The 1,153,433-nt window shown below is 38.7% G+C and overlaps 3 protein-coding genes and 1 long non-coding RNA gene across 25 annotated transcripts in view; 1 reads left to right on the plus strand and 3 right to left on the minus strand.

Annotated features, from left to right (window-relative positions):
• Positions 1 to 3,779, minus strand: part of ECHDC3 (enoyl-CoA hydratase domain containing 3) — a 5,535-nt gene extending 1,756 nt beyond the window's left edge. Inside the window, exons 1-4 of the mRNA XM_021531055.2 lie at positions 3,658 to 3,779; positions 3,452 to 3,573; positions 1,222 to 1,319; positions 200 to 400 (exon numbers count right to left, since the gene is read on the minus strand). Of these exons, the coding sequence (XP_021386730.1) occupies positions 200 to 400; positions 1,222 to 1,319; positions 3,452 to 3,573; positions 3,658 to 3,779 (543 nt within the window). The remainder of the gene's footprint in view (positions 1 to 199; positions 401 to 1,221; positions 1,320 to 3,451; positions 3,574 to 3,657) is intronic.
• Positions 3,780 to 23,368: 19,589 nt separating this feature from the next.
• USP6NL (USP6 N-terminal like) lies at positions 23,369 to 134,611 on the plus strand. 5 transcript variants are annotated; one of them, XM_021530972.3, is made up of 15 exons: positions 23,369 to 23,491; positions 28,482 to 28,571; positions 74,347 to 74,420; positions 76,420 to 76,502; positions 93,816 to 93,855; positions 98,536 to 98,616; positions 106,772 to 106,879; positions 108,788 to 108,897; positions 111,129 to 111,177; positions 112,815 to 112,935; positions 116,038 to 116,132; positions 117,674 to 117,739; positions 117,827 to 117,926; positions 120,054 to 120,206; positions 131,059 to 134,611. In XM_021530972.3, exons 2-15 carry the CDS (start codon positions 28,568 to 28,570, stop codon positions 132,489 to 132,491), a joined length of 2,517 nt encoding a protein of 838 aa, XP_021386647.2. In that variant the 5' UTR covers positions 23,369 to 23,491; positions 28,482 to 28,567; the 3' UTR covers positions 132,492 to 134,611. The 5 variants fall into 5 exon arrangements, with proteins under 5 accessions (XP_021386647.2, XP_021386650.2, XP_021386649.2 ...); XM_021530975.3 differs by lacking the exon at positions 23,369 to 23,491 and adding an exon at positions 23,717 to 23,736; XM_021530974.3 differs by lacking the exon at positions 23,369 to 23,491 and adding an exon at positions 23,815 to 23,907.
• A 43,186-nt stretch (positions 134,612 to 177,797) lies between these two features.
• Positions 177,798 to 180,747, minus strand: LOC116183145 (uncharacterized). Its single transcript, XR_004147693.1, has 3 exons — positions 180,632 to 180,747; positions 178,320 to 178,382; positions 177,798 to 178,002 (listed from the first exon to the last, which is right to left on the minus strand). It is a non-coding gene; the product is annotated as an uncharacterized LOC116183145 (long non-coding RNA).
• A 7,803-nt stretch (positions 180,748 to 188,550) lies between these two features.
• Positions 188,551 to 735,568, minus strand: CELF2 (CUGBP Elav-like family member 2). 18 transcript variants are annotated; one of them, XM_031506833.2, is made up of 17 exons: positions 735,393 to 735,568; positions 735,064 to 735,128; positions 640,743 to 640,785; positions 639,773 to 639,808; positions 495,706 to 495,741; positions 320,744 to 320,940; positions 290,087 to 290,169; positions 267,262 to 267,310; positions 258,533 to 258,667; positions 248,055 to 248,134; positions 242,945 to 243,103; positions 240,525 to 240,588; positions 230,723 to 230,857; positions 212,420 to 212,539; positions 205,669 to 205,866; positions 202,716 to 202,859; positions 188,551 to 197,893 (listed from the first exon to the last, which is right to left on the minus strand). In XM_031506833.2, the coding sequence occupies exons 6-17, from the start codon at positions 320,919 to 320,921 to the stop codon at positions 197,766 to 197,768; spliced, it is 1,473 nt and encodes a 490-aa protein (XP_031362693.1). In that variant the 5' UTR covers positions 320,922 to 320,940; positions 495,706 to 495,741; positions 639,773 to 639,808; positions 640,743 to 640,785; positions 735,064 to 735,128; positions 735,393 to 735,568; the 3' UTR covers positions 188,551 to 197,765. The 18 variants fall into 18 exon arrangements, with proteins under 18 accessions (XP_031362693.1, XP_021386636.1, XP_077639808.1 ...); XM_021530961.3 differs by lacking the exon at positions 640,743 to 640,785; XM_077783682.1 differs by lacking the exon at positions 735,393 to 735,568 and having other exon boundaries at positions 735,064 to 735,386.
• Positions 735,569 to 1,153,433: the final 417,865 nt, after the last annotated feature.

A 1,153,433-nucleotide genomic window follows, 5' to 3' on the forward strand; every position in this document is an offset into this window, starting at 1 on the left:
TAGAAAGCTGCCTTTCCTAAACAAGAGTTCACCCTTTATTATTCTTCCCAGTCCAAAGAGTTATGGAGATGCCTTTTGAAATAAAGTATTTTGAATGTTGTGCTGCAGGAAAATAAACTTCAGGCAATGGAACTAAAAGTCCTGACATGTGAACCAACTTTTTGCTAAATTATGAAGAATATCTGGAAAGGAAGTTTACCTTTCTTGGAAGAGATCTGCCCAAGGCCACAGCTGGTGTGGAGCAGAACAGCCCAATGTTTACTCCAGGAGTAGCAAACTGAGATTTCTCACTTGCCACTGCGATGTCACAGCTTGCCACGAGCTGGCAGCCGGCTGCTGTAGCCAAGCCATTTACTTTGGCAATCACTGGCACTGGAAGTTTCTGGATTAAAGTCATAACCTGGATGCACAAAAGAGGGGTCAGTATGGAAATTCAGGATGACACAATCCTGTTTGGAAGCCATCGAAAGTACCTTCCTCTCTATCTACCAAAAAACCCCCAAACTGTTGGATCTTGGCTCCTTTCTGATGAAAGGATGATGAAGGGCCTGTGGCTTTCACACATGGCTACTGGAGGAACTAGAACAAAACATTTCAAAGTACTCACTGTTGTCACACTGTGGAAGATTAGGGGTCAAATTCTAGCTCCAACACTATCAAAGGGGATTTTGCCATTCTCTCCAAAGGTTCCAGAATTCACTTTAACTTCCACACCTCCCTGACCTGTATCTTTAACAAGAACTTGGACAAGATCTGACAGTGAGTCAGATCTTACTTTCACATTGCCTACTTGTTGTTTAAGCTGATCCTGAAATTTTAACTAAATAAATGCTGGGAAAGAACATTTGCTCACAAGTGATTTGAAAGCGGTTATCCCTAGACTTCTAGAAAAGACATTACCCAAATACTCAGCTGCAATGAGTATTCTCATTGCACTGGCTAAGCTAAGGAACACACCTTGACTGTGCCCATTGTTGGAGACATGCACATTGGTATTCTAGCCATTCTATTTACAGGTAGAGAAATCCAGGGCAAACATAATTTCACCAGGATCAGGCATGAAAATAGCAGAGCAGCAAAAATCAAAGAATCAGAAGGAATCAGAAGGAATCTGAAGGAATAATCTGTACTTTAGCAAGCAGATGACCAGTGCTGTCCCTCCTTAAACCAATGCTTGCTCTTACCACCAGGCAATGGCAGATGCACTCAAGAACTGCTTACCTCTGCACATAATTCAAATACTTGGGAATGATGCTTCACATCATCTTCACTTGACAGTTCCTTTAAATCATGGCCGGAACAAAATACAGGTCCTTCAGCTGCAAAGAATTTCAGGGAAAGTCAGTCTGAAGCAATAAAGTAATCAGGAGTTGCAGCATATCAATGTCCCAGCTAAAGGGATGTCAATGACATGTCAATGTTCAAAAAGGAGTTTGGGGAGGGAGTTTTGAACAGAATTCCAAAATACTGCCTTTTGGGTTTGTGGTAACTTTAAATTGCTGCAATGTGACATTTAAGCACAGTAACACCCATTACCACTTTTCAAGGTCTTATTTTACTTCCATTACACTTAAATCAGTTAGAAAGAGTGCACTTCACCTCTGGGCCCAGTTTTGTGTAAGGATGTTCAAAACAGCTCCTCAGTACAACACAAACTTATCAGCTGGAGCAAGGCTGGAGTTCTCTGCTCTCAGACTGACAAATATACTTAGTCCCTATTTATTGTACCCAGAATTAATTATTAACTTTTGCTACATAAGCATCAGTATTTTTTCTGTCATGGTGTTGAAGGTCACAATGGAAAAAGAAAGAAAAAAGGTTATTCTACTACAGGAGAACCAGAAGGGCTATTGGAGTGTTTTTTCCTCTACTAAACTGTCATCTAGAGAAGCCCCAAAAGCACATTCAGGGTTTGGGCAGCAAAAGAGGAGGTATCTGTGGAACTAAACTTTGGATTTGCTAAGATCAAAACACTCTATAAAGGTACACAATCTTCACAATAGTTTTCCTCTGTCATGTGACTACCTGCCACTAGAACGAATCAATGTGATGCTTTCCAATCCTTCAGAACTTCTCAGGTATTTGTATGGATGTGACATTTCCAGCTACACCTATGCACATCAAACCTTACCTATCTATTTGCTTCTTATGAATCAGATTATTGAGACAGAATCTATCCAGAAATAACCAGACAATTGTCAGTCAGCTCATGGGGTTGGCAATATATATTTGGAGATTAATTATATCTGCCTTTGAACCTCATTGAAGAATCCACTGCAAAGTCTGTGTTAAAGGCCCAAAGAATTCTCTGAGGAATCTTTTATTTTCTTGAAATTTCTTCTTTTGTGTTTTATTCAGCAGGGGAATTAGAAATAAACAGGAACGTGCAATTTCTGAAAAAACAAGTGCAATTGTGCTCACAAACTCCCAGAACACTGTACTCCCAAAGAGCCTTCAGTGTTTTGTAAAATTTCTAGCTGCTGTTTGAAATAAAGAATTTGTATATTTAAACTCGCCCCTGTGAAAATCAGCTCTCTTCTACTCCTGTGTGTGTGCTCTAACACAGAGTTTTCTCCTATGTATAGGAAATAGCATGATCCTAAATTAATAAACCAATTTATCTGAGATGTTTGGAAGGGGGGCAGAGGAAGGTTATCTTAAAATAGCAGAGGAGAAAAAGATGGCTTAAATACGGCTCAAGTTTCATTATCTTTAAGAACTCTACAGCTTAATATGTAAATGTCAGGAAAGTGTTACAGGCTCTGGGAGAGGCTGTTTTACATCTGTGGGTCATGGGTGCATGTGGTATTGATATTGCAGTCTCTCACTGGAGAGTTTTTAAAAATAGTTCTGACAAACCATTGGCAATGATGAGGCTGATCCTGGCTCAGAGCAGGGAAGCAGAGCACTTGATTTGCAGAAACCCTGTTTTTTACTACAGTCTGTACCTGTCAACAGGGCAACAAATGCCATCCTCCCTTTGCCTGCTCCTGCACAAAACCCCTATGTGGGGATGTTAATGCTTTACTTTGCTAACTCTCAGAACTTTTGGTTTGGCTTTTGTTCTGCTTAAAGTATTTCTTACGTACAATCTTAAAACCAATTAACTCTGACCCTAAACTGCCGAGTGTAAACACCCTCATACCCCCACCGACATACTGACATTTTGAAACGTGTTAATGCTTAGACATGTTGGCTAAAACCAAAAGCGTAACAAAACCCCAGTGAGTCGTTAGCGCTGAGTTAGGAATGAGGAATTAAATACAGGAGAGGGGAAGCTGGGGTGAGTACAGAGGAAGAGCGTGACAGGGAGGCCTGCCGAGTGCTGACAGCCCCGGGAGCATTAGGGAAACACCCAGGTCCCTCCCGCCCCGTTCCCTGCAATTCCCAGCGATGTCCGGGTTTGGTTCCGCGCTCGCCGGGGTGAGCCCCTGCCCGCCCGGCCGGGTACCCGCGATGACGATGACGCGGAGCTCCCGGCTCTTGACGTCGTGCAGCAGGTCCCGCCGCAGGCTCTGCAGCATGGGCAGCGACAGCGCGTTCCGCCGCCGCGGGTTGTTGAGGACGATGGTGCTGCAAAACCCGTGAAACACAGCGGGGTTACGGCCACCGAGCTCCCAGCGCGGCCGCGCCCCGGAGCCCCCGCGCCCCGCTCACCGCACGCCCCCCGCCTGCCGCCGCTCCGTCAGCGGCTCCGCCGGCGGGGCCCGCCCGGCCCCCGCGGCGCTGCTGAAGGCGGCCGTGAGGCGCCCCCGCAGCCGCCACAGCCGGGCCGCCATCGCTGCCGGGCCGGGCGGGGCGGGGCGGAGCTCCGCCGCACCGGGCCGGCCCCGGCCTGGGGCTGCTGCCGGGGCGCGGGATGGGAAAATCCATTAGGCTGGAAAACACCGCTGAGGCCATCGAGTCCGACCTGTGACCAAACAGCCCCTTGTCAACCAGACCATGGCACCGAGTGCCACGGCCAGGTTTCCTTAAACAGCTCCAGGGACAGTGACTCCACCACCTCCCCGGGCAGCCCTAATGTTCTTCTATGAAGAAATTCTTCCCAATGTGTGACCCAAACCTCTCCTGTCACAGCTTAAGATCATATCCTCCCGTCCTGTCGCTGGTTGCCTGGGAGAGGAGCCCGACTCCCACCTGGCTACACCCTCCTGTCAGGCAGTTTAGAGAGTGAGAAGGTCCCCCTGAACCTCCTTTCCTCCAGGCTGAGCCCCCCCAGCTCCCTCAGCTGCTCCTCTTCAGACTTGTGCTCCAGCCAGCCCCTTCCCCAGCTCCATCGCCCTTCTCGGGACCTCTCCAGCACCTCAGTGCCCTTCCTGAGCTGAGGGGCCAGCACTGGGCACAGCATTCGAGCTGTGGCTCCCAGTGCCCGTGGTGCTGCTGGACACATCATTCCTGGAGCAGTCCATCCACTGCCGCTGGACACATCATTCCTGGAGCAGACCATCCACTGCCGCTGGACACATCATTCCTGGAGCAGTCCATCCACTGCCGCTGGACACATCATTCCTGGAGCAGACCATCCACTGCCGCTGGACACATCATTCCTGGAGCAGACCATCCACTGCCGCTGGACACATCATTCCTGGAGCAGACCGTCCCCACAGAGCCTCGCTCCGTCCTGCTCTCAGACCTGACTCCTGCACTGGAAGGCCTGGTTTGGCCGTGGTGTCACTAATGAGTAGCTGGGGGTGTTGGAGAGCACTCAGAAATGTGATAATTACTTCAGATTCCACTGAGCGCTTGAATCTGTGACCATGGGATGGAGATTAGGACTGTGCTGAGCAAATTTGTCAGTGGCACTGGGGTGGAATGTGTCATGACAGAGAGGACAGCAGTGTCATACAGAGAAAATTACATTGCTTTGAGGCCCAGAGTAACTGGCATGAGATGAAATTCAGTTCTGCAGGGCTACTTGGGGGCTAAGAAAATCATCATTTATTCACTGGGAACTCATAATCTAGAAATTGTCATGGGAAAGGCCTTGTGTGTTCTGTTTGGTCCTACAGAGTCAGTCTGTAGTCCATATGATGCATTTAAGAATAAGAAAATGGCAAATGTGATTTTAAGAGGTGGTTTGGTGATTTTAAGCTTCATATGTAATTTTAAAATTCAGAGTATTATATGGACTTACAGGTACATTCACATCTTCTCTTGAATATTGTTTAGGCTTCTGGTCACCTATGTTCCAGAAGTCAAGCAAAAAGAGAGGCATGTGGCTGAGGCAGCTGGGGAACAATCTTATCTGCCAGGAGATGCTGACAGGCCAAAAGACCAAGCAGCCTTTTTCCACATGATAAAGGTACCCAAAAACGGAATAGATTTATGTCCAGCATATGCTCCTTGTAAATGTAAATCTGTGCTCCTGCTTCTTGATCTCCCTATTCTTGCGAGTTGTTGCAAAGTACTTTTAGGTTCCCAGATGTGTCTCCAGTTTTTGTCAGTGTCTGTTGAAGCCCTACAACTTTTTTGACTGCAGTGGCAATTGAAGCTTCTCAGTTATGAACGTCAGCCTCAGAAAAGAACCATTTGAATTTTGTGTTTAGTAATATATTTACTTGCACAGATGTTAACAGCATAGTATGGAGATGTTCTTTCTGCTTACTGATTTTATGTTGCCTAACAATGACCCCTCAGATTCCTGGGCTTTGTGGCTCTATGGTAAGAGGCACAGTAAGTTTATGTATATTTATGTACATTTTTCAGTGTTGAAGGTCACTGTCAGACCTGAGAGCTAATTCTGCTCTGGGCTTTCCTCATGTGACAATTTTCTTTTTCTCAGGGTTGTTTGTACCTCATAGTCATTCACTGAAAAGTTCTTCCAAAATTTACTTTTAATATGCAGTAGGAATTTGTAGGGGGAAAAAAAAAATCCCATTTAGAAGCAAATGAGATAATCTTATATAGACCTCAGCAGTTTCAAAGTCCCTGCTGGGTTTGGCAAAGGCCAGCACACCAAGAACACATGTGCTGCTCTGGGAGGAGTTCCCAATCCCCTGAAACTCTGACTGCTGACCTCTTTCAAACTTGTGAATACCACTTGATTTTTCTTCTTCCAGCTCCTTCTCTTTCTCCATCTGCTTGTCCCTTTTCTGTCCATTTCCAAGGAAAGAGTATTTTTTGCAGTCTTCTCCAAAAAGCTTATTTTTTATATAGTGTTTCCAGCTCTCTGGAAATTCAGTTCTTAACTTTGATTGACAACCTCATGTTTCCTTTCACACCCACCCCCATTACGGATTGTTTTTTGGCTGCAGTTTCCCCAATGCATTTATGGGAGCTGCTGCTGCCTTCTCTGAAAAAGTACTGAAAAAACTTTATGATTTCAGGCAGATTTCCTTTTCATAGCATTTGCCAGCAGCATTGTGGATATGGCTGAGCTCACAATTTCAACTGGAGACAGCCAGAAACCAGGATTGCGAGTACCAGATGGGGCTTTTCTAACCTTTAGCTGTATTGATCCTCAAAATAAAATAAAATAAAATGGGAGATTACAAAGGACATGACGTAACTTCATCCTTCATGATGTGACATCCATTCCAGAAACTGATCAGAGTATCGCACTATGCAGGAAAAGATGTTTTGGGATTCAAGTGTGCTTAGCTGCTCTAAAGCCCTCTGTGCTCTCCATTGTCATGTCTCTAGATAGCATGCATGGACAATAAAGATACAGGATCCATTCCTTCATGAAGCACAGGTATTTATTTGGGTCTTTATTTCCTTGGCTTTCAGTGAGCCCAGATGGGAGATGAATCTTGCAGGAGCACCTGCTGCTATAAATAGCAGGTGCACCTAGGGCAAAGGCAGACCTTGTTGGGATGCAGCTGAAATGTAAAATACATCCACATCCACATATGTAAATTAGTAAATTTATCCATAAAGACATTTCTATTAATTGGAATGCTATGATGAAAACTTGGGACTATTTTATGGCACACGAGGCAGACATATTCTTAGCTGAGTTTCATGCAAATTATCTCTTGTCAAACGCTGGCATTCCCAGAGGATCTTGTGACCTGATTTTCAACACAGCTGAAGGCATTCAAATCCCACTGGGAGCCAGAGGGGTTTGGCACCTTAAGAACTCAAAGACTGCTTAATTCTGCTCAGGTGTGTAGTAGTTCCAGGTTAACAGGGAGAGCAAGGTCCTGTTCTTGCACCCAGGCCAAGGAAAATAATTTATTTCCCTCCTTTGTAAATTCTGCTAGCAAAGAGATAGATTAGTGCATCATGGTTTCTCTGATGTGGAACCCTCCAGGACTGACTAAAGAAAAGATGAAAAAAGATTTTGCATTTTTGTTTCCATTTAGCAAGTATTCTGAGCAGAGTCCCAGCACCACCGGATGGGTGCTGTCTATGCAACATTTTTATTGTGCCCTTAGACAATTTGTGTTTTCTATATTGCTATTAGGATAGAAATAGCACAGAAACTTCAGGAAAATACTTAATTGTGCTGGGATTTTCTAATGGCATGAAATCTTTTTATTTTGTCCACACCTCAAATTCCCATGACCCTGCTACCAAACCTCCCTTGAGTCCCAGCCTTAGGTTTTTTTCTTTAAAAAGTCTGGGAAAGGTAATTTGTATATCAGCCTTCTCTATATAGAGGCTCTAATTACTAATTATGAAGTAGCAATTAAAAATCACTTACAGGATTAATGTATAGGAGGCTATCAGAAATTTTAGCATGTACTTTAAGAGAAAGTTATGTTTTTAAAAAATTGATTATTCTGCCAAAAGAAAGGATTTTAATCCAGTTTTAACTTCATGACTGCCACTGAGAATTTGCAGCAGCCTGTGAACCAGGTTAATCAGTCAGGCTGCCAGTCAGGCTCAGATCAGGTCCTTCCCTGGCAGTACTGCTGCCTCCTGCTTTTACATTTAGCATTCCTTCAGCAAACAATCCAGTGTCCTGTTTGCTCTTGACATTAAACATAAAGCTCCCAGAGTCACTGCTGCTGCAATGTCTTGCAGTTACTGCTCAGAGCTGTTTCCCAGACACTGTGTGGCAGCACTGCTCCACGTAATGGGTGCTTTTTATTTTCCCTTCTGCTTGTGAACCAGGTGATCGACCAAAGCCCTTTTGTCACTACACCCATTCCTGCTCCTCTTTATTTGCTGTCTTTCTCTTATCCTCCCCACACTCATCTTTTATCATATATTGTCCTCACTCTTAAAGTGATTTATATTTTCCTGGCGTTAACATTAGATTTTTTTTTTTGTACACGAGATTCTTAAGATGTGAACAATGGCCAGAATTATAAAATATGTGAGGTTATAACAGGCTTGGAAAAAAGATGATATTCATTCCTTCCCTCAGAGGATCTAACCTTAGGTTCCCAGTTTAGATACTTAATCCTGCAAGGCTCCCTACACAACCGGTAGAGACGTTCTCCCCCCGCAGGGCTGAGCAGTGTCTAAATGAGCTCCCAGTGCCTCTCCAGGCTCCTCCTGCTCTCCATTCATTGCATCAGTGTCAGGGTTTAACCCCAGCTGGGGGCTGAGCAGCTGCTCACTCACTTCCCCCAACAGGATCAGGGAGACAGTCAGAAGAGTAAAACTGAGGAAAGTCATGGGTTGACATAAAGACAGTTCAATCGGTAAAGCAAAAATTGTGCACAAAAACCAAGGAATTAATTTCCCGTTTCCCATGGCCAGTCAGGTGTTCAGCCATCCCCAGGACAGCAGGGCTCTGCCAAATGTAACAGTGACTTGGGAAGACAAACACCATCACTCAAAATGTCCCCCTGTTCTTCCCCCAGTTTTACATGCCAGCCACAACCCCACATGGTCTGGGCTATCCCTTGGGTCAGTTGGGGTCAACTGTGCTGGCTGTGTCCCCTTGTACCCCTGGTCTCCTCACTGCTGTGGTGGGGTGAGGAGCACAGAAGGCCTTGACCTTGTGTAAGCCTTGCCCAAAAATTACAAAAACATCCATGATCTATCAACTGATTTCAACACAAATCCAAACCGGCCCCATGCAGGGTACTCTGAAGAAAACCAGCTCTGTCCCAGCCCAAACCATCAGTAGGGAACTGAGGCAGACTAGTCTGATGCCTCTTGCAGGGCATGTGAACCTTCTCCTCATCCACATGAAACGTACATATACTGACCTAAGCCCAGGGACCTCAATGGAAGAAAGAAGAACCAGAATCCTCTCAGCCTGATGGATCTCTAACTGTATCTCAGGATTCACTTCCAGATGTCAGTGCCTCTTTGCTGTGGTTACAGACAAAAACATTGCTGTGAATGAAGAGACAAATTGTAGCTACTTTTTGGGGCCAAGAGCAAAAGTTTGCCTAAAGTTGTCCATACTTGGGAACACCCTCTATTGTGGCCTGGTTTTGCTCCAAACCCCTTCTGCAAATGACAGTTCTCACCACAAAATTGCACCCTTTACCCAGCTTCTGCCTGCCTCTGCTAGTAATTACTTAACTGTAGCAAAATACATTGAATTTTCTGGACTCTTCCAGTTCACCTGTTTCCTGCTCCTTGGCCAATTTTCAGCTAGTTTCATTTTCTTTAAATCATTTTCACCTCATTACAACCATCATATAAGAACTAGATAAAATATTCCTTTTTTTTAAATTAAATTGGATTTTTATCCAATAAGAATACCAGACTCTTACAAATGAACACAAGAATGACAGAATCCTAATAGTTAATTGTTCCTTGGCACCACCAACATCAGAAGCTGCACAGGGATAACACAGACAACATCCACCTTGGGTAGAAAAGTTTATGAAGTCCCAGAAAACATTAGTTCAGTCAGGAACTGAAGTCAGTCATATCCATACCACACTGGAGCAGGAGGAGAAGGGGAAAGTTTTTATGTTTCCTTGTAACATTTCTTGCAAGGGGCTTGACACAGAAGGCTGCTTATTACTGGGTCAGTGGTGACTTACATATCTCAATGGTGTGTATTTTACTTTATCTTACATCTTATCTCCCCGGTGTTGTGTCAGACCTGGCAGCCAGGAGGCAGGATAACGAGCCACCAGGGAAGCTGCCAGCTGCTCCTGTGCATTTTCTTTATGGAAGGAAATGCCGGGCTGCAGGTTGGGCTCAAACCATCCAGCTGGCCCTGATACTCTCACCACACACTTCCATCTTATCAAGGCCACACATGTTAAATTCACAGTGTGTTGGCACAAAGGAAGGGGCGATGGCCTGATCCAACACAGCTGTCTGATATTGTGGAGAAACATCCTGTAACTCTCTGTGTCAAAGTGCTTGTGGTTCCTGTTTCCAAGCAGAGGAAGCAGTAATACATAATGAGCAAAGAAAATTATTCTGTGTTTAGGAAATACTAACCCACAAATTAAAAGGTAAGTTTTTATATTTAAGAATTATTTTAATTTTGAAACAAAAAGAAAAAGCATCAGGAAATGATGTCTGCCAGTCCCCCGGATCTGTCAAGGAGATTGGAAGAGATGCTGAAAGTTGCCAGAAAATTATTGCTGAAGAAATAGACAGAAATGTATGCTTGCCCTGAGAAAAAGGCTACAGCCCAGGCTCAGTGATGCTCTCTCTGGTGTGACCTCCTGAGCAGTCCATGGATGTGCCAGTTGATACACAGCTCTCAGAGCCAGCCCTGCTCTCACTCAGCCAGGAGCTACGGGCTGTGGAAGGGAGCTGAGACTTGGGGTGTTTGTGTTTGTGCCACATAGACACGCTGGAGGATTTACATACATGGGGAAATTCAGGTTATTTTAACTGCATGACAGAATAAAGCTTAGCTGTAAACCGTGTTTACTAGTCCTGTAGTTGAAGAAAGAACCTGAGTTGATTGGATAAAAATCCCTAACACTCCGTGTCGCTTGCCCACCTGCTTCCCCCCGCATCCCTTCAGTCCTCCTGACCATTCCCTGAGCAAATGTGCTGTGGTGGGAAGAGTGCAGGCTTTTGGCAGGTCACAGCAGTGAAGCCCAGTGAAGTCTGTGATTTCTCTCTAATTTGAGGTGGTAATTTGGGTCTCCAGTCTCTGTCTGACCTTTGGTGTTAGGAGAGGTGGGTACTTAGATCACTGAGAACCCCAGCCTGCTGTTAAATGTAGCAGGAGACAGTCTGATCCTATTTCCACAGGAAACCAGGCTAAAATAACCTTCACAATCTTGTTAAACTCCGACATTTAAAATGATGCTGTTTTTTCATGAACAGCCTCCTGCACAACAGCACCACTACAGTGAACTAGAGACTTTCATCATTATCCATCTGTTTTATTGAAAGCTGAACCAATTAGTACTGGGAAGATTCTTAATATGGCAATGGACTTATCAATTATCAATGAACATTTTAATGAACTAATCTCATTAGTGATTTTTTAGAGTTTAATTTCTTTTAAACAGCTGACTGCCTAGTTCATCTGTGTTTTTATTTTCACTTTTTCTTTCCACTTCTATGAGAAATTTGGGCTTGGGCTTCAGAAGACAGCAGGAGAGACATACATGCTGATTTCTCCCTCTCTTCTCATCAGAGGCAAGAAAATCAAATGCTTCCTCCATTTACATCCTGCTTAATCCCCCTGACATTAATTTACCTAAATCTGGGTACATGATTTGTTCAATTAGACCTGTACAGTATGCAAATTATGAGGGTTTGGCTAGGTCTCTTTGAAATAATGTAGTTTAATTTATCACTTATTTTTAAACATGGCCACCTGCTTTTCTCCTTCATCAGTGTTTATATGCATAGTTCTGGACTAGGCAAAAGAAGATCATTGCTAAGTAGTAAATTTGGACTTCAGTGATCCTTTTGGGTCCCTTTGAACTCAGGATATTCTGTGATTTTTTTTTTTAATTTCTTCTTGTTTCAGGAGTACCTTTTGTGCTTGACATGTTCAGCTCTGGAAATTTGGGTGCCTTAGCTGACACTACTATTCCCAGAAGGAAACCTTCAGGGAGATGAACAGCATGTATTTGGACATCTAAGACAAATGAAACAGGATTATATGAATTAAATGCACCCGTGAAGTTTTTCAAGTTCTTCATGTTTTTCATGAACATACAGATTTGGCTGTTGACATTGGCACAAGGTTTCATTTGAATTGCTGAGGATGGAAGAGTTTCTGACTGTGAGGCAGCTGAATCCCAGTTCAGTTTGAAGCTGGTGGCTGGATTCTTACAGATTTCCTTGTCATCAGGTTTCCATTTGCTGGACCTGGCACAGCAATTTTCAAGCATTGACGCTCGTGGCAACTCATGACAATTCATGTAAAACCTACTTTCAGCTTTGGGATGTGCAGTGCCATGAAACTGGACTGGATCTATCTAGATGATCTTTAAGGTCCTTTCCAACCAACACATTCTGTGATGATATCATCTGTGCAGTCTCAGAGTCACAACAGTACAAAAAGAAATTAAGACAGCACCCTGAATCCCCAGTGCTCCCAAAATTACAGAGGTACATAATTGTACAGCTTTTTGGTACTGGAAGACCAACTACTTTTCTTCAGTTCACATTAGCACTTATCAGTTGTCTAGATCTGGATCAATCTGTAGAAGTGAAATTACAGGGACATTAGGGAGGTAGTAAATCATGTTTATTACACCAGTGCCTAAGGCTGAGAAAGTACAAAGATCTCCCCAGAAGACACTGTACTCCCTGCTCCAAAAAAGCTCAGAGCTGGAGAAAAGCAGATGAATGTATTTGTAAAGTGCAGGTTGTAATTTGAGAGCAAGCACATAGTACCTTGGTGATGTAAGAGTCTGTTTGAGAATACAAACAGAAAGAGGAGAGAAAGGAGAAGAGACACTGAAAAGAGGATTGTTGGAGTAACAGTCACAGGAGTGGATTGAAGCTGATGTAAGAGATTTTGAGCACAGGGGCTGGAACAACCAGCCAGTGAACATGGGTGAATGTTGAGCCAGCACTGCAGAGTGGCTCTGGGGGTGGCTGTCACTCCTGCCTTGACAGCTGCTCTCATGGCTTGCTTCTTTCCCATCTGAGAGCAGGTTCCCCCAGAAACGGGGATTGTTCTCAGTATAGTGTGTGCCAGAGCATCTATATTTAATATTTTCCCCCCAGTCTTCCTTTTTAAGCAGATTTAAGGAGTGAAACACACAGAGTACACAGAGGGCCATTTGCAATATTATGTTTAAAATACTGCTCCAGATCTGAAGTTTAGGAACCAAAGGTGGGTATCCACATGCTAAACTGGAGATGGCTTGAAATGAGATCTGGCTGCTCAACAGCTTCATTGATGAGATGTTTTGATAGCCCCTTGTTTCTTCACGTATCAGCTCTAGGCTACCTCAGGATTTGATCTGTGCTGAGGGGGTTCTGTAACACACTGAGCTCTCTGTCAGTTTCTTCCATCTGTTCAAGCAGGGATTAGAATTTGCCTCGAGGAATCCCCATTTTCTTTTTATAGCTTCACACTGATTCACTATGGGAAGGGGTCAGTTATGAGGAATGTTGCAGGCTCCAAACTACATCCTGCTCATCTGCACACCTACAGCTTCCACTCATTAGTAAAAAAAGACTAACATGCATGCAGGAGGGTTATTTGGTTCTGTTCCTGTTATTAGACCTGCATGACTTGGTATTACTCAGAAATAGTTTCTGGCTTTTGGATGCCTGTTATTATCATTAGAGGTCTTTACTACTCTTTGTAGGAAGAGGCAGGCTTCAGATGAAGAATAATTCTCCATATCAAGTTCTACTGTTCCCTTTCCAGTTATGTCCAAACATGACAGCTGGAACAAAAAAAGCCAGTTGCCTTTCTTTGTATGTGCAGGTAATTTGTAGCTGAGTTCTGTCCAAGATTACAAATATACCAAAAAATGTGGAAGTTTTTCTGACCTATTTCTTTGATCCAATTCCCATCCCCCAAAAGGAAATCAAGCAATCTAATCCTGCAATAAAAACCATAAGGAACAAAGGATTATTTTAATGCATTTTTTTTTTAAAGTATACTTACTTCAAAACTCCAGGTGTAGTTGATCCAGCTGGGGGTAGGAGAATGCAGTGGATGAGCCCATCTTAGTGTCCCTTCCAGTTCTGTTTTATCTGATAATATGACTGGGAAAAGGATAATTATCAGCAATATCCAGTGTGAACACAGGAGCAGATTTGGAGTGCTGCCTGATTGCAAGATATTTGTCTGACACTCATTGTCATTGCATGAGAATGCTTTACTAAGCATTGAAAATATTCCATTACATGGACCATCTCTGGCAAAAATACACTGTCTGATGTTTTGTGCTCTGTATAAATGCCAAGTGTTTAACACACGGACATGCAATTCTACCAGCTGAAAACACTAAAACATATAAAATCTTGATTCTTATTTGCAACAGAAATAAAAGAATCTTTCTGTCTTAAGATTCTTTAATGTAAGCATTTTCGGTATGGATGAACAACGACAAAGGGTATTTTTTTCTTTTCAAAAATAGATAACAACCTTAGGACTAATGAGACTGATCTTTTTATACAAATGCAGATCCTGTTCTGGCACCTGAACAGCTGAGTAGGAGGCAAGAGTATATTTAAAGACTAGATACCACACAGAGCAGATTCCTGTTTGGTTCTTGTACTGGTTTATACTCAGTTCTCAGCACTTCAGATTATATTTTCCAAACACTTTACTTCTCTCTATTTACTTCATCAAAGTCATTCAAGTCTGGATTTTAAACCTGTGTTTCTACCAAGTTGTCTGGAAGCAGATTCATTTACCTAATGTAAAGGTTAGACTCAGCACACAGATTAAGGCACCTAAATTTAGGTGTCTGATCTGTGAGGTGGCTGCGGAAGCTCTGGCGTGGCCAGGAGGCACCAGGGCTCGATAGCTTGAGAGGGCTCCAGCCTCACTCACTGGTGGCCAGATCTCAGCAAGTACTTATGGAGCAATTTCCCAGCGTATCAATGAAAGTCTGGAGAGTGGGCCTTAGGGTGGCATCAGTCCAGTCACCTGTAAGGGCTGTATCATGAGCTGCCTCATGCCCTCAAGCCCTTTGAGTGCCCTCCAGCCCCCAGAATGGAGCCCTGACACCTGGTTTACACATAGGCACATACACTGTGGACATAAGGACCTTAACCTAGGTTAAGTGAGATCCATCCCACCCAAAGGCGATACCAGAGGAAGGGATCCTCTCAGTGGACTTCATGCAGGAACCAGGCTGTAGAACAGAGTTCAGAACTCAGGATAAGCAATCTCACAAAAGCAGTGGTTAGATTACACCTGTGGCCCCATTTGCCTACAGCTTGCCTGGAGCCTCTGCATATACCAGGCTCTTCCCAGCTCTCCCACAAAGTCTAGACAGGAAGAAAAAAAGATTTCTTTATGGACAATAAGGGTGTGGGGGTGTGGCCAAAATTCCTTCTTCCCATGGAAAAGACCTGGGGTTGACTGATACATGATTGTCCTTTTCTATCTCAATGCAGCTGTTTCATAACAAAATTATCAAGAAAAGGCTGATGCAGCTTGTGTGACAGATTTTCCTGACTGTGTGGAAAGTCCAGGATGTATTTTAGGTGACGCATTTTGTGTCATTTAATTAACTGATACTGTAGCTATGTTTGCCCTGCCAGAGGATTTCTAAACTTTTTGTACCAACTAATTTTAGTTGAGAGACAGTACAATGAACTTACTCAATTTTCTTCATTTTCTCAAATTCAGATTTCACCCTTTATCTTAACTGAAGCAGCAGCAGCAGCACTGTGTATTTTCCATTACGTCCTCCCCTGTTTCTAATAAAAATTCAACTATGGGTCAAATCCTTGGCTGGAAAGAGTCTATACAGTCCAGGATCTCCTTTGTATAAAAAAAGTTACAAAAACAGGATGTATTTTATTTGACTAGATTGAACTTAATGGTCATGGGTCGTTTTCATTTAAGACACACTTTTTTTCTCATGGTTTTCAAATGTATTTTGTTTCTTAAACGACATCAAGAATAAAATGTATTTCTCTCAATTTTTTTTTTCTTAAGGATCTCAAGGCACTTTGCTGGCAGTAATTTGCTGAATATTGCAGTCTCCCTATATAGTGAATATGTCACTACTGGCCTTATCTGCTTTCTCAGCTTTCAGGCTTATTTCCCTCCAGTGGGAGGGAAGACCTGGGTGCTTTCCAATCTAGAATTCTTAAGAGGACAGAAATACCATATATTTTTATGTACTTTTTTCTTCTTTTTTAATCACTTGTATTTTTCTTCACTTGTCTTCCCAAACTGAAAGTTTGGTAATGAATTCTTCTTTTATTTCACTGGAATATTATTCTTTCCCCTTGTATTTAACTACTCCTCAGCAAGTCTCCAGTTTGCCCTTTTCCATTCATTCCCTCTGGAAGGGTTTTCAAGTGTTGAAAGTTCAGCTCAGGCAGATTTCATAATAAGAACTCAAGGAAAATAATATAATCTTGCTTTAAAACACTTCCTTCCTCTGTTTTGCTGATGAATTATAACAATTCACAATACCATCTGGCCAGCAAGTGGTACAGAACTTATTTCATTGTTTTAACTGTATTTGTTTCCTTTGGTCATAGAGCCCATAACATGAGGATTCTCCTGCTGCTATTATGTGATCAGACCCAGAGTACAACATGAGATCAAGATGTGCCCAGATGTCTGGAAATGGGCTAGAAATAACCCTGGCAAATGATCTGTAGACTTACATGGAATTAGGACATTAGTGTTGTGATGGAAAGCAAAATGCACCTCTGAATTTTCCAGGTTGATCCATTTTCTAAAATCAAACGAAAATCTGAAGAGAAATCTGACTTTCTCTTTCTTGGGGGGATTTTGTAGAAAATTCTTAAGCTTATAGACTGAACTGAAAAGGAGAAAGGAACCTGATTTTTTAAATCCAATTTTGACATAATTCTGAATAATGGAAATAGAACCGGACAAGACATTTTGAAGAACTTTCTACAGTCCCAGTTTTGAGGAATCTCACAGAACAGTTAATGAAGTTGAGTAGTACTCAACCTCAAGTCTAGGAAGGACAGCCTCCATCCCAAAACCTAACCAACAAACTAAACATATTCCAGCTCTAAACTTGATCACACGTGGATTGGGAGCATTAATGGTAATACAAAGGGGAAGTACCACATGTGAGTCTCTCCCAGATCACCTGCAGCATTCAGTGCATGAGGGGAATGAGACCTCAGGGTTTTTAGGTCTTCCCTCCAAGCACATTTGCAGCACTCGTGAGTATCAGTACATAATTTGAGGCCTGATTCAGTGTGGATCACAAGGTGGTGCAATTTCAGTGAAACTACTGCTTCTTATCCTATAGCTGTTAATTTAATTCACTTGTGTAATTTTGAAAGACTGTGAAAATGAAGAATTATGCAAAAAAATCTCTAGAGACTATGAATGTTCTTACAGCCCTTACCAGAAGGTGAATGTTATGGTGTAAAGGTACAGAGCACTCAGCAGCAGGAATTCACTGTCTGTCCCATGAGCAGGTGCCAATCCTCAGGGTCAATGCTGCTCCACACAACCTTGCTGACAAGTGCCATGCCTCGTGTTGATTGTTTGATATAGATCTTTTGATCACCAGCTTTTTCATATAAGCCGTGGCCAGACAATAAAAGGCAAAGGTCAGTGCCACATTAATGACAGAGGGCATAAAGGTCTTAGAATTTATTTTTAGTTCACCAAACCATTCTAGTCCTGAGGTTTAGAATATTTAAAGCAAACATTGCTATATACCCAACTCATGGTATTTTCTCCCATGTTGCCTCAGTTCCACAGGCTCATGTCAGTTCCATGTGAACTACAGCATATTGCAAATTTATGTCGTATTCTTTTAATTTTTACACTGAAGGATTTCAAATGGAACCTAACATAATTAGATTACATGTAATCTCTTCCCATTTTGATCCTATTCTCAAGAGTGTTTGCAAAGGAGCTTACTTGAGTCTTAAATGTACAACTTGAAATCACTCTGACGGAGATGAATGAGAGCAGCGTGCTCTTAGGAAAACATCCCAATGTACAGGACAAAGCCTCATGGCTTTATTCAGTGAAATAGGTGTCTCCATGGGCAGTGTCCGCTTCAAAATCCTCGACACACAATTTTTTAAACTTCTGCACAAAACCTGTAGCAAGTTGATTCAGAGTCTTTCTTTATCCATTTGTCTCCTGAATCAACATGGACTCCTATTAATACCTGCTTGTCTCAGGGCTTCCACAGAGCTGTGTGGTTTCTATTCAGATGTCAGCCACCGAGATAAACTCAGTTCAGAAGGGTTTTCAAAGAGCCATCACCTTCCCGGGAGTACATTAAAAGGGATTATGCATTGCCAGACAGCAAGTCTTGTCAGGTCAGGGCAAAACAACATTTTAAGCCGATTGGCTCATATATCTCAAGGTATGTGTGTCCTTGCACAAATTCACTTTCCCCTCAACCCAGTATTTAAGAAAATCCACTTTTCATGATGTTGACTGATCTGAAGTGTGGTCAGATTGAATCCTGATTATTATATTGAGGTTACCAAAGGAAAAATATCTCCAGATGTGATAGTAAATTATTGGATTGTAAGGAAACTTTGAGGAAAACATCCTGTTATTTGGTAAAGCTTCAGAAAGCTCTTCCTTGCATAAAAAGGATAAAGCATGTTTACACTTCAGATGTACTTGCTGAAAGTTTGGGAAGCTTCATCCTGCTTTACAGCCTCAAGCTGGCTTTGTTTGCCAAAGGTGAGGGGTGCCTTTATTAACGATGTGGCTGTGTGCAGGGTTCCTTACAGGATGAAACGGGGTACCTGATGTAAACATCAGCCTCAGCAAGATCTGTGAGCACACCTTCTTCACCAGCCAGGAACCTGAGTAACCTCATGTCCCTGTGTTTGGGAAATGCAGTAGTGGCCCTTCCCTGGGAAATGAACTCTGTTCCTTATGGGTGTGAAACAGCTTGAGAGAGCATGCCCACCCTCTCGTTGGCTTGTTTCACTCTACAGTTGCCATATGGGCTTAGTTAGGGAAAAGATAAGTGCGACAGGACTTCCACTTCCCTGGCAAGCTATTTCTGCAGTTAAGGCTTTGTAGGAAACCTCCACGCTGCTTTACCCCGAACAGGAGGGCTGACCGAACACAGATGGCTCCAGGCAGAGGGGGAAGAATGTGTTTAAATGTAAAGCCCAACTTACATCCCCCACTTCACGTTGTGCTACATAAATTCTACACGAAGCTGAGCTGGGGAAAGACTCTAAATATCACATTGCTGGAAAAAAATTATTTTGATCTTTCACAAGGAGCTTTACCTGAACGAACTGAATATATTTCTGCTCCATCAGTCATTCAGAATTGTCTTTCTGCTGGTTTCAGCAGCAAATGGAAAAGGTCATAAAGATTTAACTTTTGTGCTACATTACACAAATAATTACACCTTTTTCAGGATACACTAGCACAGCACAGGGTTTTGAAACATTTTATTACAGGCTCTTGTTTTCATTCGCTTGTAACTTCATGAAAATGATTCCCTTTGAGGCTTTTCGATTTGTTGGTGTCTCAGAAATGATTCTATTTCTGTTAACTTTGAGTTACTTTTGACATTCTGGTGGTTATGCGTGAGTGATAGTAAACTTTAATAGTGACTGCATTCTGAATGCTGACTCTATAAATACTGTCATGAGAGTCCTGGTTCCTTGTCTAACTGTAACTCTACATCAGATCCGCACTTCACAAGAATGTATCTTTCAGTGACTCTCCTGGAAAATCACAATAAGGCGTGCAAAAGAGAAGCTGACGTTTTGTTGCATCATTGCCAATAAGACCTAATCTTCTGTCTTCTCTCTTCTTTTTCTTCCTCTGTTTTATGCTCTACTTTTCCTTGATTTGAAAGCTGTATGATTTGATATAGTTTTCCCCTCTTTTTCACCAAATCCCTTTGCCTTCTGCTGTGGGAGCAGGATGAAATCCTGTTAACAAGAATCTAAAACTCAGGTTCAGGCAAATACCCCAATTCATATTTTAAAGCCCATCCTGTGCTTCGGTTTAGATACAGCCACACATTCTCCTCAGCCAGGCTTTCTGAGTTTCGCACAGATAATTGTGCACAGTCTATGTACTCAATGTAAAAAAGGATCTCTGGGAATTTCTGTAACACAGGAGATACAGGTAAGTGATATGTTTTTGGTGTTGTGATGTTTCTCAGTGCACTGAAAAACTACTTGGTATTAAGGAGACCTTTAAAAAAGGGGTTTTGTACTGTGTAAGTGTTTTTCATAGAAAAAGAATCTTGAAACTTAAATCAACATATAAAAGGAGAAAGATAAAGACATGAGAGAATATTGAAGTAACAGAATAAGACAGAAGGAGGTGAATGGGAAAAAGGCAAGAAAATGCTAGAGGAGACAGAAAATCTGGGGGAAAAAGGAAGGAGAATTAAGAAAATCTGTCTTGACAGACAGAGGGGACAGAAATAGCCCCTTTCATCAGGCAGCAAGCATTCAAGTCTGATTCCCATGGCAGAAGCTACCAAAAGCAGGAAGAGAGGCCTGAATGGGTGAAACCTGAACCAAACAAACCAGCAGGGCCTGTGGACAACAGGACTGGCTGAGGGCAAAGTGAACAATCCCAACCAAAAGGAAAACACTCCTTTAAGCAGCCAGAAATAGTGAAGCAAAAGGCAAACCCTCCTACTCCAAATCCCACCCGACTCTTGCTTTTAACACAGTCCTTCCTATGTAATGCAGAGTCTCCATGTGGGCTGATGCTTCCGTGTGTGTACAGGCAAACCTCTGCCTAAATCATCAGCTCTGCAGAGCTCCTGGAAATGGCAATGGCAGGATCAGGCAAGGGATGGGCTGGAAATAACACCTGAAACCCACCACTTTCATTCTGGGGAAAACAAATAAAAGCAAACTCAGCAGGTGGTATAGCAGCTGAGTACATTGAAGCTTATAAAATACTGAAGTTTTGGAGCAGCTTTTTTTGGGAATGAAGAAGGGGCAGGGCCACTCTCATCTATTAAAAAAAGGCTTGTGGTCTTCCTGAAGAAATTGATAAAGAATTTAATCACTCTGGATCTGCTGTAAATTTTGCCGAGTTCTAGCTGATCTGTGTTTAATAAATGAAAATGAGATGAATTTATTACTCATATTGCAAATTTTCTCCTGGTTGTAATGTTGATCCCTCATTCTATACCTTTTGTACAGCTCCAGGGCCCGGAGTTGTTACTCAGAGGCATGTCACACTAAGTGGGTGCCTTATCCAGCATGTGGGATGCCACCTCAGAGCTCCTGGTACCCCTCAGAATTCTGTATCCCACAGGCACCAGGGACTCTCCTCCTCTCACTTGGCTGCAGGTGTAGCCCTGAGCTGTGCCCTGCTCCTTCATGTTAAAGTCATGATGTTCTCCTGCTGCATTGCCCCAAAAGACTCCAAAAATAACTTCTCTTGCAGAAAGAAGGAACAATTAAACATTTTCTCTTCCTTTACTTCCCTTGGCTAGGGCATGGAGGGAAGTCAAAGCAGAGGGAAAGTGCCTGGCTGGGAACTGTGCTGCTGGGAAGTATTTGGGAAGCCTCTCTCTATCCTTGGGGAGCACCAAGAGAGTTTGGAGTCATCATCTGTCCTCATCCATGACTGGAACAGGAGAGGTTCTCCACTTCCATTCTATGATGGGAAGCTGTGTTCTATCCATCTCCATTTCTAAATCCTGCTTGTTTTCCAGGTTCCTGATCTTACGCATTGAGGATCTACCAGTTATGTGAGTGACCCCTGTCCCTCCTGGCCTGGGGCGGTTTGGACATAACATCATCCCTTCTACTGTGCCTAGGGGCTTCTCCACAGGAAACTGGAACAGCATTTATCCTCTAAGAGCTTCCTGTGGTAGTCATTCCTCTTCTCAACTCACACACCCATGCTGCTAGGGCAGAGGTGGGTTTTCCCTCCCAGCTCCTCATGTCTTCTCCATGCAGGTAAAACCACAGGTTACCTGGTGGAGTGTCTCCTCTTCTCTCGAGCAGGGGGATGCCTGCTCCTAATAGCACAGACTCTGGTCTCTACTGGTAGGACATGGAAAATTTCCTCTTTAAGCTCCTCAAAGAGTTTGTGTTGGCCCTCTTTAATTTCCTCTCTTAAATTCCAGAAATCCTCCGTCAGTCTTTCCATGGGTGAGATGTAGGCCCATAATGGGGCGGAGATAGTTTCTTCATGTGTCTGGAGTCTGCCAAACCAGAATGCCCACTTCTTCTTCTCCCTCCTTCCATGCCAACACTCCCAATGACTTGGCACATGACATGTTTTGTGTACACTGGACGCTGTCTGGATTATTAGGGAATTGTTTGTTATCTGAAAAGACTACTCCAGCACAGCTAATTCTCTCAGGCATCAGGTACTTTCCAAGTGTTCCTCTTGTCATGGCACACTGAAAAGTCTTCCTTGCAAAGGTATTTCCCCCTCACACTTTGCAAGAGTTGCCTTCAGAGGCTGGGAGTTCCTGGTCTTTTCCTGATCCTCTGGCCAATACCCACATCCCAGAACAGGGATTCCAGTTGCTTGGCTTCATTGCCATTCAGTGCTGCACTGTTGGTATCAATAAGTCTTGCCAAATATTCGGTGATTTAAGTGGAAATAATCTTAAAAGAAATAATTAAAATCACTTCCAAAAGGATAAATTACTGGAAATTATATCACTTTCATAATTATTAAAAAATATTTTAATTAATCAAAAGCAGTGTATTAGTCTCAAGCAGTGTAATTTTCCACTTTAGCTAACATGCTGCTAAGTTTCTTTTGACAGACTTATTGTTAGATCACTGAAACTTTCAGTTTTGCTAGACTAACCCTGATAAGCTTCAATGAGGAAACAGAGGAAAGCTGGACACCAAGGATCCAAAATTTATTGCTCTCCAAGGACATATTGGAGTAACCAGAAGAGCCTAACAAAGACATTACAGCCCAAGCACTGTAGATTGTGTTAGGGAAAAATTGATAAAAAGGCTGAGAAATGCGGACTAATTAGCACTAGAAGCAAGAAACCAATAACTAATAAAATAGTAATTAATGAAGAGAATTATGCAATTTAGAACCAATAAACAGTAATTTGTTTGCTGAAAACGTGTGAGTGAAAAGTTTTGGAAATTGAGTGCATATGGCTGGAGTTATCTCTATGCACTCCAGCTGGGAATAAAGTAATGCCTACTCCCCAATACTGGAAAATAAAGAGTGTGGGAGTTTGATTTATCCCGATGTTTTGGGTGTCATACTAAGAAGCCCGGAACTGCACACAGGAGAATGGGTGTCCATACTGAGAGCCTTGGCCGCTCACGCAGCACAGCCAAGGAGGCTCTGAGGGCACCGGGCTCGTTTTGTCTTTCCCACCCTTCTCCCCACGGCCGCCCCCGGCCCCGGCCCAAGATGGCGGCGGCGGCGGGTCAGCCCTGTGGGAGGGGCGGGGGCGGGCAGGGTTTCCATAGCGGCGGTGTCACACCGGGGCACTTCCTGGTCGGAGGCTGCCGGTCCCGGGGCAGCGAGCACGGACGCGCCGCTGGGGAAGGCGGCGGAGGGAGGCCCCCGGGAAGAGGAGGAAGCCGAGCAAAGGTAGGGACAAGCTGGGACTTTGCTCCGGCCATTGTGCGGCCCCGGGGTGGCCGGCTGGACCCGTCCATTGCGGGGCTGCGGGGGGGCCGCGCGTGTGTGTGTGGAGGTGCCGCGCCGGACCCTCCATTGAAGCGGGCGGGTTCCTCCCGGCTGAGGGGAGGCGGGCGCTACCATCCTCCCCCGGGGGAGGGCGCACCCCCTGCGAGGCCGGAGAGGTGGAAGTGGCGGGAGCCGGCTCCCGCAGGGTACTGGGGTGTTGGGACTGTTCCATTCCCAGCGGAGGGGGGTGTGTGTGTGGTTTTGGAGGCTCCCTGCTCTTTCTGCTGGGGAGGGGGCGGCGGGACGCGACGGAGCCGGGAGTGCCAGGGGGAAGCCCTGTGGAGATGCCCCTGGTCCCGTTGTAAGGTTGGAGTGAGGTGTGGCCGCAGTCAGAGCGGGGCTGGGGGGCCTGTGCGTGTGGGTGTGTGCTTGAGGGAGTCACGGCTGTAGGTCCGGCACTTGCGGCCTCCTTGAGGCCCCCCTGTTCTGGCCATGTGGGAGGCGACAGTGCCGCCCTCGTCAGGAGTAGGGAGGATTTCCATGGCTGAACCCTTTAATGTGACTTTCTGGCACCGCTGCTCTCTCCGTACCTGCTCCCTCCTGTGCTTTTTGTAATACTTCAGGTATGTGGTGGAAAGTGCCAGGCTGGCAGCGGTGGGCTGGGAGAGAGGGCGTCCCTCAGGCTGTGCTCTGGTCTCCATGGCTCTCTCCCAGCCCTCATTCTCCGCTGGCACTGCTAGCAAAGAGCCAGTTATTATCAGGTGTTCCAGGTTCTTTCTGTGGCGTGCATGGCTGCCTGTAGAAAACCACCGAAGCCACGGACCTGCCAGTTGAACGAGAGTCAAGTGGTGACTTAAAAGTCACTGCCTCCAAACTCCTGTACCAGTTGTTCACCCTCATATGCTGGAGAATAACTTTCTTTGTGCCTTTTGCTGCTTGGAGGAGGCAGCTGCACTGAAAACTGGCGGTGAGGGAAGCTGGTTTTCAGCTTTCACTGAACTACAGTGGAGTGAAAACAAATCCACATCTACCCTGTTCACAACAAATGTATCTTGTGGAGGATAATTTCAATTAGGATAATTACATTAAATAATTGTTTTCTATGGTTTCTTAGCTTGCTGCGTGCCCCGCAGTCTAGAGCTGCTGTGTGACAGTCGAAACTCCAGCTCTACCAGAAGTGTGTGTATTAAACACAGCGGCCAATCGGCAGTGCCTGAAACTAAAGGCGATTTGCTTCAACGCTTTGTAGTGTAAATATTCCTGCTATGAACAAAGGAGGGTGTGTCGTTGGGCTTGTTTCATTTGTACTTCCATGTGCTTCCTCATCTGTGGCCAGTCAGTGATTCTGTGTAGTTTCTGAAACAGTAGCAATTGCACTTTGTCTGAATTGTGCATTTGCGCTGTCTTGGGCATTTTACTGAGCTGGGGTGCTCAGAGGCTTGGTGCTATATTAGGCATTTTTGTTACATTCTTTTTGATAACTGTGCTCTGAAGTGACTTAGTTTTACTCCTTTTAAATTTTTGTAGTTTCTGATTATAACTTTTAAGTTAATTTAGCTGAGATGCAGTGTAAAATAAGTATTTAGTAGAACTGCCTTTTAACCCGCTGTTCCTCTGCCCTCTGATTATACAGCACAGAAACCACCAATTTCAGACTTAATGTTTTGCTAGCCAGCTATCTGTGCAAATCTAAAACATAGTGCTGCTGAAATCTGGTTTTCTGTGAGGGGCCATAATGCTTGGTTTAAAGAAGATGGTAAATGACACTAAAATACTGATTTGTGCAAGGCAGGCTCTTTTTAGACTGTTTTGTCTTTGTGTGTTTATGCAGGGCAGTTGCATGCTGCTCCTGTGATTCCTGGTTCTTGGGAACTGGGGGTATAAATTCTTGCTGTTAACTCCTTAGTTAAACAGATAGTACAGTAACACAGACAGGCTAGACCAGAATCTTTAACTGCCAAATTAAAGGTAAATCTCTTCTCTGGCTAGAGTCATACTGCATAGAAGTACAATATGCTGTAATTTGCTTGAAATCTGGCTCCTGCTAATGATCCTGAAACAGAGTATTGGGTAAAAAAGAGACCTGGCACCAGCTATGGAAACAGGTAATTGAATGTATTATGAGTGTGTGTGAATTTGAAGTTGCAAAGAGCTTTGCTCGTTGCAGATACTCCTGTCAAATCTCAGCTAAAATGCTAGTAGTTTCACAGCTACTGTAGGTGATACTCTCAAGAGCGAGTGAGTAGATGTGTCTCACTAGAGGAAATATTAGGTGGAATACAATGGTTAGCTCTTGAGAAAAAGACAAAGATCAAAGGTATGTGTGGGTGGATTGGTGGTTTGTTATTTTATTTTTTATTTTTATTATAGCCTTGTTGATTGCAAGGGAAAGCAGAAAGAGTGTCAGGTACTGTTTTGAATTAAATGTTTTTCCAAGATGGTGTCTTCTAGAAAGACACTGAACAAGTAATATACACTGAACAGACTTTATTTCTGTTTTGTATTAGTTGGTAGTATTTCTGTACAGGAGAGAGCCCTGCAGACATTGAAATAAATCAGGTTGGCTGAGAAAGCAAAGTTTAGTTTCAGTTTAGTTTCTAACACACATCCCTAGGTAAAGGTGTTGCTATTGCAGTGCAATAGAAAACAGAGACTGACTGCTATTTGGTAGTGTTTACTTTCAGTACTGCTTGCTATGGCTGTACTCAAAATTACAGATGAAAGACAAAACTTTCCTTTTTTAATAAAAATTATTTTAATAAAAATTATTTACAAGGGAAATGATACAAAACACACACGTAGTGTTATTTCAGAGAACAGCTGAATTTACCAGAAGTCTGCACTGTGTGCTAAACAGATGCTAGCAACAGCTAAACAAAATATTTGGACACTGAAGGCAATACAGGAGCAGCACTTTGTGGCTGGGAGTCGGAGGTCAGGTCGCTCCGGTGCACTGGAACATTCACTTTCCACACGTTTGGGTAGAACAGAGCTTCTGTATCATCCCCATCTCATTTCCTCAGTGTTACGTGACAAGACTTTTATAAGCCATGAGGCTGCATAATTAAGCTATTATTAGCCTTAAGTGGTTTTCAGAGCTGCTGTTTTGTTTTTTCCTAATGAACAGCCTTTTCCTGTACATACACACAATAAAATGTCATGTAACACGATGTCTCAGAGGCAAAGTATTGTTAGTTCATATTTACAAAACTAAGCTGAGATAATGCCTTAAGAAAATCAAGTTGAATGGGAGACTCTGGTCTTCCAGTTGATTTATGCATAAGATTCAAGAAGAACTTGGGCCACAAGGTAGTGTCAAAAGTGCTTTGGACCTAGTTTGAGTGATATCTGATCCATTTGATGTTCTTAACATAACAGGTGTTATTGGCCCAGTAAATAATTAAATGTCATGGAAGTTATATTTGCTAATTTTGAAACCAGTAATCAAGAGGAAGTTGACAAGGCTGCAGTTCTAATGATGTTTTAACAGACACTTCATTTTTGTTTGGGCTGTGTGTGCTTAAATATTTAATTTAGTAGACGTTCATAGAAAATTGACAGGACCTGCAGTTCAAACTGTTCTTCATTGATGCAGCACCTCATGGCTTTGTGTTCATCTCTGCTTATTTAGAATGTTTGTGCGTGGATTCTCTCAGCTGCTTTCTTTCCCTATTGAGTCTCTTCCCTGTGTTACTTTTTCAGTGAAAAAAAGTTGGTTGTAATTTTCAATCTGCAGCTTTACCAAAGGCTTCCTTTTTGGCAGCTGGTTTTCTTTTTTTCATGGTGTGTGTGGCTTTGATGTTTATTTTAATTTTTAAACTGTTGTAGCAGTTGATAGAGGAACCTTCTTGAGGTGTCCTGTGGTAGTTCCTGTACTAACTTGCTATGTGCTGTATATATGTAAACAGTAGGTGAAGTCATAATTTAGGAAAAGTTAAATCTGTTATGTCTTTTTGCATTTTACTTTGGGTATTTTTGAGCGTGAAGAGATCAGGAGAGTTGAGACTTGAAATCTGAGTCAGCACAAGATATCTGGCTGGATTAGCACAGGAGGTGAGATTCAGCAGGTTCTAATTTGTTGTGAAAAGAAGAAATATATCACATAATATTCCTTAATTTACAGATAATCTCCATTTATGCAGGTATTAAAAGAAAACTCTATTGCTTAGTAGATATGTTGGATTTCTTCTTTTCATCTGAGCTGTGAGTGAAGTTTCTTTCATTTAACTGTTCTATCAGACTTGGATAAACTTGCTTTTAGCAGCAGGAGGGAGATTATATAATAAATTTTTCAAAATGTACTTGCCGTGCTGTTATTGTTGGAGATTAAGTCCTCTATATTTGCCTTCAGGAAGGGCCAGGCTTACTGTTAATATATTCGTATCTGCCCTACTTGGGTATCTTTTTCTGAAATTGATGAGGAATTGATGGAACTGTAGGTTTATAGTTGCTAGAAATGGTAACTTTTTCAGGTTTTGTTTCTGAGAAGGAAATGTTTGATGTCAGTGCCAACCTGTGCTTGTTTAGTCGTCTTAATTGCATTTCTTGTGCTTTAAAAAGTGGGTTTTTTTACATTGTTTTGCCAGCTGAGGTTGCTGAAGGAAAATACTACTTAGGAATTTTCAGTTACTATATCCATGTTGTAGTCTTGTACTTTTAACTTTTTAACTGCTCCCAAGAGATTACGAACATATTTTATAGCGCTTCTTTTTCAAAGTACATACACAAGTTTATAATGTGATTGTTGGAGGAAGGTGCACATTTTGAGTAAATAGACAAATACATCCATAAGCAGTAAAGTTCCCCAGTCATAACAAACATATGTTTTCCTTTTTTTAAAAATCAAACAGGATGAAAAGAGAGTAGGAAAGACAGTTTATATGTAAACATATATTATAGTGATTTGAAGTTGAAAAAATTACTTGTTTTTTTATTTTCTTCCAACCTTCAGGACATGTATACCTCTGAGAAACCTTCTCCAACAAAATACCTTGCTTCAAGACCTGTCTTGGATTATATACAAAGAAGCTTCCAGTCATGAGTAAGTAGATTTCTTTCTTTAAGAAAAATGAAACCCTTAGGTTGTAGTTTAGAAGAACAGTACTTTTGTAGTAGGTTTTGGGAGGTGGTTGTGCTTTGAAAATATATACATACTGAGTTTTGTGTCTTTGGTCCTGTAAAAATAACCAAATAAAACTGAGATTTGGCAGATGCCATTTGTAATTTGCAAATTTTCGATCAATGTGTGCTCTGTAAGACTTCTCTTAGTCTGGTCTCCTTTTCAAGAAGTTGAGTTCTGTAACAAGATGGTGTTTGTTTCATTCGGTATAAATAAAACATGTAACTCAGAGGGAAAAATGCCTTGGGTTTGCAAAGAATTCCAAAATTTGTGACTGCCTAGTAACTTAAAATAACTGATAAAAATCCAAAATAAAATCAGTGGAGTTCATTTTATAGGAAAAAAATTAAATACATTAGTCAAATTCCAAAAGGTTTGATCCCAGAGGAATTCTGGCATGTATTGGAATGATCCGAGCTGCAGAAAACTGTGACTTAATGTCTGTTATGGTGGAAAAAGCCAGATGAAAGACACGGAAATTTTGCTTTAGGTCATATCTGATGGGTAAGATAACCTCTTTTTAGTGAACTCTTCAGTATTTGAAGGTCTTATAAGTTTTGCAGATGTGAGACTTTTTCACATAGCTTTTGTCAGCAATGTTACTTGGCCTTGTCTCATGTAGAAATAAGGATAAAACTTAATATGCACAGGAACTATATTTGTAATGCAGCTCATCTTCAACACAACTGTACTGAACATGCTGAAGGAAAAGCATCTTGTTCATAGGATAATTATATCCTTTCTTAGTAAAATAAGACCATTTGGGTTTCTGGGAGGAAATAAGTAAAGAAAATTGTTGGTTAAATTTCTTGTCAAACTAAATGAAAAATGATTATTCTTGACATTTGGAAATTAAAAAAAATGATGAAGGAATGCTTGCTAAATGCAGCAGAGGAAAAATTACACCAAAAAAAGGCTTGAAGGAGTTTCTGAGCTATAGGGTTCATGGGTTCATGCTGGTGTAGATGGAACGATTTTAGTTTTTATGGGCATTTATTTCTATTTTTATATTGCTATTCACACTTGTTTACTTTCTGATGTTTAAAATATTTGCTGCATTGCATAGAGGACAATTTTCCAGGCAGTAATTCAAACATCCTGATTTGTCATACATTGTATGTGACTCTTCATTTATAGAGCTTTTCATGCTTTTCATTGCCTTGTGTGCATGCTTTCATTGCCTTACACATAACAAATAACTGACTCACAGCTGCTGTGTTCAATGTGACTTCCAGGGTGCTGCTGTGCTGATGTTGGTTTGGGTACAGCGCATGCAGACAGTGCTAGAGCAAAACACCCTTGGTTTCGGTCAGATTTTGATCTGATTCCAGGCTGGAGGGTTCAGCTGTTATTAGGAAGAATGAAGACCCTTATTCAAATGCAAGACAACATTTTGGCAGTACTTTTTCTGGTACATCAGTAATGGTGTTCTTCAGTGCAGGATGCCACATTCTTGTGGTAGAGTGGATGCTGAAGCCTGTGCTGTGATGGGCTTCAAGGGCACAACACAAAGTGCCACTCTGTAAAAATATGATTTAGAGAAGATTAGATGTTTTATATTTGGCTGATGTTGAATTTCTTAGTTTATGGTTTGTTTGAGAGAAACTTGAACTCTAAGCACAGTCCTTAGTTTTATGCTCCTCTTTCCTAAATATCTCAGTCAATAAGGTAAGTACCATATCTTATGAAGCTGCATTTATTTGCATAGTTCTGCATATGTGTGCTTATTCACAAAATCTGTGGGCACCTAGAATAGCTAGATGTATTAAAAATGGTGGGAGTCTCTAGGATAAAGTGTGCATCATCTAGTGTCATTCAAACAAAAAAAATCTATCTAAAATGAGGTAATCTCAACCTTCAGAAGGTCACTAAAAGCTGCAGAATGCGGTTATGTGCAGGCTATGTGATTGAAGCCTGTTTATTTTCTTGTGCTGTACTTAGTACAGTATATAGATTCAGTATATATTACCATTTTGTGGCACTTCAGCTTTGTGAAGGGCTGTGCTAGATGTCAAGTCCTAAAATGATTAAATCCTTTTTCTTATATCTGTCCTAAATTTCTTTACAGCCAGATCATATCTGTTTGGGTTTTTTGCCAACTTTATTCACTAGCTTACGTCATTTTTACCATATAATATTTCTTACCATAAAATTTGTTACACAGAGCTTATTATTTTATTTAAATGCCTTGTGGAAGTAAATCTGTTAATATGCTGGTACTTACGAAGCACACACATGCTTATTTTTAAGCCATTGATCAGTTTTGAAAATGAATGAGAGAACTGCTTTTTTGTTTAACATTTTGGATAGTTACCAGGTGTGTAAGTGGCTGCTTTGGATCCTGTTGTACTAGATCTTTCCCTGTACTTGGGAGGGGCACTGACAGAATTGCAGAGTTCACCATTTGTGGTGGTAGTTTGTAGTTGGACAATACAAAAAATCTGTTAAAACTGAGGCAGTCACTGTTAAGGCTTTTATTTCTATGGAATAGCTTTGTAAATGTCTATTTTCACAATAAGTGTAAGACACATTTGTATTTGAAACTGTACTTTTCCATTGTATGCCTTACAGGACACTGAGGTCAGATCCTTAAAGGGTTTGTAGTAGTATCAAGTGTAGCTAAGTGAAGTTGATTATTGATATGTTTTATATTTAAAGATAACTTGTCAGAGAAATCCTGGTGCATGCAACCTGCCTAGAATGTCCCACCAAAGAAAGAGTTGATTTAATCTACATTTTCTCCAGATATTTAGTGGCCAGAAAATTTGCAGCATCATGATAAATTCTTAATGTTATAAACTCTGATCTTTATTTTTGGCGATTTTCCTGTTCTTTTCTCCCTTGAGGAAGGGTCAATACAGTGAAATTAAATGAGCTGCTGCAGTGAAACTTAAGGTTAGTGCACGCTGCTGACATCTTCATTTTTGTCCCCTTAAATGTGTAAGATGCAGTGCCAATTTATAATACAGAATATTTCTTTCCTGACTTTGTCTTTCTGCTTCTAGTTTTATTTCTAACACACTAAAAACTTAATGCTGCATGCAGTTGGGAAGGTCACCTGTTTCTTTGCGCTTCGCTCCCATCAATTCAGGTTTTCTTTCTGTTTGACTGAGGGTAGGAACACATTTTGTGTGAGAGAACACATTTAGAGAGATGCTGTGCAGTGTAATCTTGCATTCTGCAGATGCTTGGTGTGGCCTGGTAATGATGGGGGCAGTTTTTGCCTCACTAGTTCAAATGAAGCCCACAGTGGTGTGATTAAAGGCTGCTTCTGTTTGATGGTTGGTTGCCTACCTTGACCTCTCATTACAGCTCTGGCTTTCTAGTCTGTATTCACAGAGGAACCTTGTGGTTTTGGGATTTCTGAAAACATAGATTGTGTTTCTTTTCTTCTGTGTTCTCATCATGTGTGGAAAGAAGCAGTTTTGGCTGTTTCAATTTCTCTGTTCACGGACAATGAACTTAAGAACTAAAACAAATGTTAAGGTCAGCCTTACCATTTTAGGTCAGCCAGATCAAGATGCACTGTGTACTGAGTCCCTCTAGGCCAGGCTGGATGGGGCTTGGAGCAGCCTGGTCAAGTGGAAGGTGTCCCTGTCCATGGCAGGGCATAGGAACTGGATGGTCTTAAGGTCACTTCCAACCAAACCATTCTACACATTATTATTTCTGTGCTTGTAGCTGAAGAAAGTGTTCTGGGCATCTCTAGAGCTCCCTGTCCTAAGGAAAGTCTGTGAGTTAAGGCTGGCTCATTTTCCCCCCTCAGTCCCCAAATCTCCCCTCCTGGTGTATCAGAATGAATCTGTAGTGAACTGAAGATCAAGTCAAGCTGTTAATAAATGAAATGATGATTTTTGTGTGTTTTACCTGAAGTGTAGGTGGCTGTGCACTTTATGTAGTGTGGGTAAAGTGTTGCAAATAATTTAAAAACTGAATGAATGATTTGGTGGAAGAGGCTTTGTAGTCATCACTTCCTTGCAATGAGCTGAGATTGAATGAAAAAAAGGAAGTCTAGGTTCTGATTGACTGAGAACTGCATGCTGGGGAAGGAAAGCTTACAAATAAACTAAAATACTTTAACAATATATAATAATGAATAGTTAAAGGATGTCAGATTATTATGTTACATGCTAGGTTTTTGTTTTAGTTTTGAACTATGAACCCTGAAAGCCTAGTCATAAAATGCAAATTTGAAGGTGCAGTTAGTGAACTGTTTTCACAATTGTTGTGATTTCACAGCACAGTTATCTTCTAATCTTCATAAATACTGTGACCTGAGAAATAGAGAAGAAGTTATTCTGTCTTTTGGGTTATATTTCCTCAAACTTCAAATAGTAATTCTCTATGAAAAACTGAAGCTCTGAGTAATAAAGAATTGTTGGATACAGGGGACAAAGAGCCATAATGCAGATTTGCAAAAGGTGGCTTTGAAGACTTGTGAAATGTTTGTAAAAAATTTCAAGAAATAAATAATTGTAACCCCCCTGCAACTCAAAGCTGTCAAGGGAATTCTCCACTGTAGCTGTAGAGACACATGAGAATTTGCATCAGTAGTAGTACACTATTAACTTTTTTGTAGTGGGGTGTTGAAGCATGAAAAAGACATGTTGTTTGACTCTGGAATCTTGTAGTAGGAGAACTTGTCACTGGGTCTTGCTTCACTGTTGCTCTTCTGTTTTGTCTTAACTTTTCAGATTTTTTTTTTTTTTTTTTGGGGTACCGCTACTTGCTGCTTTATCTCCTCTTCATAGTGCAGCTTGTACCTGGTGAGACTGTGAGCAACAGGGCTGGAGATTATTTTCTGATTCGAAATACAGATTTAGAGATCACAATTAATGAGTTACAGAAAACCTGTGTGGTCTCAACAAGGAAGTTTTGAATGAAGTTTCATTAGAAAGGCCTGGGCTGCAGGAGCTGAGGGTGTACTCAGGGTCTTAACATTTCATAACTGCTTTAAAATGTTGCCCATGCCAGAAATGGGTCAGTGCCTTTGTCTGCCTGAATTCCTGCATTCTTCCTTGTTGCAGGAGCATTCATGGGGCTGACTGGAGCTGAGGGGGCTCCCTAAGCTCTTGCCTAGGTAGCTGCGTCCATGGATGCACTGCAGGGGTGGGGATCAATGATCTCTGGGTGAGATTCTGGTAAATGCTGGTCTTTGCTTGCTGGAAGTATTCATGGAACTGTAGCTTAAGTTGTTCAGGAATGTGGTAATCTTGGGCTTCCTCTATGCTGAGCAAGGAGAGGCATCTCCAGAGGGCTAATCAGATCTTGGATGACCCAGTTTCTCACCAATACTGTAATTCAGCTGCTCCTCTGGATACACAGGGTGCATGAGTAGCAATAAAATATGAACCCAAATACTTTGCACAAAACTGATGTATCACATGGGGTAAATGCAGGCACATTAGTAGAAACTAACTTGTTGTTTTAATATTTGCATTTTACTATATTGGATTTTTATTTATTCAGTTGACATAATGATGCAGCTTCTCAGACCTTGTGGATTTTTCTTCTCATAGTACAACTATTGAAAAAAATCAGAACACAAATAAAAGCTTTTTGAAATTTGTCTATATTTAAACAGATTTAAAATTATTTTAAAAAATTGTTTTCATAATCCTTCCTTTATTTTTGGTCACATTTTAGGATATTTATGGCTGCTATTGTTGCTTCCCTTGCACTTAAAATTTATTTTTAGGTCAAAGAGGCAGATAAACAGTTTTTGACCTTTATTTTGTCATGTGTTTACTTAACAAAGTAAGTCTTGAATCTCCATAGTCTGAAATGATGCTGCATCTTTGCAGGAGTTTGCAGTTAAAAATGTATTGATCACATCCAGAAGCTGTGTTTGCAGGTGGTAGGTTCAAGTTCAGTAATGTCACATTTGTAGGGCTTTGCTAACAGGTATTGTAAAATATTTACTGTTTAATTTAAATTAATTAATGTATAGTAAAGTTAAATTTATAAAACTCTTTGCATATATTTCATGTACATTGACTTAAACATATTTTAAAAGGTGTTCCCTTTATAGAAAAATAAATTTAAAAATAAATGGAACTTAAAATCTATCTTCTTTCACTTGGTCTTTTTCCTGGCTGGTTGGATGGGGCTTCTCTAAATAAATCAGTGCAACGTGACACCTACTTTTAAAGAGATGTAATTTCTGTTTGTAAACCAAAATGCTGGCACTGGCAAGAAACTCTTGTTAGTTTTGAACTGACAGGAGAGCTGTGGCAGGAAAATTACCATCATTTATGTTGTTGGAATTCCAGTGTTTTCATATACACACACTGTTCCCCATATGTGTCCTTTTTAGGCACTTGCACTTCATGTTTATTCTGCCATGTTTGTACTAGAAATTAAGGTTGGATTATTTACAGATTAATTACTTTATGATACTCTAGTTGTGTGTGTCTCTGAAAACAACAAGGATGATAAAAAGATGGTTTTGATCGTAATTTATGTATATTTAAACTTTCATTACATGCTTTATTTATGATATGTATTTTATGTAATTGTTTTTTCTTTACAATGTAAAATTATATACCTACATTAGAGATAGGAGAATTCTTCTATTTACGTGTTTATAAATAAAAGAGAATAATCTTTTAACATTTGTCTGCCTCTGTTTTGATTGATGGCCAGTAAGGAGTGCTGATTTATTATGACTAATTGGCATACACAGGAGTACATGCCTTTGGCATGATAATATTCTCCTATTACATAGTTTTTAATTTAAATCTTAGTCTTTGGGCCTCTTTCTGTGCTCCTTTATAAAAAACATTGCACAATGATGCCTTTATCGTGGGTCTTTGGTGCTCCTGCAGCAGAAGGAGTGAGTAGCACAAGAACACTGTAACCTTGTTCTCTGGAGTGAGTATCAAGTATCTGCCACTATGTAAGCAATTCATATTTCTGGGATCCTATTCATCCTGTGATAAGTTGAGGGTGGTATTCAAGTACATTCCAGAGGGGGAAGGATGCAGAAATTCCCAACTAAAATACAGATGAAAAGCAACAGTTATAAATGTAGATGTTTGGGTGGGCACCCTCTTCTCTGCATAAGGCACTGCGTAGTCACAGAACAATGTTACAGTTTCTGCAGGAGGACTTTAGAGGCTGCAGTTTTAAGCTCCCTAATGGTGGTGTTATTTCCTGTTGATTCAAAGAATTCACAAAACAACTGAATGGGATGAAGGATTAGAAATGGACTAAAGAACTTCCCTAACAGCAGTGTTAAATGAGGTGTTCATAGAACTTTCCTTGCCTGCCGTGAGTCGTGTTGATTCTCACTTTCCATACAAATGATTTAATAACATGCAGCACTGTGTAGGGAAAGTGAAATATGGCTACTCAGTGGTGTAGCTTTATCACAGATATAAAAATAATTGAGCTGCAGTCTTATTTTATTCATGTTCAAGAAACAAAGCACCTGATTTAAAAGATGGGTGGTTTTTTAAGCTAAACTAACTGTTTTTCAAGAAAAAAACTATTTTGACATGTTTTACTCAGCTACTGATAGGAAACAACGTCTTTGATTTGTAACACAGTTGGAAAATATTTGGGGTTGTTGCCAGAAGTGGGGTTATGTAAGTAATGTCAGTGAGATTATTGGCTCCATATTTGTTTAAATTTAAGATCTTCTCTTTTCTTAAACTATCCAGCCTGTTATCCTTTCAGTATTCACAAGGATGGTTGCAGATGTTTGTGGTAACAAAGTAGCTGCACTTAGGTGATATCCTATCAATCAGCTGATTAGAAGGCTTGTTTAAGCTTTCATTGCAAAGGACACTCTCCCCTATAATTAAGGTATTTTAATTCCTAAAATTATGTCAGAGACTGGCAAGATAACACTGGGAGTTTTTCAAGGCTGTTGGTAAACCTGTTCTAATCCTGCTCAAAATTTCTGAAGCAAGCACAAATCTGTATAGAACTCCCAAGTTCTTCTGGTTTGAGAAGCTGGTATGAGGTGTTGTTTTCTTCTTTTCCTTTTTTTCCCTCAGTTTTATTTTGTGTAACATAATGGTATCCAGAATAGAAGGCATGCCAACATGCTGTAGAACCTCAGTGCTTTTGGCCAGGGCAGTCATTAATCTAACAGATCACTAATGTATAAGGGCACTTTGTTTTAATAAAGCAGTTTGGTTTGCCATAGGAGAGGATTCTTGAATGCAGTTTTTCTGTTTTAGCCTTGAAAAGCTCTTTGAAAACCTGCCTAATTCTGTGGTGAGTACTGAAAGCCTTACTCGGAGCTCTTTTGAACAAGTCAGAGTTGCCAGAAGTTTTAGGGATGTAGGGAAGTAAGTCTCTCACCAGAATGTTCTGTTGCATTCAATAGAAAGCTTTTTCCTTCTCTTTTTATTTTTTTTAATAGTAGAATTTTATGCAGCATTATGTGAGGAGTTTTATTTTGTGGTGCTGCTGTGTCCGAGTGGTACAAACAGTGCAATGGCATAAGCTTCACTTCCTACTCTCCCGCATATTTAGCTTTGGAGGTGACACTTTTGGGGTGCAGCTCTGGGTTTTTGGAGTTATGTTGTGCTACAGCCATGCTTCTGGTCAGGCTGCTCTGCAGACCCTGTTTGCTGTGGGAGCTTCAGTGCAGTTACAGCTCATATTATTTTATATCTGCAAAAACTAGACAAGCTTTTGGCTTTCTCTCTTCCCCAGTTACATCAAATTACTGTAAGAGTGTTTGAAGGATGTCATGGTCTTGGAGAACAGGAGAGAAAAAAATTGGTCTGTTGCTTGCTGTAAAAAGATGAGGTGCAAATTGGAAAGTGTCAATTTTACTTTTTATTTCCTCCTCACTTCCTTCCCTGCCCCCCACCTTTCTTTTCTATATCAGAAGCAGTGACAAAAATATTTTTATGTTTTGCTCCAAGTATGTGGTAGGAAAGTTCTCTTTTTAGAGTGAAGGCTAATGAGTCACTTTTAGTGACATTTCAGTATTTATTTATTCCTTGTGCATTAAAACAAACTAAAATAAATAATATTTATGTGAAACTCACTGTAAGGCTCTTGAGTGTTTTTTTCCCCCCCTCTTCTTAATGCAATCAATCATTAAGTGGAACATCCATTTAGAAGAACTAACACAACTTGTGTTTTTGTTTAACACTGTATATTCAGTGGACTTACAGGATGATATAGCAAGGCCAGTTTACCTGGATGTTATTCAGAAAGATTTAACAAGGATAAATCCACTGCAAGGGGGGATGATGGCACTTTTGTTCTTCTAGCACTGGTGGGTAGCACTACACTACACCGGTGTAGTGCCACTGGGAGTTAAAATGTTAGGTTGCAGTGCCTGAATGTAATACTGGGTAGAGTGATGACCCTTCTTGTCTGGACCATAGCAGTTATCTGAAACTTGGCATGATATTAAATTCTCTACAGCTGCAGAGAGCACAGAGCTACAGAGAACACTAAATACACTACAGTTTTCCATCTGCCAAGACTGGGGCTGTGTTAATAGGTCCCTGTGTTCTTGTTCATGGAATAAGTAGGTAAGACATTTTTTCATTTTAATAAATTGATTGTTTTAAGGTGAAGCTGACTAAAGAAATCTCAGATGCCCAAGTATTTCCACCATTTTTTCACTGGTGAGGGAATAGGAGAACTGTTCAACAGTGGAAGCATGTTAGTAGTTATAGTTAACGTGATTGTCACATTCAAGTGCCAAGCTTGAATTTTTAAAACACATTAGTTAAAACCTGTTTTGAAAGACTGTATTCTAAGTGAACACAGAAGGAGAGCAGGAGGCAGAAATCTGGAAGTGACAGGTAATGGTGTGTCCCATTACAACACACGTGCAGGAAGCAAACAGACCCAGGTACACTTCCTTTTAAAGGAGGGTAGTTCCCTTCTGCTCTGTGTGGCCTTTGGGTTAATTTCCATTGGCTGCTTTTGAAATGTTGAATTTGTTCTTCCTTTGAATGTGTGTCTCTAACAGTTTTTTCTTTACTAAGGTAGGTTACATTCGCAGGATTAGATGCCATTTTAAGCGTTAGATTAGCCTATTACGGAGTATTTTGAAAATTTTGATTTTTCTTGCAGAGACAGCCACATTATGTACTATTTGCTGCACAAGCTATGGCTGCAAATACATGGGCTTAATGAAAGTAGTGTGTATTTTGCAGTGGACTAACAAGGTTCCATGTTCTTCCTGGTGCCTCTCTACAGCTGCATTTTATTACTTGGATTAAATATCAGCCTAGAAATGTACATGCAGTGAAGGATTTAATCATGCTAACAAAAAGCAGTGCATAGAATTTCCTAGTTTTTCTTTGCCTCAGGGAGGTACAAGATTATTAGTCTCATTCATATCCTCTTCAAAAGAAAACCAAGTAAGGGTTTAAATTAAAAGCAAAGTTTTTATTTTTCTTTTTTCTTTGAATTGAACACACATTCACTTTTATCAGTCTATGCCTGATTAAACTAATGAATGTACTTTGACTTCAATATTAGCACATGTAAGATAGTAATAGTTTTGATTTTTGTTTAATATAGCAAAATGGAAAAAAGTCTTTAATGACTAGTGTGGCTTCTTTTTGTGTGCTTAGGTTTGACAGAACCTTTAATATCCTTTAGCTTAAGATAAATTTGTTGATTAGCACTACAGCTATGACCCAAATCCAGGCAGTGTAAAATTGCTGCATATTCTGTTTGAAATGCTGCATATTATTGGGGAATATATTTTAAATATTTTTTGTTACTGTAATTGCAACTTCATAAATGTCTGATTTCTTTTTGAGACTTCTAGTATGGAACTTTTTTCTTCTCAGAAAAATCTTCATTTGCAGCTAAAGCTATATGAAAACTCACCATCTAATATGAGGAAGGCTGACAAATTCTGTGGGGTGTGTGCATTCACTGAGATGAGATCTTGTACCACCATCCTTTTTCTTCCTCCTGTTTAAAAAAAACCCCACCAAACATTATTTTATCAATAATTTAAAATGGACTGATTAGAGACAACCTTTTTTGGGGGGGAGGAGTGGTGGTGGAATTTCATTTGCTTTGTTTGCTTTCTTGATAATTTCTTGAGCCTTATAAAGTGACCATTTGGCCTTTGAAGGACTTGAGGCGTGTGAGGAGAAAGAAATTGAATTAATTTGATGATTCACGATAAGAATTTGTGATTCTATTCATACTCATTTTCATAATGCTTTGTAGCTTGCTTAACACAATCCTAATCACATAGACCCAAAAGACACGAGTACCTCTGTATCTAGGGAATTCTGCACTGCAGCCTGAACTAGGTCAGGCAGAGTCTTTATGGGTTAAATATCTAAGAGCTTTTGGAACCCTTTGAATTGTTGCTAAATGGTGCAGTTTAGATGCACTTGTACGTCTAAACTTAGAGTTCTACAGAAAATATAGGAGCAAAGAAGAAGCACTACACTTTGGTCATGGAGGTGACAAGTATAAAACACATTTATTGGGAAGAAAAAATAAATTGTATATCTATACATGCTTTTTTTTCTTTTTTGTAAGTAGTTTTTTTTTTTTTTTTTTGGAAGAGTGTATCAAGACTTACATGAGCTTCTGATACTGATCTCCATTAATGTCTGGTGTCTGTTATCAGGGTGATAAAAGTGATCTGCACAGACGAGCTAGCTCCTTTGGATTCATGGTGGCTCTCTGGGAGACTCACTGTCTGTCTTGCTACACTCTAGAGCCATGTGCAGAATGTGTTGTAGCAAGAGCTGAGGGGGTGAAAACTGTGCAAGAAGGGTGACACTGAGAGCACTGAGCAGGGACGGGATTGCACAATGTGTAGTTTTCCTTTGCTGTGTGCTGTAAGCTCTGCAGAATGTGGCCCTGTGCTTTTCTGTCTTCCCTTTTTTCCCAGTTACAGCATTTTTTCTGTTTTAGGCTTATAGGGTTTTTTCCTGGAACAGGTATAATTACTTTCATTGACCATTTATTAAAGTTTTGCGTCATCTGAATTTAATGAACAGCTTTCTTGTATGTTTAAAGTGTAAAAAAAAACAGACTTAAAAAATGAGCTTTCTCTTGTAATTATTGCTTTTCCAGCCTTTAGATCAATCTAGTTTCTCTTCCTAAGAAGATGCCTTCTAAATAAGGCTCTAGATCTGCAGCCATAGTTTTATGCTTTAAAATTGGTAGCAAACCTGCTAGAAATGAAGAAAAAAATACTCCTAAGTGGATGCAAATTCTGTTGGATTAAACAGTTACTGACTCTGAAAGACTATTGAGAAGACTGTGAGGATGTTTATTTATTTTTTGAATGTTTTGAAAAATGCATAGCCAAAAGCAGTCACTTTTGAAAAATTACCTCCTGAATAATAAATGGAGCTGTGTCACTGGTGTAAACATTTTTTTCAAGAAAGGCTATCAAAATTTCACATAGGAATTCTTGAGAGCAATAGGTTTTCTTCTTTTTGCCTCTTTCATGCTTCAAAGAATGATATGTAGAAAATAATGAAGATTAAAAATTTAAAGTTTCAGAGATTTATGGGAACAGTTAGTTATTGATTTGGCAGTCTAGAATTCTCGTCCAACTATGATAGATTATTGAAAAGTTAGTTAAAACTCTAGGCTTCAGTTCAGAGATTGGAAAATTAATTCAAAATATTAGTGAGAAACAATAGATAACCTACTTCACAGCAGCTGTAGTAATAATTTGTATTATGATATATTGTTTTAGAGCTCAATGCCTAATGGTTTTGAGATAATAATTTGAAGATGGGAAACGACAGGAGTATCATAAAACAAAATGTTTCTGAGGATAGTGGGGATAGTTAAGGTATTTGCCTTTGCTGCTGTGTAGACTTTATCTGAATTTGTTGTTTTTGCAATAAATAGGGTTTTGTGGTGAAGGGACTATGCAAATGTTCTTATAATATACTCTTCATTTTATTTGACTTCTAAAGAATCTTTTCCCTGATGCTTGACTTGTACTTTTTTTAATCTGTTCTTGAAAACTTTTATCCTGCATATGAGCGAGTGATTCTTGATGGGAAAATTATTTTCATTTTCTGAACGTCTTTGCTAAGATGGGCGGGATGATGAAGCAGTTGGAGCAGTTGTACCATGTGTGGTTTCTGAAACTGCAGCTTTTAAAGCAAACATTCCAATGGGTCATTAAGAGCAGGTGCCCTCACTTTTGATGGCATTGGAGTTTTTATAGCCCCTGTTCCAGACAGCCCTGCTGGGACAGCCCTGCCCACAGCCCTGCTGACTCACAGGGTGCTGAAACACCTTCTGGGTGTTACAGCCTAGAGAGGAGGGTCCAAAGAGCAAGTGCACCCTGCTCCCTTGTAAATCCTCTTCTGCCTCCAACATCAGACTTTGCTCTATTGCAGAACAAGCATCACCAGAAGTGTTTTGTGTATTTATTTGCTTTCTAGAAGACTTAAGGCTTGATCCTGCTTCCATTGAGACATTAATGACAGAACTGCTGTTGGCTGGGACTTTCCTGGCCATTTTGTTAGGGGCTCTCCATTCCCTGGGGTGTCAGGCCTGAAAACAGGCGTGTTTAACCATGGTGTGTTAACACATGGCGTGTTAACCATGTGTGGAGTTTAGCAGGTAGGGAAAAGGACACAGTTCTGGCTGTAGGGAACACAGGGGAGGATGTTGAAGTCAGACCTGCAGAGGTTTCTGCAGATGTGTTGGGAGTAATCAAGATGCAGAATATCTGAATTCTGGACAGTTCAGGTTGATAAGAGATGGGAAAAGAACAGTGACAGTAATGCTGCATCTCAACTCTGATGTGTGCAGGGCTGTTGTTCCTATGAAGGAAAGCCCTCAAGCTATTGTAGTGGGTTGGGTTTTTCTCTGTTAGTAGCTTGTACATCTTTCTGTAAACGAGGACACAACAAGCAGGCACTTTTTTGGTAGTTGCAATGCTGCCTGGGAAAACCCCGAGGGTTCTTGATGGTTTTTTAATAGCCTAGACAGAATGCTGTGAATATATAAACATTACAGATTAGAAAAAGAGAGTGAAAGAGGCGATATTAAGTCTTCCTCAGATTTAAATTCTGATCTTCCCCACCCCCTGTCAAATGCCTTTGACAAATACCCACTGAGCCATCCTTCTGCAGCATCATTTGTGCTGTAAATGTGTTAGTTCTTGGCAATATGCTTCATGAAAAAGAACTGCTTCCAAAGATCAGTTAATTACAATTATGTTAATGGAAGCATTTTTATTCTGAATTATGATAGCTGACTAATCAGGATGCAGGTCATTTTTTTATTATGCTTGGGAGAGATCAAGGGCTGTACACAGTGATCCATAAAATCCCATAGTGGTTATCTGTTCCTTTCAATACCAGTGTACTCCATCATGTTGTTAACATGTGCATGATTTCTGCATTCCCTACAAATTTGAAGTCAAAGAAGAAAACCAAAATCTAAGAACATCATCAAGCACATATTGCTTAGTAAGCTCTCTGTTGAAGAGGAAAAATGCTTGGCAGAGATCAGTGGTCTATGTACTGAATATGTAGCTCTACTTTTTTTTCCTCAAACAGAATCTACTCGAATTGTTACACTAAATTTATGGCATGGTTTCTTAGTGGCTTAGCTTGTGTATTTGTGTCAGAATTGCTGTGAATGTCCAACTGGTGTATCCTTGTCCACAGTGGTGTTTTATCAGGATGTGTGGCCTGAAAGGTGGCAGTTGTAGTGACAGATTGATTGTATGGAAGTATCAATTGGTTCAGCACCAGTCAAAGATAAGAATGAACTATAACCAAATTCTGACTCACAAGTAACAGATTAATTATACAATTTAGTGTGTTTTATTTGTACAAGTGTTTTTGGTATTGCCTCTATACTATAGCAGTTTTAGTGTTGCTGTCTTGGTGTATAAATTGATTTGAGGAAAAATAAATAGCAGCCACCAAAATTACTGTGTAATTCTTCAAAGTTCCAGTGATTTGTTGAAATTTCTTATTTATCATGCCTGCTTCAGACTTGCACCATTTTCTTTACATTGCATATGGAATGTTGTTTACGTTTTCCTAAATTATTTTAAGGCTTTGTGAGCTTTTTCAATTTTTTTATGTACCAACTGTCACAATAAAGAGGCGAGGGAAACTGCTATGCATACCGACTTGGAAACTGTTTCACATTGAGGAAGGCAGGTGTGATGTGAAAATGACTTCCAGTCCTGAAGTTCTTTTGTGTCTCTCTTTAAAAGGGAGGACAGGGACCAGCAAGGTAAGGGACAGTTTGGAAGATAAAGGAACAACTTCCTTTTTGCAGTAGGGAATAGGTACTGAAGTGCTTAATTTCTTCCTTTTGAAATAATTTTTCACAGAAGTAGGTACAAGTCATGCCTTCTAGTTCTTTCTTCCTCTGCTCCCCCTTCCCAGCTGTTAGTCTTTGTCAGTCCACCATCCTCTCCTTGTTCCAGCACTTGAGAATGTTGCTGTAGCAATGAGATAATCAAGTTCATTTAATAATCAGCTGTAGGATCTGAAAGGTGTAATCTTGCTTTGGAAGGCCAAGTGGATATTATTGCTGAATATTTATTCAACCTTATATATTTTTTCTTCTTTTCTCCTCCTATCTATAGTATGTTACTATAAGGACCATCAAAAGTTTAGTAGTTCTGTAGTAGTTGTGTTTTGTGCACCACGAACTTGGACGTCAGTGTTTTAGAGAAAATTTGCAATGTAATATAGTTGCAAGTAATGATATTCCTTTGATTTTATATATTTGACTTGAAGACAAGTTGTTTGATTACCCAACTAAATAAAGAACAAATGCTTTATGGTGAGATAGTTGTGGAAAAAATTCTTCCAATGGCAGTTTTGAGCACTGGATTATTAAATAACAGACTTCCAAGTAAATCTTACTGCACAACCCTGCATTTTACATCTTATTTAAATGTTCTGAAATTATACTTGTTCTGGAAGGCTGTGCTTGTAGTGATCTTCTCCAAACCTCTCTAGGTATAAAGTCATTGGTCTCAAACCTGGAATTTAACTTCAGGTCCAGGAGTTAGAAATTATTCTCAATATAGAAAAGCTGAGGATTCAGTTTGTAACATTTTGAAGAATGTTTCTTCAAGCTTCCTCTTGGGTGGACACTTGAATGTTTACGGAGTGGGAGAAGAAATCAGTCAGCCTGGCAGGGAGAAGGATTTTACTTGTCTTTATTTTAACTAACCAAATAGAATAGAACTTTGGGATGCTCTTCCTTCTGGCAGAGATTAATGGGCAGGCTGTGAATGAGACTGACATAACAGACATAGTTTGTTGTTCCTCTGCTCTGTATAATTCAAGAGACTGACATGGATGTGGATAAATACGCCAGTAAATCTTAAAATCTGAAATGCTTGTGATGTGAGCAGCTGGAAATGGCAAAATGGAAAGAGATGACCTCTTCTTTCCCCCAACACTTAAGAAATGGGAACAGAAGGTCTAAAGGCCAGAGAATGCAGCCTGTGGTTTTGTTTTCATGTTATGATTTTCAGAACATGTAGTTGGCTTCCTAAATTGATCTCTGTGTGTGCAAGGCGTCGTAGTGCTGTGTAGGAATTCAGTTTTCTGAAGTGTTCACAGAGCCTCTTCTGGCCTGACAGTTATTTAAAGTGATCACATAAAACATGATTCCTCAGGATTTTTTTTTTTTTTTTGGGTTAGCTCTGCAGAGGCTTTGACAAAAGGTACTTCTGAAGGGCCTTTGTACATTTTCCAAATGTCATTAAAAATGTTGCGGGGTGCATAGACCAATCTGTCTGCCTAAAATTACCTGACAGAGGTAATGAAAGTAATGACAAAACCTTAGCTGAAAGAGTTCTCTGGGCCTCTGGTGGTGGGTGAGAGAGTGCCTGAAATCCTCTCAGGATTTCCAGCGTGCCTGCTGGTGTGTGAGAATTCCTGTCACGTACAAGGGTGTCAGAGGTTTCTGTTCGAGGGGGGAGAAAAGGAGCCCAATGAATGTCTTCAGCAGGAGCTTGCTTGTGCCTGATGGAGTTTTTGCAGGCTGGGTTTAATTTTAGTTCTGTTGGTGGGTCTGACGCTGGCTCTGCACTGCACTGGAGTCTTTCTTTAAGCATTACGTGAAATTTCATGAACTAAGTCTGACTTGAAAAGAGGATGCAGCCACACTTGTTAGTTACTGAGCCTAGGGGAGCACGCTGCATCTGTCAGCAGTTGTTTCAAGGGCTTTTTTTTTTTTTAGCTACTTAGCTACTATGTGAACATTTCCTTTAAACTTTATTTAGTGAAATCAGTATGTGTTCTCTGCAGTAAAGAGTTCTAAAATGTTCTGTAGAAATACATTTAGGACTGCTTGCGTTTTTTTGTTTCCTTGTGCTGAAGTCACTTTAAATCCATCACTCCAGCCTGTAGAGTCGTCAGGCAGAAATCTTCCTGGGAAGGTAGATGAATTCTTCCTGCAGCAGTTTTGCTTGAGCATACTGAAGACAGCCATGTAATAAGGTGTAGTAATGAAACCTGTTGGAATTTTAGAGGAGCACCTCGTTCCTTTGATCTTGCTAAGGAGCAATGATTCAAGTGCTACAGATTGTAAAGGATCTGGTGTCACCAGCAAGACGGAGAACAGATGCTGCCAGAAAAGGTAAGAGCTCTGGGATATACTCAGTGTTCTCAGTAACTTGCTGTGAATCAGAAATATTTTGGGAGTTTGGTTGTAGTTAAATTGCATTCTTGATACGTAAAAATGCTCTTTGTTGTGGCATGTACAGCTGCCGTAATTTGGCTTAGATCTATATTAAGCCTAATTATTATCATTTTTTGCAACTGCCGCTTTCCTAAAGAGAATCCCAGTGACGTTTATTATGCTGAAAATTGAGTTTGTCAGCATCTGTAACTGTTAATGTTGTACTAAAGATTTTCCTTTGTTTTTGTGGTAAAAGCATTTTTGTTGTCAGGAGAGCTCAGGATGTGAAGCTAGCAGTCCTACTCTGTGTAATCCCATCAAAATAGTTTTTAGAGTCTTAATGCTGTAAATGAGAATAAGAGCAAAACCAGGCTTCTTTAGTGCTTATGAAAATGAGAGACTGGAAGTACACAGCTGCACTGCTGGCTAGGTTTTACAATTAGATTATTTCTAGATTACAACTAACTTCAAAATCCAAAATACCTCTTGCAAGTGTATGAAAAACTACTTGAAATAATCAATGATTCTTTGAATTCAATTGATATTAATTGTTGTTCTTGTTTACTTCAGTGTGTTGAACATTCATTTTTTCTTTGCTAAAGTAGTGGTATCTTTTTTGGTATGTGGCATACATCTAACGAGGAGGAACTGATTAAACACTTATTTTGTGTTTTACATCTTAATTATTTGCAACTGCTAAGTATTTTGTTTGTTGAGGAACTAAATAATTTGTAGGGATTACTTAAAAATTTTATTCCTACTAGAATTAATTTGCTAGGACTGGTTTATTTTGTATTGAATAGATTGTGAATAATTTAGGATTTACAGCATCTGCCTGTTACTGTGTAATTTTCTGTTCAGCCCTTATGTGTAATGTGTGGCTGTAGGCAAGTACCTTTATTTCAAACCAAATAACATCAGGCTGCTCTAATTGTAACAAGTCAGGTAATGAAACACCTCTGTAAATAAACAGGAATGAAGGTAGAACTGGGCTCAGCTGTTACCCTCTTACTCTGAAAGAAAATGAGGGAAGCTTCCTAATTATTTCCTTAGACTTTGCAGTGATTGGTTGAACATCTCCCCCAAGAGTTGTATAATTTCATCTCAGTGAATTACTTGACTTCAGCACTGTTCACTGTTCATTTTTGATTTGTGCTGCTTCCAGAGAAGGACAAAGCAGAAGTTCTACTTGTCTGTTCTGCACGTACCTCACTAGTCAGGCAGGATTTTTGTAGAACTACTGTAAGAACTGCTTAAAAAGACGTAACACCAAAACCTATAAAAATACTTATTTGCAGGAACAGATTCAACAGAATTGAAAGGGAAAGCTTTGAAAAACATGAAGGAATCTCTTTCTCAGTTCTAGAGCTTTCAGGGTCTTTTTCTGTTTGTTTTACTCCCTTAGTGAATGACATTAATTTTTGTCATTGTTTGGGAGGTATTCTCAAGCTGCTACTAACTGAGCTAATTAGGTGTTAGCTCTTACAGAACCTGGCGGTGCATTTTGATGAGCAAAATTAAGATCTTAACATTAAAAAACATTCAAGTATTCCAAAGAAAACATCTACAAAAGATGCAAAATGCTGACAGGTTTTGGTGATCGATACAGTAATTTGAGTAGATGTTAGGTTTTTTTCTTCACAGCATGCAACATTAGGCATCTGGTGTACATGAAGAGTTATATTCTGCAGAAATGACTCATTCTCAGTATTGTTCTCAGTAAATTGAAAAATGGGCTTGTAAAGAAAGAGTTGCTAGGAAGCCCACTGTGAATGTGAGGTGAATCCATTGAGACATGGGGATGATGTGTGTTTACCAAAGTGCTTTCAAATTGGTGTTGCTAAACTGTAAAGATTTTAAATCCTACTCCTCAGGTCCATCCTTCTCTTTCCCTTTAAAAAGTGTTTTCATTAGAATATAATTTCTTGGGAGGTGAATGTTACAAAGGAGCACAATGTATTAACTGCATATTTCATATGCAGTATCAAGTTAAAAACTTCTTTAGGACTGAAGTTCCTAACCAAGTAACTGGTTTTTATAAATAGTACATAAGATTGAGGGAGAAAGGATTCCTCTACCTTCCAATTTTCCCAAGATTTATTTTCAGACTGAGGCTTAGAAGTACAGTTAATAGCCAAGAAAGTGTCTTTTTACATCCATCATTCAACACCAGAAGCTTGTTATAAGGTCTGCAGTAAGCACAGCTACTGTGGAGATGAAAATTCAATTCTGCAGAAGAAATTCCTGCAGAATGCCATTTAAAAGAACCCCATTACTAATGCTTCATGAGTTGAAATGTGGATTTAATGGGGCAGCTGAAGAGCCTGACAGAGCTGTGGAGTCTAATTTTGGGTTTTTATGGGCAAATCTATTTTCATTGTGGCCATGACCTATGTCACAGGTTAAATTAAATTTAATTTTCTTTATCATAAGAGGTTGATAAATAGGTGGTTTACAAGACTGAATCCCACAAGAGTCATGCAGTGTGAGCATGAGTGTCCACCTTGTCTCCCAGTGCAAGACCTATGGTTCTGGTTTTGTCTTCAGTCTTTGGCTGCTGAGGCTGACATCAGAAAATCCTTCAGTGAGCCTGGGAGTCTTGCTTAGTGAATACATGAAGTGAGCTAAACAGTAGGTTTTGATTTATAATGTCTCACATTTCCATACTTTTTAAAATCTTGTGCTCTTTAAAAATTGAATTATTCAATATTTTTAGGAAAAAAAAGTTCTATAATTGTTTTCCATAGTCTTCTGCCTGCAGTGAAACTGAGAGTGTAGAGTTTGTTGTTTGGTTTTTAAGGATTTAGTTTTTGGGAAACTCGAGACCTGTGCCATGTTTATATAATATCAGATTTGTTGGAGGAAAAAATTGCCACTACTCATTTATTGTCAGAGGACTAGCACTTTACATGCCTTGTAAGTCTGAAGGGGAACATGAAGTTGTAAAGAAATTTAAGAGGTTGCCATTATTTTATCTATGGAATCGAAAGTCTGCTTTGAATAACATGATAAATCATGGCAGTATAAAATTCTCTTGATGAGTGTTCTGATTTGAAGCCAAACATTTTACGAGATCTGAAACCTTTCTGAATTTTAAAAAATAGTTCAAATATTCCTTGTCCTAGAGAAATCCATGTAGAGTATAAATACTAATTGTTTTCTTCTTTTCCATCACTAAAATCTTGGTTGAAATCCAGGTTGTATAAAATTAGTGAAGAAATACTCATGTTTACTTCTTTCCTCCCTTCTTCCTCTTACAGATGGCTACAGCAGAACTTAATTGGCATCATCACCTTGATGTTAGGATATAAAAAGAGATGTTGTATTAAAACACTCCTAACAGATGGGACAACTAAATTGAAATCACAGAATTAAAAAGGGATGCAGTATTTCAGTGTGAGAGAGACAAACCTGAGAGAAAACTTCAGTTTGATACTATTTTTTTTATGGAACACAAGAGGAGGCATATGTTTGGTCATTGCACTGTTGGAGCTATGAGGTGTGTAAATGTTGGGCCAGCCAAGGATAACTGTGTTGAAATTTTCCAGCAGTAAATTGGGACGTTCCTGCCTGGATTCAGTGCAGACAGATCTGTGGTGATACCTTGTATTTCGCACTTAGACGTGACAAGAAATAAGCAGTGTTTGTTTGTTTTGTTTCTTCGGGCATGGAATAAGTTGATTAGTTGCAAGATGGAGAAAATAAAAGTCCCACATCAAGCAGTAATGGTGTTTTCTCTTTACCTTTGGTGATAGTAGAGAAAGTGTACTCAAATCAAATGCATTCCGTTGAGGCATCTGCTAAAATATGATAAACTTTCTTCAATCCCTTGATTTTTCTGTTTGTTGTAGCATTTTTGCAAGGAAGGCTGAGAATTTTGCCTCTTATGGGAAGTTCCAGGGTTACCTGAATTCTTATTTTATTTTTTCATGTAATACTGTTAAAATCTGTGTTGAGTATTTTAACTAATAAATGCTGGATTAGAAGTAAAGGTTTCTCTAGACTTGTATACCTATCCTTGAGTTACTTTATTTTTTTAAAGGAGACTGGCCAGAAGAGCCAAGTTAATAAAAATTAATGAGCTCTTCAGTGAGCTGTAAGCAGGCAGTTAAATATTTTTCTTTTTTTTTGTTCATTAAATATGAAATTCTGCCCACAGGAGTCAAGATAATGTATTGTAGTATGCAGCTCTTCAGTACAGGTATACAGCTTCAATTTACAATTTACTGTGGCAAAATTTCTAGCAGCGTGACAGAATTTAGCTGTATTTCAACAGTTTTCTGACATTATTTGTGCTGAAGTTTCACCTGTGGTTTCACAAATAATTAATGCTGGCAAAAATGACTCCTCCTGCCTTGCCTCTGCTGCTCTCTTGGCCTTTACATCCCAGTTCAGAACCCTACAGAGCTTCACCTGTGTGTGCATGGCCATGCAGTGGTTTGGAGTGGTACACTGTACTTCTCATTCTTGTTGAGCTACTGTAACCTTGATCAGTTTAACTAATCCACCTGCTAATTTAACTAATCCCCTGCTGGTGCAGTTCCACAGAGGTGCTTGTGAGCTCCAAGGGGGGAGCTGGCAGTGGGATGTGAGTGAATCCATGGGGACAACCTTCCTTCAGTGGTACCACTGGCTGAGGCTAATGGGAAATGCTGGTGGGATTTCCTTCTGCTGGACTGTGAGGAATTCACCTCAGCATGATACAGATAGATACAAGAGTTGGGTCACTGCACAGCTGGACACACAGTGACTCGCCCAGAGTGGTTTTACCTAATATACTCTATTTCTCTGATGTCTATATGTCTCTATGTTGTGGGACATATTGCTATGTCTCACCTTAAGTAATCATTACTTTCATGGGTTACACATACATCACGGCTTTTCTATTTCATTTCTTATCCTAACATTTTATTACCTTTTTGCTTCATTTGAAATTTTATTCTTCTCCTTTGTGTGATGCCAGCTGCAGTGATTAAGAAAGGTCCCGGTGCTGCTTCACCATATGTAGCTGTTAATGGCTTACTTTAGTGTCTGTGTATTTGGTTATTAGGAAAGTAGCATCATTAAACAGTCTGTAGATATTGTGTCTTAGGAATTGGTCTGTGGCATAACAAAATTAATACAGACAGCTAGAATTCATTTAGCTGTGGAGGAACTACAGAGAAAAGAAACACTACTTGTTCTCTCCTTCTGCAGTAAAGTTAGTTACCTGAAATGAGGTAATTTACAAAGAGGTAAGCACAGCAAAGGCAGCTCATCCCCAGCTTCCTACTGTGATTTGTTATTCTAGTATGTCTTGGGGTTATTTTTGGGAAGGTGTGACCCTAGAGCCGTGAACTGTCAACTGTAATATTCTCAGTAATCCTGAAATGCAATTTTAGAGTTCTTATTTGTAGCATGTGGGAAATGTGGGAGCTTAACATAAAATATTCCTATACAAGTAGGCTTGAACAAGAAGGAATAGTAGGGAACGGTGCTGTAGTGTAATAGGCAAGAACACAGCAGGTTTACAGTGAAGTTTTTGCTAGATGGGACAGAAATTCAGTTCTGTGTACATCAGCACAGCTGTTTTGGCATCGCTGAAGCTGATCTGACTTGCTGTGTGTGGGGATCTGCAAACCCTGTCCTGGTTTCACTGCAGCAGGAGGCACCTGGCAGCTGGGCAAATGGACAACTGAAAACAAGGTGGATTTGTTGGGTTCCTTGAAAGAAGAGGACAATTAATGATTCATTGAAGTTTTTGATTAACATTTGGGAAGATTAATGAGTTTCATGGTTTTGAGCTTGAGCTGGTAGGATGAGTATATATTTGGCTCTCTGTTTTCAGTGATGCTCCAGCTGAGACAAAGATTCTGTGCTGCCTGAGGCATTTGTCCACTGTGTTTGCAGTAGAGCCAAGATCACAAGCCTGGATCTCTGAACATGGCCAGAAGCTGTTTGTATCCTGTGCCTTTCCTTCTCTACTGGCTCTTGTGCTTCTATCAGTGTGTGGATTTTACAGCTAAGACATTCTGGTTTTGGTTTGGAGACTGAGAAAAGGCTGGGAAGCTCTGCCTGAAGGATCTAGAAAAACAAGCCTCATTCTCAGTCTTGTATTTTCATTAGCTCAGGTGAACATATTTTTCTGAACTTGATTTTGGTGGGATGGCAGTTGTGCATATGCTGTTTTCAAGCATGTAGAACTTTTTTTCTTGTTGACTGTCAAAGGGTAATGCTGATGTTATTTTACATAAGCAAGTATATTTCTTTCCTTGAAGAAAAACTTGTGCTGTTGCGGTGTGCACATTTCAAGCAGTGAAGGATCATCTAGTTTATTTTAATGTATTAAGTTCTTAAGTTTTCAGTATTTTATCCTCATACTTACAGAATTTGGAATGTTTTGGAATGTTTGGAATTCAATGTTAAATATGAATGTTGATGTCTATATTAATAGGAAGCTGGTACAGAATTTATTTCAAAAGCTTGAAAAGGTGATAGTTAATTCTTGTTAAATTGCAGTGGGTACGATTCAGCAATGGTGCAGAGATAAATGCTAGTATGTTTGCTTGTTTGTATTCAATAGCTTAGGATGTGGTGAGTATTTCAAAGTGATGGGGTCCCAGCTAGACTTTTTGTACAACAGGTAATTTTAGCAGTTGGGTGTCTTAGACTGGCTTTGGTGTATATTGACTTTCACAACTTCTCTGGACATCTTATCTGGCTTCTTCAAAGTATTTTTGTCCTGTTTAGCTTCTAGATCTTTTGGTATAGCCTGTAAGGAAAACATCTAGACTTCTCCAATCAGCTATCAAAACAATTTAATTTTTTTTTTTAATCCTGTCTAACAGCAAATAAAAATGCTGTTTTTTCAGTGGATTAGCTTCCACTATTTTGTCCTTCTGGTTGCAAGTCCAAGCAGTTTCTTTTAAAGGAAATGATCTGTCAGCATTAGTATTAAACTATCCATAAAAATGTTACTTTGGACTGAATTTCCAGATCAAACGAAAAATGTAATTAATGTCAGCTAATTAAATTCTTGATGGAAATGAGAAAATAAGTACACAGATGCCCAAAACTGCTGTTATCTCCTTGCTAATAAAGCACCTAATGAAGCATTTTTAGCAGTACCTGGAGGGGGCAGGTCCTTGGTGAAAATAATTTCCTCATGGAACAGGTTCTGCTCCTTTTCTGCTTCATGCCCAGGTGATACAGGTTTTTTTCCCCTACTCTTATTTTCTGTAGCATTATTACATGTCAACACAAACAAAGAAAGGGAAATAGATGTGATTACTCAGTCTTCTCTCCAGGAGAAGAGCACGACCCCCGTGTCAGGTGTTACAGTCCCTTAACTCTGCACCCCAAGCCAGGGTATAAATCTTGGGACCTATCACAAGGCTTCCATGTGTGCAAGTGGGCTTTGGTGTAAAATGAGTCTGGGCTGATTGGCCACAGCTCCCATGAGCAGATTTCTGTCCTCATGGAGAAGCTTGTGGATATTCAGCTTGTTGACTTGGGGTACTCTTTTTTGCCCAATACCACTGCTGAGTTGAGGTGTTCTCTGCTGCCCCTGGGAACAGCTCGAGTGCACACTGCACATGGAATTGGTGGTCAGAGCAATAACTCTGCAAGAGGACTGACCTGTTCCTTTAGTCTCAGGGTGTTCTGAAGACTCAGGGGTTTTGTAGCTTTTAAGCCAGGTATCATGCTGATTCACACAGTTAAAACTGTACATCCTTGGGGAGTGAAAGTTGTGTGCTGCAGCTGAGATTTTTTCCTCCGATCCCACTGTGTGGTAGTTTGTTTTGTTGTTTGGTGTGTTGCTGTTTTTCCTTTGTTTAACAGTAATTTTTGTCTGTCACTGTTGTGCTTTCTGAACTTTATCACAATCTGGATGCTCCATTCCTGTGGCACATTAGCCACAGGACTGTTATAGTCTAGTGCAGATATTAATGAAATGTAACTGGAATACTAGGAAAAACAGTCTCCTTATTTCCCTGTGGCTTAATTCATCACTGAAAAATAGGTTTCCATTAAAGGATCTAAATATCAAATGTCTTAGCATTCATGTTATAGTGGTCTGAGTGATGGCTGCACCTTCCCTTCCCTGCACCTCTACAGGCATTAGTTAGAGTTGAACATGGAGTGGTCGAATGCAACCTTTCTGCCTATTATTTTTCCAAAAGCAAGTAGCAGAGTCCTGTAAATTTTGTGGGCAAATGAGATCCCACAAAACTTTCTGCATTTATTGACTGGAAAATATTTTTATTCCCTGGAAACTGAAGGGGGAATGGGTTGCTTTTTCTTTTCCTTGTTTTTAGATAAGACAGTTTTCTTTTGAGATGTACCTAATATACCAAGCAAGATTAATATGTAAGCATTTGTAGAGAAACATGAGTGTGAACAGGCAAGTTTCATCACATTACTATGTGCTAATTCTCCCCCAAACTATTTTGACTACAGGTCACTCTTCAAGCCCTTTTTTATCTCTACTTAGCCAGAAGTATTTTACAGGACTTAAGGCTGAGTTTAAGGCTTCTTTATTAGAAATAAATACTTCAAAGTTTTAATTCATAATTCTGGTTTTCTGATCCCTATCACAGTTAGAATGGAAGTGAAGCTTTTGTTGTTTTTGAGTGGGAAATAGCAGGAGTCTCAAGGACATGGTTATAATGCAGTTCACAGGTCTCAAGTGGAATGTGAGATGTTGCCTTGATCTGAGACTTCCTCTTGCTGATAGAAAAGGAAATACTATTTGTACTAATGAAGGGACTTTGGTAACTTGAATATGCTGTGATCTCTCCTAGAAAAATATTTTCTGTTTCATTTAAAGTCACATTGTTTGGCTTGGTGGAACAATTCTTCATCACTTTCAAGTGTTGGGTGTTCCTGGGATGCTTCCAGGGCTCCCTGCTGATTTCAGGTGTTGCACTTTGCTGTGTGATGTATAAATGGCTGCACCATTGCTCTGTGTCCTAATTCTTCTCCTTCTATAAAGAAAAAACCTGACTAATCCTTTCCTTTTTCTGAAGACAGCTGTACATTGAAAAGACTTTTAAAATGTTTTGAAAAAATTCCCCATCTATGCAGCAGCTGCATCAAGTCTTGAAGCCACCATGTCACATCACTGGGTAAAAGAAAATGTTGTGTTCAGACTGTAGTGTGGATCACACATTGCACAATTCAAAGATATGTTTTTGTCAATTCTGTGCCGTGAATTAGTACTCTGGCTAGGTTTTGAAAAACGTGGGATGAATGCTAGTCTGGAGCTTGCCAAATCTATAGATGAAAAAGAAAATAAGCTACACAAGCTCCAATTCCCACTACTATTTAGTTTATAGGCATTGGAATGACCTTCTAATCTGTGCGGTGATAATTGCCTGTTTTACATAATGTGTAAAGCTTTGCAGAGGAGTATTTGTAGTGATGGAACATGTATTAAAAATCATTGTCTGGAAACTAATAGGAATGTAAAGCCATTCTATAAATAGTGCAGATAAGCTCTAAAAGGAGGAATGAGCAAATATACTTAGGCAAATCAAAAGACAGCTGTGCTGGGCCTGGGCTGAGCATTTAACATAAAAGTGGCTCATGAACTGTGTCCATGCTGGCAGGGAGTGAAGCACTGGAGGGAGAGATGGAGAGAGGAAAGCTGGGAGCTCAACATTCCTCTGTATTTCAGCAGTTTTTTCCAGACTAGATCAAACCTTGGGTAGAACATAACTTGGTGGTAGGAGTGCATCTCTCAGATAGTTGAACCTGGAAGGAATCCAACTTTGCATACTTCCAAGTCTCTTCCCAGCACAAAGTGGAGAGCAGTAAATAGAGATGATCTGGAGCTTTGCTCCAAAGTGCTCTTCCAATTTAGACTAAAATGTTATTTATAGAATAGTATGGAATCTCAGTAGTCTTTTATCCCAGATTTATGATCTTGGCATTGGATAGAATAGCCTAATGAGGTTTTTCTTGGAAATAAATGGAATTTCTGGTAGACTTGATATTTCAGGGGCAGAAGGGGGGATCGAGAGATTATGCACTAAAGTATGGAAGACTGACATTTATAACTTGGGTTTTTATATGCTCTACATATTGAAATTAAGTGTTCACTTAATGGGGGAGTTTCTGTTTGGCCACTGCACTTACGTGGCAGGGTTTTGGTAACTGGGGCTGCAGAGGTAGCCAGTGTGAGAAGAGGCCCCTGGGTTAGACACAGCCAGGCCCAGCTTGCTCCAAAACAGGCCCATCCTTGGCCAAAGCTGAGTTCATCAATGAAACTGGTGACACCTCTGAGATAAGATGGTTAAGAAATGCTAAAATCCCCAGTGCAGCAGTTGTGAGAGAGAAGAGCGATAAAAATATGTGGGAGTCAACTCTGCAGACCCCAAGGTCAGTGGAGGAGCAGGAGGAGGTGTTTAAGCACCAGAGCAGAGAGTCATTGGCAGCTCTGGGGAAGACCATGGTGAGGCAGCTGTGCCCCTGCAGCCCATGGAGGTCCATGCAGGGAGCAGAGATCCACCTGCAGACCCTGGAGAGCCCATGCTGAAGCAGGCTCCTGGCAGAAACAATGGTCTTGGAAGAGGAGCCCACACCAGGAACAGGTTTTGTGGCAGGAGCAGCAGTTTGTGGGAAAGGCTCCCACTGGAACAGTTTGTGAATGACTGTATCCCTTTGGAGGGACCCCATGCTGAAGCATGGGAAGAGTGTCAGGATTAAGGAGCAGCACAATCCAAATCTTATGGGCTGACCTATGCTATATTTAATTGCCAGTAAATTAGTTTTCCCAAGCCAAGTAGGTTTTTCTTAAGAGTGTAATTGGTGAGTGACCTCCCTGTTTATCTTGATCCTTGAGCTTTTTCTTCTTTTCTTCTCCCCCAGTCAGGTAGGAGGAATGAGAGCAGGTCAGTGGGCACCTGACAGCCAGCCAAGGGTCAACCCACTACAGCAATGCTGAGGATGTGGACAAACTTTCCCTGTTCCTGTGAGTTCTCCCCAGTCCACATTCCCTGAAGCTGCCAGTGATGGCAGCATGAGCAAATTCAGCAGCTAGGCTTCTCTGTCATGGGTTGCAGTGCACTCACATGATCCTGTTTACCAGCTCTGCCCAGAGCAGTAACTTCCAGAAGAGCAGGAGACAAAGAGCAGTGATGTAGTCAACAAGCACTGTAAACCCAGGACTGGATGTCTGAATGATGTCCTCCTGTCTTTTCCTTTCTGATCTTTTAATGTACTCCTTGGTAAAATCTGTCTGTGTTAAAGCTTAATAAGCTTTGTAACATTTCCAGCTACTGGTGTGTAGTAATTGATTTTGAAACAGTATTAACTGGTATGTCAGTGGATATTTTTGAGCAATTTTGGCTGGTAAGTGTTAGAAATTCTAAAGTCATTGCTACTATTAAGAAATAGCAACAAATCCCTTGCATCCTAGCTGTGATATAATTTCATGATATGAGGAGCTTGGAGAAGAGGTAATTGAATTAGGGTTAATGAGAATGCACTTGAATGTGAGGTGGTTGCGGGTGGACAAGGGGACACAAAATTTATTTGACATACCCAAATCATTCTGGCTGCTGTTGAATTCCTGTTTAATGGTTTGGTCTGGGCTTTGTTTATTTGACTAAGCTGCTTTGGCAATTTCTGATTCCTTTCTAATTTAAAACAACTTTTCTGTGGGATTTTTTATTTTTTTCCTCTCAATCCTATTTTTACTTGCCTTTTTTCTGTCATGCAGCTTTCATCAGTTGAGTTCATAGATTTCTGATTAGTAGAAAAACTTTTGTTTCCAATTAAAAACTAAAAAGAAAAACCAACTTAGTGCTTCTTATTTGGAATAATTTATTTTAATACAAAGACATTACAAAATGGCTCCAACATGAAAAGTATTGCAGCTCTTTTATAATTTTAAATTCTTTTTTTCTCCACAGTTAAAAAAACCAACAACTTTAGATGAGCTTATTTCCCAAACATTCCTTTTTATTCTGAGCCAAATGTGAAAAGTCCTTCAATTAATATCTGGGCTAAATCCTACAATCCCATGTGAAAAGCTGTAAATATTTGGTATTCTATTTATATGAGCTAAGAAACTTGAACTTAAAATACTGATGGCTGAATGATGCACAGGGAGCTGTCTGATATTGGACTGGACCAGTAATGACACACCAGTGTCACTGAGGCATAGTTACCTCTGAGATGTAAGAATAAGAAATTTGCCTTGCTTGTCCTGAAATGGCCACAAAGCAGATATATCTGATAGTCACAGCATTACAGTGGCTTATAAATATGGCAGTTCCCTGTGTCAGATCCTTATATCCCTAAAATGTGGAGTTACCTAAAAGGAGGCTATAAAGTTTAAAAAAATAAGCTAATTTATACCTTGTTTTTTTTTTTGTTTTTTTTTTTTTTTTTTTTTTTTTTTTTTTGTGCTGGTAAGTCTCAGTTGTGTGTTGGAGAAAACAGTTTTTCAGTTATTTACTGTTCATAGACCCTTCACACTAACTTGTGCTATAGCCTATTCTTCTCCATTTTTTTCTATTTTCTCTTCACCTTATTAAGAATGTGCAGTTGTTTCGCATCCATATCTTGCCTCTATGAGTTTTCCTTTAGGCTTTTGACGTTTTTACTTTTTTTTTTTCTTGAGCATTGCTTATGTAAGCAGAGCGATATCAAATAGTGCTGATGTAATATATACAGGTGTGAAGGTGGAAAACAGGTGCAGCGTGGTGGGAAGATTGGTATCAGATTTGATAGACTGTTGTAATCCCATACCCCTTACTGATGATGACTTTTGCATGCTTTAATCTGAGAGGTAATTCTATTCTAGCAATTTGGTACATCATCCTCCTAAAATATCATTCCTTAGCTAAAACATCCCACTTCCTCTTCCCCCCCCCCCCCCCCCCCCCCGCTTTCTTTTGCTTTCTTTCGCTTTCTTTATTCTCTTTTCTTACTGTTTGCATTGGTACTGTCATTAGGTGTGACTTCTAAATTCTCAGCATTCTGCTTCTCAAGTCTCAGAAGGTGCTGCATTACCAGGAAACAGTGACACAGGTCACTGCCCCAGCGTGGGCTGTGTCAGGGTGGAGGTTACAGTGTCCAAGCTGAGCAGCAGTGCTTGGGCTGCACTTCATCAGCCCTGGAGCTCTGGGCTCTGCAGCCTTCACCTGCATCCACAGCACTGGAGTAGATTTGGACTTCTCAGAGAGGTCAGTCATTGCATTCCCACCAAAGGTTTTTAAATTTAGTAAAGCCTGATTAGCTGAGTTTCAAATTCATGTATTTGTCTTGTGCCTTTCCTTAAATTCTTGTCTGTTCATCTGAGAAAAAGTGACGGAGTCTTTTTTGGAGCTGGTGATTCAGTGAAACACCACCTGGCTCAATAGCACCTGAAGAATAATGGCTGTTTGTGATACTGTTTTAATTGAGAGAGAACTTCCCCAGGGTGTGCAGGTGACTCATTTTTCAGAGAAACCTGTCATCAGTGTGTCTGAGGTGGCCTGACTGTTACCCTGGGATTAAGCAGCCTCTTGTACCTCAGGTACAAAGTACTCTCTGATGCTTTTGTTTTTCTACATTTATAGCACATGTTATCACAGTAATATGAACCACTGGTTCCTGTTGTCAACGCTTAGGTTTTGTGTGCTCTTCCAAAACAGTGGGTGGTGGCAAATAGAGTATGTGTGAGTAATTTTATCGTGTTTAATAGTTACACCCCTCAATTTTTCTCTGCCAAGGAATAAAGTGAGCTAGAGAAGGAGAAAGTATAGAAATTTTACTCATTATTTAAGTAGATTAAGGTTTATACTGATGACTAATGCACCCTAAAAGCTGTTGTCTTTAGTGTGGATTACAGTAAAACAAATTGAAGTGAAAAATGATATTATTATTTTTCCCCAGCTTTAAGAGAGACTGAATTGTTTGTAAATTCTTTCAAGAACTGCTGTCATAACAAGAAGTTTGTTATTAAATTGAACGGTTTCAGAAAACTCTAAAAACAGGAGAAATATTTGGTAGTTTTCATTCACTTTCAGACTTGTGTGACAGAAGAAGACAACTGTACGTCTGCTGAAGAGGAAGAGTTGATGAAAGGCTGCTGGATTTTCATCCAGTTTGAAGCCCTTGGAATGATAGCTCCTTATTGTTCCAAGATGTTGTAATTGAAGGAATGTTCATTATGTTCATCCTTTTTGTTTCCCATCCTATTGCTAGACCTTTCAGGAATATGTGTACAGAGATGGTTTTGGTTTGCTGCATTACAGTTCCTTGCTTCAAGAAAAGGTTTTGGCTTTGGATGTAGTAACATCAGAAATGCAAAGCTGTCATTTTAACATGTACTGAAGAAATGTTTTTGATGGTAAGAGGGAACCACAATTCAAAACCAAGATACGTTTTTCCCTTGCAAGTAATTTTGGGTTTAATTTCACTGATGAAAATTTCAGTGATGAATTTGCTGAATTTCCATGGATGGATTTCAGAGTGAGTGTTGCCCCTCCCTCTTGGGAAGATTTCCTGCCTGACTACTCTGTCTACCTCTGCTAGACAAGAAAAGGATTTAAAGGCCATATAGTTTCACATAGAAAATTTAAGAGGTCAAAGCTCTTTCTGCAGCTGATTTTAGTTAGAGCTCAAAGCTGTTGTCTTGTGGAGGTTGGGTTGTTTGGTTCATGCCTGTGTAACCAGTCAGCCCTGTTGATCCTGGTCCATCTGAGCTGCACAAATGAAAACTTGAACCCTCCCCAAAGTGCTGAATATCTTAATTGCACGTCTACAGGCACAGCAGACAGTGGGTGGATGTGTGTTTAAATCCCAGCTGGTGTGTTCCTCCTTCTCTCTGGTGGAGAGAGCAGCTCATGTCTGCCCTAGGGGAGGGTTCTGCAGTGGGTCTGCTTTTCCCAAGGAACAGGATCCTGTTTGCCAGGTGCAGCTCCACAGGCTCAACCAAGTCGTGACTCTTCCTGGGGATTTTGATTCTGTGGGGGATATGAAATTCAGAGAGGTTGAGAGAGATCTCTTGGGAATGAAATAGGTTATATGGGCTGGACTGGAATCCATAAAAGGCTTTATTTGTGTATTGTCCTAGAGCTAATGCTGATAAACTGGAATAGGGATTTCCAAAGTATTGCATCAGTGTTTGTATCAGATGAAGTAGGCTTTCGCAGTTTATTGAGTTTAAAACTGCTTTTTTAAATTTCAGGTGATTTTCTTCTGAGATATGAAAATCTGTGACAAATAGATTTTTCTGGGTTATGGGTGGTGTTCTTTGGTTTGGCTTTTTTCTTTAACAGAGTGTAGTGGTTTTAAAGCAGATCATCATTAGTAGGTTCAATGCATTATTGACTTCAGCATAAATTTTTTTCTTGATGGCTGTGCATAAGGCTTAGACTAGAATTAACATCATGTTTGTTTTGCAGTAGGAACTTGTTAAGGTGTTCACAGCATATGTTTTGTAGTTCATTTTGCATTGGTACTGAAATAAAAGTACTGATTTTGGGAGTTGATGCTGGTTTGTGTTACCAAAGTACCTCAGTGCTTATCTTGTTCTAAGCCAGTAAAAAGAAAGTGTTACTGATATGCCTGTTAATGCACTGGTTATTAAAGTTATTGTTTCTGTGCAACAGCAGTATAAATTAATAATTGCCATCTTATGTCAACACTGGATATTTGTAAAGTGTTTTCAGAATATCCAAAGAATGAGCCAAATGCTGCCTCTTGCTGTGATCTCTTACTTGAAGGAGATTTATAAGCTCTTTGGAAAATTCTGTTCTGACCCTGTATTGTCCTTTAAAATAAAAGATTCAAACAAATACCTTTTCATTTTTGTTTTGTGGTCTTTTTCTACTACAGTTTTGTGCCTGCCTCTCAGTGGTGCTGACAGTGTTGTCTGTACTTAACTGGAGTCAAAAGTTGGGGAAAAAGACCAAGACATCTTGTGGCACACACTGCTAAGTTTTAGGGATAGATTACATCTAAAATTTAATTTGGTGCTTCCTAGCACCAATTTTTTTTTTTTTTTTCCTTAGGGGAAGAAAAAAAAAAAAGGTGATGGATCTAATATAGGCAGATGTTTTTTCTTACTGGTACAGTGTTACGTAGATACACGGCCAGAAAGTTTGATCTTTTTTCTTCCTTCTTTCTCCCTACCTTTGGGTTGTTTTATCCAAACTTGGAAGTTGTTCAATATTGACAAAGGCTTTAACTGATGCAAACTAGGTGGAGGCAAAGAAATTCATACTGCTATTGCTAATTAGCAGTATGAATGCAACCTGATTGTGATTTGGCAGGTATGGCACTGGGATTTATTGCAGCTGCTCTGCTGGGTTTTCCCTCTGCTTGGGGCTGGGACCAGGCAGGCAGGACAGCCTTGGAAGCCCCAATTCCTGTTTTTCATGGGAAATGCCATGGCTGTTTACTTTGTTTTGTTTACCAGTGCTCAATCACTGAAACCGAAAACAACAGAACCTTCTTGTCTACCACTAACTTCCTTTTCTCATAGCAAAGATGAAGAAACCTCCCCTGTTTCTGCTGCCATTTTGACAAACTTGTTAACCTTTCATCTGGTTGTCTCTTACTCCTCCAGACTTTCCTATAAACATAAAAAACATGGATCTACTGCTGCCTGACACTTAAAATGATTTCACATGTTCAGAGGGGATTTCAGCATTTCTTCCACTCTCATAAATGTAATTTTAATTTTTAAGTGAATGACAGATATTGTAAGTAGCCAGTTATTCAGTTCCATGCTGTGTAGACATGACTGGTACAAGAGGGCAGGTATCTAAATTTGCCTTGATGTCTTTCTGTGGACTTACTCAAACTTGTCACAGAGCCACCAAGAGAAGGTTTAGTGTCATATGAGCTTCTTGGTGCCATTCAGACTTTTCGGAGGGTTCCCTTAGAGGCTCCTGTTTATACTTAAGATATCATTACTGCAGTTAAAACATTTATCTGCTCAAAGATTAATAGCTCAGAGAGTAACTGAAGAAAGCTGTTCAGCTATGGTGAACTGAGCTGTAGCGTGTAGCTCAGTATTTTTATTTTTTGTGAAATGCTTTAAGTGTGTTAGGATTATATTTGAACTTGAACAGAAGGGTCTTGCAGCTCCTCTCACTGTTACTGTGTGGTGGTTCCTTCAGTGTATCCCAGTGGTAGACGGAGGGATGCCTGAGATCCACACCACAGAGTGTGGATCCCAGCAGTCTGTCTAGCAGCCTGTACTAACTGGTGTAACTTGTGTAACGTGCTGTTGCTGGAATAAAGCAAGAAATGCTTTTCATCCTGCCACAACTTTCACAATATTTTTTTAGTTTCCTGTTGTGTATTGAGCTGAAACTGAATTTAAAGCTTGAAAATGAATGCTAGGGTCTCCCCATGCAGAGGCTGTGCCTGCTCAGGTAGAGCATGAGCTCAGCACCTGGTGGGGGGCTCAAGTTCAGGTGCGAGCAGAGGCTGCAGGGAGGTTTTCTCACACTTTTGGGCTAGGACTCATCCCTGTACTTCTTGTTGTCTCACCAGAGAAGGCAGAAAAGTCAAAGGCTGGTAGTATATGTGCAGCTGGGGAGTAAAATCTGGTGATTTCAGGAGCTGCTCGTCTGTTGCTTGTTTGTGAACACTCCCAAAGTATCAAGTGGGGCCAGCGAGGTTCGGGCAGTGCCTGCTGAGCTGAGCAGCAGCTCGGTGCCAGCCCTGCGCTGTGGGCACCGGGCAGCTGCTGTGTCCCCTGGGGCTCTTCAAGTTCTGCTCCTGCCACCTTCAGTCAGAGCCGGTGTTTTTCTGAGCTGGCTTGGTGCTCTTTAGTCTTGCTAAGTGGCAGAATAGTATGTATTACAAAAACAAACCCTCCTTTTGTTCCTGTTGTAATCAGTTAAATCGGCTGTGTAATTAAATGATGAGCTGGGCTGTGGGTATGTCAGTGTATTCACAGCTCGTCTGTGTAGAACTATTCTCTTTATTTGAGCCAGTATAAAATGATACCAATATTAATGAAATTTTGTAACTAGAGACCTGTTGTACCTTCTCTAGCCCTACAGAAGAAATAAACCAGCTTCCTCAAAAATTAAGAACTGCCCTCTTTTAAAAAACTTCATCCAGAGTCTGTATGAGTGTTGTCTTGGTAATGTTTTAAACTGGGAATAGACTTCACATCATTAATGCTGAATTTTAAAATATAATTATAGTTTGCTTCATTAATTTTGACTAATGCAGAGAGAAAAATGATTAATCAGGAGACTTAACATAATTAGTGCAGTGTGGCAACTGACTACTTAAATATAAGTCTGTTAACATGGGAAGCATAATTCTTGTTATGAAATGTTCTACTTTGTATCAGAATTGAAAATATTAGAACCATTTTACTCTTTAAATTGATACGGCAAATCTTAGTGCTGTGAAAACATTCATATTCTACCACTAATTATGATGTTCAAAACAGGAAATCTAAAATTATGTTGGAAATAATGTCAGCATTTTGGAGACTTTTTAAATGTTATTTTGATTTATGTTGCTGGGGAAAAAAAAGATTTTATATGTCATCCTGATATATAGCATTGGGAAAGCAAAGAAGAAATTTATTTAAGAGAACTGCTGTGTTCACTCTTGCTGAAAGATGGTTTTGCTTGTGTGTTTAGTAGCCTGTCTTGGTTAAAAGAGGTATGAGCAGCATCAGTATACAGAAGGGATATTTTAGTTCTCAAAAGCCTCTGGGAACTGCAGGCACAATATACTTTCAAAGTACAAGGGATAAAAAAATAAAAGGCATTTTCAGCTAAATTTGCTTATAAAATCATAACCAGTACCTGAAAAGCCACTGGTGTAAAAGGATGCCTTGACTTATATTAGGTTGAGGGTAAAATTCCTGAAATATTTCTGCTTTTAATCTGTCAATATAGTGCTTCTGAGGTCAAGTGTCTGATCTTACCATATAATGCAGCAGATGATTTGCAGCATATTTTATTAAGACATAATTATAAAGGCTAGGGCTAGTGCTGGGAAAGGTCATGGATTTCAGGGGGAGTGTGGGAGTAATACTTATGAGCTGTAGATGAAACAGATTCTCTATTACAGTGGGATCAGTTCTAGCCACAGCAGGAGTTCTAAGAAATGTAATCTTTTGGTGGAAGACCATAAAATGGTTTGCAGTGGTAGAAAACCTCCTGTGTTTTTCCATGGAGGCTGTGTCTCTGTTGTTCCACAGCTGCTGTGTTCCATAGCTCAGCGTGTCCCCAGGGACAGCAGGATGCAGATCTGCTCCCATGGCCACTGCAACAGCTTCTGGGAGGGCTGAGCTCAGCAGTGTTTGCATCTCCTGAAAGACAAATGTATAGGTGAGTGACCACTTTGTGGCCACAATGCTGCTCTTTCATGGCACTGAGGAAAGGGAAAAATTGTCATGAAAAGGCCAGATACCAACTACACCCTTGGGAAGAGAAGAACAAAGGATGACTTAAGCTTAGACATAAGACATTAGCTAGTTGTGGCACAAGTCAGACCAGTCTTTGCATACTGGCAAGCCCCAAATTATACCCAGGCTGAGTTTTTACATTGAAGTCTATTAAGAGGTGCCATAAATGTTTCAGGTTGTGTTGACAGAGGTCTGGGCAGGAGGGTGGGTTGTGCATTGGTTTTGTCCTCTTTTTCTTTCAAGAAAGGAGTCTTGTTGAAAATTTGGCTTACTCTTTTCAGTATAGCTTGTTGAAAATTGGCAATTATGGTTTCTTCTGGCTTTGCAACTGATTATGTTAACCTTCAGCAAATTAATTATCTTCTGGCTCATGACTGCACACAACACTTTGTGAAATGGAATTACAGTAGAACCCTGCCAGATCTCGTCACTCCACTTTGTAACCCTTGTGGGAACTTTCATAAGGCTCAGTAGTGAGGTGATGACATGAGCATTCCAACTGCAGATTCCAGCTGGTTAGGTGTAGGATGAGGGAGTGATCTAATTTTAAGGTGTAATTATTTACATGAAACACACAAAAAAACAAATTGTAAATTAGGACTAATTAAATGGCCGAGTTCTATTTTATTAGAGTATGTTATTTTTCTGTTTTATTTCTGTTTTATTCTGAGTTTTGTGCTTTCATTGCTGCATTAGCTAAAAGTGTTAGTAAGGCTATGTTATTAAAAATAAAATTCTAGGCATTTTTGCAGTAATTGATGCATATTGGTGGTATTTCTGTAAACCCTTTAGTCCATTGTTGCTTAAAAGCAAGATGGAGAATTTGATTTAAATTCTATGTCATACATAGACTCTTAAATTCTTATTTCATGTTTTGACACAGGCTTCCTCTGTGGAATTCTGCTTAGCAAGGCTGCCTTGGCTTCCTTGCTCTTGGTTTGAATCCTTTGGAGATCACTTTAAAATTGATTTGAGAGGGTTTTTAGTAGCAGTTAATTCTACTAATTTCCAAAGTGACCACTTTCCATTGGTGAATGTGCAGTGTCTCATAGGGGATGTTGCGAAACTGCAAGAACTACCATATTGAAACTTGATTTTTCATTAAGATGAGAGTTCAGTCACATTTCTTCCATCTTTATTTTCATATTTTTAACTTACTAGTCCTCATGCTGTAAAACTGCAATGGTGTCTACTTTGAAGGCTGATTATTAAGAGGGGGAGAATGCATGTGTTTTGCTGTTGCAATGGGCTTTTTTTTAGCGCAGTGCATAATGCAATATATTGATTTTCCAAAGAGTTTTGCTCTATCTTTTCTGTAAGTCCACTTGAAAAACATCCACAAAATCAGACATGCTAAATTTGAGAGACATAAGAGAAGTGTCAGTACAGCTATCCCTAGTATAGCTATAGTGTGTGTGTGTGTATATATACACACATCTATATATATATGTGTCAGTAATGTGGCTTATTGCTATTTGGGATTAGTGTGTGGTAGAAGAGCAGCAGTGATGTTAAAAAGCAAATTGTTTTCAAGTGGTGAAGGGGTGAGAGAGTTAACATGGGACAAATGCTTGTGTTCATTGTGTGCGAGTTCTTTTCATCCTCACCACAAATATGCTCACAGATAAGGAAACAGAAAGTCGCTGGTTTCAGTTCAGTAGTACTGTTATGAGCAAAGTGGAAGATTATTTTTGTGTAGCAAGAGGATTGGTGTGGTGCGTCAGCAGTAAGAAAATGCTGCTTTTGAGGGAAATGTGCCTGGTAGTGGACATGGCACTAGCTTAGTCTAAACTCATAATGATTCCAGAGACTAAACTATTGACACCTGGGCTTGGGTGGGATCCACGAGCAGTAATCAGTGGGAAAGACAAAGGCGCTGCTGCTCATTTCCAGGCTCGGTGCTCTGACACATGATATGGGGAGGAAGGTTAAAACAATTGAAGGAACTGTTCTTTTTTCAATCTCTGGGGAAAAAAGAATAGTCCAACACACTTGATCATTTCTCCTGTTCCGGGTATTTTAACACTTCTCTGAGTGCAAGAAAACTACAAAAGGGTTGAGGCTGGAAGAGACCTCTGGAAGTGATCTGGTCCAGGCCTGTGCTCAAGCAGGGCTCTTCAGAGCTGGTTACCCAGGACCACGTCCAGACATCTCATGAACATCTCCCAAGGATAGAGGGATATTCCACAGCCTCCCTGGGTAACCTGTGCCAGTGCCACTGATCTCTTTCAGCTGGCTTCACAAAGTGTCTGGTTGTGCGTGTGCCCTGACTTGCTTAGGTTAGGATATGGAATTGGCTGGTTCCTGGCTGCAGGCATCACATAGCAGCACAATAGGCAGTGTGAGAGAGCATGTGTGGGGGCTGAAGTCTGTGCAGAAGAATGGCTTTTTGTGTTTGGCCTGGGATATTTGGTGCAAAGATCTGGTTTTCACGTTTTACTCCTGAATTTGTGTACTTTTATCAATAAAAATGTTGTCAACTTCTAATATCCTAGGTGTTTCAAATTCCCAAGATAGCTTGAAGAATAAAGGAATTTTGATCAAAAAATATGTAAAATCTCCATCCTTTAAGTAGGGAATGCCAGTTACGGAAATCTGAATTGTATTTTTGGAGTTACCTAATTTTGTGGTTTCTTAGGTAATAAGCCAGAAAGAGGGTACTTCAAGCCCCATTTCAAGTAAGTCCTTTCAGTAAGACGCTTTTCCTGCAGCACTTGGAAAACACCAGTAAGAATTCTTGCCCAAGAGTAGAACAGTGGTGTGTTACGGGAGCCCTGGCCTCTGAGGCTGTTTGTTCAAATCCTTTTGTTTATTATGAGCTGGAATGCAGGGTTGTGGGCTGGGCTGGAGAACACCAGCGTGGTGCCTTCGTGACACTTGGCATTAACAAATGGCATCTTTGTTCCAGCCTCTGCAGCTCCTGGAGCTGTAGAGGGGCTGTGTCTGGAAAAAGGAGCACGTGTCAAGTGGCTCAGTTGTGTGGAGCAAATGCAGCAAGTGGAGGAGGAGAACTTTTCCCTCAGTCATTTTTGATAAACTGATTTAGAATATGGTCTAGAAGCAAACAGATTTACTTCATGAAGACTAAAACAGAGCTCTACAAGGACTGGGAAGAAAATGACAGTCTAAAGACTGGTAAAGTGTTGTGTAAAATTTTATATACTTGTCTTTAATTGTTTATGTCATGCTGTTATTCTCTCTCACTTCAAATTAGTGATAACTGAGTTTTAAATACTTAATAATATATAAGGAATATAATTATGTTTAATGGAAGAAATGTAGCTCAGTTAACTTCTGGAAATATATGTTTCAAGGTGTTGCTATACAAAAGGGATTGTTTTTCTAACTAACTAGTTCATTTTACGTTAAAAACTGTTCTCTGTTTTGGAAGTTCTCTTTGCATGAAGAGAAAGCATAATAAATTATGCTAATTCCTTTTGTTCAGAGCAGCTTTAGTATTCTTGTGTAGGTATTTACCAAGATTCTTCCTTTTGAACATGGTGTACCCACAGCAAAATACTATTAAGTGTACGTCATGGCTTTTATTTCGTTGTTTATGGGAATGAACTGGAAGGAAAATAAACAGCCTGAGTATTTAAGGGACTTTCTGCTATGACCAGAGAGTTTGTTTATTGCTCTGATATGTGCTTTGAACGTGTAGATGTGTAGCAGCTGGTGGTGGTGCCTGCAGACAGGAATTTGTGCCAGTGCAGATCTTTGAGCAGTGGGATGTGTAATGTGCAAACAAGCAAGAATTTTAGTAAAGTAATGGGAAACAAATTAATGTTTTCAATTCTTTTGGGTTTTCAGAGTGCTCTGCAATTGGATAGACAATGATAGTGGGTTAGAGGACAAAAAAGGAAGAATTTCCTGTTTTGAATTTGGGGCTTTTCAGAATTTGGGATAAGGTTACACAGGATGCTCTTGGTGTATTGAGCCTCAGCTCCATGGAAAGAGGCATCTCTTCTGGGGCTGCTGGTCCACAGCAGGTGAGCCTGAGCCAGTGTGTGCCCAGGTGGCCAGGAAGGCCAGTGGCATCCTGGCCTGTACCAGCAATGGTGTGACCAACAGGACCAGGGCTGTGATTGCCCCCTGTACTCAACACTGATGGGGCCACACCTCAAATCCTGGAATCCGCGTTGGCCTCCTTGTGACAAGAAGGATGTTGAGGTGCTGGAGCATGTCTGGAGAAGGGAATGGAACTGTGATAGGGTCTGGAGCACAGGTCCTATGCAGAGTGAGGGAGCTGGGGGTGTTTATCCTGGAGAAAAGGAAACTCAAGGGGGAAACTTATTGTTCTCTACAACCCCCTGCCAGGAGGGTGTAGCCAGGTGGGGGCTGGGCTCTTCTCGCAGGTAAGAAATGACAGAATGAGAGATGAAACGAGTTCAAGATGCATTGAGGTAGTTTAGATTGGATATTAGGAACAATTTTCTTGCCAAAAGGGTTGTCAAGCACTGGAAATAGGCTGCCTAGAGAAGTGGTGGAGTCACCATCCCTTGAGGTAATTGAAAGCACTTGGTGCTTGGGGGCATGGTGTAATGGTGCGCTTGGCAGTGATGGGTTAATTGTTGGACTTAATGATTTTAAAAGATCTTTTTCAACCTCAACTAATCTGTGATTCTTCTTACATTTATGGCACATCTGTAAAAGGCAGTTTATTATACTGCTGCTGGTGCATGAGCACTGCAATGTATCTTCTATCTACTACTCCTTCAGTGTAAGGAACCACTGAGGCTCTCAGTGGTACTGATTTCATACTACCTTCATGAAGGAGCTACTCCATGGTTGTTACCTTTGGCAGGTGAGATACAGCCTAGTCATTTTTTAGGTTGTTTCAGAGAGAACAGCACTAGTGAGTTTGAGTAACCCCAAAGATCATTCCTGTAAGTTGTATGACTACTTTTGTAGGGACTAGAGGTGTGTGCTCAGTGGATTACACATGAAGATAACTTTAAAAAAGGTTGTACCTTACTGGTTTGCAGTTCTGTAGCTGAACAGGATTAGAAGCCATGCAGGATTAGACAAACAATTCAAAATACAGCTACTTAGTAAACCTTGTAGAGCAGCAGCTTTTCTTTCTGTGGGAAAGACCAGTGTTTTACTGTCTTCTGGCCATTCCTCCCTCAGCAGCAGCTGAGTTCTGCCAGGCTGTGATGAAAGCCAGGTGTAACTATGGGCTCTGTGTTAGTCATCCCAACCAGGAGCAGCTGAGCTGCTGCTAGGCTGTCACAGGCTGTTCAGCTCCTTCTTGACTGCTGGAAACATAAGGGATAGTCCTGCCAGTTCTGCCTCCTTTATTTTGGAAAACTGAGGTACTGCAGGGACTGCAAAAGGGATCCTCAGTGTTTAGCTTGGTGATTTAAATGAATAAAAAATTACATTGTTGTAAATTTTTCCCCCCTACCTTCTCCCTACCCCCACCTTAAAATACATGTTTAGATGGAGTATAGGGGGGTCTTGGGTCAAGATTCTCTGGTGTCTGTAAGCGACTACACCTGCAGCTACTCTTCCTCCATGTGGAACATGGAAGAGAGAAGATGGCATGAAAGCAAGAGTAAGGCAGGATTTTTTAAAATTTTCATCAGATCATCAAACCATAGCTCTATTTCTTACAAAAACATTGAGATAACACTGAACAAAACTGATAAGACTTCAGAATGCCAGTTATTTGCCCTCAGTTTCATAGTGATGCATTTTTGTGCCAAAGAATTCTTTTTGTTCCCATATTTAGCTTTTAGTTTACCAGGAATCAACATGTAATTTCTAAGTTGGAGATATTTAAATATTTCTTCTTATAAGAAAAATAATGTTTAATTCTTATCTCCCAAAATAAAAGCTCTTGCCCCCATCTCAAGATGTTTTCTGGGTTTTCAGTATGGATGGATTAATGAAACATGGAACTATCTTAGTGCAGCTGGAAGGTTAAGATGATTCTGGCAGAAAGCAAAGAGGATTACTTTAAAGGCAATGAATATGATAATTTACACACTAAATGTAATTGAATTGTCTTGAGATACAGAACATGCCAAACTTCGATTCACACATTGCTTATGCAGAGGAAGGATGGTAAGCCATGGCCACATTTTCAGCATAAATCAGGAACTTGCTTTCTGGTGCAAATACAGTTTGGCATTCTTTTAAGCAAAGGTTTGAAGTTTTTTTAGCTTATACTGTTATTCTGTTTGTGTTTTTGAAGATATATGCATGTCCTTTTGAGCACATTTTAAAATAAAAATTGAAACAATTTTTATTTCTGTTTAGAAAAATGTATCAGCTATGTACTTTGTGAATGTATTGACTGTGCATTACAATATCATCTGCTTATATTCAGCCACACTCTTTCACTCTTTCTCAAATGTAATCTCTTCTACTTGGAAAGTAATGATAGGACTTTTAATTTATTTCCTGAAGCTCAGCAGCAGGCAAGCTTTAAACTTTAAACAAGGGAGCTTTTCCCCACAGCTGTCCATTGGAGAAGTGGAGATTTGGGTCAATCAGTACTAGAAGTTGCTGAAGGAATGTCAGATTTCTAAGGAAGTTAAAAGTTTACTTTGTAAAAACTCATAATTAGTCTTCTGTAAAGACTTGCTGTAAGCATAGATCTGTCTTTCAGAAGGAAACACAATTTAATTTTGGTTACAATTCCTTTATCTTCTCACTTTGAAAGTAAAACCAGGGTTCACCCAATGCTTTTTGTCAGTGTTAATTTGGTAGCTTTAGTGGACATTGTCAGTTTAGCAGATGTGCTATGACAACTAGTAAAGATTAGGGACCAGATTGTTGTAATTGTGCTGGGGGAGTGCTGGAATGCCCTGGCAGTGGTGTGAAGTTGTGTCTGTGCCCCTGGGTGCCACAGGGCTTGGGAGGGGCTCTGGAGGGCTCTGGGAGCTGTGTCTTGCTCAGAGCTCTCATGGGCAGCCAGGGTAACAGAGCCCTGCAGTGGCTGTAAAGCTGTGTCAGAGAAAAGCAAACCTGAGACCCACCTTTGGGTCATGAGTCCCCTTTCATCTTAGGAATAAAGGATCCAGCACCTGAAAGCACAGGAGGAGCAGTGCCCTGCTTGGACACACCAAAGTCTGAGCACTATTAAATGATTCTACTCACCCCTTATCTTACAGGGAGGAAATGATTTGTCAGTGTTGTAGATTAGAGATGTGAAGCTTCCAAATGTAACAGACTGAATTATTTATTATTTTTTTTCTCTCTCAAATAACTGTGTAAATACATGTGTGCTGCTTCTGCTGCACACTGGAGAAACTGATAGAGCTCTATGTATTTTTAATAAATGGGAGTAATGTGATTGGCAAATGGTGGTGACAGAGGGGGCTAGGTGAGGGTAACCAGGTGTGACTTCTGAGGATCATAAATGAAAGCTCTGAAGAAGCAGGCAGACCTTCCCTTAGGGAAGGATGAGCAGTGCTATTGTCTAAATGCTGGTACTTGTGTCTATGGTGGGTCATACTGAGGTTCTCTTAGTGTGCCCCTGGAGAAAGGTGCAGTGAAAACAAGCGGAGACTATGTTAAATCTCAAACAGATGGCTTAGAAGGCCACCTTGGCACAACTTCTTACCTAAATGTTGAGAAATATGTAGGTAACCTTTATTAAAGAAACACTAGGTTTAAACAAATAATTGTGTTAATGTCATAGGATAGAAAACGGTAATATGTGATCTGTTTTTCTATTTCATGGGCCAGATGGTTGGTATGTACAATTCCTGAAGTTCATTATGTTGCCATGAACTAGATAGTGAAAAAAACCCACATGCTTGGAGTTATTTTTATAACAGTGTTAGACTGAAATATATTTTAAACCTTTTTCAAGCCTTGCTTTGTCTGAAGTTCATTGCTTTTTAATAATCAAAATAATTCAATGCTTGAATCTTTCACAAACTTATTAATTAAAGCTGATTTACCTCATTGGTTTGATATAATTATATTTGGGGTATTGAAGTGCTTTCTGCTGTAGGATACTCAAAATAGCAACTTTTCCTTTCTTGGTGCACTCTGTTCCTGTCCATGTCCTAGAGGTGGCTTCTGCTCAGGGAACAGGACTGAGCAAAACTTGAACTCCAGTCATGTAGTAAATGCTGCATCTGCAGTGTCCTCGTGTCCAGTGCTTATTCACACACTGTTTTTTTTGTTTTTGCCTGTCAACCTTCCTGTTGTCATCTCCTTACACTTATTCCAGCTCTGGGTTGCCCAAGTTGCAGTTCTGACACCGTAATGACGTCCTTCCCTGTTTTCTGAGAACTAAGTTTTAGGCAATTTCTAAGAAACAGTAGAAAGCCATGCAGTATTTCTTCAGTATTCCAATATCTCTACAAATCCTGTAAATACATCACAATTTTGTTTTAAGCCAGTAGTGAATGTTTCAGGTTTCTTTGATGATTAGAATGTTTGTGGAACTGCCAATTAGTGGGCTTTAGGACTTCAGTCTTTCAGTTAGTGGGTTGAGCAGAATTTTTTTTTTACTGTATTTAATATCTACATTGGCAGATAATCAGAAATATTCTAAACTCGACAATTAAGATACTGTGCAGTAACTGTACCTTGTTTTGAACCATATTCAAGACATGCACCAAGGTCATATTTTGCTTTGACACAATAGTTTTGGCATTTCTCCACTGAAGTAGTCTCCCTGAAGTTGATTTTCCAAATATTTGGCTGCAGTTCGTTTTTCACAAGGGAGAAAATCTGAACAACATTATTTTAATTCTTATACAGGTGCAGATGCTGAGCAGGATGCTGCTATCAAACTTGCCCAGGAACGAGCAGAGATAGTTGCCAAGTATGACAGAGTAAGTGAACTTTTTGGTAATTTAAAAAACATTTTATAATGAATCTTTTTAATATGTCTGTTTAAAAAGTGAATCATGATTCCAGCTTGCTGTTGTTTAAAATAGTCTGTTGAGTACTAATTTGATATTTAATGATACACTGGCCTTTGGGTGAATTAAGCTCTCCATGGGGGATATTCTGCATAATGACTCAACTCATTTTTCAGGTGCATAGCAAGTTACTTTGGGACTATTTCAGGGAGCGTATTGTATTAGAAGTAGTGAAAGTGGGGTATTTGAGGATGCTCAGTGTATCTGTGAGATCAGAAGGACTCTCATTTTACTTTTTATTTATTTAGTCTTTGGTTATGATAGTACAAATACTGAAATCATAGCAGAAAAAGATGAGTGAGCTGTATTGTTTCTCATCTTGTTGTGGGGAGCTAAAGAAATGCCCTGATCATACACTATTTGTTCTTGTACCCCTAGTCAGGAAAAGCCTGGCACAGACTGTGCCTAGGATAGCTTGCATAGTAGTCAGGTATTTTTGTAACTCTTCTGGGCTTTTTAAGTGTCACTGGAGTACAGAGCAGTAGCCTTGTTTGTAGAGTTCATGAAATGCTTTATGTGCCAGACTTACTGGTGGTTGGCACAGTGTGCAGTAAATGAGTGGCTCACCTTGGACTAAGGAAAAACCTGTTTGTGTGTGGCAGGCTGATGCCAGCTGCTCCTCAAAGTTGCTCAGTCACAAAAGGCTCATGAGTTGGGATAAAGGCAGGGAGAGATTCTTCACCAATGACTGTCATAGGCAAAGCAGACCTGAGTTGAGGAAATCTGTTTACTTTATTACCTATCAAATCAGAGTAGGACAATAATAAAATAAAAACTGGGTCTAACTCCCCAACCCTCCCTTCTTCCTGGGCTTACCTTTGCTCCCAGTTTTCTCTACCTCCTCCCCCTGAGCAGTGCCAGGAGGATGGGGAATGAGGGCTGTGGTCAGTTCATTCCACATTTCTGTGACTCGTTCCTGCTTGGGGGTTTGACTCCTTAAACTCTTCCCTTTTTCCAGTGGGGGGCCCCTCCCACAGGCTGAAGTTCTCAGTGAACTTCTTCAGTGTGGGTCCTTCCCATGGACTGAAGCTCTTCATGAGCTGCTCCAGCACTGTTCCCTCCATCAGGGTCAGCTCTTCAGGCACAGGTGCTCCAGCATGGGTCCCCCATGGGGTCACAGGTCCTGCCACCAAACCTGCTCCAGTATGGCATGGGACATGGCCAGTGGCAAGTCCATGTTGGAGCTGGTTGACTCTGTCTCTGTTGGATGTGGAGGAGGCTTCCAGCAGCTTCTCAGAGAAACCACCCTTGGAGCCCCTTGCTACTAAAACCAGGCCACACAAACCTAATTCACTTTGTGTTCTGCGTGCTAGCCTGATTTCACAGCCAGCAACCTGTGCATAGTCCACACCAGAAGCAGGGAGAGATGAAATGTAGTTAAACTTCTGCAAGCCTTTTGCAAGATCAACAGTTGGAGAGTAGGAATGGGGCATGCATGAATGCATAATTGAGGGAAAACTCAGTGCTGCATTGTTTGAAAGCCGCTGCAAGTCAGCATGGACTGTCTGCAGGATGTGCTCTTGTGGGTTATTGTTCAAGAAAGATGGATTTGAGAAATGAAATGAGTAGAGGACATTCTGGGGACCTTGATGGATTATTGTGGAGTTCAACAACAGGTGTGGGATTACTGTGACTCTGGTTGAAATGTATTTTGTGTATAGCAGTGACCAAAAGAGATTTCCTGTGATGAATATACTGTTTGTAAGGGCTGGGATAGGTGTTCTGCTCTCCTTTCTCTTGCCTCGTTAGTTTAGGGCTGGTGTTCTCCTCCCCCTCTTCTAACCTCCTGCCACCATGTCCCAAAGTGTTACAAAGGTTATGATTTCAGTGGTTGAATGCTCCCTTATGTGTCTTTATTTATTGTGTCATAAAATATAATTTGGCTTTTTATTTTTTCCTTTCCCCTTAGGGACGTGAGGGTGCTCAGATTGAACCGTGGGAAGATGCTGACTACCATCTTTACAAAGTCACAGATAGATTTGGGTTTCTACAGTAAGTAGCAAGCTTGTAAAGAAAATAAGATTAAAATTTTGCTACTATGAATATTCAGGCTCTTTTTTGTATTACTTATTGATGAAAGTATTATTATGCCTTTAATAGATATTTTGGAAACTGCTGTGTAAGGGTTACTGCTGGCTAATCTTTCACTGTGCTTTTCAATTCCATTTCTATCTAGGTTTTTCTTTCTGTAATTTGATTTTTGCATAGGGAGTGAAGTATTTAAAAATGTTTTATTGGGGAATGAAAACTGATAGTCTACAAAAAACATATTCCAAGCTGAATTGGAGATAAATTTTGGTTGTGAATAACTTAGTTGGATGTAAACAAACTTGAAGTTCTTGAAAGGATTTATAAAAATTTTGTTAAAACGTTTCATTTTAAAAAGATCCCATCACACTGAGGTTACTAAATGGTTGTATATGAGCAAAAGTGTTTCTCAGTCCATATAAGATTGCTATCTTTTGGCTTCATATATTTTCAACCTTACTGAAATCTCTGCTGATTTAGGACCTAATGTTGAATCAACTTTAAGTCAGAAAATGCCAGAGTCCAGATGCAGTTCCCCTACAGGTGCCTCCTTTGTAACATAATCTGTTCCTTTTTGGCAAACAGAAGATTAGAGTATTAAATTGTATTAGGGTTTTTGTGGTTGGCAGATGTAAATATCCAGCATGAACACAAGCTGACTTGATACTCTTGATGATATTAGGACTCTCTGAGGTTCTTGGTGTTCAGCATTTTTGTTTGAATACATGAAATGCAATTTAAATCCAGGAAAACCAGTGATAAGTGGAAAACTTTGTAATACCTATGTAATTCATAGTACTGGGAAGGGGGATGTTTATGTTCTGTTTTTTGGGGGACTTTTTTCCTTTTCCATCCTTTTTGCAATATTATTGTTTTTACAAGCTGTCAGTTAAAAGTCATCTTTACCTGCAGACTGCTTGTGCTTTGTTGGGGTGAGTTAATGTAATGTGTGACATTCAAAGAAATCTGTTTCACACAAAAAGGTCCTTGTGTTGGTAAAGCCCAGCTGCAGCACCACATGCCTGGAGAAAGGATGTCAGAGTTATTTTATTTCTGGGGCAGAGGTAATGGAAGCCACTGCAGGCTTCACCTCTGCCTTTGGTATCCTTGTGAACTGAACTTTTCCTGTTACTTGTGTTGTGGTACTTGCATTTTTATGTGTTAGGTGTAAAAGATTGTTCAAGTCCTCTCCACTTGCTGCTGCTGTTCAGTCTTTACCCCAGATGTTCTCTTGCCCAGGAACATCTCTACTCACCAATACAGAATTAATTCTCTATATAGTCAGCTTCAAGGGATGAAAGCTGAAAGATTTAAATTACATAAAGACTGCACAGGTTAATAGTGTATGCAGATAATCTTGTCACTAATTGTGCCTATTTGTAGCTTATCCATGTCTTGTTACAGGGCAGATTTCACCTAGGAGTGCTCTCAAGGCTGCTTTATGATTGTTTTAAGACAAATTCAATGTCTAGCAAATTATGTTTTTATTTTCCTGAGAAGCAAAATCTCTCCTAATAGAATAAAGAAGCATAAGAATATAAGAAGCATAGGAATATAATTAGGATAAACATATCAATGTCCTTTCCCTGAAATGACAATTTATATTGCACTATAGATTTTAACTGTTATCTGGGTCATGTGTGCTGTCATACTGGGCCTGCTGTGTCTGAAAGAAACTCCTGTTCTATGAGATTTTGAAATGCAGCAGGATGTACCAAAAGCCTCAGAAGTTTGTCATCCCTGAGAGCCATAATTCCCTACAATGTCTTAGGTATAAATTAGCAGACAGGCTGATGCACACTGAAAACAAAATCTGCAGGTAGTACCAAGCTTAAAGTGTCCTCGTTAAGATCTACAGGGGTTTGTAATCTTGTTTATATTGACATATTAAAACACTAAGAGAGGTGGCTTTTGTATCAGAAGAGTGCTGGGTGTGAGGAACCTGATACAAAATTAGGGCTTGTTTTCTCAAGTACAATAGGCTTTGATTACTATCAGTAGTTTTCTATTTTTCCTTGTCTGTGTCCTGTTTGAAGCTTTCCTTGGCTCTGTGAAGGGTCATTCAAAGTTCAGCTGATTGCTGATAGGACAGGAAAGATAATTTTGAGAGAGTGAAGCATTCAGGCTGCAAGTGTAACTTGCCACTGGATAGAATATGAGCTAATGTAAAGGCTGGAGACATTTCAAAAGTAGTTTTGGTCTAGATCTGCAATTCTTCTGGTGTCCCAGTGTCCTTATTTGTGTGTTAAACTAGGAATTTGTAAACTTGAGGGACCTGAAGACTTCTATTGTCTTCCTGCCATAACAGTAAAAGTGGGTTCAGGTTTTCCTCAGAGAAGACTGGGAGGGAAAGTGCCTTTTTATTTACCAGTGGAGGACTTGGACTGTGATTGGATACAGATATAGCATTTCCCTTTAAGTAAAATATGTCACTTTAACCTATTTATAAGACCCTCAGTTGAGGTATCTGTTATCTTTGATCAATTCCAAGTGATGTAGTATTTACTATTTACAAGAGTTAGGTCCATCTTTACTCAATATTGTCTTAAATTTTTAGTAGCTGCTGCCCTCAGAACACAATTTAATTTGTTTGCTGCAGTACTTTACTTTGCAGTTCTGCAAGTGAATGTGAATGTTCTAGTTAACTTTGGATACTAAAAGGAAAATGGTGGACAGGTTATTAATATTGCTATTTAAAATAAAAAAATTATAGCTGAGTTAATACTTAATGAATTTAGGGAACAAGAAAGTGTGTTCAGTGAGAAGTAGCAAAGCATTATAATAATGAGACTTATTTGAAATGAATAAAGGGAAGTTTTAGAGGGAAGTTGGATGTGGGAAGAAGGTTTCCAGCAAAGCTAAGCCGTGAAATAACCTGTGGGCAGACCAAGGGGACTGTCTCTTGAGATGTTTAACAGCAGAGTGTGCAAAACAAAATGCAGCTAGGAGGAGTTTGTTCTGACTAAATTGTGGCAGTTATGATCTACTCTACTGCAAAGATAAATTGTATGGTAGAGGCGTGCAGGAACCAGGAAGAGTGAAACTCTTATTATTAGCTAAATTGTAGAAAATTTGGCCTTTACCAGCTACTGTTGTTGCAAGGCTATAAGGAAGTAGTGGGTTGTGGTTTATTTAAGCCATGTGGTGCTGCAGGCAAGCCAGACTCAACTTGGAGAATTGTTTTCATAATTTACTGCCAGATAACATGACATTCTGACTGCTGACTTGGATGCTGGGCAGGAACACTCCAAACCATTACACTCTAACAGTCACCTAGAGGAAACACCTGTCTCCCCTCTGCCTCCAGGACAAGCTTCCCTTCCTTTTTGTCCTGGGTTAGCCTTGGATCACCCCAGTTCCTTTGGTGAGGTGTCAGGCAGTGCAGGAGCTCCTGCGCATGATGACTTCTTTCTGCTGCTCCTGGTTTCTTACTTATTGTCTCCTTCTGTTCCTTGTGTCTTGCATGTCTTCCCCAACCCTGACACAGTGTTCCTCCCACTCCAGCCATGTTCACAATGTCCCCTTTCACGTGTCTCTTCTGTCTCTCCAATTAGTATTGTTCCTCTTAATTAATACAGACTTGTTTCTGCCAAGTGCTGTTGATATTCCTCAGTGTCACCTGATATACATGGTATACATGGAATAGTATATTGAATTAGTAAATTAATTAAATAAATATTCATATAACATGGAATAGCCTATTAAAAAAATACCTTCACTTTTGTGATTTTTCTTTCAGAGAATCCTATGTCAGGGAGCTTGTCTTAGTCAGGACCATGAGTATTGACAGAGCAGACCAGTATATTTTATACAAGCCCAATGTGGTTACCAACTAAAATTACTAAAAATTTATATATAAAAAAAAGCAGCAAATCCCTTCCCAGAAAAACCTCAGGCATGGTCTTTATTCGATGCAATTTGTTTTCCAGTAAAAATCCTGCTGCTGATTTCACATGGCAGTGCAGGAGTGCTGAGCAGTCAGGCTGATGTGAAAAGTACCATTCAATTTTAAAATGAACATTTTTTTCCTCTGAAGTCTAGCACCAGTGTCTGTATATACAGTCTGCCAGTGTTTTGATAAGATTGGATATTCTTTTCTAGAAAGTGCAGGAGATGGAGGCTTCGAGCTGTGCCTGCAGCTGATGGAGGCCCAGCAGCCCATCTCTGGGGACCCCCATAGGGCTCAGAGAAGGCTTAGCCTATAATGGATGACTTCTGCAATCAAGTATTTTAGGAATGGGAGAAATGCCTAAGATCTCTTCACAGATAGTCATAACAAAAACTGTTTAAGCTGATTTTGGAAATGAAAAAAGGCAGAACGTGTTTGGTATTCATAAATAATCAGGGGTTTGTGTGCTCAGTTTTTCATTTTTCCTTTTTTTCCCCCTCTTGTTTGATATGATGTATCTTCTTGGTCAGCATTGTATGAATGTTGACCCTGCACCTCAAAAAAAAGCAGTTCTTGTCTGTCTTATCTTGGAACCTGGCTAAATTTTTAAATAAATGTCCTCAGTATATTCAGTGTGGACTGTTCTTTCACCAGCCCTTTTCTTTACCTTGTAGATAACTTCTATTTGCATTTTTTCTATCAGGAGTCATTGATAAGGGAAAAACTTCAGGGAAAATAAGCCTAAAGGAATTTCTGAGTGTCTTGAAGCTCATAGCAGGCATTCCAGTAATGCCTCAGGATCTGGGATTTTCCCCTTCCACCTCCTGGAATTATTTAGTTGATTTGGTGCTGCTTTGGAATGGTTAAAAAAAGCTAAATAAATACCTTGTTCCTTGGGTGGTAACAAGTCCCCTACTACAACTAGGAATCTTTTAAAAGGTATTTTATTTAATTAAATGGACAGTTTATGTAATGTCTGTATTGATTTGACTATTTAGAAGTGATAATTTTATGAGTTATTTTTTATAGCTAAAAAAGAATTAAAGGTCTTACTACAGTAAAAGAAAACAAGAAATTCAAATGACTGTTTTTTTAAAGTAAATAAGAATTCAAGCTTTAACTGACTGTTGTTGAAGCACATACTTAAAGATGTGTTTGTCATTAATATATCCTTGTCTTTATTTTTTATTAAAGTCCCCAGTTAACTACAAGGACAAAATAACTTGATTCTCTCCCTGCCCCACATAATATTAAAGCTGAATGGTCACAAGGGCATTGGCTGATTGAAGTTTGCAAAACAGCCCAAACTTTGTCCATGATCCTGAAGTAGGGGAGAAGCTGAGAACAGCATTTTGCAACTGTAAAGGTCAGCAGCAGTTTAAAGAGCTGATCCACTTTGGGCCCTTTCAACACAGGCCAAAAGTCAGAGCAGGATAAGCCAAATGGCCTCAGTGTCTCCGTAGAATGGCACAGAAAGCTAAAGTGTGAGCAAGTCTGAGCAGCATCACCAACATACCCCTGGTCAATGTACTCCAGGTCCTGAGGGGCTTTGTACTGAAATCTGTAAAGCATTGAACGACATCCCCCTGAAGAAGAAACATCAGCCACGTTAATTTGTTTGGTACCTGTTGGAACTACAGATTTCAGTCTTTCCATCATTTGGGGACCAAGCAAAAATATTAAAAAAAAATAAAATGTGCTACACTTTTCCTTTTTAGCTGTAAATTAGGATTTATGTTATCTGGTCTTCTAAAGCATCCTTGTGTGTGTATATTCTTGATGATTCTTTTATATTTCTTTGTTGGTATATCACCCAGCTGAGAAAGAGGTGTTTTGTTTTTTCTTATAAGAAAACTGGTCAAGACCACAGTTTTCCTTTTCTTAAAAAAAAATAGGTTTTTGGAATTTGGGGCAGGTACAGCTCAAGTCCAAATTTTACTATTCCTTATTGGGAAATATAGATTCTGATCTAAATACTCTGACTAATATATTGTGGAAAGTGTTTTAACTGTTCAGACATTAATAGTTAAGAAGTAGAAATAACAGAAGAAACTGCAATTTATTTAGTGCAACTTTCCAAAAACTTTTTTCTTTCCATTGTTCCCTGATGAGTGCCAGCAACAGAATTGTTCTGGTAACTTTTGGTGAGGAGCTGTGAAAATCATAGCAGACATGACATGATTAAAAAAATTTAAAAGTACTATTATTTCTTCAGCCTGCACCATATCAGTTCTTTTCAGACCGTGTTATTATCAAGATATGTGTTAACTTATATTAGTACTTGTTATATTATGGCAATAACCTGTATTGTCACAATTTGTGGCCTGATTTGGGTGATGCATTTTACACATGCTTTTCCTTTTACTACCTGCTCAGTAAATGGAAACTGGGATATATATTTAGTGTGGCAGATGCTGTTATGATGATAAATATTCCAGGATCAGCATAGTGAGACTGGGCAGATTGGAGGTTTATTTTGCAAGGTTGTTCAAGTGGGCTTTTACCCCCTGAGGACTAAGGAGTGGTACAATAGAAGTACTAGTGGTAGAAAATACAGATATGTTCTGCCCCTCACCCCATTCATGAGAGTCTCTCTCCAAAATTTGGGTTAGATTCCTGTGTTACTCTTACAGTAGCTCTGTGCTGATTCTGATGGAATTAAACTAATTCACAGCAGCTGATAATATGACTCATACCCTTAGTCTTTATCCCATGAGCCTGTTAAAGCAGAGAACATGCTTTGAGAATAGTTTGCTAATGATGGAGATTATCACATTGCCAGAGGCACTTTTCAAATAGCAGAATTCATTCTTTCTTTTCCTGACATGAGACCTACCTGCTCTTCTCCATCGAACTTCACTCTTTAGAAAACATAGTGCATTTTTATTAGCTCCAATGCATTTCTACAGGGTGCTCCAAAAATGAGTTTGGGAAGCAAAGAAACTGAGAGCTCAGTTGAGCAGTGAGATACTCCATTAAATGTCTGCAAATTAAACTATTATTTTTTTTTTCCTCCAGTATTATTATTTTACCTTGAACTTTTTGATAGGGAGAAATATGATGAGCAACCAGTTATCCCCTCTTGGATTCTATTTCGTGGTAATTTGTATGTAGCCATGCTGGAAAATAGTCCTTGTCTCTGAAGTATTCCTTAGTGTTTTCTCCTGTGTGCTCTTGAACCACATGTCCAAGAGCAGTAACTCTTGCACAGCTCTCCGTGCTGACTTGGGTGGGTACATAAGTGAATTATCTCCAGATAAGGGCTGCAAGGACAGGTCTCTGAGGGTTCTTGGCAGCAAAATAAGTTATGCTGAGATTTTGGTAACAGCAGTTATTAAAAAAACTAGGGATTTTATATAATTTTAATTTCAAAGTTTAGTAGGAGAGTTATAGAATCGGGAAGAGATAAGCAGTAAACCCAGCACCATCACTGTAACCCCATAACCACTAAACCACATCACCCAGTGTTAGATCCAGAAGCCTCTTAAACACCTCCAGGGATGGTGATTCCACCCACCTCCCTAGGTGGAGGGAGTTGTTACAATGCCTGACCACCCTAAAAGTGAAAAAATTTTTTCTAATATCTAATCTAATCTCCTCTGCCTCAGTTTAAAGCCATTTCCTTTTAAGGCCATGAAATCTGCACATCAGAGTTCAAGGAAAGAGCTCCAAGGCTACAAGAAGCGTTGCAAAGTTACTGTTCCTAGTCAAACAGAACCACTATTCTTAATTTTCTAGGCACAGTAAATATTGCCAAACATGTTAAGTGATGTGGTCATGTGCTAAAATAGCAATGAAGCATTTATTATTAACAGTGCACTTATAAATGTCAGCTTACTGCATTTTATTTATGCTGGTCACTCAGTAGGGACTTGCTGTCATTTTCTTCTCCTCAGCTTTGTGAGACAGGGTCAGACCCTCTTGTCAGGAGAGTGGCTAAAGTCTTCCCTCCTTTGGGAAGAAGTGCCAAGTTCAGCCTCTTTCAGCTGCCAAAGGCAAATCTTTATTTTAATAAAAGTTCAGATCTCTCTTACTAGACAAAAGTTGTGTTTCTCTTCTTTTTCTCCTCAGTATACAAATATGCCTCATTTTGTCTGTCTAGAATTTTTATGAGGCATTATTAAGATCTACCATGGGAACTCTGCTGAATTCTCTTATCTCCATTGGAATCTTGTATTATGTGGCATGGATTCTGCCTTCTAATATGTGATACACTTGCCTTGACTTATTTTGCTGCAGAATATTCATTGCTAATCATATTGAGGAACTACTGTTAAAAAAAAAAAAAAACCCAACCACAGATTTCAGCTCTATTTAACATTCTTTCCTTTTGCCCTAATATACCTTGAGGATATTATCTTTATTTTTTGGATAGAAGTGGTAGTTTTCTTGGGTTAGTTATTGAGATTTGAAATGCTTTTTTTAGGTCCATCTTCCTAGCATTAGACAAATCCTGTCCTTTTTATTTTCCTCTTTGCCTGTTTCCATGGGGAACTACTTTTACAATAGTATTTTAATTGCATTTCTGTATGACATAACCTGTTTTGAAAACACAGCAAACACGTGATTTATCAGTTATAGAATTCCTGATAAATTGAAATGAATCCTTGCTTACTATGCAGCTGTGAAGTGGTGAGGCTGGTTCAGAGACCAGGGTAAATAGGTAATTTTATTTAATCATCCTTGATAGTGGAAGAGTACATTGGGCCTGCTGTAAAATTTGCTTAGTCCTGTCCATTGTGACTGAGTTTACAGCTCTGCTTCCATGAGGGAAGTGAACACTGTGCTGTGAATTTGTCTGCACTCTTGGTGGTGGTTGTGTCGTGAGTCTTCTCTTTGTGTGCATGCATTTGAAGCTGTGTCCAAAAGCATGAGCTGTCCATGGCAGTTTGCAGTATTTGCTTCCTTAAAGTGAGGTCTTATTTTTGCAAGAGCGTGTGGTCAGAAGTGTTGCTTTAGAAGGTGTTTTGGTTACTACAAGGAAGTCTTCAGTGCCTTTGTTGTTCACTTCTTCTCACACTTGCTCTTTTAACAAGTATTCTTTGTCAGCCTTATGGGGAAAGTGCTTGTTTATTCAAAGCTGTTTCATGAAAATTGTCTAAACCAGATGCAGCAAAGGGTGGTCACCTGTGAGCTTTGCAGTTGTATATATTTGCACTTGTGTATTTAGTGGTAGGACTTCACTAGAAGGAGGAAGTGCCTAGAAATTACGTGACTAGAAGTTACCAATGAATTTTTCTGTGACTTGGACTGTGCATTTAATTTCTTTTGCAACAGTATTTTGTTGTCTTTCCTTTCCCCTTGTGTAATTGTGGTTATCTAGTGTGTGGTTCTTTAGCTTTCCTTTCATGCATGGTCTTCCTGTGGTAGGAAGAAATGTTCTGTTGTTATTTGCTGTAATTTAGAATGGTATGGTCGTCTTCTCTTTTTCCTAAATCTGTGTCACAGTGTTGCCCCTTTCTTTGGCTTAGCTTTATTTTAAGTTTATTCTTGGGACTAGAGTTGAAATTTGAATCTTAAATCCATTCTCTCAGCTGAGTTACTCCAGGCTGTCACTTCAGCAATTCTCTGCAGATATAGAAGGAAATGAGGTGAACGCAATCCTGTAGATTTGATGGCAAACACAAAAAAAAGCTGCAGGAAAATTCTGCCAACTAAGGACAAATAACGTGTTTTTTTGTTAACAGCTGCTGCTGCTTGATTTGAGTAGATCATCCAGTGTGTACTAGGATTTCATAAAGTACTTCCTTTTATGAAAAGAGCTATTAGGTAGCAGAACTGAGAAAAAAATGATTGACTATGTTAATGTGATTTAATTTATACAACATTCATAAAGCAATATGCAATGGTTTTGAGTTACTGCTTAAGCTGTAAAACAGAAGTATATATTTATTTCATTTATTTTCTATGGAATTTAGCATTTCTAGAAGATGAAAGTAACTGAATGTAGGGAATGGCCAGAGTGTGTTTCACTGGCACAGGTTTAAAGGATGCTAAAAGGGGGGGACAGCTTTTAGAAGTTCAAAGATGCTGCTACTCTTGACCCAATGAAGGACCCACCAAAATGGGATTTGAGACCACTGAAGTTTATTTCCTCAAAGAAACAAGTGTAGGTACATAATGCTTTGAACTTCAGCATCGAACAAGTATATATTGCTGGAACAATACCATCTTAGGTAATTTATGTTCAAATATGCTTTGCATAGTGCATGAATTTTAATGCAGGTGAAGCTGCCAACATGCAAACCATGAATCGCTGTTAATTTATGGTGTAAGTAATCTGCACGGGAAGGAACCTTTGAGCAGTACTACAAAACAGGAGATAATGTGTTTAAGGAGAAAATCCTAGGTGTTTTAGACATCTATCAAATGCAAATTAGAAACAAGGCATTCTCTTTCATTTGCCTTTTAGACTCTTGGGAATTTTAAGGTAGTTTAGGCTAATTTTTATCTTTCTATAAAAACTTGGTTCTGAGAAGACATTTTTAACCTCACTGTTCATTTATATGCAATTAAAGTGACATTAAAAATCACTAGAAATGCTGATGTGCTCAGTTCAGCAGATTATAAATTTTCTTAAAGGTGTTCTGATTCCATGCTGGGGAAGCTTTCAAGTTTTCATATAGAACACACCTTTCCACTAAAAACAAAGGACAGCACATTTTTTCAGCATTTGGCAGTGAAAACACAGTTCTATATTTTTTGCTATGAATTTAATGATAATTTTTCATATTGGCAATAAAAACGGCAAAGTCAACTTCTTTCAAGCAGCCAAGTACTTTACTAAAAAGTCACCATTTTGAGATTTAGTTGAATTTTATAAAACTTGAATTTTATTTTGTCTCCTCTCTTACAGTTCACATTGCTTGAGACTTTCTGGCAGGAGCTACATGTTCATGGCACTGGGCTGTGCAAATTGGCAGCAACATCCACAGAAACCACAAATAATTGCAAATAAAAATCACAAAAGTGATTTTTAGTCACAAAATCACATGTGGTCCAACCTTTTGCCAGCATTAAATTCTTTCTTGCAGCATGTTTCCTGATAATTATATTGTGGAATGTCACACTGGCTTATCCCATATGTTAAGTAATTGCTTTGGCTTGCTTATGAATTTTAACAAAACTTCTGAAAGCTGTTTCTTAATCTGCTGTAGTCACTACCCCCATACTGTGCAGAGGTTGTTCAGTGAAAATTCCAAGTGAATGATTACAGTAGCAGAGCTCCAATTATTTTAAGAGGCAGACTCAATCAAAATTACGAGTTTGTAAGTACATTGTGATATAGAAAGAAGGAAGTGAGCCATAGAACTTTATCTGTGAAAAACAAAAGCTTTCTTACCTTCTCCTTAATATTTTCAGAAATCTTTTCCGTGTGTTATTGATTTTGAAAATAACACTTTTGCTTTCATTTAGTTTGAAAAGATGGAAGATTAAAGTAGTATTCATAGTCAGGATTCCTCTGCAAACTACCTTGAAGGTGTGATGCTGTTGCAAAGCACTGCTGTACATATCCATAATACCCCATATTGCCCTGACAGCTTTATGTGCCATGCATCAGACATTGTGGGGGAGGCAGAGCTAATAGAACACCTTGTTAGTGTGTTTATTGCTGTAGAATTGGTTTCCCAGTGTGAATATACTCATTTTTTTGTGTCTAGTAAAGCCATAGACTCCTACAACTCACTCCTGACAAATCACACAATTTAAAGCTGTACCTATTTGGGAAGATTTACTTTTTCCTAATATGTCTGGATACTGTAATGGTGCAAGCTGTTACTTCAGCAATCTGAGTTTCATATTGTGGAGCAAGAAAACTCCATTTATACTAAAGCTCTTCATGTTCAGACACATGTCAAGTGAATCCTTCCCTTTTCATACCTTTATCTTTGCATGATCACTTACAAATTCATTTGACATCACTTTTGGTTTGGAGTTTTATACCTTACTGATGTTTTTGTCCATGTTTCCTCACAAACTTATTGATCATAAAGGTTTCAAAATTATACAAATGACTGTTTTTAAAAATTTTTAAAAATACTTCCTTCAAAGTAAGTCTCCTGGCTAATAGCAAGTATGTTTTCCTCGTGGATTTAAACATTTAAAAGTGCATCACAAATACAAGCTGAATGCACAGCATTTGTTTTTTCATGATTAACTCAATGAGACTATGAAGATCAGTGTTCTGCTAGAAACTTCTCCCAGATTATATTGAAAATGTGACACCAGATTTTGATTTTTCATTTAAAATGAAACTCTGTGCAGTGGTACAGGGTGATGCTATTGCACTTAGAGGACAGCATGAGAAAATAATTGATTAGTAGTTTGAGAAAATCTTTTGCATAGGTACTGCTTTGCAGGCTTTGTGAGGATTAAACCTTTTTAATGTATTACACTGGGTTCAGTAATATAGAAATATTGAATGTAATTGACTTTTTAATTAAATGACTTGTGTGTATCACAGTTATTCCCACAAATATTTCATTATAACAAGCCCCAAAGTTCTTCACGGTGCCCTGGCCAGTTCTGAAATAGAAATTGAGAAATACAAATATAACATACTAAAAGATTTTGAACATTACTGTTCTTCAGGCACTTAAACTTTGTAGTATTTCTGGTCTTACTGTGGTCAATTTTTGCCACTTTTTTTTTTCCCCAATGAAAATTTTGTTGTCAGACCTTGTCCAGTTTGTAACTGTAAAGAAATTAATTGATCCTCTGGAATTTGAAGTTCTGGGGTGACTGGTGTACCAAGGTTGATTATTGCACTAAATATCTTCCATCCTCAACTGAATCTGCAAAGGACAGAGAAGGCTTTACATTTCTTAAACTTAAGCCAAACCAGAAACAGGAAAATGCTGTGATTTGAGTCAGCAGGGAGTATACTTGGGATTCAAATAGAAATGTAGGAAAAGAATAAATCTGTCGAGTGTCTAATATAAGAAAGTCCTTCCTTGATGTATTTGTTCAATACAAACACAAAGTGCTATTTAAAGATTACTGATTTAAGCAGCAATAGTGGGTAGGGGACTATAAGCTTGTTAAGTCTTAGACTTTTCAATTTATTTCAACTAACACTGTTACACAAGGAGGTTAATTACAACACATGCTGTAATGGTCAAAACCATAAATCTGCATATTTAATGTTCTGAAGTGACAGATCATTATGCATTTGACATAATTTTTAAAAAAGTTTTCTTGAAACATGCATGAAAACCTGTGTTAGCCACTATGGTGGATTTAAAGATGTAAGATCCATTCATCTCTTAAAACATTAAAAAAAAAAAAGGCACTTTGAATCAGGTCTAATGAATGAAATCTTGTCTTTTGATCTTGGAGACCTCACTAGAAGGTGGAAGTAGTCCAGACTGAAAGATGGGAGGATAGCTTTGGGCAGGTGCTGTGGATCACCACCATTTCTACCAATGGGTAGAAATCCTAAGTTGCAGTCAGACCTTGGAATCCACTATTTACTTTCTTCCAGTGAGATGTCTTGGAGGAACCTTGTAGCAGGGTGACTGTCAGACTGTAGTTGGGATTTGCTCTTGCAGTGGTTTGCAGCTCCCAGCTTGGAGACAAGATCTTCAGCCCTTTCTCCTAGTGCTGTGACTGCAGAGCTCCTTGGCAGTGACAGGCTGTTGGGATCCCATGTGGCAGCTGGGAGCTCTTATCTTCATGGCAAGGCACAGACCAGGTGTGTCATTGCTAATTCCTGGATTGTGAGAACCCCGAGCTTGGTCTGGGGTCTCGTGTGGTGGCGAAGTCTCTCCTCCAAGCCATGCTTCCAAAGAAAAACTCCACAGTCTTTTGATGTTCGGTCTCAAGGCAGTTTATTGCTAGTTATCTAACAGATTATGTTCTTGGGCTGTGGCTGTTTGATCAGCGGCCCAGGCAGAGGCACACACACACCCTGACATCCTCTCTATCTGCTGTCTTCTTCTCTCTCCCCGCCCAGGGCTGCTGCTATCTTTTATAAGATATATTACGTATAACATGTTTACAGTTATTCCCCAATACCTATATTACCAAGTGCTTTTCTACTCTAAACCAATCTGTGAATGCCAGCATCATTAAGAACATGGAGGCAAGGAAGAAGGAGGAAGAACAGGATCAGCCCACTTTCCTCCATCTTAGAACTTCTGACCCCCATGTACAAAATAACAACCCCTCTGTACAGGTACTAAAACCCCCCTGTACAATACTAAAAAAATTTCACCTCTACTTTGTAACTACTTTTACTATGCTATCTAACCCTTTGTGACTGCTTGTTCTACCTTCAAAGTTGGTAACTCATTCCATGGCTCAAACTCAAAATCACAGCTGTTTCCAGCTGCCTGCCAGGGTCTAAAATGCTTCTGACCAAGGCCTGGAACCTCTAAAAATGTCTGAGAGACATTTTGAGTTCCCACACTGGATCATCCAACAGCTGACTTTACCTACTCAGATTTTATTTAGTGGGGACAGCAGAGTGTTAAGATCCTGTTTCTGCTGATACCTTATTTTCATGACTTCATTTAAAAGCATCCCTGTGGCTCCTCTTTTGGATATCTAGGATTGTATGGTTCCAAGCTAATTATGTTAATCAGTTCTGTTCTCTCTGGATCCCCTAAATGAATATTACTTCAGCTATTAAAGGAAAACAGTCATCTTAGGGCAGGATATAGCTATATTACGTTAATACTTTTCGCTATTTCTGTTTATTATTTGGTGAAGTATGCAGATAAAAACCATGGAGAAATGCAAGTTTAAATAGACTGGGAATGGCTAGAGAAGATTATTTTTTAAAAGAAATAATTAAGGTGTAAAAATGTTTGATTGGCTTGGCTGGGGAAGGAAGGAGAAGATGCATCATTATAAAGAAAAAAGGGAAGGTACAATGAAATAACAGATTCATTGACATAAATTGATTTTGTGTCTGATTCTCTCAAATAAAAGAAAATCTCTAATGTTTCTGCATAGAGAACACACTAAATGGAAATATATTTAGTTAAAGTACCTTTAGGAGCTTTGAGAGCATTTGTATGCCTGCACTGCCTTTCATTCAGTCCTTGCAGGGTAGGTTTTAATATTTACATATGTGAGTATAGGGGCATAGTTGATGGCATTTTGTTAATGGAGAGGGAGATCTCCAGGAACTCCTGCAGGTCCGGTGGGTTTCTGAGCAGCCCTGGGCAATTCATTTGGCTTCTGTGCTGTTTGCCAGGTGCTCAGCAGCGTCTTGAGGGATAACAGCACGGGGCTGCCTTAATGTGCTGCTGTGGAATGTCAGTGTGACTGTGGTATTAGTGCAGAGCTGTGCAGCTCAACAAAACAATGAGCGATCTGGGCATAAATTTGCTTTTGGATTAATTTGGTGTCTGCTCCCCAGGACATGAGGGCAGCCTTTTCCTGCTCAGGAGGTTCAGCCGTGCCTTTTCTTTGTACATTGATGATAACTTGCAAAATTAGCAGAGAGCAATTCCTTACTACATCACTAGAACTCATTCTCTCTTTGTGAAAAATAAGATTTGATTAATCTTTCATGTGATTAGCTTCCATGCCAGTGTGAGGAGAAGCTGTCAAGTGGTACCAGTTCAGCAGAGGAGCTGCTGTGGCTGCTGTGAGTCCGCGGGGATGCGGAGCTGGCAGATCCTTGCCTTGCAGGCAGCACTGGAGGAAAAAGAGTTTGTTGTGTGCCCAGCCAGCTGCTGGTGTGACCTCGTAGGGCTGGAAGAATGAGGCTGCTGTGGGAGGCTCGTGGAGGGTCGGCAGGGCCTGCAACTGTCATTGAAGAATTGGAAATTTAAGTGATGTGAGAAGGCCTAGAAGTCTTTGTGCATCAAACCAAGCAACAACCACCCTAAGCTGATTGTATTAAATTGAATTTTTTCTTCCCTTTTGCTTTTTCTTCCCACTTCAAATAAGCTGAATTTCTACGTCACATTTGGCATAGGAAGGGCCTGCTTTCAGCTGATATAGTTATGAGAGCATGCACAATACTATAATTTTGTTAACATTTACAAGTAGCACTGACTAGATGTTGTTTCTAGTGTGTTAAATATTGATCAAGAGTTTTTTTGATTATGTTGTTCAGCAAAAAAAACTTTCATATATTAAGTGCTTCTAAATGAATGATGCTTTTTGCAATGCTGCTCAAAAGCAACAGTCTTGGGTTTAAAATTAGTTTCTGAGATGTGGACTGGAAACTTTGACTTGTGTATGGTCTCTGTGAAGGTGTTGATGGGAGCAAGTTTTTCCATTAGATGAAGTGGTTCAAATGTATTTCTTCATTCTGTATTTCTTTATTCAAATATAACTTTGGAATCTGAAACAGCATCTTATAAATGAAATAAGATTGAATACAATTCAAGTGTTTTGCATCAGAGTATTGTTATACTGACTGCAGCCTTAACTTCTGTAGCCTTTGCCAAGGTCAGCCATGCACAAAGTGAATACAGGTCTAAAATACTGGTGGTTAATAGCTGCTCTGTAGAAAACTGTAATGATGTGGGTGTGAGGGTTTTTTCATAATATCAAGACTCAGTAGGAACTTTTAAAAGTATTTCACATGTTTCCTGTGTTTTAGTCCCTTTTAAACATGGTTTTGTTGGGTGTGTTATTTATCTGACCTCAAGAGTAGAAGGGAGTTGCTTGTTACAATTGAGCTGCTGTGTTTTCAGAAGCTGCAGGGGAAGGCAGGCTCTCTTGGCATCAAGGTGGTCCAGTTACTTTTGAGAGGAAAAGCACAAATTTCTGTTTTTGTTAACAAAAACAGAAGTCAGAGGCCTCAGAATGAAATGAAAGGAAGATACATCTGAAGATGTATCAGGTCAAAGATTGCTCTTCAAGCTTTCAATTCCTAAGCTGCCTTTTTAGGCTTAGGGTAAGAAGTGAAAAGACTTTAATTTTTAGTATTAATTAGGTACCTAGTAACTTGACTAATTTCTTTTTCTGCTACCTCCTGCTTGTTACTTAGAGTGAGATTTGTAGTTTTGAGAACATGTGAGTTAACTCTCCTAAGTCAAGCAAAATCTCAGTGCCTTTCCTTGAGCACAGTAGTAAAGGAGGAAGCTTTTTGTTTTTGTTGGTAAATCAGCTAATAATAGTATGGTCAAAGAAAACAAAACAAAAATCACTTGGGTTTCAGTTCAGTAGTATTGCAGAGTGCTTTTACAGAAGAAAAAAAAAGTTCTCTTAAGCTATGTGATGTTTTTCTTAAGTTATGCAGCTACTTTGATTTAAAATCCTAGTTCTGTACTTAACATATTATTTCTTCTTTGCAGTTCAGAATTCTTGTTCAATTGTTACTACAAATTGCTGGTGTAAGTGCTGACTTGTAAGAGCCTATACAGAAATGATTTTGTGCTGAGATCAACCAAGACTAATATAAACTTTATCTTTATTTTCAGTCCAGAGGAGCTTCCTGTCCATGATGTGGTGATAGAAAAGGTAAGTCCATTGTCCTCCAGGTTTTACTAGTAAGTAAACATTCACAGATTTACAGCTTTTAAAAATATAAATCACTGTGAGATGAGTTGATGAAGCATTTTAGTGATTTACATTTCCAAAGAAGCACATTTAAGTCCCCTAAGAACTGTCACCATTGAGGCCATATTAACTCACCAGCATGTCTCTAGGGGCCCACTTGTTTTTACATTTGTTCCTATTAGTGAGAGTGAATATTCCTCTCCCATTATATGGCCTAGTGAAGGAAATGGAGCTACTTTAAGAGCTCATACCCAGCTCTGCCGTGAAAAAGTGAAAGCTGTGGTCCTGTGCCAGGAGCTGCCATCAGCTGTGCAGGGGATGGATGATGTGAGCGAGGTGGTGGCACTGACACCCAGGTGTGTGCTGCTGTCCTGAGGGGCAGGGGCTGCTTTGCTGCTTTGGGAAATGGTGACAAATATCCTGCTGCCACCACGGTGTGGTGACTTCCCTTGTAATGCTCAGTTGCTGAGCTGGGTGTGTTTCAGACGTGCAGGTCCTGTTGGCAGCTGCTGCAGGTCCTGGTCCAAAAATCCTTCTGCTGCTAGAGGGTTCTGGAGAAATAATTTGACAGCTGATGTGTTGGGAATGTGGAAAAATAATGGGGAACTGAATTTCTGCTTGTCTGGGCCTAGTTACTGTTGCTATTTTCCCTTGGTGAGTCAGGTCTGTTGTTACCTCCAAGACCAAATCAAATCAGAAAACTCAAGATAACTTAAACTTACAACTTCAAATACTTTATCCCTCTTGGCTGCACAAATCAAAAGAATACATGGAAATAAGATGGAATGACTTATTTCAAGGCAGCTCTGCTCTTTAAGTGTTAAGAGCAGCAATGCTTCTGAAAATTAATTATTTTATGCTTCAATTACATACTGAAGCTAGTAAGAGATGTTTACTGTGAAAGAATAGAACTTGTAAGTCTCTTTGTTTTGCCTTGGTTCATGTGTGGTTTTGCATACACAGACTGAAATAGTTGCCTTTTCCTGCCATGTTTCATTACGTTTAATAACACAGTGAGTGTATGTATACTTTCATTTCCATCAGAAGGACACAGCAGGGGGTGTGGGTCTCTGAGTATAAATATTAGGCAGCTTGCAGCTGCTGTGGTAGATGTGTTTGGAGGCTCTGATTCACTGTGACTTTGTAGTTAGCTTTAAATTATTTGAGGGAAAGTGTCTCACTTCTCTGTCCAAAATTGTGTTTGTGCTGTCTCAAAGTGTCAGCATTGAAACTGTATTAATGGACTCAGTGTTAAATTGCAAGTCTAGTGTGTTTTAATAATTATCCAGTGATACTCCTGGTTACACTCCTGATGGTATCCTGACCTCTGCTGGTATCAGACGAGCTTTATCTGGCTCCTGTCAGCAGAGTTTGAATCTTTCACATTTTCTAGATACCATTCATAAGGATTACTGTGTTATGTTAATGTAGGCTAAGATTAAAAGCTTTCTGCACAATGTCTTTTGAAGTCACTCAGCAGAACTATTTATACTTTCCTTTTGCCTTGTGAATTCTAAAAAATATTCCTAACTCGAGTTTTCATATCATTTGCAGCTTACATAAAAGGTTGATATACTTGTGAATTTGGAATCTGTTCTTCACATAGAAAAAACCCTTAGGCTGGGATTTCTGGATGTGTATTTGTGTGTGTATTTTTGGTCATAGTGCCTTTACTCTGCATTAACAGTAATAATTACTCATTTTGGTGCTTCATTACTTTGCTGCATATTTGATGCCTTAAATGCATCACATCATTGTCCTACATTATGAATTGCTTAACCTCAAGATGGATCATCTAGCACATCTCAGATAAAACAAGGGGGGGAAAGATTTTCTACAGGGGGAAAGGAGGCAGAGATCTGACCTCAGGAAATCTGGAGTCTGTGTCTGACTCTGATTTTGAAGTTCTGTGAAATAATGAAGTAATTTTCAGTTAGGTTTTGTCATTGGTTTGCTTGATTATAAATTCTCTGGGGTGCAGTTCAGCAAGATGTGGTTTTGTGGGAGGTTTCTGCTGAAGCATTGTTTTAAGCCTCAGCCCCTGGCACATGTGCTCTCCTGGAAGGTGGAGTGCTGCACATGAGAGGGTGCTTGGCAACTTCATGATTTTTGTGCTTTCACTAATGCATTGTTTACTGACATGAGAGTAGGAAAGCAGCTCTGCTTTAATTAGGGATTCTGTTACTCCCAATGGCAAAAATGCTTCAAAGTGTAAAATGTATGCAGAAGACAGATAAATGGATTTTTTTTCCCTTTTTTTTGGTGACAACTACATGGAACATGTCTGAAAGAGCAGTAGCAGCATCCCTCTGCTCTGCAATGAGTTGGCTCAGATCTGTCTGTGTTTTCAGTGTTGTACCTGTTAGATATAAAAGTGAACATAATTCAGACAGGGAAAGAAATAGCTAAAAGTTTTCAAGAACTGAACACAAAAATAATTGCTATTTTGACTACAGCAGCATCACTTGAGAATGGGTAAATTGACACAAAGACATAAAAGCTTGAACAAACATACAATTGAAGTGAGCTTCTGGTTCAAAAGACCAAAAATCTTGAAAGCAGATCAGACATATAAACAAAAAGATTGTAGAAGCAGATAGGATTTTATTTTCTTACCAATTACATGAACAACGTGGTGAGTGCAGAGACCTTTCCTGACTTCCTCTTATTCCTGCAGTATAAACTATGCCTAAAGAACAGCTGCTTTAAGAGCTGTTGAAAATGCTGATTCCTTAAAGGCGTTGCAAGTGTGAAGGAGAATCAGAAGCGGTGTTGTGAAATCTTGGAAGCAATAGCTTTCCTCTAAAAAATCTTAAGAAATGTCTTTTTGAAAAAATGTAAAAGGCAGGTATTTGAGATATTGCCCAATACAGCCAGAACCAGAACAGGAATATGGGCAGTTGATTGCAGCATGAGTAGTTAGATAAGGTAGAGGCACTTTGTTTCCCCATTACATTTTTATACTTGTGTCAGGCTTACAGAGTTTGAATTCAAACAAAAAACAACTTGAAAATCCAAACCAACTTATTTCCAGGGCATTTTGTGGACCTATCATAGTTGGGGTGGGCCTAAACTTCACCAAGTTATACTTCTGCTAATGCAAGACTTTGGGCTCCTGGATTAAAGAAATTCAGGGAGTTAAAGAAGCCCATTTTATTGCATTGATAGCTGAGAAAGAATGCACAAATTCTGATGGGTAAAAGCTAGAAGTAAAATTAGGATTCTGTTGGGAAAATAAGTAATAATTTTATTTTCTATTTCCCCCAACATTTTTGATGCAATTGACTTTATAAATACTTAATGAAAGTATTTATAACTATTCAGTATCCTGCAGAACTTTAAAATTAAACTTTTACATTGTTACCAGATTGAATCACTAACCATATGAATATCCTTCCTGTCTTTATTAATCCCTGGATTTGAAATTAGAGGTAGAGGGGCTGTCCTTTACAATAAAACTAAATACTTCTTTTATATTCAACTCTGAATAGAAAGCAGTAGCCACACACATACATCTTTCTGCTTTAACCTTTCCAGTCTGGATCTTCTGCTCCAAAGCTTTTTTGAGAGTTGAAAGAGTCTCATTAAAAACATGTAACAACACACAGTTAACTATTAACTTTGTAGTATAATCAGAGATACTTTGCAAAATGTAAAACTGAGCTGTAAAAAGAAGTGCTAAAAGTCTTATCACTGGAGCTAACAAATGCAGATTTTTGATTGTGTGGTACCAATGTGCCTTGAAATTCCATGGGCTAAGATGGCTGATTCCAAGTGCTTGTTTGGTTCCCAAATTCAAGAAGTTAATGGCGACTCTGGCAGTATTTTCATAGACAGAAGGGCAGTCTCTAAGGTAGTAGGGCTGTACTTGCTAGACTACTTAATGTAACCATTTCTTTTGAGAAGATGGGGTTTGTTTTGATTTGGATTCTCATTCCATCACCTTGTTACTGAAATATTCTTGTTAGTAATAAAATTTAAGCTAATAAATCTTCAGAAGAAATCCTTGATATTAAGTTACAGGGTAATTCAGATGAAAATGTGCCTGAATTCTTCAGGAGGAGATTTATGGCAAGGATTTCTAGCTTTTAATGTCTAAAAATTAAAGCTTACTCTCACTTCTGCTTCTGTGCTGTCGCTCTTGCATGTATTTGTTTTTGTTCATTTTTAACTTTGTGCCTTTTAAGAAAGGATGGTTTGTGTGACCACTTGCAAACAGAAGCTAATGATGTTCAGGGCAAGTCTGGGGAAAGAAGATCATTTCAGAGACAACTAACTTTAAGTGGCTTGCACCAGAAATTATTTGCCTGAAAACTGAGTATAAAAACAAATAGAAGTTTTGGGGTTTTTTTTTGGTAACTTACCAAATATGTAAAAAAGAAACTTCTAGAAATCTTGTACTTAATTTCTTACAAAATACAATTTGTCCATAGTGCTGAAAATAAGAGTTTCTGCTTGGTTTTTGGTTGGCTGGTTTTTTGGGTGTTTTAAATGAACTGATGTTACTCTTTGCCATTCCCAGATGACTGAAAAAAAATTAATAATGCTCTCTTAAACATTCTCTTGTTCTTTTTAGGAAAACATAGACAACTTTAAATGCATTTATTTTGGAGATACTAAAAATTTCTAATTCCTTTTCAGCAAAAGAATCTTGAAATTGAAAGAACTACAAAATGGCTTAAGATGCTGAAAAGCTGGGAAAAATACAAGAATAGTGAAAAGGTAAAATTCTGTATGCTTTTGTTATTGGCTGTCATTTTGGAAAGAATGTATACCCTGAAATTAGATTGCCTGTGTATGATATCTGAAAAAAACACCAAACCCCACAATGAAAGAATATCTGAAAAAAACACCAAACCCCACAATGAAAGAATACCTGAAAAAAACACCAAACCCCACAATGAAAGAAAAAGGGTTTTTGTTCTTCCAAAATGTAATAATACCTAATAACCCAATAGTAATTACCCAATAAAACTGGTGATCAAATGCAAGGAATTGTATTCATGTGTGCAGAATGATCTGTGGACAGTGACTGTCATGTCAGGCGTGCCATTAAGTACTAAATATTTTACTTGCTTTTAAAGCTAGGTGGGGACTTCCGTATGAACAGTTTATTTGCTGGAATTGTGGTCTCGGTCATCTTAAAATTATGGAAGAATTTCAGCTGGAAAAAAATTTGCTGGAGAGGCTGTATTCCCAGCACTGGGCTGTGGGAGAGGTTTCATAGCTGGTCTTGTGGCTGTTTGGTGGATAATGCACAGAATCCCAAATTCAGATTCCTTCTTCTCTTCAGCACAGCTTAAGATTTGTGTTAAGCTGTTTTAACACAGGACAGCTTAACAAAAGCTGTCCTTGCATTTTCTGTTGGGTCTTCTGTTGGCATAGCTCAGAATCTAGAAAGTCCATTTTCTTAAAATATGATGTGAATGTATGAAAAATAATTACTTGTTCCCAAAGTTTTTTCTTATAATCCTACTTTTTCTCCTGCCATTTTCTCTGGGAGAAGAAATTAGGGGTCTTAACTGTTTTGTGACTTTGTTTGTTTCTTTGTTTTGTTAATGTAGCAGTAAGGAGATTTTAAGACCAAATGTGTTCCCAAGTCAAAGGGACAATAAAAAACCTCTATAACAGCTGCTTTGTTTGCAAAGAGAATGTTAAATATGACCTTTCAGGTAACACGATAACCATGTGTCATCTAAGCAGCAGTGGTTGTGCTCTTTAGCCACTGGTGACATCAGTCCACGAGATACTGACTTAAATAAATAATCCTCTCTTCACCAGGCATGCAGAAGGTCTGGCAGATCAGCTGAGCAGAAAGAGTTTCAGTTCATGTAACAAATTATAGACTGAACTATAAATAGGGGCCGGAATAATTCAATATGTTCATAAAGGGATGAACTTCACTTGAGGCTAGGAAAAATTTTCACTCATTGTGGAACTCTAGTGAAGCACATGAGGTTTAAAAAACAAGGGTGTTTTCCTTTTCTATCTCACATTTTATGTGCTAAGTGAACCAGAAGATACAGAATAAAGAATCAGCTGCCTGCTCCTCCTGAGCATCCAGTTGAAAGCCAGACATTATTTGTCACTGCTTTTTATGGAAAGTCTGACCATGTTCTCAGAACTGTGCAAAACTCACAATTAAAGGCAGCTTTTATCTGTGTGTTGAAAGAAAGCACCAGCTTTCCAAGCTCACATTCTTGAAACATGGAAGGGAGTAGTTGCAGGAACAGTTCCTGAGTCTTATTTTCTGTCTTCACTTGACTGGATAAAGTGGTTAATGTTAGAGGAACAAATTGCTAAAGAAAATGAACAGCCTGTGTGTTACAAGACTCACATCACCTGACACTGCCATGGTTTCTGTGCAGTCAGGCTGCTCCTGAAATGAATGTTCTTTAGAAACAGCACTGAAGGGAACATTGCAGCAACAACAACAGTAACAATGTTATAGGATTATAGATTATAATTGGCTTGTTTTTGGAAAATGACACATTTGAGACATGACTGTGCTATTAAGTAGGTAGGAAGGGAGACTCAGAGAAAGTGATGGTCCCAGGTATACAGCAGGTATGTACAAAATACAGGATTTTGGACAGCCTGTTTGTGATGAGCCTTCATAATATACAGCTAAGAGAGCTTTACCTCAAAGGAATCTGTTCATTCTGCACACATACTGTAAATGAATCCATATATTGGATTCTATTATCCCAAACTGTCATATGCTTAATTGCAAACTACAGTTTTCCTTCAGTATTCTTGCAGAGCTGCTTATAGGCTGCTTCTCAACTTTTTTTTCTGTCATAATTTCCCAAAGAAAATTAATGAGAAAACATTAACACAGTGATGGGTGGGTGTGTGCATTTAAGATGCTTCACTTTACATCTTCTCCTGATCTTGACTGCTGAAGAATAAATATATAAGAAGATAGATAGATAAAAGAAATAGATGAGGCATCCGGAAACTCCACACTGTTTTCCCATTAGAACTCTTGTGCTAAACCTTGTAAAAAAGATGAAGTGGGGAATAGAGATTAGGAATGTATGCCTATGAGGAATTGGAAAAAGATTGGAAGAACTGTCATATTGAGACCAGAAATGTGCCAGGCTCTTACCATATTTGGGTAATTTAATAGAGGTAGTGAAGTATGATGTATTAAAGTGAGCCCATGTACAGCTCCATAACAGTGTAGGATCACAGAATCATGGAATGGCCTGGGTGGAAGGGACCTTACTGATCACAGAGTTCCAGCCCCCTGCTATGGGCAGGGCCACCTTCTTCAGAGCCTCAGCCAACCTGGCCTTGAACACTTGCTTGGATGTGGCAGCCACAGCTTCTCTGGGAACCTGTGCCATGGTCTCACCACCCTCACAGGGAAGAATTTCTTCCTTATGTAGGAGGTTTTCTTGTTGCCTTTATATTTTTGGCCAGATTTGATCTCACCAGGACTTCAGCTTTCTTAACTAATCTCTGGTTGCTTGGATGGTCTCTCTGTATTCCTCCAAACTTCCTGTCCTTGCTTCCCCCCATGGGCTTCCTTTTTCTGTTTGAGATTGCCCAGGCACTTCTGTTCATTCATAAAGGCCTCCTGGTGCTTTTGTCTGACTTGCTCTTTGTGTATAAAACTCCTTGATTCCTGTGTGGTTATTTAGGCATTTCTTTCAGTGGAGTTTTCATGGTTCTTACAGATAGCACTCTGAAGTGTGTAACTGCCCTTGTGTCTTTGCTTGATTGATATTTGTCAGAATAAAGTTTTCATCTCCCCATCAGTCACTTCTTATGCAGGAAGTGTCACAGAGCAGCAAAGTTTGTATTTCAGCGTGGTCCTTCTCTAGTTTGTGCTCTTATTTCCTATTTGTATTCTACTGCTTAGTAGTTCAGGGTACAATCAACCACCCACAGATAGTAAATCCTTCCTGGCTTAGTATGATCATAACTTTCAGGAAAGATTAAATAAAATTGTTATATGTTGTATTCCCATTTGAGTATTTCCACCAAAGTATTTCTGTCTTTCCCTGTCTGCCTTCATCTATCTGTGATTGAAGTTGCCCAAATTGAAGGGGAAAGGAAGAAGAGAAACAATCAGGGTAGCTGCCATTTCCAGCTGTTCTGGCATTCACACACAGTATAATAATCAAGTCTCCAGTTCGTTTGGACACAGAGCCCTAATGAAGAACCCTCTTTGCATTCCTGAGATTTTTGAATGAGATGGAGCAACTCTTCTATTTGCACATTTTCTTCCTTTTATGCAACCCACAGAAGCTGAAGAACCTCTAAAGGCAGCAGCCTTTATAAATATATTTTCTTTTCATTATAAATATACTTTCTTGTGAGACTTCAGATTTTAATTCTTATGCTTCTCATCACAGATTCTTTTTGAGGTGGCAGAGTCCCTTTGCTACTTGTGCAGCTCTGCCTGACAGCTGGGAGAGTTTTGTTTTCAAGAAAACCAGCTTTATATCTTGCAGGAGCAATGCTGCCAGTTGCCACTCCTCAAGCCAGTGCTGTGTGACAGTGGCCTCATTTCTCTTTCCAGAAACCAGTTGGGTTTGTGAGCTGGAGAGATGGGGGCCAGGCAATGAAGGGAAGGTTGTATGTTTTTCAGGTGTTTTTACATGTTGGATATTATGGCCTTCATTGAGATGATAGCTAAGTTTTTTGTCCTCTTACTTTATAAGGGTTTTATTTCATTCTGTATATTCAGTGTATTTATTGGTCCAATTTGGTTTTGCATGAGAAGCTCCCTTGAATTCCCAGGTGATAGGGCCTCATTTAGTGTCAGTTTCTCCTACCTACTTCAGGATTAACCATCTCATTAATAATTGCAAGAGTTTGACTGCTCTCCTTGGCTGAATATCAGCTTAGATGTGCTACAGAACCTGTAAAAAAACTGTATTTTTGTGTATCCTGTGTTTGTATGTATTGAGGATCACTTTCTTTTTTCTATGTCCTGTGCTGATGGAAACATCCCAGATCTCATAACCCCATTCTTTAAATGATGAGTATTTTCATAGCTGTGTCTTTTTATCTGAACTCTGAGTTATGTATTTGTGCTTTGTTTTGAGCAATTACCTTAAGAAAGCCTTAATATGCAGAAATTATTTAAAACTACTCAGTATTTCACCTTCCCAGAAGCAGAATAAAAAAGTAACCTCCTGAATTTTCTACTTTCTCTTTTGATTATTAATTTGGAGAGAGCAGGAAATTAGATGAGAGCTCTGCAAGTATATAGATACAAGCAGCATTTCTCAGCAGATTTTTTACCTGGCATTACATAAGGACATAAAAGACAGCAGAGGGCACTAGCATGGTGCTTATGGTAAAGACATTCAGCAGCTAATAATCAGTGTGCTCATTTATATTTTCTTTAACTGTTTGGGAACTGAGTGATTATCAGAAATTAATTTTGCAGTCAAGTGTGTGTGAATTCCACCCACCCCCCCCCCCCCCCCCCCCCCCCCCCCCAAAGTGCAGCACAGTTGTATCATTTCCACAAAACTGCAGAATTGTACAGGGTCACAGAAAGGTTGGGGTTGGAAGGGACCCCTGGAGGTCACCTGGTCCTGCACCTGCTTGAGCAGGGCCACCTCCAGCTGCCCAGGACATGTCCTGATGGCTTTTGAGATTTCCAAGGTTGGAGACACCAGAACCTGACTGGGTGACCTGTGCCAGTGCTCTGTCACCCTCACAGTGAAAACATGTTTCCTGATGTTCAAAGGGAATCTCCAGTGTTTCAGTTTGTGCCCATTGCCTCTGGCTGTGTGACTGGGCACCACTGAACAGAGCTTGGCTCCATCCTTTTTGCACTCTCCCTTCAGGATGGTGCTACAGCCAAATTGCTAAGATCCCCCCAAGCCTTCTTTGCTCCTGGCTAAACAGTCCCAGCCCTCTCAGCCTCTCCTCATGGCAGGGGTGGTCAAGTCTCATCATCTCTGTAGCTCTTTGCAATGTGTCCATGTCTGTCTTGTGCTGAGAACTGGACTCACCGTGCTGAGCAGAGGGGAAGGATCCCCTCCCTCAACCTGCTGGGAATACTTTGTCTGGTGCAGCCCAGAATACCACTGGTCATCTTTGCTTCAAGGGCACTGCCCCGGCTCCTGCTCAACTTGGTGTCCACCAGGACCCCCAGGTCCTTTTCTTCTGAGCTGTTTTCTGGCAGGTGACCCCTGGGATGTTCCTGGGGTTGTTCCTTCCCAGGAGCAGGACTTTGCACCTCTCCTTGTTGAACTCTGTGAGGTTTCTGGCAGCCCGTTTCTCCAGCTTGTTAACATCACTCTGGATGGCAGCACAGCCCTCTTGGCGTATCTCCTCTCAATTTTCCATTGGATATGAAATTTTTCACGCTAGTTTCACGCTAGTTCTTATTTGTGTACTAGAGCCCATGCCATGACTGAGTGACATTTCTCTCTTCTGTACCGGATGGTGAAAGTTTTTGGTCTTGTGTTCTGCTGAGTATCTGCAGTATCTGATAATGACTTGGGATGACTGAGAGCTTTTTCTCTGCCTCGATAAAAGAATAGATGGAACAGCAGAGTCAGATCTAAAATGGCTTGCAAGAAGCTGTGAATGTTATTTGGGTTTATTCTCCCAGACAGTGCAACAGTTCAGAACTTAGCTACTAAAAATCTTTGCTTTCCTCCTTTTTTTTTTTTTTTTTTTTCTTTTCTTAATGCATAGCTGTAGTTGGCTGATGAAACTGTTCACCTCTCTGTGCTTTCTGCTTTTTTTAAAGTTATATTTGCAACTTTTCAAACTTTTCTGTGAAAAGTGCTTCTACCGTTCTCTGTCTCAGTTTTTACTTACTGCTTTAAGGGCTCTTCTAGCATTTGGCTGTTTCAATCCAGGCAGTGCAGAAGATGGAAAAATTGCAAATGCCATGGACTCCTCTGAAACTGGAGTTTCTTCTCCTTCAGTTTTATTTTCCAAAAAACCCCTGAACAACTCCACAATTTGGATGGATGGTTTGAATTGTTTTAATTCTGTTTGGATAAGAAGCTATTATTATAAAGGATTATTTCTGGCCTTTTATATCTACCTGACCTTCTCCCAAAATATTAATTTATACAACAGCAGAATGTATTCTTCAACCAGTTGTCTTCATTAATAATGTTCTGTTCTTGGAGACATTTGAAAATCAGTTAAAAAACTGTAGTTAGCTGACAAAAATGTTTATTGTGAAGGTACTCTGTTGCTGGACATGGGTCTGAGGAATAAAACTACCTGTCACTGAGGACATAAATCACTGCATTTTTTTTCCTTAGTTTTCTTCCAAATTTCCAGAAAAGATACTACAAATTTGGCTCATTCTGCTTTCCAGTAGACAGGCTAATCTCTTCCTAGGACAACTTCACTGCAGCTGGGGGTGTTTGACTTTCAAAAGACTAAATTTTCTTCTCTCCTGCAAGCAGGTACCCTTGTGTCTGGGTTGACACACACTAAAATCCTGTGTAACCTGAGCTCAGGGGTATCCATTGTAGAGAAGGCTGCTTTGGCTCTCTGTATGTTATTCTTCATCTTTACAGGAGAAGCTCTACTGGCACAGCTGTGCTCACACTGCAAGTGTTGCTGCTTTAGCATTCTTTGTATTAATGCAACAAAGTTTTCTTTATGAAGCACAACACTTTTTTTTTGTAGTCAGCCTCCAGGATGGCTGTTGTATCTTATAGAAGTTTGCTTTTTATTTGAAAAAGGAACAAGGGAAGAAACTCATAACCTTACTTGTGCAAGACTTACAGATTCTGCAAGCCAGACACAAATCCTTGTTGGCATTAAAATACCTTTAAAGAGCTGATATATTGCAAATGGCAGGAAGTTTGGAAATAACCTGCAACGAGGGGTTCATTAATTTCCCAAAACTGGAGATGTGAAATATGTGAAAAGAAAAACAATCCTGTCTTTGAGGAGGACATTGCTTTTAAAATATTTCTTGCTGCAAACATAACTTTTATAAAAATGTTTAAAGGAAGTGGTAGCTTTGTCAACTGAAATTTTTAAAGTCTAACTTCATTGTAGGATAAAACATGAAGAAAAAATTTGAGAGCAGTTGTGTGTGGTTTGTTCTCTTTTAAACCTGTATCCCCGTGTAATCATTAAAATAATGGTAAAAACCTAACTTCAGAAAGGTTCATTTTCTGTGTCAGAGTTGTCTTTTTAATTTTCCTTGTCTTAGATATGTCTTCAAAAGATGATAACAACTTTTTGTGTTCTTTTGTTCGTTTTTTTGCAAATGTTTTAATATGTATGTAGGAGATTGATTATTAGTTTAGAAATAGAATGTGAAATCTGTTAGCTTTAGAAATGGCACATTCTGGTTTTTTGTGATCTCACAAAAGGTTTGTTTCCTTGCATACATAGATTTGAGCATACTGTTGCAGTTTTAGAAGAATTCAAAAATCAGTTCTGCTTTTGGATTTTTACTGATAAATTTTAAAGCTTTGTGATTTTGCTGCTTGCTTTCTTTGCTATTTCTATTTATAGACTGTAATTACAGTGAGTTATTTGTGGCTTATCCTGAAATAGTGATGCTAAGAATCTGATTTTTGGGATCTAAATTACAAAATTTGCTGAGCAAAGGTGATACAATTTTGACAAACCTTCCTACATGCGAAAGTCCTGGCTTGAAAACATCACCTGGGATGGTTTGGCCTATGTGTCTGTTTTGTCCCTGTGCCTCTGGATTCTGTCAAGAGGTCCCAAATGTTACTGCTGGACACATTGTTCAAAACACACTGAAACACTTTGTCCCCAGCAGGTCATCTCTTTCCTAGGGTGCTCAGTGTAATTCCATTTTTCTCTTCAGCATGTTGTGCATCACTATTCCTTTTATTCAGAGCTTTGTAAATTGTGCTGCATTTTTACCTTCTTTTCTTTTGTTTTGCAGTTTCATAGGAGAATTTATAAAGGGATCCCACTGCAGTTGAGAGGGCAAGTCTGGTCTTTGTTGCTTGATGTTCCGAAGATGAAAGAAGAAATGAAAGACTTTTATAATGTGAGTTTGTAGAATTTCTACTTAATATTAATTTTAAAATATCAGGTACTAAGGCTACAAACTTTATTAAGCATTTGTTGTTATGCAATGTTAAAAAAATAAATTAGAAATAATATTGCAATCTATTGTTTATTTTAGCTAGGGAAAAGGCTGTGTACTCAAAAGCTGAGCTGAGATTGAGTCTGAGTAGATGAGGATTCTTATGAAAGAAGATGGGTGTTGGTATTGATATTATTTAAATTTTGGTGTTTATTACCTTCCTCATATTTCATGCTCTTTAGTCTAACAGGCTGCTTTTCCTGACTATTATATTTTAAGTTCCTCAATAAGACTAGTGGGAGAGCCAAAGGAGGTAACAACAGGTTATGCTGAATAATGTAGTTGTGAGAAAGATTGCCAAGTAAAATTAGAAGCATTTAAAAATAGGTGGAATAATATTCAGGAACTATTAATGTCATCTAATGCTCAATGCAAAACAAAGAAATGTTTGTAGTTCAGATACAGAAGTAGAAGGAATTTCTCCCATCATTATCTGATTTGTGTTATACTCATCTTCCTGCTCTCTATTTTCCTATTTCCTGAAGTGATATTAACACTGCTCACTGCAAGTATCACTTACAAACTGCACACCTTAAAGTCAGAAGGATAATACACATCTATTGTAGGTCAAACAGCTTTTTTCAGTTCTCTTTGCAGGGGAAATTCCAGTTCTTAACCTTCTGTCTTTCCTGTTTCTCACACTTTTGGTACCTTTCTGTTCTCTCACATGTGAAGAAGCTGCCATGATTGCAAGGGCTTAGGCTGCTTCTCTTCCGATATTCCATCAAACCATACGTATTTAAAACTAGAAATTTTCCCTTTGCTGCTTTTCTGTCTGTCTGGGGGACAAATCAGTCTGGGTGTTCAGTTTAAATTGTACTGAAAGGTGTACATAGCTGAGATTGTGGTTAGTGTTGTGTTGGTTTAATGACTTACAAGTAATTCCTCATGTGCCTAAAGCTTCTGGTTGTGTTCAATAGACTTGATGCATGTTACTGTTCCCTGTTTGATCCCTTTATTGTTAGCATTTTTTACTTTACTCTTGTTTGCTTGCAACCAGAGTCTGTAGAGTTTTGCCTTTTGATTGTCTGTGGTATTCTCTAATAGAAGTAATGTTTTAAAAATACCATATTGAATCCAGGGTCTTGTAAACTCAACTTTTACGGACAGAAGTGAGAATAAATGAATGAGAGTCAAGAGAAAATTATTTTAAGTGCAAAAAATAAGGTGTCAGTCTAAACCTGTGCAGGTTTCATAAGTATTCAATTACAAAAATGGATTTAATTATAAAACACTAAAGCAAGTGCTAAAGCAGACATATTCTACAGCTAAATTAGCTTAGAACAGAAAGGCAGAGAAAATTACTAGAGAAATGTCCATTATCTATATTTAAGTAATAACTGGCAGCTATGTAGCTATTACTTCTGCTAGAGAAAAAGACAGGAAAAGTATGAAAACCACACTAAATCATTTGCTTAAAGCCTAGTCTAGAGCACTTGCATCTCAGGATCTTGTTCCTTAGTAATAAAATTTATTTTCTTTCTCTAGTACTGTGCCTGCCTCAGAAATGACAAAAGAAATTTAAAATGCTGAAGCAGCCTTAAATATGAGTCATGAATGATGTGTCAAAAAATGTGTATTATAGGATTGGTCTTTCTACATCTTTACTCTGTGGCTGTTTCTGACTCATAGAATTTGTACATGTATATGCTTATTTTGGAAGTTAAAACTGTTAATCTTGCAAGTTGCTATTCTGTATTGTTTTAAATCACATGATGGCAATTAATTCAACACAGCTGTACAGTCAGGCAGGTTTCTGCTTTTTTTGAGTTCACAATTTTGAACTTCTGTTCTTTCCTGCACTCCCAGAAATTGAAGTATCAAGCACGAGGGTCTTCGCCAGACATTCGACAAATTGACCTCGATGTGAACCGCACATACCGAGACAACATCATGTTCCGGGACAGATATGGTGTGAAGTGAGTAAACTTCTTACTTAAAAAGAGATTTTAGCCTTCCTTTGGATTCTGTATTTTTCTCCCATTATCTAATTCAGAACGAAATAAAGCAGTATTTTTGTATGTGAGCATTTAATTATTGACAACTATAGGCCACGGTGCTTTTGGATTTCTTCAAAAGGTTTTGTTTCATTTTTTTTTGCTGCCACTAGAGGAGGAATATTAGGCAGCTGTCATCTTTAAAAATGCTTAATAGTGAAAAAAGTGGGGATGCAAACATCAGTATTGTTGCTTGCTTGCAGCATCAGCACCCTGATGAGAAGAAGAGGGTATTTTTCCCCTTCTGTCTCTGTATTAGTTCAGTTTTTAATCTCCTTTTCTTGCCAAGGCAGATTTTATGACAGTGTGCTGTTCTCAAAAAATGGTACTCAGAGCTGTGGATTTTAATGTGATAATAAAAGAAACATTTTCTTACATTATTATTCTAGATATTTTGTGGAAAAATCCTGAACCAGGGGAATTTCTCAGATGGCTGTAAGGGAGGAGCACAGAGCAGAGATTCTCAGGCTGAGGTGGTTCTGTGCAGCCAGTGCAGTTCTGATCCATTTGTGCAGGGCTGGCAGTGCCTGTGCTGCTTGGGCCTCTCTTCCTTCTGTGCACACATTTCAGATGTCAGCAGAAGCCCATTGCCTCCTCAGTTTGGGGTTAACACAAGCAGAGCCAGCTCCAGTCCCTGTGGCTGGTGTAACCACCCCCTCAGAGTCCACAGGAAAGCCTTTGGTTGCCTAAAGCAATTTCACACTTGGAATAGATCTTGGAATTACTGTACATATATTATGCATTTCCAGCAATGCCTCCATGAAAAATTCAGAAATCATTTCACATAGCAATGAAATAAAGTCCCCTGGGTAAGTCAATTGCTTGTTTGACTTTTAAGTAGACTGTATGTCTTTGAAAGTTCATTCTTTTACAGGTCTTCAGTGCTACCATCTAGTGTAAATAATACTGAAATCACTGTTATTCTGTGTATGGAACTGTGAGATTGAGATTGAGCTCCTTTGCTCAGTTTCATGTGGTCAGCTGAGGGTACAGGAGGTTCCTGTGTTCACTGGGGACCTGTTAGTTTGTCATTGTAAATGAGGCTCCAACTTAATGTCTAGTACCTTATAACACTTCGGTTACTGAAGAATGGCTAAACTTCAGTTCTTAAACCAAAATGTCGCAATACAGGTGTTTTGATAAAATTCTCCGATTTTAAAGTATAAAGTTTAACGTATAAATCCTCTTCCCAAAAGAAAATAAACACCTTCTGGCTTATGTTTTCTTTTATTTAGCCTGCTAATATCTCTTTCCATTAATTGATTAGTAACACGGAGAAAATTTCACTGGACAGAAAAAGGGCAATATGCAAAACTCTGCTGTTAAATTTTTGTAGTTTTACTTGTAGATGAAAGGAGGCATTCAGGTATCCAGATTCTCTCCTGAACAGGTGACAAAAATTAGCTGTGAGTTTAAAAGTTGATTATGAGAGCTCTCCACTGTTACTTTCACATGCAGCTTGGAAAGAGCAGAGTTGTGCTGGTGTTGTTTGGGGTTTTTGTCTGGCTACCTTCACAAGTTACACTGTTTTACAGAAAGCAAGGGACCTCTACAAATCTCTCTGTAATTCTAGCTCTGAAGTACCCAGAGATCAACAGAGGGCTGAGCACAGGATGCTGGGCCAGAGTTAATATTGTTTTTCTTCAGTTTGACAGTAGCAGTCACTAGAGCAAACTTTAATTTCAGTGCCAAGATTAAGACACCTTTGTGGCTGCCTTGTGTATTTCACATCTTCACTTCTACATCTCTGTTTGGAATCAGTAACAGCTGTTAGTGTTCTGCAAGCACAGAAAACAGGTTTGGGGAATTTAATTTTTGGCATTCAGAATAAATCAGTGTTTCAAATGTCACCCATGCAGTGTTTCACTTTACCTGTCTGTAAATGTGATGATGTGCCACCACTCTCTTCTAAAGTATATTGGTAATTTTTGAAACATTTCAACATGTAAAACATCATAAAGGTGCTAATTACAAAACAGACTAGAAATCATAAGCACTTATCATTGTGAAGTATGGTTTATCCTGTTCTTTAGTACTAGACAAGTTAAATTGGGAAAACATTTTTCCAAAATGCAGTTCACTACTTCTATGTTTTTCTGTTTTTACAAAATATATTGCTATAGTATTTTCATTTTCTGCTCTTATTTCTCCAGGCAACAATCTTTGTTCCATATTTTAGCTGCATATTCCATATATAATACGGTAAGCTGTGTTCCTTCACACTTAAATCTGGTTTCTCTAAATGTGCTATACGATAATAACTTGCATTTCTTTCTCCCTTAAAAAAAAAAACAACAAACATTTCAGAGACCTTTGGAAGTACATAGAAAAAAAAATATTTGTTGACATATTTTGAGCTGAAGTTAAAATAAAGCACCTGAATTATGAGTTTTACTGGACAGACTGAACTACGCTTACAGTTTGTAATAAGAATAATGAATTTGTGTTGTGCTGGAGTGTTATGTGACTGATATTTTCCCCCACTATGTTATCTGCATCCCTTTCATTTGAATGATGGGGAGGAAAATTCTGCAGAAAGATGCATGTTGGAGTCCAGAGGTGTATTTCATAACCTGAAAGGTTTTAAAAATTTGGAATTAGTTTAAAAGGTTGCATCTTCTTTACATAAGTGCTTGGTCTTGGCTGCAGTCTTGAATGGGATTTATTAGAATGGGGTTTCCAGACTATATCAACAGGGTTAGAAGCTTATGTATTTTGTAATGTCTTTTGGCTGTATCTAAAAATAAAAGAAAAAGAAGTGCCTTCATGTCCACATTTAACTGGGGTTTTAATGCACTGTCCCCTCATTCCCTGGGCCCATATTGAGCATTTCTGTACATCTTCCATTTTAAATCCACTAGCAACTCCCTAGAAGTCAATATAAAATATGTTAGTTTTAGAAGAGGAAAGAGAAATTAAAGCATGTACTTGAATTAAATACTGGTTTGTTTGGATATTTTCAAAGTTCTAGAAAATGTAATCTTTCTGTCTGACCTTTTCTACCTTGTATAAAATATTGGACTGGTATTTTCAAGTTGCATGAATAATTATGTTTAAAATCAATAATCAGAGTGTAATGATGAAAGTATTATAGTGAACTTTTTATTTTGCACTTCTTGTTGTATTTTTCCTCTTAATGTATCACAGTTCTTATGCTTTGGTTTAATCTCTAGAACAAAGTTGTGATAGGAACTTGTAAACCTGAAAAAACCTCCTCAACAATTATGTAATTGTCCTTACAAATACTTTATTGATGGGGTTATCTTTGCAGCTGAATGATAGTGACAGCTGGTCCCTGCCATAAAATTCAGAATTAATAGCAGAGGAAGTACTTAAGTTCAGTTTTGGAACAATATTTTTTTCTTTGGGTTTATTACAGTTGCTTGCTATTGGGCTGCTAAACTTGAGCAAGTTTATAGTTAAAAGTCACTCTTGAAAAATCCTGTGTTTATCTGATGGTGCCCTTACTGTAAACAAGAATAAAGCCAGATATTCTCACCCTCCATAAAACCCCAAAATTAAAACTAAATGAGAAATGCATCCATTAGACAAAAATATGATACAGTAACTTGAAAATATTAGTACTGACCAAGGATTTCAGTAGTGAGTTTTAATGAGCAATCAATACCTCCAGGTTACTTTTCAGTTGGAGGGGGTTGTGCATCATCCCTTCTATCAATCAATATTTTTAATGTTTAAATATGAAGTGTGTTTGGTGGGAAGCTTTGCCAGCAGAACAGGCATCATCTTTCCTCCACTAACTCAAGGAAAAACTAAAAGCTTATGGCTATGAAGCTTTTGTTTCCAGCATTTTAATATGTCCACTGTATGATTTTCAGGAAGTTGGATACTGTCAGGGAATGAGCCAGATCACAGCTTTGCTCCTGATGTTCATGAATGAAGAAGATGCCTTCTGGGCTTTGGTGAAACTTCTCTCTGGTCCAAAGCACGCTATGCATGGTATGGAGTTTCATGTCAGTGTATTTAGGTTTCAACCTATCTTATTTAAGCTGTAAATTATTTGAAAATGAAACTGTTCTGCTCTGATTGGTCAAAAATAAAACATAATGAGAGCTTTATACTTGGGGGAGGTATTGAATGTTACTGAAGCTCTCATCCATAAGAGAGAGTAATGGTTTTTATATGTGATATCTTTCAAATAGTTCTTAATGAAAATCAGATGGTTTCCTCTTCTCTTATTCTCTCAGGGAATGTAACCAATTGAAAACTGGTTATGTAGACATCTATATAGCAATAAAATAGTAGTGGAAGCCTAATACAGAATGTGTTAAGTAATATTGCAGCTGTGCTGTCGTTTGGCAGGACAGGAATCTACAGTAAAAACTGGACTTGTGTTTAGGCATGAACTTCAGGCTTCTCAGTTTTGTCTCTACCTCATGTCTCTACACAGAATTTCCTGCTCTCATGGTATTGTTGCTCTTATGTTATTGGTAGTTCTCTCCTTCCTTGCCAGATTTGGTATGATCTATGCATATTCTGTGGCTGTTGGTATGAAACAAGTCCAAATTCCAAAACCTTTGTGATGTTGTAGTTCTGGTAATTTAGTAAAGCTGTGGTTCTTGGAAGCCTGAAAAACTGTCATCCAGAACTTGGGCTTTTTAGCAAATTTCCAACAAGCTCTAACTGCTTTTCCCTGCTGAAGAATTTCTCATTTTGTGATATCTTCCTTCCCAGGCTTTTATTTGTTCCTGAATGTTATTCACCCCCAAAACAAAGGGATAGTTTATTATTTTGCTGTTTACAGTTCTGCAAAGCTATCAACTTGGTGGGAGTAAAAAAGTGTGATCTGATGTCAATGTCATAAATGAAATTTTGAATTCATCAAATATCAAAAGATTTTCTTGAAGCTTTACACAGTGATAACACAGACTAAAAACATCTTGCAAAAAACCCCCAAAACAACCTATAGATTTCATAATAATCCAAACCTGTGTAATTGTAGCCATGTAGAATATTGAGCTCCTCAAAGCTCACAGAAAATGCTTACTTTGGGGGAAGTAAGTAAAAATCAGGTCCTTATTTACCAAGTCATGTGCATGATAAACAAGAGGATAAACACAGGTAGATGAGTTGCTTGAGATGTTGTAGACCTCCTTCCTTCCCTCCTTTATTCCTGTCACACACCTGTCAAGTGATGGGAGAGGACATGAGGGTGCTTTGAGTACCCCAAGGCTTGATGAACTTCTCCACAGGGCATATGAACCATTGTGTCACAGCTTTATCATACACACTGAAAGGGTTTTGGCAGTTCCTGCTAGGCAAGTTTGCATTTATAGAGGTTGATAAAACTTTAATTATAACTCATATGTTCCAAATCTATCATTTATTAAATGTTGCCAACTAGTCTAAGGTTCTGCTTTCAGCAGGTTGGACCAGATAATCTCCAGAAGTCCAGGAAACCTAGATTTCCTGTGATTCCTTCAATTTATGTGTTTTAAATGTCACTGTGCATCTGTAAATATTCCTGTAGATTCTGGAAAGGAAACATTAAAACTGACTTAACTGATGTCATATTATAGTTTGCACTTTGTATGTTCTTCTTTGGGGAAAGTAGCTTAAAGCCCTGTTTGTCAACTCTTTAAAGCTGAAGGAATTTCAGTTCCAAATTGCCAATATCCATGAAGAAAAACTTCTACAGTTGCACTTGATGCCACTGACCATCAGATAGTTCTCCAAAATGGGCATCTGCCTATGGAAATCATGGGAGTTGGCTAAGTAATTAAATTAGAATTACATTGGCAAGATTAGGATGGTCAAAAACTTCTCCCCACAGACAGGGTTTTTCATGGTTTTTTTTTTTTTCAATTTTACCTGACACAGTAACCTGGGATACTTTTTGGTTGCAGCCCATTAGCCAGACTAATTTCTAGTACAGAAACTACATGAAATCAAGAGATGAATTTGGCCTCTGTAGTATTTCATATTGTATGGATGATGTAAAGTCTCTAAATGATAAAATGCAGACATCTGACCCTGAAAATGATCAACTTTTTTGGAAGTTTTTTTCCATTGATCTTTCTTAAAAATTCAAGATAATGAGTTGGTATATGTAAATGTGAAAGAGCAACCTTCCATGGAAAAAGAACCTTTATTGTTATTGTTGATGGCTAATTAGCTTTGATGTAGTCACTGTTTACAGTAAGAAAAACACCAAATGCCTTGCCTGTGTTATTGAAATTTCCTAATATAAAACCTGACATTTAAGTATTGTAGAATTTGCATTTGTATCTATGAAATACTAAACCTGTGTGAATCTGAGGTAGTAAATCTTATGTTTTAGTGACTGTGCACTGAATTGCACAATTGGTAACAACAAAGGCTTTGCTTTTTGGTTTGGGACTTTAGTCACTCTTTTTAAAGAAGTTGCAGGGCTACTATGGGTCTGTACTTGTTCTTCCGGTTTTCAAACTGCTTAAAATATATTGGAGTTTTTAAATAAATTTAACTCTGCTGATACCTCAGCTGGGAAGGGGTCTTAGAGTTTTCCATGTGTAATCACTAAAATAATTAGATGGGTTTTTTAATGTCCTTTGTTTCTGGTGTGTGAGCTCAAAGTCTTTACTTGTAGGATATAATCATGATATTTGTCTTGCTAGAATATCACTCTTGTCTTTTTTTATGGTCTTTTCTTCAATGCAGTTCTAGTAGATACCTGTGCTGTTTGCCCTTCTATAATGAATTTTCTGCGCTATAATTTCAATTTTAGTGGGTGAGGGTTGTGATTCTTTGTTTTGGTTTTCTTTTAAAGAATAAATGTGGTTTCCACATTATCTTATATTGGTTTGACTAATGTAGGACTGATGGATCTACTGTCATTCGTCATTTTGATCTAATAATGGTCACTAAGGGAATGTACTGATTGTAGCTATTTAGGCAGGGGTATGTGCATATCTGTATAGAAACAATATCAAAATACTGTTATGAATATCTCTTCAGATCCTGTGGTCTTACAGAAGGATAATGTTCTTGGAGCTTTAGTGGTTTTTTTTAATGTCATTTTATAGTACAAACACCTGTTAAGTGACCAACTTCTTTTCTTAGGTTTTTTTATTCCTGGTTTTCCAAAACTGATGAGGTTTCAGGAACATCATGACAAAATTCTGAAGAAATTTTTGTCCAAACTTAAGCAGCATTTGGTAAGTATTTATTTCACTATGCAAGCCATGCAAATTTACAGCTTTCTACCTTGTTTCAGTTCAGGTGAACCCACTAAATCAAGAATAAGCAAACTTCAGGAAAACAAGTGAAGTTTTAAAAGGCAGGAGTGCTGTTGTTTTCATTATAGACAAAGTTATGGTGCATCTTGAAAAGTTGTAAAATTATATCCTAAGAGTGATTAATTTGGATGTCTGTCTCACTTTGGACCTCTGAGTAAAGGACAGTGTGTGGTTCTTCTTTTTGGCCTTGTGTGAGCTTCTGTAAGCAAACTGATGCTAGAACATTTTATCAGGGGGTTCTTGTATGTTTAGCTTGTGGTTCATCTCTGAACAGAGGTGATTATAGGACCAACCAGTTTTAATTTCTGTTTAAAAAATAACCTTGATAAGAGGGGTTAATGGTCCATTCAAGCTACATGTAGAGTTTTATCTTTTTTAATGTTTTTAAATAGAAAATAATATTTTTTTTTAAATATTGGCTATATTTATTCTAAGATGTAAATTATTTTCCTAATGGGAGAAAAATGCCCTGTCAGTAGGCATCAAGAATTTTGTTTAACAGTACATTTGTACTGCCAGAATCCAGCTACAGTTCTTAAAAGGTAGTGTAAGAGATGCTCACTTGCAGTAACATTTTTTTCCTAATTTCTTCTTGTGAGTATGTCACTAAAATGAGCCAATGTTAATTCCTCAAAGACAAAAGTAAAGCGTGCACATAAACCAAAGGGATTTGGTCCATTGTTTATTCAGTGTTCGTATAACTCAGTTCTCAAATTTGGTCCATAATTTTTGGCAAAGCTGAATCTGGCAAGCATAGAATATGATGTTATCCCACAGTTAAAATTCAGGATTTGTTAACGTTTCAGCTTTTACTCTGGCTTTTCTTCTTACTGTGCAAAGGACTTAGAAGAGCTCCATGAAGCTGCAGAGAAGCTTTAGCAATCTTTGAGTGGGTGTCATACCTGATAGATTATCTGTGCTCTAGGACAAATCAGGCCCCTTAATTAAGAAATAAAATTACTTATCAGCCTACATCCTGTTTGAGGCCCACTGGTCAAAGAATTTGGTTGTTTTCCAATAATTTCTGGTGGATATGTATTTTTGTAAGGAAGTCCTTTCAGTCTTGGGCATGAATTGTCAGCCTTGCTACAGAGAAAATGAAAGACTTAATGGACCCTGTGCCTGAACTTGGGTTGCCCCAGAATATTGCTTTATATTCTTGAGAGAGGATTTGATCCTCTGCTCCCTCTGTCCCAAGAACATGATAAAAATCTAGGATGTATTAATACTTTAGCACCTCTAAATGCATGTTCTTCAGGTGGTGAAATTGATGAAGAAAAGCTATAAAAACCAGAATTTGCCTCTGTTGGATTGAAGTAACAGTGTCTTATATAGTTAAATTAATTATTTATGTTTACTATTGAGTACATTAGCCTCGAGGGGAAAATGTTTTTTAATGGAGAGTCCAAGGCATTACCTGGATTTTTGAAAGTATTTTTCAACTTCTGTGCTGTTTGCAGGACTCCCAGGATATGCCCACCAGCTTTTACACAACCAAGTGGTTTTTCCAGTGTTTTCTTGATCGTGTGAGTATGTTTTTCTTTCTGTTGCTGTTTTTAATTGTGACTTGGGGCAGACTGTTTTCACAGCATTGCCTGATTCTGTCATTGCAGACTCCCTTTACATTAAGCCTCAGGATATGGGATATCTACATACTTGAAGGAGAGCGGATTCTCACTGCTATGTCTTACACAATTCTGAAACTGCACAGAAGTAAGAGAGAAATCTGTCAAACATTTGAAACCTAAACAGAGGTTCAGCTAGTTTTGTTCTCATTTTGTGTAGTTTGACCTTAATGTGTAAAAAATCTTAGTTTTCCACATGCCTTATGCTGCTTCTAACAGATAATTTTCATTCCTTATGCACAAAAAGTTAAAAATCTTTGCTTTATTAATGTGTGTGTATTGTGGGTTGATCTTGGCTGGATCCTGGTGCCCACTAAGATGCTCTATACCTCACTTATCAGCAGGACTGGGGGAAGGAGAAAACAAGATGGACTTTTCTGGACACCAGTGCAGCACTGTGAGGGCACCTGTGGGGAAAATTAACTCCACCTCAGCTGGGCCCAATGCAGTGTGATTGTCAAACAGAAGTATTTATTAGAGTAAAAAAGTTGTTTGGACCTCAAGTAATTTGTATTACTGACTAAACTATGGGGAAAAGTGTGGTAGTTTCGTGGTAGGGAAATGGCTTCTTAACCCCCACAGGATTTAAATCAAAAAAGCACACAAAGAATCAAGACTGTGCCACTAAATGCTGAAAATCTACCAGCAAATACCTCAGCAATGAGGAATTACCGGTCTGTGGCACTTTATACCAATGTTTGTCCAAGAATGTAATTCAAATTCAGAATTTCTCTAGTCTGCCTGTGTGACCTTCTCCTATATCTCTTGACTTTGGGTGAATTAAATTTGAGATTTTGAACAGAACCGTCTAAAGCATCTATGTCTGGTTCCCCAGAGTGACTTGGCATCCTAAGTTCCAAGGACCCAAAAAGCTTTTGAGGGTGGATGTTGGCTTCTAAATAGATTTGAGCATTTCTAAGGATGATACCTTGTAGCTGAACTTTGAGACACTCCTCCTGTGGGATTTTGGCTTTCTGTGAAGTCATTTGACTCTTATGTAAATGCAGAGGTCATTGAGGGCCCCATAGAATCAATGTTTTAATTTCCTTGCTAGTTTATCCTTCTTGAACTGTGGTGATGCTATCTTATTGTCTCACTGGGATGTTTTCATTAGTTTGTTCATAAACAACTTTGAAAAATGGAACAGGTTACCTTCTACATTATTGCACTTGAGAAAGCTAATCATTTGGAGGCAAATCATTAGGCTTAACATTTTGGTTTCTCTTCTTTATTTGCAAACAGATATCTACTTGATTTTTTTTTTTTTTTCACCACTCTTTTAATGGGAAGACCTGAGGGAAAAAGTCTGAGTGTGGATTTGCTTGCTTAGCAAGTACACAGCAGCTTCCTCCAAGATCAAACACTGGCAGAACCTCACGGCTGGCAGAGAAGCTGGCAGAAGACAGATTCTGATTTGTTTCCCAATTTCTTGTCTACCCTCAAAACCATGGATGGTATAGCTATTCAGTCAGTGTCATTGTAGAATGCACGCCAAGAGCATTTTTATTACAGCACCAAAACAGTTTTTTGTGGTTTCCATATTGAAATTATACAGCTGAAACTGTTGTGGATGTACAAATGATGAAAAAAGAGACATAGGTATGCAGTTACAGCCTTGCAATCGACATGGCCTTATTGCTGTGTAACAAGGGAAACAAAAATAATCTGATAATTATAAAATGACTTTCAAAATATGACCTGAATTTTCAGAGAGCCTAAAGCAATGGTTCTGAAGTGTGAACTGCCATCATCATTTCATTGGGAGTTAATTCAGTTGTGAACGAGGGTGCTGTAAATAGCGATTTTTAAAATGTTTATCTGCTTTTCAGAGCTCCCAATAAGAGAGATGATGTCTGTTGTACAGATCCACAGCAGTGGTTTTAAGTTGAGGATGCTGGCTGACAAATAAAGGCCTGAAGCTGTTGGACATGAGAAAGCTCAAGGAGGATGACTTGTAGTTCGTTTTCTGAAGGTGCCCCTTTTTGAAAAACATCCTAAGTAAAGAATAATGTGTAGAAAGGATTTCCACAGTGACTTGCAAGTGAATTTTTAATGTATTTTTAGATCTCTACTTGTAGAAATCTGTTATCTGCCTAATTAACAAGTGTTTTTCATTCTACTTTGAAAACAAAAGCACCTCATGACTAAAGTACATTTTTGAGTGTTCATTATCAAGATATCTTAATGTATAATGTAATCTTTTCTCCTTATATAGAGCATCTGATGAAATTACAAATGGAAGAGCTTGTAGAATTTCTGCAGGAGTCTTTAGCCAAGGATTTCTTCTATGAAGATGACTTTGTAATAGAGCAGCTCCAAAATTCTATATCAGAATTGAAAAGAGCAAAGCTGGATTTACCAGTAGCTGGTAAGAAACTTGCAAATATGCAGAGTTAGATATTTGGAGTTATTCACACATTGGTAATTTTTTAAATGTTAATTAATGCTGTTGAAAACTGTGCAAATATTTTCCTCTTCATCACTGCATAGATTTGGGGAGTTTTTATCCAAAAATATTTTACAGTGTAAAATCACCACTTTTCCTTTTGTGAATTTTCCTCTTTTTTTTTTTTTTTTTGTTTACTGTTTTTAAGGCAATGACAAAGCACTGTGAAAAGTAGCATGTTCTGGTAATTTTATTAACTTGAATTTATAAAACCTTTCTGATAGAGGTTCAAATACCAAGGTTTCAAAGTGTCTGAAACACTACATTGCCAGGGAATCCAGACTGTTTTGTAGATTGATTAGATGTGGACCAAACTTCAGGTCAAATAGCTTCTTTTGTTTGTCAAATCCAGATTTTTAATTTTTTGCAAGTGATAAACTTGCTGGGTGTTTAATGGAATAGTTTTCATTATTTATTTTTAGCCTTTGTACTTTTTGGTTTCAGATAAGAGATGGTTGTTTCACGTGGCCTTATGAAATGTATATGATCTCTTTTTCTTAAGAGTCTATTTTCTTCTCTATCCCTATCTCTGTAGTCTTTAATTAGAATTTTTCATGTAATTACTCAGAGTCCTTCTACTTTATCCTTGCTAATTGTAGAAAAGTATGTGAGAACATTTTTTTTTTAAATTAAAAATATGGCAGAACTTACCTTGAAGTTAATAAGTTGCTGTGGTTAGCTTTCAGAAGTTAGGAAGTGACAGAGTAAAGGTTGCCTGTGTGGCATTGTTGTGATAATTTGTTCTTTCATTAATGAACTTAATTTTTCTGTTTCTGTTGACATTATTTATTGCATGTAGTATTGGGCTGTGTCAGAACTCCTCATCACAAGTAAATACCTGTTTTACCTCCTTCTTCAGATCTGTTCCTATGAAGTACAAACACTTTCTGTGTATTTTTCTTATTTTGCTTCTTTTCTGAGTTCCCATTTCTCTTGCTCCCTATTCCTGTGTTTTGCTCTGTTCCTGAATTTCTGTACAATCTGTCCATCAGAATTTCTTCCACCCACAACAGGTCTTTCTGCCCTTTTCATCTGTTGCTTCCCCTTTCTCACCACAGCATTCCTATTCTATCATCTCTCCGTCCTTTTTCCCCAAGCTGAGTTTCAGTTTTGACTTTCTCTTCAGAAGAAGTTGCTCTTTGTCCCTACACTTCAGCCAGGTGCTGTCTCAGGCATCTTGTGCAGTGGGTGACAAATCTGAGAGCAGCTGTGTCCTTCAGCATCAGCTCCACACCACCATGTTAGAAGGAGATAGATCATAGGAGTCCTGTCTGCTCAATCCTAAATACAGAGTTCTTCATGGTTATGTTTCAACAGTGAGGGGGTTATCCCAACCGCTTCACTTCTCTGTGGATGCATAGATTTTTTTTATGATTCATCAGTGAAAAAAGTTCCACCTGAAACTCTGGTAGGGGAAGAATTGGGAAAGATTTTTGTAGTTTGCTACTTGGTGGAGATAGTGTATCTTTCAGCCTAGAAAATCACATGTATGTAAGTAATGTGGAAAATATGGAATTTACTGGAAATTTTCTTGATGCAGAAGGCAGACAGTCTGTTCCTAACTTGTTTGTTTTAAGGCCTTTGTTTTGATAGAACATAAAATGTATCCAAGTGAAAGTTTGTTTGAGAAGACTCTGAATTTTCATAGAGAATTCAAGGAGGATTTAGGCGACATAAGAGCTACTCCCCTTGTGACAGCGGTGTGAAAATGTGAGACTCACTGAGTCTTCTTGTGGATACCAACAGCAAGGAATGGTGACTTTGTCTTCTTCTTGAGACATTTTGGCAGTGGGATGCAATTGTTCAGTTTCAAACCATGCACACTTAGGTGTAACCTCTGATACAGTGAGCTGACAGCATGCTAAATGTTTTGGGCCATACATAACTTCTTAATTTTGCTAGCTAAAGAAAAATCAGAAACAAAATGTCTTTCTTGTGTTGTTTTTTTTTCCCATGAACATGAATGAGAAGGTTTAATTTTAAAACAGGAGGAGCAAAGGCAAAGTGAAGTGTATGTTGGTGCTGGAATTGAGCTTTTTCCTTTTTGATTACAGATTAACCAGGGCAAGCCTTTCTGTGTGGTATGTTTTTGCTAGGGGTAGAAGGGAATGTTATTTAACCTTTCACAGACTAAAAATAAGATGCCTTCAGCCTAATCCCTGGGAATCTAGCTGACTTTTCTGCTCTTATTACTTGAGTGAGGCTGCCACATTTGTCCTTGGTATGAATTTCATAAGCCTTTGCTTTTATTTTTTTGAGTTTTCTGCACTCTCTTAATTTTGGTTTTATTGATTACTGTCTTCAAGCAGTGTTCTCTTTCAGGTTTTGAACATTCTCTAGACATTCAGCTTTGCTTGTGTGTTGTTGATAGGATACCAGGTGCCCTCCTCAGCTGGGCAGAGGAGAGAAAACAAGAAAAGACTTCTGGATCAATACAAGGACAGGGAGAGATCACTCAGCAATTGCCATCATGGGGAGAACAGACTTGACTCGAGGAAGTTAACTGAATTTGTTAGCAATTAAATCAGAGTAGGATAGTGAGAAATAAAACCTTTATAAAAACCTTCCCCCACTCTTCCCTTCTTCATGGGTTCAAAGTCACTCCCCTTTTTTTTTTTCTACCTCCTGCTTCCCAGCAGCACAGAGGGGCAGGGAATTGGGGTTGTGCTCAGTTCATTGTACATTGCTGCTTCTTTCTTCTGTGATGAGGACTCCTCACACTCTTCCCTTTCTCAAGGGTGGGGTCCCTCCCACAGGTTGTCAAAACCTGGCCATGCAACACCCATGCAAATGTTTTACTACCTTGAATTCCACTGTTTTTCTTCTAATTTCATCCAAAACGTATGGAATATATGTGATATGACCACAAAAAATACCAGCGTGCTCATTTAAGTATTCACTGAGAAATATTTCACTCATTTAAGTAGCCTGAGAAAAGAATGTTTATTTTAGTTTTCTTATCTGAAATCAAAGCACTGCTTCCTATCTTGTTCTTTTTTTCTTTTACACTGAGCAAAAATTACACCTTTAAGAGCTAAAGTAAAAATGCATGTTAGGATCAAGAAAAAAAAAATCTTCATCTTGCAGTTGCATCAGTATCAGTCATCCAGGAATAGCAGTGAGCTAATTAAGCTCAGTGGAATTTTCCATCTGGCATCCTTTGTTAGGCGGTATAGATTTTCCTGCCCTAGTAGGGTAAGCTGCAGTAGGATATTAAAAGAGGTAATAACTTTTGTGTTACTTTAAAGTGGATGTCTGTTTATGTCTGATGTAGCTTTCTCTGGCTCACTTCTTCCATGGCTTCTCTCACTGAATTAAGGAGCTCCTTGTTCCCTTCAGAGCAGAGAAAGAAGGGACTTGTTTAGTATTTTCTCTCTGACAAAGCCCTTAAAATGCTCAGCCAGAAGAAATGCGTGTTCAGGAGATCTTGCTAATTTTGGCTATCAGTGATTGGCACTGGTTTTGCCAATACCAGGGCTGTTTTGCATAAAGAAGGCCAAGGATTTTCTTCCTTTCTGTGCTGATTTCCAGCAAGTGCTGACCAGTGTGGGGCAGCCCATACTTAGCAACTCCAGCCTGCAGAGGTGGTTTGAAACTCTGATGTTGTTCCTACACCCCAAGGTGGGTATCCCTCTATTCCCATGACTCTGGAGACAGGGGTTTGTGTGCTGAGCTCACCTTTGATTGGGGAACTGTGGTTTTTGAGACCTTGGAGAAGGGAGACTGTGACAGCTGTACATAGAATCTCTCCTTGAAGGTACTCCTCTGACAAAGCCTCAAAAAGAAAAGGCATTTTGTATTTTTTGGATTGCCTGGAATGTGATGAAGAATGTCCATACCCTGGCTGGTTCTTGAAGAGCACTCTCACCTAAATCTGTGTGACTGTACATATTCTCCTGGAGTCAGATCCAATGTAAATTCAACCATCTCTTACTTAATTCAAGGGTGATATTAAGACCATAATGAGAAAAATTTTCTTGGTATACACCATTGATTTCCAAAATTCCTTGATGCAAATTGTTTCCTTGTCTGTTATTTAAAACAGCAGCTAAATTATATAAATGCTCACAAGATATGGATAGAATTTATAGCTTTGCTGTAATTTTTTTCCTGTAGGACTACATGAATAATGCAATGCTTAATAAACAATATTTATATATGGATAGATTTTTATAGTGTCTGACTTTAATAAACAGAAGTGCTTACCAGTGAAAGTTTCGTATTAAAAATATGTTGCTGAAAATAGTTTATTAATCCAGTGTTTTGTAAACAAGACAGCCAGGCCCATTTTCAAGGTGTGAGGCCCCTCAGGTCTCTTCTTGAGACAGTTTCTTACCTGTGTTTTAATATAAGGGTCCTGAAAAGGGTGGGCAGGGTTGGATTTTTATGACAGAAAGTTTATATAATAGACTTTGCAGCAGCTGAAGGCCTTAAATCAAAGACAAAGGTCTTGTACCTTAATTTTAAAGCAATATTGGCAAATTTGGAATCTGCTTATGTCCTTGTGATTGACACCACTTTTAAACTGCAGTTCTTCTAGTTTTCACAATCTTTTCTGTATTTGGTGAAAACTAGAAAAGTTTGAATCTTGCATTTGCCATAAATTTTAAAATGTTTATCTGATATTTATTTTTGAAATTATTAAATTTATTATCAGTATATTTTATTTGATAATTTATTTTACACAGTAATCAGTGATAGTGCAGAAATGTATACTACCTCAGTAATCTATTAAATAATGTCTGTTCTCTCTTGTTAATGAGCCTTCTGGCAGCCATAGCAATAGAAAAATATGTAAATCAGCTTGACTTTCCTGTTTCTGATGGTGTCTTTCTTTTGGTTGTGTTTTGTTTCAGAGGAATTTTGGATTTTTCTCTTGTACTTCAAGGATACACAAGTAGCTATTTCAGACAATGCACTGAATTCTTTAATAAACTAAACTATTTTTTTCTACTTTGTTTTTTGTGTGATGCAGCTACTTTACAATACTATGAACTAAAGTAATATGTGGAGTTACACTAATACAGTTAGTATATATCCTAAGCAGTTTTAGACTTTGGCTTTGCATCATTTAAAAATCTTTGCTGTTTAAAACTTGCATGTTTCAACACATGATCCAAATAGTTGTGTTGGTCATTGTTCAGATTGCTGTTTAAAACTGACTTTTCAAGAAAGTGTATTTTCTGGAAGAAATGTTGAATTGGGAATGTAAAACAGTGGTTAAGTTTAGAAATTTCTTTTTTGCAAGAGCACCTTACAGATGTGCAGCTCATCACCTGTATCGTCTGCCTAGTAACCAAATCTGTTAAGATTTCTGTTGTTTATCTGAATGCAGATGTTTATACAATAAGTTTTCCTTACTGTCGAAGTGACACAGCTGCAAGAGAGGCAAACAGTGCTTTTAGTTTCCTTTTAAGTTGTCCAGCAGTATTTCAAGTAGCAACTCCTTTGCCAAAGATGGCATATAAAGGAAGGAGGAGCAGAGGTTGACTTTTCAGACAGCAGCTAGAGATTCTAGTGCAGACACTCAAATTTCTTTAAAATTTACTTGGTCTTGTAAACTGAAGAAGATGGGATGTCACTGGTCGAAAATAAACACAGAATTTCAAGTTGTCATTTTAAGAGTTTTTTTTTTTTATGACCATTACTATCCTTGAAAATTGTGTTAGAGCAGTCAAAGTGCATGTATTCTGGTGCTGAAATTAAGGACTAGACTGTTATTCACCGGAGAGAGCACTTAAAGCACTTTACTCCAATTATATGTCTGCTACTCGATGCACGAGGCTGTTAGTGCCTCCTGAAGCAATTATCTGTAAAAGTCTTGTAGTGGAGATCGACTTCCACTGGGTGGTGGCCAAGGCTTGTTTGAGCAGGAGGAAGTAAAGAGTCAAACTTTCTTTAATATGGCTTATCTTTCTTATCTTTTGGGGGACAGTCAGATCTGCTCATATTTGCTTTGCTCCTTTTCTTGTCAGGGAATATGTTTGCCAACAACAAACACAAGCACCTGGTGGTTCCTTGTTTTGCTTAAGTTGTCTCCCTCTATTTCCATTGTTCTCCTTCCTCACCCATTTTTTCGCCATATTTCCTTTGTTGTTTACTTATTTTATGCTATGTTGCATAGAAGCAAACTAAATCACTACCTTTCTTTTAAAGAAAAAATAAAAAATCTATAGTTTCTGCTCTGTAAACTCTGATACAAGCTATTATAGTGCTTGTTTTTGGGAAAAGCCAGTAACTAAACTGTCTAGAAACCTACTCTGTTGAAGGAAGGAAGGAGATAGGGATGAAAGTAGACACATCCATATCTCACAGGAATACTGGCAACTTGGGAAAAATCTCATTACTCAGATTGCTTCAGAGGACAAAGGGACTTTTTTGATTATTGTACAGGTCAGAACAGTCACAGCTGAGCTAGACAGCTATGTCTTAACTTCTGGTTTTAAAATGCTTTCAATTCTTGTATGTAAATACCACAGATTGTATAGAAAAGCACTTATCCCAAAAGTACTTCTTGTAGAATTTGGCAGTTTCTTCATTTCTCAGTCTGACAGTGAATTAACTCAGATCTTGGATCACCAACACAAACAGATATCCGATTCAGTTTCCTTAAAACATCCAACTGAAATTTCTTCCGGCTCAGATCTGAGGAGTTTGAACAGTGAGTGTAGGTGAAGTAGTACAGGAGATGGTTGAGAGCTGTGTGTGAGGCTTTAGGCAGACTTGGAGTGGGAGAATGTTAGATAAAAGAAACAGGGCTGGAAGGAATTGGTGCTTTTGCATGCTTGTCTGGCGAGCTGTTTGTGTTCCTCTTCAGGTAGGGATGTTTGTTGTGACTTGGTTTCTTTTGTTTGCTTTTGCATGATGGTTTTTTATCCTCAGCTTTTTGCTTTTATTACCTTTTTTCTTTCTTTCTTCCTAGCATGCAGTGTTGTGGGTTTCTTGCTGTTATTGCTGATAGTGGGCTGCTTTAAAGCATTCCCAAACACAGTTGGCATGCTCTTTATGCATTTGAAGAGTGTCCCATTGTAGTCATGTGCATGGTGGTAATTTGGTTATCCTCTACTTGTTTGTTTTGTGAACTTTTTTGGAACTTCTGGAGGTTTTCCTTGAGTGTTTTTTGTTTGTTTGCTTGTTTTTTTAAGTTTTTGTTTCACTGGAAGTGGCAACTCTCTGTGTGTATAGGTATTTATGTATGATCTGTACACTTCAATTAGAATTAAGTAGCCATTTTGCAGTTTCAGAAAAATTCCTTAGAAGGTGACTGGTTTGCAAGATGTCTTTTTGCTGCAACATCATAGATCCTTACACAATTCCTTTCCTCTCAGTGCTTTTTTATGGCTGGAGGTGATCAGTGCTGGAGCACCTTTGAACCAGAACAAGTCCTGTTCTGGTAGCCTTCATTCCTGAGTTGGTACCTCCAGCAACGTGGCCTTGCTTAGTCCCACAAGGAGATGTGGGTGACTGAGCAACCACTGCCCCTTGTTGGCATCCAAGGTCAAGTTAAACCAAGTTTTGTGGACGTCCTGTGGCTCAGGTTCAACCTGTATTTCTTCTTTTCTCCCCTGAGCCTTTTTCCACACGTTCTCATTGTTCAGTATTTTGTTTTCCCTGACCGCACTGAGCTCTGGTGTAACCGCTATAAACATGGTATCACGTTCTTAAAATGCAGAGGTTTTCTTCTAAATGAATTATTCTCTTGCAATATTTTCCTTGTGAATTAGTGTTGAGTTCTAGCAATTTCACTGCAGACATGGAAAGATTTCTCTGATAGTCATTTTACAGCTGTTATTCCTGTTATAGGATGCATTATATAGACCATGCAGCCCACATATGCCTGGCTGTAGGGTGTTCCCTTACCCTGAAATGAGAAGAAAAGGTGACACAAAGCAGCCTCGATAAAATTCAATAAAAATGTCTGCAGTATTCTCACTTGGGTTTATTAGAGCTTAATGGTAATTAGGAAGCCTTAAGTGTGTGAAATTAAAAACCAAAACCTCACACAAACCCTACCTTTATAGTGCAACCTAGTATATTTAAAGGAATCTACTATTGCTCTGTAGGCATTTCTTAGAATAAAAGCTGGGAGAAAATAAATCAGTTCATGCTTCTGATGACCCTGGGCAAATGAAGGAAGCATTGCAGCTACCAGAGGAACTGGTCTTCAGGTTTTTATATATATGACTAGAATATTTTAACTTAAAGTGTGGAAGAAAGTAAACACTTTTTCTAATACATGTCTTCTATACAAGGACAGAAATTAAATAATTTAGCAATGCTGCAGAGCCATTTTCTTGTGCTATTCCATAACTACTTTGGATCTCCTGGAGGCTATAAATGGATTAGCAGCCCATAAAGATTAGTTCTGTATGATTTAGATGGCAGGTTTTTTGTATGTACCAAAGTATCATTTCTTAATGCAGACTTCATGCTATTTTCACATGCAAGATTAGTGAGACTGAAAGCACTGCAATCTATGGTTTAAGTATCAGGAATATTTATTATGTGCAAAATTCACTTTTATTTAGGAGACAAGGTCTTCAGCTTTGCCTGATGGTGTATTTGAGGATGCAGATAGAATTAAGTGATACAAATGCCTCTTGCCAAACAGAAGTTCAGAAAGTGAACTCCTATTCACAAAGACTAAAGGACACTTTTGGAGAGGCTGGTGCTGCAGTCAGTGTATTGCAGAGCTGTTAAATAATCTCTTTTACAGCATCTGTGCAACTCCTTCTTTTGTCCCCTGATCTGTTATTCCAATGGTGGAACCCTCCCTTGCTGGGGGTGCAGGTCTGAGAGCCCTGTTCCAGATTTTATTTTGGAATAGTGGGGGCCCATATGGAAGGAGACCAAACATGAGACTTGTAATTCCAAGAGCCACTGACTGTAGCCTAGTGCTGAGGCCTGGCCTCTCTGTGTGTGCTGTATGTGAAGTGAGGTTTTGAAATTTTTTCTGAAGCAAAGGGTAGGTTTTACGTTTCCATATGACCTTTGGCCCTTACAAAGAGAAATCAAGAAAACACTAGTTTAATTGTTTGGCAAATCTAGGCTGTTTCTATTAAATGCCTTTATTTAGTTAACTTGTTCTTATCTTATCATTGTGTTCTTCTCTGCTGTCCTCCTGCAATGGTCTGCCTGGCTCAAACTGAGAGGTTTCTTTTTGTTTATATAGCAACTGATCCATGCTGGTAGTTTGTTATGCTGTTATAACAAATAACAGTCACCTTGGCTGCTGGCTTTCCTCAGTGTATCTGTATCATGAACCACTCATCAAAGACTGAGTTCCTGCTCATGGCTGTATAAATGAACATAGCTCACTTGTAACTACAGCCCTTGTCAGGGAGAGACATTGTGTGTATTCACTCCTGTGAACCCTTATAGACAAACAAAAATAATTTAAATTACAAATAGCTAGAAAGTGAGGTGCTAGCTCTCTGATCTCTGATGGGAAGAGATTCTACAGTCCTTGCCTTAGGAAGAAGCAGGGATTAGACAAAATAATTTTACCAACAACCATTTTATGTAATTTATTTTGCATAGCATTTAAGCAAGGGTAGCCAGCAATTTCTTTTTTCCTCCCTACAACAGAGCTTCTGTTTATAAATAGATACACAGTGAATAGGACTTGTTTGGTAGTGCTGACTTTAAAACTTTTGTGGTTTTTGTTTTTTAAATGCTGAACATCAAATGAATTAAATCTAGATTAATACATTTAATGAGAAGTGCATGACCTTTTCTTCTTATAATGGGAAAGTAATGGATTACACAATTAAATAAGTTATATGCAAGTAGATATGATAAAATACTTTGGCTGCAATTATGGAGGGCATTGACTGCTAAGGAGAAAGATTGCAGTAGAAAATTTGATGTGAATTGTCCTGTGAGCAGCATCGGGCCATGAAACATTTCTTCGTTGTTTCTGTATGTCAGTGTGGGTTGCTCTGAGTCCCCACACTGTTGATGTTTACCACTGGCTGTTGCAATGTGTTGAGCTCCAGTCTGGGAGAACTTTCCATTCAGTCCTTGTTCTGTAAATGATGTTCTTGTGCCCTGCAGTACCCACCCATGGAACACTCAATTGAAACCATGATGTAGCCAGTATTGGTGTCAGCTGCTTCAGTGATTCTGTATTCATAAAAAGCTGAGCTGAAAAAAAAAAAAAAATCTGTGTATAGAACCTTTTACTAGAGGTTTTTCATACTGAGGATGAAATTTCTAGACAGGAAAGGGGGAACAATATCATAATTGTGTAGATGTTAATGAGAAGCTTCACCCAAAAACTGAAGTGAGAGATGTTCAGAGATGTCATCTGGGAACTTTATGCATGTGAGGGAGGAGCTGATGGTGTGGCTTGCTAGAGGTGAATATTAAAGGATAAATGAATGGAAAACAATCTGTTGGGAGAGTAATATTGGATTTTTAAAGTGGACAAAGCAGTTTGCTTAATGTAACAATGTGAGGAGGGTTCCGTACAGAGTAGGTACTATAAACAATATGTTATCTAGGAAAATTAGGGTTCTTCCATCAGTATCATGATAGAGCAAAAGTTTGGTGAGATTGCATCAGCTGTAGGAAGGAATAACTGGTTGGGATGAGAGGCTAAAGAAAATTGGTGTTCAATGTCAGTATACAGAAGAACCTTTGAGGTGTTCAGCAGAATGGTGACCCAGAGGGAGACCCAGTTAATTTCTAGCTATTTGTGCTTGCATGACAAACAGATCAAAGAAGTTTCCTACACAAAGGTGAATTTATGTTATTCCTCTTCTTGTTTTAGGTAAAGAAGATGAATTTCCAAAGAAGCCGTTGGGGCAGATTCCATCAGGACCTCTGCCTTCTGTGCTTAACTCTACTCCAATGCTTAATGGACAGAACAGTACTGGTACACAAGCAGCAAGAAGGACAGAGACAAGACCATCCACAGAAGAAGAACCAGAAAGTTCACCAAATGACCGAAAAAGAATCAATTCTGTGGAAAAGAAACCTTCATTAAAACAGCAAAGGATTCGACCAGTAGAGACACAAAACAGTTTGCCTAAGAATGAGGTGGATACCAGAAAAAAGCCTCAGCCAGCAGAGCAAGACAACTCAAGTCTATACAATAATGCAGCTGCTAATCAGAATTCTAATGCTACTTCCAATACAAGAAGGGAATTTGTACCTAAGTGGAATAAACCATCTGATATCAAAATAATGGAAAAGACAATGCAACTTACTGCAGAGGTGAAAGGGAGACCAGTAAACCATTCTGTTTTGGGCCCACCACCAAGTCCTGGAGAAATGCAGCCTTTGAATGTAAAGCAGAAGGTGGGGGTTTTGGATGCTGATGAAGGTAAGCGAGAGTCTAATGCATCTCAGTATGACAATGTTTCAGAGGATGAAACTGAGAATGAGACTGTTGTTGAAGAAATGCTTGAGAGAGCTCATCCACAAAGTCCTAGGCATGTAGCATTTTCTAATAGTCCAAGAAAGCAAATGGAAAAAATACCAGCTCCATTAAAAGTACCCAATAATTTTACTTTCACTTCACAGCCCAGATCTCCAAAATATACATCTCATTCTGATGGTCCATCTCATGGACTGAATGTAAAACAGCCACTGCCAGGTTATAGTAATCCTCCTACTTACTATGGGAATTCTCCAAAGCATGTTTCCAGTATAGGCAGTACAAGTTCTGCATCTCTGCATTACCACGGGAATCGGCCCAGCCCCTCTGGAAGGCCATACGCTCCTTTTATGTCAGTAGATTATTCCCCAAATAAACTGCAAATTAATTCCTATCCTGCCGGTCGCCAAACTCCTCTTTCACCAGCCCCTACTCAGACAGAAGTCGCTCCTGTTGATGCATACACCAGCAACTCGAGATCCTCTCCAGGTGTCAAGTTCATAATCCCTCCAGATTATCTACCAGAGGAGAGAAAGTGTCTGGACGCCGCCTGCATCTACAGACACTACAGGCAGCATTGGAGCCAAGACCTTAACAAAGGCCACATGGATAATTTCCAGAAATCCCAGCATTTTCAGCCAACACCTTTACAAGACCACAGTCTTCCTGCTGTTTCCGTGGGTAGTCCAGTGAGATACAGGACTTCCCCAGCCTTGGAAGAGAATGGTTCCCCACAGTACCAATATGCAAACCCATCAGCTCAAGCCCAGCACTATCGGAACAGAACCGATGGATTGTCTATGCATGAGTCTGTGCTTCTCTGAGAATCTGGCTGTGCTTAGTAAAATGGCAAGAATCAAAACCAGTTGAACAGTACTGTGTTAGTAGTATCCTCCTCAGTTCTCTGAAATGTGGATGGTCCGTGTGAGTTCAAAAATAACGACACTATTTCAGAGATGTTTCAGACTTTGGTTGAAAGCTGGTGGAGTTCTTGGACTTGCATGGAAGCTACTGGAAGTGATCTAATGCACATAGACATAGCAATAAGCTCATTTACATCATGTGGTTCATGCTGTTGTTGCTCCTTACATTTTAAATAACTCGTGTTACAATCCTTATGCCTAAAACTTGTAACACACTGAAAAGTTTTGACTGACATTGTTAATGCACTGTACAGATGTGTGCGTGTGTGCGGCTGTGTGAGTGTGCACTTACAGTACACAAACTCATATGGAAAAGAGCTAAAGAGTTTAAATTGAAATTCATTTAACTTTGGGCAAAGCTTGTGAAGTACTTTTATTTCATATTATTTTTCTTTGTAATTTATTTGAGAAGCCATTCTTTTTGAATGGGAATTTCTGTCATTTTTATACAACTGCCTCAGCATCCCATCATCTGTTCTGGGCAGGACAGATGCTTTGGGATTATTAATTTAATCATATGTGAGAGTTAATTTCCTCTCCTTTGACTACTGTTTGTCATTTTACTCAGCAGGAAGGAGAAGGCAGGAAAAAGCAGAAAGCCAAAAATGTTTCTCTAATCTGGCTAAGAAATGGTGCTTAAATTTAGGGCAGTGTTTAGGAGTTTTTTAAGTGCATCAAAAATGGAGAATTTGTACCTTCTCATCCAAATCTACCTTCAGAATGTCATTCTATATGCAAAAGACTGAAGCACAGTGAGACTAATGCCAGATACAGAAATGGTGCTGCACCCTTCACTTTTTGCCATGCTGTGCTGTCAGACTCAAACTGGTTGCAGGGCCAAATCTCACAGGTATCAAAGAATTGCACAGCTGGTTGACACCTCTGTGAAGTGCATGCAGGAGTTTGAGCTTTGCTCCAAGCTTGGCATTCCTTGAGCTGTGTGAATATGCAGTGTCCCTTGTCGAGTGGATTTTGTTGTGTTTTGCCCTTTTCCCCCCACATTGCTGGTGGGTTCCTGTCTGTGGTGGGACGTGTGCTGCTGTGCTGTCGGGCTCACACTGCGCGGTGTTTTACACTAAAATGACCCTGACTTGTTGTTAACAGGAACCTTAAACTCCTGCTGATGTAAGTAATTCTAATTAGTGTTTGCAGCCTTTTCTACTTCGTGTTTTCCTGTCTGTTTTGACTGTGAATTGGGGGTGAAATTAGAAGCAGGTGAAGTGGCACGTGTAGGGTGGAGTCCTGCAAGCTGCAGGACACACTGACCTCTCTCCCGGAGCTGAGGCAGAGGAGGGTCTCACCAGGAGAGGTCCTTGGAGTGCTGAACAGAGAGATTTCTCTAATACTGAAGTACTAAACATTGTTATCAACACCAGTTTGGAAGGTTGTCCTGTTCCCTTTTTTTTGTAAGGTTTGTTAACCGAAAACATAGAAATGGATATTATTTTTTTTTCCTTTAAAGAATGAGCTTTAGTGCCTATTATTGCTGCAGGTTGGCTCTGTAAGTTTTAAGGTACAGAAGTAAAACAATTTTTACAAATGGAAGTAACATTTACGTAGTATGTTTCAAAACATTTTTTTGTGTGTATATAACGTATCTGATGTAATTTTTAATAACTGGGCAATTTTATATTTTAAAAATTGCAAACTGCAGCGAAGTAACTGTAGCCAAGCACTACACTGAAATTCTAAACTAAAATTGTGAAGATAAATATTACTTGGGCTTACTTTAGTTCTGATTGCTTACAGCAGCTTAGAAATGTATGTATATAATATTGTGGCTAAGTGTAATAATCTCAGTGTTTAATGATGGTTCTGTAATTCATAATGAAGCTGTACAATTTATTTGTGCAAACAACTTGAGGCTCCAAAATATGTATCAGCATTAGTAAATACTGTAGATTTTTATATATAAAATATATACACACTATTTTCTTATTTCATCTGCAACAGTTTTATAACTGTGTACCCTATTTTGATGTGACTGTATTTTTAACATGTTAAAATAATAATAATTAAGCTTATGTTGTTTTGTCTTTCTTAATTTTTTTATTACCTCCAAACTGGACTTTAGCTATTCTCAGCACAAATAATTGCTTTTCATAAATGAATCATGTGTATATATATGATGTTTCCTATTTAATTTGTACATGTTTATTTTTAGACTAAGCAGTGTGCATAAAATCTATATAGTGCTTTTGCATTATTGCAGAAGTGGCAAGATTATTGATTATAGTTTATTACACTGCTAAACCATAGCCTGTCATTTGCAAAAGCTAGGAGCATAAACTGTGATCATTATTTTCTGGTTTTGTTCTAATAATATTACCCAATACCAGTTTAAAAGAGAATTGTTGGCATAAGGAATTTGCAAAGTTGCATTGATCAAAATGCAAAATAATAGTCTTACTGTGGCTTCTGTCTCTCACATGTTTGGAGGATGCTATTGAGTTGATTTTTTTAAAAGAAAAGCAACCCAGCCTTGTGTCGTCTAATTGTAGTGCAAAATACAGTTTTATTTTCATTTAATTGGACAAACCAGACTCAAGGTACAGCCATTTGAGGTTTGAATTTGTGCCAGTAACAAAACCCACTTGATGATGCAGAGTGAAGGGAGACGCAGCTGTGCCAGTGCCTTGCTGGTGGAGGGGCTCATCTCAGTGTCATGGCTTAGATATCCTCACAAGAGCTTTGCTGTCATTGTTTTCTTTGATCTGAAAACAGTGGAGTGGTAAATACCAATATAAAATATTTGAGACCTTTTTTTTCTTCCTATGGTTTAATAGTTTTTCAAGATCTCTGCTTTGAGCTGTATAAACTGTAAGTTTCTTGTCCAAGTTAGTTGTCAAGGCTTTCCTTGTGCTTGGTGAGACAAATTCAGCATAGGGATTTGGAGAATTAACACAGAGGAGCATGGAAGACTAAGTAAGGAGACATGTCTAACTTCTGTATGGCAAAAATTTAGTGAAATTAATTGGGATTTAAAGGGAAAAGAAAGGGCCTTGAGTGTATGCTGTGATTGCTTTCCCTTTCATTAGGATGCTCTGCTAGATTAGATCTAATGACTTCAGTGTGGTACTGAAGCTTTTAGTCTTGTGCAGTACAAATTGTTGTGGCCATTGAAGAAAGATAGGGAGGATGGTATCATTGGTACTCTTAACCTTTTTGGTGAGTGGGATGTGATGGCAAGATCCAAGTGCTTGCTTACCTGTATAACCAAGTTATGTTATGTGCTGCAAGTGAAGACAGAAGCCATCCCTGCTTCTCCTTCCAGGGGAAAATTCTGGCATCAGATTTGGTGATGAATCTAAACATCCACTTGCCTGGGCAGCTAAGGAAGAGAAACTGCCCTCAGGAAAATTCTTTCCCTTTCTCCACATCCAAATGTGGCCAGTCTGTAATGCTTTAGGGAATGCAACACAGAGGAAAGAGAAAACCTGTTTAGCCAGAAGTCTGTTAAGGAGAGTGTTCCCTCCTACACCTGCTGATCACTACCTAAAGCCTTAAAGCATGATATTGTTTGCAGTTGTTTCAAAATTACCAGACTGAAGTAGACAGTCCTGTTTTTCTCATGGCCAAAATGTGCAAATGCCAGTTACCGTGGTAGTATCTGTCAGCAGGATGAATCCCTGGTTGTAATTGTTCTATCCCCACCATCAGTGAAATTTCAAGGAAAAAAGCCAGAGATTTTTAGAAATCATGGAGGATGCAGAAGAGAAGTACCTTATAGCTAGTCAAAGATACAGCATTGTAATAAACCACGGAATAATTCCAAAATTAGATGCAAACAGTAAACAACATTGAAGTGTCAAAAGACAGAGCAGCCTTCCAGCGTGGGGAAGGAAATCCAAAGCTTCCCTGAGGTACACAGACATTTTCCAGGGAGATTCTTCTCAAGACTCCTATCCTGAATTTCACATCATCCTCAATATGACTTTGAAATGGACTTGCAAATTGCAGACTTTTTTTTTAATCTCCCCCTTGGGTGGCATTACACTGCATGCACAAAGAAGAATACTATTTAAAATATACCATCAAACGCCCACCGTTTCATTTCCAGCAGAGAACATTCCACTTTTGATAATTCAGTGAGAGGAAAATATATCTTTTTTTGTAGTCCTTTAAATGCTGCATTTTTGTAGAGTTCTGTAAACGTAGCATAGTTACAGTTTAACAGCTACTTAACCAAGTATCGTTCAGGCTCCTCTTTAGATTGCATGAAGCTACTGCATAATTTGCTGCAGTTGCTTTTGGGCAATATTAAGACAATCTAAATGCTTTTACTGGCAGAGTTGCAATGAGGAGATGACTAGGCCAGCAATTGAAATTGGAAATATAATTGCAGTCATTTTGGAATGGCCTTAAAATGGTTGCCAAATCCTGGGAAAGACAACATTTTCTGGGTTTTCTGTGCCAAGAGAACTTCTTACTGCAGCAGGGAACATGTAGGTCCCTCTCCTGAGTGATTTGATTCTCTCTGCTCACACCAACTGTTTTTCTTTGTGCTTGCGGAGTTAATATGTTAGTAGAAAATCAATGGAACTTTTAGAATGAATGATGAGAAAACAAAGCTATCTTGTTCTGACTTTTCTTTCTTCCTTTTTTTGTTTGTTTTACTGATTTTATTGTCAGCCTTGTCAAGGTGAGCTGTGTGTGATGTGATTCTTCTGTCTTCTCTCTCTAATAATGTGCCAACATGTTTTTCAGAGGCTTTGTGATGCCTTTTTCTGCTGTTTCTGCTGTATATCAGAGGTTATCATCTGCCTCTTCAGTTTTTCCTTTCTAGATTATGTGCAAATTAAGGGAACAAAAATTATATTCTCAGTATTGCAGTTGGTCAGAAATTTTCCAAAAAGGGTAATTCCTGACAGAAAGCAATTTAATTTGGCAGTTGGTGAAGGATGCTGTAGGGTGGAGACTTTTGTACAAGTCACTGGAATCCAAAGTCTAAGGTTGCTTTTGCTTGGGGTCAAGCACCAAAAACCATATTACACACAGCCCAAAGAAGAATTTTTTGCAAAATGCTGTGTCCTGCCACCGAAGTATGCCAGCTTGGAGCTATAGCTGACCTGCTAGTCCAATATATTTGATTTGGTTAAGTAAGTAACCTGTTTCCTGGTAATGCATTGCTTTTGTCAGATTTTTCTGCTGAAAATTAGGTAAAAATTGAAGCCAGGGCTGGGAACTGGGGTGCCTGAGCTCCTCTCTCTAATTAGGAGAACCGAAGCTGACGTTTGGTTCAAACCATCCACTTTGGTCATTGTATTTGGAAGTTCAGCAATATCTTTTAGAATACTTTGTGGTATTGTCCCTTAGGAATTGGGTTTTTTCAATAACAGAAAGCCTATTAGATTATTTTTTCTAATCTGCCTTCTTTTTAAACTTTCCTGTTCCCATATTTCCCCAAAGAGAGCTCAGATCTGGGAATGACTCCATAGGTAGTAAATTGATCTTAGTGGTTGATGGTATATCTCCAGTGCTACTACCATCAGGTGGGTTGGGTGGTATTTTCAGGCATGTTAGCACTCAGCATGAAAACTGGGGTTTTGCAATACAGGTAAGTGAAAAAACTTTACTGGTGCAAGGCTGCCCTTGAACCCAACAGCAATGTGTGCTTTATAGTAAAATTTAACACAGTTTTGAAGCAGAAGGGCTGGTTCTCAAATGTGATGATGCTTAACTGCCTTAACCTTTGGGGGTAGAGTTTGGTACTGTGGGGGTAAAGCTTATTTTTAGCAACATTGGGGTTTTGTTCCTCTGAAATTTCACAGGGGAGGTAAGCACAAGGATTACCAGGTCCAGCTGCTGGCGCTGCACGGGACACCCCAAGAGTCACACCCTGTGCCTGGGAGCATGGTCCAAACACTTTCTGAACTCTGCCAGGCTGGTGGTGCTGTGACTACGGCCCTGGGGAGCTGTTCCAGTGCCCAGCCACCCTCTGGGTGGAAAAACCTCTTCTAGTATCCAACCTAAACCTCCCCTGACACAACTTCAGGCCATTCCCTGTCACTGTCACCACCGAGCAGAGATCAGTGCTCACCCCTCCCTTCCCCTCATGAGGAGGCTGGAACTGCAATGAGGTCTCTCCTTGGTCTCCTCAAGGCTGAACAGACTAAGTGCCCTCAGCCACTCCTCATATGGCCTCTAGACCCTTCACCAGCCTGGTTTCTCTCCTTTGGATGCACTCTAATAGTTTATATCTCCCTTATATTGTGGTGCCCAAATCTGCACACAGCACTCAAGGTCAGCAGTATCCTGGCTGAAGCACATCATGGAGAACCTGTGCTCTTGGAGGAGGAGGAGTTGGGTCCATTCTGGAAATCAGCAGTTTCAAATTCCTGGACACAAGCCTCATGAAGGTAACCTAGAACAAACTGGGTATCATGCTTATATTAAAGTGGTTTTAAAACAGTCTTCTTGGCCTCAGTATACCTTAGAGACAACTCACCCAATGAACCTTTAAGTCTCGAAAGAAAGCAACTGTGTTAAAAGATCTTTATTTGATGTAAATTGTTTGGACTTAGTGTCTGGAACTCCCAAAACCCTTCAGAGTGCTCTCCCTTTTTGTTCCCCAGGTTTTACTGTGTCAGGTTTTTCCATCTGAGTTTTTTAATTTCCAGTAGAGATGTCCACCTGTTTGCTTCTCCAGTGAATGAGTTTTCTTTCAATTTTTGTGTCAGCCTGTCATGAGCTTCGTGCGTTGTGTCAATTCATTGCATTCTCCAATCCATCTCAAAGTCTGTCTTCAAGTTGCAGCACTGTCACTTTGCTTTGGAGAAAACACTGAAAAAGGGGCAAAGTACATGATTTGGAGATCATAAAACGGAAATTATGAGTGTAAAAGCCAATCATAAGCACTTTAGAAAGGTCTGTCTGGTGGTTGTGCTGTGAGCAGTGCCTGTATCATCATAAGTGATAGAGGTGCTTATCTATTACCCCGTTAATTGGAAGGGCTGGGATGATCAGTGGCTTTGCTGAGCTCTTTGCCCCAGTGATATCTGGCTTGTGTGGGAGGTTGTGTCCATGATTTGACAATTTGATGCTGGTCAGCACAAAGGAGCAAGTCAGCCTTTGCTGGATGGCTGAGCACAGAATTCTCTGTAAATATTTCATCACATAAAGTGAATAAAGGAACAGTCTCTCCTTGCCATAGAATGGGCATGCTCACAGCTACAAAAAGTAATTGGTAGCTGCTGGAGTTGTACAGAGCTGTACCCCCAACTTTTTTGATGCTGTACATTGTGATTTTGCTGTGTAATGTGTAAAAGTGCAGCATTTACCTCTAGTGTGCTTTTTGCCATGCAGTTGTGCATCCAGGTGGACAGTGTCCATCCTGCCTGCTTCCATTGCTTTTCTGATGGGCTCAGTTTCTGTTGGGCACACCAAGTCTGACTGAGGAAGAAATTAGTCTCTTGTCTGCTCTAAGTCTTCATAGTTCCTCCTGGGTGCTGGTTGTGGGGTTTATTTATTTTGCAACAAAGCTTTAGAATATATTTAGTTTCCACATCTCCTGGTCCTCCCTGCTCTATCCAAATTATGCCAAATACTGAAGGAGAGGGGAAAATCCTGAATTCTGGTGTTAAGCATCTGTGGACTTGACCTGCTGGAAATTGTGCAGCTCTGTCTGCTCCCCACAGAGAAAAGTTCTGGTAGCTGAACTTCAGAAAGGTACAAAATAGTTTTGCTCTTTAAATGCCATTATAAAACCCCACGATTTCAGTGACTGGGTGGGGTGTCACGCTGGGCACACATTTATCATTGTAAATGTTATGTCTGAAAGGCTTTGAAATGCTTTCAGAACGTGTGATTTTGGGCACATAAGCAGATCACTTTTATTATAACCTTCATGTTCCACTCAATAGGGTTGGTCAGGTGATGTTTTTCCCTGTTCATTTAAGTGGTTTCTTACAGAGGCCTTTGAGTTCCAGAATAATGTTCTGTGCAACCCTGATAATTACTTTCTTATTAACTGGAAGGCGAGGCTCCCTTGTCTACCACCCCTTTTAGAAGTGAATCATGTTCTGATATTAAAATGACCCTAAGCTGAGATCTCAAGTTTCCTTTCCAGCTGGACTAATGGGGCTTGTAGGAGGGAAGGCAAACTTCCATGACTGCTAATTATCCTTAGACTGGATTAACAAAGGAAAATTACTTAACCACCCATTCAAAGATGGAGAGTTAGCTTACCTTTGGAAAGACTTGCCAGCTGCTAACAAGGTAGTTGCACTGGGTTTGCCTTTTTAAAAGATACCTTGGGTGTATCCCCTGAGGACTGTCTGCAGAAGGATTAATCCTTGTGTGCACTGTTTGCTGGAAGGGCTCAGCACAATCTTAGCTGGCAAGTTGGCCACGTCAGTCAATGTCTTTGGAGCTAAACTAAGGACTGTGTTTCCATCTATGAGCCTAACCACGACCTGTGGAGGCCATTGGGGGTTTATGAATTATTTTTAAGGGGTTTATCTTCAGAAAAGGGAGGTGAGCTGTCTGAACTTCTGTCTTGCAATTCTTTTCTCTCTAAGCAATACAGTAGGGGTGAATTGCTGTGGGGTTGGAATTGTTTCCAGCCATAAGAACAAACAGTGCTCAGACAGTGCTGAAGGAGCACTTTCCATGATGGTGTTCCCATAAGGGAATTACGTTTAATTTTTCTAAATTATTGAAGCTGGCCAAAGAGTTGTGACCAACCTCTCAAGTGACTTAGTACCCACTATTCTTCATGTAATTTGAGGAGCCAATTTGAGGAGTCTCTGCCACTTAGGAAGGCAAGTAAGAACTCCTGTCTTTATATCCTTGGCTTCTAACAGATGCTTGTTTTTACCATTAGCATAGATGAGCTTCTTTATAAAACCTCCCCAGCCTGCATCTTCTGTCTGACACTTGGTTGTTTATACAAAAAACCTGCAGCCCTTTTACTTTTAATTCCTGTGTTAATGATTGGGATGCTTAGGGAGAAATTCCCTCTTTGCTTTTTTGCCTTTGCTGTGAAAAAATAATAAATGCTTGTCAGCCTAACAAGATGTAAAGTGCCTCCCCTGCTCTGCAACATTTAATTCCTAAGGTGTCTTTGTAACTGCACTTTGTTTTGCTGAACAGAATTTCTCAAATATTTTCTATCACATCAACTTGTGATAAGTCTAGTCTGACCTTTTGGACTGATTTTGGCTCAGGACATTGTTTTTCAGTCACTTGCTACTTCCTTTCTCTCCCAGCTAGGAGCTGAATAGACCTAGAGGATGCTGGTGTGGTTTGAGGTGGGTATACCTGAACCTCTCACTGCAGCAAGCTAACAAAAGAAAATGAAAATGGCTCTTTGAATTCAAAAAGCTTTATTAGAATGTCAGCTAGAATACTTAATTATCTTAATTAGAATTCAAAGCTATGAAGAACATTCTTAAATATTTAAGCGCTCTCTGCCCTTGTCCATTAAGTGCAGATCTTTTCTTTTCTGCCCTTGTCCTGTGCAGATCTTTTCTTCCAATTCTTAAGTCAACCCAGCTATGTTTTTGGGGGTTATTGCAAGCTCTGGCCTGCCCCTCTCATCCACAGAGAGTTGTCCCCACAGGATGTTCACTCCCTGCCTCTCTCAGCAGGTTTTAAACCTCTCTGATGAGTCTTTCATTGCCAAGTTTCTGCTCTTGGCCCTTCCTGCTGCCAGGCCACCTTCTGCTCATGGAGCTCTGTCCTGGGCAGGCTCAGGCACAGCCAGCCCAGGAACCTTCATCCTCTGCTGAGCCCTGCCCACCCCCTTCTCTGTCTCCTTGACCATGGGAACTGAGAAACCACCTGGCACAGAACCACGGCAAAGGCTGGGGCAGATTTGGATGGGTCTTGCCTGGTACCTGCCCAGCCTTCCCTGCTTGCTTCCTTCTGTCCTCAAGTGGAAAGACTTCCATGGGAGATCAGTCCTCCAAGACTGTAAATACAGAGTGCAGGAGGCCAAGGAGCTCAGCAGAGCTGGGATGTTTATGTGTGGGAGAATTTGCCATAAGCAAAGTGAAAAACCCATCAGTCTTTGCATGTTTGGTGCCTGAGATTAAAAATTTTGGGCAGCTTTTCATAACTGTTACTAATACATTTCATACAGTGCAGTGCAGGGTTGTCACTGTACAAACAGCTCTTTCTGTGTCTGATTTCCATTTTTCTTTTAAATTACAGTTCTTTAATTTCACTCAGTATTTGGGTTTAGTGGTTTGTTTGGATTTTTGATTTTTTTTTTTTCATACACAGATGTGGGATGATGCTTTTATCTCTTCTCAGAAATACTGAACTAAGTTGGTTCTCTGAATTTCTCAGTAGGATACCAAATATTTTCCTCTCTTCAGCAGAGATGAACCTGTTGCTCTGGAATACATTTATTAATTCACATTGAAAAACTTTTATTTGTTGTTATTTTAATAAAGTCTTTTCTGTAAAGATGTTGTTTAAAAGCTTGTATTTGAAATGAGATTTTTATTGTAACTGCTCCAAGAGGACCCTCATAGCCTTGACATCTGAAGTCTTCCAGAAGAAGCTAAGTGGGCTGTGTGTTTGAAGTGGCAGCACAATGCAAAGATGTAGCAGGAGGGAAATGTATTGTATTAATTTTAACAAACTTCAAGAAACTTATAATATCTATGAAAGTTCTTCACATCTTTTGTTCAGAGGTGTCAGATATAAAGAATGTTGAAATCAAGGACAAAAATGCCACAAAGGCTTGTGTGAGATGGAGGACCCAGACCTCTTTACAAGAATGAGACAACTTCTCTTGGGCTTCTTTCAGAGAAATAACAATAATAACAATAATAAAAAGCCACTCAGCAACATCTCTGAACACAAAGGCTCTGTCCTGTAAGACTGAAATGATTATTTAATAGGTAATTAAACATAGTCAAGGACAGTTGTCGTATGAGGTATAATCTGTGTTTGTGACTTTGGTTGCCAGCTCAGGTCATCACTTGTCCCTGGACAGGCAGGATCAGGTTGTGAGTGCCCATTATGCTTAGAGAGAAATCATTGACCTGCCTTGCCTGTAAGTTTGGGTTTTTTTAGCAATAGTTGATGTGGGTTTTATGACTTGCAGAAACTTTCAAGAATACATCTATTTTTTAGATGTAAAAATGGGAACAAATCAAGGGAACTTAGACATGTTTCTGCTCTCTGTTTCTAGCTGATTCATCTTAAAACTTAGAGCTGAGGAGGCTAAATAATGTCTAGAAAAATAAATTTCCAGAGTAGAGAGTGGATTTACAAAGGCACTGACTTCCAAAGAGCATTTACTATCTTGTCTCTGCAAACTGAGAGAATTTAACTGATGCTATTTTATTGGTGACTATTTGATTGCTACATATCACAGGTCTTTACAGGTTTTTTATTATTTTTTAATGCCATATGCAAATACTTTGGCTCCATAAGTGTGTTAATGTGAAGCACCTGTGAAACGAAACTTTTGTCCCCAAGCAAAGATCAGTTGAATTGAGACCTCTGTGATAGACAAGAATTCAGAATGCTTTGGCTTCCAATTCTTTGTTGAAATGTTCCTGGTTCCTAGAAGGATTTCTTTGTGTTTAGTTATGTTTGAATCAATTTGCTTATATTGTGACCCTTCAAAAAAACCCAAACCCCAAAGTCAAAACAACAACAAGAAAAAAACAACCCCCAAACCCAGCTTCTTTTGTAAAACTAATTTCTATCATCTACTGCTATCCTATCTGTTTGTCATCTACAGAAATTTTTACATGAGCATCTAGAACATAAAATATGAAATAATATTGAGCCAAGAGTTATTCCCTGGGGAAATCTGCTGGGAAAAACTGCACCAATTCCTGTCTCCCACTAATGCGATTACATGAAGTTGCCTTTTGATATCAGTGTTTACAATTTTAACATTAATGTCCAACAATAAAGCTGTACCTGACACTTGGGATTTCGTTGTTTCAAGTTGCCTTCTTTATTATGCTGAATTCTTGGAGTTTATAAAGTTTTCATTGAATTTTGTACTTTCCATTATTACTTGTCTGTATTTTCAGCCCGACTGAAACTCTTTACCATTTCCCGCTCTGCTTTTTAATCTTTTTTTCCCCTTTTCCTTTTTTTTTTTGAAGTCGTTTAACTACATGTATTTTTTGCACATCACAACTTTTTAAATGTCTGCTGGGTTTGGGGTTCTTTTGCTGTCAGGTGAAAGACCTTTATTTTTTCCCCAGAAACTCTGTATTTTGTTAGGTAGCCACAGGCTATGTCCAGCACTGCCTGCTCATGACAGTTTAGCTTTCCTTTCTCTACATTATACAGTGATTTTTGTGGAATAGTTCACTCTGTTTTCTCACCACATCTGGTTGTGTGCTCAGATGTCAGTGTTTTACTGATTGTAACCCAGAGCATTCAAAGACCTCAGAGTCTGGGTCAGAATATCTTGGAGGATTGAGGCATAGGATGGGCACTTGGCCATGAGGGGCTGAATTAAAACCTGATAATGATTTTGAAAGGGAAACAGCATTAAATACTTTTCCCTGTGCACCTGGTGTCTTTTCTGGCTGGTAGAGATATTATAGATGAGATATAAGAAAAAAACTATCTTTCCCTATTCCAGGTGTAAATATTTTAAAGACAGTAGTCAGGTATATGGCTCAGCTAGCATTTATCTGGAAGGAATATTTTGCATAATATTTATTTACACCCTCCTCCAGAGCTGAGAATCCAGCTGTAGTTGCCATTGGAATGCACAGACAGTGTTAACAATACTTGTGCCAGGAAGATTTTCTTACCCTCCTCATATTGCCAAAGGATTTATTATCCTTTACAGCCAGTACTTCATGGACTTGTGTTATGAATGTTTGTTGTTTAGAATTTGTCACTGAGGAAAGGCCAATTCCAGACATGGTGCTGTAGATTTGTGATGTTGTGCAAAGCCCAAGTTATTTTTCATAATTATTAATATTGCTTTGTTGACAGTCCAAAGGTGAGTTGTATCTGCTCATCTCCAAATGACCCTGTGGAGACGAGCAACATTTGTAATGATTTTGGTCAGTGGCTTCTTAGCTGCTCTAAGTAATTTCAGAGCCCAGCCAAGGCATTTATGTTTCCATAAACAGATCCCACCCGTAGAAACAGTCTGAGCATGAGGGATCTGGAAGAACTGGCTGTTCCATCAGTGTGGCCAGAGCTTCCAGCACAGGAATCAGTACAGCTTGTCTGTGAACTGGGAAGACACCCCAGGTGGTGACATATAAAAAGGACACAGAGCATTCCCTTTCTTTCAGAACATCTCTCTCTCTCCTGCTGGCATTGGGCGATGCATTTTAAAGAGGTTGTGCGATTCTGGTTAGAAGTTTTTCTGTAATAATTCTGTTGAATATGGATTACACTGGATGAATTAAAACAAAAGCCCCAAAAAGAACAGGAAAAAGCAAAGCAGATGCTTTTCTCTTTTTTAATATGAATTTTTAAAATTTCTTCTGTTCAGAGTTACTGAAGGCTTTGGATTTGCTTTTTTTGGGCAAGGGAGGGGGCAGGGGACGTAGGCACAGACACATGAATGGAGGATTTTAATTTTTAACACTAACTTTAAATATTACCAAGCTAAATCAAACCTTCCCAAATGGGGGTTGCGGAATTGAAATAGGGTTTTTAGACCTGCAGCTGAGCAGGCTTCACCTTTGCTGATGGGAACAGCTGTGGTTTGTTCCTGCTCCTAAATGAACTCTGAAAAGTAAATATTTCCATGGGGCAGTCCAAACAAAGGGGTTTTTGAGGGGGGAAAACAGAAATTATTTAGATGCTCTTTTAGAAAGTCTGGGTGATGATTTAGCTACTGGGATACAAAACCTTTAGGAACTGATAGCACCTACCTCTGGGGAGCAGACTGTGTTGGCCTGACGTGACTGTTGCACTCCTCTGGGGGTACCTGATAGCACCATCCCCAGAGGTCCTGAAGGTTGGAGCAGATGGAGAAATTGTGGCATTTGTAACTTAAGAAGAAAAGCAGGTGTTGCTGCAGGTCTTACAGTGGGAAACATACCTGGAGTATTTCTAGTATCCCAGGGATATCCTGTATGAATCAGTGGGACGTTGAAGGAATACCACGTGGGTGAGGAAGAACTGGCTGCTTTGGAAGTTACAAAAAAATTAAAGCTTCATCCTTCCCCAAGCTCCTGGAATTTGCTGTCCTGCAGGAGAAAGTCCTGGGAAGAATATGTGTGAATACTGCCAAGGTAGGGGAAGCCACCTAGGCATTTTCTTCAGGATCCATCCCTGGGGACAAGCCACATAGTCAGGGCAGCAATGTGAGTCCTCTCCTGTGCCAGCAGAATGATGGAGGAAGAGGAAAAAGGCTCTTCTGTCTTTCCAGTGGGCAGGAGTAGGATTATTTGTAGTGTGTGTGCTTAGGCACACAGCAAACCTGGAGTGGTTCAGTGGAGCTGTGCTGGGAGCCACAGGCTGGTCCCAAGGCTGGCTGCTTTGGGAAAACCTCTTCCCAGCAAGCACAATGCTCCATCAGGAGCTAGAGGATAGCCAAAGGACATGCAGCATTCAAACCCCCTGCCCAGCAAAGGGGGAAGGGGAATCTTGCACCAGATGTGATGGACAGTCCAAGGAAGGGAGAAACTGTGATTGCTCTGACCCATTAAGGGTTGTTTTTTTTTTTTTCACACCTTTGAGAGGATTTTCCTTTGAAGACATTCACCCTAATGTTTATATTTTCTGTCATCTCATGTTTCTGTGTATGATTATTCACAGCAGCTCAAGGGTGACCAGCAAGATCCCTGGGTCCGTGGTCACTTCCCTCAGGAGATGTTCCTGCTCTTGGAGGAGGTTTTATGGTTCTTGGGGAGCTCAGGTCTCTCCCCTGGAGCAGCCCACTGGGGGCCCAGGTGCTTTCTGCTCCTGCTCTGTCAGCAGGGATTTGAGGAGATGGGTTTTTTCCCTGGTGAAATAGATTGACTACATTTGGCATTTAAGTTGTCATGCAGAATTAACCTGCCACTGAGATAAGAGGAGGAGGACAGAGCAGTTTTCTCTTCCAGCTATTCCCCTCCCTGAATTTTCCTCCAGAGACTTCAGTTTCTCCTCTGTATCCTTCTCCCTGTCCAACTTTTCATCAAGCCAGACCAAAAGAGCAGCAGTTCCTATATGAACATTCAATTAGTCCCATATTTAAATCTTGTCACTGTGACCTAGTGAATTATGCAAGGGGCTGGATACCAGAAATCAATTGAGCTCTAATTCCCAGCCCTGGCACCGGATCTCTCAGCATATTGCTATAGGCAAGTTATTTCAGCACATTTTCTCTCTCCATTTCTTCCCTATAAATTGCACATGCTAACATTAGGTGATGCAGCAGCATCACAGATGTACTGAGATATTTGGGCAGAGGAATTACAGCAGCACATCCCACTCTTATTTTATGTGCCCAGGTCTTTGCATCAGATGTTTATTTAAAAATACATCCACAGCAAAACATTTGCCAAACAAAGGAGGATTCAGGCTTTGTCTAACTTCTATTAAAGATACAAGGTCTGGGGAAAATCTTTCAAATTATCATATGAAAGACAGTTTAAGATGTAGAGGAGGTTACAAGAGAGTAAAATACTCAATATTTTCTATCTTAAAATGCTAAGTTATCACTTACATGCAGTCCAGCATGATAGCAATTCAGAACCATGGGGGTCCTTATCTCCCATGGCTCATGCAGAAATTATTGCATATGTTGTTACCAAGAACAGACTGAATCCAGTGGGAGAGGCTGCATCAGTGAGAAGGGTGCCATCACATGCAGGGCTTTAGGATTTTTTTGAAGTTTTTTCCACCTTGATGAAATGTTTTTAAGAACGGCTGTGTAAAAAGCCAGCGCCAAGTCTACCGTGCTCTTCAGTGGAGAATTTGTAATGCAAAGAAAATGTGTGATAGAGAAAAAGGAAGTATTATAGCAGTTTACAAGCCTTTCATGTTGGTTTCTTAGAAACATTAGGTGAGTACTTTGTCTCCTATTTGCTCTCTGCTGCTCCCAACCTGGTTCTTCCCATCACACTGCACTCACAAGTTAATCGCTGCACTTCGCAGTTGTTATCCGCTAATGGAGGAACACAAGTGACTTGTGGCAGAAACCTAAATGTTATTTATATAAAAAAACTACTGCAAAATATCTACTTGTGATCTGTGTTTTCCGAGTAGTTTAAAATGTCATCTGAGACAAAGTTCTGTTCAGCTCTTCTCCAGCATGGTATTTTTGTGGTGCAGAATTTGTGAGGCGTGGGAGAGACAAATTGTGAACTCATGGAAGGCAAAGACTTTAAGCTGCTTAGGTGGATGCATGAAATATCTTCAAAAAAGCATAGGGCAAGGAGGGAGGAATAAATTATATGGTTTAACTGTCCTTAATTTCAATTAAATATGGTAGCAGTGAAATTGGAAATGTATTTAGCCTGATAACTTCTCTCTAAGGAAGCATCCTTGGTGTGGCTTCCAGGGATCCAAGTTCACTGTCCACACTACTGAAACCTCTTTGTGTCACACAGACCTTATCTGAAATCAGCAGTTTATTTGTGGCTTCAACAACTTCTGGCTACTTTTTGCCATCTTAATGCTACCTTGGTGAACTCAAGCTGTTTGCACATCCTTTCCCTCCAGCCCTTAGAGGAAACTTTCACGTGAATGTAAAATCCTTTGCTGTGAGGTGATTCATTGGGTAGGATATGTAATGCTCTCCTTGGTCTCTAAATGTTTCAGCCAACTGATAAATAATCGAGAACCTTGAATATTCCTTTCTGTCTGTCTCCTCAGAGTGCTTTGTTTGACTCACAGTAATTTATGGTGAGTGCATGAAAGCCAATCACTGTAATGTCACAGACATGAATAACCACAGTACATTCTGTCACCTGGGGGCTTTTTCAATGCCAGGCAACAGACTTGTCCCAGGGCAGGGTGTGTTTGGGCTTGTTGCTGTTGTTGTTATTTTGCTCCTCTGCATTTTTAAGTGCCCTAATTAAATAGTAAGACTGAAAAAAATAAAATCAAAGTTTTATGCATTCTTCCAAAATCCAAGTGCCATTCCCAATGAGAGCTCTTTGGGTTATTTTTGGGTTGCTATAGCCCCTTTTTCCTTATACAACCTTATAATCTTAAGTCCAAACTTTTTGACCTTGATACCTTTGTTATTATTTTCTGATTGCCCAGGTGAATGCAATGAATGTCTGTGGAGCCAGGTCCTTGAAGAAGAGCTCTGCAAATTGGGATTTTCTCCTGGAAGGTCAGTCACAGAGTCTCAGCCTAGGTTGGCCTCCCCTCCTTTTGCCTCCTGGCAGTGCTTGCATGTCAAATGATTTCACTCTTGAACCGTGAACTCCAAAGCCTGTGCTCCCACTGCTGCTTGGCAGGAAGAAGTGATCTTCTGTATGGAATTAAAGGGCCTCCTCTCTTCCTCTGATTTAAAAAATCATTTTAAAAAGGCTTTTCCACCCCACATCTTCTGAAGTTAGTGCTACACCCTGCAAGGCTGGCAGCCTCTGAAAACAATTAGAAGAGACCCTTGAAGGCAGGATCTGGACAATCTTGCAAGAGACATAATTTTAATCTCATAGAATGTCTTGGCACACTGGGTGAAAACAGGCTTTGTCCCTGGGATGAGAAATGATTAAAGCCAAATTCTGTCTTGCAGTGATTATGGAACAGGCTAAAGTACAACATGAGGCATGGCTAAATTGGTTGTCTTAATCCATGGTCTATTAGACTCTAAAATATCTCTCTGAATGGGGAGAGATCATCTGTTTGGGTGTCATCTGCATGCATGTCCTGACCACTCTGACCTGACTTATATTCCCAGGGGCTTCTTCTTCCTCTGGCTTGGCTTCAGCCCACTGCCCTTCCTGGCATCTGTGGCTGCCCAGCACCTGCTCCTGCCTCCTTCCCCACACACAAACACAGAATCTTCACTGCCCACTTGCTCCTCTCCTGCAGCCTCTCCCTTTGCAGGCAGATGGCTTTGGGCAGGACATGCCACCCTCCTGTCTCCCCAGAGGATGCTGCTTTATACTCTGGCTACACACTGCTGCCTCTTTTGGCAATCTTTCAAAAAGCTCTTCAAGGACATAACCCCCCAAATACAAGAGATAATCCTGAAAAGGAAAGCTCCCCTTCCTCTCATTTAATCTCATCCTAATACATCAGAGTGAATACAAACCATTGTACAGTAATTTTAACCTCTGTTTAATCTCTGCCAAGCCTCACTGGTTTGAGCTGGCCAGCCCCCAGAGATGGGCTGCTGGGACCCCACCAGTCCTGTGTAGAGCAGGAGGTTTCACACAGGAATCACACTTTGTTTCTGAGGCAGCAGCAAAGCATGTTGATCCTGGTTTTCATCAGAATCATTAGCCAAAACTATGGAATTTTGCAAAGCTGTCTGAGGAGAGAAAGCCCAGGAGATTATTGGCACAGTATGAAATTACATATTGAGCATACAGGGTGAGTTCCTAGGTGCCTACTCAGAACCAAAGACAAGAAATGTTCCTGAATAAAACTCCAGACCTCCCTTGTCAGCACTGCAACCCCAACCCCATCACATTAGGGTCCTTTCCACCCTGAGAGTTGAGTGATGAAGGATTTGGGCTCCTTTAGGCTCAAGTTTTATCCACCTTGTCCAGCAAACTGCCCAAACACTTAGAAAACACCTTCACCTGCTGTTCTTCAACCTCGAGAAGACTGAAACATGCTTTGATTTCAGGTGAGGATGTGCCTTTGTGTTGGCTGCATTGTTTGGGCATCAGTAATGAGTGGATGCAAATCTGGGCCATGAGGGCATTTAGTGTGCTTCATAAAACCATAAATCACTTAAAAATGGGAACAAGGGAGCTGTTTTCCTAGCAGAAGGCTCAAATGGCCCTTCTAGGTGGTAGTCTGTGCTTGCAGTCTGTCGTTCAGCCCAAAGCCATCTCTGCTTACTCTGCAGATATGGAGGTGAAATAAGGAGCAGAGGTGTCACCAGCCATTTGATCTGATGCAAGCCTATGTTCAAATCTTGCATGCGTGGGTTCTTCTTTTTTTTTGTTATTGGAGTTTTTGTTTTATTTTCATATTTGTTGTTTATTTTTTTGTTTGGGTTTTTTTTTTTTTTTCTGTGTGTGTGTAATTTTTTTGTTGATTTTTGTTGATTTTTTTTGGCTTGGTTTGGTTTTTTTTTTTTGTTTTGTTTTTTTCTTTTTAAGGTAAGCTCACACACAAATCTTGATCACTGAGATCTGTAGCAGTAACTACACGTGGACGAACACAATCTGGAGCTTTGCTGTTGTGGCTGCACCAGTTTAATGTGGTCTGGTACCCTGATTAAGGAGCTGTGGTGTTTAGAAGTCGCTTGGCAATCAGTGGGTTAGATTTCATCATCTTTGTGCCCTACAAGGGTGTGAGGAGAAGATGAGGCACTGAGATAAGGAGAAGCTTTTAATTCATTTCGTAGGTGACCTAAATTCAGCCCCTGTAGCCATCATGTCAATCCCAGAGTCTGCTAGATTACTGATGTAAGTAATGGTGACACGTGTATTTATCCAATGTCCTTCTCTGTGGCTTCAGGAAGGACATCTCAGGGGGAAAAAAAGTTGCTTGGAGATTTAATGATACTTGTCATCAGTTCTGTTTTCCATGAACTCTGGTTTATCCTAGCACTGAGAGAGCATCTGACAGCGTGTGCCACAAAAATGTGATGAATTTTCCTGTGAGGGTGGCTTATGCTGTGGGAGATCAAACATCTCTTCTGCTGCTGAGGCAGCAAATGTGCAGAACTGGCACATGACTTACTGAAAATAATGCAAAATGCAGATGTGGTGCCTGTACAGAGGCTGGAAATCCCAAGCCTTTGTGCAGGGTCACAGCTTTTATCAGGGTGCACAATCATTTGATCTCTCTCTTCCCAGCTTTAGATTTCCTCCTGTGCTGCAGCAGTTTTGGGAGGGGAGGTGACGTGTCCCATCTCCTGCCCTGAAAGAGGTGTCTGAGCTCCTGGGTCATGAGAGAAAATCTGTGCAAAGCATCCTCCCCTGTGCTTCATACCCAAGGAAAAGCTGAGACTGCTCAGGGAACTTAAGCACAGAAAAACCTAATTTGCAGATCCCAACAGGCATGTACATGACATAGATGCAAACCTGCACAGTCCTGCTGAGATGACAACATTTTCTGAGTGCAGCAGCAAAACTCCAGATAGCTGGGTAATTACAGTGGCAAAAATTACGTGTTTATGGCCCTTTAGGAGCCTCAGGTGATAAATGTTCTGTGGATTGCACTCCCACATTTGAGTGCCCATACTCTGTCCTGGTATCCTGTGGCTCCATCAGTGACACTTTGGGCATGGTGTGGCCAGGCTGCTCTAGCTCCGAGTTAACTTCTCCAAAGTAATCCCAGTTTTCCTGTCTCCTTTCCAGAGGTCAGCCCAAGCTCAGCAGTGACTCAGCAGCACACCTGCCCTTGCACACGTGACTGAACATCTCCTGCTGTCTGCTTCATCTCCAGCACTGCTACTTCCTAAAGTTAGAAGCAAATAAAAGTCATGCTTCATGAAAAATAAATCTCTATAATTCAGGTCTCCAGCACCACCTGGTCTTCCATTCTCTCCCCTAACCTCTTCCTGGATAACATTTCCTGTGCTGATTGTATTAGTGTAGCATGGAGTGAAGTACAGTCAAAGGCTAATCTTTTTGTGATTGAGTATTAGATTCCTCATTTCAAGAGGCTCTTACAAACAGCTTTTTGTCTAACTGATGGAAGATGGCAAGGATGGAAGAGAACTTGAGGAAAAAGTACATGTCTCTTCCCAAGGGTTTTATTCTCTTTTCCTTCATAGCTTTACATTATGGCAAATAGTATAATTTAGAGTTGTAATTTCAAAAAAGATGTTCATTACTGAGAAGGCAGCTTGATCAAATCTTCCTCAGAAGACACTTAATTGACAGTGTTTAGGACTGACAACACACCTGAGATGGATTACCAGCAATTCATCCTTGAAGCAGAAGGAAAGGAAGGACAAAACAGACAGAAATAAAAATTCTGAAGCTGCAGGATCTAAAATGGAGTAAACATGCAACTGAATAATACTGATCCTATGCTTCCTGAATCCTCTTTAGAAGTCTATAAAATTGCATATTAAAATCCATTAATTGCTATTTTTTGCAGGATGAAGATCCAGGACAAACACTGCTGCTCCTCAGGCAAAGCCAGTCCTTTACCTCTTATGTAGTAGGTGGGACCTGTCCTAGGGACTGGTCCTCCCAGGACTTTCCTATCTTAAAACAACCCTGTGCTCTTTCTTCTTTTAATCACTTTTAATAGCTCTATGAATTGTTCCCCTGTCCCTACTCCCAAAAGAAAATATTTGCATGCAGGTTAGAAAGGGTGGTGTCCAGAAGGGACCTGGCAGTTAAAGCAAAATATACACATAATGCAAGTAAAATATAATATAACAACACATAATACCTGTCCCCAGTCACCACCCAATTCTGGAGGGTCTGACTTTGATATGTCTCTCCTTGCACTTTGTGAGTACTCTATATTTACATGTTTGCTGCTGCTCAGCCTGAACAGTTGTACTTTTTATGTTAGGTAAAAGCAGGAAAATATATACTCTGGAGTCTGGTTATTTTTGTTTATCGTGGGAGGGAGGATTAAAGATAAAGTTTCAGAACTGCCCTCTCCCAGAAAAGTAACTTGTGCTGCTGTCTAGAAAATAATGTGGGATTTGGGATGTTCATGAGAATACTGGGCCAAACAGTCAGCATGGCAAAGGGTCTCTGCTTTGTCACCTCAGTTAAAGGTCTTGCTGTGAGTTTGGCAGGTGAAGGGGGAAAGGACCAAAAACTCTTCCTCTGCTGTTTGTGTGCCAGTTGTGTTTGTGTCTAACACAGGTTTAAACACTGATACCCAGGAGGAAAGGAGGATTCTGTCCAAAGACCCTGAGGAGATGGAGCTGCTTCCCTGCAAGCCTGGGTGAGGAGCCTCCAGGAGAGGTGAGCTGGCAGATCTGGCCCTGAGTGCAGCATCCTCTGTGAGCTTGCACTGAGCTGACTTTCTGCTCTGGGAGTGTTTTCTTGTTGGGGGTACCCTGATCTCTCCCTGTCAGCTGGAGGCAAGGCAGCTTTTGGATTCAATCCCTGCAGTACAAAAGTCTCAAAACAAAACACTATGTCGCCTAATTGCGAGAGCTGAAATTATTTATGGACCTGGCCTTTGGAGTCAGAGTCTCAAACTTCTTTAATTACCTTTGGGGATCTGTGCACAGAATACCATGGTGATGAGAATAATATTTGGAATTCAAGTCTTGTCTAGTGTGCTTTAGCAGCTGGAATGGGCAAGCAGCAGATTATGACCATAACAGAAATAATGCCAGAAACCTACATGCCCAGAGTTTGGAGTGTTGGTTTTTTAATCAGATGCATAAAACTCTGGTTATCATTCTTAAGCCCTTCTGGAAACAAAATTTGGAAGGAAAGCTCCTGTTCAATATTTAGTGTCCTTGTGCAGTGTGAATTTTTACCTACAAAACTCCTCACCAAAGGAGGAAAGACTAGAATGTAAAATGTTGTCTTGATACTGCTATCTGGAGCATTAATATACACTCACTAAAACCTAAAAACTGAGCATGCAAATTATTCCCATTACAGATCCATACCAACATTGCTGAAATTAGTCTGAATCTATCATCGCTTCATTCAAACTTTATAAAATCTCTGGGGACAACTTGAATGTTTAAGGTGATTTGTTTCTCCGGGGAAGCCATCCAGATGCATTAGCAGACCATGGCAGTTGTCAGGACTGATGATATCTGGAGGCAGCTGCTGTTTTCCAGCTCACCTCTAAGGATCCACTGAGGCACAGCTACACAGGACTCTCCATGGGATGATGTAAGGCTCGGAACCACAGACAGCCCACATTCAGCCAGACCATAGCACAAATCTATCAGCCTCAGCCACGTGGGATTCATCTGAGCAAACAAACTGGTTGTCTAGTCTTGTTTTGGCACCATGGGGAAATTGGCACATTCAAGGCATGATTCATCTTGCCCTAAAGCTGATATCTGAAATAAGTCAGCTGAGCATGCTGTAAAAGTGCCTGTTTCCCTTCATGGCTACAAAGGATGGGAGGCTCAGTGAGGCACAGATGTCTCCAGTGTGGATGTTTTGAATTAGGCAAGATGAATGCTGTCTATGCTGTATTTTTTAAAAATGCCTTTTGTGATGGATGCTCAGGTCTGAAATTGGAAATACAAGTTCAATTATAAAATACAGTGTCCTCAAGGGTCCTCAAAGAAATGCATTTGCTCCGAGTTCAACCCTGATCTGAAGCCCTGATGCATCTTTTCCCAGAATTTAGTGACTAAAACTTGACAGACACTTCACTGTTTAGTCCTCTCTATCACTTTCATTTAGCAACTGAATTCAAAGATTTAATGGATATTTTTAGAGTTTGCTCACATTAAAATTGTTTGAACCAGGTAGCATAGACATTTCCCCCTTCTTCCACAAAGAGCTCTAGGATTTGTAACAATGAAAATGTGACTTTGCTTCAGATGGCTGTTTTCTTAATTTTTTTCCCTCTTTGTCTTGTGTCATCTAATATTTTGATTGTGCCACAGCTCAGAGGAGAAGGGGTTTTTTTTTAGTAGTTTGGTACATCTTGAGCTTTGATTTCTAATCAATTTGCACTAACAGTTATGGAAACCAGTATAACAAGCCAAGCCTTTTCTGTCTTTTTCTCTTTCTTACATTTGGAAAAATAAATCTGAGCAGCGACGTGAGTCTTGTATAATTACTCTTCCATTTGTATTTCTAGACTTGTCAATCTGGCAAGCGCCATAGAGCAGGATTAAAAGCTTTCTCCTTTCTTTCTCAATCAGAGATTTTATTTGCTTCAGTGTTTTACAGTAAATATAATCAGTTCAGCAGGAGATGGTTTTGTTCTCTGCACTGATGTCTTCCTAGTCGAGGGAGTTCTTATTAGCAGCTTGGATGTGAAGTGACAGGAGCCCCCCACACTGAGTGCCACTGCAGCTGCAGTCCCTGTGGGGACCTGCAAATGTGTGTCCCCAGCAGGAAACCCAGAGATCTCCACTCCTCCGTTTCTGGTTGGGGTTCAGGGGCTCCAAACGAGAGCTGGAGTCAGACTCAACCACCTTCCAGGTGATGCCATAAATCAGTTGGCAAAAACAGACTGTGCAGATTAACCCTAACTCCTGTTTAGTCCCAAACATGGGGTCTCCAACCAGCCACAGTCCACAGCCAGGGACACAGGGAGTTTTGCTCTTTTGCCCTGGAGTTGGCCCCAGTTTGGTGGGAAGGGGAGGTACTGGATCATGGCAAGGGGATGGAGGGGCTTGGACTGACGGCCATCAGTGTGGATTGCAAATTATTTAACTGACTGTAGAGGAGAGAAATAAAGTAATTTTTGAGTAGTGAAGAATTGTACAGTGGGCATTTAGATATCTCTAAGTTAAGACAACAGCAGAGCAGAGTTTAAATATTGTTTTCTGTGCATTTAAGCACCTGAATTCCACCGACACCTCATTGAATTTGTCTTTGTCCTTTTTTTCACCCTGACTTGCAGGCTCTGTGCCTTGATTTCCAACACAAAAACACAACACAAAATACAACAAAAAGAAATTGGAAGCACTTTGGTTAAGCCTTGATGACAGCTGGTATGTAAATGCAGACTTCAGGTTGTCTCCCAGTACAGAGCAACCCTTAGCACTTAGTTGTTTATAACTTTTGCATGGTCAAACCCATGGATATACCAGTGCTTTCACTGACTGCTTCATTTCTCGGCATCTGAATTTGAGAGCAATGTCTGGTTTTGTGCAGTGCAAGTCATTTGCCAATCCTTCATTAAGCAAAAAGCAAACCTACCCCTAAGCCCAAAGGATTTGTATTTTTCCTGCTGTATCTTTTCCAACAAGTTTGATCCCTTTATGAGGACAAAATTGTATCTTTTTTACTTACTGACTTTGCAAAAGTCAACCTAAGAGTTGATATTTCTATTCTTTCCTGTTGCCACCACTAATAAATATTCTGTGGTGGGGCCTGAGCTGACAGTTGTGATGAAGAGATGGGGTGGCACAGAAATACTTGATCCTCTGTGGCTCTGCTGACAGCTGGTGTGGACTGGCACGGCTCCAGTGGAGATCTGGGCCCTGGTCCTGGATTCATACAGGGAATCCATCTGCAAAGGCAGAAGCCATTTTACGGACTGCATTTCCCCTTCAGCCTGACAGGTTTTAGTAGCTGATATCAGGGTGCTGTTGCACCATAAAAGGTATTGTAGAAACCCATAATTAAGAGCAACATCGCTTCGTAAAGCTCTTCATTTAAGCAAAGAACAAACGGACATCAGAGGGTGCAAGGGAGAATCAGCCCGGTTTCCCAGGCAGGTGAGGCTTCCAGCGCTGCGCTATCCGAGGGACAGCGGTGGAAGCTCGGGAGCGCTCCTCTCCCTACGAGCGAGCAGCGGAGCTGCTGCGGCCGGGCGGGGAGCGCCGCGCCCCGACCGGCGAGGCCGCGACCTGCGGCGCGGCCCCGGGAGGGAGCGGGACAGGCGCCGGCGGGGGCCGAGAGCGCTGATCCCGATCCCGGTGCGGGAGCGCCTTGATCCCGATCCCGCTGCGGGAGTGCGGGAGTGCCCTGATCCCGATCCCGGTGCGGGAGAGCCCTGCTCCCGATCCCGGTGCGGGAGTGCGGGAGTGCCCTGATCCCGATCCCAGTGCGGGAATGCCCTGATCCTGATCCCGGTGCGGGAGTGCGGGAATGTGCTGATCCCGATCCCTGTGCGGTAGTGCCCTGATCCCGATCCCTGTGCGGGAGCGCGAGAATGTGCTGATCCCGATCCCGGTGCGGGAGTGCGGGAGTGCCCTGATCCCGATCCCAGTGCGGGAGTGCCCTGATCCCGATCCCGCTGCGGGAGCGCCCTGATCCCGATCCCGGTGCGGGAGCGCCCTGATCCCGATCCCAGTGCGGGAGTGCGGGAGCGCCCTGATCCCGATCCCAGTGCGGGAGCGCCCTGATCCCGATCCTGCTGCGGGAGCGCCCTGCTCCCGATCCCGCTGCAGGAGCGCCCTGCTCCTGATCCCAGTGCGGGAGCGCCCTGATCCCGATCCCAGTGCGGGAGTGCTCTGATCCCGATCCCACTGCGGGAGCGCCCTGATCCCGATCCCGGTGCAAGAGTGCGGGAATGTGCTGATCCCTATCCCAGTGCGGGAGTGCCCTGATCCCGATTCCAGTGCGGGAGCGCCCTGATCCCGATCCCAGTATGGGAGCGCGCTGATCCCGATCCCGGTGCGGGAGCGCCCTGATCCCGATCCCGCTGCGGGAGCGCCCTGATCCCGATCCCGGTGCGGGAACGCCCTGATCCCGATCCTAGTGCGGGGGTGCTCTGATCCCGATCCCGCTGCGGGAGCGCCCTGATCCCGATCCCAGTGCGGGAGCGCCCTGATCCCGATCCCGCTGCGGGAGCGCGCTGATCCCGATCCCGGTGCGGGAGCGCCCTGATCCCGATCCCGGTGCGGGAACGCCCTGATCCCGATCCCGCTGCGGGAGCACGCTGCTCCCGATCCCGCTGCGGGAACGCCCTGATCCCGATCCCGGTGCGGGAACGCCCTGATCCCGATCCTAGTGCGGGGGTGCTCTGATCCCGATCCCGCTGCGGGAGCGCCCTGATCCCGATCCCGCTGCGGGAGCGCCCTGATCCCGATCCCAGTGCGGGAGCGCCCTGATCCCGATCCTAGTGCGGGGGTGCTCTGATCCCGATCCCGCTGCGGGAGCGCCCTGATCCCGATCCCGCTGCGGGAGCGCGCTGCTCCCGGGCGCTCTCCGCGCTGGCAGCGCAGCCCGGCAGCCCCGGCCAAGCCGCGCCCCGCGGCTCCGGCAGCGCTTCTGGGGCTCGCAGATAAAGAGGCTGTGCCGGGACCGCTTTGCACACAGCAATTAACAGGGAGAGACGGCGCCGAGCGAACATTCCAATTGCCGAGCCAGGAGGTGCCAATATGTTTTGCCGTTCCGTGATTGTGTTCTGGAGGCGGCAGCGGGGCTGATGCGCTGAAGGGTCTGTTCGCTTGGCATTTCTGCTGGAAACCTCATTTTTGAAAAGGGGTTATAATTCGGCCGGTTTTAATTAACGAGGGGATTAAAGTTGGCACATGGGCACTGAAGAGCTGTTTGTTGCAGGTTTCATTATTATTTTTTTTTTTTAATCCAATCTGTTAGACCCATCTCAAATAATGTTCTTTGTTTCCACTTGCCGGGATTGACTTTAAAGACCTTTAAAGGTCTCTATGCATATGTGTGTGTTTATGTGTAAGAGAAAAGAGTTTTATCAAGGTGAAGAACCACATCAGAGTAGTGAGCAGGTTGCTGAAAGATCCCACATTCCCAAAGCTACCATAACTCATAGCAGCTCTGGGCTGGAACAGGGAATGCAGAAGCAATTGCAAATTTTTTGTGCTGAATTTTGCAGAATGTTGTCCACTTGGGACATGCAAAAACTTTTTCCCAAACTTAGGCATCATTTTTATGCACTATACTTTGATAAATAGATATTAGTATTGCACAGCTTCAAAAAGAACTAGGCAGCTGCTGGTAAGTCACTATTAGAATACATAAAATCATGTAAATACAATGATAATGTAAGTAGTGTAAATAGACTACATTATTCTAAATCCCGAAAGTTATAGGGCCATAAACCTATCAACAGCAGAAAAATTTATTCCAGTTCTCCATTATCCCAGTCACTGGAAAGTTTTTCCCTCATGTTTAAACTGAATCTTCCTCTTCTTAACTTAATCCTATTAATTGTCCTATATGCCCTGGACCTGGAAAACAAACTGCCCCTTGCCTTTTTCAGCACATTTTTAATGTACCAGAAGGCCATTTCCTCTTGGAAGTTCTTGCTTCTTTGGGTTTTTCAGCTTTTCTAACACAGCCTCTGAAAATGTGTCTATCCTTTAAAAAAGGGGTGTCTCACCTCTTTCTAGCTGGTCTAGCCTTCCTGGGAGTAATGAAGATTTGGGGTGAAGTTTCAGCAGGGTCCTTGCTGCTGTCCCTTCAAGCTCAGCAATATTGCACCTCTCAGTCTCTTTGCTCTTTCACGGATGTTTTCTCAAGCATCATCCACAGATGACCATGATTCATGGAGTGTGCGACTGGACCTGTCAGGAGGAATGGCAGGATCTCTGCTTCTGTAAAACTTCTTCATACCAACACCCAGTGGGAAGGGTCTGCAGCTGGCTGCATTGGGACTCTTGAGCTGGTGACTGGTGGGTCCTTTGCTGCTCACCAGAGCAGAGCTGTGTGGTGAGTAGAGGGATAAGAGTGAAGTGTAAATCCCTCAGGCTCTACACTGCTCTAGCAAAAACCCTGCTGGCCACGTGAACCACTTGCACAGTTGAAGGAGCTTGTTCTTCACAACACAGACACCCTCTGCTCTCACCAAAAGTCACATCCCAGATGAGCAAGTCTGCAGGTTTGGCTCAGCTTTGGCCACAGTCTCTGGGCAGCTCCAGGAGTCTCTGAGCTGGTTTGATAATCACCATGAACTACTTCCCTCAGTCTGTGATGCCTGTCAGTTTGTTGGCCAGTGGCCATCCCAGCTGATGTCCATCTTCCATTTAGGAAGGACATTGAGATGCTTGAGCACGTCCAGAGAAGAGCAGCAAGGCTGGTGAGGGGCTGGGAACAAGAAACCCTGTGAGGAACAACTGAGGGAGCTGGGGGTGCTCAGCCTGGAGAAAAGGAGACTCAGAGGTGACCTCACTGCTCTCTACAGCTCCTGAAAGGTGGCTGTGCTCAGGTGGGGTTGGTCTCTTTCTCCAGGCAGCAACTGACAGAACTTCAAGAAGTCTCAATCTGCATCAGGGGAAATTTAGGTTGGATATTAGGAAGAAGTTTTTCACAGGAGAAGTGATAAAATATTGGAATGACCTGCCTGGAGAGGTGGCGGAGTCACCATCCCTGGATGTGTTCAAAAAAAGACTGGATATGGCACTTGGTGCCATGGTTTAGTTAAGGTGTTTAGGGCATGGGTTGGACTTGATGATCTTGAAAGTCTCTTCCAACCTGGTCATTCTGTGATTCTGTGATTCATCCTGTGGCTGCTCTTCCACCTTTGTAGATAGACAAGATGGAAATTCTCCATACAAAGCAGATGGGTAACAAAGGATGGGTGTCCTTTTATGTCTAGAACTCAGGGTGGGTTTCAGCCTGAAGTGACACCTACATTAGGTTTCTCTGTATGTGCTGAAGCCTTTAGTTCCCATTATTTTCAGAGGAGATGAAGCTGATCTAGAGAGCAGCACAGTCAGGGCAGAGCAGACAGTCAAGGCTTCATTTGATTGTCCCAATGCAGGTGTCAGTCCAGAAAAGAAGTCTTGTTTAGATCTCATGTCATACCTGCCAGCCCCATGCCCTAAGCTTAACTTCCAGTGGAGCTGACTTGCCTTGTGGGCTCTGTTGGGAACCCAGGCACAAAAATCCCAGAGTGTTATTTAAATCTGGTGCCTCAGAGCTGAGGTCTGGCATTGACATACCATTTGATCTATTTTTTTCAAATAAAACATTCCCAGTGGATGGGGTTTGGAGGATGCTTTGATTAAATCTGCAGAGAAAATATTTTAGCTGCTACATAGATTTCCAGTGATTTTTTAAACTCTGCTCTCCGTCTTCCTTGATGTGCCAGGTGTGTTTCCAGACTCAGTTTTTGGACAGAAGAACAAGTCAGAAGCCATGGAAGTTGTTGAAGAAATCCATGTGGTTGCTCAAGTCCTTGCACCATCCATGGCCACACTTGCAGGCAGTGCTGAGGGCTCAGCTGAACTGATCATTCCCAAAGTGAGGAAGGGCTTCTGTGTGAGCAGTGACCTCACCTCAGTGGTTACTTGTGGCAGAACTCCCCCTGGGCTGATTTCACTCCATTCAGAGGTGACACAACACCCAGAAGTCCAGAGCACTGCTCAAGGAATGTTGCTCCCTTCTGCTCTCTGGGCGGGGAAAGTTCCTTGCAAAGCTTTGGTTCCTCTCTCCTGATGGCATCTGGGTGGAAGGGCAAGAGCAGGGTGTTCCTTTCCTGTGAGGGCTATTTCTGATCTGGGGGTTTGAGGAAGGGCATTTTTGCAGAAATTGTGGCAGTTTGCATGGCCTGGGGCTTGTTTTCTGCTATGGATGCTCTGCCCCCAGCGATGAGGGGTGATTTTGAAGGGGTGCAGAAATCACTGCTCCCCACTGTGATGGGTTTGGCACTACCCAGGGTAGTTCTGCTCCTGGGGTATGTGTGTTTGTCAGTTGAAATTTGTCTACAGTTTCCTTGATGGGGGCCTTGAGTGACATGCATTCCCTCGGGAGATATTTCCATGATTTTATTATTCTTCAGGCTCCTGTGACATTTCCCAAGTCCAGTTGTTGGAGCCTCAGGTTTGAGCATCTGCTCAAGGTGCCAGAAGGGATAATTTGGCCCTTCAGCAGCAATTATGTTGGCCTCTGGAGCTCATGGTATGCACAGTTTGGGAGTGGGTTTCTCATGTAAAACCTCAAAACCCACAGTCTGTCACTGATACAAGGTCCAGCATAATTTTTCACTCCTGTGAATTCCAACAATAGCTTGAAAACGAAGATTAAAAAGAAAACTAAAACTGCTTTTGCTTTCTTTTTTAGGTAGAGGTACATACAAGACTGAAATTTTCAAGCTTTCAATGACACACAAAGTACAAATACAAATACAAGTACAAATTCCAGGAATGCTGGCCAGCAGGAAAAGCACCACTTACCATGAGTTTCTTGGTAAAATCATGACAGTTGGCAACACCAGGCAGCAAACAAAAGCTACATAAAACAAACTGGGTTTATGAGTGTGTTATCACTGCTTGCACTTCTCTGGCCTGAATATTGACATTAGATCAATTAATTAATATTAATTTTAAAATAATTTATTGATTTGATTAATTCATTAATCTTGATTTTAAAAAATCTGTGATTGGCTGTGAAAGTTTATTTGTCCCTGGACTTGAGGTGTCTCTGATGACCCTGGCTGAGAGTGAAGGGTTGTTGATAGGTAGATCATGGTGTTGTTCCATCTTTACCACAGTGAAAGGAGGCAATGCCAAGGTTTAACCCCAGCTGGCAGCTAAGTATCTCACAGCTCCCACCCCCTGCCCCAGTGGGGAGGAAAACTGGAATAAAAGTAAAACTCAATGATTGTGATAAGAGGTTAATAATTGAAACAAATTAAAATATAATAATAATGTTTATAATAACAATGATTAATAATAGTGATGGAAAGGAGAGAGAGAGAGAGGAATAAAATAGTAAAAAATAAAAGTGATCAGAACACAATTGCTCCCCCCTCCCTGGCTGATGTCCAGCCTGTCCCCAAACAGCAGTCAGAGCCCCTGGCCAGCTCTCCCCCAGTTTATGTACTGAGCACGATGTCCTGTGCTGGGGAATATCCTTTGGCCAGCCTGGGTCAGCTGTCCTGGCCGTGCACCTCCTCCCTGGCAGAGCCTGGGAAGCTGAAAATCTCTGACTTAGATAAACTCTGCTGAAATGTCAGTGTGTTACCAACATTATTCTCATCCTAAATCCCAAACACTGTACTGTACCAGCTATGAGGAAGAAAATTAACTCTATCCCAGCTGAAAGCAGGAGAAGCCACCTTTTTTCTTTTTCTGTTAGTTTGTTTTTGGGATTTTTTTTTTCATCCTGAAAGTGCATCTACTCCTATGGTTTGATTTTTCAGGTTGCCCTGGGCCATCTGTGCTGTGCCCACAGGTGCAGGTTAATTTGTGTAGGTTCATTCCCCAGCTGGTTCTCCCCAACATGCAGCTCTGGGAGTAGATTGCTCCAGGAACCTCTTCTCACTTCTTTTGACTCCACCAAGACTGGTCCTCTCTGTCCTTGCATCCCTCTATTAATGGACCCTGAGATAGATTTTGAATATTTTCAGTAAATTGAGGTGGGATTGAATTAATTTCTTTCTATTTCTGGCCAGAGGAAGAAAGACTGATACAGGTACCTGGGATGTGCCACCAACCAGTGTGGAAAAAGATAAAACCTATCTTATCTACTATTGTTGCTTTTGTTATTGATATTATTATTATTATCCTGAGAACCCACTGAGTACCTCTTATTATGTTGTTAAAGTCAGCGTTTTCCCTGTACACTTCATTCTCCAACTTGGGAAAAATACAGAATTTTTGATAAAGTTATGCTGATAATGCTGCTAATTAGTTTCTCATCTTTAAAAATTATGACTGCAGGCAATTGGAGCGATCTCTTTGTTGCAGGACATTGTAGGCTGAAATGTTTGGATGCTTGATATCCTCTGCAGGGCTCTCACTACATGCTAATTTGTCCTTGCAGCAGAGTTCATTTTTATAGGTCTTTGCCACTCTATTTTACAGATCCATTATGTTAAAATAGGATCAGTCATATGTGCACAAGATGCAGGTCTCCACCAACACTTACAGAGATGTGTGTGTGCACATTCACCCATAAATATGTTTAAAAATTAATTAATAAATATGTGTGTATGCATATATTTATGTACACACATTGATATATTTACATTATTTAATATTATTTAATGAAATAAAATGTTTAATGAAATGAAATGTTATTTTTTTATAATTATCTATAATATATGCATACACATGAAATTTGACATCTATTTAGGAACTCAGCATGTGAATGGCTAATTTAACTTGTAGGGCTCAGCTCTTCTAGGGAACATTTCATTCTCATTTCACTTAAAATATATAGTTTACAGCCTCCATTCAACACATACAAATTGCAAGCTTAAGTTGTATGCTTGCCTATGCATTTTCTAACACTTCCATCTGAATACTCACTATCATTTACTTTCAATAACTATCATCTGTCATTTTTAAAAGTTGCATAATAATGTGGTTGGTTCATATGAAAAGTAATGTTTGCTTTAAATTTGGCTATGATTTTGACATTGCTGTTAGGGTTTTTTTTTTTTTGTAAGCCTGACACCCAGAAGCTGAAAAGACAGGTGGTAAGTTTATTTTTTTTAAACTTCCCTTTCAACACCTCCCCCCACAATTAAAAAAACAAAAAGTCACATAGAACATTTTCAACACATTTTCTGGAATTTCTATATTCCTTTCCAGCAAAATTTCACTGACAAAAATGAGAAAGGCTGAGTTTTTTACCTCTTTGGATTTTAAAAAATGGTACTTTTCAGTTGCTGAGTATTCAAATAATTCCTTATCCCATGAAAACTGTCAGTTGAAAGATTATTTCTTCCCTAGTCCTGATGTATATCCTGGCTTCTCCTTTGTGCTGAGCCTGTGCATCATTACACAAAATCAGGTTTTTCCCTCATTCCTTCTCCAGATGCAAAGTAACAGAAGGGGCTCACGGTGCTGCATCTTCACACAGCTGAGAAATGGGAATATCTTGTTCTGAGCAGCACCTTGTGTCTCCCTGAGCTGCCAGGAGCTACAAGCTAAATGTTGCAAACACAGTCTTGTGGCAAATGTCCCAACATGGAGTTCTGTTCTGCCAAAAAAAAAAATCGCTTGAAATGGCTGAACTGTGTGGATTTCTTCTCCATCTTTTTGAATTTTGAAAATAGTACATGGAAAATAAGTAGTTTCCAGTGATTGAAAATCTGGGTTTAGAGAAATTCAAGAGCACACTTTAGAAAAGGAGCCATGACATCTTTCATTAAGAACAACCCCAACAGGGATTTTGAAAACTTTTTAAGAATTCAGTTTGTTTCAATTTTTCTTTCTCTGTTCTGCCTTTGCCTTGGTTACTCTCCTGAGGAGCCAGCTGTGGCAGAAGGAAAAGTTTTGCATATCTTTTCCTTCTTGTTTTCCAAGAAACTTTCAAGCTGGTTGTGAATCACACTGAAAATGATTCTGTTTTCATTGGTGGGGCCAAAGCAAACAACAATCTTAAATGATGTTCTTTCTAGGACTGTCCTGACCAAGACCAAACAAGCTTTCCTGACTAGTTCAGTCCCTGCTCAAAAGTCGTTTGAAGTTATTTGGGAGCTTTTTTACCATTCTGATGGTATCTCTTCTATTTGGAGTCTTCAAATTTTGTATGACAGCTGAAAATTAGTAAATCTTGAAGAAGGAAACATTAAACAATTGTGAGATTTGGGGCACCTCTTTTTCTTCTTCTTCTTTTTTTTTTTTCCTCTCCTTCTTGTGATTCCAAACTCTTTACTGGATTCTACTCAAAATTGTGATTTCTTTGTCCTTTTCAGGGTGCAGACTGTTCCCTTTTCCAAGCTCATGGTCATGTGGTGGGAAAGGTGTGAGGATGTGTGGGCAGGAATTTGGGGCTGGAGGGGTTAATTTCTGTGGGACCAGCCTGAGTTCAGCAAAGGTTGGCTGTGACCTGGAGCAGTTGCCAGCTCTTCTGTCACAGATGTACAGAGAGCTGCTCGTGACATTTTTCAGCTGTCAGGGCACACGTTATCCCAAATACCACAGGTAATTGCTTTTAGGTTTTGTTGTTTCTTTTTTCCCCAGCAGTTTTCTGTTGTAACAGGTGGGGATAAGGAAGCTCTGGTGCTGTACCCACATTGCCCTGGACCCAAGATGAGCTGTGAGGGTCATGCATGTTGCTTTTTCCCAGAGCCTGGGACTCCCTGAACTCATGGGGACTGCAGGAATGTGTGCCTTATTCAGGGGCACATCTGCTCAGCTGGTTGGTGATGTGATGAGTGATGTCCCAGCTGCACAGCAGTGAAAAACGTGGGAGCATGTTGAATTTTAGGAGCACTGGGCTGCCTTTGGATGAGATGGGGCATGAACATTTGAATGCAGGGTGAGCTGGAGAGGCTGTGGGTGGATAGTGGTGGGAAGGATAACTTTAAGGGAGGGCTGAGTTAGATAATAAACAGTGAGGCTGCCAGTAGCAGAGACAAAAGGGGTTTTTGGATGAAAAGGCAATTATTTAATCAAAGGGGAAGTGGAGGGGAATAAATACCAGGGGAATGACAGATTGATGCTCTGGAGTTGCCTCCCTCTGACTGGTTGGACCCTGACTGCCTGCCCTGCCTGTCAGCCACTGTCTCACACTGGCTGTCCTGCTACCTCCACTAATCCATTGCTCCTGTCTTTATTTCACCCAGTGGATTCTTGTCTTTAGATTGTCTGTTTGGTTGTCTGTTCTTCAGATCCCCTTCTCCATCAGTTCCCACCCTCCAGCTTGCCATCACATTCGTTATTTTCAGCCCCCACTGCCCCTGCTGCTTTTCTCCTGAGATGTTTCACCGGCCCTGGTTAGCCCTGAATTGCCAAATCCTGACTCAGCTTTCACCAGACAGCCACATTTGATGTCTTTATGGGCTAATCACATCCCATCCTTACATCCACTATGGCTGAGGATGGGTGGGCAGGCACTGAAGGTCAGCCTGGTTCCCAACAGGCATGGGAGGCTGGTTTGTGCTGAGACCCATCCCAGCTGTTCATCTTGGCCTTTCATTTCCACTCTGATACAGCTTCAAGGACAAACCAACATCTTCTGACCTCCACCAATTGGGATGGCCTCTCCTCTGAGATCCTTAAGAGCCAGTCTTTGTACCCCAAGGCCAACTTGATATAAAAATTTTAGACAACTATAGACAAATAAATCCATAACTTTAACTTATCTCCACTCTTCCCTGCTCTCCCAGCCTTGCTGAAATGGGGGCTGAGCCCACCTCTCTTCCAGGACAAAGGAAATGGGCAACCTCACAATGAGGGGAAGTCTACAAATAATGAAAAACCTCTTCTAACAATCATCTGATTTTTTTCCAGGCACGAACCCACCACCTTGAGCTCACAGGGAGCCCCACACCCTGTGCCTTCTGCCTTGCTCACCTTGCTGCACTGTGGGGCTGATTACTGTGCCAGGCTGGGTGCCCCAGCATGCCTGCACAACTTCTTGGGCTCAGCTGGAGAGGGGAATGCTATTTTTGCCTTGTGTTGAGGAGTCTCTCCCACCTCTCTGCTCCCTTTTGCAGCAGATTTTGTACGTGAGGTTTCATCAGAGGATAAAACCTGACACCTCTCAGCATGTCTCCCACTCATGAACTCTGCAGCTGAGAGATTCATTGCTGGGTGACACGGCAGAGAGCCTGGGAAGGGCAGAGCATCCCTTCCCAGCGATGGGGGCCACCCTGGGCAGCCCACAGCCACCCCCAGCAGCTCGAGGTCTCGTGTTCTCAGAGGAGGACATGTCCTCCAGACAGCTACTGCTCATTGCTTATGCAGAGCAGGTGATTTTTGCATATCTATTAACAGCTAGAGGAAGGGCAGGAGATGCTTTTATCACTGAAGAGTGATGTGCTGTTTCTCCAGAGGGTTCCCTTGTGCAACACACAGAGGCTCAGGGTTGGCTCACCTCCTTGTGAGCCCAGAGCAGGATGTTCAAAGATCCAGGAAATCCTGGCTGAAGGGCTCAGGCTGTGATGTTTGGTTGTGTTCAGAGGGAACTGAACGTACTTAAAGTGATCCTGCCATGTGCTTTTTCACGGATAAGAGGTCTCTTCCCTGGGCAATGAGTGCATGGGATGCCTGGGTATTGCCTGGGTCACTAAAGGTGTTTCTTCCCAGCTGCTTTCAGGCAGAAGGAGCTCTGCTGTGCTGGCTGAAAGCTGCCTAGCAAAGGATGTCTTTAATCTGTGCCACATTAACCATGGCCGTGGGGCTTTGCTTTGTCAGGGCAGGAATGGGATGATATCAGGGCAGCCCACAGAGCCATGCACTCCGTGGAGCTGGCTCTGTCTGCAAGGCTGAGGGAGAAACAAGTCCTGAGGCTCCCAGATTTGCATAATGGCTTTTACTTCTCTAAAGAAAATAGGCTGCATTTGCCAGGAAACTCACCTGAGCTACCCTTTAGGCGAGAGAATGGATGCCAAACACATTAAATACAAATAATTTGCTCATCCCTGGAAGTACTCAAAGCCAGGCTGGATGAGGCTTGAAGCAACCTGGTCTAGTGGAAGGTGTCCCTGCCCACGGCAGGGGGGTGGAACTAGATTATCTTTAAGGTCCCTTCCAACCCAAACCATTCTGTGATTCTATTTTCATTCTAAGCCTGAGCCAATTATAATCACGCAGAAGAATGAAACATCAGGAATTAAAGCCCAGCCTTCATGCCTGGCCAGTCAAGGTACCAGCTGAGAGTCCTTTGCAATTGAAAACAAGGAAAAACCATCCTTTTTTTGGGATTCCATAAAAGACACACCAGAGTGGGATTTGTGAGACCTGGCCTAGCTGGTTGGTCTTTGCCATCTCTTTCCACTCTTTGCCTGACTCATCTCTTTGGGCTCCAGGTTTTTTGGTACATGGGATATCTTTTCTTCTTTTCTCATCCATCTGCAGAGTGTCTTGGGGCTCATCTCTGGGCTGTTGGTGTTCTAAGCAGCATTTCCACTGCACTGAAAATACTGCAAGTCCCAAAGTATTTTCAGAAATGGATAGAGTCTAAAAAAAAATTTACATTTCCCAATGTTTAATCTGAACTTGGTGAAAACATTTTGTTTTGAACTGTTCCTAACTGAAAGAGGTCAGTCCTTTTAAAATGTCTATTTTTTATTTATTTTAAAATTTCATGTGAAAATAGTTTTCAGGCAAGGGAAGCTGCTTCTGTTGAAGGTCAGTTTCCATTTCTGTTGCACTGTGACCCTGACACAGGCATCTCCAGGCTGCTTTTCTCTGTGGCTGCTGATGGCTGGGTGGCAGATGTGTTCTCATCTGAAAAGTGGCTGGATTTTAGTAGTGGAATGAGCCATCCCCAGTAGCCATTAAAGTCAATGTTCATCACCAGTTACTTTATTCTAGTGGCTTAGAGAGTGCAATTTCCATTTCTTGAAGAAGAAACTGCTGTAATCCTGTGTCTCCTCTGTCATATGAGAGTGTGCTGGAGCTTCCATTAATCACTGTAAGTTGCTGAGAGATCATAAGCAGGAAATTACATTAAAAAGCAAAATTATCTAAACATTATAAACTTCAACAAGAAAGATTCAAAATCACTGTAAAAATCAACTTCAGAATTGAAAGTTGTAATTATTTTATACTACTGGTAACTTGGACTTTATGGATGGAAAAGAAGAGCAGATTCAACCTCTGAGGGCTCACTGCATTTGCTTGATTGCTCTCTCAGGTCAAGCCAATGTCATCCAAAATGTACCACCAAAAAGAAATTAAAAGTGACCAAATTCAAATCCAAAATTCACATCTGAATTCATACTTCAGCTCTAGGCAGCAATACTCTAAAACACCATGGTGATGGGACTTAGAAGATCCCTCCTGATGCTCAGGTCTCGTCTGGAAAAGACCTTTTAGAAGTTTCACTTCCATATTGAAAAGAAGAGATGGGAGTAGAAATCTGAGTTTGCCTGAATTGCCTAAGTATCCTTTCTTCTCCTTCAGGATGTGGTTTCTAGCTCCAGAACAGCAACAGATGGTAAGAAAAAAGATCATCAATAGGAGAACAGGAAACAGCACTACAGAAATTTATAACACCCATAAAGAGACCCTTTATGCTGCAAGACCCTGGCAGAGGGACTTGTCATGCCTGTTATTTATCTACTTGACCAGGACATTGACTTTTTACTACAGGAGTCGTTTTCAGATTGTTCCTAAGAAGTCAGGAGGTTATGGGCAGCACCAGAACTTCTGATCTGAGGGGTCTTGTTCCAGAAGAAAACTGAGGATAATATTTGGAGGCACTCCATTCAAGACCCTGGACCCTGTGACCAATATTCATGACCCAGTTGTCAGTATTTGCAAAATCCCAATGGGAGAAATTGGGCAATATTTTTGTTGTTGTTGTTGGTTTTTTTGTTTAATTTTATTGCCTCTTGCTTATGGGCTGAGCCTCATTTAAACATGTTTGTTATTTGGAAGAATCTGCTAAATGGGCTTGTGCAACCCCCCCCCCCCCCCCCCCCCCCCTTGGATTCAGCTCCCGTGGTGCTGCTGAGTGCCAGGCACCAAGCACAAAGTGCACCATTTGTGCTGTGTCATCAGCTTCCTCTCTTGCTGGGGATTATTGCTTTTCCATGGCTGGATGCTTCTATCTTCTAAAGCAGAACAATCAGGAATAAAGAATGTCAAATGAGAAATGAACTATGAAGGACAAATATTTCAATTCCCGTGCAAATAACCTGTCCTTGCTATAGCCCTGGATGATGGTCTGTGAGAAAAAAAAAAAAAAATTAAAAGAAAAACATTATCCAAGTACCTGGATAAGCACACCAATTTCATGTTTATTTATGAAAAATAAAGGCAACTCCTGGCCTTCAATCCTCAAAAGGATCATTGTCTTATCTAATTTGGTCTCCTCTGTAGGAAGCCGATTGTTTCCACCCTGTTTCCTGCTTGAAGGTTTGTCAGGTTCCACTTCCCATCATGGCTGGTTCAACCATGCAAATGAATTCCTACAACTCTGCATGACATGTCAGTTATTAAAGATTTCACTGGTGGGTCAGAAGAACTTAGAAGTTTGTGTTTGTGGCAGGGTGTAAGCGTGAGCACAGATTTTGTGCCATCAGCTTGGTGGAGGTGGCAAAGCTTTTTCAAAGGCTGCAGGTCAGTCAGCCCTGATCACCTGAAACTTTGAAAGTCTTTATCTCCTTGCTTTGGATTGACTGGTGACAGACTGGTAGAGGAGATAAAAAGATCTGTCTGGGGCTCTGGCTAATTCAGAAGTTACTGCTGCATCTTATACACTAAGTGCCAACGAGGGCAGACACAACATGTGGTTAGTTTATGGTATACTGGTTTTCTTTGTCATATATGAATACCCAAAAATAGCTTAAAAAAAGATGAAGCAGTGATGCTAGGAATAATCAAATCACACTGAACTAGAGGCTGGTAGCTATGTGACACTTCTGGAACTGGGTTTGGTCATTTATAATTTGTAAGTGCAAATATTGCTGACTCTGGTAGTCCTTTGTAAAGAGACCAGTTGCTTTTTTTTTGTCACTAAAATAATAATAATAAAGATAGATTTTGAACAGCTGGACCAAAACAGTTTTACCTGGCTCCCAGACACAGGACAATACTACTGAAAGCTGCACTGCAGGCTCACATTTGAATGAGGCTCTATTTTGGGAACAGAACAAACTAATTTCTCATTTTGCCATTTATTAGCCAATTGTGTGAAACCATTTTTCATGTTTTAATTCACTCTGCATTAGCAGGGTGTTCATCTTTCTAACCCTCAGGCCACATCGTGCCTTACTACTTTCACCTCTTCAAAGAAAGAATTGCAAGGGAAATCTACCTCTCCTCTGAAAATGAGGGACACAGAAAAGGCAAGTTCCCACCTCGGTGAGCCTGGATGCTTTGTGTGTGTTGGGAGTTGTGTTTTCTGGGGAAGCACATGCCATTTTTCCTGCCCTCAGCCCCAGTGTACTAACAGAACTCAAGAATTGGAGCCTTTTCTCTCTTCTGCATTATCTGAAAGGAGTGATCATTAATTTCTAATTGTAGTACACACCGTGTAATCCCACTGCTGTCAGGCTGTGCTCTTGCTTACCCATGTGTAACCTCCAGGAGACACTTTATTACTCTTGATGGATGACCCTGGAAGAGCTCATCTTGACTTTCAGATCCTAAGCTGCATTTACAGCCCTGGAAGATGAGAATCTGGAGGAGAAACATTTTGCTAGTAAACAGAGCAAATGAACATACAATAAACCTCTGAGACACAGTAATCCCAGAAACCCATGACACTATTAATAATGGGTCCCTTTCAAAGTGAAGCCACACTTCATGCCCCAAAGCCTCCAGAATTATGTTTGGGTAAACTGCAGACATCACATTCCTTGGAGGGCAATAGCATGTATCTTCCATTTCTCTGATGCAACCTATTTTTTTTCACTTTATCAGAGATGGATATGGTTCCCTTAAGAATCCTCATTTAAGTAGCTTCAATCTTTTTTCCACTTTCCACTTATTGATCTTCTGGGCAGAATGGGCACTCTGGTTAGTGGAAAATTTTAGGGTTTTGCAGCTAGTTTTTACTCTCAGGAGGGATTGTAGAATCACAGAATGGTTTGGGTTGGAAGGGACTTTAAATATCACTGAGTTCTAACTGTCCTGCCACAGGCAGGGACACCTTTCATTAGACCAAGTTGCTTCAAGCCCTGATGGAGGTCTGTGTGCTCAGGTTCCTGGCTTTAATGGCCTATGCAGGGTTTTGAGCTGCTCTGTGGCATCCCTGGAAGTGCTCTAACAGCACTGGGGAGCTGCTCATCTGCAGTGAGTTCTCTCACACTCAGTCTGAGCTTAGAAACCAAATCCCAGCTCAACCACCATGGCTCAGGTTCACAAAGCATGAGGTATTCCCCTCCCCATCCAGGGCTGCACCAGGGATTCAGCACTGCAGAATCCCTGCCAGCATTTGGGGCTGCAGTGCCCACATCCCATTTGAGGGACTGGGGTGGGATCTTCTCCTGCTGCTGAGTCTCCTTCCTGGAGTTTACAGCTGTGACATTGGGCCACTGTTGTATTTGTCAGTTTAGCAGTTTTCAGGGCTTTAATAGACTGTATTTCTGAAAATTTGCCTTCCTGCTCTACAAGTGTTATTGATTATAATGTGTGTTGGATTGCAGCTGGAACAGTAATATACTCATAATGGATTTAATTTTTTTTTTTTTTATTTTTTAACCAGACTTGGAGGTTAAGTGGATACTACATTATTCCATTATTATAACTACAATATTATTTTTCTTTAAGCAGGATTGTTTATTATGCATGCACTGAAGCACAAATGTGGAACAAATGAATCTGATATCAAATTAATGCTGCGATCACGTTTCCCCCCCCTTCCCTCTTTAGTTGCCATAACAATCTGCGATCTTGAAGCAACAATAAAATTAGAATTGCATTAAAGGTGTTTACATCATGTACACTCTGTATCCCATTATTGTTTTTCACTGTAATAAAAGCATTGAGTGTTTGCTTTGGAATAGAACACCGTTACATCTCTTGCCTTGCCACGTCTCACAGTGCTTTTTGCAGCCAAAACTTGTTTGTTTTTTTGTTTTGAGAACACAGATGGTTATTCTGGGCTGGAACTTCTGGAGGAGGGACGATTATGTTTTTTAAGATAATGTTTGTCTTTTACTTGTAGGATGCAATTCCGGATGTGCTACCTTGGGTTTTCAGAACTTCAAAGAATTGCATCTCTGTTTTTAAATGTGTGGCAAATCTCCACCCTGATGGTTGTGGAAAGTACATCTTCTAGTGGAAAGTGCATCTTCTAGCTCTTTGCCTTACTGACAAAAAGCAAATTAAAGGAAGAAGGTTTTGTCAGCATGTACGTGTGTGTGGTCACGTGCATGCGCACCAATGTGCGTATGAATTAACTTCCCCTCCTCACAACTGCACAAGCTTCTGCCCCTGGGGACAGGATGAAAGTAAAAACATGACAGATGTTAGTCATATTGCCTGGTGCATGACTTTAAAGTGCTCTGATAGTTCAGCTATGAGCATTATGGAAAAATATTTATGGAATAAAGAGGCTGTTATTGCAGGATCTCGGCTGTGCTGGGCATCACGGAGCCCCTTTTCTGCTGCTCCTATCCAGTCTGGCACGTTATTCCTTGCTGTGACATCTTTCTGTGTAGCTTTTGTAGATAATCCTTGTGATAAAGCTTCCTTCAAAAAAATGGAAGTTTTTAATTTTTAAATACATAATATGATCACCGTATGCTGAGACTGGACTGGAACAGAAATGCCATGAGAAGATTTTCCTTCTCCACTCCCTAAGCTTGCTGTTCTCAGATGCAAACCACCTTTTGATTATTTCTTTTTTTTTTGGCAAGTTTAGCCTTTCTTAGGAGCACAGGATCCATCTATTTATGAGCATTGTATGTGATTATTTACCTGATTAATCTGAGTATAAGATGTTCAGCAGCCAGCTAATTCTAAAGCCTTTCCTACTGGCACTAACACACCTTTGAATTCTTTATTTCAGATTCTGTACTACACTGAGGAGAATTCCTACACTGGGCACAGGGATTTGGGGGGTAAGGGGGCAGATAAAAGAAAATAAAATGCCATGTAGGCTGAGAGATGAATGTAGTTAGCTGTCATAAATCTCTGCAGACAAGATCCTTCCAGAGCTGGATTCATCTGGTGATCCCCTCACTGTCTCCAGTCCTAAAGATCAAAGAGTGGTGGATTAAGTAACATGTATTCTGCAGTGATGTGCTGCTGTTTGCAGTGATGTGCTGCTGGGGATTAGCGAGGTAGGAATAACCTAAATAAAAGATCACAGCACCACAGAGCAATTCTGACTGGAAAGGACTTTGTGAGGTCCTAGTTCAGCGTGCTGGGCTGACTTTCCTCTTAGCTCAGGTTGCTTCAGGGCCATGCCTAGCTGAATTTTGAATGGCTGCAAGGTCAGGGACCTCACCTCCTCTCATGACTCCCATTCCAGAGCTTAACTCCTTTCATGGTGAACTTTTCCTTCCCTGTATCTAACTGGAAGTGCCCTTCCTGCAAATTCTCGTGCCTGTCCTGTCCATGTATCTTTTTGTCCTTGTAAGCTCCTGAGGAACATCTGTCTCTTTGGGTTGTTGAACACAGCTGTAAGATCCCATCCTCCCCCACTTCCCCTGAAGTTGTCTCTCCTTCAGGATGAACAAACTCTGTCTCAGTATCACATTATGTGCTCTGGCTCCCTCAGCATCTTGGACAACAACCAAACTGGACGCACTCCAGCCAGCTGACCCCTCTCTTGGTGGCCCAAAACTGGCCTCAGGGCTCCAGATGTGATCTCACAAGTACCATATAAAAGTGAGCAATCAGTTTCCCTGACCCACTTCTGGAGCAAAGATGTTCTGGCATACCATGGCTCCTAATACTGCAGAGCCTTTTGAACCTGGTGCCAGCTCTCAGTGCCAGTGACCTGTACCAATGACAGCCTCAGGCCTGTCCCCACTGCGTAAAGCACACACTGATCTGGGAAAAAAAATCATTAATTGTTTCAAAAGAATCCAAAGACTAAGTGATGCTGTGTGTGGGCTTTCACTGTTTTCTGTGGCCTGTCAGGATCAGGGCTAAGGACTTCCCAGGTGGCTGGGAGTCTCCAGCTGCCAGTGACTTTTCTTGGTCTCTTTTGGTGATGGTCCCTATGACCATGCTCATTGACTGCAGGAGCTGCTGCCAGGGTAACTCAGCAGAAGCACTTGGCTGCCATGGTGACTCTGGACCAGTCATTACTTCTAGGTTCTGGAAATAATATTGGAACAGTTCTCCCTTATGTTCCTAACCAGGTTTTTCACCCTCAGGCATCTTCTCATCTCTTGTCCTGGGGCTCTGCCCTCACCCTCTGCATCATGTTGTAAAGATAAAACAGAAACAGTCTGAAATAGGAATGAGGGTCCTGCCCCACTAATGTTTAAGGGCCATGAAGCATCCCATGGAAAGCCTAAGTGAAGCTGCTGATCAATGTTCACTCTGGCTGCTGTGCTCAGGCAGGATATGAACCAGTCTGCCTCAGACTGGAGAGACTGCTCAGTCTCCCTCCCCTTGGCAAGGGGAAGGGAAATGGGTGGGCTTTGCTGTGGGCACTGGTGTAGTAGTGTGGCCAAGAGAACTACTTTTAATTTTCATTAAAGTGGCTGCTCAAATGTCTTTACAGATGTTGTTCTCAAGCCTTTCTTGGTATTGGTACCAGTGATGAGGAAGAGCCAGCTGGGGCTGGAAAAGGAGAGAGGAGGGCAGAAGATGCCCTGTGCTGGCCCTTGGTTTGTGACCACACAGAGAATGTGCTCGTGCTGTGTGGCACAACAGAGGCACCTCCACGTGTGACATGGTGCAGCCCTGCCAGTGTCACTCTGTGTCCAAGAAAAATCTCATTGGCCTTTCTTTGGAGAATGGAGATCCTTGCAGATGTCCCTATATTGTCTCCAAGGCCTGAAATTTTGTTCTTGCATGAAGATCCAGCTCTTTGGAGGCAGTGTGCTGGGTCACCTTGCCATCTCCCAGGCAAGATGAGTGTGACTATCAAACCTTTGAGCTTCCACATTTTAGAGCAAATGCTTTATATCATGAGCATTTACCTTTTTGAGAAATCACACAAAGCCCACACTGACTACTTGCTTACTTTGTTCTTCTGATAACCCAAACCACAAGGTTTGATGCAACATTTCAACATACTCAGAGCTGTATATGTGCCTTCCTTTGGGTGACCTAGAGCTACACAGAGCAGCTCAGAGGGTACTCCAGTGATTTGTAACATGCTTTCTAGTTGAGGGCATGTATTTATTATGGTACAACAAATGAATGATTAATAGTTGCCATAGTGATAATGAGAACTTGAAGCCTTTGAGCACTACAGAGTCAAATGCAAGCCTTGGCACATCTTTGCTGCAAAGCATTCATGGTGGGGTCTTGAAAATGGAAGCTCAGGAACCAGCATCACTTAGTAACACTGACATTCTATGGAGAAAAATATTAAAAAAGTATAATATGTTTATTGAGAAATGCAAAAAAAACCAAACAAAAAAGGGAAAGACTCAGTTCAGGTTTTTCACTGTAATAAGACATTGAATGTTTTCATAGAATCTTCTTTTTCTATTTTTTTTTAATTCAGTTGGAAGCTGCTGCTTTTTACTGTTAAACTTCCCTATCTTCTTTTCCCTGGCACAACTTTGCTCACTGAAGTGTTACATGGACAAAATCTCTGCTTTCCAAGATCCTGACAAAGCTTCTCTTTAATTCTAGGCGTATAATAATTTCTCCAAAAATTTACTCACCAGCCACCAATAAGAAATTTTTTCAGGGATACAGATTTTCTCCCACCATTATCTCTTGATATTCTGTGAAGGAAAGTGGCATTCAGACATCCGTGGGACACTGAGGTGTGTGAGGAGCTGCTGAAGATTACAGCTGTTTGTTCAAGCTCAGGTTGGCCACAAAGCCCTTCTGCATTGAACAGCTTGTGCTGCACAGTGCAGTGGCCAAAGAGGAGCTTGTTAGTGATGGCAGCTCGTGAAGCTAGCCCTGGTGATGTGCTCTGGCAGGCTCAAAGTGCTTCTCTAAAAATGGCAGTGTGCAGGAGGAGCTTTGGCTTGGTTATCCCCCACTGGGTCCTGCCACTTTGCTGTAACATTTAGCCTGGAAGTGAAGGATCACCAGAAGTATAAATAAAATGTTGAGGGTCAGTGTGGCAAAGCCCTCTGCTTCTACAGGATGCCTTCTGAAATCATCTCCGAATCAGACTTTCATAACCCACAGGGAAAAATAGAGAGCACATTTGGTGGCCATTAGCTACTACAATAATTAATTGAGAGCGAAGGATTCTGAAACCAGTACAAGAACTAATTAAATGAGATGGAAGGATTCTGAAACCACTGAGACACACAGAAGGTTTGTTTGGCTTGCTGGTACACTGAGAAATTCCAGCTGAGGATCTGGAAGATGAGTCAACTGATATATCCAGGAGGTCAGACAAAGAGCAAGGCAGGAGTTATTGTGCCAAGCTAAAGAACATGCACAATCTTACTTGGCATCCATATGCAGCCATTACCCTCTGAGACAAAGGAAAAATGGTGAGAAACCTTCTCCTTGTGTCACTTCTGCATCTCTCCCCTCTCTCTGGGGCTTTTCCAGCTCTGAAGCATCAGGATTCTGTGCTGTAAAACTGAGGTAAAATTGTTTTCCTTGCTCCCTCAGCCTATGGTTGTGGGAATGTGAAGTTGCTGTCAGCTCTTTGGAGTAGTGGAATTTTGAAGACACATTCCATGCCTGGAGATACCAGCCAGTCCTCACTCAACAGCAGTAAATTAGAGAAAAAAGAACGTGCAGTGTGAAAATTGAGGGACAACAAAGAGAAGTAATTTTGGTGTTGCCAGCAAGTAGCAAAGCATTAATTATTAGCCAATACTGCTCTGCATGCCAGCGCAGAGTGGAGATTCAGTGTCAGCAGGCAGCTCCCATCAGCTGACACAGGCATCAGGCACCCAAACAGCTTCAAGACCTGTGAGTCTCTGTCACCAGCTATTGCCATACACCTGCCTTTACCTGGCCAAAAACCTGAGGGTTGCCCCAGTGTTGGCACAGCCTCAGTCACTGTGACCTGATGAGACCCACGTGTGTAGAAGCCGGATCTGCAGCCCACGTGTGCTCCACAGGTGGATTGTGATGTTGTCTCTGCCACGTGAGATGATCTTGTGCTCTGCCTTTCTAATTAGTCACTCAGACGTGCAGGAAGGGATGTTTGTAGTGGTAAAATATCATGCTGTACGTGAGACAGTTCTCCTCTAATGATGGGTTTCTCCCAAACCAACATTTGGTCACTCACAGTTCCCTTGGGTAGCCCACAGCCTATCCTGCTGTAGGGACAACTTCATCTGCAGCCACGGTGGGCCAAGGTTGGATATTAAGAAAAATTTCTTCACTGAAAGAGTGGTTAAACACTGGAAGAGGTTTTCCAGGGAAAGTGGGGAGGTCACCATCCCTGGACATGTTAAAAAACCGAGTAGTTTGTCCCTTCACAATATGCTTTGGTGGGCATGGTGGTATTCAGTTGAAGGTTGGACATGGCAATCTTGGAGGTCTTTTCCCACCTTAATGATTCTACAGTTTTATGAAAATAATCCTAACACACATGAATAATAAGTTTGCATGCTATTCCTGAGCTGTAAAATTTTTCAAAAAAATGCAAAATGACCACTTCAGTGAGAAGGTTTTTGTACAAATTTTTGTTCAATTAGCACAACTTGATTTATTGCTGGCTGAACCCTCAAACAGCCTGTAATTACAGACACACAACTGCAAAGTAGGAAGATTATGAAGGTTAAACATATCAAGTCTTTGCATGAGAAGGAAGTGATCAATGAGAAAAAAAAAAAAAAAAAAAAAAGGAGAGTTAATGAGAGATAAAAGGATTCAAGAGTGTGGCAGATCAGTTTGTGCTAGGACACTCTGTAATGAAAGAAGACAGCCCAGCAAATGAAAGCAGAAAACCTTGATTTTTCTCAGAGTGCCATTAGAAACTTAGATGGAGTCTTCACAAATAAATCTCATTTTAAGGGCTAGTGCTCTTTCTTTTCTTTCCCAAATTTACCTGCTGTGTTAATGCAGTGTCCTCTCACATTCATTGTTGAAAATTAATTACTTGAGTAATAAGGAGATATAAAAAAACTCTTCAAACAGGTTATAAAAGGAGTTGTTTGCGCTGAAGGGAAGTTGCCCGCTGCATTTTAAGTTTGCAGCATGAATAAATCTCTTTGTGTTCTCATTTCAGTGCTTTCTCACACACTGTGTCCCACCGTTGTGCCTAGAAGGGATAGACAAATGTAGTCTTTTGGGCTGGCTAGCCTTGTCCCAGAAGGATTCCTTGTAAAGACCATTTTCTGCTCTTTGCAATCTTAAATCCCATGGGAGGAGAAACTTCCTGTGCTGCCTCAGAGGCAGGCTTGCCCTCTATTACATTTCACTTTAAGGAAATATTTTCCTGATCTTCAGCCTTTATGTCTCTCTTGCTTAATTCCTTCCCAGTGCACCTAGTTAGATTCCATTGTACAATTCTAAATAATTAATCACCTCCTTCATTCACTTCAAACACTTGTTGAATACAGAGCAGAGACCAAGAATTCCTCATAGAAAGAAAAGGAATGGGAACTAGATGAGAGAGGACCAGTTGAGAGGCAAGGAATGGAGAAAGAACAGTGCTCCGAGCATAAAATCCAAGCTGCTGGTAAAAGGGATACAGGAGAGCTGCAGTGCCCCGTGGCTGATTCATGCTGCTTACTTTTGCATATTAATTTGGGAAGGCATAACACAGCCCCTCCTGGGGTCTTGAAGTGCTTTGCTCAGAAGAAGGTGCCTTTGATGCCTGTCAGTCTGAAAGAGCAGCAGTGCACAGGCAGCTCCCCAGGCGTGGCTGGGCAAGCCAACATGAAATATGGGTGGTAGTGAGTGCACCATGAACACAAAAACCCTGCAGCCACCTGGGTGCCCAAAAAGCCTTCAGCAGGTGAAAGCTGCCCAGGTCAAGGCAGTCCTGCATATGCAGAACTTCCAGCACACTGATGGCAATGCTCCTCACAAACTTGCTTTCCCAAGGACACCAGGGGATTTTGCTGTACAAAATCCAGTTTGAAGGGTTGGGTTTTGGTGGTAGGTTTTTTTGTCGTGTTGGTTTTTTTTTTTTTAATTGTTATTATTTCCTGATCTTGAAAGCTGAAGATCACAAATTTCTAGGCAAGCTCTGAAGTGCATTCCTAGGGCACACGTGCTCCTTATCTGCAGAAGAAATGTCCCAGAGCACTGTGTGCATCCCAGCCAGGATGCTAAAGCCAGGTCTCTGCACCAGGAAACCTTCCTCACCCTCCTTCAGCAGAGAACAAACATTTTCTTCCAGTGCATAACTGGTCAGGCTGGGGTCTGCCCTGCATGTGGTGATGCCTCTCCACCATTCCCAGTGTACAGGGATGCTCAAACCACCAAGAACTTCAGTAAACTGAGCCCGAGGGCTGGCCACACTAAAGCTCTAAGGTCTCAGTAGACATTTTGGCACCAACCCCCCTGGGCTGAACTCCACAGCCCTGGGACTGTAGGAATATTTCTGTAGGTAAATATTAGGTGGGAATATTTTTATTTTGACAAAGAATTGAAGGGCAAATAGAGTGGTGGCCAACTGTTGACAGAACACAGTAAGGCTAAAGGAGCCAAAGAAAATGAGTCTGCAGGAGAAGGGGGCACTCTGATCCCTCCTATTAATCCTGTTTGCCCTCCATGCAAAGCCAGGTTGGTGTTGTTTCGGTGTTGTTTCTGTGAGTTGTGAACTTTTCATTTATTCACACCTGGGAACATGACCTCTCATCCAGGAGCTCTGTTCCTCCAGGAGTGAATTTATGGCTGGCATATGTTCCTGCAAGAGGCACAGCAGGTGATTTATGGCAAAGAAATTACGTTCTGACCCAGTGACAAGCTGAGATGCTGAAGATATGAACAATCAGGCTGTGGCACAACCATGGATTCAATTTCAGTAGTTGTGGTAGCACTTACACTGCCCAGCCCACCCCCAGCCCCACTGCTGGTGTTCAGAAGTTGGCTGCAGCTGTAACTCTTGTACAGGAAGCAGGAGCACTAAATTAGAGAGGTGCATGGGCTGGGATGGGACTGTGCTAGGGTTTTCTTTCTTTTGGAAAGTATATTTTTGGCATAAAGAAAGGCTGTTTAGTAAGCAAGCATTCCCAGTCATGCAGAAGGTGCTTGGAAGGGGACAAGCAAGAGGGCTGTCTCTCACATGGGAATTTGTGATAGCATTAACTGTGTAAGGCCCATTAAGATGACCATGGGATCCACTAGCTTGGCAAAATGGTGTTTGCAAAAAAAAAAAAAAATTAACTGACAGTACATCTGCCTATGGCAACCCAATTTTCTAGGCTTGTATGACCATTATTTAGAACAGAAACCTGGGATGTGGAAAGGAGAGGAGAAAGAGTCCTCTATGACCTCTGACTCCTGCACATATACTGGTCAAGGACTTTGCACTTTCTGGTCAGCATGTTCTCAGTCCCTGGCTGAATGATGCTGTTGCTATTTCCCCTTTCCCCTCCCATATATTTACTAGAAACCCAAGGTTTGCTGAGGGTGTGTTGGAGAAAGGTAAATTGCAAAAAAATCTGGGATCAGGACAGGAGAGCAGGAAGCCCAAAACGTTGTGCCACAAGTTGTGTTCATGCCCGTGGAAGGGAAGAATATTTTCAACTCACTGCAGCAGACTGACACTGGCTGGCAAGGGAATTGGGTGGGTGGGTGTGTTCCTGTCATTTGCAAGCGACAGGATCCTTGACAAGGATCTTGGCCATCCTGGCAGTGCTGCAGCCACAGCTCTGTCACTGTTGTGGACGTCCACAAGCACTGGTAGGTTTTAGGACCACTGAATATTGCCTGAGTGTGTTGCACAGCAGGGTGGTGAGCAGATATTCCAGTTCTGATGCCCAGGGGTGCTCAGAATAGGTTGTGTGAGTAGTTACGTGTGCTTGCTAGAGAACTACCTGTTTCCTTTATTGGCTCCTCCTGGAATCTCCTTGTTTTTATTTTATTTTATTTTCATTTTAAAGTAAAGGGAGAGGGGAATAGTATCATAACGCAGTGCCTGTCTCCTCAGCCTTGAGTTGCCTTAGATTCACCCACATCTAGAAGGAGAAATGGAACCAAAGGCAAGTGCAACATTGATTTTTCACACCACTCATGTCCCATCCTGTGAAATTTGCAAATGACACAAAATATTTGAGGGATGACCAAGGATGGGGCTGTCATTCAGAGCAAGCTCAGCAGGCTGGAGGAGAGGGCCAGCAGGAAATGTGTGAAATTCAAGAAGGACAAATGCAGAGACCCACACCCAGCAGGGAAGAGGGGCTTGCAGTGGTGAAGGCTGTGAATGGGCAGGCTGGGGAGGAACTCTGCTGGAAGGGATGTGGGGTGGGTGTGTGTGTCCTGATGGAAGGTCACCACAAGCCAGCAGTGAGCCCTGGCAGCAAACCAAGCCAACAGCTTCAGCTGCATGGAGAGCGGCAGAGCCAGGACAGTGTGGGGAGTTATCACCCTCTCATCCCCCAAAAAAACTACCTACATGTGCTATACCATGTCTAGGTACTGCATCCACTTGGTGCCTCCAGTACATCCCAGTAATGGACAGACTGGAGGGAATTCAGCAGGGGGCTGCCAGCATGGCTCAAGCTGTCCCCTGCCAGCAGAGGCTGAGGGAGCTGGGCTTGTTCAGCCTGGAGCAGAAACAGCTTGAGGGCACCTAAGAGTGCCACACTGCCCTGGAGTCCTTGGGGAACTTCTCAGGACATTTTAGCAGGGCTTTTTGCAATGGCATCTGGCAGGTGTGAGAGGAAAGGTCATGAATTGCAACACTAGAGGTATCAGGAAAGACATCTTCACCACGAGGGCAGTCAAGCAGAGCAACAAATTGCCCAGTGAGTCTGTGAAGTTTTCTGCTTTTTATTTTATTATTCTTTTGAACAAGAGGATACACAGCTTAGAGATGTGGGATGCTAAAGTGTGTGGCATGATTACACCAGGATCAGAGACTCAAGTGTCACTAATTATTTGATACTTTTGCCACATCCACAAGAAATGTAAGCAATCATTTCCTAGGGATCCTCAAGGCCAAAAGCTGAATAGGATGAAACTAATGCCAGAGGTGCTCTATAGATCACGTAAGTACAAGTCCTCAGGGGTCTGGCTTTCCTGTCAGAGGGATATTCTGCATACATCTATCCCCTAAAAAGCAGTTCCAGTGCAGCTGGTGTTTTTATTGGTATGGTTCAATTCCCACTTAGGGCCTATGGGACATCACCTGGGGCTCATTTGTTAACAATAGGATTCACTGTATTTCACCTTCAACTGTCTACAAATTAGACCCCTAGAGCTCAATTTTTCTTTAATAAATGCAGGAATCAATGCCATTTGAGTTGCCTGGGAGTATCCAACATGGCCCAGGTTTAGCAAAGTGAATATAGGCCTTAAAGTGGGATTCAGCTCACAGATTCATTCTTCTAAGCTTAGGGATCCTTAGCTGAGTATCTGGATGCACCAGACTTCTACACCTTTAGTATTTAGACCCCTTGAAATGGCCTAGGAGAGCTGGAGGTCATAAATGCCCTATTCATCTTGCATCATGTCTGCAAGCCTCTGGCATCACAGAATTATTCTGGTTGAGAAAGACCTTTAAGATCATCAAGTACAGCCATCAACCCACCACTGCCCTTCTTTGCAGGGGCTGCAGTTCAGCAGTCAGCAGGGTATCCTTGGGAACTGGGGGCACTACTTGAAGTCTCTACTGAGAAAACTTCCTTTTGCTTCTGTTGTCTCTTATAGTCTCTGAAAGTCAGCAACACCTCCAGACAGCTCCCTCACTGCCTGATCTTTAAGCACACTCCTTCATGGGGGAAAAATGCAGGATGCATTTTGTTACCCTGACTGGTGGAGATGGCTACAGGGTAAAGCAGCAGCTCAGGTCTGCTGGGCTGAGGTTCCTGAGCAGATGCATTGGTAACTCAACAGCTCTGTGGGATCACCATGGCCTGACCCAGCACCTGTGCTGCTGCATAGAACAGTACAGCACCTTCCTCTGTTACTGCTGCTGCACCACCAGGCCTCTTTGGTTAAGGTTTCTTCTGATTTCCAAATCACCTCTCTTCTCTCTTAGGCCCCAGGTATCCTCAGGTGGCACTGACTCTTCTCTGCTGCCTCCTTCAAAGCCACAGGGCTTGAACTCACTCACATGTGCACCAATGAAAGCAGCTGTGTCTCTTCAGAGAAGGATGGTGAATGAAAGGGTATTTTTACCTTCACACATGCTTCCTACTGATCTTTAAATAATATATCACATATAAACAAATATTCACTGCTTCCACACTAAATGGACAGCTCTACCTGGATGAGGAGGCAGGACTCAACTACAAAAATTTCTTTAGGTGTGGTTTATTTTATTGTTGAGCTTAGGCTTTTTGGAGATGGGAAAACTTCTAGTTATGCTGCAAAAAGAGAGGTAATATCTGAAATTCTCCTCTTTTACATATACAAATGGCAGGAGAAGAATAAAAGTGTTTCTGTCTAACTCTGTAAGAGTCTACTTAGCTACCATTTTGTTAAAGATGTGGTAGCCCCAGGTGGCTGAGGCTGAGAATAGAACAGAGAACTCTGATCCATTGACATGGACCCTTAGGCATATTTGAGCACACCAGCAGAATCCCAGATGGGATGGGAAATGTGACATTCCCATGTACTGATAAAAGACAGGAAGGATGGCCCAGCCCATGGTTGGCTAGTTTGACATTAATTTGGCAAAATAATGGACATATTGATATGGGTATAAACACATTAAAGATGAGATAAACAATTAATGCCAATCAACATGTTTTTAAGGGAGGAAGGGTTGTCAAACTGGATTTCATTCTTTGATGTGATTGTAGGTTTTGGCCGATAAAAGTAATTGCAAAGATGAAATATATTCTGACTTTTGTATGTTTGACAGCACAACAGATTCTGATTTAAAAATTAGCATTCTACCCTATCAGTACAAGGCACATAAAATAGATTAAGAATGGGCTGACATGTCAACAAAGAAGCTGTCAAAGGAGACTCACTGTAGGAGAGTGTTTTTTTTAGAGGGGGTCTGAATGCTGTCGAATATTTTCAATAATGACTTGGAAGTAAATACCAAAACTGCTGATAACATTGGAAAATGTTGGAGGTGACGAGGATTTATACAGAAATGCTCTCAGTGTGGTTGTAAGGAGGCTTTCAAGTGGAAGAACAGGCAAGCAGACCATACACACAGGAACCTGGAGCACAATGCATCCCAGAGGGATTTCAGCATCCTCAAGGAGCAGCCCCAAATAATTCTGCTAATGTGATATTTTGTGGCTTTTGCATGTTATTTTTAGAGGGGTTGATGCCATCCCTGGCTGTGTCATTCAGAGGAGTAGAGTATGGATGGAATTTTACATTTCTGCATATTGCCCCACTTGATGTTGAAATAATGTATCTGGTCCTGGCGACCCAAATTTAGAAAGAATGTTGGGGGAAAAAAGAAAAAAGTTGCACAAATAAAGCATGCATATTATTCAGAGACTAAAACCCACTATTGTGTACGGATGCTTCTAGAGCATGATGGATTTGTTTTATGAACAAGGGATGAAAAGCAACTTGAGACCTGCTTATGAGTGCCTTTGGGGGGAATGGCAGATGCAGAAGGGCTCTTTAATGTAGCAGAACTGAGCAAAGCCAAAACCTACAGAGAAAACATCTGCAGCAGCACGGGCAGGGATTCAGTAGATCATGCACCTCTGGGAAGTGGTAGACTTTTGCCCCAGCTCTTCAGATTAAGGTTGAAATATTTTGGTTGTGTATTTGTTGATCAAACACGGGGTGAGGGAGAAAATGTTGACCTATATGTGGAAGCTGAGACTTTGTTGTTTATTGGTCTAGAGAGCTGGAGTAGCTCTCTGCTGAAAGCCACGGTGCTGTGAGGCTGGCAGCTGAAGGAGATGATGGACCCACCAGTTTCTTTCCTACAGGGCTTCATGCTCTTCCTCCTGTCCCTTTCCAAACTCCCTCCCTCCCCTCTGTGTCCCCATCCTCAGGCACTACACAACACTCACAGTGAAATTTCTCAAGCTGTTGGTCAGATGGACAGTAGATAATGCTGAAAATTTCACTTGGTGTGTTCTCAGGCAGGTTTTCAGAAGGGAAAACGCCAGCAAAAGTTTGTGCCAGAAGTCAGCCCACTTTCCAAACTGACACTGTCTCCTTTTGCTGCAACTCAGGAATTTATGCATGTCCTGTGAGCGAGATGTCCCCAGAGCAGCCGGGGAGGCTGGGACATCACTCCCTGAAGTGCAGTCTTGAGGCAACAAGGCTCCAAGATTCAAATGCTCCTTTGTTTATGAAATAAAGTCCACCAGATCTATTGCCAATTGTTTATGCTAAAGAGCACACTCCCATTAATGCTAATGGTGCTTTGGAGCATAAATCCTTGCTAATTGATATAGGAATGTATCCCAGAAGAGTTTACTTTGCTGCTGATTTAGCTGATAGATATAAATGTGTGAGAGGGAAATATTAGCATTCATGTAAAACAATTAGGTTATCAACAGGGGCAAATGATTCAGAAAATGACTGCAACTTTCCAGTTCCCTTTAATGGAGAAAAAAAAAAAAAAAGAAAGTCTGCTAATGAGGAAAATCAGAGGGAATACAAATACGAGCTAATCATTGTGATTATTTAATATTTGTGTTACATCAGCAGCCCTTGAAAAGCAGGGCAGGGTTCCCACCTGAGCACTGTACTGATGTGGGATGGACAGGACCATCCTGCTGCTCACCAAGGCAAATCTTCCCTGTGACCTCTCTGCTGGAGCAGTGTTTTTGGCTTACAAGGCTGGTGCACCTGGCCACTGGATGTTGAGCTCAGTAACATTTACTAAAGATGCATGAATAGAAGGATACAAGCAGCAGATAGATTTCCACAATTTAATTTTTTTTTTTCAGATAATATAATGGCATATGAAAAGTGAGGCAGTAATGCAGTTCAAAAGAAAAAAAGAAAGCAACCCCTCTCCCTCCCCTCCCCTCATTCTCCTGGATCTTTCTGCCAAAGGTTGACATTATTGAAAGTTTGATAAATACAAGAATTATGGCCATTTCTATAAAATCAGATTGTTTAAAATCTACAATTTCGTGGCAAATATACAGCCATTGAAGGAATAATTTTTTTCAGTGTACTCAACAATTTTACCTATTCAATTCCCATTTAATTCACGGGTTTTGATGTGATTTTTTTTTTTTTTTTAAGAGAAGGCTCAATACAGGAAACATACAGTAAGCCATGGATCTTCCCCAAAAAGATGCTTTAACCTCCAGGGTTGAATCTGTGGAATTTTGAGTATATGAGTTTTCATTTATTAATTCAAAACCTATCTAGAATCAGGAGGAAAAAAAAGCCATATACCAAAAAGTACAGTATTGTATTGTTTTATAGCATTTTCTGATTCACATTTTTTAGCTATTTTTTAATTTTAGTGCAAAACCAAACACGTTTGCTTCTACAAATACAGAAAGACCAAAATTTCTGCATCTTAGAATCTTTTGCTGCAAGTCACTGAATGGCAAGACTTTTTCTCCCCACAGATTTCAGTAAGCCTAATTTTCAAAATCTCCATTATTAATGAAATATCAATGAATTAATTAACATTTGCCTGGGCATGGTTAAAGACCATATACCCAGGAAGATTTAATATAACAAAAAGCGCCCAATCCTAGAAACATTTTTTTGTTCCATTTAATGCTCATAAAATTTTACAGACAACGGAATCCTTTCTTAAGCTTTATTTAAGAAATCGAATACTATTATAGTTCAATATATATAAGACACATCCAGTATTGTGTTCCTGATAGCAAGTGCATAGATTTTGTTAAGATATCATTTTTATATTTAAATTTTTTTTTTATTTGTTACTCAGTAGCACGTTTCATGATCACACGAAGGGATATTCCCAGTGATTTTACTAAGAGCATGAGAGAAAAAACAGAACACAGCAAAGTAGTGAAACTACAACAGAGATGAGGAACAAAAACGATCAGGCAAACTATCAGTACAGTCGATTCCTGATAAGTGAATAATCTGATTGCTTGGTCACAATGCTTTATTCACTTATCAGGAATGATTCACACTACATTTTGTTAAACTGTTTTCCTTAGCCTAATATCTAAGAGTCACACTGGGCAAAGGCACACACACTCTGGCAGGCTATTCTTTAATCAGTGAGTCTTGTGACAGTTTGGTAATTTCCCATGGCGATACACATATAGCTAACAAAGAAGACATTTTGCTAACACTGCAAGGTGCCTTACATAATTGAAATTAAAAGCATGTGTTTAAAAGCAGGACAAACTGTTCAGCTGCATTGCTTTAAGGAACTCATTTTTCCCCCGTTGTTGAAATTAAAAAAAAAAAAAAAAGAAAAGAAAGAAAGAAAACCCTGTATCTTTCAGCCCTGAGTATTTAAAAGAAACCTAACTGCAGTATAAGTCTTTTTTTTCAGTTGTATTTTTGGAAGAAAAGACCCTTCACAAAGCTCTAGTTTCTTTTCTAAGACCAAGTTTGGAGGTAAAAGAGAGAAAAGAAAAAAAAAGAAAACATCCACAGCAAGCTAAAAAACCCCAGAGAGCAATTCTGATTTATCCATCATGCAAGTCAAGACTTAACTGAATCCACTGGTGTCAAAATTACCCAAATCGAGATCATAAACTCTAGAGGTGTTAAAGACCCAGGATATAGTCTGGCCATCGGAGTCTGCTTTCCTGCCTGGGCTGTCTGCTACAGGCTCCTGTGGTTTTAGGTTAAACCTAGAGCTGCTTGGACCCCTGACCTCTGATTACAGACCCTGCGGGAAGGCACTGGAGCTCACTGGGGGCTCCAGACTCATCACTTGTTTGCTTCTCATGGAAACAGAAAAGCGAAAAAAAAGGAGGAAAAAAAAAAAAATCAGAAAAATAGATTGAGTAGTAACAACCAGGCCAACTCACAAGCCACCAGAAAATTTCAAAAGTCTTCCAAAGGCGGGAACCAACGTTGCTGCTGACACCACACGGATACACCCAGTGCGCCAGGACCTCGTTAGACGGTGTTGATGGGGGTGTGTGTGTGTGTGAGCCAAAGCCAGAGCGCCAGAAAGACCAGGGGAGAGGAGACAAGAGGGAGGAGTGTCGTTTGGGTCTCATAAGAGCACTTTTAAGTGGTCTTCGATTCCTGAGCATCACAGAAAGTGGGACAAAGGAAAGGGACGGGGGCGTATGGCTTGAATTCCAGAGAGCACTCACCAGTGCTTCTCTCTCCTCCTTGGGTTTGGTTTGGTTGGTTTTGTTTTGTTTTGTTTTGTTTCCCCCCCTCTCCAAATTGTAAGGTTTGTATCTGCGATCAGAGGAGAGAAGAGACTTTCTGTAAATCAGAACAACATAAGAGTTTTCTTTTGCAGCTTTTATTTCATCGTGGTAGATACCAGTTGGGGGAGAGCAGAGAGAATCTTGTGAGGAGGAAAAATATATAGGAAAGAATAAAAAAGCTAAGAGCCAAGTGTAAAAAATAATGAGAAAAAAAGTGCTATGGTATTTCTTTAGTCCCTTTTGAGGTTTGTGTAATACTATCAGCCAATGCTGAAAATTATCTGCTTTTAAGCCCACAGCAAAAGTATCATCCATTGGAACAATGGAGGATCTTTTTTCCATCATTTATTTCTCCTGGTTTTTTATTTTTTAATTTTATTTTTTTACTTCCACTGGCTTTAGTAGAAAGTCTTCCTGTGCTCACTTGGATTTTGTTATATTTTTAAAAGTATTATATGTACAATTGCACATAACAAGCTTGATCACCTGGTAAGATTTTGCAGGCTGTCCCAGACCTAGTTAAGACATGATTTGTTTCTAGGGAGAGTTTGACTAACACCATATGCCATCAGATTATTGTGCAGTTTAGAAAAAATCCCAAGGCTATATCCTCCTTTTCTTGAATGTTTCATATGCTTCTGCAACATAGTGGCAGAGTATTTTTTCTTAACAACTAGGAAGGAATTATCTCCATAATCCACATTTTCCAGACTGACATGCCATAAAAAAAAAAAAAAAAATCTTTTCAGGTGTCTTCTGTGTTTGTGTGCAGAAGGTTTGCAGTTTGAAGGCTAACAAAAGCTACCTTCAATAGGACTTTGCAGGAAACTCATTTAAAATGCTTCCCGCTCCAAGAGATTATCCAAGTGATAAGGCATGACTAGGGGGAGGAAGAGAGAAAAAAATAAAAAAAAAAATCAAAGAAACCAGAAAATGTCTAAAATGTACAAATCCTCTTTTGCCCCCCAATCAGCTATTCACTTAGGTGGAATCGACTGTATCTTTTGTACACAACCAACAAATAGAGAAAAAAAAAAAAAAAAACAGGCACGTGAAACAGTGAGGTGTGCAGATGTATTACCAACACAGAATGACCACCAACAATACAACACACAAAGTAGAGAGACAAGTATTAGGAAAATGGTTTAATATTGGAGACAGAAGCAAAAAACTGCATCACACAATAACATACGTTACAAAAATAAGTCTGACTGTTTCAACTACACGGTTATGTTCACAATGAGGACAGAAGAATCAGAAAAAACTCTGATCTAAACAGCAAAAAAGCAAACCCTAACGTTTTAACTAATACATTTATCCACGCAAAGTGACCGAGTACTCCTAATTCTAATTACCTTATTGTGTAACTGCACGATACAGAATAAAAAGTGAAACTTACCGCTTTTGTTAAGACAAAATTCTAAACACTAGATATAAGCAAAGGGAAAAAAAGAAATCAAGCCAAAGTTTTGAATTCTCAAAACAAAACCAACTCTCTTTCTACGGTCCAGAAATCAAACTTGAAAATCAGTCATGATCGAGGGGGCCCACGAGAGTAAGCCACAAAAATTTCCATTTGTTTTTTAATCTCCAGTATAAAAAGTTCCACTGGTACAAAATGCATAAGTACAATCAAGTTGTAGAAATAGGAAAGCCTTGCTTTTTTTTTTTTTTTGCCTTTTTTTTTGTTCTTTTTTTTTGGCTCAAATTCCATCAAACAACAAAATCCAAATGCATCAATAAAACAGAAACAATACTCAAATGGTCTTACAGTTTCCACTAGATTGCATTAACTTTGGCTTTTCTCAGACAATACTTAAAAACTAGTTTGTAATTCTAAACAAAATGATAGTATTATTAATCTACAAACAACAATTCCCACAGCACGAAAAAAACACAAATACATAGGTTTGTTTTTTTTTTTCTTTTTGTATGACATTATCCAAAAAGGTAATGAAACTACAGGATATTTTTTTCCTTTTGTTAATTAGCACTTAAGATAATAAAAACAGAAACAGTAAAATGATTCCAGAGTAGCACAAGCCAAGGAACTGTAACCCCTATGGTGAAAGAAAGATGAACTTGTTACTCCTTTGAGGACTGCCATTTCATTGCAATTAGCTAATTTGTTTGATAAAGCAACTAGTCTAGTCTTTTGATTAGAATTTTGTAAAGCAATTTCCCTTGTTTTACTTCCTCTCTTATTAGGCCCTTGCACCCTTGCAGCTTTTTCCTTTCATTATTTTGAAAAGAACTGGTAGATAATTTGGCTCCCCGGAGGTGTTTGTTTGGGTTTTTGGTTTTGTATTTAAATTTTATTTTTTATTTTCAAATTTTAATTTTTTATTTTTTCCAGAGATGGACACTTTCCTAAGCAATGACTCATCTCAGTTGCCTGGAAGTACAGAAACATTCCTTGTCTCCCACTGCTATGCCAATGGCCTGTGGAGTAATTCAGGGCAGCCTGGTGTTGAGTTACTCTGCCCAAGGACCAGAGGCATCACCGCTCTAACTGGACTGGAAAACCCACAGGACACACCAGGGCATCTACAAAAACTTTAGAAATTTAGACGGTGGGTACAATGAGAAAAATTAGTGAAACAGTCTCTAAACAATCCAAATGATGATCTCATATTATATATATATATATGTACATATATATAATATAACGTACGTGAGATGATACTTTGAATACGCACAATTGCTGCAAGTAGTACAAAATAGCCCTCAAAGGGTGTAGGAAGGCCCCAGCAGTAGTAAAAATGTGAGAAAAGTATAGATCATTTATTTATAAGTGCATGTGCTATAAGAAGAAAACTTTTTTGCATCACTAGAGGCTAGTCCTTTCCATCCCAGGGCTCTACATAAAGAAGCATTTAATTTGGGGATGAGAGACAAGAGTGCACCAGCTGATGTTGCTCATATAGGGCTTCGTTTTTAATTTTAGGTGGCTTCAGATATAACCAGATAGAACTAGGAGGTGGAAGAAGTTATGGCACTTTATGACCTGTAGCAGGTACTGCTGCTCACACACATTGGATTGGCAATGAATTTGCTGAACCGGTGGCAAAGAACCGAATTTGGTTGTTGGTCACTGTTTGTGCGGTAGGAACGCAACCCAATCAGACTTACAAGGCAGTGAAAAGGGCTACCAGCATCTCTTTTCTGGCTCCTTACAAAGAGCTTCCTCCAGCAAACACCCACATCAGTCACACAGATACTCCCATGGACCATGGGTACGAGTAAAGTCACTCCTCTCTGAACGAGTGTCTGCAGGAGTAAGCCAATATATTGCCGTGACAAATAATGGCAAATAACACCAAACATTACAGTGTATGTAAACTTTATCCATAAAAAGTAGTTTAACTGCAGTGCACACTGAATTTTCACCCAGGAAGATCTAGTGCATCTGATTTAAGCAAAAATTTATTTATTTAAATTACAAAAATATTATTATTCTTTTTTTTTTTTTCTCCTCAAGGTTTTCAAATGGTGGATTGACCACTCCTGGCTGGGAGTGGCTCATACAATAGATAATTAAAGAATTGTTTTCTTTTTCTTTTATTTTATTAATACTGAATAGCATATTCCAGCAGCATATTAAAAGCTCTTTAAGAAAAGACAAAATCCCCAAAATCTAAAAAGGAAAACCACAAGTTAATTACGGTTTTAAATAATTTTAGTTATAGATACAGAAGAAATTTAGACAGCAGTAAAATATTTTTGTCCTTCAGATCTGCCCTGTGCATTGTTCTGATTTCAACCATGTATTAAATAAACCACAAAAAACTAAGTATATATATATTTATAGATATAGATATATATATAAAAATAAACAGCAAAATGGTGAATGTATAAAAGGTATTAACACTCAAGACAGCTCTGGGTGGAAAGGGTTAAAAGTTCAAAACTTTCTCACCTTAGAGGTTTCCATACAATATGAAGAAAATACATAGTGAGGTTTGCTTTCACAGCATTGATGTGTGCAGAGTGGTTAAAAAAGTGAAACATGGGCACTTATACAATGTTTTACAAAAAACATCAAAGAGAAATAACAAACAATAACAATTTCAGGCAACAAGACCACAGGATAGCAAGTTAACAAACTTTTTAACCTCTTTTTTTCTTTAAATATTAGGGATTTATACAAAACACATAATAAAATACCCATGTTATCAAATTACTTCACACAAGAAACACACTGAAGCTCTAGGAAGAAAGTACCTTTGGAATTTGGCACTATAGTTTCACTGATTTTTTTTTCTTTAAAAGAAAAACTGATCACATTTTGCTGAACACAAACACACCTAAATTGTTCACAATAAAAAAATGACATCAATGCGTCACAAGCCAACACAAACTTATTCTGGAATATTTTTTCATTTTCACATGAAATTTTTTTTTTAAGCAAACTACTTTTTTTTTTTGTGTTTTTTTTTGAATCTTCTTTTTGTTCTTGTTGTTCAAGTAAACCAATTTTAAACTTGTCTTTTTATAAACATAGAACACTTAAGACCATAAGACTCATGATGAAACCACAACTTAATTCACAGAAGCACCAACGTAACACATTTTACAGTAACCTTTCTTCTGTACATTGAAACAGTATAAAATATAGGTAATTTCATGTGCATTAAACCATGGATTGTCTAACTGTGAGTCAGTTCAGCAAAAGGTGACACAAGTAGGTAGCATTTGCCCTAAAACAGGGTAAATATTTTCTTATACTAATCTACAAAAAGTGGTTCTATATATATACTTTAATGAGAAAGTGAGCCACCTAAAATGGCCTTATCAAAAAACTTTACACTGCCTGAAAAATGTAAAAACTATTACAGACCTCTAGAGACTTAAAATCAGACAGTTTTATTTCTCAAACTGTTTTGGAAGTAGTCTGTTAGAAACCAACATTCTGTGCCTCTGGACACATATTGCTATTGTCACCAGTGACCAGGCAGAATGCCAATCCCTGTATAATACTTTCAAGTCTGTTTTTTTTTTTTATTTTTTTTTTTACGAAATGAAGAAAAACAAAACCAAAAATCAACCAAGAATAAAATCCAAAACAAAAAAAACCCCAAACAAAACGAAACAAAAACTCCAAGGAAAGAAGAAAACCAAAAAACCAAAACTAAAAAGAAAAAAAAGGAAAGAAAGAAAAAACATTTTGCCACAGGTTGTTTTTAAATCCTATCATTAATTTATCTAATAATAAATTTCAGTCTTGCATGAATGCAGCAATGTTTTTTCACATTGACTTCCCAGAATTCATAGCTAGATGAGGTCACATGCAAATTTCAAAGGTCAAACTAGGTCAGTAGGAGAACCAAATATGATGTGAGGTCAGAAAGACATCAGAAACAATGACGGGACGATGAAACTTTTTTTTTTTTGAGACGCCACAGGGACATGCTAGGCAAACGATGGGCTAACGGGCATGGAGATGTCTAGGGAAAAAACAAGGAAGAGGAAAAAAAGTTACACAGAATCTATGCAGCACAAACAAAATCACTTTTATGGGTGCAGGAGAAAACTAATGCAAATCTTTTATCAGTAGAGCCTACGAGCTGTTCACATAATTTGCATTAACTTACAATACTTGCCAACAAGAACACAATGGAACCCCAAAAGAATCCATCTGAAAGGAGTCAGAGAGAATGGATTCCTCTTTGGGGAGAAAAGAGAGGAAAGAACCAGTTTCTACAAATGTAACAGAAAGGTACAGGGAGAGGGGTGGGGGGGAAAGGGTCAGACAACTGAACTTTAAACTAGGTAATGGAAACTACGAACAAAATAACCAGACAAATACAAACAAGAGGATAAAAGCATGAACTGCAAAGGGTGGAGGGTTCAACAGTGAAAAAGAGCCCATTCTTGGCACAATTACTCTAGAGACTACTTCAAAGGATCTAGCTAGCATAGAGAGCTGCTCTTTAGGTATCCAATAAGTTAACAATAGGCAATAAATAAATTCCATTATTTCTGAGGCAGTAAAAATTTTGTATAAAAATAGAAATGCTTTTTACAAATAAAATTTACAGGCCTGTGGCTTTCTTTTTTTATTATTATTAAATTTATCTCTCAAGAAACATCAAGTATTGTCACTCATTTTATTTTATTTTTTTTATTTTAAACCCTGTAGCTTTAGAAACAGATCTCTAAATCTTTTTTACATTAATCCTTTCCAAAAAAACAAGAACTTAAAAAAAATGAAATATAAAGACGACCAGTGTAAAATCAGACTAATATATAACAATACGTTGATTTGAACCGAGAAAAAATCAGATCTTCTCAAAAAACAAGTTGATGTAGTGGAAAGACTTATTTCAATTTTTGTTGCAAAATAAGTGCTTCAACTGGCATGAGGCCATTTCGTTTAACCTATAAACTGCTGGTGCCACCCTGGTAAAATACGATCCATCCATAGAAAACAACTTTTATTGTGTGCTAATGGCACCAGGGTTCACAGAGTTAAATTGCACATTTTTTTGTGTCTGTGTGTGTGTGTGTTGTTTGGAATTTCAAGATGTTTATTTTGTTTCGAAAAGGAGATAAATTATGCTGCAAAACAAAATACAGTAACACAACTCAGTAATTACTTGGCGAGGAAATGGGAGCCAAGTGCAGTAAGGACAAGTGGGGAGATGGAAGTGGTAACTGTAAAAATAACTGTCCCTTGGTGAAGGTTGGCTCTATGTTCTTTCTTAACCCCCCTGCAGAGGACAGGTTTGCTCATGGGACTTACCCTAAGAAAGCTAAAATAAGAGCAGTAAGCATCTGGGGTTAAGATCAGTAAGGTTTGCTGTCATTTTTGGAGCGTTTCAGCTGAACCTTCAAGCGTTTCATGCCAATCTGAAAGCCGTTCATAGCCTGGATAGCAGCTTGTGCAGAGACCGGATTGTCATAGCTAACAAAACCTGCGAGACACAGAACACAGGTGGGAGAGAAAGTCAGCTCTAGGTTAGGACAAATGTCAGAAGGCATTTTGTTCGAATTTTATCATTGCTATTTATTTGACACATTCACCTGGCTTTCAGTTAGTTCTTTGATCACACTTCATATCCCATTTTCTCCCGTTTCCCTTTTATGTCTATAATCCTTCCTTCCATCCTCTTTACGTTTATAATATTTCTTTACTAGCTGGGATGCAGTTGGCCAATTTTGGTGCAATGCAGTTTCCATTTTGTTATTTATATACCTACCTTAGAGATTGAAGATATTTATTACTGTAACACTTTTCAGTGTAGTACCTACATGGCTCCCAGTCTATTAGGAAATGCTATTTAGGCCAGTCTGCAAAAGGGAAGCTGAAACAGCAAGCCTGGTTACTGAATCAACCCCCAAACTGCCTAAACCCAGTGGCACACCTGGGTGTGAGTTCATGTGTGCTATGGAACACATGTCCTTGGGCTCGGCCTGGGACAGTTGCAATATTAATATTTTGTAATTTTACAGCTCCTTCCAGTTCAAGATCTCGGGGTACCTTAATGTTAGTTAATTTAGTCTCTTGGTCTCCAAAGGGGTATGCAAACATCAAAATTAAGCAGCATCATAAAGACAATGGTAGGGTTTGATGAGAACTCCAAGATCTGCTTCTCTCATGTGAGCACTAACGAGGAGGATAATGCTTGCTCGGGTAATTCAGAATGGCTGGCCTGGCTCAGATTTCTTTTCCCTGGGAGACTGAAAATGTTCTGTTCATAATATATTCAAATCTCCCTGATTCTGGAAGCTCAAAGTTCATTTTCATATCTGGGCCTCCCACTTGTAATTGCAAAGCTCACCTAACTGCTGCTCTGCCTCAGCTTGGGCTAATTATTACTGCACTCAGCCTGCTGCTATGCATCTGCTTTGAAATGCTCCCTCTTCTTTCCACTTGCATTTGCCTTAACATATATCCCTTCACTCTCCTAAAGCATGGATGCCACACACTTTGTCTTCAGTCCTAACACACGGGCTTCTCAGTGCCTCTCTTTCCTCAATCAGCTTCATTAATTTGTGCTTAGTGTCTGTGTACTTGGGTTCATAACCTATTTTTACCATTACTTTAACCTATCCTTTATGGCTCTTGCATTGGTGCCTTCTTTCAGTTGTAGAGTCAGTGTTATAATGCTTTCCCCACAGCATAAAACCTTCCCCCCTTATCAAGGTATCCTTGTCCAGCTGTTCTCCTTCATAGATCATCCTGTGGCTTCACCTTAAATCAACTTCACCAAACTATTTAAGACTCTGACAACTCAGGCCAACATCTGTTCCTTCCACTCAAAACCACCTCTCATTTAAACTTCTGCAGACATTCTCCTGGCCAAAGCCAATATGCTCTATCCATATTGTCCATATTGATTATTTGTTGCCTCCTTAAGGGATAATAAATGTTCCTCCATATCTTCCTTGGTTTTAGTAACTCTTGCCACTTCCTCACTTCCTTCCTGAGATCATTCCCTTGTAATTTTTTTGCCAAATTTTTTTTCCAAATCCTGAGGAGCTGCATCACTCTCTTCCTTTCTTCCTTTCCCCTATTTGGTTTTAGGAGATCATGCCTGTTCACATGACTCCAATCATTATCTTAGCTCTATGTCCTGTGTCTCCTTCCACTGGCTCTAGGATTGGCTCAGGGATAGCAAAGGGAACTAGCAGGAGCTGGGAGGCAGCTGTAGCACTGTCCAGGCAGATGCTTCACAGCTGAGGTGCAGCTACTCCTACCTACCTTGACAATTCAGCATTTCCCTCTACAGCTTTCCTGACCTTCACTTTATTCCCTTAAGTGCAAATTACTGCTATGAACTTATCGTCACTGTAGTTCCTTTCCTTTGTACCTAGTTTTATCCAGCTGAAAAGTAAGCAAGTGATCTAAACTAGTCACTTGGCATCTGTGCATGGTGAATGAAGAGAAGGAAGCACACTGCTGGCATCAGCCCCTCTCAATTCAGTTGTTCTGATTCACAATTTGTCTCTTTACACAGAAAGCAATACCTGCATTAGCTTGTTACACTCTCATCTTCCTTATTAAGAATCTTCATTTATAAAGCTTACTGAGGAATCTAGAATTTCTTCCCTTTATTTGTATTTTTCTGATTGGACCCTTTCATCATTTTTTGTCTGATTTTTAAACCACAGGTTACATGAAGCTGGAATGATGTTTCTTATTAATTCTTAAAGATCCTGTCATGACAATTCTGATTTTTGTTTTAGATCTTTGGGTATCTCTATAATCAGGATAAATAATCTTCATCATTCAAGTTACAATTTTGCTAAAAGTCTGACTGCATTTCTGCACTGATGTAACTGGGTCCCTCCTCCTCTGCATTACTTACAGATCTCATTTTTCTTACTCTAACATTTATGAAAGGCAAGAGATAAGCTTGAAGAGTGAAACCCTTTGTCTGCTGAATCAACTAAAGTCTGTGAAGCCTGTGAGAATTCATGGAAGAGCACTTCCAGGTGTAAACACTGTCCTGTCATCCTCATCACCATTTAATCCTTTGAGCATTCATTTGGGGTTGGACAAGAAAAGAAAATATGCCTAAGTCCTTTTTCTGCAAAGAAAGGGATTTTTTCATTTTGTGAAGCAGTTTTGCATAAAGATTCATCACTGTCTATCACTCACTCAGAATAAATTTTCCCATTTCTGCCAGACAGACTTGGAAAATCTTTACACCTTTTGAATGTTCAACCTGTTCTCATCTGTAATTTGATTTCCTCCTCCTTTGGGCAGGAGATTGGAAACTCCAGAGTAGAAGCCCTAAGCATGTGCAAATTATTACAATTACAATTACAATTATTAGGGGCAAAAAGACCAAACCAAACCAACAAATAAAAAAACCCCAACTCAAACTATAGCAAGAGCAGTGACCATTAATGATTCAGCAGAGCAATGGGTTTTTCAGCAGCAGTATTGTAGTTTTTGGGTGGGAGAACAGAAGAAAAAAAAAAAAAGGCTTTTTGAAACACAAGTATAGGACCAAAACAAAAAATAGACAATTCTTGCTAATAAAGCCGAGGAGGTGCATGCAGACTATGCCAGTACATTAAGCTAGCAGGACTAATTCTGGCTTTGCCTGTGATTTGCAGCATCACCAAGTAGTCACCCACTGAATCAGAAAACTCAGCCTCATCTGCCACTTCTATGTTTTGTTTTTAAAGCAGAGCTCCCTTCCTGGTAGCAGAATATCTGGGAAGGAAGACTGAGAAATGGAACTATCAGTGAAAGCTGATAAACGAAAAAGACAGAGGATTCCTCCATCCACTTGCTGTTGACACCTCCACTTTCCCTTAAAGAAGATAACTTTGGTGCACTACTAAGTTAGGCAATTGTGTCCCACAAACCCAGGCAAATGTGTAAGAAAGTAATCAAAAAGTAAAAGAAAATGCACAAAAAGCAAGTGTGGGAAACGATCTAATGAATTGAGCCACCTGCCCAAACTGATTTACATTCTTTCAGCAGTCACCACAATTGCTGCATTTTGATTAACGTAGCTTGATTTGTCTTTTCATCAAGATTCCTGGAGACCTCAACAACGATTTTGTAACCCTCAACATACTAACAGAACTGGCTCCAGATCAATGGGGAGTCCATTTCAATTCCACTTTTCAAATTTGCAAGAGCCTCAGGGACTGCTTTAACCCATTGGAGACACAGGCTGAACTATACTGGCCTAGATATGAAAAATTTTTTGTAAAGCCTAAAGAGCTGAATGCTTCAAAAATGAACTGAAAGACTGTGGGAAAATGCAGACAGAATGCTACACTCTTTCTGTGAACTAAATCAAATTTCCAAGTGCACTGTCCAGTCCTCTTCTGTCATATATACAAGTGCATTTCTTTACTCTGGGAAAGAATTGCCACTTTAAAGAAAATTCCAGTATTTTGTACCAGCCCTTGCAAAACTCATGTTTAAGAGATTCCTTCCTCCTCCTAAATCCTCTCTGTGTCTTGTATAAGACCATAATTATTAGATCAATGCTCCAAAAGTTTACCACTCACTCACATTCTCTGCTCCACTCCATCAAAGCACTGAACTGGTGCATCTCTGCTATTCCAAAGACATCAGCCCTCCTAATCAACCCTAAAACTATTTTTATACAAACACATCATCTCCTCCTCTGCTGTGATCTAATTTTCTGACAGCTCAAAGTATTTTCTGGGAAACTTGATACTGATCTTGTGAGGCTTTCTTCATCCCTGCCTGAAGGTAAGGGAGATGCCACCTTCCAAACACACTGGAACCCACCCACAACAGCTGGAGCTGCATATCTAGACATCAACTGTCTGCAGAATATTCTGAACTACATGTACACACCATTCAGTCACTAATTGCAAAATCTTGTACTTAATTCAGAAGAAAGAAATTCCTGTAATGCAGAAGCAATGGGTTAAACATAGAGCTTTTTTAAAGTGGCTCAGCTATACAATAGAGAATAATTAGGTATCCATAATAAGGCAATTTAATAGTATATTAAATGACATTCCCCCACACAGGGTGTAATTAGTTTCATGTACTTGACACATTCGTGCGAGATGTCAGACTGGAAGATTATTATTGTTTTTTTTCATATCCAATTTTTAGTTAGAAGTAGTTTGTCTGTGCATCTTCCTGCTCATTTGAGGATTAACAGTCTATTATTTTTGGAATTATTTTCCAGCATGACATTTCTCACATTGTTGTTAATTTTCTTTCCTGGCCCCTTTCCAGTATAGTGCATGTGGCTTTTAGTATTGGATTTATTAAATTTGACATACCAAAGCACTTGCTCAAATTGGTCTGTTTGTCAATGAAGACTTTAGCAGAGATAACATTTCCAAAAGGCATGAACATCTGCAGAATGTCCTGGTCTCCAAACTCCTGGGGGAGGTGGTAAATAAAGAGGTTTGCCCCTTCTGGACCTTTAGGAAAATAAAAAAAAAAAGAGAAAAAAGAAATATGAAAACAGCTATTACAAGTGCTACATTTAATCTGTTTTTCCATAATACTTACTGAAGCTGATGGTCAGAAAGCATTTCACTTTCTAACTCTGAAGGAACAAAAGCAAGTGGATCATCAAAGAAGCACAGCTGAAATGCAGCTCTTGAGAGCATCCCATCTTGAAAAGTGTTTACTTTGAAAAGTGTTTATTTCATAACTCTACTACAGAAGTAGTTAAATTCATCCTCTTTCTTCAATTTACATTGAAGAAAGTCTTTCAGTATAATTAAGATTAGGAAAACAGGTACAGAATGTATTGGCTCTCAAAATGCTCCAAGAACTCCACAAGGAGTCCTCTGCTGCTTCCAACACCTGCATGGGTTTGTCGGTTTAATTCCAGTTGCAGGAACTTATGGAAAGGGAAGGAGGTGAGCTCAGATTTGAGTACCACAGATTTAAACTCAAAAGGCAAGAAAATGGTGTAGATAGGAATAAAAATAGTAAGAAGCACACCTTGTGACTTAAAATTCAGTGAAGTCAGTGAGAAAACTACATTGAGAATTAAATTTGTAGTGACTAATTTCAAAATGAGCTTTTATTTCTTTTTTTTTTTTTTTTAAATATAAATCCCCCATAGAAAGATCTATCTCCTGGAAGAAGCTTTGTAAAGCAATTATTTTAAAGAAGTTCAAAATGAAGTAGCTGGGTTGCAATTAAGTGGCTTTAGACAGATCAGTTTGCAAACAAAGGTGTAAACTCAAAGGTGCTTTGAATATTTTTCATTGCAGACGAAGTTTGAGATATTTATTATTAAAGGTGTAAGCTAAAACATTCATCCTAGTACTGATAGGTTATTTTTTTCCCCTAGCTCAGTAGCAACACACTGGAAAGGAGCAATGGATGCCAGGAAGAGTGTGATATATGATTGAGCCAGATGTGGCCTCTGTGCAGGCTCCAGCAGTGTAAGTGGTACACAAAGGGAACAAGCATTTCTGCTAAAACCACACCTAGAATAGCCTGATTACTTATTCCCTTGCTTAATTGAACCTAAATGTGTTTAGATGTGATGTCTTTGGTTTTCTGGAGAGGAAGAGGAAAGCGCTTATGAGATTTACAGAGCTCCTTCAGCAACAGAGCCACAGAGCCTCACCTCTCCTACACAGAATAAGATTGGCTGCTCTCTCTCAGCCTGAAGGAAAACGTAACAAAGTTTGCCCAAAAGAAGTAGATAAATGAATTAGATTAAAAAAAAAAAATCTGGGGAGTCAGGAAAAAAAAGGATGAAATAACCTTGTCACTTGAAACTTTTTCTTCTTGTCAGAAGTAAATTATCATTCCCAGCAAATAATGCTCTTTTAAATAGTAGGGGAAAAAAACCTGCTAAATAATATTAAAGAGCATATGCACAAGGCAGTTCACTGTGCTTCAGCATTTAATATTTATATAGCATTTTTCTCTGGTACTTGTTTATCCTCAACCACTCCAGGCTCTTCCATCAGAAATCATGGTAAGAGACAAAACATTGCTATCAGTATTCAGTAGTGGAATTCACTCACTTGAACCTAACTAACCACTAACAGATACAAGATATATAACAAAACACTGTGTTTTAAAAAGGATGCCAGCAATTCATAAAAATAAAAAAATAAGCCTAAAGTTGATTTGAATGTTTATGAACACATTAAAATTAAAATAGCTAGGAAAAAAAAATCAAGCTGGCCTTTGCTATGTATCTTGCAATGACACCAAATAAACAATTTTTTTCTGGTGTCAAATACTCTGTTGTCACAGACAAAAGGGCCTGAGGTGAAAGATAAATGCAAAAAACAAAAAATATGGAAAAAAAATATTTAAAAAATCCCCTTTCATTTTAAATAATTCAAGCTTTTAGCAGCAAATGAAGGAAACATTTGAGAGAAAATATACATTTTAACTCCAGTGTTGCTATACAATAACCAGCTGGGGGAATGCCAAATTTGTCTTCCTAGGAAACACATCCCATAACAGTACAAAATACTATTTCAAAAGAGGATAAAAAAGATTTCTCTTGAGGATATTATACTAGGTTTATTTCCAAAGCTTATCCTTGGCAAGAGCAGTAGTGACAACATAGATACAGTCTTAGAAAGCATGCAGTTATTTTCCTGTCTTTGTAGAATTAGCTGGAAATTAGGACAGGAGAAAGCAATGAAAACAGAAACAACCTCCCTGAAAATGCCTTAGAAGCATGACGGGGAACGGAAGAGGGGAAAAGGGTAGCCTCATTTTCCTAAACACCTTGTAATTAGTATTCATTTATTCTTAGCAATAACTTCCTGAGGTTTATTTGCTGTTGGTGTGGGGAGAGGGAGGCAATCATTCACTTAGCAGCTTCCTCACAAGACCCACAATTAAGCAAAGAACCACTCAAAGTGAGAACGGATCTCGTCATTAGCTCAAAACCTTAATCAGATTAACTCCACTATGACAGAAAATGGAAACCAGAAGACAAAATTGCATCCACGGAGGGACGATTTTTGTTAGCGGCGCCTTTTTATACGGTAGTTGGTAAATGCTTTTATATAAGGAAGGGATGGGTGGCAAAGTATAACTTGGACAGATGGCTGAAAATGAAACACATTAGACAGAAGAAGAAGGTGACACATTAGAAGAAGACCACAATGGCCAGCAGGAGAAAACTGGATGAAGAAGAAATCACGGCTTAGACTGCCTGAGGCTTTCCACGAAGCCTCCAGGAGGAAAGAGCCGCGTGGCAGCGCCTGGGCTGGGTTTGCTGGCGTGGGCACTTACCTTCCTTCTGGCTGCCCGCGGCGCTCTGCTGCTGCAGCAGGCTCTGGCTGTAGAGGGTGGGCAGCGCGGCGGCCGCGTACTGCTGGATTCCTGAGTAGGCCTGGGTGAGCGCGTCCATCGTGCCGGCCGTGCCGTTCGTCAGGCCAGTTGCGCCGAGTCCTCCGTTCAGGGCCGCCATACCTGAGAGCATTTGAGCAACTTTACAAAAAACCCAACAATAGAGAAAAGAAATTGCACTTGTTCATTAGTGCTTTCCGAAAGTCGTTGGTATTATACGACACTGACGACGACAGCAGTGCATGCAGCTCGGCACGTCACCAAATGGGACTGAGGACAAAGAAACACGACTTTGGCATCAGGGTCACTTCAGCACAAGGGTTGCACAGTCAAATGGACTCGCATGCAGCCTGCTACTGGCAAGTACTACAGCTCCGTGCTCCTGAGAGCCTCTCTGCTCATCCTCCTTGACACCTGTGCTTCTGCTCTGGGTGTCTGAGGCTGGCAGTGTGGGACCTATTTGACCTGTGTCCTTGTCTGTGGAAAAAGCAGTCTGGGAGAAAAGCTGCTCTCTCTGACCACAGTCTTCAGCAACAGCCATGACAACACCAGATCACAAGTGTCTTGCTTACACAGAGTAAGCAGAGAACCCTGATTAACTGCATTTTAAAACAGGTCTTTTTCAACCTAAATGATTCTGTTATAACCCTCTACAATTACAGACTTTGTCCCGCTCAGCTTGTGGTAAAAAGATGGACTGTGATGCTCACTGCTTCCACCCCTCCTCTAGTTACTCCAGTCACTCCACAAGAGATGAACAGCAGCACACCCAGAGTGACTAAAAATACTTCATCCAGACTAGGCATTTTTCATAAAGAAACAAAAGCATTTATTTCTAGAAATGTTTTTCTTCACAAGGGAAGCAGAGTCACTTTTTTTTAACTTACAGCAATTCTAGATCCTGATAAGTAACAGAGTAATTTAACTGGGATGGCTGCTAAAGAGGAAATTTCAGATGGGATTCCTAGCTGTGCAGAAAATGACATCCCTCATCCGTGCAAACAGTGTGGGCTGCATAAGGAGTTGTACTACTCTGATTTGATGGTGGACAAACTCCTGAGCTACAGCTTCCCTCCTCTGCTTCTATTGCTCAGCATGACTCCAAAATGAGTTATGTTGAAGTTAACAGCACTAGCATGCCTTTCAGAAATTCCAGAAAAAGTGAATTTGCTGTTGGAAGTTGAAAGCGTGGCAGGGTTCAGAGCCCTGCTCATCTTCCACACACCCAGCCTATGTCAGCCTGAGCACCAACAGTACATCAGGACTGAGACTCAGAGCATGTTTTCTGCACAATTAGCCATCCCAGCTCCCCAGGTTCTAGGTGAACAGCTCACAAACAAAAGGCTTAACAGGCCCATAGAGGTACAGAAGATCAGTCACTAGAAAAATGGGGGGAGCACCCAGAATCACCAGCATTATTTCTTAGAAATTGTCTAATGTTTTGGTTGGTAAAATGGGGGGTGAAGATGTGACTGGTGGTGTCATTTTAAGATTCCCAAAGAGAGGAACAGTAAAGAGAAGGAAAGGGCTTAATTTCAGAGCAATAATAAGGGTTATGTAAATTGGGGAAAAGTGGGGAAATTAAGCAGAGGACACTTTATAGTAAATTAATAATTAAATCTATTAGATTGAGAAACAATCTTCAAGGAAGATTGCAGAAACCTTATGTGTAATTTAGATACAGGAAGAATACTGCAGGGAATTATCCAGCATTGACAGAGGAGGATAAAGATGCTGACCCCAGTATCCTTCTGCCTCTTATGTAGATTTGAAAAGCATATTCCTATGAGTCTCCAATAATCAGGACAATTGCTCAAGTGGCACCTTTTTGGCTCCACCAGACTCTGTGCCAATTAAGAGAATTGTACTGCATAAATTATACCTTTTGATCTTACTATAATTTGTGTGACTAAACACTTGACAGAGATGTGATATTCTTAGCCTTTCCTTAATAAAATGTCTCACTTTGAAGACTTCTCTTTCCCCTCCACCCCACTTCAGAGCATCAGTGTACCCTGATGGGAGGAACTGGCTGCCACTGCTTTGAACAAAAATCCCTGTCAGAGCTCAACAGACCCAGATATTTCTTGTATAATGGTTCCAGTTATAAAACTGTATTGGGTTTGGGTGGTAGTGGGGGGGATAAAGGGGTGGTTTCTCTGAGAAGCTGCTGGAAACCTCCCCTACTTCCTACAGAGCTGATGCTAGATGGCTCCAAGATGGACCTGCTGCTGGCCAAGGCCCATCAGTGACCTCTGAGGTTAACTTGGTAAAGGAGGAGAAAAAACCCTGTGCAATGGTAACTGCAGCTAGAGAAGAGAGGAGTGAGAATGTGTGAGAGAAACAGCTCTTCCAGGTTGACAGAGAAGGAGGAGCAGGAGCTGCTTCAGGCCCTGGAGCTGAGATTCCCCTGGTGCAGCCCATGGTGGGGCAGCTGTGCCCTGCAGCACATGGGGGTCCATGAGGAGCACAGATCCACCTGCAGCTCATGGAGCAGAGCAGGTGGATGCCCAAAGAAAGCTGTGACCCCACAGGAAGGCAGTGCTACTGGCAGGACCTGTGGAGAGAGGATTGCACTGGAGCAGGTTTGCTGTCAGTAGTGGTGACTCTGGAACAGCCTTTTCCTGAAGGGAAGTGCTATGGAACAGACCCACACTGGAGCAATCTGTGGAGTGCTGCAGCCTGTAGAATGGGACCCACATTGGAGGAGCAGGTGAAGAACTCTCTCCTGTGGAGTGACCCCATGCTGGAGCAGAGGAGCAGTGTGGGGATTCCACCCCTGAGGAGGAAGGAGCTGCAGGAACAATGTGTGATGAGCTGACTGTAACCCCCATTCCTTGTCCTCCTGCACCACTGGGGACAGTAGGTGAAGAATTCAGGAATAAAGTTAAAGTTAAGCCCGGGAGGAAGGTAGAAGTGAGGTGAAGGTGTTTTTAAGATTTGGTTTAATTTCTCATTATTCCACTCTGAATTGATTGGTAATAAATGAAACTAATTTCCCCAAGTCAGGAGTGTTCTGCCTGGTAACTAATCTCTCCCTGCCTTTACCTGAACTCACAAACCTATTGTTATATTTTCTCTCCTCTGTCCAGTTCAGGAGGGGGAGTGACAAGAGTCACTTTCAAAATATTGTAATAACAGTAATAATAACAAAAACTATATAAACAATATTTTTATAATAAATGTACAATATGCAATATATTATTGTATAAATAAATATTACTACTAATAATAATTTGATCCTGAGGCTGACTGTTGCCTGCTCTGCTGTTCTGTACTTAGGTTTCTGTCACTGCTTGCATGGATGTACATACAGGACTGGTTAAACTAAAGGCTCCTGATAAAGCAGCTTGTATCTCTCTTTTTATTAGTGTTGAAATAACTTGATAACAGAAGTAGCATTAGGATACCGTGTTATCTTTCATGAGTCATTGGCCTATTAGATAAACATGCTTTGTGTTGCAGTGGGCAGCATCCTCCCCCTCCTTTCCCCTGGAATTAATAGCACTTCCCACCCAGTGCTTCCAGATCAGCCATCAGCCAGACAACCCAGCCCACAGCACTGCCCCTGGGAAGGGCACAGCTACTGCTGCCACAGCCCATGGGTGGCACACACCTCCCTCCTGAGCAAAACACAGCTGCAGAAAACACCCAACACTTTCTCTGTTTTATGGTTTTTATGAAATCTGCAAGGCCCAGCTGCATCTCTGCCATCTCTATTATCTCTGTCAATGCACCTCAGTCACACACTGAACTCTGGTCCCTTCCTCCCTTCTGTGAAATAACCTTTTGGAGCCTCTCATCTATGGCCTTCTACTATTCTGAGTTTCTCTACATAATACAAAAGCAACAAAGCTTGGCAAGTCCAAAGGTCTCTCAAAGTGCTTTTCAAGCACCTTCAAATCTGTCATGAACAGTTTTATCTCTGTTTTACAGATGTAAATAAGGGGGCAAAAAAAGCTAAGTTACTGCCCTGGGGTCACACACAAATTCTGTGCCAGGGCTGTCCAGTATCCCAAAAGTATGGCCAAAGGATTAGTTCCTCCCTCTTTAGTTATTTTTCCTCATAATTCATAATTCTTTTTGGTACTTAGATTTGCTAAATTTACATGCTCAAAGCAGACAGTCTAATGTTTTGCCATTTAAAGTTTTAGGTGCTTCAAGAATAATGGACAGAAGACTAAATGCCCACACTTAGGTACAACTGCTGCCAAAACCTTGGAGACACCTAAACTTACCATACTCCACTTTATTTAAGGCCTCCAGACATCTTTTTAAAATGCTTCTCTCTACACTGACAGCACTATCAATCTCCATAGCACAGCTTCTTTTCACAGACACAGACAGGACCGAGAAAAAAGATAAAAGTCTTCTAGTGAGCTCAGTGTGGAAGACATTCTCCATGTGATTCTCACATGCAGGGCAGGACTTGGCTTAGGCAGAAGAGCATCTCTTCAAACCTCTATATAAATCAATGCCCAAACCCACTGCCACCTTCTGGTTAATTTTTGGGTTAAGATCTGCTTGATCTGTGCTTTGGATTTTCTAATTCCCCAGCTAGAAGCAGGTCACTCAATTCCCAGTTCTCTGCACAGTTACTTCAGGAATGTCCATGGCCAGTGAATACTTTTTATGGGCTTGCCTATGACCGTGGTAAAAGCCAGGTCAGTGTGGAGCATCAGACTTATTGAACATAAGGTTTCCCAAAGGCAGTCTCCCAGGTGGGTTTGAATGTGCATGACTGAGTCAGACATGGTCATCAGGAAAAGCCCCAGATTGTCATTAAAATAGGGGAGGTTATTGTAATTTGAGCAATGCTTCACTATCATCAGCATCATGACTACCAGGAAGTGATAATCAAATTCCCTTTTCAAGTGCTCTAATGCTGAGCTGTGTCATGAGGAAGTAGTTTCCCCTCTTTAGCTCTCTCTCCAGTATGTATATACATAGACAGACATACCCACATACATTTTGTAAGCACAATACACATATGCATAAAAACAACCATAAAGAATATTTAGGACTGCAGTCACTGTCAGTACAAGTCCATGGAAGCAATGGTGACTTAAAACAAACTGAAATTTAGTACCAGGTTGTGAATACATCATTAATACTTCAAATGACACATGCAGATAAGTTTGCACACACATCACCTCAAAATACTTGCTTAGAAAATGTAAACTCTTTGCTTGCAGCCTAGCAAGGAGTGCTAAAAGGAGTGCAACAGAAGGGTTCCCACACAATGAGCTCACAGGATTCACTCTTTCTTGGTTTTGATGAAGAGGTACATTATGTTGGAGTGCTCCAGTGTGCCTGGAGCTTGCTGAGGGGAAGGAGTGGGATGTCATAGTTTGCTCTTGATATTATAATTTTTTTATACACCAAGTGAAGCACAATGATTGTTAATCAGAAAGGACATTTAATAGTTTCTTACTCATGAAAGGGTAGCTTTCTTACTACAACAGCTCATGAGAAGAGAGGAAGTAAGTTAGACTTCTATGCATGCCATGTGGTTTGCTTTGACACCGATGGAATAAGAAGAAAGGAAACTAACATCCGCCATTTTGGGACCTAATACTAATTTTTCTTAAGTTGTCCTTGGGTTGTATTTACAAAGAGGTTGTTTTGTGTGAAATGCACATGTCCTTGCCAGAAGCAAGTCCTGTTTTACACGAGACCCCATGCAACCATTCAACATTACTACATGGACATCCATAAGCCCCCTTCCTTCCCAGCTCCCAACAATGCCAACCAGAGATCACAGAACAAAAAGATTGGTGAGCAGCCAAGTAACAGTGACAGAAAGGACATCATGCAGAGCATCAGAGTGAGCAAGAGATACTGAGGAGGACATCCATTCCTGAGGGTACATTATGATGGGTCATGGACTGGCAATGACCAAATCGATTCCTTGCATTGCAAAAGGAAATGCAAGGAGCAACTGCAGCTAAAGAATAAAAAGAGGGAGGGGGGAAAACGCAGCTGGGAAAATCTCTTCTGTTACAGGCAAAGGTGAAGTCACCATAGCAGAAACAATAATTTAAAAAAATCCTCCTTCTTCAAAAAAATCTTGACCAAGGCTAAGGGCAAAGAAGAATGTTCTAACAACTACTGGTATCTACTTTAGCTGTAGATGCCAGGATTTGTTAGGATGTCATAGGATAGGTGTGCGTGCTCTGGCATTACAGGTGATTGACTGCATGTCCTCCTATACTTGCCAATTAAAAGCCAAAGACTTGCTTTCATTTTTAAAGCATGTTGCTCTCAAGTCAATTAGGTATTTCTTACAGAAGTTTTAAAGGACTGCCTCCGTGGTACTACATTTCTGAGTGAGGTTTTGTACATTGGGCTGATACACCTGTTGTCAGACTCCCTCAATGAAAAAGGAGCCTCTCCTACAACCTTGACAACCCAAATCCTTGGTGACAATTCTTTTACCTTCCATATGTACTGCAAGAAAAGGAGTCTTTATGCAGGGACATAAGAAAATTCACTTTGCAGAACAAACTGTGTGAAACTAAAAGACTCCAGAGAACTACATATGTAGTAGTACTATGGAACTAAATCAACTTGACCCCCTTATTTGGTGTAGAGATTAAAAATCGTATTATTACTTTGCAATTGATAGTTTTTGTGGCATGATTATTGGGGAAGGCTGTCCACCACAGCAATAAATACTCACTGTTTACGGTACCTGCTAGTGCATTAATATTATTCAGTCCAACAGTGGCTCCAGCCAGTCCTTGGAGAGTACCCAGAGAAGTCAAAGAATTCATGGCCGCACCAGCTGTGGAATTAGCAGTTGATGCAGCCACTGAAAGGAAAAAAAGCAAAGCAAAATTAAGGCAATTAAGTTTGTTTATTTTATTTGGTCACAGAGCAGCTTACAATCACACACAGGAGCACAACAGGGCTACTAGCAGGGAGAAGGAAAAAAGAAAATTAGATCAACAAGACCAATCTTGTTCAAGACATTAACAGTGTTATTGTTCATGGGATGTGTTGGTGAGTTTAGAACTGCAAATACTAGATCACAAAATTCAGTGCTATTATTTGCAAATAAAACACCAAACCACTATGTCTGGGATCAGACACTTTCTCAAAAGTTTGTCAATCAAGCTAGCAACCCAAGTTGATTAGCTAACCAGGCATTTGAGAATTTGACACACACCTCAAAGTTCATCATTACACAAACAAGAATTACTCAGTAATTTTGTCATACAACAGATTACTATTCTGGGCTCCAAATGTTCTAAGAGTAAGTTTAATTATTCTGAAGACACTATGCTCTAGGACACTGAATAAACTTCATTTAAAGAAGATTAGAATAATAAGAATGACCAGGCAAATGCAAAATATAACTACCATTCATTTTATTGCAGGCTTTTATCCTGGTCTTTGTACACAGATAGTCATGTATATACACAACTGCCAGAGGGAAAAAGATGGAAAAAATGCCCTTGATGCTACAATGTCATGGGAATGATGAAGGTGTTGAGATGAATCCACCTAAATTGTGTTTAGGGAGAGAAAGAGACTCACTTGTCATAGAAAGTAGTAAAAAGTCATCATTTGGGATAGGCTGGGTGAACTAGAAATACCTATCTGTCTCACAGAAGTGCCTTGAATAACCAGTGTAGATTCAGCACTTAACTCACAGGTAGGTAAAGGCTTACCAGATGAATTACATTCATAAAAGCTGCAGAAGCAATTAAGTTTTTAGCTTGTCTCCTGAACCCTACTTTCATGTATCAGTCATAAAGACTTCCTTTCTTTTTCTGTTATAACATTGCATTATCTTAGGAAAAGTGAACATTTAAAGTCAGTTTTGTTGATGATGTACTGGAGGCACATCATATCTACAACCAGACGTTTTTGCTCCTATTCATTACCTAGCTATGAAATAGTTAAGACCACTTTTATGTGATGCTTTTTTGGGCTGTCAAACACATCAGATTACTCAGTGAACCCTCAAGAAAGTGAAGTCTCTAGAGCTGACAGGATCCAGTAAAGAAAGTAGGAGGTAACTTTTTCACTCTGTGGGTAAACCTTGAAGCTCTAACCTACAAATAACCTGCCTTTGCAACATTAAGACCCACCAAAGACAAGTTTTTCACACTATTGGGGTCTCAAAGTACATTCTTGCTGTGGGGAAGAGAGATTTCCAGACTCTGTTATGCAGTCCTTGTCTCTTAACATCTGTGATGTTAACTCAAATAATTTTGTATGTTGCAAACAGAAGCAGCTTTGATTATTCAGTCTGTCCCCACAAAGCAATAAGAATCCAATAATGTCTTTGATTTAAAAAAGTAATTAAAAAGACAAGTAAAAACCCCACTTTTTTCAGATAATGTGGGCACCAACAGAGAAAAGAGAAAAAAACAAAGTGAATTTTCTGTGACCGACACTGGTTTGTGTTTCTGTCAATGTTCATTAGCAAAAGATTTAAATGAAGTATATAAAACTCAAATCTGAAGAATCTGATTAGTTTTGACTGGACTAAATTCCATCAATTTTCTGCTTTAGAGGATTATTACCATTTTCTCCTGAGGAAACATAGATAGTTAAGAAATGAGAGAAATGGGGACTTGGAAACTGCCTGTAAATTACATTAAAGCTGGGGACAAATAGCTCCTGTGAACAAGAGCCATATGCTTATGTATTGTCAACACATGTGCTGGAGAAGGCAAAAAAAATCTGCTTAAAACCTTCCCTCTTGTGCAGCCCACAGTGAATTATGGGGGCTCTTATTCCTGGCTGCTCAAACATGTTCCAGGGATGGTCAGTATCTGGGGTCAACATCTCTTTTTTTCTTTTTTTTTTTTGGTATCAAGAGTCTCTATTCCATCAGGCAAATAAAGAGCAGGTGCCTCAGTGCTTCTCCCACTTGAAGCTGCAATGCAGATTATCTAGTTTGCCTGAATAAAGACTTGGCACATACAGTACAATACTGGGTGAAGCCCTAAAGCTCCTCAGGAATGAGTGTTTTGTTGTTGTGGTGCTTCTGCTTAGCAGGGATCTGCCTCAGATGCAGTGGGACAATGCTCTTTCCTCTGTGGCTTAATATTTCTTTGAGAAGAAAGAAATGGAACACGTAGTGTGGTCTCCACCATCTAATTGAACAGGGGGTGAATAGAAATGAACTCCTTTTTTTTAGGGTGCTTGGAGAGATCAAGCAACCTCTGCATGAGGCTTCCTGAGAGACTCCATATTAATTGATTGAGGCCTGTATGTATAAAATAAAGGTGAAGACAGTGAGAAGCTAAAATGTTACCTTAAAGGGGCTATAAAAGGTCCAAAATATTAACAGAGGTGAAAATTTCTAACAAAATGCTGTATAAAAACCAACAGATGAAGCAATGGCATCCTTGTCCCCCAGAAATCTAAAGGAAGATGAAACAAAAGTTAAAAGGTCCTACAAGACAAGTGTGAAGGCTTATACCAGCTGAAAGTTTTTACTTTGTGTGCTCCCAGATGAAATCCATCTAGAGACAAGAACTATGCTTCTCCTGTCCTTTGCTATTTTCTGGTTGCTTTCAACTAAAAAAAAATGCAACGTATATTAAACTGAAGGGAAAGAAGAAAAATCACATGCCTTGTGGTAACAGGAAATGACTGCACTACTTTGGGGGAACCTGTATAACTCTCTTGTGACAGCAAAACTCTTGGGCTCCACAAATGCTCAGAGTAATGGCAAAGGAAGAATAATTCACTGTCAGAATACTTTCTATATTTATGTCTTTTAGTTGTCCAGAAGACAAAAATAGATTGGCTCCCTACATAATTTATAAATTGGGTTTTACCAGGTTCCTCTGACACAAAATAAATGAAAAAAAAATATAAAAAAATCACAAAAGCACAACTTCCTTCAGCTTCCACACCAGAACATTCACAGAATATGCTGAATTGGAAAGGACCTACAACGATTATCAAGTCCAAATCCTGCCCCTGCACAGGACACCCCAAGAGTCACACCCTGTGCCTGAGAGCATTGTCCAAACCCTTCTTGAACTCTGTCAGGCTCAGTGCTCTGACCACTGCCCTGGGGAGCCTGTTCAGTGCCCAAACACCCTCTGGGTGAAAAATCTTTCTCTAATATCCAACCTAAACCTCCCCTGACACAACTTCAGGCCATTCCCTCAGGTCCTGTCACTGGCCACCACAGAGAAGAGTTCAGTGCCTGCCCCTCCTCTTATTTTGCTTCCTCCATTTAACAGATGAAATTTTAGCTATCAGCTTCAATCTTCAAGCCAAGAAACTTGGCCTTTGGTTAATATATTCATTGACAGAGTTCTCTTTGATACAGAGATCATGTTTTTATTTGGAGTGGTTGCTCTACACAATACAGATATTTGTGTTTAACTAGTAATGCTGCACTCATGGAGATCTTTAAGGCAGGAAGGAGCTGGCATTTTAAAATGTTCTCAAAACATTCACTTCTGCTTATAAATGGTTATAACACCTTTTAGGTCAGTGATTTTTTTTTTTTTTTTTTAACAGCAATGAGCCATTTCTCTTTTAAATTTTAATTTAAGCAACACTTCAACGCAATTCCTAAAAACTATGCCAACCTGAAAAAACAACAGGAATTATCATAGAAACTTTTGGCCATTCTTTTGGCTAGCTTATGTCAATAGAGTCATAATGATTTACATCATCTGGATTTGCCTCAGCTGGAAAACTAGATTCAGGATAAAAGCATCTAGGAAAGGCAAATGAATATTTCTTTGGCTTTGCTACGCAGACTGTGGATGGAATTAATTTCCCCACTTTTGGCAGCCTTGTTGTTAGTTTAAGCTAGTCTAGTCAAAACTAGACTGTTTCTGAGGTTTAATGACCTCCAATTCAGACACCCTACCTTTAGATTTCTATTTCAGGTTGGGCTGAATTGCCCTAAAGACCACGTGGATGAGTTCAACTACCAGATGCTACTGGTGCCTTTCCTAGTTTTGCCTTGAGGGAAAACTGCTCTGGATAAAGCAATGGCTATGATTTTTGTTGAAAGACCTTCTGCTTCTTCACAGTTGCTGCCTGTCTTTTAGGAAGCTGTATCTTAGAGGCACAGGCACATTTTTTGTCATGCCTATTTATGTCCTACACCTCAGACCAAGGAGTGCCCTTGGTAGAGCTTCTTGCTATACTGAAACCACAGACCTGTGCTTGTCTGTAGTATAGCCTTGGGCAAATCCCACCCTTCTCATGTCTCAGGGCAATTTATAAAGTGAATCATAGAATCAGAGAATGGTTTAAGTTGGAAGGCATCTTTAAAGATGAGCAAGGGGTGATCTTCAACTAAAACAGGTTGCTCAAAGCTCCATCCAACCTGACTGTGGCTTTTTCAGGGATGGGCTATCCACCACCTCTCTGGGCAATCTGTGCCAGTGTCTCACCACCCTCATAATAAAAATTTTTCTTCCTTTTATCTAGTCTAAATCTACCCTCTTTCAGTTTAAAAGCATTGCCCTCTGTCCTATTTCTACAGACTCTGCTAAAAGGTTTGTCCTGATCTTTCTTGCAGACACTCTTTAAGTACTGGGAGGCTGCAATAAAATCTCCCTGGAGTTTTCTCCAGGCTGAGCAACCCCAACTCCCTTAGCCTTTCCTCACAGGAGAGGTGCTCCATTTCTCTGATCATCTTCTGGAATCCTTTTCCCACAGTGGAGGTCAGGGTTTGGGAAGGCTTCTGAAAGCAAAGAACTAAATAACCCACCTCTGACTGTTGCACTGAAGGAATAGACCTATTCCAATCACATATGTGCCACTATGTTTTAGCAGAGAAATGGTTTGCAGTGTGTAGTCAGGCTCATTCTTTCCTTATTTTTTTTGGGTAAATGTCTAAATGAAAAGAAAAAAATCCAATGACTTCTCAGCAAAGTCCTATACCACAAAAAGCCATGGATCTCTTGGAAACTCCCTGCTATATGTGCTAACTTGGCACTATTTAAGGGCAGTGTAAATTGTGCACTTCTCCATTCCTCTCCACCTTGTTTTCTTCCCTTCTTCCTTTTCCAACATGGGCATCCTGTCTGGAAATGATACACAAATTGCAAGTCTTGGAGTAAGATACTAAGCATGTGAGGCATTATGAACATTTTAAGTGAAGTTTCTTATTGGAAACACTATTTTGGTTTTAGGGCAGGACTAGCAGAGAGAATGAGCGAAGAAAAGCAAGGGCAGCTTCAGCTCTTTGTGGGCATGGAGAGTTACTCTACACTCTGCCAACCACATCCATGTGAAGAGCAGCTGTAATGTTTCTGGAGCAGAACCAGATTTTTGGTGCTGCAGGGCTTCAGGGCAGCTCCAAGACTGGCTTAACAATGCTGGGACTTTCCACACAGAGATCCACAATGGTAAGTAACTGTGTCAGCCCTGCTGACAGCTTTCCTTTAGGCAGCCCTTGGTTACACTCCACAGTTGTCTGTCACTACGAATGCATGGCACAACAGGAAGATCAGTGTTTAGTCTGATATCAGCCACTTGCTTATCACCACTCACTTATGAACCACAACTTTGTTCTTATTGTTTTACTTAATGGAGAGTTTAAATAACTCAATGCTCAAGTACTTCTTTTGCTCCAGTTATGATGTAGTAGTGCACCAGGGATCAATATTGCCCACAAATTTTTGCTTCAGCATCTCTGTAGCTAAGCATGAGAAGTTGCAGAGAAAATGTTCTCTTTTGGGAGACACTCCTGGCAGATCTGTATTGACAGTTGTCGAAGTCCAGAATCCTTTTTCTTATGCTGAAATTGGGTGTATTTCTGATTTTCTGCTGCCTTCCTAAGCTCACTGACTCCAAGGGCCAGATAAAATGGATCTGACACTGGTGCTGACTAAATGGCTGCCATTCAGAGGGACTCAGATGGGCAGAACTGGCCAACATGAACCTTATGAAATTTAACAAGGATAGATGCAAAGTCCTGCACCTGGGGAGGAATAATCCCCTTCAATAACACAGCAGGGGATGGATGGGGATGGGGAGAAGCTTTGCTGAAAAGGACCTGTGGGGATCTTGGTAGGAAGTGACCATGAGCCAGCAGCATATGCTGGCAGTGAAGAAACCAAACAGCATCCCAGACTGTGGAAGAAGAGCCAGGAAATCCAGGTTTCCTCTTTACTCAGTGCTTGTTAGATCACATCTGAATACTAAATGCAGATTTGGGCTCCTCATTGCAAGGAGAACAGTGATCAAATGGAAGGAGCTCAGTGGAAGGTCAGCAAAGCTGGTCAGGGACTCCAGCATTCATCTTGTAATGAGCTGGGCTTGTTCAGGCTGGAGAAAACGAAACCTAAAGCAGCCCCTCAGTGCCTAAAAGGAGTTGATCCACTAGATAGAGCAATAGCACACACAGGGAAGATGAGAAGTACATTGAAACTAGGGCGGTTCCATTCAGATGTAATTAAAAACATTTGTACTGTGAGGATTGTCAAGTGCTGGAACAGATTACCCAGATTGCTCCATCCATGTTCTTGGAGGTTTTTAAGACTTGTTTGGATCAACCTGATCTCATAGGAGCAGGGAGTTGGGCCACAGACCCAACTAATTTTCCAACCTCAATAATTCTACGGGAATTAGAACAGCATAGGAGAAAAGCAGAGAAAGTCAGCTCACACTAAGGCAGAATGAAAGAAGGGTGAAGAACAAAGACGTGTTGAAAAATGAACAGTAGAACCAATTTCTGTTCTTGGGTCTGTTTACAGAAACAGAGGTTGACATTGAATATGCAACTTAACTCTCATCTGTGGTTTTGGTTCTAGGCTGCCACAACTACACTGTGTGGGTGACATTCCTAGGGCCCAACCTACATCTAACAAAAGAAGTTCTGACCTTGGATCTTTCCTTGAGGTTTTAGATTCCTCTTACATTCAGCAGTGTGCAACAGAAAGAAAATCACAGCAGAATAATGTAAAGAAAGGATAAAAAGAAATAATAAAAAGAGGTAAATACCATTAAAAAAATATATATTTTTTAACAGCTCCTCAGTCAGCAACAGAAAAAAATTGTAAGAGTTTATAAGAGAATTATAAGGACAAAAGAAAAAGAAATATTAAACCCAAAGTAGAAATCTCTAATTTTAGCCAGCTGAATTTAAAATCTTTGTTTAGTACATAAAATCTCTTGGGTAAACAAAATATGCCTTTGTCCCTTGCTTAGTCCAAGAGGGATAATAAAGCTAAGAGACAACATTGGATTTAAGGATAATCAGATTAAGGCTGCGTTCTTTGTTTTCTTTCTAATCTTTAGTTGCAATAACCAATGATGTTTGGAACTGTGTCTTGAAACTGTATCTAAACATGAGGAACACCTGCTGGCCTGACTGAAAGACTGAAGATATTGGACAAAGTTTTGTTGTGCTGGACAAAGTCTGTGCAAAGCATCTGACTTTGGTTTATGTTATCTTAGTTTTGTGGTGGTACTCTCTTAAACAGAGAATGGCACTGAGCTGTAGGAGGCTCTTATGTAGATGGGAGTCTGGATCACTGGCCTGGAGTAAGGAGGGATTCTGCACAGATCTGATCTTATATATTTAAGATCAGTCAATTAAGGTGTGTTATCTTTATGCAGCACTAACCCAACTGGTTGTTTTGAAGAGATGAAGGCCACAGTTTTCTCCTGAACACACAAATGAAATGTCTTACGGAAGAGGGGAATAATTTAAGTATAGTAATGCTGGAGTTTATGAAATGAGGATTATAAACACAGTGTGGAGGAGAAGTGGGCAAGTCAATCATGGTGCCTGTGTGACATTGCTCTCAGGAATTTGCAGTGGTGTTTCTGGCTGAAATGAGCTCATCCTACGGGCTCTGACTGCAGAAGGTACATTTTAAAAGGGAAGAATAATTAAGCAATGACAGAGGCATCATCATTATTAGATAATCAGAACCCAGGGGCATTAGAAAACGTTGAGTGTCTCTAATCCCATGGGGTCTAATTATTCTGTGATAATAACCACACCTCCAAGTTTTAATTTATTCTTGTGGAGAATCTGGAGCGGGAGGGGGAGAAGTGGGGGCATTTTAATATTTTTGCTAGAAGAAGATGCAGTTGGCCTTTCACTAGGGCTCATCAGTATTCTGATCTAACTAGCATGTGTGATTGGCATTAAATTGTCTGCCCTTTACTGTGATCTCCAGCCAATCTGAGTATCCACCCTTGCACAAACTGGTGGCCTCCCTGTTGTTAACAGTACCAGCAGGCCCTGGTTCTGTTTCTCAGGGCAGATTTTGGCAAAGGTGAGATAGATTTTTCTGGTCTGGAGAGGTATATTTTCCATAAGGTGCTCTGACAAACACATTGCCATTGTTATGGAGAAAGAAGTAAAAACTTGCACATTTTCTGGTATCTTGAAAGTGCTGTCTGACATATCAAAAAGGAAAATTCTAGCAAGTTTAAGTGCTCTGCTTGTGCTTGGATAGGATAAAATTAAAGTGACAGATGCACTCTGGGGAAAGAGCAGCAGAAAAGCAAGAGAGCAAGAAAGAGTCAGGGGAAACAAGAATGACAATACAGAAAGACATATACCAATATCACAGCTTTTCTCCAGTAAGTCAGTGCCCTTCTGCTTCTTCATTACTCACAGGTGAGCTGTGCCCATGAAAGATTGTCCATTTCTTCTCAAGGAACAGGGAAAGAGAAGCAGCAGTGAGCAAAGGAGGAAGGGAGAATGCCATGCACTCAACATCTGGTCTTTTTTGTATCTGTGTGCATGCATGTGCAAACGATAGAAAGCATGACAGAGAAGGAGAGGAGAGGAGAGGAAGGAGTCTCCTCATTGTGATCCTTCTGGTTCTGGCTTTCTGAAAACAGGTTTATATTATATTTTATTAAATCCTTTGTGAACATTGACTTTTGCAAGAATATTAAAAAAAGCAGAAAACATAAAGAGGTGAACCAATTCATTCAAATTCTTTGCAAATTCAGAAGCCAAATCCTTCAACAATGGGACAATAACTTTAGGCTCAAAAATCCATACTATTCAACACTGCATGGGTTTTTGAGAGCCAAGAAACTCTGGGAGAAGTGACAATCAGAGACACTCATTTTAATCACTTGTTTACGTTAATACCTGACATTTATGATTATCATGAAATTACCGTGTCAACACCAGTACAAAGAATGAGGAGAAAACAGAGCATACAAAGGTACTACAGGTATGGCAGACAAACTTATTAGTTGGTTATTTTTGTAGTTTTCTAGTCCTCTGTTCCCTAATTTTCCTCCAAACCTATCTCTCTAGCAGAAGGTATAATAACAAACAAGGGTTTATTGATTGGGCATGTCTTTGTGAATCTAGGCTGATTTTGTGAATCTTGGTGTTTAAGGGTACATTTTGCTATGAGATTTTGAAGACAAAGAGAGTAAAAAGCAAGTCAATATTCTGGGCCAATTCCATGTTGATGTTTCTGTTTTGTTGAAATGCATTGCTCAGTGAAGACCATCCACCTCTAGCATAAGCTACAAGCTGTACCTCAGTACTGTGCCTGCAACATGTTGTGCACTCTCCCCAGCACACAACAATAAGTCACCTTTGGTTTTGGGTGGGAACTACTTTAGAGTGGCTCAGGAACAGAACAACAATGCCCAGGGAACTGGCTTGACTTCATAGCAGACCATCATATATTTCCAGCTGTAACTCTCAATGAAATCAAACCAAATTGAATCACCACAACATGAGGAAAACAAAGAAGTGCTGAGCACTTAGGACTCTGTTTTACTCAGTGGGGCCAAGGGCTGAAGCACCACTGAGTTCACATCAAAACTATTTCTACAGGGAGCTTCCAGCTGTGCTCTCATGTTTATTACAGCTCTCACACAATTTGGAGCAGGCTATTGTTCCGAGATGCATGCCCTGATGCTGGAATGACCTCCATGTGGAGCTGCATCAGGATACAGCCACTTAAAAATCACTTTCCAAAGAATTTCTGATCTAAAATCAAGACGGCCCTACTGAGGCCAGGATCTCCTGCCTGGAGTACAGGTTCCTTCACATGGCCCCCAGTGTGTCTGCAACATCTCTGGGACACTTTCAGCACTAAGCATTGACAAACAACATGCAGTAGCATCTTTCCATGAACAAAAAAATAAAATAAAAAGAAAGAAAGAAGAGTGTCAGCAGAGTCCAAGGCAATCATTCAAGGTAAGCAATGTTTTTGTTCTACAAGTGCTTACCACATACATATATGCCAATTCAAATTCTAGTACATGGGAAAGGATGGCCTTATTCATCTTCTTTTTCACCTCTCTCATATATCTGTCTTAAGATAATGTAAACAGTCCTTGGGAGCTGTTTGTCTTTCCACTGCAACAAGGTGTTCTAAAAGACTTGTTTCCTTTAGACATTTAGGAGTCCTGTTCATGGTATTTTAGAATAGAGATGAGCTAAACCATATATTGAAAATTTGAGTTTGCTGTTAAAGAAAGTATGAATCCAGAAGGTGCATGCCATTATTTCCATGGCAGATGAGTTTCTAAGTGGGGTGTGCAAGCACAGCCTTATTGCAATAGCACATCCACAAAATGCAGTTGTTCACCCCTGGGAGCTGCAAAACTTGAGGATTATCTTGCCTCATGTAAAATTACTCAGCCAGGTCCTTTGCAGACCATTTGTGAAGTCATGCTGAGTTCACTGTGACACTGGTTCTTTTCATCCATATTACACATTTTTGGTCTGCAAACAGCACAGGCAGTTGAGGGTTTACTTGACTTGGTTTTAAACTCATGCAGTTGTTGGAGATATTTTTGTTTGGCTGTTGCATAAAATAATTCAGTAGCCCCATATCCAAGCAATTAGTTCTTCTGAGAGAATGTTAAAACAATTAAGATATTATTAATAATAAAAAGTTGAATAAAATTAAGATTTAAAAATTATTATTTTTTTTACTGTTAATTATAATTTTTCTGCCTTAAGTAAACAGACCAGGAGTATCCATGGACACAAGCAGAATCCAGTAGGATTGAAGGAATAGTGTTGGCAGTAGTTGAAAGCTCCTTCAAATGCACGAGTTTTTCTAAGATTTACATTATTTGCTGGGTATTATGAACTGCAGCATTTTCTGGGCTTGTAACTTCTTGTAAGATATATTACATATAAGCTCACATATCTACCTGTGTAGGCAAGCTGATATTATCATCTTTCTTTAGTAGAAAGCAACCCTGAATGAACTTCAAATAGTGCTTCCAACAGAAAGAAAAAAAAAGCTTTTTTTTACAAGCTGGGATTCTTGTAGCTTGAAATAGAGATTAAGAGCAGGGTAGAGAGACACTTACAAAATATAATGTATTATACGTGTTATTTGTATACTGCAAGCAAAATAAATCCTGAAATGTGCTAAGGCAATAGATTTAATACTTTAGGAAGATGATAATGTAATAATGTTTAAAAACCAAACATGCTTCCTGTTGAATTAGATCCTACTAATCCATGGTTTAGTACTGTATGCTGCTTCCTGAAAATAAAAAGCAAACCTAAAAAAATTAACAAGCACAATGCTTGACTGAAAATATGCACATGTTTCTGTCCTTCAGTAATTAAGGAATTCTGAGGAAACAGCTGGAGATTTCTGTGTCAAAAATTCATAAATTGATCATGTTGATTCTAAAACAGATAAGGAGCTTTGACAAAATGACCCCTACAGTTGTCAGGCAGCCTCACAACTGCTTCACAAAGCATTTCTGCCCACCTTGAGCCCATTCAGTGCCTGAACCTCCCTGAGATCCTTCAGGCTGCGCTGATGCGCCCACTCACAAACCCTTCTGAGAGGAGAATGTACAGAGGCCTGTTGCATTTTAAGGGACAAATATGCAAACAGGTCACCCCAGTGAACTGGTGGCCTGTCTGCTGCCATCAGCATCCTTCAGGTTATCACTGGCTCATTTTTCCAGTGAGCACACCAGGGAGAGACAGTGCTGTTCCAGGGAGGCTCCATAGGAATCCACCACCTCCATATGAATCCTTTGACTGTACTGGGACTCTGGGAGGTTCTTAGCCACAATTCCCATTCTTTTCCTCTTTAGTTATTTAAGACATATAGAAACATTATTAAAAATACAGATATGGGTCAAAAATAGATAACCAGTTTCCTATTTTTAGCTCCAACTTGTGCTTGCATGCCTGCTTAAGGGTGGCCTAATAATCAGATGGGCTTAGTACCAATATATCTCCAAGAAGCAGCATAATCTCTGGGCACTAACAGTCAAAATCAACTCAATGATTGAGGAGCCTAACCACAGACTCAGAAATCTAACACCACGTGTGTAAGACCAGCTGACACACACCAGCTCAGAAATTTACTTGTCATGCCACAAATCTCCTTGAACTATGCAGTCCAATAACAGGCACTGGGATGTGGGCATGCTTTTCTCCCATAGCTTCCTTGAAAACATATTCTTTTAAAATATTGATGCTGAGATCAGAGTTAAGGCATTGAAATGCTCTGTCCTCCAAGCACTAAGGTAACAATGCTATTGATATAACTAGACTTAAAGGCAAAATTTAAAAACATACACTTGGGTTAAGTGTGTGCACTGTACATACACTGTATTTTAAAACCTTTATTTAAGCTATGTCTTACACATATCAACTGTATATTTATCCTGAAAATAATAAAAATTATACTAAGGAAGTGTTCTGTGTCCTGCAAAACTAATAAAGCTTATTTTAAATGATTTTACAATAATGGAACATGCATTAATTCCACATGAAATGGCACAAAAATAATCAATTTGTACTACAGCATGACAAGTGCCATTCTGCATTTTAAACCAATGTTTTCCAACATGAAACATCTACTTCAATTCAGCCTTTAGCAAACTGTCAGACTTTCCTACACACCTACTGGTAGGGTTGTTTTTGAATCATCCTGGAAGCAAATCCCAACTATCTCAGTGGGTACACTGGCCTCTAACAAAATGTCGTGGTGGCAGCCTTGCGCCACTGATCGGAGAAAAATGCATTGTACTGAAGAGAACAAAAAGCAAATCTTCTAAGAATGGTTATTTGAACATTCTTCACTGCTTCTCAGCTGAAGCATCTTGTATATTCTATAAAATCTCTACCATTTCAGCAGTTGTGCTCACAACATGAACACCTTCAACTAACAAAGACAATCTTCATACTAGATTAGGGGGTAGAGAAAATAATGAGCCACGGATGATAGCTATAAGTTATAATTCTCTGCTTTGACCAGAGGGAGAGAATGAATTAATTCTTACAGGAAGGGCAGTATAATTTTTTTACTTTTTCAGTTTATTCTACACTTCACAGTCTTCCTTTTTTGGGGACTGTTATTCTTCAATGTCAGTATCTATCTGAAGATGAGTATTTTTAGACCTTTGTGCTGAGGAGAATTTTTTTTTTTCCAGTGTAAGAGTTAATGGCTGAATACTGACATAATATGACAAAAGCTGTGCTGGATTTTAAGAGATCATTAAAGGAAAAAGTATCACTTTCTCACTTTCTACCCTATCAGTAGTTTTTCCCCAAATATTTCTTCTTAGGTTTACACAGCAGAGAAACCTAAAGAGTTTTTTACTGAAGCTTGAATAGCTAGTTCAGTTATGTGAATAAATAATAGTTTAGAGAATCAAACAGTCATGAAAATGTCATGGACAAAGAAGGCTCCAAGGTTTGAAACTGAATTGTCTCCTGGTTTAGCAATTCTATCCCCCCACTGCTCAGAAATTATATTGTGTATGTTCATGCAGATAAATTTGGATATATAATTAGATGTTTTGTCTATTCATTTACATATAGTTGGGCTTTCCTACTGGTTACTGAAACAAACATTTGTGTGTGAATTTCAAGAAACAAAATTGAAATGATCTCACAGAGGCTGTGGAACCTCCATCCTTGGAGATACTCAGACATTCACCAACCTGCTCTGAGTGGTCCATGGTTTACAGTGCTGTAATTAGCCTTGTACCACCCAGGACAGTCAGAATACACATTATTACCCTTGGGAAAATTAGGGTAGTGGGTCAACTGAGGGAAATTAAATGTCAGACAGTGTTAGAGACAGATACTTTGATGCTGAGCTTGTGTGTCCCTCTTTCACATGCACCTCCAGGCATTCCCACCACCCCCTGAATGAACCCTGCATCTCTGCAGCCTCCCTGCGAGCTCTTTGCTCGATGATCCATTTACAGGATGTGTCAAGGACAGTCTCTGGAGGAGAGAATAAAGTTCCTGACACTCAGCTGAGATTCAACCTGCCCAAACTGGGATATTTACAGTGTGGATAACTACAGCTGAGGTAGTCCCTCCAAAATCCCTTCCCAGTTAACAAGAGATGCAAACTTCCAGGTCCCCACCCTAAGGGAACTGGGACAAACTGGATAAGGCAAACCTGGAGCCAGATAAAAGCTACCCCAACCCAAATCCTTGTGTTCTCAAATACTACAGGTACCTGCCTCTAAAACAGTATGAAATAGTACTGGTACCTGTCTTTAAAACAGAAAAAGTGTCCTATGCAAGTGAAATGAAAATAAAGTGAAGAATTAATTAACTAACTAGAGGTGATTAAAGTAAATAAAGGAAACAATTATCATATCAAAATAAAAGACAAGAAAGATGATTAAATGAGTCTTCAAAAGACCCATGAGAAACTCATGAAAGACATAATATGCCTTTTACCTGGTTTTCAGTCTTTCATGATTTCATTTTAATTTTTATTCACTACCATCTGATAATTGCAAGAAACAGTTACTTTAACCATAGGCAATTTAAACCATTTAAATTTTTTTCCAGGGCCAAGAAACAAAAGAACCTATTTATTGCCTGAGGGGATTTTTACTAAAATGAAAGCTTAATCTTTCATGTTTTTTTAAGCGAAGGCTTTTAAAAAATCATTTCTAACAATGCTGTAGGGAGACACTTCCATGGGTATGCAAAATTGAAATTATAAATTTACAATTATAAAAAAATTAATAGTTTGGGGGATTGTATTGTCTCTGTTCTTTCTGAATGAATACTCTTTCAAGCTTAAGAGAAAGTATTTAGCACATGGAGGAGAACAAGTGTCCTTAGACTCTCCTGCAGTCAAAGCTGTTTAGTCAAAATGTATGGGAGAAAGATGGAATTTAATTTGTTTGGAAATCCTCAAATATAAATGTCCCACTGACTCTTCACTTCCTGGCCTGTTTTTCTGTGTTGCCACTGCACTGAAGTTGGCCTGACCACTATCTACTCTGTACCACTGAGGGTTGCTCAATCTTAGCTATGTAAAATTAAGCTTCAAGATGAATTTTAACTGAAACAACCTTCTTTTGAGACTCTTATGACACGTGTTTACAAAGGGCAAGAACAAGAGCTCTTGGTCAAAGATTGATTCAGGGGAAGTTTTCAGGGGAGCTATATCTGGAGAGAAGCACAGATATGATTTTTATGTGGCTGCCATGGTTCAAGGCATACTGGAAGTACACACTTTTGCCCATCTCCATTCTATGCAGTATTTTACCTTTAACAACATCAAGAAAAGGATTAAATTTAAGCATCTGCCTTTGCACTGCCACAAATGTGGGCTGTTTTCTCAACTAAAAAATATTAATTTAATGCATTATCTGGAGAGATGTAAACATTTCTTCCTGGGCTTAGTGCAGGCTTTGAAATCAGACAAAATAATTTACACTTATGAAACACAACAAGCTGAAGTGTTCTGTTAAAGGAAATCTAGACTAAAAAAATACCCTTAAGGCCTCCGAACATCCACACATTGAAAGGCAGATTTAAATGTTTTCTGCCAACATATTTCAAGTTTTAGTGGAAACACTTTGAGCTACTATGAAAAGCTTTATCAAACTAAATTCATTTTCCATGGAGCAGAGAAGAATCATTGAAGATATTATTCAAGTTTAAAAAATATGTAATAGGGTGGAGAATGTGGAACCAGATAAGGAAGGTTAAACTGAAGAACATTTTAATAAGACTTGATTTAAGGTTGGCTGTGCAACATAAATAGGTCAGTGGACCTACCAGAGGTTTCCAAGCTGTCTAATTTTAGAAAACCTGTGTACAGGTACCATCTGTAAGATTTTCAAGGGCAACTGGCATTCTGAAGACACTATTTGAAAGGCTAAATGTCCAGAATGTTTTGAAAATAACGCAAGTTCAATGTGTTAGCCAAAATTATTAATCTCTTTGGAAAAACCCCTTGGTATCTGCTCTATAATACTGCTCAGAGCAATAGGAAGCTCTAGTTACCCCAAAGATGTATCTGCCCAGTCTAGTGGAAGCACCTGTCTACCATGGGCCTCTGCAGACCTGGAAATCAGATAAAACAACCTCCCAGGTATTCAGAGAGCCTCAAGATCAGGTTAAAAGGGTCAGACAGGCAGGATAAGAAGAGTATGTTGGACAGGGAAGGAAAGCAATGTGGCCCCTAAGGTTGAATCCAAGTTCTGTGTGTGCATGGCAAAACAAAGTTCACAACAGGAACATTCTGGTGCCATTGTGCTGCAGAGCAGCAAAGAAAAAGGGAGTTAATTTCCAGCCCCTCTGCACCACAGTGCGGTGCATTGAGCTGCCCTGGGAACTCTTGTCAGTATGGGTCAAGATACGTTGTGTGTGTTTTGGGAAGACAAGGCTGCTCAGACATTTATCAGCTAAACTGCAGAGATATCACAGAGCATGCATGAAATGCAACATTTCTGCTTCTATAAATGGGTGGCATTTAGACAGGTGCAACAAGGAAACACTGACACTGGGAATAGCCTTTTCCAAAGTGCTAAGTCCCAGCTCCAGGACAGAGGGAAGAGATTGCTCAGGTTTAAAAAAAGCACATAATCAAGCCAAAATTATTTTTACTCAACCTGCTTCTCAGAGGTGCTGCTAATGAATATTATTTTTACGTCAAGATGATGCTCGTGCCAGAAACAGGAAAATTCTACACAGACTTAGTACTTGCCAAGCTTCTTTCCATTTAGCCTCAGCCCCAAACAAACAATAAAACTGTAATATAATGGGAGTCCTGGCCAGCACTAAGACCCAACACCACACTCAGTCCCAGTTCTTTTTTGCAGTGAAGACTGTTTTCCTTACTGATGAGCTCAGTCTGCCATGAATTACTTTTTGATGGGGGATAAATACACACTTAAACAAGATTAAACACAAATTTTCTTTAGTGGTATCTAAAATAATATGAATGTTTTTTAGAACAGCAATAAACACACTTCATGATGCAAATAATTACACCCTGCAGCCTTTATGTAACAATAAGTGGCTGAATTTTCTACTCAGCTATATCACTGTAAAGCCAGAGTAACTACACTGAATCAACACCTCTCTCTGTGAATTCTGGAGATTCTGAAGTGTTACCTAAGCCTGAATTTGCCCCAGTTTCTCTCTAGGGCTTTGGAGATATCAGACATGCATGTCTGGAAATCCATGTGGTGGTCATGGAGGCATTTCCACCTCTTATCCTTCTGCCCCCATAATGAAGTCAGAATCTGGCTGTGTATTCCTTGTGCATCTGATATCACTTCTGTACCTGTGTACTCAGGACCAGAAGAAAGATCAGTTGGGATCCAGCAAAAGAAAGGAAAAATAAAAAGGACTTCACAAAAATTCATTAAGGGCAAAACAATACTTGTGTGTGATGGGAGTCAAAGATCACTATCTTGGGGATTAAAAAGAACCACCTCAGCTGATTTTCCTTTGGATGAGAAGAAATTGGTCATGTTCTGAAATCTTTGTGAAGGGTTAATTTTATCTTAAGTTTCCCATGCAGTTGTAATTTTCACGCAGAGTTTTTTAAGATGGGTCTGTTAGGCTTTAATGGCCCCTGAAATGAATCTGGAAAGGCGAACATGCCCACATTGGACCACTTGAAAAAGCAGTTATTTGCTTGAAAATAACAGCAACAAAGATGCACTCAACTGTTAAAGGTTCTTCACAATTTACACGAGCACGGAACTCATGACACAACATGGAACCAGTGTTTTAACTACCATCTTCCCCTTGCCTGCCATGTTTGTGTGCTGGAAGCAGGCACTTTGCTCTTACCAGGACTTGTGAGGGCTCCCAGAGCACCAGTCGTTGTGGAGAGAGGGTTTGCATTGGTGGTGGTAGCTGAGGTCTGGGCGGCGGCTGCTGCGGCTGCTAAAGTTGCCAAATTCTGTAATTGTAAAGCGTTCATGCCTATGTGGAGAAGCAATAGGGTTAATTAAAACAGGTAATCATCATCATCATAATCATCAAAAAGTGCTATTTTGAATGGTCATGGAGCTTGGGGTGTATCTTGCCAATAAACTAGATTATTTTCATTCCCGAGACATCTATAATCTCAAACCACCTCTTACAGCTCCTGAAGAGTATTTCTCATCTCTCTACCTTGGAGTTGAGAGAATGCACCAAAGACACCAGCCTATACTTCAGGAAAATTAAACCTGGTTTGCGCCTCTTCTAAGGGAAGTGTAGAATTAAAAGTCATTTAAACTCTGTGTGAAGCCCAGGCACAATATTATTTCCTGACACAATGGGGGATATAAAGAAGATAACTAGCATTTAAAACACATTCAGGACAGGGTCATATAATTAGGATGAATAAAATTTGTTTCCCATGTCTCCCAGTTTGAATGCTTAGAAACTTGTCTGATTTTTTCTGAATGTTAGTTTGCCTAGAAGATATATTATTTCTCCCTGCACACTTTGTATTTCAAACAGAGGAGCTTAACAACAACTTGGAGAAAATGAAAAAAAAAAAAAGAGATTTAAATACAATAATTGGGAAGTATGTTTGAGAAAAAAAATGTGATGAAGGAGAGGTACTTTCTAGGAATTCAGAACTCCTGCAATAATGGAGAATGATATTACTTTCAAACACAGGTATTGCAGACTCAGGTTAGTACAATCAATAATTTCCATAAAGAGAAATTCTTACAGTCACAACATTAGGGACTGTGAAATGAACCTTGATATAAACATCTATTTCTGAATAAAGCCCCAAATTTGATGGAGGTTCTAACGCAGATGTCTCAAATTCAGTTCAGATGTTGAGGTTTTTGAAAATGTGACACGGTTGCAATGGTGGGAGTTTAGATTTTAGTTGATCCACAATACACCAATTCATAGTCTGGAACTGGAACAAGACACTTGGAGAAATTACATGACCAAGAAAGCTCTTTAAGGTTTCTTTTGGAGGCTCAAGACCATCTTAAAAGATACGGCTTTTCTCAAACATTACTAATCCAAACTAGTTTGTAAGACACAGTTCACCTGTATACAAACAACATAGTTTTATTTTTTTAAATTACTTGTCTGATTTACTGGCTTGCCTTTAGTGTAAGTATTTTTTTTCCCCACCAAAGAATTATCTTGCTTTTGTAATAAGACTGCAAACTACTTCAAACAAGATTTTGGGGATGGAAAAGACTCAGACCCAAATCTTTGCGAACAAAGTAGTCAGTAACCCTCAAAATGAGATATGGAATTAATTTTCATTATGGACTGATATTGGTGATTGATTATAATTTACCTTCCTATTTCATAATGAGAATAAGTAATTCAGCAAAGAATATCCAGCAAACATTGCTGATCTTCACTGAAGCTGTATTTTCATGCCATCCTGTAACAAGGATTTGGGAAAGCAATGGGTTGCTCTCCTCCAGAGGAATGGCTTTCTATCACCCACTGTTTAGTTATTCATCAAAAGGATCAGTCATAACCAGCTTATATTTCTTCTGTGTGAGGGTTCCTTTGGGCTTTCAAAGGGTATACATAGCAGGATTAAATAATTGTGATGAATACAGAATGATTCTTGAGGACAGCCTAGACCAGACAAGGTCAACAGGCAGCAGAGCAAACAACTGCTCTCTCTGCACTCATGAATCACCCTTGCACCTCTGTGGATGCAAACCAAATACCATCATTGCCTCATTCCACAAAAACTTTTTTTTTTTTTTTTTTAAATAAGCACAGGAGGAACCCATCAATTTGGCAAATGAGTTTCAATGTCCAAAGAAGATGAATGAACAAGGGCTTGGTGGTGATGGAGTTGTCTCCTTACACAATTTGTTTTACTGTAGCAGTGACTGTAAGGCATTGGCCACAAAACAGCCTGCAGGTGTTATAGAATGTCAGCTTGGGTGTTTGCAGGAGAAAAACCTGCTGGCTGTTGTCACACCTAAATAAGAGAAGGACAGCACCCAGCATGCTCTTGAGCCCATTTTGTCAACAGTTTTATCACTTAATATGCATCTTCTTTAGGATCCTCTGTCTGCTCAAACATCTGAAAAATAAATCCTGTCATCACTGTTTCACATTCCCCAGGCATTTTTCCATCTCTGCTCCCTCTTTATTGGTTTCTCCCATCAACTTGTCAGGACTGTCAACATCCCATTCGCTTGGACAAATTTGGAAGAGGGAAACCAAACACGCTGAAGTCCCAGACCCCAAAAGTACTTTGCTTTCAAAGGGGGATTTTTGGTTCAATTGAACCTCAGCTAAGGTACAGTTCTGCAGTTCTGTGGGATGAATCTGCTCTCTCTTTTTCTCCCCTTTCACACACACCCTTCACACATTTCACATCCTACGTTTTTTTTTCAAAACAGCCCCAAATCCCGCAACAGAGCTGGACAGCAAATGAGTAGATGGATTTTATTTGAAAGTGCTGCTCACTCAGCAAATGCACCTCTCTGAAGAAATGCAAATTGCTTAACACTGAAGAACAGCCTCATAGGCAGAGCTGCACATGAAAAATGAATATCTTCCTGTAGAGGAAAAAAAAACCCTTCTGGGTAAGGAATAACTCTTGATCTTCATGATGGAGACAATGTTGGGAATTAAAGGGAAATGATTAAAAAACCCAGATTCACAATACAGTTTGATTCCATTTTTAATAACATGTATTTACCAATGTGCTATCAACTTGGCAAATATTCAAAATTGCAAGGAAAATCAACTTTCATTTTGTTATTTGGCAGATTAAAAAAACAATTAAATTATGTACAAAACAGATGCACAGTATGCCTTGCTTGAAACTTAAGATTTAAAAAAAAATTATTTATAAGGATAGGGGCATGAAAATTTAATTTAATGTTCACCTTAGGTAATTTTGTGTCTTATTGTTCACAGCAATTACCATAAATCTACATATCAATAAGCGAGAACAGATGTCAGTTGTTACAAGTGCTTGCCAATCAGGCCTGTTAAAAAGTGACAGATGGATGGTGATAGAACATTCTCATAAGGCCTATTAGCACATTCACAGGAAATTTTTGTAGTGCTGCACAGTCACAGATGCAGTTCTGTGAAAACACGGGGAAATTTGAGAGCACGAGATTTACATTTTACAACTTCTTGCGCTGCCTCTGACACAAACTTTCATACAATGAAGTAATTTGCCTCGTTTCAGTCACTGCAGCTTTTCTCCTGTGATAACTGTAAATTTGGAATTATTGGGTATTTGTAGAGGAGGGAACGGAGTCACAAGCCGTTCCTCAAGATTTCTTGAGCCTCATCAGCTCTTGAGTTTCTAAAACCATAATAAAATAGTATTAGAAAATAGCTGAGATTGGCTTACTGCACAAATTCCAAAAAAAGGAAGGCACCAGCTACATTTAGTGGCACCGTATGCATGGAGAGTTTCAAAGTCAGTGGTGATTATCAGAACCAAATCTGATCGCTCATAAGCAGTTCCCACTGACTTGACTTCCTTTGCTTTGGAAATTTTATCCCTCTCAATTATTAGGATTTATTCCATCTGAATTAAATCCTGTCTGCAGCTTAAAAAATGTGGATTAAGGTAAAATTTATCATCTCCAGGCTGAAAAGCAACTATTTGCTAACACTGACATCAGCCATTTTGGATGCTGATGGTAAATTGTGTATAAAGGTGGAGGGTGAGACTATTCCAGAAATTCTAAAAAGTAAAATAGACAGGAGCTCTAAGTGCCGCCTCCATCAAACCATATATATTCTGTGGCTACTTTTAGAAAAGCTGCTTATCTGAAAAGTGCTTGAGGTAGCCTGACCAGTTACTGTTTGATTGAGCAAAGCCCTTAAAACAGCTTTTAAGTCCACAATTGATTCCGCCCTGTATTTTAAGAGTACGGGCTTAAATGTGACTGCAGGTTCACAGAATCATAGAATGGTTTGAGTTGGAAGGGACCTTAAAGATCACCTAATTCCAACACCCCTTGAGCCATTTGTTGACTTAGGTGGGATTTCAGCCCTTTTTCAGGTTATACATGCTCTAAACACATTTTGGAAAGAAGGGTGGTTTTGTCCTAGAGGGAAAGGATTCATCTAATCTAACTTTGTCCAAAAAGAAGTTACTCACTCAGGCTCTTGATACAATCAAAGAAGAGAGAGGGGCTAATGAAATAATCTGATCCTAAAAAAGAATCATAGAAACATTGACTCATAGAACATTTGGGTTGGAAGAGACCATAAAGACCATATAGTTCCAACCTCCCTGCTATGGGCAGGGCCACTTTCCATTAGTCCAGGTTGCTCCAAGCCCAAAGCCCACCTTTCAAGAGACATCTTTCACTAGACTAGGTTGCTCCAAGCCCTGTCCCACCTGGCCTTGAACACTTCCAGGGATGGAGCATTCATAGCTCTCTGGGCAACCTGTGCCTTCCCTCACAGTGAAGAATTTCTTCCTAATATATGTAGTATTTTCCTAATATCTGTAAAATAGATTAATCCCAGCCTTGGTAGGATGAATCATTGCCTGGGAGTGAATTCCCTCTTCACTCACACTGCAGCAAGATGGGATGCCTACTTTCCAAACTACTGAGACTCAGTTGGATGAATTCCATCCACAGAGGGGCCAAGGCAATAAAAAGCACCCTCATCCCCCATTTGCTGGTTATAGAAAGCCCACACAGAGCTACAGATATTGTGCCCAGGCTTGGCCAAACTTGCACATCATGCACTTTTACCACCTGAATAAGCACATCTCCTAACTGCTGAGCACTGCTTTTCCCTCTCAAGGTGCCTCTCCTTTTCCTCTGAGAAGGAGCAATGTGTGGATTGTGAACAGGCTCACTTGCTGCAAACTCTGTCTCTCCAAAAATGCTAAACAGAGCTGTTTAATTTATTAGTTAAAAGAAGAAGAGTTTAAAAAAAGCTAATTTTATGCGTTAAAATAACTAGGACTTTTAATGGAATTAGTGTTACAAAAGCTGAATGTTTTTGGTCCCCGAGGTCAACATTTTCAAAACTGGTACTTATCTTTAAGAAACAGCTATCTCCCTTGAGCTGGAAACAGTTTCTCAGTGACCTTTACTTTTAATATGATATCCCTAAAGAGGTCATAGCAGGAGAAATCCTCCTTCTGTATGGCTTTGCTGGAATGAAGCCATCCAAGAGTCAGAGGATATAAAGGATCCTTTGGCCAATGCAAAAGTATAGAGCTTTTGTGCAGATGGTCCTGGCTTCCAACTGGTCCCTCCTGATCCACTGAGCCAATCCAACAATTAGAGGAAAATATTCAGAAAGCAGAACCTCTCAGACTTTCTCTCACCCATCTGCTCCTACAGACTCTGCAACAGGAGGAAATCTGGCTTGGGTAGTGGAAGAAGAGTGGAAAGTATACAGCAGGGCTCAGAAAGGGCCAGAAGTTCAACCCAAAATGTAACCAGACTGTGAGAGAACTTGGACAGCACTGGAAAAAATATATACATTGGAAAAATATAAAAATTCCCAGCTGCAAAGGGCTTAGGATTTGGAAAGAAAAAAAAAAAAATCCATGTTTTCTCCTCCTCTATAACTTCAGAAAGCAAAATACACTGTCTAGTCAATGAAATTAAGATAAGCTCTTTGTATTTTTATGAGTACTGTACATTTTTTTTTGTCTCGAATGGTCACACATACAAAAATATTGCTGTATGAAACAATATTTATTCCTGCCAAAACATTTGACATTAATGGATTATAGAAAACCTTCCTAGACTGTATATTGTTTAAATATTGAAAACATTGAAATATTTTCTACAATCATCCTAGCAATAGTAAACTTCCTTTTACACTATCTGTATTGTAATTCCTAGTCTCTTAAACAGGCAGGTTGGCTTAAATAACTGCAGCTTTTAGGACCTGCTCCAGTGCCAGCCAAATTAAATTCAAACATTCAAGCAACATCAATCTCCAACTTAGAACTAAGTTTCTCATGCAATTTGTATGTATTTGAAGGAGGAATTTTTGCTTGCTTGAAAGGTTGCTAGTGTTTAATGTAGCTTACATTGTCTTTTAAAGTAAGACAATCAAATCACATAATGTAATTCATCTGCATTATTAGCCTTCCCCAAAGATAAAGTGCAGACTAGACACTGAGGCTGGGGAGGAAACACATGAGAGGAAACACTGCCTTAAATTAGCATTAGGATTAGAAGATTTCAGAGAAGGGGAGGAAAAGTGAGGAAGTGCTCACTATGAAATGTACTCATAAGGATGCATGTCCTTGCATGTTTTATACAGGACAATGAAGCAGACTTTGGCAAGGTAGAATTAGTGCCTGTAATCAAGACCAGGGGATTACTGTAATACCAAAGGCACCACTGCCAGCTCTCCCAATTTTATTACCAGTCTCAAAATATTACATTGTTTTCTTTGGCTTGATTCATGAAGTAGAATGATTTCATGAAAACCTTGTTTTTCTATAGAAATGAGATAAAACTAAATTGCAGAATTAGGCATGGAACCTTAAAGCTTGCAAAGCTAAATGGCAAGCTACAGCTTTTTGTCTCTCAAATTTCAGAATCTCAAATTTTCATTAAACCAGTTTCATGATTTGTTTGGACTTCACACAATGTTGAATGTATAGCAGTCAGTTGGCTACTACATGAACAGTGATCACTTTTAGACTTGGTGCTGAGTGTTTAATATCTGTATGTTGGAGAGTTCTTGAGAAAAATCCCCATTTTTCTTTGGACTGTATTCCTAGCTTACAAACAAACAAACAAACAAGCAAACTCCAATACTCATCAATCACAAACACCTAAAAATCCCACTCTCTTCACCAAAATCAAAGAACCACTGCTTCTGCAATGTAAGAACCACCTTAACCAGTCTGAGGCATGGTGTTAGGGGAATGGAATTTAAAACTGCACACTGAAGAGCAGTCTTTGCTCTGCTAGCAAAGAAAATTGCTTTGATTTAAGAAATAATATACTGAGCATAGCAAATAACTCTTCACATGTGCAGTGGGGTGTGTGCTATGCCCCTTCTGTTCTCTACAGAGACAACACAAGCTTTAGCAGCACGAATAAACACTTGCAGACCCTAATTTTATACAATGGGAGCTATATCAGAAGTCCTAAAGTAGCAAACCATGACTTCATCAAGATTTAAGCACAAAAGAGATGTTAGAGCCCTGACATGGAAGTAAGGGTGGAATTTCAATGGCTCATGTGGCTTTTGATCAAAGTTTTAGTGTCTGAATTACGTGGTAAGCACACCCATCGACTTCAAGGATAAAAGTTGCACCCCTCAAACACAAAGTTCAAAGAACTTGAAAGCTGCAATGACAGATCTTCTTTAGAACCTCACTCAATTGTGTCTGGATTTTATTCCTCACTTTGAAATGTTATATTAATAGGCAAACTACATGCAATATGGAATTACATATTAGATTCTTTTTTGTGAAATGAACCTGTACAGCTTAGGTTAAAAAACTCTAGGTCTTCACAAATGTTCACGGATAGCTTCAGCTGGTAATGCAAGCTCTTGCTGCAGACACAGGAGTACTTTCTATTCCTTTCATGAAACATAATACACAAATTGTTAATACCAGATGCACTGCATGATATAGTACTGCCTGATTTCCAAGGAGAGGACATGAACTCTCAGTTCTAACAATGAAATAGTGTTTAGTCTTTGGCACTTTCATGTAGAGATGCAGCTTGGAGAACAATTTTGTACCACTAATTTTACCTTGAACAGAAAGATTTACGACTCACATGTTTTGGGGAAAGGAGTAAACTTCAAGCTGTTTTGATAACATGAATATGAGATATAAAATACATTTTTTTCCAAGAGAGGCAGTCAGTCATCAAATTATCCCATAGATGAGTGCATTAGCAATCTAATTTGCAGTTGAAAAAAGTACATCCCTCAAGTAACAATGATGTGCCACTATGATTTCTTAAGATGACTTTCTCTCCATCTCAAGACCATATGATTTTCAGAGAATAAATCACATCCTGGATTGAAAGCCCATCCTGAAAATACTTGAATAAAATCCTTAGTTTCAACACAGTTCTTGAAAACTGAAGCTGAAATCTGAATCTACACTAACAGTGAGAAACAGGCAACAAAAACTTCTAAGGTGCACATAATGCGATGGATATCACATTATTTTTCCTCAGTATCCCAATTCTTTCATTTTGTAGACCTAACCTAATATGAAAACATTAAAACATAATCTTTGAGCTCAAAACCACTTCCAAAACTCCCAAGTATAAAACTGTTGCTGAAGCGCTCTGCTCTGTTTATCATATTAAGATACATTATTTTGATGGAAAAAATGCTAGATTGCAAGAGTAACATAATAGAACCAGCAAGCACTGCCAGCAGGTCTGAGGAAGAGAGAATAATTCAGAGATATTGTCATCTGTAGGCCAATTTATATTGTCAGACAGCAGGTTCACATTATTCTCTGATGTCACTGCAATAATGGCATAATATAACAATTGAGCAAAGAATACCTGTGGGGTATAGCTATACAGTGTGGTATATATATACTTGTTAAAGTATTTCAGGCATCCTTCAAAGCAGAACCAGAAGCAGCAAAAGACCAGGATTAAAAAAAGAATGAGAAATTGTGCTCATAAAGACTTCTGAATATTTTAGCCCTTGTTTTGTGATGATGAAGCAAGCGTAATGTTGTATTTCATTGATTCAGCAGGCTCATGATTAAAATAAACTAATGTAGCAATTTAGGGGTTTTGTGATTCTTTCTTTTTTTTCCCTGTAACAAGAAAAAAAAAAAGAAAGCTTTTTAACAGTTCCTCACGGCAGGCATAATGTGCATCTGTGCTCTGATTTACTGCACATGCTGCCTTCTCTAGCATCATGTTAAGTTAGGATATCAGCATGGTAGGTCACACAGTGGGAATGACCTTTTGCTAATCACTACACATCAGTTACTACTGGCACACAGCTCATTACTAAGAAACCCTCCAACTAGCTGGCTTTCAAATCCGCTCCCACTTTGATTCGTTTTTCCTCTTTTCTTTTTCTTTTTTTTCCTCCAGACTGAAGATTATACTTTTACATAAAATCTCTGTTGTGTAATTTTGCCAGCTAGGGTTCCAAAGTCAAAAAGGCACCCAGTTAATTTTCTGTGATTATAAAAGGAGCCTGAAAATTCATACTGAAGGTAGGCCTGTAATCTTGGGTTTCATTAAAAAGGTCAGAACATTTTTCCTCACCACATATTATTAAAATGTTTGAGGGCTGCCATTAATTTGATTTTTCAGGACACAGAAATCTCACTGGAAATTAGAATGTAATCCTGCTGTTGCTTTCCTGACACTTTTCATAGGGCAGGATACGGCTGCAGGGACTAAGAGCTCTCCTGCAATTTACAATTGGTTACTTTGGCCAAATGGCAGGTGACTAATGCAAGACAAACTGTTTGCACAACCTGGGAGCGCTGGGTTTAATTTCAGTTCTGAAAGAGGGGTGAAAGTGTTTCTATTGACGCTGAACCATGAGCTGTCCCCTGCCAATACATCTGCCACATTTAATACACAACACACCCCCCACCCCCTGACAATGTGATTATTAGAGGCACAGCATTCAATAGCTTAGGAATACAAAACATAGCAGGAGCAAAATGAGAGGGTTTTTAACTCACCGGCCATTTGCTGAATGCCGCTGAAGGCACCCAAGTTACTGGAGGAAGTTGCTTGCTGCAGGAGCTGCAAATGAACAACACAACACAGCAATCTATCTGACAGTAATGTAACAAATGAAGATAAAACTAAAATGAGCTATCGTTTCACATTTGGAGTATTTCTGCTTTCCTTTACATTTATACAGTCTCTTGCTTCTGTCTGCTGTTGGAATGAACATCCCTAGAGTCAATGCTGTAAATCCATATTAATGTCTAATCTCTATTAAGAAACACAGAGACACAAGGGAAACTCAATAACATGGCTGCTTTAAAACAATTAATCAATTTATTCTTTTTAACAACCAGGTGTTAAATCTATTTAAACCAACATAGTGTGACTAATTACAACCCTCTGTAGTCTAGTAGTTACCATAACTCATCTCTGTCAATCATGGTCCATTCTTCCCCACCTCTGTGAATTCAGTTTTTTCTTTATTATCTTTATGAATCAAGCACACAGATATTCATTAGACTGGTAATTGTATATATAGCAGTTTAGCCTATCTCACATTAATTAGCCAACCTCAGTACTAATATATATTTTTAATTGCCGGGTAAATTGCTGTTTATATCAGTATATCAAAACATTCTATGCACACAAATTATGTATTTATACATACACAATACATATATATGGGCACATCCATTCCATAGAATGGTTTGGTTTGGAAGGGACCTCAAAGTTCCTCCACTTCTAGCTACTCTGTCACAGGCAGGGACACCCTCCCATCAGGTTGCTCAGAGCCCCATCCATCATGACCTTGAACACTTCCTGGGCTGGGGCAGCTTTGGCTTCTCTGGATAACCTGTGCCACTCTCTCACCACCCTCACAGGAAAAAATTTCTTCTGAGTATCGCATCTAAACCTGCCCTCTCTCAGTTTAAAATCATTGTCCCTTGTCCCATCACTAAATGCCCCTGTAAAAAGGCCCTCTCCAGCTTTGTTGGAGGCTCCCTTCAGGTATGGAAAACTCAAAAGTCCCAGAGGCTTCTCTTCTCCAGGCTGAACAGCCCCAACTCTTTCAGCCTTCTCTCCATAGCAGAGCAGAGGGACAGAACCCCCTCCCTTGACCTGCTGCCCACAGTGCTGGGGATGCAGCCCAGGACATATCTGGCTTTCTGAGCTGGAAGTGCACATTGACAGGTCATGTTAAGCTTCTCATCCACCAACAATTCCAAGGTCTTTCCAGGGCTGCTCTTGATCCATGCTTTTTCCTTGTGATTGCCCTGATTCAGGATCAGGACCTTGTACTTGGCCTTGTACTTAGTGAGGTTATATTTGTCTTACTTGGAATGATGAGGAACCCCCAAATTATCCAAAAGCTCCTCAACCAGATCTCCCAACTCCAAAGCCACGAAGGGCAGAGGCTCCCTCACAGCTGTAATGAAGGGGAGCCTCTCTTGGCCATCCGGGACCAAAGACATGTGGCTGTGAATTTCAGATTTTCCAGTAGGGACAGCAGCTACCACCTGTTTCTCATCTTACAAATGAACTAAGGAAAAAGCCATTTTAAATTTATGGCTTTTCCTGGCCACATTCACTTTCTGTATAAGGGGATATGAACCATGCATGTTTAGCATTGACAGGACCATACATTAAAGCAAAAGCCATTTCCAAATGAAAATGTGGAAATTTGATGCTTGAACCACAACATTGTAGTTTAGAGGCTGCACCATATGGATATGGCCTCTACAGTGTTCAGCTGCCTTTCTGTCCTCCCCTAGGGAAGAACTTAAATTTTATTCCAGCTATAAAAAACAGTTTCTAGTGTTACACTGTGCTCATGGGCATTCTGTTCCCCCTTCCCTGGGACCCTGTGACTCTGATCAAGGTAACCCCAGACCCCTTCTTCCTGCCCCAACGGGGTTGGTGGAGAGCCAAAGAAGCCCACCCTGTCCAAAGTCTATATAGACCCCTGACATTTCCTGTTCGTTCTCTTTTGCCCCACTCTCCCCATGGACATCACAGAATAAAGAGAGATGCACCAACATATATCGGGGTAAGAGCCTCTTTTGGAAATCTTTGCCATCTCCTGATATTCCTCCCCTCAAAGCCTTGGATCTCTGGGCTAGCCTGATAATAAAGGGAGCTGAGAGGGGGGGACGTCACTCTGGCATTCAAAACCCCCAATAAAACTAATGTAAATTTTATTTACAGTGGAGGGGCTGGAACTAGGTGATGGTGATCTTCAAGGTCCTTTCCAACCCAAGCCTTTCTATGAATCTATTATTTGTTTTGCAGATAAACACCCCCAGAAGAAGACACACTTTGTATCCTGGACAATTTAGCAATTTCCTGCGGGGAGTTTAGTAGAACTGATTTACCGTGGTCCTAAAATAAATAGAGCATAATATAGCCACCACCTCTGAAATGAACTTACAGCTAGGTATTGTGGTGTGAGTCCTCCAAGACCTGTGAGGTTTCCCCAAGTGGCAGTATTGAGCTGTTGCATCTGCTGAGCCAACTGCTGCTGCAAACGCCGCTGCTCCTTGTCCTTTTGGGTGTCAGCAAACTTCACCACGATTGGCGAAGAGCAGCCCTGTGGTTGGACAGATCAGGAAAGACAGAAGTGTTAAATCACACCAGGTCATCCTTGCCTCGTGAGCTCAGCCATGTCCTGTAGGGCCACTGCCACTGGCACAACCAGATCGTTCACCCTCTCTGTGACTGGCACGTGTAGGACTGCAAGGACTCAGATTTTCAGGTTGTTAAGAAAAGAGGCTATGGAGACATTATTGATTCCCCAGCTCTTTTTATAAAGCACCTTTCCTCAGGCTCTCTTTTCCTTCCAGCTATCCAAATTGCTGCCAGAGACAGCAAAGTGTACCAGTCCTCTTTAATTAAGCTTCACAGATGATGAGATGGATGTGATGCTTTGTCTGCAGTCTGTTTTCAAGACAGCGCCAAAGGGAGAGGTGTCCAACCTCCGTGCTGCCAGGGACCACACAGCCAACACAGCCCTGCCACCACGGTCTGGCTGTGCCATCAGGCTCAGTGCAGCTGGTGTGTGCATCCTAAAGAGACAGGGAGCAGCAGATTTACCTCAGCACCCATTGACATCAGTGAGGCACTGGCCCTGTTCACACCAAGGACCCCCAGTCCATTCACCCACCTGCGGTCCGCTCCCGGGCACGCTTTGTACCAAGCACCCTTGAGATGTGAACAAAGGGCAGGATGCAGACCAAAAGGGACTAGTTCTGGTGATAGCAGCCCATTCCTGATTGACACCATTTCTTCTATTGCTTCTATCAGTCTCTTGTTACATGGTATGGCAAGGCTGTAAGATGCCTTAGGAAATAGGGAAGCTGTAAGAAAGAGCTAGAGGTCTGGTCTGCAGCCTATTCCTCACCCATGGCTGAGGGACCCCTGGGAAGAAGTTGGAGGTCACAGACCAAATGGACTTTTGAGGTAAACTGGAATTTCCCTTGGACTTCGAATTGGCACTTCCTGGGCAAAGACACTGAGACAATGAGATGTGATTATGAAAGATGTCTCTGTTGATTTATCTCTGTTTTTTTCCCCTGCTAAGAAATGTTTTATATTTCAACCTTTCAAATATTTTTTTTTTTCAGATCAAGAAAGCAAGCTATATACTGCAATGATTCAGTTCTTCAAATTAATTCAAGCATTTTATGAGTCATTGAAACTGTCAATCCACTTCATACTGCTTTTCAACCTCACAGCATCCAATGAATAACTTCCCTTGCCATGCTTTGTTATACTAATTTCTTGTCTAACTTCAATGTGAACACAATGGCAGGAGTGATAAGTGACTCAAGTCCAAGAAACACAGCAGTGCTTTAGCCAAAGTGTAAAGTGTGGGATACAGAGCAGGGTTCTAAGTCACCTGCTCTTCCCATGGCTGCTCTCACAACACTGAACATCTTCAGAAAAGTTCCTGTCCTCAATTAATTACAAAAAGCAGCCATATACCTTTTCTCTGAAAAACCTCATACCACGACAATGGATAAAAATAGTCCAAATAATCAGATAAAATGGATAAATAATAAAATAAAATAAAATAAAATAAAATAAAATAAAATAAAATAAAATAATAATAATAATAATAACAATAAATCTCTTATATAAAAAATCCCCATCAACACTGTTCCTTTAGAATTATCTTAGAAAATCATTGCTTGTGGTTTATTATTCCACCTCCAATTCTTTTCCTGTGTGTTTCATTGTAAAAATGTCTTTTAGTGTTTCAGTGAGGGAGATAGGAGATCCATAACACTCCAGCAATCAAATAAAGATTATGAAGGAGTTGGCTTGTTACACAATTACCTCTCTCTAGTGATTTTTATACTAATATTAAAAATAAGATCATTTAGAAAAAAAAGAAGAAAGAGAAAGGAGCCAGGGGGTAGAGGATGTGAGAGATTTTTCTGGTTTTGCTAATAAAAAAAAAAAGCAAGCTGTTTCTATCTTATACAAGATACAAGTAACATTATTGGTAACACTGGGCTAAGAACAACTGGAACTTACTGCTTTCTGCCTGGAAGTACAGGAGAGTCAAGTATATTTCCAAAAAAAATAGAAATGCATATCAAAGAAAGAAATATTATATGGTTATTATAATAGAAATATTATAGAAATATTATATTGGTAGTTCAGCATTCAACAGTACAGCTGACATATTTATGAATGCTTAAATGTCAGTAAATTGTATAAAAACAATATCTCTGCAATTTATGAATCTATAATTCATTTTTTCACTGTCTACTCTATATTTCATCACTTCATCATTTTCAAGAAAGCAGACATTCTTAAGACTGAGATTATATCTAGCAAGTGGCTCTATATGAGAAAAGGGTTGTTATTGTATGAAATTTACTCCATGATAACAAATTAGTGTCTTCTATTGGTGCTGCAATTGAATTACTTAAACAAACAAACATAAAAACTCCATAGAAAAGAAATAGAAGAGCAAACACTTTAGAGCAGCAATTATATTTTAAAAATCAGTTGATTTAACCAGGTCAGTAAGTCAGGTGGAAAGAGCAAGAAGAGAATGCATTATTCTATGAGACATATTCATCTGGACTTAACAACCCCATTGTTCTTTCCTAGTCCTCTTTGAAAATTTATCTCGGTCAATCATGTGTGCTAAAGAACTGAAAATAATTTAAAAAGGGAAAAATCTGTAGTAATTGGGTTGCAATGCTATTGTGTACTATGTATCTTCCTCTAAGCCCACTTTTATTTGCAAAATGACATGAAACCAAAGTGTCCAAGGATGACTGTTTCAGGCTGAGGTTGGACATGTAACATGAGTCAACCCAATTTAACTTTTCACCAGAAGAGTATTGGCAAAAGTGAGCAAAGCTTTTTTTTTTTTTTGCCTATGGGGTGATTCTTGTTTTATGCACAGAAGTGCATTTCCTAGCTTGAGGGGAAGCTTCCAGCACAAACAGAAGGTGCATCTCCCTTCCTCATTCAATGGCTTCATATTTCCATGCCATTCAGTGCCATTTTCTTCCCAACAGCTGGTGCTGCCTTCATATTTTTCTGTTGTCATGTTGAGTCCCTCTCCCTCCATGGAGAGGGAGGGTGCATGGCTTCTTTCCAAGAAGGGACTCAGCCTAAGCCCAGTTGATGCAAAGACCCAGATGTTCAAAGGGCAAAATATTTGGAATTGCCTTGCCAATCTGAGGATCTCATTGATGATGTGTCTAAAGGTGTAGAGAAGGATTTTGATCCAAGAGTAGCCATTCTACAGAACTAATCTCATTAAGAGTATTCTGTCAAAATGCAGCCCCTTTTGGAGTGCTGCATACAACAGAGCAGTGGGAGAATTTGTCTGGGAGGTGTTATGTCTTTATTTTACCGTCTTCGGAAGTAGAGCTGTGTAAAATTCATTTTGCTAGATGGAAAAATACATTAAAACACATAGAAAATATAGGTAAAACACAGTATTTCCAATAAATATTTCCTTTTTACTTGGAATCAAACCCAGTAAAACATATAGATCTGAATTAATGGAGCAGTGCACGGCAGACAAATTACTACAGGTATTATTGCAGAGTCTCGAAGTGGCAGTTTTTTCACAGTATACTATCAGACTGCATAGAGTGTATAACAGCAGCTTTCTAGTAAAGATAATTTCATTTATTCTCATCTCATTGGCAGATTCTCAACTAAAACTGTATACCCAGGGTCTAAAAATGCATTGCACTGAAAAGAAAACACATTGATTATAAAAGAAGCTCAACCAAATTCAAATGTGATGTTTGGAAAGACAACAGCTTTGCAATGCTGATATCATTACTTGTACTATACAGGAAACAGTTAGTGACATTTTCATGCACTGGCTTGAATTTTATCTTCTCCTCCTCCTTTGTCCTCTGTCCACCCTCCCACCCCTGGTCTCCCCCCTTGGCTCGTTACACAAAGCAGCTCAACGACATGACGCAATAATGATTGTTTAGCACCCAGCATGCTTTGGGAGACTAGAGCATTGCAAAGGAAGATCACTGAGAGAAAAAAAAAAAAAAATTTGAAAGGTCCTGGTGGAAAAATAAATAAAAATAAAAAAAAAAGAAGAAACAAGTGCACATAACATCAATGCCACCTCTGAGAAAAATCATCACTACACGAAGATACAGTATACATAATACAGTATAACATGCACTCTCCAATGATAAGCTAGAAGATCCAGAGTAAGTAAAGATTTCATACTTGTGCGGTTTTTTGTGCAAAATTCTGAAAGACCATGACAAAAATCACAGACTGAAAAAAGCTTTGAGATTGCCAGAGAAGCTGTGGCATTCAATAACCACTCCAATGACCAGATCGTTAGCCAGCAGCTAAAGTCACACTGAGTGAACGAGTTTAAACTTTTGAGTTGCTCATCATGATAAAATACAAGGCCATAGAGGCAGTTTGGAAGGGAATGAAGAGTGTTGCTTGTGAGGGGCCAGCCACGATGGTGCTCTGCAGGAAGTGCCACACTCCAATATGCTCTGTCATCATTAGCATTTTTATTAGCTACATGAAGAAGGCGAAATAATATTAACTTAAAAAGAGATTCTATTTGCAGAAAAACACATGCACTAGTAACTCAGTGTGGCCATGTTAAATCTCTTGAGCTTTTTCTCAGAGCAATGCAAACCACAGCACTTAAAAAGCTATTTAAAAGAAACGAAGATTTTTCTTCGGGGAAACGTGTGTTAAAAATAGAGGTAATTTAATAATCAGAGATACTCTGAGTACAACTGAGGAGTGGTATTCATAGCATTTTTATTTTCTGCTGAATGCCACTGAAAACAGGATTGAGAGCTGTGTTTGGATACCACACAGCAGACTTATTGTGCTCTTTTAGGTGATTGAGAAAAATAAAGCTTCACAAAGACAGGTAGAGTGAGCCGGTAAAAAATTTAAATCTGTGATTGTCATGTGTCTGATCTGATCCAGGAGAGCATGGCTTTACCATTCGCAATCATTTGCACAAAGAAAACAAAGAAAGGGCAAATGATACAGTACTGTACCTCCATGGTCTGAGACTGGTGCATGGCTTTGATTGCATTCTGTGCCATTGCCCTTGTAGAAAATGTGACAAACGCACAGCCTGTGGGAACAAGGGGACAGGGAGCAGGAAAGACAAAAAACAACAAGACAAAAGGGTTGGACGCTTGTTAAACCAACACAGTCTACGAGAACGGCCACAAGACGACACTGTTCTCAGTAGTACATAAAAATAAACAACTTCTCTAGTTTATTTATTGACAGTGCTGACTTGCTAATCTGACCATAGATGAAAGAAAAAAAATTAGGTGGAGATGGGTGACAAGGAGGGTTTTTATTTCATTTTTTTGTTTTGCTTTGTTTTTCTTTTTTGTTTGTTTGTTCTGTTTTGTTACTGTTTTTCTTTAGCCACAGGGTTTAAAATAAATAAGGCTTTTATGTAGCCTTTGGATTGCATAGTTAAATCTATTCAGACCATGCATTAACAATTGCTTGCTCTGGCTTTTGTGTAGGTAAACTGTGGATAGTGAATAAATGTCGGCATCACTGACAGCTGAACTGAGAATTTAATAAAGGGGTCCATAACATCACAAATTACTGTGATGCACCAAGAAGTATCATACAAATAAGAATGAGAAAAACACCCCTGTGTATCCTGTGACTATTTGTGAAAAGACTCAGACAAAATTCAGTAATGTAGGTGGATTCTCAACATTTAAGAAAATGACATTTTAAAAATAAAAATTTTTATGGTATTTGTTTCTCTGAGTTCTAGGTACAAGTATAATTCTTTGATCCATGAAAGCTACTGCCAGCTTGAACAATTCTGAAGCTATGTGAGTGAATAACTGAAAAAAAATCGTTGTTTTTTTTTTTTTTCCCCTCTTCAGCCTTTAAAATCATAACGAAAAGCCAGTAGGCTAATGCCTGGGCTATTTTCCCACCCTTTTACTATTGTCAGCCATACCTACACTGGGCATGGTGCAGGTCAAGGGCTTCAGTGCATGTCTCACTGCCCCTTTGGCTAATAAAAACATTGCCTCCTGAAATTTACATTTTATTCTTCATGCACCCTTGGGCATCTTAAAGAAAAAGACTGTGAAATTAATGCAGATTCAGGCTGATTTTGTAATAATACCATGGCACACTAAAAGCTTAGCTAAAGCAACACAGACTTATTTCACTTGTGATCTCTAATGACTTTAAAAGTGCATTGATTTTCAGCTCCCTTAGCCTTGCACAGTTTGAACTTAGGTTTCAGAGAATAATTTAGTGTTCCACTCAATTTCCTCAAAACATTATTATTATTACTACTTAAAAGATTTCCAAATGAAGCAGATCTAAGCACTGAGAGGCTAAAGCATATTGTCATTTTAGAGCTAATGCATGAAAGCTATATTCTGGCATCAAAAATACAATATTGTTGCCCCTGTGGCCAATGGGCAAAATAAACCATTTTGCAATCCAGCAAGCAACAGATTGTTTGGTTTATGCAAATCAATTTGAGGCATAGAATACCTTTTCTTTTTAGCTCTGTGTGTACCTGGTAAGATTATCAAGTCAAGACTGTATTCACATTTTAATCAAACAACAGTAAGATAAAGCAATGCCTGATCATTACCCAAAAGCACTACATCTAATCATGAAAATAAAGTCAATGCATTTTTGCATCATGCGGTATTTTTTTTCTTTTTAATGTAAAGGCCCTCGATTCAAAAGAACCTAAGCTAGCTCTGGCTGATAGATGAGCATCATAAAATCAGAAATAAAAGTTCTTTTACCCAAACTTCACCACAGCATTGTGACTTCCTGTATTTCTTAGGTAACAAAAACAGCTGATGATGTCTCACTACTGTTTAGCCACACTACATAACGCTGTATTAGTCTTGTTCAACAACATATTTCTGGAATATGATGCAACAAACCAGCTTTCTGTACAGCAATCTAGACAAAATGTGAAGTAGAAGGGTAAATAATCTACAGTACTTCTCCTAGATTCCATATTGCTGCTGTGCACTAAAATTAAACAGGCCCAAATTTGCCATCAGTCTCAAAGTAATCTCTCTTAATACCATTTCTATTATCAGCATTATTATTTTCTTGTCTTGCAAATTCAGTGGGGGATGAGCACAAATAGAGATATACTGGAGGGCAGGCAAGGAACCCCATGCAGAGCCTTGAATAATATTGTTGATAATGGTCAAGAAACTGTTTCATTCACTTCTTTGGTTCTCACTATCCAGGAGTGTGTACTACAGTGACAATTATTGAATGAAGGTTTCAAATACACGAGAAGCATGTAAAATGTCAACAAAAATAAGTAAGACACAGTTTATGCATTTATCACAATTTCTCCCCAGCAGTTTTCCTGTAAGTAACTTACTGAGAGATGTTGCAATTAGCAAGTCTCAAAAGAAATGTGAATCAGCAGAGAAATAAGGCTGCATTCCTCTCAAGATAAAGCACCCTGCCCCTTCCCTCCCTTGAGCTTTCTCTTTTTTTTTAACCACAGGGCTCAGCTGTTGGGTACTTTCAGTGCCCAGCACTACTGCAAAACCTTCCTCCTCACTCCTCAGCCCAAAACCATTTGCATGGGTCTCATTGCCTTTGTCATGGAGCAAAAAGACCTTTGTAGCAGATCTCTGTACCAATTTGAAATAAACTTGTTCTTTGGGCAAGGGAAATGCCTGATGAATGAGGTTATGCAACTTGAATATGAGCATTTGGAAGCAGCATTCCACAGAGAGGATGGGGCTGCATTTTAATTAGGGTTTGCCAGCCAGAGGCTACAAGGTTAAGTCCTCTTGTTATCTCCATTCAGCAGGCCATTTCCCACTGATAGACAGTGGCCATTTCCACCTTACCATTTATTGGGGTAAATTTCCAATTTACCTCAATATCATGGCAAAAAATCAGTAGACAATGTTATTCTAAAATTATTTGAAAACCCAGACTTTAAGAGGTTTCCATTAAGTGCCCCAGTTAAACATTTGCTAATTTAACCATTCTTCCAGACACTGTTATGTGTATTCACATCTAAGGGTTATTTTTCAGCTACCAAACCTGGACATTCACACACATTTGTTTATTGATTATGTGTGCATATATATTTTATTGTGCATGGAATATGGGATCATATATATTTTATTATGTGTGAACTATGGACTCCTTTCCTTCATGACCAGACTGCCACACTGGATGTGAGCTTAGCCTATGTCATAGAATTTGGTCTATTTAACTCAATAATTTTGCATTTATAATTTAGGCGTTCAGAAAAAGCTGTTGTGAAATGCTTGTATTTACTGCCATGGTCAATGGCTGGACCTTGATTTTCCTCTATGGGACACATATGAACTGGAGGAGGATGGTTTAGTTGGGTACCTGGGATTTAATCAGAAGTTGGTGTCCAAGGACACTGGATTTCATTTCTTTATGTTTCTGAAGGGCTGGGAAAAGCCTTTCCAGCACTCTCTCACTGACTGTGTCACATGGGTGCAGGTGGTCTTTTGGGAACACACTGCCAGCTCCAGCACCATAAATCACAATTAGAAGAGGACGGGACTAATCAGATTTCATGCCTTGTGGTGCAAGGAAACAAGAAAGATTTCCTTGGCCTCTTACCTCATCCTATGAAACATGGCATTGATTGGCGTGCCACGGAACAAGGTCTTCCCAACCCACAGCTACAAGAAAACTATTTGTGTTCTACCCCACTAATATCTGATTATTCCCTTCTTACTGGAGCTGTGGAGCTGACTGGGAGGTAAAATATGGAGAGGAGGATATTTCTATAGCTAATGCCTTGAAATAACTTCAGTTTGTACAACCAACTACCTAGATACACCAAAAAAATACATTGTTTTGTAAAAACAGCCAGCCTACAAGACACCTCACACTTATTTATCAGTCTGGTTTCAAAATGTCAGGAATCACTGACAGAAGGAAAAGGGGAGGGAGAAAGAAGATCTAAGAATTTTAGCTGCTTCTCCAAGGCTGCCTTCTCATCCCCTACAGCAGATAAATGAGTGACTAGGGAAGGACTGCTGGAAGTAATTTCCTTCTGCAGAATTGTAGTAAGGCACCCAGCCTTGTCATGGGAGAAATTTTGGAGCCCATTATCACATCTGCCACGTTGGCTGAGACAACATCTAAACTCACAGGCTTATTCCTTACCCCTCTCTCACCACAAACTGGAAAAGAATTCTGAAAATGCAGTCAAATGTGATAGGCCTCCTCCTTGACCCTGGCCACCCTAAACCTAGGGCTTGCTGCTTGAGTGACTGAATATTTGAAATATTTAAAAAAGCTCAGCACTGCCCCATTTCAGCTCTTGCTTCATGTTTTTCAGGTTTTTCTAGAAATGTTGAGAAACAGTCAGCAGTTCTTGCACAGCCTAACACAACATCAACTGCTGCGAGCTGCAAGTAGAACATTTTTATGTATGGAAGCTTCAGGTAAGGTTCATACCTACACAAGAAACCTCCCTCATGAAAACACCATGGTCTACCTGAGGTTTTAAAGTGAAGCCAAAGGGAGATGCAAAATGCAGAGACATTTTTGGAAGTCTAAAAACATGGTTTTGACACAAAAGAAGACCCAAGAGATTTTCAAAGCCACCCAAGCAACCGCAGTGCTCTGTTAGTGCCTGCTGCGCAGCTGGTGCTCTAATGGTTGCACCACAGCTTCCCAGTACACTGTAAACAATTTTTTCTTCAATTTCTGTAAAGAAACAAAAGTGAAAAGCTGCCAAATACTCCTGCAAGGAGTAGTTGGGATCCTCTGAGATGAAAGCTTCTATTTAAGGAAAAGATAAAGCATGAATAAAAAGCTATGGAAATTGAAGTGTTATTAAAATTAAGCTGTAGTTGGGTTAAAATGTTTCTAGCTGAGATTGCAAAATAGACTTTTCCTTTTCTTTTCCTGTGCTAATACAGCCCAATCTGAAGAAAGGAGCATCCTGGAAAACAGCCTTCTAATGAAGACATCATGCAAAAATCTGTCTTGGTGTCTAAAAAGCATTTCATCTACAAACTAAATTGTACATCAAATTGTTTACCGTAGTGATATCTGGTTGTTAAGTATTACCTAAGACATGCAACGACAGGTCTGAGACCAAGTGCAACAGTTCAGTCTAAAAAATAATTTTAAAAAGTCACAGAGAAGCTCTTCAGTTTATGCACATCAGGCACATAAAGGTATCAAGAGGCACATCCTGTTACCATGTCTCAGCTCTTCAGCTCTGCTGATTTGACTGTTGACCAGATGACAGGTTGTAGATTTTAAATTTCCTGAAGTTCATGCTTCCCTCAAAGCATTTCTAATTGGACATTCAATTACCCACCCTACAAAGTACAGACTTCAGTAAGTGGAATTTACACAAACCCAGAGTTAAATGGGTACCAAAGACCATATTCTATAATTGTGCCTCGATGATCCTCTTGTTGGAATAAAGCCTCTTGCAAATTATTTCATTTCAGGATTGCCTCTTGGGAGGGATTGCTGCAAAACTGCAGTAATGGAAATCTGAGATGTAGTTACTGGCCAAAGGCCAGCAGAGACATTGGTCAGTTGGATGTGTTGCTTTCCTCCCAGCTGCAAAAGAGTTTCAGCAAGGGAAAACAAAATTAAATGTGCCATAATAATTGGAAAAAATGAAAATGTTACCACATTGCAGCAAAATGCATAAAGCACTGAGGTGCTTCTGAAGAGCTATCGAAAACACAGCACTTCCATGTCCTTGCTTCCAATCACTTACTGATGCACAATTCAGAAAGTGACCCCTAATCTAGGGTGTTCCCACACCTGGCACTTCATGCTACTTTAGCTCAGAAAGGAGCAGTAAATATCCAGAAGAAAGAAAACCCCAGCATAAAAGTCCCTCACCTATCCTTCCCTGCAATTAATTGTGATGCAAATACTAATTTTCTTTCACTAATTCATCAAGAAAACCCTTGAATCTGAAAGTTCTTTATGGATTTTCAAGAAATTAAATTGCCTCACCATGGTGTAACTCGCTATTCTGCTTCTAACCTGCTCTTAAAGCAAAGAGAGAATGAAAAAACAATCCTTGTAATCAATGTCTGCAGAAATGTTCACTTGTCCCATGTGCCTGGTGATGTTTTGTTAAAAAATCATACAATTAGGAGCCTAGAAGATGTAGAAAAATGCATTTTGAGCTTTCTCACAATTTTCATGGTATATCCAACTCTCTCTACATGTTATTAGCAGGTTTTTTTCAGTGCATACTATTAACCCAGTTGACTTCTTTCTGGTATCTGATATATAAATCTGCACTTAGCAATACAGCAGAATAATTTGCTATGTGGTGCTCCTGTGATAAGGATAAGAGGATTTTTTTTATCATCATTACGGATGGTAATAATTCCTAGAGTGATACAGAGATATTGATCCACTGATCTAAAAAAAGCATTTTACAAAGGCAGGAGAGCATCGCTACCCTTATTTTAAGGAACAGGATAACAGAGATGATGAGCGACCAACTCACCTGTGGTCAATACAGCACATCAGTGGCACAGCTACACAGCTACAAATCAAACCTGGGGATTTCTGGCTATATTTGCACACTCCAGCTCTTAGTGCCTGGCTGTCTGTGTTTGAATCTGTGGTCATGTAGACATTACATAGTGCTGGGAGTCAGGTGGTCTGCAAGTTTCCTTAAGCCGTTTACAATAAGTAAGTTAAAATCTTAATCATCTGAGGCAGTTCACTTCTACTTTTTCATGATAATGAGGCTTAGCACATGATATCACAATCATGAATTTTTGTAAAGCATATTTAGCTCTTCAGAAAAAGTGCTGGATTAAACAACCCGGCAGGCTGAATCCTTCTCTTGGAATAATGAATACTGTAGAGGAAGTGGCAAGCTTCTTTAGATAGTCCCATGAACCCTGCTCAAGAGGCAGCCAGCCTCTGTGGCTGTGGGTCCCTGGGTTCTTTATCTCTACAGCCAACAGGGTATTTTTATTTTTTAATACCTTTCACAGCTAGGAATTACTTGCTGCCAGCCAGCTAATTTCACAGGGGCTATCCCAGAGCTTTTGGAAGGCAATGCCTTATGGTTGCTGCCTATTCTTGTAGCTGATTGAAATATAGCAAATTACAGGTATAAATAATGGTTATTTCTTAGATGCGGGAGTGAGTAACAATGGGGGAAAATGTGACTCAAGCCAAAAAAAAAATAATCTCAGTTTCTTTAAAATACTGCTCCGCCACTGGAGTGCTGTATCATTACTTTGGTCTCATTTTAGAGCTGAGTTTCAAACAGCTGACAATAGGAATTTGGACTAGAAAAGGTGATGGTCCATTATCAGTAGTGACAGCAATGGCTGTGACTTTGTTAAAGTTCTGTCAGCTTTGGTTAGGAACCAAGTTCTGCCCTCTTGGTTAGGAACTACAATGAGCTCCATCTCTCTCGCCTTCTCCCTTTAGCTCAGCACTTATATCACACTCATCACTAAGTGTTACATTTTCCCTTGATGCCACAGGATGGGATTTCTCCTTGCTACTGGAGCCCATATGGTACAATACAACTCTATATCCTGCCTATGAGTTGACAGCTGACTGTTTACCCTCCCAGTGGTAACACTGCTGATGTAGTGTAGCCATGGGCCAAAATAAAAGTCAACCAAAACTTTTTTAGTCTTTACTAAGTAGAAAAAACTCAAACCCAAACCCAGTCTAAACCAAAATTGTTCTACTGAGCTGTGTAACCTGGAGCTATTCCTTGCAACTATCTGCTGAAAATGCAGATTATTTGCCTGAACTCTTTAAGAAAGCTTGAAAACTGGCATAAATACCAAGGAAGATACAATTCAAGCTTTTTTCATCTGAGATAACATGAGGTGTACTTATTATGCAATTGAAAAGAGATACCAAACAGAGTTTACTGGACCACATTTCCATCTCACTGCTGTGAGCACTGAACTAAGCTCCTGAAAGTTCTGGCATGGCAAGGTCAGTGTTTTCCTCAGACAGTGACTATTTTTCATTCACCCCTCTGTGTCTAGGAGGGAAGCACATCTGGATGGGTGATGAGAAAATAAATTATGTTTGTGGCAAAGGGAATTAACATCTTGGAAATGGTAACATGAATTAAAACTCATTAAAGATTTAGAACTCTTTACAAAGATTTAACAGTGTAAATTCTCCCTCCTGAAGCAGTTTTTCACCTTGTGCTTTTTCAGTCAAGCTCCCTCCTCTGCAGATGTCCCTCAGCACTTTTCATTTCAACTGCAATACCAACCATTTTCACAACACTTTGCCTTCTCTCATGGAGTGGTGGTTTTGTGAAGCTGATAAAAATCTGCTTGAAAACCTGGTTGGTGCAGCTGAACCCATTTTGAAGTGTGAACATGGGTGTGTAGAAAGCAATTCGAGTTTAACAAGGCATGAGGCATGAGGGCATGATGGAATAGCAGTCGTGATTGTGACCGAAATGAACCCGAGCGGCACAGAGGATGCAGCTCTGCTGTGGTTACTGGTGTGTGACCTACCTGGACTGAGATCTTCAGTCTCCAGCAGGAGAGAACAGCACATTAACTGTACAGCTGTGCTGGCCAGCACACAACACTGCCCTGCCTGATACATTGGAGACGTGGCTTAGGAATTTCAGCTCCTGATTGTTGTGAGATTGCTGTTCACAACAGAACAAAACTACCCCACCGACCTCACTCTGTTGGATTTCATAATTAGCTTTTCTATGCTCTTACTGTACTGAGTCTTTTGAATTAAAGCAAGTATGCAGTGGGATTTTTATGGATCCCAGGAAAGATCCATTTCTTTGTTGGATGATGCTGACAAATCAATTAAATTTTTTTTGGGGCTCAAAACATCTGATGTGCAGATCTTGTTATTTCAGCAGTTAATTAGCTCCTTTCCCACTTGTGTCTTCCATCATCCCTTCCTTGTGCTGCTCACACATTGAAATCAGTAAAAAATCAGAAATACTTATTTTGTCTCAGTGTTGGGTCTAGAAAGATAATGGCAACACTTGACTCCATCAGTAAACATTCCTTATTGAACTGCAGGAACCAACCTTAGACCTGTGCCCTAATCCTGCCCAAGGCAAAATGTCATGAGGCTCTCCTTGCCTGAACTGCTGCATCCCAGCCCCAAAAATGTGGGGATCGCAAAGCATAAATGTAAGTGGATAATTTTCTTGTGCTTCCCTATTTATTTTAAGAGTGGCTTTTCAACAAGTCCTTATTGTTCAGAAATAGTACAGTATGTGCTTTCAAGCAGTGCCATGATATTTAGGAATACCTGCACTTCCTTTGCTGAAATTTATAGGTGTTTTATAGAAACTGGAAACTCCCACGCACAAATTGTTGCACAAAATTCTGTGGGTTCGAATGCCTACTAGAAACAAGTAGATCCAAAAGTAAAGAAATAAAATCTAAATCTATACCCATATCTATATGCAAAGTGGGTGCTATTACCTTTTTCTGAGCCTTTGGAAAATGTAATAAAATGCATAAACTGTGTACTTTCTATGTATTTATTTTTCCTATAGATGTGATGTTTTTCACAGCTCCACAATTAAAATTACTTTACTCCCTGTGCCATTAAATGGCTGTGGCAGGTACAACAGCATAATCTTCAACTGAGAGATGGGACTATCGGTTTCCTTTCCTACTCAGCAACCCCCTGGTACTGATGTTTTAAGAAGGTTCATGCTCTGACAATAAATTCAGGTCCATAAACCATGGAGTTAATATGCAGTCTGTGTCATTAATATACATTTATCTTTCTTTTCAATAGATTTTCAGAAGTCTTTTCCATAAAAGGCACTTTTGCACTCAAAAGGGATCACTGGCTATTGAAATCTGTACAGCATTTAATTTCAAAGTTCAGGTTGGTCACTTGACCACTCTTGATGGTGATGCTTGACACCTCTGTCCTGGTTTTTGGGTTGTGGTAGAGGCGCAAGATTTAAAAACTCTCTTTACAAACATTTGTCCAGGCAAAGCTCTCAGGTCCAAGGTAACCTCTTCGTTTCTCACTTACGGCAGACCTATGTTTTGCATAGAGTTACAGAAAACACAGGAATGGAGGAGATAGTGCTACAACAAGGGCCAGTTCCCATCACCCTTCATGCCCTCAAGCAGTCATTTATAGTCCTATCCTTTTTTTTTTTTTTCCTTTGGCCTTGTGCTACAAAGCAGAAATGGGGTCAGGGGAGCAACTTTGATTTTGTGAGAGCAGAAAACTGAGGGTGTTTTCTCAGGGTGCAAAGGAACCTTTCCAGCTGACAAACAGGGTGATAACACAAGTTAATATGTTGGCACCGAGACCTTTCTGACACTGGAAATACAAGGTGATAATTTCAGTCACTGTGAAAAGTTCATGTGGATACCTTCATCACGTGGGATGTATTACAGAGAAACCTCTCGCTGCAGACAGTAGCTCTGCCTACCTTGGCTGTGACATAAAGCTCCCAATTAGCACTTAAGGAAAGAGACTTTACAGGCTGCACACTCACCTCGGCTCAGCCCATCTGGTCCCCGAAGGATTCGGCATTCTTCTATCTGGCCGAACGGAGAAAACATCACCCTGATATCATTCTCATTACACTTCTTCGAAACCATTCCTATGAACAATTTTCTGTCTTCCACAGCTAGAAGATAAAAATAATGAATGAGCAAAGGCCATTTCATCTTTTTGCTGTGATCAATGCTTCATTACCACATCAAACCAAGCTCCAGTCATGTGAGTCTGGCTCTGTGACTGAAGACAAGTCCTAAGGCAAACACTTTATACTTACAACCTCCCTTCCCCCCCTCCTTTCCCCCCCAGATATCTCATTTTTCTCTCCCTCCTTTTTCTAGTGGTGCTTGCTGTTTATATAACATATTAATTGGCTGTCTTAGTCACTCTGCATACACCTATCCTTCATGGCCTCTAAAAGGAAAGTATCCTCCATTAGAGACACTTTTAAAGATATCTTTGCATAGATTCTAATTCAGATAAATTCCTTCATCCCCCTCATGTGTGAAAGAAATCATGATGGGGTGAGGGTAAAGAAGGGATTCTGCACGTAATGATACAAGCTAATGAAAAATATTCCTGAGAAATGTTTTGAGAGCAATTCCTATCTGAGCTTTCAATTTCAGCCAACTTATTGCACAGCACTGGAAAAGGCAGATGTGCAATGACTGCTCTGGAAAAAGAATGCATTACATTTTTCTGCTGGATTTTTTTTAGTGCCACAGCCTTCTGCCCTTCAGGAGGTCAGAAGACATATTTCTGAACATCACCTGAACACCCTTTGATGCGTAATGATGTTGAGTTTGCAAAAAAAACCAAATCATTAAAAACGTGCTTTACCTGAATTATTGGTAGAATATTTCCTGCCTGCACTGTCACCAACACCAGCACAAGTTGGACTGCTGAAGCAGGATGCACACAGTCCTATTAATCAAACTCAAATTTACCGCTCTAAAGCAGGGGACTCTTGTCAAAAATGAAGGAGGTCATCAAAACTTAATTCACTCTGGAAAAACTTCCAAATGTTAATGCACCCACCCATCTATATTAAACCAAAAATCTAAGTGCTTATTATACAGTACATACACCAGTGCTTTCTTCTTCTCTGGAAATGGCATGTAAATCCAATTCCCTGTTAATGAGCAGACTGTCAGGGTTTGTGGGGGAGCAAAGAGGGAAGGAAAGCTTTACTCCAGAGATTCTGCAGTGCACTTACTTATTTCTATTATTGTGCAAATTATTTTTGTAATGAAGTATTTTCATTTCTGGGCTTACAAAAAAAAAAAAAAAAAAAAGAATCCTCCCTTGCTCTCTAACTCTGTCTCCTGTATTAGTACAAGTCTGTCATATGGAAAAAATTGCAGCTGAGGAAGAAGGAACCGTGTCCATTTTTTCTAGGATTTTATTTCTGTTATACTTCAACATTTTCAGTGCATTTAAGAATTTCAAGAATAACAAGAAGAGGTTCATGTTTATTGATCACGAGAAGTGTTTGAAGTAATTTTCTCCTTAAATCGTTGACTTTAAAAAGTATTTGTAGCTTTTATATAAGCAAGCACCAAACCCATGCATTTTTCAGAACCCAAAACAGAGACCAGCCCCAGCAATCCTAGCCTCTCACTCTACAAGCTTGCAAGAAAATTGGTGTGAATTTAACACCCAGGGGAAGATGTTTTCTTCAGTAAATTCCTCAAGACTGAACATTTTCATTCACACTTTATATTGAGGTTCCACACACAGGTGAACCCTCCAGAAAGGGTTAAGAAATGATGAATGCATGGGATGAGACATTTATATACAGATCAGGAGCTGAATATGTGTGATTGCAAATAAGACCTGCAAGTTGGGATATTTTTATTTATATATATAAATATATATGTCTCATTATGAAGCTTTACATCTGATTCATAATATATAGCTGACCTTGATGTTGCTAAATATTATTTTAAGGGTGGGAAGGCTGAATTCCCTCGCTCACAGCTACAAGAGGAGTACAGGCAGCCACTTCTGCTGGTGGAAGGATGCCTGTAAGCTGACTGCAGACAATTCCTATATTGCCTTGAGCAATCTCTTTGAGGAAGTTCCCTGGCCAGCCTGTCCCCTCAACAACAGCCACAGACTGTCCATAATGCAGGAAAGGTTTTGAGACAAGGGATCCAGCTGGGCTGCCAGGCTTGGATTTCTCCACACCATGGCCTGAGGTCAGGCTGGGTGAAGCCTTGGTGTCAAGCACATTTCCAAGCATTGCCTTCTGCTCTGTGTCATGAACCTTGTTTTTTGTGTCTCTGTGTCAGCTAGTACCAACCAGTTTAAATTTGATCTTAGGCTGGAAATACAGTGTGCAGGTCTGCTTAAGGGTGTCTAGATTCCAACTCTCTTTTAAAAATAGCTGCTGGCTAAGTTGGACAAATTCCTGCTACAGTATCCCAAAAGAGGATGCTTGGGTCCTGCTTTGGTGCCAGGACAAAGCCTCAAACCAAGGAGATTCATGTAGAGACTCAAAAGAAATGAGATGTGAACAGAAGGCTTTGTTTTAATTTTCCAAAGAGTAGCAGGTGACAAACTCCCCATCGGCCGCCTCCGGTTTTGGTAGTAAACCTATAAATATGCCATTTAACTAACATGATTTGCAGGTTTGCAGCTTGAGGGTGATTTTATAGTAAATTAAACATCCAGCTCCTGTGTACTGTACATCTAAAAATGCAGATTTCATGAAGAATGCTTGGAGTACAGAAAACATATTGATATGATGACGTGCTCTGCATTCAGTGCCATTAGTCAGTGCTGATCAGTGTTGAAGCTTAAGAAAATTGCTATTCTTTTTCTGGCTAGAGGCCCAGCATAAAAAAACATTTAAAGTGACAATTGTTAAGATCAAAATGACATGTTTTCACTTCATCTGATAGAACATCTGATATTATTAGGCTGAAAGAGTTTTTCCCACATGGAGAAGGGAATACTTTTCCACCTTGGTAAGACTGATTTTCAAGAGTTATTTCTGCATTTTTGGAAAGCCATTTCTTTCTTTCTGAAATGAATTCTTACCAGCCACACAGGCAAGGCTTGAGAATCAGACAACAGAGTGCAAGAAAGTGTGGGGTCAAATGTTTTTTAGAGGTTAGCAAACTTCCCTCTGGATCTTCCAAACCCGTGGATTTTCCTAATGGATTTCTGTTATGGACTGTAAAATGGGGATTAAACATACTGAGACTGGGACAGGTGCTGCTGCTTAGGGAAAGGATGGAAGCCTAAATCTGGCCTAGCTTCAGTGACCTACAGGTTTGGTCTCAGCTCAACTGGTTGTTGGCAATGCCAAGAGATCAGCTCCTTCAAAGAGTGACAGATCTCACCTCTCCCAGCAAGGTGGCATGGCCTTTGTCATGGGAGTCTTTCCTTTGCTAATGATTACAGAGTAGAGAGTAGATTACAGATTTTTTTGCACTGACTGAGTGGATTGATAGAGGCTGTTACCTTCCAGCCAACTCCCAGATCTTAGGCATCATGACAGCATCCAGATGTCCTGAGCTCCAGCTGCAGGGACATCAGGAGTGAATGAGCTCAGAGGGGCTGGGCAAAGCCTGGGAGCTGAAAGTGCTTTTGGCAATGAGAGCAGGCAAAGAAAAAGGGGGAAGGATAACAGTGTGCAAGGGCCAGCACATGTACACATATCTCAAAGCATATCACTGCTGCTTGATAACTCTCTCTCCCACCCTTGGGGTAGGTTTCAACAATTCAAAATCCAGAAAAACCAAACTCTTTTAGCATGTGTTTGACATCATTATTTCTGAACCTCGCTTATGGGCTTAGTTGAACTTTCTGACTATTTTACACCACTCTGGGAGAATGAAGGATATACAACAGTTTGGAAGCAGCAGGTAGGTTGGGGTGGCTGAGTGCCCCTCCTTGATGGAGCAGAAGCAGCCAGAAGGTCACAGTAAACAAGGCCTGAAGTTCTGTTTATAGGAAGGAAAGTGTGAAACTGCACAGTTTCTTGATTAACACATTATGGGGTTCACCTTTAATCCATCCCAACACATTACCAAGGCAGGTTGGCTGTGCTGCCAGGGCAGTTTGAGTGACACATCCAGTGCTAAGCCTGCTGGATTTGGGGTGGGGTTTGCCAGAATGCAGGAGCACTGCATGAAGAGATACAGATACCTATTTTAGAATAAGTAGAGTTGCTCTTGTAACCCTGTCAAGGCAAGCACTGCTATCACTAGCACATGTGCCAGGGCATCATGTTTGAACCCAGAACTCTGCTTTAGCCGTCAAAGGTTATCTGAGATGAAATCTGTCTCTGCTGGGAGGGGAACTTTTCAAACTGAGCCTCCTGTCTTCTGACAGCACTACACCCAGCCTGCAGAAAAACATCCTGAAGCATCTAATTTTTTAGCTTTACTCAATTTGCTTCAGTAATGAGCATTTCTTGCAGGCTGTATTAGATTGCTTGTGCTAACCCAAGAGGATAAAGGAGTAGAGATTATATTCTGAATGCTACAAAAGAATTAAACCCTGTAATAATTGTGAGAAATCTCCCTGAAGATTCAACATAACTTTTTTTTTTCACTCCTCTAAACCCCCAAAATTTTGAAAGATCAAAATTATAGCCCTTTATTGTACATTTCTGAGGAGTGATCTTCAGATAAAGAATGAATTTTCTCCCCAGAAGATGCCTTCTCTTTTGAGCAACTAGATAAGTAGTTAATTATGTATAAATGGCGTGGAGGATTGGTTTGTTTTTTTGTTTTTTTTTTTTTTCAGTTTGGTTTTGGTTTTTTACTCCCATATAGAAGGGAAAAGGTGAAATCAGATTTTTTATCCCTAGCTGTAAGCCTGTGAAAACCCCTTGCATACAATCTGTCAAAGTCACACCTGAATCCGGAGCTGCCTGCATTAATTATCAACTTTTCTATGTGTTAGTGCTAACATATGGCATCTAATTACTACCCCCAATTCAGCAAAGTTGTGCCATTTAGAATTTAAAAATTATTTTTAAAAAATTTCCATTAATGAAATCAATAAAAATAAATCATAAGATTACTCAGCTACCCTCCTCCCTACTTTATTTTTTTTTAATAGAGAATTCTATCATTCTCCCTGAAGCAGTGATGCTTTGATCAATTTAAGAGCATACTGTCTGCAGGATATGTGCCTGAAAGTATTTGACTGTGTTCAAATCCAGATCCAAGACATTTAAGCATTTAAAAATTGTAGGATGCTAATGGCCACAAACAACTTAAAGTCAAACGGGTGTTTGTAAGTTTTTCAGCATCAGACTGGAGGAACCCCCTTTGTTTGAAAAAGGGAAAATGTCCTTAAAAGGATAAATACTGTGAGTGGAAAGTCTAGTAATGGTGGAGCTTTTGAAGTTGAAAACATGCTTTTTTGTCAGAAAATCCTTAACCAAAACTTTCTAGACAGGTTAAAACAACCTGCACAAAGGTGATCAGACCAGGACACACTACAAAATTCATAATCTGCAAATCTTGAAGAGTTGTTATGATTTTCAACAATAAGAAGCTTTTCAGAATCCCCTTGGGTAGTCAAATTAATTAAATCTGAAGGCAAGTCTTGCCCCATCAACTCTAGATACTAAAAGCTTGGTGGAAGAGATCAAGATTTGCTTCATCTGCATGAGCAGATGAAATGACTTAGACACATTGTAGGCAGGGAATGAACCATTGGAAAAGTTGCCCAGCAGAGCTGTGGATGTCCCAGCCCTGGAAGTGTTCACAGCCAGGCTGGATGGGGCTCTGAGTAACCTGGTCCAGGTGTGCTGGAGGTGTCCCTTCCATACCCATCTCCCAGCTTCCATAAGGTGAGCTTGGCCTCTGGTATCAAGGGACAGATTCCTCAGGTGATGCAGACTAAGGGCAGGAACAGTGATGCAAAAGAAGGAGGATTTAATCTCAGGAGTCTCTGGCTTGGATGCTCATTCAAAGCTTTTTCACAAGGGACTCAATATGGGGAGGGGGCATTTAATCACATAGCAAATATTGTTCTTTGAAAACTTCTGTAAATTGAATGAGAGGACCTGTCCTACCTCCCTATGGAACTTGAAGAGATCTATCAATCCTTCACAAACATGTACAAGCTCAGAAGAATTGTAGAGTGCTCAATTTATCCTACACATATTTCCATAAGAAAATTGCTTTAGCCTCTTTGCAAACTGAGAAACATGACTTTAGCCATAAAATCCATTGGGATCCTCCCATGACTCAGAAATCAAAGAGACTCGAGTATTCCTCAAAAGCTCAACTACCACAGATCCTGAAAACCAAGATGCCTTGGCATGTCTTTTTTTCTTTTCCCCTTTGAACTTACCAATCTGGTTGAAGAGGTACAGTTTACAGTTTGCTGTTGGCATGGATAATATACCTCCTCAGATGGATAGCCTGGAGCATATGGGAAACATGTGCCAAACAAACCTCCACATCCCCCATGCTGTTGCTTTTTCTTTCTTGATCTCCAAGCTGCTGGCAAACTGTCACCCACTCCATGAACCCCATGCCTATGCCTTGCCTTTCAGAGGAGCAGTACCATTATTACCATCATCATGGTATTAGTTTGCCTTCTGTTTCTCCATTTGATTAAAAAAGAAAAAAACAGTTCACCATCCCTTGAACATGCCTATCAGAAGTTCCCACACCCTTCAGGAATCTAAATTTAAAAAGGTGTTTAATTTGACAGTTGGAACCCCTGAACTGACAATTTGTTTTTTCCCAAAAAATACAAAGAAAGGCAAGAAAAAAAAAAGGTGAAAAAACACAATCCCTTGTGATCTTTATGCTTGGAATAGATGCCAGAAAATAAGAGAGTATTCCCACAGTGCAGACAGGAGTTTCATGCAGATAACCCCAGACTAACAGCAGCAGCCAGGAGCTAACCTACCCCGCTTTCAAAGCAGGCACTACTTGCAGAGAAGGACAGAATTTGCACAATTCCCCACAGTGTTTTTCCAATATGTTCAATCTCCTTGAGAAAGAAACACTTCAGGCAATGAACAAGTAACTCACTGGGAGTCAATTTTGGCCCATTGCCTCTTATTTTTCTAATTTGCCAAGGAAATTGAGGTGAAATTTGTCTTTGAAAGAAGAACCCATAGAGGCCATACTTAGTTCAGAGGGTTCAGGCCAGCATTTCTGTGCCTAAGGGATAATTGTGCCCACTGCTAGGAGTAAATACTAGTGCCTGGAGTCTGGATTCCAGCAGTAATGTTCTCTTTGACTGCAGTGGGGCCTGAAAAGTTCAGTTCTCCGGTGCCTTAGTCTCTATTCTGAGCACTCAGAGACAGCAAGAAATCACTGCAAAAAATCTTTGGGAAAATGTTCTTCACCCACAGGGAGGCTGGGCACTGGAAGAGGCTCCCCAGGGCAGTGGTCACAGCGCCAGACTGACAGAGGTCAAGGAGCATTTCGACAACGCTCTTAAGGACATGGTGGGATTTTTGGAATTGTCCTGTGCAGGGCCAGGAATTAGACTTTGAGAATCCTCATGGATGGATATCTATCCTTTCCAACTCAGAATATTCAATGATTCTATGATTCCAACCTGAGAGAGAGAACACCCCCTCCCATACAAATGGGTGGTGGCCCATATTTCCTGTGCTTTTGGCCACTATTTTTTGGAAAGTTGTCATAATGGGAAACCTAGTATAATGTGAATTTTTAATTTCCTTCCAAACTTCATAATCCTTGGAGAAGCCTGAAAAAGGGATGCACTACAATTAGCAAAAAAAGAAGCCTTAAAAAAGCCTTGCGGAGAGATTTAGAGCCCAATCATAATTTACATTTGCAGGTATGTAGATCTCTAAGTGCACGGCTTCTGCCCTGATTACTAATTAATGAGGTGCAAAAATGCCTGTTGGAGGAACCAGCTCTGATTATGTGGGCCTTAAGGGAAAATGAAGCTCTTGCAATCTAAGAAGGCAGATGATATCTTTAACATATATTTTAGAAAATTACAGGAACAAATCAAGGGGCAAAATATACACGTATATATTTTTAAAGAATCACATGTTGCCAAGTTGCACTACCATTCGATTATCTTATTTCCCTGAATATATAAACCTGGAATGTTTAATAAATTTAGCTTGCCATCTATTTTGCATGTCATATACATCCACTTAGGCAGTACCCTAGTATTCCAAATGGATATTACTGTCTTTATAGCATTCATTTTTCAATCGTTTTGAGGAATAAGTATACAGAGAGCTCCAAAGTGGGCTTCCCAGCTCATAATGAAGCATATGATTAAAATCTAAATTTGGCTCAGATTCAGAATGGCATCATTCTGTAAAAAGGTACTTTTGGCAAATGTTTAAGGCTGATCATGTACTTACATAATGTGTTAACACAGGTATGCCCTTTTGTTTCTTTTATTTTAAATTTTCAGCATCAACATTTTATCTCCATCTTATCAATCTCAGGTGCTCCCACATCACCTCACTGTTAGGAGAACCCAAGGGAAGGATGTATGTAGTGAGGTAGGTCATGACATACAGCAGGTACAAGAAAGACCCTTTTTTGAGGACATTTCCTTCCTTGTCTAAAGCAGAAGATAAAAGGGAGTTCAGAGCTGCTCAACATCTTCCTGGCATGTCAGTTGTAGGGAAACTGCCTATTATTTTCACCACAAAAGGATTAAAGCAAAAACTCTCACAATGTTGTGCTTACTTTAGTTTAGAGAAAGACACAATTAAGTAAAAATAAATTGAACACATACCATTTGACTTTTCACTATCTGCAGGTTTCATCTGAATAGGATGATGCATCTAAAAACAAAAATGAAAGAGAGTAAGGCAGGTTGGATAGTCATAAAAAATCAAGAGTGATGTTTTCAATGAAGGGCTAAAAAGAGACACAATTTAATATTAAACATGGTGAAATTATATAAATTTGGAATATCACTGTATATTATAGGCTTATAAGAAAAAATAAAATGGCGAAGGAGTATTTTATAATGAGGAAATTTTAAAAAAATAAAATATCATTGGGCCCATAGGACTCATATAAATCTTTAATTTGCTGTATCTAGTTTCAGAAGACCTCTAAAGTTACAGCCCTCTTTAGTTTATGGCATGCTTGGTTTCTGTTTTACCAGCTTTTTTTTTTTCCTTGTGCTCAACCACTGCCAAAACCAAGATGCAATTTTCAAGTAATTTAAGAACTAGCAAGCATTTCCAATGTACTCAGAGGAGTTGAGTTTGACAAATGAACTTTGCTTGTAATTAAAAAACTCTGCTGATTCTTTTAGGACTGAAGAAGAAGAGATCTTGATTCCTAAAACAGCTTCCTATAATTGTTTAGTATCTCATATTTTTGTTTTAGAATCCATTACACATTCATTCATAAAGCTTCCACCACAACACATAACAATTCTGGCTTCCATAAAAATTCCAAATCCTTTTTCCTTTTCAACCTCTTCCTCCATTCATGTCCTTGTTACTGCAGTGTTCTGTGCTGAACATCCCACCTTGGCACATTCAGGCTGGTGTGTCCTCAGCTTTTTCTACTAAATGATACTGCTCCCACACTGAATTGTTGATAGCTCCAATAAAATTTCTACAAATGGTGGTTTTGTTCTTTCAGGAATAATAACACCACAGCAGTTGAGCTCCCTCACAATCAGAGTTTTCCGCAGGAAATTGGTGATAGCCAGCCCTGTGGCCACTGTGGTGTGTTCAGGGAAATTTTATTACAGCTTCTCAAAAGCCTCCAGAACTGACCTCACACTGAGATTCAATGTGGGAGATGTTTAAGCTTGCAAAAAAACCCCCATTTTAATTTTCTTTCTTGGGCTCTGCGTAGTTACTGGGATTTGACTGCACAAACCTTCTGGCAGCAGCAGGGCCACTGCCTTTTCTCTCCTCAGCAATTCCTTACCAATTCATGTGAACAGGTGAAAAAAATGTATGCTTTTTCTACTTTTGTATCATTTTTCAGTGCAGCACAGCTGTGTATTGCCTGAAAATGTCAGAGGCAATTCCACTTTTTTAATAAAAGATTGTTATGACAAACTCTGGGAAACAAAAACAGCTGAGCAGGAGAGAACATCCATGCCCTCATATCAAATATGCCTTCAAAGCTGCACAGAAACCTACATCTGCATTGCTTTTGGTGAAGTAACTTAACCACCAGGGAAAAAGTTGCTGGATTCTTCAGAAAATATAAAATATTGCTGTGAATGTTTCTGTTAGATTTACTCAAAGTCCAGAATGCTCCCTGGCCTTGCAAATCAATGTATTCCCTGTGCTGCTTGCACAACTCCCCAGTGTGTCCTAGGGAAAGGCAAAGCCACAAGGTAGATGCAGTTGTAGGGATGCATAAATTTTCTTCAGTTTTAACAGTTCTGCTCCCTTTGAATCATTTGTTTCCTAAATGGACTTTAATAGCCCAGCACTTGGTTGCTACCACTGTTATTAGATCAGTTTTATAGGAAAAAAAAGGATCTTCTATCGTTCTCTGTCTTCTTTAGTGCTTTGGATTTTTCCTGACATCAACAATACACTGGGCACTGCAGGAGACTTAAAATTTGTGGGCATGTGAGGCAGCATGTCCATTCAGCAAGCAAAAACAGGAAGAAGAAAAGAGGCGTAAGTTGCTCCACAAGGCCATTGCTGTTACTGATGTCTCTGAGGAGCAATGGAGTGGTGAGACAACAGAGGAAAGAAAGGCACGCATTGAAAATTCAGGAATATGCAAGATGAAAGAGAAAAAACCATCCCAATTTCAGGCCTTTTGTAAACAGAGAACCAATCTATTGCTCTTTAGAGATGTGTTTATGTGCCCCTAAGAGGAGATACTTTGAATAAAGGCTATTCTAACAACATTAAAAACATCTCACTTTTCAAACTGCCCAAACCAGAGAAGCCAACTTTAGACCAAATTCAGGTGAAGAAGTTATTTTTGCAGCTCATGGTCACAACACAAAGATCAGTGTTACCTGACAAGCACATTTATAAAGTCATCCTCTACAGTCACACATCATTACTCCAAGTTCATTAACTCAGTAATCTGGTACATTCACAAACCAAGAGGCAAGATTTACCAGAATGCTTCAAATAGGTTTTGACTTGATTTCAAAAGTTCCTGCTAAAAACTCATGGTCCACATTCTCTTCACACCATCAAGATGAATTTGGGAGTGATGCTATCGGGCTTAAAATTGTATCAGTGAAAAACTAATAAAAGATCCAGCTCAGGCCTGGAGAGTTTAAACTGCAGAACACCCCCAGAAAAATGGATGTGATACACAGACCAGGCTTCAGTGAAGAGGAAAGTGGAAAAATACCTTACTGACAGTTTCCTAACATGAGAGGGCTCATGTTGAAGCTTGTTTAACCCTGACCATCACCAATTGATACGTTAACAACCTTTAACACTAGATTCAATAAAACATGCCATTTATAACCTGAAATGGGTTTTACAGAGTCACTGGTTCGCATCTCATTATTAAACTCATTGCTGACCTCTAGAGACAACTGCCGTGACAATACATATTATAAGCTCTCTACCCATAAAATATTTAAAGGTATGTGTAAAAAAGAAAAGAAAAGAATGACTCTCAAAAGAAGTGTGTAGTGAATAAGAAAATTAAAGGGGCAGAGACAAAAGTTAAATAGGAACTATCCTTTCACTCTACAATGAGCAAAAGACAAAATAATCTGTATGTTTTATATCTTTCTTATATAACTGCAGGCTATAAAATAATAAAATAGCTGTGCTTTCCCAGGCACTCCAAAAGATTATAGATGATATAAAACTGTTTCAAATTAGATGCCATTCACTGGAATCATGTCATCTACTGAAATGAAGGATTTCCCGTGTTATCGGAAAGCTGTTATTGTAACTATACATCACTTATGGATCTCAAGGTAAGTGATTTCTCAGTATGTCATGTTGTCACACAAAACAACAGGAAACATTTTCTTCTTTTCTTGGAGAAAGTTTTGCTTATGAAAATACAGTATTTATAAATGCACACTTACAATTAATAAAGAGGCAAGAACAAGAAAAATAACTTCAGCAAGTAATTTATTACCTTGAACATCATCCTATGCTCAGCACACACAGTAAAAGAGAACAACACAGCTCTCAGGCAAGTTCTTTCTGAGCATGGGCAGCTTCCCCTTGCAAGTACTGTGCATGGAGATATCAAACCCAGGCTGGAGTATGGGCTGTGAGGAGCAACCTCTCCTCATCAGTATTACAGAGAGCTCTACTGAACACACTTGTGCAGCAAGCAGGGCATCACATGCCTTTGCTACAGGTGCCCTCTGCCCATCAGTCTCAAAACACACCATACCACCCTTTTACAGCTGAGAGCAGGCAAATGCCTGTTGCCCAAGGTTGCCAATGCCTTGTGGCAGTGCTGGCAGCAAAGTGGGGGCTTCACTGCTGCTTGTGCTGTCACAGAGGCCACCCAAAGCCCAGGGCCAGGAATGTCACTGCCTCTCCTTGGGCGCATCCCAAGCAGGGGTGCTGAGGCAGTCCATAGGAATCAAAAAGGCAAAGAAACAGTTGTCAAACATGCAACCCTGAAAATCCCCCTGAAATTAATGAGAATCTGGCTGCTGGCTATGTCCAGGGCAGCAGCAGGAGTGCCAAGGCCTAGAATTACAATTGAATCGTTATATCTTTTTTCCCCCTCTTTTTCCTGAGTACATCTTGCTGTATGTAAACATAAGTCATTAAAGAAAAAAAAAACCACAGCAAAGCAACCAATGCATCTCAAAGGCATGCCACCTCTCCAGCTTTAGAGCCTCAAAGTCATCTTTTCAACAAAAATAGCAGTACCTATTTACATTCTTGTCAAAGCCATGTGACATCTGCATGGGAGAAAACAAGCTGGCTAAGAGTCTATTTCTGGCAAAAATATTGCAAGGAAATTAGATTAACCTGGGTGGAATTCTATCTGGGAATTTGGAGTCTGTCGTGGTGATTAAGTCATCATTTCTGTCAGATTACTCTAATCGGCTGTCAGATACGATTCCACAACCCCATCTGTAACTTGGCATCCTCGTTATTCAGTCGATGTTACCTTCTGTATACAAAACAAACACCAAACAAGGAGGTGTGTGCAGTCTAGCATTTAGCAGAGTCATTAGCTGTGATTACTATTGTGTGGTTGCACATTGCACAAGGTGATCAGCTCATGGTTTCCTTTTGTTTAGTCGGGGGGGGGGGGGGGGGGTGCTTCAAATCAGGTGCAACCTTATGAGGGGTCAGGGGTGAATGGGTAAGAACTGTCTCCAGACATGGACGAACATGGGATTGGCACACTCCAAGTGACCACTGCATCAACAGCAACTGCTTAAATCACATTTCAGAGCTGTCAATATATTTGCTGGAAAGGCTTTTGGACACCTGCTTTCCATCAATTTTCTGAAGAGAAATGGGCATTCAGATGTTCTGGGTAGGCTAAAGACTTCCTGCAAGCAGCAATTTCTGCGAGTGAAACAAGGTTTTTAGGAGGAGGCAGTTGGCACTCGAAATAGTCTGTATTGGCTGCTTTAAGATGTTACACGAGTATGATAGTCTTACACATGTTTTTGGTGATTAAAAGCAGGAGATGCCTTTCAGTGAAGATGAAGGAGCTGATGGGCTCATTTTGCTGCAGCTGTGTTGAGTCTGTGAAATTTGGATACCCTCAGCATCTCTGAAACTTTGGCCACCTAGACTGAAAAATCTTTTTTTTTTGATGGTCCATTGCAAAAGCACCTTCATACACGATTACTGCATCTGTTAGCAGCTTTTGTGGGCCATTCCTGCCACTGTGGATGCACGTGTCTTGCTCCTGTAATTTCTAATGCCTTGAGGAAGGAAAACCTCTTGGCAAGAAAGGACTCTGAATGCACATCAGACCTGCCCACACCTTCACCCAGCTCAGCATGGCAGTCAACGACCACCTCCTGAAGGTCCTTTAAAGTCAAGCAGAATGTGACTTTACACCATCAGAATTGAGGGATTGCATGCAGGGAATGTTATCCATGACTCCTCACTCTCTACCACTCCTGCCATCATTCTTCTATTGTCCTTTAAAGCCACCAGCAGACTTCTAAAGCTCTTTGCCCTTTTCAGACCTGCCACCTTCCTCCCTCCCTGTCATCTGCCCTGTCTGGAAGTTTCTAGGCATGACCCAACTCAGTTTGTCCCTTACCTGTCACCATCACAAACACCACACAAAATGGAGCTAAACCTCCCCGCCAGCAAAGGCTAAATTTGAAGAACTTGGGTTACTTGGGTAACAACCAAACTAAACAAAAAGCAATAGGATTAAATGATGATAGCTTGCATGTATCTTGTAATTTCTAGCACTTTGGGACTCGCTTCTTGCTAGCATTAATCATTGTTGAAGCCAAAGGAATCTTTTGTATTTTTTACGTCTCAGAACTCTAAAATGTCAAGAGAGAATGTGGGAGAGAGAAGAGACATTAGACCTTAATTAAAGCCTAATTTTCTTTTTGGGTGAAGAACTGTAAATTGTGAGACTTTTGGAATCAACAGGAAAACCGAAGAGGAAAAAAATATTAAAAGGGGCAGCAGAGACAAGCTAAAGGCTCAGAAGAAAATCACCTAAAGAGGTATGGAAACCAATGGGGAAAAAATTATGTTCTTTGCCTAACTCTGGTCCGGAAATTAATTCAAATTTTGTCCAAGCTCCTGATCCAATTAATGAGTGCAGTTTAATTAGACCAGTAGTCTAAGGAAAAAACTAGACCAACTAGGTTTCTGAGAACCTCTACTGAGTCTGGAAATCAGGAGGGACTGTATCGACCTACCAGAAGATTGGGGGAAGAAGAGAAAATACTCCATAAGCACCAGAGAATTAAACAATTTTCAGTGTCTTTAGAGACCATTGTTTTTCTGGACTATTATGTGCAGATACCTCTATACCCCCTGCCCCACCCCTCATTTCAGCTTTTAGCTCCCCAGTTTTTCCATAGAATCTTTCAGAGGAGTTCTTGAATACTCATTTCTCACATCATTTCATTGCCAGCTGGTTTTGCTTTTTTAAACCCTTGTGACTCACAAGTAATATGAGTTTCCCAGAAGTGAAGGAGGTGTATTTTCCTATCGAAAAGAACTGTTTAGAATTACTCCTCTAGGGTCAAACTAACTTGAATTACGCAGTCAATATCTGGCTAGTGCTTTGGGAACTTCTCTGGGAACTGGGGATAATCTCCAAGGCCAAATAAATACTAGTGAATAAAAGAGGCAAAGGACTGCTCTCTGGATCTTAAAATACATGGTGTGGCACAGCTTGCATTTACACAGCTCTACTTCTCCTTTCATTTGAAACAGGATATCCTTGTCCATACTGTCCAGTGGGAACAGTCTATAGCCCATGTTATTCCCCCAAATATGCCCACACAGCAGGCAGGAAAGTGAGAACCAGCATCATGCTCCTGCTGGCTTCATCACCACAGGCAGAGCTTTGGATTCCCAGTATTGGTTGAAGTCATTCACCTTTGGATAAAAGGAGGACAAATGTGCATTTATCACTTAGACTCTCACAAATAAATGTAAAGTAGTTGCTGTAACTGCTTGAACGATGGCATAGGTAGGAGATTGTTTGCTGTCATCCTTCCATAAATCCCAATTTAAAGGATTTAAGCTGTGTTAGTCATTCATACAATTTTAGTAGCATAAGAATGTGATCTGTTACTTGGCCTCCTAGAGTACTATCAGACATATATACATGCTTTTTTTGGGGGGGAGAGAGAGGGAGAGGGAGGGAAGAAAGGAGGAAGAGAGAGAAGCAAGAGAAAATGAATATTACTGGTGGGTGCCAAATATAGTTCATGCAGTAATGCATAACATCATTATTTTCTATTTAGAGCACAGAAACAAGCATATAGCTTGCTTAAAAGAAGTTGTTTTACCGGAGAACACTAAAACCACTGAAATTCAATGGCTTTTGGAAGCTTTCCAACTCAGTTATTTGCAATCCACTACACTATGTGGTTTAAATTCAAGTTAAATTAAACATTAGTTAGGGAGACTAAAAACAACGCTGCACTTTAAAATAATAACAAAATACCAATATTGTTATTACTATTATCAATAATTCTTCATCTAGTGATCCCTTCCACAGTCCCCTCCACATCCTGCTGTTCATCCCATACATTTACTAAGTAGGCTGTAGCACTCAGTCTCTTTTAAATGTTGTACCCTTATGTAGAAATTAAAAAGTTGGGTATCTTAGAAGTGACCACTTCCTAGGGTACAAATAGCTACTATTGCTCTTTTAGCAGTTCTCCTCCATATTTAATTCCTCAATTTCTTACCTCCCACACTAATGGCAACAACTCCAGGGCACAGGTGAACCAAATGAAGTGGAGATAAAGGAGGGGAGGTATGGCCAAAAATTGTCTTTTGGAAAATCACATGGAAAGCAAAGTTATTAACTATCTTTTCTTCAAACAAATGAGCCTTTACAGAACCTATTCAATCCTAAAAATAGACATTAAGTGGGATTCTATAACTTGTTGGGAATAATGCCTTGGGGATATTTTGCATCATCCATGCTTATAAAGCAAATGCATTAGACATCTGAGCAAAACATCAGATATTATTTTAACAGCAAGAGCTATCCATCTCATCGGCAGCAGCAATCGCTCCTGTTGACATTTTGCCAACTGAAGTTTGAGTGTCAATGGGGTGGGGAGATAACTGAAGTCTCCCTGTGACATTAATTGACTGGGTTTTACCACCCCCTCAAGGTGCTTGCAAGGGGCAAAAAGCAGTGCCCAGGTCTGTGAGCGGAAAACGGAGCGCGGCGAGGCGGCGGCTTGCCCAGCGCCACGCAGGGAAGCTCAGCATGGCCTGGAATGAGGATCCAGGGGGAGGGAGCTGAGCTGTCCGCACTGCACCAAAGCCCGAGCTTCTCATGCTCTAATTGATCCTCTCCCAACACCCCTGCGAGGTACTCACTGCTGCTATCTCTTTGCAGCAGAAAGGACGAAGGTGGGAAAAAGGCAGAGAGGCTCCATGTGATGCACCTGGAGTTATTCCACAATTGAAGCCAAGTCTGTCAAGCCAAAATATTGTTATTTTATCATCCAGTGTAGGTAAGACATTATTTAGCAGGTGCACTCCACACAAGCAGGGTTTTTAAATATTTTTACAATATCACTCCCTAGCTACCCTATTTGAGAGGTGACATAAGAACCTGAAGCAGTGATCCAGGGCTGCTGGAGGAACCAAATGCCAGCCAAGCTGTTGTGGCTTTGGGATGTCAGCTAATAAATAATGCAGCCTTGTTGTGCATTGGGTGGATTTGGCCAGCATGACCTAAGATGCCAGGACTCAATTCCCAGCATGACACAAGCCTTCCAGTCAGCGTCCCACTGGACATGACTCAAGTGTTCTGAAGATGTACTTTCTTCCATCTCCCCAGTTGGGTGTTTGTTTCTAGAAGTCAACAGGAGATTGAGACTTTAAAGGGAGTACTTGCCCTTCAAATCTAAGAACACCTCCTCCTCCCATATTAGTATTTGGAAAACAGAGCCAGAGCAAAGCCAAAACATGCTACCTATTAAGTCATCTTCTACATGAAGTCTTCCCATGGCAATGACAGAGGTCCCTCAACCATCTAAAAGGAGAAAGCAGCAAAGCAGAGACATTCTTTCTTGAGTGGTCTGCAAAGGCAGATTTCACTTTCCTCCCAGATTCCCCACTTAGGGAGCACAGACTCCTGAGAGCATATTCAGGGAATTTCGCCCTTCTCAGAATCTGTGAAAACTAGAGAAGAAGGCCCCATTTTGAAAAAGACCTTTCCTGCTGCCAAATGAAAATATTCAAGTAGTTCAGTCTGCAGTCACCATTTTAGGGTGCTAATGCTCAAGCCTGGTCCACAGGAAACCCCTCCCTTTCTGCATAAATCTGTCTGATTCCACATCAACTTCTAGGATAATTTTTAGAAATTTGTTAAGAAAACAAAGCAATCCTCTACCTTGTCCTTCTTCTTCCCTAAAAACCCAGTCCCAGCCTAAAATAAGATAACTTTTCTTTCAGGCTATCAATGACTATGAAGGAATTTAGTTTAAATAATAGGTTTTTTAAAACATGCAATGGCTTTTGTAATGCAAAACACAAGCTCGGTTCTGAGAGAGGCCAAAGTGACCAGGATATAAAATACTTGTTTTGCAGGAGTTTTATTTAAAGACTTACGTTGTTCTGTGCTTGCTTGTTGTCCTCTGTGAACTATGCTCTGGGAAAACACCATGTGATTATGCTCATCAATATCCTCTACCTTTGCCAAGCTGGAATTCAGGAGATAACCCTTTAAAAGGAATGACTAGTGACAGCAGCATTTCAGAGAGGCAAGAAAGCATAGTAAGGGGCTCCTCTGTTTCTTTCACAGTGTTATCTCATCTGCACTTATCTTCTTAATTTTTTGCTTTCACTCAAAGAGAGTGAAACCAGCCTCAGCCACTCCCCCTGTTTCACATCACAGATTTTTCTGTTCATTTGCTAAGTGGATCTTCTGCCTGACTCTTTCTGCAGCATGGAAGGTCACCTTGATTCAACAACGCTCTTGGGCTCCTCTTCTGACAGAAACTAGAGTCTATTATTTTATACAAAACTCAAATTCTAGTCTATGGGATTTTTTTAAATGTAAAGCTTTTTTAAAATTCTGTTGGAAAGCTCTCCTATTTGCATTACAATGTAACAGCAAGAACATCTTATAGCTAAAAAGTGTGATTGAGGTAAGTCTCAAATAAGCCCCAAAAGCATCAAAATTATAAAATCTATTGAAATTCTACCTTTTAAATTAGAGCAAAGGGTACAATATATATAAAAAGTTGGCCCTGATGCTGTGGGGCCGCTGCCATTTTCACTTTTCACCTCACAAAGGTACAGAGAAGTTCTGAGTCCAGAATACATGTCTTGATTCACAATTCCCTCCTACCCAGAAGGCAGACAGGCAGTCAAATTCGTCTCTGTTACCACTCTGGATGTTACAATCCAGATAACTTCAAAGGTCAGACATGAGCCCCAAACTACTTGTCAACAAGCATGCCTCTAAATATTGCAGGGAATAGCCAAAGCATTCAGGTAGAAAAGAGGTTTTGAATTAAGATGTCAAAAATTCTACTCTCCTGACTGAGATCAGCTGGGGTAAGTAGTGCAGTTATATTGTTGAACCAGCAGAGCCATAATATTTTACGCCAAATGAGGATGTGGCTCATAAATTCTATTTAAGCTCTCCATGAGCTGAAGTTACAGGAATTTTCCACGACTATCCAGTATCAGCATCCAAACTCTCAGTGTTATGCCAATAGTCTGCCCTGGCAAAATAACCTGGCTGTAGAGAGAGTATGAAAAAGATAGCTTGATATTTCATCCATCTATGAAAACTGAACAATACTGCCACAAGTCTCCCACCACAAGCACACACAAACACACACTGTTCACATGAAAATATGAATGTCTGGTTGTGTATACATACAGTTACAAACACCAGTAAGTCACATTGAGCAACCATGTTATTTTTAACCACCCTTCATATGAACTCATTCTCTTTAATTTTTTAGCATCTCTGTAGCTAATGTACTCTGCCAGTGCTTTCTTTGGGATAAGGAAAGTGGTTTGTATTCAAACTAAACAAGCACTATTTATTTATAATGCTAATCTTCAGGAATTCTAATGCATTTGAATATTTCTGTCAATAGGTATTTTGGAAAGTGAAGCAAACAAAAAATAAGCAGACAACATTAGCAGAAACATATATTTTTGAAGAATGAGTCTGGTTCCAGCTGGCTGTGGTGTTTAGACCAAGCTGTGATTAAGATTTCATTAGTAAAAGGGACAGTGCTAGGAAGAGTAAAGCCAAAGTCAATCTGCCTCCACCCATCTGCAAAGCTCCAGACCAGTATCTGATCCCAAGCATGAACCTTAATGCCTGTGTCCAGAGTCTGGGCCCCTTGATTCTTTTGAAAAAAAGCATCAATGCTTCATTTAGTGACTTAAACATCAGTATGTGAAAACTTGTCCTCTTTTACTTATTCTTTACTGCTGCTGTACTCAATTAGAAGTTTTCTCTGTCTGTGCCCCGTGAGTAACATCTTCATGTGCAACTCGCCTAAAGGTCAAGGAAATCTCTTTGCCGGGATGGCTTCAGGTGGAACAGCTGGAGGCCACAGAGAACTACCAGGAAGGTCCTCTGCTAAAACCAGCTGAGCTCAAAACTCTTAATCATTCATCCTACCTGCTCCAAAGCTAGCATTTAGAACTACTGGGAAGTCTTGAACTCCTGTTTCTTGGCATATGCTACTTTTTCTGAGAGAGGCTAATGCAGCCTGAGGGCTGTTGCAGTGTCAGTGAGGCTGTAGCAGTGGGCAAGGAAAGCACAGGGAAAGAGCAATGGGTGCAGAAAATAAATTTTCCCCACGTCTCACCCTCTATTTTTGGCTCTTATGTCGACAGGGAGGAAGACAAGTAGCAGACAATGAGGGCTGTCAGCTATCTGGCCACTCCTAAACTGGGATAATTCCATGTCATTCTTTGCAAAATGACGAGGGTCACAAGAGGCAAGGGACACGTCTGCCTGAGCAACCCCTAGAGCCCTCCAGACACAAGTGTGTAAGCACAGCACTTAAACTGACAGTAGCTCTTACTTAGCAAGATCTTTCTTTTTGGTTAATCATATATTTTTGTACAAATAGGAGGATTCTATATTTACCCAGCATAGCAATTTCTTTCACTTCTTAGCAATCGGAGAAATGAGAGATGAAAAAATCCAGCAGCTCATCTTGAATGACTTAATGCCAATACAGGATTACTGCCTATCCCATATTTTCTAATACTTTCCTACTCCGAACACCCATAAGGACTGGGATTTAACCCTGTATCCTTTAGAAGATTATTCTAATTGAACAGATACTGGGTATTTTTTCCTGATACTTGATCTAAGCTTTATTTCACCTCTTTCGGTGGTAAAGCCTTGGTTCTGTGTACAACCAAAAATAATTCCCATTTATCACTGGCATTTGGGCAGTACTTGGCCCTGGAGGAAATAAATGCACCATCTTCATGGATGCTGCTGTGGATGCTTGGTGAGGTGCTCCCCCAAAAGTACTTATCCTCCTCTGTATTCTCTGCAATATTTGAAATGAATATACTGTATAATAACACAGCACATTTTCCTCTAAGTTATTGCCTGGAATTTGTCACAAAATAGCATTAGTTACTGTCTGGTGGATACATGTTCAAGTGATCATCTAGAAAGCAAACTCTCTTCAATCATTTGAGCCATTCACAGGTGAATGGAAATATAAAGGTGTGATATCCCCCATATTTCTGCATGATCCCTCTGAGTGATCCTGGCAGTGGTAAGGAACACTGAATGTTGTGTTTTCATGGTGGAATCAGGAGCTTCACTTGTGGAGGTACCAGATTTTCAGTTCATGGGATCACAGAATGGTTTGGGTTGGAAGGGACATTAAGGCTCATCTGGTTTCAAACCCCCTGCCACAGACAGGGGCACCTTCCACTACACCAGGTTGCTCAATGTTCTTAGTTTATAACTAATCTTATCCTCTGATTAGTGTCTTATTTTCTGCAATCTTACTTTCTTCAACCCACAATCCTATGTTCTCTATCTTGAAGTCAGTGATAAGCCTCTATTCATACGTTCTTAGATATCATTACAGACTTCTAATTATTCCTTTCAGACACAAGCTTCTTTTTTAGTTTATTTCTCTGCTTTTTCCCTGTGTATCTCCTTCAGAAAAGAAAATTTCCACTCACTGCAACTTGTAATAGTTGCAAGTGGGAATGGGTGAGAATTCCTAGGATGAATAATTGAGGCAGTGTATTAATGAGATGTCCTGATACATTGTAAATTACATTTGCAAAGAAGCAAAATTCCTTATTTTAAGCCCTGCTTGCATATCCCCCACCCGCGATGGCAGATAGACCATCTCTGAGATACAATGGGGCGAGAGCTGGAATTGGCTGCAGACTGCTTTAATGCCACTCTTAATGACAACTTGTGAAGATTAGGAAGTTGTCAGAATCAGATATCAGCAAAAGCTCCAGCCTGCTTTGTGAAGTCAGTCTGAATTAATTAATGGGTAGCTTTCCTTTGATATCGCTTTGATATTTGGCTGCAGCTGGATAAAAATCAACCACAAAGGAAGCTACATTTTGTTTACCACTGCTTAAGACTCTGTTTAGCTCAATGTGATTTTTTTTCTTTTGCAGTTTTTGCTTTTTTAACTTCTCTGGCACAAGGCAATAGATTCAGGCTTTTGTTAATAAATGGAGTTATGGTGACATCTTTTTCAATGACTGTTTCTCTCTGCCCCTGCAGATAGTCAGCTACTGTCTGGTAGCAAAGCCATTACTGATTTCAGTGAGATGAAGGAGAAAAGATGGACCATTCCAAAAGCAGAAAAACATTAGCTTTCCCCCTCTGCTAGTGCTTTACCTGTCAAAGGGTATTTGACACTTTAATTGTAGAATCATAAAACCATAGAATCATTGAATAATAGAAAGGTTAGGGTTGGAGGAGATCTTAAAAGGACCACTTAGTTTCAATCTCCTGCCAAGGGCAGGGACACCTTCCACTAGACCAAGTCTGTCCAAGCCTTGTTCAGCCTGGACTTGAACACTTCCAGGGATGGGGCATCCACAACTTCTCTGGGCAACCTGTTCCAAGTTCCTCCCCACCCGCCCAGTAAAGAATTTCTTCCTAATGTCTAATATAAACCTACCCTCTTCCAGTTTAAACCCATTCCCCTGTGTCTTGTCAATAATATTTGCCCTCTGCTTTAGAGGGTGCTGACCACTTGCTTCACACACTGACAGCCTAAAATATAAGCTCTGCAGCTATGTGCCCTCCATGTCTTTCAAGAGTGGTAATTCACACCCCATTTGAGCTTCTCTAAAGGTTTTGGATGTCTACCAATACAATCAGATGAATATGCTTGTACCCCAGATTGGTACTTGCACCACAATGAATCTCCATGTACTTCTGGCAACCCCAGTGGCCCTACTGGCCAGAGGAGGAAGGATTTCTTTGTACAGCACAGGGGAAGAACAGACAAAAAAGTGTCTCTTCCAACTAAGCTGATGAAGATGATAATTTCTTCCAGAGAATGAGCAAAAAATTAATTATCTCTCCGGGTCTGCAAAGAGTGTTTTTAATTCGGCCGAATATGATTGTCCAAAGTGTGTTAGAGCAGGAGATTCAGTCAGGCCACCCAGTTTCACTTGTTTTTTTGTAGTATTATGGGTTTTGAGCATCACAGAGAAGACAGAATTTCTGTTTTCTCTCTTATCATGTACACTGTCCCATTCAGCAGCACAGTGCACCTGTGTGCATCATTACCCAGCTGAGATGGGGGAAATCTGGCTGGGGCTACCTCAGCTTCCTGCACCACCACAGGAGTGCAAACACACAATGAGCCAGCACTGCACCCCTTCAACAGCAATGGACCACAGAGCAGAGGTGTTTGAAGGAAGCAGCACAGCTCCCAGGGTTGGACACAATGGAAGGAGAATGCTGAACAAACATTATCTCTGATATAAACATGCCACGAGGCCCAGGCTCCTTAGTCATAACATAACTCAGCTCCACGGGTACCAAACATTGCTATCAAGGCAGGTAAATGGCATCCAAGGGCACCTCTAATGATGTTGTTTCCTGATGCTTGCAACTCTGTTTATGATTTGCCTTTCTAATTTCACTATTGTAGGAGTAGTCAGACAGCTAGGAAGGCTCCCTGAACTAGTTTTTCATTATGAAGACAATTTTAATAGCTCGTGTCGTGGTGCTAATGAGGCTGACTGAAGCACCTGTACTTTCTGTTCCAGATAACAGAAAACAGCTAACACCAGCAGGAGGATAAATAGCTGTTTAAGAGAGTGTCTGGGCTATTGTCCTTAGCTAAGCACCCCACCTAAATTTTGGTGAGCTTTGCAATACCCTGGAGTACTCCAGTGATGGCCTCTTGATTTTCTTCAGAGATTTCCATTCTGAAGTGCACAGCAAAACGTTCTCCAAGTCAGTGATTTTTGGGCAACCAGCTTAAAAGTGATATCCTGTGAACTGATCCTCCACCCTCACTGAGTAAGATTTCTAAGTTGGACAAAAAGGTCTGGAGGGATTTTGCAAAGTGATGACCTCAGCTGATCAGAGTTATGGAAACCAGAGGCAAATCCCAGTGTCACATGCCAGAATGGGGATGAGCTTCACATCAGTGAATTTTTCTGAGGTCAAGCCATTATTATGCATTACTTACTCTCCATCTCAATATTATTATACTGCAAAGCTGTGGAAAAAAAACCAACAAAAAACAAAAAAACAAAACAAACAAACAAACAAACAAAAAAAACACCCAAAAAACAAAAACAACCCAACCAACCAAAAAAAAAAAAACCAACAAAAAAACCCCATTCCTGAACTACTCCAAGAGTTCTCTAAAAAACCTAGTGTGCATCTAACTGCTCTTGCAGCTGGGCCAGTGTGCTCTTGTGTCCTGAACATCCTGATATGGATGTCTGGGATCTAAATCAACTCATTGATGCCCATACCCTGTGCAGTTCTGCACCCTCCTCACACACCACAGGTCATCACCCCCCTAAAGTAAGGCAGGTAAAGGTTCAGCCACCTTCTCTCAGTGCCTCAGAACAATGGATCTTCCTGCACTTCCCTGTTCTTGGAGAGCCTCTTCCAAATGTTTGAAGCTTTTCCAAAAAACAAAATACTTACTAGAGCATAGACTCATATCCAGATATCATAGTACTTGAGTCACTGCCCTGAGTACCAGGAAACCAAGTGCTGTTCCTTGTTTTCTCTCACTCCCACCAGAATTTGATACTTTCATACAGATGGAGAATCTTCAAGAGGAGAAAAGGTGACTCCAGTCTTAACCAAGTCCAGTGGTGAAGGCTCTGTTAGGTCAATACAAGCTAAATCCTTTCAAATTTGACCTTCCATCCCCCAGTGAGAAAAAGGGACAATAGAAGTATGAACTAAATGTTTTGCTCAGTTTAGAGAAGTTATTTCACTTGGTCAAAATTCCCCTCTCCCTTTGCCTGCAAAACAATCACTATTGTCCCTTTAAGCTGCAAGTTCAGCTACTTACAGAGATTCACTGGATTCTAAGTAATTTTTTTCCATTTTTTTAAATCTGGGGCTGGTGATCCATTCTGTGTTTCACAGCAATGGTAGGTGCAAACACAACTTTTCTACTAAGGTATTTGAAATCAGTGCAAGTATTCATTTTCACTGAAGTGGCAGAGTAATTGCAACACTTTTTCTGTTTGTTTGTTTGTTTTGAGGGGCATGGGTAGAAGTGGTATTTCTGAATTAAAAAAAAAACAAAACACATGTCTTCTGAGCTGGGCAGTGTATCATTAAGTATATTCATTTGCATAGTATTTTAAAGGAAGGAATGGGCCAGATTCACTTTCTCAACATCATTGAATGTCTTATAGCTCACCTCCTAGGAACAGCTGCTCCCTGGGAATTCTCTTCTTTCCCATCTGGTATTTTTATAATTTAAGCAGTTCTATACTCTTTGGATCCTTCATTAAACAGCATTTGGCCATACGATATGGGTACTGAATTAGTTTAATTTGTCATCATAAATCAATCACTGCAAAGCCTTAACTAAGTTAATTGCTCTTTGAATTCCCTTTCTGTTTGTCAAAATCTCTCAGAGTCACTGATATATCATATTCAGGCTATTATTCAAATCATATTGGATGATTACCTTTTTATTACAGGTAATTTTTACATAATGTTCATATAGTGCTGACAAACCATAAGGCTTAAAATGGAGAAGGGAAGTGGATATTAAAACACTACTCCAGAAAGGAGAGTGTCAGAATAGTCATTAGAAAGGAGCTCATGATGTAAAGCAAGAACCAGAAATATATTTGGGTTTTTTTTGCTTCTTGTTGGACAGATGATATTTTATCAGAAAGTGAATGAGGTTTCATAGTAAGTCATCATGAGTGCCTACATTTTGGACCAGATTATTCTGATTATTATTTTTCATATGCTACACCCCTAAATGGATCTTGAGGTTTCCTTACAGCCAGTACACAACCTGTGGGCAAAGTTCCCTCTAAGAAAGTCCTGCTTCCCTATGATGTAAAAAACGTTTAATAAAACCAGAAGTGATGCTTACAATGTAAAGATGAAAAATGTTTTCCTTGACAACATCTGGCAAAAAAGAAATCCATGAATATTTTACAAATACAGTTCCTACAAACTCCACCTTGCTGTTAAAATATTAAGACTTTTCTCGAAATGGTATTTCTTCCTTGTTAAACCCTTTATCAAATCAATTCATATAGCTAATGTCCTAATTTCATACCAGAACTTCAATACAAAATGTTTGCTGATACTTGGAATACATATGTATATCTCACTTGAAATAAGAACCACATAAACCATGTTTCTGTTAAAAGCATGGGAGTGCAGAGTGTGGGCTGTTAATTATTTCTGTGATAACCTTAGGTAGGAGGATATATAAAAAAATGTACATAAAGACAACAAATAACCCTTGCCATGTCCAATAAATCTAACTTCAAATAAAGAACAAAGATTCCAAAGAGTTTTAGGCGTGGATTTTACAAATGGATGTCCATTGATTTCTGACTTCAAATAGCCTCTGCATGGCATTAAAGGTACATTTATTCAGCTATTTGGCTCCAAGAATCCAACCAACATATAGTGCTCTTGTGTTACCTCTCTGCACTTAACCCTTGCCAGGAAATCCTACCGGGTTCACTTGTCAGCAAAACAGAGAACATTCTGTTTTTAAAATAAAGCATGTTAAAACTAAAACAATGAACAAATGTCAGTGCCATGAAGGCAGTTAAAGAAGTCCCTGAATGCAGCTCTTTGAGGTTTGCCCTCTATACAGAAGCCAATTTTCACTAAGCAGCAAATTAGGGCATGGGGGAAACAAGATTATTACATCTAACTGAAGGTACAGAAATTTAGATGGGTGGAATTTATTGGATTACTCTGTTTAGGGAATAGAAGTTAAACAACTCTAACGAAGCCATGAGATTCTTAATGAAAATGAGACTAGTTAAGGCCTCAGTTCTACATCTCATCCCAAAGAAGCCCATTTCCAAGATAATTATTACATTCAAATTGAGATTTTCCCTTCTCTCCCTTCTGCCTTTTAAAACAAAATCCAAATGAACACTCCAAGAAAACCTGACTCTAAGGTGAATAATATATACCACATCCCTATGAGCTGTGAGGGTACCAGCAACCTGCTCTCGTGCTATGTTTGAAAAGACACATCTGAAAATTCACACTGTTCATTTGCAAGACAAAAGCTACTTGTGATGCCAGCACCAAGTAAACAGAAGATAACTGTCCCTGTTTTGTTGATCTGTATCATATATCATAACAATATGCCTGTATTTCTCAAACACTGCATATCTGCTTCTCTGCCTAGCAGCAATCGTACATAACAAGTGATATCTAAATACATATTTTGGGAAAGATAAAAGCTCCCATATATGACACGGAATATTATGACTAACAGAGAGATTATATTAATCACGAATAAAAAGATGATGTTTGATCCTACTTGTGCAGAAAGTTTTTAATTTTTTTAAAAAAATCTTTTTAAATGAATTTCTATCCTCAGGAAAATGATTAAAACCAAAAAAGCCTTGAGTGTCAGCTGGTGACATGTTTTTCTTCTTTATCTTTCTTTTTTGTTGTTGTTGCTGTGAAAAAAAAATCTGAGTGAATACAGCAAAGTGCATCATTAACTTCTTATTAATTTTATAATACAAAGGCAATTCAGTTAAAATAGTAGTGCTGCAACTTTAAATTACAGAACTAGCTTGGTATTTAATGAGAGATTTAGCACAGCGGGGTTTCTGTTAAATTAAGTTGTGCCTTCACATCACAGTGGGAAAACAGGTGTATATTGGTTTAGAATTATGGAAATGTTGACTAATTCCAAGGCTTGTAATCAAACAGCAAGGCACCCTGCAATATTTTCTTCCAAGATTCTGCATTAATCATTTATGTCTGGTCTTACTTTCTTCATGTCCACTAAAAGGGTGCAGCTCAAAGGAGCAGATCAAGCGCTGGTGTTTTCATGTCTCTGTTAAGGATGAGGTCCAGGCAAAAAAAGCAGAGATAGAGACATAGCACTGCAGGCTTTGCTCAAAAAGCTACTTAAATTACACTGAACATGCAGCCTTGGAAGGGGAATAAAATTCACACTAAACCCCCACTTTTTTGGCTTCACCAGTGCTGATCCAAAACTTGCTTGCTGAGCAAGCCTGCATTTAAGAAATGAAGACACCAAACCCAGAAACAATCTAGGCTCTATCCACAATGAACACAGAGCTATTCTCCTCCACACCTCTGCAGCAGTGCAGGTTACACCTGAGTGCAGGTAAAACAAGGTAAAACACAGATGAGTTCCAACAGCCACAGCATCCCTGCAGCCCCCTGCTCCTGCCTCTGCCAACTTTCCTTACCTTACACTAATAAATCACCTGCCTTTGCCTTGGATTTTCTTCCTGAGCTGTTTAAGGATGCCTTATCTGATGCATGGTGATATTACAGCAAAAGGGGAAGGCATGGATTCTTTTGTTTCCAGGAGACACCTTATTACTGAACCTCCTACTGACCATACCTTGCTTACTGGAAGCAAACTGACACTCGATGCCTAAATGAACCTGATCCAAATTCATCCCTTGTTGCAGCTCTGACAGAAGATTGCTTCCATTTGCTCTGAGACTATTTCACACACAGAACTATCCACTACTGATTCCCACTTGTTTGGTAATAGCTGCTTAGCAGGCAAGAGGAACAATACAGAAATTGCTAAAATTCATATAAGGAGAACCCTCCTAACGTGAAGTGTTTCCAGCACATGTGCCACAACTTTAAAGAGTGCTTAAATGAAGTTATTTTGGGAATATACAGATGCAGCATAACAGTATCCCTATATATGCTGAATGTCAGTATACTGCACGTGCAAAATACAGAATCTGTTATATAATATATGCTGAATCATTCTGAAAGACAAGTAGTAGAAATGTATTCAAGTTGCTTCTCTTTATTAGAGACTTCCCTTTAAAAAAGTAGGTATAACAACTTATCTCATAGTAAAATCTAAACATCTCTGGCCATACCAGGAGTATTTTTAAAGCTAAGCCCCCTGAGTTATGGGAATGCTGTGTCTGTATTTCCTTAAAAGAAAACTTTGTAACCTCACAGTCAGGACAGGAAAGAACAGCTTAGAAAGATAAATTTTAAATGACAAAGAACTAGAGAGAGCTTTAGGGAAAAAAATTTTTTGAACCCTATTTTAAAATAACATCAAAAGGTACACTAGCATCTTTAACTGCTGCCTGCTCATTAGCTGTGCAAAAGTTGGGGAGAAAATGATGCCCTGCTCAACTAAGATGCAATGCAGAGCTGAGCCAGCTTTGCCACCTGTATGTGAGGAAGCAAGAGAGTGAAACTGTCCCTCCGAGTCACCCACTGGGATAAATAACATCTCTCAGAACACAGCAAGCAGCTTGGAGGACTCAGGGAACAACAGAGAAAACTAAAAGCAGCTGAGGCAGCTTGATTTGTTTAGCCTGGAGAAAAGGTTGGGGTGACCTTACCACTCTCTTCAACCTCCTGACAGGAGGGTGTGGCCAGGCGGGGTCAGGCTCTGCCCCCAGGCAACAGGATGAGAAGACATGTCCTCAAGCTGCACCAGGGGAGGTTCAGATTGGGCATCAGAATGAACTTCTTCACTAGAAGGGTGGTCAACCTTTGGCTGCCCAGGGAAGTGGTGGAGTCATCATGCTTAGAAGTGTTCAAAAAAACAACTGGATGTGGCACTTAGTGCTGTGATTTAATTGACATTGTGGGTTTTGGTCAAAGGTTGTACTCGATGATCTTGGAGGTCTTTTCCAGCCCTTATGACTCTGTATGATTCTAAACAGACCCCATCTACTTTGTGATGCATAGATCTTGTGGTAGAGCTTGAGGGATGCTATCTGGGCAGGGTGCTGCTCCAGCAGCTTGGGGTCACCTCCATCCTACCCAGCCAGTCCACACAGCCATTTGACTCCAAGCATGATGGAGAGCAATAACTCAGTGAGTTGGTTTAGGTGCAACATTGAATGGGGTCAGAGAGCTCTCATCCGAGGGCTCGGCATTTTCTGGCAGTGGGGATGGGAACCAACAGCTGGGGTTGCAGGGACAGAGAACACTGGGACTCCAAAGGGGTCTCAAAGGGAATTGTCCCTCAGAGCCTTCCTTTCTCTCTCTTGAATGGCACATTCATCCTCTACACCCTAAAGTGCTGAGACTCCCACTGGGAGGCTTGTAAGGTCTTGGTACTGTCCCTTGCAAGGGCCAGCTGCTGGAAAACATCACTTGAAATGCCACAACTTTACTCCTCTTCTCCTACCTTTGCAGATTTCCCACACCATTCCCAGTATGTTCATTGCAAATGACAGAGGACTCCCATTTCACCTTTAGCAGGGCTCACAGGTAACTGTGCCATTACAGCACCTCTCTATGCTGGCCATTTCCATGACACATGAGGTGGCTTTCCTAACAGGAAATCACTTGCACAAAGTGAACCGGCCAGATATAATTTTTCAAACACAGAGTGTCCAATTTCACACACAGCACATAGGAACTAAAGGACATATTGGCCATATAACTGTCAGTCCAGGCAATGCTCTATTTATTTACACAGTGTATTTATTTATTTTCACGTCTGTAACCAGACACTACAAACATATACTTGAACACTTCTCCTACATCAAGAGGGGATATGCCTCCATCCTTTATATTTTTTTCACTTCCATCCTCAAAGAATACAGCAGAAAAAATGAAAATGGTGGTACAAGAAGATTTCAGAGTTTAGACATGCAATTACCAGTGATATACTTCTCTCTAGCCCTGTAATTTAAATATAAAATACCACAGTAAAATGCAGGATACAGTTTGTACAACACAACCACAACTGTTCCGAATGCTGGTGCCAGTGGGAGCAGGTGGTGACGAGAGGTGATGTCAGGAGACAGGATGACCCTGTGCAAGCAGCTACGTGGTACCACACTACACAACACCCTGAGATGTGCAGCCAGTGCATTCAGGTTGTTTAGAAACCACACAAATAAAGGCTGCATTTAACAAACTTTGGCTGTCTTTTGTCTTCTCCTCTGCCTCTTCAAACATGAAGCCCCAGTGGTGCAGTGTTTTTCTGCCTTATGCTTTCTCTCCTTCCCCCTTCCCTCCCTCTCCCTTAAATAAATTAAAAATAAAGATCCACATTACACTTTGGGCACTGTCTCTACTCAGCAGGAATCAATAGCCTTTCCAGCCAAAGGACTTTCTAGAGAACAGCAGCTGCCTTTGGACATGATGCCATTGCTACAGGACTGGCACCAACACAGGACAGACCATCAGCTTAGCCACCCTCCTTGCAGAGATTAAGATCATTTGGGGCACCAAGCAGCACGGAGAGCAAAAGGGCTATTCTTCTGGCAATAAAATAATTAGGATCAAAAAGTAAATGTACTCACCCCAGGTAAAGTTTTAATATTGTGCAGTGCATTCTGTGCCTCAAGAGCAGCTTTTCTTGTATAAAATGTTACGAAACAACAACCTATAGAGAGAAATGAAAAGCTTTCAGAAATTAGTGAGTATGATTTGCGAGAGTACAATAGGAAGGGAGAAAAAACAGTGGTTGAACAACACATTATGAAAGCTGGAAATGTGAATTATCCTGAGGCGCCTGAATGACATGAATAAAAGAAAGCTTGTATGATTTAAAATAAAAGTCACCCCCTGTGCATTGCATCTATAGCACACCTGCATTGTTAGTGAACTGTAATCACTTAGAAATTGTTAACCAAAATCCAATTGGCTTTGTACATTGTAAATAAGGTTATATTTTTCTGAAGGCTCCCCATTATACTTTGAATATAAGCAACATGGCAGGCTCAAGCAGCAGGAATTCATTGTTACATCCCAAGCAGAAAAGCAGGCTAAAGCAGGACTTTATTTAAAGGGCCTTATACAAAAGAGCTAAGGTTGATTCCCCCATTTCTTTGAAACCAGGCAGGACTGGAGGTGGAACACTCAACTCAGTTTCAAAAATGAAAAACAAGCTACAGGTGAATTCGCCACTGCTGGGAAAGTGGAGGCTGCTGATGGCTAACAGCATTAAGGGAGGCTCTGCTCTCCCTGCATCTGCTGCATTTTCAGTAAAGCAGGTGGTTTTAGTTGCCTTAATCCTGTGGTTTCCCTTTTGACAGCATGGTCCAGCCAGGTGGTGTGTGGGACCAAACATGGGTTGCTGTCACTTTGTCCACTGCGAACGTAAAGCAGCTTTTGCTGCAGCGCACACAGCCCAGGCAGCTCAACCAGCCCAAGGGTGAGGTCAGGGCTCACACACAGATCCTCAGGGAAGAGCTCTAATGTCACAGGCAGGGGACAAAAAGCAAGGAGCAGGGTTTGCCTGTAATACCCCACAGCAATGAAGTCTGCTCCTTGACAGATGACATGTTTGCTGCAGATGGGGTGTTTGATTATGGGGAGAGGGAAAACATTCTGGGCAATGCTGGCTGGGGGACAGAAGTGGCCCCTGAAGTAGAAACCTACTTCACATGAAACAGATCTTACTGATGAATCAGAAAACAATCCTTTTCTCTTAATCACAGTCAGAGATTTGTTACAACTCCAGAGAAATGTCAGAACCAATAAGTAAATAAAAGAAACCCTGGTTCATGCATCCCTTGGAGCATGACACAGATAAAATAATCTGTGCTTCAGGCAATGAGCAAAGCTTATATCAGCTCCCTAATGTTGGTCAAGGTGAAACATCCCAGCCCACCTGACGTGCCTGCTTGAGTTCAACCCTGCAGCATCCCCATAGTGGCAAAGGACACAAGGAGAAGGTGTGCACAGCAACACACAGCAATCATTGGAAGCAACCATTGGTGGCCCACGTTGGAAGGAAGGGCTGAATCCAGAATGGTCCCTCCACTGCTCCTTGCTTGGCTCAAGCTGGGCATGGCATTGGGAATGCTCCCTCTGGCTCTGCAGCCAGGCCAGTGACAGCATTGCCTTGGTGACCAGCAAAGGTGACCGTGTATTGCCAGCTGGAACACAGCGAGTTTATCCCTAATGTACAAAATCACTTGCAGGCACTGCAAAACGTGGGCAGGCAGGTAATGCAGACTTAACACACCTGAGAGGAACGTTTTTCATACTGCCAACAGGTTCTTTAAAATTTCACACTTTATGATGGAGATGGTTTAATAATTATTTCAGTAAGCGGGACATCGATCGCAGGGATGTGTGCTAGAGACAGGCACAGCCTGTTAAGGTTTGTGTTTCCTATAAGTGTTTCTAAACCTTCTGTTTCACTGGAAAATCCTGAAAATCTGAATTATTTTACCCCAGGTGAATTATTTTACCCCAAGTTTGTGACATTTAATAGTGGTATTTTAAGACAATATTGCAATATTTTTCTATCCTGTCAGACAGCTCCAAGTCTATCTCCTATTGTTTCTTTTTTTGGTTTGTTAGCTTTTTAATATAAGACTTTTTAACCAGGAGAGAGGATTCAGAGGGGAAAATATCAAGCTGTAATCGCAACTTTGCAATTGCCATGTCCTTTTCCATGGGCCTGAAGAGTTTCATTTTAGATTTCAGCTCGGGGGTTCATTCCAATAAGGAGAAATTTGAAATCTATTGGTTTATCATTCTTGGCAATACTTGAAAGAACTGCACTTGAAAGATGAATATGCTGTGAAATACCCTTTAACTGGTCATTTTTGGGAAGTAACAGCTCAGGAGAGAAAAATGTTTCTGTGAATGAGGACTGGAAGAAACAGTAGCTTAATAGGAAATGTGGGGATGTTTCAGGCAGGTCATCAGACCTTGACAAAAATAGAGACTTCTCAGCTCACAGATTGACACATCTGGAAATGCATATGGATAAAATTTTTGTCAGGACACATTTGGCTTATATCTTCCTAAATAAAACAAACCCCACAACAAGAGCTGGTTTGCTGTGGTTTGAGGGTGGCATGGACCCCCACTCGTGTACACCTGAATTTGAAGGTGTCTGCCACAGAGGTCAGCTGGACTCAGAAAAGAAAATAAGGCAACAGAGAGAAACAGAAAAGGCAATAGTGCATGTTTCCCCAAGAAAATGCTGTAGCTCAGCCTATGGATTTTCCAGAGGTGCTGTAGCCATGTTACACAAACTGCATTGAAGATGGCACCACTGTAAAATCCTTTTGGGTGAGTACATAGAAAAAGGACCTAATTCAGTTTTTTCTGCAGGAGTGTTGATGGGGAAGATGCCTGTGTAACAGGACAGGGCTAAATTGTGCTTTAAGACTAGTAGCTGTCCCCTGCTGAAAGGCAAAAAGGCAATGACATTCCTTCCTCCCTCTATTTTACTAAAGAAAATGTAATATTGCCAAAACAAACACGTGGCCCAGCTGAAAAAGAAAAGGTATGCTTCCTACTGAAAGAAAATTAAAAAATAAACCCTCCCCTTCAGACCCCATGCACATAGAATCTTTTTTTCATTACCAACAAACTCGACAGCAGCTTGAACCGCAACTAGACTTTGACATCCAAATAACTCAGAGCCTGTCAGTGATAACCTTCTCCTCTCCTAGTCAGGACAACTTAAAAGGTGAATTGGTTTGTGGACATGGTTCTGCCAGTCCTCAACAGCCTGAAATCCAGCCCAGTTTAACTCCACATGGGTTAGTGTATTCCTGCCCACAGGCAGAGGAGCTCATCCTGCCAGTCAGTGCCTCCAGAGCAGCAAATCTCCCACGCTCTGCTAAGCTGGTTGTGCTCTACTTGGAACAGTATTTACTACAGCGTAAGGCATTTCTTCTTTGTACCTTGAAAAAAATGCTGAATGAATCATGCAGATCCCTACAGTCCCTTAAGGACATCGGCAACAACTTCATGGCTATCCTGCCAGATGCTTGAACAGACTGAATAAAACCTGCCACTCCATGCTGCTCAGTGTTTAATCGGATGCCTGAGAAAGAACAGCAAAAACCAGCCCTACTTCTTAAGGCATCTGACGAGCAAACGCTGCAGTGTGGACACTACAATGTTCAACTTCAACACCTCATTAAAAAAAGGGAAAAGATCTCTTACTTCAGCTTGTTTTCTCTCTCTCTCTCTTCCCCCCTCCCGCCTCTTCCCCTTTTTTCTTTTTTCAAAGGAAATTTAGTGCCAGAGAAAGACCTTAAGGTCCCAGCCATTGGGAGAGAGTTGACACATTCAATTCTCCATGACACATTCAATTCACAAGCCCTTGCTCAGGCTGCCAAAGGCACCAATTAGCACCACTGGTAGAGATTTTATTTATTTAATTTCCACAGAAACCTGTTTAGCAAGACAGTGACAGGGACAAACAGCCTCATGTATGGCTAGAAACAGCTTTACGTGAGTCACTGTCAAAGATGGCAGCAATGGATTACAGGAGAATCAAGCCATGGGTTCACTGAAGCCATCATTTAGAAGTGAGGAATGGGAAAAAGATCAAGTGGTGAGGACTTTCACACCACGGGGGCCATGGTTTTCTGCTAGCAGTGAACCTGGGTTTCTGGAGGATTTTGTGGAACTATGACAAATTGCAGTTTTCACCATGAAACTTTAAGACATGCCATTCCTCCTGTAAGCAAGAGAATTTTTTCAAAGGGCTGTTAGTGACCCCGAGCAATGGGGCTTCTCCTACTGTGTGACTTCTGCTCCGTGACCCAAATTTGCCTCCCAGCAGAGCAGTCATGGCTTTGTTAGGCTGAAAGATCCAGCTCTATGACATCTCCAGGAGCTCTGCTATGCCATTATTTTTGTCACTTTCTCCCAATTCAAACACAAACTAATTATGCTGTGAGAGCTGTTTACATTCCTAATTTTGAATAACTAACAAAGGGAAGCTCTCCTCCACTTGAAGATGTGGCTTACACAGTCCTTGTTGACATTTAATGGCACTGGGATCTGTGTAAGAGGCTTAATCTCTCAGCCAGGATTTCATGCCTGAGTGAATATGGACACCTCCATCTTGCTCTGGGTGAGAAAAAGTCTTTTACAGCTTCCTAAACTGAATAGATAATTCCTTTATTAAAGTTACCAGGAATTACACATGTGCATCTATATCAGAAAATAACCCTTGGATGTGGACAGTAATTAAAACACACTCCACAAGATGCTCTGAGGTTTTGATTTGCTTGTAGAAAAATATTTTTCAGTCTCCCAGGCCTGAAAATTTAACTTTTGGGAATTAAAAGAGAAAAGATACCAGAGGGGAAAAAAAAAAAAAAAAAATAAAGCTCAACCCATATTTATTGGTCTGATATATTAGTTTTCAACTGTCAAAATTTGTCAGTTTGGATCTCTCCTGTGTTGTGCATATTATCACCTGCTGCCAGTACCTGAACCCTAACCATGGGGTATAGAAATACAAGAGCTTATCAGGGCGCCTGCAAAGCCTGCAACAACTTAAAAGTATGAAATTTGCTTTACCTTCTAGACTAATAAAATAAACACTTCAAAACAGCTATAATGATTATCTGATGATTGAACTCTGCATTCTTTTAGCAAGTAATGGAATACTGGCAGACAAATTCAATTCAAAATACATTCACATTCAGGACATCAACAAAGTCATCATGTTGTGAATTGAAAATTCCTTTAAAGGCTGCGTTTGAATTCTAAGGGGCTGACAGATCAAGGGACTCAAGGCCCTGGAAGGCTAAATGAGTGAAGTCCTGCTATGTTTCTTTCTTTCTGTGAATGAAGCTCACTTTTGTGTGTGCATTTGCAAGCAGAACAGGTGCTGGCTTCATACAAGCCTGGAATCTCAATGGGGACAGTAGCTTCTTGTCAATCCAGCACAGTTCAAGCTAGTTTCAGTTCAGGACAATTTATTTTTCTTGGTTTTTTTTTCCCACTCCAAATGTTTCTCTCCTGATTTCCACATCCACTCATTCACCACCAAAATTTAAACACTACACAATACAGGGCAGCCTTTAACAAGATCTCCTGCATTCCAGTCATCCACCTGAACTCTGGAATACGTGCTCTGTACATCACAAAAAGCTGCCTGAACAGCGTCATTTCTAACCAAACACACCGTGACCTGTAACGTCATTTGCCAAAAGCCAATGAAGACATTAAAATCTTTTTTTCTACTAAAGCCACTGAGAAGACCTATTGCTACAAGGTATTCAGGTGTGTGGTTGGGCAATGAGACTTTTCACTTTGCTTACATTTTATCCAGTGTAATGGAAGCCTTGCCTGGCATTTCTTCTGTGCTACAGATGTTAGTGTAATTAGCTAACCTGCACTGAAGACAGTGGTCTAGTATTAGGAGAGATGGTTCAAATCTTAGAGATTTTGATTGGGTGGTTCCATACAAAACCAGAGAAAACCATGAACTGTCTGAATAGCAAATAGAGCCATTCCTGACAAAGACACCCAAAAATAAAAATTTTTGGAACTCTGCTTATTACAATAAGAAAGTGGCTAAGGCAGGGATGTGATTTGATTCCTACCTGCACCATCCTTATACTCTATTGCCTATGGAGTCATGGGAGGGTAAGAGGGAAAGGATTCACTCCTGAACCCATCCCTGCTAGAATTGCCGAATACAGCAGAAACCAACCTTTAATGGTGCCGCCTCCCAATTAGCTCAGGTTTGCTAATAGTTTGATATAATTGGCACCCTGATGGAAACCGTATTACCAGTCCTGTCACCAGCCAGGAAATCGCATTGCCACTCTAATGACAGCACATATTATAGCAATGCCACTTCTAATATTAATACATTAGCTGAATGTAGGCAAGGGCTCACATGTGAGCTGGGACGTGCCAAATTCCACCCTGTGCTCTATTTTTCCTCCTGGTTACAGGATTTGGGGTGGCAGTGCCCCAGCCCCAGTGTGCCCCACATCTCACCGCTTGCATTAAAGCACAAATGCTCCAGGCCGGTAACAGCCCCGTAAATGGCCACTGAAAAATGATCCCATGGAGCTCAATTTTTTCTCTCCATGCCTTGCAAGTTATGATGGCCTTTCTGTTAATTGGCCACAAGTCCTAGTTTGCTGTCAGCCTTCAGCTGCACCGGGGAGCTCTTTTGGAGGAGTTGCACTCTGTCATTCCCGTACCCTTGTGAATACAAATGCTCTCTATAAATGTCCTCTGCCTACAAAATGGAAGTTTTTTTTTTTTTCTTATTTTTTTTTCCTTTCCTTTTCTTTTTTTTTCTTTTTTTCCGACCTAGATTAAATTTGCTGCATTTTCAAGCCTTTTGGGAAAGCAACTAAGAACTAATATGCACTGGTTCATGTCCCACAACACTTCCCTACCCATTATTATGTAAATTTTGACTAAAGTGCGACACAGATAGAAAAGATATCAAGGGCAAAATTGCCAGAATCTACTTTTCGTGCTCTCTGAAATAAGCCACTTATATTAAACAGTTTAAAATGGCTAATAGCTGTACAAGTACCTGAAGAATTTCAATGTACAATTTTTCATATAGGACAATGACAGCTTTTGCAAATTCCTGACCTCTCCTGCTGCCAGTGTAATGAGTGGGAAGCAAATGGCCATCATGCTGGAACAGTCTGTTTTACTTCTAAAGGAAGGGGCCAACTTCCACACCTGAAGCTTGGCAACACTCATATGATATCTGCACTAGATGGTGATAAAGGAGTAAAAAAAAGCAGATGCAGAATTAGGTTCTATACATGGTGGAAGGGTAAATAAACACACAAGTCAGGTGTATAGCATCAAGGCAAATTTATGTCATTACAAACTAATCTGTCCCTAAAGAAACCATCCTTGCGTGCTGGGATGGAAGCTGAGCTTTATTGGTTTGGGCTGAGTAGTGGATGAGAGATGTTGCAACACAAACTCAGGAAGTGCTGTGAAGACAGAGCTGGGCAGGTTCATTGGCACTGAACCTGCACATCAGCACTGCATTAACACCCTGATCTGCAGGAGGCCTGGCCTGGAAAGTTCCTCCTTTGCCAGCCTGTCCAAGCACCCATCCAGTGCAAATCCCTAGGGAAAGCCATGGAGATGGATGGCAATCAGACAACCAACATCAGTGGGAAAATCAAAGCAGCAGCTCAGTGCCACCTGTCGAGTCCATGTTTGGTCTGTTCACATTTCTAGATCTCAGGGGTGAAGAGTAATTGGGATCTTACACATCAGTCCATATGGGTTACAATAAAAACTGCTTGTCAGAGCTTTTGGACAAGAAACCCTCAAGTAAGTAGGACAGCAGTGCGAGAGGGTGGGGAAATGGCATTCCAGCCTCTAGCTCTGTGAGGGGGTGTCCCATGGGAAGTTCACTTCCCACTTGTAAGATATAGGAAAGAATATACACAAAATGCAAGAATATTTTTTAAACTTGAAATAATTTTAAACAAGGCTTGTCACTATGTATATATATTGTATCAAGAAAGAAATCTTGAAATTGGGGAGACATCAAAATGAAACAACAAAAAAATGAAAATGCAAATAATGATATATTTCTTTTACTGCCTTCTTGTAATTTCCCCTTCATATTTTCTTTCTTCTTTCCCTTCTTATTCTTACACTAATGCTCCTTAATCTTTAATTTATTTTCTTTTTCCCTCAAATAAATATTCTTTTCTTTGTAGCAGACAGTTATTGTTCCCTTTTATTTGGCCAGGTAATAATTACTGACTTGAGTTTACTGACTTTAAAATGAACTAACATGCCCTCTATACAAGTTAACCCCTAAGTCTGACCATCTGCTAAATACATCGTTGGATGCAGTAGAGAGAAAGGGTGCAGAGAACAGATGCTTAAAAAAATGGAAACACAAAATTAAGATGTCCTCCATTATTAATCCATTATTGCTGTGACACTGTATCATAGTTCAAAAAGACTCTACAAAGATCGTGTTTACATAAAATAACATAGGCAGGGACATATTTTTCCCTGATGTCATTTCAAAAGCCCCACTGTCTCCAACCCTGGGACTCACTGGCAAATCAAACTTCCCAGCATACATGTCTTACAGTCCTGCATTTCCTTCTATTTTTTCTGTCACTTGAATGCTTGAGAAAGATCACTGAAAACTGTCTTTTCCTGATAAGACTTCCAGATCACTGCTCTGATGAAACCTCTAATTGCAGTGTGACTCCTAAGAAGCCACTCGAGTCCTAGTTCAACTGGGAGTCAACTCTGTAGCAAAAATTACTCAGAATAGAAAGGCTTTACCATAAAACTATCCCTTCAAAATAACCAAATCTTTAAGAGTTATTTGCAATTTATAAACTTCCCCTATGAAAAACCCGTGTTGTGTACTGGAAATGATCTTCACTGGTTAAATGCCAAAGGCATCCTGGGCTGCATCAGGCAGAGCAGGTCAGTGGAGGCGATCCTTGCCCTCTATTCAGCCCTGCTGAGATGTATATGGGGTTCTGGATCTTCTTTTTCCCTAGTAAAGAGATATGCTCATACTGGAGGCTGCCTTATGAAGGACCATGAAGATGAGGAAGAGTCTGGAGTACCTCTCATATGAAAAGCAACTGAGAGAGCTGGGACTGCTAAGCCTGGAGAAGAAGACATTGGAGGAAGATAGAAGCCCTCTAAGTGGTCCAATGACAGGACAAGAGACCATGGTCACCCATTAAAATACAGGAAATTCCATTTAAAAATAAGGAATGACACTTTTATTTAAAAGGTGATCAAACACTGGCATGGTTTGCCCAAGCAGGTGGTGGACTCTCTCCATCCCTGGAGATATTAAAATCCTTCCTGGACACGGCTTTGAGAAACCTCCTGTAGATGACCCTGCTTTGAGCTGGGGTTGGATAAGGTGAATCCCAGAAGTTCTTTCTGACCTCAGCCAGCTTGTGATTCTGTGAAATGGTAATGAAAGAATTTAACTGGCTTCTGACAACATCCCTCCTAACACAGTTTAACTTCCCCAGAAATATTTTGCAAGCTTATTTAACTCTAGCAGATTACTGTTTTATTTGTGTACCTATCAATTGGGAACCAGCTCTCACTCACTAGCAAATTTCACACACTAGATGAGTTTTTTTCACAGCAAGAACACACTAATTAAATTTTTTTCCTTTTGTTAAAAAACAGAATCAGAGACCTTATAGCACCTTCTAGTACTTAAAGAGAACCAAGATATGGCTGGAGAGGGACTTTGACAAGGGTGTGTAGTGATAGGACAAGGAAGAATGGCTTCAAAGTGAAAGAGAGCAGGTTTCAGCAGGGTATAAGAAAGAAATTCTTTACTGTGTGGGTAGTGAGACAGAGGAACAGCTTGCTCAGAGAAACTGTGGATCCTGGAAGTGTTCAAGGCCAGGCTGGATGAAGTTTTGAGTAACCTTCTCTAGTGGAAGGTGTCCCTGCCCACGACAGGGTGGTTGGAACAAGATGATCTTTAAGGCCCCTTCCAACGCAAACCAATTTATGTTTCTCTAGTGATTCTAGGAACATCCCAGTATGGCAGATATTGTCAATAAAAATGTCTTGTGTCATACCTTGTTTTTAGAAATATATCAACATTTATGAATTAATGATAACACAATGCATGTTATTAAAAGTTGCAGTTTATCCAGTCTTGTTGTATCTGACATGATTTTTTTTTAAAACCCCACTGACAGATCTAAACCTGTCAGTTTGTGTCTTCTAAGGACAGCATAGGAAAAGCCAGAACTAGCAGTACAAAGTGAAACGAAAAGAACAAGGCCCAGGGAGAAGGAGTTATAAAAAAATGGTACACAGTGGAAATATTGCTATTGCTGACACTTCACTCATTTACAAAACAACAACAAAACCTCAACCCTACCCAGAAACCTGGCAAGAACATTGTGCATGGGGTGTTTTCAACATTTAGCTGTATTTGGAAGAGTTGGATACCATTTTTGCAAGAGAATCCAAAATCTGACCTTGGATAACTCATTTCTAGGAACAGGGTGTTTAAGTTCTTCTGAAAATAACATTCAATGCCCATCTGAATCTTTCGATACCTAAATGCTTTTGAAAAATCTGGCCTTCATCTCCCTGGGCTCTAGCTTTTCCTTGCTAAATAGAAAGAATAAAATGCTCTGAACTCAAAGGAGTACTCTGAAGAAACCATGAAAAAAAATTTGAAGTAAAAAGACACAGCCATTGTAGTGACAATGAGTAACAGCAGAGCACTACGTGCCAGCACTGTGCCCATCTGACTCACTGCAGTCTGTCACATTTCCTCAAAAGGTACCTTATAGGAAAGGGAAGAAATCAATAGAAGACATTTGAGATGGCTTATGGGATGCTTGAGTAGCATGGGAAGAAATTCTAAGATAAATATTGCCTCTAAGTGCCCTGAACTTGAATCAACAAATAACTGTTTCCTCCAACACCTCCCCTGCCCCATATTTTGCTGCTTTTGGCCAAGTCACCAAGCTGTGGGCTCCATTCTCTGCTGGTGGAAGAAATGGCAAAAGCTCCATTCTGAGTCATGACTGGCTACAACAAACACACTATTTTAATGAAGATAATTTTCAACTATTTTAATTTTTTCCCCTGATAAATACATTTCCCCATCTTTAAAACCAGTGTCTAAATCCATTGCAAACACTTTCAATTCTTTCTCGACTTCAACATCATGAACCCTTGCACATCTCATATTGATTTCTAGGCATCCACAGCTTCACTTTCACAGGGTCACAGCACATGTCAAATCTTTCCTGTATTGCACCTTCAAGCAGTGTTTCATCTAAGGACCTTCGCTTTGCCTGAACTTATTAGCAGTGACACATTTGTTCCCCAATTAGACTTTCTTTATAAGAATAATAAAAATGAAATAGAAGAAATTCCTGGCAACTTTTCTATCTTTCTAGTCAATTGAAACAATTTTATGCAGATGAAGATGCGGCTCCACAGAGCCTTTGAACTTTAAGCATTATCTTTATTTGGCTTTGAACTCTCAACAGGGCCCATGATCTTTCAAAGCAATGTACTCTGCTGTGGAAACTTCAAAAAAGAGGGAAAAAGGCACGCTTAGAAAAAAAAAATGCAAAAGATGGATTTTTTTAATGCTTGATGCTCCTGGAAATAAATAAAAAACCCAACTGAGTGGTATCTGAAGAAGTGTATTCGGCACTCAAGTGTTTCCCTAATTAATTGTTTAGATGAGTGCTAAAATAAATGCAGCAGCAGCAAAGATAAACAAACCACTTTAGTAATAAAGCCATATATTTGTGCAGGCACACAAAAATAAATGGCAGCACTTAATGAGCACAAGCAATGAGAAGGAAGAACACACTTCATGTGGGGGATCTATGCTCAGAAAGCTCAAGCTCAAAGGTATTTGAGAGGTATCTCACAACCACTTCCCAACCTGCCTCTCATGTGCCTCTTGCACAGATTTGCAGTGTAAAAATGCGAAGTGTCCTGATAAAGAATTGTAGCTCATATTTCACCTTACCTGGGCAGCCTCACCAGGGTAAGGAAAACACTTCTGGGGAGAGATTGCTATCCTAGTTAATTATTATTCCTCTGTATTTTTGTCTGATGATTAACTAATGTAAAATCAATAAAGGGAGATACGAAATAGATGTGCAACACATGTACTTCCAGAACGAGAGAGAAAAGCTAAGATGATTCATACAGTCTTTTTCTTCTGACTGGAAAACAAGCTAACAAAGTATTAATACTGGGGGAAAGTGTTATCTTGTATATCTAGGAAAGCAGTTTTAATAGAATTATCCATCTGTTACAGAAAGGAAAATTCAGCTAAGCTCCTCTCCCAGAGAGAACAGCATTACACTTCCACACATGATTCTTTCAAAGTTTTATCTTGTTCTATCTGTAGATTTCCCTGAATCAGACTTTCCATAATTAAAAAAAAAAAAAAAAACTATTTCAAAATCTCACAAGAAGTATTTTAAATACGCTTTTCACAGTAAACACTTTCAGTTTTGCTTTATTTCCCATTGCTATTTATGTCGTGAAGACCTTACAAAATATCTTAGTATAAATGATTTGACAAGCAGACCAAAACATAAAACCCCACATGCCATAAAAATAAATATGTTATTCTCCCCAGAAGCCTTCATACAACTGTCTGTTTATTTCTTGGAACTATCACCATGTATGCTCTGGAAACTGATGAAAGAAACCTGTTCAGGAATATTTAATATCTATTAAGGGAAGGGAATATTGAGACTGTGTTGGATGACCCATAGGACATGTAAGTCTGTTAGTTAATATCAGTTCAGAGTAAGTCCAGACAAGAGTACCATGATCTATAGGTTGTATGGCTCTCCAAAGATCAAGATGTGGCATTTGATCAGACCAAGATTTAAAATAAATCTCCAGCAGCCTGTTTTCAAGTTATGACAAGAGAAATACTTGGCTCTAGAGGTACATGCTGCATGACATGATTGGCAACTTATCAGGACAAGAAGAGAAAGAAGCTGGATGATTGGCAACTTAATCAGTGGGAGAAGGAAAAATAGAGAAAAGGAACAAAACGAGTGCCTAAACAGTGATGTGTTGGCTCCTGCGGCTGTCAAAGGTGGCCTTGAGCAGGCAGTGGCAGGAGGGCTTACACTGAAGCTTGTCTGCAAAGTAGATGAAACTATTCAGTGTTCCTTGGCATCAATAGCATGTGGCTGTTGAATGTATCTAATCACATTTGGAGAAGCAGAATTCTGCATGGTGCTCTCCGCAGGTCCCCATGGCAGCCACAGGAACACATCCAACAAAACATCACAGAGGCGCAGCTTCGCTACCAAAAAACTCGGAGGACTTTAGAACAAAGTCCCCAGTCTTAACTGCAAGCTAAAAAATATATATATAAAACAAAACCTCTGAGGAAAATATCAATATATGATACCAGAGTTCCTTTAGTTAACTTTACAACGTGACCTCATCATTTATTCAACATGCTGTTATTGTGTAAAATATTTCTGTTGAGCACAAACAAGGCAAAATTTTCCGGGATGGGAGCTGAGAAATGGTGGGTTACAGGTTAGATTGTCAAACAAGCCTTGCAACCACCAGTTCTTACTGGGAACAAGCATCACTTGGTCTTTTTACAAAAAGCCCTACTTATAGATGACTTGTATTTATTCATGGAGTACAGTGGATCAACACAGAAACTGCAAAATAATGCCCTAAAAATGTGAAATTTCTTTTCCCACATGAAATGGGATGTGGGGAAATAAGGATGTGCTTGAAGGGCAGACCTGTTAATATTGGGGACCCTATCTTGTACAATATTTTGTCTTTGCTAAGACTTACTAGGCAAAACTTAAAAGATAATTCCAAGCAATTTGAATTCATCTATCAGACTTCAGCATTACTCACTCTTGCATTTTGTATGCCAGAAAGATAAACCACAATATGGAGCAAGAATATTTCTGGAACTGCATATTGCACATTTTCACTATAAAGCATATCATAAGCTTCAACACAGAGATAACTAAGTGATTACTTGTAAACCTCCTCTCATTCCATCAGTCTTAAAAATTAGGATAAAAAAAGCTTTTCATGTGCAACAACACGCTACATATTAGTCCTGCAGAGTTATAAAAAATGTGGAACTAAATATCAGAAAAGCCCAATTTAAAATGATGAAACACTTCTGAATTCTAAAACAATTAGGCTAATTTACAACACATGGCCTGATACACTGGAAGTTTTAATCCTTTTATTTTCCTTTTTAAAAGAGGGGACATTTTTTCATGCTAGTCATAAATAAGTACAATCAAGACTTATTTCTTTTTTTCTCTGAATAGTCTTCAAGAGCAATTCTTATACCTCCTAAAGAGGTTAGTGGAAGATTAATATTTTACCTAGGAAGAGATACACAGAAGTAAATTACAGAGTTAGGAAAGTCAAACCATAACTATAACTGGAGAAGAGCATAATTTCCTTTTTCTGTGCCTTTTCAGTAATGCTGTGCTGCAAATTTACTCAGTTTTCACAGCTAAGTCCCTCATTTCTGCTTGTAAATCAGGGATCCTGGGGTGCCCTAAAGATTATTCAGATGAGGGTTGCAGTTTTCTCCTCTGCTCTTTGTGATGGTTCCTCCCAGAAAACACATGCACCTTGAATATTTCTGATCCCTCTGGGTAAGAGATTTAAACAAACACTGACACTGGCAATGCAGCCCTGCTTGATCATGGTACTAAAATGTGATTAAGTGTGTTTCAATATCCACTCAGTTATTGCCAGTCTTGTAAGACAAAGAGAAAACTGAAGAAACTCTTTCCTTTACCACAAGACAATGTTAGTGATGGCAGCGACATTGCTCAAAACCTACTCTGAAGAATATTTTGGCTCCTTTTTTACAGAATACTGACATTTAAAGGATAAAACATAAAACAAAATATACAGGGAATTCACAACACTTTCAAGGCTTTCCCTTTTGCAACACATGGACAATGGATTTTAAATGAAAGTTCTGTTTCTCTACACTTAAGGGTATTAATATTTTAGTATGACTGCATCTGTGAATGAAGACATTCAAAAAGCCATTATGTTTTCAACTTAGGTTAATAATAAGGCTATTTTTCCACCCACTCTCTGGCACAGCTGTAATGTTCTTGGCCTCAAGTGGGAGGCAATGTGGAACAAGGATTAGCAAGATGGATGATATACAACATACAGTGCCAGTTCATATAAAATATTACTAGATTGGAAATGACTGTTTACTGTCTCAGTGATTATATGATCACTTTTTTTCCTTCCAAAGAACATACAGGATGTGGTGCTCCTCTATGCCAATAAAGCTTAGTGCATAGCACCTGGATAATGACAAATTAATTTTTGAGCTAAGCCTGATGAAGGGGTTAGCCAAAATCCTAGGCAGAGTTTATCCCCAGTACTATTTTACATGACAGAAAATGCATCCCTCCGATTCATCAATATTAGCACAGAAGAGAGATTAGACAACAAAAAATAAATAAAATGGGGGGTGAGAAACACAAAAAAAATGTTAGGACTGTGTGTGTTTACAGTAAAATAATAAAACATTTAAGCTTTGGGTTGTAGGGGGGAATTGGAAAAAGTGTCCCATGGTCCACTTCCAAATAAAATCAGACAAAACATTTAGTAATGCACCAAGCAGAACAAGCATAGATTTGGCAGAAGAGAGGTTGGACGAACCAGCAGGGTTTTTCATCCAAGTTAGGTTTCCAAACCTGAGGCCTTTGTATCCTGGAACTGAAAATCTCTCACCTGATCTAGAGACCAACCCCTTTTCACAAAGGCCACAGTGGCTCAACCATGAGCAGACAGGGATGCTGAGCCCTGGATCTTGGCACGTTTCTGAACAGTCTTACCTCAAAGCAGAAACCACGTGGGTCAAGTGTTGTCTGATCCAGTCATAAAACTTCTTTAACCACAAAGTCAACATCAGTTGTTTAAATACCAAGTGCTCAGCAGTTCCCATCCCTTGGACTACTGGCCACAGCCACTGCCAAAATATCAGCAATACTTCAGAGTTGAAAAGTGTTTTCTTTAATAATTTTAGTGAGAGAGCATTTTCACATGAAAGAGAAACAAAAGTGTTTCTAAATGACAAAATCATTTCTTGTCTCCAAGCAAAGACCCTCTAAAAGCTGTGTGTACGACCCAAAGCACCTCAATTTTCATGTGGTTTATTGATTTAATAAAGCATATAAATGGTAAATGGGCTTATACCATTATGCTACCAGCTGCAGTTGATCTAGATTCACTGAACAAACTATTCCCACAAAATATTTTCATTGAAATTAATCTTAATGTTCACTCCTCCTTCCTCCACAAGCCAACATTGAGACACTTTGAAATGCACATTAGCTACTTCAATAAATAAGTGAGCAATTCTTGGTTTTCTTAACTACGCAGGGTATAAATGGATGTTCTCTTTGCATGCCCTGGGTGATGAAAAAGACATTAAGTACTAGGATTTTTCCTGTTTGGGTAGCCCTGTGAAAGCCAGCCAAGTTTGCAGGCTCACTCTCCCTATAATTTCCAAAGCGTCAGAGTTTCCATGAGCAGTGCCCCTCCCAGTCAGGTCACCAAAGCCTCAGCCCTGCATGCCCCAGCTTTTTTTTTGCAGGGCTTTGTTCCAATACTGAGAGCAACTACCCAAAATTTGAAAGTCTGCTCCTTTGACACTCTCGACTGGCAAGTGTAGAAGAAATGCTGTTAGATGAGAAGAAGGAAAAAAGCAAGAAGTAGGCACATTCCCTTCTCCTACTCGCTCTCTAATGATCTTTGTGCTTTTTCCTTTTAATTCTTATTTAAAATTTCAGCTCTTTACAGTAAGATCAGCAAGAACAGACCTTTGCTTCACCCAAGATGCACAAAGCCCTTTTGTTGAGGACATGGGTCCAAAACTGTGGTGTCTGGGCTGTGCAGCTCTCAGTGCAGGCACACTGTCAATCCCTGTTGCTCAGCTCAGCTGTCAGTGTTTCAGGACAAAGATCATTCTACCAATCTGTTTGTACAGCATATTGTACAATCTGTTACGTGCATCTGCAATGCAAACAGTAAATGGTAAAAAGAGCATGTGGAAAAGGCTGAAGCCCCAGATTTTGGGTGCCTTTGTTATCTGTGGCTCATGGACCCTGGTCTGCAGCTGCACTTTTGACTTGCTGCAGGCTCACAACATACCATGGGCATGGAATCTAAATACTGCCTATTCCCTATTAAAAATACCCAAATGGTAGTTTCCCCCCCTTCCTCCTATTTCAAGGGAGTAATTCAGAAGTTAAAACCATGACCACACCAATGGGAAAAAGACACCAAATTACCTTTTGTAATATCCTTCTCAAATACAAAACAAAGCCATGAAACAGGGAGAAGGAGGAACAGTTCGTGCCAGATGTTACCTAATGAATGCTCAATCATGAACACTACATACAAATGTATGAGAAAAAGATGCCTACTCTTAAACAAATTGTTCCCCAAAATCACATCTGGCTGCAACAGTAGTATGTTTGTCATCCTTACTAAATATTTATCTTTTTTTTTTTCTTTAAGACAGCCAACTCTGCTGGCATTTCTGCACAGAACGTGACACTCTGCTCCTTGCAGCACAGATTGCCAGACTGCTGCTTTACATGCTGATTTCTCTTTTGTGAACTGAGACCTTGAATACTTTCACGGGGGAAAAGCAGATCAATGATTTTTAAAGAGAGCTGAACAATTCTGTGTAATGAACATCAGTTAACATGGGCAATTACTCTTTCTCCCCCAAAACAGCACCACAGAAACAAAGAGGAGATTGTAACTCCTTTGAATGGCATGTGCCTCACTGACTGTACCAGAATGCCACCCGCATGCAGAAATATGGGTGGGTGAAGTTCAGGAGTGACATGTGGCTCGTTAAAATATAAGATGCGTAGGTGAATAAAAACTTTTGCCATTTGATTCAGTCAACAATAAAGAAAGCTGTTGTAGAAACTATTCTACTGTTTCCCAATTTTCATAAAAGATTCGTTCAAACCTTCTTTCTTTGTTGCTTTTGTTGCTGAATGAATGGAGAATAAAAGGTTGGGATTTTTTCTTTTCTAGATTTCATGGGTTTTTTTGCTTTTTAGAGAATGCATGTGGAAGGAAAATAAAATAATAGCAAACATAAAGGAGACGCAGGCTTCAATGGGAATTTTGACATTCAAAAATATTCTGCAAAAACATCCAATATATCACATTTTCTCCTTAATGGTTAAAACATAAGTATCAGAAAATTATGGCTCTCTTTATCCCTGGTTTGAATCATGTCTCTGGCTATGTCCCTGCATTTCCACGCGTCTGAGTTTTCTGTTTATATCATGTGAATATGCAAATGAAGCTCATTTGCATTTCTGCTTTTATGTAGAAAGTCACACAAAATACCTCTCTGGATCTCATTGTGGCACATCCGTATAATGTGAGAGTGAGAGTCCTGCATTAATAACGGCATTAAAAATACCACCAGGATTATTCAATGAAATCCCTCTGCCACCACTGCTGTTATTTGTGGAGGGCTTCCAAACCCCAGCGTGGATCACCCCGAGTCCCTCTTGAACCCCCAGACAAGGTTCCATCACTGGTGCAGCCATGACCCAAACCAGGTTCACCCAAGCTGGGAAGGACACTCATGCCAAAATCACACCCCCTTGGCCACTCAGAAAAGCACTGGTAAGAGGAGTCTCCATAAAAAGCCTTGTTAAAAGGCTCAGTGATTCCATGCTCTTTACACACACCAGTGCCTGCTCCCAGCTTCCAGCTTGCTCCTGTTCAGCAAAGCAGTGAAGGAAATTGTTTCATTTTAATCACTTGCTGAAGTCATCATGACTGTGTGCTTAGTTGAGCAGGGGTCTTTATGAGCCAAATATTATTCTTAGTAATAAGGAGACCTGGCAATACACTAGATGGAGCTTTTGATAGTAAGTAACATTAATTCAATTAAATCCTCTTACACCACACACTCTCCAGCTAATGCAGTTTACAGTGAATTTTTCTTTGGCACTCATTTAAATATAATTGTTGCACTTATCTTGTCATGAGGAAATTTCTGAAGGTTACTTGTACTGTGCATGTGTAAACCTACAAGCTACACTGACCTTTAGTTTTAAGATTTTTTTTTAACTACTTAAACTGCAGCATCTAAATGATGATGATAATAATAATAGTCACAGTAATAGTAATAATTCCCTACTTCCACACAGCACCTTTTAACTCAATATTTGCCCAAGTGAGAACTAGCAAGTAACAGCACAGAAAGGCATCACATGCTGACTGGGAAGGAAAGCTAAAACTGTTGGAAATGAAAATGCTGGGAGATGACACATTTGAAAACCTGAATTTTCACAGAGAATTTTGCACTGTTCTTCTGAAAAACATGAAAGTGTTCTCCACAGAGACAATTTCATATTTACCTTTCATACAGAAGCTGGCATTAATAATAGCTATGGGGCACTTGAGCACCACGCTTTGGAATAATTTTGTGTCTGAATCAGAAGAGAGGTTCACATCCACTGATCCAGTAGACTGGTTTTGGTGACAGTCCCAGCTATTTTCCTAAGGGTAGCCCAGTGATGTACTGGAAAGCAGTCTCAATCACTTGCAAAACTGTAAAAAGGGAGGTGTCAACCAAAAAAAACCCAGCAAACAAATCAAAACCCACCCAAACACAAAGCCAAACTTCAGTATGTGTGCACAACTACCCATAAATCAAAAGTCTCAGAGTTTAATGAAATATGGGAAGGACAAGTGTAGACATAGGAAGAGAAAACTGCTGAACAAGATGGAAAAGAGCATTTTGGAATGCCCTGCCTATCCACAGTGGACAATTCAGGCCCTTGTCTTGGGTAAACCTTCCTTGACAGTTCTATCATAAGCTCTTTTTCTTGTCTTCTATTTCTCACAATGAGAAGCATCCTCAAGTTAAGATTTACCCAACTTCACCCTTTGAAATAGAGAAGAGATAGTAATTTTGGGTCACTCTGCACCAAGCAGACAATAACCAAGCAATGCACACTGAAGTGCTGACAGCCATGGGAGGTGGGAAATACAAAATACAAAGGGGAAAAAACAACTTCTGAAACTTCTGAGGCCACTTGACCTCTGTCCTGAGCTCAGCACTGCAAAAGGAAACCCTGTTGCCTAGTTTTTACTTCTCTTTATGGATAAGCAGGTGTTTGGAAGGGTGGGAAAGATTTGACAGAAATTTTATTTGACCACCAAGGCTCATCAAGACTTTTTTTTTTCTTTTTAATATTAAATAAAAATTTAAAATAAAATAAAAAAATTTCAAAATTTAAAACTTAAAAATTAAAATTAAATAAAAAGAGAGAGCAAGGACCCTGTTTTCCCTGTTTCCTTCCTCCTGCCCAGACTAAGATGCCTGTCATATTAAGAAACACCAAGCAATTTTGTTCAGCTGTTATGGCACACAATAGCAGGCGTTCAAGGGAGAACATGGGACTGCGAAGCATTTTAAAACTCTTAAATAAAATGTGGGCTACAGGAGGCTCTCATTCAGAAGCAACATTTTCCCTTCCACTGAGAGTTCCCCCACACTCTGGTGAAGTGAATTAAAATTGACACTGAGAAAAATCTAATTGAGCCAGAGACAACACAACACTTTTCACTATAGAAACTCATGTCCTGGTGGAATTACTTGGGTTAATATAGTCCATTTTAAATCTACAATGATTTTTATATCCCATGATCTGCAAATAATAAAGGAAGATTGTTGTTTAAGACTCATTGTATTAATTAGGGGGAGCATAGGAAGAGTGAGAGCTGGTGCCTTTGGGTCTGCTCCACACTTGTTTTCTAACTGCAGTTTCTCATCAGATCCGATTAATACGTGAATAAACTAATGCAGATCTCACCTGGGCAGTGTTAACATAACAAAACTTTTGCGTCAACCAGCTCAGGGATTCATGCACTGAAAATGAAGGGAGCAGATTCGATTTAGGCAAAATGACATTAGCACAGAGAGGACATCTTTTTCTGCCTGCTCAAAGTGACTCAAAAAATTTGGGAAAAGTCCCCCCAGGCCTCTGTATCTCAGCTCTTCCAGCTGGTAAAAATGGAGTGATGCTATTTATCTCCCTTTGCAAAACACTTGGAGATGTCTGGCTGAAGCAGCAGCCCTGCTCCTTATGGTGCCACACTCATCCTTGCAGCAAAAAGTTTCCAGCAGTACATTATATTAATCTACTCCCCATTGTGGAACAGCTCCCTAAAATTGCAGTTGAAGGCATGACATCTTGAGCTACAAGGAGAGTTTAATTACTGTTTGAAACATAAATTTTTCCAATTCATTTGGGTGAATAAGAGACACCATTTATTAGAAAGATCTTCCACCTCTTTACAGCTCTTCTTAGCCCTCTAAAAGAATGCCTGAATTGGATGCAGTAGTTATTTTAAATTAAAACCATAAGGTAGTAGACACTGAAGTTTTCTCTTACACAAATAATAATGAATTTATGCACCACAGAGTTTAATCTGCAGAGTGAAAGTCTAACGTCCCACTTAAAACTGCATACTCATGGGCATAGATTAGACAGTAATTAGGTTCAGTGAGAAACTGAAAAGATTCACTGGAAACATTCAAATTTAATTTATTCACTGGCTTGTCTCAGAGTGTTTTTATAAGCAATTAGAAAGACACAGATTCCTGAAAATGCATTCTTTCCCAAGACAGATGGACCAGGAGATTTATATGGCATACACAGCCTTCCACCCACAGCTCACTGGCTTGAGTTAAGCTCAAACCAGGCTTAGAAGCCACTACCAGACTTTATCCTTGGGGAGTTATTTGCTATTCTTTTGAAATATGCTGATGGTTAAAGTACACTATGAAACTGATGTCTTAAAAAAAGAGTAATACTACAACTGGCACAGCACATCCTTTTATAGAATCTGTACCACTGAAATCTGACACTGAGGATGTTTTGGGTCCTACCAGACCCAAAGCAAGCCCAAATCTGCCCTCTTGCTACCCTGCTCCCACAAAAAAATACAGGCCGACAAGATCTGGTTCAGGGAAGATGGAAGTAATTAAATAGTAATTAATTTATACTGCTATACATGCTATACATATCTGTTTTTAATGCATTTCAAAATTATAAAGAATAGCAGACATCCTTTCAAGGCCCTCTTGGGGTTTAAATATCATGTTAAGAACTAGCAAAATTGATGACATATTTATGCTAAAATATTTTATGTGGTCTTTAGCTTTTTATTGTGACCCTTCATTGTAATATTTATGTCTCTCACATCATCTCAGCGGTGACAAAAATTCTTAGTGCCTTGGAGTATCTCCTTCTATCTTTTAATGAGGAAATCTTCCCACATTGTGGGTTTTAATTTTAGGCTATTATTTATTTGTGCATATATGTGCACATGCACCTGTGACTAATTTTAGTGGGGTGAAAGGAACAGAAGACAAAATGAATAAACTGCTATTTTTGCAGTGGAAATGTGAGATTTGCAAGCTGCAGTACACTTGAAATCCATGCTCATAAGGCTGCTTCCCAATTACACTTCATTTTTGACACTGCTCAGTTATCAAATGTTTTCTTCCTTTGAGATTCTTGCCAAAGTGTGTGAAGATTTCAGACCAGTCCCCACATCCTTTGCAAAATCTTCTTACGTGTTCAGAGCAAATGATCTTGATATTAGAATGGAATAGAATAAGAAACACTACATAACAAGAGAAGGGTTGTATGGTATGTTTTGAAGCCATTGTCTTTTAACAAAAACTCACATATATTTTATGTGACAAGTAGATAAATAGTGTGTTTATTCACATGATCAAAATTGGAAGAGGAAAAAATTTCAGTGCCACAACGTCATAAAATGGTCGAATCTCATTGATGTGAGCTTTGGTATGGAACTAAAGATACTGGATACCATAAATATCAAGCTGACAGTATCTGGCACTTTTATAGATGCATATATTTTAAATGTAGGCAGCAATTCTGAAAATACTTAAAACATGCCTGTGTTTTATGTCTGAGTATTATATCTATTGATTAATTCCTGCATGCAAGTGTGTGCATGACTTGACTTAGATTTTTCAATGCATTACAGTTTTTTTTCCTTTGAGATTATATATTTGAGAAACTGAGGTTTGGCATACTATTCACATTCAAGAAAGCAATGTGATTAGTTGTTTTTTTCAATTTTACTGAAAGTTCAGGCTGTTTTAAGTGCCTGACCATGTGGGGTTTTTCCCCAATGAAGTGATGTCATTACAAACAACAGATTACACATTTGTATTTTATGAACATTTGGGACTCTTTTTTAAAGTTGTTCTAAAATATTCTATAAGTAAATGCTGTTTGATGTTCTGAAGTTGTCAACATAGCATGCCTGAACTGAAGTACAAAATTCCTTTTCAAATGCCCCTTTACTGAACATGCCTTCCCCTCAAATGTTTATCAGACAAGAACATTAGAAAGAACTAAAATTGGAATATGAAGTCCTGCTCTTCTCATGGCTGGTCTGTACATGGGTTTTCTATCAATTTAACTAAAAAGATTCAGGTAGTTCAGGTTAATGCATTTTTTTTTTTTTTTCATCATAGATGTAATTAATAATATGCTTATACAGTCTTAGCTTACTTTTTAAAATTCATATGCAGTTGTAAATCATAGTTAAGCTGCTACAAAAGTGCAGCCAATGAGCCCCAAAGTGATCTACTTTAATCCCTCAGAGATGTGTTATTTTTATTAACTTCTTACAGCAATACCTAGAGTCCTCATTTTTGGACCAAGCTCCCACTGTGATAAATACTATAAAAATGGGAAGGGAAAAGATGCCTAAAAGTAAAAATAGCTTCGTTCCACTCCAGTCATTCAGGCACTGTATACAGGAACTTTAGAAAAAAGGCTAAAGAAAGGTTTCTGTGCTACCTCTGTATTTAAATACCACAACTGAAAAATCCTCTAGCCATCTCCCCCCACCACCCTCTAGTCTTCCCATTCTGCAGCCACAACCCCCTGCTTCTGTTACAGTCTCTTCACAGATATCTTCCATTACTTCTGCTCTGTCTGACTGGGTTGGGTTTGCTGTGATAATTTTTGCTATCACGGGGGCTGACTTTCTTGGCATTGTCAATGAAGGGAGTATACAGTGAGTCTGATTTAAGTGGGCAACAGGTTTGCAGTCAAGTATGCAATGGGATGTTACCCTGATCTGCTCCCACTCTTCAAAGCGATGCAAAAATATCAGGGGACACCAGTCTCAGCTCCTCTTCGTGCTGGACATGGCTAAGCCACAGACAGCCACTGACAGCTTGGCATCTTGTCCTGTTTATGGGCTGAAACTGCACTTGGACATAGGGAGCAATTGTGTCATGTCCTGTTTCAGATGCACTATTTCAAAATACTAAATGGAAACAAGAAAAAGGAAAGTTTCTTTTGGAACTCTTCTCACTGCTTCTTCTGGAAGCCATTCTCTGCTCTGCAAGTGGAGGAAGAAAGTTTGACTTGAGAAGTCAATTTTTTTTCTGTTGGCCTGCTGTTCCTCAGTCTTAAGTCTATGCTGTGCAGTCCCTGGGTTTAATATTAATTGAAAGAGCTTATCTATCCCTGCCTTTGGTATGCACTTCAACATATTACAGAAACTTCAATTGCATCCCCTTACAACTTTTCCTTTCCAAACCGAGGTAGAGTCCTGTATTCTTCCTCAGCTTTTCCCCTTTTAGCTTTCTTGTAAGTCAATGTTTGAAGCCCTTTGCAAGTTAACCTTTGTAGACCTTTCACCATAGCTCAACCCTTCCTGACTTCATACAAAATCATGCTTCTCTTCTCTGAACCTCTGCCCTTTTCTATAGAATGGTACTAAATATTGGTAACTGTAGTTTAAACATGATTAAAAAAATCCTTCTTTAAGTGGTGCAGTATTTCCTTGAAGGCTCTATTCAATGCTTCCATTTATACAGCTCGCATTTTCTGTGCCTTTTTGACCACACAGATACAAAACATCATCTCAGTCCTTTTATAAAATGTGCACTCTTCAAATCGTCATTCAACATACTTGTTCACTCAAAATAAAATTTATTCTACTTGCTCAAGGTTCATTTTACCCAGCAGAATCTCTTTGTGTTTGATTGTTTTCTCCAGGTTATCAGGTGACTTCTCCCCCATCTAGTTCCTTCTGGATGATCCAAAAAGTTGGATAACAAGTTGGTGGTTCATTCTGTCAAAGCCATTTACATAGAGAGTGAAAAAGTATTGATCTCCAATAACAGTCCCTGTTCTCTCCAATCATCATCCCCTCTCCTCCCCTGGCCTGTAACCTTTCCCCATTCTAATCTGCCCGCGATCATCTACCCAGCTCCTTTCCCCATTTGGAAATGGGTCCTTCTCTGCTTCACCAGCAGCTGCATGGATTAGTCTCCTGTGTGACACTCTGTGAAATGCCCCTGGGAAATCAGCCTGATTATATAGATGATTTCACACCCGTCCACTTTCACAGAAACTTCTTGAAAAACTCCATCAGATTTGTCGAGTAAGAATTACCTTTTCTAAAAATCGGCTCACATCTGGAATATATTCTATAATGCTATTTACAACACATTTAAAATTATAGATTTAAGATTCCTTAAGGTTTAAATTTTAATGCCCTACAGTCAGAGAATTCAAGCTAAAAACTCAACTTTATCATTCTCTCTTCTTCCCCATTGTACTTGTATTTAATGACATCTGGCTTTTGCCAGTCTTGTCTTCTTATTGTGTACAATGTGCCTGCTAAAAAATAACATGCAAGGCACAGTGCAGGAAAATATTTCAAGTCTGCATAGTAACAAAGTATCTGTCAGCCACCATCACCAAAATTTAGTCTAAGACACACATGCACTATGGCTGTGGGCACAATTTGAACAGCAAATATGCTCACGGTGCAACTCATCTGATCTCAAAAGCTAAACAGTGCTCATGTGGGCCTCTGAGAGCATTCAAAACACAAAATAAGACATGAAGTGTAGAGAAACCCCATCTCCTGGAGTGCTGGCTGAAGGGAGCTTTTAAAGAGCATCTAAAAAGTTTTGCCAAACACAATGTATTGAAAGTGCCTGAAGGAGCAGAGGGTGCAATTGGCTGTGTGGTGTCACAGGGGCATTCAAGGAACAAGGAGCAGCTGGTCCTTGCTGCAGGTTAGGACACTCAGGGTAGGAATGTGTGACAAAGTGAGTTCCACAGCTCTGCTGCTGTGCAGGACTGCCCGAGTTCCCTTTGCTCCTACTGTACCAGGCACTGTGACAGGGATCTGCTGGAGGAGAGGGATCGTCCCCCCTGCCTGCACCAGACTATTTTGGAAGAGCTAAACTGAGGCTCGAGTGGTGCTCAAGCAAGCCAGGTAACTTTTGCCTCCTATATGCATCTCTCTCTCTATATATATGTATAACTATACACATCTATACACCTCCTTGCCCACCTGGTCTCTCCTGTACACAGCACATGAATGCCTCATTATCAGAATCCTCTGCTTGCCTCCCAATAGACTTAAATTACCATGTTAAATAGGATAATAATAAACACTGGCCTTTAACTACAGCACATCCTTGCTCACTCAGCAGCCTCCCTCTAATCTGATAAAGGGTGTGTAAAAGGCTACAAGCAAACACAGAGTCAGTTGTTACACAGGTGCCTCTCCTTGCCTTCTGCAGTGTGATTCCTATGGCAGCAAAAAGAAATTCAGGCTCACAAAGCTGGTTTAGGGGACCTTAATACCTCCAAGAATTTTCAGGTATTGAAGCAGAGGCAAGGTGCCAAAAGGACATAGTGGATCTGGCCCAAGACTCTTCTGCTGCATTTCAAAAGACAAAAGTAGCCCTGCACCATCTGCTTGCTTCAGCACTTGGACTTCAGAACCAAAGTAACCAAGGAAATCTTTCTGGCTTAGGAAAACAGTGGGGAAGAAGAGAGATCTTGGTGGCAGTGTATGCTGCCTTCACATGGAGTTTGCTGCATTTGAGATATTAGAGAAACTCTTTTAAACAACTACCCTGGAAAAAAGTCATCTGTTCACCCAGAAAAAATTATATAAAGGGAGCAAGCTGGATTGGGAACAGAGAGGGCTGATATGACCAGATTTTGAATCCCCTTGGCCCCCAGAAGCCAAAAGTGCCATTTATTTCAGGGGTATAGAATTTTCTGCCCTGTTTTTTTTTTTTTTTTTTTTCGGGGGCGGGGGGTAGGGGGGTTGTTTTATTTTTCCCTATTTAGTTTACATAATCCCCTGGATTTCTTTTGTTGCAGAAAGAGGGAAAAGCCTTACAAAACAACAGGAGATAAAAAACAAAGTCAAATTACTTTTCTGAGCACTTTCACACATCCAAAAGAAGCAGAAAAATGCAAGCTCGGGAAAGGATGAGGAATTTCCTAGAATGCAGCCATTCCTGAAGCTCCCAGCTAATAAAGCCAAGCTTCAACGTTTGCAGTAGTATCAATATATCTGTGGAATTAAGATGGCTTTCCTCTGGTTTTCCAGAGTGAGGTAAACTTGGCTTTCTACCTGTCTTCCTTTGCAGAGCTGGCAAGCAATACAAAAGAGGAGGGAAGACATGAACTAGGCCGTCTGTCGTTGGAGGGTATGAAAGGCAGTCTGAATAACAGCAGGAGAGAGAGAAGCAGCCTATGGTTATTTTTGACAGAATTGGGAGAGACTCAGATTGCAGCTTCATAAACAGTTCATCAGAGAAAAACTCGGTCCAAATTAGAGGAGCCCCTTTGGCCAAGCTCACAGACATGCACAACCCTTGTCTGAGAAGAGAGGAATCTTTCAAAAATCAAAATGCTTTTCTTTAAAGAGCAAAACCTGACTGCTCCCCTCTGTGTGGTGTAGTAACACCAACTTGCATTCCTGTCATTACAACTCATGGCTTGAAGCATATTCAGAAAACAACTTCTGTGTGACACCAGGCAGTGAATGTTCTGCCTTACACACAGTCCCAACCATGCAATGAAATGAAAAATGGACTTTTTTCTACCTCACCCATCCAGGTTCCCTGGGTGGATTGTTTACAAAACTGGAGGTGATACAAAGGGTCAGCAGGGAGAAAAATGCGTGGCACAACCCAAATCCACTCAGCTCAAATTAAATAAAAATGGTTGTTTTATGGATATTTACACAGAAGAGGAGCATGGAATTTCATTCCACCTTAGACACATGATTTGTCCTGTACAGAGCTAGGAGCTGGATTCTGTAATCCTTGTGCGTCCCTTCCAGCTCAGGGTATTCTATGACCTCCAAACAAAAAAAAAATGAAAATTCAGTTTCTTTTTAAAATGCTTAGTAGATAGTGTAGGTGAAGAACAGTCATGAATTGTGAGAAAAGACTGTAGGATGTTTTTCAGGGCAGTTTTTCAGTTTGTTTGTTTCTAACATTCTTAACAATCTCTCACACTGGATTAAGAAAATAAAGATCATTCCTAGTCAAGAGTATCCACAAGAAACTCAAGAGGTTTCTGGCAACTTTGCTGACAGATTCAGCCAGGAGGAAGGACAGAGCCAGCATAGAGATACCCTCCTCCAAAGCTTCTGAGGGAAAAGCTGACCACCAGAGGAGCTTGCTGCTGGTGCCCGAGAAAAGTAAGTCTGAAGGTTATTCTGCCTATCTTCAGGATTAATTTCATTTACTCATTAATTAACACATAATGCCTGAAGTGACAAGCATAATCTCTGCATGGCTGAAAAGAGTCCAAGCAAAATGCATCCCCAAAACCCAGCCACCTTTCAAAAAGAATATTGTATATGGGACTACAAACATTGATAATTAGTCTACAGTGATTTGCATGATCTATGTTTCATCCTTATGCCTTCCAGCTGCCTGATGGACAGGTACAGTGATTCCCAGAAATGGGTATCAATGGATTTCTTCTGTCTAACCACAAGATCATTCTCACTTCATTTACTGCTTAGTGGGAAGGCATTGCTGTGACCCAGGAATCAGCTGCTTCCAAATGGACGAGTCTCTAAGTTCAGCATTTTAGTGGCTTAAACTAAGGAGGAGTTTGCTCATCCATAGCAGCCTGGACTGCAGAAAATCCAGTTGCTTGACCTCTTAATGCTCTCCTATCCAGCATTACAAGAAAAAGACATTTGGTGAGGGCTCTGTGCAGCAGGGGGGTACATGCTACAATACATCAGTCCTGGGAAATGAGATGGGGGGTGGGCTGGAAGCAGAACTACACTGAAACACTCCAACCAGAAATACCTTCTGCTTCTGAATCACAGAATTATGGAATGCTTTGGGTTGGAATGGACCTTAAGGAGAACCTTATTCCAGCCCTCTTGTCATGGACAGGAACATGTTTCATTAGAGCAGGTTGTTCACACAACATACCCTTAAAAACTTCCAGGGATGGGGAAGGGGGAAGAGTGATCTAGCACAGACACTTGAATAGCAGGAAGGTACAGTGAGCTAGACCTCCTCCCTGACACTGGTGTGGGACCAATGTACCAAGTCTTTTAACTAGAAGTATGAGATGCAAGCAACCCAAAATAAACCATGGTCACTTAAAGCACCCAACTGCTTAAACTGGGCAGCAAAAAGAAGGCACCGAGAGGATCCTCTGCCCAGTACCAGGAAAATGGAGATATGTTGAGCCTTGGCAGTGCTTTGCCCAAAAGCAAGGAGCACTCGAGGCTGTGTGTGCCTCCCACAGCAGCAGGCACCTCTCATCTCCAGCAAGGGCTGTTTTACACTGTTAACTTTGCTGTGAGCCCACAAAATCATTCTGTGATATTCTCCATAGCACATGTGCTCTGAAGGATTTTAGAGTCAGTGGCAGGAGTGCAGTAAGAAGTGTAAATAAGTGTAAATAAGAAATAGCAACCTTACAGCCAGGCACACACATGCACATCCAGTTCTGCCTCTGAGCTACGCTAATTATTTCTAACAGCAGCAATGCTCTCACATACCAAGGCTGAAGGAAAACATACAGCTAGGTAGGGAGGAAAATGCATTCTGTGAACCAAAATATTCAGTTTCAGCTTACATGTAAGCATGTGTCACACTTAAACAGCTATAATACACAGAACTCTTGTGTGCCTAAACAAGCACAGATATATGTAGTGAAAGGAAGGAATATAGTTAGGGGCAAATACTTTACGTGTGTATAGAAAAAATGCAGGAAGGAAAAGTAACTCTTTCATTTAGAACAATATCAATGCCAAAAAATAATCCTTTAACATGACTGCAGAAAAAAAAATCACATTTTGGAAAAAGGGCAGGGTGGCTGTTTGTAATTTTTATTGCTGTTGGAGCAATGATGTGGCAAGAACCCACCATCATAATTTTTCCCTTCTGTATCCTTAAAGTATTTCCCACCTGGGGTGCAAAGAGAGGAAATGAAAGGAAATAGAAAATTATATTTTTCATGAGCTAATCCTGGGAAGCAACCTCTCATGTTTCCACATTTTTGGTAATGATAATTTAAAGAAGGAGAGCGATATTTTATTATTTTTTGCACAGTTGGAACACATGCTTCCAGATAACAGATAATAAACTTCAGTTTAAGAAGAGGAGGAAGGCAATATCCGATAGGATTCATGAGTCCTCTCCTCTTAGGACTGATGCATAGCTCAACACAGCATACTACAAAACCTAAAGCCCCGCTGCAAACCTCTCTGGAAATGCTAAGGGAAGCAAGATCATTGGGAAAACAAGCAAACTGAAAGCAAAGAGAGCATAACTACTGTACCTTTACTTTGGGGAGGGTTCTGACTTCTGTCTCGGAGAACATTAATCTGGTAGACAGCTCCATAAGGCTCAAAAAGTTCTTTTAATTCTTTTTCTGACCACGAACGGGGAATCTGTCCAACAAACATCTTAATGGCATCTGGGTCTGGTTGGTCTGAATGATCCAAAGCTCCATTCATCTTGTTAGCTGTGCCGTTACTAGAAAGTGGAAGAGGAGATTAAAAAGAGAAGACAAGTTAGGAGACTACGCAGTTTTCATGTGCACTAGATGCAGAAGATGATGTCAATTGGCACAAAGCAGAAAAAAAAAATCAGGATTTAATTAATAGCATAAGTATTACGAACAAAAAACAATGCTATTACATTTTTCATTGAGTCTGGTTTTTTCTGCAGGCTGCTGCTTAATGTCATTATATAAGATGAGAGCGACACAACACAACCCGGGACTTCTGCATTTTAAAGTAGAGGATAGTGGCAAATAAGTGCAGATTTCTCTCCATGGCTGCTGTAAACAGAACTGCAGTGAATTCTCACTAAACTGGCTACTGGCAGAAACCAGGCAGTGCGTGTGTCTATGTGTGTGTGTTTTGTAATAAAGTCACATGAAAGGAGTATGAAACACTTGGCAATCTGTCAGATGACTGATGCAAGATGCCAGCGATGAATCTGCAGATTGTGTGAAGCATCCATGTGTGCATCAAATTAGTCTGATATTGCCTAGAATGGAAAACACTCCAGCTATGTGGCTGGTTGCTGCCGATTAGTTGCCTACGCTCTTTAAAAAGGAAAAGCAGTCTGGAGAGACCCAGTTTAAAGCATAGTGTTTATTGCTGCCATAAAAAAATAGCACAAATCAAAAAGAGACGGTAGTGGCAAAACTGCCTACATCGTTGTGGAAATTCAAATGCTGCTTCAAAAAGTTTTTTTTGCCCTGCAAAAGGAGATCAAATTTTTGAACACTTTCACCCCCTGTAAATTCTTAGCCTATCTGACCTCCAGATGTACATCCTAAATCCAAGTTCAAAACAACCACACTTTTGCAGGGAAAAATAACTTCTGAACAAAAAATAATCTAATCTGGGAGACAAAAGATAGATCATGGTTTAGGAGAATTTGTACTCTTACACAGAAAATAAATAATTTTAAATACTGAACAAATATAAAAATACATCACTCCCTCCTCTTTTTCCCTCCTTGCATAGTTGATAATTAAGGACAGTAGTTTCAACTAATTACTTGGCTAGAAATTCCAAAAGTGCTGATGATTTTTGGATGTTTCAGTTTCAAGAAAGAACACTAATGATGCATGAATTTTCAAGCATCCCCCCATCTTTCCACGAGGGAGAAGGGGCAAATGGCCTGTATGCAGCAATGTCAGAAGCTGATCATGGCAGAATTCAGGCATTTCAGAGCCACCTGCCACTTTCAAAAAACTTGGCTTTAATTAGAATTTCTCTGTTTGATGATTGTTCAGGAGTGAATGCCCACCAGAGGACTTGGAAGAGCTCAGAATCTGCACAACCAGATGAAAATAATATTTTACATGTGAAAAAAAAAATCTAAGAGTGGTGAGAAGAAAACAACCCTGTGCAATTCCCCTGTCTCACAGCTATAACCTGTGTGAAGACAAATTATTTCGTTTCATGTGTTTCATCTCCTTGAAAGCATAATTCACATTAATATGTCCATATTAACTTTAGCACTTTCGCTGCTTACAGGCAGGAAGGAGAAAGTTATATTAAAGGCACATTTTACACCACCAGCAAGAAGTTTGATCATCCCTTGTGAAGTGCTTTCAACACGGATCAGCAGACAACAGCATTTATCACTCTCATAAATGGCTAAAATTCCTACTACTCTAGCAGGAATCTTGCCTGAGAAAGAGACTTCAAGACTTGGTCCAAACAGTTACATTACATTGCATCTACAAATATCTTGTCTTGCAAATGCTCTTCATTTTGAAAAAGTTCTGCAGGTCACAAGTTCACCTGCAGGAATTGTGACTTCTCTAGGCCTTAGAAACTGCATTTCCTTACAAAGACAACTTTGTCCTTACAAAGACAACTTAAGCCAAACCAAGCCAACCATCCAAACAACCACCCCCTTAAAATTGCCAAGAAACAGAAAAACTATGACTGACTCACTTGAGTGATAGTTCATGGGAACAACTTTCAAGACTTTCATGGAGCAGTAGGCACCTATGTGACACTTAAACCTCTAAAAAATCACTCAATTATTTCTTTTCAATTCCTATTCCTCTACGTAAAACCCAATCTGTCAAACAACCTCCCTGCTAGGGAGGTTGAAAAATCCCTGACCCATAGCTTAAAATAACTAGAAAACGCTTATATGTTATTTTGAAAGAAAAGGTAGAAGTTTAGTTAAGCTCCCAGCTCTGCCCTGGGCATGGTCAACTATTTTCTTTCATAAATTGGCTTGATTTTTCACTTCATTTATTCTCTGTGTTGTTTGTATTGAGTTCAGTTTTAAATCATGCCCTTCATCTGTTCTCTCTGTTGGATCCCTTCTTTAAGAAATCCATACACAATTGCTACTTAGCCCAGAATTACAGCTAGGTCATGTTTAATAAATAATAACAAGTTTATTCTTTTGCTTTTTCCTTTACCAAAACCACCTTTACCACCAAGACCCCCACAATTTCCATTTCTAATCAGCCAATTTTTTAGAAAAGCACAAAGCCAAACACTAATACCTGTTTTCTCAGGTAAATGGCCCTATTAGCATCAAGTTCTTGCTTTGAGCTAAAGGTTTAGGCACAGGCCAAGCTCTCTTCTAATTGCACAGAACGTTTAAGCCCTTTCTTATTTTGTTGCGATTGAAGTTGAATTACATTGATCATATTCTTTAAATGCTTCATTGGCTGAAGATGGTTAAAAGCTCTGACTCAAGGTGTTGGTGCCATACACTACGATGAAAAGCTCCAGGGGACAGGTTTTGTCACTCACTGCCTACATTAACTTGAGTAAGTCATTAAAACTTCTCCTAACTAAATTCCACCATCCATTGACAGCTCTGTCAATCCACTAACTCCTGCAGACTTAGGGAAAAGTGAAGCATAATTTAGGTTTTTCTTTAAAATACTTTTCTACCACAAGGTAGGGACTTGACTGAGCTGCCAGCATTTTGGAGGTTTGACAGATAAGTTCAGGCCACAGAGAGGGCACTCAGTTTTACAAACACAGCTGGGCTTCTTCCTAAACTGCATCCTTTTGATCTCAATGCAAACCAAGGCTCTCAGACACCTCAGAGTGGGAATCCAAGTCTCACTGTTGGGATTTTGAGGAGCCCATGAACACTTTGCAGCAATGACACTTGTAGTAGTATCCTCACCCAGCTTTGGCAGCTGGTGTAGGACTAGAGCCAATGCAGACAAAATGAACAAGTGAATAAATCAGCAGAGAGATAACACTGGGGCAAAACCACCTATTTTATAGATTCTATGGATCTGATCCCTTCAGTGCACTGGAAGGCTCCACTGAGGAACAAAATTATACACCACACCTGCCTGATGGTTCAGTTTGTCACAGAACTTGTTGGGTTCCAGCCAAATATGTTTGATCCTTTGCAAATGTTCCCTTCTAAGATGAATTCCCTTATCTTTTCCCACCTTTTATCTTCATCCAATGAACATTACTGCTCTGCACTAAGACCTCTTGACTGCTAAGAGCTGTAGGGCTTTTACTTCTCTTTGCCAACACAGTGCCTCTCAAAGGAAGTGGCTTCTTCCTTCCCCTATCTCCCCTTCTCCTGTACCCAAGAAGTAATAAGTCAAAAGAAAAACTACATGTAAAACTTTCCAGATGGAAGCAAAGCAAGTCTTGTGAAGACTTAGGACTATTTCTTGAAAGCACAAGTGTACAGAGATAGCTGTGTCTAGAGGACACTAATGAGAATGGGATCCTTTGGCACTTACTGTCAGTACCCAAATGATGACATACATTTAAAAAAAAAAAAAAAAAGAATGAAAGAAATAAAAAAATTAGCTTATGTGACTCTATGCTGTAGCAATCCTTCCCTCCATGGCCAATTTAGCCCATTGGACTCAAGGGTGACCCAGCACATCATCTTCACTGACAAGGTGTCATCTGTATCATAGAGAGCAGCCTGAGGGCAGAGATTAAGACACTGAGTCGCTGGCTGCTTGTGGTTGCTGCCAGAGCATACTCTCTCTCAATTTGTGCCAATTTTTCTTCTAATAACCTAACTACCATTCCATCATTTCAGCAAGCTGACAGAGCCACTCTTGAGGAGCTAGAGATTGTTTTAATATCCCTGCTGCTTCAGCAGGAGCACCAGAAAAACCTAGCAGATGCCCTCTTGGTCTCTCCCATTCATATCTTTAATTACTGCAGAACTGCTAAAAGTGAACTGCCCACTCAGGACAGAGAAGTAGCCTTCAGAAAAAAATGTCTGAATTAAAACAGACTCTCTTAAATTCATCACTGTTAAGAGCTTTGGCATTAATCCACATTAATTTCCATTAATGATCCCAGTGTCAAGTCAGGTGCTGAAAAACAGCTGTTAACGGGGACCAAACGGATTTACATGACACCTGTTTGCCAAATCTGTTTTAACCCTACCCAGAACCTTCCTACTGTTCTTTTTTGGTTAATTCATATTGCAAGTCTCACCCTATTATTGTGTTTTACCAATTTGCTGGGGATTTGCCTTTTTCATGTTCCATAAGATATCTGAATTCCCTCTAAGAGCCAACATAACAAGAATATGGTAATAATCAAGTTCCAAGTGTAATGACAACTAAATCCAACCCAGTGCAGAGGTATTTACAGGCATCAAGGTTTTACAGCAATAAAGCATTTACACCTGAGCTGTGGCATCACTGCCAGGATATCACACAAACTGACAAAAGGGACAACACCCGTTTGAAGGCTTCTGACTGCTGTCAAGAGAGACAGCCAAGCATCACCTTAATGTACTCCAAAGATCATAATTGCTGGTTTACGAGCAAATTTTGTCTGGAAGGACCCAAAAGGGCTTTATAAACTCATTGTTTAGAGAGGAATGACTTCATTGTAAGGTGACAGACGGCAGCTGTTTAATGACATGGAGCATTATCGCACAACAATTTCAGCCAGGAAGGGTAGAACAATACTGTACCCAATTGAAAACTGCAGGGGGCTGCAATTTATAGACACAGAAGGTAATTACCTACATTGGATTTTGGCCAGCAAAATAAGGGCCAGAACCTCTGACAAACAGAAAAAGAAGCTGTGCAACATTTTTAAGCTGTAAATGACCAGGTCTCTGTGTTTTGGGGGGGAAAAAAGTCATCTCCAGATGCCTTCTAACCCATCAGCATTTTTGCAGCACACTTGCTCAAAAGCAGCTCAAAGGAAAGATGATGTTTCAAAAATCATTAACTGCTTCTGCTGTAGTGTGTTGTAGTTTTTGGCAGAACTATTAGACTCTAATAACACTTATAATTATTATTAAGTAACACATATCCTAAACAGCAATCGTTAAATGACCCTGACATCATGCCCAGTGGAAAAAAACTCATATGGCAGGATGTTCAGTACTACATAGGCAGTAAAGTCTACAAAATAATTATCTCCAGGCTTCCCTGCACCCATCAGCAGGGCTAATAACGGAGCAGCTGTAAGGCTTGCAATTCATCTTACAGCCCCATAAAGACCTTAACAAAGAGATGAGCAATTCTTCATCCACCCAGCAGAGAGCAACCACACTTGCACTCTCACACACACATGAATTACATGAAAATCCTGATGGCTTTTAATACCTGACATACAATGCTCAGAATTCATTCTTCTTGGTAGCTAATAATACTTAAATGCTTGTGTAAGCACTCCGTGGTAAATACAAAGATGTTTTTCCTTGTGTTACCTCTGCATTGGCAGAAATTATCTCTAAAAGTGTAATTTTTCTTAAGACAATGAGTTACTTTTTACTGCCCTGATAATTCAAAATCCACAGAAATTTTTCTGGTAAAATCAGAGATTTCTCATAGCTTAGCTTTGCTAACTCTCTCCATGTAGTAGATCATACAAATCACTGCTAGTATAGGGAATAGTTGTTCTCTGATTAATTCCAAATTTCGTACATGTAATCAGTTTGCCTCAGTTGCAAATTTTAGGTAAGGTAAGAAGATATTTTATCCAAGAGAAAAAAATATTTGAAAATATGGAGGGGAAAAAAATCCCCACTTTGAAATTTTTTTGATGGGTAATAAATTTGGGCTGGGAAGAAGGAGCAGCAGAGGGAAGTTGGCTTTCAAGCAGATAGGTCAGACTGCATGATACTAAGGGCAATATGAATTAGAAAATGTACTGAACAAAATGCAGACTAGAGAAACATCAGAAGAGAGCTGATCCCACCTGAGATAAAACCTGTTATTTCTCAGAGGTATAGATGCAGATTCCTCACCAGTATCACAGAAAGAAATCAAGGATACAAAAGGAAATCATAGTAAGAGCTATATTAAAATGCAGTTCCCTTTTCAGCTGGAGGTGCACATTGGAGCACATACACTCCTTTGTGCTTTAAGGCTTCTCACCTTCCTAAAATTAGCCCTCAGAGTTCTGCTCACCAAAGTTAAATATTCACCTCCAGAGGGGGGTGGTTCTTCAGGTGTTCAGTCTCTGCATTCCTGCACCACTTCTATTACAAACCAGTTTGATTTAAGGCAGGGGTTTCTACTTAAACAATGGATAACCCTTGTGTACATGTTTAAACCTACCAAAAGATGTCATTCTAATGTTGTGCTGTGGGTAATGCTTCCTGGAACCATACAGTCAAGCTTTGCAAAAGTTATCTACATCTGTTACATCTGCTTCACACACATGCAAACACATCTTACAAAAAAGAAAAAAAAAAGTGCTACATGTTTCAGGTGATCTCATCTCTTACTGCTGCTGTATGGACCATTTTTTATTTTTCATTAAGCAAATAATTTTTTAGAACATGCAGTAGTGCTTAATGATGTGCATGTGCTGTGAGTGGAGCAACTCATACAAGTTAAAATACATGTAAACAAGAGTGGACGAGTGGAGAAGAGAAAGCAAACAAGGAGGGGAAGTGGTTTGGTTTTTTTAGAGTCTTCTATTTTGGAAACCAATTAAATATCACTGCTAGTTCATCCAATAGTGGAAGCAAACAATTAAACACATCATCTATACAAGTCTGAACTGGGCAGCATCTTTTTGTTTATGCTGATAAAACTTACAGTGACCTATTTTCAGTATCTTTAAGGATTTGCCTACAGTAGCCTATAGATTTTACTCAACTGAAATTAGAAGTTTACACAACTAACTAGAATTTTATTAGTCAGTAGAAGCCTAACAGCCAGTGACAGATACTTGCACTTCAATGGCTGAAGAAAGTCACAGCCACCCCACCCCGACTGCTTTGAACTCCTTTCCCCTCTTATTCAAGTACAGAATCACAAACTTCTGGGATACATGCAAAGAATGACTGAAAATAAGTCCTTGAAGATATGAACTAAGAGCCCATGTAAGCCTCAGTCCTTGTTCTTCCAGGCTGCTGTAGGCTTTGGGATAGAATTAGTTCGAGGTTTGATGAGGTCTGCTAAACAATAATGTTCCGCAACATAAAGCTCAGCTTCGGCAACCACCCAATAATTCATTTTTGCTTTCTGGGCAGAATTTGTTCTCTACATTAAACGCTTAAACAAGATTGGGACTGTCTTCATCAGGTGTAAGGTAGGCGCATTACTAAGAAAAGTCCCATGAGACAACACAGAGAATCACAGAATGGTTTGGGTTGGAAGGGACCTTAAAGACCATCCATTCCAACTCCCCTGCCATGAGCTGGGGAGCCTTTAACTAGATCAGGTTGTTCTAAGCTGCATCATTGTCTTGAACACCTCCAGGGATGCGGCAGACACAGCCTCTCTGGGCAACCTGTGCCAGTGCCTCAACACCCTCACAATAAAGGATTCATTCCTTACACCTAACTAAACCTGCCCTCTTCCAGCTTAAGGCCATTTGCCCTTGTTCTGTCACTATACTCTCCATGTTCAACAAAGACTAAGTCATGACTTTTGTCTGTTTTCTGTTGACCAGCATCTACACTCTTGTTTTGAACTGGGATGTTAAGTTATAACAAAGGCTTCTAATTTATAATTTTTCTGTGTCTAAACTAACCTCTGTTATGGCAATTACTGCAACTTACTGCTATGCTCTTGTTGTGCTCCTCAATAACTATTTTGCTGGTAATGTCTTTGGGGCATTATGATCTATGCTCTGTCTTAAAGGGGCTCTAGTTGAAAAGGAACTTTTTCTCTCTGTATCACTCTAAGATGGACAGTAACATGAGAGTGAGCTTGTGAGCCTGAACAATTACATTATAGTTTTGGAGCATGGATTGTTGCACTTTTTCACATGAAGTTGAACCTGGAGTAGCTGACTGCTCAGTATTAATGGTGTGGATTATTAATGCCTTGCCTTGCTGATTACACACATTTGCAATGAAGCACACTTCTTTCTGTGTGGCAGGAAACATTTATCGGTATTATTTTTTTTTAAAGCACAATGATATTTGATTATACCCAAATGCTTATGTATTTGTGACATGTCAACAACTGAATTAGAATAGTACCAACCCTTTAAAATTCAGTACACGTAGGACCATCTGTTTTCTTGTCAACAACCTCAGTCGCTCTCTTCCCATTTCAAACACTTACTGCTCCAAATTTACAAAGTTGTTACTCAATTCCCTTCTTCCTTTGCCCTCCAAAACACTTCAAAGACAGCAATGAAGGTTTCAGAATTTTTTCTTTTACTTCATAATTACTGACATGACTATTTCAGCAAGTTTTGTAGCCAGGCTGGCAATTATCAGCAAGTTCTTAGGAGGTTTGCAAGGTCTTATATAGTTTATGGCAAACTGTGTCCTGGAGTTGAGATGGAGGGCATGGGAAAGGTGTTTTCCAAACATTTATTTTGAAATGCAGCCATTTCTGTGTGCTAAAATCAACCAATTATTGCAAGAAGTAATTTACAGTCCAGAGTTTTTCAAGACTGGCACCCACATGTGTACGTGCATATATGCTCAGGCCTGGTCCCAGCTGAGCTCCACAAAATGCAGGGAATCATTTTCATGGGCCCAAAAGCCCAAAGAGAAGGAGGCCATGCCTGACATGGCTGCTTTACCTAAACAGCATCCTTAAAAAGGGAATGGAAGATCACAGCCAAGGGTGCAGCCAATTTTGTTTAGCCAGTTTCGGTTAGATCTCAAATAGACCATTCAAGGAAGCTGCGACATTCAATTTTCTTAAAACAAAAAAACCCTATCAAGCTCAGCCATGCTCTCCCCTTCTACAAATCTCACTATAAGAAAAGATCATTGTCCAATATGTGATGCAATTGTGATTTCAACAAGTTAAGCATCATTGTAGCAATATCCCCCTCAGCTGATTTCTTTTTTAAAAACCATTTCTTCATTTTTTTGACACCACATCTGGCATATAGAATACAGATGATCATTTGTTTATATATCTGTCTAAATGCCTTTTCCAAACACAGCCAGATGGAGCCTTTCAAAATCAAATTAATTTCAGATTAATTCACTCTGGACCCACTCCAGTTTCATGACTCTTTGCTTTGAGGCACCATCTAAATTGATTTAGAGTCACGAACTTAAGAGAGCTCAAGTCCTTAGGTACAGAAAAAAAAAGAGATCCTTCTTGCATACTGAAAGAGTCAGCAAATCAAAAGAGTCCATGATCCTAAGTTTAGGCTCATAAAACAACCTCCACCAAATCAACATAAGAATGCCTTAGTTTACATAGTGCCAAATTAATTTATAAAAATCTTCCTATTTCATTCCAGAAAAATCACTTTAAAATTTACATCTTCAATGTCTCCCTTGCTGAGTCCAATAAAATTTATTGCTCTAATTAAAAAGCAAAAAAAAAAAAAAAAAAAAAATCATTGCTCTAAACCTTGCAATAAGCAGTAGTCATGGAAAGATAGGAAACAGGTAATAAAAATCTCCACTGCAAGGGATTTATCTAAGGAACTATAAACAAATGTAGCCTGCAAACACTGTGGGCTTGCATACTGTCAATCCTCTGTGGATGCCTTTATTATCTCACTTGTTTCAATTGCAATTTGGGTTTCCATGGAGATGTAACAGTCAACTCTGGAAAATTATAAGATAAATGTCAGGCAGTGATAACAGTGTTAATGAAGCTTCATTGACAAGCAGAACTATGCTTCAAATAATAGGCATATTTCTATTAGCATATGTATAACCTGTCCAGAAAAATAGAGAAAAAATCCCAACAACAGGGAAAGACAATATTAAAAAATTAAAATGAAATTCTGTACATAGATGATACAAGACATAAAATGGAACATCGCGTCCATGTGAAAGGATGAATTCCTAACAAACAGAAGAGATGCGGATTCAAAATTTAATTTCCCAATTCCTCTTGAAATTTTGCACTCAGCTACCAGGCTGAAAAGGCACTTTGCTGACACACGCAGCCACATTCCTGCGTGGTGTGACTCTTGTTCCCTTGCAGCGCGGGGTGGAAGGATCTGCTTCACCAGGCACTTTGAAGCTGCGGTTTCATAATGCGCAAATACAGCTGCAGCGGGCTGTTAGAAAGATGCCGACCTCAGTGGAAACACGAATAGCGCACACACCAGCACGGCCCCCAGAGCTCTCGGGTGTCGTTCGTGCTCACATCGGGGTGGCTGCTCCACCACATCTTGATACATGATGATTTTAACGTGATACTGCCGAGGCAACAGCCATCAGTGCTTCAGATGACGGCACGGTGTGGTCTTGACCTGCTCCCGTGTTAACCGAGCCTGTAAAAGCTGGAGAAGCTTCCAGTCATCTGTGAGGGGCTGGAGCCAACTTTTATCTTCCCACAGATGGAATGGTTTTGGTGAACTGGAGGTCAAAGAGGCGACAAAGAGGATTTCTTCAGATCAGAGGGAAATGAAGCTCATCCTGCTTTGTTTCAATGAGTCAAGCTCTTCATTTGGGTGGGGTGGACTTCCACCCTGCCAGGGGAAGGGGAAAGAGTTTGGCTGCACCTGTACTTGAGGGTTCATTTTGGCAGTTTATCAGAAGCCAGGAGCTTCAGATGGAGGGAAGGAGTGGGGCAATCCTACCCAGAGAAAAACATGGAAATTTTGTAGGTGGGTAAAATAAGCTAAGATTTTCATTGCCTGTTCATGATGCAATATTTCCTCTGTCTGGACAATCAAGAGGTGCTAGAAGTTGGTCCTATCTCTTCTCATCCCACTATTTGGCCTTGGAAATTTTAGTTCCTTGCCTGCCTGTGTAACTCTTTCAGGTAGTGTCAATCCTCGCATCTCCTCCTCTGTCTTTCAAAACAAAGTTCTGGTATTAGAAGAGTGTTAGAGGGGCTACAGATTAAATGATGTGTTGGAAAACCAGGATCAGGCTTGGTTCAGCAGCAGCAGCAGAGGAAAGTGCAACCTTAAACATACAAGCAAACAAAGAAGAATATCTTTATCCCTCCTTGACGCTAAGTATGTGGGCAGGGAAAATTTCAGGAATTGCGGGAAAACAAATGTTACTGGGAAGTATAATCTTATGAAGCTGTAGCTCAACCAAACTTCTGCATGCAGGACAGGAAACAAACTGACTTTGTCATTTTATTGAAAAAAATAGTCAGGGAGTGGGGTTGGGGGCAGAGTTTTTTGCTCTTCTTCCCCTCCTCTCCTCAAAACACCTCTGTTCTTCCTACCTTGTCTACATTCTGTTTGTTTAGTAAAGGCAAACATGAATGTTGTGTGGAAAACACTTCCCACTTCTCCATGGAGAAGTCATCTTTGTCCAGACAGGTTTTAGGGGGCAGAAAAGGGAGTTGAAAAAGTCCCCAGTCTTTCTGCAGAGCAGACCTCAGCTCTGATCACATTCCTGGGCAACAACAAAATCAATAGAGGTTTTTTCCTTATGTTGTATTACAAGGAAGCTTAAAAAAATTCCTAAAGTTTTCTTTTTTCTGATTCTTTTCCAATTGCTCCTCAATATAACAAATGAGAAAAATCTAAGTACCTAATTAGATTTCTACTAAAATGTCAATAGTTAGAAAGTGATTTTCCCCAGTGAGTTTTCCACATACTTATAACTCACTCTAGTGCTTTTTAGAGGAGTGGGGAAACATCTAAAACCTAATATTAGTGGTGGTTAGTTCTGTGTAGAAGGACAAGTACTCCTGCCAGCTTGGTGGAAGACAACATTTGAGTAAAACTTGAGTATGGCTTAACCTTCAGATGGGCAAAACATACACACTCCTGCCAGGGTCAAATGGTGGCAGAACCAGGTCCCACCAGACGTGCAACCATGATTTGTAGATTAAAGAAAATAAACTGGATGTGAAGGCAGAATACTGAGCAAATTTTTTAAATGAAAAAAACCCCATGCGTGCCGTGTGGAACACGTTGTCCGTACTGCAAAACAAGCCAAGTTGTCTTAATTTCTCACTTACTGAAATCTCTACATTCCATTGCAATGTGTTTTCTAGCATCTACAAAGGATTAATTTTCCTTTGTATCTTGGATTACCAACAGTTTTACTTTTATGTCCAAAGAGAGACCTGCTATAAAAAAGGTCAGTAGTAGCACTGGCAGACAAGTAGACAACAACAAGTCTGAGTTTTTAAAGTAAACCCTCATTATAGCTTAAGATTTTACTTAGCTCCTTATTTTTTCTCTATTATTGCAAATAAGATATTTTGCTCTGTCGGCTGTGCTGTTCTTTTGAAGCTCACAAGAAAATAAACAACTACACATAATTAGGAAAGGAGCAACTCACCCTTTTAAGCATCATTCAAACAAACAAAATGAGAAAAACTGGTTTAAATTTTCCTAATAAACATACCCTGAAAAATCCTAACAAAAATACGCCCTAGCACATACACATGCACACACATTTCCCGAGTCATATGGCAGACATTTATGGGGATGCTTCTGACTTCAAAGATATTTTAATTGTGAGTTTGAGTTTGCATTGACTATGCAAATGCAGCATTGGGAAAACAAAAGAGGGGTGCCATTCGGAACTGTTTTGCCAAATGGAAAGGAAAATACAGCTTGAAAAGTTGTCAAAACCTATGTTTTTAAGGTCGTCATAAATAACTGCCATAGGAAAAATGTAAAATGATGACATAACTTCTAAACTGTACTTTTTGGATATAATCTTATCCTAATGGATATTTATTCGCTCTGGAGGTTTAATTCACAAGCAAAAATGAATCTTAGGGACTTGCTGACACTTTTGCAGAAGATATGGGAAAAGAGGAGAAGGGAAAAGGGAAAAAACCAGGAATACCATCCACATAATTTTGACCACCCCATAATTTACAAAGACTCTTAGCTCCAATACCCTTGTGCAAGAGAAAAGGTAGCTAAGCAGTTGTGGATGTATTTTTAAGCTCCCTGTAACATACTCGACCTGTGGAAACTTGGCCAGCTCAGGTTTGGCTGGCTGTCAGCAGCAGTGTGAAACGCTGTGTGATTTATAGAAATCTCTGTCATCACACCACAGGGTTAATGCCTTCCCTTCTTTTTTCTCTTTCCCTCCTGCCCCTGAAAGTGGAAAACTCTTATTTGTGATGACAAGTCTTTGGAAAGCTGGAGGATTAGTAACACCATGTGGTTCCCTAAGATCTCTAGCCCTTTTCCAACTGTTTTTTCCATATAACTCCTCTCTGTATGGTCATCGGCACCTTCACTCAACAGATGGAAAAAGGGAAGAACCTGCCCCAGGGCAGGTGGAAGGACCAGGATGCTGGCAGTGGAAGAATAGACTTGAAGCTCACATGTCTCAGCTGCCTGATACAAGAAACCGAGGGGAATCCAAGCTTCAAATATGGGATTTTAATAATATGAGCATTTATTTTAATGATTTGAAGGCTGAACCTGCTGGGCTTGTCACTGTAAGTAAGAGATATGGAGAAAGAAATGATGAAGCCTGAATTTTCATTCTGACTGCCACCACTGGAGAGCTGTGGATTTGTGCTCATTCTGGTCTAAGGCAGGGAAGGATATCTGTGGCCTGTGCCCACACAATCACTCAGGATAGGCAGCCACCAGCTGGGCAGCAGGTCAGCTCTGAACACAGCTTCACTCGAGCAATTTCAAATTCTTTGAGAGAGGTATTACTCACAGATTATTTTAAGGCACATCAGTTTTGTTGCTATAACCATCCTTCAGAGAAGACCAAATCTAAAAGAAGAACAAAGCTGGGAAATGTGTCTAATGGTAAAGAGCAGAGAACTTTGCAACAAAAAAAAGCTGTTTTTCAGCCACACTCTTTCATAAGTCTTTTGTCTTTCCTGTACTTATCTCCCTCACTGTCAAATTATGATCCCATCCCAACAAAGAATTCTAAAACATTCAGAGGAAACCACTACATAAATGCTGAACCATTTTGTTATTAAAGGAAAAAACCCAACAACCCTTTCATGATACGTTTTTTTCTTTTAACTTGATGCAATTCTAATTTTTCTTTCAAAGGCAGTGTTTGAATATTATGAAATACAGCAGAAGTACTTTCCAAAGCCACTATTATTATTTGGATTGCAAGAGCATCTCTGAGGCCCCAAACAACGCTGCCTGCTCTCTAAGCAAACCTAATTTTATTAGCAAGCCCAGATGTTTTCCTACTATTTTCATAGGTTTGTGAAACATGACACACTCACAGACTATTTTAATAGACAGTTAAAAAACAAAGGGGAGATGGGGACACAGCAGGTTTGAGTTCACTTAGCCTACAAACTCAGGAATTTTTGATTTACTGGTCTCTAACAAGCATCTTCATTAATGACTCAAGATTTTTAATGCTTCTTTAATTGTCTATGCTTCCATCTTTCCATGATTAGGCTGAAACAGTTGCTGCTCTACTAAGAAGGTCAGAGAATCTGGGGGGTTTCCTGGACAGAATGGGAATGTATGCCCTGAAGCTTCAAGATAGAAGGGAGTGTAACTCTAGCATGCCAGCTCACGTCTCAGTACTCTATATTTTCTAGGCATTTATCCAGTAGATGCATTGCTATCCTTTCTTATTTAATTCAATGATGCATTCTTCCATAGAGTTGCACTAGGCTGACACATTAATTAAAACTACCTTGAAATATTAGCAGCTACATAGCATTTGATTGGTAGGGGAAAAATAGTTGGGTATGAAAATTAGTATTAGCTTTTACATAAAATAAATTATTATTCAATAAATTTTAATTGCCTGAGGCATTTTTATGAACAACAGGGATTAGCGAATATAATGTATACAATACATTGTATATGTAACAGACAGAATAATCAAGCCTGACAGAGTACTTTTGTTTGTTTCAGAGCACATGCACAGCTCACATGGAGAAGGAACAGATTACAAGGAGCTTCCCTGTAGCCACAGGCGGCTGTGAAAGCTCAGAGTCAGCAACGGCAGCGCACTGACACTTAAATCAAAACTATACATCCTTGAGGAGCCATTTCGTCTAAATCACAGCTTCTGATTCCACATCTTATGTGGTCAGTGGGCCTGCACATCTTAAAAATGGCAGCAAGGGTGGAGGTAGGAGTGAGGCTTCAGGAGAGCTGTTTTTGTGAGCTCTGTTCCACGAGTGCAGCAGAAATGTACACAAAGCTTTACAAATGACCTCATTTTTACTAGGAAAGGACAGCTCAGCTCTGTTCTACATTTTCCTGAACTGAAAGAAAGGCCCCACAGCCAAACTGTCATGTCTAATCATTGTGTTGCTGGAGAGTGTTTAAAACAAACAACTTTTCTTCTTTTTTTTCCCTCTCTTTTAATACAAAGCCACGGAGCAATTGTCTTTTCAGAGAGTGGGAGCTGCGTTTTCTATCACATAGCCAAGACACCAGAACAGCAATTTTTACCAGTGCAATGAACGAGCTTTATAAGGTTAAATTTTCACCTCATTAATGATCTGAACTGATTATTCCCTTCCCCCACTTTTCCTTTTAGGTCATGGATCAAATGTGACCCACTTTCCTTGAATGCTTTCCCACCATCTATTTTTCCCATTAGAGTAGAAAGCTAGTTGCTAAGGACACATTACAGAGCAGCCACACAACCAGTAAATATCTGCCCCCCAAACACACACACACACACACACACACACACACACACACACACACACACACACGCACACACACACACACACACACACATGCACACTTTTCTTCTTCCCTGCCTTTATATTTCCCCCCTCTCATCATCCACTCTCAACAAGATCCCGCTTTACATTCAGGAAAGCCAGCAACAGAACTGCTTATAAGGACAGGCTTAGCACGAGAATAGGATTTTCTAATGACTACAGAGACTCCTGGGGCCCTTCATATTTAAAAAAATATAAAGGCAGCAGCCTTGGTTTTTAATTACTCCTAATTCTAAATCTCATGGCCTTAAACACAATAGCTCTTTCAACTCTGAGAAAAAATGACACTAATCAGTAACAGAGTCCCCTGCGCAACCTGCCAGTCCTCTGCTGGCATTGCAATGCTTGCACTGCTATGATTTTTCAAGGTTGACCAATGAGTCAGCAAAGCCAAGACAACTTAAAAGCATTAAATCATGCAACTGAAATGTTTCTTTCCAATATTCCACTGGATGGATTGCAATTAGCAAGGGGGATCACAACAAGGCAAATATTGTAAGAGCAGAGAGAGAGAGAAATAAGGAATTAAAGGAGATGGTATTCATTTTGCAACAAATGAGCCCCAGATGTTAAGATATTTGTGATTTAATATAGCCCCTCTCACCAACCAGGTAAGGAATGTAATTAAAAAGCATTAAAGTTCCATTGCTGAAGATCAACAGAAACAAAATGAAGATTTAATTCATCTGCTCTACTTCCCTCTGAGAAGCAGACTTATATTTCTACTTGGTGCAAAGTCCTGTGAAATGGAAGACTTGTGTTGCTCTACAGTGCTTTCCATGAAAATCCTTCTCCTTGGCATTTATAAAAGAAAATATGTCATTCTAAGTGTCTCATTGAAAGATTAAACAGAAGTATGTAACACTGCAGGTATTTGAATTTGTCTGACTGTTTCAGCTTTCTGTGTCATTTATTACACTTCCCAGTAGGACTGTGCAACACCTTGGGTGTTTCCATAACCAATACCTCATTCCTTTGGCAAAGAGAGGTACACTGTATGATTAAATGTTTCATGTACATAGATTCACATCTAAATTACAGTTACACAGTGGAGAAGATTGAGGATTTTGCCACAACCTGCATTTCTACTTCATACCATGTTCTTTTTCCACAGAACATCCACAGCATCCTTTCTGCTAACTCTCAAAGAGATGACAGAAATCATAACTGCAATGGGATTTTCCATTTAGCAGGATGATGAACACGTACATCAGAACTGAACTGTGCCACTGACACTGTGGAAAGATTAGAGTCACGAGCATCCAAGCAAAATGAACCGTAAATACAATTACTGTTGAACTATCAACAAGCCAACTAAGCATGGATTTCAAGCAGTGGCAGTCTAACAGCCTCCTGAAAAGAAGAATAAAATCCTGTTGATTGCAGGAATCTGAATTCAGACAAAAATCTCCAGTTTTGGATTGCAGGAATAATAGCCTGGAAAACAGACTTTTACTTTCAATATCAAGTGAGCTGCCCAGAAGAAAGATGACCCTGACACACGGCTGAGGCTTCCAGGCATCTCAAAGAGGAAGTCCATCAAGCTCCTTAGATGTGCACTGAAAGCATGGAAAGCTTCCATTCCCTGGAGGGAATCTAAGGGAAAACCCATCATTTTTCCATCTGAAGCAAGCAACCAAATCTATTTTTCTAGACATTCAAAGGACTTTCTGTAAGTTTGACCAGATTTTCTTCCTTACGTTACCCCCTATTCCTCTACTTTCCTTATTCACAGGGGTTTTTCCTATCACTTCTCTTTTGAATTGTCCTTAACACACCTTTTATTTGCATTTAAGGAATTTGTTCATCATTAAACTGATGATTCCACTAAAAATACACCAATAAGTAAGGCAACCATGGCAGCTGGCCCTTATTACTGCATCATTTCTGGGCAGGATTCCGAAATAAGATTAAGTGACAGCAACTTCACAGCATTTGAACATCAGGTTCCTAGCACCATGTTTTATAATTTTTGAACACTGCTTGAATTCCCAAGAGCTCCCTTCCAGTCGGAATAACTATTACTACCCAAAACTAATATGCTGTAAACTGTTGATCTCTTTTCTCTTGACTATTTTGTCAAATTGTTTTTAAGCACCCGTGATAGTCTCCAGCTGCCACTGCATGTTGCTCCTTTGCTTAATTTCATAAGAAGAAATACACAAGTCATAAGCAGGAAAAAGTCATCTTGTCCTTGAATCCTTCCAGTAGCCAAGGCAGAACTGTCCTCTGGAGTGAGCTGGTTATCTGTTTACTTGATGAATTCTGAAAGACACTCAGCTTCCATATCCCCCAGCTGCCAAGAGTGGCTGAGCTCCCACCAGACCTCCTGTGCAAATCAAAGTAAGGACAGAGAGGCATCAATTTTTGCCACTCACTTCTATTCTGGAAAAGATGCCAGGCAGCAGCATTCAGCTCTGTTTTGTTGTTTAGTGCCTTGTATCATCATTCCACTGGTATATACAAGCAGAGACTGTTTTCCAAAGGGAGACATGGGGAGCCAGGTTGTGATGCAGAGAAGGACACTCATTACTGTAAATTAAAATCCTTAAACAAATCACCAACAGTGAAACAATATCTGCTTCCATTACACTCTTAGCTAGCACATCCAGGCTTTTCTTGCTTTGGCCAGAAATACTGAAGCCATGATTGATCTAATCTGTAATCATGTTGTTTATATCAAATTAGAGATAATATAAAAAGCATAACAGTGAGTATATGTATATTCATAGCACCACTGCAGACATCCAAAAGGAACTCTATTTTATCCCTGCTGCTTTGCATTTTAGCCTCATTTCTTCCCCTTTTACAGTCTATGGTAAATACAATATTTGCTTTTAGAGTTCTGACTCTCTGGGGATTATAAAGGAAAAGTACTTAACACAGAGATTATCTTTCTGGTGTTGCACTGTACAAATGAAAATTGTTACATTAATGGCACTATACAGTCATGTTCAAACACCATTAAGTACCTCTCCAGAAAACCAAAGGAAAGGGAATTATGAGCTCCAGCATAGTTCTGCCTTGACTTGCAAGTATATTTGTGTTTCTCCCTCCCTCACCATGCAAATGACTCTCTGGAAAGAAATCTTCAGACTTTCTTTTCCTTTCATTAACACTTTATAGCCTGCAATAAGAGTAACAGGAAATATTAATACTTAGGAAGCACAGACGGCAAATTCTCTGAAGAATACAAGGTCTGTAAAACTGTTACAAAACCTGCCATTGAAATTCTGCCCAAATATGGATGTACACCAGCAGCTAAAATTGAGACCCACTTTCACACCTAAACATCCCAAGCCTGGGTGTCTGCTCTGGGTTTAAAAGCATGTAACAAACTGCCTTCAAACACACCAAGACTCACTACTTTGTTCTGTTTACATTCCTCCTCCTCCATGGGTTTAAGACTTATTTTTAGCTGCTTTAAATCCGAATAGGTCAGATGTATATCTGCTAATGAGTATTGGTAATTAAGGTTGCAAACCACAGAGCAGCAATCCAGCACTTTCATGTTGCTGATATCTGTCTATATTTGTGTATATTTTCCGAGCAATGTCTGAAAGTCCTATTTGATTTAATTTCATTAAAATCTTCAAGGCTAAAGTTGTTTGTGAAAGCTCTAAATATAACTAAGTGTGGATTTTTGTCCTTTTATTCTTCACAAACCTTTGCAACTGTTCTATACATTAGACTTCCACTTAGCACAAAAATTTAGAGATTTATATCCCAAGACTATAAATTTCAGATATATTTTTTGTATTTTGCCATGCAATAAAGTGGAAAACATAAAAGATTATTATTGAGATTATCATTCATATTATTTATATATTCCAGTGCTTAGAAATACTACAACAAGAACATTTACATGTGCTGAAGAAGCTTGATTATAAAGCTTGGCTAAACTTATTGGAAAAGCTGTAATCATAGCTCAGTTACTTCTGAGAAAACATTTTGGGAAAACTCAGCATATTTCATTTTCCCCTCATAATTTGGAGATATCTGTCTAGCTTTGTCAAGTGCTTTGAAAGGGCAAGTGAGAAAACTGGGAGTTTTACAGGTGCAAAGTATGTCAAGGAATGCAGAAAGAAATGCTCTCCTTTCCCACAGATTTCAATTTCAGTAGCTCACAAGAATTGGCCAGGTCTCTGTGAGGTCTGCTCAAACATAATTTCATTTGTATGTGTCTGTTACCCCCTGCACAGTGTAGGAAATAAAGAAGAAATGAAAGGAAGCCTCAGCATGTTCCTGAAATTAATTTTCATGATAGGAGCAATTGAGTCCATCTACTAAGGTACTTATAATTACATTACATTGCTACTTGGAAGAAAAATGGCTGGCTATATTCTAAGAAAATATTAACCCCATCAGCCCAATCACAAATCACTACATTTAATGTATTCTTCCTTTTATTAACACCCACAAGGTGCCCATTAGAGGCACCATCACTGCCATCCTAAATCATTTCTAATTATCAGACGAGCAAAAACACGATGGAAATGTTATTTCACGTCTTCGAATGAAAGGCTCTTTGCTTCCAAAAGACATGTCAGCACTGGATGATTTACTCCATGATTTTGTTTACTGCCTTCAACTTTCATTAGTGTTAAAAGAGCTAAGATTGTTTTCCTGACTGCTGAGATTTCCTAGGAGAGAAGAACCACACAAATACTGAACTCCGTGGGCCAGGGAAGATAAAAGGTGAAAGGCAGGGTGCCACCTCCCATGGTTTTGCTGTTTTGGGTTGTTTTGTCACAGCTCTGGCTTTCTAGTGAATGGAGAAGAAGAAGGGCAGGAGTTGTGCCATGTTTTCCCATGTCTTGTGCTACTCCTGCCTTGCCACCTTGCCCATCTCCTGCGTCAGGTTTGGTTCAGACTCGAGACTTTTTATTTGTCTCACATTCCTGCCATCCCAAAACAAAATAAGCAGAAATTTTAAACACATAAAACCCCTGAACTTGTTTTTTAATTCCTGGAAGGTGTCTCATTGAGGTTTTTGTGTTCTTCTAAAGAGTGATTGAAATTAATGCTTGACAGACTTTTTAGCAAAATATATTTCATTACCTAATTTTAACTCTAAGATTTTGACTAAGTTTTCAAAAAATACTAGGAGCATTTTTCAGGAGTAAAACTTTCTATCTGAAGAAAACAACTATTTCCTAAATCATTAATCACTGCAAAATTTATACATGTTTAATCCCATTCAGACACACATTAATACCCTCTCAAACTAAAACAAAGAAGCAAAGTATGACGACAACATATTATTAACAAGAGGGGATTAAAAGAGTTAATCTGATGTTTTGTTCCTGGAATTTTTGATGGCATGACAAGTCCCTGAGCATCCTGATCCCATTTGATCTGCTTTGATTTAGGGTTTGGAGCAGATGACCCCAGAGTTCCCAATTTACATTACTCAATGGTCTAGATATCAGCACCCTGCAGAAAAATTCCTGGAGAAGGAGACAATTTAGGAAATAAAGTGTACTTCCTTGGAGGAAACAGATTTTTTTTTTTAAATCAGACTTGATGCAAAGTTTTTTTTTGTAATGTTTATTCCTTGGTGGTGCCATTATGCATAAGTGAAGCCTGACTCTCCCACACAGAAAAGCTGGTACAGACACTGATCCTTCCAACCTCCAAAATACTTCAAACTTCCAGCTCTTTGCACTTCAGCTCTGTGCCTGCTGCTTGCTCTGTACATACATATTGCAATACGTGATCAGGAAGCCTGTGATACCCATTCAGTCATGGGAAGCAAGAGCTAGAATTTCTGGAGATAGCACTAATTTTCTCAGGCATTGGATGAATCATGACCCTTCAATATCAAGAAGAGTTATGATTCTATCTATCCATATCACTGATGTAACATACACCTTCTATTTAGAAGCTCTGTACATGATTCATTACCATGACACAGATAGATAAGAGAATCTATGGCTTTATTATCCAGGAATTATACTGTAGTACGATATTTTACTAGAGAAAATGCAAACATTATTCTGCTAAACCTTCTCTATGCCATTCTGCAATGTTGTTATTAACATTCACACACAACAATAAAAACTTATGGGTATTCACAAGCAGTTGTTATATCATTTATAAGACAATGATAAAGCTGAACACTATAATTGTAATTTGTCAAAATAGAAAAAAGGGTACAAATAGAAACCAAAATAAATTATTTAAACCACGATGAGGTACCAGAAAGAAGAACTGGTTTGCCATTAAAATGATGCAACTGGTGTGCATGGATATCCTGAAATCAAAAAGCCAAACACCAAAGCCAAGACCGTTGTTCTGCATCTCCTCAGCCTATGTTGGAGTGAGTGATTAAAAGCTTCTATCTGATGTGACTCATTACAAACAAAGTATATAAAAAAATACTTTAATGCTTCCCTCTGTCACTGTCCTCATATTGGTGGGTCAGAAAAAGAAGCAAGCAAGATTCCCCCAAGCTTCTCATTTTGGTTGCAAACTAAAAACAACTTTCACAACCTTCTAGCTTTCAGCCACTTGTCAATACTTTGCAAGAAATGGTAAATGATTTCTAGGCTGAAATCATCCATTGAAGACAGTAAGTAACAAGCTAAGAAATTTAGTAACTTCCTTTCACCTCTCTTTCTTCAGGGCTGGCCTTGAGCAGGAAAAAAAGCATGTTGCTAGAGAATCAGCTCTTCTGAAGCCTGTATACTACATGCAATTCAAGGGCTAGACCACGCCTCAGTCTGGGAAGAACCTTAAGGGAATACATTCCCTGACCTTATCTTCTATTTGAGCAGCTTGGGAGCCAGAAAAATCATCATACTGGCTGTATTCCTTCTGCACACAAACAGAATGGACACCTCTTATGTATGTGTAAACAAAAGAAGGGTCTATAAATTGTGTTTTCTAAATATAATTTTGTAATCTACTTCCACTTGGAGTACACAATACAGTCCAAAAGTGAAAATAATTACCTCATTTTTCAAAAATGATGTGATGACTTATTTGTATTTAATCTGTTGCTTACATTTTAAAAACATTGTGGGCGTTACATCTAAGTATTTATCACTGTAGTAAGTCTTCCTCTTGTTGTTGGTTAGACTGTAAACCCAAACCATACCTTAGAAAGATCTTAACTACAAACAAGCATCTCAGCAGTTCACTAAGCATGGAAGCAAGTCAAGCAAAAACTAAATCAAGTGTCTCCCATCTGAACAAAAATCTGGTGCAATTCACTTCAAACATGCTTCTCTCTTGGCTTCTGAAACACCACTTTGCTGCTCTCTTCTTGGTCCCCAGTTGCCTCTTTGCCAAATGTAACACATATTTATAAGAGGTTAAAATAGAAACAAAACACTACAAACAACCAACCAAACAACCCAACACTGCATAAGGGGGAGGACAAACAGTGGAGCCAGACATAGCAGCTTGCTTTTACTGTCTCATTGCTCTTGGGAAAATGCAATAGTGGCTTCTGAATATTAATTGAATAAGGAGCCGTGCAAATTCCAGCTGTTGCCTGTGCACTGGGGTCTGCAAGACGGGTGTTTTCTCAGCCCCCGGTTTCATTCCTGGACTCCCAGAAACTCTGCACATATGTAGCCCTGCAAGTTGCACAATTTAATTCTGTCATCCATCTGTGAAACTCCAGCTTCCCAGACTCCAGTGGCATATCAACATTGTGGAAACTGTAACTGGGATAAGAACCACATTTAGGGAGGCTCTCCCCTACAAGCTGTGGGTACATATGGCAATAAAGGCACCAGGTTGTTACAGAAGAACATGTCATGCAACCCCTGCTTTTGGGGGAATGTGTTTAACCAAGCTGAAGGGCCTTTGGACATGTTTGCTGGACAAAAATTGCCTCCCCTATTTTCATGGGTTTGCTACTGAGTTACTCACACACAGGGAGCTCCAACACAAGTCATCACCTTAGATGGCTGCTCTGTAGCACCAGTGATGTCCAACACACAGGATCACCACAAACGACAATGGCATCACAACTGGGGACCACTTACACCCAGACTCAGCTTGCAGGCATCAAACCTGAGGCAGCACAAATCTGTAAGAAATGCTCACCACCTGCTTTATGGAAAGAAGGAAGGGGAAAGAAATAGACAAAAGGGGTCCTTTTAGGTTGGTAAGTCCTTGCATTGCTGACCAGTTTGAACTTCAGAGGATATGTGGAAGTACCAGCAAGTGAAATCAGGAAGGTCTTTCAAAAGATTTCTAAAATGGCTGGGGTCTTTATCATGTCACATTTTCTGGGTACTAGTAAAATTTAATTTGATTTTAAGCTGTACTGTTTGATGAAATGTCCTGTTCTTTAGTTCAGTGAAGTCAAGACACAATAAATGGATTTTTAATGGATGAAAGTTCAATTTCTCTGGCAGCAGAGGCACATGAGGAAAAGAGACACAATGTACAAATGATGCACTCTGTGCTGACTTCCGACCCCAACCATTTCATGACAGGTATAAAAATGAAATATGGGGGGTGAAAAGAGAGGAAAGAAAAAGGAGAGAGCTTTAAATGACAGCAATGCTAATAGCCAAACAGCATAAAAATTGTTTAGAAACAGAGGTTGATTTTCGGTTATAAAAACAGTACACCTGTAAAAGAGCTAGGAGTGTTATTTTTCTTTTCTTCTTTTTATATGTTAGCTATTATTTCTGTTCACTGTTTGGCTTTTTACTTCAGAGTGTGTGGCTTAGTAAAGTCAAATAAGGTGTTTGGAAGGGGGAGAAATGTAATGATATTACTAATCTCTGTATTATGTTGTAGAATCCTTAGTAGAATATATGCAGATAATTCTCTTCCTTGTTTCTATTCAGCAGGAAATTAGTTCACCATTAGAAACATGGTTCAAGGCTATGTTTCCTCAGTCCTCTTGGAGAAATGAATCAGGAAACAAAAATAGTTCTGATGGTGCTCATATTTATCAGGACTTGACTGAGCTGCATTAATTAAATAATGAATCTTTAACTGGAAATATGATGCTCTATATCTAAAGCTCTGAAAGACCATTACAAATTATCTGAAAGCTCCAAAAATACTTCAAAAATCAATTAAATGTTATTAAAACGGAATACAAATTAAAGACCAAAGCACCCATTCCTGCCTATTTACCTCAGCTAGTTCAACTCCAACTTTAAAACCTCTGCTTGCTTGCCAGATACAGATTGTGGCTTTTAATATACCATGTCAACAGATTGCAGCTGCTTACCCCTGCTCAGTGGGTTTGGGCTACAAAATGCTATTTTCAGTGTTTTCCCAGAGAGGAGGAAATCATAAGCATTTAAAGGTATCCCCACAAATGTTTATGTTTGAAGCACTGTCACTAGATCTGCCAGGGGAGGCCTTCCTAGGAGCTCACTTACTCATCATGAAGCAATATTTAATCTTCCATCTTAAATAGGAATACTCTACTGTTTCTGTCTTTGAACACCACTTGTCATGGCAATTAATGAATTTCCCTTCACCCACTGCTTCTGCCTTCTGCTGTGCCAGATGCACCTGACCCCACTGCTCCTCCTCATCCCAGTGGCTGTGGGGCTTTGGGGTGGGGCTTTGGGGTTGGGCTTTTCCATCTCTGCACCCCTGCCATTTTTGTCCTTCAAACAGAGCTAATTTATTTCAGCAGACAAGAACTGGGCACACCTGACCCTGGAAAAGCTGACCAGAGGGGCTGGCATTGGCCTTTGTTCAGCCACAGGAAAGGCAGTGGAGTCTCTTGCCCTATCCCATGAGTGCCCGTGGCTTTTAAGACACCTTCTTATCCAAACTTCATGATCAGGGAGAAAATTTGCTGCTCTGAGAGTGTTAAGCATGTCACATCTGGAATGAAATGGGACTTTCTGCTGTGAACATCAACAGCACAAACCCAGTTGTGAGGGGCTCTTCTCATTGCCTGATTACTCAAGATCTTGTTGTCTCACATATCCCCAAGGAGTACCCTGAGGTTCCTATTTGTTTAAGAATCTCTTTTCTCTACTTGATTAAAACATTTTGAGCTTTTCAGCAGAATGGTCATATTCAGCTTTAAACCTTCATTTCCCTAACAATTCCTTCAAATACATACTGTACTCTATTACAGTAAACCCACAAACATGAAGTTCCCTTTTCAGATGCATTCATTTGCATTGTATATTAAATGGTTTACAACAGAGCCATATCATTCAAATGTTAAATGAAAATTATAATTTTTAATTCTCTCACACCTTTATAAATTTTTCAGCTCACCTGTCTTCTATTATGAAATGCAATCTCGGTACCTTTATTTTATTTGTAACCAACAAAGTGCAGAAAAGCCATGCATAAACTCTGTCAGTATTTTTATGAGGTTTGGTGACTTCCCTTAGAGAAATTACTGAAGTTTTTTTCATGTTCACAACTAACTTCTTCACAGAAACAGTAATGTCTTTCCCCCTGCAGTCACAGGCAACAGCAACCTTTAAATTGCTGAGGGAAAGACATTTTGAGGTTTGAGAAACACTGTGCAGAAGGCACAAATAGCTGCCATCCTTAGAATATCTTTGTATATCCTAACCACAGGGAGTTCAATCCTGAATTACAGCAAAAATATTATGCCAGGAGCTCCCTTGGGCCTCTAGTCCAAAAATAAGTATTGATGTAATGTGCACCTAAGAGTTCACAAAACGCAGGTGCTAGAGGTGTCTGGAGCAGTGGTGATTCTTAGAGATGTTCTGGAGTGTTGCAATATCTCTGTTTCCAAGTAGAAAGAGAGGGCTGCACAAAATAAAGTAAGATTAATTATTAGGCTAAATTATGCAGCAAATTCCAAGCCTGTTGTAGACAGTATTGTGTAGACCAGTGGTGTTTTAGATTAGTAAGAAGTGTGGGTAGAGTCAATGAATCTATTGTCAGCAAATGCTAAAGGAATGGGGAGACAGAGTGCCCTGGTGAGCTGCTACACCAGTGAGACAGGAAAACCCCCATTTTTGCTGCAGTGCAGCACTACTAAGAGTTCTGGTATCTTTTAATGCTAGTCAGGTGAAACTCATGGACATCAGAGGAGACCAGTTTTACAGAAGACAGCCAGTCTGCTGTCATCCCTGATGAGAGGATCAGCTGGGAGAAACATCAAGTAGCTCCTCAGAATCCAAACATTCACATATTTTTTGTTTAGAAAAAGCCTATAGTAGAGACTTGATCCATTATTACTCTTGGGTGCCATTTTGGTTTAAAGATTATGGGTATCCAGCACATTTAATCTAGAAGGGGAAAAAGTGCAACACAGTATACTAAATTTTTCACCATCTTTGAAAAAAAACAGATGAAAGAAAACCTACATATCATTATTTTGGACTTAAATGAAAACCAATTCCTTAAGAGGCTTAAACCATCATTTGTAATGATATATTTTGTTTTATATCTTAAATTTTCCAACTCTCAGATGAAGGTGGGAATTGCATATCCAGGAAAACCTAAAAGGGATAATATACACACATTCCACAAGTGGATTCAGTTCTTCCCTTTTCTTTTAAGTGGGCAGGTGTTACTCTTAACATTAGCAAAGTCAGCAATTTCTACAGAAATTCAGCCAATCAGCACATTCCCCACTCCAAGAAAGAAAAAAAAGAAATATTAATGAACTTAAAGTGCTTTTTCCTCCTCGTTAAAGTTTGCACATGTTCAGATCTTTAATATCTGCATTTTCCAAAAGGACTAATTTCCTCTGGACTGTCAGATTTTGGTTATATGTTGTGCCATCTAAAACATGCAGAGCACAGTACTGTGTATATTCCATGACTGAGTTCTCCAGGCAGTCAGGTGTAGTTCTGGCTTATATTCTCCCAGTTTTAAATAAGTTTGCTTAACCAAACAGTACTAATGTGTCTAACTGCTGGAAACATAAACTCAGATCCCAATCCCCCTAGACTTTAGATCAAATAAGAAACAGGTTAAACTGGCATCCTTGCCATGGACTAGACAGGGATAAAAATTAGTCTTAGGATTTCTGTTCAGATCAATTATAAACTCTGCCAGACATAGCTGTCTATTGAAATACACATCCAAGAAAGTAAATTAAAAAGAGTGACCTGCTTCCAAGCTGGTGTGCAATGTCTATCCTAAATCACACCTCTACCTAAATTTTGCCCACTTGCCTCACTCCTGACTCTCACACTAAGAGCTGAGTTGGTTCCCTCCCTGCCCAAATACTACAGCTCAGAACACAAGCTGACAGTCTTCCATGCATGAAAATCATGCAACTTGTTAGCTCAGGAGATGATCTATGGAGTTTCTCAGAGGCAGTGAAAACTGGCTTTGGGACTGCTACCAGGAAGATGATGGAACCTTGACAAAACCATACAAACCAAACCCATTAAATGTGGGATGCCATGAATCCCAGACTCCCCCTCTTCCTTCTGCAATGCAAGGAAGGACAGAGTAGTTTAAAGTCAGCACCTAACACATGGTACACCTGCACACAAAACCCTTTAAACCTTTAAAAAGCCAAGTGTCTACAGGCAAGAGCCACTTGGAATTACAACAATGAAGACTGTGATTGAGGACATATTCTCCCAGCATAACTTCTGCCAAGAATTTACTGAGATGACAAAGTTCTTGGAAAGAAATTTATGGAGGAATTGCTTTTTGGAGTCATCTTGAATTAATAAATAATAGGCACCTTTCTGAGATAGCTGTTTTGAAGCTGCTTACAGCTGGATGAAAACTAGCACTATGGTTCAATTTATTTACCATTAGTTTCTTTCTCTCTCTCACTCTTTAAAATCTAACAAACAATTTCAGAATACTGTGAAAGCCTCCTTAATTTGCTTCTGTATTGTGTAAAGCAGATGTCCTGCCTTTGCAAACTGATTAGTAAGTGGTTTATATTATTCCAGTGGTTGTTATCATTATTGCAGAAATGTTGAGTGAGGCTGCTGTCTGCTGCTTTTAAAAACATCTAGAATGACAGACTGCCTCTTTCAGAAGTGATACAGGTGTAAAAAAAACACACTTTTCTGGAGAAAACAGACAAAATAAAATTCTACGAAGCAGACCATCATGTTTCAGGTAGAGAGGTATCTTCAGGATCACAATATATAGAGTATAAAACCAGCACAGGCTCTGGACTGTGACTCAAGACCCAGGTCTTAATCCAGGCCTTTGTACACTACTAGACATTTGGTCTTTGACAAATCTTTTTCTGGCAAAAAAATCTCAAATACATTATCCTAGTAGCACCTAAAACATTTGAGGCAGCCTTCAGCAGTGCTCACTCTTCTTCTATCACCTGTGAAATGCCCCACCATGGATGAACAATTAAGGCAGCTACAATTGTCTACAAGGTCCAGCTGGGGTGGGTCTTGTCAGGAGTTGCACAGGCAACTTCTCACTCAAATATTGTTTTCACTGGAGAGGGTGAAACAAAGGCTGGGTCTCTTATATGTTTGTTCAGCAAGTGACTGAATTTCATTGAGCTCTCTGAATACTACTGCACTAGAAATTAATGCTAATTATAGCTTTAAAAGGTTAGATATGTTAAATCTGCTTCTACATGTCCTGACAGTCTGAAAAGAAAAAAAAAAATGGACATATAGTTGATTCTGAATTTATGCTTCACCACTGGCTCATCCCATAGGAACCAAGAAGTTCTTCCTGTTCCATGTCCAAACATAGAGTGCAATAGAGGTGGCTAAAAATACTTACATCCTGCAAGAACCAGATAGTACTACTGCAATCATTGCAAAATACAGCTATGCGGTTTTTGCTGCTGCAGGATGTGATACAAAATTCTAACTTGCTCACTTTGGGTCCCAAGTTGTGCAAACCTCAAAACAAGAGCATTTAGTTTGGGGTTTTTTGGTTTAACTTCACACAACTACTTCTTAAAGCAGGAGGAGCTGACCTCTTCTCTTTTGTCAGCATTCAAATTTCCTGACTGCATTGTTAAACAGAGAGAGCTTGTGTCAGCACACATTCACAGGGTAATTTTGGTTGGAAGGGACATCTTGAGGTCACCTGGTCAAGCCACCCTCAGAGCAGGGCCAACTAGATCAGGTTGCTCAGGGCTCTTCAGATATTTCAGTATTTCCAAGGACAGTCCCTCTGGGTTCCTATTAAAGTGTTTAACTACACCATGGTGAATTTTTTTTCTTTTATCAACATTTGCCTCTCCATGCTAACTCCTTGTGCTTGTGGCCTCCTGACTTAGGTGTTCTGTGCACCTCTGTGAAAAGAAAGTGTCTTGCTCTGTTGCATTTGTAGGTGTCAATAAGTAGTTCAGGACAGCTTTAGGACTTCCCTTTCCCCTTTTCTGCCAGCTCTTTGAGCCACTCCCTAATTATCTTGGTGTCCCTTCACAAAAGTCCCCCCAGCAGGCCTTGTACAGTGTCTTGTCCTGGGGAGATCAAAACTGGACAGTGTATAGATGTGGACTCGGGTATCAAATGGAAAACCAATCTCTTTTCCTGGCCCATTGCTTACCCTTTTAGGACACCCTAATATTGTCTTTCTGTGCTGCAAGGGTGCAAAACTGACTCCTGTGCCACTTTTTGTCCAGTCAGACCCTGCCCCAGGGCTTTTCTTGCAAGGAAAGTGATATTTAAGTCCCATGGAAAGACATACATGCACAAAAGGTGAGACTGCTTGCAGTCAGTGTTAGAATCAAAATAAACTCATAAGCACAATACCTAATGCCTGTATGATGAGATGGCCTGTATGCCATCTATGATGGCAGAAGATCATTGAATCATTTAGGTTGGAAGGCACCTTTAAAGATCACCTTGTTTCAACACCCCTGCCTTGGACAGGGACACCTTCCACTAGACCAGGTTGCTCAGAGCTCCATCCAACCTGGCCTTGGACACTTCCAGAGTGTTGGGTTGTCAACAATTTGTTTGGGCAACAAGATGCCAAGCCAAAGCAAAGTGTGGCAACTTGGAAACAGCTCTAGATAATTAAATATTATAAAATCTGCATAAATTTTTCCACCAAATATCTCATACACAAAAGATACAATTCAATTGTCTTGTCTTGACCTAGAAATACACAGACTATTATTGCAAAGTCACTTTAGGACAATTAACATCAAGACAAATTATTTTTCTTAAGACAAAGCAGAAGATACTCTCCATCCCTTACTCAGAAGTGAATCAAAGGCCCAGATTCTGACATACTCTCCACCTCTGCACATTTTCAAAGTACACGCACAGAGCTAAACTTGGATTTTAAAATGAGTCACTCATAACCAGCAGTTCACAGAATTTTCATCTTGAAGCCTTTCAGAAGTATATTTAAAAAAAAGAAAAAGCACTTTATAAAATACTTCAACAGAATTTTTATGTTGGGGCTCCAAGAAAGCATTAGGAGGCAAAATCTCAATTTTTCTACTGCTACAAGTGTCCTCCCCATTTTAAAGACAAATAAGCTTTCCAGTTACATACAAACTCAAGAATAACTCCAGCTTCTAAATCAAATTTCAGATATATAAGAAAATAATCTTCAAAATGTATCAGAGAAAGCCAAATGAATGCAGTACTGTCTGCAGAGGGCTAGAAAAATTCAAGAGCACTGTTGTTTACCTCAGATTACCAATTTTCTTTAGAAAACCAATTTCTCAGTGAGAGTGCAAACTTGTCCATCTACTGAGGTAGATTCAATAAGGGTAAATGTATATTTTCAAACATCCCTTAATAAATTAAAATGTTGGTTGTTTTTGCGGGGGTTTTTTGGGTTTGTGTTTTTTTTTTTTTTTTGTACTGTGATGCCTATTACAAAATTATACTCATGAACCATTTTTGATCTTCCCTTCTGTTAGCAGCTAACCAGAGCTGAGTTGCAGGACTGACACTGAAATCTGCCTCCTAATATTCTCCTAATCTAACCTGTTCCAAGAGCAGCCTCTCTGCAGACACACATACACATGTGCCTATATGTGGTATAAAATACACTCAACCAACTACTTCCACAAAGAGCATACACCTTCTTAGTTGACAAAATTCTCATTCTTTTCATTTAGGACTAGGAGTAAGAAGCTTTTCTCTAAACATTCTTCTACTTGTAAACAACATACCTTTAATAAAAAAAAAAAGCCCTGAAATTTAAAGGCTACTATAAAAAATGTCAACATTTTCACTACCCTTTTGTTTCAAAAGCACAAGTAGCCAGCCCAGACATTTCAGTGCAGCCATTAAATCTGAATGCCTTTTGAGGCAGAATTCTATGAATGCACTCTGGCTTATAAAAAATGTATTAGATGATAGCTCTGAAAAAGGCTCTGAGGCGTAACATGGTCTATCATGTTGTGCATGCATGAGTTAGCTTTTACAAGATCAGAACCAGAAGCGAAGATGAATGCTATTCATTGTAAGCCCAAAGCTTTGGAAGTTCAGTATCGCAGCGCTTGGGGGTGAGTACTAGAGCTATTCAAAAAAAAAAAAAGGACATTTTTTAAAGAATCATCCAGCTTTTAAATGTTTGGCACATGTGCCCACCCTCGGTTCTTGATGGTGTGGAGCTGGGGCTGCAGCAGAACAGGCAGAATGCCACTGCCTGCTGACCACTTCTCCCTGCTCCCCATAGCCCCACTGAGCTGAATTTGATGTGAGAAGGTCAGCAGTGTTCTTGTTAGTAGGTTTTAGAAAGTCAAATATCACTTGACAGAAGAAAAGCAATGACTTCACACTGGGTGTAAAGAGGAACAATTCTGGCAAGGACTCATCCACTTACTGTCAAAGAAAATTACATACAATTTACTATTTTGACATTCTGGAGTGTGTTCGACACATTATTAGGATTTGGAGGTCTTAAAGAGAAGCAATTCAAATGAGCATTAAACTAAATGGATTTTCTTTGATGAAATAATGATAAATAATAATACAGATGACTTTGGTTGTTTGCAAAAGAGCTTGTTCATAGTCAGCTGCCCACACTATTTTGAAAATATCCCAAAGCTCAGGACAAACCTTTTTTCAGCTGCTGGACGCTTTAAGGAGATAACAATGAGTTATTATTCTTATTATTCAAACTATGACATATATTATGTGACAACATACCTGGATAAAATTGCACAGAATCCTGAGAAAATGTACATTTCAAAAATTATCTTTGCATTTTGCTGCTGACTCCAAGTAACACAGGACCACAGCTGACGAAAGCCTCAACGTGGCAATGTCCCCACAAATGTACCATCCTCAGACATCTCCTCTGTGTTTTCCCTTGTGAGCCAATCGTTCCTCTTTGCCACCAAGATGATGTGTCAGCTGTGACTTTCCGAGGAGCTCTGAGTAATGGGATCAGCTAATGTTCAGCACACGGAGAAATTCCATATCATTCTCCTCTCTAAAAATACCACCGGCTGCCGCTAGAGCTACTCAGCAGTGATGAATAGCTGAAGGGACAAGCAGGTCTCTAAATTTGCTTCATATCTGACAGCCCTTCATCAGATATGGGTAATGGATCCTACTTACTCCAGACCACTGTACACTGCAAGGCACTTTCCCACCGTGAGGATATATACACTCGGTATGGGCTTCCTAATGATCTCGATTTTTTTCTTCCCCATTAAGTCAAGCTGATTACACATTAAAAAGCTGTTAGTAAATTTTGAAACGTTACTGATTCAGGCAAAAAAAAAGCATGTTTGGTCTTCAAATGCATCTCCATGCCTCTATCAGAGAAGGTCTCAATTGACTTCTAGGGATTTGCCTCGAGTGTTGCGTGTGCATCTTATAAATGCATGCAGCTAATTACCTTCAATGACTTTAGCAGATTCAGCCACTTAATACATAGATATGTCTTTCCTGGGTATACAGCATTACAGAATTTTATTTCCTGAAGGTCATTTGATGACTTTATGTAGTTGTTTTTTGGGTTTTTTTTGTGTTTGTGTGTGTGCATTTTTAATAAGGTCCCATTTCTGAATCAGGAAAAAGAGCATTCAGTGAGACAAAGCATATTTACTGCATATCTAGGGATCTCCAGATTGGCAATTATATCATAATTGTTTTTAAATTTTAAAAAAGGGGGTGGAGTGGGGAGGTAAGAGATAATTAAGTCACATGAACAGGACCCAAATTGCATTTGCTCTCATTTTTGTTGTGAACAATATCAGTTTAATTGAATCATCTGTAATTCTTCTTACTTTTTTTTCCCCAGCCTGCAGGAATGCACACAAGACATTATGAGAGGCTGGCTGGCAAATGTCTTGAGAGCAGAGATTGTAAGCATCCATAGGATTTTCAAGAAATCAGCAGACAAGATATGTCCACGTATGTGCATGTGTGTGTGAGTGCACAAATGTGCCAGGGAGGGTGGAGAGGGGGGATGGTTTCTGGCAAATTGCTGTCTGTCAGCTAGCAAACCTTGATTTCACTATTAATGTCATGGTTCACCACATAAAAGCTTTCAGCAAGCATCAGCTGTGCTACACACACACACACACACACACACACACACACACACACACACACACACACACACATATTTCTGTAGATGTATACACACTGGCCGCCTTCATTCAAGCTGGCCTGTCATATTAAATGAATCACTGAAACAATGTAATGGGCAGAGTCTCTCCTAATTTGATTAGCAAAGCATTTTTCAGTAATAATTGATTTGACTAACATTAGTTTCTGTGTTTTTAATAAAGAGAAAATCTTCATTATTTAAATGGTTTTGGTTAATGGAAGACATCCTCACTGATCTGAAATTAAATCATGTTCCTTGCAGTCTACTCTAGAACTACATAAAAAGCTAAGGAAATAATAATAGCACCCAATTCATACTCTTTCTAGTGCAAAATGAAAGATTCCAGCATATCTGGGTGCTTCATGAACAGAAATGCCACAAAAATATGTATTGCTTAATAAGGACGGAACAACTGATGTAATCTACCTGGAGTTGTGCAAAGCCTTTGATGCTGTCCCATACAGCATCCTTGTCTCTAAACTGGATTAGATGGATGGGCCACTCAGTGGATAAGGAATGGGCTGGATGATGGCACTCAAGAGTTGCAGTCAACACCTTGACACCTGAATGGGGACCAGCTACGAGTGGCGTTTCTCGGGTGTCAGAACTGTGACAACCATCTTGTTTGGTGACACAGTCAGTGGATTGAGTGCAGCCTCAGCAACACAGAGCTGTGTGGTGGGACACGCTGGAGGGAAGGGAGAACATCCAGGGGGACTTGGACATGTTGGCCCATGCAAACCTCATGAAGTTCAACAAGGCTAAATGCAAGGTCCTGCAGGTGAGTCAGGGCAATCCCAATCCCAAGCATGGGCTGGGCAGAGAATGCCCTGGGGAGAAGATGTGGGGGTGTTGGTATACAAAAAGCTCAATGTAACTTGTCAGTGTTTACCTAGAGCCCTGAGAGCCAAACATGTCCTGGACTGCACGGTAAGAATGAGGACCTGCTGGAGCAAGTCAAGAGGAGGCCACAAAGATGCATAGAGGGCTGGAGCACCTCTGCTATGAGAAAGGCTGAGGGAGTTTGTGTTCTTCAGACTGGAGAAGAAAAGGCTCTGGGGAGACCTTAAGACAGCTTCCAGAACATAAAGGGAACCCACAGTAAAGCTAGAGAGAGACTTCTGACAAAGGCTTCTAGTGAAAGAACAATGGGGTAATGGCTCTAAACTGAACAAAGTAGGTTTGGATTGGACATCTTGAAGAAATTCTTTACTGTGAGGCTGGTGAGGCGCTGGAATATATTGCCCAGACAACCTTTAGATGCCTGATCCCTGAGGGTGTTCAAGGCCAGGTTGGATGGAGCTTGAATCAGTGCGGTCTAGTGGAAGGTGTCCCTTTATAGTTGAAACTAGAGCAGATTTAAGTTTTCTTTTAACCCAAACCATTCTATGACACCCTTACAGATAGTCATGCATAATTCTCCTTTTACAGCCTGAGCAACCTGACCAAGGTAGTAACCTAGGTCTGAGGCAAAGAACTGAAATTAATCTGGGTCTGCTGAGTCTCTTAATAGCCCTGTAACCACCAAACACCCTGGCCCTGTATCTTTTCATTACAACTCATTTAAAGCGCAAGTTTTCAACACTGGGCTGTGGCATTCTTGGTCCCCCAGATAGTAAGCAGCAACTCAGTGAAATCTTAAAAATAAAAAGTGCATTTTGTTCCTTTCCCTTGAAGAGCACTAAAGATTATGGGAGTATTTTTACTTCCCTATCTAAAACAGTTTTATGAAAATTTTGCTAGTCATTAGATGGTTTTGTTTCTTAGTTATAAAATACGAGAACAGATTTTGCTCTCCTTTACACCAAAATGAATTTATAATAATGCAAAGGAGAAGAAGAAATCGCTACCAGCTCTGCCAGCCTCACTGCCCAGGTAGGTTAACATTGCTTCTGGCAGTCCTAGAAATGTGTGCAGAGCCAAAGTCCATACCATAAATAGCTTCTGTGACAAAGGCATTTTGTAAGCGACACCTTTAATGATCTGGCTATTTATAGGTTTCAAACCAGGACAAATGATGGATTCCTTGGCAGCTGCTTATCCTTACCCTTGCTACGAGTATGGGGAGGGAGGAGAAGAAGGTCTAAGCATATTTTTTCACCTTTAGCCTCTACTATCAGCTACTGAGCAAGGACTACCTGCAGAGCAGACTGATGGTGAGCAGGGTGACGCGAAGCCTAGGAGCCTGCCAGGAGCACTTGGAAAACAACAGATCCTGGAACTGGTTTTCAGTGGTGTTAAGCAAACCCAGCCCAAGCTAGAGCAAATGTGCTCAGCTCCCAATCAGCCATCCAGAAGATGCAGTCAAGTATCAGAAGCGTTCAACATAAACAATCTCAACAAAATCAATTGAGTCTGCTGTATGTCAAATGACCTGCAACACTAGGTTTCTCATTTAGGTGTCTAAATGTAAACCAGCAAATGACAGACTCTTTTGAAGTCAAGTCCTTTGATTGTCATTCCTCAAACCTTAAAGAAATGATTTGACATCTCTTTAGCTGCAACAAGGGAGCTCGAGATGCAAGGAGTTAACTCATGAATGCTTCTGCGTTCTGAACACTTTGAGGGCTGATTTGTACAGATACTTCAGCCTATCAAATCCCAGCATAAAACTGCTGCCAGAAGATATCCCTCAGCTTTCTACATTAGGAGCTATTCAGTTGTTTCATTACACTGGTCACAGGCTAGAAAAACCTCAAAGGACATTGCTGTAAACATTCTTGAACAAACCTGTAGGATGGACAAAACTGGTTCTTGCAGAAGAAATACTGGAGTGAGTAGTAGTTAGAGAACAGCTGCAGAACAGGGCATTAAGTCAGCTCCACTGCAGTCAGAATGAACAAAGGCTTTTTGCTACACTCTAATACACACATATAATACGACTCGCATTATTAGTCTTTAGAAATCACGACCCTTCTAATATGAGGCAGAGTTGCTCAGTAAGCAACATGGACAAGAGCCCAAAAATCAAACAAGCACGCTTCTATATACTCCAGTAATTTGCCATTTTACTTATCTTAATGAATTTTACAGTGCCTAGGAGAATAGAAATGATGGGTTATGAACTCCATGATATATCCTCAGATGCCACATAGAAAGGCAGATATGGAGTACTCTGTGCTTTTCTATGCTTATGCATATGCATAAATAGGTATATATACACACAAACATATATTTTACCTATGTATGTATGTCCATATATATTTACATAAGAATCTGGATTCTAAATGTTGAAATAAATGGTCATTAGACATGGTTACAGTACAGGCTTGATCTAAGATACTGAGAACAACCCTCAAATCACTCCCAACCCTGAATAGCACTGCTTTTTAGTGCAATATTTAATGCAATTTAAATGGAATTGGTAAGATAATGGTTCTACAGTGAACAGTAATAGTGGACAGGATACACAGAATATCAAAATAAAGTGAAATCAGAAAAGAAGTCAGGTTCAAATATTAACAAGCTATGTTAATATTTGCTTCTGTCTTTTTTCTGTAGGCAGATGAAGATGCTTAATGCTCTTAAATTGTCATCATGCTAAGGTCAGTAGTAGTGTATGAGGTTGTTTGATCATATAATCGTAAAATGCTTCCGAAGTGTGCTGTACCTTTTTTCTTTTTTAATGTCTGGTTTCATTCACCCTTGACCACCTTTGTTCTATTCTAAATCATGACAGAGATGGATTGAGGGAAAATGAAACAAAGTCCAAGACACACCTGCTGCATCAGATCCTCGAAAAGCATTGAAGAGAAAATTTGCAGAGGGCCCTTAACTGAAAAAATCCAACAAATACACCAAAGCCCCATATAATCCCTTCCCCCTTGTTCCCCTTTACTGTCTCTGAATATAGAATTGCTTCCTGAAAAAACCTTTTCAATGGCAATGGGGTTCCAAAAGTTCATGAGCTTTGCAGACTATATATAAAACAGGCTATATGTGTGTTCTGAGGCTGTTCCTGTGCTCCTCTAAACAGGGAGACATGCCCTGGGTGGAAGGGCACACTCAAGAGAGATGCTTCTAGCCATGGTGGCAAGAGCATGACAGCCACAGCAAGGGACCAGAGGGACAGCAGAGGAGCACTGCTAAGAGCAGGCTGCAGACATGAATGGAAGGACACTGAGAACCCAAAGGGTTTCTTGTCAATCTTCCAGGAACCCAGAAAGCTGGTGCCTGAAAGAATTCAGCTCTCAAAACTCATAGTGAGAAATGGAAAACAGGTTTTTTGAACATAAAATTCAAATTTTAGGGAAAGCTTGCTTTAAACAGATAACTAGCAGATCCTGATTGACCTGGACCCACAACAATTAGCTCAGTACTGAACTCATTATGTGTCGTGGGCTGCCATCAGCAGATGTATTTTGCAGGTGTTTAGTTTTGCTTACTCACATCTAAGCAATTTCATTATTTAAAAATCAAAGCTGATCGACTGAAATAAAAAGTTTGAAAAAGTCCCATTTTTCAAACTTATCACAGAAAAATACCTTGTCTTCTAGGAAGCTACTAATGGTATGCATAAATGATTTTCCCATTTCAGGAAAAACATGAAATCTCAAAGTGCTAAGAATTGCTTCTAATGGTCCAGAAGGCTTCCCTTCTCACCCCATAACCATTTGTAACTGTAAAAGCCTTAATGAGTAAAGCATCATAATTTCCAATTTTAACCTTCTTATTCTCTTCCCTGAGGTAAGAATGCAAAAATAACATCAGCTGGGTTCACTCAATGTCTAGAATTGCTGGTTCTCTACATAATGCTGTATTACATTTATGACAATAATAATCCACCATATTTGAGCTAAAAGGTGGTCACAGCACCCTCAGGAACACTAGGAAAATCCACAGTAAGATAAACCTCCACTACAACCCAGTCTGAGAAGGATCTGTCCAGTAATATCACACATTCTCACTCTGCTTAATTAAAATGTTCATTACCTATGCTTTTAGAACTTTCAGCATCTCTAGAATGGCTCTGTACAGTATAACCTTGGGTTTAATAGAAGATGAAGGACTGTCATAACTTCAAATACCCCATCAGAGAAACCTCCAGTCATAAACCAGTCCACAAGTAGTCTTTGCATCCAGTGCAGAGAAGAGACAACAGCATAAAATGTACCACCAGTGATGGCACTATGTGGTATTCAGCACACAATTTCACAGGGTGTACAAAACAAACAGAAGCAAAGACAGGTAAAAACAATCTTGAATTTGTATTTTCAAATTAAATGTTCCTTCTAATTTGATACAGAGAAACAAGTGTCATTGGCTGGCTGGCAGTTCCCAGTGGTTTAACCACAGCTTCATTACTAGTATTGGAATGCAGTATTGTTGGATTGAGCTATTTTCAGTGTTATTTAGTTCTGCTATAGAACTTTGCATCCAAATACATGGTCTTAACTGTTATGTTCTTAAACTACTGTTGTGATAAACTCTCATTCTTAAAGCTTGATGCAATTTCCCAGTTCGCTCCTGACACTGCTGCCATGTCTCCAGCCTCTAAGTTCATTACTCATTCTTGTGATGTTTCTTCTGCTGGCTAGGATTATCCCACAGAGTTATTTGGGTATAAGAAAGCAAATGAACTTGAATAAAAGGTCAAAGGCTAAGACTGGCATAAGCTTTCTTGGGTAAATGACATAACTTTACCTAGCCAACTGTTTCTCCACAAAAACACAGTCACAGCATAGACAGAGGCACCTCTTCCCCTCCAGTCTAGCTTAGAAAAGGCACACCAGACCCTCTCAGCAGTCAGGGAATCCATTGCTTGGGCTCTGCTTCCTTTCCTTAACCTTTCAAGGTTTGCCAGGCTACAAGAAAAACCAGCCTGGGTCTGCTCCTTATGATAAGCATAGGGAATCCTGCAGATATGACCAAGCATAAGAAAAAATAAACCAGAAGTTACAAATCTGTGGATAATGCTCTGAAAAAGGCAGAAAAATGGTTTGGTTCTCTTTGCTAGAGGAACCCTTCTGTCTCTTTGAAGCAGCCAGCAAATAGCTCATACCATGCAAAAGCTTCTGATTTCAGTGGAGGAAGAGATCGACTCTTGGATTCTTGGTCCACCCAAGGTGGCTCAGCTTTGCTTGAGATCAGCTTTGCTTGAGCCACCTTGGAAGCAAGTACAGAACTCTCTCATCCTTTCTGACTCAAGCTCAAACAGTTAATTTTACAAGAACAGAAGGCAAAGAACTTGTTCACAGATGATTTTTAGCTGGAGCAAGCAGAAAAAGGTAAAGGAAAATAAAATGTCAAAACTTTTGATTCATGTCCCTCAGTAAAAGTATTTTGTGGTAATATCACTATTATTTTCAAGAGCCCTGAATTTAACTCTTCCAGCTCCCCCAAACTGATACAAGAAATAATGGCTTTCCTCCTAAAGATTTGTTCTTTAATCACTTTAGTTTGCTATTTTCTGCACACTCAGGAATGGTGTTCCCAGCATTGACAGTCAAAGAACAATGTAATTGTTGTTTACAGAATATTGTTTCTCAGCAGAGGAATGGGAAAACTCTGGATTTATAGAATCTGTGTTGATTACAGCATTTGATCTGTCTTCTGACTGACTGGCAAAAGTTTATAATGTCTTGTAGCATTGTGAAAAACCAAATCAAATAAAAGAGGGAGGGTGCTTGAATTAACTCCTTATACACCTGGCTTTTAGAAATCATTCATAAAACTGAACACATTATCTGAACATAAATACAGCTTCAGTATACTTTGTTGGCAGTGACAGCCAAGATCAATATTGGAGACCAAATGCCAGCAGTAAAAGGGTATGTCAGTCAGTATTTCACTGACTAACTGCCCTTATCTGAAGCTCTCATGCTTCACTGGGTGAAAATACAGCCATTGATCTTAGTGTCACCACTCAAATTCTTCATATATCAACTAGTTTCCCTCCCATCCCCCCTTCTCAGCTGAATTTCTAGGCCACTACTTATTTTTATGATCAATATTTCTATCACTCTCACATGAACTACGCTTTTATTATATTAACCTTTAAGTACAATTTTTAACGTATTACATGTTTTAACTCAACATCTCTTTTACAATTGCCAGAGATACAGATGAACTTCAGGTTTCTTTAAGCATTTGTGGCAAAACTGCTCTGATTAGTAGATAAATCTACCCTGTGCAGTGCCCGAGGAGCTCTCCGTGGCTGTGCAGGTGTGCTTTCAAGGATTCAGCTTCCCTTTCCAGGAATTCACAGCTCAGCTGCAAGAATTTTTCTCTGAAGAGTTTTTCTTCGCAATTGATCTGACTGCTTTACCTTAAAGCATTTAAGGGTTGGAAATTAGCATGACAAAAATCCAGCCATGCAAACAGTTCTATGTCTGAAGGAGATTGACTGTTCTCCTAAACAATTCGAGTACTAGGAGAGGGTTTATTGTATGTCCTCTATATGGATCAGGTCTCTGGCTTGCTTTATGGTCTCTGGATTCCATTTTTCCTGTTTGCAAACTGCAAATATGAAGTACAGCCTACTTTGGTTAATTACTTTGGATTTAAAAATCAATGAAACCATATTCCAGTAGTAAATGTAATTGTCTGATGTACATTAAATGCTCATTAATAAAGTAATTGAAGTTAAATGCACTGAGATCTTTACATAAAAAGCAATAGATGGATGATAAAAATATACAGACATTGTAAAATATATTACCGTCTTAGGGAATAAGTTTTAAACTAAAAATTTGAATGAAATTATTAAAAACCACAATAAAACTCTCTCCTCTGTTATTGTAACATAACACTTCTCACTGGCTCATTCACTCAACTTAGTGAAAATTACAGCAAAGTATTACTCCTGTCTATCTTAGAACTAATAAAGACAGGGTAATTCCTTGATTATTTGATTATCAGAACGAGAATCCTTGAGCTATGTGGGTTTTACTGCTCCAGAGACCTTTTCAATCTTACTTTAAAAATTACCAGAAACTAAAAACACTAAGCAATGCAAAGACTATTTTATATATTTTTAATTATTATTATTTAAAGTTTCAGTGTATTATATTAGGACTACAATTGTAATGCAGAAGTTGATGTCTCCCAAAGGAAATCATTCTACCCCAAAATGTTTCATCAATTATTGCGTTGTTCCATCATTATCCAAATTGTCAAAGCAATTTCATTATAAATCCCACATAAAGTAGCACTAAGGGGTAATGGCAAAATGGCTTCAGTCCCTGTAGGACCATTTCAAGAAAAATAATTTCAGGCAGAGAGGAAACAGTGCTTTGCTCTTGTGCTATGGGAGGGAAGTTTTTCTTTCTTGGCTACGCCTCCATGACAAAAAATCCCCACCAACGGGGAGTGCTTTAGCAAGAAGCAGGGAAAACTGCACTCTCTACACAAGTTGGTTCATTTAGGGATCCCACAGCAAAGGTTTAATGACAACGGGACTGATTGGAGCTGGATATGTAAAGAGGCTTAATTTCTCAGCTGCAGAGAGCTCTCCAAGGGAAGAATGTGGTGGGAGGATGGGAGGGGAAGAAAGCTTGTGCCCACGGGCTGGCGTGCACAGACGGGTAGGATGGAGACGTCTGTTTGTACATAAATAACCTCTCACTTACTCAAAATTTTCCTTTATCTGTCCAAAGTTGTGTATTTAGCATTAGCATACAGACTTCAGAAAGTAAGATGTCTGGGCTGCTTTCTCTAATGAAGATAAAAATGTATAAGGTGAGGATTTCCTTCAGAGCAGGGAGAAGTCATGAAAATATTTGTTTTTTAAAATTAAATCTGCAAAATTAAAATATTAATTGCACAGCATCCTTGTGCATAGGTCAGGAGGACAAACCACATTAACCTTTTTTATAGTTAGAAATATCTTTTAGCTGAAGGAGTGGCAGAAAAGGTGCAAAGTCAAAAGGAAATATAAATAAATAAAAGGGTAAGGAGAACTCTACCGACCATGAAATACCCACTTGTTACCAGATAAAATAACCTATCCATAGACTGCAAACAGTTCAGAAGAAACTTAAAACATGAATCTACAAAGAAAATGACCCTATTTTAACTGATGAACACAAAGAGAGGCAATAAGTGGTTCCTGGTTGGGGGAATTTTTGTTCTATTTCTGGCTTTTATAGAAGGAAAATCACTTCTTTGTGCCACAACAGAAGGATATGAAAAATTACTAGAGAACTGCACAAGGGAATTTTTGAGCCTTACTTAACATTTAATGAAGGGTTTGAGGTTCTTTTGTGAACACCACAGCAACAGCAACTAATAGTAATTAAATTAATTAAAAATTTTTATATTGCTGAAATATACATTCATCCAACTATACTTACTATAGTTTATTCCAAAGAGATCTACTGCTAAGCTTACAAGTCACTCAAGTTAAATCCCTTAAAATATATTTTTACTAAAATGCACTAATTAAACTTGCCAGATTTTTAGGCCTCTATTACTAGTTATAAATAAAAATTCCTTTTATTTCAAGTTTCCATGCTGCAGAAAGCCTCAGAGTAACATTAAATTTTAAGTGACTGGATCAACGAATACTAGATTCTTAAATGCTTTCTGCAGTTATGAAATTTCTGTGCCTTACCAATTCAGTCTCTCTGTCCTTTTGCTGTAGTCATATCCCATGATGGAGGCACAGGATTTATACCTCATATTAGGGATAGATAGCACTGGATTCTGGATACAAAATACATCATCAGTGGCCACATCAGCAAATCAGGCCATCACATCAGCAAATATTAAAGAAATTGTAAAAATTAAATAGGTAAATGGAGTAATGACAAAAATTAATCTGCTTGCCTTTCTTCCCTTTCTAGACAAAAAATACCCAATATGGAGAAATATAAAAAAATGCCATATCTGAGAAGAAAACTCTTGCATTTGCTTTTCTATCCTTTTGATCATCTTTGGATGCCAGCAGAGGAATCAACAATGTCTTGGTCATACTGTCCCTGAATCTCTTGTCTCTGCCAAAGGCAGTGCCACCCCAACCCTGAGAATTACACAAAAGCTCCTGAGGTGTTAAGTACAGTGTGGCTGGACCTTCAAGAGGACTGAAAGAAACTTCTCTGCCTTCCACCTTACAATACAGACATTTCATTTTTGACACACAGATACAGATTATTAAATTAAAAAAAAAAAAAAAAAAAAAAAAGAAACAAAAAGACCAAACCCTTTATTTTCTCCAGTTAAATACAAGTCCTACGTGCTACTGTGCACACAGGCCAACCTCCCTTTGCTTTCAAGTTACTCTTCCTGTTTACAGAGAGAGAACAACTATGAAACCAAACCCCAGAGTAGGATGTTGGAACCACACTCAATATTTTGCAAATCAATTTCAGATCAGCTCTTGGTTTTTTGAGTCATTAGGGTTTTTCCCCTTACTGTGCTCAAGGTCTTGGAGCTTGTTATCATTGAATTACATAAAGAAAAACACGTTAAAAAAAAAAAATTTATATATATATATATATATATATATATATAAATACAGATTGTAGCCATGGATCCCATGATCAGGAAGCAGATTCCTTGTTGGTGGTAAGGGTTCATCATGGACCTGGCATCATCCTCTCATTGGGCAACTCCAATTCACCATGACTTCTGTGAGTCTATGGATGCATTTCCAAATCTCTCCAAAATATCCACTGCTCTGGAGCAGCTGAAAGCATCAACCTATTGGTGATTTTTCACCATATACAGCAGCCAAAGAGCACTATGATGAGTACAGTTTAAATAAGGGATCTACTGAGGGAGAGAGTGAAGAAAATAATTTATATTGAACCAATTGGCACTGTCCATCAAGATGCTTCATGTGACCCCTAAAAACACAATTTTAAATGAAAAAAGTAATACATGCAGCAATTAGATACTAGCAGGGTGTGACCTGTCACTAACCAGGAGCAGATTGCAGTGAACCAGGGAGAGAAAGGAAAGACAGATTACAAAATATCAATAAAACTAATGTGACTGTCATTGATGGGATTAACTCTCCCAGACCAGAAGCTGAAGCAAAAGGAAAAGTTGATATTGTATTTATTGTCAATTCCCCATCTGTACTTGTCACATGAAATGGTCGTTTTGCCAATCTTTTTTTGCTGGAAAAAATATTTTGAAGAACTAAGAAACAATACTTCAAAGGGGAAAAAATCAATTCTGACAGTGGCGAGACAGGCCTCTGTCACGGGTGATAAGAAAAAGGACATTAAAAAAATGTAGATATTTATATCACATGACACAAAGCACTTTTCTACAGACATGTCCAATTTGAGTTACTTTATTGCACAGTTAAGGTGATGGCATATGTTATCATTTTTCCCCAAGAGCAGATACTTATATTTCACATGCTGAAATATTCTATCACAAGGCAGGTTGGAAGGCACTGTATTCAATTTCTACAACCACATTTTTGTGAGCTGGCACTTCATGCACCCTAAGTAAAGGGTGAGCACATTGAATTTGAAGGATTTCACTTCTCTGGTTACATGTTTTCAAATCTGTTTTAAAGAGGCACATAATGTTGGTGATAACTTTTGCTACTCTCATGCTTTATCTAAGAATACTGGAATGCTGGAATTTGGAGAATATACTCTATAAATCAATTTCTAAATGCAAAGCATGGAGAGGTAAACAGAAATCCTTTTAATTAGTTCTTAACTTGCTTTTTGAGTAACACATATGCAGGGGTTTCAATTGTATTTTCTCTTATTGTTAGTACTTGTGAACACTTGTGGTTCATTGACTGAGCCTCATTACCCCTGGAGATTGTTTGTTCATCTGTTTGTCAGAATTTAATTACTGGAGCACAACCACTGGTATAAGGATATTCATGCAAGAGCCTAATATCTTTCTCTTCTCTGTCTAATGTAGGTCAATTTTCTCTCTAAAAAATTGCTCTTAATCAGCTTGTCACTGTGCAGAACAGCACATTTCATACAAGAAGGAGGAGTCTATCAGAGGCACAAATGCTGCTCTGCAGCCATCTCTGAAAAATCTACTTTCTCAATGAAATGGACAAAGAACTCAGCAACTCCTGACTTTTTATTCAGGTACAAAAAGCCAATAGCTCTGATCACAAACTCTGCTTTCCAGCTGCAGTACTGGAGCAGAACACCCCTGAAAAATAAAAGGGCAACACTACAGGTGACAGAGAGGAATCACAGATGACTTCTTGGGGGCAGCAGCAGTGTGCTGTGCTGCCCACAGTGCCCCCCAAAAAGACTCCTTACAAATTCAGCTCAGAAGACACTGTGCACATCTCACGTATCTCTACAGTCCCAAAAATGGAGCTCTGAATGATGCATCTGCATCTGTATATTCCAACAGACAAGGAACCAAACCTACAGCTTCACCTTTTTTTTTTTTTTTTTTTTCCACAGAGGGAGAAAACCACAGGTTCACATTTCACTGGACTGTCACCCAGCTTGAGTTATTACATGCAAATATGTACCACCAAAATGAGGGCAAAATAAGCAAGAATCTGCATACCATATTTCCACTACTGGAATAGTTTTAAGGCCAGAATTTCCAGAACTTAGAAAAAATATAATTTTTTAACAAATACCTTGAAAAAAATATTTGCAAATAATTTCAAACCTTTCTCAATAGGCATGCAACAAAAATATTGTATTAATTTTAATTTTAATTTTTTAATTAATTGTATTAATTTTTCCCTCTTAAACATCCTCAACTATTGAAACACATTAAATTTTAAAAGAAATTAATGCACAGAAAATTAATGGTATTTCAGTAAGACATAATTATTCTTATGCCACAGTTCTGACTGTTTTCTAGGTAGGAAGATCAATTTTTACCATTTGCTAACAAACATTCAAGCTAAACATAAGAAAATCACAGAGGATATTAACACTCATCAACAAGTCAAAGTGAATAATTTGATATCCACAGAGAGTGTAGTGTAATTCTGCATTTTCTTTAGCATTTATTGTGGAAACACACCTCTCAAACTGAATCCAAACCAGTGTCTTGCCCCTGTTTTACAATCACCATAAATGAGAATGGTCTTATAGTATTGCTATTTTAATGGCACTACTTAGCAGCATTCAAGGGTATAGAGTAGGGCTCAAGAGGCTGAGAATCCTATTTGAATGCATAATAAAAAGCATCTGAAGTTTTACTAGGTTTATAAAATTGTTTATGGCTATTTTGATAGTAGCTGTTAAATTAATTGTCCTAAAAAAATTAAAAGGAAAAAGAAAGGAATAGGTAACACTGGCCATTAGTACAATTTTTATATGAGTCATAAGAATGCTACACTTTATTTTAAAAGCCCTGATTCTTGGAGTCTTATTTATATGGGTATCCTGTCTTTCATTTTAATATAAAACAGTCGTTGAATAAAGCTCAGAGTGACATGAATTGTTAAGGTTCAGATATCAATAGGTAACTAAAAAGGATGCAACTATTAAAAAAATTTCTCAGTTTTTAAGCCTCTGAAAATCTTGCAACATCTGATTCATGAATTTCAGAGTGGCTATACTGACATCTCCACTTCAAAGCTTTCTTTTTTCACCATATATCTAGACTGCAAAAATTAATTTCCTGAATCTTCTGAGTCATTTCATTTAACAATTTAAGCAGACAAACAATGCAGGCAGCCCTTCCACTGCCCACCACAGCGAGTCAAATTGTGCAGATAAACAAAATGATTACCAGGGCATGCAGGAGGGAGAGAGTCAAAGAGCTGCCTTTATTGGTTGGTTAAAAACACAATCAAATTAATTGCCAAGTAGCTGCCTGCACTGTCTGCTCTCAGGGCAATTTGGAAAGAAAAGGATACCTGGTGCACAGGACACATACACACCTGAATGGGCATGGGAGGAGAAGGAACAGGAAGAGGACAGCTCAAGTTTATTTTCCATCCCAGAGCCAGAAAAGCCATGGACCTGCAAAGGTTCCTTGCAACAGCACAGATACACCCATCCACTCCTTAAGAGGTTTGGTTTTTTTGGTTGGTTTTGTTTTGGTTTTTTTTGGTTTTTTTTTAGGCTCGTTTGTTTTCTTAATAATTCAACCCACATATTTGTGTTTCTTCCAAAACAAAATGATATAAACTGGAAACATTTTAAAAAATTCTCCTCCACAGCTAATTACTGATGCTGAGGATTAACATTCTGTGGCACTTCAGCTTTAGTTACTTTCCCTAATTAATGTCATATTTGCAAAGATCTATAAAAACACTGTTTAGGTAAATTATGTACATTCATTAACTATTTAAAGCCTGTGTCTATTTTTTTTTAAGTATTTGGAATGCCTCTTGAAATTTCTACAAATAACCTTTAAAGCCTCAAGGGATCTGTAAGGGCTTTAAATAAATGCCAAAATTTCATTAATTGCTCAGACAAAAGGTGCTTCTGTCAGGCATGTTCAGAGTCCTTACAAAGTGCACACATGCATTTATTTCTAAATACTTACATGAGAAAGATTTGATCGTCACATGTAAAATAAAAACTCCTGTGACAATGTCTAAGAGTCACCACACAGCAACCATATCTAAGTTGTTAATAAAATTCTGGGGGTAAGGGTGGTTTCCTTGTTTTGGGTGGGCAGACAAACCATATCTGATATTCTTTTCCTGGAGCACAGCCCACAAGGTGAAGGCACCTTTTTGTGTATCTTTGAGTAAACATGGAGCAGCTTATTTGGTGACAGAGGATTTTCTGAAAGCTGAGAATATCTGAGACATACAGACACTGCCACTGCAATGGAGTAAGTTTTTTTTTTTTTTTTTGAAGACTACCTGCCTATTTACAGCCGGGTGTGGGCTTGGCTGTTACAGTTTGAGCACTTGTCAGCAAGCCAGGTGAACCACAGGAAACCCACAGTACTTGTCCTGGCCTGTTCAGCTTAAAATAAATGTTGACATTTCAGCAAATGCTTTTCTGGAGAGGGTTAACCACCAGCATCACTATGGTCCCCTCAAGGCTAAAGCATCCTTGGCATTTTTATAGCAAATGTATCTTTTTGACTCTGCTTTTTTTTTTTTTTTTTTTTTTTTTACAAATGCATTTTTACCATTGTGAAAACGACAGTGCTGCAAAGGGAGAAACTGTACTGGGCATGAGGAAGGAGATGACAAACCCCATCCAGGGCAGATGGTGTCAAGCAGGATGGTTTTGAAGGCTGTGAGGATGCTGTTGGGTCATGGAGCCAAGATAATGAGCATTGCAAACCTGTGTGATGGTTGTGTGGGGCACGTGCTCAACCCCACACAAGTCAAATACCAGACTGCACAACTAATTTCTTCTGGTTTTTTAGGTTTCCTGGAGGAAAAACTGTGTGCAGTCCTGACCTCTGCCTGGGACAGGGGATATACACAGAGGGAGGAAAGTCGCTGTAGACAGGTCCCTCTGCCCTCTCTAACTTCTTGCAGTGGTAAACAAAACCTGTTACTGTTTGGCAAAGAAAAGGCTGTTTAAAGATAAAATTTTAGGACCAAGTTCTCAGTGGAGACAGACTGTAAATCTGACAGTAAATCCACGTGCCCTCAAGTACTACCACATGAGATTAAACAACATCATAGTCCATCTCCTGGAGATCAGAAACACCTTTTGTGATAACTTGTAAAATAATCATCACAGCTGTGGAAACAGGAGTCGTGTCCCCCTCTTTCCTTCCCCTCCAACTTAGTGCAGCTCACATTGCTCATCTCAGGCCCCACCACCACAGCTGCTTTCCGTGGGGGAACTCAGCCAGTACAAACCAGTAACAAACCAGTCAACATCAGGGGGCTGCACCCAGTTTCTGCTGCCATCCCTAACATCCTATTCTGACTGCACACCATGCCTTGTCCCACAAGTGCTCGCTGCTGTGTGTTGTACATTCTGCAAAGCAGGGCCTCTGGGGATTGCAAAAAGCAATGGCAACAAAAAAAAAACCTCTGGTGAGAAAAATTAATCACATGAATATTTGTTGGACTCAGCCTTACACAGTACAAGCTGTAGCTAAAAATAAAATAAAATCAGTGAAAAGTATGAATCTGTATAAGCGTGCATAATTCAAAAAAAAGCAATTTTTAATTTTCAACCTTTGGATATGTAGAAAATATTCTGTAAAGAATGGGATGGGACAATTTAGCACATAATTTACAATCTTAAATGCTTTCTTTAATTGAAACAAAGGGTCTATAATCACACTGAAAGATATTTTAAAAGACAGCAGAGCTTGTGTCTGACCCAAGAAAGTAGGTAGAGCGCCACTGCCTTTTAATCAAAGAGAGCTAAATGAGAAAAGATAACTGTAGAAATAAGGGATAGATACAATGAATAGCCTGAAAGATTAAAAACAGATTGAATTCAGTTATTACTTTTGCAGAAATATCAAAGCTTAATTATGCTGTTTTCACATATCGTTATTTGACTTACTGTGGAATTAAAACGAACACAATTAATAAATACCAAGTGTTCAGTTAAAACAGAAGCATGGGGAACCTTTCTACAACTGCAGCTAAATTGTTGCAGTGCTTTTTTCACCCTCCTATATAATTTATATCTTGAATATATTAGCTTTGAGTCAGGCATAAGGAAATTCATTATTATCAGTCACATTATAAAGGCAGCCCCTGTATAAACATGTTGGATTGCTCTGGCAGATACATCTAAGATAGGCTGCAAAAATTCAAGAGCAGTAACAGCACAGAGCACTCTCCATAAAACGTTCTCCTCTTGACCACCATTTAATTATAGTGTCTACTTGGGTTCCTTCTCAATTTCTTCCCTTCTTCCATCTCTTCTACCAAAACCCTCAGTGCAACACATGGCTGTGATGATTTTAGTGGCAAATTACTTGGCTGGGACCCGTTTCTAAGTACTCAGCACTCCAAGGGACAGCCTCGCCACGCCCAGGAGTTGATTTTCACCTGCTTGAACAAACTGACACCATCACCACAGCACTATAAATATTGAACTGCACAGAAATGATCACTCTAATCTTCTGCTTGCACTCTCTCCTTCCACTGGAAAAAGCAAACATCACACCTGACTGCTAAGCAAGACAGTTACAAACAAAAATCAGCATTTAAAAATATTATATTTTAAAAAATTCAATTTTACTGCAGTCACTTGAAACACATATGATCCAAAGGCTCTTCCAGTACTATAACTGCTGTTTATTTAAAATCATTGAGAGGTCAATCTGACAAGTGCAAATATATTTTCGTTTTTCAAAATTACTCATGGAGAGGTGGGGAGTAGAGGAAAGGAGAGGAAGAGAAAAAAGTTAAACCAACTCTACCTAAACTCCTTACAAATCTCTAAATACATTTTCCTCTGCTCTACTTTCAAAAACCCATTCTACTTTATATATTACAACAATACTCTCTTCTTGCCATTAATATTGTGTTCAGTGAAATGCTAATATTTTTCAGTTCACTGTCAGAGAGAACTAAATCTACAGCAAGCTAATCTGCCATAAAGTCATGTTTTATACACATGACTACAAATTGAGTTTTACACTCCATGGAAAGCAATCTTCCATCTTTAAGGGTATCATGAGACAGAGAATTAGATCTATTCTTCTGGCATTACTAAATCATAAGATGAAAATATAATTTGACGTGCAAATGATATTGTAAACCCAAGGCAATGAAGCACTGAGAATATTTTTAGTACTAAACTTACTTGTTTGTTCAGTATTAAGAGTATTTTTGAGAAAATTAGCCTCCATTTATAATGGAAGCAGCATTATATAAACTTTTTTTCCATAACACAGGTCCTTGTCTAGAGACTGAGAGCCTGTCTAAATTTATTTCTAAGTTTGGCATCTGACTTTAAACATGTGTTTCTCATCCTTTAAGGTCCTGAGATGTGAGCACTGGGAGTCTGTTACAACTACAGCTTCTATTTAAGATACTCAGGGTAACATGTTTTGAATCTGGACGTATTTAGAGCTGCTTTCACTTGTCAAGTTTCCAAACAACTTAAAAATAACCAGCTAATGTATTTTTCAGTTTACATTGGGAACAGGGTTTTGGTCTTAATCCCACTGAAGAAAGCACGGGAACACTGACAAAGTGCTTATGGAGATGATTTTTCAGGTAAAAGGAAATACCACTGGAAGAACTGTAAAGTGCTGCATGCCCACAACAGTAGATGTTATCTTGGAAGATGGAAATGATCCCTCCAGAAGCAACCTTGCCACTTACTTAGTTGTATTTATAACTCCACTTCAGCATAGTCTGGAGGGGGACCAGTTTCTCCTTGTAATCCTTTGGGTATCTGAACTCAAAATGCCTTAATACAGTGCAGTCTTCTCCACCATCAGTCAAAGAGATGCCAAGATGTCCCAATATTCATATTCTGGCCTTGCTTAACTCTATTCTTTGCCAGTTTAAGACCATTAATCCCAGTTTAAACCAGAAGGCTCAATATCCCCTTTTGTACCACTATATCTGCATAACACAGAAAGTAAAAAAAAAAAGGCTTTCTAATGCTTTTTCAAGATTAAAAAAAAAAAGACAATAGTATCATACTAAGACTGTTTAAACAACACAAATGTTGTCCTTGAGGAATCATGTTAAACATGGTTACAGGTTACTTGTGGTGTTCATTCCTTTTCAACCCAGACAAGGGGCAAGTTACATCAAGTCCACCTTCTATATTCTACTGTGTTGACCTTCTTGCCTGTTGGTGCTCTCTTCCATACTTCCAGAAGAAGCAAGTGGTCAACAAGTGTCAATTCTCTCCTGAAAAAGTGGCCTCTTGCATTAACTTCTAAAGAAACAACCCCTAGATTTTGATAATCTCCTCCAACAAAAGACAAAGACACTCCCACTTTTGGAGGTGATTGCAAGTGGCACAACCTGAATTGCAAAGCTCCAGCTGCCCTCCAGCACTGACTCCTGGCTCTTTGGGGAAATCAGCCAGACAGAACAGTGGAAGGAGAGTGATTATAAGTGACTCCACATCACTTTGCATCCATTGCTTCACTTTGCATCTATTGCTATGCTAATTTGTGTACAGAATAGGAAATTATGGCCAGTGTCAAACAGTGCATTTAGTTTGCTGCACATATTGACATTGATGGAATTTTATCACATGGCATCCACATCACCAAACACATTCCTTTTCATGGAGAAATGAATGAGAATATATTGCTAATTGAGACACAGGAGCACCTTATGGCAGATTAAACACTTGGTACAAACAACTCTTTGATGTTTATATAAAGTATTTTTTCAAGAATAAACAAGATCATTCTTTCACCAAGAGCAACACTTTGAACTTAAAATAATTCCTTTCATCAGAAGTCTGTGGAACCTTTTACAAAGATGGTGGAACATTATAAGTATAGTTTTATACTGGAGAAACTGAGGCCAAGACAGATTAAGGGAGTTATTTGAATTTTTCTCAGACAGTTAAGAATACAACCCATTTAGCCAGATTCAAAACTGTATTTCAAACGAGACTGTGCTGATATAAAAGGAAAAATTCAAGCTGAAATGCACTTCTCTTTGATGCTGTCTTAGCAAGTTCTTTGCAGAAGTCTGAAGAAAGAAATGTCTAAACACAAAAGTCAAATATACAGGATCCTTTGTCCACATAATCTTAGATTGTGAATGTTTTTACTTTTTTTTCCTCCACTTTTTAAAACTTCTTAGAGGCAAGACCCATTCTTCACCTCTTTGCCAGAAGTTATTTTGCCTGTGGATATGACTAACACATATGTATTTAGGAACAGAGGCACAACGTGTAATGTAGGCTATTAAAAGACTGTGATATTTTATAGATGGGTATTATGCATTCACATGCAAAACAATTACAGAAATAGAATTGCTCAATGTGTACAGCAGAAAAAAGAAACAGATCCAAATTTCAGGTTGTTCTTCTTTCAGCTCTGAAAGATGATGCATATGTTCTCTTTTCCAAAAAATTTTAAGGAAATGAATCCTGAGTATTTGACACAAAGGGTGGAGGAGGAACTGTGAACAAGAAGAAGAAATACGCCCTAAAGCTGTTCAGTTGTTACTCTGTAAAATCTTTTCCACTCACACAAAACTGCTATTTTGGTGCTCCAGGTCACAGAATAAAATCCAGGGGTTTTGAGAGCACTTGGACACATGGAGGGAGGGAGGGAGGGAGAAGAAAGGTGGCCAAATGGGTGTGTGGGCAAAGAGAGGGCAATCAAATCTCCTGCTTTATACTGTGTAAGAGCAAGGCTCAGCTGTGAATAGAGCTTTACACTTCTGAAACTTCAATCAGCAGAACCTACTCTTAAGCATCAGGTTAAGGTCACTACAATTACAAAGATATAAAAAAATACTGGTCCTCTTCTGGGGAAAAAAAAATCTTTTATTTTCCTCCTCACTTGCTTATTCTTTATCCTTTAAAACTGAATGCATTTAAACCACAATATTTTGCATATTTTTTTCAAAATTTAATATGTCTCCTATATTTTCTGTTGTTTGAACAATCAGTTTTAAGGCAATCAAGGCATCTGTGAGCTGAAGCACAGCCTGCAACTCTGCATATTAGAGCACCTCTGCTATTCTTACTGAAAGGTTCATACACAGTCTTACTCTAAATATGATATTTTTCACAGATCTCTTATGCTGGCAAATTTCAGTTGTATTTGAGAAAAGTTGGTAAACAGGTGAAGACCATGTCAAATCAGAATGAGGGTTTTCTTTGATAACTCTAGTTTCAAAGGAGGGATTTGGGAAGATACAAGGAACAGAAGGAATCAAAGGTATAAATTATAAATATTAAATTGTTTGGAATGCAGGGTATTTCTTTGCTGCTTCTATTTATCCCTGTCTACATTCCTTAAGGAGCATGCATAAAGGTTGACGCTGCAGACTGCTCTATATCCCAGGCCAAAATTCTCAGCAAGGACATCCCATCTACTTCAGGCTATAAATAAATTAATTTCTTGATTCAAATAGAGACATCATAAAGGGAACCCCATCCCTCCCTACAAACCCAAACCCCATCTTTTCACAACAGTCACTACTCTACTTATTTCAGTCCAGTTCATTGCTATTCATACCCATCCTTTTTCTATAAATATTTGTCTTACATTTGTCAAGACTTATATTTAAAAAATGAAATTCTATTTGGGGTTTTACAGTATGGGATGCTATTACATATACATTATCCTTATGTGCACGATTGGGGAGAATAGATGATTTGTGAAGTTATCTATTATGGGGAATAATCAAGATTAATGAGCCCTATGGCACTTGCTGAATGCCTCCAGAGATTTATTACTCAGGTTGTTCGTTTTTCTTGTTATGTTGGTGCTGTCAAGAGTCCTATAACAAATGCAAACACAGACGTGTATTAATTGCAAATGTGAAACAAGGCTACTGTGATGTTGCTAAATACTCACAGCTCTTCTGTTTGCTGGCTGTAGGATTTCTTATCTGCCAGGTTTCTGATTAGCTTTCCATTATGGTATAAAATGCAATATTTTTAAACAACTAAAAAGATGAAGTGGGAGGGGATTAAAGAGGAGAGGGAATTCTGTTTCCATCTTGCACTTAGTAATGCAAACTTTGGGCAGAACTGATTGACAGAGGCCCAGCCTTTTCCTGAAAGGCTCTGCAGAAAACTCTGGAAGACCTGATCTTATCATAGGTACTTTTCAATACAAGACTCTTCAAACTCAAGTTATTGTGGCACAAAATAACTTCCTTGAGAAGCACGTGAGCTCTGTCTAAAGATGCTGTTACAACATGCATCTATCAAGATGTTAATGCTGCTTTCTTCAGCTGACGTTCCTGTTTCTCCATGGAGGTGTCAGCTGCCAGAAAACTCCCTTGTATCAACAGGAAGACCACTGTGACCCCTGAGCCTATTAAGATATTTAGTAAAAGCTCAGTGTGTCCCAGGAAATTTCAGAAGATGCACTTCCCTGAATATAAAAATGCTCAAGAATTGCTCCTTGTTTATTTTAAACAATCTTTTTCCTGTACTGTATCTCCTCATCAATGCTATGGAGCTGCACCCCCATCAGGAGTTGCCATGCTTAACAGACCCCTTCCATCCTGAATGGAGAAAATTAGAATATTTTAAAAAATAAATTTAGAAAAGAAAGGCCATTGTAAAAAAACCCCAAAAAACCACAACCAAACAACAACAAAAAAAACCATAATAAAAGAGAAGGATCAACTTTACCTTAAACATTCCCAGCAAAGCATTTAAGTTCAGGCAACACAGCACAGACTTAAATGAATGACAAAGCAGCTCATGAATGCTGAGGAAGTAACAGCAGGTGTATCCCAGTGTCACAACATCCGTAGCTTTACTCCCAGAGGAAGCAGTCGCTCTGCCAGATTTCTTCTTCATTAACACGGATGTGGACAGACACCTTATCCCTTCCACCTCCTCCCACTGGATTTACACAAGGGCCAGTTCCCAACTGCAGAAATTCACAGGTCTCTCCTGTGCTCTCTGGTGTGAGTTCAAAGCAGAAGGTGTAGAATTTTCATGTTCATGCATTCATATATAAAAACACGTTTCTACCTCCCAGGCAGATGTTTTTCTTATTCACCCCGCTGGCATCAACACAGAATGTGTGGGATGATGCTAATAACTCAGCACTATTAATGTACAGGAGGATAAAATAATGTAGCAGCAAACAGTGATATCATGAAAATATATCTAGTTCTCTCTCAAAGTAGCCCAGTATATGAGGACCTAAAAAAACCTGCCAAATTCTTCCTTAGTGGAAAAGAAATTCAACAAAATCTGTTTAAAATAAAAGTGTAGGTGCTACTTCAGGTTTGCAAGCCACCATGCTTCAGTTTGAAAACATCTGGGAGAGGCTACAGGAAGAAAAGAATAACATCTTTGAACACTCACTGTTATTTATTGTCACTTACACATTTTCTCTGGGTTTTGTAGAATCAAACTAGTAGGCTTGGTCAACATTCATTTTGGTGTAGTAAAGCTGTTCACATGTTTTTACACAGCTTGTGCTGTAATTTAAATAGCTGTTAAAAATTATTTAGTCCTCTTTTTTAGTAATATCTTAAGTTAAAATGTATCATAGTCTAGCTACTAAGCATTGCTCCAGGAAGAGAAGCCCTCTGTCTATCCCTTGGAGAATAATTTGCCATAAAATCTCAAATCCTCCTCTTTCTGTACTCCCTACTCCTTACTTTCATGACCCTCCAGATTCAGAAGACAAATGTTGTTGCTGAAGAGGTTTTTATGCTTTTGTGAAACCTGCAGGGGTGCTTTGGATGTGGCACAAGATGCATTAGCAGTAGAAACAAATACCTAAAAATAAGAAGTGTAGAAAATCCTTTGGGAGGACTGGAAAGGATATTCTTTTCATTAAAGCACTAGTTTTAATTCAGATCAGAAGCAAAATATAGCAGAAATTTGTTTAATTTAGGTCTGAATTTGATACCTGAGTAATTTGCCATGCTGGGGGACCAGGGTCTTTTAAGATTTAGAAATACAAATCAGAGAGTCAGCCCTAATTTGTATTCTGTTTTCATTTATCTTTTAAGATTATGAAAAAAATGCAAAAGCCTAGTGATATACAACAAGGAAATAGTAGCATAGTCCCACATTATTTTTTTTTTTAAATTAGCTGAAATAGATGTGCATTTATTGGCAATTAAAAACAAGCAAAACAAAAACCAAAATAACCAAACAACAAGCAAATCCCATGTTATTAAATAGCTCAAGAATACCAGCGCAGCTCTTTGCCTTTGGGTGCTCCTCTGTCTTAGTGAAACAAGTTTTTGTGTACTTGCTCCCTAGACTGATAGGTACTGTCTGAACAGCAATTTCCCCATCTCCTTAAGTGTTAACCATTTGCAGCAGTAATTTGTATAACTTCAGGCAGTAAGTTAACATAAGACAGCTCTTGCAGAGAAAATTCAGAAATATGCAAAAATGGAGACATCAATTCCTGCTTTCGTGCACGCAGTGTTAGCAATCCAGGGGAAAACCCGTTCTATCTGCTTGGAAAACCAGGAGCAGAACAAGGCTCACTGCATGTAGCAGCAGGCTGCCAGTGGGCTGTGGATGCCCAAAGGACAGTGGCAGGCAGACTCTGTCATTAGCCAGGCAAGATTTGAGTCAAAGATGAGAAGAAGGGACGGAATCATTCCTTAAATTCACACACATTGCCAACTGGCAGAAGTGAGATCGCTTCTCTTTAAAGCATCTTCTTTCAAAGACTTCTCAAAGTGTGAACAGCTCCAGACCACTCTTCACTGATAAGTTATGGGAATATCTACCAATTTGAGATCTTGTCCTTGTCTTCTCCATACCCTCCCATAAATACCTGGAGGTTCCTCTGAAGACCTTTCTCCAGGCTGAACAAGACCAGGTCCCTTGCATGGCGCGACAGGAAGACAAGAAGCAACATACTCAAGTTAAAAGGAGAGCATCCTATTGAATAGAAGTAAAAATATTTTCCCCATGAGGACAGCCAGCCTTTGGAACAGGCTGCCCAAAGAAACCGTGCAGTCTCCATCTGGGGAGGTTTTTAAGACACGGGTGTATCACACGCTGAGAAACATGGTCTGATTTCACAGCTGACCCAGCTCTGAGCAGGAGGTTGGACTGGAGATCTCCTGAGGGACCTTCAAACCTCAGGTACCACATGATCCTACTACTACCACCAACAGCAGGAGCAATACATTATGAAAATGAGAAGTGACAAGAGAAAGCCATCAGATGATGGGGGGATGAAACCAAAATATAAGAGAGTATGGAACAAGTGCACTCCTATTCCAGGGGCAGCATAACCACATCTTGTGCACCCCAGCAGCAACTTGGTCTTATGTGACAGGACAGAAAGATGAAAGTTTTTTAATGTCAGTAAATGATATGGTACTTACTAGCAAAGAACAACTGTCTTGCAGAGGCTAAAGATCACCACATCATCTCAGATTTAATTAAAAAAATCTGTCCCATTTTGCTACAAATGGAAATTCTTAGAAATTAGGGATTGAGATTTTTTGTTTTCTGAAAATGCCATACTAGATCTAGGAATGAGTGATGGATATTTTACAGTGCCTGATAACCTAGGTATCCTAAGAAGATACAAGATTTCTCTGCACCTAGGAACAGAGGAGAAGCCTCAAGGTAGGTTACATCAAATTGCAAACTCAGCTCATACTTTAAATATGGTAAAGTTATTCTGGAAAAGCTGATATTACATATGCATGACAAAACCATAAAAGAGCAAACTAAAACAAGGTAACATACATATGAAGGGAAAAGTTCTTCCACAGTAGCACCCTCCATTCTTTTAAGATACACAATTAAATATGCAGTTATAAAAGTAGGAGTCATTCTGAACATCACATCACAGTAGTTGAAACTACAGAAATCTTTTAGCAGCCCCCAAGGAAGTGCAGTTAGAGTAATTTCATATTCAGTGTAGCATCTGTGAACACCAATGAGGTCAAATTTTTGCAGACCCTTTAGTTCTGCTTCCACAGGAGAAGCTACTGCAGGCAGAGAAAGGAAAACCCCATGAGTGAATGCTAAATGTGTGCTTTGGAACCACTTCCCGTTCAAATGACTTGTGAGACAGACACTAAATTATAAACAGCCTGAGACAATATATTCTGACTTGTAGCTGTTGGCCAGTTTGATTCCCAACTTCAACTCCACATTTTAAACCCCTTAAAAAGCAGATAAGCTGGCCAGACACCACCAGAGTGTCTTTACTCGGATGTGCTTCAAAGTCCGGGGACCACCAGTGGATATCTCAAACTTATGAATCATCTCCAAGCTACATAAGTCAGAGTAAAAAAGAAATATTTTTTTACATCCTCAATGAGGTTTTCCCAAAACCTAATCACTGTGTTGCTCCCAATCATTTTAACTATGTCAGTGCTTTCAATTCAAACCCTGTGATGGGGTCACACCACTGGCAAGACAGACCAAGGAAAACATGAACCGTGTGGCACTGGGAGTGCAAAAGGCTCAGACATGCCAGAAGGGAGCTTTGTGTGATTACAGAAAAAGGCAAATGGATGACAAGAAGATGTGGGTTATTCAGCCAGGTTTCATTTCAAGAACAAGCCTGGAAATTCAGAAATTTTACAGCATTTGTTATAATGTTTCTAAGAACATTTCTGCAGGCTGCCTGACTGCTGTCTCTTACTCTTGAACAGTGCATAATAAAGCCATATTTAATATATATGTATTTTTCAATTGAGAAGTTGATGCAATTATCAGAAGTGAGTAACTAAAAATAAAAAATAGCAAGCCAGCAGATGCAGAAAGACTTTGCACAGAGCCCTGACTGCTTGCAAGTATTCAAATCATAAACACAAGGTCTCTTCACCTTTGCTGTGCACATTAAAATGGATATTTCCAAGGCAGAATGAAAATATTTAACTCCTTTCCCGAGACACCTAACTACACTGCCTAAAAGCACCGCTGCACAAAGAAATAAAGCTTATAAGTCATCTAATGCTAATTTATTTTTCAGTGCTGTGCTTTTCATTCTGCGTATGTCCACACCTGTGCTGTACTTTCAGACTGTGTATTGCAGTTTTCAGAGCAAGCACCACCCTGATTAGAATATACCACCTTGTCTTTTAACTGTGCATTCTTTCTCCAGGCATTCTGAAGGCAGAAGCAGTAAGGATCACGATTCCACTGCAAGACACAACCCATGCTTCACATAGGAAAATTAAGGCACTAATGCTCAGATGGGTTTCACTGAGCTGCAGAAGCCTCAGTAAATACCACATTAGTATCCCAGACACTTCCCCTTCTTTCTACAGTCAATAACAAGAAACAAGGGGACCAGACATCCCTGCCAAAGATTTTTAGGTAAATCGACTTCTCTTTCAGGTTCTGTGAGGTGTGGAGAAGTATTAACTCTGTTTTACATACTTTCTGCACAGAAATGCCTCTAGGGAGAGTGGTAGCATCAACCAGACACTTCTTCAACCTACCTAAACATCTGACTTAGCCCCTGCAGGACTTTCCTCACTGCCATGCAGTAGGACAAAAAAAGTTTTAAATCTTAAACACACCCTATTAGAGGAAAAGTGCTAGGTCACCAGAAGATAAAGGAATAAAAGCAGGACTGAACTCCCAGACTCCACTTTCAAATGCCAGATCATGTATTTTTTAAATCCTCTTTAGCTTCTATATTCATCTTCATGCCAAATGGTACAGTCTGACTGACATTGACCTTTCATGTATAGGAAGCTACACAGAGAGAAATGATATGGTCATTAAATTCCTAGTTTCTAAAATTTTGGGCAGAATTAAGATTCAATATGAAGTCAGTTAAATAAGATTGTCAAATAGAATGAAAAACTGACTAATATATATTAAATATCTGGCCTTTTCTTCAACTTCCCCCCCCCCCCCCAAGTTTTCTCATCTATTCTTGGCCATTAGAAAAAGTAGTAAACATAATTCACTTTTTTCTCAGCAAAACCTATGTTTTCTGTCACAATGTGAACAAAGGACATTTTTTTTTTTCATTCAGTGGTTTGATGGACTAAAGAAGAAAATGTCTTAGAAAATGTCTGCCTCTGCCTCTTCTTCTGATGGAGGAAAAAAATTGTGGACAATCCAAAGAGAAAGAATATAGTGAAAGTGCTGGAGAGTGTTTAAATGGGAGCAAGAGCTTTAAGCCTGGTGCACAGGTCAGTCAGCACTCTCAGAACTTAAGAAAAGTATTTTGAGAGAGATGAAATAATGGTAAAATGATTCTGTGCCAGGCACTATCTGTTTCATTAGAAAAAGAGATGAAAAAATGTTTTGATCAAAGTTGTTTCGTCTTTCTATGCTTGCTAGAACCACCAAAACACAGAAGTAGATGTAGCCCCAGATTGCAGCACTACAAAACTGGCTGGAGGCATCAGTAAATTTGGATGATTTGAGGTGCTTTTGTGTTATTTTGTTTTTCTGCCTTTAAGTATCAAATAGTACCTACACCCACAGACTGTGTTCAGTTTGAATACAATTCTGCTAAATCTCCTGGAGTGTAAAACATTTGGATCTTACATGTCTTAAAAGTACCCCAAACCATGCAAAATCCCCCCATAAACAACAATTACATAATTCACAGAGGATACTTGGGCCTTTTACTACTGCCCATAAGTAAATTGAGGCACAGACACACAAAAATGTTCTCCCTAAAGGCTTGTGAGCTCTGCAGGTGGAGCTGCAGCTACAACTCAACAGGGACTTCTCTCCTGTTCCTTACCCTGCAGGCTTCACCTTATAGGCTGTTTCCCAAAAAGCAACCCTCCAAAGCACAAATTTTCATAGCTTTAAATAAATTTTAGGCCTGGAAACAACAACTGAGGCAAAAGGTAGATGTTCAGCCTCCATACTGAGCATCCACTGAAGCAATGACAGGAGTGTCTGGGTGTGGGGCCATGAGACATGCAGACCTGGGATGCAGCATCCACCAGAGTGGAACAGCCCCAGACTGGTGGAGATGCTGGGCCTGGTTTCAGTGCTGCACAAGGAATGGTTATCATGCAACATAATCACAGAATGGTTTGGGTTGGAAGGAACCTTAAAATTAATCTTGTTCCAAACCCCCTGCCATGGGCAGGGACACCTTCCACGAGATTCAGGTTCCTCCAAGCCTGGTCTAACCTGGCCTTGAACACTTCCAAGGATGGGGAATCTACAACTTCACTGGGCAACCTGTTCCTGTGTCTCACTGCCCTTACAGGAAAGGATTTCTTCCTAATAGCTAATATAAACCTGTCCCCTTGGAGCTTAAAGCTATTTCCCTTTTTCATATCAGTACATGTCCCTGTCACAGCCCCTCCCCAGCTCTTTCTAGACACCCTTTAGGTACTGGAAGGTGCAATTAGGTCTTCTCAGAGCTTTCTCTCCTCAGGATGAAAAGGCCCCAACTCTCTCAGCCTTTCCTCATAGAGGTGTTCCAATCCTCTAATCATCTTGGTAGTGCTCCTCTGCAATCACTCCAAGAGGTCTCTGTACCATGATCCTTCCCCTCATCCCATCCTTTAAACACATGTAGTTCCATTTATTTACCACTCCAAACCCTGTGATTTAATTCCTTTTTGCCAATGCTGCCCCAGCACAACAGGATCTTGATCCCTTGTTTGAGCCCAAGAGCTGTCACAAAACAACAGTTTTAATCTGTTTTATCCAGTCCTAGTAAATGAAATTTTAGCAGGTATTTTTTGCCTGCTCTGCCAACTAGATACTTCATAAACTGAAACAGAATCTCTGCTTCCTTCAGGGCACCTGCTTTCAATTACAGGAAACATAAGGCACCTTCAGATTTTTCAGCTTTCAACATCTGTGCTTTGCAGGTACGATTTGTTGCATTCAAATTACTGCTAAAGCTGCAGAATGCTGTTGAGCTTCCAGGGACATGCTTGAGAAACACTGGAGATGGACAGAAAGTAATGGTTATTTGCAATTGCTTTTTAATGACTGATTAATGCCTGTTCTGAACCAAATCCTTTAAATTGTTTAGGAATCTCACCTTGTTCCTCTTGGAAAGTCCATTCAGCCTCAGCTTGATTAGAAACATCACCTCTACCTTGCAGCAGATGAACACACTGGCATTGCTATCCAGCCAAATACAGTCTCACACCTTACTCCAAAAGATAACACTATAAATAATACCTCTAAAAGGGAAAACAGCTTGTTGTATCAGTCAGGCACAGCTGGTCACCACACTGGGATGAGACAGTGACAGCTACAGGTTTAATTCTGCACTAGGTTAAATCTGTCAGTCAGGGACACACACATGCACACAGATTTATACACTCATACCTCTTCCAAACAGGAGTGGTGCATACAAACCAAACCAGCTCATCTGAGCAACCCCTCAGGACTTCTCCAGGCTGGTGCAGTATGACATTAACCTGAGTGTCTGTGCCTAGACACATCCAGGTGCACTGATGGAAAGAATCTTAGATTACCCACCACCACGGTGCTCCCTGCTCCTGCTGCCAGCCCAGCTTGCTGGCTCCTTATTTCAGGTATTATCACATCATAGCCAGTGCTTGCCAAATCACACAAGCTAAAATAGAACTTCATTACTGCTTCTGCTGGGTCTAGCTGAGGAAAAACTTGCTGGTTCTATGGAACCCCAGCCAGCAGCCCCAAGGTCTAACCAGGAGGCAGAAGGAGGGAAGGAGAAGCAGCAGAGTGAATGATGAACACTACAGTTACAAGGAAAAAACAGGGGGGAGCATTTTCTATCTAGACCTGAAGGAACAGATTTTCATGGATGGATGGATGACAGATCTGTGGCAGAGCAGGACTCATGGGAATACAGTGTGGAATACACTCTCCAGGATCAAATCCAGTTGCTTTGCTTTATGCTAAAGGCTACTGGAGTATTTAGGTATTTTACACTCTTTATTATTATGTTTGTATTCTTTTATGATTTATAACTATATGATTTCATATTTATTTACAAGGATCATCTTTCTGCTTAAGGTGAATGTAGATCTGTGGTAAGCACATAGATCCAGTGGAATTTCACTGAGCTTAAATCACAGGAGATTACTATGGAGGTAACTGTGATGAAGGAGTGCCCCTCCTTCCTCTCTTCACTGTGTAAGTAGCTGATAGAGCTGTGTATGTGAGAGAAATTAGGAACAGAGAAGAAATCAATTATTATGCTTAGAACAATAATATCTTAAGAGGATGATTTTAGACTTCAAAAAACTTAGAAAAGGAAACTAGAAAACAATTTGGGTTTAGTTAATATGCAGCAAATCTCCCGAATTAATGCACACCAAACTTTCCAGTCCGTAAGTCTTTTCTCTTAGATCAGCTACTTTTGTGTAAGTTTGTACCACAATAATGAGCAGAACATTGTGGCATCTACTAGTTTGTTTTATACCTTTTAACTGTGATTTCTGTTTCCTCCAGTTCTACTTCAGGAGATTGAAGCAAGTAGGATGGGATCCAAGTTCATCTCTGCATTCCAGGCAGGCTACACCTCCTACATTTGGTTCAGGACTTTTTCTAATTTAATTATGTTTGCACTTGGATGTAAGTTAAGTTACAGCTCAGCCATTAACTGTGCTCTGCTGTGGCATCCACCCTCTATATTTGACTTCACTAACTGCCTAATGTTTTGCAGTGAGCTTCTGATAAGTATGTGTTTGCAGATTTTCATGACAGACTAATAACACCAAAGGAGGCTCCAGGAACGCTTTAAATAAATATTATGTGTATATTTTCTCAACAGTCTCTGCCTACCAGCACCTTTGGAGCTACATAATCTTATCTAGAGTACGTTTGCATTCTGTTTGCACTAACCAATGTGGTCCATTGCTACTGAGCAAACTGTTATTTGATTAAAACATTATGCACAGCATAGTTCCAGGACAGACAATCATGTGGTTCTGAAGAGGCAGCAGTTTCTATTTCTGTCTTGCAAAATTCTGCTTGCAACCATTAGGTATTTCTTCATTAATCATAATGAATAATGAGTAGATGAAGGCCTTTACCTGGGCCAGAACTTCTTAAGGTATTTTGAGAAACTATGTTTCCTGCCTTTGTCTTTTCCCTTTTCTACTGTTATTCCCTATCTAGGCCTAGGATGGATGCCTGGAATGTAGGTCCAGCTGTAAATGACTGGAATTTGCAACATCTTCAGAGCAGGAATCTTCCCTGACTATGTCAGGAGATGACAGAACATCAATTCAGGGAAGATTCTTGAGCTTGGTGGAGAGCAGATGTTAGGCATCTTAACTTTTTCTGGTAATTTATTATATTGTCATCTTTTCAGCTGCAATCAGCAGATGGTTTAACAGTTTGGAGTGGTAGCCAAACTGAAAAGAATTGAGTAGTGCCACTGAGCGCATTAGACAGACAAGACCTGATTAGGGCATTATCTTCTCATTCGAAATATGAAAATTGAATCCCACACTTGGCCATTTGGACATGTCTCATTTGATGTATAACAACAGTCCAGTCTAAATTATAGCAGTCACCTATATATTCCATATATGAAATAAATTCAAGCTAAGCTAGTTACTAGTAACAGCTGTGAAAGCACAGGCTCTGAAACTCATCTGCTGCAGACAAATCTCTAATCTCCTTGGCTCAGATTTATTAAATTTATGTGTGTGGGATTTCCTGTTTAGTCCGTGAAGAGAAATAATAATTTTAGAGGGCAATTCAGACTTCAGGTGGACTAAAATGGAGGTAGAAATGTTTTTCCATTGACTATAGAGGCATCCTAAGCCAACTGTAGATACTCTATCTGTGAAGGAGGATAACAGCTTTGTTACAGCAATATCATGAAGATGAATAGAATACATATGGCTTAGAATAATGACAGCAATTATCTACCTCAGATAAAATTTCTTGTTTTCTCTTCTACTTGCCTGCTAATACTGCACCAACATACACCTGCTCTGTAAAGGCAAAGTACCCCCTTTCTATTTCAACAGTTTAAGGTGTTGCTACAAACCCAAGACCAGAAAGGACATCTTGTGTCAACTAGCCAGTAAGGGTTCACCCAAAGAGTGATCTCATTCATGTCCTGTAGCCCAGTGATACCACTAATAGGACACAGACTTTGTGCTGAGCCTGCACATCCTCAGCCCCAGGCATGTCAGTCTTGCCTACACTTGTATTGCCCAACTTGGAGCTTCATTTTAACTCTTTAGCTGCAGCAGCAATTTTCTTAATGGCCAGGTGGCTATTGCCTAATATATTTTGCTTGTCTTTGCATAATGATGTGGTTTATGTGCACTTTTTATACAGACAGCAGTAACTCACTCTGCACAGGATGAAATATTTATGATCCCAAGGTAACAATAGAGTGCAGAGGAACACAGACCTGGTATCAAAATGGAGAATTCTGAGGAGGCTACACAAGGTACAGTGCAGAGGAGTGGAGGCACAAACAGATATTAAGACAGGGCACAGCCTGACACTCAAGACCCCAGGGCTAGAAAAATTCACCTACAGCTGCCTAACAAAATGCAAATCTGTGGTTTTAGGGTAAGACAGATAAAGTACCAAGATATGTAAGATATCACATACATATTGAATGGGTGGTGTTGCAATCCAAGGGAGGATGAGCAAGATGTTAGAAAATATTAAAAATAAAAAAACCCAAACCAAACCATTAAAACAGCCAGAAGAAGAACCCAGAATGAGGATTAGGAAACCATCAACATCATGCTCATAAAGGCAAAAAGGAAGAAGAAATCCCCATTATCAAGGTACCCCTCCCAGTGATGCCCTTTGTATCTGACTACTTGCCCTCACCATTTCTCAGCTCCAAAAATTAAAACTCTTTGAGTAAGGATGAGCAAAACATCTTGGAAAGAAATAGACACTCAGAAATGTCTATATCTATCTTAAATGTGTTATTGAAGATTTCCTCCCTCATAACAATGTTCCTTCTTTTCTCTTAATAAGTAGATCTGGATTAATATTAATAATAATAACAATCTTTGATGAGACCATTAAGATTTCAATTACACTAACAAAAAATCTTTGCCTCTTACACAGGGAGCACATTTCACTTGCCTATAAGAAGATTTTGAATCTGAAAATATTCAATATTAAAGCCAGCCTGATGCCTTCATTCCTCTTCCAAGACAGCCAGACCAGAAACTCATAGCTCTGATCATGTAAAGAAAAAAGAAAAAAACCTACTAATTTTTTTAGCACGAATGTGACCATTTTCTATCCATTACTGCCTTGTTCTCCACTATAGATATTCACTCTTCCCATATGTACTTGCTCAGTGATCACACACCTGTTCGGCACTGCAGAGCCTAATCAAGACAAAATATTTCTAGCCTCAACTTGTAGGAGTCATGGCCTCTCACATATTTGTTTTTTTCACAGAGGAAACACCAGCACAGAAACAGAGCTTATTCAGGAAGTTTACAGTGAGACCTGATGTGACATTTAAGAAGAAAAGCACAGCCATGACAATTTTATGCTGATTTCAAACATTTGGGTTTGCTGCAGTAGTTGTTGAGTAGTAACAAAGCAAATTGCAAATACCATAACAATCATGATAATATGTTAATAGTTTTAATTGAAGTAATTTCTGCAGACAATAAGAATTATACCCTAATGTGTTAATTAATATGATTAAGACATGTTGTGAAAATGAGAATGTAAAATGATATCACATGGTATCTGGAAAGGCATGTACAGGGGCTGGCTTCTCCGAGCTCTCCTCAAGGTGAGATTTATGGGCATTAACACACAAGGCTTCAGCAAGGTAAACAGCTGTTTCGATTTTAGTTATAATGAACATTAACTCCACATCCCCATTTCTGCTTAATTAAACCTCTGTCTCTGCAACCGATCAAGAGCAAACAGCAAAGGTAACAGGCACTAATTGGGCCCTGTGCAATTTCAGCCTCAGCTTGGAGCCCAAGTGGTCTGTCTGAACCAAAAACTCCAACAAAATATAAGTTTCTTTGCTGCTTCTCTCTCCAGCATTCCCAACAATTTATTCACTTAAAGCCAAATAATGTGTATGCATAATAAAAAAAAAAAAATTAAAAAAGGATCATATGAAAGCACTGCAAAATGTACTATGTGAAAGAATAAATTAAATGCCTTTTTACTGCTGTGCAGGTTGTCACTTCCTTATTATTTCTTATAGAATGTCAAGTAATAAAAAAAACCTTGAACCCCTAAGGAATTCAAAAAGAGACTCTCAGGAAACCTCCAGCTGGACATCTGACAGCCAGCTCCTGGGCATCTTTATTAATCTTCACCCTCTCCAAGAGAGGATCACCACTGTGTCAGCACAGAGTTAACCACAGAACCATGGAAGAGACAGAGAAGGAGGCAGCAAGCAACCTGCTCTTTAAAAACCACATAAAACCCCCATGAGATGCATCTACAAAAAGAGAAACCCTGGCGCTGTGTCCCAAATGTGTTTTGAAGAGCCCACAGCCTCCCTGTACAAAATGTCCCCCCATCCTCCTTGCAACACGCATCAGTCAGCCCCAAAGCAGCTCCATCTGAGAGAAACTGGACATGATGGAGCACAGACTGCTCCTACCACACTTACTGAGGGAAAAAATAAAAATAGAAGGACTTACACGCCAGAGGACACCAGATAATTTTACACTATTCTGTTAATGAATCTTTAAGACAAGATAGAATAAGAAAATGGTTAAAATACCTCACAGCCCCTCAGATGTGGAAGTGACAGCTGCAGCCTTTCTTCAAGTGCCTCACTTCATGAGCATGCTCCTCAAGGTTTCTCTCCGACCTACAACCTTTATCTGAGCTTCCTTTGTGGCTTAGCAATACAAGAACTGTCGCTCAGTCGTTACGCTGAAACCGCTCGCTCCCTGGTTAACTTTTTTTTTCCCCTCACCGCTGAAAGCTGCAAGTTCACAAATGTAGTAGACAAAAGCTAAGGAAAACACCCTGTGGTTCTCTACAAAAGCACAATAACCTTTAATACAAAAATGCATTTTAACTTGCGGCACACTAATAGGCAGTTGGGATTTACATGCACAGCAAGGTTCATCTTCAAAAAGCACCATTTTGAAGCTCTCTGAAGGAAGTGGCAAATACTGTGCACTCTCTCGCCCCTTCATGGGAGGCTGGCTACCAATGCCCTGAACTGAGAGCAGACCTTAAGCATAAATCACTTAATTACTCATTTTATTTGATACCCAAGTACCTCACGCTAATAAAGTTAAGCATTCAAGAATTACAATGTGACAAACTATACGCCCATCTCATAAAAAAAATATTACCGAAACAGAGCCAGGTCTGAAAGGCTCTCGACAATGTACGGTGTAGGGCTAATTTTAGATGATTCCTCAATCACTGGACAGTTTGCAGTGTACACAGCCAAGCCAGCTCAATCAACTGGCTTCTATCTCCATGACTCCAGGTCACATTATCTCATGAATGAACTGTTATGTAGGTCAGTCAAGAGTCATCTAATTGGATGCATGGTTCAGCCTTGGCATTTATGCTCTAGATATCAAAGCTGTAGACAACTGGGTAAGTCGAAAGAAAATATGAAGGAAGGGGCTGTGATAATTAGGTTTTGTTTCAGACAACAGGCATGAGAACAGATGCTGGCAGAAACTTGTATTTAGCCATTTTCATTCTAAGTGGACATAATGCAGGTGGAAAGTGCAGGAGCAACAGGCTCAGTAGCGAGGAGCTTTGCTGGGTCACAGGTTGGAATTTAGTCACAAATTAAGCTCTGTCCCTCAGCTTGGCTGGGAGGTACATTGGTCTCTGCTGAGGCATGTGTCAAATACGTGTCTGCTTACTTGCAGTAACTGATACTGCCGAGTCTCCTCGCAGAGGCCCAGAGCGGTCATCAGGAAGGAATATTTTTGGTTGTTCCCAAATCAAGGTGGATTCTAGACAACAACTGAAAGTTTCCATTCTCCATCGCCAATCTGAGTCACGCTTGTACTTAAATGTTTTAAAGAGCAAGGTCTTTGGGTAGACTTCCCAGCATGGCTCATGAACTGTTTATTTAGCTTTGCAAGCAGAAAGCTAACATAAAATACACTAGAGTAGTAATCTTGGTAATATTTGTGTAAAATGAAGAATATCAGACTGGAAATGCATGATGAAACTAAAGTGAAAGAGTTCTTGCTTTACAGAAATGCTTGACAGACATTTCTTTTCACTTCCCCTTCAATCCAAGCTATTCTAATTTAGATGCAAAAACAAAATTGCAACTGATTAAAATTGGGTTGGCGGTAGTTCCCGTATGAGGAAACACACAGCTCACAATCAGATAAAAGCCAAGCTGTCTAAATGCAGCCCTGCCTGTACTTCATAGCAGTGATCCAGCAGCTATTTACTAGTTATTTGTGTATTTTCATTTTTCAGAAACAGCTCACAAAGGATTTTCTCCTCCTTTGTGCTCCCCCAACTTTAAAAATAATTTCTAGAGTACAAAGGGTTAAAACTACCGAAGTGAAAGCAAAATGCCCAAGGCCAAGTTTTACTACAGCCTGTGTACTTGGTTGCATTTTCATTCCTGTGTCCTGACAGCTGTTGTCTTCAAGTGTGCTTCGACATGCCCAGTGCTGTTCCAGCAGTCTTTTTGTTTACCTCAGAGCTTGCTTTTAAGAGCTTTAAATCCTTGATGCATGTAGGTTGTAGAAGGAGGAGGCAAGAGATGACACTTATTATATGGGAGATATCTTTTGCTTTCTTGTGCCCCCACTTGTTCAAAACAGGGATTTTTAAAGGGATTCCAAAGTATCTTAAAAAAAAATAGTAAAGTAACCTTCCATGTAGCCCATTGGAACCTCGTCCCTGTCTCCAAAAAAGCCTTTGCTCCAATGTTCTTATGTCCCAGCAACAACTGCTTTGCACTCACACAGTGGGACTCCTAGGAGGATGTGAAAGGAGGTACAAACATCTGTTAATTAAGTCTCAATTTGCTCATGAGTAATACACAAATTTTACAAATGGGTATGTTGAAAAAAACAGCAGTGAATAAAGCTGGCCAACTTGAGTACAAGATAGAAGGAAGGAGACCAAGTTTCCTTTTTCTGGCTACTATTCTTGCAAATAAAATAAAAATAAAATAAAGGCTATACAAGTGCACATGAGATGTTGTTGACTTCTACTTTGCAAAAGACAAAGTCAGAATAATTTTCCAGAAAACAAACACAGATATCCATACAAACAAAACCCCCCACAAACTAGTTATTCATGAATAAAATTGCATCAGGTCCAATTTGTAAAACAGAGTATTAATGTATTTTTAATGGCTGAACCAAGGGAAGGTCATTATACAAAGTTTTAATTCTAGTACATTAGTGCTGCATTTATACATTAGCAGTTAGTGTGATAATGTCAAATTCTCCACTTGTTGTAACATCATAAGAAATACAGGATATTTTATATTCTTTTGGACAAAAAAATAATCAGATATTATTAAGCTTTCCTTCTGCAGTCATTGGGAGATTGTTTATGCTGCTGTATCAATTTTACATGCAAGATGAAAACTATAATGGAAGGCCAACAGATGTGAAAAATGTAAATCTTTGATAAATTGCACAATCAACAAAGGCAGAGAGGGTTTTGCTGCTATTTTTCAGTTGTGGTTGCTGTTGGGTTTCTTGTTGTTGTTGTTGGTTTGTTTTTTTTTTGCAAATGAAATCATTTTAATGCTCCTTGACCTGTCAATGCCATTTTTAATGGAATGCAGGAAATAAATTAATAGCAGTGAAAAAAACAAAAGTGAATGTGAAAGTCAGCTTGAGGAAACAGCCTCCTCAGAAGAGATGTTTTCTGGATTCTTGAAAAGCCACATGCAAAGTTCTGACACTCAGCACTGTTACAACAGGCTGATACTGCTCAAGGCTAATTTTGGGTAGTCCAGGATCAAAATTTAATGTGTTAAGGCCAGTATGCAGACACTGTGTATATCCACCAAAGGCAAAGTAACCTCCCAGGATTAGCACTTACAGCACAGACTATTCCCCTGAAGATCACACCTAAATCTTCCTATATGTAGTTTCTAAATCAAGATGGCTGTGTATTATATTACAAAATTTTAGCTTCCCCCCTCCAGCCTGTCTTCCTCATTCACTTTCTATAGATTATCATTTGGCAACATGAAAATTTCCTGAAGGCAATTACCTGGCTGCAATTCAAGGTATTAATAAAAATTGCAGTTTCCTTTGGCAGGTGGCTGTGCTTGGGAGGGGTAAAGGCACAAACACCAGGCAGGTGAACCTGTGCAGGCTCTGCCACGGCCCTTGCTCTGCTTTTGACTTGCCTCTGGGTTCCTTTTTGCTCCATCTGGGGGCTGGTGGGGCCCTGTGATTCTCAGGAGGTACCTGCTGCCTCTTGGATTGATTTTTTTGCCCCAGAGCTCTGGCAGATGATCTGCTGTGTGGATGATGCCAGGCTCTGCACGGCTTGGCTGTTGGGAAGCCCTGGGGTGTGGTTGGAGCTCATCACCTCTGCAGGCACATGGCTGCAATTTTGCTAAACCACATCCTAATGAAAAAAGGGAAACTAGGTCACAGTCTTTGCTTTCGCTAGTAAGCGGGTGAGGGTTTTGTTCTTTTCCTGACATTTTGTCTTTCCTGCAACTCTGCCACCTTTTCTCAGGGGTTGGCCTGATTCACCACTGCAAACCATCCCACCTGAAGGCAGGTGTAGCCTTGCTGTAGTCAGACTAAGAATATTAGAGAATTTTGACCACTGTGCTCAGGGCAGCATGGAGCTGATTAGACCAGAAATCCTCAAACGTTTCTGAGTCATTGGTGGCAAAGATGCCACCAAAAATTGGACCAAAGCAATGTTGGATCACATCTGGGCTTCGTCATCTTCAGATGGCTGCATCTGTGGCCCTGGCTACCACTGATACCTATCTTTATTATTTTATTTTATTATGAAATGGCTTTTTCCCCCAACCCCCCTAAAAGCTATTAATGGAAACCACATAAGTTTTGATTAGTTTACATTATCTTTCCCATGATTTTCCTAACCCATTTCTTTACCCACACTGTTAAAAAACTGCCCTACCTTCCATACACTAACTCTTTATAGTTGCTTTACCTTTAAAATACTTTATTTTCACACACTTTATTTTTTTGTTTGTTTGTTTTGGAAGCAGGTGTTTATAGACTTACAGACACAGTAACGTTGCATCAATGTTTTGAGAACTGATTGACTCTCTAGTCACTTTAAATGCATAGGTGAATGGAATATTTCAAAGATTTCTTCCTTTTTAACAGATATCCAGTGCTACCATCCCTTCTTGTAGGCATTGAACTCATGCCATTATCACTCTGAAAGAGATTATACTAATTCTCTTGTCTGAAAAAGTATGTAGGCTTATGCAAAATAAAGTAAAATTTATCAGTAAAGAAGCAGCTGACATCTTCATGGGGCCCACTAACTATTAACTAAGCATGCAAATGGACAGCATATAATAAAAGACCTTCTTTTGGGACAATTTATGCAATTATGAATATGTAAGTTGTATTTTCATGTTCTGGTTTGACCTCTGTTTACTGAAATATTGACAAGGACACATATTCTGACTGCAAGTCATGTTTTCCATGCATCCAAAAATACTCAGTACAAATCAAAATCTAAACTGGAAGGACACAACCAATTATATTGCATGGGAGCCTTGGGTTTCCCTTATAAAAATGGGCAAAGTAAGTTTTCAGTCTATGTGGCTTCAAAGAAAAAAAATTAAAATATGAAAGAAAGTTTCTAAGAGAAAGAAATATAAATAGTTAGACTTTTAAGTTCCTTTGTGTCACAGAAATCTATAAATGGTATTTCTCCATCAATTTAAAGACTTCTAAAGGCATATTATTTCCAATCACCTGAACTTAGCAGCATCTTCCCATTTTGCAAATTGTTTTAGCTTTCTCTAAGCTCTTTGATTGTTTTAATTTGCAGGGACACATGAATGGAAGCCTTCTTTTCTAAACACACTGCAAGCTCCATCCAACACAAAGATCAGTGCTAAAGCTGTTTTATGTCAAAGTCTGACAAGGAAGGTGTCCTGGTGGGACTGACTATGGAAGAATTGTGCCTATTTTAGTTTATTTAGCTTTTAAACACACAGCTTCACAGAAATGCAAAATTGCCCCCTGAATCCCCCCAGAAGGCAGCCTGAAGTGGCTGCAGCTGGGCTCCCAAGGCACTTGCAGGCAGATCAGGAACACATGCAGACAGCAGTATGTGCTACAGAATGGTGCACCTCACAGCTCCTATCTCCAGCACTCCAGCAGTGAGGTAACAAAGGTGATTAATATCATGGAAAGAAATCAGAAAGCAGGAGACTAAAAGGGAATATAATAGAATAAAATAAATAAAAAAAAAACTCCAACCACATTTATCTCTCTAAGTTCCATCAAAACCCAACCTGCACAAACTCTCTCCTGGCTCCTTTTGCTGTGAAAGTTTTATGCCAGAGCTGTTTGTTGCACTGGGGGAAATGCAGCTGGAAAGGAGATAAGAAAGGCATGAAAATGGAAGGCCTTATGACAACCAAGCTTGGCTTTGTGTAAGGATCACGTTACACTGGATAAATCAAGTGTAATGGTATGTGATTGGGGCAGGTAAAGACAGGAGCACTAAGGAGTACAGCTGTGGTTTAATGCTTTCCTCAGCACGCTGGCAGCAGGGTTTCCTTATCAGCCCAGGCTCGCTGACTATCACAAACCTGAGCCAACCAGGAAAAATTTCCATTACAGAATATTTATAGGGCAAAAGGTTAAGTAATACTGAGAAGTGGGACTGAACTCGCTGCAGAACGCAGTGAGGTAAAGAGACCTGGAAAAGTTGAAAAGGCTGAATTTTGGTACAGAGCAAATGCTAGGAACAAGTTTATAGAAAAAATTCATCATTCGGGCTTAAAATTCAAACTGAAAGCAGGAGGTCACAAAAACTTCTAGGAAAAAACCAGAATTTCTAGTGAAAAATGAGATTATTGAATATTCAACTTTGTCCAGAAGAACTAGGTTTTAAAAGGGCCTGAGACTGAGCACTGGTTACTTCCTGTATGAAGAGTGAAAAAAAAAAATCTTATAAAAATGGTATTTTTAAGCCCTGAATTATTTTGGGAAGGGCAGAGATAATAATGGTGATTGTAGAGAATTATATTGGTAATTCTTCTCCATATCTAACAACTTAGATATAAGACACAATGATCAACCAACGTAAAAGGAAAAAATTCACACAATACTTGGGATTGGAAGCATTTTGGAAATTGGTAAATTGATTTTTAAGATTATTTGAAGCTTTTAAAAGCAGAACTTGAACACAAGTTCAAGTGCACTGAAGGCTATAAGATTTTCCAGTTTTTAGCCCAAGACTTTTGACAAGTTAATAAAGAAGGAGAAAATATCATATTTGGTTTTTTCATTAAGGTGTTTATGCACTTGAAATAAATACACAGCAAATTTCAAACTTCCTTTTCACTTGAGTGTCTCAATATTTTTTTTTTTTTAAGCCTATGATCTTGCAGTGAAATTAGTAAGCAGAAACTCATCATTAGATTTACCAAAAGATAAGTTTTAACTGATGAGACCCAGATGGGAAGCATTATGTTCATACTGTAGTTTGAATCTAAATGTTAAAAACAGGAAACCAACTGAAAATTCAGTTTGGTGGTGCTTTTAATGCCTTCTTGCTAAACTTAATAGTTTTGCATTGTGCAATAGGAATCAATGAGCAACAACTGCTGCACCTCTGCCTGAATTCTGACAGATGAAACAAAGTTCCAACAGCAGTATTGAAATTTCTGAATTTTCAAATAATTTACTTTAACATTGTCTCAAAGCTACTATAGAAAACTGAGAATTAGGTTCATGTGTGAGTGAAAAAAATCATAGAATTGTAATTGGATATAGTTGCACTTGTAGGTATCACGTAAAATTTGTATGAAAATAAAATACTTCTGTAAAGTTGTGGAAAGATAAGCTGTTTACAAGCTATTAGATGCCTGAGGTTTTGACACAACATTTGTCATTTTGCAGGGGTTCTGCGAGGCCTTCCCACCTCAGCAGCACAACAACATTCTCTTGTCCTTTTCACCCAGCTCTGCAGACCTTAAAGCTCAAAACAAGCACAGATAGCAAGGAAGGCACATGCTCATGGCTGCAGGCACCTGTGGCATGGTGCATTCTGTCTTCATGCTGGAACAAAGCTTCACATGTGAAAGTGAAGAACACAGCAGCACAAGACTCCTGTGAGTCACCACCACAACACCACTGTCCTTTCTTCTCCCCTAAAATATTTGGATTATTGGAAAAAAAAGCAGCTCCCAGTGTATTGCACCCCACAGACCTGCTCTTTAAGCTGATCCAACATACTTTGAATAAGGTTTTATGAAGGAAAATGCCCATGAGCTGAAACGTAAATCTTCCTGGAAGCATGCACCAGGTCTTTCCTTCGTCTGTCAAGATGTCAGGAAGGTTTTGTAAGATGGGATAATGCAGGTGTTTTCTAGTTCTTGATATTTTCCTGTTCCTTCAGCAGGATTTTGAAAAGACAGTGCCTTTTGCTAGCTGCAAGAGCAAGAAAGTCTCAGGACAATTCTTTAGGAAAGAGAAGGTTTGCCATTCACCAAAGACTCAGCAAGAGCAAGGCTGCCCCTCCCATTGCTGCCTCTCCCTGGACTCTCTCCACCCTGCATAATGCTCACACATAAAAGAGTAGAAAACTTCCATCTCTCCCATTGTACCATCTGCTTTCCCAAAAATCATGAAGCAAAGAAAAAGAACCTGAAAGCATGGAGATAAAAAATGAAAAGAAGCTGAAAGTATTTATTTCAAAACTTGAGTATTTAAAGCATCACTCATTTTGTCCCCTCCAGTTAATGAAGGGACAGGCAAGGTGAGATGCCTCTGCCAGAAGATGAAAACCTGGCAGGTCCCCTGGACTGTCCTTTCACCTGCAGGGCCAGAGACAACAGAGACAACCCTGAGTTCAGGGCCTGATCCAGCAGCTAATATTGCCTCATCTTAGCAAAAATATCCAACAACTGATGGACATGAACTTTTTCTGACATGCATCCCTCCCACAAACCAACCAGATGCCCACTATTCTCTCCAGTCATCTGCTCTGAGCAGCGAGCTTTTGTACAGGTCCAGTCTAATGCCTCACAAAGCAACAATTTTTAACACAAGAGCAAAGCTCTACACCAAATCTGGTCATTCTTAAGACTATTTCCTCCTACAACCAAACCAACTCATACACCCTCACATGGCTACAATTTAAATGCTACTGCAAAGTTTGGCTGCCTCCACAGATCACCTACAACACTCATGGTAGCTGGTAAATAAGATTGGGCTGCACATGGCCCAACAACAAATCCAGAGATCCTGAGGAAGAACAGCAGGTGCAATGTGGAAAGCAGAAAAAAAAAAAGTAGCAAGTTTTATATTGAGGTTAAAATTTAAAATGTCTACTTCAGAGAGGCTGCATTAGGTTTATGCAGCACAGCAAGCACCTGATGTTAGTACACTGGCTTTTCAAGAACTATATGTAAAACTAAATTATGTGATTCAATTTTAACTGAAAAAAAAAAAAAAACAAACAAAAAAAACCCAAAAAAAAACCCAAAACAACAAGCACAGAGCCACAAAGGGACACAGTCAACAAGCAAATAAAATATGCCTTGATGAGGTAAACACAGAATATAAAATAAAGCCACCAACCCAAAGAGGCCCAAAGAACTCTTATCTCAGTGGACCCAGACAGCAGCATCTGTCCCTGTCAGGAGCTATCAGGAAATCTGGCTCACCCTGGTCCCTACCTGGTGGCAGCAGAGCAGACACATGCATGGCATGGCAGACAAGAATTCAAGAAATCATACTCTATACCACTCACAGCAAACCTTCCAAAACATCCAACTCCTTCCCCATAGGAAACCTGAAGTATGACACTCACTTCTCTAATTTTTTTGTCCAATAATGAAGTTTAGCACTTCTGAGAAACACCCAGAATAATGTTGCTTCAGAAAGTGCAAGTAAATAACAAGCAGTATCTTCCAGCCCACAGGGTAATAAGTTACACCCAGAATCCTATTTAGCACTTTACATAATTCACAGTTTCTCTGGTTACATACTTTGTCAAATATGACATCCAGCTGGGAAAGTTGGTCCACTTTATTGTCATATGGCAGTTGCTTGCTTTATATCATCCAAATATCAATTAAAAAGAAAAAGCAGAACTGTAAGGCAGCTATCTTCATATTTTCATGTCACACTTGCATACATGCACACAAATACTTGCTGTCATTCAAAGAGGAAAAATAACCCTGCCTGAAATGTAAACCAACTTTACACTGTTAGGCAGCAAGTGTAATTTCCAAAAACCTTGAAAATGAGAACAATGAACAGACATACTTAAATTCTGCATCATCTATTTTAATGGTGCAGTTTTTAAGATAGCAGAAATTAAATCATAATATGCTGTCAAATAACAGATCTAGCTCCCAGAAGTCAACATGCCAGCATTTTAGAAACACAGCATATGGATATAAAGTCTTTGTGGATACATATGCACTTAGCAAATATTAGAAAAATCACTCAGAATAAAAATGCAAACTTGCTGAAATTACTAGATGCCTTGTGTTATTAATTTCTAATTCTAATTGCTTGATTTAACTCATTCAGCATTTATATATGCACCAGTACACTACTAAGGCAGTTACAATTAAAAAAATCCCATTCTTTTCCCCAGAAAAGTAATGGATTCTAACAGTTGTTTTATTGCAATGAGAGATATTACTCCTAACTCCAGGTTATAATCTAAGTGGATCCATTGATCACTTGCAAAAGGCAACAAAAAGAAAGTTTTGCTAGATGCTGATGGCAAGTAAAATCCTGACCAGATTGTCCATTAGTGCCAGTGGAAATCCATCCAGTATCCAAGCACTACACAAATATTTTGCCACTGGCTAAGTCAGAATCATGGCACATAAAAAGTAAAAAAATACCAGGAAAGGCCACATAATGAATGTACAACAAAACCATATTGCTTTATACGAATGCAGCAAATTCATTACAAAGGATTTTACCTCCCACAAAATAAAACAGGCATAAAAAAGAACAGAGGAAAAGATATGTATCTGAGGAGTTACCTGAGGTTTCTATACTATTTTTCATGCCTAGCTCTCACAGCAGGTTACAAGTGTAAACGGAATCATCTGTAACCTACAGATGGACGGAATAAGGTTAACTAGGGCAACAGAGAAAGTCAGCAACACATTCCACAGAAAAAACTGCCTCTAACATGCACTGCATTAACAAACAGCCTTTGGAAAAGTAAATTTGACACCCATGGGGGATAAAAAAGTTTAATTAATTAGTGGGGTGTGCCACTATCCATTTAATGCATGCAGATCCCTATGGTTTAAATCTGAAGTTACATATGTGTATTGTATACACACAGTGAGGCAGTTTAGAGGGGAAAAATGGAAATTAGATGAGGAAAAAAAATTGTGCTCCTTAACTCAAGCACTAAAATCACTACAAAAGAGTAACAGCTATGAAATATTTAAGAGTCAACATTAATATCATTAGACTTCAAAGGATATCACCTTCTCAGCGCCAGCTTCTTGCATTGATCATCTGCAGAATGAGCAGCTTCACATCAATTTGTTTGCAGAAGCTTCTTCCAAGTCACATCAGCCAGAAATGAAACACTGGAATCCTCTAAAAGCCATAAAATGTCCTTGCAGAGATCGGTTCTGCACCTTCTCAAGCCCACCCCTGTATTTCTCAGGAACTTTGTAAATAATTTAATGTTTCCATGGGGAGAATAGGAATGCTCTATAAGAACAAGAAGATATTAAATGCTAACAAGGAGATAAGAGGCTTTTGAACATGAAAAGTTATATATTTTCAAAGCATTTTTCCAGTTTTCACACAGTCTTTTCTTCATATGTAACTGCGGTGGGTAGAACAGCAGTAAACATTTAAACTGCATTGCATTATTGTGCATAATAAGAGCTTGACATTTTTATTTTCTCCAAGGAGAAGCACTGCCTATATGCTCTCTAGTGGATGAACAGGGTTTTTACAAGGTCCCTCCTTCCTCCTCCTTTAAATGTGATCATATATGAATTGAAAGGCTTTTATTCTGCCAGAATCCCCGTCCAAGGTTTTGTGTTTCTCTAGCAACAATGACACACTAACAACTGAAGCAGGGCAGAGAGCAGCTTCTCCCCCATCTCTCTACAGCATCAGGTGCCATCTGTGTCAGAGGAGTGGGAACACCACATAACTTTTGACCTGGACATTGTCAAGGACCAAGAGTAAATGGATAAATATAAAACTCTTTTAAGACATGTTTTGAAGTGTATGTGTGCCATGGGTATCCATACAGGAAGTCCTTCAGAGACAATTCCAGAACTGCACAAGTAACTTCATTCACCCAGAAATCAAATACCAAGTTACTGTGGTATGAATTCACCACGGAGTCCTTCCCATGCTCCCTGCCTTGCATCCCTTCTGTGCCTCACTTCTCCAGGGCTCACAAATCCCAGCTGGAAGGGAGGAGGCTGTTAACAAATTGTTTCCTAGAAAGAGTTTGTTTCTCACACTGAAAGCATGTTGGGGAGGGATGCAAGAAGGGACCCAAGTGTGACCTAAATAAAGACCATCACAGTTTCATGAAAACCGGCTCCCTCACACAAAATAGCCAGCAGTTGGGAAGTTCATATGATGATTCACTGCTGCAAAAATAGGTATCTGGGCTTTAACCATTTCTGGGTAAACTGAAGGCTTTCAGTAAACGGAAAGCTTTAGGTTTCAGGAGCAATGGCCTTTCATCAGTCTGTTAAAACAAGCTACCCTAAAGATCGTCAGAGTTTTCCTTTTCTAGCAGAGGAATTCTGCAAGAAACCCCCTCCCCTCCCAGACAGCAGGTGCATAGGCTGCAAGAGCCCATTTTCCTTTAGATTAGCTGTATGCCTCACCTCTTAAAAATTTATAAATCACTTAGCTTTCCAAGACCCAAATTCCCAATAGAGTAACTGGAATTACAGCCATGCTAGCAGTAAAAGAGGGGAGAGTTTGTTAGAGTTGGCATAATACAGTGACCAGTACTATAAATTACTTTTGGAAATGGCTGTTAATGCCCTTTCTGTGCAGGCTTGGGGGATACTGTTCTCTCTGCAGTCCACTTCTGTGGAAATTAAGAAATTTAAGTCATCTGAGTGAAGAATATAGGCTTCTGCTCATCTGAAAGCATTTTTTTCCACCTAGAGGGCATAATCACCAATTACATCTAGAGAATATAAATTTAATTATTTTTATTAGCTAATATGGTTTCTATCAGCAAGGAAAGAAAATGCATTCTCAGAACTGTGATCAGAAATTAGCATGTTCACAACAAACAGCTAATCCTTGCTAGAGGAGGCACTTCTTGGGACAGGTCCTTTGAGCTGGCTGATGAAGAGGCCCTGAAGGAGGCTTTGATGAACAGTGAAAAAAACAAAACTGCAACAACAAAGAAAACCCTGAAACCCTTCTTCATTCCTTCTCATCTCACCTTTTCTTTTCTTCCTGACTCTGATTTCTGAATTTTAAAAGTCTTCAAAAATATATTTTTATATTTTGTACATTCTGCACACTGAAAGCCATGTATCTCCCCCTTTTTGGCTTTTGAAGTCTGACATTTTTGTAGACTGCCTTACTCCGGGACTTCAATTTTGTTTTACTTTGAAAATATTCATTAAAACAGCACATTTTTACATGCCTCCCTTTCTTGGTTTATACCCACATCCCTAGGTCTTTCCACAAGTCATCTTGCCCCATCTCCCAGTTGACTCCTTCTCTAATCAGTGGACAGAAACTGCCCCTCCAAGGCCATTTTTCCATCTGCTGTACACCAGTGGCTCAGGAAGAGATGAACATCCAGCCCTGGGATGCCCTTCCTCCTCGACCAAGGGGCACAGAAGAACCCAAGATTATAGACTCAGATTTTTGAGTTGGCTGCTTGAGCCAGGGCCAATAATTCCTGTTTTAAGCCCTAAGTGTCTATGAGCCACTGTGATACAGGGATCCATATGTAGGAAACCACCTCTGTAGCACAACCAAGCATGGCATGGGTACAGCACTGTGGGGAGGTGGTGCTGCAGCTGGGCAAGATGGAGTTTTGCTGATTATCATTTTGCTAAATATCACCTGGGGCAGCAAAGAGACACCAGTGCTGTATTCTGCAGTAGGCACAGCTCTGCTGAGGGCTGACACTTGGGTGGTTCACCCCACAGCCTCTGCCATTGTGTCTTTTGTCAGCACGACCCGTGGCAGTCAGGATTAAAGCCTGCTGAAGATGAACCTCTGAAAGCAGCACAGACACAACCCTGGGTCTATTAAGTGCCAGGAACCACCTGCTTAGCATTGCATTCTCTCGAAAGTACAACAATCCATCAGGTTTGTCTTTTCCTTGCAAGCATCTCTAGGGGAAAGTTAGAAACACAAGTGCTGCAGTGTGACCTTCCTCCAGCTCCAACTTTTTCCTCTCTCTTTACTTCTCCCTCGCTCTGCTCCAGAGAGGTGCTGCCTGACTCGAGAGCTGCAACCAAAACTGTGCTGCAGCACCTATGTGCAGGGTGAATCAGCACCTTTCCCCCCCAGAAAAAGGCTGCTAGGGGAGCTGGGGCAGTTACATAAGGCTGCAGCAGCTCAGGACAGTAGATGTCTGAGAGATGAGGCAAGAGCAGCACTGGCAAAGCTCATCAGGTGCCTCTCATGGAGACCTTGCCAGGTAACCCTTTAAAAGCACAGGCCACACTGAGCAGTAACTCACATTTCTCACCTCTTTACAGCAAAAGCCAAATGACTTCCAGCCATGTGTGAGGTGGTGGAGTTGGAGCTCCCTTCCCACTCCTGGCCTGTGCAGGAAGCAGCCGCTAATTGTCTAAGAGCTCTGGAGTGATGAGGGGGGCTGACAACCCCTTCGAGGCATGTCCTGGCTCCTCCACACACCACTGAGACTGAGACTGAGGGAACCAGGCTGCACCTTGCTACAGGAGCTGTGTTACTCCTTAAGCATCCCTGAAGGCATCATTATATCCACAGTCATTAGGGCTCTCTCTGCTCTATGGGAAGGGAAAAGGTGACTAACGACTGCCATAGGAACACCCGGCTAAGCTCTGCACCTTACCCACTGCACTCCGAGCTAGAGCTGGATCATTTGAAAACACCCAAACTGTCAACCCTCTATCACATATTATTTTAATTGACTGCCATTTCGGAAACATCTTCCAACCTGGGAGTTTGCATCCTACTTCCAGTCTGCAAAGTCATCACAAATCCTCCCAAGCGTTTTCCATTTTCCATATTCCTTCTCGGTTTTTAAGTTTTGCATTTATATTTATTTCCCAAACCTCTCACAAAGCTCCCCTCAAAGGGGGCTGGAATTTGCTACTCAGAAGCACGGTATGCATATTTGTATATCAATGCTGACCACATTCACAAGAGACTGCTTGTGATCACTACTAACACATGAGACAGGAGGATTTTCCATGTGACTTCTTTTTTTTGGTTAGTTTTTTTTGTTTTGGTCCTGTATTGTTTTTTTGAGTGGTTTTATATTTTGTTGGGATTTTTTTTTAATCACAATGTAGTAATTACAAATCCTGGGAGGAGATTTACTATCTGCTTTACTGTCTCTGAGGCTGCCCTTTTTTACACCTTTAAACACATCCAGAAAACCTGTTCTTCACTCCCTGCCAGGATCTTTCTGCTTCACCACTCCCAACACATTCCTTTTTTGTCACTCACTCCCCATTCCTGCTCATTTGTTTTAGTAGTTCTTCCCCAGGATTCTGCAATTCTTCAAACAGTTCCTTTTGGAGGGCAGCACCTCTTTCACTACACCAAAATCCCTCCTGAAAACACATCTGCTGGAGCTGTTTGTAAGAAATTAGTCCTGAAAATTGTGTCTCTCTTTATATACACCCGTGTGCCAGTTCTCCAAGCCCAGATTCACCTACCCATGTGCACTCTAGACTTCAGCTGAGAACAGCGGATTGAGAAGGGGGGAGAAACACCTCTGGTGGATCATTCTGAACACCTAAGATTTAATGTAATAGAACTATTAATAATACATAAGAAAAGAATTATCCAGAGCTTCTTAGTCAGAAAAATCTACAGCTCAAGTCCCATCTGAATCAAAGAAAGAGGGTTTTTTTCCTGTTCACTGGGACATGAATTAATACCAAGTACATAACCTACATTTCCAGTTGAACGTGCAGCATTGCATACAGCCCTCGCTTTATATTTTAGCTCCATCTTCCAAGTATAATCGTCTTAAACTTGCACTGAAATGCACTTGTCATTTGCTGCCCATTGTGACAACCATCAAGGCTTTTTATTTTTTAAATCCTGTTCCCTGTTCTGTTGTTCTGAATCATTAACCCCATCTCCAATTTTAGTATTTACAGCCCTAAATTGGATGGATGGCTTGTTTTCAGCACAGGAGCCCAGATCGCAATTGCTGGTGTCTCTCTTTCTCTTCATTTTTAGCACGATGTGCACAGGGTTGAATTCTCCAAGTGGTGGGAGGCAAAGTGCTTAATGTACAAACCGGACCACATCCTCAGCCCTGGCCTCAGTGGGGCCCTACATCATTAAAATTAGGCACTTAGTTAAACGCTTTGCTGAATCAGTGCCAACAGCCCAGAGCCTAAAAGCCCTGAGCACCTTCTTTAAAAGCAGATCTCCTCCCCACTCCATTCCAGTGCAACCAAAAAGTTTCCAGCGCACACGAACTTATCTTTGCTCTCTCAAACGCTGTCTAATTCAAGCTTCTAATCTTGTGGCTTTTTATCTTATTCATTGCTCCCTGAATGTGGAATTCACTATCTATTTTCAAAAGGGAAGTAAGTACAACCACTGTTTCCTAGACAACAGAAGAGCAAAATTAACTCTTCCCTCACCCCTCCCAAAACACAGACAGAAATATTAAGTTTTGCTATGAACCACAGTCAAGAGGAGCTACCTCTGAAATAACTGAGGTTATAAAGCAGTGCATGGGGGGAAGAGAGAGTGCCACACTGCTACGTCACCTTGCCTTTCATTCCACAGACCTTCACAAGCAAAACACAATTAGCCTTGGCTACGGAATCTACAGACTCATCTTGACTTATGGTAATTAGAGCAGAGAAAAGAAACTCCAAAAATTTTATTCATCTAGCATGGATAAAAATTCCTGCTTTTGCAGCAGGGCACACAAATAGAAAATTACAATTTGTCTTTGCATGACATTTCTGTACACACCAGCAGTGATCTCTTCTCTGAGGTCACCAGTGAACTCTCCAAGGCAATGGCCTGAAGTTGTGTCAGGGGAGGTTCAGGCTGAATATGAGGAAAAGTTTCTTCCCCCAGAGGGTGGCTGGGCACTGAACAGGCTCCCCAGGGCAGTGGTCACAGCACCAGCCTGACAGAGTTCAAGAAGGGCTTGGACAATGCTCTCAGACACAGGGTGTGACTCTTGGGGTGTCCTGTGCAGGGACAGGAGTTGGACTCAGTGTTCTTTAGGGGCCCCTTCCAACTCAGTATATTCTGTGATTCTGAGGTGCAAATCACAGAACTACAAAGAAACAAAGATCAAATTAAGCTGAGTCTACCATATTGCTAACTCTGTGATGGGCATCCAGCAGCATTACTGGTCTGGCTAAACTTTTCTACCTTTATAACCTGGAATCCAGTGATGCCTCATGCTGGGGAACCTGTACCTGCTTTTATATTATGGCTTTATGAAACTGCTGAGCTTTCTACTGCTGAGTAGTGCTGCACTACTCTGAGGCGACACTAGAAGGGAATAAGCATTTTTAGACACCAATAAAATGAAACTATTTCAATTTATTTTATATTGTAGTGCTTAGTGGTTAGTTTTATGAGCCTTGAGAATCCTGAAGTCTTTTCATGGTTGTGTTTTGTAGACATTTGTTTGGGCTGTGCCCATGCACAGCCTTACAGCCCAGACCAGAGTGAGCCTTGAGACAAGCCACAACCAAATAAAAGAGATTTGGGGAAATGTTTATAAGTGATGTGAAAAAAAGATTAATTTTCTGTGTCGGGGAAAAACTCTGGAGGTACCATAGAAGTCCTCTGCAGGTATGTATTGTGTAGTATCACAGTCTCCAAGTCTGACCCATGATCATAGCACAGTTCATATAATTTATGGATGTTTTAGAGGTGAACATCTACAAGATAAAGAGCATTTGCAGAATGATTGGAACAGGAAATATGAGAACATTATTATAGACTTGTACAGTTGAGAACTTGGTAATATCAGCATCTCCTCTGTTTCCCAGGACATGGTGTCTGGCGTGAAGAGAGATAACACATCCTTTATTACAGACATATTTGGAGTTTTTTGCTACCTTCCCCTAGCCCCAGTGTACAACACAGAAATCCATCATGCTTCCCAGCCTCTTTCCCTTAACCAAAAACATGGATGCTTGTGTAGAGTTGCATTGGTAAAAGAGGAGATAAAAAACAACAAAGGAATAAGAAACAAATGCAAGTGTATGTTGCAAAGGAGGGAAGAAACAGGTTTCTTAGTAGTTACCTATAAGTGCTTAAATACAGGTTTGGAAACAACATATTCATATAAACTGTATTAGAGCACTTGTACATATATATATTCAGGCACATTTTCCTCCTTTCCAGGCCATGCAGATCTGCAAGCTGCCCTGAATGTCAGAGATATCCAGGGAGGGCTTCAGATAAGAATTTTAGACTTAAAAGTACAACTCACAAAATGCATTATTTGGCTGTCAAACCAGGACTTGCTAAATTAATGAAGCATTTTAATTCCCAGATCAACAGAAGCAAAGTTAATTTTGTGAAAGTGTGCTAGATTCCAAACCTATTACTATTAAGACTAACTTAAACCTCATCTACATTCTTCAGGGAACAGGAGAAGAGAATAAACAGAGGTGAAATTAAGCACAAATGTGAAGTGGGTTTTTTTTTGGTTTTTTTTTTTTTTTTTTTGACTGCAGTAATTTTGAGGAAAGAAACTTAGAGGCCTGTTAGCACTAATTCTTAATAGATCAGTCCATTTTACTGCAGACTACCAGATGCCATTTTCTTTATGCACATTTCTTTTTTTTCCCTTTTCACTGTAAAATGACCAGCAAATGCATTTGGTTTTGCAGAGGTTAAGCCTACATCTCCCAAATTATTATTTGAGTTGCAGGAGCTATTCAGACCTTTCATGGGTCAGGGTCCCCAGAATTAGGTTTTGTATAAACACAGTACAAGGAAATGGCCTTTTCTCTAAAGATCTTGCACAGTCTCAGGTCTAAAATGAGTCTGAAATGAGAAACAAATCTACTGAATAAAAGGGAGAAATGCAGAACTGAATGCATAGCCTTCCTTTAAAGGAACAATTTTACTTTCTATTTAGGAAAGGTATGATGAATTTGATGTTCTAAGACAGAAAGTCTTGGGAAAGAGGGGCAGTGATGAGACGAGAAGAGACATATGATCTCTACAGGCCAGAGAAGATTTAATTTTGAAGATTTGTCTTGCAGTGTCCTTGTGAGTCCTGAGCTCACTGGCTTTGAGACAGAGGGATGGAAAGGCTCTACTCTTTCCAGCATTGCTCAGGGAATCACCTCACAATCTGGCAAGCAGGTGACTTGCTTGACATGGGGACACCAAGATTCAAGTTCCTCACTCAAATCAGGCCAGTGCAGACATTGGCCCACTTGGTAGCTTGCTAGCTCACCTAGATCCATCTTTCACCTGCTTCCACCCCTGAGCAAAGGACTGCTCCTTACCAGACTTCTACAAAACCAGCTGGACAACACAGACATTTTGCAATAATATTTTCACCACAGGGTCCCAAACCACATAAACCGTAAGTATCCATCCTCACTTTCAGCATTTGACAAAGAGCTTCTGAGACAAGCCTGCATTTGGGATGCTTTCTAGTGTGTTCTAGGGCTCAGTCCAGACAAATGGGTCAAATGGGACCAGACAATTAACACCACATTCTTCACCTAACTTGACTCCAATCAAGATGGATTACGTAAAGACAAACCTGACACAAAAATCTGGTCTCATTTCTGTGCAAAACATGGGTCTCCCACCAGGCCCTTCAAAGGGAAAGGCCTGAGTAAATATTTGACAAATCCAAGATTTATCAGGCCCACTCGGGCATTTTGATCAATGGATGTCTCTAGGATAAGAAAAAGTGGGACCTGAAGGGACAAATGCCCTTCATGTGGCAGCCATGGAAGAATTGTTATCTTTTTATACTGCATTAATCCCACAAAAGAAGGTACTCGCAAAGATACTTATAGGGATAGGAATCCAGGTCTGGGTTCCCTCTACAGACACCAGACAAAAAGCTCCTCAGTGGAATGCACAGCAAAAACATTTGGCTCCAATAAGACATTTCAGAACTGGAGCCTCTCATTCTCCAGTGATTATGGAGGATGCCAAGAAATAAAATCCTCCTAGCAAATACCTCTAAAGGTTCCAGGCTGCATTGAAGGGACAGTTTTATATTAAGATGAGAGCACAGATTCCACTTTTCTGGGCTTCAGTATCAAATTTTCTTTACCAAGACATTGACACACTTAGTAAAACTGTTCAGGGCTCCTCAGAGAAAAAGCACTAAGTTAAAACTAAACCATCACTACTTCCATAGAAAATGAACATGAGATTTAACAATGTATTTCTGTGCTTGCAAAAATGGGTAGGAAGACCAAAATAATTGTCCTGATTTTCAGTGTCTAACTTTAGACACCCAAATTTGAAAATTTAGGTCATGTGACAGTCTATACTATTTATATCTCATCCTCTGGATTACTGCAACACAAAGCCACCTTTTACTGTTCCTGTGCTTGTGATTTTAAAATGAAAACTGTTCAGGGCAATAAGTTTTTCCCTGTATTAAAATGTTCTGAAATTCCATCAATGTATTCATCAGCACTAGGAATGACAGCAACCTCAAACTTGGTGCATTTTATTTTGGAGAATTAACCATTAAGAAAGGCCTCTGTGTGCCTGGAAATGCAGAACCTTTGCCAAGTTTATCAATAGACAAGAGGCAAAATTGCTGTCAACCTGACCTGGACAATTGCAAAGGGTTCATTATTCATGCTCATTCAATTTCTGGCCATTTTGCTGAGACAAGGATGATACTCAGTGCCAATTGAGATGGTGGTTTGGACATGGACACTTTCCCACTATAAACTGGACTACATCCACTGGCTTATTTCATGCACTGAACAGCTGTTGCAAGAAAAAAAAAAAATCCTGATCCAAACCAGTGTCCCAGAGGTAAGGGATCCTGTAAAAAGAAATGGCATTCAGATGTAATGTTCATAAAATTATGTTTCCATTTAAATGGCGGTTTGGGAATAGAGAAATACAGAGTCCTTTTAACCCTTTGCTTTCTAGCTTTGAAAATAGCCAAAAGCCCCAAAACCTGCTCTCTCGTGCAGTTTGCTACATGAAGCTTCAAAGGAGGGACAGACTTTCCTGAGTGTGTAATTAAGACACAAAGGTAAGGAGGAGAAAATATTAAAAACATCTCTTTTTTTGGGGGGGTTTGAACAGTACTCTTAAAATTGCATTTATGGTGAACCGTAATATTTTAAGGGTGTGCCACTACTATGTCAACATAATCCCAACTCTTTGGTATTGATTATATAATAAAGATATGTGACAGCTTCTTGCAAACATTTGCATTCATTATTTCCCACTATTATTCAGGTCAAGTATCTTTATCACTAAAGCTGTAGAATAAACCTTATTTATTTTGGTTCATCTGTTTGCTCCCTAGAGAGAAAACGGCACACACAATTAGAAATTTAAAAAACCTATTTTGCTTGTATTTTCTATGTATATTTAAAGAACCTTCCAAGAATACAACAGTAGAAAAATGGGAGAAATCACATTTTCTTTGAATCATTCATGTAGTTCTATGCCTTGAATGTAAACAATTTCTTCTTTAGCTGTTCTTATTTATATAATAGACCACCTGTCATACTGCAACAGCATCACAGTAGTTTCCAGAAGTCCAGTAATGTCAGAAACACAGGAATACAACAATCCTCAGCTTGCCTATTTACCTTGACTTCAGAAAGCTGAGTACGCATGATAGGAGTGGAAAACACCTGAAGTGAGAATATATTGTCATGCTGGAAAATGCCTGCCCTGTTGTGTACATCCTTCTTACCCCTCTCGTTTTCATACACCTGCCTGGTCACTCAGGTAACACCTGCTCTAAAGCAATACACAAGGTTTTCTCTTTCTCTGTGAACTTTCTGGGCTAAAGAACTCTTGAGCAGCTGAACTGCAGAAGGACTTATTTGAAAACATCTCAGTGATGTCCTTGCAGATGTCCTGAGAATCAGAAGCCATGAAGTGCCTTCTGAAGATGGGACTGAGTCTCCCACATGGTTTCTGAGCTCCAGAAAGCACAACCTTTATCTAAGTGCAGTCACATATGGTTATAACTGTCTGTACAACCATAAAGTCTGTTTTAATTACCCATGCAGCATATTGCATGCTTATATTAATGATGCCTTTACATCTGCAACACAAAAATAGGAAGTGCAAATAGGTTTAGAAATGCTGTAGGATTTCATACCACAGCATCAACCAGAATGTGGTTTCTGAACTGACCAGTCTCCAGCTCCCCAAAAAAACCCATTCTGTGGGGTTCCATCCTAGTGGCATCCAAAACTCAACTGAAAGGCTCCTATTCCTTCTGAATCCAAGGACACATATAGGACATAATTTTGAAATAGACAGGGAAGAAAACCCAAACTGAAAAGATGTCCCCTCCCCTAGCATCTGCCAATTTGTTCATCTGCCTCTGCTTGAGCTGCTTGGCAAAATATGAGGCATATAATGCTGTCAAAAATCAAACCAAAATCCAAGTCCACTGAGATTGCAGAGGACTAGGCTGGAGACCAGGCATTTCCTGACCTTTGCCAGCACCATCCAGTGAGTCTGGATGCACGTCCTGTCATTCAGGTGTGCTTTACATATAATTTTTCACATTCCAACAATTTTTTTTGTTTTTCTTGTTGTTAAGACTGTATGCTTGTTAAGAGAGGGACTTGTGGGTCTTTGTAGTATGCTTAGATACAGTGAAGAGGTAAATTATCCCATAGGCATCCTGTGGCCATCAAAATGCAAAATATTATTAGTTTCCAATAATCCAGTCTACCTTCACCAAGTAAAGACAAACATCAGAAAATCAGGAAAAAAAGAAAACTACTGCTCTTTCCTGCTCTAAAGCAACCACTGAAGACCAAATCAATCACATAAGGTCCTGGTTTCATGCAGACAGGGTTGATTTTCCTCCCAGTAGCTGGTACCATGCTGTGTTTTGGATTTAGGATGAGAATAAATAATGATGGTAACTCACTGCTGTTCTGGTTGTGCCTAAGAAGGGTTTATACCAACTCACAAAGACTTTTCAGTTTCTCATCCCCCCACACCTGCAATGTGGCTGGGGGGCACAGGGAGCTGAGAGGGGCCACAGCACGGACAGCCCACCCCAAGTGGCCAAAGGGATATTCCACAGGGGGTGGTGATGTGCTCAGTGTATAAACTGGGGGCAAAGCTGGTTGGGGGCTGCTGTTCAGGAACTGGCCAGGCTTCGGTCAGGTGGTGGTGAGAAATTGCATTGTGCATCATTTGTTTACTATATTCTTTTATTATTGCAATTCCTTTTGCCCTGTTAAACTATCTCAACCTGTGAATTTTACTTCCAGCTCCCCCATTCCACTGGGGGCAGAGGGGGAATGAACAAGTGGGTTAAACCACATGCTCCAAGTTCTTCCTTCTTAGATTTGCAAACTGACATGTATTATTAAGCTTGGAGAGAGAGAAGAGAAGCTAGAACACCCCAGATGTAAGATGTACACAGGAACAGTTGCAATGCACATGCTATTGGATAGATTATCTTTAGGTCTCATATATACAAACTCAAAAGGAATACATCTTCCACAAATGTAAACATTCTCTTCCAGGGTTGTACTAGTTTAACATCCATTGCTGAATATTAGTTGCTCCCCACGTATTGCAATGACAGAGTGCAGTTAAGCAAACACCACTACTGCACAAGAGGGTCGGTTTTAATACAGGCAAATGAATTAAACTAGACATAAGCAGGTTGTGAAATAATGAGAGAGTTGCCAAGAATCAAAGAAGAGATTGAATTTAACCATTATTAAAATGACAAAACTTGGGATCACCAACTGTAAACAATTTTCATCACCTAATTAAACAGCCCATTAGTGTTTTCAAAAGAGATGGCTGGCGGTGGCCACTCAGAAAAACTGTTGACTTTGCAATGGTTTGTGCTCTCAGTTATAAGTTGATTTCAAACAACCAGTTCCCCTATGCAATTCATTACAATCACATCAAATCCTCTGTGTAATGCTGCTCACGCTGAAAAGCAGCCTGAACCTGTAGTACCCAGCACTGGGGCTGCATCTCACTGTGCAGCACCAACCATCCCAGGGATGCACAGAGCACAGGAGGTGAGAGCACTGCCCATCATCACCTCAACCACCCTGCTAGCTTAAGTTTACTTAGTGTGCAAAATAATAACATATATATATATATAAATATAAGGGGCAGTGAAGAAACAAGGGAATAAACACTACACATCTGATTTTTATTTCATTCTTACATTGAGTTAATATGAAATGACCAAGCAGAATCTAAAGTGTGTGTTATGAAGTTACACTGACAATGAAAAATGAAAATCCCTAGAGAAAAGTTAATTTCTATAAAAATTTTGAAGCATGTTGAGTCCTCACTGACAAGGAATGTTGCAGTTGAGAAGAATGATCCTGTCCAAAGGTTCTCAGAAGTCTATAACCACCCACTGGCATAAATTTAGAAACAACTGCAGAATGGTTTTGGTGTGAAAGGACCTTAAAGATCATCAAGTCCAACCTCACAGCCAAGGGGCAGGGACACTTTCTAATAGATCAGCTTCCTCAGAGACCCATCCACTCTGGCCCTTAAAATTTCTAGGGATGGGACATCCACAGCTTCTCTGGGCAGCCTGTTCCAGTGCCTCAACACCCTCCCAGTAAAGAACTTCTGTCCAACAGCTAATAGAAACCTGCACTCTCTCAGTTTAAAGCCATTACCCTTTGTAGTCCCTTGTTCAAAGTCCTGCTCCATCTCTCTTGTAGCCCCTTTTGGTACTGGAAGGTGCCAGAAGGAGTCCCCTAAGTCTTCCCTTCTCCAGGTTGAACAACTTTCTCAACTTTTCTTCTAGTGAAGAGCTTAACAAAGTTTCCCTGAATATGTATGCAATCCCAGACACCTGCTGATGTGTTTTGTCAAATGCTTCAGTGTGATCTGTGGCAGTAAGCTCAAACACTGCAATTCCCTTCTGTGCCACCACCCATGCCAGGAAAAATGAGCAGAGCAAGATCTGGCTGTGGCATGAACAAGGTATTGTAAAAGTTCCCTGGCTATCCATAGAGAACAAAAATTTAAGGAGACTGAAGATTTGCTGAACTGTTCCAAATTATTGCGAGTCATTGTTTAGAACAAGCTTTTTCCTGTCTTTATCTCTTTTAAATAGAACTGCATCTGAAAATATATTTGTTTATGCAAATTGGACATCCCTCTCCTATTTGAATTAGCACCATAAGTACATTGTGTATCAGTGCAGACATACTCAATGTATTTAATGTCAACACTACTAGCAATGATGGAGATTGGAAATACTGCTCTGCTTGTTGGCCATGGAATAAATTTGCCAAACAGAATCACTGTAGCTCTAGAGTTTAAATTAATGCAAGCAACACTGTTATCAGTCGTCTTTAGCCTGCCACTCTTAGCTTCTAACAGAAACATTTAGGAATAGGAAGCATTACATCTGGCTACAGCTGCATATTACATGGTCCATTGAGACTTAGATGCTGATGGCTGAACTGAATAACAAACAGCTGGGTATAAATGCAAAGATCAGGGAATCATAAGAAAATGCTTGTATGGTATCTTTGAAGCCTCAGACACAATGATACTGTATTAGTGCTATTAGCATCACAGAATGGAATTGCCTGAGGATCAGCATTCAGCTCCTCAGCATGGGGAAACAGAAACTTTAAGGCAGGTAGTAGCAGACTCTGACTGCTATAATATTTATATTCAAACAGTGTATTTTCTTAAAAAGTTGGTTGTGAAACTAACATCAGTCCTGTGTGCAGTGCCAGGCAGAAGTTAGCCTTCCTCAAGAGTTACAGGACATAATTCCTCTCCATCCTTGGGAAAGTCCTGAGAATCTTTTAAAATTAGGAAACATATTTTCAATGCCATTGGAAATGTACGATACAAATATCTGAAATGGGACAAGCTTGATTCAATGCAGGCACAATCCAATTTACTGAAAATTATGTTCCACTCCCCCATAGGTCTAAGAATTGCTAAGAAGGAAAACCAAGTAGCAGAGTTTTGGTGTGGCCACAGCAATGGGTCTTCCCAACTGCTCTCTAGGTGTTCCCAGAAGGACAAGCTGCTGTGTAATCCTTGCAACTCAGCAGCTTATGCTGGAAGAGGATTTTAGTTTTGAGATAAAGACCAAATGAGTGTTATTCTATTAAATTTACTATACAGACTGCACGTTGTCAGGAGTGACACTTGACGCGACTGTCTGGCCTACAAAGCAACAGTACAGAAAGCATCAAAAGACCTCTCGAAGGCAACTGAAGAACAAAGACCAAAAAAATCCTGAGTGTGACAGAAGAGAAGACCTAAAAATTGTCACTAATTGGCATAAGAGAAGAAAAAATAGCTAGTAGGCCCTTTTATAAATAGACTGCTTGTTCAGTAATTGAATGTGAGTAGTCTGGACTTGTAAAACCTAGAAACCTGTTTTCCTGCCTAATGGGACATCGTGCAGCTCAAAGGGCACTTTGTTAACTCTTGTCCAACTCTACCAGGATTAGCAGGGAGGGCAATGCCTGGGCTAGGGGATAAGTACCCACGATGAGTGAATATAGGTGTATAATAAGAAAAAATGAAGAGCACCTCTCCTTGTAGCTCCTCTCACAGAACACATTGCCCTGTACTGAAGGTCTTTAGTGAATGTTCCCATCTCAGAGATATGGCCAGTCACATTTCTGAAGAAGTTTAAATATCAAAGAGATCCCCCCCAAAGACTTTGTGAAAGTCAAGGAGACATAGTTTTGATTCCTTAGACAAGACTGAACAGGCTTGCAAATGCATTTTGTATTCCAATGGAGAAACAAATATTCAGGAAGCTGGTGGAGATGATGGAGATGATTTGTTGAGCAAATGTAATGCTGGGTGGTGTTGCAAGCAGAAAAAGAAAATACATTTCCATCCTGCCAGAGTTAAGATGGCAGATTTATGATAGAGAAGAAAGAGAGAAAAAATTATTCTTGAAAGGGAAATTGAAAATTATAGAAACACATCATATTTCTTGGGCCTCAGGAGATGACAGAAAAGGTGTGAGGTGACGTGGTGTAGAAGAACACCATACATAATAAGCAGGCAGAAACACAGAACTTTGCATCTTGACAAAAATACATAAAATAATAAAAAACCATAAGAATAAGAATAAAATCAAAACTAATAAGAAATCATAAAAATAAAATCCAAATTGGTTATTTTCACTAATTGGAATACCAGTGCCCTTTGATCTGTCCAGGTCATGATATTATTATGTAAGAAGAAATTCCCACCACAATGCCAAAGTGGATTTAACTTCAGCAAAGAAAGTTGCTTCAGCTTCTCTACTGGAAACAGCCTCTGCCAATGTTGAAGACCGCTCTGAGAATTCAGGAGCATTAAAGAGGCTAATGTACTTGAGCTTTGTTCTAATTACTTTTCTTAATAAGTTTTGCTGGACCACTAAGAATAGATGCTGTCCTGGGAACTCCAGCACTCAATCACTGCAGTGTTCCTGGGCATAACTTGCAGCTGTCAGGGAGCAGAACCTGGAGGCACAATTACCAGATTGGGCAGCAACCGTGTAAAGTAGTGGCTCTTGCTGTCCTTATTGTCACCTGACTGCAATATGATGTTTCCCTTTCCACATAGTGTTAGATGGTCACAAAGAGATACCTAATAAAACTTACACTTTTTCATCTAAATTATTTTTAGAATTGATTTTTAGCAATAACTGTGAAACCAGGAAGGGCAACCAAATTATTACTTCCTTCAGAATAATAAAAAACAACTAGCTTGAAAGAAGTGAATGCACACTAATTTTAGTCTAGACTATTTGTGCTTCTAACAATAAATTCCTACATTCCTGCATCTATTCTCATGGATTTACAGGCATTCAGGACCATCCTTTATTTATCTATTTATTAGCATTGATGTGATCATTCAACACCTCTGTGCACACTCCTGAATGCAGTAAATAATAGAACCAGTAACAGCATGTGCCTTTCTATTCAAAGGCATTTATCTCCCTGGAATTGGAGAGAAACTCCACTTTCAGAGAACATTCAAATGTCCCTTTATTGGAGGGAAAATGCTACTCAGAACTAAAGTTCTAGGAGAAAAATTAAGTGTTATGAACACTTATGAACATCCAAAAATGGGTGTTATGAACACAGGTGTTTGATACACTGTGATTTCATTAATTTCTCCTCTAAAAAACAAACATACTTCAGAAGATCAGGATTAGCTGTCTCCACCTGGAAACTTTTATTTAAGTTTCCAATGCTTGTTTTACACAGAAGATCAATGATATGTATTCTCCTTTCTACTTTTGGTTCTTCAGCTACTGGAATAAAGGTGGTAACACTGATGTAGGGACAAGATGTTTTATCGAGATCTGCAGTTTGAGCACCAGCAATAAAACTCCTCAGTGTCCAGGAGAACACCATGAAAACAGCATTTTCAGTATTGGTGATTTTCCTCCTGAAAAACATGGCTGCTCCACAGCATGGTGTGGTAGGATGTTTCAACACCCATGTTATGATCTGTCTAATAAATCTTCTAATGTTGCCAGTTGTGAATTAAATCTCAAACCCATTAAAATATTGTAAATAAGCAAACAGAGTAATTACACCAACTTTATTTATACTGATCTGAATTACAAATTTTAGTTTGACTAGTTTCAATGGCAAGCTAGTAGAAATAACAGCGCTAGCTTGATTATCAAAAGGCCTTAATTTTCAGTGAAAATGCTCTACTGCAGGCTAACAGTGCTGGCTTCCTGTATGTGAAAGCTACAGTACTGGGCCTTATAGTTTGATTTTTAGAAGCCTTATAATGAGGGTGGAGAGGATATACATTCCATTCTTCAGCTGCATTTTTGTTCCACAAAGACTGCAATTTTCAGTCTCTTGAAAATGTAATTATAGATAATGTTTGCATCAGTGGCAAGAACACAATGAGCACATGGGGCATGAAAACTCCACTCAAATCCCATCCTCTTAGGTTACGAAGCTTGTCTTCTGCCAAGAGTGGAGGCATTTCAACAAGCTAATGTTCAGTATGAAAAGGAGTGTGGTTTATACTAACCTCTACATACATTCTGCTTTTACTTTTCCCATTATTCTACTCTTTACACAGGAAACCTAAATAAACCAGAACAAAGATTAATTGGAGCTACTTTGAAAATTTGAGATCAGTAAAAAAAAAATCGAAATACAGCAGCTAAAAATGTAGAGGTGTACACCTCAGTACACCTGAGGTTCAAATGACCATGCCTTTTGCAGTTGCAAAAGTAAATCTAGATCGGAACAAAAAGATAGGAAATGAAAAGGTATCAAGGTTGCATGAGGGGAAGTCACTTGGAGACAAACCAACCAGCTTCAGTTTAGAAAAGGGACTGAAGGCTGTTTCAAAGATAACATGATCAAGAATTTCAGAAAGAGAAATCAAGCATTTGATTTGTTCAAAAGACCCAGAGGAGTAAACTATTTTAGAGTAAATTGAAATATATGCATCTGGTATTAAAAAAAAAAAAAATCTGTATCAAGAGTTCTGGTTCATGTAAGTGAATTATATCATAAAGAAAAGTGATTTGTGCTTCTCAGATGTTCTTCAGCATCTTTCTCAGCAGTAAATCAGAATCAGTCTGAGACACAAGTGATCTTGATGCTACTGTTGTGCTACTTTCAGCATATCCATCCCTTGGAGTGCCCTGAGCTCCTTGACTAAGAAAACAAACCTGCTTTCTAAACAAGGTTTTACACACAGGAAGAAGAACCTACACAGTGTCCCCAAGTCCCAGAGGTGAGAGGACAGGCAGACCCAGAGCTTAATGCCACAGAATATTCCAACAAGCACAAGGGATGAGAGCAGAGGGCATTCAGCCAGCAGAGAACCTCTTTTCTCTAAAGCCCATAATTTAACTGCGAGCGTTTTGATGCCATTAAACTTACCATTGTAACAGGTAAAGATGACTTTTTAAAAATAATTAAGAAAAATAAAAACAGGAGGATAAATTAACACCTTTAAAGCCCTGAAGGCAAGTCAGGATAACCCCACAAGGGGTTATCAGCCATAACTTTCTCTCCCTTTCCTGTTAATCTCATAGAGCACTGTGATTCGTAGTGCTAGGAGACAGCACTTGCACTAATTGGGAGTCCTAGCATGCAGCTACCAAAATACTTGTCTTCCAGCAACCCCGGGGAGAAGCACACAGTTGTGTTTCATAAGCAAAGAGGAGAATCAGACTTAAGCTCTTGTCACACTGAATATGTCCAATCAACATAAATTCTTTGTCTTTATTTGTTCGCAGTGCGTTTGGATCACAGATACAGAGTGCTTTGAAATCAAAGGGAGCCTGCCCATCGACTCAACGAGTTTGGATTCAGTCCTTAATTTATTTATAACAACCAGTCTTTCTGGAACCTGAATATTGGAGCTGGTTCTAAACCACTCATTTTCATTGAGTTTTACCACCAGTTTCATTGTATAAAAACTCAAGTGCTTAGAGAAAAGGGTGCAATCTACTGAGGCTGCTGTGTCTTCCTGCAGCATCACCTGCCTTGGTGCTGTATATATTTACTGTAAAGGGGAATGCTGTTAATGATTAAAGTCTCACCTAAAAAAGAAACTGCTCACACACAAGGTCTGTCAAAGCTATAATAATTTGGGAGGATTGCTTAACATTTAAGTCGTACTGAGTCTAACCAGGTCTTCTTTCAGTGCCCAATATTCCTGGCTGAAACTCCCCAGCTTGTCACATGGAATTAACAGATGCCCTTGAGAAAGGCATGTTGTGTAGATCCACAGTGATTTGCATTGGGTAAGTAGGGCAACTTGTGGTTGTGGGAAAAAAAACAACAACATGATAGCATCATATTTGGTTTACAACTTGTAGACAAGATTGTTTAAAAAACAGAGCTGAGAGAACCTACTAAAACATCCACTACAAAAATTCAAGGAAAAATACTTTGTCAAGCAACGGATGCTCAGAAGACCTAGAAAATCACACTCAAGGCTGATAATTCCAGTCTGCTGGGTCAAGGAACATACACCAGAAAGCCTGGACATGCTTTCAGGGACTTTGGAAATTTGAATCACTATCTGGATGGTAAGAGTATTAAATCATTAAGCACTTCAGATCTAAATTCTAGGTGGTTCTCTCCCAAGTTCAAGAGATTTCTCTTACTTATCAAGAAGGAAGAAAACAAAGTAAATGTGCAGGTATTTGTAGGAACATCGTCTACTAGAGAAGCAGGGAAGGAATTACAGTCGTGTTTTTGTGGATATGGAAAGAATAGTGGTAAGGTAGAGAAAAGCAGGGTGGTTCTTAATTCACAAGGCAGAAAAGAGCAGGAAAGGCTTCCTGCTTGAAACATGGATGGATCAGAGCAGGCCAAAGGCTTCCAGCATTTTAAACAAACATAAGCAGGGCAAACTGCATTTTTCAGGGGCAGGGAAAAATATGGCATGAAGTGGTAAGGGACTGGAAAAACAGTTTAGCTATGTTGATGGATCTTTAAAGTATATAGGCTAAGCTTCTTCACTGATAAAAAAAAAATCCACCTACATCTATGAAGGTTTCCATTATTTACAGCACATTATAGAATTGAATAAAAAGACTTTATTTACTGTTAAATATTTACACTTTTTTTTTTTCCCAAAGAGTTTTGGGAAAGAAGAGGGAAGTTGATTTATTTTTAAGTTTCCATGAAGCCTTCCAGGTTCACATCTAGAAGTTATCAGCAACATTTTTGCATTTTCTGGGACCTGGGGCTTTGCTGAGCTTAGAAATAAAACCTTCATTCCTGTTAACAGAAATGATGCTCCACTTTTTAAATATAACATTAATTTTAACTTATCATTTTCTCTGCTAAGTAATCCTGAATTTGCATCATATATGAAAGCCTTGCCTAAATACATTCCTTTTTCTGCTCCACAATATTAATTTTACTCAGAGGCCTGGCATCTCTTAACTCCGAATTCACTCTGTATGTGTGGCTCCAAACCAAACAGGAAAATCAGAGGCCCAAGTGGCTGAAGTCAGCAGCAGTCCTTTCCCCAGTTGAAAAGAAATGGAGAGCCAAGGGATGCTCAGAGACCTTCAAATCCTCTGAAGGCCAGCAAAGTAAAGTCAAAGCATCCCCTGATGCAGAGGTGAGGACAGGGAGAGCAAAGAGGCACGAAATCAGCCAAATAGTCTCCAGCTCCTGCAGAGATTCCAGGCAGCAATATGGGCATCTGAGCAAGCTGAAAATTGCTCCTTTCTGAATCTGAGTCCATCTCTTGCTACAACTGGCCTGCTGTTCATCAGCACAGACCAACAGGCAGCAATGAGGCTGCTGCAGGACCTCTTCCCAAATCCGATAATCTGTGCACGTGGGGGAAGAAGTGACCTGAAGGAGCCTGTAGTAATACTTTGAAAACACAGAGATCAGCCAGTGTTCTTGAAGGCTCTTTGGGCCACATTAAAGCCTTGTAAGCAATATTTCTTGCTGGAAAACAGGTCTTATTCCTCTGAGAATGTTGGTTTCAAAGGAAGGGTTTGCATTGAAGAGTTGCTGCTGTCTTACTTTCCAATGACAATGAGAAATAACTCTTTATCAACATCTATGGGGCCACATTGAAACAGACACTGCAGGAACAAAAAAAAGGCTCAAAAATACCCAGAATCAGACCCCAAATCATTTTGTTGTACAATACATACTACAGCATATACAAAGCTTCATTCCAGTGAAATACCCTAGGAACAGCAAAGGCATGGGAATAGTAAGAAGAAGATACTGGAACCCTGAGCTTTTCCTATTCTACACAGCCTTGTCTCAAAGATAAATAAATGTGGTCTACCAAGTGAGATACTAGGCTGCACTTAGGGGACAATGAAATCAGGCAAACCCAATTGTTTTAAAAATCTGTAATATAGTGCTGGACTTCAACTATTTCCGAGCACAGTTATGAAGCTGCTGCATTTACTTTCTTCTCCACAGACAACAAACCAGCTTAAAAGGGGAAGTTGTACTCTATCTTCTGCAGCCAAACAATAAAGATATCTGTGAAAGCTGAGAGCCCTCAGGCATTGAGATGAATCCTTCTCTCTGGCAAAGGGAAAAAGATTTGACAAGAGGAGTAGAACCCCCCTGTCCCTACCTGAGATGTGTGAACACGCCTCAAAAGAATACCTGCCCAACTCAAACTGACTTATCTTCCACTTTATCATCAAGACAGGCACTCTGCTAGCAAGGTAGAACAGTATCTGAAAAGTTATTTGCCTCGTGTTTCCATGCTGAAGTTCACTCTGAGGCGAGCAATGAGAAAAAGGCTGCAAAAACCACGTACACGACTGCAATTGATGGCTCAGAGCTGGGCAGGCTGGCACGGCATGCAGAGCCCAGCATTATGCATTCCTCATTCAAGCCAAGCTCCTGGAAGCCCAGCGGAAGTTTGGCTTGAACGGGGACTACAGGCTACAGCTGGTAATAAAACATCAGATAATAGTGCTTTACGTGTCCAGAGAGGTTCTCTTTTTCTAAGAATTGCTTCACTTGTCATTGATTTTTCCACATCCTGCAAAATTAAATGCTAATTTTATTCCTTCCTCTTCCCCCTGATCCCCTCCCACTCAATACTGATCTCCAGGAGGAGCTGGCAACACTGAACCAGCCAGAAAAAGCCAGCGCTCACCTGGCAATCCTAAAAATTCAGTGCTTCGAGGAAGAAGTTGAATGATGTGGGTCAGATTAGGACAAGGGGAATGACTTCTGCATTTTTTTCCTGGAGAGATCATCTAGATCATCTGTGATTATTCCTTAATTCAGCATTTCTGGTTTTGTGGTCAAATCTCTGAATATCTTCTCAATCAAGATATTTTCTGGAATCAATTTTAAAGACTAAATGCATATCTAAAGTAATAGTCACTGGGATTTCCTGAACTCTATTTTTCTATCTTTTTTTTTTTTTTTCTTGTTTGTTTGCTTTGTTTTTGCTTTGGACAGCAGGGGTTTAATGTAGTTTGGATAGGGCCATTAGAATATGAGAAACTGGTTTCTAAGCAATAAGATCTTGGAAGAAGAAATTAGATTGAATTAAGAAAAAAATTGAAAGTTCATTTACTGACTAATGAAATTATCAGCTTTTCTATATGTTAATAGAGAGACACTACAGATAAAATGAAAGAGTATTTTTATTTCCCTGGAAGACACAACAAGGGGATCAAGTTTACTAAAGCTCATGGTGAAATCAAGACAAACCACAGCCATGTAACTTGCAATTTCTAGAGCATCTTGTATGAGAGCAAGGTGTGGAACAGGGTTTTCTCTAAGCAATAGCCACCGGGCATGGAGTATGTTTGACAACAGTTCAAACTCCTAATGCTTGTTCTACATTCCATCTGTGTTGAAATATATTAAAAAAAAAGTATTTATTGATAAAGGGCAGAACCAGATGTCTCTCTCACTAGCACTGAATTGCACTGACAGAGCTCTGACAGAGCCAAGCAATTGAATGAGCCAGGAAAAAAAAAAAAAAAAAAAAAGAGAGAAGGGAGGGAATAGATCACTTGATTTTGTAGATTTTCAAATGCAGTTATCCTCTTCCAGAAGCTAATAATTTTCAACTACTGGGCCTGTTTCAGGCAAATGAAGTGCACTTATCTCACACTAGGCCAGAACCCATCACTGGACCAAGTGCCCCTGGAGTCAACAACACAAGTGATGGGTCAAGCAAGCTGTGGATGTTTGGGTTTTTTATTTTTTTTATTTTTTATTTCTGAGCAATTCAGTGGTGCTTTTGAGGAGCAAGAAATGGGAAGAGAACTTACATATTAAGCAAGAAGACATTGTCACACCTTTGGAATAAGAGGATGATGGATTTTCATTATTTTTCAGGGTTATGAAACAAAAGATATCTCTTGTCTGCTGTGACTTTCAATCAGACTGGGGCTGCTTCAAAGCATACAGGAGGTAGGAAGGGAGTACAAGGGAAAGCACAGAACAACCTAGGATTGAAAGGGTCGCAGTTCTGTCATGGAGATACCCAGCTACACACACCAGCTAAAGGGTGCTTGTGTCTGGATATTCCTCTCAAAATCTCCACTGCTGTCCAGGACCGAGTCCATTTAAGTGGAAAGACACTGAAAAACTTGTAAATTAATATTACAATTAATTACTACCTATGACTGCTGGGACAGTGTTAGGTGTTTCTGCCAGGACTACATTTTCCTTGTCACACTAACCCACATGGACAAAGAAAACAACAACAAGAATAATAATAATAATGAAAAAAAATCAGTAGATCACTAACACCATTTTCCTGAAAGACCAATAGCTACATCTCTGGAATAACCATGGCTGTAAACTCTAAAACCCCAGGGTAATATCTACACAATAATTTAAGAAAAGAACAGGGATGTGAAAATCATCAAGCAAAATTCTCAGGTTGCTGTTGTCGTTTCCCTGGCAAACCTGAAGTGGCTCACTGTGCATAGGCTGAGGGGAAATCCAGGACATAAATTCCCTGCAGGCTTCTCTGCAGGGGATGAGTCTGTTCCTGATGCAGTGGGGAGCAGGGCACAGCTGGGCATGGTGTCTCCTTCCAGGGTAACCTGGACACAGCTCTCTGCTTCCAGACTGAGCTGAGCAGAAGTGGCCAGGAGCACATCCCTTCCAGCCTAACCACAGGCATGGACTAAGTCTCCCCACATACCAAGCCCCAGGTCCTGCCCTCAGCTGTGACAACATGCTGCCCCTGATAGTAAGTGATGCATAAAGTCAAAAAATATGGCCCAGGAGGCTGGTGCAGGATCTTTCTCACGGCTCTTACATCAACATTTGTTTCAGAACATCGCTTTTGAACTTGACTTTAAGTATTGCCACCATTTGGCAGGCAAGGAAGAAACCATCCCAGATAACACACTCAAGATACTCAGCCTTCTTCAGCTAAGTTGTAAGAGACAAGAGAACGCAGCTGTTCTCATCCATAGAAACTATTTTTTTATATTTGTGTAAATCGAGAGGAAAAAAAAAAAAAATCACCAAACAGGCACTATTGGTACAGTAGGCAACTCCTTTGTGAATTGGCTCATTTAGGCATTCATTTAAATACAGTAATTAAGATTTAACACAAAACAGAAGCTGCTTTCAGATGTCATTTTGAAGGCCAGATGATCTCCTCTTTATTAATATTATAATTTTAAACTATTGTCAGCCGAATTTTCAAGAATCAAGCTGTGAGCAAAGAGAATACACTACTGAAGTGTGTCCTATTTACGTAACCCAGCCTCAATGAAAATGAGAGATTGATTATAAATCTGTGATACAGAGGATGGAGAACTGCACCACTAAATTTCAGGGTGGTTTATCTGGATGTTAGGAGGGAATTGATACCTTCAGCATCTGCCATTCACCTTTTCTATTTAACACCATATGGAAGAACACAACAGCGTTTAAGGCAACATATTTCTGAAAACCTTTATGAGAAAGCCAGCAGCTTACTGCAAATGAAAAATTAAAACCTGGAGGGAACACAAGCCCTTCTCCTCCTTTCCACAGCCACGGAGAATGCAGGAACACGTTGGAAAGCAATTAAAGTATGATGATTCTAAAGGGGAATAATTATTTCACAATTACTTGAGAACATTACATTTATTGCTCCAATTAGTTTTTATTTTCCAAATAGGCATTCTTGTTCCCGCATTTTTCTTGTACCTTTGAAGGTTTTTCTTGGTCTCCCACTTTGCTAAGGAAAGCTGAGCCTTGCTTTCTACGTATATTCCCTATTTTGTGACTTTAGCCTCTGGTTAACCTTGCCCTGCCACCAGTTTGTTTTAATCAAAGAAAATCATGTCAGGAGATGCAATATACTTTGCAACTATATGAACACACAAAAAATAAGCCACTATAGGAAACAGTGTGTGGAAATGAAGAAAAAAGAAAGAAAACCAAAACACTGCCTTTCCACTTTAGAATTAAAGAAGTTTTTATTTGCTTAGACTATAAAACAATGATTTCTCTGTAGAATGTTGTCTTGCCCAAGTGTACTCTTTCTATTCCAGGTGCTTTTAAAAATGAAACGATTTTGTATACCTTTCCCCTGTATCGGTTTGGTCAAATATTTTTATATTAATCCATGAATTAATCATGAAATTTGAACAGTCCAAATGCTCATAAGATATCAAACATCCTAAAATGCCAATGAAATATTTAGAGTTATCAAAGTTGTTAGAGCAATCATAACTGATGATTAATTTGGATGATGAATACGTGTGGGGGAGGCTTAAAACTTGTGAGATCGTATCATAGGAAGTGAAAGATATATTTAAATATTGATGTGCTGAGAGTTATCGTAGGTTAACTTCTGAATGAGATTCTAGAAAAGATGATGGGGAGAAGGACACCATGAAATTGTAATTACTTAATAGACATCCAAGGATTTATTTTCCTTTCTGAAGCTCCTTGGCAACAGTCAAAAATTTTCATATTTTTTTGCTTTGCGTTTCCTCAGTAGTGGCCCAAGGAATCCGTCACACAAGAAGCTTAAGTAAAAGTTGTAATAACTTAAAATAAAGCTATTACTGAATCAACGTTAGAACAAAGTGTCAGTATAAGGATGAGACTGTGGTCTTAAAAATACCCATCACTTTTCTGTTAGGAAATCATGATTTGATTTTCTAAATATAAAAAAGACCAGAGAGTGGAATTTTTTTTTTGACAGGATGTTGAGTTTTCCTGCAGTTAAATTTAAAAATATAAATTTGTTATCTCCAGTTTTCTTCTAAAACAAAAGTCCTATATTGCAGGTTTACTGCAGAAAATGAAGTTCTGGATTTTAAAATGCAAGTATGTCCTCTGAATGATGACATTTCTTATTTACTAAATAACAAGTACAAACAAAAAGTATCAAAAATTGATCTTCACTGTTTTTTTTAATCAGCATATTGCACATATATCTGATTTTATCTCATTTTTGATTACAAGAGAAAGAAATTCAAAGGCTAAATATTTTTTCACATTATTGCCCTGTAACCCATGCAGTTGCATGCGCACTGTTGAAGACTGTTGAAGCATAATGTATTTTATTGGCATTATATCCAGCTACCAAAAATTAAAGTAAAATTTGAGTTTCTTTCAGTAGTAACAAACACTGATACTCATTTACATTAAAGGTAATCCCAGGCACTGAAATTTGGAACATGGAATGGAAAGATCTTCTGTGATATAGCAGAAATCAACATGGGGGGGTTACAATGATGAGTATTTAATCCTCAAAGCAACCACTTTGCAATCATCCAGTTGGCATGTACATGTGAGCCAGTGAAATCAGCAAATTACATTGAACTCAGATTTTATAACCTCACTTAGTAGCCATTAACCCTCTCCTACCCTGTCCAGATACACGCACACATTTCATCTATGTTTCACCTATGTGTATCTGAGTATTTTCCTCAGAACTGCCTCTTCCCCGCAGTGCACAACAGCACTCAAACAATTCCTGATCCTTCCCAGAGCACTCACCAAGCAGGGCTCTTTGCAGGCATTTACCATGGTTAGAGCATCCAGCTTGCCATCTGTCCTCAAAAACAGAAGTTCATGCATTTTTATGCTTCATATCCTGGAGTATCTATTTTCCAATGACATGTCATTAATTAATTTTTACTAGTAAATTGCCATTCATTCACTAACCAGGTACACTGATGCCATGCATACAGTTTAATTACACACAGTCATGCTCAATGTATCTGATGCTCTATTTTATTTCTGTTTAGCTATATAGTAACAGCAGCAAAATTTGAAAGCAAGCAACATTTAAGAGTCATTAACATTGTCACAGAGGTAAAAGCATTTTTACTTTGCAATTATCAGGCTGGCAGTTGACTTTCACACTAGGTATGCACTGAAAGTTATTCCTTGAAAAAAATCTCTTTTTTTCTTTCGTTGAAATAATGGATGAGTCTGAAATAAGACCCTTTACAAATATTTTTTAAATGTGCAAAGAATTGCAAGTGATATTGTATGCTAAACATCTGATATGCCACCGGCATATTAAAAAAAAAAAAAATCTAGTTTTGCCAATTTGTGCTGTGAAAGAGAAATGTTATACATATATTTTGCTAATTGCCTTGCTCTAAAATAGGAAATTCCTTTCTGCTAAAGACTGAACTGAGCTACACGGAGTGGCTGGAGCAGATGGCGAGGTTAAAAGTTTTGTGCAGCGTGGTAACTCGGAGCGCGCTCTCGGATGCTCCGCGCCACCCCGTTAGCGCTGCTGGCGGCTCGGCGCAAGCCTGGGGGGCAGCTAAAGGGGAAGGTGTGCCCCCGACCCCTGACGCGTAATCAAACTGCATCCTCGTCAGCACTGATTAGTCCAGAGAGCTGGGGACTTGCAAATAAATATATGTCACCACTTGGCTAAGAAGGACAAGATAAAGATGGTCTTAAACAGCGAATGACAGAGTATTAGAAAGGCAGCGTAGCAAAGCTCTCTCACACAGAATTTCAAGACTATTTTTGTTAGGAATAGAAGTTCCCTGAGTTCATGGCAATTTAGCCTCAATATTAATTTGCATGCATGACACATGATCCCTTGAAATCATACCACATCCACAATTAGATAGCAGCAAAGCAAGATTTGGTTAATACAAGGAAGCACATCACATCACGACCACTGATGATACAGGAGGTAAAGTTTATTTTACTTCAAGAGCTTACTTAACCACCCCTCCCCCCAACCCCACCCCCCCCAAAAAAAAAAAGAAAAACATTGAGGAACCAGCACCAACCCTACAAGGATGTGTGCATTTAACAACTTCATTATCAAATTTCTGTATTTCAAGATCCACTTAGGAGCTGACATTTCTCTAGACTAATTTTTGTATCTTTGGACACACATTAAGCTCTTCATCTAATGAACACTGACTGTGTTTCAAGCTGTGTTAAGATATATTATGGATGCTTCACAGAGAAAAGGACTATGAAGAGAGCAATGCAGAAGAAAGAGTTTGATGTGGTACTCCCTCACCTCGAGGGGCAAATTGGAGATAAAGTTATATAAGCTGGAGTGACAACAGGGCATCATCAGCCACAATTAATAGTGCCTTTGAGCTTGGAGATGTTTGTTAGCAGGATCTTTTCTGACTGCCTGGAAGGACAGCAGGTAGAAAGTCTAATCAAAGCTGAGATGATGAAAACAAGAGGGAGTTTGGCTGTGGCACATCCCTACAGAGGGCTGCAGTGCAAGAGATACCAATGTTCAGCTGCTACTTTGTACCCTCATGGGCAAACCTCTGCGATTTTTCTGCAAAACGGGGGAAATTGACAGCGCTTTTACCAAAACTGACTAATGCCAATAAAATCTGGTATTTTACAATGGGAAAAGCAAAACACAGCACAGAACTCTTTCAAATTTAAGATCACACATTTAAGACAAGAGGCAGCATTTGCACACTTTGCTGACCTTCAAAGACTGTAAAAAATAGTGTAAGTCATCTGCACCAAGTAGCTTCCCCCCCGACTCTTGCCCCTCTCCCACACACTCACTAAACCTCAGCTGTCTGAACAACTGGCCACTAATGAATGTCTCCATACAGATCACTGGTGCAAGGGAAAAGCATTCCACCTCTGAGAAAGTTTGGTTATCAGTAAAAAAGGCAATAAAAGTCTGAATAGCCTTAGAGGGGGCACAGTATGCAACCTGATTTGTGCAAATTGCAGGTGACACTCTCTGCTGCACATACGGGCTTATTTACACTTGTAACTTAAGTGCTGCCTCAACCAGAACAGCTTCAGTCAGTGCAGAGTCAATGCCAAAGCCTCTCGCTTCATTCTAATGTAACTCAAACCACGTTTGTCATCCCGATGAAAGAAGAAAAAGCAACAAAATAAAAGCTATTTTGGATACTGTAAAACAATGCAGCACACTCCTCACACTTTGTATCTTTCAGCAGATGTCTATTTCATCATTTCTAGCTTTTACTTTTTCATTCAAGTCTTAGGTTACCTGAAAATACCTGCCAACTGGCAATGCCCATGAGAATGATAATAGAAACTTTCAGACCGAGATTAACAGAGCAGAGCCGGGCTAGGGGAATACTTCTCCTTCTGAAATTCCAGCATTCAGCGCCTTCCAATACATCTCATTCTCACTTCAACTACACGTAAAACAACCATCCTCACCCTAATTAACACTCGCCGTACCAGGCAGCTATCGGGGATAGTATTGGGGGGGAGGGGGGGGGGAGGAGAAGAAACAAAAAAACGCCAAATCCTTGCGTTCTGCCTGGTACTCCCAGTGAACGCTTAGTATTTCATCTGAATTTGAAAACTGATGAAAATTTGCAGGGGGAGGGGGCGTTTTTATTGTTTTTATTCAGCCAGGAAGGGGTGATAAGACACGGGTGGGTCCGGGCTGGCTGCAGGGGACAGGTGTCTGTGGAAGGCTCCGCTGGGCACGGAGGAGAGAGCGCTCAGCTACGCGCGACCGCCGCGCGTTTCTCCACGTTGCATCATCATCAGCGGCAGCCGCTAACCCCCCGCGCCCGCCGGCACCGACCTGCGGGACGCCGAGCACCCCGGCAGGGGACACGGCACGGAGACCACCAAGTGACTTGGGAAGGGCGGCTGGCTGGGGTACGAGCCCCCCTTCCCCTCCCGCGGAAGGGCGGGCGGTGCGGGAGGGAGCCGGCCGGAGCCCCGCGCCCCGCGGCGGGGGCTCGGTGCCGGGCGGTACCCGGAGCCGGGGCTGGGGGGGGACCCGGCGGCAGCCCCGCCGCCACTTACATTCTGTCAGAGACCAGCAAGCGGCCGTCGACCATCATCTCCGGAAGGAAATCCAGCTTGAACGAAGAAGTCATGCTGGGCTCCGGGGGCGCCGCGGCGGTCGGCGGGAGGATGCGGCGGGGCGCGGCGGATCCCACAACTGCGCCGGGCGGCGGAGCGGCAGGCACAGGTGCGGAGGCCTCCCCGCGGCAGCCGCCAGCCCCGGCAGTTGTCACATTTCTCTCCCCCTCTCGGTTTTTTCCGCCAATCCCCTCCGAAATCGACTGCTGAGGCAACTGTCGGTGGAGCGCCAGGTGCTGAGCGGGGAGGCGGAGCCATCTCCCCGCTGCGGCTCCCCGTTAACCCCTGCGCCCCCGCCGCCCCGGGAGAGGCCTATTGCCGCCGCCGGGCCGGGGGCCGCCCGCCCGGGGCTCCGCGGCTGCGCCCGGCCCGGCTCCGGGGCGGCGGGACCCGCCCGGGCTCCGCAGCGGCCCCGCGGGCAGCCCCGGGCGGGCGCTGCCCCCGGCGCTCGCCAGGGGATCGCTCGGGCACGGCCGGAGCCAGCCCGGGGCACGGGGATTGTTCGGTCGGGTTCTGGGTGCAGGCTCTCTCCGCTCAAACTCCTGCCATTCAGACCTTGGCAGTCTTTTAAATGCTTAGAGTGATGTTACTGGCTGGCGAGGGACTGGTAGTAACTCTGTCCTCGCTGATCAGAAAGAGGGATTTAAATAACTAATGACGGCAAATCCTTTCTCGTGGCTGTAAGCTCCCAAAAAACCCGCTCCCAACCTCGCTGCTCTCAGAGTTGGCCGCATACAGAAGTGTCACCACCAAGACAAAATTCCGCACATACAAATAGCTGGAGGCCCCCCCCTCCCCATTCCACCGCCCCCTGAAAAGCTGTATAAATTTTCCTTTCCATCTCCAAGACCTACTTGCTTCAATACAAAGCCGCTCCAGGCAAAAGAATATTAACATATTTACGAAGATTACTAGGTGATCTGAGCAGTCTAGACAGACAGAACGTTCCTCTCCATTGTGTGTGCTTCTCCATCTGAATCTCTCTTTAGGTTTTATAATTTGATTTGTTATGGATAATCAACACTTGCAAAAAGTAACAAATGCAAATTAAACCTACTATGCTTAAACTTTTCAAAGAGCATTCTAATATAAAAATTAAATTGACCCATAAAAAATGTGTTATCAGTCAAGCCAAGTTTTATTTAAATTTTGACTGTCATTAATTTGATAGGAAAAAAAAAATACAGAACGGGCAAGTTTTTAGAGTCCAGTTTATTGCACTAAGAGACTTTCCAGTTTTAAACAGTTAAAAAGGAAGAAAACCCCCTCAGGCTGCTAAAATTTTTGCCTACTTTGCAAGACTAAAGAAAGAAAAGGTTCACTTGGCCCTCAGCATAATCCCCATAGGACAGCTGCAATCCTGAACAGATATCTATAGTGTTATTAATCTGCTCTGCTCTATATGTTCGCATACTGTCCCCATCACCATGGCACCTAAACATCCACATAGAAAGGCACAAAGCAAAGCTATGGCTCCTCTTTACTAAATTAATGGTGATTCCTTTACGCCACCCATCCATCACAGCGTAGGACTGACTGTACAGTGGATAAAAAAATTAAGTGCAAAGTCCAAATGAAAGTAGAAACCAGCACAACTTTTTCCAGCTGGATCTAGCCACCTGGTCTTTGATCTGAGGCCTCCATGGTGGTTAATCCGGCCCAGAGTAGAGTTGGATTAACTTTCAATTTCAAAATTTTGCCACTGCAGAAGGGACAGGTTTTAGCTCAGAAGAAAAATACAGGCAGCTCAGTGAGGATGAAGATATTCTTTTAACTGAGAAGTCTCCACCCCCACTTCACCCTGTGCGGCTGGATCTGCACCTCTTCATCACTTTTTTTGGTACATGCTAAATCGAAGGGACTTCAGTCTCACCAGCCTGCCGCTTCTAAGGACCACAGTCCCGCTGCTGCTGACTGAAAAGTAAATCCACGCTTTCCACAGGATGCAAATAGGGAGGAGGAGAGGATCACAAATAATTTTGCTTAAAATCTGCATATGGAATAGAGAGATCTTTATAAATTTGCCCCATTATGCAAGGTGTAAGTGCTTAAAAATGCTTCATTAAAACGTATGTTCTTTTGAAATATTTATTTTCCTTTTAATTACATGTGAATTAGCTGGAAGAAGCTGTAGGGAAGCCCTCTTACTGACTTAAGCCTTCTCAGCAGTTTGTTAAATTCTAGCCTCAAATCCCTTGAGGGAATAGTGGATTCAAAGCAGCTTTTAATCATACTATAAGGAGGGTGAAGTAGTATGTAAGTAGGTCATAGAGAAAGCATTACAAGTGCATAGGTTATTGCTTTATTTAACAACTACAGTGTAACACACTTTTCAAAGCACATTTGCTTTTGCCATTTAAAAGTTAGAAGCAGGAATAGGGTCAAATGCAAAAAGGAACCCTTTCCATAAAAGATACCGAGATATGACTCAAGGAGAGCTTAGAGAGAAAAACTGCATTCGAATAATTTGGTTCTCAGACATAAATTATGTAGTGTCTGTGTATGAATTAACTCTTGATGGCAGAGGGTAAGTGGTAAGAAACACAAAATCCTGATTGTTTCACACACTGTTACAGGCTCAGCTCTGCTATTTGTAACATTAATGCCAGATTCTTGACTAGCACATATGAGCAAAATAGCAACTTTTATTAAAAATTAAGAGAAAAGTGGAAGCTCTGATGTGTTGCTTCAGAACAGAGGGAAATGGGGAGTGAGTGTGGCAAGTGAAACTGCATTTATTTTCGCAGCATAAATCAGACAATGGCTCTAAACGCTGGCTTAGAGGAGCTGCATTATTGCTGCCCGCCAATATTAAGCTTTTTTAACTGGTGGAGCATATGGCAGTTTTGAGGGAGGAACCTAGAATTTCGAATCATCAATTCTCGGGCTTTAATCCTATTCCAGCTACAAATGCTGCCTCCTATCCCTTCTCCCCCCATTTCAGAGGCCCAGACCCTGTTTCACTCATTTACTCTTTGTCCCTCAGTTTCTCCATCCGAGTGGGGCAGACGAAGCAGTTCCACCTCACCTTTGCAGATTAGTCACCATTCAAGCTCCTTTTCAAACACAGAGCTATATATGATTTCTGCAAACAAATCAACCTTTGAAAATCGCACACCTCTTCAGAGCAAAAAAACCAAAAAACCAAAAAAAAACCCAAATCAAAACCCCTCCCAAAAAGTTCAACTGTGGAAGGCCAGGACTGAGCAAGTGACTTGTGTGTATGAGCTCATTCTGACATCACTGCCTGTGGCTTCGTTCAGTGAGTGACAAAGAGAGCTGACACCCCCTTCCCTTCCAGATCCCAGAGCCGAATCCTGTGTGGAGCTCCCACCACATCCCCTCTCCAGACCCCCTCCTCACCCTATAATTAATTGTCATTCTTCTAATCAACTTGCCCCCAAGTTTTGGGCTAAGGAAATGCTACTGTTGGAAGCACTTCAAGGGAAAGTTTCTGAATGACTTCACTCTCTCCCAAGCCTGCAAGGCAGTATGAAGAGAGTTCAAATCCTCTGCTTTATTCCCCCCTAAGCCAATGAACATGCTAGGGATTCAGCTTATCTCTGGCATCAAAGCAAGTTTCTAACAGAGGCAGCAGAAGCAGAGCTCAGTGACGGCGGTGTAAATTTGGAGCAGGCTCAAATGACTCCAGTGGAATCACTCAGGATCTTCTACTAATGCGAGGGGCAGCAGGAATCTGGTCCAGCTAGAGTTGGTGAATGCAAACGAGGCGGTTGCTATCTTCCACAAAGAAATAATCTTCCAGGCAAGCCATGAACCTGGAAGTAGTGGCGTGAGTAAGAGCAGGCAGCACAGCATTTTGGTTTGTGTAATGGGATGTGAGCCTACCTGCCCATCAGCCTAACTCTTAGTAGGAAGGGCAAGAAGAGAATGGTGCATGAAGAAAAGCAAAGCAAAGCACACGAGCGCTTGAGCAGGACTACAGAATGGTGTAAAAGTCACTAACAATTAAAGCAAAAAGTAGTGCATTTCCTTGAATGGTAAAAAGTAATGGATGCAATTCTATACAATTTTACAATTTGTGATCACCTAGAACAAAACTGTCTTTGTCAGTTATGTCTAATATAGGAATAAAATTTTGAATTATGAAACCTTAACCCTTCAGTAGAGATTTTGTATTTACAAAGCCAAATACACAACAGTCTTCCACTCATTTTGAGAAATAAATTAACTTGCATTAACTGATATCTTTTTAAAAAGAAAATTAAAATATTAGTTAAAGCTAATCAATGAATTTTAAGTATTTAAAATAGTGCTTGTGAGGCTCCCTCTGCTTCCGTAGGCTACTGTAGCTCATCGGTAATCTTCAGAAATAAACGTCATTTAAAATTAGTCCTGTGAAAAGGTCCCTCAAATTAAGCATTTCTAGAGCTTTCACTTGAAGCGCATTGATATTATGTAAACTTGGTTGCTATAGTAAAACTTCCCACTCACTTCTCTTTTTTTTCCCTTCCTATTTTATACCAGTGATGAGGTGATTTCATCCCACTGTGGGTAAAGGGCCTTTGTTCCCTTTTGTGGGTAATAACTCAATCTTTCCGAAAACAATTAGGCAACAAATCATGGCACAGGGCAGATGCTACATGGAACGGAGGGTTTTTTGGAAAGGCCTTTAATTTAGAGGAACACCCTCCTTTGTGAGCAGCACCAAATACATGGACAGTCAATCATCACCCTCAGGTCCAATCCTGCACAGGGCTCGTGCTGAGCAGAAGCTGCCCAGTAACCTCTGCTCCAGCTGGGCTGTTCCAGTACTAAAGCAACTTTAATTTAGAGAATACTCAAGTAAAGCAGAAACAAGCAAATTTTTGCAAGACCAAGTTTTACAGTCCTGTTATTTATTTGCAGTCCTACTGAAGAGCATTACTACTGATCCACAGGTGTTACCTTTGTGTTAGTGCCATGTGCATATAGACACAAGACCAAGGCTTTTGTCAACCCAATCTTATCTTGGCTTGGTAACAGACATTGTTTTTTTCATTTTTCTTTTTTTTTTTACTGGACTACCTTATCTTCTCACCTGCTAACTGTCAACAACCACTACCCAAAACCCAAAAAGGAGAGAACCTGGGGTACTGTAAGCACTGGGCAGTCCTGATTTCCTATTAGAGAGCAGAAAAGTTATTTATGGTTAAAAAAGACACCTTTCTAAACAACCCTGGAAGAGAAAACTGAATATTCTGAATATGATTTGGCTATTATACTATCTTCATGTGAAAACCTATGACTTAGGACCGGAGAAATCACACATCTAGTGCATTGTCTGTGTTTCCCCATCCTCACAATATGCATGCTCACCTATTCCTTTAAAGAGCAGAGGAAAAATCGCACTGTAACAAAAAACCTTCCTCCCTGACTTCTACACACCCAGGAAGAACTACTGAAGACACAAAAATGCCTCTCATTTTATAGAAATTTGAGTTTCCTGGAGATTTTTGCCATTCTGGAGAGGTTGGTTATTGGGAGAGAGGCAGGATGAGGGAAGTAGATGGTGAGGATAGCCTGGATCAGGAGGTGATGCTGGAGGGCATCTCTAACTCCAAATGCCACAGGCAAAGGTAAGTGTGAAGTTCTAGTGTGGTATCAGCAAAGAAAGAATGTGAGTAAGAGACATCCAAAGAGACAAGAAGCCAATAGGAGACTTATTTTTAAAAACAAAATGTAAAGACATCTGAGGGGTTTATTACAATATCTGCATTAACCTACTGCACTCCATTTCTAGCAGCAAGATCCTTACAAGCTTAACCTTCATCCTCACTTCTCATTCATTTCTACCACGTGTTTTTCTTTCTTTTGCACTGCAAATGATTGGCTTTCACCTTAAACTCAAATTGTGGCATCTTTAAGGTAGGAAATTTCACAGATCTCCTTTTTGCATTTGCTCATGAAGTGCCTAGCATACATCTCAATCCTCAAAAACAACAATCACCCTGAAAATATGCAAAGTAGTTATCTTTGTTTCCCAGACAGAAGCCATTAAATATCAGACATGAAGGCCATAAAGAAAAGGCTCCTGCAGTAACTATAAGGCATTTGGATGTGCAGAGAACTGCATCCTGACTTGGCTTAGTAGTTTGGGGGATTTCCCCCTTAAATTAACAATGTAAGAATTGCCACATAAGGCAGATCAAAAGGTCCACCTAGCCATGACCCTGGATGGAAAGAGAAAAAGCATGAATATGGGAAATGATCCTTCACACCTTCCAGCAGCTGATGGCTGAGGGACTTCCTAGAGTCAAGAATGGCATCTGAACCAAGATGTTTAACAAGCCCAAGTCACTGATTCAGTTTTCCCACAAATTCTCTGTCTAAAAGGAATATTGATGAAGTCACGTTTATTTTTCCCAGAGATACCTGTTAATTGTGCTGTTCTTAACAATTTCAGGGATTTGGGGCTCAGTACAACAAAGAGGAACATTGATTTTCTTTTCTGAACCAAAACATTTAACCCAACTTAGTGTTTAACATACAGTGTTTCACTTTGAAAAGTCACAATAAGTCATCTGGCAACTTTTAAAGAGAAACTCAACCCCTTGATTCAAAAACTTTGTAAGGGACAAGTGCTGGAGCCATGAGGTTGCTGGGGCAAGTATCTAGTTAGGCATTGTTTAGTGAGAAAGGTTCTTTAGGAAAAATGCTGGTCACTTTGGATTGTTTTATTCAGGGGTGGGGGTTAACTGAGTTTAATGTATGTTCATCAGCCGTGCACAGACAAATCTCCATATGATTCATTGGAGCAGCACTGCAGAACACCTGGTGTTGCCAATGCAGTTCTGTTAGTGTTTTGTTATTTTTAAAGGGGTTATATAACTCTCTCATTAAAATTAAATGTGGGCTGAAATGATGCAGGCAAATTCTCAAGCTTCAGAGTGAGCTTCTTCCTCACAGTTTAGCAGAAGATAAATCTTTTTTAGGCAGAAGAGAAGGAAAATGAAATCAAGAGGTTGTACCGTTGAATTTAGAGTCTCTAAAATTTTAAGTTTTCTGATAATTCTCTGTTTCTTTTCTAGAAGCACTCAATACCTCAGATGCTGACCTGCAGCTTCCAGGGAGGGCAGGTGCTGGATTTGAATCTTAAATTCACTCTGTAGCACAGCCATCCTGTCATCCACAGGTATCTGCACGTGCAAGGTTCAACTTCCAGGTGATCTGTGTTTGAATACCATTACTTTTCACTCCTCTATTTAATTTCCCCTATCCTCTTTCTGATTTTCTAGATTTTTTTTGTTTTCCCTTCCTCAAACTCCCTGCTCTCTCTTCCTCCTGGTGACAGACTGTTGTCTGGCATCCTCAGAGGCTGCTCTTGAGGATGACCTGCTGATTTGCTGCCATGGGAACTCCAGAGCAAGGACAGCATTTACCCCTCACACACCGAAGGGCACAAGCAACAGTTCCCTGTGCTGCCCTTCTCACTGGTTAAAGTTTGCCCTCCTCTGTTTCACAGGGGACATTGGAAAGCGCTGCCTTAAATAACCAGAGTGTTGCAGCCTCTGCAGTGTCCAGCAGCAGCTGAATTATTCAGAGGAAGGTGGAAAAGTCTAATAACCAGTGTGAGTATGCAAATTGCTTTTCAAAACTAGTGAAGAAAAAGCTTGGGCAGCAAAGCATGAGAGTTGAGGAAAAACCCTCTCTTGTGTAATGGCAAAAAGCATTAAATTCATATAAGTGCTGTATTTAAAACTTCTTGAGCAATTTTATTGGTAATCTTATTTCTTTGAATCAGAGAGAGTTAACTTAAAAGTAGGTTGTTTAACCCGAATACGGGATGCAGGGTAACACATCAGCATACTGAGTGTGGAGAGATAAGCAAGTAGTTCTCTCTATTCTCCCACCCCCAAACACAATTTTGGGTGTTTTAATTGAAATGGAAGGATCATTTTTACTTGGCTGCATTTTACAGGGCAGCTTGTGATCCACGCTGTGTCAGCCTTGTCAGTGCACTGGCAGATTTACAGCCCCACTGTACTTTCCTGCAAGCACAGGCTCATAACAGCCTAATCCAGTAACGTGGGCTTAATGCACAATATAATTCCACAAACCACCTAGAAAGTGAGTGCAAATCTGGAAGTCAGTGCTTTCCAGAAATGTCATTTTAGTCATTAGTTTAGAAATGCTGAAGATGGATCTGACTGATATCAGCCCAAGGAATGGTCACTGATCCTTATACTATCAGAGAAAATAAAGTTGTGCATGAGAACAGCTGAAATCCTTTTTACATCCCACTTGAGCTGATTACTAGTTATGCTATCTCAGTCTCAAGACTGGAGTGAGAGATGAGAAAATTAGTCCAGATCAAGGTTTACACAAAATTTGGAAGAATTCCTGACCATTTCCATCCAATACAGATAGTTAACCTTCAGTGCATCATTAACTTGCTGAGAACAGTACTAAAGCGACTTTAATTGACACATTTGCTTCTGCTGCAGGGTGAAATAACACAGAAGCAATACAAAATGTAAAAATAAAAAAAAAATAAAAGATTTTTGTCACAGCAAGAATGTTAGAGGGGGAAAACAAAAAAAAATTCCTGTTTTTATTTCCTCTGTGAGGATGCCAGCAGTCTTGTTTCATAAACTCCAGTGATTCATCACCATCCCAGGCAGCCAATCATTCTGCAGGTCAAGTAGAAATGGGCTGTAGAGCCAGCAACTCCTGCTGCCCCGATAATGCATGTCATTCCAGGCATGGCGACATGCTTTCTCAACAACTGCCATTTTCAGTTACCTTTTCTATGGCTGACATACAAGTAAATGTGTTGGAAGCAGTAAAACAGTCATAGAAAAACGGTTGCAAAGATAAATAGCACCTGCATGTGATGATCTCTAATGTCATTAGAAAGGAAAGAAGGATGTGTTTTGAAATAGGATTTCTCTCCTCTGAAAGCATCACTTGACTTGTGGGGGGTGGGTTATGTGTGTGTGTGACTGACGGGGGGGTTTCTGTAGGTGTTTTTTTTTCTTGAATTAACATCCAGATATTTGTCTTGGTTAATAGATACAATTAGAGGAAAAGGGGAAAAAAACACAAAACCAGACAACAAGAACATTTTTCCAGTGCAAAACCCAAACACCCAGCATTAAATATGAAATCTTCTTGCAAGTCACCTGTTTTGTACAGATGGATTTTGTTTGAATTCAGAAATGCTCACTTTAAGAAACACGACTGCTCTGAGGGAAAAGAAAAGGATTTTCTTTGGTCATTTCTTTTCAGTCTTTATTCCTTGTTATCTAACTTAAATTTCATGAACTACTTCAATAACTGTCCTCTGAATCATATGTAGTTGAATACTGTTTTGCAGATGGAAACTGAGTGGGAGTTTTAAGGGCACAGGATTATAGAAATACACACCCTCAATGAGAAATGTTTAAACTTAAGTGCACACATGTATGTGTGCACAAATATATTTGTGTATTAGTAACAGATCATGTGTAATTTATGTGCATGTACCATGTAAAGTCCCTCTGCCTGAACACAACTGGAGGAAAAAAAAAAGCATGTTTCAAATAACGGTGCTGGAACTAGATTTCAAATGCATAAGATTATCCATATTAATTTATGGTAATCTACAAATGAATGCAGCAGAAACAGTACAGGTTATCCAAAATGGTACGTGCATTTATTGAGAGACGACCACAAAATATCTTCACAACAGATTTAGTTGCATCTTCTAATACCCCCTGAATTAATATAATGCAAAAAAACCAAAGTACAAGCTATGTTTCCCCTTTGGAATGACTGGCTCTTGAAATGCCAAGGGAAAGCCAAACGCTTCTCTCCACACAAAGTCCTCTTAGACATCTTGCTTTCAGATTTCATCAACTTAGGTGTTTTCAGGGCTGTAAGCAGTGAACTTTCCATCAGCAGCATCTTCAGCTAATTAACCCTCCTGATTACAATAATTAGTATTGATTCACTCCTGAATGACTTCTTAAGTATTCAAGCACAATCTACACTTGCAGTAAAACTTCTAGATATGAATATTAATTGAACACTTGCTTTGTTTTTCAGCCCCAAAGGTATAGTTTGCAGTCTTATATAGAGTAGGATCATAGAATGGTTTGAGTTGAAAGGGACCTTTAAAGGTCATCTACTTCCAACTCCCATGCCATGATCAGGGACAGCTTCAAGTAGATCAGGTTGCTCAGAGCCATGTCCAGCTTGCCTGTGAATGTTTCCAGGGATGGGGCAGCCACCACCTCTCTGTGCAGCCTATTCCAGTGCTTCACAAGACTAATTGTGAAAAATTCCCCCCTCATGTCTAGACTGAATCAACACTGTTTTTGTTTAAAGCCACAGTCCCATGTCCCATTGCAACAAGCCCTGCTAAAAAAATCTTTCCTATAAGCCCCCTTTCGGTACTGAAAGGTTGCTCCTTCCCTTCTCCAGGCTGGACAACCACAAGTCTTTCACCCCGTCTCCTTAGGGGAGGTGTTCCAGACTGACTGTTTTTGTGTCCCTCCTCTGGATCCAGTCCAACAGTTCCATGTTGAGGACTTGTTGAGGACTCCCGACTTGCAAAAGGTACTGCAGGTGGAGTCTCACAAGGGTGTGGTAGAGGGAGGGAATCACCTCCCTCGACCTGCTGGCCACCCTTCTCCTGCTGTAGCCCAGAATACAATTGGCTTCCTGGGCGGTGAGTGCATGTTGCCAGCTCACATCCAGTTTTTCACCCCCAAGTCTTTATCTGCAGGGCGGGTCTCAATGCCTTCATACTTAAATTTGATAACAGAAACATGTCAGTGTCATCCTCTCTTGACAAAGAAAATATTAGCATGTTGATTGTGGTTCATGAATGTGAAAGTAAATAAATAAATAAATAAATACACACAAAGACTCCAGGCTAATAAATTAATATAATTAAATTCCATATCCCTATGGAAGCATGGAAAACCAAGTCCCAAGCTAAGACTTGTCTTGCTCTTTCTCTAGCAGGTAGGACTGAAGGTGTTCATGTTTTGACTTTACACCTGGTCATTACAAGAACAAATAACAACTCATGTAGAGTCTGAATTACCTCTCTTAGCTCTGTTGTGGAAACAGATGTTGCCAGGTTTGACAACTGCTAGGCACCACATTGCTTTGTGAAAGGGTGAGATTCATAACAGGCAGCACTGAGGACACCTCTGATGCCCAGGCATAAGATCTCTAAACCTATGTAGTCTTTCAAAAGCCATTACTTTCGTTAAACATGCTAAGAAATTACTTGTGTTACAGCTTTGCTTCACCTTCTTTGATGTTAATAATAATTGTTATGGCTCAGAAAGCAATATTTCAGTAAATATGCATAGAAAGATTTTTTTTTTTAGTAGGATTCACACAAACTAATTCAAATATCAGTCTTTGATGTGAATACAATGTGAGAAAATACCTTTGGAATAAAACAAAGTAATTTTCAATCCAAGACAAAAAAAAAAATCATTGTATATGTATTTTATACGACATTTTATCTGAAAACATAGAAACTACAGTAAGTTTGGTAGGAACTCACCTGTAAGCAGAGCACTTAGGGAACAGTTATAGTATTGAATAGTCCTTAAAAGCGGAGATTGGTTTTGCTGCCCAGGTATCTGTTGGTGGCTGCTACAGAAGTGGCATTCATGCTCCTCTGGGCTCTCCCTGAAGGGGCATTTCCACATAACTGAGAGTGAGGAACTCACTTTATTGCCACTCACAAAGGGCAGTAGCTGCTAGAAAGCTCAGGCTGCTGCAACATGACATGATAAAAAAATAACTTTATAAAAACATGTCACTGTTTCCACCCTCCAGTTCAGGCAGAGCAGAGTGGTTGTGAATGAGTTAATGTTTGTCTTGAAAGAAGTTCTCCCAAGGAAGCGAATTATGTCATAGTCCCATAATACTAAACATCATCCTTGCTTTCTTCATGTTTATGCACAACACACAGCATGCAAGTACTACCTGATAATCCATAACCTCTTGGCTTCTCAAGAACTATTTTCTGTGATATTACCTTTTTGTTCACATAAACTCTTTGCTATTGATTTACACCATCTCAAGACTCAAGGGACAAAGATGCAACGACAAAAAAGAAAATTCAAAACAGCATAGCAAGTATTCAGTCTCCCCAGCAAATATGTTTGTGTTGAAATGTTGAAATGCATGTTTTAGAGGGCTCTGACTGCTACCGATGAATCTTTTATGTCTTTTTGTTTTAATTAAGAGGTCCAAGAGACCCCTCAACCCATATAAATCATGCACTAGAGTCCAGTTTTTTAAAAAAAGCACAAAATCTCTACTATTAATTGATCAAAGCAAAAACCAGAAACCATTGATAAATAAATCTTTTCCCTCACAAAATCATTAAACTTATGTCTAAAAGCAATACATTTACTTAACATATAAAGTATTTAAAGACTTTCAACAGTTTAAGAAACTCCACAGAGTAATGACAATTCATTTTATTTAAGGAATATGCTGCTGTCCAGGTAGTAACTCAAAATTTTTCAAAAGCTTTGTAACGATTTTTTCTCACAATACAAAAGGTTAATTTTGTCCAATTCAAACCCAAAATTGTTAACGGTTTTAATGTTAAACTATGTTTCTTGAAACAGAAAGATAATTTAAGAAATGTCATATGAATAATTTGTTTGATTTATAGATAGGAATCATTCAGGTAAATTATTCTGTCTGACCTTAAAAATTCTAATGTATAAAACGTTATAAAAATGGAAAGTTGCATGGGCTCCCACTCTGAGATCTAATTTATCATTTTTATTGCTTTTTCATTACCTAAACAAAATTAGAAACAGTATCTTCAAAACAGCAGTTAAAGTTGATACGATCGGGCATAAAATCAAGAAAGGGCACATTTGGCAAGTATGTATTTCCCAGATTGACAGCAGTATTGTAAGCTTTCAGAATCAATAAGTTTTCTCACCACAGTTAAAGGAGAGGTTAGTAATAAATCTGCAACTTAATGCAATAGCCATAATTGTAAGATACAAACCTCCCCCTCCCTGCACTATTAGCAGCAGATATCAACTGAAACAACGACCACAAAACAGGCAACGCACTTTATATTCTACTGTATACACAAAAAGATTAAAGTAAATTAAAAAGGGGCTGAGAAAAGGAAAGGAAAAAACCCCCAAAACAACCCAAGCCACCCCATCGCCAGACATACATTAAGCTAGTTTGACAACACCATTGTTCAGCTGTCCCATTGTCAGACCAAAAGATGTATTCAATGCTACGATGTCTGCTAGAAAATAAACAAAAGACTACATTTTTCAAAGCGGGGTGCCAATTCCAGCATAATTCTGTGTGTGAGTGTGCGTGTGTGCGTGTCTGCGTGTTGTGTGTCTCTGAAAAGAGTAGTCGATGCTGGCCTCCCGCTAAACCTGGGAGCATTATTAGAGAATAGATGTGAAATCCCACATTATAGGAGTATTTAGGTATTTTTAAAACATCTTTGAGCAGTAGAGACTAGATAAAGCATTAGTAACTATTTACATAGGCTAAGTGAAAATTAAAGTGGTATTTAGGGCACTAGCTCTAATATGGAGTCTCCCTGAGCTTTTTCCATGCTTATTCCATGCCCAGTGCATAATAATGAAGCAGGCAGAAATATTGCAAAGGAGGTGATAAAAGAAATACCGTCTCTCTTTTAGGAAGGGGAAAAAAAAATAAAAAGAAATGATAAATATATTTATTTTTTCCCCTCCTTGCCCTCTCCGTACATTTATCATTATACATGAAATGTGCAACCCGAACTAGTGGAAAATGCTACTTGCACCCAGCAATGCCTGTCTTTTCCTTTAAATAGGGAAACTACTTAATACACAGCACGGTTATAGTTGCAGCGGGCCCAGGCAACTCGAAAGCACGCGTTAAAACAAAGGAGACAACATACCTTAAAAGCAGCTCCTCATTTCTCATAGTAACAGCGGATTTGGGACAGCGCATGCTTTCTGCACCGATATTCTCAACAAAAGCCAGTTCAGAAGTGCGCTCAAACATCAATGCCACAGTAGCTACTCACTAATGGCTACTCTTTCTCTCTTTCTCTCTCTAGTCAGACGCTGAGTGGTGGAGCAAAGGGGCCCCTGCAGATTCACTAAGCAGAAATAATCCTCTCTGACAAGTTATGTTGTCTGGGCATATTTTACATTAATGCACTGTGCTGCCTATAGGGGTCTTGTTTGCGTTCACTCTAGCCTAGCTGGTGTTAGCTCTCCTAATTACCAGCCAAAAAAAAAAAAACCAACAAATTAGCAACATTCCCCCCCACCTCCCGCCGTTAAAACAGAAATAATAATGTATATATATATGTACATGTACATATCTCTATGTATAAAACTGAAAGAAAAGGGGGGAATCTATGGTCAAATGAGGAAAATCTTTCCCCCTCTGGAAGGATGCATGCTTGGTATGGATCTTTTGTTTGCCCTGCAAACTCAGTGAATACAGTGGCAAAGAGATGCTGTGGCTCGTGAGGCTTGTGCACTTTAAGGGAATTGGGTTAGAGGCTCTTTCTGGGGCTCTGGAGTAACAGCTGGAGCTTTTGCTCTCTCCCTCCTTCCCTTCCCTGTTCAAGGCTGAGTGGCTTTATGGGACCTGCCAGCTCACATCAGAGGACTGGGGAGTATTAATGCAGGCACCTGGGGATCGTCCTCAAGTTTTCAGTTTTTCTTGTCAATTTTAACCCCCAAAAAACACAAGTCCAAAATCCCTCCAAATTTGACCCCTCCAAAACACAACTCAGTTACCAAGTAACTGAGTTTGCTTTAACCCAGACCCTCACGCTTGGCTTTGGCACAGTTCTCACAGATGGGGAAGGATGCTGCATTATTCAATGATTTACTCACTTCCTATGTATGAAAGGAACTATAGTGTGACACAGATTTCAGGGAAACAGCCCCTTTGGCCCTATTTGGGAAATCTGCCATGTGATTTGTAGGAGCAGGTTGTGGTCTTCCCAGTTGCCAAGGTAGTCAAAGAGAGGTTTATTTTCATGCCTTGGTTTCAGCTTTTGCTGGGTAAATCTTTAAACCATGCAGGAGGATGGTTGGCTTTTGGTTTTTTTCGTGGGTTTTTGTTGTTGTTGTTGTTGTTGTTGTTGTTGTTGTTTATTATTTTTTTAATGTACATCAGATACTTGAGCAGGTGCTTATTTAGTAGACTGAAAAAGTCAACAAGTCCTTAATGCTATTTTCAGTCAAAAGCTTTTCTGCACCACTGTGGGAGTAAAATGCATCTTAAAAACTACTGTAATTTCCTCTCAGGTCATGTTAACTTAAGGAGGTGCAAAACTCAATAAACACAAATTGTCCAAAATTGACAACTTGTCAAAAAGTCCAGTCAGGCTAAAAATTGATCTACACTTCAAGATTTGAATTCAACTTCCATGGACTTTTGGCTATGTCTGTGGCTGGTTCTAAGCTCTTTTCCTACATTGTATAGTACGGCTTTAAAATATACTGCAACAAAATCCTGATGCAATGCTACTGCTGCTAATTCCTTAACAGAAGTTGGTATTTAGGGGCTTGATCTTTAAACTTGAGTCTGGGAATGAAGGCGACAAGAGAGCAATCACCAGGATAAATACACTATAGTAGCAAGATCTTGCTTTTCTGATGGCAGCTGTAAACTTCTATTAAGGTCATAAATTGTTTGCAACAGAAACAATCCTTTTATTCTACACTTCTCATTGAGCACTGTGAAACCTTGGGATTAGTTTCAGTCACTCCAATATTATATTTGTCAAATGACTAAAAGACAAATTAAAAAACAAACCTGGTCATAATCTACTTTTAATGGTGTAGAGCGAAAGAAGCACCTTAGGAAACATGGATATCATGAAGGACTGCAAGTTCAGGGAAGACATGTTTCAATTTGCTTCCCTTTTCATCTGCAAAACATGACTGGGATTCTAGTTGCTCTTGCAATAAAAAATAATAAATCATTTTAATGATTAACAAGTCAAACCAATTCCATGTTAAAATGTCATGCTCCAAGGTCAACTGAGACAACATAGCTTGTACTTCATGCTAAAAATATCTGAACAGTCATGGAAGGCGGCCAGGAAAATACTCAACCAACATGACAAATCCCATACCTCCTGCCCCAAATACTAAATCCATTACTACCATTTCAGGCATGGCCACCAGCACTCCAGACTTCAGCTCCTTTACTGTTCACCTCCAAATTACTTGTGCCCAGCACAGCTCCCCATGGTGCTGGGGCTGATGTAGGAGCGGCAGCAAATACCAGGGTACACAGCTGAACGGGAAGTGTCAAACAGTCTGATGAACTGCTGCATTTTTCAAAAAATATGGCAAGGATCAGCATCTTAAGACACTACCAGCTGAGGGAACAAAGCTTTCTTTTCAGGCTGGAGCAGAACGGCTCACACAGAGCCCTTTGGTGGGGAATCAATGGGCTTCTGTTGGGCGGCTCCATGCAGTTGCAAGTTCTTGATCATTTCTGCACTTAGAAAGAAGGAGAAGCAGCAGCAACAGGAGATAAAGTGAAGTGTTATGGAAGGACTCATCTCCAGCCAAAGGAATAAATAAAAAATAAAATAAAAGAAAGAAAATAAAATCTACAAAACAGTGACACAGACGAAAAGAACCTACGCTTTCTATCACACGTAATGAAGCGTCTGACAGAACATCTGCAGAGGGATCACAGCTGCTGAGGATGAGAGGGAATATCAGTATTATTTTTCACTTGTAAGATACACTAAACAGGAGTGCCTTTAAAATAATATGGCTGAAGGGAAGATTAAACCAGATGCACAGGGCTATCTGGCTTCTTTCAGGATGAAAGTCCAGCTGTGGGCTTAAATTCAACATTTAATATGACGATTGTAGATTCATGACTGATATGCATATATTGCAGAATGCTCTACACAAATTACATAGAGTGGAAATTTAATAATTTTGTTGCCCTGTGTTTAATGGAAACCCAAGCCTTCCACGTATGGCCATTGCTAAACTAATTATGTGATGCTGCAAATCCTTGAAAAGCAACAGGAATAACAAAAATTTATTTACATAAACAAAATAATCAGAGGCAAACCAGTAAAGATGACTTGTTTATACCAATTAGAAGTCTTCCTTCTGCTCTCTACTTCTAGTTTCATTTCTTGACCATTCCATTTGTTTACAGTATTTTAAAAGTATTCAGAAGCCCAAAATATAGTGCTGTTTTCCTACACTATAAAAGTCTTTCTACCAGTCAAGAGATGGACTCAATTTCATGATGAAGAAATGGTGGACAAATGTCCAGGACAATGGACCAAAAATCATGAGTGCAATCATGTGAGGAATAGAAAGCTTTGATTCATGTCCCCATTTTACCAAGTGTCCCCGTGTCAGATCTCATGCAAACCAATTAACCTCTTGCTCACATCTCCATCTTTAAAATGAAAAAATCCAATAAACTCCAGAGCAGTGTGACCACAATACAGAACACTGCAAGATGTATAAATCAGTGCTTTATTGTGGCTTGCACAAACATTTAAAATACCTCTTCTTCTCACAAGAGGCACTTGCAGTCTAAGTCAGTTATCTGCTGTTCTGTGCAGTTATTTAGGCTCAAATCACATTTGTTTGGTATAGGTGTGAAAAGCTACACTTTAATCTGATAGCATTTTACTCTTTCAGGTGGTTAAATCCCACCTTTGAAGCTGAGCAATTAGTCTAAGCTAGTCATCTAGGGTTTTTCTATTGTCACTGAGGGGAGATTAGTTATACTAAAGAGCATTACTACATCTCTCCATTGACTACAAAGGGATTAGATCCCTAAATTTTAAATGCATATATCAGGCAAGACGAATCCCACTGAAGTGCCTAAAGCAAAGGTGAGGATTCCCATGTTCCTGTTTCAGTATCACCAGCATGTGTCCATCCCTGTGCTCCACAGCACTGCCCAGCCTTGGGCATCCCATGGCTGCTGTGCAAGGGCAGCTCAGACACCCTGAGCCTGCCTGGCACTTCCAGGTAGCTGCAACCTGCCTGCAGGGTGTCTGCAGCAATCAAGGTTTACCTGGGCAAGGCTGCCAGGTCTGAAACAGAATGGTCCTGAGGAGGGGAATGAAGATGCTCATAGGGCTGGAGCACCTCTCCTGTGAAGTCAGGCTGAGACATCTGGAGTGATTTCCTTGTGGAGAAGAGAAGGCTCCAGGAAGATCTTACAGCACTTTCCAGTGCCTAAAGGGGCCCACAAGAAATCTGGAGAGGGACTTCGAGCAGAGCATGTTGTGATGAGGCAAGAGGGAATGTGTTTATACTGAAAGAGGGCAGGTTTAGATTAGCTATTAGGATGATATGTTTTACTGTGAGAGTGGTGAGGCACGGGAACAGGCTCCCCAGAGAAGTTGTGTCTGCCCCACCCCTTGAATTGTTCAAGGCCAGGTTGGATGTGGCTCTTACGAATCTGGCCTAGTGGAAGGTGCCCTTGTACATGGCAGAGTAGTGGAACATGATGATCTTTAAGGTCCTTTCCAACCCAAACCATTCTGTGATTCTATGACCTACAATATGTTACACTTATGCAAAGTTTGAAGTAGAAAGGAAATTGGCCTCAGCTTCAGTAGTGGAATCTTTCCAGAATGCTTTCAGAAAGCAGACAGTTCATTTCAGTATCTTCTCCTAAAATCTAGAATAATGAGCAACTCATTGCCTGCAGCTTTTGTGTAATTGGAAATAGTGGAATGCAGGCCCAGGTATTATTGTTAGAATCATTTTACTCTGGATCGCTTAATTGGTGAATGTGAATAGCAAAGAATTTTCTGTAACTCAAAAGGCTGTATCTCATCACAATTTACCTCTGCTCTAATTGAAAGTTTTGTTCATTTTTACCTAGAACAAATCATCACACTTTTGTCTCTGCTTCCTCTGTTGATTTTGGCTTTTGATTATCCAGCCTTTAACATAGTTGCAGATGGGGGATCAATTGTTGTCCTCAGCTCCAGCGAACAGATATCTAGGCTACTGTTTCCATCAGGAGATCAGAAACACTGTGACATTTGCTATTTGTATTATACACATGCATAGAGGTGGAGATGTTTCTTTGCTGATCCAGGCTAAGAAAACACAAGTCACAGAGACTCAGATCCTCACCTCTAAGTATCTAAATACAATTTCATGGTGAAACCATATTGATCAGCTTTGAGCCATTCATGCAGAGGTGGACAGGTCTTCAGGACAGGTACCACCTCTGTATACCTTGTGTGTTTTAAACATACTCACAGTATCTTTGTGCTCAGGGAAAGGAATATTAGTTTCAAACTCTTGCAATAGAGATACAACAAATCACTTTGTTTTTTGGCAACAAAACCAGTCTAAAATTTACCCCATCTCCTTTTGTCTGCTTTGGTAGATATTTTAGATTATATGCCTAGATTTTCTGTCTGAGTCATAAGGATGGCAATTACTGTTGGCCTGCATGCTGCAAAAGGTCTTTTCTAATGGTTTTCACTTGGGAGTATCCAAAGAGCATAATGAAAATTAAATAGCACAGACAGAAAACACAGGAATACAAAATGTTGCATAAATGCTAAAGATTAATGCTTGAACAGCAGAGCAATAAAAAGTTTTGCATTTAGAGCATATAGCAGGACTGGTACCCACTGCTTGTCTGCAATAGAAAAGGTGTGTGCTGCCTCCCCCGAGCATTCAGCAGCGCTGACTCTGCATCTCAGCATCTGGGAGACAGAAGGAACAAACCTCTCCTGTCTACCAAAAAAAGCGCTCCATCACTTCCCCCACCCTTGACAGGGAAGGGGGGAAATCTCTCATTTTGTGCAGTTCAGAAATTCTGACAGAGAAATGCACTTCAGTGTGTTTTTTAAAGACAATACATCACTTGAAACAACTTACAACTGACCAGGCTGCGGTTTCAGACGTGGCTACTCTACAAAGGAAATAAAGTATTTGGAAAGATCTACATGTTGTAAGAACATCTGGCCTGCAACTAAAGGGAAGGAGGAGAAAGCTGATCAAAAGAGTGAAGAGTAACAGAAGAGGCAATAGAGCACCAGATCTGAGAAAAAGAGAGAGAAAAGGCAAAGAGAGAACAAACACAGCTGGTTACAGAACCATTCATTTTCTGCTTTAATTTAAAATCTATTTAAAGCATAAACAGAACCTGCTCTGTCTAAACAGGAATATCTTTATTTTGCACTTGTAGTAATGCCAAGATCATGACTCTAATGATGTGGGATATCAAGGACCTTGAGTTCTTGGGAGCACAATCTAAAGAAAGTGAACTTGCACAATATATACAAATGTATGAGCTGTTTGTATTAACACATATCAATGCACATGAAAAATGTTAATAATTACAGATGAGAATTTAATGGCTACTCATTCTCTTAAGCTAAAATTAGAAATAGAACCACATTTAACATTTTTATTGAACCTATTTTAAAATGGTCTTATGGTACTCTGCACAGAAGGTTCATTTCACACATCCATGAAATGCATCCAACAAGTAAAGATGAAAGTGGATATTTAAAAACAAGCTCTCACCAGAGAGAGTGATGATGAACAGAAACTCACAAGCAAGTAAAAAAGAGAAAGGAGTCTAATTTCTGGGGTCTGGCATCTAGATAAGTGGAGGCATCTACCAAGAGAACATTTGGCAATGACTGGTGTCCTGGTTTAGGGCAATTTTGGGAAGTGAGAATTGGACCTTACACTGTCCTGCACTATCCAACATGAAATAAAGGCTTATGGGGAAAACTCATCATCCACCAAGTTTCCTGAAGAGGTAGGTAATATGGCATTGTCCTATGTGGAAGGGAAATAAACTGCAAGTTGAATAATTCAAATCAGATTAATTGATCTTTGGGTATAAATACTGGTTGAGAATGCCTGATTCATTATCTGATAAAAGTCAGATTTTCTACTTAAAAATGCTGTGAAGGGAAAGAAATATATCACTCTATAGAGTTGTCATAAAATAAAACTAATAGCTACAAAATAATTTTTACTATTTGGAAAATGAATTAGCACAGACACTTGTTTCCTCAGCTGTTATCCTCAGTAATCAGTTTAATTTCATTATTGAAAAATAAAATCACCACACTTTTTTAATACCTTAAACCCTCTACCTAACTTTTTTTTTTGTTCAAAGGATACTCTTCCTTTCTTCCTTTTTTGTCTTTAAAAATCTATTAGCATTGATTAAAATGAAAGAGCTAGGATATAAATCTTCAGTTAGATTTACAACACATTTTTCTTTGACTTTCTCATGTTATCTGACACTTGACAGTTTCATGCTAGATGTTAAAAAATGACTAGTGATTTTTCGTGATTCTAAGTGCCCAAACTCAGAGTTTTGCAGGGCCTGTAAGATCCTGGTTTGTGGGAAGGAAGAAATAAATCAGACCCCTTGAAAACACCCAGAAGATGGATGCATTTCAAAACCTTTATAAAAGTTCTGCACAGACTGAGATTCTAAGGCTAAGGATTTCCTTAAAATGTCAGAGCACAAATTCTCTAACAAGAAGGTATCTTTATTTTTTAAAAAAATTATCTTTATCAAAGATCTTTATGAGGGGGTCAAATGCACCCTCAGAAAGTTTGCAGACTATCCTGGGTTGGATGGGAGTGTTGAACTGCTGGAGGGTAGAAAGGCAGAGTCTGGACAAGGATTGGTGACCCAAGGCCAAATGGATAAAATTTGACAAGGCAAAGTGCAGGGTCTTGTCTTTGGGTCACAACAACCCCACACAGTTCCACAGACTTGGGAAAGAATGACTGGAAAGCTGCCCAGTGGAAAAGGACCTGGGTTTGCTGGTCGACAGTGGCTGAACATGAGCTGGAATGTGCTCAGGTGGCCAAAAAGGCCAGGAGCATCAATATCAGCAATAGTGTGGCCAGCAGGATCAGGGAAATGATTGTCCCCTTGTGCTCAGCACTGGTGAGGCCACACCCTGGATCCTGTGGTCAGTTTTGGGCCCCTCACTACAATAAAGTCATGGAGGGGCTGGAGCGTGTCCAGAGAAGGGAACAGAGCTGGGGAAGGGTCTGAGCACAAATCTGATGAGGAGCAGCTGAGGGAGCTGGTGGTATTTACTGTAGAGAAAAAGAGGTTCAGGGGCGACTTTCCACAACTCCCTGAGAGGAGGGTGTAGCCAGGTGAAGACAGGCTCTTCTCCCAAGTAACAAGGTGCAGGACAAGAGAAAACAGCCTCAAGTTGTACCAGGGGAGGTTTAGGTTGGATATTAGGAAAAACTCATTCACAGAAAGGGTTATCAAGCATTAGATCAGGCTCTCCAGGGAATTGGTAGTCACCATCCCTGGAGGGATTTAAAAGACATAGAGATGTGGGATTTGGAGACATAGTTTAGTGGTGGGCTTGACAGTGCTGGGTTAATGCTTAGATTTGATGATCTTTTCCAACCTATATAATTCTGTGATTCTAAATTTGCTTTTATTAGTCTGTCATGCAACTAAAAAGAATTAAACATACTTTTTTAATACTGAGCTAACTGGGGAATGTTGTTTAAGAATATCTTGCTGAGATGGAGTGTCTAGGTACCAAAACCTTGCTGAAGCAATGGAAGCAAAACAAGAATTTGGGTACTAAGTCCACTCACAAATAGCTTTTTGCCATGGCAGGTAGGCTGTGCACAGTAGCTTGAATATTTCAGTGGATAATGTAAATGTATCCTGAGCCACACAGTGAAAAAATTCAAGAAAAACTAAGCTCTCTCATACATGTATGATCCCAGTTTGTTATCAAACTGGACCCTAATTCTGAATCCCAAAGTGGTGTACTTTGCATGCCAAAAGTCTTTGTGTAACCAGTTCCTTCAGACATGCTTTGGTCTGATTAATGCCATTTAAGTTTGGGAACTTAACAAAGAAGCCCAAAAGCATAATCAATCCCCTTTGACTTCCAATTCAATTCCACTTCAACCCACCAGGGATCTCCCTCTGAAGAGGCAAGAAGCATAGGTGAACTGGGGTCAACCTCAGCATCTCAGATGAGCATAAATAACTGGATGTGCGGCCTCTAGGTCTACTTTGTCTAAAATCTCTGGTTCTGGAATAATATCTAGGCAATGGTTGCAGGCATGGCCATGGCATTCTGTCTTAAAATAATCTGTGAGGGATGCCCGTGGCTCTTTCTAACACTGCTGCAACAAAGATATGTGTGAACTACAGATGGACACATGGCAGCTCCAAAGACCCTTGAGATTTTACCCTCTGTGAAAAAATAGGAAATACAAGAGACTCACTCTCAGACACCTTCCACACCACACTACTGATAAATGCTTTTCATTCAAAGAAAAAGGTGTAAGATCAGCCATATACATTTCATGTACCACCTCACCATAGCCAATCACCACCAGACTTCTTAGCACCTCATTTCCCATAATCAGATAACATTAAAAAAAAAAAAAACCCAAACAATTTCTGTGTCATCAGCAGTGGGTTTCTCTCAACACATACCATGTTGCTCACATGACAGGCTCATGGAGCCCCAGGAGACTTTGTGAAATGAAATGGCTGCAGAGAGAATGGCTGGAGGCCTAAAGAGCACACAAGAAAATGAGTAATTTGCCCAAATTCCTTCCAGTAAGGAAATGCTGCAGAGCTGCAGAGAGATCTGTGCTTTTGGGATATCTGGCAGTGTTCTTGAATCATTTGGCACAACCCATGGCTGGTGCACGCAGCCCTGTGGGACCCTGTCCACATTCAGCCCTTCGGTGCTAGCAGAGCGCTCAGTGCCTCAGCAAAACCTGTGCTCTGATCATTACAAGTGCCAAGAAGTCTGTTAAAGTGTTTATATATTGCAACATTAAATGCTTGGTAAATTGCCACATCATTTTGTGCTTTCAGTGCTCTCAAATCCACATCATTCATCTTTCTCCTGCAAGGCCAAGCCCAGACAAACTTGCTGAATGCACTTAGCTTCAAATTAACACCCTGTAAAAACAGTTCCTCCCTTCTTCTCAAATGTTGTTATATGTAAAATCTACACCCGAAGTTAATTTCTTGCTGACCTTCTGCTGATTAATGCAAATTAAATTACATGCTAATTGCCCCAAATGGTTTGCATACAGCCCAGAAATCAGTTCTTTTTGATGGTGGTAAAAGATATTTGCGTTTTTTTTACACAATGGTTACATTAAGCCATTGTTAGTCTTACAGCATCTTAAAAAGTCAGATGGTTTTCAGGCACCTTTTAGAAAGCAAGGAAAAAAACAACCTAGGAAAAAACATTATTAAGTTCTGATCCAGTCTTGTAGAAACCTCACTTGTACCTCATGGGAGGAATTTTATGGCTCGTTCAGAGCTCAGGCTCCAAGATGCATTTTACAAAACCTTGAGCCAGTTTTGTTAAACCCGTCACTCCCTAATCCCCTTGTGCTTGTCAGCAGAGCACACAGGCACTTGATTTTGGACGTCTGATTTGATAACGGGTGGGCGAAGAAGGGAGGGAAACAGGGACTGCTATTTTAGATAGATTCTACAATATTCTGGCAATTTAAGAGAGAACAAGGAATATTTCAAGCTCTTAGAAAGGGGCTATGTATTGTGTTCCAGGGTGTCAAGGTTGTTTTGGTACCAAGTCTCAATCCCAGTCATCAGATCTGATGTTTGATGGTTTTCTGGGGCTCTGGTTGGCATTTGGCAGGGGGATCAAATGCAAGAGTAGATAGTGCTTAGACCCTCAGCAGTCCCAGGAGTGGCTGACATCTGCATTACAAATACATTTTGCATTTACATCCAGCAGTGGGGATAAAAAGTAAAATTTGATTGATGTCATGAGGAAGGTGGGGAAAAAAAGAACCCTAACCATGGTGTTCTCCAAGACAACAGTGTCTCTTTCACAGGTGCTGCCATGAGTTCTCACACTCCACTCCATAGTTTATCCTAAAGTACGTATACAAGATTATGCCCATTTTATAGAAGAAATGGTGACACAGAAATATAAAAATGGATTTCCCCCATGAAAAATGAGGCAGGGCTGAAAACTAATTTAACTGGGAGAGGATAAAAACACCCACCTGAACACTCAAGTCTAAGGAGGATTTAACCATGGGCAATAAAAAAAAAACCCAGACCATGAAAGTACACACCAGCTGCACCATATGCTCCCAGACACACAGAACATCCTCAGCCTGGCAGCAGGACATGCGACCTGGCAGTAAACAGCCCAGATTCCACAATACCCAGGCCCTAAACATTAGATCATAGCAAAGACAGGGGGTGGTTAAAGAGACACACCATGGTTATTCCTGTTCTACTCATCCAAGGAATGATCAAGTAGGACAAACTGATAAAAGGTGACATATATGTGGTAAACATTAATGGATCTGATGTCAAAGAATGTTCACTCACTTGATTTTTTTTGGTAGTCTTTTCCATTATTGTTTCAATTTTAATACCATTTTTCTCTTCCTTCCCTAATATCCACGTCCCTGCTTGACCTGATTTTGGTAGCAAGCCTCCTCCTTTCTTAGATATTCTTGACTTTGTCTTCTGTTAGAAGGTGAGGCTGCCAAAATCCCTGCCTCCTGTACTAAAGAGAGTACAATTAACTTAATTTTAACTGTGATTTCAAAGAAGCTTAATAAGCAATACCTGAGCAATACTCCTCAATTTAGAGATCAAAGTATGGCCACCACCACCAAGAGCTCTGCCCCACAGCACCAACCCTGAGGGGTCCGTGCTGTTGAGTAATAAAAGTATTCCCTCTCCAAAGTGTTTCCTGAGCAGAAATTGTCATGTCCCACTCTGTTAAATTATGTGTGATGGGTCTGTCTCTAGGATTACTCTGTAGGAGAGACAGCGTGGAGGCTGCCAGATTCATTAAACATCTTCAGTGGGACTTCATGGGGCCTTTCACTTACCCTGAACAAACAACAAACACACCCTTTGTGCTCAAGAACAAAGGGAGTTTTTGCACTTTTGTTTGATGTCAGTCACAACTGGAGATTAAAGCTCCAGCTCTGTGGATTTCAAAGTTGTCTCCCCCCTCCAAAGCTGCTCCTCTTACTTTTTGCTAGGCACTTCAAAAAGGTTTACAGCTATAAAAACCCAAACAGAACAATATTAATAACAATCAGCTTCAGAAATGCTACGTATTTTTGGCATTTGAATGCATTTCACTCCCAGATACAACTGAGAAAACAAAGTGCAGGAGTAACATATGCAGGAACTCTGTTATTCTTAATCATGTTGCATCAGGGACTGGAAAACTGGATTTGTATAAAGGAATTTGTGTGTTAAGATTGAAGCATGGTAGGCTCTGACCCACTGAATAAAGATCTATTCCTTCTGAATCTGGATTTGGGGAATAACTGTTTCTGTTTCCCTAACAAAGGGTGCAAATAGGAAAACATATTAAGACCCCACAAACCCCAAGTAATGGCTTCTCTTAAACCCCCATGCTCTGATGAGAGTGAGAGATGGATGTTCACTACTATATTCTACAGATGGCTTAATTTTGGCTGCCATTTCTGAACTGTGCAGTATGTACCTGTCATTGAACGCCCATCTTTCAGAAAAAGCGCCCTACACTAAGCAGGAAGATGTCTAGGGAAAGGTTACACCTCTTGTCATCTCAGGGACAGCCCAACAAACATTCCCATCTAACAGAGGAACTTCAGCAAGAGCCCACCACCCTCACGTGTCGCTTCAGGATAGCTAAAGGGAAACAAGGAGAGCTGCTGTAAAAGGTGTAGAAAGAAGAGCAGGTATTATCCAGTTTGGGAAAGAAACAAGTCACATCAGGAAATCAAAAGAGCCCTTTGGAATGTCACATTGAGCAACCAAAATTAATGATTTGATTGTATAGGAACCTCTTACCTGTGATTTGTAATGCTCAATAACTTTGAGAAGGAGCGACAGGAGTGAGCGACTTATGGAAAATGCCTTTCAAAAAAAGGACTAAGTGTTTCTACAGTTTAGCTGGGCAAGAAGGTGTGAATTTCAGCTCTCCTGGATCTAAAGCCTCTTTAAGGACTGCATGAGTATGATTTTATGTTTCTTATAATTTTACCGTAATCCATCAATAAGGAAAAACTGCCTCTGCTTCCCACTTAAAACAACAGATCTTATGGAACATGGTTTGTTGTTTTTTTACCCCTCAAGTCATCTTTCCCTACTGCCTTTGACCTAGGTGCCTGTTCAGTCTTCTAGCTCTTTCTCACATTGACACCACACCCCCTGTATATTTATTTCTTAGAGAAGTTGAGCCATATGACTTGTTACATGCTTTTAACTAGATGCCAGAGCATGGCTGACCAGAAAAAAATATAGAAATGCGTGCAGTGATTTAAAATATGCCAAACCAGAGGTTAATAGAAGCACGTGTGGATTGGATTTCTCATTTAAAGACCTTTCTGTTCTAGTCAATGTTTAGAAGTGTTGAAACTATCAAAAAATTGTGATGTTTGGAACTTCTTCTGTGGCCTAACACAACTCTTTCAAGAAAAACCATAGAAAATTTTATAAAACTGAGAAATTAGGGGATGAGTGGGCAAATCCTATGAGGGCATGATCTTTGCTTGCCAGTTCTTGCACTGGTCCATCTGATGGCACCCAAGTATCTTGTGTACAGCATCTGGGTTTTCTGATTATGCTATATAAAGAACAGACTACAAAACATATCTCAAGTTCTTCACGTTTGATTATTTAAGGGAAGACTGTAAATTTAACAATTAATCATAGGCCCACCTTACTTCACTTGCTTAGTAGTTTCAGTATGAAATGATCTAATTATCACAAGCAGCAGTAAACATGGTTAAATCCTTGATTTTGTGTCAGCATACTCTCTTTTGGACATAAATTATGCAGAAAGCCTCACCAAAAGTTATGAGCTGATGTGTATTGGTAGCACAGTGCCTTAATGCACAACAGCCCTGTCATTAATATTAGGCTTGCTTTAAATAATGAAACAAAAATAAAAATGTTTCCCAGAGGACACAAACCATAAACATGTAAAGTCAGAGTGTAGGCAAGAAAATAAGTTCTGTAGATCAGAGCATTTTTATAAGCTTTAAGCAAGCAGCCAGGGGATGTACTTGAGGGGTTTCAATTCCACAGCAGCTTTCCTGTTCACTTCTGTGTAGTTTAATATTGGAGTTGATCATATTCATTGTTCATTGAAGTTCATTGTTACAATCTAAGGCAGTTTTACAATATGCAGATCACTCTCATGCTGCAGGTTTCGTATTGTACCACAGTGCCTTAACCTCCTTTTTCTAGTTCATAAAGCTACACTGGGAAGGAGAGAGGGGACAGCTGTATGGGGTAGGAAATGTGCCTGGACCCAAGTTGTCCACTGATGGCAATTCAGGGATGGCAGATGGCAAGGGGAAGAATGAGAACACACACACAGTGAGGGTGCTAGCTATCCTGACCAGTCAGGATGAAGCCAGGGAGGGCAGACAGATTTGGTAGGACAGAAATGCTTGGAGACCCCACCATCTAAATGCTTGCTGAGGTGGAAGTACAAGAGTGCCAGTAGAGACATTTTGCAAGAAGTTTTCTGAGATCACGTCTGACTTCTCTCATCAGCTTCGTCAGCTCTCATTTCTTCTACCCCACTGCACTTCTAACCCATGAGCACAGGATACTCACACAGAATAGATGAGAGCTGGCACCCCAAGTTCTGTGTATAACCAATGCTTGGGTGGCCTTCAAGGTTGGCCAGGTGACTGTCCCCCTGGGCTGAAATGCCTGTGTCTAGAGGGCATCCAACTGCTCTCTGATTTATCAGCTCTCAGGGCTGGAAAGAAAAGCTTGCCAAGTTTGTGTGCTTGGATTGAGGCACAGCACAAGGAAATAGGCAGACATCAGCACAGCATGGAAAATCCAATCCTTGGCCTTAGTTGCAGGCAGGATAAAAGACATCCTATGCTTTTCTAGAGTCTGAAATTCATACACCATAGATCACTTCAAGGAGTCAAAGGGTTCTGGCCTCAAGGAAAGGGTTATCTACCATTTCATAATAGTAAAAGAACCTATTCCATATTCTGCCTAGTACAGTTCAACTTCACTTCATTGAAAAGTTTTTTGAAGCCCTTGACTTCTACCTTCTGAAACAGAAGAAGGGTAGGAAAACATAGGTTCAAAACAGATTATGATATTCAGCTGCTCCTAGAATATTCTCTATGCAGCACCAGTAGATCAAATTATTTTCATTATATCATTTGGTCACAAAGAATAGTGACATAATTAGGGAGCTAAATAGCAACAGTTTCCTTCTGGTAAATTTGCTGTAGCTAATTTTGTTAATAAGACTGATAATTGTTTTACGCTCATTCAATATGTTAAGTTTACCTAATACTAAAACCAATCAGAACCTTTAAATTAATTTTTGTTTCATTTCCAAAGGAATCAATGTCATTATTAATCATAAAAGGAGTGCAGAGTCAGAGGATGATAAATCTCCTTTGGGCTTATTTGACTTTCATATTTATGGTTTGGATAAGGTTATTATGAAGGAATATTCAAGAAATGATTGAGGAGCAAAAGGAGGAGAGTGAGCTAGGAAATGCTATGCTTGGATGCTGTGCTACTAACAGCTGCAGGAGAATGCATGCAACTAGTCTGATTTCTTTAAGTTCTGCAGAGTTAAGCTTAGCAAAAGTGTTCAAAACAAAAACTGCTCAGACTGCCAGGCTGCAGAGTCCTAAGATGTGCAATTTTCAAACCAATATGTTCAAGAAAGCAGAAGAGGAGATTTGGGGCACAGAACTGATGGGATTTTACATTGCTGGCACTCGTAGGTTTGCTTTTAGACCATTTACAAAAACATTCACTCACACTACTGTTGCCTTTGCTGCATTTCTACCTTCACTGCAAAAAAACTTACCACGTAGCAGCTATTTGAGCTGCACTTCTACAAGTGACACAGTGGTAATGCGGTGAAATGTCCTGGATAAACGTGCCCAGTTTTCATAAAGCCAGTGCTGCCCACATCTCCTTTTACACACTTTGACAGGATAAGGTCAATGCCCATTGGCTCTGCAAGGAGTGGAGGATGTCCCCAAAGTCTCTGCTGTCACCATGACATTCCAGCTCGGCTTTGGGAGGTGGCAGTCCTTGGTCCCTGTGCTGAGGAGCTCCACACTCACTCACTCACCATTAACTCCATTCTTTAAAATCAGCACAAACAGTGCTCCCAGTTTAAGTGCAGTGCTGGATTTTTACTATTGTCTTGAAAGGGAAAACAAGTGGTTGTGCTGAGATGTCGGTAATCAGATTTTTTTTCCTAGAACTCATCATGCTTTCTGTTGAAGAGGATTTTAATAAATCCTGAAAGCAAATCATGCTTGAATGTGGGTCTGAATTCTGCCTGTATTTGTATTCTTTGATTATTGAAGTAATCTCCCAAACTTTAAGATCCGTGAAGTGTGTAGCAAATTCTTTTCTGCATCCATCCCACTTGAACACTGTACCCACAGAAATAAAGCAACAAAACCCAGACACCCCCTGAACAGAGTCTGTTACTACTGCCTACCATCAAACCAGCCTTCTGCAACCTGGTTTGGAGGAAGATGTCCTTGTCCATGGCAGGGGGTTGGGAACTAACTAGATTATCTTTAAGGTCCCCTACAACAACAAACCATTATATTATTCTACCTTTCTATAAAGCACCAAATAAATAATTTCTGAATATATATGATGGAACACATTTCACTGATAAAATAACAAAATGTAGATTATGTTAAAATAGGAAAAAAACCCATCAAAAACCTTAAAAAAATTGTCCTTTGTCTTTCCTCATATCTTTTAAGAGACAAACCTATCAAAGAAAAATGTTATGATAATGTATTACCATGCTGAGTTAATTGTCAGTTGCAAGTTACTTAAGTGTACCTTAATGATATGTTTAAAGTCTTATTTTCAACTCTAATAGCTATTAATGGTAGCAAGAGAAAATGAAACCAATTTTCCCTAACTTAAAGTGGAGCTCTATTAAGCATAAGTGAACAAAATTCTAAATATAACAATTTCTTTAGGTATTTCAGCTAATGGGAACCCACATTGTCCATATTTCAGTCTAGCTACATACTACTTCCCAGGAAGCACTTACATAAAATCATGCAGTATTGAGTATATCAGTATCACAGAAGCTGGATTCATTACTTCAAATGGTATGAAATCATTCCCAAAGACCAAAACAGCTGAACTGAAGGGAGAATGAAATTTCCAGAGGATTAGCTCAGTGTGAAAACCCAAGGAGAGATTGAATCTGGTTTTTGAGGATTCCCTTCTCCACAGACAGAGAACAGCATTTCATAAATGACCTCATGGACACAAAGCTAAATATAGCTTAAAAGTTCCTAATAGCATTCAGAACATCTAGAGTTTAGGAACTCATGGAGGAAATATTTTTATGTGCCACAAAGTCCATCACCAAATAATTTCCACTTATTTCAATTGCTCTACTGCAGTCTTTTATCTGCTTCCAGATAAATGAGTGGGTTTTTCCTGTCTTGTGTGATTTAAAAGAATATTACTGTCTTGAATCATTCTTTTTTGTCCCATAAATCAAGAAATATGACCAATTTAAGACAGAAAAAGCATCAGCCTAGCTGACCTTCTGTCCTGGAGAAGACACAGGTGTGAACAACTAATTGCAAGGTGCTTGCACGTTTTTCTAGAAAAGATGTTCTTTCCTAACTCATAAGTCAAAATAAATAAGATTGAACCTTTTCAATGGGAAATGGCACAGATGACAGCATGACATCTTCCACACTATCCCATGCTGGTCTTTCAAACCTGATAATTTTATTAAGGCGTTTAAGTAAGTGTCCAATAATTTCATAATAAAACACACAGAGAAAATTGTTAGTAATGTGAAAATCGGCCCTTGTCAGTTATTACAGGTTCAGCAACTTTCCTTTACATGACAAAAAAAAAAAATTGTACTTTCATTACTGATTTGCTTCTTGCATTAGCACTTCTGAAACAGGCCTGTGAAACCTAATTCCTTCTATTCCATTTTCATTAAGAAAAAAAATTGCAAGTCATCTTCTGTACCTTGGGAGCAAGGTACTCGTTAGGAAAAGCTGTTTCACTCAATCATCAGGTTTCAATATTCTTAAATTAAGCTACTCCTAAATCTTATAGATATATACTTCACTTCAGTAAAATCATTCAAAAGAGGGAGATTTTTAATGTCAGAGAGGTTTCAGTGTTAAATCTTCTTTGTGACTATTCTGTTGTGCAAGATCCCAGAAATGGGGTATGAATGGGGTATGGACCTCCCAAATAACAACACATGCTTTTGTTTATGGATTTTTAAGGTCAAAATAGGGTTTTTTGTTTTTTTTTAATGGCATTTAAAATCAAGCATCATATAGAACCAGATAAGCTTTATAACCAAATATCTCTATATCTACACATCTGAAAGAACACATGTGTAGTCGTTTGTTGCTGCCTGCTAAATAAGCAACACAAACCTCCAAAGAGAAGGCAAACTCCCTTGAACCTGAACAATCCTACTACATGCACGTAGTAGGAGTCAACACATGCTGGAGGCAATGGTGGCTGGATGAAAGATTAAATGATGATGTGATTAAATGTGATTCCTAGAAGTAGGGGCATACTTTTTTTTTATTTCCCCATTGGGAATAGAACTCTGTGCTATTTTTCTCATGTAAACAAGGGCAATATTCTTGGTGTATATCTCCCAGCATTCATTAAGATTAATGAAATAGAGAGTAGCCAAGCAAGACTTCCAGCCTTAGCTGCCAAATTGCCCTCCTCTTTGTAAGGAAGGTCTCACCTGGGCAAGGATTTGAAACTAGGATGCTCACATTAAAAATCTGATGGCTTTGTTAACCAAGCTTTCCAGGTCCATGTGGGGTCTTGCTGGCATTAGGCTGCAAAAGAATGGGTCAAAGTTCAAATGTTCCTTCCCATGGAAGCCTTTAGTAAAAGAACAGTGATTTATACAATTTCAAGACAAAGCAGCATTCACACTCACTACTGCTATTATCTTTAAACCCTTGCCAAAGAAGCTGCAGATTTTCACTCGTGAAGTGAAAGAACAGAAGAGAGGAAGGAGGAAATGTTATGCTGTGTAAACAAATACTCTACCTGAAGGGGAATTAAAAAAAAACACCAAAAATGCAGTCAAATATTTACACTTGTGAAGATTCAGGCAAAACATCAAATCAAGCTGTACCGTTAAGAGCCCTGTTCTCTTCCTTTCTTTTTTTTTTATTTTTATGCTTCCTTTTGTGTGTCCTTTTCTGCTGCTCCTTTTTTACATTGAGAGCTGCAGCTACAGAGAAAGATCATCCACAAAGCCACAGAGATGGAGCTGGTGGCTGGCTGTGGCAAGGATCAGCCTTGTGGAAGGAGTTACAGCAGCCTGGATGAACCCTCTATAAAATCCATTCATGTTCCCAAAAACACATCCAAAATCTTTGGCATCTTTGCTTTTCTTCTTGTGTGTTTTATAAACTGATTTAATTATTTTGGAAGCCTCATCCTTCCTTTAAAGTAAATAGCTTATAAGGTCTAATTTTTTTAATTGATTTTTGTTTTGTGTGGAAGATTAAGTCCCAACTCTTTGGAGGTATGTCAGGTTGTATTTCAAGGAGATATTTGGTGCAGAAAAGGTCTGGATTAAAGGTGCCCAAAATACTACAGTGTGTTCTTCAGGTCATTCCATAAAGTGTCTGTGTATCTGATAATCACAGTAACACAAACATCTCCTGCTGGAATCCGTGTCTACCACCTAACTTCAGCGTAATTGCTCCTTAGTTGGGGGAGAAAATGAAGAAAACAACACATTATTATTACTATTATTATTATTATTATTATTGTTGTTGTTGTTATTGTTGCTGTTGTTTTGTTTTGTTTCATTTTTATTTTTATTTTTATCCTAACAAAAAGACACTAAAATCAATATTTCATAATGGTTTCAAACATTTCTTGACAGAGGGTTATAATTCTCTTGAGCAAACCAGCAGCAGTATTTTTAAATGGCAAAAATAATTGGTTTTGAAGATATTTTGGGGAAATAAAAGAATAAACAATATTTCCAATTGTTTTCCATCACAATCTATTTATTTTGCTTTCCATTGGCATTTTTCAAAACACCATCAAATAATTAAAACATTCAAAAGAATATATTTAGAAGACTGTCACATAAGAAGATGACATCTCACAGAAAGGGATTTCTCTGTATATACAGATAATTGATAGTTTTCATACCACCAAGTCTGTTTGTCTGTGTGTTTTACTTTGAAACAAGAACTAATTTCATAATAAGCAGCTAGGGCTAGAAAAAGTTTTAGTGGGTCACACTTAATCCCTCCTTTCATCTTTCACCAAATCAGGCACTTGCTTCAAAAAATACTTAATTGCCAAAATAAAACAATTAGTAATATCAAACAAAGCATTGTCTTTCCACACTTTCCCTCTGGTGCATCAACATTCATCTGCCTGTCTCACAGATTTTATGATGCTCTGACTGTCCACTCCTCTTAAAGATCAATGAAAGCATCAATCCCTCAGAAGATCTGAAAAATCTGAAAAATTAGGGCTGCAATTGGCAGCCCTAATTAGTGGATAGCTCTGAAATATTGGGCATTTCAAATGTTTCAAAAGGAGCTATGTGCACAGTTACCAGTGTGCACAACAAAAAAAGGTTTTTTGTTGTTTCTTTTTTTTTTTTTTAACATTTTATGTTCTAGTAAAAGAGAAATAGCAGCTTTACCAGTGCTGGAGAAGTTAAGGATGACTGTCAGTGCTGCTCTATGTAGAGAAGCTGCAGACACAGTCTGATGTATTTTTTTTTTTTTTTGCTACATAATAGATGGGATTTTCCATAGAGCCCCAAGAGGCACAAAAGCAAACCAGGAGCAGTGACACCAGCTGCCCTACATGGTGCACACAAATGCTCACAGCAGATATTTTGCCTCATCCACATTGTCTGGCCTAAAATCTGAATCCTTCCCCCGCAGCATCCTCAGATGTACCTATGGCAGGAGCAGCTGCCAGCTCAACACCCCAGATTCCTCTTTGCAGAGAAAGGGGGGCCACCATCCCCTCTTTGTCTGCAGGAAGGACGAGGTTAGCAGGTTTTATTTCATGTTGCCTTGAATAAACCTGCTCCTAGAAAGGGCACCAACACAATTTGGGAGCTTGTCAAAGTCCTGTGCTCAAGCTTCCCTATGAGCACTGCAAAGCAGAAAACCCTATTTGACACTGAAATATATATATATAGGCATTGTTCCCACTCACTCACACACATATCAACTCTATGTTCCAAACATCATGAGCAGAGAGCTGAATATAGGTGTAAATTCTTTCCTATAGCTGCTTTATATTCCAGAGAGACATAAAAAAGACTTTACTGTAGAAGATAATGAACCTTCTCATTCCCACATTCATGTGCATATAATGTGAACAAACTCCTGAGAAAAATGTGTTATGGATGCTTTATGTGTTGAGCAGCTTTACTGCTACCCATAAAGCAGCTTTACAGCAGTGTCAGTGATTTTCTTTGGTATATTAGTTTTATTATTGTATCCCCCATTGTCCCTCCTCATGCACCTTAAAGACCAAAGAGCCTACAATCTTCCTTAATTATATCAGTATAAATAAGATAAGAATTTTGTTCTGTTGCTTCATTTCCCAGAACACTGTTAGCGTCAGTTTAGGTAACTTTCCAAGTGATTCTTCCACAATGAAATTCAATGGACTTATTTAAGTTCAATATGTTTTAATACTATACTTTCAAGAAAGGAGCAAGTCTTTTTTCCCCTGGTATGGTTTATTTTGTAGTGCATGGGCTATCGCACGTCAATGGGCACACTTTAACATTTTTGTTGGCAGCACAGACAGTGGATTGAGTGCAACCTCAGCAATTCTGCCACACTGATCTGTGTGGTGCAGTCAACATCCTGGAGGGAAGGGATGGCATCCAGAAGGACCTGGACAGGCTTGAGGGATGGAACTGTGCAATCCTCATGAAGTTCAACAAGGCCAAGTGCACCTGGGTTAGGGTGATCCCAAGCACAAGCATGGGCTGGGCAGAGAATGGGTTGAGAGCAGCCCTGGGGAGAAGAATTTGGAACTGTTGGGGGTCATGAAGCTCAACATGACCCAGCAAGGTGTGCTCACATCCCAGAAAGCCAAATGTGTCCTGGGCTGAATCAAGAGAAACTTGGCCAGCAGTTTGACGGAGGTGATCCTGCCCCTCTACTCTGGAAGGGTCTGGGCCCTGGAAGGAGAACACAGCTCATGTTCTCAAAAAGGACAGGTCCAGAGGAGGCCATGAAGATGATCACAATGCTGGAGCACCACATGAAGAAAGGCTGAGAGAATTGGAATTCTGAGTCTGGAGAGGAGAAGGCTCTGAGAGACCTTGTAGCACCTTCCAGTACCAAAAAAGGGCTTGTCAGAGAGGTGGAGAAGGGCTTTTTATAAGGGCATGAAGTGACAGCACGAGGGGCAATAGATTCAAACTGACAGAGGACGGGTTTGGATTAGATATTACAAAGAAATTCTTTATTGTGAGGGTGTTGAGACACTGGCACAGGTTTCCCAGAGAATTTGTAAATACACCATCCTTGGAAGTGTTGAAGGCCAGGTTGGGTGGGGCTTGGAGCAACCTGGGATGGTGGAAGGTGTCCCTGGCCATGGCAGGGTGTGGGAACTAGATAATCTTTAAGGTTCCTTCAACCCAAACTATTCTGTGGTCCTATGAATTACAGCAATGTAATAAATGCAATCCTTTCATTTTCTGTGGAAAAACAAAGACACAAACAACCCAAACAAACATTCCTTTCCTAAAAGCTCAGTTCCTCAACTCAACCCCCAGAATTTATATTCCCCCAACTAGTCAGAGTTTATCCAGGTATTCAGATACTTCATCACCCATGGAACCTAAGGGAAATTATTCAGTGATTGGCTTCACAGTTATTGCAATTCCTCATTGTGCTTTTCAACCTCCAAGGTCTCAGTTCTTACTTGAATGACACACATTAGGTATAGTGGCACTAATGAAGTCACTGTCAATTTATAGAGATCTAAAACTGTGAACAGATTCTGCCCAAAACTCAACCAGTACAGAGACATGACCTATCAGTGGAGGCTGAACCTCTACCTGTACACTATTGTAATTTTGTATACTAAGTTACTTTAAGTTGCAAAAACTCTATTTTTAATTTTATTAAGTTAGATGCATGTAAGCATTTAGGCTGTAAAGTGAGACTTGAGGCATTAAATATTCTCCATTTGCTTATAATCAGATTGAGAAGGAGCATTAGATCTTTTGAAGCTGCTGTTAAGCGAAATAAGAATTATATATGTAATGCATCTGATGGTTTATATAATGCAGCTATTCATTTCTTCAAATTATCATGAATTTAAAAAAAAAAACCCAGTCAGTCTCCACTTTTTACTACCCACCTTAATTGCTTAATACTTTCAGTAGTCATTCCCTAGATCTTCTCATTCCTACCTGTAGCAGTGAGGAGCAAAGCAGCCTATATTAATCTCATTCAGGCATCACTTACTGCCACACTGCCACTTATATAATTGCATTCTAGACAAACAGAAGGGTTTTGGAGTCTGAAAGTCATCAATATCTCATTTTTATGTGCTCCAGACATGAGGAGCATCACTATGTAAGGCTAAGAATAAAACCAGCATTAGAAATAACAATCTGGCTTTTGGTCTGTTGCAAACTCTTCTCTGCTGCAAGGTCCGATTTTTGCTGTAATTCTAAAAATAGGTCCCTGAAGCGTGAACCCCAATTAGATGGCTGCAAATAAAAAAAAAACCAAAAAACAAAAAACCACAAACCCAACCCCAAAAAACCCCCAAACCAAAACCAACCAACCAACCAAAAAAAAAAAAAAAACCCCACAACCAAAAAACTTAAACAACAACCCAAACTCAAACCAAACCACATATAAACCCAGCTCACTATAGAATAGCTACTGCAGATTATTGCAGGTAGTTCAGGAGTAAATCCAGCACCAAGAGAGTGCAAATCCAGCATAATCACAGCAGGATTTGTTTACTACATCCCTCTTTTCATTCTGATAAAAATGACATGGCAAAGTTCATAGAACTATCAAAAAACTTTATACTTTAAAAACTAGAAAGGGAGGGAGAAGTCACAGGAATTGTCACTGACTTAGTAAAGTCTTCCTTTTCCCTGAAGCGTGTTGACTTCACTCACTGTGTCACACTCCCCAGGCTTTGATCCTGACAGCATCTCTCCAAACCAGGCTCCCTAATTTTATCAGGTGTGTGCATACATTCATCTTCAAACTGTTGATAAAGTACATGACTGTTGTCTGGATGTGATCTTAGATCTGCAACTTCTTTGTAGGGCAGGTTCACATTATAATCATGCAAAGCAGCTTAGAAACAGTGTTTTGAAGAAAGATATTTTAATAATTAATTCCGTCTACATAAGTCCCCTACATCACTTGTAAAATCAGTATATTAATTAGCGCTGTTTGTGGCAGTTTTACAGGAACAACAGTTTCTCTCCCTGGTGCACTTGTAGGAAAGCCTTGTGCCTCTGCACGTCCTTCTCTCCTGTGATTGCATCCAGAGAGCAGCTAATAATTTTGTTTTAGAAAACCACAGCATTGGAAAAGCAATTCAATAATGGTTCAGTGCTCAATAATTGGTAAAGGTTCACTAGGGTTTAGTCATATTCTTATGCCTATACCTGTGTCTCTGCCCAAGACAATAAGAGTCACCTGAAAGACACTTGTTACAGTACAAACTGGTTAGTAGCTAAATCAAAAATAGCTTTTATTAACTGTCATTTCAGAAGGATTCCATTTCAGTTGCAAGGACTCTCATGTTTATGAACATACCACAGAACCCTGAAAGAGTTTATGTTTATTTATGTCCATGAGTTGCTACAAATAAAAAAATTGGTTCTAAAATATAACAGGACAATGACTCTTCTCTAGCAGCTTTCAAAAATCCCCAGCATTTTAATCATTTTAATTGAAGAGGCCGTTTTTGGGTTTTTTGGTGGTTTTTTTTTTTGGTGTTTTTGTTTGTTTGTTTGTTTGTTTGTTTGTTGTTTTATTTTGTTTTGGGTTTTTTTAATGCTGTATAATGCAAGAGAAAGAAGTTGAAGGAAAAATGTTTGCTCAGTTCAAACAACATCACATGATGGTACGTTCAGGATGGCATGCCTTTGAAAAGGCACAGTCAAAAGTCTGAAGGCTTCAGTATATTCTTCATCTAATATTTGTTTTGGATAGGACTTATAAAAGACACTCTGTGCTTTGATCAGGGAGTTATATTTAGAAGAACTACACAAGCCAAATTATTTTTCCAACAGATTCATGCCATGTTTTCTGTCCACTGACTACCCAAATAGGTCCCTGGATGGTGATAAATGAAGGCAGTACCTTTAAAAAGCAGGAAAAAAAGAAAGCATGGCCCATCACTAATCAGATAACGCAAGAGATATTATTTATACTGAGGATGTACTGTTTTCACACAGCTTCAGAGGCCTCAGTTTCTCAAAACACTGCGCTCATCTCTAAAGGCAGTGAGACTTAAACAAATGCTGACATACTTTGCTGAAACATGGCCTTGAACCAACAGTCAAATTAAAAAAGTGCAGAAGACACCAGGCATCCTTTGAATTTTATTCCTACTTAATGGACAGACAGGCAGAGGAATAGATAAGATACGTGACTGGAATGTGCGAGGAGCTGGGAATACGAAACAGAGAATCTGGTTCCAACATCTTTTGCAATACTACCAGGGTGTGATTTTTTTTCTTTTTTCCTCCTTTAAGATAATTTATAAATCGCTTATGGTAAGAAATTATTTTTTTCACATTGCAATGGCTAGCAGATGATCCTCATGGAAATCAAAGAACTATGTCTTGCATTTTTAACCCCATGGTGACAGGCCAGGCTACCATGTTACTCTGTCCTCCACGGCCTGAAAGTTTTGCAGAATGTCAGGACTGCTGGAGTCTTTACAGTCTGCTATCACATTGCTGACTGTTGCAGCATATTTTCACATGGCAGGGAGTCATCTCAGATAGGGGCTTCAGAGACCTCACTGTTGGTTTCTAATAAACAGAATGTTAAAATTTCCTATCTACCTCTGTGAAAACAGAACCTCATCTTAAGACAGGAGACCCCTTTCAGCCCCAAATCTTTGGCTATAATTTTATTTTGTTGTCTCTCTTTAGTTTTCTAATTCCATGGATTCCTATAAAGACAGCTACAAAAGATTAGAGATTTTTTTTTTTTTTATGACCACCCTTAGTAAAATGAACAAGCTCCTAGAAACTTATCTGAATGACACATTGAACCACAGGTCAGAAATGTAAAAGATAAGTACAAATAACAAAAAATTTTTTTAAAGTCTGAGTTGCAAGAAAAATTGACAGCCATTTCATACCATATCTTACATTGAAATATGGTAGTGATTACTAAAAAAACCAAAACCAACCCAAACTTTCAGTAACTCTGAAAATCAAATTATTTTAAAAATAATTTCTAACATTTACTTGAATTTCTCGGCACAGAGAAATCACCTGAACTATTTATTTTAGTGGAGTAAGAACACTTTGGAGCAGCCTGAGGATGTGACAGGTACGAGGTCTATTATTACACTTGGATTTAACCAGATAGAACAGCTTTCAAAGTGCATTACTGATAAGGGATGGTTTGATACGAGCAGCCTAACTTTATTAGAGGCTCAGCTGATTCTGAGGCCCAGAAATAAGGTAGCAGAAAATCCTCCCTGTTATCTTTGATAACTTCAGCACCGTATAAGAACAGGAGAGTGATGAGGTTCTGATAAATAACAACCAGCATTAGAAGAGAGAAATCAGTAATGTACATTGTCATGAACAGATTTTCCAGTTTTTGAATCCAAGGATCTTCACTTCCTAAACATAGGCAGGAAAAGATTTGAAATACCGAAGCACGAAATACTTAAATATTTAGAATCACCGTAATCCCAATATGGCATTACAAAAGGAGCAGAACCCCCTGTTTGTCTCAAGCCTTTCCAAGCTTTTATGACAGACCAGCTGAGGAATTTCTTACCTTGCTGTCTTCACTGAATGTACTTGGAAGCTCAGTTGGATATGGTTATTAAATAGTTCCCACCTTTAACAATCAAAACTCCAAAGACCCATTAAACTGATGAAGTTAAAGACGACAACCTTAAGTGTGAAACATTAAAAAAAAAAAAGTTGCACTCTTGACTAAAGCAGGCAGAGTTACTTACAAGGAAGGCTAATCCATTTGACCTGCTAAAGCTATATTTCACATTTGATTAAAAACATGCCACTCTAAGTACACAGAAAAGGCTGGAGCATGACGGAGTTGGGCCACTCCTGCTCTAGCCAATATTTTCTGGGAACTTGCGGGGAACTGGCAGAAACATTAATCTTCTTTCCATCCCCTCTCTCCCCCCGTTAAATCCGCTGCTAGGAAAACACTCTCTCGTGAAGCCCATGGGGAAGATGTCCCCGCTGAGACAGGATAAAAGACTCTTACATGACTCTTACTAGCCTGTATGGGTCCATCAGTGGCTCATATCCAGGAAAACAATCTTATAGTCTGTTGATCTGTGAAAGAGCCCTCCACAGATTGCAAGCGATGAGCCAGCCCCATCTATAAACACACCTTTGCAAAATAAATGTGTGACTGGCTCTTTGTGGCAATGGTTTACTGGATTCTGTTATCACTGTGATCACAGAGAGGTAAAAAAGATAGAAAGGACTGTTGAAAAATATATCTTCTTTTTCTTAATACCTTGTATATTCTTAATTGTCTTTTAAATTCCCTGGTGTTGTAGGATGCTAAATAAACTGGAAATTCAAATTGGCATCTAGCACCCAAATCACTGAAAGAAGAAATGCAGCAGACTAGAAAATGAAAGAATAAGCCAAAAGGCAAAAAAGTCTAAGCACAGCTGCTGGCATATTTCCTCCTTCTCTCCCCTGTTTTGCAAGTCACACTATTTTCTAATTTGCAAGGAAAGAAATTAACCTGTAACAGAATGTCACAGTCTCTGCCACACAACAGGGGTTTATTGCATTTAAGCTTCAGAAAAAATTAATCGTAACTTGCAAATAAGAAGTGTGTTCTCGTAATGATTTAAGCCCCTTTTCTTGTATTGAATCTGTTGAACAATTTTACAACAATGAAAGAAAGTTTTCTAAACACTTGAAAATATGTTTGCTTTTTTTTCTTTAATTAATGGAGTGTATCTGGGCCACTCCGTAATTTAACTTCTTGTTGCATATCAAGGCTCCACATATTTTAATCTGATGTAGTAATAGTTGAATTTATTACTGGATAGTGGTATCTTGAATAGAAAATGACAGTCATTGGAACATTTTTAGGAACATAGCATCACAGAAAATTTTGGATCAGAAGGGACCTTAAAGATCATCTTGTTCCAGTTTTCTTCCATGGGCAGGGACACCTGTTCAACACCCCATCCAACCTGGCTTTGAACACAAAGGTTGAAGTGATGGATCTCAAAATCAAGTTTTACATTTATTTGGCCTACGTCATCAATATTAAAAAAAAAAAAAATGAAGATCACAGTATGCTGTTGAGGTTGCCTGGGACAGAATACACCTGTTTTGAAATAGAGCTGATAAGAGTTTGAAATCATGAATAGCCTACAGACCTGGTTACCTTGAATGCCTTTGGTCAGATGTATCTCTGAAGAGGGTAGATTCTACTATTAGATGTGTGTTAAGTTCTTGACAATGTTCCTGGGAATTTGTAAGACTAGGTAAAAGCCCCAAAGAAAAACAAAACAAACAAACAAAAAAAAAAATCCAAAATCCTGGCACAAGAGGACAAGATTCCATTGAAAGGATCTCATGGTCATCTTGTACTATTTTAGGACAACAATTAGGTTTTGCAGGTTCTTAGGGCTGGTATAATCTGGACTAAGGCAGAATAATCCTCAACTTCATCCCAATATTTAATTATGCAAACATTAACAATGGGACTAAAGAAAGCAGTGTATGAGGAACCTCAGATATGCAAACCCTATCAGAGCAGCAAACATCTCTATTGTAGAGCTCCACAGTACAATCAGAAAAGCAACATGTCCCCATGAAGCCCTACTGAACAAAGCCAGCCTATGAGAACTTCCTTTGTGCATGTCTCTGATGATTTGTAGCTATTTGAGGTAAAGTTCTCATCTGCCCAAGGGATCAATGATACTGAAATGGGGCAAATCTGATTAATGAAACAGTTAAGACATCTAGTTCATTTGGATTTGTATGCTTTTGTCTCAATTATCCACTATAAAGGATGGTCTTGATTCCAGATGTAGCCCCCAAAAAAAGATAAGACCTCCCCCTTCTTCTGTAAAAGAATTAAATGCTTTTGATTCAGCTGTGAGTGCCTGTGAACAAAAGATAGTTTTTTCAGGAGTACTTAAGTTGCTAAATCTTCTGGGAGACAGAAATTTATTGGTAGTGACTAGGATACGAGCCCCTAAATGCTTAAATGTTTTTCTGCTATAAACACGAGTTGTTTTGAAAACCGTACTAAATCCAGTGCTTCCCTTTCTGTCTGTGAAATGTAATTGCTACAGGCTCACTGGAGGGAGGATATTTACTGGGCCACAGTTTAGTAAAGCTTATCTGCACAAACACACAGGTAAGTTAAGGTGGTTTGACTTGGAAAAGCAACACCAGATTTTGGTTTTGTCATTACACTTTCAAATACAAGGTGGACTAATGCTGTGGGATGAAGCCAGTATGTGGCTTATTTTGAAGGTATAGCAAACAAAACAATGTGAAAAGGAACTAAGGAGCAAAATGGTGGAGGAGGAAATTATGCATTTTGATTTGTGGCAGTTCCGATGGGATAAATTCAGTCCACCACATCCTATTCTTAAAGATTTCAATTTTACAAAGATGAGTAAAGAGTGAAGATTTCCATCAGGGCATGCTGACAAATGATAACCTTGTGTATTCCTCACCCTGCTTTAACTGCATTTCCAAAATTCCTAGTGTCATCACTTACCCAAACAGACTCTATTGCAATACCTGAGATATTGCTGGGTCTTTTTTATAGCTGTAGTTGCTCAACGATCATTTTCCTCTAGCTTGTAAAGATTATCTATGCATTCATATTCCATAATTCTACCTTTCAGAGCTGTAAAGAGTTTAATTTTGATTTCTTTGAAACCAACTTAATGAAAATTGTTTGACCATAAAAACTAATTAGCAAAGACTCTCGGTGTTAATCTTGTGCAATAGACTATAGCTGGAGGATGCAAAAATACCATTTCTTCCACAATAACTGCAGCATTTCATCATCTTAAGCTACACAGCAATGCAAAGGTAATGACATTTTTATTTTATCTTTTTATGATGGGACTCATCAATACCACTATCCATTTTCATTTTTTTCCTAACATCTGCTTGCAATACCCAAGCAAAGTCTCTAGAGGATCATACAATCATTTTCAGATGCTAGTACACTGAAAATGAGGATTTTGAGATCCCAAGAAGCATTGATGCTATGCAGTCTAATAATACAAATGTTAGCTCTGCCTTTGAATTATTTGCATTACAGGCAGTTAAGAAAGACCTACTAAGAATGGTGCAAGACAAAGGAGACAACTCCATTCTCTGAGGCAAGGGAACTTCTGTATTTAACAATGAGGGTGGTCTTTGAGTTGAAACATAGAATGCCTTAGGTTAGAAGGGACCTAAGACCTAAAATCATCTAGTTCCAGTCTCCCTTCTGAGGGGGGGTTGCTCCATCTATGCCAAATTGATGAACCAACTTTCAAGGAACTTTTGAGAAAGAAAATCTTGGATGAAAAATCTGATACAACACACATCCTGGGGTACAGACAATTTTCAGCAAATAATAGCAACACAATTCCTGGCTGACTTATCCTCTAAGAAAAACCAAAGGATAATGCTGTATCAATCACAATCCTTCTGTGGCTTGTATCACCCTTGGAGACTTAAGGAACTAAAGTTTTTTAACAGCAGTTACCTGAAACTGCCTTGTTCATAAAGACCAGAGCAGCTCAAATCTGCAAACTTTGGTGGCTGCATCAGTACTTAGGGAAAATCCTGAAAAGCTTCACTAGCCATCATGCAAGTCCTACATTGCTTGCAATCAATTCTTTTTATTGTTTGATATTTGCAAAGTACCAACAGTGTTCTGCACCAGCAGGTAAAGGCATGAAGAGAAATTCCTTGTCACAAAGAGATTGCCATTTAGATACACAGTGTACTGACAAAGGAGAGTGTAATGGGAAGCAAAGAGTGAGTAGAGTAGTTGAATGATGCATTTAAGCATACATTTTGTTCTCTCTGTGGGGTTTTATGTTTGTTTTCTTTTTGACTTATTAAATTTGGTGTTCATAGTTTTCAATCATTCATTAGCTAAACAATTCTCTTGTGGTTTGAGTAGATTAGGAAATGAGGACTGGGACAAGCTAAAACTAGGGAAAGGGTGGGTATTTTGTTAGGCAGAGGCAGCTCACATCACTTCTGGAATACCTCTTGCTGCTTACCCATCAGCGTTTAGCAGGGATGTGCCTGATGGAGGCTCTGCTCTCAGAATTGGTTTGTTCTTAACCAATGCAGGCAGTGCAGCCTTCACAGACCAGGTGGTTTCCTGCAGGCTCTGCAAGGTGCCCAGCCAAAAGCCAGCCAACCAAATCATTGGGATTTGGAACATAAAATGAACATAGGCAGAATCTGTCTAATTAACTTGACAAATAATGGAAAATGGGTGATTTTTAAACATGTGCCAGCCTATTAGTTATTATTCTGTGAGACAGCATAATGCAAAGGGTTTCAGGGATTGTTTTCTTACCTTCTCATAAAGAGTCTGGATGCAAGCTGGCTTCACATGACTCTAGATCTTTTCTCCATTGTGCAAGAAACAATCCATACAACCAATTTTAAATATCTTTCTTGGAAAAATTTTGGGAAAGTGCCTTATTTTCTCTAATAACCATAAAAGAATCACTGAACAGCCATGCCAGATGAGGACATCTGCAGAACTGGTATCAAATATGCAGATACAACATGGTGTTCAGATGTATGGAATGTCTAAATCAATACTTCATGGGAATTGTGGTGCAAATATTTCAAGTCCAAAGCACTGCCAAACCTACATAGACCTATTCCAGCAGGTCTATTTAATAAGTATTCACTAGCAATTTTATCCCATTTTTTAGCATCTATGTAAATAAAACTTCTCCCAGGCAAGGGAGAAGTTTTCCATTTCTTCAATATAAAATACAGGGAAAAAAAATCTATTTGGAAATCTATCTTACATGGAGAGTCTTAATTAGCCAATCAAGTTGTACTTGTAGCTATATTACATATTATAATCTCTTGGGACAAAAAAATCACATTTCCCTCTGTGCTTGTCCCTTACTGGGAAAAAAATATCCCAACTCACCAACCTGACTCTTGTAAGTTTTCACCATCCCACTATTAGAATATTGCAGTGAAAATAAAATCTTCATGCTAAAAATATAAGCACAGTGTACATTCAGGGTCTCCAAAAGCAGGCTGAAATCTTGTTAGTCAATATTATGCCTTCCTGCTGGGGCAGAATTCTGTGTAAGTCTTACATCCTCAGAAATGTCAGCTCAGGTTCAGTTCTGATTTTAAACACCAGTGATGCCCAATCACCTCTCTGCATTGCATTCACAAAGAAAAAATGTTTTCAAGACAGTACAGGTGATTTAGATACAGCTTAAAATGGAAGACACTGAAGTCACCTACATTTATATTCAATGCTGATGTAAAACATTGCATGTAACATTTCCACTTGCTACACACAAATCCGTCTGGACATTTGGTGGACTCTCCTGTCCATGCTTTATTTCAGGGGCCAATTATCCCCAGCAAGGTGATTGTCATTATATGCCAAGAGGTCCTCAACTGGTGCATTAGACTGTATAAGTGGGAAAGCATCCTCATATTTAGGATAACTCTGTCCTCTCGACTATTTTTGCAACATTTTATTACAGATACACCCAGAAATAAATCAGTAACCTCAGAACATGCTTATCCTACAGGTTTGGGACTTCTTCTCAAAGGGTCAGTCTAATTAAGTGCGGGGGATTTTTTTAATCTCATTTCATAACTGGGGCTTTTTTTTTTTTTTTTTTTTTTTTTTTTTCCTTTGAAGAGCAAAAAAATAACTTCCAAAACAAGTATCTCATATTCTGAAAGCTCTTTTTGGAACATATGGTCTTATCCTTCAGAAATTATGTGTTCTCTTGACACAGGCTGTGACAATCAAGTTGCACATGAAGTACTGCTATATTATAATTACTCAGTTATGCCAGGCTTTTCAACAAAACTTTCCCAGAAGTTCCTGTCACTCAATTTTTAAAGTGCATTCAGAGATTTGAAGCTTTAATGAGCCTTGATAGAGTTAAGTGAAGGTCCCACCCAGCCTGGGAAGAAAATCTCTGCTCCATGCCGAGTGCCTTGGCAACAGTGAGCCCCAGGCAACAAATACCAAGTCTCAGGCAACTTCCAGAGAATTCAGAAAGCTTCAAGCTAGAAACAAAGTAGCCCATGAAAATGGCATCAACTCACACCCATCTCCCGGGAACAGATGGATCTGTGATATAAAGCTTTGTGAACCGAGAATCGAGCCAGGCTGGAAGCATGGTACCATGCTACAAACCCTGCTTGCATTTCCTCAACACCTTCCTATAAAAAGACTCATTATTGACATTATGTTAATACATTTCATGAGGGTCACCTCGTAGCCTCTTAACTTAATAATGGAGTGAATTTGGCTGGTGTATTAGCTGGTGCCCATGTGAGTAGCATTTTAAATTGAAATCTGAATTTAGTCCATATGGAATTTGCATCTCTTCCAGATCAATTTTGTACAACTGCAAACCCTGTGTTTTAAAGAGCTGTGCCCAGTAACTTCTCAGTGAGGTGCAGAGTTTCTGAATTTCTCAGCTCTCTCTTTGCCATTCTTTTTCCAAAATCCAATGACACCTCTCCCAAGGCTGCATAGGAAAAACAAAAAATTACCGTGCTAAGCTCTGATAGCTCACTTCAGCACATCAAACAAAGCTACATTAATCATATACATCACCCTAATGAAAAGTAAATACAGTTCAGGGCTGGACATATTCTGAATAAACCTCTGATCAGGGGTGCTGCCCTGGCCCATGGACTGAAGCTGCAGAAAAGAGTCAATCTTCAGCCTGGCATCGCTTCAGACTGGATCCACAGATGGGAGCTCTCCATGGGTCAGCAGCCTCCAAACCTCCCACTTCACAAGATGCAAATAGATCCTCTGAACACACCAAGGAGATTAGCAGAGAAATAATTCCAGCCTGTGGCCAGATATTCATCCTGGGGACCTGCCAGACTTTCTAGTCAGCCAATCCATTTTTAAAGACAGCGTCTTATTAGCGCCTTACAGTTCTTGAATTACTTTGTCGAGTCTTTCTAATGAGACAGCAATCTGTCCAAGGGTATTAAGAGAAGTAAATGATAGACCTTTACTTTCTGATTTGATTACACAGGTGTATTCAAAGGTTAGAAGAATGACAGCAGACTGGAAGACAGGAAATCTTACTTGGAGCAGTTGTTGGCTACATTATTTGAGGGAACAGTCCTGCAAATACCAGATTTTTGGCTTTAAAGAGAAAGATGATCTTTTCTTCTACCTCCCCTAATAAGGAATAGCTTCCTCTTTCAGTGAACCCCAGTAAAACCACCAGTCTTACATAATAGAACTTTCTGTATTCATATGCAATCTAAACAAATTCAAACCATCTGCATCAGTTTTTCTCCTATTTGCATTTTACTCACCTCTAATTTAACCAGTTCAGCAAGGTGCAATTCTTAAACACATTTTTCTAGTTCTGCTTCCTAACATATAAGCAGTATGACAAATAATCCAAGAAAGGTAATTATGTATTTTATTGATAACTAATGTTCAAAACGACACAACAAATTCTCACTTTCCCATAGCCTTCAATTCAAATGCCTTACTTTTGCCAAATGTTACCACACAATGGGTAATCACTATAGCAATGTATTGTATTATTTCAAGAAAATTAAAAACCGTAATCCCAGTCTCACTGCAACAATGGCAAAGACAAAAGTGGAACATTTCTCCCTCCACTTGTCTCCAACTCCACTTGCCTCAGAACTCCACTTGTCTCCAACATGGATTTATCCATGGGAACCCTGATGCATAAGTTCCCATTGAGTCAGCAGTGAAAACAGACAGGAATGATTCATATCTCCAATATGGAGCTGTGGGATGAATCCCTTCACCTGAGAAGGTGGAGAGCTCAAGCTTGGCTTGTTTCAAAGCCAAGTAGGCATAACACAAACACCAGCTATGAATCATACAAGTGGGGAACCACATAGAAACTCAACGTTTCCAACGGAAATGAGGCTGTTTGCATTTTTACTTCCATACCAGAAAGTTTAGAATTTATATTTAAATTTTTATTACATGCATTTCCTGTCTTCTTCTTTAGTTTTTTTTCCCTGCCTATACCTCCCATAGAAAAGCACAGTCAGAAACCTCTATTCATAGTTAAACTGGAAAGCAAAAAACATCTCCAAAGCAACCATTTTATGTAGAGCACTACCGAAAGGATATATTGAAAATGAGATGCTTCTACCAAAAAAGCATGAAGAGGACCTTAGTTTTCACTGCTCATGTATAGTTTGGGTCCTGACCTTCAAGAACAAGGTTCTGTCTGCATGGATTGTGCATTTGGGTCATAGCCACAAGGTATCATGGTAAAAGCAGAACACCCTGTCCAAGCTGCTGCTGCAGGAGCATCCCAGTGTCCTCCAACAGCCCCCCTAAGACACAGCAGGCTGGGTTCTCATGGTCTGTGGATGTGGGGATTTGTGAAAATAGACTGTAAAATCATTCCCAGCTGGCAATTTTCCTCTAGCATCAGAAGTGCATCCAACATGAAAGGATTAGATGCGCTTTATTTCGATTTCTTTTTTGTCTTTCAGTGTGGAACTCTGTGTTTCCTGAACTTGAGCTCTTCCCTAGCAAACTCCCATCAGCTGATCAGTGTCATGTGGCTGCCCTTCTCCCCAGCTCCCTGGTCATGGGAGCACAAGTCACAGGTTATAACATTAATCTCTGTAGCCTGTGCCCAAACCTACAAGATTCACACAAGCTCTGGAAGAAAGAAACTACGCCAAAGCAGAGAAATATCTCTGTACCACATCTCTTTGATGCCCTCCACCAATCTAGCCACATTTTGGTAATAACATATTGTGTGCGGACACAAAAACCCACACTTTAAATAATAGTCTTGTTACAAATTTGTAAACACAACTAAAGAGCAATAATACCTCCCTTCACTGCTTGTTTTTGGAACAGCTGCTGTCACTGTTGCAGACCATCTGCAGACAGGAAGGTAACTTTAAAAAATACTTCCAAAATCCTTCTGCTTAATGAGCAGATAAGGAATGACAATCAAAGCAGAGCTGCAGCAAGAGATGCCTGTGTTTCTGTGTTCCCACACTTTTAGCTCTTAGGGGTAATTTAAAGCTTTTGTTGATGAATTGACCTGGATTGGTTAATTCCAATACGGCTCAACTGCTCTGCTGCTTGTGCAAGCATTTATTTCCATGAGCACCAGAGGGATGCAGTCTAACTCAATGACTCTCTCTTCAGCCTTTAAAATAAGTGGTTTTATTTTTAAATATGAAGATCAGTCATTTGCTTCATCTGATGATCACTCTCAGAAGATCTAAATTCACTGCTTGGCTTACTACCGAGCTCTCCTGAGTTCACCCTCTGGATTCTGATGCAGGGCAAGACATCCTGATGGTTTTGCAAGGAATGAGACACAGACAAGCTCAAGGAAAGGAAAAGGCTGGGATGTGTAGAAAAGTGCTTGTTGTATGGGCAGCAGGAGGCAGCTCCAGGCGTGGGAGGTGAGAGAAGGCAGCACGCTGGGAGTGGGAGAAGGCTACAAAGAAAGTCAGCTTTGAGAGAGGAGAGTGAGGAACATAAGGAATATCACAGTGTGTGGGATGAGATGAGAACAGGGATGTAGGTTTTTGGAGAACTTTAAAACAATTATAGGTTTTTACCATGGGAGGTTCTGTTTGACTAGATCAGAGCACTTGCTTCCTTGTTACGTGCCTTGAATTGAAGCTTTCTTTGAAAGAGCTTGCTAACACTATTCCATACTTTCAATTAACATTTTATTTAAATGCTTTAAGATACTTTCTAGATCTATTAAAGGCTTACTGATGAAATCTTGAATGTAATTTACATATCTAAGTCACATTTGCATTCAATAACAAGACAGCCTTCCAGTATAGAGCATGCCATCAATAGCCCCCTTTACTAGCATCTTGCTGAATTTCCCTAGCTGCACTCTTCATTTCAAATTCAAAGGGTTACAGATTTAACTGGGGGAAAAAAAAGAGATAGTGATATCATCAATGATAGTCATCTTTTCCAAATATGGGAACGCATTGCAGAGTATCATTTTAACATGTATTTAGTTCATCCACCGCTTGGACACATCCTCAGGAGTTTCACAAAAAACACAAGACTATTTTTTTTATTTTAATACTCTTTGCCTTTAAAAAGGAAAGGAGAAAGTGTTCATACCTTTCCTACAAATAAAGCACACAGTGTCAGTATCTTTCCACAGTACATCTGCATACTTCCGTGGCGGATTTTTTATTATAAATTCATATCTCAGTTATCAAGTCTCAGCACCATAAAGCACATATGTGATGTGTGATAAAAGCCCTTTTTCCTTTTTTTTTATTTTTTTTTTCAATCAGCAAACACTGGTAAAAGAGAGTGGTGGTGAAGAATTTTTTTTTTTTAAGAAATAACATTTTGAGAATTTCTACCTGTAATGAAGTCTAAAAAACCTGGTGTGAGAAGTAAATGATGACTGATGCATTGATGCCTGAGAGCAGCAGCCCACTGGTGAGTGTTGCACAGGCGGTACTGGACAGAGGAAAATTGTGTGCAACTGTCTCCAGTTACTCTGAGATGTTCTCACACAGCAGAATATTATCAAAGATGGGTTTGATGGAGGTTTGAGGCTTTTTGTTTTGTCTTGTGTGTCTTTTTCTCATATTAGTGTGATGTTTCTCATCTTAGACTTCACCATAAGATTTATAGAGACAATAAATCCTATAAGCCTCTAGAAGGTCAGAAGAGACCAACTTTGATGAATGCAGGATATGGGGCAGGGGGGAGAATCTGTGGCCTTTCCTTATTTATTGGTAGTCCTTATTTCCTTATTTATTGCTTTTGTGGACTCTAGAAACAATTATTTAAATCTGTTCTTTGTCTTACAGAATTAAATTAATAGAAAACTAAATTTATGAAAGGAAATATGGTTTTTGATTTTTCAATTAGTCCAAAGAAATCATCACAGCTGAAAGTCAGAAGAATACTGGACATTCCTATCTCTTAAAAAGGTAGAATAGGAGGAGTTATAAAAGCCATAAAAGCACAGAAAAGAAGGATGGAATGCTTTGCTTCACTCTCTGAAAAGAGGTTTGGGATGGGGCTGAGAATATTTTCTTCAGATATTTTTTTCCAAGACTGCTTTTCTCAACTTTGCCAGCCTGTTTTACACTGCAGATGCCAGATAATCACAGACGAAGATTCAAACCACTGCCTTTCTCCTGAACAAGATCTCTTACACTGCTGTAAAAATAAACAGCTCCTGCCCCATGTTTTCTATTATCCAGAACCATTAACAAAGCCCCACAGCAAGCAAATAAAATATCACCTACTTCAGATAAAAAAATTGAAAAGCTCTTAGAGACCAGCAACCAAATTCACATGCCAGACGTTCAACATCTGCCTGAGCTTGGAAATTCTTTTTAAAATGGGTGAATAACTAAAAATGTCTGCTATGTCCCTGGCACAGTAAGATGAATTCATGGTGGGAATTTTTTTCCCATTTATGTCACATTACCTGATGGAGCTGCTGAAGGGAGTCAATCATTCACAAGACAAAATGGAAGGCAGAAGAAATGAGGCTGAGTATCTGGCTGCCTTACTCTAACTATACAGCACTACAAGGAAGTACAGCTGACAAAACTTTTCTCAGTTCTTTAAAGAAACTTTTAATTTTTTTTAATCTCCTCAAGTCCTTGCAATTCATCAGACATGCTTTTTTGTTTTTACAGAAAGACTTCAAGAAATCAGTCTAAAACCCTTGCATTAATTCTGAGAGGTTCAGAGACTGGAGAAGTACTGGGGTTGTGGCTTCAGTTCACGCATAGCTCCACCAAATCAATATCCCCTTTAAACCACATTGCTCTTTTTCACCTTGCAAGTTTTGAAAGAGAAGACATAAGTTATTGCTTTAACTGAATGTTTTTCTCATATGATTTCTTTTCCTATTTCTGCATGTGCTGCATTATCCCAAGGGATTCTGTGGTTTTTTTTTTCCTGCTCCAGCTACAGAGCTGTTATTTCCAGAGGCATTCTCCATAACACAGAGGGAAAGCATTGGCACTACATCATTTCTGTAGGAGAAAGCTAACAAGAAATGCCAATTAAAAGTTTCTGCTACTGTACATTCCATTCATAGTGGAATGAATACTGTCTTTGGAAATAGGAGGCAGCTGTCAAACACAGATCTGGACACAATAGTACAGCTCCTGTGAAGAATAGGTCATGGGGGGAAATCAATAAATAAAGTACCTTCATCATTAATCATTTTCTGAATTTTCAAATCAGCCAGATCATTTACAAGTTATCCACCAAGTTTCTTTTATTTTCTAGTGCTCAGCTTGCAGCCCATGCTTTGGTTGCACAAGTTTCTGCTGATACCAGGACTGGCTGCAGCACTGAGCCCAGAGCTCCTCTGGGGTCAGAGGGGCAATATCTGTTCTGTTATTAGAGGAATTACTCAGGGCAATTTCACAGTTCAGCAAAAAACAGACCTATTGCTTGTAAGCACTGTTTGTGTATGCCTTAACAAGCACTTAAAGTTTTTCTACCTTTGTTCCTTTGTCCAAACATTCATCTTTAGCAGCATTAGAAATATTAGTGAGTGCAGTTTCTTTTCCACTTTAACAAGGAATAACCTTGCATATAATTAACCTTGCATATAATAAGGTTTCTAAGAAGTTGGACTTCCCATCTTTGCTATAAATTCAGAGATAAAAAAGTAAACTCTATGCTTTAGAAAAAAACAACAAAAAAGTAACAGGTGGCTTTTTAGTAACCTGATTGCTTTTATTACATTCTGAATATTCAGTGTTAACATCAACCATCTCTTCTTGCAGACTTCTTTCCAAATGCAATTGCTCTGTCCCCGTTATCTCTTCAGAAATAAATAGGGGCAGGACCAGGGAAAAGCAATGCTATTTCTGTGATATTTTATTTTACTTATTCTCAATGAAAATGAGAAGGTCTTTTTTACAGCTGCACAGCCTGTAATGTCAAATCCAAGCAATCAGCTAAAAAAAAAAAAAAACCACAGTCACTTTGCAGGTTTGAAATAAAGAAAAAAGAAAATAAAAAAAAAAAAAGAAAAGAAAAAAGAGAAAGAAATCAATTCATGTTGTCACAGCCTATCTAGAGTCATATTGTTTCCAGCCATTGATAGAAAATGAGAACATCTGGGGATTCAATTACTCATGACGTGAATAATAATATTTCATTTTTGTTAAATGAAACTTTATAGTTGCAGGAACTTCTGCTTACTGCTCCATGCAATCCTGGAATGAAATCTGCCAGCAAAAAGCCACAGTTCCTTTGGCATCCATGAGCACATCAGTGCAGGTGCATCTGTATCCCCCCCAAAAAAAGCTTAAAAAAGAAATCAAATTTTGAACAGCTAGTAAAAGGTGGGCTCCTGAGCTTCAGGCATAAAAGGTTTCCTAAATGTCACAGACACCTTTTAAGATCTTAATTAATAACCTGGTTCAGAAAAGCACATTTATCCTTTGAACCAAAGTCAGTGGCACCTGCAGTTGTCCAGTATTTTCAGTTAGCCAAAACCAATCCTCTAAATTGTATTGGAGCCATTTAGGGCCTTCTTTTAAGCTTCCAGTTTATGATTCTCAGTTAATGCTTCAAGAGGATGCTACCAAAACTGAGTTTCTATGTGTTTATTCTTTTTTCTGGATCAAGTAGAGCTGTCTACAGTCTTAGTGGCAATGCTGGGATCAAATCAGAGGATATTCATCTCACAGAAATGAGTAAGCAGCAATACTCATGCTGAAATTGCACTGACTTGTGCAATCACTTTGATATCAGCAGGACTATTCTCCACAATTAAGCATGTGAGCCATTGTGGCATTTGTATCTGAAAGTTCAGAACCAAAATATACAGAAAGTGCTGAAAGATCTCTGCTTTTAGGGTTGTTTTTTTTTTTTTTTTTTTTGTGTGTGTCAGGTAAAGCCTAGTCTTGTTTTCTCTCTTTCTTTCTCCATGGGCATTCATTAAGGTTAGATTACAGCAAAAAGCCATGATTTGCACCCAGTTTACATCACAGCTTTGCAGAACATTAAATGTTCCCTGCACAAAATGGTGCGGGAGCTTTAAGAGTTCCAAAGGGTCTGGATGAAAAATATTTTCCATTACAGCCCGGCGATGAGAGGCACCACGCCGGCACTTTGCTGCTCCAGAAGTGCTGTGTAGGGCACAACTTGCAAAATGCTCTGGGAGAACGTACACAGAAAAGTGGGGTAGGTCCTCTGTGGCTCCAAACTGGCAAAACCTCCCCGTCAGTAAGAGACGCTGCTCCCAGCACAGGAGTTTGGGGCTCAGGGTCTGCTGCTGACCACAGGAAAACTTTAGGGGCTGCCTGCTTCCAATGGCAAGGTAGAACCAGAAAAATGGGTGTCACCTCACAGAAACAATCTCAAGTCAGCACCCTCAAAAAATAAAAAAACCCAACAGGCAGCATTTACTACTTGCAGGTCTTACGTCTGGCTTTATGCAACATTGCTATTCCCGCTGCGCTCATTGCCTTTTAAAAATGTGTAACATTTATGGACTCCAGTAAAAATGTTTTTAATATAATGTAGATGAAGTATAAAGTGTTAACCTTGAACACCAGGGAATGCATTACGTTTTGTTTTTTTTTCTAAACCTCTTTCAATAATTTACTGAGAATTGTCTAAGATTTGCTTTTAGTTTATAGCAAATCTTTTGGAAACATTCAAATAGTCACAATTTTTGTAAATGCCACAATAGCAGTGATTTCATAAATAAAAGCAGTACTCAGAAGGCAGAGAATGTTGAAGAGAGCTTTAAACCAGAATCTCTGCTGTCTTAGGGAGAGCAGTGTGAGTTTCCTGACGTTGCTCCATCCATTTCTCTTCTGGGACCAATGGCAAGAATGGTGCTAAGAATTCTGTATAAGAGCAGTTCACTTCTAACTATTTATAAAACATATGATATAATACTCTATATTATATAATATATGACATGTGGCTTGTTCATGCTACAGCAAAGCTACTAAGATAGAGCTTCTCTGCCATGTTAACAAATCTCCACTTCAGTTCCTGGTTTCCTTCTCCAGAACTTGATGTATGAACACTTCTCTTTCCCTCAGAAATGTATATTTACATCTGGAGTTATTCCCACAAGTTTTGTCCTTTGCACTGAATTTCTAAATAACATTATTCTGATGGTTTTAAGGGCTAAAGACACAATTAAGCAAAGGATAAGTACAAAGCACTAACTTGGAACACAGGTATTTTGACTGAGCTGGAAAATTAAGTGAGGAGGGGAAATCAGGCTTAGTATTTTAAGTTGGTTTCATTTGCTGATTCTTGCACTGGGCTGACATCTCAAATCCACCTGCAATGGTGTCTTTCTCTATCTTCATTTAAACTCCTTTTCAAAGGCTTATTTTTTCATCAAAACCAACAAATACCATTCTTGTGTCTGTCAAATGTTCTCCACGGGCCAATGTAAATTTAACTTAAACCAGCAATATTGCAGAGCTATTAAGTGGGACAGATAATGAGCCTAAATAACTGCTCAATCTTGTTAGTGTGGCCCTCATACACCTTCTGTGTTTCTTCAAGCCCTGCTGCTTAGCATTCATGCTGCCTGATTTGAGACTAAAATTAGATTATAGGAATGCGTGCTTTTTACAAGAGGTCTTCTATTTGTTCCATAAAGTATTTAGTACTCTTTAGGCACTGTATAAATAAAAATAATCGCGATCTTGGAATTCACCTTCAGGAATGGAAATGAAGAAATCTAAGTCCTTTCATTTCTACTGCACATTATCCTCATTGGGCACGTTTAGCAACGCTTTATAAAACAGTTAAAAAGATGCTTGGAAGTCTGGTTAAGGTGAATAACAGAAAAAAAAAAGAAAAAGAGAAGGGAATATGTTTCTAGTTTTAGATCTTCACAACAGGGAATAAAAATAAAAGCTCTACCAGACTTTTAAGATAAAAATCTGATGTCAAATTCATTAATGTTTTTCAGAGATGTCTACAGTTGCTGGGGGAAAATGGTTGTGGGTTCCAAACCAGGGCTCTGAGTAAAATCTTTACACTCAGTTTTAAGATTCAAAGGCTACGTGTAATTGTGAACTCTTTCAGGGCTGCTGTGATTTCTGAGGGCTCTGCACTGTGAGAGGAGTTCCTGCATTCTGGGTCAGGGCTGTATCAAGTCCAGCAATGATTTCTGTCTGACTTCCCCCCTCCTTCCCAGGATCTATATTTAGGACTTAACTACGAAATATTGAAAGTATTTTTGAGGTTAAGCATGCCAGTGTCCTCAAAACTCCAGTAGGCATCAGCTTACGTCACTTGGTACTTTAACACTTATAAAAGTCTGGCTGCTCACCTTAAATTAAAGCTATCATCAGGTTAACATTTAGTCTGTGCTTATTCCCCCAGGCTCCATTTTCAGGCAATGGAGAAAGAAAAACAATTCCCAAGGTTATTCACTTTGCCCTGAGATGAGGCACCTATTTTTCTCCATTTCTCCTCTGGTTCTTTTAACAGAGGACTTTTGTGATAGCTAAATTTAGGCAATATGAATGCTACCATTGGTATCTTCGTAATTTTTGAATGAGAGTCATCAGTAAGCACATATGGATAATCACCTCTATGCTCCTTGGGCTCCTCTTAAGATTTTAAAAATATCTCTTTAGAAAGGGATCAGATTGCACATAAGTGTGTTTTAAGATTATCATTAGCTGTAAAAAACATATTTCAAAATGGCTGTAAAACAACAACAAAAAGAGGCATGCTGACAAGGAATAGCTCCATGTTGCATTTTAAGGATACTGAAGCTTTACTTAGGAAAAATAAAAATAAGAATAGTGAAGAGACCTTGTGTATTATTTCCTCAAAACCTACAGATTTGCTTATAATAACATCAGACTTGTTACCATCCCAAATAATTACTGTAATTTATATTCCAGTGCCTCAAAGACCAAGCACCATCAGGGTATTTCTCTACAGCAGATACAATGGGGTATAAGCAGTCCTGCTTCTAGTACAGAAAAGCAGCTCAAAGGTAAGATGAAAGAAGTAAGTCTTCAAAATGAGCATCTGAGGCAAAGAGAAAGGTCAAACATCAGATTCTTTTACTTTCTTTTTTTTTTTTTTAATAAAGGAGTGATTAGTTAAATTCAAGTCTCATTTCAAAATATGTACTTTCTTTAGAAAATAGCAGGCATCCAAATTATGGAAAATCTGCTCTTTAAGACAGTTGACTTGAGAACATTTAAATATCGAGGGCTGGAATCTTCTATCTTTTCTTTTTCATGATGAGGTTTAGGAAAAGATAGAAGATGATATCATTTCCAAAAACTAGCTCTGCATTGCGCATATAGTTTGACATTCAAGATATTTTAATATTATCAGCTAGCACTGCCTGCCATCCGGGATGAGCAATGTTTTCTTGACCAATTATTTATATGCTTCTAAAACAAGAGTGAGTTTTGAGAAAGGATTTATTTGAAGGTGGAAAGCAAAACTTCTCCATTAGAAGATCACAAATGAACTATGCCAAATGCCTGCTTTATTTAAGGGAGAATAAAGCTTCAGTAAATGTTATGTGAGGGTATGGAAAACTCTGTCTTAGTTTGGCAGAGACATGCCTGGTGTAGGCGGGTGGGCATTCAAGCCTGACATAACTGGCAAAGCTGCGGTGGTGACATGAGAGGACATGAAAACATGAGGGGTGAAAGGTATGACCTGGAGTTCTCAGAGGGAGAGAAATTGCTTGCCAGAATATCTCAGCTGGGAGGGAACCAAAAGTGCAAACACAGAAGGCAACCCCAGCTCCCACTGTCTGTGCAAACCCAGTGAAGACAGCAGCAGAGGTGTCAAGCTGGTCTTCAGACCATGCCCCTGTTACTGTCAGGAAAAAATCCTTTTCATTTCATAGTAATTAAAATGCTCATAGATGTTTTATTAACTCACTCAACAGAGCCACATAGATTTTATAATTCATCCAAGCACTTACAAGTAGTTACTTGTGTTAGGCTGTCAAGACAGAAATGATTCAAAACCCTGTGTACTGAGCTTCTTGGAAGACATATCATTCCCTAACACAATGGTACTAGAAAGACTGCTGACAGATAGTGATCAAGAGATTTCATTTTGCTTGTCATATGGTGGGTTGTCAATTCTTTTTGCTTTAGATAAAAGCTTAGTTGCATTAGATTTCAATAATGGTGAAGTTGCAGGTTAACATTTTTCAAAAGAACCAAAGTGACTTCAGTACTTAAATTCTATTTTCAAAATGCTGTAGATACCTGAGAACAAAAGTCTCTGCAGTAAGTGGAACTGAGACATTATCAAAGAAATTTATGGAATGGTGGAGAATAAAACCCCAGCTCAAGAGGGCCAAAGTTTGTACCTTACTCCAGACCACAGGTTTAAAATATGTTATGTTTGTATATGACTAAAATTCAAGGACAAGCCAAAGCTTACATTTCCATTTCAAACATATTTGTTTGTTTTAACATCAATGTATCCACTGCAGATTTCCTCCCACAGTTCTAAAAAAAATTATAAATGACAATTTTGAGATAGCCTTCATCTCAAAATACAAGATTCCCTGAGTTTTGCTCAAGATTTAAGCAGGTTAGTCAGTGATATTTCTACAAAGTTTTCCATTAAAATATATATGCAAATTATTAGCTTGATTTTTTTCCCCCTTATTTTAACAGCTTAGAGGAGGAAGTGGCCGTTTAAACTTTATTCCCCCCTTGAGTGAAATGAAAAATTGAACCAGCACATAAAAGTAGAAAAGTAGCCCACATTTTGCTTCTGTTAATACTAACCTAGTATTAAGCAAATAAATAATCCATGCGGTTAGTCCATATTTAAAATATTTGTTCTCCTTTAAATATAAAGTAACTTTCACAGAAACAAACAGAAGGGGCTAGAGACTGAAATCATTCCTTTGAAATTGAAGCTGAGTGTTTTCTCCTTTAAGCTCCCAACATCATCTCCCTTGTGCCCACAGGGTTTGCTCTGTGCTCCAGGACTCCGCTCATTCCCTGCTCCCCTCGACTGCTGGCTCAGAGGCTGGCCCAGGAAAAGCTGCTTACAAGCCCAGATTCCCCAAGATTTTAGAGATTTATCTCCATTCATCAATAGTAATTTTTTTTTTATAATGGTGAATTTCTCAAGTTAAACGGAATTTTTTCTAATACTTTTAGTGTGCTCTGCTATTGCAAGTACTGACTATGAAATGTTGAGAGGAAACACAGTTTGAATCACAACTGCCATAGCAGCTATAGAGCATCTAAAAGGGAAAAAAAAATAGGCCAGATCTTTATTAAATTTTAAAAGTATGCCTTCGCTACACTCTTGTAAAGATCCAAATAGGGTATTCAAATCTCTAGAGATCACCAGTATAATTTCTTTATCATGTTCCATTTAAAATTTAATTATGTAGTCTACAACAAGAAGTATCTGAGTGCTTTAAATAGGTCATGCAATGAACAACTTAATATTATTGTAAAGTTTTCCTTGTGAAGATCTCCTCTTTGATGTGCTGTTGCACACAGAAAGCCTTTCTTCGAAAAAACAATATACATTCATAGCTATAATAATGTCATTTAATATAAAAATTGTAAAGCTTCTTTATCACATTTAAAGACTGAATTTTCAATTCATTCTCTAGCCTGAACTTCCTGAAATCATCAGAAATAACTGGTAAATTAGAACTGACACAATATAATGTACTGAATATTTTTATATCTTACTACAGGCAAAGTTAATCTATTATCTTTCCTAATAAATGATGTCCACCAACTCACATTTTTCTATTTTTGCCTATCAGTGATACACATACTTCAGTGGCAAGAGGAAGGGTGACTTCTTCCTTTAAATATAATCATTAGAGAACCATCAGCAGTATTTAATGGAAAATGAATATATTAAAAAGCCACATTTACCAAGACACTTGGCTATATATATTTTTTTAAGTGCACATATGTAACCTCTCTTGGTTACTACTGAGATGAGAAAATATACAAAATATACTCCTCTCTACTCCTGACTAATTACAGGGCTTTATGGGAGTGAATCCTTAATTCCACCTCTTTAGTTGAACTATGACAAAATCAGAAGGGGTTTTTGAGGCTTTTTTTTTAATGACAACAACAGCAACAATAAATAATTAATGCCACGAGTGCCTAAACTTTCTTGACAGCCAGACAAAATATTCCAAGTACAGAAACATCTGTTCACACTTACGCCAGTTGCAGTGAAAACCCTTTCACCAGGTTTGCGAGTGCATGAAAATGATTTGATCAATCCTGGCCACAAATGTATCCAAGAGTAATCACTGCTCTGGGAAAAGGTATTTTGTTTGCCTGAACAAAGGACACTTGGATTTCTGGTGTTACAGGGGATTTGCTCTGCCCTGCTGGCCAAAATACAGTGATGGGAATCCTAGCAATGATGGGAAAGTGGTTATTAATTTTGTCATTTCAAGGTGCAACACCTGAAATTTTATATGCTGTAAAGTGGTTTCAGGGTGAAGGTGGAAGAAGATGTGGGGAAATTAGACTATTTCACTGTTATGAATTAATAATAGCAAAATGAGTTACTTGATGTTTGAAAGAAGAACAAAAAATATTAGATTACTACATCACCACATAAGATTAAAAACCCCAAGGAGCTTAGAGAAATTGAGGAACAGGTGAATCCTGGAGAAGACTGGAGGACAAGCCAACCTGTGCTTAGCTGGAAACATTTGTTTTAAATCATGACAAGATCATTTGGTTTAATATTTATAACACAATTACAATGCCTTGTGCACATTGCTGGTATAATCTGATTTTACTTGTGACATCTTACTGCATTTGAAATTAAAGCCTTGTGGTAATAATTCAAAAAGCACATTTAAACAATCATTAATGGCAAGTACAAAACGGGATGTTTATTCAAGCACTTATGTGTCTCATTTTAACTTTAATTTGAAGTGGAATTCATTTCCGCAGTGTAAGGACTCCATGTTTCCAGTATATTAGTCCAGTATAATACCTCACCAAGTGCAGTGAAACTGGAATTTTTTTTTTCTTTTTTTGGTATGTGTGTGCATGTATGAAGAAATGCAACAGTTTTACAAGAAGGATGAACAAATTCTTTGGTGTCTGGTAGGCCTGAGCACTGGTCAGCTCTTCAAACACATGCCAAAATTTCATGAGCGTATTTGCTTGCACAACCACAGAGGCCAAGTGACAGTAAACCATAAAAAGAAATATATCTATTAAATGAACAAATCATATGAATCACTTAAATTTGTACACACAGAACAAAGAGGTACATTATACAGGAAAAAGTCACCATATGTAATGAATATATATGTTTTTACATCTTATCAATATAAAAAGTCAGTGAATATACACCACACACCCTCTAAAGAAAGGTGAAATTTTTTCTGCCTTAGAATCAGAAGCAACTTGCATGTATTGTCATGCTTAAAGAAAACTCTCCAAAACTCTCCTTCATGTTGAAATATTTTTACATTGTAAGTTGTTTGAACTACAACACTGCTTTAATCAAAGGATAGCAAAACCCCCCAAAATCATAATCCCTCTAAAACCTCTTGCACCTCAGAGAGCAAAACCAGTGGCAGAAGGTACAAGAGGACTGAGAGCATCTTTTTTTAACTCACCAGGCATCGCTGACAGATTACCATATCAGATTTTTTTGTTTCCCTTCTCTCCACCCTTTTCTCTATCTGCATGATTACAGCATTTTATTGCATTCTCTGACAATATGTAGACAGGTCTCTCTTCAAAAACCTGGGAGTCAGGTCAGGCAGCCTGGGAGTCTTGTCTACTTCTATTGTTTTATGAAAAGGTTTCTCAGCATGGAAGAGTTTGGTCTAAGCTGCTTTCCTGCTTTCCAAATGAAAATGCCTGAAGATCACAGCTTTTTTTCCCTCCTACCTCCAAGTTTCCCTCCTCTCATCCCTCAGGTGAAATGTAAAGCAAAAACCAAACCACCTGCCAGGGGTATAATTGCACAGCTGGAAGGAAGCCACAGCTGGGATTTTTCTCATCAGGTGCACAACTGTGCTGAGCCTCAAAGCAACTTCAACCCGTGGCTTTAAGCTGTGTGGGCTTGGCTGTGCCAGTATTTCAGTGTCATTTGTCTGTCTGTGGCATGCAGGGAGCGTTCTCCTCTCTGCACCCCCAGTTCTCAGAATCCCAGCAGTTTTCCCTAGGAAAAGGATCATGTTCTGCCTCCAAAGGTCGTGCTTCTTTCAGCGCCCTCCAGACACTGACACACAGATGCAGTTTAGAGCAACTTGCTTACCTTGGTAATGTTCCAGATAACTCTGTGGCAGTCTCTCTGAAAAACACAAAGGGAGGAAAACTTAGTTTGTGTTTTAAACAGCTATAAAATGTTTAAGATGCCTTTGTAGTGTTTGTGTTTTTAGGAGTGCAGCACACAGCCACAGCTCCGTACGCAAACGTTACTGGCGGATGTGGTGCCCCCCTGGATCCTGTACAAAAGAATGTGAAAAAGCAGATGATGGAGTGTGATCTAAGGATCTATCAGAATCAAGTTCTCCGTGGTACAATTACTCATTTTTTTTAGGCATAAAATTATCGCCATTTCAAATGCCAGCATGATCTTACATAGACAAAACGTAGCACTGGGCCAATTTTCCAGTGGAAAATGTTCCCTTTTATTTCAGTGCTGCAGCAAAAGCAAAGCATTAGATAGTTCTACAAGCAGGTTATGCACTGAGAAAATACCATGTTAATGTTAAATCTTCTTATGCTGGTCCTAAACAACAGCTATTTTCTAAATATGTGACTTTTTGTCCAATTTACTTTTCTGAAACCCTTTTGTGGGTGCGCAATTTGTTTGAGGGAAGCTGAGTGTGAGATAGTGAAAGTGGGCTAATGTGGTGGTATGTCACATTAAAGTACAATTAAATACATTACCATTACCTATGTACACAGGCCTTAAGATACATCCCATATTTATCACTACTGTATGTCCATGTTTTCCTCCCCAGCAAATTTACCTAGACCTTACCCAAGAATCAGGAAAATAGTTGAATAGCTCAATTTCTCATTTTTCTCCCATACACAGGACTTTGAAAAAACAGGAAAAAGGCATAAGAGGCTTCATTGTTTTAGACTTGACCAGATGTCATCTCATACCACAGTCTTCTTGTCCAGTTATAAAATGTATATCCAATATACAAATTTTCTGCATGAAAGGTAACTGGTTAGTTTATACCCTGTTTGTTTCAGCTGAATAGGAATTGCAGAATTTCACATCTGTAGATGGAACTTAGGGTATGGAACAATTCTCAACATAATATTTTATTATTTACAGCAGAGAAAAACCTTCCATCCACTTTTACAGTTGGAAGGGAATCTCTTTTTGTAAGGGGAGGTGATAATAATTAAGATAGGTTCCAAAATCTTCCTTGCCTAAGCAATTTCCAAAACTATAGGTCTAGTGATCAGTTTGTAGTGAAACAGCCCTATATATTTTTGTTGCAAGAGTATGAACCTTATATATACAGATTGAACCCCAAAGGGTAATTTATTTATGACTCCAAAGGCAAAACAATAAAGAAATAAATTTTTGAAGGATCTTCTAGGGTTTCCCTGTGTTCTGAAGTCACTTTTCTTGATGGGCCAACTACAGAGAATATATTAAAACCACAATGATTCAGAGCTCCCCTTTAGGACATCTTTCTAGATCTTTCTAGTCCTTTTTAGCACTACATGAAATGTGAGCAGCTATGACGGTCTAATTTTTACTAATTACAATTTTTTAAATTTATTGGACATCCCACAGTGACACCAGGCTTTTTCCTTAATGGTTACGCTGACAGTTGTAGTCTCCATTGCAATGTCAGAGGAAACGAAATGGTCCCACTAAACGTGCACAGCTTTGTATTTTCAGAGTCTCTGTCTCCAAGCTGTGCAGTTTACTGGGCACAGAAGGTTGCCTTAAACCCCCCAGTGCTTTGCTTCAAAAGGCACAGATCAGAAATGTGTTCAGTGGCTGCAAAGAAGATTAGGCAAGAAATAAAAAAATGGCTCACTCCCTTTTCTTGCATGCACCATGCAGCAACAGTCCAGCAGATATTTAAACCCCTTCAGAAAATGCCAGTTCCCACCCCAGCTAAGGCAGACAGGTACATATTTAGCAGGTGTGTGTGATGAACAAAGTCCATCACAAAAATGACATCAAAAAGGTGAGAGGCAGGAGAAAGAGCAAATGAATGCAAAGAGGTAAGAAAAATAAATCAGAGTAGAGCAATACAGACTCTGTTTCTATGGGGTTATTTGATTCAAGTGTACATTTTAGATATTTTATTTTCATTAAACTCCTGCACATTGGATTCACACCACCTTATTTTCCAAGCCCTACTCATGACTTACTCACTTCAAAGAATTAATATGATATTTTTTTGTAACCTGTCAAAGAGCTGAATAACTAAGTGGTTCCAACAGTCAGGACATTTCACCCTTCCACTGTTAATCCCAGACATCATCTCTTTTCATTGAAATGCTTTTTTTTTTTTTTTTTTTTTTTTTTTTTTTTTTAAGGAAAGAACCTGGATCTGGGAATTTATTTCTTTCTTCTTCTAAAGGGGTTCCGTAGCCTTTAGCTACCCATTACTGTCCCAGTAACAGAATGGCACAAACATTATTGCTTTAGGGTATGGCAGCACATTTTATAAAATAGCAGTTGCTCATCCAGCTTAAAGAGACAACCAGGCAAATCATGGGTGGGTGTTGCAGGAAGCATCAAGAAGCAGAATCATGTAGTTTAAAAGAGGATGTTAAACTGGAACCACACTCTTCAGTTTTTGAGCAGAGCAGTGAGTGATTGGTGCATCTAAGTTTCTAAAGATTTTCATTCTTGTTAAATAGCTCTCTCTACAAGGGATGTTAGCATTGTGAAAACAATTATTAAATAGTCGATGCAGTAGTAAAAAATCTGAATGTGATCTGAATGTTAAACAAAGACACTGCAGGTCTTTAACATACATTTTTAATGCAACTAATTTTGTTGCAAATTTCACATTTGGTGAGATCAAATTCCATTTTTGAGCATAAATATGTAAGGTTATGGTTTTTGAAATACAAATTCAACTCAAATAAAACTCAAAGTCAGAAGTAAAAGTCTGATTAGTTCCTAATGATCCAAAGATTTCACTGCTTCTCATCAACTCAGTAAACACTTCTATTACAAAAACAAATTAACCCCATGTTAGATTATGAAACTAAAAATATTATTTTCCAGAAAACAAACACAATTATCCCACCATGACATTGAAAAGAAATGATACATGGACTGCTGAAGATGGTTAATGTCCATGGTAAGTGCTCCTATAAATATCAGGAATTGAAACACCACTCTATAAATATATTTAATGGGAGTTTAAAAAAGAAAATCTTTTGGAGCAAATTACTCATCAAGAAAACCCTTAAAGTTTGTTTAAAGATAATAGATACTCATTCTGTAGTCATTCAAAAAAACTGAAACTAGACTTGCACAACCAATTTTCAGACCCCTAGTACTCCCCAGTGACACACACAATAAATATAACTCACAATTTACTGTATCTACAGGAAGAAAAGATTCTTGGATGAAAACAAGAAGATAATACTCAAAGGGAGAATGAATATAAGATCACGTATTTTTACATCCTGACAGAAAGGATGACCTTGAAAAAGAATGAGGATGGAAACTTGAATGCTTTGTCAGAGCTGCCCTGAATTCCACTGAAATCGGCTCCAATGCAAATGGGATGAGCTGGTGCTCAACAAAATCCTGTGCAAAGGCAAGGAAAGGACCTGGCTGAAGACCCTGGAAATGCTGTGATGAGGAAGGTGGCATTATGGAAGAGTAGGGCAGCATTTCCAGGAAAGTAATTAACAATTTCTAAGCATTTTATGTTCAGCTGCAAAGGACAGATTTGGGACAACATGATCTGTACGCATGGAAGATGTAGGCTGAAACCAGGAGGGTGCTGGGTGGGAGGTCTGCACCCCAAAATATTTCACCCTCCCATGGGGTCTTGCAAAGAAGCAAAGTTACAAATTGCTTCTGAGACCTGTGAGGAGCTTTGACTTACTGCAGGAGCCCTGCACTCTTGAGAGAACCATGCAGCTCTTCTCAAAGCCCAGAGAGCCAGTGTGGGTGAACCAAGCACCACACACGCATTTTGTCATTTCTCTCTACAGGCTGAGAAATCCTGCCCGTAGGATTGGAGTAGGATGTATACCAAAGCAGAAAAGTATAAATATTTTAGTCAAAACCTTGCAGTGAAGTGGAAGTGGGAAGATCTGCATAAAGATCAGCAAACAGACTTTACTGCCTAATAGTTCTGTTTAAAAAGAGTTGTTCAGAAAAACTCTTCATAATATCTGGAAAGTGTTGTGTTTATATTAAATGTTTTGTTCACTGAGAAATCATATGGTGCTCTGCTCTCTGAGGCTGACTGGCAGCTGTTGTTACCCACCTACATGCAGGATTTGGCACAACACAGCTCTGAAGTTTGAAACTGCTATATTTTGCAGTTTGCCCAGAGAAGCCGTGGTTGCCCCATCCATGGAAGTGATAAGGGCAGACTGGACAGGGCCTGGAGCAACCTGGTCAATGGAAAGTGTCCCTGCCCATGGCAGGAGGCTTGGAATGAGATGATATTTTAGGTTTCTTCCAACCCAAACCATTTGATGATTTTTGCTGTGTTTCTGCAGCGATGTAAACTGAAGAACAAGAGACAGGGCAAGTTTTAAAGGACAACTGAGGTCATCTGGGCTAAATGCACACCAGTAACCTGAGCAAGTCCTGAGTTCAAACCATACAAGTCAAGATAACAGTCGGAAATCATCTTTTAGTTCTGCAGGATCATGACCCTTAGTGATTTGGAAGCTTTATGTCTCCACCAAGAAAAATTTTTGTTCTGCAAAGGAAAGCATATGGATTCTAGCTAAGCAATCTGTCAGGGTGCTGGGAAAGATGCAAAAAAAGGCAGCAACACATTCCTGCAATCGTGTTACCGTTCTTCCTTTTTCCATCTCACACTTTGGGGAGAGGATAAAGCCCGCCCACGACACACAAGGCACATGAGGATAAGGGCGAAGCTGGAGAAGGGATCTGCATGGAGTGCTAACAAGAATGCAGCTCAAATTCAAGCAGAAAATGCAGAATAGGGAATTCTTCCAGTTCGGAAAGAGGGGTGTCCTAACCCTGAGGTCTTGGTTTTAGGTATCAGAACCAGCAGTTGACATTTCAACAAGGAGGGTTAAAAGGTCCTGTCCTCTCCAGGACAGGTGAGCATGGCCCCTTTGATTCCCTGGGAAGTACAGAAGAAGTAACTTCCATTACTCATGCTCATTTTCCTTAAAGCACAAAAAACTCCAATAGGTTGAGCTGATATTTCTGATTTGGGTGAAACATTCAGCCCTTCACTAAACAGATTCCTACCACTGACATAAGCATTGATCTCACTGGAAGGGACATATCTGTAAACAGAAAAAAGTACATGTTGAAGAAAAATGACGTATTTTGGATGATCATTTGAAAAGTTACAGTCTTTTTTCCAGGAATATCCACTGGACATAACTGGATTATGCCAAGAGTGCTGATGTGTATAACACATTGCAATAATGTTGATAACTAGGAAGTTCTACTTGAAATATTTCCAAATAGTTCATAACTATAAGTTGTTCTTTGCTTTGCCCCAGGGGCAAATCTGACTTGCCAGAACAAACTATTCACCTGATGCTTTTGACCACTTTTTCCTGGCTCTGCCTGTACACTGACACTGTACCACTGACTGAGCAAAACAAGAAAATTGGGGAGAAGAAGGCTCCAAAGTCTGTTGTTGAACAACACCCCTCAACCAGACCAATAAAGCTTTTTTAATTGTAGGGTCCACAATTGCAGACACATTCTCTGCTCCTAGACATGCATCAGCAATGTGGCAAAAGACAGCCACTAATTGTCAGTATAAAGCAGAACTAAAGAAAAGTTTTCAAAGGGATAAGAAGGATTTTCCACTCAAAGTAGGGGAGAAACAGCTGAAGAGGAACTTTAAATTAGCTTTAAAAGAAGGTTGTATCAGGAGGAATATAATTACTTTCTTGGAGTTTCACCAAGACTTGGGAGTCAATGCCTCTACTCTTGCAGAATAGTGCAGTGGGATTTTTAATGACCACAAATGGTCAGGACATTGATTTTACATTCTAGGTGAAAAATGGCACCTCCAAAGACACATTGTTGTCTCTGCTCTTCCTAAAATCACACTGGGGACTGGGCCTGCCTTGACTTAGAAGAATTAATAGTGTGTATTGAAATACCATTGTGAGACACAAGATATTTCACCGGTCTTAAATTGGATAGTTTCTAAGATTTGTTAGTGTGCTGCAACATAAACTGGTTACATTTGGACAAAATATAGGGTTTACATTCTAGATTCAGTTTTGCTATGATTAATTTAATAGATTTCAGAGAAGACTCTATTTTCCGTATCGCATGCTCTTTACATATCTTTTTGGTAGAATTGTTCCCTATGCCAACTAAACATCAAAATGGTCAAAATCAATTTAATCTTTTAAAACCCTTAAGTTATTAAAAATTATCAAGATTTCAAAGTGATACTTCTGTAGGTATTTTATCTTTCACACAGTAAGCAGCAAATAAATACAATGCCATGTTACACCTTCACTCTGAGCTTAGCTACCTAACAAGGATCACACATTTGCAGCAGAAATTCTGCATAAACAGTTCCTGAATGTGCTATTTAAGTACAAGCTAAATACTCTTTTTTTTAGGAAGTGATGTAACAAGTTCACATGTAAACATCTATTTCTATGCAATGTGACATTCTGCAAGATTAGCTGACTGAGATAAAGGACATGAGCAAACATGCTTGTTGTTTTCTCCCACAATTATTTTTAAAAGCCGCATTTTTCAGTATTCTAAATTTGCTACATCTGATTTTTTTTATTCTTCCTTAGGTATGAGGAAAGAAATCTCCATGTAGTCAATGATAACCACCTGGAAGAAAAAATGTTCAAGTCCAGTGTACATCCTGTGTAAAAATAATACCCCAAATAAAACCTGTCCTCATCATTGTGACTACTTTATATATTTTATAAAAACTTAATTTTTGATTTACCCTTCACCCCAACATATTTGAAGACAGCAATATTATAACTTAGAAGTCAAAACATAATTCAGGCCAAATTCTCACTCCTTTCAATTTAACTACCACTCCCAGCTAAGATTTTGGCCCCTTGTCTAAGTACCCACCAAGGACATCATGTGAAACTTCTCTCTCATACTTCTTTTGCTCTGCTATTAAAGAGCAAGATAAAAATGAATAGTTGGGAGAAACACAGCAGTGTCCATTTGAGAGACTGGTAATGGGGGCATGCATGGAATGTAATTCAGCCAGAGTCATTAGGGAGAAATGCCAGGGCATGGAGAGGAAATGCAGATCCCACTCTGGTGCTCTGCTCCAAGGTCAGACCCTGCTTTTGTGGATGTGGCTGCTGCTATGTGTTTTGTCAGGGAAGTGGAGTATTCTGAAAGTTAAGAAAGCTTGGAAATGAATAAAGAAAGCACTGTGGGTACAGGATTTATCTCTCCAGGACACAGCAAGCAGCAAGAAGAACATGGGGGAGAATCCACCATGGTACCGACTCCAACACCCTCACCCTGTTAGTACAGGAAGAGAAAGAAGTGATGCACAGGCAACCGCTTTAGAGAGCTCAGCAGGAGGAAAGTACCCTCTGTCTCTCTCCAAAATGCGAAGAAAGATCATCCAAAACAGAGCAGATGTTCCTTCCCATATGCTCATTGAACCTGCTGTAATCTCCCAGGGTAGAAAATCTTACACATTTGGTATTTGACTGACCTGTAGCTCGTACTACACTGCCCCTGGTGCAGTGTTACTTTACCATCATCTCTTCTCCCTGTGCCAAGGAAAGGAGAGGAATCACACCCAAAGTCTCAGCAGGAACTTTGGGTCAGACTTAGTTGTTCAAATATAGAACTGCGGGAGAATTCTGGGCCATGTGCTAATTCTACAGAAGAATTATGGAGTCATAAAATGGGTTGGGTTGGAAGATCATCCCATGAGCAGGGAACCTTCTACTAGACCATGTTGCTCAAAGCCCCATTAAACCTGGTCTTGGAGTCTTCCAGAGATGGGGCAGGCACAGCTTCTCTGGACAACCTGTTCCAGGGCCTTACCACCCTCATAAGGAAGAATTTCTTCCTAACATCTGATATAAATCTACCCTCTTCAGTTTAAATCTGTTAACTCTTCTGTCACAGTACTCCCCAATGAAGAGTCCCTCCTCTTTCTTGCAGATCCTCTCTGGAAGGTGCTCTAGGACAGCAGGAAGCCTTCTCTTCTCCAGGCTGAGCAACCCCAAGAAGTCATATATTTACAGGTTCGCATGAGATATATGCAAAAACACATAGAAATTATTCAAGTTCTATAGGTGTTAATAGCCTAGATTAGTTCCTTAGTTTCTGACATGTTGTACAGGGCTTCAGTAGGTATCCTCAGATGTTTAAGACTTTGTCATACTTGTGTAGGGTGAGAGGCCCAGTTATGTATACGATTCACACAAATGTCTTTAGGATGAGCCATTGGTTGGGTCAAATGTTGATATCTTCAGTGATGAATGCCAAAAAGAAAAAGCCACCCTAACAACAGTTTTCTGTTAAATGCCCACACCTCACTCTTCCTGCCCGTATTTCCCTTAAAAATCTCACAAGGCCAACAGTTCAAAACTCTGGCGCTCCCTGATGTCAGATGTTCTCACTAATGTGCACAAACTTCAAGCCACTCAAAAAGTCTGAAGTAAGTTTAAATAAAGCTTACTCCAGAAAAGCAACTTGATTGTCTGCCAAGAAATGCCAAGCTTGGAAATCACATCTCATCCTGGTCTCAAAATACTTTACTGGAGATAAACAACTTGGATACTTCAGCTATTATGTATTTGAATAGTTACTCATTTTCTTAGCCAATGCAGGCTGGGCTGAGATGGGCGTTTAGGGATCTCTGAAGTTTTGTGAAGGAAGGACTTCTAGAACAAAGTGAGAAGCTAAGTATAAGAACCTTGGGAGAACCTGCATAAGTTAGGAAGGGGATTGTCTTGTTTGCCCAGGTCAATATACAGAAATGTAAGAATGGTATTGGCAACTACCAGAGGAAAAAACCACAAACAAAACCAAACAAATTTTTAAAAATACCCCAACCAATAAAAACCTCCCCAAAAACAACAACCCCACTGAAAATCCCACAAATCTCTTTTCATGCCCTGCTGAAACGGTTTGTTCCTTTTTGTAGTTGTTAATCAAGGGTAAATTTACTTCTTAGCTCTTTTCTGTCCTAACATCTCCTCCTTGTAATCTAAAATACAATGATGCCAGGTTGGAACGTGGGATGGAATAGGAAAAATGTAGAAAGGACTCTGATTAGACCTGCCATCCAGGGGTCTGTGTCCCATTAGCTGTAGCTTAAAACAGTCCTCATAATATTTCCATAAAAACTGTGGTATTTTCTGGAGTATCTCAGCACAAACTGCAACAGATGTTGGATGCTATTATTTCTTCAATCTTGCTCATTTGTTGTTCATCTGTTATTTTTGACGCTTTTCCCCCTCTTGCCACCTGTCCTCCCACAAATCAGAAAAGTTAAAAACAACACAATCAACTTTTGTTCTTATTGGTTCTCCTACCACTGCCCAAAATTGATGGGAGAGGAAAAGAAAAGAGATTAAGATCTAACTCCCTGTCTTATTTCTGACCTTAAAAGGATGGGTAGAGTTTATTTTTGACAATCCTAACCAGAGAGAGTAAATCTGCTAAGCTGTCCACCTCAGGAAATAGAGATACACAAGTGCTATTGTTCTCTAACAAGTTCATAAATATTACTGAACAATATAGCGATGGTGTTGTGAAATTATGATATAAAGTGTGTTAAGGTGTAAGTTACCCATGATATAAATTTACAAGCATGCGTTTTTCTCCCCAGCCACATCCAAACTCAAAGATGTTAAGATAGTTCTTTAATGGCAAAAACTATTAGACTGCAATATGTAGCAGGTTCATCTATTAATCATCAGACCATTTATGTTCTGTAATTCTACCACAGTTAAATAACATGGACTACTAAGTACCTGAATCGGCTATTAGCAGCCATTCCTGCTCATTAAAACTCACTTATTTAGACTTTAGCAATGGTAAATGTAACCAGCCCTGGAGGGGTGTCACAGTGCTTGGAAATGGCACATTAAGCTTCATTTACCCAGCTACACTTGAAGGCAGAGGGGGAAGGGAAAAATAGGGAAAAATACAGTGACGGTCCATAACAAAGCTCAGAAGCTTTTTGAAGCTGCATTAAGAAAATGACAAATCTTACAAAGAGAGCCATAAAGATTCCTCAAGTACAACAGTTCGGCAAGTAGCTATTTATCATAGTTTGTTGAAAAGACTCCTACGTTTGATACTATTGGACTGTGAGAGATGATTATTAAATGTAATTACAGAAATAGCACAGAAATAATAGTTTATTGCAGAGCATAAGCAACACTGTATTAACAAAGAGGAGTGGGGAACATGTTCAGCGTTTGCAATGGTATCATTAGCTTTTCTGGGAACACATACACAAATGTATACACATTTGATTCCATGTTGGCTTCTACTAACCAGAATTACCCTTCAAGAATTTCTGATCTGGGTCAATGAATCCATCTATACTTGGAGTGAGAAAACAGGAGCCAAAGTGGATTTCTATTTGGGTGTCAGCTTTTATTCCTTTTGTACTTAACACAGATTTATTAAAAGACAATCACAGCCTGCTGTCAAGAAATACTGCCTGCATTTGCTTATTAGCAGCCCCATAATAGATACATTTTTGCTACAATGCTGCCATTTGAAGTGAATGATTTATTTAGAACATGCCAGTTATCACAAGATTTTCCACACAGTAAAACAACAAGTTTTGATTTCTTGTTGCTACCTGCAGGAATGAGTTTAATTTTATTACACTTACACCTCAGCATGTTTACTTGTGTACCCAGCCATCAATTTTACCTTTTCTTTTTGCTGTGAAGTGATTCCACCCAATTTCTTTTCACTCTTGAGTATATCTGCCATTCACTCTTGTGCATTATTGTCCATCTTAATAAAGGGGTGAAGCCCCTTTTATTAAAACCAACACACTGTTCTTTCAGAGAGCCTTCTCTGCTGATTTGGGGTAGGTATCCACACTTTTCCCAAATTACAAAGACCAGAAAATCTTAGAAGCAGCTTTTTACAACTGGAGCTATGGTTTGTGCCAGGAAGCAGGACAAAAAGCCAACCCTGTCTCAGCAGTTCAAAAGCTCCCCTATGATCCACCAAGTTTTAGGCTAAATTAACTCTACTGCTGGCCCAAGACTGAAACCTTTTGAAAAACTCTGTTTTGGGAAGCAGGCATTCAGTGACAGATGGGCTTTATTTATTTTTGGGTAAAAGGAGCAGCTTAACACAGGTTGGGAAGATGGGAGAGCATCCTGACACATCAAGACAAAGGCTGAAAGCATCTGATGTACTGAGGAGATGCAGAAATCATCATCACAAGACCATGCACACGTTCATCAATAACGTGGTGCACACTGACCCCTGCTCCTTCAGTAACGATCTGTTTTGGAGCAGGCAATGCAGCCAGGAGTTCTGAAGCTCAGCAGCTTCCTTTAAGCATCTGTGCTCCCTCTTTAGTTCGCTGTGTAGCGACAGCTTAATGTTTTACAGGCAAGGCTGCACTCAAAAACACTCAGCTGAAAGAAAGAGCTGAGGCTGTAAATCAGGTGCAAGAGAAGAAATCAGAGTCTACCTTTAGGCATTTGCTTTTCTGGATTTTGTTCAAAGCAACATATTCACATTTTCTAAAGATTCATGGGCTACATTTTCAGTTTTTTCAATCTGAAAAAACTTGTGGATAGATTGTTAACAAAGATTTCCAACCATGCTGCAGAATCCTTGGGAGCTCGGTACTGCTTATATTGAGATGTTTAAGAAAAAAATCCCTCTAACCATCTCTCTGCCTCAGGAGATACACAAGGGCATTTGGGAAAGTCTCCCCTGCTCCCACCACATCACTAGTGTAAAAGAAAACAAGTTTTCCTTTTGAAGGTTTTTGACTCCTTTGTAACAGACAAATCATTGCTGCAGCACTTTCCAGCTGACAATTATCTTGCCATAATAGCCGTAAAAATAAAATAAAATCAACAAGGATGGAATTTGAAGTAGGAGACCTAAATTATACTTAACTATATTCATAAAACTGCACCTCTGCTCAAAGTTGCTCTGCACACTACACATATGCCAGGATCTCTTAATCTGCTGCTGATGCGCTGCATATTGCGGTTGTATGCAATTACAGTTAGCTATAATTAAGAACAATTACTACTTTTATTTCTCCACTTGTTCTTTAAAAAGCACAGTTGTAATAAAACTTCCCCCCTTTTTTTAAAAAAAAGGTGAATATAATTATGCATCCCTATAACATCTCAAATAATTAGTTTCTTCTGGAACAATTTTCATTCTAACTGTCAGATCTGCCATCTATAGTCAATAGAACACATTGTGAAAAAAATTCTATTATTAACCTTTTTTCACCCTGTAAATCTGCAAAAGAGCTTGAAGAAATTGAGGAATTCATTGCTTAAACTTTGAAAGACCAAATGCAACTAACACCCCTTCCCCAGCAATACCTTCTTAATCATGCTGAAACATTATTATTATTATTAGTAGTAGTATTATTGTGCTAGAAAACTATAATAATAATCAATTAAACTGGATATAAAAGGTATTTGGCATCTCTCTATATTTTATAGGCTACTTTCCAACCCTATTCTCGTAAAATAATCTCTCTACTGTATCTTTGTTTAGAATCTTTCCATGATTACTAACCATGCAGACTGCAGGGAAAAGTAATTAAGTTTAATAGAAGCCACCCTCATTTTTGAAGCTGCCCTCAATTTAAGCCATAGAAGGAGAGTAATTAAATTTAATGCGTGCCACAGCTTTTAAATGAAGATATGGCATGTAAAATTCTCTCACTCTGTAACACGTCTTTTCTGAACACTGCAAAATAAATGTTGTGATGCAAAGATAGCAAACTACAACCACCAAGTGATTTTGAGCTCTCTTTTTCTCCTGCCCATCTCTTCCAAAGAGCGAGGCCTTTGTGTAGATTAAGAACAATGTAATCTAAATCACTGGAACTGGGAGCCTGCAGTGGTTTACCCATCCTTTGCCCACATAATCTGCTTTGATTAACTTCAGATGAAACTTGCAGCAGGGCCCACCTTTTGCATGTTTTTAACAGATGTAACAGGTTTCCAACTACAGCACAGATCTCTGGCACAGACACTGTTTACCAAGATCCTCCACCAAAGTAGTTGAAGTAGAAGCGGGGACAAGACACAACCACAGATCTCCTGTGTATGACTTCAGTCTTAAGTCACCAGAAGAAAAAAATTAAATTCGATAAGGGTCAGTTATTTTCCCAAAAATTGTCATACTACTTTCACATAAAAATTCAAATTACAAACCAGGACTAGTGAAGATCTTTCACTCTTGCAAAGAGGAATTTACTGAATGAAGAGCTCTGAGACTGAAATATAGTCATTTCCCTTCCCCAGCACTGCAGGTTCCCTCTGTATGTATAAACAAATGCTTCATTGCGGAGAATCACAGAAGTTTCATCAACTGATTTAATATAAAGAGAGAATTTAAAGGCTTTAATTACTGTGCAAAAGGGAATATAGATGCCTGACAGTCTTTGTTCAGAGAGCTAGACCAAGATACTAAATTTATAATTAGCTCACAAAAGAATTCCCAGACTTCTTCCATGCAGCCTCCTCTCCTGAACGCATATTAGTACCTACTACTAGGCTTGAACTAAACTTCTGTGCTGAAAATGAGACCAGACTTGAAAAGACAAAACCTGAGACAGATTTTCAAAGGTCTTTGGGTGCAAAGGCACCTCCAAAAATAAAGGGAGTGGAAAGAAATGAGAAAGAATGAAAAAGTAGGGGAAGTAAAAGAAGAGAGAATAAATAGATGCTCTGTTTCAGTTTTAAAACCCACCATAAATTTGCCATATACTTCCTCGAGAGAGGGGTTGAATACTGTATTTTAGCAGGGTAGAGAACTGCCACCTCTATCCCTGACGCAGGAACCTCTCTGTGCACAGGTTAGACACACGCATTTCATCTGGCATTCATTTCTTTACCAGATTATCAAAAGTGAACTCCCATCACAGTAAACAAGAGATTGCAGAGTTTCATGCCTGTCTCCCTGACAAAGCCCATGATCCTCTGTCCATTAATCCACTGACTGTTCAATAAGCAGATCCACACTTCAAATCTTGAAGCCACTGCTAATATAAATTGCAAGCAATTTGAGAAAAAAGAGACTGAATTTGTAGCTATTTTTAGTTTGAAAGGAAGAAGATATTTGTTTATCCATATCATGACTAAAAAAAAAAAAGTTGGACTTTTTGGTTTTAATGTAACAAAATACTGACAAAATTGCTGTTTAAATTCTAATTTTTACTCAATTATATATTAAAGTAATCCTACCAGATGCTGGAACTAAAGCAATATGATTTTGCTATATTTATATCTAAGCTGCAAAACATTTCAACATTTACAAAGAGAAGAAGTTCTCTGCTGATGCCAGGAGAAGAAAAACTCAAATGGCATTGCACATGATGGCTCTTAATAGCTGGCATGGGGAGAGGAGAAATGTCTCTATAACAACAGTATTAAGGAAATGTGGGGCAAATACCACATCATAACAAGAAAATTTTAAAAAAGTATTTGTGGAGAGTGTTAACATGAGGACATAACATCCACATGCTCTCAAATGCTCGGGATGGATGCAAACCAAGGCCAGCAGTGGTCTATTTCCTCCTCTCCCCTAATCTGAAATGCCTCTTCCCATCCAAACCACCTGCTGTTCATGCCTTCTGCTTTTCTCACACATTTCCCAATCAATACTCAGGCCCTTCTGCTGCTGGCTACCAAAAAGACAATTCCCACTCTCCTCTAATACACCCTCAGGAGCTTTGGCAGAAATATGGGTTGTGGACTGGCTGGCCAGAAGATTAGGGAGAAAAAATTAAACCAAACACCAAATCAAATCTTCAGGAGCCTCTCTCCTCAATTCCCACCTACAGTGATTGCTGGGCTAAAATACAGCCCCCATCCCTCATCTCATCCTCTCTTTGAAGGCTCTGGGTCTCGTGGGGTCCTGCTGCAATTGGCAAGTGCTCCAAATGTTGGTGGGATGCAGCTCAGCCTGTGATGCCAGAGCAGCAAGGCTACCCCAGGGCACCAGCATGTGCCGCTCAACTGGTTAAAAATTGAAACAGAGCAAACGGGAAATTTTCTGACAAATGCTTCGAGATTATGGAGCACACATTACAGCTGTAACCACCCACAGTTCCCTCCTACAGAACAGAAACACTGACAGCAAAAGCCATTCACTGCAGAAGCTGAAAAATAACAAAAAATGCAGCAGTAAGGATGAAATTGAAGCCTGTAGGTATTTTCTGCAAGAACTTCTGCAAAGAAAGAGGGGAAGTTTGCAAGACACAACAGCAGAGAAAGCCGAGGCTCGGTTTGCAAGTTCACAAGATGTGCCAGGACTAGTGTGCTGACCTGCATTAGTTATGGTGCTCATCACTCATTTCTTACTCAAGAAGAAAATTATATTTCATATTGAATTATGTACTGTAAAATGGCGCAATAGTGGTAGGGAAGGGAAGGATAACCTCTTCTTTTTGTTATTAAAAATAGCTAAACTAGACAAAACCTCAGATAACCTTAGTTAAAAAATTTCCAGGTCTCCAAGGACAATGGAGCAAAGAGCAGGGATTCAATGTGGCATTCAGCAGGGAGAAGGGCTGAGCCTTCTGAAATGCTCTTGGAAAAGAAAAAAATAAAAGATAAAATAAAAGCAAAAGCGTATGCTTTCCACCATGGAACTAATTTTTTGTGTTCACTACTTGCAGCGATCATTCAGCTCTATGGATCAAAAAAGTCCTACTGCTACCAATGTGCGTGGTCAATCAGCAGGATATTCTGTTTCAAATATGAGATCTGAAGTTGTTTCTTTGATTCTTTTTCAAAAGTGCGACATAATTTTCCCCTTCTCCCAGTGCCAATCATGTTCAGGTAAATGTTACAGCTTCTGCAAGTGCAAATTAAAGACAATTATAACCTGGCTAACCTACTCCATCATTAAAATTCTTGGCACAACTCATTTGCCCGTGGAGTGGAGATTTGCTGCTATGATATTCACTTGAGTAGGGAAATGCTCATCTTTAGATGCTGTGGACATGCTGATTGTTCTGATCAAAGAAGGCAAAAATGGAAGTGCTTATTTGCCCCTGTAGGAAAGAGCACTGCAGAATAAGTGGAAGAATTTATTCTCATCTTAGTCAATAATACTATTTGAGGGAATAGCTTCCACCTGTTCAAAAAATAGCATCACAATGCATGTGTGTTTAGGAAAATGAAAGATTTATCTTTCTGGTACCAAGTTCTTGCAGTGGCCACACCAGCTGCACGAGAGAAAAAATAGGACCAGTGAGTTAAGGGTCTTAATAGAAACACCTTAGGGGTACTGTACTTAAAACTGATATTAGGGGCTCCTTATGTATGAGATCCAACTTAAGTCATTGCACCTCCATGGCAGGTGGAAATTGGGTGCAACTTACAGAGCTTTAAACAAATCAATGCCAAGGAGAAAAGCACTGAGAAGCAGGAAAAATAACAATCAGCAGAAGTCCTTTAAAAGCAGTCTCAAATGCAGAGAATAGAAACCTCCAGCCCAACCCTCCTGTCCACAGCAGACAGCTGAACAACAGCTTATTTCCAGATGGGGAGTCTGTATTAGTGAGAACTCCCTACAGTTGCTTTGTATTATATATAAATTATAGCCTCTTTGTTCCAGAAGCAACTCTTTTTGTTGCATTTACAGACAGCACAGAGCACAGCTACAGCTTTGAGGTGATGCTGTAAGTGTTTCAATAGGGAAAAAAAATACCCCAGAACCAAACAAGGAATGTTTCAATAGAAGCAAGAATTTTGTTACTGAAGTTTTACCCTATTTAAAGTCTTCACTTGTTTAGGTTTAAAATTTTATAGTAGATACAAAAAGACAGGGACATTTTCACCCAGCTCAATTTTTCAAGGAGAGGAATCAGAGCAGTTCAGCCATCCTGCTGAGAGGTGCAAAGCTTTCTTAGATATTATTAGTTTAGGAAGCCATAGGCAAAGCTCCTCATATAAAAAGGGTGTGGGAGGTATGGAGTGCATTGGCCTATTTGAGCAACAGGGACATGTCAGATGAATGAGTTGCAACCACCTGAAATCCTTAATAAAGCCCTGATATCCAAGGGCTAGCTGCATTTGCGTATATTTGTGGGCCAGATTGCCATCAGTGAAATTTGAGCCAGAAGACAAATCCCACAAACAAAACCCCCACTCCTTTTTCATTGAAACACGACCTTTTCATTTCACAAAATGTGTGTCAACTTAAATCTTGTCAGCCCGACCCCAATCTGTCCTCTTGCCCGATTCTGTGGAGCTCTTTGCAGAAGCCATTCCCACCCCGGGCTAGGATCTCGTCAGATCTCATAAGTGAAACGGGGCCAGGTCTTCCCAGGACTGCAGGAGACACCTCTGAGGGAACCCCAGGAAGTTCTTGGTGGTGACTCTCACACATAATGTGCCTTGAATTAACACCAAAACCACACCCCACAGCAACATGAAGGCCATAAGACTTCTAAACCTTGTATTTTAAATAGGGACGACTAGAAATTAGAATCACTTTTATAAACTTCACAGAACATCTCCCGATATACACAATAGTGACAGTTACATTTTTATCTGTCATCTACTGAAGTTCTCCCCTCATACTCTAATATTATCAACATTGAGATTTTTGCCCATCTTTTTTAATAAAAAAGAAAAAAAATCAAACCCACTAAATTCTCCAGAGCCCAGCAAGTCGACTGTTGTTCTTGCTTTTTCCTTTCCACTCCTGAGGTTTACCTCCATACTTCCACATCTTTTCCTGACAGAAGTCTCAGTGGCCCTTCCTTGTTTTATTTCCAATAATGTGCCTTTTTAATTTTCTTCTATTTTTAGAACTTTGTTAGTCTGGTTTACCCCAGTACTCAGTTCACAGCCACCTCCTCTTTCTTTTTCACTTGCCTTTTACATCATGTTCCTCTTCCCCATCTTGCTTTATTCTGGCAATTCTGATCTGTCTTCATACACTTGCCTCCAGAAATACAGCTTCCTATTTCACCTCCCCTACCATCAATCAATAAAATTCAAATGCAAGTGCTTTATCCATCTCACAAAACTTTTCTAGTACATCAGGGCTGTTTCATAACGCCCAGTTTTTCCCCAAACCATGTCAGCAGTGAACCTGGAATATACATAACCTAGTGCACAAAGTATATTATAATACATATGGACAATATTATATAATGCATATATAATATATATTATGCATATTACATTACAATATTCAGCTGTAACAAATTGGTGCTTCAATTACTTCTTACTTCATGTCTGTGTGTCACAGGCTGCTCAGATAGATCTTTTGACACAGACTGCACCCTCCTTCCTGTTCAGCAAGTGACAAACAGTATCCCAGAAGACAAGGCCAAGTATGGAGTTGGCACATAAGGACCAGGCAGTAATTTTATGTATGACTCTTTTATAAGGACTCAGAACAGGTATTGGCTATGATGTTAATGGTTTTAATCTTTCAGTGCTGTTTATCAGAAAGGTTCCCACATCACTGACTTAGGATGGAGAAAAAATGATTAAGCTAGCAAGTATAACAGAGCTTGATCCTTCAAAAAAGAACTTTCACCAGGGAAAAAAGAAAGCACTGGAAAAAGATCGATTTTCAAAGTGAGACATGGAAATCAAAAATTCCTGTACTCTGTTTTAAAGTGTTTTCTACCCCAACAAAAGCCCAGATCTGTCTTGTTGAGCTGTATAAAACAAGCCAGCACATGTGAATTGTAGCTTTTTAAGCTATCACTAAATAAGCTCTACTTGTTAGGTTTCTAATCACAGGCTTTACACTGTTTTCTTTGGGTATTATGTGAGATGCATTCACAGGGATCTCAAAGAACAGTTGGAGCACTCCAGATACTGTGCATGTGTTCTATGAAATTTCATTATGTATAGATTAACACCTCCAAACAGGCACCATCCCACACAATGGCAGCCACAAGTGGAGAAAAACAACAAAAAAAGCAAAGCCACAGACTTCAGACTAAAATATTTCCTTGACTTAGATTTGGTTTTTGAGTTGAGTTTACATACATGAAGAATTAATACCTTTACACTTTATTTTTTTAACAAGCTGTAGAGCTTTATTTCCCTGAAAACAAACAAAGATTTTTATCAAATGATTAGGAATTGAAGAAATAAACAAAACCAGATCATGCCTTCACCAGCCTACTGTGTTTTCACTAGGAAAAAAAATCACTGAGAACTTCACAAAACTTCTACTCTGCCAGGCGGTTGCAAGAGCTGAGAAATAACTTGTCCAATCACAATATTAGCATTCACAGGAAGCTCCAGAAATTACATATACACACAGAGGGTTATTTAACTGCACGTTCTTTCATTTCCCCTGGATGAAATCGCTACCACACTACAAAGAGATGTAATTAATTGGCACTGCAAACACACACAGACACACAGGCAGCACCAGCCTGCCTGACCTGCTCCTGTGCTCAACCACTTTAGGCACACGGACCATTTAAGTGGGGGCATTTCCTTGCCCTCCCCATCTCCCAAATCCATCCAGAAATAATAAGTGACTCTGAATTTAGTTTTCCAACTGCATTTTGTGTTCAAGGTAGCACCGCTCCAGCTCACACTGATTTTATATTGCAGAATTGTTGATGTTGAAAAAGAACATTAAGATTATTAAGTCCAGTCATTAACACAGCACTGCCAATCCCACCATTAATCCATGTCCTCCAAGTGCCACATGTCTTTAAATCCCTCCTGGGGTGGTGACTCCACCACTGCCCTGGGCAGCCTGTCCCAGTGCTTGACAACCCTTTCAGTGAAGAAATTTTCCTAAGATTGGAGCTAAACCTCCCCTGGTGCAAGTTAAGGCCATTTTCCCTTGTTCTATTGCTTGTTACTTGGGAGAACAGACCAGCCCTCACCTGGCTGGCTGCACCTCCTGTCAGGGACTGCTAGAAAGGGATTTAGTCACCCTTTGAGCCTCTTTCTCTCCAGGCTGAGCTTCCTCAGCTGCCCCCACAGGACTTGTGTTCCAGACCCTTCCCCAGCTCTGTTTCTGCTCTGGACATGCTCCAGCTCCTCAATGTCTTTCTTGCAGTGAGGGGCTCAAAACTGAACCCAGGATTTCAGGTGTGGCATCACCAGTACAAGGGGACAATTTTACTATTAAAGACTGAGGCAAAGAAGGCATTAAATACCTCAATCTTTTCCTCATCCCTCATCATTATATTTTCCCCTGCATCCAATAAAGGATGGAGATCCTCCTCAGCCCTTTTGTTGTTGCTGATGTATTTGTTGAAACATTTTTATCGTCTATTATGGCAGTAACCAGATTAATTTCTAACTGGGTTTTGGCCCTTCTGATTTTTCTCCCTGTATAACCTCCCAACAACCTTTTACTCCTCCTGCATTGCTTGTCTCTTTTTCCAAAGGTCACAAGCTCTCCTTTTTATCTCTGAGTTCCAGCTAAAGCTCTCTGTTCAGCCAGGTCAATCTCCTAGCTTGTCTTTTGATATAAAAGGACATCCTGTTCCTGTGCATTTAGGATTTCCTTCTTGAAGAATGTCCAGCCTTCATGGTCAACTTTGCCTTCCAAGGGACTCTCTCAGCCAGTCCTCCAGAACAGTTCTGCTGACCCCTTTCCTTACTCCAGGAGTCTAAAACTATTATTTTGTGATCACTGTGCCCAAGACAGCCTTAGATCATCACATCACCCACCAGTCAATCTCTGTTCTCAAACAACAGGTCCAGAGGGGCACTTTTCCTCACCAGCTGTGTCAAGAAGTTCTTCCATACACTCCAGGGTCCTCCTAGACTTCTTCCTCTCTGCTGTACTTTTTTTCTGGTGTACACCTGGGTAAACTGCAGTCCCTCATGAGAACATGGGCCAGCAATTGTGAGACTTTTCCCAGATCCTTATTAAATGCTTTGTCTCTCTCTTAATCCTGGTTGGGTGGCCTAGAACAGAAACCCACAAGGATGTCTGCCTGATTGACTTTCCCCCTGATTCTTACCCATGAACACTCCACCCTGTCATCACCAAGATCCAGACAATCAAAACATTCCCTAACCTACCCCACCACCTCTCCTTGCCTGTCCTTTCTGAACACTTCATTGCAGCTCTCCAGTTGTGTCATCCCAGCACATTTTTGTCATGGTAATTATCTCATTCCTGCTGCTCCTTGGCTTCCAGCCTCCTTCTGTGTGCTGCAGGTATTGGTGTAGATGCTGTTCCTTTGGGCTGATCCCAAAGGAAATCTGATCCCACCACCTTTGTGGACAGAAACCCCAACTGCTCTGTGACCATTCTCAGGCACTTCCACAGTTTTTACATGGTTTCTTCCATGGTTAAAACATCAATTGTATTTTTGTTGCCACATGGATTTCCATCCCCAGAGAAGGCAGAACAAAGGACCTCACTAACACACTGTCCCTCAAGCATTAGTTTGCTACCCCCAGCTTATCTCTTGTGAGCTTGGTTTTATCTCCTTCCCTCTTCAAATCTGGTCTAAGCTTCTTTTAGTGAACCTTGCTGACTCCTGTGCAAAGTTCCTTTCCCTGCTGGGAGACAGGTGTAACAACACTGTTTCGATTGGCCTTGTGTAACATAAACAGATCCATGATCAAAACCTCCAAATTCTGCCAGAAATACGAGGCTCAGAGCCAGGTATTGATATGCTGGCTCTTCCTGCTTCTTCCCTCATCATTCCCTGTGAGTGGAAGGATATGGGAGAGCACTACTTGTGCTCCTAGTTTCTTACCTCTCTGTTCCCAGGCCCTGAAGTCTCTTTCAACCACCCTCGATTGGTGATTGAACTTCTCCAATTTTTTTTTTATTGTTGCCTATCTGAAAAATCAATACTGAATAGGAATCACATCCTGGCTTGTACCAGACCCCAGCCAGACTAGGGAATTGTTCATCCCCTTGTGCTTGGACCTTGCAGGGTGCTCAGAGAATTGTGCCATAATATGATCCAGCTAAACACAGACGTGAAAGGCAAGGGGTTTGGTGAGTGGCAGAACCAAAGAGGCCTCATTACCCTTTGATTTTTGTGTCAAAGTTGCCTTTCCATGCAAATTTTTGAATACCTAATAAAGGTTGATGTCCTGACTTTACCTTGTAGAGGCCACTTTTTCCCCTCTGCAGTGCCTATTATCTTCAGGAAGTGGCAGAAATTAAATATATCTGAGACCTCTGTGCCTGTCAAGTTTGGTTAAACTGAATTAACAAGTGTAAAAGCCATAGAGACAAGAGATGGAAAAATAGGGGCTGACAGACAATTCAACTATATAATCCCTGCATCTTCAGTGAATGGGAGCGGGGGAGAAAAAGAAAAGGAAGGTAAAGAGAAAAAAAAAAAAGATAAGAGGAGCAGCAAATTAAAACCTGGCTCCTACAACATGTCAGGAATAACCACACACCGGATCTTTCCTGTGGTCAGTCATTTATGTGCAAACCCTTCACTGCAACATCAAAAGATGCAGAGTATCTTGCACTGAAGGAGGACAATAAAACCACCCCAAATATGAGAAGAAGGGTCAAAACAAAGCAAAGCCAGATCTCAAATACCACAGGAAAACCCAAAACTCTTCTCTGAATGACAGCTGACAAGCGTTGGATCAAGCTGACAACTGGTCAGCCTACGATCAATGCTTTGGGCAGACCGTGGTGAAGATAAAATCAAATAAGAAAATTTTAAAATAATTACTACAGGTTAAGAGTTTAAGGGTGAACTCTGCACCAATATGGCCCAGCAATTGTACCTGGGGAGCCCTGAACAATAGTGGCTACCAAAACTCACTGCATGTGCTTGATTTCTCTTTGCTTGTGCTACAAGATTTCACCTCTGATCCAACAAAGCTCTTAAGCATGTGGTCAACTTTAGGTGGTCAGCAACTGCACGTGAAGGGGAAAAAATAAAAAATGCTTTTGCACTTAAGAGCCCATGATTTGTTAATCTTGCTGGTGCCTCTGGCCTTTGTGAAGAGAAAAAAATCTGAAAGGAAAAAAAACTCACCAATTTTAATTCTGAGTTTCTCTATGAATATAAAGATGGTCGCTTTGAATTCTGTCGTAAACTGTTACATTTAAGTGTATAAAATTGTACACCGGGCCATCAGGCCTCTTTATTCCCTCCTTGCTGCAGATGTAAGCAGAGGATCCAGCCTGTGCGCAGAGCTTCCGTGTCAAACCTCCCACCAGCAGCAAGACTCCAGCACCATTTTTTGATCACAGTGTATCAGCAGGATGGCTAAAAAATCTTTGCTGATGCTACAGAATAAAAGAAAAAAAGGGGAGGTGGGGTGGAGAAATCGCAGTATTTGAAATCCAGGCCTGATCACACGAAGCTGCCAGGATTCACCCCAATTTCAGAAGGATTTGCCAAGCAGGAGGCTCATGCCTTGGTTCAGCCTCGCACGCCTCGGCTGGGCCAAGACACACCATCTGCTTCCCAGCAGCACTCGCTGAAAGCCAGTGGGAGTTCTGCCTCCAAAGTGACAACGTGATGTGGCCCATTGTCCTCCACAAAGAGAGCGCCTACACTCTTAATGGATGTCATTTCAGGCAGGCATTTCGGGTAAAAGAGAGAAGGAAAAAAAAAAAATTAAAATACAGCTAAGTGAATTTGGAGCTGAGGATTTGATCTGCATTCATTAGTCATTAGCATTCCCAGAGATAAAAGATGATTAACCTGCAGGAATTTTGACCTATCCCCACGAGTCTTGCATTACTGTCTCTTATTTCTGCATGATCTTAGTGGGTACTACGCTCTCCCCCACTCACTGAGAGAGGAGAAAGGTCCATTCAGGTACATTAGTAGAAACAGAGATTTAAGATGTGCAGCTATATCATCCTGCTGCAAACTTAATAAATAACCTACAAATACTTCACCTGGCTGGAAACTTTCCAGACATGGAAAATTTCCAGACAATGTTTTTTGTAATTCATTATTTCCACATAAATCTCTCAGAAAGAGAAGGTTAGCCCCTGGAAACATATGTCGTGCTGATACAAATACATATTCTGTTCTCCTATTAGATCGATTTCTAAGTCAATTCGAACAGTGTAAATTATTTTGGTGATGTATACATCATTGCAAAACACATTACAGGATTTCCTGTGCACCTGAAGCCAGACAAAAGGCCCTAAATGATCTCACTTAGACAGTTTGAAGTTATACTCTCTTTTTTTCTTTTTTCTTCCCTCTTTTTGTTTGGTTGTTTTGGTTTTTTTTCATTTATGCTTTGCCATATTCATTATTGCTTCCCATCAGTGCAGTTGACATGGGTTATTGCATTAAGTATGCCAGCAGACAGACTCCTAGCTCTTATAGACTACTGGCTACATACTCCAAATGTTTATTATTCTCAATGCACCAAGTGCCAGCTAAATCAATAGTTCAAAAGCCTTGTTCAATTCAAATGGACTTTACAAAATACTGCACTGTAATACAGGCAGAATGTTTCCCCAATTGCTTACATGACACAACTCTTATTGCATAAAGTAATACAACCACCACCTTTTTCTGACTATGCAGAATCCCAGTTAAGTGAAAAATGAAATTATCCTATTAATCACAGATGAATGGGGTGCACTGGCAATGGCATATAGTAAATAAAGTGTTAAAAGAGAAATATAGTGACAAAAATCCTCATAGAGATCACTCCTAATGTGTTGGGCACTGTAATGATTTGGACTGGTCTCAATTTCCTACTCAGCAAAATTTCCTCACATTAGTGGTTTCATAGAGAGTTTAAAGAACCATCAAGAGAAAAAATGTCTACTAAATTGCAATGAAAGAAATTAACTTTCTTCTCCTGTTCCTAGATCTCCTCCACATCTCCAGCAATGGTCCTGCTTCACAAACTGTTGTTGGTTTGCATGAAGTTTACTGAACCAAGATCAGGACCAAGAGATATTTAGCACCAGGATAGGAACTCTCATGAATGGACTGAAGGAGCCAGGTTAAAGGGTAAGACTCCCAACACGACCTGCAATTAAGTCAGTCTGGCTTATTCATACAGAGATGATGGAAGATCTTAAACTTTTGCCCTAAATCATTTTACATCATTGAGCTCAATCCAAGTCCAAGCCCATCTGAATGTTTAAAGTAAAATGGATCAGAAAGATCCTTAAAACTCAAGGACTTGCTCATATTTATTCAGGCTTTATTAAAATTCCATGCAAAATAAGAATAATAATTACCAGAGGGCAATTCACCCTTTCTTATTCCTGTTCTATTAGCTGATTTCAGTCAAAACAGAGCCATGACTCCAGCTCTCTTAAAAAAGTTGGCAAAAGAGTTATCAGCCAGGGATGGCATTGTAAGTACCAGCCTTCCCACTTTCTATCAATCAGATACTGCTGGCAGAGCAATAAAGAAAGAGTGAGATAAGAGGAAACATCTGTCAAGCAACATCCTAGACAGGCGAGAAAGAAGGAGAGCCATCTAGAAAAAGAACAGGATAACAACAAAAAATTACCAGCAAGTAATTTTCCCAGTGTTGTACATTCCTTTTTCCCTCACTCTATGAATAGAAATTGGTCAGATAGCCCCAGTAGTGAGTTTGCTATTTGAGGCAACTTCTGGCTGAAAGGATTTTTTAGTGACAGATCATGTCTGAGGAACCACACTTTGGCTGTTTGACAGCTTTCAAGGCAGTTTCCCAGCACTTGAGCCACTTGAAGGAGGCATGACACTTCACATTTACAAGGTACATGTTAGATAGCAGCAGCCAAGCTGATGTGCACAAAACACAGCAGTCCTTACCCCCGAGGAAAAAACTACCTCAAGTTTTGGTCACTTCTATGGGCACTTGAAGAACAAGAATGATTACACTCTTTATACAAAACTAAAGGCAGAAAAGGTGATGTCTGGAGGCATCTCTAACACTTGCATGAGAAAAAATATGTTATTTTCCTGAGGTTATTTTGAGTAGCCACAGGATGAGCAGGCTGTTGAGTGCCTTGTGCTTATCACAAAACATTTTGGGTGGTAGTGGGGGAAGAGCTTGAGTCCACCAGTAGAGATTAAAATGTTGAGACATCAAGAGAGAAGTAAACTTCATTCTGATGTATGTAAAAAAGATAAATGTGACAGAGAGCTGTACAGGCTTCCAATATTATTTGAATTCTCAAGCTCATTTTATTCAAGTTTATTTATTTGCATAAGACATTTAAGGCTGAACTTGCCACAGCATAGGAAAGGTAGGTCTGATAAATACAGGGAACTGTTTTTGTTGCCTTTTTTCTTTTTTTATATTAGTTCTTGACATATTTATTTTTTAAACTGGTAATTCCTAAATAAAGTAAAAAGAAAAAAATGCATTACATAATTTTCTGCTGAACTGACAATAACATTAAATTCATGTCTCTTGAACTGTCTTCCTTCTATCACTGGTCCTGTCTTATAATGTAATTAAGATATTACAGAAACTATATAATGTAGTATAATAATAAGAAAAAAATCCACCCCAAATGAAACAAAATCCTACTCTACATTGCTGAGTTGTCTCCAAACTTGCTTTTGGTTAGGACAGACATAGACTGGAATCTCTTATGAGTCTCATTCTGGCTGCTTACACATATAAATAGACTAAATGGGAATAAACTAGAGAGGATTTTTTCTCCCTTTCAATTTATAAGGAAACAGTTTCTAAACACTATAATGCAAGGCATTTTAATTTAAAGATGATAAAAACAAGACATGAAGTATACCTAAATTTGAACTGTCAGCTCACCCACACTGCAAGACAGATACTGCAAGAGTTTCAAGCTGGGATTGAATAAGATTTCATGCTTACCCAGGTCAAAATCATAAAATTTTAAAATGTATGTTTTGGAAAGACAGGATACAGGATTATCAGCTCCTTCACTTTTATTGCAAGTCCCATGGTAGCACTTAGCAGAATGCTTTTTTTTTTTTTTTTGTTTGCTTTACAAATAAGTTTCTGAGATTCCCTTTAACTGAGAGAAAAAAAAAAAAAAAACAAAACCAACCCCCAAACCAAATTAGCAATTTATCATTCTTATATACTTCCAAGTACTTGAAAGAACATCTTCATAATTTCTTCTGAGGAGCTATGCCATAATGTTTTGTGAGAATCTGCTAACAGCCTCATTACCTGCACTGGAATGGATGGATTGCAGTCCTCATCCAGATAATGCCTGCTTTGCTCAGCACATTTTTGGCTTGGCCATCACTTGAGAGAAAAGAGGTATTTTTCTTGGAACTGGAGGAAAGACAGCAGCTGCTTTTCAGGGTAACAATATCTCAGAGTACAACCGTGGCTGTGACCCTGGATCTCAATCATGGACCCTGACCCAGGATCACTGCAGAATGGGAGCTACTTCCAGAAGTTCAACAACTTCCAGCATCTATTTACTCCTTGTTTAAGAGTCTGGGATTGCAGTAAACCATGAGTGTCCCTTAAGACACTCATTCCTCAGAGTTTGGATTGCTCAAGTGTTTTCTACCTCAGGGATTTTAGTGTTTTTAAATGTCTCCCACAAAAGGCCACAGCTGGGAGTTAAAATATCCATTCAGGGTTCCTCCCTGCCTCACTCCAACTCCTTTCCTCTCCTCTCTTGAAGGGGAAATAAAAGCAAGAAGGCAGCTGAAAAAGTCCTGCCTCCATGGGTCCTTCTTTCCTTCTTTGCCTGCATTATGGGAAGTGACAGTGTTTATTTTCCATTAGGAGGAAGTGCATTGCTGTGCATGGAAGGAATTAATTGTTTTCCTTTGATTACCTAAAGGCTGACCACCTGTGGGTACAATCAGCATTGTTTTTGTCTCTTGATGTAAACAAGAAAGTAATTGAAAGCCTGATGTGCACCCAGCAGTAAAAAAAAAAAAAAAAAAAACAACAGTAGGAAGGAGCAGGTCTGTAGCAGCACTTTGGCCTGTCTTACTCTCCCCAGTTACTACAGATAAAGGATTTAGTATTTAAAACAAAGGAGAATTTTTCTTACAAATTGGGGTGATTTCAGTTACCAAACTAACATTATGTTTTTGAAGCTGTCTGAAGAAGCCCATTGTTCTCAGAGCCACAGAGTCACATTCAACCATAGGTAAGTGTCAAAAAAATACCTCAAAGCTCAACGCAGACTCTTGCTCACTTGCAGCTCTGGCAAAATGGGACTTGCAGCTACTGGGACCTTTGCCTACACCTGATATAAGGTAAGTTCTCAAGCTTTTCAAAAGTTTTCACTAGTTTTTACAAACTAAATTATATGAGGACCCTGAAGAATTGTAAATTATACAGAAGTTGCTGTGGAACATTAGCCCTGAAAGCCTGTATAAACTGACACTGAAACATGCTCACAGCAATAAAAAGAGCAAAGCTGAATAGGTGGTAAAGGTAAAAACCCAGCTCTATTTCCTTCCTTGCTCCAGTCACGTGTCCTATAGTCCAATCAAGTTAAATGGCAAATTCAAGTGGCTACTTCACATCATAATCTAAGAGAAAGAAACTAAATTATTGGAAAAAAAATACAGACTTTGCACAAAGAAGTATTTCCTGATGAGTGTTGTCTGCTCAGTCAAGGATGTTATTGTCTGCAGATACAGTATCTCAGCACTGCCATCTCATCTACTGGACAACATATTTTCAGTGCATTGAGAGAACTGAAAAAAATTCTCACATGGAAATTTCTTGGGAGGAAGTGAATGAGTTTGGATATGCAGATAATGTCTGAGCACAGATTGAGTAACAACAAAAAACCAAACCACTCTTCTTTTATTGTCTCACTATTCAGCCAGATAGATGGGTTCTCTCCACATGTTCCATTCTGGATGCTTTCCTTGAGCCTTCCCTCCATCAGCAGGGGCAGTTTCCAAAACATAGACTACAAGCACATGACTCAAAGTTTTGCAATAAAACAAATTCAGTGAGAAAACATGGAAGATCAATTACCATCCATGTGGATAATATTTATTTTCTTTGTAGCTCAGAGTAGCAAGACTAAAAGAGTTCTTTCTGCAAGCAAGTCCTAATACAGCACTTCAGTGTGGACATGGTAGGAAGATGCTGTTTTGTCTTGAAAGACAGAGGTGTGAAGGGGAAGGTGGGAAGAGCACCTGAATTATAGGAACATAAACACAGATCCCCCATATTTACAAAGCCCAGTGAGAAATGGGATTTTTCATTCCACAAAAGTACCTTTTATCACAACACTGTCTATCTACTCAGAACTGGTGAAGTTGCAGGCACAAAGTTATGAGACAATTAGAGAGAGCCCAGAAGACATCAGAGAAATGGCCCAAGTTTCAAATACTATGACCTATAGGTAGCAAAAAAATGGAAGAGCTGGGGGTGCTGTGGTGATCTGGAGAGTAGCTGGGCAAGGGAAGCTTCAGCATCTTCAAAGGCTACAGATGTGCTTCTGTATCTTTCAAATAAAGGAAAGGCTGCTGAAAGTGGAGAAGAATATGTTTTCTGTGTCCAGGTGACAGGAATGCAGAATTCACATAATTAGACATATTTAGTGGCAAATGTCTAACTTGCATGTTACCAGGGTCATAGGTAAGCATAATGGTTAGATCCCAGTAAACACTGACTTTCCTTATGGTTTGTGTGCCCTGGACCTTTATTTCACATGCATGAAGTCAAATCCCACAGTCCAAGGACAGGCTGCTGTCCTATAAAAGAAGACTGGCAGCATCAGAAGTGTTTAGGTTGGGCAGCTTAGCAGACATCTTAGGAGACATCTATGATGCAGGCAGAGTACAAGGGGAAGGGAAGAAGTAATTAGTCAAATGCAGCTCAAAGCTTTTCATGTTATATATAGGACAAGATTCAGAATGAGGGGAAAAGTTACATGGCAGCAGAGGCATGGTTTTACATTGGAAAACTAAGATACATAGGAGCTGAATTTCTACAAAGCTGCAACAAAATGTCTCTGCAAATTTCATAGAATAAAATATAGATTATGGGGAGTAGTGAGAAGAATGCACAGTACCCAAATGATGAAAGAGGTCTTTACATGCTGCCACATACACAAGACTAAAAATCACAGGTCAACAGTAAATAAGATTTTATTCTTTCACAATTATTAAGGTGGTCTGGATGGCAATTTTAAACACAGATTAATATAGATTCTGATCTGAAAATCTTTTCATGGCTGCTGAAGCAGTAACCATGGACAGGACAGCTGTGTTATTGCTCATGCAATGGCAAGTACATACATCATATTTCACCTAGAATCATTGTTCACTCTTCTGTCCAATACTGCTCTCCTGCCAATACTGAATTTTTGCCAGTTTTTTTTTTTTTTTTTCCTCAGCTGATTTATTCACCCCAAAGCCAGATCTTTTAGCTAAAACAAAATCAAAGTGAAATCATCTGCTTCTCCAATTTCAACAGCTGTACATTCCAATTTTGCAGGGAGGAGAAGAGAAAAAAATATCCTGCTGTTATCTACTAAAGGCAACACACCTTACAGATAAGTAGCACCTTCAACAAGCATGGGTAAGTCCCTTATACTTTCTGGAAAACAATCTAGTGACAGGTAAGTGAATCAATGTTTTCCTTGCTGAGGTCAATACTGAGCAGTGTAGGATTTGTATAGGCAATCAGGTGGTTGATTAGATGCAGTGGTGATCACTAATGCTTAAGCTATTTACCTTTGAGTGACTGTTCAGGGAATATTGCAAATGCTCTCTTGTTGGACGGAATCACAGAGTGCATTTTTTATAAAATGCCCTTCTGACACCCTACGCTTAGAGCTTTGACTAAAAATATTTAATGTATTTTATGTTTGAAATACCAAGATGAAACAGATTTTAATTCCTTCCTGGACTAGGAATTCAGAGAGAGGTCATAATAGATTGATGTGATTAGAAAAAGAAATGGGCAAACTCTGAAGCAAAAGCCTTATGAATATATTATAGGTTTACCTCACTTACATAAAGCAGCAAGATTTTAGGCATCCCAGCTCATCAAGCTGAGCTATTGCTTAGGTGCAAGTAGCAGCCCCGGAAACAGGTCTCTATTGCAGCTGCATTAAAAAAATAGACAAACTGAGGCACAGGAAATTAAATTATTCTGCTCAGATCACAGACACCCCGATTGTGACATTTGACATGGAAACCTGACCCCGAGTGCCAGCCTAGGAACATGAGCCAAGAACTTAAGGAAGGTTTGGTAAGACTCTCAGCATGCAGGCACTCACACACAGGGACCTCTTCACCTCTGGAGGAGAATTACGGTTTTAGGTAATGCCTGTGTCCAATTTCTGCTGAAGTCAGTTACGCACAAATAAATTACCCCTTTAGTTCCACAGAGAAGCTGGGAAGAAAAGAAAAGAAAAGAAAAGAAAAGAAAAGAAAAGAAAAGAAAAGAAAAGAAAAGAAAAGAAAAGAAAAGAAAAGAAAAGAAAAGAAAAGAAAAGAAAAGAAAAGAAAAGAAAAGAAAAGAAAAGAAAAGAAAAGAAAAGAAAAAGCATATGGATGGAAGGAAACAAAGGCCATCTTGCAGCACAAGGAAACAGAACAATAAGTTTTACAAGCTCTCTTTTCCCCTGCACCCCCAATGATTAATGACCATGCTTTACGTGCCTTAAGGAGTGGGCCCAAGGCTTGTGTATCAGTTTTTACAATCTGTTTTTAATGTGGAAAGATAATAACTGTGCAAAATGGAGCAGGCTGTATAAAAATTCTCTCTGCAAATGTGATTACACATAAAACCCATAAAAATTGTACAAAAGCGATGGATGAACCAAAAGTGAACAGCTGTAGTTTTTCATTATTTTGGAACTGAGCAGAAAAAGTGTATGTATAGAGAATGACTTCAATTTTTTTAATCTTCTGGACTTAATTGAATTATACATCTGCTGGGAATTTAAAATTTCAGGAGGAATATCACATTTCTGCTAAATTGAATTCTATATTGCTGAAATGAAGAACTGTCTGTGAAATATTAGCAATAAGGTTAACATATTTCAATAAACCCCTAGCAGTATAGTTCAAAATAATGTGGCACAGTTTTACAGAGATACACACATACAAAACTTACTACAACTAAGATCACTGGTAGCCTCAAGACATTTTTAGCCCGGAGGACATATTAAATAAAGCGTCATAGCTTTTATGTTTATTTTAGGCATTAGAAAAATAAATTAATGGCTTAACCACTTTGTGGGTACTGCAGAACCACTTCTTGCATGGCTGTGCTCTATTTTGTAAAATATTTTTATTTCTGCAGAAGAGGAAAAAAAACCCCAATACCAAAACACAAACCATTAAGTGCTCCAATTCTAATGCAGTTGGAGAGTTCAATATCGTCTAGGGGGAAAATATATAAAGAAAATGTTCTTTATTCTACATTACTCAATCAGTGCAGCACACAGGTGAAAATGAACAGATAGACTGTTGACACACACAACTTTGGATGTAGTAATAAGTACTACCACAAAAGCATTTTTTGAAGGATATATTAAGCTATTTTATAGTGTGAAGAAGTCATCTTAAAACTGTTTAGTTTTATTCAAGAGAAAAATAACATGGAGTAAAATGGAGAAGATGGGTAAAAACCACAGTGGGGATTAACCATGTACTTCAGGTGACAGAAATAAACTCCTGGCTTCAGCTGGATGCTCTACCTGCTGCTGAGACAGACTCTGGTCCTTGTAGGGTCTCCATCACAACCAGCCCTTTTAGTACTACAATGGCAAATGATCTGCACACAATCTTGATGAACCAGAACAATCCAAGCTGGGGCAGGGTTACCTAAAATCCTGCTGCTGACCAATTCATCCCAGCAATGTTGGGTTGGAGTATCCTCTCTCTCCTGTGATTTCAAAGAAAACACTCTAAGGTGGTGTAATCTCCAAGGGGAACATCACCAGTATGGGAACATCTGTGGCTGGGACCAAAATGCCACATTTTGGGGCAATTCAGTACATGGCCTGATTGAGCAGGTGCAGTGAGATCTGATCTAATAGGCTCTAGGTGAATATATCCCACTTCTACCTTGCATGGTGCTGTCCACAAACCCCATACATAATGTAGGGTTATAACAAAGAAAACCACCCCTCAAATGCTGGGTTATCTGCAGTGCGTCAAGATGGCTCCTACAAACAGCCCAAATTGCAACACATCTTATTAAACACCCTGGCCAAAACCCAGTTCCCTTATCACATGGTGTAGTTTAAATAGAAGGTGTCACCAAAAGAATTGTGTTTACTTGCTGAAGAAAAAGCAAATGAGTAATGTAAGACATTGCCAATATTATTGTTAAACATGCCAATTTTTTTTATTTTTTTGAGAAAGGGTCAAGAAAGCTTGCAAAATTCTCCCTGAAGATACACATACACCAAAAATAAAAAGAAGAAGAAATTGCTATTGCAACAGAACAACTTAATTAATAAACATTGATTGTGCTCATTGACTGCTGCAAATTGTATTAAATATTAACAGCAACATTTTGTATATTTTATATTACGCATGAAAATTTTATACCTTTGCCCTACAGCAGCCATAGATTTTACATAAACTTGCAATGCAAGTGACAAATTATTAAGTAGTGCTGGGCACTTGTATAAATATTATCTGCACATTATGATAAACAGATATGATGCCTCTACTTATATCTGTTTGTGCTGTGAGGGTGGTGAGGCCCTGGCACAGGTTGCCCAGAGAAGTGTGGATGCCCCATCCCTGGAAGAGTCTGAAACTAGGGAAGATGAGCTTTCAGCAATCTCTTCTAGTGGAAGGTGCCCCCATGGCAGAGGTTGCTGGAATTAGTTGGCCTTTAAGGTTCTTTCCAACCCAAACTGTTCCATGATTCCATGATAAGAAGGTTGTTTTCAAAACCAACAGATTTCAAACTCGGAATTGCAGCCTTGGAACTTGATAGCAATGTTTGAAAGTCCCAGGTTGTGCAGTGGTGAAGTCACTGGGCACTGAGGCTGCTACTGGGCACATAATTTCTGTGATACCAGCTCTGGCTTCACTTTGTCTTGCCTGGAACTATTCTATCTTTATTGATCAGGGTTATGGAAAACAGGAGTGATGGCTGCAGATCTGGGGCATACTGGGGACAGTGACCATGCCATCACTTTGCAGCAAGGCACCACACTGTCCTTGGATGGAGGGCAAGCACAAATGGGACAGACAATCTGTTGAAAGACTGTGGATGTCTTCACTGACCTTCAAAGAGACAAAATTTCTAAGAAAATATCACAATTTTTCACAGAGGCTCACCACCTCTATGCTTTTCATTAAAAATCACTGAAAGCACTGCTGAAAACAGCCCAGCTTCAAGCAGAGGTTAGGAACAGCTGTGGAACAGCACACAGCCATACCATACAGAAAGAGTTTACCACAGCAACAAAAATACTCTATCTAATCCAAACTGTGAGGGAAATGAGATAAGGAAATCATCATCCTTTCTGGAACACTGCCAGGACATGGCCAGCACGTGTGAGTGTGTTACACACCCAGCATCTTACCAAAATAAAGAGGAATTCTACTGATCACGTGTGACCAGGCTCTAAAGTATTCAGATCTTGGAGAATGATAGCTGAATGGAGTGCTCTTTTTTTCTATTATCTTATCTGTTTTTTTTAATGTCAGCAATTGGAAAAATTGTGCTGCTAACATGTTTTTTACAAAGGGATAGTGCTAATGGAGAAATAGTGGCATCCAGGTTTTATTAATTAGTCTGAAAAAGCAATTTAGATGATGGGACATCTACAGATGACAATAGCTCATTTCAGTCTGTTTTCATAAATGGAAGGTTTCTCTCTCTCTACCCACACCCTTCAATTATTTTTCTATTCGTCTTTCTTTTCTTTTTTTTAACAAAATAAAGACCAAAGAATTAAAACCACACTAACCTGAAGTGAAAATTATATCAATTACAGTGTTTTGTAGCAAGTAGAGATCAGAGTCCAAAGCTTTTTCTTTTTCTTTAAGCAATATAAAAACTTTGAGAATCAGACATTAAAGATTTTGAAAGGTTGAGGTAACCAGTTAGGGGATGACTTTGAATTTCAGGTCTGAGCAAAACACAAGTTAGTCTTTTTTTTGAGGCACATACCTATTCATGGCATTAATTCTACAGAAAACATTTTTAAGGTGACCTCCTCAATAGAGATGGGACAAACCCACACCCTGGTGATGGGGGGATTTTTGTACCGTCTAGTTTGCTTTTTGATTTTCCTGTGCTTCATTTCACAATCTGAATTCCCCATTAGGAAATATTTCAACCCTATTGTCTACTACTGTCCAAATTTAAGCAGAGACAATTACACATAACTTTTTATTATTAGTTTATTTAATTTCTGAGTAGCACAGAAATAAATAAAAAAAAATCATACCATGCCTGAAATCATACCCCCTGAAAAATCCCCAAGCAATAAATCACCAAATAACCCCAGAAAGTCAGACTCTGTGTCCATTCATGCTACTATGTGATTCATTAGGTGTTTTACCTATTTCCACAAAAATATTGGAAAATATATTACTCCCTACTGCTTGAGAACTGAAGGAGAAGTGTTTCATATAAGCACACATAGCAGACCAGAGGGCATGCTCATTCCTGCCAGAGAATTTGACAGGTTCAGTAAACTATTTATGTACCTGTACACAACACCTCCAGACACAGACAGTGAACTGAGTGGATTCAACCATTTTTACTACTGGCTTGTAAGTAAATTAAATCTGCATCTTGACCATGTTGCCTGGAAGAGGTTATTCAATTATTTACAGGGCAATAACAGGTAACTGCACTTTACAGCAGTTTGTAGACAGCTACTGTACAGTTTTGAACTAAGAAAATATGAACTATGGCAGCCAGGATACATTAGAAAATGGTAAAAAAATTACCCTGCAAACTCAGAAGTATTTCTCACAGTGTTTTTCTCCAACACTCCTCAAGTCCCTGTGTCATAGCTATCCTTGTCATGCAGTCAGCAGAACATGTAGCATCTGAAAACAGGATATTGCTGGAATACCATGTCATCTCAGAATTTGAAGGTTGGCCTGTTTAATCTTTAAAGCCCATTTTCAGAGGCTCAGGTTACCTCTGTTTCCCCTTCTCAAGCTTCTGAGCACATTCTCAGTTTTAAGTGTCAAGAAGAATTGGAATATGAGTAGCAAGAAACTGAAATCTTGACCAGGTCAGGAATTTAAGAGTCTAAAAGAATTTGGCAGCAATGTCACTTTAAATAGACTTTTAGCCACCTGTACAAATCTCCTTGGATACTCTTGATTTCTGAAATTGCCATTTTCCTTAGAGAACAGTAGAAAAAAAACCCACAGTTATTTCCCTGTGTCTCCCACACTCTGCCATACCTGCTTTGCTCCAGACAAGTATTTACCACTGGAAGATACTTTGGAACACTTTTTGCATGAGAAATTTCAAGTCAAGCTGTGCTGTAGCATTGCTTAGGTAGGTTGGTGTCCACATGTCTGCATGCAAATCCACATGCTCCACAGCAGCCAGCTGGAACAGGCCACACAGGGATTTACAGAGTTCTTGGAGAATTAACACGCTGGTACAGGATGCAGGAATTATCAGGGTGATGGAAACTGTGAGTGCCCAAAGCCACAGGAGGAGCTGAAGGTCCCCGCTGGCTTCCTGCCCAGGATTCAGGGCAGGGAGTGGGATCACATGAAACACAGCCAGCACAGCTCTGCCTGACAAGCAGGGGCTCCTTCTACTTACTGAGGGTTGCTGGTGAGCAGCAAGTTGCAAACAAGTCAGGGTTTCAGATTTGGATTCCATTAATCAGATGCATCCCTTGTATTGTGGGAATCCAGGGCTTCCCTCTGGCTGCCCTGGCAGGTCTGGGACCTTGGCAGGGGTCAGGAACCCCCCTGGACAGAGCACCAGAGACACTGTCTCTGATCTCTGCCCATGGAAAAGAGTTTTCAATCTTACAGGATGAATTACCAGCTCTCAGTGTTTGATATAAGGAATAATTAAGTGTGGCATGGGTGCAAAAGTAAAGTTTTAGGATTCTAGATAAGGGGTCCAAAGGGGACAAGATGGAGGAAATTGTGTCTTGTCCTTCTTCTTCATGCCCTCCATGTTTCACTGTGGTGTTGGCATTTTTCTGTTGGTTTAGGCTGGGGACACACTGTCCAACATAGGTGACAGATATTGGCACGTTCTTGTAAATCCAGCCCAGGGAGTTTCTGGTATTTAATGTTTGTAACATCCCACTGAGGGCAGAGCCCCACACACTGCCCTGCAGGACAGAGCTGGGCAGGGCAGCAGAACATGTTAGAGATAAACAGAATAAACAACCTGGAAACCAGCACAGACCAATTATGGCTTCTGCATTGGCAGCAGGGCAGAAAGACAGCGACTTTTTACAATCTTGGGATCCTCAATAGCACAGATTCCAACAGTGTATGTGGCCACACCTCTCACACCCCAGCTCAGAGCTCACCCGTGCTTGGCTCCCACCAGCTCACTCTGCAGTGAGCCATTACTGGCTTTGGCTTCCTTACCTTCAATTTTGCAGCTTTGTATTGCTAAAAGTGTCACTGGAAGGCATGAACTGTGCCTCCATTCTGATCACAGCAGAGTCCCAACCCTGCATGTCAAGTCACCTGCCATCTCTGTATAGTGCGTTTAATTAAGGGGCATTGTGTGGAAGTAGGAGCTGAGAGAAAAAAAGTTGAATTTGCCCTAATTGCACATCAAAATAAAAAATTATGCTTATTGAGAGAAATCAATGTAAAAGCCCTTTCTCTCGAGAGTGAACATAGGGCTAAATCCTTGGAGTCATTTATTTCAATCAGGAAGAGAAATGATTGTTAAACAAAGTTCCCAAAGTTCAATTTTTTCACTTCCAGATAATAACATTTTCCCACTGCTAGCTGAAACGATGCAGAAAGCTTGTGCTTTTCCATTTTGCATTTCTTGGAAAGTTTATTTGCTTTTCAGAGAAAATTTTTACTGGCAAGAAACTATTAGCTTACTGTTTAAAGAAATTTTTCAGGAATTTCCAGGGTGGGTTGTTTCCCTACTCTAGCTGACCACAGAGGAAGCATTGTCTTTTTTTGCAGCACATGTTTACATACGTAAATTGTCATGTGAATTGTTTTCTTAGATATATTGGTGACATACAAGGTGTTTGGGGTTTTTTCAGGATTTGAAGGGCTATAAATAGCACAGATTTCCCTTTCCTATAGAAAATGTGCACCATCTCCTTAGATCATAAAAGTCTTCCCCTCCCATCTGTACAAAATCTCCCACCATGACTAATGGATTACCCCTTTGCCCAACTGCAGCTGTTCCAGTTTGAAGCAACACTCCCTGGTTTAACACTCTTTTCTCTCTTCAGAGCAAGCCAGAGCTCTGAATAAATACAAATTTTGCATTTCTGGAAAAGGAAAATGGAAGAAATTTTACATGATGTGCTATGCACCCTAATCACAAAGACAGACAAAGTTAAAGATGTGGTGAATGCTTCAGTGTAAAGTGTACACTTCTACTCTTTTGCCTTTTCTAAAACTTAAAGTATCTGGAGTGCTTAAATGGTTTTATTTGGAAAAATCAGGAAAATCATGCAACAGTTAGTGAAATCATTAATCAAAATCATGTATCATCATACCTTTTCATTGGTATGTAAGCACAAGTATTTAAGAAACATACTACACTGATTAAAAATATTTTTAATTAATAGCATATTCCTACTTCTCAAGCAGGGTCCTCTATAGTGAGACACAACTCAATTCTCAGATTAAACTATTTGGGTATGATATTGGAAATAAGTACTGAAAACACAGTAATGGATTGAGCATGGGAGATAAAAGACTATGCACAGCCAAGAGAATTGAACTTACTCTCTTTGCAATAAGATTGTTTTATCTGCCTGGATTCACAGGACTAGGTTAAGAGCTGGGTGGGCTTACAGGTGTTAAACTAGCCATTGGCAAGCTATCATGGCTTCTCCAAACACAGAGGAAATATTTTTATACTTCACAGCAGGAGCTGCATGCATGAAAAATCTCAGGCAAATTGGATTTATCTGACTTTACTTTTCTTCTTCAGTGAAGATGTGGAAAGATGATGATTAAGCAAGCAGTTTGCTCCTACATTTTCATTCCAAATTGTTTCCACAGGCTCAGGTCTCAAATGACATGTGCCTTTTTTGGCTTGTCTAATGTTGGAGTAAATAGATCTGTGCATCCCTCTCCACTCTCTGAAAGACTAAAATTAGGTTTCAGGGCTTGAGATTGCCTGGATGACTTAGATTCCACTTCAGCTTCTCTTTTGCATAGATAACTGCAGTAATGTTCTTTTCTAGGGCAGACTTGCTGCTTGGAGTTTCTAAGACTCATCACAGGACTGAAAACAAGCCTTTACACTGTGTCCAAGACAGAAAAATTCATAGGAAAAGAATAAAACAGCACTTGTCTTTAGATTGTTTGGGACTGACTGCTACAACTCCCATTTAGAAAGAAGACAAAAAAGAAGTGGCCTCTCAAATTGCAACACATTTTAAACTATTTGCCCTTTGGCCTGTTGGTGGATGCTGGATGTTATAAATGCAGCCACACAAGACAGCCCTGATAAACACAGGCTGCAAGCCTGCTGATGTCTGTCTCTGCAAGACACTTAAATAGCTCTGACTGCTTTTCCAAAGTATTAGTGTTGATGAGAGCAGATCTAAAAAGTAAAAAATAAAAAAAATTAAAAAAAAACCAAAAAACAGAAAACCAAAACCAAACAATACAACAACAACAACAAAAAAACCAAACACCCAACAACACACTCTCTCCCAATCCTAATCCAACAGGGAATTTAATTTTGTCCCTTAAACATAAATAGCCTTGAATCCCTCTCTAAAGCAAAAACAAGCTCTAGGTAAAGAGTACAAAAAAGGATTCACCATTAATGAATACTGCATGAAGTACTCTCCTTTTTAAAATCCTCTCTTCCTGCCATGAGCAAGATTTTTTACTAAAAACATCCTTATCCTGAAAAATACAAACAGCACAATATTATGAATTAGTGGATTTTTACAACTGAACTGTGACCTCTTCAGTTCAGGAAATGAAAACAAATATTATTTAATATTAAGACTCCTGTGCTGCTTAATGACTTAAGCCAGAACCTACACATTAAGGCACCATGTAGAGTCCTCCATTCTGTCAGAACATGTGTTCATCACTCATTCATGTGCTTCATGTATAGGTATTGCACTAATGCTTTTTCAAAACTGAGTATTTGGCTCAAATTAGTTCTCCAGGAAGGGAAAAGACCACCTGTAGCAGGCTAACTGGACTCCTTCATATACCCAACTCAATTCCCAAGAAACACGTTCCAGCTACAAAAAATCCCTTCTGAAACACATCTTCTGATATAGAACCTATCTCTTCTTAATAGGAAGATGTTAGCAGCTTCATCACCTACATATATTATCTTATTTTAAAGACATGAAACCCCCTACTTGTGCTGAAATTGCTTCTAAGTGACAAATATGAATAATCTCGAAGGACTTTTGCCTTTTGCTTTTCAATGATTTCCTTATACTCATTGCAGTTTATTTTAATTAAATTGTAATATGCTCTGAATTTAGGTGCTTTTTTTACAGAGCCCAGCACAGTGGCAGACAAGTCTGTCTGGGTTTTCTGAGCCTAGCAGTTTACATGAGAATTTATAGATGGAGACACCCCATTTATATATCTCTCCACTATTTTTCTGAAGTACCCTTGAGCAAAAAAAGAAGAAAATTACAAAGTAAAGATCTAATTTTAAGAAAGGGTTTGGCAGAATACGCAGCGACCAAATCAGCCTCTTTGTATTAAGCTGTCTTCAGGGAGTGATTTTTTTTTTTTTTTGTGACTGTGAATTACTGTTTTTAATATAAAACCATAATCGTGTTAGTTGTTTGCACAAAGTAATGTAGCTGGCATGAGACACTGTTCCATCCAACCCAAGGACAGCATCCCTCATGTCCAAAAGTCTTTTGCTCCTACCTTGCCTTTGGAACTGGGATAACCAACCATGGAAACAGTCCAAAGCATAATACACCCCACACCTGTTCTGTTCTTCAAGTACAAGGAGAATTGGACTCATTCACATTTTGGAGGATAAATCAGATTGTGACTAAGTCTACCCTGCCCATGAAGTTAAGAGCACATCAGGAAAGCACTTTTATAACCCCATGCAAGTGTTATTGAGTTATGTCTTCATAATTCTTCATTACTATCATCCTAATACCATTTCTAATACTAAACAGGGCTCCCAATATACTAAATAATTTCTTCAGGGTCACACAAGATGCCTATTGCCAGCATGGAATGAATGCCCTGATTCATATGGATTCCAGGTCCTGTGCCTTGACCTAGTTTGATCTATTGATTAACCATGTAGCTCTGTCTCTTTATCAGTCAGATGAGCAATTAAACTCTGGTCCTTGCAATGAAAGGAGCTGAATACTGTTTAAAGGCAATCAGATAATCCAAAGCTATTTGGTTATTGCTTCTGATATTTGTTCTGGAGGAGTATTGAAAGCTGGAAACTCTAAAAGGAGGGTTTGTGACATCCACTCCCTCTCACTTTAGACACTGTGTCAGGCCACACATTAACACATCCAGGACTCCTGGGCAGTTAGACAAAAAGCTGTTGTATGGTATTGCCAGATTTTCACTAAGAAGAAAAAACAAAAGCAAAAAAGAGCCAGAAAGTATGCTGCATGACAAAAATTTGGACAAACAGGCTTGATTTCTTCTTGACTAGGACATTTGGGAGAGCTCTCTGTCATGAGCTGGTTTCTTTTATTTATCTGTGCTTATTCCGGCACAAGTAAAATGCTAAAGCCAAAAAACACTGTTGGCAGTGATTAATATTAATTTTATTTTTATTCTGATAGCCTTGCAGTCTCAATGGCTAAAGAAGGTCCTACTTATGTACTTGTTTTCCTGTATTGTTTCACAAAGCTATAGAATTTCTCTATGGATGGACTTTAGACAGAGTATTTTAGTTGTTGTGGGGGCTTTTTGTTTATTATTTATTTATTAAATGTAAGAGCCATTGCTGCCAGCAATCTAAAGGAGAGAAACCTCTAGGATTTTGAAAGCCCCAGGTTTCTTCTGGAGAAAGGCTAATATCTTCTACAGAAGAAGAAGAAGCAGTGGACAAGTTGGCTTTCACTGTGCAAAAATTAGATACGTCCTTTCTAATTATTTTTCTCTGGATTTTCATATCTGATACAGAACAGACCAAGGCCCTTGCAGAGAACAAGCTGAGTTCACCTAGTGCTTCCATGTCTAACTTAGGGCAATAAGAGACATCCAAGAAAGTGTTCTTGATTTACTCTGATTTTTAAATTCTTTCCCAAGTAGCACAGACTATTCACTGCTTTTGGTTGCCATCTAACAATAACCAAAATGACATGTTAGCCACAAGGCTAAGCAAATGTGAAGTGATGTGAATAGCTTTTCAATTGTTCATTGTCCGAATAACTGCTTGATACAGCAGAACTGCAATTACAGCTGGAATTTTGCTCCATGTCCTTTGCCTACATTTTTGTCACCATGCCCCATTTGATCTGAACACTTTGAGCTCTCATACTCTGGGATTTCTGGTTCCCTACTCTTAATCACTTATAACTTCATGGAAGTCAGAAAGAATTGTGTTTGGTGGAGGGAGGGTAACTTCTGAAAGGGGGCAGGCAAGTCCACTAAAATGCGATCTGGTTGTGACCCCTCTTTGTTTTCTACTTCCATATAACTCACAAAGCTTTGTCCCAGCCACTGAAAACCAGCACAGACACCTGCCTACTTCTCAGCCATTCTCAAAGCCATCAAAAATAGCCTGCATAGCCATGAAGAAGCCCTGGCTTTATTTTAAAGTTGAATTTGAACTAGTGGAAGACTGACAGCTTTACTGCTGGCAATTACTGATGGAGTCCACCTCTGAGACAGGCAGCAGAGAAATGTAGCTAAAAGCTTTGACTTTTGGAATAACCCATTCTTGGTCTCTCTTCATAGGCAGAGAAACTATTTTTTGTGAAGTATCAACCTATGGGACAGGACTGAGGCAGGCCTCATCCCTGGAAGTATTCAAGGACTGATTGGAAGGGATCCTGAGTAACCTGGCTTAGTGGGTGGCATTCCTCCCAGCAGGGGGATTAGAAATAGATGATTTTTAGGGTAACTTCCAACCCAAACAAAATAGGATTCTGTGAGACATCGTTTTTCACATGCCCATTACATTCAGCCTGAGTTCTCACCATCTGGCCTCTGGGAAATTGTCTCAGATCCTTCAGCTTGTGAAACTTCTGATGGCTGAACTTCTCCAGCTGGTTTGGCTTGTGCAAAGGAAGATGGTTGAATTAAAATACCTTCTACTGTTCACAGAATGACTAGGTTGGAAGAGACCATAAAGATCATCAGGTCCAATCCATACCCTAATACCTAAACTAAACCATGGCACTGAGTGCCACATCCAGTCTTCTTTTGGGTCTCATCCAACACCAAAATACCAATATTGTAACTATTTTTCAATATTAACTGGACTATAAGTAGTTTGAAATAAAATGTTTCATAGTTCCTACTGACCAAATCATGTTTTCATATATCTGATACTTTTTTCCACCAGAATTTAGCACTGGGACTGCTTTTCCACCTGCTGAGAAGGCCAGCACAACAAACAGTACTAGTTGCAGTTAAGTTGCCCAGCATTTTGTGACGTTCATCTATAACCAAGACTTGCCTTCCGTGGAGCTTCCCAGCATCCTGAAATGCAGCAATCTCATTAAATTACTTGCAGGATCTGCTCTACCAGCATGATTTCCTGGCAGGGACCAATAAAGCAGCTATGTCTTGTTGCCTGCAGATTTTGACGCTGACAACTGAAATCAAGTCCCCTCTGTTGGGCTCACTCCCAAACCGCTCCGAAACATGAGCGGGATGAGCGGCAGTGCACCCACATGGGGAAGAGGGAAAGCAAAGAAATCGCTGAGCAGTGGCACTGCAGCACCAGGGTCAGAACAGAAATGTTTATCCAAAGCCAGGAAGGTTCCCTCCCTGTCAGAGAGCGGGTTCTCCATGGGCATGGTGCCGTGTGCGGGGCCATCGCGACAGCGGGAAGCCCATCCTGTGTGACAGCCCCGTCACGTCAGTGCCACATGCCTCTTTACACCTGGTCACACTTGTTGACACACGTGCCAAGCCAGAGCATTTGAACAGGTGAGGAAAGGGAAGGGGCCAAGAGCCGGTATAAACAAGGCTGCCAAGTTGACATGCTGCATTGCAGCAGGGGCTTGAGGAGTCTTTTACTGTGTCCCAAGGATAAATGGAAAAAGCATATATGCAGTAGAACTGCTGACATGTACTGCATTCACATGCCTGACTCACACTGGCACTGGCTGTCAAGGCTAGAGGTCATCTGGCACCAGAAATGAAGTGAGGGGCCAAAAGCAGCCAGACCTTATGAAACCTATTTGTTTTCATGACAATGTCTAAAGAAAAGCACCCAAAAATGGGTAACAATTCCCTCAAGACATCCTCCTCCATGAATTACCTGCAATGGGTGACAGAAAACTCTACGACAGCTGATAATTGTATCCCTGAAAGTGTCCTGTATATTTTCCCCACTATTTACTAATATCAATTATTTGTAGGACAGTAGCTTCCCACAGTTCTTATTCTTTGTTAACAGTGGACAGCACAGCAGCAGTGCCACTTTGACAGAGATCATCACTATGGATTCACTAGTTCTGCCCATTTGGACAAGCTTGAATAAACATGACTGTCTGCAAAGTTTTCTTTAAGCCCTAGAAGTATGTGCCCCTTTAAAAATAGACAATACAGCTGTGGGGCTGGTATTAACAAATGCATTTAACTTGGTTTTTCACTGTGTGGTAAATTCCTCAATTTCTTCAAGTATCAAATTTCTCAATAAAAAATGGAAACAAAAGGAAAATATTCCAAAAATGATTGAAAAACCTGTGGGCCTAGCATACTCAAGTTGTAACAGACAAATATTTGAACCAACAATATGCCATTTACTCTTTTCTCCCTCTGAGCCTGGCAAAAGACTTTCTTACTGTGCCACCCAAAGGACTGGAAACATTAAACTAAATTAAAGCAACTTTTCTTCCTTTCTCCCCCTGGATAAACATGTTTTCATAAACTGAGCTTTCAAACATTGCTAGCCCTCACCTAATAGTAGTTCTACAGATAGGATTTAATCTGAAGATAGCTTTTGCTAACATTAGGGAAAAAAACACAAGCAAAACAAAACCCAAAGCCATGGCCTTTCAGTGCACAGGCAAAAATCATGCTTCCATGTCACAGATTTTGTTATTATATAGAATTTTGTTATATATGATGCTCTCTCTATAGTTACATAATATGTAATTAAAAAGACTCATCACTCAATGATTAAAGCAGAAATTTTGGACTGGAATGCCCATCTAACCAAAGAAGAGTATTCTGTGCAGTAGCTCTGTGTTATTCACCCTTGTGGGTGGAGTCTGAGTCTGAGCTATAAAAACCCACATATTAAAAAAATAATAGCAGTCGTAAGTAAGAATATATTTGAGATGCTGATGTCTACAGGCCTAAAGTGAGAACCAGGTCTGATTGTGTTGAATGTTGAATAAAACACATTGCAGAAGAAACTCCATCTCTTGCAATTTTAATAGAAAAGAAGAAAAACCTGGAAGGGAAACAGCCAGGAAATAAAAAAGGTGAAGACAGTCACAACGTGACACATACCAGGCAGAGGCTAAACCATGACTAGATGGAATAAAGGCAGCTGGGATTTTAAATCATCTATATTTATTAGATCATATATTGCTAAGATTACTGTCTCATGGGACAAAGAGGTGAGAGACATAATAACGCCAGTGATGATTAAAAAAAAATCCATCTTGACATTCAGAGTCCAGGCTGAACATGCAGTTAAAATAGGAAGCTGATGTTCCCTTACATACTCAAATTCCTGCAATAGCACACTAAGTAGTTTGAGCCATCTACTCCACTTCAAAAACCTCAAGTAACTGTGTTTTCCAGACACTAATACTGTACCATAACAGAAATTTCAGTGCCCGTGCAAACTGCAAGGTGTTCCTGCAGTGCAGCTCATCTTAAAGCACTGAAGCAAGATATGTGATTTGACCATCCTTTAAGAGGCAATTCCTTCACATCCTGAAGTACAAATAATCTAATTAAGCATCTAATTTGGGATGCCCCTCTGTTAATCAGAAATGTATCCTCTCTATGAGTCAAAAATGAAAATTTGATACAAAAACCTATGTTTTCTACGGGATCCCCTCCCAGCAAAATAAAAACTGAAGACAGAATGAAAATTCACAATTTTCCTAATTTTCTCGTACTGTTTTCCTTACTATGGTGCAGGTATTAATTAGAGACAACCCCAGGCATTTAATTTTAAAACAGATATAATTTAAACCTCTGCCTCTAGCAAAACCCCTAAACCTTCTGAGCCTCAGAACAACAAAATAGGTGAAGAGGTCAAATAAAAAGGGCATTTTACCTGAGATGTACTTGACAGTGTGATTTTATATAGAAAGAAAATTAGTTTTACTTGCAATGATTTAATCCAAACATATATTCACAATGTATAGCAGAAAAATTCAGTATTCTGATACCTGATAGCACATGCATATACAATGATATAACATTGTGACATTTGTAGCATATAATGTAACAATGTGTCCAGAAAGTTCAGAATATTTACATTAAAATACTTATAATTGGCTATAAAGTTCATTTTTAAAAGATGCCACCAAAAAGCCACAAAGATAACAACACAGCTTGGCATTTCTTTAATTTTGATTTAACAATGTGTAGCTCAGCACAAAAATCTCATTCTGATTTTACTTCAATACTGCAGAACTTGTCATTTAATCTTACTTCAATAAAATATGCCTGACATCAAGATCCATATACATTGCTTTCAATACTGCCTATAAACACATCTCTCTGCTTTGTTTTAAATGGAACCTCAGGGTACAAAGCAATACAACACAGAAATAATTGTGCCATTTTATGGTTGTGAAAGCCATGCAACGTTAAAAGCACAGCTCAACAAATTGGAATGATACAAACATCTTTATTACACACAACTTTAAGAGATATATATTTTTTTAAATTCATGTGCTCATGATGAAAGAGCTAATGAAGAGATGAAAGGAAAACAGAGGTTATTTTCAGAGAATTAAAATGCTCAGCACAGCCCAGAGACAGCAATAATATAAAAATGTATGTCTAGGGACTTAGTAAATTCACCTAAACAGGCTGGCATCTGCATGAATGGAAACACAATTGCTTTTAATACCAAGCCGTCAGCCTGTTGTGTTTCATAATGACAAAGGAAATTCAAACAAGACACGAGAATCACTCCGTAATTGCTGGGGAAGCACAGGCAAATGCCGCCTCCATTTTATTCAGTGCAAAACCACCGCAGTTCGTCTTGCGCGGGAGCCTTTTCCGTTCTGACAAAATTCAAATCATAATTAAAAAATTAATGGTGAAACCACCCCAAAAAGCCCCCTCACAACCTAAGACGGATCCTTTGAGCTGTTGGTAAGAGGCATTTGTTCTAACACTGCCCGTGGTCGGAAGCTTAGAGTTACTAATCCTTTTTGCCCAAGCACCTTTTCATTGAATCATTGTGCTCCTGGAGGTAAGACCAGTGCCCACAGCCCTGGAGGAAAGGGCTTAGCTGGAAAGCAGCAGCTAGAAGAGGAAGGATAACTTTGTGTGTATTGCAGCGGGCTTTTCTCCACAAGACCTGGATTACCATTTTCATTTTTGACAGAGGATTTCCATGTCACCTTGAGCAAGGTACCTAATTACAGCCATTCATAACATGGTAACAACTATTCCCTTTCTCTTTTGCCTCCCCCAGCCATACTTTCACACAGAGGAGCACGTGTTGGATAATGCACATCTGGTGCCAAGCACCACAAATCCCTTTGTCTACTTCCAACCCTAAGCATCATGTTTTCAGTCATCAACTGACTTGTGTGTGCACTCAGAATCCATCAGGACAACTGCTGAATTATGTACTAGAAAAACTTTTTCACTTCTTCCTGTGTTTCCATTGGTTTTGTCAGATTTCTTTTTATTTTTTGGTTGTTTTTTTTTTTTAAATCTTCATATTTTTTAAAAGCTAGTTTGGTGGAATGAAGAATGATTTAAAAAAAACCCAACCAAAAAACAATAATAAAAAAAAAAAACAAAACCAAAAAACCCAAAACAACAAACCCCAAAGAGATAAAATTACAAAGAACAAATAACAAATTATTCTTATGAAAATTTCTGGTGGAAAGTGCCCCATCACCACAAGACATGCCCTGGAATCCAGAGAAGTGCAATGGAACTGGGGAAGGGTGTGGATTACATGTCTGACAAGGAGCAGCTGAGGGTGTAAGAGTTGTTTATCCTGTAGAAAAGGAGGCTCAGGGGGGACTTTTTCAGTCTCTACAACTCCCTGACAGGAGGGTGTAGCCACCTGGGGGTCAGGCTCCTCTCCCAGGTGACCACCAACAGGAGCAGAGGACATGGCCTCAAGCTGCACCAGGGGAGGTTCAGGCTGGATTTTAGGAAAAATTTCATCACTGAAAGTGTGGTGAAGCCCTGGGACAGGATTTCCAGGGAAGTGGTGCATTCACTATTCCTGGAAGCATTCCACATAATGACTGGACCTGGAACTTTGCCATATGGTTTGGTGGGTATGGAGGTACCCTGTTAAAGGTATTTTTGTGCAAACTTGGAGGCCTTTTTCAGCCGGAATGATTCTGTTATTCAGCCTCAGTGTCCAGTCGCCAGTCTCAGTTCTGGACTCCATTTATTAGGCAGATAATGGCATTCCTCCCAATATCTCTGGGGGTGATATGGACACACACCCAGCACCATGGAGCACTGTGGGATCATGCTTTTCCCAATACCCATCACACGTGTTTCAAGGGGAATGCTTTCCTCCCAGTGAGAGATGGTTTCCCTCATTCACTTTCTCCAGAGTATGAGCATCATATGTATATAGTCAATTCCACTATAAAAGAGAACTACAACTTTGAAAAAATGGATCAGACACTGGTTTGATGTAAGATGACATGCAGTCCCTCCCTGCCTTGGACTATACTTTTCTCAGACATAAGCAAACTCCAGACACTATCATCTTTCCTTTTTGCAGCCCACTCAAGACCAACAGATATAATTATGTGCAAAGTGTCTGTGATTTTTACATTTCTGAGTATGCCATCATTCTTTGAAGCAAAACTGAGCTGCGTTTGCATCCAGCATACCCCACAGCTCTCATGAGTCAGTGGAACAACTTGCCCTGCATCCTCACAGATCAGATCCTATTTATCAATAATTTGTAGCCAGATACAAAGAAGATCCCTTTTTCCATTATCCCACTTGGGACAAAACTATTCAAGAGGCATTGATCAAATGTAGATGTGATAAAAGAAGTGACACTGTCTCTTTTACCACAATCCTCCATACTGTTTAAATTGAAATAACTCAGATTTTCCATCTTAGAATTTTTTTTCCAAGAGAAAGCAGCAAGAGAATCATTGTTTTGGCCTCAAGGCATTCATCAAGCCCTCTCATTTCTTTCTGGAGTTCAGCAGAGTAGCCACTTTATCTGCTGTGTGATTGGATAGATTTTTTTTCTCCCCAGGAAGATACTTCATTTTAGTGTATATGGAAGGTATATTGCACATAGAAACCAAGGGAATAGAGTAGCAAGGCACTAAATCTATCTGCTAAAGAACATTTATTCAAAGACAACCACAAGGCTCAATCTAATTGACAATTTCTGCTTGGGGCCCATGATTAAAATATGAAGGCTGCTGCAGGTAAGAACAGAAAAGAACCAGTGCTGCCATTGGCAAGAGCTTGCACAAGAGCTGTCATGAGCAGCAGTTATCACCAATTTGCTTTTAGCACCTAGTATTAATCAAGATGTGACGAAAAAAAAGGCTTCAACTCAACAGCACGGTGGAACCCAGGGGACAAAGGTGTTAGGGAGCACAGGAACAGGGGTTTTGTTACAAGTATTCTCTGGAATGTATCTTGGATATACTAAACATGCACGCATAAATGGTTGGGTTTTACAAAACACTTTAGGCACATAAAGCCATACATTGCCTGTTACTGCTCTGTGTAAGCTCATCAATTCAATGAGATTCTGCATAAAGATTTTCTTCCCTTTGTGTCATCTCTGTGAAAAGAAGAAACAGTAGGCAGAGGAGTTAAGAGTCTATTTCTGTTTTTGAAGAGTTCTCTGTCAATTAACCCCAACAGATGCTAACTATGCCATGCATTTGCTGTGACTCACCAAGTGAAGCATTTTCTGAACCCAGCGTTGAGGCAGCAAATATTTAATACATTTTAAACCCAGCAATCAGTGGAAAGGAGATGTGGTTCACTGACCACATTCATCCGAGCAAATTCAACCACTTCAGATTTCTTACGCTGCTGGAAAAGATCCTTGTGTGCCCCACCTACATTCTCACACCACCTTGGTGCAAGTGGTGGTGCCCCCTTCCAATTTAATGGTGCATATTACTGGACATTGTTCCTGTCAAAGTCCTTTTACAGGTAGATACCTGCAGCACAGGCACTAAGAATACAGTCAGTCCTTCATTCCTTCATGAGCTGAATCTAGCTCACTTAAATGTTGATATCCAACTTAACTGAAAATGGATAATAGTATATATATTTGCTTTTTTTTTTTCTTTTAAAATAAGTTAAAAACTGAGCCTTCGCCAGCTGCTTAAATATTTGCCAGAGTTTCTGGCAGATTTTGAAAATCACACTGAACTTAATGGGGCCACTGTCTCCTCAGACATCTCTCTAAAAATCACTGTAAATCACACACACACACACAAAAAAAACCCCAAAAAACTCCAATGTAAATTAAACCCTTCTTGTGTTCATGTCTTCATTTGACAGAAAGAAATTGCAGTCAGGCATTTGGCAAATAATTACATTAATACAAATCTCTAATACAGAGACTCTCATATAGAAAAACAACCTGTACTAATATTGCACCGGAACCACGATTGTGGTTACAGAGTAGTTTCACTTGACCTAATTTAAATGGTTTTTTTGTTAGACAGACATATTTATGTTCTTTAATGCCTACCTTAGTTTAGTGGTCTCAGAGCTGATGCTGGTCTGCTTTTAATGGCCGTTTCGCTTTGAATGTTCAGTGTCTCAGGCACCACTGAGATTTGATGACCTGAAGCTGTAACATTTTGTGACTTTTATATTTTAGCTTGAGAGCTCCACACGTATGACTGGAGACCAAATGGTTCTGCTCAGTGCCTGAACTGTCTTTACAAGGTTATTTTCCCCTGCTTGCTGGGTTAATACAGCTACTATACATCCAAGCCATCCTAAAGGGCAACACTTAGGGGTCTGTCATGTGCATTCTGCTGAGATTTGTGATTTAAAATTAATTCCAATTAATATTTGGAGAAGAAGATGGACTAAGGATGGTGAGAAGATGGGGAAAGGAGAAGAGAGACATCCAGTCTAACTTCCCAAATGATCAGTGATGAAGGCTATAGGGAGAACCTGCTGGAGGAGAAGGACCTATGGCCAGGAGGAGTTTCAAAGCCCTGAGAAGATCAGATGGAAAATGATTTATTAACTTTATGTAGAAACTTCCCTCCACTCATCATCCTTTATTCTGGCTTCAGGATGCAGACCAGTGTTTTACCTACTTTTTCATGTCTTTCATATCAAGCAATTTAAGAAAGTTTATAATTTGTTTTACTTTTAATAAGAGTTCACGTTTGCTTTTTTAGGATGTAGAGATATCTAATTTATTGAGGTTTTTTTCCCTTAAAATGGGTTAGCTGCAAAACACATACACAAATACTTATCAAAAGACTTAAAGCATGGAAAGTTTATCTCTGTACTCACTAGCAGCTGCAACTATCTTCATTCATACACATTTTTGAGAGGAAACCAATTATGCTACCAACTTACTCGCTTCTCTGAGGACTCTCTTCCCCCAGCTAACAACACTTGATGGATTATTTGAGGAAAAAGAGGGGGGTTTAGTTTGAACCCAAGAGTACCCAAGAAAGCTGGAAGGTGATTAGAGTGAGGTTTGAGAGTTCAAAGCAAAACATGTTATTTAATACCATGCAAAATAATTTCTGCTCTAAGACCTAATTAGGAATGTGTGTAATGAATCCTACCTACTCTTCACAGAGTACCATTTAATTCCAAGTGTTTTGAGCTTATTTGTGCTTTTTAGAAGTGGACTGGCATTAAAAAGACAGCCATCTCCTCTGGAAAATACATATGATTACATTGCTGCTTACAGTCCCACAGCCTACTGTAAGCAGCATTTATGGAACTACTGTCATCCCACACCATCTCTGAGCCTGTACATCATGTGCATGTGTGTCTGTCCATGACATGTTTAAATCTAGGAACCAGAATTCATTTGTACTTTGGCAAATGCTGCATACCCCCACCTAAAGAATGACCTTATACATAAAAATATAAATAATATAAATATAAATAATATAAATATAAATAATATAAATATAAATGGGCTTGGATATCTGCTCACATTTCAGCAGACTGTTTACAGAGAGGTAAGGGGTTATTTAGAAAGGAAGGAAATTCAGTTTTACCTTCCTTTACAACTCACATACTACACTCAGGCTACATTCACAAGGTCTCCACACTCCTGGTGTGGGGCAGAAGTTAGGCTGGTCCATCCTGTGCCACTGCTCACAGTTACACATCTTGGGCATCACCAGTTGAGGTCTCCAGGCACTTGCCAATATTTATCTCTGCTTATCTTCCTCAGGAAGTCCTCCACAACTTGTTTCAACTCCCAGATCTTTCCTCTTCATCTTCTTCCTTTTAAGTCTTCTTTTCCTTTTCTCCAAGATAATTTCTTTCCAGAAAAATATTTTCAGCTTCCTCTTTGGAGGCCACAAATGTATTATTTTTCAGTGGATCTTTGAGTAACCTGGTCGAGTGGAAGGTGTCCTTGGTCATGGCAGGGCAAATGGAACTGGATAAGTTTTAAAGTCCCTTCCAACCCAAACCATTCTGTGACTCTGTGAAAACAGTTTCTGTGCAGGAGGACAAGAAGTGATCAGCTTGCTAATTGATGCATCAGTGCTATCTCTATTAATTGGAAGATTTAGCACATTCCACTTTTTCCTTAAGTCTGGATGTTCACAAAAAAATTACAAGCAGCCTGTAGAAGTTACTGAGAGGAAGCAACAGCCTTTAATGCTTGGCAGTTCAAAAGTTCAAATCTGGACATTCACTCCCCTACAAATCCCAATTATCTTGCTCATGTTAGCATTAAAGATTTTTTTTTTTTTTTGGCTGCAACTGTTGTCAAACGGGTATTAACGCATCTCCTGCAAGTACTTCACTGCAAAGTCACATGGTTTGGAGCAGGATAATGATAAAAATCTGTTTGTATTTGACTACAACACTTGTTTACAGATTACATGTATGTTGATAAGATTGTTGTTCTCTGCTGTTTTTATTAAGAGGTGTAAGGCAGGCATTAATCTCCTGATTTATGAGTATCAGCATTATGCATTAACTCTCCCTCTGCTAGATAACCTGTTGAGCTGCTGCTACATTTCATAAAAATCCCCACAAGGCAGCAAGCATAACTCATAAGCTAGATACATCCCTCCCCTCCAAAATACCAAACACATTTAATCATGCCCACAAATATTAGCTTTAGCTTTATGTAAGCCTCAAATGAGCACACAAATCTTACTATCGCTATTTGAAGTCTAAAACACTGGCAAGATTCCCAAGTAAGTCACTCTGATTTTGAAGAACACTACAAAATCCAAGCAAAGCAGTAAAACCCAGCCTGCCCCAAACAAGCAAATACATTCCTCTGCCAAACCAAAGTTCGCAGGAAAGTTAAACACAGGATTAGGAACAATTGAGACTCATGGAGAAGAAATGTCAGGAGAGGTTCACAACCTAATGAAAGTGCACCTCCCCAGACTGAGGGCTGTTTCTGGAATGATATGCCTGTGTGAAACTCAATCATCAACACTCTTTGAAGTCAAGAATGGTTCAAGGTGGCCAACATCTCGAGGGAGATTCCTTTGCAAAAAAAGTTCTTAAAAACTTCCCAACCAGTTTTGTCATTTTGGACTGTGTAGATCGTAAAAAATCCCCACAAAACCAGGGCTTCAGCTAATCTCAGGATGCAGGAAAAAGGCCAGACACTCTTAGGAGCTCAAATGCCAAAAAATGAGAGCACGAAGGATTTTTAAATCACTAGCCATTACTTTTCCTGTCTCAGTGACTGCCAGTGAGCAAGAGGATAATTTGAAAACTTGGCTATAGACCCTCATTTTCATTTTGTTTCTTTTAAACAAATACTTCATCCTAACAATCTCCAGGACAAAAACAGCTAAACAAAAAAAATCCCCACCCAAGCACTGCCTGATTATTAAGACCTTGGTTTGGCATAGAGCTTTCTTCGACAAATAAAAGTATAAATATATTGTCTTCGTACACTATCTGGGGACATGCAGCTAAAATTGATTAACATTGGTATGGAGCCTTAAAAATAACAGGTCTTTAAAACAGCAAGCCATGAACAGGAGAATACAAAACTAGACTTAAACTATTTTAAATGATATAAAATCTTTCCATGGAGGACACTGTCAGAAACCTTTCCAAGCTGATTTCTTCTGTGGGTGTTGGGCAGGAGTTTTATTTGGTTTCTATAGTACACATTTGAAAGGACCATGAAAATTTGGCCCAGAAATGGGACGGATGCTTCCCATTTGGAACTAGGAAACATTTATAGTACACATAGCTCAAAGTGAGGGTAAAACATCCCAGCTGAAGCAGAAGTGAAAGTTTGGTCAGAAGCTGATACAGATTTTAGAAGAGTAGCTCCTATATCACTGGGAAGTCAGAAATCATTGTGTGGTTCCTGTTTCAAAAACTCATGGACTGACAACCACAAAAAAAATTAAAGCCTCAACGCAAGTTCTAAGATTGCACAATAATCTTAAGGTAGAGAAAGTTCCACAATATGATTTTATATACAGTCCAAAAGATCATATTAGCAAATTTCTGCATTTTTACCTTCTGACTGAAAAAAAGCTTATTGGCCTTAAGTCTTTGTGTACACGCAATTGTCTGTGCCTTTTTCCTGAGTATTTACAGACCAGAAATCCCCATTCACATAATCATTTTACTTGGAGCCAAGGAAATTTTTGACGATGAAAACTGACAGCACTGGATTCATTATCTGTGCTCCTAAAGATTTCCCAACACCGGGATAATGGGCAACACCCTGTTGCCTTGTGACACAAATATCAAACACATCATGTAGGACCTTAGGCTATTACTGCTGCTTCCCACCTCCTCCTACCACTGACAACACTGCACAGAAAATTAAAGTTCACAATTTGTATTGTTGCTCTCTCAAACAACCAAGAATCATAATAATGAATGAAGACTTGAGGGGAACAAAAAAATAGTAAATCCCAATTTTTTTCTAAACCTTACCAACCATGTTTATGTAAAATGTTTTGATTCCGCTTGAAGTTAAAAGTTGTACTTTTTCCACAGGAGGGAAAAGAGGAATGCTCAAAATCAGCTATTTGCAAAGCAAGAAGGCAAAGCTGCAAATCAGCAGGACTTTGAAGGGACAATTGAGCTAAGAATCATGCCTGCAATTTGATTCAGTTCACCACAAGTTTAAGAGCCACTCAAAGGTTCAATTCCTGTTTTGATTTGACCCCTCAAATTTGACATTTATGGATTTAGGACCATTGCTGATTTCAAAATAAAATGAACACTGTAGTCCCTTTCCACCCTGTTCAGGAATCAGATGTGTAAATATAGTCACATACAAATGTCAGCTTAATCCCTCCCACCTTTTTTTGAACTTCTTGTTCAGCTTCTGAGATGCTTGGCAAGGAGGTGGTAATCTCAAAAGTACTAAATTGTCTTAAGCTTCCTGAAAATAGGCAGTCAGGTAAAGACAGAAAACCTCTCAGGCACAATGCTTCAACAAGGACACTTTTAATCCTCTATAACATCAACATCCTATCCCCCGCCACCACCGTCCTCCAAAAAAGCCCTCAAAACACACCCTCCTCCCCAGAAAAATCCCAAAATAAAACCCATGCCAGAGCAAATTAAATAATTAAAATATTTTTAAAAAATGAAAATAAAAAGTAAAAAAAGCACCACTAAACAACCCTAACACTGAAACCACCAGAGACAGCAAAAAATCCCAAAGCAAGACCCACCCTGGCCCCACAAAATATGAATCTGCATCTGATTCGGCATGACACAATCCAACCAAGATACACACATTATCCTCAGAAAAAGAAAGCAGATTTCAAAGACTACAGCTCTTGCAGAATAAATTTTTCATTCCTAATGTGTAAAAATAATGTGGAGAAAAAATAACCTTGCAATGAATAAACCTTGGTTGAACATATAGGTCCTTCCACAAAAAATGGAATTAAATTAAAACCAAAACTATATCCAAATTATATCAAGGCTGTCTGTGACCATAATTCACAATAATTTAAGTACACTATTAAACTTCAGAAAATTCGACTTACAACCTACAAAAGATTGTGATCTTGCAATCTTCAGGACCCTATATTTTCTGGTCAGCTGATCTAATCCTTTACCTCAGAGAGAGCTCTGCATTTAGCTTTGATCACCATCACATCAAGCTCCCAGGAGTTAAATGAGAATCTTGCTACATTAAAATAAAGTTGTTTATAATCAACCATGCACAAGCTGTTGGTATGGCTAGCTGCCACACAAATCAAGGTTAAAACAGACCAGGCTTAAAGCTGAAATATAACTAATATGACATTATTCCTTCAGACATTTGGTTAGGCTGACAAATTTGTAACTCTGTAATTTACACAATGTCCCCGTGACATGTGGCAGTACAGCTATTGTGTATGGAGATTTTTATCATGGGAAGGGGGAGGGAGGGAAGTCTACATTTTCCTTATGCAAATATTTCCCATAACAATGTCAGAATACATGCTGACCTGCTAAAGTGTACAATTTGCCTATCTGAGAGTACACAAATTTCAAATGCTCATGGATAATTATTTTAATTCAATGCAAAGTTACCCAGTGAAACTCACTGGTCCAAAAAGTGGTTAAGATCCTGTATACAATGCTATTAAAAAGAGAAGTATATTCTTTAGTAACATAAAGCTTGAAAGGTTTGCTCTTTCTTTTTTTTCATGCATTGCATCAATAAAGTAAATGTTGTTAGAATTCAGTAGTAGGAAGGAAAATTCAATGAGTAGGATTTTAACACTATTGTATAACAGCAATTGTCTCATTGGATCAGACAGGAGTTTGTTTTATGCGACCTTCCATCCCTGAAAGGTGCAAAAAGCCTCCATGGATAGTGATATGTTGCCAAATAAGGAAAGATTCTCCTTGACCTCAGACAGTAATTGGCCAAAACATAAGGATTTATATCCTTGCCATTCATTTTAATCCCGTCTGATTGTAGATGTTCTCATCAGCCATAAAAATATACTATTTTCTCCAATTCTTAAGATTTGGGCTTCAGAGTATCTATTGGCACACTATCCTGTGAGCTAATTGGGTTATTGGTTTTAAATATTTCAAAAGATTTTTGTTTCTCCTTTGTGTTATGAAAAAATTCACACAGAAGCCTGAGGTCACCATTTCTGAGAAGCGCTGTGCAACTCTTTGCTTCCGTAATTAAACTCTCCTCAGAAGGGAGCCCTTCTGGGTCAGAAACTTTCAGCTAACTCCTGCTGGAACCCCTCAGTTCAAGCACATTTTTTACCATCTTCCTGAAGGAATTCAAAATTGGCAGCTCCTACTGAGGCGATACAAAGATGCCATATATAGGTAACTGCTCTGTTCCAGATCATCACATCTTAAGGGCCCGTCATACATACTGATTTTACAGCTTCCTCCCTGCAAAGCTGATTTTATTCCAGTGCCACATGAAGCTTCCAGCTCCTGAGGAAATAAAACATGCCCAACCCTCTGCTGCAGGGCTCTTTCTTCTTTCTCATCCCACTTTCACCATGTAGATTTGTGCAGACTTCCTGTGTGATCTGGCTGCTGGTGTGTATTATAAGAAAAAATGGAGGGGAGGGGAAGAAAAGAATAAATGCAGAACTTGTTCTTTCCACCAGATTGTCACATTTTATGGTGTTGCAACCCAGAACACAATGTTGTTCCATGTCCAAATCCCAAGCTCACTATATACATGGCTTACCTGCATCAACACAGCTTATTTTCTCCCTGTTGTTATTGCATTTTCATAATAATTGCTTAAATTTAATCCATGACATGAATTGCCCATACAGGATGTACAATCAACCTTGTAATAACTTGCAGAGTTTTTAATGGGAAAACAAGGCAAAAATTAGTACAGTCAGATTAATACAGGTACGCAATACATTCAAGATGTGTTTCTGTACTTTAAAGGGCATTTTGGTTTTAAGGTGCTTTATTTTCTTGAACAGTGGCTGTGATTTTTTGGGTTTTTTTTTTGCTTTTTGTTTGTTTGATTGATTTGTTTTGTTGGGTTTTTTCCCTCCCTCTGGAAATTAACTGTGGTCTTCTCCTAGGACTTTTGTGCTATGATCCATGTCCAGTAAACATCTGTAATTGCAACAAAAATAATTCTGGCCAAGGTAATTTCTCATGTGCATGTGAATAGCACAGAGTCATGCCTCCTGGAACTGGACCTGCAGCTTCTTCCATGCTCATTCTTCTTTTTAGCTTTATTCAACCACACAAAAGTGAACAAAATTTTCTTTGCAGTAGATCAGATTTTTTTGGGGGCTATTTTGTCATGGCAAGAAAAATTGCCTATTTCTGTCGCTGGACACTCTGCTGTGCCTGGTTGTACAGTATCTGCAGATAAGATGAAAAAGAAAGAATGTAAACTACAATAACTGCATCCCAGACTGAGATATAAAAATTCAGATTGTTGTTTACTATAGAAACTATTGCTACAGAAGGTAGTCTTAAGTTAGGGGACATCTTAGTGAGAAATTTGCTTTTTCTCTTGGGTGTGAAACTGCTTTTGAATTCTTCTTATGAAAAAAATTGAGAGCAAAGATGAGGAGACCACAAAGTCCACATAAAATAGTGATCTAGCCAGTTTTGGGGCATCATGTACCAAGACATTTATAGTTACATTTAGAATAACTGTGTGCACAATGTAAGCTCTCACTAACCACAGATTTTAATTAATCTCATGCTAAGCAGAGCAACTTGCTGCCCACAGATGTAGCTGTGACTTTCAGTGAACAGCAGGGAGATCTAAACTCAGTTAAGAGCAGTCCCAGAGCTAGATGTACAAAATCACATTGTTCTGGTTTAAAAATACAAACAGCTTATTCAGGAATGAGAAAACCCCCCCAAAAAACACACCAAACTAACCCCAAACCCAGCCCTCAGCCCCCCACCACATTTATAAAAATCAGGAAAGTTTCAGCTCAAATAGGTAGGAAAAAAATACTTTGCAATAAAGCAAATTTGGTTTCTTCTATCACTGCTTCACAAGGATTTTAAGTTCATATGCAACTTATGTAGTTAGTTTATTCAGCTTGTCTGCAGCCTACAATGTCATGGTTTTAAGTTTGTTTTAAGATTGTGGTAAATTTATTAGTCTTCTTGAAGGCTAACTAGAGAGCAAAGAGTTGGGTCATCTGTTTCTTTTAAACACAGGAAAAAATAGCTAGAAAATTAAAACTTAATGCAACTTTATTCCCAAGAGGTTTTTAGAGTCCAGACTTCAGATAGAGTAAAACTGGGCATCAAAAACACAGGCTGGAATTAATTAATACAGTAAGTACTTTGACCAAGACACTTTTTTCTTCTATTAGATCCAGAAACTTTATGTATAAGAAGAAAGATGTCAAGTGTTCTGCAAAACACATGGGCTTCACCTCCCAGTTCCTCTAAGTCTAGATCTTGCTCAATGGAGCTTTGTCAATTTGAGTCAGCAGGAAATCTAACCTCAAAAGTCACATAAAAGACCCTGCCAATTAATTCCTCTTGGAGTCAATGAAAGTTTACATCAGTATTTAAACACTTTTCTCCCCATCGCCCCATTTGAGACCTTTAATACCTATCTCCCCCTTCCAAGCTCCTAATTCCTCCCAGGCTACATAAATCCTTTATTTTGGCATCTCCAGCTGAAACCTGACCCCAGTCAACAACATTTCACAACTCTTGGCAAGGTCAGTTTTTCCAACAAGGGGGAAGTCCAAGGGCTACAGGGATCCCCCTGAGCCTCTGAAGTGCCAGAAACACCAAAGTTCTTCCCCAAGACCACACCAGGGCAGAAAGGATGTTCAGTTATGATGTGCCAAGTTAGCCAAAAACCCAGCACCAATAATGAAAGAGCACATAGAAATTAAGGTTCAAATACCTAAGAGGGATCATGGACCCAGTACTTCTTCAAGTAAGTTGCATGGAAATCTATGCAAACCTCACAGTAAGTAGAAACCACCTCTGATTAATATGAAACAACCCCTTGCTTGCTTTCTTAGAAGAGAGATTAATTACATCCTAAGAGATCGAGATATTAAATTCATTGCAAAAATGCTTGAAGGTGATTATAGTTACTGTTTGCAAAATTAGGGAGTCTCAGCTTGAGATCTGCCAGTGCCTCCTAGTTCAGGATTAGTAGAAGAGGTACAGTTGTGCTTGGATGACACGTGGAGATTAATTAAATTGTGGATTTATAGCCTATTCTTTGTGGAGAATGGTTATTAAGACTACATATTTTTCAGAACTGAAATGTTCACTGCTTCAAAGGATCATTTAAGTCCTTTCTATAAGATTACTGTTTTCTTTGGGACCTGGCAACCAAGAATCCAATATAAAACTCAGAATCTTAGAAACTAAAGGGAAAAGCCCCCTACCTCTCCCCACTTTAAAGCTTTTCATAGTATCTTACAAATCCTTGGGTGGACTATCCTTAATGAAATCACTCAAAAATCATACCAAGATTTTCAACCCCAAGAAAGCTCTGGTTCCATTCAGCTACTAATTTAATACATAACTGTACTCAGCCATTCAGGTAGGTTAAACTGAGTATCAGTCTGCTACTGAAGAGTATTGCAAAATTACCCGAACAAGTACATTAATTCCTTAACAGATAAAAATTATCTATACACCGTGTTTCTAGAAGATAACTGGCTACAGGCAATTTAACTTGATATCTGAAGAAGAAAAAAAAAACAAATCCAGCACAAATGACATGACAAATTTTTCTAATAATCTGAAATCCATCCATTCCACAAAAGAGAGAGTACAATGGTGTTAATCACTGAGCCTCCCAGTATTTCCACCTTTAGAAATCTTCATTTTTAAAACTCAGTTGTAAAAAGCAAATGAACTGCAACAGAAAAGTCAGTGTCTGCAGGTCAACAGGTGTTCAGTAACAAAGTGGTCCACTAATACCAGCTTGGGATCAACCCAAGAACAAGTGTCCTATAGTGAATGATGACAACAACCCTCTATATTCAAGGAATGCACGGACTTACCCAGATGAGGAAAAGAAAGGAGGAATTTCTATCACTTGTGATGAAACATGAGGAAACACACAATCAAAGAAAAAAATATAAAAAAATATTAAAAAATGCAATTAATATGAGATTAGTTTTTTTTTAATTAAGGAAAGTTAGAGCATAATCAGCAGAAGCACGTTCAGCTGCTCATATATAAAGGTTGATGGTAAAACACTTAGCTTATTATAAGGGTTTTTTAGTGCCACATTGCATTTTTCAGGAGCATTAGAGCTCCTGAAGTCTGAACAGGTTTGTTGGGAGACAATGATACCCATCAGACAGCATCCAAAGGGACCAGATAGAGTATTTTCCTAAGAGATAAGAAATTCATCTCTTGCACAGGTCAAGCAATGAAAAATCTTAGCAACCGAGACTACAAATGTCTCTGGTTTCACCTTCCTTTTCTCCCTCCCAGGTACAACATTTTGGGACTAGCAGAGGTGCAAGACATCTTTAATGAAGCTCTCTTCAAAAAAAAAAACAACCAACCAACCAACCAAAAAACCCAAAAAACCACCAAAAAACCAACCAAACAAAGCCTAACAACTTCTTGGAAAAAATACTGGTGAGTGTAAGGAACTTGTGTGCCAGGTCCTCTGTGCTATCTTGCAAAGGCAGAAATAACAAAGAAGGGGTTTTAGTAAACAAGAAAGGATTATTTACCCTCAAAAGAATTAAATTATAGGTTCAGTTAAATCATTGTTATGAGGGCAGGTGATGAAAAGCCCAGCCCAAGGCAGAGCCCCCAGTGCTGGACGCTTTATAGGACAGAGCTGCACATCTGTATAGCCATGGAAATCTTATAACCAAAGTAAATAAGACAGGTATTAACAGTTCCATTTTACCTCTGGGAACTGGGGCACACAGAGCTTAACTAACACTTCCAAACTAACACAGAAAGCCTGGGAAAAGCATGAAATTATAACCTCATCTCTCAAGGACAATGCAAGGCTGCCACTACCAGGTACCTTCCCTGTGTACAGGCAACTTCCTCCTTATTTCAGTTCCACGGAGTGCAGAACTAGACAAAGCCTAAAATTTGAGTGGCGGGTTAGGAAAGACCTGCAGGAGTACATTAGGACTGCCACTGATTTAAGAGATGAAGATGAGGAGATGGTAGAGGAAGCATCACTAAGTAATGTGTGAGGGAAAGGATGATCCTGCTCTTTCCTGCTTCCTGCAACATGGATGTTGCACATCCTGCCTGTGTAATCGGGTGTGAGAAATCACCAGTCAGGAATGAAATTCTGGAGTACAACAGATGAAGAAACAACACAACCTCCACCTCCTCTCAAGAGGAGGGAACCTGAAGTCAATGGCTCGAGGCTTTAGCAGGGGATCCATGCCGAACACTTTCCACATGTCCCAAAACATGGATGCAAGACAAATTTACATGCATAAGAGCCCTTCCAGTACATTGTTTTGTTAGTAACTCCCATCAGTGTGCCAAACCACAGGATTTCTTTGCTGACAGATATTCCAGACTCAAAGTTAAAACTGCAAAACCAGTCAGATCAATTCATGGAGGAAGGAACCTTCAAGGAAAAGCCATAGCTGCTGGCACAAGTCCCTGAACTGCAGATCACTGGTGGCTGGCAGTGTTACTGCACCTCACTGTCACAGACTCGGGCTAGACAGCTGTGCTGCTGATGCAGTAATTTCATATTATGTTTTAGGGTTTAGGGCAATTCAAATAATTAGGCAAAGGAACATGGCAGCAGCAGTAAGTAAACCTCTTTGTGAGAGATCATTCATTTGAATTGGATGTTTAAATCCCCCATAAAGCACCTGGAAGATTTAACAACTCATGTCCAAATGAACAAGATGTAATGAGCTTGTACACAGGCTTGATATGAAAAGTGGATTGTTTTTAGCAAAACGGTGGAGAATAACCTCTCATTGAAAGGAGTGATAGTGAATTTTAATCAGGGGAAAATGAAGATGCAAGAATAAATCTGCACAGGCTTAGAGGAGGACTGGATGACTTTCTCAGCCATCAGCAATGCATGCAGGAGTGTGTTATGTCCTAATCTGCTGCTTTCTGTTATCTTTACTTCTTGCATCATCCCATAGATCCTGCCTTTTTAAGTGGGGAAAAACCTCTGAAAACTAACAAAAAATGAACTGAGAAAAGCTGCCCATATTGTCCTCTACAAAGTGTAAAGGAAGCACAAATAAGAAAATACGAAAAAAAAATTTAAAATTCATACTTCAATACAGCTGGCCCTAATTTTTCATCCCAGTATTCTTCACTTGAGTGACTGTATAGTTAGACATTCAAACTGAAAGCAGAAGAATCCACACCATGTTTTGCTGCTTGTGTTTAGCTTATCAGAGCTTGGCAACAGCCACCATCGCCCTAGTAATTCTCATCTGTGTCACAACCTGGGACATGTGTAACCCTACTAACACCCCTTCCAATGCCATTTCTGACACCATCTGCATTTTTGGATTAGTAAACTGGAAAGCCATTTCTAAAATGTGTTTTTAGTTATTACAAGATACACACACCCTCTTTCCACACTTACTTTTTTTTAATCAAGCATATTGTGGCAATTATGAGGGAATTCGTATTCTCCACTGACATCTGAAATTCCTTTTTCTGTATTTCATGGTGGCGATGGAGCCCAGCATTATGTCCCTGGGCCAAACTTTCAGGGCTTCTTTTCTTTTTTTTTTTTTGAGTACTGGATGAAGAGGACATTGACCAAGTCCTCAGAGTAAAGCACAAGTGAAATATTTTATTTTTTCAGTCCTTTTTCTAAGCATTTGTGTGTTGGGGGTCCATGCATTAACTGGTCTGCTCAGATACTGAATACAATAAGAATGCCTTATCTTAACTTTGCTCAATTTATTGTTTTGTGGCCACAGCCAAATTTTAGCTGTTTTGTCTGCTTTCCTCCCCCCCTTCCCCAGTTTAAACATTTTGAAGCTATTTAACCCACCTCAACTCCCAGGCAGTCACAGGGGTGGAATAGGGATAGGAATATTTGCCCAAAACAGGCCATAATGCACACACCAACACGGCTGAAATTGCTCTTCCTGGGCTGATTTGCCAAGCATGAATAGCATTTTTTTCTTTTTTTCCTGAAAAGCCAAACCATTAACAGGCTGTTTGGATGGTGTGTGTGGTGGAAAAAGACATTTTGGAGAGAACATTTGAATTGGTACATCCGCCTGACACACGATGTGTGAAACAAGATGTTCCCAGCTCCACCTGCCAAGTTGGACGGGCCGGTTCAATAGGACTTGTGAAGTTCCAACCATCTGCATGCAGAGCAGACACCAAGATTCCCTGCTTCCCAGGCTGGGGGCTGACCACTCCTCTGAGTAAAAACTCCTACTCTTTCCTTGGATTTCACCTTGAGGTTGCAAAGCCAAGTTAAAACCGAGTTTTAATTTTTTTTTTCCTAGCAATGTGCTGTGGAAAGGTCACATATTTCTTCAGACAGGAATGCAAAGGGGTACAAGGTCTTCCCTACATAGGTAACTCATATGATTTATAGTACTGAATTCAGCCTTGTTGGAGCCAAATTAAGGCAGAAAAGCAACAGAGGAGATGTGGCCTTGAGGAATTAATTTTTTCTCCTCCTTTTTGCATCTCTCCTTGCCGGGCTACAGCTTTGCTTTTGCTGCTGTAGGGGCCCAGAGCATGGGTAGCTTCAGAAACCATATATGAGGAACAAAAGCACATGCCAGAAGTTCTAAACAGGGATAGAGACTTTTCTGGAATCAAGGCAGCTGATTTTGGTCTCTCTATGCACTAGGGAGTCTCAATCCCAGCTCCCATCTCATTTTGAAGACTGTAAATGAGATTTCTGTGTCTGCAGAGGGTTGAGTGAGCACACTGTGTTTGCTAGGAAGGCTTTGAAGGATCTTTTTCTTGTTCTTGAAGACTTGAAGTTTTGCTTATCTCTCCTGGCTCCAAGGAATACAACAGGACATGGTACTTATTGCAGTCCCACTCTGAACAGGGAGATCAGGCAGTGGTGTGTTCATGCCACAGCATAGATCTTATGCTGGGACCTTATCCCAAAGGAGGCAACAGGAGGGGAAAAAAAATCCATGCATTTTCTTTCCAGTAATGTTGGTACCCAGACCACCCTGAATAAATCCAGTGAAAGAAAATGCTCATTAAGCTGTGTGTAGGGCTCTGGCACCCAGAGAAAGCTGAGACTCACCAGAAATTATTGCAGCTCTCACTGTCCTACAGACAGACACAACCAAAGAGGGAGGCCTGATGTAATGTTATATATGCACACATCATATTGTCATTTCTTTTATACCTCTGCTAGCTGTCCCAGCTTAGCTGGGTGAAATCCAGCAAAATCCCCTGCCATGCTCCAATGTGACCTCTCCCTCCTTTTAGGTTTCACCACCAGCCACAGCCTTGTCTGTTGTTATATTATTATACCTTTCCCTTAATTATTACCTTTATTCAGAGGCCAAGGGAAATGCTGCCTGAGGGGTTGGGGTACAGGGCACAGGAGCTGTGCTCAGCTGACGTGGGGGTAACCAACACCAAGGCTGCTCGGAGCCCCTGGGGGTTATGAAATCCCAATGTAAATATTCCCACCTGCTGCCTCCACAGGATTTGCATCCTTCAGTCTTTTCCCAGCTAATCAGGCCCAAAGCTGTGATGGAGTCACAGAATAAATTATGGGGGTGCAGAAAGTAAACAAAATTGAGAATATACCAGTGTAGGACAGTAGCTTAGAGCTGGTGGTGGCATTTGCTACATTAACTTATTTGAGTCTAAAAGAATTGGTTTGTACACCTAAAATAATCACACAAACATTCCTCTACTTCATATAAATATTAGCTACAGGCTTCTCTGGGGACACACTATAACCAGGAACTTCAGAGGCCTCAAACAGGTTAGAAATTGGCCAACAGAAGAGGAACTAAAATATATTAGAAAAGTAGAAGTGGCATTGCACTTCTATAAATCACGAGCCATATGAGCTGTATGATGATTTCTAGCTCTTTTTCTTTTTTTCTTCCAGTGATCATTCTGCTCACATTACTACTCATATTACCTATTGCCTTTTGCCACCTCTTAACCTCCTGCATCCTGCAGTGGCGCTGCACAATGTCACATCTGTGCAGAGCTGCTGCTCTCATCATACAGAGAAACTACACAGAAATGTCCAGACTTTTGACATCACATATTTGACCTGCTGCTCTCATCACACAGAGAAACTACACAGAAATATCCAGACTTTTGACATCACATCTTTGACCTGCTCTGTGTCCATACAGCTGCCGTCTCCCGATTCACACACAAAGTTGGGAAACTTCAGGTATGCTGTAGGGGAAAAGTGCCTGGGAGATATTTCTTTTACAGGTACGCAAAATGTTTCTTTTTTAAAAGAAAGCTTGATTCTTCTAGAGGGCAACATTGTCTCTTCCTTAAATCTCCCTGACTTTCATGTCCTCTGTGCCATCCTTCCGCTCTACGCAAACTTGGCATCAGCTGACTCGCCTCGCAATCAGAAGTAATCTAGATAAAACTTAAAACAATTCCTAGAGCAGCTCTCCTGGAGCCCAGAGGCTGTAAAGCAGCACAGAAGGGGCTCTGCAGAAGCCCTTCAGTGGCACTCGCTGGTGGTGTCACAGAAGCCACCCCAGCCCCGATGCCACTCCCAGCCCTGCGCTCCTCCATCCCCCCCAGCCCCGCACGGAACTTCTGGAGTCAAAGAGAAACTCATCACTCTGCTCTGACAGCCCCAAACCACTGGAAAAATAAAACGGAATAAACTTGTAAATAAACAACAATTCCCCTGTGCCAAGTCTCATACCACAGGCAAGGATAGAGGGTCTCGGTGCTCAGTCCTACACAGAGGCTCAGAAAATGGGCAGAGAATTTTAAACTCCTAAAATAGAAAGTTCAGTGAGGGAAAAAGCCTTAGTCATATAAGTAGACTTTATACTTTGACTCTGAAGTGTTGTTTTTCCTCTTTCAGTTCAGAACACAGTAAGTTATTGAAAAAAATTGTATCAAGAATCTAAAGCATATTTCAAAATATTATTATTACATAAATAGCATAATAATATCACAATTCATAGCCCCCAATCCCTGTAATTTACTCAAAAATATTCAGTGCAGGCAGCTTCACGTTTTGCAAAAAAGCTGAGGGGTAGCTACACAACTTTATATTTAATTGATTTTATAATTTTGCCATCTACACTCCCAGATGTTTCCAATGTCTTACAGAAGTTTCTGCAAACCATCTGCAAACTTTTATTTGTCTGGATTCTCAATAAGGCAAAACCAGGCACAGCAGCATTAAACACAGACATTCAACACTGTGGATCTTCAATATCTGCAGCAAACACTAATGGGGATGTTTTTTTTCTCCCTTACCATTTTTATCAGTTCAAATTACAATTTTTCACTATGCAAATTAAAAACTCCCAAAGATCAGTACTGAAGATAAAAAAGTAGCAACTTTTAAATGCCAATTTCATGCCTTAAGAGAGGCAGCAAAGTGTGGAAGTTGCAACAAAAACATGAAACAAGCACTTCAGTCCCCCTTCCTTCCCCCAAGACTATTTTCCACTTCTTGATCAACTTTCATGCTGTTTGTTTTTGTTTCTCTGGAGTTTCCCATTCATTTCCATGCAGAACACAGCAAGGAAAGCAGAGAGTTAACGCTGCAGTTGCAACTGGTGTGAGCCTTTACTATTAGCTTGAATTTACAGAGCAATCTCTCCTTAAAAAGAAATAAGAAAAAAAAAGAAATCCTCACTGCACTGTAACACTGAGAAGTATATTTAAAAATTCTCTCGGGTCTCTCTAAACATCTGTTCAAAGGTTTTACTGTATCTTAAAAGGGCTCTAATTACCAGAAACTCCTTTCTTACTTAAGCCCAGGGCTCGCATTTCGATTATAACTCAAGATCCAGTTAATATAGGGCTAACCCCAAAATGCCTGTACCAAACAGAAGAAAACATAGGCCTACCTTAAAACTTTCCAGCTTTTCAGAGGATCCAAGTCAGAGATTATAGACACCATTGTAGGAATAACAATAATAAAATATGTATATTAAACCCGAGGAAAAAAAAAATTAAAAAGAAGAAAAACCACGGCAGGGAAGGCTAACCACAAAAGCAGCAAGTACTCTACTCAGTGTGGGAATGACAACAAACCCAGCACAGCTCTTCCTCCTTCTCAAGCTGATAAGCACTTGTCCCAGCTTCTCTCCACCCCCAAAATCAATCTTGTGCTATATTGCTTCACAGTCCCAGTTTCATTTCTTCACCACTACCTTTTAAAGCCCTTGTAATCTGCTCCAACTGATCAAATTTGACCTTTTTGTAGTCCACTTTATTCCAAGCACAGCCCTCAGTTAAATCTCTCTTTATTAACACCGTCCTTCTTGGCTTTCTTTTGGAGCAAACACAGCTCAAGCTCGAAGCCTCCAGTCTTTGCCAGCAATCATTTACAGATTACTGCAAGCTGCAGTCTTCTCCTTTTGGGTATTTTCTTCTACCTTTGAGGTCTGTTTTTATGTTATTTTCTGAGGGTTGGTGGTGGTCTCCCTTTCCCTGTTCCGTGCAGGTTGGAGTTTGACACTTTTAAAGGAGGGACTTTCTAATGCAACTCCTCTCCCACCCTTCCCTCCTCCCCTTGTCCCTCACCCCCATATGGAGAGACAGACACACGCATTAAAAGCAGTTCACAACCTTTAGAATACAGAATAATCTTTCTCCCCCCTCTCTGTTCTTTAAATCTATTAGAATTGATAGACTTAAACACAGAAGCTCTGCTTGAAATGCACTGATCTAAAGCAAGACTGCTATTATGGAGGAATAATAAAAAGTCTAATCATGCAAAGCCAGATGTAACCCTTTGAATGTTTGAAAGGGGAGAAGGTGTCTATATAGTTCCATTAAATCAATTTCTTTTTTTTTTACTACTCAAAAAATAAATGGTAAAGTATCCTGCAGATTACTTTGGTGATTTGAAAAGTTGTGTAATTGCTGATAGTGTGTATTTACTTAGGAAGATTGAGTTTATTGGCTTCTTTTGTGCTTCTGTAATACTTTTTGACATTGATTTTGCTCTATTTAAATATTTCTTTTGCATTTTTTTCCCTTCTAAATGTTTTCCATTCATCCTGCAAATGACTGTAACCTCTTCTTGATCTCTGCCAATTCATTATGATTTCTGGAAATTCCCAGAATTAAAATTCTTGGGGGGGAAAAAAAGCAAAACAGTACCTTATGAAGTGTTCAGTCAGAACCAAACTACCCCAATTGGCAGATACTTCCACTTTGATATTTATATCACAGGCATATGCTCCTAGTTTCCTTCTGCCACCAGCTCTCTCTCTCTCCCAAAAAAAAATAAATTAAAAAAAAGAAAAGTTAAGATCAGCCCTTGTGTGTTAAAAGAAGCAGTAGTATGGTGGTCACAGAGAGATTTGGGAGATCTGGTTGTGTGAGACACACTCATGGAAACATAATAAGGAGTATTATAAGACATAATAAACTTTTAAGTCTTCCACTGCCTCCTTCTTTGGTGAGATAAAAACTTAAGTTGTGCCTAAAGCATTTCAGGCTCCCTAATCTGCTGGAGGCAGGCTGGGTTAGAGCAGCCTGAACCCCCCTGGCCGGCTGCACAAAGGCAGCTCAGTCTTGCCCTGGCCAGAAGGTGACACTGAGGCTTCCCAGCACCCCAAAAAAAGAGAATTTAACCATTTTGCCTGCCAGACAGCAGCCAGCTGATAGTGGCCAAACAGAAACAACCAGTTTTAAATTACCCAGATACAAAATGCCTTCTTTGCTGAAAGGCCAGAGCATCATTGACCCCTCGTTTAGGAGGAACACTGAGTCATCTCCTGCCTCCTCCCTGCCCCAGCCAGGTGAAGCTGGGCTCAGCCCCTGGGGCCATATCTGCTGATCAGTTTATCAAGTCAGGCCTCAAGTTCAGACTCTGGAATTTTATATCCTCCCCTAGGCAATGCTTCCAACAGTTTTGCTTTGTCTCAGAGGGGTGTAGTGAGAAAAACACATCAGAGACAGCTCATGGTGGGATTGCAGGTGCAGATCTGGGGCAGGAGGATGGAGGACAGCTGGGGGTTACAGATGTTTCTCACCTGATACACATATATCTCTGAGCAATTCTGCAGAGATAAGGCTTCTATCCAGCTCTGGAAACTTTGGGCCCTATATATGTTTAACTGTAGAATGTGGGCAAAACGCTTGTAACATAAAATTAAATTCAGTTGTTTCTTTGTGGAACTGAGGAAACTTTTTTTTTTCCGCATGGAAAGCAAATAAAAAGAGATTGGTCAATGTCTCTTTTATGCCTCCCAATAGTTTGTAAAACACTGTTATAGATGTTAATCCCTCTTTAGAGACTGGGAACGACATCAGTGGTTGCAGCACACTGCCTTTTCTCTTTCCTCTCTATTGCCACATTTGCTGGTTTTAGAGTTACACTCACCTGTTTTCCCATGCAAACTTCTCACTTAGTATTTCATATCGTGCAAACACATTGATGACCAGGCTGGAATTAAGAAAGGCTTCAAGCTTAGCTTGCAAAGAAAACAAAAATCAAAATACCCTGACCTCTCCTGACACATTGACAAGCCAAGTTTGTGTCCTTGTCACATCCTGTTGCAGGTCAAGGTGAGAAAGAAGCAGATACTCTGTCTTTATACACCACTACACCAATATACTCAGTGTCTTACTTTGTTCATCCCAAAATTCCGCAACCTATGTCTATTTCAAGAATTTTATCTCTAGCAAGTACATCTTATACTTTCCATGGATACATTTTTCACTGTCTTCCCACAGAAAATGCTCCACTATTTCTGCCAACACATCCACATGAAAACTATACTGTAGGAGTAAATATACTTATTCCTTTCTCTTTTGCACTTATTGTGGTTATTTTCTATTTTTTTAATCTCAAATTCTTGTATCTGGAGCAAAAGCCATGTCTCCATTTTGCAGGACCTTGCTGACATTTTGCCAGCTTTTCCTACAACTATGAGCCTTCTAAAAATAAAACTACAAGATCAAGTTTAGCACAGAGGAACAGGCAGTGGATTTTCCAAAACAGCCTCACGTGTTTCATACAGCATGTAGCTATAGTAGGAGAAAACAAATAAAACAGAAACAGAAACTCACTGTAAAATTATTTTAACTCTTGCGCTCTGACTCCAAGTCAGCTTTTAGCCAAATATTTTTTCTGTTAGGGCTGAGGACTTTGTTTTTTATGCTTTGAGTAAAGAAATTTCCTATGATCTTCAGCTTGTTTGCCAGGAAACCACCAGCACATCTGTGAAATATTACTTAAGCAAATTTATTACTGCTAGCTAGAAAGCAACAACCCCAAAAATTTGCTCTACCTGCTGAAATCCAGCCTATTGTGGAATTTGTGTTTTTCATGCCATAGCATGTTCCCCCAGTGAGAACTTATCAGTTCTCAGTTAATATGATAAAGAAGTACAAGCTTTCCAAGATTTTGAGTCATGCTGAAATATATATATATATATATATATATATACTTTTGAACACAGCATTCCTGTATACACACATACATAAAAGGATCTCTAAGTAATGTCATCATCCTTAGTTTAGACAGCTGTGGAGTCAAAAAAGTTCCAGATCAGCTAGCTACAAACATTTGAAGGTCAAGTACAGGACAAAGCGTTTAAAAAAGCAAAAGAAGTTATGGCTACTGAGCATAAGAAAAATTATTTTATGTCTTGAGATTTTTTTCTCCCCAGCTTTTTCTTTACCAGAATTCTATTGGACTGAGAACTTCACAGTGTTGGGCAGGATAAGAAACCAAGTATAGTAAGCAGTTTGGGTTCATTATTTAATCTCCTTCCAAGGGTGTTATCACACTCAAAATATTTTAGGAGCCAAGGAAGGTCTGCCAGAGCACAACCTTTTAGTCAGGGTGCCCAGCAGCCTGGTTATCAGGCAATAATAGAGAAATACATAACCTTCTACCATCTTCCCAATACATATTTTCTGTTGCTGTTTCATGCAAAGCAATATTAAATTATTTGAAAGAAATCTTGGTCTTTTACCAGGAAAGCCTCACTCTCCCTGGGGAGCCTGTTGTTAAACAAAAGCTCAGCTATTAAAGAGTGGCCTCCAACTTCAGGGCTGCTGTTGGGGGCTGATAAAGGCTCTTCTCCAGACTGTCTCATGCTGTCCCTCCCCATCAGCCTTGTCACCCCCCTGCCTCTCCTCCTAGTCCCTAATGCCTCGCCTTTTAAGCAATGGAGTGACTAATTGAAAATGCATTCAAGTGCTTTACAAGCAGCTTTTTCTTTCCTGCTGACCAGCCAAATATTTTAAAGTTGGCAAGATGCTGCTTTAACTTGGGAACTTGAGCACTTGTTCACAGCCTGGATGTGTGAAAAAATTCTGGCTGAATTTAATAATTCTGATGGAAAAAAAAAATTAAAGATCTTACTCCTAGAACTGGTGTAAGTCCAAGTATTATTATGAATATTTAAAGGTAGTCCATTCTTTGTGAAATACATAATTTGGGATACAAGAAATTTTAAGTCCCAAGTGTAAGAAATTCCCAAGGTCATGCACTGGTGCTTGTACAGAACCAGAGGAAGAGCAGTCACAAGCAGGCATAAATCCAGCTGACAATTACACTTTGGGAATTGGGAACTGCAACCAAAACACCCTGGAGACAGCAATCGCTGATTCACTGCAGGTCAATGGCCAACTGGGCTGGGATTCAGCACATCTTATCACACTCTGTAACTTAGAAGTTGGCTTCACCCAGCAGCTACAGAGATTGAAGGGTTTTGTTTCCTTGCTGATTGTACAAAGCCTGCACTTTAACAGTTAATCATTAATCTTAAATTGCATAAATGTGTCTCATACTTATCGACTTCTCACTTTTACAGTCTGCAGAGACAAACTTTCAAGAGATGGTATTTTTTTTTTATTCCTGATTGTGTTTTTAATGGATTTTCAAGTACTTTCAGGTTTTGCTCATGACAACTGCTGCAATAAAAAGCCTCACGAACAAAGATGTGTTTTGTGTCTATTCACCTAGCAGAAAATCACTATTACGACATACTTCATTATGAGAGAAATGCTTTCCAGCCTCTCTGAAGAGACAGTGATGCCCAAACCCCCATCAGCCTAATTGTTTTTAAGGTGTTTGCAGTTCACTTTCAACAGCATATGAGCCAAACATTTAAGTCCTTTGCTGAATTTCTCTTTTCTGGCCAGCAGGAAGGTTTCTTCGTTCTGCGGCACTGGCAGAGCGAGAACACTTCTGTAGTCTGAGGCAGGGCTTGCCCTTCCTCACCCAACAGAAAGAATGAAAGAGAAGAAAAGCTCCTTGTATTTGCCAGACATGTTCAAAAAGAGCTCCTTGCACACCCCAATCTGCTTCTTTCATTCCATTTGGCAGAGTCAGGGGTCAGATTTGGTGGAGAGGAGAAAAGCGGCTGTTAACTGTTCCAGCACCACAGCGCACTGAGGAGCCTAAGCTGGCACTGTTTGTCTTTTCATTTCCATTCTTTTGGTGTCAGGTCATACAGTGAACACCAAGAGGTCCTTATGAAGCCTTATGAAAAGGTTATTGTTCGGGCTGCCTTCATAACACAGCCTGGAAAATAAAAACTTTGGTGATGACCTTAATAAGTGCTTTGTTGTGAAGGCCATGTTTTCACATGGACCACAGCTGCATTTGTACAGCCCCAATGCCATCTCATGCAGCATTGGAGAATAAATCTAAGGGTAATTAATTTATGCTGAATGCATACAGCAAAATGTTTAGGAAACCATTTCCAAAGAGACAAAAGAAAATGTGTGGCTCCGCATCCATATCTGTCTTTTAATAGACTCTTCAAATATTTTCCTCTGGTTTTCTATCCATCACAGAAATTCAAGGAATAGGATAATTATTGGTAAGGGACTAGGTGGAGATGTTCAGTTAATTCCTCTCTCTGTCTTCTTGACATTGAGAAAACTGGATTTTAATCTGTGCCCTACTTTCCCATCTGGGAGGGACAGACACCACCCTAGCAATCTACAGAGCAGAACACTGGGAACTTAATAGAAGTCACAAAAATTGGCAGCTTTCTGAAATTCCCTCCTTTCCAAAACTGTTTTAAGTATAAATCAACTGAAATACTGGTTCGTCATTCAGTGTAAAAGAACATGATCTGTTGAGACAGATGGCTTCTACCACTTCAAAAATTAAAGAGTTGCTGTAGCAAAGTAAGGAACCCCTGAAGCTTTAAATAAGTGATCTATACCATACCCCTTAGAAAGAAAATTATTTTAAACCTCCAAAGTCCTAGAGGGAAATAAGGGGGGGGAGGGGGGGGAGGAAATAGCAAAAGGGAATAATTATTCAATTACAAAAATGGTGAAATAAATGGTCCTTTTATGATATTCATATTTATTAAAGTACATTCATGCACATGATTTTGAAGGTGTCAACCAAAAACACCTATTTTATGCACTGAGCTTATATCTATTAAACAGAGAGAGATGCAAGGTCCCTTGTGACAGTGTGCTTTGCTATTGACCTAAAGATGATGACAAGTGAGTAGGGAAGGAGAAAATGCTTCAGATGCCAGAGCAATCCCATACATATTTCATGTAAAGGCATGGAGGAGCACCCTTTTAGCCTGTGTCTGAACTGCACCAGCACAGCTGAGTTTTCCCTGCTGCTGGTCAGGATTCAGGATTTGCCGTACTCACTAGAAATAAAACTTTCATTTCCCCTTCCTATTGCAGAGGCTGGGAAGAGCTGACAAAACAGGAAGGCAACTTTTTGCTGTAACAGCTGGCAGGAGATTTTTATAAACACAAAAACCAATTAAGTGTCCTGATTCTGGGCATGTAAGTCCCCTGGAGCCTTTGTTTAGAAGTGCTTATCTGCTTGCATAGACACAAGCATCCAAAAATCCGTGTACAGGTGTGTGTGTGTATCCAAACAAAGCACCAGAGAGTGCACTGAAATGAGCTGTTGCTCTCCTGAGGAAAAACCCAACACGTTATCCCTGTGAAAACAGTCCTGGAGAGAGTTTCATAACAGTATTACTTCATCAATAGAAGGCTGGCATTAAATTCAGTTCTAAAGGACAGCTTATCCATAGAAAAAGTTCACTCTAAAGGTCCTAATTCAGGGAAAGTCAGAGAAAGCTTTTTTTTTCCCCTTAGGTATTGAATGCAGTTGTTTACATTTATTATCTAAAGAAACTTCTTTAATTTCTGAAAAAGCAGTACTACATTTTTTTCTTTTTTCTGAGGACCACTAATTTTAAAAATGAGCATCACCTAAACATTCATTCATTCATTCATTCATTCATTCATTCATTCATTCAATCATTCTCATGTAGATGATTCCATTACTTCCTACATGTGTTCATAAAAACTTTGTATTTTTTAAAGCATTAATAGTTATCGAAGCCCAGGTTAAATTATTTATATACAGCGGGTCACAGTCACACACATAATTTGTTTACTGGAGATACTTTCCCTCCATTCAAAAATACTCAAAGTCTCCTGCCACACTTTTCTCTCTTGCTGACCTCATTTACAGAAGCCCAAGCACGTTAGTGATTTTTCTCCCAGACAGGGCCTAGTCTGTGATTCCAATAAAGAGAAGCACAGGTCCCCATGTTGAAAATAAAGCATTTTTATTGCTTTCTAAACCTCGGGCATAAACATTCATTGCTTCATCTGACAAAATACAACCAATAAAGACTGCAAAAAGAGTGAGATTAATAGAAGCAGCTTTCTAGAACATTGCACTACCCTCTAGACACTGGAAGTCTTGAAAATTGCACATCATAAAGTTTGGCCTGTAGAAGAGCAAGGAAAATACCTTCTTTCCTCATTTGAGTGTTCAGCCTAAACTAATCCACATTTCTCTGCAGGCTGCAGAACCTTATACAGCCTGAGTCTCCCAAGTCTGGACTGGATTTGTTGCTAATAATTCATGAGCTGTCCTTGGGAAACTTCATTTGACAGGTTCCTGTTATATCAGGCAAGCAGAGATCAGTAGGTCACAAAATCATGGAATGCCTTGGGTTAGAAGAGACACTAAAAATCATCTTATCCCAACCCCCCTGCCATGGGCAGGAAACTTCCATACCCCAGGTTGCTCAGAGCCCTGTCCAGCCTGGCCTTGGACTCTTCCAGGGATGGGGCAGCCACAGCTGCTCTGGGCAACCTGTGCCAGGGCCTCACCACCCTTTGTAGCAAAAAATTTCTACCTAACATCCAATTTAATTCTAACTCTTTCAGCTTCCCATCTTACATTTCACTGCTCCCCCATCTGACAGAAACAGAGAGGACTGAATTACAAATTGTCACTCAACAGCTGGGAAGGAGTTCAGTCTCTGCCTAAGGAAACCAGGAGAGGAAGACAGTGATGCTTTTCATGGTCGATTCTTCAAATAATTTATATTTCTCTTTTCGTTTATAGCTTGTCTGCAAATGAGAAGTTACAGCTGTTGCGAATTATTGCTTACCCAGTAGTTTGAGAAAGCTTTTTCCTCTTGCAGAAAGAGGTGTCTAGTCACTAACCAGGCTGTTTTAAATACCCCCAAGACTTCTTTTTTCTTTTTTTCCTTTTTTTTAGCTACCAACTCCTTAAGCAGTAAGCAGCCTTCTTTTCAGATTAGGAATACTGAAACTAAAATTCATGTTCATTTCATGATGTCAGTTGTGAATTCAGGCTTTGCATTGTCATTTATAGATATCACAGCCTGGCACAACACTGGGCCTAACACTTCTCCCAAAACACAATCATCTAGCTGAGGCCTGTTTGGATATTAACTGGCCTGTGTTCAACCCAGTTAACCTGTGCTCTGTTGGTCATGAACAGCCACAATCTTCCCTAGGCTGCCGAAGGATGCAAAATACAAAGCCTTGAGTGCCATTTCCCACTGAAATGCCATAACGGAATGGTATTTTTAAAGGAACTCTTGGGTTACATTTGTTACATTCTTATTAGTCAAGTATTTTTTGGCCAAAATTTTGTATCTTTTCTTATATTTCCCCTTTTACTGACAGATTGAGCAGCCTGTGCATATGTGGGCCAGCCTAGCTTCCTTTTTTGAACTGTCATAACCTTAACCATGGCTGGGCAAGTAAGAATTATTCCTCAGTGCAGATTAACCCAATCAACATATTTAAGATAATCCATTCCCAGTAATGATTCTAGATATCTAAATTTCTGTGAATTTGAAACAAATTTCATTATCTTTGTGTGAAATGAACAAATAATCCTGCTATGTTTCAAATACAAAGCCAAAATATCTGTCAACCAGGATCCAGAGAAACCCATTGCCCATCTCCATCTCTCCTGATGTGCTATTGAAAACTTTCTCTCTGGGTATTGATGACCTATACCAAGAATACTTCTCCTTTGGAAGTATGAAACAACTTTAAAATAAACTGTTTTAACAGAGTGTTCAGCCCAGCATGAAGAAGCAGTGCCATGTTTTATCCTCACCTGTACATGCTGAATATTTTCCAGCTCTTGCTGAAACAAAAGCCTACTCCCCTTCTCACATCTGGCCCCTCTCCCCACCATCACAGGGGAAAATAATTTTTGTGAAACCACCTAAACTGATATTCCAAACTCTTGTCTGAGCAAAATTGTAATGGGAAGCTATCCTGACCTTGGTGTCAGGATAGCTTTTGGACACCTGGAATAGAAAAACAACACTTGAACATTAATGTAGCACAGAATTTTTACTTTCTGCTGTAAAACCTAGCACAAGACTGGAGGAGTGGTAGCTGCAACTTCATCAGAAACCGAGTTTGGCAGAGAGGAGAGCTTTACCAAGATCAATGAAGTGTTTCAGATCAGGATTTATTCTGTAGGACTGCTCAGAGGGGGAGGAAAGGGAAGGTGCTCTTCCCTCTGCAAGTACTGCATGTGAATTTATTGAGAGCTATCATCTAAAGCCGAGGGACTAAATTCAGTGTGTGGACACTCTTTGAAAGACTGCCAAAGGCTTCAGAAATAGGAACATAAATTGAAGGTGAACAAAACTGCAATTGAATCCATCTCCAGCAAATATAATTAAGAAAATAACCTAGAGAATGAAAAATACATTGGACTTTTAGAAATCATGTAATTTTCAATAATACAAGAAAAGGGATCCTAAAGGCAGGAATTCCCAAATTAAATAGTGATAGAAGAACCACTTTGAAGTAAATAGGCTATCCCAGAGCCAAAGACTATTCCTGTCTTACCAGCAACAATAGCAGTATGTGGCAATAATGTTCACAGTCTCCTGAGCTACAGCACTGCTGTTTGCTCCTGGCACACCTTCAGCTTTTCCCACTTGGTCGTAGTCCTGACAGCTACCCCCTGCTCTGCCTCTGGCTTCTCTACTACATCCTGGTATACTTAATAAATTTTCATTTTCCCCTGTTCCTCCTTTTCCGCCTCTCATTTTCTCTCTCTTTATCTAAAATTTCTGTCCATACTCTGGGACTGCATAAGCTTCCAGCCAAAGGTATCCTCTTTCCTCACTGTAGAATTATGGTAATCTAATAAACCATGAATGAAGAACTGTCTATTTTCCAATCAGTTTCATTCAGAATTCTTCTCCTTTGGAAAATTATCTCTTTGAAAGCACCAGTATGTGAATGACTAGCAGGTATGTACTCAGTTTGCTGTACTGAATGTAATCATGTCATGATCATTCATCCTTAGGCAACACAGTCCAGGGACAAATCCATCTTTATCCAACATAATGAAGTCCAGGAGAGACTTTGTTTGCATCGAGCACAATATCATTTATGTTTGAAACTTAAAAACCCCAAACAAATCATCATCGATAATTTGCTACCAACTACATGGACAGAGCAACCTTGACTCAGAAAATAATTGAATCCTAGAATGAGCTGGGTTGGAAGGGACCTTAAAGATCATCATGTACCAACCCTGCCACCCTGGACAGGGACACCTTTCAGCTGGTTGCTCAATCTCCTGTCCCACCTTCATTGAACACTTCCAGGGATGGGCCCATCTCCCATCACACCTCAGTTCTCCTCCATGTGTTACTGACTGGTGCTTATGGAATAACACATCCTGGGGTTTAATCTGGGTTTCCTGCTTGAAATAGTTGAGTGGAGTGTGCTGGTTTTGGCTAAAATCAGCACAGGGAAGACACCTTTGCCTCACCACATCACATCCTCAAGGGTGTGCACTCCCAGTCCTGCCAGTGGAGATTCAGGCTGTGGGCTTAGTGCTTCTCCTGCCATCCATGGTCCATGGACTTATTGACCTGCACAGATCTTCACAGAACCAGCCTCTGGGCACTTCCTAATCTGCTCATTCAGTAATTCCACAAATTATCTCCAATTCAAGTACTCTTTTATCACAAGTATATTTTATGTTTTGCAGAGACCCATTTTTCAGCTCTCTCTTTTAGAGCAACCTGTTGTGACCTCATGACTGTCTCAGCTTTGACTAGAGACACTTTCTGAGGTCTCTTTCAACTCCAGTCATCCTATGATCCACAAATCCTCTCCAATCCTTTTATTTTTTTCCCCATTAAAGACTGTTTATAAGTAGAGATATTAAATCTGTTTATTCTAATCAGCCATCTTTCAACAAGATAACCATATCATATTTTTTAAATATAAATTCCCAGTTTCTTTGTTTTTAATTCATGGTACAGAAAGGAATTACCTCATGTAAGAAATAAGGGAATATATTTCGTTGATGAGCAGGTAAAATTTTGAGCTTACATTGCCTGGACCTTCACCTATCCTTCTAAACAAGCTAGTTTAAAATCCTCTTGGCTGTTCCAGCTATGATTTGACTGGAATATGAGCACTGTGTATATGGTTTACCAGCTGAGAGTCAGTCTGTCAGTGGGGAATGGGGGGAGACAGAGCTCCAATACAACTCAGCCAGGTTACATCTTTCACAAACCTGTAAATCAGGCCTTTTCCCAACATTCCTCCATCCCTGAAACATCTGCTGTGCTGTGACTGTCGCCTGCCAGAGCCATCCTGACATGTCCTGCCTGTCACTCTCTAGCTTGCCACATTACTGAGATAATAGGGGGAGCAACATCTGCTCCCCTGCATCCTTCCGGGACACAAGGAGCAAGATGTGGTGATGAGATTATTAAAAAAAAAAAAAAAAAGGAAGAAAAAAGGAAAACAATGGTGTAAGGCGCATGTTGGGATCTTTTGAGGATTGTGCAGCAGCCCGGGGATCTGGGGGATGAGTCATTTCAGGCAGACACAAACTTTCCCCTGCACTTCCCCACCTTACATGAAAGGAAAGGCAGTCGGAGCCAGACCATCTGGACAACTCTGTGGGAGCAGAGCCTGCAGAGAGGATGGGGCCGCCCGCGATGCTGAGCTGGAAACAAAGCAAAACAACTTGCTCTGCAGACCTTCCCAGCTCTCTCCTCAGCAACCATCAGCTGATTTACATCAGCCAGCACTTGCAGCAATTAACCCTTATTATCTCCCTCCAAATGGAAAAGAAGGTCAAACCAAAGAAGAACAAAATGTTATGAGAAGGGTGACATTCAATTAAACCTGTGATAGAGTTTCAGAGCCATTGCCATAGGAATCAAGAGAAATTTGCCACAGAACACACACCATAGGTTGGAAAGTGCTGTAAGGATTCATAGTGTCCTATTGCTGTCAAGCACTATACTATATTCACAAAGCTTTTGGAACTTAAATTGAAATAGAAATTAATAGGAGAGGCAACTAAACAAGCAGGCTAATATGTCACCAGAAAAAGCAGATGTGCAGAGCTTGACAATTTGTATCAAAATCCCAAGACAACTTCCTCATTGATCAGATTTCTATTGCTACACAAATCTTCCCCTGTGCAGATTACTGTGAAGCAGTTAAAATTAACATTTGTTCTTTTATTATTAGACTACAAAATTTCCAACTTTCATAGCTTCCTCAATTATCACTTTCCATTAGCCCCATTACCCAATCTAACTATTCTTTTTCCTAAAATGGTTTTGGTTCTTAATTACCCATCAGTAAAACATACAATGGAAAGAAATTGGCATTTGTTGTATAGAGCTATGCTATTTATTCAGGAATGTGTGAACCTATCTCATACTAAATACAGGCTAAAAAGAGAAAAGATGGCTTAAAATTTCTGCAAATATTACCAAATATTTGACCATACCTGTTCCCACATGAAATATATTCTGTCCCACACCCCAATATTTATTGCCTATGAAGACTATTAAGGAAAGATTTATTCTAGTTGAATAAACTAGACAGCACCTAAGATAAAAACTGTTGGCTAAAACTATAAATTACTCTGTTTCTAAAATGACAAAGGACCTTACCATACAGTTTAATAAATTGCAGAATTTCTGATATACAATTCCTGCATTAAGTTATTTCAAGCCTTACATGTAAGTAAAGGACTGCTGGTTTCATCAAAACTGTGATGTGTACTTGATGACACCAGATCTGTTAATTTAATTTTAACTTTTGACATTCAGGCTTTATATCTGTATACTTTTGGAAATTGCAATGGTATGTGACAACCATCACTGTTTCCCCCTTAATGGATTACTGCAGAAAGTGGCTGTGTCCACCTATACCCTTCCAAGTAGATTTGAAATCTCTTAAATTAAAAAATTAATGGTGGGAAAATGCTATATAAATTAAAAAATATTTTAGTTACCTCTGTTATGATCAATACTAAAAGGGTTTTAAGGTACTGGAAAGTTTTGGAGTTTTAAAACAAAAACAATGTAGGCGTCAGAAAAAACATTAGAAATAATTTTTAGATTAAATGAATGTCATAGGAATGTATTTCTCAGAGAAAATATTTGTGGCTTCCTATATATTATCTTTCCTTTTAACAGGCATGTTAAATTCTGATGTAGAGTGGGTCTCTGCTGTTCAATATATGAAGAAGTAGAAGTTCAGGTATGTGCCATGGCAGATGCAAATTTCTGTTGTCTCTAATTTGGCAGAAATATAGGAAATGTTGATATAGCATAAAAGCCTCACTGTGAAGCTGGCCACGGGTACACCTCAAATCCTAATTGGTTTATTGATTAGGTCTATAAAGATGGTGTCCTGTTAACAAAAAGGATGTGTATCCATCCTTTGCGTATTGTAGTGCTGTAGCAGCTCCAGCAAGTTTAGCATATAGATTTATACTCTTGTCTCTGCAGTTCATTTATAAACAAGTAGCTCAGAGGATTTAGCTAACCCCCATCTGGTTACTTGAAAAGCAGAAGTGCAAAAATATCAAAGGAACAGAAATAAAAATAATTTTAACTGGTCTCCATCTGGCAATTTTAATAATGGAAATGCAAAGTTGTAGAATGTGCCAGCTATCCAGACTTTGTGCAAAAAAAGAAGAAAAATTGTGTTTAAAAACATTTTACAAGTCAAGACAGGTTAGATAAGAGTTTAGCTGAGGTTTGACTAACTTCAATATCACAGAAATCTGGGTCGCAGTTTAACCTAGCCCAGAAAAATCATATTTCCTCTTAAGTCATTGGGTTTGCAGCATTTTCTTCTGGGCTGGAGACAGAAGCTGGAAAAGGAGATTTCTAAAATGCTTCCTTCTGCAACTGAAGATGTGATATTAATTTAAAAATTTTAAACACTTTTACATTCTAAAAAGGTTTTCTTTTAGCATTTGGCAGCTGAAAGGGTTAAGGTGGCTCAGGAAGGGGCAGATCTTGGGCTCATTTGAAAGCATAAAAGAGAGCAAACCCTCACCAACTACTTTTAGTTGAATCCTACAAACCAGATTTGCATACTCCATTAGGAAACTTGGATGCTGGAATCATCAGTGCTACAACATTTAATGTGATATATTTTCAAAGTTAGTCTAAAACCTTTGCACAGCAGGTTTGGAATGATCATGGTTTGCATTTTTCTTCTTTTCTTCCTTCTTCCCACTTCTCACTTTTGTTTTGTTTCACTTTGAATACTTCACAGTGTTTGTATTTTGAAAGCTGGCCTATTTTCCCTCACAAAGCAGATTCAGTTTGTGGTGTAAATGCTAAATCAGCATGTGTCAAACTTGTTAAACCTTTTTTATGCCAGGCCTTGAAGGACCTGATAAAATAAAGCTGTAAAGATATACATTTTAATAAAACATTATTCATGCACTGTTAGTCCACAAAATATTCTCATGTACTATATAGAAATGAAAAGCAGCATTTCTCTGGCCTAAAGCTAACTTTTTATTACTCCCTTGGTAATTTTTCCTTTTTTAATACTACTTTATTTATTTATTTTACAATAAGCCTAGAGAAAAGGGGTGGCATTTTTTCTCAACACTTTTGTATGTGTTTTTTTTTTTTTTTCCCTGACCTTTTACATCATCTATGGAATAATTTAAGAGGGAAGTGGAAACCAGGCAGAATAACTGCTGGAAGCAATATATGCTGATCAAAACTCAGAGAGAGCAGCTCTGTTGAGAACACAACTGTGGTTGTGTGGTTCACACACTGGCTTGGGAGTCACAAGATCTGAGTTTTCTTCCTTAATCTGCCTGACCTCTTTGAGTGAAACCAGCTTTCTGTTTGCTCAGCAGGAACGATAATATTTACATTCACTCATTCTTTTGTCTATTAAAATGATAAGTGACTTGAGAATCCTACTGTCTTTCGCAGTGCTCTGACACGGTGCAGTAATTCCAGCTGATATTTTCAGGTATTAGCACAAGGTAAAAATGCACATGAGGGACCCAAGCATCCTGCCCTCGTGTGTGACTGCAAGGCTGAGGAAGACAGCCCTGAGACAAGGAGGACTCCAGGGCTGGCCTGTAGGCAAAGCCAAGCCTTTGTGTGCTTGAGTACTGGAGCATGAGGTTTTATATTTTATAAAATCATAGAATTATTTGGGTTGAAAGGGATTTTAAACACCATCTGGTTTCAACCTTCACTAAGCCAGGTTGCTCAAATCCCCATCCAAGATGGCCTTGAACATTTCCAGGGATAACAAATCCACATTTCACAATCTGCATGTCCTTTAAAGCCCTGGAATGTCTCAGGTATCCAGTAGTGTCTTTCTGAATACACTCCCTGGAAGGCACACTGTATTCAGTGATGTGGAGTTATCTCTTGACCTCATTCAAGGCATCCCTTTCATTGGTCTGGTTTTCTTCTCTTTGGACCATTTTCACAGTTGTGACTCACATTTTTCTGCCAGCCATTCATTCAACTGTATCAGTGAATGTGAACTCTGTGATACTCTCAAGGACATTATCAGATTTCCAGGCTTTGGGAATGTACAGACCTACAAGACTTCCAATATTTGATCCCCTGGATGTCTTCTTTAGTGACTGGTTTTCCTATAAAGGGTCCTCTGTTAGAAGATCAGCTACCATAGAGAATTCCAGCCCCACTAGACCTAAACTTCTTTCCACACTCACTGCTTTGTGGAAATCAGTACAACTTCCATGGATATTTGCTTCCTTTTGTCCTTTCAGACCATGCTGCTGCTGACGTGACTGAATAATCAAGATTAACATCTGGATTGATAAAGACTTCTTCAATAAGAAGCAAAGAATTTCTCTTCTGAGGCAGCACCAACCAGTTGCTGTGCAAATATCAAGGAGTGTAACTGGGTTAACTACAAAACCATAGAAAACCACAGAAAACCACAAGGATTGAAGCAGATAATTATCTTTAATACAGCATGACAAAAGTATAATTTTCTCTTATTATGCAAAAAATGAGGTGCATGGAGCAAAAGGCAGAACTGCTGTTGGTAATGTAGTTCATCTCCTCCACTGTAGGCACTGGTAGCACTGAGCAGCTTATTCTTTCTTTTTCTCCCCATGCCTGAGAGTATTTTTTCCTGTCTTGAAGGAGTCCCACTGTTCTTCCCTGCCTTCCACACCTGCTCTCTTCTTCTTTGCTGAGCTACAAAGTAAAACAATAAACATTCAAGGCACAAAAATTCACGTTGTTTGGTTCCCAGTACTCAGAAACTGATGAACTGAGAAGGAAGGGAAGAACTTTTTCTAACTGAGCCTTGAGTTCCTCCTTCAGCAGATGAACTGCTCAAATATAAAAGTTTAATCCATATTTTGACATATTTAGAGGTGATTTGGGCTGAGGATTTCAGTGGGGTTCTTGCCAAAAGAGCAGGCAAGCAAGGAGTGCTGGCTGGTTGTGCAAAAGTGAGTAGGAAACAGTCCCAGGGTTTGGGAGGTGGGTTTTGCTGCACTGGCATGCTGGGAGATTAATGCAAGCCACTTAGCATCTCCTTCCTCCCCCCTTGCTGTGCCCTAGCTTCAGGAGGAACAATGACATTTTTCTCCTTTGTGCTGATTTGAAAGCTACTGATGAAAACTGCTACTTAAGGATTAGTTAGAAATGTACAGAGGAAATTCTTGGAGGGGAAAAAAAAGAGAAGAACTGTAAATATGCCTTTTAGTCCAAATGTATATGGCTTTTTTTAAGGCAGGAAAAAAAGCGCCTTTCTCAGAAAAATTACATTTCCAGAAAAAAAAAATCATTTTCACTTCACTATTTTTTTTTCCTTTTCCTACTGCAAGAACAGGCATGGAAAATTCCTGGCAAGTTCTGAAAACAAATTAATTCCTTGTTTTGCTAAACATGTATTTATACAATGGTGATACAATTCAAAAGCAAAGAAGTTCTTAAAAGGAAAGACGGGTTGATTTACCATATCCCTGGCAGTGGAGCTGTTATTACCTTTGCTGCTGCTCAGAGAAATCTCAACAGGTCATAATGTTCCACTGTGTGTCTTAGACCTGAAGGAGCAAGGGAATTCTCATTCATTTAAAGATACTGCAGTACTGCCTCCATAAATCCACTCAATGGGACAAGATGTAGGCCTAGCTCGATGAGGCAAAGATAGTGTTTTATACCAAGTTTTCAAGCTTCATTCTAAATAGTCATTGATTTTGTGGGTATACATCAGATTTTTATGTTCTTCTGGATATCGTTGTCTACAATTTCATCCTTTACTTTACAAAGAGCACCAATTGACTGGCACCCAGATTACATGCTACGACATCCATCTACTGTGGTTTAGGATCTTGCTATAAAGCAATAAAGCACTTTTATTTCATATAAAGAATGATTTATACTGAAGTAAATGCCTTAAGTGCAACACATCCACACTGGGTAATGTTATCACAGCATATATTTCTTCTCTAAGAGTTAACCTACAATCCAACTTGTTTTTGCAATAAATGTTTGCATAATGTAAAACAGCCACTTTGATACTAATAGAAATAAATGGCTGAAAGAACACAAAAAATGGAGAGCTTTTGCTTACTATTTAAATGCTTTCAAATATCAGTGCTGTGTGAAATTCTAATACACTCTCTGCAACAGTCAGACAGTAAAATGGTTCAAAGATTAGAAAATCACTTAAAAATGTAATTAATACAGGAGCACAATTCTCTGTGGTTTGTAAGATATGATGCATTTAGTGTAGCAAATAAAACATAGCATAGGACAGTCATCCACATGCATTATGCTTCTAATCCATTAAAATATGTACATAGATTTACTGTATTTGCCTTACAAACTTTGTATTTTCTGCTCTGGATTTTGTAGAGTGACATTTAATTTAATTTTACAGCTTCTTTGCTGTCATTGAGGTTTCTTAGTTAATTTCATCAGAAAATTCATAGTTTTAAGCTGACAATAATAAACCTGGAAATTAAATATGTAAGAATATGTCCTAAAAATATTTATCTTCTTCATGATTTCTAGCATAATCAGCATAAAGGGACAAGAGGATGTTGTGTAGTTCAACTCAGTCAAGGTCAAGTTCAATTTTCCATGGACAGTGTCTTGGTTTTGGTGCCTAAATCTTCATACTGATATTTGATTAAAGGTTCAAGACTAGAAAGATGCTCTTGCTTTTAGCAGTCAGCTGTATCCTGAGCAAATCTGTGCATTGATGCTTTGAAATGATGGTGTGTTTCCTCAGGGATCTCAGCTTCTGAAGCCATTATTATATTTCTGTCTGCTTCATGAAAGTTTTGTCATGAGGCAGTGTTGTTTTGCTCATTTCAGAGGAACTTGATTTTTAAGGATTTCAAAATTGTCAGCACTTCTGAAAGTTTGACAGTTGCCTGGAGTTACTCTGCATAAACACTAAGATGCTCCCGCAGTTAATACACTATAAACTTCAGGTCAAGGCAAAAAAATCTCTTGTGAGAAGTCTAGAACAATCTGGAACACACTTTATAAACCTTGTATTTCTACTTTTCAGTTCTGTTCAGTGGTCTCAATATTTTCCATACGTTTATACCCCATAATCCAATTTCTGAGTCCAGTAAGGGAAAGAAGAAGCAAAATTCTGAAAATGGTAGTTTCTACAGTTCTCCTAACTCTTGCAGAAGATTATTGTTATAAGACCAAAGAAGATGCTATGCCACAAAGTTAAAAAAAAAAATAAATCACACTGCAGACTTTCACAATATCAATAAAGATGAAAGCCTCCACAAACTTTATTGGATCTAAGCCTTCAGACTTTGAAGATATTTATTCAGGTCAAATAATTCTTCTAAAGAGAGTGCCTGGCCAGGGTGATGAACAATATGAAGTAGATAATTGCAAGATTAAGTCTGAAAGCACACTCAGAAGCCTTATTCCTTTTCATTGGACACCATGGAGACTTAAAAGGATAATATTTAAGACAACTGATAAGTCAGCAAAGAGGAAGAAAATTAATGATGGGAAAGAAATTAGAAAATAGATGGTGTTTGGGAACCACAAATAATTATCTATTTAGAGCTTCACTTTGGGACTTAATATGTCAGTTTATGAGCGTGGTGACAGAGTGCTGGGGTGTAAGTAAGGAGTAGAGCCAAAAGGAAGCAGACACAGACTCTGCATGGCAGAGCCTGTCCTACTCAGGGAAGAGGTGCCTGGGGCACTCAGTGACCAGCAGGACCAACCCAGCTGAGAGGCTTTGTGCTCACAGCTCTGTGCTGCTTCTGCTGCCCAACACTGCCAAAGCCCTGAGGAGCTGAAGCTGCTGTGAGAAGGACCTTGAGTGGATGAGGTCCCTTCTAGCCTGAATTAACACTGGAACCTATCCACGGTCCTAGGATGCCAAGGGAAAACTGCCTTGGACATCACTGTCTGACACAAGGTTGGGACACACTTAGGTGAACTAAAAGCCTACCTAGAGTTGCACCTGAAAGAGGAACAGGAGAGAGGGGCTAAGGCAGACCAAAAGTGGCCACTTTTATTTTTTCTAACCATTTATGTGCTTTCAGACCTCAATTATAACATGCTCAATCCGATGATAATTCTGTGTGAGCTCCTGTGGAGTGGGTGAACAATACTTTCCATTAAGGTGTCGGGGTCAATGATATGGTTAATTAGCTAGCTCTGTGGTTCAATACATTAATTTTCTCTGAAGTAGTAGTAAAACATATGTTGACTCTTGGTAACCTCGGTGTAGGTGTTGCAACCTTGTAATGGATGTGGATGCAATAACCTGCTTGAGCTTGTCTACTTGAGACGAGGTGTTTTCTTAAGTGATGATGATGAATGCTGCTCTTCTAGGGAGTCAGGGAATGTCATTAAACCAGCTAATATTTTGCTGCCCTCCCATGCAGAGCTGGTATTGCTAAAGGGCAGCAGTGCTGTCAAATCCTTATAGGCTTGAGCAGGGAATAAAGCAGAGAGAAAACAGGATGAAAAAAGTAGATAAAGGGCCTAAGGTGAATTCAAGCCTAATACACAGTACATTGAGTTGTTTTGTTTTGCTTGCTTTTTTCCCTTTCTCAGTAAAAGTAGTTCAATAGTTATGTTTTCTTTCAGCAGCAGAACCCCCCTCAACTCTCCACACTCCTCAGTCACTAACAGAGTTCATTGTCTATCAATAAAAGCATTTCAGATCTCTCTAGACCTGGAGACACCAGACAGAGTTATTAGTTCTTCTCCAGCTTATTCCAAGGTGCCAGAGTTCAAAATGAAAATGCACAGATTGCTGATAGCCATGCCAGAGCCAGGGAACTGCACAGATCCATCCCTGCATCAGTTTCTGCAACTGCATAAACACAAACCAGCACATTCAAGGATATAAAATTGAGAACAAATGCCTGTGCAAAGCATTTTTGTCTGTGACAGGCCCTTAGAAACAAGAGGGCAAATTCTCTGCTGATGTAATTAGCACAGTGTTGTTAAACTCCATGGACCTGTACCAGTTTAGAGACACATGAGATTTGACCCCATTACTTTATTTAGTGACACTTACAGTAATTTCAAATTGTCAAGTATGCACTGCTATATTCCAACATGCAACACCTTTAAACTCTGCTAATAAGTTTTCCTCATCTAAAAGTTGTGCAAGCGATTGTCTTTCTTTTATGATAAAACTTAAACCTTGAAAAATGATATTTGAGTTTTCTGTGCAGCAGTTTATATCCCAAAGAACACCAACACAGTTTAGAGACTTTGAGGCACAATTATCCACTTTGTGAGGGTGACTACTGGTGGGAGAAATACAACAATCATTTTAGTGAGTAATGAGACAAATCTATTTAGATAGGAAACACAAACGGTGAGCTTTCTCTCCTTGACACTCTTGGCAGGTGGGAAGAGGTTTCTTCGTCTTACAAACTCAACAAAACCCAGCCATCCTGTGAAATATTTTGTGAATGTAGGAGAACGGCTTTCTTCTCTGATGACGTGGAAGACAACATCTGTTATGAGGAATCACTGGAGTCTTGCATAAAAGTGTCTTTTTGGTTTGTCCTGCAGGCAACACCTTGTCTGTTTCAAAAGACACAGGAAACTCACATCTGATGCTTCATAGGCTCATTTGTAGACTCATTTCCTGAGCTGCATCAAAAGCAGTGTGACCAGCAGGGTGAGGGAGGGATTCTCCCCCTCTGCTCTGCTCTCATGAGACCCCACCTGCAGTGCTGCATGCAGCTCTCAGACTTACAACACAGGAAGGACATGGACCTGTTGGAATGAAACCACATGAGGCCACGAAGATGATCATAAAGATGGAGCACCTCTCCTATGAAGATAGGATGAGAGAGTTGGGGCAGTTCACCCTGGAGAAGAAGAACCTCCATGGAGACCTCAATGTGGCAGCTTTGTACAAGGGCTGAGAGTGGCAGACAAGGGTTTAGACTAAAAGAGAGGAGGTGTTATTTAGGTGTTAGGAAGGAATTCTCTCTTGTGAGGGTGGAGAGGCACAGGTTTTCCAGGGAAGCCGTGTCTGTCCCATCCCTGGGAGTGTTCAAGGCCAGGCTCGACAGGGCTTGGAGCAAACTGACCCAGGTGTCCCTGCCCATGGCAGGGGGGTTGGAACTGTTTTAAAAGTTCCAACTTTTTGGAACTTATTTTTTGGAAATGTTTTAAAGTCCCTTCCAACCCAAACCATTCTGTGATTCTGTGAATCTGTGCATTTCCCTGTTTTTGGATAAAACTCTCTTTCTCCAAAAGAGAGTTGCTAATTTAAAAGAAGCAGATTGGAACGGATCACATGTCTGCAAGGGAGGAATGGCCCAGTGTAGACTCTGCTGGCTAATAATGGTACTGAGGAGATAAAAACCCTTTAACAGAATACAAACCTCTATTCTACAGAGATCTGAAGCAGTCTTATGGACTTAAAAAAGTACTGCCTATTTGTGAGTGCTGCTGTATTGCCCTTCTGATGTACACAGTCCTCTCTCCGAGCCAAACTTCTCTAAATGGCAGGTAACCTAAAAAAAATTCCAATTAGAGATATTCTGGGGTTTAATTTCCCTTATTGCTTTAAATGGCACAAATGCTGTTCTGTGCTTATGTGATCTTGAACTGTAAGATGAAATACACTCTGATTTAATAATGAAATATCATTATTTTTGCAAGCTTTTTAATATTCCCCACTCATCTCCAGCCAGTCTGGTCATTCAGTTCCTCTGTAATAAGGAAACAATACAAATTTAGGCTTCTATACTTCTGCTAAAGCATGACCCAGATTCATATAATAACACAAGTTAAAACCCAATAAAATCCTTTGACTTTACCTAAAAGCATTTTAAAGTGTTAATGTGGACTCCTTTCTTTCAACCTCAGTTTCACCACTGGGCAAGGCTGAAGAAGGCCTTCCTGTGTCCTGTGCAGTGACCTAAAACTTACAATTAAAAAATCTTAGAATAGGTTGAGTTGGAAGGAACACATCAGGATAATCAAGTCCAGCTCCTGACCCTGTGCAGGGCACCCCAAGAATCACACCCTAATTAAACTTCATGTGGTTGGTGATTGCTCATCTCTCTAATTTGTCAAGGTCTCCTAGTTCCCTAGCTAGCCTAGCCAGCACTGTGAATAAGTATTTCAAGATATCCTTGCTATCATTTTTCTCACATAGTGCTGGCAGAAATTCCTCTGAATAATCTTTAACTGGAGAAAGTGTTTCTGTCATCTGCCAATGTCCTGCTTTTCCATTGTGCACATCATTAGCAAATGCATTCAGTTCATGACTGAGTGGTGAACCTTTGTGCTCTATTGTGTTAATATACTAGAGAAATAAGGAAAAAATGTATGGAAGGAACATGTAGGGGCCATTCTTTCACCCCAGGCAGGATTAGCTCTCTCTGAACTCAACATATGTTTATCTAAACTGCTCTTAAGCTCTTTGGTGGAGGAGACAGAGAATCTTCTCAGGCAACATGTTTAAGTCCTTAATTGTTTTTACCTTAAAACAATTTACCTTATCTACTTTAAAAAGTTCTTCCAATGTTTCCCTTTCTGCAATTTAGAGCATATTGTTTCTTGTCACATAGAAAATGGGTACCTGTAACAATTCAATCTTCTCCCCTTTTCAGACACTTTTTATGTATTTGAAGACTACCAATCTTGTCTCTAGTTGGTCTTTTCTCTTGAGGAAGCAATCTCAACTCTCTGATTTCTAATAGGTCAGATTTCTACACCCCTAATCACTCTGCTCTTCTTTTACCTGATGCAAATATTTCTTGAAATGCAAACTGCGGAGGGAACACCACGCTTCAGCTACGACCTCATTCATGCCAAATAGAGCAGAAAGATTATGTCGTGTATCTTACAGAGATTATTTCTGCTTGTACATCCCCTAATAGCATTTGGCTTTTCTGCAAAAGTGTCACTTTGCTGATAGTATTAATTTCAGAGATCCTCTCTTATATTATTCTCCATCACCGCTCTTTTTATGCAGAGTTGCTGATTAGCCAGTTGTTCCCTGAAGTCATCTTAGGTGTTGCAATCTGAATGTACAAATTGTTGAACTCATTTGGAATTTTCACCCTCCCAAGTGGTGGGGCCTCTTTTCAGTGACTTGGCATATTCTGTCCCAATAAATACCCTTTATTTTCTTCCATATGGCTTAAGGACTAATTTCCAACCATTTCCTTGTCTATTTTATAGTAGGTTAATCCAGCCAATATTTTCTTTCTTATTATGATGGTGTCAGGTGAAACATGGTCAGACACCTCACTGAAGTGGAGACGTACATCTTCTGCCCTATCTACAAACCTGTTACCCTCTCAAAGGAGGAAGTTGAATTGCCAGGATTTCTTTCTGACTGTGTTGGGCCTGGAGTTCATTTCCTCAGCTGCCCTCACAGGGCTCTGGTGCCCAGCAAGATGTTGATAATGCCCCAGTGTTTGGGAACTGCTGGGCAGAGCTGGCACAGCACCAGCACTGCCTCTCGTCCTGTGAGGGGACAGAGCCAGGAGCCACAGCCTGACCCAAACTGTCCAAAGAGACATTCCATATGATGTCTGATCAGCAGAAAAATCTAATACAAATGGAGGAATTCATTATTACAATATTTGTCTCTCAGATGTTCTTCCCAGGAAGTGTCTAGGCTAATGGGACTTGGATAATAATTTTTTTTTCCTTTGCTTCCATGCACAGACTTTGATTTTACTTTATTAAACTACCTTTATCTTGACTCATGAGGGGTGTTTTTCCATCTTATTCCCCCTCTCCCCTTGCATCCTGCTGAAGAGGGAGGTGACAGGGAAGTTTGGTGGGCGCCTGCATCCAGCCAAGGTCAACCCATCACACTGACAAATCCATGTTGGCTGTCACTCATCTTTTTGTTATCTCCTAGGGGCTTACAAATTGTTTGCTTGATTATTTGCTCCTGGATTTTTCTTAAAATTGAAGTTAAGCTGACAAATCCATCCTCTTCTCCCCTTTTATAAGATAGTCTCAATAATTGCAGTCTTCCAGTATTCTGGACACCCCCCTCCCATAAGCTCTCTCAGATAACCAGTGACAGCTCTGAGATTGTCCCCACAGTTGATAATGCTCACCTTGGAGTGTATTTCCTGAGGCTCAGCGGCCATGAAAATACATAGCTAATATAAGTACTTATCATTTTTTCTCATTTGTTCATGCTTTTAATTGCTTTGCATATTTCATTACATTGATGTCTTTAATGAAGGCAGAAGCAAGTGTCACTGTGGCTTATTTGGGTGTTTCTGTCTATAGATTTCCCACTCAGATTGGCAGCAGAAAAAATCTATTTTTACTCTTGACTTCTGCAAATTTCGAACAGTTTTCTCTCATGCTGGATTCTGTTTTTGACCTGGATATTTCTGATTTAGCCATGATTACTTTGTGTTGTTTTTTTAATAGGCTCCCATGAGGTCTCTGACAAAAGCTTTTGAAAAACCAAATGGGTTATGTCAGTTGTGTTTTTAGTAATCTGGTGCAACGATGTTATAAACACTCATATGCCACATTTAAATAAAGAGTTAAGGCATTTCAGGCACTGATATATTTCCATCTGATATCAAAAGGCATTTCTGATCACACAAATCTTCAAACATTTATTTATATTTACTTTTAATAAGCACCATAAAACCTGTTTCAACAAGAAGGAATTTAATTGCATCATTGCATTTGATCAGATGAGCATCCTGTTCATTATAAAGCTTACCCTATAAATAAACATAGAAAATACAAATTAAACTTCCTCGTTAAAATGCACCCAACTTAACGTCTCAATTCTTTCTTTACATGTTGTGAACTGAATTTTTCTCTGGCATAATGTACATGCTGAAATGTTGTGATGCATTTTTACATAAAAATCCTGCTAATACATTGCCTGACTTAGAATGTGCCCCCATTTCAGCCATCAGCATTACCCACTTGCACTCCAGCAAAGCTGATGAGACAGCTGAGAACTGGAAGAGAACATAAAACAAGAGTTCCATTTTGCTTATAAAATATACATTTTCATTCAGTCCAAGTTTTCCAGGAATATGTCAGTCCAAATTTGAAAATTTTGAGTTACTGACATTTGTATCCCCAAAGGACTAAATAATTTCTAGCATTCTGGTGCACTTAGACCTTATCAGTTGTAAGAGTTAATATTAAACATGTTGCATTTTCTGGTCTCTAAACTGGGTGAATTGTGTAGGAAAGCCCAAACAGCACAAATCTACACTTTCCAATAGCTGTTAATGATATGGAGTGAATACAGGAGTGGGACACTAAACTAATCAGTGGTATTGGACATTGGTGAGTAGAAACCACTGTATTAGTGCCTAAACTGAGCAGTGATCCATGTCTTCTAATTCTGGGAGATAGTTATGTTAAATTGATTTGAAAATAAGTGGATAGAATCATTATGCCTACATTTATAGTTAAGCTGATGGAAATCAGATGGATTTTAGTTTTGCAATGCACCTCATAAATTGATGCTGAAAATCCCAGTAGAGACTTCACTGCCTGCTTTCTGTCCACCCAATAAACTGTGATTATTGGATCATGATGACATTTGTTCTGAGATATATTAAAATGAATTGACATAAACCTACACAAAAAAAAAGCATGCTGAAGCAACTTGGAGATGCAGGAAACTGTAGAGCTTATCATCAACTGATGCATGTGTTCCAAGGAAGGATTGCCATGGAGCTATGGATATATGCTGAAAAGCATGGTTTCTTAAAAAGCAAACTCAAAGCTATGCAGGATTGCCTGGGATTAATTCTGTAAAATGCATTACTTCTATGAAAATAACTTTCAGAACAGAAGAAAGCACTCAGAGAGTTCATGAGACAAGCAACAAAATGAGACACAGTAAAGCATAAAGGTGTGCCCTTGTGGCAAACACAAGTCTGGTTTATTTAAGAGACATCAAGAGACACTCCTCTCCAAGTAGAGGCACTGGGAATACCTTACTACAAACTCCTAGGCAATGAATTAGTGGGTTTGTTAGATAATTTCACCTAAATTTGTTGTCATAGAAAAGCCCACATGGTAAAAATAATAAATAATAAGAAGTAATTCATTACAACATATAAGTTTTTCCTTATGAGACAGTGTTAAATTTTTACTGCTTGTATCAACTTCCAATACTGGTCTATGCAATATACAACTCTCACAACTGAAGAAACAGTGATTTAATAAATAATAGAAGTGAGGCTACAGATCCACAGAAATGGAAGGTAGCCCTAAACCCCTGAAATAATAAATATCCTACTGGTATCAATGTGACTTAGGAACTCAGTGCCCTTGGGAAAAGAAATGTCTTCAATGGATTTTTTTTTTTTATCTCAAGAAATATTTTCCCAAATAATACTTTTAAGCTGTTCCTCAACATGTATGCCTAGAAAAGAAGAATTTATTGAATTGTAGAACTTCTAATTTAAGCTTTGATTTATATTAATATAAGCGATATTTAAAAATAAAAGTCTTTCAGGCAAACAGTATTTCTGTTACTCCTAGGCAGTCAACATTCAAGTATTGTTATTGTCAAAGCAGGAGAGAAATCAACCTATACCTCTGATAGAGGTTTCTTTTAATATAAGTGGCTATTAAAATCGTCTGTACTTCCTCCCCTTACATCCATCTCCTACTTCTGGAATGTGTGCTGCCTGGATGATTTAGCAGCTGTACCCTTGTCCAAATTTGCTTTGGGCTGACACCTGGCAATTCTTGAGTCCATACAAAGAGCAGCTTCTTGGCCCAGACATCTTCCTGCCACTCCATATCTCCAGAAACTCCTCGTATTCTTTTGGCATTGAAATTGTTGGGATTCTGTAATTTTGATTCCTGTGACTGTGATCTACATTGCTGGTGCCACATCATATATATCAATTCATTAAGCCTGGTAAGACAATAAGCTTCCAGCTCTGGAGCTGCTGAATGTCCAGCTGTTTATGGCGAGGAACCCCTAAAGTAGTATGCATATCAGAAACAGCATCGGTATGAACCAACTGTTTTCCAAATGAGCTGAAATGCTGAGCTAATCTGTCCTCTAATCCAATAAAAATATGTATTTTCAATAAGAGGACACCGAGAAACTCTTATTAGTTTAACCACATGCATCAGACAGCATCTCCCTCATTAGCAGTTTGGTATAACAGACGTGAAGTCACTGGAACAGAACATGTTTACAGAATAAATATCTCCCACTTTGAAAATAAATATCTTGGCTTTGGCTCAGCATTTATTTAGCAGTGGGAAACTGCTGTCCTGTGACAGTGTTCCATTTCATTGACATTATCTCCTAATGGTGTTATAAGTGGGGATAAGTTAACCTCAGAAGGTTCAGAGGTTCAATTTTCATTAGGATAAGCATCTGAAAACTTTGAAAACTTATGGACTGTTATTCCAACTCTGATTGTTACTTCTGTTTTCTGCTAAGTGATTATCTTTCTTGGTCCTAACCTTCTAAAAATCTCTCCCAGGTAATTTCTGTGCCTGTTTTTCACCAGAAGATGTGGCTGGTGTGGCATTGTGAGATCCTGCACAGGTTTGCTCTGCTGAGGGCACTACATTTCCTTGACTTTTTCAGTGAAATAAATAAGATCACAAAAGTACTTTCTCTCAATAACCTTCAGTCTGAGGCCACAGCACAGCCATTTCCTGCAGCACACATGGCTGGTGACACACACAGATGGCCCAGGGTTGATGCCTTGGTTTCAGGCATTCAGCATTAACACATCATTTATGTTCCCTGTGCAACCACAGGAGGAGTCAGCTGATGCTGGAAGGGGCTCGAATTTACCTGACCTTGATGGAGTTTGTCTGGAAAGGTTTTGTCCTTGTTCTCACACTTTCTTTACAGTTAAGTTCATCTGCCCCTGGTGCTCTCCAAGAATCATTTCCTTTCCTGTGAGCCTACCTAAGTAGAACCACTATTTTTTAAAATTTGTGGGGTTATTTGTTAGAGTCAAGGATGATGACAGCCTTGAAATTACCTGCTAGTCTGAATTCTACAGACAGTGGATTTCTCCCCCTTCCTCTAACTGATGACTTAACCTGAGTTTTTCCCCCATCATGATACCCTTACAGTATATACTTACAGTGTATACTTTTGTTTTGAAGCAAATTTCAGAAGTTACATCCCAGCTGCTGTTTTTCCTATTATTTCAAGTCTTATTTTTTCAGACTGTCCGTTTCAGGTGTCTACATCCTAGCTAAGTTTACTCACTATTTTTTTTTTTTTTTGTCATGAATTAGAAGTAAATTATGTTTAAGCAAGGCTGGTAACTTAAGAGTGCCTCAGTTCTTAAGGTTGGAACTGGTGAAATCTTACAATTGATCAGCACCTCTTATCCTGAGCTGCAAACCTATCAAAGAGTCTCAAACTGGCTACCCCAGCCAGGGGGGGAAGCATTAAAAATACACGGATCTTTTGGGAAAACGAGTCTACAAAAATGCTCATTTATTTCTTCTAAAATTTTCTGTCTCACACAGACATTTCACTCATCAGAATGCATGCATTAATCAAAATAAACAGCTTGTGGATGGGGCACACTGACATAATAGATGTACTTAACTCCAATTAAACCAAGCAGTGGGCACTGTAACCTCTCTCTGCCGGTGCTGCAGCAGTGCATACAAATTATGTGAGGCAGGTTTGCAGCTGACCATTCAGTACAGCCTGGGCACTTAGCACCAGTTCAGGGACAAGGAGCCCCGGGATTTACCATTTGATAGGGAAAATCTTAAAGGAAATAAAGGAAAAGGGTTGAAACTTAATGTTTAAGATCACCAAATATGAGTGTGTACCTTGAAAGGCAAAGACAATGAGTGCTGCCTTCCAATATTTCTAATTCATGCCTATAGATTTATAATGCTATTGTCAAGTCCATGTCAAAACAGGAAAAGAAAAGTATTTTATTAAAACTATGAATTTTTAGGTCCACAAAACCTTGAAGAAAAGCATGAAAATGTGAGTCGAGTGTGCGCTATTCAAAAAGCAATGTTAATCTTATATTTTCTTTTTAAGTCTTAGGTTCAATAAGATGCACAAAAAAGAATAATATTATGTCTGTATATAATATCATAGATGTCCATAAGAATGAGACATTATTGGTCTGGTATATGATCTGAGTTTTGTCAAACATTGAGACTGTCCTGGTTTGTAACCTTGCCACAGACTGATCACATCCTGTTATTTTTATTGAAACAGTTATTTTTTTCTATTACCTCACCTCCACCTCTCGTGTTTACTGTGAAATGTGGTCTTTCTCAGCAATAAAGATTCATATACCTGTGGTTATTTTCTCATTTATATGCAGATCTATCATACCTTGTTTTAATCTCTGTTTTAGGGGCTGTTCTGTTTGCTACATGGCATTGATTTTTGAATTAAGCTCAGCAAAAAGTGTTACTACATCAACTATACCCTTGAATATTTGAATATATTTGTTTACTTAAGTATTTGCTTAGTCAGACAGCTCTGAGGATTTCTTTTAAATACAATGCTTGCAATTGACAGATGACTTTTCTCTTGGTGGATTCTAATTGCTTGTAGCCCATTTGGAAAATGTTATTGTATATATTGATTTTTTTTTTTTAACTAAGAATCAGTATTTTAAAAAATAAAACAGGAATTAATACTTCACAAACCAGTGTTCAATCTCCAAACTCAGTTGGAAGCAATGGAACTATACATTTAAAATTATGCCTGTAAGAGTCAGAATTTTTCGATGTGGTGTACCTCTTACCTGTAATACTTCAGATCCAGTGTTATAGCTATAATGAAATTCTTACTTGCAATGCCCTGAAGAGCATCTTGAAATAGTAATGAAAACAATAAGAATAGTAACAATATGGAAAGAACACCAAAAGTTTTCCTGTATCTGCAGGTTTAAACCCATCCCTTTGGCCCCATCTTACTCTCCATACGATCTCTAATAATTTGAGTGTGGTGATTGTGAAGAATATTAAAAAATTATCATTACACAGGACAAATTATAGTGTGAAAATAAGGTGATAACGTGCTTGCAACAGCATGCAGCTTTTTGCTGAGAAACCTTTGCTAGTCTTCATGTTGATATTGCCTTTACAGAGGTCAGCATAACAAGAGTTGCTTTGATTTTTTAATACACACACACTGTTCTAAGTACATATTGATTTCAATAATACTAGAAAATTCTGATCTTAATCAAGAGCATGCAACAGAAACAGTACAAATGACCCAGCAGTAACTAAATAAATAAATGTTATTGCTCTTTGCTATCTCAAAAATCTACATATGGGTTTCACCCCCCAGTTGCAGAAGCAGATAAAATACAGAAAGTTCCAAACAAAAATTTGCATCAAATAACAAGACAGAACACATTTAGATTCTGTGTGGAAACACTCAGGAGAAAACAAACACTGTTGTCTCTGTTTCAAAAACTAACAGCTTGATTTTCCTATAAACACCAATCACATATTAGGTTATTATATTGGAAACAGAGAATCCTGGAATAGTTTGTCTTGGTTGCACATTTCCTTACTTAAATAGGAACCATTTCTTTAGGCTAACCAGAGCTGGAAATGTCAGCTTCCTTTTGAGTTTTGGGAGCTTTTATGGGGTAGTGGGAAGGTATGAGAAATGTACTGAAAGCTCACAGTCACTAGCAAATCTTGGGAGGTATATCACACAGGCAAACTGCATTCTTAATCCCTCTCTGTTCCGTAAAATGAAGGACAAATATTTAATTTTTCCTGAGTTTTTTTTAGCTACTGCAGAAAATATGCTTGAGATTGCTACGGGTGTGCAGAGAAAGGATGTCTGTCGTTTCTTGAGGTTTCAGTGCCAGCCTGCAGTTTTTAACAAAGGGATATGGCACCTTTCATAGACCCTGAGTCTAAATAGGAATAAAAAGGGATTTAGTGACTCTGGGACCCATAGCAACCAATGCTGAACAGCATCCTGCTATATCAGGCAGCACACATGACACCTTCACCAATTCTAACCCAGCTAATGATGGATGAAGAGACAGGCAGGTGACAGTGCCATCCTCTTCCACTCTATCACAGGGGCTACAAAGCAACTGTCATGCACAGGCAAACCTTCTGACTAATGCTCCCATTGCCTATTTGCATTTCTGTTCCACACTACTCTGATGGGTTTTACTGCATCAAAGTTACTCTGATTGCATGTTCTGCTGAAGGAACAGCAGCTGTTTCAGATCTGAAATAATTAAAGGTGCAAAGACTTCAAGTGGAAATGTCCAATGGAGGAATGAAAGCTGAACATAGCAGGAAAAAAAAAAAATCATTTCAACTTGAAATTATCACGAGTGATTGTCACTTTTGATGACTATATTTGCCCTGTTTGCATTTTATCCAAATTCTTTGCTTCATCTTTTAAGGCACTGAGCATCGCTAAAATCAATGAGACTGAAGGTGTTGGAGAGATATTCTTACAGGGCATGTAGTAAAAGAACAAGGCAGAATGGCTTCAAACTGAAAGAGGGTATGTTTAGATTAGATTAGGAAGGAATTATTCATCATGAGGGTGGTGAAGTACTGGAACAGGTTGTTCAGAGAAGTGGTGGACACACTGGGAGCGATCAAGGTCAGGCTGCATGGGGCTCTGAGAATCCTGGTTTAGTGGAAGGTGTCCCTGCCCATCACAGGGGAGTTAGAATTGGATGATTTGAAGGTCCCTTCCAACGCAAACAATTCTATGATGATTCTATGATGATGATGACATTAGAGAAGTCATTAACTTCCTGCAAGATCAGCTCTTAGGGCTGAGATAATAGCAAAGGAAAAATGCTTTTAGCTTTATCACATTCCTGACACTGTACAGGAGGTGCAGATACCATTAATTTCTCCCTGAAATTCTCACTGTTTCCTCTTCTACCAGTGGGATTTTTCATCTTTATCTGAGCCATATTTAGTGAGAGGCAAGGCTCATTCTGGATCACTGTAGTACAAGACATAATCACCTATGATTCCTTAAGCAGAACATTTTGCATTTGCAGGTGAGTCATTACTGCATTATGTTCACATCCAAAAGTACTGCCCAGGATGAAAAATACCTTGTGCCAGGCACAAACAGTAATAAAAAAAGTCCTTTCATTTAAATTTACAACTTGTGTGGGTAAGACAGATCAGACCTAGGAGAAAAATAGGTAAATTTAATATTGGATTAATTCCACTTAGTGCTAATGGTAGATTTTTGGATGGGGATTGCCTTTAATCCAGAAAGGTCTCTGTTCCTTATCTTAATGTGGCTTGAGAAAAACTTGAACATTATCCTAGGTAACTAAACTGCACAGAAGGAGGATGTGTTGCTCTTGCAATGACAATTAAACTCTTTCTGAAAGGATATCTTTTCTTGTCCAATGTTCAAACAGTTTTAGGCTTTTTGTAATCCACACTCCCTTTTTTCATTTACTTTTTTGCCCATTTTAATGTCATTCTATTCAAAGTCTACTGTATCAAACCAACCTCACTTAACATATTACAAAACAGATGAATAGCTTAGATTTTTGTTCCAAATAGATTCTTACTGACTTTTGTTTTTTAATTTAAAGCTGCCTTCATTAAATACCCTTATAAACTCATGGAAAATAGAATTGCTAAATCTCCAAGCCTGTCTCTAAAATCTCACTGCCAGATGCATTAACTTAAACTCAGCAACATCAGCTTTTATATTTTCCCACTTCCAAATCAACTTTCAGAAATTAAAGCTTCCACCCTTTGACAGTTCATTCAAAGACCTTTAAAGGAGATCTCTACAAATGACTTCCAGCTTGACCTGAACAGAGATACTGGGATTTAGAGAGTGCAATTGATAGGATTAATACTTCTCTCTAGTAATCCATGTTAAGACAATTAAAACAGGAAAAAGTGAAAATAGAGTAAGGTAGAAGATCCAGAGAATAACCTCTTAGGCTTAGCTATAAATGATCTAACATTTTCTCTGCTATATGTTTTTCTATCACATCTTTTCTGAACAATAGGCAGTTCAATAATTCAGTAATTTGTACCCTAAGCTATAACAAACACATCACAGTGAGTGCAAATGGCACTCTTAGGGTACAAGAAGTGTGTGCAAGTAACAGGCAAGCAAAATTAAATGAGAGTCTTGCTGACTGCAAGGTGAGATCTGTTAGAGTCTCAAGAGCTTCCTCAGGGAGCTGGTGGGCGCTCTGTAGCTTTGGTCATTTAAATCAGAATGAACATTTTAAGAGAGAATATACTTCAGGGAGCCATCAGTGATATTTAAGGCATCATTTGCAATACATCTAATGGACCAGGATTTTGTAAAGCCAATATAAAGTAGTGTGTGAGAGAAACTAAGAAAAAAACACCTGGAAGCAAGATTTTACAGGTCCCATTTCAGCACTGGAAAATCTTGCTCCCCTCTTCCCTCCAGTAAATTTATAAGACTGTCCTGTAACTATAAGGCTACTTTAGCCCTTGGGGATGTGCCTGCAAATCTTTGTCCTGCTCCAGACCTCACCAGTGAAAGGCCCTGGTACAGCAGCAGCAAAGCTTCCATGTACTCTTGCAAAAATATAAACTAGTCACATATTTGACTGTGAAGGCTGGTCATGGGGTAATACAGAGAGTTGTGAGTCTCCTAAATTCTTTCATGCCTTCCTCCTCATTGCAGTAAAGTTTGCTGAAATGTGTTATGTGTCTTACACTTCCAGGGAGGCTCTGATATTCCTTTGGGATGAAAAAGGACCCAGATTTTGGAGTTGAACAAAACGGAGTGATCCCTGCAATCCCTGGGACAATCACATTTAGAGTCCACAACATTTGGGTTTTTTTTTCCACTTGAAGCTGAACTTTAGCCACAAAGTTTTATTTTTTTTCCAAACACATAGTCTTCTCTAAAAGAGAATCTCCAAAGCCTGGGTAGGATGCCATTGAGATAAATGTGTGTACAGTTTCATTTGCTTTTAGAGTAACCCAATTAGGCATATTCCACATATGAAACTTCACATGTTAGGAACAGTCCTACTGGAGCCAACAACATGATTCCCAGAATCCTGTGCCACTGGCAACTCCTGTAGGAAGGAGACTGGTAATAGGATCTCTGTTTCCTTGGAGATCACATTCTTTGAAACTACTCAAGCAGTATCAGAATCTTCTGTAATACCTTAATTGTTTCCATAGGAAACACTTAATATATGTTAAGATATCACGTGCAGGATGAAGCCTTTAGATAACCAGTAAATAACAGGGAGTTAATAGCTCCTGCCACTCTGGTTTCATATAACTATGGCTGAAGGAGAGAAAAATGGACCAAGAAGCTATTATCAGATTTTTCATATTTTATGCTTGAAAACCTTTTAATTTCAGATTTCAAAATAGTGTAGCATTTATAATTACAATCAGCAGAATATGCGGGAGATACACTATTCAAAAGAAGAAATAAAATATGTTCCTTTGAGAAACATGTCGTTATTACTCTAAGGCAAATTAATTTTATTAATATCAGATGAGAGCAAGGTTACGATTTCTTGGTTTTCTTTGGGCACTGCCGTGTTGTTAAAACACCACAGAGAAATATCCGGTGTGGAAGGAGCTTATTTTGGCTTTCCAGATTCACATCCCTGACAGAAGTTAGGTGACTCAGAGGCTCTAATCAATCAGGGTGAGCTTTCTCACGGTTCCCGTGGCTGTGGGATATGGGAACCACCACGGAGTTCAAGCGCTTCCTACTCATGAGAATTCCAACTCAGACCCAACAGCTGCCCAAGGACTGCCTGCGAAACCCAAACGCCCTCTCACAAAAGGCTGCAGATGTAATTGGAGCCCAGTGTGAAAAGGGTGACTTATTCACCGCTGCCTTTTGTCTGCAGCGTTCGGAGTCACAGGCATGACCAAGGGAGATGTCCCACGGTGGCCAGCTGTCTGGATTTCTGCCAAAAATTTACATTTTCTTGTGTTGCTTATGGGAGAAAGGCCTGATATAACCTGTAATGCAAAATGCACAGCGCAAAGTGAGCTCGTCCGAAAACAATTTATCCTGCCTTGAAGGGGAAAAGTATAATAGCAATTATTATTTATGAAGTATTAATAAATAGTTTTGAAAGGTTTCTATATTTTCCAGGTTATGATTGCAAAGCTTTAAAATCTATTGTCTGATTATTTTCCCCCCCAGCCCAAACCTACAAATTTTGCCTAATAGGGACATTCCATTTCAGAGGAAGGAGCTTTCCATCAAAAGAGAGTCTGAAAAAAAATTTAACTGCTCTAATTAAACTCCACCAGGAATTATTCTAAGTGTCTTATAGCTGCAGAAAATTACATTAATGAACAATTGGATGCTGTAGTCCTTCTCAAACACCCTCATATGCCCTCAGTGAAATAAAACCAAGTTTTTGTTCTTTCACTTATGCCTATGAATGTCTACGAAACTAATTCTCTGATGGTGGAAAACATGCTATGAAAATGCAATTAAAAATTGGTGCTAGATGCTGGACTTTGGTCAGCTGTTAAAAGCATTCTGATTCCAACTAAGGACAAACTGGTCTCATTATCCAGTGGCCAGTCCCTGGAGATAAAAATGGGATATAATACCAGAACAGCACCCAGACTCCCATGTTTAATGTTTCACTGAGCTAAATGTGATGTCTGGCATTTTATACATCTTGGAAAATATACTTTGCTTCTAATTGGATGGCACTAAAGCAGATATAGAAACAAAGAATAGTTGAAGTCGGAAGGGACTTCTGGAGGTCAGGAGATGCTTGGTTCCACTCTCTGTTTGCTTTCTTTTTATCTATTAGTTTGGCCAGGAACAGCTTGTTCATCCATGCAGGCCTCCTGTCATTTTTGTCTGTTTTTGTTTGATGGCATAGAACGCTCTTTAAGTTGGATGAGGAGATCCTTCAATATGAAACAGATTTCTTGGGCCCTCCTTCCCTCCAAGGCCTCATCTCCTGAGACTTTTTTGAGCATATCTCTGAAGATGCTGAAGTTTGTTCTCACAAAATGCATCGTGAGCTTGCTTTTCACCCTCCTTTCTGCTCCCAGGTTCCTGAACTCCAGCCAAGGCTGCCTTTGACTTTCAGACTCATTGTTGGTGCTTAAGAGATGCACCAGAACTCAGTTTCTTGCTTGGAAAATTTTATCATCAGTGTAATCCAGGAACCTCCTGGATTGCTTATACCTGCTGTCTTGTGCCTCCAGGAGATAACTTCTCAATTTATATTTTCTCTAAATTAGGACTATCAGACTGTCAATTTTTGAGAGTATTTCCCCGCTAAGTAAAATCTTTCTGTGAGAGAGCTGTCAGAATGGGAATCATGGTCCTTGCAGAAGTTTTTTTTTGTCTCAGTTTTGTAAAAGCAGTACACTGACAGTTTGGGAAAGGGCACAGCAAAGCCAACCTCAATTAACAGGTACAAAAAGTAGTCTAATCTAGTTAACACAGGAGGGATGCTATTTTTGGTCATTTCAGTAAACAAGGTAATTTTGCCATTGTCCAAAGAACTGCAGATGATTTTCTATTTGTGCAGATAAACCAAACAATTGGAAAGTTCAAGGTGAATTCCCAACACTTTTTTTATTTTGAGACATCTAAAAGAAAAAATGAATGCCTCTAATTATGTCCAGAGAAGAGCAAAAGCAATTAAATATAACTCAGCACTGAAGTTATGTCAAACTCACGAATAGCCCTGCTAGAAGTAAGCAGGGACCCCTAGGCAAGCCCAGGTTAAATCAGAGTGATTCAGACTCAGAAAAATTGTCACCTCTACTGCAACTCCCTAGTGGTTCAAAAAATTAATTAGGGAGGGGAAAGAAGAGTAATGATTTTCAGAAAGTAGGTGTTTCTCAGCAGTCCTGATTTCCAGCCTGTTGGACTTGCATGTAGAAAAACAAGGCAGTCAGTCAAGTACTGTTATGTAAGTGCAGCTCTTAGCCAGCACTCCATATACAGTATAAATTCTGCAGGCAGAGTTTTTTAAGCACTTGGAAACTGCGGAAGATGGATATGGACTCTTTCTAAACCCATATACCTTTGGAAACAGAAATAAAAAGAGGTATCAGTGTAAGTAACATTAAGAGGTGAGAGGCAAAGTTTATAGGGAGAGGTAATATCTTTTATTAGAATAACTGATAGTGTCAGAAAAAACAATCTTTCCAGAACAAAAGCCCCTTAAAGCTTGTCTGTTTCTTTTCACTTCCATTAGTTTGTTTCAGAAAAGACATTACTTCTTCCTACAAGTCCCATCTCTCTTCTAAGCTCAGGCAATCACTTAAGAGAGGGTTTTTCACTTTGTTTAAATGTTTCTGAATACTCAAAGCTGTTTCCTGCTTGGTGAATAAGTGTTTACACCTCGAGAAGTTGGTACATGGAGGGTTGTCATTTGAATAGGGCTGAGATCTGCCCTTTAAAGGGCAATGAGGAAAAAAAATATGAAAATGAATTTTTAAAAATTCATTTTTTTAAACACTGGTTTTTCTGCCTCCTGGCAAACAATGATTTCCACACAGGTTTACTCATCTTTGTAATCTTTGGATTGTTAAGGTTAGAAAAGACCTTTAAGATCACCAAGTCCAACCCTTGATGCAGCTCTGCCTAGCCCACCATTAAACCATGACCAAGTGCCATATCTACATGTTTTAGAAAGGTCTTCAGGGATGATGATGCTGCCTCTTCACTGGGCAGCCTGTGCCAGGGCTTGGCAACCCTTGTGGTGAAGAAATTTGTCCTAATATTAAATTTAAACCTTTCCTGGTATGTAGGAATCCAGGGTTTCCTCTGGCTGCCCTGGAAGGTCTGGGACCCTGGCAGGGGGTCAGGAACCCCCTGGACAGAGCGCCCAGAGACACTGTCTGTGATCTCTGTCCATGGAAAAGAGTTTCCAATCTTACAGGATGAATTACCAGCTCTCAGTGTTTGATATAAGTAATAATTAAGTGTGGCACGGGTGCAAAAGTAAAATTTTAGGATTCTAGATAAGGGGTCCAAAGGGGACAAGATGGAGGAAATTGGGTGTGCCTTGTCCTTTTTCTCCTCCTTCATGCCCTCCATGTCTCACTATGGTGTTGGCATTTTTCTGTTGGTTCAGGCTGGGGACACACTGTCCAACGTAGGTGACAGATATTGGCACGTTCTTGTAAATCCAGCCCAGGGAGTTTCTGGTATTGAATGTTTGTAACATCCCACTGAGGGCAGAGCCCCACACGCTGCCCTGCAGGACAGAGCTGGGCAGGGCAGCAGAACATGTGAGAGATCAACAGAATAAACAACCTGGAAACCAGCACAGACCAATTATGGCTTCTGCTTTGGCAGCGGGGCTGACAGACAGAGACTTTCTACAACCTCAGAATCATCAACACCACAGATTCTGACACTGATATGGCTTGAGGGCATTTCTCCTTGCACCATGGCTTGCTGCTTGAGTGCAGAGCTCAGTCCCCATCTGGCTGCATCCCCATTCAGGGAGTTCTAGAGGGCAACAAGAGCCTGAACCACCTTTTCCAGGCTGAGCCCCAGAGCTTCCTCAGCTGCTCCTCTTCAGACTTATTCTCCAGCCCCTTCCCCCGCTCCATTGCCCTTCTCTGGACTTCTCCAGCCCCTCAATATCTCATAGTGAGGGGCCAGAACTGAATGTGGGATTTGAGGCGTGGCTCCTCAACACTGAGGACAGGAACCCAGGCACTGCCCTGGTCCTGCTGGCCACATTTTATTTGATACAAGGCAGGTACAGGAAGGTGCTGCTCCTCATGATGGAAGGCCCAACAAACTAATGCTGAATATCTTCCACCCAGTGAAACTCAAAGCATTTTGTAGAGATGAATTAATCAAATTCTGATGCCTGTTGCAGGTTTACACAAGTGTTTTGCACCATGGTAACAGAAGTGTTGAAACCCATATTTCAGAGAATGTTATGCAAGAGTAACAGAGGACACAAAGAGCATATTCTCCTACTAATATGGATGGATCCATTTTCCTAAGTTGTGAGGAACAGAAAATCAAGTATCTCATAAGAAAAGGTAAATTTTAATGTTAGTATTTTACAAGAACTTATTTTAGTTAACCTTTTAACTGATTGTAATGTTTCTTAAGGTTGGGGTACAGTATCAAGGCAGGCTGAAAAGCTACCAGTTGATGGTCACTGTGGTTGGCACATATTTGCCTTTTCATATTAATCTAGATGTCCACATCTGAGCTATCACCATGGCCTCTCTCCAGACCTAATGGTGACAAACAGGTATTTTTAGGCTGCAGATAAAATGAATCAATTTTAAAGATTCATTTTTGGAGGAGTTAAACTGTGTCTGAGGAGCGTATTTTTCTTTGTATTCTATAAGGGTGGCAAAGAGTGGGGATGAACAGCTGAGATGCTTTCTATACACTGTAGATGCCTGCACTGATCAGATGAAACCCATATTCTACTGCCAAGCTACATCAGCCCATCAAGGAATGATTTCTTCTTTAGAGCTCGATCCCTTTTCATCTGCTCTGTCTGTGGTATTCAAATGTTTTATGCACACTATGTCATCCCTCTGAAAACCTCATGAATGTTATCTTTTATTTATACCTTCAGAATTGCTGTTGATTATATTATGGCAATGTCTTAAAGGCTTAAACAAGATCAGGACCATCTCTGCTTGTCACTGTCCAAGCAGAGTGACTGCATGAAAGGCAGGCACCCAGTATTTCTGAGCTTGAGATACGTCCCCATTTCACACTCTGTCAAAATCCAAATTTGAATGGAAACTCCTCCCCACAGCTGCTTCCCTGGGTTGTGTAGGAAGGAGAGGTTGTTGCACAGCATGGCCTGGCCAGGACCCCAAGGTATGAGACTGCAGATAACAACCTTGGTCTGCCACAACACAGTTGTGCACGGCAGCTCTAATATGGTGGGAATGAGACTCTGCCCAAGAGGGAAAATGAGCTAAAAAATTGGATTATGTCATTCTGGTGCTTATGAATAGGAAGAGATGAGATACAGAGAGAGTGATCACCCCACAAAGTTGTTAGAAGGGTCTAAAACAGAAGTCATCTTTTAACCTGCAAGACACTCTTCTTTGATCATACTCACATTTTATTGTTTAGTCTTTAACACCTTGCCCACAACCACAGAGCAGCTGCGAGACAAAACTATAACCCAGGAATTATGACACAGAGTTTTAGCTGAAATTCGAGTTATAAAATCTGCAAACCTGTGGGAAAAGTATCTGAAACATATTGAATGCATTCAATTCCTGCATTTGCTTTGAGAACTCTAAATGGGAAGGAAATAATCCAGTAAGTTTCTTTAAAAAATAGTGAGAAAAGCCTATTCCTTTAATACGCGTTCAGAACTGTTGCATGATGTATAGTGCACAGACATGAATGACTCTTGATATTTGATTGTTTTATTACTTCCATCTGAGCTAACCTTCATTACTTGGATTTTACAAATTTAAGGACTTGCCAGTATGCTTGCCAGTTAAATAAAGGGCACATCTAAGGTCTCTGAACATCTGGTCCAAATACTTAATCATCTTGTTGCATGAAGGCTGGTATTTTTATCTCGTACCCTGATAGGGTCTGCATAAATTTTTTTTCGCAAATTGGTATTTAAACCTCAAAACCTTTAGCTAACTACATCTGTCATTGATATTTTATTGTTTAATTTCTTTTTATAGAGCCAAATTACATCTCACCCACATACAGCTTGCACTTTACATGTCTAATTTGTCGACATGTTCTATAATGATAATTTCATTGATTTAGAAAGTGACATTATGAGCAACATATGTTCAGTTTAGCAGTAAACCTTGTTAAAGCAATAATGTTCCATTCTTTCCCCCACTCTCCCCAAATTCAAATATAACCCACATTAGGAGGCAGCTGAGTCATTTAACTGCTTTGATTCTTGTAAATATAGAAACCTGCTAGCTGTTTAGGTTTACAATTTGGCTGCATATATTTCCTACTTTGGGCTGCTAGGAAAGGACAGTGCAGAGATTAATTGTGCTGCAGTACTTGGTCTAAAAGCACGATATGTGTTCATTTCCCCTGGAAAAGACACTTGGAAGGCAAAATTGCTCCCTTGTTAAAAAACAAAACCACAACCAAAAAACCCAAAATCAACCAGGACATACACATAAAAAGGATATAATTGAGGAATATCAATTCATAGACAATAAAGATGTCCTATTACTTTCTCCCAATTATCCTTAATATAATCATCAGGAAACAGACCTATTTTCAAATTATCTGTGAAACAGCTAAGTAATAAAAAGGAATTATTTTTATAGACTCTAGAGCTAGTTGAATGCTTTGCCATCTATACTGGTGTAGGGTCTTTCCCCAAAGTGTTTAAAACCTTTTTAAACATTTTGATCTGTTAAAACAGAGTTTAGTGAATTTGGGATTAGCCTGAAACTTCACACTGGAATCACAGCTTAGTTTTTGCAAAGACATTTTACAAATACTTTACAAATCACTACAAAACCTACTGAAGTCTATAATGCAACTAGCCATAAAAAGCACAGATATCTTCTGAGGAGTAGAAAGGGAATAATAAAACACAGGAAGTCACGTCTTGTTTCAATTTTGAAAAGGGAATTCACATTAAAAATAGCCAGAGAAAACAATTATTGCAGTGTAGTGGCCCAAGAAGAGGCCTGAGTCAGGAGATCTGTCAACAGAGATGTTATCTCCATGTTGTGAACACCCTTGACTTCAGCAGATCACTTTTACCCAGGGGTCAAGTGTCAAGAACAGATGACAAGAGCCTTTTTCCTCTCTTGCCTGTCCCACTCTCTCTGTCTCAGGTACAAAAAAAAAAGTCACAACAAAAAAATGTCTCTGTTCATTTTCTATACACAAATTCCCTTCAAGGGATTTTGTAAGGATCAATTTCAGAATATACTTTAGAGGTGAAAATCTCTTTACTTATTTATGAAAGCTTTTGCTGTGTGACTGTATTTTTCACTCTAAGTGGGTTGTTATTAAGTGAAAAAGGCATGACTATGCTTCATTCACCATCTGGACTAACATTGTAAGTTCTCTTCTAAGACTTTCAAATCTTTTTACAACACATTTGAATGGATTAATAACACATGTACTGGGGGGAATATTTCTCTAGATGTGGTTTTTGAAACTTTATTCTTGCTCCTGAATTTTCAAATACATGAGATCATTGCACCTTGAAGTTTATTTTTTCCCCTCCTTTTCCATTCACTGTCTTTCTGTTTTTTCGCCTTTTTGCTCCTCTCTCTCTCCCCCCTCCCATTAAATATAAGGTTTCTAAAGAAATGTGTTATTTGTTTTCCCTCTAAGGAAGGAATGCTAACTGATATATATGCAATACATATTTCTATCAAGAGCAATCTACAAATTCTAGAATAAATCACATGTTTCTTTTCACAATTTCTCTGAAAAGAAGAATTTTGTCAGAATATTTTTGTCAGAATGAAGTAATAAAACCTTTCTCTACAATAAAAAGAAATTAGTTTCATTATTTTAGTATTAGGGTAGAAAAGGCGTTTTTACTTTATGGTGCTTAAAACAAAGCAAAAATCTCAGAGGAGATAAGGCAGCCAGCGATTTTCACACTGAATATGTCAGGTTGCTAACTTGCATGGAGATGGATGAACAGCCTTGCCCTTCATAAATTAATCTCAAATTAGTTGTCACATGCTAGCAACTTTGGGTAAAGCATCTCTTTTTCCTGCATAAAAGTGATGCCTTTGAGAGCAGAATATTTTCCTCTCAGTTTATTTAATTCAGGAAAAAAGAATAAAGTGACTTATTTGAAAGAAAAAACTGTTTCCATCTCTCTGCATTCCTATGTGTTTTAAATATTAGTCCCCAATAAGCAGGGTTAAGTCTTGCCCTGAGGCACAGCATGCTACAGGATTAGCAGCATGTTTACATCTGAAACGCTTGTAACTTTTCAGATACATTGTTCTTTTTTATCACTGCTCTTGGCATTTTTCTCACACCCTATCACTCAAGACGTTGAAGTCACATTGGCTTCCTTACGTTTGCATTTATATACTCCCACTAACATAGAAGCAATAAAGTGCTATAATATAAATGTATACCTGGTTAAAAACTTATGATTTAATTAACAAGATTTATCTGAAGAGTCAAAGTTAAACACAAGAAAATCAAATACTTATTTGTTATCATATATGATGATGGATATTACAGAGTGATGAAGCTGTGATTTCATAGATGCATGGAATAACCTGGGTTGGAAATGACTCACAAGGATCATCAGTCCAACTCCTGTCCCAGCACAGGACAGCCCCAAGGGTCACACTCTGTGCCTGTGAGTGTTCGAATGTTTCTTGAGTCTGTGACTACTGCCCTGGGGAGCTGTTCCAGTGCCCAGACACCCTCTGGGTGAAAATAATAATATCCCAATTTTCCTAATATCCAGCCTAAACCTCCTCTGACAGAATTTCAGGCCATTCCCTTGGGTCATTTCCCTGGTCAACATGGAGCAGAGATCAGTGCCTGTCCTTCCTCTTTCCCCCAGGAAGAAGTTGTACCTGCACTGAGGTCTATCCACAATCCCCTTTTCTCCAGGCTGAACAAACCAAGGGGCCTCATCTCCTCCTCCTGTGTCTTCTCCTGAAGGTGTCTTCACCACCTTCATGGCCTTCCTTTGGACACTTTTTTGTAGCCTTATATCCCACTTATATTGGTTTGATGGAGACAAATCTACAGTGATGCAGAAAAGCAAACTTATTAAATCAGAGTGGGCAAATTGGTTCAGTTTTTAAATTTTGAATCCTATACTGTACCTTTTAACAATGCTTTGGGATCTGTGGGCAGGACTCTCTTTAACCAGAGCTCTGCAAGTCTCCCATGTAATCTCACATGCTGGCTCATATTTCTTGTTTAAGGCAAATGAAAAATCCTCTCCTCTGGTTTCAGCTTGAAGATCAAAAAAACTGTGAAAGCATGTTATTTTAAGAGCATGTCATTTTTTGAAGGCATTTTGTCAAGCACTGTAATCCATCTGGGGTGCACAAAACCCTCCTGGAAAATCCCAGGTTTGTACAGCAGACCAAACACTGCAGTGGGAGACAGATTAACACTGGCTGTAACAAAGCCTTTCACCCTGCGACAGCCGATTAAAGCCTTGGCTTGATAATGAACAGGATACATTTCCACCTGAAACCTGTCAATGGGTTCTGTGTGAAATGAGTTGAATGCACTCAACAGGAGTTTTAGCAGACAGTTTGTCCTATTTCAAAAATGTCACAATCTAAAGAGAAAAGCAAATGGATCTAAATTCTCAGTTGTTTTCCAGGGAAAGGTGTGATCTGGTAGTTCAGACTTGAAAAAAACAGTTTGAGACAACGGCTCAGCACCCAGCTCTAAATGTATGTGGGCACTTTGTGAATTATCAGGAACTTTTTGCAGCCATAAGGATCTGGAGACATAAATGAGACAAGGCATATGGAGAGTGCAATCTTTGTTTGAGTCAGTTGGTGTATTTCTGCTTACCTTTGGCTTCAGCAGCTCTCTGGAGTAACCTTACCATTGTAAATACAGTCTTGTAAATCTACTTGTAAATTTTCTCACAGATTTATGTTTTATCAAGCATAAAGGCAGCTTTATACATAAATGTTCACATTCAAATAAAACAGCTGAAAGCTTCCTGTCTCTACAATTTTGTTTATTGTTTTGTTGGTTTTTTTTTTTTTTTTTGTTTTTGTTTTTGTTTTTTTTGATGGGGTGTGTCACTGAATACTCAACTTTTTCCAGAATATTATGGTCACTGCTTCTCTTATCCTCAGGAGATAAAAGCACTTCTTCTTCAAGTGGTAGATTTCAAACTCACAAACTGCATTGTCAGTCAGTGGAAACTCTTTTAAAAAGAGTTTAAAACTCTTCCATGAAATACAGGAAAAATATTTAACTGGCTTGCCCTTTATTTGCTGAAGTTGTCTAATAACAACAAAATATCTAGTCATTCCCTTTTGAAGAATATGGCTCCAGCTCCTCCATTACAGATCTTCAAAGTGCTCATATGATGGAGTGCTGGAGGGGGCTCTTGGGAGCCCCATCTTAAGAAATCCTCCTCCACCTCAAGAGTAGGTGTGAATTTTTCTGTCTCTGATGGAGTCCACCCCCTCTTTGTCTGCAGCTAACTCTTTGCCAGAGAAGATTTATCCTTGGGGTTTTGAAAAATGTTTCTGAAAAGTAACTTGTTTTTGCCTTTGGAATAGCCACACCACAAAGAAGGATTTTGCTTCCTACCTTGTTTCAAAGAGCATAAGTTATTTAAGCAACATGTTTAACTGATAGGCAAAATAGTCATAGTTGAAGTGCATGGATTTCATCTGTTTGGCAAGAGGTGTGTTTGAATCATGGCAATATCTTATTTGTGAGGCATTCTGTGTGTGCCTGTGTGCATGTCTGTAGAAGACCTTTAAAAGACTTGGCAGGATATTGGGCATAAATCTACACTACCTTGCACTGTCCAAAAGTTTTCTGTGATAGAACTGTAGTTCTAGTTCAAAGAGTTGTTCAGGAACTTTGCCAATTTTTCATATGTTATATAATGAAAATACTAAAGGCTAATATCTGTACACATAACTTACATCCAAAGGTCTTGTGGCATATAGGTTACACTGTCAGCAAAATGTGTATTGGTCAGGATTTTTTGAAGTGACTCAACATCCATGGAATATTTCAGACAGAGTATGTTTCTATTAAGAAGGTTACTAAACAAATAGAACTTTTCCTTGAGGATTTTAGCCAATTTTTTGAGCAGTGGTTAGCTCCAATCATCCAATCTGAATGCTTTTAACTGAAAATTTGCAGTCAGATCAACTTGAAATTTGATTTACCAAGTCTTTTCAGTGTTCATTTGAGAACAGATCCCATTTAGATAAGAGACTGCTAAGCAAAAATGAAGTAATTGAAGAAATGTGTAGATGTATGAGTATTTGCTGTTATTACTTTCAGTCCTTACCACCCCTGTGAAGAAGCACAATATCAGATGAGGATGTCTGTGTCCTTCTCTTGCAGGACTGAGTCTACCATCCTCATGTGGAATTTTTCCATAGATCACTTAAATTAACAAATGGAATTTCAACACTCAGCTGATGTTTCAGCATCATAACTGAGTGTAGTGCCTGCAGTTAGGGGCATGTAGTGAGTTGCAAGCTCTTACAAAGGAGCTTTTATTTTAAAATCCATAAGGATCATTTGATACAAAGCGTCTGTTTGCTTTTCAGCGGTGCATAACTGCAAAAAGGGACCTAAAATGGTTTTTCACTTGTCAAATCCTTTGGTCTCTTCATCCTCTTATCTCTTCATCCTCTTGCGTCATTTGAAGCAGTTTTTCAGCTGCTCTAACCTGTCTTTTCCTGCAACAGGACCCTGGTGGTACCAGAAAACTTCCATGAATTTGTCAACACATCCAGTTTCCGTGTAATCCTTTGTCTTCCTAAAATGGCACAGCTAATTTTTCAGCCATCAAAAAGCCCTGAATGACAAGCAGATTATCTAATATGTGTGCTTAAAAGGAGAAGAAAAAAAATCTTTATGAGGTATGGGTTTAGTTTCAAAACTTTGACACAAAAGCGCTGGTCAAAGCCTAGAAATAGCAGCTCTGAGATATATTTATCTATCATCTATCTATCTATCTATCTATCTATCTATCTATCTATCTATCATCTATCTACACACATATATTTTTGTTTTAAGCAGTTACTGAGTATTTCATGGTTGTGTATATAGAATAGTTTCAACTTCCCAGTTATTTTGCTTTCAATTAATACAGATACATTATATCAGCAAACAAACACATAATTAATATTTTAATATTTTTCTACATTTGAGGCTGGCCTAGGCCTGCCTCAGTCCTTCTGAATGGAAGTTTTATTTTACATCCTTATCAAGTGAAATATGTCGGTTTTCAGATGATGTGGGTTATTTTCTCCTTTTTCTCTCTGAGAAACTACAAAAGGCTTAAAATTCAGATACTGCAGGGTGCTCTTAAAGATTAATGTCCAATTATTCCACTGGAAGTGTCCAAGGCCAGGTTGGACAGGGCTTGGAGCAACCTGGGACAGTGGAAAGTGTCCCTGCCCATGGCAGGAGGATTGGAAACAGATAAGGTTTAAGGTCTCTTTCAACAAAAAACCATTTTGTGATTCTGTGACTCTGTGAACTGTCCCATCTCCCACCAAGCATAATTGATTTGTTTATCTTCCATTAATTGGTGCATTATCTGCCCTTAAATACAGTTTCTAGGAAAAGAGTCCTTAGAGATGTCTCAATTCCATACCAAGCCATGAGAGAAATAGCACCTTTACCTCTTCCTCATGCAGTGAAAGGCTCTTTCACCCTGGAGCTTTGGAAGCATGACTGTAGAGCTTGATTTTCACAGCTAGAGAAGAAATAGTGTCGGAATCTGAGGTATTGATGATTCTGAGGTTGTAGAAAGTCTCTGTCTGTCAGCCCTGCTGCCAAAGCAGAAGCCATAATTGGTCTGTGCTGGTTTCCAGGTTGTTTATTCTGTTTATCTCTCACATGTTCTGCTGCCCTGCCCAGCTCTGTCCTGCAGGGCAGCGTGTGGGGCTCTGCCCTCAGTGGGATGTGACAAACATTCAATACCAGAAACTCCCTGGGCTGGATTTACAATAACGTGCCAATATCTGTCACCTACGTTGGACAGTGTGTCCCCAGCCTGAACCAACAGAAAAATGCCAACACCACAGTGAGACATGGAGGACATGAAGGAGGAGAAAAAGGACAAGGCACACCCAATTTCCTCCATCTTGTCCCCTTTGGAACCCTTATCTAGAATCCTAAAATTTTATTTTTGCACCCGTGCCACACTTAATTATTACTTATATCAAACACTCAGAGCTTGTAATTCATGCTGTAAGATTGGAAACTCTTTTCCATGGACAGAGATCACAGACAGTATCTCTGGGGCCTCTGTCCAGGCGTGTTCCTGACCCCTGCCAAGGCCCCAGACCTTCCAGGGCAGCCAGAGGAAGCTCTGGATTCCCACAAAATAGCAATGAAGAAATCTGCTGTCTCTTATGGGAGGAAAACTTTGTCAGCAGATGAACCACAGTGAAAGGAGCTGCAGAAATCAATGCTCAGATGAAAAGGAAGTTGGCTGTGTCAGCCTCTGGGCTCACCACCATTGTCAGCCTACAGGACTTTGCTGATGTGCAGAGCAGAGCACAATGCTTGCAGGAGGGTGTGAACAGAAGTTACACCTGCAGGGCAAAATTATCCTGATTTTTCTGTCTTTCCAGCTGCACTCTTCCCCAGGAAGAGTGAGCAGCAGGCCCCCAACCCAGCACTGCAAAGGGGGAAGCTGCATATGAGTTGTGTAGGGGTTCCCCAAATTCATCCAACGCAAATGGGTTTCCCTTAATATGGCTGCAAAGACATCCCCCTGAAAGTTAGTAATATGGAGCCTTCAATTCCATGGAAATTGTTGTCAAACTTGGGAGAGGATGTTTTTGCGCAGAGAGCATCTCATAGAATCACAGAATCATGAAACAGTTTGTGTTAAAACTGACCTTAAAGATCATCCAGTTCCAACCCTCTGCTGTGGGCAGGGACACTTTCCATTATCCCAGGTTGCTCCAAAACTTGTCCAACTTGGCCTGGATCACTTCTAGGGATGGGGCAGCTACAGCTTCTCTGGGCAACCTGTACCAGGGCCTCACCACCCCCACAAAGAAAAATTTATTTCTAATATCTTGTTAAAATCTACTATATTTCCATTTAAAGCTCCTACCTACCCATTTCCTGAGCTCACCCTGCTGTCTCCTAGGCTGAATCCACATGGAAGAGCTAAAGAAGATGTAAAGACAGATTGTCCTGCTCTCATCAGCTTTTTCTTAGATGCTACCCAATGCTTTTTCATTTTGTGTTCCTCCTATTTGGTCTCCATTGAAACACTCAGTGAATTTGTGTTTTATGGACAAAAGTATCCATTTATTATATAAATTGAATTCCTGAATTTTAAAGTAAATTGAAATGATGTCTTAAAGATCAAGATGGATTTGTACTTGCAGGAGATGCTAAGAGACCTAGTGTTACATTTTTGTAATACTGAAATCCCTGTAGACATCAGGTCCTCCTGCTCAAAATATGGATATACTTATATTCCTCATACATATTGTATATATCTGCAGCCATCTAAATCCTTGGATGTCTCTTGAATTAAACAGCCATTTTGCATTATAATTCATGTACATTATACTTCTTATTTGCTGTGCAAATTAAACTCTCAAACCACTGTGAGGTTCATGCCTACCAGGATATCAATGTTTTCTATATGTCCCTGTGGAATGTGTTGAAAAATATTCCTCCATCTTCCAAATGAATAGGAAGAAGCACATCATAAATGATATATTTACTTGAATATGCATAAGACAGGAAGACACCATGGTGTGAATTTTATCTGTGGGTGCTGTACAACCCATAATGAAAATTGGTTACGGGCCTGCTGAAAATGGACACAGACTTAAAAGCGATTTTTTAGACCAATTTATTCATAAGTTGTAGACACTCTTTCATCAAAACTAGTCAGATACATTTTTTACATTCTTCCACCTTCAGTTCTTCCTCTAGTAATTCCTGCTGTTTTTATGAAGGTCTTCCCAGAATTTCTCTGGTAGCCAGGGAGAGAAAGAACTTCTCCACACTGCAGTGTTTGCACAGCACACTTGCTGCAATCCGGTCTTGTTTATGTATTCAACATGAAGTTCATCACCCAAACAGTCTGAAATACAGTGACAAGACTATATGCAGATCACCCAGGATCCTGCAAATGCTTAGACATGGGGAAGCTTTGAAGATTCACTTTGATCAGCACTTTAATACTAATGCTCATTAAAAAAAATGCTCCTACCATCTGGATTAAGCAACTTCATGCATCAGAGGAGGGAGTGGTTTACAGCATTTACAGACTATGCTCTATGAAGCTAATGTAGATATTAAGAAGTATTTATGGATTTTATTTTCATAGATGGTAGATATTATTGAGTTATGACTTGGCAGGAACAGACTGATTTTGGCATTTTTATTTTCTGTACCGCAATTTACATTTGCAGAGTGCCTAAGGTCTGAGACTCAGACCTTAATATGTCAGGGAAAAATCAATGTGAAATGAACAGAGGCCATAAAAAGTAATGTATGAACAAGATAGATCATTAATGATATAAAATCCTGTCTAAGTGGTAAAAGGTAACTTCAAAGCAATGCAGAAACATATTTTGAAAGGGAATGTTTTGTATGTTTGACTACAATTTTTGGGAGTGATGTGCTTTTGATGAATTTCCTGACCATAATTTGATTATGTTCCCTCCTTCTCCATCCTCCAGCATGGATAAAGAAAGATTGGGCTTTTCATCCCAAACTAAATGGAGTTGTAAAACCCAAAGAGGGACAGCAGCCTGTTATGATATTTGCATCATCCAGTTACAAGCTTAGAGTGAAGAATTTATTTTCAGTGGGTTGAAACCTCATCGGTGCGCACTTCTGAATAATAGAGGATAAGAATAAATAAATACAAAAAAATTCATTTCTCTTAAGATGTAAAGCAAAGAATGATTATCTGAATATTGTATTTGTGCTTACGTTTTTGTTTACGAGTTCCAAACCATGCAGTGTTGTTTAGGATGTGATTTGCCATATATATAGAAATGCTGAAGGCTGCAAATGGGAACAGTCCATCTCTTCCTCCCATTGCCTACCCAATCAGTGTGTTCCCATCACTCACTTGGTGAGCAAGGTCAGTGGGTGAATTTAAGAAAAAACTGAATTTGAAAATAGTTTGGTATTGAATCCCCACTCAATACAAACTTTAGTCAATGAAGAGTTAGGGAATTTACTAATGATGGGACAAGAGACAATGGTCTCAAGCTGCACCAGGAGAGCTTCGGGTTGGACGTCAGTAAAAAGTATTCACTGAAAGGGTTGCCCAACACTGGAAAGGGTTGCCTTGAGAAATGGTGGAGTCACCATCCCTGGAAGTATCCCAGAAGGAACTCGATATGGCATTTAGTGTTATGGTTTAGTAGATATGGGGGTGTTCAGTCAAAGGTTGGACTCAATCATCCTAGAGGTTTTTTCCAACCTAAGTGAATCTACGATTCTCTGATTTTATGAATGCATGGGGAAAGAGGAATGATCCTTTTGGTGACAAACCCAGCTTAGTTATTATATCAAGTTACAACAAAATTTATCAGGGGACAAATACCTCGACTGTGTCTTAGCTCTGCAGCAGGGCAGCTGTCTCTAAGATATAGAAATGAAGTCATAGGCAGTTTCCAGTGATGGGCATGAATGTAGGGGGAGGGACATAATTTCCATTACTGTTAATTTAAAACTATGAGTCAAAATAATTTGCAATTTTGTCTCTGCTGTTTGATGCATACTCTTAATACCTTGTTAAAAAAATGAAACTTGTCCTTCCCTCTCCTGTAACTCAACTGCGTAAACAAAACAGAAGGCAAAGAAATTTGTCTCATCATTTTAGCTGCTAAAATATTTGGTGTTTCTTTAGAGGTTGTTGCCTCAGCTTCCTCTGTAGTCAGCAGAGAGAGATAACTTCAGAAGAAAATAATTCCATGTGAATCAGACGTGTGTCCTAGTGAGGGATCAGCTGTCCCTGCAGAAAACTCATTTACTCCCCATGGTAACTTCTAGATGGTTGAAGTTACAGTAAACGAATCCAAACTGAGTGACTGTACAGGCGAGTTAATGAAGGTGTGTAAGCACAAAGTTCTGACAAATGCTCAGAGGAATACTGAAAGATTAAAGAGGCAGGTTTAAAAAATACATTAATCCTTCAGTTACAGGAGTCTTAGGTGCTATTCATAGCAAAAGCTGTGAGAAATGTTAAGAAATGTTTTATAAAGTTGATGGTGCATTTTAACAAGCTGATATCATCTGCAGATCATCAGTGTTAACAAGGTTCCTAAAAAGTATTTCCAGCTCTGTTTTTTTTTTTTTTTTTTTTTTTTACTGAACAATTTTATTTTTAAATGGCTATAAAAAGTTAGAAAACACCTTGTAAAGAATTAAACACCTGCTGGCTTTAGTAAGAAACTTCAACAAATTGGTAACTAAGGTAAAGGAAATTACACTAGAAATCAGGTACTTAAATTCTAATCAGGCTTCTTACAAACTACATGTTTTCTACATCTTTTTTTTCTGACAGATAGAAACGCCATTATCCTTTGAGGGCTGATGCAGAACAGGAATTCTGCTATGCACTATATTTAAGCAAGGAAATATAATTATTTAGAGTTCATATAGACTTAGTGTACAAATAGCATTGATGTTATCTCACCTAGATTTTTTTAAAAATCCCAGTTTTTCATCTCAAGTAGCAAGGATTACTAATTTTAATAATCTCTAGATAGACTGATGAAAATAAGACTGGTTATCTTGCTGATATAGTAGATGCCAGGAAAAGAAACCATCATGATACAAAACATAGATTCTGAGCAAGTTTCATCAGTTTCAATGAAATCAGGGGATTGTCATGAAAAGCAAAGACTCAGAAAATGCTGTTCCTTGCTTAGAAATGTTCTGCCTTCCTTTACAAAGAAGCACAAAGGTTTTTTGGTATCTACTCTGATATGCTCATTTGTATGGAAAGTGATCAAAGGCATGACAATAAGTGAATCAAACACAGCAACTAACTAATGAACTGTGCCGGTCTAGGAGACAAAATATCCTTAGGGGGAAAAAAGTCAACATTTAATCATAAATTAATATATCATGTCGGCTGGATGTGGTGGTGATTCGCAGCAAAGCTCCTGACTCTCAGATTTCTCCTCTCATTTACCCTCAGTATCATCCCACCACCCGTGGCCACTCAGCCTCAGGAGTTATCTCCTCAGATCTTCCAGGATTAGTGGGATATGTGGGATGTACAGCTTGGAGGGTGTGTGCACAGCAGCCCTCTCTGTGAGACAAAGCACCAGAGTGGATGAATTCACTAGGCAGTCTGATAGTCTGTGTCAAGCCTGAGGTAATGTCTATGTTATCACAGGACAAGAGGCTGCTGAAAATGTCTTTAATAAGGAAGGGTAGCGGAAAGTTGGCGACATGTGGTCCTTAAAATCTGCATCGTTTGATATGGAATACTATGTCTTTATTAGATACAGGATCTTGGCTGATTTCCAAAGGGATAATTAAATTCCTACCACTGAGACAAAAGTCGCCTTCACTTCCCATCCTAAATGGTGTGGTTTAAGCAGCTCCCACAGTTTACTCTGAGTCAGCGGATGGAAAAAATTCCTTAAATATATAGTCCTTTCTGATGCATGGGTTCTGTGAAGATGCTTCACAGTTTCTCAATCCTGTCCAATTTTAAGGCATTTTTGCTTGTCACAGTGTCAAATAGGGATGAAAATCTTAGCTGCACATGCCCCTGGATCTACCTACACATAAACAACATGCAGATTGTTATAGGTGGTGCTTTGGCACTGTGGTTCTGCAACACAATAGCCACAAAAATGGTGACAGGTTTTGCTATGAATGTAGCACTTAGCAGGGCAAATGATTCAGAAAGAAAAGCTGTTAAAATCTGAGTAACCAAGGAATACATGGCAATTTTGCACCATTAAATAAATGGCTTTCACTTTCTAAGGGAATGATGGGTTCTTCCAGACATATGTGGGTTAGTATAACTGTGGACTGAGGAAAATCTTGTCAAACTAGAAAAGCAGACTTATTTTTAAGTTTCGTTCTTCTCAGATTAGAAAAAGAAGCAGAAGTAATAAAAGGAGTACCTGAAGTGTTAGGACCTTCTGAGCAGAAGAATACAGGAACAGCAATGGACATATGTGGAAAGTGCCCTATTTACAAATTTAAATGGATGAATTGAGGAATAATGTTTGTGGAAGCACATGGGCCAACTCTGTTTCAAAGCTCAGAAAATTATTGTGCTGCTCCCTCTATGAACAGAGGGTAAGCCTTGCCCCAGGAAGGGTGGTTCCCATATAGCAACACTCAATGACTATTACAGAAGATATTTCTTCTTTGCTATGTCTATTTATTGCACTAAACACAAATCAACAGTGGTGACTCCATGTAGAATCACATGTGGAATCAGCAGAGAAGGAAGCTTCCATCAGGGGTTTTAGTGCTTTGGGCTTGGCAAGGCTTTTTTCTGGGCTTTTGCATAGATAGCAGCTCCTTGCTGACTGTCACCTCCTCATTATGCCTCATGACAAGCAGCAATCAGAAAAGTTTGTTCAAAGCTCACCCTACATCTGCACTGGGCTCCAACAAAGGGCAGTTCAGGGGGTGGGGCAGCATTCTTGTTGATATCTGTCCAAATACTCAGGCTGCCTCTGGCAGTCCCTTCGCATCCCATCGGCTGCATTTTTCTACACCAAAAGGTCATTGATAATTACAGAGCAGGGCCCTGTAATTTTTCATTCAGGAATTAAGTAACAATAATTGCTAAATATCACTTGGGAGAAAAAGGGGGTAGATTGAGTACATAAAGGCCATGCTCAAGAAGCAGAACATATCTATCAAAGGAAATAATTCTCTGAAGTTATAACTGTAGACAGTGAAAACTTAAATGCTAGGTCTGACATGAATTGGTTTCCATGAGAAGTGCAGAAGGAAGAAAACACCCATGAAATGTCCTATCTTTTCTAAAGACAACTTTTAGACCTGGGTTTTATAGAGAGCATTTTTAACAACACCCATATGAGTGTTTGAAGAGCTTGTGGCTTACTGTGGGTCAAAGGTAATTGAGCATCTGACACCATCTGGAATGTCTATTTATAGACAATTTAAGGATCCTATTAGAATTACTAATTCCCAATATGTGCAATATCTTCATGATAGAGTCACATTTTCAGACTCAAGTTTCTCTGAAGTTTTCTGGGCTGCTTTTGCACACCACCTTTTTTCCCCTGAGACATTAAATTTTAGCTTGCTTGTGTCCAATTGAAATGGCATCTCAAACTTTGCTTTCTGTTTGTTGTCATTTTGATACTATTCTGTTTTTCTTGCTTGGTGCATTCCCTTGCATTCAGTGCAATTCCCTGCAATTTCATACCTCCTGCAGCCGTGCCTATCACCTCTCTCTTCACACTTTTGTCTTCTCTCCTACCCTGCATCTACCTTCTTCTGCCTTCCCACTTTCACCGCCATACAAAATTTAAAGCAAATCCACATAAATACCATCACCCAATTTTCCTCAAAATTCACCTTTAACATATTTATAAACAGCTTGTCACATGCTAACACAGCTAGTCAGCATGTTGACCAAAGAGTCTCATTATTTCTTCATATTTCTCCATCTAACTGTTGAGTTTTTATATTTGTAAAATGAACATTTTCTTGGGGGCATCAAGTGTCTTTTTGTTCTCTTTGTGATTTGTTTTGTTCAGCTAACAATCTGCTTTAAATGTTCCATTTGTTTCCATCTTCTGATGTCTTTTACCTTCAGGTTCACATAAAATACACCAGAAAAGCAAATTATTAGTTCTGGTTTAGGGCTGTCAGGGAGGACTCATCCATTTGTATCACTATCCACTCAAACAGGACACCCATGAGTAAAGAGTTGGATATAATGCATTGGAATCAGTCTAACTGGAATATCTGCTTATAAAATAGGAAACAGTCCACTGGGCCACTGAATCCAATCTGCTCATCACAGGTACCTACACCATATAATCCCTTTCAAAAACTATTTAATACCCCTTCTTAAAACCTACTAGATTCCCCATTTCCTTTATTATTCTTTCTGGAAGACTGTTTCAGAATCTTACCCACCAGAGGATTAGAAAATTTATCTAATTTCCAGCCTAAATTTATTCATGGGCAATTTATAACTATTTGTTCTTGGACCAACATTGTTCTTTAGTTTAAGCAGTTTTTCTCCCTGGTGTTTACCCACCTGATAAGTTTATAGAGAGCAATCACATCCTGTCTTTGTCTGTGTTTTGCAAGGCTAAACAAGCCAAACTCTCTTTGTGTCCTTCTGCAAGGAAATGCTCTCTCCAGTGCTCATCCTGACTGCTCATCCTGCTGGTGTCTGCCCATGGCTGAAAGCCCCTTCCCCACACAGGAGAGATCACAGCTGCATTCTCTTTTCCTACAGAGGCCTAAACTCTATGGCAAGTGGCAAAAATAGCAGAAATAATTCTCCTCACAGCCTTTTCCACACTTGTATCCAACCACTCCAACACCAGGATCCATCTATAACATTTTTCCAATCTCATAACTCTTTCACTATTTTACTCACTTTGTCTCTTTTTAGCTGACCTTCCTTACATTTTCTATATGAATTCCAACAGAATAATGATTTTCCATCTATTACCAGAGGAAACAGTTTAGTAATTTTCAAATTCCTCCTAAGTGGACAGGTATCTTGCCACTGACAATACTATATTTGTGTAGTATTTCTTATTTTCCTTTTTCTTCAGAAGTTTTTTTGCTATTTTCTAGCAAATAGTTTCTCAACTATGACACCATTTCAAATTTATGGTTTTACAAAATCTATTTCTTAATTATAGAATTAACTATAACTATTTCCTATAGAATTAACTATAACTATTTTCTACATATATTGTACTTAACTGGCTTAACAGATTGCTCGTGTGTGATTGTGCATGTTGCTACTATTGGAGTTGTGTGTTTGTAATTATAACAAAATGGCCTCTCAAGTGGGGTTTTGTTTCTCACCTTTTCCAGCTGCAACTTTTAATTTTGAGATCATAATTTTTATTAAGGAGAATTTCTTTGCGTCTGTATTCCATGCCTGGGATCCAAACAGATCCCAAGATCTTGGGCATTTTGTGCTAAGTAGGAGCTTTTATAAGGAGTTTTGTCAGATTTGTTTGTCAGTAGCTCAAAATAATTAATTCAAATCCAGCCTGTAATTTCAAACCTTTTCCCTTTTTAACCTTTGACAGTGTCAAAATTTGACAAATATTTCATCTGATTCACTCTTAGGAAGTATATCTGGCACAGTCAGAATGAAGGGAAGACCCACAGATGATTAAAAAGTGCAAAAATATATCTGCTTTTTATTTATTTTATGGCTCTACATTACTAAGTCAGTACAAGAGGGACCTAATTTCTCCACTAACCTTGTCTAATGAAGATTGAAATTTAATAAACATGTAAGAAAGCTGCATCACCATGAACTAAGAGACTTCAAAATATGACATTTAGTTCATTATTTATTAACCTATCCCCCAGGAACATGACAGAGGGAATGCAGACTATCCATATTAGAAGCTGTTTCATCTCTAAGAGATAATGGAGGCCCTATTTCCTTTGCACAAGATTTATATACTAAAGAGGAAATGGGATGCAAAATTTATACCACTCATGATTTCTTTTTTCCCATAGAAGGTAGAAAAATCATTCTCTTATAGTCTGCATGTGGTTAGGCTTTAAAAGTACATGTTTATGAAAATCAGAATTTCCTATCTAAGAAGAAATAAACAAATGTACATGTGGTAAAACAAAAGCAGTAGAGAAATATTCCTATAAACATTAAAATAATTCAAAAAATATACAGTTACAATAATAGAGACTAGACACCTAAATGTGCCAAACCAACTTTATTTAACAAAATTTAGAGAATAGCTGAGCTATAAACATCACCTGCAGCCAAACATAGAAATTACACTTCTGATGCAGTATGGCTTTCTCTTCAATGTACTTAGTTTTCATTTCCTGATTTAAAAATAATTTAAGACTCACTCTGATGAGAATCACAACTTACTGAGAGTAACCATAAAGCAGAATAACTTTTACTCATTCTGGAATATCTGAATTTCAGCAGTGTGACCAAGATCAGAGTCTGGCACACCCTATTAACTTCCATATCTGTAACACTTTTTCCCAAATTACTGACTCTGCCCTGCAAACTGAGCCCAAATGGCAACCTTTGTGCCTAATGGCAGCACCCACAAAAACTGCAGAGTTCCAGCAAAGAGGAGGAAACTTTTTGTTCACATGCATTAGCTGCAGAGAGCAGCTCACAGTGCTAACATTTTTGGAAGCAATTCTGTGCTAAGTTGTTGCTAAGTAGACCTGGCATCTCAAGCAAAATATGTCTTGCATCATTAAAATACAAGTTCTAAAACATGAATTTGAGCCATTAGAAATGAGTTCATGTATCCATGTGTGCTAGACTTCCTTCTTGTTACAGGGAGTGATCTACAAAATAAAAACTCATTCCACTAAACTGCTTTGATTCTAAGGTCCCTGAATGTACCTGGCTTACTTTTTCTCATTGTCAATGAAAATGAGACAGCAAATTAAAGGTACAATTGTAGGAAAAAGTTACAAAGGCAGGACACGAATTACTTTAATACCTTACCAACTGAGCCACTGGTACTTCACAATTCATGAACAAATTTCCTATTACTTCAGAGTCATGCTTTTATTGACTGGTATAAATACACCATTTGTATCTTTTTTCATCCTGCTGTGTTTCTATTTTATTGGAAGTGTCCTGTAACAGGTATAACATCAGCTCAGATTACCAAGAAATCTATAAAATAGCTTCCTGCTACTACCTTTGGTGCAGATTGAAAGAATACATTATGATCCCACTGAGTAAATGATAAAAGCTGTTATTCACAGGCAAACATGATTTATCCTCACCTGTTCAAGATTCTGGATGTACCCACTTTATTATTAAATTATGAAAACATTTCACTCACATTGATTAGGAACACAGATACATTATTAAAGAGAGGCTATTAGGAAGCATGTGTTTCAAATTTAAGTCCTGAGGTTTGTGACTCATGGCAGGACCACAAATATTTCATGCAAATGGGAGTGGACAGATACAGCTTCATAAATGTTCCATTGTGGCACCAGAAATACATGATAACATTTTTTTATTATTGATTATAAATTTGAAAATGACATTGCCTGGTTCAAATTAAGTTTTCACTCAGTGCAGCTTGTACATTAAATACAGGGAAAATTGTAAAAGAAAATTGGATTTTAAAAAATGATGATTTCTATTTCTTTAATAGAGAAGAGACCTTTTTTTTTTCTCTTCTCTGTACACTCTTGGGTTATAAGACATCCCTTTTGAGACATCTTTCTCTTATGATTAGTTGCAGAAATAATTTCTCTGTAAAGTTGCTGAGTATTTTTTCAACACATAGGATAATCAATTAGAACTATGAAAGGTATGAACATAAATGGTGTCTATTTATCTTAGTACAATATATGATGGTTAAAATTGTGCAAAGCATTTAATTTTAAACAAATCGCATTCTTAATAAAAGCAACAGGTCAAAACCTGAGAGGTTTGAAAACCTTACCATGGGTGCCTCTTAGTCAACACCAGACTTTGCATGTTTGTCCCTCTACTCACCAAACACAAAAGATACAATAATGCCATTGTGAAGACAACTGGACAAAGAATTTGGATTAAATCTGAGTGATATTATCTCAGAGAGGCTCAGAATTGAAAGGTTGATAGATAACGTCTGTAAGTGTGGGTGTGTGTATATGTGTGCACATTTACTTTTTATATTAAAAAAGGAAGCATATGGAAAAATATTATGCTGAATGCTGATGCCTATGTGCTGAATTATTTATGTCCTCCCTGTCTTCTTCTGGTTCCCTTCACACTAATGACTGGTTTAACGCTGATATACATCAATTTACAACATAACAATGTAGCTTTGGATTGCTTTCAAGTCCAGATTGCTTTAAAAAACAATAAGAATACATGGAGGCATAAGAGCTTTGCAACTAGCAGTGACAGGACTCATACCAGGCCTTGGACAAACTCTGCATTATTAGTTGTGAATTCTTTCTGGTTTTATTGAAGTTATCTTTTTAATATTGCATTAGTTTTGAAGGGTAAAATGTGAAAAATATTTTTTATACTTTCTTTTGCAGAAAAGCTGCTCAGAAGCTGCCTGTATTCAGCTTAACTCCTTGCCTCCTACCTGGTTCGTACCTAATATCATCAAAATATTTTGTATTCTTTCATCTAAATGTTATCGAAATCCTTGTTGGGCACTTAAAGTAGATAAAACGATGATTGCAATGCCCAGTGGTGAAACTTTACAAACACCCAAACTATCTCTGCCATTTTTACAATTACGTCATAAAGTCTACTGACCCTTTGCTTCTCTTTCTTTTTTTTGATATAGAATCTTCTAAATCCATTTGATGAGAACCCTGGAAGTTATATCTTAACTGACTCTTCAGGAATGCAAGATAAAACCTTCTCTAGTTCAACCAATAAGAGTGAAATACTGCTCATCATTTAAGGGCTCATCTTTGTTATATAAAATCCTAACAAAGTTGATTTGTATCAGCTGGGATATATTATATTTACAATTATTTTATGAGCTGTAGTAACAATTTATTGTTCCTTTGGTACTGTACAAAGAGAACACTAAAAGTCACACATAATACTTGGAACTAGCCTTAATCTCTGAAAGTGGCTGGAAGTATAATCTTGCTCATTTCAATGATGATAGGGTAAAGTATATAGTTTATTGCTTTTAGGATCATTTAATTCACCTGGCTTTCAATAAAGAGGTCTTGCAAGGTGTCACAGCAAAGCCACAAAAGTTGTGCATTATTTCCAGATTGGTGATGCGAGTGCCACAGCAATCCTGCACAAGACTGCTTTGAAACAGGTGGTGTAGTGGATGCAAGTCATCTTTAGCAGAGTAACATTTTTACTCCATTTAACCTATTTTGTTCTCACTCAGAAAGATGGATGTCAGACTGTGAACCTGCCACTGAAAGGAAAAGAAAGCGCACAGGCTTGGACAAGGCACGGTGAGTTGTTCAATCCATTAAGCACATCCTACAGCTGAAGGCAAGGTGAAATATCCTTCCCCTTTTCCCCCTTCTGCTGCGTCCATTGTGGTTGTGTGATGCACATCTCACTTCATCACAGCCCATTCCCTGAGGACCAGGGCAAGAGTCATTAAGGTCACTCGAGTTTTTTTTTTTGTTCTGCATTGCAGGAGGACTGTGATGGAGGGCTGGTAAAGGCACAAGGTATCTGAATTATTTTATGTAAAGAAAGGTTAAGTGGAAGAGAAGACAGGTAACTGTCTCCTCAGAGTAATGAACTGGCAATTCACACCTAAGGTCGATACTAAGCAGGGTACAGAACTACAGTACTGCCATGTTGTCATTCAGATATTTTTATATGACAGGAAAATTACACTATTTAGGCTGGGGCAGTGCAGGAGAAAATCAAGCTATCATTACCAGTCTTGAGTTTTTTTATTACCCTTGGACTTGTGTGGGAGAGCAAAAATGCTCTTTCTGTGGGCTGAAAATTATTTACTGTGTGATCATTCTTTCATCATTATTTTCTCTTATGCTAGAGCAGTAGTTTAAACCGTGTAGTTTAAAAATCTAATACCTTCTTGGTAAGGAAAATTCTTGTCTCTGTTCTACCTAAAAAATTACATCAGGAGTGCAAATTTTCACATTCCATGGGGACAGCAATAAGGACTTCACTGACTTCAAAAGGAGCTTTTGGAGTCAAATATGCAGCCAGTGCAAGTCTGGCAGGACACACGTAATGAAACATGGTGGTTTATCCTAGCCAAGGATCTTGCCTTTCTCAAAAGTGAGGGTTATGTAGGGTTATGTAACTTGGTAAATCCACTTATGTTTATTGCCAATGAAAAAACCAAAGTATCTCTACAGAACTCTGTCTAAAGATCTGAACAGAAAAGGGTGGCTAAGGGCAGATTTGCATACTTGAAAGAGACAAATATCAGGATAAATGTAGAGTAAGTAGAAAAGATAGGTGGATCATCCCAGGGGTTAATATTGAGTCCAATGATGTGTAGCAGCTTAATTAATGGCCTGGTTAATGAAACAAAGTGAACACTTAAGAAATTTACAGGTGTTATAGAACCGGGAGGAGTGATGGATGCACCAGCTGGTTGTGGTGCCATTCAGAAAAACCTCAGCAGGCTGGAGAAATGGGACAACCTGGACCTCATGGTGACACCGAAGGGAAACACAGAGCCCTGCACACAGGGGGGAACAATCCCACACACCAACACATGCTGGGGTCCCAACAATTGGAAAGCAGCTTGGAAAAGGAGGACCTGTGGGTCCTATGGACCATCATGGTGACCATGAACCTCTGGAGCACTCATGTGACAAACCAGGGCATTGGTTTCCCCATTTGCAGTGGGCAGAACGTGTCCAGTGGGTCCAGGGAGGAGATCCTGACCCTCTGCTCAGCAGTGGGGACACCTCTGAGTGCTGTGCACAGCTCTGTGCTTCCCAGAGCAAGACAGATATTGACATTGGAGGAAGTCCAGCAAAAGGCCATTGAGATGTTTAAGAAATTGGAGTTCCTCCTAAGCAGGGAGAGGCTGAGAGAGCTGGGGTTATCCAGACTGGAGAAAAGAAGACTCAGGTGACTGAACAAGAAGCCACAGACACATATTGAAGTACAGGAGATTCCATTTGAACTCTTTTACTGTGAATGACATGAAATTGGAACAGGTTTCCCAGAAAGGTTGTGGAGTCTCCACCTTTAGGGAGAGTCAAAAATATTTCTGGGCATAATCTTGGATCGTCAACACTTACTGACTCTATTTAGAGCAGGGGATTTAATAGAATAGATTCATAGCATGATTTTGGATGGAAGGGACCTTGAAGGTTATTATTGTTCCAACCTCTCTGCCATGGGCAGAGACACCTTCCACTAGACCAGGTTGCTCAGAGCCCCATCCAGCCTGGATTGGAACAATTCCAAGTAAACTAAAAGGTGTCCAAATCTCTTTCAACTTCAACTATCCAGTGATTCTGCAACACAAAATCTTTAATGTGAGGAAAATATGATGTAATTTTATCATCTCAGGTTTAATTCTTTCCTGCTAATGTTTTATTATCTCAAAGACATTTGCATTGTAGAATATCCAAAGTAGAATCTGCAAGAATCATTCCAGGTTTCGAAATACCATATGCTGAAATATGGCAACATTTCTCTTTAAAAGGAGGGCGAACACAGACGTGTACAAATCTACTGCTCCTATAGAAAACAACAATGACAATTTTAAAGAATTTAATGAAGTTTAGAATGACAATATCAGATAATGTATAATTAAAAACTGTACAAAGCAGAATACTTGATACAAGCTTAATTTGTTAGAACATGTTTTGCAGCCATAGAAAATTTACTAGATGTATAGTCAAATTTGGTTGAAGTTAAATTAGGCATGCATCTTGATTCTTGGTTAAAATTTTCTGCTGCATCCTCCTAAGCGGGTCTAAGTAATAATAATAAAAAAGCTGGTACAAGCTGAAGCCTGCAGCTTATATCCCATTATAAATTGCACTTCAGATTTTCTAAACTAATTGTTACATTTAGAACTAGCAATTAGCACTGCACAACATTTACCAACAGAATTAACTGTATCGCTTGCTATCAAGCTCAATTACATTTTCAAATGTCCCAGACTGCCAGCTTTGATGCATTCTAAGAAAATAAAACCTAGAAATGGGCCAATGGCAAATTGTTGTGACAAGTATCACAATAGGAAATGGCTTTTTTTTTCTGTTTCTGCTTTGGGCAAAAGTGCAGTCTTATGGGTTAAAAATGCAATCTTACCTGAACAGTGTGAAATTTTATCATAGGTTGGTGGAAATAAAATGCAAATAGTTACTTTATAAGAGTTCCACTGTTTAAGAATTGTATGTAGCAACTTGATAGTTTTGAGGAGTCCTTATTAGCAAGTACATGAACATTGCCAGGAGATGCTACCTGGTGTTGCTTTTTAGTGTGATAGGGTATGAATCTGAGAACTTCAAAAGATATTTTCAACAAACAGCCAAACCTACAGAGCAACTCACAGCTGGATTTCCTGCTGTGTTTGCTTAGTAGAGCCAACCCTTAGGAAGCTTTTGCTCTGAAACTGTATCAAGACTAAAATTCAAAGCTACTTACTCCTGATAAAGCATTCAGAGGCACAGAGTTGAACTAAATTCGCTTTCTTCCAAGGCAGGAGTGAAAGGCCTTAAAGTTGGAACCAGATGAGCCAGTCATACTTTGATGCAGTTATAGATGCTTGATTATCAGGTTCTCAATGGGAAAGTGCTCTCTACAGATGCTGCTGAGGTGTGGATCCCAATACTCATCACAGATATGACACCACCCTCACCTGCCAGGGCATGGTCAACCTGTCACCCACCAAGACTCCCAGGACCTTGTCTGCAGAGCTGCTCTCTTCCAAGTCAGCCCCCAACCTATCCTGGTACTTGGGGTTATTCCCCCACAGGCAAATGACCCTACACTTGCCCTTGTAGAACATCATTAGGTTTCTCTACGTCCAATTCTCCAACCTGGGACATTGACTGCCAATCCTTCAGGTGTATCAAGCCATTTTCCCTCATTTCATGTCACTTGCTGAGGGTGTTTTCTATCCCTTCATCCAGGTCATAGGTAAACAAGTGAAATAAGACTGGAAAAGAGAAGCTAAATAAGTGTTCATTCCTGGGGAATGCCACAGGCCTTCAGATGGATTCTGCTCTTCTGATCACAACCCTCTGAGCTCTGCAATTCAGCCTCACTGTCCACTCATCCAACCCTCATTTTCTGAGCTTACCTATGAGGATCTAATGACAGACATTGTCAAAATCTTGCTAAAGTTGAGGCAGACAGCATGCACTGCCCTCCATTGACTCACCCTGCCATGCAATCATAGAAGGCTGTCTGATGGGTCAATCATGATTTCCCCCTGGTGAATCCATGCTGACTACCCCTGATGACTTTGTTTTCTTCTACAGGCTTGGTGATGACCTCCAGAAGGACGTGTTCTAGCACCTTTCCAGGGATGGAGCTGACTGGCTGGTTGTTGATCTTACTTGCCTATTCTGAAAATGGGAGTGGCATTGGCCTTCCTCCAGGCATCAGGCACTTCTGTTTGCCATGACATTCAGTGATGTTTTCAAGTGGCTTAGCAAAAACCTCTGCCAGCTCCTTCCACACCCATGGGTGCATCCCACCAGGGCCATGGATTTTTGAGTGTTAAATCTGTCTAGCCAACCTCTGACCCAGCCCTTCATGACCAAGGGGAAATCTTCCTTTCTCCAAACTTCTTCCCCTATCTCTGAGGTCTGAGATTACCTAGGGATGACCTCATTTTCATTCTAAAGACTTTCAATGTAAAGGACCAACCTTGTCCCAGGACTTGTTTATGTTTTCTTTTCTTCTACCATCCTTCTTCTTCTCTTGGTCATGTTGGGATAGTCCCAATGCCTGTGCCTTTAAACCTGGCACTTTTCAATACCTCCATTTTCCTCAACTTCAGACCCCCGTGGGAAAAAGAAATCTCTACCTTCAAAGCTTTGATATTCTCTTCCAAATCTTCTGACTTAAAAAACCTATTCTCTCAAAATGAAAAGGAGCCATATGACCTTATGGATAACGTCTTTTCCCTTTCTCCTCACCTCTTTGCTCCTATACCTATGACCCCGGACTTTTCCAGGATATGAACTCTGGGAGCACACTTTCAAAATGAGGGATGTGATGATGTGATGTAGTTTCCTAACTTTCAATCACTTAAAAGTACCCAAATATCATGTGTACACTCCAAAGCATAATAACCTTGTTCTGAGTCCCAGAAATACTGATGGAACCTCACATATGATGTGCCATTTTCATATTAAAGATATATTCAGAAGAAATGTTCTCTACAGTGTGTTTAAAATTTATTCCCATTTTTTTTGCCATTGTGAAACACAGGATATCTTTCCTGTAATAAAATAGTCAATGAATGATGCATGCAATGCAGTAAAAAACATATTTACTGCTATTCCAAGATGCATTGATTTACATGTGGCTCTGTTCAACCCTTTTTAATTTGACCAGATGAAAAAGCTCAGGATGACAACCTTTGGAATATCATGTGATCTATCTTCAGATGTCTCCTGTGTCAATATCTAAAACCTAACTAATTTCTCTAACCTGACTTAGTAGTTACAGGGGAAAAAGACATCATTAGAATGCAGTTCATATCTAGCAGTAAGTACATTACAGGATGTGAATCATGCCCTGAAAACAATTTTTTTAATGTAAAGTGAATTGAGGATAATTGTCCCAAGAAGCCTACAATTAGCCTGACAAATCCCTCCAAAAATTTTTAAAAGAATGAGCTTACCTAAGAGGACTGTGAGTTCAAAGACAAAAAGAGAAGGTCTGTCAAGTGCTGCATCTAGACAGCACTCACAATTATTTAGGGATCAAAATGCAAATGGGAAGTTGCAATTTTTGAAGGTTGTCAGAGGTCTACTTATGAGTTTTCCTGAAATCCTCAGTTACTGAAGGTAGAGGTTTAATCTCTTAGAACCATTACATAGATAAAGAATCTAAACAGCCTGTTTAAGAAAGTGGTTTTGGCCCAGGACTTTGGTATAAAACCTGAACTTAGATAGGCAGGACCTGCCTCTGGAAGCCCTTTTCTGTTGATTCTGTGAAGAATATTTTGGCATAATTTGACAATCGTCTTAAATTATATGTCTAATCTGTAGACCTGAATCCCACTCTTAATGCGTGTGGGGTGAACATGTGTTTTTTCTTGAGTAGAGGCTGATATTAATAGGCCTTTTCCACCAGGGAATGAAACCCACATTCATAGTCTTATTTTAATCTCTTGGAGTATGGACCATGCTTTGTCAAAGTCATGCTGTTAAGAAGGCACCTGTGTCTCCATAGTGCATATATATATATATATATATAAAACTGCCTTTACATTGGGAATTATATATATTTTAAATTATTATTAGTAGTAGCATTAGAATTAGTATTAGTATTAGTATTCCTCCTGTACTCCTGTGTAATTTTCACCAGAAACCAGAATTTCAATAGAGAATTCTGCTATAAACATGGGTAAAACTCAATAAGGCTTGTAAAGCTACTTTCCTGCACTTCTACACAGTATACACCAGGAATTTCAGCCTATCATTGTCACAACCGGGCACCAAATTGTATTTGAATATTGAGATTTTGTCAGAATACTTTTAAGACTTCAAAACTGCAGGCAGCAAAGAGTCTAGCACATCTGTAGGGAAGATGTGACGGTTAATTACACTCTGAGTATCTTATTTCTACCTCTGAATTTGTCAAGCTTCATCTCCATTGCCTGGATCTTGTTATATACTTTTCTGCTAAATTAAAGAGTCAATGAATATCAGAAATTCTTCCCTCTGCAAGTATTAGACTCTGATCAAGTCGGTTAACTTCCTCTTATTAAGTTAAATAGCTTGAGATTCTCTCACTTTAATTACTGTACAAGCTAAGACTTTGCACAAAAGTACCTGTTACAGCAATTCAAATCAATGAAAACCACAGAAAAAAAAAATGAACTTACATGCTACAAAAATAAAACAGAATAAGAATAAAAGAAATCTTTCCTGACCATCCATCTTCTTTTTTCTGAATAGAGGAAAGATAAAATGTGTGTCACACAAGAGAAATTACAATGGTGACAATAAGTGACATGGAGAAGTTTACTGTGTACCCAAACGAAGGAAAGGATAATAAAAACCTAAGGAAAAGAAAGTGAAAAACTAAGGATGTAAAGGTCAAAATCACAACACAGAAAAAAAATAATAGTGTTTTCTGTTCATGAATATTCTCCTCCAACTTATGACACAATTCTACATCAATGAGTAAAATTTCCTGAGAATTGTGTGTTTTGTAGAAGCAACATTACAAGGTACTAGTGTACAAAAAGGAAAAATGCAACACTGAGAGAAATTTTAATAAATGAGATATTTTTTCATTCTATCTAATAAATACATTTTAAAAAGCTGAAAATAGTGGGATGATTTAATGAAACTCAAGTTTGGTATGTGTTCAAGACCTGATGAATAGATAGATGAAACTTAGGTCAACAAACATAAAATCAGTGCACTAATTGTAGCAAAATGGAACATGTCTCTGAGTTATTCAAGCTAGAATAGATTAATAGATATGATTATGTAGCTACTGTTGTCTTGGTACCATTAGTCATATTTTTTATAGCTTTGGTTGACAAAGCAGCAATATATTTTCATAAAATCCTAAAAATCAGTCCAAATAGTTTTTGTTTATAATCAGTCAAACCTTGCTATGGAATAAATATTTGAGTTTCATAAGTGCTTTTCTTTCAATTTGTGCCCATTATTGTTAGAATGGATAAAGAAGGAAAGTGCCTGGGTTACCAGGAGATACTGCAAATCAGAGGCAAACAATTATGCCTGAAGAGAGCATCATGACAGGGTGACAACATTGGTGAATTTTAGTAGGGGAGATGGATATCAAGTGCTGGTTTTCCAATAGCTGCATCCAGAGTCCACAGAAATTAGTATGAAATTTTGAAAAATGCTGGTTTGGGGGTTTAGCTATTGGAAATTGCCAAACAAGCCCAAACATCTAGATTCATTTACTGTCTGACATCTCACAAACCAGAATTTACAACACAGTGAGTTAGGACAGAGCAAATGACTCAAAATCTCCCAAAATTCTGAGCCAGTTGAATTTTGGCACCCATGAGCAGCATAGAAGTCCTTGATGGAGTTTTTCAGTGGCTCTAGTGTGTGTTTGGAGCAACAGCAAAGCCCACATTTGAACCTGGATAACATTATGGTAATGAGGCTCGACGAGCATCTGGGCAGTGATTTGGCTCATGGAAAAGGAAGGTTGGTAGTGAGCAGCCTCAAATGGCTGACCTCGTTTTGACATGCACATTACAAGCCATCATTGGATTTCACTGTAACTAAGTGCCAGGGGCTTCCAACAAGCTGTTCTGAGGTTGTTCATTTGGAGTCCAAAATGAATAACTTTGATATGGCTCATTCCTTCAGTACCACATGTTTTCAAAGCACTAACATGATTTGTAGGAAATTTAAAACTGTGCAGAGTTGATTGCACAGACTGGACTTCCTCCACTCTGTCGAGTAGAGTGATTTGTCCAGAGAGAAGATGTTGGACCAGTTTGAAGGGAAGGTGCTCATGTTCAAAAGACAGGTTTACAGGGTTTCTTTGGTTCAGTCTCTGCCAGTATTTGATTTAAGGCTTTTCTACATCAAACACTGATGAGCAAAAATTGTAAAATCTGGATTTAATAGTTAACTACATATTCAAGACTATGGATATATTCAATCCAACTCTGACACTCTTTGGTATTGTCCCTAAGTGGGTAGAGCAGCAATATTAACACATAATATGACACTTGAAACTGCTGTTGGAAAATAACAGGAATAATATAGATAATGCACCAAGAAGATATTTCTATATGTTTTGTGACTGGAACAAACACACAAGAGTGCTTTTATGTGCTTTTTACATAACTTCTGAAGAAGATTGGAAGATATCTGATGCACAATAAACCAGCTTTATTTAAAAAGAGTCCATGTTCACCTCATTGCATTGGATTTAGGAATGCAAGGTAAATTATGTTCATTTTAAACTTCATAAAGCTGCTTCTTCATTTTGAGCTGGGATAGTAGAGGCTAATTCTAGGGGCTGCTGTAAGAAGTTGGCATAAATTCTTTTATTATATGAGTACATGACACTAGGCTTCCTAAATTGTACTAGATGTGAATATATGGGCAAATGAATCAAACTCAACGATCACATTTGGCTTCAGATTTAGACTTTAAATATTGAAAATATAGAAGTAATTCCATTAAATGTATTCCCATCCCAGCCAAGGGAGAAGCATTTGGTTAAGTTAGTTCATCTTATGTGGGTACAATGGCCTTTTATATACCCATAGTGGAATGAGAAATGTATACCTAAGAGCGGAATCTTCATCTCACATTGAACCCTAACCAAAGGTTTGCCACAAACCTGATTGCATCTTTAAGATTAGTGCTTCCACTGTACAAAGACAGGAATGATAATAATAGTAATATTAATAAGAGAAACAACAACGATTAAAATTCTTTTGCACACTTTTAAATTGGGGAACAGATTTGTTTACCACATAAAGATTATTTGTAGGCTGTTTTCAAAAAAGTTTAGCCCTGACACAGAGATAAGTTCAGTTTTTCTGTACAAAATACTGTCTGGACTATCATGTTTCCTTTGCAGCTATGCTAAACCTAAAGGATGCAGATATTAAATCTATCTTTGCTGCTAATTTGGTTTTCTACTTTGGGTCCACTCTTACTTCTACCATGTGTCCATGACCCCGAGTACAAAAGACCTGCAGTAATAAAAATTATTATTAATAAGAGTAGGCAGAAGAGAGGTTAACGTCAAGAGATATTTTGGTCAGAAACTTTGCTGTGCTGGATTCAGCTTAAAAGAGAATAAATCTCCCATATAATAAGCTATATTAGCAACAACCAACAACAAAAAAATAAATCAAGTAAACATTCATAGATCATGGCTGAACTATGATAATGTAGAGTTGAGAAAATATGGTCTAGTCTGCTTAAAAATCTGGCCATGCTGCAGTGCACTCGCAAGTTTCTCACGCAGGAAATGATGGAAAGCTCCGCTGATCTCAAATAACTCAATTGTTTTTCTTTTCTAATCAAATATCTTCATAGTGAGGGACTAAAAATGCATCATTCAGCATGCAATGTGGTTGGGAAAGCATGAAATATGGCACTTCACTGTTAATGTAATATTAAAGATTAAAAATGTTTATTACCTGTTATTCTTCTCTTAATTGTTTTGTGTGGAGAAAAATAGAAGTTGCTGCTTTAATGCATAAAAACCCCACAATGTGCATTCATAGCAGAGAGAAAAGTGTTGGGGCTATGAAAATTATGTAAATGATGAATTCCAGTGAAAGAACTTTCAAACCCTTAGGGTCTTCAAACAGCATTAATTCAAGAAATTAGATACAAAATTTAACTTTTTTCATGCTAATAATGATTTCATAAGGAAAAACTCGTTAGTAAAGGTGACAAATATGAAGTTCTATTCAACATTTAAATTCAGAAATCTTAGTATGCGCCCCTGGGATATATTTACTCAGCCAATGACTCTGATGTTATTAAGTAATTTATTTGAGAAAGTCTCCATTCATGAGTTTACATAAGAACAATATCAGGTTTACAAAGGCTCGTGTTGTCAGTTTAGCAAATACCTAATTCACAATGACTTTTGCTTAAGATTTTCATTAGGTTGTTCAATATTGTTTGATCGTTTAATGTCAGCTTCATAAGATCATAATTTTTTCCTATATGAAAAAAGGAAATTAAAAGGAGAAATGAATTAAAAAGTGTGAACTAAAATTTAAATCGGCTTTGCAGCAAAAGAAAGGAGAACAGTGTCAGCACTTGTGATTGTACTAGGCTTGGGTATAAACTATCCACGCTTAGCAATCTAATGTTTTGCTGTGGTATATTTCTATGCCAGCAATACCAAAAATATATTGAAACATTGGAAATGTTGTGTTATGGTTCAGTTTTTGAGGACTGATCAGTCATGTGACAGTCTCAATTTCTGGCAGCATTAGGGGGTTCATTGATTGGATAGGAAACAAAAACCGTGCTAAATATATCAATTTCTATGGCTATTCATGCTGTAATCTATGGCCTCCAGCCAGTATTGAGGAAATGAGCAAATGTAACTAAAAATTACAATTCCTGAAAATCAAGGTGCAGAGAGAAATAGCACAAGATCTGAAAATTAGGATGGTCAAAATAATCAACAGAATATTTGTCTTCCTACAGAAAATGCTGGTTCTTCAATACAGAACAATTTCCCAGGAAATGAGCTAATTTTACTCAGCTTCTAATGAAATAGAGACAAGCCTTGAAACCTGCATTGCCTCTTGGCTAGGTCATTCACCATCACTCCTCAGAGAGTTCCCTGGTCCCCAGGCCTTCTCACAGGGCAATGCTAGGGGAGCTTTGATACAATAAATGTTTGAAATCACTGCTGGTTTCTGTTACAATTCACTTTTTCTCCTCCTCAGAATGGTTTCTTGCTCTCCCATCACCCTGGTTCCACCATTCAGGTGTCTTTCCACCCTTGTCTCTCCAACTTATTCAGGCTAAAATGGCAACACATCAGCCTTGGTGTTCCCATGTGAGAGATGCAGTCTGTGCTACAAGACTTGTCTCTATCCCTTCATTGCACATCCTAAAACAGATGAATCTTAAAGCACAACCTGCCTGTGGGCTAAATCTTTTGCTCTGCAGCAGCACCAAACCCTGGCCTGAAAGAAAATAATATCCAAATAGAAGCCCACATTAGAGCAATTACAAAATTTTGTCACATTTGACTGGGGCATGAAGTACCTGGATGATCTGACTGAGACATGAGAAGGCAAAAGTCTTTTTTGGCAATAGATCACATGAGAAATGAAAATAGGATGTACAAATAAAACATGCAATGGCTGTCTGTAACCCACATTTCCACATTTCTTTAATCTCTAACTTCTGTTCTTAAATGAATACATATCTAATGAGAGAGAGCAGTCAGGGCAAGTTAGATTTGGTCATATTTATTAACACGTGTGTCTTTCAGTTGTAACTGCATTTGTGTGTTCTCTGGCAGAATGGCTCTCTGACATTTTAAGGATTTCTGAAATGTAGAAGGGCTCTAATATATATGAAAATAATCTCCATTGGTAAATTGGATAGTCACAGGATAGGAGTGGGTACTCTAAGAGAAATCACAAGGCCGGTAATGATCTTGGAAAGGACTTTCTTGCAAGGTAGGAAGTCTCAGGAGGAAATCAAAGGTCCTTATTAGAAAACTGTGAATTGAGGAGATGAGAAATGATACAGAATTAGGCAAGGATTCATAAGTAAAGTAGGATGTTGAAACGATGAAGTTATTTTACTGGATCAGTACTAAGGTTCAATTTGTGTAAGGAAGAGAAGGCAGCTAGAGATGATTTCCATATACAGACAGGAGGAACAAGAGGGATTTGGCAGCATAATCTCTGAAAGAAAGTTAATAAGAGGAAGTATCTGGAAGCAAGTAAAAAAAAATCAGTATAGGCTGGGTTTACAGATTGGTTACCCTTCACCAAGAAATAATCATCATCCATGTGATTAGTGCTGAAAAATAAAAGCAGGAAGCAGGAAACACAGATGGAATGGGTTAATACTTTTGCAATAAGACCTATTCACACATTTAGGAGGATTGATTTTATTTCTCCAGAATCACAACTGAAGTTTTTATTGTTAAAGTATTAGGTAAATTGAAGTTTGCACACAAACAGAAGTAGAAGGACTGGTTTCATACAAGTTATAAGAGCAGGAGCACAGTTCAATCTGCATAATGTGGGATACCTACAGGAATTGCAGAAAGAGATAAAGACTCATGATTCCCTTCCTTTCTTCAAGGCTAAAGATTAATTGTTCATGGTACTGGTGGTTTTTGCTACCTTCCTACTTTAATAGGAAGTAGCCCGCTATCTTTAATAGTACACATTTAAAATGAAGTATTTTTCATGGCTCTTATACTTGAGTTGGATGCAATGCTAGTGAGGGAAGATGTTTTCTCATATTTGTAAATTATCTCATCCTTATACTATTCCAACAGGACTGTAAAAAGCTGCTCCTCAGACTCAAGGAGGTGGGATTGATCAAGTGCAGGAAATTGAGGAACAAGGCCTGACACACCTCTTTTGACAACAAACCCAATAAAAAGTACTACTTTAGCATAAGACTTGAAGCAGAATCAACCCCATCAAGTAATGACCTCTCAGTCTGTAACTCATTTGAAAACCCAAAGTAGAAGAAATAATATTTTTCAATTGGACAAAATTACCAAGTATTTCCCAGCAAAGTTAATCCCAAACATTGTCAGACCAGTTTCTCTTACTGGATCAATCAATTGATTGATCTGTCTATATTTATATCTATGTATGTATAAATAAATACACGCTTCCTACAAAGGGTGCTCGGGTTTCCAGTAAAGAACACAGCATTTATTTGCAGAAATATGATGTAACCTGGGTGGTTAGAGCATGTTATTTAAGGAAACTAGCTATGATTTATAGCAGCAAATAAATAAGATAAAATGTGTTTAACATACCTCAGCATTAAGTATCTCATGCATTAATTGTCTCCAAAGTCTGTTCCATTTGTTATCTAACAAGGTATGCTCCATTATTATTTTTTATCCAGTTCATTGCTTCATTCTATCTGTTCTTTCAAAATTAGCTTGTCTAATCAGAAACTGCTTTGGCTGGTAGTTCATTTCACATAAAAAGGAGGAATTCTTGTTTACTGAGAAAGTAATTGGATTATAATTTTGAAAAGAAAGGAATATAGATTGTAATAAATTATTTTGTAAAAAATACATGGGAGTGAGAAAACTAGCAAGCCCAAGACAAATTAAAAACTCTAATGAATGAAAAGGCTAAAAATAGAACATGAAACTGGAAAGAATAATTCATCATTGTAACTTACCTACTCCTTGCTATTGTGTTGAAAAAAGCTGAGTATCTAAGGAAAGAAGAAAAAAATGCATTTATCAAATGATCAAGAAAATATTTATATTAGCTTTCACTTTTTTTCTCGCTCTTTAGCTCTTGTAAATGTAATTAAACTTTATTAGAGAAAGAAAAAGTAAAATTTAACCATGTTTGGGAGTATACAATTCCATTTCACTTTTTAATTAAATTCTGTTGATAAGTTTGCATGACCATAGGTAGACTATACTAAAGTTGCATATATGACTCTGTTACCTGCATCAGTATATATTTAAGTGAAAACAAGAAAATGCAGAAATTATATTCAAAACACTGGCCAATATACTGGGACTGTTTATAGAGCTGGGCCATCATGTATATTTTATTGCTTATCAACATTTCATTTAATATCAAACTGTAGGACTCTTTTATTTTTCTTGCTACGTAAAAATATTTTGTTGCTAATCCTACACTTTTTGTGCATGTATTTTAAATTTTTTTAACTTAAAAAAAGTAAAACAATGGGTATTAATGATATGAGACGTAATGAAAATGAACTACAAAAATTGTGTGAAGTAAAATAAAGCACACAAAAGAATGTGTGAAATTGTAGCAAATAAGATTTTAGAAGTTAGAATATATATTATATTATATTATATTATATTATATTATATTATATTATATTATGTTATAGTATATTATATTATAGTATAGTATATTATAGTATATTATAGTATATTATAGTATATTATAGTATATTATAGTATAGTATATTATAGTATATTATAGTATATTATAGTATATTATAGTATATTATAGTATTTAATTTTATAGTATAGTATAGTATATATTTTATAAATTTATTTATATGATATGATATGATATTATTACTATACTATACTATTACATACAGTAGATTGCTATAAAATTCTGGAGAAGTAGGAAAATTTTATATTCTCAGCTCTCACCTGTTCAGCTGATTAACACCTTGAGCTCTTTCTGTTTGTAGACCTAACAAATAATACAAAATTAAATTAAATACACTAAATTATGTGAACTAAATTGTTGTAGATTTATATTTATTTAGTCTGATTTTATTTATCTGAAAATCATTCAGGTTTTCCTTTTATTTGAATTGCATTTGTGATACCAGTTCAAGCTTTGATCTTAAATTACACTTTTGGGGCCTGAAGTAATAACAATTTTGGATTACAAGCATCCAGTTCTTATCTACATACCAAACAGGTTGTTTATAGTGCAGTTTGTTCAGTGAATATACTCAAATTTAGCACAGGGAGATTGATAAAGGTAATCAGCAAATACCATATTGGCTTAGAATAAAGATGAAAGCAAAATGCACCTGACTCAGTAAAGATAGGAGTTAAATGCCAGATTATCCACATAAGTGTGTCAGTAAGAGGAATTTCATGCATGACAGATGTTAGAATGGGCATTAAAATGGTCAGGACAAAAATCATTAAATTCCCCAATAATGCACATTGGGCTAAAGCAAATGTAGGATATCACAGGCAAATTCACACCAACTTCAAAAAGTTATTTACATGCTCCAAGTAAATAGGCTAATTTGTGAATGAGATAAAAACATCAGGCAGGTTATTAATACTCTCTTGAGATGTCTCCTCTATGTCTAGAAAGCAAAACCTTATCATGCTACCAACATCATGAAACTCAAAAGGTGTCATGGAATGACTGGATGAAATTTTATCTCTTTCAAAGAAAAATGTAGCTACAGAGGATGATAGCCATAACCCAGATCCTACACAGGCCTTGCCCATCAAAGCTACAAGAAAAGAAAATTAGTGATGCACTGAGAGGTAGGTGCTGTTACTTTTCCTATGATGACTGATGTGGAGCTTCATTGAAGAAAATGTTATTATAGAATCACAGAATGGTTTGGGGTGGAAAGGACTATTAAAACTCTTGTGCTCCTATTCCATTACAATGAACAGGGACGCCTTCAACTGGATCAGATTGCTCAGAGCCCAATGAAACCTGGTCTTCAATTTTTCCAGGGATGGCATTATCCCACTTGAGAAAAGGTTTTGATACCTGAGCCAATGGCTGCTTAGGAGAATGTGAGGATTGAATAGCATTGGATATGAGCACCACAGAAAAATCACTGATGTTCAGTCAATATGAAATATCCAAAGCAGAGAATTTCCATTCATTAAACTAAATACAAAGTAGCCTTGTACTTGCTCTCCAGATTCAGATCATATGAGAAAGCAGTTTGACAGTGACAGAGACTCAGGCTGCCCCAGTCATCAGCTTTAGGTTCTTGATTCAGGACAGGGAAAACATAATCCTACTTGAATATGCAGCCCATGAAAATCCTCAGCTAAACATTGGTGATAGGAAGTCACAAAATGCAGGCAAAGCAAACTGTGACAAGTGTCACAAATATTTGGAATTTTCCTGTTAAAGTGATCCAAACTGAGAATGCCAAAACCAAGGGTGACACTACCAAGGATTTTATTACTGAAAAAGTAATATTAACCTCAGAATTATTGGCATATGTTTTTTATTCTAGGTTTTTTTTTTTTTTTTTTTTTTTTAATTTTTATATTTGAGTATATTCATTGTTGTGGCTTGAAAATCTCCCAAAATTAAATTTTCTGGTGTGGTGCCTATGTGTTGTTTCTTTGATTAATTAAGTGAGCCATGAGCCAAAAGTCCTTTTTCCTCCCCCACTGGCTGTTCACTTCATGTGTATCCATTTCTTCTCTTTCCCTTTTGCCTCCTGTCTGTCTGCTGTGCCCTTTTAACTCCTGCAGGGTGCATCCCCTTCCTTGCCTGCCCACACAGAACCAGGCTCTCAAAAGGGCTCTTCAATACCACCATAATGAAGGTTAAACCAAGATAAATAAAAACCCTCACAAACCATCTGTGAACTGATTCCCGTGGTGCAGTCCCAGTCTTTGACCGACTCACATCAGAAATCAGATGAGGTCATAATTAACATATTTAAAAAATTTAAATTAGATCAATTTGGTTTTAAACCTGGATAATGTGAGACTCTGAGAATTCCTTGAACAGCTCTACAACAAATTGATCTGTCTGTCTACTACATTCAAAAAATTGATTTTCTTTTCCTGAATGGAAGCATTTCTTTGAAAAGAATGAATTCAATTTGTGACACACTCTGTGAGTGTTCTGCATCTGATTCCAAGGTTTTAGAATCTTTTAGATCAATAATAAAACCATTTTAATTTGGCTTAACTTCGTAGGGCATGTGTACTTGTAATTTTCAAAGATTATGAGATAAGAAAGTGGTCCAGGACTAATTCCTCTGAGTCATCTGACTTCAAGTTTGTCTGTTTTGGGCTTCTCAGTCTGTCTGATAAGAAAATTCCTGGGTTTGAATCAACCTTTGTAGTTCAGACAAACAGAGTCAGACTTTTGCTCCCAACTGTCTGAGACCACCAGTCTGTGAAGAAAAATCATCATGTTATTATAAAACAGATACAGTCCAATAACAAATCTGGAGATTTAAACCTATAAAGCTTGGGGCTATAACCACTACCTCACCAGTGAGTTCTGTAATATCCCCATTCCCACATCTCCTTCCTCAGCAATTTATTTTTGCTCCAGGTGAGCTTTAAGAAATTCTTCAGCAGCACTAAAAGCTTCATGCAGTTCAGGGACATATCAGGTTAGCTAGTCTGGGCTACAGGTATTTCAAGATAACCCATTTGTGTTGGCACAATAGTTATTTATCAGTGCCTGAAATCCCTTTCCTTTCAAGAGTTCCTTCACCACAGCCCCATGCAGTGATATGACAAGAGGGCATGGTCTCATGTTGCACCAGAGGAGGTTGAGGTTGGACATCAGAAAGAATTTCTTCATTGAAATTTCGGTGGTCAAGCACTGGAAAGGGTTGCCCAGGGAAGTGGTGGATTTGCTACCTCCTTGGGAGGGTCCAAGAAATGACTCAATGTGGCACTAAGTGCTATGGTTTAGTTGAACACAGTGGTGTTTGTTCAAAGGTTGGGCCTGATGATCTCAGAGATCTTTTCCAGCCTTTAGCCTATGACTCTAAGATGCACTGTAGCATCAGCATAGTGGTGATAACTCCAACTGACATAGTCTGGTTACATTTGGCTATCAGAGTTCACTGATTGAGAATCTTTGATTCAATTTAGTCACTCAATTACATAATTCTTAGAATTGCAGGGAAAAAATTAGGGTGGAAGGAACCTCTTGAAATCATCTGGTCCAATGCTCACGTGTTGCCCCCAGTAAATGAAGGTTCTTTGATAAACTTCCACAGAATTTGACTCTAAGCACATTTGTCACCTCTTGTAAATGCAAATTAAAATGTCTTAAACTATCCTGATGGTGATTTAAGAGTATTTGCCTCCTTTTACAAGAGTGCAGCATGCAGAAGGTCAGATTACATGGGTCTGCTGGCCAGAAGAGTGTCAGCCACATGCAGCACCTTGAGCATGGGCAGTCACATCAGCATGTCCACAGCCAGCACCCAGGGAGCCTGGGATGAGTCCTCAGGCTGCACAAAAACCATTTCATACTGCTAATAATCCATAGCTAGAGGTAAAGGTTAAATGGTGAGCATTATCGGGATACAGTCCTTTATACTTCACTTAACTAATTGAATTTGTTTAATTAACAATTTACACACCTGGAGAGAAATACAAAATCTATTGTGCTGTTTGGCATTCTGCCTAAATTGGAAATTACCTATACATCCTCTAGTCCATACTAAATGGGATTTACTTTGGACACAATTGCTGTTAACAGTTAGATAAGGATTTTTTTTTTTTGAGCTTCATTTTCTAGACTGGAACTCTGGTAAATTTTTTTATCCTTACACACACCTGAAAATAAATGAAATCCAGAAAAGTTAGATGAAAGAATTTTTATTATTGATTTTAAACTGTGCTTCTCTGTGCATAACGTAAATTTTCACCGAGATAAAAAAGTGACAGAAATGTGCCAGCCTATTTCACATTCGAAGCAGACACACCAGAGCCACAAAACCAGATTGTTTTGTCCGTAACTGGAAGGCTGAAGAGCAAAATCTCATTAAGATTGGTATATAGAAGGAGGTTTACAAGCCATGCATATCCATGAACAGGTTAGTTTAAATGCCTGAGAAATAGATGGCTTTTCAAATATGTGGCTGACAGTCACGGATTCAGAAATACAAACTAAGATGAACTAAAAACTTGATACTCAGAAATAGATCTGCCTGGGAAATGGTGTTATGGAGAAATGAAGCTGCATTCCAAGAAGACTGCTTCTTAAAACCAGTTCTGATCTTCCCATGATTTGGTAACATGGGTTTATCCCTGGCATCCTGGTGGATTTGGGTCTGATGCATGTCTTCTCATACGGCACCTCTGAAAATCTGATTTGCATGAAGTAACGCTTGCCTAAGGTATTTAAAAGATTTGTCAACAGGAGGAATATTTCTGCTGAAGGAATATTCAAAAGGCTTAGGCTTTCATGAAGTGCACTCTGTAAAATCACACTTGCTCATGAAAGTAAAGCGTATCTTTGCAGTGCTAATTTCCAATAGCAAGTAGTTGGTGCCATTTTCTGATTTTGTTTGGTTACAATTGACTGCTATATATTTTATTTAACCTTCTTGCTTTCTAAACATTCCCAATGCCAGGTAGCTGCATAAATGCAGAGGAGAGGATGGGAACAGAACAAACCCTTGATGTTTACTGTCAGCCCTTAGGCTTCTCCTGAAACCTAGGAGGAAAAAACTCAAAGCTAGTTTCTAACAGCCTTGGTTTTATAGTTTGGACTGGTATCTCATGGCTATTTACTTGATAATTCATCTGAAAAATGAAGAATTACCTTATTGAATGAATCTCTAAGCAGTTAATTTTTGGCCTGTATCTTCTGATAAGACCACAATGACCTTGACTGGATACTGAAAACAGTGTAGATGCATGAGTTAATTTATTTAATGATTAATTCAAGGTTAGAATGCTAATAGAAAACTCAACACAAGCTATTGCTATGAAGATATTAAGAAATCAAAATATTCTGGTTTTATACTGAATACGTTCCTAATAAACATCACACAGACCAAATATAGAAGAACAAAAGACACAAAATCATTGCCAATTAAGTCCATTTTCCATTAACTTTGTCATGTATGAACTCAGGTATGTTTGAACTTAGCAGTCATTGTAGTGCATTCAAAAAATAATACTGCAAAAATTTCCATGACTTCAATAGAATCTCTATTGTAGTAATAAGTCAACTCTCCAGTGGCCAAAATAATATCTGTAAATGCCCATGAATTTTAAGCCAAAATGTGGCCATCTGGCATGATTAAAAGCTTTAGACTCTCAAAGAGCAATATGACTAAAGCAGGACTGTAGCTTTGAGTGGCACCTCACTGGTTTCATTTGCCAGTATTGTTATTTTCCAAGGTAATATTTGATTTACAAGAAAAATGCTTTTAAGTCCCACAGTAAGTCTTACAATGTATCCACAAGTATAAAACCCTCAAATTGCCTTCATTTGTCAAATGCTAAAGCCGTACCTGAGACTATTCAGTGGCAAAGTAGGAATCTAATGATGTCAGCAGGAAGGAGGGGGGTTAGATTTATAGAGGTTTTAGAGGCTATACCTCTTGTCTCTCCTCCCTTGTCCCCCCTCTGACTCCCTTTAATTCAGCACTTTGAGCACAGTAATGCAGTTAAGCTTCAGTTTATGGCACAGATGCCTCATAAGTCCAGTCTCCATGATTTCATTGAAAGCCCTCTCACATCAGTAATTTGAATTGATTTTAAATTCCAAATTATTGTGAAGACGTTGAAATACAGAGCTTTAATGCTAACCTAACTCTCTCCTTATGCTACGCTTTCCCTCCCAAACTGTTATGGTTTTCCCCCTTGCTTACACAATAGTTGCCTCGATTTTTTTTTTCCTGGCTATAGCTGAGGTTCAAACACAGAAGGAAAGCATTTTTGGGTGGAAATAATAATGAATGCAATGTGGCTTTGAAATAAATTAGATGTGAATGTGAACACTTTATGGATAGGTGATTACCCCAGACTAATGTTTTCTATTTTTTGTTTACTTAAATAATTCCAAGTTATAAAATGAAAAGTCAAAAAACCTTAGGTGGTCATTCACAGACTGTGGTTGTGGGAATATCCTAGCACAGAACTGTTATAGTCAGGGTTGTCCAAGAGCTATGGAGTGGCAGGTGCAAAAATCTGATTGTTCTAAATAAGCTAATTGTTGTTTTTAGCAGTAAACTTCATTTTGTAAAGATCCTAGCTCAAGGTTTTGTCTACCATTTGTTTCAAGAGTCTGGATCAGATCCTCAAATCAGAGCCAAATATGAATAAAAGCAGTAAATTCTTTGGCAATAAATCCTCAGTAATCTGCATTACTCAAAGATGGGACCTGCTGGAACATCTTCATAACATTCTTTTGCCTTCGTTCCCCTCATGTGCAGCATATTGCAATAATCAATTAACATGATGGAATATTCCTGTGCTGAGACCTTCTTGTAACTCCCATATGGTCAGAATTTAATCTTAATAGCTCAGGGTTTTTTTTTCTTTTTAGAAGCTGAACTTATCCTGCACATTAGTAATGAGGGAAAAGTAAGATTTCAGAGTGATATGGTGGTTTTCAACCTGTTGGTGTTGGGGCTGAATATTTTGGAGAAGTTGGGTAGTTGGACAGGACTGAGCATTGTTCATCTGCATGTAAACCACCAAAGTGGGCAAGCAGAAATGGAGGTGCCCAGTTCCATCTCTTGCACTTGAAAATGACCTTGCTGTACTTCTTTAGAATAAACTTATATGAGCAAAGTTGTTGATCTCTTAATCTTGTTTATAAATAATTTACTCTTGCCCATCTCAATGCACCCTTTGTTTGCCTTTGTAGCTCAAAAGACTGATTCCACTGTAACAAAGTAGGAAATTCTGGCTTATAACCTGAGTAATACCAGATAGACCTTGGTTCACATGAAGAAGAGACAGTAGCTGATCTTGTGTCTCTTTCTGATTTTAAAGATTCTCTAGAAGGGTTAAAAGTGTTGCAGAAAGTCGTAACTGGAAGTTTGTCTCAATGCATTCATCATGATTATAAAGTTAAATCCCTAGAGGATCACAACTCTGCAACCAGTAAAATCAAAGCTCCTGACCAAATTAATCTGTAGGAGATGTATAAATTGAATTTAATGTAATTAGTATACAATAGTCTATTAATAAAACTTATTACAAACAAATTCTGATTTTTTTAAGCTTAATATCAAATTGGCCTTCTACGTTCTTCAAGTTTTTTCTATCTTGAACAAGAAATTGCAACACAATCCATACTCTTCTTTCTGAAAAGATATGGGGAGGTGGAGAAATAGCTTGGTCCATGTATATTCCAGCAGACGGTGGCAGCACACCACCACACTCTCACAGTAAAGGAAAAGTTGTGCAGTAATATTTATGCCTTCTGTCTTCAAGGGAAGAATACATCCTGCAGATGAATATGTTTTGCGAGATGGGAGATAGGAATTGAACTGGGAAAGTAATCCCCAAATCACTTCAGTGACCTTGCTCAATCCACTCAATCTCCATCTCTCTTTCATCTGAAATATTTTTCTTCCATAATTACCATCAGCTGATGAATACAAACCATTATAAAACTCCTGAGAATAATCGTCTACAAGAATGAATATGGATATCTGAAAATGGGAATCTTTCCTGATTAACTAATGATACCAGAACCATTAACTTCATCACTAACTGCAGAGCAGTCACCAACAGTGTTAAGCAGGATAAACTCTAGAAGGCAAAAAGGAGCACTCCATGGCAGGAAGGATTTCCATGGCACTATGGACATGCTAATGGTCTCCTGCCTTTCCTCAGTCCAGTTTTGCTTCTATGTTAGCAGAGTATTCTTCAAAAACTGAAATATCTTGTCATCTCTTCAGCAGAATGTGGATTTCTCTGTTGCTGACTTGGGCTTCCCTTCAGTTTTTATTTTCTTAAATCCTTTTTTTTTTAAATTATTATTTTTTTTATAGAAAGCAGTTGGGAAATTGTTAATAGGCCAGCAAAAGAGGCAGGGTGTATTTTTTTCCTTCTGGAAAAATCTTCTGGTTGACAGAAAAAGTAGCAACTGATGCAGCCTACTTTAAATTACTGCAGTAAAAATACTTTAACACATTGTCAAGCTTCAGACCTTGGTGACTCAAGTTTCTATATTTTTTGGATGTGAAAAATTTCAGTGTAAGAAGAAATCAGTGCATATTAGGAAGGAACAGTCCTTCATTATGCAAATAATGAAAAATTATTTGTATACAGAGCATGATTTCTTTAATGCGCTTTTATTTCCCCTCAAGAATTCAAACCAAAGGATTATGCAGGTCAAGAAGAACTTGAAGAACAAAAGCCACTCATGATCAAGCTCTCAAATGGACTTACATTAGTAAAAATATTTGAATAGCATTTTTATAATAGTAATCTAAGTAGCTTATGTTAACTTCTCTAGTAACCAAAGCCAAGAATAATTTTTGTGCATTCTTTCAGTAGACATTCATTATTTAAATATGTAAAATATGGATGCAGTGTTCTGCAACTTCTTTTTATTAAGAGGAAAGAAGTTGGAAATAATGCCAGGAAATTTATGTGAGGAAAGAAATGCCTCTTCTCAAAAATAAGAGATTTTTTCAGAGAAGGCAATTATTTCCAGTCAAAATCATGGTCAATAATAATTTCTTAACTTGATCTACCTTAGTAGATTTCAAAGTGTTTGAGACACTTAAGATTAACCTTATGACCTGTGAGTAGCTTCCCCTACAACTTCTTGTAACATCCCCAGCTATTCCTATAGGAGGTGACATGATTTTCAGTAGGTTTTTAACTAGAAATTAATGAGCATAAAGTGGTGAAATATCATCTATGGTGATCAGAAACTCAAAAATATTGTCTGATTATCATTAATATTACTTTATATATCAATTTAGGGATCTTTGAGGGAGGGGGGAACAAGGTGTGCAGTGCTGGAGTCATTAATATCTCCTCTACACTATTGAACCCTACCTGATTAATAGAAAACCTTGTAGCAAAATTTCATTGAAGAGTAAACAGGACAATAGGAGAAAAAGGATTTTTTTAGAACATTCATTTTAATGAAATAAAAAATAACTGAGAAAGAGTGAGAGTTTCTTGAAAAGAACCAGCTTGTCTTATAGCAGAATAGATTAAAAATATGTTTCACTCATATAACACTGAAAATCCATGATTGAAAACTCTAGCCTTGAGAAGTTACAATGCATCATGAGAAAAAGGTGAGTCAATGTGTAATGTTTCAATTATAGGGTTCTCAAGAGTACACAGGTGGTGTAATAAATAAGGTCATGGCCTTTCCATCAGCAGTATTCCTGGTATGTCTGCACTTGCTATGAATGGGAAGCAATAATATTTTTGACTGTTAAAAGTCCAAAGTTCAGAGGAGATCAATCTAATATTCTGAAAGATAAATAGATAAGTATTTGTTATGTAAGGAGTACTTATGGTATTTATACAATCTGGTCTGTGTGGTGGTTGTCCAGACCATGGAGATGATCAATATATGCAATACTGGGTAATAGTGGCTTTTACAATATCCTCCCTCCATGCAATGGCATTATTATTTCAAACAAGTGGTTCTAAACACAGATTTATTTTTTTCCCCCATTCTTGAACTTCTTGTAATAGATCAACAAATTGAATAGGTTCCCAGTATGGCCACCCACCAAACCTGCTAGATTTTGCCCTGATCTGGGAGTTTGTGGAGGCGATTCTATTCCCAGCTTTGCCATCATTACTTGTTAGGCTATTCCCTCCATCTTTGTACATCTGTATTCCACCTCCCTAGCTTTTATTCCACACTTTATCTGCTTAGACCAGAGCTCCTACAGACTCTTGTCTTTTGCTGCTGTTGAGGCTTTGGCCTGAGTCAAAACTAATATTCAGAGCCTTGAAAGGAAGTTTCCATCAGGAATTAAAAATTATTGTAAGTTCAGGTGATTCTTGATTTCTTCAGCTCATGTGCATCCATTACTAATGGCAAGCTCACCAACACAATGTAGTAATGAATGTGAAATGTGTTAGTGATGTGACCGAGCATTTGCTGGCACAAAATATATTAATGAGTGGACTGTGCTCCAAAGGAATAGGAATGTGACTTTTAAGTGCCCTACAGTTAAAGAATTACCTTGAGAAAATATCTGCTTGACTAGAAAGTTAGGAGCAGACTGAGAAAGGAAGTGCTAGAGAATCTTCATTTTCCATTCCTATCTCAGATTTCTTTATTTCCTAGGCACTGAGCAAATTCCAGAAGGAAAATCACCCATAGCAGGGAAGTAGCAAAACTGGCAGTGAAGGAGCACAAGCTCACTTTAGGCATAAACAGCCTGACAAGGAGTTCAGCACTGGTGGTTCAATCAAAGAGTCTGCAGATAATTTATCCAGAGGATTCCAGGCAGGAGGGGCTCAGTGTCCATGGCTATCCATGCACTATGGTGAACTATTTTATCTTCCTTTCCTGGTGTCTTCTGATTCTGTAACTCTGATGTTAAAGAGGCAAATTCTGTGAAGTACCACTCTCTACTTTCTTGTTGGTAATTCCATAGCAAACCTCTGGAACATGACTGCTCCTGTTCTTTAGTGGACATTACACATAGATAAACTACTCCCAGAAGGTTTGTAGTAGGATATGCAACAACTTCAAGGAAAAACAACGTCATTTCAATTCTTTAATTTTCAAAATGGTAAATATAAGATAGATAGGATTTTCCACCTTCCTGTACCTAATGAATTCCTAGCAAATGTAGTTGGTGTATTATTTTGAGGATATTTTCAATATATTCAGATACATTTATCACTCAGGTAACTTGGATTATTACTGAAGGAACATTATTATCTTTTTCATTTCCTGATCTTGTGCTGTAATATTCCTAACCTTAATGTTGCATGAATTGAATTATTTTTTTGCATTTAAAATTTTATAGTAATTTAAAATGCAGTTCAAGAAGTCTTTGGGATTTATACAGTAAGCTAATAGTATTGACAGATCCAGTGTCCTTTTACTTCTAAGGCTCTTATTTACTGGATGAGTAAATGAGAGAGTACTTTTAATCACCTATTTAAAGCTAGGAGAGTATCCTGAGAGTTAATTGCTATTATATCATCATTCAGGACAAAGGAAAACCAGTATTATTTTGTAATCATTGATCTTCAATGTCATTAAATCCAAAATATTCTTAATTAGGCAGAGAACTAGGCATGGTTAATACAACTATGCAGTGCTATCAGATTTTGCAGCTACTCTTCCCCTGTCTTGCCTGATGCAGAAGGGGAGCAAGCTCTTTTGTTCAATGAAAAATACCCATCAAAACTCAGGGAAAGCCAATAGAGATGGTGTTGTCCAACTTTATCTACCTGTCATTAAGATTTTTGAAAAGAGACAAAAATGTTGAATTCCCTTTGACATAGTCTAAATCATTACAGATTTGTTGACACTCACACGGTTGCTTTGGTGGCAATAGAGGAAAGTTTTCAAAGTGGTTGTCAGACAAGAGGAAGATGTATTTGTGAGTGTAAAAGACAAAAGGGAAAATAGATTTACAGAATATACAGAAAGATGCTTTCATTTTTTTTTTGTCCATTGTGTGTTTTTTTAGCTAAGAAATGCCACATTCTATAAAGAAATGTATGAGACAAATACAAGCACACTGCTCTTAAAATTCCATTTTTTAAAAATTTCTGTTCCAGGAACACCTTCCTCATCACAGGAGTGTTAATTTCATCAGGTTGACAGCTGTGGAAATAACCTATGTATTTAAGCAGCAAAAACAGAGATAGGAACATTCATATAATGAAATCTATTTTCTATTTGAATCTAAAATCTAAGTGCTGTCCCTTTAAAGGAGACCTTGCTATCTTGATAAAGAAAACTAATGATGTGGCCTTTCTGGGGCTAGTCACATAATAGCCATGGTGACAAGGACCTCTATCACAGAATAAAGCAAAGATAAATGAGATTTTTCTAATATCCATTTCACCCATTGTTCACAAGTGTCATGCGATACAGCTTCTATTTATCATGAGATAGTAGATACTGGGCACTATTTTGTAAAGGAAACCTAAATTACAACATTGTGTTATTAAAAGCCTGTAAATACTCTTTACTCATTCCTCTTCATTTTGTAATTGTGCCAAAACAAGTGGGTTTTGTTTTATTATTATTATGTTTTATTTATTTAAATAACCTAAAGGACATTTCTTGTATTTATACTGGGTGTCCACACAGCTTTTAGCAATAAAATGAGAACACGTGTTTCAGTCAGCTTGCTTGAAAACTTGCCTGAATACATGTTTCAGTCACTTGCCCCAAGAAGAGGGGTATTTCACCTAGACTTCCTTCTCTCAGCTCTCTAGATCTCTTTACAGAATCACAGAACCACAGAATGGGTCAGGTTGGAAGGGGCCACAGTGGCTCATCTGGTCCAACCCTCTTGCTCATGCAAGCTCATCCCAGAGCACAGGATTTTGTCCAGACACTTCTGGAATATCTCCAGTGTGGGAGACTCCACAGCCTCTCTGGACAATCTGTTCCAGTGCCTCATCACTGCTCAGGACTGAAGTTCTTCCTCATGTTCAGGTGGAAATCCCTGGGCACCAGTTTCTTCCTGAGCATTGATTTGTGTCTTTGCATCTTATCTAATTGCTCAGCACCGCTGAGCAGAGCCTGGATCCATCCTCTGACACCTCACTGCAGACACTGATAGACGTGGATGAGGTCCCCTCTCAGCTGCCCCTTCTTGGACTTGAGCAGTCCCTCAGCCTTTCCTTATCAGAGAGATGCTCCAGTCCCTTCATCACCTTTGTCACTCTCCACTGGACCTGTTCCAGGAACTCCATGTCTCTCTTGTCCTGAGAAGCCCAGAACTGGACAGAGCACTCCAGATGTGCCTCACCAGGGCTGAGTAGAGGGGCAGGGTCACCTCCCTCAGCCTGCTGGCAGTGCTCTCCCTAATGCACCTCAGGATACCATTGGCCTTTTTTGGCTACAAGGGCTCCTCAACAGCTTACTGTCACCAGGACCCCCAGGTCAGCCCCCAGCCTGTACTGGTGCCCACCTGGAGTTCCTGGCTGAGATCCACTTAGTTACTATATTTATCTGACCTCCAAGACCTAAGCCTTCAAAGAGAATGTAGCTTTCCATCCAAATAAAGCATATGGTGATATTCAGTCTGTTGGAATTCACACACATCAACAAACAGTCTGAAACAGCAAGCCAGAAATCAGCCCCCCAATCTTAGCTTCATCTGTGGGAGGAGCTGTACTGATACTTCAGTATCAATGATATTATTCAGACATTGATTATTATTCTGGTGAACAGAATGGGGCTTGGACCACTAAATTGCAAAGGGAGAATAGCACTGGGGAATGAAATGTGGAGGAAAAGAAGGTCAGAAACAAAGGATGTAGGGAGAAAGAGGTGGTGAGGTGAAAGGGCAGCCAAGAGGAAAGGTGTGTAATGTGGTTATAACAGCAGCTAAATGTAATAATTTACACTGTGCCAGATTTGCCCCTTGGTCAGAATGACAATGAAAAGGAGCTTCTGTGCAAAACAGGGATGGTTTATACCCTAGTCTATTGACCCAGTTTCAAAATTTGACGTTCCCTCTCACCTGAATGACCATGCTTTGCCCCTGGGGCTTTTCTAAACCCCTGGCACCTTGCAGCAGGTACAGAATTTCTTTCTTGTGCACTTTCTGTTCAAATAAATGGTTGGAAAAGCAGTGTAAGATTTTGATAGCTGTTTCAAAGCATGAAAGTGTCTGTATAATTTACAACCTGTGCGGCTTTACTCCTCTATGGTCACCTCTAGGGTGTCAGGCAGGCCAGCAAACTATCAGCAAACAGTTTTCTGCACAACTTGAGAGGAAGGGAAAAATTCTAGTCATGGATATTGGCAGAAATCCACTCTCATGAAAACTCCTACTAAATCTTTAATGTCCAGGGAGAACACCTGAAACAGCCTATGCTTAAAACACTGACTTGCAAATTGGATCCTCAATTTAGCTACAAATTTCCATTGTGGCCAAAGGAATTGTGCTTGATTTGTGTGTCTCTGCTTCTCTAGAAAGAGTATAAAGCTTTCTGCTTCCTTTTTGAAGCTGCAAGCTCTTGGCAGTTAGGGTGGAAAATATTTTGCCCAAATAAAATACCTATAAAGATAATAGCAATTACTGTCTTTCAGGCAATGCTTTTCATCTGCAGATATTAATGCAGTCTGCAAAGTATCATTATCTTAATTTATAAAAGCAGAAACTGAGGCACAGGAAGGGAAAATTATGTGTCCAAGGTCATGACAGGAACATCAGTCTGATCCCCCAAGTCCCTCATTTCAGTGCTTTACTATGTCCCACAATGATGTCTATCTGGGACACATGGAGTAATAGTGATGATTATGAGCACACAGATATCTCCTTTGAAAGGTCTCATCATATTTCTGCCTGCATGCAACTCGATTTATCCACCTTGGAAGGATGAAGGCTTAGTCAATATAGCATTAATGCAATACCCTGATGGCTGTTAGCTTCAAAGACATCTTTTTCATGAGAAACAAGACTTTGAAAGGAGAGCAGTCACGATACACATAAGTGCCACCTTTTAAATTATGATCAAAGTTGAAAAGTGGTATAAAGTTGTCAAGAGACCTATATATTGGTTTAGAGACTGTATTTACTGGATCAATTCTTTCATGCATGGTGTCTCTAGCCTGAACAACCTTGTGATAGGTTAGAAGAAGAATTGTCTGTTTTTACTCCTGGGACATGAAATGGAACAGAGGACAGTGATGCAGTTCAGATGCTATAATGAACAGAAGAGACTTAAATAGTTCCTGGTACTGACCTAGACTTACAGAGGGTCACCAGTCTGTCAGTGGTGTGAGATTCCTGACTACCTTTTGGATCTGGGCCATAATATTGTAAGCCTGGCGTGCCTTGCTCTATCCACTGCATCAGCTTCTGTCTCTAACAGCCTTTCATACCTTTGAAACTTCCCATATCCCCTTAGAATTCCTCGGTTTAGGTTAAATAAACTTGGAAAAATTTATACATTGCCATCATTACTCTTTAGGATCTTTCCAGAAGAACTAAAACTAGCCAAAGAACTGCAACTGAGATTTTTGCAGGTATTATATTGTCTTTTGGACTGGTTGCTGTCCCTCTGGGAGCTGTGTCATCTGTAATTTCAGAGGGCAGCCTTTACTCCTTCACTGAGGTTTCAATGGAGACTCCAAATACAATTGAAAGCAGAGCAGAACTCCCTGAATACTCTGCATGTTATCTCACTCTAATTTGCTAATAAGTTGCTGTTAGTGAATAACTCAAATGATTTGCCCCTTCCCTCTTCTAATTTTCCTTGTGAGAACATCACATAAAATAATGTCAAAACCAGTAAAAAAGTCAAAAGATCTGCTTTCCACTGCCTCCCCTTTGTTCCCAAACCTTCCCATCCCTGGCGGGTGGCATCTAGATTGTTTTGACACAATTTCTGCTTGGTGGACTTTTGCTAATGTTTGTAAATACCTAGATGAGTATATTTCCACTAAATAGTTCCTACTGAATAACATGATGGGAGATATTGTAGGGGTTTTCTTCAGCAACTGGGCTTTGGAGCTCCTTAAGACTTTCCAGAAAGAGAAATAAATAGGAAGGATGAGGTCAGAGCACTTCAGAGTTACAGGGAAAAGCAGGATTTTCCATTTGGCCTGTCATAAGGTGGGTAAGGAAACAGGATGATGGAAAGCACATCTGGAGCTTAGGATAAGAAATTAGGAGCTGTTTAGCTTTTTTGAAGATCATTATTTAAAAGATAGTGACCAACAGAAGGTGCTATGACAAAGACTGTGATTACTAATGATGCTCCAGTCTGAAAAATGTGAGAAGCTACAGCTGGGGGATGCATCAATTAAATGGACATTCATTAATATACGTTATCTGAATCACAATCCCACAGGAGCAAGAACCCCATGTGCAGTGTATGTTTCCTTGAGCTTGCCCCAGTAACAAATATACAATCTAAATAATTTTTCCTGTACATGCACACTGCAAAGTATTCTACTGCCTCAGACCTGTGAGTCTGAGGGGGGGTGAACACAAAACATACAGAAAAGGTTAGTTGTATTACTGCATGCTGGAAATAATACATGTAACAGATGAATGGAATTGGAGTTTTCCAAGAAAAACTTCCCTGGGAAAAAAATCACAACTAAAATTTTCTGCAGCTTTATCTAAGACAGTTTGGAAGACCTTGCCATAGTCAAAAATACAAGATCATGAATTGAAAATTATATTAGCCCTTAAAAGAAAATCAAAATGTTTAGGTGTCTTATATTTTGTTATCCAGTGAGGCTTTCATAACTTTCATGCCAATCACCAAGAGACAATACAAAGAAAATAATATTTGCTTCTAGACAATACAAATTTTAGTGGTTTGTGACTAATTATAAACCTAGAAAGGTGCTATGTGACATTGTTGAAGCTTATTCATCACAACAATGTCAGACAAAGCAATTTCTGGAAATGTAGCTTGAATTATAAAGTGGAATAGAGAACAATTTCAGACCCCCTTCAGCTTGCACAGATTTCTGCTGAACTCAGAAGAAATATCATTATGATTTGCATGTGCAATACAGCCTGAAGAAGTTTCTTGGCAGCGCAAATGGTCTCTAGGCTACTGCTTTGGGGCTATTATGGCATCCAAATGATCCATTTTAAAGCTACTTCTTGTATTCACTTCTCTGCAGTAGGAGAACATTGTGCAGTTTCCTCTGTGGTCACAAGGTAGACAGGAGTTATTGGTCTTTCAGAGTGCAATACTGGTGTTTTAAAACATTGTACATTGATATTTCAAAGCAAAGAAACCAGAAGGTTGCCTGGAGAATATTTAGTGTTATCTGCATGTGGTACTTGTCTCCGTAGGTGACTTACTGGGATCTGAACACAGGATGATGAGAACTGAGAACACAAACTGCCCTGACAGGAGGTGCCAAGGCACAGCTCTGTGTGTGCTGCAGAATCTCAGCATGGCTGGGGTTGGAAGGGACCTAAAAGTTTTTCTTTTTCCATCTTCCCTGCTGTGGAAACTCCTGTGTCTCCATGGGGCACAGTGCAGGGCTCATTTCCACACACTCAGTACATGAAAGAAATATGCACGGGAGGGGGGAAGAGATGAAACCAGAATTCAGATAGAATTTTGTTTGAGATCATCACAGGTAAATTCAAAGACACATTGCAAGATGATTATTAGACTGCAGTAAGAGAGAAAGAGCTCTTTCTGCACAGGGTTTGAGCCTGAATCTTTTCAAGAGAAAATAATGTTGTGTTAAAAAGGTAAATAATCAACTTTGTTAACTCTCATGGTTTTGTATCAGGTCTTGCAATATTTGATTTTTTTTCCCTAGCTTAATGACTCCAGTGACTTGAAAAGAATATCTGTTTTCATTTCTTCATGGTTGTGGTAAAAATCTTTTCTCACCTCAAGAAACTTTAAAAGTGTAATATTTCAAGAACTGGGAAGGGAGCAAAAAGCCTGCAGACAAAAAGACTATTAAAATAACTTTTTGGAGTGAACTCATGATTTTTTATTGCTTGGAGTCAGCAACATGGGGAGGTATTGTGTGCTTTTTCAGTTCTAAGGAGCGATTTCTCTCTGTACTGACCTGAGTGGTTTTTTTAGGCTGCTGTGTCTGAAGTTGCTAATAAAACATTATCCTCAGAAAACAAGTTAACATGCTTTGAAACCCCACTGCAATTACAGTCTTGGGGTTCAGCTTTTCTGAAAAATTGCTCTCATTTTGTTTTGAAGGAGTTAGGTGGGAAGCACAGTGCCAGTCTGGGCTGGAAGAGCAGAGGTTGGGGTGGAACTCAGGGGTCTGAAGCCTCCCCGAGCAGCAGAGTCAGCGAGCCACTGTGGTCACAGGGAGAGCCCAGCAACCTGGAATCTGCTATGCATGGCTACAGGGATGTTGTGAGGATTTAATTAACACTTGGAAAGCCTTCTGAGGTCCTCAGATGACAAGGTTTACAGAACTCCAAATGACTGTTATTATATCCCCTCTGTGTTTGTGGTGGCAGATAGCCAGCAAGAAGAAACGTTCAACCAAAACCAGGCATTTTTCCCAAAACCTTTGTTATTCTAGGCTACTGTTGGAAAAAAAGGTGGATCTGTGTCCAATTTAGTGAGTGCAAATTACAAGTGGCTTTGTTGGGATCCCTCTGTACTTTTGAGCATGATACACATAGCCAACAGCAAGCTGTCTTGCTGCCTGAGTATATACTTATTACCCAACTAAATCAGAGAACTGGGTGAAAACTCTAATATTTGAGTAAACTCCATCTATCTGTGACACTTCTTTGATAGAGAATACCACAAACAAATCATTTCCTCCATCTGCAACTTGGCTATTTTTGAAAACAGTGTTCATCTTGTCAGACCCCAGCATATATGTGGAAAACAAAACCCAAACAAAATAAAACCCTCTCAAAGCAATGCCTTGCGCGTCACACTGGATTCTTCCCTAGGAGAAGTTGAACAATAAATAGCAGATCTTAACCAAGGGCCTTAAGGTTTGAAACTACCCAGATATTGTGATAATAATATTAGAAGATATCTATAATAGAGTCTTCTATTCCAAATTCATCTTCATGTATATAATCCATGTGGATCTCTTGCAACTCAGGATGTTCTGTGATTCTTTGAATCTATTATATCTGCACAAAGAATGGACACAAAGACTTGTCTAGCAAAAGAGTCAGCAATAAAACTGACTTCATGCACTTAGGACTTCTTTTCAAGTGCCACAACTGCATTCACTAACCAGTGAGTTCCACAGGTAGAAGCTATTTTCAGTCCTGCCTCTTTGCAGAGTCTCAGCAGAAGGACTCGGTTAATGCATAAATATACATGTATGTGGAGAGTCTTAAATACTCCTTTCCAGCAAACTTCCTCTCACAATTTATTCAGCTTAAGTGATATTGATGTGACTCATATGTTTCTATTGTGTTTTTATGCTAAAAACATTTCTACAGTGTAAACACATGCAATTATATTGCAGATGACTGATTCATTGCTTTTTCCAAATTGATCTATACTGCCATGCGAGGCTATTAACATAACCAAACTCTGGATCTGATTTTATTGCAGAACTCAAAGCTGCTTAAAAAAAGTAGATACAGAAATGTTAATATATTCAGCAGAAGGTATTTTAAATAAATATCTGTCAGACAGTTAAATCTGGTGTCTCTCTAGTGTTAATTATGGAGCAATCAGAAGAGGACAGGGAAAAGAATATTTATTGCAGGTTGAAAAGCCAGTTATTAGGTCTGTATCACAGCCAGCCATGTGGACTTACCTTTAGAAACTGTTTTTCTGATGATGGATTGAGTTCTTTATAAATATTTTTCAATGATATTTGAATTAAAGATAGTGATAAGTGGAGGGGAGCTATTCAAAAGCAATTAAAAGCCACGGACAGACGAAATACTCATCTAGAGCAAAGAATGCAAGCATTTTCCCAGCTTCAAAGAGAAAAATAAAATCGTTCACAGTCAATGCGAGCCCACTAACCTGAACAGTGTAATTTCATATAGCCCAAACACATGAGTCATTTTAACTGCTAGTTCCCATGAACTGTCATGGGACTTATTCTTCCAAAGACATGTATGGATCCTGGCTTGACACCTTCCAGGGTCTAAAGTGACAACTGTATTTGTTAGAACAGAAATTTTCATCAGTGCCTAGGGAATTTTGAAGCAAATGACTTATCTCAGTTTAGACCTACAGCTCACATCAGCTTGACCAGAACCAGATGTTGGAAATTAGCAAAATTAGCAAAGTGGCAAAGTCGTGATTCTTGTGTGGGATTTGCAATGAACAAAATGGGTAAAACTTCTCACCAGCTCAAACATAACTGAATTTTTACTTATCAAAATAAAGTTGTGTGCAAAAGAAGGTTCAGCATTTGCTGTCCCCAAAAGTCCTGTATGCTGCCTACTTCTCATTGTGTAAGCTTGTTATCAATTGTCCTGAACTCAGTAAGAAATCTGTGGATCAAATCAGGTGAGACACAAAAAAAAAAATAAACATTTCTGGCAGAAATTGCAGAAAAAAATTACCAATGTAGGATTTCATTTTTGACAGCTCTGCGATTTGCAAGAAATCAAATATTAAAAATGAACTTAATATAATTGCTGTCTTCCTAGTGCAGTCCTGGCTACTGTGAAAAGCAAAGTGCCACGTTCCTGCATGGCTGGAAAAGCCACTGATATTAACAGGAAATGAAGAGCTGTCTTTGCATCCCAGTTCTCCCCAGGACGAAATACGTGGCTACAGTGACAAATGCAGTCTCCCCCTCCTGCACATACGTGTTTTTAAGACCAAAGGCATGCAGTGAAAAAGACCTCTTTTTTCTTTCGCATTTCCATTAAAGTGTCATTCTTGAGTATTCTGTGGCACAAAAGTCACAAAATCCAAAAGTACTGTATCCAAAACCATGAATATAATGCATAGTGATTTCACAGTGCATCCACACTCCAAAATGCAGTCTACTGATGCTGACAGAAAATACTTACACATATAGAAATGGACCAGACTGTAGGGTGCCTGATAGCAGCAACATTTGATGATTTTGGTCTTTCTGAGCACAACTTATCCCAGCTGATACATTGGTAAGAGCTTTTCACATTGGTAATGGCAGTGTCTCTGTATTTCCTGCATAATTCCCTCTTCTCCAAGGTACAGGTCACATTAAAATAGGCATACAGATTACTATCCAGGCTTGCTGTTCTTTTCATGTGATTTTTCTCCATCATATATATCACAAGCCACTGTTCTCCCATCATGAGCTAGTGCTGAAGTTGGTTACTGATGGACTTTAGAACTTAAGGGCTAGCAAAGCTCATTGTTTTAAAAACTTTTTAATCTGATTTCCAGCTGTCCATCAGACAACTGGCACAAGCATGCTCCTATGAAAAGTTTAATTCTCTCTCTTGGACAGAAAAGCAGCTGCTAAGAAGATGCTTAGCCACTTACATTTTAAAGGACACCTCATCTGATGTGTAATTCTTCTGTAGTTAGTTGAGTCTTTGTTATTCTTTTTGTCCCATTGAAGACTCTTAGGAAATTCAGTTTCACATGAGCATATCTTACCTATTGCTTGAAATTAGTAGGATTGTGGATTTTAAAACCATAGGAGACCATTATGATTAACTAGTTCCAGCTCTGCCTAGTCTGAGTTCCTGCACAGCACAGGTCATACTTCATCCAGGGATTTCTGTCTGAAGCCCAGCTTTGTGTTGTTAAATTAAGATGTATGTTTTACAAGCACATCTGATCTTGATTTAAGGACTACAATAACACTTAGTAATTTGCCCCAGTAACATATCTCATTATACAGTTAAAGAATAAATGAGTTCCCCTTTATTCCTAGTTGGAACTTTTTTATTTCAGTATGCAATTACTAGACCTTTTCCTGCCTCTATCTGCTAGATTAAAGGCCCCTTCAAACTCAGCCTAAGTACTTGTACAAATAGTGTGATTTAAGTTACTTGCAAATCTGTTCATTTGAGCTGCTAAACAGAAACTTCCTTTGCTACCAGTATTTAACTGGTTCCTTTGGTGCTGTGGGGCTTTTTTTTTTTTTTTTTTGAGATTTTTTGCAGAGAAAATACTGTTTTAGGGGCCACAATATTTTTTTTTTTTTTTAAGAACATCAGGTCAGTCGAGCAACTTTCAGCAGCCACAGACAACTAAAAGAGGAATCCCTAAATTGTCTTAATTCTCCCTTCTAACACTGATAATTTGATGATGGTTCCAGCCATAGGCAGGGACACCTGCCAAGGCCAGGCTGCTCCAAACCCCATCCAGCCTGTCCCTGAACACTGGTGACTTAAAAGATCAGCTGTAGGCTCTGCACCATCTCTGCCACCCCAAGGACACCAAAGGACATCTCAAGGGAGCCTGAGTGTCTTTCTAAGCATCAAAATCCTGTCTGCTCTATCTGAGAATTGTAGACATCTGAGCTAGACAGTATGGGCTCTTTCCAGAGTCACTCAGGAGAAATGGGCTCCTTGAAAAGATAATCCCTTTGACATAAAAAACTTGACAGTTTTACAGAAAATTACTGATTCTTAAGGAGCTGTCCTTTCTTTCTGCAGACTATGCAGGGAACATGCATGATTTAGAGAAACAATTGTTAGATACCCGATTTAAGGAATGTGAACCTTGTCCTCTGTGACCCTTTCTTGTGCCCTTATACATAAAATGACATGCTTGGGAGTAGCCCTAAGCCATTTACACAAGGTTTCTGTCCTTTCATGAAAGAAATGGTCATGACATTAAAAGACAAACACCAGAGCTGATTGCCATCTATATTTGACATACATTAAAAATTAACTGAATATTAATTTACAAGACAAAGCATGCTACAATAGGCTGTCAATGTATTCAATTTAACATGTACAACATATGACCAAAGAAAGCTACCCAGGGGATTGTGCTGCCTGAATTTCTCAATAAAATGGCAACCTTTAGATGTATTAAATATACATTCTGGGGGGAAAAAAAGAGGTAAGAATGAAAATCTATAGCTGAGAGAAACACAAGCCCAGAGGGAAAATTCAAGATCTGTTTATATGTAATTGGGTTTTGCTTTGTGAAAATCTTGACAGCTAGAGGAGCTGCCTCATTGCATGAGACTGTTAATCACATTCAGGGATCTACATGCTGCTAACTGCATACAAAATTCCTGGAGATTTACAGCCTTTGCTCTGGTTTTACCTCATTTACACCACACATCACCCTATAGAAGTATCTCAGCACACTTGTGGGATTTAAATTTGAGAATTATCTCAGTATCTTAATGACTAATCTTGAATGATGAAACTGTGAGTCCAAGCACTGTTGCACACACTGAAGTAATTTGAGTTGTGGCAGTCTGTAATTCATACTGTAAATCAATGAAGCTAGAGATATTTTTTTAAATTTGACTTGGGTTCATATGTACGCTGGATTAATAAATATCAGTACAGACAGATAAAATTTTGCATTAACATGATAGTTATAGTATAGCATAGTTTCATAATCAGTAGTTTACAACTTAAGTTACAGCACATTTGTAAAGGGAAGACTGTAGCCTGAGCAGAAAATCAGCAGCATTCTGAAATATCAACATATCATCATCCTTCTGACTTCAACAGCAAAAAAATAAAAGAACATCAATGAGGTATGGATTGGATACCAGTGAGCTTCATCTTTTCAGAGTCTCTCTGAGCTTTAAATTCAGTGCTGTTTGCATCTCTGTTGTCCTTTCCTATTAGTATTTCCTTGCTCTGCCTTCAAGACCTTGCTTTCTCATCACTGCCCAATCTGATATTTTGGTCCTCAGAATACTCCAAACCTGAATAATTAGGGAGCTCTGTGGTGTAGGTTTGAACTCCCTCCCGCTGAGGATATTTAACCACAATCTCACCTTCAAAATTTGTATCCAAGGCTCATCCTTAAAAACAGCTATTCCAAATCATTAAATCAAGAGGTGTCAGCAGAAAACCCCCAAAAATAACAGATGACAGGGGATGAGATTTGAGGGATACTTATTTGGGGATTTCAATGTCAAATATTAACATTGCCTTATGGAATGTTTGGGAATGTAAACCCTGGGAAAAAAAGAAGTTGGAGAATAGGGGAAAGAAAATCCACCTTAGTTTGTGCCCAATAAGTATGATTGATGGGGAGAGATTGATGTATCTTAAAATATAGAGCCAAGTTCAACTTTAAATGCAAAATTCTTAGAGTTTGGAGTGTTCTGAGTGAGCATATCTTGAAGATGAAGCACTTTATGCCTATTACTGCAAGTCATGGGCCAGAAATCAGAGTTTATGAGAAAAGCCCGTGGAAAGTGGTAAGCCAAGGGATCTCCTCCTTGCCTTGGGAGTTTTGCCCTTGCCTTTTGTTCTTACAGTAATGCAAATGGAGCAATGGAAAGGCATTCTCATCCAGTCTGCTTCAGCACTGACATCATGCAAAGCTGTGAGGCACCCAGATAATCCATTCCCAGCCTTGGGATCTCTCTGCACATCAGCACAGTGCAAAATCAGAAATTACAGCAAGGGATGTTTTCCAACACTGCACAGCAAGCATTTCTAAGCATATTTGGGCACTTAAAGTCAAGTACTGAGTAAGGAAGTACCTGAGGAATGTGGCCTTTTCCAGTAGACTCCCAGGAAATAAGGAAGACTGGGTCATTGAGTGGAATTTAGGTTTTTGAAGACCTAGTTCCAATTTAGGTGAAACTGGGATTTAGGCATTCCAGTTCACACTGTCTCCTTAGACAGTAAGCTCCTGACAAGAGTGACCTTCAAACCTGAAGACATCAGTCAACATTTAACAATTAAATAGGAAGGTCTTGGTTAAAACAGAAGGGTAAGAAAAAAATCCAGGATTCCACTCCAGATGAGAAGGAGTCTTATAGAATACTGGATGTGTATTCTGCCACACATCATCTGGGGAACTTTAGAAATGTCACTTTTCTTATTTCTTAGCTTCTCTGTATAGACCGAAGGAAAATTTTCATCCTTGTGTTGTGTGTATAATAAATGTATTATTCTTTAGAAATACCAACACACTAGAGAGAAGTAGCTAATATAAAACCTTGGATGAAAAGCTTTTATGCTAAACAGAACTTTAGATTAGCCTCTATGCTTAAATTTCCAAGTGTAAAAAAATTGAGATAATACTCTTGCCTAAAGTCTACAAGGGATTTTGAGGCCTGGAGAGGATGGCAGCTTATATAAGTATGATATATGCAATGATATATGTAACATAAACAGAGCCTAGATAAGATTTCATAAAATACTTAGAACTGCACACTGTAGGTAGACAGTGCCTTAATTTCCTTTTTTGAATTTCACACCAGACTTTACATTCAGTACCAGTGCAGATTAAATTACTGTTTTCCCAAAATCCATGAAAAAATAATGAAAACCTGGAAAATACTTAGGTTGGACAACCCTTTAATGTAATCAGTCACTAAAATAAATCCAAAAGCTGTCATTGTGATCAAGGTTTTCAGCAATCCCTTAGCTGTGTCTGAAATATTTTCATACAGTATTTGCTTTTTATCTTTAATGTCAGTGTCTACTTTTTAAAGTGGACACTGACATTAAAGCCTGTTGCAGACCGGATCTGAAGTGGAATCCAGACCACTGCCTAACACAAGACTAAGAAGTAGAACAGTGTTGGTTTCATAGTTACAAGATAATATTTCTAAAAAGCAAACAAAGCCAATAAAACCAATAATAATGAAAAAAAAAAAAAAAGAAAAAGAAAACTCAAACTAATTTTTTATGGAATTCAGTGTTTTGAAAATAGTAAAACAAAGAAAGACGTAGTAACAACTTGTCTGTGGCATGAAATAAGAGCAGTAATTTCTACCTGAATCAGTAATGTGGGATGAAAACCAACTATGGTTTGGGGGTTTTTGTTAGTTATAGAGAGAATGGCAGGATGCAAATATCTAATAAAAATATAAATAGTGTACATTTGTTGTTAGGTCTTTGACTCAATATAAACTTAACATTCAAGGTGATTATATGTATCTTTTTCTCCAAGTGAATACATTGTAATTGTATGGAAAAATACCTACAAATATAAATGGTTAGGAAAACACGTGGAAAGAGAAGAAACGTGTGTGATGTGTGAAGAATTCTGAAGATATTTTTAGGACAGTGTTTGGGAGGACTGTCTTCAAAAGGTATCTCCAGAATATTATTGCCATCTCCATATAAGAGGTTAAATGAGTTATTTTGCTGAGGTGCTTGTTTCTATCCATTGAATTCAAAGGGAGCCCTAGAATAACATCTCTGTAAGTTTTAAAATTTATCTGAACACCTGAAAGACTCTCAGTCCTCCTCCAACTGCTCTGTTGTGTTTAATGTTTGATAAAGACACACAGGACACTCATCTTGGCTTCACCACAGAGCTTGGAGGATGAAGCCACAGTAACCTGGGAGACATCCAACTTTGAAACGAAAAGCTGCATAGATGGTCAGGAATTTACCAAAAAAGGTTTCCCAAGGAAACAAGAATTCTTGAAACACACAACATATTTGACAGGAAATATACTCTCACAAAACAAGTAAAAGCAAATGTCACTCCAAAACTGTTAATAACTGGGTGGCTAAGGAATGAATCTGAGTTATGAAAATTAAAGTTCAGATTCCTGATTTGAATTATGTACAGAGAAAAATTCCTTTTAACACCCTACTGGAATGCCCTATTTCTGCCCTATGAGGACTGCCTTTATGTCTTTGAAAATCTTTACAGTCTTAGTTTAATTTTTGTTTGGAACACATAAATTTCTGGAATCTCATAACTTTTTTTCCCCGAGCACATCTCCTGCTTGCTGTAACCATAACTTATCACGCAGCCAACAAGGAAAAAAGAACCCAAACCAGTATTAAATTCTGCTGCATCTAGACAAGAAATATATATTGGGACTGATCCAAAAGCCACTTAAAAGCCTGAAACATTTAATGGTGTTTGATTGTGCACAGATAAATTTCACATATATGCATACACTGCTTATAGATGTACAATATGAAAGTGACACCATTTTTCCTGAATATTGAGATATGTATCAGCCTAACAGAGCAGTTCAGAATAGAAATAATGTCTTTTTTTTTTTATATTTAAATATCTCTGCACACCTAAATGCCATTCCAACAAGCAGAGATGACATGTTTATGTACAACTATTTATGAAAAGTAGATGCCATTTGTTTATGCCAATGAAAGACAGGGAGAAGTACATATATGCACAGGTATATAAATTCATTAAATTGCTTTTTATGTGCACATCCTCAAACGTAAATTTGCAATTTGCCAATCCATCTTCTTCCAGACTCCTTCCAATATTGCAGCAGTGGTGAGAAATCCAGAAATCATTATCCAGCCTTCAATCAGTATCTCACAGGCTGGGCTAACTTGCTTTATCTTAATAGTAAGATAGTGACTGGCAAGAGCAATAACACTGAGATAAGGCTGGATTCATATCGCTCCTTGTCAACATTCTTGGCACGCTGCTCGTTTTTTATTCTTGAATAGAGACCCAATCAATCCTAACTCATAAAATTACTGGTGGCAATGCCTGGAATGTTGTAGAAGATTTAATGATATCTCAGTTTTAGAGATGTTTGGCTCTCATAGCTTTTTATAGAACAGTTTGCTAAAGGATAAGCTTATTTAATTCAGACAGAGAAATATATTTCATGAGGTGTTCTCACATCACTGAAGATGTGTGTGAAAGGCTGTTTGTCACCACTGTCTTTGCTCAGTCCACTGCTAGGGTAGCACATCTGCCTTCTGTGAGATTCTGGTCTGGCAGGAAGTGAAACACTTGTTAACAGCAGTCAAAGGTGGGCCTGAGGAGATGAGAACATTTGGTTCTCATCTACTCCAGCACCCAGATCTTTAAGAATATAAAACATCTTCAGAAATCCATTCTCCAGTCTTGCAGCATTCCAGGGCTCTACCTGAAAGCCACAGTAAGTCCCAGCTCTGCCATGTGCCCTGCACCAGGCTCTGCTGCAGCTGGCTGGGGCAGCCAGGGATGGTATTTACACCCTTAGGTCATGCAACAAACCCAGTTTGTGGGTGCTGGCTGTGAACTTCATTCAGGAACTTTTGTTTTATTTTGTTTTCTCTTTCTGAAGTATGCATTGCCTGAAACCTGATGGTGAACACTTCAGCGTGCCACCCATTAATGGCAGTAGACACTTGTCCAAATTCAAGGAAAGGAATAATTTCACTTGTTAAATAAATGACTCAAGGAGTAGTAAAAATAGAGAAATGACTCCCCTAAAATACAGTCACATTCATCATGCCTGCCTTTTTGTTTTTCTAAAAATAAAAGGTATACTCATTTCAGTTTACTTCAACGTCTTAGACTATTCTTGTTTGGGATGTTGGAAATACATGGTATTAACCCATAAAAAACCCCACTCTTCTCACACTTGTCACAAGGATTTTGGGGATGTAGACTGCCCTGGAAATGTTTAGGATGATGTTTTGTTTTATAACTTCGCCTTATATTTGTTAATTAAATATTTTTTGAAATAAAAAAGTCTTCATGAGTCTTTGGCAGAATCTAGTATTAGTCTTTTGTCATTTGAAAGGCAGGTAAAAGTATCTAGAAAAAAAATTAAAATGGATACAAGACCATCTTCCTAATTAAACACTAAGACTGCAGTATAGAGTCTCACATCACACTGTAAATATGAAATTAGGGATCCTAGATGAAATGTCAGAAGCTTTTTCTTATGAGTTTATATCAGCAACTTGATTATCATATTGATTCTGCATATCAATGAGATAACATCCCACAGTGTTTATTCTTCACCCAATTGCTTTCTTGAACATAATAAAATTAAATCCAATATGATATTAAATGTAAACATACAGTGATATTATATGTAAATATCCATTTAAATATCTCTCTGCTTATTGATATTCAAATTCTCTCTGCAAGTGTAACATTACTAACTACAATAATATATTTTTCAACCTTCATCCAGAGACTGGAACTAAAAAGAGGACAATCTATTTCTATTCCTTTCCATAATAACATTGCATTATTTATGTAGAAGAAAATGAAAATAGTATATCTATTCTGCCTGAACTACACTTCTTAGCTGATCCCTCCTGATTGGTCTTGGAAAGCAGAATGGCAAGAAGAATGTGATGCACATGCTAAGCTGGTGCTGGCCAGACTGAGCAGACAATTTTTACCCTGCCCTCCACAAATCAAGAGCTATATTTAGACTTCAAACTCCTGACCCAGGCAACCTCTTTGTTCTGTGTTTGTACTGAGACCAATACTATGGGGTCTCGTCCTTGTCACTGGACTCTTGTGTAACACAGTAAAACAACTAAAAACTACTTATTTTCTGTTTTGTAGAGCTGGAGGCCTTGGTGTTGTGGGTTTCTTTTGTGCAGTGACATTGTGTGTTCTTGGGATGTTCAGCAGTGACTCAGAATATCATCCTGTGCTGCTACAACACCACCATTACTGGTGTTATTTGTACTCACAGGTGGGAGCCTGAATATAATTTTTTTTTTTTTTGTGAACTGGTACATCTGTTATTTGTTATCCTGTTATTTCTCTGTGTTGTTAAGTATTTGCAGTCATCAGCCTACACCAGCTCGCTATAAAACCTTGTCTTTTTTATTTCTATACTAATTTGGTTCAAATATCTACCCAGATCTTCCATAACTAAAATAAAGGTAAAAAACTTCATAGACTGACTGGTTACAGTTGGGATGGACCTTAAAGGCATCTGTTTCCAAGCCCCTGCCATGGACAAGGACACCTTTTACTAGATCAGGTTGCTCCAATCTGGCCTTGAACACTTCCAGCCATAACTTAATGTTTTTAATAAAATATATATAAGCCAATTGCAATTACCAAAATATTATTTTTTTTCCAGGTAGTAAATAAAGGACAGATTGACATTGTAATACTCCAGGACAAAGTCAACAGGTGCAGGACAATCTTTATTCTGAAGCCTTTTTATTCAACAAAGCAAAAAAATAAAGAATGTTAATATCTCTAAAAAGCTTTCACTTAATTAATAATAACAGGAATGTAACTGTTTAGCCAAAATACTCAGAAGAACATTGGAAAATTGCTCCAAATAAAGAAACTTATATCCCACTCGAAAGGACTGAATCTTCCTTACTTGAATTTCTTTCTGTGTTTTTTTACTTCTTGCATGGATAAGGGGAAATCTGAAACAATCCACCAAAACTTCAGAGTTCAAAGCTAAGCAATGAAGCAGTTGAGCAAATTTTTATTCCATTCAGAATTGAACCCAAAGAAAACTGGTGATTTCACAAGAACTAATCACAGAGCTGGAAAAACAAATGGTTTCTTTTTTTGTGTTGTATTACAGCTTCATGTAATTACACATCTGAAATAAAAATTATGGCTATGGACTCATGTTTAGTACATTGCCTCTTAATACATGATATTACACTTGACTTCTCCTTTTGCAATTGTCAGTAGATAAGAACATAATTGCTTTCTTTGTCTAATCTTGTCTTTGTGCTCCAAGCTCTCCATTTTACATGACTATTTTCCATGTTGTAGTGGTCGATGTATTGTTACTTTAACAGCCCTTGCAGTTTACTATCACTTTCTACTTCATAACTACTGAAAATAATTTCTCTCAAATGCTTGATTTGATTGGTTATCTTAATTAAATTCTGTGAAATTAATCTGGAAATTGTTGTTAGCCCTAACACAGAGATTTTTTAGCCTGAGAGCAGTTCTTTTCTAAGAAAAATTTCCCTATTAGAGACACTTCCTTTGTTAGAAACTGCTCCTTAAAAATATGTTTTATTTTAAGAGATACAAACCTATTTGTAAATTCATGGAAAATTATAATGAGAACTTATCTACAGCTAATTTCCCAGCTCACATATTATATAATACAGAAACTGCTATAGAGAATCATTATTTGATGTTGCAGATTATGTAGTAAATGTTTGGCTGCTTTTTGATATTTATCAGAAGAATTTGAGTGGCATAGGCAAATGTGTTTGCCCAACATATAATTAATGAAATGGGCGAAGTTTGCTAAACACTACATCTCTGAAACTTAAAAAAACACAAACAACAAACTTCCAAATTGTAGAATTTAATTTTTGTTTACTAATTTTCTTTACAATTATGGGTCAGTCAAGATTACCCCAATGAAAATGTATAATTCCTTAGAGTTATCAGTATACCTTAAATGACTGAGGGCAGCAAGAAAAAAGTATATCAGTATTGCATTGCAAAACATACAAGCTTAAAATTAAAAATTCTCATCTAAATTTATTCTCTTGTATACCTATCAAAGGGAATTTCTAACAAAGAATTGATCCTAAATACTTTGTCTATAAAGAAAAAGTGGAAAGGGATTTAGTTCATGGAAAGGTTTGGCTTCACATTTTGATTTCAGCAAACCAAATAACCTCAGCTTATCCCTCCACTTTCTCTGAAGAAGTTTTGACTTCCCATGAAATTGTGAGCATTATTGAAGGATTGAAACTTGATAAGGTGTGGGGGCTGGGGGCATGGAGTGTTTGTCTGAGGAATATTGTGTGCTTAGAGATTCAGCTCAGGGTGCCTGTGAGATGAGGATTGCTCTAGAAAACAGCCAGAAGTTTTGTCTTCAAATCTCAACTCTTAGGACTTCTGAAAGGTTGTGAACTTTTATTTTCTCCAATTCTGTCTCTAAAGCAGAATATTTCCTGTTTTTCAACAGATTTGAGTATGCTGCTAGGACTGGCTAGACATTGATTGTGAAAGCTGTTACAAAAATTAAACCTGATTTGTATTGCATCTTTTCAGTTTTAGGAGTAGTGAATAAAAATATATTTAATTGTTTTGAGATCAAATAGGCACAAATTTTAAAAGCCAAAAACTTGTGAATGTAGTAAGGTCTTTAAAGTGCTTAGGAATGCACAGATAAAAGAAAACAATGAGAGATACTTTGTGGAAGATAAACTATCATGCCATTTTTCAAATTGGGAATCCAGATCACAGTAATTCCAGCATGATGCAGGACTGTTAGGAATGGTTATTGATTGCTGATAATTCCTTCTATCCCTAGTGTCTCTCTGGTGACTTCTCTACCGGTAACTCAAGACAGCTTGAACACAGATAGCACTGCATGGCCCATTTCCACACAGATGGACTCTTACCTTCCAAAAACTTTGTGGCTGTGATGCCTTGTGCAGACTGACCTAGAACAGAGACTAGGTGGAGTTAAAGAATAAAGTAGGGATTTATTAAAAGGCCTCAGTGGATACACCTTGGGCAGCACAAGACCCCAGCCAGGGCTACACCCAAGATGGACCCAAAATGGTCACAAAAATGGTGACTGGTCACGGGGTCTCTCATTTTTATAAGTTTTGGTCCATTTGAATATTGGAGTTAATTGTCCAATTCCAGCTTTAGCCCATGAAGTTCCATCCTGCTTGCTTTTCTCTCTTGTTTGTGCTGTTGGGCCTGAGATTTGAATCATTTGTCCTTGATCCCCAGCTAGAGAAGGAATTGTTTTGTCTCCCTATTCTGTGAAGAGAGCTCACCATCCCATAATATGAAGCTCAGAACTGCGCACTAAAGCAGCACAGAATCTGAAAAACATAAAAGCTAAAACCTGAGGCATCAGCTGCACCTCAGACTACCCCAGCACAAATGGGTGCCAGATTTGTGTGGGAGAAGTGATGTTGACAGCACAAAACTGCTTCAAAGCCATCCTGTGTCTGAACTCAGGTGCTCTTGTGCTCCACTAGTCCTTAGAAAGAACTGGACTCTTTAAAGGAAAAATCCTCTCTTACTCATATTCTGACTGTCCAGGTTTAGCCCTCCATCATTCAGCTCCTCCATCATGGGTACAGTTTTTTTGGAAAACAGGAGTCACCTGAGAAAAGATACTTGTGGCACCTCAGAAAATTTGGCATCTAGAGACACAGGAAGCGTGAATGTCCACACAATGCCTTTGCTTGGAACTGGACTGAAAAACCTCCTGAGCAGAGAGATTAAGCCAAAGGCCCAGATTTGAAGGCTAATAATACAGGTACTCATTGGGCACAGCTTCGTGGCACAGGGCACAAGTGGGGTATAAAACACCACCAGACAGCTCTTACACTATGGCTTTCACCAAGCAAAACCCAGGTAGTTTAAGGAGATCCATTCAATAGGAAACCTGAGGTTGGGATTGAGCTGTGTGGTACTGACTGAAGTAGTCATTTAAATGAAACCTTTTGCTTAGATTAAAACAAAAAAAAAAAAAAAACCCAACCACATAGAAAGTAATTCTCCCGACATTTCGTTGTCCTCTTTGTTCATTTTTCACCTTTTGAAGCTGTACAAAAGCATCTTGGCATTTTCAATATGATTAACACAGCCACAGAATGGATTTGAAGTCAGAGGGTAGCTTGTCCTAAGATTGCTTTTAAAGAATAACATGTATTGTTTAAAGGTGTCAGCAGTGTTGTGCATCATGCACTAAGCTCTCCCCTGTCTTCCTGTGTTTAAAGGGATTTCAGAACAGATCTTTTAACTCCAGGTGCACGAGTCAGAGTTCACATGTACAGCAAAGCAATAACTTGTTGCAGGCTGGAAGGAGGCAAAATTTCTAGGTAGATAGTGTCAAAGAGGTTTTACTGAATCTTAACAATTTCAGTGGCTTTAATAGGTGAGTGTAGAACAGACATACTTGGTTTAGGAATTTAGGCTGGTTTAGGAGCCCTTGGATTTGAACTACTCTGTAGCCTAGACTTCAGTCACCTTGACTTTATGCACATTCTCACCCCATGGCCCAAAACATCAGCTGAGTGTTTTTCACCATCGTATTTTAAGAAAGATGATAAAATACTTGCTATTACATGCATTTCAGAGTGAAATTCCTGACCAGTTCTGCAGAATGATTTTGGATTATGCAATTTTTATGCCTTCCTTGAGTTTTATGGCAGGTCCCAAATGAAAGCCCTGGAAGTAATGCTTTATATTGTTACATCTTTATTATACGTAGCATTGAGAACTCCACTTTAAGACTGAGCAAACACAAATAAAAATGGAGGGGAAAATGATATGTGCTTTTGCATTACAGACCATATAACACCAATACATTAGTGATTTTATGTGCGATTGGTAGAACCTGCTTCACTCCCCAGTAAAAAAGGTTATAGATTTGTTTTCATATTTCTAAAAATTGATTTGTAAACACTTTTATACAGAATTTCTTGGACATTAAGAAGTATGAAATTCCACATAATCTGAAAAAAACCCAAGAAAAACTATTTTGTTGACATTAGAGTCAATCAAGAAACGAAATGATGAATTTATCTGAATGCTTACAAATATAATATTTCATAAGTTTTTATTGAAATAACCTTTTGTGATTATTAATAGCTTTCACATAACACCAGTTTCAGCAACTGACTGACTGACCTGACTCTAGACACAAAGTTAAATGTAAACTAATGAGCACTTAACTTTCCATTACATAAATGGACATTTATCAGATGACAAATTAAAACAAATAAGACACCAAGACAAATATGCTGTCAGCAGCATTAAGATGGGTAATTTTCACTACTCCCCTCAACTGTACATTAATAAGCATTCCCTATTGCAGTGTATTCAGGGCTTTGATATTGATTTTTGCAGCAGTCAAACACAAGTCAAAGTTTATAGTATGGTGTTGAATCCCACAAGAAATATGGTAACTGTGACTGTGATTTTGAAGCCATGATGACTAGAAAAGTCAAATATGTATAAAAGATAAAATTTAAGGAGAGCATACAAATAATACAGGGGTTTTTATTTTGTACTTAGGCTCATTTTTAGAAATATGTCACCAGATATTTCAGCATTGTGAATACACTAAATATTCAGGCAGCACAGAATTGAAAAGGTTAGTCTTGTGGTCTATTTAATAAAAATGAATAAAAGAAAGAGTTTAAGGCAGTTTGCTTTAGTTCGCTTTACAGCTAATTGATTTAATGCACACAGTTTAACTGCAAACTTAGGAAGTTTTCATTTGTATTTGACAAAGCCTTTAATTTCTTCAAGAAGCAAATTTCTAACAGGAGATGATCAGTTTAGTCATGCCTCTGAAGAACATTTTTTACAGAATGAGGATGCAGCTCCTACTGATATTAACCCTTGCCTGAATCCTGGGAATTACATCTCAGCCTTAATGAGCAAATGCCACATGTGATAAGAAGCCTCTGATGATGAGCTGCAAAATATAGGTTATAATTGAGCCATGAGATCTAGCTGAGTAAAAGGCATTTGTGGAGTGGATTGTGGATGCAGTTAATGATTCTTAGTACTCACTGCCTGTGTTCATCATGCCATGAAGAGGCAGAGTTCACTGGCTGTCAGAAGCAGAGGATGGAGAATGGAGAGATGTGGGATTTCTGCCACTGGCTCGCTAAGTGAACATGTGAAATCACTTAACCTAGGATTAACAAGGCACCTGCATGAACAGCAATTGAAATTTGGTAAATTAGTGTCATAATTTAATGTGGGAATCCACAAATATGAATACACATATTTGGGCTAAGAAAAGTGGAGAGAAGAAGGCTGAAATCAGCTTATGTGGTACTGAGGGATAGGGACAATTTTAGTGTGTGGATGAAACCCAGACACACTGAATAGATGAGGCCTTGAAACACATGAGGACTGGTGTATCCATAACCAGCTGCTATTGGCAGCATGAAGAATTCCTTATGAAGGTGGACAGGTTGAACTGTTTTTCCTTAGGACTAGAAAACCCTATCTGGGTGGAAACAACACAAATTCTAATTTCTAGAGGGGGAAATGCAATTCTTTTTTAATTTTAAAGATTAGAAATATGTTAATTTGTAGAATCAGAAAGTCAAAGTGGGATTGATCTGACAAAAGGTGAGCGTCTGAACTCGTGCTTTGGAGCTTTGAGAATCTGGGCTCCATGAGAGTCAGTGGAGATTAGGGGCAGAACTTGTCTAATGAAATGTAGCTGTCTAAAATAGGATGAGACACTTGGATGTATTGACTGTCTCTCTCTACTAAGGGAGTTGGTGAAATGCTGAAACCAATTTGTCTGTGTACATTCAGAAACCCCTGTGTGGTTGGATGAATTCCAGCTTGTGCAACACACATATAGTAAAAAAAAAAAGCCCAATGTTTTACATTTCTTTTGTCTTATAGATAACCTTTTGTAGTCTATAAGATAACACTTTCAGGAGCAACTTGTACTTTTCAATTAATATTTTCTGTATTCAGTCTCAGATACTTCAGTGGGGTCCAGTCACCAGTGGGTAGTCTGCCAAATAAACAAGTTCATTTTAGGGAAATAGATGAAGACAGTCCAGATTCTACAAGTGCATTGAAGTTTTGCACCCAGTAAACCCAGTTAAGAGCATAAATACACCCTGCAATGAGTTGCTGGAGTTTGAAACTACTCCCAGCTTTGTGCAGCTATCTGTATGAAAATCTTATCAATAATTTTAATTTCACAAAATAAAAAAAAAGCCTTCTATATATTTGAACTTTCATAGCAAAAGATTTGTTTAATCTTAAGAAATAACTCCATGGACATTAATATAAAATAATTCCATCACTTGCAATGCATTTTTAAAGACTCATGGTCTGTGTTTGACCTGTGTGGATAGTGGAGAAGTTTTGACCTTTTCTTTCTTAGCCACTCCATGATAGGGAATGTAGGAAATATTTCCTGCTATCACTTCAATTCCTGTCAAACTTTAACCTCTCCCTGGAATTAATTAAGAAAGTTTGTGTAATTAGCCCTTGTTTGATGATGTGTTTCCAGAGGAGATGCTCGGGTGATGGTACAGTGTGACACAGCAGGTTTCTGGGTGGCTGTAGAGCAGTGGAAGCAGTGAGCATTGTTTTCAGCACCAGGACTTTGTGTTTGCCATTGCAACTCACTTCAAACTTTAATGTTAACTAGTTCTTTAAGTGAAAAGATTTAAAAGGAACATTAGACTGAAATATGGGGTTTTCCCCCCAGATTTTCTTATTTGTAGAAATGCAAGAACTTGCTGATTGATGCCTTCTCTGCTTGGTCACTCCAGAAAAAAAAACATGTGAGGATGCTGACTGGCTGAAATGTAACACATTAAAGTGAGTACTTTTTTCTTTTGCTTTAGTTTGAAAATTTGCACAGTATGCCTAAGTGTTCTGTTTGGAAAAGGAGTCAAATATTTCTTTAAGGAAAACCTCATGGTATTGAAGTTCTAGTCTCTGTTTTACATTAGAGACTAATAAAACTTTCTACTCTTTAACTCTTCTTTAACTGCTTGGTTCCATCCTTTAAAGGAGGCTGCTGCTGTCCTGCCTATTGTGACCCACCAGACTGGTTTGATGTGCTGCTGAGTGTTCTTGGCAAGAACTCGTAATATATCTACTTTTCAGCCAAATCAAAAGCAGTGCTAGTGGCCTTGCTAGGGATGACATTAAACTCTGGGAAACATGAAAAATCTTTCTGAGGACCAAATATTTATCTTCCAGATAGACTAGACAATACTAGGAATCAGGTGTTTCTAAAACTTCCCTGAGGGAAGTTTTTTGGGTGTTGTGACTTTGCAGAGCATTTGCATTTCAATGGACACTCTGCATCCACATTTGTGACCAGGAGAAACATAGAATGTCTCTGGGGAAGGCTGTGATCTCATGAATGGATGTCTCAGGGAGGATTTCTGCATCCATGCAGAGAAGGTCAAAAGCATTGAGGCTCTGCATGGCTCTGCACATTCCCAGGAATGACTGGCATGTCTGTATTTGCCTGTGAGGAGGCCTGGGAAAACAAATACTTTTACTTCTTCCTTTGCCAGGATAAACAAACCATGGAGCTCATTGGAGGTTGAAGGAAATTGGGCAGCTTTTTGCTTCAATTATGGCAGAGCACTGTCGAGGGCAAGGATTTCCTGTCATGAAGTGAGAAAATTCCCCAGGTCCCAGGTCCTGCACTGGGCTCTGTGCAAGCTGGCAGTGCTTGGGATGTGCTGCGCAAGGAGATCAAAACCTCCACTTTTTGCTCTTTCAGTAGCTTTTCCCTGAACTGTTTGCAAATGTACACAAACTTTCCTTTGAAGGACACTTCAATTCCTCAGTTGGCTCAGACAAACGTGGGAATGAGTAGATGACCTTGGAGCCCTCTCAGCTTTCAGGGTTTCCTGCTCCTCTCTTTCTTTAGCCCATTTTTTCCCTCAGTGAGATGTATCTGCTTTTTCCTAAGCTGTGTCACGGTCAAAAGGATCACCAGTACTAAAACCTCCTTTTCCTGGGAACATCTCCATCACTGCAGAAATGTGGTGTTGCATTTTAGATCTCACATCCTCAGGGTTATTTTGAGAGGTGATGGTGGCAATGCCTTGTCTCCACCATGTGTCCACTCAGCACAGGATAAATGACCCTTCCCATCTGGCCATAACTGAGCAGGATTTGTGGTTGTGGACCAACCACCACCCTGCTTTGGTTGTCTGGCTCACTGAGCTGTTCTCCTTCATGGCTGTTTTAGCCAAAAGACTGATTTTGGTGATCTGAAGATCATCTCCATTCAGACATGAGTAATTCCACAAACCAGTTGAACAGGCAGCACATCTTAATGACCCAGTAAATATTAGCATGAATCATCATGAATTCTCATTAGGCACAAACGGTTAATTAGCTGTGACGTCTGTGCACATGTACAAATATCTCTTTTCCAGACCTCTCTCCTAGTAGTCACAGAATCATAGGATCACAGAATGGTTTAGGTTAGAAGGGACCTTAAAATTCATTCAATTCCAACCCCCCTGACATGGGCAGGAACCCTTCCACTCTCTCAGGTTGCTCAGAGCCCCACCCAACATCCAATGTTTGCCTTGAACATTTCCAGGGATGGGGCAGCCACAGGTTCTCTGGACAGCTTGTTCTCTAGACTTCCAGAATCTCACCACTCTCTGAGTAATGAATTTCTTCCTGACATCTAATCTCAATTTCTCCTCTTTTAGCATAAACTCATTCTCCCTAGTCCTATCACTATATGTCCTGCTGACACTGCCTTTTGATGGAGCACCATTGACTTGTGGGGAACCGAAATCTCTCCAGGTTGCCCACAAACCGTGTGTAAAAACCAGGATAACTTGCCATAACCACATATTTCTATGACCCTAAGCCTTCATCAGTTATCTGGCTGTTTCTGTTCTCCAAGAAAAGCTTCCTGAGGCAAGCATGTCTGAAGGCAGGGCAGCAGAAGGGAGCAAAAGCCTTCATGGTTTGGGCTTAAATCTGTATAATTTCACAGATGTTCTGAACTGGCCACCACAATGGCATCATCTAGTATCTTCTCCTACCAAGACCAGCCCTTGACAGCTCCTGGCAGCACAGGAACCACTTCAGAGAAAAATGGAAAATAAGAGTTAATTTCTTTTCTCCCATACTCATTAATTCGCAAACAGATCTCCATTAGATGATCCCAAAGCTTAAGATCTCCCCAGCTCTCCCAAATATTGCTTACATTTGTTGTTATTACTACCCCAGTTATTCTTGTTAGTTTAACACCATATCTAAACATCCCAAGTTGATTTTGAAGGGAGTGTGGATGGAAATGTGAGGGGTTTATTTATTTTTAATAAGGATAAGCTCAGGCATTAGAAGCCTACTCTGTTTTCCCAGTTTTTGTACCAGTCCCCAAGCATGCTTCTACCACCATCTTACAAACTCAGACTGACACCGAGCTGATAAATTGACAGAAAGTATCAAATGTCAGCTAGGGCTCTGATTCCCTCTGGAGGCTCTTGGGAACAAAGTATGAACAGATTGTTCATGCCAGAATACCTCATTATTTTAAGCAAATTGACTTTCTTATTGACTACATTGAAAGGTTGTACACTACTTATAATTACCAGTTCTACTTAATTTTCTTTTGTAAAAAGGTCTGTACTCTCTACTTGACAGTATTATTTTGATTAACCTACTTTTTGCCCCAAGAGGCCATTTAATATTTAAAAAAGAATGGCTTGATTGTACAGATGTATAGCACATGCACACGATTATTGTTATAATCACCCATATCTAATCTGAATGTTGAAGTGCATTACACTACATTTTGCAATGAACTATGAGATTTTGTAGTGCTGGTGAGGTTAATAGCAGCATACACATTAAAAAAAAAAAAAAAAAAAGAAAGAAAGTCCTGCAACTGCAGGAACACAAAGTGCAATATACCAGAAAATACAATGGTATGATATGAAGCAAGAAGATTAGAGGATGTGTTTCACACCCCTTGATTTCAGTTTGTGACTATTTTATGATCACTATATTTGGCTGATATTTTATTGCTAATAATAATATGATATATTAATTTTTACATTCTCTCTGCTACTGCTCTCAAATCCAACTTTCTCCCACCTCTGGTTTCAAAATGACAGAGTAATATGAACTGATTACAGTTTGGCCTGGTCAGATATGGTCAAGGTAATTGCTGGAAACAGCTTCTTGGTTTTTTGAGATATGAGAGAGGCATTGAAAAGAACCTGCTGATGCAGAAACATCTACCTGGAATGAGGGCCAGTGAAATGTCACTTGCAATCCCATTAGAGTGATCCTGGTTGACTACCTCACACTGCCCTAAAGGAAGCATTTTCTCTCCACACTAGTTCACTGAAAAATAGAGGGAAAAAATTATCACTGGTTCAATAAAAATGAGGCTGTCAAGGGTCTAAAGCCAAACATTGTACTCTCTCGTGTTCATAATTTTTTTTACTTCTAGATTTTTCTTTCCTTGTATTCTCACAAAGCAATGTGACTCCCTGTTGGCATTACAGTCCAGTACTAATGCTATTTCAAATTGATATTTCAAGCCAAGTAATTCAAACCCAAACTTTAATATCTTCCACATATCAATTTTCTCTTGACACATTAACAAATCTCTGTAAAATGCTGTTATACTTTGACACATGGCTTCATAAAAGTGACCTCTTCCTATTCAGATATTCGCCCTTACTATGTTTATCCTGTTGACAGGGAAAAATCTTTATATGATTAGAGGAATAAAGTCAAAAGTGAAGACCAAATTAGAATGTATTTTCATCATTAGAAAGGTAAAACTCTGCTTGCAGGATCTTTATTGCTGGTAATGAGGCAAGAAGTAAGAAGAACCCTGCTTGGTTTTCAGATTGCAGTCTGTGTTTGTGAGAGGAGAAAGAGAAAATAAGACTCTTTTCACTCATGAACGGAGAAAATTGGATCTGGAATCCACTGGGAAAAGATATATAGGAACCTACAATGTCATTTTACTGTCACTTTTCAGACAACAAGCACTTTTGGGGAGCTCCAGTCAGAGTTTGAAGGAATGATCCAATAAACCACATGCACTCCTAGGGCTGCTGTGCTAGGCAGTGAGTGACTGCAATTAAGATGACCCTCAGATGCTTCAGAATAAGATTTCAGAGGTTTATAGTGAGAAGACTTAAAAATGTTCGACTGCTTTTCCTGCTGCAGAATGATCAGCTACCTCCAGAGAAATGAAACAAGACAGGCACAGAGCTCTCATTGAGGAGCCAGAGATCTGTAGCCATTGCACTGGGACAGACTAAAGAAAGTCATTATTTTTCTGTAACTGTTTTGTCACAAATTTCTAAAAGCAAAACTTAGGGAAATAATTTTCTCCTAGTAATTTTTCATAATAATGACATAAAATTATAAGTATTGCACTTTCACACACTGTACATGTGTGATTTAACTTATGCAATCAGCAAATAGAAAATCTGTGGATGTGATGCAAATCTTCTGGTATTTAGTCGTAGCACCACAAATATGAAGATTATGTGAGCAAGTAGGGCAAGATTCAAACTGAGCTGTAGAAAAGTAAATTGGGTTGTGGGTAAAATTTATATTCTGGAATGCTGTACTTCGGTGACTGTCTAAATGTCATTCTTTGTGGAAAGTTATTTTGCTGAGGTGATTTCTGAACAACTTGCATTTCTCCTTTTTAACCAGACTAGAAATACCATGCACAGTTATTTGTGGGCTCTCTGCTGCCTAAATTCCAAGTAAACTAATGGGACAATTTCTTAGCTGCTTGAGTTGCCCAGGTTGGTATGTCCAAGAAGAGAGTATTTAACTCACTTTGACATAAAGGAATTCCTCATTAAAAAAAAAAAAAAAAGAAAAAAAAAAGCTATACATAGATAATTTTTTAACTTGGAGAGGATTTTACAACTTTTTTTTTTTTTTTACAATTTAGTGATTCCTTAGTCAATACAGTTGAAAGAATCTGGGGAGAAATTCAGTTTACCTGGAAGTAGACAAAGACTAAGTTCCTTAAAAATAGGTTTCTAGTGCCACCTGATGCATCCTTGAGGATCTGAGTTGCACCAGGAGACTGACATATATAACACAAAATATATGATCCCTGGAGTTTTCTGGAAGAGTATCTGGAGGATATGCTGGATGTCTGAGTCCTTCCTAAACAGCATCACAAAAGTTCCCTATCTGTGGGCACTGAGGTTGGATCCCACATCTCCAATGACCACAGTGGAAGCTGAGCTACCCAGCAAAATGTAGATTTTGACATTTAGAAGTCTTGATCTGAGCTGAATTCTGCCTGCCTTCCCAGGGTTGTGAAGCTGTGTAGTTCCAAATGAAATGAGATGCTTATCTGCATCTTTTAAATGCTGGGGTTTTTTAGAAGGATAAAGTTTCAGTCACATCCATTTGGCTATGGCAGGTCTGGTGGGAGCCTGGCACATACCTGGTGGGAATTGTAAGCCTGGGAGCAGGCAGTAACATGCAGTGCATGGAAAAGTCTGTGCTGAAAATGTCCAAAATCCTACCTGTTACGCTGAGTTTTATAGTGTAACTACAAAATGTCACTTTACTAATGCTAAAATATATTCTGCAATTGCAGTTATGTTCTAAAAAAATATATGACTATATAAAAGCAAGTGTCCCTTATTGAATGTACAAGAATTTATTGTCATCCAGGGTGCCACACCACTTAGATCTTGTACATATCTCTGTGCTGACCTATATTTGAATATACAGGGATGTGGCTATGTACCTAAAAACACAGAGGTGAACGTGTAGTAGGTAAAATGAGTTATGAAAAACTAACCCAAAAAGAAGCATCTCTGCAGAAGCATAATGGAGCAGTGATAAATCAGCTGAGTGCAGCTCACTGTGCCTGTATGTTGATTTTCAGGGAGGCAGCTCTGCTCTTTGCACTTAAAATGTTAACGGGCGAGCGAGGCTTTTACTACATCTGTGCTCCAAAAACGTGCACATGGAGAGGCATCACATAACTCAGGAGCTCCAGGAGGGTCTGTGCATTCGAGCTCTGACTGATCTATCTGGGCTCTCCTACCCTTGTCCTGTGTGATATCCACACCTGCTACTTTCAGAGGGGTGGAGCCAACGTGTCAGAAAACAGAGAGGAAGAAAACATCAAGTTTGCAAAAAACCTGTTGGAAAGACTTATTGACCTACTTGTGACAGAAAGGTGGGCAGAGTCTTTTTGTGAGGGCACATAGGGATAGGACAAGGGGGAATGGGTTTAAACAGAAAGAGAGCAGGTTTAGGTTAGATATCAGGAGAAATTCTTTACTGTGAGGGTGGGGAGGACCTGGCACAGAGTGCCCAGAGAAGCTGTGGCTGCCCCATCCCTGGAAGTGTTCAAGGTCAGGCTGGTTTGGGCTTTGAGCAGCCTGGGATAGTGGAAGGTGTCCCCGCCCATGTCAGGGGGTTGAAATTCCATGGTCTTTAGGATCTCTTCCAATCCAAACCATTCTGTGATTCTATGAGTTCATAATTCACATGGAGTTTACACGGAATCTCTTTCATGAACATCCAGCTGTACATAAGTGCACTGTACATCCAGAAAATGGGATTCTGTAGTTTTGTCTGACATTACTGATGGTAGAAGCAGGCACGCTGCTGGCTTTTGGTGTGTCAAATCCTTGCTGGCTCTTCAAGCCACGTGTGTCTCACCAAGTTACCCATGCTGGCTTGTCACAACAGCTCAGCCTGCATAGAAAGACATGGCCTCAACGGGAGAAAATTAAGGTCATTTCCATCACTGAGCATTGAGAGTGGTAGCAGGAACAACAGCAGAGTGTATACCTTAGTTCCTGGGATGTTGTTCTGCCCACAGGGATGTGGACTATTTAACTTACTTTCCAAAATGGCCAATAGACAGTAACAACTTCTGACTGACTCCTAGCTCTTGAGGTCCATGTATCAATTTATCGAGTAGACTGGTTTCTTATGCATTCATGAAGATGGTATAAGTGGCTAAAACACACCTTAAATATATTTTAATTTTTTTTCCTTCCAGTGGCATCTATGTGTTTTCAGAGACAGCAAATCTGGGGACATTCCAGGATTTGGAAATGCAGCAATTCCCTTTGCATTGAAAGCATTTCACAGTACACAAAAAGCCTACTATGCCATAATGTCCTTTTGTTATATGTACAAAAATTGTCTTGGGGACTGCCTTTGTACACCTATTTTTGTCATGTGCAACATCATGACCTTGCTCAGGAGGTGGACTGGGGCAATTGATTAAAATGTAGTCCACCAAAAGTAAAATATATGGTGGAAAAATTCTCTTCAGGAGCTGCGTAACTGGGAGTTGCGTGAGATGGTCAGAGAAAATTAGGCTCAGAAACAGTGTGTTTCTGGTAGGAAACCATGCATTTCCTTGCTTTAACAAACTTTTCTAACTTAGGTTTTGTTGTCTCCTTTTCAGTTCAGTAATTGAAGCATCTGATTTTCACTTTGAGAGCAAAAATTCCAGATTCAAATTTCAGATGAGCTGGTTCCATCGTAGCTGTCTTGGAGGCATTTAAATACCACATAGAAAAGTGCACTTTAAAATCCAAATGCTCCCTCTGTGTACTTGCAGGAGGTGCTTATGACCCATCATAATCTTTAGAGCAAAGTTCCACCAGAATCACACAGTGTCTGACCAGGGCTATACTCCTTTCCTACACACCAAATATCTGTAATTAAGAGTTAATCCTGTTCTCTGCCCAGCCATTCTGCCTCTGCTTCAATTCTCGGGCTTGAGGAATATCCGGTATGGATTCTAAACTTGTTACACTCCTCCTTCTTTTTGTCATTTTATGCAATTCATCTGCTGGCTCAATCGCAGATAAACTAGCACAAATCAATGAAAAAGATTTCAATCTTAATTGCCACTAATTTGTAATGGACTAATTAACTGAACATACTGTATCCTGCAAAGCTTCTGTCCTTTGTTCTGCAGTTTTACTGTGCCATGTTTAATTGATTCTGGTAGCAGCCTATAATGGACTGCAAGAGCTCTCTTCATAAAAGAATAAAATAGAAAGAAATTGTAAAAAGGACTGACTGAATTGCATATGAAAAAAAGGCACATTTCCAGCAGCTGGATGGAAATGTATCTTGTAAATTTTACCTTGGCTCGTAAAGCAAACACCTTTTACAACAATCTGCCCTGCCACCCCCTCCTCTACAAAGCCAGCAGATAAGATTTACTGGGAAGATGTAAGAAAGAGAGAAGGATACATTTAAATTGCTCTGAACTAAACTGTGATCCTAATAGCAGTGGTATAAAGGCAGACAATTGCCTGAAAGATGTCCCAGCATCATCAAAGGTATATGATGTTGCTGCCTGAGCACATGCCTGCTCCTGTTACAGAAAAACCTGAGGAATTATTCATTCTTCTGAACATTGTATCAGTAGAAGGATAAATAATGATATTTTATTAGGGCACTGTGATTTATTAGACTGCTCAGACTCTTCCACTGCTTTTTTTACAGATTTTAGACAGCTCACTAAACTCTGCTTATAACTGGGTAAAGTTAGTTGTCACTCAACACTGCTTTTTCTTTTGCCATTTGGTTGATACTTCACCATCCTTAGCTGAGGTTTCACAAGATCTTGAAGATATTTTTCTTTTTTTTCCACTTTTTTCTTTTTTTTTTACATGAAATGCTGTACTTCAAGATCCTTCCCATGTGTCACATTTATCTTTACACATCTGCAGAGCTGTTTTGTGTAATTTAAAAATGAATTATTTTATTTTTTTTAAACTCAGTTCACTTCAGAAATCTGAGATGTGATGCAAAAGCAGCACTGGTAGAGCTGAAGTATTGAATTATTCTGGTGAGACATGGGCTGGAGGTGCCCATGATGGGGTGAGAAAATCTTATACAGGTTTTTCAGCTGGAGAAAATGTACCATGGAAAGACACAAATGAATCAGGCAGAAAAAAAAAAAAGATAATGAGCTATTAGGGCTGTTGAAAGGGAAATCCAATTGACTGTCATCTTTATACAAATTGTGAGAGTCAGGCTTGAAGTTACAGTGAAGAGGTCTGAGAGAGCAGAGATAATACTGCTAAAGTGCAGGGTTTTTTGATGCTTTTCAGCACAGCCTTGTCCCATGTGTTAAATTACAGCCCTGTCCTACTTTCCCATTGAACAGCACCACGGAGATGCATTTTCATTTACTTGTTCCTTTGTGGCGTGTAACATCCACTTTGTACAGAGATGCAAATAAATATAAAAAGTGCAGGGAAAGAGCGAACCTGAACCTTTGTGCCTTGTTTTGAGCTGAGACCCTCTTCTTTCAAGCTCTGCTCCCTTTCTCTGCCTGCCTTCTACCTTGTCATATTCACATCATGCCTCATTTAGCTGAATTACTCAGGTCACCTTAGATTAATTATGCAATTTGGCACTGATGCTGCTTATCTACCCCTATCTGAGTGCTGTGTCAAAGAAGTCATAATATAAGCAGGATTTAAGAAGATATCTGCTACCAAACAAGAACGCAGACTAGGAAATCTGGTATTTGCTATCACCTTGTTTTTTATGAAGGATTGGTGTATGTACTGAAATAATAATCTTGTGCATGCGCAATTTCGCTCTACATTTTCCAAACCCCATTCCTTCAATTCAAACTCCCATCCTCATTAATTTTCAGTGTGTGGTGTTGAGATTCAACTGAAAAGAGATCCCAAATATTTGCATAGAAACCTCTGCTGTCATAAAAAGTCTTTGAATAAGAGAAATCAATGTTATTTGAAATATTATCTTCTTTTGTAGGCACTGCAAGTTAACCTGTCCCCAGAAATCCTAATCCAGCAACACGTTTAAGCATCTACTTGCTTTAATCAGCTGCAGCAGTGAATGGGATCCTTGAAATGCTTAAATTTCAGCATATACTTAAGTTTCATGCTCAGTTAAATTCCTGGTGTATTATGTCAATGCTAAAGAGTGTCACAGCTTAGAAAATCACAATCACATTAAAGCTGGATTCTTTCCTTTGCTTGCCTTTTTATTGTATGTTTAATATGTAACATTAATATTTATAAGCATATGGAAGGCATATTTACAAGTTCTTCCCTGTAAATAAGATACTTGGAATTATTATAGCATTTCTTGGTTTTATTTTCTTCATCATTTTATGGTGTATTTTTCTGCATTCAAATATTTTTTCCTGAACTTTTCCACTTTAGGTTTACCATTCCTTAAATACACTGAAAGAAGCAGCATCATTATTTCTTTTCATGTTTTGAGCTGTTTTCTCTGTTTATTTCCATTGATTTATTTCACTTTTTTCTTTAGTCTTTTCCATTCAGTGTTTTCTACACCTTTGGCTTTTATTCAGGTTTTCTTTTTCTTTCTCTTTTTCATATCTTTCACACTTTTTTTTTCCTAGTTCTGTTGCCTTGCCAGGATTCTTATGTGCATCAATAGTGGCAAATAATTAGCAAAATGTGACGTTTTCTTTGGCAAAGACCACCAGTAGAGAGTCCATTCCTTCAACATTTCTGACAGGGAGGGCTTACAAAGTGGAATGCAAAAAACAGTGTACCCAAAATATATTTTTCAATTTCAGATATGCAATCATCTGCATATCTAGAGGATTAAGGATTTTAGTGCCAAAGCAAAATCTTTACCCAAAAAGAAACAGAAACTACCTAGCAGTACATTTAATTTCTGGGGAATGCTTTGGAAGCATCAGAAACCTGCTTCCATTGGTTTTACCCTTTGTTGCTTGGAGATAAAACTAGGAATGTTAAAATTCTTAGTGTATCAATGATCCAAAAAGAGCCTAAAAAACCCCCAGTGTGGTGAAGTTTATTGTCTCATTTAAACCTCTTGCACCTGAAGGCTATTTTATTAGGCTCTGAGGGAACAAGAACCATTTTAAGTTTGTTTAATAGATGTTTTCAATGCTTATTCAGTCATCCTCTTAAAACCAAGAGGAGGAAAGGGGACTTTTGTTATGTTTTATGCATAGTAGTGATTGGAAGTATTTTGGACAAAGTTAAAAAGAAGAAATTAGATATGTCAGTCCAGATGCAGCCCCCTGTGAGACTCCTTTGGTGCTGGTTTAGCTGTGAGGCAGGATAGCACTTAAAGCCACACACTGTGGAGATATGAGACCCTCACTCCTGGGCGAGTCTTCCTGGGTGATTTGCCCTAAAACCAGGGACTTTATGAAATCTCTGCTGCAGTCCTGTAAATCCCATATCCTTGTAGAAATGCTTGTAGCCAGGCTGCCAATTTCAATGCCCCTTGAGAGCTTCTGCTCTCTTCTCTTTGCAGAAAATTCTGGCAGAAAACATTTTCAGACAGACTCAATCTTTTTTTCCCAAAAGAACAAAGATTTTACAACAAATTGGAAGCATTGACTTTCATTCCAATTGTCCTTAACACCATCCATTTGGAATCATATCAAAAAAGTAATAGGAACAGCAGGTTGTTCTCGTGCTATTATTAAGTATAAGATGATTATTATGTATAGTCCCAGGACAAAAAAAAGCAAACCTCTTATGTTCCACTCCTGACCCACCCTTTAATATGTCACATTACCCAGATTAAATTGTATAACCTCTCTGTCCCTTAGATTAGCCTTCTGCAAGAGCATGGAATACCATGCTTTGAAATATTTTTCATTAGTATTTAAGGATGAAAGTATGATTTTAATGCTTTAATGCTTAAAATTTGCCTTTTTTTTTCTTTTTAGCAAGGAAATGTGAATAAGGTGGTGGAGGTATTTTTTTTTGAATTGGCAAGTCTTTCAGTTGAATCCAAACCTGAAAAGCTGGCTCTCTAAAGGGATCACTAGCTGCTGCAGCAAGCCTAATTAAAGCAAATATTGAATCAGACAAGTTTTACATGGATTTATAGTATGTTGGTTTTTGATTATTCAATGAGAAGTTCAACTAACCTTGTTTTCACTGACTTGTAAGAAAAAATTTATTCCCTTTAGGCTTACTATAGTGAAATCTTGTAATTCCTCATTTCTACACACAAATACCTTCTTCTTCCCTGAGAAATCCTTGTAATTTGTATAGAAAAAGGTGCCTTTCAAAGTTTGTGTTGAAAAAAGAAATACAAGAAATAAGAAAAAAAAAATCCCCCTTAGTTGAAAAATATCTTGGGTTCTATTTATGATTCTGCATATGCCCAGGACAGCTATAAATGTTTTGACCACAAATTCTATGTAAACTATGTCTTGAATCTGTCATGTGATAATACCTGGGGCTTAGTCTGCCTGGCAGCTGAGGATAATCAAAGCCTTGCTTTGGATAGAATCAGAGAAACAATCTATATTTTGTCACTGATGCTTCAGTGCAAATAAGCAAGTAGGACATGGAGGCAATGCTATCTTTTCATTTTAGAGGGTCTGCTTTAGGGCTGCCTGACACATTGTTTAACATCCATTCCAGAAGGCAGCATCCTCTGCTTAACACTGAACATTCATTTCTGCCTGAATCCATCCGAATTTTTCCTTCAGCCAGAGATTAACCTGCTTCCCATGGTACTGGGCAAATGTAGAGTGCAGGTGTCTCTCCCAAATGGACTTTTTCCTTCAGAGCCTTATGCACCACCAAATAATCAGTGTCAGAGGTACGAGGCAATCATTTTATCTAAAACCACCCACTTCTCTTTTGTTTTCTTAAGAACACTGTGTGCTTTTTATTTTACATCCTCCTCTTCAGATCTGCAGATGTGAAACTTTAAATGCAGGGTATTAAAAAAAAAACAACATGAAAATTACAGAGCTTTGCAGTCAAGCACTATGTGTCTGCAATTCTACAAGAGAAGAGCAGAGATAATTTTACATTTTACTTACAGACATCCATGTGATAAAAAGAAAAATAATAACCTTTTCCACAAAAAAAAAGTCAAAGATTGCTATCTGCGTTTAATACCAAATACTAGAAAATGAAAAGTGCATTAGTTTCTATGAAATAGATAAGCCTTTAAAATGAAGCTCTAAAGGGACATTTCTATGAAAAAAGCAAAGTGTAAACAGAATATCAGAAAATGCTTCTGAGCTGCTAGATCTAGCATAGGTAGGCACAAGAAATGATACAATGTGAACTCTAAACTTGTCAGAAATAGGTACTCTATTGCAAAACCAGCCAGAGGAACAATCCATAAGAAAATCCTCTAAAACCTAAGAAGAGTCCCCTCCGTGTCTAATTCTACAGTTATCTGATAAAAAACCTGGTACATTGCACCCTGCAGTCACACCTTGCTCTTTTTGGGTTTAATAATAGATTGCAGTTAAAACTGTGCCTGCAAAACTCACTTTTTCTTCAATGGGCCAGAAATTCTCCCTCTGATACAGAAGCATTCCTGGAATAGGATATATTTGGCCTTGTAGCTAACGTACTGAGAAATAAAATTTTGTAGCTTTTCTTTCTGTAAATGTCAGGTTTATTATAAGCTTAATATATTATTATTATTAATTGGTTTCCAATAGCACTCAGAAGTCCCAGCAGAGACTGAAACACAAAGAAAGAGATATTCTTTGTCCCAGAGATCTGAAAGGATAATGATAAAAAGGGAAACAAAGAAAGAGATTTGTCTAAGACTGAAATCTGTGAATGGTTTTGGCTGGGTCCTTAGGTGTCCTGATCCCCATGGATTTTCTGCAAAACACCACTTTTTTGTAGAAGTGCTTTATGGCACCAAACTGTGAAGCACAGACACTGGAGTGAGGTCTGGAGTTCTGAAGATTAAATGTTTTCAGAGTTCAGAGAAGATAGGAGTTCTGTTTATATGCATTCAAAGGCAGATGGACCAGAAATACACTTATTTAGACTCCCATATTAATTTAGATTGACATAAAAATGTGGAATATTCAACAACTCAGGAATAACTGGCATCTTTACCTGTATGTTTAGCACAAAGAAAGTGCTTCAAAAATTGTGTTGCTTCTTCTTTGTTTGGAAAACAAACTGATTTACTGTCTCTCAAAATGGGCCAGTGCTACACTGGGAGATGAGGCACAGGTTTCCCAGAGAAGCTGTGCATGCCCCATCCCTGGAATTGTTCAAGGCCAGGTTGGATGGGGTTCTGAAACCATTTGTGCCTGGAGTGCTGCTGATTTTAAGGAGGTGATGAGCTCTCTGGTGGGTATAAAAGGAGCCTACGGTGACTTTGCTGTAGGCAGCCACATCACAGAGACTGGAATGAAATTCCACTGAAGATGAAATACCACATTTTGTGCATGGGGCTGAGTCAAGCTAGTGAACCTTTGGAAAAATAAGGAATTATGGCTTATGACAAATGAATGAAGGAAATTAATAACCTGTTGTGGGAGCTGTAGTGGTCTTCAGATACCAAAGTTACTGCTCCAGAGTGAAGGTGAGGATTCAATTCCTCAGGCCAGTGCTGAAAAGGATTAAAGATGAGTTTCCATCAAAGCAAAGACATTAAGGGATAAAAAACCTAAACAAACCCTCTTTTGAGCTGTGGGTAGGGAAACATTGAGCAGACTGCATGGGACACTGTGGTGACTCCATCTCTGCAAATCTATGGGAAGACCTTAAACAAGCATCTGTCAGGACTAATACATCTGCTGTTGATGCCTCTTAGGGCAGGGGATAGATGAGATAGCCTCTGAGATCCCTCCCAACCATATGAGGCTATGACACAGAAATGAATAATTCACTTTTTATATTTGCAGAGATGTGAAAATAAATAATAACTGAAAGTCTAATCTTAGCAAAACTCAGAAGACTAGGGAAAACACATATAAATCTTTGGTACTAAAATAATTTACGCAGCATTGCAAAGGTGCTCAGCACCTAGACAGTTAGGCAGCTTTTCATAATACCTCAACTGCAATTCAAATGTCAAGTGAAAACAGACTTGGCAAGTCTACCAACCAACAATTCTGAGATTTTCTAGGTGAATTGCCATATGAATTTTGAGAAATAGAGCAAGTAAGGAGGAGAAATAGTCCTTCCTATCTTGTAAGGTGTCAGATCTTTGACTGTACACGATCCATCATTGTGACAAAGACAACATTCGATTAATTTACAGTCAGTTTTATTGCTGAATCTACTTATTGCATGGTCTCTGCTACAATTTAGCATAGCCAGGCACCCACACATAGGGAAGAAATGGATATTTGAAGTATCTCTCCCCCAAAATAGCTCCACGATAGTTACCAGCATCAGTACTATTTACTTTGGGAGCATGCACTTGAGCAAAACAAGGACTGCCTACAGCAGATTAAAAACAGATTAAAAACATTTGTTTTAAAAAGGTTAAACTGCATATGAATAATTTATTCAAAATGCTCCATGTAATTAGCAATACAGGAATTATTTGGTAATAACTAAACCATTACTGTGCACTTTCTGCATGAGCATAACAGCCACTACTGCCTGTCTGTGAAAGTGGTATAGGAACCCAGCAGCAGTTTCTCAGATAACTGCTTTTGCACAAGCACTTTTGGTGCTGCTGAAGCTATTTTGGCTCAATTAACAGTACCAGGTGCCCTATAAAAGAATATTATTTTTAATTGGTTTTAATACTTTTACTGATTGGTATGAGTTCAAGCCATGTCCTGAAGGGTTTGAGCTACAATTCTTGTGCCTAAAGCTTTACATTTACCTTTCTTGGAGTGATGCCTAAATAATGCTTCTCTTTTGCTGGCATATCCACATTTATCTCAGGTTCTGAAATGCTTTTAGCCATAATTTAAAAGCTTCTTTCTGTGATGGCCATCACCCTTAGGTTTATAAGGCTTTTATTGTGGCACCCCATTAGAGCTATTGTTTGTTCCTTTATTCACCTTCATTCAGGGCAAATGTGGGTGAAGGGGCTGACACAGACATTTGGCTTGTTTTGAGTGCTCCCATCTGTGCTTCACAGGGTGTACAGAAGATCAGGGAGGTGAGGGAAGAGCAAGGACAAAGAATGGCCTGAAAACTTGGACAGAAATTTCTCAAGAAAAACAAGTGGCAAAAGCTGAACTAAGGTACAAGACAAATTCTTCTTTGAACATTTTAAAATAAAGCTTCTAATTTCAGAAGCAAAGATGATATTTGGTTCCTCAAATGCCATTGGATGATGAATACAGAAATTTCCAGGGTTTTTTTAATCTTCAATTTAGGCTTTAACAAACTTGACTGAACCTGTTTGTCTCAACACCATCCCCATCCTTTGTTGTTTGGGTCCATATGGTGGGGTCTCAAGGAAAGTTTCCAGGATTCTAAGTCTGTGGACATACATCACTGCCTAACTCTGGATGTTCTACTTCAAAGGAACCTTGTCTGGTGTAGTCTGTGGTTTGGAGATGTTGGAACAATGTCCAACAAAACATTTAAAGCTCTCTGCTTTTTGGTGTAGTGGTCTAGACCCTAACATTGATCTGCCAAAGGGAGAAATCTGATTTAAGGGAGCATGTGGGTGAAAGGGGAAGGCAGGAAAGGGGTGATGCAACATGCAGCATATAAACAAGTGAGAGGTGCAGGGCAAACTCCAGCCAGCTGAACACTGGACTTATGGCTGGACACAAGCATAGAACAGAGAAGATACAGACAACAGGGTTTTACTGTCTACCTGTGGTAAAACTGCCCTGATGGCAAAGGCAGGCTCTCAACAACTCCTGTGATTTGGATGTAGTGTACCATAGAGGATTAGGCATTGGTATGAGATGAAGAGAAAAACCCCTTCTGGATCAGTCTAAATGGAGACTAAAACTTGATTTTCACTTAAGAATCATGACACGGACTGTATTGGAAAGGACTTTAAGTGTTGTCTAATTCCCCCTGTCATGGACACCTTCCACTAGACCAGGCTGCTCACAACCCCATCCAACCAGGCTTGAACATTTCCAGGGATGGGGCAGCCACAGCTTCTCTGGGCACCCTGTGCCTGGGCCTCACCACCCTCACAGGGAAAGAATTTTTAATAATATCCCATCTAAACCTGTCAATCCATGCACTTGTGAATAGTCTTCACCTTTCTTGCAGGTTGCCTTCAGATCACAGTTAAGTCTTTCCTAGACTCAGCAATCTTTCCAACTCTTTAACACAGATGTGATGACACCTCTGTGCCATCAGCAACACAAGGATCAGTTATCTACTAAAGTGCCATAAACTAGAAGTGTCTATATAGACACTTGTGAGCAGCTCTGAGCTGTACTTTACTCTTCCGTTGTCTGTAAACTGAAGAGTTTTGGTCCTTGCTGATTGCTTATTTTTAACTTCTCCTAAAACTTACTTAATGAAAACTTAATGTATACATCTCTGTGAAGGTTTAGGATCAATTAGAGTGTGCATTTTGCCAAACATTGTCAAAAATATTCTAAGCAAACTTATTTATGAGCTTTGTTGTCACCCATTACTTGCTGCTGAGAAAGCCTGAAGAACACTTTGCAGATATCTGAGTTTTGCTGTTTTAATGCTAAGCTGAAAGCATGGACCTAATTTTCAAAAGTAATGAGTACAGAAGGCCTGCTGATTCCAGATGGTGGAAGAACTTCTTTGGTGTATGAAAGTGCAGGATATAATAACCCACAGAACATCCCAAAAAGAGGTACTGATGAACATTACAGAAATTGCTTTTGTTTTTCTCTTTCTTTCCAAAATTCACACCCATGCTGCTTCTCTTGAAGGGATATGCATTGATCCAGCTAAATTTGGAAATATAAAGAACTGCAGACAACTATAATAAAGGAGGACCAAGGAAGACACCTCTCTTGGAAATGTACAGTGCTGTTGTGCATTGTATCTTGTTGTCAGCTTTACATTTCAGAACTGATCATGGCATCTCAAGCATGTCCACTAAATGAAATTTGAATATAAATTCATATTAGAGCAGTCCTACTTTCAGGAAGCCTCTATTAAGGATGTCAAATTTTGCTCCAATGTACATCCCCCATGCTTTAGTGTGTTGCAGTCTGTGTTATTTCCCCCTGTGTGTCTGTAGGCCTGCTAAGATTTATAATGTTTAACCATTCCATTGACACTGCATCGGAAAAGAAAACTGCAAGTACATTGAATGTACATGAAAATCTCTCCTGCAAGGAAGCAGGGGAATTTTCTTTTTTGCAATATATTGTAAGTAAAGCAGATCCTGATGCTGTTTTGAAGGTTTCATGGGGTTTTTGATAGCATCTAATTTGCCTGTACTATCTACAGCATCAATAAAAAATGCTCTTCAATTTACAAATGAAAAAATAACAGAGAACTAAATTGTATGCTCGAGATAGTGATGAATTCCGTAAATTCAGTCCCTTTGGTACTTTCAGGGAGATGCAATGAGAAAAAAACCTAAAAAACAAATGTCATGTTCACAGAATACTTAAAATCACCTCTTCAGATCATCTTAGCTTTTTGGCTTGTGAGGTAAATTTAATTTATTATGTGGAAAGGGGACTTTTGGAAAGAACTTAGGCCTCATTTCTTCCCTATGGCCACTGCTGTCTGGGGTCTTGAGCACTTTTTCTGTCTTGAGGGAATTCTGTCATGTGCTGGGGGAATAAAACGCACATTCATAGCCCTTTGCAAAATTAGTTTCTTTGCATTGGTTGCACATGCCTTAGAGATAGATTTCAGGGCCATGTTATAAATATAATGGTGAATATGTACATATCTCCCTTAAAATGCCTCATCATATGTCTCACCTCAGCACACCTCAGCTGGAATCCCTTTCTGAATTCTATGCTAGAAAGAGTTTTTTTTTCAGATCATATACTCATAGGTACATGAGTAAAAATTATAAAAGTAGATTTTAGAGAATTAACACGTGTAGTCTGTAGTTAAAATATTAGGTATTAATATTAAAAAAAAAATCAATCCTTCCTGCTAAGTATTCAGTATAAGAAAAATGAAAACTTGTCTAATACACGTCATATATGAGTGATGTTAAAAGTCTCTCTACTGAGAAGCTGATCACAAATTCTAAGAGAAACTGTAATTCCCTTCACTTTAATTAACTTGATTCTCCAACAGGATGTCCTTGTACAATGGAAGGAAGCAGCCATTCCATTGTACTTCATAAAAAAACATGTTTCCCAACTTTTGTCACATTATATGGATATTGAATGCACACTGTGAATATTTTTGTTTAAGAAGCAGCATGTTTGTCCATTATAAAATTAATAAAATAATCTCTAGTTCAAGACTCGTAGTGAGATTTCAACATCTAAGATCCAGCTTTTTACTCAGAGCACAAAACTTCAGACTTAATGGATTGACTTCTAACAAACATCCATTACCCTGTTCTAAATATTAAAGCAGTCACAGTGACAAACCCCCTGTACTACAATGCTTCATCATGCAAGAGCATCTCACTCTTTGCTTACAACTTCCCCTCGTACCATTCCTTTCCCTACTGTTCAACCAGAAACTCTGTTTTGGTAACAGCTTGTTGAGAGAACTCCGTGTTTTCCCAGTATGTACTTGAAGAAGATTAATGAGCCTTACTAACATGCCAAGTCAATCTGTTCCCTGCTGTCAATCACCTCCCATACAACAAGTATGTCTGTCTCACTGGCTATATTTTCATGCAGATACCCTGCAAAAGTTTAATTAAAACACTAACCACAACCAATCATGAAATACACTCCAGAACACTATTTAAGAAATAATTGGATATGTATTAAACAAGCCTTTTTATAAAGAACCTTTCCTCTGAAGGGTAAGTGAAGACAAAGGGAAGAATACACAATATGAACAGTTTGACAGTGATTCTTATGATTTAATTTTGATTTCTCCTGTTGGATGGTTCAGCCTGTTTTAAAAAAGTGGTATCTACTTACAACATCCTGCTTGACTATTGTCCAAGAATAAATAATTTACATTTATAAAGAAATGCAATATTTCTCTTAGCTTGGCAGCTGGTCGAGATGGGTGGAGAAGAAAAATTTTGTAAATAGGGAAAGCAGATGACTCATTTTGCAAGACTGACTTTTCATGGCAGCAGGCAATAAGGTATCAGTCTATACTACTAGATACATTTTTCAAGAAAGAAATTAAGAAGCGGTGTGGGAATTTCTCATTCTCTTGTATTCCGTGGAGTTCCAGTGTGTGCTACCATTACTGCAAGTTAAAAGCCGTGGAGGGGTATAGTGGTTCCAACCCTACTTCACATAAAATCTGAAAAAGTGTAGCCTTCAAGTCTGAAAGAGCTGAATTTGCCATATTCCAGGTTAACTATGAGTGATGCAGAGCATGGATGAATTAACCAGCACAAGCAGAGCTGACACAGTGGGGGGAATTTTCCTTTGAGAAGGTAGTAATGGGAGCCAGGGGAAGCCCAAGGGGAAGTCAGTAATATTTGGGGCGAGAAAGGGAAGGAGTGGAGCAAAGAAAGCAAAGTTAAAAAAAGATGGAAGTTCATTTGTGGAAGACTGAGTACCACTTAAAGAGGACAAATCCCTAAAAGTCTGGAACTCCTTTCTACTATCATTACTCAAGTTTTGCAGTGGTTAAGTGCTACCCTCATAACATAAATTTAAAAAAAAACCCATTATGTAAGATGTAAAATATGTAGAGATATATATTTATATTTCTAGAACAGATTATTAACACCACTAATTTCTCTTGTCCACTGGAGTAGGTCAGCTTCTAATTTGTTTTCTAGTTAGCAAAGAGGTTCAAAGGGCACGAAAATTCAGAAGGGCCCAGAGAAACATATTTAAGGAACTGCACACACTTTTAACACTGAAACAAATTTATTTTTTTCATAAACAGTAAATGCTGGTGAATGGCCTAATATGAGAATATTAAGAACAAGGAATGATTGTAATTCCAGAGGTATTGCATCATTGAGGGAAAAAAGCAGCAGTCACATGGCTTGTTGCAGAGAAATACATGTTTTCCTCACACATCACAGTCATTGGAAGAGGAGATGACCATTCCAATCTTTTGTAGTGGTTGGAGGCACAGCCCAAAATACTGGAAAACGTTTCAGTGGACAAAATTCCTGCAGGGTCATGGAGCCTTGTTCCCTGACACTATGGCTGCTGGTAGTATCTTTGGGACTGTCAAGCACTTATAAATTTATTTTCTGGCTTTTTTTTGTCCTACATCTGTAGGCAAAGAACTTCTGATAGATCCAGGCTCTTGTCAGCTGTCTTTGTTGGTTGATTCCCAAATTCCTTTTGGATGCATTCTCTTATTTCAGTCCTCTAGTTGTCTTGAAGTTTCTCTGCTGGATGATCTGCTTTTGGTCCATTTAAGCAAGTCATATTTGTTTGGAATTTGCATGATGAAAGTGTACTGTATCAATGTCTCTCTATATATCTGTAGAAAACAAAAAAACCCAACAAACAACAACAACAACCATGCAATTCATTTGCATGAATAGGAGGGCAGAAGATAATACACCAAATCAATATTCAAAAAGGCACTACTGAGGTTTTAAACAGTTAACGGTCCTGAGCAAGTTGGGTGGGGGCATCAGTTCCTGAAATGATCTTGGGAAGTTTTAAGAAAAAAGGGAACATGCTGCTGCTGCACTTGTGCCCAGAGCGCCACATACGTCTGGTCTTTTGGCAAGATCCATGTGCTCCTCATTCTTGTTCCCTTCACCAGAATGTACTCACCAAAGCCATCTCTTGGGCTTTGGAAGAAGCCTTGCTGTGCCTGGAGAGGTCTGGGAGGATTATTTCTTGGATGATGCCACCAGATCTTTGTTTGGGATGAGCCAGAGGTGTGTTGAGAATCCCTTGATGAGGCGTTCCCAAGACTTCTGTTGGATACTCAGCTCTGCCTTGCTGGCAGGAGTCTGTGGACACTGAGGCGTTCTGGGGTCATCAGCCATCCAAGCATTTTGTGAAAATCATCTTAAAAAGCAAAAGTGTATCCCACAGCCCTAGCTGGCTCAGTCCTTTCTCTAAAGGTAGATCTTTCTTCACCTGTTTTTGAATTAATCACTGTTCTGTTGATAGAAGCCCCAGCCTCAGTCTGGCTCCTCAAAGTAATGTTTAGTTTTCTGTAGAGTTTTTCCATTGGTCTTCTCGGACAGAAACCCACTCCATGGCTCCATATCAGGGCAACTTCAGTCCTTCCCCACGACCTGCTGCTGCTGCAGCAGTGAATGCAGAGTTTCTTCACAAGGGGTCTCCTGAAAGAAAATATTTCTGGGACTGACAGAGCAAGAGAAGTTCCTACAATGCTGTTACAGCTACAGGGCATGTAAAGACAGAACCTGAGTGTAACCACCCCACCATGAAGAGCTTTTCCTCCCAATTTGCCTAGCTGGGACACTGTGAGCTCAAGATGGAAAATTAGCAATTTGGGAACCTGGACTGCAGTGCAAACTGAAACCTAAGTATGTTTGATAGCTTTGACATGATTTGTGTTACTTGAGAGCCTGGTGGCATGTGAACATGGAGAATAACTGAGGGTTGTGTCCATGGGGAATAAGAAAGAGTTGTGTCTTCAGATGTTCCAGGCATCAGGGATGCAGAGCAGGGGGCTACTGAGGGAAACCTTGGAAGGGGCTGCAGAGTCCAGAGTGCTCTGCTGAATCCAGCAAAGGAGCAGTTTATTTCCTCTGAGGCTCCCAGGACTTGTTGGACTCCTCTCCAAGGTTATAGTTCCCTTTTTTCCATTTAATATTAGCAGTAAAAACTCGCGTTGAGTTTAGAATGACATTTCAAGAGTTTATTGAGTAACTATACGTATGCATTTCTTCCCTGAAATTTCCAGTGAGATATCATGAAAAAAGATTTACCAATCACATATTCACAAATTCACAGATTATTCTGAGTTGGTTTTTTTTTTTTCTCATTTTTGATGCTTTGAACTGGGGTTTTTACTGTCAAAACCAAAAAATGTTCTTATTGATAACAGTGCCTGAGGCACAGACCATTGGAAATACCATATACATTAGTAAGGACTTTGATAATTTAGTTTAAGTATTGAATAACTGCAGATGCCCAACATCTGCTACATATTTGCGTTGAGCAGTGTGGTTAGGATATATCTGGAGATCTGGTATGCGAGTTTTATATGTATAAACTGCTCTTTAAATTGTTGATTATATCCTTAGGCAAGTTCTAGTGAATTAATAGGACTTGTTGATTGGTAAAAAATAATTGTAAATCCAAGTTTGCACAGTGCTTTCAAGAATAAAGATTTACCTTAAAGGTGGCAAGTTTTAAGGGAGCAAGTTAAAACACATAAAACATAAAGTATAATATGAAAAACACTAGCTAATCTAAATTATCATTATACCACTCCTCAGATAATTCACATTTATGGTCACACTATTGAAAACATCAAGAGAAAGCCAGATATTTCTCAGCCTTACAAAAGGTTATAAGAAGAAATATCCACCTCTCATTCCCAAACTGGTTCTCATTCCTCCTGGAAGACACTTTTCTTATAATCAAGAGACATCAATACGTTGATTTATCTGAATAACACATTTAAGGAAGTAAAAAACCTCTGCGATAGAAGTTAATGAGGACTGGCTGTCCAGGGGATTTTTAATAATTCATTTTTCTTTAGTGAGGTGAGAGAGGTTCTGCTTAATTCCAGCTTTTCCCTCTCTGTCCTGTAACAGAACAAGCATATTAAATTGACCCAGAATTACCTGTTCTACTTAAAAAAAAAAAAAAAGGACAGGACAGAAAAAAACCCAGATATATTCTCTATTTGCCTTACTGCCTGATAAACAAGAGAAAAACAACTCAGATGTGCCAGGTGCAAACTTACTGCTGCTTTTCTGCGAAATTTAAAGACGAGACTTCAGTAAAGGCCATTCAATAAATATCTGCTGCAGCTAATCAGAGCAATCTGAATGCTGGAACTAGCTTTGCATGTCTGCAATGGGACAAATCAGATACCTGCTTATAGCACTCCAGAGTTCCCAGCACTTGGGCTCTGAAAGACATAATCAAAATGTTTCATGAGGTGTAACTTGCACAACTTAATAATTAAAGAAATGTCTCAGACTCTGTGCACGTGCTCCAGCAGGAATGGTGCCACTCAGAAATAAATTGCATGTCTGCTTAAGATTCTTCCCCAGCAGTATTAGAATCTGTCCAGTAAAATGATACGAACTTAATTTGCCATAGTACTAATTTACATTGCCATTAATGAGAACACAAGTTTTAAATCACAGACATGGAAGTACTATTGTGCATCCAGCTTATTTCGACTCCACTCAGGGTGATAAGGCATCCTCTAGACAATTGTAATTATGAGTAATTTGTAAAAGTAATAAGAACTGCTTTTTATTACAGGCAATAAAAATCAATTCTTCATTCAATTATCTTTCCTGGCTATGATATGATAGCTGCCCTGAGTGAGTGCAACAGGAAAAAAAAAAAAAAGCTAAGTCCTAAGGAAAATAACTATTAAAGCAAAAGACAATAGCACTGTAAAAAAAAAACAAAACTAAGAATATTTAATCTCCATTTCAACTTCATGTCACAAAGACAGTATTTCTTGACAATATTGCTAAAATTCTTTTTCCTTAAGACATTAAATTCACATATATTGACATTATTCTAAACATAGGACCAATTTCATTAAATCAGTAGGATAATTCTTGTAGTTAAGAGGCAGCAAAAGTATAAGTCTTTGTAGAATCAGAATGGTTGTGAAGAAAAATTTTTTTGATGTAATTAGTTTTCATGCAGTAAAACTTGTTGAATTAGAAGTTAAACATTAGCTCCAATTTTAGGAGGAATTAGATATTAAAATCACAAATACCTTCTATTTAATAATACACAGGGTTTTAGGCAGGAATGTTTTTCATATGGGAATGCATCTGGGGAAAAGTCTCTCTTTCTGAGTTATATTTTTCTTTTTTATTTTAAACTTTTCAAACAGAGGTGTCTGGAAACAAAGTCAAACAAGTGCCTTTGCATAAAAATCCCATTTAATAAAATAATTTTCTATATTTTGAATATTTTTTTCATACATTTTTGGTTTCAGGACAATTGAAACTGAGGAAAAAGAGTGTCAGATTTCCTTTAGAGGGTGGGACCAGATTTTGTTAATTATAATTTCCTCATCTGCTAGAAGTTTGTGATTTTTATGGAAGTGATCAACTGAGCCTTCACTGCAGGAAGATTTGAGGATGGGTCACTTTGCCCCAATAATTTTGCTCTCCTTCCGTAATAAAGAAAAAGCAAAGTACATTTGTTTCAATAGTTATCTGGAATATTAGAAATGAACAAAGATATTTTTTTAATAGGCAAACTATTTCAGGATTTTATGAATTAAAAAGTTCTTGGGGAGCTCAATTTTTACCATCTCTCTAGCATAATATATCTCTGCTCAGACAGCAGTGAATGTCAGCTTTACTCAGGAGCCATTTGTGGAGCACTTCATTAAAAGAAATCTATATAAAATACATGGTCTGGGTCATCTTTACCTCAGCCTCTCTCAAATCTTCAACTGCTTACTTCAATTGCATCTCCTTCTTCTTTTAGGTTGTGTTTTTAAAATTTACCACCTTCTCATTAGTTCTGCATGTCACCTACATAGAAGGGATCAGTAAGAAATTTTCTGATTAATATTTATAAAAAAATCTTGCTTGTGAATATTTGGGGAGAGTGAGTTTTATGATGTCATGGTAGCCTCAAGTTTGTAGTAAAATTTTCAGATCCTTCACTGAAAAGACCTTTGTTAGTTGGCAACCTGTACCTATAGCAACATAAATGCACCTCCTTCACTTACATTTTTCAACCAAATCTTTCTAGGAAAATCTTCTCAAAACACTGCTTTTAAAGGAACATTCTGTTCATAAGTAAAGAAGGAAACTGGAGTAAACTGGAGCACAGATTTACTGCCATTAGTAGATTGATCTTGTGTCCCTTTAATTGTTAACAAAATTCTGATTTTAATCAGATAAATTTGGAGTAAAACACCTACAAGACATCAACATGAACTATTTAGGAAAAAAAACCAGGGTAAAATGCTATAGTGAATATACTGTTTTCAAAGCATGATGTGTCCAGCTCTGTCTCAACAGCAGGCCAAGCTCTCCTGCCTTCAAAAGTGATTCTGAAGAGGACACTGACATAACCTAACCCCAAAAACTCTCCAGTGCAAATCTGCTGCCATAAAAATGGGTGCTCATTATACTGGCAAGATCCAGTTTTAATATTGGCAGGTGTAATGAAATCTTCCTCTGCATCACAGTTCCTGAGCTATACCATCCTTGTTATTGCACTCCTGAAACTCTCTTAAGTAGAGAACTCAGCATTTGCATAAATTCCCTGAAGATCTATGAAGAAAATGTTCCAAGGCCCTCAGGGCCTAAGTCTGCCTGGTGAAGTATATGAATAAATCTGTCAGTTTGGAATCATTAGGAATGGATGGCTTTAGGGTTGATTTTAAATGGGTGTCAGGATATCTCAGGGTTTTCCTAAAGACAGAGGATAGGCAGGAAAGCTGATATTATTCTCCTTGTTTGGATAGGGTTAATGAGACTGTAACCAGGAATTTTGTGGGAGGTATAGAATCAGAAAATCACAGAATTATTTAGGTTGAAAAAGACCTTTAAGATCATCAAGTCCAACCATTAACCCAACACTGCCAAGTCATCACTGGACCATGTCTCTAAGTACCACATCTACAAAGTAAATAATTTGTAAATACAAGTTAATCATTTTAAGACAGAAAAATAGACACCCAAGCAGCGTCTGCTGAATGTCATACAATTTTTTCCTATTTTGTTGCAAGCAGGCTAGGTGGCATAAATCATTCCTGGCTCTGTTTGCATTCTTATTTTTTCCCTGTAAATTAAAGACAGATTACATAGGTGGATAGAAGGCAACATTTTAAAGCACTGAATTTATAGGTATATGTTTTCTCAAGTGTATATGTTTTGGTGTTGCTATTAGGAATATGGAATATTGGTAAAATTCTCATGAAAGTAAATAATTTGCCTTCTCTTAGAAGCCTGAAATTTCAGACTGAATTACATAGATTATGGCCACAAGACCTCTCAGTCCCTAAGGTAAGGAAGGATGGTCTTGTGCCATCAGTCACAGATTTGAACGTGTTGTGTCTGGCTCTTCCTCAGATTCTGTGTGTGACCTTATGTACATTTAGGTGAACAGCCTAAAAAAGTCCACAAGACCCATTCATTAGCACTTTAGGTCTGATAAGTTGACAGCCTGAGCACTTCAGTCTATACATTATTTGATGTAAAGTGAGAAACATTTCCAAAAGTCAAAGTTGCTTGACTGCTGTAGGGTTCACAAAACAAAAGTAGCAAAAGGTTCCTCATGTGTGCTAACTTAGCTGCCATAAGATTCTTAAACCAGCAGAGCTAAACATAGAAATACAATTACAGTGTGATCTGAAAGGCAAAAGACTGGGGGCAAGGAAAAATCCTTTGTCTTCTCTGGTTTTCCCTGACACTGAGGAAGACCTTGCTGTTCCTTGCCACCAAAATCTTTGTCTCAGACTCAATTTATTGGGGTAGTGATGCTTAAATGAGGTTTTCCAGGAAGTCATCTCCAGGAAGTCATCTCCAGGCTGCCCCAGAAGGACTGGTTTGCCACTGAGCTCTGCAGGGAGGTGAGGAAGTCCCCAGTGTGATATCCCAGGGGATGTATTGTGAAACTGCATTTTATAATGGTGGTCTCCTTGGATATGATATATATCCAAACACATATCTAATAAAAAACAAAAACAAAAACAAAAACAAAAAACCAAAACAAGAAAACAACAAAAACCAAACAAGTTCTGAGGTTTAGAAACAAGGGAGAGACAAAGGATTGCCTATGAAAATGTGCATTCATGCATGAGCAAATAAAATTGAGACCTTGCCCAAGAATAAGTGTGCAGATCCTCTGTTGTGTAATAAAATGGTCAGATATTCTAGATTTTCTAGAATATTCCCCACCTTCTTACATACAGCAGTCAGACTTATGGACATGACCCACCTTGGCTTCTAAGACAAATCCCATCCTGCTGCACACAGCCAGCTCTTACAATGATGCGTCCATTAAAAATGCTTCAAGGACCTAATCCAGAGTAATCTTTTCCCCTTTGACAATTATTAAGAAAGAAAAAGTACAATTCCTTGGTAACAACACAGATCTGCTGAAATCAGATATTTCCCTTTCCTATTACTGCCACACTGAAGATTCCATTTTCTTTAGGGAAACCTCAAGAGGCAGCAATCTAGTTTTGAACTATTGCCATCACCTTTCTCAGCTGCCTAGATAACACTGAAAACTGGGATATATTTGTTGTTTAAAATACATAAAAAACAATCAAAAAAATCACGGGTGCAGGAAAACCAAGAACAATTTAGAGATGACTGCAGTAACATTAAGAACTCTGAGCTTATCCAGCTTTTCCTGTGGAACACAAATAGGCACAACTGTGATAAGGAGTTTTGAAAGAATATTTTATGTGTATTTTGCAATCTGTTTATTTGATGTCTCATTTTGAATAAAGTAAATTTATTATAAACTAATAATTTAATACATAATTTAATGGTTTCTCTGTCTATTTTTATTTGCCATCTCATTAAATTGAGACTTCTATTAGACAGAGAGACTGCTAATTGTGTCCTGAAATTTTGGGTTCATCCAGTTTTTCAAGCAGTTCTTTGCAGCTATGAATTTCCAGGAAAAGCAGGCTTTGGTGGAAAACGGCCAATTTTTCTTCAATATGGCATTCGGAGAAAAATATCTCCTTTTCTTTCTTTGCCTTGAAATTGTCCTAATGCAGGTTTCCATCAGAAATGATGGAGAAGATTCCTCCTGCCAGATTATCTGGACCTCACATCATCTGTGGCTCTGGGAGACCTCAGCTCGTCGAGGTGTTTGGACTTTTGGCATTCTCTGCTTCAGCACGTGGGCTGCTTCAACAACAGGGAACATGGAGTGACTCCGGGTTCTACAAGGTTATGCACTTCCCAGGAAATGGGATATAATCTAGAAATACTCCCGAAACAGCATAAGGCCTGTGTGGGATAGAAGAGAAGAAAGTAAAGGATTGAGGAGGGCAAGAGATTTCATCTGACCCAGACAAGACAGCATTCATGGACTTGTCTAATCCTCATCTGGAAAGCTCTTCATTTTCCCTATTCTTTTGTCTATTACAACACTGACTGGTGCCTTTCAGCCTTTCTGGAGTTCTGTAAATACCAAAGTGAGCCTCAAGGCCCACAGCTCTGGGTTATCACAGGCTCACAGAATCCCTCACATTCTCCACATGGTTGTGCAAAAAGGCCTGGACTGCCTTATTCTAGTCCATTTTTTGATTTTATCCAAATATATACAGAACCTACCTTTAGTTTTTAAGGATAGTTCTCCTTGAACTAATGAAGGAATGAAGGAAAAAAAAATAAAAAAAAGGGAAAAGGAAAATGGAAAAATAAGCCAGGCACTGGTGACTGGTTAATTTTCTTTTGACACGTTGTTTGCCTAATGGTTTGTTGGAATAGGATAACATTTGCATGAACAAGAAATCCACAAACATGGGCTTTTAATAATCAAACTGCTAACTTAAGTGTCATAGCAGTGTTTGGGTGATTAATGAAAGGTGTTTATGGCACCATTTATTCTGTTTCATTTCAGCAACTGTGCAAAACTCCTTACAGGGTGTATGACATGTTGCTCCCTTTATAGAGCAGTCTCCATATGTTCATTAAGGTGGAAAAAATAGGGAAGCCAAATGCAGGTGTCAGCTGAAACCTGCAGAGGATCACTGCTTCATTGGTTTCTGCTTTCTTCTTTGATTTGCAATTAACATATTTCAGGACTTCAGACATGTTTTGCCTGTTGTCCCTGGGGTACCATCAATGCTTTTGTGTGGTTTGATTTCTTCCTTCCTTTTTATTTTTGCTTTTTAAGTATTATAGCTTTACTGATGCAAAGAAAGATATCAGAAGGCAGAATATATTATTCTGCATTTACCTGCCACGGGATTGCATATTAGGATATTTGCTTCTTCCCTACCTTTTTTTTTTTTTTTTTTAATCACACAGTTGTCTTAATGCTGAGGACCTTGAAATCCCATGGGAAGACCATCTCAAATAAGGAATCAAAACAATTCAGGCTTCTCATCACAACTGTGAATTGAAAAATAAGCACACACCATGCTCACTCCCCTAACAGAGACATTTTCTGGAGCCTGTATTTAATGATGAAATACAGCAGGTTTTTATATTTGTATGGTAAGTAATGAGGTGAACTATGTGGGACTGAAGTACTGCAGCTATCCTGAGAGAATCCAGCATGACAGTTTCAGAAAATCTTTGTCTGCATTTCCTCCCTCTTACCTCCTGCCTTCTGTTGCTCCTCTCTCAGCCACCTTTGCTGTGCTGCAACAAAGGAGTGAGTAATATTAATTTGGTGGGGCTTCTGCCCTGACTTGCCAGGTTAAGAACCAGAGAAAAGCAGCTTAAAAACCTGTGGGGGACTCCAGTTTCTTATCCTCATGAGAGTGGGTGGTGAGAAAGGCTGATGTCTGGGCAGAGCCATTCTTTCTGTCCTCAAGGCGGCCAGAAATCCAGATGAGAAACTGCTTTTGCAGATTGGCAACCCTCATGCTGGTATTTGAAAGAAGATATTTGTCATGCTTAGCATTTGCATGTTCAGAAGCTAGTGCTCCTACTCAGAGGGGGAAGTTAGTTATCCAAAATCCTGGGGAGAGGGGGGAAACTGGTTACATTCACAGAAGCCAATGTACTAACCAAAAAACATGGAAACAGAGAGATAGGGATAGATGCCATGGGTGAGTGAAGACATTTTTTCAGGATTCAGTGTTATCTCACAGACTTTCTACATCCTATGCTGTTTATGCCAGTAGAAATGTCAGTACAGTAAAAGGATGCATCATCCATTTCTTGGACATGATAATATCAGCAGGGCTCATTTCTGTGTTCTTCACATGGCTTCCTTTTGAAGGTGCCTGCCTCAGATTTTAAATATCAGTTTCATCTATAAATATGGGACTGCATTACACACTCTTTTGTGTATACATGTCCTTTAATTCTTTTACCATTCAGCTGAATTAATTGTTATGATCAGGCAAGGGAATTATAAGAATTGTCCTCCTGTTTTCACTCTCAGGCCATTTCCATATCCAGAATAATCCTAGATCTTCCTTAAAATATTAAATAAACTGACACTTGTTAGAGGAATGATGAGTTACCCCTTTCTGAAACACTCCTTTTCTATCTCAGTATTCTTACATTGAACCTGATTTGTGTTTTTACAGGGCAAGATTTTGCACAATCCCATACTGTAAAAAACCTGCTCTGGCTGCCATGACATGGACATGTAAGTGTGAGGATACTCATTATTCCAGCTGTTTTTTACACCTGATGTATAAGATCCTCCTCAATACAATTATTCGGCTCCTTATCATAGTTCAGGTCTGCATGTTAAACAGCTGAGATTGCATTGTTCTGGTGTATCTGTGCCAAGTTGCTTGTTGTCAAAAGGACCTAGGTACAAATTTTGTGATTTTTTTTCATCCAGGGAGAGTCCAATCCATAAAAAAAAGATATCTGAGCCTGAGTATTCTCTTCTCAGCTAATCAGCAACAAACTTTGAAAATGATAGATGCATATATGACATAAAATGCTGAGGAATGAACTGAGCTCATTTTCCTCTTGAGAATGAACTTTGAGAATAGCCTGACAGAAATTTATAGATTCTTCATTGGATCTCTAATGAGTTGCCATCCCTCTAATTGTTGTTTATTCTTATTTTCATCTAATATCCCATTTGAAAATATTTGACTGATTCTGTGCTCAAATCTTTCAATTTTTTTTTCTATCTGGCTAGGTAAGAAAAGTGGGAATGGAAATGGAGATAAAAAACCCTGCAAGTTTGTTTCTAGACTATCTTTGGGTCAGAACGTATTGGTGAATGACAGCTGTTGTTACAACAGCTCAAAAATACAGAACATCTCTTTACATAATGTCTTAAACAGATTTCAGAAATGGTATTTGCAGGGAATAGTGTAAGCCTGGGTGCGCTCAGCTGTCTGTATTACACTTTTTCCTCTTTAAAAGCAGTATTTAAACACACAGTGGCCAGAGTAATTTATGGAGTAAACCCTGAAAAATTCTAAATCAGGATTAGTGTCTATTAACTCTATTAAGTTCTATTTGGCAGTCAACCAAAGTGTCAACTGAGCTCACATTCCTCTTTATCCAGTAACTAATACTGGAAAAGCCACATGTACAATATCAAGTGAAAAAAGGTGTCCAGGGTAATGCTGCAACTATCAGGCCAAATTCTCTGCTGGCATAACTCACAGTATTTCCAAGCCAGATATTTCAGAATAACCCGCCTGTCTCAAATTAATTTTTTTGTATTCACTTTTTAATAAGCAACTTTCCAAGCAACGAGGGTTTTTTAGCTGCATGACTCCTATTAAAGTCAATAGGAGTCATGTGGCTAAAACCCTATGTGATGCTTGAATTTATTGGAAATTGGCATCTGCTGCTGAGAGTACTTCTATTGTTCTGTCTTCCTGCCCAGTCATCACTTTCTGCCTGGCCATGCAGCCCCTTGTGCTCCTACTTGCTGGAATCTCCATGCCTAACCTTTCTGTTCCTTCCCCAATACCCTTTCACACTACAAATAAAAGTGCCTCCTCCGTGGAATCATTAGTGCCTCATGCCCTTTTGTTTGGATTTTCTGTGCGTGGCCTCTTTGTTCAGCCTCGGCTGTTGCTGAACTTTGCTGTTGGCTGCTCTGAATCGTTGCATTGTTCGTGCAATCTCTCATGTTTGCACGATCCTGCAGGATCTGGGTGGATGGAAGGTGCTCTGCGCACAAAAGCCTGGCTCCTTTCAATTTCATTCTGAAATGATAGGGGTTAAAATACCTCCAAGTGGGTTTGATATCGTTGCTTTACTGAAAAATGAGCTTCTAGAAGGTGTTATCAATTATTACCTGGGAATTTTTTGCTTCCCCAAAATGATGTTATTCAGCTGGAAATATGCTCCACTGCAGTTTCTCTGGGAAGTTTTCACCAGTGTAAATGTGGGCTGCAAAAACAGCCCTTAGAGCACTGTTGTAGGATTTACTCACTGATAACTGAAAGCAGTGTATATTTTGTTAAAAATACCAAACCAAATTTTTGCTTGCTTCCCTATACATTTTATATGGACATGCATATGGACATTTTTCTAATTGGTATATTTGTCATAGAATCATAGAATGATTTGGAATAGAATGGTTGGAAGTGACCCTAAAGATCATTGAGCTCCAAGCCCCCTGCTGTGGGCAGGGACACCTTCTACCAGACCCAAACTCAAACCATTCTGTTCTGTGGTTCTGTAATGAAGGTGTATTCTTCTCCAAAAAGTGTCTCTGAACCTCTGACTTAAAAATAAAATAATTATTTAATGGCAATCTACTAGAGTTTACAAACAATTTTATCAACACTGTATAGGAAATTTGCTAATGATTGAATCTGAGTATTGTACAGCTGTACAATAAAGGGTGGAGGCTGTCCAGTATTCTAAAGAGAAAGTGTAATTCAGATTCCTTCAGATACTATATTAAAAAAAAAAAATCTTAGGACTGAAAATCAAATCTATCAGGCAGCACTAGTCAAGCAACTTGCCATCCAGTGTGATTAAATGAAGATGAAGATTATCTTCAAGGAAAATCTTGAAGAGCAATGGAACATTGAATGAATACAGAACTCTTTCTGGGACAATTGTTGAAAATCTCATATTTTAACATGGATGTATTACCCAAGAAAACCAGTGGTGTTTCCCTGTAAGAAAACTTTGTATTTTTTCAGGTTATAGACTGAAAGATCTTTAAAAATATCTTCTTTTTATTCATTGAGTGGCTTTAATTCTTTTCTAGGTATCCCAGACCTCCAGAAACATATTTGTCTCTCAGAGGTGCAGCATTGTGGTGCAAATGTCAGTCCTTGAACATCCTTCTTTGCCCTCATTATTTGGGAGTGTGCTAAGATAAAAGGAGTCCTTTTCTCTCATGTCTCTTTCCTCCCCAGTCTTGCTTCTCTTAAAACCAGAATAATGTTAGTGGCAAGTGCTATGACCATCTTTCAGGATTTACCCTGAAAAAAATAGATTCAAGTTCTTAGTACATTTTCTTGGTAAGGCTGATGCTGGTCAAGTGAAATTGCAAGTGTGTTTCCATTTGACAGGATTTGGAATGACCTTTGCTCATTTTCCACAGGATTGTCTGTGGAACATTTACCATAGCCATGTTTATCAAAGTAGTTTTTTTCATATTTTCCACTTTTTGAAGTCTGGTGTTTGGCCTGAGAAGTACTTTGTTAGTAAACAAAAGACACCAGAAACTATCAAAGATAAATATGTAGGATAAACACATGCAGCAAAAGTGCTGATAGTAATATTAACATTTTGGTAAAGGACAAGTGGATCAGAGATGTGTTTTTGGAGAAAAATTAAGAAACTTTTCATTAAGTATTTCATCTGACGTTAATCTGACCCGAGCTAAATTTGAACTGCCCTGGAGAAAGCAAAAATCTGTGCCACACCGTGGGACATCCAAACTAAGCAATCCCCCAGATAAAAGATTTAGCACAAAGTTAGTTTTAAATGAAAGACCAGCACTTTAATCTTTTTGCTTGATTTCCCTTTCAAACACAGTCATCCATTTAGTTTCCTGCTGTCCTCATGAAGAATTTCCTCACGATGAAATCAGGGTTCGGAGATTTATTATGCAACGAGCAGAACAGGTTCAAGCTGATAAAGGCTTCCTGGGTGAGTGAAGGATGCTTAATGCTAGGAAAGATACTCCTTTAATGTGAGGTTCTTGACCATTTATTATATAAAAATGTTAATCTGATAGTGTTTTTAATCTGCTTGTTATCAGCAGCGGCTGCTTGGTTTTAAAGACAAGATAAAAGGCAGAGCTGAAGAAGCAGATTTGGGGAACATTCGCTCAGTTAACATGCTGGTTGCAACACACCTTCCTCCCATTTATCTGCTCTTCCAGAGTGAGGAGGAGAGGGATTAGGGCTGAGATAAGGCACAGCTTGGTGGGCTGGTTGGGCAGCGGAGTGCGCGCTGAAAGGACACGGAGCTGCGATAAATGTTGGGACAGTCATTTCCCAGGAAGCTGCAGAGCAGAGGATTTGCTTTACATGCCATTTCGAGGAGTTCTCCTAAAGCAGAATATTTAATCCTTCCTCGCCCCGCCACATCTCCCACCCACCGAAGAATTTGTGAAGCCAAACTTCCTGGATATTTTTCATCCGTGTTGTGCTCTGGGCTTTTTCCAGCTAATGTATGGGCTGGTCCTCACCATGAAATTTTGGCAGGCAAGAGACACTGTGATTAGTCCTGCCTTTTGTGCGTGCAAAACCAATTGCTGATGTAAAATATAGAGTGGCTGTCAAACTGGGCTGAAGTCTTTCATGGATTCAGGAGTTATTGGTGGCCTGGAGGACAAGCACTGTTATAATATAAGCCTTGAATTCTGAGAAGACCAAGATAAAGGTTATCTCTGTCTACAAGACAAAAATACAAACTTTTTATTGTGGGATTTGGCTCAGCAGTAAAGTTTTCATATTTGAGTTGACGCAAATATCTGCAATCAGTCAAGTAGCTGGACAGAAAAGAGCTTGCTCATTTCAGAAAATGTGAGGATTAAAATCATTGACCCTAGGATGAAGCTATGACCAGTCCAAGCTTTTCTTGCCTGAGGAGACATGAACTCATTTCCAGTAGTGAATCCTGCATATTTCCCACAATCTAGTAGACTACCATAGCAACCAGCCACCTTTTTACTTTGGGATGATCTGATTTTTACCCAAAAGAGATATTTACAGTTATTATTTCTGTTGAAATCAATAAAAAAGTCATATTTGTCAATGCAAACTCACACTGCCAAGAAACTTCCACAATGCTGTGGGCTGATGGTAAGTTCACACAGCATTTGGTCTGAATAGGTACAGCCTGTGCAGGCACAAGCACACTGTGTTACTGTGACTTCAGCAGGAGCAATGGATGAACAAGCTGGGTGCATCTAGGGGCAACCTACACATTAGGCAAATAAAGCATTTGAAATGACTTTGAAGTGCACAGGCTGAAGTTTGCACATGCTTTCGTGTAGCATGGATGTGAACTGGTCAGTCACAGATGATGGGTAGAGCTGGATGGATGCTGTGCTTGTGCTGCCCAACATCTCCTACCCAATGGATTACCAGAAATCCTGAATCATACCTTGTAGTCAAGTAGGATTTCTCTATCTTTGAGATAGAGAACACCTCGGTGTAAGGACTGTTTAAATTAGGGTTTTCTCTCGAATTCAAACCTGGAAGCTCCTTATTCAAGCACCAGATAGAGAAGCCTCCATTTATGCTGCTTTTAGGTTGAGAACTTCAATCTTTTCTCCAATCTTTTCTCTAATCTTTTCTCCAATCTTTTCCTCAATCTTTTCCTCACCAGCTGAGGAACCATGTGTCTAGACAGGATGTGATCACTGCTAAACTGATTTCTCATTGATCTGAAGACTTAAAGTCCTGCCATATTAATTTAATCTTGGGAAACCAAGAAGTTTCTAATGGTCACAGCCCCGATCCTCCCAGAGTGCAAGGAGTATTTTGACAGTGCTCTCAGGTACACAGTGTGATTCTTGGGCTTGCCCTGTGCAGGGCCAGGAGTTGGACTGATGATCTCATAGGTCCCTTCCAATTCAGGATATTCTATGATTCTGTCATTCTACCATGCGTACAAACCTCTGGTCTCAGGCAGAGGACTAATAAGATTGATGATTACAAAACAAACTGGAAAATGTCCAGTACTGACCTCCCATAGATGATCTCACCTAAGCCTATATTCCCTCCCCAGGCAGTCATCTGAATAAAGAGACTACCAGGCACTAAATGGGTTAAAAATGGGCAGCAGAATGTATGACAGAAACTTTGGTCCCTCTGAGTTAATGGAGGCTCTTAGCAGATGGATTCCAGCTGATCTCTAGTGGGGTAGGACACAGGGAGGAGAGAAGAAGAAGAAAAGCAGTCACAGACACAAAGCCCATGGCTTAATGCATCAAGTCCTACATCCAAAAGCAAATTGGAAGTCTGTGCAAGATGCAGTGAATTGGAGTAACGTGTGTTGTTCACCAGTTCTGCTAAGTAAGCAATCAATATATTTACTCCCTCGATAGAATACAATTTTGTGGTTGTGACAGTGTTACTTCTACTACTCTGTGAAGAAAATGACTCCATGGAGTCCATGATCCCTATCTGGTCAGAGCCTCCATTCTCTGGAAGATATTTTTAAAGATAACCAAAAATCATAAAGAACACTTGCACTGCACCAAAGCCAAGAAATTCAGATGCACAATAGAATTTAATGGCGAGTAATAAGTCCGACCTATTTACTGAGGTACTGCCAAGTCATCTGGATAGTTTCAGCAGCCATGCATCACTTCTGCAACCCTTACATGTAGCAGACAGTTGCCAGTAGATTCACATGAAATTCAGCTTTTTGTTGAATTTTGCTTCATATGGTTTTTAAAGGAAAATCTTACCCTGTCAAGTTTTTGTTGTTGTTTGTAGTTTTGTTTTAATTTTTGCTGTTCATGCTTATTCAGGTATGTGGCTATATTTGAATGTTCTGAATGCAAATCTATCTACTCACAGAGCTCAGGCTCAGGCTGATCAGCAGATAGCAGTCACAAGATACTCTTCTATCTCATTAGCAATGGAGAAGGGAAAGAAGAAAGGAAGGTGGGAGTCATGAGGAATGGACTTACAGCTTGAAGTGAAAAGAAATCATGGTGATGAGACATGTTTTTGCAAATCTACATCCTGGATAGGAATTTTCTGCATCCCCTGTAGGATACAAGGGGAAGATGAGAGAAACAGAACAGGAGAATCTCTTTTCTGGAAATCTCTTTAAGGTCTTCATAAAATCATGGCAAAACCAGCCTAAAGGAATAGTGTACTTTTTGACCATTTCAGTTTCTTATTGGGAGATTAATGAGAAGAGTTTGAAGCAGAAGATTAATGTGGTCTATTCTTATAACCTGCTCCCCTCCTCATAAATCTCCCATTATTACATACACACTAAGCAGCATGTTGCTTCACCTTCTCTGAGACATGAGTCCACCAACAGATCTCTTTCATTTGCTCCCCTGTACTTCCCAGAAGACAATACCCTACTTAAATAATACCTACTCCTCTCCCAGATGTTATCCTCTTCTCCTCTGGCAACACCTCACCACTACTAATGAACAAAGAGACCAAGCAAGGAAAAGAAATTAAACTCATGGAATTATCAGGATCAACTCCCTGAGTACAGATATTTAAATACAGTGTGGAAATCAACTGAAATTATACAAAATTAATAAGTTTGATTTTTGCTTCTCTCTCACTGGTAATTTTTGTACTTTATTTTATCTTTTTTGTCTTGAGAGGAATAGTTTCACTCGATCTCTTGCTCTAAAGGAGTCTGCGTGGTAACGTCACAGATGGCCACCACCACCTCAGCTGTCAAAGGGAAAGCTCCCATAGGAGGGAGAGCTGACAGCCCAGTGGAGTCTTGTGTGCTTGAACTTCAGCACTGCAATTATAGCCCAAACACAGAGGAGAGCAGACACATCTCTCTAAACACCTCATCACTGTGTTCCCACAGCGTGCCTGGGAGAAGAAATCATAGCTGCATTTTGATGTTATACAAAGATAAAGAACCAGCTAGATGAAGTGATTTATTTAGGGTCACTAAGAACATCTCTAGTTGAATCAGAAACAGAGCTTCAGTACCTGGAGCCCTGTTCCAGTTAACAGTTGTATCTGCCCAGGTGACAGACTACACTTTCACTCCACAGAATAACAAAATCAACTCTCCTGAATACACCCTGTTAGAAATGTTGTCCCCTGTAGCAAGATTGCAAGAGATTCACAAGCCTCCTACGTGCACAGAGACCAGAACAACCCTGCCAAATGCTGTCCTAAATTATTCTTGTGTAAAATTCATTGGGTACAAAACAGGAATAGTAGAAAAGGCGGAAGGAGATGAGCTGTTCTTGAAAGTTTTTTCTTATTATGCAAACACAGAGTCCAAAGATTTTCCAGGGAATTGTTGTGTTAAATAGCCACAGTTGTAAATGGCGAATTCATAAATGAATACAAATGTGTAGCTGTCATAACTGGCAGATGACACTTCCTGAAGGATAAGCTTGTACTCTTCCCCAGCGAAGGCGGCATGCAAGAGTTTCATCTCCTGAGACTTCTAATGTACAAATTCCTTGGCAATTCTTCCTAAGGCGGAACTGTTTTTAATTTAGAAGACGTCAACCTACTTGTACTACTGGGAGAAATTAATAAGCCAAGGATGCAGGTTGGCTGTACTGCAATACTGAGTAGATATGTCTCCATTAATTGCAGGATTGCCTGTGCTCACTTAAAAGCTGTTCTGTCTCAGAGCTTGATCGTGCTGCCTGTGCTCAGTTAAAATTCCCTCGAGCTTTTAACACCTTTTCTGCTGCTGACCCCTCAGGGGTGGGTTTGTTTCATGTCTGCATGCTTCCCATGCTGAACCATATATTTCTTCTCTCTCTATGGCAGAGATATGAATATAGATAACCATATGTCCTCTAATACTAAGCTGTGTTTCTCTAATCTGTCCTAGACATTGAGAAAGGCAATTAAAGCAAAGACAATCTAAAAGCCATATTCAAGTGACCTGGGTTATAAACAAGTCTTTGGATTCTTATGTTCACCTGGTTGCTATAACCAGGCCCTACATGGGAAATCACTAAAACCAGCTTTCTCCACTGACCAGATATGGGCACTTCATGTTGCTTGAATACAGCCTTGATAAATGGGGCAGAATAAGTCTGTAACAAACAAACAACTCCCCCCAAAATAACAAAAAAAATTCAAACAAACAAACAAACAAAAACACGAAAAAAAAGAAAAAAAGAAAAGAAAAAAGAAAAAAGAAAAAAAGAAAAGAAAAAAGAAAAAAAGAAAAAAAGAAAAGAGAAAAGAGAAAAGAAAAGAAAAGAAAAGAAAAGAAAAGAAAAGAAAAGAAAAGAAAAGAAAAGAAAAGAAAAGAAAAGAAAAGAAAAGAAAAGAAAAGAAAAGAAAAGAAAAGAAAAGAAAAGAAAAGAAAAGAAAAGAAAAGAAAAGAAAAGAAAAGAAAAGAAAAGAAAAGAAAAGAAAAGAAAAGAAAAGAAAAGAAAAAAAGAAAAGAAAAGAAAAGAAAAGAAAAGAAAAGAAAAGAAAAGAAAAGAAAAGAAAAGAAAAGAAAAGAAAAGAAAAGAAAAGAAAAGAAAAGAAAAGAAAAGAAAAGAAAAGAAAAGAAAAGAAAAGAAAAGAAAAGAAAAGAAAAGAAAAGAAAAGAAAAGAAAAGAAAAGAAAAGAAAAGAAAAGAAAAGAAAAGAAAAGAAAAAAAAGAAAAGAAAAAAAAAGAAAAGAAAAGAAAAGAAAAGAAAAGAAAAGAAAAGAAAAGAAAAGAAAAGAAAAGAAAAGAAAAGAAAAGAAAAGAAAAGAAAAGAAAAGAAAAGAAAAGAAAAGAAAAGAAAAGAAAAAAAGAAAAGAAAAGAAAAAAATAAAAAAGCAAAGGAGATGTTTAAATTCACATTTCACCTCTCAATCTGATACTTTTCTACCAATTTATGACACTGCTCCACCTGAAGTTATCCAAAGCCCCTGTGCAGGGGAGAGGGAGCATTTACTGGAGTTATCAACCCATCTTTCAAGTTGGAAGAGAACCCTGGTCTAAAGGACTGAATGCAGTGTTTAGGCTTGCAGATATTCTGGCAGATTTACAATGTGTGCATGTGCATGAGGATAACCAAAGACCTTCAGTTTTCCCTACCTACTCTGCATGATTATTCCACCCCAATAAGCAATCTATTATCTGCTGGACTGACTTATTCCCCACGTTTAGGAACTCTATTCATGCTACTAAGTGAATGATACTCTCTAAATACCAGACATATATTATGTACAATTAACTTCCTAAATCTGTTAGGGTAACAAAAACTTGCCAGAATTAATGCTGTGCTCCCCACACATGACCTATGTAAATGTTTCTAAATGAAATCAAATTTAAAAAAAAAAGAGAAAGGATAAAAAGAAGATGCTTTCATTCTTCAGTGAAATTCTGTACAGCCCAGGCAGTGGGTAGTTTTTTCGTTGATTTCTTTTTTTTTTTTTCCTGAATAGGGTTGAAGTCTTTGCTATGTATGAAAGGAAAAGATATTAAATTTTGGATGGTCCTATATATAAGAACAGAATTCAGAAGATGCACTAGAAATTAACCAGAGTTTTGTTTAGAAGGTGATCTTCTACTACCTTAATTATTCCTAAAAATAGTTTAAACAAATGGAAAACCATTCTATTAAGTTGCAATCAGCTCATTTAGTATTATTTGAATATTTGTTTTAACTGAGGTTGATTTGAGATTTCTAGTCAGATTTTGACCACAGGTCAAATGCTGTAAGTGAAACTACCCCAAGTTCCCACTGACAACAATAAAATAAATTTTTGCATGTTTTCTTGTTTGTTTTTTTTTTTTTTTTCCTGACCATTGGAAAACTGCATAAATGTTGTCAGCTTTTCATGGGGAGCAGTGTCATAACATAACATTTTCACATATTACAAAAAACCCAAACAACCCACCTTTCTAGAATTTCTTTCTGTATGGTATAAATTATCTAAAGAATGTGCAGTCAATACTTTGCAAAGATGAACTATCTTTAAAATAAAAGGACCAACCTTTCAGGTCTGTAATTTTGAATAACAGAGGAAATTTCACACCCCTAAACAGGAGCTTGCCATTGACTTACAATTATATCCTTTTAGAGTGTGGTCTAGTATTTGAGATGACACCAGACCAAGACTCAGATGTTTCACTGAATTATTTATGACCTGGGACAGATACACCTGCTCTCCCTGCCTTTCTCACTTCTCACTCTTTGTATGTCACTCTTTTTCAATGGGACCTGTTTAGGTCGAGATTTCTTTCTTTATGTGCAAGACCAAACACCAAGAAACCCTGGCTTTAAGCAGGAATTCTAAAAAAGGAATATCAACAATAAACAACATCCGCTACACAGTACAAATGGCTGCAAAATGGTACATAGAAAAACAAGGTGGAAAAAATTAATTTGAGATATTTAAGGTTCAGAAAATTTGATGATTCAGTCTAATTGGGTGCATTAAACAAACTATATTCAAGGGATATGCTCCTGGCATGCTGTAAAAGCCTTTTCCCCCCTTTTTTAAAATGAGAAATCTGGTTAATTAAATTTACTTACTAAACAGCTTGTATTATAACAGTAGAAAATGACAGATGTCTTTCATAAAATTAGTCATATTGTGGTAATTTTTCCCTCTCCCCCAAACATTGTGTGATTATGGGCATATTTTCTCCTGTTAAAAAGCTATCTGTCATAATTGGTAACAAGTACTGTGCAAAAATGTTCTGAAAGCAAAGGTGTTCTGCATGAAATGTAGAAAAGTTTTCCTGTGACAGATTTTCTCATTGCCATTTTATTCTGTGGGCTGCTAGTTGCTTGCAGAACACTGCATAATTTTAAAGGCTTATACTTATAAAGGCCAATCATGTATTAATTCATTTGGTATTCATTGAGAGACCTTTAATCATGATGGATTAATTTATTATAAATGCGGATATAATATGTTATTTCATAATATCACTACTGTAATTTAGCAATTAAACAGTCTGTTATTATTTCAATCACTGCCCAGATCTGTATCATGACACACTGTTTTGCTCCACAGTGAATTATTTTATATAACATATAGGACAATGGATTTTTTGGAGAGTAAACCTTTGGTAAAGCAGAAATATATAAGGTTATACTTGACTCTGATATTCTGCTTTGTCTCTGAGATGATTAATCTGAAATACTTAGAGCCAACTAGTCAGAAGCTTGCAGTGATTACAGATCTGATCCAAAGCTGGCTGAAGTCAATGATGCACTCAACACCTTGGACCCTTTTGTCAGTGAGAGGGGTGTAAATACTTATCAGGAAAAAGATGTGGAAAGGCTAAAAATCAGGCAGGTGCACCAATTAAATTCAATCTGAGCTAACAAGCAGAAATGGTCAGATACTAGAAAATCTAACCTGTTATTTGAAAATTTAAACTGTTGTTTTTTTGAAAGCTGAGCAAGTGCTGACCTGTATTCATGTTCCACTAGACAGACAAATACAGAGCTTCCCAAAGGATCTGGGATGAGGCCATTTTACCTCCATTCTTAAACTGCATTCTTTCACAGTGCTTGAAACTCAGAAGAATCAGTGCACATTTATGCTGATCCAATTTTACCAGTGTCAGATGTTCAAATGTTACTGTGACCCACATGGAAAGGCTCTGGGGAGAATCTGGATCAGAAGAATAATTTCCTTATTATGGATGTGCAAACTATGGTGCTTGGAAAAGAGATACCTTGCTTTGGTACCTATAATACATGTGGAAAGATAAGAGGTAGAATTTCTGGAAAATTATTCTCGGCCATTTCCCTTTGTTCTTACCATTTGGCCTCATTTCTTTGTCCAATATGTGCTGTTTTCATTTTGGAATTGACAGCATAGCAGCATACAACTGATAGAACTAAACCAACTGCCAAAAGCTCTAAAAGTTCCCTTCCCTTCCCTTCCCTTCCCTTCCCTTCCCTTCCCTTCCCTTCCCTTCCCTTCCCTTCCCTTCCCTTCCCTTCCCTTCCCTTCCCTTCCCTTCCCTTCCCTTCCCTTCCCTTCCCTTCCCTTCCCTTCCCTTCCCTTCCCTTCCCTTCCCTTCCCTTCCCTTCCCTTCCCTTCCCTTCCCTTCCCTTCCCTTCCCTTCCCTTCCCTTCCCTTCCCTTCCCTTCCCTTCCCTTCCCTTCCCTTCCTGAGGGGAGAAAAGGTGATAGAAGTTGCCAAGTCTGTACCTCTGGCTGGACACTGGAGAACAAATTGATCTGTTACTTTGAGCTCATTTTTTAACCTCCCTCTATTGACATTTAAGTAACTGATTCTTCTCCATCATTGTTAGCTGTCTTTTCCCCTGCCTGTCAAGAGCTTGCTAAATTAAGATTCACAGCCCAGGATAGTTTTCATATGAACCCAAAAGAAGTCAATATGTTTACTTAGATAAATGGTTATTTTACAAGGTAGTGTAAAATGCATAATTTTCTGTGGTATATAAAGCCATGAAGCACAATCCATCATGAGTGACTCATTTAATCTCTGATGTATCAATGGATGCCTTCTTCAAAGAGCAATCTGGAATAAGTGGTTCACATTAGGAGATCTGGAAAAAAGCTGCACAGAGAGCAAGTGAGGAGACCAGAATCAAAATGATGGCAATGTATCCTCGGTCATAAGACAGAGATCACAAAATCCTGTTAAAGCCTCCAGTGTATCACGTTCCTTTTCCAGGATTCACGCCCTCAGAAGCATTTTCTGCTCCTTTTCCTTCTCACATTTGGACTGGATTACAGAGCTATCTGCAACTGGAGATGAGGAGCATTTTTACAGGCAACAAATCTACTAGAACCAATGGTTTTAATCTCTCCTTGGCTACAGAATCAAAGCCAAGTTCTTTGCAGGTGCAAATGGGATCTGCTCCACTGCCTTAGGTGGAGTTTCACTCATTTACACCATTAAAGAATTTGGCACTGAGGATGTTGAGATCAAAAGGTTCCAGTTGGCAAGGAGATGTGCAGAAAAGAATCTGTCTGGGGAAATATTCTGAGAAGACTCATCTATTCTGTGAAGAGAGAACTTACCTCACCCCGGAGGAGTCTCGTATTGATAAATCCAAATTATACTAAATTTTGGGACATCTCCTCTGACCCTGCTAATTCTAAACTGGGAAGTTTGGAAAGTCTGCCAAAACTCTGCAGAAGGAAAGCACATTGGTATGCTCCTCTATGTGCATTTTCACATCATCCTATCATATGCACATTTTATTATTTTATTTCCCCTAACATAACAATTACTGGTGGTCTATATTGTTCATTTAATAAAATGAGGTTTGGAACATATCCTGCCATAGCTGCTTGCACAACACACACAAAAAGAAGTATCATTATTAGTAGATCTGTCTGCATGGTGCCACTACTCCATTGCCAGAAGCAAATTTCACCTCATTTGGAGTTCTTGCACATGCAACAAAGCCTTTGCCGTTATTGTTTCAGAGAGAACTAAGAAAGATCTGTTTATTTGTTAATAAAAATTTTGGGAAATACAGGAAGCAGTGAAATATAAAGACTAATTTAGAAAAAAATTATCAAAACTAACATTCAAAGTGAGTAGAATAACACAATCCCCAGTCCCTCACCCCCTCTTACTCAGATAAATGTATGCAGCTGACTTTCCCAAAAGGACAGCATCAGTATATTTACACTTTTATATCTTTGGATGCTTGTTCAGAATCCAATTTGCTCCTGGACAAGGGCATATTGATGAGTACCTGGAGTGTTTATTTGGATGGACGTGCTTGCTCTGAAAGCCAGCTCCACTCCAGCAGCCCTTATCCATCCTCAATAGCTCTGTACCAACAGTCAGCTTTCTTTCCTCTAAGGAAGGCGTAATACTTTCCTCAGCCTACACTCTTCCAAGTAGCAGGAGGATTCTGCACCAGATTGGATCAGGTGTTTGTCTAAGTCCTGTGTCCATCAGTGGAAATTAGTGGATGCCTAGAGCAGGCTGTAAGATCAAGCCAAGCTTACAGAACTTTCCCATCTTCCCAAACTTCCTGGTTCAGGGATATGGCAACACGCTGAGTTTTTATCACACAGGTTAGGATACACTTTTATACTTGAAGCCATCCTATTTAATCTGCACAGACACCTGCCAGCAATTATTCCCACCTCTTCTTTTAGGTCCCCTCTAACAGGGTGCGTTAAGTCTGAAACAAACTGCACTTGGCTGAAGTTCAAATCAGTCTGTGAGTATTCTGGGGAGGATTTTCCCTTCCATCTCTGTTTCTACTAGTTATGTCTACACTGACATAAAGATCCAGACCAGGAACATGGCCTAAGAACCATTTCCTGACCATTCATAGAGCTTGAGTCAATAGCCTGCTCCCCTGCAGAGCTTTGGGCTGTGCCAAATGTCACTCTCTTAAACATTCCAGGTTTTGGGCTGGGGGACAGCAGGTACCACAGACAGGTTGGATGCTGGCAGTTCTGCCTGGGGCTGGGGGTGTGTTTGGGTGGACTTGAGCTGCACCATCTCAACATCACATGGGGCTACAGGATGGTCCTTGGCTGTTTCCTTCCTAGGACTGAGAGAACCCCAGAGACTTGTCCACAACATATTCACCAGGAGCAACATTAACCACTGCTATCACCAGGACTTTCAAAATCAATTTTTTATCACCTCCTTAAGAAAGAATTTTATTGCTCTGGAAAATTAATTTTAAGACAATGAATAAAGCTGCATAAAGAAAAGTGGGGGCATGGAAGATCTTTCAAGATGGTCCCCAAACTAGTTTTGCAGCATGTGAAAATTAGTTCCTTTTGAAGTGTTTCCTGTCCTGCTCCAATGTCATTTATTCTGTCATAATGTATTTTGTGAAAGTCAAGCAGAGAAATACATTTATATAAGACAAACCACTAGTAAGGGTCATAGACTTCCATTTTTATTTTAATAAAATCTTTGAAGACTAACTCATACAATTTGTGAATCACACTTCATGAGAAAGACTTCCCAGAGGTTTTTAATAATTTGAGGTATGAAGCTGACTGGAAATACCAGAAAAAATAACTGCTTCTGTATGCTCAGTCTTGTATTCAACCAAAGATAAGTGGCTACATGACAAAAGTATATTCTTATCCTGATGGGGGAGAAGAACATAAAGAAATTTAAACTGTGACAATGTTTTTCTGGTGCTCAAATTGTCTTTGTATACAGAGGAGGTTGATTATCCTTGTCTAAATTATACCGATTTTTCTTAGATAAACACACCAGCTGATATTTCCATCTTTTTCCAAAATAAGATATCTGTGCAATAAATTATGAAATAACCTGAAAAGCAAGAAAAATGTAACTGAAGAAAAGGAGTACAAGGGCAGGGTATGGCCTTCCAGAACATCACTTTATTGGCTTATTTGAAATCAGAGTTCTTGATTCCGCTGCAAAGAAGCAGGAGCTGGATCATTTTATGTCAGCAGTCAGAACTGGGGAATGTCTCATGCAGGGACACAGTATTGAACATTTTAGATGTCTAAGTGCTCATATTCTTTATTATATCTGTTACTACCTGTCTACATAAAACTTAGAACTGCTGCATCCTTGTAAGCAATTTTTACACCTTTTAAACCAAAATGGGGTGCTTTGCTGCAAGAATGCAAAAATTCCTCCTTATGAAATATGGTTATCCCTAGTGTAGGAATTCCTGCCTGAAATGATTTTGTCTGTGTGGTGTTAAAAAGTTGTACATGTTGAATCAGTAACTTCTATCACTCTCAATGATTAGTGGGGCTCTAGAGGCTATTATTTGCCATTCTGAGGCAGATGCTCACCAGACTTCAAGGGATCACTCTGATTTATATCAGCAGAAGGTTTGGCATGCCTATGTGAGTGGAACTGAAGTTGTTCTCAAGAAAACTGAAAATGAGCACTAATGTAAAAACCCCTACATTTTAATGTAGTTCTGTTGTGGGTATAAATACACTTGTGTGCCCAAAACAAGATAGTTGCTGAGTTTATTAAAGTGTGCCTATTTTTCCAGTGTTTATTCAAAATTCATTTGCTAATAAAGATTTCAGCTGTGGTGGAGTCTTTATCCTACCATAACAGGATCTCCTGGCTTCATAACTTCACTGGAGCAACCCACATGATGAATATGAGCTGAAGAATAGAAGCCAAATCCTTCTAGGCTCTGCATAATTGTGCTTGCCAGAAAAATTATGGCCAGTCGAAGGAGCAGGAGATGGAAAGTAGCCACCTCTGCTTTGGCACTTCTCAGAGCCCACTGAGGCCACTGTGCAAGCCTTTACTTGGATTTGCATAAGAACTTTCTGAAGCTGGATACTGGAATTGGGGGGCAGCAGGGACTGCTTATTTATGAGTTACTTAGCAGTCCCTGATGCAGCAGTTGCTGTAAGGCATAGCCTCAATGCAGCTTATTCATACTCCTGGCAAAAGTTATCCTCCTGGGAAGTGATGTTGCTGGCCAGAAAACAAGAATACTTTACTGCTTCTCTCACAGAGTGTGAGTATATTCACTCTGGGGGCAGTTTTAGCATCTGGCCCTGTGCCTGGACATCATTACTATTGGGCACTGGCACTGCATACAGCCAAGCTGACCAGAGCCTGTGTTGAAAAGATTACATTCTCCCAAACCAATATTTTCAATTTGGCCCTAATGCTTCTGACAGCAGGAAACTTTTGGAAACACCACAGGCTCTGTTTGCTGTATGTAGCATTACCTGAAAAAATCCTGGTGAATATCAAGAGACTTCATGAAAACAAGAGGATGCAGAAATGCAGTCCCCTCTAGTGAGGTGGGATGAGCTGAAGTGAAGCAGTTAAAAAATATATGCTCCACATGGCACAAAAGCTCATAAGCAGCTCTTCTAAAAAACAGCCTGGCTACAGAGTTTGGGGTAACCACCAGAACTTACTTTGAATACAGAGGAGAATATTTTCCTACTTATACTGCAGCTTTAGCATTTATAAATTTAAAAACATCATCCTATCTAGAACTGGGGCTGACAACAGACAGCAGCACCACGTGTGAGCATAGCCTGAATCTAAAAGGGGAGGGAGCTTTGAGTTTCAAGATGCAAGCACTCCTATTCATGTCACAACTGCAGTTAAGTGCTTTGCTCTATATCTGGGCATAAAGGAATATAAAGCAGCTAAAAAAAAAATGGATAGAAATCAGAATATCACTGCATTTATGGCATCTCATGTTGCTGGATTTCTAGAAACAGAATTTTTTAGTTTTCTTGGCAGAGGCCACTGACTGGAAAAAAATGTGATGATACTCCAGCAACAAAACATTTTCTTACTTGCTGAGCTTAAAACATTTCTGTGGTTGCAGTGGCTTCTATGGGACTATTCCCATACCATAATCTTAAGCACATAATTAAGGGCTTTACTGGATCAGTGCCTGAAAAACCAATGCTGATTTCTATTGAATGCACATTATGTTAGGGACCATTTGTAAGCTCATTAAAATCAACAGAAAGGATCCAGCAGATGCTGGGCCAAGCCTCCTCTCAGGACTTTCATCAGAGAAACAACGTTGTCTCTTGTTTACACTTCCACGGGTCACTGAGTTCCCAGACTTTGAGCCATTGATTACATCGTATTATCAATTAAGTTAGAGATTTGCCATCAACTTAAATGGATACAGGGTAGAACATAAGGAAATAAACAGCAGAATCATGTTCAGTTTATGATTCTGGGTATTGGGTACTTAAAAAAAAACCAGAAAAACCCGGCATGCTCACGAATTCACGGACACAGAAAAGCCTCTGCTTTAGTGCACTGTGTGTGCTGTGGAATGGACATTGCATTTCTGTGGAACAATATTGGACTTTCACCCTTCCTCCCCTTCCCTCAATCCCCAGACTCATAAATCCTCCATTTGTCTCACCTGTAGCTACAATAAAGCCATTCTCAACGGTATTAACATCTGCTGTGGTCATTCTTCTGGGGTGAGAAAGGCAGAACATTTTCATTGCTCCTTCATTTGTGAACACTAGTTAAGTAAAGCTGTCACTTGTGTCCAATTATGGGTGAGTATTTTATAGCACAGTCTCCTTCCTAAAGCTAAACTGACACGGCCAAGCCCCATTTTACAGGCATCCTTAAATTCTTCCAAGCCATATTTAAAACCCTTATGCTCAGAGATGGCAGGTGCCATGTGTTTTCACAGCTACATTAACAAATGCAATTTTGTGGCAACTTGACCACACCAGTGAAGCAGTAAATTTCTGTAATCTCTGTGGTTAAGAATTTCACACAGGACTTTGCTGGGAATGTGTAAAGCCCATTACAGAAGCACGATGAAGATAAAATTAAAATACCTTTACAGTAAAAGCCAAAAAAAAGAGTGAAGTCTCGAGATTTTTTTTTTCTGCTAGAGCAATGAAACGTGTCAGAAGAAAATGCTGAAAGAGAAAAAAGTAGCTTCGCTGAGCTCACCCAGCCTACTCTCCTTCTCAAATGACTGCCACTAATTTAGGTGAGAAGAGGTAATTTGGCTTACACAAATGCTAACGCAGGCTTATCCTAAAGCATAACTGGGATGAAAAACTTTATAAATATATTTTCTTAACCCTTGCTCCTTGTTACAGTACACATACTGTCCTCACAAATGTTTCTGCAGGCTTAGGGAGATGATGGGCAAAACCTCTCTAGTCCCAGGCACGTGCAGGGTGCATTGGTGCATCTGCACACCAGCACAGCTGTTTCACTCACAGGATCTGCATTTTCCAGCATGAGCTCTGTTATTGGAGATGAGATACCTTGGTGCTACTCAGGACAGCCCAAAACCCCCCAGCTCCAGTACCTCAGCCACTGTGGAGGTTGGGAGCATAATTTACCAGTCTCTGAACCAGAGGGTTGTGCAGCATCATTGGATCATTGAGTTAACCTGCTTTGGAAAGGGATCTGTGGTGAAAAATGGGGCTGATACCACTTTCCATTCTCCTGAACATTTCACCCAACTCCTCAGGACTCCACAATGAGTCGAGGGAAACCACTGCCTGAGGAGAGATTTATACACTGAGAGAGACCCAGGACTGAGTTTCTGATCTCCAACAGATCCTGAGACAGACGTAAGATTTTGCAAGAAGGTATCTCAATTACCAAAGCAGATGAAAACCAGCAGTTGAATCCTGTACAAATTCATACACTATTTTTTTTTTGACCTGTAAGTCATTTCAGCAGATATTTCCCAGATTTCCTATAAAATCATGTGTGTTATAGATTATTTTCTTTAGAAAAGAAAGATGTGATTCCAACATAATCACCTCACTCAAGGGATTGTATCTCTTGGAAAGTAAAGAAAACAAACTGCTCAGAATGCAATACTAGCCAGGGAGGGAATTGCATTATGGATTGCTCACAGACTCCTTCAGCAAGTTTTACCACAGGGTTTGGGCAAAACTCGTAAAGAGCACAGATAAAACAAGAAAACATCTTTGAATGCCTATAGTTTGTTGTGAGACAGAAGTGCTCTGCAAGATACACTTAGCAGCTCACTCAATCTCTTAAGACTTCACACAAGCACGCAGGGCTGGGGAGATCAGCTCACACGCTTCTGCACGCTGTGTGGCTGCACTGAAACCAAAAAGGCTATTCACAGAGTGGCCCTTTGAAGTCAGTGGACTTTTGTCATTGATTTTGAGAGGCCCAGGATTTCATTCGCAGTGTGTAAGGTTAAGCATGTGTATAAGTCCTTGCAGGATCAAGGCTTAAATGTGTAAACCTGTTCGGCAAGAGTACCCATCCTTTAATGTCCTGTGAATGTGGTCTCTTACTTTGTGATACTGGATAGGCAGCCTTTGCTCTTGAGTGCAAAAGCTTCATTTAGTATGCACATGTCCTTCATAATTCAGGGACTTAGAGTGCAGGGAAAGAAAGGTGTTGGTAGAGCCGCGAGCTGCTTGTTAATGGAGCGCCCATGGAAAACATCAACTGCATCAGATTGATTAAGAGCCACTATTAATTGATACTTCTGTCTCTTGTTATCCAAAATGCAGTCCACGGGCCCTCTGGACTGCTCACTGTGTTAGTAGCTGGTACAGAGTTTATACATTAATCATTGGAAAAGCAAATGTGTCAGAGACCCAATCCTGCATTCAGAGCTCTGTTATTATGTGAGCGGTTCAAGTGCATCATAACATATTTTCTGCTGGCTTCAATATCTAGCCACTCCCATTTCAGAGTTCAGGTTCAGATTACAGCTATCTCAGCCATGTGTGATGATCATAGGATCATTAAGGTTGAAAAATACCTCCACGATTATAAAGCCCAACCTACCTTGACTGAATAACACCATATTGAGAAGTGGATCAACAACTGAGTGGACAGTCAAATATTTTATGCTTAAATGAATGGCAAAATCCAGTGTCTCTGACTTAAACCAAGCCTACATTTAATCTTTAAGATGCTGAAGGTTATCTACGTGAAGAAAGGAATGAATCCGAAAGGGAGACCTTTTTCTGACAGTAGAGTGTGTTCCTATTGCTGAATGTCTCATCTGTCTAATGAGGTTTTATGTGTCCAACAGCCATACTATGAGTTCATATCATAGAACCACAGAATTACAGAATATTCTGAGTTGTAAGGGACCCACAAATACCATCAAGTTAGGCTCATAAGTTTATGGCCCATACAGGGATTGAACCCAAAACTTTGTCATTACCAACACCATGTTCTTATATACATATTAATATATATTTATGTGCTGACACATTTGCCTTTTAAATTAACTAGATTTTCCTTGAATATAAACCTGAGTGATGCTGATTGTGGTCATCCTTGGGTATCATTTCCTCTGCAAGCAAGGCTGCTCTGGTGCTGCATCCCTCAGACCATTTTAACCCTCTGCTCAGGTGGGCTGTGACCCATCAGCATTACCCACAGACCCTCATGTCACTTACCATGGACTTGGACATGAAAACAATTGCATGGGGCCAGCACAGGGCCAAGAGGACACAAAAAAACCCTCCAGAGATGGCCAGGTGTGCTGAAGGTGTGAAGTACCTTTGGGAAATGGGGGTTGCTCTGCAGAACACAATTTTTACACTCTTAATACAGCTTTAGCTCTAAAAATGTAGGAAGACAAAGTTTCAGTCTGAAAGCTTTCAAGCACACAAAGTGTCCTCTGGATAAGAAAATTTACATCAGGAAGATCAACTCATTATGATACTGGTGCCTAAAATAGGTAGACTTCATTACATTCATGGAGTTTCCTGAGTTTGGGATTTTTTATAGCATTGAAGCATGACTTTTAAATGCCACTGGCCTACTAAGTAGAACAAATAAACCAATCACAGCACCTCCTTTCACTAGATCAGTTCAGCCTAATAAAATTAACCACAAGGAACAAGATTAATTAGACACTAAACGCATTGCTTGGAATGCACTTGTGACAGCTTCCCCCCAGCAGCCCTGGAGGACTAATGATATATATGAGTGACACTATGTCAGTGATGTATGGACATGCCTATGCAATCCAGTCCTAACTGCACGAGGATCAGCCTTGTTTGAAGCCCACTGCCAGGTTTATGAGGCTTGATAAGTCAATAGTTTTTCAATGTATGTAATTTATGGAGTTTTAAGTTCTCTGTCTTCATTAAGTAATTACAAGAGCTGTCTAAAGTAAGGCAACAGTTGAGAAAATTTGCGGAGGAGAGGAAATGAAATGGTCTGAGTTTTGAATATGACATCTTTCCATGGGATTGTAAGGAAACAGATGTTAAAAAAGCACCTGGTTGTTTTTCTGACTGTAATGAGATCCAGAGGTGGATCACTCACATATCGGTGTCTACAATATAGGCACCAAAATTTGAATGAGATGAATCAGATGATTTGGTGCTCAAATGTCACGGACAGAGAACAATCACCTTTTTGGATAATACAGAGGCAGTTGGAGGTTCCAGACTGAGACGGCAAATTAAAAAAAAATATACAGAACTTTTGGGTTGCTCCCACTTTGTTGCTGTTCTCAAGAAAGATGACAATACATGTCTTTAAAAATGTGAGTAGGAAAGATGTGGCTTTAAGAGTTCAGAGCACATCAGGGCAGGAACATGCAAAACAACCCCAGGAAGGCTTTGTGTGATGATAATTATGGTCTAGAAATGAACTCTCTGGGCTTCTAGTTCTCTTTTCTCTTTGTTTCCTTCTTGCTCTTGTTCTTGCTATTTTACTGTTTACCTTAATAGATAAAATATTTATATTCTTAATTCTTATCTAGTGATCAGATAAATACTGTGATCACTATTGCCTTGGGGTGATGAGAGTCATAAGGAGGTTTTAGATTATTTTTAGGGTTCTCTGTACTCTACACAGGGTTAGGAGCCCCAAGGACTCTGAAGTGAGCCATGTGCACATCACAAGGAGATGAAGGACTTGTGACTGGCTGCCAGACTTGTGGGAGAAGTGTGTTTAGGCAGGTGGTAGCTCAATATGTTATCAATCAGGTAGTGGGGGAGGATCAGAGACTCGGGGTCACTCTGAGCCTACGTACAGGGTTCTTGCAAGAGTGGTTCTTGCTGAAAGACCATGGCTAATATGTTAAATCAAATGGAAATAGAGCAAGCCCCTTACAATGACATAAATCATTTGCAGTTAGAAAAGAAATCTAAGAGTCTTTTACTCCTAGGATGAAATGGAATAATTTGCAATGGTTTAAATCTAAGGATTTTACTGAGATTCTATCACACTTGAATTGAGTTGACCAGAAATGTAATGCTAACAAGTAATCTTGTTCAGGGGTGGAGGTGCTATGACATTCTTTCGCAATTCTTCAGAGTCCTGAGAAAAATCTGGGAATTTGTCTTCTCCCAGGAGAAAGCGACTGATGAAATCCCATCATTATTGCCCATGGCAAGTCTGTGATTTACCTTAATTTTACCTGCTGTGTGCGACTCAGACTTGCAATGACTTTATATGGAACGTTAGAGATGTGGAAGAAATACAGAATTATGCTAGCTTTTTGCTGTAAATGAAATTCACAGTTATGCTATCAAAGTTTCTAATTATAAAATTTCTTTAATATTTTATTAGTAGGAGGGGAGGAAGATGCTAAAACTTATGGTATTTCACAAGTAAGATTATGGGTTGATTTCTGATTGGTTGACAGGACCCTCATAATAAACTTCATAATTTTATATTACATTCCTCCAGTGATGATAGAAATTCTTTGTGTATAATAGCACCATTTCTATTCAGGAATCTTGTTAACAGTTGTAAACTCAGATTATCATTTTTATTAGCCTAGTGTTTTCTTATTTCTCGGTTACTGACAGGAAATTACAGCAAGTTTTCTGGCTTGCTTTTCTTTTTTTGTTACAATGAAAGCAGTTGCATTCAACTAGAAATTTCTAGGCACTGAATAGGGGACAGTATTGCTGGAAGCCAACATCAATTTAAAGTGCACAGATTAATTAAAAAAATATATATTTAAAGACTACATTCAAAGAGGATGTAGACCAGTAGATTGGGTTAGGGTGGATTTTTTTAGTTAAATGCACAGGTATCAACTTTGCTGTAGCTTAAGAATTTAGGAATCCATTCTTGCCACAAAACTCAGCATCTCTACTCAGCATATGTTTTCATGTTGCCTCATAACAGTAATTTTGACATCACCTGTGTGACCAAAGACCCCTGGCTAAACTCCGACTTTCCTCTCTGCAGCCTCACCCACAGCTGAGATGCCCACCATGGACAGTGGGAACCAACCACCATGGACTTCTCATGACTTTGGCTGATTAGGAAGCTCAGATGAGAGTATTGGTAGTTGTTTCACCCCATTGGGCCACTTGAGCATTGTAAAAGCACTGTTTCTAGGAGAATGTGAGACTATAAATGCATAATTTACCGACAACAGCCTACAGTTTATTCATATTACATCAGATACGCTTCTAACTGTCAGTTGATACTGATTGAATAAAAACTTATTTCCATAACAAGAACACTTAATTCAACCCTTTTCTTCTCTGGTTATAAATGGATGGGAGTTTAGGATTACAAGGGACAAAGCCTAATTTTCTGGGCCTTGCAGACCTTGATGTTGGTGTGGGGGAAGGCAAGTTTTCAGGGCAGAAGCAAGATGTGGGAGCTCCAACGCCCTCATTTCCCAAGCCAACAGTATTTTCTGCATAAGCAAAGTAAACCTTCAGAAAAGTATTGCAGTGCTTGAAACTGAGACTGAAATAGGGAGTGATGAGCTTGTGCAAGTGCAGCACCCTTAACTCTCTGCCCTAACAAAGTTTCTGTGAGAGGATATGATTTTCCATATGGCACTGGCACATCCTCTCCCCCTCTCCAGCAACACAGAAAGGACTTTGTGTTCAATCCCATTGCTCCTCTTCACCCTCCTTGCACAACTTCTCTCATGATATAACAATATGCATTTGGCAACACAGACTTTTAAATCTGGAAAGTCTAATGTATCAATGTGCAGATTATTAGTTTCTTTGAATGAAATTAAGGAAAAGAGCTTTCAAGGAGATAGAGGACTAAATCACACTGGTTTCCTAACTCTATTCAATTTCTCCTAAAATCCCCATCCTACTTCAAAAAGTTTTCATCAGTGTGACCACAAAACAACAACTAAGTGTAAGAATAGTGCTTATTCTGAATACTGCAGTAAAAGCTACAGGATCCAGCCTAAAGTGCAACAAGAATTAATTGCAGTTGAGAAAACAGAGATACTTCAGCAATTATAAGATCCAGTCCTGCCAGTACTCAGCAATTTTCTCTTAAATACATGACCAGCTCAGTCTTCCTGTTGGTTTCAGTAGATGTTGTAGCATTCAATACCTGGCAGAACTACATTCAGAAAGCCTGAGAAAAACACACCATCGTTTAAGTTTTCTAAGCTTAAACACAAAGCAAAGCACATCTCATTTGCTAAAAAAAGAAAAAAGGAGAAAATGTGCTAGTACCAGAAAAAGACTAGAAAGGAGACCTTGGAAATCAGGGTACTTGCAAGTCAGGAATGTAACGTGTATAGTACAGATTTGATTGTATGTGGCAGGCTGGTATTCATAGGAGCTGATCCACAGCATCAAACTCATTCCTTACAAAAGCAACGCCTGGTATTTCATCTCAAAGTTTGTCAGCTTCTTGCAATTAGCTACTACAATGGTATGACAAGGTATGGAGTGAAACACCCCTTCCCCCCTTCTTCAGAGGAAAAATGCAAGGGACAGCAAGAACTTTACCCAGCATCTGACAACAATAAATCCTGGATACACCGACCCCACTTGATGAAGATAGAAAAATATTTATTTATTTAAAAAAAAGTTTCACTGTTGCACTTCTCTACCTAGTAAACAGCTGAACAGGCAGGATGATACCCAAGACCATCTCCTCCACCCCCATCTCCACCCCCCTGTCGTATCAGTGCTTCAGGCAACGTTCAGAGGGAAAAAAAAATCACAAACACAACCCCCCCAGCTCAAGTATCTGTTCTGATAGGAGCATGGAACAGTAACCAAAAAACAATCAAGTCCTCATTGTCATAGTGCGACAATCACAGCATCTCTTCTGTTGAGCAAATAGTCAATTCATAGAGAGAAAAGCATCATGAGGACAGACACGAAAGCTGTTATTCCCCATTTTAAGTAATAGGAGAAGGTCATATATCAAACCGTTGCACCTTTTCATTACCTCCTAACCCTCCACAGCAGGGGAACCACACTTATGACTGCATTAGATATACAAAAGCTTTTCAGCTCCAAAAAAGGAAAAGAAAATATGAGGAAAGAAAAAAAAATAAATTAAATTCATCTTACCAGCACGTTACAGCACCAACTTGCTTGAAGGAACGTTGCCTTTACAGGTTTCTCTTTTAATTATCCTGGAAGCAGAAGGGGGAAAAAAAAGAAGACGACGAAGCAGGGTTGTTAAATGAGTGTGTGCTCGAATCTTTTCAGTTTGTCGCAGAGTAGAAAAATACCAAAAAAACCACAACAAAAAACCGAGAAAAGAGAGAGAAAAAAAAAAAAAAGGAAAGGGCACTCAAAGAAAGAAAAAAAGCAAAAGAAAGCTCAGTAATTTAAATTTGCTGTCAGTTCAGGCAGCATCGCTCTGTCCCGCCCCTCTTCCCACTGGGTTCTACTACCTGCAGGGCTGCAACTGACAGCTACTGTGCAAACAAAAAAAAAGGCAAAAAGCATGCTGGGACCATGCTGTCTGCTGTCTGAGTCTCTCTCCACTTCTGATGACTGAAAATCATTAGTGAAAAGGTTCTGTTGTTGTTTGCTGAGATTTTTAAGTTAGGTTCTTTGCATGAAATGTAATTTATTTTTAATTGATGCGGCGCAGCACGTGACGGAAACTGGTGGTTGTGTTTCTCAGCTCTCCTCAGAATGGAAACTAACCTGAACAGATTGATTTTAATAGTACGGTATGTGGAGAATATACACAGTCCCTTACTGTGTTGCACTTTGCAGGGATGCAGTCAGCCCTCCCCGTAACACCTTGCACAAAAATTCTTATCTGAATGGAAAGTCAGGAAAATATGTCGACAGAAAGCAGTAAAAACTCTGGCACTAAAAAAAGTTGCCAGCATTGTTTTTGCTCTGCTTTTAAGTTTTCCTTCTAAACTTTTTCAAATAATTTTTGAGAACAAAAAGTAAGAGAAGTCAGAAGCATAATGAGCAACCAGCACTACACTTGTGTGAAAAGGATGAACTAATAATCCCAGTACATAAAAAGCTGGCTTTAACCAGATGTCTGAAACCATTTTTGACAGTCTGTGCTCCTGACTATTAGCAGACTGCATACAACATATGAGTGTGAGCTATTTGATGAAAACTAACAAGAAAAACAAGTACAAAAGCTATAAATGCCATTTTTAGTAGCTATTTTAATTGTTGTTAACAGGCTTGTAATAACAGGGCTAAAACTGTCCTCCCAAACCAAAAATAAGCATAATATATAACTTCTAAATATAAATGTATTCACCAAAATATGGTTCCTGCCTAATTACAAAATAAAATTTAAAAAAGTGAAATAATGTTTTTCCTTAATAGTTTAGTAGTAATTGCTTGGATCACGCCACAGTAAATATGCAACATTTGTATTCAGTTATTACTCTACTTATGTGTGTAACCATAAAACAAAAAAGCTGAACATTTAAATTTATTTGAATTAATCTCAGTTTTTACTCAAAGTTTGCACTGGAAGGGATAGGTGCACACTGAACATGACTACCATAGACAATTGGCTCCTAAGTAGATTTTTAAAATCCCTGCAGAAACATTTCCTGCAGCCTTTACTGGTCAAAGTAGATCCCATAAGGTGATTTCTATGACCAGGAGTTGCACAACAGGGCTCAAAGTGTAGGGTCTGCCCTACAAACTTCTAAGGCTGCTGCTCATGAATATCCAGCCATGATAAACACATGCCACAGTCAAATTTAAAGTTGTTTTTCTTCTCTTTTAAAGTCTCCAGGTGCTTTTAACAGGGGATGACCTGAAACCATTTCCACTGTTGCCAGAAATTTCATGCCATTCCAGACATGAGGAATAAATTGTCATGGCCAAGAACCACCTATTGCAAAGTTTACCAAGGCTTCCTAGTAGATTTGGGTTGTCCGCAAAAGCTTTTGCCACCCCCTGTGGATTCAGTACCAGCACAGAGTAAAAAGACAGCACAGAGAGTTATCTTCAAAACTTACATAAAAATACATAAAGACAGTGAATGTAATTTAGAAGAGGGGCAACAGTAGATTCACTGAGTAGCAAGAGCAGAAATGCAGCTTTTTTCCACTATAATTTGATCTCCTTTTCACTTGTGTGGCTTTAAATATCTATTTCTGTGCTTGCAAACGATGTTAGCATAATTTTTCATCCAAGTTTGGTGTCTCCTGCTGCCCTGTTCTTTGTTTCAACCATAAAGCTTTTCTTCTTTTGTTCCTTGTTAAGAAATAAAAACAGCAAAAGGTTAAAAAAACAAGTGGTCTTAATGATTTGTCAGCATTTAATCCTCCTTTTGGTATCCTCATGCACATGTACACACACACATGATCAATTCCAAAATTCCATTAAATCCAACTAACTTATCCTTCTATATCTCCCTGCAAAAGGCAAGGGGGGACTGTTTTTAATGCACTTGGCATTTTAAGCAAGGTCCTCAGACCTTCAAAAGAGAAATAATTGAACTTCACCTTTAAAGGAATAGAGTAGTGCACTAAATAACAAAAAACCAAAAAAGCTGGATTTAGCAAGGAGATGCCTTCAAGGCAGAAATTTGACTAATTGGTTGAGAAAACTCACAAAAGCTCATAAATTCAAACATTTATAGAAATAGTTCACTTATGGTATTAAGTTGAAATAAAAATAGCGTTAAAATAAGCCATTAATATCAACCTTTTCTCCTGTAATATAGGACATGAGAAAACACAGGAACAAATGCTGCGGCGTTTAGAAGTTGGCAGAAGTTTCATTCATTTTAGGGTTTTAGTAATGCTGTATAAAATTAACCATTCAGTGTCTCTGTTAATATCTAATTTTGATAAAAGGTCATACGGTTTGGACTGCAGAAGTAAATTAGGTATTATACAGAAAAAATAGGCACCCAGAGGTCACAGTTCTTAGAACCTGGAATAGCTTGTGCTGGAATGGGAAAGATAAATTCTTTTTTTATTTGTGGTTCCATAGTCAGTTTTTAACAAATCAGTCATGTTAGAGAAGCAGTAATTAACAGAGGTTTCCTACTATATAATGCAATGGAAAGTATCTCATTAACCTTTGTATCCTCTACAAAAAGCCATCAAATGAAGCATTTTCTGGTGTTGTTTTAGTAAGGAACATTTTTACCTTTAACTTCAGTGGAGTTATTGATGTTTTTTTTGTTTTGTTGTTTGTTTTTTTTTCCCCCACATGTTTTGATGTCATTGATCATCAAAGATTAACTCTTAAAAACACAGAAACCATTTTGTAAACTTCAATTACTTAAAGAAACCCAACATCCAAAACCAAAAAATCCACCAAACCTTTGAACCCCTTTTTGCCCTATGACTAAAAGGACTCTGCTATATTGTGATGGGAAAAGGGCTGACAAAGATGTTTTAGTGTGAGATTAGTTCCAATATTAAAAAAAAGAGTTGTAAATTAAAAATACCAAACAAGACCAAAAAGATCTTTTTCCTCCTCTAGTAAAGTCTTTGTAGCCAGATCTATGCAAGTGGCCTAACTTAAATTAATAAACCCCTGTGTCTTCCTGCTCACTCAGCTCTGCTGAAACCCTTCACCTCTGTAAAGGGAATTTTGAGAAGGTGTGAATTATACAGCCGAGAGAGATAAATGTAATTTTGTGTAAACTCCGTTGTTAGAGGGAGACTTGGGAATAAACATGGGCCATACAGCCAGCTATGACTTTCAACTTGGGGTAGTTGCACATCTTAAGATTTACAACTTGTAGCAATTATGTCAAAGTAATGCCCAGCCTCCACTGACTTCACATACCGTATTTCTTTGTGTACAGGCTAAGCCCTCCTTTACACTAATGGCTTTCTCCTGCAGCTTTAAATTGAGGGTGGTTTTCTCATACATTTAATTGCTTTCCTCTGCAGCTCACAAGGAAAAGGTAGTTGAAGATGGCTTCTAAACAAAGATATACTGTAATTAAAAACTCTTTTAAAGAGAGCTTTTCTGTACAGCACCTGCTGTTAATGGAGTACTTTGTGTACAGTTCTATGGGGTCTTTGAATGCAGTGCATTATTTCAGAAGTAGTGTGTTATTGGAGGATTTCTACATCTGATGTGGTGACCTATATATGTTAATCACTGATGGCTGGGGAAAGAAAAAAAAGGGAGGCTTCTCCATTCCCCAGACAAATCCAGCCCATAAAAATGGTTTGGTAAAGTGGAAACTACAGTTTTAAACTTCTTGTGGACAACAACCACTCAATTTTATTTTTTTCCCAGCTGAAAAAAACACCTTACTACAATTTCCATTAAAAGATCATGATTTTATAGCACTTAGTTTTGCTTACTAAAATTTCTTCTCAAGGAAGAAAAGATTCTGCAGTTTATGTGATTTAATAAATGACAGTTACACATCTCAGTCCTTCCCTGTTGCCTTGCCTTGGGTTGAATCTATTTTTCATACCTGTGTTTCTGTCCCCTCGGTACATCCTGTTGTCTTGCAATCAATGGCAGCTGACTTAAAAAAGAAATCTCTGTGGAGTTTAATGCTTTGATAAATTAATCCATCCTTGTGTGTTAGTCTTCCAAATGTTAATTTCTTTAGAATAGTTTGTGGTGTGAAAGTAAAGCCCTAAGACAAGAAAGACAGACAGATGCTGTGTATAAATTCCTGCTGTTTTCACTGAAGAAATAATGTGGAAAATAAGGGTGCCAACTTATTCAGAATGTGTTTTGGGGTTTGCTTTGATGTTTGGTTTCAATCAATGGGTGGTAACTGATGATTCAATGGAAATAATAGCTAAGCAGAGAAAGAAAATTGCTCAGCAATTTTGTAATGTTGCAATAACAGCCTTGGCTCCAAGGTGAAAGGGGATGTTTTCTACGGTGGTGTAAATAGGAAAAGGAGAAGAGATAACCACACTTTCATTACCAACATTAAATTCAGGTGTTCATAACTGACTTCTGTATTTTGTTCTTTACAGCCTCTGAGCAGAAAGAGACTCTTTAAAGGCTTCAGGAGTTATTTGGATATTTCTCATTGCTATAGACTGGGTAAAAAAAAATTGAAAAGGCATATGCTAGGGCATATGCCAACACCAAAATTTTACAGGAGCTGCTTATCTGGTGTGTAGGAAATGCCACAATAAATCAGACAGCAGTGGGCTCTAAATATTTTACCAGAGGTCACCACAAATGCAAATTTTAATTTTTTCTCTGATACGTATCTCCATATACCTCCAGCATCTTCTCCCCAGAAGAACAGCTTCCAGACTCATTCAAGTGTATTTTCACAATACACACTGATTAATAATTCATTCTTGCGCCAGCACTGACCTATTGTTATTTACTGAGACTGCATAGAATGGCTCCCAGTGTTCTGAGTCCGATGCCTTCTGATGCCCATCTATCTATAGCTCTTCCAATTGAAAGAACTTGTCAGTTCAGGCACTACATGTTGCCTAAATACACTTTTCTCCAAGGTTCAAGCAACTTGTCAACAAGGCAGTTGCACCTGCTTTAACCACACCTTTACTAGGCTGTAATCTCGGGGTCTCTTAACCCTTTAGGATTCTGAAGTTTATTCCCTGGCAAGCATCACTCCATCCTCTCAGACGCTAAATTAACATCCAAGAATGTGATCACTTTGATGGGAACAGCTGTTTCTCCTGCTGCCAAAGCACTCCAAAGGCTTTGGCAGCTGCCCTAAATGTGCTCAGCAGATCCTGACATGTGCCACTGGAGTGCCTGCTCCGCCGAAAGGCGCCCACGTGTGCGGCACTGACCCTCACGTCTGACTTGTCTCTCTGCACATTATTGAAAGGATCTGGGAGCAATTCAAGAGGAATTTGGGAAGTGGAGGTTGTCAGCTCCTGAATGAACACCTTTCAGATTTTGAGCTTAAAACTTAAGAGGTGAGAAATATGCAAATATGCAGACAAAGACAAGATTTGGTATTTGTTGAACCTGCCGGTAAAATCTTCTTTATCTATCACAATCTTTGCAAGAGGATCAAGGAATATCAGACCAGACAAAGAGATATTATTTGCAGTGCAAGGAAGAGTGCTTGTCAAAGTTTCATGGTGTTTCCTTTTATACAGTCATGTTTTCAGCTGCTTATGACTTTTTATTACACTACATTCTGGGATTAAATTTTTCTCTGCTTTTCTTTTGCCTTTGATTGCTGGAAATCTTCAAATAAGCCCAGTTCTTGTGAACAACCAAGGCAGGGCATCCTGATCAGACAATTGCATTTTCTTTCAGGAGGTCTGTAAAGATTGTGTTTCTGACAAGATTTAAGATTGAAATTTGTCCATGGGGTGGCATTTATATCAGGGACAACAACAACAAAAAATACATCCATAAAATTATAAAAATCAAGAAGGTAGCAGCAGGACAGACAAGCTCTATCCCACATGGTTTAGGTGATGGGACAGCATGACTGGAATTACTTGATATCCCCTAATTTGGGGAGCTCAGGTTTAGGTTCAGAGAAGCTCTGGATGGCCCTGGAAGTGTTCAAGGCCAGGTTGGAAGGGGCTTTGAGCAACCTGGTCTAGTGGAAGGTGTCCCTGCTTGTAGCAGCAGGGTTGGAATTGGATGATCTATAAGATCACTTCCAATCCAAACTGTTCTATGATTCTCTGATATGGATTTTTGCAATGCCCCTTGGTCTCAAGACTAACACCCAGTTCATTCACCACCTTGGATATGGCTATGAACACTTAAACTGTTTTTACAAAGACTCTGAAAATAAAAACAAGAGAAGCAAGGATGGGATGAAGGCAATATATTAGGAGAGCAAATCTGGAAGTGTATTAAGGTGGGCAGAAGGAGATAGGTGGAAAAAATGCCTGAAGAAAGAGAGCTAAAACTGAGATGCTTCTGCAGAGGAGAATGGGTTGGTTTTGTAGGACTTCTTGCCTGGAAGTAAGGCATAAGCAGTCACTCAGAGGGATTGGTTCAGACATGGAGCCACACTGTCAGAAATAGACTGGATGGATAAAGAGAAGTTGTGCGATGAAAGAGATGTGATTATGTAGCACTGGACACCACAGTTTCAGAGGAAGGAATGATTCACTACCGTGATCTTAACTCTAGTTTCTCCTAACATTTTGAAGTGCTCAGTTTCTATAAACAAATATGTTCTCAGATAGCATTTTTCTTTGCTAGGAACTTTACAGATTCTTAATATTCTTCCTAGTTTGAGGTCCTTGGTATCACTGAAAATACGAGTTAATTATAATAAAAGAAAACATAATAATCAGCCAAATCCCATTAAACTCTTAACTAGTTTCTGCGCCTGCTACTTACTTGGTCCTCTGTGTCTCTTCTGACAGCAAAGCTTTGCCTTGAAGGGCAAGAACATTCCATCTGTTGAGCTCTGAGGGTGCAAATGCTCCTGAAAAGGAAAATATTTGTCTCTTTGGTGTACATGAGAGGCTGGAAGACCCAGCATTGCCTGCACTGGAAATGGATAATCTCCATCTCCCTCATGGCTAACTGTGCACAAATTGTGTCATCTCGTACACAAAGGGCAGATCCGATTGGGGCATATGTTATCATATAGCTGCAGTCACACAGAGGCCCTCAACATGAATACCATTAAAATGTGAAGCGCTCATAGATTATTTTAGGCTTCACAGAGAGCCATAACAGCTCCTGCAATAAATCAGAGCAGTTGCCAGGCACTTGTGTATCAGTGCACCCTAGCTGTCACTGCACAGGCTGCAGTGTCTCTGCTGTGCTGCCGTGCCATGGCACCTTCCCGGGGCCAGAGCTCCCTGCAGGAATTGTCTTCCAGAGATGCTCCCGTGGTCTCCTGCTCAGGGCTGGGGAGACACGCAGCCAGGCAAAATATGTGCCAAACCCTAAGTGCCTGTCTGAACAAGCTGTATTTTTAAACCTCACAAGGTTCCAGCCTAACTCCCATCCCAGATCCCTTCGCTGTCTACTGAGGCAGAGGCAGAATGGGATTTTCATGATTTTCCTGAGAACCAGTGATCAGTTTGCCTCATGCCTGTACCATCAGAAACCCTGCCCCTTTTATGCAACATTTTATAGCCATTTGCCATGAAGCAGAAAGGACAAAGACCTTCAGACATTTCCAGGTGCAACTGCACTACTTGTCTAAAATACATTTTTTATGTTGCCTGTGCAAGATTAGGGATTTCTATGTCAAATTCAACATAAGTAATGAAACACATGGATTTTGGTTTTAACCAAACCTGCTTTAGTTTTAAAAGCAGTGATTTTTGTTTTCACTGTATTTGTTTCAATCCAATTGTTGAGTTTAGATAATTCAATTAGCTATTACAGCACTGAGGATAGATTTTTTTTAAGATTTGGCCTTACAAATGAAAGTCAGTAATCACTCAAGTTTTGTACATAAAATAGGAATATCTCACTGAAATGGTAGAACCTGGATTTGTCAGAGGGGAAAAAACCCCAGTATGTAAATTAGATGTACATTTTGATCAATCTTATTTTTTTTATTTACTGGAAATTCTTCTGGACTGTGAAATATTTAATAAAAATCATCAATTCATAATTAAGATAATTTGGCAACAAATATCACTGGTTTAACTAAAAAGCAATATATAAAGGTTAAAATGCAATGTCAGTATGTGTACAATATTTCATTATATAAAATCTCTTTTGGATACAGAAGATTTTGCACACTGTCAACAATTTTTGTAAATGTATATTGCTATGTCCATATTATCAACATGTAAGGAAAGTCTTAAAGATATTAAATAGAGACAAAAGAAATATTTTATTTAAATATTAAAAATATTAAATATTTATTAAAATAAATATTAACTATTTTCTATAGAAAAAAAGAAAGTCAGGGACAGGAAAAAGGTTGGATCTCTGAACATAAAGCATATTTCCTTGGAATGCACTACTACTGTTTTATTTCCAAAGCTGTAGAGGTGGAGCTGTAAATAACAAAGTCATCAACGAGGACTGATCTTCATTCATATGCAGGAATCACTAATATTAATTAGACTAATGTGACTTGACCAAAAGAATCCCTATTTAAATGAAAACATTGGAGGGATCCAATGGATCCCTCCAATATTTTCAGGAGACTGGATGAGTTTGAAACAAAACTTTCCTAGAAATCATGTTTTATCTAATGGGAAAACTCAAGTCACTAGGAAATAGCACAAGAGACAAGTGAGGAAGTTTTGCTGTACGATGTAGTTTTCTTTCCAGTTTTACCAAAGTTTATTACTGCACAGCTCTAGAATTGCCTGCTCTTTTCTTTAAATGCTAAAGATAATGTTTTCTCTACATGTGGCTGTTACATTGACTACTAGATCTTGATTCTGATCTTTCTAAATTCATCTTATTCTCTTTGGCCAACTACAATGGAAGTATTAGTAAAAGAGGAAGATATTTGTTTCTGGAGGGACAAGCCCACTTTCACATCACTTATTCTAGCTCTCTTTTACCAAACTTTTCAACAATTTCTTTTTTGTGTTCTTAGAAAACAATTATCCCTGAAAGGCAGGGAAAAGAAATGTATTCTCTCCTTGTACTTTACCCTCTGGTTCTGAACTGCTTTCATTTAGAGATGCTCTGCCAGATATTGCCATGCACAGAACTCCAGCGTTTCATCTTGTTTTATGACACTCATGAATTTTGCCTAAGTCTTTAACTCAACAATATTTTTTTCTTTCTGCTTCACATTGCAAATTTATCTCTAACTTAAAAGTTTTCTCTCACTTCAGATCTCTTTCAATAGAGATCTCTCTCTCTGCATTTCAGGCTCTTTTTACTTTCCTCAGTTTGCTACTCAACATTAATTATTTTTTCTCTGGTGGGATTAGCTTGCAATTTGCTAGGCTAAACACAATTTTGCTTTAAGACCAGATTCCTAACATATTCAGGTCCTCTTGCATTATTTCACTGGGGTTGATAACCTTTACTGATTCTAGTACCATCTTCAACTTTCATTAGTATTCTGCTAGCTCTTTTCCCCTGGACCAAAATGAAGACATTAGGGCCTGACCTGACTCCTGCAGTATCTGCTAGATACCTCCCAGCAACTTTCAACTTTGTTTTTCACTACCAATCATTTAGAACCCTGTAGACAGATTTCAATGTAAGTGACAAGAAAAAGATGAGTGGGTGGAGAAACAGTGAAGACCTTGACTCTGTGTAAGCCCTGCCCAGAGATAACAAAGGTATCTTTGAATTATCAGCACTATTTCCAGCACAAACCTAAATCATATCCCCATTCCAGCTACTATGAAGAAACTAATTCCACCTCAGTCAAACTCAGCACAATTCTTATCAAATTCCTCTGAAATGTCATTTCAGAGGAAATGCTTATTTAGAGTATCTGTAAATATTGTTTTAGTAGATAACAATAGTTGAAGGCTCATTTGCATTTTTCTGTTGTAGAGTGAGGTCTGGGTGTACCTGGACTTCCATCTTTGACTGAACTTCATTTAGAAAGGGGTTGTTGAATGCTTCTTGAAGAGCTGGACCTTCTTCCAGGAGGCAGGGTAAGAAATTGACAGTGGTCCATGCTCTATTGCCCTTTGGCTGCACATGCAAAGTCTTGATTGCCCTGTGGGAGACGGAATGAGGCATGGAGGGAGCACCTGACCTATGGTACATTGTAAGGTGAAATCCTCAAAGGAATCCCCAACATTTCCAAAAATCTTTTCAGTGGTCTTGTGCTCCTGTGGATCTGTTCATTCCCCAAAATTACTGGAAGACCCAACTTTTCCATTTTAGGAAGTTTATAGATGCTCACACACAAGGATCAAGGGTATACACACCTTTCCCTTAAACCAGGGACAAATCCCAGGCAAGGTGGATTACCTACAGCTCTAAATCAGACCAGCATTTTCTGGAAGCTTGCTGCTGCTGAAGGTGACCTTCCAGAAATCTCTTACTTCTCAGCACATCCTCGTGTTGCACTTCCAGGACACTGCAGCAAGATGAAATGGCTCAGGGATGCTTTCAGTCCCATAGAAAGCGAATTTGGAAATGATACAAAGTCATATTTATTGGCTTGGGCAGGAATGTTTCTGAAGGTTTCTGTCACGAAGATAAAAGGTTAGCCTCAGTCTTTACCGCAGCCTAGCCTGGCTTTACTTTTTTAGATGTTTAAGTCAGTGCGAAACAAGAAGTTTCCCTCTCAAAACAGAGCTTTGATCTGAAAGGTTGTTTTGGTGCTGGCTGGGTACAGGGAGGGCCTGTAATAGACCATGGCATCAGCCTCCTGCTGAGAACTCCTCCTCAAGCTCCTCATAATACTAGACCAGTTGGATGTGCTGCTGACTCCCTCAAGAACAGCTTTAGTGGAAGAGAGATAATAAATGCTAAACTCAATGTCTAATGGATGTTATCTCACTGATCCCTGGGCAGGAATGCAAGCTTAGAATCACAGTAGCATCAACTTCAGCCTTGCTTTGTACAAAAAGTCAGAGTGCAGGTGGCTCTTGCAAAGATGGAGAAAGCAGATAATCTGCTTAGAAACTTCCCTGTGTTACTGGCTGCTTGGCTAATAGTATTGCTTTGAAATGTAATTTTTAATGTTGGGATGTGTATCTGGTGTCTGTACAGACTAAAGAAATAGAGGAGTCTCTACATGGCTGTAGATGCTGCAGTAGGAAAGGTTTCTTCTCCTCATGCTGGGACACCATTGATCCATGGCTTGGTTTGGTGGACCTGTGAGGCACCTTCTCCCTAAGCCACCTGGAGAAGTTCAGTGCTCTGGTATCCCAAACATGGGTCTCTGTGTTTCAGAGCCATCCTGGATAACTGAGGAAACTGTCTTTGCAGCTAGAGGAGCCTTGGGAGGCTTCTAGGTGACTCAAGGACATAAGTATGGAGCTTTTGTCCTCTGAGTGCTGGCTGAGGAAAGAGCAAGTTCACTGTTCACAGCCTCTGTGAGTGCAGGGAGCAGTGGTGCTGCTTCTAGAAAATGGAAATATTTTCTTAAATGTGTCAGAAATACTGTATCAGATACACAATGAATCATGGCCTTCTCCTACTCAGATCAGAGTCTCATCCTAAATCCCACCACTCCCCTTTCAAAGCAGAAAGTCAGAAGGAATTTCCCTACTTGTGCTATGAATTTCACACCAGGCACTTTTGCTGTTTCCCTGGCTACAAGTGAACTCCAAGTCAAAGGCTTGTAGGGTATGCCTGTCTTGGGTTGACCCCTTTGGAGACTGCCATCCAAAATGAAGTCAAATCAAGCCTTACACTAATAGCTTCGAGACTTTGTACCAAGAGGAAAACCCAAATGCAAAAAACTCCCTCTCTAATATTAACTAACAATAGCACTGACTGATCTCTCTCTGCAAAATATAGAATTGTTAATCACCAGTAGTTTTACAAATATTAATTAGAAAAAGGAGGTGAAGTCCACAAGCAAAATTTCCTTAAATAGTAACAGCAAGTAGTTTGTTTAAAACAGAGTTTATTAAAAGGCAGGCTGAACAATCTGTCATTAATATACTGTTTAACCTATTTATTATATTACCTGTTTTCTAAATTAAAACACTTTCACAATTTACACTTTTAAATTACTCACTTAAACTCACTTTGACTTATTTCTGGATATATAACTAAGTATTCTCTGAAGACTCAAGGATACTAATTAAAAATGGGACATGTTTTAGTGGTAAGTTCTTCACCAGCCAAAAAGCAATACAAGAATCTGCAACATTTGTGGTAAGAGTAGCTTGGTTGGTGCAAGAGCAGAGGAGGGACACATCAATCATCTGGCTGGAGCATCTCTCATGTGAGGGAAAGCTGAAAAAGCTGGGTTGTTCAGCCTGGAGAAGAGAAAGTTCCAGAAGACTTTGTTGCAGCCTTTCAGCACCTCAAGGGGGTTTGTAGGAGAGATAGTGACAAAGCTTTTAGCAAGGCCTGTAGTGAAAAGAAGGGATAATGGCATTAAAGAGGTTAGATTCAGACTAGACATAAGGAAGAAATTGTTTGCAATGAGGGGGTAACACACAGGCACAGCCCACCCAGAGAAGCTGTGGCTGCCCCATCCCTGGAAGGGTCCAAGGCCAGGTTGGACAGGGCTCTGAGCAACCTGCGATAGTGGAAAGTGTCCCTTTAATGTTTGCTTCAAACCCCAATTATTCTGGGATTCTGTGATAATATAGTCCATTACCTTGTAAGTGGAGCTCTTACAGTAATGTGGGTTTTCTTTTGTAAATAATCCATTTGATCATTTTCCAAAAATCCACAGTTTTAAGAGACTCTACCAGTCCTTTTCCCAGGAATCTTTCCCTAAACATGCTAAAGCTAAATTTATCACCATTGTAACCCAGTGTGACTGGAAGAATTACACTGGAGGGTGATCAGGGTTCTGTGCATTTAACAACATTTTAAGAAACTACACTTTGGAGAGGCAGCCCTGGGGTTTTTTACATGTCAGTCTTTTTTTTTTTTTTTTTTTTTTTTAATTCTCTCTCCTCTTTGCATTGTGGAAATGATGAGGGAATTGCTTCTGTGCTATTATGCAAAACCTTATTTGTCAATCTCTCCGAAAAATCAGGAAATATTTGAGAAAGCTGGGGAGGAAGTTCATACCAGCTTTAGCTAATCTGCAGAAAATCCGGCCTACATGACTCCTGTGTCACTGCTGCTTCTTTCATCTATTCTTTATAAGGAATCTATTGAACTTTAATTAATATGAAAAATTCAGGTTTTCATCTGATTTAAATGTGACTGACTTCATGCTGCTACTAAAAGTGGAACAAAGTCCAAGTGTGGTGAAAACAATGCTGAATACCTGGATTCAAGAGAGAATTTCAGAGGCTACAGAAAGTGTAATCTTACAGATCTGTAATGCTGTGTAACAGATAAGTAGAGGAATGCCAGAAAGTCATTTATATAGATCTCTGTGATAAGGATAAGAGAGTGACACATGAAATATCTATATTATCCTTATCCTGGAAAGTTTTCTGAAAGCTAATCTCACTCTTTCTAGTCAGGTTGCAGCTTGTTGGAGGCCAGGATATGAATTAATGCTGTCTGAGTTCAAAATAGAGAAGAGACATTCCATGGAATACAATGAAATACCTCTATCCTCTTTTGAGGATGAGCAGCATGGGGACTCTTTAGGGTCTGAGATGTAGAAAGAATAAAATGCTGCTGCCTGCATTTCAAAGTGCTGCAGAATCTATATTTTGATTTAATCCGTTTGCAAAGCAAACCCCAAAATTTGGAGTTAGATACATAAGCCAAGTAACAATCAGACTGATCCACAGGAAAATACACAGATCAATAGAATGATCTCTTTAGAAATTAGGTATTTTAATCAGGCCTGAAGTCATGTGTCTGTGTCTCCACAGAGATCCTGCTTGAAAATCAGAACTGATAAGTGGTGTCCTGATTTTCTTCCCTCCAGATGGATAGGCACCTCAGATTTTATTCCCTCTCCAATCTGTATAGATTTGAATTGTCATTTAAAAGTGATGTCTTTCAAAAACATTCAACAACAGAAGAACACATCCAAAACTCTCATGAGGATGACATTTCACAGTGAGATTTAATCTGAGACTGTGGAACTCAGGAGGCACAGCTCCACAGTTTACACACCCCATAGAGTGTCTGGCAGGACTCTGACCTCACAGGAAGTCCTGGCAGCTGTGGAGACACAGCTGGAATGATGTTAATTTGGATCCATCTACCCAGGAGAGCCACCCACCTCCAGATTGCAGCGGGGAGAGAAACACGTGCATCAAAAGGCAGAATTAATTGCTTGGATACCTGTTGGTTTCTTCCTGTATTAAGTTCCACATATCAGTTTCTACAAGGCTAGCTGCTGTTATGGTTGGCTGAAGCCAGGGAGAAATGTGTGGAAAAATAAGTGTAAAAGCAATAAATAAAGACTGGTGCTTAAAGTGAGCGACTAAAATCTACCTCTAAGCATTCCTTGAACTCCACAGGTGTGTTTAATTTTGGTGGAGAGTAGTGCTAAGATTAGATGAACTGAATTCTCAAAGTGCATTTCTCTCTATTGACTGTATGAACCTCTGGAGTAATTTACATGGTTTAGTGGTGGACTTGGCAGCGCTGGGTCCATGCTTGGACTTAATGACCTTAAAAGTTGTATCCAACCTAAAAATTCAATTATGCTAATTGGTCTTGTGGATATTCTAATTGGATATTAATGGTGGCTCCCATAGCACTGTGATAGCTCCTTCTTCTTGAACTGCAGGACCTGTTTCCTTGAAATAGAGCAGGGAATAAAAAAAGGGAAAAAAGGTTTATTTTCTTGATCTTCTTGCTAAATTCTCCAGTCATATTAGGAGTCATTAAAGCAGCATCTTCAGCCTATTTACAGCACAAAGAGCTAATTCTTGATATAAATTTTGGGGTCCATCACTAATATTTTTTAGACAAACCATTATCACTTTGGCAGGATTTGAGCATATTTTAAGCAAAGTGCTTTTTAGTATCTGTAAAGTGCTTTCTTAGACCTTTACTGATTGAAACAAGCTGAAACCTTCTCCCAGAGCCCTCAGATTTCAGCAGGGGGGAAAAGGTTAATAATGCTCACCTAAATCTAATGCTCAGCTTTAGCCCAGTATCATGCTAAATCCATGAGATTTTTGGACTCAGCAATTCATCCTGTGATTGCCCACTTGGAACAAAATGTTATCAGGCATTGGCATTTCTTTTTGTAGCAAAATCAACACTAAATCTTGCTCATATTTGAACTTGAGTTTGACCAAGAATTCTAAAGAAAATAACCTCATGCTGAATTAAAACTATAGAAATATGTATATATTATAATTCCAGCACCTTGATACAGTAAGGCAACTAGAATAATGAAAACTGGTGTTACTGAACAGTTTCAGGAAAAGTTTTCTGCACACAAAGGTCTAAAGTCTAAAAATTTGACAAGAAAATAACAGTGTCTCAGGGTTTAACGCGCTTGATTAATCCCTGCCTGTTTTTTCAGATATTATTTTATATGTTTTAAATATTGTCCTGTCCATATTTTAAAATAATTCTCATTATTTTGCAACTTTTGTGCCTCAAATTCTGCCAATAGAGCAAGAATCACCCTAAAAGTCCTTTCTCTCCAAAACCTGACATAAAAAACATGTATTTACATAGTGGCTGACATGGTGGAAACCGATTTAGAAGTTTTAACACTTTTGTGTGGGATTTTTTTTTTTTTTCTCACAACAAAAAGGGAAATTTCAAGGTGGAGTTACTGACTAATTAATTTGCAATACTTATCAAATATATTCCCAAAGTTGAGCAAAACTATCATTTTGTTACTCTCAGGAAGACATTAACAAACCTTTTAAATTATTACTGAAATGAAATAAGACAATCAGTCCCAAAATATTTGTTCCAGGTGTCCCACAAAATCTCTCAGCATAAAGAAAATCCAAACATACAAAAAAACATCAAAGTCTTAAGTAATATTTCCTCTCTAAGACTTTTCATTGTAGATGGGAAATATTTATTCCAGTTGGAGCAATTTTAAAAGCTGTTGTGCAGACACTTCTCTCTTACAGTGTTGTAGAACAAACCTTTTCTTTTCTACAACACTTTAAACACAGTATTATAAGATATTTTACAACCAATGGAAATACATTGCAGTTGACTAGACTAGAAATCACTGTTCTTCTTAAAACTGAAACCAAATAGGCAAAATCAGACAGAGATCTCACACAGGTGTTGCTTTTAGGTGATTTTTGTTGAATTAGGATTTTATTCATGCTACTTTTATAAAAGGAGATGCAGGAGACGTGTTTCCAGATTTTCCTGCTGGAGCAAAAGGAACAGGCATTTTGAAGTTATTTTAGTGTAAAAGGGAAGGCAGGGTGTGCAACTGATATGGGCTGAAATTCTGGGAGAGGAGAAATGGTTGTGGGTGTCATGACAGAAGGTGACAAGTGGCAGAGAAGATTTTTGCAGCCTTGTAAATGATGAACTTAGAGATTCAGGATGCTCTGTGGAAAAGCTCTCCTGGATAAATGGCCTGTGGGTTGTCTGTGGTGTCTATCAGGTTTGGGTACAGAACAACTCAAAGGATAATCCAAGGTCATCCTGTGGATATGTAAAGAGGCAGATCCAGTTCTTCAGTGCACCACTATGGTCGTCCTGAAAAACAATGCAAAGTGAGATAAATGATCCTGTTTTAAAGACATAAAACTGCCCTTCTCTCTGTTTGGAAATTCAAGGAGCTGCAGGTCTCCTTAAAGAATCACAGGTTATGTGTGACAGACCCTACAGTGCAGTAGGGTGATGATTAACTGGAAAGAGCAGGATGCCTTCACATTGTCTAAGAGCCATAGGTGAGACATAAGTGCTAACTGAGGATTTTGAAAGTATTTGAGACAAAACTTCAATGCATTTGTATCGCATTGCATCTTCCTCTTATTTCCATGCTGTGTGTTGCTGGTCACAATACAGTGCCTCCAGTTTTACCAAGAATGTGAAAGACTGTGTCTGATTTTCTGGTGTCTGATTATTGTACACCTCAGTGTTATAATGATGGGCTCTTGCCAAAGGTGATGCCTCACACAAAGCAAAGAGAGATCTCAGCATAAATTTACAAGATGGTTTAGAAGGTACAATACTGCCTGCCAGGCCAGCAGGAGGACAAGGATTATAACCACTGTTCCCCCACTTATGAGAGTATTTTTTTTTCCTGAGTGTGTAACAGAATGAGATATCTGCAAGTACAGCACAAGGCTGGCTGTTGTCTTGCCAGGTCCTTTAGGATTGCTTTTCTTATTTGACAACTATGCTTCCATACATTGCAAATGATGGATGCCCATGAATGCTAGGTTTTGTAAATTTATTTAATTCACCTTTTGTTAGTGAAAGCGTAGTGGGCCTTCAGCAAAAACAAAACATCTGTAGTCCTTGACAGGGTGACTTAAAGAGAAAGATTAAAGCTTTAAAGGGATGAAACACGTAAAATAATTAATTGAAACTAGTGATTGCAGCTAAATGGTACTGTTTAAACTTTAGCATTTCATGGATCAGTAGGAAATTTTACCTGACTACAGTTTTAGACATGCTTCAGAAGGCACAACCAGGGGCTTTAGCTGTAAGTCTTTGCTGAAATTTAGAAACCTGTCCAGACTCTGCTGGTATTTGAGCTGGCAATAAAGGAAAGAGTAGACCACACAGTTTAGAAACAGAAATTACACAAAAACCTCCTTGCATTATGTAATTTTGTTCAGTGCCATATACTTTAGATAATTTATCTCTGTAGTTGTTCTGAATTTAGACTTCTTCATCCATCTTGCTGCCTAAACAATGAGGTATTTCCTTGCATGCTCTAAAGGCACAGAGTAAGACCTGATTTTTGCTGTTTATAACAACAGGCTTGAAAATAGACTTTAATAGATTTATGAATGGCATCATTTTACAGGGTCACCTAAATCCATAAGGGACTGTTTTCAATGATGAACTTTTCTGTTCTCTTTCTATTACTACAAGGACAGGATGCACAGGATACAGCTCCTGTTCATTTGGCTTCCAGCATCACTCAATATCTGAGCACTTGAGCAATCAGAAGGGATACATTAAACAAGTTGCAAATTATATAGTTATCAATTACAAAGTAGACTTAAAAAATAGCACAAGACAAGCTATATGTTTAATGTTGTCTGTTACTGTGACGTGTATCTTTTGCGTGTCTACCTTGATTTACTAAGAGCAAATATTTATTATTACAGATCTCCCCACGGCTGGAAAATTAGGAATAAGCAATCAAAACTGAATGGTCATTTTTGTAGTCTTCCCTGGAGCTCCAGGTGTCCATAGAATTGTAGAAGGGCTTGGGTTGGAAGGGACCTTAAAAATCCTCCAGTTCCAACCCCCTTTCATGAGCAAGGACACCTTACAGTAGACCAGGTTGTTCAGAGTCCCATCCAGCCTGGCCTTGAACACTTCCAGAGTTGGGGCATCCACAAATTCTCTGGGCAACCTATGCTAGGGCCTCACGACGCTTTGAGTAAAAAGTTTTCTCTTAATGTCTAATCTAAATATCTTTTATTTTAAAACCACTGCCCCTTGTCCTATCACTGTCTCTGCAAAGTTACAACTACTAAAGAGACACATCCAGTCCTGCATATACAACTGTGTGTGCCAAAAAATTAATGGCAACAACAAGAAGAAAAAGCAAATATTCAACCTTAAAAACCGAATGCCAAGCTAAGTCCCCCGCCATGGATGCCTTTGAACATAGATGAGCTTTGAAGCTTCCTCAGTTATCCCCAGGCTGGGGTGAGGGCCAGAGCTCAGGCATCAAGGGAGTTTCTCAGGCTGCAGAAGCTTGATCAGATCCTTCATCTCTGGTGGGGAGGAGCAGTGCTTGGGAGTAGGCTTTAAAAGGTCAAACCAACAGCGAAGGTTAAGTCCAGTGTCTTTCTGACAATCTGAAAAGCAAAGGCCTGTGTGAGCAGCTGGGCCTTCAGCATTCCCAGGAAAGCTGGCTCCTTAGCCGACATAAATCTGCCGAGTTGTGCTGATGTCTGTGGGGTTATTTGACAGCTGAGTGTCGGTCCCCTATGAGCAGCAAAGCCTGCTGCTTTGCCGGGCAGGAGGAAGAAAGAGCTTCACTGTCTGAATTGTGCTAAAAATACACCATATTTAACCCCTTCCCACCAAAACCCAGAGGCAGTTGGATCAGAATGAGCAAATCTCCAGCAAGTATAATGCACACTGAAAGGAGATTAGGATCCAAGCCACAGCGAGGCTCACACAGCTGTGCAAAACTTGAACGGGACCAGAAAGGAACTGGAAGCAGCTGTGAGGAGAGGCTGAAAAGGCTCCCTGGAAGATGTATGGATGTGTCAGCAAGCAGGAGCAGGTAACAGATGTGGTTTGCAAGGCACTCTGCTGCAGTGCTGAGCAAGCCCACGCACTCAGAGCAGCTGAGTGGGACGGGGCTTTGGAGTCAACCCGAAAAGGAGCCGCTGCCGAGCGGAGGCTGCTGTGTCAGACAGGTGCTGAACAAGGAGACTTTGTGTGCTTTGCCAACAGGCACGAGGAGAGGGTTTTTTCTGGAATCACAGCGCTCATTTGCAGGAGGGCGAAGTTCAAATTCAATTGTGGCACTTTCTGAATTTTAAATACACCGATGTGGGTCTTACGCTGTTTCAGCACCAATAATGATATAAGAATTATTTATAAGGTAACAGGATGGACAATGCAAAATCCAGCTGAAAACATAAACTAGGCCAAGGGTTTTGACTTTCTCAGTGGTCAAACTGATAAATAAGCCTTTAGAAATAACTGAACCAGCAGCTGTCTTCCCAGTTATTAACTGGTACCCATACAGTGGATGGCCTTGCATGAGATCTTTTTTCAAAGAGAATGCAAAATTCAATTGAAAATGATCTTTTGGGTGAACTTAAGGTGTTCTTTCATGGTATATAAGGTTGCTTTAATCCATTTGAGGAGCTGGCTAACTAAAAGTCCTATTAAGGTGGCCTGACATATTATACAATGGTTCAATTCCAAAACTTGCTGATCCAGCCAAAACCTATTGTTACTAGATCTACAAAGGGCCAATTAACTAGAAAATGCAAATAAATCTAGGGTAAGAAAACTATACCTAATTTGGCTCTGTATTTTTTAAGCTAATTCAGGGATGTGCTCCTAGCTTGTAAGGAAATATTCAAAATGCCATTTTAGAAAATTCAAACTGATTAATTGAATAATGTGGAATTCATCCTGCTTGTGCTCATGGAGACATCTAGAAAAAGCATGTGCTCCCTGTGTGCTGAACAGAACAGAAATACATTATTTTCTAAGAAAACTCTCAAGGATTGACAGCAAACTTTTGTGGTGCCAAATACACAATGTACATTACTGGCCCCATGAGATATAAAAGTGTGAGTTATTCCCAGAATTACACTCAGTAGCTTCAGCTGGTCTTATTCTGCCCTGAATACTCCCATTCAAGAATTTCATAGTGACAGAAAAACAAAAAGTATTTTTGGAACTTGCCTTTTGTTATTTTATTAATATACACAGAAATACATTTGATTCTTCTAAGAGGCTTTCACTTCATTGATCATCACCCAGAGACAAATGAAATCTACAAAATTAGATAGTGTAATTTTTTTTACTGGATACAACAAGATCATGCTGTAGTTCTAGAGCCTCACAAAACAAAACAAAACAAAACAAGATATCTCTATTGTTTGCAAGGGAAGTTGGGTCATGTTCTTATCAATTGCCATTTCTTGATGGTGAAATGTGACATAGATTAAGGTGGCCCAGTCCTGCAAAGGGCTTGTGAGGCTGAATGTCAAGTGATTATATTTTTGGTAGGTGGTTTTCAAATATGAATTGCCTGTGTTTGCTTTTGCCTGTGTGAGTTGTTTTCAAGATTAAAGTAGAGGAGAACAAAACCAAACCAAACCAACAACTGAGAAGGGTAGTGGACATATAGGACATAAAATTACCTAAGCTTGAGATCTTCCAAAGATTATAACACCACAAATCTACAGATAGTGATTTAGTGATAATAAGGTATCCATAAATCTTTAAAAATTTATCCTTTTTTTTTTTTCCTCCTGAGTTTCTCAGTTTAAGAAATACCCAACAGAGGGCACTTAGAAGTCAGAATTCAAAGATGTTCTTACATCAGCTGAGAAGACACCTGGGAGCTGGGGACTCAGACGCTGAAAATAAATTGCAATGTCTCCCCTAAATGGTGGGAGTCCTAAAGACTACCCAGTCTCTCCTAGGACATTTCTGATGGACTTCTAACCTCCATGTTAACACAAGTTATCACCTCTCCTCATAATCCTAATTAAATCCAAGGAGGAATGCTTGATTGTTGGCGAGATTGAGTCTTTCTCCTCAAATCCACCATGGATGAATTACATGCAAGAGAGAGTTCCCATCCTGCACAGATACCTCTATTTGAATTGACACTGAACTGCTTCCTCAGGCAGGAATTCCTGGAATTAAGGTGCAATATAAGCATGCACCATCACATTGATCCACACAAATATGTGGTTGCACTTTACTTGACACCAGCTTACATTTCCCAGCTTTATGACTGCGAACCTTGCTCAGGAATGAAGTTTTTTTTATGGTTATCCAGACTGCAGCATATGTTAAGAAGGATGTGAAATAATAATTATAAAACTTATTCTATCTTTATGTCTTTAGTTTCAAAGCGACAAAGAAATATGTGATTCAAAGTGCTGTATTTAAAGGATGTCTGTTAGTATTCCTTGTACCTATTCCTTGTGCTTTCTTAATGCTGGAATTGTCACATTGCTGTGGTAATCATGTTCATTAGTGAAGGATTCACCCTAATTAGAGTGAAATTCTTCTTATGTGATATTGGCTCTCTCAAAATTAGCATCACTCTTAGCAAGTTCCTTGGTTACCCCCACTGCTGGTCAAGAGGCACCTCCAGGAGATAGTTCATCCCGGTGTCTTGGATGGTGATGTGTTTCAAAGATAAATTCTCTGTGTTCTCTGAGCAGAATTAGGAGGTGTTAGAGGTGAGAGAGTGTCTTTGCTTCTTCCAAGCAGGAGTCTCTGCACTACCTGACCTGTGATTTGCTTGGAATGATAAAGACCAAAATAATCAAGTCCTTGCATCAAAGACCTTTTCAGTCAAAAGCTCTTTGGTTATGAGTCATTAGAGCCCTAGGATCAATGGCAAGTGTGGTTTTACTTGAATAACCAGATTTAGGGCAGATTAGGCATCCTGTTTGGAAAATGTTTGTTTTAGCCTCTAGTTTCCAGTTTAATCACCTATTTAGTACTTGCCTACATAAAAGAAGTGCTGTGAGATTGAATTAATTTTTGTAAGGATCTTTGAGATCTTCATACAAGGGGTACTATACTATATAAGTGACAAGTACTACTACCTTACTGAAGAGACTTATCACAGAAAAGGTTAAGGTCAATTAACATTTTCTTGCCATTTGTGCATAAATCTTCAGATCACAAAAAGAAACTGGTGTTGATTTAGTTAATTTCAGTTGTATTCATTTTCAAATGATTTATTTATAATAGATATAAGTTGAAGACTTAGAGATCATCAAAATGGCAATAAATTATACCCTCCTTATAAGCTTCTAACACCCTATGGTTTTAGCCTGCTTTGTTTTAATTGAAATGAGAGTGTTTCAATTAGACATTATAATTAAAAAGTTTCAGGATCAAATTATGCATATTTTAAAAAATGGCTCAGGCAAGCACCAAGAAACCCAACACAAAACCTCCCTATGAGTCCTTGGAAAAGTCTGTATAGGCAATGCCTCCATGGGGTTTTGAGTATCAAATCTAAAGTTTAATTGAAGCAGCAAAAAAATTTGGAGTTTTTTCATAAAAACTATTACTTTACTAGATATCTAAAAAGTGACATTTAATAGATGAAATTTAAAGAAACCTCTTCTGAAAATCATATTTAAATACTTTCTTAAGCACACAAATAATCTCACATGCATTACTGAAATCTTAAAGGACTTACACTGAAATTTTTCAGAGAATGTCAAGACCCTCAAATCCTAAAAAAAATTGTCAGGATTTGGGTAATTTTTAGAGAAAAATTGTGAGAATCAAGTTGAAAGACATGTAGATCAAACTAACTACACTGTAAATCCCTTCCATTGCACATGGGATATTACAATTAAAACAATTCCATCTTGCCATCATGTTGTAGTTAAGATCTTGCTTTACATTCCGGCCATTAAGGCTGCTCGAGTTAACAAATAGAACAAAAAGATAAAGTTTAGTCAAGAACATTTCCATAAATAAACAATAAACACAGTTAATCATTGTGCTGCTGCTAGAGGGGTCATGTTATTGGAGTATTCAATAAGCCAGGTGTTTTTCAAAAATACTTTTGAATCCTGAAAGTATTGAGCATAAATATTTAAACAGATATATATTTGCTGTTCTCTAATTTAGTACTATACTATTCATTCACTCAATTTGCAAAAATATTTTGGGAAACTCTCATATGAATTAGGTGACTAGTCACACTTGGATTTTCTTTAAATCATTCTCTTCTTAAATTGTATAATAATCTCAGAAAGTGAAAATATTTGTTTTGTTACTGATTTTGTGAAAGCAGGTGCTAATATTTTGTTGCTATTACAAAGATGATTGAATTTGTGATTTACTCATGCAACTCACAGAATCACAAAACAAGCTGGGTTGGAAGGGACCCACAAAGATCACCAAGGACACCCCAAGAGTCACATCCTGTTTCTGAGAGCATTGTCCAAACACTTCTTGAACTCTGTCAGGCTCAGTGCTGTGACCACAGCCCTGGGGAGCTGTTCCAGTGCCCAAACACCCTCTGGGTGAAAAATCTTTCTCTAATATCCAACCTAAACCTCCCCTGACACAAATTCAGCCCATTCCCTGTCACTGTCACCACCGAGCAGAGATCAGTGCCTGCCCTTCCTCTTCCCCACACAAGGAAGTTTTGACTGGGTGTCCCCTCAGTCTCCTCTTTTCCAGGCTGAACACACCAAGTGCCCTCAGCCTCTCCTCCTTTGGCTTGTCCTTAAGGCTCTTCACCATCTTTGGTGCCCTCTTTTGGATGCTCTCTAGTAGCTTAAAGCTTTCTTTTATTGTAGTGACCAGAAGGGCACTCAAGTTGAGGCATCCTCAGCACATATTAGGGTGGGTGAGAAGAGCTAAGGCTTAAGTAAGTGGGGTTTACTCATAGAATAGAGGAGCTAGAAAAAAGAAAAATCTTAAAAAAGCTGAGGAGGAATTTCAAGAACTAAGAGATAAATCATAGGAAGAAGGAAAATTCATTTAGTCCTGTAAAACGCTGAGCTTTCCATATCTTCATTACCCTCACTGGAGAAAACAAGCTAAGTGGACCTTCAAGTAAAAAAAAAACCCTGTTTATATATTAGTACTTAATCAGCTCCAGAATAATTGATGTAATAAATAATGATAAAATTACTTGTAAAAGAATTCCTTAATGTTGTTTATTTGCTGACAGCCATATAGATGATGGCAGGTGAAACCAGCTCATGCACACTGACCCTCTGTACATCAACAAACATTTTATTGTTCTAAATTGAACCCAACCGCAATTTGTTTGACTACCACAAAGACATGTATGCTTGACATGAAGACACCAGGGACTGAGGAACCAACACTTCCACTGGTAATTTGTTCCACTGTTTAATCCCTTTCTCTGTTTACAGCAGGTACCCACTTTGCACTTCATGGCTTGGTTCAGCATTGCTCTCTTACAGCTCTCTCTGCTAGATGAAAGAGACATTTAAAACCTCTGGTTTGTTGCTCCTGGATGTGCTTATCACCTCTCAACCTCCCTTCAAGCCAGGGCTGTGCATGTGGAGTTGCTCCAAGGGAAGAGGATGGAGTTAATTGGGAGAGGACAGCCAGTCTCAAATGAACCTGGGGAGCTGTCCTAGGAAAAGAGCATCTCACCTCTAGAAGAAATTACCTTCAATGGGAAACCAAGTAATATTGTACTGGTGAAAGCAAATTTCCCTGGGTTTGAGCAGCTGTGACCTGCAGCCACAAGTTTTTTCTCAGGGCAAGCAAATTCATACAGGATGCATACATGTGTGGACTTAAAAGAAATACTGTAACCCCCTTAATTAAGGAAATGAAAACTTTCTAGCATTTAAATATTTTTTCTAGATTCATCTTCTTAAAAAAAAAAAATTATAAGCCCAACAAGAGCAAGTAAGATTATTTGACTACTAATGCTACATAAATATTTAGTATCAATATTTTGCTTCTTCTCAAAGATTTGCAATTGTCCTCCTGGCCCAATAACTCACTGTGACTTTATATTGAGTTCCTTTTATGCTGCAGTACTATATAATTTTAGGGTTAGTGGTTTACCAGGATGCAATCCCCAATTCTGTAATGTTCCTCACATTAACATGTTCAGCTATACAGATGAAAATATCTGTTTTTCCTTGAATGGACCCTGCTTGTGTGATTGTTCTGCAGCAAATCCCTGTCACTATCGTTATCTATCTTTCTGCCAATAATTACCTATTTTTTGGCAGCTGTATCATGTTTACTTCTCCATCACTATGGAAACACTGAATTTTCTCAGCCCTAATATAGATTCCTGCAGAATCCTACTAGAAATGCTTTCACAGAGTGAAATTATTTCTGTAAGCATTTTTTCTGATGTCCATTTAATCTTCAATGTTTAAAGGATTTTCTGTGAAGCTATTCTATTATCACAGTATTACTTGGCACTTTCCAAAAGAATAAGCCTATGGATATTTATATACCCGTATATTATGGACTTTGTCAGAGTTTGGGCACCACAGTGCAAAAGAGCTGCTCAGACTCTTATTCAGGATTGTGGCATCACAAACCAACACCTTCCTATTTTTTTAACTCTGGGAAATTTTTTTATTTTCTAAAATAGGATGGAGAATTTAAATACCTCTTTTCTTCTTAATCATAATAGACAACCAAACTGTTCAAACTGAGATCTTTGGAGACATTTCTGTTGATGCTCCAAATTCCAGAACTATTCAAACTCAGTATGTTCTTTGAAATCTACTTCAGCTAAGGTGCTTCTTTGGAGATGTTTTTGTTTAGGCATCAAATGAACTTTCTGCTCCAAATGCATGGCCAGGGCTGACTCAGCAGCTCTCACTTTTCCAAAAGAAGGAATTCTCACTTTTCTCATCTTTCCACCTCCCCATGCAAGCTCCCAGCCACATGCTCCAGCTGTTTTTCACACATGAGCTCTGCCATTTGTTGAATTCTTGATGAGTCATTTCTCCCATTAAAGCAGAAGAAAATGAACCCAGCAAAAGAGTGAATAAATTCAAGTTGGGTTTTTGCAAGCTGAATAGCTCACCAAAGGGTCAGATAAGCTCTGCAGATAGAAAGAAATGGATTGAAATGGAAGGAGATGGGAAAAGGGAGGAGAAACTAAGGGAAGCAGGATCAATACTGTCTTTTTAAGCAAGAGAAATATATTGGGTTGACTTAGAGGACCTGTCTGCCTGCAGCCTTCGACAGTAACTTCCACAATTATTTTGGACCAAGGATTTACACACTGCCTAAACCCATCTGAAGAATTACATGAAGCAGGTGTTGTAAATCTCCTTGTGAGGTCATTTTAGGCATTATAAACCCTAATTTGCATAACAAAAGTAATATGTTTAATCTCTTAATTATCCATACCAAACTCACAGTCTCATCAAAGATGACATTCAAATTTGTAAAAGTTGTTTATTTGCATTAATTAGTGCTGGCTAATATTTCATTGTTTGAATTTATATCCACTTAATTCCTGTTTATTTTTTACACATTTTCCATAACTTCATGTCACTCTGACAATCCTGAAGTTTACCAGATGATTCCTTCCATCCTTTCTGAATCACATTACTATTTTTTTCAGTCTTCAGGTGTTTTCTGATATTCCAGGATCCATTAAGGATATGTTGTTAACTGAAATGCAATGCAATTAATATTTCATTGAATAAATGTAATGTGTGAGTTGTCTGTTGATAGAAAAACTAATATATATTAGGTGTTGTGTTATGTACTCTTCAGTTATTAATAAATTAAGAAATGTTTCATCTTCCTCAAACTGAATCTCCTATTCCATCATAATATGTGTCATTTCCCTAAACGAGTGCCTATTCTTCTGAATTAATTCCATCCTGTTTTTAAGACCTTGAAGACTTTATCCCTGGGGAGAATACAAAAAAACCTTCAAAATGTTCTCACAACTGAGAGGGAATGGCATTTCTCTTGGGTTTCCATGGGATGAAGAGCGGAGTGATGGGAAATCAGAGTATCTCTGATTATTACTGTATATCTTACAGAAATGGTTGCACTTTTAAGGAAGAGTTATGCTGTCTCAGGTCTATAAAAGGACTAAGAAAACTGTTACAACAAGGGAAAAACTGAGGTAGGATTAGACCATGAGTATAACTGTATTGCACAATATATCCAAATTAAGTCATATAACAGCACGATGAACTTTTCAGGTCATTGATTTCCTGTACATTCTTGTTAGGATACTGTAATAGGTGGTCAGAAAGACTCAAAAAAGAAAACAAGAAAAAAAGAAAACAACGGAAATAACTGAAAAGTGTTGTAATAATTGCAGCAAACAGTGGCCCAATGAGATCACTTTAATCTCCTTGCTTCTTTCAGAGATTAATTATTTGGACTATTAGTAAAAGATGGATGCAAACAAGAATGTTTTTTTTTTCAAATCATACAGCATAATTTTGAATGACCAGCAGCAGAAAAGCTGGTTATCATAATTTGCAAGCCATAATTCTCTGCAAAAGAGCAGCTATATTTAAATTCAATGACTTAACCAAGAATATCAGTTTCAAAGGCAAGAAAGTAGAAAGAGTATCCTTATAGTCCTTGGAGGACTTCAAGCATCACTTCTAAGCCTGCTCTCCCTTTCTACATTCTATCATAGTATAGGAATTCCACAATGATTTATAAAAGGAAGATTTTCAAAGGCACAAATGGGAGTCAGGTGTCCGATTTCCATCGACTCAGGCACCCAACTCCCATTTGTATTTTAAGAAAATCCTCCCTTAGAGACATGAAATATAAAGTAGTAAAGTAACTTGTGTTCTAAGGCCAGGAACATTTGCCTTAATTTTTCACACAGAGTTCCATTTTGGTTTCTTTTGATTGGATATCAAAGCCAATAGAATTCTGCATTTTAAAAAAGAAAGACTGGATGATCTAATATCTTTGACATTGCTGGTTTCTGTGGTTCCGTCATGCACACAGTGGGATGTTAAATATGAAAAGAAGAAATTTAAAGACATTTCCCCTCCTTTCAGTCTGTCCTGTTATTTCTGCATTTTAAAACAAATGTATAGTTTAAAAGGAATACAAAAAAACCAGCTGACACACTTTGGAGTCAATGGAAGGGAACAACGTACAGTAAGAGAATAGATAACTTGGCCAAACAATTAAGTAAGTGTAAACAACACTCTTATCTAATGTATTTTCAAAAATTTGCTTTGTTGTTGTTATTGCTGGATTTTTGTTTTTGTAAGAAGGAAAATGTGCTAAAATTATTTTTGTTTGAATTAAATACGAAATATGTAATTAAGAAATTCTAATTTGCATTACCCGTTTTTAGCAAAACACATGCACTTCAGAATTTTTTAAAAAATGGAAGACTAAAAATTCTGATAAAGTATTTTTACCAGTTTCCTCCCTCTTTTTAAGGAATTCTGCTAAAGAGAGTCAACTGCAATATGTCTAAGTGCAGAGATGGATTTCAGCAGTTCTCCCACAAAGTCAAAGAAGGTGCAAAAATTATACTTTTTGTCTGAGATGTGTCTTCATTAAGAAATAGCACATCAAAAATCCACTAAAAATACTATTTTCAGTCTAGTTCTCATCTTCACATTTGTTTTGTAATATTTTTTCTCCTGCAAAACTATTGAACAGGATGACAAAAAAATTATGCAAAGTATTGGCGCCCTTCTTATTTCTTTATGGCAGAGTGATTTTATGCCCACATTTCTCTCTCCCTGTCATTCTGCATCCCTTCACAGGATCAGGTGGAAGGGACTTCTTGAGGATGTCTAATTCCTCCCTGTGGTTAAAGCAGGGTCACCAAGACTGTTGTCTGGAAAACATCCAGATTCCATTGAAATATCCCCAAGGATGGAGATTTCACAGCTACTCTGGTCACCCTTTTTGCCTGATCAGATTCATTCATGTTCCCCACTTTGATAGGAACCAGAGGCCTCCTTTTTAGGTGACACCAGGAGACAATTCAGGTGATAAATCTTTCCAAAGGTCATGCCATGTAGGAAATATGGATGAAATCATACCTTGTTTTGTCCTCTCCCTGCACAGTTCTTCCATAATACTCTGGCAAGTTTATACCTCCCTCATAGCCCTTGTGCATGCTCAAAGCTTACAGCTTACACCATGGTGCGCTGTCACATGTTTCTTTCTTTATTTCAGGTTTTCAGAACTGAAAAAACCCAAACATCTCAAACCTTTTGCGAATTAATGAATAAAAAATATCTTAAGGCCACAGATATGCCTCTTTTCCCAGAATGACAGGCAGACAAAGAAGGTTATGGAGGTGGGGAGGCTTGGCATTTGGTCCCTGTGGCTGTGGGACACTGGGGTGAGGCCAGAAGTTGGTCCCAGGATAAGGTTACTTAACCATGTCCTTACGGCCTGGGAGGAGGTAGCAGAAAGCAGAAGGTTGCTGATTTAACTGAACTCACTGGCAGGTGTAATTCTCCACCCTAAAAATGCCTGATCTTTACTTGACCAAACTTATTGCATAATCCTTCTTTATGATTTATTTTCCTTCTGTCAAAGAATGCAGGAAGGACGCTTTTGACAATACAGCAACCTGAGTGATCCCTACAATGAAGGAAATTCAAGTGGAGGAAGCGCGTGCAAGATGTTTTTGGTGGGTGAATCAATTGTATCTTCAGTGCAAACAACAGTGATTAATTTGTGTGGGTCTAAAAAAGGAAGGGAACCCACTCAGGGAGTGAGGAAGTGTCAAGATAATGCACATATCTGCCTTCTGAGTACTCTTGATGCTTAGAAATGCTGCATAGACATGCAGTTATCTCTTCTCCTTGATTTCTCTAAGGGATGCAGAGTCTACATTTCATCAATATTAGGACATTTCCATAAAAGAAGACTAAACAAAATGCAGCTGCTGTATTTGTCAAAGGTGTGTTTTAGCTTTGAAATATTAGAGAAACAATTTTATTTGTCATCCAGAAGCCCACTGAGTTTGAAAGGAGGCTGAGCACCAAATAGTGTGTCTTGCTGCCTCTTTTGTATGGAATAAAAGCGCCAGTGGGTTAGAAACTTGCTTTAATTCAGGGAGAGAGAGGCATCAACAAGAACAAGATCAAGATAAGAAATCCCAGTGCAAAGGTCGAAAGTCCTGAACATGAGGGAATAAACCATTGCATTCAGAAGTTCATTTTAAAAGGAGAAAAGATGCTAACAATCTGCCCCAAAACAATTTGAAATCAATAAGTGTGTCAGACAAAGGATGGAATAGAAGTCATGCTGTTTTATATATTACACTAAACCAGCAACAAAAACTTAAATTTTGATTCTTTTATAAAACAATACAGATTTTTTTTTTTTTTTGGTAAGGAAAGAAATAAAAGTGAAAAAGAAAAAATATAAAAAGAAAGAAAAATACTCCACCAGCTGTTTCCTGGCCAAGGGAACCACAGGGGCTCTTACTCTGTACTACAGGAAATGGGCAACTTCCCAGGGTAGTTTTAGCCCCCTGCAGCCTGCAGTGTCAGCAGAGTTGGTCATTTACAAATCAGTGGGGTTTCATTAGAAGTTTCTTTGTCTTTAAATGAACCCACCCGCCTTGTGGCTGGATTTTTTGAGCTATAAATAGAAGTACATCAGATTCTTTCAGAATGAAACACAAAAATATGGGTAGTGGGAAGGGTGAGAATGAAGGTAGGTGCAGGTCAGCTTTTTGACAGTAGGAGATAAAGAAACACTGGCAAACACTGTTCATTTTTTTATGTTATAGAATTTGGAGTAAGCAAACCTCCAAAGAAGCATTCCTCACCCTGTAAGGCCATTTTCAGATGATGGAGAACCTGACATCCTTCCTTTGCTGCCCTTCTTCTTCCTATATTAGTAAGCTTGGACTCCTAAAGGGTAATTTTGTTGAATCTGTTGAAAATATAGGTATTGTAATTCTTACTGAGAGAATATGTCACCATCTATATGCCTAATAGAGTTTTAAATGTTGCCAAAAAATTTCTTTGTTTTTTACCAAGACAATGAGTCCTGCTGGCCAATCCTGCTCTTTCTACTTGTTTACTTAAACCAGAGTGCTCCTTTGCTTTCTGCTCATTTCACACTGCTTGCCTTTCAATTTCACAGTGCCTTCTAGTTGAGTTTGTAAAGTTGCCACTAAGGAGCCCTGCTCTAAGTCTTTCCATGGAAAGACAACAGGAATTGTTCACAGAATTCACACTCTTTTCACACTGCAACATATCCTGGCAGATGTGTTAGTTACCACAGCAACAATTAAGACTAGGTTTTTCCTTTTCTTTTAATAATAAGAACAATTAGTAGCTCCTGAAACATTTTCAGATAAATTTGTGTGTCACATTTAAATTATGCAGGATAAAGATCTTCTAGATTATATGCTTTTGCTAGTATTTAAAAAGGTAGGTATTGGATGATTTGGAGAATCTGTACTTTTTCATTTTCTCTCAGATTGGTTCTTACATGACATTGGCCTGTTCCTGCTGGTGTAAAGTAGGAGAGCTGGAAAGAGTGCAGGCTAGTCCAATACCCATAAATACAAAAAATAATTAGCCCCTCAGTGTAATTACTCACAGAATTTAGATAAGAGTCAGAAACTCAAGAGCTGTTTTCTGAGTTGGAAAGTTGAGTATAACAATATAGGGAACATTAAATGTATACCAAGTTTCATCTCTTCCCACAACCATCTTTAGAAATCTTCATGTTGTAAAGTTCTTGAACAACACATCAGTGACAGCAAATGCAAATTTCGATCATTGCATTGGTCTCTGTGAAGTTGCCATACCACTGCAACTAGGAGAATTGAAAGGTAGTTGTAGTAAAAGTTATTGTTCTGGAAAGAAAAAATGGTGTGCAATTAAGAAGGAATAATTGAAAAAGAAAAGACTGTGAGCTGAATCAAGAAACCAGACATGGATGAAAGACTTCTACAGGAGTGCAAATACTGAGCAACTCCACTCAGGTCACAGATCATGAACTCAAGTGTTCAAAAAATGCATCAGAGTGGTGCTTAGGGACATGGTTTAGTGCTGGATCTAGCAGTGTTTGGCTAATGTTTGGACTTGACAATCTTAGAGGTCTTTTCTAACCAAAATGGTTCTGACTCAGACTGGGCGTAAGGGAAGCAGGGAAAGCTCCAGTCCTACCATGTCCCAGTTACCCCCCCAGCAGTTCTTGTGGCCACATCTACAGCCTGGTTCCTCCTGCCTGCTCCTCTGGTTGCTTTACACTGTGTACAGGCTCTTAAGGTGTCTCATTTTGACAGGGTTTACCTCATTAATTTTAGTCAAAATCAAACTTTATGACCAACCCTCCCATCCCCAGTTTAAGGCTCTCCCCAGCAGTTTGGCAAAACACTGGGGGAAATGTGAAATTAGTCCTGCCTTTTGCCAGTGCTCCTCATTTGTCAAAGTAGTCCAGGCACTGCACGTAAAGAAAAACTTGTTTTCAATTCCTCATTCTCTGTTTTGGTTAGAAAGAGTGACTTGATAAAACTCTTTCTTGCCTTGCATCAACAACCACCGAGTAATTGTATATAGATAATCCTGTGAGTGCCTGCACAAATGGAAATATGAATCTGTATTGGGATTGTGATGGAGAAGAGTAGTCATTAATTAGATGCCACAATTCTTTAGTGCCAGGAAGAACAAGTCATTACTGAATTTGAAGTGATCCTCGTATTTCCTACAATAACACCGTGTGGCTGGAAAACTCAGCTTGTATCCAGCTAATAGTTCCTGAAAAAAGAGACTACATATTTTTTAACCTTTCCAAAACACACTTGCTAACATACTCTAATGCTTGAGAGTACATAAGGTCACCTGAAACAGCAGCCTTTCCATTGAGAACACATGTGCCCATATGCAGCTGTGAAGGAATGCACTGCTTTGGGTTTTGTGTAACAAGCACTTGCACTTTCCAGCTCTTTGCCATTTTGACACTTACAGCTTGCAGGACTACTTTGGAGTGGGATATTCAGCGTGTATTCATAGAGATGATTAAAAGATTATTTTGTGCACGGCTGTCTTCAAATGCTGGTGCATAAAGGTAACCACCCTAACTAAACACATTATCCTTTGCAGTCTCAGCTCTTCCCATTTCCTTGCTTAGTTGCACTGGATCAAGGTATTTACCAAGAGTGAACACCAGTGGTACCCTTGGCTTGCCAGCTCATCACTACTGGATCAGCTGTGCTCTGCAGTGAGAGGTGGAGAAGAATTACTCCACAGCCTTTTCTTGCCTATGTGCTGTGCTAAACTGAGGTTAAGTAGGCACTTGGCTTCTTCTATTGAGTGTGCCTGAACCCAGTTTTTGAGTAGCCACAGCAGAGACATACAGAGGGAAAACCAAGTTTTAATCCAAACCATCACAGAATCACAGAATCATAGAATATTCTGATGTGGAAGGGACCCATGAGGATCATTGAGTCCAACTCCTGGCCCTGCACAGGAGAATCCCAAGAGTCACACTATGGCCCTGAGAGCATTGTCCAAACACTCCTTAGGTTCTGTCAGGCTTGTGCTGTGGCTTCTTCCCCATGGAGGCTCTTCCAGTGCCTAAACACCCTCTGGGAAAGGAATGGTTTTCTGATAACCAACCTAAACTTTCCTGAAACAGTTTCATGCCATTGCATTGGGTCCTGTCACTGGTCACTAGAGTGAAAAGATCAGTGCCTGACCCTCCTCTTCCCTACATGAGGAAGCCTCTTGGAATTATAATCCAGCACATATTGAAATTTTCCAGCCATAGTAAAGTGTCCTGGTCTTCTGCTTCATTAACATCACAAGAGGACATTTAAAATCTTTTCAAAATAATGCTGAAACTATAATTTTATACAAGGTTGATGAAAGATCAATCCTGCCCATTCCAGGTGTGCTTTGTGGAGGAAAGGAGCAATGTGTGGGCCTTGGGAGACCTGAGCTTGTTAGAACTGTATTGCCATGAAGGCAGCCTCTGCACAGGCACAGATATCCCTTCCTTTTCTGATTAACACTGACATCATAAATCAGAGAGCAAGAACAGAGCTCAGAGAAGAGTTGTAGTACAGTGCTGGTGGCACTGGGAGTATGTTGGTTTTCTCTTATCTGTCTACACTACAAAAGAGTTTGGCCTCTTGAAGAACAAGATGATTTAAAATCTGATTAATGAAGAACCGGGCTCAGCTTCATGTGCTGTTGAAGTGCACACCCCTAACCAGTGCAGAAGGTCAGGGTAGCTTCTCAAAACATTTTCCTGGCCATAAGACCCACAAATCCATTGAGCAATGGAGAAATTTCCTCATGCAGTGGATTTTAGAGAGGCTTGTCCTCCCACCTGAACATCTGTGAGTCCCTCCAGCTCCTGGGGCTGTGTGTGTGTGTATCATGATACCAACCCAAAAACTCACACTGGTACTCAGGAAATGCATAGAAAAGCTCACGATGGCTCTTTGCAGACTCAAAAGGAAAGAAGATATCCACACTAAAAACTTAGGAAGAATTATTCTTCAAGGCACTTTACACTGTAAAATATAGCAAAGTCCTGTGAGAGTCGCCTGGGGTGCCAAGTCTGCCTAAGACAAAAGGTCAGTCATGAAAACTGGAAAATTCATGACTTTCACACAACCTCTGGCATCCAGTTGAGCTATATATCCAAAATCTACAGTTTGAACAGAACTTTAATATCTTGCATAGGATATTCTGGCTCTTTGGACCCAAATCAGTTCTCTTTCTGTTAGGTGGCCTGAAAGCAACTGCTAAAATTTGCAACATCAAAACTTGGTTTTAGTTGCTTTATAAATGTGAGAGGATCTAATGTTTCATTTAAAGTTAACTAAATCTCTTTGGACTTCTGTGTGCATTGATTTTGGGCTTAACCCATGGAAGTGAAGATAGGAAGAGTAGCAGAAAAAAAGCAAAATTAAATAGGCTGGGATAAAGGGAGGAAGAAAATGAAATTAAATATTTGTTAACTGGTTCTTAAAAGTTTTTAAGAAAAGGTAGGTGAAATCCTAAGAAAGAAACAGCAAAGGCAGGACAGCAAATCAAGGAAAGCAAAGCAGCAGGAGAAACAGAGTCCAGGCATCAGTTTTTCTTTGTCAAGTATTACTGTCTCTCTGTGGCAGAAGGACTGGAAGAATAAAGGTAAATGTCAGATCAGTTATGCTGATTTCTGTATATTGCAGGTATTTTTCTGGTCTTCATTATCATAGTATCATAACACTTTCCTATCTAACTATTTATCCTCATGACACCTCTCTGAGGTAGGGCACTGCTATTATTTCTATTATACAGCTGGAGTGAGCTTGGGTAATGGAGCAGAGTCTTAGCTGGCATAAATTGTCACAGCTCCATTAACTCTTGTGTGAGAGGACTTCATGGAGTTTAGGATCTGCCACTGAATGAATCTCCCTTCCCCCTGGAAGGCAGGGGAAGAGAGGGGCAGCAAGTCCTTGGGTTTTCCAAGCCCTTAACTCCCTCTCTGCCTAGAAGACCATCCTGCCTCTGCTTGGATAATCTGTGACCTTTGAGCCAAGCCCTGCTGGCTTTATTCTTGCAAGAAAAGTCAATGAAGTCTGTGGAATTATTCACATCAAGCCTGCAGGACAGAGCTCGTTAGGTTGCACGGATTGTGCACCACAGAAAGGCTGAAACGAAAGGAACACCCCACACCCCCTGATGTACCTGACTTGGGAGAATTGCAGGAATGAAACACGGAACTGTCAAGCAGCAGTCAGTGCAGGGTGGAAAACAGAAGGAGCACAGAGAAGTGTGCAGGCACACAGGGATTCTGATGTGGAATTAAACCACAACGTAGCAAGAAAGTTTGAATAAAAGCCACACAAATTATTTACTTTCCTGAAGCCTAATTCAAACAAATCATCAAGACAAGAAAATTGAAAGGGGAAAGACAGTGAGCTGTGTTTCTCACAATACAGGTGTCTCAACTCTAATGAGTCTACAGGATTTGAGCTGGTATCATGAATATCACCAGGGGTGATTATAGCTTGTAAAAGCAGTCCAGAGAGAGAGACGTGCCTGTGTGTGTCTTGGGCTGTAATTAAAGCCATAAGCCATCAGCAGCAAAGAGGCCAGCTGCAGCATTTCAAACCTTTCCTACCCTAGCATTAAAAATAGATTGCGGCACAATAATAATAATAAAAAAATGTCTACTCAAAATAATTCCAATAAAAAAATTTGCACATCTGATTACTGTAATTGATTTCTCTTCTAGATATGAATAAACGACCCAGGCTAAATGCCAGTTCCTTGCAAAGAATTTCATTTAAGCTTCAGTGAATTGAAAGGCTCAACCAGACTCAACATTTCCAACTTCCTAGCAAGTAGCAGAAAATCTACCTGACAGTTGCCATGGAAACACGAACAGGAAGAGCTAACCACCAGCCTATAAATCCACAGAGAAACCTTTCTTAATTGGAAGGCCTTTAACCCACACATTTTTCTCATAGCTGCAGAGCTTATTTCTAAAGAGATTATTAAATTCCTCAATTGACTTATGAAGGATGCTTCCCACTATATTACTGTGCTCTGGGTTGCTCATTCTTTATATCTGTTTCCAAAATTACAAAGCAGAGCTAGGATGATAAAAGTTAACACAGATGTTTCGATGAAAAATCCATATGATGTTCTGAAAATAACTTCAGTGGTAATATTCTACTAAAAAAAGAAAAAAAACCCAACCAAAAAAACCCAACAAACAACACACCAGGAAACCCACCATAAAAATAACAAGTTAAAGAATTGACATGGCATTAAAGAGATGAGACATCCCAACATTCTCTGCTTTGGGTTCTAGGAAAGGTTTTTTTAAATGGAAGAATTTCAGTAGGAAATATAACTGAAATTATGTGAGGATTCATTGCTTAAGTCTATGAATGTTAATTATACATATGCCCACACACAAGCAAGCACCTTATCACACTATCAAATATATGTGAAAATAATTTAATTTTTAAGAAAATATGAACAGAGTTGTTCATGCTTATGTAATTTCTTTTAGCATTTTGAAGACTTCATCAATATTTTGTCAGAGAAATCACACATTAGGTAGTTTCTGTGCCTTGGCTTTCTGCAATGCCATTCTCCTATCCAGAGGTGGCTGAACTTTTTGAAAGGCTGCAACTACTTTGGGGCTGAGGCTGTTGCCTCATTTCTAAGAAATTCAGCTGCCCCATGTAGTTAAAATGCATTTCTCTTCTCCCATCTCTTCTAACCAGAGAGAGAATAATCAGATATAAGCCCAGAAAGTCGTATTTAGTAGGGTATTTTTAGGTAGTCAAATATTTTTATTGTTTGGTTAAGTGAAAAGATTCCTCTTTTTCCCTGCATTATGCCACATTTCAATATTTTTATTCCTCCTCTCCAGATTCTAAGGACAATAGGAAAAAAATGTATTATGCACCAAGAACTTATTCCTGTTTCAGTCAATTGTAGTACAATTGGTTCCTGCTGATTTCAATGGAATTAGGAATCTGCTCAGTTTGTACTTGGAAATAGAAAGAGGGGAAAAGAGAGATGGAGAAAAACCCTTTTTTGCCATAATTTTTTTTAAAGCCTACCTGGAATTTGGATGAAATATTTAACCCTTGTTCCTCCAGTATCATGCATCTCTTTAAGAAACTGAAGCACTCTAGGGCAGGTGGAGCAGCAGTCACAGATGCTTTTCCAAGGTAACTCTCATGCCAAAAATACTGGAATGGGATTCAGCACCATGCCAGGGTGAGAGTCACATACTCATCATCTCCACCATACTCTGGCTCCTTCTGCAAACAGAACTACATTTGAAACCTGAAATTCTGGAAGGTCCCACTGCTGGGAGCATCAGAAGAAGGAAGTGTGGCCAGGCCTGGAGTAAACTTATTGCCATTTACCAGCTGGGTGGAACCAACTTTCAATGGGATTTATTCACTCTGGGTGACCCTCATGTCATTCCTACATTCCACCAGCAACATCTGGTACCAACATCCCTGTGCAAACCTCCAGTTTTAGGAGACACCCTTTATCCAAAGGATTTTTATACCCTTATATTCTTGAGCCTTTACATGACATGTCAGCAGCTATACAGGAGAGAAACCTGGGTGTTTCAAATTAGTTTAAAACAGTAGTGGAGTGTCCCTTCCCTATGCCTTCTGTTGAAGTGTTAGAAGAAAATCTGAGTTACCCAAAAATACCAGGGAATTCTGAGGCTGGTGGATACTGGGCAGAAAAGATTCTCCCACAATAAGGATCAGATAAGAGATACACAAATTACTTAACAGTCAGAGGGCAAAATGTTAACACGAAAGTGTTTCCACTCCTCCTTATCAAATCACCTCAGTTTTAACTTGACTCGTCCTCCTCCTTGTACTATTTTATTGCCCTGAGCCTCTCTTGAAAGAATACAGTCACAATATTTGCCAAATGGGTCTGCTTCATGGAAAAAGATGCCATGGATTTGCAGGCATGCAAGGTTTTGAATGCATTTTTTATGTTACAAAGGATTAAAACATGACTCTGCTTCCCTACCTGCCCTACATGAAACAGAACATCCACACTCCTTGCATAAATGGGACTGACTGAATTTCATTTCTTAGTGCCAAGTAATGCTTTGGAGTAAATTAGCATAATGAACACTGTATTCTGCTGCCTGAATGATTGTTTTCCTCCCCTCCCCATATCGTTATTATTAGAATTGTTGTATGACTGAGAGACTCTCTTGAGGGACAAGCTAGTTTTGCTTAACAACTGCTTCTCCAAGTCCATCAGGCTGGCAACTGCAAGCCTATGATTAGCTTAATAAAAGTTAAGGGAAAATTATAAAGTGAATGGAAAATACTAAAGGTGCTGTGAAACAAAACCATAATTGGGCTGCAAAACTCCAGTGATGACAGCTAAAAAGCATCTGCTCCCTTCAGCATCTTAAAGTGTTTGCAAAGTCTGCAGAATTCTACAGAAAAATCCACAGCCATGTAGTCTCCATGCCTACAGGGATTTGCAATACCCTGGAGAGTTTTTAAGGGATTTTTAAAGTGACTTAACTTTTATTTCTATCATTTTTTTCCCTAGCTGTCTGTCTTGTTTTAAATCTGGGTGGTGTGTTCAGCAGATTGCTGTTTCCTATTGCACCTGTCATCTACCACGGAGGGTATAGGGACTCCATAAAGAAGACAAGATTTCTGTTCCAAAGAGCTTGTTCTCAAAGCCCAGACTCTCAGGCCATCTGATACCCTGGAAGTATTTTTTCCTTTGTGTGCAAGCAATGGGACTTGAGGGAACAGCATGAAGCTCTGTTAGGGGAGGTTTAGGTTGGGTATTAGAAAAAAGTTTCTTCACCCAGAGGGTGCTTGGGCACTGGAACAGCTCCCCAGGGCAGTGGTCACAGCTCCAAGCCTGACAGAGCTCAAGAAGTGTTATGCCAACACTCTCAGGTACATGTTGTGATTTTTGGGGTTGATCTTTGCAGGCTCAGACTTTAATGATCCTTGTGGGTCCTTTCCAACTGAGGATATTCTATGATTCTATTATATTTCCTTGTCTATTTCCCAGCCAGAAACTTCAATTAATTCTTTATCTTGCAGATGTTATTGAAAGAAAATTATGTCCATACAGTCCTTTTGACCATATATGGTTACTTGGCTGACATCCATTTTTGCACCACTTGTTCTGTCAAGATCTCTACATGGTTTCAAGAACTTTTAGCTCACCAGCCAACATATAGTGGTAATCTTCATTCTTGCCCAGATTAGTAAGGAAGTCCAGGTAGCTTCATTTTTTCTCTGTTAATCTGAGAAATAAAATTCTTGGATGCTGTTTCATGGCAGGGAATGAAATTTCAGTGTTTGCTCTCCTTTCCTTCATCAACACTGAGCTGCTAGCAGAAACCCCATCAAAGCAAAGGAACATGATGCATATAAAAACAAAGGAAACCATAACCTTGGAGGTCTCTAAACTCATCTCAGAACCCATATCTGAGAGACAAATGCCACTCATGCTCAGGATTGGGCAGTTTTTGGGTTCTGGATTGGAGGTGCATTGGCCATTAGCTCTCAGGAAGTGATGGGAATGGGTCAGGCTACAATGGCTGAGCTGTGTAAGTGGATTATTAACTCTCCTTAAATCTTCACCCGGCAGGAATTATTTCAGTCCTACAACATTTTTGCTGGAAAGAGAAGCAGAGGAGCACCTCCTGACTCTCCTCCTTCACTGCCCTGGGTATCTGCAGAATTGTTCCTCTCACACATTGCCACTTCTCTCTGCTGATGGGCTGAGCAGGTTTTTTCCCTGCCTTATCACAGAGTCACTGCCACCATCACTGATGGGCTCAGCCTTGGCCAGTGTTGAGTCCAGCTGATGTTAGCTCTATCAGACACGAGGTAAACTTCTAGCAGCTTCTCAAAAGCCACCCATTTAACCCCTCTGCTACCAAACCTTTCCCAAAAAAACCTAATACAACTGTCTAGAATTCTATCCTGCCCTCCAGGAAAAAAGCTTCAACAGGAAGGCAATTTTCCCTGTTATTTCAAGCTAAGATTAAATTGTATTTGTATATTTTAAAAGCACCAAGTAGATGGACTAGAGTTTATAATTTTTCCTATAAATAAGAACATAGGAAAGATTTACAGTGGCAATTGTTAAATAAAATTATAAATAAGAAGATAAAAAAATAATGTGATATACACAGAAGCAATTGTTTATGATACTTATGCTTCGTTTCCTGCTATTAAATATTTGGCTGTATCTCTATCACTTCTTGCACAGAAAAGGTTGTTATCTACTAGCACTAATTATATTTTTTTTTTTCTAGGCTAATGTTTGAATTGGAGTCTCAGATATTCACTTTTTTATTACCTGACAGGTGACTTCCACAATAAGTTTACATTTCTCTTTCTTGTTCTCAAATGCAGTTCAGCTGTGTTTGATATTTTCAGTACCATTTAATACCTTCTGCTGCTAATTCCTACAAAATGTGTAAAAACTTCCAGACTGTCTTTAAATATTTCTCTTCCATAAACAAGGTCAGACACAAGGCTCTGGGAAAGAAAGAGCAAGGAGGCAGAGTGATTTTTTCAGGCTGAAATTTTTATAATCACAGAATAATTGGGGTTGAAAGAAACCTTTAAAGGTCACCCAGTTCAACCCCCCTGTAATGAGCAGGGACATCTTCTGCTGGATCAGGTTGGCTAGAATCCCACTCAACCTGACCTTAAATGTGTCCAGAGGAGGAGAATCCACCACCTCTCTGGGCAATCTGTCACCATCATTATAGAGAAAAACTTATTCCTTATGTCCAGTCTGAAATGACCCTGTTTTGGTTTAAAACCATTATCCCTTTTCCTGTCACTACAGACTCTGCTAAAAGTTTTGTCCCAGTTTTTCTTATTTGTTCCCTTGAAGCCATGAAAGGCTGCTGTAAGGTCTCACTGGAAGTTTCTCTTCTCCAGGCTGGAAAACCCCAGTTATCCCATTTTTTTCTCATAGGAGAGGTGTTCCAGACCTCTGATCACTCTTGTGTCTCTCGTCTGGACCTGCTCAGGTTCAGAGTAGAGTAAAACCTAGGATGGTTTGGTTCATAAAAGGATTGTTTAAGAGCTGATTCTATAAAGAAATTTTAGCTATTAATGAGAATATAGTCACTCAAGAGAGGGCAGATGGACTATGAGAAGAAAAATTCTGGAGATTAGTAATCATTTCATGAGAGAACATTTACTCAGGCTTTTTAAAATTTAATGAAATGCACTAAAACCAGAATGTACAGGAGAATGAGAGGAAGGCTGAACATTTTCATACAAATATACAAAATATGCTCTTGGCCTGTAAGATGCCACAATCTGTAAATATATATCTTGGAGGAAGAGATGGAAAACTGCAATTTGCTCCTATTGGAGTTCTGTAGCATTCCTCCATTTTACTCTCAGCTTTCTGAATGCTTTCAAATGATCTGTCTAAGGAAATCAATGGCTATTGACAAGTTCTGTAATTACATTTACAAGCCAAGATTCTTAGCCCTCTGACACTTTAAGTGATTACATACCTTCTAACCTCTTTTGCTAATGATCACCAGTGTATGGATCTGAGCCAAAAATCAAATTGTGTCCCAAAACACTCACTTGCCTTTCTGCACAACAGTGCTGTGACTTGGGATCCTTGCACTGTCACAGTGCCAGAAGGGCTGATGGGTGGAAAATGCAGCTGATTGTCACAAATCTTTCTTTCAAATGCATGCTAAATTTGCCATGTGGTTTTGGCAGGGATGGTAGAGTTTGGACTGGGTTCATAGGCCAGCCTTAAAATGGGCTGGTCAGTCTTTTTGTCTGATAGATCTCTCAGTGGCTGGAATAAAGATGGGTGAAAAAGGAAAACAATGTACAGACTAAAACTTTTCACACATTTCCTGCCACTTAGAATGTTGCCTGAAGCACCAGAGCTGTGTTGCTTTGGCATTGCTCTCTCAGTTGTCCTCATCTGAGCCATTTGTGTTGTATCAAAAATGTTAAATATTTTCTTAAACAATGACAAGACATTTGCTGTTTAATTAGGATACTGAACCAGGACTTGGGACAAAGGTCCCAGTGTTTATTTAATTGTTTAAATTTCAGAGAGGAAATAAAACCTTTCAGTAGTCTTTTTACTACCTGAAGGGAGCCTACAAGAGAACTGTAGAGGGATTTTTTACTTGGAGTTTTTACTTTTAGTATTGACAAGACAAGGGGGTATGGCTTTAAATGGAAAGAGGGAAGGTTTAGATCAAATATTGGGAAGAAGTTATTCCCTGTGAGGGAAGTGAGGCCCTGGTACAGATTTCCCAGAGAAGCTCTGAATGCCCCATCCCTGGGAGTGTCCAAGGCCATGTTGGACAAGGCTTGGAATAACCTGGGATGGTGGAAGGTGACCTGCCCATGACTGGAGGACAGGATGATCTTTAAGGTCTGTTCCAACACAAACCATTCTATGATTATATAATCTATGTTTCTATGAAAAAAATTAGCAGATTTATTCCCAGAACATCAGACTCAAAGGCTGGGTTACACTCTGGACTGAAAATCCATATGGAGAATTGGGAGTGGATACCCTGGCAGCTGTCAAAACTCTGGCCACTCTGCCTTTGGGTAGCAGAATCATTGTACAACAGTTGTCTGCTTTGTCAATATAGTTTGTCAAATTAGATTATATAATTTACTGGGAAGAAAGAATCTGAAAAAAGAATTTGGGGCCCAATTAACTTTAAAAAAACAGTCTGTATTTCTGGTAAGCTTTGTGTTCCTTCATAGAAAAAATAATATGCTTGCAATATCAATTCATGTTTTATTGACATGTCTTCCAAAAGCTCTTTCAAAATATGCACATGAAGACTCTATTCCTGCACAGTCCTCAGGTGAAGTGACTTCTCTGCTGATCACTGCCCTTCTGAAACTCATTACCTTCAGTTAAATCCAGCAGAAATGCACTAAACTGCAAATGCCTCAGCTCTGAGTCAGTGGAAAGAGTGAAGCCTGTGCAACAGATGATAGAGAAGTACAAATATCCTGAGTACCTGGTAGCACCTGCTACCAGAAACAGTTCCTGCACCCCCTAGCAACTGCTACTAAAGCCTTTCTGCTAAGTAACTCTTACTACCTGACAGCATCTCTTGCTCAGCGTGCAGACTGCTGATTCCACTTGCCATAAGTGAAGATATTGTGTAGGAGGAAAAATAAATTGTTACATGCTTTTGGGTTTCATTAAGTTTTTTTTTTTTTCTCTCCTACATGAAGGCTTTTGTAAAATTCCAAAGGAAGTGCTATTATTTTAAACATAAACAGTTGCCTCAAACAGATTCTGAATATTCAAAATAGAATGCAAAACAGTTTCATGAAGCTGGAGGATTACTAAGCTAATTTCTGCATTGGAAACTTCCTCCACAGCAACAAGTATGTGTTGCCAATAAATCACAGGTGTCCAGAGTCCATAAACAGGTGAAAGAAATAAAATGTGACATGTTTGATAGCTTTGAGGTGTGCAAACCTAAGTGTGTGTGCCTGTACACTTGGCAAGGCTACTTGTCTTTTCAGAGATGTGCAAGACAGAAACAAAACCCACCCCTGCCATAAAGCTGAAAAGAACCTCAGTGTTATAAAGGAGGCTCTGTGGACTCTGCAACTAAGCTCTCAGTCTTTCACAAATGGGCATTTTGTGCTCTCTTTTCCTTCAGCTGGTGCGTGCAAAAAGGGAAAAGTGATAAAGAGGTTAGGGGGGTAGCAGCCCTCTCTGAGACTTGACAACACAGTGAGTGGAGGGAGATGCAAAAGGGTAAAAAATTTGGGCCAAAGCTATTCTCCCTTTTAAGTGAAAAAAATATATTACCTGAATATTGGAAATGTCACTATTTCAATAAAATTTTTTTCATGTTATGCTATCAGATCAAAGGTGAAGACCACCTCAAGTGCAAGTTAAATGTTAATGCTTTTTCTTTTCATACACTGTCTTTCTGAACATTTACAGAGCAGCTGTGTTTCTTTGCATTTCAATGATAAGTTGAGCCATTTCAAAAGAAAATAAAATAAATTAAGAACTTCACATTCTGGTTTAGATTGCTTTATTTAAATGCTGCACACTATGGCCAGGGTGAAGAGCAGATGGGTCACCGTTCCCGTGAGCCTATAATTTGCTGTTTTATCTCCAGAGTAGGGCATGTACTTTTTTCCTTGAAAACTCCAGTTTTTCTCTCTTTTGGTGGAAATCCTTTCTTGCAGATTGGATGTGAGGCTTTGTGTCACCTTGTTCTCCTTTAGATGTATTACCTCTAATCGAAATTTTCAGTTCTGTTCACCGCTTGTATTTACTTCTTTCACACTTTGCTGTTGCATCCCCATTTTAAGAGTCAGTTTGGACCATCCCACTAAAGTGTTAGCTCACAGTTAATCTCAGGTTTATCTTGAGATTCACTCCCAACTCCTCAGAGATTATTTTTTTCATGGATTAGACTCACACCACCTCCAGCTCAAATTGCTTTTTTACTTACTGTTATATCTTCCTGGTCAAGTAGATTCCACCCCATGACAAACAAACAAACAAACAAACACATACACACACACACACAAATTTTTTGAAACCAGTTAAAGAGGCTGTTTTTTTCACTGCTTCTTAAAAGATCTTTCACATGCCCTCTCAATAACTTTGGCTCACTACCCTGCTGGATTTAGCACAGGTGCACAGACTGGCTGAAAGTGGGATAGTAACACTCAGCTTGGGGAAAACTCTGACACAGATCTGGGTTCCTAAGGCTTCTTTTTTGTCACTAAACACTCTCCTGTTTCAGTGCAGGTGTAAATCTGGATAGCAAACACCACATGCTTTTCTCTATTAGAAGCACCAAGTTATACCAGCCATTTTTCTATCTAGGTCCTACTGGGTCCAGGGTTTCTCAAGAAGTTTATGCAAATTAAGCAACAAAGCTTAGCCGTTTTACTTATTTCTCTCCCATTTTTGTGTTACTTTATTTTATTTATTTATTCTCATTATATGACATAATGTATTTCATTACTCTTGTTGCAAGGCTGTGTAATGAGCCAACATGCAGCACACAGAGAAAGGTCTTTGCCAGATCTCCAAGACACATCTGTTGGGTACTTTGTTTTTTGCTGTGTACATGGACAGTAAATATGACTGTTCCTTTGGTATGGAAATCATCTTCAGGCTGTACCATCAATATTCTTTCCATATCACACCAATTAACAAACTGTGAATAATTGGGAACTAAACATGAATGCATGAAGTACCATTATCACCCAGGTAGTGACTAATAGGGACTTGTTTGAAGTAATCACACACAAATTTCATTTTAATATGGTTGATTTGGTTTTTATTTTTATTTTCCAGAAAGTTTTCTCAATGTTAATTAAACAATTTAGCTAATATTCTTTTTTTTTTTAGAAAAGTATAATTTCTAAAAGCTGCCTTTAATCACAAGGATAGATTATTCAATCAATAACATCATACTCTGTATATAAAATGATGTTCTAAATACCTTTTATACATTTCAATATAATCAAAATGATGCTTTGTATTTCAAAGAGTTACTCATCTGCTTGGATAACAATGTAAAAAAAAAAAAGCATGAAAATTACTAGACAAATCTAAAACCCTTCAAAAATTCCTTACCTGCACTATTTCTTTGTATTTTAATTTCCCATCTGCTTCTTCCTTGAAATTACAAAGTGAAAAAAGGTAAAGAGCATGAAAAGCTGTCCCCTGTGGCTTTTTTAGAACTTTGAGGAGAGTCCAGCTCTAAATTTGACCTAAGAATCATCAATTTTTATACAAGAAAGTTGACCAGCCTCAAATGATGTCACAATTTTTAGGAGTCTCAGCTGATGCTCGGCACAGTTCAGAATGTAACAAGGTTAAATGAGGCAGTTTTGTGCTTTTTGTTTGATTACTTCCCACAGAATGACCTGCAAAAAATGACATCTGATATGCTAGGAATCTTTCTCTAAATAAATACTCAGATTTAGAAATTATTTATCATATTTATTTAACTAATCAGTGTTTCCCATTCTTACTGGTTTGACATTTAAGCAAAGCACAAGTCCCAGTTGTGGCAGTAAAGAATCCCTGTGTCTCACATTTTTACCATGAGTCATTCAAATTATATTTAATGGCACAACAGTTTGAATCAAGAAGCTTTGTGATCTGCAGTCTATGGGGAGGGCTTCTTTTTTCTCCTCTTTTTTCCTTTTTTTTTTTTTAAAGTGATGGCTTCTAATTGACAACTTCAGAGTAGATGCTTTTATTTTTTTGTTTAGATTTTAATATATTTTTATATATTATATTTTACATCATGCATTGTATAAAATATATATTGTACTTTCAATACTTTTATGATTTTATCACTTTCATTTTAGAATTATGTCCTGTATTCTATAACTCATTTTATTTCAATCCCTCATTTAATCTAATTTAATTATCTTCATTTGGATTTTGGGGTGGGGTTTTTTTTTTTTTTTTTTAATTTTTTTTAATTTGTTTTCCAGCTGCAGTGATTCAAAGAAGTTCCCCTGAAAAGACAGAGTTCTTTCAGTCATAACATGGTCAAATAATGATGTTTTCTCTGTTCCATTTTTTGGAAAGCAGGAATAATAAAGGTGCCTGATTTTCCAAAATATCATAATGTTTGATTTCTTTGAAATGAGCTTTGCAATAGCTCCCAACAATTATTTTTCAACAGTGTCAGTTGCTAAGACTTTGAGGGCACAGATATATCGCTGATACTGAAATAAATCCAGAGCATTCACTTGGAGCTTATCATACACCTCTCTACCAGCACTGGCTTTAGTAGTACATAATTAAGCCAGAACAAATGGGAAAACTTCATAAATTTGGGGAATATTGCCTTCCCAAAGCTTTGAGAAGAGATTTGAAACTGAATATAGAAAAATAATTTTGAAGTTGTTGTTTTCTTATCCTAATCTAGCGAGCCAGATGCGTAGTTATACATCAGGCCACATTTGAATTATCAGTAGTGACCAGCAGCACAGCTCCAGAGCTGCAAGGAAGGACTGCTGGAAAATGCAGATCCAGACTTTTGCCAAGCTGCATCAAGGCAGGATGAAAATGTTAAAAAGGAAAACAAATTGCAGCTGCTCCTGGCAGATTCACCAGCAGGAGAGGACTCTGGGAAGCAAGAGGTCACAGCAAAGTGAGGGGGTTGTAAGAGGTGCTGTAGAATAAACAGCATGAAAATGTCAAAGAAAAGCAGCTGCTTGAGGAGTGAGAACATGCACAGACCCAGACAACAGCCAGCATTTAGAAATGAATGCTGTTTTGAAGGAGTTTTCAGCCCTGAGCAGCAGGGACAAGCAGAACATCTCAGGACTCAGTGCTCAGGAGAGCAGGGAGTGACAGGATTTGCAGGGACAGGCAGCACCTTTCAGCACAGACAGGCACAAAACCAGACAAGTTCTTCTACTCCCAGACCTTCTTCCAGGGGACAGAGCTGGCAGTGACATGGAGGAGTTCTGCACAGGGCTTGGCTGAAGAATGCTGAAGCGAAGAAATTATTTTTTTCAATAAAAATAATGAAATGGTTATAGATTATAGACAAAACATAGATCACTTAGGAAAAAAATGTGAATGGGAAATGTAAATACATAGAGGAAAGACAAATATAATTGAGAATGCATAGCATGAAACTAATTCTGAGTAAAGAATTACGTGATCTGAAGTTTGTCTTTAACTGGAACTGATCGAGTCTGTTATAGTTACAGGAATAAAAAGGCAATTTTTGGTTTAAAAACATGTTTAGCCTAGGTTTGATTCAGAGAGTGTACAGACTGAAGAAACCTAGAAAATGTAATAATGCAAATATAAGAAACAATTATTCAGTCTCAGAAATAATAGAGAATAAATTTGCAGGGACTGCAGCAAAGTATGAGGCATTGCAGGAAACCTTCAAGGCTATCATTGTAAGATGGGATGGGAATTACAAAATATCTCCACTGCATCTTTTTCATTTAAATGAGAACTTTCTGTAGCTGATGATATAGTGCTTAGAGGTACTGGTTCCCAGACTGCAAATTATGATAACCTGACGTGATTCATGATTGCAGAGAGATGTAGAAGAAAAAAATGATATGTTGAGCTCTGAATTGCTGGGGTTAGTGACTGATGGCTCATCCCTACAAACAGGAAGGAGTCCAGGGGCAACAGGGCAGGGGGAGGAAAGCCAGTGCTTCACTCAGAGAAAGGATTTCCTGCTCTGGCTCCTCCTGGGCTGTCCCCAGAGAAAATCACCCCCATGGGCTGGAGAGGACCCATCATGGGCCAACAGCTTCTGGATGACCTTACAGACTGGCAGGGTTATGGAACTCATGATCCAAGTCAAGGGAAGGGACACTTGGGCTCATGCAGGATGGAAGACAGCATTTAAATAATCAATTATTATTCCCACTAAGATGAGATTGTATTGAGGAGTTTAACATGAAATTAAGTCACAGGCAGAATTAGAGACATATTCAACCAACAAGATATTACAAAACTCTCAATAATGGGGATGGTCTGCAGTTTTATAGAACTTGGAAGTGTGAGAGAATTATGCATTCCAAAGTGAAATGAGCCAATCCAAATATACTTATTAAATTGTCTGGAAACCAAAAAATAAAGTTATATTTGAGTGTTTCTAATTAAAGTTTTGATATCTCAAAGAGATCCAAAATTTGTCCTTACAAACTTAGCCTTTATAAACTGCAGTGAAAACTTATTTTGTTAAAAAGGAAGGAAAAAAAAAGCAAAAAAAGCATAGTTTTTCCTAGTTTCTCTCATCCTGCAGCAGAAACCTGAGCAGATCTTTAAATATGCCCAAAACCACTGGTAAAAGAGTACACTGAACCTGTACTGTTGCCAGCTTTGATGCCTTTGGGATGCATCTGGCATGCAGAGTGGTGTTGCCAGGTTTTGGCAGGGCAATTTCTCCTTACTCTCACAAAACACTTGAGCCATGAGCCCTCCCTCTCCTGCCCTGAAGGAAAGTGCCAGGACATGAGCCAAGTTCAGGTTATGTAAGGGAGAACCTGCAGAGAGGAAAAAAAAATAAAGATTGTGAAGAGCCACTAAATATCAATGAGCAATGATGGAGAGAGAGGCAGAATTGATTCTCAGGAGCCTGGCCAGAGCCGTTCCTGACAGACTTAGTGATAACTGCTTGATCTGTGCTAAATTAAGTTGGAACCCTGAATTATAACTTGCCCAGAGAAGCTGTGACTGCCCCATCCCTGGAAATGTTCAATGCCAGGTTGGACGGGGCTTGGAGCAACCTGGTCTAGTGGAAGGTGTCACTGCACAGGGAAAGAGGGATGGAAGGAGATGATCTTTAAGGTTCCTTCCAATCCAAACCATTCTAGGATTCCATGAAAAACAATAGAAGAAGAAATAGAGAACAGATGTGAGGTGGTAACACAGAGAAAACTAATAAACAAACAAAAATCTTACAGTGTTATAAATATCTCCTAAAGTCATGATACTAAGAAATCCTTATCACATACAGGCCATTCTATTTACCCTGAAGGTGATGCAAGTTACTTCTTGCTAGGAATACTGTGGTTTAATATAATTTGAAAACAGGCCTCCTAAATAGGAAAAAAATATAATCTAAGTGCCTTGGAACATGGGGCTTGGTCACCAGTTTGGCTTGGTCATCAGCTGGCTCTCCTGAGCCAGAATTCATTTTGGCATTTTCAAAGGAAAAAAATGTGAAAAGCTATGACAAAAACGTCTTAAGGCCAGAACCATGAGGGTGGGGGCAATTTTTTAACAGTGGGGTAAGAAATGGTAATATTTAAAGCAAGGTATTTATGAGCACATGGATGACGGGAGAGGAGCTCTGAAACAGTAAATAAGCAAACCTAGGCACTAAAATGGACAAAATCAGTGCTCTGCTCATTTTTTCAGTGTGAAGGTGAAACAAAGCTGCTATAAAGTAGTTGAACAGGCCACTGGCCTTTGGCTGCTCTGTGCTTCACATAAAATAGAGAGAAAACAGTGACAGGACTTGGCTTATTAGATGTTTTAATAGCTCAGAATTTTCCAAGCTGCAGAAGACCAAGCATTAGTCTTATTTTCATTCCTTCAAGTTCTTCCTTTGGTGTCTTTTCCCTCTCACAGAGATTAAATAGACCAGAAACCAGAACAGCCATCTAAGCCTTGCTCTCACCCCACTCTTAAATGGCACATGCAGCCAAACCACAGTTACTCTCTGGATCTTCACCTGAGGTGAAACCTTTGCAGACCTAAATTGTCACATCAAAACTATAACTATTTTCTCTCTCTGGCCACCCTCTCATGCTACTGCCACTCAGCTCCACCCTCTCCCCCTAAAAGGCTCAAAAAGAGGAGTGGAAGAATCTGTAATTTCTAGAAAACCTGGCAGAAATATTGAAGGGGGGAAGGGGAGGGGAGGAATTTCTGGCAGCTCCAGTGCCTCCCATTTCCATCCCTCCCACTTTTGTGTTCCTCTCCCAGCCTGTCAGATCACACAGGAGACAACAATAAAGAAGGAGTTTTCCACCCTCCATGGCACCTTCCCTGTCACCACTGTAGGAAGAGGTTATTAGAGTGATAAATCATGCAAATCCAAATCAGCCAAACAAAGCTATTAAAAAAACCCAGCAGAGACAACAAAATGGGGAGGGGAAAGCATAGAGAGAAGTTAAATAACCTATTGTCCGGAGGAGAAAAGAAAACAGATAAAATCACAACATAGAATAAAAAAAGATTCAAGCAGGGAGGTGCTTATAAACCAGAGGCTTCATGAACAATGAAAGCTATAAAGGAATATAAAAATACACTCTCTGCATTTCTAGTCCTGCTTTATTTCAGCCTGCTTTGAGGACTGCAACTAATTTAGTGAGTTACTGAGCACCTCTGCCTTCATTTTTTCCACTGCAAAGTAAGAATTAGTGGTGGAGGGAGGAAAGATAATGAACTCATCTAAATGGATATTGTGATACTGTGCCTTGATTTCAATGGATACAGATATGTTAATGAATAAAATGACCTAAAATCTTACATGTGGGTGGATCACATAGAATCATTGAGTCATTAGGGTTGGAAAAGACTTCTAGGATAATCAAGTCTAATCATTAACCCAACACTGCCAAGTCCAGCACTAAACTATGTCCCCAGGTGCCACATCTCTGCATCTTTTAAATCCTTTTGGGGATGCTGGCTCCACCATCTACCTGGTTAACAACCCTTTCACTGCTCAACAACCCTTGTGGTGAACAAAGTTTTCCTAATATCCAATCTGAACCTACCCTGGCACAACCTGAGGGCATTTCCTCTTGTCCTGCCATTCATTACCTGAGAAAAGGGACTGACCCCCACCTCACTACAACCTTCTCTCAGGGAGTTGTAAGAGAGCAGCAAAGTCCCTCTGGAGCTTCTTTCCTCCTTTTCTCTCCAGATTAAAATCCCTCAGCTTCCTCAGCTTCTTCTTATCAGATTTCTTCTCCTAATCATTGATAGGATGAAATTTTCCATACCCCTCAAGCAGGAAGGTCACATCCAGATTTTTTACCTGGATCTGTCCCTGAGCTGGGCATGGGCATTGTGTCAGTACCACTTGGTGTGACTCAAAAACTGGTCAGTTGTACCTGTACAGTGGCAGGGATGGTTATTCATCAGGCTTTGAGCTTGTGCCATGTCCTTGTTTTATTTTCTATTGCTCAAGTGGTTGATAAGGACAGCAATGAGAGCACAGTAGAAAATACTGACTAATCCACACCAAGATATGGAAATGGAAATTTAAAAATTGAAACAAATCTCAAAGGAAAAAAAAAATTCAGAAAAAAATTCTGCAGAGTAAAATTAAATTTGGGGTGCCAAATGTAGTTCTTGCTGGAATAACCTGATTGTTTTTCATTTATTAAAAAATCCCAAACTACACCGATTCCCTCAGCAAAGGAGTATGAGCCATATAAAAGTTAAAGCTGAAGGATAAACCAGGAAGCTGCTAGTGAAGAAGGAGAGAACTGTGGGGTTGCTCAGAGACCATTTAGCAACAAGCACTCCAGAGACTGGAAATCTTCAGCCTGAGGGAAGGCTGAGAGAGGAGCCTTAAGAGCAATACTAATTAATAATTTTACCAAAAATCCTGGCATAGAGCATGAATCAATAAAACTCACTGACAACAGAAAGGTTCAGAGCACGTGCAAGGAGCAACTGGGTGAGCATGAAAACCCAAGTATTAGCAATTTAATGAAATTCAGTAGTACAGAGGGCAAGGGCAAGCATCTGGGGACCAATAGCAAAAATTCTGCCAGAAATACTCTGTTCAGTTGGAAATGGAAGATGATGTGGGCATAGAAATAAATACTACTCAAATGTAATGCCAAGGGACAAGGTTCTGCTGAGACAGGAGGCACTGCTCCTACATCTCAAAAGGAAGAAATCCAATCTCCCAGTTTAGAGGAGTGTGGACAACTGAGGAACTTAGGTCTGGGAAAAGCTTCCTAAGTAACCATAGCCTGTCATTAATTATCCTGGGACTAGCTATTTCACACTCAAACTATTTTAATTGGAGTTAATATTATAAAAATGCTTCAGGGACAACATAAAGATCTAAATAAAATCTAACACGGTTTGGTTTTGGGAAGCTCTGCTTCCTACAGTATAAAAACCCCAACAGGTCTTGACAGGCTCTAGTCTTAGCCCTGTCCCACTTATAGGTGTGCTAGGCTACTTTGGATAATTTGGTTTTGCATTTCTGAAGAGGAGATGATGGTATTTTTTAACTGTATATTTACAGATTCACTGCTAAAGAATTGCCTCTTAGGTATTACTTTTGTCAGAACTGCAAGTATCTCAGTTATCTGTAGGGAATGTGCTGTACTATTTAAAACTATTTATTTATTGAACTTATTCCTCACCTGGCAGTCAAGGTACTTCCCTGGAACTTGTCCATATCTACCCAGGCAAATAAAACAGTGTTAAAAATGGATTTCAGTCCTTATGTAACCTACAGAATTCTCCATATTGTGGTTTTGGTCCCGTGTTAATTAACCCTCTCCCAGTCATTGAACTTTCCCAGCAGTAGAAGGAAATCCTTATGAAAGGAACCCAGCCCCGTGGGCAGTTTTGGTAACAATCCCTCCATGTGATTGGAGCAATGAAAAATATGTGTGGTAAGAGTGTGAGGCTTATAAAAGGTCTTGGCAGCAACAAGTCTTCTTGGGGCTGTTTTATTGAGTTATCTGGCACTGCAGATGTTCAGGTTGTCCTGAGGATGAACCTGAAATCCTCCTCACCTGTGTTTTCTCAAACCACTCTGGGCTGGAGGAGTGGTGGATGCAAGCTCAGGTGTTAAATCCGTAGGAATCTAAATATATTGCCTGCATTATCACATGCAAGAGATGTCAAAAGAAACCTTTAAAAAGTAGTGAAAACCAGGAAAAATGAGCGTGACAGATATCAAAAGACTCCACTATTCTTTAAGCAGGAGGGGTAGATTTTAATGCCAGGCCTCAAGCAAGAGACTGCTTGCCTAATTACCAGAGAAGTGAAAGCAGCTGCTGCTAAAGACTCCAAGTTAGAGGCTAATGGTGAACTGAGGCATGGAGAAGTTAAGTGGTTTGCCTTAGGCCATGGAGGGAAGTGGTGTCAGCCCCAAGATTAAAAATCACAAGTCTTTCTCATCCATCTCCAAGCTCAGATCACTAGAGTGTACCATCTGGACATGCGTAGATAAGTATTTGGGTCTGCCTATCATTCCTATCCATCTTTAAAATAAACTTGTATCCTCATACAGCTTCATATAGTTCCCAGGAAAATGCTATTTTATTTAAATGTAGTTTCCTGCACGGCTAATATTTCAGAAAAATACTTCAGGATTAATGTGGTGCCACAGCCACTGGTAAAAATTATGTTCCTGCAAGTAAGGATTTGGGTTTGGTTTTTTTTTTTAACTATATAACAAAAGCTTTTTATTGCAAAATGATAGAGAAATGGATACAACAAGCTACCTTCAGTTTGTTTCTGAAGTAGTATTTTTTGAAAGATGAGGAAGAAGTGAAGTGAGATAGGAAACTTTCATACTGCAGTAATTTAGCAAAGAGCAGCAACAAGAAAAACAACCTCTACAGATACAGTAGAGAAAAGCAGCACAGAATAAACTCTGAGTAATGCTACCTCAAAACGCCCTCCACAGTTCCATAACATTTCTATTTCTATTACCAATGTTGAGGACTTTGTGGTTCCTAACCAACATAAACTCACATGAAAAATATCTAAATCTATCTTTGGACTCGTCAACCTTTTTGTTTTAGTTTTGTTTGAGAGTGACATGTGCTGACCTCTTGGACCCCTTGGCAGCCTTTTACTATTCAGCATTTATAAGAACTCTTTCTTTGCCAAGGATATGATTTCTCCTTTATATTTAAAGTCCTTTCTTTATGGCTTATATTCTATGAGGGCATGGTAAAAGCCTTTGAACACAAATCAATTATTATGGAAGGGGAGATGTTTGGATATTCCATTTAGATTAATTAGTAAGTGATCTGTTCACTTTCTCCATGAAACTTTGGGGTCCAAAATAAGCCAAATTTAGTTTTAAAAATATCAAGTTACCATCAAAATAATTTGATTCTCATAATTCAGATTATCTCATTATGTAAATCTGCTACAGGCCTATTCTCATCTAAAGGTTCTGTGCCAGTTTTGGCTGGGGTAGAGTTAATTTCCTTCAGAGTGGCTGGTATGGGGCTACATTTTGCATTTGTGCTGAGCACAGGGTTGATACTACAGAGATATTTTTGTTATTGCTGAGCAGGGTTTTCAAGTGGCTGCATGGGGCTTGGCTGCTGGCTGGGGTTAAGCCACGGCAGGTTCTTATGCAGAACACACAACTGTAGAGCTTGAAAATTGTCTGTGAGTGTTGAACACAACATCACTTAGATGTGACACATTGATGGCTGATGTCAGGATCTCCCCACACTGGAGAAATAGCCGGTGACAGCCTGGCAAATGCAACAACAAAACCATCTTGCTGAAAAGGAGAGGAGGATGCAGCTGGCAAAACCAGTGAGTTTTTGCAGTTGCCCATTATTTTATGTGACATGTGGATTTTTGGCTATCTGCTCTGGGTAATAAAGGCACAGTAGCTTTGTGTGGATTGCTCATTTGGGCACATGTACACACACCTGCAAGCACACAGGCACACCACCTTTGATAAATGCAGGTACATAAACCCCAGTTCCAGGATTAAATCTCAGTGCAGCAAAACGCTTCAGCATTTACTCAAATCCCATTGCAGTATAAAGCTGATGCTTAAGAAAATTCCAAAATTGTGGCTAGTACCATTATCACTGCAGTCAGTCTTCCTATTGATTTCAATAAGCTTTAGGTTGGTCCCTTGATATCAATATTCTGGATCTGCGTCCAGAGATGGCATTGCAAAAGCGAAGCTTAAGAATTTCTTCTCTCCCACAGTCCTCAAGAGATAAGTTCAGCTAATCACTGGATCAGAAACAGCAACACACAATTTTTCCCTTAATAAATTCAATGAACTGAAGCATTTTGTGAGTCAGAAAAGTGGTGTGAGAAAAAAACCAAAGCACCATCCACATATATTTATATATACATACAAACACATGCTTATATACACACACATATATACTCTTCATCCTCCAAGCAGAACATTCTTCAAGCTTGTAAAATAATTTATAAAATTGCCCTCATTGTTGCAGCATTTTACCACCTCGCAAATTATTATTTTCTGTGTTGGGGAAAACATGAAAAGGCAAAACCAAGACAAACATTTTACTGTTTTTACTTTAACTGGCTTGGTTTAAAAATGGATTTACTTTGCACATTGTTTGAGCACTTAGAATATTTGTATTGCTATAAAGATGCTCAGTGACAGAAAAATGATGCATAGCTGCCTGCCTGTGACAACATTTTAGTAGTTCTTTGAGGCATCAGAACAAGTTTTAACTCTACATACTGCAGCAACAGTCCCTGGGAGGGTATTTACAGAGTAGATACCTAAATTAGAGATTTGTATACTGTGGCTCTCTGTATTCTGACTGGGGTGAGAAAACCTCCTCCAGAGAGCAGTTCTGAGGAGAAGCAGAGTTTAAGTGCCCTGAATGTGCTAGCAAAATCATTCCCAGCAAAAGAATTAAAGAATATTCTGAATTGCAGCACTTATTTAAAGGTTTGGAGTTTGGAATTAAGGACACAAAGGTGAGAAAAAACTTTGTTATTTCTCCTCTGAATCTCTTCTTCTTTTGAAAATGTCACGTAGTCTTTACTGACTTAGTTTTTAAGCAAGTTCTTTTAAGGGCTAAATATTTTCTGTGAAGTGTTTTGTAAAGTTAAAGTGCTGAAGCATAGTTAGGCTGAAAAGCTTTGTGTTTCAAGTGAAATGTCTCAATCTTAGAGCATCCACTCCAAAGTGACAAAGGACAGAACTGAAGTTGCCCGACTCTCATTTGAACCTCCAGCTGCAACACGTGATGTGATGCTGCTGCTTTGTCTGATGCTTCATCTTTCCTCAGAGAAAATACTTGTCCATTGCCTACTGTCAACAGCCTACCAATATATTTTGAGGTTCATGACCCTTTTTTTACAAGGAAAAAAATATGCTTTTGTCCAACAGCACATGTTTGGGTGTGGTAGAAATGTTGTTAGCTTGGAAATTCAGAAAATCGTGCTGCAGCACACACAGAAATCAAGACATTTCCTAAAGGAGTATCTCAGGACTGTGAGCTCATTGCCAGCTTATATGGAGTTCTATAAATAAAATATAAACTTAGCACAATTTTTTTTTCTGCTTATAGCCACATAAAGAAAATTAGAAATTTATGAACGACAAGAAGAAAAGTAGTGAGCACATGAAGAAGGTTATGAATCAATGTTAGTTGAGCAACGTCCCACGAAGAGATCCCACAAAATCTGAGTCCCAAAGTTATAAGCATTAGTCCATATCTCTACAAATTGACTAATTTTGCTTTGTATGTGGAGGTTGACATGTGGTAATAATTTACATATGTAAACGTTTCTGGTATATAAATGAGCAAAACAGAGTGAAGTTGGGATAAAAGTCTTAAGCACAGTCTCAATAAAGAGAAACACCCATAAATCACATATTTAAGTAAAAAAAAAAAACAACCCAAACAACCCAACAGAAAAACCCACCTGACAAACATACACAATAGAAGGAATGACTAAATATATTACTAAATGAAAAGCGTGTCAAAATGCATTAGAATATATTGCAAAATCAAGTATGCATCCCTTTGAATCACATTTCAGCATCTGCAACTGTGTAATGTGGTAAATGACATATATCACTTGCTGATTGAAACACATCACCTGGTGAAATAACAATCAATCTGTGCATCTGAAACGCAGCTCTTCTCCTAATAAATTAAATGCAGAGCAAGCTAAAGCTGATGCAGCAGTTACCGAATTATGCACGGCGAGAACTGAACTCATTTTACCAGCTACTGAATCTGAAACCTAAAGAGCTGAAACTGATACAGCCCATCAGACACATCAGCTTTCTGGGAAGTGTCAGTCATAGGGGCAGGTTGAAGCTGCTGTCAGAAAATGTTTAGGTCAACAACACTCTCTGTAACAGCCATTTGCTTCAGCTGATGGCAAAGGTGCAGGATCAGGGCATGACTGCCAAGATCCCAAACATCTGGAGTTTGATATTCAAGCCTGTGTGAGTGTTAGCTGTAGAGGGAGAGGTATTGAAAGGCCCATTTAAACACACTTTAGTTTAATGGAGCAGGGGAGAGCAGCCTATTGTATTTTTTAACTTGCTGAAGATGGGTGAGTTGGAAAGCTGTGGGATGGACAGCAGTGTGGTTTTCATTTTTTTGAAAAAATAGAGGATCATTCAGCAGTACAAATAGCATTTGTGTCAGTCACATGCAAACTTCTTTCCACATCTTGTGAAATGGATACAAATATATACATGAATATGGATATGTACAGATATATACATGTATATAAGGTAAACCGAAAAGCCTCATACTTGGTTTTGTGTTCTCCAAATATCATGGAAAACTGTGATGTTTCACAACATCAGAATTAATTCAAACCAGCTTTCCATTTGGGTTTCACACCTTTTCAGGCAACCTGGTCCAGCTTCACCCACACAGTGAAGAATTTCTTCCTGTTATCCAAGCTAAATTTGCACTATTTCAGTTTAGATCCATTTCCCCTTGTCCTATCACCACATGCCCTTGTAAACAGTCCCTCTCCAGCTTTCTTGCAAACCCCCTTCAGGTACTGAAAAGCTACAATAAAGTCACCCCAGAGCCTTCTCTTCTCCAGGCTGAGCAATTCCAATCCTCTCAGCCTTTCTGTATAAGGTTCTGTGGGCAGATTCATTCCTGATGCCACTGAGTGGCCAGTACTGTCGAACTTTTAGTTAATTGTTCATTTTTACTTGTTGAAAGAACTTATTCTTACATGTGTGCAAATAAGCTGGCTATTTGAGCCAATTGACTTGGTATTTTTCCTCCCTCTGATAACAAATGCTGATTTAAGGAGCAAGCTAAGTGTAAGTCAAAATTTATCAGGAAATTTCTCTGAAGTTATTGACTACTTAACTGATCAATAGGGCTGAAAAATATCAGAGCTATCATTTGCTGAAAGACAAATTCCTGGATCCCAAATGACATAGAAATGAGGCTCCAACAAAAGTCCAGGGTGTCTGTGTCATGAATCTACACAGGTCTGTCTCCGAGGCTTTGAATTAAGATTAATATTGTACTTTCCATTAAAGTAAATTAAGACTAATTCCAGTGAAATCAGGGATGCTGAAGGGAAGTGATAACCTTGAATTAATTTACCTTTAAGTAAATACCTGAGGAGGAAAACAAAGTTGCTTGATTCCATTGAGCAAGAATGGCATGCTTTAAAGGAGTTTTGTTTTTCTGGAATTCACATTGGAAGAGTCTAATCAGACTTCTGGCTTCTGTCACATTAACCTAAAACTCACAGGATAAAAACCACCTTGTCTTGTCTATACTTCTTGAAACACAACTTGGAGAGAAGTTGATCCTTTTAGAAGCATGGAGATGATTCCTTTATGGGTCATGGCTCCAGCTGTGGATAATGGCAAAATGTTTCCTCCCTTCCAAATCCCCAGCACCAGCCTGGGAATGTTCAGGACTAGCAAAACTCCTATGAGGCTCTATATGACAGCAGGAGGCCTTCAGCATTTCCAACAGCTTGGCAAATAAAGCACGAGTCACATTCCCCTTGTGACTTTGCTGTGGTTTAATTATTTCTCTATTTCTTCAGTAAAAATTCAAAGGGACAAATAATGTCAGGTCCCAGATGCTACTAATTTTCAGGAATAGTTTTTGGGTTTTGAAGTATCTAGGCATCTAAGTTCCACAGCCATATCTGATAGAATGTCTCTGAAATACTGGATTTCAGGCTCATTTTAGGCACACCCCACTCACTGGCCCAGTGGCAGGGAGAGAAGAAGCTGTGAAAGTGACTGTGATCCTCCAAGTCTCAATCTGCCTCATGGTCTTCTTCTCACCCACAGAAATGCACCATGCACACCACCCTCAGCTTCTCCCACGGCTTCAACTCTGCTCCTGTGGGGGTGCAGGGAGGTGGGAGAATGGGAAACAGGCCTGACCCATTTCTCTATTCCCTTATCAAGGATGTAGAAAATGGGCAGGAGGAGAGAAGGAATGGCTTTTGTTCAGGAAAGTGAAATACCACCCCAACAAGAAAAAGGTCAGATTTTGGTTCTGTCTTCCTGACCGGGGAGTATCCAGCACCTTCCAGGACTGAGCCCAGAGAGAGAACCATGATTTAAGAAAATCAAATAAGTGAGAAGGATTATACATTTCCATTTAGCTGGGAGCTAGACACATCCTCAGCAACATAGAAAGGGATTTACAACTTTTAACGAGCAGCATTCTGTAAAAATAAAATTACTTCAAGCACAGCATTAAAGCTTTTCTGAGAAAAAGCTCTAATGTAAATTTTATATGGAGCATACTACTGTACTTGCATCTGTTATTTGAATTTGTTATTTTATTAAAAAGTAGAGCCTAATCAGGATTGCCTAGTTTCAGGGAGAAAGGGAATGGGATTAAATATGAAATAACAGTTGATTCAGGATTCCTACCCACTCAGGAGGCTTCAGAAATGTTCTGTCATTTTCTAGAGATTTATATATTAAAAGTGTCTGCCCCATCATAATCACTTAACATGCTTTAAAAAGCACATAAACACACAGGGGGTTTCATTATGGCATATGGGAGAGAGATTTTTCTCAGCATTGGTCCAATTTTACTCACATTATTGTCAAATGCTAAATGTCCCATGGACATCAGGGGGAGCCGAGCCTTTTGAAAAAAGCTGTGCTTTATAAAAAGCATAAAGCAAGCAATCTGCAGGAAATATAGATTTCCAGTAAGCTAGGGACCAGGTCTAGACTCAAACAAATAATATCAGAAGGTATCTCCAGTTAGTAAAAATTTTTTTTCAGTGGCAAAAAGGAGACAAAGTTCAGATGGAGAGTTTGCAGTCCCAAGATAGATCCGGGAAATTTTTTTCCTTTCAATGGCCATAATTTTGAAGAGATTGTGTCTTTGCTTTATCACCCCTCTTATTCTTCCTTCAATTTCTCTCTTCTCACACCCACACGGAGGACTTCTAAATCTCAGCACGAGTCTGATAATATCTTCTCCTCTTTAATGTATGTTTCTGTGGAAGGGAGGATCAGCAGCTATTAGCAGCTTGTGGCTGAATGCTGCATGAGGCTCTCTTTGTAGTACCCGATTGCACGGGAAAACACAATTTAGCAGACACTCAGTGCAGCAGCCATGCTGCATGTACAGGAGAGGCACCATCCCAGCCAGTGGTGGGTGAGACAGTGCCCACTTCAAGGCTCAAAGCTTCCTCACTGGCAGAGGTAGTTGGGAGCAGAGCCAAACACTGGGTCCATGGCTTAGATATGCTAAATAATTTTTTTGGCATATGTTTCATAAGCTTTTGGCACCACCATAGTGAAATTCCATGTTATGGCTTGAAAAACCCCTTGTTTCCACTGACCACCTGCATAAAGGTCCTGTGAAGGGTCTGGGGCACTAGTCCTGTGAGAAGCAGCTGAGTTGAGCTGTTCACCCTGGAGAAAAGAGGTTCAGGGTGGAGCTTATTGCCCTCTACATCCCTGACAGAAGGCTGTATTCAGATGAGGATCAATCTTTTTTCCCAGGTAACAAAGGACAAGGCAAGAGGAAATGGACTCAAATTGCACAGGAAGGGGTTTAGACTGGACATTAGGAAAAAAATCCTTCATGGAGAGGGTTATCAAGCACTGGAACAGGCTGCCCAGGGAGGTAGGGGGGGTCACCATTCCCTGAGGTATTTAAGAGATCTTTAGGTGTGGCACTTGAGGACATGTTTTAGGGGTGGACTTGGTAGTGCTGGGTTAATGGTTGTGCTCAATGATCTTAGCAGTCTTTTCCAGCTTAAATGGTTCTGTGATTCTAGAGCACAAAATGATGCACAGTAATTCCTGTTTTAAGCCTGACTGATGAATTCTGGCTGAGTTAGATGTCTTTCAGGAAGACAGTGATACCTGATTTCACAAACTTCAAAGGGAGGGAAAACCAGCACTTTTCATATGAAGTAATTCTGATGGTTTACAGTTATTATTGTTAAAATCCTACCCTATTCTCATTTGAATTTACCTTGCTTCCGTTTCTAGTTTTGGAATTTTGTTGTGCCTTTAGTATTAGATTAAGCCTGCACTTACAGAAAGCCATGCAGTCAGAGCTCTCACTACAGCACTTGTGTTTAAATCAGTTTTTGTTGCTACTCTGCAATTACAAAACTTTTTATCTGGAGCTTGGACAATACTTCTGCCATTGTAACCCAAACCTTCCTGCCAATAGCAAGCCTTTTAAAAATTAAGTATTTGGTCCTTTTCTGTTCTTCACTGAATATCAAAAAACAGATACAGCATGAGGAGGGTTCTGCTTAAGCTCACACAGACAACATTCAGGCTCAGAAAGGAAACTCACAGTTGCATACAAATAGACTGCAATTTATGTTGGGGATCTGAAATCTGATTAGACAAGGAACTAAAGGAAAATGCTTGGTTCTTTTATTTTTCTAAAAATGACTAAAAGCAATTAAAAATATGCCCTGGTTGTGGATTTAGCATTTGGATGCAAATTATTTCATTCCTGCTTCTTACAGTGAGCATGAAATAAGACAAAAATTTTACTGTAGGTATGCACACCAGTAGAAATATGGGCATTACCCTGGTGCAAATAATTTGGGTGATCCTGGGTTTAGGTACAGATGCAAGGGAAATAAGGATGATACCAGTATTGGATTTGATCCATAAAACATTTCAAAATGAAATCCAGACCATAAAGAGTTAGATTGTCAATTTACTGACAGAAATGGACTATTTCAGTTTGGCTCAAGGGGTTTTACACCTAACCTATAATGTCTAATAAAATGGTGAATATTACTTATTGGTTACCAAACTTGTTTTGAAATAATCTACTTTACTTCAGTACAACAGTTCCACTAATGATTTTATTGTATATAAGAATAATAAAAGTGGCTTGTTTGCATTTGGTGATAGTTTCAGATACAAAAACCTGGAAATCCACTACTTTTTGAGACCCTTTCTCATTTGTAGGAAAATGAAATACATTTCTTCCTCATGCAGGTACTAGATGGATGCTTTTGAGATGCTGAGATATTACAGTGGCCCCAGTCTCAGAAGTGAGAGAGAATATGGAGTCATCCAGCACAGCAATCCTTGGAAATGAAATAAATTCTGTCATTTATTATTTTTTTTCTGAATAACATCTGGACATGGTGATAAGGGATCCACTATGTGATGAGCTGTAGGCAGCGTAATGGAAAAACTGCCCACCCCTCTATGAGGTTTGTTTCCTGGATTTAGAGATGAAAGACAACTGGTGGATTTGGAAAATGTGGAAAAGTAGAAAAACAACAAAATGTTCATATAAACATGTTAAGTAGGGATCACATCCAAAGCTGGATCCCTATTTTGGAGCTCATCTTGAAGCTCATTTTGGGACACCTGTTACAGTCAGTCCCTCCCACATCTCTGTGGTCCTTTTGGTGCACTGTCTACAACAGAAACAGGAACATGATGGCCAGGTGAGGTGTGTGTGGGCCTGGTTTGCTATGCTAAATGACATGCAGGTTTGGGCAGGTTTGCAGAGGGCTTTGCAGACAGACCACACATTTACAAGTCTGAATTGAAGGTGCTGCTGTGCTGACTTGTGTCCCACCAGATGTGCTACAGGCCTGGTATGCTAACGAGCAAGGTTAAAAAGATTTTATATTAAACTTTGTTATCTGCCTGTGGGCCATGGAGCAACAGTGGGTGTGTTTGCAGAAGAATGTGTGGCCTTACCATGTCAGCAAATATTCCTTGTAGATATGAGTTTGTTCAAGCCAGTTTAGAAAGCAAACCATCATGGAAAAAGAAAAAAAGTTGAGAGTCATAAAGGCAAGTGCTGGTGCTTGTGGAATATAGATGACTTGAAAAGTTTTGTTCTGTTGGGAAAAGCATGAGAAAAATAAAACAAAACTCCCTTTCCACAATATCAGTACCAAGCAGTGCTTGTTTTCATCTAATTTTCAAGTGGGTTTTGGTTTAAATTCTGCAGAGCTATAGACCAAGAGGCTTTGACATCCGATTGTAATGCACCATGCACAAAGGTTAAAGGACCCTTCCTGGCAAAATGCTCAAGAGCCCTTCAACTGCTGCTTCCTTGACTTGTATTTCCTACTTAATATACCCTGTGTCTTGCTACTGCTTACTCTGTATTCCTGAACTTAGCATCGTGCACGTTCTACTCCTGCCCTTTTACGTGGCTCTGCTTGATGAATCTTCAGAACCAGCAGGCTGGGAGAGTGAAAGTGCAGCCACGAGCTGCTGAGAGTAAATGGCAGTGGGTAGCACTTTGGGCTGGGGCAGTGAGAGTTCACTGTAACAGAGCATAAATTGACAGAAAGGTGTTGGCAGTTTACCATTGCTATGATAGCTGCTATAAAAGTATGTTTCTAGATGCAAGAAACACTTAATGAAATGCCCTGACCTGTGTTACGTGGGAGGTTGGATTAGATAAATGTAACAATGCTCTAAGAATTAGTCTGTGAACTATGGATATTGCCATGAAAAAGCCTTATGAGCATAAATGGAGAATGCTAACATCCCCCAGAATGAGCAATAAAAAGCAGACTATAAATCTCTTTAGCACTCTGTTCTATTATCTAACTTAACCACCATCTGTTGCATCCAATATATTTCTCAGCTTTAGGTTTCTGCAATCGGTCTTGGATTTGTGATGCGTTTCCCAAATTGGTGAAATAAAAATGGATTGGCCCAAATGAGAAACAGAATATAAGACTACTAATTATCAACAATCTATATTTCAGCATCAGATTTGCTGGGGCAATTTCTTCTCTCTACTGATCTCATTCATGGCAGCAATGCAGAGAAAAATTATATTTAAGGAGTTTATCTTTACCAGTAACAAAATTTTCCTGATTGTAATGAAGATACTTGTTGAATATTGATATAAAATAGCACTCTATTTTTCTTCACTGCAATTATGGAAATGACTAAATTTAAGGAGAAAGCAGAGTCTCTCTGAAGGTTTCATTAATGTCTGAATATTATACAAAAAAGTTTGTATCTCTTCTAAAAGAAACCTTCAATACCTGGAATACAGAGGATGGTGGTGAAATTAAATTAATTCCTCTGCAAAACCAGCAAGTCTATTGATAATGTACTGCATGATTATTTAAAATGTCATTATTAAAAAGAATTTTATTAAGGTTTTATACTGCCATCTAGTATCTAGGCACCTCCTTCATATATTCAAGGTTAATAGAAAAATGCCTTTTTGGGATTTTTTTGAGTATCGGTCTCTTGGTTTCTGGAGAGAGGAATAACTCTATTTAATTCAAGTGAGTAAGATAGAATATGAGAACTTTTCTTACCATTTTCTTAACACTGCAATTTGCATTGACACTCTTTTCTGGTTTTAAGACTTAAAACCAGGGGGCACATCCCTCCATGTGCTATGCAAGTGAATTTTTTCATATTTCAGGATCAAGCCCTGATATGATTGGATTAAACTCCTGGTGATTCTGATTGGAGTTGAAAGACTCCTTGATATCACCAGCCTGGGAACAACTAAATGACAAATGGCATTTTTCCAAGGAATGGGTGTTAAAGTGGGTAAAATCAGTACAGTGAAGGGACTCCACTCCAAACAGTGCAATTTCTTAATCCTTCATTGTCATAATAACAAACAAAAGTCTTCATTTTATTCCTAGTTTACATTCAGACCTGCTGAACTTGAAGCAAACAGTGAGTGGTGAAACTTTTCTGGCCATATTACGAGGCTGGCTAATCAGTGCCTATTATATTGTAATAGGCTCTGCTGATGTGCCTCTCAGTTTTACCCAGTAACACACCTACCATCTGACACTGTGCAATTAGCCTGCTCTTCTAGGGCCTGCCAGAAACAGCAATAACACTGCATCAGAGGAAGATCATTATCCAAGGCACCTTGCAGGCACTAAATATGCACAGTTCTGCTGCATTTGCAGCCCACGAAGGATGAAGGCACCAATAACTGTGAGGTGTTCAGCCATTCATTTGCATAGTTTCAGGGAAAGCCTGGCCTGTCAGAACTTCCCACTAGCAGGCATGAAAGAAAGAACAAAAATAAAAATTCGCCAATGTTTTAGGTATTTTTTTTCCCCTGTCTCCACAGAAGTAGTGAATTAGTTCATTTGTTTGGGCCAAGTGAAACATTCAGCATCAGCAGAGCATGGCTGGGTTCCCTCAGTGTGAGTCAGTGTTCAGACCCTGGGCTGTGCTTTTAATGCCTGTCCTCACATAAAAGACACAAACCTTCCTTTAGTGCTCACTTTGCCAGGAATATTGCAGGTGAGAAATGGAAGCCCTGGGAAGAGGGTGTGCCCTGGGATGCTGCAGGATGAGCGAGGCTGGTGCCCATCTCCAAAACTTGTTTATAGGAGGTTCCTGTGGTGGCTCAGAGGGTTTTACCCCCACATTCAGTGCAGTGCAAATAGCAGCCTGAAGCTTTAGTTCCCCATTCCTTTACCAGACTGCTCAGACTCAAAGATTACCAGCTTGAGGATCTCAACATTGCAGAAAAAAAATCCTCTTTGTGCTTCCAGACATCTTTGTACTCTGCAGTAGAGCGTTACCTTTGATTTCCATGATTGCAGAACACAAAACAGGGACAAAAAAATCCCTGCAAAAATTGCTGCAGACTAAAATATCAACACAATTTCCCACTTGTTTAGCAAGGACCATGGGCTGCTTTACCTGAGAAAATCCTTGCTGCAGTCAGCCCTGGGATAGTCCCTGGGTGTCCTTGCTACCCCTGTGATGGAAACTGGAGTTTCTTAAGAACATTTCTTTGCTGTTCTGAGGATAAAAAAAAGCCAGAAACTGAGGATTATAGATCCATCTTACAGCAATTGTTAATCTAACTTTCATTAACAGTTAAAAATCATGTAGGGGGAATATATGAAAATTACTGCTTTCCAAGTAGATCTGTTAATTATTATTAGTCAGTATACTTATTAGGTGCCGACAGAAACTTGGCACTCAATAGGTACCTATTAAACTATGTTAGAGAACATCATATTAATGTTTAATATAAAAACTGCATGAATCATCTGTTCTTTTAACACTGGGCCATATCTTCAGCGGGCGTGAATGAGTCCGACACCAGCAAGAGAGCTGGTCAGTTTGCACAGCCCAGGGTCTGGTTTAACACTTGCTACTTGAAGAACAAGATGACATTTCTTTTAAACTTTTTACAGAAATTTGGAGTTTGCTCCCTTTTCTGTCGCCCATCTGGCAGAATTGTAATTAACAGAATTTAAAGCCACGACACTGAATCTGTTAGACAGTCATACAATCAGGCGAATTTGCAGAGTAATTAATAGATGCAGGGGACATGATCTGTTTAAGATCACAAGGTTTTGGATGCAGTAGAAAATCAGATAATTCAGTCTGTGCTGCCTGGTTTCTAAAAACACCCTGTTTTAAATAGGACATCCTCCCATGTGTTCCTTACACTTAAATCTGTGGCTATGTCAGGACAAAAAATACAATGTGATCAGCATCCTTCAGCCTGCACTTATGACCAAACTTAGCATCCTGGTCCATGACAGTGTAGACAAGCTCTTGTAGATCAAACAGGAATAGCCTAAGAAATTATTGCCTGTAAGTTCCCACCCTCCAGCTGGAATGTGCTCCTGCACATTCAATTTGCTCAGTGTAAATGTCCGAGGCTCTGGCATAAATTGCCCAGAAAAGCTGTGGCTGCCCCATCACTGGAAGTGCTCAAGGCCAGGTTGGATGGGGGTCTGAGCAACCTGGTCCAGTGGAAGATGTCCCTGCCCATGGCAGGGGACTGGATTTAGATGATCTTTAAGGTCTGTTCCAATCCAAGCCATTATATGATAAATCATCCTCCATTCCTGCACTTCACTCGGAAGTGCAGTAATTGCCACCTGCTGGGAGTTAGTTTTTTGACTAGGGACAATATTGCCACAAATCACTTCAGAACAACTTTAAAAGCTTGTCTTCCTGCCCTAAGCTATGCTGAAAATCTGACTCCAAAAGCAAGCTGTATTTCTTTAAGAATTTAGGCCATATTAACTCAATGAGAAATAAATACCCATAATTTTGCTGCTCAGTTCAGGCTTTCTGACCTTGTCAGCTGTGAGCTGAAGATATTTGTCAGAATTCCAGGGCTATGTATTTTTCATCACTTGCAGTAATTTAACAATTGCACAAATCAGTTCAGTATTTTATCCCTAGTTCATTTATTAATGACAATTCGGAAGGGAAACCATTAGGTACTGTCCCTGAGATCTCAAATACAATCACATGGAGATTAAGCTGTGCACAAATACATTCATCCAAATGCAAATATATACCTTTGTTCATAGGGCCCAATCCTAATTTTTGCATAATATATTATTTTGAATAATGATTTTCATTAGGACAAAAGTTGCACAGCCCAGATTGTAATGAGGGATTGTGTATAGGCTCTGTGAGAAAGCAAACAAAACTAAAAACTTGATCTACATATCCTGGTGGACACTAGTGTAAAAAAAACCTTGTCTATCTGATTTTTTCAGTTTAATTTAAGGACTAAAACTAAGAGATCTGATTTAAGAATTTAGCAGGTTTAGACTTCCTGTATGATTCATTTAGAAAAAGGCTCTTCCGAAGTCTGATTTGAGCACTATGAAATCTGGATAAATCACTGATGAAGAATATCTCCTGACTTTGAAAACAAGAGGGCTATGTAATGACTAAATTAATCACATGTGGATACCTCCATTTAATACTTCAGCATAACATTAGATGAACTCACGATCACAGATCAGTTGCAAATCTCTCTTAGGAGAGATTTTTCTGAGAACATCAGTGAATCTTGGTTAACATCTATAGAATGGAAGAAGCTCCAGGTGTGGGCTCACCAGTGCTGAGGAGATCACTGCTCTCAACCTGCTGGCAATAAATTGTCAAAGGCAGCCCAGGATGCCATTAATCATCTTTGCTGCCAGGGCACCTTTTTGGCTCCTGTTCAACTTGGTTTCCACCAGGATCCACATGTCCTGTTCCATCAGTCTGCTTTCCAGCTGGGCAACCCCCAGCATGTCCTGGAACCTGGGGTTGTTCTTTCCCAGGTGCAGGATTTTGTACTTGTTGAACTCCACGAGGTTCCTATCATCCCATTTCTCCAGCCCTCGAGGTCCCTCGGGATGGCAGCACATTCCTCTGGCATACCAGCATCACCTCCTGGTTCTTGATCACCTGCAAACTTGCTGAGGAGATGCTCTACATCCAAATTGGTAATAAAAATGTTAAGCAGGGCTGGACCCTGTGTTGACCCCCAGGGCCTCCAACGTGACTTTGTGCCACTCTTCCCCCTTCCCTGGACCTGCCTTTCAGCCAGTTTTTAACCCACCTCTCTGCTCATCCAGCCACACATCAACAGCTTAAAAAAGTAAAATGGTTTAGGCTGGATAATGCCTTCAAAATCTTTATGCATTTACAAATGGGGAGTTCTAGTATCAATATAGGGAGAAAGATATTGAAATAAAATGACTTTTAATGGAAATATTGACTTTGGGATATAATCAAATATGCATTGCCAGGCTCTCTGAATGGCTCTGAATGTTATGGAACTTCCTTGTTTATATATTTCATGTGATGAATTTCTAAATAATTAGCTACAGTGATACAGATATGTAATGACCAGATGTGTAAGAGGATGATATGATTCTCTCAGCATAGCATAATTACAGAAAACCTCTCAACCCTCTTAAAAATAATCATCGTGTAAGTGGTTTCCTCTTAAAATCAAATGTTTTGAGAATATATACATGTACTATATATATATATATATATATATATATATATATATATATATATATATATATATTGACAAGACTATAAAGACACCAAATCTTTTCTCTACCCAGACTCTCAACTTCCATTTCAAGTGCCTCCTTGCTAAAGTTCACTTTTTGCTTTTCTAGTAGCTGAATGTCACTTTGAGTTGGTCAAATTGCAGGTGCTGAACAGGAAGGAAATCGTTTTAGGAAGGCTGGCCTTGAATCCTGCTGAGCTTCCCATCTCCCTGCGTCTGGAAGCAGAGGGCTTCCTGCACAGGATGGCACAGCACCAGGCTTAAGCCTTACACAGGGAGCATGAACAGTGATCTGTAAGAAAATCAGGTACTTGACAGAATCATTTTGATAGCAGTGTGGCAGAAATGGTACAAGCAAGGAAGATTAATTCTTTGACTTAAATAAAAGACCTTTCAAAATATTTATTCTATAAAAGTAAATAGTTGTTTAAATATTATGCTGGTTTGACAATTGTAAATCATTGGTTTCTTTAAACCATTTTAACACTTGTAGATCAACTCAGGATGTTTCCAGGGTCAATTTGAGGGTCATGTTTTGGACATTCCATTCTTCCTTGTCCCTTCAGTGGGCAGCTGTTATTATATGCTGAACTTATATTGCCTCCAGTTTTGCCCTCAGAATGGTGTAAGTCCACTGAGAAGGAAATTCAGCTCATGTTCTTATAGGTAAAATTCAGAAAAGCAAGGAAGCAAAGCAGCCATGTGGCAACTTTAAACACCACCAGTTTAGCACAATTAAAATACAACTGTGCTTTGGGAAGACCAAGCATTTATTTCTTGAAAGGAAAGGGATGATTTTCTCTAAATCAATAAATTAAAAAGTCACCATGAATGATTCTATCAGTTAAAAAATGTACACAGAAAATCCAAATCCAATGTAAAACTGTATGAAAACCTCGTTTTATGAGCGACAATAACGCATTCGGTTTTCACCAAAGAAAATTTTATGGACTCTTTGAGGAACAGGTTACCTTATCTCAGCCTCCCAAAATAGACTGGACTAGCAGAAGAGTCACTTTGTGACCATTCATGATGGATCATGTCTGGGTTACACATCTGCTTGCATCCTGTTGGGCATCAGATGTTACACTCTTATAAATGGCTGAGGGAAAGCAGAAAGGGGAAAGCTGCCTCTTGGCCTTGTTCTGGCTCCAAACTCAAGGGGGAGTTGGGCCTATTCAAGGAAAATGAGAGCTCAGAAGATGGTGAGAAAGGCTTATTAATACAGAGAGAAGGCACAGACAGAGAGGCTATCTGAATGTTGCCTACTGGCAGAAAGAAGGTGCCACACCATTACATCAAGACTTTTGTAGAGAAGGGACAAAAGACTTAGGGACCCAGAAGGAACAGGCTGGGATCTGCTGCAGCTCAGCTGTTAAAGGGCCTGAAATCAAGAACCTCTTCGACAGGGAGAGTTTTCTTTACAGGAGAGAGGAAAGAAATCACACAGCTTAGTTTCTGTTGTAAGAAAAACATGTTTCAGAGCTTAAAAAACCTTCTGGTGCTTGTGGGGACTCATTCTTAAGGAAAGAGTCAAGCCTCAAACCTCTATCTGAATCAATGCCCTGGCAAAGTGGAAATTCTTTGCCACTTTTATGCCTTAGCACTTCCATCTGCAGGAAGGGAATTTATCAGCTGCACAAGACTGCTGCAAATAGAATTAATTGATGTTTGTACAGTGTTTTGCAAGGGCAGCATTTTATTGTTGCTTATTTGTTTATCCATCAACCCATGTTACTCTTTCATCTCAGTAATAATACTCTGAAAATAGTAAATTTTTTCAAATAGTATAAAATCAGGGCATTGAGCATAAAAACACACTACTGACATGTATTGATCATGGGAGGAATGTTTCCAGACATTTCCATAAAAATGTTAGGGGAAAGGAAACAAAACAAAACAAACCCCTATGAAGTACAGTTTGGGTCTTAGTCATGTAGTCTTTTTATTTTCACTTAAATTCCTCTTAATTTAAAAAAAAAAAAAAACAAGTGACAAGAAATTAATGAAGTTTAAAATTATGGGAAAGAACAGAGGGGTGACCTCCTGAAGGAAAAGGAAATGTCACTGATCACTGTCAGTGGGGTTTATTTCTCCTGACTATGCTGTTTGCATGTTCAGTGCCTAACCTCCATTAAATGTCTACACCAATAGAAGTGACCACTGAGCCCTTTTCCTTTAGACATGCTTTGTTTGGAGTGGTCCTTGAGACAGAGCTTTGGATCAGAAGTTATAAGATTGCATTTGAGCCACACAGATCTGAATCTGTAGACAAACTCAAAGGGGAAGTGTTGCTCCCTCTCCCAGTGTTGTGTTGGACAGCAGCAGCATCCTGAGGTTGCAGTGAGTCATGGATTGTCCTGCAATCCCACAGGAACAAGCAGTGCTTGTAAGCAACCTGAACTCTACCCAGATTGCCACCATGTTTAATAGCACATATAATTTCTGTCTCAGGAGCACAGCAGCCTTCAAGCTGCTTCTGAAGTCAGCCAGCTCAAAAGCCATGCAGGAGTCAATATAAGAATTTGATATCTCATTGTTTTTCTCATACTTTTCTTTATACTTTTAGTTTTTTAAAATGTTCTACAATTTTAAAAGGGTTTCTGTTGCTCTTTGCCTGCTTGGTTTTGGTTTTGTTTTGTTGTTTTGGGCTCTTTTTCTGTGGGGTTTCTAGAACTGTTGAGTATGTTCCAGTGGAGTTTGCAACCATCCAATAGAAGAAATGCCTCTCTAAACATGTTCTGTATTTCACAGAGATGTGTAATCCCTGGATTGTACTAATATTTAACTACAACCAGGGTTTCTGCATAGATGACAGTCTGCTGTTTTCCCAGCTTCCTGCTACTGGATTCAATAGCTGTGTAGAAGCTTTATATTCTTTTTCACATATCTGTGTCCTTGCTGCCTGCACTGTTTGCTTCTGACCGACCAATCAAGCAATCAAGGTCGCTTTGTTTTCTGTGTACCCTGCCCAACCATTAAATGGTTTGCAATTCAATTATTGTGTATTAAAACTTGTAATGTATTGTATTAAAAACTTTAATACAATTACACCTCTGATTCAAAGTCAATTAATGCCTGTGTGACTGCCAGTGGTTCTCCTGCATCATGAGGGTAAGAACTGAGATCCAGATCCTTAAAGGGTCTGGTAAGAAGGACATGCCTTTTATGGGTTTATATCTATTTATTTTTGCTGCTTATTTTATATCTATTTATTTTTATTGCTTGTTTTATTTTGCTGCTTAGCTGCCTTGTAGTACCTAAAATGAGCCTACAAGAAGGTTGGAGAGGGACTTTTTGCAGGATCATGCAGTGACAGAAGAAGGGAGAATGGCTTTAAACTCAAAGAAAGTAGACTAATTTTAGGTATTAAGAATAAAGCCTTTACTGTGAGGGTGGTGAAGCACTGGAACAGGTTGCCCAGAGAAGTTATGGATGCCCTAACCCTGGAATAGTTCAAGTCCAGGTTGGATGGGACTTGGAGCAACCTGTTCTAGTGGAAATTGTCCCTCCCCACAGCAGGAGGTTGGAACTGGCTGATCTTTAGGAACCCTTCCAACCGAAGCCATTCTGCACTTCCATGGTTGATGAGATTAAAACTGTTGAATATAGACCTGAAAAAGTCTTTTCAGCTTCTTCAGTTCATGGTCCTCCAACAGATTTTAATTATTTCATAGTTTTAAAAACTGGAGTTTTCATTTTAGACTCAGCCTCTTCTGATGGCTCATGGAAACTTCCAAACACTACCAGTTTGTAAGTCATAATGGGAAAAGGGCTGCTGTTAGATTGTGGATCTGTTTCTTTTTATTATTTCTAATCCTTAGCATGGTATTTAATCCTGTGTCACTATCAAGCTATAGTTTTTTCCACTGATGTCAGGTGCTTGAGGCTGTTTTATAACCCACAGTTCCAGGAGCACCAGCAACTGGGCATCATTCTTGTCCCTCAGAAACAGCTGAAAAAAATGTGCAGATAATCTTTGGCAGTAGATTCAGAACCTGTATTTTGTTCCCCACTGATAATACAGGATCAAAATCAACAATGTCACTGTTCTGGTTTGAAAGCAAAATCAGGGGGAGACTCCAAGTCAGAAATACAATTTATTAGGAAAAGGAAAGAAAAAAAAAAAAAAAACACAACAAAATAAATGCAATAATACAAAAGAAAAACCACAGACAGAGTCAGAATATGACCTGATACCCTTTTGGTCAGGGTGTTGGTAGCAGTCCAAATTGGAGTGGCTGCAGTCCTCCTGGAGTGGCAGACGTGGTTCTGTGGGAGCAGTGATCCTGTAGAAGGGTGTAGTCTTCCTCTGAAGGTCCAGTGGAAAACCCCAGCTGTTCCTCTTGGGAACTAGTGGAAAGGTTGCCTCTGATGTCCCCAAAACCCAGATTATATCCAGGTCGGAATGCTTGGCTCCTCCTTCTGGGTGGAGCATCTCACAATGGGATGATGGAATTTTTATCAGTCACACAGTGACATTATCAGCAGATGTCAGCCCAGGGGGAGGACTGGTTTGTGGAAGAGATAAAGAAAACTGTACAATTAACAGAAGAAAACTGCCACACCTCTAACAGATGGCAAATAGAATATATCTTGCCTTGCAATCTAGATCAGTCAGCTATTACTTTTAAAATTGACTTTACTTACACTTGAAAACCAACATTGCTCCTTCCTTACTCTTGTGTTGAGGATTCCTCATGAAACACCATTAGTGTTTTGTTTGGAAAATACAGCCACAAGATCTGACATAAGCACTACTGAGGACAATATAGTGGTTCTTTTCTTTTTATATTTCATCTTAGGAAAACAATGCACATTACAACAATGCAAAAATATCATTTTTCCAAAAATGTTATTGTTTTTTTTCCCCTGAAACTGCAGAAGTGTACCAGAAATGTCTTGGTTTTCACATTTCAGCATACAGGTCATAATGTATACAGTAAAGATAAAATTGCAGTAGGAAATCAATTCTGTTATCATTTTAAACGTATGGTTCACTACAAGTAAACATATGTTTCTTTTTCTCCTTTTTTGTGGACTGTAATGAAGTTTTAGGTAATAAAATGTGTTGCCTGAAGATAAGAAGTACTATCTAAAATGCATTTCTGTCAATTAAATTGTCTTCTATTACTTCCATTGAACAACTAGCGGACTTCTGAATTGACTGATTTTTAAGAATACTGAAGAACACAAGTCATTTGAATTGGAATGCTCATTGCTAATTTATGGCGTTTAACTATGATGGAGATAGAACATAATACTTGGGAAATTGCTTTTTTTTATGAATGAGTTCTTAGCATTTAACGTTTGCTTTTTTATAAAGCTATATCTGCCAGAGAACCTTCAATTTTAACTTGCACTGTTTGTCTTCTTATTTAGTGTTTTGTCCTACTAATTAACTATAAAATTTGCAATGAAATAAGGCTGGGGAACTATCCTTCCATACATTCAACTCTCTTTAATGACCCCATTGAGATAATCCAATACTTAAATGCCAATGAAGATAAGAAGCTTTAAAGGTTATAATGAACTAGCACTATTTCAGTGCACACTGTGGTGAACAAGTATCCTTGCAAATGTGTAGCTCCTATAATATTTTTGCCATAAGAGGAATAGCCTATGAAAATTAAGTGCCATGGACATTTAACATTGTGCCATATGAGCAATCCCAGGCAGTGCAAGTAACAGAAACACATTTTTCCTCTAGGTTTAAATTCTCTTCTGTTCCCTGTCAATAACTGTCTGAAGCCTCAAAGGATTTGACGTGTCTTTACCTTGGTGTGCTAGAGGAAGAAGTGATTTCAGTCTTTGTCTCTCTGCATGCTGCTCTGGAGAGCACATGAAAACCTTCACATCCCAAAACCTGAGAGTGATAGTGTAGGTGAATGGCTGTCTGGCAAAGAGGACCTTCTTTTGAAGGTGGTGGCACTGCTCACATGGCTTCTAGTTGTGTGGGACAGTTGGTACAATGCAGATTAATCCCGCTAACTTTTAGCTTTTTAGAAGTCAGAAAATTAATCTCTTCTAACTGTATAATTCTGTTAAAAAATAGTCTAGATACAAGCTAATCACTGTCATCAGTGAAGAGAAATATTTCCAATATTTCAATCTTACTGTAGCTGAGAGAGGCTGTGGACTCCCCATCACTGGAAGTGTTCAAGGCCAGGTTGGAGGGGACTCTGAGTAACCTGGTCTAGAGGAAAGTGTCCCTGCACATGGCAGGAAATTTGAACGGGATGAGCTTCAAGGTCCCTTCCAACCCAAGATGTTCTATGACTCCATGATCTACATTACGAAGAAAGGAATCAAAAGTTCCTGTTCTTTCTATTGGCTTGTATAAAGGAAATCCACAGTCACCTCAGGTAAGGATACCTGCATTGGAGCTGTGTGTTTCCTCAGGCAAAGCCCATCCTTAGTGTCTGCTCCAAATTGGAGCCTGAGCTCTTTTTATATCAGACAGGAGAATTAAATTTACACAGGACTCGTTTGGGGATTAATACCAATTGAAGTTTAGGATGAATCACCTTTGGAACTGCCTTTTTTTTTTAATCATCTAAAGGAGGAGCCTAGATAGCTGCCTTAGACTGGGTACTTTTTAGATAACTATAATTAAATGAAATGAATCTCAGCCTAGAGGACATCACCTACAGACTCAGAATACAATGTGCATTTCATGTTTCTGTTGGTGGCAGCAGGTTGCCTAAAGATCAGAAATACAGAATTCCTTCCCTGTCCTGATTTTGCCTGTTACAGTAAAAAAATGGGCAGAGGAGAAAGGAAGAGAGGTGGCATCAGGTGGGGGAATAAGCAGGAAAGATATAAAATTGCTCAGGTCTACTGTGACCACCCCCAGTTGCAGTACAATTGCAGCCTGAGGACTGCAACAAAAGCTGTGAATAGTTGCTCTGTCTCTGTGGTAGCAGATGGTGGGGATTGTGGCTCTCTCAAGTGCTGATGGCTTCCCTTGAGCAACACCTTTTAAATTTTTTTTTTTAATGTTACAGAAATCAGACATTTATTTTAAGCGTGCAAGAATGTAACCTTCTTTTCAGCTTCGAAGGAAAGGGGCAGTGGGATCACCTCATTATCTTGTGTGAATATGACTGAAGGAGATATTTGCTAAATATATCTATATATATATCTATCTATATATATATAGATAGATATATATGTAAAAAGTGAACACTTGCTTATATATTCTTTCTCCCTTCTGCTCCCCCTCATTATTCTCCCTGTGCTTTAAAAATAAAGAAGAGTACAGAAAGAAAATTTCTCATGTGTTACTCAGGCTGTCATCATAGATACACAGAAAAAAAAGTGAAACTAAGTTTATTTGAGATGTGATATTAAAACTGAAACTTTTACAAATCCTTACTGGTACATGTAGAAGAAGAGAGATTTTTTAAAACCTTATTAAAAATTGAATAGTACATGCTTAGATTTTATGCATCTCCAAATAAATGGACATCTTAGAGATGCCTAGCTTCAGAAGATAGAGGACTGCCTGTTTTCCATTGGAAAATAAGACTGCTTAAAGCAACTCAGTTTAGCCCCCTTAGGGCTTCTCTATTTGTATATGTAGAAATCAAAACAGTGGAACTCACTAGGAAAATCAGGAATGCCTAGATATAGTGTTAATATTAGAGATTCAACTAATCTAAAATGTTAGCAGCCCACAGGATGTGACAGCTTATGTAAACTGGGAGTCTTTCCTTTAATCTTTGTGAAACCAACACTTTGAAGGCAATTTAATCAAGATATTGCAAGAACATTGTTACAGGAGTGCATATAAATTAAAATTTTTCCAAAAAGGAAAAATATGAAAATAACTTGTTGCAAGCTTATATTGTAGACAACTAATAAAAAAATACCATTTGAGCTATAAAAATTTCTATTTATTTTTTTCAGAAATCATTAACTGAAGAGTAGTAACATTGAATTTAAAAAATCACTGAAGGCAACGTGAAGGAATAAAATAGGATGCAAAAAATGAAACTTTTTTATTTTCTTTGCTGCTGACAGAGTTATATAACGTGACACAGTATTATTCAACTTCCACAAGTTTATGCACTCCTCCCCATGAACTACACGAACAGGGCTGTGAGATGATGTAGCATCGAGACAGACACTGTGTGATCATATCTGCTTCCTCTTCTCACCCCTCAGCATCTGTTTTCTTCCTTTTTTCCCCCTGAAATCCTCAAGGAACTTGTTGCAGGGTCATGGTCCCAAGAGATAATGGTCTTGTCATAATGGATGACTCTTTTTAGCTAAAAATAATATTACCTGCTTGATTCTTCCCATTGCAAACCCCATCTTTCTAAGAGCAGTGAGAGCTCAAAGAGTGAGAGACATTGAGGCATCCAAGCTGGTGTTGACTTCAGGCTCTTCCTCTCTTTTCAATGCTATAGATGAAATGAGAGTCTGAGTAAAGGTGGCCAGAAATCAGAAAAACTGCTAGGTTGGTCTCCCAAGGGCTGACAAGATCCTGAAAGGTGTGGCAGGAAGAGTGGACCTTGATTTCGGCAGTGCAACTGGGAATTGTGCAGTATTCAAGCTTCTGTCCTTCACTTCATGGGCAACTGTGAGTCTAGAAATCTGCAGGATAGAAAGCCTGGAATCACAGCTTTCTAGAATAAATTGTGGGAGAGGGATATTTGCACAACAAGCTACTAAATCAACATTTTTTGGAGAAATTTGCTGCTTTCAGCTATTGACATTCATGAGTAGGAATAAGGAGAGAAGCAACAGAGGACCATTGGAGGATGCAGTTGTTTAGAACCCTCCTTGAGCCCTTCTTGGAGCTCAAAAAATTTTCACACACTTTTGGCCTAAAACTTTGAGTTTTACAATGTGTGTGGAATAAAGATAAAAGTTTTCACTGTTATTAGGTTAGCTGTGCCAAAAATGATGGCAAATGTATGCTAGCATGTAACATGAAGGCTGGACAGGCTTGGATCACCCTTTCTTTGTGTACATACAACATTCTCTGTCTCCTTCTGAAATTTTAGATACTCAATAAATCTGAAACTATCCTCCTACTCCTTACCTCAAGTACACAACAAAGAGTTTTCACTAGCCTAGAATGGTATTTGCATTACCATTCTGAGATGCTTTTTATCACTTCCTTTGTGTTGCTCTGTTTACTGTTGGTGCTTTGAGCTACTTTTAATTAATTATATTGAATCCAGAAGTAATAATATAGTTTGGTGAAAATGCAATCATAAACCAATCTCATACTTTTTTCAGTTTTATTCAGAATTTAGTCAATAAATAACCATGTGCCCTTTGGGTCAAGAAGTTAAATGTGATCATGGTACTTTACTCTCACAGTTTCTACAGTTCACAACAGACTCCAAATTCTTAATTTAAAACTAAATCATACTTACATAGCTTGGGGAAATATCCTTTGTAACAGTGAAAATTGAGGATATTAAAATATTGATTAGATTATAGCTCAGAGACATATATCACATAAACTTTCCAAAGGGTGTCTATGTAGAAGCTGGAACATCAGTCATCACTGTAAACTCAGGATGTCAAGCTCATCTCAGAGTGTGTAGCTTTCCAACTGTGTACATGTCTAGATCTGAACTCTATGGTCCAGTATGCACCTGAACTTCTTTTATAATCATAGAGAGAACAGGTACTTAAAATACATGTTTCATCTGTTTTATTATGAATGGCTACCTCAGGATGAGTTAAGTGCCCATTTCTCTCCCAGATATCCGAGAGTCAAAAAAAACCTCCACCTAGTTCAGGTACAGACAATTACTTTGTAGGCAGTTAAAATTAGGTGAGTGAAAACCTGCCTGAGGTGTCTAAAAGCATGAATTAATTTTTCTTTGCAGCTGCTGTTCTTCAGGAGAAAAATTGTTATCTCTGGCATGGAATAATATTACGTTTCATGCATGGAGAACACAGACATAAAGAATTAAAGGTTCAGTTCCAGAGGTACTGGGGTTCTGATATTCTAGTTTCTATGAAGGAAAATCCCTTGGGAAAGTGCTTCATGGGAAAGATCTGAATGCCCTGACACAAATAACAACTAAACTAAAGCCTTGCCTTGACCTCTTGCTCCATAACTCAGTACATTTCAGCAAATATGATGTATAAGGTGTGATGATCAGAAGGGAGCTAAAATTGTGTAGAATTAAATGTTAAAGGAAAATATGAAGAATTAACTTTTCTATATGTAGTACTTAAATTAGTTTTTGCCATTGAGGAATGTGATATTGAAATTGCAATGAATAGTTCTATGGAAAAAAATTAGTGGTTAATGATAGTCAAAAAGTTAATTGCAAAAGTAATTAAGAATTATTAGAAAAAAATTTAAAAGCAATAAAAATGCAATAAAATAAAACCCCACCATGCAGCACAGTGGAGTCACCCTTCATACAACATGTAGTAAATGGTTTCACTGTGTGTGTTCGATTGATAAATTTGAAATGGTTCACAAATTTTGATTGGATACCTCAGGGACAGAGTATTCTTTCTTTGACGGAAAAACCTTAAAGGATGAAGATTGCCACATGAAAATGCATGATGTTATATGGAAAATTAATTTGTGTATTAATATAATCTAAAAATACTTGCTAGTCCTACTCTAAATTTCTCCTAGAACATCAAGACAATAATGGTGAAAATAATAATAATAATAATAATTATTAGCAGAGACTGTTCAATGTTGCATTTAACCAATATTCTGAGAACCATTCACTTGTATGTACATTAATACTGGGTATAAAATTTTAAGTCTTCCAGTGTTAGGGTACTTCATTCTCTTTTCTTTAATTTTAAGTAAGTTTCGATTTTGGATTCTTCTAAGGAAAGAGTTCAAGATTTTCAGGTATTTTAAATTTATACAGCTTTGCAGGATTCATTTGCCATGTACTATTGACACTACTGAGAATCTGGCTAGACATTTATATTAATTTTCTTATTTTTTCAATTTTTTTTTTTTTATCCTTGCCTGTAAACAAGACATTTTTGTAAAGGAAATGATCTAACTTTGTTCCTTGTCCAGTTTCAAAAGACTGTTTTATCTTACAGTGCTCTTTTACTAAGATGAAAGAATCATGTACCAGCTCACAAGGATCCTCTGTGTAGGTTTTATGCCAACCACAGCTGCAGCTTTACTGTGCTGCTGTTTGGGTACCCCAAATAAGGACGAAGAACACAGCCCCAAAATCAATAAAGAAGGAGCAAGCTTCTGGTTATTGACACTTTAAAACCCCTGAATTTTCTGCTGGACTCAGAAGATTTTTTTCTCAGCAGAGAATGAGATAACAGGTTTAGACACTGCTTTGGTGGGTTTTCTCTTTTATGCAGGCTGAAGATATTTCAGATGTTTTTAATTTCTGAGCCTCCTTCCTGTTGGTCAATGCTTTCCTGGCCCAGGGTCACGTCAGACTGTGGGGTTTCCTCTAAAGCAGATGCATAGCTGTCTTTCCTCCAGCAACATCCAGGCTGAAGGAGCAGGATGGAAAATGAAATATGTGCTAAAATATGCTCACGTGGAGTCAGCTGTGAACCCAAACATGAGTTACTGCAGTGGTGAATGTTCTCATCTGAACAAGGATCTCCTGTGGCCAGGTTGTGCATAGCACCTGAAATTGTGGAGTGCTCACTGCACTCATGTCACACCCTGCCAGAAGAATAGCTCAGCACTGAATCCTTTTATTTCTCTTAAATGTTCAGAGTTAAATCTAATAATTTGGGTACCATTTCATTTTATGCAGTGGTCATAAAAATTTCATCATTTCATACTTATGTGCTAATGGTTGGTAATACTGCATATAGCTGAAAATAAAATGAAATAACACCTAATCCACAAATTGGTTGAATGATAATCACATTTTAATATTACAAAATACCTCAGTACAGGGAAGATGTTAGGTATTTGTCCAGCTTTAAGTAGGTTTTTACAATATATTAAAAATATACAGATGTATGAGTGAATTAGAGAGATCAGGATTTAAAAAACCCAAACATCTATATTATTTAATAATTACAATGAATAAATAAAACTAAAGCATAAAGTTAGATGTGAGTTTAAGTGTGTTGCTGAGCTGGATTTTAATAATTCTGTCTTCTTTGTGTCCTCATTATAGGTGTGGGCAGGGTGCTGTTACCTCCTCCTGAAGCTGTTTCTTCTCCAGGCCAAACAAGCCCAGCTCCCCCAACATCTTCAGAAAGCCAATCACCCCAGTGCCTGCTCTACCACTCAGTGGTCACCTACCACTGAATTCATGCCAATTTTTATCAATGCCTTTCTTTTTTGGTGTCCCAGGACTAGATGCACAACTGTAGCTGTGGGCTAGTGGCTGCTGATTAGGGAGGAATATCACTTTTCTCCAATTTCTGGCTCTGCTCCTGCACCAGCAATCCAGATTACTTTGCTGGTAGGGTATGCTGATGTTTCTTATTTAGCTATTTGCCCACCAGCACCTCCAATTCCTTTTCAGCAGAGCTGCTCCCCAGCTGTCCAGTGATGATTCATATAACATGCAGAATTTTGCATTTTTCCACCTGTTAAAAGTTGTTAAGTTCCCTTTGGCCCTGTCCTACAACTTCTCTAGATCCCCCTGAGTGGCACCATTGCCCTTGAGCCCAATGACTGGTCCCCAGTGGTGCCTTAGAACATTTGTGAAATAGACTGAACAAAAATAAAATAGCTACATGGCATTTCACATCTTTCCACACAAAGCGGCAGTTTTCTACCGTAGTAAAAAGTCCTTAGGTAAGATGCTATAAATTCCCTGGGCTTGAGAAATTTTGCATTTTGGTTCAAACCCTCTCAGCTCACTAGTTGAGCTTGCCACAAAAGCAGTATGTAGTAACTCAATGTAACTCAAGAAATATATCTTTCACTGCACCAAAAAAAGAAAGTTCCAAGAAAAAACACTTGGATCCTCTCCTGCAGCCAGTGCTGAAGCGAACAGTGAATAAAAGAGAGGCAAACAAAGCATCACAAAGGAAAAATCAGCTCCTCTTATGTCTTCATCATAGCTGACTAAAGTTGGATTTCAAAGTACTTTTCAAGCTGTTTGGATACACATCAACTTGTAAGGGTAAAGGGAAGAAAAAAGGAAAGGAAAGCTCACTAGCTTTTCAGCCCTGAGCGCCAATGAATTATATTTTCCCCCATGTTTCCTTGCAAGTCTGCTCTCTCTTTTTTTGTGCAGTTTTATTTATGTGGCAAAGTATTAGCTCAGCAGTAAGCTAACAGCCACATGGAGTTATGAGAGGACACATTTGACTTTTCTGCTGAAACACGATATTCTCCATGAAACAATAGTTTGTACAGATGAAATAATGGTTCCTGGGAGACCAAATGTCTCAGGGGGCTGGAATGTGCAGTTGGGCTTTCATTTTCTACCTCAGCACTTTGCATGTCAACCAGATTACTAATAACCTGAAATTCCCATCTCACACCGTAGCAGTTCCTTGTGCTTTGCCATTTTTAAGGGAGCACTGGGAATGGGCTGCTGCTTCTCATTTAGGGAACAGAAGGAGAAATCAAAGGTTCCTCTCTTACATAATATAATATCATAGAATTATAAAATAATGGAATTGTTAAAGTGGGAGAAGTCCTCTAAGATCATTGAGTCCGCCACTCCTTGGATTTGGCCACCCAGCCCTTTTTTTTCCCTTGTGAAGGGTACCCTCATCCAAGAGGTTCTGCTAAAGCACAAGTAAAATTTCTGCTCAAACCCTTCGTTTAAACCCCTGAGTCTCTGAGGAGAATGTCAGAATGCTCCCGTGAGGCCATTTGGGCTGTTCTCCTGCAGAACCATGTCCTGACCATGGCATAATCAGATACTTCACACACCAGTGTCCTAATTCCCTCTCACGTGCTAGACCAGGCCATGAAATAATATGAAAAAGCAAGCCTAAGGTCATTCAGTGCAGTTAACAGCTGAACATGACGTTTTTTATCACCAGAGTTTCCTGATGTGATAACTCCCGAGTTATCACTGCAAGGAGCTTTGACTAAAATTCCTGTATAAATTTAACAGCCATTCAAAACCATCCATCTGTCTGGACTGTCCATGTGTGGCTTGGTGGTTTGAGCTGTTTCACAGAGTGTACAAAGAAAAATGCTTTAAAAAAATTTTGAGAGGAAGTGCCTGTAACCTGTGTGCAACCTCCATGTCAGGTGGCTTGTTTGCCAGCTGTACTACAGAGAGGGATTTTAGGTTTAGTCTCACAGTGTTCTTGTTATATTTAGCTGCAACAGGAGCTTAAATTTAGCTATCCAATAGGGAAACATTTGGTCTAAGGTCCTTTTGCAATCCATGGAGAGACAGAGAAGTATTCTGGAGCATGTGTCTTACTCTAAAATAAGTGTTCACAATGAAAAGGTTCATTTGCTCTTTGGAAGCAGTTATTCCTGTCCATTTCCTAAAGAAAGATTGCAGACAACTGGCACAGAAAAACAAAAAATGTTTTAGTCAGTTTATATGGGATAAAATTAGATGAAACACACTCATTGCTTCTGAAAACTTGCATTGTATTCTTGAGGTCCCTTTTGCTTTACAGAGCCATCTCAAAAAAGAATTCAAGGCAAACTGGTGTTTCATTTTTAACACTGTCTCAATCATAGCATTTTTGCACCTCTGTAGTGGAATGGAAATCCATTAAGCAAATGGAAATCGTAGGACAAAAAAAAGATCAAAACTTTGCAAAGCAGGACTGAATAATTTCAGGGAAGGGTCATGGAACTTAAGGTGGTTTTCAGCACCTTTGAATATCCAGAATTCATTGCTACAGCATTGATTTTTTCAGTGTAAAACACATCTACCTCCCTCCTACAACCTTTCTGTACAACAACCTGTTGCTCCAAGACCTGTGTGTCTAAGTCACAGGATAGGCAGTTGTATTTTTGGGTGAGGAATCCAAGCCTTACTGAGTGTGTATTGAGTTTCCCAAACTTTTGGGAATAAAACAACACCAGTAACAGTGTGAGAATGTGGAATACCCCTGCAGTAATTATCAGCCTGGACCAGTTTCTAAGTTGGTGTTTATTCCACTATGTTGTGGGGGAAAAAACAGTCTCTGTAAAGGCAAGATGGCCCCACATAACAGTGTTTCACATAAATCTTACTAAGCAAAAATCAAACTTTCTGATAGCCTCCTCAAGGTCTTTCTAAATTTTTTATGTTTACAGGTTTTCTTTTCATGCCATGCACTTCTTTCTCTAGCCTCGGTATAATTTTTTCTCAATATAAAACTTGCCTGGTAGATATAGAGGATACATTTTAGATAAGGATTTTGAAATGGGGGTGAAGAAGAGTTGTAAAGATTTTATGCTCTTCCCATCTCTCAGTACTCTTTCCTGTGACATCTTTCAAAGAGATCCACCCCTCAGCCTGATGGTGAAATGTCTCCTTATTATCCAGATGATGTCTTCTGTTTGATAAATAGTCTTGGAGTTGGATCAGAGAACAGCATGGCAGAAATAGCAGCAGACAGATCCCATTTCTCCGAGAATGCTTGAATACCTGGTTATAATAGAGCTAAATTTTATCTGTTGTAGTGTCCTGATGTGTGTATTGACTTGTTTTCCTTTGTGCCAAAAACTTTCATGGTGTCTTCATTATCAGAGCTTGTGGAACAGGGCAACAGTTGTTTGAACTCAATCTGTGTCTTTGAATTTGACAGGCACAAGAGGACAATTGCATGACGCTGTTCTTCAATTTTAAGTGACAGTAGGTATGTTCAGACTGTCTGTGTGATCTGGATCAGAACCAAGGGCTTTGTGATTTTTCTGTCCAAAGTTGTCACTACATTTAGAGAAATCTAAATGTGTTGCAGAGACGTTCAAAGTGATTAACAATACCCACAAGTAAGTGATAAAAGTCATTACACTCAGGCTTCCTATCTGCTCCTGAGGTAAAAGCTGCAGGAACAGACTGCTGACTGAGTTGAAAAGGCAGTAGATTCTCAGTTTATTCTGGCAGCGAGGCAGAAGGAGCAAAATTCCTCACTGTCTCCTTATTCCTCGATTTTCTACCATTATAAAGAGTCATTTTCAGCAGGATCACAGAGCTCTCCTTCCTGATGGTGTCCCACATCCTATTATGGCCCTTTTGATGTGGAAAATAAGAGATTTTCACCCTCCAGGTAGACATATATATATATATATATATATATATATATATATATACATATATATACATACATATATATATATATATACACATATATATACATACATATATATATATATATACACACATATATATACATACATATATACATACATACATATATATATATATATATATATATATATATATATCACTTCCAATTTTTGGTTATTTACCTTTGCTGGGGACACAGGTCTCATTTTGGTTACTGTTTTCTTCCTTACCAAGATTCTGATCTGCTCTTTTTGGTACTTTTCCTTAGAAAGGATGTATCCAGCCTTCATCTCAGCCAGATGAAAAACCCTATGTATTCAATACACAAATAAAGAGAAAGAGATTTAATCTAGATGGCTTGAATGGTCCTTTAGCAATTCTTGCCTTCCTGAGGCAATCACTGGAGGTAGATATTTGACATAATGAATCCTCTGGCCACCTGCTTCTCTTCATAGACCGTCCTTAGAGGATTCATAAATCTGAGAAATAAGGTCTTGGACCACTGCCTTCAGGACTATGCACCTAAAATTCCACTGCCTGTCAATCCCAGTAGCTGACAGCAAAAATATTAGATCTTACTCAATGTCATATCCTACAGCCCTAGATTTTCAGGCTGGAGAAATGAACTCCAACCCATGAACTTCATTCCAAACCCACAGGAACCTTGTCATAATAATCCACAATTCCCCATGTTGCACAGTGATACCTTGTCTTTTTTTTTTTTTTTTTAAATATTCTTTTATTTTTAATTATATTATTTCCTGTAATAAAGAGGGTACTGGAGGTTTTCAACATTTAAGATTCCCCTGCCTCCCCAGTTTGTCTTGTCATTGTTAAATCTTATCTCCACTTCTTTGTTTCCACTATTCTTTTTAAAGAATCATAATTGGTACAATTATCCTTGCTATGAGAATAATTAGCTAAAGCTTTTTGACACATTAAATGGGGAACATTGCATTTTAAGCAGTAGACACTGAAACACTGAAACAATACTGCATTGAATAGGACCATAGAGAAGAGGCTCAGGTGAAACAATTGCTAATTTTAGCAATTTGAACTTTGTACCTTTATAGAAGAAAATTAATCTCACAGTGGTTTTTGGCTGCAAAATAGAAAAAGCAATTTTAAAATAAACCTTTGATATTTTCAGTGATGGGAGATGGTTGCAGAGTGAATCATCCCATGATGTGTCCAAAGGAACCTTGCTCTTAAAAGAAGAGGGTGTTTGATTCCTCTCCTGTGTGTGGCTGAGTAAGTAAAATACCACCTAATGCAAATAACATATTCCAGCAACACTTGCATTTTAAATAGGAATCTCTCAACAGAGAACTGGGCAGAGTCACATCTCAAAACAACCAAAAAAACCCCCAAATCAACAAAAAGCCCCTCCCCCCCAAAAAAACCAACCAAACAAAAAAAGTGATTGAATATTAAGTACTCCAGCACTGAAAATTCTGTTCCATGTTCAGCAAAACTGATTGTAAGGAAGGCACCTTTATGATATTTGAGTGCTGTCAGGTAAGCCTTGGTACCTTCTTAAACATCCCTCCCCTACAGAATATTACAAGAATTTACATTACCTTTACAAGACTGTTTGAGACAAGCACTTGTTCACCTTCTTGAGGTATTTCAGTTTTCCAGAAAGGCCACCAGAAAAATCTGCAGGCCTGAGAATGTTGCTTGGGATAAGTGGATTATAGTGATGAACTGGCTTAGAAATCATCCTGTTAACAACATGGCTGTGATGAATCTTTTTTCTTAGTTAAAAAAAGAGATTGAAAATGTGATAATTCTATTTAAAAGGGAAGATTTAACTGTTTGCTAGAACTGATTTTGGCCAGCAGTGAGTTGCAATGTTGTTATATAACTCAGTTTTCAATCATAGAAAGTGAATGATGATGTAAATTTGATGGAACTTATCAACTTACATAACTGGCACCTTAATAAACTGGAAAATAACATTAAGAAATTATTAAAAAACAGCATTTTTCATGTCAAAAAATAAATTTAAAGTGGCTTAATGAACAGAGTTATTACCTCTGCAGGTTTTCCTAGATTGTTGTTTCTTCCAGGAAATGTTGAGCTAAAGAGAACGGAGAAATAACTTTGATTTTAGAAAAAAAGAACAGTTAGTTAATTTCTACTTAAATAATTCTCTGACTTCTAAACTGACATGTGAAGCAAACTAAGAGGAGTTATTCAGACCCTCATTAAACTGAAAGCTAATAAGGGCTTAAATACAGACCGTGGGATTTGAATTCCCAAAATGTGCTTAAAACAGCTTCAGCCATAAGTTAAGACTTTAAAAAACTGAATTCACTGCTTGCCATCCTGGTTTATTCAGCTATGCATTGTGGTACCTCAGCAGTCCAGGTAGGAAACATGTCCTTGGGGAATAAGTGTCTCAGGGCTGCTTTTTTCATCTAAATGTTTAGCAGAAAAGAAATCCAGCTTCTTGCCCTGAACTATTCATATAGTTATTAAAAAAAGAAATGTCAGTCGGTTTGAAGTGCATTGTAGGACTGAGAAATATTTGATCAGTTCCTGGAATTGCAGCATCTATTCTGCAAACTTGAGCAGATTATTTGATTCTTTGTGTTTTGATGACTATAAATGTAACTGGGGGGCAAATCTTATTTTAGTCCCAAGTAAGATTACATATCCCCAAAGCAAGTCTTCAATTCTTTGCTCATCACAACTAATCGTGTTGTAAATTCTGTAGTGCAAGGATTAATTATTATGATGTGCTTTTAATCTGGCATGTTGGGCCATAACTGTGCTACCTGAGTATAAACAAAGTACAGCAAAATCACAGATGCTTTAGGTCCCCGGAAGACTAAAATTTTAGCAAATGTTCTTGGTTTTTGATTCTTAATTCTACTTCATTCTGCCAGATACTTAATTCTGTTTTGTTTTGCCAGGATATTTGCTACTTCCATAACTCTCTTCAATTTTACATAAATTTTATAATTGTTAATTATCTAAGATATTTTGCACCCACTGATGATTTGTCCACAAAGAAAATGTGCAGTTTACTTCTGACTGAAGTTGATTGCCCTTCTAAACTAGAGATTACCAGAACCTGTGCTATATCATTAAGAGGACACTCAGAATATGACTGAACTGCCTTGCCTTTTTCTTTCTTTGGAAGGTGTGTTCAGGTTCTCCCCTGTTAGAGATGCTTTTCAACTTCTGTCACTATTTTGACATTTTGATGCATCGCTGGGGAATGCTGAAATAGTTGGTTTGACACCGGTGTCACAACCTTCCATCTTTGCGTGAAAGCATCTATTACTGTATTTCCACATCTAACCACAATCCAGACACTCATGACAAACCACAATAGTCATGTTAGCCCAAGTGAAGGAGAGAAAAGGAAAACCTTCACAGCTCACTGGAAAATCACCTTCACTCTGCTAAAGCAAGATGTGAGTGCTGATGTTTCCCAGAGTCCCTTGGAACAAAGGCAACTCTCAAAGCTAAAGGACAGTGGCACATGATGTGAAAAAAAAAAAGGTGACATTTTTGGGTAGATGGGGGAAAAAGAATTGTGAGAACAATGGCTGTGCACTACAACAGATTGGAGATTGGATGAGTTTATGGAATCTCCATTCTTGGATATTTTCATAGCTCCTCTGGCAAATATTCCAGACAACTTTATCTAGTGTCAAAATTAACTTTCCTTTGGGCAAGGGGGTTGGACTAGATGAGTCACAGTCTGCCTAAAGTACTGTATGATTTCAGGATTTATTCTGCCTGCCTCTCTTTGAGGATAGAAGGTGCTTCCATGACAGGCTTTGAGTGAGTGTCTAACTTTTAGATTATTAGATTACGTGAGATAAATCTAAGGCTGAGGGAACTTGGAAGAATGTAAGGGAAATGTGAGAGAGAATTGATGCTAGAAAACAGACACAGTTCAACTACCATGACAGTGTGCTCACACATGGCAGAGGTCACCAAGACAAAATTCAGAAATTACATATGGAGAATATTCACTGCAATCTCTGGCACCAATAGCACTGGAATTAAGTAACAAGAAAAAGTACTGAAAAATAATTGTCCTTGAAAATGAAAAATTATTGTCCTTGGTATCAGAAGGCTTGTATCAAAGCCAGCTTCTATAGCAGGTGAGAAGCAACCCATCCTCTTGGCAAAATTGAGTCTTCCTGGTGAAAAAAATAATTTATTCCTATCTTAAGGATAGGATTTGAAATCACTTCAGTTTATTTTCTCCCTATAAAAGCAACAGAGAGGCAAAACCATTTCAACAACACAGCACAGTCCATTTCACATCTGCCTCTCCTTCTGGACATGCTTCTTTCTACCCATTCACCACATGGGGGAATTAAGACAGCCATGATCTAATTTCATTCCCTTGGGAACATAAAGGGAGATGTAGCAAAGGCCACTGTCTGCATCAAAAATTGTGCAGAGTAGCTATTGGATGTAACTTCCTATCCTTACTTAGTGAGCACTGATTTCTCCATGTAGTTCCCCCCTGAGCTTTCCATGTTTCAACACTTTGTGAATACCCTTGTGTGTTATCTTGAAGAGAAATTAATTGCATTTGCCAGATGAAATGTAAAGGAAATCAGCTGAAAATATGGTATACTGCTATTACATTAAATTGCTCCTTAATTTTAAAATAATCTAAAAAATTCAGATTTTTTTTTTTTCGTTCTCAGTAGTTATTTATGAACTTTTATTTCACTGTTTTACACCCAGCAATGTTTCTATGGTTTCCTTCTGGTAGGTTTTTTTGGAATATATTTTGAAAACTTGGCAGCCACACAGCATTTCTCTATATTGTGCATGCAAGCTATCAGATTTTTAATGAGATAACTATGAAAATCTCAGAACCAAAGACATAGAAAAACTACTGTTCAGAATTCTGCCTTCTCTCATAAAAAGGAAAAAGAAGATATGTCCTGCACATCACTCAGTTTATAAGCTCACACAGGATAATCACAGCAAATTTTTAAGTCCTAAGCTCAGCCTTCTCTTTCTCTACTACTGTAACTTTTAGTCACTCATTACATCACCCATAAAATTATTAGGCAAGATCCTTGGGCCACTAATTATTTATTTGCTCTGCAAAATGCCCAGCTCGTTGAAGCAGCTAAATTGAATAATAATGTTGGTGAGACAGTGTGTGGTTTTGGTAGAAGCAGTTTGCTGTCAGAGGGAGTGTCTTATTGCCCTGCTTTTCAGAAAGGGGACAAATAAATTTGTGATATTGAACACTATTTAATATATGGATGTTTTTCCAGCTCTTAAAAATCACATTTAATCTAGGATTTTCCTAAGCAGTCATTTTAACAGGTAACCTCCACTTCAGATATAGACAGCAACAGGAGAGTGTGATTATTCTACCTACAGGCATATCTGCTCTAGCTTTACTTCAAATTATCTTGCTAAAAATAAAACTTTGTGCACTACAGTTATTCTTTTCATTTTTCTATGTGTAGAATGCACATGGTTTATCACTTTTAGATATGGTTGTAATCCACCACTGGGGGTTCTTCTTCATTACTGATTTTACTGAGATGTCTTTAAAATTTGACATATTTTAGTCGATACATGGCAAGATCCTACCTCTTTTCCCATGCTTTAGTAATGTTTACCATTGCCTATTTCATCTAAGTGTGACTCCAATGAGGCATCTGTCCAAAAATGGGAAGGATTTAGATTCATACCCTTCAAAAAATAACTATCATTTTGAATTTTCTTTATGTGGTTCTTCTGAAATAACCTTTCCTAGTGAAATCAACAAGAATATGAGGTTTCTTGGGTACTAGTTTAGTATCTTTGGCATTTAACTGCAGCAACTCTATGTTCAGATGCACAGATTTGCAATTATAGTCATTGTAGGAGATAAAATATTGATCTTTCTATATATTGGTGTGCATGCTGGTACTTGATTTTGGGAATATGTTAACGTGAAAGATCTCAAAATGATGCAGTCAATTGCAGAGGAAACCATTGGTGTCCTCAGTTTCCTAATTTTGTATCTCTTTGTGAATAATCTGTGATTACAAAGGAAGATATCAATTCTTTCAGATGTAACTCTGTATGTTGCTTAAAACAGTCGTCAATATTAAAAAGAAATGGTTAATGTATTCCTTGCTATGCATTTCAATATGTACTCACCATTAAATTCCTACTGGTCAAATTTCCCTTTGGTGTATTGGCTAAAACATTTGTTAGACTGACAGATATGGATACAATTTATAGATTTCTAAGTAAGAAAATAAGGAACATGAATAAATATAGACCTCTACAATAAGAGTCAAGAGTGTGAGCCAATGAATGGATGCACTTGGATGTACTTTGCAAAGTTCTGGTGTCTTAGCCACAATTATTTGATGAAATTTTCTAGCTTTTTAAACTAATATATCTCATTGACTGCGAAACCAACAGCAGCTTGGGAAAGGAAAGCAAAGCAATAAACAGCACCTGTTTTATACAGAACAATTTGCTGGAATTAAACTCTTGTTAACGTATAAAACAATCAACTGGCAATGTATCCAACAATAACAACAAAAAAGTGTTGAAAGATGATTAATCTTAGAAGTCTGTTGCACCAGCACTGGATCTCAAGGGAAAAAAGATTCATATTGACATTTGACAAAGCTAATTTTAGTAACTGATAATTGATGGATGTTTTTCTAGCCTAATCTGGTTGCTTGATCTCTTGATCTCTGCTCTGTCTCCAAATAAGGTCCATTTATTTAATTTTACCCAGCAGCCTGATTATGCACCATAAGCGTATTTCCATTAAAATTTGAAATGTCTAATGCTTTCTGTGTCATTTTGCTAGAGATATAAATGCAAAAGAATCACAGATAGGCACAGTACCAAAAGGGTTCACAAAAACACCCAGAAATACAGAGATAAATTAAGGTACCTGAATTCTCTCATGAACTAGAACTCTCTAGGTGGAACCTCTACATCTGAGAGCACAGGTAGTGGTCTTGAGAACAGAACTGCACCCAGTATCAAGAGATCTGTGGTATAAACCCAGAGACAGTTTTTTCAAAGGAAAGAGGGAAAAATTAGCAGACAGTGAAACTGGGAGATTGGGGCCAGACAATGAAACACATAAAATACATGTAGGTGTGACACTTAGGAACATGGTTTGGTGGTAGCCTTGGCAGTGCTGAGTTTATGGTTTAAATTAATGATTTTAAAGGTCTTCTCCAAAATAATCATCCTAGATCCTCCTTACTGATACCTGCCCCAAGCCTTGGCAGTCAGAGCCTTGAGGAGCTCTGCAGGCACAAGAAGATTTCAGGTTTTCCTGATCTCAGTGAGGCAGTTTTCTGGACAGGATCAGTCAGATTTGCATCAATGAGGAATCATTCCTCCCCTGCCCCACAGTTTCCTTGGATCCTGCTTGGCTCTGTCTCACCAGCAAACCACAAGTTTTGCACTTCTGCCTCCCAGGTGGGAGATGTGCATCGTGTGCTGCTCTCCCTGTGAGGTTAAGCAAAAGCCTTTATGCAGGAGCTCACTTGACTCTATGAAAGCAGAGAGATTTTCTTTAATCAGAGCTAAGTATCCCTTTTTTTCTGCTGGTTTGAAGTGGAAGCTCTTTGGAAGATCATTTTTGCTGTGTTGCTATCATTGCCTAAGTAGGGGCACAGTCATTAGTAATAGAAAGTAAACACCATTAAAAGGGGGTGGGGGGGCAACCGCTGTAAGCAGGACAACCTTCCAAGTAGCAATTTTAATGAAACAATTATTTTAAAATAAGAATCTGAGCCCATACAAATAACAGAAAATATTTACAATGATGGATAGAGGAAGGAATTTTAATATTTGAGTAAGCCATTTTGCCAGCATCAAACTAGAGCTGGTCAATGTTTTTCCATTGACAGGGAAATTAAATGGACAAAATTTGTTTACTGCAGGGACTACTCAGTTTTCTAATTTTCACTTGAAATGACCCTTTCCCCCTATATATTATGGCAGTTTGAATGGTATTTTGAATGAAACCTTGTGATTTGACTCACAGATTGCTTCAGAGTTCTGTTAATGTGTGTTAATAAATTGCCCCCACAGCACTGATGAGGTGAAATACCCCAAACATATCGGGAGTTGCAATGCAGAGTTCTCTTATAAATCTATTTTACTTGTGTCTGTGCAGGATCCTGGCCCCACACAGGTAAAATAATATTACCTGAATACCTGGGTCCCAGCCAGGGGCCTGAGCATTTTAGCCAATGTTTAAAGGTAGTCAAAATTTTAATTACAGTGAAAACATTGCAAATAACAGTCTATCCACAGGCATATCCACAAATTATTAAAAAAGAAAAATAACCAAAACCCTAAACAATCTAGAAATCATTTCAATTTTATAAATACCATTTAGGACTGGAGCATTTTTTGCATTCTTTTTTTTTCCTTTTTTCCCCCCTTCTTCTTTCTATGTCTTTCACCCTCTTTTTTTGTTATTTCCTCTGTGGGGAAAAGAAAAATTCTAAAAAAAGGGTTCTTTAAATTTTTTTTACATTTACCAAGGATTTTCAGTAAGAAAATAACTGACAAAACAGGAGTAAATGGGGGAAAATTACATCCATAATCCAAAAATTCCAGGCAGCCAAAATATTGCTGTTTCAGCTTTAAGCACAATGACACTTGAAATGGTGTTGACATTTTTCAGTTCCAACCCAGAATAAACTAACTTTTGTGGTAGGAACATTAATTTGAATTTGAAGGTTTTGGGGTTTTTTGACTAAAACATTGGATTTTTATTGAGATGCCATCATTTTTTTTTAAATGGAAACTAGAATAAAAAAATAGTAACTGAAATAGTTAACTTATTATTCAGAGTGCAACAGTTTCTTTTTATTTTTATAAGTGAGTTGATGTTGAATTTTGGGATACTTTTCTGAATCTATCATTTTACTCATAAAAAGACATTGAGAATTTTCATAAAGGTATTTTACAGAAACTGAATAATATATAGGTAAATGAATTAATTTTGTTTTAGAAAATATACAAAAAATTAACCTAATGAATGATAAAGGACATTTTATAAGGGTCAATATTTGAGGTGGTTTGGTTGCTAGGAAACCATCACTAAAGATGGTCAGGATAGCAAATGTTTTATTTCAAATAAGGCCATTAATTAATGTGCAGGTACTACAAAATACATCAGGTATCTGTTGATGTAAGTGTATATATGGAAAAGACCAGGATTCAGTTAAAATATTTTAGTAGAAATCAAATAGCATCAACAATTACAGGAAGTTCTCTTCATTGGTTAAAATGTATCCATAAATGCAAAAAAAAAATTAATAAGGAGTATAACCCTGATGAAAAATGCATTTTCTTTGTTGTTACATTCATTAATTGTATTGCATAAGGAACACAAAATAAGACACTTCATAAAAACCACAGCTGCAGACTTTGCCATAATGTGAAGGCTAGAACTGTTCAAAATTACTTTGGAAATGAAAGGAAATATAGTATAAGGAAAAAAAAAAATCAAATAAAGGATGCATTCTCCTGTAGGGTGACTGCACAGTGAGAGAAATTTGGGCAGATACAATAAAAACCCAACAGGGTTTCAAAACTAATCTGGGGCTTGGACTTCTTCGTGGGTTGGGGGTACAACCCCACGCTAAGAGCACAATTTCTCCTTTGTCAAAATACAAAACCTGACTGAAATCCCCAGTGCAGCCTCGCTCCTCAGCACCTGCAGAGGGGAATTAGGATGTCCCCAAACGCTGGGGAGGGACCGACATCCCTGGGGTGGCACCCTGGGGTGGGGAAACTCTGCTGGAGCCTCTGCTGCTCTGCCAGGGGCTGGGAGAAAGTGAAGTGCAGCTCATGTTCCAGCCGGGAGAGAAGGCAGGACGGGGAGGAGAGGAACCCAAATGCACATCCTTCAAACCTGACACTGACGAGTGATTTAAGTCCCTACTTGTCCTTCAAACATGAAATGCTTACGGTGGTTCTTTAAAAGTGCTTCCTGCCAAATCAGAGTAGGGTCTGTGCCTCCTAGCAGCCCTCATAAATGACATTCAAGCTTCACTCGATTATAATATTGCCATGTTTATTTACGAGGTATAATGTTGCATGCTCATTGTTAAATTCAGAAAATAAAGCGATTTATAAATGTTTTCTGGGGCAGAGTTGTTTAATATTTAATCCTTATTGCTGACAATACACTTTCCAGGGTATGAAATATACTGTTTGCAAATGTCAACACAAATCTAGAAAAACTATTAAAAAAAACCCCCAATATCTGCACTGTTTAAAGCATTTCATTTTAATAAATATACTTTTGAAAAGATTCCCTGTTTTCTTCCAAATTCTGCACTGTTTAAAACATTCCATTTTAATAAATATACTTTTGAAAAGATTCCTCTGTTTTCTTCCAAATTCTGAAGACTGTGAGCTTTATTAAAATCTTCTTAAGGCTTTAAAAATCTGCATAGAATTTAATAGTGCAAATGAATGGAAGTTTGCAATATTTGTATCACAAAGAATTCTGTCAAAAACCCACAGTTGGAAATAACATGCTGTTTGTCGTGTAATTGTTACTATTCACTAAAGCAGAAAAAGCAAGTGCAGAGAGCTAAAGAACTGACAGCCTAGTCATTTAAAACTACAGGTTGTCTCCTGGATGACAATAGTTTTCCAAGTAGAGCCTAACCCATGCTGAGAAGTTGCTTGCTGGAAGTATATATAGGGTAATATTTTAACACTTTAGTTGAACAGAGATTTTTTTTCCTTAAAAAATAAGGAAATGTTACTCAGAAAATGTGGAGAAGGCAAGAATGGCATATAATCTTCTTTGTCTTTTACTTCACAATGGTTGTTTATGCCCAAGTCCTAAATTCTAGATTAATTAGATCAATTGTGGAAGTTGATTTAAACCCGAGCTGTGAAGCAGTATAGACGAATTTAATAGGGATCAGTTTTCTGTACTGGAAAACCTCTGTAACTTAAGCTTTTTGGGCAAAAATCTCCCACCTATAAAATGAAGATAATACTTCCTTCTTGTTTGTTAGGTAAAATTGGAATTGGGGAAAAAAAAATTTAATAAGGTTGTAGACATGGGTAAATGGCAGACAAAGTGACTATTTTTTAAAAATAAGTAAAAAGAAATATATGTATGTTTTCATCAAAATGCTGAGCAGACGGCCCTTATTTTTTAATTTGAGAATATTGAAATAACAATAAAATCATTAAAATAACAGTAAAATCAGATACTTTATCTGGCAATATTATGTCCTATGGCTTTTTATTAGCATAAGCATACCCTCCAACTGAATTTGCAGGCAAGTGTTCTTGTATGACTCACAGTGAGTCTATTAAAATTGTTAAGGATTAGATCTAGTTGATCAGCAGTGACTAAGTGGAATTAACATTTTTTATTGTAATTGGATAATTAATGGTTGAAGCAGGGATCTACACAAAGACAGGTGGATCCCCCACTGAAACCCAAACAAAGAAAGGACCCGCAAGGGTAACTTGGTGTAGCTCAAAGAGAGTTTGAAGAGGTTTAACAAAACCTCAAAAAATAGACCAGAGCTTTGGAAAATGCTATTCCTAACATTGCAATGAAATAATAAAAAACACCCCAAAAAAACCAAACAAAAAAACCAAAAAAACAAAACCAACAAACCACCTTCTTTGAATAGATGGGTTTTCTTTGCTTTGTGCTAACAAAGCACGTTGTATTAACAAATCCCTGGAGACACTGTAGTAACTCCAGCTCGATTTGAAGGTAAGAAATAAAGCACATTGGATTTCAAGAGGATTTGCAAAGCCCTCAGCAGTTTTGTCCCAACTGCTACTACTATTTATTTTTGTGTATTTGCTCTTCCTGGTTCATCCCATCTAGTTTTAGGCACCTAAATCAAGCTGCTGGTCATGGGGCAGGTTCTTGTCTCGATTGTCCTCTGAAGCTGATGATTTTTTTCTGCTGACCAGAGAGAGAAAGGTGGAGCTCCTACCTCACGTATGTCATTTGAAGTGACAGATCCAATGGTTTGCTCATGGTTGAGCAGGTCATAGGTTCTTGGAGAACCTCTGTTTTATTGATACATCACCTGCTTATATTTTTCATTAGGAGTAGCTGTAAATGTAATTTTTGCTTCAAGTTCTGTTGGTGTCTGTGTGCATTCCTCTCCCTCTCAGGATTTTTTCATAAAGGAGCACAGAAGAAAGAAAGAGAAAACAATTTCTATTTCTGCTCCTTGTTTTTCCCATGTAGAATGTGTTTAGAGAATTGTTTACATGAAGTGATTACTTAATTAGATTCTAGTGAAGATTGTTTAAGCCTGATGGCCAATCCAATCCACCTGTTTCTAGACTCTCATGAGAGGGTCATGAGTTGTAAAGTAGTTAGATATAGTAGTTTAAAAAGTAAGTATATTTTACTATCTCCTTTAAATAGTATATTAATGTATAATAGTATATAAAGTATAAAAATATATAAAGAAATCATTCAACCTTCCAAACTGAAGTCAAACATCACCATTTCTTCCCACCAAGTTCACTTACATTTACAATAGGTGTCATCTGTATTAATTGTAGTATTTTATGTCTCTTTGAATTTGGACCTCTGAAATGAATAGGGATTTTTGCACTGACTTCAAGGGCAGCAGGGTGAAATCCTATCCATCCTTTGATCTTTCAATCCCTTTAAAAATTAAACAAATAATTAACAGCATAAATATAATGAAGGATATTTTTTTCTGACCATGAACATGAGATTTTAATAAAGCTGGATTTGATTATAACTGCATTTTTCTGTCTGCATTTGTGCAAACATTGTTATGTCAGACACAGGGAATTTAGAGGGGACACAAGCAATTATGGTTTTGGGTCTGGTTAGGAGGTTCCTAAGGATGGTCTTGTCCTTCTTGGCCAGGTGTTATTCACAGACATAAATTTGGATTTCATCAATAAGTAAATGGAATCTCCATAATATAGCCCTGTGCTGTGTAAATAGTGCAAACAGAATACTGTTTGTAACTTAATTATGAAATATTTTAAATAGCAAATGCCGTTTTTAAAAGTTCTTTAAAGGCACACGTGTGTGCATCTAACTGACCAAAGAATAGAGAAAACTGGCTAGCAAATTATTTTTCTGTATGGCATCAGGCCTTACAGCAAAGTAAAAAAAAAAATGACTGGCATGTCTTCACTTATTACAAGTACAGGAAAAGTATTTCTAGATAATTAATTCTGAAAGTAAGGTTTATATGTATTACTAAAGACAAGACATTCATTCCCTGCTTTATTCTATATATTTCTTTGCTTTCAGCTAGTAATCTTTCTTTGAAATACCATGGAAACAAGCAAATATGCCTCATTAAATTTTCCTTGCAGGGAAGAAGAGGGAGGAAAAAAACCAAAACAGAAAAAGCAGAGAATTTTTAAATCATGAAGTAGGAAAGAATAACATAGAAGGGGTGATTAAATTGCCCTTCTTAATTCTTTCAGGCATAGTAGGATAATTTGCTGGGGAAGAAAACGCTGCAATAACTTATTTGTTGAATCACCTCACTTGTAGTTGGACTGCTTTCCAGCTGAACACTGCAGTATTACTTCACATTTTACAGTCTTGCTCATCACTGTGAGATATGAATCACAGCTGATAACCAACAGTCCCTTACTATAGCTAAAATAATGCTTTCAAAATTATTTTTAGAGGATTTAAAAAATATTCCTATAAAATAATATTTTAAAATTTGCACAAATTAATATCTATCTGACATTTTATACACAGATATGTTTAGAACTTCATATCAACAGCAGGGACAGATTTCCAATGACAAACCACTAAATTCAGTAGAGCTATGTGATACACAGCAGTTGAGGACTCAGATAAGGAAAAGTTATTAAACCAGAATTTGCAAGTATACTCTTTAATAAGGGATTTAAAACTGCTTTGTACATCGAAGCAATTTTAATTATCAGCAATATACCTTGCTCTACATTCACATGTCATTGAGATCCCAATGAATTTCTTGTGGAAGATCCACACACCACTGTTAGAACACCCTTCCCTGTTTTCCCAAAATGCATCCTGTGGCTTTAACTGAGGAGATGTCTGAGGAACATGTCTTGAAATTAAATTCCAGTCTTCAGAATATCCCCACAATCTTAACATTAGCTTGGTAATGAAAGGGATATTGATTTAGTTGAGTTAGTATTTTGCACCCTGAAATCACTTTAACAGAAGAAAGATCAATAAATTACTTTCTCAGATCAGTCTGTGTTTTTATTCAGCTGGTGGGAGGTACAATTCATTTCCCAATGTGTTAATTCCTAACAGTGCAAAGACAAAGGCCCTCCAGACCCCCTTACACTGAGACAACTCAAAGCTACAGGGAGAAATAATGCCAGCTGCCCACCCGTGTGAGCCTGGAGACAGCCAGGGAACATCCAGAGCCAGAGAATGCCCAAACACCATAAGGACTGTGGGGACCAGCACATCCTACTGCTCCTTGAACTTGTAGCTGGGCTGTGTCCCCATTTAGGACAGTCCAGGAGCACCAGACCCCACAGCTAGTTTCAGCAGCCCTTGGAAAAAAGCTGAAGAGGCCTAAGTTGGTGAATTAGCTGGGTGAGGAAGAGCCAGGCTTCATCCATGCATGGCTTTTCTTGGGACGGTGTCCACCTTCCCACAACCAGAGAGTTCCTTAAACTCCATCCAGAGAGTTTTTCCCACTGAATTCCCCAGTTTCTGTCTATCTGAAGCAGATTTATGCAAGCAGCTCTGTGATCCAGTTCCTCTATTAGTCGCAGGCCATTTTCAGAGGAATAGTGTTTGAGGGGTAGGTAACAGATTAAGCAAAAACATACTGATGAACTAAATCTAGAAATTGATTTCCAATGAAAGGCTTTAAAAAACCTAACAAAAATTCCCTCCAGAGGATCAGAAATGCAACAGCATTAACCCTGTGCCAAGAAAAATGATAGATCTATTCAAGCAAAGAAATAAGTCATGTCAAAAAAATGTTGAAACATTTTGAAAATAATTTGGTAAAGCATCTCAAGCTGTTCAGCCCTGCTGCAGCCACATTATTAAAGGGTCGAAAGGTAATAATTGTCCTGGGTTTCCTACCATGTCACTGCCTTTTTGATGATCCACTAAATCCAAAATGCCATTGTCTCCATGAGGGAATAAAGTGCCCATAATACCGTTCTCAAGTGCCTGGAGACCAGGAGAACACTGTGGCAATACCACAGCCCAACAGGTCTTTAAATAATTGGCCAAAAATATTGTGTGAGATTTTTTTTTTTATTCAGAAAATTATTCAGGTTTTACAATTCTATTCTGATGACTGAAAATTACAATTCTCTGAGGCAGCAAGAAAACTCATCTGTACTTTCAATGAGGGTTGTTCATTTTGAAAGACAAAGGTGTTAGTGTGAAAATTTTAATGGTAAAATGTGTTACTCTGGTTATCTGACTTCCTACATTTAAGTTTGGTGTTTTGGTTGAACTAGAGCACATCCTAGTGCTAAGAAGAGATTAGTGGAGAGACCTTCATTCTTGGTGGCAAAATTTGAAGTGATGCAAATGAACGGAGGATGAGAGGGTTTCAGCTGGAAAGAGAAAGTTTAAAGGCATTTTACCAATGTAGACAAATATCTCATGTGGGAGTAGGGAAGACAGAGCTGAATCTTTCTCAGTGGTGCTCAGGACAACAGGCAGAGAGCAATTAAAAGAGAAAAATCCATGTAAATTTAAGAATATCAGGTTTCTTGTATGGGTGGTCAAATGCCAAACAGATTGCTCATGTTGCAAGTTTCTTGTCCTTGGGGTTATTCAAATCCCATCTGGATTTAGCCCTGAACAAGCTGCTGCAAAGGACTCTTTTGAGCAGGGGTGTTGGAAAAGATGCTCTCCAAAGGCCCTTTCCAACTTCAAGAGTCTTGTATTCATGTCTTCCTGTAATCTAATAACTCACAGCAAATAACAGCTAATTACCCTCCAGAATAAAAATCGGCATTTATTTCCTATTTAATTTTATCTTCAATTTCTAGCTGCTGGATCTTGGCTTGTGTCTGGCCACTTGATTAAAGAGCTCTTTTCTAGCCGCTCTTTGGGTACTCTCAGATCAAGCCACCTGTTAACCTTCTTTCTGATAAGCCAAAGGGTATTTCCACAAATAAATACTCCATGTTCTTGGTTAAAATGGAAATTGAGCTCTTAATCTAGTCAATTTGCAGGAACAGGTACTTTACTGTCCAAGTGCAATCTGAACAGATTCTGACTGTTGAACTCACATCCCTCTCTGTCTCTTCCAACTTGCAATGAGTCAAGATAATAACATGCAAAGAAAAAAAAATTCCCAAAGCAACAAAACCACATCTCCCACCTAAAAATCAGCCCTACTTCCAAAGCCAGCAAAAGATAATAAGCATGATATTAGGTATATTAGAATCCTTTTAAGATTCTGACATGATGTACAGATGACCTGGAAAAGACTCAGCCCTGAAAAAGGTCAGTTTTAGGGGCTAAGTTGCAGAATCTTCCTGGTCCATCTTTGGAATTTTTTTTCTGATTTTTTTGTCAAGAAATATATTTACATTTTTGCTGTCTGTCTAAGGTACTATAAACAGACAGTAATAATTGAAGATATAGCCAGTTCAAGGAGTAAAGAAATATAGGCAACTTAGGCATATTGAATAGGCAAATTGATTTGCCATTTTACTCTAAAAACTCACTGCAGAAAAGCTTCTTAAATCAGTGGTTCTGTGCAGCTTAAATAGTTGAAAAATTCAGCAGTGCATCAAGCCCAGCAGACATCTACAGCAAACATCCAGAAACAGGGAGATTCCTTTAGGCTGCATAATTAGTTTTGCTCCTTATTTCCATCAGATATATTCTTTTGTTTAAAAGGCTCTGGATGCTATAGAAAATAAAGTGATTTGAAAATATATTTAATTTTAGCTGTAAACACTGTTCAATTAGTGTTCATAGCAATGGGCTTTGTGGCAAATCTTGAATGTGCTGTTGATTAATGTCAGCTATGAGATAGTGCAGGATCCTGAGTGTCAGAGCTTCTCTCTGAGTTCATTCCCAACTTCCACAGTCTCATTACTCAAAGTCCATCTTAATTTGGACTGAAATTTGAGGACTCCTGCCATGAACAATACACACTACTTACCAAACCAACATTTCATCACTTTCTTCCAGCCGATATTTTATATTGATTATATTCTGCTTTTAATTTCTTCTACTTTTACTTGATCTTCACATAATCTCTACATAACAAGAGTAACAATGAATAATTTAATTATTAATCACAGCCTTGCTCCCTGTGCCAGGATCAGGGTTTTTTTTGTTAATCCTTAGAATTCCAATATGGTGGAAGAGAGCTTTGTTTATGTGTTTGCTGTTGTCTGTTCCTGCACCTGTCTACTTCTCTCTGAAAATGAAGTTTATTGTTTTCTTAGTTTCTTTGTGTAAGAATCCCAGTTCAATTAGATTACTTTTTTAGAAAGTATGGAAGATATGAAAGTACAGCTGCTTAAGCAATTAGCAGAGCAGCATGACGTGAGCGAGCCTAGAGCTATTGGAAACTCACCTGGCTTCAGATGCCATTATAAACTCAGAGTTTGGTTCCGGTCACTGGGAGGGACAGGACACGCTGGAGCATAATCAAATTTTATGGTGAGCTCCTCTCTATTACAGGATCCATTTTTAATCCCTTCATACTTGAAATACATCTATTCCAGCATTTGGGGTGAAATCCATCTCCAGCTTAATGCAAGTGTCTACATGTTGCTCTCTAAATGCTGCTTGGTCTGTTTGCATCACTTTTGGAGCAGATCAAGCCTAGAAAATTAAATATTCATTTGACCAGCCTTTGTGTGTCTAGTTTTAGGTGAACTGAACTGCACACTGTATTTAGGAGGTGACAGCTGGAGACTAAACTGAATTACCTTAGGGCATCTTAAATGGCATCAAACCTCCATACTGGGGGAGTTGAACACCCTTTTTGTTTGTGTTTTCTGAAGTCGGTCTTTCTCCATTCCACTTGCATGGAACATTTCTACGTATTTGGCATTAGCCTTAATCCAATTTTATGTTACACATCAGCAAGACCAGAATTATTCAATGCTGAGAATCATGGATAATCTAATACAAATTTTGCTATAGTAGATTCCCAAAGCCTCCTCGGGTTAAATAAGCACATTCACATGATTAAGATTATGATCTTCCCCAGCTACTTTGTTTCCTTTACTGGGGACATTAACTTGCCTACGTAATTCCAGAAGGGATAATAAACGATGTCCACAGCTGGAAAGATAATAAATCTCATCATAAATCAATAAAGAAACTTTAGGGAGGAAGGACATTCCCCTGTTTTTTTTTTTAACAGAGAGCAAAAAGGACAGAGAACAATTAATGAGCAGTGACACTTAGGAGATTTCCAGTTAGCCAGAAACTCAATTGAGTCCCTTGAAACCTGTTTTCTTGCCTCAGCCACCAGCCCATGTATTTCCTCAGACCTCTGCTCAGTTTCCCAGCAATAGCAACAATTAGAAAAAGCACAGAAATCACTTAATTAATCTCCACTGAATTTTTTGTTGTTCAGTAGGATGTGGGAGAGAAGAAATGAGAAAAGAGCAGGCAGAAATGAAGGAAGAAAAAACAAAATAACTGAGAGTTTCAGGCAGTGGTCTAAGCTCTGGGGAACAGAGGTTAAGTCACTGCTTGGCATAATTTGCAGTAACTTGAGGTGAAAAACTCTTCAGGCAAAGTGAATATCTATGAATCTGACCTCCTCTGCTTTTGGGATAGACAGACTTATATTTAGGGATAATCTCCTGGAAAAATGTGGTTCTTATCATGGTGCAGAGGGAAAAAAACCAAAAGAAAAAAAAAAAAAAAAGAAAAAGAAGACTTAGAATAGTTTCTATAATATATAATTGGTGTCCTCCATTCTCATCATCAGTGCTGAGCCCCACTTCCAGAGAAAGGATGAGTTTGCAGCAGCTCCCACATGTACTTGTTCTGAAGCTGTATTGGGTCATCTGCTGCTCTCAGCTACAGATATATTTTGCAGTGGCAGCCAAAAAAAGATCATTTGTCAGAGCACAGTGAGAGTGGGGTGATTACTGGGCCTTGATTACTGCTCTAATACAAATAAAGAATATTAATAAGCTAAATTACATTCTGAATCCTTTTACTGTAGCTTTGCAAGAAGAAAAAAAGAATCTGACTGGACTGTGAAGGCATTTCACTAATGGTTAATGAATATTTATTACTTTTGAAGAAGAAGAAGCCTGTGTCATGGTGCTGTATAGCCCTCTGTATCAATGGTTTATCCTTGCATTTTTCTTCCCATCAAGTGCCGTCATTAAGGTCTGAAGGGAATAGTCTTTTCATTTCAGGATGCACAGATAACACCCATTCTGTTTGAAAAGTCCTGGAAGACAGCACAGCATCTCCAAACCCTGTGATAAAGCTGGTGAAAAATCCCAAAGGTTCCAATCTTTGTTTGGACAATTAGAGACTGAGGACACTGGAAAGGAAAGTGGCATTCCCAATGTTTCATTAGATCTAGGGATAAGTAGGGGCTGTTCTGGTTTTCACTGATGTAGAGTTAATTTTCTTCACAGCAGTCAGTCTGGGGCTGTGGTCTGGATTTGGGTTGAAATGCTGTTGATAATGCAGTGGTGTTTTCATTATTACTGGGCAGAGTTTACACAGATTCATGGCCTTTCCTGCTCCTCACCCATTCCACCAGCGAGGGGTTGGGGGTACACTGGGAGATGGGAGGGAGTACATCTGGAACAGCTGACCCCAACAGATCCCAGGAACATCCCAGATTATATGGGGTCATGTGCAGTTCATAAATCCTGGGAGAAAAGAAGGAAAGGAAGGGCCAGGGAGGAAGAGGGGCAGGGAGCATCTTTACAGATGGCATTTGCCTTCCCAAGTCACTATTACATTTGATGGACCCCTGTTTTCCTGGGGATGGCTGAACACCCACTGCCCATGGGAAATGGGAAATGAATTCCTTGTTTTGCTTTGCTTGTGCACAGCTTTTACTTTACCTATTAAACTGTCAAACCCTGACACCACGGGTTTTCTCACTTTTACCCTTGAAATTCTCTCCCCCACCTCTGTGTTGAGGAACTTGAGTGAGCATCTTTGTGGGGCTGGGCTGGCTGGGGTTAAACCACAACAGGGCAAAAAGGTCCTTTCCCATAGGCACCTCCAGGAATAATCCAAAAACGTCTCATATGAGCACATCTCTCCAGAACTCTCTCTTATAAATATTTTAGCAGAACAGGAAGAGTTGGTGACCTTTGATATCTTTTCATGGAACTAATAAACTGTCAAAAGGCTTTTTTTCCCCCCCTTTCAGTAGGAATTAGGTTTCCAGACTGCAGTGACTCAATCCTTCCAGAGAGCAGTCTTTTCTTAATGTGTCTGGATTGTCTCCTTGCATTCAGTGTAAGATACAATGATTTTAGGGGAAAAATAAGTAAGAAAAATACCAATAAAAAGGAGGGCCTATAGTGATGAAAGAAGCACTTTTTAAGTTAAGTTCCATTTTCAGGTTTAGAAAGAACTAGCTTGCAGTCAGATGCTTTGCTTTAATTTTCCATGGCCTAAGTGGAAGGCAAATATAGACCATAATATTTTTGTTCGTGCTCATTAATGTGCCTTTGTTATAAAGGCAGAAGTGATGCAAGACTCACAGACAACCCTTTTTTGTTATTGATCACATATTTTTTAATCTTTCCCTTTTTTAACATTTCATAGAAGGTTAGTGGTTTTTTTTCCCAGTTTACTTTAATGTTGTCTGTAGGAAAGGTTGATTTTTTTTTCTTGCTTGGGATTTCCGGGGACAGATTGAGATTTCTTTAATTAAAATACTAAGGGAAAGAAACAGAATTAAATTTCTTGAGTTTTAACTTTAATAAACACTGGTTTATTAGATACTTCAAGACAACCCCCCTTTGGTGTCTCTTTCAACATTTTACTGTTCTGCATAACTGTCTGGTGCAGTTGTGTCTAAACAGCAGCTATTCCCTTTGCACATAACCTTTTGTGTAAATGAGATCACTCAACATTATAAACCCAAGTAGTGAAAAAAGCAAGGTTCAAAGCCCAAAGAACTTAAATTCCTGTAGTGAATATGCAAAGTGACCTCTAGAATATCATATAAAGATGAAAATGTGGATCTGCAGTATGCACATGTTCCAGGGAAGGTTGAAAGTTCTCTTCAAGCATAAGTGATGCTGTGGAAACACAATTTAACCATCACTGGAAAACCCATCTGAGCACCTACTTCTGATGTGTTGGATAGTCAAATGGATATCCAAATTGTCCAAGTGTACCCAGTTCCCACTCTGATGGTGCATCTGTGCGTCTTGGGGACCTACAGTTTTGGCCCTTACCCCTACTATGTAATAGTTATGCATCCATACTTCCTGATTTTTCTACAAAGAGATTCATGACCAGGTAAATGCTGGCTGCAAAAAACAAACTGTGACAGCTCAGATCACAGCAAAAGAGATTTTAAGGATTATACCTTTACCTTCTTGTTAGATGGTTTTTAATGCACTTAAGAGACTTCTATTCACAAATCTGCTTGAATTGTGCTGTACATAACAGCATCCAGCTCTTGGTGTTCTATTACACATTTACCCTGTCAGGTCCACTTCCAAAGATTTACTCAGGCTGGCAGTTTGTATTCTGTCCTCTAAGATCCCTGGGCATGTTATATGGGCACAAAACCAAATATCAGTTCCAGAACACTCCAGTGTGTATTTTTTTAAGAGAAACAGGTCTTATGTAAAAATAAGATATTTCTGCAGTTTAGAAACTTTCCTACTGGCCCACTTATATCTGTGACCTTCTCAGTTTCTATGAACACTGTAAGACACTCCCTAGTTTTTAATTAAAAGTTTTTATGATACTATATCAACTTCAATTATCCTGTACTTCTTGCCTTCATCCTTCCTTCCCAAAACCACCAAACAAATGCTCTCTTCCCACGACAGCTGGATATGGGCATTTGTTGAGAGTAGGTCTAAAGCCTCTCTGCAGTCCATGGGACTTTAGCACATGTTTAACTGCTGTACTAAATTGCATTGTACTGATCTGCTCCAAAGCCTATTGATGTCAAAGAAAGAAAAGCTCCCATTGACTTCAGTTAGATTTTGATTGGGCTTTTTTTAAGGGAAAATGATTATGCACTTTTCCTTTTAAACATTTATGATGAAAAGCGTCAGCAAATAAAAATTTGTGAATAGACTCCCACAAAACAAAAGTGTCAGGAGCTGAAATACTGGGGCAGATGGGCTTTCAAGATTTGTCACTCCACCAGCATTGTACAGTTTAAAGGCACTGCATGCACTCAGTTTTCTGAGAGGTTGTGTGGACAAGAAACTGTTCTCATTCATTACCTTTTAGCAAGAGAGATTTGATCTTGGAGCCAGATGATGACTAGGACCTTTTGCACAATGTTTTGTGTTCATCATTCATTGCATTGTTATAATCCTGATAAACTTTCTGAAAGAAGATTTTAGGCCTTTAATATCCTGTGCATTTCTGTTTAAAACCAAGAATTTCCCATTTAAGATTCTACCACATTCAAAGTTTAAAATAGCACTGTCTTGGTTTGACAAGACAGGAGTCTGTGAAGGAGGGCAAAAGCCTCCTGTGCAATGGAGAAGGTAAACCCCCTCCCTCCGAATTACCAGGATTTTTAAATTAAAAGGCTCTCAGGCAAAGATATGGGAATGGGAGTAACAATTCTTTACTAGGAGAAACTAAATAACAATTTAAAAAGGCAAATGCAATTGGTACAAACAGAACTAGTGATAAAGTCCACAACCTGACAGACACCCTGAGGAGTCAGGGTGTTGGTAGCAGTCCAGTTGAAATGACAGCTGCTCCTCTTGCAGTGGCTGATGAATTGCAGCTGAAGTGGTGATCTTTAGAAGGGTATAGTTTTCTCTGAAGATCTGGTGGCAGTTGGGCTGGTGTTCCTCTGGGAATCCAGCGAAGGAGCCGCTTCTCTGGGAATCCCGCAGAGAGAGCTGCTCTGTCCCCCAAAAGGTACCCCTTTATACAATAAAAGAGTGCTTGGCTTCCCCCTCTGGGTGGAGCATCTCACAATGGAATGGTGTAACGTTACCAGGCCTGCAGTGAGTCAGTCAATGTCCCATTAACAAACCATTACCTCTTCGGAGCAAACCATCGTTCTTGGAAGAGATAATAAACCTACCCAACCTCCAACAGATGGCAAATAGAATATAAGCTTATCTTACAAACCAGGACAAGCACATATGCAAATAATGTATCTTTCTTATATACGGCTTTAGGTTTTTTATTTAATTAAATAAATTTAAATTAGTTTTAAGGTAGAGGTCCTTATTTGTGTGAGTGGCATAGAACTGTAATGGCAAGAAGCTCTGTCAGAAGAGAGTTACTTTAACTATTAGTAAAGGTCCTTCACCCAGAGAGTGTTTGGGCACTGGAACAGCTCCCCAGGGCAATGGTCGCAGCACCAGCCTGACAGAGTTCAAGAAGTGTTTGGACAATGCTCTCAGACACAGGGTGTGACTCTTGGGGTGTCCTGTGCAGGCCCCAGAACTGGATCAATGATTCTTGTGGGTGCCTTCCAATGCAGGACATTCTATGGTTCTGTTTTTCCAAATCAGAAGGAGACAAGACTGGATGGTAGAAGAATTGGGAATGAAAGATTTGATATTGAGCTTCATGCCCCAGCTTCCTGAGAACATTTCTTCCTTTCTGTATTTAGCACACTAATGCCTGCCTGCTTCTCATCTGATTTTAACTAGAACTGAAATGCCGAGTTTTGGAGTGTAATCAGTTAAGGTTGTTTCTGTGGGCAGCTCATTCATCCCTGGTTATCTTTCTCCAACCACAAATGTGATTGCACTCTTGGGGAATTAGCTAAACACTAAAAACCACACAGGATGTATATGGGGCATGTACTTTTAGGATAAGAATGCCTGTAAGTAAAAACAGGATCACTTGCACCATTACCAACAAATCAAGCAAAAAAGTCTGGGGAAGGACAAAACCCATAGGCTGGGAAGCCAACTTCACTGATGGAAGATACCTATAGCTGTGCAGATAGTGAGAAAGTTCCTAAACATTGACAGAAAATTTCTTTTCCAATTGCACAAGATAAAGAATTTTATTTGACTTGTATTCCATGGAAATACCTTACATTATCTTACAAAAATCCTAGACTTGTGAAGAGTTTATTACCTATCTTTTTACAATATTAACTTTGGCTTGTTTTGTTTATTTTCTTTTGGAAACTTTCTTTTTAGAATAATTTAAGCACAACTCTGATGAATTGTAGGAAGTTAAAGATGATGCGTGATAGTTTTATTTTTATAGAATAGAAATATTAAAATAGTTGCATCTAAATGATAAATGTATTAATTCAATTCCTATGCAATATGCTAATTCAATAGACAGTATTAGAACTGTGTGTGCACAGGCATGGTAAAAATTTATCAAAGTGACGACATTTATTGCCACAACTATTGCAGACAAAGTTGAAAGAAGTTTATAATGCTTGAAAATAATATTTAAGACTTTTATGTAATTTTACATACCTATAAATTGGAAAACCATGTCGATCAGAGTTAATATTTTTATACAAGTTTTGATACTCATCTGCTTTTAGTAGTAGAGGGTATGCGAACTATAATATAGTTCATATACCTATGATATCTTCATCTGCTCATCATTTTAATGCTATTTTTTTCAAATTTCTTTAATCTAACTTCATTTTGATATTCTTTCCCCTAATTGTCTGTACCATGTTATTTAACTTATCATTCTTTAAATTAGTCAGAGGAGCTGTTTCTATATAAATACACACATATATGGACCACTTCTCACTCTAAAAGACAAAGTAAGTTTTTAAATTCACTACAACAAAAAATGTTATTTTCACTACATATTATAAACCACTCCCTGGAATATAACATAATCTTGAATTCCCTTTAGCAGTTTTCAACATCCACATCAATCTTGTATAAGAGAAAATATGACAGAATCAATATTGTGATGATAAACTGTAAAAAATTGCTTTTGTCTGGATTCAGTAGAAATCACAAGTGGTCTGATTCAGCATGGGAACATTGGAACCAACTTCTTAAATTGAACAGTCTGCTGCAAAGTAAAACTAAGTTTGTGTTTAGGTGGAAGTGAGTATATTTCATTCTTTGTTGTTAACCAACCTTTTAATTCTCTGTCCCTTACTGGATTAAGATATTTATTCCTGACAAGTGGGTTAATTTAGGATTGTAATTGGTATACTGCAGCTAATCTCCATCATACATAAAATATCCTAGCAGTATTCCATATGCAAATCATCTATATGAGCTTTGGAACATGTTCTGACAAATAATGACATCCACTAAAATACAAGTTTGGAGTTCTCCTCTCTAAAACTAATAAAAACCACTTGATATGGAATATGGAGATATGACTCTTCTATAACTGATCTGCTGGAAAGTTATTACTAACCAAGATTATCTGTTATCCCTACAAAAATGAGACAAAATAAATAGCAGTTTGAGGAACTTTCCATCTTTGTTGCCCTTCTCCAGAGAGGCTCCAGCCCCTCAAAGTTTCTCTTGTCATGAAGGACCCAAATCTGACCCCAGGGTTTGAGGTACAACACCATGTTCAAGGTGCTGTGCTATCACACATCAAATGGTGGCAATGCAGATGAATTATCCAGAACAGATTAAAGGCAGAAGATGTATTTTTTACTTAGATATTTACCTTTTGCTGATTGAAATCCCTCAAATGAAAAATGCTTTTACCCTACCATAGAATCCATCAAAACATTTGGTTGCCAAAGTGAAAATGCAGCATCCACACCTCAATGTAAGGAAAGGCAAAGCTGAGAAATGATATTGCTGAGCACAACTCCCTGTTCTGGTGTCTCCAGATGTCTCAAGTGTCTTTGATCCCATCTCTGTACTGAGCTGTCAGGACAAAGACAATGTTCAGAATTAGGGCTGTTCTAATGATCCAGCCACTTGCACATGCAGTGGAACCTGGGTTTTTGAACACTGTGTTGTCCACTTGCTCTTAAAAGTGTCAGTCAGCGATATAGATCTAGCCAGACTACACACTTCCTGACAGCACAAGCCTGATTTGGGAAAAAAATAAATCCACAGAGCAAACAGTTAGGGTAGAATTAATCTCTTTTATTTCTAGCTTTCAAAAAGTGATCTGTCTAGTGTAAACTAGTCCTCTAATTGCCTTCTAAAGTTAATGGAGAGAGAAAACATATTGACATTTCCTATGTGACTCAGGATACATTATGCAATATGAGCTTGTTGAAAATGCTAGTTCAGGAATTTTCTGTTCAAATGACATTAGGTTTCTCCATTCACACAGAGATGATATGTAGCAAAGCCTTCTGTTTATTCTCTGAATGATTTACAAGACTTGATTTGTGCTGTTCCTGTTTTGCTTCTAAGTTACTTAAAGTGAATGAATCCTCCCTAATTTAGATGCCTCATACCTACAACTGAAATAGAAGCCCAGACTTCATTTAAGATTCACACACAAACACACAAATCTGCATTTCCGGAATATGTTTATATGGATGATTGCAAAATATGTTTTAGGATTAAAATAAACTCCTGAAACCAGCAGTTTCTCCTCACTAGTTAGAAACTAGAGTAAATGTATAGCTCAGGTTGATTTAAGTGTCTGAAGTCAGATGAGATTAAACCTTCCCCTTAAGCTTGCCCTTTGCCATGGCCTAACCATTGCACTTCATGAGCTGCTGACTTGGCTCATAACTTGTGTGACCAGCAAAAAGTTGAAAAGTAGGGAAAATGAAAATGTTACTGAAGTCACTAAAGAATGACAGAAGAAAATTATATTACTTTCTTTTTAATAAAGAGTGACATTACGTGCTGACTCTTACCAGCTCTTTTTTAGGAATCACTACAGTATAATTTTTTCCTCTCTTCTTTCATATCACACTTAACCTATGTGCAAATAGGGAATAATCTGAAACTCTACAGAGACCCTGTGGTTATTTCACTGCTTGCATAGTCATGACAGCTCGTGCTCTGGGACTTGAGTATTAGCAAGGTTAAGACAGTCTTTTCTTCCAAGGGTAAATGTGGATGCCAGCAGCATGGAATCTCAGAAGATTCAAAAGAAGTCTGCAATGATGACAAAATGAAGGCACCTTGGACTACTCTACTCCAGATTATTAACAATGTTTAGAGACCTGAGGAAATGACTTTATTGTGCTGATTTTAGATGTGCTGGTGGAGCTACAAATCTTGGAAACAGTAGGGACAGCTTGAGTACTTGGTTAAAATGTGAACAGAGAGTATTTAATCTACAATTCTGAGTTAAGTTTACTATGAAATGTAAATTGACATGAGAAAATCCCTTTAGCAGTACAAAAAGTATTTCCTATACCCAAGAAGTTGATTAAATGAGAATCATAGAATATGGTGAGTTGGAAAATATCCATGAGGGTCAGGGAAGTTCAGCTCCTGGCCCTCCACAGGACAGCCCCCAGATGAGATTAAATTAATCCATTGATTTACTGTAGAAGGATTCTAGATAATTAAATGTGATGCTGACTCCTAGAAGGACATGTCTGACAATTCAAGTAGCACTCATGTTTTTGATGAAGATATATGAGAAGGTTTTGTCAGTAATTCTTGGAGACCACAGTTGATAAATAAACACAACCCAGAGGAAATTCTTGTTCTGACACTGGGTTATTGACCTTTACAATCCCACACACAGCCTTAGGTTTACATTGGAGGAGCCACCAGGAAACCAAGTGTGCTGATCCATTTGGGGAATTTTCACAACACAGCTGAACTCTTAGAGAAAGTTTTATAACAGGTCAGGATTTGGAACTGTGATTTGTTATTCATGTGTTTAGTGTGACTGGGGTGATCCCTGACAGGTGGCAGTTTTTTGTTGAGGCAAGGGAATATGTGGTGCCTGCTTCCTTTTAGGTTAAGTGGATCCCACAGATCCTGTATCAATCTCCCACTTGTGTTTAGCTGCCTCAGAGAGAGATACATCCCACAGCAGTTCTCCCTGTGGATTTGAGATGCAGCATTGGGGAAGAAAGACTAATGAGCCAACAATGTGGTAAAAAGAACATTTCCTGTGGAAATGTACAGCTCCTCCAACAGGGCATGCACACATCTCTGTGCTCAGTAATCTAAAAAGTACAAGCTCAGTTTTATGGAAGTGTTGAGGTGACTTCAATTTGCTTTTGGGTGTGAAAGAATGGATTAATTCCACAAGGTTTATATGCTGCAACAGTTAAAGAAATAGCTCTCACAAACATGGATGGTCAGTAAAGAAAAAGCTTTTTTAAAAAAAAATCCTTTCAAATCCAGAGAGCATGAGAAATAAAGACTCATGACAAAAGGAGAAAAACATAAAGTTTATCTGTATGTGAAATACATGCAGGCACTACTGCAAAGGAATTTAAATGTGTATATAATGAGCAGCTACACATGCACAAAAGTAGCTGTCACACACTATATGGTATGCATAAAAGCTCCAACAAGTTGCACAGTGTGAGGAATGGTTGCTTCTGGATCAGCGCGCAGTCATTTAGTGGTTCTATCAAGCTGACAGCGAGCGTGGCGGGCCCGACACACATGACTGCCCAAGAAGAGTGCCTCTGGATGTCAGCCTGGTGAACGTCAGAGAAACAAGAGTAGAGCCCAATCAAAACAAGTTAACAAACCAGCAGCGAGCTTGTTTCTGCTGCAATAACAGAACCATAGGCTAACCCAGGCTTTCTTTATAAAACTTGTAAGGCTCTGTCAGTGACCTCGGAACCACTGACCCGCAGATGCTGGATACAGTGAAGATGAAAGGGTTGGTTTTCTTTATCTAAATTCTTTTTTTTCCCCTTTTCTTCTGAATTTCTAGGTGTCTTGCACTCTGCTCTGAGGCAACTTAAACGCTGGCTATTGTTCTTCTTCAACCTTCGCAATAAATCCTCCTTTGTTTGCTTATGTTGGTTAAACACCATTCAAAATCAGGGCTAACAAGCATTGCTGGGTAGTCACTTCTGATCATTTTAATGATCCTTTTGAAGGCTTGGATTTATTTTATGGTTTTACTATTCTGTGTCTATCACAAGATCAATTGTCTGCAACGACCTGTTTGTTTAATATGTATCAGGTACTACCACTGCAACCAGAAATTTTGAACATGGACAGTCTGGAGATTGAGGATATAGTTTAGTTTGATGAGCAGATAAAATTTTTTCAGATAAAGAAAAAGAACAGGTCACTCCAGGGAAAACAGACTATGAGGTTTTTTTGGTAGCTAGCTGTGGACATTCTACTACCACAACAATGTAGGAATCAAAGCTGGAACCTGTTAGGGCTATTTGGCTGGAAGGAACTTTTCTTCATGAATTGATATTTGGGATTTTTTTTCCTGTATTATTTTCTAAACAGCCAATTTAACTTTCAGGGTGGACAACTGCAATTATGCCTGGAATAAAGGCATCTGAACCAGCTGTAAATTAAAATTAGTTTAAGATCAAGTTCAGCATAGACTACCAGACTGGACTTTGTAGGAATTCCAGCCAGCCCATGATGAGTTCTCCAACAACAGAACTGCTGTAAACATCCATTTGGCTGATTCAAAGCTATATCAAGGATTAAATTGCAGTGCCACAGTGACCTCTAATTCAACTGATATATATTTCTAATATTTTCCTCTCTTGAGAATGTACATTCCCTCTTCTCACTTCCAAAATTCCACTTTTGCCTAAAGCTCATTGCAAAACTCGTTATTGCTCAAATCAAGCCCTGATTTTGAATTTGAAATACTTAAATGTTTGGAAATTTACAGTGAATAGTCCCCAAGACCCAAAGTTCTAACAATACAGTCAGTGGAGCATGCTGTCATATCCAGCTTCATTGAACTTTAGAAGGGACAAACTAATTAAAAAATAATGTGCTGTGCATGTATAATTTTAATATTGAAAGCAGAAATGCACAAGGCACCTTGATCATATGGAAAGCACTTTATTTTAAAGTCTATTAAAGAGTTTAAGATTAAAAGGATTCTTATAAGTTCAGACTGATAGACACAATCACAAATACATCTCCACATCTGCTCCATTTCCACAACTGAATTAAGGAACATTTTCCCCCCAATGAGTTTAATTAACTTTAAGAACAAGCTAAATTAGTTTAAAAGGCAATTAGAATGCAAGCGTATAAATTGTAATTAAAACTGCATGCTGTTTATAGATATTTTTTTCTAAATATTTAAAGAAGATATTTTCCAAATGAAAAAACAGAAGTTCTGCAGTCAGTAAATAATTCAGTTCAGAAAAGTAAAAAAAAAAAAAAAAATTCTTACACACATAGATTTAAAAAAAATCTAATTTGCTAGAAATTAATATTGCAGAATATTATATCAGTGTCCCACTGGAAAATAATGAGCACTTGCTTTACAGACGTGTTTTTGTCTCATGGTGAATTGAGATTGGTTCACCATTTTATTGGGTTTAGGACCATCAGATTTATTGTATTTCTGAGTCAGTTTTGCCTGAACTTTACTCCTGGCACTGCTGGGTTAACGTTTTGACATTGTGATCTTAGAGGCCTTTTATAGCACCAATGATTTTCTGATTCTTGCTGCATTTGATGTGGTCAGTGTTTCACACTGGGCACTGATTTTTCTCCTTCGTATCTTCTTTCCTTCCATCTATGTTCATTATCTTGAGGGCATCACCTTATTGGTGTCCTGAAATCTGTATAGTTAAGCCAACCAGCTTTTAAGAGTTGTTTTTTCTCTCTTCTAATCCCTTTAAACAGCAGCTGATGTAAATGGAGCACACATTGTCCCTGTCCTCCAAAAGGGGGATCAGGGTTTCCTTCCCAGCAGCCACATACCCCATGCCCACAGGAGAATCATTTCACCTCTCTGTGTTCATCTTCTCTGCTGGCCAAACATATTTTGGTGAACTGGCAACTGCCTCTCAGTTTGGGGCATTCCTGGGAAAATCAGGGTTTTGGCTCAGTCAGTCACGTTAGGTACCACAGACAGAAATTACTACAAGTGGCAAAAAATACCAGGAGTGAGAATACATCTGACAGATCATGAATAATTGCATGAATATCCATTATAAAAATATGACACTCTGGGGATTTCTAAACATTTTCCTCAGACAGCACATAACCTGGGGGGTTGTCTTTGAGTGAGTAATGATGATCACAGACTGCTGCAAACTGAAACACTGCGTTATTTGTTCCCTTGCAACTTAATGTTATCAGAGAGAAAATTCCTACTGAATGTATGGCAGACAGGATACAAACATCACAGGAAAGGGCTCACAAGTTGTTGATCTTCAGCTGTGGAACTAAGAAATAAACTGCATGTTTAATAATGACCATATAAAAATCTGAGTTGGCATTTCAATGATTAATGAAGCCTAGATTTTGTTTTGATTTTGCTTCCATGTTTAAAAATGAAAAATCTGATTAAGTAATCTCACCTAAATTTTGTGAACTACTGAGATAGATTTCTGACTACAATAAGCTATATTCAGCCAAAGTCATTTTCATCTGAGAATGACTTTTATTGAAAATCAGAAATTCAGGTTGCAAGAGTACACTTAAAATATCTGTCACAGTTCCCAATTTATACAGCTTAGAGTGACTGAAGTTCCTGAAAGTGTAGGAGTTCTAAAGGATTTGAGACAGTTTAAAAATCTGTCATTTGTTAGCTTTCTAAAAGAAAGATACATGAATATAAAGAATAAGATAACAGCACAAAAGGGCTTTGTAACTGCCAATGAAACAAACCTGCATATTTCACTAGAGATATAAATGTTACCATTTTAAATAAAAAATGGATAGAAAATGAACAACTTGTTCTTTCACTCTTCAAATTGGTGGATTTGAAGGGGTTAGTCTTGTTTCTAAATCCAGAGAATCTTTCTTGTTTGTCTTATATGATCAAAAAGAGATAAGAGCATTCAGGTGGAAAGATGTCTACTGTGTATAATAGGAATAGTTTGACTTTTCAACACAACCCTTATCCATAGCAGGGATACTTCATAAGAAGCTTATGAATTTCTATTTTAATCCACCAGCCAATTTCCATTTTCAACTGTTTGTGAAACAGCACAAGAATTTCACTTGAGAGCTGGTTCAAAAAAGATCCCTAAATATACCAAATTAATTGTGGCTGGGTTCTGATTTAAGTTGACCTGCAGATTGTGGCACTTGTCTCTAGGAAGAATGTTAAATCTCGTCCATCTTTAAATAAAACCAATCACTCGGGGCACACACACGGACCATCAGGAAGGAAAAGTCCTAATTGCATCAGCTTGTTGACAAGTTGCAGGACACGTAAAGAGAATCAAGCATGTCTCAGTTGCTGTGCCCTAGGGAAAACCCAATGTAGATCCAAGAAACAATGAAGCAGTGCCACTAATATTATTTATGCCACTACAAAAGAGGAAAGAGGTCTCATGCATTTATGTACTATAGGCACAGAATTATATTCCTGCTTTATATCCAATTTATTTTTGTTACCTACTATTTGGATGGAAGGATTATTGAAGACATAATTGACATTTTGTGAAGCATCAGATATTGTGTATTGTCCAGCATAAGTAAACTGATAGCCTGAATCTCTTGGAAATTTTTCCTATCAACAATGTATCTTAGAGTATTCATTACTGTAATTAAATTAACAATAACACATTATTTTTGTTTATCATTATATCTCTGATATATCTAATGATTATATCACATATACATGGCCTTTGGGAAGCCATGGAATAGCTCCTAAATCTCATATCAGAAAGTTTACTACCACTGAAATGTTGTTTCCCTGTGTGATTTACTGAAATATGTATTTTTGGTTTTAAAATTAAGCTGTGAAATCTAGGGAATAAAAGAAAAAAAGGAAAACAGTAAGAAAAAATTTCCAGAGAATTAGAAAAATCTTGTATCTGCAATTAAATACAAAAACACCTGGCATTTTTTTTAACAGCTGCACCTTTATTTTTTTCTTCCTTATTTTTTTCTTTTTCCCATTACTTTCTTATATCCTGGGATATCTGTATTAACTTCATTCATTTATTTAAGATCTGTTAGGAAACTAGGAATGGAGTAATGGTTCTGTATTTCCAAGAGGGTGAAAATGTCAAATGTTCTAAAGTTATCTCCTCTAGTTGCTGGAATATCTTTGCTTGGGGATTGGATTTTTTATTAGGGACCTTTTTTTCACAGTGAGCTTGTAATTGTGAAAATAAAAATGTCCCCTCGACCTTCATCTGACAAAGGGAAAGTTTTGACAAAGACCTCAGAAAAGTTACATGAGAACACCTCTATAATAGTAAGCATGTATCCATTCATAATTGAGAGAAAACCTTCATTTATTCAGAGCCTTATTTAGAATCTCATTATCTTCTTCTAGCCTTTGATAATAGGGTCATGGGTTGCTAGAATACACTTTGAGTTTTAAAGTAAAATGCAAATTAACAGTGTGCTTTCTCTCACCATTTACGTGAACTTTATTTCTACAAGCACGCCACAGCTTCCTAATGACTGCTGCTCAATGCCCATAGAAGTTTTCATCCTGTGTGAGTATAGAGAATTTAACCAAAAGGCCTAAATGAAAGTCATCTAGTGGAAACAATCCCATTGATTCCCTCCAACTTCAGGAGTGTGATCTTAAATCATCACATTTATGTACGGAATTTGCTGAGTACACACTGGAAAGAGACTCCTGGTAATAGAAGACAAATTGGCTCACTATTGTGGTGCTTCTTGCAGAATTAAAACCTTAGAGTGCCAATTATGTGTAAGAAGTGCTTCTTCCCTTGCAAAGCTTTAATTTGTCAGGTTAAATGGTTTTTCAAAAATGAAAATAAATTTGCTTTTCATAGAGAAGCTTTGAACTCAGTGAGACCTAAAGAAGAGCTTATGTGCCCAGAAACCTGTCTATTTTTTTCCAGCTGTGTCAGTTGGGGTGATAAGAAATATTATCTCTCAAGACTTATTTGAAGAGCAACCACAGTGTCATACAGTGGGAAACTAGGAATCTCCATCTATTCAGTTCTTTGAAGAGTAGATTATTTGCACTCTTCATACACAGAGAGAAGATATTTTTTACAGTAAATAACTCACTAATCTAGCATGTCAGGATCTAGCAGCTGGGAGCTGAAACTAGACAGATTCAGATTGGAAATAAGACATCCATTTTTAACAGATAGGAAAAATTGCATCAGCTTCCAGCATGAGATAGGTGTTTAAGACAGGAGGGATGAATCATGCTCTCGTAATGTGTCTCTCTCCTTTGGTTGTTGAGAGACCCCAGATAACCAGGGCAGATGTCTAACTTTCAGATGGATAAAGCTAGGTGAGATAAATCTGAGTTTCTTAAATTGAGGTAATATTCAGTGTGTTTCCTTGTTGTGTAACAACCACAGCAAACAGTTTAGCAGTAGAACTTTGGAAAATTGCTCTGGAATATTGCTGTGATTTTAATAACTGGGGTGAATTTAGGAAGAATTAAATGTCCCAAAGTATTTGACTACATCTGTGATGAAATGCATTTAGTTAGAAATGGGCATTACAGTCCTTATGATTTTTAAATCACTCTTCAGCTTACCTCTAGAACAGAGCAGATCAGATTTGCTAAATCAAATCATCTGAATGGTATTTGCATGACTGATTTCTAAAAGCATTAAATTGACAGAGGAGGGAGCATGAGTTATGCATTTAATACAGATTTGCTAATGATAATGATGGTCACATGACTTTCATCTCACCATACTGGTTATTTTTTCCTTTCAATGTTTCTTTTTCAGGCCGTGAAGATGGAGATTATCACTGAGGCTCAGCAAATATAGGACTCTGAATCATTGTGTAAGACAGAAGGAATGTGCTCTCAGGGTTTGGAGGACTTCTGGCAAGGAATTTTGAGTGAGACCTAGGAAATTCCCTGTTTGTTTCCTAAAAGAGGAAGGGAAATGCAAACCCTCACATCTGCTTTATGATTGTTCTTACATAAGGAACTTAAACTACATAGGTACAAGAACTTTTTAACCTCGGTCTTATATGACAGTGTGAAAGTCTTCCACATGAGAAGGTTCTTGATTATAACACAGAACTTATTTCATTATCAAGGGGTACAATTCAGTTCCCTCTCTCCCAGAAGGCATTTCTTAACAACCATGTTGAAATCAGGCTCCACACTATGTGCTGACTTCTTGATTCTTGTTTCTTCAGGCACCTGGATCCCAAATATTTAGTCTTGTGGTCAGAAAAGTGCCTTAGGAAATGGAAAACATACGTAGGAGATTTTCTAAGTCTAGGAGAATTGAAATTCCCAATTTTGGCAGGAAACAAGCTGGGCTGCATGTGTTTAAGGCCACTAAGAAAAGACCTCTTCTACTCTATTTTGCCATGTGCCTAAACTCCAGAAAGGAATGGGAAGTCAGGTAAATATGCAATTAAGTGACTGCAAACAGCCTTTTCTCTAGGCTTATCTGGCTCCTTATAGACAGCAAGTTTTCTGTATTTATTGTATCAGGACATCTTGGATGATTGCACTAACTACATTTTTATTCACACATAAATATGACTATATATGAAACATCTATATTTTATTTATTTATTTATCTAAGATCTTTTGATATTATCTACTTTGTCACCTGAAATCACCATTTGTGTCTGGTTCCTTGATACTACAAACTGCAAACCAAAGGCAAACTCTGAGCTTTCCCTTGTGTCCATTCTGCAGTCATGGAATAAAAGTGTTAATCTGGTTATTTGTGGCTAGATATTCTTCTAATAAATTGTTTAGAAAATATGTCTCTAAGGTGGTTCTGGTTGCAATTGTCTACAATGCAATTATAGAGGAGATTGTTTTAAAATTATTATCAATTTGCATTCTCTAAGCAAAGATGCTTGGACATATCCTGCTTTTCAGAGAATAGGATTTCACAGCCTTCTAAAAAAGGTAGAGACCTGAAATCAACAGTCTGCTTTTAGTATTTAGGCTTGCATTACCAAAAAAAAAACAACCTTATGAACAATAATGTGTCCTAAAATAAGTGTTCAAAATCTTCTAAGATACTCAGAACACTTTATCCTTCATCCTTTAATTGATGTCAAAAGCCAAGGCCACAGCAGTCAGGTGATGTAAGATTTGGAGGAGTTTATTTCTATATGAATTTGCAAACACCCCTAACATTGATATCAAAGGTCTGATTACTAAAGCTTTGCAAGATGTGGAAGGATCCTTGTAGGAGACTACTGCTGTCTCTATGTGAGGAGCTGGGATGGATATGGAGATGCTCCCACAGTGAGTCATTTGAAGAAATGACAAGTCCCTTCTTGAGGTAAATATTGGCTTTTTCCCCCTGATGGAAATGCTCTTTGGATCATCTTTTCTGTATTCAAACAATATTCTTAATATATAAGATAACAGTACCCCCACAGTGTCACATGGGGAAAAAAAAGCTTTTTTTTTCTACCAAAATGAACATTTTATGAAAGTGTATTAAAATTGACTTTCAATGGGCTGAACAAGGTACAAATCACAGAGAACATCAGGATGTAATTACACACTTATAGAGAAGTCTACCATGAAAAGAAGAGGTTCTGTTGTAGTTTTCCCCCCCCTCAAAAAAATGAAAATGACAAGCTTAAATTATGAAGTCTACTGTGCACAATCAAGTGTGAGGAAGTATCAGCTTACGAATCATTAACAGCCTCAGTTTCATGAGCAGAGCATTATCAGCTCTGTGAGTCTGAACAAAGCAATTGTCAGCTGCCACCCTCTCTCAACCAGACAATTAAAAATTTCATGTAGCGCCAAGTGAAAAAGTGAGATTAAACTCAGCAATGCTCTTCCCCAGCAGATGCAGAAAGGTCTGTCACCCTGCCCGAGTGCAGCCCCTTCCACGGGCCCTGCAGGAAGATCAGCATTAACATTCAGGGGATGGGCTGAGCAGAAAGATGAGCATGGCCATGAGGAGCCCTGGGTGCTCTCCACAGGCTTGGGGAAGGTTATTCAGGTTATTCTGGGCAAACCCTGCTCTGCTGGTGAGGTGAGGGTGAAAGGAGTGGAGCAGAGGCAACATCTGCCTTGAACTCACGCCAGCTTGGAGAACATGGAAGTGTTTTGAGGCAGATGGGACTCATTTCACTGCTGTATAAAAAAAAAAAAAGTAAGCAGCTTGTCAGGAAAATATTCATTGCTATCCTTGTTACCTGTGCAGCTCAGCAGAGAAGAGGAGCCCTCCAGCTGGTGAGCCACACTCCTCCATGTGCAAGCTGTGTGTGTAAAGGCATTTGCAGCTGCACTCCTATTGTATTTCCTTGTATGGATTGCCTTTCAGCTTTCCTGCTAGGGAAGAAAAAGTCTCTCTCTGTGCTGCTTAATCCCCTAAAATATCAAAGCACAGCACCAAACAGGATCTAGGCCTTACCTTGCTGCGTTCAAGTTTATCCATCTGTGAAATTAGTATAATAGCATTGTTCTGCCTCACAGGGATATTGTTCGTCTGCTTGTTTCTAAAGTGATGCTCCAGGCATGTTTGGAAATGCTTTCAGTTTCCAAAGTGCTTCGTTGGCTTTGGACAATAAGAAGAATGTGTTAACTTGGATTGTCAAAGACAATGGATTCCTGCACTGGGCTGGGAGTCAAGGGCAGAGTGGGACCTGGGAAAACTTTTGGCTGCTGCAGGGGACCAATGACATAGAATCAAAGAATGGTTTGGATTGAAAGAGACCTTAAAGATCATCCAATTCCACTCCCTGCCATGAGCAGGGACACCTTCCACTATCCCAGGTTGTTCCAAGCCCCATCCAACCTGTCCTGGAACACTTCCAGGGATGGGGCAACCACAGCTGCTTTGGATAAATGGTTGCAGTGCTTCATCACCCTCACCACAAAGAATTTCTTGCTAATATCTTATTTAAGTCTGCCCTATGGCATTTCAAAACCATTGTGGCCCCAGTGCTGCTCCCATCTCACATTTTGTGCATCAATATGAGCCTCTGCAGCAGAGCTCACATGGGTTTGTAGATCCTCCCTTCTGTTGGTCAAAAACATTTTGAAGACCCTTAGGAAACAGGATAATTAAGCTGAATGATGAATGGAGAATTATAAGCATTTTGGCAGCCATCGCTGCAGGAGGGTGTGTTAAAAAAAATCAACGAGCCCCCGAGAGACCCCAAGATCAACATAAAGAACATTTTTTTTCCACTGAAAAAATAGGTTGGAACCCACCTGTCACACAGTGAGTTGATTCTATGAGTCAGCCTCATTTCCTGATAAGTGTTTTATGTTACTAACATTCAATTACACTGGAAGTTATTTAGGGCTGAATAGATGTTTATGCCTGTGAAAGTTTAGTGCAGCAAGATGTTTGTTCTGAAGCTACTGGAAGATGAATAATGGTGCTAATAACAATAACATATTTAAATCAGAAAGTGCATTTGTTCATTTGTATTCTTAGATCTCTGATCACCACTTCTCAAGAGCTTCTTGCTCTGTATTTTTACTTAATGGAACTGTATTCCTCAGTAAAGCTGCTCTGAAGACTGTTTACTTAATAAGTGAGTTGCCTGACTGAGTCAGAGCTGGGAGAGAAAAGGAGAGAGAAAACACCAGCCAGCTGAAAAGCCAGGAGAAAACAGCAGAGAAAGATGGTTTTGTAACCCATATCTCCCTTCAGGCTATTAATGCAATATTGTTTATTTCACTTCTGCAAAACTGGATCTCCCTTTTTGAAATGACATTTCTCCTGATTTCAAGGTATTTATAGCATGCAGACATTCTGTTTGATTCACTCTGTATTCCTTATTGACACAATAATGCTGATCCCCTTGGTATTCAATGTAAGAACAACCTGTGGGTTCCTCTTTGAGCATTGGGGAGCTCAGTATCAATAACCTCAACTTTTGATAAGTGATGAGTCTCTCTCCTTCTTGAAAGGTCCAGTGTAAAAATAATCAGATTTTCAAAATTACAGAACTAATTTTATTAGTTTTCCATCTTACTTTGTTTTGCATTTTCATACTTTTTCTGCAAGAAGCAGAAGCTAATATTTTACTAAATAAAAGTTGATTCTTGCATAACAGGACTCCTGGAGCTAGGCGTGTTGGAATAAAAAGAAAAGCAAATTTTGAGCCTCATGAGCAACAGTAGCCTCATATCATTAAATTCATGTCAGCTGAGAGTTTGAAGTAATATTTCAAAGGAACTGAAAGTTTCTAAGAGATCAAGTTCCATTAATGAAAACAATTAGATATTTATGTATCATTTATCTCTAGGAGAAAATTAGGGACACAAGCAATTTCCCAGCAGATATGATCTGTGGGGTTTCTAGAGATTTTTAGCTAAGAGTATTATGCTGCTGTAACCATGTAACCACCTCTGAAAACCTGACCTCATGTCATTTTAAAATGGAAGCTTAATGGTTTTTATGATTTATCCTTCAAACCTTGGATTTTCAGCTGGATCATAATTTTATATTTAATTCTGGTCTTTTCCAAAGACTGCAAATAAACCCTCATCGTAAAGAGTCAGTCCCATCAATTAATACCCACTGAGTACACAGCATTTAATTGGATAAAACAATTTTTTGAGTGAGTTGCATCTGTTTTCCAAGCCTGTTTTCCACTATATACTTTTGGAGTTTTTTTTGGTACCAAGCTAAATAAAGAAACATTAGAAATTTAAATTGTGCTTTCAGCTTGAAAGTCAGTCTCTTAATTTGGGCTGTTTTATTAAATTAGGGATTAAGATAAAAATACAATTAATAACACATGCCCCATATAGCACATATCTAACACTGTATAAAGGGAGTAAAAAAACCCCATGGTATAAGTAGTCAGAGCATTTTAACTATTCAAATGACTAATACTTGTCCTTTTGTTGTAGGGTCATGTGAATTTTCAGTTCTTCACTTTAGGCTTCACTGACATTATATCTGTTTTGTGTGAATTTTTCCATATTCTGTTTTATCCTCAAAAATCTGAGGACAACCATCTTAGACTGTAGATTAATGGTTTAATATATTGCTTTTATTTTACCTGGATTAGTGGCAAAGCCATATTTGCTGAACTGAAGTTTATTAATCAGATCTCAGGGAACATTTTTTTTCTGTCTGTAGGATCTGCATATTTAAATTTCATTTGCTCTCTGAGAAGCCTGTCAAAGTCTTTTATTATATCTTTAACATCCTTTCACTCAAATTAAATATATTCCATTATATCTTCAGTGAAGTAGAAATATTCCGAGACTTGCACAAGTTTTAATTGAACATTTTTAACAGTATATCTAATGGCAAAAAATGGTTTAGGTAACAGATTTTTTCTCTTTTTAGTAGTAAAAATAGCTACTGGAATGATAAACTCTTGATTGTCCAATTAATTTAATTTAAAAGTTTTCTTCTCATGGTGCATGAGTCCTAGACCTCTGAAAATAGTTTCAAACTTATATTCCAAAATTCTAAACATTTGGACAGAGTAGCAGATGATGAAAATTAAAACACTAATGTTTAAATTATTTGTTTAAATTAGGTCTTAAATATGCTACTGCTGCATTTGAAAATGAGCATCTGGAGAATGCTTTTTTTTTTTCAAAGATTTTTTAAAAGACTTTTTTATTGCTCATATGTTTCAGTTTTTATAACCTCACAGCTGATCATAAGTATAAGAGATCATAAAAAAAATTATTTTTAAAAAGCTGAAAAACTCTTCTCTATCTCATCTCTTTTGTGAAGTTCTTTAATTAAAATATTTACCATCAAAGCTACCAAAAATCAATATGAAATTATAAATATTTCATACACTCCACACAGGCTTTAAAAAATGTTATTTTCCTTAATATTCTGGGAATATTCATTAGGTTTGAGATAAATATTAATTTCACATGAAATTCTTAATGTAAGAAAGAGAAAATTATTCAGATAACTGACATATTTCCTATGTAAAGAAAACAACTATCTCAATATATGTATTTGTTTCAGCACTGTGTTTTTCATTTGGTGCCCAGTGACAGGACCAGAGGCAATGGGTACAAAACCATAACACAGGATGCTCCTGTGGATGTTATGGAAATACTTTTTAACTAAGGGAGTGACCAAGCACTGGCAGAGGTTGCCCAGAAAGGTCTTGGAATCTCTGGAGATATTAAAAAATCACCTGGACATGGTCCTGGGCTCTAGGTGGCCCTGCTTGGACAGAGAGATTGGCTCATTTGTCCTCCCAAGGTCCTTTTCAAATGGAGCCACTCTGTGATTCCTTTGGTATAGGATTACATTTTAAAAAGTCATATTTTGTGCCTCTATTCAAATATTGCAAAGCAAAATGATCAGAAGTGCCCATTGATCCTGGATGTAATTGTAGATGAGAAAATTGAAGAATCACAGAAAAATTTAAAAAATTTAAAATTATCTAGTTCCAAGAAAATTGCCATGGGCAGGGATGCCACCCACTATCCCAGGTTGCTCCAAGCCTCATCCAGTTTGGCCTTGAGCACTTCCAGGGATGGGGCAGCCACAGCTTCTCTGGGCAGCCTGTGTCAGAGTCTCACCACCCTCACTGTAAAGATTTCTTCCTAATTTCTCACTGATATCCAATCTAAACATACTGTCTTTCTATTCAAAGACAAAGTTTTTTGCCTCTTGGAAGCCTTCTCTGTATCTCAGGTGTTAAAGAGGATAAATGAAAATTGCATTAAAGGAAGGTTCTATTCTGGTTTATGCTCTATAAGCAAAGAGTGCCTGACTTTCCCAAGAGTTTTCTTTGCCCTGCTGAGGAACCCACAGATATTCTGAGGCAGATCCAACTCAAACCTAGAAAGACCTGTTTCAGAATTCACAATATACCTAAATTGCACTTTATTATGACAATTTTGTGATTGCTACTGCTTCAACTTTGCTTTGTCCTTCAATTGAACTCCTCAAAATTTTACACTGGGTCCTTTTATTTGACTTCTGCCTTCATACCTTCTTTCATCCCTGCAAGCATCTTCCATGTGTTAATCCTTGCAGTGAGATGAGACGTGCTGCCCCAAGAACACAGGCACAGGGATGCTGTGGGCTGGAGTCACAGTGATGTCTCCTGAGCTGCCAAAATGATGAGATTTTAGGGACCTCTCTGCTGGTGCATTGAGAGGTGTGTCCAAGGGGCAGCATATTGACAGCATCAATATCTTATTCATCTACCTGAGGCAGGGAGGATAAGAAGAGCCAGGATGTAATGTAAATCTTCAGCCTAGCTGGTCTCTAGACCTTTGTCAGCTGTCTGGCAGGAAGGAATTCATGGCTATTCCATATTTTGTGAGTGGGATTCATCTCACCTAACTTTAGGCGTAGAAGTGTGAGCTATCAAAGCCTGTTAGTCACTCAGGAACAACAGGCTGAGTTTTTCTCAAAATAAAAAAATAAAAGGCAATTCCAGGAGGCAATTTAGACTAGTGCTTGGATAGCTGACATGAATCACACTCTGGAAATGCCCATTTCTCTCCATTCACAAGAGGAGGCAGCTGAATGACTGCTCCAGAAGTCTCCATGTGAGCAGGGCTTCCCTGACTCCCTTCAAAAACAATGGAGCAAAATAAGCCCCTTTTAGATGCAATTCATCCAAAAACGCACGCAGATGATTCACAGCCTGCATGAGGCTTTTCCTCAATGACTGCTCAGGAGCCTGGGGAGACTCAAAGATTTCTGTGCTGCAATGCTTCATTCACTTAATGAATCCCACCAGGACTCTTGCCATGAATTGGGCCCAGAGTTATTCTTTTTTTTTCCCTTCTTTTTCCAATCACATAGGAAGATTGTGGTTCAGCTGAATATGATATCCAGAGTTTCTGGATCCTAAAGGAGCATCTCAACACATTCTGTGCTGTCTTCACTTTGCTTTACTCTTCCTCACGTCCTGCTGCTGCCAACTGACAGGGTTCATTCCTTCTTACTCTGTGACCTTAGGAATCACCTGCTTTCAGCAGCCAAACCCTTTTCCTCCCTAATCCTGTGATCCTGCACATCCTGACTCTCAGCTCCAATCTTCAACCACTTTATATCTCACTGGTTTAGATTTACTCAGATTTTCTGACCTGTTCCACTTTGACTCTGTTGCTGGTTTAAACAAATTCTTGTCTGTGTTTGTCTCCTGTTTCCTTCTCTCTTCTTGCATCAGTTGCCATTAAATCACCACCTGTATCTCAGAGCTCATAATCTAGAAATACTACGTAGATACAGGAGGTTGAGGCTACCCTTGCTTTTATGTGGCATGCACCATCCTAATCAGAATTGTCTTTGTCTTGTACCACGGAACACCCAAATTTTGGCTTCAGTTAGGGCAGGATAGTAGAACTACCAGAATAAGTCCCAAAATGTATGATATTAATAAAATTAAATCAATTAATTAATCCCAAATATGTTGAAAATTGGCTTATTTGCTCCAGAAAGAAATTACTGTAGTTAGTTTTGTCTCAGGCATATAATGCATATGTTTGGAAATGTTTGAATTACAACTGTCACATCTCTTTCCTCTGTTATGCACAGAAGAATAATTTGTAGTTCTACATGTTCACTCATAGGTGGCGATAGAAAATTGATATATTATTTACCATGCTTTTGCTTAAAGATGTTCCACAGAGCCTAGGGAAAGCATAATGAACTTTTCCAGACATTTAAAGTGATGGATTTTTCTTGTTTTTTGCACTAGGACATTTGTAGAAGGTCATTTTAAATTCTCTCTGCACATCAAATATACCATATGTACCTCTCCAGACAAATATGTAGGAGGAACTCAGCCTTTGTCACCTTAGCTCTTTCTTTCTTTTTCTTTCTTTCTTTCTTTCTTTCTTTCTTTCTTTCTTTCTTTCTTTCTTTCTTTCTTTCTTTCTTTCTTTCTTTCTTTCTTTCTTTCTTTCTTTCTTTCTTTCTTTCTTTCTTTCTTTCTTTCTTTCTTTCTTTCTTTCTTTCTTTCTTTCTTTCTTTCTTTCTTTCTTTCTTTCTTTCTTTCTTTCTTTCTTTCTCTTTCTTTCTCTCCTTCTCTCTCTCTCTTCCTTCCTTCCTTCCTTCCTTCCTTCCTTCCTTCCTTCCTTCCTTCCTTCCTTCCTTCCTTCCTTCCTTTTGTTTTTCCTTTTTTGTGCAATTTTTCTTTCACTCTTTCTTTTTCTTTTCTTTTTATACAATTTTCCCTATTTATCTCTCTTTTCTGCATACTGACCTGCTTCTTTCCCTTTCTCCCTCTCTCTCTCTCACTATGAATTCTTCCTTACTTTTCTTCTCCCAACTTCATTCCCTCCCTCTTTTCCCTTTTAGAAAAAGAATCAGCATTTGTTTTAACTGTGTTGTCCCTCTTGAATTCCAAACGAAATAGATCCAAGGGAGCACTCTGGATCTATGTCCTCTGTGGGTGCTCACAGATGCTGGTACCTTTTCCTTTCCCTCATGCATCCAAAAATGTAAATGGTAGTTCCCAGTGACAATACCAATATGTTCAATTTCCTATTCACAGCTGTCAGAATGATGCAATAAAAAAAACACCCTGAACTTTATGGTAAATGCCTCAGGGTAAATGTAGCTCACATATGCCATTACAGCATCTCTTTGTTTTGTTCCTTGGAATATAAATGCCTTCATCTTGAAATACCTTCACATTATTTTCAGCTCAGAAAAGAAAAGGTAAAAAATATCCTTTAAAACAAAATACCTTAAATTTGCATGTTCTACCTAACAGGTGACCACACTGAAAGGTATTCACAGTGCTAAATTAGAATATTTCACCCAGGTTGGAAAGCACACCATAAAATAGGTCAGAATCCTATTTAGTAACTGAACTTGCCCTCTGGGATGGATAGTCATGTGGCCCACTGGCAAAAAATCTGTCTATCACATTAATGAAATTAAAATTATTTGGAGATATAGATAGATAGGTAGATAGATAGATAGATAGATAGATAGATAGATAGATAGATAGATAGATAGAGATATAGATATCTTCATCATTTCAGAATACTAGTTAGATTATTAGGTGGACTCAGATCTCTTGACACTTAACTAAGGCATAAAAGTTAGGGAAAGAATTGCGAAAATCTCCTTTTTACAGATGATGGATGGATTTTAAGAGAGCAAGTCAGACCTGAGCTGGGCTAATTCAAGTTTCCAGCTGATCCAGCAATTACATATGTCCAAACAAAGCAAAAATACATCAAGATTTACATTTCACAAAGATAAACTTGTAATAGGCAAAGCATGTTTCAGCCATTCCCACTGTTCTACTTCCTACATTAATTTTAAGAATCAATCTTCCTGTTGCTAAACCAGAAGAAATCTGACAGACAAGTTACTTTGGAATCACGTTTCCCACTGTGAACAACACTGGAAGTTTTATAATGAGGAGGCCCTAATAGACTCAATCAAAACCTTGAAGCAACTTTTCTTCCTGACTTGGCACTGAAGTTATCTTACTAATTTTTTCCTCAAATGTCCACTAAAACCATTTTTTGGAAGGTTTTGTTTCTTTTCTTCCTGTAAAAAATATTGTGTGATTCAATTTTCAGAGCATGAATGAGATGATAAGAAAATATTCCTAGGGTGGACTTTGCTCTCCTGGGTCTCCTGGAAACAATCCCAGGCTCCAGTAAGGGAGTTCTCTCAGCCCTTGGTGGCTACCTCTTGCCCATTCCAGCTGTTCTTTGCTCCTCAGCCAGTTCTCAGACCAATTTTAGGGCAGCTTAGTAATTTTGTGACTGTTTTGATATGATCTGCAATCATTTTTTTTACAAGAGCTCCTGGGAAGACTATTTACACGTATCTTGGTGCAGAGTATCAACTCCAAGACAAAACAAAACTCTGCTGGAGAAGCAGACAATACACAAATGGCTCCCTACAAAAAAAAAAAAAAAATGTGCATAAACTCTGCTCTCACTGGAGCTCATCAACACAGTCCAGCTGCTTCTTGTTTACAGTGAGGGCAACGTTTTCCCTTCCTGGAATAAATATGGCCAGTCTTTTGTAACAAACATGAGAGCTCCCAAGAGCTCTTTCAACAAATATTGAGAAAGTTATGGCATGATGAGAAGTAAAGCCAGAATGAAGAAATGAGTCTGAGGTGGGATTTCAGCTCCACTCTTAAGTCCAAGGCTGATATTTTGATTTTTGGTTTTAATGCATCTCTAGGAAAAGCTGTGCTGTTCTGGTGATTGAGCTTAGACCATAATTAGCAATATTTTTTTTTTTGCTCAGCTATCATATTCATCTTTCAAACTTACGAATGTACAGATAATGAAAGTCTTAAGTGAACTCATTATTCACATATTAATATTAATGTATTTCTTCAGCAAACAACTTTTATCAGTGTTTTGTCAAAATAAGGAATGGTGAATATTAATACAATATAAATGATCTATAATTTTGGCCATGCTACTTTCCAGATATGAGTAGAAGGAAAAAAATGTCTAAAAAGAGGAGAACAAAGACTGAAGTGGGTTCAGTATAGAAATTATGAAATTTTAAGCACCATTTTCTAATTCCTCCCCCACTTCCAATCCTTTGTTCTTTCTCTTTTGAATTTCTTCAATTCCCTAGTTTAGACTTAGGAAACATTGGAATAAAAAAAGTTCACTTTTCTCAGAAGTTTTATAATTTTTTCCTAAATTCTTAGGAAAAGCAACATTTTTTAGCAATAAGTAAAAATAAACTGTCCTCAAAAAATGTATATTCTTGACTAAAAAATATCCCTTGGTAGAGAAATTTTGGCTTCCTTTCACACACATGGGCTTCAGATTACTGGAATATATGATTAAAACAAATATGTAACAGATATGGAGGTTTAAAATTTAAATTTTCATTCATATATTGCCTAGCATTAAGGAAGTAATCTGGGGACTTTTCAACTTTTTTATTTATAGTTCTGAAGAAATAGTTTGTTTTTGTTAAAATTACACATTTTCTTCACAATCTCCTTCACTGCAGAATTTTTCATTTTTAAGATATAGAGATATAGTTTTAAAGGAACAGCATAAATGTCACCTTTCAAGGTCTGCAGAAATTTCAATGGAGGTGGAAGAATCCTATTTGTAACCATCTTTTTTTTTTTTTTTTTTTTGTTACACCATCTTCTCTCAGAGATCTTCAGTCCTTGTTCTGAGATAAAGGAGATGAGACTATCCTCTGCAGCTGTAATCACAAAGGTCCAGATCACAATATTGTCATACATCAAGATTTCATCCTCAGGACCATAATATTTTTCTGTTTTGTTTGGGTTTTGCTTGTTTATGGTTTTTTGGTTTTTTTTAATAAGCTTCTGATCCTCTGTTTTCACTTCAAGAAAACTAAGTTTCTTGGCCCTTTGTATTGCAAATTTGTCTTGGAAAATATGAGTTATTGGAGTCTCAATATGTTAAAAATGAGATAAAATGTCCTACACAAGTTATGTTTAAGTTATTTTTAATTTTTAGGCAATCTTTCAGTGATCCTGAGCTTCTGACCTTCCTTTAGTTGTGAACAGGAGCTCAAGGAGGTTACATCATTAATATCAATAAGTCCAACATTTTTCTTCAATAAAACCCCTTTAATAGAATTTTGATAATGTGAATAACCTTCTGTTAAGATAAGAGGAGAAAAATAAAGAACTAGCCCAAAGATCTGTTTATCTCATGTTCAATTAGAAAATGTCTTTTCAAGGAAGGGTTTTCTTACCTCAGATATAAAATAGGCCCAGATTTACCACTAGGAAATCCTTTGGGGATTTTCTTTACTTCTTTTTCACCCTGCAAATTGCTTTCAGAATTTTTGCTTGGCTTTGGAAAGATGTATGTCCAAAAATCTATAAGTTTTAAGATGCAGACTGTCAGAGAAATTTAAAAAAAGGAAAGAAAAAAGGAAAAAAGGAAAGAAAAAAGGTTGATCAGTGAAATAACTCATGGAAATGTTTGAATTTTAGGTTAGCTTCCTGGTTGTGTGGGAAACTAGATAACTAAATGACAATACAATTAAATGATTCTTGAGTTTCGAAAGAATCAGCTCTTAATTAGATGTCAATGTTTTGATGTTTTTTGTGAATTTGAACCCACAGCAGCCAATTCTTCTTTTTAAAATCCCTGCCAGTATTCACTGCGTATTGGAATCTGATGGAAGCCAATGGAAAAGCCATAAGAGGGCTTTTTAAGCTAAACATGGGTATCTTTACCCTGCTCCAAGGGTGCTGGGCTTGTCAAGAATCTTGATTGTGTCCTACTCACACAATGTAAAGTGACCATTAGCCATCTAAAAAGAAATCTCAAGCTGTGCCTGCTCCTGGAGACAGAGATCCCCTGCTTTTGCTTTAGGAATTGGTCAATGATTGAATTTATCATGAAGCATTAGAGGAAGGGCTCCTGTAATAAAAGGCAGAAATTAAGCAACAATCTCGAGGTCTGCATTTTGTTTTTCCCTTGGTAACACATTTATTGAAACACAAAACTCTGCAGGGTGGAGAGTGCACTTTTGCAAATGTGCTGGCATTTCCAAATTGAGTAAAAGTGTGCAAGTTTTACAGGTGATAAAGCACCTGCAATAACCACTAGGACCAAAGGAACCCGTGGGTGTTCAGCATTTGTTTTAAAACTTCACTTCCATTTAAGTTTCAATGGTGTAGAGCTATTTGAGGCACAAGAAGGAGACTTTTAAATACACCTTTACTATATGCAGGAACAGAACACCACCACAGAAGCTGGTGTCATCTGTGTTTCTAAATCTCTGGCTAGATTGCATTTAAATTTAAAAAAATCTCCATTAAAACCAATTCCCCAAATCACCTGTAAGCTTTACTTATAGTTAATCAAAGAAAAGTGATTATTAGATGCAGAAAATGCAGAGAATGAGGGGGCTGCTAAAAAGGTTATGGCAAAAATACAGAAAAAGAGAAGATTTTGTATCTTCAGAAAGAAATCAGTACAACATTTTGCTAAAGGGACAGAGAGACAAAGGGAGCTGAAAGTGTGACCAGCATGAGGAAAAGAGAAACTGGAGACCTTCATAAAAGGTGCCACAATTAGAGATCAGCAAATGTAAATTATAACTTTATTTCTGGGTTGCAGCAGAGATTTCACCTGATGGTGTTCAGTGCAGTTCCCAGTCCTGTGTATGTCTGATTAAAAGACGCTAATTTAAATACATCATAGTTGATTTACACCAGATATATAGGGTCAATCACAGCTGCTAAAACCATTTTTTACAATTTAGCCTACAGCAAAATGTCAGAATTCATGCCCCCAGCATTCCTGCAGTCAGGGATATTTTGGGTTGCTATCATGTCAACACGATGAAAGTGTTACAGATTTGTATTTAATACTACAAAGTAGCTCTAAAAAGACAATTATTTAGCAGGAGGGGGTGCATTTATATTGGCAGTACAGTGACAAAATGGTTAAGAAACAAGACATGCAATGCAAAGAGCAAACATTACATTTTCTTAAAGAACACAAGATTTTAAAACAAGTTCCAAGTTCTGGAGCCCAGTCAAGCTGCATTAGAGTCAATAAACCCTTCTTTCCTAACAAAGGGAAATGTAAAAAAGCAGAAATTGTGACAATAGTTTTTAAAATGAAGGTTTTTAGCTGGAGCTAGAAAAGCTCAAAAGTAGCTGAAAAGCTGCTCTGAGGAATGGAGTTGGATAGGGAATGGTTTCTTTATGGACCCCTCTTGGGCTTCTTCTGAGTAGGGTTTATATCTCCTACAAGGACTGTGTCAAGTTTGTCCAAGCTATGTGCAGGTTACAAATCCTCTAGGATGTCTCCATGACTGGAAACAGTGATATTTATCAGCTCACCCTGAAGCAGTTATCTAGGTCAGCATCCAGTTGCCTAAGCACAGTCTTGCATAATTTTAGATTCCCAGAAGTATCTTGGTTGGCCTCTAGCTTCTGCTTCACAGTGATGTCACTTCCCATAAATCCCATTTAATATTTTCCAGTCCAATAGGAATGCCTTAGGCATAATGCCCCAGATATTTAAGTTTCAGAAAGCTTAAGCAGTTGCATTCTACTCTTCATGGACAGTTTTCTGGATACAATGATTGTCAGCTGTACCTATCAGGAGATTAAATACTCAGCTTACATAAGGATACTTAAATATATGTTATTTAACCTTAAATGGGATCCCCCTTTAAGAATCACTTGTGGATCATTAGAATTCTATATGTTAACCTTGAGCATGCTGGCTACCAGGGAAAAGTCACTTTCATTCTCATTTCCAGCAAAGTTCTTTTTAGAGACATCTTTTTCTGAGTGGAGAATGCAGAAGGTGAAGTATAATGACTAAAACAGGTTTAAACAGACCATACAGTTAAATTTTTAGCAACAGAACTGGGTGTATATTGCAGACCAAGAGAAACTGGTAGATGAAGTGTCACTGAAGCTCATTCCTGGAGATGGGAAACCAATCTTTGGTGGCAAATTTTTTATCAGGACTGCACATTTTCCATTTAGTGCAAAACTTCTTGTTAATAATATATAAATAAACTAAAACATACTTGAAGGAGAAAATGTGCACTTGATGTGGCATGTCAAATAGTGGGATTTTGCTCATCACCCAGTTTTAATGGGAAACCCCTTTACCTTTTTCAATTTCCACTACATTGAGATTGTTAGAAATGTTCAATTAAAGGAGTGGATTTGATTTCTCCTGAGCCAGTACCACTGACATCCAGTGCATATAAAACATCCAATGCATCATTCTCAGGTGGATGTTTCCCCTGTCCTTTCTATATACTCAGGAAAAAATGAAGAAAATATTTTTGAATCCATTGGTAGAGCTATCCAGTCATTCATCACTGTCAAATGTCCCATTGCAATTCAAGCTGATGGAGAAACCAGCCAAAGTCCACCCTAAAATTGTAAATCAAAGCCATTGTCTTGAGGCCAGGTCAGGTCACAGCACTGGAAGCATTGACCAGCTCAGGTACCTGTGTCCTCCTTCTTAGAGAACTAAGGGCAAACCACTGTACTCATTCAGAGATTTTAAACTTGAGACAATATCACATGAAAGATCAGGGCCAACAACTTTACATTGATTTTTTTTGGCCTAAAGAGTATTGTTATAGGCAATCTAAAATTAGATCCTAGTCACTCAAAGAACAGGACATCTTTCTTTAAAAGAACCTTTTAAAAATCAGATATTTAACATTTAGTAGCAGGAGCAAAACTGGAAAAATGAAACCTTCCTCTGCATATTCTTTCTTTTCTCTATAGGAGATAAGAAGACAAAAGCACCCTGATCCTAAACAAAAGAAAATCAGATGTAGACTTGGATGGAATGGAATATATTCTATTTGGATTGCATTGAAATAGGTAAGAGAGTTTGAATATGAAGGAAAGATGTGGTCTTGGAACAAATTAAGAAAGAGGACATTATTGGAAGAAAGATGTAAGTCTTTCAAAGGGAGCTTTGTAATATTTGGAAGAATAAAAGAACCATTCAATACTTAACTAAAATGGATTGAGATTTCAGTCCTTTTGGGGCTTGTCTATCTCTAGCCTTAGTTACTGTGAAATTCCTTGACAACAGTAATAAAGCATTTACACTGTGAGTCTTGACTTTTGCCCACCTGAAAGATTCTTCTTCTATTGACTTAGAAAGCTTTGGGGGCAAAAATTGTATGAAGCAATGAGGCCATTCAATATTAGACAAAGGGATAAAGCATACAATACTGGAGACATATTTTCCCTTTCCCTATGAAATGTTTCATGTGAAAACTGCTTCTTTCAACACGGCAGACCTTGTGGGAAATGACCTGTACACTGGATAAGTTGACAGGCACAGTAGGGGATTTCATTACACCTCAGAATTTGACTGGCACAACCAGCTCTCTCTGGCTCTCTGTAACCCCTGGCAAGTGCTTGGAAATTGAATCTGTAAATGTTAATCAATATTTCAGGCCTATTAAATAAAAAAAAGGCATTGTGGAAATCAAAGCGCTAACGGCTAGCATGATGACCTACACTGACTTCCAGGCCATCAAAGACCTTGTAGGGAGCAAAAGAGCAAATATTTTAATAAAACAATTACCTCTACAATTTCAAACCTGTAGAAGAATGTGACATCTCCAACCCTGTAGCACTAACTTGATTTTCATTTCAAACAGATCAGTGAGCAGGAGCAACTCAATACAGATATTTAATGAGTCTTTAAGGTGGTATCCTAAATCTTGGGAAAGTAAAAGCCCACCATGTGTTTAAAACATCTGCAAGCACATCCATATCTTCTCAAAGATGAAACTGTACCCAAAGCCTAAGGGAGTTTCACCATGGATTTCAGTGGATGGAGGCCCTGAGTGAAATTCATGGGTGGGGCTGATTTAACACAGCTGCAGACAGACACACCATGGGCAACTGGGGTGGTGCTGGTCACCTGAGGCTCCCTTGGGAGAGAAATGAGAACTTCTGTAGTGCAATTTATTTCATGCTAAAGCCAATGTCTAAAATAGGTCAAATGAATTGTACCTTAAAGCCCTCTGGTCTCTGAAGTGATTATGAAGAGAGCCACAGGTAGCCAAAGCAACTGAGCAGTAGGATCCAAAGTCAGAGGAGATGAATCACCACTTTCCTTTGCATCTTGTGGTACATGGACAAAAACAGACTGCAAAAGGCAAGTGAAATTGTGCTACCCTCAGGCAAGGGTGTAAAAGGGTAACAAGGAAAAAAAGAAAAGTTAAATAATTTCAGGATTTTAAAGTACTTCCCTGTGATGAACTTTGAAATGGGTCAATAGGAGTATATGTATGTGTCAGAAAAACCCACTGAGTGAAAAAATAATTCTAATTTCTTCTTCCCTCAACAAAATAAAACACAAAAAATAATTCAGGCACAAAGTGGTAACTTGCTGCAGAATGAAGTAGCACGTCTTGGTTTCTCAGAGTCCTGGTAGATGTGGTAGCTGAACGCTGATATGGACAAGACTAAATAATGCTTGTCAACTCTGTAATCATATCTTGCCTCTCGGATGAGAAGCAGCCTGCAGTTTCTTTCCTTTGCCTTCAAGGATTTCAGGAGAACCAGGTGCTATGACCAATGAGAAAGGCCAGATGGAACTAATTGCAAGTTTGCCAGTTGAACAAAGTGTCTCCTGCAAAAGTGAATTCCCACTTCTTGGCAAGGCAATCACCATGCAGTGTTTAAAAACAAGTAGGGATTTTTTCACTTTTTTTCAGATTTAGCTTGAAATTTTAAAAAAGCCACTGGCAAATTTAAGATGATGGTGCATCCATCTCATTCTGACCAGTGAAGATAGGATAACTTTAACAGTCCTTTACTACTGTTGTATTGAAAGGAAATATGAAGTAAAAAAACCCAAACAAACAAACAATAAAGAAACAAAAAGAAAATAAGACTGCTAGTCATTTATTAAGATGCCATGAGAAAAGTAAAAAATCTGGTGATGGATGGATGAACAATTGGTGTAATTGCTGGATACCTGTGCTATTCTGTGTCTGTAAACAATCCCTTTGTAAACGGAGTAAGGATTTTATTGGTTCAATACATACAGCTAAAATCCTCATAGACAGGTCCTACTTTTCAAAAAACAAATTTAAAAATTGAATTTGATGGTAGGGTGTATTCTGTTCATGGGAGTGGTTATTTTTATGAATGACTTTTGTGGATGCTTTTGGAAGGTGAAGAAGAAATATCAGGACTTCCTCAGAAGAGTCACAAAAACTGTATAGCTGTGGAAAACTTAGAATAAGCAGAACCCTGCAGGGTGGCTAGTGCTCACAGGAGACCTTTTGAGCTCCTGCCCAAAAGCCTACAGAGACCCAAAGGCACAAGAGGAGGCAGAGGACCATTCCTCCCTATCAGAGCCTCAGCCTCTGACACTTCTGGTGAAGCTTCAACCATAATATATTTTTTTTCATTTCATTTTCATGTTCTCTCTCCCTTGTTCAGTAAAGCACCTGTTATTTAGAGCGCTCATCAGCCTGCTCCCAATCTAATGAGACTGCAGAAAGTTTGCCTGCAAACTCCCACTCCTTCTGTCAACTCGATTGTCTGGGGATGCCTTGTGAAGCTATTCATGCTCTATCACCACCTCCTGCTTCCTCACCCTCTTTCCCCTCTCCTTAGCTGAGGCATGTGCTTGCCTGTCATCTCTCCTCATGTCATTCCTGCTGGGTTGTGTAAGATACAAAAGCTACAAAAGTACATTTAATTTACTAGTGTTGTAACATGGGCCTTCTTCCACAGTGCTTCAACTATCCCCACTGTAATTTGAGGATCTGTCAAATTTTCACAATGACAGAGCAAGTTCTCCCTGCGGTGCTCTGGTTTTCCTTTCTCTTCAGGTCTGCCTGAAAAATAGGAAGTCTGGAAAAGGTAGCTGTATACCCCAATAAACAAGGAGGGATTTTGAGACTTTGCAATCAGGATATATCATGCAGCTTAGAGAATTAAGAGAATATTCCTTCAAGAGGACTGAGCCACTGATGGTGCCATACATGAAACTGCTTCATGGGGATCAACATAAAATGTTCTCTCAGGAAAGCTGTTGCTAAAAGTGCCATGAGAATGGTTACTGAAAAATTAACTCTGTGCAAAGTGACTGATGCATTGACAAGCATGTAGCAAGCCATAGAATGACAGGATGGTTTGGGTTGGAAGGAGCCTTAAAGATCATCTTGTTCCAGCCTCCTCCCATTGGCAGGGAAACCTTCCCTAGACCAGGTTGCTCAGAGCTCTCTCCAAGACAAACTTGAACATTTCCAGGAATGGGACATCCACAATGTCTCAGGGCAACAAGTTCAGTGTCATGGATCTTGGGGATCAGGCTTAGAGCCAAGGGATGATGTCTGAACTACTGAGACACATCCTGTGAGGGGAGTCCAGCACTGACATGTTGGCTATGGTGAAGATCTTAGTGACCTCCCTCAAATCCAGAAGCCCACAAACACTCTCACTGGTACATTCTTCCTCATGGAATTTCAAATGATCCATGTGAATGCAAGAGCCAGCAGCAAAGTTTTCATGCATCTGAGATGAACATTTTTACTGAAAACTTAGTAAACGACTGGTAATGTTGGCATCAAAGTGGTAAAGCTGAAAGAACCCACTATTTAAGCCATAATAATGATAATTAACTCATGTTATTAAGCCATCAAATGCTGTTGCAGCCCAACAAAGCCATTCTTTCAGCATGCTGCACACAACAGCAATATTCCTCTATAAACCATTCCTGTCTCTGATCACTCAGCTCTGCCTGCCTGCCTAGAATCCTGTTCCTGCTTTCTTCCACCTATCTCTTTTTGCACCTAGGCCTTCTTGTTTTTCCCAAACTTACCTTCAACCTGGTGCCTGATCTAAATTAAGACACTGTCATCCAAATCTGTCTTTCTTCTCTCTCCTCTTGCAATCTATTGCAAAACTGAGAATGTGTAAAGTTGGTACTTTATTTCTCTTAAACTGTAAGTTCACAAATCTATAATTTCAGTTACTCAGGGAGGTTTGACATGGTCTGAGTACTCCTATAGGAGCAGAATTGTCTGGGTATGTGAGGGTGACATACCTAACCTAAGACTCATGAGTTGAAGAGCAGAATGGATGGAGAGGTGCTCTTTACTCAATGTAGGTTTTACTTTTCTTGTATCATTTGTCTTCAAGCATACAGAAAGATAAGCAGAGTTGTAAAATGGATGAAGTGGTAAATAGTGCAGAAATGCTGCCAAATTCCATGGGATATACTGGGCCTGGCAGTCTCCATCCCTCCTGAGTTTCATTTGTGCCCAAGGAGAACATCCTCCTCTTTTCATGACTCAGAATTGTTGAAAGAAGAACTCTGTGATACAGATACCACACTCGTTGGTGTCAGGGATGGCTGTGGGACACAAATTTTAAGATTAAAATGTGCATGCAGCATTTAACTGGAGGTCTGTTTATACAAGCATTTGGTTTTAAATTCTGATTCCTTCATACCAATAAGGAATAATACCTCCAGAGTGAGAATATCAGCCAAGTGACGCTGAGATGAGTTAAGGTGGAAGAGCAGGTCTGTGTGAAGTTATGCGGGTTATGCCTGAAAAAAATCTAATTTTTTTTTTTGTAACTGTAGAATGTTTACACAATGCAATGTTTATGGAGAAGGTCTGATGCTGTGTCCATTTCTGATTTTTCCATAAATCTGTCGTGTTTGATCTTTGGATGGATCTTGGTACAAAGTCAGTGTTACCTGTCCAACAGAGTGACTGCATAAAAGTTTTCCTCTATATTTAGAATTTATAAAACTTTCTGCTGTTTTCAGGATGGTCTATAAAAATGAAGGTTGGAAGGAAGAGAGGCAAATCAGGCAGCACTGTTCATGTTTCAGCAAGGAATATGGAGAGATGGTAAAAGGAACTCTCTGAATTGGTTTGTATGACACATTCCAAAAATATTTTCAAGGATTTAGCAGTCATATTTGTCCTCTATTGGACTCTACATTGGCATATATGGCTCTAAAGGATAGTTATTATTGTATTTAGTATCATTTGGGTTTGTTGATCAACTATTCTTTCCTTGGCTTCTCCTCATAGGTCTCACACAGACCCCCACCAAAAACAAACAAACAAATAATCTGCCTAGACATTTTAGCAGTTTGAATCCTATAATTTCCAGATCAACTAAATCACAGGTTAGTGACCAAAATTTTAGCAATGAACCAAAATTTTAAAAATGAATAATCTAAGTGATACTTGGAGTACCTCCTTTTCCAAGACTCTCCAAAAATTGCTCCAAGGTCTGTTCTTGGCTTCCTCCAGGCCTTTCTTTCTTATTTGGCTTGATCAAAAAACTTTTCAAAAACTGGTTATTTGGGACATGTCCTTATCCTGTTGAAACCCACTGAGAGGCAACAAGATTTTAAGTATCAAGTCAGTAATTGTAAAATATTTCCCTAATTGTAATTTAATATGAATATAAAGGAGAGTATATAACCATAAAACATGATCCTATTGCTATAAAAGATTAATTTAAAAATAATATCGGAAATATGAGATTCAGAATAGTTACATGTAATCCACTTTAAAATGCTGACTATTGGGACATGAAGTAGGACTTTATGGATTTAGAGCAGGTCATTAAGAATTTATTTCATCATTAAAACCATAAGATTCCTTTCCTTAGGAAAACAGATTTTAAAATTATTTTTTGCTTCAGAAGGCTGCTGAGTGAAACTCATATAATGACACCTACTGTCAAACCTATCATGTATCAATTATATTAACACCTTCTTTTGAAGTTTCAAACATGTAAAATGCAATTTGCTATAAAAGATTTCAACACCTACTGAAAAGAATTCAAGATAGAGAAATGCTGCATTTCAACATGAGCTTTGGAGAGTTCAGGCAGTTTCTCTGCTCCTGCTTAGAAAACTTGTGTTCTGGGGAAATTGGAAGTGTTCTTCAAGGTTAACAACAGAAAAGTGAAGGAAAATGTCTTTGTTTATTAAGGAAGTTTGGAAATGTTCAAATGTAACATGGATGATGATGATCTGAGAGATCAACAAAGCAGGTCATTTAGCACAAAACCAGCCTCAACTAAAATTTAGTAAAAGACTTCCTGTTTATATGTGGTTCTAATTCAATTCCACTGTATGAATGATGATCCTTTTTCTCTCCCTAAACACCAAAAAAATTCTGTCAAAATGAATGGAAATATGTCTTTGCAAAACTTGCACATGCTGGGGGAAACAGAACTGAGGGTTTTTGCATGGTTTTTGGAAGTAAAACATTTTTTAATAATTTTCCCCTCTGTCTGGAGCTAATATGTGAGGTAAACAGAAAAAATTCCCAATTTCAACTATGATATTGCTATATCATCAAGCATCTTGAAATGGGATGTCTGGTTGCCCCATCCTTGGAAATGTTCAAGACCAGGTTGGATGAGTCTTGGAGTGACCTGATCTGGTGGAAGGTGTCCCTGTCCATGGTAGGGGTTTGGAGCTAGATGGTCTTTAAGATTCTTTCCAATCCAGACCCTATGATGTTATGTAGTTATATGGCTATAGCTTGTTCATATATCTGGAAAAAGTGTTTTAGTTTCATAACAATATATCTGATAGCAAACACATTCATAGCAGTGTCATCATAAACATGACAAATTTTCTGATTTCCGTCTTTTAATAGTTAGGGCCTTATCTGAAATCAGCTTCTGAGCACAAAATCAATAGTGGTAATAGGTAAAAATTCTTACTTGGATAGTTCAAATGATACTTATCAAGATTTCTTTTCTTTATCTCCATTGTATTTCAAAGGCTTAAATTATCCCACATGAATATGTTTCTCCATCTGCAGCTGCCAGTCATTTTCTCTTAGGCAAGAATTTTGTGTGCTTCCATTTCTAGATGGTTGACAGAGATGTCTGGTTTTCAAGGAGCTGGAAATGCTTAGTATTATAAGGGCTTCTTTCAGATTAATTCCAAGTGGGACACCTAAAAACTCACAAAGGTATTCAAATCCCAGAACAATTTTGGAAATCTTAGCAATGTGCTTTCAACAACAAATGGCATGAATCTTGTTTTAGAGAGCCTTCTTCCAATTGCTTCTACCTGGAAGTCATGATTCTAAAGTGAAAACTCTTTGAAAGCTATTATTCACCTCTCCAGGTACAAATGAGCTATTTATTTATGACTGAAGAAGTGTTTTCCTGTTCTGCTATCTTTTTTTTTTCTTTTTTTTATAGTTAAGTTATAAATAACTATTGTAACAAGCCTTAGGCTTCTGAGCTCCAGATAAGGCTGAATGCACTTTATGAGAAGCAGAACATCTTTGGACAAAATGCCTAGAATGAGAACAACAAAGACAAGTGGATTATGTAATGTGAACACAAACAAGCCTCTTCCCCCCTTCAAATTGCTGTCCATTGAATTCTGCACCACACACAAAGCACAGTGTGCATTCAAATGAAGCTCTAACGTGCCATTGTCACTACCTTGTGCTGCATTATTTACCGTGGAAGATTTCTGTGGGGAGAATTTCACAGCTGAGCAAGATCTTGATCTATTGTGAATAAATGTAAAATATTTTTTGTTTCCAAAGACCAAGGAGAATAAAATCAAGAGACAAACATTCTCCTGTCTAATTATGCTTGTGTTTTCCCCACATGCAGCCTTTTCCACAGTTCTTCAAATGAGGAGATCAAGATTAAGACTGCTGAACTGATAAAGTTTGCTCTTATGTAAAGCCATGATTTTACACTTCTAAAAAAGCATCTAGTTCTTTATAAATATTAGATACACTTGAGCTCTCAACATAATCCTGTGGTCTGGGGACTTGAAGTAATTCATAGTGAAAAACAAATCAATCCCCTCCACCTTTAAAATATGTCTTTTATTATAAATGAGTTTCCACGGATTGGAAGTTTCTCTAAATAAAAAAAATTCTAACCATATTTCTGTATATTTGCCTCCAAATTTATCAAATAAGTGTGCATTTAGGACTTCAGTAAATGATAGATCATCTGGGAAGTTGCATAAGTATTGTGGCTGGTAGAAAGAAGCATGAAAGAGTATTTGTTACTTTGAAATCAGCAGAAAAGGATAAATTACTTTGCCTTTGTTTTCACTGAGCCTTGACACAAAGAGTTTTAGATAATTGATGAACTAACCTGTTGCAAGAGCTTTTGCCACCCTCAGATGACCATATAGATTAGGGAATGCAATAGATACAGTTATTATTGTGAATAGATGACAAACAGGAAGGCCAGGAATTAATGTAATTTCTCATAGAGACTTTCTCTGTTATGATCCCTCCTGGCTTTGTTGCCTCTCCTAATCTGCATAGCAGTGGTATTTTTGTTGGAACACACCTTTTTCCCTACACTACTGTGACTGATTTTTCTCATCCAGAATAATTTCAATAGAAAATGCATAGTGTATTTAGAGGCATGCATTTCTGGGAAGGAGATATGGTGAGTTTGGGTTACAATTTGGGTTATTGAATTTCTATTTAATATCATTATAGAGGGCTTAATCCTTTCCTGTAGACCTGTGCCATTTAGTCTGTATGGAAAACTAGTAATTTACAAAGATTAAGACTTTGGAGAATGTGAATACCTTTAACTACAGTCGTAATGGACCTTGAATGGAGACCTTTATAAACAGTTGTAATGGCCCTGGTGAACCCCCAAAGTGTCTGCAATGTTTGGCTGACTCATTCAGAGCTCAGGAGGATGGTCAGGACAGGAGACATTTAGGAACCTGGTCAGAGTTGAGAGAAGTATATTATAAACTCCAGCTACCAGTAGGATGCTCTGGGTCATGATCCAGGCACAATTACAACTTCTAGGAGGGAAAGTAAGATCTGTCAGGTATGTACCTTTAGCTTAAAAGTTCAATAACTTGATTATTACCTTTCCATGCTTTGGGGCTGGCTCTGCACTGGGTGCTGAGCCCTGTGTTGCCTTTTTGCTGAAACTGAGCTGGCTAAATGACAAAAATCTCTTTAACCTAAAATCACAAGACAATAACTTATATTGGTATGATAATATTATGATAAATGCACTTTTGAAAAGGTTGTAGGCTCAGGTGATTTAATGCCTGGCTTTTCTTTTCCCCATCTAGGATGGTTTGTAGGGCATCCACGATTGTGTTTTCTAGGCTTTTTCACCAGGGAAATAAAAGACAGAATTCTGACAGCACATATTCAAAGCACTGTGCAGACATTAATTAACAAGCAAGAGAAAGTGGTGAAAAGTTTCAGTGCTTCTGTCTTGCCTTGAAAACCTGAGCAGAATGGCCCAAGCTTCTATGGAATAGCCAACTATAAATGCCAACTGGGAACAGCATGACAGTGCTCAGACTCCAAGTCTGCAGTCAAACTGTCAGTGGCATCTAATTAGCAGAGTTCTAGATCAAGAATAAAATGTGTTTGACTCTTTATAAATATGATGTGTAAAAATGTTACATAATGACATGCTGCTGCTCTACATCCCCCTTAATGTTTTGACAAGGGGCGTCAAGTAGTGAAAAACTGCAAAGTGCCAAAGTATTTCAGCTACTGCATGTTAGTGGCTGAATTCTCCATTTCAATTTCTTATGTGCCAGAGTCCAGAAATGGGCCAGGCTCTGGGGATAAGTGAAGGTTGTTCAGTTTAATGAGCTGTTAGATTTTTTATTTTTTTAACAGAATTTGGAATATGTATAACATGTTAGAGTAGACTTCAACTGACAGAGGCAGTATCTGCGGGGGACCCAAGCCCAGAGCTACTTCTGCAGAATGCATTCTTTATTCCTAGGCACACTGTTTAAACCAAAATTCCTACTGTTGGCTGTTAAATGTGTTTTTCATGCTTTGCGGATGCTTGGCATATGATCTGCAGGTCCTCTGCTTTGAGGAAATCAAGCCTCACAAGCAAAATTGATTATCAGAATCATTCCTTCAAGAAAACAATAAAGTTATGGAAACTGATGCACTTTATAAGTGGCCTTTTTCCTTATTTCTGGGAGAAATTAAGCTTTGAATAACTCACTGGCAAACGGGAGTTTCAATACACCCCAATCTACAGTGAATTTTTGGCATTGTAAGAGTTAGAATCATAGTTCTGTTCTGCTCCTTTAGTAGCTGAAACAGAGGCACTCGGTTAAAATCTGTGCTGTTCTTCAAAGATGTTTCTTCTTTTAACTAACAATAGATCAAATATGAAATTAATAAACTGTTGTCTTAGGTACTAAAGTTATGCAACTAAAATAAGTGAGGTAAAACCAGGTCAACCATTGCTTCACCTTCTTCTTCTCTAAATACTGTAATCTCTTTGTCTAAAAGAAATGCTATGCACAAAACTCAATAATCATTGTGAAACCCATGGTTGCTACAAAGGAGATGCACTATGGAAATGCTGGGAAGAAATCAATCATACTGTCTTCAGAATAAAATCTGAATATTGTACAGTGAATAAAGCTTGAGAAAATTGAATGAAATAAAAAACCCAAAGCATTGTCTTGCTATACATCGGTAACTGATTTTCTAGTGTATTCCTTAAACAAACCTGGGACCTTGTAGAAAAACAGTCATATAGTGAAAATAAAAGAAATAGGAGGCACAAGTAGATGTTTAGAGGCTTTCTTCCCTAAGGCTTAAAGTATTGTATTTTTGAATGTGAATTTAGTTAAAATATTTTTTACAGCTATTCAATACATGCAATATATAAAGATATTTTTCCTATGATTATATTTATTCATCATGAAATACTTTCTGGTGAAATGCCAGAAAATGTAACCGATGCAAGAATATTAATACTTCAGCTATTCAGCTATTGAAGAGGCTGAGGTGCAGGTGGCTATGTCCATGGAATATAAATGCCAGCTAATGCAGCACAAAAGTGCAGAGTGACTAACTAAAATTACCTAACTGTTACAAACTGGTCTCCACAGCTATAAAGCAAAGATCTGGATCTTTGCTCATTTGTGTGAGTTTTATGCTTTGGGAGCTGCTAATTTACACAGATGTCAGAGAGAAGAGAATCAGCCCAATTATAGTCTGAATTTATTGTGCCATCACATTAGCCAATTTAGCTATTTCAGTGATGACCACATCATTAACATCTTTTCAGGACAGCAATAACGGAGTCATTTTTATTGCTGTAATTAATATTGATGGGAGTGAAACAAGCAATATAGGTACTTGACTCATATATATTGCAGAAAAATATTGCAAATGTAAGTAACTTCCTGGTAATTTTTTCTTGTTATTACTAGTTATACAAACTCATAGTTGTCAAAGTTATTTCAGGTAATTCTATATAATGTATGCTGAAATATATATTAAAAAAAAATTCCTCAACATAAATTTCAGCTGTAGCACAAAAATCTTTCATGAGCCACAGAGAAGTAACCCTGTCATCTGTCTTAGATAAAACATCTAACTATTAGAGTTTCAGGGTTCCCTAAGGAAACTTATGACAGAATAATAAAACTATAAAAAAGGAAAAATATCCCAAACATTCATTTTGGGTTAATCCCCAAAGAAGAAAAGTCCTTCACCTGCAAAATATTATCGAGCAGGAAAGCAGAGTGAGTGAAGGTTATGTTTTTGTGTTGCTCTAAAAAATAAAGGAAGCTGGGAGAAGACTTTGGTCATAATTTACTTTTATAACAAAGAATCATAGTACCTTACTACTTTTTTCTCTCACAAAAATAAAAAAGAGAGAATTTTTAGAATTAATTTTAAATGTTATAATTTCTCTCATAAATTTGAAGCAAATTTGCAGTTGCCTGATTTAAAATAGAATAGAAAAGTCCATGATTTAGAAAGCAATAGGCTCACTGTATTTCCATGGCACTACAAATTTGCCCAATGCAGGCTATAAGACTGACTATTGCCAAGTCAGAATTAAACAGCCCAAATTCAAACTTTCCAACACATGTGTGCATTCATAGGAATATAGAAACTGTCAGTTTGTAACCCATTCAAAATACTTTGCATTTGGATCCTGTGCTTAATACAATTGCTAGTTCTTTCCCTCTAAGAGATTTTTTCATGTCCTTGTATTGGTAACTGGCATCTGTTTCCCATGGGAAAATATTGTAAAAAATTTCAGAGAATATATTTAAAAATATATTTAAAAAATCAGACCGATCCACAGCTTTTTCATGGCTATGTAAAAATACAGCTTGTTCTACCATTTTATATTAGTCAAGGCTCAGAAGCTAAACCTCAGTTTTTGCAAGAGGCTTTGAGAGAGGATGATCTTTTAAACCATAAGGGGCCATGGCCTAACTTGTTGAAACAGAGAAATCAATTTTTATAGGGAAATAACTCCCCTATAAATCCTGAAAGCTGCTCAAAAGACAGTTTCCTTGTATGTGCTTATTTCCCTTTGCAAATAAAGTGGCAACTGGTTATTTTAAAGTGGAAATTCAAGTATTTTGAAGAGAAAATTTGCAAATCCCTCTGCATTTTCTGCTGTTCTTTCCTTTTGTAAAAACACTAAGTGAAATAAATAAAAATATTTGGAACTGCAATTCTCTAGGAAAAGAGCAGACATTATCAATGATTTAACCAACACTGAACTATTAAACTGGATTTTGTAAGGAAGGAAGCAAGTCCACCATCCTTATTTATAAGAAAATTCCAGGATAAATGGCTTTTGCACTTAAAAATAATTTCTTTATTTTTCAGAATTTTACTATCCTGGACTAACTTTTGCAACAGAGGACAATTTATTCACATAAATTTCAGTGGAACAGAAACCATCTGGGTATGGTTTAAAATTTGTTAGGATGCCCACAAATAGTATAGGAATAGCAATTCCAGTTTAATGTAAAAACATTCCTCTGGTCTGGACTGAATTAGATGTTTTGCTCTCAGATAATCTATTCTGTCTAAAAATCTTTCATTTCTTTACCATTTCTTATTGTCTTTTTTTCCTCAGTTTTAAACTGTGAGGCAAATAAAACTGGAGGGATTGACCAAAGTCTTATGGCAAAGCCAATGACAAAATCAGTATCAAAAGTTTTAAACTAAACTGGAGTAAAGTAGATAGTACCAGAGAAATTATTAAAATTGATTAAAAAATTGCATTAAAAGAATCTAAAAAGATATTAAAGTTTTAGGTGCCAAGTTTCAGAATTCATGTACTTTTCAGCTAAGATTATTCTTACTGCTTGCTTTATTTCCATCCTACAAGACTGTCTCCCCAAGTGGTTCAAAATGGCATAATGCTTTAAAATGTACATAATGTTTTATCTATATGTGATTTAAATAAAATTATGACCATTACAAATGATCCAGCTGCTATAACTGGGTTTTATGTTTGTCATAAATTTTTAACACATAAGAAAATGAATCAAAATATATCTCCCCTATGGTCATTAAATAATACGTCTGCATTGCCTATTATACTTAGGTATCCTATTTTAAACCTTGTGAAGAAAAGGAATGTAATTAGGCTGATGGATATTTTTGATAAGGGAATAATAATGTCTTTTTCAATGATAATGCGAAAGGGTGAAATTCCATCTAGTCATTCTGCTGACTTTTATTACTCAGGCATTACACAAATGCAATTTGGGGAAATGAACGGAAGGAGACTCAAGTGAATATTTGGAGAAAATGATGTGATCAATGTGGTGACAAGAGGTAAAGACATGTTTGATGGCTCAAATGCTTTCCCATGCTGAGGTGAAGACAAAGCAAACTGCTTGAAAAAATGGGATGGAGGACAACATGCTCTTTCTCTTTTCTCACTATCCACACTGTAGACCTCTTTATGTGCCAATTTTAAGAAATTATTTGAGTGCAGTATGAGTTTCACCACTTTCTTAATATCTTTTAGGTTCTATAAATTTCCTGGAACAAGGTGGAATTTATTTAAGCTGATGTTAACACCTAGAAGTTTCAGTGATTTGGGTGGACACCGTTCACTACATCTCTTTAAAGACCTTTGTAATTTCCATGGCTCTTAAATCCAACTTTTAAAAAGGAATATACTCGCCTACTTACAGTAGCATATCTTCACTTTAGCTGTCTCTGTGGTGTTCAAATGTGGCATTGTGGGACCTCAGCTGAAAATGCACCTTGAGTTTTGGTGTTGGCAGGGCTGGATAAAGTGAGGCAAGTGCAGTGCCACTACCTTTAGAGACTGGATTTTTCAAAATATTTAGGGTGGAACATCGTCATCTGACAAAAGTAAAAAGAATTCATCGAGTTATAGAATCACAGAATGGGTTGATTTAGAAAAGACAATAAAAAGATCATCTTCTTCAACTCCTCTGCCATGGGCAGGGGCACCTTTCCATCTTTCACTAGATCAGGTTGCTCAAAGACCCCAGACAGTCTGACCTTGATCACTGAGGAATAACCTACAACTGAGCAACCTGTTCCATTGGTTTGTTACTCTTATTGTGAAGTATTCCCACTTTATATTACATTTAGATGAACCTTCTTTCACTTTAATGCACTCACTCTCTATGAAAGCATTTTATACATGGGCTAGGTTACAAAAATGACAGTTCAGTTTGCTGAGAAATGGAGGATCCAGGCAGGCAAGTGTTCACTGCGTTCTGATAACACCTAAGCTCCTGCTCAGGCTTCTTTTCATCTGTAGAAGTTGGAATGAACAACTGAACAAAAAGCAAACAGAGGGTTTTACAATATTCTTATGCCTTAAGTAACTCAGTTTTCACAAATTGTTCTAAATTAAATAGAAAAAAACCCCACATCAATTGTGTGCAGACAATTGTATAAAATGCTTGGTTTCAAAAATAATCTTGTCCAGGCATTTCTCTGCTGAACTTAGAAGATTTTCTACCTCCACCATTGTGAAGTCAAACAGAACTTTTAAATTTCCCACACTGAAAGATGGAGAAGCTGGGCCAGGGAGGTAATTTTTTAAATACATGACTAGGACAGGAGACATAGGAGTGATCTAGTGTTTAAAAAGAATGAGTTCTCTTAGCAGTCAGTGGAGAAAAACAGGCATTCAAGAGACATTTCAGCCTCAAACAGGTAACTCAGGTCAGATGAATCACCCTTGGAAGCATCTTTTTCTTTAATTCACGATGAATGAACATCCTGCCTACACTGAGTAGTTCAGAAGTCAGTGTCTAATTTTTAAATGCCTAAAATTTAGTGCAATGAATTCCACCCTCATAGCTAAAGATTGATTAAAAAAAATCCAACTGAAAACTCTTAATGTCTTCTTAAGCTATATATCTTTGTAAGTGGAACAAAGAAGGATTTGAAAATTGCTCTTGGTTTCTCAGAATCAAAATAACTGAAGAGATTAACTCAAACCTATCAGTCTTTTTTTGTGATTTATTCATTTAGATAACAGGAGAAACTATTCTAAAAAGACATGAAATTACATTTAAGAAAATAACGTCCTAAAATGCAATGAGGCTCTGGGTAAATTTTAACTCTCAAAGGCAGAAAAAGTAAAAGAGGAAAACTTGTGTCTTCAATAAACACTTATGCAGCCAGTGGATACCCTGAAATTCTTAAATTAAGAGATATGTGCTGGAATTAGATAGAGGATACCAAACCTTATAGAAGTGTTACTATTCTAGCTTTGAAAAACAAGGCTAACTTATATTTTGTACATTTGTAAAGGTAAGGTTTTTTGTTATACAAATCAAGGCATTTTTTGCAAAGATTCCTCATTCTAGGTTAACTTGCTGTTAAAGAAAAATTTTAACACATTGAAGGTCTTGTAAAAATTACTGGAAAATAATATTATTAGCAAAATAATCTCTATAGTAGTTTCTGGTGAGAGAAAATTTAATATTTGGTAATTACATTTTTTTTCTCAGAAAAACTACAGAACTTAGTATCTTGACAGAGATTTTTTCCAAACTTGACTTTTCTAAATTTTAAATATTTTCTGTGATTCTCAGTGAATGAATGGTTGAGTTGATAATGGGGGATGAATCCAGGGACAGTAGCATGTGCTGCCCTTGTTTGGAGGGGTGTTGGAGGACTTGGGGTCCATGGGCACCTTGGTGGTACTGCAGGAAAGAACTTACGGTGCAATGGCTCCACAGCAGAGTCTGAAATGGAGAAGTGGAGCAAGGCAGGACCTCAAATTGCAGGGCAGCAACTCTCATTAGTCCCCCTCATGCAGAGAACAGCAGGTTTTACATCCAGAGTTATTAGGAAAAGACCTTGGGCTTTGTAACGTGGGATTATTAGCAGTGGAAAAACATGTAGGACCAATTTTATTTTCATTTCCACTCATGTGCTTAGAGTGCTTCTAATTTGCAGCAGAATAACTAATATTTGACTCTGAGCTTCTTGGAGATCATAAGAAAAAGGACAGTAATTTTTTCCTGCATTATCCTTATTCAGTAGATTCTAATTATGACTCTTGACTACCTTGTAATGAAGTCCATGCAATTCTGTAGAACAAACCCATCAGTGGAAAATTAGAGCTTTAATTTATGTGTACTTTCTTTGAGATGTAGAGTTACTTTGGGATTCTTTTACTCTCTCCTATTAAGTCTTTATACATAAAACCTACATTAAAAAATGTAAAGCCTTTTGGAGTTCATCCTTGTAATGACAAACAGTTGAAAATGAGGAAAACTATAATGATTTACTTTAGACACATTTCTGACACTGGGGACATGTAAGAAGGCATTTTCCCATTGAAATGATGGATTGTATTAAGAAAAATGAAGCTGATATCAGAACTGCTCTTCCTGTCATTGTTTCTCTTTCAGTGCCAATTTCAACAACATTTAAAATATTTCTTTTAAAACCAATGGATGTTAAAAAGTAAGCAGATAAATATAATATTTTTTTATAATTTCATGAAGTTATTTTTCATTTGTTTCTTCAAGACAGATGTTTGCTCACTTTATTTTTTAGACTTTTAACTGATTTCTCATTACTTGGGGATCCCAAATACTCTTCTCTGCTTTCAGCTGTACTCTCCCTGACTCTTACAATAGAGGGATGACTATAACTGATGCCTTAGAAATATTTTTATTCCCAACATCCAATGAAATAAATTAGAATGAAACTGGAAATTAGCATCAATGGAAATAACACACACTCAAGATGAGCATCACTCTGATTCCTCACGTGCATTTTTTTATTAGACATGTGTCAAGTTAAAAGAGTGGAGACTTGCAATTTGGCAATGCAAGTGCAAGCCTGAAGTCCCACTTGATCTGTGAAAGTACCTGTGATTAAGCACTAAATTGGATGCTCAGAATACCCAGGTGTGACTCCAGGTCATTAGTTTTCAGTCATTCACTGGATCACTTTGTTCTCAGGTCACCTGCATGGAATAAGTAAGTCTATAAATATTTAGATTTTAAAAATCTGCTTGCGCCTCTGTCTCCACTAAATAATTCCCAGCATGCCTGGCAGTCTCTGAGCTGTCTCCAAAGCTGCCACCACTTTGGCAGGACTCAATGTTTGACTGCCAGCTCTGCCCAGGACACATCAGCAAAGCTTTCCTCCATCGTGCATCTCTTCGGGGGGCAGTGTGATGAGCATACTCAGAATAAGAACACTGATTTTTTTTTTTTTTCAGTGTAGAGCAGAGCTGATGATAGGCATTTTTCTGCAAAATATCAGGAGAAAGAGGAGGAGGCAGAAGAGGAGGAGGAGGAGGTGACACCTACATTTATAGAGGGTGCAGAAAGATGTGCAAGACTGTTGAAAGCAGAAGGCTGTGGTGAGTCACAATCTCTTGGGGCACCATCCTGGAGCTGAGACCCCCTTTGTTTCTGCTTCAGGGACTGTTGATGCAATTTATCCAGTGCTTGCTGTAAAATGAATAGGCAGGGAAATTACAGAATCATAGAAGCTGAGAATATGCTGAGTTGGAAGGGGCCCATCAGGATCATCAGCCCCAGCTCCTGGCCCTGCACAGGACACCCCAAGGGTCACACCCTGTGCCTGAAGGAATTGCCCAAATGCTCCTTGAGCTCTGTCATGCTTGGTGCTGTGACCACTTCCCTGGGGAGCTCTTCCAGCACTCAACCAATATATTTTCTTGATATTCAACCTAAATCTCCTCTGACTCTGCTTCAGACCATTCCCTTGTGTCCTGTCACTGATCACAAGGGTGTAAAGAATTCTGTAAGACATCACTGTGCTGAAGGCACTAGGACAACCTAGGAACATTGTGTCACGTGTTGTTCTTGCATCTGTGGGTCTGTGATGGGAGTTACATTTGGTTTAACTGTGCTTTACCTTTATGCACCAGTTTTATATAGGTTGGGGTGCTGTGAAATTGCAGAAAGTTTTTCCCCATTGAGGAAAAATTTTCAGTATCCTGCTATCATTATCTAAAATAATTAAGAGAAGGAAAAAAGCTTGTCTTACTCCTGCTTCACAACTTTGATGCTGAAGAAGAGATTTCTTGAGAATACCTAATTAAGAATAGCAGAAAAGGGCAATGAATGAATTATCTCTCTAGTTTTATGAAGTCAAAAAATAATCAGTGCCAAATTAAGAAGTTATCTTTTGTATAATTTTATAATTATAGGGGAGACTTTCACCAGCCTGCCCCTGGCATCAACTTTGTCTGCTATTTCATCACTTAGGCTTTAATGCTCTTTTCCTTTCTATGCTAAACAGTCAGGGATATTTCTCATTTTGGAAGGCAATCAGCAAAGCTGGTAAGAGGGAAGCTGCAAATTTTTCAGACATAATGAGCAGAGAATTTATACATTGTCTAGGCCCTATGGTGCATGAATGAGGCTTTCAAGCTCCTTGCTTTTGCACAATATTTTTTGTTTGGTTTAACTAAACAACTCAACCCAAATGACAAAGATTACTCCAGAGGGGAGCTCATCCTCTGCTGCATATGCAAGCACATGAACCCACGTGAAAAGCATATGTGTGAGATTTTAAATCATCTTTTCTCACTTTGACCAGCTTTAGTGCCTTTTTTATGGACATCTCATCCTGGGATCCTTATCTTCTGATCATAGGTTCCAGCATTTGGACTCCAAACACACCTTCCACTCACATCTCTGTTCACACTCAGTGCAGAAACTGCTGCTTTTCTCCAGCACCAGTGCAAGCTCATCACATCTTGGATTTGTTTCTGCATCTGGAACAGGAAACCTAAATTTTGACTCTGGGCTGCTGTGAGCAGTGCTGGCTGCACAAGTAAGATCTGATGCTAAAAACAGAGGCAAGTCAGAGAGAGTTGGTGTTTTGGTGCTCACAGCACAAAGGCTTAACGTGAGATGAGGGAAGGAAGTTGCTGCAGAAAGCCTGGAGTTATTTTCTTCATGACACTTTGAAGTGTTTTATACCCAACTGGTCTTTGCTTGGAAGTTTTTGAGTTATATCCAAGTGATTTATGAGATCTTACTGATAATGCAGAGCCAAGTAGCTCAAACAAAACCATTATGGTCAAATCAAACATTTAACTTCTCATCCATTTACCAAGATTGTATGCATTAAACTCTAGAAATGCCTTTTGAAAAGGTGTAGTTGGGAGTGTTGCCAGTATTACTATGTCAAATCTTTTTATGGATCTCATTAATTTTTACAATCCTATGGACAAAATGTTGAACCATACTACATTGGACACAGTACACTATAAATATTTTGGAAACTGACACCAGATTCATCAGTCCAACTTCAAAACAATTCTGTTTTTTAAAAGAAGCTCACTTTTTACCATTAGGTGACCATAAAATGGATGTAAATCAGCTGCTGAAAACAATTCAGAAGACAGCTCTCATTTTCAAAATGTGCTCACCAAATGAGATGCTTTGCCCATACACAAAACCAGGATATGCAGGGACAAAGAGATATGAGATTGATGCTATTTCAATTTTTGAATCATGCTAAATCATGAAGTTCCTTTAAGGTCAAGGCCCCTTTTTGTGCATAACAAGATATTCTCCACTCTGGAGAATTTACAAATTAAGTAGAAAAGATTTCCAAAAAAAAAAAAAAAAAAGAAAAAAGAAAAGGAGAAATTGTTTTGGACCTGGGAAAATAGTTGGAACAATCTTTGCAGGCTTCATAGTTATCTGGCAGGAAAGCTTGGAAGCCAATTCCAATGCTCCTAAATTTCCAAACCACTGTCCTGTCATCCAGAACATAAATATTAATATTATTACCATACCAGCCATGTACCACTGCCATTTGCTGGCTGCCGTGCACACATGATGACAAAGAAATTATTGGAGTGGAATTTTTGTGCCAGAGGTAAAAATTCTGTGTCTGCCTGACCCCCACATCTTCTTCATCATTTTTTCTCCATAGATGTTATGTGAGTAGATGGAAAGAGAGTAATGTGGATTATCAAAAACTCAAATAATTACCTAGTCTGACAGTCCAAATGTAAAAAACTACCAAATTAGATATTTTGGTTTTAAAATCATGTGGTTTTCTGGGGTTTTTTTATTTGTTTGTTTGTTTTCATTTGTTGGCTTAGTTTATTTTATCTGTTGTTGCTTTTAGATTTTTTTTTCTTGTTTGAGTTTTTTTCTTATTGGGGTTTTTGTTGGCTTTTTGGTAGGTTTTTTGGTTTGGTTAGTTTTTGGATTTTGGGTTTGAGTTTTTGGATATGGGTGGTTTTGTTTTTTGGGTATTTTTTATTTGGATTTTTTGTTTGTTTAATGTTGTTAGGGTTTTTTGTTTATTTTTTCTTGTGGGGTTTTTTTGTGTTTTTTTTGTTTGTTTCATTCCATTTTAGGTTTCATTTCTTTGTTTTGGGGTTTTGTTTGTTATTTTTTGGTTTTGGTTTTATTTGGTTTTGTTTTGGAGGGTGTTTTTTTTTTTTTTTTTTTGTTATTTGTTTAGGTTTTGTTTTGTTTGGTTTTTTTTCCTGGACATATCTGAATTATTTTAGTTTATTCTGATGTGCAAGCTCAGCAATTAAATTTTAATATTTTCATGCTTTTCATCCTTCAAGAACAGAAAGGAATTATATCATTAGAAGCTAAACTCAGATTCAAGAAACTAAGGATTTATGAAAGATAAGAAGTTATTCCTGATATTACCATGTAATTAGGGGGCAAAAATTATGAGGATGATAAAGCACTGGGACTCGTTGCCCCGAGAAGCTGTGGATGTTCCATCCCTGGAAGTGTTCAAGGCCAGGATGGATGGGGCTCTGAGAAACATTAAATAGGGGAAAGTGTCTCTGTTCATGGCAGAGGGTTGGAACAACCTGACTGGGGTGAAGTTAATTTCTAGACTTTATCCAATGTATTGGGCAGACCCTTGTTAGAGCAGGAGGTGGGGCTCTCAGAAAATGCATAGACATATCAATATATTAACACATAAAATACATATAGAATTCTCACTTTCCCAAAAATGAGGAATAATAGGCAGATAACAATGGCTAATTGAGCTTCTCAGAGGTGCTCGCAACAGCCTAAATGCTTTGCAATATCAAATCACAAGTAGATCCTCCCTGTAGGTGAAAACTGGTTCCCATTCTGGCTCCTGATGTCACTGAGGGCTGACTGTAGCAATGAAGGATGGGTTGTGTTCAACACATCAGTCTGGTTTGAGCTTTATCTACAGTAGGTTTAATTAAGATCTGGCGACAGAACCTCTCACTGAAGGCAATACTGCAGCCAGGGTGAACAAAATTTGGCACAAATTTTAAGGTTGTTTTCGTAGTCAAAACATATTTGTTTTATTAGTATTTGCAAAGAACTGTGAAAGATCTGCAAAAATGATGCAAAAGATATGTAAAAATATATATGCAATTTTGTGGGGATTAATGATTAATTTTTAACTGCTTGGCTCTTCTCTGTCAAGCGTCACTTTAAACATACATTTAGGTGATTAATTAATTACCATAATCTCATCATTCGTGCCTCATTTTGATATGCAGTGATCTGATCAATTTTATGCTATGAAGTAAATTACACCTGTTCCTAAATAACACTTTTAATACATATTAAGACCAAGAGGCTGACACAATTCTAGTTTTTAGTTCTATGCACTAATTAAATTTGTTCAGCTCAAACTTAAACATCTGTGTCTGACTGAAAGATTATTTCTTTCCAGGTAATTTTTAAGGGGGAAGGGGTTGGAATGGGAATGAAGGGGAAGTTATGAAAAGGGAATCTGATGATTAAAAGTAATAAAATTTGCCATGTTTTTTTTCTGTAGGGTTCACCCAGGAGGTGTCACAGTGGACTAGAATAGCTGAGCTGGTGATTTATTCCTGTGTGTTGCAGGAGGAAAGGAAGGTTTGATCTGGTGCTGCTGTGGAGACAGGAGGAGCAGCACCAGCCACAGAATAATGACACCAGTGGATGAATTCAACAAGCAGAGAAAATGTGTCTGCTTATGAGTGACAGGGCAGACACAGCTCCTTTCTCACAGTTAATGTTGCTGTTACCCAGCATTTCCATCTCTGCAGCTGACTGAGCAATGTGCCTGGATTTCCTTACGAGCGCTGTGTGTGAATATCCTCTGAGAAACTCTGGCTCTGCATGGGCTGGTGGCTTCTGCTGGCAGAGGGTCCTGAGCCTGCCCCTCACCTCTTTTATTTCTGCACCCTTTTCAATTTCTTATACCCAGCATTCCCAGGACTGAGCTTCCAAAAGAGTTTTAAACTCAAGAGTTGTCAAAATATTTCTGAATATAGCTGGACAGAAGGCAAAACACACAGGTCAGTCTTGACCCTACATTTGATGTCAAGAGCATCCCAAAGCACGTGAGATTTAGAGACTGTGTCTCAGTCAGGGAACTAAAATAGTGGCTGATTTTATATGGGTTACAGCTCCAGCACTGGTTTCCTATAAATAACTCACAGATGTCATTTGAATTACAGTCTTCTGCAAATAAGGGGGCTGCAGGCATACCCAGGAGCCTGTTAACAAGGAGATGACAAGCTTCAGGCATCTAATTGCTTTAGCTCATCACCAGTAAGACACTTGCAGTCCTACAGCTAATCTGACCAGCAATTGACTGAAAATTGAATCTAAACCAGGAGAGTTATTTAACTGACTTCAAAGGCCTGCCCACTTCCAAAAAGAAACCCCAACCCTCTATCTGTTCAGCCAGCTGCTATGCAAGTGAGCCAAAATCTTTTGTGAATTTTCTTAGCACTTCTTCCTTAGCACCTGATGTCTGCACAGAACAGTCCAAATATATGAAGCTAATTGCATTTCCAAATGTGATGCAGACAGATTACTAAAATATCTTTCAGAAAAAACAAAGCAAACCACCACCAGACCTTGTCCTCCTCCAGTTCTGAGAAGCAGAATAAAGGGACAGGACCAAACATGTATAATCTAACATTTTGTTATATTATAGTGGCTCAAATGACTTGCACTAACATAGGAGCCTCAACTGTATCAAGCAGGATTGACATTCCAGGAGTGTGTGCTCTTTTTCTCTGGAAAATAATACTAAAATATTATCCTGAAACCATGAATAAAGAGCCGAGTGTATCTTTCTTCTTGCACAGATGTGACAGGGATGCTTTGAAGCCAAAGCCATATAGATATGGGGCAGTGAGAAAAGGCAAATAAGCTTCCTATTTCCATATACTACTGGAGAAGGCTCCAGTCTGCAACTTCAGCCCTCTCCTATTACCACTGATCTCATGGGATATTCTCCCCATCAGTGGGATCACTCAGGGAAGAGGAAACAGCCCAACTCTTTCCTGGTATTTTAAAATAATAATAAACTCACATAATCAGCTGCTGAAAATACTGTATGTTTTGAAACTTTTAAGGATAAATGTTGCAATTTAGTTTTTCCCCACAAGAGTAGGAATTTTCTGCAGTCTAATCCCTCTGTCCTGGGAATTACTTCTCTTCATGATAATCAAATGCATTCCTCATTTCCACTGCAAGCACTAGGTTGAGCATGCCAGTCCAGCATAATGCCAAGTGTGCATCCAATTTAAACACTTGAGAGGTCCAACTGAAGTGAATTGGACTTTTCAAACACTTCATACTTATGTGTTAAGAGAATAAGAACTACTTACAAGTACAAGAATTTGCAGGATCCTTCTCTTAGGCCACATCTTCCTAACTCCAGTTTTCTCACAAAAAGCAGCTCATCACATGTGCTCTTTTCATACGGCTGCCCTGTTCTTAAAGCTTGAGGAAATTGTGCTATAAACTCATTGAAATCCTTTGTTGCTTTCAGTGACCATGTAAACCCTGTTCACCATTCGCAGTAAGAAGCTAAAATGGTAAACATTCTGCCTCAAAGAAATTAAGATATGTAAACACATTCATTCCCCATCAACAGGCTTAGCATGTGAACCCAGAGAACATTTCTATATCCATAGAATTGCACAATTGTGTGCTTTCCTTTCCAGCGATGCAAACGTAGGTTCTCTCATTTTTATCAATCTCAAATACACACAGATATTCAGCACAATGCCTTTGGTACACTGTGCTGCTCTGAGCCTCATTGTCACCTTCCACACTGAGCAGCTGACACTCTTTAGAAAAGGGAAAGGACACAGGAGAAGCTGTAAAATGTTTATAAAGAATGGGTATGGTCAAAACCCTCTGATATAAAAAAAAATACATTATATTTAGCAAATGTTTCACTTGCTGGTAGGAAAGTCTCTCTCAGGGCAGGAAGAAAGCAAGAGTCTTTCTTTCTTGTAGACTTCAATGGAAAAAAGGAAAGAAAGCTTCCTTCAGGTTTTTAAAGTTCCTAATAAGAAGTGTTTGAATGTCTATTGTAATTTGAACAAATGTCTTATTGTCTAAATAAAACAGACTCCACAAGAAACATTTCCTCTATTATGGATTTTTCAAACACTGAAGGTGATTTTTTCCCCCTCTTGGCTGTATCTGTTGTCCTTCCTTCAGTATTAATACTGACACTTCTCTATTAACTCATTAAGCACTTGTGACACTGGATACAAAGACTCCATAATTACTATCCTTGCAATTCCACTTGGAGATTTCCACCAAAGCTGAAGTGTCTTGTTTTAGACACTGCACACAAAGGAAAAAACAGTCCTTGTCCCAGAGAGCATTGTATTCAAAAGGACAAAGCTGACAAAGCCAGCAAAGAAAGAAAAAAGGCTTAAATAGTTTTTTCCAAGATCATGCAACAGGGGGGGGTTTGTTTGGGTTTTGGTTTTGTTTGGCTTTTTTGGGTTTTTTTTGGTGGGTTTTGTTTTTTTGGTGTTTTTTTTTTTGTTTTTTTGGTTTGTTTTTATTTTCAGAACAGGGGTCAAACCCAGTTCTGTTGACTTTTCATTAGCTTCTCATCTGCCTCTTCATAATCCTATATAATTAATCTCCAACTATTTCAGAGTGTTTGTACTGTCAGGTTGCATTCTTCCAAATGGCTTCTGATGGTCAGGTGACACCTTATGGAATTGTGACTTGCAAAGGCTGGGAAAAAACTACTGAAGAGAAACAAATTAAAGGAAGTATTAAACTATGGCAATGTTGAGCCCAAACTACCACACAGTTGTCATATTATTTTACAGGAGAGAAAGAATCCATCTTTTAAAGAATAGAAAATCCTAAACTTCTATATATTTAGCAAAATGTTCTGCTGCTGTGCTGCTCATCAGCATCACAGTGCTGGGGCAAGGGCACATAGAGAGCTCCATCCTTCAAGAATGTGAGGTCAGCCCTAAAATAACATGGAAGTTTTGGAACTAGTATGTTAAGACTAGGAGTTTTTGCTCAGCTATATGTTAAGTACAACTTTAAATATTTCATTCCCTGTGCCCACTGTTTCCAAGCAGATGGGCTGCAGGTTGTAGGTGGCTTTGTGGAGATCCTTGTATTTCTGACTCTTTATCCACCATCATTTATCAAATAAACTCAGGATAACACTTGTCAAACAAACACCTCCCAGCAATTGGGCAATTAACATTCTTTTCTTACAGCCAGAATCTTGCAGCTTGAGATGCTCATGACCTCACTTTCTCCCAGTCTGTGAGGTGAGAGGTACCTGAAACATGCAGCCAAGCCCTGGAGGATGACCGGCCATGAGGGAAACAGCAGGATGCTTACCTTGTGCCACAGCACTCAGACTTACACCTTCCTTATGTAATTGCAAGATAGGAAAACCAAACAGAAATAAGAAATTATTATTATTTATTATTATTATTCACTTATATAATGAAAGTTTCTTTACAATAGCAGACCTCTTTCAGCATGAAAGGGGAGGGGTGAGGTCTGTACCCTTGATTTTACAAAATTTTTGAGCCCAGGTTCTTCATCAGCATTTCAGAAATCCACAAGTTGATATGACTTGCTGAGTGGGGATGCTCAACACCTGAAAGTACTGAGCTGGTTGTTTCTTGGGCCTTTGTCTTTGAGCTAATTCTACTTTTTTGACTGTTTTTTACCTATAGTGGCTCTCCTTTGACATTACCATGATTCAAAGAATGAAACAAACAAAAAAAAAAAGAAACAAAAAAACAACAACAACAACAAAAAACAACCAACCAACCAACCAAAAAAACCCCAAAAAACCCCAATTGGATTAATAGGAACGAGGCTGGTTGGTTTCCACTTGTTTTCCAAAAGAAGGGAAAGAAAAAAGGATAATTTTGGCTTGGCATCTTTCTTTTCTATTTTCTTGGGGCTTTTGCTACAAAATAATACCATTGCATATGTTACTGTCTGGGGAATGGTAAATCACTGCTTTATAAGTTCCAAAAGTGTAATTATTCAATTTTAGAAAATAGAATTATAAAATAAAAATCCTTCCCAAGCAAAAGAGCACTGGAATCTTTTCTAGAACTCAGTGTAAGTAATACAAGACTTCATTTTGATATACAGGGAAGGGATATTTATAACAGCCTAGCCAGATTGCAAACAGATGTTGGTAGAAACTCAATCTATTATTAAATTAATTTACCTTTTCACCCCCAAGAGACCATAGAACACAAAACAGATATATTTAATAAAAATCAAGTTTTCCAAAAGGTTCAGCACTGGTGTACATACAATATGACAGTGCCAGAACCATCTTCTTCTCACAGCTCTGAACAGAACTGATTAAATATCCCAGCCCTAAGATATTTTAGTCACAGGTGGTTTCAGGGACAAGTGATTGCCCAGGGTGGAGCTATGGGAAGTTTATAAGGAGAAGGCAGATGAACCAGCAAAGCTGATGTCAATGTCCCAGCTGATGGACAGGTGCAATGACTTAGCCAGTATGGATAGTGATATCCAGTGTTAAAAAAGAGGTTTCAAAGGGGTGACTTGCCTGTTGGCACAGCAAAAGATTTCTCCTCGATCATAGAGTGGGAATGGTGGATGATGCTGTTGAGCATCTCTGGGTGTTTGGGAAGAAATCGCTTATGGTGAGAATCTGAGCTGCAATTTGTCACTTTTAATGTTCTTTAGAATAAAGTAGAAAAAATCAGGGAAAATACAAAAGTGCTTAAGGATTGATTTTATGTCTACCAGAATGTGATTGTCAGGTTATAACAACATTCTTATTGCAGGTGTTCAAGCAATGCTGAAAGAAAATGTAAATATAATGTTAGTGAACAACCAGCTTATAGAATTAGACAAGAAACTAGCAGATAATGGTGCATAAGCCTGTATGCTCAGCTGGCACTAGCCTGGTGTGAGCTGGGCAGCAGAATAAAGCATAGAATGTACGATCATTTAGGTTGGAAAATACCTATAAGATCATTGAGATTAACCATAAAAAAACCCCTTAACTTAGCAGTAGGGACAGAAATATTTCCTAATGTTCTAGAGCTACAGGTGCCCTGCATGAATCATTATGGAATTTGGTAAAAAACCCACTAAGGTAGAGGTTCCCCTGGACACTGTGTATTTTCTGACATTCTGGGGTAGCCAGTACAGAGTGAGATTCACACTTTGGGCTTTGTTTGAAGTCCACATAAATTTAAAAGACTGGATGCCAGGTGCCCACCAAGCCTCTCTATCCCTCCACTCCCCCTGCTGAGCTGGACAGGGCAGAGAAAATAAGATGGGAGAGAACTTGTAGGTTGAGATGTGTTTACTAAAATTCAGATAAATTTTTACTAAAGCGAAAAGGAAAGGTTCTGCACGTACAGGAAAGGCAGGGGGGAAAAGATACCTCAACAAGTGATGTCTGGCCACATCCAGGGAAGCAGGGCTTCATCACACGGGGAGGGAGCTCCAGAAGGCAAACACTGTAAATAACAAATGCCCTCCACCTTCCTCCTCATTTTCTTAGGTTTATATCAGAACAGATGTCATATGAATGTCTCTTGGGTCACTTTGTGTCCCCTCACAGGACCTTGTCCAGGTGAAGGGGCAAAGTTGGAGCTCTGCCCACAGCTCCCAAACACTGGGGCATCATCAGCACCTTGCTGGGCACCAGAGCCCTGTGAGGAAATGAACTGCAGCTCAGCCAGGCCCAAAGCAGCTCTGATAACCAAAACTCAGCTTGGGGTGATTCTTGCACTTGGGAGTGCTGCTTCCTAAGCAAAAGCCTAACAGGAGTGCATGCTTAACCCCAAAATTCCAGTGGGATGGGAGCTTATTTACAGTTTTACTCAGCTGATCTTACAAAACCATTTTATTGATCCCCTGTGCTAGTTTACCAAGAAGTATGAATGTAAATGCCATAATTGGGGTATTCATGCTGCCCTTTGTGTTTTTGTAATTGTAATTTCTTTTGCCAGAGGTCCCTTTAAGATCTGGATATTTAATTTGAATTGAATTATTGAAAAGTGATACAATGTTTCTGAAGGGCTGTATATGGCAATGCTGCAAGGATAAAAAAAAAAGAAAATAAATAGTTTAAAGTGTTCTTGGCTAGGAATAGAACAAAAGTGTATTCTGACAAGTAATAAGATTTTAAATATAACATTTGGGCTGTCAGGAAGGGTTTTTATTTTAATGAAGTGATGACTGGGGCCAAGCTCATTATTTCTATCTTTCTTACAAGTCTTAGAAAAATCCTTAAGGAAAATAGAAGTGGGAAACTCTTTCCCCTCTTTTCTCCCTGCCAAACAGGAAAGGATGGGAACTTAGCCTTGAACCAGCTCTCTCCAATCTCTGAGGTCACGCCAAGAGCTGAGGCCATCCATCAGCATTATGAAAACCTGTGAGCTGGAAGCACTTCTGGAGCTGAAACCTGGTGCTCCCATATCCCCCTGCCTAGCGGGATAGAGGGCTTGGAGCCCTGTGGAAGCAGCTTTTCCAGAGAGCCATCACCACCCTTGGTTCCATTTAGACTGGATTAATGTGACATCAGCCACCTGGTGCAGCTTACACCTCTCTCTCTGTCCCAGCATCTTTCCAGTAGTTGGGTTGAGTTCCTTTTCTTTCCCTTTTTTTCCCTTTTCCCTTTCCTTCTTTTCCTTTCCCTTTCCTTCTCCCCTTCCTCCTTTCCCCTTCCTCCTTTCCCCATCCTCCTTTCCCCTTCCTTCCTTTCTTTCTTTTTTCTTTCCTTTTTTCTTTCCTTTTTTCTTTCCTTTTTTCTTTCCTTTTTTCTTTCCTTTTTTTTCTTTCCTTTTTTTCCTTTCCTTTTTTTCCTTTCCTTTTTTTCCTTTCCTTTTTTTTTTTCCTTTTTTTTTCCCCCTTTTTTTTCTTTCCTTCCTTCCTGAACTCTATGAACAGACTTGCAACTTCCAGCATTCACTGGATTTGGGCATTTTTCATTCCAGCCTCGTGAGCAGAGGACTGTAGGAAGTTGCAGTTTTGACTTGCACTCATCTGGAACGAGCTGCTGCTGCCTGGGAGCTGCTTCTTGCCCAGATGCCATCCTGGCAGCCCAAAACACCTTAGACAGCACTGATTATGGTAACCAGGTGTAACAATAGGCAGTTCACAGGACTGAAAACACTAATTCCTTCTCTCTGCCATTGATTAGTGCTTCCTATCAGCTCACTAAGACCTAAAATCTGAATAATCCTCACAAAATTTTAGAAAAGGAAACAATAATAAAAGCTCTTTTTCTTCAGAATTGTGGGGTTTTATTTTAATAATGTAATGAGCCCAGAAAGGCTTATGTTCCTATTAGAATATAAAATAAACCAAATGGAACCATTTGTAATCAGGATTTTATCTGAGCTATGTTCTGTCTGTATCACCCACTGCCTATATGATTGTGTTCCATTATATTGCAGCCGTAATAGGAAAGAAACTAAACTATTTGCATCAAAAATAATGCAACCAATTTTCAAGACTTGCATGTCAAAAATCCATTATTCCAGACATGATTACCTGGAACTGCCAATAACAATTGTCACCAATTATACTTTTTTTACAATGTAGCAAGATTTTCATTTCTCTTTCCCCACCCCATCTCCCATCTCTTCTTTCTTTTTGTCTTTTTTTTTTTTTTTTTGTCTCCATCACTTAGATTAGAACATCACATTTAGTACAAGAAGCAGATGCTAATATGGAAAGACAGAACATCTCAATTTTCGCACTGTTAATTCAGCTTACTGAGCCAATTTCACAATTCTCACATTCCTCTAGTCCTAAGAGAAAATGCTAATTTAGATTGTTAAAACTGACACAGGTTAGGGTATAAAGGATAATTAGCATAAGATCCTACACAAAGTGTTTTTAGCACCATTAATCAGCTCCCACCTATGCATACACATTTTTAGACACAAGTGGTGTTGAATAGTTCTGGAAAAAAAGCACCTAAAATATTCTGTAGTACTTAAAATAAAAACCCTAAACCCTGCTGTAAAATTTGGTTTGAAGCAGTTTCCAGTGAAAGCACTTATCATGCAGCTAAAACAGATCTTTTATTTTACACATGAGAATTATTAAAACTCATAAAAGCATTCTAGAAAAAATACCTGCATGATTTTTAAGATTGTAGGGGATGTGCTAAAATGCAGGGATATGACAAAATGGTTTATCTAGTTTTTCCACTTTCTCATCCCAGAAAACTTGGTCAGAGTTACACAAAAGAATGTAATTCTGCATTTCACTCCATTTCATTTATGTACATAAATTTCAAGTAAATTAGGTTTTCATTAGTACAGACTGGTTTCATCTTCCTTGAAAATGCTATTTTGGATGGAAAAGTCCAATATAATTTTAGAAAGCTTCATCTAGAAGTATATTCTGCATAAAATTTATGTTACAGTTCACATGAATTATTTTAAATTGTATATTATACTATATAATCACCAAAGTGATTATATGAACTACACTGGAAAGAATTCCTGAAATTAATAAATGAAATAAAGATACTAGGAATATTAGCTTAGGTGAATGGAGTTTTACAATTTGGGTGACTGTCTTGTTGATCATTATATCAAGTTCCATAAAAAAACAGTGTCTTAGTCAGAAAAACACAGAAGTAAAATTCCAGCTGCCAAGGACAGAGAGTTTTAGGCATTTTAATGCTAAAGCAGGCAAGTCAAGTAATTATTGTCTCTAACTGGCACTTCCACAAGATGTAACAATTTTTACAGTACCCATAGACAAGTGGCACTTAAAAAGGTGAGAAATTATTTCCTGCTTTGAGAATAAGGAAAAAAAAAAAGGAAAAAATAAAATCACATGCTTTTCTAATCTGAGCTTTGCAGAGGGAAAGACTGGCCAAGCACTTCAAGGTCTGAATCAGCAAATCACTTAAGCACACACTGCATTTTAAGCATGTGCATATTAACACTTGACTAAAAGGCTATTTTTATTCTCTGGCTGGCACTCCTAACTGCTTTATTGGTTCTGTGTTTGCTCAGTTTAGGTGAACACCTAATTATGGACAGGACTCAGCTTCAGATTTTGATGATTAATTTTGATTTTTTTGGAGCTTCTGTGAGAGCAAGAAGGATTTACTGCTGTTGCAGCATCTAGCATGGACACTGGGCTGATTCAGCTGCCTACCACACATCTCATGGCACTGCAGGTGACTCAGGTCATCTTGACATCTGCCAGCCCTACAGATCTCAAGGGGTTCTGGTGCTAAGTGTTGGTTGGTACCTAATTTAGCAATCCCAAGACGTTCTTTTCCAGTACAGTCAGAAAGGTTGGAATAAGTTTGTCCTTATTCTGACATGTACAGCCAATTCAGACACCCACTTGGAGCTGCTCATTCAGGAGGCAAAGGTCCCTGTATGTCATGTGTCGTTTTTGTAAGCACCATGAGAATGTGTTAAAAACACTCGAGCATCTCAAATGCTAAATCTGTGTGGTCAACAAAACCAAGCTCAGTGGAGAGGAGATTTATCCAGCTGGTCCATCATTTGACAAGCTGAAGAACTTTGGTCAGAGCTCACCCCTACGTCAGGGGTGGCTCCGTGTGGTGGAAAAGTCTCTCCTCCAACCCGAGCTTCCAAAGAAAGGCTCAGCAGCCTCTTGTTGTTCGGTCTCAAGGCAGTTTATTGCAAGTTATCTAAAAAATTTTCTTCTGGGGCTGCTGTGGTTTGCTCACAGCTCAGGCAGAGGCACACACACACCCTGACATCCTCTCTGACCCCGACTGCTTCTTCTCTCCCTGCCCAGGGCTGCTGCTGTCTTTTATATGGTACATTAGGTGTTAAATGTTTATAGTTTTTCCCCAATACCTATATATTAAATGGTGCCTTTCTACTCTAAACCAATCTGTGAGTGCTAACATCACCACAAACATGGGGGTAAGGAAGAAGAAAGAGGGAGGACAAGGCAGGCCCAAATCCCAAATCCATCTTAAAACTTCTGACCCTCATGTACAAGACCTAAAACCCCCCTGTAGAAGACTTAAAAATTCTTCCCTCTACTTTGTGACTACTTCTACTCTAATATCTAAACTTTTGTGACTTCTTGTTCTTCCTGCAAGGTCGGTAAATCATTCCATGGTTCAAACCCAAAATCACAGCTGTTTCCAGCTGCCTGCCAGGGTCTCAAATGCTTCTGACCTGGGCCAGGAACATCCGAAAATTTCTGAGGGACATTTTGAGTTCTGACAAACTTTATAGGCTCTTTATAGACAAAAATGAGACTATTCAGTTGTGAGCATTATGTCCCAGACACCTCATCTGAGGCTGGAGCTGCATCCAGTCCTCAGAGATAAATCCACTCACCTGGGAACAGACATCTGCTGCCATTTCGGGTGCCAGGGGCTGTGCAAGGCAGCTGTACAGACCTGGCAAATGTGATGCAGAACCTGAGGGAGACCTGCGACCTTTAGGAATGGTAACTGAAGGCCAGAACACAAGTTCAAGAAAGGAATTGAATTTAATGCCATTATTAACAGGCTTACACAGAAGCATTCATTAATGCACTGTGTTAAATCAGACCTGAGCAATCAATAGCATCACTTTCACCAGAGGTGCAAAATCAGAGAAGGACTCTAGAAGAGGAAAATACACAAATCAGAGTTCACAAAGTACAGTTCACCTCTCCTGGTGTTTGTAGGGTAGGATAGATTTTCATTAGACAAATGTTTCTGGGGAAATAAACATAGGTGTCATTGAAACGATTGAAGGAGTTTTTAACACTTATAACTCACCAAAAGAAACAGATCTTGCCTCCCAAACCCAGAAATCTTTATTTATCAGAAGTAATCTAAGAGAAATTGCTCCATGAGACTTTTTAAATGCCATGCAACTCCTTTGTTCATTATAAAGAAGCTCTTATTGACCACAACAGGTTCAGCTTCACAATGGACAGTGCACCAGATACTTTATACTGGAACCTTAATAAGTATAATTATGATGTCTGTGCTGAATGAAAGAACAAATCATCAAACTAATTTACACAGTGAAGATGTTAGTGTGGCAAATAAAGCCAAAGAAGGAAATTCTCAGTATCCAATGGACACCAGACTAGCTGGCCCACACAAAGAGATCAAACCTAAATTTATTTCAGTTGCCATGTACATTGGTCCTTGATGGAATTAAAAATATGTACTGTCCTGTCTGTTTTTTTTTTTTTTTCCCCCTAATGAACAGTGAATTTACTGAAAAATAAAGCTTTCAAGAAGAAAAAAAAATCTCTGGAAATGGAGGCAAAATCAGTAATTATTTTCAGCCATGAAGACAATGAAAAGGAATGTGAGCCCTTTGAGAGTGTCATATTATTTTATTTTACTATTTAAAAATGCATGGCTTTACTTTCACCAGAATGAACTGACTTCATGTTTTGGAAGAATATCTTATACTTAAGTAAATCATCTACACTGACAGAAAAAAGATCAAGTAATGACATCTACTAACCTTAGAAAGAAAATAAGTAAATTTATGCATTTGTATTGACGAAACACTTGAGCAGAAAAAAAGTGCAAATTTTTTTTAGTTTTGCTGAGACATTTTGCTGTAGTAAATTCCCCCACCTTTCTTGTATGGTTTGGCTACCAAACAGAAAAGAAACTGAATTATGCACCCAGCTCCAGTGCCAACAAGCATGTCGATTAGTGTTAAGTATTGTAGTTTTTTTTTTATTCAGCCATATGTCCACTTTGGCTAGGATTGAGGCCAGCTGCTAATTTTATACAAGATATAAACAGATGCTGGGTAGCAAATCTTGATGTTTCCTTGCCTGAGATTAAAACTACCCATTTACAAGGAAAATTCTTTCTTTAGTGATTGTTGCAGGTCAGCCATGTCTATGGTAATGATGATTTCTGATAAAACCACCTTTCTAGACCTGCATTCATGGATGTTTTTATTTTAGACTTTCCTCCTACATGGCTCATGGAGGAGGTAAATATCCACAGGCGCATACCTGAGAAACAAGTTTTTTTTCTTAGACTCTTCACAAGCAACTCCCTGGGTTCTGTTTCCAGATGGAATATGAAGGAACTCAGATGCCTTGAATAGATTTTCATATATGCTGGTCCTTTGCCAACAGAAAGACCTGGAAACAGAAGAGTTCCTAAGTGGATGCAGCATCCAGAAATATTAAGCCATTAGGTAGATCAATTTGCTTCTCAGCCACCTGCTTCGGGATTTTGTACAAACATTGCCCCCTGCACACTGTGGTACACAGACCATTTGTTGTCTTGAAAAGCTCATCACAAAACTATTTATCCTTGTTTATGTAGACCATAAAACTCTCAAATTCTACTTTTTTCTAGTGCAGGACTATCCTGGGGCTAATTTCCCATTCTCTCTGTTTGAAATCACCTTGTAAAAAAGTCCTTTTTTTTCCCCGCAAAAGCTTAATGCTCAAGCTTCAAGAAGAAACAAGCTATATAATGGTGTTTTACTTGCATATCTCATAACTAAATGCTAATTTAAACAAATGCAAAAACCCTAGAGGTATGGGTTTGTTTTTTTTTTTTTGGTTTTTTGGGGTTTTATATATATATTTTTTTATTATTGTTGAAAAAGAGCTACTTTGCTCTGGGGCTGACACTTTTAGGACTACATTGATGTGTTAATTTCTCTGGAGCTGACACTTTTGGGACTACACTGATGTACTAATTTCTCATAAGTATGGATTTGGTGCTTATCTCTGTAAAGAATATATGGAATGATAACGTGATTGTACTTCACTGTATGTTCAGCCTCATGCAAAAGTCAAATCCACTGCCTTTTTCTAAATTACTTCCTCTCTTGATATATGGACCTTATTTACAGCCTCCCTTTGTGCAACCATAACGCCATCACACAGGGCTTAGGTTCTGAAAACCGTAGCAATTGCCTGAAAATTGATTTGATGTCTTTTGCCCATCCCTCCCTCAGGTCCCTCAAGACATTTTAATATGAGCCATGACATTATGATGGATGGAATCTGGCATTTTACTGTAGCAATGCTACTCCCATGTGGAAAATAACAGCTTGTTCAAAGCCCATCTTCCAGCCAGATTTAGGATATACACTAAGCCACATCTTCAGTCTCCCCCTTCTCTCTACTCTTTCACAGAATCCTTTGCAAACAGCTTCATTTTGTACATCAACCTGCCTCAGTACCAGATCCTTGCTAATCCTTTACACCCTGTGTAGCTACCTCAGAGCACACAGGCTACAGCTACACCCTTTCCCTCCCCAGACTCTTTTGGACAAGCAACACACAAAACTAATTCTGTTAATTCACTGGTAATTACCTGAACAGAAAAATAACCTGGTTAATGTGGAATTAATTCACTGTAAATCATCTCTAACAGTTTGAAGGTCCTGGTGAACTGTAAGTGCAGTGATAACACATTACACACAGACTGAAGCAATGAGACAATTCAAGTTCATGTGCCTAATTTACCCAGCTGAAGTCCAGACAAAGCAAAGAGGATTTTGACTTCTGGGTTCTGAGGAAAAGTGAACTCTTTTAGATAACTAGAACATTTAGGATATCTAGTGTTCATCTGGGAAAACCTATTCTGTCATCAACTGTTGTAATTGCTTTTTTTTTATTCATAAATCAAGTTATAATCACCCTGGAAGGCATTTTGCTTTTTATTCAGCCTTAAATTCCTGAAAGCCTGAAGTGGCTATCTATTTCTGTTCATTAAAAGATATGGTCATAGATAAACTGAACCCTGAGTTTTCCTCACAGACATTGATGGGAATGCAGCATGACTAATTCAGATGTGGATGTCACTAATGAAAAGGAAGCAGCAATACCAACCAGAACTGCCTTCCAAAACCAGCTAGGAAACCTCATCCTCATCAGGAAACAATATTTTTTGCTACAACACAAGAATATTGTAAGAGGCATTGCTCCATTTCTTTTTTTTCCACTGGACTTTATGTGGTTTGCGTTGATTTGAACTGTTCTCACTCACCGCTGTCTGCTGGGAAATGCTGCTAATTTTTTAAATAGGAGAAGGAGTGTACTGCAAGACTATTAGAGATTAATTTTAAACTCTTGATGCATAAAAGATGCAGGTAAGTATCAAGGAAATTTTGTAAACATTTCTGTGTAGGTTGGTTCTTAGTTGGCCATGGGATTTTGGCACCTAAAATGTCAGGATCTGCCATCTCTCAGTAATCACAGAGGTGGTTTTCAGAGGAAAAATGGATTATATCAGGATTTTGAGGGCAAGAACAGCCCTTAGCACCCCTAGAGGAGTCTCTTTCCACCCTTGCCTCTATCCTGTGACCTGGAACCATCACGCCCTGTCCCAGTGACAGGTTGGATAACACAGCCCTTCCCCACACACCAAATTCCTGCTTTCATTTCACTTCCAGCAAGGATTTGTATCCCTTGCCTTGTGTGCACATCCCAAATATAATCCTGAAGAAATTGTAGAGAAAAAAATAGACTACAGAGTGGCTGAGGAATCCAAGTCAATTAATCCTTTAATTATAAAGAGGAGAATTGCACCCACTTTTCTATTTCTGCTGCACATTGCACTCTGAGTCAGCAGCTTCCTCGAGCAATCTTTTTGAACCCTAAACATTTGTACACAGATTTAAAGTGAAAATGAATATATTTGTATGTGAAGTAGATATTTATGACTCCAGCACTGAAAAATAGGGTTTTCTTGTCTCTTCTGCCTTGTAATATACACACACTGTGAGAACAAATATTTCATCATTATATGATACCTTAACTGATAATGTCTGTATACTTCATGGAACATTATTGAACTATGCATTGAATTGATATTAAAAAAAATTAAAAATGCCTGCAACGCTTTTGCCATTTGTTTAATTCCATTTTTTTCCTGCTGCCCTTTAGCATTTTTTTTGTTTAGTTCAACTATTTAATATTTTGGTTTCTTCTCTTCTCTTCTCTTCTCTTCTCTTCTCTTCTCTTCTCTTCTCTTCTCTTCTCTTCTCTTCTCTTCTCTTCTCTTCTCTTCTTTTTTCCTTTGACAACCTGAGAATATCTTGCAGCTGAATGCAGTATTAATTATATTTCAAAGCAAACCTTTTATTCATTTGGGAACAATCTGTGAAACAGAAATCTGCGACTGAAGTTGCTGCCAAGCCAATTACTGCAAAATAACTCAAATATGTCTTGACAGATTGCAATTTTTTCTATTGTTAGATTGTTTATTTTTTAGATCAAAGGGTTATGTTCACTTAAATTTAAGTATTCCATAAGTTTGTGCATGATGGATCTGTAGGTGCATGTAGAAACTAAACAGTGAGGCCAAAAAATTGCATTCAACTAACAATGAATATTACTGATTTATTTCCATTTCTTTTTTAGAAATCATCTGAAAATATACTGTAAGTATCATAGATTCATAAATTCTAGGACTAGAAAGAAAATCACAGTCTAGCTTCTTTCATAAGCAGAGGAAATAAAAAAGAGCTTCTTGCTCAGTCATTTTTGCATCAAACATCTCTTTTACAACATATAAAAATGTGATTTAATATCTTTCAGTGGTGGAAAATCCACTGCTTTCCTGGGTAGTATTTTCTCGAAGTAAAGGATGTATTATTATCAAAAGGAAATTTCTACTGTATTTATTTATGTAATTGCCTACTCTTAAAAAAATTGTCCCAGGCCAGAGTGTGAATCTTTGCTCAAATATGAGAATTCCTAAGGATGCCAATGAAACTAATACTTCCAGCAGTGCTTGGTGTAAGCAAAGTGGATACACCATGATTTATGAATTTGTTCAGTTTAAAGTTATCTGATGAATATTTTATAGAAATGTATGACAGCCTATTGATTGCTCATGACATATTTGCTGCCACAGTTATTCTATTCATAAACATCCAATTGCAAAGCAAAGTAAGAGACTTAAATCACACAGATATTTTTGTTTCCAGAAGAAATAAAGCTTGTGCAGTGGGAAAAGGCATACATACATCTGTGCAAATACACAAACATTTTTGATCTCTCTCCTATGCTAAATAAGAAACTGCATTATTACTTGTAAGATCTTTCTTCACAGTAAAATTCATCCCTAAAAAGTCCTTAGTCAGACTGACATTTTTTGACTTTGATAGCATTGCCTGAAATCTTTTATTCTTTCTAGTATTTTGGACTCTGTATTTTGGACTTGCTCTTTGACACCACATTTCTTCAACCCTTAACAAGCTGAGAAATTTCTGGTCAGCAGAGCAGAAAACAGAGATTGCTTCATGCACAGATTGCAACACTGCTCCAAATAATCATCCTGATTGAGCTTTCAGATGTGGTTATTGATTATTGAACACATGTTAATTGCATATGGACCTTCCAAAAATATAGAGTGTACCACATCTGCCTTGAAATTCCTCAACCAGAAATGGAAGAATTCTGACATTAGTCTTTTTATCCAACCTACAAAAAACAGAGAATATGGATTTTGGCTTGTTTTGTATTCTGGCAAATAATTAAACATTATTCCTGCCCCTGCATAAATTCATTTAGAGCTGAAGGCAAAAGTTTCAGAACTGGTGGACATCCCTAAAAGCCTCTGACTTCACTGGATTCAGAGCTGAAAATTTCATCTCTGTAGGTCTGCAGAGTTCAAATGGAAGTGACATTTGGTTATGCCAGTAATAAGCAAACCTCTAGCCTCCCTAAATCCTTTTTTTAATAGTTTTTTCCCTACTGAAGAATCTTATATATATTCATTTGCCAAAAGAGGGAAAGAACAAAGAATAGCAAAGAAGAAATTAAAAAGAGTGGCAAAGAAGTTTCCATATTCTTAACTGTGTATTTTTAAATTTTGTTCTTTTTAGATAAGCTTGAGCAATGCACAACATCTAAATCAGATCTCATCTTGCAGGGCCTCAGCTCCTTTAGAGGTTGATTAATTCGTTTTTGTTTTTCATTGAGATATTCTTTATAAAACCTTATCTCACTGAATTTGAGCTCAATACTGAGCTGCCACATCTTTCATGGTAAAACCCCTTTACTCCCCAACCTGAAGGACAATGTACATCAGGGACTCTGACACCTTTTCAAGGAGGAACCATGGTTTGGTTTTGGTGGTTTTTGGTGTTGTTTTTGGGTGGGTTTTTGTTGTTGTTGTTGTTGTTGTTTTGTTTGGTTTTGGTTTTTTTTTGGTTTTTTTGTTGGTTTTGTTTGTTTGTTTGTTTTTTTTTGTTTGTTTGGTTTTTTGTTGTTTTTTTTTTTTTTTTTGTTTTGTTTTTTTTTTTTTTTTTTCTTTTTTTTTTTTTTTTTTTTTTTTCCTAAAGGACATGAAGCAGTACCTAGATTGTTCTTACAATGGAACAACTGATTTATAGTGAATCTCGTTTAAGGAAAATCTCAGAAAGTATTATAGATTACACTATGACTATATTTGTTTGCATTTTGTGGGCTGTGATTACTGCCTCTGACTGGTGGAAAAATTGACAGCTTTACATCATTCTGTTAGCCCCACTTCCCACTTCAGCCACCTGGCATGTTTTTTTTAGTTTTACACTTTGGATCATTTGTAGTAGGATGCAGAAATGATAATCTGTCTCAATGACTGCAGAGGGGCTTAGGTGGGTGGGCTTCAAGACACTCTGTCATCCTAAAAAAGTTACATAAAATCATCATCAACTCATCTTGGTAAGAATACTTGGAAAACACAATTGTGAAGGTGAGAGAATCTAATTCTCTCCAGATAAAATAAAGGCAGAGAAACTGGGGGTCAACAAAATGGGCTTAACTCATCAACAGGTTAACTCACCCTATTTAAAGGCAATTTCGTAGTTGCTGCACGGTCCAAGAGATGGACACACTCAGAGAGCTTGATATAAAAACTCTTGCAAGCCCTTGAACGTTGCAATCCAGCATCTGTGTTCTAAACCTGCCAAGTATAACCTCTGAATGGTCACCAGGCTATTGGCTCCAATACTAAAACATATTGAGGGGGAGTGGAAGAGGGGAAGGCAATCCAGGAATGGGAGAAGCTGGTGCCAAGAAAGTGTCACACAGATATATAGGAGCCAATTACCTTTGTAATTGTGTTTTACCAATAAAAGCCAAACATTGTGTCCAGATTCCTGTAAGATCTGCTAGCTTCAGTGACAGTTTACAAGTGCAGTCAACGAGTTAATGGGAAGATACAAACTCTCATTGAAGGAGAATGACTATAGTACACAAAGAGCAAGAAAAATGTTGTGGATCTAAGAAGAAGGCACCAAACTTTAACAGAATTCCTGTTAACTCCCTTGAAGACAATTAGATACTGAGCATCTACCAGGATAAGTTCTTTATTAGCATCTGTCTATAGAATGATCATTAGGTGGAAATGAAGCGTGCTGTGGAAAGGGGCACCTGTTTCATGGTGGTTTTTTTATTAATGATATCCTTGATACTCACAGGCTGGTCTTTGCAAATCTAATTCCAGAGTTCTTATCAGCCAAACAAATAAATTCAAATAAGGCATCGATAGAAATGGTTCAGATCTGTTGGTTTAAAGAGCCATTGTCACACACAGAACTTCAAACTAAAATGTCATGCCTGTAGTTAAAATGTTCACATGCAGTGCAAGTTGCTGGAATAAAAAGAGAAATCTAAGGTTATTAAAGACATTAATAATAAAAATAGTGGAACAATTAACCATTTCTGATCCTAAAAGACAAACCTAGGGCTAAGATTTCCAGTAAAATATATTTGAGTATATTATTAATATAAGTTACTTTGTAAGCTGCATTATCATACTAATCAGATGCCTCCATCTTCTCATGCATTTGCCTCCAAAGCAAAGATTTTCTAATGTTATAAATGTTATTATTCCCTTTAGAGACAGTGAATGGGGGTTGAAGTCTTAGCTATTTTTCTCAAGATTATGTAGGAAAATACAGAATTAAAATAGACTATTAAGTCTGATTTTGCACTTTGAACAAGGCACATTCTTTTATTCTGAATTGCCTTCATGGCCTGATTTCAGGCTCTTGCAGAGTCCAGCCCTTCCCTCTCCAGGGTCTTCCTTCCTCAGCATTTCAAATGGACAGCCAGAAAAACAAGTCAACAAAAAAATCAAAGAGCAGTTCTGAAATAATTCAATAAGATTACTTTCCCTAAATTATGTAAGTTACTGATTGTTACATGGAGAAGGCAGAAATGAGACTGTGGAAAAAAAAAAAAAGAATTTTAATGATGAAGAACTTGGGAAGTTGGAATTTTGTCCACATGAAAAACAATCATAAGGAAAATTTTCACTAGGCACATGCCTTACAGTCTTGGCCTGTGGATGAACAAGAAACATCCAGGGCTGATGACCCAAACTGGCCAAAGGGCTACACCATACCCTATGATGTCATATATGTGTGTATATATATATATATATATATATATATATCTCCCTATGATGTCATATATACATATACACACACACACACACACACACACACACATATATATATAAAAACATAAATAAACATATATCTTTAAACTGAGGGAAATCTGAGTGGTGAATAGTTAAATTTGGCATCACTCATTTTGTATATTCTAGGTATGTTTATTATTATTACTATTATTATTATTATTATTATTATTATTATTATTATTATTATTATTAATTATTCACTTCCTTTTCTATTTTGTTCAGTAGATTTATGTCAACCCACAAATTTTACTATATTTTCTCCCATTCTCTTCCCCATCCCACTGCAGTGTGGGAAGTGAACAAGAGGCTGTGTGGTGTTTAGCTGCCTGCCAGCTTAAACCACAACACTTATTAAAAGTAAACCATCTTTAATTATGCTTATATGTTCAGTCAGGGGAAAAAAGACAACTCTTTTTGAAACATCACAGGGAGCTAATATTTTAAAATTATTTTCAGCATATTTCTAATAACCTTTCAGTCAAAACCCCTTTGAACTAGAGTCCTAGAAATTTCACCTGTAAGAGTTTTAGATTTCAGGTATATATTTGCTTTCATTAGGTATGGGTTTGCAGAGAGGAACTGCCTTTGATCTTATCAACATCACCACTCTGAATGTGCAAATTTTCAGGTGTGCAGACCCATGCAAGGATAATTTCATCCCCTGAGTTCCTATTTGTGATGACCAAGCCAGATGCTGTAGAAGAAGCCTTTTATGAAAATAATCACAAGCAGGAGAGTAAGGACTTGAAAATCCAGACATTAAATTTTGTTTTGCCATGTATACATGGCCCTGTGAAGAGATTTTATGTCCCAATAATTGCTTCTTGCAAGGGATTTTTGGAGAAAGAGTTTTGCCTGGCTTTCTATGTGTATTCTTGGTCTCAGTGCAGACCTTCATTCTCTTTTGCCCAGTTGTGTCAACCCTGAGGTCCAGATTTGAATTTATTTTGCATCCAGGGATGGAAAACCTGTATAGAACATCTCATCACCTGTTTGTGTGGGAAAAGAACATCTTGTAAAGCCAAACTAAAAAATAACTGTGAAATTCTACATGTCATCTAGATCAAGGGCTACAATAGTGGCACCTGTCACAAACTGAATTTGTTCCAGGAGATATTTGGTTACTGAAAGTCAGGGATTAATAGTAAAATATCTCTACATGTTGTGTTCTGGATTTTATAAATATATAAGTGCAAAAATTTAAGTAACAAGTTACTTTGTGTATTGAAGGGTTTCAATGTGTTCTCTGCATTAGCAACACATGAAAATTTATCAGAGAAGAAAGAGAATAAAGACTGGGAATAGTCTAAAACACATCAGGGCAAACACTATAAATCTTCAAACTGATATTTATGATCTGTTTAATTTTAGTTTTCCACAGCACCTAATACCACACCTCCCTGTGAGATGTGAGAAAATATGAAAAGTTGTCCTAAATTAATAATAAGTCTATAAATTTATAAATAAATATTTTGTGTGTATATATATGGAATGAAGATAACTGTTAGATGAAGTAACTGAGAAATAGACTTAAAAGGATTTTGTTCAAACTGTATTAGATCCTTGTTCTAAATATTGAAACTTTCCATATTTAAAAAGCAATTTCTTCCCCCATTCTGCCAAAAAAATCTATAGTCCCCAGCAACTGAGACAGAGTCACAGTACCTGTCTGTACTTGGAGTTAAATTTGCATACACAAGCTTATTGAAGCAGTGTTGAGAATATTTCTTACCTAGTGACTTGCAGGTGTTCTGTAAGACAGGATTTACTTTGTTTGCTGAATTGGCTCTCAGGCATTACATTCCTTGAAAAATTAGTTTTAGTGTGTGCACTTAGCAAATATGGGGAGACATTGGTCAAGTGGCCCTAAAGCTCCTTCCTCTTTCTTTTATTATCCTATGAAATGGGATTGCCTGGGAGAAATTCTGGTGCTTGGAGTTTAATGAAACCAAGTATGTGGGGCTTAATACATATGATACTTAATTTCCACCACCCCCATTGACTTAACATTATCCTGTATTTTGTGTTCTGCAATTTCATAGGTTTAATAATTTGATAGAGCTTATGGCCAGAAGGTACCTTTAGATCATCTAGCCTGGCTGCTGCATATCATAACCCATTATATTTCACATGCCTGGACCATTTTAAGCTCAAAGACCACACTGAAGTGGAAGATTTCCAGTCTTCAGAAGACTGAATCCTGTGCTGCAGACAGAGAAGGGAAGACAGGTAACAGCTGTGTCTGGGTGGCTGCAAAGACAGAAAATGGATTATTTGATACTTCAGAAAAGAAGGAAAATAACTATAAATGAAAGCTGATTGTGCATGAGGACCAAACTTTCTGAGTCATGATAGGCTTACTGGAATCTTGAAGTATGAGGATTAATTTTGTCCAGTTTTAATCATTGTCCAACTTTAGATTGACAGTTTAAAAGTAAATCCTGAACAAATTCATGGCTGTGCTGCCACTGAGCAGCTGTAGAAAGGGAGCAAGTGCAACAATCCCAACATTCCCCTCCCTTCTACTTGACAGGCTGGAAAATGGGGATAAAGCAACAGAATTCCTGTATAAAGCTCTTGAATAAATCAGAGCTAAAGATTTTGAATATTGATATTGTCATTGAAATCTGCTCAAAATCTCTGATATCTCATCCCTGTACAGCTGGGGTTCTGTCCTTTGCAGTCAGCTTGAGCAAAGGCTGTTCAATGAGCATTTTGCCATAGCATTTGAAGTTTCAACATAAGCTCTAATTAAAAGACATAAAAATCCTCTCGCCTATCCAAGGTTTCATTTTCATGGTTCCACAGGAGTGATTTAGAATAATTCTACTTTATAGACTGTATAATAAATAAGGCCAATCTCAAAATCTCAAAACAAACTGAAGTGAGGTAAGTAGGTTATAAATCTGGAGAATCTAGTCTGCAAAAGAGATGGAATTTTCATGGGTTTAATGTGTGATTAAATTATTTTTAGCTGAAGGAAAAAATAATCGTACAAGACAAATATCGAGATGCATAATTAATTTACTAAGGAGTGTACCATTCCAGATGTATGTCATAAACCACAAAATCTGCAGCCTCTGCTCCTACTGTGGCAGGGGAGAGGGTTGCTGAAATGATTGACATCCTTGGAAGTTTTAACCCCTCCATCTTATTTTTAAAATTATCACTGGAGGGGTATTAACACTGGAGTGCCAAGGATAATTTTGAATGTATAAACCTATTCCCAAATAAAATGGCATCTTCCAATGTGGTTTTCATTTAGTGAATGAAATCTTCCAGGCTTGAATATGACAGTGATAAAGGATAATAATGTGCAGCCATATCTTGAAATTCAATCCATTTCAGTATTCAACAAGCTATTGCCACCTGCTAGAAGAGGAAAATTCATCATTTTTCCTTACCCAATAAAATAAAATCAATAATTGTGGTGTGTTTCTTGCTCATCAGTGTTTCTTCCAAAGTATTCTAAACTGCATCTGCAATACTTTATTCTCTGTATATATAATTTTTATAATTATTTCTACTCTCATATGCACACCTGCAAAATAACATTATTTGAGAAGCTCGACTACCCTCCTCTTGCCTTCATAAATGTCTAACTAAATGCACAGGGAATTTGGGGAGTGCAAAGAACTAAGAAATGCAACTTTACCAAGAATAAAAAAAACCTGAAACTTGACACCTGCCTGCAGTATATTGCACATTATAAAAGAGTTCTGATTTCCAGGAGCACAAAATAATCTTTCAACACAGCAGGTGAGTGTTATCTGTGGAGTGGATGATGTGGTGATTAAGGGCACAGACCTGCCCTCCTGGGTCCTGCGTGGGTCATGCAGATTTTGAGCCAAAGAGGAACAGGTTGAGTGCAGGTGTTTGGGGAATGAGGATGCAGCAGATGGAAGGGCTGACTTTGCTAGTGCTCCTAATAAAATTTAGCAAAATAATATTGGTGACTTTTATATTTATTGAAAACTTTGCAAACACGCAAATTTACATCAAATGGAGCGAAGGTTTTTTTCTTAGGGGAATTTTTTTTTATAAGCTTTCAAGTGGTTTTCTCCAGAGTTTCTGGAAATTATTAAAGTGGGAGGTGGTGTTATCTTTGTGAAGGAGAAGGTGCTTGGGAAAAGGCACAAGCCTTTTCGCTGGGATCTGTGTGATAAACTGGAGTGGAGACCATGTCAACAACATCCTCCCAGCAGCATTTTTACAGGGTTTCTGAGGTTATTTTCTTTACACTGCTCATGTGGAAATTGTAGAATCGTGGAATCATTAAGGACCAAAAAGACCTACAAGTTCATCAAATTCCATCATTAATCCACATTATATAGTCCACTGTTAAACCACGTCTCCAAGTGCCACACTGGCATATTTTTTTTAACATTTCCAGGGTTGGTGATTGCACCACTTCCCTGGGCAGCCTATTGCAATGATTGGCCACCTTTTCAGTGAAGAAATTATCCTCCTTTGAAAATAGTTTAGTGGACATGAATCATAGAGTGAACCCAAAATCTGCCATCAAACTGCAGGTGGGTGACCTCTCTAGAAGGACTGAGGACTTTCCACTACTCTTAAGTAAGATACAGTTTCCAGAAAGGACTGGGATTTTAATATTAATTATGCTGTCATTTTACTCAAATACAGCAACACCCATATTTTTCAAGCAAGCAACTCTGTTTCATATTGCTGCTCTGAAATCATGCAGAAATGGGCAAGAATTGGTGTTACAAGTAACTGCAGATGGTACATGAGTGATGAAACTGCTCAACAATGCATCCACTTAGGGATCTCTTTTAAGGCTTTAGCCTTGATTGGCACATTTGCTATTGAAAAATAGCTTAGAAAAGCTATTTCTTACAAAAACATTTCATACAATCCAAAACAAAGTATGATCATCAGCAAAAGAGCAACAGCAACAATTTGGTCAATCTGAAACAATTTGCTATGATCAGAATTAATATGATGCCTGTGGCTCTAAATTTGAAGCTCCAGCATTTTACCAGGATAATACTTCTGCTGGTAACAAAATTTGTACACACACAAACTGCCAGATCTTTTCTTAAAGTCAAAGCCAAGATCAATCTTTTCTTATCTGCTTGTTAATGACATGTACTCTGTGGGTAAATATCACTCACAGTTCAGAGACCTTTGATATTTAGTCTCTGCACTGTGTGTGGAAATCCTGGGGATGGAATCTCATGCAATCAGGCTCTGTTAGGAAATTTGAATTTAGAAATTGAAAGCTTATCAACAAGGAGATGCCCAATCTAAGTATTGCTGGGTCTTCCTATGGTGTCTCTAGTTCATTTTCTATCCAACTTCCTTACTTTAATAATCATATATTGGCAGCAGGATTGATCTCAACTGAGTCTAACACATCTTAAAATTTTCAGGGTGAGAGCAGGAGTCATCCTGACAAATACTGGAAGGTCTGCACTGCAATGATGTTGGCTAAAGAAGGTGACAGGAATCATGGTGATGTAAAACATTCCTACTCTTAATCATCATCTTTAATTACATATCAGCCTCTGACATTTCTGGATATCATTTCATAATTACTTTAAGGCATCCTGCAGATTGTGAAATATCCCATAACTGCTTTAGGAAAAAATATAAATTTCTTCTCCAAAAAACAGATTTTGGTTAAAGTTTCTTTCTGAAATTGTCTTTATGAATGGAAAAACTATAGAAAGATGTGGACTTCCAGGTGAATCTGAAAAATAATTATAGGCAGACTTAGGAGTCTCACCAGGTGCTTTTTAAACTTTTTTTGATTGAACTGTTTTACTGAAAAAAAAAAAAATCCATGCATCAAAAGGACAAAATAAGGAATCAGAATAATTATTAATATTTTTTTAAAAGTAGAATATATGCAAAATTATTAATTTTTGCCTTATAAGTAAAGATAGCAAACTTTTTTTTTTTTTACTAATGTAGACAAAAAGGTAAGCATATTTTTGAATGCAAAGAAGTGGGTTTTAAAGATGAATTCAAACTAAAACCAAATTATTAGCTTAATTAAATAAGTATCAGGTCAAAAGTCTGGAAAGGGTGATTGGTACCAATGAATGGAAGGAATGTTGTCAAGGAACACACAGATATTGATGGCCAAAGAAAAAATATTATAATGTACCACAAAGTCATAGCAGATATAATCCAAATTTTTGGTAATTAATCAGGACTTGAGATTTAATTCTCAGACTGATCTTAAGAAGGCTTTTAAAGTATTTTTTCTTCTCACATCTGGATCAGTAAAGAATATCTGTTTCATAGGAGGTAGAATCTCCCTGACCAGAGGTGGTTTTGTCCATTATTTATTGTCTGCATAGTTCATTCCTCTGTTTTCATTTCACAAGTAAGACATTTGGTGAAATTCATGAAGTGCAATATGTTCTGCAAAAAGACAAATGAAAGATCAAAGGCTTTATGATTCCACTGTGGAAATATTTACTGTGGTTGTGGAGGTGTTTTAGTGCAGTTTAAACTTCTTCCTTGGCTGTGATCTAAACCCCTTTGTCATGTTTTTGGCCTACAGGGAGATTTTTTTTCTGATGGGTTTAGAGATTTCCAGACTGTGAATGGTTGGAGGAGCTCTGAGCAGATATGATCTCCCCATATAAGTTTAATGTATAATTAAACAAGTCACTTAATCATATTGTTCATTGATCTCCCCCCCAGTTTTCAGGGCAGGATGGCCTGTAACACATTGTGCCTGTGATTGTGGAAGTAAATCTTGGGATGTATCTGAATGTTTCTTTTACAAGAATCTATTCCCCTGGAAAAGTGCCTCGTTGGATAGAATTCCCCTTTTAATTATTTAGGTGTATCATGAATGTCCCCCTCAAAGCAAAAATATTGGTGTCCAAGGACATGGCTGGATAACAGGATTTTTGATGATGTGTTTTGGATGTGTTCATGGAAGCAGATGTGTTGGTTTGAGGGTTTTTCATAGATTTCAGTTGGTAAGTTGTTGATTTTGTTTCTGTCTTTAGTGTTTAGAAAATGAAAATCATACTAAAGGTTTCCTGACAAATGTAATGATGTTTGTTACTGAAGCAACAATGGAAGTCAATAAAAAATCCAGATTTCTATAACAGATGGTAAAGTTTTAATCTTTTTATCTTAGATACAACACAAACTTCATGGTATGATAACTAAAAAACAAAAAAAAAAAAGTCTGCATTAACTTTGACATAAACAACTTATTTCAGATTAGAGATATAAACTATAAATAGAAACTGATATGATGATACTTATTTAAAAAAAAAAGGAGAGAAGAGCTGTAGACAACTATCAAGTATGGAATTTAAAGAAATATTCCACAATTACTCAGAGTAGCACTCCTTTTAATTTCTACTTCAACATATTTCTATGCAATACAGAGCAGTGTAATTATTTTCATATCATAATGACAAAAAAGTGATGATCTGGCCCAGATTTAAATGTTACACCCTAATGGGGCAGATTCATTGCAGGTGTGGAAAAGCAGCACCAGCAGCACCTGGCAAATTGTGACCAAGCCCTGAATGTGAACCCATGTAAAATTCCCTCACTGGTGCTCTACCCACTCTTCAGGATGAGCCTTTCCCTGGGATCATTTCTGTGCTTCCATATGTAAGTTAAATAATGTGACATCCAAATAAAAATATCCAAACAGGCAGAGACATTGGTTCTAGAAGAGCCTTGGTTCTGGAAGCAGGCTGGCTACAAAAATTAATATTATTGTAGGCAGTTTGGAAAATTTAACTTCAAATCAAATTCATCTCTCCAAACATATGGATAAATCCTGTTCAGATGAAACAAAAAATAAAGTGGGGGTGGAGGGGAGGAAAGGTAGCAAATGAAAAACTGAATGTTTAAAGAGAAAAACTAATTTATTTTCTTTTCTGTCCTCTCTGGTTGAAAATTAGCCCTAGACAAAGAGTTTATGACAACTCCTACTTTTGCTTCTGTTTGCTTCATTTTGTTTAGCTACCTTAAAAAAGTGGATTTTGTAGACATTTTTGGGAGCAATATGATTCAGGGATATTGTGAAAATCACACAGAGCCTTGTGACCTCCCAGCATCACCAAAGATACAAATGGGTTCAGACCTGCTCAAACACGGGGATGTCTGGCAGCCAGGGTTAAATGTACTAAATTCTAAAGGTACTGAGGAAACAATTGCTGATGTTGCCTTGGTGATTTTTTTTTTTTTTTTTTTTTTTTTTTTTTGCTTTTTACAGGTGTCCTTATGAAGAGAACTTTTCATTTTGGGTTGAGAAAAATGACACATTTTATTTCAGAAAAAAACTATTCCCTCCCTCCTCCACCCCTTATGCCCCACCCCAAATTTTACACTTAGCTCAAGTTTTATTGTTGTTTCTGTTGTTCTGTTGCTATCATCACTGTTTTTTTACTAATTTGGCAGGTAACGCTAAGAAAAAAAAAAAGATCAATTTTTCACACAGCTTGACTCAGGAATATAAGTTGGTTCTGGGCATTAACCAAACACGAGGCTCTCAATGTTCCCTTCTTGGTGTGTGCTGAGGAAGGATCTCTCCTCCACCAGCCTGTGCGTCCTTTATTGCTGCTGCAACAAGGGTGACAACGTGTGTCAAGCCTGGAGGAGCTGATCCTGGCAGCAGCCACACTCCCAGCTACAGCCTGCTGTCAATTTTACCTGCCCACAACTCCTCCCGGAGGCCTGAGCCTGCCAGAGTTCACAAAAAACAGGACAAACAGCGCTGCTTCCTTTTTTTTTTTTTTTTTTTTTTTTTGTTGTTGTTATTACTTTTTCATAAGGCAATTCAGGTGCTCACGAAACAGGTTGAGCTGGGAGAGAAGACAAATGACAAGTGATAAGGGGGTCCACCTGTGAAAAGAAATCTTTTGTCTTGCTATTTGCACACACAAGTGGAATCTGTAGTTAAATGGAACAGGAAAAGGAGGGAATAAATCCTCTCTGATTTATACTTTGTGTAGGACAATTTTGGGATCGCAGATGTCAGGTGTTAAACTGGGTTTGCAAGCTATTAGGAAGAAAATATTCACACACATCCTCATGCCTGTGGGAGTGGCACACCTGGTTCTTGGGAAATGCAAAGATTTTTCCTTCCTTTTACAACCCTGTCCAGAAGGGAGATATTGGCTATAAGAAATCAGGCCCTTATTTGAACCTGGTGAATATTATGTCCCTCTTGAAGATAACAAGCAAGGTGTCTCTGCACAAAATGTCTTCGGTCATTGGTAATTTTCTGTGCCTTTGACTCTGCAGTGTGTTGATGAGAAGTTTGACATCATCTCTAGGGGAAAAATTCTAAGTGATATCCTGTTCCAAGAAGCCTTTAAAAAAAATATATGAAAAAGGAAGAAGAAATAAAAAAAGATGATTTTCTGTACAAAACATGCCTTAGCACCTTAGGCATTGCAAGGATCCCAAGCCAATGTGCTGAGGCATAGCATAGCAACCGTCACCAGGGAAAATGTCAAAACTCTGTGACATGCAGAAAAAGAAAAGAAAGCAGGCAACTGGGGAAAGTTCCAGCTTCCCTTACATCTCTCAGAAATTATTTAATTCCCACCTCTGGTGGATAAAATGCAGTTATACTACATTGAATCTAACATGACAAAAAAGGGGAAAAAATCACATGTTTGAAAATATATGAAGTAGTTGAAAATATTTGTAGAGAGGGAGGTAAACTTTAAAAAAGCAAAAAGTGAAAATCCATATTTCAGGAGTGTAATGCAAAAAAATATGCTAGTTGTCTTCCATAATACATTTCTACCTAAATAATAAGTCTTTTTTTTGCACCTCAGATCTCCAAAGAGCAAGAACCATTTGTTCTTCTTTAATGGCTACAAAGCTTAAGGCATGCATTGTTTAAACATATTGGAGAGGGATTTTATCAAACTTACAACATTTGGTGCTCTTTTAGTCCTTGCTTAGGGGATGATGTGGAAAATCTCATGTTTTACTTTTAAACAAAGATGTACCATGACAGAATCCCATGGCAGGAATCAGCCCATTTTAACATCACAGGTAAGAACATGAGGATATTCATCAACTGCTTAACTATGTGACCAGTTTTCTTCTGAGATTTTTTTCCCTTTCTTTTACTCATGATCAAGGTATTTGACTGCACTGAAGCCTTTTTTGATTTAGAGGTACCATTTTATCACAAAGGAAGAAATGAAAGAATGAAATCTTTACACCACTGCCTAAAGAGAGCCTACAGGAAAACTGAGAGGGACTTTTAACAAGGGCGTGGATGGGTAGGACAAGGGTGAATGGCTTTAAATTTAAACAGTGCAGATTTAGATTCGATATTATGAAAAAATCATTTAATGTGACGGTGGTGGGGCCCTGGCACAGGGTGCCCAGAGAAGCTGTGGCTGCCCCATCCCTGGAAATGTCCAAGGAACATTGGATGGGACTTGGAGCAACCTGGGACAGTGGAAGGTGTCCTGCCCATGACAGGGAAGTTGAAACTAGATAACATTTTGAGTTCCTTCTCACCCAAACCATTCTGTCACTCAATGCTGTTTCTTCTTGGCAAGCCCAGTTTATTTATCCTGTAGGAACCTTATTTTCTAAGCAGTAATTGACAACATGACAAGCTGAGGCCAGCTTTTTACATGGGCACCAGGATACCCAAAGTAGATGTTTTGACCCTTTCCATTCTACCAGCACTAAAAGTTTTAAAATCTCTGAGTAATTTCAACCTGGAGAATCTTTTCTATTAACTCTGTCAAAGAAAACTGAGGACAAATTGAAATGCTGTTTTGTTTTTTTTTTCTTAATTTATCTTATAATTCTTTACTTTCCTCTTGAACCATTGTCTACAGAACTTTGATACTGTTATTAACTAAAATAAAAATCTTGAGGTAATATACTCAGAAGAGGGAAAAGAGCTGACTGGGCAATTTTGAACTCTAATTTTGAAAATAGGGTTGATCTGCTGGAAACAAAGCATAAGAAAAATTTCACATTTTAAAAGCTGTAAATTTAGACTATAATTAGTTAAATAGAATGTGAAAAGAGGTGCTTGTTTAGAGAATATCTTCAACTGTAAAGTTAAAAAAAATAAATGTCACATCATTTTTTATGTACCTCTTCTTTAATAAAAACCCTACTATTTCTCCTAATATTTTTTTAACCTTTGCATCCTCCAGATTTGCAGGAGACATTGTATGAAATAGTTACATTTACCAAAGTTTATCTTCTGTACGTGTGTAATATTTTCTAAGATTTTGTCTAATTCAGAATTGAGAAAACCTGTTAAAACATCTTAACTTACACTCCGCATAAATCTCTAAATATAAGACAATTTTAAAATAAACATAGAGATTCTAGTAGGGAGAAGAAAATAAACAAGCAATCTTGCTCTGAGCTGTTGAAAATTGCTCATGTTACAGCAAATTTTCTGTCTTCTTGTTACAGTACTGATGAATGAATGGTCCTGGGAAGGCAAAAGAGAGCAAGTTTGGAACACACCAAGAAGAATACCTGGATAATTCCCTGCAACTGGAAATCATTGAGACAAATTCGGTGACTACATCTAATCAGAAACTCAATAATTTATAGCTATTAGCACCACAAACTAAATCTGTAAGGAATGGTAACCAAATATCACACTTTGAGGCATAAACTAATTGTCCAGCAGGTCAGGAAAGTATGTGTTGCTCCTGTGTTGCACAAATGCTTAGATGCCCTCTGAGTTTTCATCTTTTTTCCTGAAAATAAAAGGAAAAAAATGAGAACTGAATAAACACCCATTGTCAGATGGAGTAAAGAAGAAATCCAGCTTTGTAAGTGATGAGGTAAATGGTGTATTAATGTAAATCTCTTTTTCCTGGATAAAAGGATTCCTTTTCCTTTTCTACTATTTAATACATAACACCTTTCCACTGTATCCTATTCCTAAATAACTTAAATTAGAGCAGTGCCTGAGAGAAATTAAAAGAGATATGAAGAATCAAGGAGTATTATTTCAGGATTGCTGACAGAAATTTTCCTATACAAGAGACTTTTTTTCTATTCATTTCCTTTGGTGGGTAAAATCAGAGATGATGGTGTGACCCCAGCTTTCCAGGGTGAAACTGTTATGACAATTAATTGGGAAAAGAGAAGGACATGTCAGGACAGATCCCCATGTCTATACAGAAACATATATTGGGGGCTGTATCCAATTTTTCTTTCTTAAAGGGCACAGAAAGAGGAAAAGAAAGGAGAATGCATTTTGCCTTAACGTTAGGATGCCTCTATTTCATTGTTTGCCTACAGGGCTGCCCTGAATCCTTGATCCCATTCCATCATAATACAAGCAGCAATCATTTTTTCTTCAAAGGACAAAGTGTGGCCACTTATTGGAAAAAAAAAAAAAAAAAAAGAAAAGAAAAAGAAAGTAAAAGATATGCCTCTCCTAGCTCAAAAGGTCTTTACTAGGAAAAACCACAATTTGTGGGAGATTTGCAAGGACACATCTAAGTAGTGGTTATCAGGGGCTGGGAGGGTCTGTGAGAGAAAGGTCAAGTCTATACATATCCTAAGCATTTGCTACTTGCTGTTGCCAGGCAAAGGTTAGCAGGCTAAATGAACCTTATGTCTAACCCCATGTGGTATTTTTTGTGTTCTTATCTGAACTCCTGTCATGCTGAGCAGAGCAGCTCACACCTGACATTTTTCCCTTTATGGCCTTTTAAGCTACTAAGTCTGATTGGTACAGCATCCTTAGGGAGTGGGAAGATGCGGGGCAGGGGGGAGAAGGAGGCAGGCACTTGTAAGTCAGGAAAAGGATATCTCTCCCCCATAGGCTTTCAGTCATTTACACTGCTGTTTCTCTCTGTCCCTTCCCTCAGTGACTAAAATCTGAGAAGGCACCTGATCCTCAGCCTCCAGGATCAGTGATTTTGGTGGATGCCCACGAAAAGTAAAACTAAAGCACCCGAAAAACAATGAGAATCTCTCTTTGTTAATGAAACATTTAAATCTTAGATTTTAATCACATGTCAGGATGCTCAAAGTTAAGGTTGCCACAGCAACAGTCCAATAAAGCTCTTTGTGAAGAGCAGTTAGTGAAATGCATATTTTAATTAAAAATTGTCTCAATTAACTGACAGTTTTCATCCCCCAAATCCTGCTCTCTCCTTCTCCCTCTCTGAAATGTCATTGAAACAGGGGGGAGGACAGGAACCATGGCGGCAGAGCCAGGCAGGCAGGGCCTGAGTTTGGGTCATGGTGTCAATGACCCATGGTGTGCAATGCACATATCATTTGCTTTCTAACTGTGCAGATTTCTAAATTCATCATGAGTTGGCAGAAACAAATTATTTGCTAGAGTCTGTGTGGGAAAAAAAAACAACAAATTGTGTCCTGCTTTCTGCCTCTGCAAAGCGTCTTCTGCTAACAGAGATGTTGAGAAGTTTTGGGGACACAAAATATAGAAAAGTGAAAAGAGAAAGTGGGAACAACTTTTGGTGCAGCAGCATTGTCCAGTGCTTAGATGATCACAAATGACAAGCTCACTGACCATCAGTGGCATCAGTCAATTGATCTGCCTCAAAAGAGAAAAGGAATTGGGATGATACTGCTACTTCCTGCAAAATGATACCACAGTGCTCAGTTTTTACAGGAAAAGCACCTTGGGATCCTCAAAGGACAACTATTAGAGAAATGTCTCATTAGCATGACAAGGTGATTTTGCCTTGTGCTTTGTGCAAGGCAGGTGTCACTTCATGTTCTCCCTTGTTGGAATCTGAGGTATTGATGATTCTGAGATTGTAGGAAGTCTCTGTCTTTCAGCCCCACTGCCAAAGCAGAAGCCATAATTGGTCTGTGCTGGTTCCAGGTTGTTTATTCTGTTTATCTCTCACATGTTCTGCTGCCCTGCCCAGCTCTGTCCTGCAGGGCAGCGTGTGGGGCTCTGCCCTCAGTGGGATGTGACAAACATTCAATACCAGAAACTCCCTGGGCTGGATTTACAAGAACGTGCCAATATCTGTCACCTACGTTGGACAGTGTGTCCCCAGCCTGAACCAACAGAAACTGCCAACACCACAGTGAGACATGGAGGGCATGAAGAAGGAGAAAAAGGACAAGACACACCCAATTTCCTCTATCTTGTCCCTTTTGGACCCCTCATCTAGAATCCTAAAATTTTACTTTTGCACCTGTGCCACACTTAATTGTTCCTTCTATCAAACACTCAGAGCTTGTAATTCATCCTGTAAGACTGAAAACTCTTTTCCATGGACAGAGATCACAGACAGTGTCTCTTGAGGCTCTGTACAAGGGGGTCCCAGACTTTCCAGGGCAGCCAGAGTGATGCCCTGGATTCCCACACTCCCTCACCTCCTTGTGTGATTCCTGCTGTGCTTTGGTGAATCACTGGTGTCCCATGCCAGCAGCAGCAGGTTGCACCTGGCTCAGTCCTGATGCAGTTGGAGCAGCAGGACACGGTGAGTGCTGGGCCATTCAGCATCCACCTTCCCCTTTCCTCTTCCCAGGCTGAGGTCAGAGCCTCCTGCTCCGTAGGCAGAGCAGCCCTTTAAAAAACCACAAGAGAAGCAGATTTGACGCGGACTCATGGGGAAGGAGCCGACAGAAATGAGAAGAGGCAGCCAAAGGTCACTCTGGCCTGCCAGCTGTAAAAACAATCCAAGTGACACGGCAATAAAATCCAGGCTTGGGAGCAACCTCCTCCAGCTCCTAATGGCGCACTCGCTTACCCCTCTGCTCCTGCCTGTGGAATGCCAGCGTGGAGCGTAAGGAAAGCAGCAGGAGGCACAAGGCAGGGAGCAGGGGGTGCACACAGGGAGAGGAATCTCTGTCTGGCAAAAGCCAGGGATGATGGGGGGCTGCAGCCACTGCAGGACACAGAGATCCAGCTTTTTAAGTACATTTCAGCAAAGCACGTTTGCTTCTAAGAAATCTAATATCCTTTGGGTCAGTGCAGGCCAACTGTTAGATATAAAGAATTCATAGCACTTGCAATCCCCAGATGGACCATTTTCAATTCTTCATGTTTCTGAAAAGCCGTTGTGCCGATCCATCAGCAGTGGCTGTGCTCCATAACGAGGGCCATCTCCTGCCTTAATGCCAAAGTGTAAATATTGCATTGCAGCAAGCAGCAGTAGATAATGCATAATAATGAGCAGGGTTTGTTAGATGATGTTCTAACCAGAGCTCTTGGAAACGATGCATCAAGTTTAAAAAAACAAAACCAAAACTTAAAAGAGACAGAGAGCAAAAAAAAAAATCTTTTCTCCAGAAAAATAAAATAGCTTTTGTGTTGCATGTAGAAATGAAGTATTCTCTTACAATTTGGAAAAATAGATAACACGGTCAGAAACATGAAGACAAGGATAAAATACTGATTCTGATCTGATAAGCCATTGGAGTCATCGGTAAAACTTCAGTTAGACACCAGCTGAGCTCTAAACAGAGTTGAATTTTCATGCTGGATAAATGTATGTTTTTGTGTAGTCTCTCAAATAATGAGGCAGGAATTCTAACACATGATTACACATGATGAAAAGAAATATTGTTTGAGACAATGAGTTTCATGATTTTCATAGCTAATTTTTCCAATTCTCATCAGTCACATATTTTTCTCTCCCTCAAAAGGCAAGGTATAGCACTGTAATGGGTGTCAGTCTTCTCTCTTTGTAACCCACAAGCACTTTAGAAATCACTGAACCAGTGCTTGGCAGAGGCCGACAAAATCACATGAATGCAGTGTGAGTTATCTGGTTCGTGTATCTCCATCCAAGAATTTTAACAATGTGGGCCAAAATGAAGGGCAGTTTGCTCTGTTTTTCATGCATGCCATGCTGAAGTGTCTGTGGCAGGAAACAAGCCAGTGGCCAGCGTTCAAGTTTCTCACTGCCAAGGGGATGTGATGTTTGCAGGCACCCACACGGATCCCACCTGGCTCCCTGATGCTCCCTTGCCTGTGCAGCTCTCAGAAGCTGGGATCAAGGACTGACAAATTGCTAAATATCATCAGTTTTCATGGCAAGCAGTGGGAACTGCTGGAATCTCTCAAGATTCAGCTCCGAAGGTGCCAGTAGTTTTACAATTCCTTCCTTTAGGAAACAGGCTGAGGAAACATTTTGTACAGCTCAGCACACAGACTAGGCAGCAACATCTCTTATAGCAGGACAAGGATCTGTATTGCCAGAGGCTCTGCAGGATGCATTTTCTCACAGGCTGTGATAGTGCTGCTTCCAGGTGTTTATTCCTTTCTGAGGTGTCCAGGAGAACAAGTATTTGGCAGGTAGTCTGTTATTTAAAGGTTTTTCATAATTAACTCTGCACTGAAGAAAACCCAGTTCAATCATGGGAAAACCCAGAAAGCCCAATGGTACCTAAATCTTTGAAATATCTATGCTAAATCTGGATTTGTCTCATCCAAAATTGACTATTTAAGATTAGGCACCTCTAGTAATCATCTAGGTTTCCTCACTAGTCCTTACAGGAATAATATATCAAAGGCAAAGGTCTAACTCTTTTTTTTTTTTTTTAACCCTATATATTTACTTTTGGCCAATAATCACCTAAACACGCTACAAAATTCTTCTCCACTTCATTTTAAAATCTTCTACATAGATTTTTTTTTTTTTCCCCAGAACAAATGAAATAGGAATGCAATGGAGTATGGGCATCGAGGGGGGTATTTAGCATTAGCAATGAGATGAGCCCCAGTGGTAGATGATATTCCCCAGGAATTCAGTTGAGAAAAAGAAGTTTGTTTCAGAAAACAATACAGTTCAAGCCATGACTTCAGAAGTATAACAACAAATGGGCAACTTTTATTTTGAGACTCTTTAAATGGATTAAACCAGGGAATAAACTGATAGCGTGTTATCAGGAAGCTCACAATAGAATCTAGGGGCTTCCTGGGTATATGGATTCAATTTTATCCAGACAAAGCAGTAAAGAAACAGGAGCAATTAAAAAAAAGAATAAAAATCAAACTCTAAAAGAAAAACAAAATAAATCCACAAGTAACTGAACATCGTATTTCCTATTTTTAATTTCTCATGGTAAGGGAAATTTCTTTTAAGCACATCTAACGGGGAAAAAAAATAAGACTCCTTGAGCTTGGATTCTATCTCTAACCACTATGCAAGAACTCTAAAGCTTATCAGAAACAACTTAAAACAGATTGCTTTTTTATTTAATAATACTTTTCTTATACATAAAGAATAGATAGGTAAAAACAAAGAAGAACATTGAAAGTCCAGACTAAATGCAATTTATAACTGGTTATATGGACATAAAATACTACAAAATGCTTTAATTTCTATTTCCACATGAAATCAGTGTGTTTTACATACTGGACTGGAAACTAACTGGTTATTATTATCCTGACTATTGCTATTTGATAATATGACCTATCAGCAGAGAAAAAAATCCCTCAACTAATTCTATGCAATGTCTGTAAGAGCTGTAAGAGTGTAAAACACTTGAATGTAGAATATCTTTTACCCAAGAGTGGCAGAGTAATTCTGTTGCTTCTTTTGTCACCCTGTTTATTTTTTATCATGTGAATCTTCAAATAACAGAGAACAACTTATAGGTTATATCTTTATCTGTACATTGCTTTGAGCTAAAACAGAATAGACTTCACCCATCTTCCTGCATCCTAAGTCAGCAGTTCACCAGCTTTGAGAGTTTACTCACCATATCAAAATTTAGTTCCTATCTTTGCTTTGCTAGGCAAGACACACTTTAGAAACAGAACCATTTTTGTTCCAGAATGCTTCACCAGTTAAAAACACAGAGATATTTCAGATACAATGTTCTTTAAATCTACTAAGAGTAATCAAGCATTTTGTTTTCCAATGTTCTTTCTGTATAGGTTGTGTCAAATACTAAATCTCCCTGGAATCTGAGAGTGTTTTATTTGATAGAAAAACTTGATTTTTGTCTTAATCATTGTGGCTCAAACAGAGAGAGATATCTGATGTCACAGATATAAATTTTAAATTATCCATGAGTACTCTTAAGTATTTCCAAATTGTTATTTGTATGCTTTAATAGCATTTAAGTTTCAATTTTAGTGCCAGAAAAAAATCTTATATAAAATAGTTTTCTGTGATTTCCACTGGTCAAAATGAAGATACTAGTGAATTTGTAGCATTTTCAACTTGTCTAAAAACTTATTTAGGCATTTAGTTTTGTATTTAAAGTACTCTGGATTCTGTCCAGTGTCTCCTGCTGTGAGTGGAAGGCTTACATAAATTCACATATGTCTTTAAAGGAAAAAAAATTGCTTTGGGAATGCTAAACATCCATAGAAATTAATGAGTTCTGTTTAAAATACTGTCAAAGGTTCATCTGGGAAAATACACATCACTTGGATAACTTAAGATCAGCTCCTGTATTAAAACAGAAGATATTTCACTGCTGGATTCTGAGAAAATAATAATGCTTTGCACTCAAAACATGTGTAGAAGCCAAGAAATTTTCAGTTTTATTATCAGATCAGCTAATGACTCCCAAGGTGGCCATAGGAGCTTAATACATCTCTCTCTGTCTTTGTTTGTATATATATTTTTGCAGTACATTACTATCTTGAAAATGAATTAAAATGCACAGCACATTTGGTTTGTCTTGCACATTTATCAGGGAAAAAAAAATTCCAATCCAAAACAAAAATTCCTTTTTTGTCAAAACCAAAATAAAACGATAAAAAAATAAAAGCAACAGTAAAATGTTTTATGTGAGGAATATCTTAACTTAGATTTTGAGCTTATCAGAAAAATGTCCATGATATCTGCATTTCAAGGATAAAAAATATCAGAATGAACCCTTTAATAAGAAAAAATTATTCAATTAAAGCAGGAGCTTTCCAGTTAATTGGTATTAGTATTTAAATCCCAGAACCACTTGCAGCAGGTAACCATTTCTGAATTTCACCAAATTATTTTGTTACTGCAAATTGGTTTTACCATTCATTATTTCTCTGCCTGGGAGGAACAAAAGAAAAATTACTGCACAAATAGTCTATTAAAAAGTTATGTTTACCTGATCATTAAACATAATATGTTTTATGAGTAAATTTAATATATTTTAAAACATAATACTGTGTTTACTAGTTAAAAGTTTTGGGTAGCAATGCTGTTTAATATTTGGTATCTGCAGACACAAAAGTTATTGTTGACAGTGTGACACACATGAAATTAATTGAATTTGTAAAACAAATGGAGAAACCATTGTTCTAAGAACACCTTCTGTCAGAAAACACCCAGGTGTATAACTGAGACAACCATTAATACTGGCTTTGAGCTTATACTTCTAGAAAAATGGAGCACAACTCTGTATCAAACTGCTTTTTTTGTCAATAGACCTTGGAAGCGTCATGTGTCTTCCAGCCTCTGCAAAAGGAAGGGTAATAGAGAAAGAAAAAGATGTTCCTTTGCTGTCAGAGTGCATCAGGCTTCTTCTCCATCCTGCAAGGTGGAACCTGCGGCTTGAGGAGCTCTGATTGTCACATTGGGCAATTGGGCAATTGCTGCTGGTTTCACAAGGCATTTGTCTGAATGTCTCCAGTGAGCTGTGAGATAGCAGGAGCTCATCCTGGGCTGCTGGAGCAATTCTAGACATCAGCCAAGGACAGGGAGTATAAAATATTTAAATTGCCTCTTTCATCTCTAGAACATCAAGGAAAGTAGCTGCACACTCTGGAGGATGAGTACTCAGTATCGGCTGCTACCACCTGATGAGCCTGGTATCACCAGGTCTTTTACATTTGCTGAAATTGTTGCTTACACAGTGTGATTTCCTTTCCCACCCTCTAACACAGAGCATTTCATTAACAGTTTGTGGATTTGTCAGTATACCAGGATCTCAGTATTTCGGATCCATGTTTTATGATATTATGTGTTGCATAGAAAAGTTCCCAAGGTGAATATTGAAATATTCAATGATACATGGGAGAAGTAAAGAAAGCTGAATGCCAATGCACTCTTCTTACTCATTTCAATATTCAGACAGCCTCCTCCTGTCTCCTAGCGAAAATGCAGAACAAATGTGAAAGGTGGTTGGGCAATGGGTCTTTGAAAGACAATTTTGGACACTTTGCTCAGAAATGTCCAGATTAGCTCTCAGAATTCCAGCTGAAGTTTAGGGCCACACAAGATATCTAAGTAGTGTCAGACTCAGTACACTGTTGTGTTGATAACAGAACAAATATTTTGAAAAGCAAGCTGTTTTAGATGATGTAGAAACTTCTGTCAAGGACACATTCTTTCCTCTTTTTGAGCTGTAGATTGATTAGGTCTCTAGCTGAATGATAATTGTTCTGACCTCCATAAATGAAATTGTTTGTACATCTGACCTGATCTGGAACAATTTTTTCCAGAAGGAAACAGCTGATGGTTGGTTCTTCTTGTGTTAGCTGAACTATGGAAACAATATCTTCTAATCTGTCCATTACTGAGAAAGGATCAAGCAGAAGAAAACATTCATAGGTGAGCAACAAGGCTCTGACTTGACCAGAGTGCCTGATTGTTGTGGTTTAATTCCATCTGGCAGCTCAGACCCACACAGACACTCACTCTGGTGAGATGGGGAGAGAATCTGAGGTATAAAAATGAGAAAATCCATGGATGGATTTAGAGAAAGCTCCAGAGATAATGCAAAAGCCACACACAAGCAAAGCAAAGCAACCTGGAGAGTTGCTGTAGGTTTCCTGCATCCTGTTCTGACCCTCTGCTCACAAAGCTCTAGTACCTCTTGAAAATATATATTTCATTGGTATACCTAGAGAAAATGGACTGGGCAACACAGGGAAAGTAACACTTAGGAATCTGAGCAAGGCCTGGGCGAAATGTGTGTGAAGAAAGAATATTGCTCAATGATTTAGAATTCATGTATTATGATAGAACAACATGATCACTCAACAAGGCAAGAAAAAACAGATTTTTATAGCCAAAACAACACCACCCATAAAATTCTGACATATCAATTTAACATTGTTATTTGCTTCTGCTCTGCATTTTGGGACTGATGCTGTTTATGCATTTCCAAAAACTCTTGAATTAATATTCAGTGTTTACTGAGCCCATTGGATTTCCTCATATAATTTGCATTCATTCATAGCAGCAGAGGCCTTGGGAGAGCCAGTACCAGAGAATTAAACAGTAAAACAAAATGCTTTGATCTGTTAAAAAATAGGGTATCCTTCAGCTTCACTATATGATCATTTGTGAAAAGAAGCAACACAAAATTAGTCACATCTTTTCTTTATTCCATTAATAAATAAAACAATGTAAGAGAATATGTTAATGGCAGCACATTTGAATACTAGTGCTTTCTGATTATTTGACAATTTTCCATGATGAAATCTTCAGCCTCACCATGCTCATTACTAAGGGCTTCTGAAGCCAAATATCCAGCAAAAAAGGATGCATTTGTACCATTAAAAGGTGCATTGCGTGTTCTGAGATCCAAGCCTGTCCCAGAAATAAACCTTTTTTGGTAACCTTTTTTATAACTTTGGAGAAGTAATTTAATCTGCATGTGCCTGTTTTTTGTCTAGTAAATGTCTTGTTTGTTTACAGATGAGATTGTAGCAGGAAAGATTGGGAGCTGTTATATAAACTCATATCTATACAGCAGATGCTAGAATTGGCCAATTCTGCCTGTTAGGGTCTTTTTCTTCTACAAATAAATACTGAACCTTGACCTAGCAGCATTCACCCTAAAATTCCAAAAGAAAAGAAATTCATAAACATTTATATATAACACTTCACATTGTCCTTGTGTGAGCTGCCTTCCATCTGAGAGTAGGACCAATGTTGCAAACCTTACATGGTCAGAGAGAGGTTCCAGAAATCTTCACACAATGAAGCTGAATGATAACAGCCCACACCAAATTTTCAGTGATGGACCAGAGTGAATTTTCAACATCAGCAATATCTGAATATTAATGAGGCCATATCATCAATTCACCATGTGCACTGAAGTTATTGACAGCCATAACCTGATTAGGATAAACTGGGGGCTGCCTTGTTGTAAGAGCACACTTCCCATCACCAGAATGCTGGAGATACCTCACACTCCTATTTTGTAATCTCTGAATTATATCCTGGACTAAGTCTTGGATCAAAGTCTTCACCAAGAAAAAATTTTAAAAATACCTCTAATGGTTTATATCCCTTAATATAAAGTTTGAGTAAGTGTTTTATATTCTCTGAGCACCTTTCTTAGTTAAGTGACAGCTGGATGTGGTGCTATTAGATGGTATTGCAAAGCAACTTCTTAGATTCCTTCAATGAAAATAAAATCTTTGTAATGTGGGCAGCTTTTGCATCCATGAGATAATAGTTTAACAGTGATGCACAAGTTAGGTATTTAATGGAAGATATTGTCAAATGTATTAGAAAATATTGAGAAATTAATAAAATTAATTATTCAGTCAATGTTATGGTACCTATCTCTGTAGGGATTTGTACCATAAAAGTAGCTGACCGTCTCTAGAGTAACCATATTTTTTAGTGTTAAATTATTAATGGTGTTTTTATGCCTGAGGCCTTATGGAATACTACATTATTCCTTTTATTAAAGGGTCTCATCATGATTCACAAAAGTTAAACTTCAGAATATCCTGTAAAGAAACAACCTCTACAGTATCCTTGTACTGTATACAGCTATAGACATAAACCCAGCACTCACTCAAATTAACTTGATTTTTTTAATCTTTGTGCTTTGATTTAAGTCTTAAACTCTCAGTTCCTGTAATTTGTGGAGGAACCTCTAGGAAAAAAACAATCTCAGAATCTCAGAGTCCAAGTAATTTCCAATTGACTGTTCTATCACCTGGCATCTTTTCTTTAGGACCAGAGAATTTAGTTCCCCTTTTCCAGCTCTGTACCAAGTTGGAAAATCATTGAAGTAGGGCTTCTCCTAAGATGTCTTTGTGTTTAAACACATGGATATTGACTTAGATATAAACTACTAAATAGATGGGAAACCTGTGCTATGTTTTAAATCATGATGCAGTTTTCAATGATTAGGTCAGTGGTACCAGAAACTTCAAGTAACATTCAAAGGAGATGTATGAGTCACCCTTAATCTCTGTTAAAAAATGGGATTTGTAATATGTTCCAGAATGGAGCAGAAATCCCAAATTTTAGTTTGCAGCAGTGAGCCTGTCCATCCCACTCTTCAGAGAGAGATGAAACCACCCATTCTCTCAAGTCCTCAGTAAATTTGTGCCAACTTTTGGGAGCTGCTCATGTCACTTTCTCATAGCAACTCTCCTGGGGATTGCAATGAGACTTTCTTGCTTAAAAATAAACTGAAGTGAGCTTGTCTGAGCTACTAGGAGTCTGTAGCAGAACTGTCCCAATATGTTTCAGCTACCAGGTTGATTTCTCTGTTTCCCTTTCTTTTTCTGTTTGAGAAACCCAAATGAAAGTGCCAGCCTGCAGTGCTGTCTGAGAAGACCTAGGGAAGCAGAACATCAGTTTTATAGGTATATGTTCCAGGCTTACCAGCATCTTGCCCTCAGCTTTTTCTCTTGTACAACAAGCATGATCAAAACCACAGAACCCAAGCAAAACAAAAATCCACAAAGCCCTGCCACACAGTATTGTGGAAGGAGCCTTTCTGAACAGACCAAAGGGGAGATGCAGCATCTTTTCTGCTTTTCAACAGAGAGGCTTCACTTCTGATCTGGACAGCTGAATTGGGAATTGCATCTGTAATAATAATAACATCAGGCAGAGTGGAGCTATTTTTAAAAGAATTTCCTGCAGGCCAAAGGGTAGCCCCCAAGAGGAAAAATAATCAGCTCTGCCCTCTTTACATTTAAGCCTGTATAGCACTGTCATGGCCTGATAGTACCAGCCAGGCCTCATTGAACATAAGCAAAGGGAAGTGAACAATAAATACAAGGAAAAGATAACAATGCATCAGAAGGAGATATGTCCCTGGTTCTAGAGTTAAACTTGGCATGGTTGAAGCAAAGCCCATCATAAAAAAGATGGAAGAAAAGTTTCTCTCCATTGGTATACCTGCAAAATTAGAAAACATGAATTCCAAAGAAAACCCTTTATATGAAGGTTTTAGTTTGAATACCAAAGAAGGAGCCTGCTGCCTAATTTTTCAGCTGGCAACCCAGTCCCCAGAAATACTTCTTATTTTGAAAATCTTCAAAAGATGCAAAAGTTACAAAAATATAGGAGTCATCTCATACATCTAAGATGTGGATTTCTGCATCATGGATGTCCAAATAAAGAAAAAAAATGAATCTTACCTCTAATGCCTATTTCATGGTGTAGCTGCAGAGGTCAGAGCAGAAAGAAGCAGGGATTCTGTGGTAGTATCTGTGCTTGCCCAGAGGTAAAGGAACACAGTAGGGAGCTATAGAACATTGGAGGAAAAGGAGGAAATTGCTTCACTTGATCTGTGATCACAATTTGGTAGGTGATAAAAAGATGCAGGAAGATCCCCTAACTTTGAAATTTTCCCAAACTTTGAAGCATCCCAAACTTTCTGAGCAAGCATAGCACAGACACATTGTTAACATGAGTTTTAGCCAACACTTGCAGTTTGTGCTGTACTTCTTTAAAGAATTATTTAAAACACTTACAAAGTTCAACATGGATAGATTAAATAGATTTTTTAAAGATATGTGGAAATCCTAAACCCATTCTCAATGGCAATCTCAGATGACAATAAAGCAATTTCTTTGGGTAAGTGGTCCATTACAGTTGTATGCTTAATATAAAATTCTAGTCATTGCACTGCTATGTTGGTTTATTTTCACAGCTTGACACTCTGCATTAGTTAACTGCTATAAAGAAAGGACAGTGTGTTTTGAATAGACATAAAGAATTAATACACATTTGCTTCCAAACTATTTTCCACAGCTACAAAATAATATTGACTGCAGCCTCACAGTTACTCACAATTCCTTTGAACTTACTAGTTAAAGTGCTATTTAATATACTGATAATTTACAGGGATTGCCCTAGAAAGAGACAGAGTAGACTCCTGATGTCAAATATTGAAGCTTTTGTACTTCTACTGCTTTTACAATGGCTGCAGGCACAGACAGATCCCTCAAAGAAAATTTGTCACTTAAATAGTTAACAGAATAAAAGCAACCTCAAAGAATTATGAAGGTAGTAAGCCAAAAGTGAGTTCCAAAACACCAACTGTAAGGAGAAGAATAAAGGGATAATTTCTTAGCCAATTAATATCTACTTAGCAGCTTATGCCCTGGTGGGCACATGTAACCCTATTTAATGTTAATGAAAGTTATGTGCATGCTACAGAGAAGGCTAAACCCCTTAAAAGGGGTTGCTAAAATGCTTCCAACAGATTCAGGTCAAAGATTAATCATTCAATTTGGCTTTCTCTGTGTTACAAAAAAAAAAAAAAAATTATATTCACAACAATACACAGTACTAAGCTGCAAAAGCTAGCTACAAGTATTGTTCTTACTATATTTTTTTCAAGTTTTCAAGCTGTCAGTGCCATTTCATTTCCTGACTAAGAGGAAAAAATGCCAGATTACTGCAATGAAGTGTTTGGGGTTACTTGCACAAGTGTAAAGAGAGCTTGAAGTCAGATATTCAGCTGTCATTAAACATGATTTTGATTTTTGCACTGGTTAAGTAAACAGAAAAAAGTGAAGCTGGAAGCGAGGGCCCAAAAACTTCAGTGATGCATAAGCAATAACAGATTTGTTCTGTTTTGCTGGATTTGACTAGCTCTACCAGCTTGATACAGAGTTAAATAGTGCTTATATTTGAACATCCATGGCCTAATCACCTAATCACCCCAACAGGCACCAACATAAACCCATTAAAGCACATTTCACTAGATTTTATTTCCATTCACTAATGTAAATCTTACTTTCTCCATTCAGATGTAACCAGAAACTGTACACAAGTGATAGGAATAAAGGGCTCACTTTTCTGTTGTTCTCACATTGTCTTGTATGGACTTAGTGCTGAAATGCCACCAAATTGTAGATAACCAAAGCTGAAGACATTCAAGCCTTGTATTTCTACTTTCACTAGGCATAAATGTCTTCAGCAAAATTCAAGAAGGAAAAAATAGTATTTATTAATCATAATGGAAATTCCTTCTTTTGTTCAGATGAATTATACTTTGAAATTATTCTGTTGAGGATAAGGAAAATCCAGCTAGGTAGTTGAAATTATGGGGAAACATTCAGATTTCACTTAAGATTTGATTCAGTTGCCTAAAACCAGGCATTCAATGTCATTTGAAATGCCCTGGGGTATCCAAAACATCTGTTCAGGCCTGGAAGGTACAATGCAAGACCCACGGGAGAACCATGCACATTCAGAAGGATGTTAGATTCCACGAAAGCTGAAATGGGACCAGGTATCTGTGTTTGAAACCAAGGAGAACCCCCAGCCACCTGTATTTTGGAGGGTGTACTTGCTATACACAGCTGTCTGCACAGCTGTGATGAGTCTAAGAACTTTTAAAGTCACTGAACATCTATGGCCTGACCTGTCTACTCACACGTGGGCACCAAATGAGGTTTGAAATGCCCAAATTATTCTTGTGTATCTCCAGCTGGACACAGGTCTTCTTTGTGTTTATGGCCTAGCTACCCAGACTAGGCTAATGCTCTGGAGTTCATAACAAATTCCCTTAGGAATGGCGTTTGGAGTATCTCCATGGGTGGAATCTGTATTGACACAACTAAAGATGGCTTTGAAAACCATAATTTCAGTCAACCTATATTTGGTCATTTATGACCAACCATTTCCCTGCCCACCCCCAACCAAAAAAAAAAACCCAACAAAATAAACACAAAACCAAAATTCCTTATCAAAGCTGACACCCCAAAATACCCTGAACACTAGAATACCTTTAAACATCCAATATAACATTTTTTTTCCTCTCATTCAAATTAAGCAAATTAAATTAAGTGCATCCCTCTCCTGGGCACACAAGCAATGCCCCTCTAAAGACCCACAAGATTTCATTTGCTGCTTCCAGAATTTTGTGGCTTACTTTTGCCAGTTACTCACCCATCAAAGACATTGTGTCAAAACCCAGATTACATTATCTGAGGACCTTAATAAACAGCCCTAAATCAATAAGAACTCTGACTTTTTAGGATTAAGAACTGTACAGCCCTGTAGAAATTACTCTTCCTTGTTCACTTGCTGTGGTCTATAAAATAGTTAGAGCTGGAATGTACATGGGGTGAAAACTGGGTTTTTGGTTGGTGGGATGGATGGTTGGTTTAAGATTTTTCTTTCCCTGAGAAGAAAAATGGCAATCTTAAAAAGTAACATTTGGGATAAAATTCATATTGATTTAATTATAGGATTTAAGAGGTCCTTATGTTCAGAAATTTTTGACAAATGTTATCTAAATGAAAATGTTTTACCAAGCAACAAGGTTTGATATTGTAATTATTCTGTTAAACAAAAGACACCTACTTGTCAGCCAAATCTTTAAGGACAGTATTGTACTGTATTTTGTCTCCATACTAACCTATATTTACAACTAGGAAATATAGTTTTGTTCTTAATGAAAAACAATTACACTGAAAAAAAGGGAAACTGTTAATATAGGATAGAAGTCCTAAAATCTACCATATCATCATAGTGATTTCCTTCAAGTCATTTGGTTTCTAGATGCAAAGTATTTTTATTCCCATGATTCCTTAAAACCTGCATCATATTTCTATGTCTTTACCTTGCTCTTCACTCTTAATGTAAAATTAACTCCAGCTAGACTGCTGAGCTTCTGACTAATACTCTCAAACCAGCTCCAGTTTTACATTTCAGAATCTCTATCAGCTGTGCAAAACGCTGTCTCCTGAGGGAAGGCAACAGTTGGCATTTTTAAAACCCAGAAGCAAGAGTTTGAGTTTGATGAGGCTATAAACTCCCTGACTGATGTTCCGTGCTCAGCAGGAGAACGGGGATGGGGAACAAAAGAGTCTCCAAGGAAAGGGTCTGCTCTCTGTCCAGACCCACTAAATCCTTTGCTGCTTCCTGAGGTTGCAAACAAGGCTGCTGATTACAGGCAGTTTTATCCCAAGGTCTTTATTGCTCTTCCTGACAGTTTGAGATAATTCATCAGTGAGATCTAATACCTTAAACATTTTTGGCAAGTTCTGTTCTTGAAAACACTGCAAGAAAGAGTTGAGGCTGACAACACAGTATCCCACAAGGGCAAGCAGCTCTTTAATAAGTCTAATATTTCTTTATGGAATATCCCATCAGTGATATTTCAGTAATGAAGCATTATTTGGCAGATTCAAAGGACTGCAGGATAACATAACATGGCTCTGGAAACAAGCTTCCAAGCCTCAGGAGGTCAAAATGACTACATCTTTTTAATGGTAGGCATGGAGCAAGGCAATGACCTAAGTGCTGTGAGAAATAAAGAAACATTCTGTCATTGCTGCCTTCCTGATTAACTCCCTGGCTTTCTCCTGTGATCACTGGAGATTTTCCAGTCAAGGAACACCTTCTGCCTGACACTGATACATGCTGCTTATGTGACATGAGGGAATGTAGGAAGTTGTCATCTGCTCTCCAAGTGTAAAAAAAAGTGGGGAATGCTTTTTTCTTCAAATCCATAACACAAGTGTTGCTATAAAGGACTAGGTTTATGCTTTTGGCCAATCAAGAGGAAAATAGTGAAAAAGAAATTTTGCTGCTCTTTGCAGTGGTTAAGAATTTAATGTAAAGTGCAGTTTAATGTATTTGTACTTTCATATAGCTCCAAAGTTCTTTGTCAGTCTACAAAAAAGTGAACCCTTTCTGTGAGACTTTCAGGATTGTACAACACTGCAAAATGACAGAAATGTGTCCAGGGGTGTTAATTTTCAGAGACTGCAGCTATCCTCACCAAACCCACCTCATGCTTTATAAATAAAGCAGTATAAAGTATTTATTCAGTCTGTTAAAATTTCTATTTTAATTGGCTATTTCACCTGTGCTGTGCTACATTTGTTTCCTTAAATGTACTCTTTTAAATAAGCCAAGAGAGTTCACACTTGGGTTGCACTCAGGTCACTTGGAAACACATTTTGAGATGGGGAGGGGCAGGGGCGGGGGTGTTAGATATTCTCTTTTTTTTTTTTTTTTTTTGAAACACAGTTTGGCATCTTTTTAGCAGAAATGTCAGAGAGGGGAGATCTTCATGTAACCTCTTTGGTGAGTGAGTACTCGAGGTTTCCTCTGTGCTTGTCTGTGGTGAGTGTGATTCACCAGTGTACCATGGGGTTACTCAGACTTTTAGTTCAGGAGGTCTTGGGTCAGGCATCAGGTTGGCACCTCAGGCATCGGAACAGCTGATCTCCTTTACAGCCTTGTTGCTCGAATCAGAAAAAGTGACAATTGGCAAAAATACTCCAGGTCTTATTCAGACAGTAGAAATCCCAGAAGAACTGAATCTCTTTTTCTGCCCTTTCACCCTATCCCTTTATCCAAAACACACTCTTGTGTGCTTATACAGTAGTTCAGGGATTAACATACCAATTTCAATGTCAAGTGTGTAATTTGCTAATAAAACTTGGTGAGTTTTTGTGAACACTCTGACTTTTGTTGTTCTTTTTTAACTTGAGCATTTCTGAATCTTTGATATGACCTTCCCTTTAAGGGTGGAATATCACAGACAGACACAGGTTGCAGTCCTGGATTGTTCTCTAGTCTGGTCTGTACAGCCAGCCCATCAGCTTTCTTGTTTGGCATAAGCTGGAAGTGAATTAGCAATGTCTTCAACAAAACTGTTCTGGGCAGGCTAACACCAGGGCTATGTGAGAACCCCGGCCTTGCTTTGGGGCCTCATGTGGTGGTGAAATTCCTCCTTCAACCCGTGCTTCCAAAGAAAAACTCCGCAGGCTTAGCTGTTCGGTCTCAAGGCAGTTTATTGCTAGTTATCTATCAGATTGTGTTCTTGGGCTGTGGCTGTTTGATCAGCGGCCTGGGTAGAGGCACACACACACACTGACATCCTCTCTATCTGCTGTCTTCTTCGTCTCTCTCCCCGCCCAGGGCTGCTGCTATATTTTATATGATATATTACGTATAACATGTTTACAATTATTCCCCAATAACTACTACCTACGTTGCCAAGTGTTTTTCTACTCTAAACCAATCTGTGAGTGCCAACATTACCAAGAACATGGAGGTAAGGAAAAAGAAGGAGGAAGAACAGGATCAGCCCACTTTCCTCCATCTTAGAACTTCTGACCCCCATGTACAAAGTGAAAACCCCCCTGTACATGTGTGAAAACCCCCCTGTACAATACTAAAAAAATTTCCCCTCTACTTTGTAACTACTTATACTATACTATCTAACCTTTTGTGATTGCTTGTTCCACCTCCAAAGTTGGCAATTCATTCCATGGCTCAAACTCAAATCACAGCTGTTTTTCAGTTGTCTGCCAGGGTCTAGAATGCTTCTGACCAAGGCCTGGAACCTCTAAAAATGTCTGAGAGTCATTTTGAGTTCCCACAGGGCTACACACATATCCACCAAAAATCCAGGATGGATGCGAATTTCCTCTTTAGGGCAGAGCTATTTCTGTCTCACCATCAGGAGGGAGTAGATTGTTGATATTGGAATCATCCAATTTAACACACAACCAAGCACAAATAATCACCCATCTCCTGAAGGATATGAGTCTTGTGACAGAGGAGATATAGAGCATGGAAGGAGACAGATCATGACAATATTTTTTATATATTTTATTTAGATTTTTTTTTAACCACACAGAAGCAGCAGTTTCAAAGTCTGACTATACTAGAGGAACAATTTAGCCAGGACTAAAACATAATGGTGAGAACATAGGAACAGCCACACAGTGGCAGAGGGACCATGTAAGCCCCTGAATCCTGTCTCTGACAACATCACAGAGCACATGTTTGGGGAGGCATATGCATGGAAGTCAAGATGAAGTGACCCATCTGTGGAAATTTCAAATCAGGGACTTCTGGGGAAAAGAGGATATTTTTGTAGTCAGCAGATTCCATGGATTTCTATTCTATGCATTTCCAAGTCAATATTCTGACCCGTGCATATTCATTTACCATCTCCAGTTCCCAGAAACATGGAGTTCACAGATTTGCCTAAAACCTTTCATACACTGTGTAAAGAAGTGTCTGTTTCTGTTTTGTGTGACTGCTTCAGAGTGTCAATATGATCACTGCTGCACTGGAGGAGACACCTAGCAGTCAATCCCTGTTTACTTTACATTTAATAGTCCATCTTCTGACATACAGGGTAGATTTCTATCATACCACTTTCAGTCTTTCTCTATTTTTTTTCAACATTCAGTCCTTTTTTAATATTTTTCAGCATTAAAGGTTCTTAGTCTATTTAGCTGTTCCTCACAGAGAAACAATGTCACATCTTTTATTCAACCTTTGCCAATTTTTTCTGGTCCTATTTTACTTCTGGTACATCTTAGGAAAAGGAGAATTGTGCTCATCAAGGTATTGGCATATGATAGTTTAGCAAAGAATAACAAAATCGTCTGCATGGTCTTCTACTTTTTTCTAAGTTTTCCAAAATGAATTTTTTAACCTCTCCTAAACACTCATCAGATGTTTTAAGCTAAGTGTTGGTTAGAAACTCAGAATCCAAATTCTGTGGGTGCAAGTCAGTTTATCATTGTATGTGTAAAGTTCACAGTTTTGTCTCTCAAGTGCATTTCTTTGTGTTTATCAAGATTGAATTTAATTTTCATTCATCATTTATCCCTGGTTATTCTGTAGTTTTCCATTATCCTGGTTAACCTGATGATCCTGAATAACACAGGTGACTGACTACCTCCACTGTCACATGAATTCTTATCAAGAACACCTCTTTTGAATAGAGGCAGTCCCAGTGTAGCCTGGATGAGACATTTCTAATTATTTTCTTACCTAGTCTGAAAGAACAAAACATGAGAAACAATGCTCCCTGTCAAGTAGCTCTTCATATTTCCTACAACCAAATTGGGATAGATTTGTTTTGTAAACTCTCTGTCATACTTGGAAAGTTCAATTGACATTTAAAGTTCCAAACAATTTCTTCTGCTATTAAATGGTTTTGTTTTTTTTTGAAGTATCCAGACAATGCTGACTAAACAGCCTTTCCAAAACTGCCTCCAAAGTACTTACAGAGCAATGACTCTAGCAAGGAAGGGACAATAGGCTGGGAACAAGATTACACACTTCATGTCTGTGTCTGGCCATTTTATGGCAAAAATAACAGAAACAATACAATTAAGAGGTAATTATCCCAGCAGGACAGTTATTGCCACAAAGCTGTACCGGAATTTGGCAATCTGAGAAAGGCCAAGATAGTCTCTAGAAACAGATATATAATTTGCCTATTTAGATCACAAGCTCTTCTGGGCTCACAGAAGGTCAAGTACAATGATGTCTTTGGGGGCCTTAGAGTGTTAAAATAAAAAAAAAAATACAAACTTATTTAATGATCAGTATAATGGCAAAAGTGATCCTCAGAGAGGAATCTGAGCCAGGTGAGGAGGATATTTTCTTTCAAGGGCCATGAACTTGGTGCAGACATAATAGACTAAGCTTCAGGAGCTCATAATCCGTTTAAAGGAACATTTGATTATGAATTATATGGTTTGGTCTTGTTCAAAAACAGCAGCAGTCTTTATCCCTTGGGCACAATTTGTAGGTATATATACTGGCATTTACTCCTAAACTGTTAGTTTATTAGGTTAATTAGACAGCAGAAGATATGAAAGTTCTGCTGTTTAATATTCCAAGTTTGGTATCTTGACCTTGGGTATTGAGCTTGGTTTTTTCCTGTGCCCTGACATTGTGTAGAAGCAGTGTGAGCACTAACCTCTGGAAATAACCATCCTCAGATTGTGACAAGAGGGGCAATTAATCATGGAGAAAGACCACATTTCAGTGCACCTCTGAATACAGACAGTTCTATCCCCCTGAATTTCTTGGAACTCCTCAAACTGGGCATCTTTGTGTTTGGTAGTTTTCAGATTCTTTTGCTTCTTTTCTGCCAAGGTTGGGATTAAATCAGGAGATGGTATTTCTTGTTCAGGCTCAGATGTTTATTAGTTCTTATCTATGTTACAGCCTGACAGAGCATGGTTCTACAGCACCTCCTTCTAACAAACTAAAAATGGTGCCCCATCTCTCTTTCTCTACAAGACCTTTTAAGAACAAAATGTCCAATTAAGAAATGATACCTAAATTGTTTTTACTTTTAACCCAATAACCAACTTCATATGCTTTGCAATGTGGAATTTTTAATCTAATTACACCATACCACCCAAAGCCATGGAGAAGGAGAAGGAGAAGGAGAAGGAGAAGGAGAAGGAGAAGGAGAAGGAGAAGGAGAAGGAGAAGGAGAAGGAGAAGGAGAAGGAGAAGGAGAAGGAGAAGGAGAAGGAGAAGGAGAAGGAGAAGGAGAAGGAGAAGGAGAAGGAGAAGGAGAAGGAGAAGGAGAAGGAGAAGGAGAAGGAGAAGGAGAAGGAAGGAGAAGGAGAAGGAGAAGGAGAAGGAGAAGGAGAAGGAGAAGGAGAAGGAGAAGGAGAAGGAGAAGGAGAAGGAGAAGGAGAAAGAATGAGAAGGAGAAGGAGAAGGAGAAGGAGAAGGAGAAGGAGAAGGAGAAGGAGAAGGAGAAGGAGAAAGAAGGAGAAGGAGAAGGAGAAGAAGAAGGACCAGCCTCCTCCCTTAAACCTCCATCTTGCTGTATATATATTAGTATATTCTAAAACCTTAATCTCTATGTTTCCCACCCTGTGATATCACACACCTCTATTCAAACTACACACCCATAACTCTGGTTCTATCATTCCATTTTGGAAGTCTTCTCCACAACCTCAGGTCAAGTGCAATGTTCCCTTCGGGGGGTCAGTGCCTGTCAGCACAGAAAGTCTAAAATTCCCTGTAACCAGGGTTCCAGCAATAGCCTGTGGGGTCAGTGGTGTGGGCACACCTGGTCTGGAAACAGTGACCTGGCCCAAGTCCTGTGGCAGAACTGAATTCCCATGTCAGCCCTTGCACTCAAAGGATTCAGTGTGGAAAAAAAATCTGCTGAAAGCTGTGTCTCCTTCAAAACTCTACACCTGCAATGAAGGCAAGCAGCTCTGCACCAGGTTAATAGCAGTAACCTCAGGGAGCAGTTATGCTCTCATTTCAAACACTTGAAAGAGGAACAAAAAAGCTATGAAGTTGCTGTTGAAGTACAATTAAGATGGTGTTTTTCAAGTGCAGGGTAACCTTAAGCTGGAGAAGCAAGAGAGTTAAAATGGAAGCACTTATAAAGCAGTAAAAGCTCCTCTGCATGAGGCACTCTGCAAGCACAAAATTATAGGATTAGAAACCTTTCAACCAATCCAGTGCCTCTCTAGACAGGGGTTTGTAAAGGACTTTTAAAATGTTTTTCTATGAAAAAGGAGAATGTGTGTAAGTGGCCAGAAGGGTGGTTTGGCTCAAGGTAGCAGAATTCCTCACCACCACCTTTTGAAGCTTTACTTGAACTTATTAAATCTTATATAAAAATCATTGATGCTTGTGGGTCCAGCATATAATGAATTTTTTCTTAGACCAGATAAATCTTGAGAACTGCTTGCAGACAATTTATATCTCAAATCTGTTTGGGAGATATAAAACCGGGAAAAAAACTCTGTTTTGGTGAAAAAGTAAATTCCAAAACAGAACCCTCATGTGTTCCCACTTTTAAACCCTGGGCTCCACTGAGGGAAACAAGTTCTCAGTGAAGCTTTCAGGATTGTGTTTTAAATTCCTGTACAGTGCTGTGGGAGGAATACATTTCTATGCAGATATAAACTATGATGGAGTTTGACTTTAGGAGAGGGTTTGGGAGCATAGCTTATTTTTTGAGTTCAAATCTGAAAAGTCCCAGGTTATTTTTGGTAAATGATTTAGGAAATATAAAGCTCTTCCCATAGCTTTAATTCATTACACTCAACAGAGCTGTCTATTACTCTTCATTAACAAATAAGGAATCCTTGAATGAATACCTTTATTTGAAATAGATAAATTTTAGACAATTTTAGGTAGGTCAGATTGATCCCTCTGGAAATAATACATGGCATTTTAAGAATACATAGCATATCTAAATTAAATAAAAATATTCTCATTCTATTATTTTAGGATGTTGAGAATGGAAAATATAGCAAATTTTTTGCTGTTTTTTTTTTTTTTTTTCTGCAACAAATAAGAAATGCACATACCAAGAAGGATTAAAATACATAAGTGGTTTGGGCCAATTACTAGATGTATTTAGGAAAATTGTTAACAGCATTGTTAAGAAAACAGTAATACTTCTTACATACAACTATTTTCCTTTCTGAAGTATTCTCAGTCCAGTAATGTCTAAGGAAGACATGAAATAATATCCACTTGAATCTGAGCATTTTTAAATATACATAATCATACACAAGTTTTGTCCAATATAACCTGTGACCTGTAAGTTTTAAATAATTGCTAGGCTGATATAAATATTCCAGGTGGTTCAAAAAATGTTAATTGCTTAAGTATCTAAAGTATCAATCCCTAACTGAAAGTACAGCAATGTCAGATTTGATAGAATTGTGGTCAATTCAGATTAAGAAGTAACTGTGAGAAACAATTTGCCAAAATGGTATGAATTCGTGCATTTGTGACTACAGATGTAAAGTTGTAAATAATATACATAACAGATAACGTGGGAATCTAACAAATGTTGTGAAGTGTGCTCAGTGGGGAATCATCATCACCTTTGAGAATACAAAGCTGTGTTCTCCGTGCTGACACTGAAAAATTAAACTACTAGAGCCACTGTAGAATCCTGGAAAAGGAAACTGTTTTTATCTCATGAGCTACAGGAATGACAAGTGATGATAGCATAATAAGGAAAGAAAAGGCTGGGTAGCATTGGAATAAGAAACAAAACACAACAGCAAATATATTATCACATCTTAGAGCTCCATGTTCAGATATTGCAAAATTCTTTGCAGATGATATAACTTTCACCAATGCAACTTACTCTCCTCAGTATGGAAGTAAACTGGTGAAATATGATAATATGTGGTATAAAGATATCAGACCAAATGATGCAGTAGAATCATAGAATCACAGAATATTCTGAGTTGGAAGGGAACCATCAGGATCATCGAGTTCAACTTCTGGACATCCCAAGAATCACTCCATGTGCCTGAGAGCACTGTCCAAAAGGTTCTTGAACTCTGTTAGAATTGGTGTTGTGACCCCTTCCCACTCATCCAGACATGATGAATCTGTGATTGAATTGCATCTAATGGCTGATTAAAGCCATGTTCAATAAGGAATCCAGACTTGAATAGCAGAAGAAACCCTGCAGAGACTCTCAGTGAGATACACATGCTTATCTGAGATTTGAGTCAAACACTTCCATTACCCAGGATGCTTCTTGGTTGTGGAGGAGTTTGTGAGGTTGGATACAGTAGAGAAAAAAAAAACTCCAAAACCTGTAAACTAAACTCATCAGTGATGTTGGATCTCAAAAGCTCAAAGGCTTCCAGAGAGTTTCATCCATCATCTCTCATTTAGTCTGCTATTCAATGCCGCCTGCAAAACTTGTGTTCTGGAAGTGCTGAGATTTTTGAAGCTGGCCTGAAAAGTGAGACTTTGGTGTTGGGGCAAGAGAAAATCCACAAAAGTCAGTGAGGCCAGAAAACCTGGAGGTTAGATAGGTTGACATGTTATTTGGACAGGAAACATCTTGCAGTAAGGAGCTCCTGGTTGCTTTATATTTTCAGAGTTGTCATCAGAATCAAAACAGCTTGAAGCAGCACTTATGACTCATTTTCAGTGTGGAACAAAGACATAAGTTAAGCACCACATGCTATGAGTATAACACATAACAGGCCTGTGAACTACATGGAAAAGTTTTACCCAGTTTTCAATTGTCAATCTAGTTTTCCTTATGCCTAAGGCCCTGTGACACCTTGACATCTGTAATCAGATTCATTCTACCCGTACCAACCATTACAAGCTGTCACTCTTCAGCTTCTCTACTTACTATTCCACTACTAGAGATTTAATCTGCAGTTTTCTATGCACTAAATTTAAGACCCAGCAGTTTTCATGTATTATTCACTTCCACTTGCTATACTTGCTAAACAGTATATGCTCATTTGAGTTAATAAATCACCATTCACTTTCCTCCTTGCGTTTCCCAGAACAGTTATTACTCAATCTACCTCTCCTGACAGAGGCTTCAGAGCTTTCACAAATTTCTCTCTATTAATGGATCTATTTATCAAATTCCTGTCTTAAATATTAGCAAAGTAATCTTGCTGGAAAGGATTAAGATGTAATCTGTTGGAGGTGTGTGTGAAAGCCTACATATATCTGACTCAAAAACCAGGTGAAATCTCTCCCTATTGGTTGTGTGACACCTGCCCCACTTTGGATAATCTGGAAGTTCTTAATATGCTCATCAAAGAAACTGAAAGTAAATTATCTTTCTTGTGTGTCTCTTACAGATAAAGAAGAGACCAAAGTCTGAAGTCCTTATCAATGTTGAATATCTGTTTTTGCCCTCATGTCCTCAGGGGGACATTGCTGGAGTTGGTGACTGGGGTTTTGCCTTTCCTGTGCCTCTGAAGGGGTGTCCTCCTTCAATCGACTCCTGCTGCCTGTGGCTTCAGGCAGCAAAAAGTTGCTATTCTGTAATCAAAGCTGAGCTACCAGTATCAAAGTGAACAAATCCATTCCACCAGAGTTTCGCTATGTGATTCACTGCTTCGGGTCTGACCCTCATGCCTGTATCCTATGTCCAGTATTTTCCTTTTGTCTTTATTAGAACATGTCCTGTCCTGTTACAAACATTCAGCTGCATCACACGGTTTATTTGATATAATGTGGCTTTTTAAAATTTAATAATGTAATCACCTTTGTGCCAGAAAAAAAATACTAACAGTGTCACATGAATCTTTGTTGAAAGACAGAACAACATTCATGAATATTTCTTCATTATCCTAATCAAACTGAGGCTTTGAAAAACCAAAGAACTAATCAGAAAGTTTCAACTCCTTCTTTGGAACACAAAGAATTCGATATTTTATAATATTATTACCTTGGACTTTTGTAATATTTTTTTTCAAAGTAGAACACTGGCTTTTGACAGATTTAAAAAGTGAAAAATTCAGTTGATTGACAATTCAAACTGTTGACCTTTCATTCCTAAAAAACATGTTTCATTAGTATGACAGAACCCCCTGAATAGAACCCTTTTAAGCAACAGGAAGAAAAATAATTCTTATAATTCTCAGTTTGAAAGAAAATACAGCCAACTATGTGGACAATGACACTAATATGAGAACATATTTTCAAGCACAGCTTGTTGGAATGATCAAATCATTTAGGTCCAGTTCATCAAAGTGCCTCATGTGCACCCTGGATTAGAGACATTCAGATAACTAAATTGTTTGAGAAACAGGAATGCATTTTCTCAGAGGGGGAAATTCATAATAGTTACCTTTGTATAAGAAAGGACATCATCTGGTCAACTTTTGGGACTATGTTCCAAACCTTTTGGACCTTTTGGAACTATGTTCCAAACCTTTTGGACCTTTTGGAACTATGTTCCTTCAGGAACTAAGAAGTCAGGTAGTTTTGCTAGGGCAGTTGTTTTGGATAAACCCTCAGAGTTCCCATTTTACATCTGTGAAGTGGGGATAATAAAACATTGCCCTCCTTCAAAATGGCATCATGCTATACATTGTCAGACTGTGAGATCTGTGCCACTCCTGAGGTATCTGGGACCTGAGCTGCTGAGACAAGCAGCTTCATTGACTTCCAAAATGATAATGATAAAAACAAAAGCGCATTTTGTATTAATCTGACATAGAACACTTTGGGAACCCTGTCCTGTCATGATACTGCACTGTCAGAACTTGGAGTATTTGAATGTGTGCAGTCCATCAGTCATGGGGGAGATGCGGCAACTATTAACACTTGCTAGTGGGAAGAAAACATGGTATTTTTCTTCTCTTATAGAATTCAGCAAGATTTCAGAAATTTAGAAGTGGAATTTTCCCGCTTTAAAAAATCAATATAAGTCTTTCGCTTTGAAGAACACGGCTTTAGGAATATTCAGCATTAACATGACAGTGCTTTGTGCAGTAATGAACAATAAACTTACATTTATCTTTATTTTTTTACCCTTCCAAATGCCAAAACTTGCAAATATGTAAAGCTATGAAAAGTAGATATTAATTTATTACTTTATATCTGCTAATGCATAAGTAGGTAACTACTGGAAAAGGAAGACTAATTACCCTATTTTCACCGTCTAAAATAAAGATGCATGTTTTAGGTTCCATGTAGCTACTGGAAAAGTAGTTGGGACAGTCACATCATCCTAACACAGCTAAAATAGGGCAGATAAGTCCCATCTGAGGAGGTTACACAGAAATAAGGTGTGTCTACAGGTATGAATCCAAAATAAAGAACTGTGACATTCTAAAGGTCTCATCAGCCAAAAAATTCTACTATTGAAAGACCTTGTTTCCTCTTTCTAAGGACTGATGATAAATGCTGACCTAAGACTGAAACAAACTCCTTTTTTTCTTTTAACATTAGCTTTGTTAATCAAGAAAGGCAGGACTGTGGGAGGTGGATTTGTAAGAAGACTTCTCAGCTCACTACCAATACATGTTCAATGCAATTCCTGTGTGTTCACACTCCAAGCCTAAGGAACCCACATTCAGCTGCAGAACCAAATAGTTGTGTCTCAGTTCTAGCACAAAGCTGAGAACAAGATGTGGGTGTTTGCTTGCAATGGATTGGCAAAGATACAAAAGAATTCTCTTTTTCACACTACTCAAAACTTGTGTATATGTGTGTATGTATATATGTATTCAATTATAGGTAGGCTTAAACTAGTCTTTTACCAGCCTGGATAATTTTCAACTTTCAATTGAAATCCTGCAGTAAAATTTAAACACAACCTAAATTAATTCTCCAGGGAATGGTGAACCTGGTGTGTCCAAGTGTGGACTTGTGAACTGTCCAAACCACACTTATCAATGGAAAGCAAAGAGAAAGGGGAAAAAAATTGAATGTGCCATGTGTAAGGACTTAGCAGAACCAGTGTTTCAAGGTTTACCAGCACTGTTGGTGTTTTCAGTGAAGCTCTTTGCTATGCTCTGGACCATTTCTGAGTGGTGACAGAATTTGACATCTGTGCCTATTTATTATCTGCAGTTTCTTTGTGTTCAACTTCAGCCCTTGTAGCAAGGTGACAGTTTGGAACCAGTGCTTCCATTAACTCAAATCAAGTAGCACCTTATTTCTGAAGTAGCCATATCTATTTTAATAGAGATATTTAATGGCACAGCACCCTCCTCAGTAAAAATGACAGTGATAGAGTAAAATCTTCTTTCTGCACTATATAACTTAGAAAAAGAAGACAGGAATAGGCCATAAAAGCAGGATTCATGGGGAGTTTTATCTACTTTATCACCAAAGAAGGTGGCAGGAGTGAGCCATCATATGTTTCTAAAGAATATTTTAAAGCAGGAATGAAATAGCAGTTATTGGTAAAAAAAACAAGTAAGGCTTTCAGCCTTGCTAAATATTAAGCTATAAATATGAATACTTAAAAAAATATCTAGGAAGACAATAAAGAGTTCCTTCAAAGTAAGGAAAAAAAAAGAACTGTTTGATTTTTTAGCCAATCCTTATTCTTTATAATACAAACAAAAAATACAGCATTTGGTGAGACCTTAAGAGAATGAATTGCAATGTTTCATTTTTTAAGGAATAAATGAATTCATGCACCAGTGTTAGGAAACAAAAGCCCAAACCAGCACAACTTGCAAATTTTTTTGCTGAATTTCTGAAAATAGCATTGCATCTACATCTTGTGGGTGGATATTCTACTATCTCATAAACTTTGTTTAAAGTTGGCTATGTGGTTGGGGCTTTCATGATTTGTTTTACACTTTCCTATGTGAATTCTCCAGTGTCTAAAAAGAAGTTATATTGCTGTCAGTTGCTGCTCCTTTGTCAGTTACTGGTTTCCCTATGTCAGACCTTCATGACCTGATGGCCATTATCCCCTCTTTAAATTTAGCTGAAATGGGTCAAAATATTAAAAATTACCAGGGTGGAGTGGGGGTAAGAGAGACAGAAAAATACACAGTTTTACACAGTTCTCTTTCTCTTCAGAGTCTGAGTTACGTGCTTGAAAGATTCAGAGCACTGATGCTGAAGAGTGATCAGCTTCCTTATTTACTTGGTGATCCTGGAAGCCCGAATTTCTTGTAGAGATAACAGACAGCAGTAGGATGGCACTGAACAGAAATTCAGGGTATTTACATCAATTGCCAGAATAAGAAGGAAAATTACTATCCCTTCTGTGGCACTCACTGTCACAAAGGCTTCAAACCTCATCCTCTGTATATCTTGCAGCTTCTTCATCAAATAAAGCATGAGTCTTAAACCACAATGTGTTTAGTGTACAATCATAATTAATTTCTTGATTAACATCCAACATTACAAAATTTCAAGGAGAGTTACTTAAAAAATACCAGTATCTGATTAAGTAGGTAGCACAAAGTCACCATTCTGGAGGAGCTAGATCTTGAATTGTCTGGGGGATGAACTGTGTATTTATTTATAGGTTAATCTAGAAACACTAAAGCTAGCATTGCCTCATTTCCCACTGTATTTTATTTTTACCATAAGTAAAGCTAAATAAAATAGCCAAGACCACTGTGGTAACATGAACTGTAAGGTTTTAAAACCAGCACATCTGTAAATTTACCTTTAAAAATGAAAGAGATTGATTAAAAGGTATCAGGTAGAAATGAGAATTTGGCTGATGTAGATCAGACCAATGTGATTTGACATATTGAATCAATAGAGACTTACATCAGGACGTTTTTTAAAAATAATTTTTGCTTTTCCTGACTTGTGATTTTAATCTTTTCTTAGTCTATAATTTATTAGATTAAGCAGAGGAAGTAATATCTCTTCCAAGAGATCAAAAAACATTTATTCAAAAGTGTCCAGTGAAAGCTGATAGTTAAAAATTGGGTACTGATTATCTAAAGAAATACTCACTATGCAAGGATACCTGTACCTTGCATGCAAATCATGTACGAACCCTCAGAGTTGTGAAAAAATCCTGGCAGACAATCGCTCATTAAAATCTGATAATTGTAATCAGGGTTCTTTGACTCCCTCTAATTGGTAACAACAGAACTAAAAGAATCTGTGATTTTGGCATTCTGTCTGTCTAATGCATCTCATAAGAATTAGAAAGCAATATTTAGGAAAGAAACCTGCTTTATTAGTTATAGGATTTAAAAGACATCAATTAACTTCTTTACTCCCCTCTTCTTTCCTATAAAAGACAAGGCAATTTGTTTCCTTGATGTGTGAGCCGTCATCAAATCTAAATTCACAGCAAGAACACTTCTGAGATAGCCCAAACTTATCATAAGGTTAATGAACCATTGCACCAGTCCGACCTAAGCCATTTGTCAATGAATAAAATTGCTCATCTGCTATTGTGCAGCACAATTTGTAATAAAACTGCCAAAATAAGAACTTATTTATGTTTCTCTTTTGCACAGATTGCTCCTTCACATTGTAAAATGTGGGTATAATAAGTCGGTAATGTAAGGAGGGTTTGTCATTTTCCAGTAGAAGCCATATTTTCTGTGTGAACCAGTTTTTGATTTTTGGAACAGAGGTGTTCTGTGAGAGCAGACTTGGACCTTCCATATTTCATGTAATTTCTGCTGTGAGGTCTATCAAGACAGTTTAATACAGGATTGTGTATGGACTGTGCTACCCAGAACCTCTCAGGGAAAATCAGGGCTGACAAAATAATCATAGCAGGTCACTATCACCATGTTCTCATGTTAGTCTGTTATTTTTGCCTTTATTTAGTTGGTTATTATACACCATAACCACAAATTAAACTGCCTGCCATGTATCAACGTTTGAAGGTGCCATGCTTGGAATAGTCAACAAAGGAAAACTGATAAATAAGCAGAAAAAAGCAATGAAATAAGTAACTAGAGAGAAGAGAGGAGTAGCGAAATAAAATGTGTGATGCTTGCTGTTATCCAGCAAGAAATGATATAGCAGTAGAGCCATGGATGCTGAGGGTGTGGGTTTGACCAAGCAGTCTGGGACACAAGTGCTTCAGAAAGTGGGAAATTATAATTTCATCCACAGGAATTGCTGCCCCCTTCAGTCACAGGTGAACAAGTCCTGGAGGTTTGGACAGAGGATAGAAGCAAATAAAAAAATTTGTTTTAGACCTCTCAGCCAGTAAAGGTGAAAAATGAGGAAATGTAGTGTAAGACATTTGCTGGTGGAGTTCACTTTCAGGTTGGCTCACCTGAAGGTGGAGAAAACCTTAGGAAATTCTGCAAAATGCTTCCTGTGTCCTACAGAGATTTGTTGCAAACTGAACAGCACCCACAGGGCTGCTTATTTCTCCCCAAGTTACCAGAGCTGCTGCACAAGAGCCCATGAGATGCTGAATTTGGGGTGTGGCCCATCCTGTGAGTAGGGCAGTCAGTGTGTCCATGGAACTCCAAGGTTAAATTATATTTCCTCACTTGATGTGAAAATCATCCTGAGCCATAATGTCCATAAAATAACTATCCATAAAAAGGATATTCTGCATTATTTTTATTTATCTCTGAAACTGTGAGGAAGCAGCAGAAGATCTTTAAGAGATTAGAAATAGCCCTATACTGTTCCAACAAAGACCATTATGTGTAGGACAGTGTTTCTTATTTACTGTCTACACACAACTGTTTGTTTCTGTGGCTCACCATTAAATGCTCAGTCATGGGTGTAATTTGAGCAGAATATGGGATGTAGAAACTTCCCAAAAAAAGAGTTCTCTTTCAGGCTTACAGCATTCCCTTGTACTCACATTTCTTGCTTGAAGTTTTTGCTTAAAATATCACTTTGCAGTTCTCAAGATTATCAGTGATATTTTTCAATTCAAAATAAGTTAAATGTATTGGGTATTTCTGCTCCTAAAACCTAAAACAACTTCAAGGTTCTTGTGACAACCAAGAAGACAAAAAATTGAATACTTGAACAATGTTTCTTTGTTTTTCTTCCCCAAAATTTTTTCCATTCCTTCAGAGCACCCAAATGCAATTTTGATTTATTTCTTTCCTCTGGGCTCGAAATCAGTCAGTTACAAAAATAGGATATATCACCTAAAACTTCTTCAAAGATGTTGCTGAACTGTATATTTGTCAGAGGAAAAAAAATTACAAAATTCAGGCTATAGACACAGTAAAAATATAAAGGAATAATGTTCAACACAAACAAAGAACTTCAGCTGTAAAAAAAAAATTAAAAAGGATGGATGTGTTGATTTCTGACTGCTTATAGCACAGATACATGCAGTTTTAAAAATCTGTTCTTTATTGTTATGCAGCAATGTGGAATATGTCTACTATAGCTAACCAGGGAGAATCTCTAGCAACTGTCATTAAATTATTGTGTTAATCATCTTTACTATTAAAAAAAAATTCTCATTTTCATCCTGACACTTCAACATAGATCAATGGACCCTGTAGTATCAGATTTTAAGAAGAATCTCTTAACAGATCATTACTTGTGCTTACTTGTCCTTAATGACTGGGATCAAATTCATCCTTTGAAAATTTTATTTATAACAGAAAGGCAATGATCAGCTGGGATCTTTCATAGTAAGGCTTGCAAAGAAAATAGGATAGGGTAAGGAAGTATTTTCTATTCTGAGGAACAGAGAAGTGCTTAAAATAGTCAAGGAGAGGATCTTTTAAAGCAGTCTTCAGGAGTTACCAAGCCAATTCAGCTGTGGATGAGGGGCTCACTTTCAAACCTCTTTGAAAATCCCAGAGTTAATTATCAGTGCTTGTAAAACTCTTTGAACCTTCAAGATGTTTTAAAAAAAAAGTAAAAAAAAAAAGGATAAGTGCCATGAAAGTTCATGTTAAACACACATTGTAAATTATATAAATCACACTTAAAATCCCTGAATACATTGATCCTGTTCTGGGAGTTTTCCCTGTAGGACACATATAAACAGATTTAGTTGCAACTCTGGCTGTATAACATTGCCTTATTGAGCAAATCACTGAGAGCTGCAAAGCAAGAGAGACTCTGGACTGACCCCGAGGTAAACATCTGAGGGTTTCAACTCACTGCCAGCATCGTGTTCAAAACACACAAGTTATATGTTGCATTTAAGTTTCTCTGGTAAAGCTAAATGATTGTACTTCGAGGTCATTTAGCTACTAATAATTCATGATTTACCTAATACAAGATTGAGGAGAAAAGGACTGTCCCACATTACTCCTCTTCCTGAAGTCAGAAATACCACAGGTAGCTGATGATCTCAGGGTCTACAAGAGTCTAACAAATAATATAGAGTTAAATCTCACATGATCAGGACAAAAGAGAAAAGAGTTTCTAGAAATAGATTATTTCAAGGTATTGTTGCCCTGTAACTTAGTTTAAAAAAAATATTACTTTTAAATATCACATAAGTGAGCAATTTCACACTCCTTTTTTGACACCTTGTTTGCTACTAGGAGTACTTATTTGGTAGTGTTTTGAAGGTATTGAGATGCTTAAACAGCATTACCTTTTTGGCTTTATCAGTGCTGCAAGGATGCTGACATTGTCATTTGTATGCAGTGCCATAAAAATCACTGCAGATGAACCAGAGTACAGATAGGTAAAAAAAAAATATTTATAATCAGTGTTTAAAAACCAGTAAAAGGCGGCAAAGGGTCCAGATATGTTAGATAAATTCTAGTTATAGTAGGAAAGCCACCATGTTCTCCAAGCTTTGTTTTTTCAGAAGATCATGTAGCCAAAGTACAAAGGAGAGGGACACAGGAAGGTGGTTGCAAAGGAGGTAGCTGGCTGAAGAAATCTCTCTTCACACCCTGTCCAAACCCTCAATTAGTATTACTCCTCTGGAACCATCTTTACTTTGAATCAAATTACAGAAAATACCTCTCACTGTAAAAAGTAAAAAGCAAAGAATTTTTCACTGCAGAGGTGTTTTCTTTGAAAGCAAATTTACTTGATTTAAGCACTTTTAATATTTTTTTTTTTCATAAACCAGACTGGGTTGAGAAAAACAAACCTATTTGGGACATTGATCATCACTTAAAACATGATATTTAACAAATAATGTCTCTTTGATATGCAAAGGCAACATTTAGTTAATACCTTTTAGCACCATTTAAGGTATTTTCTTTCTGAAACCTATAGAGCTCTTGTGCTGAATTCCAACCTGAGGGCTTTTACCACAGCAATCACTCTTTATTTTACATATGCTCCCCTCAATATTCTCACGGTACAATTTCCATACTGCCTGCAGTTATATTCTAGAAAACCACACCACAGATTTTTATGTCTGGGGGCTAAAAGGCTTTTGCATGGCTCATTCTTGCATATGTATGTACACTGTGTGCCTAGTGAAAGAGCCATTTGAGCTTCTGTGACTTGTCATTTGTAGCAGTACTGGCTTCTGGGTATAAAAGACTCAGAATTACAAAGGTTTGCAGTAGGATGTTACTTAGCAAGTACCTTCACTTTAGTACCCAGTACTAAATATAGGGAACACTAGTGGTAAAGTAAGACCTTTCTCCAGGGAGAGATTGCTGTTTAAAATGTATTAAGAAGCCATGGCTAAGCATTTCCTAGAAAGGAAATTTATTTTTGCTGACTGCATAATTGTAGTTCTTTGTGGCTCAGCTTGTGGATGTTCAAATTTGCCATGTATCCACATATATGGTATGAGAGCCTGACCTGACTTTCCTGCAGAAATTGCAGTTTAAATACATGTGATCAGTGACCAGGGACCTTCTTGTGGTCAAGAAGGCCAATGGGATTCTGGGGTGAATTGGGAAAAAAATTGCCAGCAGGCTCAGGGATGTGATTCTGTCCCTCTACTCAGCCCTGGTGAGGACACACCTGGAGTTCCGTGTGCAGTCCTGGGCACCTCAGGACCACAGAGACACGGAGCTCCTGGAGAAGGTTCAGTGTAAGGCAGCAAAGATGATGAAGGGAGGAAAGCCTGAGGGAGCTGAGCCTGCTCAGCAAGAGAGGACTGAGAGGGGACATCACCAGTGTCTGCAGGGAGGTGCCACAGGATGGGTCAGGCTCTGCTCCGTGGTGCCAGGGATTAGAACAGGGAGCAATGGGCAGAAAATGATGCCCGGGAAGTTCCACTTGAACACAAGGAAAAACTTCGTGTGTGACTGAATACTGGAAGAGAGTCCAGAGAGGGTGTGGGGTTCTCCCTCCCTGGAGATATTCTAGAACTGTCTGGACACAATCCTGTATCCTGTGCTTTAGGACAACTCTACATGGCCTTGGAGGTCAGACCAGATGACCCATTGTGGTCCTTTTCACTTTAATCCATTCTGTGATTCTGTGACAGTGAATCCTGCAAGCTACCTACAAGTGTACTACCTGAATTATTTTTTCTTGAATTTTATGTACTTAATTGCAGACAGTTATTAAAATTATGACAATTAGTTGAAGGATCATACTTTTCCAATCCCTTTTTGGTCCTAAAATTGGGTGATACCATAATGAAAGAGTTTGTCCTTCCTATTACTTAAATTTGGAGAAATGTTTGACTTGAAGAAAAATTGTCAGTGTTCAGGTCATGAATGGACTGAAGTCCTTCTCAAGGAAAGTGTGCCCATATCACCAATTCATATTCTTATCTTTTTCACTTAGGTTTGTTAGTGTAGTTTTCTCAGGGCACCTATCCAACCTGTACACACAGTATTTCTTCAGAACTTAGTGTCACTACAAAGGCACACTTAGATAAGTGCAAATTGGATAAATTGATACAACATAATAATAAAACATCAACAATTAAAGAGCGACAACAACAAAAATGGAAATAATGTGCTTACATTAGAATAAGATTCACTTACTGTATTTACAAATAACCTACCACTCCTCTCTTAAACCTTAGTTACTCCCCCTGTTATAGGAAATTCTTGGAATCTTGTTACTGAAACATTTATACAGTGGCAAATCGTTTATAGGCTCTAACTCCATTCCATTCAGCATAAACAGAACAGGGGAGAAACCCTGGCTCTGTTGCAGTCAGTAAGAGGATGTGGGAATTTCAGCACCCTGCAGTCCAGAGTCATTTTGCTGACTTCACTGTAGCAATATTTCACATAGTAATGTTGCAAATGCAGGTAAGTTTAAGTGATGCTGGAAAATGTGGCAACTAAAATGTCTTAAATCACTCTGATAAAAATACTTGGTGTTGAAAATAAATGTTTACCTCATTATCAGGGGAGTACAAGTTACAGGGTGTGTAGAAAATATTCTAGTAGGATCAATAACTAGAAATTATAATACCTAAATTATTAATAACTAAAGTATTACCTAAGTTAGTTATCTTTGACTATACTGATGATTTAATAGTGTAAAACACAATGACGTCAATATTTCTTCCCCCAAAAAATTTATAATCTAAATATAGAAACATGAATGGTAACTGAGGAATTGTGTGTATTTCTGATTCACCTTTGTCACTGTTGTATTTAGCTCAGTTATCTCCTATGGACTGCCTGTCTAGGTTAAGTGAAGCTTGTGAAAGAAAGAGAATGTTCATAAATGTCTGAATTATTCCCCCATTTTGTAAATACTTTGTGGCCAGATAATTTTCTTTTCAAAGTCTTTTATAATTGAAATCTGGAAAGTATTTTTCCACAAATACTATGGTGTTCCACAAGACCAAATTACACTTTACTCTCTGATATGTTGCACTGGCCAAGACTTGATTTATTTATCTTTTCTTTTTAACTATCAGGACCAAGTAGCTTTGACATATATGATTGTTTCTAGCAGCATGGACAAGTATTTCTTCAACTTGAAGAGAGAGTAAATATAACACAACCTGTTGTGTTGGAGTAGTAAAAACAGACTGAGCAGAGCCTGTCTGGTTTTCTGTTCCAGTTGCAGGACTGCAGATATTAATTTATTAACTTGGAAGTCAGTTCTCAATTATTTCTAGATTTCTCCTGAAGGAACTAGCAGGTAACACTGGACACTGGTGGAACAAAGCAGTGGTGGTGAGAGCAGTAAAATAATACAATTTGTGAGCTGTCTTATGAATTAGATAGAAAAGACTTGTGCAGCCCAATATCTTTCTGCCTTTCCATGCATTTACTTCATCTTTAAGAGACTTTGCTAGTAGTCAGGTAGCCACCAGAAAATGAGACCAGCAGATAGTGAATACCTCAACTTTCTCCAAGCTCAGGGAAGCAGATCTCCTATTTTCTTCTGATGAGGATACACATTTTCTCTAGTCTTCCTTTTATTAACAGCATAACTAAAGAAGCTTTTTTTTTTTTCCCTTGACATCCCTGGTCAGATTTTATTTTATACAGGTTTTAACATTCCTAACCTGATGCCTCACTGCCTTGACCATTTTGAGTTCTGACAGAAAGCCAAAATATTTTAATATACAAGTAGTTCATTTGTGAATATCTAACAGATATTTTTATAGGCAAAGTCTAATTCTTAGTGGCCTTTAGGTTTTATACAGTTCTCCTGATTATTTCTTATGGAACTAACTTCAGATATGTGGAGATTTCATGCTGAGATGTAAAAAGAATAGCCACTGATGAAGGGTATACTGCAAACAATACTTTTGCCTTATTGGTATTTTATTGCTCACCTGTGTTTATAGAGATTTTTCTGCTTTTCTTCTGAAGTAGTTTGCAAAAGGTCTTACTGTATTGCTTGTTGAGCTAATGGGCTTGCTTAATCATCATGGTTTGGAGAACAACAAAGGAAACTGCATGTGTCCCAATTTATACTGCAAATGGAGCAACTGTCTTCTGTAAGTATAAAAGGATCATTTCTTTTAAAGAATAAAGCCCTTTGAAACCAATTAATAGTTGACCTACATAGTAATGCACATAACTCCATGTTTTTTGCTCTTTTCTTTCATGGAAGTCATTTTTCAGTAACAGAAAAAGAGTAAATAAGTATGTGTGATCATCCACTTCTACAACAAAGACTTTGAGGTTAAATATTCAAACATTTTTTTGCACCATTTCTATAAAATTAAGTGTATTTTATCTTTTTAACCTGCTAAAACAGCAGCTGAAGAAAATAGGCTGCAACAAATCTTTCCCTGCCAACAGTTGCCTTGGTGTCTTTGTGCAGTTTACAATGGCCAGCAAGAACTTGAAAACACACAAACTGATCCTTTCATTCTAAAGATCCAAATCCCCAAAACATTTGTCTAGCTGGAAGCATTTGCAGTCTGTGATTCTTCAGCACATAGGCAGGGGAGTTTTATGGAGGCTCATGGGGAGCAGCACTGCGCCTGCACAACATTTTGTTTGTTGCAACATCCTTATATCATTACCATCCTTGCTTATAACTCCTGATGTGTGTCATTACTACTCTTGCTTACAACTCCTGATGTGAGAAAAGAAACTTGGAAATATGAATTATGGATTTAATAAAAACATAGTATGTATACTGGGACAGAAGCACTGTGTTGAAGGGATAGCAACTGTGCTGGCTGGTTTAGTGGCTGTAAAATCAAGGAAACCAGAACAAGAGGGGTCTAACATTTTATTGTAAATGGAGAGATTTTGGGCAACAGGTGTGCTCTGTATGGCTAATTAAAAGAAAGCTCTCTCAGTCTACTCCAAAATGTGAGGGTTTGTGCTGATCTCACCTTGTAAACAACTGCTACTCCTGAGCTGATCATAACAGAATGTACTCATGCTAGAGAAGTCTCTTCCTGAAGGTTTTTTTTAAAAATTAGAAAAAAAAAATATGTGTTAAAATGTTGAAACCAGGCTTTAGCACTCACATGACAAGGAAAGTAGATTGATGAACAAAAATATCTGTACTCTTCACAGAGATTAAAAGTCTCAAGCATAATGAGGAAAATTAGACTGAACCAAATGTTGCTCTTTAAAACACTACAGAGGAGAAAGAGTACAGAACAATCGTGGCATGTTCCTGTATTGGTCAGGAATAAAGACTAGAAACTGAAAGTAAAATTCTAAACATCAGAGTCATGAAGTTCTGTGGCATTTGTTCAATATGAAAAGAGGAGGACAGAACTTCTATTACTTCCAAAACTGAGGTAAATGTATTTACAGATGAGATTACATACTTGCCAGAACTGGCAGTTAACACCCCAGTGATCTAGTCCTATACACCAATGAGAAAAAAACCAAAAGTGCTTCTATTTTCCACCAACAGTCCTTCGTGCAAAATTTATCTCCTTCTGCCTGTTGAACCCTGATTGGGTCTGATGAATATTTTTGGTACTAAATCCCATCACCATTTTCACATTATCTTTGTACTGCTTTCAAGCACCTGTTAGATGAGTGACTCAAAAATAAACCTGTTACACAGATCAGAGATGTACAGATGAATGTAATTAAGAAGGCATCTCCATTCAGAAGGGGAAGGAAATTTATGTGTTGGCATAAATTCATTATTTATGCCAACCAAATCATTATTTTCAGCATTGTATGTACAGATATGAGAAATTATATGGCCCTTGTACAAGACAATCCCTAAGTACTTAAATGGGACTGTACAAATCTATACTATTTGCTCTGCCCATTTGTAGACAGGTGACTTCCCACAGAATAATTTCTTCTCAGCTTTCCTCTTGTCCTGCTGATAGCATTCTTTGTTCAGTAAATGGAGCCATATTTTACAATTAGACTGCAGATTTCCCTCGATTTCAAAGGGATACAGCATTGCCAGCTTTGTATTTGCATTGCATTGCCTTCAAACACAATTTTTGGATCACTGTTCCCTGAGTTTATTTTCACTTTGAACCATTGTCTCCTCATTTACCCTTCCTAATATTATCAGTAAATTATTATTTTGGCATTTTGTGTTACATGAAACCATTACTCAATGTCAGTGATTTCTACCTGACCCAACTGCTTTGGCAGACATTTACTGCTCTGTCTCTTTATGACTGTCTTCTACATTGGATAATTATTAAAATTAAATAATAGTATTTTCCATTGATATATCAACTATAGGATGCCTACATATGATTTCATCTGTATCAGCAGCAGAAGTAAAACGTTATAATTATTTCAGAAACTATAGCAATGTTTTTTAACAGTTCAGGGCATCTTCTTTTAACCTGCAGACTGTTTGATGCTTTTGAGACCCTCAAAAAAGTTAACTGAGAAAAACTAACACGTTTTCTAGGTTGATATTCCCTACATACACAGATATTTGTATATCAACAGTGATGTTTTCTCAGAGGTGCATAAAAGGGTCCAGCACCACTGGTTTAACATGAAAAGTAGAAAGGAAAGACTCATCAAGTACTGACTGAAAGTGCTTACATAGCCAATGGAAATTAAATAAAATTTCAGTGAATACTAAACCTGCTCTGTGAGGAAGCAATAAAGGATCTCTGAAGGCTGAACTGTTCTAAAAATCCATTTAAATTTCTTCCAGAAGCCTGTGCCACCAGTAGAAATATGCTTCATAATACCTTTCTTTGCCAGCATGAATTCCTCCATGCCAAGACAAAGTCATTTTGGATTATCTCCCTAAAATTTCTTCCAAAAGTAAGGATCAGCTGGAAGGTTTTTAAAAAACAACAGAGAGAAGTTTTTACACTCTTGTCCTGTATAAAAGCTGGTTTACAATTGAAGTTTGTATCACATAAACCATTGAAACATATATATACATCATTAACTGCTGCAAGTTTAATCCTGCAAACTCCTACCTCCTTCTAAACTAAGATGTTAACCCATGTCACATACTCTCCGCTCTTCCATTCTGAGGTGGTTCATGGGAAAGTAAGGAAATGACAGGATGGACAGAGAGATTCTTCACCCAAGATAGTCCAGGATACAGAATTTGTCACACTTGTTTTACACTCACCATTCCAGAGGGAAAGCTCACAACACAATGTTTACTTGAATTTGGAAATCTGACCTCCTTTTTACAACTTCCAATTTCCCTTCTGTTTGCAAACCTAGGAAAACAATAAAGTATGTCTTTCCAGCAACAAGTGACAAAAAAACCTCTATAGGGCCTATGCTCAAACTATTAGTGCTCTTACAACTTGGCCTTCTTCAAAATCACTCAGGGAAAGAGCTGCTGCTGAATCCATCAAATCTGGTGCATTTCAATAAAAACCACCAAGGCCTTCAAGTGCAGATGAGATATTTTGATGCATGTTTCCTTAGAAATGTGAGGGGCTTGAAAATCTCAGAGGGAAAAAATCAGCCTCATGTGTTGTGGCTGTTGCTATGGTAACTATACTTCTTGCTTTTATTCAATAATAGTGTGAACTAGCTCTAACCTTCTGAAGACCTTCTGAAGACTAAATTACTAGGGTTCTACATACTTATACACACTTTCATTTTCCTTACATTTTGCCCAAGAATAAGTGGATTTTAACATAAAAGTAAAGATTCTGATCAGCTGCTGTGCCTCTCACTTTGTAGTTCATAAACATAAGAGGGAGGAAGTTATGAAGAACTAGGGGGCCTTCATCAATCCAAAAGATTATTTTCTTTCTTTTTCTTTATTTTCCTTGCTTTGTTTTTTTTTTTTTTTTTAATAAGTAGGAAAAGCTTCATTTTCCAGCATAGCAAAATTCCCATGCATTCAGTTGTATTTTGCATCAAGACTTAAAAAATTATCCCGACTGAAGCATTGCAAGATGCATAATGACATTTTCTCAAATTTTAACTAGCAAACAAATTTTTTATTAATATATACTTTGTGTCACAGTAACACGTATAATCTCCACTTGACACTGGCTCCATTGAAGACTGGGCACACACAGAGAAAAGAAGAGTTTGTAGAAAAAACCTACATTGCATAACTTGGGAACTTTATTTTATCTGCTGGTTTTTCAGAAGGTAGAGGAAAGGAGGAGATTGGCAGTGCAGCAACTGAGATACAGGTGTTCACATAAACATAAAACCCCAAATATCTTATGTATTCTATGTAAAAGGATGAGTAGCTCAAGTGTTGTCAGCGAAGACTTTCCAGAGATTCCGAGAACTTTGTTTCCATTTCTCCAGCACATTTTTAAGAGGATAAATGAGTACAGATGGGTAATCAAATCTCTGTCTGGGGAAGGAATTAAGCAGGAAGCAGCTTCTGATGATGACATGGTTAGTGAGATATGTTTGAATACCAAATTCCTGTAATATGTATTTTCATCCCAGAGCCGGCAAAAAAACCAAACCAAACCAAACCAAACCAAACCAAACCAAACCAAACCAAAACCAACAAACAAACAAACAAACAAACAAAAGAAACCCACTCAGAAAGTGTTTTAATTTCCTTCCTTCAAACCATTCCTAGAGCCATTTGAAACAATTCCATCTCTCACACTTCTGAAACATTTGATGTGCTTTTGTTGAGCTGCTCCAGTCATGGCAGGACTACAGCCAATTTTCCCATATAGACCATCATACACAGAATCTTCGTTTATTGAACATTATTTATAACTACATCATCAAGAACTTGGTGTTCTAATACTCAAATCCTCCATATTTCCAAGCCTGGTTCCCCCAGACATCAGTGTTTCAGTTATGTAATAGATTTTGAAATACTTTAAAGTTTTTTGCTCAAAATAACTTCTAAAATAAAATATGCAGAAAGTGAGTACTGAAGGAAAACCAGACATTCTGTTTAGAAGAGAGCACAGAATCAGTTTGGTTACCTGTAGATTTCCCAGCCAGAAAATCACAGCCCTTCAAAGGCAATTTGAACACAGATGTATGTACAAGGTACTGTCAAAGTAATTTACATTACTACTTTTCCTCTGCTTTAAACAATTGCATTGTTTTCTGCATTAAGAAAAATACATTTTTCCTTACTGTTTTCCAATAATTCCTTGATTTAAGGCTCTCATTGCTTCTTCTCTCTGTGATTTGAATTCAGACACAGTGTTGGGAGCAGCAGAATCCTGTAGCTGGTTTGTGCAGGAGGCACAGTCAACAATGAAGGTGTAAAATGGAAAGTTGTGTTCCCAGTGGTTTGCCTACCTTGATGCAACAGCTTATAAGATGATTTGTTAGAGGCAGAGTGCTTTACATAAACTATTTCCCCTCCTCAGAACCCCATTATAGTTTCCCTTCTCTCTATTTTCCACATGCCACTTTCACCATGGCAGAATCTGAGCACCTTCCCATGGTGCATGAGAGAATATGAGCAACATCTGTTGCAGGTGGTTTGCTCTTTATCTCATCTTCTCCCCAGAGAGAGCTCTGTGTGTAGTGGATAGGAATATAAATAATAGATTATTCCTCACTTAGTCAAACCAGGGGAGAAAAAGGAAAAAAAAAAGGTTTTACAGAGAGTGAAATTTGTTTTGTTGTTTTTCCTAAGTGAATTGTTAAAAGGAAAGTCAGTGGCATATGAAACTTTCTATTCAGCTTCAGGTGAAAAGCTCTGGATTTGAAACAGACAAAAGAAAAGGGAAATGAGAAGTTAGAGTCATAAAACTTTGTGGAGAAGACACTGGCAATGCAAAAAACCTGTTTGTGCTAAGCAACTTAATGATTATAACAGCCCAGAACATGACATACTCAAGTCAGTGCACATCTGGGTTCCAGATGATGCTCATTCACTAATTCACTATTTAGTAATCCTAATGGGAGGAAGTGAAAGGTCTTTTCCTTGCAGTTGATGGCATTTTCTTAAGACAGGATATTCCTTTTCTTGTGATTTTTACAAGGAATGGTTCTTTTGCTTTCCATCCAGAATACTGAGTAATGCATTAAAAAATTCAAGATTACAAGAATCACAGTTATTCTGTGCATATTTTATGTTGTTCCAGAATTCATATTTAGAAGGAATTATTATGATTTTAGATAAATACTCTTTATCTCCTACCTTTGACTTATTCTTCAGGATTTCTTGTATTGTCATTTTTTAAAAATAATTTGCTTGCTAGTAAATAATACCTTATACTATTCTTCAAGTTGTATTGTTACATTATGGTTATTATTATTTCCCAGGCTCTAAATCAAAGAATCTCCTCACAGGGTGAATTCTTCTCAGGAGGGATTTTAATGCCAGAGAGGATCAGGGATTATATAATTAGCACACCTTGGAATTCCATAAGCTGCACTGATTTAAATCTCCAGCCAAATGACACTCTGAAATGCAGGAAATTGCTTCTTACTACCGAAACCAATGAGCTCTCTGGGCAGTGGAGCTAATGAGACCTTTTCTTCTGATGAATTGCCCTGTATCTTTTTCTTTATTCCTTCTTTCACTCCAACACCAACATCTCCAGCTCTGCCCTGTGTTTCTTGGATATTTCCATGAGCAGCAGGCCAAAGTCAACGTGGGAGGAAGGCTAAGGCAGGTTGGAAGTTCTTGCTGCTCTCATTGCAGTGGCCAAACAGAATATTTGAACCCTTTCTGCTTTTCCCTTACTAATTTGAACCTAGGTTTTCTATTTGATTGCTGAGATCCACGCAAATTTAATTCTCTTTTAAATAATAGTGTCCCTGACAATTTTTGGTTGAAAACAACCATTGTTCTCAAAGTTTGTTGGGGGCAGGCAACCTAACACTGGATAAATTCAATTGAATTGTCTATTCTTGCATTGAAAAGTAGTCTATAATGGAAAATTATTTCAATTAAACCACTTCCAAGCTAATCTAGACTTTAAAAATAAGTGTCAGGATGTCAGGTGCATGTTTGTGGCACTGGAGGTTATACTTTTTGGGGTTTCATTTTTGAAACATTAATGTCACTTGAGCACTCAAAAAAACTTTGTTAAACTGATTTTTTTTTCTAGCTAGTTCAAAAAGACAGGTATGAAAGCATAGTTGATATAGTGAACAAAAACCAAACACCACCACAATGTGCTTCCTTGTATTGATGCTTAGATTTCAATTTTTCTGTTAAAAAAATTGGAAAATAGTCAAAAAAGAAAAAGAAAGAGAAAAAAAAAGGAGCAGAAGCTATATCAAAATATCAGTCCATAACTATCTTTCAAATTAAACACAACTCAAACTCTGGCAACTAGATGAATATAGCAATTGTCTTGAATTGGGAAGCAAGCCTACATCATTGTAAATGTACTTCTTTTCTGAAAGAATTCCATTTTCCCCTTTCCAATGTGAATTTAGTGGAACTGTGTCCAGGCTGCTCCCTCAGTCATAAATCTCTCAGGTCACATCTGATTTCTGTTCTCCATTTTTCAGTTCTGTATTTTTCTGCAATTTAATAGTGAAAATGTTTTCTCACTTTGCTAAGAAAAAGGATATTTATTTATCAGGAAAAACTCTGTTGTTGTTGTTGTTTTGCAATCATTAGTAATGCATAGATTCTTGCTCCTCTGGCTAGGACGTCTGGAAAGAGAAAGGGTGATGCAGGATGCATCCTGACCATGCCAATCAAAATATGTTTTGATCTCTCTTCTCTCTCTGTCTTTCCTTGGGTTTCATGACTACAGTGCCTCAGAAAAATGGGGACCTGATTTTATTTTTTTTTCTATTTTTTCCCTATGATTACTGCATATTTTTCATGGTAGAGAGACTTACTCCAAAACAACATCACAGAAAGAAATTTGACAAAGCAGAATTTTCCTAAAATATTTTTAAACTTTTTTAGCATCATGTGTATTCCCCTCATAGAGGCCTTGTTATTACACAGTAAATTCTAAGATGTAGAAACAAAGATTATATTCAGTCTCGATAAGTGAGATGTGTCTGTTGTTAATAAATCTTGAAAACAGAGAACTCCCTAAATCTTTGTGGATCCAGCATTTGGATATGGCCCTGGCTGCTCTCAGATCAACACCTTTAAACTGCTGTGCTAAACCAAATATAAATGACAGTTCCACACTCACAAATACAAGGAGTCTCAAGTGTACCTTTGTTTTTACCCCCATTTACATTCTGATTACAGAAAAACCTAATTTCCAGTGTTAACATCAAATATCCTCAAGCAGTATAAATCTTAATTACTGCATGCTAGAAGTAGTACTAACAAACACACAAGGCACTTTACAAGGACCAAGTGTGTCCCTATGTACACGTAAAGAATTTCAGCAATTCCTTTCCAATGGTTAATAAGACCTAAATCTGCTTAATGGTGAGTATTCTCTAGGAGGCTATATAACATGAATAATTATTCAGAACGCTCCTTTTTTTGCAGTGTTTTTCCTGAAAACATTCACAATAGATACAACTGCTGGTGAACTAATGATCTGTGAGTGACACTCGTCATTTAAAATTATTCATAGAACAGCTTGGGCTGAAGTGTGAGTCTGGATGATCCCGGATGCTGGGAACTCAGGTGCAGAGAAGCTTCACAACTGTTCAGCAGAAATCCATCCCCAGCTCATTTATGCAGGAGAAAGCTTTAAGGGAAAGGCACTTGAAATGTTTTAATCAGAGTTTGTGTTTCTGCAGGCAGAGAATGCAGATAAAACAGCACTGGAAATGAGAGTTGCCCCTCCTCATCTCAACAGCAAAAGTGGCTGAAACATCATTTGGCTCAACTAAACTTCCACGAGCCCATCAGCTAGAAATAAATGATAAAACAAGAGTTTCAAATTCCCTTCTAATTATTTTGCATTTCTTATAGCTGGGAGTGCAATATGCATCTTCTGGATTTGCAGGCAGTAGGACAAGAAAGTGAGAGCAGAAGGCCAAACAGTCAAAACAGTATATTTATATACATTTTTTAAAGTTTCTAATAATTTTTATTACATTTTTTTAATTTTACATAGATCTAGAGAAGTAGTGAGCAGCAATATTTTTCTCCTCAGTTAACCTCTTTGGGCCAATAATATCTGGTTGCAAGGAATGACAAACTCTGTTTTATTTTAAGTAATTTCTGTGCAGTCCAATGGATGTTGATCAATCACCATAAAATATTTGTTCTGTGTTTTTCAGCATTTGGAAAAGAACTAAAATTCATAAGGCCTTTCATAAGAATGCATAAGAATTTTTAGCCATTTTAACCTTTGTTGGCAGCAGACAGAACACACTTCTCTGCTCCAAAGCTTTTCAACACCTCACTTAAAATAACAAATTGTCCTCTTCTGCTCTGGGATTGCCCAGCCTGCTATAGGGATAAATTGTTCCTTACAATCTGGGGATATTTATTTCCTTTCTTTGGCCTAATCGACTGCCAATCCTGTCATTATTATTCACTGAAGAAAATGTCACAGCTAATGTACTGTAAGATCATGATTTTAATTCAAAATTACTGTATGGACACTTCTTCTTTACTACAGGCTATATATCCATACACATAAAGTCTTTATCCATACATATAAAAAAATGGGTTCACTGAAGCTGCTTGGGTACTCACAGAAGAATGTCTTCAGGATGAAGTACTCAGAAATATGTTAAATTATTCCAAATCCCCCTCCAGCACAGAAATTAATTCCTGCCACATGGACAGCCATGGTGGGGCTCCAAGAACAAAAAATAGTTTTGCAGAGACAAAGATTTGGTATCAAAATATCTTGACTGTGAACATCTAATGCAAACTAGATTTTAAATATTTTTAAAAGATTTGTAATTGTTTTAATGAATCAGCATATCAGCAGACAGTAAAAATCAACAGTGGCTAATACTTCAGGAAATGTTGACATTTTGGGAATAAGATTTATGAAAACAAATGGGAGAAAGCTTCTGAAATATTTCTTTCAGCTTTTGCCCATCCCTATTGGTAATTTGAAACTGGAGAAGCTAAAATTAAGTTTCTATATTAAACATTTCAACTAAGCAGACAGATTTAAGGAAAAAAAAATTTTTTCACTTGTTCTCAGCTCCCACCAGTCTGAGGGGGAGTTGCCTGCTGGGCAATTGTCAGGATCAAGTGCTAAGACAAGAAGGTTTCCATTTTGTGAGCAAGCTTAATGCACTTAACCGTGTTCTTTGGGTCCATCCATCGCATGCTGCCCACCAGAGAAAGGAGCCTGCAGCAATCTCTGTCTTTAGCACTTCCTGCAGCAGCTCCTAGGCTAATCCTGAATGGTTTGCCGTTTAATATCTGCCCTGCTGGGGGATTTGATGGCCATTACAGCAGCTCTTTGCTTGGCTACCTCGTGGCTCAGCCCCAGCTTTGCGCAGCTTGGCAGCTCCATCCCTGCCCGGGAGAGAACCAAGCTCTGCCTGGTCAGGCCTGAGGTAACTCAATAAGGGAGTGAAACACTCTGGTGCACCAGGCTGGATAACCATATGGCTGCCTTTGTATCTCAGTGAGGCCAATCACAATTTCCTCTGTATCATTTCCACCAGAAGATATCATAAATTGGCTTGGGATTGCTCACCTTGAGAAAGCGATCCCAGCTCTCACTTTGTGAGGGAGTGCAAAACTAAGCAAAACTGCAGCTCTGTTTCATTACCAACATTTTGCTTGGCTCTAATATTAAAACATTTCCTTCCTACTTTTATCTTTCAGATGTCACCTTCCCTAGCAAGGCACCATTTTCTTTCATCAGGGCTTTAGAAACAGTGCCAATTTGTTTCCACCTCCTCTCTGTACAGCTGTGATCTTTAATCCCTGGTATCAATCTCTTTTTCTGTGGTTCCTGCCTCACTCTGTAACCCTTGAAACCTTGGAGCAGATGAGTCTATTTTTGTCTCTGGAGATTTGAGGACAGATAACACAGTTATTAGAGACATCTTTTTCTTGCTCTGATAATGATGATCTGCCTTCAGTAATTTTGCTGTGTCTAAATTGCCAGTGTGTCTGGAGGAACACTGACATGTTTTTCCTGGGTGTGTAGATTGCTACTTTCTCTTCCCCCCAACCCCTTTTTTATTTTTTCTTTTTTTCCTTTTTCTCACTGATATATTTATTTATTTCAATTTTTGTTTCATCCAATCCCCTAGTATGACTTCTCCATTCATGTGTAATTTATAGCTGTCAACATTTACACTAGGCTGCTCAAATTTATTGCTGACCACTGATACGGCTATAATTTCATTTTGGTCAAATACCTTAAGCTCTCCCATGTTCCCACAGTGTATTTCTTATGCCAGTGCCCCAGGAAAGAAATCCCCACTGCAGCATTTGTGCAGCTTTCCTGGATTGTGGCACACAGACAGAGAATGAGTTTGGACACACTGGGAATGACCTGTTATCCTTTTCTTTCTCACAGGATCACAGCTGAGCAGGAACTGGGGAAAGAGAAGGTGTCTCAGGTAATGACAACTCCAAAATTTATAATGTCAGAGGATGAAAACCACATTTGCAAAACCCTGCAGGCAACTCATGCAATCTGAGGGACATGAGGTAGGTGATGTGATGGATGCAATGAATGTGATCCATGAGGTCCAAGTGGAAATCTTCATTTAAAATTCACACTCCAGCACCATGAATTATCTTCTGCTTTGGAGGCTGAGCTTTGGCTTGTAATCTCTTGCCCACTAATGACAGAGGTTTTTTTTATTAAAAGATAAAAGAAAAAAAAATCAGAAACTAGGAACTCTTGTGTGATGTAGTTTCCAATAACAGGCCACCAAAAACCTGCTATGTTTCTAATCAAGTTGGCTGCTTAAATACTTTTTTCAGAACTCTCCTTGGGTTTGCTAATTTTTAATTTTTTTTCTGTACATTTTCACAATCTTTTGTAAATCTAGTTGTGCTTGGCTGAAAAGAAAAACAACTCCTGAAGAACATTTCTTTTCTGAAAAACATATTCTCAGTTTTCATTCCAAATATGGTTAATTAGGAGTTCACTTTGTACCTCGAAAAAGTAACATTGTTTAGGTTCACATCCTTTAACACCTTTTATTTCTTGTTTGTAAAATTAGCACTCACTGGAACAAGAACTTAATGAAATGGTAAGAGTAAAGGGTAAATGTGGGAACTGAGTTTGGTTAAAAAGGGAAATTTCAATCAGTCAAAAATTGTTGTTAAGAATATATAAGACATTGAAAGAACCTAGAGAAAAGCTTAATCAGTGCTAACATCTGAAATCTTCCTGCAACAGTCCTTTGGTTCCCAAGACAGAAACTGGTGTCTCACAGAGTTAACTAATTCTAAGAGAGTTAAAGAACACACAGCATCCTAATATTTTCATGGTGAAGTCACTAAAAATAATTTTATCCTCTAATAATATTTTTGTTTTTAATATCTTCTCTCAGAAGTCAAACTTTGTATTTTTAAAATTTTTCTTTCCTAACTCTCTAATGTTGCAACACTCTAAGTCAGATAAAACAATTTTTTTTTTCCTCACTCTTTTGCTTATGTCCAATAACTCTTTCAACAATGATTCTTCACTCAACGTTTGTCTGGGAGTGGAATTTTAATTTCCTAATCAGCCGAAGTGAGCTGTGATGTTCAGACTTCATTTTAGTCATCTCAGGAATTTGGTGGGTTAAGAACATTTGTGTCTCAGTGGGATGCACAGCTCCTGACTCACATTATGTAGCACCACATCTGGGTTACTGCCACTTTATGTTTGCAGCCTTCCTTGAGCATGCATCCTCTAAATCCCTGGTTTGCACAAAATTCAGGACCTAGAACGGCCACTTGCATACATTTGCTTATCACATGGAGGTGGAGGATGCTGTACAAGCTTCCTGTCAAATGCATAATTACTTTTAAAGTACTTGTATACTCTTCACATCTTGCTTTCATCACCACTTATCTCCCTGAACAGCTGATCAGTCACTGTCCTTGTAACTGGGACTTCTACTTGCCCTTTCTTAAATATTTGATTTCTTTTATTTATTTTTTTAAAATCAAGCTGCTTTCCATCAGGGCTATGAGAAACTTAATTTTTTTGAGCTTTTTGGGTGGTTTATTTTGATGCCTTGTCTTGACTTCTCTAGCAGAATTTCTGTTTAATTGTAATGTAGTTTAAGTGTATAATGCCATGTGTTGCTTCTGCATGGAGTGTGCTATATAAATGTAAATCAGCTAATTAATTCATAACAACAAGTATTATAGCAACACATTGACTGTCATGCTCTGCAGTTTTCCAGTTGAACACTGTGTATATGCTTTGTTAGTAGAGGAATTGCAAGCAGGAGGGTTAATAATTTTAAATCTAAATAGTCTTGGCTGTTTATACAGCCATCACAATTGTCTATCTGGAGCCTGTACAGATAAAGAGGCCAAAGTTTCTACTCTCAGCCCTGGTTCATTGAATCATATAAAGGTTTGGGTTGAAAGGGTCCTAAAAGATCATCTCTTTGCAACCCCCCTGTCATGAGCAGGGACAAAATTTATGATATTCATGTGAATGTGGGAGAAATCACCTATTTGGATGATTTCAAACATCATCTGTTTATGAAATGTGGAAAACAACTCATTTACTTCTGTGTAAAGTACCCAGAGAGACCTATGGATAAATTGACTTTTGTAAGTGTGGAAACACTGAACATGATCTAAATTCTCAATAAATCACTTCTGAGTTCAGCTTTGTCATTCTTTGTAACATTCTGTTACAAAAACTGGCAAAATTACACTAAAATTACTCCTCTATGTCTCAGCTGCTTCTAAATACAGTTTATCTACAAGATCTAAAATTCTTTGGAGTTACAGCAAACTTTATGTAAGCCAGTGCCTGACAGATAAAAAACATGCTCCCTATTCCCTTCTGAGACAAGGCTGCATGTTGATAGCTGCCAGTGTGGTTTACCAATCTTTCTCTCTGCTCAGAAATGCAAAAGTTTTATTCAAAGCTATTTAATTTTAAGCTATACACTTTAAAGGCAAAAGATTCCTTGAGAACTTGCAATTCCATTCATATGCATCCAGTGTACCATTGAAATGTAAATTTTAAAGAATTTAGAAATTTTGGAGGAGCTAAGATTTTAGTTAGAAATAAACCTTACTAGAGCTAATTAAAATAAATGAGTAGGCCTTGATGAAGTTAAGAGTTAGTGGTTAACTAATAACTGGTTGCTCCTCAGCACAATGTTTAGTTAGCTGGGTTTATAATGAAGAATATAGAAACTGTCAAATAGCTTTTAGGAACATAAGAGAATTGTGGGGCTCCTCTGTTCTGAAACCAATTGAAGGCAAGGAATGGGAGTTCTACCAAGAGTTCATTTGTCATATTTGCATTGAAAAGGTAGAAAGGTCAGAAGGAGGAAGACTTCATTGACTTCCTCATTTGGGACCCCTCCCCATGGAAGGGACACCGACCCATTTCAAGGGACAAACTACGCATGCTTAACAGCTTTTGGAGTGACTAGCATAGGAAGCGGGGAATGGGATGGACCAAAATTATGAAAATGTATTTGTTTTTTTCGTATTTTTCGTATTCAATAAATAAATGGATAAAAAGACTCTGTAATCACCTGGAAGCTGCGGTGTGGATTTGGGAGCTGTCCCAACATTGAATAAACATACACTTTCTAACTTTAAACTGTTAGAGAGTTTTTGTCCATCACAGTTGGATATTGGTACTAGATCAATATCCATATTTTTTAATAAATCACCATGAAATCCATTGGAATGCTGCTGTGTTTGCACTAAGGATCACAGAATCAGAATGGTTTGGGTGGGAAAGGACCTTAAAGCCCACAAAGTTCCAACCCCTGCCATGTGCAGGGACACCTTCCACTGTCCCAGGGTGCTCCATGCTCCATCCAGCCTGGCCTTGGGCACTTCCAGGGATGGGGCAGCCACAGTTTCTCTGGTCACCCTGTGCCAGGGCCTCATCACCCTCAAAGTGAGGAATTTCTTAATGCTATCCCATCTAAACCAACTCTCCTTAGTTTGAAGCCATTTCCCCTTGTTTTGTCATCATATACTCTTGCAAAAATCTCTGCCCATCTTTCCTGTTAACTCCCTTCAGGCTCTGGAAAGCCACAATTAGGTCACCCCAAACCTTCTCTTTTCCAGGTTGAGCAATCCCAATTCTCTCAGCCCTTCCTCACAGCTGGGGTGCTCCATCCCTCTGATCATCTTGGTGGCTTCCTCTGGATTTGCTTTAAGATGTCTCTGTCCTTCCTGTGCTGGGGACCCCCAGGACCCCAGGTGGGATCCCAGCAGAGCATTATTGAGGGTATAAATCTGACTGCTCTGAGAAGCACTTCAAAGCAGGAGTTTTGTCACTGTCAGAACAGTTCCCTAAAGAGAATTTACAAGTGAGAAACATTTTCTCTTTAACTTCTCAATGGAGAGTGTTGGTTAGTTCTGGAAAAAGAGACAGAGCAACTGAAGACTTTAAAACCTTGAGGACACTCAGGTTTTAGACAGTTTAGGAGGAAAAAATAATGTGCAGACACTTTACACAAAATAAAACCTTCAAAATATTGTTCTTTTAGAAAAAGTGGGTGGAAATATTACCACTAATTTTTACACACTACATCAGGTTGTCTGATACAGAAGTAGAACTGTTGGTGCTCAAATGTTTTGTCCAATGTAGGGACAACTACAACTTTGTGTAGCAGTTTCTCAAGGTTTCCTCTCTTGTTTCACATCTCTGAGCAAGTACACAAAAGCTGAGACCAGCACCTGCCTTCCCTAAAGCAATGAGTGTAACCTGAGAGCAGAAACATCCTTCCTTTCTGAAGCTGAACGCTGGCAGCTGAGTGATGCAGGTTGGCCCTTGCACAGCTGCCAAGTTGGATTTGTCCTGTATCAGCTTCTCACAAACAGCACTGAGCAACTCAGTGGATTAAGGTACACGAGGGGCACCAGGATCTAGAGGAAAATGTTTGATACACTAAAGGAACATTTTCAATTGGAGTTGTTTCTGTCATTTTTCCTCTCTTTCACTAATTAAATATGTGTTAAGATGAACATTGCCCTTTCATTTCTTGCTAAGTAATATCAGGAGTGACACATAACCCCCAAGCCCCCCACAAATGGTTTATTCTCCAACAGTATTCATAAACTCATCAGAAAAAAATCCCGCACTTCCTTTATGCTATGAAAGCTTTCCTCAATTTATCAAAGTTATTAATAACCACTCTCCAGTGTAACTTCAAAATAAGTGACTTTTTAATATGATTATGCTTTCAAGGTCTAACAGTTGATTAAATACTTCTTGTATGTGCAAACGTGCTTATGTATTCACACATATAAATCCACCTGAATGTTATACAGGAACATACACAGCTATGTTTTTATATATATGTTATAACTATTTATATATTTATATATATATTTATATATATCATATATATTTTTCTGTACCTCACTCTTTCAAGACACCTTTACAAAAAAAAAGCAAATGCTTCCTTCTTAGACATAGACATTATGCAGCTAGGAGGGAAGAAAAGGAAATATCCCAAAAGGGTCAGTTATGGAGAAAATTTCCAAGTGAAAGATTTAAAAAGACTCAAGGATATAATGTTGAAGTATCTGTGTAATTATGCAAACCATCATATTTCTTTCTACTCTTTTGTTGCACAGTTAAATTAAATATATGAAGGGTGCAAAAAAAACCCCAAACAACAAACCAAAAAAAACAGCAAACCAAGAAAAATTGACATTATATGAAGGCAGTTGCACACATCAGATTGCTAAAAACATTATCTTAATTATCCACATATTATTCTCAGAAGAAAATCATTAGCTTTTTCTTTATGAGAACTGTCAATGCCAAAAATACTTCATTCTGGAAAACTAGATTTAAATAAAAATATTCAAACCAACTTATATTTAAATCATGAATAGTTTGCTTTGAATTTGTTGTTTTTAAGTACCTGCAAATTAAGTCATCCAGAGATAGGAGAACCTTGCCCACAATATCTGTGAATCTCTGGAAAAAGAATGACCCCTTTGGCCCATTATTAGTGATAAGACCTTATGTTTAGGACAGGACTTAATTTGGAGCAAGAAAACAGCAATCTATATCCTCAAACTGAGGAGTTATCCATTCATAGCAAAAGTTATGAGGATATAAGAAAAAATAGCTGCACCTAATCACAGAACTTGGTATTAAATATTGAAATGCACAGACAAAGGAAAGGCTTTTTAATCAGTACACCAGATGAATGATGACCCTGGAAAACAAGTCTTGGACAAGGGCAAGTAATGCTAAAATTAGGAAATCACAATCTGGTGGTAGACATGAAAGTTTAAATGAGCCGAATCAATCTTTTATTTGTGAATTCTTAATCTTTAAATATATTAATTTTTGTGTTAAGGTGAGATCTGGCCACAGGACGAACATGGGCATTTTTGTGGTTCTATCACTTGCAATTTGGCTTAAGGTTTACTATCTAATATGACTGTCCCTTGTATGCAAAATATGGTGGAAATATTTCTCTTCACTTGTCTTCTCCATTTATTTCTCCACTGAAAATCTTTCATAGCTCTTTTCTTATCTAAGGTAGATAAGAAAAATCTCTTCCTGTATGTTTGTACAGCTTCTGGCATCTCTGGTCCCAATTTCCAGAAGTAACTTCTGGGTATTTCTACGATAAACATGGATGCAATAAGATACTTCGTCTTAAAGGATTCAGAGATTAATAAACAAGAACAAAAACAAAAATAAGCCTTGAGGCTGTGAAGCTTTTGGCCTCCTCTACTAAGTGAGATCAAGCTCAGAGATCACCCATCCCTTGTATTAAAGACAGTGTTTGTTTTTGAAACAAATACTGAGTGAAGACTTCAGGCATGAAATTCAAACCACTTACTTTCCAAGATGCTCTTGTGGAACGTGACCTTCTACAGGGTCAGATGAGGCTGGAGGAGTGTGAAAATATGAGATGATCATGGCAATAACCAAAAAGCTCATCACAGTACAGGATCTCAGCCCCGGAGCAGTGAAAGAGCTCAGAATTCAGTTTAACAGATTTATTGCTATTAATAGTGGGGCTAGTGTCTAGAAATTGCAATTAATGACTGAAAACTTATAGACTGAATGTAAAAGATCTGTGAGCTGCCTCTTGAGAAAGCAGATTTAGCTAATAAATTAATAGACTGACGTGTGTCCTATTCAGCAGTTTCCTGTGAGGAAGGTTCTCCTGGTCTCTGATTCCTTTTTCCAGCCCTATCATGTTACTTCAGACACAAATATCTAAAATTGCCCGTGATATGGAGTAGTTACACGATGCTACATGAAGTCTGAGACAGCTAAGATCTTCCAGCTTTGGTGAAAACTCAAAACCAAAAAATGGCCTCCCAACACTGTTTTGATCTGTCTTTTTGGGGTCTAAAACATCTTCATTTTCATGACAGTTCTAAGGGTTAGCTGAACTTTCAAAGCATTATCCCAATGATAAGTATGCACGATAGCAACGAGAAATACATTTTCTCCAGATTTTAATTTAAAAAAAAAAAGTCTACATAAGAAATGATGATAAAACATAGTTTGTGGTACAAGGAAATTTGTGATCACTGACAGGTAATACTTGATTTATTCATTCATGGGGAAAAATTACAACACCACATACACTGTATGAAATTAAGATAGGATCCTAAACAATTTTATCCTTTATTTCTAGCTTTCCTGTGTGTGTGTCATAGAAAAACATGTGTTATTTACCCAATGGACCTAAGCATTTTCTCTGAAAAAGATGAGCTTGTAATGGAAATGCTGACACAACCTCAACTATAACAGCATGAACAAAGACACTTTAATAACATTTTTATTGCTGTAACATCTTTTAAAAAATGAAACACCTGGGACTTGTTCTTTAAAAAATAAAAACCAGAGAAAAATTGCAAGTTCTGCTTTCTTCACATGATGGAAAATTAACTCAACAAGTCAAAGACTAGAATGTTAACTTACCCTACCAACATTTAAAATCATTCCAAGAAAAATCATTAATATATATATTAATGCATTTCCCTGGAATTATATTGCTATATGAGCAAACATTTAGAAATTTCTAACTTTTCAAGAACTGATATACCTTTACAGATATAGAAGTCACTGTGACGACAGAAGAGTTTACAGTACAATTTAAAATGGAAAATACAAAACAACAGCGATGAGGATTTTATTACACACTAAGGATAATATTCAGGGACATATTGCTATATAAGATATATCTTGAGAATTTTGTGCTAGTACTAATGCTATGAGAAGTTAGTAACATCTTTATAAGGACTGCATTGCACTGTGTGTGAAGAGTGTTTCTAGGAACTGGTTCAGGTGACACTTGGATCTCCTTCCTGGAAAATCTTAGTTTTTGGGATTATTGAGGGAGAAGATGAAGAAAACAGAATCAGGTGTCAGAAGGAGATTGTAGGATTATATCTAGCAGTATTACTATTCCTTGGTGTTGTACTTCTGAAGAAATTATCACAACATTGTTGAGAGGGACAAAATTGAACAAGTCATGTTAAATAATCCTTTACTCAGAAGTTCAACAAACATCCAAGCTCAAGACCCAAAGCTCTAACATAAATGTTGTCAGGGCCCACTTAAGTGGTTCTCTGAGTCTTGGGCTTTATTTTCAGTTTTATTATAACCTCCCACTGATGTTGACATCATCTAAAACATGAGGGATTGTACAAGGAGTGGCCAAACTTTTGTGATTTTTAAAGATTTCAGATTTGTAAGCCCAGTGAAAAGGTCAGGAAGGTTGGGGTTGTTAAACCCAGAGAAAAGAAGGCTCTGGGGAAACCTTTGATGTGGAGCAGACTTTAGTGCTAAAAGAGAATTACAGAGGGACTTTGGACAAGGTCATTAGTGACAGGACAAGGGAGAACAGTTTTAAATTAAAAGGAAGAGAAGGTTTAGATCCAATATTAGGAAGAAATTCCTCACTGTGAGGGTGCTGAGGTCCTGGAAAAGGTTGGCCAGAGTAGCTCTGGATGACCCATCCCTGGACATGTTCAGGGCCAGGATGGGTGTGTCTCTGAGCAATCTGGGATAGTCGAAAATGTCCCTGCCCACACCAGGAGGGTTGGAATGGATGGGCTTCAAGGCCCCTTCCAACCAAAGCCATTCCATCAGTCTGTGATTCTTCTGTATCTTGAAATTTCTTATGAATCTGACAGAAAGTGAAGACACCTGGTGAAGCTTGATTTGAAATCTCCTGTTGCTATTAGGGGCTGCTTTCACCTCATCTAAATTTAGTTGTGCAATAGTCAGTGTTTAGGTCAAGATTCAGTCCTGCTCTGGACAATGGACTTTGGTAATTCTCATTATTCTACAATAAGATTCAAGACAAACAGAAACCCAGTGTCTTGATACAACTTTTTGAGGGAAGCTACACAAACAATGTGAGAATATCTGTGTTTTACATGCCTCTATTTTTCCTTAAAAAACCCCTTTTTGCTCTTTACAACTACAAAAACAACTAAATTTTCTAACAGTTACCTATAAATCTCTTTATTGTTTAAAATTTGAATCCCCAGTCACATTAAGTTCTTTATTAATTGTTTGAGTAACACACTGAAAAAGCAATATCAAGAGCCTGATATTTACACGTGCTTGGCCTCATTCTTACCATTGATGCTGGTGAGATTTGAGTGCTGCACATATAATCTTATCTCTTTCTTACTCCTCTAGGTGTAAAATGGCAAAAACCTAACTTTTCTAGGGCAGAAAATGTCATCATGGTCAAAGTTTACACAGCCCTCAGATTAGGTGCTATAAGTTTTAAAAACTGACGGTATTTGAAATTTTAAGGTTACTTTTAGTGTGATATAGGGAAAGAGTGACAAAAATTGAATAATAGGTATGTTATAGCTATTATCATTACCAACAAAAGGTACTACAAGAGCACAAGTATTGGATTAAATGCAGGGATCCTCCTGCAGTCTTCTTTTCAGTGGATTCCATTTGAATGGTGTTCTATGCATTTAAAGTCAGGATTCAAACTTTACTGAAATGCAAAATTGCTGGGACAAAACTTATTGCAGATGACCGGTTTGTTTTACTCTCATTTATTTGTCCTGTTTTTGGGATAGTATCAGATTATTGTGAGTCTTCATTAAATTCTATCTAAGCAATTGAGTTTTTACACTCTGGGAGTAGTACAAAAGTACCCTTTATTGGACCATCTGTGCTCTCTCTGAAGCATATGACTCAAAAGAGGATCCAAAAAAATGCATATTTTTCTATTAAGTTGCACCTGATTATAAATGGGAGATTAAAGAAAGGAGACTGCACCAACATGGGAACCACAAGCACAGTGATTTATATTTCTTGAAGAGCTGGTGCTGTTAATTGTGCAGAACGGAATATATATTTATAGACTCCACACTAAAGCATCTAAGTCAATAAATTCTAAGAATTTCTAGTGTGCCTTAGGAAAGTCTGAATTTTGCTTTCCCCTCTGCAAAGCAGCCTCCTTGAACTTCATCTTTAAATAGCACGTGAAAAGAATAATTTTTTTCAATAGCAATCTGCATTTCCACTCTTATTTGCTTACCAATCATAGATCTTTGAGAGAGGTTTCAGGAAAAAGGAAAAAAAAAATAGTCCAAACCACCAATTTTCTGATCTTTTTTAGAATAGCTGTTTTAGCTAACTACAAGAGAGGTGATTTCATCATTCATTGGAAGTGGAAGAGTTCCAACAGGACAAAATTAATAAGAATTACCTGAAGTGTCTCAATAGTCTGCTGATTTTATTGGTGGTGGAGGAGTTTTAAGTTCAAGTCCCTGGTCTACATCAAGTGGAGTTAATGTTGAGGCTGTACTGGGTTGGAAAAAACAGGGGAAAAAGGGCTTCATGAGAGGTGAACTATTTCCTGTGTAACATTTCTGTTCAGTAAATGTATGTATTATCAAGGTAAATTTAGAATTCATAAAAAAAAATTATAAATTAGTTTGGATTTTTTATGCATTTTTTCTGAAAAGCATATTTTGTACCAGTACTTTCTTATTCACTAAGAACAACAAGCAGAACTGAGAAACTGAGCTCCCACATATCAAAGTTTTTTCTCAGTAGAGTTTAAAGAACATAAATTCACAACTTTCATCCAGTGTCCAGAATTTTGGAGTATAAAGATAATCCCTAGAGTTATATATTTTTCAGTCTACATTTCTGATTAAATAAAACAGTAATTATGGAAAAGGGGCGTTCTGTGAAATGAAGTGGAAACAAAGTACTCTGAGTAAATTGGAGAGAAAATGATCAGGATGAGGGGTAGCCATTGCAAGTTTCCTACTTGTATCCAAAGATAAAATGAAGCATCATCAGCATCTTATTTCCCTTTATTTAGCAAAGACTGTGGAAAAGCTGATAAAAAAAGCAGTCTCCAATGCCACCTACCAGCTACCAGTATCCTGAATCCTTATCCATTGGTCCAGTTACCATGGTGTCACTCCCATCCAGTCTCATTCACATGTGACGTTTGTCATTAATCATCACCTGCTCCTGTCCCAGCCCAGGAGGGAGCAGATTGATCATAAATGCTTTGAAACACTTCAGATCCTGAGATTTTTTGAGAACTTTGAAACACTTCAGTCTCCTCCTGAGACTTCAGTCTCAGGTTTATCTCTTGGTCAATGAAGTTGTGGTTGCCCCATCTCTGGGTGTGTCCAATGTCAGGTTGGACGGGGCTTGGAGCAGCCTGATCCAGTGGAAGGAGTGTCTGCTCCTGACAGATCTGTCAGAATTGGGTGATCTTTAGGGTTCCTTCCAACCCAAACCATTTTTTGATTCTGTGATTCACTTTATGGACAACTAAGGAATTGTATGGGCTGCATGGGCATCTTGAATTTTTCCACAATAAATACATATATATGTTTGTGACTTGTTGCTATGGAGAGGACAGTTCAGTGTAAAATAAATGCACTGTGAGTGTATAAATCTTCTGGCAGAAGGTAAGATCTTCTGAGATACTTAGAAACAATTTAGTGTATATTTTTCACAATACAGAACTTCTTTGCCTCAACACTAAAATTGCAGCAGCTGTTAGTGTCATGAACTGAAATGAAAGCACTTTAGTTAAGATTAGCTTTTAGTTTACTTCCAAACATGAAATAGCTCAATTATAAAAATTTCCATTTTTTTATTTTTGATACTTCTATACTAAACTAAATAGCCCCTTCTCCTCCTTCATAAATTGCTCTAGGGGAACCATGGTTTCAAATATTGTATTAGCAATGAAAATACAAAACAAATGCAACACCCATTTGGATGATTTAAAAGCACTTGGTCTAAAAAACAAGTTGATGAATAAATAAATGGGTTCTTCAGACACTGTGTGCTTGTTAAAGCAGAAATCTTGGCAACAGCTGCGATTGCTGTTCAAAAAAGTGTGAAGCTATCTTTAAATATACAGATAGCTTTATTGAAATCCCTGGGAATTTGCATGCATTTGAGTTAAATTCTGCTTAAGTATTGTGCTGAATTGAGGCCACAAGTAAGAAATGTAATTTTTAATTCAAAGTATCAGATAGATATAAAATTTGAGGTAGACACAAATCATTCAGTAGCCCTTGTTATTCCAGCCATTAAAGAAGAACAGCAAACAAAATTGCATTTACATGTGAGCTGAAACGAAGGGCTCCTTCTTGTTTATATCAAAGGTAGTCAAACCTCTCACTGAAATGGAGACTGGGCACAGAATAGGCATTGTAAATAACTTCCTTTTTGTTCTGTGCTAAATGGAATCCATTTACAAGTCAAATGAAAAATGGGTAAGTGACCATGTATGTCCGTGTAACATCTGTGTGCTCACTCGGAAATCAAGTGACCCTGTTGCTATTGTTCAGCCTTTTCAGTGTATGACATGTCAATCACATTAAGTGTTTACAATGCTTCTAAGACTCTAAGACTATCTAACAAAGTGTAGAAATGCTCTTTCTTTGAGATATCCAGCTCTGATAAAAACCTTAAAACACTCAGCCCTGGTCTGGGTAAAAATGCCAAGGTTGCCTTGCATGTTGAAGCTGTGAGACTCACCAGTTTTGCCAAACATCTCATGGGAAGTAACATCTCTTCTGTGATATCAAGAATGTCCTGGTTGGGGTTTTCTGAACTAGGACTGCAGAGGGAATAGTCATGATTTCAGGATTTCAGCACTACAAGTGCCACAAGGAATTTGGAAACTTATAGATTTTCAGAAATGAAATGTGATGGACAAAAGAGTTAACAAAACATTTTGTAAGTTTTGAAAAACAGAGAGTATTTCTTTTTTATATTTCATAATTTAAAATATTCTTTCCCTAACCAGTCTTTCATGAACTAGTTTAAAGACAGCTGTTATCACTGTCCCATTCATACAATGTACATTTGTTAATCTGTTTTTTCAAATTTTAGATGTTTATACTTATCCTGAGGACAAACTAGTGGGAATTTTATATGCTCATGTGTGGAGGAAAAAAAATTATAGAATAAAAGAGTTCTGCTGTGTTTACATAGGTAATTAACAGCATCTAAACTATTCATAGAGTAAGAGGTTCCCCTTTAAATATTTTTCTGCCCCTTGTTTTAGCAACAGCCTGGAAAAGATCCCTGAAGGTCAGGAGAGTAAGAGGCAGGGATGGCAGTCTCCCTGCACTCCACTGAGGACAAAGTTTCCAGATTTCAGACTGTTCTGCAGTACTAGAAATAATAGAAGAGCATCTCATACATACACATTGGAATATGTACAGTTGTCTCATGTATATGTTTTCATATGCTTTAGAAATTGTAAAGTTAATATTCCTTAGTTTTCTATTTATAGATAGAAAACACTTTTTTGTTTTTTTGGAGTTCATATACTAATGAATCCAATGTCCAGCAAAAAGCAGAATATTGTATTACAGTTCATATCTTATTTATGTGCCTAAAACTTGTGATATTCTTTTTGTTCATATATTGATGATGATAGTATGATTTTTTTCAGTTAAAGTAATAATGAAATCTTATAAAGGGTTTGGTAGTAATGGAAAATTTTCACAGTGACTGGTCTAATAAACCTATGCCAACAGCTCCCTCTATGTACCATATAAAGAATGCTAGCAAATCCATTGCATGTAATATGAAACTCTCTTCCAGAGAAATATATTATTAAGGAAAAAGAATAATTTTTGCATAATTTAATTTTGTCTACAGTGAAGATTAAAAAAAATTCAATAAAAAAACATTACTTGGCGTTACCTGCATAATTATAGTGATGTGTTTTCCTGTTAAAAATTTCCACGATAATTTACTGAATAACTCTGGCTAATTCATTCAATTTGCTTCCTAATCCCATTTGACATGCATAGATTATTGTAATGCAGATAGTTCTTTGAGTACACAAAATGGAACAATGCAATAAAAGGACAGTAACTAATGTTATCTGTCTAAAGCTGGGAAAGGAAAGATGAGGGAGCATGGAGGATTATCTCTAATGAGAGCTGTACATCTGCTTGAAAAAGAGTGAAACACTATTAAAAGAAGAGCAGCACTGTTAACAAAGGACAGCACTAGAGAAGAAATCAAGAGGGTTTTATCCTCTAACTTGTTGCTTGTTTTCTGTGTGACAGTAGACAGGTGCCTTCCTCTCCCTGTCTTGCCTCCCCTTCCTCCCATTCCTGTTTAACTCCTGAAATGTCAGAATGATGTTGATCTTTCATTGTGGGCTGAAATGTGTCTGTCACTATGGGCTGTGCTTGTTAAACATAATTTAACTGATTACTGTGCATCAGACTAACTGAGATAATCTGTGCACAGGCCTGTAAAAATAATGAAAAATGGGATTTTTTTTCACCTATTTCATAGCAGGTTGTATCAGGTGACATTAACTTGCATTTTGCCATAGGCTGAAGGATGCTTACAGTTCCTAGTGCCCAGATGACTCACAGGCAAGTTGTTAAACTGCAGACATTTGACTGTGACTCTAGCCATAGGTGCTGCCTGCACAAATTTGTCTTGATGGATTCTTTTTGCCACCAGCTTCCTAAATTAACAGCAGAATTAGCAAGTCCTTTTAGACCTGAATTCAGATCGATTCCACTAAGTACTTTTTACTTAATTAACGGAAAGTGATCTGCTTGCGAATCAGGGAGAAAAAGAAATGAAACCGGAAAACAAGCAACACCTCTTTTTCTTCTTTCTTCTTTCTTCTTTCTTCTTTCTTCTCTCTTTTTTTTTTTTTTTTTTTTTTTTTTTTTTTTTTTTTTTTTCCAATCTGTAGGTTTACAGTAAGTTATTGGGCATTGGGCATGTCTGCTTGCCAAATAATTTTTCAGTACATTAAGGCGTAAGAACAGAACAGAACATAATCACCATGTAGAAGTTATCTGGTAGAGTGGTTCAGAAGTGCACACCTCTGTTGTGCTGTTGGAGTTTAAAATGAAACCTTTAATTTTAAGGTGGAGTTGAGGGAACAGAAGAGAAAGCAAGGCAAGGCAAGGCAAAGCCTTGAAAGATTAGGTTCACTCTTGATACTCTGTAGTTCTGAAATACTGTTTAGAAATTTCACATGGGATTTGATTTCCAAAATGTGTATGTGACTGTGTTCACGTATGAGCCCAGGATGATTTTCAGTGCATGTTTGACATGTACTTGCACAGGTGGAAAAGGGATGAGCCAAAGGATCATTCCTTCAGGGATCCCTTCCAAAGTACTGTTCCCACCTGTCCACTTTTCTTCTCAGTGTATAGGCCCTTCCTGTGTGGTTTTACTGTGCTTGGATTCATAAACTAAGCAGCTTCAGGACTGTCCCTTTAGGCAATTTGCTCTACTCCTCCCTAAGGTTTGCAGGATACAAACCTGCTACTCTTGTCTATAGTTATCTTTTAATTTACTGACTCCTAGATGCTACTGTGAAAAATATCCTTCTTTCTTTTTCCCTCCTAATACTGTATTAAGATATCCATGTGCCCTAGAAAATTTTCAGTGCAACTGGAAGAATCAAACAGGAACCAAAGCATTCCAGTCCCAGCAACTGAGGGACTCATGGTCCAGACCACCACAGCACCTTACTGTCAGCTGTGGGAGAGGAGACTACGGCAGTGTTCACTGCAGCCAAACTCCTCCATCCCAGCCATCCTGCCAACACCTCTCATTTGGCTCTTTTTTCATCCCTTGCTGTCTCCTGTTCTCTTCAATCCAGTGCCCCTGTGTCACACACTCCCCCAAATGCCATCTGTGTGGTTTCTTTCAGACCACTAATGCAAAGCCCTTGGATAGCCCCCTATTTACTTGCTTCGGAGCTGCACTCAGAGGTCCCACTGCCTGAAACACTGCAATCAAGCTGACAACACAACCAATCAAGGTCTGACCTGCAGCCGTTTCCAAGGAAACTCAAGCCACTGCCACAGAAACAGATTGTACACAGTGGAAGGAAACATGTATTTTGGGTGAAGGGGAAAAAAAATAAAAAAGAGCCATTTCAGATTTTTTCCCAGTACTTCTGAGTTATTACAAAACACTTGTAAAATAATAGTAATGAAAAATGTTCTTGTTATGAAAGATTGAGTGATGATGGTCATGTAAGTACTTAAAGCCAGACAAAGAGCCTCCAAGAAATACCATGAGCTAGAGCTGACTGAGTGGTTGTTCCTGCTTTGCTTCTGAGTCTCTTTATAACCCTTGCAGAACCTTTGCAGAAGATTTCCAAGTCATTAAGTCCAAAGCTCCAATGAGCAACAAGCCCAGATCAAAACAGGATGAGCACCTGAAGAAGAAAACTTTGAAAAAAACCAACAGGATTATCATGGCCATACTGGAAACCCAGAGAAAATAACCTAACAGGCAAGGTTTCCTCTCCTTGAGGAAACACCACCACCACATTTTACACTGATGAGTCTGCTTAGTGGGCGCATTTATCAATAGGGAAAGCTATTATTTTTTCTCAGTAGAACAGTTTACTATCTATTGTGATTTAAAATTTACTTGTAAATCAAGCAAATTCAAATTTGTTTCTGAATCCATGTCCAGCTGTTTGACCACAGGGTGCATAAAGGAATAATCATATTCTTTGTAAGGATGGTTGATGGGTGTATGGAAAATTGCCTACTGTGAATTAGGAGCTCTCAGCTCTCAGCTTTAATACAATTATCAGTGCAATGAAGAAAATGTCACTGGATGTTTTTCACCAGAAGAAAACCTTCCACCAGACCAGGTTGTTGAGAGACTTGCCCAACCTGGCCTTGAAAACTTCCAGTGATGGAGCAGTCACAGCTTCTCTGGGCAACCTGTACCAGGACTTTACCACCCTCACAGTAAATAATTTCTTCCTAATATCCAATCTAAACCTACTCTCACTCAGTTTAAAGCCATTCTCCCTTGTCCTATCACCACACACCTAAGTCTGTTTCTGGGTAGAGATCTTTATTTCCATGGTGTGGTTAGTCTCATCTCAGAGCTGACCAAATGGACCATGTTCTAAAACCAAGTCTTGATTTCCTCTGGCCCTGGAGGGAACCCAGAGTGCTTCACTCAGGGTTGGATGTCTAACTCCAGTTCTCTACATTTAGCTACATAATTCTCCAGTCACTGACTGGGAGAGTGGAGCTTGGAAGAGAGCTGCCAACATCAAGGAGTAAATAAAGTGCTTTGAGATCCATGTTGGGCAATTTGAGTGAAGAACTTTGGGAAAAAGGTGAGGTGGTTTTGTTGGGGGAATGAAAGTCTCCTTTTGTACTGTTGTTCTGCTCTATAAAGAACTACCAAGGAGGATATAGAAAACCGAGTTTTTTCTGACTTGGTGATGACTATGAGGAAGGGATCTCAGGAGGATGGAAAACGGAGCTAAGGACTTCCTATTGTGATTTTACACTGACTCTGACAAATACAGCTGGATGGGCATGGCTAACTCATGGAATCCAACCCAAACATCGGTACAAGAAGTGTATCATAATTAAATAAATATTAATTAAAGCTCAACCTCTGTATTTGCATGGTTTGTGGCCCTGGGCAACTGTCTATGATCTGCACCCAGGAAAAAACCCCAAAAACAAACAGAAACTAATATGAAGATAATGAGTAGTGTATTGGAGGGAGAACTGAATATAGCAAGCAATATTCAGACCAGTCAATATTTGGACAATATCACACTTCTGAAATGTGGATTTTTTTTTCCAAGGAAGGAGTATATTTCTTCCTACGATATATTCCCATTTCTCCTCCTTAAGTTCAGCTCTCTGCCAGGCACTTTCTCCTTTCACAGTTCTGTTCTATCCTGTATTGTGTCTGTAGTGCAATATGTGACAATTAATAAGAACTGTGAATCAAAGCTTCCAGCTATGATGAGACAGCAGATAGATTAATTAACAGAAAAAGAGCTTTTGGGCAGGGAGAGTTAAAGGAATCTCTGTCAGACTGCTCACATTTTAATGGTAATAAGAAGCTAGTTTTAATAAGAATAGTCCTGAGTTCCTCATAGGGTTCTTCCTAAACCTCTGAATGTGACAGTTACCTTTTACAGTGGCCATAAAATACATCTAATGGATCTAGGCAAATAAGATCAATCTTTAGTTTTCAGCTATCCAGTTTTATTTTTCTTCCTGGCATCAACAGTACACCATCATACATGACTTTGTCTCAAATGCAAGACTTTATGCTTTGGATCTCTTACAATGAAAACTCATTATTCTGTTTATGAAGAGTATGAAATGACTTAGAATGCAATCTCTCTATGTCCATAATTTGAAGTCAAGCATGTTGTTCAGGCAGAATCGAACGCAATGTGTTTGTGCTCCCCAGTGGCTGGGAAATAAGGGAGGAATTCAACTGCATTGCAATTAGTGTAATCAAAAAATTATGGATTTGTTTTTAAATCAAGAAGCAGACAGAAGCTGCTTTTTATGGACTGAAAACATTGAGTTCAGATTTGAGTTATGTGAAATTTTCTAGGAGCCGTTTAAGCGTGGCTCTTTATGTGCTTGTCAGCAGAGTTTTCTCACTTTGCACAAATAATTTTTGGCAAATTATTTAAAATGCCCATTTCCTTTTCACCATTGTACAACTCTAGCAATGTCTCACTGCTCTGAATTTCCAGCAGTTCCTGTCAAGCCCTCTTAAGGAGAGGTTTCTTTTAGACAGTTGTATTAGTATGTGTCTGAAAGGCAAGAGCGACCTAGAGCTCCTTTTTGTGCCAAGGAAGCTGAAAAATGTGATTTGATTTCCCTTTTCTTTCAAGATTACTCACAGTAACATTTATAAATGTTTAAAAACAGTGATGTTGCCATGTACAATATGATTTAGGTGGATGCATTTATCACCCAAACTTTGTAGAGTTCAAAACCAAGCAGACACCTTAGACCTGGTTATTTTCAAGGTTTCTGGGTATAGAGCTGCTGTCACTGTATCTGAATTTGGATTTGAACACTGGACCATGCAATTCATCAGTTCCTTGACAGCATCACAACAGACAGGAAAATAGCAAATATAGGCTAATAGGGCTGGGGGACTGAACATTAGTGATTGCAAGAACCATGAGTGATTGCAACTGCTTCATTTTAAAATGCAGATAGAAAAAAAACAGAGATCTGGCTTCCATTCATATGTGGGGTGTGTGTGTGTGTGTGTGTGTGTGTGTGTGTGTGTGTGTGTGTGTGTGTGAAAGCAAAGAGTGCCTCTGCTTAGAAAAGAATGCAAAAAGTGAAGACCAAAGAAGACACGAAACCCAGGACATGAAACCCAGGGTCTGATTAAGATATTTACCTAGAAGGGAAGTCCTGAGGCTTTTGTCATGCCTTTGATAATCAATCTGTAGAGCTGTTGGATGAAAATGGAAAGAGCACAGAAGCAGCAGTTCAAACCCAGGCCTGCCCACTTCTGCATGACCACAGCTCAAAGTTTTTCTTCTCCTCCATTCCCTTCCACGTTTTGGTTTCCTTTCCTCGATGACTGAAGACTTAGGAGGAATAAGGAGTGTCATCTTAGGAGGAATAAGATCTCAGCTCATTCATTCTTCTGGTGTTCCATCAAATGCAGGAGTGGTTGGGGATTATGAGCTCCTCCCCCTTCTGGGGACAGTGAATTACCCTGGACATACATTAACATATAAAATATAGACAGAACTGTGTGTTTCTTCTCCAGTTGTGTTATGAGACACCTATTCCAGATTTAATTCCAGGTTCATGGGGAGTCTCCTGTGGTGATCTGACTGATATGCTCTGCTTCACACAGAGCTGAAATTCAGATGCAACATGCAAATGTAATATTAACTTGCCCTACATAGCTCCTTATTTGATATCTTCTGTCTAAGGTAGGTGGCTCTTGCCCAGCAATAAACAAGGCTGTGTAATTTTGAACTTGGATTCTGTTTTTCAATCTATATCCCTTAAAGTTAGTCAACACAGATTGCATGCTTTGTTGGACCTGCCCCTTCATTTGTCAGTTGTTATAAACTATAAAACAGTGATAATTAGCATTTCCCAAACCTGCAGAAAATTATGAAGATATTTACATTAAAGAGCGAGAACTACTCAAAGTCTGAGGTGACAAACAGAGCAGCATGGAAAGTAATTTTTTTCCTGCCCTGTTAAAATTCTATTGAATACAATAGTGTATCTGATCTCTGCTGAAATGAACACATGAGAGAGATCTGTCCCACAATGATCAGGTTAGGCACTCACCAGGCTTCAGCTCTGTTACTGCCTCAGTAATTTGAGCCAGTCAGATCTTGCACTTTTTTCATAACTGTGAGTACCTTGGTTGTGCTTGGTGGCTACTCCAGAATGAGTCTCTTTCCAGTTTACCACAGGCCTCTGTCATATTTTCTATCTAAAGTGTTTCTTTGAGCACCTCTGGACAAAGTTGGGTTTGCACAGTATCTCTTTAATGAACAGCCACTTAGCTGAACACCTTACCAATCAGCTCTAGGGATTGGAGACATTAATAAAGATATTTTCTCTTTGAGAAATATTATTTTTTCACAGGTAGAGAGTATTTCCTAGACTTTCTTTTATTCTGAAAACCAGAAAAAATTTTCTCAAAGCTACCACCAGGTCTAGCAAGATAAGCATTTACCAAAGCAGATGACAAAATATGTCTTTAATTTCAGCTTTCTTCTTAGCTCTGTCTTGGAGAAATACATTAACTGGATGTACAAAAACATAGCTAAGAATTCTTGATCTTTGTTGAAATTCAGCCTCTTTTAGGAAGATAAACAGGAACAGATTGCATCAAATTTACAGAAAAGAGAAGTAACAACACTCATTATGCCACCAACTCATTTCACTCTGACACCAGGGGTCTACCCACTGGACACATTATATTTTCTTAAAACACATTGATTGAATGCAGTGTGAGGTTTTGTTTGCTGGAATTCATTGCTTAGAATTGTTCCCAGGCTATTTGCTATTATTATGCCCTTACAATTTCTTTGGCTGTTTTGCTGTTTCTCTAGTTGATAACCCTGTTATTCCCCCTTGCTTAATCCTCCCCTGGACTCTGCTGCTTGATTGTATGGGGGTGTTATCACCACTGATTGACTGCCCATGTCTTTTAGTCCCTTTCTGTTTGTGTGGGTAGGGGGTTAGAGCACTGAAAAGAGGGATTAGAAGCAGGTTTACAGCCCATAACTCTGCACTTATGTGACTGATGTCATGGTAATTAGACTTTTCAAGTTCCCTGTAATGCCATTGCATGGTTATCATTGCAATTTAAAATCCAAATGAGTTCTCTGCATCCTGTAGTTATTTCGAACATATATTTATTTTGCTTCTCTCCTCACTGAGTTAAAAATCTCTTCTACTTTTTTAAAGAGTTTATGCTGGTCTTTGCCTACACTTGATTGTGTCTCAGTTGTTACAAAATTCCTCTCCCGGTTTGCACAATCATAGGTTCATTCCCTTTTTTCCTTCTTTTTTCATCATAAATTCTTATGTGTGGTGTCTGACCTGCCTGAAAGAAAACCACCACATTACCTGCAAATGGGCTCGGCTGCTTTTGACACCAGGCAACTCTCGGATTGATTTTCAGCAATAGTTATTCACACACAAACCTTAACAGCCTGGCACCTGTGTATCTATCGACCCCTTTTGGTAGCCCTTGTTTCTGGCCATACCCCTGGGTCAAGGAACAAACGTCTGCTGTCGATTCTATCCATTTGCCAGCATCTCTGGGGAATCAAGAGGGAGCACAGCTACAGAACCAAAGGTTAGGAAAATTCATTAAACAAAAATAATGAATCCCTCAGTTCCTAGGAACCAGTTCAGCAAAGATATTTAATTACTTGCTGGTCTTTACTCATATCCTCTTAGTGAAGTATGTGTTGTTTATGAACTTGTGGTAGATTGGAATCAAATAGAGTTTGAATTCAGCATTTAAGGTTATAAAGGAAATGGGGAAAAAAAAAGAAAGAAAAATAATACCTTTCAGATTAAATTTCTGAAATTATTGTAACAATCTTTATGTAAAAAAGTTTCAACTGTTTTTGTCATAACCATCTGATAATTTTGCTTTTCTTTTACAAAGGGACAATTCCAGTTGATATCTAGCAGTGAGTTATGAATGCTTCTTTACCAACTGGAATGGCATATCTGTATGCATAAATTTGCCCAAGTGCACAGCTAATGAGTCCATCCTTCTGTCTACTCTTAAGCATTTTAAAGACAATTGCATGTTTATTTTGATATAGCCTAGGAGGAACTTCCAAGGTTTGAAGCTGTATTTATTTTTTTATCTCTACTAAAAAATGCCTGTGTGAAGTCCTGGAGAGATGGGCAAAATGCAGCAACAGTTAAAAAATTTCCTTGAGAGACTTTTCCCCCCTGTCACCTTCTTTTATGTATTTAGGAATTTCCTAAGTGTGAATTTGTATCTTTGTCAATCCACAGTTCCTTGCAATCTTTGTCACATAATCTTGGAATCACAGAATCACTGAATGGTTTGGGGTTGGAAGAGAAATATCATTCATTTCCAACCCCCCTGCCATGGGCAGGGACTCCTTGCCCTAGATCAGGCTGCCCCAAGCCCAATCCAGCTTGGCCTTGACACTTCCAGCAATGGGATATATGACACTTACAGAGAAAAAGAAAAAGCAGAAAAAGAAGAAACTGAAAATTTTTAGGCCAATACCACAATTTAGTCAAATCTGACTTTCTGGTGAGTGTGGTGTGCAGCTGTTTCACGAAATGTCTTAGCATTTTTAATCAAGGCTAAAATATCTAATCTTTCTCTGCTGATTGTCCTCATCTGAATGTTCCACATACAATTGGTTGACTGCCTTAGCAAAGGGCAGGTGGAGATAAAGGACATAAGAGTCATAACACATAATTTAAATGTCTTAACATTTATTTAAAGGTATTAAGATCTGAGAGATACTTGTGATCAGCTAGACTGGGGTTAAGTTTTTGGGTTTTGTGGTTTTTTTTCCCTCTAGAATGTAATTTTCCTTATTAGCTGTTTCATAGACAGAGAGTGAGTTATGACATAACTTATCTGCCAATATCTTTTCAATAGCACTGTGGGGGTTCAGTGGTTTATTGGACTGTAGGTCCATTGGGATCCAGGAAATTGAGGGTTTATTTCTGTCACTTGCTAATTACAAATTATCTCTATTTCTGTTTCACAGTTCCTTCTTATTGTCTTCCTGCAAAATGGAGAAAAATATGCTTCTTGCTTTATGAGAGGTCTTCAAGATTCCTTGCATCCTGATATTTTTGGGCATCTAAGGTTTTAAAGGCCCTAGTTACTTTGTTGCAATAAGACCTTTCAAAATTAATCATACTTAGAAATCTGAGTTCATTCTCTACTTGGCTGATTATTTCTATGTTTTGGACAGTCCTGTGCTACTTCTGTCAACATGAAAAAGTTCCCTTGAAGTAACTTTATTAATGCATCTAAGAAACGAAGCACTGTTGCTCTCACATTTGATAGCATAAATCTCTTCTACCTCTCCAAAAACATCTGTGTCTGCTCCAGCAGATGATTCTGACATTGTTGTGCATCCTGTGATTTTTATTATGGGATGTTTCCAGCTGGTCCCTGTTTGGAATATAATATAATGTTAAAAAACTTCCCTCAGCACCAATCTTTCCAGATTCTTAGAAGATAACACCTTCATAACTTGCTTTTGACCCAAGGATTTTGTTTGATAATGAAACAAAAAGGTTGATCCTCCTGATAATACCATGAATTTCCTGGAAAAAAAAAAAAAGAAAACCTTTTTTTCTTGTTCTCTTTTTCCTTCCATTTAGGTCTGGAAGAGGCTGTCTGACATCCATTACCTGACACAGGACAGATTTATAGGATGTTAATGCCCTTTACATTACTTTTCAGCTTGTCAGAGCTTAAACTCTGAGCCAAGTTCTCCTAAAAGGAGACCAGAAAGAAACAAAAGTAATGACAAAAATAAATATTATGGACAGCCTCTTGAGATAATCTGTTCTTCTTTTATTTTTTCTATATTTCAGTTTCTCACCAATAAAACACAAAGGATAAGAACTATATCTGAGAGTCAGGGAGCTTAGGGGACTCCAGTGAGCAATATCTGCAAAATGAAGATGTTTCAGAGGTGCATCCTTGCCACAAAAGCACGGGGTAGCCTCTGCCTATCCCAGTGCCTGCTATTGTAAAAGTTGCTGGTTGGAATCATCCTTTGAAAGATGTTTTGTGACCTGTATGAAATGAATTTAGTGTCCACCAGCAATTACTGTGCTGACTGCTCTCTCCTTTATATGAAGCCATATTGGCAGTGTTTTGGATCACCTCTGATGCCTCAGAGACAATATGTGCATGAGGAACTCTTTTACAGCTCCACTGCCAGTTCCTTTCCCGACATACCGCAGCAGAGTGATGAGAAACCAGAAGTAAACTTGCATTGCTCTTCCTTACTGCCTGTTTGCTCTTGGGATGTCAAAACATTGGATACATAAGAGTTTTATCTATTCTATTAAATTTTAACGCTGTCTGGCATCAAGACCGTCCCTATGCTAAGACTCATTTTCACACTCTAAACCCTTTCCTCCAAAGATGGCACAGTTGCTTTCCAGTTGTCTATTGGAAATAGTCCCTGCTCTGTGCCAGATCTCAGCCTGTCTTTGGGAAATTCCTGGAGGGTATTTGCTTCCTATCTTGGAAACATTGCCAGGGATTACTTTAACAGTCTAGTACCTTCAGGAACATTTTCTGGTATAATCTCACTTAGTTATGTTGATGGAGACAGCCTGTCCTTGTGGCACTGCAAGTGAAACCCTTTTTCTGAGCACATCACTGGATAATAATGCACAAAGATGTCTCAAGATGGTCCCAAAAATGATTATAATACTTATACCAATCTGTTTGTGTAACACATGAAATTTTAGGGTCTGCTATTGAAAATGTTGGCCTCAATTTTCAACTAAAACTTAAAAGGAGGGTTAGAGGAGAAAATTACTGTATTGGTTTTGGTTGGGGTAGTGTTCATTTTCTTCACAGTAGCTGGTTCAGGGGCTGTGTTTTGAATTTGTGCTGAAAACTGCATTGATAACACAGGGATATTTTGTTTAGGATGTTTTGTTTATTGCTGGGCAGTGTTTACACACAGTCCAGGCTGGTTCTGCTCCTCACCCCACCCCACCAATGAGGAGTCTGGGGATACACAAAGAATTGGGAGGGGACAGAGCCAGGACAGCTGAGCCCAGCTGACCCAAGGGATATTCCACAGCTTGTGGAAACACATGCAGCAATAACAGCTAGGGGAAGAAGAAGTGAGGGATATTCTGAGTGATGGTGTTTGTCCCCAGGTCACTGTCATCCATGATGAAACCCTGCTTTCCTGGCTTTTCTGCCTGCCCATGGAAATCGGTGAATTAATTCCATTTTTTTTTTGTTTTGTTTTGTTTATGTGTGCAGCTTTTGCTTTTCTTATTAAACTGCTTTTCTCTCAACGCACAAGTTTTCTCAGTCCAAGCCTGTTAAGTCTGTCCCCCATCCAGCTGGGGAGGAGTGAGTGAGCAGCTGCTTGGGGCTGAGCTCCTGCCACAACTAATCCATGACACTGATTGATTGGTGTTAGGGGCTGGGATTTGTGAGATGCCCTACTAAGGCTTTTTGACCATGTCATGATGTGAAGAATACAGAATTACACTGGATAAAATACCATGAAAGAGCAAGAAATAGGGATTTCAATAGGAATTAAAGCCCCCCCTTTTTTTTTTGCAAAACATTAGTCAATTTTGCTGACTGGGGGTAGAGAAGAATCTTCTGCACTGGGGTAGTTGTGCCACAAACACTTCCTTGCTAGAATAAAATCTTTTTATATTTGCACTTGGTTATGTCACACCTATTTTCATCAGCAACAGACAGGAGACTGTTTTTCCTCTACATGATGGATGACCCTTTTGGGTGACATCTGAGGAGTGAAAAAAGCCTACTTCAGGTGAGAACAGAGGGCTTTTTCAATTCTGACTCTATTTCCCTGAATCTCCCCAGTCCTAATGTGAAGAAAAACCATGTCCTGGAGTGACTCTACTAACAGCAAACTCTTTCCAGACTGGCAGCAAAAATCCACCTAATCAAAGAAAAGTACCAGAACAGACAATTAAAATTAAAAAAAGTGAACCATTTTCTTGTCTTAGAGATCCAGATTACCTTATGAAATGGCTGTGATCAGTAGTTAAAAGAGAAACAAAATAAGAAATGTCCAAATTAAATGGGAAAAAAAAAAAAGGTTAAAAAAAAATCATTTATGAAGCAGACAGATAATTTCAAGCAGCTTTCATACCAGGAATAGGGCACCATTACAATGAGAAAACCTTTAATTATGTTGTAAAGGTCTGATATTCCACTGAAATGTCATTTCAAAATAAACTTCTAACAGTTAATTATCAGTGATATTTAACTTGTGGGAAAATTAAATATCACCACATACTCCTGTGATCATTTTATTGCTTTTGTAGACATTTTAATATTTTAATGGTTTCCAAGTAACAATGAAAAAGGCATGCCACCAAGTATGTTTTCTTGGCTTTCTATAGATAATCATACAACCTTTTCTTTGTCTTCTTCATACAAAACAGACCTCTGAGTCAGAGAGGGACAGGACTGAAAGGAAAAGCTTTGAGAATAAATATGGGAATAAACATTGCTCTGATTCCCTTAGCCAGCACGATTCCTGGGAAAGAAGTTTTATTAACTGCAGTAACTGGAAATACAATGCTGAATGAACAAATATTGAAGCCCTATTAGCATTCAGCTAGAAAATCAGATGAATGTGCAGTGTTCCAGTTAGTGACCTGTGTATTATCCAAAGCTCATAAAACGTGCCGAGCAGTCGGACCCAAGGATGCAGTGACCCTGATCAGGCACAGACTGGAAGGCTGGAACAGGAAACCTCCTGTGCTCCTGTATAAATCAATACTCTACAAGCTAAAGGACTCAGATTGTCAGGAAAAGGTATGAATTTTAAGGCCAGACGTGACTATTATGTGAATGACTATTCAATCAGAGGTTTTGATTGAATTGGCTCTAGAAATGGATGGGTCCAACTCGCCTCAACTGGTCTGGTGTTATTAATCCTTCCCCAGGGTGAGCCAATGCAGCATGAATCATTAAAGGGACTTGGCTCAAGATGGTTGGTTTGTCCCTCACTGCAACACTTATTTGCCAGCTTTTAGCTGTTGCTTCCAGTTTCAAATATTATGACACCAGGAGCTCCAAAATAAATACTATTATCTTAAAATATTTCAGTCATCCTCAGATGAACATTGTAAGCAAAGGTAGGTAAAAGATAGAAGAGCAATAGTGAGATCCTTATAGGTCTTATTGTTGTGTTGAGCATTAGCTTAGATGCTTATCCAAATTCTGATCTCTAGGGGCTTTACATAAATTTAACATCAATAGCAAAATATGACAAAAACCCTGGAAATGGAAGGTAGTGGAACTTCTGTCAAAAATCTCTTCCATGGACTCACAAAATTAATAAATTTGCTTGTTCCTATCAACTTATCTTCAGAGGTACTGTGAGACTGAATCTTTCTATGGCAGTGGAAAACCCATCTAATACTTCTCCAGCCTGTGAAGAAAGCAAAAATTCCTCTAAGCTAGAACTTGCAGGACTATTATTGACTCTTTTAATGTGAATAGACTTCTGCATTTTTCACCAAGCTGCGTGGTCTCTTAATGTCATATTGCTTAAATGCTCAAGTGCCCCCCAGGTTCCATCCTTAGTTCCTGTTTTGTAAAATAACATCCCTCAGCAGCACTCTTACAAGAAAGATAGCAAAAAAACCCAGTGATGCTGTTAGACACAAAGTTGACTTCTAAGCAGGAAGAGTAGCCAGTCCCTTGGAAATTATGCAGTGAGTAGAATAACAGAATCATAGAATGGCTTTGTTTGCAAGGGACCTTAAAGATCATCTAGCTCCAACTCTCCTGCCTTGGTGGATTGGAACATCCTCACCCAAAAAATGAATTTTTTCAGAATACAAGAAAAGCTGCTTTAGGAAGTGTATTTGCCTTGGAGCTTCCTGGTAGTAAACCTTTTATGTTCACATGTTCTAAGGTCTGTTTAAAATCTGCTCCCATCAAAACAGTTGGAGGTCTGTCAGGTAATTCCACTTGTACGCAGGTGGCATCAAAGATAACGTCACTGGCATTTGAAAATCTGGCTATTAAAATGAAGAGCTAACTCTGAAGAGACAGGCAAAAGAAATTGCTAGAGCACTTTTTCTTTGGTAAAGAGCTCACGATAGTGTCCAGAGGTCTGTTAGAATAATCATAGCATTTTCTCCTTTTTATGAAATGCAGGTCTGCTTCCAGTGAGAAATTAAGACTCTGACAGCCTTAGGAGTTTGCTGGTTTGGACAGTTTCCAGCCCCAATGCCATCACCCTTCCCTCCCAGCCATAACATCTCTTTTCCTCCAAAAATCTTTTGTGTCCTTAGTTCTAAATGCCAGGTCTTAGCACTAAGCCAGATATTGAGGAGGGTGTGAACTGGAGTCAATTGATCTGTGTGGATTTATCTCTGCTAGAGATTTCTTTATTGCCATTATTTGGCAAACAGAGTCTCAGCACTTTGTGGGGCAGAGGAGAGGCACAAACAATCTATAGTGGAGGTGCAGATGGGATTAATACCTAAACCATCTCATCTTTGACACTGGACTATGCTACTACTTCATCAGAAAAATTCCATTTTATATCCACCTTGGCAAAGATGTGTTTGACTATGCAAACTAATAGCTGTAACAAATTATACATTGATTTTTTTCAACCTTTTTATTTACCTCTTTTACCTCTGCAAAATGTTGTAGGCTCCTATCTCTCCAAATCATTACAAATTCCCATTTTATGCTTTTAATTTTTCGAGTCCCCAGAAAAATTCTGTTGCAAATATAAAGAGTAGCAGAATCAGATATGAAAGGCAAGGAAGAACCAGGCATTTACTAATGCATGGAGATGCTTCGGAGTGTTTTGAACTACCTTGTTCCATCTAGGTCAAGCAGTTTAAATTTCCAGAGAATGTGGATTCCCAAAGAAAATCAACAATTGCTTTCAACCCTTTTTGAAACACTTTCAACCCAAGCCTTAAAACCCACAGAGTTACATTTCTTGTTAACTTTGTATTTTGAAAGGCACTAAACAAAGCTTGAACTAAGATAAACAATTGTCTGATTTCTAAAGTAAAGAATACATTGTTGCACAGGGAACATTTTTTGTAGTACTTTTTTGAAGTGGAAATAATATTATTTGTGAGCTTATAAACATATTAAAATAGTTATATAAACTTTAAGGAAATTAAAAAATATTGAATATGATATGTTGGTTAAAACTCTGATTCTAGACATAGTTAAAAATAACAATAAAAATAAACTCAGTTTAACTTAAAGTCATTTTCCCTGACCTTTTTGGAATTGGAGAGAGTGGCAGTGAATGAGTCAAAGCTTCATATCTGGTAATGGATGAGAAATTTTTCTGGGATGGATTCTCAGCTGGCTGAAGACTCTGAAAGTCCTACAGTTTCACTGGGTATACTTTATTTCAGAACAACAAGAAGCTTTAAGTGCATAATTACTGCCTTTTTCACAATTGTTGCCATCTCTGGAGTGAATTTTGCAGGAGACAGTGGAAAGAAAGCGTACACGGTGGATCAGAACAGAAACTATTAGGTGGAAAATGTTGGCATGAATTGAGCAGAAGAGAAAACAATCAAAATGATCTATCCTAAAATCTCATGTCTAAATCAAGGTTTTATTACAGCTCCTTTATGTTCACTGCATTAATAGTCTTCAACCTTGTACATTTTTTTCTTTCTTTGATGTGGTATTAAGGAGCACAGTAGAAGTTATTCTGAGTTAAATAGAGATCAGATTGGTTTTTTCCCACATTAATAGAAGACAGAATATTCAGAAGTTTGGTACAATAAACTTAGTCCCTCTTTTCCCCAGTTTCGCCTCTCATGACTTAGTTTACCCAGTTATTTGGGAAACCTCTGTAAAGGATGTAGTCAGAATATTTACCCTTAAAGAGTAATGATTTAGAAAATTAAAACAGAAGAGAAATGTGTGCTAGCACTGAAAATTCCTGAGTAGTCCTATTCTTGCTAAAATTTGCATATCACTAAAGACAGTGAAGACACATACTGGAGAAGAGAAGGTTTCAGAAAGACCTTATAGAAGACTTCCAATACCTAACAGGGCCAGAGAGAGATGGGGAGGGACTTTTGATTAGGGTATGTAGCAACAGGACAGGAGGAAGTGGTTTCAAGGTGAAGGAGGGTAGATCTAACGTGGATCTTGGGAAGAAAATTATTACTGTGAGGGTGCTGAGGCCTCGGCAAAGGCTGCCCAAAGAAGCCGTGGCTGCCCCACCCCTGGAAGTATTCAAGGCTATGTTGAACAGGGCTTGGAGCAATCTGGTCTAATAGAAGGTGTTCCTGCCCATGGTAGGGGTCAGAACTAAGGTTATTTCTTACTCAAACCAGTCTAGAATTCTATAATTCTATATACACAGGCAAGTCTGTGCATACTCACACACACACACAGAGAACTGACGTCAATGAGCCTCCATCCAATTATGCCACTTGTGGATCTCTTCATTATATCAGAAGGGAATGATGCTGTCTTACCTCACCCTCATTAATTCTGTCAGCAGCATAGAGCAGGATTTTAACTTGAGAAGCAACTCCCATTGATACTGAAAAAATACTGAAGAAACCACAGTGGATTGCTTTTTGTTCTAATCCTGTCAAATGAAAGGCTGAAGTAAAAGAAGCAGCTGGCTGCTCAAGAAACTTGGGCAGCACTTTGGACAGGCATGAATTGTATTGAAAAAAATGCAGTGGTTAACAGCAGAAAGAGCAAATGCAAACAATATTGGGAAAGGATAGGCGGTGCTCAGGAGTAGAAACGTTGTGAGGTAAAACTGCAAGGCTCAAAGGACATGAAAGAACTGCTTTGACTTTCTGTCCTCCATCTGCCAGGATGAACTCCTATGTATAATATAGGTTGCCATTTCCAGCACAGGTTTTGTGGTTCTAACCTTCTGGCAAACATAAAAATTCCATTAAAGTGCGAGCCAAACTCCTGTCAACAGCCCAAGGAGAAGGATATAGCTCTGGCTTCTCTAATTTTGCATACAACCCAGATGGAAGTACAAGCACTTCTATGTTGAAGTGCCAAATAACTCTCACAAGGCTTATATTATCTTTTCTTCGTCTTGCCTCAGACAAACTTCCCTGCTCCTGGGGACTCCGCAGCTGTGTGAACTCCAGCAAAAGGCTGTGCCTGGCTGCCAAGTCCTGGGGATTTGCTTTCCAGCTTCTGTAATGAGGCTTCCCTGCCCTCCTAGTCCCATCAAGGACCGTTCAACCAGGAAAAGCAGCTGCAGAATCTTCACAGATTCTTTAAAGCAATATTTAAAGGCAAGGTGCCTCATTTTATTGAAGCAAGATGCATTGCAAACAAGAGTACACCAAAAAAAATGAGGAAATAACTGCCTAGGAGAAAAGTGAGGAAAATAATATGGGGAGATTGTAGAAGGGGAATTGGAATTTAGCAGAGCTGATAGCTTTTAAGCATTAACCTATGTTTTAATTCCCTTTCTTTAACCTTGCCTTTGGCATCTTTTCTTCTGAAGAACATAGAGTTTGATCTTCAAGTTCCTGTAAATCAGAGGATTAAGACACAAAAGTGGACTATAGAACGATTGTTACATCAAAATCATTAATATCAAACACAGTCATGCCTATAAATAGTGTTTCATCAGATATACTTTGAGTGATATTGGCTAATATTATCCCTTACTTCCTCATAAAGCCAAATGTTGATTTGAGAAAATAAGTGACCTCCAAGTAAAGATTATATCAACTAAATCCATCTTACTTTAGTTCTGGATATGCTTTTCCCCCCTTCTGAATAACGATGAAAGTATTCTTCATAATTTGACAGAATGATGACTGAGCTAGTATTATTCAAGGAGTAGAGAAATAGGAAGGAGGTAATATAGATGTTTATTTTGACCAGGTATGTATAAGAAGAAGAGTCTTGTTTGTAACTCATTCAGTAATAGGAAGACATTTCATTGATATATCAATCAATTCTATGTATTAGGCTGTATAGACATTTTGCTTCCCACATTCAAAATCAAATCCTGCAAATCTTGGCCTCCCCTGAAAGGTTAAATTCTGAGTAAAAATTCCTTTGGCCTCAAATATCGTGGATTTGGATGTGAGAGAGAATAGGGTGGTCAACAATCTTTGTGAACTCTGTGTTATTATACAGAATGTGCCTTTTCCCCCATGACTTCAAGAATAAAAGAGACACTTTTCTGTTCTGGGACGCCTCTAGAGCTTTTCCTAAGGAAGACTTAACTACAGGAAACTTCACAGCTCAGCCCAAATGGGCTTGGGATCTTTAGACATCTCTCTTTGCTCTCATGTCAGAGGAAAGATAACTTGGGTTTTGCCTTGCAGAAAGGACAGTAGTTCTTCCTAAAAGAACACTGATATAATTTGTTGCATTGGAATTCAGAGCCAGCCCTCAGCTCAGTCTACACACAAGTATTTGGAAAAAAGATGCCCAGGATTACAGCTGAGGCCATGGAGACTGCTGGAATTCAAGGAAGAGCTAAGATCATTTTTCAGTGTTACCCTGTATTTCCAAGAGTAGCAACCTTAAACATAAAATCAATAGCTTGTCCTACCATAAATTTCATCCATTCTCCTTAACAGGTTGCATAGAGTGTCTATATCTAGTAGTACATATCAAACCAGGAATAAAAGAACACCTTTTTTTTTTTCCTCAGAGAGGTAGTAACAATAAATTCATGAAAACTGTAAAGATGTTAAAGCAGGCAACCATATGGAAGATACATGTACTTGTGTGGGTATAAAGGGCAACTTGTTGTGATAATTTTTGGTTGCAATGAGTTTCACTGATGCCCTCTAAGGCATATGAGTTATATAATTTTAGATCATTCAATTTAGGTTGAGATACCTTGAAAAGTAGCTGATTTGAAATACGATGCATAAATCTAAACAACAGTTCCTTGATTATGCATATAGTTTTTACAGTTAAATTATTTAGTTAACAGAGAAAAAAAAAAAAAGAAGAATGGCAGGGAATTTTCTGCTTCATTCCACCCCAGCTACAATAATTAAGACTGTTATTAGTACCTGTCTCTAGAAGTTGTAGCATCATTTTCAAAGCCACTAGATGAGTACAGCAGGGATGTTAAATGAGAATTAATGGGCCTGGGAAACTCTTTTCCATATTTTTGCCAAAAGTAAACTTTTTAAAAATAATTTAGTGTTAAATTAATATTTTAGAATTTAGAGTGGCAGCCTATAGATTTCTATAGACAGTTATTTTTCTCACAAATAGATTTTTAATATTTCAATCTTAATTTATATTTGGACATTTTCTATTTGATTCCTACATCTGGTGACTGCTCTGAGAAGAGTCACTTCAGCACAGCTCATAATTTCTGAGAAATCTCATTTTTTCCATTCTGTGCAAGCTGGCTGGCTGCTATGACTTATTGCTAACTAAGGACAGGGTTCATGAGTAGCTGCTGGGGTGACCTGAAGGCATAAACCTCAAACCTCCAAAAGAAATAAAGTCTTTTGCTGCCTGACTGATGGATGATAATAATCATACACACTCATGCAGCACTATTATTTCAGCTATTATTATTTCAGCATGTAAGATAGGGATGAAATTTCAGGGAGGAATAAAAAAAAATTTAAATAAATAACATATAGGAATAAGTATCACACAAAATATTAAAAATATCCTAGAGTAGGTGTAACCAACATGCACCATGCTCCAGATCCCAACAACGATTAAATCATTGGATTCAATTAGATAAATTTCAAAGAAAATCTATGGAATGATCAGAAGACCAAAGTCCCACAGAAAAAAAATAAAGACTGATTTAAAAGGGTCAAAGAGAAGAGCAGGAGCTGGGTACTTGATAAAAGTAAAAAGATGGGAAGAAGCTACAAAGTTAAATTGAAAAATGTGGTTTTCTTGGCCACAGCAGTCAGGACATGTGCAATGGATGCTTAATTGATAAAAAAAAAAAAAACTAAAATAAAGAAAATTTAATGTTAACAAAAGGTTTTTGTGATAAGGTTAGTGAAGCACAAATTATGTTTTCTCAATCGCTTACAGAGTGTTCACCTGCTTCTAAAAGGTTTTAAAAACAGGCCAGAAAAGGAACAGTGAGACATGATATAAGTATGGTTTATTTAATCTCAAGGAAATGAATTTTCTAGAAAGCCTTTTGCAATCCTTTCAAGACTGAAGAATCTGGGGCTGAGAAAGAAAAATCAAATTAAGAAAACTGGATTTCTTTCAGCACTTAGTGCCATTTCCGGTGGCTGACATTTGCCACCCTCAGCACAACCTCTGTCAGAAAAACAAGAAAAAATTCAAAGAACATGTTCAGTCTTTCACCTGCTATGCTTTTTATGGGATAGCAGAGAGGTACCTCAGCAGCCAAAAAATGATGAGCTGTTTGAGAGAAGAGTCATTGAGTGAGAGGCAGAAGGAACTCACGGAGAGCTCCCAGTTCACTGAGCTGTTAGACACATTACCTGTGACTGCAGGTTCACAGAGCAGATAATCAGTCAGCACGGGCTGTAATCTGGAACAAAGCCTTTGTTTCACATTAGTCCTAATACAAACTCATATTACAGATAAGTGCTGCCCTCCCAAAGACCATACATAATCACAATTTTCCCAGTTTCTGCCACAGCTTGTTTTGTGCGTCACAGTCATCTTTGTTTTACTTTCTGTTCGCCAGAGCTTGGTGCAAGGGATGTCACAGGCTATTTTGCAGCATGCAAGTGAGAAACTCAGACATGCCCCACATACTTGTTTCTGTGTGCTGGCATCTGTGACTTGCTTTGTGTCAGGACAGAGAAGCAGTAAATTCGTTGCAGTCTGATTTCTGAGTGATAATGATTCAATGTTTCTAAAAATGCCAAATATCTCCTGCTTCTCTCTCCCATGTTGGTCACAAACTGCCAGTGTCATTTCCGATTTTTGTCAATCTCCTATCCAGTCTCAAATCAAAATGGTGCTTGGATTATGCTTTAAAGCAAAAAAAAATCCCATCAGTCTTTGTAATCTTTTCTTAACTAAGAGAACAAAACTCCTATTCTTGTTCATACTTATCTAACTTTTTTCAGATCTTAATAAATGGCTCCTCAACCACTTCCTGCAACTCCAGGCTCTTTCCTGGAGAGTTAATCATGCACAGTGTAAATCATTTAAACTTTGTCATTTTTAATTTCATCTGTGGTGGAGGTGGAGTGAGTTGTGTCTCCCAAAACAGCTCAAAAATTCTGACGGTTTATTTGAAAAAAAAATGAACAGAAACTTTTTTTTTTAAATGTTTTTCACTGTCATAACTACAAAAAGAACTTGTAATTGAAGCTTGTTATGATATTACCTTCTGAAGGCAGACAGACTCCATTTACAGCAAGAAAAAGGTTGCGTTTGACATTTTCTCTTTTCAGGGTGGCTCTGTACCAAAGCTGGTACAATTATCTGAGTTCAAAACTAATAGCAGCAAAACCTGACATACTGTACATTCATTTTTGGAGGTGGGAGCATGACTGGCAGGAAAATAGCTGATGTTGCTGACCTCTGGGTTTTCATCATTAACCTTGAGAACGTATGAGCCGTTAAAAAGGAATAAAAGATTGCTGTCACCGTTCAACAGTTTGCATGTCTGTGTGCTCTGAAAAAAGTCCTTCTCTTGACACTAAAATCCACTTTCTCATCCTACACCCACAACAGATTCTCTTACTGAGATGTAGCACTAGTCCTCCACCCACTGAAAAACTGACTTCTCACTTTTTTGACATCCTGAGACCAAGTTAATTTGGCTGATGGAGTTTTTACATGCAGAGGATTCAATCCAAAGTTCATGAAGTTGATGGAAGTCCTATTTACTTTAGTGGTTGTTGTACCAGGTTAGCAAAGAACAAATGCTCTTACTTCAAGTTATTCTGCATTAAAAGGAAACAAACAAACAAACAAACAAAAATTTAAAAAACAAAACAAAACAAAACAAAAACACAACAAGGAAATAAATTGGCCATTACATAAAGGAGAGGGCAATTTCAAAAATGCTCACCTGATGGGATTGCAGCAGCTTTCTCCTAACAAAATGACATTTACACTGTGCTAATAGCAGTCAGACATGTGGAAGACACATGTGACAGCCTGGTTTGACACTTCCCAGCAGGGTGGGAAATACTGAATTGGACCAGCTCAAGGCTCAGGTCAGAGCTAAAACACAAGCAGAGAAACTGAAGAAACTGGTAAAACTAAAGCAGGTATCTACCAAACAAAAAACTGGGATAATGATTTTTCTGGTCCTCCTGTAACCAGAACATGGGAAGGGCAGAAAAAGCAACATTTCCTGGTACAGGTTCAACCCACTCACCATAAAAACAATTTTCCTGTTTCTGCTGAATGTCCTCCTCCAGCACCATCAGTCACAGCATTTAACCTGATTTTCCTACGCTCTTGCCAGGAAAGAAAAGAGTTCAGGAGGATTTGCTGCTACCTCAGCAACTCTGTTGCTTATCCCTAGAGCTGCCCATGGTACCTGCTATATAAAATTGCAGCAGTTTCAGAGATGTATGATACCAACTGCTTTTGATTTCCTCAAGGAAGCTGTTTCAGGGCTGTCTAACATACAGAGGTCACAGAGATGTCTCTAAAAATGCATGTAAACTCCGGGGAATACCACCTGAAAAAAGAGATTTTGAATTAACCTGTTGAGATAAAAAACCCACAGTTAAAAAAAAAAAAAAAGCTCATCTTTGTATATTAAGAACAAGTCTTAGTTTTCAAAATGGATTAAGGGAAAGATTTTCATTGTTTTGAATGAAATTTCTTAAGGAAAGATGTGGCTTATGTGTCAAAATGAATGACTTTTACAGATCTTCATGATTTTTCTTTTAACATTCAAATGTGTGTGTATCAAAAAATATCATGGTACAAATTTGTATTCCTAAATACAGCTCTGATCTTTCTCTGCCTACACCACCTGCCATTTCAGATTTCTGGAATGGAACAAGAAAGAAAACACATAGAGAAGCTTCAGGTTAATCTCTCTACTATTATATTTTTTATATTACTGACTTCTTTCTTGTTGCCTTTCTATCCAACTTAATCAAGTGTGTTCTGTTTATTCTCGTTCACAGAAACATTCCTCTCCACCACCCATGCTCCTTATCTTTTATGTTGTCCTTCTTAAGATTTTTTTATTTCTTTCCCTTAGATTTTGGAATAAAGTGATCAAGCTCAAATGTAGACCTCATGGCGAATGAATGCAACGTTATTCTTATAATAACCCTAATATTTGGTAAGGGATTTTTCATGAAATTTTAATTTATCCTTCAATCTTATTTTTTTATAATCACTGCTAAATTTTGAACTTCTCTCCTTCACTAAGTGTCCTTGCAGCCTTTCCTCTCTCACACTGAGCTTTCTCATGTTCCAGCAACACATGTTTCTGTTGGAGCCTCCTGATTCAATAACAATAAAAATATTTTGGGAAAATATGTCAGGTTTGACAAGAACTAACCCCAAAAGCATAAAAGAATGCCTTCCTTCCCAGGTCTAGAATAACCAAAAGTTTTACTGACAAGTTTGTTTAGGCCTTGGTAAATTGAGGTAAAGTCCTAATTCTGCCTAAATCAAATGTGATTTTTTAGCACTGACACAAATCTGGTTTTATCTCCTCAGTCACCAAACTGCACTTTGCCTTTCTGTATTGATAAAAAAAAGCATCCTAAATTGTTAACAGAGTCCAATGAAGGTGCTAAAGGCAGAAGAGTTTCCAATTTTCATGGTGCAAGGAAACTCTTATACCTAACTTTATTAAAACTTTGCCACAGGTTCTGTGGGGTTGCATATCCATGAAATCCTTCTGAAAAAAACAGAAGCATAAATTATAACAAAGCTATATTTTGATTTCTTTTAATTGTTCTATATGTACAAGCTGAGCAGATGCCACCAATCTTTTCTGGTTTCATATTTATCTCACCTCCAGTGAAATGTATTTTCACATGTAGTTGCAGATGATTGAGACATTCTCCCTTTACAAGGAAAACAAACAAAACAATGTAAGAAATACTTTTTCATTTCTTTCAGAGATGCTGAAACCCTCCAAAATGTTTTCTTTTTAAAATCCACAGACATCCACAGACATCTTATCACCTTGTAAAAGCATTGTACTTGACTAACAGGACTACTTCTTGAAAAAAAAAAAAACCATAAAATATTTGTGAATTATTTTGAGCATGATAAGCCCATACAAGAGTGTTGTGCTTGGCACACTTGACCTGCCATGAATCACAAAATTTAAGAGACAGCTTCTTCCTTTAACAAAAAATATGGCTCTGTTGACTAGCCAAAATCTTGCATCCTCTTTTAGCTCAGCAATGAGATGCATGCAGGTGATTATATGATAAGACATGTCAATGAAAGTCAATAATGCTCTTTGTTGGCTTTTGTTTGTTTTGTTTTGTTTGTTTGTTTGTTTGTTTGTTTGAACTGACTTTGGAGAGGAAATTATTGTGAACAAAGATTTAGATTGAAAGCTCTCCCTTAGAGATGGCCAGGATTTATGCCTTTAGACAAAACAATTTCTTAATTCCACCTTTGCCATGCAGTGCCCCTTGGCACAGGAATACTCTCACTTTGTGGACTACACGTGTGTTCATCTTTGCTGCTGATGGACAGGAAATAGAAGATTGAGATTAAAGACCATCGCCATTTTCTGGGTTTCCATGAACTTTCCTCTGGATCATATAAAACATTCAGTAGTGTCCTGCAGTGTTTCCAGATTGTTGTTGACCATTCAGAGTAGCAGTCCCCTTGAAGACATGGCTAAGATCTTCTCCATCCAATTATCCAATTGCTTTTTTAAACTCCTGTATTACATAATCAAATATAATTAAAATTAATGAACCCACAAAAATATGAGGTGTACAGAGAGTTAGATTTCTGCTTTGCTTTATCAAGTTAGTCTCTTTTTCCATTGGAAGCTAAGATAAAAAGTTGTGGGACAGGTTATTGTGTGTCTATTGTGGATGAGTGTGGCTTCATTGACTTACATGTGCTGAGAGCTGACTACACCAACTACAATAAAAATCTTTGCATCACTTGTGTATTCACATAGTTCTCTCTGCCTGTAGTCAGGGAAGGGAATATTGGCATGTGAAGTTCAGCACATTAGCAAACAATAATAAAATATTGTCATTCACTTGGTTAAGCACAGGATGGAACAAAGTCAAGGCTTTATGAAGTTTCTAGAGTTCAGATGCTCAGCTGGAATAAATCAATATTGCTGTAATTAGCTCTGTTGAGTTTCATAATCTGCAAATGTGGTTCACTGCTAGGCTTTCTTTCCCCACCTACATGATAACAAATTGCTCTTTACTCTGATTTAATCCTGAATGATTTATTGATAATTATGAATTTTTAAATCCTGATAAAGAAAGTAAGTTTAAAGATGGCATTTAGGTCCTTCATATTTTTGAGCAAAGAAGGGTGGTGATTGTATGGCTCCTGATTTCATCTCTGTTTCATCCTCATTCCCCTTAGATGGATAAGTTGTTCTGCTTTATTTATACATAAATGTCCTTTAAAGCTCTCTTTATTTCATTCTCCAGCCATATAGAAAATAATAAGGTCCCCAATGAAAGCCTTAAGGGTCTCCTAAACAATCAGGGAGGAACAAATGGCTGGTATGAGCCCTTGTGAAAACAGCAATTTGTTCATTAATCATGGAAGTAAAGCCTCATCACTGGAGAATTAAGTCAGCCTTATTCTGTGGATAACAACAAAAACACTTTCAACATGAGCAAAGCATTCATCATGTGAAGCCTGTAAATTCCATGTAATGGCAATGATAAACCCTTTCCCTTTCTATTTTATGAAGATCTTTCTTGGTACAGTAATTATGACTGATCTAATACTTTCTTTCCACCCCATAAAAAAGAGGTGAATTAATGTAATGATCCTGGAAAGTGTGTTTAATCCTTTTCTACGAACCTAGGGGTTTGAGCATTAAAGTTTCCTCCCATTATTAGCAACAGATGAAATTACTTCACAACACTGCAAGTTATGTAAAATATTTTTTGTGAAACAGAGCCAAACACTGGTACTTATTTAGGAGCATACAGATTGTTGGAAACTCAGCCCACAGTTAGGAAAAGCACCATTAATGGCCTCAGTTACCAGTTTCTCCTCACCAGTTCCCAGTGAAACATCCATCTTTTGCAGGATATGATTTTTACTAGGTCTGATCCTTTAACAAGCTCACCAGCTGGTTACAGGGGCCCATGTAGGAAGGAAGGTGGGCAGCTGAAATTCAGTTTCATTGGATTTAGGCTGGTGTAGAGCCATTTCCTTAAAGTAAATCACAGAGGTCTGTGTAATATATAACATCGTCTTATATCACTAAGTTAAAAATTGCCATTTAGAGTTCATGCTCTTGCACTTAAATATTGCATTCAATGTTATTACATAATTACCTTGGATCTCATAATGATGGATAAATATGAAATATGGGGATAGACCTAGGGATTTGTTTTGGAAGATACTGCGACAGTCTATAGTTCATAGGAGAGAATGCAGAAGTTCACTTGAGAAAATTCATGATAATTTCAATTCTTTCTGTCTCCACATGCATACATTATTTATAGCTTGAAATAAAAATAAAATAACCCATTGTGAAGAAAAAAAAATTAAAAAGTAACAGTATGGAGTGAGTGGACATAAATGGCGAATACACAGGGCCATTTGGAATCAGGCTTTTCATGGATGTGCACCACAAAAAACACCAAAGGAGGCAGTTAGAGGCTGTCAAAATGGAAATTCTCACCATGTAAATGACGATGATTTTTCAAGAAGGACAAGCTGGAATACACTCCTGAGGGGTTGTGGAGGTCTCTCTTTAAACAATTTCTAAACTACAGCTGGACACAGCAGGGCAGCATGCTAAGAAAACTGATCGAAGTTAGTTAGTGTTGTGTCCTTTTTCCTCCTTATTCATAGCAACAATTTTGCAAAATTTGTTTTCCTCGAATCTTTAACATTTTTGTTGCATTATTAACCTCCAAAGGTTTTGTTATACCAAGCCTGTCTTTCCTCGGCATGCAAATAAGTGAAAACTGTTATAAATACCTCCTAACAGAAACATCTAAACATCTTTCTACCAAATCTTAGTCTTATTCTGCTATGGTGTTCTGCCAATAGAAGAACAGCTGAACAGAGGAAAACACAGGTGAAGGTCCATTGGAACCTGTGGAAACCAAATCTGAATTGACAAAAATTGTCTTCCACTTGCAATGTTATTAATAGATTTGCCACTGCACATAGGGTGGCTGACTGCATTCTCCTCTTCCTCTGCTATGAATTCTGTGAATAAAATGATAGTTTGGTGGAAATAAGATGTTAGAATTCTGTGCAGGCTCTTTTGTGTGCTCAGCCTTCTTGTTCCTTTCAGTTCCTTTTTTTATTTCCCCTTCCTTTTCTGGATGAGATGCTGAGTAATGAGGCTTTGTGTTGGAAAGGTGACATATATATTATATGTTACTGAAATTTTCATCTTGAATTATCTTCACAAGAATACAGCTCTGAATATTTTCTTTTAATTTCCAATCTCAATTTGAATAGAAACTTTTAGAGATGTTGCTGAATTCACCTAGGAATAGCAAATTTGTCTCACAGTCAATTTTCCTTTTCATTGTGTGCTTGGGGGAAAAAAAAATCCCATACACAGACTTTTTTATTTCATATAAGACAGTTTTATGGCACTGTATGTTATATGAATTCTTCTGAACAAGAGCAGAAACAAGACACTGAGTTAAATCAGCAAGTATAGATGTTATCATCAACAAAACCCCTTATTTTATTAGTTATCCAAATTTTTTCTAAAAGTAGCTTTTTTCCTTTATGTGCTCAAATAAAGATGGTGTTAATTTTTTAAAAAAATATATTGCTAGGAGCCTTAGAATTAACAAATTAAAATTTTTCCTCTATGAGGAAATCCTGACCCAGACATTATTTTCTCAACAAGTAACACAAAGTGTGATGCACTACAGCAAAAAAACCCCAACACCACTGCTGGTCAAAGTACAGATATTTTTAGTGCAGTCTCTCACAGAAAAAGGTGAAGTCTGGTTTCGTTATGCAATATCACTTAAATAAATGGTTACTTCAGGAAAGAGTGAAACTTTATAGCTCCTTGACGTAACAAGACACTTCCATAAAGTTCTTCAGAACTTACTGATTGTACATAGATAATATTCCCTACAAGCTAGAAAATTCACATGTCATTTAGCTTTAATTACAATTTGATAACCCCAAATTTATTCCTTTGGCAAAGTGAAGTACTGAAAACATTTATTTTTGTGATACAGTGATAGAATTTAAAACAAAAATGTCCAGGAAATACTGACGTTAAGGAATTTGACTTTCCAAAAGTGAATTAATCATTGCTTTTGCATGATCTGTAGATTTAGTAAAATAAAACCAACAAACCAAACCAACCAAAAAACCAAACCAACTAACCAAGCAAGCAATCAACCAACAAATCAGCTAAACAAAAGAAAACCCAAAACAAACAACAACAAAAAAACCAAAACCAAAACCAAACAAAAAAAACAACAACAAAAAAACCCCAAAAAACCAAAAAAAAAGCCCCAAAATAATGTCATTTTCTTCTGTTCTAAATATTCATTTTATATATTGAAATTATCATTTCAGAATACCAGCTGAAAAAGCCAGTTCAAAATCATGTAAGTCAAAATTGCAACTGATCTCTGTCTGAAGTACCAAATTCCTGCAAATCATTTCACTTTCAACAAGGGCAGTTTCTCTAGATTATATTTGTAACAGGAAAATGTTTTCTTATCAGGGGAGAGCAGGCTGTGAGAGGCCAGAAAACATTGAGTTAATCCAGCCCCTTCATGGGATTGGGTGTACTGTGTCACTTTAACTCCTGTTTTCCTCTAAGAAGTTTTTAGAAAAGGTTGAATAATCTATTCTAGTACTTCATCAGCCTGGCTGGAAATTTCTGCTATTGTATGAACCAGACTTTTCTTTTTCCTGATGAAGTCTAACTTTTTGTTTGTGTGTTGCACCCATCATGAACATGGCAGACTGTTGTTTTCCAATCCTCCTTGCAGAATTATTTTCCCTGTACTTGGGAAAAAATATCTAAATCTCTCACCTTACTTTGTTAAGCTTAAATAACTACATTTTCTTTCACTCTTTCTTCAGAGGTCATACTATCTAGATGACACAATCCTTCTTATTTGAAATGTTTACAACCATTTCTGTTATCATGGTGTTATGTTTTTAATCTCTTGGGCTATACTTCTAAAGTACAGATAGATCAGAATCACCATCACTTGATTTATAGTGTTTTATTGTTTCCCTGATTCTTTTTGATTCTTTTTTTTTTTCATTTTCCTTTTTTTTTTTTTTTTTGAGCACAAACTTAAAGTTTCTTCTCAGAAAATCAACTTGAATTTCATTTGCCATAAATATAATTTCTGTACTTCTGTGTCTTTCATCATGAGAATATTTATTATCAGCAGCAAGCTCTTTTTTTGAAATGTGCATTTGTATTTGTAATCAAAAATATGAACTTAAAAACTGAACCTACTCTTACTTATGCCAGTGCTAAAAACTCCATGGGAATTCAATAAAAGGGGAAATAAACCTTTAGAGGACAGCAGGGCTGTAATTTTGTTGCCTACAATTGGCTTAAGGCAAGATCTCTAGTCAAAGAGGTAGAGGAGAGTTTTGTACAAGTTAGGACATCAGTAGCAGCATAAAATATTTCATTTTAATAACTAGATAATAATAAATAAGAAAAAAAACCCAAATTGCAGATACCGTTTTTTCCATGGGAAAGCAAAAATTGCAGTGCCACACAAGGTGACAGTAGCAAATTTACTTCTTCACATGTAAGTTTCATGGCATACACATTTTGTAGAGAATCTTTCCCTACAGGTTATTCCAATCTCTCTTGCATGGAAGTCATCATTATATGTCTGTCCTCTTCCTCATTACAATCCTCATCTAGCTGAGTCTAATTAGAGAGAGTCTAACTTTCTCATGAGTTACTGCAATTGAAATATATGATGTTTTACTCACAGCCTTGACTGCAAAAGATGAGGAACATCAGATCCCATATTCAGATACATAACACGGGAAAACTATTTAAAATATCTGCTTTAAATGATTCTCACAGTCTTAAAAGTAAAGTAAAAAGAATGGCTTAGGTCATGGTTTTAAAGTAATGATGTATGATATTACAGCTTTTGTGAGAGACTGAGTACTTTTTGGTTTTTAAAATAAATTTTTCAATTTGCAGTGTTGAATGATGCATAATTTGAGAAAAAAAGATTGCTTATGGTTCTTATTCCTATAAAGACCCAAATGAAGTCCTGGTCCACTAAAGGAAATGACAGCCTTGCTCTGCTTTCCACAAGCCCTGGATTTCACTGTGCTGAAATCCCGTGCCCTGCTAGCCTGGGCTCTCTTTACACCTGCAACCTCAATTTTTGCATTTTCTGGGGTTTGATGGATTTATTGCAAGACACAATTGTACAGTGAAATACTCAGCAAGATGCACAGGATGGAAAATAAAGGAAATAACAGTACAGGAAAAACAAGCTTTTGCTACTCTGCACAAAGAACTTGTTTCTTACTTACTGGAGCGTTTCTTAGTGACAAACAGGAAAGACTGGCAGACTCAAATTAGAGGTTAAGCAAAGGGTAGCTGAGAAGAACAAGAGTCAACTACCTTAGTTTAAAAATAGAAATAGAATGAAGCTAGCAACCTGAGGGAATTGACATGTAGCAGATTATGAGGAAATTGGGAAAGTTCCTTTATTACAGTTAAAACACAGAAGAAATGAAAAATGTTCCTGCTACGCCAGGTTCCAGTTCTGCCTTCAGCCAAGAAGAAAAGTTCATAGTAGTAAACTAATTAAGATTAAAATGAAACTTGTAGGCAAGATGGTCTATTCCCTGATATCCTTTTTATTGTGGTGCAACAGCTGAGATGTAGCTCTTCTCCACAAGATGGCCTATTAAATAGTTAATGTGCACTAAATTTTTAGAATTAAAGCATGGCTAAACAGCTTTTTCATTACAATTAACTTTAAAGGTTTGATTATTATTCAGATTAGACTCCCAGCTCAGCTTTTTCATTTTCAAACCAATTCTGATTGAATATTGACATCAAAGAAGGACTAGGGAGGGAGAAAAATAGGATGGATACTACAACAGGAGAAACAGGAATCTTCACCTGCAGTTTAGGACGTGCTAAGGTGTTCACTTCATGGCTTGTATGTACTCGTCTGTTCTGTTCTTGGTAAAGACTGCTCAAATTTAACAGAGATATTTATATACATTGCAGCTTAGCAAACTTCTGAAATTGGTAATTTCTAGATACAGTCAAACAACAGAATTCCTTCCTGTGGAAAATTGCCTTTTTGATGAAAATCCTGAAGCTTTCCTTATCTGATGCAAATTTAAAGTTTGAGGAAAGGTGACACTGTAGGGGTGTGTTTAATGAAAACACAAGTTCCTACACAATAAATTTTACAGAAAATATCTGGCAGACCCTAATAATTTTTGTCTTTCTTGTCTTACTTCCTTCTTGTGAAACATTACTGAGAAAGATGTAAGCAGATAGGAACTGGAGTATTCTGGTCCACTTAATCCACCTTGGTCTATTCAGGACAAAGCATAGAATGCAGTTTTCAGTAGTTCATAACTTCTAGAAATAGAACCATAGAATCATATAATCATGGAAAAGTTTGAGTTGGGAGGGATATTAAAGATCATCTCATCTCCAAGCCTCAGCCATGGGCAGAGACAAATTCCACTACAGCAGGTTGCTGAATGCCCTGTCCAACCTGTCCTTGAACTGTTCCAGGAATGGGGCATAATATATAAATTCATCACAGCTAGAAAGGACTTTTTTTTTAGCACATAGATTCCTAGTGTTTTCAGAAAAAAAAAACAAGTCCTTGTACTCTAAGTTTCATTTAGATATAGAAGTAACATACTTCAGAACTGCTTTCAGAAAGGCATTGACTGGAAGGGCTCAAGATGCACTTATATATTTTATATATTTTCTTCTAATTAAAAAAATATTCAACATGAAAATTATCCATTCAGATGATTGAAGCTGGTTTCTGGCAAGGAATATAATGTCAGTATCTGTTTTCATGTTAAGAAATGGACTTTTACTCCATAATGATATTAATTTAAGGAAGATTATCTAAACTTTGAAGGTAGTTCTTTTCTCTAGACCGTTACTCAGTGCAAGTGAACAGATGGCATGCTGGGTCAGTAATGGCCCATGTATAAGAACAAAGTCTAAGGGGCAATAATGCTGCACAAAAAATGAGGTAAATCTGATAATGTGTTTAGGGGATAACATCCAGTGTACGTCCCCCAACAGTTATCTTTTCCTTCACAGTGGAGTTCTAAATCAATTCCTAATGCATGAAATGCACAATCACTTTAGCTTCCCTTAGTGCTGGTTTAATTGCTGTCATTCACTGGGGGAAAAGAAATCACAAAATAACACAAGCAACCAAGAAAAATCAGTATTAAAGAAAGAATAGAGAGAGTCAGAATTCCCATCTGAAATATAAATGTAGTTTAAGTCCGGAACCTGACTTGAATTTTACACCCAAAATCAAGAGCTAGCACTTTTCTCTACTCCTATTTCATGTATAGAGAGGAATGAATATAGACTAATCTAAATTGTAATTTCATATGTTGTTTATACTGCATAAATAAGGTACAGCAGCTGTTTGAAAGGCAAATTGAACTAAAAGGTCTCTGGATTGAATTCTAAAGTATTTATATTCAGTTTTTTCACATTGTGTTCTGTTTTCAAAACCACTGCTGAATTTGTTAAATCACTGTTGTGCTTGTTAAAGAAAATAATATTCCATGAATGCTGGCTACCCTTTGACTCTCTCCTTGAATCTAACCATTTGTTGCTAAATACAAAACCTCTGACATAGCTGTCTTTACTGAACCAAAACAAACTGCAGTGAATTCTTGTTTAAACTCCATCAGCCATGATGATTATACTGTATTTGTAATGAAGCAAGGCTTCCCAATAACACTACGAGGACACATTTCATAGTGTCTAATGGTTTTTACTGTATATATGATTTCACATGTCATTAGCCAGACTTTTCAAATGTGTTCCAAAGTAGTTTATAGAAAAAACACTAACATGCTGAAACAAGATTATTAGCAAAATCAATATCACTGAATGGGCAATTTATTTTTTATTTTCCTACTTGCTGTTGGTAACTACTCTAGCAAGACCAGAAGACCAGCTTTAAGCTGAACGAGGGTAAATTTAGATTAGACATTAGGAAGAAATTCTTCCTTATCTGGGTAGTTAGACACTGGCATAGGTTTCCCAGAGAATCTGTGGCTGTCCCATCACTGGAAATGTGTCAGGTTGGATGGAGCTCTGAGAAATCTGGTCTAGTGGAAGGTGTGCCTGCCCATGGTAGGGAATTGGAATGAGATGTGCTTTGAAGTCCCTTTCTGTGCAAACCATTCTATGATTCTATGAATGTAATACTAATATACTGATCTGATAGAAAAATCCCAATTTTTCTCAGAAGTATTTGCTATACTGTGTTAGGACTTTATTGAAGTTTTATTCAAGTTTTTTCTCTTTCATGTAAGAACTTTCACATAAAAATGTCTTACTCAGGACCATAGCAAGGAAGGTAATGAACTAGGCTCATGCAATATTCCTGTCATCCTACCTTCTTTCCATCCCATGAAATCCCTGGCTTCATAGTGAATTCAAACAGACCAGGCTTGACTCTACCTTGTGAACTGTTCGCTCTTTTTTGAGCTACTTCCTTCCCATGCCCTAAATTTTCCAATCCCAATTGCTCAACAGCATTACATGGTGCCCAATTCTTCTGCTTTTTTTTATTCTCAAGCTGCTCAGGAAAGACCCTGGAGTGGGAATGATTTGAGTATCCAAAGTGTGAGGGTGATTTAACATCTCATAAGAGCGTGAGGGTTTTATCCACCAGAGTATGGGCTAATATGAGGACTAGGATCCCTTGGGAAAAGTGGAGAGGGAATGTGCTCTGGAATAAGAACATTGAGCTGTCTGGGGGTGGATTTCTGCAACTTCTCATTCTCATGACAGAGAAAATATAGCAAGAAGATCAAATCAGGCAGACCTTTGGTAATAATTTCCTGCCCTAAGGAAGCATTTCTTGTTAGTATTTTCATCCGTCTGTCTTTGAGGAAAGCAGAACTGAATTCTCAGAGGCTGCAGAGGTGGGAATTGGGAGAAGACAGGTAGGCAGGTAAGTAACATTTTGAAACAAGCAACTGTGTTAAGATGATTTAGGAGATCTGACACCAGGAGAGAAACCAAAGCTGTGCTTATTCTTTTTGATAACCATTGTAATGTCACCAAGATCAGTGAAAATAAGTAAGGAATTTGACGGCCAATGCTCACAGCTATTTATCCGATTATGTGTAATCTTTATTAGAAATAATGACTTTAAATCTCCTGATAATTATCTATTAGTAAACATTCAATTTTGTGATTGTATATGTGAACTCATAGAGTGCTGATGGATTTTCCACTTGGGGGACTGAATTGCTATTATTTAATGTTTGTTTATATACATTCAGTCTTTACAGGTCCCTTAAATAATCTAATTATTTCCAGAAGACTGGAATTTAAGTGTCTTTTCCTCTGTCTCCATTTGGATAGATATTAGTAATTCACTTCAGTAGTACAGGAAGAACATAAAAAGGGAGTTAGAAAAACTGACTGAAAAGGATGCTGGCATGGTTATATCCTTGTCTTGCAAGAATTTATATTGCTGAATTTCATTCATAAGAGCAATCCTACTTTTATGCTCACAGCCAAGAAATAACATCAAGGAAATGTTTTATTATTTAAAAATTAAGGACTTGGAGTTGTTTTTAAAACTTTTTTGTGTGAGTGTGAAAAGAAAAATATCTAGAAGTCAAAAGTAAAAGCAGGAGGAAGAGGTTTTCAAAGAGGTTTTCATTTTTCCATCCAATTTATCTGGAGTAGTCGATTCAAAGACTGGAAAGTTTCAGAAAAAAGAAATAAGTTGGTTTTTCAGTTTTCCACAATAATAACAGTGTGGACATCACTTCAGATAAAAGCACTATCTCACCAAGCAAAAGTTTGAACAGCTTTGCTCTGAGATATACTTTTTATCAGAATGATTATAGAAAGCAAAAGATATATTGGTTTGAGTTTGGACATTCTGTGGGGAAAAAAAGTCCTTATGTAGTTATATAAAATTCATTTAATTTCAGACTTGTATTACTCATTTACACTTTGGGGGTCAATATGGAAAGATCCTGCAAGATGGTTTGTTTATTTCCTCAGGAATTGTCCTTACTGCTCTGGGTAGGCATTATCTCTGCACTGACCTCTCTATCCTCTATGAATACAAACATAAATAAAACTTAATAATACATTATTAAATTTATTCTGAAAATATCTAGACCAGCAGTAGTGAATTGCTCTCTGAGATTTCCTATTTCTTTCCAATGGCTACAGAGAAAGTCAAGAAATGAACTGTGAACAAACCCAGTGTACATGTACTGATGGACTCTTTGGATCTCCAATGGTCAGATATTAATCAGATTTCTGCATCTGAAAGGATACAGTTCTTTTACTGGGCCTGTCCATGAGCTTGACACATACAACACCAGGGCATTTGCTTTGACCATCCTAAAATATTCAGTTTTTCTTGTAAGCACTAGAAATTTGTTGAGCTGTGTGATATTTGCCAAATGTTTTATTCTGGTTTTTTAAGCTGTAGTATTAATAGCAGGCATTTTTTTCTCAGGTTCTATCCTTTTTCATATCTTTTGCCTCCCTTTGACAGGATTAAATGAATAAAAACTGTCTGGCTTGTAGCTGCATGCAGAAATGGTCACTGCTTGGCTCAGTTTCCAAATTGTTTATGACATTTGAAATGTCTGAGTCTATTTTACCTTTTTAATTTTCAGTTCTATACACTGAAATCAATCAGGTTGAGAGGCATATATTTATATATCTGTGTCTAGAGGTTGACTCCTGGCTGTTCTGATTAACTCTTCATTATCACAAAATCACAGAATCATGAAATATCCTGAGTTGGAAGAGAACCCACCAATTCCAGCACACGGCAGCTGTTTACCCCCACAGAACTGCATGTCCGTGACATCAGGATGGGCCCTGCAATCAGATCCCAAGACCTACAGGAAAGTTGCATCAATCCAGATGAGTTAAAACTCAACCTGAAGAAAAATCCCTAAATTCCAGTCCAATCTTTTTAGGGTTTTTTTAGGTTTTAGTATTTTAAGAAGACTGCAAGAGAAAACATTTTTGTAGAAAAACAGCCTATTGGTTTTTACAGGACCTGATATAGTCCAACACCTTCCAGTACCTTAGCATTACCTGGATGTCTGACACTAAGGAAATATCCAGCTTTGGTGCAGTTAATTTATTTGGACATGGGTGTCTAATTCCACCTAAAACAGTTAAAAGTTCCCAAATATCCCCGCCCTGTGCTGTGGCAGCTGGATAGCAAGTGGGAACCCTTAGGGCTTCTCAAATGGAATGTTGTGCCTACACCCAGGAAAAGGGATCACCTCCTCTAAGTCTTCAGGTAAATAAAATTAACAGTGAAAGAACTTAGAGACTTTTTAATTAATTCTGTTTATAACTTATGCTTTAAATATAGCTTAACAAGGCAAACAACACAGAGTGACTCTCTTCCATTATCTTTTTATATTCTGAGAGAAAAAAGACAATGCACAAAAAGTGCCTAAAATTGAGCAGCTTATGGTTATGTTGCTATAGTTACAGGATGATCAGAGCCTTTGCTAAGCCAGAAAAAGCAATGAGCAGTTTCAAATAGTTTTGCACCTAGTCCCTGCAGATAGTGCTACATTTCCAAGTACACAGTTTTGATCTGCTCCACATTGGTGAAATGCAAAGAAGCCATTTGTCTCCTGAAATTTCTTATTAATAAAAAAAACCCTTTGCATTTTGCATCTGAGAAATCCCATGTATATTTCAAATAAGAAAAACAGTTTCTATTAATAGACATGGTCAGAAAATATTTGTGGTTTTTTTCCTCAGAATAATTCCTTTTATCCACTTTTCTTTACAAAATGAAGCACTTAAATTTTTAGTTAGCTGAAAATCAAAAAGTTCTGCTTTCAAGACAAATCTGTTATCTTATACGTAAATCTATAGTATCCTTCAACTAAACACTTAAGTTACACAAGAATAAATACACTCATGTAATGGTCAGCTGAAAATAGAGCTAAAATGGTTAGCTCAAAATAGAAGAACACCAGATTTTTTTCCTATGAAAAATGTCATAAAAATATTAGCATTCTCCTTTAAAAAAATTATTTCAGTATAAGTTATGAGTAAAAATTCTTACTCAGAGATGTCATTGCTAGAGATTACAATAGAGCTTGGGAAGTTCTGCTAGTAATCTGTGTATTAAAAGCTAAATTTGCACCAGTCTGTGCCTAAGATTTTATTCACTTTAAATAAAAACTCTGAAGTTTGCTTTTCCATTATGTTTTTCTCCACAAATGAAAAGATTTTGTGCCTGAATATGATGACTAAATAAGATTAAACATTAGCAAACAGTTTTCATTAGTTTCCCAGCCCCTCTTAAATGCGGTTTCATTCAGGGAAAGAAATGCCTGCTGCTCCTAAACTTGTCCATCTTTCAGTTATACTGAAGTGTGTGGTGCAAATCTTCTGTTATTTCTCTTTCATTTATTCTATTGTAAGTGTATCCTACCACTCTCTAAAAAAACTCCACTATAAATTAAAACTTGTGGTTTTATAAAATTGTCTGCTTCACACTGAAATCAGTAGGGTTGCAATGGGAGTCCATTCAGGCTTCAAAGGTCTTTGTTATAAAGTGAAGAAAGGACTTGGCTTAAATCAAGAAGATTAGCTACAGGTCCTGTATCAGGATATGTCCACTTAAAGCACCCAAAAGAGATATGAATGATGATTTTATTGCAGTTCACTGTCTGTTTCTATTTATCTCTTTGTAGGGGCCTTTTAGGCTTCTGCAGGCTGATGTTTTGAGCAGGGGGCTGGACTCAATGGCCTCCAGAGATCCCTTCTATCCAAATTATTCTGTGATCCATCCCACCTCTCAGATATCCCAGATCTTGTGGGGCAGCACAAATCAAAACTCTTCTCTGTCTCTGAACTTGGAAGTTTTACTGACCTGTCCTACGAGCCAGAGGTGGGAAATCATTGATCATCTGAATCAGAACCAGCTACTTTTGAGGGAGCTAAACACGGCTTCAGATTTTCATTGACTAAAGAGAATCAAATTCTCAAACAGAGAGTTCAGGCTCATTAATCACTCGTGAGAACTTAATTTATATGCATCTACCTGTAGATATCTCATCTGCAGATTGAAACACACGGTTATAGTTTCAATGTCAGTAAGAAGTTAATTACTCAATCTTTCCTTAAAAGTTGATAAAGATCTAAGATAAGATTAATTTTAACTCAGTGTAGACATATGAAGTAGTTCAGAAGAATAATTCCCTGGAAGTGATTCTATTACTCTCATAGGATATCTGGTTTTATTTGAGATATCTCAGGGAAACCTGTGGGGTCTCCTGATGCTTCTCCAGAAAAGCCACTGCTTCCCAGCGGGTCCAATGCAGATTCACTGCCCTTAGATACCCTGAGGGCCACAACTGCATTTAGTACAGTTTGCTGCACAAATATAGGCCACTTCCTCTCCCAAATTGGGAGTCCTACAAGATAAAGTACAGACATGCAAAACCATGGCAAGAGATGTTCAGTTGTAGCCCCCTGCATGTCCCAAAGTGCTAAAGACAGGGACAGACAGAGACCAAAAAGAGAGGAACAGCTGATGAGTTTTCAGAGAAAATGCACAATGGTTTGCTGGTGTGATAATCACTTACCCCACAGAGTTTCTAAAGGCTTTTGAATGGAAAACTGATGTTAATTCATTATGCATGCATTGCAGACTTACCATTTGCCCAGTAATTTTTATAACATAGAAAAATATCTCCAAGGTAATTCATGTTTTAAAGAATCTCTGCAAGAGTCATCTGATGTGGCTTTGAGGTGGGAGAAGAGAAAAACCTGAGACCTTTTGGGTAGAGGTGATTTGCTCCATGTAACTTCAATGTTTCAAGGTATTTGCACAGATATCTTAGCACAAAGGGAGTTAACTGTGATCTTTGCAATTATGTGGTTTTGTCACACAAATGTTTTTCTGCATGAAAACCAATTCAATTTATTTTGTGTAAGTTTGCTTTTTTATTAAACTGAGAGAAGAATAGAGGTGAAACAGAACTACTTGGGGTTACACACTGCCACTAGCAAATGAGTTTTACAGGACTGGGTTACAGTTATGGTAGTTCTTCTGAAGATAACTACTCAATTTAATCAAAGATTATATGAAAACACCACAATAATAATTTTGAAATAATAGATGTGTGTGTGCCATCCAAAATAATGCTCAAATTGTTCTGTTGGGCTGTAATTTCTTAGCAGCAGTTCTTCCATTTTGCAAACCTGTTATTTATAAGAGAATTAAACAGCATCATCAGATGGCTTAACTGACTCTGAAATTGTAGTATGAAGAAAAAAGTGGAAGGGAAGTGTCAGGCTATCAATTGAAACATTACTCTGGCAATGTCCGAGGTGATCAGAGAACAAATAAAAGCCCATACTTCCACCCGAAACTACCAATTAGGGAAGAACCACTCATCCATTATCATGAGCAAATTAGACTAGAAAACTCCACTAGAGATTATTTGAAATAGGACTTTTTTGCTTGTTTGTTTGTTCTGGCTGGTGAAAGTTATTACATTGATGGAGTTTGTCTGGGTTTTTTCCCCTCAGTTCTTCTTCTTAAGTGAGCTCCAAAATATTGGACTAAAAAGATATGAAGTCACAAAGGTGTTTAGGCTCCTGATTCTTGTTAGGATTTTAGGTACCAAAGACATCTAATGGCCCATAAAATCCATTCCCAAAAGCTCATGTTTCCCAGTAGTTCTGCATAATTTTAATTATTGTGTGAAGAACAGTCCAGGCCCAAAAATTAGATGCATGAAAAATGAGAAATGAGCATTATAACTGATGGTCTGAGCAAGACCACACTTTTTAATTAAGAGAATATAGCAGCAATCATACAACATATGTTCTATCTGTGTATTTGAAATTTATTTCATATAAATTATACATGTACAATAATTAGGTTCTGCTTCAATAAGTGACCCCATGGTACCCTGGGCCAACCAAAACACATTAGGGTATGTCCAGCTCAACTGCCTCCACTCATCCTCTCCTAATTTTGCTAGAAGATACTCAGTCCTGCCCATGCCTTTGTTAAAACAAACATTAAAAACAAACTAAAACACCACAAAACCCCAATCTATATTTCTGCAAAATTGTGAGCTGATTCTGCTCTGTTATACAGTATAATGACAAAATAACTCTGCTGGATTCTCTAACAAAATGTACCCTCAGCAGCATAAAATTGACAGGCTAAGATACATTTATGGCAACTAATACTATAAAATCTGGACACTTCACATGTTTTACGATATCCCACAGAGGCAAAGAAGGAAGAGTTATTTGACAAGTGGGACTAAGAGGCACAGAAAGGCAAAATGACTTATCTAGGATAAAATAAAACACCTGTGACAGATAAAGAAGCTAAAGCTGTGTCCCCTCATTTCCAGGCTTATGCTCTAACCACTAGATAATCCTGCTCCAAGCCTGAAATCTTGGTGCTCTCATTGATTTTGCATATTATTTAAAGAAATATTTTCAGAAGTGCACAGTTTGGATGTTGGTTGAAGTGTCTGTCCACTGAAATGAAAGAAAAAGTACAAGAAGTTCAGCATGCACTGGTGAATGGACTTGTTCCTCCCTGTGTGTTGAACTTTTCACTCCCCTTTGCCAAACTTCACAACTTTCCTGCTGACCCATTTTTATAGCTGTTAAAAAGGTGATATAATCATCTCATCTCTCAGCTACTCTTTCCAGGTTTGTGCCATCTGCAGTCTGGCTGGGAATTCACTCTTGCCCATCATCCAGGTCACAAAAATTAAGGTATTAAAGAGTATTGGCCCAAATGTTGAAGTTAGGAGTACGTCACCAGTGACTAATATTTATTTTCAATTCTCATATAATATTTTTTTTTTATTCCAGCCATCTGAAATGTTTTATCAAGGAAGTGGTCCAAGTTTCCTGTAAAGCCACAGGAGAAGCAGAGGCAGAGGAAAATCTGTGTCATGCTAAAAGAAAGGTCTCTGCCCTATCCAGTTACTTCTTTTCATTGGCTGTCTCTGAAGCCTTGATTACTATGGTTAGGCAGGTGGATTTTAGAAAATACAGCTGGGTTAGATGAATGTCACCCTTCTTTAAAGAATTAAATTGAGCTATCACTAGAGGAAAAGATTGAGAAGGGTCCACATCAAAATACCTCAGAAGCAAAGCACTCATCATCATTTAACTCTGATTTGAAGTGTGCCATAATCAGAATCCACTCTGACTGGATTTCCACATGGAGTTTGGAAAGGCTCATTTGTCTGACAATTTGAAGGGAAAAACAAAACAAAAAAAACAAAACAAAACAAAACAAAACAAAAAAACAAACAAAAAAAAAACCCAAAAAATGAAACCAAAGCAAAAAACCCCAACCAACCAAAAAAAATCCAACAATTCCCCAAAAGCCCTCCTTGTCAAAAAATCACTATCTCCTAGGAAAATTGCAAAGTATTCTGCTTGGCAAGTCAGTATTTTCTGCAGGAAACTCATAGTGCCTGCTCCAGGTGTCTTGCTCCTCAGCTGTGCACTGGTTGTACCACAAGTCAAGAATTCACATTTCAAAAGTGGCTTAATCCCTGTGAACCATCCCTTCATGGTTGCTAATAAGAATTGTGACCAGCAGCTCAAAGAAAGGAGCATCCTTTTTATTTGAAACACACTGCCTGAGACATTGCAGCAAAACCTACGTGTGCCTTGCACTATGCACAGTTTCATCTCTAAATAAGCAAGCCAGAAATAAAACAAAATGAAAAACAAAGTCCAACCCAAATGGAATTTGAGAAGAAATACTCTGGAAAGTTGGATATATTTGAAATAAACAGCAGATGGGCTTCTCAGGTGGTGTGAAAGATAAAAGTGTGAATTTAGAAATGCTAGGGGTTTTGTTACTGAAGTAAAAGTGTTACTGTTAGAATACGGCAACAGACAGACCAAAAGCCTGTTTGCAGTTTTTGGGAGCACAGCTGCTTTACAACTTCTCCTACTGTTTCAGTAGTAATTAAAAATTTTGCTTTGTCTTTAAAATAAATGCAAGCTTCTGCTGGTCAGAAAAGCTGTAAATATCCCTCGCTGTGCATGGTTAAAGCACTGGTGAGGACTATATCGTTTCCATGCAAAAAATGGAATTACATTGGGTTACCTTCATTTGGAATCATCTTAGTATAAAACTACAGAAAAGTTAAGGTGTCTTTTAAGAGACCTATTTTGTGCTTATCTCTGAGATTTTCTTATTTTCCTTGACAGAAAGGTCTTGGAGTTTAAAGGTGTTCTATAAAGGATACCCAGCCATATGAGTTTCACAGCTGGAACTCAGTTTTGTTTCTAGCTTTAGCCCCCTTGTGCTACCAAACTGCATAAATAAAGTCCAAGATAACCTTACAGAGTGTTTAGGATTTTCAGTTTCAGTTTTGGAACAGTGTGGATCCTGATGCTTTCTTGCTGTCTTCCCCTATGTTTTACTTCATCACAGTCAGAGAGAGGAGAAAAAAAGATTGGATTTCAGAGAGCTATTATGAGCAGAATAACACTAAGGACTAAAATCACCTGAATGTCCCCTCCCTGGGAGGACCAAAAAGCTTTTTTTTTTTTTAATTGCATTAATGAATCTGACTTCTAAAATTTCTTTACTCTGAAAAATTCAGTAACAAAATAGTAGATTAATAGATTGTTATGATTGGTTAATAAGAGCAGAGCACAATGGTCAGAGATAAAGAAAATAGGAAAGCAGAATAGAATGACAAAAGAACCTGGATGTTTGCTGTTTCTTTTTTCTAATTTTTTCACCAGCTCAGGAAGCAAAAAAAAGTCTACTGCTGGGAGAATTTGACTTTAGCTCACCTTCATAATTAGAAAGAAAACCCATGTGCAGGTGAACAATAAGTGTCTTGATAGCAGTTCAAGGAAAGATCAGAAAGAAAATGAGTCTGGAAGAAAAGCTTTAATTTTTTTTATTGTGTTTTTCCTCATCTAATTTTTGATTTTTCCTCGGTAACTAAGTTAACCAGCAGGCTTTTGGAACCCTTGTGAAGACTGAGGGGCATGGATGACATTCCCAACTCAGCTGGTGAGCTGCAACTACACAGATATGGGGAGAAATTGATATTTTAGGGTCTGATTTCCCTGTTCAGATCAGTAGAATGAGATAAATAATGCTCTGGAAATAGGATTTTTTTTTCCTATTGACTGTAAAAGAAATCCACTTTATTTAACTCAGAAAAAAGGGTGCAGATTTTTATAAGAATCTCAAAGACGTTTATGTAGTTGGGGTGCTGGGACAGTGGTGGCCTAACTGAGGTCTGTGGGGGATGTTACTGTGAAAGATGAGGAACAGCAGATGTGTGCCTGTGGAAAAATAATAATAATAGTAATACTAATAAATAATAATAATAATAATAATAATAATAATAATAATAATAATAATAAATGAGCATTAAGCCTCCTTTTCCTTTATGCATGGAAACTGAAGATAAACTAAATGTAAAATGAGGAAAGTTCAGACAAGAAGAGGGCCTATTGTCACAATGTAGAAAGGTTTACACATAAATACATATTTTTCAATGTTTCTGTTATTGTGGTGATACATATTTCAAAGAGGGAAAACAAAAACTTGCTGCTTCGGAGTTCCAGCATTAGGTAAGGTAAAAATCTGGACAGAACATCTAGTGTCCAAGAACTAAAAAAATTTGATTGCTCTAAAGTGTCTTTGAGTAAAAACAAATATGCAAAAGAAAACCTCAAAGGATTCATCTGTCTGTGTGTGCTAATGTTTAACAGATGCTGGCACTTACAGGAGTGTTATGAGAATTAATTAATGACTGCTGGTAAAAGGAAGCCAAGGAAGCAGGTTTTTTCCATATGATGAACATATTGGGAAAGAGGCAATTTTCCCTTTGCTAGCTTTATCGTAGATAAGTTAAACACATTCTTGGTCATAAAGACAAGCAAAAAGCTTTAAAATATATTCGCAATAAAATCTGAAAGTAATTTAGTCATAATTCGTGAGTCATATAACATCCTGAGTTTGAAGGGACACACAGGGATCATCAAAGTCCAACTCCTGGGTCTGTACAGAACAGCTCCAAGAAAAAAAAAAAGAAAATAAAATATCTCATGTGTTTGTAAAGCATCTGTTGCTTAGTGCCACCATTACTCCATGTGTGACAGAAGTGAGAATCTTTTGTTCTGTGCCTGGAATCTCCTGTCTCACAGAAGTCTTGTACTTTGTGGGGGTCACTTTGTTCGACCACAATATGAAGAATAATTGGCAACAGGTCTAAATTCACTGCTTCAATACTTAGATAATTTAGAAATACAAAACTCCCCACAGGGAAAAATCAACTCTGAGACAAGAGATAGCTTAAGGTCAATGTGCACATTCTAATCTGTATTGTGTTTGCATATGCTCTGTTTTGGCTATGAGCTTTAGCTTTAGTTGAAATCAGGAGTAATAGCGACATCTTTACAACTCTCCTTGTAACATTCTGTCTACTCTAAAGATAGGGTGACACAATATAAAGAGGCATCAATGATATTAATTCTGTGTTTATTCAACACATAATACCTGTTTCCCAGACTTTTTCTGAACCACAGAAATGTTAATCTGGGAGAGACCTCTAAGAATTTTGACCATAGAGTTCAACCATTAGCCAAACCCACCACTAATCCATGTCCCCTGGTGTCACATCTACTCATTTTTTGAACACTTCCAAGGGATAGCAGTTCCATTGATGCCTCAGGTTTTAGCTTTTATATTTTTCAGATTCTGTGCTGCTTTAGTGTGTGGGTCTGGGTTTCATATTATGGGATGGTGAGCTCTGTTCACAGAGCAGGGAGACAAAACAATTCCTTCTCTAGCTGGGGACTAAGGACAACCAATACAAATTTCAGGCCCATACAAGAGCATAAACAACATGGACTGAAGAGAGAAAAACAATGATGGGACTTCATAACCTAAAGCTATAACTGGACAACTAACTCCAATATGCAAATGGAGCAGAACCTATAAAAATGTGAGACCCTGTGACCGGTCATCCATTTTTGTGACCATTTGGGTTCATTTTGGGTGTAGCCCTGACTGGACTCTTGTGCTGCCACTGAGGGCTTTTAATAAATCCCTACTTTATTCTTTAATTCAGTCAAGTCTCTGTTCTAAGTCAGCCTTCACAAGGCATCACCATCACTCCACTGGTCAGCCTGCTGCAGTTTTTGACAACCTCTTGAGGGAGGAAATTTTCCCTCATATCCAATTTAAATTTCTCCTGGTGCAACTTGGGGTTGTTTCTTCTTTTGTCCCACCATTTGTTATCTGGTAGGAGGCTGACCCCCAAAAAGTCCTCTCAGGGAGTTGTGCAGAGCAAGAAAGTCCCTCCAAGACTCCTTTTTTTCAAGGCTGAGCAAACAAGTCCCTCTAAGCCTTCTTTTTTTTTCCAGGCTGAGCCCCTTTCCCAGCTCCTTCAGCTGCTCCTGGCATTCCAGACCCTTCCTCAGCTCTGTTCCCTTCTCTGGACATGCTCCAGCCCCTCAATGCCTGTCTTGCATGGAGGGGCCCAGTTCCAGACCCCAGTGGAAACCAAGAGATCAAGAGGGACATGAAGCTGCTCCCTTGATGTTGGCACTCATGCAGGAACTGCAGCAATTTGCAACAGAGTGAGCTGGGGATAATGCCAGTGCTTTTGACCCAACCCAAATTTGAAAAGTCTGTTTTGTGGAGAAATTAACACTAACTTTATTTGCAGAATAAATTAATGTTTGGGCTCCAGAGGACAATTGATATAATTGCTTCTGAACATCCTCCACTTTCCTTTTTTATTCCCTTGAAAATTCAGTGTGAAGTTTCATGGGTGATGTACTGATCTAAGAGAAGTAATAAATTTTGGAATTCAGTCAAAGCTTTTACTTATCGTTAGGATTGCAGAGAGATTTCTTTTGCCATGGAATGTGATATATTTATAAATACATAAAATTACTTTTCCCAGTAGTGTTATTGCATGACCTTTTAACCGTCTTTGCACAGCATAAATATTCTTTTTACTATTTATGAATAACAAGAGTTGCTGAAGCCTTCCATGCAGTGACTTTTAATTCTCTTGCTGGTAAGAAAGTCTCCTCAGGAAACCCTCCTTTATTTAGATTCATGTAACACTTTGACCCTTCTTTCTGTCTTTAGGTCCCTAACAGTGCCTTTAGAAGTGGTTCAAAAATCACACTTTGATTCCATTTAAAATCAAAAGAACTGCAAAGGCTTGTGATGAGTGGTCATTGTCACACATGCATTGTGATAAGAAATTAATCTACAAGAATCAAAGAAAATCAAGTACAAGTCTTGTTAATTCCTTAGTTCAAATGGAAGTTTAGTGCCTTTTGCTGTTTGTCACATTCTGTTTTTCTGACCAAATATTTAAAGAAATCTGCAACTCAATTCCGCATCTATGGAAATAACTTTTTTCAGTGTTAGCCTTTCTAATGTTAAGGTTATTCCTTCATATTTAACCTGGATGACATTCAACCTTCATCTTATTGTAAACTTTGTCCTTTTTTGTGGACTCTATAATGGACTATCCATTTAAAGTCGAAACAAAAGATATTGTATTCTCTTTCCCTTTTCAACAATCTTTCATACATCCAAAGACACCTCTACTAAACATATTCTTTTCTTCAGTCTCTCCTCATAGATTCTGTTTTCTAGATTTTTTTAAAAAATCTCATAGCTCCAGTAGATTTCCTTTTCAAGTTTTAGTGTTCAATTATGTACATGATACATAACTAAATTTATCCTCAGATAAATCATAGGAGCATTATTTCCCTTTTATATTAAAAAAATATAACTGGTGATTTAGTTAAATAAAAATCCAGATGTTAAAGGAAAAACAATTCCATTTTGATAGGACTGAAAAGCACTGTTTCAGTTTTTTGCCTAAGCATCATAATTTTGAAGGTTGATTTTTTGGAAGATTTGTGGGCATTTTGGAAACTCAGAATTTGTCTTGAAAGATAAAATTAAGTCAAGAAATTTACAGTGACTCTGAAAAATTTAAGGTACTCAAGAAATCAACTGAATAAGTATAAAGAGAAAAAAAGGCATAAGTCTGCTGTGAATGACCACAAAGGAAGTTGGACCCCAAAGGAAAATTTAGTTGCCTCCATGGTGTAGATTATGATTGTAGCACTGGGTTTGTGTTTCCAGGAACAAAGTTCAGCAACTTAGTTGCTGGCCAACAATTCAGAACACTAAGAAAACTTCCACTGAGCTTATTCTCATTTTGCATTCCCACTTTCATATGAAAACATCACAATTTACAGCGACTTGCTGTTATTTCCTGTCATATTCAGAATTTATTGTTCAAGTTTCCTTCTGTCTTACAAGGGTGTAGTTCTATTTATATAAAAGCACAAGCCAGGGCCCTCAATAACAATTAGGTTCCTTGAACATAAAGACAAATATGGTGCTAGCCCAGAAGAGTTTACAATATACAAGTCAATACTATTTTCAGTTGAGCTGATGTGCTCTAAGAACAATGTTACATGTGATAAAACTCCTCCAAGGCCAAAAAAAACCACAAATATCACAGAGGGTTTTGGATTTTGAGCTGTCCATATAATTGATTTTTCCTTCCATTAGTCAGCCAGCTGAATATTTCCTTTAACCTCTGCTACTGCTGTGTCTTGCATTGTTTGTTCTTTAACGAGAATATTTCTGCACAAGTTTTGCACACAATAAATGCAGAAAAGTTGAGTATTTGTAAGCCTGCAGACTCCAGTAGAATGTTTAGAAACAAAGGAAAGTGTTAACAGCTGTGACAATGCTGAGCTCCTTCTCCAGTGGAAGGATTATTCCTGAGTTTGTAATTGTCAATGAAGCAATTAATAACAGGATTTTTTTCTGGTAAAGTTCTTCTAAAGAAATCTGTGCCCAGCATAAAAGTAAAGAACCAGGTGATCAGGGCTGTGGAGAAAGTACAAGGATGCAGAACACCACTTCTATGTAGGATGCTGCTTGTTTATAGCTCTTATCTCTACATTACTCAGAAAAAGCTCTTGAGTGGGTGTGGACTGTGTTTAAATAACATCTATGGAGGGCTGATCTTTCAGTAAATAGCTGTCACTATAATAATACGTTTGAAAATAGAAAAGGTTGCTCAGGTTAAGGGTTGGATAAGGCAGACACAAAAGTAAAAAGAAAGGGAGGCAGAAGATTATTTCCAGAATAAGGAAAAAAAAAGCCTTTTGGATCAACGCACAGTGCTGTATTTGAGGCAAAATATCTGTAGGTGTGTTTGAGCTCTTATCCTCCTTTCTACAAAAGTTTTATTCAAGAAAAGTGTATTTTTATCCTGTTGCATGCATTCTTTCCTTTCTCATCTACAACCATACACAGATTCTAACTGCACAGGCAGGTGATTTCAGTTGTCTTAAACTTCATTTTCCACTGAAATTCCTATTAATTGAAAAAACCTCCAGCATTTTAATTTAAATAATTAACAATAATAATCACCTCCATCTTTATTAACTGCCATCTTCAGGACCTCAGAGACTTGATGTCAGGATCTCAGAGACTTGATCTCAGGATCTCATGGTCCTGATGGGCTTGAAAAGGGATGCAGGAAGAAGTGGTCCATGGGAAGGTTCCCTACACCTCCTGCACAAACAAATTCAAGAAGTGTGTTTAACATCTTGTGCCAATGGACATCTCCTGCTTAAAGGCTTCTCCAGTGCAAAAAAGGCCACAAAATCTGAGTTTTCATTTCATCCTCTTCAGCCACCCCTAATTTCCAAGGACTACTCCTCTGAACAGCACTTACTTACCCAGAGCTGCAGTTAAATCCTTGTGTGTCTGCAGGCATTCTCTGCCTGCAGTGGCACAAAAAAAAAGTCCCAATTCTCTAAAATTCATTCATTTCACACTTCATATTGATCTTTTTGATTCTTTTTCCTTTCAGCTAAAAGAGCTTGTCAAAATGCCAGAAGATTCTTTGTTTCTGGAGTGCAAAAGGGCTTTCTAGAATATAGGGCAGATTGACAGCTATCATTTCTTTTCCCTGCAGACAGAGCAGACAATATTTCCCAGCATTTCTTGGTGTTAGAGTGATAAGGGGAAAAAAATCACTGCTGACTCCTGATAGAAACAAAAAGGCATACAATTTAAGGAAGTTCTGATAATTTAAGTGGTGAACAGAGCAAACTGACAGGTTATCTTCAGAGAGACAGGAAGGTGCATGGATATGATGAAGGAGTTTAACTTGCTGGAGTATTTGAATGCAGCATGATCAGCAAATGAAGGCAATGATCTAGAATTCATTGTACCCTTCCTTATCTAGATTCCATAGTGGAAAATAATAATAATTTGTTGCTTTTTGCTGACTGCTCCCTAACAATTGTTAATCACTGGTACTAAGATTATTTCAACCTCTTTTTAATAAATCCAGATCTTTCCAGCACATCATCTTTTATCACAGTTCTGTTCTGAAACACTCTGTATCACCTGCCATTGGAGACAAGGTCTACTAAAAGAGAACTTGCCTGTTCATTAAGATTATCAGCAGTAGCTTTTCACACCAGGTCCTAGTAGAGGGCACATGAAAACAAAAGTCAGATTTTCTTTTTCCTGTTTTGGATATCAATTCCTATTTAACCCAAATTCTGCCATTCTGTAAAAAAAAAAAAAAAAAAAAAAAAAAGTAATCAAATTGGACAAAAGGTTCAAGTCCAGGTTGGATGAGGCTTGGAGAAACCTGGGATAGTGGAATGTGTCCCTGCCTATGGCAAGGTGTTGGAACTGGGTGATCTTCAAGGTTCCTTCCAATCCAAACCATTCTGTGATTCTGTGACTGCAGTTGTTCGTTTTCTCTGTGATCCTCTTCAGAATAAAATCACAGGCATTTCTGAATTAACTCATGTTTATTGTGCAGAATGGGGAATATTGCAGAACATCTACTTTCACTCCCCGTCTGGTAACTAATATACATTTGTATTTTGACAACTGAATACCTGAGGGCCATTTCACAGTGGGAGTGAATGTACATTGCAAATAACTCCTGGTCATGGCCCAGGTTTTACACAGAAGCCATTGGGTTGAATTTTCTTCCTGCTGCTCTTCCTAATTTCACCCAGATGTGAGACCCCAAGGTTCGTCCTAAAAGCCTGAGACATTTAAATTAACACATTTAATCTTTCATAGAATTTACTAACCAAAAGACCCTGTGTGGACTGTCTGACTGCTGCTGGCTCTGAGGTACAATCAGGACAGTTCACACACCAGGTTTTATCTGCTGGATGGCAGAAATTTTTGCCCTTGGGAAGAACTATCCCAGCCTGTGCTGCTCAAACTGATGAGTTTCCTGCATCTTCACTGCAAAGCCAGAAGTTGAACTGGTACTGTCTCAAAGCCGTAGACTGAATGTGAACGTGTGCCAAGCTCATCCTGCCTGGAGCAGAAATTCAGGGGAAAGTCAGTTTGCATGTGGGTGGCAAATCTGGCCACATGGAGAATCAGCAGGCATGTGGAATGTGTGCTGCAGGATTTTACTCTGCATGCCCAGAACCATCACCTCTGGTACAAGGTAGGCAAGAGTCAAATGGGATGAGCCTTCAGAAAAAATCAGCTTCTGCAGCCTGTGAGCTGGTTTCCTTTTCCTGCTGGGCTGTCTGCAGTGTGTCCAACAGAACTTGCACATAGCTCATGACAAAACTTTGTCAGGAGAGAATTCAGCAGGGCTTTGATGGGGCAAAGCCAACTGTAACACAGGCAGAGGGGCATCATTTGCTGCAATCCACAGCTAGCCTTGTTTCAGTGTAAGACTTGTCACTCCTAGGAGGACATATCTTTTTTGTGGATAAACCAAAATCAACTTGCTGATCTTATAGACATTTTCAATTTCAAAAAAATATGATTGCGAAATAAGACTGACAGCATTTGCTGCCAACAAAATGATGCCTCTCAGAACCTTTCTGGTTTGGCACTGAACAGAATGGAGGAAAAATACACTGGAATAAAGCAACCCACCACATTTGGTTTGCTGTGTATGCTAAGCTTTGCAATCATAACCTTGATTGATCCAAATTAGTAATCTTTGCTTAATATTTATTACAATTTTGTCTGCCTGTGCAGAGCAGAAATGAGTGGCTGAATACATCTTGCTTGTAAGGATGCCCAGTTGTTCTGGAGCTGCCTTTAAGCGTTACTCTATTCCTAATAAAATCTTGTTTTGGGTAATTTCCCCTCAGCAACAGCACAGCAGTGAATCATAAAAGAATGAAGAAGTGACAGCTGATGCAGTGCTAAGGTTGAACCTTGATTTCCAGCTAAAGTTTCATTTTAGATACTAGTCTCCAACAAGAGACTCTGTTGTTTACTTTTAGGCAATTTGTTTCATGTCTCTCTGCTCCTTTTCCTCTGTGTTGGTCAGGCTTGAATTTTCAGCAGTTGATCAACATGTCTCAGAGGACTCTGGTGAGAGAATCTCTGCAATACTGGCAGGACACCAATAAATAAACGTGTGCTAAACCAGAGCCTTGTTATCCTTTTCAGTGTTGCCCTGAATGATGGGCTTAACTGATGAAAGGGAAAAAATGAAGAGGTTGTGAGTCCTGGGGAGACCAGAGTGGAAGGTTGCATTAAAAATTTGGAGAAACAGTTTGAATTTTGGTTCATGGGAAGTTTCAATACGAATAAAAAACAGTATAAATTGCTACATTCCTGGGTAGGAAATAAAATTCATGTAACATAGAAGTAAATTGCTAGACATTGGCATGAGAAAACAACATAGAAGTTGAAGTTTTACAAAGATGAGGGTGAATGGTGTAACCCTGGAGCAGAAAAGGGCACATTCCCTTCTGGGCTGGTTTAATGGGGTAGTTGAATGTCAGTCTCAACTGACATTGCTCTCACAATGCTCAGCCTCAGTCTTGTTTACAGGGCATTGAATATAGAAGATAAAGCACAAGAGAAGGACAATGAAAGATCTAGAAAATTACTGTGTGTGTGCTGGGTTTGCTTTATCTGGAAAGGGGAATCTTGATTCAGTTGCCAAAATAAGTCTGTCTAGAAAAACTGGAGTTGTCTTATGTCATTCCTAGTATCTGCAATGGGCAGGCCAATGGGAGGGAACTGGAGATGAGGCAAGATCACTGAAACAGTGCCACATGTCTGTGTTTGGACCACTGGATCACTGGCTAGAAGATAGGAAGGAAATATCAGAATCTTTTAATAGCTAGGAGATAGCTGCTGTTTCTTGTTCTTGCTCTCTTCTTCTTCTTCTTCTTCTTCTTCTGCTTTTGATTCTTCTTCTTCTCCTCCTCCTTCTCCTTCATTACTATGATTATGATTTATGATTATGATTATGATTATGATCTTTCAGTGGCACTAAAAGTCAACTGAATCCATCCCTAGGATCCAAGAGTGAGCTGAACTGTTCTCCAGGATGTGTTCTCCAACTTGTTTAGCTCTCTCCTGACTAAAAGGAGACCTTTAGATATCCATTCAAAGACACCAAAACATGAATTTCTTGCTTTCAAGCTGATCTCCAGGCTGATATCTCACTTAGTTGCCTGAACCACTCACTGTTCTGGTAGGGCAGGATCCCCCAGAGGTCCAGTGTTATTTCTGGAAAGTGGTTTTGACTACCTCAAAGCTTTTCATATGGCACTGAATGCATGTGTATATGACATTCACAAGGAAAACTTACCACCTGGAGACTGAGCTGCATGTTTCCCTTCCTGCTAGGACTGTAAATGATGCAGGTTTTGCACTCCAAAAGGAGCATGACACTCCTGGAAACAGAGAGACCTATAACAGCTTTCTAAATTGCCTTGTAGATGGGCAGAGCTCCAGCACACATGTGAAAATGTCACTGAATGTGTTTTAATATAAAAATTCCTTAGGAGGGTACCTCAGGATGGATGTGTGGTTCTCTGATGTTGGGGATTTCTTTGAGAAGTGCAGATATGTTTCACAGAGTACTGGAATCATCAAAAGGGTTTGAAGGGATCTGAAAAATCTTCAGGTTCCAAACCCCCACCTTTGTCTGGGACACCTCCCTCTAGACCAGGGTGCTCATTTCTTTAAAGGACACTTTCCCAAAAGCCACCATGAAAGCTGGGAATGCTTTTTCTATTGAAGATGAGAAAGGGAGCCAATCTGTCACTTTAAGCATTCACCTATCTTCAGAGTATGAGCCTCTGGTATGACTAATAATGAATCAAATCCACCTGATAATGAACCACTCATTTACCCTTCACTGAGCCTGTTTCTCCACCCCAGCACCACTGAACAGGTTTTCACAGCAGCAGCGCACACAGAGAATCTTTCAATCACCACTGGAGACGGTGTGGATTTGTATTGATCCAGGAGATGCATGTGAGACTGCATGTCATGTAATAGTTTTGATGAAAATATCAGAGCTGTCGTCACTCTGAACAGCACCAAAGGTTGGTCTGCTGATGTCTAATCAAAGTTTTTGGGTATGCTACTATGACAAAGCCAGTAATTCAGAGTGAAAGTTCTCCACAGGGGCCAGTGTCATATCAATCTTATTTAACATCTACTTAAATGTTATTCCTGCTAGCTACAATCAGTACACAAGTTCAGCTGCTCAGACAGACTACATCTTGCCCCTCTTAGCTCCTTGATCATGTCATTGAATTATACCTGTCATTTTCCTCACCTTTTTTTTCTACCTTTACTCCTGCTTGTCTTCCGACTTTGACTGTGTCATATTGAATTTAGCTTGAATTCCTAGTGACAAAAAAGAAAAAAAAAAAGCAAGTTTGCTTTGTGAAATGCCTCACACAATTTCAGGGCGTCAAAGGGGAAAATCGACATTTGCTCGCCAAGAGTGAAATGCCTGCATGAAGATAACTCATCACTGCTGTGTTCCCTCCCTATTCTCCCCCTTATACATCTCAAGAAAAGTGATACTTCCTGATAAATTTGGGCACCACAGAGTTTACTTGATAATTTTATTTCTGGGGAATGATTTCCCCAAGTGCAAAGATTAATATGGAGAAAAGGATGGAGTTTTGTGCTAGGGGAGATGTGTTTATTGGCGCTGCAAAGTGGAATGGAAAAGGTATGAGAATTGTGGTTTTCTTGCACAAGTAAAGGCAGTGGTGTGTGGCCCAAGATTATTTTCAGAGGATCTCAAATGATCTTATTTAACAATTATTTGATTATCTGCACCTGTGGCTTTAATGCAGGAGGAGGCTTTATAAAACTGCTTTTAAAGTGTGAGTTATTGCCTCCATTAAAATGGCTAAAAAGAACCAATTCATTACATTGAATATTGTGAAATGTCACAACTGCACTGGTGTCTTATTTAACATGTACAAGACTAATATAAGGAAAGAATTTCAAGTAAATATTGAAACTTAAAGCATTACCCCAGAGCTAACACAGCCTAATCTACTAATCCAGTAAAACTACAATCCCCCCTTCTTTTTCAGGAAGAGTTATTCTTTAAGAAGCATATTTAACATTTGTTTCATCCTCCATGCTTTCATAGTTTTGTATAGTCTGCCAAAAAAAAAAAATATTAAACATGATTTAAAAAGTCAACAAAATAACAACTTTTATTTTACTGTGTATATGTAATGAGTAATCAGCTCTATAAATTCCCCCAACTCTGCTGTTCTGGGTACTGACAGGTTTTGCATAGGCTGTACTGATCCTTATCAAGAGTGTGAATCCAAGTGAATATCTTGTTATTATCAGAGGTGTTGATTTTATTCAGACTCTGCAGTAGCAAGTTTTCAGGAAATTTGTTAAGGCTGTATTTATGTTCAAAACTCTTATTTTTAGAATTCTGTCCATCCAAAAACTGTTTAGAAATCCATGTTAGTCATTTAATGTGCAGTTCATCTCACCTAATATCTGGAAATCTAAAAAACAAAGAACTACATCTGAGCAGGTCAACCTGACCCCTTTTGATAGTCAGTAATGAAAAATAGGCATTTTCAGAGGATGATTCATAAAATCTGTTTCATCTCCAGTTTTAGAATACTAGTTTACTCTTTATTATTCCCTCTTTCTATCCTTTATGTCCTTTCCTTGTGTAGAGTCAAACTCAGGTATAGAACATACTGTTAAGATGTCCCAGCTGCAGCAGGTGAATCCTAATTCTTAGTAATTTTTGAGTTATTAGGATGTTTTACACATATAAGACCTAAACTTTTATCTGCAAGAACTTTAAGGGCTCCAAACCCTGTATCTAGACAGCAAAATCACCAACAAAAAAATGTGTCAAAAAAATTATTCTGCTTCCATTAAACACAGACTTCTGGTGTATTAATAAATCTTAGAGTAAGGATTTTTATTTTCTTCATTATAGAAGTACCCTGGCATAGAAAATAAGGATGACTCCACAGACTCAATCTGTTGGTTTTGCAGTATTTCTGTGTTTGAATTGTGATGGAGTTTACAAACTGAAGTAATCAACAAGTCTCAGAATCTACTTTATATTATTCAAGATAGATTTAAACATTTCATATCAAATTAAAAAAAAAGGTAAATGAAAACAGAAAAACAAACAGACATAGAGAAAACAACTCCCACTCTGTATTATATTAAATGCCAAGTAAATTGGTAGACCAATTTAAGAACCAAGTGATAAATACCTACTTTAGCAGCTAAAAGTGAGGTATAAATAAAAACTTAGCTAATGGTTTATTTAAATTAGGGAAGTCAAAACTAAAGGTTTGGTTTGTTTTTAAACTGATATTTTTCTTACAAACAGTTCAATTTTAAATTCCCAATAAATTTCAACTGTTCATGGATATGAGGATACAGACTGAGCCTTATAAATGTTGTAGTATTCATTAAATCCCAATGCATTCACAAATCTCAATGTCAGTGACTCCCCCCAATATGAAGAAACTAAAAAGTAATAAAGCTATTTCTAAAAACCATCCTGTAATAGTTATGCTGTGGGCCTGCCCTGGTAAAATAATTACAGAAGCACAACACATAGTCACATATATTTTCTCAATTATTCTAATCACATTTGAGTTTTGCAGATAGTCCTGCAAAAAGTTTTCAGGGATCCACAGCAGTTGCTCCAAAGAATTTGGCAATTGCTCTTTTAAACCAGTCAATCCAGGATATTGCATCAGTTTTAATAAAAAAATCAAATATTTGATACTTTAAAGTGAATTTTAATGTCCTAAAGATATTTTTATGAAGAGAGAAATCTTTATTCCTTAAACTTTTAGTGCAGCATAGTAGATTCAGTTGACTGATAAAAGCACACTCTATTAAATTTTTCCTTCAGGATTTTTGGGTGGGTCATTGTAATTTAACATAAAGTTATTAAATATTTTGACCTTCTGCAACAGTTTTAGCCTTAATGCGGAGTAATAAATTTAGTTTTGAGAAATTTTTTAAGGAAAAAATGTTAAAAGGTAAATATGTATATGTATATGTACATATCTCCCTAATTCCTACCACTTGATGTTTAATTTGATAGTGACAGCTCCTGGTTTTCTCTCTCACAAAAATGCCAGAACATGTGTATATAATTTAATTCCATTCTGTCCTAGCAAATTCTAGCTTTATATGATGAGATGCAATCAGTGAGAAATCACTAAGAAATACTGCTTATGTTTAAATGTTAGAAATATCTTTCTGTATTTTACTGTCCCCTGAACTTACCTGCAGATGTTAGTTTCTGGTATTTTAAAGCTGTATAGTTGGAAATGTTTTTTTCACAAAAATTCAGATTTTCTTTATTTTACTCACAGTTATCTCCTCAGCCAAATATATCCTTCATTAGCTGGGTTTTACTGAGAGATAATCAGCTGTCACCTATCTCATGAATTATATTCAAGGTCAAACTAAAGGCAAACAGGCCTGAGCCAATGCTGGCTGAATTTAATGGAAGGGCAGGCTAAAAGAAGAGTCAGAGTAATCCTTCAAAATATTAAAAGAAAACATGAGGGCATTCAGTTGCTGAAGTTCAAAAGGGAAAAACCTATGGAGATGTTATTTAATTTATATAAAAACAAAGATGTCTAACATTCTTCCACTGTCTACATGGTATTTGTAGATATATTTGCTGCTTGAAATAATTTATGATTCCTTTGGTGAGATTCAGATGCCCAAACTTGGGCATTTAAACCCAGCAGAGATGCCATAAATGATCAGAAACCCTTGTATAATGAAGAACACGACTTAGAAGGGACCCACAGCTTCCCGGAGTGGACTCCTCACTGGACACCTGGCTTGAAGTTCAATCCTCAATGTGTCCTGGGAAAGATTCAATTGATTTATTTTTGTTGCTTTGAAGATTAATTTCTGTTGTTAAGTCCAGCTTGCAGCAGTTGAGGGGAGAGGATGCTACTGCCCACTTCAGCAGCAGAAGAGGCAGGAATCCATTGACCCAGGAGAAGGGAGCCCTGTCTGCAAGGATCTACTTATTGCGAGATGCCTCTGCCAGAATTAAAGTGCAAACAAGACCATAGGCTAAATTTAATTGTACAGATTTTGTTTAACAGCAATGTGAGGCAGAGAGATAGAAATAAGGAGAAGTGAGGAAGGAGAAAGGGAGTGAAAGGGAGACAGATTAAAGATATGGATTCCAGCAGCATCCCATTGGTCTTCTTCTTCTGGACTTCCCAGCGCTGTGAGTCCCAGAGTGCTCTTCTGGAGGCACCATTTTATAGAATCCAGGTCCCAGATTTCCACAGGGTGTAGGTGCCATTCCCACATTTTTTTCTAGCACATCTGTAAGGAGTTTCTTCCTTTCTCACAGTTTGCCATGGAGGGAATTTTTGCCTGTGTAGGGCACCCAGAGCTGACTCACCAAGCCTGGCTGCCTGTTGTTGCCATCTGCTCTCACCACAGGATCCCACAGCCTTCACAGTGGAATCTTCTCTGCTGTGCTAATTCCAAACCTTCCCTTCCATTTAGGTCTGGAATTAACAGCTTCCTGTCATGGTGCCTTATCTTAGGGGAGCTTCCTTCTCTGACAGTGGTTTGAGACATTTCGCTGCATTCACCAAGTGCTTCCACTTTTTATCTCAGGACCTTTGTCAGGTCCCCCAGCTTGAAAGAGAACATGTAGATGGCACACTTTTCATGATGAAATTTTGAATATATTAATCTTTGGAGGAGGAAAAATGCTGTCCAGGGATCAGCAGGCTATGTGGAAGAAAGGGAGGAAGAAAAGAAAGAAAAGAAAGTATGTAAGGGGGAGAGATAGGGAGTGAGGGAAGAGAAAAAAGGAAGGGAAGGAGGGAAGACTTCAGCTCTATCCAGACAGTAACATTTATAAAGCACAAGCTATTGAAGATTTGGACATTTTAACAACATTTCTAGCTCAACTAAGCAAAATATGCCTCAGCTCAATTTTACTTCTAGTATTATTATTGTTATTTTTCTCACACATAGTAGTATTGCAAACTCCTTTTATATCTTTTAATCCTATTTTGTAGCTGTTCCTCTATTGCAGGCAATTTTGGGTTATTTCTTCCCTTCCTCTCTCTAGCCTGAAAATCATATATTTTCCCATCATATCTTCATGTTCTTTTGGTCCCTTTCCAGTGTGCCTCTGTCCTTGCTGGAGCTGACAGTAACTCTCAGTTTCACAGAGGTAGTGATTATGTTTAACTCATTGCTTCTCTCTCCTTCAGATCATTCATGAAGAAGTTAAGTAAGGCCAGGTCTTGTTTATATCCCAGATTAAAGTCTTCCCAAACTTAAAATACTATCCTTTTTTATTGATAATTCCACAAGTTGTGTTATGAAAGTTATAAATTATATCTTGAAATAAAAGCCTCCTGTCTGTCTGCAGCCCCCGTGACTGGTGAGTCATTTGGAATATCCACTAAATGTGGCTGTATAGATGTGGCTGTAATCAGCAGGGCAACTTCCACTGAGACCTTCCAAGAGCTGCCAAAAGAAATCTGGATGATGGAGTCACTTGTAGATTCACCAGTTTGATCTGCATCACACGAGAGCCATGGGGAGCATTTCCCTTATGCTGGAAACAAACAGTGCAATGACATCCAAGACTGGACTGGTTTAATTTAAATGAGAAATCAGAGGCTTCTGGGATCAGGACTGCATTATCTCCACAGATGTAGAGCACAGTTTCATTTTTTTCATCAATCTGCTTACATTAAATTGAAATAGCTGAAATTTGAAAGCCTTTTATTCTCCTTGTAGATTAATTCAGTAGGATTTACCACACTTCTGACCAAAATATGTGTTTCTACTTACTCTTCTGCTTCCATGGTCAGAGTTCCAAGAGAGAGATTTATTGCATTACAGATCTTCTGGTAATAGGTTTCTCTGACAAAAGAAACATGGGATGTAACCATTTATTTCTATGTGAATCTCTTTTAGATCATCATTTCCTCTAAAATATTTTTTTTCCAGGTGTATTATTCACTTATTTAGGAAAGTAGGAGATTCAGGCAAGGGTTTGTGGATGTGCTTTGGGATGTTTGGCTTCTTTTAAACCCAGTCCCAGAAATAGTGTGAGGGCCTTACCCTGCATCATTGAACTCTGTGGAAATTGTAGTCTCTACTTAAAGCCTTTCTGCAAGAATTCAAGGCTGTGTCAGTGAGCAAGAAGAATAGAATGCTTGCTAATTCCCATCTTGAATCTGATTCAAATACTATTAAATTAATGTTTTTTTCCCTAAGGAGCCAACAGTCCAAAGCCAGGCACCATTAAATGTCTTTAATCAGGTTCATGTTAAAAGTGATCATTCCTTTTTCCTTGAGGATAATTAACAGGACATGTGAAGCATTTAAAAGCAAAAAAAATATAGATAATTCTTTTCAATGTTGTTCATGACATCTGCATAAATGTTTTTTTTTCTATTCTTAGAATAGTGAGTCCTACATCTGCTTTCATATATAAAGGATTTATTTAGGATTAAGGCTGTGTTACACTACAGCACTGTAAGGCCAGAAGAAGAGTGTCTGTGCTCTCCATCTCCATACTTTAAGTGACAAATTAAATAAATAGGACAAAAACTGGAGCAGCTCAGTCCTTCGTGGAGTAAGGACATAAGGGACCCACCATGATTGTTCTGCTCATTCTTAAAGGATATTACCTGCTCCAAATCCTTGCTGAAATGACATTTCTCTGACTTTTGTGTGACTACACAAACTCTGATGATTGAATCCAGCAGTCTGTAGCTCTCAGCAGCTTTAGGATAGAAAGGAGGAGAAGAAAGGTTTGGTTAACAGCACAAGGAAGGGTTGGTAGCAAAGCTGAGGCAGCAGGCTCAGCTTGTGAGCATCCAGCCCTGCTCTGTGCCCTTTGCAGCCTCTCCTCACTGGGGCTGGTCCTTCCCCTCACCTCTGCGCTACTCCTGGGTGTGGATGTGAGCAGCCTGACTGAACTTAATGGCTGCCCCTGCTCCTCCACAAAGCACTGAACCATCCTGGTGCTGACACTCCTACGCTTTATTTTCCTACACAGCAGCGCTAGCTTAGTGTTTCATTTGGTATCATTAAAAGAAAATGATTTTTTAATTATAATTAATTATTTCTCTTAATATTTTCAAGACTAGTGCTGGTAGAGGCTTAATAGCATCCAATCCCTTTTTCAGTAGAGAGCATTTCTTGCATTCTCCTCACATCTCCATTATGGGCTGTCACAGGCTTCATGCACAGCACTAATGGCCTGGGTAGGTGCTCGTAAATATCCTGTTCATCTTAGGAGTGGTGTAATTGAGGGTAAACACAAAATCAGTCATGTTTGCCCACTCCTAATATGGGTATTGCAGGTCTGTCCCACTTCTCCCTGTGTAGTCTGGGTGGCTTTTCCTGATTGAACACCAAACTGCTGCACTGCTGCTCTGAGGGGCAGAAGAGGCTTGCTGAAATCACAGCAGTTCTCTGTCGCTTCTGTCCATACCCAGCTGTCTTAACAAGGACTGAGGGTTTGTTTGTTCAACAATCACATGAGTCAAGCTTACAAAATTAATGGAATTCACCTGGAATTTGTCATTCAGTATCTTCTCAGGCTTTTTTTTTTTTTTTTTTTTTTTTTTTTGTATGATGACGTGTTTTTTTTCTGTGATACTGTTTCCCAAGGTTTCTGTGGCTAGAGTAAAAGTGCACATCTTTATTTTCCTTCCAGCTTCTCTCTTGGCCATATTGTGGTGTGACCATGGTGGGTGGACCATGGATGAATGCCAAGTGCCCACCAAAACTACTCTGCCACCTCCCTCCTCAGTTGGAAAGGGGAGAGAAAATATGCCAACAGGCTTCTTGGTTGAGGTAAGGATCACTCAGCAGTTACTGTCACAGGCAAAACAGACTTGGAGAAAATAATTTCATGTATTACCAATCAAATCAGAATAGGATGATGAAAAAGAAAAGCTAATCTTAAACCACCTTCCCCCTACCCCTCTCTTCCTAATGGGCTTAACTTTATTCCTGAATACTTTACCTCCTCCTCTCCCACAGTGCAGGGAGGTGGGGAATGGGGGCCATGGGTCTGTCTTGGATCTGGCTGACTTTGGATCTGTAGGACACAGGGGAGGCTTCCAGCAGCTTCTCAGAAGCCACCCTTGTAGCCCTGCCTGCCCTGTGCCAGAGCTCTCCCTAGGTTGGGGGTGGCTCCGTGTGGTGGAAAAGTCTCTCCTCCATCCCGAGCTTCCAAAGAAAGGCTCAGCAGTCTCTGTTGTTGGGTCTCAAGGCAGTTTATTGTAAACTATCTAAAAGATTTTCTTCTGGGGCTGCTGTGGTTTGCTCACAGCTCAGGCAGAGGCACACACACACCCTGACATCCTCTCTGACCCAGACTGCTTCTTCTCTCCCTGCCCAGGGCTGCTGCTGTCTTTTATATGGGACATTACGTGTTACATGGTTACAGTTTTTCCCCAATGCCTATTACCTATATTAAATGGTGATTTTCTATCTTTTATATGGTACATTACGTGTTACATGTTTACAGTTTTTCCCCAATGCCTATTACCTATATTAAATGGTGATTTTCTATCTTTTATATGGTACATTACGTGTTACATGTTTACAGTTTTCCCCAATGCTTATTCCCTATATTAAATGGTGATTTTCTATCTTTTATATGGTACATTACATGTTACATGTTTACAGTTTATCCCCAATGCCTATTACTTATATTAAATGGTGCTTTTCTACTCTAAACCAATCTGTGAGTGCCAACATCACCAAGAACATGGAGGTAAGGAAGAATAAAGAGGAAGGACAGGACCAGCCAAAAATCCCTCCATCTTAAAACTTCTGACCCCCATGTACAAAACCAAAACCCCCCTATACAGGACTCAAAAATTCTTCCCTCCACTTTATAACTACTTCTACCATAATATCTAAACTTTTGTGACTTCTTTCTGCAAGGTTGGTAAATAATTCCATGGCTCAAACCCAAAATCCCAGCTGTTTCCAGCTGCCTGCCAGGGTCTCAAATGCTTCTGACCAGGGCTTGGAACCTCCAAAAATGTCTGAGGGACATTTTGAGTTCCGACAGCCCTGCTGTTGACAAAATCTTGGCATGCAAATCCAAGAGACTGACATTGCTGCTGACACCATCTTCTCACAGGTGCAGCCCAGCTTTTGCTCTCTCAGGGAATTTTTCTCCTCCTTCCATTCTTTCTTCAACACATAATTTAGAATTATGAACTCCAGTTTGACAGCAGAGCCTGGACCCTCTTTATTCTTTCTAGCATGCAGTGATATAGTTTCCACCTTGCTCCTAAGGGATGAAATAGAAACTATATTTTCCAAACAAGATTGGCCCAGCAGATGTAAAAGAACTGAAATCACCAGCTCATAATTCACTGCACAGAGGGAGTCACTGGCTCAAAGGATAGTCTGCATGTGATAAACATAGTGACTTAGTTTAATAAAGCACACAAGCTTTGTGTTGAGGACTGAGTTTGAGTTTGAGTTGAGTTTGTCCAAAATGCTACAAATATTAGGGCAAATACTTAAAAAATATTGCTTAATAGAAAGCTTGTGCAGGAACAAATTTACAAAAAGAAAAAATACATTTATCTTTTTTTTTTTTTTAAATATCATTTATCCATTAATTATCTCATTTTAGGATTTGTGTGGTAAAATTTAGAGAACAATTCTATCAACAAATTCAAATTTTTCAGTATGTCCTGATAAAAACCTAGTGGATTTTTCAAACTAAAAAATAGGACTATGATCACAGGGGCTATTAAGGAACTGTGGGTAGTTTGGTAAGAATATAATTTTTTTAAAGTCATATTTGCTGTAATAGCTTTGTAAGGCACCTCTCTACCTGCAGGAGTAAAGCAGGGAATAATACATTTAGCAGGAGCTGCATCTTGACTTGTTGATTCCAATACTGAGAATACTGGATTGTCAAATCATCTGTGCATATAAGCACAGGGAACATCAGAGCCTTAAGTATTCCTTGGAATTAAGGAAAACAAAGAACACAATTGCTCTCCCTGCCTATTTCCCATTTTCCCCTTCCCATCTCTCCACTGAAAGGTAAGGGGAAGTGTCCAAAATCCTATGAAGGTCTCTAAATCCATCTGCAGCAGGAAAGGATCTTTAATTTTTTTGACTGTTTACTCTTTCTCAACTGCATTTCCTTATAGTCTGTGAGGCCAGGAGAAAGAAATATCAATATATTTGATACTAAATTCCCAGTGTGTCATTTCTTCCCTTACATCTCTAGATAGCTTTGACTAGCATGGCAATGGTTAAACAACATGAACCCTCAAATTTGTTTTAAATAATTATACACTAGAAAGGTTACATCAAGAGGTGAATGCCTATAATTTGTGCTGTGCCAGTAGCTTTCAATTAAGTCTCAATTTTATCTCTTGGAGCATCCTGGCCCAAATTTGCAACTAATTCTACCTCAATTTTCAGAATTTAATCAAGTATTTAGGATTGAAGAAAATAATTTCTTAGGCGCTGCAATGACTTTGTAATCTTTCACAATGAGATACTGCAATGCCAAAATGAGCAAAACTAAAAGCACAATTGGGGTGGGATGTCTGAGGGGGAATCACAGATCATACACATGTTCATTCTATATGTGAACTACAGCAGGTGAAGGGGAATGCCTGCCCTGTGAGGAAAATCTGACAAAATTGATGGAAATACATTGATGTTTATGTAAAGCAGTTAGCAAAGATCAGGTGCAAAAAAGAAACCTCTACAAGATTAAAAATTTTGTCAGAAAAATAGTAAAGATGAAACAGTAGAAAGACATTTCAAGATTGTGGTAAGTCATTCTGAATTTTTAATGCCTCACAGGATTGATCTTTTTTCCTCTTAACTGAGGGTCAATAGAAGTGTCAGCCACTGAGGATTGTGGGAATAATTAATTTAACTTATGGAAAATTAATATGCAGTCTGGCCTGGACTCTAACTTCCTTGAGCAAAAGAAAACATTTCTGTACACCTTATATTTCCTTTATCCTGACTAGCAAGATGCAACAAGTCAGCCTGAGGTGGCAGTGTGAAATCACAGCATTTGCACTTGTGTGGCCTGGATTTGGGCTGCTTGCTCCTGTTTGTGAAGTGTTCTTCACATCAAAAATGAGCACCACCCAACCCTCAGGATTGCTGAGAATCTCAGTGTGTGATGAATGCATGAGTACTTCTCTGATTGCCTTTCTGTGAAATACATTGAAATATCACAACTAAACGAGGGGCATTTTCCCAACCAATTTGCAACTTGATGCTAACAAGAGTTTTGCAATTTGAATGAGTTTTAATCAACCCTTAATGGAGAGTTTCTCTCTGTGCTGAAGTTAATAGTCACATCCCCTTGATTCCAAGGGTTCAGGGTCATACTATAAAGGTGCTATATTATTTCTGGAACACAGAGAAATAAACAAGAAGTTGCTGTTGCTGTCTACAAGGTCCTGATTTGCCATTCATTTGAATCCATTTCTTCTTACAAACACATGTATGTACATAATTTTGAGCCTACAATGTTTTCCAGCTAATGGGATACTTCTCATAAGGATTATAGCAGTGGCCAAGCTTTAAATTAAATGGAATTAAACACTGAACGCACTTATCCATTTGCTCTTGGGTGTCATTAACACAGAGTTAGGAATGATATTTTTCCCACAGAATTAGGAAGCATATTTATTCTCTTACTCAACTCTTAAGGCAGGAAGGTTGTTTATTTAGCAATTATAACTCTCCTTTGTTGTGTTTTCTTTTGGTTACTTTATTCACCTTCCACTGTCCCTTGTTTTGACACAATTCACTGCAAGAAATAGCCTGTCATCCTCTGTTTCAATTTAAGTTTCTACTCTGTTCCAGCTCTTGTTACACTTCCCAGCTTCAGATATGTTGGGATATGAAGCAGATATCAGGCAAATACCAGGAGTCTGCTCAAAGTACCAGAAATGTCTTGGGACTGGACAGACCTCCAAAGTGTGTGTGTGAGTGACACAATTTTCCATTCAGCTCTGAGGGATTCCTCACAGAAGGAAAGATGACATTTGGATGTCATCCAAGACTTTTGGATGAAACCCAGTTGATGAAGTAGTGGCTGTGGGCTTCATGAGTGTACGTTTCCTACACAGATTCATCTTCAACATCTTGTCTACAAATACAAACTCTGAATAATGAAGGGAGACAGGCAATGAAATGCCTCAGTCCATGTCACTGTGATTTGGAGAACTGAGAGGTCATCTGAGTCACAGAATTGCAGGATAGGTCAGGCTGGAAGGGAGCTCAGTGGATCATCTAATCCCACCTCCCTGCTCAAGCAGAGTCATCCCAGAGCACAGGGCTCAGGAGTGAGTCCATTTGGTTCTTGAACCTTGCACTTGCCTTTGTTGCACTCCATTCAGTCCCTCTTTGCCCATCTCTCCAACCTGCTGAGGTCCTTCTGAAGGGCTGCACAGCACTCTGGGCTGTTGGCCACTGGTCCCAGCTTTGTGTCACCAGTGACCTTGCTGAGGAGGCATCTACCCCATCACCCAAGTCATTCATGAACAAGTTAAACTTGGTTCTGGGCCCAAGCTAAAGAAGTGCTTGTTTTCCTAAAATTAAATATGAGACCAGGATTCCATTCCTCATGTCTCCGTGTACCAGCAAAGGGATTCTAAACAATGTCTGCAATAAATGCAGCTCATATTGCAATCATTATATCCAGAGGGTTTGCTTTTCATTTGGCATCTTTCCTCTCCCCAGAAAAAGATAGTGAAGCTCTTTTCAAATTCCCATATGACATGAAACTTTTTAAATGTAGAATTCACTCTTCCAGTGATATCTCCCAGTGCAGACATCCCCTCATCCAAAGACACTTCAATGAGCACATCCTACAGGTATTATGTAAAACACATAAGGAGGGATGTGTTCAAGGTCTCCTGCTCACATTGCTCCATTTTACTAAAACCTTCATATTCCCCTAGAAAAATAGGCTAGAATGCAGTTGTCTGGCTTCTCAGAAGAATGAACTTGACACAAGGATGCCCAGACATCATTCTGCCTCAGTTCTTCCCACTAGTGCTGTTCTACTTTGCATTTAATGTTCAAAAATCTTTGGAGACAGAGAATTGGTCCTTATCAGGATAATCAGGACATGCTCTAGAAGTGGGACACCTGTTTTTTTTTTTGTTTCAATGCTAATGAACATTTATTTAATTTGCATATAGTAGGACACCAGCCATTGGTGAAACCAAAAGGATAATAATCTTCCCATAAGTGCACAAAATACAACATAGTGGGCACTCAGACAGGTGGCTTGAGATGCTTCCTTCATCTCCCTAAAGGAAATGTGGACTTGCTGTTTCTTTCAGCAGGGTGACTGCCTTTGCCAGCAGACAAAGTCTGCTGAAGTCATGATGAATCAAGACTTCATTTAGTTTTCATTTTTGCAAGTATCTTAGTGTTTTGTTTTGGGTGGGGTTTTTTTTTTGTTTTATTTTTGGGGTTTTTTTGTTTTTGTTTTTGTTTTTGTTTTTTGCAGAGCAGTTACATAGTTCAGATTTTTCTTCAATGAGAAACAACAAGCCCAAAATAAAACATGGGTTTTATGACTCTGTCTTATCTTCCTTCCCCTTTCTCAGTTCAGCAGTCACATCAAAAGGTCCCTACTTTGAGCAGGCTCTAACCCTCATGATTAGATTCCCAAAGAATGGCTAAAGAGTTCCTGGAAATTATTTTTAAAATCACCACGGCCACTAAGGACTAATTCCATTTATACATCTTGAGCAAGCAGCAGGGTTTGTTTTGGTGTTTGTGTGTGAGCAGAGCCTAAATGCAGATCCCACATATTTGTGATCTCCCTGTAAGCTGCAAGGATAGGTTCCTTCACCTGAAAGCACACATATGCATTCTTCATATGCAAAATGTCAGTTTATGACTACTAGAGAGACATATTTACTGTTTACATGCATTTTCCTAACTTCCCTCCTTACCATTCTCATCTGTAAGAAAAATCATTCAAAAGATAAGGTAAAAAATGTCAAAAATTCAATATATTTTTTTTCAGAATTCCTCTTTGTTATCTGAAAATACAACTCCTGCTGTACATATTGGAGTTAAGTGACAATAAAACCTTGGGCAAAATAAAAATAAAAATAAAAAAATTAAAAGAGATGAAAAGAAAATAATCATACTGACATTTCCTGGAAAATTGAATGTTCTTTTTGTGCAAACATTGAAGACTGGTTTCATTACTGAGTGTCAAGAGTTCACTTAATAGCAAAAGCTCCTGTGTGTCACTCAATCTACACTTCAGCATTTTTCCAACAGGAACTTGCTTTGTGTAGGGGATAAAGTACTGGGGTAGTTGTAATGTTAAATGAATAATGAACTTATGAGATGGCTGTTAAGGTGCTCTAACACCTTTTTAATTGCATGGGCAATAGGATCAGGGTATGCCTACTGAAACTCAAAAAAACACCACTTCTTGACGAATTCTAAAATATTTCACTGCCAATCAAACACTGGACTGCAGCACCCAAGTCTGCAAAAAACATCATGGTCATTTTGTTCTCCCCAGCTATGATGTTATCTTCAGTGTAGGTCTGAAAAGGGGTTGTTAGACAAGTTGACAGTCTGGCATTACAGCCTCAGTTCTGAAGTCTGGGAGATCAATCTCCAAGGTCCATTAACTTCAAATTCTAGGAAGACTATAATTACATGAGTGTTAGTTTTGCCTTGAAAGCCAGAATGGAGACTTCATGGCTTGAGTGGAGGAGAGGAAAACCTTATTCACTTTTCTGCTCTTAGTTTCCTATGTGACTTTGGTCAACTTACTACTCTTGGAAGTTATGTCTAAAAACTGGTTCATTACCTGTGGTTTTCTGCAGTAAATATTGAAATCTGTGTATGAAAAACATTCCAGAAAACATCATCTTACCACCCCTATTATTTGTTACTTTTCTGCCTCACTGCTTACAATCACCTTTGCCATAACATTACTCACAATGGACTCAAAAGATTTGTAAACAATTTTCCAAGTTATTATGTTCATTAAGTCTCTGTCATAGATTTATATGCAATGAGAGGTGTTTTTGTTATGGCATAGGTATATATCTGACTCAAATACAGCCTAACTCTTTTGCAGTTCCACCTGTGGGCATTACTCAATAATCTTTTTTATTATTTTCAGTGCCCTGAGTTTCAGAAAAGGAAATGGCTTATTGGGAAGTGAATTAAAATGAATTGAAAGTAGAGGATTGAAAGCAATTTCCAAACAGGATAGGAATTAGGCAACACATGAAATTATTTTCCAATTAAATAAAGGTCAACATGAATGTCTTGATGGTTGAATAGACTTGGGAAAATAATTCCAACCAAAAAAACCAAAGCCAAGTGTTTTTGTGTTGAATGAGATTATTAGCAGAAATAGCCTGTTCTTCACACTTTTCTGCTCACCATTGTCAATAACAGATCTGTGCTCTTCAGTGGAAAACACATTTCAAGCCAGCCAAGAGTGGAGCCAATCTTACCAATGTACTACTTAGAATCAAAAAACATTTGAAACATGCATCTGATATAAAGCAGGGTGCCATCAGGGGGTTTAAAATCCTACTGAATTAATAATAATTAGGTCCCTTGCATAGGGGATCTAGGAAAAATAAGAGCTTGACCTTGTCATTCATTTGTAGTCTGAGTTCATTTGAGTCTTTTTGACCACATCTTCACCATTATTTTTCTGTACCAGGCAGGTTTGGAAGCGCATCCAGGGTTTGGTAGCAGATGGAGTTGCTCGGGTGGCTCCCACCCTCCTGTGTGAGGTGTTTGCTCACACAGGCACTCTCAGGTGAGTCAGTAAGAGCTGGAATTTTTTAGCATTTTCAAATATTCCAGATTCTTTAGTTATCTGACTTATGAAATTTGATATCCAATTTGGGCTCTTCAGGTTTGAGAATATCAGTGTGAAAACACTGAGCCTACCAAACACAGAGATATTTTTTTTTCCCTGCAAACATTTATGTTCTGCTTCCAAAGGAGAAATTAATGGTGGCATTTCAAACAAAGTCATAATACATTTTAAGCACCTATTCTAAATCTATCAGAACGTCAGTTTAAAAATGTGTTCATTGGCTTACATGAAACTGGCAAATTATTTTATATTTTCACAGACCTGTTATACTGATAAGCTTTTATTTTACACCTTAAAACTCATTATGAAAAAGAATTGAACCTATAACTGTTTGCCTCCCCCCAACAAGTTTACTGCTGTTGTTCTATATATAAACTTTCCTTTTCCTTTGAAATATCAGTGGCTGTTCTGGCTGCTCCATGAGACTGTACAAAGTAAAACAGTCAGAAGGTAGATGGGTGGGCAAACATAATGCCTAACAGAGGGATGAGTAATTAAAATAAAACTTGTGTGTTGTATTATGTTAGCCTAACAGTGCTTCTTTGTCTTTTTATTCTATTGGCATTTAGAGGGAAAAAGGAAATTCTAAGCAGTACTAAACTAAACATAGTTCATGAATACAAAGTGTTTCTGCCAACAAAGCAAAGATTGCAGTTTATACAATGCAAATGAAAAATTGTTACAAAATTCTATTTGTCATGAATCTGGAAGGCTTTAGTATATCTGTGGGGATTATCTAAGTCTATGTTGTGTTTACATGGGCTTTCCTTCTCTCCTACCCATTTCTTTTTTTTCTTTTTTTTTTTTTTGTTTTTTTGTTTTTTTGTTTCTGAGATACGTATGAGATTTACCTGGTTCAAAATCTGGGTGAAAATAAGAGTGCATAGACATTTGCTGCAACCCCTAGACTTAAGGAAGATAGGACAAACAAACAAACAAACAAAAAAGACAGTATTTGGACATAATTTGAATTTCAGATGCTCCATTGCCTGGGGCTCACAGACCATTCTTTAAATATGATTTGGTTCCTTTTGAGGTTAAGCTCAATTTTCAACATTTTATGGTCTAATTTGCCAACTTAGAATAACTTAAATTAGTTATGTTAGCGTTTTAATCTTCTTCTGATATAATATGCAGTAATTTTTGAGTTCTAATTCAGTTTACTTGTGGTTTAAAAAGTATAAGGTATGGACATTTCCATTGAATTTCAGGGCACTGCCAAAGCTTGGAAGAGTTTACACAGAGAGTTACTATATTTAGATTTAATCAAAATTGTTACAAATAGAGTTTAAAAAATGTAAAAACTAGCTACTACTTAAGAGCTATTTTTCCCCCTTTTTAATCTTTCCTTTTTCTATAAATTTTCAGCTGTTGAAAGATAGACTCTTTTGTGTTTATAGAAACTAGAAAGCAAAATATTTCATTAATAGATGAAAAGAAAATAATTTTTTTATTAATTGTTGATTTTTAATGGAAAAAAAAATCTTTTATCTATTTAAATATATTTATTTGCTGAAAATGAAATTTGTAATCAGGGGGGGAAAAATGAGTGCTCCATCCTAACAGACTTTTAACTTTGTATATGAATATTCTTCATTAATATCTCAATATAGGACTATGCCATCCTCCTCACAGTTATAAAGAACACACATAATTAGAGTGTATAGTATGCACTGAAGCCAGGAATTCTACTGAGGATGAATCATTCATGTGTTTTCATACTTGGAAGAGTTATAAAACAAATTTTTTATCAAATAAAATCTTAAAAAAATATATTGGAAAGGTCATTAAAACTAAAATTTTCTTTATGGGAACAATTTTGATTAGTAAAAAAGCTTTGGGTACATAATGGATTTATTTTGTTCCAAAAATAGCCATTTTATCCCACTGTAGCTCCAATGTTAGGTCACTCATATGTGGAATTAATCTCATGGCACATCAGCTGTCATGCTGGTTTTGGATTTGAGACAACCAAACCTTGCTGCTAATAGAGGTGGATGAAAAGGAATTTTAACAACTCATATTCAACTCATCTGATGCAAAATTCTGGTTTGCAATAAGACCAGTCATGACCAGAAATCCTTTCTTTTGTTTATTCACAATAGATATGTTTAGGCAAATGTGTACATCAAATGTTAAAACTGGCAACACCACTTTATGTTTCCCCTGTATCCTAAAACAAATCAGAAATTTGAGTCAGGTTCTCTTGCTTCATGACCATAATGGAGGGATTATGAACATTATCTTATGTGTTGCTTTATCCATGAAGGTAGTTAAAGTTATGAGAAACATGACTTGGACAATGGTTTGGGTGTAAGAAAGGAAAAATAATTTCCCACCCTTGCTCATTGAGGAGTTTTTTACATGTGTAAAATTCAGACAAGAATGCTATTTATTTTTTTTTGCACATTATTCCTACAGCAACCTTAAACCAGAAATCTAAAAGCAAAACAAAATAAACACCTTAAAATTAAGTGTAGCTCAGGAAATCTCACATCTGTATGGGACAGTTAAGCCACATGTCAAAGACTGAATTTCTGTTTTAACTGATTTTCTTTAAACTATTGTTCACTCAGCACAAAAATACTGTTGCTGTATAGCCTGTTGACACCTTGCTAGGCTTTTATGTTTTCTGATCCCTTTTCCTTTTGTCCAGTTCTCTTCTATGCTCACATTGACCTAATTGCTGTATCACTGACCAAGATTTTCCCCTTCTCACCTTCCCTTATTATTTATATGCCTACAATCACTTGAAAAGAATGCTCCACTAAAAATATATGTTGTTTTTCATGTAATCTAGGATTTTCAGTATTTTGAAAAGTTGACTCACCTAGAAAGAGGTTTGCCTTTATTTTCATCGTGAGCAGGTACCCTGAGAATGCTTTATTTCACAGCTGTTTCTATCCATGGCAAAATATTTTAAAGTGCAGTTTGTATCAGCCATTGCACAGCACTGGAACATGACAAATACATGAAATTATTTGATAATATAGTAAGGAGGAGAATAAGACCAAAAAAAGGCACAAACCAAAGAAAATTCAGAAAACCATAGAGTTACTGCGATGCAATTAATTTCTTTGACAAGTTAAAAAAACACCCCATTTGAAAAGTATTCAGTACTGGAGCTGAAGTTGGCCAGGGATGCAGAAAATAATAAAAAGGGCTTCTGATGGTTTGTCAGCCAGAACAGGAAGGCCAAAGAAAGTGTTCCTCCCTGAAGAACAAGCCTGGGAAACTGGTAACAGCAGACAAGAAGAAGGTTGAGGTTCTCAACAACCTTTTTGCCCCAGTCTTCAATAGAAACATTCAATGTCAGGTTGGAAAAAAACTCTGAGCAGACTAAACTAGTTGAAGATGTCCCTGCACATTACAGGGAGCTTGTACCAGTTGAACTTTAAGGGACCCTTCCATGATTCCACACTTTCAGGATGCATCTGGATTTGGGTCTCTTTATGCAGATTTACACTATTCTTTGTAACATCAAGGATTGCCCCATACAAATAATATTTACTCAGCTACCATGAAAAATTAATAAATGCCAGTAATATTGCATTTTCTATTGGGTAGTCAAGGCAAACGGGTTGTGCCTAAAGAGATTGTGGCCTGGCAGACAGTAGGCTGTAATTGCTCTGGTCTTGGGTTTATTGTGTTCTCTAATAGACGCCTCTAAGGACACTTTTCTGAAGTCACTTAATCCTTCCTGTGCCTGTTTTTTGGTAGAATTATGAATGGCAGGAATAATAACAGAAGTCTGCTTTGTAAAGTACTGTGAGACTTATTGAGCTCTACATGGATGTTAGGAGATGTTATTATTATAGTTTTACTTGCTAATACAACAATAATAAAACGAATAAACTTTTTTGGGACCAAGTACAGATTTAGTTATTATTTTTTTTAAAGTGAACCAATTTCATTGTGATAAATTTACAATATTTTTCCTCATCTTCTTTTATTTGTGCAGTCAACCCTGTGCTATGAGAATCGAGCCTGGTCCAAAGGAGAGAAGTTTAAGCACATCAGGTGTGAGGTGGAGCTCATTCTACACTTGAGTTTCATCCATGAAGTGTCCAGGTCATACAGCTGGGCAAAACTCTACAGTTAAGCCTCTGGATGATGAGATTCACTTTAAAGTCTTTCTTCTGATTTTCATTTGTTCCTTGCCCATGGCAGGGGTTTGGAACTAGACAGTCTTTAAGGTCTTTTCCAACCTGAACCATTCCATGATCCCATGACTGCACAAAGCATCGAGTCACGAATTTGTGGTGACAATCTGACACCTTTCTCCTCTCTACTCTACTCCAGCTGATAGCATTTTCTAGAAGCACTATTCTGCAGGAAATTCATGTAAATGAAAAATATGGAAAAGGAATAAATGATCCATACACTGAGCTTTAAATGCATCAAAGAATGGGCAGAGCAGATGAATATCACTTCTGTGAGCCCTAAACACACTGTATGTACAACCACATTCCAGAATCCAAGTTTGACAGTCCACCAGTTTTCAAAATCCCTATTGCAATGGCACCAGCCAAAAAAAAAGATCCAGGTCCAGAAACCATATGTGACGACCAGATGCTAAAGACATTGGCAGCAGCTGTAATTGGAGGAACCTACACACACAGAAATGCAGTGTGAGGCTGCCTTTGCTGCATTCATTTATATTCTGAATGTCCTTTTTGTTCTGTGGAAGGACTAGGGGTTGTGAACAACTTTCAAGAAAGTAATTTTAAATGAAACAGCCAATTTCTGTGGGCTGATGCAACACAACCAATTTATAGGGTTTTCTAAGGGGCTGAAACAGAAAACTTTCTGAAGGCCTGAAAAGAATATCTTGCTCATTGCAAAAGTAAAGAAAATGAGAGAAAAGTCCATGAAAAGTACCTACAGACATTTACTCAAATAACAGTACCAATAATAATAATAACAACGATAACAATAATAATAGTAAAGTATCCTTATTATTCTAAAGAATATTTTTTCAGTGTGTCTGAAGATTTCTTTTCTAATGTTTCCTTTTGTGCTATTCAGAACAGAGCTTTATTATTGTGACAGATGAGAGAAGTTTTGGGATCTAAACCCACTTAAACAAGGATGCCAAATAGAACTGCAGAAGCAGCTTTTAATCCAGCATACCATTTCTCTGAATTTTGCCACATTAGATGCTCACTGTACAACACATCCAAGACTGCCATCTAATGCTGCTCAGTAAAATTCTTTGTTCAGTCTTATATTTTTGGCATAATATTACACCAGTAGGAACACTGCAGCAACATGAAAACATTCTTAGAAAATAATTTGCTCTAATCAAATAACATTTTGTTTTGCTACTGCTATTTAATTCCCTGCCGGTTTGGATATTAGGCAGTAAGTAAAAGCATTTTTTAAATGGTATAGCTGTGATGAAAAATCTATTAACAGAAAATTCTACAAAGTTGCTTTATGTAACACGATAAACATTGACCTATAAATTTATATTTATGCATTGTCTGTACATTTAAATTTATCAGTAGTCTGAACATTCTTGGCCCTTGCAAATTCTTATCTGAACTTGTTTCTAAGTGCCTTGGAAATAAAAGCTCCTGTAAATACTGTAGTTTGATCCCAAGCTATTGAAGTAGATAAGATCAATAAGCTGATGGGCTTCAAATGGCTGTAAACCATGTACTTGAATAATACATCAGTTATCTTGATTTTTGCCATGTTAGTACTTAGTCTTTCATTATTAAAAAAAATGTATTTAATCTTGCTAAGAATGTCTGAAGATTATTGTGTAATACCAGGAAATAAATGGTTTTACATGAGTAAATTGCTCTCTTCCCTAAAGGAATATTTTAAGATTTATCAAATTGGTAGGTGATGGAGTACAAGGAAATAAAATTGATTTATTTTGTAAGTTTATGCTTCAATCCTGCCCCTCTAATCCAGTCTTTTTTGAGGTTGAATCTGGAGTGCTCTGTCCAGTTCTGGGCTGCTCAGGACAGGAGAGACATGGAACTCCTGGAGCAGGTCCAGAAGAGGGTGAGAAAGATGAGGAAGGAACAGAAGCATCTCTTATGAGGACGGACAGAGGCAGCTGGGCGTGTCCAGCCCCAAGAGACAACTGAGAGGGGATCTGTACTGTGAGAATGATAAATGGAAAATGTTAAAATTTCAGTACTGAAGAATAAAATATAGATTCCATGAAAATTGTCTACAACATGTCTGAACCAAATGACTTAAGAACTGGAGTTTTCAAAATTATGTGTAAAACTCATGATGAATAATTTGAGGGTGTATCTGTGACCAAATAAATTTCTTCAACTCCTGGTAGTATTTTGATGTGACCTGCATTCCTGCCATTAAAATCTGCCATTGAAATCCATCTTGCAAGCTGTGCTGTTGATTAGGTGTGGTCAGAATAAATAATACTGAAGGTCTTCTGTTTTAAGAATTTGTACATTTCTCCAGTTAAGTTCAAATTATGATGGGTTTATCTAATTAAATGTAAACACATAAGGTCGGCTCAGTTTCTGATTGAATACATTGATTAAATCATCTGAACACATTCTATGGAATCTGTGGCATCATTACACAACACAAAATGAGTATATATATATATGTGTATATATATATATATATGTATACATATATATATATATATAGTATATACTGATTATACCTCAAAACACGTGCATAACTGCACTTTAAACTCATAAAATTAGGCAGACATAAAATCTTTCCATGATTCTTAGGCAGATTAATGAGAACAGATACAAATTTTTTTTGTTCCTGTTTTTATAAACTGTCTAATAATTGAAAGCTCAGAAAATTTTCTGGAAGTTAAGCAATAAAAAGATTTTAACACAATAAACTACATAGTTACCAAAATACATAGCAATAATCATCAAGTTTAAAAGTGAACCAAGTGCTGCAAATTAATGTCATTCATATGAATGATAACTTGAGTAAAATAAATTTTCTGCAATTCAAGATTCATATTTAGAGATTCTTTGAGTCTATGCTTCAGAGATTTAAAATAAAAACAACCCAAGCTCTGGTGCTTAACATCCCTTCTGCTAAGTTTGAGAGGCATTTAGACACTGCCCTTAATAGCAGTGAATTTAAACTTTTGGTCAACCCCAAACCAGTCAGCAGTTGTACTACATGACTCTTGCAGATCCCTTCCAGCTGCAACTATTCTATTCTAATATATTCGAATCTATGCTACTCTAATTTAGTTTGTGGGGAAAAGCAGCATCCATTTTAGCAGCTTTGAAGAGATCTATACATTATTCCTTGATCTGGACCTAACCACGGAGAGGACATCATTCTGAGGAAAAATCCTCAGGGGCAGTATTTGGCTTCCTTCTCTGTTTCTTTTCCTTTCAACTGGAAGAATTTCACCCTTTAGATTTTTGACATCATGTCAGCAACTTTTTGCTTGCTCATTCTCTCAAACATAGCCACAAGGCATATTGAGAATCAAAATTGCTTCAGTACTTGACAGTACAGGTTTTTTAAATCCCTTCTTATCCTTGAATTGTAGAAAGTAAGTCAGGATTTGCAAGTGAAAGTGTTTGAGTTTTTCATTCAGGATTCATTGACTTAATTGGTGAAACTGTTTTGAGATTTGTAAGCATATAGTGGGACTCAGAAATACTTTGTGAGATTTACAAAATGCAGAGACCTTCCAATGTCAATAACCCACTCCTCAAAGCAGCTGAATATAAAACTAGTAGTTTATAACAAATTTGGTTAGTTTTTAACAATGCCTGTTCAGCTTTTCAGAGATCACAGACTCTGTGGCATCTCTGTTGCTGAGATTTAGGGCTTTGTAAGGCAGGTGCTGCTGTGAGCTGTCATTTTTCTCCTGACAAGGTGCCTGATGGCAAAGAAGCAGACAGGCAGGTATCAGGTATTGGACAGCTGGAGAACAAGTAGGAAGAGAGCTCCTGGCATTGTTGGGGGATGTAGGATCAGACCCTGTGCAAAGACCACTACTACACTTTGTTCTCAAGGTCACACCATGGAGAGATTAAAAGTGGAAATGGTGTTTCTGTCACCTCTGCAAAGAAATCTGAAAAGGTCTCTGATGGCTGTTAGGTGTTTTCCTTACTTTGGCCATTCTAATGGAAAAAACCTCACATTAAGCAAGTTTCTGGAGTAAAAGGACCTGCAGTGGACCAATAATTGCCATTTGTTAATACGGTGTGTTCCTACAGGACTTGATCCAAATCTTGCTGGAATCAGTAGCAGATTTAGGATTCACCATTTTAAGAATACAGAGAGTAATCCACTTATTGAATGGATTTCAAAATATAGCTTTGGTATTTATTTAGAATATAATAGATTTAATATTTCAGTTGGAAGGGATCTAAGAAATCATCTAATCTGACTGCCTGACTAATTCAGGGCTGACCAAGTTAAACTATGCTGCTAAGGGCATTGTCCAAATGCCTCTCTAGGATGTCTGTTCCAGTGTTTAGCCACCCCTTCAGTAAAGAAATTCTTCTTGTCCAATCCAAACCTCCCCAGGGGCAGCTTTGAACCATTCCCATGGATCCTATAACTGGATAACAGAGAAAAGAAATCAACACCTCCATCTCCACTTCCTTCTTCATGAAGCTGCAGAAAATAGTGATGTTGCCCCTCAGCCTCCTTTTGAAGGCCTTCAGCAATATCTATGATCCCAGCAGAAAGGGATCCTGCTGTTATTTATGCAGCATGTCAGGACCATGGTCCTTGTCACTGCAGGTGCTTTAGAAACACCCAGGAAGATAAACCCCTTATTCTATCAAGCTAATAAGATAGTAGCTGACCATAAATAACAATAGCAGGAATGTAAGAAAGAAGGATGACAGCAGCAAGTATAGGAAGATTACACTGGTAGCTACTGAACAAGCTGATGCTTTACTGAAGGCTATGACGTTCCTATTTACAAGCAAAAAAAATGAAATCAATGGTCCATGGCTGATTGAGAGCCAAACCATCATATGCTGGCCAATTCCTCATAGACATCACAGCACACACACCTCATCTAGAGATTACAAGGAGCAGGTAAGTGGGTAATGCACTGTTTCCATGCTCAGTGCAAGACAAATCCTTTGTGGAAAATAAATGTAGTAAGTCTCATGTAGCCAGAAGAAAAACATATATATGAGTTGAAGTAATAATAGATTTTTTAACAGTCAAAAAAAAAAAAAATTAAACCCATGATCAAAGGTTACAGGCATAAGAAATTTTGAATTATTTCTATGGAAAATAAAGGAATTAATCAGTGTAATGAAAGCTGTTGGTTGCCTCATGAAATAAGGCTATACATTCTGTGAACTGGTGTAAACAACCAAAAAAAGCCATCTTCCAAAATAATTTCTGAATCTAATCTAAGTACAAGAGCTTCACAGTCACACCACATTTCATTACCACACCTGTGGGGACCTAAAGAGGCAAACTTTAGCTGGAAAGGGAAAGATCTGCCCAGAATTGTAGTGTCTTGCCTCAAACCACCCTATTTACTCTATAGATCAATTTACACATTTTCCCACTGAGTAGTATGAACACTTCAGCACTGAGACCTGAAATACAGGTTGGTGTATACCCCAGACACAAGCCAGTGTCATGTCTTCACCGTCCTTGCATATTTCATCAGTCAAAACAGATATATACACCTGATTTTCCTGATAAGAGAAATAAAAAAAAAAAAGCATAAAGACAGGAAACAATAAAAGTGTTAGAAAAAAAACAGATGAAACTTGTGAGCTCTTTATCAATAACTGAAGTACCTAAAATCTCATAAATGCACATCAAAAAGAGAGGACAACATTAGTTATAACCCTTCCAGGCTCAACAAAGGACTGCAGTACTTAGAAATTAAAAGCCAATATTTAGCAAACAGAAAAGGGAAGCAACAGCTATGAACCAGGAGGGGAAGTTATAGGGTGTAGAAAATTAAGGCAGTAAAAGAGCAAAATCTGACTAGCTGGAAGAAGGTAGGTTCTGAATAATAGCTATAATAAAATTCTGGTGCTCAGGGGGGTGGCAGAACTTTTAATGAGATATATGTTTATTCAATATTTCTGTTTTGTATCTTGAAAGAAGCAGGAGGATGTATCTGAATCATATGAACATGATAAAGTATTTTCCAGTCCATTAGTAGCTGTGGAGGGTGTTAAACATCTCTCAGAGATAAATAATTTTAAATCAGCAGGCCAGGATACTTGCTTGAATGGATCCTGTGTGAGTTGATGGAGGACATTTCTAGTTCATGCTCTGAATTTTTAATAGACAGGATGAATAGACAGAGATAGAGGCAAAACAGCAGCAGGTTGGACAAATCCTAGCATTGTATTATGATTCAGAGAAGTCAAGAGTGTTTAGGGTACTATGGACACAATCAGCCTACCTGTCACAGACAAAATCCAAGCAAAATCTGAGTCTGGTATAAATTCATAAATTATCAGGCTGGAAAGGTGATTAATGTCAGTCGATACTACTTTTTTCACAGGAAAATCAATGCAATCAACTCAAAAAACCCTATATTTTTTGAAATGACAGGCTCAATAACTACAAACATCCTAAGACTTCAGAAGAGTGTGGGATTTAGCATAGCACTACCTTCTGGTTAAAAGTTGTCAAGAAAGCACATTAGGTGAGTTGAGAACTCGATGGCTGTCTATTCTCAGAAAGAGATTCAGTGGAAAGTTGCCAGTCTGGGGAAGAAGAAAGGATAAAAAAAAGATTTTAAAGGACTCACCTAATGCCACTCAGTATTTTCCAAAGAAAATCAAAACAAAAAAAAAGAGGACATGACATCAGGACTGGAAGCCAAGGAAATTGTGAGGAAGTCAGAGTAGTTTGCAAGTGAAATTGTATGTCCTTGTGAAAAGTTCTTCTCCAGTCTTCATGTAAGCCCCCTTTTGGTACTGAAGGGGCTGCTACAAGGACTGTCTGGAGCCTTCTCTTCTCCAGCCTGAACAGCTGAACTCTCTCAGCCTGTCTCCACAGCAGAGCAGCTGCACTGCTGTGATCAGCTCAGTGTTTCTCTGGACTCATTTCTTGTATTGGGTGTCCCAGACCTGGATGCAGAAGTCTGTGTGGGTCTCACAGGAGCAGATCACAGGTGGAGAATCACCTCCCTCGACCTACTGCTCACATCTCCTTTGATGCAGCCCAGGATGCAGTTGGCATATTGAGCTTTTTATCCACCCCCAAGTCCTTCTCCTCAGGGATGCTCACAACCCATTCGCCTGTGGCTGTGCTTGGGGTTGCCCTGACCCAGGTGCAGGATGATGCACTTGACCTTGTTGAACTTCATGAGGTTCTCCAGGCCCCTCTCTCAAGTCTGTCGAGGTCCCTCTGGATGGCATTCCTTCTTTCTGGTGTGTCAGACACCTCACACAGCTCAAGGTCACCAGCAAACCTGCCGAGGCTGCCCTCAATCCACTGTCGATGCTGCTGACAAAGATGTTAAACAATGCCAGTGCCAACACCGATCCCTGAGGAGCACATCTTATCACTGGGTGTCCACTTGGACACCAAGGTGTTAATTACAACTCTTTGAGTGCAATCATCAAACCAATTCCTTATCCACCAAGTGGTCATTCTGTCAAACCCATCTCTCTCCAGTTGAGACAAGGGTGCCACGTGGGAGAGCATCAAATTCTTTGTACAAGTCCCGATGGGGAACATCAGTTGCACTTCCCTCATCGACACAAAACTGTAACCCCCCCACAGAAGGCTGCCAGATTTTTCAGGCACAATTTTCATGTAGTGAAACTCTGTTGCTGTCACCAATCACCTCCTCCTTTTCTGTGTGACTTAGAACAGTTTCCAGGATGATCTGCTCCATCATCTTACTAGACCCTGAAATGAGACTGAGCAGTCTGTAGGTCCCCAGGTCTTCCCTTTCATCCCTTTTTAAAATTGTCCTTTCCCTTTTCCAGCCAGTGGGATCTTCATGGGACTGCCACAACCTTCCAAAAGGATGGACTGTGGTTTAACCATTTTATCCACCAGAACCTGCATTGCATCTCAACAGTCCTATGGGCTTGTATGCCTTCTGGTGCCTTAGATTTTCTCAAATCTGATCTTCTGAACAGGGACAGTTCTTTCTTCTCCCAGTCCCTGCCTTTGCCTTTTGTGATGTGGGCAGTGTCACTGGGGCACTTTTCACTGAAGACTGACACAAAAGCTTTTTGGGTGCCTCAGCCTTCTCTGTATCCCAGGTGAAGTTTAGCTCTTTCCACTTGGCCAGTGGACAGTCCTTCCCTCAGGAAGGTGCCTTCCTAAATGCCCTCCTATGCTAAAACCCCTAAGTTCAAAGATTCAACCAGATCAAATTGAATGAGAGTTAGACACTTTTTTTTCCCATGAGTGAGGATGTTTAATTACTGGAAAATAGTGGCAAGGGAAATACTCTGTTTTCTGACTGAGATATGTTGTTGAAAAGTAGACTCTAAAACAATATAGCAGTCAAGTTGTAAGGCATACTAGTGAGGTAAAAAGGACATTAAATAAATAAATTTGTTTTAAATTTTAAACCCTAATATATTGTATAGTAATGAATCTCTCAGGAATGGTTTGTCATCTAGAAAGCACTAACACAATTCATAGGCTAGTCTTGATCTTGGTGGCCACAAAGACAAAAGTCCTATTGATTTTAATGGAATAAGAATTAGCCAAGTCTTGTAAAATATCAGGCTATATACTGATCTGTGAGAACAAATCTGAAGTGATTTCTTCATATTTTCATTCCAGTCAATAATTTTTGGCTTCTTTGAAGTCCAACTCAGCTGTTTCCAGTTATGACCAGAGGTACCATTATCTCACAGATCTGCCCAGACCCCAACACAACTAATAAATCTGCTTAGTTTTGCAAGACAAAAGACTTTGCAGCAAAAACAGAGAGATTAATTAATAGCACATAAACAGCACAGTTTATTTTTTTGCATCTCTGATTTCTGAAATCTCCTTCTTTATGTATTTTCAGACAGTCACTATTATACCACAGCACAGATTTTCATGTCAGACCCAGGAAGAGATTTCTAATCTGTGAGGAAGCAAATCAAGCAGGCAACCACAAACTGATAATGCCTGAAAGAGAGAATGCAAATTCAGACTGTAAGCAGTTAGTACAATAATTAGTCAGGTGATTTATTCAGCGTGGGGGTAGCATTTGCACAAGCTACTTAGCATATGGTGATAGCAAGTGTAAATGTGGTTGTCTGAGAGAACTTCCACTCTGCGGTCTCCAGTGATCAACCCAATATAAAAGAAAATCAGCAAGGGATATCTGCAGAAGAGATCTTTTCATATTTGCAAGTTTGTATTCTCTTTGCAATTAGACACAGACTAGTATATTGACACAATTTGTTAATATCTGTATCAAAGTTCAGGCATCATCTAGTGTAGCTCACAAATGGGTGGCCAGTTTGATGTGCACAAAGATCTTGCCACTCTACAAGATTATCCACCGAGATCATGTTGACAGGATATGTTTGAAAAGTAAAAACACTCATTAGCAAAAACGTTTTAATGCATCAGGCTACAGCTGGTGGATTAAAAATATAATTAATTATATTTTTAAAAGCACAGTACTGTCAGTAATCAGCAGGAGTAGAACCAAAAAGTATAGAATCTTTGAACAATTTGCTATTATTGTCTTTGTGTGTCCTTTTTTTTTTTTTTTTTTTTTTTTTTGTTTTAAGGCATACCTGGCAGCTGAATATTTTTACTCTGTCTGCAATAACCAGTCAAGAAGCTCAGAAAATGCAATGACAACTTGATAAGAAAAATGATATGTTCAGAGATATAAATAGTTTGAGCACATGCTGCTATTTCCATAGAGTCAGAGAGGTTGGGAATACATCTTACATAACAGGAAAAAAATGGTTGAAAGTTATTGAGCATCCTGAAATATACATCTTAACCACAGTTTTTTAAAATGAGGAAAAAGAAGAGAAAGGGGTTTTTGTGGGTTGTTTTTTCCTACAGGATGCATTCTCAGAAGCTCTGCAAATTGTACATCCTCAAGAGAGTGAATCAGAAGCACAAATAGAAGCTTAAGACTTCAGAGATGCGAAAGTGCTTTAAATTGCTGTTAACACTGAATTTGATTGTGGCTTTGTCCCAGTCTCAAACAAGGACCAAATGCATCAAAATCACAGAAGGATTTCCCCTGGCTCACTCTTCATTGTGTTTTAAATGCAATCTCCAGGCCAGGCTTGGGGCAGGACTGGCTGTCTATCTGGATCCTTGTTTCACACATTCTTGTTTGGATTTGGTCTTGTCTTGAGCTGCCAGCATGCTGAGAGAATTGCACAAAGGAGGATAAGGGAGGCTTCCAGAGACAAAATTGTATTCATGGGGTGTCTCGCTGATGTCATACAATTATTCAAATGGTGAAGTCTCTTTTAGATGATAAACAGAGAAAGACAAATGGAGAATGGGATAGTGAAAACTTTCCCCAGTGGCCAGCCAGGGAGAAAAACAATCTTCCAGTTGATGGTTTTTGCCTGTGATCCTACCAACACTCCCTTGAACAAGTTTTGATTACACCCTGCACACCAATTAACTACTAAATTTTTGCATATATACATATTATTGGATAATAATTGTGGGCAATTTAAAAGGTTTTTATGTATTGGAGTCATTAATTAAATCTATCTCTCCTTGACTATATTGTTATACATTAAAAAAAAAAGGGCAGGAAAAGAGGGAGAGAGTTATTCCCACGTCTGACAATTTCTTACAGGAAAAAATTTGACTAAATCAATATATCTCAGGATTTTCAAGCTTGAGGTTATGAGAAGAACATGTGAGAACAGCACACAAGAAAAACAGCATGAGATATGAAGGTTTAAAACTGCCACAGCAGCTCCAGGATGCACAGAAGAAGGTGGCAGAGTGGGAGAGTGGAGTGCCAAGAAAAATGGATAATCCTCAGCATGACAAAGGCTAAGGCACTCTGCAAGGTGAAGGATACTCCATTAAAAATTAAATGTGTATGCCTGTCTTTATTGGTACATTAAACTTCATGATAAATAATAAACTTCTCTAAGAGTATGCTCTTAATGCCACCCAGCATCTGGAGGTTTGTGGTAAGGAACAACTTTGGGCTATAGGAGACTCTGTTTCAACAGAGCTCCAAGAAGGATGAAGGGAAGATTAGATGAAAACAACAGGAAAATGTTCATTTCTTGTCTCATCAGAAGTACTCTTTGTCAACAAATAATAAAATCTAACAATATTGTATTATAATAAAATCCAACAATATTGTATTGTTATTAGCAGGCTCCTGGAGACATTATCATTTTCACATTCCATTTTTAGATAGGTTGGAGAAAAATATTTCTTTGATATTTGATATGCGAAGAAGGAAGCTTTGGTTTCTTTTTAGGAGATCCAGCAGCCATGAAACTTTGCAAACAATGTTTTTCACTTGCCCAATCATGGACAGTCATGCCATTGCTCAATCTATTTTAAAACTTGACCCTGATGAGGCAATGAAAACCAGAGTGGTAAAAATACAGTTCCAAACTGAGGTTGACCTACTTTTAGCCACAGACATGAGGACTGAGAACTTTAAAGAGCTCAGCTCATGTGTCAAATATTGTCCCTATTTTTACATTTTCTACAGAGAATATCTGAGGATAAAACAAAGACCTGTCAAGGGGAAACAAACCAGCTACCAAAACAAAGAAAAGATTTCCCAAAAATATTAAAAGTCCATTGGAGAAAAATCAATATGTGAAATGTATCTTATGAAAGCATCCATGTCTTTAGCACATTGAGTATTTTTTGTTACTAAAAATAAAGATTTATAAGAGAGCAACTTGACAGTAGTACTAATGGGAAAATTATTTGCAGAATTCTGTACAAATATTGAAAACCCACAATTTTCCCATGGTCTTACTATGGGAAAATAGTGGCATTTTGTCACATGGCCAATGGCATGTTGAAAAAGCATATTCAGGGTCAAGGGCACAGGGATATATCCCATTTACCAAAAATGAAATATGTGTTACTCTTTAGAAAATCATGGTTCTGGTCTGAACTCCTTCCCATGGATGTAATTAGCAACAGAGTCAGACTACTGAGTGTACTTGGAAAATCTACCTATAGATACAATTATAACACTACAAAAGGTATTCCTGAAGTACAGAGCATGAAAAATTTTTGGCTTCCAACTGAAGGTTGTTTTATGTTGTTGGGAGTGGAAGTGCACATCTCACTGTGTGTCTAATCCCTGCTGAGGCTTTCTCTGAACGACCTACAGAGCACTTTGGCAAAAATAGCAATGCAGATTCAGCGACCAAAAGCACCATTCTCCCTTCTCCACGCAGTTAATTACTTGTATCTATCTTTTATAGAAAAAAATACCACATCCCTGTTTTTAGGTGAGCACTACAGATTATCCATGGGGCCCTACAGAAGCTGAAGAAAGTCTTTGCTGTGCAGAACCCAACACAGGTTTGAATTCCTGTAACAATGCCATAACCTTGGATCTCAGATGTGTTTCTTCACGGATTCTGGAAAGGTTCAGTCCAGAATCATCTACTGTCATTGTCAATTGATCCCTGATATCAATTTATAGAAACAAAGCTACAATGGGGATTGTGCTGAAGAAGCAGAGACACCTTGGGAGGCAGAATATAAATCAAAGTGCTCATCTGACAAGATAAAACAAAAACTATAGGTGATACATTAAAATTTAATGTTGTGGATGCTTGTGCACAAGCTGATTGTGATTGTGAAAATTTGAAAAGGGAAATTCTTATAAAAATATTAATTCTAGCTTGGAAGGGAAGAAGGAAACTGGGAAGAAATATTTTCCTGTTAATAATCATTGCAGACAAAACTCAGCTGAAACAAATGGAAAAATATAACTTGACTTCACTGGACTCGGGATGTCACCTAAAGAGCCAAGTCCTGAGTAAAGAAAATAACCTGTGCTGCTTTCCTCCAGAAGCTGAATAGATTGCAAACTCCACTGCCATGGTCTGCAGGCACCACAGAATGAAATGCAGCAGCATTTTCCTAGAACTGAAAAATGAAAAACACCTCCAAATATAAACCAGAATTAATGGTATTCAAAGCAGAATTTAACAATATGGCAGGAACACCACAGGAAAAAAATGTGAATATTAACAGAGGAACTTTTAACACACAGCCCACTCATGCACTGAAAGGGCCTGGAGTGACTGGTGAAAAATTTCTAAAAATGAGTGAGAGAGGGCACATAAAAGTATTTGAACAACAGGAAAAATAAGTTCTAAAATGGAAATTATTCCTGTAACCAAGAAAACAAGAGGAAGAAGCATTTCCATTTTTATAAGTGTAAATTAGAGAACATATAGCAACTCCTTGGAAATTACTCCATTACAAGTAAGCTGAAACTCTGTATGTGTACTGTCAAACTGTAAGTTGGCCTGAGAATGGGCCTTTCTCCAAGACAGCCTCAGATGTGGAATTTTACATTGCAGCTATGTCATTGTCTAACTATATTAAGATCTTAATTTGTACTTTTATTTTCCCCACAGTTTTGTAAAAATGAACCAAATAATTCCAAAGGAGAAATAGATACATCAGATCCTTACTACATAGGTAATTGAAACAGAACCCTTTGGGAGAATAAAGAAAACATTGAATACAATTGTGAGAAAAAAAAATTGTCCAAATCTATACAGAAATTTTTTCATTGCTATTTCGTGTTCTTTTTTAGGATATGCAAACCTCTATGAAAGTGCTACACCTTGACTTAAAACCACAAAATACTTTTCCAGCTATTTGTAAAGAAAATCTGTAAAAGATACAAGCAAACAAAAATTTGGCAGAGTTTGGCTATGAGGATCAGCCTTGTGCTGGCAAGTGGTTAAACAAGGTCCTGTCAAAATCTAATCCTTGCCCCTGCCTGATTTTGTGACCCCTTAAGGGTGGATCTTGCTCTTCACAGTAACACATGAGGATGGCTCCAGGAACATGAGGTTTGGCTGCCTGAGCTCATCACATAAAACCATTTTAAACTGGTTTATTGAGGATTCACATCAGCCCATCAGTGGTGCAAGATCAAGACTCTTCTATTCTTATACTCATCCATGATCCTATTTATTTTTAAGAACGAGGGCTTCTTTTGAAAGCAGAAGAGACACAATTTGTCTTTGTGAGTCATGTCAACATTCAAAGCCATATAAGCCTCTTCCTGTCTTTGTAGTCCACAATGAAAGTTTCTAGCCATCCCTATCTCCTTCTTGTTGTGTTGGGAGGACACAGAATCTCACTAGAAAGTTTTCCTGATGAAAGAAAAACTCCAATACTGCTTAAACCAGAACAAAGGTTTGACAGTGTTTTCTGTCCAGTGGCTTTAGTCCTGAGGTACTTGTTTTATTCTCATAAATCCAGGATTTCACAGCTGAAAACCTTCCCCTTGGATAGTCTTCAGTCCTGCTTTTTATTAAAGGGGTTGCATGTGAGGCTTGTTTTTCCCTGAAAAAGTAAAATAGCATATGTATAACAGAGGATACATTCTTATTGGTTTTCTGATTGGAGTTCTGCATTCTGAGAAGCAAAGAGATAGTATGTGGATTGATTTTTTTAGGGCATGGAATTATCTCTCTCTCTGCAATACATTAAGTCTGAAGTATCTTATCCCCCATCCCATTCCTATTCCTTTTCCCTCCCACTGTTTCAATTCATCTGCTATTTCAAAAGCACTCCCTGTTGTATTTGTTACATTAAATATCTGCGAGAAGCACTTACAGAAAAGCATTTGCTACTCTTAGAAGGAGAAAAAAAAAAAAAACACTCTATCCCATTTCTATTAGGAGGTTTAAAACAACCTATTTAACTTTTCTGTATTCAGGGTTTTTTTTTTCCATATTCAGTTTGCCTGACATAACCTTTTCATTAGTGTATTAGCTACAGCAGCTCAACCTGGAGAAGCACACGAGAGTCACATACACCCAGTGTCTGAGGGCTTTTATACCCTCCAGCATGGAAATTCACTGTAGTAATTTCAGCCCAATCAATTGAAATACAAGACTGAAGCTACTGCTAATTGAACAAAATTGAAATTTGGCAAATGTCATAATGTCAGTTTACTCATACAAAAGTTTCTGGTTAGCTGAGGAGGGAGGGTGTTGGATGAGGGTACCAGGATGAGAGGTTGCTCAGGAGTGGGAAATCAGGGGGTAAAGGTGATGCATTCACTTGGGTCAAGCTGCCTCATACCCTGCTGGTTATTTAGTTCTCAGAAAAAAAAAAAAAAAAACATATTTGTGGTTAAAATAATTCCCTGGAAATATAAATAAAGTCAGTGATAGTTGGGAGAAAATGACATAAATTTATTACCACCCATTCCTTTCCAGTTCCATTTGTATCTTTTATAGGAAAGTGAAAAGTTTTGTCCTGTGGTAGGAAAGCAGTGACTACTCTCTTCAAAGAAAAGGGCTGAGGATCAGAACATTACTTGTTGAAAAGGTTTTACAGCTTCTTGCTTTCGCTAATGACTACTTCAGCATCTACTAAATCTACCTTCATCATCAATCATCATCAAAGAACCCTATATTTCTCAGATTCTGATGCTCTTGATCAATCAAAATTCTACTGAAAGTCTTCAGGTTTGTTTGTGGGTGAGAATTAACTAACAAGCAGATATTTAACACCAGCTAAATCCCAGCAAAGCACTCATAGTATGTTAGGTGGGATATTAACTCTTGCAGTGGATTTTTAGTGTAGTCAGATACAACTTTAACCTAAACTTTGCTGTTTAAGACCAATTTATGAAATGAATAGTTATGCAATGAAAAGACAATTATGTAATGAAATATATTGAAATTATGTGGAATCATGCCATTCTACCACCCAAATTTTTATATCTCTGGATTAAATTCATAGTTAGTCTCGTTGCAGAAGTTTTATGGTGCAAAGTTTTTGGGGGAAGATTTTAATCTGTACAGATATAGGTAATAAAATTTTCTTATAGTTCATCCAGCTAACATGCTCATAGAAGACAGAATAACTTCTGAGCACGTGGTATTCTTTGGCTCTTTTTTGTTCAGAGACCGTCTGTTTTCCCCAAATATATGTATATGGATGTAGTAAGAGTGAATGCTTCTTCCTACCAATTTGGTTTGACATTCTCCAATAAGCATAAATATGGTATTTTAGGTTATTTGACAGTTTTATATTTACCCAGGAATATTTTTCCTATCTGCAGTTTTACCCTGACCACTAATGATGATAGTCCTTGTAGATATTACCTTCCCTCTACTGGAGACAGATGAAGCAAGATCAGTGAAGTTTAATTTGGGCAGCTGAATATAATAGAGGTACACTACAATTAATAAACATACAAAAAAACATTGGAAAACCATTTTTCTTGAAAGTTTGTTTTCTAATCTCCCTATGGTACAAGCTTGCTTTTAATCTATAACTACAGAGAAAGACATGAAATTCTCTTTTTTCTTCAATTAAGCCTCATAATTTCACCCCCCTGTCAATTAGTTCACATGAAATGAATAATGCTGCAGGCATGGCATCCACAGCCTCTATACAGCTGCAGTTCTCATTCTCTGGGATGAGCAATTAACAGGCTCAATAGCCCTGCTAACATTTCTAAAATATTCCTGGTTAAGGCTGCTATTAGAATAATAAAATCACAGAATTTTTTAGGTGAGAAGAGACCTCTAAATTCATCAAGTGCAATGCTAACCCAACACTGCCAAGCCTATCACTAAACTGTGTCCCCAAGTGCCATATTTTCATGTCTTTTAAATCCCTCCAGGGATAGTAACTCCATCACTGCCCTGGGAAGCCTGTGCCAGGGCTTGACAACCCTTGCAGTGAAGAGATTTTTCCAAATATCCAATCTAAACCTCCCCTGATGCAAAGTGAGGCTGTTTCCTCTTGTACTGTCACTCGTTTGGGAGAAGAGATCGGTTCTTCCCAGCTGCATCCTGCTGTCAGGGAGTTGGAAAGAGCCAGAAAGTTCCCCCTGAGCCTCCTTTTGTCCAGGCTGAGCCCCCCCTCAGCTGCTCCTCATCAGACTTGTGTTCCAGACTCTTTACCAGCTTTGTTGGCAATTAATTTTGCTAAAGATAAGAATTCTGTCTCCATAATAGTGCCACTAAACACACTTTACTTACACAGAGTTTTCTTAATGAGGACTGAATTTTAAATGGAACGAGAGAAGTTTATGGGGCATAAACAGCTTTATGGATTTTCTTAGCTCAGACTTCACCCTGTCTATGTATTTCAGTCTGTAAATGAGGAATGTACATATAATGGGACTGAAATTAGACCTACTGCATATTCAGACCCAAATGTAGAACCTCACATAACTGTGGACTTCTCATGCAGCTAAAGATGCGATGGCCAAACTTTCCTTGGCAGTCAGTGAAACACAAGCAGGAAATTTATTTGGATCTTGAACCTGAGTATAACCTAGCAATTTCACATTTTTTTAAACAATTTCACACTCTTTTTTTTTCTTTTAACTTCAAACAGGACATGTTTCTTTTAACATGCATAATTCTTGTCAAATCTGTCAAGAGAATACACAAAAATAAAGGTCTGCAATAGGGGGAATGCAGCAACTGATTGAAACGGGATTAGCAATGCAGCTTCTGGACAGGAAGCAGTGTGATTAATTTAATTTTAAGTATAAATACAATTTCCATCATGACAGAACTCTGATTTGCATGGAAAGCAAAGAGGGAGATTCAATTTGTTTATACAAACATTTTAATTAGTTTGTAAGAAAGAAAACAGCCACAAAAATTGAAAGGGTTGAGCTATCCAGTAGAGACTTGGTGCTGTAAATTGAGATGAAACATCTTTAATCCATGCCCTACACAGGAAAGAAAGATGTGATAGGAGGCTGCAGCAGGGTGGAGGGAACAGGACCAGATCCAAACAATGGAGGGTGAAACTTCACATTTTGTGGAAGTGGATGTGAGTAGAGAATAAAGCTTTAGTGAGAGTTGTCCTGATGGGATCAGTGTAAGATCTGCAGGTAGAACTTGCTGGCCTGCAATTCAGAGGAAGAGAGAGCAGAGAACCTAAAATTTTCTTCTCTTCTCCTAAAGCTACTGAATATCTCACTGAATGCCTCGTATTCACAAGCACCACAGGCAGTGGGAGCAGAAGACCATAAATTTTAGAGTAGAGCATTCTTGTACCAGGCCATCCTCATGCACACATGAAAGGCTAGAAACCAGATCTGTGATTTTTGGCCATTTAGAAAAGAGACATAAAATTGAATAGTTTGGTTTTTTGGGGTTTTTTTGTTTGTTTGGGTTTTTTTTTTTTGGTTTTTTTTTTTTTGTTTGTTTGGTTTTGTAGATTCTTATGTAAAACAAAGGAATACATTTCACGGCAGATGGAGAGGAACATCACACTCTGGATGTCAGTTTGTGGACATCCCTGTGAGCCACACATTAGCAGTAGGCTCTATTTTGTAGTTCATTGATGAAAATCCCTTTCCGAGCACTTGCTAGGACAGTTCATGTGACAGGATGAGTTTTTCTCCATCACCCACCCCAGTGTCCAAAATCATGGTAAAGACAGACATTCATCTCCAAGCAAAACAACACCTAGACTGCAGATAAACAGATTTTATTGGTTTAAAAGTAGATTTACTGACCTATATTTGTCCAGACTACATTTCCTCTGTTAAACACATTCTGTTTGTTCCCTGGTAATGTGCCCTCGCATCAGCTTTTTGATGATTCTTGTACTGCTGCTTAGTCATATTAGTATTTAATTCAGATCCCTGGCTCTGACAGCAGATGAAGAGCTGAACACATTTGTTTAGCAATGACTTGAAAAGGGTTTTTATTAGCTGGAATTTTGAAAGTATCCCTTTTGTACAGTATTTTGGGTGTTAAATAGCAACTCTGGGACTGAGAACAGCTGTTGGCTGATTAGCTGCTCTGTATCAAGCACATCTTAGTTGGTGCTTTTTTCCTATGAACTGCCTAATAGTCCTATGGATAGGTGTATGTAATTACTATAATTAATATGAGATAACTAATTAGCACTGCTGTAGGAAGTACACAATCAAATTCATGTTCCTATGGTAATTTGGAAGAGAATGAAGATGTTCAGAGCAGGAAGATCATCATATTTTTCACCACACCCCCCCTCCCCCCCCCAGTGTTCTCCCATCACTTGGGCAGCTTGCATGATGCTTTTCCCTGCAGACCCCTAAGGTCTGCTTTTCCACACCTGGAATTTGAGCTGGGTTTTTTTCAGAACAAATATGAAGTGACTAATTCAGGGTGGAAATCTGCTCAGGTGTGCAAAATAGTTTTTTTTTTTTTTTTTTTTTTATGTGCAGGTTTTGCTTATGAAAGCTTTTTAACTGGTTTAGCCTGGCTTTAAGTGCTCACTTCCAAACGATGCTGAAGCATCTCCTGGCACCTCTCTTGCCTTCTTTGGAGTCATGGTAGGTGTATTTTCTCACTCTAATACAATCCCTGTATTAGAACATTGTGTCCAAACTACAGGATGTAAATAAGATTAAAAAGCCTTAAAAAAAACACTTAAAAAAAAAAAAAAAGATAAGAAAGGAAAAATATATATAGCAGGGGAATGAGTGGCCAATATTTCCCCATTAAAGATTTTTTTCTTCCATCATGCTCTGCTGTTGTTCACAGAAACAGAAGTAAAGCAGCAAATAGGAGATATCATTTTGTAAGTCTACCCAATAATACAGAAGTGAAGGCCAGGGCAATGAAAAATAGTTCCCATAATCCTAAAAGGTTAGCTCAGACACAGTGAGATTAGTGTTAGATTGACCTAAAGTAAAACATTTCTGCCTGGCTGGCAAAATAAGACATTTTATTTTGATCTTATTTTGATCTTATCATTGTTTTGAAACATTCCCATAATCTTTTCCAAATCACAGTGAATTGGGGTAAGATTACTGAAGTTCCTTCAGGGGAAGTAAAACAATCTAGGTTTCCAAGGAAAACCTTCATGAACATGAAATAACTTTCACTTGGGTTTTTGGTTTTTTTTGGTGTTTGTTTGTTTGTTTGTTTTGTTTGGGGTTTTTGTGGTTTTTTGGTGGGGTTTTTTTGGTGGTTTTTTTTTTGTTTGTTGGTTTGTTTTGGTTTTTTGTGGGTTTTTTTGTGGTTTGTTGTGTTTTGTTTGTTTTTTTTCCTTCAAAAAGGCAAGCTAATAAACATCGGATTCCTCAGTTCATTCCATTACATTGAATAACAATAATTTACATTCTTTCACAACATTGATTTTATACAAGTTCAGGATCAGACTTTGGAAAGTTTGTGAGAACTTTACAACTTCCCATTTGTTCAATAACAAATAGAAGACAGATATAATAATTTCCAAGTAGGAACAACACCAGATACAACACTGATGGTTTGGTATCAGTTTTTGGTACAACTTTAATGGTTTGTATTGATGCCCCCTCAGTGCAATCAGCTCTGTCTTCCTCTGGTTTGGCTTTAAAACATGAGTGACACCAAATATTTCAGGTTCAATCTCTGTTTTCCACCATCCTCATCAGTGCTGTGTACATCAGAGAATGTCACTGGGACTTGGATGTCACCTACCACCTCATCATATCTGGCAGACAGGGTCCAAGATATCCAATCAAGAATCTAAAAGATGATCTTGGATGAATTTATCAAAATTTAATGAAAACTTTAATAGTTCCTCTGAAGCTTATAAAATTATCTTGATTTTTTCTTCCCTGTAAATCCTAAGGACATGAATGGAATATAAAAACTTAGTTCCATCCTATGTGTAAATATAGTTTCATAATTGACATTTTTCCCTACAGATCATTACTGGTTTATTTGACGATGGAATTTTGCATAACAAAATCTATTTCCCTCATTCTCACATATTTAAAATTTCCAAGAGTTTATTTCTCTTGATAAAATATGCTACATGAAGACTGGGATTAAAAGCAAAAACTAAAATTGCTGTAGAACAGTATTCAAACTGAAACGAGAAATGGAGAAATTGCTGGCCTTTAGCATCAAGCCAGCTCAGAGGAGAAATGGGAGAGGGGGGGTGAAATGTTTCCCAAAACAAACGCTGAGGTTGTAGGACAAAAATTGTTAAAAAAAAAAAAAAAATCTTCATATTTCCTTCCAGATCATGTAGCAAAAAAATGTATTTCAAGGGAACAAAACCAGAAAAAAGGTGGAAATAGAAAAAAGATAAAATAGTTCACTAATGACCAACTGTCCCATCATAAGAACATGAAAAAATATTCTGTTACTTTCAATGATGATTTGGGGTCAAATTTCATTAAAACAAGAGTAGGTAAGCCCACAGCAATCAATTGCCTTTTTTTTTAAAGTTCTCTATCACCATCTACTGGAAGGAAAGTCTTATTGCCCAGGAAAGATGCAAGCAAAATAAATATATTGGCTATTTTGAAGACATAGTGAGTTTTTGAACACTCTGCTCCTGGAACTGAAGTAGATCTCATAATAAATTTCTTTAAAATAGTGCTACTATTTTGTTACCATCAGAAAGGTTAAAATATTCAAAATTTTTCATTAATTTTTATTCACATATGTATATTATGATAGATAATATTGTATACACAGTATGTGAAAAATAATATAAAATGTATGACATTTTTAATATCAAACTATAAAATAATAATCATTAAATTATTAATACTACTTTTTAAATGCAACCAAAATTAATTTTATACTCCAGTATACAGAACTTTACTTAATTATCAGAAAAAAAAATTGTCTGCTCTCATTCACACTTGGTTAATTATTCATTTTCCTGAACAAATGATGCTCCCAGAGTGAATGAGCATTTGGAAAACCGAAGCCAAGAGAAAACTCTACAAACTTTTCCCTAACTGTTGAGAAAGGCAAGATAACATTATTTTCCTGAAATAAGTGTTGCTTCAAAATATGACTAAAAATGTTTCAAAGGCATAGAAAGTAATTTGTGCTCTGTGACCCCGAGGAATGGAAGAAGAAACAAGGAAGGTGTGACTGACATAGCAGGATAAAGTTTCTGATGAGAAGTTAACCACAACAGGTTATTGACAACTGCTATGAAATCTCCCTCACAGGGGGCTTTTAGATCATGTCAAACAATTCTCTGTAAAGAATTAGAGTGCTGCTGTTGATGCTGGCAATATCTCAGATTATTTCCAGTCCTTCTGGGATATTACCCATATTGAAATCTGTCATGTCTAAAGGAATTGGTCATATCAAAATCTCAAGGCACCACTCATCTCATAAACTGACTTCCTAAATTAAAATACAACCATAAAATTCAATATTTATATCTGTCAAAGTCAGCATTATCGTGGGAATACTGCAGCCACCTGCACCCCAGGAATAGATGGAAATCACAGCTGTTAGTTAGAGATGGGAAGATTACTCTGTGTAAGACAAGGAATGAAAACTAAAGTTTAAGTTACTCCAGCTATAGAAGACACAAAGTCAACTGCATCTATCCTGAGAGAAGAAGAGCCTCCCTAATTCAAGAGAAAAATCTAGAACCCTGTGTTTCTTAATTCCAGAATACCATAAACTTTTGAATAGGGTATATAAGGGATAGGATATTTGCAACTGCAGGATGACAGTAGAAAGGTCTGGATGCTTTTTTTTTCTAGAAAAATTAAATCTTTACATTAAAAGTTGTTTCAACATCACAACAGATCTTTGCCACATAGTCAACCATTTTTTGTGGCTAAACTTATGTTAAAAATCTGATACAAAGTGATAGAGTTTCAAAGGTCTCAAAAGTTATTTTTCAATAAGAAGTAGAAATAGTAGTATCAAACAAAGAAACAAACCCTACCAAAGCCAAAACCCAAACCACTCACAGAGACACAACTCCTCCTGCATTTAGGGACTCTTCCATGTTTACAAGTTTATTTTTAATTCATTGCCTAAAGAGCACTTCAGTATGAAAGTATTTTAGTTATTGACTGAAGTTTATTGCACTGAAAACATTCAGCTATGCCAAAAGCATTTCTGGAGGAGTTTAAAACTCTGCATAATCAACTGACAGAGAAAAGGTCAAGTAAAGAGTAACATAGCAGTAGTACATCAACATCTTGTATTCAACATCAAAGCAAACTGCTGTCTTCTTTATATGGAATACATTTCTTTTAGAGATGAGGTCACCAATACATTTAAGGAAGGGCTATTTAAAAAAAAAAAATCCTTCTTTACATTTTTCAGAGGCAGAGATGCTAACTGATATGTGACTTCTCCAAAGTTGTCTCCCTCAAGTTCACATAAAAATCTCTACAGATGGTAATCAAAGAACTCTGTTCCTCACAGTGATTTTTGTTGTGTCTTTTAGGAACATTATCACTGTCTAAATTTAAGCACCTAATTGAAATGCTGCCCTGGTTTTGGTTGGGATAGAGTTAATTTTGTTCTTAGTAGCTGTTTTTGGATTTAGTATGAGAATAATATTAGTAACAGACTGATGTTTTCGTTGTTGCTAAGTAGTGCTTACCTTGAATCAAGGATTTTGCCTGAATACAGCTGCTCACATGTGGAGGGAGCCTCCAGCTCCTGCTCCAGGAGGGTTCCTGAATGCAAAGAGCCTCTGTCATCTGCCAAATTGCAGTTCTGAATCCCAAAGGTTGTCTGATACGTTTACATTTCAACAGCTCAGGGTTTTGGTCTCTACACACAGGAGTTTCTACAGACAATACCCACAGTGGGGTAAACGGAGTCAATCCCTAGGCTGCTCTGATGGTATTGATCAAATCTCCATCACCTAGAGTGGACACTGGACCCCCAGTGAACATCCACACACAGTCTCTAAAAGCAGCTGTCTAAAGAACAGCTTGATTTTCTTAAAGAGCATCACTTGATCCAGTTGCCTACACAACAGCCAGGTGAAATATTCCAGGATGTTTTGCCTTGTGCTGGTGAATTGGTGAGCACTGGTGCCTCAAAGGTCACTTATCACTTTGGTCACATTCCTGTGGTGCTCTCACTGACTGTGGCTTCTCAGGTGGTACTTGGGCACAGGTCTGCAATTTTGACTCAAATTCCACTGTAGGTGACTCCAAAGTTAATTCACGTGTGTCGACAGCTTATTTTCTTCTTGGACTCTACTCTAAAGGTCAAATCTGAACAGTTCCAATGGGAAATACCTCCTAAAAATCCTGAACACCTTAAATAATCTCCTAAAACTGATTATACTGTTGGGATATTTATTCCCCTCCTTGGAGCAGAGTGGAAGGATCCCAGGAACATATTTCTTTACTGGCTCAGACAATACGTATTTCTCCAGTATCTCATGGGCTACCCTGAGTTCTACAGAAAAGCTCAATTTGCCTCTTGTGAAGGATGCATTTAACTTTTTCCTGGTAATTTAATGTGAATTAAACCATCTCCAACCCTCTTCTTATTTTCTTCCACACGAATACAAACATTTGTTTGGATCCCACTCCAAAAATGTGGTATTTATCAGGTACTTGAGTGTCCTGGGATTTTCTAGTGGGCATCTACATGAAAACTGATCTCTCACAGGTTTGTGTCCTGCCTGCAAACCCAAGCTAGCACCCCTAGATTACATCAAATGATGGTAGAACTTGTGCTCAGGCAACTGGGTCAAACTCACACCTTTATGTTGTGGTTGTACCTACCAACACATTTAAGAGTCAGTATTTAAATGCTACAGAACCTTTCTGAATTCCTTCTGTGCAGACAGAAAGATGAAAATAAGGTAAAGACCCTGGAGACAAAATGTGCACTGTGATTATGGGAAGAGGTGAGGTGAAGAAAAAAATTACAATTTAATTTTTTTTCCCCAAATTTCATGCACAAAAGTATATGGATCTCATATGGGAAAAAACATGTTGATTCAATGGCTTGCAAAAGGGAATAATAACAGCACCTTTCTTTACCTGTAAATTTGTTCACAAGGGGAAAAACTAAATAATGTGCAGTTAGATTAAAGCAGAAAAGAAGTTGAGCATGTGATAATATGTTCTTCTTGAGTGTCCTAAATAGGCAGTGAAGATTGTGTATTTTATGCAAGGCATTTTTTCTGGTGACTGATACATATTATCATATTAAAAATTCCTGTTTTATTTATTGTTCTAAACAACCCATACTCTTCCTGCTGTGGAAGGTGCTGATACACAACAGTACAAACCACCTTGGTAATAACAAAGATTTATACAACCAAGTTTTGGGCATCTAATATCTATAAACACACGGAGGATCGTTGTGTTGTCTGTGCAGGAAAGCAGCAGGGGATTTTTTGAGTTCAGGGGATTTCTGCTTTATGATGTCACTTTTCCCATTTTCTTTGAATTAGCAAAGGCCATATAACACTTTGGTTGACTCACAAGCTCTTCCCTGTAATGGATCACTATCTGTTTCTCATCTGTCTTCTGCTTTTGCTTGCCTGGCTTGCCCAACAAGGTGAGTGGAATAGTTGAAAAATATTCCTAGTACAAAGCCTTGCTTTAAATCTAAAATACTCCCTTTGAGGTGAACTAAACCTATGCAGAAACACTTTGGTGGGCTGGGGAGATGGATGATGGATACCTGGGTTCATCAGCAAATACCCTTGTTTGCATGTGAATGCAGCTGTTTCCCATAATATTCTCCAATTATTTCTTTGCATGAGCAACAGTGCACAGAGGAATGAAAACCACAAAGCACCTGTGTGAAATCTGAATGCAAGTTTGCCAGAAATGTTTTTTTTAGTATTTACCCAAATCTACCATGACTGAAAAAATGCCAATGAAATCATGTCGGGGGGTTATTGGTTAAGAAGGTTTTATTTTTTCCATGAGTTTAAATAACAATTTAAAGGATGAAGAGATCACATATTTTTATATTTTTTGGTGTTGCTTCTGGTTTTCATTTGTTTGTTTATGTTCATGCAAAGAAGTCATGTCTTATGGCTCAGAGTACTGGAGCCTGGGAGAATTTTCTGGGGAAATATCACTTTATGATGCACTATCCTGGCTACACACATGACACAAGGTGTGGTGCTGTGTGGGTGTTATAAACAACCCAGTCAACCCCCCCTGTGCAAGGAGTGGCTTCTCTCTACCTTTGGCCACTGCTGGAGACAGGATGGTTGGCTGGCAGGATCTCTGCTCTGACACATTCTTACTGTCAGTATGCCCAGGCATTTATTTTTCTTCAAAAGTTAGCAAACAAAAAAACCCAAAAACCTGCCTTCCATGCAAACTCTTTTGTTATTATTTCAATTTGAAGTGTTTCACCATTAAACACCGAGAAACATTTTCAAATTTTCACACTTTCTTACCTAACATTGGGAAATCAAATTTTTATTAATTCCAGGTTCCATGTCAAGAGTTTGCAGACTAGGACACCCAAAACAAACCTTCCCAAGCTGCTGGTTTAAATATCCCTTGCTTTTCCAACAATTGCTAAATATTCTGGGGACCTGGTTCATTGTATTTCTGTTGGGTTTTGCTGGTATTTTCATCCTCAAGAAAATAAAAATTCCCATAATAGGAGTTTATTTCTTAGGAATTATGTGAAATTCACTGAGTTATGAATAACTGCCATTATCTGGAGAGCAGATACTGGTGGACGTGGTCAATACAAAAATTAAATCTATTTTGCCACCATTTTTTTATCCTTTGGTGAAACTCTACTTGGAAGTTGCAAAAAAATTAAATTTTGAGCATCAACCATAGAGCAAAGAAGTAAAAAGGGATAAATCTCAGGCCTATAGCTTCAAATACTTTGTATTTTTGCCATACATTTGACAGCACGTGGTTACCTCAGATGGATCAGCACAACATGCCTTATAAAGGTTTCTCCAGGCACCATCCTTTTTCATCATTGTACGTTTACAAGGAGGTGGTGATGCCTTGTGAAGGCTGACCTAGGACTGAGACTAGATGGAGCTAAAGAATAAAGTAGGGATTTATTAATGGGCACACCCTGGGCAGCACCAGAGCCCAGCCAGGGCTGCACCCAAATGACCCAAAATGGTCCCAAAATGCACGAGCGCTCCCGGGGCTCTCCCTGGGATCAGTTCTGCTCCATTGGCACCTTGGAGTTCATTCCCAATTCCAGCTCCAGCCCATCAGTCCCACCCTGCTTGTTTTTCTCTCTCCAGCCCACGGTGTTTGTGCTCCTGGGCTGAGGTTTGGATCATTTGTCCTTGGTGCCCAGCTGGAGCAGGAATTGTTTTGTCTGCCTGCTCTGTGCAGAGAGCTCACCATCCCATAATGAGAAGCTCAGAACTGCACACTAAAGAAGCACAGAATGTGAAAAATATAAAAGCTAAAACCTGTAGCATCAGTAGGAGGTATTAAATCTGGAAGAAATATAACAATTGAGAAAATTCAGCAGTCAGCAGATGATTATGGCCAGCAGATGCCACTGCTGCTCCACACCATCAGTGAATTGCTGCATGTACTAGGCTACATAATTTATGATTGAAATACAAGGTGTAGAGATAGGTTATTGAATAGGCTAAGAACTACATTTTTAGTGATGTTTTTAAATAAGTATTGCATTTTCATAGCCTATGTACTCAATACAGTGGCTCCTTCAGTTGCATAGTTCTGCTCTTTTTGCTTAATGATGTGCTTTTTTTACTTACTTTCAGGGGGAAAGTGTATGTTAGATCTTCTTGTTAGGCGGAAAAATAAAGAAAAGAGAATAAAAAAGCAGAAGTTTTAGAATCAGTCTTGTTGAGACTCACAGACACTGGCTATATGTTTCATAAAGTTAGCAGAAATGCAGTCACAAGTTGCAGTAAAAGCTGTTAAAAGCAATTACAGAGAGAGAAATATTAGAAGCACTGGATTTCAGCTGTGGGTGCATGTATATATACACATGTGTATGTGTACAGTTTTATAGGTAAATTTTTATTTGTATATTCATACTCCACCTTTAGACTGTGGTGTTCCTGGCACGGGGTCGGAACAGGATGATGTTTAAGGTTTCTTCCAACCCAAAACATTCTGTGATCCTATGATTCCATGATTCCATGAGATGAGGTACTTATTGTAATTTAATATATGTATGGAATGATCTGCTTTCTGAATTTTGTAGATCTACTGAATTCCTCACTAAAGCAGTCCCTCTTATTTTTTTTTTCCCACAAGATGTCAGTGTTTCATATTGTTTGTGACATGGTAAGTTTGCTGGCAATGATTATCCATGGTATCTTAAAAGGAATCCAGTTAATTAAAAATGAGACGTTGTCAAACATGCAACTCAAAGCATTCCATAATTAAAGAGTTTGCTTTAATTGGGGGAAATGGAGCCATTGACTCTGCTTTTATAGAGAAAACTTGAAAGATTAACACATTAAACCCCAAATTTTATCCTCTTACTTTCTCTGATTGGATAAAAGATACAAGAGAAAAAAGATACTACAAACTGTGAATAATGAGAGTGCTGCATGGAATGTTTTTGGATTCTTACACAAGAGCAAACATTAAGACACCTGATATTTCAGAATATTATGTGTATATGTATATATGTTTGTTTAAACACTACTATGACAGCAAGCACTTCTTTAAATGCAGTCGATATATAATGATAATTTTCCATGTGCCCACAGGATGTCAGAGTTCACTTTAAAATACAGCTGTGCAAAATTCAAATGACAAATTCAATTTTTGTCATCAGGTTTGAAATATATATAAATGCACGTTTTGACCAAAACCAGTGAAAACAAGCATGGTGTCTGGTTCTCAATGTAACAAACGCATCAATATCCAGATTTGCAATCCAAGCAAGCATATTGACTTCATTTTTCTACATGGAAGAACAGATTTTACCTTAATTCAGTTTCCCATTCCTTCAGTGAGTTTTCATCCCTGGAAACACCGACTTCAGTAGAGTTCATGGCTCTCTGTCATGTATCCAAGGGACAGCACTGTGTTACTTTCATTATCTGGATAGTTGCAGTGAGATTTTTAACACCAAAATATTGCAGATCAAACAACACTGTAACCATCTGCTTTTTAGCCTGGAGTGACTGCACAATCAATAGTCCTGCCTTTCTGTGTCTAATCACAGCCATTCTTTTGTAATGATAAAATCGAAAATGCAATTTTTGAAGACAAAGGTTCATTGATTTCTTATTGGACTTCATTATTTAATATCATATCTGGATTTGTCAGACTGAGAAGCACATTGTACATTCACCTAACTTTAAGAGGTATCTGTGATCCATCACACGTGTGCAAGCCAATATCTCTTGGAATAATCCTTCCCTCCTTACACCAGCAGACACGACCTCAGACATCGCTGCAGGCAGTGAAAGCTTTGTTTTCCTTGAGGCTACAGAATCCAAATTGTGATGGGAACATGGCAGGTACTTGTAGCAATTAATCCACTGGAGGACACGAGCTCTGTTTTGTTTGCAAGTTATCTGTGCTCAAGGCTTGTTTGGAGGGTCTGTTTGCTCTTTCAGATGGTTTGAACCTTTCATTTCAATCCAGGGATTATTCGGCAGCCTTTGACTATCATTGAACAGCTGGCAATTGGTAATTTGCTATGCAGGTAGCAGGTTCACCAGCTTGAGATTTTATAATTTATTTGATGGTATTTAGTGCATTTCTTCAAGGCTCTGCTTCTGGTGAGGGTCCCAGACTCAGGTGAAAATTCTGAATGTCAGCTGAAATAAAAATAAAAACACTCTTTTGTTTTGAGGAAATACAGGGCTTTACCAATCTTTTTTCTGAAACTAACTCCTCCAAATGTCAAAAGGGATGGTACCTCAGGGAAGTAACTCAGGCCATTTTACTGTGTTACATATCTACAGTGCTGTGTGTTAGTGCAATCATTTTCCCTAGTAAACCTCAAGGAATTTCTATTTACCTCATTTCCTACTGCTAACTGCAGGTGAAATAATTCCCAAAATAAATACAAATGTGGATTTTCTAGTTGTTCTAATTATTAAAAAAAAAAAAAAAAAGAGAGAAGGCATGATGCATTTTTACAATGTTGTGCTGAAGGATCAAGTCTGGAATTAAGAATATCATTTTTTTGTTATTTTCTCATTTTATTCAGTGAGCCAAGAGCCCTAACTTTCCTCTAAGCAATTCTATGGAATGAATAACAGCCTGGAGAAGCACCTAGATAAACACCGATGAGCTACATATAAACATGGGACGCTGTCTCTCCTTTAAAATGCCTTTCAGTGCATTGTTTACCAGTGTGCTTATAGTCCACACCACCCTCTGATTTACAGTCTGCAGTGTTTGTTTCCTTACAGCAGCTTCTCTGGAAGGTTCATCAAAGCTGAGAGATGAAGAAAGGAGCTTTGAAATATAGTTGTAAATACAAGAGACCCAAAACCTGTAAGTGCAGTGCAGAATTTCACTATCCACCATAGACTTAGTTTGCAAGAGGGTGCTCAGATATCCTGGCACTCCACAGAAGAGACCGAAGATGACTTTGATTTAAAAGACTGCTGTCAAATTCAAGAACCTTTTCTTGAACAAAACGACAGCTGATTTTACCTGCGTTACACTTAGGAAAAAAAATCAGAACATGGTTCATAATTCTTTGCCTTACATTTCTCATTCACCTGCTAGTTCCTTTTAGGAATCTATTTTATATCTGACTTATGGGGGACCTGACAAATGAATGATATCTCCTGTCTCAAAAGTCCTAATATCAGTGGAACTATAGCTGTTTTCTCTACCTGGATATGTGGTATGAAGTACTTAAGGAAATAAAAAAGATGATCCAGCCATTCATTTAGGGAAGCTATCCATCCCAAAGCTGTAACTTCTGTCCCTGTTTCCATTGTGACTCTTTGGGACTCAGCTCTCTGTAAGTAAAATGCAATTTTGAGAAGAAAAAGAAAAATAAAAAGTAGGAATAAATACTCCAAAATTTCTGATATCAGATACAATAATAATTTATATAATTGCTCCCTCCATTACCTTTGACAGCAAAGCCCAGAGCTGTGATCTTCTAGTTCTCATCTGACACATCTCTCACACTTCTGTTTTATAATTCAAAACAGACCTTTATGTTTACAATTACTTTAGCTAGGCATCAGGCAAGGCATCATTAAATTCAAGGAATAGAATCTGCAAACTTAAGTTGAGCCTATTCTTGTTGAGGCCAGTGACTTCTTATTAATGAAACAGGGACCAGCATCAAGTCCCCCCCCACCCCTTCCATTTTGGCCTTTCAAAGCTGGAGATAAAATGGAAGCAAATTCCCTTCACACACTCCTTTGCTCACCTCCCAGTGATATCGAGCATTCCCTAAAAATGAGTAAACAACTAATTTGGGTTGAGCAAAGTAGGAGCTTTAGAGGTGATCAAAGTCACGGTTTGGGTTTTTTTTAATTCACCATTTCTTTGTGACAACACATTATGTCAGCCCTGCTAGCTCATTTGTCTGCTGCAGTTCTACTTTATCAGCCTGGAGTAAAAAGAATTGATAAGTCTGGTTAGATAAAGTAAATGGAAACTCAGGACTCATTCCAATTTGCTGTACTTCGATATATTTCACAAACCTGAGAGTGCTGTGTGTAACACTAGGTGGTATTTGTATATAAATATTGCACATTAGAAGATCTCTTAAAATAATATTTATGTTTGTTTCTCCCCTTCCTGCCTCCCCTGGCTGTGTGCTTATTGGGATTCTGATTGGAAGACAAATGTCAGACTTTCTCCCTACATTCTTTTTCAGTCCAGGATGCTGTTCCCAACAAGAATCCATCTTCATTGGGAGCTTGCTAAGCTGATAAAGCAGAAGGAGATATTTTTCCAGGAGCACTGGATACTAATGCAGCTGAAGCTTAGAACTGCAATAAGTTATTCTATGCTGTGCAAGATGAGTTCCTAAAGATATTTGATCATTGCCACCAGGCAAATCTGTCTTTGTTAAAATTTTGTTGGCTAGAAATGCATCGTGGATGCCTTCTAAATCAGGTCTTATTTATTAAAGTGTTTGCAGAATGGTCTAGTGTGAGGCTCCAGAATCAACAACAAAGTTAATTAAGTCTACTTTGCTTCTAGGTGATTAAAATCCATATTTTCCCACTTTCTGTATATGTCATTTTTTCAGCAAATAAGTGCTTTGAAATGAAATGTCAGGAAATTTAGTTTTTAATATTGATGTCAGAGAAGTTAGATTTTTTTGAAGGAAAGAATTAATTTAGAAAATATGACAGCATATACTGTGCAAATTCACTGGAGTTTTTGTTTGCTTGCTTGTTTTGTTTTGTTTTGTTTGTTTGCTTTTTTTTTTAGCCAATCTGGGATTGCAAATATTTTTTGTACTCCAGACATAAAGTTTGATCTCTCACCAGTTTACCTTTTGTTGAGGAAGAGCTTGAATTCAGAAACTCTTATCCACTGGGCAAGTTAAAGATCCTTTGGCAAGAAAGAAACCCTATTTTGGCACCTAATAATGCATCAGTAGCTCTTTCTTCAATTGACATCTTGCCTAAATAAGAGCATTTACAGGAAAGTCTGAAATTGTAACCATGTATTTTACTGTGTTGGAGGCAGCATGGAGGAACATGAATATTGGCCATTAATATAAAGTAGCTCAGATACCAGGAAAAAGTGTGAAGGTGTTGAGGCACTGGAATAATTTGCCCAGGGAAATTGTGGATGCCCCAACCCTGGAAATGTTTGAGATCAGGCTGGATTGGTGCAACCTGGGATAGTGGAAGGTGTCCTTGCCTGTCTGGGGTTGGAAAGAGGTGATCTTTAAGGTCCCTTCCATCCCAAACCCCTCTGTGATTCTGTGAAATAGCTTTGGGAGGGACTCTGCTACAGCACACAAACGTGCCCCAAGGCAAACTGGAAGAATTATTTGTGTTTGTAGTATACCCACTCTGAGACAAATTCTACTTTCCAATTACACCTGAGGAACCTTTTTGCACTCACTGGAATTGTAAACACAGAGCCAAGGAGATGCCTGGAAAGAAGAATATTTTCAAACACAAACTGCCAGGTTGTTGTTTGATGCCAGAGCCTTGAGTTAAAACCAGAACCGTGGCTGCCTGGTTCTAAGGAGCCTGACCTGAGTCAGGGTCTGAGAATGCATCCTGGGGTGTGCTCTGAAAAGCAGAGGCAGAGAACATGTCTATGACTCCTCCATAAATGCAGGGGTTGGGGTTTCAGGTGAAATCTTAGAAGCTTTGCAAAAATACCATAACCATCAGAACAGGGACAGGTTGACATTTTTGATGCCTTTGGATCTGTGAGAGGCTTTTTTTAATCTCTGACTTTTTGAAGTCATGAAAATAACGAATATTTTATCAAAAAGCTAAACATAAAAAAAAAATTAAAATCATTACATTGGATGAAATTCTAGTAAATTTCAGAACAAAAGCATTGCAAGTTCTGAGATGCACTTTTGGGGCTTTTAAGGGCATTTTTGGTGGTGGGAGTTTGGACAAAACAAATCAATACAAATTTAAGAAAGAATTAATGTAAAAGATACAGTGGTGTGAAATTAATTTTGTTATATATATTTAAAAAAAATAGACAGTCCTGCAAGCATCCCTCTTTAACAGACAGGAAAGCTGAAGTATATAAGCTGCCCAAAGTACCCTATCAGAGTAATTTTTCAACTCCACTAGAGAGCCCACATAACAGGACTTTTATTAAAATATTAATCCTCCTATAAAGCCTAAGTTGTCTACTAAGAGACATCAGATATCTTCTATTTGTTTAATATTGACTGATTTTACAGAGCCACAGGAAAATATTATGTGCCATACTTTTCAGTTTTATTTTCTTTTATAGAAAAAGCTAGAAATTTATTTTAATACCTTGGGGACACATACCAAAAAATCGTCAGTCTTCTAAAAAGAGACAAAGGGAAAAAAAAAAAACTTTAAAACAAGTTACAGAATTCTAAATTGATGGGAGAGGAGTCAGTGGGCAACTGGACAAGAGAGGCTTCCACAGGAGTCAGTTGAGCACCTTTCTGTAATATTTTGATCTCTTTCTCATTGTCCTGGTTTTATCCTAGACCTTACATTTGTACAAAAAGAACACCCAAGAGAAGATAGTCCAGCTCTCCCTCTGCATACTGGTTTCACAAGAGGGGAATCTTCAAACATATTCAGCCATTCCACTAATTATCTGAGTTGATCATCTGCTCAGTCTGATTCAGTCTCCACAGTAGTGAGTGATGAAAGCACAATAAAAGCTTGCTAATAATTATACTTTTCTTTTTCTCATGGTCAGTGTGAGTTAACCTTACTTAACTCAGTTTCCACAGTCTTGGAAAATACATATCAAAATTTCTCTATGTAATAGATGAGAAAATTTTACCAGAAAACTGTTTTTACTTGAGAGGATCCATGGAGAAATTAAAAACTTAGGAGTACTTCCAGTATTGATACAGGAACTTGTGACAAAATTATTGCATACTCGTTGAAATTCCATTGGAATTTTCCAACAAGTGAAATTCTGCAAGAATTTTGCAGTTTCCTCATATTTTGCTAAGAGCCTTTAAGAACACTCTTAATTTTTTTTTAAGACTTTTTAACATGAGATGAAAGGTAGAACAAGCAATTTCATACTTCATTTATTCAGCCATTTATCTCCAGCTGAAAAAATCCCTGGCACTCCTTCTCAAGGTGGGAGCAGCTGTGCTGTGAGCACATGCTCATGAGGGTCTGGTGGCATGTCAAAAGCAGAAGTGGGCAGGTACTGCAAAATCAAGTGTTTTCATCTCTATCTGAGATTTAATATTACAATAATGGATGACAAAAATAGAATAGAGATGAAATTACCTCATCTTACCTAAGCTTTTATTTTTATATAAAGAGAGCCAGGCTTAGAAAACAAAATAGAAAACTCACTCAGATGAGGCAGGTTATTGCTCTGTTTTTAAGGGTTTTTTTTCTGGTTTTTAGGTGGTTGGAATGGATGAGGTGGATAATGGAAGTTACTAGCAACATTCCCAGTTTCAGCAATCAGTCTCTCCAAGAGATAAATGGTTTGAGGAACATTATGGATTTCAAGAGTTTTGCACACTGCAGCTGTTCAACTTGCCATCTTTTTTTTTTTTTTTTCTCTAATTAAGTCTCCTTATGTGGAATCTCATATGGAGCCTCTCTTACACTCTGCCAGCTTCTATAAAACCTTCAGCCTCTCAACACACTTGAAATTTTTACCTATTTAATTTGGCTGACTCTTTTAAGGCTAGAGGTTTTTTGAAGAAAAACAGTGAGGATGAATGGAGAGAGAGACAGGTGATCAAATATCTCACTTCTTTAGGAACACAAGAAAAATAACCAAGGATTTAATTTTTTTATCTGCATGTCTCTACACAAAGGTTATTCCTTCAGTGTGAAGAAGCCTTTGCTACATGAGAAGCTCCTCAGGTTCTCCTGATGCCAACAAGGCTGGTGCTGCACCATTTCACAGGCACTGGGAAAGCAATTCTACATGTCCTTGGAGATGCCTCCTCACTCCTTCCTGCACAGGAAGAGAATTTCCTCTCTCTCACTGATGAGCTGAAGGAGCTGTGATTTACTGTGGCTACTCTATCATGGAGCCAACCCTTCCTGTCCCTGACCCAGCACCTTCTGTGAATTTTCCTTCACTGCTTTTTGCCAGTGCATTGCCTTAGCAACAGGTTAATCACAGAATCACAAAATTAACTAGGCTGGAAAAGACCTTTGAGATCATCAAGTCCAACCTATGACCTAACAGCACCTCATCAACTAAACCATGCACTGAGTGCCTGATCCAGTCGTTTTTTAAACATGTCCAGGGACAGTGACTCCACCACCTCCCTGGGCAGATGATTCCAGTAGTCAATCACTCCTTCAGTGGAGAATTTTTAATGTCGCTGCTTAAGGAAAACAAATTTTCCCACTGCCTAGGAAGCACTTAGTTTGAAATTCAGTCAGGTATGCTAAAATAATTTGAGGTATATCTGCTATCAGACCTGAATATTGTCCTTGACATTTTGTTTTGTATGGTCCTTGCCAGTCTCACTGACAGAACTGAGTGTTCTGGCTCCTGACAGATGACCAGCAATTTTGGGGCCAACCAGCCTGACTCCTGTCTAGCCCTCTGATGAATTTTCCTGATAACCACCACACTATGTGGATGTGTAATCCTTGGTGTTCCAGGAGCAGCTTAAGGTTTGTTGAAAGGTCTTATGTTGGAAAATTGCCCTCTCCACTCAGTACTTCGAAAAGCAAAATCAGATGAGAAGATCTAACAGAATCAGATCACACCAAATTAAACTGGCACAATCTGTTAATCTTCCTTTGGGTTCTTCCAGCTTCATGGTAAATAATAGCCAACACTACACTTCTAGGCAAATAAGGTACCTTTATTAAGTCAGGAATGCATGAGAACATAAAATTGGCATTTTGGTAATTTATTATCATCTTGGGAAACAGGAGGGAAAATCTTCAGCCTCAAAACTATTCACCAGCTTCAGCTAACAGGAAAAAAAACCCAACCCCCTGTGTTAGAACATAAATGTTTTTGAGATGCCTGCAGATACGAGAGGGGACTCAGCCAGAAAAGGCTGTGTGGGTCTGATCCAGAGCAAGAGCAAGGCAGTGGAAAATGTATCAGGCAGAGCATCCAGGCAAGCACACTGTTCCCATCCCTCTCAGCCCTTGGTGTTGCAACTTCCATTCTGCACCACAAACTCATCACCAGCAGTGAGATTGGAACCAGTTCCACAGGTCTGTGTGCCCTCTCTCCCACGTGTACAAAGGAGAGTTCAATGCCATGACCACTGTGGTCACTTGTGCTGGATTTGTTGGTTTTTTTCTGAGAAAGAAGGAAGAAAAGTAGATTAAGTTTGGTCTGAAAACCTAAAATTTTGTTCTTTCCCTGTTACTTGGTACTCAGAAAATATCTGCTTTATTTCTTTAAAAAATATAATTATTTGCTATACCAGAACTAAAATAAAGAAAACTTGTCATATTTCAGTCTAAGAATAACATATATATATATAATTATAAATATATTATATTATATTATATTATATTATATTATATTATATTATATTATATTATATTATGTTATGTTATGTTATGTTATGTTATGTTATGCTATATTATGTTATATTTATTATATTATATTTATAATGTTATATTTATTATATTATGTTTATTATATTTATTATCAAATTATATCATATCATATCTTATATATGTATTTTAAATTATACATGGGATGTATTATTCATATAACATGCATATTATATACATATTCAATTTATTATATTTAGGTTGATAATATTATTAAATGAAAATAAAATATAGAATAAAAATAAAATAATATCAATTAAATTATTAAGTGCTTTTCAGCTCTGTTCTTTAAAATATCACAAATTGAGTTTAATTTCCAAAAGGAAGTGTTGATTTTATTCCCTTGAAGGTTGAAAAGTTGCATTTTGGAAAAAAATAAAAAAAGATTTTATGAATTTCTTTCACACATTTCTTAGTTTTGCAGAATGAAAGTGACTATTTGATTATATTCTGCACTTAAATGATGCAATTCATGTAGAAATTATAATTTTCAGATTTTCATGAAAACTAGTTACTAACTTTTACTAGTTCATACCAACTGTCTCTTGAAGTTTTATGCATTTTTGTACATATATATATTCTGTGAGCAGAAAATGCTTTACTGACTTAAGATAATGATTATTTATATTAGAATCTTGAATCTAAATTCATTATCTCTTCTTATATTTGCAGCATTTGAATATTGGCCTTACACTGAAATCCCCTGAGTGATCTGAGTAACGATCCTGCAATGGCAAAGGTATGTTTGAAGTGATCCAAAATTATTTGGGTTTGGTTTTTTTTAACTCTTGGTCTTTTGCTTCTCTGAACAATGTCCTGGATTTCCCAGGAACTGGGAGGCACTCCAGAGAAGCAGAATAATCTCGCCAGTATAGATCCAGCTATAAAGGTATACATTATTTCTTAGCTCCATAAACTGTGAGTAGGCTGGGTTTTTTTCCAAGCTCGTATATACCTATTTCCATGCTTTACTGCTCTGGTGGCAAATTTTAATTTATTTTTATTTCCAATGTTTTATTATGTTTGCACTCAACTGAGGTAGAGACCAGAATGGATGATTGTTATACAGTAGTTTACTTTTAAAAGAAATAGGGCTTCTCAAGCAGCTAATACAGGAAGATGTATCACCAGCTTGAATAATTGTGACAACCATAGACGGTATCAGTGCCTGTTTGTTTGCACAATACCCCACTGCATTAAGAAAGCCATCCCAGCTGTCTTGGGCTCTGGAGTCACCCATTTCATCACTTGACACTGCAGCAGATGTTATGGATTGATAACAGACTTCACTTCATTCACTCCACATCTAAGATTACCTCTAGGAAAAAAAAAAAAATCAAATACATTATAACACTCCCAGCCATTTGTAAAAAAAAAAAAAAAAATCAGCAATTTGTTCTCTCTTCTACAGCAATAAATGGCTCATTTTGGGCTTTGAAAATATATTTAACTTTTATTTTTTTGTTTTGTTTCTTCACTTAACACATCCACAGTGTGTGGATATGCATCTTACTACCTACTGAGAGAGAGATAGATAGATTTAATGATTTAAATATTTTAAGACTCAGACAGGTTTTAGGATTATGAATTCTAGTCCCATTATATGATATTCCTTATATTTTTAGTGATAGTATGTTAATGCAGCTCATTTATTGTGTTAGTGGTAGAAATACCAAACAAACCAAGCATTGCAGTTTTAGGTCTAGTAGATGAATAGTGATATTTGTATGTACTCTCCCTTCCTTCTAGTGGTGCTGAGCATTTTTGTTTGGTTGGGGTTTTTCGTTTTTTTTTTTTTTTCTTATTTTCGTTTGAGGGTTTCTTTGGTTTTATGAGATGCATAGGTGAATTTGTAATTAAATACTGTAGTGTCTCATAGATAAATGACCAGAAAATGGGTGGTTTTCATAGGACAGCATGTATCCACTCACTTTTTAAAGCACAGCTAATGGAATAACTGAGTAAAATACACTGGTGGAATGAATGGTGGTATCCTGACATAATCTGCAACCTGAATTATTAAAGATGACAACAGTCATGAGGCTCCTTCTGCCTTCACAGGGGCTGGGGCAGTGGGTGTCTTCTGTGGGACCAAGGTGAGCACCCAACTCTGCCTCCTGTGAAAGTCCAAGGGGTGCAAATGGAAGCACCAAGGCTCGTTTTCACCTCGCTGCCTGGGCAATTCCATGAATCAGCAGGAATGGGAGCAGAGCCATCCTTGCTCCTGGTGCCCAGCCGGATGGACCACACCTGCAGAGGATCCCCCTCTGTCCCTCAGCATCTGCAGGGAAAGCAGGGTCTGGCTCGGCTCAGCCAGCCATGTGGCTGCAGATTTGTGGGAGAGAGGAAAGGCTGAGGAGGAGATTTCACTGAATTCTAAGGTAATGTGGTGGGTTTGACCTTGGCTGACAATCACGTGGTCACCAAGCTGCCCTATGACTGCCCTTTCTCAATAGGACAGGGAGAAGTAAAACAATGAAAAGCTTCTGGTTCAAGGTAAAGAGAGTGAGATCACTCAGAAATTACTGTCCCAGACAAAACAGACTTGACTTAGGGATATTCATATCGTTTATTGCCAATGAAACAGTAGGTTAATGAGAAATGAGAGCAAAACTAAAAATACCTTTCCTCATCCCTCTGTTCTTCTCAGGCTCAGCTTCACTCCCAATTCTCCTACCCCTGGGAAGAGTGGGAATGGGGGTTGTGTTCAGCTCATGATGCTTCTCCTCTGCTGCACAGGCCTCCTGACACCCTTCACCTGCTCCAGAGTGTGTTCCTTCCCATGAAACAGTGCTTCATGTACTTCTCCAGTGGGGGGGTCTTCCCCATTGGCTGCACTTTTTCAATAAAACCTGCCAGAATACCTTCTCCTGTGTGGGCTCCTCTCCACAGGTTGCAGGTCCTGCCAGGAATCTGCAAAAGTTTGACCTACAACTTCATCAGGGCACATCCACCAGCCCTGGTGTGGCTCCTCCATGGGTTGCAGGTGGATCTCTGCTTCCCCATGGACGTCTGGGTGCTGCAAGGCACAGCTGCCCCACGAGGGACTTCAGGAGAACCTCTGCTCTGACCCCTTGAGCAGCTTCTGCCCCTCTTTCCTCACTGGCATGGGTGTCTGCAGAGCTGTGACTCTTCAATTTTGTCATTCTTATCTCCCCCTTAAATATGTTACCACAGAAGTGTTATCATGGCTGTGAAGGGCTCAGCTTTGGACAGCTCTGGGTCTGTCCTGGAGATGGCTGGAACTGACTTTGCCCAACATTCAGGCAGCTTCTGGTGTCACCTCACAGGTGCCACTTCTGCAACCTCCTCTGGTACTAAAGCCTTGCACATAAACCCCATGCAGAGAAACATTTTCAGAGTCTTCACTGATATTTGGTGCTATTTGGATGCTCATTTTTCCTGGATGCTTTGAAAGTCCTGATGTGAAAAACCTGGTTTAAAATTGCTTTGAAATACCCTGTTTTAGGGTTTACAAAGGATATTGGCTTATCTAGATGAGATGATAAAAGTTACTGATTTCAAGTTGTCCAGCACTTCTGTGGAGGTTGATCTTGTTGTAAAGAAGTTTCTGACTCCTCATCATTTACAGTTCAGCAAGCAAAATCAGATGTTTTGAAGACAACAAGGGAGCCTAAACTGAGTGTCATCCTGTTGGACAACAAAAAACATATCTCTTACATAAAAGCAATTTTTATTACAATCTTCAAATCACACTACAAAAGTTCTTCTTATTTGAAAGTCCTTCTTATTTGAATTTTCATCCTGACAAACTGTGTGTGGGAATGACTTTAACATGAGCAACTTCTTCCACCCCATTATTATTTATTTATTAATAAAGTGCCCTATCAAATATTACTTCTGAACAATACAAATAGGTAATAAATACAAACTGTATAGATGCATTTAATTGTTTATACTTGAGAGGAGTTTACTACAAAGCCTGTAATTTGCAGAGTTTAAAGATATTTAGATATTTTTTTTCTGAGAAGAAGATGGTACATTGCTCAATGTGAGGAGCCAGTAATGAATAAAACCATGCAGAATTTGCCAAGTATAAATGAGGTTTAATTTACCATATTTTTATTCAACACTTGGTTCTTATTCTCTTCAAAATCCTCAGAGCATGACTCTGCAGTGATGGAAATTTAAGCAGAATCTTTTTTGTTTGGTTTGGTTTTGTTGAGTTTTTTTCGCACACATTTGCACAACTGCCAGGGCTGACACAACACATTATCACCCTGACATGTCCTAAAGTGTCCCTGGTAGCACTAAAATAGCTGCTGATAGATGTGATAGAAATCTGTGCTGGGTCCTCAAGAAAAGAGTGACTTCTGGATACAGGCTCTGAACATCTGCAATTCTGTTTCACACGACTGCAGAAATACATGTTCTCGTCTGATAAAAAGACTTGGCAGTGAAAAGCAGGTAGATTTCTCTCCCATCTCACATATAATGAAACACTAATATAAAGTCTCAATGAAGCTTCTCAACTGAGGAAAATACAGAAAATTTTCATTATATTAAGTCAAAGCCTCCCATTCATTTGCCTGCAGTAAAACGACACGCAACAGTAACTTATTGTAGGCTACATTTCATAAGTTAATATCTAGATCATTATTCTTGTGTATGTTTCCTGGAAAGAATGTTAGATGTGGGTTTTTTTCTATGAAATACATATTCAATCAGCTTATGAACTTTCTATTGTTGTCACTTGTATTTTCTTCCTATTGGACTATTCTGACACAGAAGTCAAACTCCAAAAGCTCACTAGAATTATTCTGACTGACTCCAACACTGTGGAAATTGGGATTAGTCTCTCTGTTAGGCTACCTCTCTGCTATGTTTTAGGTATAGGATCATCCAAAGATCTGCTCATTTATAGCAAACCCCTATAGCAAACCCTCATTTTACTGACCAAAGCTGTCCATGCTGCTGTTGGTACCCTGAGTTTTACAAACCCCTCACCTGCCAGGCTGTTCCTCTGCAGGGTTAACAGTGTTGGCTGATAAATCAACCACAACGACCTTTCATGAGGAAATATGGCAGCATCAACAACCCCACACTTCAAATTTTCTGATTTCTGGCCACTTCTGTGTCAATCCTATTTCATATCTATACGTAAGGGAAGTGGGAAGTGAGCAGGAAAGCTGTCCTCAGACTGCTTATTGAAATGAAGGCTCTTCACTTTTATGACAGAAAATCCTAAAATGCATGTACAAGCATTTCTGTAATAAAATTTTCAGTAAAAAACAAAACTTAAATTATCCTTTTAAGAAGTTAGAAGGGCATCAAAACGGATTTCCTGCCGAAAAATAAAATATTTATGCCCCTATTTGGAAAGCCATTTTAAGATTTTTAGAAGATTATGAATGTATTTTTCCAAATATTCAATCTTTTTAATGGAAAGAAAGATCAGTTCTATATTGGACCATCTCAGAGGGAAAATAACCGAGCTGTTACTAATTAGTTACATGTATTTATCCAAGCATACTGAAAATGTGAATCCTGTTTTGCTTCTTATGACTGTAATACAAATAATTGGTATTTTTTCGGTGAAAAATATTTTGCAAGAAAAATAATTTTCTTTATGACTTTATGTTCTACTGTTTTTGGGTTTTTTTTCTGCCAAGATGCTTTCTCTGAACCTTTCACACTTACCATGTGTAAGTTCCCAGTGATGATAAAAACAATATTTTTGCTGTTTCATAGACATATGTATTTTGCTACTGGAAGGTCATTGAGGAACTCTTTCTCAGGCTATACAAGAAATCAGTGCAAAGAGCAGAAGATGAAGAAAGCTATTCTAATGGTCATGTTAGCATTTAGATATGAAAATCTTTAACACCTTCTTTAACACCTTGACCCCATCTTTCTTTTGCCTTTTTTTTTTTTTTTTTTTAATCCTATCAGGACCTTGGTAATAAGCATACAATATCTGTATTATATATATTTCAGCATTCTTCCCTGTAGATGATAGATTCTACACAAGTCATAGTTTATGATCACCATCCATCCTTTTTTCTCTCTTAAATTAACTATTTCTGGCAAATTTATGGACTTTTTCCTTCCATCTTTTTCTCTTGAACAGCTGATGCTGCCCAGAATGTGAGAAAAGAAACTGAAGATAAAAATTGTCAGATGAAGTTAAACCTCATTAAAGGATGTGAGGCATAGCTTTCAAAGCATGACAGAAAACCTGTGTAAATCTCTAATTATATTGTTCTGCTACCTTGTTAGTGAGCTGAGAAGACCCTGGTGGCTCTGCACAAAGTTTTGGGGTTTTTAGCAGCAGAAGGTGATATTCCCATCTCAGAAGATTCAGAAATACTGATCCAGTGCTACAATGCAACAGAAACTTCAACAGCAGCATATGGTGTGAGGTTACACAGAGGAAGGAGATCACATCACACATCTCTACAATCTCTCTGGGGCAAATTTAAGGAAAATCAGGTGATTTAGCACCAGTGTTGTGGTGCACACTTTGTTGGTTTTTTTAGCTAAATAACCAGAAATGAATGAAGACACTAAAAATGATGCTGAGCAGCACCAGCCATCGGGACACTGAAGGCATGTCAAGAAAAGGATCCAGCTTCTTTTTTTCATATTAGTTATTTTTCTGTCCTTCCAGTACAAGCGGTTCACTTTGACCCTTTTTCAACCCGAATACTAAAGAAGTGTTCTTTGAGAAACTGTAATATGTTCCATGAAATGTGATTCATTTGATCACTTTCTTAGGTGTTTTCACTCACTTTTGCATGATTAAAACAAGGAGAGAGCAGGGGTCATGCACTGACTGGGTGATCTTTATCTCCTTTAAGGCAACATGATTTCTGCTGGGTGATCAGGGCTTTCTGGGAAAATTACCTCAAGCCCACATATAAACAATGTACTGGGAGCTTCAGAAACAAGATAAAGGAGAAACTGAAAATAAGTTCTCTTCAATATTGAGAATCTGGACAGCAAAAATGATTCTGTGTCTGATATACTGGAAGTACTCCCCACTATACAGACACTGTGCAGGACAGTCACATTGCTTCCTGTTCTCAAGGATTTTTCTGTTTCCTCCACAGAGACAGGAAGGTCTGTAGAACAGGGAACTTCTTTCTTATTTGAATTTTCATAGTCCCTCATGTATCACAATTTCATATGCCACTACTCAATCATAACTGAAATGATATCTGCAAGACAAATGTGAGACTTTCCTTGCTTATGTAAAATAAAATTGTTATAATTATACTTAACCCTGAAAGTTCTTGAGAAGCTCAGATAATTGCTGTGATGGAAACTCCTTTGGAAATCTTTTGAGCAAAAGCTGGAGAAAAGGAGAGATGGCAAATACCTTCAGATAACCCTTCTCTCCAAGCATTTGGGCTCACAGTAACAGCTGAAGGCACTATAAAGAGGAGTTCAAGTCAGCACTATTTGACAATTTACATTTCAGAAAGGAAGCCAGTGCAAAACTTTAGAAAACTCAATTTATTTTACTAAATTTTGATTTTTCTAGGAATAGCACATTGATAGAAGTGAAGATAAAATATATTTATTTCATAAAAATAAATAAAAATAAAGAGGTTTATTCAAAGACTAGCTTAGTCCCCTTATTTATATATAATCTAATGAAATAAGGTACAAGGATATTCATATTTAGCTGAGTGATATCACCATTAGGATTCACTTCAAAGAATTAGCTGATTTTCTTTTTCCTCAGTGGATTACTCTCCAGAGAGAGAATTTTGTTCTACAAGCTGCTATATCAAGTAAAGGCCATGCACAGTAGAGTCACCCTCCTTCAGAAACTGCTTTCATACCGTGACAAATCCCAGAGCATAAAAAAAAAAAAAAAAAAAAGAAAAAAAATATCACTTAGCTTGGGCCAACATCTCTAAAAAACAGAGATAATCACAGCTAATGCTGATCACATCAGTAAATTCCTTGGCTCTGTGGGCTGAAGTTCTAATGAGAAGTGATTGCTCCCATATAATTTGCTTTGCAGCCTGCAGCACTGAAATCCCAAAGAGTAAATAAGGGCAGCACTCAAAGAACACTCAGTAGGTGTGAGAAGGACAGTGACTATCTGATAGTCAGGACTGGGATCCTGAATCATGGGAAAATGTAGGTGTGAGATAAATGGACAGGAAAAACAGAAGGCTTGGACTAAGGAGATGATTTTTTTCTGTCCATGCACTTAAATTCTGAGTTACTATGAGAAAGAAGAATCTCTGACCACACAGAAGTTTGCTTTAGCTATTCCACTGCAAATACCACTTCTGATATTTATCAGATGCTCAATTGTTTTTCAGCATTATCATTGCTACTGAGTGAAGAATTCCTCCTCTAACATGTGTCAGAAAAAGCATTCACAGGGATGGAAATAAAGGAAGGGATGGAAATAAAGGAAAGTACGAAAATAAAAACAGGAATAAAATTAAAATACTTTAAATATTTTTCTATAGTATTCTCCTAAATTCTCTAAAAAACATCTAGTGCCTGATATTTCATAAGCCTCCAGGTGCATGAGTGCATAAATTTTAATATTGTAACAGTGTACTGCTTATCTAGTTACATGGCTAATTCTACATGTTCTGCAATGAAAAGTCTGTTTTCTCTGGTACCAGTGTCCCAAGGGGAAATCCAATTGCAAATGTAAGTGTGCTTCCTCAGTATCCTTACCAGAAAACAGAATTACTTTGGAATCTCTGCTCTTGCATGCACCTTTGTGCATCAGGCTCTGCACATGTAGGAACAGCTTTCTTATCACATATCAAAGCATGTCTAGGATTTAGCATCTCCTAAAAAGAGGACTTTTTACTACATTGTTTTGAAATGGTTTTGGATAAGCTGCTGTTTAAAAAGATCAGAAACAACCCAATGAATTCTTCTTCTTTGCTATGTGGATCGACTAAGGTGTGTGAAGAGGAAAGTGACAAAAATAATGAAATTAAGTCTTTTTTTTATAATCAGCTCTTCCCTTTTTACAAAGCAAGTGGTTAAAGAGAACACTTTTAGTAAGACAATTAATTTCGATTAGATTGAAAAACTTTTGAAAATACTTTTTGCAGAATCCACTTATATGTACACATGTTCTTATTTATTGAATCATTCTAAAATTGCATCAGATCTTTTTTCCTCAAGGTTGAACATGCAGTATATTTAAAAAATAATGCACATTTTATTCTGTGATTCTACCCAAAAATACACAGCAACTGACAGGGTTCTAATGACTTTGTACATTTCTTTAATCTCTCTTTGGGTTGAGAAAAGATTAATATTATTGACACGGACTTCTTCTGTTTGAAACCAATACAGTACATTTGGATTGGCAAATGCTAAATAATCAGTCTCAAGAATCTGACATACTGAAAAGTCTGGTCAGACTGCTCAGCTAATGGATAAAGGTATCATATGTGCCCTCTATCTCAGGCATTTACACATGACATGAGATCCCCTAACATGAAACAAAATCCCTGACCCTCCTTTCTGACAGTAACAGTAGCTGCAAGTACTTAATATGTTGTGGAGCTGTAGCTGAGAAATCTCTCTTTCCTTATAAATATTCAGAGAATGCTGTAAAGAGTTTAACTTCGTGTCCCTCAAGTCTCAAGTCGCAGTTTGAGATGTGCTCTCAAAATTTCAGGGAGTCTTCACATTATGGAGCCTTTCAAAACTTCTCAGGATCTTGAATATTAAACTTGGAAAACGTTCTTTGAGAAAATCCTGCCACAGATTAAATGAGAGATCCCATCCTCCGTTGATATAGATCAGATTAGTTGATTTTCCCCACTTGAGGATTTGACCAAGGAACTGTATATTATTTGCATTTGATTTGTAGGAACACACTGAAGCTCATATATTTTGGATGATTAAAGGTTCATATTAATTCTGCAAGCATATCCAATCTTTGCTGCCTTTAATTTTCTGAGCTGAACTGAAATATCCCCATCCATGGAGTTAGTCAGATGAACAAAGATTGTGTTATATCTAACTGTAGAAAATTTTAGGGTACCAGTGGGCCTGTTCTCCCCAGTCCTTCCCCTCACTGCACAGTTTTCAAAGCAACAAATAGAACCCTTAAAGAATAATGGAATGATGTTAGAATAAATAGCACTGCTCCAATTATGTATTCTGTTTCATATTTGCATGGGTACATGCAGAAATCTGTGATTTTCATATATTAACCCTTTACAAGATTGTCTTGTGTTTTTGATGCTCAAATCAATATACACTAAAAGGGTTTTACCAAGTTCAGAGAATAATTTGGATTGGAAGGGACCTTAAATATTGTCTAAATCAAACACCACTGCCATGAGTAGAATGTAAGTTACCCACACATATGTGTATATATATATATTTATTAATATACATATCTATATATATGATTAGTTCATAAATTTTCTAGACTGGACTGACACCCCCAGACACCCAGTAAAACATTCTATAGTACCCAAACCAGTATTCTGGCATAAATCTTGGAATATACAATACATTTCAGAACTCTACAGATAGAACATTTACTGCAAAAGTGTTTTGCTTGGCAGGAAAGTAGCACGTATGCATATTTCTTATGCCACTGGCAACCACAAATTAAACAGCTAATTTTTTTTTAAATATTCATTTCAGTTTGATGCAAATGAACTTCAATGGAGACTCAGAAGGGACATGAGCATCAACTGCATTGGGAATGCTCTTCAAACATGGCTTGCCTACCAAAGCTGGATGCAGCTTAATATGCATCTGCATAGGTATCCTTCTGTTTGAAAATATATGCATTTACATGGGGATTTTGACTTTTCTTCAGATCCCTTTTCAAACAACCAATATGAAAGAAAAAGGACTTGAAAAAGCTGGCTTTTCAAGTAGAATAAAACTTGGCTTGTCATGCTGCTTCTAATATGTTTTTCCTCCGTCTGACCTTTGCTCTGAATTTCTACGATGGAAGTTTTAGGGTTGTAGGACCAGGAGGTAAATGTTTGTCAGCTTCATAAGCTTTTTTGGAGAGTACCCAGCTTCAGATCCAGCTTTATAAAGGAAAAAAAAAAAAAAAGAAAAAGAAAAAAAAAAAAGTAAAGAAGTAAAGAAAGAAATATTTTTCATGCCACTTCAATTAGGCCCCCGGGTGAAGATCATACAGCTTTGAAACTGTTCCGTTTTGACAAAGTTCCAAAGTGCTGTGCACATTAGGGAAAACTAGAGTTTGCTGTAATGTAAACTGTTTAACATGCCCACAGAGGTCAAATCTAAATTTTCCCAAGCGTTTGGGTTTGTTTAAACATTAGAACATGGTTTGGTGTCAGTGAATAGGAAAACTTTAATGTTGTGGGTGGGAATCTACCCATCTTTCTTTGTTTAAGTTCCAAAGGCTACTGCAATAAAAATATTCATTTACCAAGGGGGCTATTGTGATAAGCATCCAAAGACATTATGCATTGGTGTGAAAGAAGCTAGCAGGAATAGACATCAGCATTGTGGGTGAAAAGAAACAAGTCTTCTCTTCTATTTTTCTTTTTTTTTTCACTTTGTAAGAGTTCCAAAGTCCAGTTTTAAATGAGTTTTTTTCAGGGTGGTCTGGTTATCTGTACAACCATATTTTTCTGTGTGAATATGAGAGAGCTTGAATAGCTCTGAGAGCTGCTAAGTTAAACAATAACTGTATATTTTTCTTTCTGTTTTCCAACCTTAAAATGGCCTTAAAATCAATGTAGACTGTATTTACCTGTAGTGTCTGAATCACACACAGGAGACTGTCTGATGCAAATTAATATAGTATTTTTTAGAGCAGCATCACAAATAATGTAAATCAGGAGTTGTACTGAAGTTTTGGGGTTTTTTGTCAGCTAATACAGAATCTCAGATATTTAGCACTAAGTTAAATATTGTAAATTAATCATTATGCTTTGCAGTGCCAAAGAGTAGAGAAGCATCATCAATAGCACACTCCAGTGATTTGGTTGTAAGGTCTGAGCCAGTGTATTACACATTTAATAGTTTTAGCAGATATTTTTGTACTTTAGAAGATAAACCTTGTGCTTATTTGTTTTTTACTCTTTTCTGATTTTTTTAAACTAGGAGTTAAAATTAGTTGGGTTTTTTAGTTTATTATACCAAAAGTAAATTCATTTTTTATTCCATAAATTGATCAAAATTCAGATGTCTACTAGCTGATTAGAACACAGGAAAATAAGAAATTCTCCATATTGTGTGGAATGACAATCTGTGTGTTGGAACACATACAAAAGAAGGCTCTGTTAACCTGCTACCTGCTCTGGTACCAAAAGAGCACATTCACAACATCTCAGCTTGAAGTACCAAATTACGGAATCACAGAATTGATGGGGTTGGAAGAGATCTTTGATGATCACCCAGTCCAAACCCCCCAGCCAAGGCAGGGGGCAGAGGAATGTGTCCAGGTGGGTTTGGAGTATTTCCAGGCAGGGAGACTCCAAGGTAAAGGTAAAGCAGGAGGTATGCAAACTCACCTGGCCAGAATTACTTGTCTGCCTTTCTTATGGCTCTCCACACAGATGGTATAGAAGACTGAGGTTTTTCAGAGACAGCTCAGAGCATCTGGGAAAACTCCTTAAAAAATTATGTTTCCTACCAGTGTGAGAACAGCCTAGATCTAAAAGTGCAATGGATAGTTTCTGTTTTATAAGAATTATGATTCCTTACCCCAGTGCCCATTCCATGTAAATGTAGAGCTCATTAGCTCAATGTTTTCAGGGGATCATCACTGCTGTTAAAAATAAAAAGGAAAAAAAAAATCCAGAAAAGAAGCCAAAACACACCTGAAATTCCCTGAAAAAGCCACCTCAGCAGTTAGGCATTCCAGCATGATACTCAGGAAGGCAGAGAATGTTTCATGTGCTCCAATAAGTCTGTACATAAAAGTATGGTTCATTTTTGACAGGTTGGGGAAATGTAACAAGTAGGAATGTTAAAGATTAGTGGCTTTTTTATTATTATTACATTATATTACCCAGTTGTTAGATTGCTGGAAGGAGTGTAGTGAACTTTGTTGTCTTTCCCCCAAAGTTCTGGCCATGTGAGATACCTGGGGGTGCATTCCTGTGTCCAGACCAACTCACCTGCCTGCACTCTCCCTGTAACCAGGGCTGTGAGATCCCAGTTCAGCACATGACAGGGAAATCCTAACCTAAATAAAATGTGAATACAAAAAAAACTTGCAATATCCTTTACCTTACTGCATTTCTTAGTGGCAGAGCAAGGCCATATACAGAACTAATTTCCATTACTAGTTTGGACAGTGTGTTTCCTACAATGGTCTGAATTCTTTCCAAGTTGTTTGCATCTGAAATTCACCACTATCCAAAAAGAAGCACAGAGGTCTCCAGGAGAAAAGCTTCTTTTTTTCTTGTGTCTTTTGAATATTGTTTCTACATTGAACATTGAATGTTTTGCCTCCCAGGTAAATACTGTTTTTTCAGATTTGTATGCATAAATAGAGTCTTGTCTCCAAAACATCTTTTATAGTACTGTCCTGAAATTTTCTTGAAATGCAATTTGGATGATAAAAGTTCTCTACAAAAAATTATAGTTTTTCTTATGAATACAGGCTTTTAATTGATGGAGAGGGAGAATAAATACTCTGATTATAACTGCAGAATCAGGAAAAGGAAAACAGCTGGGGCAAGTTTTGGTACATGTAAACAGAGCTCAGATGCACCTTGTGTAGTTTTAATTAAAAACATTTTTTCCCAGAAATGTAATGATTACATAGGAGTGTGTGAGCCTTTCCAGTAGTAATGTATTGATGCTCTTTTGGTTTCCTCCTTCAGATGAGAAATAGGGTATCTGTTTCTTCAGTGCAAAAGGAAATAATTTAAGCCTTATTAGGAAATAGAAATATAAAGATGATCATCTCTGGAGAGCTCCATGGACATTCTTTGTTCTGCATCCATGTATCTGCCCTGTGATTCATAGATAGCATAGATTCAGATCTTGTTCCCCATGGAAAAAGAAAGCTTTTAGATAATATCCCCCGACACTATCAAAATGCAAAAGCCAGCTGATGATGGGAATGGTATCCAGATTGGAATTCTGAGGTTTAGCCCTGAATAAAGAGCATAGTTTTGACTAAGTTCCAAAATGTCTTCTGTCTTGCACATAAAATAGGCAAAATATAACACTGTCTTACATAAGTGACAAATGGCAGGCCTTTGCTAATTGATTTTTAGCAGGACAAGACACAAAAGGACACTTCGGCATTTTTACACATATGAAAAGACAGATCATCATCAGACAAATGCAAACCCTGACTGCCCTGTGCTTTGAGACTGTAGATATAAAAGGTAAAAGGTAAATTCAAATTACCATCTCTTCACAAATGTATATTTGAGACGTGGGGGAGAATTCAAAAGACAGCATGTGTTCAAAATTAAAGACTCCTGTAGACTGAGGTTTGTTATCAGTAGGATGATGTAATGAATTAATGAGCTGCAGACACATGAAGATTTGTTTTGTTATGCAAAGTTCAACTTCCAAAGCCTGGGATTTAGGAAGCTGTGTCTCAGTTCTTGAAATAAGGGGTCTTGTTTCTCTGTGAGGTAAATACCAGGCAGCCAACTTGTCACAATGCACTTATTGCAGAAAAGGGAACATTGCAGCTTTCTGCCCCTCCAGGCTGCCATCCATTTTGCTCAGCCAAGCAATTGCCTCTTACCCAGTAAGTGGGAATACACTGCAGTGACTCACAGAAGAGCTGCAGACTGACTCAAGAACACTTTGTAGAGCCCTTTTCAAGGCTGACTTACTCCTTACCTTTAGGCACATGTCCCTGAGTCCCAAACTCATGTGGGATTGTGTAAACTTTCATTCAAGAAATAAATATATTGCTTGTTCTGCTCATTGGGAAAAGACAGAAAGCTTGACCACATGAGTTATACAGAACCAGTGCATGAAAACTTCATGAATTTACAGGGAGGTTGGAGGCTTGGAGGAGAAAGAGTTGCCTCAAGCATGATGAGTACAGAGTGGTTTGTTTGAGGTACCTGGATTAGAACATGTAGTACCATGGAGTTCCAGAGGAATTTATGTCCTTAAAGATCCCAATTTTCAACAGAATTGTTTGTGTGTATAAAACATGTGTTTGGAGAATCAGAAAACTTGGAACAAAGAAAAATTTGGCATCCTAATGGGTTAAAAGGGACGATGTCTTTGAAGAAAGCAACATCAACCCCTCACTTATTTCACATGAAAGGGAGTTCTTTTCCATTAAATTCACAAGCAGTATACACAGTTCTATAAATATATTTTCATTAAAATTGTAGTTAATAAGCCAAATTTATTTAGAATCTGAATTCTTTAGCATGTTATACCTTGACCAGAGCCCAGCTTCATGGCAGGGGTTGGAAGCTCCCCCACATTATGTTGCAACACCAAGTTAAACAGAAATTTCTCCAGTCTACACAGTCAATGAGATTTTCCATGTCTTAAAAGATTGTTAATCAATGTCATAACTCTATCAGGAATAAACACTAGAAAGTTTGCACGACGAAAAGTATTTCTTATCTGGGAAGCTCCAATTGATTTCAGTAATATCTAGAAAGATTAAATCTTGTTCTCCCTAAGTCTGATGGTGAAATGCTGATCTTGACAACTGAGAAAAGACCAGTATCTACTCTCTAGTCACTTCATACCTTTACAATGTTGCCTTCATATTTTAAGATCTATGCTCCATTCTCATTCTACCCCATGTAAACAGGAGTGAAAAGCATTTGTTTCCCAAGTTCTCTGTTTAAGCTCACACATAATCAAGTACCTCCAGGTGTGACTGACCTAATTGAGATTTAGCTCCATCAACTCTACGTGAGGCTCCATTTTACAGCAGCTCCATTGAGCTGGATGGGCTGAATTAGTCAATGAACAAGTTTAATCTTGTTTAACAGAAGTCACTATGTTTTCAGCTCTCCTTGCTGTTTTAATTTTTATCATCTGTAAAAAACTCTTAATTAATGCACATGTTTTCCTTTTCTATCTCCATTTGTGACACAAGCAGAAGTTGTAATGACATTCCTCATTTTCTGCTGTTGACGTTGCAAAGCAGATTTTTTTTTCCTGGTCAGATTAGAACAATTTACACATAATAAGGAACTGGAGAAGAATGTTACAACTAAAAGTGAACCCTGCTATTCTTATCACCCTCATCTTCCTCCCAGCTACCCTCTTGTGATACCATGGCCTCCTACATTGATGAATACTGCAGGAGCAGAAAGGTGGGTATTAAGGGTGTATGCTTAGCTTTTCTGAGGTCAAGGGTTGTTTTCACAACAACTTCAGTAGATCCAGAGTCATTTTGTGGAATAATTTGGCGTCAGTCCTGCATATGGTTACAAACTAATATATCGTGCCTCCCACTCAAATCCAATTAAGGTTGGTTCTGTATGACACAATCCCTTGCTCCAAACATCATCAAGGTCCTTTAAGCATAGATGTTACTCTGGATGGCAAGGACATGGGGATGACTCTGGAGAGATCAAAGGGGAAATTAAGCAAATCCTCCTAGAAATTCATAACTTTGTTTGAAAAAATTGATAGAATTATTGAACTTTTATCCATTGAAACATGAATTAAGCCAATAGAAATTATTATTATCATCACCATCATCATCATCATTACTATTATATATAGAAAGTACTAACTCCAATATAAAAAAATGTTGAGAGGACAATTGCAGCTGCTTTCCTTTGCATTTTTTAACCCAAAAATCAAAAGTCTCCAGATTTCATCTGGCATCTATCATTAAAAATGAAGGAACACCTTTGGGTTTTTTGTTTGCTTGTTTTTTGATTTCGTTTTCATTTCAATTAAAGCTCTGCTAAATTAAGGGCTTTAGCCCACCACTTATAATGTGAAAAGCCAACGCATGTTTACTGCATGATTTGGTAATATTCATTAGAGAACAAAGGAGTCTCATTCTGTAGAGATATGGTGATATTGCCATGAGTAAAACCCTGCATGGAAATTACCAGATTTGGATACTAACAAAATAATAACAGCTCTCAAAAGAAGGGAAATTAATTTCTGCTATTTTTCACAGGATGGAGAAAAATCATTCTAAAATGTGAGCAAAGTGGATCTCATAGTGCATGTTTTCCTCTGTCCATAGTGCCAATTCTGATATATTTTTTTCTCCAGCTACCAGATTCAATAGCAACAGGGGCAGCAGATGTTACCCAGCCAACAGCAACTCTGAGAACAAAAATGTACATCAATAAAACTACACACAGCAAAGTAAAAAGCCATTTATACAATCATGTCCCAATAAACATAAAGAAAGCAGAATTTTAAAATTCCAATTCACCATGACATGAAAAATATAAAACATTTGGGTTTTTTCCTTTACAGTGCAGTTTTCTGATTGAGAAGGAGCAATGTGTAGTGTTTCCCACAAAAGTAGTATCAGAGATAATGTCTCCATGTAAAAAGGAAGCACAGGGAAATAATTTGTTTCAAATACACAAATCTTCACCTCTAAATTTCAAAATTATTCACCGTGTTAATTTTCACAAACATGTCCAATTATGTTATTTGGATATCAGATTTTTTATTCTTAATAAAAATTCATAAACCATGGTGATGCATTATCATGGGGACACCAGAGAGAGATAAACAGTGAGATTGGTCTAGGAATCATACTTGAACTAACAGAACCCCTCTATCTGAAATCTTTATCCTGACTTTTTCCCCCGCCAGCTGAGACTGCAGGTTTATCACCATTTCTGCTAACAAAATATATAAATAAATAAATTATTGTTTATGCTGCTGTCTGCTGTTTTTACCTAGGAGAACTTGGGAGTGCTGGAAACTGCTTCAGGAAACTCATGCCATCTGACCTTATTCCTTGTGTTCCCTCATGTGAGCTGGAACAAAGGAATGGGCTGGGTGGAATTAAAGAGGGGAGTGTGTGTGTGTGTGTGTGTGTGTGTGTGTGTGTGCATGTGTGGTGCATGTGTGCCTGTGTGTATAAAGAAGTGGTGATCAGACGTTACTGATAAGAGAAGCCAGTGGTGCTTCTGGGTGATGTGTGTATTCAACTCCAGGCTGACTCCTCTTATGCTAATACAGCCAATTTCCTCTTTTATTTCATTTCTGGAGCCTGAATCTGTGATCTCTGATAAGGTTCCCAAGGATACCGCCTTCACTCACAAATGGGCAGGCAAAGGGGGGGCAGGTGACGGAGACGTGTAACTCGCAGAGAGCACCAGTGGATGAATAATTTAAAACTCCGCCCGGAGATTTGAGGCAAAACCGAGAGATAAGAGACACCACAGGGTCTTCTCTGTTTATTCAGAGCTTCATCTTCCAATGACAGGTGACCTCCGAGGTCAAGGGCATTATGGGAAAAGGAGCCAAGAGTGGGAAAAGGTACCACATCCCACAAGGAAGTCATGATTTACTTGGTGTCAAATGAAAAATTGATCCTTTTCCCTGCTCTTTGCTATTTTTCTCTCTCCTGGTTTTCACAGGGAAACTTTGAGCCCAGGGCTGACACAAGAGTAGCAAGAGCAGCAAGAGTAGATCCAGAGCAAAATGGCTGGTAGTGATGGGATTGCACCAGTGTGAAACTGGTGCAAGATAAGGATCAGAACCTTTGTCTGAGCAGCCTGCTGTCTGTGCCTGCACACAGGGAGCCTGCTTTGCTAGCAGCTCTATCAAATCAGATATGTATAAAGGCAATACCTCAGAAACATCACAGGCTCAATCCACGCCATGTAAATTGTTGTTTTTCACTGGAGAGACATGAATCTGTATCCACTCAGAAGCTTCCTTCATGTTTTTAAACAAAACACTCCCTCCCAACAGTTTAAACCCTAATTTCGTTTATTTTATGTTGGCCTGAAAGAATATACTGACATTGTTTTACCTGCTGTTTGGTAAAGATGCTGAGACAGCTGAAAAATTTTTAATACCTGGTCTTTCCTAGGCATTATGCAAAAGACCAGGTACATTCACAAGCTCTGGCTCTTTTTAGCTTCTTCCATATAAGAAATCCTGAACTCAATGCCTCCATTACAATTAGAAAACTCTGAAACTGTTCACTCTGGTCATATTTATATTGTTAGCTTTAGGATCTTACAAATTCTGACAGTAAGTATTCCCAGAAGAGTTCTGCTCTACATTATCAAAATCTTCTGCTCGGTCATTCCTATTTGCTTCAATACAATACAGCCATGACCTTTACAGTGAAAAAAAAGAAGCAAAGTCAAATGTTTCTCAGTGCTGGTTTACATTTTCCTGCCTCTTAAACTGCTGTTTCTGCTTTCCTCTGTTTGAATGTTACCCATGTTTTCATTCCTGAGCAAGCACATACCTTTTATCTTTTTAGATAAACATGAAAACATACGAAGGTTACTGCCCGGTGAGAAGTTAAGGTTTTGCGTGACTGCCACCCATGTGTACCATGCACACGCTTCCCTTCCAACTCCCCCACTCCCACTGCCAGCCAGTCCCACCTCAGAAATGTTTCTTGGAGGCTTTTAGAACTGTTTGGACAAGTCCTGAGGCTGACTCACATCACACCTTGCTCCCAAGCTAAGCCAAGCCAAGCAGAGCAATGTGCTGGGCGGCACAACCTGCCTGGACTCCTGGGGTGGCTCACACCCAGCCATCTTGCCCACTCCTTTTCATGTCCTTGTTTTTAGACTCATACCCTGATGAAACGAATGTGCTCATGAGCCCAAAGCTGAACATCTCACCCACAAAACCCACACCACTGGGAGGGCTTGAAAGAGTTGGGTGAGCCATACGAGCCTGCTGCTATTTATGTTCACAGCAGATGTTTGTCATGGGGGTCCTCTGGGGTTCCTCCAGCTCAGCCACAGACAGCTTTTGCCTCCCAATGTACCAGTTTGGCTGGGTGCAGTCCTCCCAGTTTGAAATGGTGCTGAACTGGGGCAAGTGAGATGGGAATCAGCCCTCCTGGTCTCACAAGGGTGTTTCTCCCTAACTATGAGTAATGGTGGTGGGTAAACAAAATATTCTCCTTCATGTTGCAAGTGAGAATAGGGAGGTGAGAGATGCAGACACTGACTTCATCTTAAATCATTGCACCTATTCGGGAACTGGGGTTTGCTCTGGATAGCACCTCTGAGACTAAATAGTCAAATATTATAATGGCCATCTAAGTGTACAACTTCATGTCTTAAAATCAAAGTATGTGTTTGTACATGTGCATACTTATATATTGTCAAACTTCAGAGTACTCTGAGATATTACATCTAATTAAGGTAGAAATGTTCACATATCCACATCATGTCTAAAGCAAATATGTCCTGCTTCCAGGTAGGAGTCATAGCCATAAAACCTGTGTTGGTCTTTACTGCTTAAACTATTTCTCTCAGAATGGGGGTTGGTCCTTTTCTTTTGAGATACAGTTACAGTTTATGCTCACAAATTCACTCATCTTTCTATAGTAGAAAGCAATTGAAGAAAATGCACATACACAATATGGGAGGTACTGGTCCAGTTCCTTCTCCTGTGTCAAAGGGTTCAAACACACACATATAGATAATTTTGGCTTTGCTTAAATATTTGGGAAGAAGTTAAATGTCCTTCAAAGAGAAGAGGAAATGCATTTTACCCTCATTAGTTAGTTAGCAAAAAAAAAAAAAAAAAAAAAAAAAATAAAGGAAGGGATCTCTAGCTGCTGAAACAAGACTCAGAATTTTATCCACCTCCTCAAAAAAGTGTCCTGATGACTCTGAAGCTCCTCAACTATTCCTTATGTGGTTAAACCACTTCAAAAGGAGTCTGAATTGATGGAACCTGTCATCTGGAAGTTAAATAATTTTTGAGAGAGGGATTATATGAACAGTCTATTTTACAAAGTCAAACATTTCTTGAAATGAGCTTAATTCTTGAGATTTTTTTTTTTTTTTGAGAAAAAAATTGTGCCACATATTCTTTTAAGCAATGTCATGGCCAGTACTATGTTTTGCAGATTTTTTATAAAGATGGTAAAAGAATATTTAAAATACTGCAATCCCTGGAGAACAGACAGGGTTTAGATGATAAATCCTAGCAGGACCAGGCATGAAGTAAAGAGGTGTTTAGGAGTGATATGAATAAAAATTTGGTTTTTTTGAGGACAGAAAACACGATTCTGTTTGATGAAACAAAAGTTAGACTTGATACATCATCTTATGAACATTTTTTCAGCCTCTTCATTTTTTTCTAGTTCTGATGATAAAATACTCTCTCAGTAAGGGTGCTTCAGTTTTCAAGCTGTGATTTGCTAGATATTAAGCAGTAACAGCTCTTCAAAATGAAAGATAGTCTCTATCCATTTTGGGCAGAGAAACACAGTGATGTTACAGAATCTTGAATCAAATCTGAAATGATGCATTCAGAGTAGCATTCTTTGTAATCTGAGGGAAAGAAAGAAACATTTATGACCATGCTCTTTTTTAGTTATTCACAAACCAGAAAGAAAAAGAAAAAAGTTAAGTGGAAAACTAGCAGTTTTCACACTAATCCAAGAGTTTTTTCCAATGAACTGACTTCTACCTTTTACTCCACTTCAACCTGATACTGATTGAATTACCTTATTAAAATTTAGAATAGGAAAAAAATATCATCATGCTGTTTAGAATCTGTCATTTACAATTTCCTCATTATCCACATACTCTAGACTTCAGAAAAATGTATTCTGATTCTGTTCTGAGCAACAACCAATGGGGAAAAAAATGTTCCAGATGTTATTCAGTCCTGTTTGTTTTACCACACTGCAGTGCAGATTGATGTGGGACTTCCATTGCTGAATGAAAGGATGGATCAACCTGATAACAGGAAAAATGGAACTGAAGGAAATACAGAATCTGGGTAATTTTTGGTTATTTTGTTGTTTTGGTTTTTTTTTTTTTTTTTTTTTTTTTTAACTTTGACTTTCTTTTAAATACTGCCAAATATCCCCTCTTCCAGATTATGACAAGTACAGGAAATTAAAATGTGGAGGGACTGGATACAAGATTGGACCTGGTTCAATGAGGTGATTCGTAACTTTGTAATAAGTGTTGATGGCTAAATCTTGGACCCATTAAAATCAATGTCAGGCTCAGTGATGAACTCAATTGCCACAGTTTTCTGTCTCTGGTAATCATATTCTGCATTGCTTAAAAATAGAAAGAGGAAGGACTGTAGACATTAAATAACAGAAAGATGACTGAGCATCAACTTCACTATGCAGCAGGTAGGAGTAGGCTCCTGAACCCCACAGGCATGCTCCAGCTAGAAGACAGACTCAGCTTTTATTACTGAACAGACCTTTCAGTCATACAAAATTGGTTCACTGAGGGGAGGAGAAAATCTATAAAATGAAGGGTCCCAAAAGGAGCATAAAAGTGAAATTAAGGTTATACTACATAATAGCAGTTCCTTTTGAGTCCTTCTCCTGCAGAAGAACAGTAGCAGGAAATAATGTTAAATACATTTTTTTCTTTTACATCAGTTTTACACTGACCTAATATCATTCAGTTTGGTACAGCTACTCCTGATTTATGATGAGATAAATGAAAGCAGAGTCAGACCCCAAAGGAACATAATATAGACCACCTGTTTTCAGAGAACAACTGGGTTAAGAAGTGACTTATAGACTGTACATATAAGAAGCATGTGAAAAGGGCATGGTGGGAGTAACAAAAGCCTACAATTATCCAGGCCTAGGCTGGATTACATTAAGTGGAGGAAATAAGGTTGGCAGTATGTTTGTGGATCTGGGACAGGATTGCTTCCTAATTCAATATGTGCCACGACCAACCAGGAAGGAAACCATATTAAAGTTGTGATTAAGCACTGAAGGGGCATGATTGAATACCTTCCCTCCCCTGTAGAGGTAGGGGACACTCAAAGATCATAAGCGTGAAAGCTCAAGAACAAACTAAACTGAGAAGCTGGAGTTAGGAAAAATGACCCAGTTGCTGAATTTGGAAAGATTAATATAGGAAATATTTGCTGCATACCAGTTTGTTTAACATGCGTGTTTGATTTCTGTTGTCAAGGTGATTACACGGCTTGATACCACTAAACCACCTATTTCAAACTCATAGACTGTAGCAATATCTCCAGTTTGTTTATAATAAAAGTAAAATCCATAAAGGCTGAAAAGAAAAATAAAACAAATAAAATCTAATATACATTCAACAGCTTTATAGGGAGAGCTGTACTAACAACACTTTTCTTTATGAGGACACTGCTCATACTGGCAAAATTGACTTTTTGCTGGAATGGCTTATACTGGCTCAGCAAGCGCAATGAGCTAGGAAAGAAAAACCAGTGTTTTGCTGCTTTCAAATCTACCCTGGAAGAGACACTCATCTCCCTTAACTTTGTCTAACTACTGTTCGGTCTCAGGTAGCTATCTTGGACACCATGTAGTCAACAAAAAGAGATAGGTATTCCAGAATAGGATAATTCTCAGTTCTATTTAATACCAACTTCATGATGGGTTCAGTTTCCTGTAGAGTTTCTGGTTTTCACCGACCTCAGGAATACTGTTGGCCAGCACTAAGTGTGCTGTCTCCTGCCATCAAGCTGTTCAGGTACCTAAGCAGGGCCTCTGAAGGTACCTAAATCACTTGTGAAGGAGCAGGCGTGCCAGCACAGATTGGATTTTACAAGCAGTAGGATTACATGGCTGTGGCTAGTTCCGGCTAGTTAACCTGCTCCTCTGGTGATATTTCATGGCAATGTGGTTCCACTGCTGCGAGGTCCTGAATTGATCCCAATGTTAGGAACTCGCTGCATGGCACTGTTTAACATAGTTAGATCCTTCCAGCAGATAAACACCTAAACAGCAATGGAAAACATCCCTGTGGACAGGATGTTGTGAGGGTTTTTGTGAGGACCTGGCTTAAGTTGCTGATTGTGTTTTGGTACGGATTCAGCTTCCCCAGAGATCAGGTTCAGAGATCAGGCCTCCATTCAGGAGCTGGGGGTCAACCTTATGGATGCCAAAGATCAGCTAGAAACCCTCAACTCACCCGCTCCCTTCTTACAGACAGTTACTGCTTGGATTAGTGAAAAAGTAAATGTTGTGACTTGAAAGAATTGGACTGTGGACATCAACTTGTGGTTTTGACAGGACTGTACTGTTTGGATAAATAAACAAGGAATATAGCTTTTTCCAGTGGTTGCGTTTTATGAGTAATTGTATCCTAGCCAAAATTTAATTTGAAAAGCTGCCTAATTTCCTTTCAAACTAGAATTTCAATAGGATATGGTGACAAAGTTTCCAAGGGTTCTTAGAGGATTAGAAGGCACAATTTCTTTTAAACTCAAGTCCAGGAGCAGAGTACACCTCGATTTCCAATATGCTTTTAAACTCTTCTCCCAGTATCCTTCTTTTCCTGTGTTATGTTATCCATGGTTTTACACCACTCTTTTCCATATCACAGTGGCTCCATTAGTGAAGTTTTCTCTTATTGCCCAAATTCTCTGAGAACTGTTGCTCATTCTTATAGTCACAGTTGGCCTTCAGGTTTGGAATACGGACTCAAAAATGGGCAAGGATTGAGATGGTTAAACTTCTCCCAAGGCAAGCCAGTATCACTACAATAACTTTGCTTTCAAAGTTAGATAAGGTTTTCTGTCCCATCTGCAGCCCACACATTAGTGCTGATTTCCTTCTTTTCCTTTTGTTCCCAGATTTCACAAGGAAAATAAAGTGGTAGATTGGGACTATGAAAGATAGATGGGGGTGAACTCGAGGCAGTGAAGGGAGGAAGGAGTAGTAAAATGTCAGTACACAGAAGTGGAGAGTCATAAAAAACTTCCCAAAGAAGGCCAGAAGTAGTAGAGGGAATTGCAAAAATAAATAAAGAAAAACAATACATAAAAGAGGCAGATAATTTGAAAATGAGTCAGTAGGACTACTAATGGACAAGTGTGGGAAAATCTTTGACAAATGAGATTGACTTTTGGCAAGAGTTTCAATTAATTATCCACAAGATAGAAAGATGTTAAAAATCAGATATCTGAGAATATCACACAAGTCTTTAAAGGGCAGTAATAGTCATTTGTCCCCTTACTAAGTTCTTGTTAATCAAGCATTTGGATTTGTTACACAAGCAACTAGATGGAATATGATAGTTTTAAAGGAAGTGAAGTTGCATCATCTTATGGTCATTTCTGCTCTAAAATCTTTGTTTCTATCAACCTGAGGTTTTCAGTGGCAGATACACTCATTAAGCATCAGTTCATTACCCTGTTTAACATGTCTCTCTCTTCAGTCTGGAAAACTGTATTGGTAACAACATCTTTAAGTAAGTGCTTGACCACCTTTCTGAATTAGATTGTGGACAGTACGCTTTAAAAATAAGGTGAGATCAAAGGCTTCAAAAGAAACATTGCACAGGCAGAAATTGCTGTGTATGTTCAGACTTGGTGGCGTTTTAAGTAGTCTCTCGTGTCAGGAAAAGCTTTAGCCACAGTGTACATTGTGTGTAACACAAAATTACTGGAAGCTCTATTTTTCCTTCCCAGTGGGGAATTCAAGAGGCAAAAAATAATAAAAAATAGATTTTTCTTTCCTTTGCTTCCTTGTACCTAAAGAAACAAATATTCTTTACATGTTTTAGAAAATTGTCACTGTGGTTCCATAAGGGACTCATCAAGAAAAAGAGTCCTTTGTAAAGGCTTATGATAAAGATGGAAGGATGGATAGAATCAGAGAATCATTAAAGCTTTAAAATACCTCTTAGATTGTCAAGTCCAAGCATTAACACAACACTGCCAAGTTCAACACTGAGCCATGTCCTGAAGAACCAGATCCACATAGGTTTTGAGCACTTCCAGGGATGGAGATTCTACCATTTCCCTTATAATTCCACATGAGCATAGAGGAGTTGCATTGCTTCTCCAGGAACGTTGCTGTCGGTGGTGTATCCAAAGTAGAAAGTGAAGCCTTCGATGCTTGATCTAGTACCATAAAATCCACACAACACTTCCCATCCAACATGTATATTCATACATGGCTCCATATGTATAAATACCTCAGGTCACACAATCTTAAAATTATATGAGAAGACTTATGTGGGATAATTAATATATTCCACCAATATTTTCAAATAGCCAGGCCAAAAATATGCATGTTCATTCCCATATCTATTGACTTTCTATTGTCCTTGGCCACATTTTACAATGAGAATGTCAGGTATTGCAGAAAGCAATATGTACAAATATAAATTAAATCCTAAAACCTCTAAGATGGGCTGACGAATCAGGAGTTGGGCACATGCTCCTATGCTCAATTTTGTTTCATTTTACATGCCTTTTTCCTTCTCTACAGCTAATTCAAATGTAGCTCACAATGAACTGACATTTTTTTGCAAACTTCACTGTATCTGAAATCATCATGGATTATATTATCTGTGACATATCTTTAAACTTGTAAAAAAAAACCCAAGGACAGGGGACTTGTGAATTTTTAAAATTTATTTTAATGGAAATTCAAATTTCCACCTCTTTGTGTACTTCTGAAAATCAGGATTCACAAAAGTTAAAAATCTGATAAGGTTAGCAAGACTGGAATAGAGTTATGCTGAGGCCTACTGCTTTGTTTCCTTGTGTGTTCATTTCCATTGCAATTATGGTGCATGGAGTTTTAAGCCTCAATTTTCCTTTGAAAGGCAAAAATGGATTATTTCAAAATTTAAACCCAAATGTAATCTGTGGATAAAAATACACAGACATTCAAAGTGAAAATTTCTAAATTTCTCTATGCTGAGTCTTTACTGTTGTGAATTACAGGAAACTAATCATATGTATCTGACAAATTACTCAGATAAGGATGTCCTATACCAACCATTAACACAAAACTCTTTGATGATGTATTTTAAAGTCAGGGGACAAACCAAGACCTCATGATCTTCTCTGGGAAAATAAAAATAGGCAAAACCCAACTCTGGGTCCTGCACCAATGTAGTATATGCATAGCATACTAAAGTATTTTAAAATATCTTGTAAAATGGCATTTTTGTTCCTCTCATACTGATACAAATTTGATATTTATTTCATTACATCAACCCAATTTAAAATTGATTGTCTAGTTCAACTATGGCGATGTTAGCAGATGTGACAAAATATAGATCATATTTATATCTTCCTAACTGCAGAGAGCCCTGTCAAAATTCCTCTAGGGAATTTTGGTAATGGTATTAGTCATAAGCAGAAACTATCCCAGAGGTTATTCAAAATACTTGGTTCACCATGTTGTAGCTAGTATTGACCTGGTATTTTTAAAGTCTATTTTATCAGCCCAATCTCCCTTTCTATCAGTTGATCTGTAGAACACATTTAGGCTATTTCTCACATTCAGTATAGTTTCTTAAATTTCTTTCACTTCCAATTGTGCAATGCATGTGTAATTAGTATGTTGCCTGTAATTCATTCTCAATCTCACCCTTTGCCTACAGGGAGGCAAATAATTGCCACAGAACATTCTGTTTTCAGACAGACAGATGGGCATGTGCAACTTTTTATTAGAGAAATCAAGTTGAGATGCACCTGGTCTGAACAGAAAAGAGAGAAATATTTGGGATAGTCTCTTGAACACCCCAGAGTATATAACTTTTTTCGAAAGGAGTTCTGTGTGCTGTACAAACAAGCTTCTCTTATGGTTTCTGCAAAATGTTGCCAGAGGACAAACCCTACTGATCATAGCAAACAGGGATGAGGTAGTATTGGACTCAAAGGTTCTCACTTTTTCTCATATTCACCAGAATAACTTTTCCCATTTCTTTAGAGGGTTTAATATCTTTTTGGGGGGGACATTAAATGCCTATTTATTTTTTTCTCAAGAACAAACCAAAGCAAACCTACCTGGCATTAAATGTTGCAGAGGGTGGCCTGGATGTGTATCAAAACCAAAACTCTCAAAACAGGAATAGCTGAGAAATAAAATGTTTTCTAAATATTTAAACTACTATCATTTCTCACATAGGTAATTGTTTATAAAACCATCATAAAGGCTTTGAAATATTTTTCCAACAACATGCTCATCCTGATTATCATGTCCATAATATGAAGTGTTTGTCTGTCAAGCACAGGGTGTATTATCAAGCTGGAGGTGCTCTCACTCCTCAGAGTTGATGAAGAAATCTCTCATATCACCAGAAAATCAGACCCAGAATCACACCTAATTTAAGGCATTTAGTACCTGAATTAGCAGGTGTCACGCCAAATTCCCTAGCAGTATCTGAGGAAAATGGACAAACTTTAAGAAGATTTTTCAGATTTCAATGAGGTTAATGTTTCTTCTGCAGGTGGTTATGGTTGTTGTTAGTTTGCTTTTTCTCAAGCAACTGCAAAACTAGGTAGCTCTACCAGAAATGTAACCTGAACCCTGTCTATAATTTATATTTTTGATCACTTTCCACACTTTAAAGACCTCAGCCATTCCAAATACATCATCAGGAGGTAAATGCAGGTCCCAAACATCTGAAGCTGCATCATTTGGAAAGACATTATGAGAGCAGAGCTGCTAAAATCAAATGAGCTTCCCAGTCCATATGGCATCTGGGGTCAAATTCATGAGCAGAACAATTCCATCTCAACTGATCTGGATGTTTCACAGCTGCTCTGCCTCCTTGCCACAAAGCAAGTAGAGTGCACCAGTGAATCTGATGCCGACTGTAAATCCTATAAATATGACATAGCCCAGAGGGTCAAATTCATCCCTGATTGAGATGCATTAACCTTATTCATTGCCTGTGTCACTTGTTTTATAACTTTGCAGTGGTGTTAGCTTTGTTTACGATGTGTAATGGTAGAAAAATGGTATGAAATGTGCTGGTCTATCAGATTTACAGAGGTTTTATGCCCACATGACTAGTAAGCAAGAGGGAAATAAAACTGCTAATGACTAAATGTTTTTTTCCAGGAAACAACTTCCAGCTCACAATTTGATCACTTACACTATGCAAAACACACCACAGCCAGCTACTTTATCCAGCATCCTCCTGATTTAGTTATAACTTTTAATTGTCACATTGTAGGCTACTCCCCCCTTATTTCATATTCAGCCTTTTCTGTTCCTACAATAGGAAATAATTTTTTCCATGTGTCTATTTGTGTTCCTTTTCCTAAGTGGAGATTTGTTTAATAATGGGCAAGGACTTGGATTCCTCATAAAAGCACTAAAATATATTAATCACTTCACTTTTGTCTGTGGAAGGAGAGGCAGGAAAGGGAGAAAGCTTTGTATGAAAATGATTAAATTGGGATTGTTTGAACTCATTATTGGAATTATTGAGCTTTCTGTTAACTTGAAAGAAAAGTTCAGATCAATTATATGCACTCACTACATGTTCTTATTTTTCTAATAGCCTTAAGATAGAAGTGGGATTTCTTGCATTCAGCTGCAGTTGAGGCATAAAAGGCACATTTATTTCTACAGCAGAAGACAGCAGAAGGAACAAGTCTGATTGCCATATCTTAGTTTTTCCATAGACAAGAAAAAAGTAAAAATCTTCAACCCAGCCTTATGCTTATACCCCATTCAAGTCCTGAGCAATATTTCAGCTCTCTTAGACCCTTGAGATGATGCTGTAGAAGTTTGTTTCCAGGGTGAGATGTGTTTTATGTGATATGGTGCAAGGAAAATTTTTCCATCCCTATGCAGTAGCCCATGGTACCACTGGATGGCAATGGTTACATTTGTCACTGGCACTTTTAACTCTACTCCAGTCACTGTGATCTTCTGTACAAAAAATACAGCACTGAGGACCTGGTTTTCTTCCAGCAAAGCTATTGAGAACTTTTCCATTGCTCTCTGCCAGAGCAAGATTAGACTTCATATCTTTTAAAGAATAGATAAGTACTGCCCAGTTTTTTCCCATGTTCTTGCTCTTTGCAGTATAGGCAGAGACCCCTCACAAAATGGATTGTAGGTTCTTGAGCCTTGGCAACTTACCTCCTCTATGTGAGATGGAACACACACCTTTGGGCTGCTCTAACATTGTGAGAAGGCAGGAGAGGAGAGCTTGCATGTCACTGTCACCTCCTGACGTGTCTCACCAGCCACATGCCCAGATTCTTTATCAGAGAATCGCAGAATCATGGAATGGTTTGGGTTGGAAAGGACCTTAGAAGTCATTCCAACACCTACTGCCATGGGGAGGGACACCTTCCACTAGACCAGACCTTTGAAGGATCAGCCTGTGCTGGTCTATGCCAGCAGCAGCAGCAGCCTTCCTTCCTTGCCCACAACAGGAATTTGTCAGTGTCTGCTGCACATCCCACATGAGGAGCACAAGAGGGAAGAACTGTGTTCAACAGCTTGGTCTATAGCCTATGCAGGAGAGAACTACTAACCCCTTTTCTTGCTGTTCAAAGGAGTGGACTCACCAACTAAATATCAGTTCTGCATGAAGATTTGTCCATGACTTATTAATTTTTCTTCTGAAACATGCAGTGATACAGGCAATACGTTTGCAAACCAAGTTTGGCACCAAGAGGGTCAGCATTCCAACTGCTCTGACGTACCTGAAATTTATTTAGATTTTAGCTTCATGCAGCTGGCAAGCAGCAATCTGCAGACACTGGGGCAGAGGCAGAGATGCTGGTAACATTTTCATGTAGCAGTGGCGGGAGCTCAACCAGCAGCTACTCTTACAAACCTCAGCATACCACGGTTATGGTTGAGGTTTTTATTGTTTGCTGCTGATGTGTCACTTGTGTCTAGTCACAAACAGATATTTGCATTTCTAATCAGGGAAGTTCGGTGTTGTCACTTCAAAATTCAAACAAAATTGATCATATATAAACACTATACATCTTATTTTGCTATGATGAGGTTTTCGCTCTTCTGTTGTTAATTAGGGACAATATCAGCTGTGAATTTCAACAAATCTGTCGAGAAGCTTTTCAAATCTAGAAGTGTAATACCCACCTCCCTTCACACAGGGCAAGAACACCAGCTCATGACCATCCTGAAGGCTTTCTAACAAATTGCTCCAATCTATCAATGTCTGGCTTTATTTTAAAACTGTACATTAGAAATATTTTTCATGATGGAAACATGTTTCAGTTATGACCTACATGCCACTGTGAAGAACTGAGATCCTTTCTTTGAATCCTTTATGTTTGGGGCTGAGCCTAAATCTGGGCTGAAGGCACAGACACTGAGATATTTGTTTTTGCATCCTGTGTGGAAATGTGAAACACTCAGAGCTGAGGAAGTGGAGCTATGAGGTAGCTTTTAACATGAGAGTGGGAAAAAAGGCTAAAGAAAGATGGTATAATTCCCCATCTTCTCAAATCAGCAGGAATCACCTTCCTGCACTGCTCAAATTGATGCCTCAAAGAAAATTCTGGGATACCATTCTGGAAACTGCAGATAAAACTCTTCACTACTGTGGAAATGAGCTCATCTCAGAAGTGGAAATGGTCACTGAGAGAAAATTGCTCACTGCTTTCGCCTCTCACTCTCAGACAGAAAGTACGCACAATTTGTAGCTGGGGAAAATGTTAGACCTTCCATAGCTCACTGGGGAGGCCATGTCATCTAAATTTAGGAGAATGCCTCATGAACTTCTGCATGTGAGTGACTTATCTAAAACTCCCTGACTGTTAATGGGGAGATAAAGGTCTTTAGGGGTACAGTTCCCTTCATCCTGAGCTGAGTATTGAGGCATCACACTGTTAAGCCCACTCTGTAAAATCTTACACTTTTCTTGTAGGGAGAGCAGGTGAGTACCTTCAGTATCTTAGAGGTTTTAGGGACTTGTAGCAGATACACAATTTATTGTTAATTCATCTGCTCCATAAAATCAGGAGCTGCACATACAGAAAAATAGAAGAGTGTGGGAACTGCATGAATAACAGAAGTCAAGACAAATAGAAAAGATATGTGAAAAGACAGGAGGAAAACCTTGCTGATGGGAAGAATGAATGGAAAAGGTGTATGAGAAATAGACAAAAGTGGTACTTGATTATATCAGTGTCCATGATTATTTCTTAATTTTGGAAATTTTTGTGGCTTTTTTTGAAATGTATTTCCTCTTAATCTAGATTTTGAAATGTTTTCCTTAAGTTGCATCAGCAGTTGAATGCAGCTTTCTGGTTGCAAACTCCTCCACACACTCACTTTTCCCTCCTCCCACACCCAGGATGCTTGACCTTTCACTGATATCAACCATCAATTAGCTGACCCAGGGCACAACTAAATCATGAGAGCAGGCTCTAAGGAAATGTATTGTTGGGCAGAATTGTGAAAGTTCAAATGTACCTTTTTTTTAGTTCACCCAAAAATGATGAAAATGCAGCTTTATTTGAGGAAAAAGTTTGTTTGCAATAATATTAAAGAGGGACTGAATTCCTTCCAGTTGGACCATGCCAGGAGCTCATAGAGTTTGTAGGCTGATTTTTGTCAGATTCCAGCATCAGAGGAAGATGCATTTGTGATAATAATTTAACTCCAGCAGATTAGCCATGTAGATAACCACTTTCAGGATTGGGTCTATTGAAGGTCTGGAAGTATAAAGGTGAACAAAATAATGTAGGTTAGCCACTCATCTATCATAATTTTGAATGCTATCCTTTCAGTGCTATCCTCCCAAGGCTCCATCAGTACTCACATGGCCCTGCCATCATTTCTAGCAGGTTGTGCTCTGTTAGGTGAATTCTGAGCCTTCACTGTTGTGATCAAACACAAAAGACTAAAAGATGGGGAAATAATTTCTTTTATTGGTAAGAAAACATTAGAACTCAGTTACAATGACTTCCCTAAGGTGATTTAGGAGGAATATTTTAGCAAATGGCTCCTCAAGTCAGCCTAGTCTACTCCAGTGAGATTCCCATGAGAGAACATGCTATGTACACTTGGATAACAGCATCTGCCTAATTAACCTGCAAGGTTCTGGTCACAAACTACATTATGCTGTCCCAGTTTTTTCTGCTAGAGAAGGAAGACTCATCTCTGGCAGTGTCCAAGGCCAGGTTGGATGGGGTCCTCAGCAACATGGTCTAGTGAATGGTGTCCCTGTTCATGGCAGGGTTGTTAGGATGGTCTTGAAAGTCACTTCAAAGCCAGTCCATTCTATAATTTCATGACACAGAGTCTGGAATACCATGTAATTAACACAAAATTCAGGCTGGCTTTGTTGTCTCCTCATTATTCCTTTTCCTAGTTCCAGCCATGCACATTCCTTCTTCTGGGAGCTGGGTTGTGTATGCTGGAGATCTACCAATGAGGGCATTAAACAAATGAGGGCTGCTCTGGAAATGAGGCCAGGTTCCTTTCCCAGAGTACTGACTATCTGTTATGAAATCCTAGAGAGATTAGTCAGATCTCTTTGGTGCAGGAAATAGTGTCATCTTGGGCATCCGTTAAAGGGAAGATGGTCACTTATCTTTTTAGGTATCTCTGCTCATTGTAAAGTAATCTGACAAGAGCTGGGATTCATGTTTAGAGACAAGGAGTGGGTGAGGGATAAAAAGTAGGTTTCTTTGCTTAAAAATCAAAACCAAAATAAAACAAAAACAACAACAAAAAACCGACTAAACAAACAAAAAACCATAAAAATTTGAGCTAGAGAAAGCTGAGGAAATATAGTATCTTTGCTCCCATGGAGATCATGTGTGGGATAGAAGTAGAGATTTCATTAGAGTTGGTATGCAGATCCAATGATCTAATATAACAGGGTAAGGTTAAACACTGTTTATGGAATTACTTTTTGAAGTGGAAAAAAACCAAATACATTTTACAGACAATTCCTTTTGCTTAACATGTCCATGATGATAAAAGATAATAGTAAACAGAAGGTACTAGAAAGCAAAGGCCAACAGGTTTTTTTAAACCCTGATCTTTTCAAAGAAGCCTCTTCACAGTCAAGTGTAGTGAGAATTTCAAGATCCAAAAGTGAATATATCTCTTATTTCTCCTTAAGATTCTACCAGTATAAGCGTATAAAGTCTTTAGACAAGTTTCTGGGCACATATGTGACACATAAATTAATAATAATTAATAAATTAATTATTGAATAAAAAATCCTGGTGGGCTACCAGAGTTAGCCAAAATTGAACATGCAATATTTTGCACCAAGTTAATAAACTGTTATCACCTAAAGCAAAGAGAAAGATTTTATAATTGAGCTTTGTGTTCCAGCTACATGTGTTCTGTTGCTTAGAAAAATATATTTAAGTCATCACAGCAACTCTTAGGCCCTGTCCAGCAGACCTGACGTCAGAGGACTCATTGAATCTTCCCCGATGGCATTTGTAGTGGTTATATTTAATGCTTGCACTTCTCAAAGAAAGAAAAAAAAATAGGATGCAGACTAAAATCTCTCACATGCCTTCAATTACATCAACATTTACTACAGAAGCGCTTCTTATTCTCCATGCTTCTGAGTGATTGTTTGAATTCAGTCGCTGGAGTCTGGCCTTAACTTTGATGTTTCAAAAGCTTGACGAGAAACTATGCAATCAGAAAAAATAATCTAATTAAAAGGAAAAATGATGAGATCTGAAAAATTGCACGAGTCAGAAAAGAGGGGGAGGGAGGTGCATTTAAAGGGCTTGCTTTTAACTTCAGCAGAAGTTGCCCTTTAATGTAAAAATAAATAAATGAAAAGACTTTGTTTTTAAATTCATTTTTTAAACCATAGTGAAGCAAAATTTGTGCAACTACATAGAAAAATAGAAAAATTCCAATTTAGAATTCCATCATGAAACGACACCATTCTAATTTCTCCAGGCCACGGTTTGTTAATATTCCACAAAGTCCCAGGATGCAACTATAAGACAGCATTCAAATCTATGAACATGAGGCAATCATGCTCAGCAGAGTATAACAATAATTATAATAGAGATTAAATAAAAATAATTAGAAAAAGTTCATCTAGTTTTGATGTATTAATTATTCTGACCCTGTTCTATTCAGAGTCTAATTATCTGGTTCAGTGAAAATGCCAAGATTTCTACGACTCATAAAAATTACATTCCAGTAATTATGTCAGCAAACTAAACAGTATTCATTTACCATGCCTTTTTATGCACACATTTGAATATGCTTTTTTAACTGTTTTTGCTCTTTGTTCCTATTCATGGGAAATAATACCTGTAGAGAAATTTGAAAGTCAGTAGCACTCTAAACGTAATGTGCAATTCTTGCTGATATTTTTCCTTTGTGAGGCTTCTGTAAGTCTCACATAACCTTTGTTTAAAAAACATGAATTAAAGTTCACTCTTCAGTTGTTTCAAAGAAGCATTTTGAAGTCTCTGCTGTAAAAAAAAAAAAAAGAAAAAGAAAAAAAAGAAGAAAGTTTAAAGTGGCAACACAAGGCAAAATTTCCTTTCAAATATGTTTGCCACAATAAAGATTACAAACCACCCACCTGCATGATGACCACAGTGAATGTTCTTAGAGGGACAGATTCTCATCCCTGTATGTCCTCTTTTTCTGCTTTGTGGGAATGCAAATAAAATGTGTATCACCAACTACACTACATAAAATTATATATATCGCTGAACCTCAACAGGATGTGAAAAATTTGCAGTCAGGTGAGGATGTGGCCCTGATTTTCATAGGCTGAAGATGAAACTAAGGCTGCATTTTTACACAGAAATTAACTTTATCTCACCAGAGGGCTGTTGAGATCCAGTTGGTGTTATTTAATTTTTAGCTATCTAATGTTACTTCAAGCTTCAGCCTTGTCCCAGTGCTTATTAAACTGTTGACCTCTATGCAGAAGAAATGGTGGAGTAAATCAGCATCACCCACCCAAGAGGCCATAAAATCACCCCTAGGTCATGAAAAGGATGCAAACGGGTCACAGTAATTTACTATAGATAGTAGTATGGTTACTGTGTGGGGGGAAATAAAACAGGGACTAAAGCTTTCAGCAATAAGGAAAAACTTTCATTATGTGAAATTTATTTGTACCTGAGGGAACAGTCTAATGATCAACAGACCTGACTGAATGCTACACAAGAAAAACTGTCCCAAACCAAAATGTTGTAAATACTTGGTTCATTTTATAAAAGCAAAGATAATTCAGGTCATTTTCAGTGATTAAGATGCTTCTGCTTCCAATTGATATTGCTTCACCTGAACAGAGCAGGGTTACAAATATATATATATTTCAGTTTTGCTTTTGTTTGGATTTGGGCTTTTTCATTTTTTTATCAGGAGAAAAGATGACAACAAACTGATATCCTTAAACTAATCCTTTATAGCTTTTAAAAGCAGAAATTTGCATCTATTTATTCATTATCTGTTTTGTTGACAAAATTTAAATTATATTTAAACTATAAAAATGTATTACAGTTTTAACAGACTGCTGATGTTTTGCTTTAAGAAGGGTAAAATCATAAAATATTCTAAAATTTCCCACTCTACTTTACCTGCTGCACCCTAAACACGTGCCTTAGGAAATTTCAGCCTTTAGGACTTTTTAAAGGTGGTTTTCATTGTATAAATCCCATTTGAAGTACACAGTTTTCTGATTCACAATATAAAAACTTCCAGCTGACACAAGTAAGTCCAAATCTACTTTTTCAAATAACTATTTAGATATTTTCTGTTCAGTAACCAACCAAATAACCAAAACCAAATAACTGGTTTGGGGTTTTTTCTCTTAGCTTTCTGCTTTGTTGTAGGTTGAAAGACCTTGTAACAGTGGCCAAACCAAAAGAACCATGAAAGAACATAAAGTATTACAAGGAAAATATCTTAAATTCACAGCTTCTATTCAATTTCTTCAACTGCTACTCGTCTAATATGTTGGGTTATTTTTGAAATGTCACAATACTTTGTCATAATCATAAACTCTGCATTGCTTTGACAGAACTACCTGGACAGTCCCGTCCATTGTTCAGGGAGGGAAAAAATTAATTTCCTGAAATTTGGAGTCTTGTTCTGGTTATGTGAGCTTTCAGGTAGGAAGGGATTCCTTTGGGAAGGAAAAATTTGGGGATAGTTAACACAAAAAATTGTGTCCTGGAAGACTAAAATGGTGCTGTTGTCACATGTTGCAGATGATGGTGTCTCATATGAAACTACTTTCTGCCTCAATCAGCAAGATAAATTCTCAATAATCTCCTGGAATCAGAATAAAAACATGTACCTTTACACCACAGTCAACTTCTAAATTAAAGTATAACATATGATTTTGTAAATAAAAATGTCAAATGTTTTAACAGATGAAATAACTTTCTCTTGCTGTCAGAACAACAGATGGATTGACATTCAGCTTTGATCTCCACCATTGCCAGCACCATTTGCTGCAAGTTTCTTGCTGCTCCTATGTATTCTACAAAGGTTGTGCTAATATTGTGCATAGAAAATGTGAGAATACTAAGAAAGTGCTGGATATTTTATGGGGTTTTTTTTATATTCTTCATATAGTTTTGGGACAAAGAAGGGAAATAAAACCAGACCTGTTAGAATGTCTCTTGCAAAAGGCAAAAGGCAAAAGGCAAAAATCAGAAGAAGAAATAATTAATATCAAATGTTCATATCAATGTTATCCCTTCTACAGGCAAATTTGGCTTACATTAATGTACTAAAAATCAATTAACAGTTCCATACACTTCAGCAGAATAAGTCTTTTTTAAAAAAAGAAAAAAAAGCAAACATCAAAACCACCCAAAAATACTACAAAATGACTCATTTTGTTGTAAAATATATCTATTTTGAAAGGCATAAAGAGCGACTCCTTATTATTCCAAAGAAATTCTGATTTATTTGCCAGCGAAATGGAAACTTTCCTTCCAAAAAATGACCAAAATAACAAACCAAGATTTCTCTCTGTCTCTCCCTCCTGCCTTCCCCTCTGTCCTTCAGCTGGAAAGACTCAGATCATCTAACAGTACCTATGTCAGACCACAGCATTTTGATTTAGTGTTGAGACGTCAACTTAAATTATTTCTATGGATCGTTCCCTTATGAGAGGAAAATTATCTTCATCAAAAAAATGTATCAGATGGGTGGGCTGCAGCTATCAATTACCCTCTGAGTACAAGCTTTGGCTGAATCTTGTTTGCTGCTTATTCCCTCGTGGGCCAGAGGTTAACCTGTTAAGTTGAGAACTGATCCCAAAGTAGACATTAATGTCTTAATGCATTTAGTGGCTGTGGATCTTTTTGGCGGCGGGCCCCTGGGATTGCATTGTTTCTCATACTTGACTAGGTCACCAATTGCAGAGGGCACCTGGAATGCTTGGAAAAATATGGCTCGGTTTACCCTCTTCCCCCATTTATTATTTCAAAGCTGCACGTCTCTCTACTGTTCAAGAGGTTCATGTGTCATGAAATATTTTCTAAGGAACCAATAAGAATAATAAAGCCAGGCTTTGAAGTGACACATCCCACATTTCTTCTTGTTGTTTCAGGCACGTTATTGTAGTTTTGCAGGACTGTAATTTTTACAAAAGGAAATTATTTGTGTTTCACCTTTTTCTACATCACACTTCAGTATTGGAAATGAGCGTCGATGTTAAGACTGTTCACCATGGGTCAGACTCTGAGGTTTGGCTCTGGTTGTACCAGTCAAGACTTAGCTGTTTTGTTTTTTCTTTATTATTTTATTTTTTAACTAATATTAACATTTAGGCATTCTTGGGTAAAATTCGAAGGTGGAATGATAACATACAAGAATTAAGAACACAGAGGTGCTTAGCCTGATTTAAAGAACATGTAGGATTTCTTCAGCCACTGGTGTAAATCTCGTAATCATGAGTTTTCAGAGCTCATAAAATATTTTCACTGTAAAATACTCTCTATAGAGGCTTGGGAGACAATGTTGTGCAGTGTCAGACCCTTATCCCTTCCCAATCATAACTTTGAATAGAAGGACCCACAAGATGTTTTGTGAGTGCTGTAATTTGTACTTGCTAACAAGGTTTTACTCTTGGAGTAGCAGAATTAAAAAATATCCTGAGTAGAAAGGGAGCCACAAGGATTTTTGAGTGCAGTTCTTTGGGGTGCTGTGTGGAGAATTAATTGACTGGCTTTCCCAATCAGTGATACTTCTGCATACTTGATTTCATTGTTTCTGGCTGAAATTGAGCATTTACTGGGTTTATTATGACAAAGAAGACAGACAGAGTTTTTCAAACCCTGTGCCAGATTTTCTAGGCCCACTGGATGTATAAAATTAAGAAAGAAAAACTCACACAATGATTTAACCACAAATTTCACAACTAGAACTACATCTATAGGTATTTTATATCAATTACAGTGGCTGCTGATGAAAGGAAATTACAGTAAAAAAAAATCAAACATGAAGGAAAAAAGCAGTTGCAGGAAATAAATAACTGAGAGACAGTGTTTGCAAAAGCCCTGTAATAAGGGGCTTCTCTTCTAAAGAACCACGTTATCTCCCTGCAAAGTCCCAAGTTTCTGAGTCCTTTTAAAGGACTCAGCTGCTCATGGGTGATATCAACTTTTAGCTGGATGAGCCCCAAAATGAGCCACCCAAGGATTAGACCACACTGTTTGCAGCCAGGACTGTGCATGCATAGGCAATTACTCCAGGAGAAAGTGATGAGAGAAAATGTAATGTAAACTCTGCAGTCAGCCAATAAATCTTACAGTAGCCTAATTTTTCTAGGACTGATGCCTCAAGCAATACCTGTGTGGGCCGGAAAGGAAGGAGAAAAAAAAAAAAAGTCTTGAAGTTTCTAAAATTCCCTTATCCTGTTTATCAGACTACTGTTGCTTCTCTTAAATTGTGACCTTTCCCTTGGGGATTTGGCTCTCCAGATGAGACTTCAAAGTTTTGGGTTGCTGCAGGAGACGTCCTTGACCACGAGTAGACCAAAACCATGTATTATGACCAACTGCAACTAATTTCATGCTGTCAGAGTGGAGTGTAACCTCTGAGTCAGCAGTCACTGCCTGTTTTCAAGTGACTTTGTAGCTCTAACCAATGTCAGCCGGCTGAGGATGAGAAATAAAATCTTTATTTAGTCATATTCTGATCAAATATTGCATATTCAAGATTTCAAACAAGTAGCCAGCTCAGTTGCAATCTGCGTATGAACATTAGGCACTCAGTAAAGAAAGTTAGTTCCAGTCTTGAACATTATATTCCCCCTTCCTGCATCAGGGAGGAATACATGGGATGGTTTCACCTACCTGAGTCAATGAGGAGCCATTGATTTTCAATAGTTATATCAGAGGGAGTAAAAAAAGGCAAAGTGAAGAAACAGCAATTCTTAAGGGCTGAGTTTGTTTGTGTTTTGTGGAGGAGAAATTGAACTGCAATTTGCTTTGTCCAAATTTCCCCACAGACTCTTCCCCCCCTCACACCTGCTTTCTCAATTTTTTTTTTCTTTAAACAAAACATGAGGTCTTCAGTTATTGACTTAGCAGGCATCAGGTTCCAGTCAGTAAAAGAAAAAATTCAATTGTCATTTTAAGATGCTTTGAAGAAAGTTTCTGCTAAGTGGATTTTAAAATATAATTTTGGTTTTGCTAGGTTTTTTTCAATTTCCTAGAGGGAATTTTTCTAATTTAAATAAAGTTTTAATGGGGGGGAAAAATATCAAACAGGAAAAAAATCCCCCTAATTTATGTTAGGCTGTAGTTTCCCCTAAAAAGACAGCAAATGAATGTCTTGCACGTCATGCTAGAACATAAAGGATATGTTTTTTTTAAAAAATAGAAAATGCAGTCATTTCTCATATGCATCGTGTTTATTCTTACTGAAATATAAAGTTGAATGAGTAGAATTCTTTTCCCTGCGTTAAGCCAAATTTTGCCTTTTTATTGCAATTTTCACCTATTACAGCCGAAAATCACATTCAGGGACAGTTAAATCATAGGTCTGGTAACTTATTATGCAATGGTAACCACTTGTGAGTCTGAGCACAAACCTGCATAAATTAGCTACATTAAATTCATATGTTTAATTAATGGAACTGTGCCTACATGGATAGTTATTGTGGTTTTAAAAAAAAACTACCCTGAGAATGCTTAACCCTGTTTTGCTATTAGTTAAAGTCAGAAAAGGGATGATTTTAACTAAGGAAATGAAAAAATTCCAAAGTTTTGATTAGCTTTAATTTTCATCTAGGAAGGTGAAAATTGTTTTCAAGCTTTTTTGAGCTTGTGACTTTATTGTAAATTACTCAACTTTTCCTCAACTATCATGAAATACCCCAGCTATTTAGTGATTGTATTATGCTTATTTGCCCCATTTTTTTCATATATTGAATATAAGGTGAATTAATTGTCAGACCAAAAATACACATTCTTGGAGCACAGAAGACTTGAAATGTATTTTCAATCCCCATGCTAGCAGCACAAAAATTAATTTGTAAAAATTAAAGTAAAACAATCTATTTCTGTGAGAGAAAGTGATGACCTTACCATTCACATTCATTTTTATTTCTTGCCCCTACCCAGCCTCATTCTTTTCTATCACATAATTGTGGTGTTATGTGGTGAACAATCATATTTTATCCATTTTTGACATTCTTTCATTGCTTGTGGTGATATTTTGACTGTTTATTTTCCAGCAGAATTGGTTGCTTGATCCAGTTTTACCCAAGGTCCCACATCAGCGCAATTTATCGGAGGACGAGGAAAAGCAGCGAGCAGGGAGGTGGCAGGGGAAGCTCCTCTCAAGCCTCTCAGCCTCCAGCAGGAAGGTGGGTTTAACCATCCCCAGGAGTTTTATGCACCAGCAGGAAGGAGAAAGACAAGGCAGCGCCTGAGCTCCAACTTTGAAAATGTCACGGTGAATTTAGGTATGTAAATCCCTTTAATAGCCTGTCCCTAAGTGATTTAACTGAGGTCATAGTGACATTTTACAACAGATCAGGGAATGAAGCCCAGATGTGCTATGGCCCATATAAGCATCCCAGCTCCTGTTCTAGGTTTCCTTTCTCCCTTTTTCCACTGTAACTTTTCCTTAACACCTTTAAGACGATCAAAACTTGAAGCCTCAATCTTTGGTGGTTTAAAGTATCAAGGACCATCATACAATTACCATGGGGGACAGGATCTGAAACAACAACAACAACAACAGTGAGCATGCAGAGTTTTTTTCTCTATTTCACTCCCAAGGCGAGGAATTTTTACAATACCCTCTGGAGTTCCCCTGGCCTCAGCATCAAACATAGAGTGAAGCAGCCAAGAACAGGCCCACACCCTGCACAACTTGCCAGCAATAATTAATTAACTAAGGAGCAAACAGCAGCAAATATTCCCTGCATAGGATCACACAGTTTCATCTGGTTACATTCCAGTGATTGGAGTGTCACTCCATCTCTTTGTTTTGCCTTTTCCTCAGTGTGTGGGTGTTTTTTTTCTTGCTGTCCATGTTGTTGTTTTCCTTTAAATGAAAACTCAGAATCTGATTTAATAACCTAAATCTCAGTACTGAGCCCCAGGAATGAAAATAGAAATTCAAAAGTTTAATCTCTTTTATACCTTGCTAAACTTGAAACCTCGGTGTCTCCAACAGCCTTTCAAACTGATTATTGCTCCTGCATGGACAGAGCAGATACTTCTTGACAGCAAGAATCTGTTCCTGCCACAAACACTGCTGGAACATCTCTGTCAAGTGATTCATAAGGGACTTCAGCAGCTTGTTGTCAGCTTGTCTGGTGCTGCTGTAATAATGTTCTCCTGATGCCAGTAATAATGCTCTCCTGGAGCCACAGGTGCTCAGAAATGCCTCTTTGAGAAGCACCACCTCGCCAAAATTTAAGAGTTTGGCTTGTCTGCCAGTCCTAACCCAGTAAGACAAATATAAATTTTATGTTTTCCTACCTGCTCACAGGAGTCCATCTGGGACATTGTTTCAGGGCACAAAGCATTACTGCCGAATTAGGGCTAGGTGCTGCAGTCCCATTTGGTATAAGGACTCCCCAGCTAAATAAGCCCCACTGTTAAGAACTTACATTCATTTCTGTCTCCATTTGATATTAGAGACTCGTGGAACCACAGAATCATAGAAGGGTTTGGGCTGGAAGGGATTGTTAAAGGTGACCTGGACAATTAGCAGAGAAATCTTCAACTACATCTACCTTAGAGCTCCATCCAAACTGACCCTTAAAGTTTTGAGGGATGGGGCCCCTCCACCACCTCTCTGAGCAAACTAGATGTTTTACCACCACCTTTGTAAAAAGCTTCTCCCTTGTAGCTAATCTAAATTAACTCTGTTTCTTTCAAACCCTTCTCCCTTGTCCTATCACGATAGATCCTATTAAAAATTTTGTTCTTATTTTCTCATAGGCCCCCCAGTCTCTCATTTAACAGGTGAGACACTTAACCAGGAGGTCTCAGGAGCTCCTCCTTTCAGAGGTTCCACATCTCTTGCAAGACTCAGAGGATGACACTCTGCAGCTCACATCACTGTCCTGGGAGCGTGGTGTGATTAATCGATTATGATTGATTTCAAGCTAACTGCAGGATGAATTTCTCAAGGATTTCTAGGGGCATGGAAGACAAACCTCTTTGCTGAAGCCATTACAGTTTGCAGGGAATAATTCATTATTTCTTACACCCAAAATCAAAGTGCAGGAGGGAAGCTGCTGTTGCTGTGCAGATATGAGCTACTCCTGGAGTTCCCTTTTCCTTGTCTCTCCCAGGTACCTGTGTGTGGATCTTGGCTATGAAGAGATCTTGATATGCCACTGGGCTGCTTCAAAACCTATTTAAGGCATTCACCTGGCTTGTGGGGAGGGGAAGTTTAGATCCTAGCCTGGAAGCCACTAAATATTTCAATACTTGCAATTAAGTATTCAATGCAATGGGGACTCAAGTCTTTTCAGCCATTAAGCTATAGATCTGTGTTTAAATTTGTTTTTTCTTCAACTGAACTAGTGGGGTGAAATAGATGACCAGAAATGTTCCGGCAGCTTCCCCCTGCTCTTCACAACCCAGGACATATATCAACAGGGTGCTGAATATGGGTTAAAGCAGTTCAAAAGAGTTAAAAGATTCAACTAGAATTTCTACTTTTTCAATAAATAGACTCTATTTTGAACTTGTTTTTTTTTTAAGATTAATGCATTTGTTTAACCTATCTTTGAAAAGAAAAGATATGAGTGTCTAATTTAGAAATGTTCTGGGATATACAACTTCAGAGCTGGAAGGCTTGAAACCCTCAGGAATGTGTAGGAAATAAACAAACTTTCATCTCAGCCATTTCTTTCTGGCAGAATTAGGCAAGTTTTTGCTGAATATGATGGCTTTTGTTGCCTCTATTGACAGGCAATTAGAACTCCAGTTTGCAGGTAGCTGCATGAAAATTTGCCACCACGGTGCTTGACACTGTGATACCCAAGTACGCCTAATGGATTGTCCTTCATGAATTAAGAGGAACATCATGAAGGAAAGACTTATGTGCTTTGTCTTTTTGGATGTAGCTGTCATGAAGGCAGGAAAAAAGCCCTGTGATCACCTCCTTGTCAATTCACACCACGTGTGTTGGGCAGGTGGGAACCTGGGGCTGGAGCACTGGGTCTTATCAGGTCTTATCTTTCTGTGGGTTCTCCACAGAATTCAGCCCAGATATGTACACAGCAGATTCTTTAGGCATGTTTCTAAAATTGCACCCTTTTTTCAGCAATTCTTATGCATGTCTAAAGCTTTCAAAGATCATATTATTCCTTCAGAGGCTACAGACTCATTGGCATGGTCCTCATTGCCTGGACCTGCCCTTTGCATAATTGCTCCCATCTAGGCAAAGCAGTTGTAAAACCATCAATAGTTCTAGAAAGCCCAAGTTTGCTACATAATTCAGCTCCCAAATTTGGTCTTTCTTTTATTGGATAAATCTATCTGTTAATGAACACAAACCAGATACCCACTCCTCTTAAAACACTCATTGGGCCAACTCATATTTAAATGTGTGTTATGATATATGGCTTGTTTCATCTTGACCAGATTTTTAAACACAGGAGAACTAAGCAAATGAAAGTGATTTTTGCTATGTGCTGATAGGCTGAAGAAGGCCTTAGTCACAAAATGAAAGTTGCCAGAATTTACCCAATGAGATGTTCTTGGGAAGCATTCAACAGCTGCAAGTGAAGCATTTGAAAGCCCAACTCTTGTGGTTGCAGTTTAATAAACTGTTTCCTATCTGTGCAGCATGATTGTTAGTTATGGAGAAAAGGGTGAAACAGTCTCAGTAAAAATTAGTCAGGGGAGCTCTTTCTCAGCTTTCATCCCAGCTCCTTCTCTGTGTTCACAATTATTCTTCTTTGTTGTTCTTGAGTTAAATTTCAAATGATGGCACACAGGGAAGATTTGCCAGACCTGACTTATCAGGGATTGTGTGTGTAAAGAATTTCAGAGCAACCCAAGGACTCATCATCCTAGTACAGGGAACAAAGAAAAGAAAGAAAAATGTTGAGACGTGTTTTCAGTGCCATTCGTTGCTTATGGGGGAAAGTTTGGCAGCCAAATTGCAAATTTGTTTCAATTAAAAGGTGAATGATAAAGAGAGTGAAAAAGAAAAAGAAATAAAAAACTAGGGTATATAGAGTTTTCTGGAAAGGGAAGCAGCAGGTTATAGTATTTCTTTTTGCTTTTGCTGGGCTCTTTATTTACTTATTTATCATCAATTAATTAGCAGCACTGCAGAAACACCAGTTCCCAAGCAGCTTGCCACTTGTGCTCAGAGTAAATACCCAGTACACACAACGTAATTAAAAATGTAAATAATACTATCATCAACTGCTAGCTTACGTGTCAGCAGAAAGGACACTGCAGGACTCGGGAGAAGGAGTAACAACAGTGATCTGAGAGCTACAGATCTGCTCATTGTGTGTTGACCATGGGGTAGCACATGGGTCTAATCTATTTACTCATCGTGGTGGTACCTCATTGTTGATCACCATCAATATGCACACCGAGCACCAGCCAAAAAGAGAGCAGCCACTGTTGTCATGGTGATGTTGTGAAAAGAGGAAGCAAAAAAAGCTCATCCAGTTACAGGAGGGATGGCTAGGGGTTTGGGAAATGGGGCTTGGAGTCCCTCCCTTGCCACAGGGCTTTGAATAGGATGCTGGCAGCTCAGTCAGTGGCTTGAGAGCCATTCATTTCATTGAAACAGGTGTTTAAATCCTTCTGAGAGTCCTGCCTCAGTTCCCCATCTTTACTACTCCTCTATTCAGTGGCATCTTTATTACTTTGGTGTATAGGCACTTATATTTTCCTAGGGTTCACTTATATGTAACATCTCATCCCCTTGTTAATTCTTAAATTTCTAACTAACAAGATCTTTCCTTTGAATGGCAGGATTTTTATCCATTACCTTCCCTAACTCATCTTGGATACTATGAGAAGTGAGTATTCTTGCAAGATCTAAGCCATTGTTGCAAAAATATTTTGAGGGACGTACTCTGACCGACACATATAAACGTTACAGAGATTCCCTATTTCCACTCAAAAAACAACCAAACCAGAACAAAACAAATGAAAAACAAACACACAAACAAAACCAACAGATCAAAAAAGGGACGAAATGGGTCTCTCAAATTACAGCCACTATGACTGAGAATTGCTGAAATCCATTGCAATTAAGAAAAGCTAATCATAGACTCAAACAATCATAGAAACATAGAATAGTTAGAGTTGGTAGGGACCTGAAAGATCATATAATTCCACCTCCCTGCTGTGAGCATGAGCCCTTTTCACTCATTTAGGTTGCCTAGGGCCCCTTCCAACCTGGCCTTGAACACTTCCCATCCACTTAGAGCTTTGATTTTGGTAAGAGCTGAGATCAACAGGAAGGCTGAGAGTATAAGGACAATGTGAGCCCTTGCCAAATGTAGAATAAAAATATGTTGTGATTCCAGCATCAACACTCATCCTTTATCAAAAGATGAGAGTACTATGAGGTTTTTGACTTCTATCTTGCACTAGGCCTGCTGTAGATGTGGATCCTACCCACTGCTTCTCCTCGATTTCTTGGAAAAGGTACTATCTTTTCTTTGTCATTCCCTCCAGAATGCAGGCCTTAAAGAGAAGCAATTGCCATGTCTGGGAACTCACTGCCTCAGGAAAAAAGTCTTTAAGCATTTGTATATGTGGATATACATGCATGCATGTGTGATAATATATGTATATATATAAAATATTTAATCCAGTACATTCAGTCTCTGATTAGGGATACTAATTGTAAACATTGTTTTTAATAAGAATACTATTAATAATAATATTGGTATTGATATTGACGATGATTATGATAATAATAACAACAACAATAGCTAATCTAGGCTGTAGAAAAGGAATACAAAAAGAGCTTTGAAGTGAGGTCTTCAAGATTAACAAAAACACTTTTTTTCATTCCTTAATGCAATCTTAGTTTAATATTCTGATCAGGAATGAAGAAGGAGTTGTGAAAAATCTTTGCTTGGTTTATGCAGGGGCTTTGCATTGTTAACATTATTCCTTCATAGTAATATTTCCTAAACTGAGGGCATTGGATTTGTGTTCTTTTAACATAGAACACTGAAGGGTTTCTACTACTTTAACAGGTTTGTGGTAGCTGCCTTAACAAATGAAAGATATCTTTAAAAATCTCAGATTTTTTAAATATCTATGTATCATTGTATTGATCAAAAAAATGCTTTTGATTGTGTGCTTGTGATTGCTTGTAATTAATTCAAGATACTGGCCAAATTAAAAACCAGGTATTATGATGTTTGTCCTGGCTTATTCTACATATCAATAGGAAAAATCAAATTCTGGTCGCTGCTCAGGGCCTTCCCATGATTTCTTAAAATTTTAATAATTAAATAAAGAAAGCCTAAGATGACTTTGAGGTGTAGTTTTTTGTAGACTGCTCCCTGAGATATGTAATTTGAATACTGATTTCTTCTTTTCTTTTTAAGGAAGCAGCAGAAAGATTTGTTATATTTCTTGCTTGAAAAATAAAATGGTATGTTCAGTCACTTATATGCATGTAAAGCCTTTCTTCTTCCCCTTTGACACTAGTATTCTTACTTTTCCCTTCAGATTTTTTCTCCTAGTGCTGTTTATATGCCATATTACACTCTCTAATTTCCTTTTATCTTTTCTTTATTTTGCAATGTCTCAGTACATGTCTCTTTAAGACAAGTTAATTTAGTCAATTACTCCAGTTTGGTTTCAGATAAAATCTTTAATTTATCCAGACCCCTCTTTATTCTTTCTAAGATCCTCTTTCCATTAATTTCATGAAACATTCTAATTCTCCATTTTAGGAAAAAGCTAATTTCACTCACTTGCACAGAATTCCTCAGTATTTTTCCTCTATTGCATGTTTTACTTAAACTTTACTATGTGGGGATTGGTGATGTTCTTACCTACTAGAGAAGCTTTCCTTTCCTGCTCTGCCTAGAAAACTACACAGTTCCACTTGGCTTCTCCTGCATCTCTGCACAAGATAGAAAATTATGCATTCCCAAAAGGATGAGGAATTTTTCCTGCTCAGTCACAGGAGAACACCTGTGCTGCAGTCACTGAGGCCATGCCATATCTTGCAAAAGGGTTGTCAAGCCTTGGAGCAGGCTGCCCAGGGAAGTGGTAGAGACAGCAAGCCTGGAATTGTTCAAAAAATGTGGGGATGTGACACTTGATGGCATGGTTTAGTGGTGGGCACGGTGGTGGGGCTGGGTTTACAGCTGGACTTGATGATCTTATAGACCTGATGATTCCAACCTTACGGACGTTGTGATTCCAGATTCTGTACCCCTGGCTGGTGGTGTGGGGGATTTTTATTTGGGATTGGCTGGAACACCAGTGGGACAATGCTGGGGCTGCCTGTAGGTCAGCAGGTAGAGGCAGGTGTGCTGTGCAGTCATGCTGGAGTTTCCCTTCACTGGTACTGGAATTTCCCTCCATAGAGTTGGAAACGGAGACTGCAACTCTCTTAGAGCCTCTCCCTCTCCTCTCACCTTGGATTTTGTTTTCCATGAGTGTTTCACATCCTGGCAGTTCCCCAGAATTTTTTTACCTCATCCAGCAAGTTGGTCTCATTTTCCTCATTTAAGAAATGGGAAAGATAAACCCACTGCAAAACAGCTTGACCACCAATAGCCCCAGAGGGCGTGAAGCAATGAGAAGGCAGAGATTGGTTGCTACTGTAAATAATTATATTGCTTCAGAAACAGCTTTTCTTGCTTAGTAATTTTCTTGTTCATCTGCACTCCTTGCTTCATTTAACTGCTCTTAGAGACAGGACTTGACATGTGACAAGTCCAAGACAATATTCAGTCCCCTTGTACCATCCCACTAAAAAAATACTGCAATGTGCTACTGAATTTGGGCAGAAGAAGAGTGCTTTCTGCTTTTCCATGCACAGGCAAAGACAACAGGATCAGGAAACGGAGTTTTCTGAAACTCCACAAAAAGGAAAAAAATAGTAAAGAAACTAAAAAACAACAACAAAAAAAGGAACATGGGGTTTATGTGGCTTGTCAAGATTTTTGGGTGGCTTGTCCAGCTGACCACAAATCTCATCCTGAATACAAGATGGAAGTAGCTTAGTGGCCAGAGTGTTTAAAACCTGGGAGACATGGAGGACTTTTATTGTTAACAAAAGTTCCTGGAAATGGGGATTAAAAATATATCCTTTAAATAAGTTAATACCAAAAATTTATAGCATTCAGCAAAATCAACATGCTTAATTAAGAATAAGTTTACTCCATTTGAAGCATGTTTAAAAAAATTACAAGGGGAAAAAAAAAAGACTTAAACAAAACCAAACTCAAAAATAACTGGGTACATTTTGAAACATCAGCATGTTAGCCCATAGGAGATGTATTTTGGTCATCTTCTGCTCCTTGTCTTTATAAATGAGTCTGGTGAGCCAAATTAGAGAAATTATTTCCCTTCTTTGTATTGGACTATGTTAGAACCCCAAAATATATTGCAAAAGATTATACAGTTCTAACCCTGCAAAGTATTGGAAAATGTGATCCAGACCCTCAGCTGCAGGGTAGGAGAGTATTTTAGAAAAAATGCAGTTAGTTCAATTGAGCAATGTTTACATACACAAAATCTCTATATTTCTGTGCAGCATATTGACCTAAACTCCCCTAAAATCAACCCATTTTTGCAAAGGTACTTCAAAAAGCAACCTCTTTATAGAATGCCACCAATGTGAACTACATTTGCAGAGATAACCCCATCACAGTGGACTCACATTTGAAATAATATTTACATATTCAATTTTTTCTATCATGAAATGCTCTATCAACTGTTACATTCCAATAACCATGAACGCAAATGAGTGCAGACTTCAAATGGACAATCATTAACCTATGCTGTAATGATTATACAACATCCTTCAAATACTGAATGTTTTGAATGTGATCAAGTGATTCTTTCTTGTTATTTTGACTTTCATACTAATTATTAAACTTTAATTACCCATTATGGGTAATTATTAATATTTATTGTGCATTCTTGTCATTGTTCATGGGCTTTTATAAAGAGAACTATACTTGATATAGAGAAAAACATCATTAAATTAAATATTCATTTACATGGTTTTGCAGCAACCTATTTTTAAAACAAATGGGTATGAGCCTGTTTTTCTATTAGCTGTTATGTTTATAAATATTGATTTACTGCCCATCATTCTTCTTGACTACATTTCAGTGACTTTCTATACCTTTATGTTTTCTCTATAAGCATTTTCTCCCTTGTTAAGATTACAAATGTGAACAGAATAAAAAAGAAAGTTGTTAGAAAAGCAAGCAAATAAAAAGTTTCTACCAGTTACATTAGCAGTATAAATTATTGCCAGTGTTGGTACCTGGGGTAAGACAGAAGTACGAAATTCAATCAGAGTGTGCTTAAAATAAAATAATGTAAAAATAAAAAATTGTGTATTACTTTCTCTAGAAATTGAGATGGAATAAAGCCAACTGACTTCTGAGCAGCACACAGAGCTTAACTCATTTTAAAAGTGCTTAAACACAGTAAGGGGCCTAGTAGGATTTTCAAAAGTCTCTATGTCTGGACCAAAAATACAAGTGATACCATAGTCCAGGGTTGGTTTTAAATTTAAACGGGCAAAGTGTGGCTTCACAGATGTCCCAGGCCACAAAGTAGGGTAGCACATAGGATCAAAAATAAACTTGGACATCAGTTTCCTTGAAAAATCTACAAATTTGAGCTGAATTCTTTGAGATCTTTTATTAAAAAACATTCCTTAAAATATAACTGCTGGTTGCTTTTGGCCTGAGTCAGTCTCCACCTGAATATTGACAAAGTTCAGTGCCACCAACATGGTGTCTTGGAATTACAGAATGGTTTGGGTTAGGAGGAACCTTAAAGGTCACTCAGTTCCACGCCCTGCCATGGGCGGGGACATTTTCTACTAGACCAGTTTGCTCCATGGCCCATCCAACCTGGCCTTGAACATTTCTAGGTATGGGGCATTCACAGCTTCTCTGGGCAACCTGTGACAATGTCTTACCACTACCACAGTATAGAATTTCTTCCTAATATCCAATCTAAAGCCACCATTTTTCAGTTATCAGTGTTTAATGGGTGTGTGTGGTACCCAGCAGGACTGAGCTCAGGACATGCATTTGACCAGGACATTCAAACACTCAGTACAAACAAATTCATTCCCTCAGTGCAAATTCAAAGCTCAGCCTCAGCCAGAGACATGGCCACCATGCACTTGCTGAAAACATTCCCAGTAGGAAAAGTCAAATCTGAATATTTATAAAAGGTGAGCACGAAATGTGTGTGTGCGCTCCATTTAAATGAATTTTACAGATCATCTGCACTAATAATATAAAAAATAAATTTTTGCATTATCTCCCCTTATACATGCTATTTTTTTTAGAAATTTATCATGCGTTCATTTCTGTGAGTCTTATGTGACTTTATACCCAATTAAAACAAGTTATACATATGTAAAATCTTCACCACCTTAAAGAATTTGACCCATATTGGGAACAATGTATGATACAGGACTGTATCATCTGTGGTTTTATTTAAGCCTCAAATAATCAGATACCATATTTAGGTTTGAAAAGCCTTGGTTTTCTGTGCATATCTGGGTTGCTCCCTCAGAAGCCCATAAGAACATTGATTTGAAGCAAAGCCCACTCAGTATGCAAGGAGGCAGGAGCAGCAGCTGGTTTATGCACACTTACATGCATACCAATATCATTCTTACAGGTTCATGTAAAAATAATCTCAGGATTTACTTCCAAATAGTCCAAATCCCTCTTTCCCTTTATGATAGGCTCCACTGTGCCTGTTCGGATTTCCAGGTGTCATTTTAGAATGTGAAGTGCTGGTGAAACAGGAGGCAAAGCAGCTAAACCTGCTTCTGAAACAGATGACCCCATCTCATCTGCACATCAGAGGTGGCCAGTG

The sequence above is a fragment of the Lonchura striata genome, chromosome 5, assembly GCF_046129695.1.
Source record: "Lonchura striata isolate bLonStr1 chromosome 5, bLonStr1.mat, whole genome shotgun sequence".
Lineage (NCBI taxonomy): Eukaryota > Metazoa > Chordata > Aves > Passeriformes > Estrildidae > Lonchura > Lonchura striata.

What these genes read in the sequence shown, in the direction of transcription:
- USP6NL (XM_031506843.2), top strand. Translation starts at nt 46,139, where the DNA reads ATGATTCAAGTGCTACAGATTGTAAAGGATCTGGTGTCACCAGCAAGA. An exon ending in AACAGATGCTGCCAGAAAAG is followed by an intron (nt 46,212 to 74,346) that starts GTAAGAGCTCTG and finishes ATTCTTATACAG; the next exon opens with GTGCAGATGCTGAGCAGGAT. An exon ending in TAGTTGCCAAGTATGACAGA is followed by an intron (nt 74,421 to 76,419) that starts GTAAGTGAACTT and finishes CTTTCCCCTTAG; the next exon opens with GGACGTGAGGGTGCTCAGAT.
- CELF2 (XM_021530950.3), bottom strand. Translation starts at nt 445,957, where the DNA reads ATGTTTGAGCGCACTTCTGAACTGGCTTTTGTTGAGAATATCGGTGCA. An exon ending in AATGAGGAGCTGCTTTTAAG is followed by an intron (nt 320,941 to 445,850) that starts GTATGTTGTCTC and finishes TCCACTTTCTAG; the next exon opens with TAACGGCACAGCTAACAAGA. An exon ending in CGGCATTCAGCAAATGGCCG is followed by an intron (nt 230,858 to 240,524) that starts GTGAGTTAAAAA and finishes TTCTCCACATAG; the next exon opens with GCATGAACGCTTTACAATTA.